The following is a 1,141,624-nucleotide window of genomic DNA, read 5'->3' on the forward strand; positions in this document are numbered from 1 at the left end:
ATCATTTATTTTAAGTTTGCTTTAAAATTCTAAAATTAATGTAATGATGCGTGAACATCGCTTCTTAATTGTGCAAGTTTATTTTAAAAATCATGGTTCTCTTTAAAATTAGTTTTGTGCACTCTTTTGTTTAGAAGTCTCAATAAATATTTTCAATAAAATGTTTCCAAAAAATGTGCAAAACAGATATAAATAAAAATACAATAGGCATTTTTGAATCAGGCCAGGGACGCAGCCTTCGTACTTACTACTTATTGATTTAACATAATGTGCATTTTTTTTGTGCTAATTTTAAGTACATTTTGTTCCACTATACACCACGACCACTGTGCATTGGAATAAATAATTGAGTGGAACTTTTTTGCTCGAAACGACAAATTTTTCGGTATTTACATAACTCCTCAATATTGTCGACATTCATACATTATTTACCTTACAACAGTTGTAGGTACAATGTACATATTTCTCTTCTTTACACAAATGTGTAATTTTTGCCAAACTTTTATTATTGTCATCCATTATTTTATCTCTATACTTATGTACATACATATTTATATGATCATATTACGGTATATCGTCATTTCAGTTATATTTGAAATATTTTTGTTTGGTAGTCTTTATTGTTTACTTATGCGTTGTTATTATGGTCGTTTTTGTAACAAAACTGTGGTTATTTCAAATATTATTTTTATTATTTTTGTTTACTATAATTTAAATGTACATATTTTAGATAATGCAATGTTTATTTCAAACAAAATTGTTCAATGTTAATTATGAGGACCAAAAGCATAGCATTATTTTATTCCCAGCATCAATTAATTATTATTATTTAAGGTCGTCGTGGGAATTGCAAAATTTAGTAATTTGTCCAGTAAAGTGATGCAATATAATTTGTTTAATTCTAACTTAAATTAATGTTAGTGGCTTCATTTCCGTATTGTGAAACCTTTCATTTTAAATAGCCTCTTATTTTGGCAACTGTCACTTTTGTCGCTGTCATCTTTTGACATTTGACAAGAAAGAACTACGCCATTCCTAAAAATAAAAAAAATACCCTCCTCAAAAATTTTTCTCCTCAACGCATTAAACATATTTACAGAAAAACCGCGTTATTTCCCGAAGAGGTGACTACAATATTGGATAACGACATCTTATTATCTAGGACCTCAACTGAACTGTAAGGTCTATTCCAACTCCATAATGGATTTAAGAATTTAAAGATGACATTTGTAAAGTAATTAAGATCAATCATGTACAATGAAAAGGATATCGACTTGACAACATTTTTAAAGAAGTAAACAAGCAAGCCCTTTGAAATACTTGAGATATGCAGCTCGACTTCGTTGATATGGCCACTGTGGATACGTTTGCAGCAGTCGATTCCCATTGTTCGACGCTTCGCCAACACATTTCCAAGTCCATATTTTCCAATTCGTGTCTAGTCCATGCCTTCGTCAATTTTAGTCAAAAGTTTAGAAGTAATCATGAAGCTTAATAATGTTCTTGAGGCCATTCACAGTAACGTGATAATCGTTATCTTCTATAAAAAAACATGGACTAACAATGCCTACCTGTGGAAGAAGTGGTGCTTCATGAACCAAGTGTGGATTTTTACCGGTACAAATATTTTTATTTTGCTTATTGGCGAACCCATTAAGTCAGTGATAAGCTTTAGCCACGCAAATGATTTTGCGATGAAATTCATCATCTTAGAAATTCATCATTAGAGAATGCACTTTGATTTCAATGGCACATCGGCCTCAATTCTTGAGTCAACTTGTATGAGTGTAAACCAAGATCCTTACACAAAATGCGCCATAATTTCGTCTAAACGATGCACAATCCTTGAGAATGCCTTGGAGTTGACTGATTATGATCGTTTGCTACGGATGCGGTAGCGTTCTTTTCGACTTTAAGACCCGGCACTCTAACACGTCAACATCACAAAACGAATATGTAGACTCAAAAGTTTGTATTTGTATACTTGTAGTTGCCTGTCAAACAGGGCACGAATTATGACTGAAAATTGAAGTTAACCCTCTCAAAAATAACGGTCACCGATTTGAAAGTACAGTAGAAACTTTTTGTAGAAGTTGCTCACCCGTGTATATACAATATTGGCTATGTAGAGTTTATTGAATAAATTGACAGTAGGCGTTTTTTTTTAGTTCAGAGCAAAGCCTGAACTGTCTAACAAAAAATTGTGTTTCATTTTTTTCCCTCCGAACTTTCAAAACTTCAAATTTGTGTTTCTTTTTTTGTTTTGTTCGTGTTCTGAGCTTGTTCAGAGCCTGCTGTAAGAGCTCAGAATAAAATAACTGTGCAGATCAAGTTGAATGCTGAACACAAGCATTTGACAGGTGAAATTGAAGAAAAAATAAATCAAACAATTAAAACGGCACAAGAAAGTAGTGGGGTTAGTGCAAAAGGTATGTTTATATAAGAAATAACAAATAAAATATATTTTGTAGGCCTGGGTTTTATTCCAGGGGGCTTGAAATGGACCAGAAATACTTGTTTGATCATAGTTAGTTTTACCATTTTAATTTAAGCTTTCAATCATATTTCTTGTTTCGTTACGTGAAATGGTAGTCGCAACTAAATTTGTAGACCTGCTAGAGTGCATATATTCTGATACTCAATCAGCAGTGTGGACAGGAAGGGAGTTATCGAGGTACTTCGAAACAATATATGGGTTGAAACAAGGATGCCTTTATCACCTTTACTTTTTGCTTTATATATAAATGATCTACATGCGATTATTGAAGGAGGTCTTAATATTGACAGTTTAAATATAAGGTTGTTGCTGTATGCTGACGACATGGTGATCTTAGCAGAGGATGTGGAGATTTTGCAAGGCATGATAGAGCGCCAATTGGAATCTCGAAGTGAATCTCTCAAAATCGGAAATTATGGTCTTCCGAAATGGTGGCAGGCTATCAAATAGGGAAAAATGGAATTTCAACGGAGAAGAAATTCGGATAGCACCTCAGTACACATATCCTGGTGTTCTGCTTACTCCAAAGATGAACTTTTTTAAGCATGTAAAGAAAAGAAATGCAGCAGCAAAGAACAGTATTAACGTGACATGGCATTGTTTTTTGAGTAAGCAGAATATCATCCTCAGTTGAAAATGGAAACTCTTTTTGGCAGTATGGAGAACTATTCAAACTTATAGTGCACAAGTCTGGGGGTTTTTAACTTTTGATGAAGTGGATAAGCTATAACGATACTTTCTAAAAAGAGTTTTAAAGTTACCATCATGCACTCCAAACTATGCATTACCGATTGAAACCGCAGCGGAAGACGGGCACTACTACACACTGGACTTACACCTTAGATATGTGCAAAAGACTAGATTTGAATACAGTGACACGAGACCACCTAAGCAATATACCAAAATCCTCTTAGCAAAACAACTTTTTTGAGTTAAGGAGATTAATATGATCGGAAACAGGTTCGGCTTGCACTGGGATGAGAACATGACAAGTGAAAGAGATTGGATTGTCAATAACTCACATATTCTTGATCAACTGCAATCGCATGCAAATCAAGTAGCACACTATTTTTTAAGATGTTGCATTATTTAATAGCACCGCAATACAAAACAGTTGACTTGGAGCCTTACAAACTATCTCGGATTTTCAAAACTAGATGCGATCTTATCTCACTCAACGGAAATAGGCGTGGAGGCAACGCATCAAAATTATGTAACCTGTGCAACATGAGAGAAGAAGAAGATATACATCATTTCCTAGGCAGGTGTCCCGTACTAAGAGAATTCAGGATAAAAAATTTTGAAAAAGCATTTTCTAAATGAAGCTGAAATTATTGCTGTCCTTAACGGAAATTGCAGGGCTGATTCGAACAGACTCTCGAGTTATATTTACGTGGCTATAAGCTATAGAAACAAAATAGTGTGCACTAAAGGGTGTCCCAAAATTAACGCAAGATTTTAATTAAATAGAAAATTCCGTTTTTAGTCTTTTGATAGTTATATTTTTATTGACTCGTAAAGTACATAGGATAGGGTTATGTATGGAATAACACATCGGACAAATGGCCTCCACGGCTTTGCATGCACATGCGCACTCTTTTGTTGGAATTTTCCATGACCATTCTGCATAAATGTGGCTGAATTTCGTTGATGCAGCGTTGGATCTCCTCCTTTAATGCACGGGTGGTTGTGGGCTTGTTGACATAGACTTGTGATTTCAAATAACCCCATAAAAAGAAGTCTAATGGTGTTAAATCACACGATCTAGGAGGCCAATTTTGATCACCGAAACGAGAGAGTACACGACCTGGAAATGTCTCATGCAGTAATTGAATTGTTTCACGATCTGTATGACATGTGGCACCGTCTTGTTGAAACCACATATTGGACACATAATTATCATCCAATTTTGGCAGAAAGAACTGTGTAATCATGTCGCGATATCGAGCACCAGTAACAGCAGCGGCGACGCGTGCCTAAAAAATGTAGTCGTTCAGTTTCAAAATTCTTATTTGTGATGCCAAGAAGTCAAACAAGTCTTTTTTTATATAAAAGTACATAATAATGTGGTTTAATTTTTATGTTAATAATAAATAGGTATGTGATGAATAAATATATTTGAAAGTTTAGTTTTTTTTTTAAGGTAAATAACAATAGACATTTTACGTTAGTACTTTTAGCTGTGTATTGTTCAATTGTAAGCATTGAAAGATTTGATAACCTATTTTGGCCCATAGTTGTTGCAGAATAGGTTTTTATTCTTTTAAGGGTTGAAAACGACCATTCAACAGACGAGGGAATGTAAGTACAAGTTCACATAATTTGTATATCTCAGGGAAAACTTAAACCAGATCATCTATGCCGCAGCTAGCCGTTTTCCTCATTTCCATCATTCCACAGCAAAAAGAAGCTTTCCTCGTTCAAAACTGATCTGAACGAAATCGTCCCTAGGAACGACGCGCGTCTCATTTCTCATATTCGAAAAAATAAAAAAATAAAATGTTGGAATATGCACCCAAATAAATAAATAAACTACTTACCTACGCCCTAGCTATCCGTTTTCCTTATTTCCATCATTCTATATATTAAAAAAAGCTCTACTCGTTCAAAACAAATTTGCACGAAATGCTCCCTACAACGAGCGAATTGTTTTTTTCTTTTCTTTTATGCTTTCTATGGGCTCATTTCGTTGCCAAATCGTATGAACGACTTGGGTAGATACACTGTACAGATCGGTTGAGTAAAACAAAACAGTAGCAGGTAGCTAGTTCGTTTTTTTTATTTGGGTAGTTCACAGAAGGAACGCGCGAGTTGGAAAATGGAAATTATGTACGTATACATTAGATATAACTATAAGGAATGAAGGAACAGTATGATTATGAGGTGTGGGTTAATTAGATAGAAATTAAAATAATGTCGCCTGTAAGCTAGTCGTTCATGCACGACTTGAACAATATGACGCCTCGCCACTGAGTAACAGTCACTGCTTGACCAGCATCATTTTCAAAAAAATATGGCCCAATTATGCCTCCAGCCCAAAATCCACACCATACAGTCACGCGTTGTGGATGCATTTGTTTTTCGAAGATTACATGTGGGTTCTCCGAACCCCAAATGTGGCAATTTTGGCGATTGACAAAGCCATCAAGATGAAAATGTGCTTCATCGCTTAGGATGATTTTGTTCGAAAAATCAGGGTCCATTTGTTGATGTTCAATAATCCATTCAACGAACTCTCTTCTCTGTCCATGGTCATTAGGCTTTAATTGTTGTGTTAATTGAATTTTGTAAGCATGAAGACACAGATCTTTGGTGAGTATACGCTGTAGAGAGGTTCTTGAAATTTGCAATTTTTGTCCACGACGTCGAATTGAGGTTCCTGGATTGTCAGCAGCACTCTCACGCACTGCTTCGACATTCACATTTGAACGGCTTGTTTTTGGACGACAAGTGTGTTTGGCGTCTCCAACGGATCCAGTCTCCATGAATTTTTCAATTAATCTCTTCACAGTTGACGAAGTTTAAACACTATTCCGACCATATTTTGTATGAAATTTTCGAACTGCAGCCGCCAAGCTTTCACTATTTTTGAAATATTCTTTAATAATGAAGACACGTTGTTCTATCGTGTAACGCTCCATTTTTAATAACCCTATACTGTTAGCTGTCAAATTGCTTTTTTTCAGGGTTGCTAACACTTCACTGCACAAATGTCGGCAAATTGAAATCTTGCGTTAATTTTGGGACACCCTTTATTAACGTGTACACAACACTTTAAAACTTTAAAATTTAGGGTTTCTCTCTAAATTTATCTTAAATCAAAAATTGTATCTTTTTTATAAATGTACTTCAATGTAAAATTGTTTATTTTTCACTTACCCTACAGACGACTCTTAATGTCATTGTCGTAAGTTTTTTAAATCTTTCAACATAACTATCTTTCAAGTTAAATTAAAAAATGTATAAAAATATTAAGTTGAAAATAAAAAACATTTTAGGTACTTCTACTTGCATTTTACCACTACTATTTCTTGTTTCTGAGGAAAATGACAAATAAATTTGAATGTCAAGTAGTGACAGTTTAAGTGTTCTGGAATTTTTTTTCCAAAAATAATTTTGAAAGCTCAGAAAACGCTTTGTTCAGACGACTATATTCAGAGCTCTACTCCATAGATACAAAAACTAAAATCATATTTTTCAAGTCCCTATTAGAAAAAACTTGAAACCGTCCTTTTTAAACTAAAACAAACATCAATAAAACATTTTAAAGTTTTCTTAAATATCAAATGGGAAATCCCATTGAAAAGGGTGAAAGAAACCAGATTACAAATAAAGTAGTTTGCTTCTTTTTGTTAAGTTTCGTTACTTTTGTTTTCGATGATTGTTTACAAGAATGACATTAATGGCTGAATCACAAACACGTTTGAGCTTCGGCTTCACCTGACGTTTATGAGTTCACAATGGAGTATTAGAATGGAGCTTTGACCTCACGTTTCGTTTCACAATCGTAAGGAAAAGAACGTAATGTAACGTAATGTGACTCCAATCGGAAGTTCCAGTTCAATTATCTGAACTCTATGACGCAGACGAAGCCGAAGCTGAAGCGTGTTTGTGATTCAGCCATAAAGAAAACCGATATTTGCTTAATCGGAATTGAAAGTGAATATAAAATGGTGAAATTTTGACAGGTGTTGAAACTACATTTCGTTGGATGATGATTTATTGCAATGGCCAAGAATGTATATATTCTTACAGTAATAGTTAGTGAAATCTTTTTTTCTCGCCAATTTATAGACTACGAATGTCCATGCTTTAAATTAATCATCGTTCTCATAACTGACTTGAATTTAATATTTCAATATTTATGGGTACAACGTTTCAACAAACAATTTGTTTCCCTTTAAATCAAAATTTAAAACAAAAACACAAGGATATAATAATTTGCATTCATGCCATGCATTTCAACGAAGGAAAAGCGTGACCCTGAACTTAAAGAGTACTTCTATCTTATTTATATTCTGGAAAGACTTAAAATAAACACTTAAGCAAATGAAAACTTCACTCAATTATTGTAGCTTATATACGGAGTTGGATACTTTTATGAAGCCAGCCAACGTAGATTTATCGTTTTCATTCATTGCCTCACTTAAGTTCATTTGTTTTATACTGCCATTTATCCTGGATTGGATATATGATTCCCAGTTCAATCGTAATAATTTTAAGCATAAAAGTATTATTACCAAACGAAAAGCAGTCCAATTAATGCTCTGCATTATTAATGTGTCCAGAGGGTATAGTTTTTGGCCATTTAGATTTTCAATTCAATTAGATATGGCATTTGGTAATGAATAATAAAATTTAAAAAATAAAGCAAATTCAAACAAACTTTTTTGAAGTTGGAAAATTTTGGGAAAAGGTATCTAGTGTGTCAAAAAAATGGGTTTTTGACTTAACAGTAGATTTTTGCACTTTTTCTACTCATATTTCATACTTCAAAACGGTTTCAACTCAACGGAAAGGAGTGTTCCTTGTTATCCCTTTAGAGCGCTTAGTTTCATAGCCAATTCAAAAAGTTAAAAAGTTATCCCACATTTCCTTATTCTCGTTGTTACAAAAAGATTTTAAAATTCCTCAAATTTTAATATTTTAAAAGTTTTTATCAGCACTTTCCATTTTAAGTGCTTAAATTGCCATCCCTCCAATTGAACCCCCATCAACATCATACCCTAACCACTTAGAGCGATTCTTGATTATAAAAATTTTCACACAATAAACGAAAAGCATTTTCCCAAAATGGAAGGTAAGTTGTTGTAAATAGTAAAGTATTGTATAGAATGCATCAGGAGCTGTGTGAATATAGAATTTTCCAGAACGACAAAATGGAAACAAATGATAATGCTTTTTTGTATTTATTTTCTTGATACATTTTCTCTATACGAGTAGAGTAGTGTTGCAGTTTTTGCACTCTAATTCGCAAACAGGAAAGCAATAAATTTATGACAATAGGAACATTATAATAGCTAAGAGGAACGATGAATTTTAACTTTTAGGTAATGTTCAAAATGGGTAAAATCGAGTGTTAAAAATAAAATGAAATACTGCATTCCATATGAACTTGCTCTTAAGAGGAGGAGACTCTGTACCAATATTGCAACCTAAACAAAAATAATCAAATCGATTTTTAGGAATTTATTACCTACAACATGGCCTTATCTGTTATTTGTATCATCTACAAATGTACATAGATCGATTGGGGGGAAGATAAAACAGTTACTACTGATAAAGTAATTTAAAAAAAATATAATGGGACCAAGAGCACTTCCTTGTGGGACCCTAGATTTATTTTTTCCAAAGCACTGAACTTGTCTGTTTGGATATAAAAGAAAGTTGGTGGAAACTGTTTTTTTTCTACCTAATGGAAAGCTTCAAAAGGCACTCGGTAAGAATCGGTACCGAGTAGTCTGGGACTATTACCAAGCTAATCAGGACCCATCTATGAAAGATCCAGAAAAGGTTTTTCCGTTTTTTTAAATTAAAATTCTTTTTAGGGGAAGTTTATACTTATAATGCTTTCGTATATCTTTAAGACCATGAGCTAAGAAATCGTAGCTCTTCTAAATCTCGAAACAACACGGTCACCATATGACAAGTGCTATAAATTTGAAATCGCTAATTGCAGCGTTCTGTAATTTACTTCTACATCTGAAAATCACGATGTAGATCGCTGTTTCTTATATAATAAAGAAGGTACATTCGGCAGCGAACTTAATTAGAGCTACAGACCTGGGTGAACTAGGGCCTCACCCAACAAACTTCTCCATTAGCTACGCACTCCAAGTTGGGTGAGGTCACTTTCCACTTGTGCACGCCAACTGATCAGCAGTCTTCCTCTACTGCGCTGTTCTGCGGGTGTTGATTCGAAGACTTTCCGGGCAGGATCATTGGTTTCCATGAGCTCTACGTGACCCAGTCATCCCAGTCGTTATACTTCTACCCTTCTAGCTTCTTGTAGGTTGCTATACAACTCATACAGCTCGATGTTCCATCTTTTCCTCCCCTTAACTTCTTTGCCCACGGGACCGTAGGTCACTCGAAGAACTTTTCTCTCGAAACGACCCAAGGTGCTTATGTCATAATCCATTATTCATCTCAATATAGCAGAATGGGGAAGATGAGGGCCATAAATAGCGACAGAGGCAGGGCCGTATTGAGGGCCTCTAAAAATAGAGGCTTCGAAAAATTTTTGTTTCAAATTCCAACTAGTAAACATCTTTTCCTTTGATATGTATTTTTTGCTTGGAAAGGCAACTGTTAACTCTTGCCCATCGGCTGTTCTGTTCTTTGATTTTGTGAAGAATTTGTACACGTTTTTCACAGCCAGTTCAGAGCGGCACCGAATTCTGATTGAGAAATCAGCGGAGAAGAAAAGCGGCCAGTTTTTAGTCATGAAAAAGCTCAGCGACACTCGTTGGTGTTGGCGATCTGAAGCTACGAAAGCCTTAGTCAACGGCTATTCGGAAATCGAAGAAGCTCTAACCAGCATATCTTCCAATAAAGAGCAAAAAGACATCGTGTGGAATAAAGCAACGCACCTTCGACAGAAGATGAGTGGTCTCGAAACCTCTTTTTTCGCAACATTAAAAGCTGTACGTTAGAGACTTTGATTCCTGAATCACATCTAGAAGATGGATGCTGAAAATTTGCACCCTGCAGCAGAGGCATTGGCGAAAGTGTATCCGGATGATTTTGAACCTAGTCTTGGTTATGAGTTGGTTCGATTTGTATCTTTGATTAACTCAAACAAAAACGAAAAGGGCTATGGATTAGATCAATCGCCGGAACTATTTTACTATCAAATTCTCGAAAATCAAAATTTCAAAGCTACATTCCAAAACCTCGAAATTGCATTAAGAATGTATTTGGTTTTGATGGTAACAAATTGCACTCGAGAGCGCTCATTTTCAAAAATGAGAATTATAAAAAATAGGCTTCGAACCACGATCGAACAAAACCTTTCAAAGCTCTGTCCTGAGCATTGAAAGCGATTTACTCCGAGAACTGGATTGGAAAGAAATCATCAACGATTTGTAAATGGTACAAAGTTGGTCCTTTCGGTACACCGGCTTCAATTTTCTTTAATTCCAAGTAATTTTCGTCTTACCATACTCAGAAGAGCCGTTTCGTAACGTATGATTTCAGTTTTTCCCAACACTTCCAGGAAAATCTCTTTGCAGTTTGTAGGCCCAAGTGCCAAAAATTGTTAAGGGCTTGAGCAACAGTTTAGAATACAGCGGTGCATACTCACTTTTCTTCCATTGTCTTTTACACCACGTTCGTTATATGATGCCTTTGGTCAATCTTGGAATGTTTATTTCAAAATCCAAACTCGGAATTAGTCTCCGGTTTTGTAATATTTTGCTGAGATATTAGCAGTAGCAGTTTTTCAAAAACTTTTGCTATCATTATTATAAGTGAAATTCGGCTTTAAGATGATTTTTCCGTTGGTGGGCTACTTTTTAAAAAAAATTTGAACTTTTGAAGGCTATTGAAGGCAACACCTTGGACCAAAATAAAAAGGAAGATCTCATAACCAGAGAGGTCTGTCCTAACAGTTGAAATTTTATTTTTAACCAACTTCACCCAATAGTGATTTAGTTCTGTAAAGTGTGACCGAAAAAAAGTTCATATTTAAGAGTGTATTGTTCCATTTTAGTAATGGCGTAGTTTTACTTGTCAAGTGTCAAAAGATGACATCTTCAAAATGTTCACCATTTTCTTAGTGAATATATGAAACTTTAATGCATTATTGAAGGGTGTTTCATTCCCTTTTTAGAAATGACGTATTTTATCTTTTAAAGTGTCAAAAGTGACATCTGTCCAAATAACTATTGAATATTAAACCTTTAATAGAATTTAATAGAATTTCTATACATAAATTTTATTTTATCTAACTATTGAAACTTTCCCACAGTAAAAAAAAAAAAGTTTACCGAATTTTTCAAATATTATAACTGTGTTCTGACATAAATACAAATACGAGTAAGGATGAACTTCATTTCAAATACTCATATCATCAAAATCATCTCTGTTTTTAACTGACAAGACAAAAGAAAAGTAAAAGAAAAGAAGGCAAAAAAACATCAAAAAAACGAAAAGAGAAACAAATATAAAACTAACTTGAGCTTAGATATCCTGCGGGAAAGGTTCCATTAAACAGGATTTTCCCATCAAACACAAAAACCATACTTCTAATACTCTCCACCGATCGACCGACCAACGACCGCCCACCCACTCTTTGCCTTTTCATCGCTCAATTGAAAAGCATTTAATTTGCTCTCGCTCCAACGGAGCATAAGATATGTTCTCACCATGTCCTCCCGTGTCCCTGATGTTCGCCTATTAGTTATTATTATGTATAACTATTCAACTATCGTCGTCGCTTGCTCGTCCTTCGTCCTTATTCTCATAGTCGGTGGTGTCAGTATAGTTGGATTCTGATTTGGATCTCTAACGCTAACAGCGCCAGCAGCAGATGCGGAGAATGGAATGGAGCAATACTTGGTGTATTGGGATTGGGTTATATTATGACGAAAACGAATCCTTGCAAACATCCTGTCTGATGGTATAAGTGGAGGTAGGTACTGCGGCGGTGGTCGGTTCCCGTTATGCTGTGACGGAAAACTCAAGCAATTTCCAGATGGGTTAGTTCGAGTTCGAGGATACGAGGAGTTATAGAGTAGAGTACATAACATATGTGTGGCTATGTTCATTTTAATAAGAGACTTGTACATATGGTTTGTCTTTGATCCTTCCTCTTCCGTCCTACCGTCCGTCCTTCAGTTTGTTCACATTCCTATTTATTATTATCCTTATGTGCTGGCTTAACTGTAGCCACTTTTCCTGATGATGACTATGACGACGACGATGATGATTATTACGATTACTTTCTATGGTATGCGCCCATGGAGCAAAGTGCCATACAGCACCAAAGGCGATGGTATAGTGGTTTAACGATATGGCGATGTTATAGTGGTTCTATCTTCTGCTAGATGGGTGTGGCTCTTTGAGAGTGGCTCGTTTGTGGTCCTGATGACGGGAATAAAGTTGGGATATTAGTTGATCTCAAAAAGTGGCACATTCCGCTCCAAGTAAAATTAAACACACAACACTCTCAACACACTTACTCCTTTGTGTTAAAGCATCACCCCATCAGCAGCATCGCAGCATCGTTTGTCTACAAGTATATTCTTGAATATTGAGTCTTTGCTCATACATACGGCGCAACATAGTATATGTATATGCGGCTTGAGGATTAAGTCGTTTCTTGAAATGAGATGAGATTGAATGAAACAATGAAGTCGATTATGTGGTTGGATAGACTATACATTTTATGCAGACAATTAAGTTGTTTAATGCGATAACTTGCTTTTCCATTAGGATTGCCCTTAAAGCAAACACTTAACAGTCTGACGGATTAGTTGTTGTATAGCGAATATTTGAATTGATTATGGGTTGGATTTGACATTAGTTTATATAATAAACTACTCGAACCGGGAGTTTTATTGGTTTTAGGTATTAAGATTCTATTTGTATTATAATGTTAGTTAGATTAATTTATAATTGAATTTAATTAACCTTTTTTATATCCCTAATCCTGAAGCTTATTGAAATATTAGGTGGAAAAAAAAAACACCAACGACTTAAACCTTTTTATGAAGTACCCTGAATCTTGACAGTCGAAGGTGCAAGAAATATATACATAAATCAATTTGAGATCTTCCTAATTTTTATCTGATTGTTTTGGAATCTTTTAGTGAGAAATCAAAATCATATGAAGTTTTTTTATAAGGTTTTTCTTAGAATGTGCTAATTTAAGTAATGTTCGTATAAAACTTGACAGTAGAAGTTTAAGACGAGCTTTTAATTTTATTTTAAGTATAGAATAATAATGAGTGTTGTGTTTAGACGTGTAGTTTTTTAATCTGAGACTACTTTATTCGAAATTGGTCTTTTTGACAGCTGTCATTTGATTAATGTTCAGTTTTTCACTTAATTGGAAATCATGCAAATTTTTTACCAAAAAAAGAGGCTGGGTGCGAACCACACTGATAACTTCCCACCCTGTTTGTCGATTTGTCTTGCTTAAAAGTTTGTAGGTTTTCGTTTTGGGTTAAGAAAGTTGTTATTATTTTATTTATTAATATTATTAATATATTTTAGTTTGAAAATCCAGTTTTGTTAAAAATATTTTTAGCCGAAAACAAATGTTTTCCTATTTTAGTAGCATTTCTTAAATTTTTACAAATTGGATGAATGAAATTAATTTGAGAGATATCAAGAACCGAACATCAATTTTTACCAAATTTGCGTACTATTTTTTGTATATTCCATTTTTTATGACAAAACGGACTGTTGGTTTTTATAAAAAAAAACTACTGAATATCGGAAACAATATTTTCTGTGAAATAAAAAAGTTTGAAGACAATATTTTTAATTTGTGAAAAACTGTTTGAGTCGAAAGTAAATTTTTAGTAAGTTTTAGTATTGTTTTTTTTTTGTAAGGTTTATATTTCTTGTAAGAAAGCTCAATTATATTTATTCAAAATTTTACGAAATGTTGCCAACAATATTTTATAAAGATGAAAGTAGTTTAAAGACAATATCTGAAAGTCTTAAGAAGATATTTGAGTCGAGTGAAAAATGTTTACCAACTTTTGTTAAATTTTCTTTCAAGTTTTTATTTTTTTTAAACAACAATATTTTTAAATATTTTTAAATAAATAAAAATAATTCTTGAAAAGATATTTGAGTCGAAATTCAATATTTACCAACTTTGAATATTGTTTTTTTTAGGTTGTTATTGTTTATAAAAAAAAAAATGTCAATTCGATTTTTCTTAAAAATGTACCAGATGTTAAAAATTTTAATTTTCGTTCCACAAAATTGTTTTGGAGATAAAATCATTTTGTATTCGTAAAGGGTATAAGTGCTGCCATCGAGCATTACAATTTTAGCTTTGCTCAACCACTTTATGGAATATTTTGCGGGCTTAATAAATGCAAGGCACGCAGTCACCTAGTATACCATATATCACAGCTTTTCATCCTCAATATGTCCGGCCAATCCCATAAAATTTTCTGGATGGAGGTAATATTTGCTTGTCTAATGTTATTTTCTTAATTTTCACCTGCACGTGTGCTGTCAACGGGAAATCCATCTTGTTGGTGCTCTTCTACTAACTTTTCTTGCGAAGTCAACCTACAACTTGAGGAACCAGGTCCTTGGTCGAAACCCGTAGGGCAAACATTTTCAAAACCGCCTTGGTCGAAACCCGTAGGGCAAACATTTTCAAAACCGCCTCTTAAAAGCAGCTCCGAATATGACGTAGTAGACCTTTAAGATGTTGACTAATTAGTTCGACTTTATTGGAACCGTAGACGCCACAATATCTCAAGAATTCCTCCACTGCCATCTGGGCAAAAAGATATATGCTTAAGTGTAACCACCTTTCCGTTCTCTCTCGTTTGCTATGAAACAAACAAATGTCTGCTGAGGTTAGAACTCAAGCTCCAGTTGAGGTACTAGACACCTGATGTTTACAGCAGGGATGTGAAATCATGAGTTGGAAGACAAAAGTCTGTTCTAAAAAGAACCCGTAGATGATTTTGTACTCTTGAATGCACATAGCTACTATTTCATTGAATCTACACGCAAATAAGCAAAGCCATATTTGGAGTGATCATAATGCAGAAGCCGTTTTTAAGACGCCACCATTACATCCTTAAAAAGTCACTGTTATCCATGTACTCCATGGGCAAAGAAAATGATTGGTTCATATTTCTTTAAAAATAAACACGTCTATAACATTACAGTCAATGGGAATGCCATGATTAATGACTTTGGTTCCAACATGACGAAGGAGCTGTGTGTCATAGAGCTAAAGAAAAAATCAATTTATTTTTTTGCATTTGGTCAGCGCCTTATCTCTTTGGAATCTAAGATCGTGCTATTCAACACCGCACGATCAAAACAGATAAGCCTGAGTAAGTAAGTATTGAAAAAGAATATTCGGCGTGTTATCGCTCACCTACGATCTCAATTACTGCAAATAGTGGTTGAAAATTGGATATTTCGTGGAAGCTACTTAACCGATATTATTGTAAGAAACACAATGGCAAATCCTTGCTTTTAAACTTAAGCTAAGTTCTTGGTCATAACATTAAATTATGTGTTTGTTGTTCTTCTTAAAAACCAAACGTCAAAAAAATATTCTTTACTTCAAGGGTTACTCATTTGCACTGGCATTTGGCACCTGTCAAATTCAGCTGTCATTTGAAATGTCATAATATTAGATGAATGTTTTCCTTTTCGGATAACGCATCAATATCCAAAGTTTCTAAAAAATAGGCGATTCCGATTTTGATATTATTATGGTTGTCAAAATCGGTAAGACTAATTTTAAAGCGAATGAGCCTTTTTTGATGACGTAAGGTTTATGCATCATAGTAATGTTCGTGTAGGTTTCTACGTGTTTTGTTTTAACGTGACGCAAATCTCCTTTTTAGGTGGCGCTTGGAAAGCATTACATTTGGTTTTAACAAGAGGAATTATGGATTAATTAAGTGAGAAGCGTTCCTTTATATTGAAGGAGCTTTCAACAAAGTCAGTTACCAGGCGATCACAACAGCAATGGATAAGCTGAAATTAGAGAAGTCACTCATAGATCTTATAAGTTTCATGCTCAAAAGCAGGACAATAATTTCTAACATGAGAAGTTTTACTAATACCAGATCGGTGAATCGAGGCACTCCCCAAGGTGGAGTCCTTTCGCCTCTTTTATGGAACATGGTAGTAAACGACATACTTACAGCATTGGAAGCAGAGGGTTTTAAGGTGATTGCCTATGCTGACGACGTTGCAATATCCGTATCTGGGAAGCACCCCCAAGTTCTCTCGGAAATCCTACAAAATGCCCTAAACAGACTAACTAAATGGGCTAAGCAATGTGGATTGGACGTCAACCCAAACAAAACAGAATTAATACTCTTTTCGAGAAGATATAAAATTCCTCAGATTATCCCACCCAAGATTAGAGGAACACCATTACGCTTTTTCGATAAAACTAAATATTTGGACCTCATTTAAGACAAAAAACTAAATTGGAAGGCAAATATTGATGAAAGAGTCAAAAAGGCTACTGTAGCGCTTTTTACTTGTAAAAAGGCCGTAGGATCAAAATGGGGCTTCTCCCCAAAAATAACCCACTGGCTATACACTTCGGTAATCAGGCCGATACTCATTTATGGAGCCGTCGTATGGTGGACCGCACTGGACAGCGGTCAGCAGGTATGTGCATCACAGGAGCACTTCGCACAACACCAACCGCAGCACTGGAAGTGCTTTTAAACCTAACACCACTTGACATCTTCTCTAAAAAGGTGGCTGCCAACTCATGTGTAAGGCTTAGAGCCACCTCTCAATGGACCAGTAACAATACTGGACATACAACTATTCTAGACAATTTCAGATCTATCCCAGATCGATTAGACTATACCACCCCAAAAATGGTATTTGGTAAAAGATTCCATGTGTCCATCCCTTCAAGATCCTCCTGGGAAGAAGAGGGACCCCTGGAAGACGATGCGGTACACTTCTATACTGACGGTTCAAAGACCGATCAAGGAGTTGGAAGCGGTATCTTTTCAGAACAACTGAATCTCAGTCTATCCTATAAACTTCCCAATAAATGTAGTGTATTCCAGGCAGAAGTAATGGCGATTAAAGAAGCACTATGCTGGCTCAAAGAAAACGTTATATCTTGTAAGCATATACGAATCTTCTCAGACAGCCAAGCCGCTCTTAAATCTCTAGCGACTGTCTCCACAAACACTCAAACAGTCCACGATTGTCGATCATCTCTGAATGAGATGACGGAAGAGTTTAACATTCACCTCATTTGGGTGCGGGGCCACAGAGACGGGAAATTGCCAAGCCGATGAGCTCACCAAAAACGGAACAATTCTGCCTCATGTTAGACAAAAACATAACATAGGAACACCACTTGCTACATGCAAATATCCTCGCAAGCAATATGATCTAGAAACAACAAATGCTAGATGGTCAAAACGTCAAAACGAACCACCTGCCTAGCAACCAAGCAAATATGGCCAAGTATTGACTTAAAACGGTCAAAAGGCTTGATATCACTAAGCAGACAAAGTATAAGCTCTACAATTGGAGTAATAACGGGACACTGCCTCATAGGAAGACATGATCTGAGGCTAGGGGTCTACACAAATGACTTCTGTAGAAGCTGCATGGACGAAGAGGAAGAGGGAACGGTCCAACACCTTCTATGTACATGTCCAGCACTCTCCATTAGAATGAACTACTTTCTCGGTAATCCCTTCTTAAATAACACCAGTGAACTGGCAACGATTGACACAAAACGTCTCTCTAACTTTATTAAAAGTACAAAATGGTTTGTTTTAATTCTCTACTCTCTCATGAGTAACCTCATTAGTGGTATCACAATGGACCCTTGAGGTGTACGTGCGGCAATAACATCTGGACAGCCACTCCAACCTAACCTAACCTAAGTGAGAAGATTTCCGTTTTCGTTATATTACAATTTAACGAAAACGATTCTGCGATTTAGACAAGATTTTTTTTAACATCGTACTTGAAAGAATAGTGCAGAGCTCACACGTCAACATATAACACAGCGTGATGTCAATGGGGATTTTGTGAGTATTCGGCAGAGGCAACAAAAATTGGGTTAACGGTTAATGAGGGCTAAACAAAGTACAAGTAGTCAACAAGAAAGAACTTACAACACCGACACGTCTCGGTCAAAATGTCACCATCGACAGACGTAAGTAAGAAGTGAAGGACTTCGTCTACCTAGGCCCCGCTGTAAACGCAGAAAACAACACCAGCGCTGAGATCAAACGCAGAATAACTCTTGATAACCGCTGTTTCTTTGGGCTAAGAAAGCAATTGAGTGTTAAAGTCGTCTCTCCAGTTACCAATTTGTCGCTATATAAGACTATTATCATGCCTGTCCTGCTATACGGCACAGAAGCACGGACTATGACAAAAGCGGATGAAAGCACCTTGGGTCGGTTCGAGAAAAAAGTTCTTCGTGTGATCTAGGGAGAAGATGAAAGGACGAGCCGTAGCCAGAAAGGTAAAAGTCCATGAAAACCAATGTTTCGTCCCGGAAAGTCTTCGAATCCACCACCCACAGGACAGCGCTTTAGAGGAAGTGGAAAGTGACCTCACCCAACTTTGTGATTGAAACTGGAGATGGAGAAGTTTGTTGGGTAAGGCCCTAGTTCACACCGGACTGTAGCACGACCTCAAGTAATTAAAATTCTACGATTTGCTGCTGTAAGAATTGTCTTCTGTGAGGTTTCACTAAATAAAGTGCTTACCCGAGTAATCCTCAAACTTTAGGCAACTTAAACACAACAATACTTTTTGTTTTATGGCCGATATTGCGCGAATAAATAGTTGAAACAGCCGCAAAAGAATCACATGCTGGGAATCTTCTCGACACTTTCACGCTTAAAAATTCAATTAAATTCACATCAAAATATATTTCTGTTATTTTATATTTGAGTTTTTTTTGAAACCGACAAATGGATGACCCTTATAATAACAGAAAGAGAATTGGGTCCATACAATCTTATTCTGAGATATATATTCAAAAATAAAATATTACGTAACGCCCTGCTTTTCGTTTTTTATTTCTGTCTAAATTAAAGTTCAAGTCATTTCAACTAAAGAACTTAATTCTTGTAATCCTTTTTTTATGATAAGACCTAAAAATAAGTTATCCTAGACAAAGGAAAAATAATAAATGAAGAACAAAAAAAACATACTTCCTCTGACCCAGAGAGCATATACCATACTACCTACTGAATATATTTTCCCATTAATCCTTGTGACCTATTTCCGGCTCGAGTTCGACAGCCAACATAGCTCTTTTAAAGTTCAACAACTCATGTTTGTCTGTTCGTGTTATATTGTGAGTGGGATTTTAAAATGAAGCAACAGACAAGCAGATTATAGTCAGAGAAAAAATAAAAATAACACTCAACAACAGACAATAGTAAAATAGAAGAGAAAATAAAAATGCAACAAATTCAACTTCATCAATCATTATAATCCTGGATATTTAAAGTTGGAAACGTGGTGTCTTTTTTTAACTTTTTTCTATTCGTTTTCAAAAGGATATTGTTTTGCTTGCATTAGAAATGTTACAATTTAAATGCAGCATGTCTGGTATTTATAAAACAAAATATAAAATAAAATATAAAATATATTATGAATATTTAATAAACTTTGATGTGAGTTGATTTACTTTAACTTTAAAGTCTTAAAAACATTTCAAACTTTTTACAAGAGGCACAAAAGTTAATAGTTAAAAAATAAGCTTTTTTTAAAATTTTGCACGCACTTAAGGGGATATGAATACCCTTATAATGACTTTACCCAGTGCGAGCAATTAGGGTGGGAGGATAGCATTTGAAAGGAGATACCGATGCCTGCACATTGTAATGATTGGGAAATATTGAGTCTGGTTTAAGCATTCCACATTCGTGTAGTGCGACTAAAGAAAGAATTTCTGTAATTGACAGTACGTCCGAAATTGGGTTTAAGGGTAGACTGATTGGCATTCCCAAAAGAACGGATATTATGGTTAAACTGTATGACGCAACTGTCTATTTCGCAAGAGCATTGTTTATGAAAATAGCGATAAAATAATGACAGACATGAAGCCTTATGGAGGCGTAGCTCAAGAGATACATAAGTTTCAGTTAAACAACTGCCACCTATCAAATGCTATAGCTTTATCAGAAGGGTTTCATTGGCGACTTCATATATGTGATCACTCCACAAGATATGGTTTGTGATGCACATAACTAGAACTGAGAACCGTTCAGTCTCATCGATGCAAGTACCACCCATGGATAGTGGCATTGGAGGAAAGTTAAGCTGTTGTGACAGTAGACAGCATTGAGTTTTCAAAGCATTAAGTTCTACACGGTTTTTGATCCCCCATTGGACAATGCTGTCAAGATCAGAATTCAATAAGCTTATCATACGCTGCCGTTGATAGTCCACATCTGAAGAACAAGGATGCCAATCTGAAAACGAGTATGAGAAGCTGAGGGTTAGAAGTTTTAGACAAAAGATCATTTATAAAAAAAATGGAAGATTGTCGGAGACTAAACGGAGCCGTGGGGCAGACCAGCGTTTATTTTGTGGATATCAAATTTGAACCCGTCCAATACTACTTGAATTGAACGGTAATTTCTAACCCAACGAAGAAGAGCTTCATCAATAACAAAAGCACGCATTTTCGATAAGAGATCTTAATACCAGACTCTATCAAATGCCTTTGAAATATCAAGGGCAATAATTTTACTTTCTCCAAAACAATGTACAAATTTGTTCCACTGTTCGGTGAGATAAACCATAAGATTCCAAGTGGACCTATTGCCATTAAGAAGCTTTCGTTCTTCAAGATATTTCTTAAGCTGAAAATTAATCAGCGTTTCTATGACTTTGGAAAGAAGGGTGGTATGTGCAATTGGACGATAGTTAGATGGTAAGCAGAATTCGCCTTTTTTGGGGATGCTATTTTCCATCCACTCGGAAAGAGACCTGTTGAGTAGGGCAGATGGAAAAGCTTACGCAGTGGTTTTGTCAGCGTTGAAAAACACCTCTTGAGAACAAAAGCGGTGATACCAGCGGATTCGTGAATGTCAAGATTTTTAAGTACTCTAGTAACTGAACGAGTGCGAAAGAAGATTCGTCTCATAGAACAGTTTACACTTTCAAGTACTGGCTGTCTTTCTAGCTTGTTTGAACTTATTCCGGTTTATCTAAGTTGGGTTGGCTTTTTAATTCTGGAAACTTACATTTTTAGTTTTAATAACTTCTTAACAACTCGAATCAAACCATAAGATTTCTTTGGGTTTGATAGATTTTGCCCTATTCGGGGCAATACACTGACCGTAAATTTATTAGAATCAGAGATAAGAAAGAAGAGTGTTGGCCGATGGATCAACGCCAGTTGATTTTTGCAGGTTGATTTCTGACCAGAAAAACAGAGCCACGAAGAATTGTGTACATTGAAATCGAGCGTAACAACGATCTTACTGTGCGGAAAATGGGATACAATTTTCTGGATGGAGTCGGACAGTGCATCGAATTCGTTTAAAGTCGTATTACTATCCAAACTTGGGCTGTGATAAATAAAACACGCTAGAAGTTTACATCTCATGAAAAACGTCATCATAATAGCTTTCCGATAAGAGCTTTTATTTTGAAAACTTACAATTTCAATTTTAAAGCTGTCATCTTGTGACACTTGACAAGTGAAAACTGCACCATTATCACAAACGAACCAAGACATACTTTAACAATGCATTGTTTAAAAATTACAGTCACAGCAAAACTTAATCACTTTTGGATCGTCGAAGTCACATTCTTGGCGGAAGATAAGGAATTTGGCGGGCAACGTCATTACTCACTCACTCATCAATCAATCTATCAGTCAGTCAATCAGTAACCTAGTCACTCACAAAGTAATTTTTTTGTCTGACAAAAGTAAGACCTTCAAATTTGACAAACTGAGTTTGACAGTTCAAATTGAGTTTGACAGTTCTTAAATTTGTACTCGCTGATGTTCGATCTTATCTAAGTTGCCTCGATACTTAAAAGACTTTTAGCGTTGAGTATTGAGATTCCCCTCAAAATAAAAATTCAAGTTCAAAAGAAAACTTGATTTATAACTATTTACTGTCAAGCAGAAGACTTCAAGCTTAATTTGCTTTTGCTTCAAGATGGATCAAAGAAGATTGCCCCAGAGATTCAAACAAATACGATATACAGAGGAGTAAAGGTTAAAGTTTATTTTTTTGCGCGACTACGAATGATACGATTTGTATATTATGTACACAAGAACAGCCAACGCTTTATCTGCATTTGTAAAGCTATTTGTATAATAAAATAACACAAGCAAACAGCTTTAGGACTCTTCGTCTTCTCTAACTCTGTGCCTGTGACATCAGAAGAAGGTAAATCCAATTCAATTGCAAGGAATTATTGTCTATGTTGTTTTTGTTATCATTGTATTTTTGTCTGCCTGTCTGAGATTCTTCTATTTTTATACAAAAATGATGGTAGGGGTATCATCTGTTTCCATTATTTCATTAAGATGTATAAAGATTAAAGGTTCAGAAAGGAATAAATTGATAGACGGGAATAAGTAAGACGGCAATAATAATTATTCCAACACGAATGAAGGATTAATTAAATAACTTCAACCAGGTACAAAACAAAGTTCAATGTTAAATTCAATGTTAAAATAAATGCTTAACCCCTGAAGATGTTTAAACAATGTCTTCAAGTTTTCAATTAAGTACCTTTTTGGCGAAAAGAGTCAAGTGATTATCTATTAAGAAATTATGATTTTTTGATTTATATTAAGTCAAAGCTTTTTCCTTAAGTGAAATATTAAATGGTTTTATCTTTTTCACAATACCTAATAGGATTAAATGTTTTGAATAAAAAAGAGATAAAAGTCAGAAAGGTGGAGGGATTATATGAAAGTCAATTAAGACTTTCATACAAAGCGGAGACTATTTGTTTTCAAAAGCAAATCTATCAGTATACTAATTTGTATAGATATAAAACTTATGATTGAGTTATTGGTTTTATTTTTGTTAACTCATGGATTATTTTATAATAACTATGTACAGGATTTAGAATGAAACTAAAATTACTTATTATAGGCGTTCTTATTTTTAAGATCAGCAAAAAAAGTTCTGAACAGAATCCGAGCATATCCTTTAAACAATGCGAGTTCTGAACGTTCAGAATTATTTTAAATAACACCTGATCACTTAGCTGTCACATTTGACAGTTGTCAATTTACTTATGTCATTTTCTTCTACAGAAACAAGAAATAATGTTAAAAACTCACCTAAAATTATATGGAAAAACTATTTATTACCAAACACAAATTTGAAGCTCAGAATGTTCAGGAGTGAAATAGAAACGAGATTTTTTATTCCACTCTGAAGTAAAAGAGAAAAACTACAACTATTTAGCAATTAAGATTGTTCGAATTGGTTTAATTTTCACTGAACGAATCTAATGACTCGTTTTCATATACAAGTGTTGGTACACATCTAACTAAATGTCAAAATGTAGGCATGGTTTCAGAGAATTACAATTTTCTTAGCACTACGGGAGCTTTCTACTATGGCATTATTTTATTAACTTCCCGTAGGAAGTTATTGTAATGGTTCCGATAAGTCAAATTGAAAGTCACGTTTCAAGGTCCCTAGAGTCGAAATAAAAGATTTTTCTGTGCATGCGTGTGTTTTGTTCGTACGTCCCTACTTTTGCGACGTTTTTTTCGTCATCCATAGATCAAAAACCAGAAGACATATTGACTTCACATAAATTTTATTATACAGATAATAATGCAGAAAGATGCAGGGAAGGCTCTCAAGAAAATTGCTTGGGTGTTATTTTTTAGCACAGCATTTAAAAAAAGGTATACATTTTAGTTAACCCCAAATATCTTACGAACCAAAAACGCCAGGGACTTGAATTAAATTTTATATAATATATTGTGACGTAATACCAAACAAGTATATTTTTTTAAAAAAATATGATGGCGTCCATAAATAAAATATTATCACGCCGTCATTTTAATCGAAAGATTTTAAGCACAATATTAGAAACTACAAAAATATTTCAAAAATGCTTAAACTAGTCAAATACACAAAAGAAAACAACTAATTATTAATTGCTTACCCATTTTCATTCAAATTAAATTTTTAAGGGACATCAAAAATTCACTTCTTTGTCGACACAACAGGGACCGATCGCGATTCGAGACACCACATGATTCACGCCTTTTTTTATAATCGAACTTTTATTTTTATTCACTTTTTTCCTGCAATTCAATTTCAAATTCAAATTTTCAAATTGAACCGCCTATTAACATTATCAACACTACAGAACAAATCAACCAATCAACCGACGACGACCGACGACCGAGACGATATCCGAGCTACGAATTGAATGAAAAAGAAAATAATTTAACCGTAATTCACATTTTACAAGAAAAAACACTTAAACTCCCAATTAATCGATATTTTTATTGCGTTAACTTAAACTTAACAACCAACTTCACATTTAGTTTAAACTTTCTTACCGCACATTGAAAATAAATATTTTTAATTAATTGTTTGGTTTCGAATTTGAGACAAACGCGAACACAAGAATTTCACAAACAGTAAGGTACTTCCAAAATCCAAAGATCAACGAAAAATGTTGAGGAGAGGATATGAACTAAAATATGTCATGGCGGCCGATGGCAGCGAAGAGAAGTAATGGTCGTGTTCACTGGGTTCAAATGCATAGGTTCTAAACTATTGGAATTATGGTGAACTAAAACCCCGATTACAAGAGTGAATTAAGAAATTAAAATGAATCCAAATATAGATTTCTATGCACACATATAAATATGGCTACGTTGGATCGAAAGGAGACTGCAAGATTGATTTTAAATGAAGTCGTAATGAAATGCCAGATAGACTTTAAATGAAAAACAACCAAAAAGGGTATATATTAGATCAATTTATTGTGAACTAATTGTATTTGCTTGTAATAAGCCAAATCGTCACTTCAAAAACTTGGTAAAATATGCAATCAAGCTTTTCGGGACGTTAAACCAATTTAGTTTGGTGTTTTTGACAGGTTTTAACCAAAACAAAACAGTCGATTGGATTTTGTTATAACTTTTTCTAAGCATCATCATTTTATAAAATGAATTAAGTTTTATATTTTTTCAACAAATTTTAATCAGAAATTAAATTTTCAGTAACAGTTTTTTTTAAGTTGTTAAAAGTTTGTTCGTTCAATTTTTGTTTGAATAAGATTATCCTGGAAATAATAGTATGTTTTGTTTAAAATATAATCGAGGTGTTCTTCAATTCTTTCCAATTTTTTATAACGTCCTAACCGATTTCATTCCAACTTGAAAGATAGGATTAAAACAATCATTCTTTTGACGAGGTGTTGAAAAAGTAAAAAAATGAATTGATTCAGAGTATCTTTCCGGATATACAGAGTAATTACGTGAATCTTAACTGGCTCAGTCATAGGGCTATTTTGGCAGCCAAAAATGATAATGTTTATGAAATTAACTTCCAATTACAACAGTTGTTATACGAGGCGATCTGATGTCTTTTAAATCAATCGTGTAAATTTTCCTATTGAATTTTTAAATTCACTAGTTATACCTGGAATGCCACCACAATTTTCTAACAAACAATACAAATCTAAAAAAAAATTCTAAAAGTTACTAAAAATTTATTTTTGACTCAAGTATCTTTTAAAAACATTGAGGTATTGGCTTCAAATACATTTTTTCTTATAACAAAAATTGTTTTTTAACATTCGGAAAATTTTAAGAAAAATCGAATTGACTTAAGAAAAACAACAGTTTTACTTGGTAAAAATTTGCTTTCGATTGAAACAACTTTTCAAATATTAAAAATATTGGCTTCAAAGAAAATAAAATATTACGACATTAAGGAAATTTTTGATAAGAATTCAACAGTTCATTTTTCATAAAAAATAAAATCTACAAAAAATAGTACTCAAAATTGGTAAAACAAATTATGTCCGGTTCTCGATATCTCGTAAACAATAGAAGAAATTGACTTCAAATTAATTTTGTTTATTCAATTTTTATTTGTTTATACAAGAAATACAAATTTTTAAGAAATGTTTGTTTAATTGGTAAAAATTGGTTTTAGCCTTAAATAATTTTGGTAAATTTTAGGTTTTCAAGAGCAATTCTACTGGCAACTTTTTTAACAAACCACGAAAACCTACTAGCAAACTTAGCAAAAAACAAATCGACAGACGGGATGGGAAGTTATCAGTGTGGGTCGCTTCCCAGCCTCTTTTTTAAGGTATTTTGAACTGTCCAAATAAAGATAAAAGAGGAACAATTATTGGTTTTTAATGAATAATATTTCTTAAATGTTGAGTAATTTTTTATAATAATGTACTTTAAGTTATAGCTGTCACTTTGGCAGTTCTCGATTATTACAAACTTAATAACAATTTAGCACCCACATTTTATTCAAAATTCACACTATAATTATAATTTTATGATTCATAAATTTTAATAACATTATGTCATAAAATTCATGGAATTTATTTAATACTTTTCATCATTTTTGAAAAGTGTTACCTTTTTTCAAACAAGAAGTGTTTGTATTCGGGTGGTATAGTGGTTTCAAGATGAACAATTTATTTTTTGGCTGCGTTCAATCTCAGAAAGATATGGTATCCGGATACAGTGTCAAAAAAGGAATCCAAATTTATCCAAGAATTTTTGATATGTGTGGGTATCTGACAGAACAGCACATTCGTCATAAGATTACATTTGAAGGAATCAGAATATTTTGGTTTCAAATTTGTATGTTTTTTGTAAACAATTTGGCCAGTTATTTATTGAAAATTGGTTTTAAAACAATTTTGGAAGTCAAAATCTAAATGTTTGTTTCCTTTTTTTGAACAGCTAACAGTTGATTTTATTTTTTGACAGCTATCCCAATTAAGGTATTCTACTCGTTCAATATGTTATCCAAAAGTTCACCTATCTAGGATTCTGTATCCGGCATGATATTAAACGCAACGTTCATCCATTCTTGCAATGCCATCGCCATTGAAATTTGTCGTAGTTTGTTCCAGCCTTAGGTTTAAGCAATGAGTTTAAATGATAAGATTTGTTTGTATTTGTTTACATAAGGTCTATTCTGCTGATTCTGACTACTTGCCAAAACTTTCTCCAAATTATATTTTTCGTAAGTCAACTTTAAATCTTGACAGGGTTTCCAGAAACGTCACACCAATGTCAACTATTATAAGACATTCAATATTATCATTTGTCGTTGTTTCAGAATCAAATCGAATAAAATAGATATCTGACAATTGGTAAGACTTTGAAATAAAATCTTCAAATTTGCCATTTAAAACTCTTTGCTACTTTCAGAATACTGACACAAAACATCAATGGCAAAATTAAATCAAATGTCCCAAATCAAATAATACACAACGTTTGGAACTGATTGATATTTTATTGTAAGATAGTGTGCGTGCAGTCATTTATCGACATATTAATACTTTTGACAGATCAAAGTTTCACCTCTTGTCTCTTAAATCGGATAAAAAGTTGCTAATTCACATAAATCAGGTGGTTTGCAATGTTTAAAACTGACAACTAAAACTTTTGTTAAAAGAGAAAACAAATCTAGATATAATTATCTATTAATTGAGCTGGATACAGATAATTAGCCGTGAACATACTGAAATCATTATTTCTAATTCAGTTATCATATTAGCTAAATTAATTCCAATGAATTGTCATAGTGGTATATTCACGTACGTCGTACACATACATTTTTAAAAATGAAACAAAAACCAAAAACTTCTAAAACGTGAATTTGCGCCTGTCGTGCGATTTAATCGCTTATTTCATTGAATCCGCTTTATTAATTTGAGCATACATACAAATCCTGCAACAAAATCATTCACAATACAAATCCCTTTGTTCAATCAATTTAATTAAAATATTTAATCACAATGGCGACAGCGATGATGGCAACGACGCGAAGTTGGCTATACCTACGACGACGCGCACGGATGTCACTTTGTATAACAATCAATTTAGAATTTATTAGTTTCAATGCCTTTTGTTAGCATAATTAAATTAATGTTTTACCAAGAGCTTATGTTTGTGGCATCAATAAGGAAAAATTGAAACATTTTAAAACATTTTGCTTCTGCCTGCATCCCGCAGCAGCTCTGGTAAATCACAATAGCCTATTCTCTGTCATGTTGTCTATTTATAATTCGTGTAAGCTTGTTCTCCCACAATATTCTCTCTGTGATGTGAGGTGTGATGGAAACAGCTCAAAAGATCATTAAATTGTTGACTCTATATAAACTCAACGCTTTTAGCCTTAATCTACTCTATACAGATTACAGGCACTCCTGCACAAAAAGCTTTAGTGTAAATTTACGGTGTAAATGACTCAGTTTAACTGACACCTTAAACAAACTAAGTTAGTCGGCTCTCACATCGTCGTCGTTATCGTTATATCTTTGTTAAATGTCAAAATGTTTTGCAGAGGCACATTTTAAAAGTCTATCCTTTTTTGACACCGGAAATGAATAAGTGTTTGTTATGTATCGTTGTGTGTGTTGTGTGGCTGTGTACGGTTGTGTGTTACTGTGTGTGGCTTTGTGTGGCTATGTGTATACGGTATAGGATGTGGTATCTAATGTGGTTGTAAAAAGGATTTCAAAATTGTTTTCACTGCCTTAATTGATTTCAAAACAAGTGCTCCTTTCAAAAACATGATGGTTTTATGATAAACACAAACCATGTGTCTGTTAGTAAACTGCTCTTTTTTGTTTGGTTCTTTGGGATGTAAATTTATTTAGGGATAAATTAAGGATTCTATACTTTGGTTAAAACGTTTGTACGTTAAATATTGGTGTAAGGATGATGTATACAGATAGATACTGCCCCCTAAAGGCATTTACCATTCACGTCTTAACCAAGCGCTTGGCTGGAAGCCAACAGCCTTTTTGCACGACGACAATGACAATCATCCGTTTATGCCTTTTCCACAATAATTTTTCACTGTACAAAAAGAAGCAGAGATGTTATTTTAAAACTTGTAAGAAGGCTAACATTTCCTTTTTGAAATAATTTATCAAAAGTGTAAACGTCAGTCTCCAAAGTGGAAACTTTGGCGTTTCTATGCAAACCACAGAAGTGAATTTTACAATTTTTTTGAACAGACCCATTGTGTTAACTATTCTATCGTTGTCTAGTTTTGTTTGATGTCAAAGTCACCACTTTGGAGAATGACATTAAAAAATCACTAATTTATTTTTTATGAAAAGGGATATTAACCCGTAGTACGAGGTTTACCCATTTTTTGAAAATTTAAAAGATGTTTGTCATGAGTTTAAGCCAAAAATATTTGTTTTAACATTACTGACTTCGAAAATTTTATTAGTCACACATTCACATAACTATATTTTTGAGGATGTCACTCTTAGTTAGAGTAAGGGTTGTTGGGGATTTCAACTACACACGGAGAGACAGAAGCGGCGTTTATATACAAACGAGAAGGAGGGTTTTTGAGGGGGAGTGGGAATGGTAGCTGGTTGTAAAGAATGCCAACGGTGCTAACAGGAGATGTTCTGTTCTTGTCTTGTCATCTGTCTGTTGTTGCGTTGTATGCCCTTTTGGTTGGTGCTAAACGAACAAGGGTTTTCCCAGCTCCTTGTTCTTTGGTTTGTTGGCTCTTTGCATCCCGTTTTGTGTACGAGTATATCTAACTGTAAAATGTATATGTATTGTGTTTGTGCGTTTGACGTTGTTGATGAACGTAAATGAATGCATGCAATACAAAGTGGTTTGTGAGAATTTATCTTTTAACTTTTCACCCCTCTCCTCATTGCTCCAGCATCACTGGCAAGGGGGATATTGAAGCGAGCGGAGGTGCAAGGGGAAGAATGGTATTTTGGCCCGTTTTAAATTACAATTCACTTGTACACTTTATGTGTAGAGTGCTCTGATAATGGTATTCCCCTATACATGCAAACATTCACACAGATATGGTAAAATGTGATGTGATGACATTTTGCTTTGCCCAGTCGATTGAAACAGGAACACAATATTATCCCCTAAGGACATGGAACATGGAATGCGGATGATGTGGTATTCGAGATAAGAAATTTTCTTCATAAAGGGGGTTTATGCTGCTACTATTGCATATACCTTCCTATACCATTTGGTGATGGTTCCTCTTAATGGTCGTTTCGATATGCGCCAAGCATATTATGGAAATTTTGCACTGTGGATGGTGAACAATTTGTTGTTTCTAATTATTATGGCAGGTTGAATAAACTTGCATTCTTGGTTAATGACGAAATGTTTGATTTTGTTTTTAGGATGATTGTAAAATCAAAAAGCTCTAGGTACTTTAAAGTACAATGCATGTATATTTCTTACATTTGACATAAGTCTGAAGAGAAGTTTTCTAGATGGGTTAACAATATTTTGACAGTTCATGGTAGCCATTTTTGTTTTCTCTTAAAAGATAAAAATAGTGCAACTGAAACTGGGGCTGTCAAAAAGTGTTTTGAAGAAGTCATATCTTCTAACTGACACATCATTCAACTCGTACAGGTTTAAGATAGAAATAGTGGTATTTAAAACAATGTTGTACTTCCTTGTCAAAATACTTGGGCTTGTTTCAGCATCGGAGCTAGAGAATTTTGACGATGCAGCATCAATTCATAACTGGAACAAGATTTTTCAGTCCTCTAACATCTAAAAGTAAACCGTAACTTTATATATGCACATTCACATTAGGCCCGGTGCACACTTGTGTGTTTTAAGCGCACGACAATGCTATGGCATTGCATTAGAGTCTTACGCTGCTTTGAATCTTTGGCATTGCGAGTCATTTTTGTGGTAAAAAATAGATCTCTGATTCACCTTTGTCACTTTCACTCTTTCAATACATTTTGTGTTATTAATCTTTTCAAGAATCAAGATTTTTTACACAAGGTACGCGAAATTACTCTTTTCTTTTCATCGATTCCCATTTCCAAACATAAACTACAGATTGATTTATGCCATCGTTTCGTTAGAAGCCATTTATAGTTATCATATATATATTTAATTCAATTTTAAAAATGAAACCATTTTCAATAAACAGCTGATTTTAAGTTTAATATTTGAAACGAAATCGTTCCACGTTGGCGTTCAATTTTCTTCAAATTCCCAAAACCCAACTGACTCAAATGAGCTGTGCACCAGGGCATAATAACGTTGCGTCAACCACAATCATTAATTACAGATTAAAGCAATGCCTTATTCCGCGAAGAACATCGAGTGTCTATGCAAAACAGTAGTCATTGCCATTTATGCATACTCCTTCAAAAGCAATGGCAGTCCAAAATTGTATCTCTGAACTCGGCCGCAGATATCGATATTCGATCCAATTAATTCACCGTTCAGTAGTTTTCGACGGTGTTGGTTCAACGTTTGAATTTCCATGTGGGAAATGTCATTTTATTATACTCAAATCTCGGTTGAAATTAAATTATATCACGAAATCACTAAATAATCTAATATTAAAACTCAAGTGTGCAACTGTCCCTAGAATTTTAATCAAAATTGGTTTTCAAAACCCAAGTTTAAGATTCCAATTACGAACCATAATTAATTTGATCCATCAATTAACTTGCCCTTATCGAATTTATTATAATATCTTTCACAACACAAAACCCATCACTTTTGTATTTTCATATCATTAGGAATAAAATCAATGCACAACTTTCATCCTTCGTAGCCTTTAGCTGATATACTTTTATTTTTATACTTATTTTATATTCTATCAATGCAGGCGGAGTGTATACCTCCAAACACCAAACTAAACCACTTATTACAAAGTTCCAATTTCAACCCCGCCCATCAGCGGCGCCGCCGAAATGCAACATCGATACGAAAACTTTGAAAACTTTCCCTTCAAAAAAGGATATCCTTTCATATAGCTTAACTTATATACATACACAGTTCTATCTCGTTTTAAATATTATAAAATCACCTAATGCAAGTTTAACTGGGTTATTAAAAAGTTGACATAAAGTCAAGAGTTCTGTTGTGAACTGCAGTCGAGTAAACTTACTATACCCTACGAAATAATTTCCCAAAACGTCATCTATATAACAGTACTTAGATAGAAAAAGATAAGGAGAAATATAGATAGAGATAGAAACTATTATGCCAAAAGTCCTCATCTTTATACCACTTCAGCTAGAATAGTTAATTACCATTTTGTATGAAAAACTTCGTACTAAATTCCATTTCAAAATTTAGCCTCTGAGTATATAGTTGTTAGTTTTGTACGGAGAGATATGGTTCCTACGAGGATATCTCTGGAAATGATTTTTAGGAAAACATTTTATTCTGGTGATACAGAAGTTCCATTTCGTATTTAGCTCTGATGCTCCGATGGAGAGGCGTATCCAATAGATACCTTCACTTGATAAAGGATAAACTATACCAATTGGAGTAGGTTATGTATGTAGTGAATGCAATTAGAAAGTCTTTAGAGCTTTAGGAAAGTGTATTGCAACTTGCAACGAATGCAGGAAAAGTCAACTCAATTTGCAATGTTTCCGGCTTTATATAGAAAGTATATACACATATCCTATGGCCAGCAGCTCTAAGCTAAACCTTACATTATATTCATATACATGAGAATGCATATGTGGATAGAAAATTTAATAAACCACCCATCTTCCAATTTAACTTGCAAAATGATAACCACATCTGTAGTAAAAGTAGAGGATTTCAGCTCTTTATTTTTCCATAGAACCCTTTTGCATCAAATCCAGGCACGTACATAGATTTGGAGGTGGGTTATAGGGAACATTATGTTAGCCCTGGATTATACACAAATTTTGTCATCAAGACCAAATGTGCTTATCTGAAAAATTTAAAAATTATTTTGATTGTCAATTCAACTTTGACATTTGTAAGGCATATTGACATGAATTTAACGTCAGTAGGACAACATTTTCTATTTAAAAGTCATGTAACATAATATAGATGGTCAATTTATTATATTTCTTGTAAAGTTAACAGTTTTTTTTCTTAATTCAGGTTTATTTAGGTGGAATGTGTTAATTTTTTCTTTTAAGGGTGCGTTAACATCGGCTAACGCAATCGCAACATCAAAATACAAAATTCAAATTTGTTGGATTTTATTCATGCATGTACAAACAATATATTAAGTGTTATTAATTTTTCAACATTCGCTAATGATATTAGGCGCCAGTTATAGCTATCATTCGATTTCATCATTCAAAACTAACATTGGAATTTTTTTGACAGGTCTCTTATAGCTACGATTATTATATAAAATTTCTGCCATTGAAAATAGTTTCCTGATTGAAATAAACCGACAAATTTTTAGTGACAGAAATTTATCATTGGAATTGTGTGAAATTAAAACACAAATCAGTGGAAAGATTCGTTCCACTTTTGAATATAAAAGTATCAGCTGTTCAGGAAAATGAATTTAAGAAAATAGAAAAATACATTTTTATGAAAAATTGATTGATCACTTTTGAAGCAACTCACTTTGACGTCTCAACTCAATAAACAAAATTAAAAAAAAGTAAGCGAGATAATGATGAGACGGCAAAATTAGACGCATTTGGTGTTTTTCTTTTTTAGTTCAGAGCTGAGCTCTGAGCAGAGTTAGAGCGAGCAGAGTAGAGTTCTGAGCAGAGAATGTTCAAAGCTCTCTGATTTAATTATGACACAACTTGAGCAGTAAACTGTCATGATTTTAAAGGTCGTCTGTTTGAAGGCATTCAAAATTGTCTTTAATCATCCTCCATTTGACTCCTGAAATAAATTTGATTCATAAAAATGCTATATGCAATTAGTTTTTTCTAAATTATCATTCCTTATGCACTAAAGCGACTAGCCTCTTCTGCCATTTTTATTGTTTTGACGATCATTTTTTTTTTAATTTCCCGGTTTTCAAATATCAAATTGTTTGTGTTCAGCATTTTACTCCGTTTACTCTCTTATTTTATTCTGAGCTCACAGAGCGTGCTCTGAACATTTTTAGAACTAAAAAAAAACACGAATTCGAATCTCTGAACGATCAGAGCTCAAAAAGAAACACAATAATTCTTTAGCTCTGCTCTGATCTAAAAAAGAAAAATGCCAATTATAAGAGTCCAATGGCTGCGTTCAACCTCTGTATTGGAAGAAGTTTGATAGCTTAATTGAGATAGCTGTCAAAAAATATATTAACTTTCAGCTGTTTAGACTTTGAAGCCAAAAATTATTGTTAAATAATATTTTAAAGAATTCACCTAACTGACATTTTTTATTTTGTTCGCCATAAAAATTACAATTTAAAATTAATGTTCAGGTTCCTCGAAACTTCATCTTATGTACAATAATCCGTTCTGTCAGATAAATTTTAAATTTAATTCGCGTTACATGACCACATCGGATTGATCGATGATTGAGCCCTTGGTTATATGTTTGGTTTAAGTTTGAAATTAAATATTATGACACATAAGTTGACAGTTTGCTGTCACTTTGTTTTGCTATGTTCTCAGATACCGGATCAATTTAAAGCATAAAAGTAGCAAAATTGTACAGTGTAAATCTTAATTTAACGAGATTATATGATTTATTCATTCCAAAACAATATTAAAATCAAATACGAAAACATCATCTATATTACGTCGGTCGGCCTCATATAATCTGTCTATAAGCACATGCATTACAAGTTTAAAAGTCTCTTTTGTAACAAAATCCTGCCTACGGCACTGCCCTCAATCTGCAACAAACCTAAAAGCATTTCACCCTCAGTGAATGGATGGATATTGTGGCATAAATCTCGAAGGTTTTCTCATTTCCAACTGCTACTGGTCTGGTCTGGTGGCTGTTTCGCGAGCCGACAATAATAATTTCCCCGCTGATTTACTGAAAACGCTATGCGATGTTTTTTTTCGTTGTTTTTGTTTGTTTTTGGACTTTTGGAAATACGGAAAATTTATGCTCGCTTTCCTTTCATAGTTCACTACCAGTAGTAGTAGCATGTGTGGACAATTACGTTGATGTCAGATTCAGACAGGATGTGAAATATTTTGCGATCTAGAGAAGAAGAGAGAGAGATATATATGCTTATTAATGTTACAAAAGGAAATGTACTGACTGACTGAGTGACCAATTGACCATACTTTACTGAGATGACCCAGAGCCTGTTCTAGGCTATATTTAGTCAATTTTCCTTTGTATAATAAATCATGAAAATAATGAATGCGATACAAATCGAGAAATATTTTTCGTCAATAATGAAGTAATCATTTTTTGCTTTGATAAAAGTTGCATTGTGTAAACGCGATGAACGTTATGAGAAATGACACATGACCATTAACGCGAGAACAATATGGATCTATAACTTAACTTTTGTGTGTATACGAGTATTATAGTCGTGACTTTTAGGAATTAAAAGGAGATATGAATAACTTACACTGTTGTATTGCGTAGTGTGAAAAGGGTCATCTGACACTTTCAAGTTTTCACCAAAAAGGAAATCCATTTTAAGCTCTATCTGAGTCTTGACAAGCGAGTAACTGACAACGAGTTATTTATTCTTTGAAGCTTGGGCTTTTCGAAGTCTTTTTCGAAGTTACATAGTTTAAAAGCGAATAGAGTGACAGATTGTATAATTTACTAATACTTTTTTTATAGTTTCTGGTATGAGTGGCAATCAGTCAATTAGTAAAATTATACATTGTACATTGTATTTAACAATAATTTTGGAACTCGAAATCTAAATGTTTGTCTGCTTTTGTGAAAACTGAAAAGCTAAAAGTTGTTGTTAGCGATAGAACCAGCAGCAGCGAAAATCCAAACAATTTAACTAATAGAATAAAAAAGGAAAAAAATGTTATGAACAACTTTATTTTGATATGTTACCATGTCAACGATCGGATTCCAAAGAGATCGATGGTCATGAGCTTAGAAGTTAGGAAGATTACAATTGAGTAGATTTTGTAGACAATATATGTGTGTGAAAGTATGTATAATGTAAGAGAGAAAGAATTTCGGAGTTACTGTTTAGGCTTTAACAAAAATTAACTGTGTTACTCTTGAGTAACTTAACTAACTTAACTAACTAATTAAACATAGGGTACTTCATTTATGTTTGTGATATGTCAGCAAATAAGATTTTGTAAAAAATATAAATTTAGCTTGTAAATTAAATTGGTGTTACTATAGACAAATTATTTAAGTATTAAATCTCAAACATTCCACCCCCCCTGGAACGAGTTTCAGGACTTCGGTAAAGGAGCTAGTTTTGTAATTGGTCGCAGATATGTTCCATTTGCAGTCTTGACTGTGACTACACGTATCTGGTCATCAGAGCCTGGATGTACGGCTGCTATCCTTCCAAGTATCCACCTTGTTGGGGGCAAATTAGGTTCGCGTATAATGACAAGGTCACCTATATTCAAATTTAGTTCCTTCCTTTGCCATTTGGGTCTTTCTTGGAGTGATGTTATGTACTCCGCGTGCCATCTTTTCCAGAATCCTTGGACCATACTCTGGAGATGCTGCCAGTGAGACAAACGATTGGTAGGGATATCCAGATAACTCGGTTCCGGAACAGCAGTGAGGGGTTCTCCTATAAGAAAATGTGCGGGAGTTAATGGATTTAAATCGTTATCGGAAATAACACAAATAGGACGCGAATTCAAAATAGATTCTATTTGTGTTAAAACAGTATAAAGTTCTTCAAACGTTAAAATAGAAGATCCAACAACTCTACGTAAATGCAACTTGACAGACTTAACGCCTGCTTCCCATAACCCACCAAAGTGGGGCGCTGAGGGAGGGATAAAGTGCCATGCAGTACCGTCCATAGCAAGTCGAGAGGCAATCTCCTCATTGTGGGCTTGTGAAACGACCAACTTCTGCATCTCGTTAAGACAGCGACGTGCGCCTTGAAAGTTTGTGCCATTGTCGCTATACATGTTTGCACATTTTCCTCGACGGGACACAAATCGCTTAAAGGCAGCTAAAAATGCGTCGGTTGTTAAGTCACTTACCAACTCCAAATGAATTGCTTTAGTTGACATGCACACAAAGATTGCAAAATAGGCTTTGGATAGTTTTGATTTACGACCCTTGGACAGCTTTATTACGAATGGCCCAGCATAATCACATCCAGTATTTGTAAAGGGCCTAGCAGGTTGTACACGATGCGATGGCAACTCGCCCATGAGCTGCTGGGATGTGGATTTACCTTGCAGGAAACAAGTTTTGCACCTAGATACTATTTTTCGGATAAGGTTTCGACTTCCTAATATCCAATACCTTTGACGAACTATAACGAAGGTTTCCGATAAACCAGGATGAAGATGATTATTATGAATGTCTTCTGCTATAAGGAACGAAACACGGTTATTAGGCAAAATTATTGGGTGTTTTAAATTAAACGAAATATAAGCATGTTTGAGGCGCCCTCCCACCCTAAGAAGGCCGTCTTTATCAATAAAGGGTGAATACCGTAATAGTTTTGATTTCACGGGAAGTTCATGGTTTTTTATCAAATATTTAATGTCCCTCCCGAACGAATCTTCCTGTATATTTTTAAGAACACTAATTCTAGCGAAGTGAATCTCCTTAAAGGTAAGACTGTCAAATCGCTTCTCAAATTTTGTAGGTCTCAAGTTTGTAGAATATCTAATACACGTCGCAACAACTCGAATGAGGCGGTTCCATGACGAAACGCGTTCAGCTAACAGAATCACCCAGCTACTATCAGTGTTGGCTGCAAGAGCTACAGCCTTTGATGATTGTTTTTCCTCTACGAAGATGTCGTTCTCAGTTGACTGTTTTGCTGGAAAATTTGATTTTGGCCAGAGGTCTTGAGGCAGCGACAACCAGTTTGGACCACTCCACCACAATGGATGATCTGTTACTCCTGATGGCAAAATACCACGCGAGGCACAATCTGCAGGGTTTGATTCGGATGCGATGTAGTTCCAAGCATGACGAGGGATAGTTTCAAGGATTGCAGCTGTACGATTCGCGACGAATGTAGTCCAACGACGCGGAGGTGAGGACAACCAATGAAGTACAACCTGAGAATCACACCACGCAAAGAAAGGACAGTCTATTGAAATCGAAGTTCTTATCATTTTCAGCAACCGCGAAAGAAGAAGAGCAGCGCATAGCTCAAGTCGAGGAATCGATACAGGTTTTAAGGGAGCGACTTTGGTTTTGGACGCTATTAATATGGTTTTATATTCACTTTCAGAAATTTTACAACGCGCATAAACAACAGCAGAATAAGCCACCGACGAGGCATCAGAGAATCCATGATATTCGACACTTTCAAATGATGGGAATGCGTTTCTTGGAATACGTAGCTTTTCGAAGAAATGTAGTTCGTTTCGATAGGTCAACCATTTGTTGGATAATTGTATTGGTAAGGGATCATCCCACCCAAGTTTAAGTTCAGACGACCATAATTCCTGGAATAATATTTTAAACAAAATAACCGATGGAGCTAAGAATCCTAAAGGGTCAAAAATGCTAGAGATTTCTGACAAAAGCGAACGTCTTGTTGGTGGGCAAACGATACGAGAATTAGAAAAGCGAAACGAAAATTCATCTGATGTGGGGCTCCAGTGCAAACCCAAAACCTTTATCGTTGTTTTTGAAGGATCGGCATCGAACCAGGAAAACTCACAATCATCCCTAGGTAATCTAGCAAGTAGTGGCCAGCAGTTAGAGTTCCATTTTCTTAACTCAAGCTTGGCGTTAGACAGTAGAGACACTAATTCAGATTGCAAACTCATCAGCTCCTCCGATGAATTGGCTCCAGTCATGATGTCGTCAACGTATACGTCTGTAGTAAGAACACGAGCTGCATTTGGATATTGTTCCTTGTAATCGTTTGCTATCTGTTTTAAAACACGAACGGAGAGAAATGGAGCCGATGCCGTACCATACGTAACCGTCCGAAGCCGAAAATGTCCGATTTCATCGTTGGGATTCTCCCGCCAAACAATCCGCTGGAAGTCTGTGTGCTCGTCTTCTACCCAGATTTGGCGAAACATCTTTACCACATCCGCCGTGAAAACGTATTTATGCTGTCTAAAACGTAAGCAAACCCCAAACAAGTCCCTTTGAATGGGAGGACCAATAAGCAATTGACTATTTAGTGAATTTCCGAATGAATCCCTAGCTGACCCATCGAATACAACCCTTAACTTGGTTGTGGAACTATCGGGTTTTAAAACCGCGTGATGAGGCAGGTAAAAGTGTTTTCCTTGAGCTGTATGAATCTCATTTGAAGGAATACGAGTCATATGACCAAGATTAAGATATTCTTGCATAAAGTTTGAGTATGAATTGTGCAGTGCTTTATCTCGATGAAACCTTTTTTCCATAGAATATAACCGATTAACCGCGAGCTTTAACGAATCGCCAAAAACGGGAAAAGGAGATTTGAACGGGAGCTGTACGGAGTACTTTCCGTCGATTGATCTCGAAAATGTGTTACGAAAATGAATTTCAGCTTCATCCTCATCAAAGCAATTATCTTTAAGAGGCACAACTTCCTCTAACTCCCAAAAACGTTGCAACAGAAAATCTATATCAAGCGAAGAGTGAAGTGACGTGATTAAAGATTGATTCACCGATGGTGAAGCCGCCTCAAATAACTCCCCTGTTATAACCCAACCAAACGACGTATGTTGGGCTATAGGAGCCCCCTCTGCTCCTCGAATTTGATCCCCCTTGAGAATACTCCACAGCTTATCTGCTCCAAGAAGAATGTCGATTGAACTGGACGAATTAAACGATGGATCTGCTAATTCCAAGCCACGAATATGAAGCAACCGAGATGGATCGAACGATCGAGAAGGCAAGTTAGAGGTTACTTTAGGCATTACATATGCGTCAATGACCAAAGAAGTTTTATCAAATCGAGAAATTAATGTCAATGACACAACACCTTTCGTATAGCCTGCATCCGAAGAAGAAACCCCACTTATAGGGATACGAGCATGTTTGCGTGGAATTCCTAACCTCTGAACAAATGATTCACCTACAAATGAAACCTGAGATCCTGAATCGACTAGGATCCTACAATTTTGCAAATTCCCTTTGAAATCTTCTACCAGAGCCAAGATTGTTGGAAGAATGGTTTGTCTACTGATTGCTACATCTAACGAGTGGTTGTTTATAATTGGTGCAACAGATGAGGAAGAAGCTTGCTCTGGAGTGGATTTGTGCGACGCGATTTGTGGTTGCGATGAAGAGGAGGAATTATTTTGTGACGACGACGACGGATGAACAAGTGAATGGTGACGCGACCGGCATTCGCGACAGCGAAAGTTAGAGTGGCACTTATATACCCCATGTCCAGGACGAAGGCAATTAAAGCACAAAGAGTTCGATTTTACAAAAGACCGACGGGATTCAGCATCAAGAGCGACAAATTTTGGACACTGTGGCAAGTTGTGTTGCTCTTGACATTTAGGACATTGCCATACGGGTTTTGAATGAGAAGATTCAACAAAATGCGAACGTATATTAGGCTGTTGTTTATTTCGTGAAACACTTGAGCGTGATGCCACCGTTTGACATGATTCTAGAGCAGTACATCGCGTTTCCAAAAATGTCAAAAATTCATCAATACTAGCATCATCACGTGTACCAATCTTTTCTGCCCAACTTTGTTTAGTGTCAACATCTAGTTTAGTTAAGAGCAAATGAATAAGCCATGGATCACGGCCATTAGAATTAACGGCATTAAGTCCACGTATTACCTCATCTGCAGTGTCTGAGATTTGTCTAAGTACTTTCACGTTACCACCGATTGCATTGGGAAGAGAAAGATATGTCTCGATAAACGATTGAACAATGAGCTGTACCCGATCATATCTATGTTCCAAACGTTCCCATGCTTCAAAATAGTTTGCTTCGGATAAAGGAATGTGTTTGATGAGGTCTAGCGCGCGATCACGAAGAAATGATTTTAAATAATAAAATTTTTGAACAGCCGTTAGGTTTTCTTTTTGATCAACAGATCCCGTAAAGGAATCTCTAAACGATGGCCAATCTTTATAATCCCCTGAGAACGGTGGGACGACTAGCTTTGGAAGCTGAATTGTACACCGCTCCGATGTCGCGTTAAGTTTTTCAATCAGCGTGGTTGGTTGCATTGCCAACTTTTCAACAACCGTAACATCATCTTCCAATCTTGATGTCGATTGCTTTTTACGAATTGCTGCCGACAACATCGCATGAGCATCAAAGTAACGCGATTCATACATGCCAAATTCAGTCTCGTAAGTTTGTAGTTCTTCATTGTCTTCCTTAAGGCCTTCCAGAATTTCATTATAAAACGCACAAAATTCTGACCAAGTCTCGTTTAAGCTTTTAAACCGTATTTCTAACATTTCCAGAGAAATTTCAACTGTGATTGTATTCACGAAATCACGTGCTCTAGTCAAACGTCCCTTAACATTCCCGTATTTTTGTTTTAAAGAACTCATCATACCAAATCAAATAACCAAACGAAATTCTAAATTAATTAACTATTAATCGTCTTTTCACATCAGTCAATATAATGTTTTTTACCACGTGAAAATAGTCAAAACTAAGTTTTGTATGTACCTACGATTATAGGCATACATATAATAATCAGCAGGCACACACAAACACTTTTTAGTATTTAATTCATTCAATTATAGCGGACTGTATCAATTAATTTTTAAGAATTCTGGCTCAATAAGAAATCCGGCTCGAAGGACCAATATGTTAGCGATAGAACCAGCAGCAGCGAAAATCCAAACAATTTAACTAATAGAATAAAAAAGGAAAAAAAATGTTATGAACAACTTTATTTTGATATGTTACCATGTCAACGATCGGATTCCAAAGAGATCGATGGTCATGAGCTTAGAAGTTAGGAAGATTACAATTGAGTAGATTTTGTAGACAATATATGTGTGTGAAAGTATGTATAATGTAAGAGAGAAAGAATTTCGGAGTTACTGTTTAGGCTTTAACAAAAATTAACTGTGTTACTCTTGAGTAACTTAACTAACTTAACTAACTAATTAAACATAGGGTACTTCATTTATGTTTGTGATATGTCAGCAAATAAGATTTTGTAAAAAATATAAATTTAGCTTGTAAATTAAATTGGTGTTACTATAGACAAATTATTTAAGTATTAAATCTCAAACAGTTGTTTATAATTTTTGACAGATAACTCAATTGAACTATTTATTGTTCAGACTATGCAACATAAGATTTTTGTATTTTTACTTGCTACATATAGGAACTATATGGCAAGTTTTGCATTCGTGCAAAATTTCGAACTCGAGATTTTAATCAAACTTGATATTACGATGGTAGAGAAGTCGAAAAAAGTGGGTCCCGCGATTCCGTCCGGTCGGTTTTGTCTGTCTGTCCACGCTCCTACAGCCTAAACTATTGGGCCGATTGAGGTCAAACTTGTAAGTTAGGGTTTTGAGCAGATTCGCGTTAGGCGTTTTTTTCATTTTTTTTTAAAGATCAAAACTAACAGTGGCTCCCATACAATTTTTTTGGTCAAAAAACGAAAATTTGAATTTTCTCAAAAAAAAACCGATAGATTTTTTTTAAATTTTCTTTAAAATTTTATTTTTTAACTCTGCTTCTTTTAATAAAAAAAACATATTTTTGTATTGCTCAGGAATGGTACCGCCCATAGAACCGTTATTTTGTTTTTTAATTATCTCAGCAATTTATCAACCGATTTCAATAATTTTTTTTCTGAATAAGCTCTTATATTGCCTTAACAATATTTCATTATCAAAAGTGCATTTTTTTATTGTTTGGATTTTTAAAAAAATATTGAAATTTTTTTTTTCAAAATTCGATATCTCAAAAACGGGTAAACATTTTTTTACAAAATTCGAATGCGTAGAGTATATTTTTAATGTCTATGCAACTACATACCAAAAATATTTTTAGAAGAAAATGGAAAAATTTTATATATAAAAAATTAATTTAAAAAAAAACCGCTCTAACGATTTTCAACAAAAAAAATACAAAAATCAACGGTTTTTTGATTTATAAAATGGCTTTTAAATTTTTGAAGACAAACTTATTTTTCAGGTAAAATTTTGAATCTTAAAATATTTTTTTTTAATTATTTTAATTTAATTATTTATATTTTTAGTAAATTATTTTGACAAAATTTTAATTACAATCCTATCTTTTATGTAAATTAATGCATTTGGTACAATTTATGTATTTTTATAACTATAACTATTGTAAATACCAACTATGGCCGTGAAACGATTATGATATGTTTAATCAACAATCTATTTTAAAGTGTCTATCAAGAAGTATTATCTTGGTACTTTTTTTAAACAGACTTTTTGCATACAGTAGCAAGTTAGTGCGACCCAGTCGTGCATTTTATTTCTATTTTATCACCAACAACTCTTTATATCATTTGCTTTGTTTTGAAATATTTTACTCTACTTGTCAAGTCATATCTCTTTGCAAAAAAGAATAATTGAAGTACATATGTTGTCATAAACATATACTGATGGTGTTACGTGTCAATTTTGTTGCTTCCCCTTAAATCCCACCAGGCCAAGGTCAAATACATCACCATACGTTCAGACACACGTCTTCTTAACTCTCAACATACATAAACCTTTTTTTTTCTTTCTCCCTGAGACAAGCACATATTTCCTTTTTTTTAAGTCACAACGCAAAAATATGTTCGTACATATTTTTACAAAAATGTCTTCTTTGTTCTATCACACCATCATAATATATCCTTTAAAAAGTAATTTTGTTCTTAGATCCTTCATGATGGCATGACTTTTACTGTAGAGCATTTTTTTATTTTTTTTAGCAGCAGAAAATTGACTAGAACATCCATCATTCTCAATCAACCAAACATCAACTTAGCTGTTAGTATTCAAATTTTTCTTTTTATAGCACTGACAGAAAACCAAATTAATAATCATGCGTTCTTAAAAAAAAAATAGATGAAAAAAAGAACAGACACATATCTTTATCTTGACGGCCTTGATGGTGTGTTCTGGATTGACAGAAGATATAAAATTAAAATCTTAGTCGTAGGAAGTTGCTTTCGTTTTTGAAGTAAGAATTACAAAAAGGATTTACTATTTTGTTGAAATGTTTGTTTATCAGTGTAATAAGAAAACTTAAATGTCAACTTTATTCTAAATTTAACAAAATAGTCAGGATTTGCATTTAAATTGACAGAAATGATCAACAAAATGTGTATTGATAAATAAATATCTGAAAAAATTTCAAATGCAATATGAATTTCAAGATATATTTTACCATATGTCAAAAATCAATACACTCTCCATTTTTAAGACTGACACATTGCACTCCTTTAAAATGGCCTATTTATTTATATTTTGACGTTTTGTGGCATTTTATCTCTAACTTTAAAAAAAAAAAGTAATAATCTTTTCATTGCTCTATCCCTTTTTAACCATTAAGTGGGTGTGAGAGAAAGAATTCAATGTGAACACTGATTTACATTCAAAAGCTGTCAAAATCCGTAGTTGTAACTTTACATGAGATGTTAACACATGATTCATTCGCACTTCGTCTTCGCTGATGATGGATTGTTTATAAACTTCAAAATAAATTCTTTATTCTATCAGTTTTGAGATGTTGCCAAATATGTTTTTTTCGTATGAGTTAAATTTGTTTCAAATCCAAGATTTTAGACGGATCCTTTACTTGTTCCTTAGAAACAAAACTGATTATGAATTTAAAGCTAACTCAAATATAATTTATATTCCTTGCAATGGAAAGGTGTTTACTTACTCCGGATTTATTTGAAAAATGTATTCAAGTAGATGGAATTTTTGTCCTTACAGCACACACAAATTATTACTCAAGCTTCTTTTTTATGATATCGAAAATATACACATAGGTATTTAAAGTCTCTACAAATAAATTTTCTACATTTCGTAAAATAATTTATGAATTTAAACAAAAAATTTAAAATCAGGGCAATTTAATTCCACTAATTTCATAATCATACCAAATGAAATTTTTAATTAGAATATAAACGTATTTGTTAAAGTTCTATTTTATGACAGTGAACTCGTTGAAGACTACTCATTTTGACGTTTGATTTTTTTATCCCGCTTTTCTTCATTATAAAGGGTGATTTTTTTGAGGTTAGGATTTTCATGCATTAGTATTTGACAGATCACGCGGGATTTCAGACATGGTGTCAAAGAGAAAGATGCTCAGTATGCTTTGACATTTCATCATGAATAGACTTACTAACGAGCAACGCTTGCAAATCATTGAATTTTATTACCAAAATCAGTGTTCGGTTCGAAATGTGTTTCGCGCTTTACGTCCGATTTATGGTCTACATAATCGACCAAGTGAGCAAACAATTAATGTGATTGTGACCAAGTTTCGCACTCAGTTTACTTTATTGGACATAGAACCAACCACACGAATACGTACAGTGCGTACAGAAGAGAATATTGCGTCTGTTTCTGAGAGTGTTGCTGAAGACCGTGAAATGTCGATTCGTCGCCGTTCGCAGCAATTGGGTTTGTGTTATTCGACCACATGCAAGATTTTACTCAAAGATCTTCGTGTAAAACCGTATAAAATACAGCTCGTGCAAGAACTGAAGCCGAACGATCTGCCACAACGTCGAATTTTCAGTGAATGGGCCCTAGAAAAGTTGGCAGAAAATCCGCTTTTTTATCGACAAATTTTGTTCAGCTATGAGGCTCATTTCTGGTTGAATGGCTACGTAAATAAGCAAAATTGCCGCATTTGGAGTGAAGAGCAACCAGAAGCCGTTCAAGAACTGCCCATGCATCCCAAAAAATGCACTGTTTGGTGTGGTTTGTACGCTGGTGGAATCATTGGACCGTATTTTTTCAAAAATGCTGTTGGACGCAACGTTACGGTGAATGGCGATCGCTATCGTTCTATGCTAACAAACTTTTTGTTGCCAAAAATGGAAGAACTGAACTTGGTTGACATGTGGTTTCAACAAGATGGCGCTACATGCCACACAGCTCGCGATTCTATGGCCATTTTGAGGGAAAACTTCGGAGAACAATTCATCTCAAGGAATGGACCGGTAAGTTGGCCACCAAGATCATGCGATTTGACGCCTTTAGACTATTTTTTGTGGGTCTACACAAATAAGCCAGCAACTATTCCAGCTTTGGAAGACAACATTTCCGAAGAAATTCGGGCTATTCCGGCCGAAATGCTCGAAAAAGTTACCCAAAATTGGACTTTCCGAATGGACCACCTAAGACGCAGCCGCGGTCAACATTTAAATGAAATTATCTTCAAAAAGTAAATGTCATGGACCAATCTAACGTTTCAAATAAGGAATCGATGAGATTTTGCAAATTTTATGCGTTTTTTTTAAAAAAGTTCTCAAGCTCTTAAAAAATCACCGTTTATATATTTTAACCATATAATGAGAGTCCGATAAAATGATAAGATGTTAAAAAAGTTCAATGTGAAAACTGTCATTCCGAAGTGACTGTCAAACTTTTATTGCCACGCTCTTAAATGTCATTGTAAGTGGCAACAACACTGAATTATACATAAAATGTGGAAGGGAAATGAATAGGAAATAAGAAATTCGAAAGAATCAAATGTCAATTTTGACATTTATACCATATCAAATGTGCTAACAAAATTACTATTGTCATTCTGTAATCAGCATGAATATACGTATTTAACCCTTTTGCGTTTTTGAGATAAAGAGGTAGCCTTTATTTTGTATGAAGTTTGAACTCCCACTAGACTTCAAGTTATAGACTTGATCTTGTTAAAAATAACATATCAGATATCTGACACAAACATATACTCGTACGTCACCATAAACCGAACAGTAAGTCTTACAAAAATGTTTTAAATTGTATAACCTGCCAACAAATTGTGATTTATTCAATTAATTTAAAAACACATTGCTTATTAGATGACATTCATTTTGATTGAAAACTGTATTTTGAAAGCTTTTTATTACAAATGAAGTTGAAGCTGCGACATGCAATCAAGATTTCAATATCATATTTATGTACTTTACAAATCAAGATAATTTGAAAAAGATATTTTACCGTACCTGTAAACATACTGCGAACTGTCAAATATATCTAATGGGCTATTGACATACTATACATGACATACTATGTATAGTATGTCAATGTAATGGGCTATTCACATTAAGCATCGTTCACATGAGCTACGAACTGCGAACTGAGGATGTTCGCATATTTTGACTTTTCTTTTACATGGACATGAGCTTTGTTTCTATTCGCAGACAGCGACGAATTCTCCTTATTATTCTCAGTCATGATCTTTCACACAAAAAACCAAACAAAAGTGGTATAATTTTGAGCTTAAGGTGCACGCGAACAATTTATTCGTTGCAGTGTGGAACGCGAATAGAGTTTGACAGTTCGTAGCAACCACATTGCAATTCGTTACTACCAAATTGTTTTTACAAAATTTTCATGTTTTAGAGAACAAAATGCTAATTTTATTATCCTAACATAAGTGTCAATTGGTTTCTTATAACTTAAAAGTGGTTTTGTTTGATATTGACTTTTAGAAATGTGTAAAATCACGTTTGTTCAACCTCAAATTGGAAGTTATCTTAGTCTGTTTGTATTATGAAAACACATACCTAAAGGCAAATACTCATGTCAAATGTAATGTCACAATCATCGTGTCCAATTCAGAATTAAGAGACTACTTTCACGATGCAACAACTTAACAAATTAAGTTTGTGTTTTGTAAGGCGTGTTTATGCATCGTGTTCGGAGCAAAGAGATGAAATAAGAACCAAGCTAAAGGTAGCCTGTTTAAAATAAAAGATTAGAACCGTTTTTGCTATTATTTTATAGAAAAAAATTTCCATCTGCTATTTCTCCTAATTAACTGCGCTATTATACTACATACATGCTTATATGTTACTGCAACATTCTCTACTTACCACATCATAATTCAAACACTTAAATTTTAATAATAGGAAGCTTTTATAAAAAAAAGTCTTCTTTTCATGAAATGCATTATGAATATACAAAAAATAAAATCCCATTCACTTGCATTATTTGTGTCAACTCATTTTTCTTTCTTCCTTTGTATTTCTTTGTTTTGTTCGGTCTTTTTAGATGTATGTATGTACGTCCTAGTAAACAAAAAAAAGTAAAATATACTATGCAACTTCTTGACAAGTAAATTCTCGTTTACGCAGCATTCATACTTCGCACCAGAAAAGACAACAATTTTAATTAAACTCAATGCAAGTGTGTTTCTCTAGTGACTCTATAGTGTTGTAGAGTTGAACTCTTTATGAATATGCCTTACCTTCTGCATTCCCAGATTAAGGACGACCAAGCTTTTATATATACGTTTCACTTCTTAACAATAGTTTATCTTGGCATGCACCTAAACCTTCATTCATATACATGCATATATAGTTAAATAAGCTTAAGGCAAAGTAGTGAATAAGTACATAACATCATAACTACTTGGTATGCTTCTATGCAGGACTCACTGTACTTCTTATAAGGACCAATTTTCATTTTGATGTGGGCCATTGAAGGAAACTTTATTGTTAAGTTTTCTTCACTTCTTCTTCTTCATCTTCTGCTTTTTACCCTATCCCCGGGCTAAGCTTGCGAATGAAACGTCAGAATTCAGAAATAAAAAAGAGAGTACTAAGTTTGTTTGTATAAATAATTTTGAAAGTAACTTCTTGTTAACTCGTTGAAATCTGCAACAGGTGGTTGGCCTCAGTATGTATTATTTAACTTTGAATTAAGTTCGTCTTGATGACTTAAGTTGAACAAGATTCAAAATGCAACATCATAGCACCATCAAAAGGAAAACAGAGGGACATCAAATAAATATCATGTGTAAGGGCGAAGTCTTGTTTGGGCCGCTTTTTCGTGTGAAATAAACAGAACTTTTTTGGTATTCCACAAGGTAGATCTTTTTGTCCAATACTTTTTGTTAATATATTTTGTATACTGATTGAAGTTTCTAAGGTGAGGAACAAAAGTTAAGGTTACCAAATTTATTATTCATTTTTCCCAAATTTCCATGCTCTTGGTACTGGTGTTGTAGGAAGTGTCAAAAAGTGTCATCGTGTCATTTATTGTATGGCCGAAATGCAGGTTTTCAATTAAAACACTGCCATGTAATTTCATTTCTTTTCGGTCATATATTATGTTATATTGACAATTGTCAAGTTCGGATGACATTAGACACTTGAACTTGAAGGTAGCTAGCTGTCTTCTAATTAAGGCACATTTATTGGAAAGTTGACTGGAAAGTGAGTTGAGAAAAATCTTCCTCACTTTCAAGTCAATTTTACTTGTGTCAAAATATTAAACTAAACACTGAATTTTCATGGGGATTTAAAAATTGTGTGCAAAGCTTCATTTTTGGGAAGAAAGATTCCTTGTCAAATTGGAGAAGAAATAAGTAATATTTGTAGGTTTTGAAATTATTTTTTGTTTGTAAACAAATGTTGTTTGGTATTCTTTGTGATAAGTGAAATAAAGTTCGAAATTTGAAATTTATGACACTTGAAAAGTTACCTTGGTCAAAATGAAAGAATTCAGTACAAAGAATACAGTTCAATTCAAATGAAGTCCCTTATTTTGTTTGAACCGTCTATTGGAATTTGTATGCGTTACTGAAATGTCAAAAATGGTGGGTTGTATTGTCTTCGTACAATTAACTTGTAAGTAATCCATAATTTGACAGAAGCTGAACTCGACATTGAAATATTGAAAACTTTAGCAAAAAATTGTTGTAGTCTTTTAAGTTAAGCCAACTTCAATCTCATTGCTGGAGGATGCTGTTTAAGTTTGACATTTCTTTGGGTTCGTTCAAAAATAAATTGAAAACGAGCCAATATGCTCCTCAACATAATGTAGAAAATTTGAGCAATATAGCATGAGATTTTGGTGACAGCTGGTGCTATAGCCATTTTCTATTCAGACAACATAAGGGACTTTTAAACAGTCAACTGAATACAATGAACGCAATTTTTGGCCAAGCTAACTAGTTATGAGTAGTTTTTCAAGTTTCATACAATTCAAACTCAGAACTCTATTTCACTAACCTCTACCTCCAGTTTAACGTACAAAAACTACTCAAGCAAGCTACAAGTCCATCTTTATATATATTTTGTATTGTAAAGGAATATTACATATGTATGTCTTTTCCAATTTTGACAAGAACCACTTTTACAAAAAACATTAGTTATTGTGCAGAAAATAAATAAATCTTAGAGTAATAAAAAACATCTTTCACTTAAATGAAAAAACATGGTCAACTGTCACTTTGTCATTTGTAGACTTAACTTGATCGTTAAAGGCATTTTTCTTGACTAACTTTCCAGTCAAACTTCCAATAAAGTTGCCTTATTTGTAAAACAAAAACAATTTTTGACAACCAGCCAATCAGATACAAGAAACTTGCCTAACTTTCAAGTCTCTTATGTGGTCTAAACCTGCCCAATCTTTTGAGATTTTGGTGACAGCTGGTGCGATTATTTCTAATCTCATTGAGCCTTAGAAGTTACGAAATTTAAGATCAATTTATTGACATTGATGAGGTGTGTTCTTACATGCCTAGAATTCACTCCTGTGTTTTTGTCGCACACGCACACATTAAATAAACTATTACACTACATATTATTTGTAAGAGTTTCGATTTTTCTCTCCAGCCTTGTAGATCTTTCGAAATCGAAAAAATGGTGGATCCAGTGCCGTTGAAATTTGGCACCTTTTTTGACAACCTGAAAATATATTGGAATCGGAGTATACTTTCTTAATTGATTTCAAAAAGTGGTGATTTTCTTGGAAATCCCATGCCTTTATAGGCCCCCGTTTACCCCCAAGACGGCCTTGAATTAAAGTAAAACTTTTCTCGTTAGAACAACATAATGTCCGAAAATGTGTGTTAGCTGGCAGTATTTTGTTTTCTTTTTCATTCTCGTTTTGTTATGCTTCAATTTTCGCACTCTAATAATATTATACTCGTATCCATCCTCATCCTTCTCTATGCTTCCATCCTCCTTCCAGGCATAGTAAGATAATTGCTTCCTGAGTGCTTTTCCTTCCTTTCTAATAACGGAAAGGTTGCTTTTTTTGCTGGTTGAGAGTCTGGATGTTATTTCGTAATTCTTCCCTAAATACCTTGGCTTGGAGTCGGCTGTCGGCTCGCCGCCCCGCTCGGCCTGACTTGACTTGGCTTATTTAACCAAGCATTCATTATGGTATTTGCATTCAATTGCCTAATTTGTAGTGTGGTTTCCTTTTTTAATCAGAGAGTCCTCAGTTATCTTTGATGGCTGCAATAAAAATGTCAATATATGCCGAAAGCTGAAGCTGATGCTTGCCAGAAGGATTTTTCCTTTTTGTCGACCGGAAGCTGCTGCTTGCCGCTGCTGTGGCCAAACAATATGATACATTTGATATACCGACATTATGTTAGCCTTATCTCTATTTTTCTTATGATGGTTGGAATTGGAAATGGTTGTTTTTTTCCGCCAGACATATCCTCCATGAATTGAGATGAATACTAATGAGCTAGGCCACGACTAAGGGATGCTTAGTCCTTATTTGGTTTCTGGTATTCAGGGCAAATATTTGGTTCTTTTTTTTATCTTTTTCAATTCTTTTGCCCCAAAATATGAATGGAGAAAAAGTGAGTTGCAAAAAAATCAACCTAATTTAATGCGCCAGCTGGTTGCCTTGCCTATATGTCCTGTGTGCAGGAGTATTTCAGGACTGACAATCGAATCATCGGTTAAGTTGTCAAATGGTTTTTGCCTGTGCTAACGAAGGATAACGAAAAAAGAGGACATCTTTTTTGTCGTCATAGCCATCGTCATCGTCGTGTGGATGGTGGTAGTTTTTTTTTGTTGTCCTTGCACCACCACCGCACCTAGTTCCAGAAAAGAGAGTACTCGATGTTGTGTCCTTTTTATTTTGTTTGCATTTTATTTTCAATTCGTTTCGTACGTGCGGTGATTGTTTGCATGTTTTGAATTTTTAATCAGGTTTCCTGTCCAATGGTGGAGGACATCACTTTGTTTTTTTTTTTTTTTTAACGACAAGTTCCTTTTTTATCTTTTTTGTGTACCTATCTACCTACTACCGCAAAATGAAGAAGATAAATGGTCCATAGTCTTGTTTACAATGGACGTTTTGATTCGAAGGTATAAGGGTTGGGCTTTAGGGCATTTATTTTCCATATTCCTCTCTGCCAACTATCGTAAGCTGCGTATAATCTTTCTAGCAGCATGAATGAGTTTTGGTTAGGTTTTAAAAAAAGGTAGGGTTTTACGATTTTTGTATTTTTTTGCAAGCTATGTTTGACGTTTGTGATTTTGTTTTAGTAGACATTTGGATCGAACAGAGCTATCTACAACACATCATCAGGTTCCCATAGGAACCTGTTGAAGCATTATTTCAAAAGAATTTACATATAGTTATTACGAGTGTGAGAGGGTTTAGAGAAACTTATAAAATAATAAAAATGATAGAAGCACCTTTTTGTATATTCAAATCCTTTTTTTATTTCATGACATATTTAAATGACCCATTATTTTGATAGCTTCCTTTAACTGTCAGTTTCTGTCTAAGTTCATATGAAAATACTTAATAAAACTGGATTTAAGTGGTGAGTTGAGGAAGATACCTAAACAAACAGATCTTACATCTTTTAGTCCATAATAATTTGTTTGCCAAATGGAACAAAACGTCAAAATGACAATTGAACTTTATTACTCAGTAAATTATTTATTTTTTAGACCATTCATGATGGACTTATAGCTTGCTAAAGGAGTGTTTTGCAGTCAATAATGTTTTTAGTAGTTTTTGCACAGATCAACAGAAGGTTGAGGTTTATGATATAAGGTTCCAAGTTTGACGTATATGACACTAGAGAAACTAATTTGGTCAAAATTTACGTTAAAAAATTCAGTTGGCTTCAAATGAAGTTCTTTTTATTGTCTGAGTCTTTCATTGATTTGAAATCTAAACATGTAGACGAGACCTTAATGTCATCAAATCGACCTAAAAACAGGTTTTAAGAAATTTTATGTGAGTTTGAAGTTCATAAATCATAACAAAGCCTGAAAAACATATACATAAGTTAAACATCGTGTTGAGTTGAGAACGAAATTACGAACAAAATATAAAGATGAAGATTTTTATTTTGATGGTATTTATTGTTTTTCTTTTTTTGACTTTGTAGGTTAGAGCTAAGCTCTGAAAAGATTAGGGTTTTCTCCCAATTTTTTTAAACAAACATTTTTGGTCCGTCAAATTTTGAAGTGTGGAAATGAAATTATTTCAGAAAGAGCAAAACTGCCAACAAAATATTTAACGGTTTCTTGGCAAATATTTTGTAGAAAAACTGTCGAAGCAAACCAAATAGACAACGCTAATAAAATTAATGTGCACAATATGACATTTGACAGCCCATTTAAATTTCTTTGGTAGAATTTGTCAGGGAGAGAAATTTGTTTACTCTCTCGTGAGAGCTCACTTCTGCCCAAAACTACCAAATTTGTATAGGGTATTTGGGCAACAGTTGTTGACAATTGGTAGTTTTGGTCAAGGTTGGGAACAGACCTATTATATTCTGAGACCCCTGATACAATTATGAAGCACACTTAAACACCAAACCGTCATTTCCGTTCAAAATATCAAAACAACAAGTAACGTTTGTTTTGCTCCACTGCTTGGTTCCTTTATCCTCAGCAAATTGTTCAAGTTTGGAACTACCTCAGAAATAAAATATTGTGTGCTCTGATTTTTTGACAGTTCCGTGATCTGTTCAAATTTAAAACAAGAAAAACGACAAATAAAGTGAGAGGTCTGAGTTTCGCTCAAAAATCGAGTCTAAAATGTAGAACAAAAACTAGTTTTCCTTTTTTAACTCAGAACATTCAGGGCCTTAAAGTTGTGTTTGTTTTTTTTCGTTCTGAATGCTTCCTGAGCTCGTTCAGGGTGTGCTCGATGAGCTCAGAATAAAATAACTGAGCTTACCGCGTTGAAAGCTTAGCACAAACATTTGACAGGTGAAAATAAAGGTAAGTAGTTTTGTCCATTGACACAGTTTTAGTGTTTTCTCCAACAACTATGTACTACTTACCTATCATAATCAAAATATACTAGATTTTCCACCAAGGTTTTTCATTTTAAAATTTTAAAAAGACGTGGTTTTTAAGAAATCAATAAATGTTTATTTCTTTATAAAAAGAATAATATATGCCATTAACTATGAAACGGTATCATCCAAATAAGACATCCAAGATACTTGTAGCAGCGCCTATATTCTTTTGATGAAATTTTCTATGACACATTTGCACGTTTGTGGCTCTAATGGCTAAAACACAAATACGCTTCAGCTTCGGCTTCGCCTGACGTTAACGAGTTCAGCCATAGGAATTCAATGCATGCTATCACAATGAAGCTTCGACCTCACATTTCATTTGACAATCGTAAGAAAATAACGTAATGTGACTCCAAACGGAAGCTCTAGTTCAAATTTGCAGAACATTTGCTTTGTCTGACAGCTCTATGTAAACTACTTTCGCGATAAATTTATTTTTTTCGATTTCAAAATTCATATTTTTTTTATTTTGAGAAAAAATAACAGCTGCTAATGACAGAAGTGCCATTTCAGAAATGTCTTATTGGAAATGTCATTCAAAGCAACCTCAAAGCAGGCCCAAAGTAACGCAGAAGCCGAAGCTGAAGCGTGTTTGTGTTTCAGCCGTAAGTTCTCGATAACTTCACAAATACCATTCTTGAATCAAAAGTGGAGCATTGGCACTTAAGAAAAATGTCTACAAGAGTTAAATTACGACACCTCGAAAACATTGCGCCATTTTTGTTGGGAATTTTACCTTTTACATACAGTTTCGAAAAGTGTATTGTTCCATTTATAATAATGATGTAGTTTTTATTGTTAATATGTCAACAAATGGAAGCTTTAGAAGTGACAGCTGCCTAAATAGTGGGTTATTCACAATGAAACCTCTTATTGTTAAAAACAACTATATGGCCTTATAACAGATAAGATGTCTGATATTTTGGCGTTTGACAACTAATGTCACGAACATATCTGATACAAAATTTCTTAAAGGGTCTTACCATTTCTAAAGTATCAGTCATCGAGTCACCAAATCACTTTTATATTGCTTTGCACTTACTGTTGAATTTTTTTACTTTGAACTTCTCAAACATCCATTTTATTTTGTGACTCTTCCAATTTTGACAGCCGTAAAATCATTCTGTCTTCATTGACAGGTTACTGCGTTTTCGAATGGCCACATTACTTTTCGTAGACTTTTTCTCCTAGACTTAGCTTCAGTGGAAGATAAATTCCACAAACAACAAGTATATATGGTGCTATCAAAGATTTTCATTCCGATTTACTCCCAAGTCATTAAAATCAAAACTTTAAGGCTTTGATTCTCCGACAGAGGGCCTCCTCCGAATTAAGGTGTTATTGATTACTTCTTTGTTTTTCTTATTCGTTTTATTTGGGAAATTCTTTTACTCTCTCTTTTGGTATCTTTCAGAAAATGTTTCTCTGGTTTATGTAGGTTAGGTATATAATTTATCTTCACGTTCTTGAGTAGCTGATTTATTTCCTTTATCTTAATTGAAGATTTAATGAAGAGATGTCTGTTTCCATATAAAGAAAGAAAGAAAGAAAGAATTCTTATTTTTTGTTATATTACATCAACACTAAAAACCCACATAAAATAATATTTCGAATAACTAACATTATCCATCCTCATTCAACATTAACATTCTTCTTCTATCCGTTACTGATTTGATCCAGATTCTTTTCGTTAGAGGTATAGGAAAGAATAACAAAAACTTTCAGGACGACATTAGGGGCATGCACAGCACATGAAACGTACAAGCAATTTATACTCTCAACACGAACACACCACACACGGTTGATGGCTCTAAAGTGAATGGTTTTCCATGCTTCTGCCTTGCTTGTTTTAGACAGCAACTCACCAAAGCGAAGAACCTTCTGCAATGCTGCCACTGCCACTTCTATTGCCACTGCCACCTAACAAAGTAAATCACATCTTTAGTGCATCAGGTCCTGCAGATAATGCCTGATTGTTGTTGCAACTCCTGTAACATCCCAATCCCACCCACGGGACTTCACCCACTGCACCTTTTAGAGAGACTTCAACGCGTTGGTTTTTGGATGTTGTTGTTTTTGTTATTATGTGTTTCATGTGTGGAAAATAATGGCTTTTCTTATCCTCTCGCGCAATCTACAATTGCATGAAATATCTTCCACCACACAAAACACTATCAAGTCAGTGTATCCTTTTTTTCCCGACGGTGGCGGCGGCCGGCGGTGGTGGCGTCCGTCGGCGGAAGGATCTCCACAAAAGGAAGTAAAAAAAATCATTTTGAAATTGAGTCGGCCAAAATTACATGTTGTTATACTTTAGTCGGTCGTATCGTCCTTAGAGTCCTTAGCGCGCTTTCGTGCTAACACTTAGGTCAGTTTGCTATAATATACTGCTGCTTCTCTGCTTAGGGTACGTTTGCACGATGTACTTTGTACGTCCTCATTTCAAAGTGTTTCTCTCTGCTTTATTTTGCTTTTGAAAACAGAAGCCATTTGATATAGTTTTAATGAAAGTCTATTTTGGAATTATTTTCAATTTTTTTTTTTGTGTTCAGTTTTTAGTATCTACTTCTACCTCTCTGACTACTTGATATCCTGGTGTGTATGAATGCGATACCAGATGCACGAGATATCCGCTTTATAAAGTGTGAGTTTGGCGTTAATATGACAGCTAGAAAAAAATATCTTAAAAAACTATTTTAACTGAAAAAGAGGAAAAACTGATGGGTTATTTTTGTTGATTTTGTTTTAAAGGTAGTGTTAGTTCTTTTCTATTTTAAAATGCTAAAGGATGGTTCTTATTTAAAACTCTGTAAACTTATACAATATGCATACTTATGTACTTACCTTTATTCATTTGAGGTGTCAAAAACATTTCCACATTTCCTAGTAAATATTATATATCCAACGTTGTTAACGAATGTCAAAGAAATTCAATATTTACCTCTTCCAAAAGTTGACCATTAACCACTACTTTTTTTTATTAAAACAAGCATTAAAAACTTAAATAAACCAAAACATTTATGAATTATTTACTTCCCATAGGTAGTTATTGTAATGGGTCCGATTTGTCAAATTGGAAATTTTGACATTTATCGACGTTCCAAGGTCCCTAGAGTCGAAATAAAAGATTTTTAGAAAGATGTACACATGTGCGTACGTGTGTACGTACGTTCGTACGTACGTACGTGTTCGCGACGTTTTTTCATCGTCCAAAGCTCAAGAAAGAAGAAAGATGTAGGAAGGGCCCTCAAGAAAATTGAGTGGGTGGTTTTTTTTACCATAGCAGTTTAAAGAAAAGGTGAACATTTTGGTTAACCCTGAATATCTCATGAACCAAAAACGCTAGAGACTTGAATCAAATTTTATTTAATATATTGTAACGTGATAACAAACAAGTATATTTTTTGAAAAAATACAATTAATGGTTTTTTTATAAATCAAAAAACAGAAAAAAAATTTTGTAACCTCGAAAATTTTACGACTGAAATATGATTTCATCTCTAAAACAATTTTGTGCAACGAAGAATAATGTTTATGACATATGATAAAATTTTGAAAAATTTAAATCTAATTCACATTTTTTTTTATAAAAAATAAAAAACCTAAAAAAACATTACTCAAAGGCGGTAAAAACTGAATTTCTACTTAAATATCCATTCAAAATTTTTGAAATATTTGATTTTCACTAATTTTATCTCATAAGTAATATTGTTTTGAATATTCGATACAATTTATGAAAGGTTCTCAAAAACTAAAAAAATATTGTCTTCAAACTTTTTTTATTTCACAGAAAATATTGTTTTCGAAAACTACTTTTTTTATAAAACTACTTTTTTTATAAAAATTTAACAGTCCGTTTTTTCATAAAAAATTAAATTTACAAAAAATAGTTCGTAAATTTGGTAAAAATTAATGATCGGTTCTTGATATCTCTCAAATTAATTTCATTCATCCAATTTGTAAAAATTTAAGAAATGCTACTAAAATTAGTAAAAAAAATCGTTTTAAGGCTAATATATGAGGAAAACATAGGTAGAAGAAGAGTTTTTCTACCTTTAGATTGATCGATTTTTTTCGATTAGACCTGCAAACTACACTACAAAATCAAGTTTCAGATTTCTCTCAAAACTAATCGATATGGAAACATTTTGGACGTATTAAAGTTAAAAGTATAGATAAGAAACCAAAACCAATTTTCGACGCCTCTATAATGTAGTATTGCCACGTGTTTTTCCACGTGGGTTTTTTTTCAATTAAAGATACTTTTATAAGTTGCAACCTTTGCAATGTAGGTTTGTTTGCTCAGTCAGTAAAACTTCGGGATTTTTGTCAAAAAAGTCAGTTTTTAATGATTTTGTAAAGTGTGGAACAAATTGAATGTGACTTACTTTTTGAAACTTCTCTAAGCAGGGAATATTAACTAAGGAAAGTCCTTTTTGAAAAGGTAAATTTAGTTGTTATTTTATCTTGGCTTTCAAAAAAAGTGTAAACAATATAAAAAAATAATAATTGGCCTTTCTTGGATACGGGTTTACTGGAATGATACATTGCTAATATAAATTAACTTTCAAATAAATTACTACTCATTATTTGTTTTTATTTTTTATTTGTTCTAATTACTCCAAACTCTGAACGAGTTTGGTAGATATAACAGACTGCAGCAGGACTCTTAACAAATGCTTTTTGATATTTTTAAAAGACCTTGTATTTTGCTTCTTAAAAACTGTTATCTTCCTGGAAGGCTCGTATAAATATTAGGATCTCATCAATAAAAAATTCTTAACGAATTTTTGTTCCCCTTTCATCGCAACTCTGAACGAGTTTGTATATTGTGTAACAAATTTCTGAAGAATCCTTAACGAATTCTTGTAATTTGTTAACGAGCTTATTTTCCTTTTTAATGGTTATCCTTGGCTTGATCATGCGAAGATCTTATCATTGAAAGTAAATTTAGAGTAGTAAACTAAGTTGAAAGCCAAGTTATGCATTTACAATTTATCATTCAATGTTTTACAGTTAGTTAGTTATGTCTGTATTAATTTTATCAAAACAGAGGAAAGAACCTCAAGAGGAATTGCCAGACAAATACTTGAAAAAGTGTCTTTTAATATTAAAATTGATAAAATTTGTATGAAAAGAGACAGCTTTGAATTTAGGGAACATTGGGATCAAAGGCGCTGAGCACAGGGAGTGTAGGATGCTTCGTAAGAAGGATGCAGGGACTATGAGCACAGTAGGCGATTGTCCAGCAATGATTTAAATTCAGGGAACTTTAAAAAATGTGGCCTTATCCAATTGAATATATGATTTGATTCATAAAATCAATAGATGTTATTGAAAAAAGTCTTCTTTCTGTACATGTACGCAGAAGTCAGTAGTTCGTACTCGTCAGTGATTTTTTATTTTTAATAAATGCAACAACTACATCAAGTAAAATTAATTTCTGTAATTTTAAAGCTAATTCATTATCGAAACAAACTCAGAAGAAGAGGTTAAATTACACCTGCAAACTACACTAAAAAATCAAATTTCAGACATCTACCAAAACTAATCGATATGGAAACATTTTGGACGTATTGGAGTAAAAAGTATAGATAAGAAACCCAAAATAATGTTCGACGCCTCTAGAATGTAGTATTGCCACGTGTTTTTCACGTGGGTTTTTTCAATTAAAGATACTTTTATCAGTTGCAACCTTTGCAATGTAGGTTTGTTTGCCCAGTCGGTAAAACGACGGGATTTTTGTCAAAAAAGTCAGTTTTTAATGATTTTGTAAAGTGTGGAACAGATTGAATGTGGCTTAATTTTTGTAACTTCTCTCAGTAGGGAATATTAATTAGGGAAAGTCCTTGAAAAAAAGGTAGATTTTGGTGTTATTTTATTTTGCCTTTGAGAAAAAGCTAAACAAATATAAAAATCAAAGGACTATGAATGGCCTTTCAAGGAAACGGGTTTATTGGAATGATTCATTGCTTAACATAAATTAACTTTCAACAAAATTACTGCTCATAATTAGTTTTTATTTTGTATTTCTTCCGAATAACTCAGAACTCTGAACGAGTTTACTATATGTATGTATGTCACATGTTGCAGTAGGATTGTTAACGAATGTTTTTTGTTATTTTTAAAAGAGCTTGTATTTTTTTTCTTAAAAACTGTTATTTTCCTGGCAGGCTCGTATAAATATTAGGATCTCATCAATAGAAAATTCTTAACGAATTTTTGTTCCCCTTTCATCGAAACTCTGAACGAGTTTGTATATTGTGTAACGAATTTCTGAAGAATCCTTAACGAATTCTTGTAATTTGTTAACGAGCTTATTTTCCTTTTTAATAGTTATTCTTGCCTTGATCATGCGAAGATCTTATCATTAAAAGTAGATTAAGAGTAGTAAACTAAGAAAGCCAAGTTATACATTTACAAATTATCATTCAATGTTTTACAGTTAGTTAGTTATGTCTGTAATAATTTTATCAAAACAGAGGTAAGAACCTCAAGAGAAAATTGCAAGACAAATACTTGAAAAGGTGCCTTTTACTATAAAAATTGATAAAATTTGTACGAAAAGAGACAGCTTTGAATTTAGGGAACATTGGGATCAAAGGCGCTGAGCACAGGGAGTGTAGGATGCTTCGTAAGAAGGATGCAGGGACTATAAGCACAGTAGGCGATTGTCCAGCAATGATTTAAATTCAGGGAACTTTAAAAAATGTGGCCTTATTATCAGTTGAATATGTGATTTGATTCATTAAATTATTATAATATACTTATTATTTAGGTCTTTTTGTGTATGTATGTACATATGTACTATATTAGTCAGTACTCGTTAGTGTTTTTTTTTTTTTCAATCAATGCAAAGATTACCTACATAATTATAAATTGGTTCAAATAATGTAAAGACTTATTTAAAGAAGGGAAATAGTTTAATCGAGATCGATCTTTCTACCCCTTAAAAAAAAATCCTGCAAACTAATACTATGCGCCACATTCTTCTCAAAATTCATCGATTAAATCAAAAAACCTTATTTCTCTGATACAATACTTCAAATACTCAATTTTTAAAAGAAATAAACTTAGAGGAAGAACTGCAAGCTTGAGAGGCTCATTTATAATTTAAGGAGGAACACAAAGTTTATCTTAAAGTCGCCCTACACTTACCCCAAAAAGAAAAAAATCATAGGCCCGGAAAAATTAGGTTTTTGAGCAGTTGCTGAAAAATTAAATCAAATTGCCGTTTTCTGACAAAGAATAAAAATTACAAAAGCCGTATCAATGAAATTAGAACTGTAATGGGTCCGATTTGTCAAACTAAAAATTTTGACATATCTCGACGTTTCAATGTCCCTAGAGTCAAAATAAAAGATTTTTAGAAAGATGTCTGTGCGTCCGTGTGTACGTACGTTCGTACGTACGTACGTGTTCGCGACGTTTTTTCATCGTCCAAAGCTCAAGAACCAGAAGAGATATCGACTTCAACTAAATTTTATTATACAGATAATAAGGCAGTAAATTGCAGAAACTTCTCTCAAGAAAATTGCGTAAGCGGTTTTTTTTAACATAGCAGTTTAAAAAAAGGTGAACATTTTTGTTAGCCCTAAATATCTTACGAACCAAAAACGCTAGAGACTTGAATTAAATTTTATATACATAATATATTGTAACGTGCTATCAAAGAAGAATTTTTTATAAAAAATCCAATTAAAAATCAAAAAAACTGAAGAAAAAAAAATTTGTCACCTTCAAAATTTTAAGACTTAAATATGATTTCATCTCCAAAAAAAGTTTGTGCAACGAAGAATATTTTTTTGACATCTGATAAAATTTTGAGAAAAATTGAACAAACAGTTTTTTTTTATAAAACATAACAATCCAAAAAACATTACTCAAAATTGGTAAAAATTGAATATCGATTCAAATATCTTTTCAAAAACTTGAAATTTAGGCTTCAATCTTATTTATCTTATAAGAAATATTGTTTTCAACATTCTAAAATATGTTGAGAAAAATCGAATAGACAGTTTTTTTACAAAAATTAAAAACCTAAAACAAAATTAATAAAAGTTGGTAAAAATTGATTTTCGACATAAATATCTTTTCAAAACTTTGAGATATTGGCTTTAATTTACTTTTATCTTTCAAAAAATATTGTTGTCAATTTTCTGTAACATTTTGAAAAAAATCGAATTGACAGTTTTTTTACAAAAAATAAAAACCTAAAAAAAATGTATAAAAGTTGGTAAAAAATGATTTTCGACTCCAATATCTTTTCAAAAATTGTAGGTATTGGCTTCAAACTAATTTTATTTTATAAGAAATATTGTTTTCAACATTCAATAAAATTTTGAAAAAATCCCACAGTTTTTGTACAAAAAATTAAAAACCTAAAAATAAATTAACAAAAGTTGGTAAGAATTAATTTCGACTCAAATATCTTTTCAAAAATTTGAAATAGTGGCTTCAAACTAATTTTATCTTATAAGAAATATTGTTTTCAACATTCGATAAAATTTTGAAAAAAATCGAATTGACAGTTTTTTCAAAAATTAAAAATATTGGCTTCAAACTTATTTTTTTCATAAAAAAATAAAATCTACAAAACATAGTACGAAAATTTGGTAAAAATTGACAAACTTTTAAGTAAGACAAATCGACAGACGGGATGGGAAGTTATCAGTGTGGGTCGCATCTTAACCTCTTTTCTTTATCTAGATATGTCGTAGAAAATTTAGCTCAAACCATCCAATCGAAAACGTCAATTAACAACAAAACAATACTGTAAACTTTTATGTCACATAGCAATAATAATTTTAATTATAATAGGCACCACAAGTTTTAAAAAAAATAATAATGCATTCAAAATTTAAAACTCAAACAAAAATTATGTAATAGTTGAGGAAAAGTTATCACTCAACTTACCTAGAACTAAACTTGAAATACATTTCACTAAACATTTATTTTTCTTCACTTCTTAAACAATAGTTAAAAACCAAATCTAGAAATTTTAACTGAAAATTTTATAAATCGACCTACTAAAAATAATTTTCAAAATTCCCGCCAAAAAAGTTACAATATGTACATACCTTTGTGTCATGTGGTTCGTGCACCCGATAAGCATTATTTTTTTTACTCATTCCAAAGATCTGTTTTCATCAAATTGAATAATTTAATTATGGCCAGCAGTGATAATAAAACTGAAATGAAAAGTAATTATGATTTGCGTTTTACTTTCGAATGCACAAATTAATTGATAATTATAGTAACAAACTGAATACAATCTCAGAAATAACTGTTTAAATCTTACCGCCAAAAAGTATGCTGATAATTTCTGTCGATTTTTTCCCGCTATAATACCGACACTACGACGACCAGTGATGCTCTAAGAATTAAATTATGAAAATTTCACTCACTCAAGAAAAACTATAAAATACACTTTAAATCAAATAGTTTATAAGACAAATATTAATTTGTACACTACACGACTTTTTTTTACTATTTATTTAGTTTTGCCCGAATTATTAAAAATTAATATTAAAAAAATATTTGTCTACGAACCAACCGATCACGAAACAAACTAACGAGAGACTGAATACTGATATGAAACTTGTTTAATCTTGTTAGAACAAATCAACCTGTTTCGATCACTCCATTTGTTAAGCTGCTGGTAGTTTAAAGCTAATATACTTGTTTCTCTCTCTCTCTCTCTCTGTTGAGAATTTCTTACAGGTATGAGTTGGGATGGGAGATAAGAGATAACAAATCGTTTCTCAGGTGCGAGTGTGATGTGCTAATTTTTAGTTAGGAGAAATAATGAGAAATGGAGCGATCGATATATACATATAAATACACAGTAGGAGTAGTGTTTCAAGTGGAGCACATTAAATGTGTTCGAATTGCTGCTACTCTAAGGACTTGTTCAGATTGCAATATGCACTGGAAGATTCTTAAATTGTATGTTTTTTTTAAAACAAAAATCATGTGTTCACACGATTGATTTCCCGTCAATAAATCTTCATGTTTTTTCTAATGTTTTTGTTCATCAACAAAACTTAATATAAAGGGCGGTTTTTTAAAAGCTATAAAAAAAAATGTTTCCAAACAAAAATATAATATTCAAAAAAATGCATGAAATCTTCATTTGAATTAATAGTAGGGTCCATATAATTTATTGTTTGAAGATTATTTCATGCAAATGTTGACCTTGACTGCACCTCGAAAGGTCCATCCGCTTAGTCCAATTTTGGCAAACTCTTTCCCACATTTCAGCCGGTATCTCACGAATAAATGCTTCAAAGTTGTCTTCAATGAGTCAAAGCGGGCTTATCTGTATAGACATGAGCCCCACAAAAAAATAGTCTTAAGGCGTTAAATTGCACGATCTAGGCGGCTAATTGACCGGTCCCGAACGTGAAATAAAATGTTCACCGAACTTGACTCTCAATAAGTCCATTGTTGAGCGTGCTGTGTGGCATGTGGTGCGGTCTTGTTGAAACCATACGTACGAACGTACGTACGCACGCACACACAGACATCTTTCTTAAAATCTTTTATTTCAACTCTAGGGATCCATTACAAATATCTCCCTATGGGATGTTAACAAACAATTTGATAGATGTCATCAAAACAAATTGGCTTCACGTTGTGTCAAAATCTACCCACTCCGATCGGAAAAATCCTTTATACAGATGCGTTTAGATATATACGAATTTCAAACCTTCATAAAAATATCGACTACAAAAAAAAACAAAACCTTGGTTTGATTTCTATATAATAGATTATTTTTGCTAAATCGCAAGAGTCAAGCGAGAAAGAAAGCTACATCCATCTGGAATGTCAAAAACATTCCTCTTAAGTAAAATTGTTAAGTAAAAATTCTTTTATTGGACTGAAGTCAGTAAAGGCAAAGCCAATTAACATAAAGTTAAAATGTGTTTTTTGACTTTCACATTTAACATAAAAGTTAAGATTAATTTTTAAAAGTCACGACTTGAAGTGAATTGAATCAGTGTCAAAGATTTTAGTCTCTTTGACTCCGTACAGTCCTTAAAGACAATTTTGAAAGACACTAAGTCATTTCAATGCAGTGTTAGACTTAAATGAACTTCTTTGACATTACGAATTTTATATTGGTGAATATTATATAAATATGTGTTGTTGCAGACATATTTTTTTAAAAAGCTGAATTCAAATTTCTTCGTTTGACATTAGGTAGCTTATTTTACATAGAAATTTAAACAAAAAATAATCAGCCACACTTTTAAGAATACCGAAAAAAAACTATCACTAAGTATGTTTATAGTGGAAAATCTCATACAATTTTGTTTTTAGTTTAAAGCAAAATATACTAATAATAACACTTAATTTTAATACCAAACTTCAGAATTAAATTACAAAAAAAGCACTAAGCAAACAGAGGTCATGACTTGCTTTCTCTGAAATGACTTTTAACTTTAATGTTAAAGACTTAAAAAAAGTCAAAGTCACTACTTAACTGAAGTCACAAAAAGACTTAAATTTTACATTTTCAAGAGTCCCTTGTAGGAACATACTTTGCTTAAAACGGATACTTATAACTTTACAAAAAAAATATGTTACGAATTTAAAAGATAATTCTTTGCTTTTAATTTATATTGCTGTCTCAAAAGTTTGGCTGTACTATTAAAATAACCTTAATTAATTTCTTGATATACAGTCGAATGTAAAAGGATAAGTGTTTTGTTTTTTTTTTTAAGTTTATTTATGGCTTTTAGGTTGTACGCTTTCAAGCAACACATATGGCGTTCATACATCAAACTGAATTTGATGTTAAAAAAGTTTAAGCGGAAAAAAGTGGATTTGCCATTTCCGCTTAGTTTAAAGCAAACAATATTTATATTTTACTTAGGTTTTCTTAACTTCCTCTTGTATACATACATATTATGAATACAATATCTTTTTCCTCTTCAAAAATGTAATCTGGCGATAGAACCTACAAAAATATGGCGCTCAAAACAACGCTTGAGAAGCTTTTGATTTGTCTTAAAGTGAACACTCCATTAATTTTGTACACTTTCTGATCTTCTCAGAAAAAAAATTATAACATTAAAACCAACGTAGCCTTTTAACATATAAAACAAAGTTACACAAAATATATGCATTTCTCTGTTATCTGAATGCACCTTTTTGACAACCATTGAAGTTTTTCCTATAGTCAGGGTTAGGTACCAGTTTTAGCTGTCATCTTTAAATGCGAAATCTTTAGTTTTATCATGGAGCTATTTGTTTTACCTTCGTCGTAAGCCACTAGGTGCCACCAAAAATAACCCACGATGATAGAACTATAGGTTCTATATACAACTTTTCATCATTGAAAATTTGTTGAGATTCAAAAGCGATTAAGAAAGTTTTCTTTGCAAATTTTTGTAAATAAAAAAATAAATGTTCAATTAAAGCTATACCTAACTGTCGAAACAAATTATAATTCCTGATTTCATAGCGGTTATCAAAAAATTCTATATTTGAAAAAATGTCTAGATTAAAATTAACCGACAAATTTTTACTGACATAAATCTGTGATTAGAATAGGAACTGTAATGTGTATTGTATACCTATACTGTAATGTGAATAAACTCTTTATCTCTTTTACTCTAATATCGTGTTATATTAGAATAAGTACGTAGCAACAGCGGTATTAGTATTAGAAAACACTAGGACATTTAGAATAAGGTGCAACATCTAGTGCTTAAGAGTGAGAGGAGAACTCGCTTCGTTAAGTATCGTGAACATTCAGCGCCTACAAGAACTTAGTAGTTTCCCGGACCGATTTGAGAGAAATAAATAGGCGCTCGGATCGCAAAGCGATTCATTATTAATTGTGAACTGCGATAAAGTAAAGACTGTGTTTGAAAAGTAATAATTGAAAGTGTTGAATAAATAAGTTTGGAACGTTTTAAATAAAGTGTTTCATTTACAAAGTGTGAATAAATTTTAATTGTCATACCAAGCCGAACATTAACATGAATACATCCAAATTATCAAATTACTTAGAGTATTCGGAATAACCCCTTTGTTTTTCTTTATTTTATGTATTTCATTTCAAAATGCATTCTTTTTAACAAATATGAAAGAAAATCTTATTCCTTATCAAGCATAAATAAGAAAATAATTCTCCGAATGATCTTAAACAAAAATGTAACGATAGCCCTACAAAATTGTCGAAAATTTGTTACAGCGGCTCTCTTCATACAAACCGAACACAATGCACCCTATGAAAATTGACACTACAGCTGTGAGCTGCTGGGCAAAAATTGTAGGTGTCTGTCAAAATAAATTCTTCTGCCAAAAAATATTCTCTTGCAATTCCAATTGTGTATTTTTATTTTCTTGTGTGCCTCGACTTCAGTGTGTTCTTTTGTGCTTCCACCGAAAATCTATTTAAATTCCTAGACTTTCACCAAAAAAAAAAACAAAACTCTTAACAACCATGCATTAATATACAAAACAACAAAATTCAAGACTTACTAATATAGAATAATTAGTTTAGGTAAAAAGCAAATAAATGGGTCAAACAAAAAGCCAATTCACCGAAGAAGAACTCCAAGATTATGAGGTAAATAGCTAAATACTCACAGTTCACACATTCCTTTAGTGAAATAGGAGCTTCAGTTCATATTTTTGTTAATTGTACAATAATCATCTAAACTTCCCCAACAGGATTTAACGTTTTTCTCTAAGAAGGAAATCCTATTGTAAGTTAGAAATACATTTTTCAAAATTATATGAACTCATCTTTCTTTCGTATTCCGCATAGGGCTCATAAGAAATTCAAATCCCTGGCTCCTGAGAAAGTCGGACACAATAAAAATGCCAAACTATCGAAATCCAAGATCCTAGAATATCCCGAGCTGCGAGTGAATCCGTTCGGCGATCGAATTTGTAAAGTCTTCAGTTCGAGTAACGATGGCGATTGCACTTTTGAGGACTTTCTGGACATGATGTCGGTGTTCAGTGACGGATGTCCTAAATCGTTAAAAGCAGAATATGCTTTTCGTATATTTGGTAATTAGAAAAAGAAGAGGAGCCGTGGGGTGAGAAGGGGAAAGCATTTGTGTTCTTTTTAATTTTTCATTTGTGCAATTAATTATATAGGTGGTTTTTTTGTTGTTGTTATTATAACGATTGTTGTTTCGCGGGCGGATGTCGAGTGTATTTTTAATTTCTTTTTTTCTTTCTGTTGTCATTTTATTGTTTATTCAGTTACCCAAGCGTGTATGGGTTGCATTAGCAATGGTAATTATTTGTTAATGCCAATTTATCCACTTAGCGGGAAGTATTTAATTGTATCTTTGTATTTTGGAGATAAATCATCAGCGTGTGACTCTTGGGTTATTCTTTTAGACTTTTTTTTAGAGGTTCGTCTGATTGGTCTGATAACGAAAACATTCAGATAACTGGTATTTAATTGAGTTTTCTTGTTTTTTTTTTTCAAATAATGCCAACAACTGCCAGTTTAATATCGAAAATTGACTTCTTATCGCTTCCCAACTGAAAACTGTTTCGATTATTCGAAAATAATGGTTATTATCTGAAATTGAATTTCTTTGCTTATACATTGTCGTATGTATCGTTTACTTTTTGCCATTTATTTACACAGCAAGCGTTAAGAAAATGGGGAAAGATATGAGGGGAGATTCATCTGTTTTAAGTTCTAAATATCAAAAGAAAAGGAAAAAATGAGTGAAATACAGCATTCCAAATTCTTATGATGCAGCTTAAAAACTAAACTTTCAAAATTAAGCTAAAGGGTAAACTGATTGGCATTCTTAAAATAGCATTAAGTTTAGGGGTAAAATGGCATGCAAAGTGTTTTAATGAGCTTAGCATACGTTACTGTGGAAGTTTCACATCCGAAAGGCAAGGGTTTAAAATTCTAAAACGGGAAAGAAAAGCTTCAGCAAAACAATTTAATAAGTTATTAATAATTTTCTTTCTAAAATCCAATAAAATGCATATTGTTTATATGTTTTTCACGCATTGTGGATTCATTGTTAAGAGCAATTATTGCCAATAACTTATGGAAAACAACGTCGCGTTGTTCAAGTATCTGTATCGCATGGCAAGGCCTTTTTAATAATTATGGACGGTAGCTTATAAATTGCTTGAATGATATTGACCTTCAGTGCTTGAATCGTTTCTAAATTTCTTGCATTAAATCGGTATTTCACAGTTCTCCACAGAAAAAAGTCGAAAAGGGTCAAATCACAGCTTGGAGGTGGTAAATTGATACCTAAAAGTCGACTAATATCACAATAGATGTGGCATCAACCAGTGCTAGTCCGAATTCATGTCTTCAAAATCAATACAACAAAAAAATCAATTGTTCAAGGAAGTTTAATGGGTCTAGAAAGAAATGAGGTAGATATTCGAATACAGAATCTGGACCAAAAGAGTCATCGGTAAAGGATTGGTTTAAGAACGCTACCATGATCATTGTAATCTTCTTCCTTATAATCATCGGATAAAGCATTTTCAAATGCAGCCTCGTATTTGTAAAGAAGCTTGTTTGAAGTAAGAAGCAAACATGTTTTGGATAGTTTGTGGATCATTTGAAGTTTCATTATTAGGAGTGAGGGACCATCTGATTTTCTTTTGTAGTTTACTAACTGATAAAAGGACTTAGGATAATATATAAAATATTTGTATGGTGCTCACTAAAATTCAGATATATGCCAAGATAATTAAAATAGTCAGAGGAAGATAGAGAGCGAAGAAAAATGTCCTATAACTTATTTCTTTTATTTGGAAGTAAACGTACCCTTCTATTATACCAAAGTGAAGGGGAGGACATTGGTTTACAACGTGGTAATGGTACACTAAGGGAGATGGAGTTGAATATTTCCTTACTGATTGGTTTGTTATATCAAAAGGAAAAATTTCTATTGATTTATCGGAAATTGTTTTTTTTTTTTTTTTGAAAATCGTAGGAATATAAAATTTGGTGAAGAAAATGTCTGTATAGAAGTTTTATGAAAAATTAAAAGCAAGAAAGGAAAGTGGATAGCACGAAAGGAAGAAGTTAAACTGTTTAATTAATTAAATTGATAGTAAAAATAAGATCAAGATGTCTAGCCATGTTATTAGCGATTCCACTAGCTTGGAATAGGAATAGGATATAATCAGTAAATCGATCAACAAAACGAAATTCCTTAGTTGAGGTTGAGGATCGGAAGCAATAAAATTTGTTTGATCTTCTAAAGAAATCCATTTCAGATGTGATTGAAGTCGCCGAAGAGGAGAATATCATCTTAAAGTTTAATAAGAGATACTAATGTATTGATTGATAAAAGATTCAATGGGTTGAGACGACAGAATGTAGCAATATGCGAATAGTGGCTTTCATCAAGGTAGTTTAATCTTAACTGAAACATAGTCAATAAACGGAGATTAAGATATTTGCATGAAGAATGACTCAATCGTGTTTTTAACAACAAAAAGAACTCCACATCATAAACACTAAAGGAGAATGGAAACAATTTGAGATTGTTTACGTTAGGAACTAAATTTAAATTCGTCGAAAGTAATTTAAGAATGTAAAATTCTGCATTAAAAATGCGATATGAATACAATTTCCAAAAGTCTCAAGATCAGCAGCCACTTTCTGAGGAGATATCTACAAAAAATAATGATATTTTACATAAATTGTCTTCATTCTAGGAACGGCAGTTGCTGGACTTTATTCGATTTTCTTTCGTAGCAAACCGAATCCGAATTATCAAAGAGGTACTAAAAAATTACGAATGTTTTTAAAAGCTAAAGTTGATCAAAACGTTCTTCTGCCTTATTTTCGAAAACAAAATTGTCGAATTCTACCACCACTCCACAATCGGTATCAAACTGACAGTCCCTGTAAATGCATTGGATTCTCGTCAATAGCCTGTTAGATTTTGGGGCTCCAGAAATTTTAATTTTGTTTCAAATTATCCAGCGAAATGAAAATGATTCTCGTCTGTGCGTACCGTATGATGGCGTAGATTTTGACTTTCGTTAAGCGAGCTCGATGGATTCTTATTCCGAAAAAAAACTTCTTTTCATAAAACCCATTGTTTGACCCCCACAACAATCATTTTTGAACTAAGTTTTCAACAGTTTTTTAAGCGTAAAAGGAATCAATTAGTTTCGTATAAACAACCTATGATTTAAAAGATGACAAAACCTGAGTCGACCAAAAAACATACCCGATATAAACCTCAATTCCTCCATTCGGTAAACCATGAGACCTTTTGTTTTGCAAGAAAATTGGCTTTATCTGTCGAGCATACAAACGAGCGACGATGACAATGTTTTACCCGTTTTATTTTACAAATTACCTGAAATGTTGCTACCCTTGGGGCATTGAAGTATTGTATTGTAATATCTTTGTTTCTAATAACTTCTTCGCAACTCAACTCAATCCAGGATTTTTTTTATTGGTTTGATAGATTTTTCACTATCTAGATAATTTGAGTTCCTGAAGAAGTAAATAACACCGTCCCATCATATTGTAGGAGTTTTTTTTTTAACTGGGGTTTTTGGCATATAAATTTTAAAATATGTTATAAGAGGCCTATAACAAATTGATCGTATATTTATTAGGTTTAGAGGTAAACAAGAAACAAGTGTATGGTATTGACGGATTGTCCTATAACCAGGGCCGGACAAAGCAAATGTGCAGGATGTGCAAATGCACAGAGCGCAAAATTCTGGGGGCGCATTACCAAAAACAAGAAAATGTAATCTGATCTAGCGCAAACAAATATGTACTACCATTTGCCATTTTTTACCCACGAACATTCTTCAAATAATCCCAAAACAACATCCATCACAACTGCGCTGAGTAATTTCTTGCGCACTAACTAACATCACTTTCACTGTTGCTGAACTAAAAATTCTACCTACCTAATATCCAAATATTTCAACCTGTTCGTACAAGAGAAAAAAATGAAAAATCTCAACTGAAAAAAGTTCCATGCCACCTCATACGTGCAAGATTTATTTTATGCACACTGAGTCCCAAAATTAACATAGAGAGTATGACATAGCAAAATACTTATTCATATTGAATCATATGGGCAAATCCTTCAAGAGTAATTCTTCTTAAATTAGCCGTTCGGATTCGGCTTAAAACTGTAGGTCCCCTCCATTCCTTACAACTTAACTCGCACACAAAAATGGTTGAGAGTTTTAAGTCACGAGACCCTAGTTATCAACGGACTGTTGTGTCACGTAATTTATTAACTTTTGAAGGCCTGTGTTTTAATTTATGGGTTAGTCCTACTGGGGATACCTCAATAAAAAAAAAACGCATTGAAAGTTTACCTTCTGGGTAATGTGGGAAAGGCTTATGCTTGTGTATCAGTTTATGTGTGAAAACATAAAAAAGGGGCGCTTTCTACAAATCTTGCACAGGGCACAAGTTTGGCTGTGATCGGCCCTGCCTATGACATCAGGATTTCGAGTTGGCTCGTCTTCAAGTTGAGTTAGCTAAACTCAGCAAAGACCTCATCAACACACTTTCTATTCATAAAAGCAAAGCCTAAAAAAGTTATGTTCATTGAAATCGCCGGCAATGACAATTTCAGCCTCGAACTGGGGCAGAGCATCAAATTCATTAGAAGTTAAAAATTCCATCTAGATTAGGACTTCGATAAAGAAAATCACATGAAATAAAATGTTGGTCTAAAGCACACTTGATATTTGTAACAGAAGATGGTATGCACGGAGTTTGAACCCTTTTCGGGAAGGATAATACCAATTGAGTTTAATTGAATACCAAAACAGCCGACCTGGTATTTACGGTTAGACTATACGTGGCTGAGATAATTTTTTCCAAGTCCAGGAATGTCGCTAAAATGCACCCTATTATTTTTTTGAAAACCAATCAAAACTCAGTCCTTAGAGTTTATAAAAGTTGCTGTCCATTAAAAACAAACAAATTTTAACTTTAACTTATATTTGTTTAAAAAATTGTTTTCAGACTTCGATGGCGACGATATGCTGGGCTTATCAGACCTTAAACAAGTCATTGAACGTTTAACAGGTCCAAATAATCTCAAAGAAAGTGATATTAAACATCTTATACAAAATGTTCTTGCCGAAGCTGATTTAGATGATGACGGTGCATTATCTTATCCAGAATTTGAACATGTCATTGATAAAGCCTCCGATTTTAGCAAGTATGAAAAAAAATATTCTATTTTCTATAAATTTCACTTTATTCTCTCTAACTTTGATTTTTGTTTTTATTTTTTTAGCTCTTTTCGAATAAGACTTTAAAAAAAGAACAAAACAAAAACATGGCACACATTAAAATATTTAATTATACTATTTATAAAATTATATCAATACATAAATATTTATTCAAATTCTCATAATTAAACGTGAAAGCAAAAAACATAAATTGTATAATACACACACAAAAACTATAACAAAAAAAAAGTAGTCAGATTATATTAATTATATATTTATTTTATTTTTTTGTTTGTATTATTTTATTTTATTAAGTTAAACTATGCGATCTTGTCACACACAAATATTTATTATACTATATAACTATTATACACACACACGTCATATATATACAAACAAAATTGTTGTATTTTACCGTAGAGCGATATTAAACAAACAACTTTGTATTTTATTTATTGAATTCAAAAATGAAACAAACAAAAAAAAACGAACGAAAAACAAAACACAACATTTTTAATAATTATGTACTCTTGTAAAAAACAAAAACAAATGATTTGGATGTTGTGATTTAAAGTGTTCTTATACAAATACATAGATGGTTTTTGGACATTTTACAAGGAGATGTTTTTTAGATGCGTAGTCAACTTGCTCTATAAGTCAAGGTTCGAATCTCAGTGACGTCGACGGTAGATAAGTATTTCAATTAATATTAACGACCAAAGACTTAGTACCACAAAATTAGAGGAATCCGATGATCGGTTGGCACCCTTGAAACATGTCGTGATTCCAACCTTGTGGTACAATCAAGTTGCTGTAGTATTTAACACCCCTGTTTAGCAACTTTAATTTTAAAGAAACTGAAAGAAAATGCTTTAACTCCATGAGGAAACCTGTGGAAGTGCATTCGACGACATATTGGTTTTCTTGCCCTTAACGTGACCAAGCCATCTTAGTCGTTGGAGTTTTATCCTTTAAGCTAAGTCTACGTGTCTGTACAGCCGGTAATGCTCGTCGTTCCATCTTCTGCACTCACCTTCTATATGCACACGGGGTCGTAGATCACATGAATGGTACATTGTAGGCCCTTTCTTGAGGATAGCAGGTACTTTGTTTTGCCTTCATTAAGTGCTAAGCCCATTTTGCCGCGATTTTAAGGAGACTGATTCTCTTGTAGTTGTTGCAGTTTACAGGGTCTTCTTCTTTTAGTATCGGGCAAACAATACTGAGATTCCTTTCATTGGGCATGCTTTCTTCTGACCATATTTTACTGATAAGTTAATTATCTAAAACTGCTTAGATATGGCAATCTTTACTTTGTCCATATTCAATGGGGAATGATTTAAACACAGTTCGAGTAATGATAAAGAATGACGATAGGATTAAAAAGGAAAAACCGATGCGCATTGGTATGACTGGGAAACATTGAGCTTGGTTAAGCATTCCACATTCGTGTAGTTCCACTTAAGAAAGATTATCTGTACTTTATAGTAAGTCCGAAATTTGACTTAAAGATAAAATGGGAGCATTCTTAGAAGAACGGGTTGAATTATTTGAGGAGAAGAATGCAAATGGCTATTCCGCTGAAGCGTTATTTATTAAAATATAAAAATAAAAGAGATAGACATGAAACTTTGCGGTGAAGTGGTGCTCAAGAGGTACTCAGTTAGACAACATTTACCGGTTATTTTGAAGCTATCTATTGAATTCTGTTCAAGAAACTTAAGTGAGTTATAAGAGCGTCTGCCCAAATATGAGAATTGTAGTCGAGTGTTTTTGACGAATAAAGGCTCTTTATCTAGATAATAGCCAAATTTACAATTCGATTAAAAACTTCTTGAATAGGAAGATAAAACCTAAGCACTTAGTTGCATTTTTGACAGACACAAGATGTGGTTTGGGAAGCACATAACCAGAACTGAAAGCGGTTTAGTTTCCTCGAAGTACCATGGAAAGTGCCATTGAGGAGGGCTACGAAGTAATAAATGCTTTTAATGTTAGAAATCAATGAATTTCTCTTAGACAGCCGTTGGTAGTCCACTTTCAAAGAACATGGATGTGTATTTGAAAATCTACATATATGAAAAGCTGAGGGTATTGTCATCAGCGAAACAATTTAGTCAAGTAGGAGTTTCAAACAAAAGATTATTTATAAAAATAAGAAAGAGTGTAGGAGACAAAACAGAGCCCTGTGGCACACCAGCGTTTCTTTTGTGGATATCTGAAAAAAATTAAGATATAAAAGGCTTTTCTAAAAAAAAACGTTTATTTTGATAATCCATCGATTTGGGCAAGTGTCACTTTTAAAGTCAAGTTACAAGACGTATTTGAAAAATTAAAACAACACCATTACCAAAAATCGTACCACAAAACATAGACTTGTTTTTTGTTTTAAATCAACAAGAAGACGTATCAAAAGCACGAAAACATCCCTGCTTTGAAAAAATCTCCAGATCGTATTATTTATCGACGAAGTGGTCACGAATTGTCACCGAGGTCTTGTGATTTTATGCCTTGAATTTATTTGTGGCCTCGTGTAAGATAAGCTCTATGCCAGGATTGTCATGCCAGAGGTCTTGGGTGCAATCCCTGACTGTGCAGTTTATTTCACAAGAGTATTTCTTGTCATTTAAAGTGCTGTTTCAAATTAGGAGTTCGATATAAATAAAAAAAAAACTGTCGGTCCACTCCATCCTTGACATTACTCGCACTCAAGAATGTTTAATAGTTGTAAGTAACTAGGCCCTGGTTTTCTCTACCAGCTATTGTTGACATCAAATTTATTAATAAACCTTTTTTGACTTTAGTATGCCAAAGAAAAAAGCAATATTGTCACTCCCCGGAGCATTTTCCTTCTATACAGATGAATCTTTAACAAATTACGGGGTCAGAGAAACGTATGTTCAGGAATTCTATTTTTATGTTTCTCCTTTCGTCTATCATTCATCGCTTGATTCTAAACGGTCAAAAGAACAATCATTTTTATTGGATGGAGAGGAGAGGGGGAAGGAGACAGTTTCTAACCTTTTAAGCTCATGTTCTGCCATATCAGCAACACTGAGACTAAAATATCTAATTGGTAAATTAAATTAATTTTCTCATAAGCTTCTTAATAAGCTCAAAATGGTTAAACGAGTAGAGAAGTTGTAAGAGCCATGTGGAATCACTACGAATAAACTACTCGTATAAGTATGTCGGCTTCCAACGGCGATAGAAACCCTAAAAAGAAACAAATGTTGTCTCCAAAGGCTGTTTATTTTTAGGGGTCTAGTCAATTGTTTTGGGCTTATTTAATTATTTTTAAGATCCGCGTAAAGTATTGTCAAACATAAATACCAAAAATAAAGGAGCCTAATGATCGAATTAAAAATGTAATGTAAAACTCTTAAAATGGCCTTTTCTTATTTTTGTTAAACCCTTTAAACCGTAACCCAATTGAGATGTCGCTAATATTTCATAACATATAATCATATAATCGCGTTCGATTTGTAGAGCTAAACTTTCTATGACTTGTTCAGACATTTCAAGGCTAACGACCTCATTAAAAGAAAGTCTAAAGTAGATGAATTATAGCATCTAGCCAGTTAATATTTCATATAATTAGTCAAATGCTTAATAAACTGTATGGCTTGTAGCTTGTGTCTTTTTAAAATCACATATTTTTGATATCTAATCGATGCAGTTGACTAAAGAAATAAAGTTAGAAACATGTTTTTGTAGCTATACATATACACATATAAGCTTAGACCTGATTAATGACGCATATTCTGGTTGTAGACTAAGCTTTAGATGAACTCAATCAGAGAGAATCATTAAATTTGTACGTTTTTCATTAATATTGAACTTCAAACCTTCTCGCGAATGTCTCGAAATTAAAAGCCAATGCGCAATGAATTCCTAACATTATCAAGTCCCCATTGGAAAATCTTTTTAACTGCAATTTTAAGGCCATTTCAAAATAACTCCTTCTACGTTGTTAAGCCTCCTTCCCCTTTCTTCGAGAATTATATTTCTGTTTTCCAACTGCAATACGAAAAAGCATCTATCATTTGTTGGCAAATCTTATTTACATTAAGCATTGGTCTAAATAAAAAGAAGGATCCTTCTATCAGAAATACTGCGTTTTTAGATTTGTGTCCAAAAACCATATAGAAATGTTGAATAAAATCACTTTAGCACAAATCCAACTAAAAAATATAGCACATAAAATTATCCTTAATAATTTATAAATTTAGATAGTTCTACAAAAACAAATGCTACACAACACAGCCACTGTCGTTGGGTGATTCTTTACTAAATTACCCAAAAAAACTCAATAAAGGAAAACAAAGAAACAAATCAACAATAACAAAAAAATAAAACTAACTGTTTTTCTTTACGATTTAAGATTTTATATGTAATTTATTAAAATATTTAAATAAAATACATTTTAAACTACAATAATAAAAATGAGTATTTTATTTGTTTATTCTTATGGCTGCAAATAGCCAGGTAATTTCATTCTCATAAACAACCAAGTTGTAAAGAACGACACAAGAATGAAAACAAATCCCATGGAAGTGATGAGAATTCGATTGAGATTCGTTTTTCCAGGAGCATGAGTTTGATCCATGATGATGAATCCAATACCTCCAATTGTAAATAGGAAACTACTGGCCAAACCTTCCATAATGTATTGGCCATTGACACGATATGGCATAAAGGCTACAGGTCGTGAGTGTCCGTGTTCGTCGACGGTAGCACCAACGCTTGGTGGTTCAACAATGACATCATAGATGATTCCTAAAATGGGAAATTCAAGTTTTAAGATAGTTTATATTTTTAAAATTGTATACAAACCTCCAGTAACTAGAAAATAAGAAAGTAAAATAATCGAAAACATTGTCATGGGCGAGGGTTTCTTGAACCATGTTGGGCGACGAACTTTGATGTTCGGTGGAACAAGAACGTGAAATGGAAGTGCGTAGAGTGTTTCGAGCATATTGTTTGCTTAATTTATGAGATATATATTAATAATACTAATGTAAAATACTTTTTTGTTACAAATTTAAAGTAAAACTCAACAAATTTCGATCGAATCCAACCGGCCAGCCACTGACTTGACTTGACGTGGGTGTTTTTCTTTTCTGTTTTCAATCTGTCATAATTGATAGAAACATTAATGAATGGCGTTCAGAGGTGAAGAAAAATCCGGTTTGTTCGAGGAGAATTTTGAAAGAGTTTTTTTTCCAGTTAATGAAATCTACTACGTTCTTTAAAGAACTATAAAAAATAATTATTTACATGAGAGCGAAATGTTATTTAAGAAATAAACTCATGCGATTCAAAAAAAAAATGGTTGAAATACGAAAATTTGTGCTTAACTAAGTTCTAACAAAAATTTGAGAGACGCTTGAAGCTCTAAATCCTAAAGATATTTTTGTTGCTGGAGCTCAATGATTTTTAGTTTTAAATGAAAGCGTTTTCAAAAAAAATGTAACACTATACACTTGTATCACGCCAGTATAGTGAAATTTTATGAGTATGTTGGATTTTTGTGTAAAGTCACACATGTCGGGTAAGAAAACTAAAAAAATTATAAAATTATGCAACTCATTAATTGTCAAAAAAAGAAAACCAAAAACTATTGTTATACCGTCTCTGCAGTGAGAGTTTTTTAGACGTGTTGTTTTCAATCTAGAATTATTTTTTTCGAAGTCATCCTTTTTGACAGATGTCATTTGATTTATGAACAGCTTGGTTTGAAATAATTCTAAATAAAAAGAAGTACCCCGCTGAACAAGATTTGCAAATAGTTTTATTTTTAAAAAATATGACAACGATACAGTCAAATTATTGAAGGAAACTTTTGGTGAATGCATTCGAATTTATAAGAGCTAATGAAAATCAAAACATTATGGAAACCCTTTTTTTAAATAGAGCTAAATTCTTTACCATCAAATTTAATTATAAGCGTTTTATTTATTCTTAAAAACCACACGTCTTGAAGAACATGTCTCAAATTAACTTTTTTACAGCACGTAATTCTGCAGTCTTATATGTTATGAGATTGAGATCGGACAAAATTTTCTCAGTGGAACAGAATTAAATGGAACCCAGATCAGTTTTAAAGTTTATTCCGTTTATGTTAAAAAAATGGCACCCAGATCAGTGTACAATTTTTTTTCTTGAAATAACTCATAAGATTGATTAAAAACTGAGCTATTATTTTAAGAATATGCTATTGAAAAGTCTTCTATCCATACGATCTGCTTGACTAAATACCCTACAAATAATTTTGTTTGTAAAAGACTCCAGTAGTACCCGTAGCGTGATGGTTAGTGCGTTGGATAGTCATGCAAGGGGTCTGGGTTCAGTCCCTGCCTGTGCCATCTAACTTTTTTTTAAGGGTACTGCCTCTTGCGAGGAATTGAAAAATCCTCCAAGAGTACTTCTTGCCATGAAAAAGTGCTTTCTCAAATTAGTCGTTCGGATTCGGCTTATTAATTGAAGTTCCCTTCCATCTCTGACAACTCGCACACAGAAATGGTTGTGAGTTGCAAGTCACTAGGCCCTGGTTCTTCATGGACTGTTGTGCCACCTAATTTATTTGTAAACATTGACCTAAAAAATGTGTGCAGCTAGGAGCCAATTTAGCGTTGGTGTAATCTATTTATTAACACTAGCAGCCCTTATATAGGCTCAGCGGAACTATGGAAAAACTTTTGAACCCAAATTGACAACAAATCATTTTAAACCAGCCTAATAATCATAAATTAAAACATACAAGACTTTAATCAATTGACATCTTTGTGGATATACTTGATTTTTTAAAAAATGTTCACATACATATACATATATCACTCATCTTCAAGTTCATTAATTTTTCTTTTAAAAAATATTATAAATAGTAACGCACATCTAGTACAATACATCATTTTGCTACAACTTATCGAACACATCCCGTGAGATAACAAGAATGAAACAAAAAAAGACAAAACAAAACGTCAAAAATGTCACACGAGCAAAAGAAAAAAAAACTTCCTTCTTCATTGCTCCCCAACAACACGTCAGTTATTTGAACTCTCGTGAATTTCAACAATTTTTCCCCGAACCGAAAGGGTTGTCCGTGTGTCGCCGATTGCGTTCATTTTCCGGGGGTTTGCGTTCTTTTCGCGATAATTTTCCTTTATAAAAAATGTTAATTTAACTAACCAAACAAAGCCCCAATCTAATTTACTTTTTAATTTCTAATTTATCACCACACACGCTTTCGTTTAAAATTACACAAATAATGCGTTTCAATTTGCAACTAACTTATTGGTGTTTAGTTTCAATAACAATAATCTCAAGGTAAGACCAAATAAAATAAAAGCCAGATAACGAAAAAATATCGATAAAATTACGCTGAATAAAGTAAAATTAGCAAATTCCCATCTGCATAATTGAAAAGAGGAAATAGAAACGAAAATTTATACACATTTATTTTGTAAAATTTTAATAGTATATAAAAATAGACAAAAAAGCAATAAATATTAATTTTAATTATAAATGTGTCGATTTTTCTTCTTGTTCTTGTTGTTGGTTGCTTCGTTTAGTTGCTTTTTGTTTTTGGTTGTTGCATCGGAGTCGAGTGCGAGAATTGTTGCCAATGCGAATGCCGCTCGACAACGAGATGCTCCTCCTGACGTTGCAACAGCAGAAGCTGCAGCTGCTACCGATCCGACATTTGGAGGAGAGCGAAATGCAGACGATTACTTTGTCGTTGATGATAGAAAAGATAGAAAAGTTGCAAGTGGCGTCAAAGCCGATTCCAAATATGTGCATAAGTTCGTTAAAGTGAAAAAAGATTTCTTAAGTGCGACGCCGCCGCAACCGCCAACACCACCGCCGCGTTACCGGGCGAAACTCGTTCATTCCGAATCCATACCCATAACCAAACCTATACCCAGTGTGCATGTTAAAGTGTCTTCGCCAGTCGCAGAGGGTGATCCGCCAGCATCTTCGTTGCCATTTGCGTCGTTGTCGTCGTCCCAGTTCGATGGTGAAGAATCGAGTCACTTAGATCATAGTGTCGATGCTGGTGGAGTGTTTAGTGATGGTATTGTTGTGCCAGTGAGTGAGGCAGCAGGCAGTTCCCATCGGAACAGGAATGGCGAGCTGGACAGACACGAAACAAGTACCAGCCGAGGAAGTGGCAGCAATGAATGGGAGACACTGAATTCGCAGCCAATTGGAGCATCATCACATTCCGCGGCAGCGAGGTAAGTGATTAGTTTTTGTCTACTTCTTCCTCTTTCTTTATTTTGTGTTTATTCTCATTCAATACTAGACTGAAGAAGAAGCAATGAACCGGTTGCGTGTTTCTTCTTCTCCTATTTTAGGTGAGCCTCTGTCTGACCTTTAAAGATTGTCTATACCTACATTGAATTGAATGCCTCAAGCGAGAAAAGAGTTTGCTAATTAGTTGTGAGAGTTTTTTTTTATAGTGCAGCAACAATTTCCAATTGATTTAGTTGTTCTGTAAAATTAAGCGGCATTCCAATTCATCTTGTTTTGGTTTTTTAGTTTTATTTCTCCTCGGTTAAGTGCATCTTTTTTTTTTTGAAATGGCTAATCGAATCTATGAGTGAAGGAATTATCTCTATTTAGTGAATTTTTTAATCCTCAAGCAGATGTTTATTGTTTTGTTGATGTGAATTGCGAATTGTGCAGACTTTATGTGTGCTTGAATGTGTTATAAGGGGTCTGTCCTTATTTGGTGACAGATGGACGGCAACTTTCATTGTTTGTTTGAATTGAATGAAATTCTCCAATGAACCTTTCTGTTTCTCAGTTTTTGGTTTTTGTGATCAGATCATGCATTTATAAAACTATAATAATTGTAGCCTTTGATGGTTGGCGCAATTGAAATTGGAAAACTATTGGAATTCACTTTCTATGTTATCTTCTTTGTGTTATCAGTTTTTTTTTGTTTTGTTTGTTGGTTTTAATAACTTCGTAAGGTCCTTTCACATTTTGTTTATTTAAAAAACAAGTTTTTAGAGTATTTTTTGAAGCAGATGTTTATTTCTTTATTAATTTGTTAGGTTACCTCAAAATTGTTTGTGTTTAGGAATTGAAGAATGAGAGTGAAACATTTTGTAAAAAGTTCTGATTCTATTAATATCTAAAAAGAAGTTAATATTTCTTAAGATGACAAAACCATTCCGTTAATTCAGCGATTATTGTGAGTTTCCATTGGTAAATTAATCTAGTTCTAATCTATCAAAATATTTTTGTTTGCCTTCCATTCGATAAATAGATTTGATTATTCTTGATTTAAATCCAAATATTTACGAATGGAAATCCAGTTTTAAAATTGAAATGGAATGGCTATTTGGTGTATGGATTATTTTATATTTATTTGTAGTTGATTGAAGGAAATGCAAAGACAATCACTTGAAGTTTCTAAAAGTGATGACTTTGTTTACACTTAATAAAAAGGACTTGGTATAACACATCAATTTTATTTGTTTTCATAGGTTACTTAGAAAAGTAAAGTTAAGGCGATGTTTACAATTTAAAATTTTCTTGTTCCATAAACTTCGATTTTGTTGTTGATTACATAAATATCGAGATGTACCTAGGTATACAAATTTTACCGCTAGCGCGATTTTTTTTACATATAGAAACTTGGACAACTATAAATTCAATCTTCGAACGCACCCTTTCGTTAATCATCCAACAGGGATTGTTAATTTATTAAGTAAACTAAACACTTTCATCGTGGTAAGCTAAACGAACAACGCTTGTAAATTATAAAAATATTCTACCCATGGCGTTATGGTTAGTGCGTTTTACTGTCATACCAGAGGTTTTGGGTTCAAATCCTGCCTGTGCAATCTAAATTTTCTTTTTCTCTTTTCTCTCCTCTTGCGAGAAATTGACAAATCCTCTAAAAATAATTATTTTCATGGAAAGTGCTTTCACAAATTAGAAGTTCGGATTCGGCTTAAAAACTGTAGGTCCCCTCCATCCCTGATGCACAGGAAGAATTTTAAAGTCACTAGGCCCCAGTTCTCCCAACGGACTGTTGCGCACCTAATTTATTTATTTTTACCGAATCATATAATCGGTGACCGCAACTTTAAGAGCGTGAACTTCAATTTTCGTTTTTAACTCTCGCCATTGCAAAAACGCAAACATTTAAGTGAAGGTTTCAATGTACACAATTCTTCGTGGATGCACTATTCTGGTCAGACAACATCCGAAGGAAGGTATGTCGAGATTTTTTCTGAGTTAAGCCACCTGACTCAGTTAGTTGACGATCCAACTCTTATTCCTGACGTTGCAGGTCAGTCCGCAAACACTCTAGACTTGTTTCTTACCTCTGATGCTAATAAATAAGCGGTTAGTTTATTATTACCTCTGGGCACACCAGACCATTGTGTCATATTTGCTGATTTCTCATGCCAAAAAACCCCACTTAAAGACAAAAACCCTACGAAAACTGTATGTCAATATGAGAAAGCCAACTGAAACAGTCTCAACGACTTCTTCAGGAACTTTAACTATGCTTCCTCGATAGTGACGTGTATTCCAGCGCTGATATGGTTACAAACTTAATTCTTTGTGGAATGAGAAATTTTAAAATCTATCAAACCTAAAAAAACGAATGTTTTGATTCGAGCTGTAAAGAGGGTATTAGAATCAAGGATGTAAGTTTCCGGATTTATAAATCCAATACTAGTGAGGAAAACGAGAATAAGTTCAAACAAGCTAAAAAGACTTGTAACGGACATATTCGACGCATTAAGTTTTTGCATGACCAGAAATTACGGCAAAGAATACTACAAAGTCCCAAAGGTAGTAAAAATGTCTGGTCATCGCCAGTTCCTACGCTCGTGTTCAATGACACTCCTTTTTTAAGCTCGATTGATAAATCCAATTTGCTTGCAGCACAGTTTGCTATTAATTGTTCTTTTGTTCTGAAGAGGTGCTCTTCAACGCTGGCAAAACCACTGCGTAAGCTTTTCCATCTTTCCTATTTTACTGGTCTCGTTCCAAGTAGATAGAAAACTGAATTTGTCCCTAAAAAAGACGAATCCTCCTCCCCCTTTAACTATCCTTCAATCGCAATTACGTCCCTTCTTTCCAAGGTCATGAACACGCTGATCAATTTTCAGCTTAATAAATTACTTGAAGATCGGAAGCTTCTTAATGACCGGTAGTATGGCTTCCGTTGCAATAGGTCATGGTTTATCTTACCGAACAGTGGAACAAATCTTGACATCGTTTTAGAGAAAGTAAGATTATTGCTCTTGATATTTCAAAGGCATTTGATAGAGTTTGACTTTATGTATGGATGAATCTCTTCATTGTTGGATTAGAAATTACCTTTCGGGCCGTTCAATTCAAGTAGTATTGGACGGGTTCAAAACTGATATCCCCAAAGTAAACGCTGGTGTACCCAGGGCTCTGTTTTATCTCCGACTCTCTTCCTTATATTCATAAATGATTTTTTGTCTAAAACTTCTAACCCAATTAATTGTTTCGCTGATGACAGTACCCTCTACTTTTCATATTCGTTTTTAAATTCCCATCCTTATTCTTCGGATGTGGACTACCAACGGCAGCGTATGATAAGCTTATTCGTCCTTAACTTGAATGTAACTCTCATATTTGCGCTAGAGCCTCAATAAATTCTTGAGTCTTCTGGATAGAATTTAAAAAAGAGCTCTAAAAATGATAGGAGATCGTTCTCTCTCCGAGACATTTGCTTCTCTTGAACACCGCCCCAAGGTCTCATGTCCGTCAGAGACTCTTTCTTTAGACGCACTACACGAAAGTGCAATGCTTTACCAGGCTCAATATTTCCCACTCATTATCGCCATTTTCGGTTTTCTTAAGTATTTTTAAAGAAGCATAGGTATTTCAAAACTTGATTTCTTAGAAGCATTAATACAGCATTTCAATTCAGCACATCTTAATCTTTTAAAAAAGTATTTATTTGTTTGTGCAACATACAAAAAAAACGTAATAATGTCTAACATTGTTAATCAAAAACTGTAACTTACTTATTTGGAAACTAAAACAGACACTTAGCTTGTGTATTGTAGTACAAAAAATTGATTTAAATTTATCAATTGAAATGTTTGTGTTTTTATAAACTTTATCGAAGTCGAAATGAATAAAATATGATGAAAATAAATGATTCGCAAAAATCCAAATTAAACTTGACTTTGAATTCAACTTTTCTATTAAAACTTATATATCTATCTACATTGTAAATAAACCTAATTTATGTACATAAATTAATTCAAAAAAATAAAAAAAAACAAAAAAAAGCAAATTCTATTTGTAGACTAATTCTGATTACGAAACAAACGCTACGGGCTACGCAGTACGTCTTGATATTATTTTTTTTCAAGACTCGCTTCCTCCTTTTCGTTATCTTGACCTAGTTGATATCTCAACTATTATAACAATAAACTTAACTCAATTCAACCACATTAAATTAAAAAAAAAAAAAAAAAACAAAGCACAAAATTACGAAAGAACCACTATCCATTCATTCAAGGTCAATAACCAAGAAGCTTAGCGATGTTTTGAAATAATAAAAAAGTAAAAGTTCTTCGTATTTGAAACTTGACTGACAGTCTCTTTAAAAAAATGCGGATTTAAATCTTCTTTTATTTTTATCTTATCTTAGTTTTATTTTAAAACAAATAAACAAAAAATAATGAAAAAATAAATGAATATGCGACAAAAAATAAACACAAAATTACTACTTCTTTCTTTTGTTTTCCCCGATTGCATTTTATTCTTCGATAAGTTCAAGGTTAGAGATTGGTAAGTCGAAATGAAATTTCTTTCCAGTTCATTCGGTTACGTGGTATTTTTTTGAAAAAAGAAAAAATGAATATTTCCTCAGGTGTTTTCAAGATATCGTACATGAACCATAAAATACAAAATTTCGTAAAGCAGAATCAGTCAAATATAAATAAATTGAGATATATGAAGTTCAAATATAATTTAGCGTGTGTAGACTTCATTCGTTTAACCTATTTCATCATCCGTTCTATTTTGCAATGTCATAGTCAAGTCAAGTCTTAAAAATATACAAAATATTATAATATCAAAACCCATCTGGTTGATTAGATATAAAACAAAAAGGATTATCTATGATGACGTCAATGGGGCATGATAACACAAAATATAAGATTCGATTTAAATAGTTTTATGACGAGAAGTCATGATGTTAAGTCATCCATCGACATTTTTTTTCTTTTTAAAAGGTTAAGGGCATTGGTCAGAGTTGAGAATATTCAAGTTTATTGACTGAAAAATAAGAAAAAATGTTTCGAATAACTTTATTTGTTTTTGTTTTTAGAATTTGGCAAGTAAACAAAATATTTAAATAGAGCACATGTGTAGGGTAGGTACGTTTGAAAAGTCAAGACAGATGGTTTGGGTTTAACATTTTAATTCTCTACATGTGTAAATATGTTCGAACTTTATTGAACTTTTATTAGCAACATTTTTGTTGATTTTGGGGTTTTGGGTCTATAAATTGAATGTTTTATTTTTAGAAATCGATTTTTTAGTTGGAATTTGTCATTTTGATGATAGAAAACTAAAATGGGCAGGAGTAGGATATTAAAAAAATGGAAAGGTCATTCATTAAGATTTATTGCGGTTTAAGTAATGCGCAAATAATTTGGAATATTTCAAAAAATTTACTATCGGCTTGAAGTAAGACGAGGGATCAAATTTTGAATGCCTTGGCCACACATTTCATTTAAAATCTTACAACTTCTCGGTCGTCGGCTTATTGGCATTAACTAATCACTTTACGTAGTCCCAAAGAAAAAAGTCTTAGGAGAATAAATCAAGATCCTTTCGCAAAAAACGCCATAATGTGGCCTTAGGTTCTTGAGAACGCCTGGAATTGGCTGATTTTAACCTATTGCTTGTCATCGACTTCGTAATTCAGGAGAAAAAAACGTTCCTCGTTCGTGTGCGATAGTGAAAATTTACAATGACAGTTCGATGATTAGTAAAAGTGTACGTTCATAAGTTTAATTGAAAGTTATTAGTCCGTGTTTAAAATACCGATACATTCGTGTAGTGCGACTAAAAACGAATCTCTTTACTTTAGAGTATATCCGTAATAAGGCTCAAGCTTAAGCTGATGACCATTCTTAGAAGTACTTGTATTACATTTTTTGACGGGAGGAATGCAACTGACTATTTCGCTAGATCGTCATTAAATCAAATATCGAAATAATGTTATAAACGATAGCTTAAAGCGAGGTGGTTCTCAAGAGACACAGAAGTTTCAGTAAGACAACGGTCACGTATCGTTAGATACGTTTTTTTAAATTCTGACTAGAACACTTTGTTAGTGAGTTTTTGGAGGACCTGTCCATATATGGGAATAATACTCGAGTTTCCGCATTTTAGATTATAGCCAAATCAGAAATAACATCGGCGAAGAAAATTAAACACTTAACAGCCTTTTTTGGTGACAGTAAATAATATTATTATTGGACAATGCGGTCAATCAGAAGTTGAGCTTACCAAGAAAGGACAAAGAAGGACCTTAAATAGAAAATCTGACGGTACTGACATTAGCGAAATATTTTAGTGGAAAGGAAATTTCAGACAAAAATTTATAAAAATAGGAAAGAGTGTCGGAGTCAAAACGGAGCCCTGGGGCACACCGTCGATTATTTAATAAACATAAACCTGAGTTGTGGCAGGTGGCAGGTGACAAGTGACAATTTGTTATTTTAAAACTTGACAATTATCAAGATCTGCTCCATAATCAATTTAAAAATCTTGTAGAATTATAGTTTGTTTCGTAAAAAAATTGTAATGACAACGAATTGAAACAATTTTCATGAATTTTCCGACAAATTTATACTAACATTTTTCTATGAAATGTGAAAAAATAGAATTGGCATATTTGTCAGCATTTGATTAACAACTCAGTAACAGTCAAGCTTTGACACTGAAAATAATACACGTACATATATTGAGAATGTCATTAATTTTAAAAACTGTCAATTTGTTTTATATTTTATGCACTTTACTTTTTAATAATAAGATAATTCTGTAAACTGGGTCATTTCAAAATTGAAAGAGTGGCAGCGTTACTTATAACATCGGAAAAATTGGTCCAGAAACCAAAGTTTTGTTCCACATTTTATCATTTTTTAATCATTACACCTTTCATTTCATGTCATTTTATTTTTCTGATAAATTTGTCCACTGTCAAATTTTATAAAATACAGATTTGTCAGACAAGTGTGACAAATTTGTAGAACTTTTTTTTAAGGAAATATGGTCCATATTTGAACATATACAATATTACGAACGAAAGAAGTTCATCAAAACCAAATATGCACTGTTCCACTGATCGTTGATTTAAACCAAGATATCATCAAATGACCTATTGCTACTAAAATCATACTGCCGGTTATTAAGAAGATTTCGTTCTTCAATATATTTTTCAACTGATGTTTAATCAGCGTTTCCATGACCTTGGAAAGAGGGACATTAGTAGAAATGGATAAAAGATGAAGAAGTTTTCCATTATGCCGGAAAGAGCGGAGAAGAAGTTAGCTTTATAATAATATTATCTTGAAGAACAATAAAGTGTATTTCTTTAAAGTCGCACTATGGAAAATATATTGAACCATAAAGCTGACCTTACACCAAAATTTATAAAAGAAAACGATGTAATGCTGATATGGCCGCCAATATTTCTGTGACCATTTGATTACCTCTTGGAGCAATAACAAGATGAGAATTGTTTTTGTTTTTTTGTTTTTTTTTTTTTTTTTTTTTTGTAGTAAATTTTAACAATTTCAATGAGTTTTTAAAGTGTGTACAGTGCCTTTTTTTAGCTATGACGTAATTTTTACTTGTCAAGTATCAAAAGGTGACAGCTCTTTAAAAAGCTATTCAAAATGAAACCACTTATTGGAAAACTTTTTATTTTCTTAAAAATACAAATTGTAAACATTTCATATTTTTTAATAATTTTTTAGAGTATCAATAATGTTTTAATGTTAATGTAATAATGTAAAAGGTTTTACTTAGTTTTTCACTTTCGTTGTCACACTTAAAAAAACAAGTAAATATCGTCTTTTAAAAGTTTTTCTTTCTTTTTCCATTTCTTTTGAAAAATGTCAATTGAAAAATTATTTTACTTACCCACTGCCCGATAAAATTACAACTATAAATCATTTTTCTCTGCCACAATGAAATGTCATTTCCACATTGTTTTTCAATTAAACTTGTCTGTCTTTTAACAACTTGCAACTAGCACTTGAACCAGAGGCTCTTCAGAAGAATGTTAAGCTATGTTTTTTATTTCTTATTTTTAATTTAATCTACAAGAGGAATGGTAACGCCAATTAATAATAAAGGAGTTATCTATGAAAAAGTGAAATTAAACAAAAAGTATAATTATGTACATACTTTGTATGAGTTTCAGATTATTTTTATACGATTATACCAAAGTTGTATGTAATTGCTTATTCGATCTTACAACCAACATTCTTGTAGTTAATTAAATAAATACAATTTTTAATAAAGTAAGAAATCAAAAGTAAAATGTTTGAAATGTTATTAACAATGTTTGTTGTTACATACAATGAACATAGGGTATTTAGGTCATTTATTTATTGTTTATTGTGTGGACGGGTAAACATGGTCATCGTCTTACTGTCAGATTTTTTGTATTTTCTTTTTATGAAACAAGTTATAAAAATAAAATAAAATTATTAAGTTTTCTGGCGTTCGTTGCTTACCAATATTATGATCAATTTAAATTATTTTAAATACTTAAATTTTAACAATGAAATTAAGTGCATCTTAAAATAAAAAAGTCTTACAAGCTTACGCTCCCTTTAAATAAAGGTGACGCGTAATTTATTACTTCGATATAACCTTTTGAAATAAAACAAGTTTATATTAAACCATTTTAAATTTAGAACATTGCAGACTTTTTACTTGAGTTTTTTTTTGTATAAAGCAGAACTTGGCTCATTTTTATAAAATGTTTTTTTTTTTTTGAAATTCTAACAATATTCCAATTTTCTTCTTAGTTTTTGAAAAGTTTACCTAACCGCTTTACCAAATTTTATCTTGCTATACGTTCTATTTCATCATTCTATAAAAATCGAAAGTTTTTCATAAAAACCATACTAAAATCAAAAATGTGGGCGGATGTGACGCCCTCTTAGTGTACAACATAATATTTTCGATACATGTCTTTGTATGAGCATTGACTCATTTTACTTAGTTTAACTTCATTATTCCACAACACTTAATTTAAATTTAATTAATTTTAACTAATACCGCGTTTATGAAAGTGGGTGGATATCACGCCCCTTTAGTGCATACATTTTGTACCTCGATTGTTTTTTTAAGTTTTCATATGGACACCTATCACTCTTCAGAATTTCATTATTCTACTCTTAAGTGTTGTAGGATAATGAGTGGTATTTTTAATTTATGCCTTATATATTTTTGTGGGTGGACACCACGCCCCATACATTACCAATCTCATCCCTTTCCCTTCCACTATATACGAAATTTCAAGATTTAGTATCTCAGAAACTCTGTGGAGCAAAAATTTTGTAGGGTGCATGTCACCAACTAGCTTAGTAAGTTTTGCAAATTTCCTTGCTTAATTGGTTCAGTGTTTAGAGAGGTGTCAAAATAGTCTAAAATTATTCCTGCAAACAGGTAAAGTAGTCCCAAAACTTGGCTGCGCACTACCACACCCTTTGATAACAACTTACAATTTTGTGCAATTGGTCATATTACCGCATTCTGTAACTCCTTTTCCGGAACTAGTCGTAAATTATTTTTCGTCGAAAATCTTTGCTCAATTTAAGCTGTTCTAAAGCTTAAACTGCAATGAAAATCTTTTTATATTTCGTGTTTTGTGAGCACGCTAGATATTTAAAGTTTTAAACATATTGGCGTATTTTTCTTTTTTTTTAATACAAATTGTTTGGTAAAAACCCTAATTCCTATAGTGAGTCCAGAAGGGGGCATGCTGCCCCCATACATACATCACTGTTAACACGTATCTCAAAATGTTTGGTAAATAATATGTTTGGGCTTTGTGAAGTTTTCACAGTGATATTTTTTAAGACGTTTCACTTTTTGGGGTTACTTACTTACTTAGGGTGGTGCTACAGTCCTAGGGCCTCACCCAACAAACTTCTCCATCTAGCTCGGTCCCTAGCTCCAAGTTATTGAGGTTACCTTCCACTTGTGCGCGCTACCTGATCCGCGGTCTTGTTCTACTGCGCTGTCCTGTGGGTGTGGATTCGAAGACTTTCCGGGCCGGAGCATTGGTTTCCATGCGCTCTACGTGACCCAGCCATCTTAGTCGTTGGACTTTTACCCTTCTGGCTAAGTCTACGTCGCTGTACAGTTCGTCGTTCCATCTTCTTCTCCACTCCCCTTCGATGCATACGGGACCGTAGATCACACGAAGAACTTTTCTCTCGAAGCGACCCAAGGTGCTTTCATCCGCTTTTGTCATAGTCCATGCTTCTGCACCGTATAGCAGGACGGCGATGATAAGGGTCTTATATAGCAGCACTTTGGTTTCTCGAGAGAGGACTTTACCACTCAATTGCTTTCTTAGTCCAAAGAAACAGTGGTTAGCAATAGTTATTCTGCGTTTGGTCTGGTGGTGTTGTTTTCTGCGTTTACAGCGGAGCCTAGGTAGACGAAGTCCTTGACTACCTCGAAGTTACGTCTGTCGATTGTGACGTTTTGACCAAGACGTCGGTTGGTGTTGTATGTCCTTTCTTGACGACAGCATGTACTTTGTTTTGCCCTCATTAACCGTTAAACCCATTTTTGCCGCCTCTGCCTCTATACTCACAAAAGCCCCATTGACATCACGCTGAGTTCTTCCGATTATGTCAATGCCATCAGCATATGCTAGTAATTGGAAAGACTTTTGAAAGATAGTGCCTCTAGTGTTGACGTGTGAGCTCTGCACTATTCTTTCAAGCACGATGTTAAAAACCTTGTCTAAAATCTTTTTTGACATCGAAAGTTTCTGTTAAGTTGTTTCCAACCTTTATGGAACAGCGTGAATTCTCCATGGTCATCCTGCACAAACGGACGAGTTTGGTAGGGCTGCCAAAACTAGACATGGCTCTATACAGCTCGTCCCTGTAGATGCTGTCACATGCGGCCTTGAAATCGATGAAAAGATGGTGGGTATCGATTTGGTGTTCTTGAGTTTTTTCCAGGATCTGCCGTAATGTAATATATGATCAACTGTTGACTTTCCTGGTCTAAAACCACACTGGTAAGGACCTATCAGGTTGTTGACGATTGGCTTTAGACGTTCACATATTACAGCAGAGAAGATTTTATAGGCGATATTAAGTAGTCTGATTCCTCTATAGTTGGTGCAGTTTAGAGGGTCTCCTTTTTTCAGGGTCGGGCAAACAATACTGAGGTTCCATTCATCGGGCACTTTTTGGGCTATATTTTATTTTATCATTTGGGAAATAAACAATAATTTTGTCAGAATGCCCAAATGGTAAAAACCCATATAAATTTGAATTCATTTGGCCAAGTTTGTTCTGAAAAAGTTTTTTGGGCGATAGAGCCAATTTTTGGCGTTATGACATTTATAATAGGTCCGTTCGCGTATCTTCCTAAAATAATCTAATTTTACGGAAAACTACAAAATTTAACTAAATCTTGTTCGCGTACCTACTTTAAAATTTCGTAGTTTCTCGTAAAAGAGATCTTTCACGAGAGAGTAAACTATTTCCCCAACCTATAAATTTTAGCGCAAGAAATTTCTTTGGGCTGATTTGTGAAAAGTGTCAAATTTGACAGAACTTCAGTTTCAATTTAATCAAGTTTTTTCATTAAAAAAAAAACAAAGGACCAGCATGATGTTGCTTAAAGTTCATGTTGTCTCCATTTACAAAAAAAAAATTCCAAACACGAAATGAAACGATGATGTTTCAAAATTTATATTTTTTTGACAGTCAAATTGTGTTTAAAATTTTTTGATTTCCAGTTCGATTACTTTTTTGTAGTTTTGTCTTTTTGAAAGAATTTTACCCCACTCTTTAAAATATCTCTTTTTACAAATTTTTAGCGCAGAAAGTACGCGAACGGACCTAATATATTGGTATTTTATTGGGCAATAAGACCGAACGCTTCTCTTTATTTCGAATTTCATAAAACCCAAACAGTTTAACGTTCAAAGGCGTTAATAAAAATGTTTTGTCTGCTATGATATAATTAATTTCGGCTATATGGTTTTGGGCGCAAAGACCTAACGCCTTTCAAGGCTCTTTTTTATTAGTCTAAGTTACGCTAAAAAAGTGTGTGATTTTCAAATTTCGATGCTTTTGCTCATCGCCTGACTATAAAATTCCTCGGAGCTATAGAAATTTTAAGAAAAAAACTCATATTGAAGGTGTAATTTTTACTTGGTGACACTTAAATTATCACGGTACAAAACAATAATATCAAGGGCTAAAATTTTCAATTAATTGATTTTTTTTAACATTTCTAACAAAATTTCTACCATGGGAAAAAATCACAAACCTAATAAAAATTCCGAATTAATTAAAAAATTTCTTTGCTTTCTGATTTCATTCAATAATAATTTCCTCATTCGATTTCGAGTAAAAACAAAAATCAATGTGTAGGCAAAATGGCTTTGAAATAACCCCTCGCTTGATGATATGGTCAAGAGCACAGGTTTTTTCATATAATTTTTGTTTTGTTTATTGGTTATAGTTATGAAACTATGGACTTTTTGAAAATGCCTTGAGGGTAAATTCGTTACAGTTTATCCAAAAGTGAAAAAACCAACGCAGACAATGTTTGGTTTTATCCGTAATTTATTGGCATTCCTCTTATTTTGAAGCCAAAGGTCTTAAAAAAGTTTTTAAAATGCCACATTCCTTGAGATATTCACTTAACACAAAAAACAATAACAACTCCATATAAGTATCTTTTAAATTCCAGGAAATGCGGCAGCGGCCTCGGCGGTATCAGTATGGCGGGCAATGCAGCATATTGCCGTTGGCGGACTGTACTGGTGGTAGCCGGGCGCAATTTAAAGCTATTGGTGGTGCATTGTCGGCAAATACCCAAAGAAAAAGATAAACAAAAGTAATTGCACAAAGTCAACCGCCCGCCCCATACAACATTATAAGCGACTTGGTACTACTTCATGTTCATGATGTTGTGTATTTTTATGTTACAACAACAACATAACAACCGCCCGCCACATGGGTTCAACCTCCCATAGTCCCGCAATAATAACGTTTATTTTTCTGGCACTAACTAACAACTGTTAGACAAATGTTTTTCTGTTCCCACACTAACTAACTGTATATGTACCTATTTGCTCGCGCGCCTCAACAACCAAAAAAGAAATTTGTATCCCGTCTGCTCTGAAAGCGACCGGCAAGAGTATCTCCTCCCTCCTCCACTGAACCCCCGCGACATGGCTAAAGTAGGAACAACAAAACATGACGTTCAAGTAAACAAGGCATTTGCATCACCTGAACGCAGGTCAAGACTCCAAATTGATCTTCAATCGATCGTAAATATGAAAAGTCTCAATCGACATCCCGTCTAAGAGGTACCTCTTCGACTTCGACTTTGACTACGACAAGACTATACGACTTTGTAAAGGCTCTGTCCGTAAACCAGGCAGTATGATGTTTAAATACTCGGGCTTAATTGATCGTGAGAAACTTGTTTCCTTTCTAAGTGGCCAACTCTTTCAAATGAGCTGTGAACTGTGTGCCTTTGCTATGCCTAGCTCTGTGTGTGCCTTGATATTGGCTTTCTGATACTCTGATTGAATGAAGATCGTAAATTGAATTATTTTACTATGCGCATTTTAAATATTATTATTTTTTTTTTTGGTGAGTTAAGTACTATTTTCTTTTTGTTAGTCGAACATAGGAAAAGTGAAAGTACAAATCATCTTAAGTCAGTGAAGCCGGCAGCCATCAATTCCCTGATATCATTTTTGTTTACTTCTCTCTCACACTCTTTATTGTATTTGACCAAAGAGCCGCCAACGACGACGGGACGCACGAACGGAACCCCTACACTGCACTTAAAGTGTCATTCATTTTCATTCATTCATCCATTTATTCATTCATTCATTGAATTTTGTGGTAGGCCTGTTTGTATATCAATACTTTTTGTCTCTACATTGTATGACAGAAAATAATCGAATGCACTTTGAAGTTACTTTTTAACATAAACATACCCTTTTTATTTATTTGTAATAATGAATGAATGATTAACGGTTTTACCTGGTTTAATTGCTAATTCGAAGAGTTGGCTTATATTTGTGTTTTTTTGGCACAATAATGGCCATAATTTTAAAAATGTTTCGCCAACACCGTTTCATTTTCAGAGGTGAGTCGTCGATAAATTTTAAGTGAATAGACGAACAAAAATACAAAGCTTAAAAAAGAAAAGTCGATTTTAGGTACAATGCACCGGTTGTCAAACGTTATTGGGTACACCAATTCTATTTTGGGAATTTTTTGTTTACAAAAAATACAATACATATTAAAAAATGATTGGTCCTTTGAACCGGAAAAAATATAATCCGGTTAATTGGTTTTTTCAACCATACATTATCTGAAAGGAAGATACATAAAAATATGAAAATACCACTAAAATTTTAAGAAAAGGACAAATAACAGTGCTGTTCACATGGTTAGACCATTTTTCTCTGAATGAATCTTTTGCATAGTGGCAAGAAATAGATGAAAACAACCGTTGAGTTCATCCATTTTGAAATGTGAAATCCAACAAGTTCACTTGTTTTGACAGATGTTTTTTTTTATTAAACTGCTGTGGTGATAATTTGTTTTGGTAATTTTCTCAAGAACTAGAAGACATAAAATCATTTAGTTTTCATTTTCAGCTTTTGATCAAAAATTGAAAATTGCAATGAATTCTAAAAACAATAGTAGATAATGTAAAAGTTTTAAAAATTACACTTTAAACCTTTTTCATCTTTTCTTGCCCAAATTTTGAGTTTAAAATAATTTTTTTCAAAAACTATGCAAATGAACACACGTCTGTTCCATTAGTAATAAGAAAATATGAACCAAAATGTAATAATTATCGTCTCGATCATAAAATATGATATTAAATATGTTACATTTGAATATAATCGCGTAGGAGCATATTGTTTTCCTAATAAGTGATTCATGTATAAGAAACCATAAGTTTTTTGTTCAACCATATTTTATGACAGTTAACAGCAAAAATTTTTTTTGATGTCAGTCTTAAGTTGTCACATGAGATGATCGAATTAATTAATATTTTTTTAAAAATATAATATCTCAACTGACTATTTTAATTTGCATAGTTTGGATTTGATTTAAAAACAAGTTAATAAATAAAAGTGTTGGCTTTAAAAAAATTTATAAAATTTAGTTGTATTACTATTGTTTTTCCATTTAACGTACAAAGGAGGGAAATAGACCCCCCGCTCCCATAATAAAAAATGGCTTGTTTTTAACTGTTCTATACAAATCCGTCATTAAGTACTGAGTTATCGTACTTTTCCGAACAAATTTAATAGCTAATGTCGCCGTAGCCACTAGGTGCATTCCCTTAAGAATAACTTACCACTATGTGGTGAGTTGACTTTAGCGGTATTGAATTGACTTTAGCAGTGGGGAATTGAAATTAGAATTAAGGGTGCGTGAAAATTGACGTTTCAGCTTTAGGAAAACCAGAATGACAGATTGGTTTTCGGTTTTTATATTTTTCGAAGAGAATTTAATAACCTTTCATATAAATGCATTGTTTGGTAGTTTATAAAAAAACAAACAAACAGAAAAACTACAATTTTATTCAGAGAAAAATGGTGTGTCTAACCATGTGAACCGCACTGTACATGCATTTTAAACTATAATCAATCAAATTTTTCAAAAGGAAAATAAACGAAGTAGGAGTACATTATTTTGTATAGATACATAATATTATGTAGGTGTTAACATAGAAATAAAAGGAAAAAACAGTTCAAGTAAAAAATGTACACGATCCCGTAAAGAATGATCCTTTTAGAATTTGGTAACATTCAATTTGCTCCTATCTGTGACAAAACTCATAATTTTTTAGAAAGTGTTAGAACAAATAAACGGTGATTTTTTAAGAGCTTGAGAACTTTTAAAAAAAAAAACGCATAAAATTTGCAAAATCTCATCGATTCTTTATTTGAAACGTTGGATTGGTCCATGACATTTACTTTTTGAAGATAATTTCATTTAAATGTTGACCGCGGCTGCGTCTTAGGTGGTCCATTCGGAAAGTCCAATTTTGGGTAACTTTTTCGAGCATTTCGGCCGGAATAGCCCGAATTTCTTCGGAAATGTTGTCTTCCAAAGCTGGAATAGTTGCTGGCTTATTTGTGTAGACTTTAGACTTGACGTAGCCCCACAAAATATAGTCTAAAGGCGTCAAATTGCATGATCTTGGTGGCCAACTTACCGGTCCATTCCTTGAGATGAATTGTTCTCCGAAGTTTTCCCTCAAAATGGCCATAGAATCGCGAGCTGTGTGGCATGTAGCGCCATCTTGTTGAAACCACATGTCAACCAAGTTCAGTTCTTCCATTTTTGGCAACAAAAAGTTTGTTAGCATTGAACGATAGCGATCGCCATTCACCGTAACGTTGCGTCCAACAGCATCTTTAAAAAAATACGGTCCAATGATTCCACCAGCGTACAAACCACACCAAACAGTGCATTTTTCGGGATGCATGGGCAGTTCTTAAACGGCTTCTGGTTGCTCTTCACTCCAAATGCGGCAATTTTGCTTATTTAAGTAGCCATTCAACCAGAAATGAGCCTCGGACGTAAAGCGCGAAACACATTTCGAACCGAACACTGATTTTGGTAATAAAATTCAATGATTTGCAAGCGTTGCTCGTTAGTAAGTCTATTCATGATGAAATGTCAAAGCATACTGAGCATCTTTCTATTTGACACCATGTCTAAAATCCCGCGTGATCTGTCAAATACTAATGCATGAAAATCCTAACCTCAAAAAAATCACCCGATATTTCAAATAAAAAAACAACATCAAGTCACACTAATTTTTTAGGATAATATTTCAAATTTTGAAGTGTAAAATTGAGTTACTTTTTTGGTATTCACTAATTTTTATCGAAATTGCAATGTACACCAAATTCGTGTTAATACAAATTTACTTTCTTGATATTTGGTTATTTTAAAATGCCAAAAACACTAAAAATAAAAATCTTGTTGAATAGGGAGGGTGAAAAACCAATTTAAATTGGGTGTTTTTCAAAATTCCATTAATAGAGCCGCTATTCAAAAACAGTTATGATTCATCACGAAAACAAAGTTACCAAGTCAATGGTCAATTTCTACCATTCTTTAGGGATAATCTTGTATTTATAATTTTTTTTTTAAATTTTCTTTTTAAGAAGTGCTTTTACAGTTTTACATTTGAATTTTGTTGAAAAATGTTAACCTGTTTTCGAGATATCGAATTTTAAAAAAAGTGTCAAGGATGGAAGGGACTTACAGCTGTTCAGTTGTTATGCCGAATCAGAACGGCTAATTTGAGAAAAAAAATTGCATGACAAGGATTTGTCAGTTATTTGCTAGAGACGGTACCTCTGGTGGCGCAGGCAGTGATTGAGCCCAAGACCTACGAACATTACACACAAATATTCCGAGTAGTTTTTGAGATTTAAAATAGTATTGTAAAGCGAATCCACTTATAACCTTAATTTCCAAGTTTGAACTCAACAAATCTAATGATTTGGTCTGTAGGGTGAATATTTACATACAAACAGGCTTTTTGCAAAAAAGACGGACGGAATTGCTATCATCGTAATGTCATATTTTAATAAAATCTCGATTTCTAAATTGTGATGTAAAATTACAAGATCTTGGTGGCAAGCTGTGATTAACTTTAATTCTTAATTGTTAAAGCGTGTAGTTCTAATTTTATTACTAACTAAATGTGTACTTGTCAAAAAATAACAGCTGCTGAAAAAGCCTCTCTTGAAATTATGGAATTTATAATAATTATGAAATTTATAAATTATTTCAATTTCATTCAGAGTGAAGAACATGAATGTAATTTATTCTTTTTCAACAATCTTTTTACTGTTTCATTTACAACAATTTTAATTTAAGTCATTATTAATAATTGTAAAGACTTCAAACTTTAAAACATCAGAAATGTATAAAGTTTCAATCTTTTCCAATTAATTTAACTAAAAAAATATAATTGTATTGACAAAAGATTGCATTCTCTTACAATATTTTCTCACACTAAGCTCATATTAACAAAAGTTTAGATTTTAGAATAAAGGTCTTTTCCATGCTTGACGGAAAAAATGGAACAATTTTCATCCGTGAAAATATTAAATTAAAAATATTAACTGAAAGGTTCCTAGAGTCGAAATAAAAGATTTTTAGAAAGATGTCTGTGCGTGCGTGTGTACGTACATTCGTACGTTCGCGACATTTTCTTCGTCGTCCATACCTCATGAACCAGAAGAGACATCGACTTCAAATACATTTTGTTATACTGATAATAATGCAGAAAGATGCAGAAAGGGCTCTCAAGAAAATTGCGTGGGTGTTTTTAACATCTGGTAAGATTTTGAGAAAAATCGAATTTACAGTTATTTTTACAAAAAATATAAAACTAAACAAGAAAATTAATAAAAGTTGTAAAAATTTGATTTTCGACTCAAATATTTTTTCAAAACTTTGAGATATTGGCTTTAAACTACTTTTGTCTTTTAAAAAATATTGTTGTCAACATTTAGTGAAATTTTGAGAAAAATCTTACAAAAAATAAAAACCAAACAAAAAAAAAGTTTTTTTTTTTTATAAAAATCCAAAAGTCCGTTTTTTCATAAAAAAAAAATAAAATCTACAAGAAATAGTACGCAAATTTGGTAAAAATTCATGTTCAGTTCTTGACATCTCTCAAATTAATTTCATTCATCCAATTTACAAAAATTTAAGAAATGATACTAAAATTGGTAAAAATTTGATTCGACTAAAAATTTATCTAACAAAACTAGATTTTCAAAAAAAAAAGATTAATTAAAAGTTGAGTCTTCAACTCCTTAAAAAAACACATAATTTTAAAAATACACGAAGTTTTACTGGACAAATAAAGAAACGTTTTAAACCGTCATACTTGTTTCGAAATCTCAGTAAAATGCTAGTTATTTCAAACATTTCTGGTTTGATTTTTTTGAGCTGAAATATAAACAAATTTAAACTTATAAACTGTTCTGTTGATAGCAACCATCATTTACACCTAAAAGGTGACTAAGCCTTTATTTTTTAAAATAACACAATTTTTGCTAAAAGTTAATTCGTGATTGTTTTCTATGATAACAGGATTTTCTGTCCCAACACTTTATTTAATGATACTGCTATGTCAAAATTTCATCAATATGCTTGGTTTTGACTTCCTTTAAATTTCTTAAAAGAATGTAACTTATTGATTGCATTTATTGAATTGAATTCAATAATTTTTTTCCACTTTGCAATCATTGGACTAAATAATTGATTGTAATAATTTGCAATTTGAAATTTGACTTCAAGTTAATGCAAAGATTTCAATAGTGAATGCAATGAACGCATGAAGTCTCAAATGATTGCAATCAATTGATTGTAGTTAAATAATTGAAGAACAAGTGATTGCATTCTTTTTCTGGTCAAATGATCGGTGATTGCAAAATTCGAAGTACCACTCTTTAGGTGAAATCATTGAATGCAATCTTTTAGTTGAATACATTAAATGATTTGTAATGATTACATTCCCAAAAGAGTACAATCTTTTACAAGCCTGTAGCGTAGTCAACCGTTTAACATACAAAAAACATCTACTTTTATCAAAACTAAAAAAGGGTTTCATACATTTTTTAAAATCAACTTTAAGACCAAATTAGTTCGACAAAAATCTTCAATATTTCTTGTCAAAAATATCAAATTTATAAAAACAACCAAGTTCATGCGACACAGTCGTGTACTTCTTATTTTTTCTATTTACCATAATCATCTAATTTCTAATGCCTCTTAGACTTTGACACTTGAAATATATTATTTCTTCGAATTATCTCCAAATAATATCGCAAAACGTAAAAATAAGTCCGATTGGTGAAATTAGAAATCCCATATAAGCCTCGCTGATTAATTAACCATGACAAATGATGAAAGTACACATAAGCTCATAATATTAATCACAATTGTGTTTGAATTCCTGAAAGAAATGCTTCTTGTGCATTCAATAAATTAATTATATTATTTTTTTTTGTTGCAAATTCGGAGAAGAAAAAATAAAGCACACCTTGGCACAGTATTGAAGTTTCAAAAAGTAAACAAAAAACTGGTCCTTAAGCCGAGCCGGTATAAAAATCCACCATAAGTCGAAATCTGAAATCTCTGGCGAAAGATCAAGCCTCATGAGATTAAACATTTTCCAGACAATTTATCATCATGTTGAGATGGTGTCGGTCGGTTTTGGAGTGTGTGCTCCATTCGGTGCAATTTCTATTGTCGAATCAATAAGCTTCAGATACAGCTTCGGAAGAAGCAAGAAGCAGAAGGAATTTTTCCCCTGTCTGGATGGGAGAAAAGTGAATGTAGTGGTTACAAATAGTTCGATAATCATGGCTGAAGCTGATGTTGATGATGCTGATGATGATGATGATGTGGTGGCGGTGGCGGCGAATCATTGTTTTTTGGGAAAGTAAAGAGAGTTCAATACGATCAAACTGAAGCAGGATGAGGCCGCTGAGTGCCCACCTCCGACGCTACCTCATCCACCGCTCCCGAATCCGTATAGACGCTAAAGGCTTGAGGGTACTCTTATACGCCAACACACATATGGTCGTTTGTTTGGATTGTTTTTTGGTTGCTGCTTATGCTCATATACTCGCAGGCAGAGCAGGCAGGTAAAGACACAAAGAGGAGCACTTACTCGTATTTGCAAATGGCTACAAGCGTGGGAGATGACGTTATATTATTCCTTATGTGCGCGGTAAGCTAATTGCTTTAATGGCAGCTGGCGTTGCTAAACTCATGTTTTGGTTTTCCTGCAGAGCCAGCGCCAGCGCAGCTGGGCAGAGAAGGTGAAGCGGTTTCAACTTCAACTAGACTTCGTTAATCAAATTCAAAGGCCACGGGGACTGTAATTAATCCTTTCGCCCATTAGGCGCGAGTCGTCTAGTGTCCTTTTGCTAACATTCTCTCTTACAACTTACAGTAATAATAATAATAATAATGGTTGTTTTGGTGATTTCACTTTTTCTCACACAAGTGAAAAAAAAAAACATTTTCACTTTCATTTGCGGCTCAAGCGTAAACACTATAAACTCACAGCAACTTTGCTCGCTCGAACTTATAGGCTCGCTTTAATAAGCTTGCGCTGCGCCGGCCGCCGCAAAATTAAGGAAACACACACTTTTTTTGTGTAATCTGTTTTTATTTATCGTGCGGCCATTAATTCCATTTTTTTTTTTGAAATACTAACGAATTTAGTATTAAAGTTTATGCTTTACGTGATTTTATACAAATGTTACCGAAGTGCAAAGGCTGTTAATTTGCATTTATTATATCTAACTAACTAACTTAACTGTCTGTTAATTCAACACAATTCACCAAAACATTCTAATATGGTTAAAGTTCAACTTTTATTTATTTAGCTGTTTGTCCTATCTGCTGCGACGATATGAGCAATGGCAACAACACTGAATACAGACGAGTATAGACCGGGTATTATGGGGTTTAAAGAGTTTATAGAGTTTATATATGCCGTAGAATGTGCATGCATAAATCATTTAAACTTTACACAGTGCACAGTAGTTAGGTTTGTAAAGGTACTTATACTTCTATATAAACGCGCCATATATCCAAGCCTAGCTGAAGCTGAAGCTAAAGGCAAAGCCATATTCCACCAAGGAAATGGAAGACATTTGAATTCATGTGAACGGAATGTTTGTTAGGAATTCTTTCAACCATCAAAGCAAATAGTGGGTGAGTTTTAAGGTTTTTATTTTGCAGCTTAATGCACTGAAAAAAATGTATGTCTTTCAATGTAAGTCTAATTGAAATTGATGAGTTTTTTGGAATACAGTGAAACTTGAAAGGGAATAGCTGCCCAAAAAAAACGGGCTGACTGGTGTGAGTGCAGAACAAAAAAGAACTCTTTTTGATCTTTTCGTGAGAAAAAGTAATTTACTACAGTCTACAAAAGTGAATACAATATTATATTTTTTTTCATCAAAACTATAATAAGAAAGACAAAAATGTACCTTCGGATGTGGAACTTAAACGACAACGTAATAAATTGTTTGTAAGATCTTGTTTAATAAAGAAATGTTAACAATGCCTTAACTTAATGCCTTAAAAAAACTCAATGCAACCATATTTCTTTTCGTTAAAACCACTAACTTGCATCAATCAACTTTTAATATTAATTTTTGCAGTATGTGTATCACTGATCACCTCTAGAAATGCCCGTACATTGACTATTGACCTCAATTTAAGAACTATGTACTGTCAAGTATAGATATTTGTTTTTCAGCCGTACATCACGAATTTGCAATGCTAATTCTAAATCTGTTTTTTCAATTAATTTTTATACTCAAAACTTTGAAAATAATGTGCATTGGTATCTTCTCTTAAATCCTTCCCTATTTACGTAACCTGATACCTATGGCATGATGGTTAGAACGGTGCGTTGGAATGTCATGCCAAAGGTCTATAAATTTGATCCCTACCTATGTCATCTAAAGTTTTCACGGGTGTTGCGAAGGATTGACAAATTCTCCAAGAGTAATTCTTGTCATGAAAAGTGCTTTCTCTTAAAAAATGTAGGTCCCCTTCATTCTGACAACAGTACTCGCACACAGGAATGGTTGAGAGTTGTAAGTCACTTGGCCCTTAAAACCTTTAACATTTTAAAGGCAGTAATAAATAGTGCCGAGAAATAAAGCTAAGTTAAATAAGACTGGTCTTATTGCACTTTAACACTCAACAATATGGCTTGCATACAACCTTGCACTTAAACCAAATCCTATAGTTCGCCGAAGTAGGGGGTTGCTGGGGAAGCCCTCTAACATACCCCAATTTGTATACTCGTAAAAATAAGTTAGTCTCATTTATTTATTTATAAATTCTTAAAGCACCACCAAGCTATGGAAATGCTTTGTTTATTTTTTTTCTTGTAAGAACGTTAAGCTGCCTTGAACTCATATTTTCAGTATTCTTTTGCTCCAAACAAATTTTTAAGTAAGAAACACTCTTCTTGAAAATCCCCTAACTAAATAATTGGGGCCTATTTAAAAAAGCTTTGAACTTTAAATTTGCAAAGTGTTCCACTAAATTTCCAAAGTGAAAAGACTTTTCAGACTTTATTTGAAAAGTGAAAAATAAAAGTGTTTCACTAATTTTAAATAAAACTTTGCAATTACATAATTCGAATTTTTAAAAGTTGCAAAATAAATCTTAGAATGTATTTATTAAGATCAAATTTGCCTGAAAAAAAATTGGTAAATCAATGTCTATCATGGCATCGTAATCACATCCAGCTTCATATATAGAAATTCTACTTTAGACAAAATTTTCGAAGCTATGTCTGCCCAGCAAATGGTGTTAGATAGAAATTCATCAATGATAATATTCAAAACTCGATGAACTACTCTGTAGACGGTTGCTTTGCTTATTCCGTGCATAGATGCAGCACCGTGAGTTCGGGCTTCATTCCCAGCTCAATGCAGTGAACATAAAAGACTTAAACTCATATTCCTTTAGCTATTAAATTTTAGATTAATTCCAATTCGATGTTGCTTTTCATTAATCGAGAACTCTCCGTGGTCGAAAAATCATTTAAAAGGGTTCATAAATATAATTTGCAAAGTCTATTGTTTGGTGTAACAAAAAGACATCGATTTTATGGGAAGAACTAAACGATCAGTGACGGGTGTCTTCTCTAATATTGAGTCTGATGCAAAGAAAATAGGTTTTGACATTAACGAGGACAAAACTCTTTTTTACTGTCGTCAAATAGAGTAAAAATATACGCTGGCAAAACCACTGCGTAAGCTTTTTCATCTGTCCTACTCCTCAGGTCTCGTTCCGAGCGGATGGAAAACGGCATTTGTCCAGCCTATTCCCAAAAAAGGCGAATCTTCCTCACCCTCTAACTACCGACCGATTGCACTTACGTCCCTTCTTTCCAAGGTCATGGAAACGCTGATTAATTATCAGCTCAAGAAATATCTTGAAGATCGAAAGCTTCTTAATGACCGGCAATACGGCTTTCGTAGCAATAGGTCCACTGGTGATCTCATGGTTCATCACCGAACAGTGGAGCAAATCTTTACATCGTTTTGGAGAAAGTAAGATTATTGCACTTGATATTTCAAAAGCATTTGATAGGGTTTGGCATCAGGCTCTCTTATCGAAAATGCGTGCATTCGGTTTTCATGAATCCCTGCTTCATTGGATTAGTAATTACCTTTCGGATCGTTCAATACAAGTAGTATTGGATGGATTCAAGTCTGAAAACCATAAAATAAATGCTGGTGTGCCCCAGGGCTCTGTTTTATCCCCAACACTCTTTCTCATTTTTATTAATGATCTTCTGTCTGTAACATCTAATCCAATACATTGTTTCGCTGACGATAGTACTCTTAGCTTTTCATATTCGTTTTCAGACTCACATCCCTCTTCTTCGGATGTGGAACTGCAACGACAAAATATGATAAGCTCATTAAATTCCGATCTAAACAGCATTGTTCAATGGGGATTAAAAAACCGCGTGGAATTTAATGCTTCGAAAACCCAATGCTGTCTTGTATCGTTAAAGCGAGATATACCCCCATTGCCATTATCCATGAATGGCACTTGCATCAATGAGACTGAACACCTCGATATTCTCGGTATGTGTGTCACCAACCACCTCTTATGGAATGATCACATACGCGATGTCGCCAAAAATGCCGCAAGGTGTTTGGGTTTTCTTAGGCGATGCAAGAAATATTTCACACCTTCTGATCTGGCTGTTATCTACAAGACTTACATACGTCCAAAGCTTGAGTATAACTCCCATCTCTGGGCTGGTGCTCCTGCAACTTACTTAAGCCTCTTGGATAGTATTGAACGTAGAGCATTTAAATTGATAGGTGATAATATCATCATAAGTTCATTTACTTCGCTTGAACATCGTCGCAAGGTCTCTTGTCTGACCCTTTTTTACCGTTATTTTAACGGCTTATGCTCTAGTGAAATAGCCAGTTGCATTCCTCCCCTTAAACAGTTCAACCGTAATACTCGCGCTTCTAGGAATGCTCATCAGTATACCCTCGAGCCCAACTTCGGTCGTACTGTCAAATACAGAGATTCGTTCTTTAGCCGTACTACGCGAATGTGGAATGCCTTACCACACTCTGTCTTTCCTAGTCATTGCAATATTCAGGAATTCAAAACCAATGTGCACCGACATCTCCTTTTAAACCCTCTCTCCTCTTCCTAGTGCTCACACTGTGCATCTGCATAATAAGGGTAGTAATATCCCCTTGAGTGTGTGTTTATTATAAAAAAAAAAAAAAAAATACGAGCTGTACAGGAAAGAATGTATTTATTTTGAAATATTTATGGCCACATAAAAGGACCTTTCCTTAGTGAGACTTGACATATTTTTTTTCTCCTTGAAAATTCTTTTTTGGGTCATTTTGTAATTTTCAGAGCTTTTGCTTTTGCCGTCTCTCCAAAAACCTCAACGCATTCTCGAGACAATATTATCTGTGAAATGAAAAAAAGTTACAATATTTGTAATTTTAGAAAAGAAAAGCTAAACTGCTATGGTAAAAAAAACCACCCACTCAATTTTCTTGACATCCCTTTTGCATTTCTGCATTATTATCTGTATAAACATATATTTGAAGTCGATAAATCTACTGGTCCTTGAAACGTCGAGAAATGTCAAAATTTGAAAAATTACAATAACTTCCTATGAGAGGTTAAAAAAAGGATTCAACTACATAAAACGAAAAATGACATAATTTTTAATTGAAGCTGTTTTTTCCTTAAAATCTTGAATTATTGTGTAAAGTTTGATAAATATAAAAATATATCACAAAATTAGTTGATTCGGCAGACGTATATAGTTAGCATTGCACAATCATAAAAATTCAATATGTGAAAATAAAAGTACGTATACGTCTAAGTGTACCATTTTTATTTTTTCTTTATTTTTAGTGTTTTTGAAAAAAATATTCATTTAACTTGGATAATCACATATATTAAAATACACTGTTTAAACAAAAATTATGTCCAAAAACAACATTTCAACAAAAGGCTACTTAAAGTGGTTCTTGGTATTAGAAAAACGGGTGTCAAATAAATCAGAGATTAAAAATGATACCCAGTCTTCTGATTTGTTCTGCATAAATAATGTGAATGAAAATCGCATTTATTTCAGTGTATATTTATTTGTATCTTGAACACTTAGTAAATATGAACCTATATTATACATAACTCAATTACAATAAAAGAAAAAAAACTACACAAGTTTCATTGATCTCTTTATTTTCAAACGTTAAGAGAAGGAAATATGAGAACTAAACAAAGAATTTCATTCATGAAGCTTTAATAAATTTGAATCGACACTCAGTGTGGGTGTTTTTGTCATTAAAGCAATTTTCTTTAAAATCCGTAGGAACATAATCCAAGTCTATGGGGAACTCGTATAATCTTAAGAAAATAAAACTACGTATACAAAAGTAATGTACATATGAAAATTTCCTCGAATTGAGTAAAATTTATTTAGTAAATATAAATATAAATAGATTCGTCTATTTCATTCTTATTTTGCTTTGACTTCCCAATGTCTGCAAAATTTTGAACTTAATTAGGCCATAACAAATTCATGTGTAATATCGTTTGGCATTTAAATCGTAGAATTTAGGAGTGGGCAATTTTTGGTATTTTGTTTGCTGAGTACATATTTGACATGCCTGTTTCAGAACCTCACCCCTAAGTTGAAGTTTTTCATATTTGATTAATTTGTATTTTTAATATTTAAGAAAACTCGACACACTTCACGGATAAGCTGTCAACTCATATGAAAATCATTTAAAGGCTTTCGGAGTTGATCTTTTTAAAGCTGTCACTTGATTTAAGCTCATTTTTGTTATGTGGGATTCTGTAATGAATTTGGGCCGTAATTATCTGGCCGTAACAAAAGTTTTAAGACGTTTCATAGAGTATCTTGTTATCAATTATGTGTTTCAAATCACAGGTTAGGGTTTCTACAATCCTTTCTCATTTTCAGGCCCTGTCAACTCCGAGAACTTTCTTTACGCTGTTGATTCCTTGACCTACTGCTCTTCAATATTACCTCACATAACCGTGAGAAAAGTAGAGGCACACATCCACCGACTGATTTTTACTGTAAGTGGGGTATTAAGCTCCATGTTGCATGAACTCATTTGCTTTAATAGGCAAAGAGCGATAACTGCAGAACCTTAAAATTGAAACTCCCAGTCGGATCGCACTGTCGGCCAAGAGAACCGTCCAGTACCTGAGTGGTGATGGTGGTGTTAAAGGTTCTGTTGAAGAGCAAACTATCCTAATCCTTAAACCTATGTAATCCGGCCAAGATCAAACGCCCTGGACAACTTTAAATGACATTCTCAATTTGAAGCCACCAAAGCTGGTTCTCCTGCCTCACCCTATCTCGCACTCGGCTCCTCCCAGTTCGAGGTCGTCCGACTGTAAAGGAGTCGCCTATCTGCAGTCTTACGGCTGACGGCTGACGTGGTAGATTAGCGGAATCGCTTATTGTCTCGAAAAGCTTAGGGCGGAATGTTGCCACTTACACGTGCACGTTCGTAGTGCTCATTGTTGGGGTAGTAAGCCGCAAAAATTAAGCTGTTAGTCGACGACATCGCTCTCGCAATGTGACCCCTACCAAGCTTCAGCAAGAAATTATATATTCTGTTTATATTGGCTCTGTTGTATGGAACCTGGTTAGAATAGTCATATAATACTCCGAATCTGGTGTTCTGTGCAGTCCAAGGCAACGTCTCTCAAACACCCGAATCTTTTCCATTTGCGATGGGGCAACGTTGGACCATACCGGGCACCCATAGGCAATCATCGGCCGCATAAGACCCATGTAGTAAATCACCTTCACCCTGCTGTCAAGACGGCTGCCAAAAAACAACCGTTTTGTCAGGCAAAAGGCTCCCTTAGCTCTGGCCAGAGCAGCACTCATATGTCTGTCGAAATACAAGTACTGATCCAACCAGATGCCAAGGTACTTTACTACACTTTTATTCGCCAGTGGCTGTCAATTTGGTCCAACGATCACTACATTTTTCCAGTTCTTTCTGGTATCCCTTGAGGCTCCATACAGCGGAGTCCTGAACAGAATAGATTCGCATTTCTGAATATTGATTTTCAACTTCCAGTATTCGCAATATCGCTGAATCTTGTCGAAGTCACCCTGCAGAAGTGTCTTGATAACCTCAATTTGTGGGGCTGTTCTGTACACTATTAGGTCGTCGGCGTACGCTATTGCATGAATCAGACTTGCTATCAGATCACTGCTGTAAATGCTGAATAAGATCTGCCAGTTAACCGCTCCCTGTTGAAGACCATTTTTAATATCAAAGATTTTGGTAGATTTTACATTGCCAATTTTGACAATAAACCTTCTACCATTAAGCATGCCATAAAGCATATACAACAATGGTTTGCTTATGCCAAGTCTGTTAAACTTTAGATACAGGCCCTCTAACCATACGCTTTCGAAGGCCTTCTCCAAGTCAACCAGACAAGCATCCGTACATTGTCTGTTCTCTAACGCATTCCACAATACCATTTTGCCAGTATTTACTCCCCAGTTTCTGCTGAAGATCCTATTGCATATAATCTGATAATGTCAGCGAATCCGCTTAAAGCCTTTTTTCCAAGTTTTTAAGTTTTAATTCAAATGACCCAATTCTTAGGCTGTAGGGGCGACGACGACTGATAATCAGGCTGACAGAAAAACGGACGGAATCGCCGAATCGATCAGATTTGTAAAAGAGTTAAATCTTTTTCTAATACAATCTTTAAGTGAGCCTCATTTATTTATTGATTTGAATTGAAAAATTGCATTCATTAACATTACTTTGAGACTGCGGCTCAAAATTCTGCATTCGCATGTCCTAAAACACGATTACAATCATTTGGTCGGTCCCATTCATTTTACAAAAAAGTCAATTGATTGCAATCGTAAGTGAATTAATGCATTTTTGAATATCGTTCATAAAAGCAGTTTATTTTCCACCTTACTCCACCTAAATTCGATTATCGATATTTATCTTTGCATTTGGTGAGAAAAAAACATATCGACGCTCACTTTAACGTTCATATTCATATCTTACTTGCTATTAAATTACATAAGACGATTAATGTACCTTATATATTCCGCATATGTCCCATTCCTCTAAAACTAAAAGTAAATCTTAACTCCTGCATCGCTCGATTGTGACCTCAACATATTTTTATTTTTATACAGAAATTTCAATTAACTTATCAAAATATAATTGTACCTACCTATATCGCGTGAATATCGCCAAATGGCCATTAAACAAAACAAAAAACCTTTTAAAACAACGACGATGATGACGGAACGGCGAGCGGCGCTCGACGCTCAACGCGGGAAGTATAGAAAAGAAATAAATCATTACAAAAATAAATAATAAAATCGTATTTGATTTTTTTATTATTATTTATATTGTTTTTCCCTTTCATTCTTGCATTTTTAGTTTAAAAGTGAAAAAGCGGGCAGTAGCGGGTGTTGAGCGGTACAGAGCGGTGGCGGCAGCGCTCAAATCATAGCATATACCAACAAAAAATATAAAAACGGTAAACACTACCCACTTGCACTTTTCCTCGTATAGAGTCGCCGTCGTCGTCGCCGTTAACGCCGTCAACGTTTGTTGTCTAATACTGCCCTCACGTGGCGCCCTCTACATATTTATAATATACCAACAACAAATAAAATAAAAACAAATATACTCTCACAACAATACAAAAAAACCAATAACAATATTAATGAATTACACACAAAACCCGTAGACACCTTGCAGCCTTCTTCAGTACCGATCCAATATGTGCGGTTATTTAAAACATACACCACACACGACCGACCGCCCGTTTGTCGCGTCGTCGTATCGTTCCATTGCATTTGTTTCCAAGTGGGGAGCATAGCTCTAAGATATACATATTCTCATTCCGTGGTCTGTCTTTTATACGCTGTCGCGTCGCTATATTGCTATAACGCTCGTGTGTTATGGATAGGAGAGCTATACGTTATACAAAAGTCGTCTAGCTTATTATGACTAGAGGCTCAGGAAAAATCTAAAAATGTTGGTCCCACTTATTATTGTTGAGACTCGAAGCCGGCTAACCGGCTTTTTCTCCATTATAAATTTTGTGGTAGGTGCAAGACATACAGTCCAGTTTTCTTAATTAGACATAGAAAAAAACTTAACTTAGTAGCACTGCATACCAAATTTCAGTAAAAATGCCTTGATGAATGCCAATTACCCATAAAGCCAATAACCCATATTTTCAATAACCCAGATGTCTGACTTTAACTATATCCATACATTTTTCTGTGGTTTTGAAACTAATTATAACACAAGACTCTTTTAAATACAAATATATGCTTGAAAATATAATATCCCTATAAGTGGGATATTCGTTGAAATAGTATTTAAAAACTCCAGTAAAAGTAAAAGTTACGTTAAACGACTTAACAAAATTTTACTATGTATATAATTTTTCAACCATAGACAAATATTCAATCAATCCTAAAATATTATTTGATCACTTATGGGATATTCGGAAGGAACTGTTATTCCTTTCTCACAACTCAAATTAAATAACAGTGCAGGGAATATATTTGTTGAATATCCCACAAATGGAAAAGTAAAATTTTGTGAACGTTGACAAAATAAACATTCCAAAAATGGGGTTTTAAGGATCCCTACAATTGCTTGAAAGAAGCAAATTTAGGATATGTTTGGTTGAACAAAAACTTATATTATTTCACCTTTTTAAAGATTCACTTTTGACTGGAGGGGTGTGTAAAGACATTCAAGCTTACAGGTTATTTTTTTGAATATCCCACAAATATAGTTTTTTTGTTCAAAGCCTTAATCATATGCCAGGAAAAGAAACGAAAATAACGGTACTTTTCTTAAAAAGTTTCCCTCCAGCAAAGGCGTAGAGATTTTTATAAAATCTATTTTTTGGGCTATTCGAATAAATATTTTTACCATATAAAAAGTCAAACAAATTTTACTGAAATATAACTACCGATTCAGTAATTCTGCAAAATAAGGACCCTTTGACGTTTTAAAAGCTTTTTTTGAATATCCCTCAATTAATTTTGTTGGCATTATGGTGAATATCCCAGAAATGGGATATTTACAATTAGTTTGATATGTTGAATAGAACCGATTTTTTTTATTTTTTTTTTCAAATAGTCGTAACAGATTTTTTTCAATATCCTAAAAATTAAGTTTATTAAATTCTTTAAGCATTTGCCAGAATGTAGTAACGAAAATAACGGCACTTTCGTTGAACAGATTCCCACAGAACCAATTTATCTGTGGAAGACCAAAACACATTTGTAGGATTGTCGAAGAGATTTTATAAAATATCATTTTTGGGATATTCGAAGAAATTATTATAACACATATCCCTAAAGTGGGATATTCACACTTTGATTGAAAATTTCTTATAGAAATGAAGTGCTTTTTTAGATAAATAATTGATTAATGATTCCTGAATGGCCAAAAATTCCTCACTCATCCATGAACCTCAGGAATATAGTCTTTAAGCTCACATAAGCTTATTCGATGATTGAGATTCAATCTGTTAATTTAAATAAGGCTCAATCATAAGAACTGTACTGTACACAATGTCTCGGAAGAATCAATTTTCGATCGGAGCCTTTGGGCGCTGCTGTTTTGGCCGCTGGCTGGCTGCTTCCCCACTTTTTCACAGTACATTCATCAACTCTGATCCAGCTTGACACTGCTCGCTGTGTTACATTGCAATTGCATGCATTAAAGAAGGTAACATATGGTCTGATTTCCCCTCTTATTGAATTGCTCTCAGCTCTCATGCTCCGCACCTTTCTGTTTCGGTCCACCAAACGACCGGATTCCGGAATGCAATTGCGCGTCGTCCTACGCTCGAAAGTGCAGTGGAACGCAAACGTGAACGTGAGACCTACACCAAACCGAACCGAACCGTACTGAGCTGCTTCCTCGGCCGCGGCGGGCTAAAAAGCGATAAAAGGAAGGGTTTCACATCATCAGCAGCAGAAAAGAAAAGTGTGTGTGTGGCGGTGCAGCGCGACCGGCGTGTAGGTATATGGATGGGGGCCGCCAAACCGCCAGCCAAACCACCGCTCCATACCAAAGTCGATAGAAATAGGTATGCAACGGGTAGGGTAGGGGCCAGCCGCCTCAGCTTCATATATGAACCACCATAAAAGTGTTGCATTTTTATGGGGATGCCCTCACTCGCGCCCCGTGCGCTATTTTTAACTATTTTTTATTTTTCATTATTATTTGCAAATCATTTAATGCCACTCTCGTCAGTAGACGTTTAGATTCGCTCACGATCTGACGTCGTAGTCGTCTCGTCGTGTCGCTTAAGATTCGAAACCACTGCAGTTGGTTTTAGTCGGCGTCGCGTTCACTTTGACTGTAACAGTAACTGTGACGTCTCGTCCTCGTCGTCGTCAAAAATTTGCATTTGCATTTTTTTGTGCGAAAGTGAATTTTTGCACTCTACACTGCTCAGCATCTTTCTACACACACAACCGGGGTGTCATTTGTCTTCTATTTAGAAGTGAAGTGAAATGCGTGTTGTACTTGGTGCGTGTTTACACGTAAGAATAATGATTTTGAATTAGAACACCGCGCATAACACGCGCTAAGTCGGCCAAACGAAAAAGAAAGATCATTAATTTTGTTTTATTATTTTGCTCGCGCTCGCGGTCACGATCATGATGTTTTCGTGTTTGTTGTTTTGATATATTTCAAACATTTTTTAATTGACACGTTAATAGCGTGAAAGGAGAAAGATTTCTCTCTCATCAACATCACACGCTGCACAATCGGATGCTGTTTTTTATTTTTTTTTATACCCTTCAAATTCGAACGCCCGCGTCCCGTTCCGTCCGATTGTTCGTCCAGCGTTGCAGCGTGTTGTGCTTTATGTTGTCTTTGCCAAGTGTGGCAAACGATTGGGATTCCATTTAAAGTGTCTTGATAAGGTTGGGGTTGATAACTCCATGTTTGGGTTCAAATCAAACGCACACTATAACGATACGCGCGTTTTGTATTTATTTAGTAATGTGACGCAAGTAACATTATTTTTTTGTAGTAAATTTAATTTAATGTCAACGCTTATCATTTCACAAAAAATAAATAAACATTATTTATATTTATTAAGTTTGTGGTGTTTTTGTTGTTGTTGTTAGTTTTTTTGAAGGAGATTTATTTTCTACTTTAAAAATATTTTTGAGTGAGAACATAAAAATATTCAAATATGATTTTATTGATTAATTAATTTATTTCTTAGATTTTCTTGGTACTCTGTAAAATTGATTAAGCGTAAATTCCTTTTAAAATTGTTTTATTAAAATTTGTAATTGGAACCGTCGCATGTCCAATCCATCTCGTCTGGAAACTAGAATTGAGGCTAGTTATTTGTTTTCTTATTAAGTACAAAGATAGACAGTCTGATGATGGTTTTAATTATTCTAGTCCAACTATGTAAATGTAAATCAGTTTTAAGTAGGAAGTTGGAATAATTACTTGGTACTTGGTGATGATGATTTTTTTTGAAGAACAATACCTAGCAAATTTTTCAATTATTGTTAAAAACGAACTCCCACTTTTGATTGAAAATGAAAGTGCATTTTTGTGGCTCATAGCCTCATTCATAAATATTTGGGAGAGAGGGTGAAAATGTATTCTGGGTTATGAAAATAAGGCTTAGGATGATTATAGGTTGAAAATGATGTCGTTGAGGTTATATTTCATGAAACTTGCGACATTGTGGAAAATATTAAACATTTTTTTGTTGCATTTTCTGGCTATTTAACTGAATTTATTGTTTGTGGTTGCCTGTTTAAAAAACAATAAAATTTAACAGTCACATGTTTTTATATTTGGAGTTAATTAAATATGTAAGTGTTTTGGAAAATAAGATATTGTTTTTTAAAACCCTCGTTAACATCAATTTTGTGGATGATATTCAATTTGAAAGCTGACATTTATTTGATACTTTTATTGACTTATGAAAGTATTAAAGACTTTGGGTATAATAAATTGTAAAAAGTTTAATAGCTGATTTAAAAATATGATTTAAAAGGGAAAGGAAACAAATAATTAAAGATATAGTTAAATTTGTTTATTAACTTTAAAAAAAAAATATTTGAACGTTTCTCCATTTAAAGAGCATATGAGTATTTTATGAAATGTCTAAATTAAAAAGTTCAATTTAAGAAGCGAACGTTTTAAACAAAAACAAATTTATTTTTTAAGTACAATATTTGAAGCAATTCTTAGCATTCAATATAAATATTTGTGTTTTGAATTCTTAAACTATATTTTAATGAATATTGAAAGGAAATAAAAAAAGTTTCTTCTTTTAATTTGTAACTTCCAATAGGAAGTTATTGTAATGGGTCCGATTTGTCGAATTAAAAATTTTGACATTTCTCGACGTTTCAAGGTCCCTAGAGTCGAAATAAAAGATTTTTAGAAAGATGTCTGTGCGTGCTTGTGTACGTACGTTCGTACGTCCGTACGTTCGCGACGTTTTTTCGTCCTCCATAGCTCAAGAAACAGGAAAGATATCAACTTCAAATAAATTTTGTTATACAGATAATAAGCCAGAAAGATGCAGAAAGGGCTCTCAAGAAAATAGCGTGGGTGGTTTTTTTTACCATAGCAGTTTGAAAAAAAGGTGAAAATTTTGGTTAACCCTAAGTATCTTACGAACCAAAAACGCTAGGGACTTGAATTAAATTTTATATAATATATTGTAACGTGATACCAAACAGGTATATTTTTTGAAAAAAAAAAACAATATTACGGTTTTTTTATAAATCAATAAAACTGAAAAAGAAAATTTGTCACCTCCAAAATTTTACGACTGAAATATGATTTCATCTCTAAAACAATTTTGTGCAACGAAGAATAATGTTTTTGACCTGTGATAAAATTTTGAGAAAAATCTAATTGACAGTTTTTTTTTATAAAAAATAAAAATCTACAAAAAACATTACTCAAAGTTCGTAAAAATTGAATATCGATTCAAATATCTTTTCAAAAACTTGAAATTAAGGCTTCAAGCTTATTTTATCTTATAAGAAATATTGTTTTTAACATTCTGAAAAATTTTGAATGAAATCGAATTGACAGTTTTTGTACAAAAAATAAAAAACTAAAAAAAAATGTATAAAAGTTGGTAAAATTTGATTTTCGACTCAAATCTCTTCAAAATTTTTAAATATTGACTTCAAACTAATTTTATCTTATAAGAAATATTGTTTTCAACATTTTGAAAAATGTTGAGAAAAATCGAATTGAAAGTTTTTTACAAAAAATAGAAACCTAAAAAAATTTATAAATGTTGGTAAAAATGGATTTTCGACTCAAATATCTTTTCAAAACTTTGAGATATTGTTTCTTTTAAAAAACATTGTTGTGAACATTAAGTAAAGTTTTGAGAAAAATGTAATTGACAGTTTTTTTTACAAAAACTAAAAACCTAACAAAAAAACAATACTCAAATTTTATATGATAAATATTATTGGTAATTTTAAATTTTTTAAGAATAATTCAACTAACAATTTTGTTTAACTCAACACGAAAACCTACAATCTTTTTTAAGTTTAAAATCAATTGATTTGAGTCGAGGAAGAAGTAACTTTCTATTGGTGCGCTTAAAAACTTGCCAAATTATCATTTAAGGATTTTCAAAAAGTATTCAATCAAAAATGTAGCTTCAAATTGTTTTCTATTGAAATATTCAAGGCATTAAATATTTTAAGTAGCATACAATAGATTTTTGTTTATTTTTCTTGCAAAATAATTTATCAATTATTTTTTTTTTAATTCTAGTATTTATTTTAATACAAATAAAGTTATACTTTTTTAAAGGATTAAGTTTTCCTGAATTTAAATCTTGTTTTAAAATTTTTCTGTCAGCAAGGTTTTTTAAATACGCCTCTTTGAAAATGCGAAGGGAAAAAATTGCGCGTTTTAAGGATAAATTAAAACTTAACACATTCCTTAAAAATAAATTGTAAGATGATTTTTCAAAGTACTAATCTGTTTGTTCTAGATAAAGAGTTGAAATCATTTAAGTATCTTACTCAGTTTCTGCAAATTCTCATTAGTTATTAGTCTTTATTTGATTTTATATACACTGACCTTTCATAGTTTTGAAAAAAAAAAGTCTTGGAGTTAATTTTTAGAGCTGATTTTCAATTTCCATCTTAACTATCTGCTCAAATTTTAAAAATATCCGTTTGCAACATTAATTTTGATTTTGATTGATTGATTCTTGTTTCCTGTTTTTGATAAAGTTGATTAAACATTTTTTTGTAAAGTTTACCACCAAAAACAAAAAGCATGGCTCTACTGCCGTCTGCCTAGTTGACAAGCCATAAAAAACAACATAGCTCAATAATATATTTAAAAACTTTCATTTATAATTCTGATTCTATAGAGAAGAGTCTGCAGAATTGATACAATTTGTTAACTTCCATATTGTTAAGCAAGAGTATAATTTAATTTTGTGTCAGTATTTCGCTACCAATAGTATTCTTCTGATTTCTTCAAGGACTGGACATCTTCCAACAAAGTGTAAAACATCTTCCCTTTCCTTTAAATTGCACAATGAGCATATAATTGGTAAGTCATCTCTATGAGGTATAAAACTCAGCTGCATAACTTCACCTCTCAATTTAACCATCATTGAAATTTCGACAATGCTATTATCGTCCCTTAAATAATTCCTCTCTTCCAAGTTGTGATTAGTTGACAGCAGAGCTGCCTGTATATAGATGCTGTGGTGTCAATCAAGTATTTCTCTCGTTGTTTTATGTCCACTGCGGAAATGAGCTGGTATAAAACAGCTTTTAAGTCATCCTGGTTATTACACAAAAGGTTAAGTTCCATTTCACATTCTCTTGCCAAATTTATCCAATCAACTTATTACTTGAAGAGCTTCTATCTTCGGAAGCCTATTATTGCTCATCTTCATAACTCTCAAGATGTAATTGACTTCCATTTTTAGGGTTCGTAAGAACATACGTGTAGGTGATAATCCTGATTCCAACATAATAACTAGTTGGGTGTATTTGATGGCAGTCTAAAAATTCGCTTAATAAAGTATCAGAGAAGTTTCTCAACTGTTTCGTATTGTTTCGTTCCACAAGTTTGTGCGGTATAAAACATTATAGAGTCAGATACCGCTTCAAATATCTTAAACTTCCTGCTTTGTGCTAAACTTTTGTTAGAAAAACATTTTTTCCAAGTTGCAATAATTGCACCTTTAGCCTTTACTAGTTTCTCTCTTAGATGAATTTCCATGCTCAAATTTTTCGCTAAGTGAACTCCAAGGTATTTGTATTCCGTGACAACTTCAATGACCTCTCCATTGTAGCACCATTTTTCTAACTTTTATTTTTATATTTTTAAAACATTTCTAAGACTTCAAATAATAGAATTGATAAGAAGACGGATTTGTTACAGGAAAAATAAAATTCATTCAAACCGTTTTGCTCTTTTTTGTTGAAAACCGTTTTAAACAAATGGTTTAACGTTTTTTTTCTTTCAAAACTCTCCCCAAAAAGGCTTATTATTATATAAATTCAAAATTCAAAAACTACAAAAAAATTGTCGGTCAGTGATATTAATACTTTTTTCAAGATTTTCATTCATTTCATATTAAAAGTGTCAATTTAATTTTTCTATACATTTTAACATGCAAAGGCTCAACCCCAGTGCCAAATATAAGATTTTAATGGGTATAGCCACTTGCGAGTCTTTTAAACATTCTCCAAGAGTGATTCTTGTCAAGAAAAGCGCTTTCTCAAACTATCTGTCCGGATTCGACACTAAAACTGTAATTTATTAAATTGTTTAACTTTTTTTCTTAAACAAAACAATTTCTAGTTGTTTTTTCTTGTATTATAAAATAAAACTGTCAATTAAATTCTTCTAGAAGTTTTACATACGTCAAAAACGTTTTACTAAAATACTATTCTGAAAATCATTTTTGGTTCTTTTAATTGGGACTTAAGATAGATTTTATCAGCCTTTTTAATTCGTAAAAAAAGAATATCAAGTAATTTTTAAAACTCTCATAGATTCGTAGTTATTTGACGCGATTTGATATTGAGTAAACTAGATTTTTCATTTTTTCATAAATATAGTTATTAAAAATACAATTTTGTTTCGAGATCTAAGGCCGATTAAGATCCGTCCGATTTGCTTATGTTTGATGTCAAAATAAAGCTGATCAACTGTTAATTTGTTCCACTAAAAAAATTCAATTATAAACTCGGAACATGTCTTTTAGTTCATTTTAAATTTTTCAATTATGAAATCGTTTTCAATGAACAATTGATTATTGAATTCACATTTCGTTCCACTGAAATTGTTCTCTTCTCTTTTTATTCGCACCTAAAAAATGAAATTACAAATCCGAAGTTTGTACAACGATACAAACCCTGAACCCTGAGGTTCGCGACGATTGTTTTCAATTCGACCTTTCAAATTCGACTCTTGTGCGTCATATTTCCTTATTAACGAATTGTCGGCGAAGCGAAAATAGTTATTCCTATATTCCAGTGATTTGTCACTTTTGGTTTGACTTTTTCTTTCTATATTCCAGTGATTTGACAGATTTCCACAAATTTTGCTTTGTTTTGATTGAATTTGTGAAATTTGCGGTGATTTAATCAAAATTTGATAAATTATAAGGAAATTAAAATAAAACTAACTCACATTTGTATATAATTACAATCAAGAAAGAACCCACGAAATCGAACAGTGCATAATAATGAACAGTCTTTCGCTTGTGAATCCGCCAAAAAAAAACTGTCGGATTTCAACTCGCCTGCAAACATTAAGACATTTCAAATTCGATAATTTGTCGAATTCGAAACGAAAAAGGCGAAATTGAGTACAATAATTGAAAAATCCGCCGCAAACCTCATAATCATTCCCCTAAAATGGTTGAATGGTTTTGTAGTCGATTTCGGACTATGACTATCAAAAGTCTTCGAAAAATACTATACCTTCAATAGATCTTTTTTTTTTTGTTACCTAAATATTACCAGATTTTTGAAATAAATGTATGTTTTTTTATTCTGGTTGTGTAGAACTTATACCACTGTTAATCCGCTTTTTTCATTGTTTGCAATCTTTAAGTCTTACAGTTCGATTTGTATAAGAATCCATAAGTTATACTAACCTACCTCAATTACATATCTATTGTGCCGTGGTTTGTGTGAGTTTTGTTTTTATACTAAAAAAACACGATATACAGTTATTTCATGGTTACAAATATGTATGTTAAGTTTATACACTTATTGGAATAGAGTCTAGCGGAAGAAGAAAACCTATTTCGCTTCCGAGTGTACAAACATAAATTAAAAATGTAATGAATCAATCAACCCAGTTAATGATTGAAAAGATAAAAAATCGGAAGCATACACGCACAATAATTAAGACCTCCCTAACTTCAAGAATGTAAAACATTAATTAAAAAAGAGGTTGGTATGCGACCCACACTGATAACTTCCCATCCCGTCTGTCGATTTGTCTTGCTTAAAAGTTTGTAGATTTTCGTGTTGGATCAAAAAAGTTGTCAGTTGAATTATTCTTAAAATTTTTTAAATTACCAACAATATTTTTCATATAAAGAAATAGTTTAGTTTGAAAAACTAGTTTTATTAAACAGGTTTTTAGTAGAAAAAAATGCTAACCAATTTTAGTAGCATTTCTTAAATTTCTTAAAAATTGGATAAATGAAATTAATTTGAGAGATGTCAAGAACCGAAAATCGTTTTTTACCAAATTTGCGTACTATTTTTTGTAGAATTTATTTTTTATGAAAAAACGGACTGTTGGATTTAAAAAAAAATCTACTGAATATCGAAAACAATATTTTATGTGAAAGACAATATTATTAATTTTTGAAAAGCTATTCGAGTCCAAAGTTAATTTTACCAAGTTTTAGTATTTTTTTAGGTTTTTGTTAAAAAAAAACTGTCAATTAGATTTTTTCAAAATTTTACTGAATGTTGACAACAATATATCTTATAATATAAAATAAGTTTAAAGCCATAACCACAAGTTTTTAAAAAGATATTTGAGTCGAAAATCAATTTTTACCAACTTTGAGTAATCTTTTTTTTTTAGGTTTTTACTTTTTATAAAAAAATAACTGTCAATTCGATTTTTCTCAAAATTTTACCAGATGTTAAAAAAGTTATTTTTCGTTGTACAAAATTATTTTGGAGATGAAATAATTCTTTATTCGAAAAATGTTCGAGGTGAAAAGTTTTGTTTCCAGTTTTTTTTATTTATAAAAAAACCGTTAATTGGATTTTTCCAAAAATAAACTAGTTCGGTATAACGTTACAATATATAATATAAAATTTAATTCAGGTCTCTAGCGTCATTGGTTCGTGAGTTATTTAGGGTTAACTAAAATGTTCACCTTTTTTTTAAACTGCTATGGTAAAAAAAACACCCACGTAATTTTCTTGAGAGCCCTTTCTGCATTTTTCTGCCTTAGTATCTGTATAAAAAAATGTATTTGAAGTCGATATCTCTTCTGGTTCTTGAGTTACGAAAAAATTTTAAATTGAAAATTTGTTCCCTGAGTTTCTCAATATTGTGAAATATTCTACGTGAAAATTTGATTTCCTATTATCTTTAGTTAAACTCTATTTTTGCAACTTATTTCTAATTTTGTCAAAAGTTTAAGCGATAAGTTTAAAAATTGAACGTTCCGATTTATATTCGTGGTCTAAAAGTGTAAAATAACAAAATATCGGTGTCTAATTGTGGTCACCCCTTTAAAAATAACACGGAAATTTCGTATGCAAAACAAAATTTCACCATTTCAGTAAATTTTAACAATTTCAGTTCCTAGTTTTTACTTGCCAAATGCCAAAATACTACAAACCCAAAAGTGACAGTTGCTTGAAAACCGGGATATTCAAAATTAAACATTGAAAAACCCACTTTTACTTATTTGTTTGTTACGAACATTTTGCAATTTGTGTCACGGTTGTTTCGGTTCAAATAACGAACGAAAAACAAAGACCGTTCATAATCTTGTCTTAATTGCGAAAGTGTTAAAGCCTAAATCATTAGTATTTTTTCAAAAGCCTTTTAGAAAGTCACCATTAACTTTAGCTCAAAAAATATAACTCCATAATGTATTGACATATTTCAAGTCATAAAAATTGAAATGAAATAAAATTAAAAGCTATGCACACGCTGCCACACACATTTGAGGTGATTTGCGATTTTGAAATAATAATAAATTGTCAATCGGAACATGGTCGAGAAGCAAAATGTCAAAATATTAGTTAAGATAATGGATTTGGCTCATGGTCTGAGCTGAGCATATATGATTTTATTATTATAAATCTACACTTTAACATTTCTTCATGTGACAGTAAAACAATAAAGTTGCTAAAATAAGGAAAACTGTCAATAAATGTACTGCAGAACTACAAAATGCATAAATCTCTTCAACGTACCTTTAGGCTTTTATTTCCTATGGATTGATGTAAAGGTATATACACATCAAGCTACTAAATAAAACACTCGTCGTCGTCGTCGAACCCCCACACGCCATCAAAAGCGGTAAAATTTTGTCTAACTCGAGGTGCATTAAATTTTAGAAATGGTCTTTGGTCGTCATCAACTTAAAAAAAAAAAAAGTTTGTGTGAACTGAATTATGCAGACACCAGGTATAGCCTCAAGTGTTGACTCAGTGGTCTAACGTCTAAGTAAACCACCTCTAGCTCAAAGCTTATAAAACGACAACATAATAAAAAATAAAATGACAACCCTTAAGAAACAAACGAGGAACGGACTACGCGACGTTCCTCACAGTACCTACATGTAAGCTTATTTATTATGTGAACGGTAAGTGGAAGTTTGGAGGCGAAAAATTGAGAGTGGGTTTATTATCATCAGTATCGAAGAAAGACAATAACAAAAACTTCGGATATATTAGAGTATTTAAGTGCACTGGTAGGTACCTACTCAAGACTCAAGACTTAAGCCTCATTTGGATGATATAATGGTGTTTTAGGTTGATGAGATTTATATATTTCTTGTCGTGTTTAAGTGAGAGTAAAGATAAAAGTTACAGTACCGTTACAGCCGCTGTGTTGGGGAAAGTAAAAATTGATTTTATTACACACATTCTTGAGTGCAATTTATTAGAGAAATCATTCAGCTGTCATGCAGTTTATGGAGCAATTTAATTTTTCAAAGACATATTTTCAGAAAATATCTTTTAGCTATATTCTCAATTTCTTAATTGTAGGACAAGCAAAGGGTGTTTTATTTTGAAGAATGTTGTTTTAACAACAAATATGATTTTTTAGAGAATTGACATGAAATGAATGATATAATATGTACATATTTCTAACGTCTAATTTTCGATGACATTTTTGGCCGTATATTGGCAATTACAATAGGAATGTTGACCTAAAAGATTCAGGCTCATCGGGCAAATCTCTACAGAAAATAGCCAAGCAGGGTTATATCGCACGATCTTGGACACCAATTCATGAAACCGTTACGTGAAACTTTGCCGTTACCAAATGCCTCCTTCATTAAATTAATTGTAGCACCAGATATGTGACATGTTGCGCTTCGAAGTCTTGTTAAAACCATACATCCTGCACATCGTGATTGTTCAATTTTGGTAAACGACAAAGTCAGTAATCAAGCCTCTACACAGAACGAAAAACTCATCCCATTGACTATTTTGATAATCAATATGACTATTTGGTAGTCAGTTTTCACCCGGTAACCGCGATAGTCAATAGAACAATTTTCGGTTGTCAATTTTGGGATCCGTAATTTGCTTACAATTTGGTAGTCAATACCACAACTTTGGATGAAGGAAATCGAAACTACGGTTGTCATATTGACTAATGTGGTATTCAATACGACAACTTCGGTAGTCAATATGACAATTTTTGTTGAAAACCGAAATCTAATTTGAATACCGGGAAGTCAATACAACAATTCTCGATTATTCTCAATTTTGGTGTCAATATGACAAGCAAATTGTCATATTGATTATCGAAGTTGTTCCATTGACTACTTTGGTTGTTAATATGACAACTTTTTTTTTCTGTGTATAGCGATTACCATTTTGATTAGCATCGTTTTTAACGAATTAGGAAATGGACCAATTATTCCGCCAACTCATAAAGAAAACCAAACAGTCAGTTTTCGTAGATGTAACGTTGCCTCCACATGCACTTGAGGAAAGTGAACTTCAATGCTAAATCAAATGTAGGCTAAACGTATTTCGAACAGAACTATAGTTTTCAAACGTCAGTCTATTCATGTTCAAATGTCAAACCAAACTAAAAACAAACCACTTGACAGCTGACAAAATGGCTACCAGTTAAAATAGTATTGCCAAATTAAAGTTCTATATTTCCAAAAAAAAAAAACACCCGTTTTTCAGTTCTCAATACAAATTTCCACATGATTGAAAATTATAATAATAATTATTTTTCAAGCATTTAGCACAAACATACTAAATTTAATTTCTAATTTATATTTGTTTATAAAGATTTTGAAGGTGTTAATATAGGTGTAACTTTTCTCAAGGTAATTGCGATGAAATAAAAATAAAAATAAAATGAGGACAGAAGCATAAAGCTTCTAGAAATTAATTAATCGTTAAATAATTATTAGTACCTGAAGGCTGGACATTGTTATAGTTAGATGATTTTAAAAATGAATTAAATATTTTCTTCACTCCAAAATACAATTTTTAAGCACTAAAATTAAAACGAGTAAATTATTGTTATAGATTACTTTTTCATGGATATTTTAACAACAGTATTTAGCTTAAAATTAAAATATCATTTTCTAACTTGCCATATACAAGAAGTGTAGTTTTGAAATTTCAATCAATATTTGCATTATGATGATTAGAGTGCATTTTGTTTAGCCTTTAAGATTAATATTTAACACTAACCCACGGTACTCCCGGAGCACGGAATTTTTTAGTATCCTAGTTAAGGGTTTTTCTCAGAATTGGACGCGCGCCCTACAAAAGTCTTATTGCTTTATATCCTTAACTGACAAAACTTACAAATAAAACATTTTTGAAACAATTTCCTACAAAAAAAGCCCGCTGCAGCATACCGCTAAGATTTGTAGTTTTCGAATTATTAGCCGTTGAAGCCAAATTTTAGAAAATATCGTAAACTTGAACTGTTCAGATCACAAAAAAACTTTTTAATAGAAATTGAACTTCTTATAAAATTGTGCCGCAATCTTGATACCAACCTTTCTGAAATTGAGCCGTATAGACACACCACTTTATAAGGTTCCTTGTAGCATCGAATTTATAGGTCTCCAGTGTTCTGTCACACTGAAGACCTATACTTTGAAGTAAAAGGAATATTCTTATTATACAAAATTGTCTTATCAGACTTTGATTTAAAGTGTTTAAGTTAACTTCATGTCTTAATATGTAAATATCTTGAATTGAACTTTCATTGTTCTGCTTTTGAAGCTTTACCACTTTTATTCCGAAATATCATAACTCTTAACTTGTCGATGTTAACTTCTAAACTCCATGTTTTATAATAAATCAAATAAAAAATAAATAAGGTGGCCCGACATACAGTCCGTTGAGAACTAGGGCCAAGTGATTTACTTACCACTCTCAACTATTCCTGTGTGCGAGTACTGTTATTAGGGATGGAGAGGACCTTCAGTTTTAAGCCGAGTCCGAACGGCTAATTTGAGAAAGCACTTTTCATCACATATATAACTCTTGAAGATTTGTCAGTCCATCGCAAGAGGCATTATCCGTGAAAAAAAAACTTAAGATGGCACAGGCAAGAGTGATTGAACCCAAGACCTCATGCCACGGGTACTATATATATAATTTATAATAAATCTGCTAGCCTGAAGTGGATTAAAAGGTTCTGTTAACACGACAATATCATCTAAAAATGTTGATTTGGAATTCCTTTTTCTGAATGATAGCGCGTAATATTTCAACAAATTCTACGACAACGTTATTTTAGCTAGCCACTTTGCCATCTTCCATCGACTTCAAGACTACTTCCAGTTACAAATTTTATTAGTCAATGATGTATTTAAAAGTTTTTAAAAATGTTCTCTTTAAGCATCCCCGTTTATTGACGAATTCTGGTTTGTGTTATTATTTCCATTATTTTTTTCAATGAGAGTTCAAAACTCCTTCGAATCCTTTACAATTTATTTAATTTTTCTTCATTCTTTAATTGTTTGACTTTTTGACTAGTGAAAATGCGCTTGCAAAATACACGGTTGCATTTTTAAAAAAATTCAATTTTATAGAATAATAACATTTCATGTTCTATTAAGCAATATAAAAATCGGGAATTTTTTAAATTATACTTAAATTTAAAGAAGCCATTTTGTAACTTTGATGAAATGTTAAGAGATAGTAAGATGCTTAAATTATTTTCGTATTTAATCTTTACCCAAAGTTTCGTAAAGTTTTATTAACATAATTTTATGTTTATGCAGGTATTACTATTTTCAATTTTAAAGAACAAAAGTTTCCGACATTTTTACCTTACTTTTGTTTTTAAATACCAATATTTTTGTATAGAAATAAAATCTGCAATCAACGAACTTGCAGCCTTCGTTAAGGTCATACAAACTTGTTAGCTGGTAGTTTAGTCACTGCCTCAATTCTTAAGTATTTAGATCTTCTTTTTAGAACAAAAAGGGATTTTATCCTTGGAAAATAAACAAACTATTAAAAGTAGTCTTTTTAAAATCAATCTTTTTGAAAACAATATATATATTAAAAAAAAACCTTGACCTAAAAATCCCCTTAAAAATGTGTACACAATCTACATTTACATAAATTCTATTATCAGTTAAATAAAGTTTTTTCCTTTTTTTTTAAATAATTATGGCAAGCAAAATCTTCAAATTCCGATTTGTCTAGAAATACAAATAATGTAAAAAAATAATACTAGCTCTTTAAAAGCTTATCATCAAGTTTCATTCAACTCAAATTATTAAATTTACGAAGAATTTAGACATGTTTATAAGTACACACACAATTTAGGGCCATTTAAACGATTTTTTTTAGAGAGAGCGTGTTGAATCGACTCTGATGGAAAAATTTTAGAATATCAATTTGGATTTATCATTTAAAAAAAATGAATATTGTTAACGTGACATTAACATGATATAAGCTAAAGTTTTGTAATATTACAAAAAAAAATAAACGGATAAATAATTGACACTAATTTCATGACCTTGAGAGGCGAAAAGTGGCAATCAATTTTGAGATAAATCATGTCTTTTTATAGTCTCCACCAAATAATTGCTTTTCATTTTAACTAAAAGATTAAATAATTCTTAAGCGTTTAAAAGCTTTAACGCAATCACATAACTCAAATGTCAATTGAGAAATAATATCAAATTTTACCAATATAGCAGAATTGACAACAAACACAACACACATTTCAAAAGATGGCGTCCAGATTTCATTTGAACATCATTTTGACGTTTGAACATTGCTTTCATCCATTTCAAAATTTTGTATCCTCCCTCGTTGCTTCTTTCAAATCAAATCAAATGGGGTGGCGCAACAGTCCGTTGTGAACCAGGGCCTAGTGACTTACAACTCTCAACCATTCCTGTGTGCGAGTAATGTTGTCAGGAATGGAGGGGACCTACAATTTTTTTGTGCCGAATCCGAACGGCTAGTTTGAGAAAGCACTTTTTCATGACAAGAATTACTCTTGAAGGATTTGTCAATTCCTCGCAAGAGGCAGTACCCGCGAAAATTATTTTTTTTTTTAAATTAAGGTGGCACAGGCAGGGATTGAACCCAAGATCCCTTGCATGACAGTCCAACGCACTAACCATCATGCCACGGGTTGCTTCTTTACTAATTCAAAATTATCATGTTGACACCGAGAGCTATACCAATCGGAACAACTAAAACAATTGCAATTGTAAGAATTGTCAAATTTGTATGTATCTGGTTCAAGTGTCAACTATCAAAAAATGTTTGCTGACATCAAAATAAAGGCATAATCTTCTTAATTTTGTTTGTATTCAAAAATTAAAAGAAGAAAATATTCCAAACATAATTTTCAATGTCCTATGTTGAATTAGACATAATTATGACACTGACTTAAAAATAAGGAGCGCGAAACTGGAGACATCTAGATATGCAACCAAATCGTTTCCAACGCTGTTATGAAACGTATCTTGTTTTCATAGCATTAATGATCTCAAGAGAAAGCCAGGGATCGCGATCTAATTTGACGAGTTTTAAAGTTAGATAAGTTCTGTCTGTTTTTTCCAAGTTGAATGTTTTGTCAGTTTCATAAGTTGTCAGAACTCGTGGAAACTGACTTAAAAATAAGTTCCGTTTGTTTTTTTTGTCTAGTCAAAAGTTCTGTCAGTTTCGAAAATTGTCAGAACTTGTGAATGCAAGAAAATTAGTTAAGATAAGTTAAATTAGTTAAAAATTAGATAAGTTCTGTTTGTTTTTTTTTTTAGTCGAAAGTTCTGTCAGTTTCATAAATTGTCAGAACTCGTGAATATTGACTTAAAAATAAGTTCCGTTTGTTTTTTCTAGTCGAAAGTTCTGTCAGTTTCATAAATAGTCAGAACTCGTGAATACTGACTTAAAATAAGTTTCGTTTGTTTTTTTCTAGTCGAAAGATCTGTCAGTTTCAAAAAATGTTAGAATGCGTGAATGCAAGAAAATTAATTAAGATTAGTTAAATTAGTTAAAAATTAGATGAGTTCTGTTTTTTCTTCCTAGTCGAAAGTTCTGTCAGTTTCATAAATTGTCAGAACTCGTGAATACTGACTTAAAATAAGTTCCGTTTGTTTTTTTCTAGTCGAAAGTTCTGTCAGTTTCATAAATAGTCAGAACTCGTGAATACTGACTTAAAATAAGTTTCGTTTGTTTTTTTCTAGTCGAAAGATCTGTCAGTTTCAAAAAATGTTAGAATGCGTGAATGCAAGAAAATTAGTTAAGATTAGTTAAATTAGTTAAAAATTAGATAAGTTCTGTTTCTTTTTTCCTAGTCGAAAGTTCTATCAGTTTCCAAAATTGTCAGCACTCGTGAATGCAAGGAAATTAGTTGAGATTAGTTAAATTAGTTAGAAATAAGATAAATTCTGTTTGTTTTTTCCTAGTCGAAAGTTCTGTCAGTTTCATAAATTGTCAGAACTCGTGGAAACTGACTTAAAAATAAGTTCCGTTTGTTTTTCCCTAGTCGAATGTTCTGTCAGTTTCATAAATTATCAGAACTCGTGAATACAAGAAAACCACAGAAACTCTCAAATAAACGGGAATTTCTTTTGTTGAACTCTTTCAATGTACATAACTACTTTAAGGAAATTTGTTATTCAAAAGAGACCAATACCAGTATTTGAATATGTATATAACAATTGAAAGCAAATCCAGATATTAGAGAGTTGATTGTATTATTGAGTACTCATTGCACTGCCATGCACTTCACTAAAGTAAATTATGCGTGTTTATTGAAATTGTCAATCATATCACAGTAAAGTATTCAAACCAACTTCGATGTCTTATTATATTGTCACCATCAATGGAACTAATGACAGTTGCTGTCAAAAATAAAGTGCGCCATATACATAATACACTACAAAGAGTGTAGAGTATAATAAACTTGTCTTAACGTCATTTCAATTCAATTTCCTATATTTATTCGCTAGACTATACGTAAGCTGCGCCTTGCAATTATGCAATCCGAATGCTATTTTAAGACTTTAAGGTAAGCACGAGCAATCACATAGTGTGTCCAAGAAGTCTAAGCTTAAATAAATGCTTCGTCGTATTGTATTTAAATTTGTTGTTAAAAGTTAAAGTATATAAATTTAGAATACATTTGAGTGTGTTCTTATTGTGGTTTTTATTGGAGCTTGCAAAACCAGTAAAGACCACAACTTACTACCCATTCTTGTATATGCGCCAAACAGCAAACATATAATAATTGATACTTAATCCATTGGTCTAATTAAATTTCAATACATTCCGCATTATTTATTGCATAATTTAATCTCGTATCACGTTATGCGCCATATCACTTGCCATACCACAAAACATCACCATCATCTTTCATATAGCTACCTTTTTGTAGCTATAGGTATATCTTCACGTTTATTGTATTTGATGATGAAGAACACCCGAGATAGATATTGGGGATATTTTCAGCTTCCACAGCCACAGCCTCAGCCAGGTTGCCTCCAAGATTCAACTTTGTGTGATACACCTAACCTAATCATTGTTCATTCATTGTTATTACTCGTGTATTATTATCTCTCAAGTTTCATTTTACGTAATAATCAAGTCCGCTTGAATCTCTTCGGCGTGGTGGCGATGGTGGTGGCGGTGGCAGGTCTCGGGAGCTCCCTTCTTAACTTTGCTTGCGTCATGGCATCATTTGCTTGGTTATTGTATTCTAATCCATCCTCCAACCGCACTTATGGTTATGGAGGATGCTGGCTCTGGCTCTGGCGATCTATGTAGACATCAGGGAAGAGGTATGTAGGTATTTCAAGACGTATTTAATATACGTATAGGTGGAGTAGAGTATGTTTTGCGTAGGTACTAAGTTAGGTGTGTAATTGGAGCCGCCTATCCAACCAACCATTGAAGCGAATTTGCTACTGTGTCTTGTTTAACTAGAATGTCAAACATGTGTGGCTTTTATTTTTGTATTTATTTTGTTGAATTGAAAAAAAAAAATATTACACGTATACAAAATTAGTATAAATATAGCGACATCTATAGTTTTATATGCGATGATTTTATCTGTCAAAATATTTATCCTCACCCCATTTTAAGTGCAAACATTTTTGTAATAAACACGAGAAGTTGTCATCAATTCATTTTCATTCACATTTTATTTAGATTTTTTTTTTCCTTCTACATCTTCTAGACATCATCAATTAATTTTTTTTGAATTTTTAATATCAATTTGTTATTAAACATCATGTTGAAGTGGATGGCGCTTGTATATGAATCGAATGCATATAAGTGTTATGTAATAGGCACATTTTAATAAAGAAAAGCTGGTCGACCGAATGCGACTGACCGGCCCGGCCTACTATTATAAATTTTATAGTTTGAGAAGTAATGTTGAATGTCGTCAATAAACTTATTTCTTCTGAATACAAAATTGTGAACTAAACATTTTGGAAAATTAATTAAATTCCAAAATGTAGAAACAAAAGGATCAAAAAGAAAATCTATAAACTTTTAAATACAAAACCAGGCAATCTTATAGCTTGAAAACTTTTTAGATGTCGTTGTTACGTTTTCGACACAACAATCAAATTTTTATTAGAAACCACTATCAGAGTTACAAAGTTATTTTAAATTGTATGAATAGTATATGTTTAATTTTAGTTAACCTTCAGTTCCTGTTCAGAAATAGTTTTTGACAATAACAAGAATTTCTGTATAGAGTTGGTATCAAATTCGTAACAAAAAAATGAAACAAACACTGAATTCAAGAAAGCTGAAAACAATGAAATTAATAGAATATTTTTAACAACTGTAACAAGTTCTGTACGATTATTTTGATTAATTTAAAAATTGCAGCCAATGCTGCAAATAAATGTGTTACTTTAATGTGGCAAAATATGATTTTAACGCAGTTAGAATATTAGCCACTGTCACAAAAATGTTTCGTGTGTAAATTATATTACGATTGTTACAACTGTGTCAGTACAATATTTTATACGTGATGAAATATCTATTTTTACGCAATAAATAGAAAAATTACTAAACAATTCCTCAATAAGACTTGAAATTTTGTCCTGAATGGCTGAAAAAAACTTTATCAATATTTTACTGAAAACCCATAGTTAGATTTATACACAGTGAACAGAATATAATAAATGGCAGCTTAACAATTATTTGTTGTTTAAAAATTATGTAATATCCATTACAGAAAAAGAAAAAGAGCCTGGGATGCGCCCCACACTGATAGCTTCCCATCCCGTCTGTCGATTTGTCTTGTTTAAAAGTTTGTAGGTTTTCGTGTTGCGTTAAAAAAGTTATCAGTTGAATTATTCCTACAAATATATTTTTCATATAAAGAAATAGTTTAGTTTAAAAATCTAGTTTTGTTAAACAGAATTTTAGTCGAAAACAAATTTTTACCAATTTAGTAGCATTACTTGAATTTTTACAAATTAGATAAATGAAATTAATTTGTAAGATATCAAGAACCGAACATCAATTTTTACCAAATTTGCGTACTATTTTTGGTAGATTTTATTTTTTTTTATGAAAAAATGGACTGTTGGATTTTTATAAAAAAAAACTACTGAATATCAAAAACAATATTTTGTGTGAAATAAAAAAAAGTTTGAAGAGAATATTTTTTAATTTTTGAAATTGTTTGCCAAGTTTTAAAGTATTGTTTTTTTTCACGATTTTATTTTTTGTAAAACTGTATAAGCTATAGCCTTAAATTTTTTAAGAGATATTTGATTCGATTTTTACCAACTTTTGTTAGTTTTTTTTAGGCTTTTAGTTTTTTGTAAAAAATATTGTCCATTTGTTTTTTTTCAAAATTTTACCAGATGTTAAAAACGTTATTTTTCTTTGCACAAAATTGTTTTGGAAATGAAATCATTTTGTATTCGTAAAATTGTCGAGGTGACAAATTTTTTTTTTCAGTATTTTTGATTTATAAAAAAATCATTAATTGGTTTATAAAAAATCATTAGTTGGATTTTTTTCCAAAAATATAGTGGTTTGGTATCACGTTAAAATATATTATAAAAATTCAAGTGTCTATCGTTTTTGGTTTGTAAGATATTTAGAGTTAACCAAAATGTTCACCTTTTTTTAAACTGCTATAGTAAAAAAATATCAATCACGCAATTTTCTTGAGAGCCCTTTCTGCTTCTCTCTGTATTATTATCTGTATAGCAAAATTAATTTGAAGTCGATATCTCTTCTGGTTCTTGAGCTATGGACGATGAAAAAAACGTACGCACAGACATCTTTCTAAAAATCTTTTATTTTGGGTCTAGAGATCTTGAAACGTCGAGAAATGTCAAAACTTTCAATTCGACAAATGGGACCCATTACAATAACATCGTATGAAAAGTTTATTAAATTGTTTAAAATTGAAGAAACCTGCATTAATTTTAGCAGGAAGTATGGCTTTCGAAGTTGGTTTATCTCACCAAATAGTAGAACAAATCTTTGCATCGTTTTAGGAAAGTACGATTATTGGACTTGATATATTTAAAACGTATTTAGTATCAAGTTTTCTTATCGAAAATGCGTTCATTTGGTTTTGATAAATCTCTTCTTTGTTGGGTTAGAAATTACCTTTTAGGCGCCGTTCAATTTGTTTTGGGCGGGTTCAAATCTAATATCGTTTGGTCTCCTAAACTTTTCCTTATGTTCATAAATGATCTTTTGTCTGAAATGTTCTAACCCCCTTAATTGCACTGAGGAAACGGAACAGCTCTCAGTTCTAGTTATGTGCAATACAAACCATCTCTTGTGGATCACATATTTGACATTGTCAAAAGCTGCTAAGTGCTTTTACCCCTTCTGACCTGACGCTTTCATAACTCTGTTGGTGCCCCAATAAGGTATTTCAGTATTTTGGATAGAATTAAAAAAGAGTGTTATAAAAATGAACGTCGATCGTTTTCTTGCTGAGACATTTACTACTCTTGAACACTGCCCCCAAGTTCGCATGATTATCATTGTTTTAAAGATATTTTCACAAACAATGTTCTAGTGAAATAGACAGTTGTATTCCTCCCCTCAAATAATTCAACCTTAATACGTCTCCTTCTGTGAATGCTCATCAGTATTACCGTGGACCCAATTTCGGACGTACTGTTACAGGGATTCTTTTTTTAGCCGCACTACACGAATATGGAAAGCTTTACCAGGTTCAATATTTCCACTCATTACATACAATATGCAGACATTCAAAACTAAGGTGCATCCGTATCTCCTTTCTCACCTTGTTCTTCCTTCCTATTCCAAGTGATTAGTGTTAAATCATAATAAGGGTGTCTGTTCATAAACCCTTAAGTGTGCGCACAATATTGTAAACGGCATAAAATATTCAAAATTCTCTGACATGGTGCAAGAAAACTTTAGGCCGATTTACTTCATCGTAATTGTTTTTTGGATCATTCAAAATAATAGTAAGTATTTACTTCAGAAAGTATGAAGTTCAAAAATTTTCCAAAAAAGTAGGAAGTGAAACCTTTTTAAGACTACACTGGTGTTATATTTCATCGATATATAACCAAAATCATTTAGCTTAAGAGTTAATTCAATTCGGTTAAGTTCGTTCTACGAAAGTTGTAAAAATAGCTGTTGGCTATGCTTTCTTCAACAGAGAAAAATATTGTTAACACATAGGGTTAAGGCGATCGAGTGTTGAAAGAGGGTTAGAACTTTCCGAAAATATAAAATTATGGACTTCAAAAAAGAAAAATAAAGTCTAGAATCCTTCTTATCAAGGCTCGCTTTAAATAAAATTTGAAAAATAGTTACTGGTATGTCAAATGGAAGTTATCAACGAGTCTTTTAGCATCATATAGTTTTTTTTGTTTAATTTTATTTTCATACCTGCAACAAAAATTTCAATTAACAAGTAATAAACGTGTCTTGCTGCTAATTTACGGAAGTTGGCAGGATACTGTGATCAACAAAATACTTTTAAAACTATTACAGACACCATTTATTCTTTAATTCTACTTTAACAAATTGTTACCAATATGACAGTGAGATTCTAATAAATGAATGGAGATTAAAACCAAGAAAATTATTGCTTCAAATTTGTAATGTGAAAAAGTCATACAATTTATCACATACAGGAATGTTTTTTGTGATTATTACTAATACTGCACCGAGGTTTAAAAAAAATGTAATTTATGCTGAATAAATATCCTATTTCTGTCATGGCTTCTTAAAAAAAAGATTTGGCGATGCCACCCACACTGATCACTTCCCATTGCTTGATTTTTCGTAAACTTTAACCAAATATTTATAACAATATTTCTAAAAAAAAATAAATTGGGTGGCGCGACAGTCCGTTGAGAACCAAGGCCTAGTGACTTACAACTCTCAACCATTCCTGTGTGCGAGTAATGTTGTCAGGAATGGAGGGGACCTACAGTTTATATGCCGACTCCTAACGGCTAATTTTGAGAAAGCACTTTTTGATGACAATAGTTACTCTTGGAGAATTTGTCAATTCCTCGCAAGAGGCAGGACCCGTGAAAAGACTTTAGATGGCAGAGGCAGGGATCGAACCCAAGACCTCTAGCATGACAGTCCAACGCACTAACCATCATGCCACGGGTACCACATAACAATATTTCGTGTGAGCTAAAAAATTTAAAGTCAATATGTTTCTTTGTATTTATAATGATTCAGTCGAAAACCGTTTTTAATCACTTTTGTAGGTTTTCCAAAAAAACAACTTAAATTTAGCAACAATATTTTGCATAGGATCAAATTAACAAATCAGATTTTGTTAGCGAGATTTGTAGTCAAAAATCACTTTTTCTTGATTTCTTGAAAGTTTGTATTTCTTATAAAAAAAAATAAAGATTGTATTTTTCTAAGAACATTATCATATGATTGCCAAAAAAATTGCTCAGAATGAAAAAACTCATCTGCTCTTGAAATATTAAAATGTTTTTAAAAAAAATGTGTAAAGTATTTTTTGTAAAGAAACCGTTGCTTACATTTTTCTCAAAAGCTTGCCAAATTTCAAAAACGTTATTTTTCTTTACATAATATAATTCTAGAGTGTGTAAAATATTCGAGGTGACAAATGATTTTGTTCAGTTTTTTTTAAGTTCCAAAGATAGAACCTCAAAATGCTTTTCTTAAACATCGATCGGAAAATTTTGTTTGTTCCCTTAAGATTTTGTGTACCTGAAATGTAAACAACTTTTGTTACAATTGTACTAACATTTTTTGTGGGTAAATGTTATATTTGTAAAAATCTCTTAAGTTAACTCATAATGCAACTTATCCTCCTGAACTATTTTTCCATCTACACTCAATTAAGTTTAAAATAAGCAAACAGAAATTAATATAAGAAAAAAATATCATTCAGCGCACGATGTCGATTAATTAAGTTTCTTCGTCACAAAATCGTTTATAAACCACTACGCAAATTTTTTGTGTCTTTCTTTTTTTTTTTAAGAAAAACAAAAAAAGTTATTTTCTTCTTCTTATTTTTAATGGAAATGAAAACGAGTTTTTCAACACACATCATTATATTTTTCTTTTAAATTATTGAACGAATCGAATGTGATTGCCATCAAGGAAAAAGTAGGAGGATAATATATGAAAAGTGTATTGTTTGTATATATGTATGTATATTTACCTTGTCCATTTTGACAAGTGAAATCTTTGGAATTTCATAAATTTAAGTCATAAAAATGTAGGTGTGTATGGATATTTTTAAAAATCAATAAATCACTATATTTTCGTCAAGACTAAAATAAAATGAAAGTAAAAAATATTCCACATACGCCACAGTGCACTTATTTATGTATTATTTAGAGTGAATAGAAATATACGTAGTTTAAATATTTTTTTCATAGCCAAGGTCAAATTCTATGAAAATCAATAGTGATTTGGAATTTCCCTAAATATAGTTTAATTTTTTTTATTTAAGTAATATTTGAATGGGGAATAATAATGGTTTTTATTGAACTTAGGAGGTTGTTAGGGCAATTCAGTTGTAGATAGTAGGAATTGATTTCACAGCTAAAAGATTGTAAATCCCTAATGACTTATGGGTTTTTGCATTCATAGTTTGTTTTAAATTCAGGAGATGTACGTAACTATTATTGAAAAAGTTAAAAGTTGACTAGTTGTTGTGACAAATGAACTATTTTTTATTGTTGAAAGGTGTTATTTAATTTTTAAATTAATAATGAAGAACGATTAAGTACCTCATGTGTCCTATTTAAATATATTATTCACATAATTGCATTATGCATAGTTTAAATCAGATTGTTTAAATTTGAATGACAACAATCGACAGATATTATAATTCTCTTAAAAAAACAACAACAACAATTAAAAACCTTACCATGAAAAATACAAACAGCAAAAGGGGGCGGAATCGGTTGATTTTTGTTTTCATTTCATTCGCTTATCATTTAAATACATCGTATTTTGTCTGTTCAGTTTTTTAAAAACACAAATTTATCGTGTCATATTTGTATGTTGTCATGCTTAACTTATTAAATTGCTTTTTTTTCGTATTTACTCGTATATTATAGTTGACGTGTACCTTTTTATTTATTTACAAATCATTAATGATTTTTTAGAGGTGAAGAAAAATAATAATTCGCTAATAGTCAAACAGTAAAGGAGTAAAAAAAATTGATTTTTTTCTTTATTTGAATTAAAATAAGGGTTTTTTTATATATGTTTTATTTTTATTGTTAAAGAAATTCACAGTGCCAATTTAATGCTTATACAAATGATATACATTGTTAAATATTTGTGGTGTGAGGTGAAAAAAGGACAAAATTTCACGTTGTTCCTGTTGTTCTTTTGGATATTATGGTTTTCGCAGATTTTGAGTATATCAACAATGTTTATGGGGTAAGATAAATATATTTTTATTTTCAAAGATTTTTTAAATCCCTAAATTGATAATAAAACAAATATTGATAATAATAATTATACACGGGCACGACGACGACGACGCAAAAGAAGCTTGTTTCTATTGTTATTATTTTTTTGTTGTCCATTAATTTATATTCGAATAAATGAACCCATTACCGAAAACCCTCAGTAAATACAATTATAACCCTCATTATTTTGTCAATAACAATTGAAAGGTTTATAGCTTGAACCCATTTTAATTTTTTTTTTGGGTATTCTTTTTTGTGAATAATACTTTTTTGTGAATCAATAAATAAAGCTTATTGTTTTCAATTAACGAGGAATCTTTTGAATGGTAAATATTTGAAAGCAGGTACATAACTTTGTTTTTTTTTTACACACCACTTAACTCGTTAGAATTTGAAACCTTGAATATTAATCAGTCACGTGTTCCTCTAAATTCAAATCTTTAAATAAAATGAATTGTAATGTAAAATTATAAAAGAAAAGTTAAAGTTAAATCTGTACACAAATTATGGGGCTTATTTTTGTTTAATAAATTCCATTTTTTAAAGTATTCAAAAAAATTGAAGATGATAACGAATGTTGAAACTACGTCTCAAATATATTGCGTTTGAAAATAGTTCAAGCTCTTAGCATTTTCGGGTGTTTACAACTCAAATCACTTTAAACGCTAAAAATTAAGGTAATTTTCTGATTTTTTTTTTGTTGGAAAAGTGAGAATATGTGTTTTTGATAATTTTCTCACGTAACCATATCTAGAAAATATAAATGCTGCTTTCTGAGAGGCCAACAACTGAAAATTTATTTCAATCAAAAATATCCTAAGACATCGGAGGGCACATTCATAGTTCAAGTTTCAAATCTAAAGGATAATAATATCGTCCTTTGTGTTTCTTCAAGTCACTAAAATTGTAAACCGTTTTTCAAAAAAGCGCGTTTAAAGATTTCAATCAGGCACAAGAGATGCGAGCGGATGTTCTCTAGTATGAGAGATGTGGTCTAAAATTTCAAAAATGTTCAAAGAATATCCCAAAAAAAAAATACACATTTTTCAAAAAGGCAAACAAAATTGACACGTATTCCTTATAAATATTTCTTCACTGCATACAAATTCATTTTCAGACACTTTAAAATTGAGATTTTGACTCTTACTAAAATCAGATGTTCAGAAACAATTAATTAATTAGTGATTTTTTAGCTATTATCTTTTTGGCAACAGGTTTAAAAAGCTAACGTACGTTTCTTGTTTTGTTTTAACCATGAATTGTCTTACAAACGAACAACGCTTGCAAATTATTGAATTTTATTATCAAAATGCGTGCTCTGTTAAGAAACTAATTTTTGGCTCAAAGGGTACGTAAATAAGCAGAATTGTCAATTTTATAGTGAATATCAGCCAGAAGCATTGTAAGAGTCACCAATGCCTCCAAAACAAGTCACAGTTTAGTGCGGCCTATGGGTTGCTGATGGCATCATTGGACCGTACTTCTTCAAAGATGATGCGAATCATAGCGTATGAGTGGTGAGCGCTACCGTGAGATGATATCCAACTTTTTTTGCCTAAAATGCAAGAGCTTGACTTGCATGACATGTGGTTTCAACAAGACGGTGCCACATGCGACACAGAGCACGCGCAATAGTAGACTTATTGAGAGACGAGTTCGGTGAACTTTTTATTTCACGTTCGGGACTTACCTATATCTTTTAAAAAATCACCCTTTATAAACCTTTATTTTCACTTTGTTTCACTCAGAAGGAAAATTTATTTGTTTTAAATTTGGAAATCAAAAAATAAAGTTAAGATAAATATTATTATTATGTAATAAAAAATATCTTTTAAATTCTTTAAATGTTTCAAAAAAATAATACAAAATAAAAAAGGGTAGAAAGAAAAAAAAATAATTTAAGTTGACAGTCCTCTTAAGAGCCCTATGAAAAAGCGTTATTTCCTGACTTCTTCTTTAGAAACATCAGAGACATAACAACTTTAACATGTGTCATATTTTAAATGTTATTGACCATCGAATAGTCCAATAATCCACGTTTTGCGGCAGCGTCTTAGCACTCAGCGTCTTTTCAACTAAAAGTCAAATTTTGGGCGTTTTCTTCGTTAGGTAGAAAAATTATGATTAATTATGACTATCACTTTAAAAGTTACTTATTTAAAAATTGTCTGTTGTTAAAAATGGTAGTAACAATCGGAAATTTTTAAGATCCCTAGTTCACAAACTTTGGGTAAGAAATTTTTAGTTATCTTTCCCGCAAAGTGTAAAAACATCACTCACTTATTAAGCTCTGAAAGATGAAGCACTTCAAGAAGGCTTAAAAAAGTAAACTTTTGACACACGAACCCATATAAACCTTCAAACGGGTTTCTTAATCAAAGAACAGCTATTGTGCAATGCAAAAAGTTTCAAAAAATGCTAATAAGTCTCAACAAATCTATCGTAATCGTTATATTCATTCATCCTCTTATCTTTCGAGGAAGCGAGTCTCTGTGCATGGTCGACTTGGTATCTGCGTGTCCCGGAACACCTAGAATTTCGATTAATCACACATTTTTTGAGACCTTTTGAGGAGACTGCCCCATTAATACAATGGTTCAAAATTTTAAACAGCCTTTTGTTAAGTTCTTGACCCAAACCAAACAAACTTAAACGGAATTTTTAATTTGAGTTCCCAACTGTAGACTGGGCCATTCTATCCACTGCTCTTATAATATTAATTGTACAGATGTCATATAGATTTGACAAATTGATAAAATGTGAAGAGATCGTTTGATTTTCAAATCATTTAAAATAATAATAATATATAGATAAATCAGCTTTGAAGCTTAGTAAATGGCTTAAAATTGCTTACTAATCGTTCTTAATTGTTCGCTAACATTTTCAAAAAAATATCAAAATACATAACCTTATTTCTCGTTCAAATGGTCAAATTTGCTATAAGGAAATATGTTAAAGGTCTGGTAATTTACAAGCATCCTTTGAGTATCTCGTTTTCCACATGCATTAGCCCTTGCAAAACACAACCGGCCTTTATAACGTTAATTGTCTGCGTCTTAATAAAAACTTATCTTTAGGTTTCTCTTAAAACATAACCCATATGTGTTATTTTCGGTAACGAAAAGCAACTATTGGTAAATGGCTCGTATAAATATCACTTTTTGAACGTAGTATTTAAATAAAATAAAGCTTGTCTCTTTTTCTAACTATTATTAACAAATCTTTAACTATTGTCGTTCCTAAATATAAAGATAATGTGTAACAATATGATCATCACGTTCTTCTTAAACCCATTGTTGAAGTCTCAAATAGTTACAATTTGTAAAAATACACAACTCAGTCCAAGAGATGAGTTGAAAGTGTGGAACTGTGAAACTTTGGATAACACAATAAATTTAAAAGTATTTATTAATATAAAACAAACAACAAATATTCATTATAAAATAAACCAATGTTTTTCGTTGATTCCTCACTTTGGTTTTCATCGTTTTCTTAAACAAATGTATCAAATGAAGTTTTAAAGAGTTTATTTTCAATATTTATAAAATAACAAAGGACATTCCAACTTATGTACATTTGTTTGCTCTCGCTTATCCGTCATTATAAACTTCCAAACATAGTTTTTTCATTGAACTTTCAATAGAGACCGTTTTATACGCTTTCAGTCATGTACTGTACGTACTACCATTTTAATATTCAGAAGTTTTTTTTGATGATTTAAAATAATCTCAGAAACAATGTTTGACTAAAAACGTTTCATTGGGTCTACATGTTTTTTTACTTTAATTTTCTTCAAAAGTTCTATTTCCCAAAAACTCTTCAAATTTAATTTCAGCCTCAACATTTTTCCTATGCTTATTTGCAGTTTCATTAAAACTAATTGTTTCACTGATAACCTTAGAATTACTTATTAAATTAAAATATTTAAAAAAAGGTCACGAAACAGGAATTACCTTAAGAAAGTTTTTTTTTTCAGCCAAAAACTTCAAAAACAATGTTTATGTGTGAAGGGTGATTTATTCATTCTAGAATTCTTACTTTTGCATTCCAAGAATTTGCAAATATTTGCAAAAATATATGTGATAAAGTCCTAAGTATAGTAGCATTTTTATATTTTGTTTATTTTTATAAATAAATTGTATTTTTCATTACCCTTTCCTTGTTTTTGTTTGCTTTGAACTATTAAATAAAATAGCAATAATTTTTGTTTTGTCAAGGAAATTGTTATTGTGTACTAAAGTCTCTTTCATAAATAAACAGCGCTGTCTAATTCTGTGTTAATAAAATGTTTGTTTAACGAGTCGTTAACTTTAGTTTTCAGGTTCAGTATTTCAAGGTTAGACTTAAGTTCATGATTATGATATTTATTTGCTTCCAGATGTGTTTTTAATGTCAACAACAAACATTTACATTTACATTAAACATACTTTTAATTATTCTTATTTTCCTTTTGTAGAAATAATTTTACTTGATTTTTGAATTTCGAATTTAAAGGTAAATGTCTACATTATTTATTAAATTTCTATGCTTCCTTCAAGCGAGTTCTTTAAACCTGAACAAATTTGAACAATTGTAAAATTACAGCTGATGTTAAAAACAAGTGTTTTGAAGTTGTAATAACACTTCCTTGTATTTCTTCTACTTTTGGTGACATCATTTCTGTCACTAAAAAGACAAATAAAAACCATGTATGTTTTAGCTTTACGTGTTTACACATTTAGTTACTTCTGTCAATCAAAAGTGGCTTTGGATCACATTTGGAGGCTTTGAAATATAACAAAAATAGATTCTGGACATCAAAAATCGAAAAGCCTTTCAACACATCACTTAACTTTAAAAAAACTATTATAACATACGTTTGTACTACATGAAACAATTTTCCATTGCAAACTAATTGCATACAATTTTAATGTATTCAATTTGGGGTGGCTCAAAAATATCAAATTCAAATCTTCTTCAAATAAATTTTATAATAATCAGCTGGGTTTTCGGAAATCTAGTAATTTGAAATTTAAATCTAAATTGAAATTGAGTTAAATTGTTTTCAAAGTTCTAACTTTCGATCAATGTCATAATTGAAATACTTTTCAAAAAATTAAATAATCTGATATACAGATATGGACATTAAAATAGAAACACCAAACAGAGTTTTAGAAATTCAATTTTGTATTGGCTTAAAAAGATTTTTTTTCAGTTTGGTCTTCATTTGAGAGGCAGGTTCTCGTTCGCATAAGGCAACATCGTATCCTTCATGATATTCACCTTCTTATTTTGATCCATTTTACCCTCAATCAAATGTATTGGTCCAACGCCATACCAAGAAAATTAACCCCAAAGTATGATACTGCCGCCACCATTCTTGGCCGTTTTTTGGATGTATTTGGGACTCAGTTCTTTCAAATTAAGCCTTCTTACGGTTTGTCTGCCATCACTTCCGAACAAATTTATCTTTGTTTCATTCATCAACAAAACACTCCTCCACTTATTGCCTCCTTCTGGCCCACTCTAATCAAAATGATCGTGGGCGAATCAAAACCGCGTTGTTATATTTCGTTTTCCTCTTTTTGCGATCCTTCTAAGCAAGTTAGCTTAAAAAGTCTTCTACGAACAGTTCTGGAAGTTATTGGAAGCTGTAGTTTGTTTTTTATTTCCCTTGAAGACTGGTAAAGATCTTTTTTTGAGGTGCAAATTATCTTTCAGTCTTCTTTTGGAGTTGTTTTGCTTGGTTTTCCCTTCCGTTTTTTGGCTCTTAGCGGTCAAATTGCTTTTGCAATCAACTTGAAAGATCTTCTCATTGTCCTGGCTATTTAACTCAAAGATTTTCCCTTATTTCTTAGAACTAATATGACAACTTACTCTTCTAGGCAACAATGCTTACCGCGACCCATATTTTTTCTTAGAATTATTAGTAATATTATAACAGTAATTCAAATTTACCTAAATTGAACTTATTGTTTTATAAAAAAAAAAAAAAAATATTACAAACTAATATTGTTGATACTAGTTAAATATTAAGGTCTGTTTTCCAATGTGTTTCTATTTTAATGTCCACTAAAAACACAGTCTTACCTAAGGCACGGTTCATCTCCAAACAATCAACAAGCAAAAAATATAAAACTATAAGAATGTCTAACTTTTTTTTGATAACGGTTAAAACTACTTCTAATGCATGTTGTTGTTTTAATTTGGTTTTACTCTTAGCAACTGTCTCTGTGTATATTTTTATGTCCATGCCTGTACATCATCACATCAGTCGATACAAAATTTTGCTGACTATAATAATTTTTATAATTTCCAATATTTTCATTTGTTCTGTTCTTTTTGATGAAGTAAATCATAAATATTTAGTGTCGCAATGCAATCAGCGTTTCTTTGAAATTCAGTACTCCAATTTTTGTTTTGAATGGATTTTACCCGAATATTCCAAATTTCTCTTTCCCTGCTTTTTGCACTCCCAGTTTTAAGTAGAGTTTGTTCCTAAAGTAAAATTTTAGTTCACATTTAATAGAAATAGCAAATAAATTTAAAGCTGTATAAAAATGTAGCATTAACTTAATAATTGGATAAACTAAATTAAATAATTAAAATTTTCCATTTTTAAAACTAACTAAAAACTGTTTCATATTAATTTCTTCCAACCTTTCCGCTATGGAATTACTTTTCTTTGTCCTTTAGTAATTTACACAAAATTTAAATAGGAACTTTTTTACCTTTTTTCACTAATAGTCTTTCTTTATGCAAACCGCAGAAATTCAAAATTTATGTTAACTTGCAATTAACAAAATGATAATATAAAAAAACAACAATAATTAAATTCCTTGTTATCTCGTTTACTCTATCCCTTAAAATTTTCTTCTCCCAAAAAAAAGACATTCACTAAACTACTTAACGTGAAATTACTTTTCAACTTAAACCTCTTATTTCTCCAAAAGTCTTACCCACCTTCAATTCTGAATTTATAACTCAAATATTGTTGTTCACTTACTATTTGACCTTTAAACTTCGAATATACTTAAGTAAAATAGTTTCCCTTTGCCTCAAGATCTTTATTTGTCACTAATTTAATTTTTAAAAATACCTCACGTCCTCAACCATAGACTAAAGTCGGCTAGTTCAAGGTTAGAGAATCTCTATTTCAGTCCCTTCAGTAGTGTTCTAGACTTTTCACATAAATCCCTTTCAAACACTCATATAAGTATAAATATTCCATAAACAACCTCCAATAAATTATTAAGTTCCATTTTGTTATCTCGTTTCAGCTTACCAGATATTTCCTCCGAAAACCCAACTGTAATACCATTGAATGAAATAACATCCACCGACCCACCCCTGATGAGTGGTGGTGCTGTTGGCGGTGTCGGTGTCGGTGGTAGTGGCAGCGGTGGCAGCCTTGAGCAACACACCATCGATTCCGTAATAATCTCAACATCCGAATCGAATGTCACCAATCAGACTCAACAGGACGCCAACGAAACAAAAACCACTGACAGCAACCAAAATGGTATACCGCAGGCATTTATCTATTTTTATATAAGATTTCCAACCACTAACCTTGATTTTGTGTTTCCTTTGCAGCAAATGATCAGATAGAAAAAATAAATGATTCAGGTGGATTGATTCCACCACAGCCACCTGATAGTAATGAAGTTGTTGCGGCTGATGTGGTCAGCGTGACAGCGACTCCAGCGATGCCTAAAGCAACTACAAATGCCACAATAGCCCATGAAGTCAACCTTACTGCCGAAGAAGTACCCATTCCGGTATTCTCAGAATGGGCCCAAAAGCAAATGGAAGCCGAAGAGAAACAACAACTCGAGCAAGACGTTGTCAATTCATCGACCCAGAGAAAAAACCAAACAACTGGGTCGAAGCTGCAACCGGGAAAGCTGCGAACAAAAAACTACGCCTCACCCGATTGTGGGGCGAAAATAATCGCATCCAATTCGGATGCCCAAAACACCGGAGCTGTGTTGACTTCATCGAAAGATGAATACATGCTGAGTCCATGTACAAACCGCATTTGGTTCGTTGTAGAACTGTGCGAAGCAATTCAAGCCGAGAAAATCGATTTGGCCAATTTCGAGCTCTTCTCGTCGTCGCCCAAGAATTTCACCGTCGCTGTGAGTAATCGTTTTCCAACTCGGGACTGGTCGAATGTGGGTCGATTCATTGCCGATGACAAGCGGACGATACAAACCTTCGATCTGCATCCGCATTTGTTTGGGAAGTTTGTACGGGTGGACATCCACTCACACTACAACTCGGAGCATTTCTGCCCAGTTTCATTGTTCCGTGTGTATGGGACGTCGGAGTTTGAGGCTTTCGAGACTGAGGATCGCGCCGATGACATCGACGAGTATGACGATGATATCACACCCGAACAGGCGCACCAAAAGCACGAGAATAATCTATTCAAATCTGCGAGCGATGCTGTATTGTCCATTGTGAAAAAAGCCGCCGAAGTCTTGGTCAAGACTAACTCCAATCGAACCACAATGGAGATCAAGAGCGATCAGGGCTGCTTCACACCGTCTGCAGGCGAATTCGCTTGCAACCAGTGCAAAGATACATCTCTAGCTGCTCGAGTCAATTATGTGCTCTCGTGCAAACATGCTCAGCTGCTAGATATGCTTCAAGTCGAGCGCCTGAAAAGCGACATTCACACATCCCAGATATGTGCCAAAAGATTTAGTGTTAACCTTAATAGCCATTTAGATTGTAAGAGCAGCGGACTGAATGAGAAGAGTAGTTACTTTCTGAGCTTATTGCCGGAGGACTATGTCGGAGCATTGTGTATGCTTCTGGCGGGAAGAAGGAGAATAACTTTGAACGATTCCATGGACATGGACTCAAATGAACGAGACCAAAACGGAGAAGTATCGATGAATTTAACAATTGACAAAAGCAATGGAGGTTCCTTTGGGAATCTCGATAAACTGCCAGACATTGCCGAAGATGTGAAGAGAAACCCAAAAGTCGAGGATGAATTCTCGGGCGAGTTGTCACTTCAAATTCCACCACCACCAATTAAAGTTGAGGAAGAAATTACCTCGACTGAAAGAATTTATGAAGATCCTTCTCTACCATCGTCGTCGTCGTCGTCCTCAGAGACCTTAGATATAAATATATACAATGTAGGTGATATGGCAGATGAGAAAGCTTCTTCCATTGAAGCACCTCCAGTGGATGTTGTTAGGAGTGATGAACAAAGATCAGCAGAAGAGGCCCTCATGGACACAACCATACCACCAAGAGCTGAAGGTGGCGATATGACTCTGAAACCATCACCGTCAGAGGATCCATCTACATGGGACAATCTTGATACGTTACTATCTGAAGGAGTTGTACCTGGAACTGGTAATAATGCGGCAGGTGGTGGCAATCAAGGTAGTCAGCAAAGAATTCCCAGTGGACCACACTCGGAGAGTGTTTTCATAAGACTGAATAATCGAATTAAAGTGAGTATTAGAGGTTTAGCTCATTGTTTTTGCACCAAATAACAAAACTGTTAATATCGTCTTGGATCAGTCAATGATCGTTCATGTTCTTAAAGATTTTCATACCATCAGCATAGATTAAGATTTTACTGTTGCGTATACTGAAATATATATCATTGATAGCTTAGACAAAAAGTAGTGGTCTTAACTGACCCTGGGGAAATCTTGATTTGGCAATGAAAAGGTTAGAGAAAGTACATCTAAAGTTAACTTGGTAAGACATATCCTGAAGATAAGAAGAAATCCATGTAATGAATTGAAGAGGAAACCCAATTGCTTTAAGCAAAGTAGAAGAAAAAGAAGGTCAAAAGCCTTAAGATAATCAGTTTAAATACAGGCGAACTCTTGTTTCATCACACAAAGTTTCACAAATTCCTCCATTGATAACTTGCAAATTTTTGTTGCAAGAGTGCAAGGAGCTTAACAACTGTCAAAATCAGCAACTGCTATCTATGTCACTTTCATTTGCATGTTTGTTTTGTAAATTTTTGCTAGTTAGAAATTGAAATTGGAAGGAATGTCGTAAAATCGTACCCCCATATAATTCCTTCCTTTTTTTCTTGAAACCTCTGCACCGAGTTTTTTTCCTTGCAACAACAATTTTTCATATTGCCAACTATCTCGTATAAGTTTGCTAACTACTTCAATCAATTTTTTACCGATCATTCTTTAATTCCAGATTCTGAATACTTTGAATATATGCCTAATTTCTGTCTCGGTCCATTACTTGCTCATTTCTTCTAGACAATATTATTTTTAAAAGTGTACAACTAAAAATTTCAATTAGTGCCGTTTACACTCTCGGTGCTTGAAAAAGGAAACGAAGTTGACCTAATAATCAAACCCACAGACTTTTGAGGTTTTCCATGGTTAAAATAAATCAATTAATATTTGATCTAGATCTGTCAAAGGACAAAAATTTTGTTGCAATGGATTTATTCTTCCCTAGAATACAGCGTTTACAATGTTCCCTTCCGATGCTCTCTTTCCTATCCTTTTTTCAACCTCTGACGTACCACAAGGTAGCCACTTAGGTCCTCTTTTTATCGTCACCTGAATGATGTGAAGTTAATTTCTAAATATTTTCACTTCTCTTTTTACACTGATGACACAACATTTTCCAGGGCCATTACCATGATTTTTACTTTATTTAACTCGAAAGTTCCTCAGTCTATAAAATAAATAAAAATTAGTCGCTTTCTCCGTATTTTTGCTTTTGCGACAAAAGAGCTTAATTCCCGTGCTCATATAGATGGTCTCAAAGCCCATTCAGCACTCGGCCTTGTAAAAGTTTGGTCAAAGGATTTTTTTTAGCCACTAAGTAAGCGCATTTTTTCTGCATCAGCTTTATCCGTCTCCTCTTTAAGGATGCTTCTCACCAAGACGACCGTATTTCAAGAAAGCGGTCAAAGACGTTCCCTCGAGATCTAGCTTGGTATGATAGCCTGATCCTTCATCCTTATCAAGTACGCCTTCAAATAAAAAATATCAAGACTCTGGACGCTGAAAGAACGTATCTAAAATCTTGTTTATCCATCGTCATCATCATCTTCCTTAACACTAACCCCCGTACTTTGAGAAATACTCAACTCTCTTATCTTTCCACTCACCGCACCACTTTTGGCTCAAATGAGCCCCGTAATCGCATGCTACGAACCGACACCTCCACCAAATTATCAAATAATCAAATTCTCATCAACTCACAAGACTAAAGCAGAAAAGCAGTAGAGTCACAGTAGCACATAGTTAGCACCACATTCAATATTCAAATCGAGCTAAAAAAACATCTAATACAATATTTTCTCCGAAACGAGGAATGTCTACCTTTTAACTCTTTTCCTATATTAACATAAATGTCTATGGAGCACATTCAAATTGCATGCTAGGCCAATGCAATAAAAATTCAAACTCAAAAGTTAAAAATGCAAATATTATTCAACGTACCCAAAAACACCTCAATCTAAATGCTAATCTACCGCCTTAAATTATTTCGACACAATAACCTCTCCAATTATCCTCATTTGCAAAATCAAAAATAAGAAGGCCGACCTACCAACCTACCTAGGTACATATGAAAACTAATTCCCCAGAGCCTTCAATGGAACACATACCATCTAGTAAATAATATCAGTAACTTCAAATACCTTCCAACAGAAAAGCTTTTAGAAACAATAGAATAGAAACATTTGAAAAAGGAAATGGTCAATAAATATTGTGTTTCTCGTCTCTGCTCTTCACACGATTCCAATCGAAAGTATAGTTTATTTCAAGGAGAAATCCTCGCCAAATGATATCACTAACTCACTAACACTGTTAGGTAGGTAGGTTACTTTCGATTTCGTTGCTTCTTAAACGGAAATGAAGACTGATTTGTTGCTAGTATCTGACGCGCAGTCTTCCTTTCTCAAGAATAACACAACAAAATCAATGCCTTTGGTGGCGCGACGCGGTGCTTAGCCTTTATTTTTATGTTGCGTGAGCGAAACTTCACCATACCCCCAAAGACCACCCTCGAATTTCTAGATATTCTTGATAACAGTGGGCAAGGCAACAACCATAAGTTATCGACTAAACATTTTCCTTCTTCCTTTATCCAACCATTTCTCTTTATGTTGATACGTAACAAACTTGAAAACTTGCCAAATTTTCATTTCATTTAACTTCTTCATTTTGTATTTGATTGCAGGCACTTGAGCGCAACATGTCGCTGTCTGGACAGTATCTGGAAGAACTAAGTCGCCGCTACAAGAAACAAGTTGAAGAGTTGCAATTGTCATTGACGAAGACCGTTCGAGCATTGGAAGACCAAAATCGACGACACTCCGATCAGGAACGTGAGCTATTGGAGAGAAATGCTTTGCTCAAGGACGAGCTGGAAGATGTCTCGCTGAAGGTGCATGCTTGCATAATCCTGATTATCTTCGTGGGGTCATTTATGATTCTGCTGACGATTGTGGGAGTTGTTTGCTATCGTTCGATGGCGAGGAATCTTTCACCCAACTACAAACAAGCCGAGAAACGGAAGGCCACACAAAAGAAGCTGAATCGCAGGAAGTCGTTTGATGACTTTTCCGATGCTTCGACAGGGAAGCAGAAAATTCGTCGCCCAAGTGAGGAGGCGATGTTGATTCTCAAAGACTGTGCCGGGGAGAATTCGGCGCCAGAGAGCGATGTAAAAGTGAGACAGCGAAAAGTTTCGGTATTCTATGGCAGAAAGGCTAATCGAAAGGGAGAAAAACGCTCATGGCCCGAGGTTAGTCAACCAGGAGTATTCAATCCCGGCGTAGAAGACCTACCGCCAGCCGAACCTGTTCCGGCTGCTGTGCTCGAGGACGAGGAATACGATCAATTCAATGCAAGTGAATCGGATTCAGTGTGCACATCAGAGCAACCACAGTCGTCGTCATTGAGTGGTAAATCCAGGAAATTCGTTAATCTATTCAACGGACGGGTTGGGAAAAAGTCAAAGAAGAACAATCCAAGCTACAAAAGGCAAGAATCAGCTCCTTCTGATATTGGGTTTTCCAAAACTAACAACAACACAACAACAGACTCATTCGATGAAAAACTAATTCTCGACGAAGATGAAATCGAGAACTTTATTCCCGGAGCCGATCTGGCTTACAACGAATTCATGCCAGACGGACCATCAGGCTATCAGATTAATGATGGTGCGGCAAGTTCAGAGGATAAACGAAAAAATAACAACAATAACAAGAAAACCCGAAGACTTTCATCGCCAGCATTCTTCAAATCACCATTCAGCAAAAGTAGTAAAAAATCAACACCCCACGAATCGACTAGCTGGGAGTGGTATCGATCCAAAAAGTCATCATCAACAACATCTAGTCAGAATATTGGTAGTAATGGTGGTAGCGGTGTTGTTCTTAAGTCAACAAAAATCAACGGTATAGGAACAGCACATAATGGTCAACCATCACCGGCTTCATCTCTCTCCGAGATTCTGCCTAACAGTGGTCAAGGAAGCAGTGATAATTCATTTCGTATTCTAGAAGAGGCTATTAATACATCAACCATAGCGACATCGACGTCAAGCAGCAATGGTAATAGTGGTGGCGGAAGCCATAGTGGAAGTAGTGCTGGTAGTAATAGAAGCTCGAAAAAAAGTCACACTTTCAATAGAATATTCAAAAAGGTCTTTTGAAGTGTGTGCCTGCCTTTTTCGCTGACTGTTTTGTGTGTTGTTTATTTAAATTTAATTTTAATTTTAACTTTTTGTTTTTGTATTGATTGTGTATTGTGCGAGCGCTAATTTAATTTAATTAAAAAACAAAAAATTCATTAATTGTTATGTGAATTAAAAAGAGAGAGAGACACTTATTTTTTGGTTAACTATTTGTATGTTGAAATTTTTGATAAAAAATATGAGTTATTTTTTTATTTTGAAAATTATATAATATTCAGAAGACTGTTTGCTAAAATGTAAAAAAAAGCATTTACAATTTAATTTTTATTTTAGAAACAAAATGGATGGTTTTAGTTCTTGTCCGCTAACCATACTAAATTGATTTGTGGTGGAATAAAGAAGAAGAAGAAGCTTTTATGTTTTAAAAGAATTACAAATAAGTTAATAGTTATTTCTTTTTTTTTTGGTATTGCGCAATTGAATCATCAATATAAGAACAGCTCAATATTCATCTTTTGACTATGAAGGAACCACTAAACAAAAAATAGTGTTTCATAGTCAAAAAATATAACTCCGATGAAATTTAATTCCGTAGTAGGATAAGGTTTTGAGGGACTTTTAATTTTTGTTTGGTTGTGCGAGATTATCCTTAGAAAATTCGTATACAAAGTCAATTCTTTATTTTTGTCAGGAGACGAATTTGTTTAACAATTGCATTAAAAATCTTTATGACAGTAATGTATCACTCTGGTAAGATTTTGTACGCTAAAAAGACTGTTAATATTAGAGTATTGAGCTTTGAGACAAAGCTTTGTGCATCCCCAAACCAAACGCTTCTAAAAGAATGCAAGCATTACAGATCGAAACAAATTTTGCAATAACCAATCATTTGACCTTAAAAAGACAATAGAAACTTAAACTCGACTTGAGATTCCAAAGAATTCAAAAGATTAAAAAAAACTTCCAGTTAATCTAAAAACTTCAAAAGAATAGACAGGTTCAGACAACATAAGGGACTTCATTTGCAGGCAACTGCATTCTTCAAACGTTCATTTCGACTAAGTCAACTTGTTAGTTTTTCAAGTGTCATAAACTTCAAACTCAGAACTTTACTTCCCAAACTTCTACTACAAAACTACCAAAAACATTATTGTCTACAAAACAGGCCTCAGGCAAACTACAAGTCCATCCTAATTTGCATATCGTAATGTAAAGAAATATTATTTATATCTTTTCTAATTTGACGAGAAACCCTTTTACATAAAATTATTAAATGACTTGTGCGAAAAATAAATAAATCGTAGAGGAATAAAGTTCAACTTTCAGTTAATTAAAAAACATGGTCGATTGTCATTCTGACATAAGTTGACTTGACTTGATTGTAAGGGAAATTTTTTTTGGCAGCTGGCCGATCAGATGCTATACTTGCCTTACTTTCAAGTCCCTTAAGACGCATGAACATGCACAATTTTTTGGCAGCTAGCCAATCAGATACCAGAAACTTGCCTTACTTTCAAGTACTTTATATCACCTAAGCCTGCCCAATGCAAATACTTCAAAAGAATGCAAAAACTTGAAAAGAACGAAATAATCTTTAATTTATTGAAATCAATGAATTGACATTTTTTCCTTCAATTGTAATCATAAAAGATTGCATTCGAAATTATTGCAATCAATAAAAAATTCATGAATTGAATACAAATCTTTGCGTTTTTTTGATTTCCGTTTATCCACCATTATTTTGAAGATTGGATTCTTTTGAACTGTTTGCATTCACTTGAAGTCTTAGCATTCACTTAAAGTCTTTGATTTCACTTAAAGTGTTTGCATTTGTTTTGAATTCTGCAAACAAAATTTAATGAAAATTCACTTGAGAATTCAGGCTTCAAAAGAACGCAAAAACTTAAAGTTAAAGTAAAAATTTCAAAAGAATGCAAGTAAAACACATCATGAATGCTTTTTAGAAATTGCAGTCAAATTATTGGAATCTTTTCAGAGCCAATAATTAGTGATTTCAAAATTTAAAGTGACAATCTTTAGATGAATTCAATTAATCCAATATTTATGCTGAAGACATACGAAATTGCATTCTTATACAAGCCAGGTATGGAAGTACAACAAAGATAGAAAGACATGTTTCACAAGTGGCAACCCGTTCATCCGCCCACTTTAGTTGCTCCGTGAGCTAACATAGTCAAAAGATGAAGTAAGAAAAGTTTTTTTTTTTAATTGGTAGCAAACCAAATACTTAGCTCGACAGGTCCAGAATGCTGATGATTGGGTTCGCTCTCGTGAAACATGTATCTTTATACTATGTGGAGCACAATCAAATTACTTAAGGCACCGATACAGTCCCGTGTGAACTAGTGAGTCCCAAAAAAAAACTACTTAACCCATATCGGTTCTTTAGCTAGATATATCCAGTTTCGCACTCCAAGATCGATGGGTTCAGCGTGGTTTAGTCATCTCAGACGTTGGACCTTTATTTTACAGTTTAGTCTACTACTTCGTTGTATAGTCCTTAGTTTAACACTCTAAATTGCCTGGATAAGATCAAATTTCCGTCTGAAATGTTGATACTTTTGTTTAAGAAATCTCAGAGGCTTTTAAAATACTAATGGCAAGCAATGTTTATGCTAACCCGCTAAGCTAATGCCCTCCTTCAGCTGCTGATTGTAATATACATATCAGCACGCAGTATTTAATTAACCTGTTTGCATTTTCGAAATTTTTTGTTTAAGGATTCTTCATAGTCGAATTATAAAAAACATCTGCAATTGGCTTAAGTTACAACTTCGAAGAAAAAAGTCTACTACGGAGTTGGATATTTTTTTTTTAAATGAGGCTGCGACATTTACAGTTCCAGCAAGACTTGGCTACAGGTCATACGACACGCTAAACAAAAGATTTATGCAAATATAACTTCGGGAAACACCTCATTTCGGTTTTTCAGATTACTCAACTTTTGTTCTGCTCTTCGGAACCTGGAATTCAACATTGCTGAGTAAACACCATTCGCAACACTAAGAGAAAAATTTAGGCGGTCGACGTTGTCGCGGGCACAAGAACAAAAAGCATTACATTGTTCTATAAAAATTATATACACACTCTTTTGGAGTATACTCAGTTTATATATGTAAACGGAAAATCAACAAAATCACAAACCGATGAAAGTTCCAAAGTCCTGAAAATTCCAAATGAACTATATTTCAACTTGTAAAAGTCAGAATTTCACCTTCTGATCAAAAAATTAACAAATAACATCTTTCTTATATCCATCTCTTAGCTGCCTTTGATCCACATAAAAAAATTAAAGTCTTAAATTCGTTCATGAAGCTTTTTAATCATAAATGGCACTTCGAAACATTCTGGATTATTTGAAAAGCCTTCCATTTAAAAGACGTACAATTTGAAAACAGAATAACAAATTCAAGTATCGCCAAAATCAAAAAAGTGCCATTTTTGATCCGAAATTTGAATGAATATATTAAACACCTTTGTTATCTTTTAAAATTTTGCAGCAATCTGAGTCCGAAAAAAAAACTGAATAGGTAAAGATTTGAAAGAAAAGTTTTCATGAATTCTATAAAAGTCTAATTCCCCTTTTGATCTATTTCTTGTGTTCAAACCCTCAAATATTGGGTTGATTGGTTGATAAACGTTAAAAATCAATTTTAAAAAGTGTGTATATTTGTTTTTCTTCGAGTGGACATATGTAGATTCAAGCTAAATTATTAAACAGCCATATCACAGGCCCGTCGAAAACGATTTGTAATACAAATTCAAAAAAATGGCATAGCACCTTTTCTAACAAAAATATATACAGTTACTCTCAAAATTGAGCGTACACCAGCAAATAAAAACTTTTTTAAAAACAACAAAGACAATTAAGAAAAAATAATAACAATTAAAAAACTACAAAAAATCATAAAATGCATGGCACAAAATTAAGCGTGCACTTGGAATTCAAAGCATACAAAATGTTAATTATTGGTCAAATTTAAATTTTAATATTTTGTAGTGCCTTTTGGCATATTCATAGCTTATAGTCCCCGCGGTATTGATTCAACAATTTTGTAGTAAAAGGTGGGGATTTATTTTCCCAAAATTCTGTGATCTTCGCTTTCAATTGACATTTTTGGTTGGGTTACAATTCTCCATTATTTTTTCCCACAAATGCTCGATGGGATTGGGGACCCGAAAATGAGGTGGGGTCTTGTGCTGGTTTCTGGCATTATGCAGCAACCATTCCTTCACAACAAACGATGTCTGTTCTGGATTGTTATCTTGTTGGAATTAAAAGGTAATTGATAAATTCAGTTTTTCTGCAGACTGACGCTAATTTCTTTTAAGAACGTCGAAAAATGTTCACTTGTTTACGATTGTGTCAATAAATTTAAAGTTCCCAGTCCCATTTGCCGCCATTGACCCCCATAACATAATATTTTCTCTCCTTTGCTTAGCAGCGGCAAGCAAATTCTCCATCTTGAACTCAGTATTGGGCTTTCTCCAAACAATTTGCTTTCCGTCAGACCCAAATAAGTTAATTTTGGTCTCGTCCGAGAACAAAACATCGTTCCAGAAAATTTGGGGTTTGTTGAGGTGCTTTTTAGCGAACTCAAGATATTTTCGCTTATTAATTTTGGAAATAAAAGATTTGTTTCCGATCAATTCTGCCGTTAAAATCATTCTTTTTAAGAACGCGATAAACAGTTTCGCTTCTTTCAATAAGTGTCGCCATTTCGGCCCCCAAGTTTGGTACACTCGTTTTTGGTTTTACTTTGAATTTTCTTAAAATTACTCGTTCTTTTTTGATTACTTGATTTAAGAAGCCAAAAATACAAATTGTACGCTTAATTTTGTGTGATGAAATGTTGAAATAATGCAGTTTTTTTAATATAACCTTTTGTTTAAGTAATGATTTGTTATGTATTCGTAAACAAAATTATAAAAAATAGAGATTAAAAAGAATTTCCCAAAAATATTACATCTTAGATAGGAAAAGTAACAAATAAGTAATTCTCAATTGAGTGTACGCTCAAGTTTGGGAGCAACTGTATGTATATCATAGAATCCGGAGGTCTAGAAAAGTAGAACATCAATTTCTTTAATTTCTGTGGCAATATTTAAGTTTTAACTTCTCTTTGTCATCCTTAAAGATCTACAAGTTATCATTTCATCCACTTGCTCGCAAATGCCATTTCTTGCTCCATGTCTCCAAATTTTCAGGAGTCGCTCGCTTGTGCTTCGCATTTAAAATTTTTGTTATTTTTCTGTTGCATTGTTTTGCTTCTTCTTTTTTTTTTGTTCGTTTGTTTAACATGTTTTCAAATTCCTAACACATTTGTTATTGTCGCACAATAAGAAAACAAAACTAAAAAAATTAAAAAATTCTTTTCTTTTTCCTTTAGATAAACGATAAGAAGTGTTTTTGGGCAACTGAAACGCCTCTGACAAAAAATGTGATTGATATTATTGGAGTTTTGTTTTATTCTTTATACTTTTTTGGTTTTTGTTTTTAAAAAAAGAGAGAAAAACAACTCGCATAATACAAAACAATTTATAAACAAATAAAAAAACAAAGAAGAAAAATCATAGCATAATATTTAGATAGATAAGGCTTAGAAAAAAGATACAAACAAAAAGTAAAAACTGAATGTTAATTAATGTTAGTTAAACTACAGAAAAAAAAAGAAAAACAAATTGTGAAACAAATAAAACAACAAAAGAAAATTATGTATTTTTGTTTGTTCTTTTTCATTCTATATATGTATTTATATATATAAATGAAACAATTTTAGAAAGACATACAAATAAATATATGAATATATTTTGTAGTTTATTATTCTTTGTTGTAATATCATTTATATTTTTAATTAACTATATTTTGTTTTTTTTTTCTTTGCAGTTTATGTATAAAATTTATTTATTGTATTTAAATTTAAGTTAATTTTTAATATAAAGATAAATACGTTATTAGCAATTTATTTTTTCTTTTGTATGTGTAGGTTTTAATTAATTTTGTTTTTTTTTTTTATATAAGAATATATATAAATATAAGTAAAATTGTATAAGCTATAAATGTATACCCGCGGAAGCAAGTATTAGGCGTACATAATATATATATAATTATATAATTGTTTTTATTTTTATTTCTTTTTGTGGAAAATAAAAATTTATAAAACTTTGTTTTTAAGACTTTAAAAATTGTACGACACTGGTTTTTGTTTTTTCTTTGAATTTATGGTCTGGTCATTATGTTCTCTCGAAAGGTACTTGATGGTAACTGGCTTCAATAAAATGTGTGTTTTTATTTTTTGTTTTTGGCTAAATTAGATTTTTAAATCATTTATAAAGTCCGTAACATCGACCATATCTTTGTCACAGAATTGTGATTCTATGGCTATCGAATTGAGACTTCTACTTGAGGTAGCGAGAATTTTTTTCCAATCCGTGAGATTTTTGTATTTTTCATCGTTCGTACAAAAGATGACTTCGTTTACGTCCTCTTCTAATTTATAACAACAACAGGAGGTGAATACTTTTTGTAGGTTATTGATGGCTTCTTCACGGAGTTGTTCATCCCGACACACAAGATTGAGAATGAACATTCCTTTGGGACCAATTACTTGCTTAAGGCTTTCGAGAATTTGTGGTTCTAAGAAACTTGGAGGTGGACAACTCATACCGAGTGATATATCTTTGCTGTCAACATCAAAGAGGACCGCATCGAATGTAATTTCTGTGGAAGATGAGAAAAAAAAGAAAGTTTGAATTAGTTAAACGAAGGACCAATCACAAAAAAAAAATAGGTAGTGATCATTAAACATTTAAAAAGATTATAGAAAAAATAATAAATTAAATTGCATAAAACTTTCCATCTTGATTTTGGATAGCTTACTATTTGGGCAGCTGTCAATTGTTCACTGAGAATATGTCATTTAACACCTTTAGGATTATTTATTTCGGTTGACGCGAAAAATAATGTCACTGCCAAAGATCAAAAAAGTATACAGAAGATATAATAGTTACTGTGGCAGAAATTTGACTTGAATCGTTACCTATTTCTAAAAGTCATACCGTAATAAAATAAACATTCATTAATTTTTAAAAATGAAACCTTTTATTAGAAAACACCAACACCAAATATGTTAGCAAATTATCCATAAGAGTTTTTAAGTTTTAGCCTAATTTGAAAGTCATCAACGAATATTTTGAAGCTTATAATGCTGAGTTGAATGGATTTGATATCTAAAGCCAAAAACAGAGGTTAAGGAGATAGGGCAGAGGGACATGAGCGTGCATAGCCAAGAATGGTAACCAAACAAAGCTGGCTTTTAGTTCATAAAAATTGTAAAGATCTGGATGAGGCTTCGTTTAAAGACAATGGTAAGTAAATGAAGCACTGAAAGGCTTTCTAGAAGTCGTCAGGACTTTTTTCATTGCATCCAGTATCCTCCACGATTAGGATAGGTGGAAACTGAGACAAACTGAGGTTGTAGGCACTTTCCTGAACCTTCTTGATTTTTTGGAGAATTTCAGAATGTAGTGGTAAAGATAAGTGGTCTTTTAGCAATGCTATGTTTCTGTTGATGTGAGTTCCCATTTAGTTGAGAACTTTTACTAACTGAAGCCTACTTGGCTATCAATGATATGTTGTTTTTTTTTTTCGAAACACATGGCAATAGATTTCTCGAAACCAGTTTCTCAGGCTATGAGTGTCAGTGTTGAGAGAAATCGAGGTAAAGAGAGAGGAGCAGTCAACTGAACCAAAGTTTACAGAAAATAATTAAGCAATTTGTGGGTAAAGAGAATTTTGCCAGGGAAAATTTGAGATGTTTTTTATTCTAGATGTGGAGACCAAAAATGAAAAGCAATCGGGTCACGTAGGGTTAGAAAATTGTTTAGACCATCTTTTAAGAAAACCTAATCCAGAGTTGACCTAGTTATTTCATCAATATGAAGTAGAAATTGGAGTTCACGGTCACACATAAGGCAAAGATTCTTTTTGTTTCTATTACCTGTTTTCATAAGTTTACGTGAAAAAGCATTTGCTAATGTTAAGCTCTAAGCTATTTTTGGTAAAAAACGAGCATTCGTATATATAAAAGTTGTTCCAATCAAATTATTTTTACTGCTTTTCGACTTTAATATGTATCACCTTAGCGTTTATAATCTTAAAACACTGATCCACAGGCAAATTCTACAAATAGACTGCTTTTACAAAAACAATAATGATTTCAGCTGTGCAAAACATTTTCAACTAGTGGGCAATTTTCTTTACGTCGAATTTTGATAACAGTTAATTTGATTTATTTTAAGGTTGGTAAGTTTATAAGTGTAGCTTGATTTGTTTAGTTCGTTTTAGCCAGGACTTTGATCGATAAAACAGTTTTTGGAAATAAATTCCTTTTAAATTGAAAAATAAAATTGTTTTGAAAAATGGCGGGAAACAAATATTCATCGGATATAAAATCCAGAATTTTGCGTGATTTCAAAAAATTAGCATCACAAACAGAAATTTCAAAGAAATATTCTATTCAAAAATCCACTATTTGTTGAATCATCAAAAGTGGAAAGGTGTTATGCCATCATAGAGGAGGACGGCCTCGAAGCAATACAGTGAGAGGCTAAATCGAAAATACTCTAAGAAACTGTCAAAAATTGAGGCGGTTCAGTTTCGGTCTTGGACTGCTTCTCTGGTCAAGGAATCGGCCCAATACGACAAGTGGAGGGAATTATGAAGTCTGAAAACTATGTAGACATTCTTTGTAACACTATGCTGCCTTATGCTCATTGGAAAATGGACGTTCCAACACGACAATGATCCCAAACAAAAGTCGAAGTTGGCCACAGAAAAAAGATTAAGGTTCTAACACGGCCAACCCAATCTTACTTACTTACTTAAGGTGGCGCTACAGTCCTGTGTGAACTTGGGCCTTACCGAACAAACTTCTCAATCTAGCGCGGTCTCTAGCTAGATGTCTCCAGTTGCGCGCTTCAAGTTGGGTGAGGTCACCCACCTCTGCCTCAATACTCACAAAAGCCTCATTGACATCACGCTGAGTTCTTCCGATTATGTCAATGTCAAAAGCATACGCTAGTAATTGGACAGACTTTTGAAAAATAGTGCCTCTAGTGTTGACGTGTGAGCTCTGCACTATTCTTTCAAGTACGATGTTAAAAAAATCGCAAGACAGCGCATCACCTTGTCACAAACCTTTTTTTTACATCGAAAGGTTCTGTTAAGTTGTTTCGAACCTTTATGGAGCAGCGTGAATTCTCCATGGTCATCCAGCACAAACAGACGAGTTTGGTAGGGATGCCAAAACTAGACATGGCTCTATACAGCTTGTCCCTGTAGATGCTGTCATATGCGGCCTTGAAATCGATGAAAAGATGGTGGGTGTCGATTTGGTGTTCTTGGGTTTTTTTTCCAGTATCTGCCGTAATGTGAATATTTGATCAACTGTGAAATTTCCTGGTCTAAAACCACACTGATAAGGACCTATCAGGTTGTTGACGATGGGCTTTAGACGTTCACATATTACAGCAGAGAAGATTTTATAGGCGATGTAAAGTAGACTGATTCCTCTATAGTTGGTGGAGTTTAAAGGGTCTCCTTTTTTCCGGATCGTACAAACAATACTGAGGATCCATTCATCAGGCATGCTTTCTTCCGACCATATCTTACAGATAAGTTAGTGCATGCTCCTAACCAACTTATCTCCAGCTGCTTTAAAGAGCTCGGCATTCAAGCCATCCGCTCCAGCGGCTTTATTAGACTTTAGCTTAGATATGGCAATCTTTGCTTCGTCTAAATTGGGAGGACGGGATTGTTGGCTTTCGTCGTCCATGTTGAATGTATCATCCTGCCTGACAGCGAAATTCGGTTCGTTATCGCCGTTATACAGTCTGCAGAAGTGGTCATTCCATATTCTCAGCACTGCGGTTCCACTATGATGTTTCCACTTTCGTCTTTGCAGCCTTCAGTTCTAGGTGACCTACGAATTTCGTTTAACCTGTTCGTAAAACTTCATTCCTGCTTTTAAACCTCTTAACATATTCGACCGCAAGCTTCTCATGCCCTCTTTTTTTCCTTCTGAGAAGCCGGTGTTCCTCTCGCCTCTTCTGCTCATAGCGCTCATGAGCAGCTCTCGTCCTTTTATGCAGCGCCGTCTGCGTGCCTGTTGTTTGGCTGCATTTGCCTGCCGACATTCCTCATCAAACCATGGGTTCCTTGTTGGTGGCTGCTTGAAACCCAGCATATAAGAGGCGGCTTCTCTGATTGCATCTTGGCAATGTTGCCACTGGTTTTCGATACATTGTGTTGGCGGCAGAGAACTTTGAGCCATCCCAATCACCAGACCTAAATCCAATAGAGAACCCGTGAAAAACTGTGAAGAGAAGTGGGAGCATCATTTTTAAGCACAAAGTGACTTATTCGCGGGAATTCAGAGGTAGTGGCATGACATTCCAAAAACGGTTATTAATTATCATATAGCTTCGATGCCCACAACGGGTACGCAATTAAATATGAACATTTCCTTGCCTTGAAGTAAGAAAATAGTTTGAAGTTTAATTGTGAGATCTAAGTTCCAAATGTTTTTCAAATTTTATTTAACCAACTATTTAAGTATTTAGTTATTTAATTTTTGTTTAAGTGAATAGTTGTAATTTTTTTGCAACAATTATAACGTAGTATCAAAAAAAGTTTAGAAAACTAAAGAAAAAAAATTTTAATAAAAAGGTTGGAGGTTTTAATTGCAAATGTTTTCCACAGTACTGTATGTCTTCTCTTCATGTGCTGCAATGGTTTAAAACAAAATTCATTCCATCAGCGTCAAATTTCAAATTGAGGAACCCCAGAAGTGACTTTAATAAAATTGGAACATATCTAAATTGGTCATAATATTCACGAATTAATTAATTTCCAAAAAAAAACAGAAAACTTTGAAGACTATGAGATTATAAGAAATTTTGTCAAACGCTTTGCTGAGGTCAGAAGAGACCATATCAACTTCATTACCGTTTTCTAAAGCTCTTAGAAAGAATGAAACGAAATCTACAAGGTTTGTGGTGGTAACTTTCTACCAAATTTAAAACAAAAAATGTGATTTACAAAAACCTGTTTTTAATAAAATTGTTATAATAAATATATTATCTCAGAATCAACAAAAAGAACGCTGCTGTATATTGTATATGTATGAATATTTTAGGAACTAATCAAACCCCTAATGAACCCGTAACACTCACAGCACGGCTTTAGTCTGTTGTCTGTCCCTAACATGGAAAATCAGCTCGAAGGACCGCACAGTGTTTAAAAAGGCACACGTCACAAAAACTATGGTTTTAGGTATGTGAGCTAATTTCACCAAGATCGCCCAAAACTCTTTTTTTGACTAGGGATCATGTGAACGGTTCGAAGGTAAATATTAAAAAAAAGGAGTTATTTTCACACCGCACACTTAAAAAATGAAACTCACCTTTTTCACAGCATCTATTCACAAATGCCAGACCATCATCAATAACAACATGAAGCCGATTATCTTGTTTCAATTCAAAATATTGCTCAGCAACTTCCAACATAATTGGATCGATTTCAACTGCCGTAACACGAACATTTCTGAAACAACAAATTTTAAAACTTTTACTTGTACCTTTTTGAGAACATAAAATATATTTAAAATTACTTCAAAGCAGCTCTAATAAATGTACACAAGCCACCACCGCCCAAGCCCACCACAAGTACATTCTTCAAATTATCATCATCTTTCGATACTTGACTAGGACCCATGGTTGCCATTTGAACACCAACTGTCATATACAAATGATGCTGACACGCTAAATAGCCAACATCAATTTTAGTTCGAGGTTTTTTATTTTTTGGTTTAACTGTAAAAAGTAAAAAATTCATTTAAAAACATCCTCACCCCAAAAAAGAAAAACAACAAACAAAATCTTACTTGTTTTTAACAAAGCTTCAGATTGTACAACATTCCGATTGGACAAGAATATCAGTCTTCGGAATATTTTACCATCATCTCCTTCGACTTCTTCGATTCGAAAATCTCCCGATATCGTGGAGAAACCACAAACCAGAGTCTCACGTTTTCCAACATCTTTGCCTAAAGAAAGATACGGAATCTAAAAAAGAGGGAAAATAAATAATGAAATTCATGCAAGTTCTATTTTCCGTTCTCTCTCATCGCTTTGTCGCTTAATGCAAATAGCTCACCAGATCTGTGAGTCCCTTAGGAGCTAAGGTCTTAACACTTTCACTTAATTCCGACTTAACCGAGTCTAAGGAACCGTACTCCTGATCCCGATGCATTGTGACAATGGCTAGACGATTGAATTTGGCATTTTCGAGAAGTTTTTTTCGTCCCTGTGGTGTGGAGAATAGCCATTCGATTTCTCGTCCCTGTGGAACTATAAATGCAGCATATTTCCCATTTGTCCTGACTGGCGGTTGATCTATGATGACGATGGTGTAGCGAGGCGTTGTTTCGCCAGGTTTAAAGAGATCCATTGATACTTCATTGAGACCTGTGTGGGAAGGTTTAACGTGATAAGGATTCTCATTGCCAGGGTCACCAGAGGAGCATCTTACCAATAATATTACTCCTCGCCAGTCCATTACAGACCATAGCTGCATTTTGTGAGGAAGTCACGGCTAAGACAACGTCCTCCGGTGAGGAAACACGGACCATCTTTTCTCCACCCATACAAACTTCAAGAATCTAAGAGAAAAAACAACCCTATTCTTCATTACTCTTATGAGAAACTACCAGAACTTTCTTACAGCTTGTGGCAAAGCCTTGAATTTGGTGGCAATGATAGCAAAAACTGGCATAGATAGGGAATCCGTATCAGCTTCCTCTGAACACTGCTCGGTGTCGAAACAACGAACCACTCTTAGCATGCAGGAATTCTTGGGAAAGAACTCGAGCAGAAATTGGAGAATGTGCTCTTGGAGCAGAGATATACAAATGTATCGACCTCCATTCCTAAAATACCCCAAATTCGATTCAAAACTATTGGAATGTCAAGAAAGTGAAGACAAACCTTAATGTTCTCAGAATCTCACTGAAATAGGCACCTACAGTTTTGCGAACTTGCTCAGAGTTGTCTGTCATAAGGGCGTCCAGCGTTCCCTTGTCAAAGACCACAGAGAATGATTCATCCTCGAAGGACATAGCCGTGGCATCCATTTGAATGAATTTCATGTCACTCCGCTCCTTGCCGTTCATTTCGATCATTTTCTTGATTGCCACCGGAGAGATGTCAATGTTGGTGATGTCTCTGGAAAAATGCACACAACATTAATCTGCCGGTTCCCCCAATTGGAGATTGTTTGCTTTGAAAAACTCACTTGAACCCCGAATCATACATATCCATGCTGAGTTTTGAATTACCACACCCAACCATCAGAATCTTGTCCTGGTACTTGACATACTTATGGATCTGGACAACAAGATTAAGATATTCTCCATACCTTAAAGATTTTCATTAGAAATAAGTTAAAACTTTTGAGAGAAAACAAATTCTTACCATTCAAATGCTTTGGTTCCACGTTTCTTGAAAAATGTATTCCAATATTCGGTTTGATTGAATTCGTGGTGGGATTTCGGAAGCAGATCCATTTTAATGAATTACTTTGGCTTGTGAGGAACTTAATTCGAATTTAAATGCATACGAAACTTCAGGACATTAAACGTGGGAATTAATCATAACACACGACATATGTTTGATTTATTTGTCTAATGTGAAGAAAAAATAAAATAGAGAAAAGATAGAGAAAAGCAAATTTGTCAAAAAAATGACAAGCAACAAGTCTCCCTCTTCTTTTCACATATGAAACATGACCAAGTCACAATAGTTTGTGGGATGTGTTTGGTATGGCGGGATATATGAATGCAGACTTAGGGGTCTTTAATAAATTACACTGCACAATAAAATAAAGTTCTATTTTCTTATGTACAAATTAAACCAAACTTTTCCAGAGAATTTTAATGTCATTAATTTGAATGTTATTTAAGACTTTCACCATTATTTCATTTTTTTTAAATATAACTCTTTGAAAATGTAAATACAAAATAATAAGTTTTTTAATAGAAACTACATACTTGACAATTTTTGGTTAATGAAAGCCATTTGAGATATTTCAAAAACTTAATTATCATTCATATGACCACTGCGGATGTGTTTGCAGCAGTCGATTAGTTGGACCCGATTTTTGGTGACTCGGATAATCATTTCGGCCCGAATAGTCGTAATGTTGGATTTGATTTCTTCCAACTTTGTTGGCTTGTTGGCATAAACCAATGACTTCACGTAGCCTCAAACAAAATAGTTTAGAGGCGTTAAATTGCAGGAACCAGGTAGCCAATCGACTACCTCATTTCTTTTTCATCAATTAACCGATTTAAGTAGTATTCACATGAGCGCGACCAACGAACGACGAATGAATTACAAAATGTGAGTTTATATACGTTTGAAGACATATTTCCACACAAATTCTTAACAAAACGATAGCAATATAGTTTCTATTTGATTTATGATACATAATTTTACTTTACATTATAATGTATTAATAAATTTAAGAAAACAAATGTATTCGTCGCGAAAAATATTATAGTTGATACGAACTGTCAAACTTTATTTGCGTTCCACATTATCCACACTCGCAACGAATAAAATAATCGCGCGTACTTAACCTAAAAAATCATTCTTGTTTTGGTTTCGGTGGTGTATGGTGTTCGGCTGTGGCTTCATTCGCGACGAATTAAAAACTCTCATGTGAAAGAAACGTCAAAACCGACGAATATTCGTTCATTCGTTGGTCGTTGGTCGTGCTCATGTGAATAGTACTTTAAAGATGTTTTTGTGGATTGCTGAACTTTCCTGTTTAAACCACATTTTGTCCAAGTTCATATCTTCCAATTTGCGCCAAAATTTATCGCATTCATTTCGTGACAACCCTGGTCAGTGACAAAAACATTTTTTTAACATTCGTTGTTGTAGCATTTGGGTGACATAACAAAACAATTGGGAGTTAAAACTTTTCAAAGTTTTATAACTTTCCAAATAAGAAAAGCATTCGGTCCAATAAAATCACGCTAAGAAATTAAAAATGTCAATTTTTCAAAAATGGCTCTATCGCCAAAAAATGTTAAAACTAAAGATTCTTTTACGCAACTAACAATTTGGGCCTTACAAAACTTTTTTTTTAACTTTTTGACCTATTTAAGGATTTATCACATTTTAGGGTGTGGGCATTATGGTTTTTGATAAAAAGACCTAGAGTACCAACTGAAATTTGGAGTTAACGCTCTTAAAATTGCGGTCACCGACTCCCAATTTCGTTAGTTTTTTATTTATAATTTGCAGGCTTTGCTCTTTGTTGAGCTAACTGAATAAATTGACATTGACAGACCGAAATTGAACACAAAGTTGTCAAGTCCCTATTGAAAACCGCAATATAAAACCACGTTTTAAAACTTAATACTTGTAAAATTATTTTCCAAGATTGCATTTTGACAATCCTGTTATTATGTCTACCGTCTCTTTTGAAGCTGAAACCTTTTGGATCGACGAAATATCAGATTTGTCGATTCATATTGTAGAACATTGAAATTATGTACACAAACTTGATTATGTAAACCGTAGTTTGAATAAATACTATATGTTGAGTTCAGTTAACACAAAAACTTAAGCCTGTTGATAACCAGCATTGTCCTATCTTTGCTATTTGGGTCATTTGAATGCATCAGAGATGAGGCCCATTTTTAACTCAGAGTCCATATTTGTAAGCGGAGTTGTTGTGTTTCTGGCTTTCCTTCCTCAAAATTTTATTAGGTATGTGGTCTTGTGTTTCAACTTCTTCAGACATTTTTTGATATCAAGAGTCTATGCCAACGCTATAAAATCGGTATAATTCGTTAAGTTATTTCCAAGACTCAAAAGTGTGGGTATCATGTTGGCTAAAGAAGCTACCAAAACTCTTATATCCTTTAAACCGATTTTGGCGAGGATTATAACGGCGAGGATTAGCTCAAAAATCAGAAAAGTCACCATTACTCAACGCTACGCTCCAACGAATGAGGCTTCAACGCACGAAAAGACCTCTTTTTATATTCATCTGAATTCATTAGATATCATTATCATCATGGGGGACTTTTATGCCAAAATTGGTTCTGATAACGTTGGCCTCGAACGAGTTATGGGTAAGCATGGTTCGTAACGAAAGAAAGGCTGATGCAGATAGTGAACATTACTTGCTACTAGGTTTGCTTCGCTCACGAACAGCTGGTGTACAGCGTCACTCAGAGGGTATAGCAAGGAGACCAAGATTCAACACAAGCGTTCTAAATGACCCTAACGTAAGTCGTAATTTCGTCACCACACTCGGCGACAAAGCATCGAACATATTGATCTTCTAGGGGTATTGACACCAGTCCCCCAACAAGTGCAGAGAAAAACAAAGCAGCTGAACTTGATGGTATTCCCGCAGAATTCCAAAAAGCACACCCTGAGGCAGCTTCCCGCATTTTGCTTAAACTCGTGCAGGCTGTCTGGGAGAGTGATACTTAACCAAGGGACTGGAAGGATCTAATTATTGTAAAAAAAACGGTAATAACTGGCGCGGTATCAAAGTTCTGTTCGTTTTTCCGAAGTAAATGGCAACTATTATCCTCGAGAGGATTAAGTAAAGGATCGAGTCTACACTCAATAGTCACCAAGCGAGGTTTCGCATACTCGAACAATCTGAGTACCAATCACCGCTGTACCTAATGTTTATAGATTTTGAGAAGGCGTTTGATCGGGTCAATCGTGAATGCATCTGGAGATCGCTTATTGCGCGAGGAATCCCTGAGAAAATTGTCGCTGTTATTAAAGAATCGTACAACAACGCAAGGTGTTTTGTGTTGCACAATGGACAACTTTCCATTTCCTTCTTGTCACCGATTCTGTTTTTGTTGATAATGTGATGACTGCCACGGTATCCAATGGAGTCTGTTTGACAAGCTTAGCCACATAGATTATGCTGACGATATATGTCTCATGGCTAACAACACGGCAGGCTTAAATCAGATGTGTCATTCGCTGCAGTTGATAAGAGCGGTGGTTGGCTTAAGGATGGACGCAAATAATACCAAAGTAATGACCATGGGCCAAAGCACACAAGTTATTCTAATGCAGGGGACCATAGAGGAGGTCGATCAGTTTAATTATCTGGGAAGTTTTATAGCTCTCGATGGCGGAACGGACCTGGATGTTAACAGTAGAATAAACAAAGCCCGTAGTGCATTTGGAATCCTTTCTCCTGTGTAAAACTCAAGCAAAATATCGCTACGTCAAATCAGCGCTGTTATATGCTTCTGAAACGTGGAAATGCTCTGCCAACATCTCTAGCAGACTACAAGTTTTCGTTAACCGTTGTCTGCGCTTTATTATGAAGATTCGGTGGCCGCAAACCATTTCTAACTTTGAGCTGTGGAATAGGACCGGACAGAAAAAATTTAACGTAGACATCATGCAACGGAAATGGCGTTGGATAGGCCATACACTAAGGAAACTGGACGACAATATATTAAAACAATCCGTCCAATGGAATCCCCAGGGAAATAGACGCGTTGGAAGACCAAAGACAACTTAGAGGTCATCAGTTTTGAAGGAGGCTCGGACTCAGGGTATTCAATCGTGGCCACAGCTGAGGTCAGTTGCGGTGAATCGGGATAGGTGGAAGGATCTTATTGCTGTCCTATGCTCCAAGAGGAGTTAAAGGGCTGCTGTACTTGCAGCCGGACAACATTTATACATACAGCGCCAAGTTTCCGAATGTGTCATGGTAAATTTCATGAAAAGGATATCGTACTGCAACGGTAGCAATTGCGACCATTTGGCTAAATATTCATTGCTCTTTTTTTATAAAATACTCGCAATTGAGAATGAACAATAATCTTATTAAATAAAGTACAAACATATATATTTTTAACAGTGTGAAAAGTTACCGCCTAAGTCATTAAAATATTTGCAATAAGAGAAACGATAATGCTAGACTAAAAAGATTTCGACCATACAAAAATCTGTCAAGTTGAAATGAGCTTGTTTCGAGTCGATCGTATTCCGAAATCAGATAAGAAGAACTCGAATTGAAATTTTGTTTTAAAAACCTAATTCCAAGAGTTGTTTTCACAGAATAATTAAAAATTGTTTGAGGATGTTCGTTGTTGTAAAATAAAAGTGACTCAATATCTGTTTCGTAAACTGAGGTTCAACACACTGTGATTTCTTGACCTTTTTTTCAGTTCAAAAAATAATAAATGAATATGTTTTTTTCTAATCAAACACAAGTGCAACACAAACGATAATCAACGTTTTGACGGAAAACAAAATGGAAAAAAACAACGGGAAGGTTCAGAAAACATAGGGGTCTTCGTCGGCTGTCAACTCCATTCTTTGAACACATATAGACTAAAATATCTAGTTAATATTTTAGATGTCATTCATTTCAAATTTGGAACTTTACTGAAGAGAGTATCAACACCATCATTGCTTACAAAAAAATGTATTACGGAATAAGTCCATAAAACTGTGTTATGTATGTAGGTGTAACGAGAAAATACAATTTCAATTATGGCAAAGATCTTCTTAAAGGCAATTGTGTAGTAAATTAATCACAGTGTAATAAAGTATAGCTTTTAGTTAAACAAAGAAAAACCTCACATTTTTTGACTGACGCCAAGTTTAAATGATTGAAAGATATTCCAATGTTGGTTGAATTGGCAAAAATCTTCTAATATCATCTAATTAGGTGACATTTGTCTAGTTTCTATAAACTACCAAGTGAAAATTGTCCGTTTGTACGATTTGTGGATTTTATATAGTATTAAGTAAATTTTTTGGTGAAAACCGGCTGACAATTGCCGACAATTTTTGTCTTCCAATTAAAAATGGTATGCTAACACGGTTGGAAGACGTTAGAAAACAAATAAATTTTAAGACTTATTGGGGACAATTTTCTTGACAGATGACAGAAAATATGATAATTTATTAAAAAAATAAATGTCAAGGTTAAAATTGAAGTGTGTGCCAAGGTTTGATCATTGGGCCTTACATTCATTAAAGACCGTCTCAATGACATCGCTTGCAAATCGCTAAACCATTGCCTTAGGTAGTTTATAATCCGCACAACCTACATCCCGCAGACATCACCTAGTCTCGATCTCCTGGAATTTAAAATTGTAATGTTTGTTCATATGTCCAACCTTTTTAACTTTTTTATTGTATGACTTCTTCTTCGTGATATTATCAGACGGTGACTTTTTATTAACTTCCCATAGGAAGTTATTGTAATGACTCCGATTTGTCAAATTGAAAATTTTGACATTTCTAGACGTTTCAAGGTCCCTAGAGTCGAAATAAAAGATTTTTAGAAAGATGTCTGTACCGTGTGTGTTCCGTTCGTACGTCCGTACGTTCGCGACGTTTTTCGTCGTTTATAGCTCAGAACCAGAAAAGATATCGACTTCAAATAAATTTTGTTATACAGATAATAATGCAGAAAGATGCAGAAAGGGCTCTCAAGAAAATTGCGACAAAATCCAATAAAAGTTTTTTTTCTAAATCAAAAAAATGAAAAACAAATTTGTCACCTCGAAAATTTTAGTAATACAAAATGATTTTATCTCTAAAACAATTTCAAATAACGTTTTTAACATCTGGTAAAATTTTGAGAAAAATCAAATTGGCAGTTTTTTTTGTATACAAAATTAAAACCTAAAAAAATATTAATCAAAGTTGGTAAAAATTGAATTTCGACTCAAATATCTTTTCAAAACTTTGAGATAGTGGCTTTTAACTACTTTTATCTTTTAAAAAACATTGTTGTCAACATTAAGTAAAATTTTGAGAAAAATCAATTGTCAGTTTTTTACAAAAAATAAAAACTTAAAAGAAATGTTAACAAAAGTTAGTAAAAATTTACTTTCGACTCAAATAGCTTTTCAAAAATTAAAAATATTGTCTTCAAAATTTTGTATTTCACAGAAAATATTGTTTTCGATGTTCAGTAGTTTTGTTTATAAAATTCCAACAGTCCTTTTTTTTATAAAAAAAATAAAATCTACAAGATATAGTACGCAAATTTGGTAAAAATTGATGTTCGGTTCTTGATATCTCTCAAATTAATTTCATTCATGCAATTTGTAAAAATATAAGAAATGCTACTTAAATTGGTAAATTTGTTTTCTACTAAAAACCTATTTAACAAAACTAGATTTTCAAAACTAAACTGTTTCTTTATATGAAAAATATTGTTGGTAATTTTAAATTTTTTAAGAATAATTCAACTAACAACTTTTTTAACCCAATAAACTTTTAAGCAAGACAAATCAACAGACGGGATGGAAGTTTATAAGTGTGGGTCGCATCCCTGTCTTTTTTTTATTTCTATTTTCGTAGTTTTTAAATTCTCTCGCGGTTTTGTTATCTTTGTTTGCGAAAAATCTACTTAGATTAACTTTCCAGTCAATTTTCCAATAAAGTTGCTTAAATTGAAGTCAATTTTTTGGCAGCTTGAAAATGAGATACTGGAATCTTGTCTTACCTTCAAGTACCTTATGTCGTTTGAGCTTGCTCAAAATGTTAACGCAGCTTATAACCGTCAGAATCTCATTTTCTTTGTTATACGTTTCCAAATGTCAAACTTCTTCTAAGTGTTGACTTTCTATATAAATTTAAAAAACAGTGTGATTTTTTTTGTATGTCTTCATTTATTTCATATACACATTTATGTAAAAATTAAAAATAAAACTTCCATATATTTATATAAAATGATATAAATTTGTTTTGTATTTATAAGATTTTTTGTTTTAATTTTAAACAATTTCATAATATTTTCTTCTTATCAATCACTAACCTAAAATAAAAGCACATTTATTAAATGACCCTTTCCAAGAACAAAAAAGAAAAGTAAAAATTCCCATGACTTTCTACTTGACAATCCTTTCAAAAATAAAATATACATAAAAAAGGATAATACACAAAATAAACCAATAACACCATAGTGAAATTATTTTTTAAAAAAGATCTAATATTCTTGAAATAAATTTGAAAAATGAAAAATATGTTTGAAAATCAAAAACCCTAAACAATTAAATTATAAAAACAAAATAAAATACAATATGCGTATTTGTGTCAAAAGGATCATCAAGTTAAGGTCATTGTTTTGTATTTTTAATTTTTGTTTTAAATTAAATATTTATACTTTTGTTTTATAGTTCTTTATGTGCTTTTTTTAAAATGAAATAAAACTATCTAAAAATATTTTAAGTATAATATATTGTATATTTTAAGGTAGTTCATTTTTAAAAATTCTGTTTAAAATATAGTTATTTTTATTTTACAATATCTTAACTTTATACAGTTTTATTTTTTGATTATGGAATGTCTGTTGAATAAGCAGGCTTTATGTTTTCACATTTAATATAAGATAATAATTTGTGACATTTGAGTTAATTTTCTTTTTGTATTTTGATCGAAAAAAAAATTGATTTTGTATTTTTTTTAAAATAATTTCTGTACCTCATTTATAAATAAAATCGTCAAAAACGATAAAGCTAATGTGGTATATTGCAGAATGAAAAATTTGATATCAAACTTTTGACGTAGTTTTGCATCTTAGTATTGACATAAAATTCATTTTATGTCACCTAGAATACGTCAAGAATGAAACAAAAATCATTCAAGTTTCGTTAAGTTTTTTTTTTTTTTTCCAAAACTGTCATACATAAAAACATATTGAATATGAAAAACTGTCAAAAACAGATTTTTCATAAGAATATCTATAGATTATCTTTTTTTTTGAAAATAATGAACACGTACCCTATTATTTTTGCTGTCATTAAATGGCCAAGTTCAATGCAAATTAGGTCAACTTGAAATTTCAGAACTTCTGATAACTGTCGTTTTCTTTTTGACAGCTGATCAGATGTTTGGTTGTATATTCATAATTGTCATTGAAGTTGGTCACTTTTTATTTTGTTTAATTTTTATTGCATATTATTTTCTTCAATTTTGAAAATTGACGAAAAATATATGAATATAGTTTTTGTTTTTTTAATTTTTTCTTATGTTGTTTTCTAAACGCAGTTTTACTTGATAAAAATTTAGTAGATATATTTTAAATTTTAGTCAATTAAATTCCTAATATTTTACTCTAAATAAAAATGTTATTAAACAATAATCCATACGATCGGTGGGCAAGTTAAAGGCAATCGAAGTCTACTCTTAAACGTTACAAACTACAAGGGCGCTAGTAGCGTAAGGAAGTTGTTTGTTTGTTTGTTTTTTCTAAAGTTACTTGTCCTTACGTCTAAAATAGATATAAATTCATCAATCACAGATAAGTGTGGGGTTTGGGGACTTTTGATCCGTTGCTTAATTCGAATTGTTAATAAATACTTTGTTTTTATTTAAATTAGATAATTTAATTTTTATTATTTATTATTTGTTTTTAAGTTTTAATGAGTGTTTTAGGTTTTTTTTTTTAAATGGTGAAACAAAAAATTAATCCAATATTGATGCTTTGGCTATTGTCCATGCTGAGTATTAATGTTCTTTTTATCTTTTCTTTTTTAAATGACTAGAATAGACAAAATACAAACTTTTTTTTAAATTAGTTTTATACAATATTTAGTTTTTTTTTTTTGTTTTAAAGCATCTTTGAGTCATGGGTAAGTAGATTTAAAAAAAAAAATGTTGAATGTGTCATGGAATGTATTGAGAGAGTATGATTTGTAATTTTTGGTTTTGTTTCAAAACTATAAATATTGTCTGATTTTCATAGAAATTCGTGGAATGATCATTACAATTTTGTAGATCAAAATGTCATATATTTTCAAATTAAAATAGAAAAATTCCTACAAAACTAATGACTTTGAATATACAGAAATTTTCTTGACCTGTCAAAGTGGCAATTTTATAATAAACTGTCAAAAAATCGTCAGTTATTACTCACTACACAGTTCCTTCCTTAGGAAAGCTTTCTTATCTTCTGTTCTCTTTTCACAAAGTAATTTGCAAACTCTACCTAGTTGTCAAAATATCGCCTAAAGTCAATACTATAACTCTACTGTCATATGAAGTTAACGCATCTATCAAATTGCACAAAACCTTTTCGCTCTGTCAGTTTGATTCGACTCGTTATAAGCCACAAATTCGAAATGTATCAAAACATTTCGAATTTATGTTGCCAACAAATTGATAAATACCATACGGAACGTCAAAAAATAACAGACAGGTAAAATGCTTGTTGTTGGCAATGTTTCGAGAATTGAAAATCAAACAAACCTAGCAATCAACTAAGTTTTTTTCCCATTGAAACTCCTTTGCCAAAATCATACCTCCATCATTTTTGACACACCAACACATACATTCTGTAAATGACTGAAAACAATCAAAGAAAGTATACGTCTCAAAATCCTCCCCAAAACCGTTACTATGTGTGATTGACTTAAACCGGAGGAAGTTATAATTTGCATTTTGACAAATAGAACAGTATTCTATTGCACTTCCGGTTTTTCTTTTGTATACACATCCTGTGCAGTTTGACAAGTGGATTCTGATTCGCTAGTCCTGATCTGCCGATCTGTTTGTTTGTGCCCTACGTTTGTGAGTTATAACTCTTGTGCTTCAAAATGGCCGGTGTTGGATCCATAACGTAATTATTAGCTTCGGCCATTTGCATTGGCAATGGCGGAAGTTTATCATTCGGATGTCGATGATGGATAGATGCTTTTCGAGGTTTTGACAACTGCTGTTGCTGCTGTTGATGACTTGCATTGATGGCGCTGACAGCTGACATAGACACACCAGATGATTGTTGAGTTCCAGGATAACGTGGTGGCGCTGGTTTTGTAGCTGTTTGATGGCTTAGGCTTGCATGGAATTGTGGCGACATCATTTGTTGACCAGTACCCGCTGCTGTTGCTGGTGTGCCTACCGAACTTCTTGCATTCTTTGGCGTTCCAAAAGCCTTTGTTTGCTTGAGAAGCGAACGATCATTGCATAGAGCCGATATAAGCGGTAAATCAAGATGGCGACTTTTTTCGCGTAGTAGTTGGATATCAATGGGATTGCCATTTTTCGTTATCAAAGAATTAGCACCGTTATTGTTTGTTGTGACTGAGTGTGCAGAAGATGTGGAAACTTCACTGCGTAGTAAATGCATGCGTTGTTGGTGTTGCTGGTGCAACTGTTGTTGTTGTTGAACACTATGTGAGTGAGTAGGTTGCTTGTGCGTTTTTATGTTTCGAGTTGTTGAATGTAGTGCCGTTTGTGAACTTAAACCCATCGAAGAGGGCTTGCAAGGAACTGAAAAAAAAAATTAAAATATTAGAATCAACTTGACAGGTGTCAAAAAGATAAAATAATTAACAGCTGACCAATAAGAGGACTTGTAAATAGTTTTAACATGATTGATGTCAGAATGACAGTTTTTGTTCAGTGGAATACAAAAGAATGAGATACTTACTTGGAGGAGGTTTTTCGTGAGGCGCTGGCATTGGGGGTTTCTTCAACCGCCGATCCACATTTGGAGGCGGAGGTGGAGGTGGTAATCTCTTCATTTTGGGCATAGCATCAATTGAGTTCAAAATATTGTCATCAGATCGAGAACGGGCAAATAAGCTTGAGCTGTTTGCCAGAGTAGCTGGATGCAGAGGAGGTGGTGGCGGAGGTTCGTAGGACGAGCACAAGCTCGCTACTGAGGGACTGTATAGAGGCGAATAGGCACCAGGCAACTGGACGTAGGTGTCGGAAAGATTTTGTGTCGATGCGTAGCGAGAGTGCGTTGACAATGCCATCGGAAGATAAGGTGTGCTTTGGTAGATGGCATGACCTTTGCAAGTATCCCAAGGGCTGATATGATGAGCACTATGCATAGTACTGTGAGCATAAGCCAGATACGGATGAGGAGGTGGACTTTGGGCCATTGCAGCTAAGAACGAACTCTGCTTGGAATCTAGATACTCCTGTTGACTAATAGCAGGATCTTGAATGGGATATATTACATAGTTTACATCGCTGAAGAGCTGTTGTTCGTACAGCTCGTGCTGTTTGCGAGCTATGTGAGAAGCATTGTAGACGGTGGCGAGCTGTGGAGGTGGTGGCGGTGGAGGCTGACGTGGAAGGCTAGGTGGAGGTGGAGGCAGATATTGTCTGGGTTTGATAACTGGCAAAAGAACGCAGGTTCGTGTTGGTGGTGGCTTTATCTCTGGATAAGGTGGCGGTGGAGGCGGTATAGCGGCAGACATACTTTTGTGTGTCGCGTGCAAATGTTGATAAGGAACTATAGGAATACCAATTGTGCTGGTTACGTTTGAGATTTGTGACTGTTGAGTTGGGTGGCTGTATGTTGGTGCCCCCATATAACTGGGCTGTGATTGTAGACTGGTGATCGTTGGTGCCGCATAACTTGGCTTCGGATTTTCGCTGACCACGCTGGTGTGGGCTTGGAGGATGTTAATTTGGGGTCGTGTTGTAATGAATCGAGCCGTTACTTCCTCGGGTCTAGCCGATGATCCCAGAGCTGAATTCACCGCATGGATGTTGCTGGAGGAGGATGAAGAAGTCGAGATAAGCGATGTTGGTCTTGGTTTGGGCTGATATGGTGGGGGATCACGCAGCACTGGCTTCGGAACACTAGTTCGAATAGGTGGGCCACATAGACCAGTTGTCTCGTGCCTGGCACCATATGGCGGGGGCGAGCGCATTCGAATGTCACTTAGATTTGCCATTGATCGCTGGTTATTGCTGTCTATCCGTTGAGGTGGTGCTGGAGGATCTGTGGGCAGAATAGCATCCATAAGATCGATATCTTGGTCTTCGGTTGGTGCAGTGTCTTCATGCCCTTGGATGTAGCTCTCCCCTTCCATGGTAAGAGGAAGTGTTACATAATCGCAATCCGAGTCAAGAGTGTTGGACACAGTTTTGCGACATGGATACGTTCCGCGACCAACAATTAAATCAGTGAGTTCTTCCGCGCTAAGCAGGGCATGCTTGTTATCAGTCGGATCACTACCGTCACCTCGGAAAGACCCACTGGCGCTTACATTCGAATCTGATCGCAGGCGGAAATCTGGAATTTCTTCGTTCTTAATACGGTTATTGCGGTATCCACCATCGACAGAGTCTATAGCCGGTGACTTCCCGAGTTCGCTTTTTGGCTGAAAAATGCCATAGTGCGAACTTGTTGCACTTTCCGATTCGGCGATCTCAGACGATTGGCCAGTCATCTCACTGCTGTGCATCGTGTAGACGCCGGAAGTTTCCGTTGGTGGAGCCCCATGTGCCAATGTGTACACCCCAGAGTTGCTCTCCGTTTCATCTTGGGTGGATGCTATGAAATCGTGATCTATGCAAGTGCTCTCCCCTTCACTCAGCTGTGAGTTCTGTGCAGTATGACTAAAGCCCAGCTCAAGACTGCTCGACGTCGATGAACGTCGATTTGCTGAGGTGGAGTGGACAGCAAGGGTTGTGAGAGCAGTTGTTTCAGTAGCGACTACAACTGTGCTACATGTCGATGAACACTGCGAGCCGATGTTATGCTGAGACCCAGGGGAGTCGGTACTTGCCTTTTGTTCCGTTACCTGTTCCGTGGGAGAATTCCGTTCCGAAGACTTTTGCCTAACTGAGAGTGCAGCCAGTTGATCTTCCAGGTCTTTAAGTGATACCTGCCCAACTGATGATGTCTGTCTGCTTACACTTGGTCTATCCAGAAGATGGACCAAGGCCAAACTCTCGGTTGAAGGTGCCGCAATCGGTGCTGGGGGGGTGTTGATCATGATCTCTAACTCATCCTCTGAATGTACACGATCGCTCACTATTCCTGAGGTGGTGTTAGAACTGGTGCTCGATATCACCGAAATCCGCTGATCATTCTTATTCTTATATGGCAAATGAAGGCTGCGGGAATATATGTAGCAGGCATGCAGGCTGTTACTTTCCTCTTCTTCCCTTTTGATAACTTCCTTTAGGCGAGCGGCGATCTTCATGCTGAATTGGTGAGTCTCCTTACAGAGGGTCAACAGCATTTTATTTTTCTCATCGCTTGCAGCATACAGAATGATTTTATTGTCCCCAGATCTTATCTCAAACTTCTTGCGCTCAAAGCTCAACTTCGTAATGTTTGGCCAGAGGAATGTTGTCGGCTGAGTGTTATCACTGCTGATCTTAATGCCTTTCGCATACACAGCAAACCACGAGTTACCTGGACCACTCTCACTTTTTGCCATTTTCATGCGATACATATGGGCATTGATGCCCTCATGCATGCAAGCTTGCTGGATGTAATGCAGCTCGGCATTGGCTCGGGACATTCCCCGATTTTCTCGATGACATGCTCGCAGTGCATTCACTGCTCGCAGGGTTCTCAAGCTTGGCGGGAGGTATTCGTCTGGACGAAAGTAATCTGGAACATTGATCGATGACGATGACGAAGCAGCAGACAATGACGATACAGCAGCAACAATAGCTGGTGATAGTTTATCAACGATTGCCTTCATTTTGTGACCAGAAATAATTACCGATGGCGATAGGGTTTTGTTGCTTGAAGGCATTGCCGGTGTTGTTATTGGCCCTGCTGATGTGCTAATATTACTATCACTACTCCCACTGCCAGTACCACCACATCCAGCTGATGACATTGCTGAATCTGTTACTTCATCTTCTGGGCAATCGCCGAGATCAGCTTGTAAGGCAAGACCAGCAAGCAGAATCATTGATTGCTCCGAATAATCCCTAGGAACATCGCATCGATTGAGGGAATTTTCTTTTAATTGTAAGTAGTAATTGTGACGTGAGGTCTCATCTTTCAACATGAACGGGCTCTCGATGTAGAATTGCACTCGAAAGTGTAGTTCTAAGAGAGGTCGACCATTGGCATCGAGTCCCTATTTCAATAAAATAAAAAGAACTTAGTAAATAGAGAGACTTGACAACAATTTTTTCAAAAACTTACATGAGTGTGAGATGATCGCCAACTTTTTGGACCGTATTTTGAGAGTTTGCTTTCTGGGTCGGCAAACATGTATTCGCCATCTGCAAAAAAAAAAACAAGAAAATGTTTATAATAATTTTAAAATACGAGAAACTAGACTTTCTCAAATAATCTTGTAAATGCTGGGTAAGTGGGTTATTGGAGATTTTGCTTTAGGTGTCGCGAGATGACTGTTAACATACAAAAAATCAAAATTTTAGGATAATAGAAAGGTATCGTCAAAAACCAAATGGTTTTAAGTCAAAAAATACTGTCGTGTATAAACGAACAATATGAGATAAATATTTTGAAAAAATAAGCTATTAAACTAATGAACTGAAAGGAATATGATCTTAACTCGACATGAAGTCCAAGTACCTGTCAAATTAATCCAGAATAGTTTTGCCGTCGAAAGAAAACTGTATGAGTTGGTGCAATTTTTGACATGTCTATTTAACTTGAATAAGGAGTTGAAATTTTGAAAGCAACTTCAAACTTTTTTAGTGCTAGTTTAACATAAACCTTACACTTTTTGACAGCTCTTTCTCTCAACCAAGATGGATCAATCTAGCACATTCAAGTAGGTAATGGCTACGTTCAACAAACAATTCAGTATTGAGTTTTTAGAATTGAATGTCAAAACCAAATGTCACTAAAAGTCATCTCAATTCTTATGACTAGTTAACCAATCAGAATTTTATACAGGCGCTGTTAACAAACTTTTAACATTTTTTTCTTGCTAGACAGACTGTATTTTCAATAAGGGTTTTCACGGCTAAAGCAATCATAAACATCAAATTACACATGCTCTTTTGATAACGTGGGTAGAAGGTACCTAGACAAAATTTTATCGTATCCAAACTTTTCTGGTTGAATTATGATTTTAAAGAGAAAATTATAGACAGGTACTTTTATATGAGTCCTATATACACCTACCTGCCTACATTCTAAAATTGTGAGCCTGTTCACGTTAATAAGTCGATTCGAGAATTGGGTTCGCAGCACGTTTTTCCTTTTTTTTTTTAATTTCAATTGCACCAAATGAAGTTTAAAATATGAATGTGAATAACTCTCCAAAAAAATTAAAGACACAAAAATGGAAGGAGGTTGTTCGGTTTCCAGAGACCCCATATCGTAAAAGAGACATCGTCATGCCCTTGAGCTGTTTGGAGCTGAGACAAGCTGCCTTAATTTTTTTTCTTTTTTTAATAACCATTTGGAACTTATGTATATCTATATAAAAGCCTATATTATATACAATACTGGAGTGATGAGATGGAATGTGAAGTTGGAAGAAGACGGTGGACAGAAAAAAAAAATCAAAAATTGAAAACGCAGGTGGAGCTTGATCAGAAATCTTGAAGTAACAACCACAACAACAAAAAAACGATCAAAAATGTTCCTTTTTTGTTGTTGTTGATGTTGAAGTGAAGCACTTTGCTTAAAGAATTTTTTGGAAGCAAATTAAGGAGGACCACGGCACAACATTCATCTTTTTCTTTATCGAAGACAAAAAAAAGATGTTGAGGTTAGGTTCTTTTTTTTCGGGTAAATTTTCGGTTGTTGAAATATTTAAGATGAAGCAGGTAGATTATAAGAATTCATTTCTTTGCCCATATAAAATGAAGTATTAATATTTTAGGTAGTAGGTAAATGTCTACTCTCACATAAATTTGGATTTATTTACATAACTACAAGATATATTTTATTATTGAAATTTTTTTTGTGATGGTTTTTATTGAACCTGATGCGTACGCCAAGTCAATGGAAAAAGGGAATTCCTTTTCTTATTGTGGGTATTTTTTTGTCGAGGATGCATTAATGGATTATGCTTGTATGTTGGATTTATATAATCCAGATAGATAGGTTTTTACTTGCTACTGTTTCATTTAGCTTCAGCTACATATGTACCTTCTGGACTTTTAATGACATGAGAACAATACGTAATAGCTTGGCAGCAGAGAGGAATAATTCGACAACGTTTTGCAGCAATTGGAGAAACTAAAATTATAATAAATCAAGTGACAGCTGTCAAAAATACCAAATCAAAACAATATTTTCCAAGATTAAAAACTACACTTCTAAAAAAACACCCATTATCATGGAAATCCTAGAAATGTTATGATCACATATAAAAATAATCAAAATGTTAGCATAATAGAAAGGTACCGTCAAAAACCAAATGATTTTATATCAAAAATACTGACGTTTATAAACGAACAATATAAGATAAAAATAAAAAAATAGCTCTTAAACGAATTTAATCAAATGAACCTGATCCTAACTTGACCTGAAGTCCAAGTACTTGTCAAATTATTCCAGAATAGCTTTTGCCATCAACAGAACTATCTGCGTTGGTGCAATTTTGGACATGTATTTTTAACTTGATTTAGGAGTTGAACTTAACTTCAAACTCTTTTATTGTTAGTTTAACATGAACCTTCTGACATAGAACAATACATAATAGCTTGGCAGCAGAGAGGCCTAGTTCAACCACATTTTGCAGCAATTCGAGAAAATAAACTTAGAATAAATCAAGTGACAGCTGTCAAAAATACCAAATCCAAACAAAAAAAACAATGGTTATCCCTCCAAATACAAATGTACTTTTTTTTTTGAGCTGTCAGGCAAAGCAAATGTTTAGAAAATTTGAATTAGAGCTTCAGTTTGGAGTCACATTACGTTCTTTTCCTTACGATTGTCAAACGAAACGTGAGGTTAAAGCTTCATTGTGATAGTATGCCTTGAATTTCTATGGCTAAACTCATAAGCGTCAGGCGAAGCCCAAGCTGAAGCTGAAGTGTGTTTGTGTTTCAGCCATAACTGAACCTAGGTTTTTTGAAAACTCTTAGGCCTGTCAAAAAGAACTGGAGTAGCAACGATAAACATTTTCGAATCCCTTTGAACTTTCTTAAATATTTCCTTTTCATTAATAAATCTCAAAATACCAGGATCTTTAAAAAACATTTATATTCAGGGATTTAGACAGATTTAGATAAAAAATAAATTGATTTATTCCATAAGTTATCCGTCTGTGTATATCAGCTGTCAAACGAATTGTCAACAATTGTCAATATCTTATCCCTTGTAAAAGAAAAAAAACATTTTTTCAAGGTGTTGTCTGCATTTCTTCAAAATTAATTCCAAAATCTCAGCAATTCTCATAATTTTTAAATCAGGCCAACTCAAAATAAAAAACTAAAAGAAAAAAAGAATACTTAAGGCTGGGGGATATAATAAAAAATGATAATTTGTAAAAGAAATCCACATCATTTATGCAAGAACAAAGACGCCCAAAAACACCTTAAGGCGATTTATTTTCAAGCAACAAACAAAAAGAAAGAAATAAGAATTTTTAAAAAACCTTAAATCGAAGAAAAATGCTACTGATTTTGTGTGTTATGTGAGCTAAGAGTTGAATGCAACATAATATCATACCACCGCAGTTCCTAACTTATAACTGCATCAAACAAACGAAAACAACAACAACTTATAAAGAAAAATAAAACACTTTACGAAGCAAAGAAATTCTTTAGAAAATGATTAAATGCCTTTTCAAAGTTCAACTTATCGATGGAGATTAATCAAAGCCACATTCCAATTCCAAGCGCATTGGTCTCTCTGTTGCTATGGTTACTTGGCTAGCTTCTATATTGTATATTGCTAATGCTATATTACTGCCCATTAAGTGGACTTTGTAGATTAGAAATTAATTCCAATTAATTTTCCTGTTAGACTTTTTATTCCCTCTAAATAAATTAAATACGATTTTTATAGGTGAAAAAAAATTGTTTCATTTTCTTTGAATTGTTGATATATTATTGTGTTTTTGTTTATGAGATATTTTTTTTTTTTTAACGTGATGGAATATTTTTTGTTTATAAATAAAATGGAATCAGCATTTTGATTTTTAAGATCCTCATGATTATACAGAATTGAAATAATAAATGCAAAATGCATTCAAGAGTATGATGTTTGATGTGTCAGTGGCAAGTCGAGTTGAGATCGAAAGAGATGTTTAAAGTGTAGATTCATACAACTGACATCTCCATACCGGATGATGATGGAGTTTCCGTTTACATTAAAAATTCAACTACAATTTACTGTCAGTATAGTTGATTGCTTTAAAAATTAAATATTAATGTTTTTCGATGAAAGTAAAATTTATTTGTTTTCATCTTAATAGAGACATTTTTGTGTAATGAATTCACTCTTATGTTGTTTTCTTTTTTTCTGGCATTAACAACAATAAATTATTCTATGATAAAAATTGTATTCTTAGAATAATAAGTTGTAATTACTAGGTATACATTTCTTTAATTGAATGATTAACTATTGCACATTATAAGCATTGATGTGGTTTGAAGGAGAATTCGAATTAAAGGAAATTTAATTAAAAAGTAATTGTTATTCTTAATGGAAGACGGGAAAATGGTACGAACGTCTTACGAATATATATATGAAATTGAACTACAATATTAATTTTAGACAATCAATTTTAAACCAAAGAAACTAAATTTGAAACAAAGTTATTTACACATAATGATTAATTAAAGAACTAACAGTTGTATTTATAAATCAAATGTGCTCCCAAATTTGCATTGAACGTTCCTATGTCGCCAAACATTATAATATAATTGTCAAACGAAAATACATAGACTTTTTTTTAATTTGACACTTTTAAAGTGTGTCATTTTGCGTTATATTATTTCTCTCATTTTTTTTAACAAAGAAGTTAGAGCGAGATAAAATGATGAGACGTCAAAATGATTTTGGAGTCCAATTTATTAGTGCAATTTCGTGTTTAGAGCTTTCAAATTTCCAATATTTTTATATAATTGTATTAGATTTGGTGTAAAGTGGTAAATCTCAGGAAAAATCCAGTTCACAGATTTGATCTTAAATTTAAAATATATCAAAAACAGGGGAAATTTGTGTTTTGACAGATCTAGATACAAAATAAATTGATTTATTTTAACCATGGAAAACTCCATAAGTGTCATTTTGAGATCTATTATTTTTCTTATTTTTTAAACAAAGAAGTTAGAGCGAGATAAAATGATGTGACGTCAAAATGATTAGATTGTAATTTGAGTACCATATAAACCCTGTGAATAAATCCTAATTACATTTCAACAGAATGCATAAAGTTTTGTGAAAGTTAACAAATCAGAAATCCGAATTTTCACGAGCATTGCTGCTCCAGAGGGAAGTTAAAATATAAGCTTCACAATTTAAGGTACTTCATTCGAATATAAGATGGAACAAATTATAAAATATAAGTCTATGGTTGCGTTCAGTCTTGTATGGATAGGTGAACTTGTAAATACCCTATAAAAGGAGTTGAATGGCAAAATTGAGATATCTATCAAAAACAAATTGTTGTAGAATACAAGTTTCAATAAATTTACATTTTCAAATAATAATTTTAATAATTGTCAGATTGACATTTGACACACATATCAGTGGTCTGTTCTTTTTTTTTAAAACAATTGTTAACTATTGTTTTTATTTCAAAAAATTGTTTAAGTGTCATTGTAACATATTATTGATATTTGTAAGTTTAATTTACGAACGAAAATTGTTAGAAATTGTTGATCTGTCAAATTAAAACAAATAATTTTGTATAAATTTTAAATGGCAAAATAAACAAAGAAAGGAAAATTGAAGGTGATTTTTTTAGTTTTAACAAAAGGATGAAAAGCAAACACAGAAATCAATGAAAACAATGCACATATGTATGTTTAGTGAAAACTTGTGTTTCGATTTAAGTAGATAAAGAATGCTTTGGCGCAAACAGAGCAGAGTCGAAGTGTCAAGATCAGAGCTGTATTTTTTTTCGTTCAGTTAACGGCTTTTTGAGTGCTCAAAGAGCAAAAAGCTAGCAAAAAACATACGGGCCGAGCGTTCTAAATTAAACGCAAATAAAACTAGTTTCAAACGAAAATAAAAGCAAATTTTTAATCTGAGTGCGTTCAAAGAACTGTCATTGTAGGTCATTAGCCGAAAACTTAGAAACTTCAAATTTTAGTTTCTAACTAAAATATTTAGTCACATTCTTCTTAATTCTTAAAATAACCTAATCATATTTTACTCAAATTTAGAACTCTGAACATATTACAAAGTGGCGCTAGTGTGAAATGTCCCAAAATTTGACATTTATGAACAAATAAAGTAAAATTGATTATTTTGTGTAAATAAACTCCAACAACGAAGTTTATACTCATAAGTATTATGCATGCAAATGAACTTTGTTTTGACAATCAAAAACTAATAATTGTTTTATGATTGATTTTATTGAATAGGAATGTCATTTTAATTTACATTGACGCCAAGTAATGGCACAACAAGTTAAATTTATAAGTTATTAGCTTGAAGTCCATTAAATTGTGATATGATCTCTAAACTTGTTCAAGTATTAAAATTATTTTATCACCTAACTATAACGTTCCATAAAATCTATACTCATAATTGAAATGAAGTAAAAAGTCATGTCCAACAAGCTTATAGAGGGCGCAGCAATTAAAAAAAAATGACAGCTCTAACCATAATCCAAAATGTGACATACATTTTAAAATCGAAATTCTTGTTACCATAATAAATTTATCGTCATTTTCCGGAAATGGAATTCCACGCCTCATAATATAAATTTGGCTTATCGTCTTTGTCTGCGTTGTAGTTTTTGTAACCTACAGTTCTACACTTTTAGTCAATCTAATATTATTATTATTATTATTTTATGGAGACAACTTTCGATTTTGTGGTTTATATAATAAATTAATTAGTCAACTATTGTGTTTGGAATTTCTATAGATATCCACATATCTATCTGAACTGACATCTGACATTGTATAGGTTCGATGGCTGTTGTGGATATTTTTCAATTGATAGATAATGGTTTTTGAATTGATCGTTATTGAAAATTTATCATCAGGGGAAGATTTTTTAAACTATATACAATACGAATAGGTTTGTACTTTAGTGCAGTTGAACTTTATGGCATTTGTTTAAACGCTCAATTTAAATTTAATGGATTCTAAAGTCAATTATAACTATTGGAAATTGAAATAAAATAAAATATTTTGATGAGACAGACAGATAGCAGCCGATTGGAATTCAATTTTATTATTGAAGGTAGCTCCCAGGGAAGTAGAAATAGTTCTCAAGAATTAAAGTATTTCAAGAATTGTTTTATTTCCTTATAAACTGTGCTACTTTTTATTTATGTGATTCCTCTGATAGCCTAAATAAACAAACAGACCTCCAAAGTGATAAATCAGTAATAATTGTTAATCAAGAGCAAAAGCAAGACAAAGTTATTTGATTTGGAAGGTATCTAAAACTCCATCTCATTTGACTATAGTCATATCACTGCCTATATAGTCTACTACTATACCGACATCATCATCATCATTGAAAAATTTTAAATTAGAAAAGAATTCGAAGAAACAACACAAATCAAATCAAGACACAACGACTAAAAACAACAACAACGAAAAATCGAAAAACCACTCGGACCGGTAAAAGTTTCCTCCAAGTTTACGCGCGCAAAATTCCAACCGTCACCATCATCATTGTGATCAGTCAGATTCAGAAGCAAAGCAGTACATTCAAGCATAATCTATCTCTTTCGCTCCCACTGTCACTCTATCTGTCATTCTTTTTCTTCCTTATTCTCCTGTTTCTTGTGTACTTATACTCTGCCTGCATACTCCATTTCCAGGTATCAATAAAAAATCGTTTTTCGATTTCTTAAAAATTCCAAAAGAACAACAACACGAAATTTTGGTCGAATAAACCAAACAACGAAAAAACAACAACAAGTACGAAAAATTCAACTAAGAGATATCTAAAAAGCGATCCAACAGCAAAACCAAAAGAATGTATCCAAATTGCCCCAGGCCATCCGAGTATCCGACCATTCTCCATTGCTCCGCTCCATTCTGGACGAGTGGCAACACCATTGGATGGAAGTAGCATGGCAGGGGTAGTGGTTCGGCAGAGCGGCGCACGGCGGCGTATAGGTCGATAGGTAGGTAGGTATAGGTACGTATGCGCGCGGAACAACTGGTATGTTTCCTCTCTCATCCCACAACCGAATCGCAGCGCTGCGATGCCAATGGTCCACAAACAGCACCCATCATTATCATCCTTCTCTCGTAAAACTTCTATAAATGAAAGATCTTTGGCAAGAGGAATATCCGGTTATTTTGTTGTTGTTGGTGTCGTTTTGTTTTTGACTCCATCTTTTTTTTTAAATTTATTTGTTGGTCAAGAATTTTTGGACTTTTTTGTGTTTTTTTTTTGTATGTAGCCATGTATATAAATATGTTGGGAGTGCTCAGTGCGTTCCCGGTTCCTTCCCGCTTTAGCGTAGATACATAGGTACAACCTTTTCCGAATGGATGGATACATTTAAGAAGCTGTGATGATGATGGTGATGGGGCTGGTTGAAGTTGGAGTGGAGACGAACGATGATCATTATGATGATCTCTGATGGCGGATGGTGAAAATCGAGCCCATCCATTGCATTGGAATGTCAGATGCTATGCCATGCCTTGAAGCATGCCAACGTAGGTTATACTTAGGTATAGTTGTTGATATATTTATATAAGAATAATGCGCATGAAAAGGAACTTCTTATAGGTACATACATGAAAAGATACATTGTTGAGATTGTTTTTCTTTCTTTTTTTTTCTTTTTTAAGCAGCACAACCTTGAACAATTGTGCTGGAGGCTTGAAAGCAATAAAAAAATATAATATATGTATAGCACCTATATATAGGAGAAAACGATGCAAAATTTCATCAGCAATTGGCTTTTGGCATTGAATTGCTCCAATTAGACAATATTGTCAACGAACTTGAAGTAAGTAAGATTGAGCGCTGATGGAATTCTTAACTTAGGCATTTTTTTTAAAATGATTGCTTCTTACCAAGACAATTCAAAAACACTTTTCCTGTAGCTATTGCATTTTATGCAGATTTTGACAAATAAAATTGTATATTCTTCCAAGAAAATTTGGAACTTTAGGCGGCCATGTTTTATTAAAACTTTCATGGAACACTGTTGCAAAAAACTCGTCCAAAACTATTTCCCACGAATTTGATAAATGTAAATGACATATTATAGAAAACTATTTTTGACAGTTAAAAAAGAAATAGGTGGCACCAAAAACACTTAGAAGAAATTATATAGATAATTGTTTATTTATAAAATACAATAATAAGACGTCAAAATGAAGCGCTAATTTACCATAAGTCCTCTCAAAATTGTTCAATGTCAACATGAACATGTGAATGTCATAAATATATTAGGTTATTTAATAGGACTTGACAACTTTGAATTTAATTTGTGAACATACCTTTTTCACTCATAATCAAACTGTCATTGTAAATTTATTTAGTAAACTCAAAATGTCCATAATGTTGAAGTACACGAGCGGGCAATGTCTGCAAGTTATAAAAAATGTCTACCAAAATTTGGAGTCGGTGACAGCAACTTTAATTTTCGGTGGTAATTCAAGCCCTAGTTAAGAATTCCATCAGCGAGATAACAAGTTTTGGGTTCACACATTTGTTGGCCTGTTAGCCCGTCCGTAGAAAAAGATTCAAATCAGTGCATTCTACGGCATTCTCAAAAAATGGGCATCGCTCAGACCTAATTGTAGTGTATTTTACGTACAGATCCTAACACCCATACAAGATCAAGTTAAAAAACATGGAGCTTTTGATTTGGCAAGTTGTGAAGTCTTTATTGAAAGACCCTTCAAATTGTCAATTTTTCTCTATTACTTTCAATTTTGACAACTTAAATTTATGTTCTTATTAAATAATTAGAAAACCAAACATCCTCCAAACCCATTTGAACCCAGAAGTTTGATGGTCAGAACTAATATTCTATTCTTTTCAAATATTTCTAAATGATAGATTGACGTTTGGCAATCTTAAAATTTTTGATATTCATACAAAAATACTTCATTTAATCAAACCTTGTTTTTCGAATTTTAAAGGCAATTTTAAACTATTACTTCAGTAAATTAAATCAGTATCTTATTGAAATAATAGTAGACGTTTTTTATCTCAGCTGGGAGTAATACACTCCTTGACGAGAAGAAGACCTACATAATTCATAAGTAGAAGGAAATTAATTTTAAACAAAAGCCTATGACAGGAGACAGGCCTAATCTAACTATTAAGTGGAGGAATAAGAGTTCCGTGCATAATTGTCTACATGCTGTCGCGACATAAACCTTTAGTCAACACTGATTCAGCTACATTATTCTGCTTGTCAAATTACTAGATGTTTTTCAAACTGTTCCCTTAATACAATTGCGCAACATTTTAAACGATTTAATAAAATGTTAAAGCCATTTTTATTAAGCTTGAAAATGATTTACCTAAACGATTTTAACATGTTAAAAGCACGGAATGGCTACTTAATAGCCTTTTCACACCAAGCCTAAAACGGTTTTCTCGAAATTATCGGTTTTCGCCGAAACAACATCGAAACTTTGGTAAACCAGAAGTTTAAGTAAACCATACGTTTTATATAAAACCTCTCGAAAACTAGTAGCAATTCAAAGTTGAACTAAACAAACAAACCTTTCGAAACATTCAGCGCTCAAATTAATGTAATGAGCTGACGGCTGCTGTCAAAACAAATATTTCATTTTGAAATAAATTTGGTCGTGGTAAGTAATATTATTTATACAATTTTCTAACAAAATAAGAATTATTTCTTTTTGTTTTTTGTTTACAAAATATGGAAGAGAAAAAACAAAACAAAAAAGGAAACTTTGGGGGAGCTGCGTGTCAACAGAAAAAATTGCAGGAAAATTTGCCAACGTTGAAAATAAAAGCCCCGGTGACTTTTTGCTGCACTAACGGTTCTTTTATGATCCTCCAGAGTTTCAAACGCTCTTTGTCAATCGACGAACCGGAATTCACTATGGATACTGGCGTTACGATCCCAAGGACGAGGAAAAATTGCTCAAAGTTCATAATGACGTTTCCAAGGGATGCGTCTTCGAATACGTCGCCACAAATATGTTCGACGCTTTCGCTAACTACCTGGAGAAAGGCTTTCCGGAAACTCCGTTCAATTACAAGGGTGGGGAGATATGAGAAAGGCGATAAGTTCATTTTTGGATGGGAATAAGTAGGAAAATTTGCGCCAAAACATTCCAAAATATGGGAATCGTTGTTCCAGTGAATAAAACCACAACAGTGGGCTATCGCAACTTGATGACAAGCCTGCCAGCTTCAGTGATAGCTTTGGATGAGTGTGATTTTGGTACGAATCTGGAACTAAGAATTTACCTTTTCTGCTCCGGCCATAAGGACCTACACGAAATCGTTCAGAATCTTCTCAACCCCGCCTATAGGTTGCTCGGACGGCCACAATATATGGCGATTCTGAAGGCATATATGGCCAACAGAAGCAATAGTCATAAGTTCAGTATTTTGGATTGAATTTGTTGTGAAAGAAGAAGAAAATGTTTTAAATGAAATTAATTTTTATTGTGACAGTTTTGTTTGTTGTTGATTCTATGAAAATATTTTCTACACAATTAGCTTCTCCTTAGTGAATTGTTCGGACCGGTTGAAGTGAATTAAGAGAATAGGTGCAACCAAGCGAGTTTGTAGTTCTTGGTGGTTCATGTCTTGAGCCCATTCCCGTCCCCAGAACTTCAGTTGAAACTCTTTTTCTAGACAAGCTAGTGTTACGTTAAAACCAATTTAAATTGGTTAGAATTCATTTTATTTTCACAAATAATTTGAGGAGAACAAAAGTTTTTACTCACAAATTTGTTTATCAGTACAAAATTTTACAGCCGGTGTTAAACAAATTAAAATGTCAAATGAAATCCCGGTTTTGTGTTTGGTGTGAAAAGGCTATAACTTTAAGCACTTTGTTTAATCCATATGCCACCTGTTCATTTATTTTTATAAGAGCAGTATGGATGGAATGGTCCCGTCAACAGTTTGGATTTCCAATAGGTCCGTTTAAGCATATTCGCTTTGTTTATTTTTTATGAACTGTCACTTTTTAGACATTTTTGTATGCTGGTTTTTTAATAAAACACAAACACAACACACCTTAGTGAATTGTTAAATATTTATCAAATTGCTTACTAGTAAATTGTTAATTAATTAATTTTCAGTCAATGCATTTTCACTTTACCGAAAATCTTAACGTAAATGAAAACGAAGGCTTTAGTTTTGGTGGATGATTGCATTCACTCAATTTACTAAACGGAACAAAATGGTATTGGAATTATTTTTGATCGTGTTCTAAGTCAAAAACTACAAGCTTGTTGAGTTTCAAAACATTTCTACTACATAACTGTTATTAGGCTATGTATATATTAAAATATGTTGTTTTAAATGAACAATCTCTTTTGGTTGACTTTTGAGTTATCATTGACCTTGGCATTGACTTATCAAATAATTTAACAAATATTCCACATACTATGTACATAATGTCCCTGTTTCCTGTATCTTCACTATAAGATCAAAGTCAATAAAAAATATTATGGTAAACTTAACCAAAAAGGGTTCTTCAATATTGCAAATAGAAAATCCTACGTACCATTAAAATATGTAAGGAAGAACTATAAAAACCAAAAAAAAAAATTAAAAAGACACATACATACCAAGATGATGTTTGAGGTTTATTCAAGACGTCCCGTCATAAAATACGAAAGATACACACCATACAAGTTTCAGGATCGTCGTATCTTCTTTCTACTCTTCATTTCTGCTAACTTATAGGAAGACCTATGTAGCTAGGTAGGTATAGAAATACTTAGAACAGGATAAAGGATACAACAACAAAAAAGTAAGCAATGTCAAAATGAAATACTTCAAGCAGTTAGACGAAGAAAAAATTTCGATAAAGAAGAGGATGAAGAAGCGAACGAAACGAACGAAGGGGAACAATTTTAAGATTGTTATCTTCAAATCCAAAGGAATCTTCTTCGTTTTGTTCTTGTTCTTTGACATACAGACTTCAGTTCAGGCTTCAGCTCAGCTTCAGTTCTGGTCGGTTCTATTCGGTTCGATGGAGGCACGTTGCCTGGCCCTTTTTTTGTTGTTGTTGTTGTTGTAGTTTTTTGGTAAAGGGGGTGTTCCACCGAAACACAATCTCTTCCTTAAACTATCGTTCTTTTTGTATATACCTATCTCTCTCTCTTTCTTTCACTTTGTCAGTTTTTGATGCTTCAGTTCTTGAGTATGTAGGAACGTAGGTACGTGCTGAAGAATATTTTATTTTATTTGATGATTTTTCGTGAAGATACTACCATCTACCTACATTTGACGAAGGGGCATGCGAAACGAAAAATGATGATGATGATGATGGTCATGGTACAAGACGTAGCACACGTCGCAATGTATATCTTCCTTTGCACTGTGAGCTGTGCTGTTCTGTTGTTTGCTAGCCTGGGCCCGCGAAAGGGAATGCTTGCCTGGAACTCAAATACGAAGAGTCTTGCGTTATCCTCCAGTTTTATTACCCTCGACAAACAAACAAAGTTATGTTAGCCTTTGTCGTTGGATTTCTTCTTTTTTTTATTTTGTTATGTTTATTATAACTATTTTATTTTTGTATTTTGTTTGCCTTGAGACAACATTTTGCCAAACGTCGTCGACGGTCGTTGGAATGGAAGAGAAAATCGAACGATCGAATCGAACTTCTAGGTTTGCAAAGTTCGTTCTTTTTGACAGGATAGATAGGTACCTAATGAATATATTCTTTTAGAATTTGTTTTTATTGTTTGGTTAATGTTTTTTTTCTTTTTTTTTGTGTGTATGGCTGTGAATGGTAGTTACATATGTATATGGGATTATAGTATACATAGCGGTGTTATAAATTGTGGCAATGTTAGTTGAACAATAAATTCCAGGAGCTCGAAAAATATAAATGGCCTAAGCAGAAATGATCGTATCAGAGGGACATAGTTAGGAATTTTGAGATTTTCAATGTGTCTTTCAACAGATGTCTTGGAAGGTCTCAAGCAAGACTTCAAGATCATGGAAAAGTCATTGAATTTATAATTCTACTAACGCCTTGAAAAGTATATGTACGTAAGGCTCTCAAAGTCAAGCTATTTCTAATCAGCCCTTCTTTATTTAAATACTTCCCAATTTAGAAGAAATCATTTGTCTTCAAAAAAAGATCTTAAGCTCTTCGAAGTAACCTCTTCTTTAGGTTATCTTCAAAAACCTTGACATTGGAATAAGCACCATGCATTAGCCCCCTTAAGCTTGTGTTGCCCCATAAATTTATTTATAAGCAGTTTTTCTTGGATTTCAGAAGTTTTCCAGAAATTCTTTTATAAATATAATTCTTCATTTATAACATCTTCACCTTATTATCTTTCAAAGCCTCTTGCAACATCTGCCACCACCAAAAGAAAAAAAGATACCACATTCCACAATTTGTATTCTTATTAACTTCCCATAGGAAGTTATTGTAATGGGTCCGATTTGTCAAATTGAAAATTTTGACATTTCTCGACGTTTCAAGGTCCCTAGAGTCGAAATAAAAGATTTTTAGAAAGATGTCTGTGCGTGCGTGTGTACGTACGTTTGTACGTCCGTACGTCCGTACGTCCGTACGTCCGTACGTCCGTACGTCCGTACGTTCGCGACGTTTTTTTCGTTGTCCATAGCTCAAGAACCAGAAGAGATATCGACTTCAAATAAATTTTGTTATACAGATAATAAGGCAGAAAGATGCAGAAAGGGCTCTCAAGAAAATTGCGTGGGTGGTTTTTTTACCATAGCAGTTTGAAAAAAAGGTGAAAATTTTGGTTAACCCTAAATATCTTACGAACCAAAAACGCTAGAGACTTGAATTAAATTTGATATAATAAATTGTAACGTGATACAAAACAGGTATATTTTTTAAAAAAAATCAATATAACGGTTTTTTTTTATAAATCAAAAAAACTAAAAAAAAAAAATTGTAACCTCCAAAATTTTACGACTGAAATATGATTTCATCTCTAAAACAGTTTTGTGCAACGACGAATAATGTTTTTGACATCTGATAAAATTTTGAGAAAAATCTAATTGACAGTTTTTTTTACAAAAAATAAAAACCTAAAAAAAAATGTATAAAAGTTGGTAAAAATTGATTTTCGACTCAAATATCTTTTCAAAACTTTGAGATATTGGCTTTAATTTACTTTTATCTTTCAAATCATCTTGTTGTCAACATTCAGTTAAAGTTTGAAAAAAATCGATTTGACAGTTTTTGTACAAAAAATTAAAAACCGAAAAAAAAAATTAACAAAAGTTCGTAAAAAATGATTTTCGACTCAAATATCTTTTAAAAGCTTTGAGATAATAAGTTTTAACTAATTTTTTCTTATAAGAAATATTGTTTTCAACATTAGGACAAATTTTGAGAAAAATCTAATTGACAGTTTTTTTTACAAAAAATAAAAACCTAGAAAAAAATTTATAAAAGTTGGTAAAAATTGATTTTCAACTCAAATATCTTTTCAAAACTTTGAGATATTGGCTTTAATTTACTTTTATCTTTTAAAACATCTTGTTTTCAACATTCAGTTAAAGTTTGAAAAAAATCGATTTGACAGTTTTTGTACAAAAAAATAAAAACCGAAAAAAAAATTAACAAAAGTTCGTAAAAATTGATTTTCGACTCAAATATCTCTTCAAAAATTTTAAATATTGGCTTCAAACTAATTTTATCTTATAAGAAATATTGTTTTCAACATTTGATAAAATTTTTAAAAAATTCGAATAGACAGTTTTTTTACAAAAAATAAAACTCTAAAAAATAACACTACCTACTAAAACTTGGTAAAAATTTACTTTCGGCGCAAATAGCTTTTTAAAAATTAAAAATATTGGCTTCAAACTCATTTTATTTCAAAGAAAATATTGTTTTCAATATTCAGTAATTTTTATATAAAAATCCAACAGTAAGTTTTTTTCATAAAAAATAAAATCTACAAAAAATAGTGCGCAAATTTGGTAAAAATACATATAGACAAACTTTTAAGCAAGACAAATCGACAGACGGGATGGGAAGTTATCAGTGTGGGTCGCATCCCAGCCTCTTTTTTTTTTTTGTCTTGAGTTATAAAACTTCATGTCTCAAACAAAAGTAGCATCTAAAGGCAATCAAAAAAGAAGAAGAACAACATAGATATATTCTTCTTTCAAAAACCAACCACATTCCAACGGAAATTCTATCCACTATACCCCTTAGGCCACTATAACTCGAAGTTCCAAAAGAACATAAAATCAAAATTGATCTCTGGTCTTTTTTCTTATATATATGTATGTAGGTATAGTGTGTCTTTTGAAGGTTTATTTAGAGAATTAACAACAACAAAAAAAATGAGAAGAACTTGAAAGTATAATAATTTCATTCTAAAGCCATAAAATCATAAAGTTATGATTATTTTCCAGTAAGAAAAAATAATAAAAATAAGAAGACTTAACTACTATAACAAATTGAAGAGAGAGAAGAAGTTTTTTTTCTCTATAGATAGAAAGGGTTTAAGGCCAGGCTCAGAGACACTTGATTTTTTTCCCTAAGATCACAGTCTTAAGAAATTTTATAGGAACAAGTAGGCACATAAAATATTATATATAATAAATAAGTATAAAAAAAATAATAATTAAAAAAAATGTATGTTTCATTTTCTACACTGAAAGAAAAAAAAAAACGTTGGGTAGATGTGGATTTCAGAAGTATTCAATTTATTGCAAATTTTAATCACTGACAAAGAAATAGTATAGATTCAACATGAACTGTCATTTTGACAGTTTTTGGCAGAATTAAAAAAAAAACAAATGTTTAACTCTTAAAGAATGTTAGACACATGTACATTTGTTTGCCAGAGATCATGTGACCAAAAATGCAATGCAATTATCAATTAGGCAAATAATAAAATCTGATAAATGATTTCTATTTTTTAGCTCTGAGAAACATTCCGAACAGAGTCCAACCGAGCATATCTGAAAAAAGCATGTTCTGAGCAAATATAATTATTTTTGAAACCTGAACACCTAGCTGTCATTATTTCACAATTGTCAATTTACTTGTCATATTGTTTGCAGATACAAAAATAAGAACAAGTCGATTAGGAAAAAAGAAACAAAAATATGACGTTCTGAACGTTCAGAGGAAACAAAACAGTTCAGGCTTTGCTCTGAACTAAAAAAGGAAAACGCCTAATGTCAAAAATAATGGGTGCGTTGGTTTTGAAAAAAAAATGTCCGTTTAGTGAAGTTCATATATGTAAATAAAAGTAAGATCCAACAGCGAATAGAATGTGGCAATGTGCTTGAGCGTCGAATATAAACCTGGTATATTTGTTAAAAAATTTGTATGTGTATCTCGAAGGCATGTTCGTAGAGTTCATCCTTCAAAATTTTGTATTGGCTAAGTATCAACTCTTGTTCGACTACTTTTCAGAATAAAACCTAGAAAGCATCTTGGCCAGTCTTCAAAAAAATGGGTAAAGATACGAAAATTTAAAGTTGCTTTGTATAAAATTGATCTCTGAGTTCTCTGCGAGTTGTTGGAATATTAATAAAAATTACTTTTGTTCTTGTAAGCTGACTCGACTCAGTTATTTAATTATATGGAAAAAGACAAAAGCTATAATATTAATATTTACAAAAAGTTAGTGTCACCAAATATAACGTCATCTGTTGCACTCGAGGATCTACACTCAGTTAGACCACAATCTATGAACAAACATAATTTTACCTGGAAGGTCATTCCGTAAAACGATTATCGTGAAACGATAGCGTTTTGACGATAGTCTCACTTCACGATAATAGACGTTAATAGTCAAAGTGATAGCGTTTGCACGATAGCTAAATAGGTATCGCCAGTCATTAATTTCCATATACTAATCAATTGAAATAAAAATGTTTCGTTTTGTTACAAAAAGAAAATGAAAACTCAGACAAAAAATGAATACGCTTATAGAGACAATTAAGATATAAAACAGGCCCTCTATCTCTTCCATCTTGTATGTAAGCATTTATGTTTTTTTTCTCAATTGTCGTAAAATAATTTAAACCATCATAGTTTTGTTCAAAGTTTTTCAAAATGACCTTCATAAAGATATTGGAAACAAAAAATTAGCCAGGCGGGTTGCTGCAACTATTAAAACTTTGAGTGCTTTTGCACGAAGTACATTATCCAAAATAGTTTCAGATATAAATAACTTACATCTTAAAATAATAAAACCGTAACAGTGAGAAAAAGCACCACAACATTGTTGGACGTTTGGTAAAAAGCAAATTTGTTACAAATTTTCAAAATTTCCCATAGACAAAAGCCAAGTTTAAAAAACATTTTCAACTTATCGAACAAGCATTATCTTTCGTTAAGTTCATTTTGACATTTCAGTTATCTTATACTAGAAACGATAGACGAGACGATAGTAACAAAATTACATGAAGCAAATTATTCTTGATATCGTTAATGATAATCGTTCTAACTTTTCTGCATTTTTTTAACTGTTAAGTAGGAAGAATTTACAATAGATAGACGTCAATTTGAGATCTGTCAATTGTGCTCTTGATTGCTTATAAAAACATAAATAGATGGGTAGTGGTAACTTTTTTCAAAATTTAAATTTTAATACGAGTATACATAGAGGTAACATTACAGTCATGTGGATTCACCAGAGTGAAAAATAAACTTAAAAAAACAAATCAGAACAAAGCACAATAAACAACAAAGATAGCGGAATTCGTATTGAATAAAACAACTACAAGACAGAAAAAGGAACAACTACAAATGTCATACTTATTAAAAACAAAAGAAGAGAACAAATATAGGCCATAGGATGGAACCTTGTGGAACACCATTATTATGTTTAATTTTTTTTTTTAAAGATAAATATAGCTATACATCAAACACATGTGCACAATTGATTAGTTCTAGGCGCGTTCTTTGTTTCTGACTTTACTTTCAGTGTATCTTCTTTACTGATGCAGCTAAAAACAAAACAAAAAATCATAAGAATGTCTCAAGAGAAGCATCAACCAATTCAAAAATGCAACAACAACAAAAACAAATTTCAACCAAAAAAAAAACAAAAAAAAAAGAAGAATTCTTTCAAAAAAAAAGCCTCAGGAAATTCTTCTGCAAGAACAGGAAAATGACGTGGACGTGAACATGGCAGCAGCAGCAGCAACAACGGGCAACAGGCAAAGGAAACATCAGCAGCAGCCGAGCCGCAGCAAAAGGTACATCCATCGCATGCGGTGGTGGTGGATGGTGGATGGCGGATGGCGACCATGTAATGTGATGGTGAAGGTGGTTCCGGGGGCAGCTGGGTGGGGTGGCGCGGCAAAGCCGAGATGGAATTCCTTAAGTAATATCGGTACGGCTACCTGAATTACTGAACACGCGTCTTATGTCTTTCAATCTCCTTTGTGGCTCCATGACTGGTTTATTTATTATTTTTCGTTGATGTTGAGATGGAGGTTGTCTTCTTATGCTTTATGTAGATATAAATGCAGGTAGGTATGTATTTATAAATATTTTTCCAAAGGCTCGATAAATGTATCCTTTTTCTTGATGGTTTTTATATTTTTTTTAGTTTATTTAGTTTTTGCTGAACAGTTGGTAGGTTGTTGTTATTTTTAGTTTTCTTTTAGAGTTTTTTCTTTTTGTGTTTTTAAATTTTCTTTTTTGTTGTAAGTTGTTTGTCTACATTTTTGTTGGAAGTTGCAAATGCATTTAACTAGCAACATATTTGTGCTCTCAGCAACTGTGGGGTGGAATTAGCGTATTAAAAGACTTTCGATCAAATATCCCATAAATATTAAAAATACAAAATTTAAGATTTCTTAAAGAACTTTAAGTATTTTAAAAATAATTTTAACACCTTCACCCTGATGATCTGTCTTTAAGAAATGGAGTTTTATAATTACTTCTTCTTTGGAAAGTCCGTAAAACAGCTTCAGTCAAAAAATTTTACATTTTCAATTTATTTTAGCAAATTTCTGAATTTCATGTACTTGACCCCTTTCTGGCTCCACTGTCAAAATCAAAAGCTTATTTAAGTATTCTTATTTTTCGCTCTAAGAAAATCGTATTTTCATGCACATCATTGGCAACTACTTCTGGTTCTAACAAAAACACATAGGTTAGGTTAGTCTTGGTATATATCTAGGTACCTATTTTTTATACTATAAGATAGGGAAAGGAGCGCATAATCGCGTCATTGGTCTTGGTCTCTAGAGGATTCTGTACTCTGTAGCCTAACATCTATACACCTATAGCACCATCATTGCATCAGGAACAGGCCCAGGCATATAACATTGTGTTCTCGAATCTGACTGCCACGCGCTAAAGTTTTGGAGCCGTGAAGATTGGAGCAACAAAAACTACTACAACAACAACAACTACAACACCAATAGCTAAGGAAAGGAAGAATCTTTTGGTTCTTTTTTAAAAGTTTGTTTGTCTTCTTTTTGAACTGGTTGAATTGGATGGTATTTTTGTTGTTTTTGGTTTGTATATAGTTTTTTAAACCCTGGTGTGCAGACAATCCAAAGGATGGCTGGTGCCAGATTAGGGTATTTTTTTATTCTTGCTTCTATAGTTTTTGAGGTTGTCGTACTATTCTTCTTCTCCTTTTTCACTCTTCACTCTATGGCATACTTACATTCCTTTAATTTATTCCATTTTAAACTTAGGACGATGGAAGGTTTAACTATTATTTTTAAAGATAAGTTATTGGTATTTTAGTAAAAATTGATTTTCAGTAAGTTATAGAACTGAAATAGATTACAGTAATTCAATACAAAATTCTGACATATAATAAATCGTTTTTGAAATTTTAACAGTTTTTGGATTTCGTACCGAAACTTTAATAAGCCACTCATAACATTACCGAAACGTCAAATAAATTAGGCTTTATGCTTTAATTTAACATTCTCAGCGTCAAAAGATTAAAAAAAAACCGTTATGTTGTTTTGTTTTTGAATATGGTGGATTCAAAAACAAAACAACATAACGGTTTTTTTTTAATTTTTTGACGTTGAGAATGTCAGATTAAAGCATAAAGCCTATTTAATTGACGTTTCGGCAATGTTATGAGTGGCTTATTAAAATTTGATTGAAATCATGTATTGTTTATAGCCATATCTGGATATATAGACATTTTTCGGGAAAATATTTGTTTATAACAATGTAAACTGACAGCAGCATGTAAGTACCAACTTGATGACAGTTCAATTTGACGTATGTAACTGAAACAGGGATGTCAACCTGAAACCACAAATTATGATGATGAGTCTTGGTTTAGTTGGTTTTGTATCTATTTGTCTGTGTTGGAGTAATGACATTAAGAAGTATTTTTGACAAATGCGTTGCACATTTTGAAATCTGATGAGAGGACAAATTTAAAATTTCATCTCGCTCCATTTATATAGAAATATTATAAAATAAATCTCTGTTTTTGTTAAGTGTCAAGTGGAAAAAAGATGAAGTTTAAATTTAGCATCAATAAAAATGATTTTCTAGAAAGCAAACTTCCAAAAATAAAAATACCTAAACTGTTTAATTCTTAAAAAATTGTCATCATTCTCAATTGAAATTTTGGAGAACAAAACATAGAATTGACAGCACTCGTAAACGTCAAATGTCAAATTCACTATAGGTGTTTTTCTTTTTCTGTTCACAGTGTTGACCTTTGTCCATGTTCGCGGACTAAGCACTGAGATTGTTTTTGGAGTTCATTTTAGCACTCGTAGTACCCTTGTGGTGATGGTGTGGTGATGGTTAGTTCTTACGACTGTCATGCTAACGGTCTTCGGTGCAAGACCTACTACTACCTGTGCCACTTAAAGGAATTGCTTTTTGCGAGGAATTGACAACTCTTCAAAGAGTTATTATTGTCATGAAAAGTGCTTTCTCAAAAACTGTTGACTTCCTCCATCTCAGAAATGATTTGGACACAGTAATGGTTGAAAGTTGTAAGTCAATAGGTCTTAGTTATCTTCTCTTTTGTCAAAAAATGTCATTTGTGATTTCTGACATGTAATTTAAATATTTTACTAATTAACTTATAACAATATTCAAAGATATTTTGAAGGGTTTGAGTTTTTGTTCATGCATTTTCCTCATATCACACCGTTTGACATTTGGTGTGTTTTGATAATTTTGAAAATATTATTTGAACGAAAAAAGTAACATAACTTTAGTGCTCTGGATGCACAAAGTAATTTTGGGTGTTAAAACTCTGTTCAGAACAGAACTGAAAGAAAAACGTCTTATTACGTTAATCAAACAGACCTTTTGAAAGCAAAGCTATTGGATATTTGATGAAAAAAACTTTCGAATGAGAAAATTAAGGTTTTTAAACCTTGGAAAACTCATTTAGAATACATAATTCTATCTCGTTCTCACCTCCATATGTATTTTTTTTTAAATCTTTCTATTTAAACCAAAAAATTACATACCTTTTGAAGTTTATACTGTTTCGTTAAGAATTTCTTTTTGAGTATTTTTAAGTCTATTAACCGTTTTGAAGATTGAGTTTTAATCCTATAGAATATGCTTAGAAAAATGTAAGAATTCGATTAACGTTGCTCAAAACTAAAATGTCCTCAAATAAGAATTTCAGAAAACAAAAATGAATTTAAAAAAAATAATTTAAAATAAGAATTTCAGAAGATAAAAATGTGTTTTTTGGTATGAAAAGTTGAAAACATTATCTTACTATTTGGTTCACGAAAAAATATATCAACTAATTGGACCTTAGTATATGCAAGTAAGTACGACCTAGTTGTTAATATTTTTTTCTAAGGTTTTTGTTTCTGGTTTTTTCCTCTCGACCGAAATGTGGTGGTTTGGTTATGACTCGAGGTTCTGCTTGACTTTTTGTGTGTTCCTTATTCCGAGCGCCCACATTGTTTGTTGGTTTTTCGCTGCTTGACTTGACTATGTTGAGATCATTCTTATTCGAATAGACAAAAACAAGATACCAATTGTATTCCATAGATAAGTACATAGGTAGGTATCCAGTATCCAATCCAAAGGAACATTAATATAAATACCAATTGTATATATGAATGTAGTTTATATATAAAGAAATGAAATGACGCTATACCCCGCTGTAAGAGCTTTCAAATACAATCCGTTTTAATATAGCATCCAGCTACACTCGTATATCCGTGCACATGGTCAATTTAATGAATGGATTCAAATGAAATAAACGAGTATGCTGTATCAATGGAAATATCAATTGGAATTCCACATTTTTTTTAAGGTATAATGTATAGTGTAAAGGTAGCTACATATTCCTCGATTTATACTCCTTCTTCTTCCTATTAAAGAGCCTCACCGCTGCGCTGCTGGCTGCTCTGAGCTGGCCATGGCCTCATGCCACCGTACCATCCACCACCGCCACCACACACTCGTTCCCAAACATAAATGGCAGAATTGTATGTGATGGTGCTTCTGCAATGGCTTCTGGCTTCTGGGTTTGGATACATAAATATTCGTCGAACATTTTATATAGATATAGTTTATCTTGGTTAAGAGAAAGTCCATGAATGTTGCAGAGAGATGATGCTAAGGCACAACACAAGCTTGTCATTTTTTATTATATTTGAAAAAAAGTATAAAAAAATAAGAAGAAGTTTCTAGAAGTTGCAAGTTTTTCATACTAATTTATATTCGAGTATATAAGTATCTATCTATAAGTTAATAATAACCAGTATTTGAATGCTCTGTGCAGTTTAATCTTCTTATCAGCTTTAGGTGTACTTTATATTAAATTAAAATACCAAACTAGAGGCTAGATAGGCGATATACATATATGTATGTAGATAGGTTTGGTATAGTAATATTTTTACATGAAAAAGTAACTTTTTCTTGAAAATGAAATTCCTTTCAGGCTTACAATAATAATTGAAGATACTTTAACTGGACGTTCATAAAAAAATTGTTGGTAGGTTAGGGAAATTATATTGAATTATTTTTGATATTCAATTTGAAACCGAAATAATACAGTTTACCTCGAGTAAGTTTAATAAGAGATTGATATATCAAATGTTTTAATTTAAGAAAAAGAAGACCATAAAAAAGCTACTTGCAAATAAACTCAATTAAGAGTCTTTTTTTGAAGACAAGAAGACTGACTATTCTTCTGAAATTGATATTTTACTAATTTCCATAGTTCTTATAATTGTTTTAAGTTCTATTAAGGTATGACATTACATGAATAAAATATAGTCAAAAACGGGGGTTGAAGGTCACTCTGAGATTTTTAGCTGTTTTAATGCATTGTGTTTTTTTTAGCGATGATCAAAACAATTGGTAGAAAATAATCAAGGTCGTAAGATTTTCTAGATATCACAAGGCATTTATATTTTTTACGGTTTAAAATAAGTCCATTTGAATCAGACCAATATATCACTCTCTCCAAGTCTTCATTGACATACACATTTCATTTCACTTTTGTGAAGTGCAAGGTCTTATTTAAAGTGCAAAAAGGTCAATTTTGGAAAGTGGGTCTTATTTCAATTGGATTTATTCCATGGTACGTCTTAAATTATCTATTCAGTAGCAATTGGGGCTATATTATTCAGCTATGCAACTTTTGCAACTACAGAGCCATTTTTTATCAGCTTTAGGTGTACTCTTGGCCTAAGATTCACTTGTTTATCCATTCTCATTTCTGGTTAAATAGATACTTGAATAAGCAAAACTGCTAGTTCTTTGAAGTGAAGAGCAGCCAGAAGCATAACAAGAGTGGACTATGGGCTGGCGGAATCATTGACATGTTATTTTTTAAAGATCATGCCAATCGCAACTTAATTATGATGGCAAATGAAAAGCACGCATTACCATGGGCTAATTGAGATGCGATTTCGGGTAACACGAGTAGATTAATTGACCCCTTTTATCGTGGTAGACTATCTAGACTATTTTTTGTGGGGCTATGTTGAGGCTCATATGTATAGCGACAACCTCATTTCGATTGACGTACTTGAAGTCAACATGGAAGCATTTATTCGGGAGATACTGGAAGGACAACAACTCCACGAGACCAACAATGCCAGAATCAACACAATATTTGAGCTATTTAAAACTGTTTTCGAGATCTTCCATACTATCCATATCCATCCATCCAGTAACTCTGCCTGTCTGCCTGTTACTCAATCACGCCCTAAACTACTGAACCGAGTTGCATGAAATTTGGTATGGAAATATTTTGATACCCAAAAAAGGACATAGGCTATTTTGTACCCCGGGAAATGATGGCCTATCGCTTTAACGCCTAAACTACTGAACAGATTTAAATGAAATTTGGCAAGGAGATAGCTTGAGACTTTTAACCACAGGAAAACAACACATTTCCATGGGAAAAATTACTTTCCGGGGAATCTGACTGCTTTCATTCCTAAATTGCCAAAGAATTGAATACTATTTGGATAAAATTGGTATTACGGGAAAACAACGCATTCCTAACCCTTATAAAATAAGTTTTCGAATATGTTAAATTTATCATACGCGTATATTAACGCGGGCTTTGCGCGCCACGTGCCTCAAGTCCTCAACGTTAGAAAAACTGCTCTCACCAAGTTCCACAAATAATAGTTTTAAACCTAAACTTTGCTATGCTCAACCTTTCATCGCCAAACACGAGCCATGTAGGTTCAACAAATAATTCACTGGATTCGTCTTCTATTTCTGATAATACTGTTTCGGCTGAGGCGCGGGGCGAGTGCGTGGGCCGGAGTCACACGCGGTAGAATATCTCATAGAGTTTCTTAATTCTTTGGAATTATCAGGGATTGAATTAAGTTGAGATTGAAGATTGGTGTTCCAGTCCTGTTAATGAGAAATCTTGACGCACCAAAGTTATGTAATGGTACACGGCTTCAGATTACTCACGTAGGACGAAATATTATAAAAGCTATAATCATGGCTAAAATAGCAAAAGGAAAAAATGTTTTATTTCCCCGCATTTCGATAATTCCCACCGCAGGTGTAAATTTGGAAAAAAAAAACTGTTTTTCCAATGGACAATTATATGTAGCGAGCTATGACAATCATACTAACAAGAAAGTAAGTACTATCCAAAAAAAACTATGTCATACGGACGAAGTCACGGGTAAAAGCTAGTATTAAATAAAATTAATATCACTAAACAAAATTTAATAACAACCCACCAAAAAATGAGCTGCAAAAAACACTGTTTAAGGAATAAAATTTATAAAGTTGAAAATAGTAGCATTTTTTCCAAATTCAAACAGTAGCAAAAATGTACCAATTGAAAATGGTGTTTGTTAATGAAAATGTATTCGTTTTGAGAATAATAACAATTTTTCTTCTAAATATTCATAAGTGTAACTTCATAAATTGAAATATCAAAAAGACACAATGTAGATATTTAACCTTAATAACTCATAGTAAAAACCAGAGTCCATCTTCCTTGCACTAAAAGATACTTATTCCATATCTACACACCCATATATTTATTTAACTTCAGTGGAGTAAGTACTTAAATAACTTCTTAATTTGCTTCAAGTTCTGTCTAGCTTTATAATTCTCTAAAAAATAAACCTCACCTTTTGTATTTACATAATCTTCGTTTAATTTTATTTAAATTAGTTCTTTTTTTTCTTTTCGCAAAACATTCCATCTAATTTATTTTTTTTTATTCTTCATGTGAGCAAAATAAGCAAATAATAAATAAGAAAAAAAAGGACATAACATCTCGCGCGTTCACAACCATTAGCCCCAATAAAATATGCATATAATTTCCACTTAGTACATCCGCTCATAACTTGTTATTACAAGCTCACAAACTTATATAGGTACGTCGTCGTACATTTTATACAATATGCAGGCACAAAAATCAATGCATGTATCCGATTTCGAAAAAAACACCTCACTCTCTATCTATATGCACATATTTATGAACAAAATATTGACCGATAACGCAGTACAGCGATGCGGAGTGTAGCAATAGATTTGTTTTCTTCAAATAAAAACAAAAACGAAAGAGTTCAACAGCAAACCTGAAGATAGAATATAGTCGTGCATAGGCGAGTATTATAATCATATAGCCGCTTATATTGGTTGGTTGGCGGATTGCTATAGTATATCATCATATGGATTTTTTTTCGGGTGGTTCAGGGGGGAAATGGGGGAAAAGTTGTGTGTGTGAAACTTTCACCGATAATTTACTCTTTGGTTAATTATTTTATGTACAAGCATATACCTAAAGAAACTAGAAGCACGCATAAAACTGATAATCATCTTCATCATACATATGACTTGATGATATATCAATGATCTTACATTATTCATTAATTAAATTATATAGCCTTAAGAGCTTAATTTAGATTTTTAAGCTATAGTGAGTCTCCTTTTTATTGAAAGAGGATAAATATGACATTAAACAAGAGCAATCAAATAAAAACTATGTAGAAACTTACCTATAAGTACTGCTAAACCGAAGAGTTCGGTGTCTAGCATTCCTTGCGTTGCAAAATGTAGGCATGTTTGTGTGTATACTTCTCGAACTCGACTTTTGGCATCGACTAGGAAGTATAGGGTTCTTGGTTGTTGTGTTCCTAATAATCTGTATAAAAGAAAACAAAACAAACATAAGGGATTTTGGATTCAATTGATGTTTGTTTAATTTAAAGAACTTACCTTAGAGCTAAAAAACGGGAGCCCGGTGATAGTTGTTCGGCTGATGACGCGCATACTTCTAGTGGCGCGCTGACGGTACAAAAAGCTCGCATGCTGCATCATTCATTACTAACTGCGATTTGCTGTCGGAAATATTTTCTGAAATCAATTGTTAAATTTAATTAAAAATGGAAATATTATTTATTGAAAATTTTTTATTGGAATTTGAAATAAAAAAAGAAGGAATAATATTTTTAGTAAGAAACTGGATGATGGTGTATTGATGTATGTATCTTAAGTGTTCCAAAGAATTTTGATTCAATTTCAAACTGTTTCATCTTCGATTCAATGTGAGAGCTTATAAGTATATAGTTTCAGAAATATTAGGACTATGGAATTTCTGCTTGTTTATGTTTATGTATAGTAAAAAAATAAGTTAAGAGCCACTAGATGAAGTCTATGTCCAATGTACATGTTCCAAAATCGATTCAAAGCCTTAAAGATGACGAAGTTGTCAAGTTATCAAACACATAAAACCACAATAGAAAATTAAAGCTGTGGTGGCCATTTGGCTGATATCGTTGTCATTTGTTGGCATATCTCCTTTTTTTTAAATATGAGTTCAGAATTCAACCTCTTACCGAAAAACCTTCTAAAGGGTGAGTTTTTAGCTTTTATCTTTTTGGCAACACTGGTTTAAATAGCTCACGTACGTTTTGTGTTTTGTTTCACTGTCAAACATTTTCAGTTTTGTCTATAATTTAACCATGAATCGTCTTACAAACAACGCTTGCAAATTATTGAATTTTATTATTAAAATGCGTGCACTGTTAAGAAAGTTCATCAGCCCATCTAGTGAGCATATTGAGTGCGTTTTGGAGGAGGTCTCTCAGTGTATAAGGATATTTTCCTCTGACGGCGATAGCAACATCATCGGCATACGCAACCACTCTGTAGCCTTCCCTCTCAAGGGATATTAGTAGTTCGTTAACCACTATGTTCCACAGGAGAGGGCACACCACCTTGAGGAGTGCCTTTACCGACCGACCTTTTCGTACAAAAATCCCCCATCTTAAAGTTGATGATCCTGCTTTTTAGCATTAGGTTAATCAACTCACAGAGTGAGTATTCGACGTTTAGGGTCGTCATAGCAGAAGTGATAGCGGATGTGTCAACGTTGTTGAGAGCACCCTTAATATCCAGGAAGGCCACCATAGTATATTCCCTTTGCTCTAGGGAGTATTCGATAGTTCTTACCAGAGTGTGCAAGGCTGTTTCTACCGATTTCCCTTTGCAGTAAACATGCTGAGACATCGATAGTCTCTTATCAATGCTATTACTTACTTGGATATCAATCAATCGTTCCAGAGTTTTGAGAATGAATGATGATAGGCTAATAGGTCTTAGATCTTTAGGGCTGACATGCGAGAATTTGCAGCCTTGGGAATAAAAACTACCTTTACTTCTCTCCATCGCTGAGTGATCTGGACATCTTTTGAAGAACGACCTACTGCAAGTAAAATTTTTGGAGAATGGTGTCTTGGAAAGTTGGCTGAAGATTCACTTTTTTAACGAAGCATTGTGTTCAGCTAAGAAGTTCATTTTTGTCTCAATGGGTACGTAAATAAGCAGAATTGTCGATTTTGGAGTAAATAGCAGCCAAAAGCAATGCAAGAACTACCAATGCATCCAGAAAAAGTCAGAGTTTGGTGGCGGTTTATGGGCTGGTGGCATAATTGGACCGTACTTCTTCAAAGATGATACGAATCGTAACGTAATTGTGAATAGGAAGCGCTACCGTGAAATGATATCGAATTTTTTTAAAAATGCAAGAGCTTGACTTGCAAGACATTGGTTTCAACATGCCACAAAGCACAATCAACAATGGACTTATTAAGAGGTTAGTTCGGTGAACATTATACTCCACGTTCGGGAACGGTCAATTGGCGGCCTAGATCGTGCGATTTAACGCCTTTAGAGTATTTTTTGTGAGGCTATGATAAAGCGCATGATTATACAGACAACCCTGCTTCAATTGACATTGGCAATGAAAGACAACATTGAAGCATTTATTCGTGAGATACAGGGTGAAATGTTGGAAAGACTATGCCAACAGTGGACTAAGCGGATGGGCCATTTGAGGCGCAGTCAAGGTCAAAATTTGGATGAAATAATCTTCAAACATTAAATTATACGAACCGTACTATCGATTCAAATAAAGATTTCATGTATTTTTCCTAATTTTATGTGTTTTTGTTTTTTTGAAAAACTTTCCTATACTTTTTAGAAAATTATCCTTTATTAGGAACAATTCTGACTCTTTGCAATAAAATTTTTGGTTTAAAATATTTTCGTATTGAAAAAAATGTGTACAAACATTTGAAAGCATGATAAAAAGCAAACATTTTGTTTCATTTGTTTTGTATTTGAAATCAAATAAAAACCCAATAAGTCAAAATTCTTTACATAACTTTAAAAAAAAATTTAAAAAAAAACACAGAAATTTGTCTCTGGTGATTTATGTGATCGTAATTTTTATTTCTTATGTCAATCATTCATTATTTTTCGTGTTTTTCATCAAGAGGATTGTTGTCGTGCGTGATAATAAACAACCTATAAGTACTCATTAAGACTTCACATAATAAATTTTTATAAGTCTGTTAGCTGAAGGCAGGTAAGGTAGGTAAGGTACATAATGTATGTTTGTCTCGGTCCCGTCGCGTCGCGTCGACCGGTCGGTGCCATATGAACAAATGCCACGAGCGGAACAAAGTTTTATTTATTTTACGCCTGACTGCTTTTCAAATTGGTAGTTATACGCGGTTTATGCGATATAGCCTTGAAATCTTTGGAATGCTGTACAAAAAAGTTTATAGCAATGTGAATTTTAACAGGAATTTGAAAACAACCACACACATTTCAACAAAATCTCATTTTAACAAATAAAAAAAACGCATCTATAAAATCATGCTGCTAAAAAAATATATGTAAAAATATAATAGCTCATCATAATATCTTAACAAGAAAGTCACACGCATGCCATTGCACTTAACTATATGACATTCGAAGCCATGTTTTGCGGTCACAGTCTGATTGTAAAGTTTATGCCACTGATGGCTGGCTAGCTGATACGATCATAATGTGGTTAAGCCCACGAGCAATAGCAACACAATAATGAGAAATCGTTAAAAAATAAAACTGTTTACTATTATTATTTTTCTCTCATTAATAAAAATGATTCATCCGTCAAGTATCTTTTAGCCAACACTTCTTCTACGTAAGTAATAAAACAAACGTTGGCCTTCAAAGCGATTTTCATTTATAATTTTCGTTTGAATGATTTGACAGAATATGAGTAAGAGCTGAGAGTTCTAAGACATTAGATTGTAAGTCGACTTTGACTTTTAAGAACCAATGTTAAATAATTTAAGAATGATCTGTAGATAGACACTAACTAAGTTAGTAAGATTGAACTCCCAAATGGAAGGTAAACTCTTTCAAACTGACTGTAATGACTTAAGGTTTTTAATATATAGGGAGTTCTGGGCTTTTTTGAAGCTACATACATGAAACGGTATGTCATTTTTAAGAATGTAACGCACGTAAGGTCTTTGCTGTTTTGTTTTTATGAATTTCGGTTTCAAACATTTCCTTTTGTGTTGCTTTGACGATAAATAGGAGGGCAATATCCAATTTGTTTGGTTTAAGTGATCCTTTATTAGGTCCCAACTTGTTATGAAACGATAACAGGTGGCGATAATTCTAATAACCTTGAGAAGACTCGAAAAGTTGTAAATTGTTCGTAATTTGCTATCACCTTTTATCGCATGTATACTAAATGCCTTTATTGTACGTTGTTCTTCTGCAACGTCTAGTTCGGCGGGTTGAAGATCGAATACCCATTTCTTTCCCAGAAGCCCTGGACCGTTCCACCAAGACGTAAGTGGCTATACACCCCTTGACGCCAGATCGGTTGGGTTATAAAGCAATCGATCCTCACTAACCGCTGGATTTCCGACACACGGTTGGATACGTATGTGGTCCATTTGGCAGGAGTGTCACGTATCCAGGCCACTGCAATTGTGGAATCTGTCCATGCGTACATCTTTACATCTGGAATTGATAGAACTTCCTTTTGGTATATTGTAACAATTCTGCCAACACTACTGCGCTGCATTGTTCGTTGACTTGGTGCTACTTTTGCCTTTGACAAATGAAAATTTACATGAATTATAGCCTTTACTATGAAGCTTTTGTACGGAAACTGCTGCACCGTAAGCTTTCATAGAAGCATCGCAAAATCCATGTAGCTCGATCGATTTATTAGTCTTGCTCAACTGGATCTATCTTGGAATCCGAAGCCGTTCGATAAGATGGAGCTCTCGGAGAAAATCATCCCAATCTTTCTTCAAAACACCTGGAACTGGTTCGTCGCAATCGCAGCCAAGCTCCCATAAACACTGCATCATAAGCTTTGCAGAGATGATACATGGTGAGATCCAACCAAAAGGATCGAATAATTTGGCTATAGTTGACAGCATAGATCTTGACATGGTTTGACAGGTTGAACGGTGTTTAAAATCAAGCTCTTTATCCTGAACTGGAATATCTTCGATGAGTTCTTTCGTGGTGCTTGATTAGCTGGCTGATTAGTTGTTTTTAAGCTTCTGGATGGATTTCTTAAGATCTTCAATACTGGGCACTCGGACTTGGGCTTTTAAAATATGTCCCTTGAAAAATACCAAAGGAACCTAAACAAAATAATAATAATTAAAGTCTGAAAGTGTTGATTTCCGTGATCCCAATTCTTTTACAAACGCATCAGCTGTGTGACACATTGCATTGCGTCGCCATGTTCTTAAAACCACAACTCCTGGCACATCATGCTATTTAATTGATGAACGAAATAGTTAGTATTCAAAGCTCTTCAGCGTTCACTATTGACTGTAAGGTTCTGGCCATCATCGTTTTTCAAAAAGTACAGACTAGTTATTCCACCGAGACATAAAGAACACCACACACACAGTCAGTTTTTGTGAATGTACTGTCTAAACATACACTTGACAGCTGACAAATGGCCGATAGTTAAAATAGTGTTGCCAATTTTAAGTTCTATAGCTCAAAAATTAGCCACTAGAAAGTTAATTTTCTTAAGTGAATTTATTTTGTTTTAAATTTGAGAAATATTTTCACTTTAATTATTTTGTTTAAATCCATAAAAAAACTAAAAGTTTATTAAATTGCAAACAATAATATCCTTCATACTCCTCAGATTCTTATAATGTATAGATCTCTAGCTTTTCGGTGGGAATCACTGCATAAATTGAAAGTTTAATGATTATCCACTTTTAAAGTAGATATCTATTTTCCATGTGAAGTTATGTCCCGAGAAGTAAGTTCTACGCATTTTATCTTCCAAGGCCTCAATGATCTCAAAGCTCATGGTAAGTTGTAAATTGCATTAACATCACGTGCGACTAAAAATTGTAAAATGTGACTAATTGACTATAGTACGATATAATTGTTCATTTGAATATAAAGCTATTTAATTAAAAATTTTCTATACAAGATTCTCTTACAAGATATTTTTTTAATTTAAAGTGATTAATTAAAATTTCAATAATAACAAAACGTGAATTCCCTTGTTAGGTAAAAAAAGAAGAAAACCGAATCCAGTCTTGTATTCTTTTAATTTTATTGAATTTTTAATATCACACACTTAATAGCTAATTTAACATTTTTTTTTCTAAAGATAAAATATTCAATTTACTGCATTTAATTTATTTAACAAAAAATAAAATAAAACTGTAATAAATTATGCAATTTTATTTTGTTGTTATGTTAATTTCTCACTATCAACAAAAAAAAACAAAATAAGTCTCTCAAAACTCCTACATCGTAAATATATTTTATATAAAATTAATTTATATATTTTTTTGTTGTTGGTGGTATTTAATTTAATTTTATGTATATTTTATATATTTACATTTTTGGGAGAGGTAGACCAAACTGCACTTGGAACTTGGAACTCCATCATCAGTATGCAATGTTTTTTTTTTTAATTTTGGTTTTATTTATGTTATGTGTACAAAAATAATCTAACTTGTTTAATAAGGAATAACAAAATAACAACAAAAACAACAACAATACAAAAAAAAAGTAGTTGCGCGCTCCGCTCTGGTTGTGCCCATAGTGTGGTGGCAGCGCAGCGGCATGTTTTTAATGGCTGCGACACGACACACCTTTGTGACCGCATTGTCATTCGTTTGTTGGTAATCAATTAGAAACGAGAGAAAAATGCGGTTCGCTATAAAATTTATATATGTTATGTACATATGTAAATATATCACTTTATATATACTTAATATAGCTACCATTTGTTTTACATATATTAAAGCCAAGATATTAGAAGAGTTTGAAGAAGGGAGGAGGGGAGGTAGTTTAACATTAACATAGTGGCGTTAGATAAAACGGGTGTTTTTTTTTTTTTTAAAGAGGTATAGAACTTTAAGTTGGTAACACTTTTTCAACTGACAGCCATTTTCTCAGCTGTCAAGTGATTTATTTGATGTTTAGTTTGACATTTCTAGATGACATAGATTGATGCTTAAACAATGCTACCAAGTTATGAAAAATTATGTTCGATCTGCTCGTAATTTTTGTAAGCGAATTTTGTTTAGCGGCAAAGCTCACTTTTGGTTGAATGTATACGTCAAAAAAAACAAAACTTACGTATTTCGAGTGATGATAATTCTCAAGTGCACGTCGAACACCGTAAAATCCATACAAACTAAAAATTTAGTGTGATTTCTGGGCTGGTAAAAATGTGGGTCCCTGCTTCTTGAAAAAGAATACCACCCAGAAGCTTACATTCAATGGTGACCGCTAAGGAGCCATGATGTTTTTTTTTGGGACTTATTTCGTTTTTAATTTGGGGAGTTATTTCATGATGAATGATGAGCAAGCTGGGAAATTTTTCAATTTATTTTAGGGACTTATTTTACGCCTCTTTGGGAATTTATTTTATTTTCAAATTTGGGGAGTTATTTCACAATGCAATAAAACCCCAATTTGGGAAGTTATTTCACATTTGTTTTGGTTAGTTATTTCACGGAGCCGTCATCATATTTTGTTGTCATTTTAAAGTTCCATGCTTCTAAAAAAAACACCCTGTAAATGTGCGAATATGTTTCTTTTTTTACCATGTTTTGTATATTTATTTAAAATCTAGTCAGCCCATAAATGATAACATATGCTAAAAATAGTTAATGTTCGTTTGTTTAAAGAGTTGGGTTAATAGAATAAGACAGCAACATCAACAAAAATAAAAAAACAATAAAATAAAAACTCGTTGCCAATAATAATTGCAATTGAACTTGGTGCTGGACTGTTAGTTAGTTTATGCCACAAGCTTAAATACCTCCATACCTAGATAGACCTACCTATAAACACTTATATAGCCTTTAAAGTAATTTATGTTGCTCATAAAAAACAAACCAACAAAAAAAAGTTAATGGCACTGAGCTATGGTCAGTTGGGTTAAAGTTATTTTTTGGACTTTGTGCTTTGCTTAAGAAAGAATGTTAACCAGTGTGAATCATGCAAAGAGATACGTACGTACATATTTTATATTCTATGTGAGAATTAACACATTTATCTTTAGATACATGGGTATTGGGTATAGAGATAGTTTATGAACTTGTTGCTGTTTTTTATTTAACTTATGATTTTTTTTAAAAGATTATGACCTTATAAACTTTATGAAATTATATGCGAAGTTGATATGAAAATGAATATATAAAAGTTTAAGTTTCTTGTGTAATAGTTTCCTTCTTTTATTAATTCGATGTCCTATATTGGCCGCCACTTTTTATAATGGCTATTTTAAAAATAAAACAAAAATAGCAAATAAATTGAAAGTAATGAGTTTTTGGGTCTCAGAGCAGTCGTTAGTAAAAGATTGCTTTGAAATCAGCGTTATGATTTTTAGACGTTTGTATCAGAAGCAATGAAAGATTCAAAAATAACGACTAGAAAACAAAATTTCAAAGTTTTACTATATTGTAAGATATCAATATTTCAAAAAAGATAAATTTATACCAAAAGTTTGTGAAGTTATCTTGTTTATCTGTCACTTATCTTTTTTTAATTTCTGAAACGATGATTTTCTTAGTATTGAGAAATAGGAGATAATGAAGAAATCATTTAAGGTAATTTTTTAATGAAAGATAAAGCTCAAGACAAATCTGAGATTATGCCGGAAATTTTACAAAAAGTCTTCCTCTTCATGGTTTTACTAAAAACCGAATTCGATAAGAATTATTTGTGTTACGAAAAGTCTTAAAAAGAGTTTAAGTTCAAATTTCCAAATAGAGGTTGTATCGCTGTCGTATGTGTTTTTGTTCTGGAGTAAATTAAAAAAAGAAATACTTGTATCTTTGTGTACTTACAAAATTCTAAGTGTAAAATTTGAAAGTTATAATTTGTGATGTAAAAATAAAGAAAACAAATATCAATTTTTGGAGAAGATTCTCAACAATAATTTTCGGATTTTTTGAGCCCAACATACTAAACCTCTGGTTCTTATCGATCTTTCGACTTGAGTTCTTGTGTTAAATGAACTTCAAAAGCCTAAAGGTGTCAGCATGAAAATACAGTGTATTTTTGTTTATAGAATGCCTCAATCTTAAGTTCTATTAAATTACGGACTACAGCAGCAATGTTCTTACTTGCACTTGAACGAAGAATATGGTTTCGATTCTTCACATCGCTATAAAGTTTAAGCAGCTCAAATTTTTCCATCAGTCTAGAGGTGTGTCAATCGTTCGTTTTAAAAGATTCAATCGTTCATATGTCGTTCAGTTCAATGATTCGTTCTTTTCAATCGTTCATTTTTTCAATCGTTTTGGTATATGCTTCATTTGGATGCGAATAAAATTTGCAAATTTCATTCTATTCTAATCGTTCACTTTTTCAATCATTTAGGTTTCTGTTTCATTTTGGTTTTGAATGGAAAATAAGCGTGTGGAACCATATGGAACTTTTTGCAGTAGAGTAGGTAAGGTTAAGGTACTTCATTTTCATTCAGTTTCGGTCTTTAAAACGATTAGTATTGAAATAATTGATTGATTGTTTCAAAGCTATGTTTAATCCCCATTTTATATCATTTCATTTGAAAATAAGAATAAGTTGGATGAACGAAACATATTTCTTTCCCTTTAAAACGAAAGACAGCATGATGAAACGATTGACATTGAGAACGATTGGTTTGGTTTACTACGATTGCATTCACTCAATCTTTTTGATGAACGGTTCATAAAGACCGAATCAATCACGATTGACACAGGTCTACATCAGTCTTTCTTTAACCGTACAAGAAGAAAGGAAGTGCTACGACTGCGATTGTGTCTGGAAAATTTTACCATTTTTTTTAAATAATTTTTTACAATTTCAAAGTGTTATTCAAGCTTTAATCTTTAAATTTTCAGTATTAACGTAGCCTAAGACATTATTGACTTTTTACTTGCTTCAAAAGATCACAGCTTTTAAATTGATGGCAAATAACGGGATATGTTTAAATAAAAATTTCGTATTATACAAATGTACACTTCGGCGTATACGAATTTTTTTAGTTTTTCATGGGAAATTATTAAAAATCGGTCTCCTAGGTTCCTAGAATCTTTAAAGAGAACAAAATGATTAGATGTTTTATCTTAATTCAACTAAACTTTTAAACAAGATTGACCAAATGTGCTTAGAACATATTAACAGGGAGTTATTTTAATAGGTCCGATTTGTCGAATTGAATTTTGACATTTCTCGACGTTTCAAGGTGTCTAGAGTCGAAATAAAAGATGTTTAGAGTGATGTCTGTGCGTGCGTGTGTACGCGACGCTTTTTAGGTCGTACATAGCTCAAGAACCAGAAGAGATATCGACTTCAAATAAATGTTGATATACAGATAATAATGCAGAAAAATTCAGAAAGGGCTCTGAAGAAAATTGCGTAGTTTTTTTTTACCAAAGCAGTTTTAAAAAATGGTGAACATTTTGGTTAACCCTTAATATCTCACGAACCAATAATGTTAGAGAGTTATACCAAACAAATACATTTTGGAAAAAAAACAATTAACGGTTTTGTTTATAAATCAATAAAACTGAAAAAAATATTTGTCAACTCGAAAATTTTACGAGCAAAATATGATTTTATCTTCAAAACATTTTTATGTAACAAGGAAAAACATTTTTAACATTTGGTGAAATTTTGAGAAAAATCTAATTGCCAGTTTCTTTTATAAAAATTAAAAACCTAAAAAAAAACATAACTCAAAGTTGGTGAAAATTGATTTTCGACTTAAATATTATCTTTTCCAAACTTTGAGATATTGGTTTTAAACTACTTTTAGCTATTACAAATTATTGTTGTCAATATTCAGTACAATAAAACAAAAAATAAAAACTTGAAAGAAAATTTAACAAAAGTTAATAAAAAATTAGTTTCGACTCAAATATTTTTTTCAAAAATTTGAGATATTGGCTTTAAACTAATTTTATCTTATGAAAAATATTATTTTGAGAAAAATCGAATTGACTAAACTAAACTAAACCAATTAAAAGTTAGTCGAATTTGTATTTGTTTATATAACAATTAGGAACCTTTGCGAAATGCTACTAAAATTGGTAAAAATTGGTTAACGACTCAAAAACTCGTAAACAAAAATAGATTTTGAAATCAAACAATTCCATCAAATGCAAAATATTGTTGATTATTTTCAATTTTCTTAGAATGATTTAACTGATAACTTTTTTAACCAAACATGAAAACCTACAAACTTAAGCAAGAAAAATGGACTTATGGGAAGTTATCAGTGTGGGTCGCATCCAAGCCTCTTTTTTAATTTGTATTTAAAACCTGAAGCCCTGTTTTTTTCTCCTTCAAAATCCAGCTCTGTCTTCTACCTGCAAAGGTAATAATTTTACACGATTGACAACCTTATAATTTTTTTAATTTTACTTGTCCATATGCTAATTGAGTTGAGAAATATATCACATTCCATTAGAATGAGTCATTATTGTTTTAAACAAAATAATAACTCATAAAATTTTATACATTTGTATATTCTCAAATTACTTGATACAAATAAATAAATGCTAAGAGTCACTATTTTTTATTTTTATTGATGTCAGCCTGTCAGGTTATACAAATAAATGTTATTTGCTCCGGATTTTTATTTTTTAACAGGTCCCACAGAACATCGATAAAATTTTATAGTACTTGCTTCGAGTATAATGATATATTTTATTTAAATAAAATTATAAAATGTTAATTATTATTGCACAAAAAAAAAAACTGTTTTTGAACGTTAAACGTTCTTATATCTGTGCCAATGTTTTTTATATTTTTTTACATTTTATTGTTGGTATAAAAATTCTTGTTTGTTAAATAAACAATAAAAAAAGAAACTTCATCAATAAATTAATCTATTTAACTATTATTCTTCGTGATTCTGCAATAAACTTTGAAACTTGTAATGGGCAACATATCGCTAACAGGTGTTGTTATATTTTTTTCTGTTTTCTTTATAAATTTGATATTGATTTGAAATCTATTTCTGAACTGTATAGCAACAAAAATAAACTATGTATCGCACATAAAATTTTATTATGCCATGTTTTTTCTTTATTTTTTCTAAAAATAGTTCAATTTTGCATAATGTTTGTTAATTAAATTTTAAACTGTTCTGCTTTTCTGTTTTTTTCTTTAAAACTAGTTTTGGCAGAAATATTTTTTAAAAGTAACTGAAACTGTTTTGTTTTTTATTTTCTTCGTCTTATTTTATTGACTTTTTGCTGAAATCGTAGAACAGACTTTTATTTTATTCTTTGGACTTCTAATCAATGAACTTAAAAGCACTTTCATCTAGACTTAATATTTATTCAGTTGTTAATTTTTGAGAATTTTAAGTTTTCATATATGTATTGTGTTTTTGGAATTTTTTCATATTATTTTCTTTCATAAATTTGTAGAATTTTAAAGAAATCGATTAATTTTTGACAGAACAAGAAGAATATTTGTGACATAACTTCATATTCTTGTGTTTGTTTGAGGTCGATGATGTTTGAGTTAAGACAGGTGAAATATTTAAATTGTTTTAAAATTTAAATAACTACGCAAAATGAATACAATAGTACCGACATTTCTTCGAGCTATCGACGATGATCGTGTGATCTATTGGCTTCTGGTTTTTTGCTAAGCTGTCACTTTTGAAACTGTAATATTTTGACGATATTACTAAAAATGTTGCTAAATTGTTAAAATTTACTACAAAAATGGTAAAATATAACAGTCACAGACCGAAGAAAGACAAACGAATTTTTGAATTTTTGCTATAGCAATAGTGAAATTAGTGGACAAAAAATTGAGCTGTTTGGACAAGTTGGAAACCTTGTGATTCACTTATGAATATCTGAGAATATTTGTGGTGTAGAATCTTTGACAACTTTTGGTACTAGTCATTTTATAAAAGACATCGTATTTTGCATAAAAGTTAAAGACTTTAAAATTTTGTAAAGTTAAAAAAAACTCAAACCAGTCGATCACCAGACTTATCTTTTATATTTTTTAGGTGAATAGAATCGTCCGAACTTTTATTGAAAAATCATCTCCAGCTATGGCGTCGATTTTAACTTTGAGGACTACTTTAATAAAAGTATTTATGTCGTTGCGTTTGGGTATCGAAAATCCAAGATTTATTTTTTGAAGAGCCTCTCAATTTGTCACTGCTTATATCGATTTTTAAGTTGTGATTGGACGTTGTTACTTCTTAAAGAGGTGATCACAATTGCCTACCAAGATTTCACACCGTTTTTTAGAGCTAGCTACTTGAAAAATAAGGTCAACATCAATTCTTCATAATTTGAATCTAGACATACAAAATTTAATTTGTAAAGCTATCAAGGACGTTAGGTTGAAAATGTATACGAATTGATCATGAAAAAGTTCATGAAAAATATATGGTAGCTCTGATTAGTGAATCCTTTCTTCTTTACAATACAATAATTATCATGTTCGAAAACATTTTCTATTTATAAATATCACAATGGAACTTCTTATTGGAAAACAATTTGTGGTATCTTATTTAGCTTCTGATAAACCTGAAGTTTCGAACAAAACTTGAATTTTAATACTTTTAAAGTTTGGAAAAATACTTTCTGGAGTTAGTTTTTAGTACAGATTTCAAATTCTAACTTCGATTTTTACAATCTATTAAAATTTTAAAACTACCCGTTTACAACATGCATTTTTCCATTTTCGTATATATTTAAAAAAAAATCCAGATAGCACGTTTTATTAAAACCAGGACAAAACGTCCTTTTTGTTCAGAGTGCATTCATTTGTATGGAAGTGAAAATTGTCAGTTAAAAGTTTAAAAATTACCAACAATATTTTTCATAAAATGAAATAGTTTCATTTCAAAATCTAGTTTTTTTTAAACAGATTTTTAGTCGAAAGCACGTTTTTACCAATTTTGCGTACTATTTTTTGTAGATTTTATTTTTTTTATGAAAAGACGGACTGTTGGATTTTTATAAACAAAACTACTGAATATCGAAAACAATATTTTCTGTGAAATAAAAAAAGTTTCCAGACAATGTTTATAATTTTTGAAAAGCTATTTGAACCGAAAGTGAATTTTTGCCAAGTTTTCAATTAGATTTTTCTCAAAATTTGACTGAATGTTGAATACAATATTTTATAAAAGTAGTTTAAAGCCAATATCCTAAAGTTTTGAAAAGACGTTTGAGTAGAAAATGAATTTTTATCAACTTATATTTTTTTTAGGTTTTTATTTTTTGTAAAATAAATAATTCCCCGAATGTTTAAAACAATATTTTTTACAAGTTTAAATTAGTGGTAAACCATAATCTCAAATATTTATATATTTATAAAAGATATTTGAGTAAAAATTCAATTTTTACTATGAGTAAAATTTTAACAAATGTTAAAAACGTTTTGTTTATACAATTTTTGAGGTGATATAATTTTTTAATGGGATATAAATTTTTAATTAAAGCCATCAAAATCCATTGGAAAATTGTAGTAAGTCTCAATATAATTTTTCTTAGATAATGTCTATATTATGGATAATAAGTAAACTTCCATTGGCAAATAAATTATATTTTTTTATCATAACCATCTTATCACTCTCAATAAACCAACTTTACCACATTCAAACTCAAAAGAAAAAAATGTTCTTCCCCTTTCAGGAATTTGATTTCTAAATGATATCAATTTGAAGCTATAGCACATCTATCAAACAAAAAAAATGTCATTAACAAGAAACTATGGTATGCTATGCCATTATCTGTCTATAGGTTGTTTTTTAAATCACCCTTTATTTACGAGTTTCATTCAAAGCTATGAATTATAATGAATGACCCAAAGGAATGTCTGTCTATAAAGTTATACTGTTTCCAAAATGATAAAGTATTCACCTAAATATTCCATTTAAATGTTTCTTTTTTTCTGTTTAATTTTATTTTGAAAAAGATTTATATCTTGACTTGATCGATGATGTGTTGCACCCAACATATTTAGGCTAACACGCAGGAGATACATAATATAAAAAAAGATTTAAAACTGCTGCATTTTAAATTTTATTCTAACCAAAAAAAAAAAGATAAAGAAAAATACAGAAATTAGTCAGAAGAACTGCGGGTAACCGTAAATTATGTGGAAATTCCATAAATTCCATTCCATCAGATAGATCAAATTTAATATATTCAAAAGTTCTATTTCGTTGTTGATAGGTTTTATTTTTATTTCTATTTTATTATTTTCATTTCTTTTTTGAAATTTTTTAACCTTTTTTTTTGTCTGAAAACCTTTTTTCTGATGGTGTTAGAAGAAAAGATTTAGTGGGGCAATTTATAATTTAAGTTTCTCCTTATCGAATAAAGGTTTTTTTTTCTTAATTTTATTTTTATGGTAGACATTTTAGTTAAGCACCGTAATAAATCAATAGATTGTCATTTTGTTGAAATACTGTCTTCAATTGATTTTTGTTGTATTTAAAAAGTCCAATGAAGAGACTTGAACCGATGAGGCCTACAACAAGAAATACCGAAATAGATTTTTCCAATTGCAAGAGTTGATAAAATGTTAACAAATTCATGTTGAATTTTCAAACAAAAAGGTCTTAAAACAACCCAGAATGTTAAACAGTTATCATTAAAAAAGTGTTCTCAATTAACGACTACTTTAAGGGGCGCATTTTCATATATGAACACGTAACTTAAGAAACACTACGTCACTGGAAATTCGTCTTAAGGTTCTTGCCTCACTCATTTTTACCATTATTTTAAAGGATTTTGCGATAGTTCCTCCCCTCAAAAGTTTAACCGTAATATTCACGCTTCTAAGAATGCCAATAAGCTTATACGCTTGCAACGAACTTGTTCTGTCCTAGAAAGTTCAAAGATTTGTTCTTTAGCCGAACTTGCGAATATGCGAGAATTCAAAACCGATGGTTATCGACACTTTCTTTCAAACACCTCTAATTTTTCAAACATTGTGCCTTTGGCTTAATAAAGGTATACAAAACCCTTTAAGTGTCCGATAATTATTAAAAAAATTGTGAAATGATATTCATGACGAAAATTCACCAAATTGTGATCTGCAGACAAAAATTCACCAAATTGTGATCTTGGAGAATTGTAATGATTTTTGTTTTGAGAGATCTTATACTTTTCATTATTTTTGGATGATCGTTCTTTGACCCAGTGGGCTCAAATTAATCCACAATCTTGAAAACAATAAATCCGCCGACTCATCCACCAAGTGTGGGAAGAGGAAAGTATGCCCAATGATTCCTCAAATACCTCAATATGCCCAAACTACAAAAAAGCATGTATCACTTTGGCTTCAGACCAGGCAGATCAATGCTAGACTAAATATTGACATAAATGAGGAATGCAGCTGGATATTTTTCTAGAGCATAAATTGTTAAAATAACGGTAAAAGAGGGAGAGACAGGAAACTTTACGACGATGTACTAGCGACGTAAAGATCCTATGATGGTGTTATTAGTAATCAATCTAAATGCTCTACGTTCAATACTGTCCAAGAGGCTTAAGTAAGTTGCAAGAGCACCAGCCCAGATATGGGAGTTATACTCAAGCTTTGGACGAATATAAGTCTTTTTGATAACAGCCAGATCAGAGGAACAGAAAAACTTCTTGCATCGCCTCAGAAAACCCAAACATCTGTCGTTCCACAAGTTGATGTTACACATACCGAGGATATCGGGATCTTCAGTCTCCTCGATGCAAGTGCCATCCAGGGACAATGGGAAGGAGGGTATATCTCGCATTAGGTTTTCGAAGCATTAAATTCCACGCGGTTTTTATTAATGAACTTATCATATTTTGTCGTTGCAGTTCCACATTCGAAGTTCCACGAAAACGAATATGAAAAGTTAAGAGCACTATCGTCAGCGAAGCAATGTATTGGATTAGAAGTTGTAGACAGAAGATCATCAATAGAAATGAGAAAGAGTGTTGGAAATGGAACAGAGCCCTGTGGCACACCAGCATTTATTTTGTGGTTTTCAGACTTAAATCCATTCAATACAACTTGTATTAAACGATTCGAAAGGTAATTACTAATCGGATTCGTGAAAACCGAAAGCACGCATTTTCGATAAGAGAGCCTGATGTCAAACCTATCAAATGCTTTTGAAATATCAAGTGCGCTAATCTTGCTTTCTCCAAAACAATGCAAAGATTTGATCCACTGTTCGGTGAGATGAACCATGAAATCACCAGTGGACCTATTGCTAAGAAAACCGTATTGTCGGTTATTAAGAAACCTTTCGATATTCGAAATATTTTTTGAGAACAGGCGAAACGCGTTGGTCTTAAATCGAATGAGGAAAAACAAAGCCTCATCTGTCCACTACCTACGACAAACGTCGCTGTTGGGAGCAGTAATTTCGAGGTGGAAATCTGACGAAGGATTAAAAAGTGGAAATCAGATGGAATTTTACCCTGGCGAACCGCTCATACTTTTGGTTGGCCAAACAAATTTGTTTAAAACTTCATTCTCAAAAGACATACTGCACAGTTTATGAAACACTAGTTTTACCAGTTCAACACTGCGGTACCGAGTTCTGGACGAAAAGTTCAAAGGGAACTTTCGAGAGAACAAATTCTGGATACTTGGTGCTGAATGAGAAAAGAAGATTCAACAGTGAACTGTACGAATTTTATCAAGACTTATCAAAGAGCGAAAACTTGCCGCCGACTACACTAGCTCAGCCTTCAGATTCAAGACGACGACGAGGAAGACCGAACCTCATCTAAAAAGAGCAGGTTATTGACACAAGAACGCTTGGTCTCGCTGACTGGAGGAAGCTTGCAAGGGACGCCAAATGATGGAAGAATGCAATACCTCAGAAACTGAGACACTCATTGAATCCTGAGCTGGATAAGTAAGTTAGAAAGAATATTTTAAAAAAACTGATATGCTACAACATTTTTAAGGCTAGATTCGAATTCAGGATATCCATGAAACATGATAGTTAGTGCGTAAGACGCTCATGCTAAAGGCCTTGGGTTCAATCCCTGCCTGAGCCACCTAAGGTTTTGTTCACGGGACTACTGCCTCTTGCGAGAAATTGTGATGGAAAGTGCTTTTTCAAATAGCCGTCTAGATTTGGCATAAGAACTGTAGGTCCCTTCCATTCCTGACATTACTCGAACATAGGAGAGTTGTTGAGTCACTTAGCCCTTTTTCTCTACAAGCTTTTGCGCCATCTTATTTATTTAAGTAAATAGCTCCTCAACTGACAAATTTACTAGTTAATAAAACTACTATGCACGTTTTTGAAAAAAGTTAGATCGAGTTAGATCAAGCTCACTATTATACTTCTCATAATCATAAACGTTAATTCCAAAAAGTCATCTATTAAAAATATGTATGTACATAATGTGTTTAATTCAATAATTCTTATTTTCTTATGTAAACATTAGTATAGTGTCAATCATCACAGATTAAAGAAAAAAAACCGACATTCATGGAATTTTGAAAAACTTGCTTAGTTATTATTAAAAAAAAAAAAACTGTTTTGGGAAATTCCTAACATTGAAAACCATCACCATCAAAACAACATTTTTTCAAGGTTAATGCCAAGAACTCTCATGAATATTAGCGCGTATTTTTCTTTATTTTCTAAATTCCTTAATTAAGACCGAAAAAACACAAAAGAGGCAGACATACTATATGTACGAGTACATTTGTATACAATGTACAGTGCATCCCCCTCTTCCCTGTACAACTAAACAATTAAAAAAAAAAAACACTAAACTAATGTAATTGTTGAGGTTTCAAGCCCGAATAAGTGTGTTCCTTATGCCAACATAACAACAACAACTACAACATCAATAGACCTCCACTGACTATAGAGACATGAAACTATAGAAAAAGCAGATATATGTAATTAACTGAGTAATTACATCCGCAGCAGGTTATAAGAACGCACGAATTAAAAACCGAACTCTCATATAGATACTCTCAGTATTTGTTCATGTGTCTGGAATTTCTTGAATTCAAGACTGTAATATGGAAGAATGTAAGTTAGAACCGCCCAAAGACGATTTTACAAAGAGACTTCCACATATAACTTTTTGTAATGAACCCAGAATAAAAAAAAACTAATTAAATTTAATTTCATAGTGCGGCCAGATGAAAGATTGATAGCGTGTAACACAAAACCACAATTAAATCGTTTGAGTGATAATTTTTTAGTTTTTTTTTTGGGGAAAATTAAAACAACATTAGAGAGACTATAAAATGAGATTTAATGGTTTTCTAGAGGCGTTTACGTCTGATGTGTCGTGTATGTCAGTTTTCAGTTTTTTTTTGAGAGCTGCGGCATTTTAAGAATTTCTTGGGTGATCTAGGATTTTAATTTCGAGATAAATTTATAAATGCAATTAAATTTCTGTTTCGAATGCATTTTTTAACAACCTATTGTTAATGACTTAACATTTTACGCAGCAGTTTCCTAAACGACTCCAAAACTTTAAACCATTGTTTTCATTTTGCTAACTAGTCTATTGCTTTTTCACTTTTATTAAAAAAAATGGGCATCCGAACATGTGTATTCGTTGAAATCGTTTAAAATAAACGAAAACATCTTCGAAACCTATTTAATTGCTTAAAGTGTATTTTATATTTTACTTAATTATTTAAAATGTTCTTTTAATACAAATTTAAAAAGAGACTGATTATTTCTCTTTCTTGCCCGTCTGTCGATTTTTCTAAAACCCTAAGCAATGAGTTTTCAGTTTTTTTTTGAGAATTGTGGGTGGACTAGGATTTTAACTTCGGAGGAAATTCATATCCAATTAAATCTTGTGTTTGGAATGTTTTAGCCAGGTATTATTTTAAACTTAATTAACTTCATGTTCCTTTTGTATGAAGTCAATACCAAATTAAAAAGAGGCTGATATGCGACCCATACTGATAACTTCCTATTCGTGCCCGTTATAGATTCTTCTAAGGCTAAAATAAAATAAAAAGAACAATATTTTTTTCTATGTTTCAATAAGACTTGAGTTAAAAACCATTTCTTTTGTAAGGTTTTTATTTTTTGTAAAAAATACTATTACTTTGATTTTTTTTAAATTCTACCAAATGTTAAAAACGATATCTCTTGTTGCATACAATTATTTTGGAGTTAGTATCATTTTTTGTTCGTAAAATATTTGAGGTAACAAATATTGTTCAGTATTTAAAAAAAAAATGCTCGTTAGTTCTAAATCTTCACTTGCCATACAAAAACGTAAAAAGAATAGTGAAGCCTTTATGCTAAAACGGTTCTTAACAGAACCGGTAACAAGGGATGATTATTTGTTCTTACTTCGAATTCATCGAGTTTTGGAATTTTTTGCAAAAAATAGTGTTAAAAACGGGTATTTCTGAGCTTGGGAGCATATAGCTTAAAACAGAGTTCGGGTTGGGAATCAACAATACATATTACATTCAGGAGTTTTTAACATTTCATCTCATAACTAATGAAAAATTTCGAAAAATAAATGAGATACTAAAATAATCAAGAAGATAGAGATTTTTAGTTTTTGAAAACATCGTATACATTTTCTTAGGAAGTACGCGGCTTTTATTTTAAGCCTTAAAACAGCGTATTACGTATTTTTTTGTTTGCAATTTCAGAGAGTTATTTGTTAAAATACATGAGGTCATATTCTAATTCAGGACAATAAATTCCTTAAAAAAAAACTTAATTTTGTTAACCACTGTAGTTATATTGTCAATACCTCTCCCACTTTAAGACTTGGTTTTGAAATATAGAATACTTTTCCAAGTATAACCAAAAAACCTTGAATTTTTGAGTCAAGGTTTTCTTAAAATTTATCAATTAAAAAAAGTGTTATGATCTTTTTTTTTAGAACTGCATGAGCTGAAAATTTAACCACAAGTTTCTTTTAAATATGATGATAGTTTTCGGGTACTTAGTTTTTAAAAGACTACATTTTACCAATTGCATTCCTCTTAAAATGTTAGCTTCACTTTAATTTCTAGTAAAATTTGGATTAAAAGTTTTTAAAAATGTTGCGGCTTGAATTTTTTTTAAAAATGTAAAGATATCTATTAGAAAAATTTTTATAATATTTGAAATCTACTCTAAATAATTTTTTAAATTCAAAGTCGACTCTAAAAATGAGTCCTTGAATAAGAATTCATTTTTTGATAAAAGTTGAAAAGTGTATAAAATATGTTGTTAAGCACTCAAATCTTATTAATTTGACGTTTGTCCTTCATAACTAAAAATTAAAGAAGAATTTGTCCTGAAGATGAAGATTTTCAAAGATTTTGATCGTTTTAGAAACCCAAAATTGTTTAATGGCTGAATCACAAACACTCTCAGCTTCGGCTTCACCTAATGTTTATAAATTCAGCCATAGGAATCCAATGCATGCTATCACAATGGAGCTTCGACCTGACGTTTCGTTTGACAATCGTAAGGGAAAGAACGTAATGTGACTCCAAACGGAAGCTCTAGTTAAATTATCTGAATATTTGCTCTCTCTGACAGGTTAAAAGCTGTAAAAAAATGTCAACAAACAAAATATTTGCTGTTTGGAGGGATGAAATAATAGAAATTTTATTCAAAGCAACCTCGAAGCAGGCCCACCGTAACACAGACGAAGCCTAAGCTGAAGCGGGTTTGTGATTCAGCCATAAACCTCGAGCTTGTTGATGCGAAGAGCTTGAAAATTTTACCACGGTTCAATTTTCAATTGAAAATTTAAATATTAAGAAGCCAATAACAAATCACAGTTTTCGGCTTTTAAATGTTTCGTATTCTTCGGTTTAATAAGCTGTCAAAATTAGGCGTGTTTCACAAAAGCTTGCTGATATTTTGTTAGCAGTTTCTTTTAGTTAAAAGTTAGTTAAATATCGAAAACCTTTAGCAAGAGTTGGCTCTATTGCTTGAACGAAATTTTTGTACAACTTTACGTCATTGTTTTCAAACTAAACTTATCTTACAAAAAATATAGATTACATCATTCAGTAAAATGTTCGGAATATTCCAACTGTCAGTTAGTCTTATAAAAAAATATAAAAAATACACAAAATTGGTAAAAACTGATGTTCGATCTCGAGAAAAGATGAAGGTATTGACTTCAAAATTATTTCAATCTAAAACTTACAAAAAATTGCTGCTAAAATTAATAAAAAATGTTTTTCGACTAAAAATGTCGGGAACAAAAACAGATATTGAAACCAAAATTATTTTATTATATACAAAATATTGTTGCTTACTTTTATTTATTTATGTTAGAAAAAAATTAAATCAAATCTTTTTTTTAAATACGAAAACACAAAAAACAACAAAAAAAATGGTAAGAAATGGTTTTCGATTCAAGTATTATAAAAACATAAAGAATGATATTGACTTAAATATTTTATATTTGTATTATTTCTGCTGAAGTTAAAGTTTTGGAAAAAATCAAAAGACTGGTCGGATGGGATATTATGAGTGTGGGTCGCATCCCAGCCTCTTTTTTCTTAAATTAGAATTTTTATTTTAACTCTTATTGATTCCTGCTCTAAATTTGTGTCCAATTTTTTTAATGGTCTATTAACTTTCTATTTTTTTGAAATAAATTGATAAAAACCATACATTTTTTGATCATACGAAAAATACAGTGATTTAATTGAAATTTTGAGTGACCTAAAAAAAAACTTTTAAAAACCGAACCTTTAAAATTCAAGGTATTGGAAAGTGCATTCCCCAATATCCTCCTAAAACTTTTCCCTTCAAAATCAAGGTCAGGAAAAATCAAAAAAAAAGATTCATCTCATAAATAAACAAACAAAAATATTAACAATTTTGTTTCTCTTTTTTAACATTTCAATTGCAACAAAAATTTACCTGCACACTGTGTGCTAACACATTGTGTCCATATGTTAGTCCATATGTGTTTATAATTTTTCTTTTTTGAAAAATAAAATTCTTCTCTTTGACAAATCGAGAGTTATAAATCCGTAAGATACAAAACAAATAAACAAACAGAAAATCCAAGTAAATGTTTGATCAAATCCAGTAGACAATCAGTGAACAGAATTTTGTTCAAAATCAACCAAAAACAAAAATTTCAACAAAAAAAAACGCAGATACACGAAATTTCCTTTTTTATCGTCGCGTCGTCGTTGACGTCGTCGTTGTTGTTGCCGTTCGTCGCGTCACTCGTCGTCGTCGACTTTATCTGTTAATAAGCAGAAATGACGATAATTTTTTTAAATAAATTCCCAATTGGTGACGGTCACACACTGCACACACTGCACTTTATGCTTTAACAGAAAATATTTTTAATATTTTTTTATTCATATGTATGCATTCATAAATACATATGTATATAGAGAGAGAGGTGTATGTATCTATGTGTATGTGATATTATTTTCACTTCTATGAATATTTTATATCAAAATTCAAAAAAAAAAACTTGACATTCTTTTGTGTGTATTTCTTTAAAAATATTTTATTATAAAATAAAAAAATTATATCTACACTTATTTTACACGTGATAACAAAACAAATGCACAAATTAGCTAAAGATAATATAATTTTATGATGGTGTAGAATTTTTTCGATTTTGTAGTATTTGTTGTTGTATTGCGGGCAGAAGGGTGCGGAATCACAATCGGAATCGTATCGAAATATTAAAATATTGAAATATCACACCGCAAAACGCGTTTTAATATCGTAAACGATCACCAAATACATTTTTACATTCTTTTTACATACAAATATAACTTTTTCTTCATAACTTTCTATCACAATTTCAATTTTTTTTGTTTTATATTTTAAATTGATTTGTTGTTGTTTTCTTTTACATCGTTTGAAATTTTGATTTAGTTTTAAAAATGCGGTTTCACGATTAATCTATCGATTACTGTTTTATGTGTAAAATATTTGACCTCTCAAGACCTGATCGTACTGCATTCCAACGAGTTCGATTTATTTTTTTTTATTAACGAATTTTGTTTAGTTTTTTTTACTCCCAATTGAAGTAACCAACACTTAAAGATGTAAACACCTTCAAGTTGTGTGTTTCTTGAGATACGCGGAGTATTTTTCTTAGTTTTTGTTTTTGTTGTATGAAAAATTGTTAGATATTTTTATGATTTTGAATTTTTCATTATTAGAACATACAATTGAATTTACACAGAAACAAATTTCAAAAGAAAAAAAAAACACTTCTAATTGAAAATTCAGGGAGAGGGAGAGAGTCAGCAGAGCAGAGCACTTAACAAAGTAATGGAGGTGAGAGAGTGAGTGAGAGAGAGGGAGAGAGCGCACATGCAGCAGGTAAATCCTATAAATTCAATCTAAAGCGATCGGAGATTTAATTTTTTTTTGGAATTTTACTTCTTGGTATTTAGGTAGTTGCAAAGAGAAAGATACACTTTGAAGATACAATATCTTTTATAGGTAGGTACCTATGGATGGATTTATTTCTTTTTTTTTTTTAGAGATTAACGACAAAAAGCAAAACAAACCCTACTTTTATAAAAATTCACTATTTGCTGTGTGTATATTTTTAATGGAATTCCAAGTATACACTATCAAAAATGATTTGATCAATATATATTAAATTTTTGAAATTCATGTATTTTAGATATACCTTGATTTAGAAGGAAGTTGACTTTTTGTTACTTTCAAGTTTAAATTGGAATTTGAATTCAATGTAAATCTCTTAAGTTTATATTTTATTTGTTTTTTAATATTTTTGTATCTTAGTTTTTGTTTTTAAGCCACGTTTGGATTTTTGTGTTTAAGTTATAATTTTTTTTTAAATCCGCGTCCTTGTTAAAATCAAATCACGTCGTTCATCGTCGTAGTCTTTTTAGAGTGACGATGGCGTTGCGCGTTGCGTTTTCGATATTCTATAGTTTTTTTTTTTCAAAATCCGGTAAAAATTTTATGTAAAATCATAAAAACAAAAAAATAATAATAAAATATTAAATAGCGTGTGTGCGATCGCTCGTGTCGGGAGCAAACACTGCGGAATGCTCAGCACCGAAAACCAAACTAACTAGAAATCGTAATCGAAAAATGAGCACCCGCTGTAGGATACATGTTGAATTTTTTTTTTGTTTAAATTTTATTTTACTTGTATTTTATTTTTGTTGTTGCTGTTTTTCATTTTTACAGAGTCCACAAGTCTTCTTTTGTGTAGAAGTATTTGTTTGATGAGTATATGTATATTATATTTGTTGTTGTTGTTTTTTTGAATTGCTGTTGTGTTGATCTATACCACTAATACGATTACAAAATCACTGCCACACTAATATTATGAAATTTGAAGATTGGAATGTCACTAATACATAAAGAGGAAAAACAAAATTTAGGTAAAAACGGGTGAGTATTTGCAGCGCAGCTTAATCGCGCGGTCTCTTGTTTATTTTGTAGAGAGTGACTCTGTTTCTGGGACTGTGACTATGGTGTACCTTGCCTTGCCTATGCTGTGCTGCCGCTGTGCCGCGCCATGCTATGCTATGCTGTTGTTGCTTCTGATGAGTTGAAAAATATATTGATATAGATCTCAGCGGGATCTCCGGTGTTGCCAGGTGTTTGACTGATTTATAAAAGGGCATGTTAATTTATGCCTATAGTAATATTAGAATTTAGCAATTGGTAAGGATCATTATTCTGTATATTGATACATCTGGCAATTTTATAAAAGAATTACAAATAAAGCAACTTTAATTGAGTACTTAAGAAATGGCGCCCAACGTAAGGATTTTTCTATCAACAGAAAGATCTTGCCACAGCGGTTGACTTCAATTGAATGATTAATGTGTAATAAATAAAGGGTATTGCAATAAGGTATTGGTAACCTACCCAATCGGACCACTCACGTAGCGTTGCTTTAAATGGTACATATCGGCTTCAATTCTTAAGTCAGTTTGATCTTTTATGAGTTAGTTAGTAGTTAATTTGATTTCATCGTAATCTTGTTTTTCATAATTTGAAGAGACAATACAATTTATTGTGTTTCGTATTGAAATGAAGCTGACAAGTTGTAGATTTTTTCTAATAAAAAAAATTATTTATTAACGAACAGCTGATTCCTGATTTCACATTTCGGAACATAATCATTCCACTGAAAGCGTTCCTGTTTTTACCATTCAGTTTATATGATCAACTCTAACCTAAAATGCTTGATTCTAATCAGGAAATATTTAGAAAACCAATGATAGCTAAGCTGGTCTGAGCGATACTCAATTCTTAAAAAAGACAAAGAATTTGAATTTGGAATAACTAATTTGGCTCCTTTGCTATACGGAAACTTGACCGTAAATTGAAGTTAACACTTTTAATTATGTAATTACTAACTCAGAATTTCGGTTGAAAATTTAACTCATTTGTGTAGTTCACTATGATGAAAATGTTGTGTTTAATGAATTAGTTAACTATGATAGTTTGACAGTTAGTAAAATAATACGTTTACAAATTAAATTCAGTGTTGTCAATTCACTATTAGAAAAGGAAATAGTTTTATTTAAAAGTTATTGAATGTAAAATAGTCCTACAAAAAAATGGCACCCGATAATTTCTAGGAAAACTCTTTTTGTTGCTCAAGAACACACTTAGTGAATTATAGACTTCCAAAAAGAAATAAAATATTAGTTACAAATTCATGACAAGCAGCGATAATGATTAGTAAACTATTATTTCGTGGGTTTTGTTATTTATATATTCATCATCATGTACAAAATCTGCACACTATACAATAATTATTACACATTTTACAATATTATATCATTTAAAGCTTACAACAATATTCTTAATATATATCTACTCATTTTAAGGTCAACTTCATAAAAAATCACGTTAAAAAGCGATAAAGAATGAGTTATAGGTTTTATTTGTCCATAGTTCATTCTGTGATAAGAAATAGAGAACTTCAATATTTCTTAGGTTAATCTTAGGATTTTATTTTGCGATTGATAATTTCCTTTATAATAAAACTCTTATGGCTAAAACACAAACACGCTTCAGCTTCGGCTTCATCTGACTTTTACAAGTTCAGCCATAGGAATTCAGTGCATGCAATAAAGCTTTGACCTTACGCTTCGTTTGACAATCGTAAAGAAAAAAACGTAATGTGACTCTAAATGGAAGCTCTAGTTCAAATATGCTGAACATTTGCTTTGTCTGACAGTTCAACAGCTGTACAAAAAAATCAGCAATAAAAATATTGGTTAGTATAGGCTGTGAAAGCTACTTCTGCGATAAATTTTATTTTTTTCGATTTCAAAATTCATATTTATTACTGCAAGGAAAAACCATAACAAAACTCTTGAAAAAAATAACAGCTGCTAATGACAGAAGTGCAATTTTAGAAATGTCATTCAGACCCATCGTAAAGAGGACGAAATCGAAGCTGAATCGTTTTTGTGTTTCAGCCATTAAATATTCTGTTCGACTTTTAAGAGACTTAAAATCTATTAATGCGCATCTAGAACTATAGATGGGGAAAGCTTAAGACATTTTAACATTTTCAATTCTTTCAGTTTAAATTGATTTTTTTTTAAATTAAAATGATTGTATTTATTAACAACATAATAATATAACAATTTACATTTACAAAATCTTTATGGCTTGGCTTTGCTTTCTGACAATTGGTATACTGTTTATGAAATTAACAAACAATTTTTAAATTTAAATAAGAAATATTTTTAAAGAAGCTAGCATTTAGTATTCTACCTTTTGAACTAAGAGCTGTTTTACAAAAAACTAATAGCTTTTCGGACAATTCGTTCAATATATTCCAAACTTGTTCCGTTGAAAGCGTATCTTTACCGAAGAAATGTCGCCTTGTTTCACAAAGAGGCAGACATTTAGCCATAAAATGAGATAAGCCTTCTCTTTCAGCTGTGTTACATAATACATATATTGCACAATATTGGAAGGTAATCTCGGTGTGGCCTATAACTAAGCGTAAGAAGTTCTACCCTCGCCCTTAGCATCATTGAGATGGATTCTACGCCTAGTTCGTCTCTGAAGTAGTTTGAATGTTGTAGGTAATAGTTGAGTGTACTGTACACCGATCTGTAAAGAGATCCTCTTGCTTCACTTTCATACTCATTCCTGCAGTTTATATCTGTGTTGGAAATGATCTCGTAGAGTCTTTGTTTCCAGTTATTGGGAGGCTCTTGGTCTAGGCTTGGATCGAAATTACACAAACGTGCATGACCCAGCCACTTATCATACCATCCAACTTGTCTGCTCACTGTAATCATCATGATCTTCTTCGGAAGTCGACCTTCATCCATGTTTAAGACCTTTATAATGTAATCAGCCTGTATTTTTAGTGTTTTTATGTATAATGGTGATAATCCAGTTTCCAGTTTCAATGCATAGTTTGGTGTGTTCGATGGTAATCTGAACATTCGTTTTAAGTAAAAGTGTAAAATTTTTTCAACTTCATTATATTGCTGACCTCCCCATACTTGCGCTGCGTAAAGCATGATTGATTCTGCAACAGATTCAAAAACATTAAATTTCGTGCTATGATTTAAATATTTGTTGGAGAAACACATCTTACAAGTTGAGTTTATTGCAGATTTTGCCTTTGCAAGCTTATCTTTCAAGTGCTTTTCCATTTTTAAATTGCAGGTGAAGATCACTCCAAGGTACTTGTATTCTTTGACAACTTCAAGTCTTTCGGTTTTGTAGTGCCACTTCTCATTTGTTCGTAGTATGCCTCTCCCTCTATTGAAGATCATGATCTTCGACTTCTCTTGGTTGACCACTAGGTTCCATTTGGCACAGTATTTGCATAATGGGTTGATCATCAGTTGTAGCGTTTCCGGTAAATGAGCTAGAATCACTATATCATCTGCAAAACAAAAGTGCTTTGATAGTAGTACTGCTGACTTCAATTCCACCAGGCAGGATGTCCATAACTTCGTTGATAAATAGCGCAAACAGCGAAGGGCTTAGAGTACAACCTTGACTCACTCGTTTGGTTTTCGTTTCAAACCATTCTGATACTAATTCATCATCTCATACAACAGCCCATGTATCTTCCAGCATATTTTCAATGACTCTTCCAAATTTGTGAGACATTCCCTTGCAGTACAGAGTACAATAATTTGTACATCAACGATCTTTTATCGACTGTGTCGAATGCAGCCTTGAAATCCACAAAGAACTCGTACAATTTCTTTCCCTACGCTGCAAAAGATTCAGCTACATTTCGGAGTACAAAAATGTGGTCGACAGTTGAGTATTCCGCTCTAAATCCCGCTTAGTACTCTTTGAGCTTATTGTTGTGGTTGATCCAAGATGTAAGGCCCCCTTCTAAAATTGTCGTAAACATTTTGTATATTTTTGTTTTAATAAAGAGGTGACCAAACAACGCTGCAAAAATTCAATATCTGTATTGTTAAAGATATGTAGTGAAGATACTGGAGTATATAATTTTAAATCGTATGCGAAGATTAGATAACTTGAAAATTTTAAATTACGCTGTTTTGGAGTTATAACATCTTTTACTGCAAAATTGAGCCTTATGAAACCAACTTTTCAAAAAGTTTTGGAATCGCCGAACATTTTGAGTGCTTTTGACCTCTTTTATAAATAGGGCTTCTTAAAGATATTTCCCACTCTTTGATTTGAAAAACTAATTTTTAATAGTAATAAGAGTGAAGGTTTTTCAGATATAACTTATTCAGTAAAGCATGATAATGTTAATCTTAGTCAGTAAAATACGTTATTCTTTGGTGCATTATGAATTAGTTCCAGAAGATTCAGTAATTTTTCCGTTTTCTAACAATATACAAATAAAACTCTTTTCAATTGAGACTCTGTCGTCTAAATTTGTTTAAAACCAAAATTCATTCTCTTTAAAGCGCAATATTTGGGAAAGGATACAACTCTTACAGTTGATAAATACAAATTGGTATTTGTATTGCTTCTTTTTTGGAAACATTGCTTATAAGTGTAGTAGATTAGTTCTTTTAAATTGTTAATGTTTTTTATTTAAAATTTAATTTTGAAAATTAGAAAAAATAAAAATCAAATTATCACCAAAAAAAATTAAATTGAAAAATGGCACCCACCAAAAGTAACCAATGCAAGGTTTGTTAAAAGGTTTTTTTTTAAATAAATAAACTAAATACTTAATTGATTAAAGCTTATACAATTCTTTTTCTAATATTTTTTTAGCTCATCAAACAAACGGATTATTAAGTTCACATACATTTCTCACTAAAAAATTAATTATTAAAAATAAAAGCGGTGTCAGGTGGCATCCTTGAGGAACGCTAAAGAAAACGGGACGACCATAGAAAAAAACTATGATAAGACAAATTATGTATAAGAACGTATTAAATACGACCACATAAAGAATATTGAAGCTAATTCAAAATTGTAAGATAAGTTGAGCTTGAGATTGATTTGTCAGTGACAAATCCGTATTTATATGGTTAAATAATTTCTTTAAGAAGAAAGGATTATTTTTTAGAATAAATTTGAATTAACTGAAAACTTACAATTCGGTCAGTAGTTTAAGAAATCTTCCAGATTTTTTAATAGGAATTATGAAAGAAAATCGTTTACAATTTCACCTTTTTGAGTGAAGTTTTAAGCATTTACGCGTTGTTCTAAAACATAAGCGGGTATTTTGTCAGGAGCTGACAAGACTCAAGACTTAAACTAAACTACATCAAATTCATATACCTAGTACGTCCGTACGGTTGTGACTCGTTTTATCGTCGTCCATAGCTCATGAACCGGTAAAGATATCGACTTTAAATAAATTTTGTTATACAGATAATAGTGCAGAAAATTACAGAAAGAGCCCTTAAGAAAATTGCGTGAGTGATTTGAAAATTTTGGTTAATCCTTCATACCTCACGAACCAATAACGCCAGAGAATTGAATTAAATTTTATATTATGTGTTGTAATGTTATACCGAACCAGTATATTTTTGGAAAAAAGTCCAATTAACGTTTTTTTTTACAAACCAAACAAACTGAAAAAAAATTGTCACCTCGAAAATTTAACGAGTTTAACATTTTGTAAAATTTTGAGAAAAATCAAATTGACAGTTTAAAAACAAAATAAAAACCATAAAAACATAACTCAAAGTTGGTAAAAATTAAATTTCGACTAAAATATCTTTTCAAAACTTCGAGATTATGGCTTCCAACAAATTTTATTTTATAAGAAATATTGTTTTCAACATTCGGATATTTTTTAAGAAAAATAGAATATAAAGTAAAACCTAAACAAAAATTGACCGACAGACGGGATGGGAAATTATCTGTGTGGGTCGCATCCCAGGCTCGTTTGTTTTTTGGTTAGGACTTATTTTTATAAATCCGGATTTGATGAAATCCGTTTCAATCGAGTTTGTTCAGCTTTTAAATCATAATTACGTATTCAACTTGATCTAAGGCTTTGTGACCCACTTTTTAAACAGCTAACGATATAACGGCAGAAAATCATAAGACTTGTTGAGCTTGAGATTGATTTACCAGTTACAAATCCGTGTTGATATCATGAAGATATATTTTTTGAGAAGGAAGCACAGTTTTTTTAAGATGATTTTTCAAATAATTTTGAGATAACATAAAATTTACAAATTGGACAGTAATTTGAAAAATTTTGGTAAGGTCCAGAAACAAAATGTCAAATCATTTAAAAAATTCACTTTCTTTGAGTGTAGTGTTAAATAAAAATGTTAAGCACTTGGGTATTGTTCTATTGTTGTATTTGAGTAATTGTTCGTGAGTAAAGAAAGACAATTAGGAAAACGCTACAACATCTTCTATACTACAGACAATATTGAAAGACCAAACTGTACATGTCCTCATACTCAGATTTTGGCTAATTTTTATAAAAAAACTGACATTTTTTTTTACTAAAAAAATATCCGAATCAACAGTTAAGATCTTCTGAACAGAAAACAGAATTACTCATTCATGGACTTATTCTTAAGAAAAGTCGGGAACTTCATTTTCACATGAATTTTATTCTTTATCTTCGAACTTTGGCTTTTGGAATCAGTTGATCCATTCGGATATTGTTTTAAATCCACACCTGGACGAAATTCAGATGGTAAAGTATAACATAAGACTTGATCAATATCCCACACTGTTTTTCTAATACCGAATGTCTATTTTCCATTTTACTATCTGATAATATCCGGATTGTTCGGAAAACAATATCCGTATATTAAAAAAAACTACTTTTGCTATAAAGATAAATGAGTATTTTCAAGAACTAGGTAATTTTTGAAGCGCTGACTGATTCTAAAAAAACGAACATCCCAAAAACTGTCCATTTCAAAAAGTATTTGAACAAATCGCCATATTTTCCACATCTGGTAACATTCAATACCGCGAATCATATCTTTTTTTTTGTTTTATATTTTCTTTTGCTCTTAGATCAAAGTAGAATGTATTGTATATGTATTTGAAATTCAAGCATGCGCCAAATACTTATACAAACTGACAAAAACCAGCAAAATAACACGACGACGACCATCATCATCGTCGTCGTCGAAAAGCAACTTACTATGACTCTATATCCACGACTTTTGGGATATAAGCTGGTTGAAAGGCTATAGAGTATATGGAGATGGCAGAGAATTGAGAAAGAAAATACGAAATTTCATCAAAAGAAAATATAAAAACTCTGGGGGCTCTGGTCTCTGAGCTCTGGCTCGATGGCAAATATAATATAGCGAATGGTCGTACTATAATCTTATTCCACCAGCTTTGAGCTCATATCGCAGCTCGGAAGATATATAAATTCCAGAGTGTTTACTGGGCTTCAACACGATTGTTGTTTGTAAGTCCGTCGTCGTCGCTGTTGTTGGCGTTGTCGTTGTCGACGACGGCGTTTTGATCGGCGCAGACCACTCACTCACTAGCTCCATTCCACATATACAACACCACCGCACCGCAGTCACAGCGCAGCAGCTTTGTCCACTTTATTACGCCCGGCCCGCTCCTCGACCGAATGACTGACATCCAATCCAATTCTACAGCCATAGTCATAGTAATAGGTATAGCCATTTTGGAATTCCTATAGAATATATAGATACATCCAGCTATAAGAAAATGTGTAGACCTGATGGTGGTTCTCGAATATCGTAGGTATCTCGTGTGCAAGCTTCGTTCGCAATAGCTAAGCTATACCTACTCACTCTCTCTCGACTTGGCCCCAACTTTTGCGCAAAAGTATTCGCATTCGCACGTCACGTTGTCATTGTTGTTTTTTGTTGCAACTCATAGTCAGAGCCCAGAATCACCATCATCATCATCGTTGTCGTTGTCGTTGTCGTCCATTGAAGCGGCTTTTGCGCGCTCAGCGTCAAGTAAAGTCAAGCCAAGACGAAGCCACTTTTATAAGTACAAGTACGAGACTACGAGTACAAGTACATATCAAAAGCACAACAAATTTCAACCCAGAAATTTAGAGTAGCTATAGATGGAGTGGAGATACTTTACCTACCTAGCCAAAACGTTGTATATCTCTACACTGAGAGAAAACTACAAAAATAACAAACAAAATAAAAAAGATAGAAACTGCCAAAATCATGGCTGGATAGCATAAGCTAAAGAATTCAGCGCGGTGTAAGGAATTTTTTAGGCTGAGCTGAGAGACGCAGAAGCAGTGGAGCAGCCTTTGGTATGGACACGGACTCAACATACAAACCAAACCAAAACCAACCGTGTTTTGGGGTCTCTTTTGATGCTTCTCGGTCTTCGGTCCTCGCCATCAGGTATTACAGGTTTTTATTCTATACTTTTCATGTTGCTGTGGCCTGTGTTGTGTATACGCGCGAATAATGCAATGCAAAAAGGAGCAAAAGCACATCAAGTCGAAAATATATACAAACGTATGTACATCGAGGTTTCAGCTCCAACTCCAGGTCTTCAAGGCAAGTCAAATGCATAAAAACGAAAAAAAAAGTCCAAAGAGCACAAGAATTTATTATTATTATATGGTGGCAGAGGCAAAAGTAGAAAATTACAACAGAATTAACGTAAAATTCCATCTCGAAGCTGTGTGGAGCTCCAAAGCCCCAGAATTCTGAATCCAGAATTCAGAATCCAAAGATGAAGAATAAGAAGCAGAAGATGTGAAAAAAGATTGGTGGTAGATATATAGAGGAAAACAAGACGGCTTAAACAACACAACACACATGACCACGGGAGAAGAGGGAATTGCGCAAAGAAGAGAAGTTTTCGGACACCGCAGAAATAATAAAAAGAACAAAAATTGGAGCTCCGAACTCCAACATCAAAATAACAATCTCAAAATGCCCCCATATGTTGTTGCTATATTTTTAAAGTGTGTTTTTTTTTATTTTAGTTTTTGAGGAATTTTCAAGTCAAGCATTCAACAGCGACACCGAAGAATTGCCATGCATGCCGCCTGATGGTCCAAAGCCGGTTGGAAAAGACTATCATCATCATCATTTTGCAAAACATCATCTTCGTCATCATCATCATGGTTATTCTTACATATTATCATTTTGGGCCAAACGTTTGTGGATGACGATGACGATGATGATGATGATCATCATCATCAAGTTTCTGTAATACACACTCTTCTCTTCACTCTTCAGATATTCGATGGAATTTGTGAAGCTTTCTTTTTCGCATTGCAAAGAGATGCATGCAAGATAGCAGTATAGATAGATATGCCGCTTAAATGCGGCGTCACATCAGGTACGCTAAACAGTATGTGCCACAAGATGGGGTTTTAGCTGAAAATAATATTGTATATCAACAAAACTAAGTATTTTTTCTGTATTGCGACTTGGTCCTGAATTGGAATCCTATCTAATACTTTTGTCATTGGATCACGTTTTTTAAATACATCTTTTCTGAAAGAGCAAAAAAATATATGATACACTGTTTTAAAGGCTAAAGTGACGCAACGAAGTTCTTAAATAAATGTGTACGATGTTTTCAAAAACTGCAATCTTATCTTAGTTTTCGAAATTTGTCTTTAGTTTTGAGAAGATTTATGGACCTAACCCTTCAGATAGAGAGTTTTGAAAAGCCTTGAATTTAATTTTTAGGTACTGATTCCGAACTCAAACTCTGATTTTAGCTATGTGTGTTCAAAATCAATAATATTTTTGTATTTTGTTTGCAATATATTATACAAAACTTGATGTTATAACTCCAAGACTATGAATTCGTAGTAAAAACAAGCATTTATTTCATACCATTGGGCGTTTTCCTGTTAAGAAACGTTTTACCTTAAATTCTTCAATTTTTTTTTAACGTTTGTGTATGGCAGGTGAAGACTTTTTAAAACATAAGATATTGGACATTTTAAACGGCATATTAAAGTTAGGGATTTTAGATTTAAAACATACATCATTCATGATTAATTCTTCATGAATAGAAAATGAATGATTTGGTTACCCTTTTCGATCATTGTTTTTTGTAAAAAAAACATTTCAACGGGATCGGTTTTTCAATTCGTTTTAAAGTTATAGCGGTCCGAAGTTGGTTATTTCATTAAAATGACAGTTTATGCATGTATGGTAATAATACTATACTTTTTTGAAGTGCTCTTTATAACCTATAAATTGAGCCCTGAATAGTCAAAAACTATCGATTTAGATAGATTTTAGATTAGATTAGCATTTCAGTTCGGATCTTAAATATTAAACTTATCTCGTTAACTGTGAATTTTGTTTCGAAAATAATTAGATTCCGCCAAACAGTGATTCAGTTTGCTGTAAATGGTTCTTGACATAGACTTTTTAGCACGGTTCAGAGAATTTTGAAATATTTGTTCGTCAATTGCTGAGAATTAGTCATAGAATTCAACCTTCCATAGCCCAAAATTATTCAAGGCTAAATTAAATGTCGTAAACGGTGATTTTTTAAGAGCTTGAGAACTTTTTTTAAAAAAAAAACGCATAAAATTTGCAAAATCTCATCGATTCTTTATTTGAAACGTTAGATTGGTCCATGACATGTACTTTTTGAAGATATTTTCATTTAAATGTTGACCGCGGCTGCGTCTTAGGTGGTCCATTCGGAAAGTCCAATTTTGGGTAACTTTTTCGAGCATTTCGGCCGGAATAGCCCGAATCTCTTTGGAAATGTTGTCTTCCAAAGCTGGAATAGTTGCTGGCTTATTTTTGTAGACTTTAGACTTGACGTAGCCCCACAAAAAATAGTCTAAAGGCGTCAAATCGCATGATCTTGGTGGCCAACTTACCGGTCCATTCCTTGAGATGAATTGTTCTCCGAAGTTTTCCCTCAAAATGGCCATAGAATCGCGAGCTGTGTGGCATGTAGCGCCATCTTGTTGAAACCACATGTCAACCAAGTTCAGTTCTTCCATTTTTGGCAACAAAAAGTTTGTTAGTGTGGTTGGTTTAATGTCCAATAAAGTAAACTGAGTGCGAAACTTGGTCACAATCGCATTAATTGTTTGCTCACTTGGTCGATTATGTGGACCATAAATCGGACGTAAAGCGCGAAACACATTTCGAACCGAACACTGATTTTGGTAATAAAATTCAATGATTTGCAAGCGTTGCTCGTTAGTAAGTCTATTCATGATGAAATGTCAAAGCATACTGAGCATCTTTCTCTTTGACACCATGTCTGAAATCCCGCGTGATCTGTCAAATACTAATGCATGAAAATCCTACCTCAAAAAAATCACCCTTTATTATATTTAGCAGTCAATTCTTGCTAATCTTTGAACGGCATGTAACAACGCTGAAGTGCAATCATGAGTACTTTTCTTTGAAGATTATTATCACTTCTCTTTAAGACTTTGACAGTATAGTCCGCATTTGCCTTAAGGTTTTTTACACCCCCTGGAACACTGTCTCCAATGTCGTTCATAAAAATTGAGAAGAGCAAAGGACTCAAAATGCAACCCTGCGGACACCCACATCTGTGTGAAATTGCTGCGAAGACGTTCTTCCATTAGAAATTACCTCTGTTGTATTTGAAAAAAGTTTCTCATATATTCCTAAAAATTTTGTTGATAAGTATCAAAGGCAGCTTTAAAATCTACAAAAAAAAGGATAGAGATTCGTTTTCTTAGCCAAAAAACGTTTAGCGACATTAGTTGGAGTAAAAATTGTATCTGTAGAGAGGTTAGCTCGTAACACAACCTAAAACCAACTTATTTTGTCGTTTGTTTCAACCCAAGGCACAAGTCTAAGACATAGCATTTGAGTAAACAGTTTTCGTAATGATTTAAGAAATATAAATATAATTATAATAAAAAAATATTGTTTAAACTTTTAGTTTAGAGAACTTTGGTTTTAAATTAGCTAAAACGAAAAAAAAAATTAGCGTAACGGTTAAATTGACTAATAAATTATGACTTTTGGAATAAAATGTTCTTTCTGCTGATGCTCTCGCATTTTCTGTAATTTCTTGATTTCCCAGTAATTCGTCCCAATTTCATTAAAGGTGGTTCCACAGTTTTCTAGATTAATGCAATCTTGATACAAACCTTTTTTAAATTTTATTGCATGTCGCCAGATAACTTTTGGCAGCCTAGAATTTTGCATTTCCGATATCCTAATCAGATAATCCGTGTTTAGCTTAAGGGTTGTTGAAAACATATATTTTTGAGTATGTATAAGGAGTGAGAAAATTTGTCTTAGAAAAAAACGAAGTATTGATTTATTCCTGAAAATATACCATAACAAAACATTTTAAAAAATCAATCCATTTTATTCTCTGAAACACACATTTTTGGAAAATCGCTTTTCAGTTAAAAATATTGTATAAAGAAAGTTACTTTAACTTCACAAATGACTAAATTAACTTCTTTGAAATTAAGCTATTTACAGTTTGTGAAAGATAAATTAATATTCATATTATTACTTTAAGGAAAGACGCTATCTTTAATTATGTCCATCATGAAATATATCGTTATATTCAATTTAGTATGCAAACGTCTTGACACTTGTTTGAAGTTTCTAATGCTGCTCTCAAAGGGTGTTTTTACGAGGTGCTGTTTTCATAAGGAAATAAAATGAATATAATTTCTTGTTATGGTCAAGACTTGAGCACTATTATAAAGATAAGGGGATCGCAATGTGTTTTTAAAATTATATGGGACAAGTGGTCGCTGAGCCGATTTTCGAGCTCTTAGCCATTTTAGGTATGTTTATCATCATCAATAACGAGCCGATTATTCTCTTTCAATTCGTAAATCGTCTCGGGCTTATGAGCATAAATAAGCGACTTCAGATCGCATTTGAAGTCAGCAGAATTCTGGAACCAAATATTAAACAAATGATTTACTAACTTTCATAGTTCGCTTTAAGATTTAAAATTGATTTTTAAATGACTTGAAGAAGAAAAAGACTATTTAACCACAACTTTTTGGAGCTTAATAACTAGTCGGGAAATTAATGAATTTTAAATTTTATAGCTATTAATTTTTGAATAAACTTCAGAGACTTAAGTTTTTAAAAAATCTCCCCAATACTCTAAATCTACGAAGTGTACAGTGCAGTTTTTCCATTGTTTTCAAAACTTCGATATCAACAGTATTGTGGCCTTTAGAAATTATTCCAAAAAGTGATAGATATACATAAATACCTTATATTTATGTATTTAAAGTGACTTTAATAGTAAATATTTTTGGTAATTCAAGCGCTGGTTATTTATAGCCATTAATGATACCAGTCAATTAAATAAAAGTCTGAGTGCACAATTATTTTGATATATTTGATGATAAAAATTATTGTTATTTTCCTGTTGGAAATTCATTTCAAAAGAAGACGAATTGTTCCACTGATTTTTTTCAAAAATTGTCAGTATTTTGCGGACTTTTCAAAAATTTTCCAAGTTCTTCCCGATAACTTTACGAATTATTTTTTAAAATAATACGGCCAGGAAACTTTTTTTAAGGAAATTATTATTTTTTGTTGCTTGTGTGGCACGAGCACCATCTACTCGTATTGTGAGAAAATACTTAACAACTTCCTTATGAAAAAAAGAGGCTGTGATGCGACCCACACTGATACCTTCCCATCCCGTCTGTCGATATGTCTATTCATAAAAGTTTGTAGGTTTTCGTGTTGGGTTAAAAAAGTTGTCAGTTAAATTATTCTCAAAAATTTTGAAATTACCAACAATATTTTTCATATAGAAAAATAGTTCAGTTTGAAAATCTAATTTTGTTAAATAGATTTTTAGTAAAATACAAATTTTTACCAATTTTAAAAGCATTTCTTAATTTTTTACAAATTGGATGAATTAAATTAATTTGAGAGATATCGAGAACCGAACTTCAGTTTTTAACAACTTTGAGTACAATTTTCTGAGGTTTTTATTTAAAAAAAAATGTCAATTTGATTTTTTAAAAAAATTTCCGAATGTTGAAAACAATATCTCTTATAAGATAAAAGCAGTTTAAAGACAATATCTCAAATTTTTGAAAAGATATTTGAGTCGAAATTCAATTTTTACTAACTTTGAGTACTTTTTTTTTAGGTTTTTATTTTTTATTAAAAAAACTGTCAATTTGATTTTCTCAAAATTTAAAAGGTGTTAAAAACCTTATTTTTCGTTGCACAAAATTGTTTTGGAGATAAAATCATTTATTATTCGTATAATTTTCGAGGTGAACATTTTTTTTTCAGTTTTTATTTCGACTCTAGAGACCTTGAAAAGTGGAGAAATGTCAAAATTTTCACTTCGACAAATCGTACCCATTACACTAACTTCATATTGGATGTTAAAGAAACGTGACAATTGTCGTGCATTTACTTTCAATTCTACAAAAATTTCAAATTGTTTATGAAACAGATTTTTAAAATTGTCAATTTGTAAATTAAAAAGTCAAAATACTGTCGACCATCGCTAAAATTTGGAAGGAAACACACACTACAGTCATTCAAATTTTAGCCTAATTCAAATAATGAAATAAATGGTCCAATTTATTTTGTTTTAACATTGACAAGCGCCTTATTTGAAAAGCTTTACTCCAAAAAATTATAATTATGAACATAAAACAATAACAAGTTTCAATTTCATACATAAGAATAATGTTAAAGCATCCTTAAGCAAAATAATAAGAAATCCCAAAGAATTTCTAAAATACACACTGTGGCGTATACTTGATTTTTTTCCTGTTTGTTTGTTTAACATTTAGACTGTGGAAGGGTGTAATCATTTTCAAAGACAAAAGGAAGACTTTTAAAGTACATATGGAATTCTGTCTCGGTTAAGGAAATGAAATATATATGTAAATGTCATTTTTGAGTATCAAAGCGGTGTCTCCGAGAAGAGGTTATAATAGCCTTGAATAGCTTATGTCTTTGAAGTCAGCAAAATTAAAATACAAACAAATAAAGGTATAACACTTGCTCTGGCAGGACATACTGTATGTGAGAATTCCTGTCACATACCTCTTCTTCTTTCTCCCTCTCTCTAACTTGGCGGACTCTCACTCCTCACGATCTCAGTTTGAGGATCTCGATCTTGGCCTCTTGCAAAAATGTTTCGACTCTTTTCTAGGTATAACCTGTAAATGCATTCGTTCTGCGATTGTTCGAACTGGACTGAAGGCGGCAAGGTATAGAGTGGCTCGGCGGTGTGGCGGCCGGCGGTGTTAGTTAGTGCCCGGCGTTGGTTTTTGAAGGGGAGCAAGCGGGATGGAGTTGAAGGTGGTTATGTTGCATGACGGCTACTGTATTGCTTTTGCTTTGGAATTGAATTTGTAACTTCGTTTTTTTTTTCTTTAATTTGTATTTTGCTTTTTTGTAAATGACTCCATGGATTCCTCGAGTGACTTCACCATCTGCACCCAATTGAATTTTGAAGTGTGTGTAATCTAGCGTCCGATTAGAGAGATGGTGTGGTTGTGCCTTATAGACTATCCTGCACGCTGCACGCGTCTTCCATAGGCTTTGGGATTGAATCTTTTTTTAGTATCTTTAGCTTGAGCTTGTCTCTGACTCTTGAAGATTTTTGAAGATTTCCCATTTCATGCATATTCGCTATTTGATGCGCTCTGGCAAAAAAAAAAAACAGATCCAAAAACGGATAGAGGGACTAAGAAAAAGAACAGAAACAAAGTCGAAATCGAAGAAATCGGACAGCTGAATCGAGTGAAAGTAGGGTAGGTATGTTTGGTTAGATTTTTGTTCGTTCGTGGAGTTCGTTGTTTCTTCAAAAAAAAAATTGATCTTTTTTTTGATTTTTGTTTCTGTTTCATGAGAGGCTTTTCGATACAAAAAATTACATTTTCGGAGGAAAAAGGGATTGCAAAAAAAAAACGAATAATCAAAGCGTGCAATGGAATGCCTTGAGGTCTTTTTTGTCTTTTTTTATTGTTTTTAAAGATTTTGTTTCCTTCCAAGTTCCAAATTGGAACGACAAAATTTTTGCGGTATTCGCAGGAATTTTTGCCTTTTCAGGGGGGTTTCTGCTGACAATGCAATTAACTGTGGCATGTAAGTGTGTCTTCTTGTGTATGATGGTCTTGTATATGTATTTCTATATGATTGGAAAGACTGTATGCAGATAAATGATTTTTAAAAAAGAAGTCCTTAATAGCATGCATTAATTCTGCCCTGGAATTTATATTTTTTTTTCGTTTGTTCCTCTCTTTAGACCATGAAGATGAGCTGAAACAGTGAACATTGACAAAAGGGCTACCGAATTGGATTTTTTGAAATTTGTGATGTCTTAACGGTTATGAATTTTGAATTTTATAATAATAAGTTGTGAAGAAATTCTTAGTTATGTGCCAAAATTGTAGTTTTACGAAAGGTAAATTTATCAAAGATAATCTTAAAATAATATTTTTGTAATCAAAAATTCTTTTGGTTTTTATTTTATTTTGTTAGTAATGTTGACGTTAGTAAAATTGACATCTTGTCATCTCACGCTTGTGTCTTTTGTGTTTAAAAATGTTCTACTTTTGGAAAAGTGATCGCTTGCGAATGAAAAACAAAAAAATTAATCATTACTAAGAAAAGTGATAGCTTGGAGTTTAGTAGTGACTAAATAAGTACCAATTGGTACGTAGTCAGCATTGGTTTTAATTTAATAAAATAACCCTTAATTTTAATTCGAAACAAAATAATTGTTCACTCATATAGAATTAATCTGGTTTTTTGTCCCGTTAACCGTATCTAATTTGATATGAAACTGCCAAGTGTGGTTATTTTGACACTGACAGCTGTTTCCCACTCAAAATCTTGACAGAAAGTCTGTGTGTTAAGGGGCTTGCACATGACAGCGAACAACGAATAGACAAACGAACGTGATTTTACACATTTCAAAAAGTCAATTCCAAACAAAAACACATTTAAATTATAAGAAACCAATTGACTCTAATGGTAAAAGAATACAATTTGAATTTTTTTCTCTAAAACAAGAAAGTTTTGTAACAACAATTCGGTAGTAACGAATTGCATTGTGGTTGCTATGAACTGTCAAACTCTATTTGTGTTCCACATACCATCCACATTCAAACGAATAAATTGTTCGCGCGCAACTTTAATTCAAAATTGTACCACTCTTGTTTTGTTTTTGTGTGAAAGATCAGTACTACGGAGAAATTGGTTATTATAAACTGACAAATCCTCGCAGTCTGCGAATAGAAATAAAGCTCATGTGAAAGATAAGTCAAAATATGCAAACATCCATAGTTCGAATTTCGTAATTCATGTGCAAGATGCTTTATACCTCCACGAAACCAATGAAGGTTTCCGTGAGTATATTCAGCTTTGCTTCAAAAATTCTTTTTTTTTCGTGACGCATGAAACACGATTAGAATTTTTGTTTTTTGTTGTGATTGTATTAGTAAATTAGTGAAGTAGAGCTGTCAAATTCCCAGTTAAACATTTTTTTGAACATTGTATTAATATTGGTGCAAAAAGGGGTAAATCTGCCGAAAAATTGGGATCTACAGATTTAATCTTAAGACAATACAAAAATATTCAAAATTTGTTTTTTTCGACAGATCTGAAGATTTAGAATAACATTGATTTATTTCCAAATAGAAAACTTCATAACTGAAACGCTTAAACCTTGAACAACTCTGGAAAATATCGAAAACTTATTTTGAAAGTGAGCGGTTTTTAAAAAGAAACTTGCTGTATAGAATACTTCCAGCCGTCGTAGTCCTAAGTTCATACGAAAAAGTGGCTTTTGTAGACGAGAGTATGAGACTTCATATATAACTGGTGCCTAAAATTTCAAGCAATTGCCTGAAAAAAATTCTGCATAAAGATCTCGGAATATTTACCTACAAGGTCGTTCAGAGATGGGTCCTCAGAGCTCTGGAATTAGGTCATGATTTTGGCCAAAGGGAGTGATTTTAACTCAGTTTTCTTGTAAAAAATTGCACCATTGCGAAGCCTGCCAAGCAGCTACGGTCATTTTTTAGATGTGAGTTTTTTTTAATCTGGCAATACTTTTTACGAAATTGGTCTTTTTGACGTCTGTCGCATGCATCAAGTATGCTTACTATGGTTTGTCATTTAATAATAAATACTTAAACTTACTTGTTACGTAAAGTTTGCAAATGTATGACCACAATATTGGTCCTGTTCGTGTGACATGCCAAAAAACAATCAATTTATTTAAGGAAAGTTATTATCTCGCGTCATGGGCCTGTGGCGTGGCATCCATGATTGTGCGATTCTTAGTAATATAGTTGAATTGTTAGCCATTACATCAAATTATATACGTTTTATTTTTCCTCGAAAAACCAGACGTTTAAAAAAAACACCTTTTAGATGTGGAAAATTTACTTTTGTTCATTTAATTGCATTTTTAAAGTAAATTGTATTTTTTCCGCTACGGGATCGGAGATCTCTTCCGAATTATCTATTGACATAATGGCTCAAACACAAACACGCCTTCAGCTTTGACTTCACCTGAGGTTTACGAATTCAGCCATGGAAATTCAATGTATGATATCACAATGAAGCTTCGACATCACGTTTCTTTTGACAATCGTAAGGAAATAACGTAATGTTAAGTAATGTGACTCCGAACGGAAGCTCTAGTTCAAATTTGCTTTGTCTGACAGCTCAACAGCTGTAAAAACACATTTTCTTCTGGAGGGATTCTCATTGGTTATTAAAGACCGTGCAAGGCTACTTCTGCGATAAATTTAATTTTTAGATTTCAAACTTATGTTTTTTTTTTATTTTCCGAAAAAAAACAGCTTGTAATGAGACAAGTGCCATTTTAGAAATGTCATATTGGAAGTGTCATTCAAAGCAACTTCAAAGTAGGCCCAACGTAACGCAAACGAAGCCAAAGCCGAAGCATGTTTGTGTTTCAGCCATAAGTTTATTATGTCACTTTACTACGAACGTTAGCTATGAGAACTGTATAAAGCCAAAGTTTCACTGTCAAAAGTAATTCACAATGACATATAACCCCTTCAGAAACTATTTTTCTGACTTTTTGTTCTAAAAATAAAAACCTCTACTATATTTTGTACAGTTACTTAAGAAGTCTCTAATAAAAGTGGATAAAATGATAAGATTTCAAAAAGATTCATCTGAAGTGAAGTTGCCATTATTGTCTTTTGACTTTTCCAAACGTCATTTTTGCAAACGCGTCATTTAGATGAATAGAATTTTATGTTGGAAACACTATTTTAACTAGCAGCCATTTTGTCAGCTGTCAAGTGATTTATTTGTAGTTTGTTTTGACATTTCAAGATGACATTGACTGACGCCCTGAAAAACACGGTTCTGTTTGAAATACGTATCGCTCATATTTTGTTTACCGATGAAGCTAACTTTTGTTCGAATGGATAAGGCAATAAACAAAACTTGCCGCTACCGCATTTAGAGTGATGATAATTCTCAAGTGTTAGTTGAAGCACCGTTACATCCGCAAAAACTGGCTGTTTGGTGTTCTTTCTGGGTTTGTGTAATAATTGGTCTGTACTTTTTTAAAAACGATCAATCGAATGTCTCAAAATCTCTCCATTAGCAATCCTAAACTTACTTCTACATTCCTACCGTTCGTGTACCCTATTTGCACTGTGAGTAGTCAAAGATAAAGAAAAGTCAATAAAAGAAAAAGCTTATTCAGTAAAATATATGAACCTACTACCTAAGGAATATTTGAATTTAAGTAATTAAAATGAGAACAGAGATTTCATTATACATTCATAAATGTTCTTAATTTCCAAGAATTTCCTAACCATAATTTTATTTATTCTTTATTCATATCGCGCAATCTTAATGTCTTGAGCTTAAGCACATAATGTTCATATAGTATTATAAGCTCCAGCTATTGGCCTTGTTTAGAAATCTAAAAAGAAAAAAATATTGTTACAAAAAAGCTGTTTCATTATCATTTTGCTAATTAAGCAATTAATTAACTTTATCTTCTTCACGATGACTTTTATTCTGATTTGTAGCCAAAATAATTTAAGAAGATCCACCATAACTCTATATAAGCTCTCCCTTGAGTCTTTATCGTTTGATATTAAAATTTAACCATAACACTGAGTGGGCTTTTCATATTTGGTTGTGGAATGCGATTGGAAAAACAAACCTGTCTCCGATAAATTTGGTTTTGAAAAAAAAAGAAAGTCACGTTTTTTTCTTAAGAATGTCCTTTTTTTCTCTCGATCTGATAAGATATGTCAAGACCACAAAAAATAAAGACAAACAAATAAACAAAAAAAAAAAAAACTGTAACTTGTTGGAAGCAGGGAATGAAAAGGTTCAAAACCTTAACCACAGAGATACGAAAAGACGACGACCAAGACGACAAAGTCGACAACGGCAACGACTACGACGACGTGGTGACAATGCTGGAATGTAATGTATGGTGACGCTGTGTCTGGCCGACCGCATTGTTGAAAAAGGGCTACCAGTTTACGCAGGCGGATTGGTATACTATATGGCTTTATGAGTCCCAACATTGTTCCCTTTTTTGGTTTTTTGGGGAATAACAACGGACCTACACTGCATATCACAAGAATGAGTCTACTTGGATTTTGAGATCAGATTATGTTTAGTAGAAAATTATCTTTTTAATAGTGCTCCAAAGTGTAAACTCTACATCGACAGCTGTCAAATAATAGCTTTTATGAGAGTTTTCAAACAAATAGTAGTAAAATAAAATATTCCGTACACTTTGGAGCATCCTAACAAAAATATTTATTAAAACTATCATGTGTCGAATAAATGTTTAGTTTTAAAACAAATTGTTGTGAAATAAAATACTACGAACACTATGAAGCTTCCTATGAAAATATTTTGGTTGTTTAATCAAAACACATTGACCAAAAAATGATTCCTTGTTTATAGTAACCTTTTTGACAGCTTTAAACTTCAGCTGACAAAAAGTATTTTTTGTAGAGTTGTCAAACAAATGGCGGTCAAATAAGACACTCAGAACACTTTGTAGGATCTTAAGGAAATATTCTCTAAAAAAAAGATCTCTCGCTTAGGACTATACATTTAGACATCCTCTAAAATGTCAGCTGTCAAATAATTGTTTAAAGAGTTGTCAAACAAATGGTGGTAGGGTATAATGTAACGGTTTTTTTTTGTATAAGAACACGTTCATTATAAAATGATCAATTGTTTCGTGTTTCTTTTTTAAAGCCTTTACACATCAAGCTGACAAATAATTATATTTTTGTAGCATTATCAAACAAATGATAGCAACATAAACTTTTGAGTACACTTTAAAGCTTAGGATCCTAAAGAAAAAAGTTTGTAGTTTGATCAGAAAAATTGTTCAAAAGAAAAACAGCCACTAAACTGTCAGCCGTCAAATTATTTTTTGTATAGTTGTCAAACAAATAGAGGTCACTTAATGAAATATTTTGATACTTTATTCAGAAAAATAGACCACATTACGTTAATAATAATTGTTTATTGCCACATTTTGACAGCCATTAAAATATTATTCATAAATTAAGTTTTGCAGAGTTGTCAAACAAAATGTCGGCCAAAAAAGATAAAACGAATACTTCGTAGAATCTTAAAGAAATATTTTGATAGTTTGATCAGACAAATTGATCACATCACGTAAATGAAACCTTGTCTGTTGAACTTCACTTTGACAGTATCTAAACTGACAGCTGTCAGGTGATTATTTGAAAAATTGTAAAAAAATGTGTTTAACCTTAAATAATGTATGTATATAGCTTTTGTTTTTTAACAATAAAAATACTGAACTCACTGAACTGTCAACAAAATGACGTTTAGATGAAAAACCAAACAAAATCAATACAATTGATACGGAGTGTAAAAGTGATGTGTAAATGAGTACAATTATTTCTTTATATAACACAATAGAATCATTCGGTGTGCGATTAGAGTCAAATATTTTTCTAAGTACTTATAGATGAAAGATAAATGTTTAACTTAATGAATTCAAGATGAATGTCATCCTCAACGTTATCGTTGTTAGGTTATTTTTGTTTCGTGCAGGAATTTAAGGTTGACATAGGTCATTCCAGATGAACGTATGTTTAATTTGTTCTCATGAAACATTCTTCTATTTTTAGGAGAATTTTTATTCATTGTTTATTTTTTTATTATTGTTTCCTGTGTGGAATTTCTTTGACAAAAAAACATTTTTTATAGTCATTTATTAATTGTATCAATTCAAGTCATTAGGGTGTAAGTAGTTGTTGTTTTTGTTGTTGAGCACGTGAATCGTCAATAATTTGGAACCTTGAGCTTTAAACTTGAATGATTTTCTATTGCTAAAAGCTTAGAAGCGCATTTTGATTTATGTAATTCGTTAAAGGTCACGTTTACGTTTTTATGATCATTTCGGTTATGAATGATTTTGATTTCTCTTTTTCGATGACAAATTTGTGTATTATTTTTATTACTAATCTTATTTACGTTTTCCAATAGGAAATTGCTAAATTTTATATCTACTTACAAACAAATTTTATTATCGTAACGGAAATGTTTAACACGTTACTTTTCTGATTATGATAAGTTCGAAAGCTCTATAAAGGCACCAATGTGTCTGTTGGAATATTTTATAGAAAAGACGGAGTCACCACTTTGTTGATTTAATTAGTTTGATATTTTGTTAGTCATAATTTTAATAACTGCATTTGTTGTTCTTAGATACTTATTGACGAGTGAGAAATAGGAACAAAAGAAGAAGTTTTTAGCAGCAAAACAAGGAAATATATGAGGGTGCATGATTTTTAATCTGGCAATAATTTTTCTTGGATTTGATCATTTTGACAGCTGTCACTTGATTTATGCTCAGTTTGGTATGCCGTTTTACAATGAATAGTCTTAAGGACTGTTCAAATGAAAAGGACGATCTTTAATCATTTATAAACTAATTGTATGCAATTTTTTAACAAAATGAAATAAAGCTTTAGTTACTCTTAAAGTAATGAAATTAGCTTTTTCGTTGCCATAAAATAAGAGGAATTTAAGAAATCACATTGTTCGTCCCGAATTGGAATATGATTGGAACAAACTGTCAGTTCGCGTTCCACATACGATCCACACTTCAACAAACTAAAAGTTCGCTTGCGTTTTAACTAAAAACACTCAAAGAGAAAGATGCTCAGTATGCTTTGACATTTCATCATGAATAGACTTACTAACGAGCAACGCTTGCAAATCATTGAATTTTATTACCAAAATCAGTGTTCGGTTCGAAATGTGTTTCGCGCTTTACGTCCGATTTATGGTCTACATAATCGACCAAGTGAGCAACCAATTAATGCGATTGTGACCAAGTTTCGCACTCAGTTTAATTTATTGGACATTAAACCAACCACGCGTACAGAAGAGAATATTGCGTCTGTTTCTGAGAGTGTTGCTGAAGACCGTGAAATGTCGATTCGTCGCCGTTCGCAGCAATTGGGTTTGTGTTATTCGACCACATGGAAGATTTTACGCAAAGATCTTGGTGTAAAACCGTATAAAATACAGCTCGTGCAAGAACTGAAGCCGAACGATCTGCCACAACGTCGAATTTTAAGTGAATGGGTCCTAGAAAAGTTGGCAGAAAATCCGCTTTTTTATCAACAAATTTTGTTCAGCGATGAGGCTCATTTCTGGTTGAATGGCTACGTAAATAAGCAAAATTGCCGCATTTGGAGTAAAGAGCAACCAGAAGCCGTTCAAGAACTGCCTATGCATCCCGAAAAATGCACTGTTTGGTGTGGTTGGTTTGTACGCTGGTGGAATCATTGGACCGTATTTTTTCAAAGATGCTGTTGGAAGCAACGTTACGGTGAATGGCGATCGCTATCTTTCAATGCTTACAAACTTTTTGTTGCCAAAAATGGAAGAACTGAACTTGGTTGACATGTGGTTTCAACAAGATGGCGCTACATGCCACACAGCTCGCCATTCTATGGCCATTTTGAGGGAAAACTTCGGAGAACAATTCATCTCAAGGAATGGACCGGTAAGTTGGCCACCAAGATCATGCGATTTGACGACTTTAGACTATTTTTTGTGGGGCTACGTCAAGTCTAAAGTTAACACAAATAAGCCAGCAACTATTCCAGCTTTGGAAGACAACATTTCCGAAGAAATTCGGGCTATTCCGGCCGAAATGCTCGAAAAAGTTACCCAAAATTGGACTTTCCGAATGGACCACATAAGACGCAGCCGCGGTCAACATTTAAATTAAATTATCTTCAAAAAGTAAATGTCATGGACCAATCTAACGTTTCAAATAAAGAATCGATGAGATTTTGCAAATTTTATGCGTTTTTTTTTTTTTTTAAAGTTCTCAAGCTCTTAAAAAATCACAGTTTAGAATCGAAGTAAGAATTCTACTGGAATTCCATCTATGCCAGGAGCTTCATATGTTTTTCATCTTATCAAGTGAAGAATCGAGTTCAGACAAAAGTATTGGACAATCCAGTTTATCAACTACAACGCTGATTTTTTAATCACATTTATTATTTTTTCGAGGAAGGCAGTTCCGCGTTGTGCTGTTGTGGATTTTGCGGGAACATTTAATTTGCAAATTATTGCCTTCCTGTAGCTTAAGAAGCCCCTTGCAAGTCTGTAAAGCTAAATGAGTTGCATTGGTTTCTGTGTTTATAGGAAGGTGTACTACAATTCTACAATTTCTAGCTCGCTTTCTAGCAGATCGCGTCTTTTCGTCATCAAATTCAAATTGTGGTTAAGTTGTTCATGAACTTCTTTAAGAGAGTTAATTTCACTGCGAAGCCTCGATAAATCGTCTCTTGTAGCGAGATTCCTTAGCTTTTCCGCAAGGATGCTATTTAAAATGTTCTTTAATTCGTCGGTAGTTAGTTTTCCTACTTCCATTGTTTTGTCGTTATCAAAGTGAAAATATTTTTTGCAGTCGTTGTTAGGAAACGTTTCGGTTATATTTCTGTTTGTATGATTATTTTTCATAAGGAAAATACCGTACTGGAGAGATTGGAAATTTTTGTTCAAATAAAGTTTTAAAAAACCTCGTACCTTGTAGTTTAACAGATGAGATTTTGTGTTTTAAAGTTGAAAAGTGGTTCAAGAAGAGGATTTAACAGACACAAAAGAAAATATACGGGAGCGACTAAGGCACTTAACTTTCATTTTTGTCAGTAGAAATTTTAACATCAATGCTTAATCAAAGCCAAAGGTTCTGCGAGCTCTCGTTTCGGAAAAATTCGTCAAAAACTAAAATTACGGAATTTCCACCCAGCCCATCACAAATCTTGTTTCGATCGGTTTATAAAGTGAGTCATATTTTTACAATTTGCGAAAAAGATAACTAAAGAAGTTCTAATCATTTTTTTCTTAAACACAAGTTTTCTCTGTTTAAATTTTCGAAATGTTAGATTTAATTTTTTTTATAATAAATGGGCACTCAAGGGGTTATTAATACCCTTAACATGTTTAAAGTTTAAACACGGTGCGAGCGTTAGGAAAATAAAGAAGGATTAAAGAGGAGATACCGATGCACGTTGGTCTTAAAGTTTTGAATATCAAAATGATAGGGAAAAACAGAGCTGGGTAAAGAATTCCACATTGTCGATGTGCGGTTAAAAAAAGAATCTCTATACTTGACAGTACGTCCGAAATTGAGCTCAAAGTTAAACTGTTGTGCATTCCTAGAAATACTAGTATTTCGGCTTAATTGTTTCAGGAGGTAGAATACAACTGGCTAATTCGATAGAACACTGTTTATAAAAATATCGGTTGAACAACGAAAGGCATGAAACTTTGCGGCGGTGTTCAAGTGACGTAATTGTTTCGGTTATAGTTCTATCGCCTATCATTTTCAAAGCCCTTTTTTGGATCCTATCCAAGAAACTTAAACTTGTTTTAGGGGCACCTGCTCAAATATGCGAGTTATATTCAAGTTTTGGACGAATGAAGGCTTTATAAATTACAGCCAGATCAGAAGAGGCGAAAAATTTCTTGCACCGTCGGAGAAATCCTAAGCACCTAGCAGCATTTTTTGCAATATCGAATATGTGATCATTCCATAAGAGGCGATCTGTGATTAGTTTCCTGGGTGCAAGTGCCGCTCATGGATAGCGGCATCGGGGTGGGTTACGCTTTAACGATAGGAGACAGCATTGAGTTTTCGAAGCATTCTAAACGGTTTTTGATTGCCCATTGTACAATGCTGTCGAGATCAAAAGAGCTTATCATACGCTGCCGTTGAAGTTCCACATCCGAAGGACATGGATGAGAATCTAAAAACGAATATAAAAAGCTGAGGGTACTGTCATCAGCGAAACAATTTAGTAGGTTAGAAGTTTCGGACAAAAGATCATTTATAAAAATAAGGAAGAGCGTCGGTGACAAAATGGAGCCCTGGGGCACAGCAGCGTTTATTTTGTGAATATCAGATTTGAACCAGTCCAACCACTACTTGAATTGAACGGTCCGAAAGGTAATTTCTAACCCAACGAAAAAGGGATTCTTCTATACCAAAAGCACGTATTTTTGATAAGAGATCTTGGTGCCAAACTCTATCACAATTCAAATAGATCAAAAAACAATTGTGATTTTAATTGAAAATACCGGCTTTAATAGCTAATAGGTTAGGTTAGGTTAAAGTGGCTGTCTGATGAAATCGAATACACTTAGGCCAGTTTATCACATGAATCTTGAGGCTTCCTCCTAAGCTCAATGAAACCAGTTTGAGTTCCTTACGAAACTTGAGAGGCTGATAATGCCTATATGATTTAGATCGTTAAAGAAGAATTCTCCTAGGTAATTCTTGCGTTTTTGAGCTAGAGCAGGGCATGTATACAGAGAAATTGAAGAACTGTTTCCTCCACTTTCTCGTCCATACAGCTTCTGCAAAAGTCATTTGAGAATACGCCTAACCGCGTGGCGTGCTTTCCTATTAGACAGTTTACGGAATTACTCGCGCTTTTAAAATTTTCTTTGTTTTTAAAGTTAAAAATATGACTTAAATATATATTAAAGTTCTTATGTCTCCGATGTTTCTTTTTGTAAGAAAAAAATATCTTTTTCATCGGGCTCTTAAGAGGACTGTCCCCTTAACAGCTTCAACGTTTATTACTGTATGCATATCTAAACTCATAAATAGCCACAAATTAAATCAAATTTCCACGTCAAATAAGTGTTAAACTTCTTTCCTTGAATTTCTAAAGAGGAGACTCTCTGTCTCGGTGCCCAATAAGTTGGTGTCATTGGTGTTTGACGTTCTTTCTTACGGTCTTTAAAGCTTCATCAAAGTTCTAAATATCTCATTAACAAAAACCGATTTCTGAATTACAAATTAAATTTAATTTATTTAATTTAACTAACCAATAGTTTTAATTTTATAGCTCAACGCAGTTTTTAAATTCCATGTGTACCAAAAAAAAATCTATAAATTTAAATAATCACTGAAAAGTGTTACTACTTATACAATCCCACATAAGACGTTGACACCAAAACGCTACCCACGTTTTCAAGACCTTAACTTATTGATAAAAAAGTAACTCATAAAAACTATACAGGGTGTTGAGCTATATAACATATTATGATTACTCAGCTTGGATTCCAGAGCACTATTATAAATTAATCAATCATAAAATCATTTTTTTTCTTATCCAATTCGATTAAACAGGAATTCAAAACCCATTGAAATTTGCCAATCGATACAAAGCGGAAAAATATGCAACCAGAGAACCCTTAGCAACTTTTGTATATACAAGCTTTATATCGCCTCATAGTCATATTTAGATATAGGTTTTTGTTAGAAAGAATTAAGTCCAAATCGGATTCTCAGGAATGTGTTTGAATCAACACAACACAACGCTAAGCCAACATTCAAAATTCCGCACTATCAAGCAATATCTACATTGATTCTACATATAGGAAGATATAGTATCTAAAAAAACAACAACTATATGACAAACAAAAAATTAAATAAATAAAAAAAATAAACATTTTAACATACTAACAATATATTCAAAAAGAATAGGAAAACAAAAACTCGCAACATAATACTTTCATTGAAATTTCAAAAGAACTCCATATCACAATTGGCCAATCCCATTTTGTAAATATCTCTCCTAACCCAAGATACTTACATATATACAAAATACCTACCTACACTAAATTGTATAGATATTTATAAAGCTATAAAGGTATAGTCAGCTAGATAGTCAGCACCGAGTCAGAGTCAGAGTCACCCAATTCCAATGACGCGAAGACCAAACGACAATGCTCGCAATAGATATTTAGATACTTAGATACTCGTTAATATTTTTCTATCTAAAGCTAAACAAAACATACGTGTAGATATCTCTGGAATAGTTCGTAGGTAGGTATAGTACGTCAGTCGTTTACGTTGACGTCGACGTCGTCTTGGACGGACGACAATAATACTAATATAATGTTGAATCGCTTTTTGCTTATAGCTTATAGCAAAAATAAAAACGGTTATAATGGAACTGATAGATAGATATACGCGAACTATACAAAAATGTGTTTAACCCGCATTCGGCACATTGGTCGTCACCTATTGAAGTTATAGAGCCATTTGACTTCTAAAGTACACACTCAAACAGTTGTGTTTAAAAATAAATATACTATTAGATAAATATTTAATTTTTTATTGGCAATGATAAAGTTACAGAGTTTACAATATTTTTGTTTTAGTCATTGCACAAAACAGAGATACTCGTATGATATCAAATTGTATTTTACTGCTGAAAAATAATAATTAGTTTTTAAAAAACATGTGTATAACTTAATATTTATAAGTTTGAAGGAAAACATTGCAAAAAAAACTTTCATTCGATTTTTTAAATACACAAATGAATAAATAAATATGGAAATAAATAAATAAATAGGTAAATAAATAAACAACTAAATACATACACAAATAAATTAATTAATATATATGTAAATTAGTAAACGGGAAAAATGTATAGAAAAAAAAGAGGCTGGGATGCGACTTGCTTAAAAGTTTGTAGGTTTTCATGTTGGGTTAAAAAAGTTGTCAGTTAAATTATTCCTAAAAATTTTAAAATTGCCAATTCATATAAAAAATATATAGTTTAGTTTGAAGATCTAGTTTTGTGAAATAGATTTATAGTGTAAACAAATTTTTACCAATTTTAGTAGCATTTCTTAAATTTTTACAAATTGGATGAATGAAATTAATTTGTGAGATTTGCCTACTATTTTTTGTAGATTTTATATTTTTATGAAAAAACGAACTATTGGATTTTTATAAAAAAAAAGAGGGTGGGATGCGACCCACACTGATAACTTCCCATCCCGTCTGTCGATTTGTCTTGCTTAAAAGTGTGTCTATATGTACTCGTATCAATTGTTACCAAATTTATGTACTATTTTTTATGAAAAAATGGACTGTTGGATTTTTATATAAAAATAACTGAATATCGAAAACAAAATTTTCAGTGAAATAAAATAAAAAAAGCTATTTGAGTCGAAAATCAATTTTTACCATCTTTTGTAATTTTTTTTTTATGTTTTTAATTTTTTGTACAAAAACTGTCAATTCGATTTTTTTAAAAATTTTACTGAATGTTGAAAACAATATTTTTTATAAGATAAAATTAGTTTGAAGCCAATAGCTACAATTTTTGAAAAGATATTTGAGTCGAAAATCAAAATTTTACTAACTTTTATACATTTTTTCTTAGGCTTTTATTTTTTCAAAAAAATGTCAATTCGATTTTTCTCAAACTTTGTCTTAATGTTGGACAATATTTCTTATAAGTAAAAATTAATAAGAAGCTATTATCTCAAATTTTTTAAATGATATTAGAGTCGAAAATCATTTTTTACCAACTTTTGTTAATTTTTTTCGTTTTTTAATTTTTTGTAAAAAAAACTGTCAATTCGATTTTTTTCAAAATGTTACTGAATGTTGACAACAATATTTTTTGAAAGATTAAAGTAAATTAAAGATAATATCTCAAAGTTTTGAAAAGATATTGGAGTCGAAAATCAATTTTTACCAACTTTTATTAATTTGCTATGGTAAAAAAACCACCCACCCACAACTTGAGAGCCCTTTCTGCATCTTTCTGCCTCATTATCTGTATAACAAAATTTATTTGAAATCGATATCTCTTCTGGTTCTTGAGCTATGGAGGACGAAAAAAACGTCGCGAACGTACGAACGTACGTACGCACGCACGCACAGACATCTTTCTAAAAATCTTTTATTTCGACTCTAGGACCTTGAAACGTCGAGAAATGTAAAACTTTTCAATTTGACAAATCGGACCAATTACAATAACTTCCTATGAGAAGTTAATAAAACGTATAACAGCAAAATCAATTAATACAACCTCCGATTTCCTAAAAGTTCTTTAGAGAATATTCTTGAAAACATATCCATTATTATATTTTAAAAACTGTAACAATATTGTCAGATCTGTCAACGAAAAAAGATGAGTAGAATATAGGGTTTACTAATATTGACTAGACAACTTTGAATTTAGTTTGTGAACGCACCCTTTTGCTATACTACTCATCGAATCATGATTGTCATTGTATGGTATTTGATAATGGTGCTTACATAGTTAACCGTCAGAATTTTTAACGTCATTACCAAAAATATAACAACATAAAACTCACTTTAAGACAATTATGTTATTATTATTAGACAGTAAAGTTACAATAAGTTCATTGGTATTGGTAAACTTAGCTTGGAACTTTAAAAATAACTATACTGGAATGACACAGTTACTTTTACATTTTATGATAATAATCTTCGGACTGGGATCATTACTAATTATTGAAATAATTCATTGATATAGCCGTAAATGACACATTTACTAAAGACACCACTTTAAAGCTGAAAAGAAGCTGTGTAAAAGAACGCCACTCGATGATATTTCTCATCCTCTTAACTCATTAATTGCTCTAAGAAAATCAAAAAGTTCTGGGACTAATTAAAGCTTTTGAGGATGAATATTTCAGTCTTCTAAATTATCACGAAAAGGATAATTCAGCCGGAAATCAATCGTGGACGATCCTCTTTCAGGATGCCCAACAGATCCGACTGACAAATTGGATGTTACCCAAGAGATTTAACTAGAGCGCTGGAATTGATTGAATCAGCCTCCATATATTTACCAGATCTGACCCCAGTAGGTTTCCGAAAAATCCATCGAAATGATTTAGGTGTAAGGGCCATTACAAAAAATAACCTGAATGTCAAAATGTCAAAATCGCAATTAAGGTTCGAAATTAAGGTTCAAAAGTTAAAATTTGGTATAACCGACCACTCTGTAGGAAAACTTTTCAACTTCAGTGTATGCCTTAAGCTTGAAGAAAAGTGCTATATATTGTCGCTAGTTTTTCCTCAGTACCCTATCGTACTATGTCGGCTTTGTTTCTCTGTGTGTCAATCATTGTTATTCCCACCTCAAAATTCGCCTTAAGTTATTTATAATTTTTGTCTTGAAACTTATGCTCTATGCTCAATGCTCATATAGGTATTTATGTAGTATAGGTACGTATGAGGAGAGTTCCGAAATAACGTGTCATATAAACAATTTCAATTATGTAATCGATCCAAACCGAAAAAGGCAGTAGCATAGACATTAGACATAGCTCATAGCTCATAGCTCTTCAAAGCACTCAGCAGCGGCTTTTTTTGTATTCAAACAATTTTAGAAAAAAAAAAACTTGAAAAATGTGACGCGAGGAGGGCGCATAGTTATGGTAGGTACATTTAGCGTGCCTTAATAGCTTTTTTGAAGTCGGTATTTCTAAGCTTTCATAGGGGTAAACGCTGCTGCAAAAATAAATGAAATACAAAAAATACAAATCACAATTACAATAAGACACCATTTGGAACCTGACCGTACATTTATGGACTTTTCGACTCAGAGCTATGCACGAACATGACGTGATGTTCCTTTTTGTAATTGAACGTGTGGTCATAGAGACATTCCTGAGCTCTTTCAAAATTTGTTTTTGTTTTGTATAAAGGTTTGTTTTTTTTTCTGATGAGCGTTGGTCTTTTGTTTGTTGAACTTTTAAGATTGCATTAAATTGAAATGGAAGAAGGGTTAATTATGACTATCGTAATATTTTGAAGAGTTAACATTACGCCACCGGAAATTTTTTGCTTTGTATTAGGTCATTGGTAGGTTGAGATCGAAATGTGACGTACGTTCTGGTGTATATCATTTTTCGTTTATGTGAGAACTGTTCATGAAGTATAGAAACTTTAGACCAAGTGAGTGCTTCACGACAGAGAAATTGCAAGTCCTATACAATATTTTGTTTGTTCATTTCTAATATAGTATCAATAAATACAAATTTTGGGAGTAGTAACCTTTTAGAAAATTGCAATCTTATTTCTGTTAATATCAACTCCCATACTTATCCTTGTTTTAGTTCTTACAAACATAGCATCTTGTAATCTTTGCTGATCTAGGCCGCATTTCGGTAATTCCAACTTGAAGATTTCTGATCTCAAGACTAAATCCAAGTTGGTAATATTTTTGTAACAACTTTCAAACGGGACAAGTGTTAAGAAGTGTCTTATAAAGCGTCAAATGATTACAAACTATTCTCTTGACACATGGAAAGCTGCTGTCACACTAACTGTCAAAAACAACATTAATACAAACGTAAATTGGAATGGAAAAGCTGTCAATACTATAAAGCAAACTGATAACCTTTTTGATACTCTTTAAGATCTTTAGATATTTGTAATATGAGAGCTGTTATTTGAGTCTTTTAGAAACAAAATTATTCGTAGGTTATTAAATCAAGCGGATTGGCTTTGTGAACAATTAATAGACAGAAATCAATCTCATAATATCGAGTCTTTCCCGCCTATTTATCGTAAGCAACCAAATAAATTTTATCGTAAACGACAAATAAAAAGTTTACTGCTGGTCCTTGAAACCGTAGTCAGTATTGGAAATTATTAATTATGCTTAAGTTAAGACATGACAATAGCCTGGAAGGCTCTATATGTTCCTAGCAAATTTTAATAATATTAAGTTGTCTTTTTTATTGCAAATGTCGCTTCCTCCACTCCGTCTTATATAGCGACACTTTGGTCCCTCGACAGAGGACTTTACCACTTTTTAGTCCAAAGAAACAGCGGTTAGCAACAGTTATTCTGCGTTTGATCTCTGCGTCGGTGTTGTTTTCTGCGTTTACAGCGAAGCCTAGGTAGACGAAGTCCTCAAAGTTACGTCTGTTGATGGTGACGTTTTGACCAAGACGTCGGTGTTGTATGTCTTTTCTTGACGACAGCATGTACTTTGATTTGTCCTCATTAACCGTTGAACCTGTTTTTACCGTCTTTGCCTCAATTGTCACAAACTTCCTATTGACATCACGCTTCCGATTATGTCAATGTCATCAGCATATGCTAATATTTGGACAGACCTTTGAAAGATAGTGCCCCTAGTGTTGACATGTGAGCTTTGCACTATTCTTTAAAGCACCATGTTAAAAAAATCGCATGACAGCGCATCACCTTGTCTAAAACCGTTTTTGACATCAAAGGTTGTTTCCGACCTTTATGGAGCAGCGTGAATTCTCCATGGTCATCCTGCACAAACGGACGACTTTGGTAGATACCTTGAAATCGATGAAAAGATGGTGGGTGTCGATTGGGTGTTCTTGGGTTTTTTCCAGGATCTGCTGTAATGTGAATATTTGATCAACTGTGGACTTTCCTGGTCTAAAACCACACTGATAAGGACCTATCAGGTTGTTGACGATGGGCTTTAGACGTTCACATATTACGTAGTAGACTGATTCCTCTATAGTTGGTGCAGTTTAGAGGGTCTCCTTTATTCAGAATCTGGCAAACAATACTGAGGTTCCATTCATCGTGCGTGCTTTCTTCCGACCATATCTTACTGATAAGTTGGTGCATGCTCCTAACCAATTTATTTCCAGAGCTCGGCATTTAAGCCATCATCTAAGTCGGGAGGATGGGATTGTTGGCTTTCGTCGTCTATGTTGAATGGATCATTCTGGCTGACTGCGGAATTTTTTGCCTGAATTTGCCTCCCGACATTCCTCATCAAACCAGAGGTTCCTTGTTGGTGGTTTCTTGAAACCCAGCACATCAGAGGCGGCTTCTCTGATTTCATCTTGGCAATGTTGCCACTGGTTTTCGATACATTGTGTTGGCGGCAGAGAATTTCGAGAGAAGTTACTTGTAACTCGGTCGGAAAAGGATTTGGCGATCTCTGGCGATTGTAGCCGTTCGACGTTGTACCTTCTCCCAGCACCTCCCTGTTTTTCCTTGGGTCTGGAAACAGAAAATGCTACCTTGGCTAGAACGAGTTAGTGGTCCAAGTTGATGTTAGCTCCTCGGAAAGTTCGAACATCCATGATGCTGTAAGCCTGTCTGGTGTTGATCGAAATATGGTCAATCTGGTTGTCGGTAGATTGACCTGGAGAACTCCAATATCCTTTGTGGTTGTTGAGGTGTGGCAAACGTGTACTGGCTACCATGAAGTTTCACCCCGCAGCAAAATCTATGAACCTGAAACGGTGTGGGAAGTGTTGTCGTGCAGGCTGTTTTTCCCGATTATTCCACCAAAGATGTCTTCCCTTCCTAGCTTGGCATTAAAATCGCCCAGGACAATTTTAATATCGTACGTAGGACCCTGCTCATATGTTTTGTCTAAGAGCTCGAAGAACATATCTTTGGTGCTGTCATCCTGCCCTTCTGTGTGGGCGTGCGCGTATATGAGGCTAATGTTGCCGAATTTAGCCTTGATGCGTATGGTCATGAGGCGTTCATTGTTGTACCTATAGCTCAAGACTTCTTGCCAAAGTCTGGCTCCAATGACAAAGCCGCATCCAAATAAACGCTGTCGGTTTTCGTGGTAGCAGTAACCATAGTAAATATCGCAGGCCCATCCCATAGTATTTCCTGGATGGTGGTGATGTCTGCTTTATAGCAATCTATGGCCACAGCTAATTCTTCGGCTGCACGTGGTCTGTTAAGGGAGCTAACATTCCACGTGCATATACGAAGTTCGTTTACGTTGGTTGTCAACAGTAAATCCGTCCGTATCTGAGGCTTGTTATTGCTTCGCAACTATGAGGTTTTTGCGTGAACAGGAAGTCACCCCGACTGCACAATCCCCAACCTAAAGGTCCAGATTCTTAGTATAACTCCATGGACGGGGAGCCGGTTAAAAACGCTCCTTATATTCCTGGGCTCCGAATATGTCGTAGAAGCCCTATAAGGTGTTCTCTAAGTAGTTCAACCTTACTGGAACTGCAGATGCCACCGTTGATTTCATCTCGAGAATTCGTCCGCTACCGACTGGACATAGGAGAGGTGCCTAAGAGGAAACACCTCTCCCCCTATCTCGTTTTCTGCCCCCCACAACTTTTCACTGGGGTTAGAACCCAATTTCCAGTTGAGGTACTAGGCACCCGATGTTCACAACGGGAAGGTGAGAGTAGGAGTGGATATTTTTATGCTGATACATTCGTTTGCAATTTTCGAAATAAATTTTCACGATTTGTACCCTTTTTTAATTTAAGTTAGTATTAGTTGTTTTTCACAGTGATTTGAAGTGTACTCAATAGAGTCAATGAAACGTCAATTGTGACGCCTAATTTGACAGTTATGGATGTCAATGTCATGTAACTCTAAAAAAAATAATCGATTTCGATTAAAAAAAAAGTTAACTTTCTCTACAAAGTTTAAAGAAAATTTGTATTCGAAATAATGGAATTAAAGAAAAAGTAGATATGATTTGATGTTGTCTGACAGATGTTTCTGGTTTGTTTGTTCTTAAAAAATTCATCTAATTCTGAGATCAGTGACTCCTTTGTTTTTTTCCAAAAACATCACTTTACTTTTAACTGATCAGCAAAAGCCGTAAGGCAAGCCTTAAAGCAACTCTTCGAACATAAAATTGATTTTAAAAGTCTATAACTTTGATTCCCTTAATTGTCAATTTTTTTAAGCGTGTAAATGATTTCAGTACTATGTCAACAATCCCAATTCTAAGATCTTTTTTTATTTCTTAAAGAATGTTTAAGCAAGAAAATGGCACATTAAAATAGTTCTATTTACCAACTTTCTGAACCAATATATCACCTCGATCACCGACTGCAACAGCGATGTACAAAAGAATTAGCTTCAGCGCTGCCGTTTCAAATTTTCGCTGGGGAGCATATCAAAGGTTTTAAGGGGAGTATTTCACGTTGTTAGGGAGTACGCACATAAAAACACTGAATTTTTTTTAACAATACCACTTTATTAAAACATTTATATTTGTACTGAAATTCCAGGTACATAAAACATAACAATAAATAATTAAAACGTAAAAAAAATATTTCTTATTTACTGGCAACGGTCAGGATAGAAAAAAAAATTAATGCATTCCGACATTCAGAGCATTAAGGTTTTGTCATACTAGATAAGATTGTTCAGAATAATTAATAACAAATAATGAAAATTTAAAATATGATAGAATAAACTTTAAAATAAAACATACATACTAAACAAAATAGACTTCAAAATATTTTCTAGGGGAGTACATTTAAAGAGAGGGGAGTACGGGAGTACGGTGAAGGCAAGGGGAGTACGAATACTCCCTTAGTACTCATTCCGGCAGCGCTGATTAGCTTCCTTATGACCTCCTGTCATCATCCATAACAATCATGATCTTTATCCACATTCCAAAAAATGTTGTTTTTACCAACATACATACATTTGTGCCTGTTTATAAATATGTACGTTAAACCTTAAGAACAAAATATGTTCAAAAACAAAAGAACAAAAAAAAACGAAAAACTGAAACTGACTTCAGTTCCATAATCCGATCTGTAAAGTACATCGATGCAATGTGAAGAATTTCTAAAATTCAATGAGCCTATAAAAAACACAACATAAGCACAAAAACATGTTCAATATATTTTTGTATGTTTTATTTTTCAAAAAGTTTTTTTTTCCGTATTTTGTTTTCATTTTTTTTTGTAAAATTCCTTTCCAGCTCGCATTTATACAAAATTGTGAACGCTTCATAGTCTAGAACATATTTGAAGTTTAACTCTGGATGACAGATAGGTGCTGTCAGATACTTAGTTAGTTTATAAAACTAATGGGGTTTTTCATGGGTAAATCAATTTATGTTTGATCTAAATCTATCAAAAACCAAATTTAATCTTTTTTTGAATTATATGATGCAAAATAAATTTATTTTTTTTGCTTTAAGATCAAAACTGCAGATCTGGATTTTTTGTGAGATTTGCCCCCTTTGATTTAATACTAACACAATTATTTAAAAAAGAATGATAAGCTGTAAATTTGATAGCTTTAACGCACTCACTAACACGTATAAAAATTTGCACTTATGATTTGACCAAAAAAAAAGCAAATTTTGACAGAAATCTGAATTTACCCATGGAATATCAAATATTTGAGAGTAGACAGACTGACAGAGCCTGAATGAAAAATAAACACAATTTGCTATTCATTTTCACCACTTAATGGCTGAATCACAAACACACTTTACCTTTGGTTTCACCTGACGTTTACGAATTCAGCCATAGGAATTTAATAAATGCTATCACAATGGAGCTTCGGCCTCACGTTTCGTTTGACAATCGTAAGGAAAAGAACGTAATGTGACTCCAAACGGAAGCTCTAGTTCAATTATCTGAACATGTGCTTTGTCTGACAGCTCTACAGCTGTAAAAAAAACGTCAACAAATAAAATATTTGCACTTTGGAAGGATGAAATAATAGAAATGTCATTCAAAGCAACCTCGAAGCAGGCCCACCGTAACGCAGACGAAGCCTAAGCTGAAGCGTGTTTGTGATTCAGCCATAAATGTCAACTGTCAAGATACATACTTATGTTAAGACAGTTGACATAGTAGTAGCAGTTAATATTCCACAAACCTAATAACTTAAGGGTACTTTTGCGCACTTTTTTACATTATAAACACGATGTTTCTTTTTGACTTTATATTTAGAGAATTTTGACGTACCAGAATTTGGAAAATAGAATTTCGCCCTACAGAATTTTTACCGTACAGAATTTTTATCCCATAGAATTGAAATACAGAATATTCACATTCATTATTATGCCCAACTAAAATATAATTTCGACCGTAACACAGTTTAAAATTGATAATTTGCCAGAATTAGTACGACAATTTACATAGGAACACTATTGATTGATAACTGACAGTTTTCTTAACACCCAGTTTAGACTAATTAGGTCAGTTTATATTTCTAACATTTCTGTGTTCACATAAATATAACAAACGTTACTTACTTTCTGTCAATCCGACGGAGAAAATTCTCAGAAATTAAAGAAACATGAGCTGACGTAATATTAAAATCTACACTTTTGACAGTTGGCTCATCATATGTCAATTCTTGGCAGCACATAAGCCTTTGATTATAACACCGAATCAGAGACGCAGCACGGTTGCTGCTGGTTTGTACATATATCCTTCGAACTTTGAGAGTATAGTGAAGAAGCATTCGTTGGTTGATTTTGAAATGAGGGGCCTCTTTGGATCTTGACAATGACGACGAGGACGCGACGCGACGTCAAGAACAAAATATGAACAGAACACAATTTTTTCTTTATTTTTGATATTTTATATATTATTTTTTTATTTTTTAAAGTTTTTTGTTATTTTTGTTCTTTTTTTATGAAAGGTTTATATTTTTATGTGAAGATGGTCGAAAAAAAGGGTGAGGGAAATCTGGAAGCGCATTCACATTGCTATCATTCCCTACTGCGCAGCTACTTTACACTACACAAGAACGAAGAAGCAGTAAGCGCGGTATCAGCATCTGGTTTTGTTGTAAGGTATAGGTTAGGTTAGGTAGGTATAGATCTTTACCTACGTATGGAGGTATAACTCCATTGGGCGGAGTGGTGTCCACCAGAATGCGCAGCACAGTGGCAAAAGGAACTCAAGCGTCTACGTGAATTTCATCGCATTTCATATGGCCGCCAGATTGGAGATTTTTTTTTTCTTTCGTTTGGATTTTGTTGTTTTCCGCCTGCTGCCTATTGCCTGCCACTGCCATACCGCCTGCCGCGGCCAAACACACAAGCATCAGTAGAGCCAAACTCAAACCATGCGCTGACTCTGGCTTTGGCACTGGCTAGCATGGCCTTCAGGAGGCTCAAAATATTTATTATACCCACTTAAAAAGCATTTTTTTTGCTACTGATGTTGCACTGCTGCTCTGTTAACAGCTTTGTGTGATGAGGATAGAACAGAGCGTTCATAAGACGTTTTCGGGTCGGGACTTGGGATCGGGAATGAAAGCTGGATGTGAGAGGATTTTCAAAGAATTCCATTTGGACGAATTTGCATCAAAAATGAATACGCTGCATGTTATAAATATATCTACTACTTTATGCATAACAACAATAATATCCTTTTGACGTAGTTATGTTAAATATTTAAATATGATGGTATACGACGACGACGACGAGGCAGGCAGACAGCTACCTTTTATGTTGTGAATTTTTATTTTGTTTGTTTCATTTTAAGTGTTAAGCCTTGGTTACCTTTGCAAACAAAGAAGAAAACGATAATTTGAACATACAAAAGATCATAACGACATTTCATCAGCTTTTTTATTTAAGGATCAAACCCTTTCCCTAAATCGAGTTACTTTTATGACAAGTTAATGAAAAACATATGTTTTTTAATTTACATAAGACTTGCATCAAAATAGCTTAGCGAAATATTCTTACATTCTTGCTAACAATTCAGTAAAATAATTTTGTACTACATGTATATCACTTAGAAATTCCGACATCGATAACTGTCAAACTAGCTGTCATAAATGACGTTTGTTTGACATTTTTCAGTACACTTTAACAAATCACCGTTCAAAGACTGCAAGAACGAAGTTGAAACGTGTTTCCAAAATTTGGTCTCTGTTCCGCAAACGCATGTATCAGTTTGAAAATATCACAAAATCAATATTTTTTTTGGAAAACGTGATTAGTAAAGGAATCCTCTCAAGAAATAGACGTTTAAAAATTGTGGATGTTCCCATTTTTTGACTTTTCTTTCACATGACCTTTATTTCTATTCGCAGACAGCGACGAATTGTCAATTTATAATTACCCTTTTCTCCATATTATTCTCAGCAATGATCTTTCACACAAAAAAAAAAAACAAAACAAGAGTGGTATAATTTTATATTCGTTGCAGAATGGATGGTATGTGGAACGTGAATAGAGTTTGACAGTTCGTAGCAACCACACTGCAATTCGTTACTACCAAATTGTTTTTAAAAATGTTTCTTGTTTTAGAGAACAAAATGAAAATTTTATTAACATTAGTCTCAATTGGTTTCTTATAATTTAAATGTGTTTTTGATTGGAATTGACTTTTTAAAATGTGTTAAATAACGTTTGTTCGTCCATTTGTTCATTCGTTGTTTTTTCTCATGTGCAAGGCCCTTTACCTAGTTGTTTCTTTCTTTAGACTTCATCCACTTGCAATTTTTGGATTGCAAAAAAATATTTTAATTGTCCTTTGAGACAAAAAGAATACGATAGAACTATTTGTCTTAGCTGTCAATTATTAGTGTTTTTAATTTTGAACTCGAAGGATTTGAAATAGCCTTCAAGATTGATTTTTTTTCTATTAGATATTCATATTGCCAATTGAAATACTAACAGATTAGAAAAAGAAAATTTGTCAGAAAGAAGCGAAAAATAAAAACGAAAATTCATTAAGATCTTCTTCTGATTTCTGACATGTCAGAAAAAATGTTAAAACGAAATTATCTCAGTGGAACAGAATCAAATGGAGCACAGATCGGTTTAAAAATGTTACCCGTTTTCTGTCAAAAAATGAAACCCAGGTCAGTTTTCAAAGTTTTCTGCGGAAAAGCTGTCAAAAACTCCGTCTAAAAGGAAAAAAACTAAAAATTTGCTCACTCTAAAGAGCTCATTTATTAAACATTAATTTTCTCCTTAGCCATCTAAATGAGATTGATGACTTCCCAAATTTATTAAAGCTGTTTTTTAATTTAAATGCTTATTTATTTGGGATTCCAAACATAAAAAGTGATGAATGGACAAAAGTACCATCTGCAGTAGTCCGATTTGTTATAAAATTTGACAGAATAACTTTACAAAAAAATTGTAAAAAAATAAGTAAAATTTAGACTACAGCTAATTTTTACTTAATAAAATTGACAGTTTATAATAAATTTGATTTTCAAGTTTTCCATATTGTAAATTGAAGCTGCATAAAATTTCAGAGTTCTTCTTGAGTTTTTAAATAACATCATATAGTGTTGTGTATGTTGAACACTACTCTATGAACACATCCACCAAGCCTCATGGAGGTATTAAACGTACCAAACGGTTCGGAACGTCTAAAAACAAGAACTCGAAAATTAATTTCGATACTCGAATTAAAATTCTTTAGTGCTAAATGATCCTTAGAATTAATACCATACGCCATAAGTCAATAAATTGTCAAAAAGAAAAGTCAGTCCTATTAATTTCAAGTGAAATATAAATATTATACATTCTAACCAAACGTCAATTCGTGATTTGTAGTTGCCAACGCACTTCACCTTGAAAGCAAAAGTGAATAAAATAAGACAAAGAGTGGGTAATCCCAAGTTCTCAAGATATTTTTTTAAGTATTCGCGTGTTTTTTTTTTAATGACAACTCAAGTGGACCTTAAAGAAATAGAAATAGTTATACCTATTTATACAATTTATGTATTTTCATTAGTTTTAAGTTTTAATAAACACTCAACCAGTTAAGCTATTCCATCAGCAATACTTCGTATGTGACGTTTATTTCTGACATACCCAAAATGTCAACATTTACTTTAGTAATTTCAACTCCCTTTTATCAGTATATCTTCATTTTTTGCACTCTATACAAAAAATTATTTACTTTATAAATTCCAGAAGATACAAATCACCAAAACCGGCATTTAGTGTTTACATTATGATATCACCTAATCACTTGGTAAATAAAAATGATGAAAATGTTTGTCGCAGTTGCGACTGGTTTTTTATTATTTTTAGAGTGTTTTGAAATTAAGTGAAGAGAGCTCAGGAGCTTAGGTGTTTTGCTCAAAAATAAGAACACGACCAAATGATGTCCACTAAAATACGCAAAACAAAATCATTTTTGATGTCTCTACAACAATTTGACAACTGACAGTTAAGCATAAGCACAAATGGAGAATTACACGATAGAACATAATGACGTTTAGGGGAATTCAATTGTCGATTTTTGTTACAGTTCTTGCAAAATGTAGGAACAAAATGATTTTTGTTACCAAAGGAAACACTAACAGATTTTTGTTTAAACAACAATTAACATATGTAAATACAAACAATTTAAACACATGATAAAGGTATTGGATCTATAACTTAATCAAACAGGTCTACTAAATTGTACCCCAATAAAACTTCTTAAAAAGTCTCCCAATTTTCAATGTTCTAATTTAAATAATATACCTATATTTTGTGTGGCCTGTGGATGTCTTTATTTCAATCCATTACTTAAATTTAAGTTATTTTTATGACAACACATGTCACTTCAATCTCGTAAATGTCAAAATGCTAATCCAACATTTAACATTTATTACCCGAAACTTGTCACATAACACCATACCTATTATGGAAAAAACAGCAATAATAAAAATGTCAGGTAGGTATATCATTAATTGTAATGGCGCAAATATTTTTTTGTAAAAAAAAGCGTGGGTTTCTGTAAACTGACATTAATTAAAGTTCACAATAAAAAAATACAAATACAACTTTAATGCCAAAAGCCTATAAAGAATGGTCATTCCAATGGTCGTCCTAATCAGTTAATGACCCGCAAAACGAAGACCTAAGCTAATTCTCTGTCCAAATAGGCTGTTAACTCCACCTCCTCTGCATCTAAATGGGTACTTACATAGATAGTAGTATACGCGCGCAGTTTGTCGGTCGTTAAACTATCATGAACGCCACCACCTCCGCGCCGCTGCCGTCTGTCACTCTACTCTACAGAGACGGGTCTTTTAAATATACAGAACTGACCTCAACCTGAAGACTTTAAGTTTGTTAGTAATGTTGAATGTTGAAGAAAAATGAAGATTTAAGATTCATGAAGCACCTGTAAATTAGCCCCCAGAATTTATGCAACTATTATTATGGAGGTAAACGTAACTACGTAGTCGGCTGTCAGAGGATTTTATTTTTACGTGGGCGACAAAGATGATGGTGATGGCATGGCGTGTGCCTGTTTCTTGGGGTCAACCGACAACTGATGAAATTGTTAACTTAAAGAAACCTTAGTCCAACACACATTCCTCAGGCGGGAATAATAGAAAAACGGATTTCCGGCTAGAGATTTAATATGCACCCCTCCTAAAAATATAAAACCTACATACCACACAAATCCACAAATCCTATAACAGTGAAGCAAAATGTTAAAAATTTGGAATAAAAGTAGAAAATTTCAAACAAAATAAAAAGTGATAGCCATTTCTTTGACAATTCGTTGAGTTAATTAGAGCTATCAAAACGGTGTACACGTTTGACTCTTTTAAAGTTAATCATTTTGACATTTCATTTAGGTTTGAAGAGTAGTAATTTAAATAAAATAGTTGGAGGAGTAGTACCCGTGGCATGATGGTTAGTGCGTTGGACTATCATGCCAAAGGGTCTTGAATTCGATCCCTGCCTATGCCATCTAGTCTTTTCACGGGTACTGCCTCTTGCGAGGAATTGACAAATTCTCCAAAAGTAACTTTTGTCATGAAAAAGTGCTTTCTCAAATTAGACGTTCGGATTCGGCATATAAACTCTAGGTCCCCTTCCATTCCTGACAACATTACTCGTACACAGGAATGGTTGAGAGTTGTAAGTCACTAGGCCCTAGTTCTCAACGGACTGTTGCGCCACCCAATTTATTTATTAATAGTTGGAGGAGTGAGACGCTTATTTTTTAAGAGTGTACAAGTTTTTTGCTCACATTCCTCATTCAATTATTAGACGTCAAAATGAATCACTCCTTCAAAACAATCAAATGTGAACATCGCCTTACGATCGAGTATTGAAGTTTTCTTTTTTTCAGATATGGGGACTTCAAATTCTTTAGTTGAAAGAACCCACTGTTCCAGTAACTAAATAAGCGCGTTTAATGTTCTTTAAGTCGATAAAATCAACTTCTTTGTCAGTCAAAACTTTGAAATGAAAAACAAAGAACAATGAAAAAATAACTCTCACAGACACAGGAATTTATGTAAATTAATGTTGTAAATCTTATAAGTTGACCCTTTGAGTTTGGATATTTTCTGATTCAGGTTGTCATGTCAACGCAACGTTACGTGGGTGGTTAAGATGAAAACGATTTGTTATGTCAGATTTAATATTTTTGATCTCACTTCTTATATGACATATGACAACTGAAAATAAGAAGAAAAGAAGCTAAAGAATTTAGCTCTAAACTACATTTTACATATTATGTTCGTACAAATTTTGCTCTTTGAATACAGCCTTTTGAAATATTAAAATTCAATTTACTCTTTTGGTGGACGATTCTGTTTATGTAATATTGTGATGTCTGTATTCAAAGTCAATGAAACGTCACAATACATTTTGTTCAATATTTATATTAATATCTGTTTTGCTTCAAACGTCAAAATCGATCTAAGGTAATTGACATTTAACTTTGAATTGATTGTTTATAGAATCCTTTTGTAATCTAGAAAATGACAGTTCTTTTTCTCCAAAAAAGAGAAAACAATACATACAATCAGACTCTTGAAGTGTCAACTTTGAAATGGTACTAAATTACAGAACCTTCAAATTTGATAAGATCTGTTGGCAGATCATAGTACTCATCTCTCACGCTATTAGATGTAACTTTTGACGTTTCCACATTCGAAAACTAGTTCTGTTTTCATAATCTCCTGTTACAACAATATATTTTTGCAAACAAAGACTAGACCAAAATTTATAGGGCGTTCTTTAAAAACTACACTTCAATGTAATCTAAGTCTTTAAAAATGTAAAGAAATTAAAATCGAATAGGTGTGGATGAGGATTATCTCTTCACAACACAACTGCTGCATTTCAATTCATATCACTTTTCAAATCAAATTACAAACTCAAACTAAAATAAAAAAACAACTAAATGCATTCCATTGAAGCCAGGTGTTTTATTCCAGAGCTGCCTTTTATATAATGCGCTAAAGGTCGACAATCTGTCAAAAAATAATGATAAACGCACCTATTGTGACCGCAGGACATAAAAGATTGATGATTTTAGAGTCCTTCAACCCCAAATTCCCTGTTTATTTATAAGTTGTTTTTTTTTCTTTATTTTTTCGTTTTTATTGTGTGTGTGTTTTTGTATTATTTAATGTTGGCCCATCTCGAATCCATGATGTTTTATACATATATTTTTTTTAAGAAAACCCACTTAAGTTGCACACGCATACACAAGTGAGGCTGAATTTTTCTGATGCAATCTCGCGTATTGCATTCCAAGGCACTCAACCTGAATGCCTTTCCATGGTTCCTGTTTTTCTTTAGGCTCCGCTCTGCATCCCAGCTAAAGCATCAGAAATATACCCAAACAAAAGTTAAACACTCTTCACCAAACGATTAAGGTCATATCAATACTGATTTTGTTGTGTCTTTTTGATGTCAAAGTATTTAAGATCCAGTTGACTTGAGCAGCCATTTCTATTTTCTGTCACTATAAGGAGTATCTTTGATATTATTCGTTAAAGTGTTGATGGTATGTGGAATGCAAATGGAGTTTGACAGTTCATCCAATCAGATTGCAATTTGCAACGAACATTTTGTTTTCCTAAAATTCTCTTATTTTATATATTTTCAGCCCATCGATTACGGAGCGATGTTTTACTGGGAGTTTGGCAGTATTTCAAACTAAAACTGTCAAAATCAAACCGAATTGAACTTAGACCATCGACAGTTATTGTCAATACTATTTTACTCTGAGTCTTGGTCAACAGATCATCAAAAAGTCATGTGATTCATTCAGAATTAAGTTTGACAACCACCAAATACTTAAATGTCAAACAATGTTTTTTAACATACAAGGCTAACGTCTGTTTCACTTGGCTAAGGTAATGATATTATCTTCCAAAGTCTTGAGCTATCACAGGTCCAATAGCATTTAAAATGAAATGCTCACCCATTTTATTAGCTGTCAAACTTCTCAAAGGATGCCAAAGTATTGAGCCATCACAGGTCCAATGGCATTTAAAATGAAATGCTTACCCATTTCATTAGCTGTCAAACTTCCCTAAAGGATGCCTTTGGGGTCATTGAAACGTCAAAATTGTTACACTCTGAAAGACAGTGTTCGTTGAGGGGTTTAAATAAAGTGCCTAACCTTTTCCAGTGGAAGTGAACATAAAGTTGGGACTAAAATTTTTACCAACGAATTGAATTTTGTCTACGTTTCCATTAGGAACACAAAATGGCAGCTTAAAAAGACAATTGTACGTCATTGTGTCATCAATCTGTCAAATTGTTTCTCATGTGAACATATCATCTTCTCCTTAACACATAAAGCAAAGTTTTGGAAGCTACCTTTTGGTGTAAGGCTCTCACTACAGGCAGAACAAAAACAGAATTTTCCGCAAACAAAAGCTCTGCAAGGATTTAAAAAAAGAACAAGCCTAAAACTTCTCATGCTGAGTGTAGATGAATGAAGGTAGATCTTTAGAGATTTGTATACCACACCTCCTTTTGAAAGCCTCTATACTGCTCCAACTTTCATATATGTAGATAGCTATATATATTGTATATGCGTGCACGTGTCCCAAAGGACGAATATCCAAAGCGTAGATGCCAAACTCTGAATGATTCCACCTAGGGGTCGATATATAAGCATAAGCACGATGGACTCTGCGATGCTCCTCTCATACCCAACATTTTACTTACCTTCATATAGCGATAGCCATCCTCTATAGTCTGCCTATTGCTCGACGCTCGGTGTTGTCGGTCGGTCGTTGGTTTCAGTGCATTCCACATTCAGTTGGGAGTAACTTTTATAACAAAAATAAAAAAAAATCTACAGAATCTTCAGCTTCGTCCATATACACATTCCCACTAACATAGCCTGTGGAAAATCAAAAGTATAAAAATGGTACCCCGGTGTACCACACCTTTCCCGAAACCCTCCTCCTCCTCCCTCTGATCCTCCCCCTCTATCACAGCAAGCTGAAAAACAACGAAAAATAGACGCATTCCGGGCCTCACAGACGGAGTAACAAACTGATCCCGCTGATGTTGCAGTTGCTCTGGAGCTAAAGTTGGTGCTCTGCGCTGTGCCGATGCTGCGATGCGATGAGGCCACATAATATTGCCGCCCTCCGAAAAGACCAGCAGCAGTTAATAACAACCGGCTTTGGCAGCGTTTTTATGTATGGACATGAAATAGGGAGGAGGCGGCGGGAGACGATCGAGACGCGACGCAACGGACGAACATGAGGTCTTTGAGTGTATCTCTCTGGATAGTGGAGCACTCTTGGATTATGCGGGAATGCGGTAAGGTGCTTGGAATTCCTTTTTTATGTTTTCTTTTGGGTTTTATCGTTAGGTTTAAGTTTGGAGTTTGGTTTTTTTTTCCTTTTTTTTAGGGAAGACCTGAAAAGGTTTCCAAAAGCATCATCATGCACGCTTTGAGAAATATTTTAATTTTTTTATTTTTCAGTTTGGGTTTGGGTTTATAAAATGCGTTTCAGTTTGTATTTTTATTTGTATTTTTTGATTTGCGTGATTCCTGGACCATCTGGCAGATGAAGCTCGCACGCAGCATCCATATAGCCGCGAGTGTTGAAGTAGCAGATGCTTATTGGAATAATGTTCATCTCTTTAAATAGGTGGAGTACGTACGACGAAGACGCGGAGGATGACGATGTATCTCTGCATCTCTGTATCTATATATGTGGACAAGATGGACGAGTGATGATGCGCTCGAGGAAAAGATGAATTTATCTTTTTACCATCTTTTTTTTCTTTTTGAACTTTTCATTTTTTAAGGTTTTTTAAAAGTTTCCATATGATGACGAATTGAACTGACAAATTAAATATACCTAAGACGAAAAGCCTCCCAAATTTGAAATATGGATCACAGGTTAACTGCTAGCACCTTTCTTCCTTTTTGAAGAATTCTGCTAACGACGGATGAAATTACTCCAAGACAAAATGTATCTTCCATTTCCTTATCAAAGACTAATTTCTTATGTTTTTTCAAAGGGCTCAGCTCTTTAAGAGGAATTCCACAAAATAGAAGCTGAACTAATAAGATACCGGATAAATACCTACAACTTTTTATTCTTTTCCTACACCACACTTACCGACTAAAGATTACAAAAAAGGCCATTAAAAATTTGTATATGTATTAAATAGAACCTAATTATACACCGCCATCATCATCGCCATCACTCCACTTAAAAAAAACTAAAATTTAAAACTGACGCGCCATTGGATTTGGATTCTTTTATTCGTGATCCAAAAAAAAATAATAGATTCGTTTTCTTAATTTTGGATCTATACATAATTTCTTTTCTTTTTTTTGGGTTCTTTTTTATTATTCAGGGAATTCTGGGATAGTGATGAATTCCTCTTCGTCGCCTATCCCAGGAAAAGTCACTGATCGATTTAAAAAAAAAACCTGTCTTTTGGAACCTTGGGACACATTCTTGTATTTTTGTAGAAGTGGCCGGGATAATTGTCTGAGATTTTTGTTTTTTGGGAAACTATTAAATTATGTTCAGTTCAAAAAAGTATTGAAAACAAGTTAAAATTATTTCGACTATGAAGTGTTTTAAAGTATAGGTAAATTATACCAATTACTTTCCTCTATTTGTCTCCTGTTTGGGGTAAGTATATCGTGAGAAAATAAATTAGGACCTAGATTACTTCCTTGATGTACCCCAGCCACTATTTTCCATTTTAAGATAAAAAAAAACAATAGGAATGGATTGATTTTGACAACTCGTGGCGGCCATATTGTTTCTTGTACTTTCTTTCCTAATATCTTCTTTTTATTAGTTACTAAAGGCAAGTCATCATCATCATAAAATATTATTACTTTGAAGCAGTTAAAATTTGATCCCAATTTTGGCTGAAAAATCATCTTTATAGTGATTGGCCCATTTTTTGATGAAAGTTCTGGATTTATAACTACAACAATCCACACGAGATTCACGAGGTGATAATGCATCCAAATGAACTGTTTGGTGTGGATTTGGGCCTGAAGCTGTCATTGGGCTGTACTTCCTCAAAAATGATGAAAAATGAAAATGATATTGGTCGACAATCACCAAAATGATCATCAAAATGGCCTGAATTGGATGATATGTTTCAAATAGGATGGTGCTACGTGCCACAGAGACAATCAAAATTCTTAGCGAGCTATTCAGAACATGCTATGCCTGCCCTTTCCCCTACAACCTAACCATTGAGTCTAAGCTGATTCGAATTGGGCGTGATTGTAATGGGTCCGATTTGTCAAATTGAAAATGTTGACATTTTTCGACGTTTCAAGGTCCCTAGAGTCGAAATAAAAGATTTTTAGAAAGATGTCTGTGAGTGCGTTTGTACGTCTGTACGTTCGAGACGTTTTTTTTCGTCGTCCATAGGTCAAGAACCAGAGGAGATATCGACTTCAAATAATTTATGTTATACAGTTAATAATGCAGAAAGATGCAGAAACGGATTTCAAGAAAATTACGTGGGTGGTTTTTTTACCATAGCACTTTTAAAGAAAGGTGAAAATTTTGGTTAACCCTAAATATCTTGCGAACCAGAAACCCTAGAGACTTGAATCAAATTTTATATTATATATTGTAACGTGATACCAAACAAGTATACTTTTGGAAAAAAACCCAATTAACTGTTTTTTTATAAATCAAAAAAACTGAAAAAAAAATTTTTCACCTCCATTTTACGACTAAAATATGATTTCATCTCCAAAAAAATTTTGTGCATCGAAGAATAATGTTTTTGACATCTGATAACACTTTGAGAAAAATCGAATTGACAGTTTTTGTTTTAATAAAAATCTAAAAAAAGCATTACTCAAAGTTGGTAAAAATTTATTATCGATTCAAATATCTTTTCAAAAACTTGAAATTTAGGCTTCAAAATTATTTTATCTTATAAGAAAAATTGTTTTCAACATTCTGAAAAATATTGAGAAAAATCGAATTGACAGTTTTTTTACAAAAAATAAAAACCTAAACAAAAAATAAATAAAAGTAGGTGAAAATTGATTTTCGACTCAAATATCTTTTCAAAAATTAAAAATATTGGCTTTAAACTTATTTTGTTTCACAGAAAATATCGTTTTCGATATTCAGTAATTTTTATTTAAAAATCCAACAGTCCGTTTTATCATAAAAAATAAAATCTACAAAAAATAGCACGCAATTTTCTTGAGAGCCTTTCTTCATCTTTCTGTCTTATTATCTGTATAACAAAATTTATTTGAAGTAGATATCTCTAGCTATGGAGGACAAAAAAAAACGTCGCGAACGTACGGACGTACAAACGTACGTACACACGAACGCACAGACATCTTTCTAAAAATCTTTTATTTCGACTCTAGGTACCTTGAAACGTCGAGAAATGTCAAAATTTTCAATTTGACAAATCGGACCCATTACAATAACTTCCTATGTGGAAGTTAATAAGTGTTTCTCCATGTTTTGGTTAGCTTTTTAAATGCAGGGTTTTTGTTTTTTTCTGTTACAAATGTTGTTTACGTCCAGCGCTTAAAGACAAAACTCCCGAGATGTTGGAAAACTTCTAGCACCTCTATCGGTTATCCAAAAATGTTGACTTGATTTTTTTTAGTTTTTCTCCAACTTGTTTGTCATTTGATGGAGAATGGAGATCCATGACAATAGGAGGCAATAAGCAATATTTGTGCAAATATATAGCCTTGCCTAACCGCACTTTGAAAATAGGGATGGGTTTTTGACATTTATACGAGTCTCGAATTTATCTTATGTGATTCCGTTATCAAATGTTGGTACGATTGATATTGCATTTGTATTTCGATGGTTGTGTTTGTTAAGTAGTTGGAATCATGTGTTTTCCATTGGGGACAAAAAATCAATCTGTTACTGTTGATATTATTTAGTTTTGTTAACTGGGCTTATTTTGCATGAATAGAAAAGATAATTAAGTTTTGCTATGTTTCCACCAAAAATTTATCGCAATTTAGATCAAATAAATCTTTTTGGTGTTTTTACCGCACAAGAAGTTTTAAAAATGATTAAGTTTGACAGAACTTTTTTAAATGCAAATGGTGTTTCAATGTTTTTTATGAAGTGCAAGTGAGTTAGTTTGATTCGTTTTAAACAAGAAAGAACTGAATAGTTCATATAACAATACACTATCTATCTTTTTAATTTGATTAAAACAAAACAATATTTTTTGTACAGAAACATGCAAATAAATAGACCATAACGCATTAAATATCTGTAAAACCAACTCCTCCACACAGGTATTTCTTCACAAATTTTGCCTCGACTCCGATCAACAACCGGAATCGAGTTGAATCAAGCTCATTTTAAGTCGAATTAGTTATATGTATAAAGAATTGAGACGAGCTTTAAGCTCGCTTCAACACCACATGTAAATGTAGTATTCTACGAACAAACCCCTTTCTTGAAGTTTTTATTTTATGTCAAATTGTTTGGTTAAAACTCTAAAATCGATTATCATCTTACACAGACGTATTTTCTTGATTTTGATACTCAACTAAGAAAAATCAGCAAACACGATTTTAACCCTGCTGGTCTGAATTTTTTGATAACTTATTCTGGCAAATATTTAGTTGTATCAATTTTCAAATATTAAAACCATACTACTGCGAATCCTTTTTTGACAATTTCTCACTGTACTATATATGGAATACCAAAAAACCACGGCTATTGTAGCCAACATTTGGATACATCATATGTAGCCTTGGTACAGTCCTGCAGCTTTTTGATCAGCCCTCATAGCTACAGACATATTTCCATGAGTTCAGATAAAGTTCAGCGTTTTCCTTATAACAATTAATGAGTAAAGAGTTGTCGTTCTTTTTCACAGCTTCTTTTCAGCTTTAAATAGTGTTGTTTTCAGTGCTTCTGTCAATATTTCTGTCATTTACGATTGTGTCAATGGTTTATTAGAATTCGTTAGATTGAAAGTAACTTAATTTTATTATTAATTTTTGAAGTTGTTCCTATACGTATTCAGAGCGTCTAGTGATAAATTCGGTTCTTGAAATGTCATACAAATTGTGTTACAATGACATGAAAAGAAAGTTGTGTGCTTAAATGTACTGTCAGAGAGCTGGAATACATACAATTATTGGTAGAGTTTCTACAAAAGCGCACAACTTTTCTGTCAACTCATGACACAAATTCATTAAAAAGATAAATAGTTATTGCAGCATTTAAAACAAACAATGTGAAAATAAAAACGAAATACATATAAAAATTCAAAAATAAACAAAATTTAAATAACAAACAATTAAAGAAGTTATTGAGAATGTAATTTAAAGAACAATATATAGTGACACAGAATATATTTTTTCAGGTAGAAATATTTATTGAAAGGGTCTTTTTCATGATTTGAAATAAGCAAGTTTATTGATTTCATCTTCAAAATTGATGCCTCTGAGGATGTCGCTTTCGATTGACATCAACGAAAAACATGTCAATCTTTCTTGAATCATTGTAGTTCTCAGTTCGTTTTTGATTCTTTTTAACTAAGAGAAGGCACGTTCCCCACTGCAATTGGTCACCATAATACTTAAGTAAATTCTTAGTGCAATTTCAACATTTAAAAATTCAACTTCAATTTAATTAGTTTTTAAAAAATCAAAAAATCAAAACGTTGGCCAATCTTCGTATATGAACCTAGTCGCTGTTTGAAATGAACACTTAGTATGTCGATAATGGGAAGAAAGGTTTCAATTTTAAATCTTTGTTTCCCAGTCATATTTACTGATGGTCGAGAACCGCCAAAAAAAGGTCTGGCGTGAGCTTCTACACCGCATCCTTTCAAAATTGTCCTTATATTCGGTATCCGGGTTTTTTTGTCTGGTTGATTAATCAAAGTTATCAAAATTGTCCCTGAGTCCAATTATAAATTCATCTATTGCACTCAGCAAATGTATTGCAACATCCAGGGTAATGTTTTGTTTTTGAAGTAAAGTACTTGTTTTTAATTATTTGCAAAACAAAGTTCCTAAGTTCTGTAAGTATAAGGCGCTTAGTGCATCAGCTCACGCCGATCATCTTGTTTGAGAAAGACTTTTTTGAACTTTTTTTTACCTAAATGTTGACACTCTCCATTGATGAGAAGATACTGAAAAAAAGTTATACAATTTTTGAATAATGTCAAAGAATTTGGTTGCTTCTAAGACTAGCCCAACGGCATGCACTCCTACCAAGTTTGATGAGTGCCCTGCACATGGTACAAAAGTGTCAATCTTACATTTTTCTTTTATTCTTTCCTGCAGATCAGAAAACCTTCCTGACATATTTGTCGCGTTGTCGTAGCTTTGGCCTCTGCAATCTATTATCGAAATGTCATGATCCTCCAAAAATGTCAGTATGCTTTCCGCTAAATAATCAGATCTATGTTCGTTAATTGGAATAAAGTCCAGAAACCTTTCAGAAGGCTCGTGTTCTTTTACGTAACGAATAATAAATGATAGTTGATCAACATGAGACAGATCGGTTGAACTATCAACGCCAATTAAAAATATAATGACATTTTGACTTCTTTTACAATAGTTTTCAAAACCTGTCTTCCCATGACATGAATGAATCCATTACAGATATTTGCTGAAAGATAACACGCATGACCACTTCCTGGATTTCCAAGTTTGCTTAAGTGATCTGCGAGAAACGGGTCAAACTCGCTAAGCAACTCAATGCATCCCAAATAATTCCCGTTATTGGGAGATCCGAGGATCTCAGTGTCACCACGAAATGGAAGCCCTCTCGAAGCTTAAAACTTTACAACCTTTACAATCCGCTTCAACAAATTTTCTCCAGTAACTTACTTCATTTTGATGTTGTGATATTAATTCAGTATCTACTCTACCTGTCACTTTTGTTCGTGCTATGTAGGTCATCATAGATTGTCTACAGGCAGAACTGCTTTCATGTGAAATAATTATTAGATTGATCTGTTTCCAATCGCTACATCCACTTGGAGATCATAGATGAACGTCACAAGGGTTAAATATAATAAAGTTAGTTATTCATATTTCTGTTTTAATTTGAATATAATTTCGCAGGGAATTTGATTTAAATTGTTCTTTATGCATCTAAAATTGTATCGAAATATTTTTTTTCTTGAAAATAGACCAATAGATGTTAAGTAATGTTTCAGCAATTTGGGGGCCCCTGGTGATTGCGGGGCCCTAGGCCTGGGCCCAGTGGTAAAGAGAGGTCTGATAACGTCAGACAACATCAGAAATTGATACTGGCCTGACGGTACATTTTTTAACCACCATTATCATAGATTAAATTTAAAGTTGTCAGGTTCCTATTTAACCATTTTTGTTGAGAGTTTGAAATGAAGTTGAGTTGGAATGAGGTTGAAATGACATCTGACGTCTCAACTATGATTTCATTATACTAAACCAACACTTCGACAAAGATTTTTCGATTTACGAGTCCAAAAGTCACGAAGTAGGAATCAGCTATTATTTAATGTTCTTATTGCTATGCACTTGTAATTTTGTGAAAAATATCTAAATAGAATAAATTACATACAAATAATCGGCACAGTGAAACCCTCATTTTTGAGAACTGAAATGTTGTGGATATTTTTTCATAGAAAATCATGCTATGAAAATTAACATTACATGTTTTTTAAAAGTTTCTCGTGAACTGTGCATACAAATATCTATCTTTTTAATTACATCATTAGTTTCTCTGATGCAACGCATAATCGGCACATTTCTACCATAATTAAAGGGTGTCCCAAAATTAACGCAAGATTTGAATTTGCCGCCATTTGTGCAGTGAAGTGTTGGCAACCCTGAAAAAAAGCAATTTGACAGCTAACAGTATAGGGTTATTAAAAATGGAGGGTTACACAATAGAACAACGTGTCTTCATTATTAAAGAATATTTCAAAAGTAGTGAAAACTTGAGGGCTGCAGTTCGAAAATTTCATACAAAATATGGTCGGAATAGTGTTTTAATTTCGTCAACTGTGAAGAGATTAATTGAAAACTTCATGGAGACTGGATCCGTTGGAGACGCCAAACACATTGGTCTTCCAAAAACAAGCCGTTCAAATGTGAATGTCGAAGCAGTGCGTGAGAGTGTTGCTGACAATCCAGGAACCTCAATTCGACGTCGTGGACAAGAATTGCAAATTTCAAGAACCTCTCTACAGCGTCTACAAAGATCTGTGTCTTCATGCTTACAAAATTCAATTAACACAACAATTGAAGCCTAATGACCATGGACAGAGAAGACAGTTCGTTGAATGGATTATTGAACATCAACAAATGGACCCTGATTTTTCGAGCAAAATCATCCTAAGCGATGAAGCACATTTTCATCTTGATGGCTTTGTCAATCGCCAAAATTGCCGCATTTGGGGTTCGGAGAACCCACATGTCATTGTCGAAAATAAATGCATCCACAACGCGTGACTGTATGGTGTGGATTTTGGGCTGGAGGCATAATTGGGCCATATTTTTTTGAAAATGATGCTGGTCAAGCAGTGACTGTTACTGGTGCTCGATATCGCGACATGATTACACAGTTCTTTTTGCCAAAATTGGATGATATTGATGTGTCCAATACGTGGTTTCAACAAGACGGTGCCACATGTCATAAAGCCCGTGAAACAATTCAATTACTGCATGAGACATTTCCAGGTCGTGTACTCTCTTGTTTCGGTGATCAAAATTGGCCTCCTAGATCGTGTGATTTAACACCATTAGACTTCTTTTTATCGGGTTATTTGAAATCACAAGTCTATGTCAACAAGCCCACAACCACCCGTGCATTAAAGGAGGAGATTCAACGCTGCATCAACGAAATTCAGCCACATTTATGCAGAATGGTCATGGAAAATTTCAACAAAAGAGTGCGCGTGTGCATGCAAAGCCGTGGAGGCCATTTGTCCGATGTGTTATTCCATACATAACCCTATCCTATGTACTTTACGAGTCAATAAAAATATAACTATCAAAAGACTAAAAACGGCGTTTTCTATTTAATTCAAATCTTGCGTTAATTTTGGGACACTCTTTACTTCTAGAAAAAATCTCCCGTAAATGAAAGCCTATACGGAGGCCTCTACTCGGAAAATAAAATTTAATTTGCAAGTAAGGACACATAATGTGACTAATTACTATATCCTTTATCATCATAATAGAAAAATGGTTTCTTCTGACCTCAAGCGTTTGCATACCAAAAAGCAAACATCTCACATTATATGCTGGCATAATAATGTTCCAAATTAGCTTAAAAAAACAATATCTTGTGAAACCTCTCTGAATCTTTTCAATTCTCAACAAATGATTTGCATAGTACGGATTCCAAACCACGCAACAGTATTCCTGGGTAGATCTCACAAAAGCCATATAAATAGATTTAAGAGCATATGAATCGGAGAATTCTCTAGTGTTCCTTTTTAGAAAACCCAACATTTTATATGCTTTATTAACTATATAGTCAATGTGACTACTAAATGTGAACTTCCTATCAAATATGACTGCTAAATCCTTCTTTTCAGTTACTTTATCTAATGTTATATTATTGATAGTGTAATCAAATACTATTGGTGCAATTTTCCTTGAGCATATAAAGCTTTGACATTTGGCTACATTTAAGAAAAGAAGATTTTTATTGCACCATGATGCAAGTTCACATAAATTTTGCAATAATAAACAATCAATTAGAGAATGTATAGTTCTTAAAATGTTTACGTCGTCAGCATATAATAAATATCTGGAAAACTGGAAAATATCAGGAATATCATTGATAAACAAATTAAAGAACAAAGGACCAATGTGGGCGTCCTTGAGGGACGCCCGAGGTTACTTTTATGCACTTAGAAACATATCTGTGTATCTTAACGAATTGGGTTCGATCAGTAAGATACGAACGTATCCATTCCAAAAGTATGGAGTGGATACCAAGTTTGGAAAATTTATATAATAATATTTCATGGTTTACTCTATCAAATGTCTTGGCAAAGTCAGTAAAGATGATGTCGGTCTGGAGACCACTTTCAAATCCACTAAGAACTAAATCACACAAAGTGTAGCTGTAGATCAGCCGGAAACAAATCCATGCTGAGAATCGGATACTATTTGTTTTATCGGAGATATGTATACGATGTTTTGCACCCATTTAAAAATTCACCTGTTTTCAGAGACTTATTGAAAATTAGCAACAAAGGTAACGCAAGGGACTTTGCACATTTTTTGATTATATTGGGAGATATACTATCTGGACCAAGTCCTTTGTTTTTATCAATCCCATTTAACACTTCAAGTACATCTGATATTTCTAACTGAATAATTCCTATATCAACTACATTAGATGGAGTAAATTCAGGACTGCATAAACAGAATCAAATAAATGTGCAAAAAGATTACAGATAGTTTGCAAATCACTAGATATAGAACCCGAAAACTCCATACAATTTGGTAAACCACTAAATTTTCTTTTGGAGTTAATAAAATTCCAAAAGCTTTTGCTGTCCTTCTTAACTTTGGATTCAGCTGTATAAACATAATTGCCATACAAAAATTAATTTAAGACATCAAAAGACTTTTCGATTACAAGATAGTTCTGTCTGAAAACCAAATTAATGGTGAAAAAGAAATAGCTCAAGTGCAATCAATTAAACAAATTGATAACAATAAACTATTTTACAAAGAGTATCCACCGGGTTTTACTGTAGTTTAGTTAGTTATTTTTTGTAATTTTCAAAGCATCAAAAGAAATGAATTACCACGACAAAAAAGATTTAAATCATTTTTAGCTTTAATATCTGTTTAACATGAACTGCTAATAACAATTTACTTTTAACACAGTTAGAAGCATTACTTTGTATTTATAAATGACTATAAAACTATAAAATGTTCTTTAAATATGCTTTGAGTTTATGTGAAATGGATGTTTTAATTTATTTGGTGTTGGAAGTATTTAATTACATTGTTAAAGTCGTTGACGGTGATTCAACAAAATTACAAGATTGTTTGCAATGTCAAGTTTTATGTAACGAAAGTATAAATATAATTGAGTGTATTGAAATAATGTGCTATGCAATTTGTAGTTGAAAAATCCTTCATTTTATAAAACGAAAAACAAAATGAAATAAAGAAATAATAAATTGTGTTTTATGCATAAGTAAAGACTTCTGTATTAACTTTTAAAATTTATATGAATAAAAAAACACCTTTTTTAAAACAACAGTCTAACGTTTATTTATTTTAACAATAACAATAATTCATAGTTTATAATGTTTTTCCATGTAATTTAAATTACTTTTGATTTCCATCGAATCCCCGAGTACTTCCTTAGCAGCTGATAAATATGACTTAGCTTTTGGTAAGTCTCCACTATGTGCTGACAAAACTGCCAAATTATTTAAAGCAGCTCCATTTGTTGCATCTGATGTCAGACAAAGTCTTAAACAACGTCGAGCAAGATTGAAATCACCAGTGGTCTAAGCCAATAGAAAAAACACCAAAGACAATAAATTAAAAACAATCTATAAATTCAAATATAATAATTGTTTTACTTACAATTCCAACAAAACTCAAGTTATACCAAATATCTGAACGTTGATCCGGCGTTGTAGCCAACATCAAAGCTCTCTGGAAACATGGCAGGACCAAATCAATTTGACCCCCATACAAACAACACAAAGCTATATTGCAATATAATTCTGCGTTATGAGCTCCCATTGATAAAATTCGTCTAGAAATAGATTCCAACAAAAATCAAAGAAGAATATTTTTTAAAATGGTTTGTTTTTAAAAATATAAAGGCACTAGGTCGTTTCCCATCCTTGATTAAAACTCACACTTGTCAGCAATGGTTGCCCAAATGCTGTTCCACACTACATAAATTGTGTAAAAGAGAACGCTCAGGAAAGGGTAAAATAATTTCCCCTCCTGACAAATCCTCAACAAGAAATTCCTTTGGACAGAAATGTTGGATCTGTCAAATGTCATTTTGTGGTATATAAATTGACTGTTATCAGTGTCATACGATTGTTTCGCATTGAGAGAGTGGCAGACAATATTTTCCAAGAAACCGTTCCATACTTTTTTAGAAGTTCTTCTCTCTCTTAGAGAATTTCATTCCAACTCTTCAAAATTTGACAGACAATTTCTGTCCAAAAATCTACGTGAAACACAAGAAAAAGTCGCAAGTTGTTAAATAACATAATCAGGAAGCTTTTTAGGGTGTCTGCAACATTTTCAACATTTACTGGGATTTTTTTAATAATATGCATTTGTTGTTCTTTTCTCAATGACGTTGTTTTGACTTGTCAAAAATATCAAAAGACAACACTTTTTAAATTGACGGATGTTTAAAATGCAACATCCTATTGAAAAACCTATTGAATTCAGAAAAATTAAAGCACACTTACAGAATTTCTGAGGTGAGACCTTGCAGACGGTTGTCTGATCTCAAAATAGTGTAAAATCTGACATTAAAAAAAATCGTCCTAAATGTATTCTAATCGTGTGAACTTACATTTTTGTGTCAGCATATTGCAGAAAACGTCACTGCCAACCACGACTTTTGAAATGTTCATATGTACAAAGTTGTTTGGAAAATTTGGCAGTTGCTGACAATTTCTTTAATGACATGTAAAGTTATCGGTTCAGATGCAAAATCAAATCAGGTTACCATCTGTGGTCTAATCTTTTTTGTACAATCGTTAATTTTTGTTGGTATGTCAAAAAAAATGTTGATTTGTCATATCTAGGAATTGTCCGAAATTGTGATTTGTCAAACTACAAATATTAAAAATTAAATAATGTTTTTTAACTTTAAATTGTAAAATGAATTACGAAAACGATAGGAAAGTTTAAGCTGCTCTTAAATTGTTTGATACAAATTGATGAGAAAAATTACGAAAGTTTTGAAATATTCCCTAATTAAATAATTAGTTTTTTTTTTTAACAAAAGCATACAAACAAGAAGAAAAATAACGAAAATATAATGTTTCGTTCCATTAAGGAGAGGAATTGCTTTAAAGTTCATTGTAATCTTCCAAACAAACAAAAGTTGTTTCTTTGGAAGCAAATCATTTATTTTGACAGTTCACAACTTTCAACACATCTCCTAGCGCTGATAAATCGTAAATATTTGACACTTCAACAATAAATGAAGGAACGGTGTGATGGTGTCAATTAAGTTGTGTTCAACCAAAAAATATCCAGTGTGATTCAAAACAAGTTCATGAAAACTGTCAGGGCACATTCAAGCAAAAAAGCGTAGTGCAAAATATTTAGAACTTGAGTGCACCAATTCAGCTCAAAGAACGCTCATTATTAAAAACGTCAGTGCATTTTCTTAATGAACGCAAAAAAGCTACAATTTTCTACTCAGCCCAATGCTGCTGATTGTATAAATCGTAACAATTTTAACATTTAGGAACGACAATAGTAAGCTAGAAAAAGAAAAGACCTCAGATAACGCAGTTGTATCGGAAAAAATCTGCCAACCTTAGACGTTTTCTAATTTAAGCTCAAAGAAAAATAGCACAGCCTGAGTATTTCGAGTATGATCGAGATCACTCCGATTTATTCATGAAACACACTGGGGAACTGAACTGTCAATAGTTTTAGAATGTGCTATGTGTCTCCCTCATACAACGAAACAAACGTGAAGTCAGCCACGCTCAGCTTATTACTTCAATAGCTCGGCCATTTTATTCAGAGCTCATTAAAAAAATAAACACAAACCGAGCGTTCTGATATGTCGAAGATAAAAAAAAACAGATCTTTTTTTGACAACTTAGTTCTCTGATCTTAAAATGAAAAACGCTTCATGTAGACAGACAATTTTTCATTTAAATTCATTTATCCAATATCAGCTCATTGACAGGTGCTGTCAAATGAAAATTTGTATTAGTATTGCTGCAAAGAGGGGTAAGCCTTCCAAAAAATCCAGATCAGCAGATTTGATCTTAAATCAAAAGTAAATTAATTTATCTTTAGCTATGGAATGCAAAACAGGGGGAAATTTGGGTGTTCATAGATCTTGATCAAGAATGAATTGATTTATTTTACCCATGGAAATTAATCTTATTTTCGAAATTTCAAAAAAAAGAGCTTACCTATAATACATCAATGCCATTTCCGGATTATTGTCATAAAAATAATTGACTGCAATACTCGCCAATGCCTCAACATTGATCGGATTCATTTTGGCAATTATTCTATAGACTTCCACTGATTCCTCGGTCTTTTCCATTAATTCATAGAGTCGTCCTTTTTCTGTCCTTAATGCAATATCATATGAACATTTATCCGTAGCACTACAAACTAACTGCAAAGCTTGTTCGAGTTGATCTAGTTTTTGGTACATTTTTGACAGCAGCAAATATGTGTCCGGATGTGGAAGGATACTCAATGAACGCAGCAGATACGCCTCTGCCTTCTTGGGATGATTCAAAGCAATCAGACAACGTCCTCGTTGTTGTTCCCACCACCAATCGACATTTTGCCTCTGCGCATCGAAAACAGCCTCGCATAGACTAAGAGCCTTTGAAGGTTCACCCTCATGATAGAAGAGGAACTGAAATAGGGCTTTGATTATGTTTTTTCGTTCCGCATAAATGGTCGGATTCATTCGGGAGGCTTGATATAAGGCAGTTGTAAGGTCACCTAAACTAAACACAGCCGCTGAGGTAACACGAACTCGCCTTGCAGTTCCACAACGCGATGAAGGACGACCAGCAAGCGAAGAACCCGGACGAGCTGAAGCCGTTCCTGGTCGTGCCTATATGTAGATGAGAGTCCATATTAAAAATCAAAAACAAGAATTTCCTCCTGCAAAAAGAACGCCCATTCCAAGTTTGTTTAGTTCTTTTTTTTTGTTTAACGAAGTTAATGATTCAAAACATTGGAATGGCGCAATTTTCGGAGACTCACAACTCACTATGCCCGATGTTGGTCGCGATACTAAATGCGTTGATGGTCGCATTCCACCAACCATTAAACTGCTACCTGGTCTTGGTACAAATGCAGTCTTGAGTGAGGTTCCTGGCCTGGCAGCCGTTGCAATACGTTCATATTCAACTTCCTCATTCTCTGATGATTGCACCCGAAATCGCGTTGTTCGGAGTCGTCGTCATAGTCGTTGTTGTGGTCGTCGAGGAAGAAGAAACAGATTGAATCTCGATTACACAGTATGGAATGTCCAAAACAAAGAAACAAAACAAAAAACAACACAACGCACAAAGGAATGCACCAAAGAATCCTCGTTACTCACCTGCACTGATATCATCGTTTGCCTCCAGGTCATCCACAAAAATCCTCTGAGTGAGGGCACGCATTTTTAATTGCCAAATTCCTTCCATCATCCAGGTGGGCATTATTGAAGTGGTTTGTTTTTTCTTGTCTGATGTTTCTCTGGAACTTAAGTTGCTACTACTTCGGCTATTGATGCTTTTGGTGTCATCGTCGTCATTGTTCGAAAACATTGGAATATTATTTTCGTGGCCCTTTTGAAGTATGGCATTGCATACTTCGATGCAATTTTCATAGGATCTTCGACGATACAAAGAAACAGCTTTGATATATTCAAGTTCCATACTGATGATGTGGTGTTATCTTTGAAGCCTGTTTTGTGTTTTAAAAATATATGAACTCTTTGGTGTTTTTGACAGGAAGGTATTGTTTGGATTATACATTTGATAAGAAATCCATGACGACCAATATGCCATAACATGGACATAGTCAAAGCAAGACATGTGTTGGAATTGTTACTAAAAATAGGTAGGTATGGGAATATTGATTATAATTTAAGACATGGTGTTTAAAAGGCTAAACTAGATTAATTCCGAATGACATGAATGTGCTCCTAAAATGTGAAACTATCTTTGTTTAGATTTGAACATCACTTCTTGCTTAAAATTATGGCATCCAAATTGGATAACAATTATGGAAAACCTTGGGAACCTGAACCAACGGGAAGTTAATATTAAGAACTTAAACCTATATTTGTGTAGACATTTCTGCTTTGCCTTCTAGACTAGAACATCATTATTATAATGAGGTCCTTATTGAGACTTGAAAGTTAGGCAAGTTTCTAGTATCTGATTGGCCAGCTGCCAAAAAATTACTTTCCAATTAAAATCAAGCAAAGTCTTCCTAACTTTTAAGTCAAGTCTACTTCTATCAAAATGACAGTTGATTATGTTTTTTTCATTTAACGTAAAGCTGAACTTTATGATTTATTTATTTTCTGCACAGCTTCATTTAATGTTTTGTGTAAAACGTTTCCTTGAAAGAAATAAGGGATATTTCTTTACAGTATACAAAATACAAATCGTGATGGACTTGTAGCTTGCCTCAGGACTTGGTACTTTGGTACTTTTTGTACTATGAAGGTTTGCAAAGTAAAGTTCTGAATTTGAAATTAATGACACTTAAAAAACTAACGAGTTGCTTTGGCCAAAATTTACATTCAAAGAATGAAGTTGACTGCAAATGAAGTCTCTTATGGTGCCTGAACCTGCCCAATGCCTTGATGAAACTACATGGCTTTTGATGCAATTCCAATTCATGACGTAATTCCGTATTAGCCACTCCCGTATGGCAACTTTGTCTTTTTTAATCATCGCCTTCATAAAGTGTCATCACCTATACACAATCATTCTAGCGTAGGCATGTCACACGGTGGCTGTCATCTATGATAAAATCTGCTTCGAATGATTTCCTAATCCCATTGATTGGGCAGGTTCAGACGACATTCCCATAAGAGACTTGAAGGTTAGGCAATTTTTTTGGTAATTGATTCGTGTGTTCAGATGTCAAAAATTGCCTTCCAATTAAAGTAACTTTATTGGAAAGTTGGCTGGAAAATTATTCAAGAAAAACATTCCTAATTATCAAAACAAGTGTACTTATGTACAAATGTCAACATGACAGCTGAACATGATTTTTCAAAATGACATCTGAACATGTTTTTTCCATTTAACTTAAAGCTGAATTCTGTGATTTATATTTCTACGTTGCACCTTTATTAGTTTTAAAGGAAAAAGGACATTTTCGTTTGCAATACAAAACACAACTTATGATGAACTTGTAACATGGTTCAGGAGATTTTTCAAATATAGTGAATTAAAGTTATAAGTTTGAAATAAATAATAAGAAATGAACTAGCTGCCTTGGTCTTAATTTGGGTTAAAAAAATCCAGTTGATAGCAAATGAAGTCATTTAAGTGCTGTCTGAACCTGCCCATTTATATTTTTAGATCTGTTCGTATTGATGAGGAATTTAGCGTTACTAATAGGCTTTTCACACCAAAACCAAAACCGGGTTTTTTGGCAAAGAGTTTTCGAAAACCCGAAAATCGTTCACACCAAACATATAGACATTTTCATTTGACATTTAAATTTGTTTAACACCGGCTGTCAAATTTTGTATTGATGAAAAAAAAAACATTTCAGAATGAGCCGCAGAACTTTTGATATACTCTGCAATGAACTTAAGGATCTGGAAATGCAAACTTTGGCTTTATGTAGGCACTTATCAAGTTGAAAAAGGAAGACAAAGATCTATATGAGCTTCAAAAGAACGAATGGGATCCCGACACTAAGTGGTTTAACAAACGTTTCGATACCAACATACAAAAAACTCCCAGTATATCACACCTCGGATGCGAATAAAATGAAATTATCCAAGTAGTTCCTTTCACACAGTGAAGATGTTCTATATGGTATGTATTCTCTCAAGATTACATTTTTTGAAAAAATTGGAAGTGCAAACATTCTACTAAGGACTTTTTCATGCCGTCGACACCCTTGAGTCAATAATCCTTACCTGTGCTGTGATTGAGCAGCATATCAGCGCAGACAAGGCCGTAACACTAGCTCGTCTCAAAGAAGAGGTTCAACTGAAGTTCTGGGGACGTGTGGAATGGTCACGACCCATTTAAAAAAATATTTTTTCTTTCACAACAAACTCAATCCAAAATTCTGCTTATGACTATTGCTTCCGGTGCCCAATATGACTTCAGAATCGCCATGTATTGTTGCCGTCCAAGCAGCTTATAGGTGGGTTGGAGAAGATTCTGAACGATTTCGTGTAGGTCCTTATGGCCGGAGCAGAAAAAGTCTATTCCTAGTTCCAGATTCGTACCAAAATCACACTCGCCTGGCTTGTCCAAAGCACTTAGAATCTTCTTGATGTTGGTATCGCTGTTCATCAAAGGGCTATAGCCCACTGTTGTGGTTTTATTCACAGGAACAACGATTCCCACATTGTGGAATGTTTTGGCGCAACTTTTTCTAGCTTGCTGCGACTTAGCCTCCACCAGAGATTTCCTTTCATACTTATTCTCCTCCCCAAATGAACTTATCGCCTTCTCATATCTTTCAAACCCTTGTGGTTGAACAGAGTTACCGGAAATTCTTTCTCTAAATAGTAATCAAAAGCTTCGAACATATTTGTATATTTGTGGCGACGAATGAACAAGTCTTCCTCGTCCTTGGGTCGTCACGCCAGTAGCCATAGTGAATTCCGGTTCCTCGCTTAACAAAGAGCGTTTGAAACTCTGGAGGATCATAAAAGAACCGCCAGTGCCGCAAATATTCTCGACCTTGTAAAATTTTCCATATTCTGTAAATAAAAAAAATATAAGCAATACTTCTTATTTTGTAAGGAAATTGTATAAATAATAATACTTACCACGAAGTATTTGTTTTGAAAACAGCTATTAGCTGTTTTGTTTACATTAATCTGAGCGCTGAATTTTTCGAAAGGTTTGTTTGTTTAGTTCAACGGTGAAAAGCGATATTTTCGCGAAAACCGGGTTTTGGGTTTGGTGTGAAAAGCCTATATATTAAATTCAGAAAACATACAAGCTTTATCATGTCAATAAAGTCTATAGCCTCGTAAGTGAAAATGGGCCTCATTACTGACGGATTATTTTTATTTCTAGGAGCGAAGATTGAATCGGCTTGAATTCTTGTTTTAATTAAACTTTAAAATCCTTAAAAACTAAACCTTTTGTGGAACGTCCAATCTTCATTACTAAACTAAAACCTAGCATTTTGCATCAGCTTCAGTTTTTCAATTTTGCAAAATGAACATAACTGCAAAATGTTTAGCATATTTTTAGTGATTTTCAACAATTTCAGTGCTTTGTTGAAGCGTGTATTATTGCATTTGTAGTAGTGGCGTTGTGTTAACTCACAAATGTTTAGTAAAATCAGCTTTAAAAGTGACAGCTGCCCAAGTAGCGACCTATTTACCCATGCGATTTTCCATGGGTAAATTTAGATTTCCGTCAAAAAATGTTTTTTTTTGGCATTGTATTTGTGTTATTTCGTGTACGTATTAACAAGTGCAGTAGAGCTGTCAGTTTCCCAGTTAAAACATTTAAAAATTTTATTAGTATAGGTGCAAAGAAATCTAAAAATTTAGATCTTCAGATTTAATCTAAAGCCAAAAATAAATCAATTTATTTTGCTAAATGGAATGCAAAGACAGAGAAAATTTAAGTTTTGACAGATCTAGGTCAACAATTATTTGATTAATTTTTAACAAGAAAATAGTTTTTGGAGTTGCTTTCAAAAGTTCATGTCGGGTTATCAAATAAAAAAACATAAAACATTAAAAATATTACACGATGAATTCTAAAATAAAGTAATTTATTCAACAATAACTCCTTCAATGAAAAGAAGTCGGTCTTACTATTTCTGTAGGTAAGGTAGAAAAAGTGATGTTTATTTGTCAAAGCACTAATAAAAAACATAGAAAACATAGAACAACACTTTATAGTTTTTTCGTTCGGCGAATGTTGGTTCTTGGATCCTAAAAATATGGTTTCTGCTTTGTCTCCATTTATTCCTTCAAGTATGCAGTACTATTGTTGAATTATTCAATATAAAATCCGTTAAAAGTATTTGAACATCACAAACGTCAAATTATTTTATTCAATTTACTTCACCAGCACATCATAAACAGAAATTGGCCGGGTTCAGACTTCATTTTCAGTCAACTACATTTTTTGAACGTACATTTTGACCAAGGCAACAAGTCAGCTTTTCTAGTACCATAAACGTCAAATTTGCAACCTCACAATTAACCATTTTCCACGAAACATTAAATGGAATTATGTAAAAAATAAATAAACCATAGAGTTATAAAGTTCGAAAAACCATGATCAACTGTCATTTTGACATAAGTAGACTTGACTTAATAGTTAGCGAGATTCTTGGCAAACTTTCCTGTAAAATGTTCAATAAAGTTGTTTTAATTGGAAGGCAATTTTTTGGCTTCTGGCCAATCAGATACTAGAAGCTTGCCTTAATTTTAAGTCCCTTATGTTATCTGAGCTTGTCCATTGTTTTATATGCTGTTATTTTGTAAATTGTCTTGTCGTTCATATTAACAACGGTAACCTATGACAATACCCTTGTTTATTATTAATCATCATCATATCTTAATAACTGGTAATTGACTTGGAATTATTTTCAATTTTCGTCGTGTGAAATAACCAAAAAAAATGTCCTGCTTGTGTTTGGGTCCAAAACGTGCTGGAAAAACACATCTACTTAAGGCTTTACAAGATTTCAAAAATGTCGATTTTACAACTTATTCAATGCCAACCGTTGGCACAAGTATTTATACAATCAATTTTCCAAAAAAACCACCTCCTGATATACCTCCTACAGCTGTCATTCCAAAAAAGAAAAAAGACCTAAAAACTTGTATTGATATAATCGAAGTTGGTGGATCGATGGCACCGATGTGGAATAGATTTTTCAAAAATGTTGCAAAAATAATTTATGTTGTTGATACATCGAATTTGTGTCAGATTTCGGCAGCAAGTAAGTACCTTTTATAAAAATACATAAATCAAAAAATATAAACTTCAAACTTCAGGTGTTCTATTGTATTCTATCCTGGCTAATCCTCAATTGCAGAAAACTAAATTTCTCTTGGTTCTTACGAAAATGGATTATGCTTATCGTCAAATGCGTAATGAAGCTTTGCTAATAATGCAAATGTCAAAACTGCAAAAGGAAATCAAACAAAGTATAACTATTGTCGAAGTGAGTTCTATTTCAAAAGAAGGATTTGATCAAGTCTATGAATGGTTGGAAAAAAGCTAAGCTAAGGATTTTTTGATTTTCCCAAGAAAATGTTTACGAGTATTTTGGATTGTTAATTATATATTCACAAAGGCTTCACTTTAATACACAAAGCTATCATGACATTTAAATTGACTTTTTTTAAAGAAGTTTTTTCGTTACATTGTGGTTGAGGTTATTTTCTTTCAATTACTAGCCAAAAATTAAGACTAGAAAAATAACTCTCTCGAATCTATGTCTCCGGCACTGAAAGACATTGAGCAGGTTCAGGCAACTTTAAAGGACTTCTATTGCAGTCAACTGCATTAACAAAGAAATAAATGTAAGGCTTTTATGTTACACTTTTTACACATTGTGGGAACTCTGATCCAGGCGAAGCTTCTATAATACACATGAACATATTTTTCTTCTTCACTTTAATATTGACTTTTGTATTTCTCGAATTTCCTATAATGCAGAAATGAATGTCTTCTGCTTTTTAGTCTGTTATTTCTATCTGACATGTCATGTAACACAGCTCGTGCCACAATTGATCTATTAAAGAAAACGTTTGGTTATACTAAAGTGTGACTTTGCGGACCCATTTATTTTCCTCCAAGATCGTGCGATTCAAAGTCTCTTTATTGTTTTCTGTCTGGATTTGTTAAGTATAATATAAGGAATTTTTATGATTGTCATTGTATTAGTGTAACTTCGAGTATGTATTTGGGAATGCAGTAGAGCTGTCAAATTCCCAGCTAAGCATTTACAAAAAAGTTGTATTAAGTTGCAAAGACACATACATTTGCCGAAAAATCCAGATCTACATATTTGATTTTAAATCAAAAATAAATCAATTTATTTCGCATAGAATGAAAAACGGAAAATTTGTGTTTGAACAGATCTAGATCAATAATTTGATTTATTTGACTCATGGATAACCTCAAAAGTTTGGATAATTTTCACATTTTCGTATTACAAAAATTCAAGGCATAAATGTTATCTCTTAGCAAAAAAATATAGAACATTTTTTGACAGCTCAGTTCTCTGCTGTGAACTTAAAAAGAAAAACACTTATTGGGGTTGGAAACTCTTCACGAGAAAATGACAATCGGCAGGTTCAGGCAACATAAGGGACTTGAAAGTAAGGCAGCTGCCAAAAAATTACCTTCCAATTACTTTATTTATTGGAAAGTTAGTCAAGAAAAAACTGCCAAATCAAGTCAACTTATGTCAGAATTACAGTCGATCATGTTTTTTCATTTAACTACGATTTATTTATTTTTCGCACAATTCCATTTAATATTTTGTGTAAAAGGGTTAAGTAATATTTCTTTACAATACGAAATGCAAATTGGGATGAGCTTGTAGTTTGCTGAGAACTGTTTTGTAGACAATAACGTTTTTGGAAGTTTTTGTACGGTGAACTGAAGGTAGAAGTTAGTGAAGTAAAGTTCTGAGTTTAAAGTTTATGACACTTGACACTTACTTGGTCAAAATGTACGTTCAAGAAATGCAGTTGACTGCAAATGAAGTCCCTTATGTTGTCTGAACCTGCCTAATGTGAAACTTTATATAATTGAAGCTTTTAAAAAGTAATGTAATTTTGAGTAGCAGTAGCCATTAAGAACGTTGAGAAGTTGAGAATGAGAAAGCATGCCGCTGCCAAGTAATTTTACTGCGCAATTTTAAAAATTGTTAGAAAGATTTAGATTTCGACTTATGATAGAAAAATGTAGCTGGAGGGACGTTAGAAAACCTGTTTCAATGTGCAGAGCATAGTAAGGCGTATTATTGAGCAATAAAAAGCATCTTTTCATAAAGAAACGACAATTTTTCGACTTGGTTGTATTCGCGTAACCCTCAAATTAGAGCACAGAACAACATAATAGCTTTTGAGGCGGCTTTGTATATTTTGAAATTTGTTGAGTGCTGGACGGTATTGTTTTGCAGCAGACTTGACCACGTGGCATTGATGGAATTTTTAGATGCTATATAACAACAGTACAATATCGTCTACATATCGTCGCCCTAGTATTGAAGGGCCGTATACGCCAAAACTCATATTTTGAACTGGGTATGCAGTCTTATATTTTCGAAGGCACTCTTTTCAAATCTGTTATCCGTTTTTGTCTATCTCTTTTCGTTGCTGAGATATTCAGAATTGTTTTGACGTATATCCATCAAAATCGACAAGTTCAAGTACTGTTTTGACGTAAACGCCAAATTTTTTAATTTACGACAATTTTTTCCTGCAATTTACGAAAAAAAATGTTTGCGAATTGTTTTGAGGAACTTTTTATTGTCTAAGAACATAATTTATCGAAAATAAAGTGATCGTTCAGTATTGATTTGACGTACAAATGTATGTGCATATAAATTTCAATATAAGGCTTAGAAATCGTATATGTATATGTACATATGTACGTCACAGTCACGAAAAATATTTTATTTTTCATATGCCGTATGTGAACATCGTCGAAAAAAAAGTATAAAAACCGAAGCGGACGAAAAATAGTTATCAGGACTCGTCCAAACGTTAGCTACACTAATGTGGCGAAGGGTCCAACCACTCGGCCAAACATTAGCTACGCTAAAGTGGCAAAGAGTCCAGCAGCGACTCCATTCAAACAAGCCACCATGACCCCATTGAAGACTATTACGAACAAAACGAAACCAACTCAATCGATGAATCTTAACAACGAATTTTTGGAAGCAATCTGCTCACCATCATGGAGAAAGCCAAAAGCACCGTCCCAGCGAACTACACCAATCTGAGTGAAGCTGAAAAGTCCGTGGCTTTGGCCACTTTCTTCTTCCAGATATGCAATTGAAGAAGCTCCGCATCCTGACGTATAATGTGAATTCATTGTACAGTTTGGAAAAAAAAGGACAACATCGATGTCGTCGGATACAAGACCTTCCGACAAGATAAAACCCAGAGTCGTAGAGGAACAGCCATTTTCGTGAGGGACAAAATATCCTACAGAACTAGCGAAGTCATCATCCCAGGACTAAACCAGCGAAGCCACTGCAGTGAGAATATAGTTGGGACAAGGTGAGTCCCTCACTATTATAAGCATTTATTTCAAATGCGGCTCCACCAACGAAAACATCCGAAACGACTTGGGAATCCTCAACAACGTTCTGAAACGCACTACCTACGGGCTCATTGGAGGCGACTTCAACGCACGCCACCATCAATGGCAGGATACAACTATCAATACCGAAGGGAAAGCTATAGTGGACTGGTTGGACCATCATGTTGATGAACATTCTTTGGTGGTAGTGTCTCAGCCAAAGCCAACATTCCCTAGAACTCCATCAACTCTTGATTTCTTTCTGTCAAGTTCAAATTTTGTTTTAGTCATTCCAGACATCTGCAACTTTACGTGTTCAACCGTTCCAAGCGATTCGGACCACGATGCAGTACTCCTGTCCATAAAACTCAGCCAACCAGCCATTTTAGCAGCAAGACCTCAAGCGGACTTCATCGACTACAAGAGACTAAATTTCGAGAGATTGCAGTTGGACATCGAAGGAAACCTGGTGCTTCCACCAGCGAACCGAAACCTACAGGACAACGAAATAGATGAGGCTGTCGATTCCATGGAATCAACCAACACAATTGCACTTGATGTCCAAAAAATCCATTTACTATTACTTTAATAATTTAAATAAACCCGACTCTAATAATCCTTCCAAAAAATGAAAAAATGTTAAGAAGGTTACTCCACCAACTAAAATTAAAGAAGTACGCAACCACATCAATAGTTTCCCAACAGTAGACTCGCATTATTGCATGGCAAGTTTATTTTATAAGCCCAAAAAAGATGAATGCGATCGTTGTTTAACTTTTAAAGCAAAAGACAACCCAACGAATTCTGAAATGTTTGAATTTAATATGCACAGGGATGAAAAAATATCCATAAAAGCTGAGAGAGACCTTGACAGAAACAATTTAGACCCGAAAAACTTAAAAACATGTTTTGGTCTCCACAGCGTTTTTTCGTTTCCGAAAAAAAAAGAAGTTGAATGTTTTTAAATTGATAGCAACAATCTGTTCCTCTAAAAAGCCAAAGGTTAAATATTGTGCTATTTGGAGTGAGGTGCACAGAGGTAGAACTGGTGATGATATTGCCAGTGCCTTAATCAAAATTTTGAAACAAGTTTTGATTGATTATGAGAACATTGCATTGAAGTGCTGACCCTTTGGAGTGATTCTTGTATGCCACAAAATAGTAATAAAATTATGACTACCGCATTAATGCACTTTCTCCACAGAGACGTACTCAGGACAGCGCAAATAGATCCAGAAGAAGCCATCTTTGACGATGACTTTTATATAATTGAAGATCCGAAGGAAAAAGTGGAGGCGGTGGGAGCTGCTTTCCAGCAAGTGTACAAGGTGAATGTTAGCATTCGCCCCAACCACGACCTGGAAAACAGAGCCCTACTTAATCACTTTTACCTTCGAAATGATATGACACAATGGCGATCTGAGAACCGCGGTTTCATGCGGTTCAATGACGATTCCTTGGCAAATGCCATAATCGCCGAGCAAACGGGACCAAGTCCCTTGTTAGTGACGAAGGTTGAGCTTCAGCTCATCTTCAATTCAATAAAAAACAAAAAGTCAGCAGGTATATCCAACGTTGTACTAAGACATTTACCGATGGAAGCAATTGACATATACACCACGCTCTTCAATAATGCACTGAATAATGCATATTATCCAGTGCATTGGAAGACCGCTGTGGTTCATCCTCTCCCGAAAAAGGGAAAGGACAACTCCAACCCGTCAAATCTTCGGTCGATGAGTCTTCTTCCGAGCATCAGCAAAGTTTTCGAAAAGGTCATTAATAGGGCTCTGACTAAATGGGCTGCGGACAACAAAATAATTCCGGATAAACAGTTCGGGTTCAAGGCGGGTCATGACACAATTCATGCTGCGTCTAAACTCGTTTCTGATATCCAATGGAATAAATCAAAACAACAATGCACAGGTGCTGTTCTGGTTGATTTGGAAAAGGCCTTTGACACCGTATGGTTAGAAAGTCTTTACCTAAAACTGAGCAGGCTTGGCATTAGCAAGCCATTGTTGTATATACTTTATGATATGCTTAACGGTAGAAAGTTTGTTGTCAAAAGTGGCAATGTAACTTCTACCACAACATTCTCAATTAGAAATGGTCTTCAACAGGGAGTGGTGAATTCACCGATTCTCTTCAGCATTTACACCAGCGATCTTATAGGTAGTCTTACAAAGGCAATTGCGTACGCCGCGCCGACGATCTAATTGGGTACACAACAGTTAAAGGTTGAGGTTATTAGAATTCTCTTGCAGCGTGATTTCGACAAGATTCAGCGATATTGCGATATTCTGTTCCGGACTCCGTTGGCTAGGGCCACGAGGGATACGTGCAAGAATTGGAGCAAGATTGTCATCGTTGATCTTTACGTGCAGCAATTAGTGAAGCAAAAGTTTAGTGATGTACCTTGATAACTGGTTAGATCAGTATTTATATTTCGACAGACATACAAATGCTGCTCTGACCAGAGGAGCCTTCGCTCTGACGAAAGGGCTGTTTTTTAGCAGTCGGGTTGACGCCAGAGTGAAGGTAATTTGCTACATGGCCCTCATAAGGCCAATGATCGTTCACGGCTTATATCGAACAGCCGAATCTTCTTATGTGCATTACTATACAAACGAGGTCCTATACAACGGGGCTCGAATCAACAGAATTGACAATTTCGTGATAAAACTCGTTCGAGATCACATTGCAAGAGCTATGTCTTCGACCAACAATTTAATTTTCGGGGCGTTCTATCCGAACGACGAGTATTTTGAAAGTGCACGCTTGAGCGGGTTCATTCCACCAGATGCATTCCTCTTTTTAGACAAATGCGGTCTGATACAGGATAGATTGGCAGTTCCGTTAATCTACCACGTCAGACGAAGAACCGTGGATAGGCGACTCCTGTACAATCGGGACGTCATGGCACAAGGCGGAGCAGAGCTCCTTCGGTCCAGTAGGGCTGTGTCCGAACGGGACTGAACTGATAGGGTGAAACAGGAGAACCAGTTTTGGTGGCTTCAATCGGCACTTGATAGTGGGTAGTCGGGATGGGGTTTTAAGCCTTGGCCGGCTTACATACTTGTTTAATAATTAATAGTATTAGGGTTTAGTTTTAAGTAGAATAGGCATGGTGGCACGAAAAAAAAATACAAAAAAAATTTAAAAATAAAACAAAAAATTAAAAAGAAAAGAAAAAACAAAAAAACATGGAATATAAAAAAAAGAATATTAAAAAAAAACATACAAAAAAAGACAATAAAATATAAAAACAAAAAACGTTAGATTTGCTGCTGTGGTTGTACTAGTTTTAAGTAGTTTATAGGTAGAATAGGTAGTTTAAGTTAGTTTTAAGTTTTATTTAAGGACCTTATTTTAAGTAGTTTGTAAGTAAAAATAAATAAAAAAGGATATTGATATTAGTTTTTTGTTCAAATTTTCTAATAAATACAAAAATAAATGAAATGAAATTTAAATGAAGTTAAATAGTTCTTAGGGCCGAAAGGCATTAGTTTTAAGTGTTATAGTTTAACTTAGAGTGTCCGTATGGGACCATTAAGTTAGTTGTAAGTTATGGATAATTAGGCTAGTTTTATGAATTTTTGTCTAGCTTTAAGATAGGTTTAAGAATAAATTAATAAAAATGAATTTAAAAAAAAAAAATGCACTTTCTCCACAAGTCGTAAAACTTAAGAACACAACTCCAAAAGTTTTCTATTCCCGGCCATTTACTTATACAGGAGGTAGACTCCGTGCATAGTGTCATAGGCAAACACTTCAAAAACATTGAAGTGCAAAGTCCTTTGTCACTATTTCGACAACTTAAAAGCATGAACTATCCAAAAACATCTCTCAAATTAATTCTGTAAGCTGATGATTTTAAAGCATATTCCGCAAAATCAGGCCACTTGAACTATGCATCTTTCACCAAAACAACCTCTTTCAAATACGAAAAGCCAGATTTTGTTCAAGTTTCATTCAAGAGAAATGCGAGGGATTTAAGATACGAAATGTGTTCAATCATTAATAACGCGACCAAAACCAATTTGGGAACACTGACAAATTTATTTGATCAGGACTTACAAGTTATTCAGAAAAGAACTAAAAACATACCCAAAGAAAAACTTGAAGATATAAAAAGTCTCTTCCCTTTCATGTCTTTGGAAGATAAATTATATCACGAAACCTTATTTAAACTATGTAAACATAAATAATTTATTAAAGAATTTTAATTCGTTTACCTATATGTACAATATTGTGAATGTATTTTTATATTGTACGTTTTAAACTGTGCCTTTTATTGTGAAAAATAATTTTGAATTTAGAAAGTGAGAATACAGAATCTTATTTTTTTTTGACGTATGTGTATGAAGAGAAAAGGAACTTCTGAATTTGATGGCGTATACGGCAAACTCATTTTGGACAAAAATGTAAGTATTTTGAAAACTAAAAGACTAGCAGATGATGAATAACATATGTATGTATATGAAAGAGAATTCTCACCTATATATCATATAAAAAATCAAAAAATGTCAGCGGTTAGTTTTTTCGTACTAGACTTCCAAACATTCAAAAGCGATTTCCCAAAAATTTAAAAATGGCGTATACGGCACTTCAATACTAGGGCGACGATATAAGAGGGCGTTAATTTGAAGATCGTCTTAAACAATACCGATTGGAAGTTCCGCATGAAGATCATTTAAAACAGAACGAAAAGAAGAGAGTTTAGCACACATCCTTGACGAACACCTTTCTTAGTGGGGAAGAAGTCTGACAAACACGAACCATCCCAAACAGCAGCAGTAGTATCCTTATAAAGACTTTATAGTAGCCAGTATCTTCGCAGATATTTCCAGAGTCGATAGCTTTTTAAAAAAGAGGCTGGGATCCTACCCACACTGATAACTTCCCATCCCGTCTGTCGATTTGTCTTGCTTAAAAGTTTGTCTATATGTACTCGTATCAATTTTTACCAAATTTGAGTACTATGTTTTGTAGATTTTATGAAAAAACGGACTGTTGGATTTTTATATAAAAATTACTGAATATCGAAAACAATATTTTCTGTGAAATAAAATAAGGTTCAAGCCAATATTTTTAAGTTTTGAAAAACTATTTGAGTCGAAAGTAAATTTTTACGAAGTTTTAGTACTGTTTTTTTTAGAGTTTTATATTTTGTAAGAAAAACTTTCAATTCGATTTTTTAAAAATTTTACCAAATGTTGAAAACAATATTTCTTATAACATAAAATCACTTTGAAGCCAATATTTAAAATTTTTAAAGAGATATTTGAGTCGAAAATCAATTTTTACCAACTTTTACACATTTTTGTTTAGGTTTTTATTTTTTGTAAAAAAACTGTCAATTCGATTTTTTTCAAACTTTAACTGAATGTTGACAACAATATTTTTTGAAAGATAAAAGTAAATTAAAGCCAACATCTCAAAGTTTTAAAAAGATATTTGAGTCGAAAATCAATTTTTACCAACTTTTATGAATTTTATTTTAGGTTTTTATTTTTTGTAAAAAAAACTGTCAATTCGATTTTTTTTAAACTTTAACTGAATGTTGACAACAATATTTTTTGAAAGATAAAAGTAAATTAAAGCCAACATCTCAAAGTTTTAAAAAGATATTTGAGTCGAAAATCAATTTTTACCAACTTTTATGAATTTTATTTTAGGTTTTTATTTTTTGTAAAAAAACTGTCAATTTGATTTTTCTCAAAATTTTTCGAAATGTTGAAAAAAATATTTCTTATAAGATAAAATAATCATGAAGCCTAAATTTCAAGTTTTTGAAAAGATATTTGAATCTATATTCAATTTTTACGAACTTTGAGTAATGTTTTTTTTATAAAAAAAACAGTCAATTAGATTTTTCTCAAAATTTTATCAGATATCAAAAACATTATTCTTCGTGGCACAAAATTGTTTTAGAGATGAAATCATATTTCAGTCGTAAAATTTTTGAGGTGACAAATTTTTTTTTTCAGTTTTATTGATTTATAAAACAATCCGTTAATATGATTTTTTTCAAAAAATATACCTGTTTGGTATCACGTTACAATATATTATATAAAATTTAATTCAAGTCTCTAGCGTTTTTGGTTCGTAAGATATTTAGAGTTAACCAAAATGTTCACCTTTTTTTCAAACTGCTATGGTAAAAAAACCACCCACGTAATTTTCTTGAGAGCCCTTTCTGCATCTTTCTGCCTTATTATCTGTATAACAAAATTTATTTGAAGTCGATATCTCTTCTGCTTCTTGAGCTATGGACGACGAAAAAAACGTCGCGAACGTACGGACGTACAAACGTACGTACACCCGCACGCACAGACATTTTTCTAAAAATCTTTTATTTCGACTCTAGGGACCTTGAAACGTCGAGAAATGTCAAAATTTTCAATTTGACAAATCGGACCCATTACAACAACTTCCTATGGGAAGTTAATAAAAGCATCCCTGTCAATGCTTTCAAAAGCAGCCTTAAGATCGATAAAAAAAGCGTAGAGTTTCTTCTTTTGGCAGATTTGATCTCAGTAATAATGGGCGCATTTACAAAGCTAGTGGAAACGTAGTCAAAATTCAACTAGCTTTGTGAATGCAAAACTACACTAAAAAGCTAGTCAATCTGGAACTGTCATATTATTGACAAATGCAAATATATAAAATAAGAAACATTTTTGATTTGATAACTTTAACTTATCTTTTGTGTTTTTAAATTCAATAAAATCAAATTTAAGACACAATTTGTATGATTAATATTTGTATTTAAATACTGGACGATTTATTTTATTTCTTTTTACCGAGCAGCTATGATTGTGAAAAGTCAACTAACTTTGTAGCCGAATTTTTTAAACTACGTCGGAGGGGAAATAAACTTAGTTTTGATCATTTTCTGGCTAAAAAAGCTTCAAAGTAACAAAAAAAAATCGTAATAAAAATCGTAATAAAAAAGTATATCTTTGGTAAGCTCAGAAAAATATATTCGATTAAAGGCGGCGAACCTGTAAGCAAGGAATGAGAATGGAGCTGGATCAAACCATTTTCCGAAGCAACGCCAACAAATGTGGATTTAATCATGGAAATTTAAGCATTTATTTATGCAAAAATATCAATTTCAAAATGTTTGTTTTTCTTTGCTGAAACTATTTCGAACACACAAAATGTTCATTCCAGAGATTGAGGGAAAAAATTGTGTTCCAGGGGATTCGGGATATGAGAATTTTACTCTCGGGAGAACAAGAAATTGGTCTGAGTGTTTTCCAAAACATGATGTTCAAATGGTAGACATGTGCACTCAAGAGGACACAAGCGTCCACAGGTTTTTCTTAAAACCAACCTATGTCTATCAATTCCTACTCTCACCTCCCCGTGGTGAACATCGGGTGCCTACTACCTCAACTCGAGATTGGGTTCCAACCCTAGTGGAAAGTTGTTGGGGGCAGCAAACGAGAGAGGTGGGGAGAGGTGTTTCCACTAAGGCACCTCTCCTTATCCAGACGGCAGCGGAGGAATGGAATCAACGGTGGCGTCTACAGTTCCAGTAAGGTTGAACTACTTAGTGAACACCTTATAGGTTATAGGGCTTCTCCAACGAGCCCAAGCCTGTAAGGAGCGGTTTTATCCGGCTCCCCATCCTTGGAGTTATATTTAGGATCTGGCCCTCCCGGTTGGGGGTTGTGCGCCGGGGTGACTTCCTGGCCACGTAAAAGCTTTCATAGTTGCGAAGAACCAACAAGCCTCGGATACGGACGGATTTACTATTGACAACCAACGCAAACGAATAAAGGACAACGAACTTCGGATATGAGGCCCTAGAACGATACAAAGCAGATATCACCGCCATCCAGGAAATACGATGGGATGGGCCGGGCAAAAAGAGGATGAAAAACTGCGATATTATTGTTTGCCCGATCCTGAAAAAAGGAGACCCTCTAAACTGCACCAACTATAGAGGAATAAGTCTACTTAACATCGCCTATAAAATCTTCTCTGCCGTAATATGTGAACGTCTAAAGCCCGTCGTCAACAACCTGATAGGTTCTTATCAGTGTGGTTTTAGACCAGGAAAGTCCACAGTTGATCAAATATTCACATTACAACAGATCCTGGAAAAAACTCAAGAACACCAAATCGACACCCAACATCTTTTCATCGATTTCAAGGCCGCATATGACAGCATCTACAGGGACGAGCTGTATAGAGCCATGTCTAGTTTTGGCATCCCTGATGTCAATAGGGCTTTTGTGAGTATTGTGGCAGAGGCGGCAAAAATGGGTTTAACGGTTAATGATGGCAAAACAAAGTACATGCTGTCGTCTAGAAAGGACATACAACACCGACGTTTTGGTCAAAACGTCACAATCGACAGGCGTAACTTTGAGGTAGTCAAGGACTTCGTCTACCTAGGCTCCGCTGTAAACGCAGAAAACAACACCAGCGCTGAGATCAAACAAGAATAACTCTTGAACTTGTTGCTCTTGAAAGTGTTGCTATATAAGACCCTTATCATCCCCGTCCTGCTATACGGTGCAGAAGCATGGACCATGACAAAAGCGGATGAAATCACCTTGGGTCGCTTCGAGAAAAATGTTCTTCGTGTGATCTACGGTCCCATATGCATCGAAGGGGAGTGGAGGACAAGATGGAACGACGAACTGTACGGGCTTTACAGCGACATAGACTTAGCCAGAAGAGTAAAAGTCCAACGACTAAGATGGCTGGGTCACGTAGAGCGCATGGAAACCAATGATCCGGCCCAGAAAGTCTTCCAATCCGCACCCACAAGACAGCACAGTAGAGGAAGACCGCGGATCAGGTGGCGCGCACAAGTGGAAGGTGACCTCACCCAACTTGGAGCGCGAAACTGGAGACATCTAGCTAGGGACCGAGCTAGATGGAGAAGTTTGTTGGGTGAAGCCCTAGTTGACACAGAACTGTAGCGCCACCTTAAGTAAGTAAGTAAGTTTTCCAAAACATAACATTTCCTGTCAAAAATATCAACAACCAAAATAATTGTCTTCAACTTAAAAAAATACATTATAGTTTCCAAACAGTTTCTAAAACGTGTCTCCTTTTTTTAAACTGTGTTATTGCTTTTATTGTCTCATATAAAAAAATATTTTCATTTAACAATAACTTTTTGTTTGTAACAATTTAGTATTTCTTTCTGTTTCTTTTATAATATTAACATTTTTGTTATTTTATAATTGAGTGTTACTCGTATTTTATTGCGAGTAAAAATATACATATTCATATACCTATGTATAAAAATAAAAATTAAACAATACTAAATAATAAAAATAGTAAAACAATAAAATATTATATAATATATAATAAAAAAAATCAAATGCATCTTGTTAGGCATTTCAAGACACGTGCGGCATTTATTATAGCATCTTACGTGAGCGTTAGGTAGTTATTTAATATTTTAATTATTATTATTATTAACTTACTTAACTATTACTTTGGATTTGTTTTTTTTTATTCTTTCTTTTGTTGTAGTTGTTTTTCGGATAAAATTTTTAATTTTTTCTTCAAAAATATAAATTATTCTATCTAAAAATCCCTTTTTATGTTTTGTGGTTAATAGGAATGTTTTTCATTAGATTTATATTTTATTTATTATTACTAAAATGTCGATTTGAGCTTTTTTTATACGACAATTATTTATTTATTATATTTTTCCCAAAACTTAACTATTTATTACTAAAAACATTATTATTTAATTGCTAAATCGCCTTTGGATATTCTCACGTTATAATAATTTTAATAACTAGATTTAACTAACTTTTGTTTTAATGTTGTGTTGTCTTTGTGACAAAGTGGCACTTGGCTTTGAATTTATTGAATAAATTTTTACAAAATAATAATATTAAAACTCGTATACCTAGGTTTAGAATTGTTTTTAAAATAATAAGTTTTATATCTTGATTAGATAAATGATTAGAATAATGTACATTTTTTTGTTTTGTTGTTCTCTTTTTAACAAATTTAAAACAAAATAAAAACAAAAACAAATTTATATTATCTATGTCTTCACAAAACAAAAATAGGAAGACCGTTAGAAAATAATATAATATTATTTATTGTTGTTCATGATATTGTTTCAATTGCTTCAGAGGTCAGGTTAATTGATGTGTCGTTGTGATGTTCGATTTCAAATCCTCCTTCTACTTCGTCTTCATCTTCTTCATCTTCGTCGTTAGGTTTTTGGTGTGAGATCGTTGCATGACCAACGCAAATTGGAAACAATATCGATAAATTCTAGTTAGTCAATAGTTCTTCATCGTCGTCAACTGAGCTAGTCCATCTCTTTGTCAAGGTTAGAACAATACCGATAATGTTCATAATAGCTCCAACTGCTATGAGGAAGAATCCAAAGTACAGGCCGTAGCTTTTAAGATTGATTCCAAGCTAAAAGTAGAATTAAATGTAAAATTATTATAATATTAGAAATGGGTGAAAGATCTTATTTAGGTTTGTGCAAGTAGAATATTGATAACTTTGGCCTGAAATATTCTTGGAGTCTTTATAAATATATATGTATATGCGTTTTTTTTTCTATTTCTTGGTTCAGAAAGTTTTTCCAGGTAAATGGGTTTAAAACTCATCCGAGCTATTCCAGAGAAAGAGATGCACTATCATGTGATTTTCTTAACATAGTCCTGGAGCAGATAGGCGCAAGAGTGGTTCTAACCTAGCTATGTGTTCGACATCGACATTATCGGCCGCTTTAAGGCGAGCTGCTCTGGTAGTATTCACAGCTATAGAAGAACAGCCGAAACGAGTTGGTCTAGAAGTGAATGAGGACAAACAAAGCCTCATCTGTTTACTGCCTAGGACAAGACGTCACTGTAAGTAGCAGTAATCCGGCGAAGAATTACCCTAGCGAACTGCTTCTTCATTAGTTTGGTCAAACAAATGAATTCAAAACCAATACATTACATACAATCGATAAGTTATACAAAACTTAAGTTTTGTGCAAAACACGTTGGCTACAATGGCTCGAACACATCAAGCGACAACAAAGCTCCAGCAAAAAAAATCTTTGAATCCCAGCTCCCAGGTTCGGCGAAACCAACATCACCGACTGGATGGAGCTTGAGATCGAAAATCAAGTAGGCAAAGTAGTAAATCAGTTCTAATATTAATAGATGGTTAAAATCACGTTATTAGTTTTTTGGATTATCCAGGTGTTTTTCAACAAAAATTCTAATTAAATTTCCAATTAGCATCGGTGGTTCAGTGGTAGAATGCTCGCCTGCCACGCGGGCGGCCCGGGTTCGATTCCCGGCCGATGCAATTTACTTTTTAATATTTTTGTTACCAAAATGTTTAATATATAAATAATCTTATGTACAAAAAAAGCAATTAAGCAACTTCGTCAGTCGCAATAACCTTTTAGTCGATGTTCAATCAGGTTTTCGTTCGCACCATAGCTGTATAACGGCACTAACTAAAATAATTGAAGACATAAGGACTGAACTCGATATTGATAATGTAACTTTTTTAGTCCTATTAGACTTTTCAAAAGCATTTGACATGGTGAATCACTCGGTACTTCTGAATAAACTGCTATTAAACTACTTTCTTCCTTTTTGAATGATAATCTCTTAAATGGAAATCTCTTAATCTTAAATGGAAATCTCTCCGATTTTCTTCCGGTTCAACAAGGAGTTCCTCAAGAATCAATCTTATCCCCCCTTCTATTCTCATTATATGTGAATGAAATCGGTTTCATTATTTTTATGCCGATGACATTCAAATTTACAAAAGCTGTCCTTTGGGTTTAATTGACGACTGCGCTTTCACCCTGAACCAAGAACTAGAAAAGATATCCTACTGGGCGTTGAGTACCCAATGGGTTGGTACTCAACGCAAACAAATACAAATGCCTGGCTATATCAAGAAAAGAATTAGACCCATTATAATTCGTAAATTCCAGTAAAAATCTAGGAGTAATCTTCAATAAAACATTGACCTGGAATGACCACATCAACCAATTAGTAGGTAAAACTTATGGAACGCTTAAGCAAACATAATTAAACATAGCATTCAATAGTATCATTCGATACATCTTTGGCTTAAGAAGGTACGACCATATTTCACATTTACAAGAGATTCTGCTTAGTATGCCTTTTAATGACTTTATGAAGCTTCGAACATTGATACTGTTTTTTAAAAATCTTGAAAACACGCCAACCAGCTTATCTGTTTGAAAAAATCAGAATGTCAACATCGAATAGATAGACATCGGTAATTTTACCACGCTTTTCGTGTCAGACCTCAGAAAGGCTGCATATCGCCTCTGGAACTCACTTCCAACTCATTTGCGGGATATAAATTAAATTAAAATCTTCTTTTCGAACCAAAGCAACTTACTTAATAAACTAACTCAAAAAAATCGAGGGTTTTCCAATAAGAAACTTAATTTTGAATATCCTGCTATTTGGGCATTAGTCATTATTTGACATTTGACAAGTTAAAACTATAAAAACTACGAAATTACTAAAAACCGAAAGAACATTTTCAAGCCACATTTTGCAAAACTAAACCACTTTTGGATCGTCGCTGAAAACCTTTCATTTTATAAAAAATGAAAGGTGACAATTACACAAATTTTTCACAATTGTTTGACAAATCTGTGTTTTATAAATTATTAACAGGGCAACCAAATGTATTTTAAAAACACAATGAGCGTGTACCACAAACTGAGCGCTCAGTGAGTGCTCAATGTCAGATTGACGGAGGCAGAATCGTTTTGTGGGACAAGAATCTCCGTACAAACATAAGCTGTCAAAAACATATGTTGTCAATTGTAGTTTTTGACGTGAATTTATTATTTTTTTCTATTGTTCTTAAACTATTAAAATAGATAACAAACAAGAACAAGTTTTGCGTGAAATTTTAAGTAGTTCATCAGATAAAATAAGTTCTCAATGCATCTATATTTTCGGCTGTATCGATCAAAGATATTGCACCCCGTCGACATCAACAATTTGCTCAACTTTGTCACTCATGTCAATTAAGTTACTCGTATATAGAATGCCTAAATTTTATTTCTTTTCACCATACAAAATAATCTAAATTACGCGCCACACCAATCAAATGACAACATAACAGCTGTTTTAGGTGAGCAAGCAAATTGAGAAATGAATTTTTTGTCTCAGAAATCTCCGCAAAAAATCAGTGCTCACTGCTCAGCTGAGATTTTTTGTCTCACTTAAAAAATAGTTGCTCGAAGCGCTCAGTTGATGGTACACGCCTAATCAGAGAGAAAAAAACTAAACGAGAGAACCAACTTCGACGGTTGCTCTCTTTTTGCCTACAAGCTGCGATTTGCACATAAACTTGCATATGTATTAACTCCATATAAAAAAAATGTGGGGAACGAATACTTATGCAAGAAGATGTGCATACTCCCCACATTAAAAAAAATGGCGTCCACCTTCGAAAAATGGCGGATGCCATGCTGTTCAGAGGTGTTCAAAGAAAATTCAAAATTGTGGATGAACAATTTTTTGGTATTCTCATTGTGTTACTTTGGGAGTAATATCATTCGAATATGAAGTGAAATAAATTACTCTTGTTAGGTGCCAGAACAATGAAGATATAGCAACATTTGTAAATTACGCATTTAGAGAAATATTAGTTAGTTATTTGAAGCCAGTTTTAATTATTAAGTAAGTAAAATAAATTAGGTGGTGCAACGGTGCAATGAGAATTAGGACCTAGAAACATAGAACTCTGAAAGCACTACAACTATTATTTGTTTTATTATTAGCTGCGTTTATGCGTTTAATTTTCGCTCAGACCGTTGAAAATGCAAAAAAAACTCAGATTTAGTTCAATTTTCAGAGTTCATCGACTTAATTTTGGCTGCGAGAGTTGCTGGAACATTGAGAACGACAGTTAAAGAATGTAAACATGGATCATTAAAATAAAACAACGCAGAAACATTGAAAACATTTTTATAAACTCATCTCTTTTTTACATTCCTATTGTATTTGTGTGTACTCGTTGTTTATTTTCTTTATGTTACCGACATTTCCAAAATGCTGAAAAAATGCTGGATATTTTATATTAATATTCCCGGTAAACTGTAGACCTTTATTATTTCCACCTATTATAATTAATTCGATGTTAAATAATTCAATGCCGTATATTGTAGATAAAACAACAGTTAAGTTATTAGTTAAGGTATTACTATTGAAATAAACATAACATACATTTATAAAAAACATGTACTTGTTCATAACAAATAAAGTCTAGTCTAAAAAACCTTAACCTTGTTATACACTCTTTCTGAACACATCTTTTCTGGTTTTGGTTGTTAATGCCATCTATCTGTAACTCAAAGAAAGAGAAAAGAAAAACAAATTCACCACAATCTTCCGTTTTAACGTTTACCGTAATTCATTGACAAACGAAAATTGTTTGCTAGAATTAATTTGTGAAAACCAGAGAGAGAAAGAAATATCAAATGTCTCGATTCTCTCTGCTCTTCGAGGTGAAAACATGTATACACCGATACGAATTCAACACGCTATAAAAAATGAGAGTAAGAGGTTCCAAAGGGACGGAGACGAGGACATTTGGCTCTCTCATTTAGTTTTTTCTCTCTGGCCTAATGGCTGCGTTCAATCTCAGACAGATAGGGTATCTGGATACCTTTTTGTTAGTGTCTTAAGCCTAGTACATACTTCCTCGTGAAGTGAACTTTCGCCAGTGGAGAAAGTGAACTTTTGACATTGCTCACTGGTACACACTTGTGAGTACACGTTGTGAACATGAACAAACCAAATGTCAAAGCTTCACCAACAGTTCCCGTACATTTTGCACGTGAATTGCCCGTGAACGAAAACTCTCCACTTTGTTCTCCACTCAGCTTCACGAGCAAGTTCACGGGTGAACCAAAAACTGAAATTTGTATGGGTTCACGAGATGGTTCACAAGTATGTACTAGGCTTTACGTGTTAAATAACAGCTGATTAAAAACAACTGAGATGCCAAAAAAGGAATCTAAGAATTTTTTGGTTATGTAGGTATCTGACAAAACAGCTGATTCAACACATGGTTTAATTTCAAGAAACCTGAAAGTTGATTTCAGCTTTTTGTATTTGTTAATAAACAAAAAGATACAAAATGTAAAAAATAAAAAAAGAGATACAAAATGTTAGTTGAAGTTGTATTTGAGGATGTTTTGTACATAATAGAAGATGAGGAAGCCTCCGAATTTTAGAAGGTAATTATGATCTATTTTTTACACTTCAAAATTGACTTATTTTGTTCTCGTTTTGTAGATGACCAATTTGCTAGGTCTTACTTTCAGTCTAGTGTCCAGCATTCTGAAGTTGAAGAACCTCATCCTGTTTCAGAGGTAGAACAAAATATAGGTAAATATATATTAATCTTGTGGAAATAAATAAATCTACATAACTTTTTTGTTTGTATGTATAAAAGCATACAGAGGCGGACAGCTTGTGGATCTACAAGCAAATAAGGTAACTGAAAGGAAAGGTACGTTATTCTTTTAGATGATTCAAAACCCCAAAGAAGAACCAGTCTATTCTCTTCTCTCTTCTTGGAGGAGTGCAGAAAAAGGAAGGACCTGCTCCAAAGTTCTTGAAGAACACGGGTCAATTTTTGATGAGAAGGAATTAGAAATAAAATTAAAAAATATAAAAAAGCGCTATAACATTTTGTGGACAGCTGAAAGTTGTTTTTATTTTTTGACAGCTATCCAACTCGTTCAACAAGATATCAAAAAATCAACCTGCCGAAACGATGGGAAAGTTAATGTAACTTAATTGTTTCATTACGAAAATTACAGTGACCGAAAAAGCCGACGGAAAACTATACTACCACTAATCACATTTGTCATTTTAGGTCTTTTGACGGTCAACACTTGATCGTAACTAAGTGGAAATTGTCCATTTAATACTGGACAATATATAAATTGTTTTTCCTTTTCATTTCGAATTTGTCAGAATTCCTGAAAACAATGGAAAAATACTTGACAATTCATTGTCATGACAATTTCTTTACGAGACTAAAAGATGGCAACTGTCGGTATTTTCCTACAAATCTACAAATTTGTCAAATTGTTTATAGAACCGATTTTGAAAATTTTTAAGTTGTGTATGTATTAACAAATTGTCACCCGTCGTATCGCACAAATTTGAACGTCATGGACAAATTTGAGCTATTTCTATTGCTGTTAAGAAGAATCCAAATAGTGTGCGTTGACCAAGAACATCAGAGAATTTAGGAATGATTTAGGTTATTTCTAATATCTCAGAGATTTCCGTATTCCCAGAAATATAGCCAACATTTCGTTTCGTTTACATGATAACGAGTGCGGTAGAGCTGTCAAATCCAAATTGTTTTAGTGTTAGTGCAAAGAGGGTTTCAAATGTGTAAGCAGATTTGATCTTAAATTAACAATAAATTAATTTGTTTTGATTTAAAAACAGAGGAAAATTTTGTTTGACAGATCTAGATCAAGAATAAATCGATTTATTTAACCTATGGAAAACCTCATATTTTTTTTATTTGGGAGGCTGTCAACTTTTGATATTTGTAATTACTATAAGTGCAACGATACACGCTTTAACAATAATTAAAATAGTTAAATTTAAATTTTTCGGTTGCATTTTTGTGTCGCCGCCGCCGCACAGTGGTCCATTTAGTACAACGCTAGCTGGTCAAAAGTAAGATTGCTTTGTCTTTCGATGTCAACAAAAAGACGTTAATCATTAAGCCTGTTACTAAAATAGCAAGGAACGGTAATTTTTTTGTCAATTATTTCCGTACGTTTTGAAATGCAGAGCTTCGTTATGCAATGCATTTAAATTTCCTTCACTCGCGAATTTACCTTTCAAGTGTTAGCAAGCGCTTATAAGTAATTTTATTGAAATAAAAGTTGTAGAGATAGTTGAAGAAAATATGTCAGAATCGAGTACATGTAAGTATTTCAATATTTAGCAAGTTATTCAAAACAAAAATGATTTTTTTCAGTGAAAACTACCATATGTAGTTTGTGAAAAAAAGTAATGTGGAGTTAAATCTCAAAATGTATGTCATTGTAAGATTTGAATATTGCCTTTTAAACAAACCTAAATTAAAGTGCCGCTACATTGCGCAACCTTCTTTTTTCTCTTTTAGAGTGACCTTTGCCTTTCTTACGTGAAGACAGTTGTTCATTTATTTTGAATGACAACCTGTTAAAGAGATCAGTTACCGAAGTAAGAATGTCAATGTCTGACCTTGAAGAAAAGGATCGCATTATAAGTCTTCCATACAGCAAGGCATTTGTAAGCCAACTCTTTACTTAGTAAAAAAAGTCTTCAGAATAATTCTTAAAACCTGAAGAATCAAGAAAGAAAGTGTTCGAGATTCCTTTCTGTCGTATTCCAAGACCATCAACAAGTACATGGTAACACCTGAGAAAGAATTTCAAGAATGTGACAGCATAGCTTAAAAAAGAAAAATTAAAACCCTATTGAAAAAATCAACCGAAGAATTTTGATTTGCTGTGGAATCTAATCTAAACCTCCAGACACCAGTGCTTATTCGTTTGGATTGCAAACCCTTTAAAAACGACTTATGGGAGCTCTTTTACATATATCGTAAAAAATTGAAAATAAAAACTGGCTAGCCATAGGATTTGAAGAAAAATTGGCGGTTAAACAAAAGAATGAACTTTGGCAGGACGCATTAAGAACTTAGCTGGGAATCTTAGTTTATTTTCCAAAACAAGGTAGAGGAAACACCAATGACGGCAACACAGTCCGAAAAATTTTAATAGATTCAGCAAAAACCGCTCAAATAATAGAATTGGATACGGATACGGATGAGGACTAAAAAAGGATACAAACAAATTCCGTTCATACTGTTTGAACACTGCAAAACTTTTTGTATCAAAATATAGCAGTTATTATATGCCCACAAGTGTTCACAAAATTTTGCTGCACGGAACTGATATAATAAACTGCCAATGACTATCGGTGGTCAGCTTTTGGAAGATGTGTAAGAAGCACGTCAAAAGGATTAAAAACATTTTCGAAAAGGTTTTTCCAGAAAAATGTCCTGCATGGTAACCAAACCAATACCTATATTTTGCATTATATGTTAATATCCTCTGATCCAAAAATAGATGAATTTCCCCATCTTCCAATTCGACTTCATAACATACTACCACCTAGAGTAATAGCAATGACTTTTAATTAAATTGTTAACATTTCTTATATAAAAGCTAGTATAAAAATACCAAATCAGAATTAAGTCCAGCTAAATGGGCCACTGTGCGCACTCCGTGAATTACGGTTAGCAATATTTAAACTGGTAGACAAATGTATCCCTGCAATTACTCGCACACAGGAATAGTTGAGAGTTGTAAGTCATTAGGCCCCTGGTTCACTACGGACTGTTGCGCCACCTAATTTATATTATTTAGACAAATGTAAGTTTTCACAACGAGTTGTGTGCATTGAAAAAACTAAGAGTCCAGGAATGATTGTTGAAAATCATTAAAAACTATTGATTTAAACGACGTTAGTTTTCAACAAGAAAAGTTATTTTTTAGAAGATGTGATTTAAAATTTTGTTTGAACCACATGAAAGACAATATCCTAAGGATGAAATTCGTAAACAAATTAGAACTTGAGATTTTAGTTAGTGAGTTGAGATCAAAACTTGCAAATTAAGGTTTTAGGCTGATTTCAGGCGTTTTTTTCTTATTTTTTTTATAGAAGCCCCCACTCACTTTGTTTGGTCAAAAATTGAAAATTTTAATTTTCTGAAAAGTTGACCATTTATATATGTATATACAAATTTACATTCATCATTTTTTAAAATCATTTTTTTGTAAGCTTGGTAAATTTGTCTACGAATGAAAAGTTTACAAATTAATTGCATAGCTTTAAAGCAATTCAAATTTCGAACTTGCTACACAAGTCAATTCTACTAAGCTCTTCGAATACACTAAAAAAGAATAGCATACATCTAAGTATACTGCTTAATGTAATTGCGATTTTTGTTTTACTTATCAACATTAAAGCCAAAACCTCTTTCAGAAAGAGTAATAATTAATACAACAGAATTTCAATGACAAATATTTTCAAATAAATCACTTGTTGATCACGCCATACCCTCATAACTGCGTGTTTCGATGCATTTTTATCGATACGTTGTTCGTTTTCTGTTAAAGTAATGGCTTAAAACGTATTATAACTCTAGCCTTGAACTGTTCACGAAATAGATTAAAATTGTATTACTCAATGAATGCTGGTTAAGTTGCACTTTAAACAATATTGATATGCATTACAACCATTAACATTTGATACTAACAACTATAGAGTAAACCAATATAGAAAAACAAGTTGAAACTATGCTTATCTCTTAGTCATGGTTCAATCAACTTAAATGAATGGTTATAGTTCTTACATGAATTCAAAACAAATACATATTGGGTAAAAAGTAAGATGCATCGGCCGGGAATCGAACCCGGGCCGCCCGCGTGGCAGGCGAGCATTTTTTTTTTTTTTTTTTTTTTCAAATTCATTTTTATTTATTCAATCTTAAACCTATCTTAAAGCTAGACAAAAATTCATAAAACTAGCCTAATTATCCATAACTTACAACTAACTTAATGGTCCCATACGGACACTCTAAGCTAAACTATAACACTTAAAACTAATGCCTTTCGGCCCTAAGATCTATTTTACTTCATTTTAATTTTATTTATTTTGTATTTATTAGAAAATTATGAGAAAAAACTAATATCAAGGTCCTTTTTTATTTTTACTTAAAAAACTACTTAAAATTAGGTCCTTAAATAAAACTTAAAGCTAACTTAAACTACCTATTCTACCTATAAACTACTTAAAACTAGAACAACCACAGCAGCAAATCTAACGTGTTTTGTTTTTATATTTTACTGTCTTTTTTGTATGGTTTTTTTTTTTTCTTTGATTTTTTTTTTTTTTTCTTTGATTTTTTTTGTTTTTAATTTATTTTTTCTTTGTTTTTTTTTTCTTTTTATTTTTTAATTTTTTTGTATTTTTTTTTTTTGTGCCACCATGCTTATTCTACTTAAAACTAAACCCTAAAACTATAAAACAAGTATGTAAGCCGGCCAAGGCTTAAACCCCATCCCGACCTACCCATTATCAAGTGCCGATTGAAGCCACCAAAACTGGTTCTCCTGCTTCACCCTATCAGTTCGGTCCCGTTCGGACACAGCCCTACTGAACCGAAGGAGCTCCGCTCCGCCTTGTGCCATGACGTCCCGACTGTACGGGAGTCGCCTATCCACGGTTCTTCGTCTGACGTGGTAGATTAACGGAACTGCCAATCTATCCTGTATCAGACCGCATCTATCTAAAAAGAGGAATGCCTCTGGGGGAATAAAGCCGCTCAAGCGTGCACTCTCAAAATACTCGTCGTTCGGATAGAACGCCCCGAAAATTAAATTGTTGGTCGAAGACATAGCTCTTGCAATGTGACCTCGAACGAGCAGGCGAGCATTCTACCACTGAACCACCGATGCTTATTGACATTAATATACCGTTAGATAGTCTGTCCAAGGCCATTTTATATCAAAATTGCAAGATCATTCTTGGGGCTAGTTTGTTTAAAGTCTGTGTTTGGGTTCAGAGTTCAATGGCGCTAATCAATCGGAATTAATTGATTTTTATAGATTCGTTTATTGAAAAAATGGCTTATAAGCCAAATTTGAAAATATAACAAGTGGAATTACCATGGGTTAAAGATGACCAATTGTAAACAAACAAGCCTTTGCGGATAAATCAAACGTTTTCAATATCTAATCAAATTCTTTTCGTCTACAAAATTACCCTTAAATTATAATTGACCTACAATATCCAATCACAATAATCCAATCATAACGTGTGATTTTTAATCTGACAATACTTTTTCCGGAGTTATTCTTTTTGACAGCTGTCACTTGATTTATGCTCAGTTTGCAATTCGTTCAAATTAGTTTTATAAAAATAAGGAGATATTGAATTAATGAAGGAAACTTTTGGTGAGCGCGTAGGTTTATGGAAGTTTCTTGCCCAGGCAGATAAGCCTGAGAAAATTGACGCCTTGGAAAAGAATATTGCTGCAAAAATTAATCGAAAATTGAACCTCTCGTCTGGAGATTATTTGACACATTATATGCGGTCCCTTCTAGGGAGGCCCTGAGGCCAAATGGCTGTATTCGCGGTAGTTTTTTTGGTAAAAAGGTCTACTTTTATAACCTGAAATTAAACGTCAAGTCGACTAAGGGGGTTTAAGCAAAGTAAACAGGAAACCTGTTCGTTTAAATTTAATTGGCACATTACTTTTTGGCTGGTTCCAGATGATTTCAACAAATGTTTACCTCGTACTTGTATATGTAAGGCCTAACGACGGAGATGAATAGCGAGCAAATAGTACGAAATCGACAGAAAATAGTTGCTGTGACCTTCTTCATTTTTCCTTGACAAAATAAGGTTCAAACTTAATGAGATAAGTGCTAAGATGCCATTCTAACGTTTCAACTTAGAGCCCTATGAGAACAGACAAAACCCTAATTTTTTACCATAATTTATATTGACTCACCTTCGTCCGATCAGCTAAAGATTCTGTTAGTTCAGCAATTTGTTCAAAGTAGAACATTGGCATAAGTACTTTCGGCACTCCTCTATAAATACTGCAATAGAAAACAAAATACCATATAAGAAAAATTATTCCATAAGCAAAGGACAATTTGTATTTACTCAAATTCATCATCTGGTTGAATTTGTAAATTTATCTGAATACGAGCATGGATCTCCAGAGGAACTCCCATCACTGGCTCAATTGCAAATCTAAATTGATGTTTTTCCTTGATGGGATTAAGTCCAGTCACAGCATCCACATAACTCTGATCACCCAAATAGAAATGCGGGAAGGATGCATAGATTGGTGCATTGTTACGACACTTCCGACAATCGACAACTCCAGTCTTTGGACACACTTCTTCTTTGGGATTACAGAAACACTTCTGAGCAGGATCATTCTCACCACTGTCCAGAGTATCAGCTGTACCAATCCATTCGTAACCATCCAGACCATAAACATTGACTTTCCCACTGGGAGCTAAATTCAAAAATCTACACGTATCAACCGCGTATATGGTCAAATCTTGGTTGATATCTAAGTCTGGAGGAAGCAGATCGCCTGTGCTGCCATTCACTCGACCACATTCGCCAGGATAAAAACCGTTCATTGGTTTTCCATTCCAGTGAGTCAATTGGCCAACATTATGAATATCATCGCCTCCTGTTCCAATCATATAACGACCATCGTATTCCTTGGAATTATTACGATCCACAAGAAAACCAAATTTGGTGTAAGGAATATTTATCGATGATGTATTGAAGAGTTTAAGGAAGTCAATTAGATCATCTTGGAAACCATCGAAAATCCATTCGCCTGCTTTTCGGGTAACAAACAATTCCCCTCCTTCGTGGTTTAGAACGTAATTCATAATTTTCTTTACATATTTATTACGATTACGCATCATATCAGCTACACTCTGGGGAAAAACAAAAATAGAATCCATGAGAAAAACAAAACAAAAACTCATTCATTTTGATAACTTACAGCTGTTATCACATGAGCTACAGTCACCATATCGTCCAGAGTTCCGTTGGACATTTCTGGGATAAAATACCAAGTTTTTCGATTATAGTACGAAACAGTATTGTTATCATGGAAATCCAAGTCCATTTTTAGATCTTTCTCCAAAAACACATATGGCCCCATTTCCACAAAGTTCGGTTTGACATTTGGATTTCTGATTTCCTCGGGATTTGTCCAATTGAAGAGAGTGAATTTGGTGTAGATTGGAATTGGAGTTTCTACCCAATTGTTGAAATTATCTGTTCCTTCTTTAAGCACTAAACTCTAAAATTTAATAATAAAAAAAGAGAAAAGTTAGTTGGTTGAAAATTAAACTATATTTTATCAGTCTTACCGATTGTATCAAATTTGTGGACATATCGGGCCAAACAAGGGCTATAAGAACTCCCAGCAGAAGCAACAGAGTTCCAACCCCAAAGACCCATATTTTTCTCTGGGTCACGCTACAACATTGGCAACACATTTTTGTAGATTTGTTGACCTATTAATTTCGTTGACTAGAATTGTGAATTACTCTTTGTCACTGGAGAGTGGAGATTTTGTTGAATTATGAAAAGCTTAATAGCTTTTCTTTTGGAATGGATGATTACAAGGTTATCACTTTAACTGTGTTAGGTGGTCATCTAGAAAAAAAGAAAAATACACGAAGAGTTAGAAAAGAGGTTTAACAAAAATTGATTTTTGATTTTATTTGGAGAATGTTTAAGTTAAAAATTAGTAACTTCATTTTCTAGCTGATTTTTTTGTTTGAATTAGCCTCGATAGATTTTTCGAGATGCTATCTTAAATAACCGAATTATAAAACCTTTTTGTATTTTCCCAGAAATGCTTAAAATATTCAAACAATGAACATACTCATTTTTTTAAATACTGTGCTGACTAATTTACCAGAACTTGAGTGGTGGTTGATGTAATTAGATAATAATATTCTAACTAAATCAGTGCCCTTGCCGGTGTTATATTTCCGGTTTAAACAACAAAATGTTTACTCATTGATTCGAGGGGGTTAAAGTTTGCAATGTTTATACCGGTGTGCCTTGCATACCCTCATTTGTGCTTGCCGGTGGACTACTGTGTTTTTAATAACCGCCTTGAAATGGGTTAAAAAATATAGAAAAGGAATTGCAAGTTTAAGTTCAGGGGGTTCATTTGTTTAAAGCATAAATCGTCATATCATATTTTAGGTTTCAACTGCGTATATTTAAGAAACCCATTGACGACGGCCGGCGGTGGCGTAAGCCAAAGTTTCACATTTAAAAAAATTAATATGAATGATTTTAATGATGATTGATTCAAGGTTATATCATTTTATGAGAATTTTCAGATAAAAAACTAACAACACTGAATCATATTCAATAATTCTTCGAAAATAATTAAAAACATGTTTAATAAAAATACAAATCATTAATGATGACGTTAAGTTTTAGTAATTTAGTAATCGTATGAGCTTAAAACAAAATACAAAATTGGTAACCCCTCTTTTAAGATGGGTTAAGAAAAATATGGACAAAATTCAAAAATAATAATTCTGAAAATTCTAAAATTCTACTAACCAACAATTTTCTAACAGATTTTATTTTTCAAGCGGGAAGAATGTTTGTTTTAGCAACTTTGCATTGGTAACTCTATTTATGGTGTGACATCAGGGTCGACTTAGTTGGAAATAGAGTTACCCCGGGTAATTGGTCATTTGTGATTATTACAAATATGCACAATATTGAAATACCTGATATCTTTTTACACAATTTTAGAATTGGCACTACGATCCAAGCTAGGAAGAGAAGACATCTTTGGTGGGATAATCGGGAGATACAGCCTGCACGACACTACCTCCGACAACGGATTCAGGCTGGTCGATTTCGCTGCGGGGCGAGACGTTCTGGTAGCTAGTACGCAGTTCACGCATCTCAATATCCACAAGGGGACATGGAAATCTCCTGATCAATCAACCGGCAACAAAAAAAACCTCCCAAGGGTACCAGCCACGAACCGAAGCCTGTAAAGACGATCAGGGGAATATCGTAGTAGAACCGCAGTCGATGCTGAGAATATGGAAAGATCACTTCTCCAAATTATATAACGGCGGTGACGAACCAAATTCCGCTGTAAGGAAGACAGAACCACTCAACCTCGGCGACGCAGATCAACAATTCCGCCTAAACGACTTTGACGAAGTGAAGATAGCTATATCTAAACTTAAGTCAAACAAAGCTGCTGGAGCTGACGGCATCGCTGCCGAACTATTCAAAGCAGCAGGCGATGACTTGCTACGGAGCATGCACCAACTCATCTGCAAAATATGGTCGGAAGAAAGCATGCCCGATGAGTGGAATTTCAGCATAAAGTGCCCGATACATAAGAAAGGAGACCCTCTAAACTGCGCCAACTACAGAGGCATCAGTCTCCTTAACATTGCGTATAAGATCCTCTCTGCCGTATTATGTGAACGTCTGAAGCCATTCGTCAACAACCTGATTGGTCCTTATCAGTGTGGCTTCAGACCAGGAAAGTCCACTATCGACCAAATATTCACACTACGGCAGATCTTGGAAAAAACCCAGGAGCTTCAAATCGATTTCAAAGCCGCGTATGACAGCATCTATAGGGAAGAGCTCTACCGAGCAATGTCTAGTTTTGGCATCCCTGTCAAACTTATCCGTTTGTGCAGAATGACGATGGAGAATGCACGCTGCTCTATCAAGGTCGGAAAAGATCTTACCGATGCATTTGATGTCAAAAAAGGGTTTAGACAAGGCGATGCACTGTCATGCGACTTCTTCAACATCGTTCTGGAAAGAATTGTGCAAAACTCAACCGTCAACACTAGAGGCACAATCTTCCAAAGATCCATCCAATTACTCGGATACGCAGATGATATTGACATAATTGGAAGATCAAAGCGTGATGTCAGTGGAGCGTTTTTGAGCATTGCAACGGAAGCGAAGAAGATGGGTTTAGTGGTCAATGAGGGCAAGACCAAGTATATGCTGTCATCAAAAAAGGACACTGAACGACGACGTCTTGGACAAAACGTCACCATGGACAGCTATAACTTTGAGGTAGTTAAGGACTTTGTCTACCTAGGCACCGCTATTAATGCAGACAAAGACACCAGCGCTGAAATCAGACGAAGAATAACTCTTGCAAATCGCTGCTTCTTTGGATTTAGAAGGCCATTGAGAAGTAAAGCATGTAAAATCACCATCTATAAGACACTCATCATCCCGGTTCTCATTTATGGCGCTGAGACCTGGACCCTGTCAAAGAAAGATGAGAGCGTCTTAGGATGCTTCGAGAGAAAAATTCTTCAGGTGATTTTTGGTCCCGTACGCATAGATGGAGAATGGAGGAGAAGATATAACGACGAACTGTACGGGCTGTACAGCGACACTGACCTAGTTAGCAGAATTAAAGTCTAACGGCTTAGATGGCTAGGTCATGTAGAGCGGATGGACATCAACGCTAAAGCCCGGAAGGTCTTCGAATCCAATCCCGAGGGACGGCGCAGTAGAGGAAAACTGCGACTCAGGTGGCGCACGCAGGTGGGAGAGGATCTCAACCAACTTGGCGTGCGAAACTGGAGACAGCTACCTAGGGACCGAGCTGGCTGGAGACGCTTGTTGGTTGAGGCCCAGGTCCATCCCGGATTGTAGCGCCACCTTAAGTAAGTACTACGATCAAATTATTAACTTCCAATAGAAGGTTATTATGGGTCCGATTTGTTAAATTGAACATTTTGACATTTCTCCACGTTTTAAGGTCCCTAGAGTCGAAATAAAAGAATTTTAGAAAGATGTTTGTGCGTGCGTGTGTAAGTACGTTCGTACGTTCACGAAATTTACGTCGTCCCTAGCTCAAGAACCACAAGAGATATCGACATCAAATACATTTTGTTAGAGAGATAATAATGCAGAAAGATGCAAAATGGGCTTTCAAGAAAATTGAGTATGTGATTTTTTTACCATGGCAGTTTAAAAAAAAGGTGCAAATTTTGGTTAACCCTAAATATCTCACAAACCAATTACGTTTGAGACTTGAATTAAATTTCAAATTATATATTGTAACGCGATACCAAATAAATATATTTTTGGAAAAAAATCCGATTAGCGTTTTTTTTATAAATCAAAAAAACTGAAAAAAAATATTCTCACCTTGAACATTTTACCTTTACATTTTCTAAGCAAGACAAATCGACAGAAGGGATGGGAAGTTATCAGTGTGGGTCGCATCCCAGCCTCTTTTGCAAGGGGCCAAGTTAAGCTTAAATAACGTAATATAATTTCGGAGTGAAGGAGGAATTTGGCATCATTTAACTTTACCATAATTAGATCCCTTTACAGAGTAAATTATTTTGTGGTTTCTTCTTAAATCATAAGTTATTTTAACAGTGACAGTTGTTTCGCACTCGAATAATAGACAGAATGTCAGTGTTATACCTCCGCGGAACGAAATTAATTGATTTACTCTTTAATATCGTTTTAAATATTGTGATCTTCTTGGAAAAGAAGTTTTGGTCGACATGAACTTTTTGAGTGTGGTGAATCACAAACCAATACAAATTATTCGAGCTCAAACCACTTTCATAAAAATTGCTGTAATAATACCACTTAGTAATGCTGTACACTTGTATTTGTTTATTGGAACTTTTTGGTAAAGTGCGCAAAACCATTCTTCATAATGGACAAAATAAAAACTCAGGGTCCGTGGGTACCGTTTTTTTTTTTTCATTCTCGATATTCGCAACGATATTTTTCGCCAAAAAAGAAAAGGGTACAATCATTTTCAGAAGTCTTCGCCAAAAAAGAAAAGGGTACAATCATTTTCAGAAGTCTTAGAGAATTTCTTAAATATCAAAACTTTATAAACAAATTTTTGACATTTATAGAAAATGGCAACAAAATTCTATTCCTCTATAAAACTTTAGAAAACAAACATGGTGTTTGTTGTATTTCTGTAGCTTAGTGTACGACTGTACAAGTCTTTATTCTTCAAAACCAATAACATTTTTAAACATTGCACTTGCATAGTTTTCTATAAATTTTGCAAGTCTTTAAAAGCGTTTTATAAAACTTGAACTTCAACGTGATAAAAAAGCCTAGTATATTAGTTTAACACGAATTTTATATTGTGATATTTCCAAAACTTGTAGATATTGAGTGTTTTTGAAGTCGGATTCGAACTATTGCCATACAAACCATCGGAGAAATTTAATTTATTGTTGATTAAATTGTTAGTTCTACAATTAAGAAGGTTTAGAGAACATAAAGGACTTGAAAATAAGGCAACTTTCTAGTATCTGATTGGGCAGCTGCCGAAAACATTGCCTTCCAATTTAGGCAACTTTAATGGAAAGTTGACTGGAAAGTTAGTCAAGAAAAATCTACTTCTATCAAAATGACAGTTGATTATGTTTTTTCATTTAACTGAGAGCTGATTTTTACTACTCTATGATGTATTTATTTTATGCACAACTTTATTTAATGTTTTCTGTAAAAGAGTTAATTGCCAAATTTGGAAAAGAAATAAGTAATATTTCTCTTAACAATGCAAAATAAAAATCGTGATAGACTTGTATTGTTTAGTAGACAATTAATTCGTTGGTACTTTTTGTACTATGAACTGAATTTGAAATTTGGTCAAAATGTGCGGTCAAAGAATGAAGTTGGCTACAAATGAAGTTCGTTATGTTGCCTGAACCTGCCCATTATAAATGCAGTTTGATTTATGTCACAAAAATTGGAAGTTTACGTTTTTTGTTCATAAAGAAAATACGGAAGCTATGTATATTCACTTAAAAAAAAAAAACAAAAGTTCAATATAAAATGTTTAAACCTTATTTGAAGCCATGTATGTCAATTATTAAAAGCAAAATTCAAGTAATTTAAGCATTTAAGAATATGTGCTGATTGTGAAATAATGTAACCTAATAATAACATACATTTTCTAAATTTCTAGAAAATTTTAGCTTACAATCGAATAAGTTGATTTTTCGTAAAAAAAAACAACTTTTAACTTTATGACATTTTACATTGAGGTTTTAAATCCTTCTATTGGTTCAAACATTTGTTCAGCATTAAAATAACTTACTATTAAAGGTAAAGTTGAACGCAGACAACTACTTAAAACAAAGGGAAGGTTAAAATGACATAAGAAACCTGAAGGTAAGAGAACTTGCTAGTATCTCATTGGCCAGCTGCCAAAGAATTGCCTTCCAATTAAGGCAACTTTATTGGAAAGTTGACTTGAAAATTAGTCAAAAATATCACACTTACTTTAAGTCAAGTCTTATTATGTCAAAATGTCAATTAATCATCTTTTAATATTTAACTAAAGGCCGAACTTTATAACTCTGTGATTTAATAATTTGCTGAACAATTTTATTTAAAATTGTGTGTCAAAGTTTTCTTGTTATATTGGTAACGAATTAAGAAATTTTTCTTTAAAATACAAAATACAACGTACCTGTATAAAAATTTTGTTTATAGATACCAACTTTGTTGGTACTTTCGGCATGTAAAAGATATTCAAGCCAAAGCTCCCAGTTTGAAATTATTGACAACTTAAAAATCAACTAATTGCCTTAGTATTATAAAATATGCAGTTGACTTTAAAAGTAGACCATTTATTGCCAGAACGTGCCCTATCTTTACTAAACTTATTTAAGTTCACAAACGGATCACTGTAGAGATGATTTGCGATTAACCCTGTAGCACATTCATAAATGCGAATAATTGGCATCACTTTAAATGTCAATCGTTCATTATTGCAAAGATCGATCGAAATATAAACAAAAAAAGCATCAAGAATTTCCTTGATAAGTTGTTGATGCCGACGCGATCAAATCAAAATCACATTCTAAACTGTTTATAAATTAATTAATTTTATGAATTTCAGGAAATATCTTACCAGCGCACAAATGTAACTATTAATAGAAACCAGATTAAAATACGAAAGTGAACTTATTGCCTGCAGAAAATCAAAGTCAGTATTGTGGAGAAAAGTTCTAGACGAGATCAAATGTGTGGCTCCAGATTTTAATTACAATGAGAGTTTTTAACCATCAAAAAGCAAAAACTCTTTCTATACTTAACATTTTTTGTCAATCAGCATCGCATCGTAATCGGCTGAGCAACGATCACCATCGCAAAAAAGCAGTGATGCTTAATCACTACCAAAAAATTTGACGTTAGCGAATTTATCCCTTTTTTTGACATTTAAACTCTTGATAAAATGGTTGATTTCAATTTTAAAAATTTGTACTTATTCTATGTTAAATTTGTTGAGGACCATTAGAAGATTTGCACAGCTATTCAAAATAATAGGTAATTACTTTAACCAGGAAATAATATTTCGGCACATTCTTTGGAATAATAAAACAAAAAAAAATGTCTGGTTTGACTGCCGAAGAAATGTTGAATGCTTTCAAGAAAAGTAGTTTCACTTCCGTTGTAAAAAAAAACTTTCATATGCTGAGAACAATATGCCACTTAGATATAATTTTTAGCAAGCATTCTTCAAAATTTGTCTTAGCAATAAAGTAATTTCTGTTGAACCTTGTCAATCTCATTCCCCTGATCTTAACTCGATTGAGAATGTTTGACCTGAACTAAAAAACACTGTAGCCACACTGTTTTGGTGTTTTGTTAAAAAAGTTGTTAGTTGAATTATTCTTAAAAAAAATTGAAATTACCAACAATACTTTGCATACGATGAAATAGTTTGATTTCAAAATCTATTAATGTTAATGAGATTTTAAGTCGAAATTTTAGTAGCATTTTTTAAAAGTTTTTATTTCTTAAATAAACAAATACAAATTGGATGAATGAAATTAATTTAAAGTCAATACCTTCTTGCTTCACGAGATATCGAGAACTAAACATCATTTTTTACCAAATTTACGTAAAAACCGACAGTGGACTTTTATAAACAATTTACTGAATGACGAAGACAATATTTTCAATAAGATGAAATTAGTTTGAAGCCAATATCTTAAATTTTTGAAAATATATTTGATTCAAAAATAAATGTTTACCAACAATTAGTAAAATTAATTTTTAGGGTTTTAGTTTTTGTAAACAAAACTGCCGATTTTATTTTTCTAAAAATTGCACTGAATGATGAAAAAAATGTTTTTTATAAGATGAAATTTGTTTGAAGCCAATATCTTTAAGTTTGAAAAAGATACTTAGGCGCCAGTCAAAGCTATCATTGGTTTTCATCATTGAAACATTGGAATTTTCTTGTCAGGTCGTAAATAGCTATCATTAAAAGTTTTTGCCATTGAAAAAAATTTCTTGATTGAAATCCACCGAAAAACTTTTACTGACAGAAATCTGTCATTGGAATTGTGTGAAGTTAGAACACAATCAGTGAAACCATTCGTTTATCTTTTGAATATAAAAGTATCAGCTGTATCAGGAAAATAAATTTCCGTTCGGAAAATAGAAAAATAAATTTTTAGACAAAAACAAATGCGCATTTACACTTCTTTTCCTCAAATAAATTCTTTGGATCGATCGATCAGTATATAATTTTCATTTCTTTTCGAAGGGAAACATAGTTAAATATCGATTCAAACATTTTCCCGGATCGATTTCAATGATAGCAACAACTGGCTCCTTAGGTCCAAAATCAATTTTTACCAACTTTTATCAATTTTTTGCTTAGATTTTTCTCAAAATTTTTCCAGATGTCAAAAACGTTACTTTTTGTTGCATACAATTATTTTTGAAACGCCAAGAAATGTCAACATTTTCAATTCGACAAATCGGACTGGTCACAATAACTCCCTATGGGAAGTTATAAAAAATGGTTAAAAAGTTTTGAAAAGCATTTCTTCAGGAAAAAAAAGTCGATTTTTTAAAAAACGGGAAATAAAAACTTTTTGGTGCTAAAAAAAGGGATTTTTTTTGAAAGCATGGGAACCCTGGACCAATGTCAAAATCATTCAAGCAATACTTTTTTTTAATTTTAGCTTTACGATAGAACGATTTTGAGCTTGAGTCTAAAACTAAAATAATTTAAAACAGAACAATTGGTAATTAAAATTATTTCAGGATGGTTATTTTTTATTTTAAAAAAACTTAATAAGTTTACAATTAAGTTAACTGAATTAAAGTGTTTGATGTTTTAATCCACGAGTTTGTTTTGATTTTTTCTATTTTTTATTAAACTGACCATCGGATTATTTTCAAAGTTAAAGTTGGTTAGGAATAAAGGGTTCACATTTAATTTTACAATTATCTCATAGCTCAAACTCATGTATTATTCAAATTGTTATAGTTTTGAATTTTATCACAACAGAAAACTCACGAAAACATATGAAAGATCTCGAATTTACGCGACGTAACGTCTACAGTTCTTCTATAAGGACTAATAACTAATTTACTAACTTTTCGTATAAAGTGTTCTTCTTCGTAATCAACAAAAATTAGAAACAAAACTTATTAACATCTACATACATACTTAAATTATATACAGATGTATGCTTTACCTATATTAGTATCACCTATAAAATTTTTAAAATTCCAATAATTTATTAAAAACAGATTAGAAAAGTGTGCTAAGCATTGATAAGGATGGATATACCAATAAATATATTTTATTAATTTATATATAAACTACTAGGTACTCATCTAAATTTTTACTCAATTAAGTAGGTAAAGGTTTGTTATTGAAATTAATTTCTTATCAGCTAATAACTTTTAGATAAGAAGGTTCTTCTATATCATAAACACAAAAATAGTGAGTTTCTTTTTTGAACTTTGTAAACCTTATCAATATTGTTTTCACCTTGACCAGGTAGAATTTTTACAACACATATACATATGTAAGTGTTTATGCAAAGAGTTATAAAGATTTATCGATATAATTTTGAAAACAAATTTTATGTACAAATATTCTAATATTTATTTATAATGATAAATAATAGAATGTGCATAGAAAAAGGTACCTATGCACTTAAAAGAAAAAAAAAACAACAATTAAATTAATTTACGATTAAAAGAATTTTGGTTTTTTCAAATTGCAGAATTTATCGTAATTGGAATCAATCTGCGTATTTACCCTTTTTTAAACTGAAAACAAATAGTCATATTTCCTTCAGATAAGAACACGCTTAAACACTAAGGTGATTCCAATCAAACGAAGATATCTTAAACATTTATTTAAATAGCTCGGCAGTTAAAGCTTAAATATAATCAGAATGTCTTAATAATTAATTCATGAAATTTTATGGGTTGAAGTGACGCAGCACTTTATCCTTAATAGCTGCTAAAATAAGTTTAGGTTAATGAAATTAGGAATAGGAATTTGTGTTGAATCTGTCGTATAAAATAAGATTAAAAAGTTCTGATGCCTAAGAGCGTTTTTTTGTGTTTAGAAATTTAAAATCAATGTACACAGACACCTCTTATCCAACCCTTCCCTCTTTTTCTAATGCTCACACTGTGTCTTTGGCATATTAAAGGTAGGTACACAAAACCCTTTTAGTGTTCGCTAATTATTAAAAAAAAAATTCGGTTGCAGAATCATGTCCATGAACTTTTTGCATTTGTTGTTTAACTTAATTATGAAGTTCGACGAAAGAGTTATGTATATTGCGGATTGATAAGACTACCTTTCATTTCTGACTTGCTTATCCACGTTGTCAATTTCTGACATGTCCAAAGGATTAACAAGTACAAAGCATCTGTAAGTAAAGAGCATCTGGGATGTGATCTGGTGTTTTCAAGGGACTATAAAACTTTGCATCTACTGTATAGTCATAAAGATACATTTCAAGGAATGAAACGAAGAGAGTCATAACAAACTGCAAACATTTTTTTTAAGGGCACCAATGTGCTTTACAGCCGATCCTCTTTTTTCCGATAAACATCTTTAAGAGAGTTTCGGTAAAAATCACAACCGAATAGTGTGACAACATTACCGCAATAAATGCACCTCAGGAAATCAGGAATCAGGACCAATCTATGCAAAATGATTTATTTTGTTAATTTATCGATCACAAAACGGGAGTTTTTTTAGACCATGAGCTTATGAGGCTTGGTTCTTCTCAATCTACAAACATTTTTTCGCACAAAAAATTAATAAATTAAAGAACAAAAAATTTCAGTCTTCATTTCAAAAAATATTTGTATTTTTTACACAAGTAGACTTGATTTGATAGGAGGGACATTTTTCTTCCAGTCATTTTTTGACACCAAATCATTTACTTTGCGAACAAATTCCAAATATCATTTAAAGTGGCTGACAGCAAGCTTGTATCAGTCACAAGACCTCTGATCGCCACAAACCATGAGTTTGACATGACCCTGATGCCAACCCCTTATGGAAGAAATTGGTCCTGGAAGGTCCCTCAAAATGCTTAAAAAGCCAACCGAGAGCTTAACCTTGACCAGCTGCCAACGATTAGCCGATATTGTGCCATCATCATCGGTGTTGTCAATGACCGCAACCACGACTTTTCCCTTAGTGACGTCACTGAAACTGCCTTGTTTAATGATGGAATTGAGGAGAGTGCTAGTGTTGTGCACACGAGGCCGTTTTGGTGTCGAAATGGCCCCCTCAAGAGACCTTTCTCTTTTAGACGTAGTCTTTCCCGTTTCAGAACACTGTTTGCCCATTCAAAGCAAGCGGTTTGCTGCGGTGTCCTTTCAGCTTCCAATGATTCACCAGAGGCCTTCCGGATTCTCGCAGCCTTTCGCCTTTGTTTACTCAGGCTTTCCGAGAGTTTCTCCTTTCCATTTCTAAATGTACTCTTAGTAACCCTGCCACTACTGGAATAAGGTATCGCTACCCTTCTACTCTCGTTGCCGCCAACAGCAGAATAGGGTCCATGAATTGCCTCTACTCCCTTCTCTGTGTTGGCCGCAGGAGATACGGCAACAGGCTTTGTCGCGAAACTGCCACCCGGTCTTGAAGGGATACCGGTCTTATTCTTTTTTTTTTCTTTTTTATTGTTCATATTTGGTACCACAAGTTGCGAAGTAAGAGAGGTCCGTCTGTACAGACATTCGCATTATACAGATAAGACTAGTTAATCTGGAAGTCGAAAGGTATCCAGATACTCCGTTAGAGACTGAGCTATTTTTGAATTCGTCCCCTTTTAACACCTTAGATCCAGCCCAATAAAGATAAGAGTTGGCTGGAAAGGAAGAGATAGGGTAAGGAGCCAGTTAATGTTAAGAACATAATTCTGATATGCAAGGAAATTATTAGGATCGGTAAACAGCAATTGAGCTAGGTAACCTAAGATGGGAAGAGCCGTCTAGCTTTTTCGCCATTACAACGTGGGAGGTGGGATGGGAGTTGTTGACATAAGCGTTGGCTTGTATGCCTTGTTTATGTAGGAAGGGGTGATGATTTGGAAAGGTAGAGGGATAAGAACGTTCTTTAGTTTCAGGACTGATCTGGAGAAGGTTCTCGAGAATCATTGACCTCATTCAGCTTCTACAACTCGACAAGTTCGACGTTCAAAGTAGAAATAGAGGTTAGTTAGGTTCCAGTTTTGGGCAAGAAGCAGTTCGATTATTAAATTAGGTTATAAATAATAGTTGAATAATTTACAACAGGCAGAAGAATGCGGTGACAACTAACCCACTACATCCTGCCATAAGAAGGAAGAACCCATGATTTTTGATAATAACTCTTGCAATAATATAAATTATAACAATATTGTTGAAGAAGACGAAGTTAAAGACTGATTTACTCTATATAAAAGGAAAATTTTGTGTGATCGTAATTTTCTGCAAAAACGTCCGAAAAATGAAGCAAAGTAACTTCAACAAAGTTTATGGTACTATAAATTTACCTCACCTTCAAGTCGCTACTGGACCTCCCTGTTGGCTTAATTGCGCATTCAAATTGAAAATTAAAAATTGCCAAGTCCCAAATAGTTTTCTATAACCAGGGACTTGGTAATAAAATAGTTATGAAATCTTTACAAATATCAAACGAATCTCAATATATAAATGATCACTATGTTTACATCTTGCTATTTTTTCAACATCTTTTTTTTTTACTCCCCTAAAGATTTTTACTTTATGAAATCGCTATAAGTTTCAAAATATTATCAATACTCAATCTTTACAACGTTAAACAAAAACATGTACAGATTACGTAACACCTACAAATATACAGTTAAGTGTAAATATTTACTATCTTAATATTTCATCAAAAAATCCCATATGTGTACCTACGAATGTATAACCTTGCTTAGTGATAGTGAAATTATTATTATTTATTATTAAAAAGCGATAAGAAACTTTATTACAGTTGTTAATTTTGTAATTAATTTGTAATTACAAATTAAAAATGTTCAAATTATTTAAATAAGAGTTATAAAAAAAATATATATACTAACTTTAAATGTTAACAATTCGATAAGAATATTTTGACGATAAACTATAACTATTGACATTGAAAAGATAAAGTTTTATAAATGTATATGTACATACATAGTAAAAAAAATGGCTGATTAAGCTGCTAATGAACTTTATTTTAATTTGAACCTTCGAATCAACTAATCAAAACTATCTGTCGGATTATTTAAAGGATGTAGATAAGGATTTAAATATTTAAATAGGGTGTGTCAAATTGGAAAAATTGGTTTATGTTTTTTAAACTTTAAAAACCTACATTAAATCACACTTATATCCGAGAATGCTTATTTAAATCCAAAACTTACGAAATTAAACAGTAACTAAAACTTATGTGGCTTTTAGTCAAAAAAAATAAGAATTCTATCAAAATTTGATTTTTTCACGATTGGAACTATTTTTCGTGTACGTGTTAAGAAAAAAAATAGGACGTTAATTTAATTGAACTTTAAAACTGCTTGTTAACTCAAGAGAGTTAGTAACAAGAGAGCACAACATTTACTCTTCATTAACAAAGCCTGCAAATTTCTGAATAGAAAGAGTTTAGGTTAGGTTAGGTTAGGTTATAGTGGCTGTCCAAGATGGAAACGGACACACTTAGGCCAGTTTAATGGCCCATTGTGATACCACATGAATCTTGAGGCTTCCTCCTAAGCTCAATGGAACCAGCTAGAATTCCTTACGAAACGTGAGAGGCTGATTATACCGATATGATTTAGATCGTTTAGATCGTTAAAGAAGAATTCTCCTAGGTAATTCTTGCGTTTTCGAGCTAGAGCAGAGCATGTGCAGAGAAGATGAAGAACCGTTTCTTCCTCTTCCTCGTCCATACAGCTTCTGCAAAATTCATTTGCGAATACGCCTAGTCTCGTGGCGTGCTTTCCTATTAGACAGTGTAGCTTATATGCGATCTGCTTCAAGAGAGCAAGCACCTTGAACGTTTTATATCCAGTGTTGGCCAGATATTTTTTGTGGCTTGACACGTGGAGATGTTGTTCCACCTGGTGCCTGCCCTCCTCGCAGCGTCTTGCATTAGCAACAGTTTACAAGTAGCGATTGGTATGCCAGTACTTGCCAAACGTGGTAGGATGGGCTGTACTGTACCGTTCCTGGAGAGTTTATCTGCCTTACAGTTACCTAGAATGTCTCTATGGCCCGGCACCCAGCAAAGGTGAATATTAAACTGTTGCGCCATCTCCATTAGAGATGATCGACAGTTATGGACTGTTATAGAGTTTGTAGAGACAGAGTCCAGAGATTTGATAGCGGCCTGGCTGTCAGAGAAAATACGGATATCAGAAGTTTATATCACGTTTTCTTTGAGCCAAGACAAGACTTCCTTAATCGCCAAAAGTTCCACCTGGAACACGCTACAATGATTGGGAAGGCGGAATGAGAGACTTAATTTCAGTCGTTCAGAGTACACACCTCCACCAACCCCTTCTTTGGTTTTTGAGCCATCTGTGTAAAAATGGATTGACTCATCCTCCAAGAATGTCCTATCCTCCCGAAAAAAACTGGTAGGTATAGAAATCTGGAAGTTTCTGTCGAATTGTAGTTGGGGGATGGTGTAGTCTGTGTGCTTTGGAATTGATTCTAAGTACCTTAGAATTACGGAGTGGCCAATGTTGTTGTTAGTCCACTGCGACGAAGCATTGAGGCGAATAGCCGAGCTTGCAGCTATTTGTTTACTAAATATGTCAAGAGGTGTAAGGTAGAGCAAGGTGTCCAGTGCTGCAGACGGGGTCGTGCGAAGCGATCCGCTTATACATAGACAGGCTGGACGTTGGACTTTATTTAACTTATCCCTGTTTATACCTTTCTCTAAAGCAGTTCTCCATACTGCCACACCGTACGTTAAAATCGGTCTGAATACCGATGTGTGTAGCCAATGCGTTATTCTGGGCTGTAAACCCCATTTATTACCAATAGCTTTTTTGCAAGAAAAGAGAGCTACAGTAGCTTTTTTGACTCTTTCCTGTACGTTGCGTTTCCAATTTAGTTTTTTGTCTAAGACAAGACCTAGGTATTTAGCCTCGTCTGAGAATTTTAATTGGATTCCTTTAATATAAGGAGGGTTGACAAATGGAATTTTGTATCCCCTATCTAGAAAGAGTTTAACAAATGTCAAAATCAGCAACTGCCATTTCTGTCACTGTCACTGTCATTTTCATTTGATTGTGTGTTTTGTGGATCTTTGCCACATATGTAGTTAGAAATTGAAAATTTAAAAATGTAAAAATATTTAATTTCAAATGTTCTCCTAAAACGTTTTAAAATTTTAGGAACTTGCATTGCCTCGTCTATTGCAAATAAGCAGACGTCTGAATCATCAAAATTTGTTCAGGTATTATTGAATCATTTCATTGGATTCACTGAATATCGTCAAATACTTTAAAAAACACTTCGAACGTCACACTGACGTACAATGCGCAAAGTGAAACAAAATCTTTTGTTTACTTTGTGTCAAATTGTACTTTCTGTGAGAAATGTTCCCTCCTTTAAAAAATTTGACAGGTTTTAAACTCCATGCTACAAAAGTAACCAAACGTACGAAAAATAAATCAATTTATTTTACCCATTGGCTGCATTCAATCTCGTATTGGATAGGGTATCTTGGATAGGTGGATTTTTAGATACCTTGTTGAACGAGTTGGATAGCTGATTGAGATAGCTGTCAAAAAATAAAAACAACTTTCAACTGGAGGTAAGACCTAGCAAATTGGTTATCTACAAAACGAGAAGTAAGTTTTGAAGTTTAAAAAAATAGATCACAATTACCTTCAATAATTCGGAGGCAAATAGCTTCTTCATCGTCTATTATGTACAGAACATCCTCAAATACAACTTCAACTAACATTTTGTATCTTTTTGTTTACCAACAAATACAAAAATCAATCAATTTTCAAATTTCTTGAAATTCAACCATGTGTTGAATCAGCTGTTCTTTCATACCCCAGATATTCTTGGATACCATTGGATTCCTTTTTTGACATCTCAGCTGTTTTTGATCAGCTGTTATTTTACATTTAAAACATTGAATACAAAAACAGGATAAATTTGTGTTTTGACAGATCTACATAGATAAAAAAATAAATTGATTTATTTTGCTCATGGAAAACCATATTATTGTTATTATTGTTATGAATAGTCTCAAATTTATTTTATTTTTAGGACTTAATTGACATAAACTAAATGAAGTATTTTGAATTGTTAATCTACAAAACACAAATTTTGAGATATTTTTGATATTCGTTATCTATTTGTTAGGTGGGTAAGGCTTAGGTGAAGTTTAGAAAACCCCTTTTACCAGTTGGGAAACATTCTGAGGGAAATGATCCATATTGTCGTTGTGTGTATAAAACCATTATAACATTAACTATTATTATAAAAATATACATTATAAACCTAAGAATATCAATAAGAATATCAAAAAACCTTTCTCGAACGTTATCTTTCTTTATTGTCAACAAATAAAAAAAAACACACATTTATTTAAACTGTTGCATATTATTTAATTAAATTTGTATCCATGTCAAGCCATCTGTGTGGTAGCTTTAGCGCAGGGTGTGTTATTTTGTAAACAAATGTATTTACAGACATAAGTCTAACTTTCAGTTAGAAGTCTAGATAATGGCTAATGTGAAATGACGTCAGAGAATTTTAGCCCACTTTTGAACTCACCTGACCGCACTTAAATTCCAATTCGCGCGTATTTCTGACAATTTGTTTGAAAAAAAGTACACTTAAAACAAGTCTAACAACTTTTCGATGCGCTCTGAATGTTAATTAAACAATCCTCCAAAGCATTAACAAGAATTAAATAATTTGTATTCATTGTATGAAATACTTAAGGAAATCCTACAAGAAAATTAATTCTATTTTGTTCGTTTTGTTAAATTGGATTAGTGTGTTGTCTGTTAACAAAACAATGTAGAAAATGATTAAAATTGTTAACACATTTTAGGGAGCAAGAACTCTCTAAATACAGTAAACAAAGAAGAATCGATATAGATTAATCAATCAATAAATGAACTCAAATGCAAATGACATTTAATTAATGAGAATGACTAAGAGTAAGAGTTTGTTTTGTGATGGGGAGCTGCAATAAAACGATTAGAATAACAAAGGAAACGAAGATTCTTCGGATGTTTTTGTTTATATTGAGTAAGCTTTGATAAACTACTTCCTTTGGCATATTATATACATTTTTAATTTTTTGATATTTACTTTTATGATATTGAATTTCATCATTTTCATTTTCAATGTGTATGTATATTTTCGATAAAAGCGATCAGTTTACTTGCGTTGTTTGCTTTACAACATAATCATTTCCAAGTTAAAGCCAAAATGCCACTTGTTAATATTTAGTGGAACCTAAGTTTGTTAAACTGTTGCTTCATTACTCACATATTTAACAGCATATTAACCCTTTTCCGCCCGAATTATCAATTTTTTTGATTTTACAAAGAAACAATGTTAGAACTTTCTTTATTAATTTTAATTAAGTTTGTTTTAACTTAAAAATACAAAATTTAACAAAAATATATACTTCTAGAATTAGTTCTATTTGTGTGGTTCATCAGTGCAACCACCAGGCCATAAGCACGCTTTTATTCTGAAACAAATCGAAACGAATTCTGTAAAGTATTCTATTTTTTTAGTGCGAAGCTTAACAAATCTGATAAGCGGCGCCCTCTGCGGGTTTTGTGTGTATGAGCTTCTGCAAATCCATTTGCTATTGCGATTCGGAACTTTTTCAATGTCAATGACCTGTTATTCTCAACTGATCTTTCTTTGAAAATAATAAATGAGTTCACAACAGAAACATCAAGGAAATGCCAGAAAATACGATGCCAGCATTTTATTGATTTTCGATCGATATCATAGCATGACTTTGACATATCGGCTTTATCAAAGAAACCCATGTTTTGTTTTATACTGCTATCATTTCTGGACAATAAATTGATGGATACCGAAGCACCTTTTTTTTCCTTACGCATGGTGGTTGTATTTTTGAAAGGGTCCAAAAAGAATCCGACGATTTTTCGGTGAAGATTTGAAATTCAAATATGTATGCAGACTCATTGGCTCGAATCCACACGTTATATCCGCGCTTTATGGGCTTCATTGGAATATACTGACGCAAACTGCTACGTCACTTGAACTTAAAAATTGATTCATCGAATGCTAGATGTTTCGAGGGCATATAGCATGACAAATAAGTTCGCGACAGTATATCGACCATGGGCCGGATTTTGAAAAGCTTGTCGAAGTTTGTACTTTCCTTTGCTAGCTTGTTTGGTATTGTCATTCAGGTGAATGCTTCTCAGAATCCATAGAAATCTGTTCCTGCTCATTATCGAACTCAAATACTATACTGATCACACAATTCTGGCTGAGCTGACCAGTAGTCTCTGCAGCTTGGCAGTTTTTTTATCCTCATGAACAAATTTATTGCCAACAAAGTTTTCACAATCCCTCGGAGTAAAGGATGAGACGCCTCAACCAGCTTTTTGTACCGCAAACAAGTTTGAAAAACAAGCAAGTCAATAAGCTCTTCTGGAAAGATTTGTTAAAAAAATCTGAACAGGCGTTTCCAGATCACGCGGAATATTTGATCTAGTCTCTGCCACAAAATCCATCATATTATAGTTACAGAATCTGTTTTTTTTTAGTCCACACGGTTTTATTCTTAATTTGCGTAGCTCTTATTTCGCTAAGTAGAACTCAATCCTCAGAATCCCAATCTGATTCAGACACATGCGCAATGCTCGAAGGGTCTTTTTAATTTTCATTACCAAGACACATAAACTCACCTTGGTCATCATCATCAACATCTCATGGAATGGAATATTTTCAGGAAAAATGTCATTAAAAGTCAAAATTGTTGCCCTGAAAACCTTTGTTAAAAAAAGAGCTCAATTTGACTTTCAAATCTCACAAAATATAATCTTCTTATAAGAAAAAAAATCCATTATTTTATGAGTCTATGTTATATCTGTACATGCGACGATTTTGCAAAAAAATACTGGTACGTTAGACAGTAAGGTTTTAAAACATGGTTTCAATACATAACCGCCATGGCGGAAAAGGGTTAACCGCATCGAAGATTCCCTTAAATAGAAAAAAGTCCAAGATCCTGCCATTCTCCCATTTCTCTCAAATGTGTTTCGATTAAAAACCTCTTAAGTATCTGCCAATCTGGTTTTTGAGCAAAGAGCAGCTGTAAATAGCCTTACTTCTTGTGACTGATAATAATTATTAAAATCCATGGAAAATGATCAGATGGCACTTTTACATAAAATTATTATTTATTATTATTTCTAAGGCTTTTGACACTATTAAAATCCAATGCTCTGTTATAAGCTGAGAAAAAGTTTGGCTTTTCCGTAGAGTCTTCTAAACTGATTCATTTGTACATTAATAGTAGACTTCAATGTGTAGTGGGAAATGAACGTTCTTCCAACTTTCTGAATGTCTCTTCTAAGTGCCTCAGGAATCTATCCTCGGACCCATATTTTTTTCACTATATGTGAATGTGCTGCTACATATTGTTAAAAACTGTATGATTCATTTATATAACGATGATGTGCAGCTCATTATAAGTCGACCCTTTGCTGCAAAAAATTATGATGTAGCTTTAGTTAATGGCAATGGTCAAAAAGAAACCGAACTTCCGAACCATCGTAATATTTTGTATCCTTCGATTCTAAGACCCTTTAAGTTTCGAGACAATTGATTATGTCAGCACAGCTAGGTATCTACGATTTATTTTCAATTTCACACCCTTACATGGAATGACCACCATAACAGTAAAAGTCTTCTACGGTAGTTTTCGCGCTCTTCAGGTAACCAGAATTACGAACCCAACAAATACTTGCCAAACCTTTCGTACTACCAATTATGCTATATTCATGTGAAGGTTTTTGATATTTAGACTCTGATACTAGTCGAAAACTAAATGTTGCATAATAACAATATTATAGCCCCAGTTTTGATTCTTCGACAGTATGATTACGTATCCAGTTTTTTGACACGTATTTTTAGCTGTGGTCTAGACAACTTGCTCAAGTAATGTACATGAAATCATTCAAATTCGACAACCGGAACCGGATTATCTACATTGCAGATTGAAGTTTCCCACTTTAGGACCTTTAGGCTCACACAACTTCGTTTAAACTACCTTGTTACTGTTTTTTTTTTGTCCATGTTACATGCCTTTGGAACTTAATACCTCTTAAGAAGCAAGAAAAGATTTAGGAATTTAATTTTCAATTATTTGGCAAATCGTTGTTTTTTTTTTATTTGATTTATTTTTCTTCATCAATTTAAATAACTGGTTAAAATATATTTAAAAATTTAAAAATACTTTGCCATTTTCTTGATTATCGCATCTCGCTCCACCAAAAAATAAACTTTATCTACCTCAGTAAGAATTCAAGACGATCTCAACCTTTTAAAACAAAAATTTTTCTTTCCAGAGTGTTCTCAAATCAGTAGCTATTTAGTCTTTTGACTTAAAAAGAAAACAAAACTATCATAAACACCCTGCACTCCCATAACATTAAATCGTAAGATATAAATAAGGAAAGTATCTGTGAATCATATACATACGTTTATCTGGAATTCTTTAAATACTATTAATTTTTGTTTTATCTTCATCATACCAACTCAAAGGCCGTCAAAACAAATATGATATTTGAATTAATGAGAACAAATGTCGAAGACCTTTGATCGTCTGGATACAATGATAAAAAAAAATTACTGCGGTAAAATTTTGCTCTGAACTTTAATCGTAAAGTTCTAGTCAATTAGATAGTTTTGTTGCTATGGATATTTTGGACATTTAAAAAAAAATACGGAAACTTACAATGATATGGTATTTTAGAAATTCTGTCACATTCCAAGCATTTTGGAAGCCTTCTGTTTCTGTGAGTTTTTTTGGGAGATGTCAATACGGGAATCAGTTGTAGGACAGTTCAAATAACAATTGTTTCCTTATTCTTAAAAAGTTAAATTCTCAGCAATGCGGGGTAAAGGAGGGGTACACAATGTTTTACTATGAACGAATCAACGACGACATAGCAAGGAGACATGAAACTCACAGAACTGAAACTTTTAATGTTTTTGAACAAGATCAAACGTAAAGAAGCATAGTGATAACCAATAATAGAACTTGTAAAGGATACAATTACAAAATAAATCTTTGGGAGTAAGGCTATAGCAGCTCCACTTGGGGAGAAATGAACCAGGGGTTGAATCGGTTAATATGATCACATTTGTGATCACCTCAACTTCATAATTCATTCTATTTTTTCTCTATTTTTTTTCCATTTTATGAAGAACAATAATTATAATTTTTGCAACTAAAAAAATGTACTAGGCACTTTCTGAGAAAAATGTTCGTTTCTAAAAAATGATTGCACCGGCAACATATTTATTTCGTATGAAAAAACAAGGAAAATTACACTTTAAGCAGTCCGAATATTTGGTTTGTGACTTTCCCGATTTCACCCCAGTTAATAAGGGCTCATAAAATTGCGAAGAAAGAAACTGGACATTGGCTGCCTAGTTAAGTTTAGTAAGAAAAAGTAAGGGTCCCATGTGACTCCCTTGAGGGACTCCTGATGACACATGTACAGGAGTAGAGAGAACATTACCAATGAAAAACAAATTGAATGCGTCCTATAAAATAAGATTTCAACCATTGTAAAATATTTGAATGAAAACAAATTCTTGATAGTTTTTTCAGTAGAATATTGTGACTGACTCTATTAAAGGCCTTTGCGAAGTCAGTATAGATGACGTCAACCTGAAACCCTGCCTCAATTTTATTGAGAACTTAGTTTGTGAAAATAGAAAGGTTAGTAGTTGTCGACCTGCCGATACACAGCCATGCTGGAAAAGCGATATTACTTTGTTATGCATTTCTTTTTAAGATCAAAAATAACAGTGGGGCGACTTTCCATTACCGCAGCACGAATTTCCTTCTGATTTTTTTTGTACAGTAAGGTAGGGGTCCCAATAGAACATGTTTTAAATATTAGGGCGAGGAAACAACTTTAAGTCATAAAAAAAAATATTTTCTTTTTCGGACTTAACCCTACTTTTTTTGTATTGCATTTTTTGAGCCTAAAACAAGTTTTTTTTAATTGATAGCACAGCGTACTAACAGCTAGGTATGTAGCTGCAACCCCCCTGCTTGGGATCACTATAGGATTTGGGGTGGGTGCGAGTTTGGGTATATGCAAAGTACTTTTCCATTTGAGCACTAAAATAAAAGAAATTACCAAGAAAAAAAAACAAGTATGGCAACACTGAACAAAAAAAAGGAAAGAAATGTCAAAATCAACCATTTTTGAGTGTTTTGTATGGAAAAAAGTGAACTTTAAAAATTAATTAAAAATAGAAATAAATGTTTCCTCGCTTTAAAATTGCTATAGTTATTATTTATTTGCACATATCTATGGAATAAAAAAAACCGCGAGTCGAAATTCGTGCTGCGGTAATGGAAAGTTGAGCCATAACAGTAGTCCCTATACAATTTTTTGGGCAACAATCGAAAAATGGAATTTTCGGAAAAACCAACCTATAGCGTTTTAATTAATTTTCTCTGATCTTTTTTTCAATCCATTTCAATAATTTTGTTTCATCATTTTTTTTTTTTTTTTTTGATATTCAAAAAATATTTTTTTTTTTGTTTCAAAATTCGATCGAAAAAATAAGCTCAACATTTGTTTACGAAAATCAAATATGAAATGGATATTAATGTGTCATAAATAGCTGCATACTGAAAATGTTTTTAAAGAAAAGTCGAAAAATTTTATATATATAGGTGCTAAATTTGAAGGACCAAGGTAGATTGTTAGATTTTCAAGTGTCATACCTTTCAAACTTGGCTATTTACTTTAGTAACTTCAATTTATCGTACAAAAACTACTTAAAACATAATTATCGACAAAACGCTACTCTGACAAAGCTACAAGTTCATTACGATTTGTATTTTTTATTGTAATTAAATTTTAAATATTTTTTTTTCTAATTTGTAAAGGAACCATTAACAAATAACATAAAAGGGAATCGTGCAGAAAGTAATAATAATACAGTTATAAAGTAAAGCTTTCAGTTGAATAAAAAACATGATCAGCTGTCATTTTGACATCAATAGGTTGGATCCGATAGTCAAGGAGATTTTCCTTGACTCCTTGGTAGGCAATTTTTGGCAGCTAGACAATAAGATACTAGAAACTAGATACTTATAAGACTCTTATGTCGTCTGAACCTGCACAATGCATACTATGCTTATAAATTTTTAAATCTTTAAACAAATATGCATTCCTTGCAAGAGGCGCTCAAGCTCAAAGAAAGAAAAAAAAAGATAAAAACTTCACCGATTGATTACAATCCACAAAATTCATGCTATTTTTATACCGCTTTCAGATGCAATTCAAATTAATTTAAAATAACTTTTAAAGCTCGCAGATATAAAGCAGGCAATAAAATGAATCAAAAGAAGACTCTCCATTCAAAGAAGATATAAATATGTAATAGCAAACCAACAATTTACGTATTAAAATATAACAAAGGTTTGTTTACATACAAATAAATAATTGTAAACAAAGAAAACAATAAGAAAAAGATAAGGAAAATAGAAGTGAATAACAATTCCATTTTATTTTCTTAAGGAAAAAAATAAATAAAGATATATCGTTTAACTAGAAAGGATTGTTGGCTTACGCAAACACCTTAACACCCAGTGCCAGAGTAGGTACCTTTAGTTCAATGTCAATACGATTCAAGGTCAAATCATTGCAAATTTTAAAAGTTGAATAACCACTTTCAAACGTAGGTATTCTATATATTAACGTTTTGCCAAGCTGCTTAGCTTAACGCCGGCGATGAAAGCGGGTAACAAAAACAAAAGTCACTCAAATTAGTCATACAGAAATCAGAAAAACCTCGTTGACTCCAACTGCAGTGTGAGTTTATCAATATTCAGATAGTTTATGGTTTATCAAATTGAAACACAACTATTTCGACATTTTCTTATCAGTCCAATACAAAGACTGTGGACTGTGGTTTGTATTTATTTTTCAACATTTCAATGAAAACTGTATTGGCAGCTGGAAAAACAAAGAAGTTTGATTAACTTGAACAAATATACACTTGGTTGTGATGTTATTTGATGATTCATTTAATGATGATAGAGAATTTAAGCGAAAAACATGTTCCAAAATAAAATCATTCTCACAAGATGAAAAGAATATCAAACAAAAATAAAACAGCAATATGTGGTCAGGTCACATGCTTCCATCCATCTGTACCCGAACGTACCCAAGAAGATGCAAATTAACTTAATTGATTTCTCAGCTCAATAGCTGTGCAACTTTATTTCATCTAAATGACATGGATTGTGATTTACAAATATCCACTAAGTAATTATCCACAATCATTTGAACTTACGTAATGAGGGCAAAAATTAATTAAAAAATAAGATAATTATTATTGTTTGTAAATAATTAAGGCATAGGTAAGGTACTCACAGTTTGCATGACATGCCTTGACTTTTATTGTGTTGTGTCACTCTGTTTATTCAATTTAGCCTTCAGTTTCTTAGTGATTTTGAACTCTAGATACGCTAAGAGAGACGCAATAGACAACAACCAATTTGTTTATAAATTATTGTTTGTGGAAACTATTTTTAGAATAACTCATAAAATTCAAAAACAACGCATTTATTCCAAAACTATCACTACATTCGTTTCTCGAGTCAATACTTTAGATCTTAGGTACAAAGAACCAGAATGACAAATTGAATTAATTAAATTTTACAAACTTCTATTAAAATAAATGTGAACAAAACCAATTTGAAATTCAGATTTTCCAATCGAACGGCAAGACAAGGCAGAAGACAAAAGCCCCGCTTCGCTTTTAAAATACAACCTTGCTGTTGAAGTGGCGAGCTACAGCTGATTAGTTGATGTTTAATGAATGGTGTGGTGATTTCTTCGGAAATCGGAATCTGGGATTTGTTTGTACGAAAAATGCAGTTATTTCTGTTTTTGCATTTGAAGTTTTTTTTGACGTTTAGTATTTTTGACGTTTACTGTCACTTTTTGATTGTGGAATAGAATCAGCGTTCGTAAATGCGTCATGCGAACTAAAGGTCTGTTTGGTAATAGTGTATTTTACAAATTGAATTGAAAGTGCACTCACAGAGTTGATAGTTTTGTTTAAAAGCTTTTTTATTTCTTTATGAAACGATTTAGATAGATCGATAGATATTTTATTTTCATAGATGAATGCTTTTTACAAATTATTGTTTTTGTTTTTATAATACGCAGCTTGCTCAGAAATTTGATATTTAATTTATATCTTACAACTGAAAAATTTTATAATATTTTAAAGATATTTTGAATTGGAGATTACATTTGAAGGAAAAATATGATTAAAACCTTCATTTAATATGTTTTATGCAGGGTTTTATATAAAAGGAAAAAAATGACTAAATAAAAATAAAACTTAAGATCTAAAGGAATTGCCAGGCTATGGGGCATAATATTTGCGTTTTAAATAATAATTGTAACAGGGAATAAATAATAAATATATAGACAATATAAATAAATAAATTAATTAACATATAAGAAAATAAATAAATAAAAAATGAATAATTTAAACAAAAAAAAAATAATAATACAACAAAAACATATATACATGTATATTTATAATTAAATAAATTATATACATTTATTGGTTTATTAAATTTTGTATTAATACATTTTTAGAATCGCTACATCTTAAATTAAATTTTTGGTTGAGAAATTCAATTTTTCTTGCAACTGGATATACACCGGTTTGTTTATGTAAGAGTTGAGTGGAAAAAAACCAAGGTAGATTTGCCATCATTTTCAAAGTTTAGTTTTGTGAAATTTGTAGTTTTTGAATGTGCGATTTTGCACAAGTTCCCCACACTGGACATCCATACAAAATTATAGCTTGAAAAACTACTTTACAGAGGATTATCTTATTTGATTTACTCAGGGGTGATTTCCTACATATAAGGGGGTAAAGCATTTTAGTAGTAATACTTATCTTGTTTCGGGTTTTTGTGATATGGTCACGGAAAGTTAATGTCTTGTCTAAGTATACACCTAGATACTTGACAGAATTAACCCACGGGATATCACAATTGTTAATTTTAAGCTGACCAAGTGGTAAGGCACAGGCTTTTCTTTTTCTAGTGAAAAATATGGCCTGTGTTTTTTCAGCATTAAGCTTAATTTTAAAATTTAAAATAATCGTAGATTTTGTTTAAACCATGTTGCAAGTCATTCTCAATTTCATGGCCAAAATTATTTGAGCTATAAATAGCGGTGTCATTATTATGAAACGATTTGAAACGCTCAATTTTGTTCGTCTTAAATCAAACCCGTTTATATAAAGGGTCCAGAGTTTATTTTATTTAAGGTAAACCCTATTATTTTTGTCAGTAAATATTTTTATGTTTAAACATTATTATTTGTGTATTCATATAAATAACAAATTACTTAAAAAGTTATTAGGCGTAATTTGGTATTTATTACATTGGTAATTGAGTGGTGTTTTTTAGGTAAATATCAACAATTTCTAGTTTAGATTAAAATACTTATTTTATTATTATATTCTCAAAGCTGGCTCGCGGTGCCTTCAGAAATTGTAAATGCCCGGTGATGAGAAACAAAAAGCGGACATGTTTTGACTTTCAGTTTTTACTATAACTTAATATAAGATATTACACACAAACGCTCACTACAACGCGTGATTACGATAAATCTCATGAAAATTGGGTCTGTGGCGTCAAGAAAACGGCTAGTTCTAAATCGAAAAATAGCAAAAAAGTAAATTTAAGAACACTTTTGTATGTACTGTCAAATATAACAACCGGCAATACTTGCTATAAAATGTGATTGCAGTGTAGAGCTTAAACATGGAAATTCGTGTATTCAATTTTAAACCTGGAGAATAAATTTGTTATTAGTGTGTTTAAAATTAACTCTTCACTTAATGTGGTTGTTAATGCCCTTTGAATTGGTTTTGCTATAAAATATTTACTTCATATTTTATTTTTTTAAAAATAAGACCCGTTTAAATATTTTAATACTTAAGTTGAAATTATGGTACTATTCATTTTCCGTTTGGGTTGGGTTCGATATCCCGGTTTTTATATTCCCGTTTCTTAAAATCCCGTCTTTTATAGTGCTGCTTTTTATAATCCCGATTTTTTATCATCACGCTTTTGGTAATCCCGTTTTTTATTATCCCGATTTTGCAACCAAAATTAGTTGTTTAATTTTTAAAAAATCACTAATTAAACAATTAGTGAGCAAAATTGAAATTATAAAAAATTAGAGTAAATTAAAAAATGAGGTATTTTTCTTGATTCATTTTATTGTAACTTTTAACAAATATAACATATCAAAAAAGAAAAAACAGGGGCGTCGAAAATTCGCCTACAGTCGAATGTAAAGTAGTTTCTTTAAAATCAAAAAAAATCAAATTTAAATTTACAAAGTCAACGATAGTGGTAAGACCGTTTTTGAGAGGAAGATTTGCTGTAGGGTATATTTTGTTTGTGAAAGAATTAACATTTTAAACAAAAATTATCGGTTATGTACAGTAAAGATAAAACAAATTACGATATTATAACATATTAGTTTTATTTGTAATTATTATATATTAGTCAAGTAATTTAACATTCAAACTTTTGTCTTATATTGTTATTCAGTTCAATGCACGTATTTTGTAAAATAAAAAACGAGATTGTCGGGATTTGACGGGATTTTAAAAAGAGAGATTGTAATTGATTCCTCGCTATGAAAATTGCCTGTTCAACAATTAAAGTTGGCAACTAAAAACTTAACTTCATCGGTAGCAATTTTTTGTATTGTAAGGTCTAGAGGTCTTTAAAGGTCAAGGTCTTGAAAGGTCAACTGTCTAGAGGCCTCGAAAGGTCAAGGTCTTGAAAGGTCAAGGTCTTGAAGGGTCTAGAAGTCTTGAAAGGTCAAGGTCTTGAAAGGTCACGGTCTTGAAAGGTCAAGGTCTTAAAAGGTCAAGGGTCTAGAGATCTTGAAAGGTCCACTGTCTAGAGGTCTCGAAAGGTCAAGGTCTTGAAAGGTCAAGGGTCTAGAGGTCTTGAAAGGTCAAGGGTCAAGAGGTCTTGAAAGGTCAAGGGTCTAGAGGTCTTGAAAGGTCAAGGTCTTGAAAGGTCAAGGTCTTGAAAGGTCACGGTCTTGAAAGGTCAAGGGTCAAGAGGTCTTGAAAGGTCAAGGGCCTTGAAAGGTCAAGGTCTTGAAAGGTCAAGGTCTTTAAAGGTCAAAGTCTAGAAAGGTCACGGTCTTGAAAGGTCAAGGTCTTGAAAGGTCAAGGGTCTTCTTAGTATTGTTTTTAGTAGTTAAATCGGTATTTGCTGTGTTCCTGGGTTTGTCTCTAGCAGATGTATTTTTGCTTCTGAACTCTTGGAATTTTTTGGCAACTGGGCAGCCTCTATAGCTTGCCGGGTTCGCACATTTTGCTTTCTGATCTTTGCTCATAGGACAATTTTTAGTTGCATGTTTTACTTCGCACTTTACACAAGCAAACTCTCGGTTGCAGTATTTTTGGTTACGACTAAAAGCTTGGTTCAATTTTAACAGCTATGCCCAGATTGATCTTACTTTATAAATCTTCTCGAGACTTTGTTTGTTGTCAAAAGTAAGCATGAATAAAGGTAGTAACTTCTTACTTGTCATCGATTCTCCAGAGGAGTTTTAAATTGTATTATTCTTAAATAGATTGACTGCATCAAGGGCTTGCAAGCCTTATTGTAAAAGATCTTGTACTACTTCCTCGGGAGAGGACGAGGAATGCGGACCTCTGGCTACTACTTTTATTCACCTTGTAGCTTTGTTCTCATATGAGTGCCATTGTATTTGGTGTTTGCTCAGTTCTTCAGTGACAGATCTATACTCGTCAGCTTCTTCGACTGTGACTTTCCAGTTGTCTTTGTTTTACGATGTGTATTTGCAAGCTTTTTTTGTGCATTTTTCTATTATTTTCTTAAGATCTCCAAAAATTGCAAATCCTGAGATCATTATTGGTGGTGGTGTAATTTTTTTGCTGCCTTTAGCGTGAGATATCGATTTAGCACCAGAACCCACATTATTCGCTTCTTCCTGTAATCAACTCTTTGTTATTTACGGTTTTAGAGCTTTTCTGATTTCTTGAACGAGTCTCGGGACTACTTTTACGTTTCTTTGCGGTATGCTTATTTTTCTTTTCCTCAGTTTCAAACAAGAGCTCTTATTCATCAGTTTGATATTCAGGTTCAATATATTTTGGACTTAACTGAGGCGTGGACTCTGAATTTTTTTGTCAAGCAAGGAAACTTTCTCTTCGAGTTTTTTCACTTGAAGCTGAAGACTTTGAACTAGAACTTCAAGTTGTTTTATTGCCGCTATTTCAATTTTCCATTCTTCAAAGTAGTTCTTTGATTTTTATTGGTCTTTTTCTTTGACTTTGTTGGTACTCGTAGCAATTTTTAAAAATGTGGGTACTATTTTTTGTAGATTTTATTTTTATGAAAAAACGGACTGTTGGATTTTTATATAAAAATTACTGAATTTTGAAAACAATAATTTTTGTTAAATAAAATAAGTTTGAAGCCAATCTGTATAATTTTTGAAAAACTATTTGAGTCGAAAGTAAATGTTTACCAAGTTTTATTATTGTTTTTTTTTCAGAGTTTTATTTTTTGTAAAAAAAACTGTCAATTCGATTTTTTTTTTCAAAATTTTATCGAATGTTGAAAACAATATTTCTTATAAGATAAAATTAGTTTGAAGCCAATATTTCAGATTTTTGAAAAGATATTTGAGTCGAAAATCAATTTTTACCAACTTTTATACATTTTTTTTAAGGTTTTTATTTTTTATAAAAAAAAACAATAAATTCGATTTTTCTCAACATTTTTCAGAATGTTGAAAACAATATATACATATATATTCAGTTTTTACCAATTTTGAGTAATGCATTTTTTAGATTTCTATTTTTTATAAAAAAAAAAATATATAATATAAAATTTAATCCAAGTCTCTAGCGTTTTTGGTTCGGAAGATATTTAGGGTTAACCAAAATGATCACCTTTTTTTCAAACTGCTATGGTAAAAAACCACCCTCGCAATTTTCTTGAGAGCCCTTTCTGCATCTTTCTGCCTTATTATCTGTATAACAACATTTATTTGAAATCGATATCTCTTCTGGTTCTTGAGCTATGGACGACGAAAAAACGTAGCGAACGTACGGACGTACACACGCACGCACAGACATCTTTCTAAAAATCTTTTATTTCGACTCTAGGGACCTTGAAACGTCGAGAAATGTCAAAATTTTCAATATGACAAATCATACCCATTACAATAACTTCCTATGGGAAGTTAATAATCAGCCTTATTCTGAGATTCGAATGAATAGCTCATTCGATAGAATAGATCTATTCATTCGAATGAACTTCACGTATTTTCATATTCGAACGAAGGACAGTTCTGCAAAAAAAACTTCCTGTACTTCATTTTGCTTTTGAAGAATTTTAACTGGAGTGTCTTTGTTTGCTCTATTGCTAGAAGTTACAGACAGCTTCTCTTGGACGCCTGGTTCCAAATTTTCTTCAAGGCAAGAAGCCATAGACACGTCTTTTGATGTAGAAGCCGCCACCGTTTCAGACACCTCTACTTGGATTATGCCAAATACCCTGGCACTTATGCCTTCAACGGACTGCTTAAGTGAAGTGATCCTGACAATAGCTTCCTCGAACTCGGTTAGGGCTACAAGATTGTTGTCATTGAATCCCGACTGTTTCCTTTTTACTTTATTTTCCACCAGTTTCTTTTTTGTTTTGGATTTAAAATCAGCCCAAACCTTGAAACCAAACATTTGTTACTATAACACCTTTTTTGTTAAAATTTAATTTATAGACCTTTTTCCAAGTCGCACCGTCTTTAGAAGGAGGTCCGTAGCTATTCAGCTTCTCCGCAGCATCTCTCCAAAAGCGATCGATGTCAAACCGGTTTGTTGAAAATCCCTTGGCTATCTCAGGATTTTCTTTCATCAATCTGATGAGAATCTCCTTCTGCTCCCGGTTGGTCCAATTGGAATGCGATTGCGACCTTTATTTAAAAAAACACAAATAATTCATAAAAGATTTTTATTTTATCTATTTTTCAACACAAATATCAAAGCTTACATGTTTTGAGGATCTATTGGCCAGAAAAAATTGAACGCTAATGAAATGACATTTGTTTCGAATGATTAGAAAGTCAAAGTTTGCTTAAGTTTCGAATTAAAATGAACTTTCGAATCGTCAGAAAGTGAAAATACGTATCATACGAATTCGAATAACTTTCGAACGAAAAAGAATGTCAAAATAAGGCTGAATGGAAGAGAAAACCATAGTTAAGAGTTAAACATTTTACATTCTTAACGTTCAAAAATACTTGAAAGTACTTTCCGAAGTTGAGCTCAAGGTTAAACTGAAGGGAATTTCCGAGAGTTTGAGTACGACTTGTTTGTCTTTTAAGAGCCGCAAAGCAAATGCTATAGTGTTTTAAAGAAAGGAAATCTATAACTTCTAAATAAAACACAATATCAATATTTATTTATTTTGTTTTTATTGTTTTATGTTTTTTGTTTTTTTTTTCTTTACATCGACAGCTGAAGTTTTAATTTTTTTTATTTTCTTTTGATTCGTTAATAATTTTTACTTTATAGTTTCCTTCTTTTTGTTTTTGTTTAGTAGTCATCTATTTTTAAAATTCAAATAGTAATAAACATTAATGAATAAACATTCAGTTTAATTATAATTTAAGAAATTATTTGTGTTAATTTTTCTTTTTGTTTCTTTTAAATGTATCTTTATAGGCTATACAAAAAAAATAAAAATAAAGTATATAATAAATAAAATAAATATTCAATTCAATGAATAAAATCCATAATGGAAGAATAAATATTTTAAGAACAAAATTAAAATAAGAAAAAGGTTCATATATAGGTATAGGTATAGGTTTAGTTAAAATATGAAGGTATATATTTATATAACACATATTTATACTTATAACAAAAAATCAATGAGATTAAAATATTTTTATTTTTTCTTTTTTCTTTTGTATTGTTTTATTAACCATCGCATATATTATATTCATATATATATATAAAACATTATAAACATTTAGTGATTCCTTTTTTTTTGTTTTGTATCAAGCTTTTTTTGTTTTGTTTTCATTCTTATAAACATTCATTCTCTTTTAATTTTCTTTGTGTTATTTTTTAATATATCAAACCATTTTACATATATTTTACAATTCGCTCATAAAACTTAAAAACAATAATGAAGAAGAAAAAAATAATTAAATGTAGATTTTTGTTTTTCTTTCCCTGCAACCATTTAATACTTTTTTGTTGAATTTTGTTTATTTTAATTTTAGTTTAATCAGAAAATTAAAAAGAGATTGTTATGCAGTAAGAGTTAGAAGTTAGTTTCATGTTTTTTAGTAAATAATAACAATATAAATTTCTGCGTTTTTGTTGTTGTTTTTTAAATTTACATGTACATAATATGAGAAGTGTGTACTACAGGAGGAGTACTTACAGTAATTTTATTGTTTTCTTTTTTTTTTTGTTTAAACTTAGACAGTCTATAAAATATTATTTTTCTTTCATTTGTTGTTAATTTTTACTTTAAGTTGTTTTTATTTCTTTTTTGTTTTTTTTTAATGAAAAAGTGAGCTTAAAAATTCGATATATATATTTACATACATTCATCAGTTTTATGAATTTTTATTTAAAATTTTATAATTATCCTTTTTTTAATAATTAATTGTGTTGTCAGGTAAACAAGCTAAGGACACAAAGTTATATCCTAATTTTTTTTATTTTTGTCACATTTTAAAACAAAAATTATTCTTTTCTAGTTTTAGTTATAGTTCTCTTTTTTTTAACATTATTTAGTTTTATAATTTATTTACGTCTTTATTTATTTTATTTTTCATTAAATTTTATATATATTAATTTTTTTTAAAATCACAATTAGTATTTTAATATATTTGTATTATTATTTTTAAACTATCGATTATAGAAATTAAATCATGAGATTTTTTTTAAGTAGTTTTTTGTTTTTTGTTAACAATGTTGTTTTGTTTTTTTTTTCTCTGAATAACAATGAATATAATTTAATATATTTTTTTTATTTAAGGAATATGTTAGTGGAGATATGTTATGATGATTAAATAAAATAAATGATGAATAGTGTGAGAAGTAGAAGCTTTTTTTTATTCTTATAAAAATGAATGCTTATAGATTAAACTTATATAATTTTAAAAGTTAAATTCTAATTTAGATTTCATTGATGAATTTGTTTTATTTTATATATAAAAGGAATGTAAATATAATTTGTCACGAAAGGAAAATTTTGAAAGCATCCAAGTCCAATATTCTTTTGAATCTTCATCTCTTGAATCTTCAAAAATTGAGAACTAAAATGTATTCAAATAATAATTTAAAAAAGGCTATAATCTTAACGTATGCAAGAACTGGTAAGGCCTTCAGAATATTCTTGTCCTTTACAGACTTTGCTTAAGAAAATAAAATTTATTTTTTTGACATGTTAAGAAGGTGACGCTTGTTACACTTAAATTAATTATTTATATAAGACGTAAGTGTTTTCTCGTTAAATTATGTCATACAAATTAAAAACGTCAAAGCACCCAAAACAATTTTATTAACGTTTTGTTGGCAATATTACCAAACCTTTCGGCGTTTAAACTTTTGGTGGTTTTATGACATTCCAAATTAAAGGAAGCGTTCCTAATTGACTTATCGAACAAAAGATGTAGTGTGCTTCAACAAAATTTGGGCATTCTAACAAAATTTTTGTTTATTTTGGGTACCACGCCATTTTAAATTGTATCACCCAAACCCAAACGCATTCGGCGTTACGACTATGAAAGTGAGATATGACATTTTATTTGGGCTTTGTGTCGTTTTCTTAGTGATATTTTTTTTAACGCTTTTTCTCTTTTGGGCCCTAAGTCATTTTATGTTTTGGGTTATATGTATGTCATCATTGTCGTAATGCCCAAAATAAATATCACAAACAAATTCTTTTAGGCAAAATGACAATTTGGGAGGCTTTTATTTTAAATTTATTTGCACGTTAAGACATTCGGTTTGGAAATGGTTTTTAACTATTTAGGCTTTGCGAACAATTTTGGTCCCTATGAAATTTGAGGATTTGAGCTTTATGGCTGTGGGCGAAAAGACCAAACGCCTTTTTAGGGTCCGGTTAGAGCTATCAGTAAAATTTGAAACACAGGGAATCTGAAATGTTTTACTGAAGAGCATTTATATCAATCAGTAAATTTACATCATTAAATTAAATGTCACTTTGAAGATTTTATTTGAAGAGTTTGTTTTTTACTGTTGCTTTCATCAGAAAAATTTTTAATGATGTGATCGGAACAGCAAAAAATTGAAACACGAACAATAAAACGAAATGGAATTTCTTTTGACTTTTGGCAGTCAGCTGTTCAGTAAAATGAAATTTCATCATTAAAAAAATTAAAATGGATTTATAAATTAAATAAAACTTTAAATGCATTGTTTCTTTTTGAAAAAAATACTTCAATATAGGATTCATCTTATTGCATCAATCTTTTGTTAGAAATAAATCTATAACACGCTCAAAAACTAAAAACAAAAATTTTACTGATGGATTTTACTGATAGCTATAACCGGCCCCTAAGACGAAATGGAATTTTATTTGGTAAAATAAAATTTCATCATTAAAACAATTAAAATGGATTAATAAATTAAATAAAACTTAAAATATATTGTTTCTTTTTGAAAAAAATACTTGAATATAGGATTAATTTTATTACATCAATATTTTGATAGAAATAAATCTGTAACATGTTCAAAAACTAAAAAAAAAAATATTACTGATGGATTTTACTGATAGCTATAACCGGCATCTAAATCTAATATCACCAAAAACTTTTTCGGATGAAAATGCCACAAAGCCCAAAATCAATGTCATATTGCCTTGTGACGTTTTCTTATTATTTTATTTTTTGTACGATCTTTCTCTTTTTGAGCCTTATGTCATTTTATGTTTTGGGTTTTATGTCGTTTGGTGATAAGACATGAGAAACGATGGAAATCCTAATCGTTATAATGCCCAAAATAAATGTCACAAAACCTAACCCTTATGTCACAAAACTCAAATTAAAAATTGATTTTTTTTTAATTTAATAAGATGTTACGACATTCGCTTTGGGTTTTTGTCGATTTTTTTTTTCACTTTTTGAGCTTTCTAAATAATTTTGGGCTTTATGACATGTTAGGATTTGGGTGTTGTAATTTTGGCCGATAAGCCCTTACACCTTTTTATTGTCTTAATAAGTGATTTGATCTCATCCTGCAAGTCAAGTCTTTTTGATCTCATTCTGCAAGTCTTGTGAAATCTATTAAGACGCGTGTTGAGCTCTGTCGAAATTAACTTGGCTTTTATCAGTAAAAAAATCTAGGTTAAGTTGTCATTCCAATGAGTTCGAAGGGGATTAAATTGGGCAACATAAGGAAATTCATTTGCAGTCAACTTTATTCTTTGAACGTAAATTTTGACCGAGGCAACTATAGTTAGTTTTTCAAGTGTCATGAATTTCAAATTCAGAACTTTACTTTCCAAACCTCTACATTAAGTTCATAGCACAAGACCTACCAAACAAATTATTGTCTAAAAAACACTCCCCAGACAAGCTACAAGTCCATTACGATTTGTCTTTTGTATTGTAGAGAAATATTACTTATTTCTTTATTGACAAGGAGTCCTATTACAGAAAACATTAAATGAAATCGTGCAGAAAATAAATAAATTAATGAGTAGTAAGGCTCAGCTTTCACTTGAATCAAAAAACATGATCAGTTGTCATTTTGACATAAGTTGACTTGACTTGATAGGTAGGGAGATTTTTCTTGACTAACTTTCCAGTCAACTTTCCAATAAAATTGCCTTAATTGGAAAGTAATTTTTTGACAGCTGGCCAATCAAATAAATGAAACTTGCTAAGTCCTTTATGTTGACTGAACCTGTCCATTTATATAGATTTCACATTTGTCCGTTAGGGTTTAGGAGGTGAACTTGACATTCTACAAAAATTACTAAATTATTAGAAACACGACAACTCTGAATAGGAAACTTGTTCCACGACTTCCCGCCCTTGCCACTGAGAACCATCCTGAAGTTCTCCTACGAATCAGGGAAGTTATCCTCCACAAATGAATGTTTTTAAGTCTTTATGAGAGATTTTGTACTTTAGTCGAAAAGCTACTAAATATTTAATGGGAAACAAATTCTTTTGTACGTAGATATTTGTTTATATGTATACATTTTTAGATAGTTTTTATTTTTGAACTCACAAAAACTTAAGTTTTGAAAAATAATTAAAAATGAAAATAAAGAAATCGATGATTGCATGAAAGTATTTTCTTCTTGAAATTTTTTAAAAAGTGCGATTTTGTTTTTATATAAATTTCGTTATTTTCATACAAAAATATATATATTTTTTTTGCAACAAAAACTACTTAAATTATGATACAAATTGTAAGAATATTTTTTCTGACAACTTGGTAGATTTTCAAGAAAGAAGATTCTCTAATTAAACACTACCAAATATCGTTGTACGTTTATGTTGCAATTGTAATTAATTTAGTTTCCTTAAAAATGTTTGAAGAAAAACAAATATTTATTTAAAACAAAAAGAGATATTTAATTTTTAACATTAATTTGTCAGCTTATGTCTTTGGGATTGAGATTAACATGAAATAATGAACATTAGGGTGTTTTTTTACTCTGAACTTTTGTTATTTTCTGTGTCCTGATAGTCTCATATGAGAAATTCAAGTTTGGGACTGAAATTCATAAAAGTACACCTTTCTGTTTCAAGAACAGATGAGTCAGGAACCAACCTATTAAGAAGCCATTTCAGCAGCGAATAGATAACCAGTGGGTTTAATTAACTTACCTCTGGTTATCCTTAATTCCACAAATTTGTCGTTGACTGAGCCCTTGCTGATCTAAGCTTAGAAATAGACAAGCTAATTGGCTAACATTAATATTAAGAGCTCAAAATAAACTTTTCAGTTTAAGATTTAAGGAACCAAAAATATAAACTGACTAAATTATTTGTTTAATGATTGATTTTAAATTTTATAATTTGGCATCTAAATGTATAGTGAAAATTTGTAATTATATTTTTTACTACTTCCTCTTTTGTCTTATTTTTTCACAGTTTTAAAACATAAACAAATCAAGAATCAATAATTAGGATTTATTTAGCTTTTAAAAGTTTTAAAACAAATTTGTACATTAATACAGAGTTTGAAAAAGCACGACTTTTAATAACTATACATAAGTAATATTTTATATATTTATATATATATATATATATTTTTTTTTTATTTGTCTTCTTACTTAAAATTGATATAAAGCAACAATATTTTTATGTAATGATGGCAAATTGTATGTAAAAAATAAAAATGTTTCTTATTCTTCTCCATTAAATATTTATTTAATTTATTTTTGTTTATCATCCTATCAATTAATTTTATTTTATATATATACTCATCATATAATAATTAATATTAATTTATTTATCACTTGTTTTACATATTTTTTGTTTTTAATTTTTCTTAGAGATTTACAGAAAATAAAAAAAAAACAACATTACACTTTTGTCTTTTTTTTGTTTGTTTGTTTGTTTGTTTTCTTAAAATGGCTTAAGACAAAAATGTTTTATATTTGTTTTGTTGTTTTTTGTTTTAAGTTAAATTAATAAAAATAATAAATTCGAATAAAATTTGAATGCGATTTTATCGCTCGATAAAAAAAATAAATTCAACAAAAAAAATTGTAGATCATTAAAAATAATAAGAATTATATATATTTATAATATTTATATACGTATTAAATTTAAAAAAAAAAATGTTTAAATTAATAAAATAGTGTATTACTACTATTAGGAATATAATAAGTGAATAATGCTTTTTAAGCATTTTTTTTAATAAGGACAAACAATAAAATGAATACTTTCTGATCAAGCTGCCTTCAGGGAGAAACACAAAATGTTGTTCATGAGAAATAAATATGGGTTTTCCTAGTTTTAAGAGAGAGAGAGAGAGAGAAAAAAAATAAAATACATAATAAATAATTGATGATGAAAATAAAAGATAAAATACAAATTTTTTAAACTTATGTTTGATAGGTGCAAATAACGCTAGCTTCTAAGACATTAGGTTTTAGTCCGTTCTAAATATTATATCGTTGTTAAAATGGAACAAGAATTGACACTTAAAAGATAAATGGTTACGTTAGGCTTAGAGGCCTCATCTCATCTCATAGAGGTTAAGCAAAAATGATGATTGGTGTTTCGTCAAAAAGAATGATATCTTGTGACTTGGGTGTAACTCAATTTACTTAAAAGAGCAACCTAATACGAGCCGTTTATAGGTCTTTTTTGTTAAGTCACAAAAGCTTCAAAACAGCACTGTGGTTTTATTTTTTTTTACATTTTTACTGTCAATCGAATAAAGCGTTGCGCTTTGAAAAGGTACAACAGCATCTTATTGATGTATCAAACTATCGTGACTGTGCGAAAGCAATTTAACTATTACTAGGACGTTTGACGCTTGTTGACGACGACAAGAAGAGCACGAGGACACTACTTACTTCCTATGCCACTCATTGTGTCACACAAAATAAGATACCAATTCTTAGGAAAATAATTCTTCAGTAATTTTAGAGAATTTGAAGACCTTTCACGAAACAGTCTCTAAGGCTTTATTAAAGAACCTGGTTGGCAGAAAATTGACAACAGCTAGAATCATAGGTTATACACTCACTTTTTCAAGATATCACAAAAAGATCTACATTGATTTCAGTGTGGCGATAATTTTATCAATCGCCAACCTAACCGCACCTAAGACGTTTGAGTCTTTCGAGTCAAGTAAAACTATTTTTGTTTTAGAAATAAAATGTAGGACCGACAAAGTAATTAGGTAAATAGAAGTTTTTGTCTAAGATTTAAATTTAAAAGGCAGAGCAACTTTTATATATAACAAAAAAAACCTGACGATAATTTATTTATGCCAAACAAAAATCTGCAGCGAGGTTTTGACACGGATGTCAGCTCTAGGACGTTTCTTCTTATCATGCAGGACACTAATTTTAACTCACATTGAATATATGTGCAATTCGTTTGCCCTATGTGTAAAACCAATGTTAAGACTTTTAGCAGTAAAATAATTTAGGGTTACTTTTATGGGTAACTCTGTGCTCTGTTAATAGTATCAAAAGAGTCATATACAGACATGAACATTAAAATAGACTCAGACAGTTGCTAAGAGTAAAACCAAATAAAAAAAAAACAACATGCATTAGAAGTAGTTTTAACCGTTATCAAAAAAAAAGTTAGACATTCTTATGGTTTATTTTTTTACTTGTTGATTGTTTGGAGATGAACCGTTCCTTAGGTAAGACTGTATGTTTAGTGGACATTAAAATAGAAACACAGCCCTTAATATTTTTGAGTAACTAGTATCAAAAATTTTAGTTTTTAATATTTTTTTTTTATTTTAATAATTTTACAATTAATTCTAAGGAAAATATGGATCTCGGTAAGCATTGTTCCCTAGAAGAGAAAGCTGTCATTTTAGTTCTACGAAGTGAGGGAAAATCTTTGAGGGAAATAGCCAGAATAATGAGCAGATCTCTCAAGTTGATTGCAAAACCAATTTGACCTCTAAAAGCCAAAAAAAGAGGGGAAAACCAAGCAAAACAACCCCAAGAGAATACTGATAGAAAATTTTCGCGGTTTAAATTCTTCCACGATAATTTTTGGATTGGAGTGGGCCAGAAGGGGGCAAAAAGTGGAGGAATGTTTTGCGGATAGAAACGAAACAAAGATGAATTTGTTCGGAAGGGATGGCAGAAAAACCGTTGGAAGGCTTAATTTTAAAGAACTGAATCCCAAATACATCCAGAAAACGGTCAAGAAAGGTGGCGGCAGTATTATACTTTGGGGTTAATTTTCTTGGAATGGAGTTGGACCAATACATTTAACCGAGTGTAAAATGTATATAAAATATAAAGGTGAATATCATGAAGGATACGATGCTGCCTTATGCGGACGAGAACCTGCCCCTCAAATGTGTTCCACAGCAGGACAACAACCATTAGCACACATCCCAATATGCTCAACCAAGGACAACAAAATCAGCGTATTGGAGTGACCATCCTAATTGCCCAACTTAAATCCAATAGAACATTTTGGGGGAGATTTAAAATGTACTATTGGGGAACATTTAACAAAAAATTAAACCGCACTGTGGAGAATGGTTCAACAGGAGTGATACAATATTTTAATTGACAGATGCCGATTATTTGTGTCAATGTCCAACAGATGTTACACTGTAATTAAAGCTAAGGGCCAGGCTACCAGATATTAAAATAATTTTTAAATCCAGAATAGCTTTCCATTTAATTTAATTTTTTTAAATGTCCACCAAATTTGTTCCTTTTTTTACATTTATGAATTTAAAATATTTCAAATTCTAATTTTACTACAAATAATGGGTAATTTTAGCTTGAAAGAAAAAAAATAAGAAAATGAAGACCGAACTTGAAAAAAAAAAATCTTTTTAAGTCAATACAAAATTGAATTTTTAAAACTCTGTTTGGTGTTTCTATTTTAATGTCCATATCTGTATGTTGATATACTATAGAATGTTGCGTATAAAAATATGCTCTTTAGATTGCGTTTTTAGCACATAACAAACCCAAGTATGTATGCGATAATTTTTATGGAGCTCTGATTTTAAAGGAACAAATTTGTACTTTTTAGTGTTATTCTCCATCATTTTATTGTTGGCAAGATTTAAAAGTGTTCTAACCAAACGAATCATTTGAGAACTGTCACTAAAATTTGCTACTCAACTGCTTAAGACAAATGTTAATAATTAGCATACTCTATAAGATAGTAAAGACCGCTCAAAGGAATAAATTCAACACTGTATACCAGCGGTCAGCAACAGGCGGACCGCCCAAGGTCAAACGTTGGACGCGGGACCCAAAAAGTCAAACTTAGCTATAGTACCGATTCAATTTAATAACATATATACATATGTAAATTTAAACAAAATTAAAAAATGCTTCAATAAACCACAAGAAAATGCGTTTGCAACTCCTTCACGCAATTTTAAATATGGCTGCTAAGCACGTACATTGTATAAAGAATAATAAATTAAATTGACGTACAAAATGTAAAATCTTCTCTGTAGTCAAATCGGTTGTCAATCTTATTGTGAGATCGAATTACGGAGCTTTCGTTCGATATTGATTGTTTTATGATTTTTCGTGTTTAAAAACGTTTCGTACCAAAAGTCAAAATATTACAAAATATTAAGTTTCTAAACTAGTGGACTGAACTATATTGTGTTACGCTGCCTGAAAAGCCTCGAGCGGTTCCAGTATGCCTTATATCCAATAAAACTGTTGCTATTATTTTAAGTGCCAATTCAAAGCACCATTACGAAAACTCATCAGTCAATAGTAAGTTACAGGAAACGGCGTATCCGGACTTAGTACAACACAAAAATATTCGTTGGATAAGTAGAGGTCAAGCTATTGAACGTTTCTGGATGATTAAAGAACAAGTTATCTTCTTCTTGCAAAACTTGGATACGACGGACGCAAACGGAAGCAAGGAAGCATTTGGAGTTTATAACAAAAGAGCGCAATGTACTAGCTTTGGCTTTTCTAAAAGGTGTTCTAAAATATTTAAATTAACTTAACATCCAGTTATAAGGAAATGGGAAATTTATATGTGATTTATTACAAAGCGGATCCGCTTTTCATCGTAAGCTGGATGTTTTCGAAAAAGATATTGCTTTAAAAGAATTTATTAATTTCCCAACAAGTCTTGAATATAAAAAGAATAACTCTAAAGAAGAAGATATTGCAGTGTTTAAAAACTTTCTATGCGATTTAAAAGCGAATTTGCTGTAAGATTCCAAGATTTTGCAAATATATTATCTCAATTCCTTTAATTGCTTTATAAAGTCACTGCAGTAGCAGAATGGACTTTAGTGGCTGCGAAGTTATTCGATTTTTCAAAAGCTTCATTACAATTGGAGTTAATTGACCTTGAAGAAGATATTTTATTCCAAATGTTTAAAACTGCATCCTTTGAAGAATTATTAACTTAACTACTATGTTTGGCTTGGCATATACTCGTATAAGCGAATCGAATTTTTTTTGAAAAACGAATATAGTTCGAGATTATCAGACGCTCTTCGCATTTCCTGCTCCCAAACCAAACTATACAAAACTGACTCAAGACCATCGTTGTAATTTTGCTCATTAAATTCATTTATATTTCAGTTAATTAAATGAAGCAAAATAAAAACTACAAAACTATTTTAGTATTTTTGTCTGGACCTCGATTAAAATGGTTTCAACCCTATCTGGACCCCACTTAAAAAGACTTACCGAACCCTGCTGTATACCTTAGCACACCAGAGAAGGCGAAAGACTACATTGAGCAATTGGCTGGGGTAACTCTCAGCCGTACTCCCATCAACAAGCGTCAACATCCAGTCGAACCAGACTCTTGAAATATGGAGGTCCTGGTAGGGTGCAAGCACCAACTCACTAACCCAATATGGGAAAATGAAAGTATGCCCGATGACCAGGCAGGTCAACAATAGACCAAAAATCCATAGTAAGGCAAATCTTGGAAAGCACCAACGAATTTTGTATCGACTTTAACGCCGCAAATCATAAATTGGCTTGCTTACAGCTTCTTTTGTCAGACCAATTTGTAATCTTCTGCAACTGAACCAATGTGTTTAACTACGTGTCTCTTCGAATACCAATGTTTCGGTTTTAAAAGAGAGTTGGGTTAAAGTATCTCTTCACAAATTTTAGTTTTTATTATATTTTTTTTTTGTAAAAATGTGTTTGTATTGAACTATTAATTTTATAAGTTGAAATTTGTGAGCAATTAAAAAACTTTTTTTCGAAAGGACGAACTTTTCGTGTTGTTTTGATTCAATTGCTAAAAACCGCGTAGAAAGTTCAATATATTGGCATAAGGAGATATAATTTTTTAACGATACTAATTGCGGACTTTTTAAGCCTCTTTAAAGCAAACATCATCCAACAAAAAATAAAAGAAGACTTTTTCGAGAGATCAGAAGGAACTTTTAATTACTATAAATACTCGATTCGACTTGTTTCTTTATCTCAACCATAAGTATTTAAAAATATGTAAAATGATTAAATGAATCATGAAGGAATAAAGAAAACAAAAAAAAGATAACTTGAGCATGAACATTTTTTTGATCACAAACAATTTGATCAACCATAAAAATAAAACTAATATTTTTATATTGTCTGATGCTAATAAATAAAAAGACTATTTCTTTTTTATATTCTTTCCTTACCTACACATATTCATTTTTTCCACACATACATAATTCCATTCATAAATACATAAATATTCCCAATTTGAATCTTAATCGATTTATAGTTCAAATAATTATATAGAAACAATTACCTGACATGCTTTTTCTTCTTTGAAGTATAATCATCATTATCAACATCGATAAGGAAACCATCACAGGAAAGGAGCTGGCTTACTCCTCCTCCCCCCTCACTCACTTCCCTTCTTCCCGCTCTCATGCAAACATATTTAATTTTAAACATTTGAATGAACTCCACTACTACCAGATCCTCCAGTTATATTTGCCGTAACTGGAGCCATTGACACTGCTGACACTGACGACGACGATGTTGCTACACTTCCCGCAGCAACATTAGAAACAACATTACTCTGTTGGCTAATAGTTTCCACCTTAGTTCGCATCTCCTCCTTGCGTCGTGTCACACCTAAAAGTTCATCACTGAGATCACTGCATATTCGCAATAGAAGCGAATTTTGTTCGCGTAAATGTCTCAAGACATCGGGCATATTCTTATTGTCGTGCCTAAACGAAACATGACGCAACGAATCAGAATCAACAACACTTGTGTTAGAGACTGCAGCAAGTGAGGGCGGTGGCAGTGGTGTTATATTGTGTTGACTAAAATCTGGTGATTGCGAGTTTCTTGGCGTATTGGGTTTGCGATAAACTTCAAAAGCACTAACGCGCTGCGTCGATTGCAGGCCGCCTGAGATTGCATTGTATCGCGGTGCTGGTGGTTGGGAACACGTCGATAGAGTTATGCTACCCGAATGTTCGGCATCCGATGATAATTGTTCATTTGTGGCCTAAAAGTTAATAAATAACAAATTTTTAAAATAAGTTTGCAATTAACACAAAAAAAAAAAGAAAACATACTGGAAAATGAGCGAAATCTGCGAATCCAGTCGTTTGGAGATCAAAACTAGCCTGAGCAGTGATCTATAAATTCATTAAATCGAAGATAAAGCTTTTTTTGTTTTGACTTAAGTGCATCTTTAAAACTTACCTCAGGTTGCGATGAGGGTCCACCCAATTTGAATTTGTTTAAATCCAAGCTGCTGCTGCGTCCGTGACGATGTGGTCTGGGTGGAGGCAGTGGTGGTGGGTCTTTTTTCGATAGGCTGTTAATGGCACCGTCTGCTGCTTCGCCGCCAATTGCATTATTCGAACCAATACTCGGCTCCCGCTGGGGTGGCGGAGGAATTGCTCCGATATTCTTTGCTGGTAGCTTTTTCGCTTGCGGACGCTGAATGGCTCGCAAGTCGTTATTTTGCAATGAGTCACGATGGTGAGATGAGGTCATTGCAGCTGGCAAGGAAGGAACTTGCGAAGATGGTGGTGGCTGTGTTGACGACGACAGTTGCTGCTGCTTAGGACTGGCGTCGTCGTTGTTGTCACGCAGCACACCCGAACTGGTATCGTAGACTAGATTCTCGGCTTTTCGCGACAACCGTAGAGCCACTTCGTCATCAGCTGTCACTGGAATTACTTCGGCACCTGAAATATAAGCCACTTTGTGAATACTTTCCATCAGAAGATAGATCTTTATGTAAAACTTACCTGCAACTGGTGTAACACGTAACGGAACTGGATGGAGAATTTGTGGATCTGAGACAACTGCCTGAGCTGTTCGCTTCATATCGAAATTGACTGGCTTCGGACCAGGACTATCCGACACTGGGGAATCCATATACTTCGTCCATTCGTAGACTGAAACTTTCCATAAATTAGCTGCCAATGGTGGTGGTGTTGTGGTCGGTTCAGCAACACTAGGAGAATTCGATATACTACGATTCCGCACTGCTGCTGGTGGTGGACTTATCGAAGCAACTACTTGCTGGGTAGCGCCGACAACGGCAGCATTGGGTTGTTGTTTTGAGCCTGTGCTGGCTTGAGAAGAAGTCGATAAGGTGCTCATATTCATGGCATTCTTCTCCGAACGTGACGGCACCCGTTTAAGATCCGGATCAATTGAGGTTGAAGTTGCAGCAGCTATCGGAGCTACCACTTGCTTAATAGTAGTGTCGGTATTGTCATCTTCGTCGTCGTCATTTAGATGTAAAAGATCAGCCTCTGGAGGCTCTGCAATTGCTGTTGTTGTTGTTGTTGTCGAAGTTTGTGATTGATTTCCTTGCACCACAAGCATATTCGGATGTAGACACGCCGGCAGGACAGCTGGCAAAGGTAGATTATGCCGTCGAAGTACTACCAAATGCATTGCTGCCGTGAATTCAGCCAAACTTAGGGCACCATCTCGAGTGACATCGCACAGCTGCCAAATATGACGAAGTTCTTTGACAGGAATTTGAGATTTTTCAAAGAAAACTCTGAAATTTCATGTTATAGTAAGTTTCTTTAAGGTTTGTATTCATTTTTTTCTTACCTAGCAATGTGCCCAGAAAGTAGTCCATTGGGATCATGTTGGACAGCTTTAAATTGCTTCTGATAGTATTCCCTTTGTTCGGGTGTTATTTGATAGTAGAATGGATCACCCTCATTGTCATCGTCCGAGCTATGACGATCTGAGGATTCTTCTTCTGTACCGAGTAGTTGGCGGTGTTCATCGCCAAGTAATCCTTGCCAAAGAGATTCTTTAGCCCATGGCCGTTCAGCAACACTGTTCGTCGGGGTTGGGCTGTCACTGTTTGTGCTCCACGCTTCAGGAGATCCACCTCCAGCAGCACCACCTCCTCGATGTCGATGCTGAAAATGGTTACAAATATTTTAAGACTTACTATCAAAAAAGGCAAAATGGAAAAATAAGGATCGTCGAAAAAATAGATCAGAGTTCCTTAAAAACTTTACGCAGAAGGAAGAAACATATAAATTTGGGGTCGGTAAAGACCTAACTTAAGCCTTAATGTCAGCGAAGGTTTTGAATGAGGAATACCACAGCTAAAGGCCAAACCTACTATGTGTTAAGTTGCTAGTAGTGCTTGTAAGTTGGGGCAGTAGTCAAGGAGGATAGTTCGGGTTTTTCATAGCAGTCTTAGTCAAGTGATCGTACATATGTACGTACAACTTCGAGATGATTAAAAAACTCATCTATGAGGCACTGCTATTCTGCAAATGAGTGCAAAATATGGCACTAAGAACGCTTTACACTGCCGCCCTAACTAATTTAAATTAAAGTACACGAACAAGCTACGTCAGGAGATTATACAAATTTTCTACCAAATTTTGCATTCAGAGATTGCAACTTTTAGAACGTTAACTACAATTTTCGGTGGTTATTCTTGTCCTAGCAGACAGGCAATAACAAGTTTAGTTGACAAAATTGAGTCTGCATATTCGTTGTGTGGTGTTGCCGTGTCAAGGAGTTGGATGAAGTGTCAAAAATGTCACTACCGCATAAGTATTTGGAGTCAGGACCATGATTAACACCAAAACAAGATCAAACAGACTCAACAATTGAAGTCTATTTACCGTGTGAAGCGACGTACGTTCTTCGATTGGGCTCTCAATAAGCAAAATATGCGATATTGGTCGGTTGAAAACCCGCGTATTATTCATTAATCACCATTTCTTACTTAATACCTTTCTCGATCTGGCCGATGACTCTGTCATATCTTCCACAACGGGGATCCGGTCCAGAATTCGTTTACCATGCTTCTCCACCTTTCCCGGTTGTTGGCCGACGCTCTCCAGTTGCATCCTTCAAGGCTTATGTCTTCCAGCGGAGGCATGATCTTCTCCACTGTGTGCTACTATAAATCGTACTGCAAAGGACTTTCCGGGCGGGCTCCTCTTCCCTAGTCCGTGCTACGTGGACAGCCCAACAAAATCCACTAAGCTTTATCTTTGTTGCTATATCAGCTTTGCGGAATTGTCCTTGTCGGAAGGTAGTCTTATACAGCAGAAGTTTAAAATGTATAGAATTTATTGACCCAAAATAGGTGAAAGATTGGACCACTTCAACTTGCTATTGGATTTCCAAAGTTTCCCCCAGACAAAGCCACCAAGAACTTTGTTTTTCCCTCATTTATGTGCAGTCCCGAATTTCTTGCTACTCGCTCGATATCTGGATAAACGAGTTCTACCTATTAAGCTTCCTTCAAACAGCTTAAAGTCATCTGCTAAAGCTATTAGTTGTGTGGACTTTTTGACTATTGTCCCTCTCTCAGAGTTGCTCAGAGCCTTGCCGGGTTGAAGCATTGGCAGGCCAGCCTATACCCTTGTCGGAGCCTATAGAAGATGTTGTTTACTTGGCTTGAAACAGGATAGTGGCACAAGCCACACAACACACGTTATAATCGATTTGTTTAAGTTGTATGAGTGTGTTTTCTCAAAAAATGGAAAAGATTATTTTTTTAAAGCTACGTTTAGTCATTGGTTTATCCAACAAGCCGCCATTGAACGCGAAATAGCGGCCATTTGACCAAAATGTGTCCAACGAATTGACTGCTGAAACCGTACGCGTAGTGGCCATATGAACCAAGTCGATTCACATTCATAATTGTTTTGATTGTACATCCAGCCGATAGTAGTCTTTGAATTATCTCAAAAAGCTTGCGTTTTATTAAAACAAAAAAGTCTAGCCTTTATTGGTAAACCCTTTAGAAGGACCTGATCGAAATTTCTTGCATAAAAGAAGAAAACTCTAGACATTTTTGTCCATTGCCTGGATAAATGTAAATAGGTAAGCAAATATACTTAAAATAAAACAAGATAACGGTACATTTTTGAAGACAACGCTATCAGAATTTTAAGACTTGAGTGACATCTCTGTGATAACGCACTTCTAACAAATCAAACAAATTGTCAACAATCTGAAATAAAAATAGAAGCTGCAGCAGAATGCCAAAACAATTCTGAACCAAAAAAATTTAAAAACAAGACGAATCTTCCAGAAGAAGAAGATAAGACATCTTCTGACGCAAATGTGTGTAGGTTTGGTAGGTATTTACTTTTGTGTCTTACTTGCGTAAGCAATTATCTATGTTGCACCTCTACGGAAAAAAAAGATAACAACCAAGAAAAGTAATTTGCTTGGCAGTGAAGGAAAATATGATCAAACTCACCGGTTCCCTTCCACTGCTCGATTCATTGTGTTCCACCTCGGAATCCGTACTTGGAACGTCGGAATTTGTAGGATCGACAAGCTGTGTGCTAGTGGTGTCAAACCACGAACCACGTCGAGGAACTGCAACTCCCTTGCTGCTGCCAGACGCCGCAACACCGCCCATTCCCATTGACATGCCGCCATTTGTCTGCAATGCGTCGGCCCGTGTCATAGTTGAAGCAATTGGTGACGTCGATTCCAATTTCCAGCTAAACCTGGGCAGTGGCAAGTTCACGGACGACGAAATAAGTTCGGTGCGAAGCGGCATGGAGGCCTGATAGGCGGCAATTAGTTTCAAGCACGAATAAAACTGTGATCTAGAGATGTGCAAAGCTGTCTGTGGGATTCCTGATAGAGATGTTATCTAAAAAGAGTCGTCGCCCAAATGACGCGAATCATTATGTGACCGACAAAAGAAAAAAAAACACAAAAAACTCACCTCACGGATAACGTCATTGGAGAGATTCGCCGATCGGTATAGTTCGGTGGCTTTGAGCATCGGAATTTTGCCAGTTTTCTCGATGTCACAACACAAGAACAAGTCGCCAAAATACCGGGACTCGGTTTCGGTTAAAGCCACCGCTTCCATTCTCCAATAATTGTCGTAGTTCCAAGAGAATTTTGTAAATTATTCTTTTTCGATTTTTGTGTCGTTCTTGTTTCACTTTCACTTCACTTCTCGGCCTCTAGAACTTACTCAAACTTCTCAAACTCTTGACTCTTAGCGATTGAGTTGTAAGAGTTGGGGCGGAGGCGAAGTGTACCTAGTCCTGAAGCAAATTACTATTTCGGCAGGCAGGGGTTCTTCTTCTTGTGATAATTATTGTGAGTGGAGGAAGGATTTTTCTTTTTTATTCTCTTGAACTTGCAGTGGGCTGTGGGAAGGACACACTTTTTTAAATTCTAGAATATTTATGACCACAATTCGGAGGGATGGATAATGATGTGTTTTTTGAGTTTATGAAAGGATTTTTATTTGTTTTTCGGTTTTTTTTTACAAGGGAAAACTTTAGCAAATGAAAAATTCTCATCAATGGATTTCTTTTGAACGAATTTTTGTGGTGCACGTATTTTTTGACACTTCGAGTTCGAATCGAATTTTAGTTTTTTTTTTCTTTAATATTTATTGCGCAGTCCGTTTTGTTATCGGTATTCTTCGAAATTTGCTGTTGCATTTTTGTGTATTGGTAGTTTGTTTTCTAATGGCATTTGGTCGGTGTTTTCTTGTGGTTTTATTTTGACAGATTTTAGGTTTGTTTGTTGGGAGAAAAGTAGTAGCGGAAGTGTGTTTGATTTTGTTTTTGGTGCCATATTGTTGGGATTGTTTGATTTTTATTGAATAAATAAGAAATTAACAAAAATATGTAAGTATTTCAAAAATTACCTAGTTCAAAGGAATATAATCAGAAGAAATTAAACAAGATTTTGAGAGAGTAAGGTTTTGAGTTAGGCCCAAATCGTTGGAAGTAGGGAATTCTTTTTTTTGAAAGTTTGAAAAAACATTTGAAGAAATTTGTACATATAACAATTTTTAGCCTAGTTAAAAGTTCTTAAATATTAAAGGCTTGTAGTTTATAGTAACAAAAGTGATTTTTTTTTGGTACTAATCAATCTGGAATTGTTTTCTTAAATTTGAATAACCATTTTTAGAATTTGGTGAAGCATAGTTTATTAATTATTTAACAAAATATAAACGATTTGACATCTCCATAAACAATAAACAATTTATACACCTTCATATGTTTCGTTATTGGAAATTGGGACAGTAGTTTGTATATTTGTATTAGAATTTTATTGCGTAACATTAACTAACCAAGGACTATTTCCCTTTAAAAATGTTTGAATGTGTCTATTATTTTAAATTTGTTTGTTCATAAATTTTTATCCGCACTCTTGATATTTCTGAGACCTTAGAAATATAAATTTCTGATTTGTTTTCATACGAAATATGCAATTTCATGAAAGTTATTTGACACAATAACTTATAATTAAACCTATCCAGTTGTTGTAAATGACTATAAATAACTTTTATAGTGTTCAAAAGAACTTTAAACTTTTTGCCTGGATTTAAGATTTTGAAGCATACTTTTGTTTTGAATTTGATTAAATTAACAACCAACAATTACATTTCTGACGTTTTCCGATTCTTTGACGTTTCATATTTTAAAATAAGACAGTTTTTCAAACCAGTCAAACAAAATCCCAAAGCAATGGCAGGTTCAGGCGATACAAGGGACTTGAAAGTAAGACAAGTTTCTAGCATCTGATTGGCCAGCTGCCAAAAAATTGCCTTCCAATTAAGGCTACTTTATTGGAAAGTTGACTGGAAAGTTAGTCAAGAAAAATCTACCTAACTATTAAGTCAAGTCTACTCATGTCAAAATGACAGTTTTTTCATTCAACTGTAAGCTGAACTTTATTACTCTATGATTTATTTATTTACAACTTCATTTAATCCGTTCTGTAAAATGGTTCCTCGTCAATTTTGAAAAGAAATAAGTAAATTTCTTTACAATACAATATATAAATCGTGATGGAGTTTTAGCTTGCCTGAGGTGTGGTTTGTAGACAATAACTTTGTTGGTACTTTTTGTACTATCAACTTAATGTTGAGGTTTGCGAAGTAAAGCTCTGAATTTTAAATTCATGAAACGTGAAAAATTAACTAGATGTTTTGGTCGAAATTTACGTTCAAAGAATGAAGTTGACTGCAAATGAAGTCCCTCGTGTTGTCTGAACCTGCCCAATAAAATCAAATGAACATCATATCCTGTTGTTACAGTTTTGACTGCAACTGGTTAACAATCACGAATCATTTTCTTTAATTCTAACAACAACGTTTGCCTTGTTTCCCCGACTCTTAAATTACTTACTTTCATCGAGTTTTTCGAGTACTTCACGCATACATTGAACGACTAAAGGCGACCCAAAATGGCTACCGTGGATCGGTATCTTCATCGAGAGTGCATTTGAAAAACATTCTACACATTGTCATACTATATATATACAAATATACATACTATATGTATAGTATAGTATGTCAATGATTCTACAGCTACAGCTACATAAATGTAGACATTTAGTGAAATACAACAACTGTCAACACAATGCTTTAGAACAGGCCTCTGAATTTCAGATGAAAGTAACCAAAAATTAAAACTATAAGTCATCTTTTTGACATCAGGCCAATTATGAGTTGTAACTGTAGGTTATAGATTAAGTAAAAGTGGCTGTCCGTGATAAAATGGAACACACTTGGGCCAATTTAATGGCCCATTGTGATACCACATGAATCTTGAGGCTTTCTTTTAAGCTCAATGAAACCAGTTTGAGTCCCTTACGAAACGTGAGAGGCTGATTATGCTTATATGATTAAGATCGTTATAGACAAATTCTCCTGGGCAATTCTTGCGTTTTTCAGCTAGAGCTGGGCATGTACAGAGAAGGTGAAGAACTGTTTCCTTCCTTTTCCTCGTCCATACAGCTTCTGCAAAAGTCATTTGACAATACGCCTAGTCTCGTGGCGTGCTTTCCTATTAGACAGTGCCCGCTTATGACACCGATTATGGAGCTTATATGCGATCTGATTAGAGATAGCAGGCACCTTAATCGCTTTAAATCTAGTATAGGCCAGATATTTTTTTGTGACCTGACTCGTAATGATGTTGTTCCACCTGGTATTTGCCTTCTTCATAGCTACCTGCATTAGCAAAAGTTTACATGTAGCGATTTGTATGTCAGCGTTTGCCAAACTTGGTAGAATAGGTTGTACTGTACCGTTCCTGGCGAGTTCCGGGAACATAAATTTAGCTTACGTTTTTCTCCAAATATCAGACAAGACCTGAGCCAAATTTGGACATAAGAATATTTTGTAGAAACTGCAATAAATCTTTAAGAAACCATTCTCCAAGTTCCAAATTAAAGAAATGTTGCCTTACAAGCACCAGAATGGAAATACTTCTCAATATATGTACATATGTACATATTATTCAAACACGTCAGAAATTCAATTTACTTCTAGCTAAAGATCATATAATAATCTGTCAAAATTTAGCTCGTAATAAATGCACCGAGCAATTTGACAGCTCAATAATGTACACCAGGTACACAAAAAAATGGAATTTTGCTAAAAAAAAAGAGCTGCTTTGCTAATTTTTTGTTTGACTAAGTTTGTGAGAGAATTTTGTATGAATGCTATATTTCAACTTGAGCTGCGTTCCATATGTTTTAGCATATATCATTAAAAATTCATCATTTACAGAATTACTCACACAAACCAAATTTATTTGTATGAAACAGTAAATTTATCATATCATTTTTAACATTTTTTACAATTATCATTCAAATTTTCTGTCAATAAACCACCATTTTATGATTGATATCAATTATTAACTTCCCATAGGAAGTTATTGTAATGGGTCCGATTTGTCGAAATAAAAGATTTTTAGAAAGATGTCTGTGCGTGCGTGTGTACGTACGTTTGTACGTCCGTACGTCCGTACGTTCGCGACGTTTTTTTCGTTGTCCATAGCTCAAGAACCAGAAGAGATATCGACTTCAAATAAATTTTGTTATACAGATAATAATTCAGAAAGATGCAGAAAGGGCTCTCAAGAAAATTGCGTGGGTGGTTTTTTTACCATAGCAGTTTGAAAAAAGGTGAAAATTTTGGTTAACCTTAAATATCTTACGAACCAAAAACGCTAGAGACTTGAATTAAATTTTATATAATAGATTGTAACGTGATACCAAACAGGTATATTTTTTGAAAAAAATCTATCTAACGGTTTTTTTTTTAAATCAATAAAACTGAAAAAAAAAATTTGTCACCTCCAAAATTTTACGACTGAAATATGATTTTATCTCTAAAACAATTTTGTGCAACGAAGAATAATGTTATTGACATCTAATAAAATTTTGAGAAAAATTTAATTGACAGTTTTTTTATAAAAAATAAAAATCTAAAAAAAAAACATTACTTAAAGTTCGTAAAAATTGAATATCGATTCCAAGATCTTTTCAAAAACTTGAAATTTGGGCTTCAATCTTATTTTATGTTATAAGAAATATTGTTTTCAACATTCTGAAAAATTTTGAGAAAAATCGAATTGACAGTTTTTTTACAAAAAATAAAAACCTAAAAAAATAATTTATAAAAGTTGGTAAAAATTGATTTTCGACTCAAATATCTTTTCAAAACTTTGAGATATTGGCTTTTATATACTTTTATCTTTTAAAAAATCTTGTTGTCAACATTCAGTTAAAGTTTGAAAAAAATCGAATTGACAGTTTTTTTACATAAAATAAAAACCTAAAAAAAAAAAATTTATAAAAGTTGGTAAAAATTGATTTTCGACTCAAAAATCTTTTCAAAACATTGAGATATTGGCTTTTATTTACTTTTATCTTTCAAAAAATCTTGTTGTCAACATTCAGTTAAAGTTTGAAAAAAATCGAATTGACAGTTTTTTTACAAAAAATAAAAACCTAAAAAAAATGTATAAAAGTTGGTAAAAATTGATTTTCGACTCAAATATCACTTTAAAAATTTTAAGTATTGGCTTTAAAGTAATTTTATCGCATAAGAAATACTGTTGGTAAAATTTTTAAATAATCGAAGTGACAGTTTTTTTTACAAAAAATAAAACTCTAAAATAAAAACAATACTAAAACTTCGTAAAAATTTACTTTCGACTCAAATAGCTTTGCAAAACTTAAAAATATTGGCTTGAAACTTATTTTATTTCACAGAAAATAGGGGAACCCGGGGCATAACAGGCACCCGGGGTAAAATGGGCCCCCTCTTTATTTCTCTGTTGAGTAAAGTGTCAACTCCGAAACTAAATATGTCTTCCTTAAATCATAGGTGGAAATTCGGGGAAAACCCGTCTCTAAACGAAATTGCCACGTGTTCTGTGTTTTGGCTAAAAGAAGATTTTTCATTGAGTTGAAGTTATTTTCAAGTGAAATAAAGTGTGTTGTTTTGTAACAAATATCTATTTTATACTAGATTTTCACCCTTTAATATAAAAGTAAGTAAATAAAGCTGGTATTAATTAAATTATTTCCGTTTTAGAGTTAAATTGAAAAGAATTTTTTACATATTTTTTGTAGAATATGATATGGGGCAGAATGGACGAGGCATAATGGACATGGATGCCCATTATGCCCCATCTGTTTTGCACATGTTATTTGTTTGTATAATTCTTTTAGTATCAATTTGCAATTGTTTTAGATGGTTCGCAACTACGTTAAGAAAACTAACCGACAAGAATGGAGCATAGATGATATGCGACGAGCTATTCAAGAAGTTAAATCAAAGAAAATGAGTTGTAAGGCAGCTGCCTAGAACTATAAAATTCCTCGAACTACCTTACAAAGATTTTTAAAAAAAGCAAATCTAAATCCCGACCTTCCACTTGTTGTCAATAAAGTGGGAAATTTTAAACCTGTATTTAACGTGCATCAAGAGAATGAATTGGCCGAATATCTAAAGGATATGGAAGGGCGCTTGTTTGGCTTTTCTTTGAAGGAATTTCGAGAACTGGCGTATGAGCTAGCAGAAAAAAATGAAATACCCAATAATTTTGACGCTGAAACACGCATGGCTGGAGAAGATTGGGCGCAGAACTTTTTAAAACGAAATGCAACGGTTTCATTACGAAAACCGGAAGCAACATCTGCAGCTCGAGCTATGGGATTTAACCGTGTCTCTGTCGGCAATTTTTTTTCAACTTCTTGAAGAGTGCATCAAGAAATATGGGTTCTTGTCAAATCGAATCTTCAACGTTGACGAAACGGGCATCACAACAGTTGCAAAAAGTCTTGGGAAAATTTTGGCAACTAAAGGCAGAAAACAGGTAGGATCGCTTTCTTCATCGGAGCGAGGACAGCTTCTCACAGTGGAAATTTGTATGAGCGCTGATGGGTCGTACATGCCACCAATGTTCATTTTCCCACGTAAAAGAATGAAGGTCGAACTAATGGATGGAACGCCTCCTAATTCTTGGGGCGAGTGTAACCAAAGTGGATGGATCACAAAAGATTTGTTTTTAAAGTGGTTGAAACGATTCATTGAATGGTCGAGTGCAACTAAAGATCAACCCGTTTTGTTGCTGTTAGATGGGCATGCAAGCCACGTTAAGAGCCTTGAAGTGATAGATGTAGCAAGAGCCAATGGTGTGGTCATGCTTTGTTTTCCACCACATTGCACTCATCGGTTACAGCCCTTGGATGTCACTTTTATGAAGCCCTTGAGTTCTTACTATGGGGATGAAGTAAAAAAATGGCTCAGACAACATCCTGGCAGAACAGTTACACATTACCAGGTAGGACAGTTGTTCGGTAGAGCATATTTAAGAGCAGCCACAATGTTAGTCGCAATAAATGGTTTTCAAACGACTGGAATATGGCCGGTTAATTCAAATGTTTTCGAAGACCATGATTTCTTGCCTTGCCAAACCACAGACATGCCAAATGGGGAAGAGCGTCTACTCTTAGATGAAACAATTTGTGTCGACCCATATTCGGTACCACCAGGCTCATCAACGACCGCCGCCGATCCACTTATGTTGTCCCCAAATCCCGTTTCGGAAACCAATCAGTCCACAATGTCTACACCACATTCTGTTAATCCGATACCAATGGGTGCACTGTTATCCTCTCCAGAGCCCGATTTGACAAACAATGATGCACCAACGTCATCAACTTCATTCCAAAAGTTTTCTCCATCTCATATTGTAGCTGTTCCCAAAGCACCCGTTAAAAAAAGAGTTTCTAAGCGCAGGGGAAAGACTGCAATAATTACAAGCTCTCCTTACAAGGCGCAGCTAGAGGCTGAGTCCACGAAGTCCAAGCCTCTTGTTATGAAAAAGAAAAAAGCCTCAACAAAGAAGAAAACTACCAGGAAGGAAGAATCTTCAGAAAGCGAGGAGGACGAAGAGTGTCTTTATTGTGGGCATTTATACTCCCAGTCTACAGAAGGATGGATTTCCTGCAGATCATGTGGTAAGTGGGCACATTGTTCTTGTGCTGGAGAGGATGATGTTGACGATGAATCTAGCCACATTTGCTCCAGTTGCAACCCAGTTTAGCTTTGCGCCCGTCATGCCCCACATATGTCCATTGTGCCCCAGTACCGGGGTAGAATGGGCAAATTCTATCATTTACTAAAATTAATTTAACGTACTGAATTATTTTTTTTATTCATTTTTCTTTTTTGTACTAACGTATTTATCAATTTTCTATCTAATAAAATTGTTTTGGAGAAAATAAACACATTTTTGCAGTTTTTATAACAAGAAATCCTTAAGGGGCCCGTTATGCCCCGGCTTCCCCTATTGTTTTCGATATTCAGGAATTTTTATATAAAAATCCAACAGTCCGTTTTTTTCATATAAAAAATAAAATCTACAAAAAGAGTACGCATATTTGGTAAAAATGGATACGAGTACATAAAGACAAACTTTTAAGCAAGACAAATCGACAGACGGGATGGGAAGTTATCAGTGTGGGTCGCATCCCAGCCTCTTTTTTGAGATTGGAGTTGATCATTAAAATGAAAACTGTTATGTGTGAATACAAAGAAAATAAAACGCATCCAGTGAAACTATTGTGTTCCAAATTGTGAATTCAAAAATCAGCTGTTAATTAAAAACGATTCAATCATTGACAAATTAAAAATTAACTAAATGAATCAAGTAATTTTCTAAAACAAACAAGTAATTAGCTTCATTTAGTACCAAACGTAACAAATTTAACTTTTCGAATAGCTATCTCAAAACAAATGGAAACTAATGAAAGTTATAACTGGCCCCTACTAAATGATGGGAGAGGCGTCAAAGTATACAATACATTTACATTTGTTGACGTAGTTTATTATTCGTTTGACATAACGCTAGACTTACTTACTTCCAAATTGTATTATATTTTAAAAGATAATTTTTAAGTTAAACGTCATTCAACGTTCAATTTGTCTTGAAAGGTCTTATTTTAAATTAAGAGATGAAATTAAAATAATTCCTTTTTGAAGTAGACGAAGAGGTTTTTATTTATTTTATTTTTTCGAAAATAATACTTATCTTTTTATAATTTAAAAGCGGAAGATGTTGCTCATTCCACTCAACACATCCCGACAAAAACTCAACAACAATCCAGAGAGCTGTAAAGACTAAAGCCGTTTACTGACTGCCGTCTGTAAATTCAAAGTTAAATATCTAAAATTTTTAACTAAAAGTTAATACTCATGATGTGACGTTGACTTTTTACATATCAGTTAAAAGTTATTTACATGACTTTGAATGAAGTCAGTTAAAAAGTCAAATGACTAAAAGTCAATTTGTCCGAAGTCTCTTTGACTCTTTAAAGTCACTTAAAAGTCAATTTTAAATGTAAGTCAGGTTTGAAAGCCAGTAAGTAATTTTATGTAAAAAGACAAGTTATTTTGAAAGACAAAAGACTTTTAAAAAAAAGTTTAAGTCAAAAAAAAGTTTAACTGCAGTCACTAAAAGAATTTAGTTTCTATAACTCTGATAATTAGGATGATAACCTTTACCAAACCCTTATGTAGCTCTTTTAATAAAACTTTAACAAAAATTGTTTCTATGTTAAATGTATGCGAAATGCTTTGTCAGCATTAACTTTTAAACTCATGTTCAATTGTGCACAATGTAGTCACTGAATTCACTTCCCAAAAACTATAAATCTATTTTTGCAAGTGTTAAATGTCTTTGCGAGTATTTATAGACCATTAGTTACATCAAAATCATTGCAGGTGCATCTTTTATTTTATTGTGCTGTAAGTTAATGGCAATATAAAAAAGATTATATAAAATAGTGATTCTAGATAAGAAAGAAAACTTTTAATTTCCATAAAATATAACTTCTTTTTTTCATTTCTAACAGATTAAGTGACTTCGCAAAAATGGCACTTGATGAGAAACTAGCTGCTAACTACAAAAAATTCCAGGTATATTCCTTTTTCAATGTGAATAATTCAAAATACATTTTTTCTAATAGTTTTGAATTTATATTTGTATGCAGGCTCCCAATGGTGTTCCTGTATTCCTTAAGGGAGGACCAGCTGATAAGGCTCTGTTTGGCTTGACAATGGCTCTCTGCGGATTGGGACTTATCAATATTGTCAAAATGACATACGACTTGGGATTCAAAAAGAAGTCAGGTTAAATATGTGCATAATGTACCTACATATAATCATCATGTATTATGTTTAAAAAAAAGACTTCTATTAAATAAGAATAGTGTTTTAAAAATTTAAGTTTCTTTCTTGTTAATTTCAAAAAATCTTGACAACTATTCATAAAACTGAGTGATAATAAGAATAAAATTAGAAAGATGTATTCGTTTAATCATGAATATATGTAAGTTTAAATTGGATTTATAGCAATCAAAACCATGTCCTTGATTTTTGTAGGGCAATCATACATTTTCAGATCTTCCAACAAAATATATAAAAAAAGTCATAGTCAAGGTCGTTTTAAGCTTTTTTCAAGAATATTTTCTGTTTATTATGTTAAAATTGCTTATCGACTGAAAACATAAGCCCTTTTTAGAACTTAAATTTGTATTGTATAACACTGTGTTTAGTCAGGACCAAAACAGTGTCTAAACCACATGCATTCGGTCGTGAAGATTTTTGACATATGGAATAGAAACAAAGAACTATTACGAGGCAGTCTGAAATGGTGTCTTAAGCTTTGTGCTCGCTTTAGATCGCTCAACGCTTAAATAGATCTATTTTCTATTTTGTCGCGCTTTGACAGCTGACAACTGAATTGTCATTGCAATTTTATTTATTTTATTTTAGAATCTATAGCAGCAGTGTCTTCCCTTCTGTTGTTAAATTTATAATGTAATTAATAAACAAATTTAAAAAAGGTTTGAAGCAACGTTTCCTAGGTCGCAGTCTATGACACATGATATCGTAAAATATGGTTTAGTCGGTAAGAAACCTGTCAAAAGTCCAACCAACCTAACGCGTATTTGTAGTTTATCTATAAATGTTAAAAAAAAATATCGAAAAAACATAAAGCTTCTGCAAAATTTGTTAGGAACCTATTTCGCACTCCGAACTTCACTGGAAACAGTTAGAATTGCATTATCTAAATAAATAAACATAGTTCAATTTAAAGAAATTGAATATTTTCATAAAAAAATCGCCATTACAAAAGAAATTGTAATTGACGATATTCACATTTGACTGTTTAACAGTTTAACAATTAATACTGTTATTTATTACAACATTTAGACTATTTATTAACTCAAAAACACATTCAAAATTTTGGAAATGAAGTCCTGCAACTATTAAGCTATACAAAAAACCGATACTTTCGAAGTCCGTTAAAATATTTTAACTTAAATTTTGTAAATGTGGGCAAGGTTTTTTTTGAATAACCATTGGTTTGATTTGTGTATTTTTATGGTAATATGAATAAATTATAGTGTTAGATGAAAATTGATCTCAAAGTTATTAATTGCCTATTTCAATGTTTTCCTTGTTAACAGACCCTTAGGAGCAGTTGTGTTAATGACGATTCTTCGCTTGAGTTTTTCCAGCAGCCTTTAGTGTTTTTAGGCAACTTGGCATAATCTTATGAAACAAAGATACCTCAGATTTCAATTTTAAATTGTTGAAGAAAGCTCTTCAAAAATTCGTTTGGTTTTTCACAGTTCTTTTTTTTCAAACGGTTATTTTTCTCTTATATGTACGTGTGACTTTAAATTTGGCAATACTTTTTTCGGAGTTTGGTATATGTATATATATTTACTCCTGAATGGTGCTGGTGTGGACGAACAATGATACAGCCAACTAAAAAACTAATAAATTGAAGGAAACTTTTGGTGAGCGCATTATCTCACATTGAGAGCCTACGGTGTTGGCTCCCAGATCGTACAATTTAACACCGCTTCAATATTTTTTGTTGGGTTATGTGAAAAACTTGTTTACGCAGATAAGACGATTGACGTCTTAAAAGAGAATATTCGACACTTTAATGTTGAAATATGACCACGATTAAATTGTATGCCATTTATTTCTTGGAAACCACACGTTTAAAAATCATATACATATTCCAAAAATGTTGCAACTTGAAAAAATTAGATTAGTAACGTTTTTTTTCTTACACTTCAACATTACTAACCGCAAAAATTATTGCAATACTTGCTCACTCTGCAAACGTTGTTCCGCCTAACACATGGGAATGTAGTGATTATTGTTGGATCAATTAAATTTATGATTCTATTTACCATACTTAAATGAATACATTGCATTTTATTCAATAATTATCATTAGGAAAAACTATACATAAAATAAATAAAAAATCGATGTTACTCGTAGTAAAAAAAGCAAGAAGATTCACGGAATTTCTCCAATTGTTTATGTAGGGGAGAAACTAGAAGCATAAAATTGGGCCATAATAACGTAGTTAACGTCATTTTGAAAAAATTCTCGATTGACACCTGATAGTTAGCAGCAGTCAAAGATTCTCATAGATTTAAGTGATTGATCTTAAGCAAATAGTGTTATTTGTTCTCTAAATTTTTGTTTACTACTACGCAACTCTTCCTAATATTTTGGTAGTCTAGCTTAGTTCACCATTATCGTTGATGAGGTGGATGTCATTTCATCTATCTTATTACACATGAATAACATTTGTTTCAAGTACGTAAAAAGTAAAGTTGATGCCAAATAAGAAAAAAGAGGTTGGGATGCGTCCAACACTGATAAATTCCCATACGTGTCCGTCTGTCAATTTTTTCTAAAACTTTAACAAAATATTAATAACAATATTTTGAGTGGTATATGAATTTGAAATCAATATTTACAACTATAATCCGATCGTCCAAAATCAACTATTATGCCTCCAAACTCAATACCTCTTTAACACCTAAAAAACTATGTAGCAACCTAAGTAAGATTGGTGTTTGCAAAGATATAGGAGCTCAATGAACCCGGATAAGCTCAATGATTATTTCCTTGGAGAGTCGGTTTCTGTTGCTGATTTTGATTCTTTACTACATTTAACTCCTTGAACAATGTGCTTATAGGCTGGAGGATTTTGATGTTGTAAGTGGAGATGATATTCTAAAAAGCTATCAAGTCTGACTCTGTTGGTGATGATGGAGTTCCTATTCGTTTCGTTAAACTCATACTTCCACTAATTATAACTCATATTATAAACTAGTGCATTGTCACTTCTACTTTCCCTCGCTCTGGGAAAATTGCAAGAGTTCTTCCAACGGTTAAGAAGCGTGACACTAATTCTTCAACTGATTTAAGACCGATAAGCATCCTACCTTGCCCCTCTTAGGTCTTTGCGAAGATAATTGAGCAACAGATCTTAAGTCATATTTCACTTAACAACTTGCTGTTTGAAAAATAATCGGGTTAAAGAGCAAATCATAGCTGCTCTACTGCAATGGTTAATCTTCTTGAAGATGTTAGGGTGGACTATGATTAGAGTCAAATAAATCTCCTCCGCTTACTCGACTTTACAAAGGCCTTTGACAAAGTGAATCACAGTATTCTAAAGTGGAAACTCGTAAACTTCTTCGGCTTCAGTAAGCGGGCATGCTAATTGGTGACTATCTATCTGACAGATCACAAAGGGTTTTTTCTGGGGGGAAATGCTCAGCGCTCAGACTTGTTACGCAAGTAGTAGCACAGGGTTCGATTCTTGGTACAATACTCTTTTGTATGTTCATCAGTGATCTGCCTGCGTGTTGTTCGCACTATTCGGTTCACCTGTATGCTGACGTTGTTCAACTCCACCTTGCAAGGCCTTTTCATCAGCTCAATGAACTGTCTTTCTCCATCAACGAGGATCTTAACCAAATTAATGCGTGGTCCATTGCAAATGGCCTATTCTTAAATCCTTCCAATACCCTAGTCATTCCAATTTCGAAGAAAAAATTTGATCTCTCTACTCTACGAAATATTTGGCTAAGTGATCGTTAAATTAAATTAGTGGATCATTGCACCAGCCTTGGATAAACTATTGACCGTCATCTGTCAGGCTATCGACACACTAGTTATGTCATTGGTCGCATTTATGGATGCTTACGTAAACTTTGGCCTTAGGATACTTTACCCCTGTGATACTCGATGTAAACTAATAATTGCTTTAATAGTTTCCCTCATACCATATGCTGAAATAGTGTATAGTGATCTTGATTCACTATCTAAACAAAAACTACAAGTTGCTTTCAATGATGCTGTCCGTTACGTCTTTGGGTTGCGTAGATATCACCATGTTTCGAAATTTTCTAAAAATATATTGGGTTGCACACTGCAGCAATACATAAATGCAAGAAACTGTTTATTTTTACATAATGTAATACATATTAGGGCTCCATCTTATCTGTTTACCAAACTCTCATTTAACCGTTCCATTAGAAGTATCAACATTACCCCTCAACTCGGCAATTATCTGAACTCGTCCCGTTTATTTTTCATACGTGCTGTTAAACTCTGGAACTCGCTCCTATCTGCAATTAAATTAATGTAATCTTACTGTACGGGCGATTATTGTTAAATAAATGAAATGAAATATCTTTATATGAGAATAGTACTGATGTCAAAAACCGTTTTATATCAGTACCTGTTGTTTTTGTAGGTTTTCGTGTTTTGTAAAAAAAATTGTCGATTGAATTATTCTCAATTTCAGAAGAGGTTTTTTTAAATATTTTATTTCCTATAAAAAAATCCCGATTAGATTTTTCTAAAAACATTCAACACGTTAAAAACAAGATTTTATTATAAAATCTAAAATTTAATTGAAGTCGCTAACATTTTTGGTTTGTGATATATTTGGGATCAATGAACGTACGTTCACACGCACACATCTCTTTTAAAATCTTTGATTAAGATTGTGTGAATCTTGAATTGTCTAGAAATGCCAAAGAAATTTCATAAAACTCCGTCAAAATCAAAAAAAGAAAACACAAACATTGGGTCATATGCTTAAAGATGAGAAAGTTCTCAGAGTCAGTACTGACGAGCTTAAACTCGCATGTGAGGTCGATGGAGCAGACTCGGACTCGGACTCTCTCTACAGTTCTGACTCAGTGATATGAGAACGATCTTAAAGCTCTCTGTATGCACTTGCTTAAGTTAAAACAATAGTTTCTGTGCGGTCAGTCGAGTCAAGAAGGAAAAATTTCTTCTGAAAGCGAAAATGAAAGTGTAAAAAAAATTACTAAAAAAAGAAAAAAAAAATACTAAAAAAGTTTCAAATATGAAGATCCGTTTAAAAAGCAAAATATATTTAAAAAAAATAATTCTTAGGGACTTTGAAAAAAAATTTCTTATTTTGATGCTTGTAAATTTTTTATCCGCGTTGCACGATGCCTGTACATTTATTGAGTAGTATCCTTTGCGGGTGATTTACTCCTCGTGGTGATAATAGTGGTTTCCTTATACTCACATATGTACAATCCAGAGCACCAACGGCGTAAGGAAACTCATACTTACTGCTCCATAACCCTTGCGCTTCTTCTTTTTCTTCAGAGGTGTGTGATAATATGATCCAATCAGTTGCACGGCTTGCAATTTTTGTTGCGACTTGCTGTACCGCCATAGATATCGTTGATTGATTGACACCAATGTATTTGACAACACCGCTTTGAAATGCAGGATGAGGAAAAATCCTCATTTTTCCTTTATGAATCAAAGCACCAACAAGGTTTGGCTCCAAAACTCTTCTGCCATTAATTGCACACCTGTTCCACTAAATCTATACAATTTTCGAAAATCTTCACCAATCAGACAGCTACTATTTTTATATTGTTTATCAACTGAGTAAGAGAAAATCTATACTCAACAATTTGTGAGATCGATTCCATGGAATCGAGCGTTTCCTCATTGTTTTTGCATATCAAAACTAGAACTTTGTCACATAGAGCTTTCCTCGAGAGATAGATCTCAACATTTTGAGTTCGAACTCACAGTTTGAGATCGATCTCGGTCTCTGTATTTTTTTGGCATACCAATCTAAGAAAGTTCTCAGAAAAGTGAGTAAAAAGCTTGAACTCATCCTTTTGCATAGGACCCAATATCTCTATTGGTTCTTGAATTGAACGATGAAAAATGGTTTTCAGAACGCACGGACGTACGAATGTTCGTACACACGCATACACAAACATGCTCGTATCTCTTAAAATCTTTGACTCAAATTACAATAACTACCTATGGGAGGTAAAGAAAAAGCAAAATATTTTTTTTGTCAGAATTAAGGTACACAAATTCTGGATACATAGATACACAATAAGACTCAACTTTCCATTACCGCAGCACGAATTTCGACTCGCGGTTTTTTTATTTGAAATAATGAACGTCTAGCAGAAATTTTATCATAGTACTATCTTTACTTTTTATTTATTAAAATAAATTACAAAAGGCAACACTACCCAATCAAATTTTAAACATCCCTGTTGTAAGCCTCTCAAACTGTCACCCTCCCTTTTTTCTAATCAGACATTTCATTTGACATATGTGTCAAGTTATTTTTTGAAGAAGAGTAAACTCTACTCTTTGTGATTATTTTTGCTCAAGAAAATTAAACTAATCTTTTTATTTTTTACATAAAAACAAAAATTAGAAATAATTATTATTTAGAATTAAAAATACACAAATAAAAATAAACCAAAACAATGTTCCTCTTCAGTGTTTGATCTCAAAAGAATAAAAATCGCAGAAGATTTGTGTGAAGGTGTTCTTTTTTTTCGTATTTTCTTTTTAATTTGTATTTTGTATATAGAATTAAAAATTCCTCAAAAAAGCCAATATTATATTTAAAAAGTTAAAACTTAAAACAAACAAATTAAACAAATAAACAATAATAACCAAACAAACACGATGGAACCCAACGATGAGGTTGTCGAACGCCAAAAACTCGTCCCCAACGACATCGAAACCGAAGAGGAACCAACCAGCCAAGTGACCACAGCCCCCCAGAGTGCCCCAAAATCCGCCCCAACTCCAGCATCTCCAGTCACAATTCCAAAGGTTAATGTAAGTATTTTTTTTTCTTTAATTTACAATCATTTAAACAAATTGAACTTCTTTTGTTATCGTCATTAATGTTTTCTATTTTTGTTATTATTTTTTTTAAGATTAAAAGCACTTCCAGTGGTGATACAACGCGAAGTCGAAATTCAGCTTCATGTTCAATTGAACGAACGACTTCGGATAAAAATACTTCTTCGGCCAAAGTGACCTATGTAAATGAGCGTCGTCAAAAACCTCAAGATGAATCTAGGTTTGAATTCAAATCACGTCCAAGGAAGCTCCTGAAAGGTAATGTAAAGCATTCTTGTTAGATGAACTCTCTTGAGCAATTAGCTTTTCTTTCAAAAAAATGTATTTAAAAATCTATAAATCAAAATTGTTTCTGGCTGGACTTTATACACTTCTATTTTATGGAGTAGATTGTTTTTGTTATTGTTATTGTTTGTTTTGTTTTTCATTTTTATTTTATATATTTCATTTCATTCATTTGGTTTCATATTGATTTTTATATGTATTTATGTTCACCTTGCAACAAATAATCACCAACATGAAATTACCTGTGACATTCTATATAGTACACTTATGATGTTGATTTAGAACGGTCGCAAGACGGAAAGCATTGCTATTTATTTTAAAGAGCAGTATTAGCGGGAGAAAAAAATACTAAAAAAATAATTAGCTGCTTCACGCTAATAAATTTTTGAACTGTAAAACAAAAATAACTGAAGAAACTAATGTCTTAACATTATTTCTCTATGATCTTTAGTTTCTGATTTAGTCCCATTTTGGTTTAAAAGAGTAAAACGTTAACATGAAATAAGAAGTTAAAATCATTAAACTCCTTTTTGCATTCAACAATTAAAGGAGTTAAATGTATACTTACACCCTTGCAACTTATAAGACTAATGTAAGGTAAATGATAAATGATAATAAAATGCTTATATACCACCTTGGATTATCTACATTTACCAAGACCTAGTTCTTTATAACTTTTTTTTCTGTTGTATATATTGAACATTGCAACATAGAAAGCAAAAATGCTCAATTTCTTGTCAGCGAGCTTTTTATATCGAAACATTTGATACTCAAATTAACTTGTCCTTCCGACTTCAAGGCTACTATCGATTGGATAGACAAAAGATCTTTATTTTTAAAAGTAAGCAACCTTGGATCCTAGACAAAAATGTTAAGAATCTTTTTGAAACTATACGAACAAAATAAGTCGGCTGTTTGGGATGAAAATATTCTTTCAAATTGGCTAGAAACAACAGCTGGTGTAAAGCAGGAATGTCTCTTGAATTTCCACTCCTGTTCTCAATTTATTTAGATGATCTAAGTATGGTTCTTCCTAGAGAAATTCGTTTTGATGAAATGCCCATACAAATATTTCTCATCGCTGGTCACATGGTGTCCGAATCGGCCAACATGATCCAGATTATGATAAATAAACTTCCACTTAATTGCAAGCTGTGAAACCTGCAAACAAATACATCTAAATCAAAAATAATAGTGTTTCGAAACGGGTCATCTTGCAAGCAATGCAAGTAGGACTTGGAAAAATGAAAAACTGGAAATAGTAAATATTACCTAAGTACCTCGGTGTTTCTTAACTCAAACGCATTTGCAAGTAAAGCTTAAAGAATGTAAACGCAGGATTACCTATAATTAAAAAACTGTCTTCTACGATGACAGTACAAAAAACAGAATTTTTGATACTATCGTTAGATCAATTATGTGTTAAGCGCCACAATCCTGGGGTATTTTCGAGTTTGATGCAGTAGAAAAACTCTAACAATTTTTCTTAAAAAGAATTAATTTAGGTACACTTCCCATACGCACAAAAGACTTTAAAACATCCTACTCATCGCCTCACAAATAAAATCGCTTTACACCTTAAAAACAGAAACGCAAAATCTTTTTTTGGAATAGAGAAGGCCCGTTTGCTGATACGAAACATAAATCTTGTTACTAGCTAAGTTTCATTTTCATTTCACATAGCGTTTAAGTAAAACATAAATTTATTTATGTTGCACATACAAATTTATGTTGAGCTTAGCAAAGGAGCAGATTTAAAACACATCTAAGTTCTTTTCGCCCTACACAAAACGTCAAAATATTAAAATTCGTGAAAAAATTCAAAATTGAAACGGTGGTGTTTTGTTAATTGCTGGTTCTTATTGTGTTCTAAAATCTATCTACTATTTAATGGTTGCAAGCGTGCAAAATAATTATTTATCAAATTCATACGTTTTTCCATGTTAAAATTTGAGGAATTTGTTCTTGAATTATTTTGTTGGGAAGAATGTTCAATATCCATCTGTCCAGCGCTGATAACACGTTCTAGATCTTCATTACTGAAGTCTATGCTTTCAGGCGGATCATCGATTATATTATTGTGCCTCAATATATTTTGAAAACACAGGTTGCAACAATAATGGTTAATACAGTACTCAATTTCAAACGGGCTCCGTAGGCCAAAGTGGGAAATCTTCGTTTTAAAATTCCAAAAGCTTATTCGATTACTCCTCTCGAACGAATTTGAGACTCGTTATACAACTGTTCTGCTGTGCCATGTGGGTTGAGCAGTGGCGTCATCAAATAAGGTTTTTAAGGATAAGCTGAATCCCCTTATATTTAACGAAAATAACATTCCTACTCGTATAGAACATTTTAAAGTACCTACCCAAAATAAAACAATCTGCGTATGAGCTAGACTCTCTTTCCTTTAAGTTTATAGAAAATAACTTTTTCTGTTTCGAAAAACTTCTGCATCAAGCCCACCTTAGCATACACAATATTCGTAATCCATATTTTGATAAATAAAAAAAACATTATTTAGCAGGAGTCTGAATTTTGACATGAGTGAAATCAATGGCGCCAATAACATTTGGAAACGATTTGAAACTTTGAAAACTATCCTTGAAACTGTCGAAACATGCATCTCTCTAAAATCAGCTATGCTTAGGTAGTGGTTTCCAGTTGCAAAAAACCGAAAGGCGACCAAAAGTTGGTTGATAGGAGCTATGGAGTTTTTTTCCGAGAACACAAAAAATTCCAATTTCTATAATTTAATTAGAATGACTGTACCTATTTGAAGGGAATTCTAATAAGCTTTCTGTTTTTTCTAAAACAGCTATGGTTATTTCTCTTGTTCATCAAACGAAAAATATTCATTTCTCTCGTATATTTGAAGAGGAACTCCAAGTTCAACAATTTCAAGGATTTCAACGTCATCATCAAATACATCCAGGATTTCGAAGTCCATTTTATTTTGTTTTATTGATATTGATTTTTTTTAAATCACTATTTATATAAGCTTACAAGAACGTCCAAAAATTGCTATAACGATTGATTCAGTCATTTATGTCTTACTTAAATAATTTATGACAGTTCCTCTTACACATACATAAATTATGTTTGACTTAATGACTTTTATGTTTAGGGTTGAGTTTGGTGCAAAGCAATATGTGTCACTTATGTTCAACATAAAGTTGAAGTTAAGTTTCGTATCAGCAAACTGGCCTAAGTCTTGAACATGATGTACCACTACATCTAGAAAATGAAGAATTTAAAAAATAACCCTGTGAACACGTTAAGTAAAAATTTAAAACTATGCTAAAAACGCTTTCAACAAACAAAGACAACAAAGTCAAACAAGAAGGTCGGAGACAAAGGAACTGCTTTAATGTCCAGAAGAGTTTAGATGTAATCAAAACTTTTTTAAAGCGACAGTTGATTTCCTAATACTTAATTACGAACCCTGCATAAGAGACACCGATACATGTTTCATTTTATTGACATCTGTCCTTTTTTCAATTTATTCTAACGATCAATTTGAAGAGGAGTTCTTTAATGCTCGTAAACCACTGCGTAAGTTTTCCATCTTTCTTACTCTACGAATCTCTTTCAGAGTGGATGGAAAACAGCATTTTTCCATCATCGTTTCATTTACGTTGCTTGAACATCGTCGTCAAGTTTCTTTCCTCTCGGTTTATGTTCAAGCCAGCTGCATTCCTTCCCTTAAACAGTTTAACCGTAATACTCGTGCTTCTAGGAATTCTCATCAGTATGCCCTCGAGCCCAACTAACAGAGATTCGTTCTTTAACCGTACTATGCGAATGTGAATGCTTTTCCACGCTGTTTCTTTCCCATTCATTGCAACATTCAGGAATTCAAAACCAATGTGCACTGACACTTCCTTTCAAACACTCTCCCTTTTCAGCGTTTGCTGTCTTACAAGTTGCAAGAATTTGAACAGCAAAAAAATTGACCATTTTCCAAAAATAGCACTGGCCATAAAAATTTGAGTTATAAAAGCCGGGCAATATTTTACTGAATATCCTAGTTTAAAAATCTGACCTTAAACTTTATCTTTTTGGGACATTTCGTTTTAAAAAACAATAGTTTTGAATCAACGGACCCATTTAAAACAAAGACGTTTTTGAAAAATTAATTACTATGTATTCAAATGTTTCTTGTTTTCTGAGAAATTTCTATGTATGTATCTAGTATGTATCATTAATGTAAGGCAAGTTAGATTGAAGTCGAGTGTTTTCTCATTCTCCTAAAAAACTTATAAAAATGATCACACTATACATTTTTTATTGTTCAGGTTAAAAAAAAAATGTTTTCTTCAATATTTTTAAAAAGTGAAAACGCATCTAAAAATTCCTTTTTTAAGTTTAAGTTAGGTTAGGTTAAAGTGCTATCCAAGATGGAAACGGACACACTTAGGCCAGTTCTTAAAACTTAAATAATGCATAAACTCTTTTGTTGAAAGACCTAAAACGTTTTTAAATTGTTTGTTTCGACTTTGTGTTATCACAAGTTATAATGAATTTATGGTCGTTTTTGATTGCCATTGATCAGAGATAACCCAACCCGTTTTCATTTCTGTTTTTTAAAAATCTCGTTGTTTGTTTATTATTTAAAAAGAGCTGCATACTTTTAGGAAATTCTTAAAAATAATACTTTGATAAAATTCTATTTCTCTAAGACTAAAAACATATCATACTAACTGTTACTCCCAGCTTTAGTTGTGTGTTAAAAGAAAACCAAAATGTTGGAAGATAGAAGCTATGTCAAATGCCTCATTTATTCTCATAGCGAATCTAACTTCAACACTTTAACTGCGGCATGACCTGAGCGCTTGCTGTATGCTGACATTTTTTTTCTCAAAAAGGTTCTTTTTACACTACTTTACTTATATCAGTGCTTAATTTTACTAATATTTTGTTTTTTAACTATAAAGTCGACGTGAGCATCATAGTATGGCGTTTTTCCCGGATGAGGGGTGTGCGGAGGCATTAGAAGTAGTCAGTAATTAACAAGTTGTCGACGATGCGTCACAGTGTTAATGCGCAATTGTAGCCTTTTGAACTGAAATGGTAAATATGCACTTTCCAACGCCTCCAGTTAAGCATCTAAATTTCGCATAAGCATTACTGGCACGACTAATTTCACTTGCAGCTTATGCGAAGTTGAGTGCACATCGGAAAGCTCAAGTGAGTTAACAAACACTATTGGGTAAAGTGCTCATTTGTAAGTCCATAAGTGTGACTGCAAATACTCCCTCAAATCTCCTACTACTTTATTTTATATTTTTAAGTGTATTATCAAAACAACATTGTTTCTTGGTGATAAAGTTGCTCTTATCAGATGAATCGATCGTCATGTCAGTTTTTTTTGAAGAGTAAACACTTGCGATAAGTTCAAAATTACTCTGTACTAAATAATAAAAATCTTGCGTTAGTGTCACATAGTTCTCGTCATTCGTTTTTAACCGCCCATCTCCTATTTTAATAGTGTTTCCTGAGTTAATGTCACATAATATGAAACACCTAACGCTAGGCAACAATGATAGATACAAGATCATTCAACACCTAAGAATATGCTACTAATAAGTGTTCTAAAAAAAACAATATATCAAATATCTAACTATAAGTGTTGCCGTAGGATCTGCTCGAATGAGCTGTGATTTAGATATTTTACCGCGGTAAAAAGCTGAAAACACTCCCTGGCCTCGATACTGAATCCACACAAAAAATCATCCCATAATATTGCTCCATTGCGACGTGAGGGACGGACAAACAAGCAAACAAACAAACTGATTTACCAATATATAATCATTTCTAATTGGTATTTGTACCACATATATCCTTCAATCAATTAAATGTTTGTATTGTAATTCTAACTACGGATACAAGCGTCAAAAATCAGAAGTTACTCTGTTGAATATAATTTTGAATGCATACAGAGAAGTACTCTCCCTTCTCTCCCACTCCCATTGAACGTTATTTTTAAAACAACCTACACTAACAGGATGTGTTATAACAAGTAGGACTATAATCTTTAATTATAATGTTAACATTGACATTTTGATGTGATTATTTGTAAATCATCATCAACCACATCAAATAAATCCCCCCACATTTCCTTTGGATTACAATAATTAAAAAATGCGTCATAAAAACAGAAAAAGAAAACAGAAACAGACACATTTTATCCTTACTTCAATCACACCTTCATTTCAGACTATCATACCATACACAATTGAAACACAAACCCGCCAACCAATTTATAACAACCCTCTTCGTTTCCTCCTTGTCTCTTCGCCAAAAACGAAGCCCCTATTTCGAATTACATAGATTTTTAAATAACTTGTGTGAACAGAAGCGAAAAAAAAACCACCCTCTTGTGTGCACACCCATTTTGTGTTCTTTTATTAACATACTCACGATATTTCATCACCATAACCATCATCATCATCCACGTCCACATTCCCATAGTCATAGCCATCCACATCGCCATCCCCATAGCCATCGTCGTCATTACCATTCAACATTCACCGACTCAAGCAACCTACAGTCTTTAAGTTCGTGACTTTTGACTCAGAATAATATTGTTACCTAAGGAAATGGAATGCCAGAGTTCCGTTTGGTTATGTCTTTTTGTTTTTATTTTTCACACACACTTTGTATAGTCCCTAAGTGTTTATCGGTCTAATTGGATTTAGGAGCTTCTTCTTCTCTTGTTGCTGTTGCTGTGATTGTTGTGTGTTGTGTTATGATTCTTTGCCTTTGGCATTTTTGTTCTTTCTTGACTTGACTTCAAAACAAATTCAGTTAATTTGTCTTGTTCCATTCTAAAATGTTGATTCTAACATTGAACTGATAACCAATCACAGTCTGCAAACACCACAGGCACAGAAGAGACGACACACGAGATAAGTTAGCTTAACTCCTCTTAGCTCATAGTCATAGTCAACTCACTGACTGCTCATCTTCATCACAAACTCATTGCTTAGTCTACATTCTTGCAAGTAGAATAGATTTCATATTTCTTTGTTTTTAATTCAAATCTGCTCCAATTCAAATCGCTTTTGATTTGTTTTTCGTTGTTTAGTTTTGTTTTTATTTGATTTGATTCGTTTTATTTTTTACTTTTATTTTCGTTTGATTTGGTAATTCGAATTGATACACCCACCACCGTCAACCGCGCCACCGCTCTGCTGTCGCACACCATGTTCAACGCAACGCAACACAAAACAACTTTTACCACACCAACTAATCAACTTAAATCTAACTTGAAACTTAAACTAAAAAACAACCTTATAACTAACAAACTTAAATAACAAACTACGCTAAACAAAAAAAAAACAAATACGCAACACGTACTTTGTAACGAAAAACACAACAACAACAACAACAACAAACAAACCCTTGAACCATCGACAATTTGAACTTAGAAATTGGTGACAACGACGCTAGCGGTAGTAGTGTTGTATTTGCTCCGGCCCTAAACAATAGCGACAAATTTGATGATCGGCCAATTAAGCATCATTCTTTTGTCTCAGAAGTTCCGGACGTGAAACACATGGAACGTGCATTGCTCGGTCTTCTCGACGATTTCCATTCGGGGAAGTTAAAGGCGTTTGGTAAGTATATCACTTTTATCCCATTTGAGATTTCAATGTTAAAGACTTCTTATTTCTATCTTCTAGGTTCTGGTTGTACAATGGATCAAATGACAAAAATTCGAGAGCAGCAAGAGAGCCTGGCCAAGTTACATTTTGAATTGGCAGCTGCCGAAGAAGACTCTCTAGATAGTGGCACCGATTTGAATGCAGCCAAAGCGCAGGAGAATATGCTACAGTTAGTCCAACGACTGGAACAGTTGTCGATATCGATAGAGCAATTACAAACTAGCCATACGGGTCTTTGAGAGAGTCTTGGCGATATTTTTGGAAGAAGAAAAAACGGTTGTAGTTGCCGTGCGGTGCGTGTTTTTAGTGTAGTTCCGTTCGAGTGCGCGCGTTAAAATATATAAATATATATATATACATAGATTTTTTATATATGTATATTTAAATAACAAAAACAAAATATGTTGCGTAGAGAGTTGTTGGTTTTTTTTTTATCCATTTCCATTTTTTTTGTAAAATTTGTTCTTCATGACAATTTTGATGACTCTGAGACTTATTTTATTCCGAGATCGTTATTTTCTATTTAAATGTATTTTTATTTGACATTTCCTTTTTCTATATACATATTTTTAAAATATTATAAAAGAATGATACAAAATTATTCCACTTTGTTTATTTCTTTTTTTCGAAACAACATTTTTAATCAAAAACAAACGTGTGTTGAAGATTGAAATTTAAAAAAGGATAAATGAATTATTAAAATAGACGTTATTTTGTGGAATATGTCTACTGCCGTGTTTAATTTTCTTAAACCAGAAAATACCCCCTCCCCCCACAAAGTAAATACGAATTTTCGAGAATGAATATAAATTAAAAAAACAAAAATGATTAACTTAGGAATAAGAAATATTTAAAAACAAAAACACGGCTTATAAATGTAACTAAGCGTTATAAGGTATATATATTATTTTATACATACATTATTATATATATACATATATTATTATTATTATTATAATTTTTATTATTTCTTTAATTTAGCTTTTGAAAATTTTAATGTATTCGCATTCGTATTTGAGTATAAAACAAACAAAAATTCCTAAATGTATAGTTTTTGCTTCTTTTTGTATAAAAAAAAAATATGATATAATAAAAAAAACACCAAGAAATAATAAATAATTATAAATTGTCTTTATATAAAATACTTTATAAATTAATAATTATAATAATAATACAGACAAGAAAAAGAAAAATGAGAAAATCAATTCGATTATATTAAAAGAAAGAAAAAAACAGACAAACAAATATTTTATTTGTATTTTATTTAACGAAGATGACAACAAACTTTTAAAAGATTTTCATGCAGGATTTGGGAAGAGTGGATATTTTGCAATTGACCATATTTTTACACTTAAAATTATGGCAGAAACATTCTTCTATAAAGAAAAGAAGTTTTATACTTTTTTCGTTGATTTTAGATCTATGTAAATTCGATATGATTAATACAAAAGAGTTTATTTACACTCTTATTTCGTAAGGAGTTTAAGGCCATATCTGCTAACGACTATAACGAAAATAGACTAAAATGAAAGAATTTTTCGCTTGTTTTTGATTTTGTTATTTGAAAAATCTTTATTTAGGGTTAAAGGAACAAGTCAACGACAATTGAAAACACTTGTTGAATTCACGGATCAAAATTAGCGTCTTGATACAAATTTTAAGCAAGGTGTCTCTTCAAGTAGGAATGCTGGCTGGGAGTCTTTGGCAGAGGATTTGAATTCTCTTGGACTTCAACAGCATATAAAAAAGTTTTTCAGCAAAATATTTCTTCAGAAAATGTTAGGAAAGCAAACTGAAGTTCAGTAAACGTATTTTTCCAACATTGACGAATCTTTTAAGGACATTTATACCCCTATTACCATTGGCGAGTCGAATGAATAAACGTGTGGGTGTGAGAAAAATGTATTACCGTTGATTCGACTTAAATGTCATACATTTTTCGAAGTTTGATCTCACTCTATTGTGGCTATCGAATGTTCGTTGATTTGAACGTCATTCGTGTTATTATTTGTCGAACGTTCATATTGTGTGAGCAAAGGTCGAAGCTTATGCAAAAAAAATGTCGGAAAATAAAACAATGTAAGTTTATTTCATTTCTTTTATTAAATAACATGAACAATGCAATTTTATTCAGCTGCATGAGAACTAATACTAACTACTATTGGGACCAATTTGCTACAACCCTCAAGTCACTACCCTCAAATATAAATGCTAACAAGGAACATTGAACGTTCTCCTCTTTGGTACCACGTTTCAAGAACTGACTTAAGATTACTGCAGTTCCATACAAAGGAATCATGGGTCGATCCAGGATATCTTGCGTCAACATAACGAATACACATTTTATGGTCACACGCCTTAAAGACTTGCTTGAAAAACCAAAAGCTACTCTCAAGGAAAAAACTTACTATCAAGCATTTAAACTGTAATATCCTTTCCTGCTATGATACTGATGACGCAACTCAATCGGAGCAACGATTCCTATATGGGTTCCGTCAACACATCCTATTACTCCTGGGAACCTGGCCGATAAAAAAGTAGTTTCGCGCGTTTTGTTTTTCATCGTACGACATGTTAATACTAAAGAAACCGAGGATTGTGACAGGCCTAAGTCAAAGTCTTTTCCTTCGCTGCTATGATAACTTCCTCTAGCAAAAAATCTAAGGGCAGAAGCGAATTTTAGTATAGCAGGTATTAAGGAGGTGCTTGCATTTTTAAATTGGCATTCAAACTTGTTTAATACGAATATAAATGCTTCCTTATTCAGTAGTCGAAAATATGATATGAAATTATTTAAATTCAAAAGAACTTGCAGTAGGTACAAAATATTTGCTCCACTTACAGATGATTAGGGAGTTCCAAGAAATTAGAGTTGTTTTGAATATGTACAATGTATTTCGGTATGTCGAATGTGTCAGTTCGATAATGAAAATATCTTACTTCGAACTTCGAGTCCCCAACCATAATAGGGGTATTAAAAGAGCTTAAAATGAAGTTTCCTGATGGAAATAACCAAATTAGCCTTCTAAATTGAATGTGTTTTCATTCGCAAGTTGGACTAGATCTTATATATACTGTGCAAAGCTGCGCATCCATTCTTAAGAATAGTGTAATTGCCTGACACTAAGAAGACATAATGACCTTTACTTTAATACTCCTATTTTTTATCAATGACATTTCTTGCCCTCGTGTGTTTTAGGTAGCGAAAATACTTTGCCTGTTTCCTACTTCTTGTGAAGTAGGTTCAAGAGCTTAACCAGGATCTATTGCAAAATATATATTTTTTTGAGCTTTATCAGCTCATTTCTTGAATGACGCAACAGAACCTATCTTCAACGAAATCTACAGCCAGGTAAATCAATACTTGGAAGAGAGTGATAGTTTTAAAGATGAAAACAGTACCGACGAGATGGTTTACCCATTATTTGCATATTATGTAACTTTGGAGAAAGGGAAGATTCTCTCCACTCGATCGGAAGATGTACGATTTTAAATAAAATGCTTTTGTCAGTGAAGAAAAACAATGCTACTCTCTTCATTAAAAACATGGAAGTTCAAAAATTATTTAAATTCAGTAAACTAGCTCTTCTCTGTAGAAACCGAATTATAAATTATATATAAAAGTTAAAAAAAATATTTTTATTAACTTTTTTAAAACAAGTTTAAACATTTGAATTCAATAGTTTTCATGAAACATTTTTGAAGGTATTAATTCGTATGTTTTGTCAACAAGGCAGACGGCAAAATTGACTTATGTTTTCAATGATAACCTATCTTGAATCTAATATTTATTTAAAGAAGTGTAAAACGTTTTAACGTACAAAGATCTGTATGTTTTTTCTTAATAGATAAAACAAGAGGAAGCTCGTCGTCGAATGGTCAAGAATATTTTTTTCAAAGTTTTTAAGTAACAACAAGAAATGCTTCAATCAATAAGTGGCATGTAATCTTTTAGACAAGAAGTGCTTCGAAAGCGAGAAAACACATGTAAAATAAGAAACTGTTTGGATAAACAAAAGAATTTGTTTCCGAAGTGTATATTTTCTCAAGGCCACCCAAGATTTTGTTAGTTCAGTGACTCTGCGTTGATTTGTTGCCTGGAATAATGGAGTTAAAATAAAAGAAATCGCATCGCAAATTCATTTCAAGCCATCGAAAATATGAAATATATGAAAACTGCAAGTCGGTAAGTCAAAAATCTATTTTTCTTTACTTTTTACCAAAACTTAACTAAAATTGAAATAGAAGAGCTTACTCTAAAGTTCCTGTTCGTTTTAATGTATATTGAATAGCATGGACTGATATTTATAGGGGCTTTGTTAAGAGCCTTTTATAATTTGTGACTGTTCTTTGAAAAACATTATTTATTTATTTACTTAGTACAGTGTGATTTTTATTATTATTATCAGATCTAAATACAAAGTTTGGTATAATTTTGTTCATAAAAAGCATTGTCCGTTTTGTTTTACTCACATATGTAATATACGTTATTTAGTCTAAGATAGTATTAATTACGTCTAAGCCGTTGAAGTCATTAATGTAGTTTTTTTCTCCTGGTTTGATAATTTATAGAAGCTTCTTGTTTGAACTTCTTGGCTTTGTTTGTTGAAAGCTGAGTTTTCAATTTTCCTTAAATTGTTTGCAGGTTTATTAAAAAAAAATCTTCATTTTCTAGTTGAAGTTGTACATCGTGTTCAAGGCTATTTTCTATTTCTAATACAATTGTGCATTTCTGTTTTTAAAGTTAGACGATGGGTATGATGTTTTAATGTCTTTTGTATATACGAGAAGTGTAAATCAAGAGCGTTCATGTTAATTGGTGACAGACCAGTTTAAAGGTGTGGATCCAAGAGACATCCTAGCCAATTTAAAAGAATATTTCCATCCCAAAGAGCCGACTTATGTATATTGCTTGTATAGTTTTTGAAAGATTCAAAACATTTTTGTTGAGACTTCAAGGTTGTACAGATTTTCTATCTCTGCAATTTTTGTTTTTTTTTATAAAAAATTTGCTTAATAGGTCATTTTCGTTTAACCAGTCGGTTAAACCTTGTAGTTTTTTTCACAGGGAATATTTCCGTGGCAGTGTTTAAAAACGATAAAAGTTACTTATATTTTTTGGATCTTTTTTTGTAAAATTGTTAGTATTAGACTTTTGTTAAAACTTTCAGGTACTTCTCTCATAGACCATATGAAATTAAATGTCAAGGTTAGTTTTACTAGAAAATCTGTTGAAGCGTTTTTGAAAAAAACTCACACCAGATACGATGTTCCCAGGGGTGATATTTGTAACATCATCGATATATACGTCGGTCCAAGATGATGTCTTGTTGAGTTAGGATTTTGTGGCGGGATTTGTATTTTTTCAAAATGTTTTTCTAATACTTAATTTGCATGAAAAGGGCTCCTTAATATTTTAACAGCTTTCCAGAAGAAACGTCTGTCTTTGATGTTAACCAAAGTTAAAGATAATTTTTTTATATCGGTTTCGTTTTTGAGCGCATAAAATCGTATAGTTTTTGTTTCCCTTCCAAAACGTGATCTTAGCGTGTTTGGAATTGCATTTTTTTTAAGAAACGGAGAAGAGCAAATTGTATTTTCCTTATAGATTCGCATTTTCAATCATAACATGGTTGATTGCCGCAAAAGCTTCATTGGTTCTATAAAACACAGAGTAAGAATATCTGTAACCCTTATGGACTGAAGATCTGTTTTGTTTATAAAGCAAATATTGTGATTTAGATTCGATGTAAATCTTTTTCATACCACCCAATTGCGAGATCAAAGGGGGGGAGGGGGTCGTAGGGGTCATGACCCCCCTGGGAGATAATTTGTTTGTTTTTTTTTCGAAGGAATTCCCTTTAATTCCAAACTAATCGTATTGCGTTAACGAACATTCCCCCATTATATTTTGAATTATTAATTTTTTGTATATGAAAACAAAATTTGTATTTTACTTCCTTAAACTTTGTTGCTTAAAGTACTACTTTCAACTGAAGACTGAACTAAGAACATAATATGAATTGGATATTCAGCACTATTCCAAAAACACAGCATAAATGCATCAACTTTTGACCAGTGGACGATCCAGGGGGGTCGTATGAGCCATAGAGCTTATATAGTCAAGTTGTATAAGTATAGATTTTATCTAAAGATTGGTTAGTAATTTAACAACTTTCACCAAAAAGCGGTTTGCTGTCAAAAACAACTCAAATTTTTATTTTCACTCAATTTAGAATTTAAAAAAACTTTAGTTATGCTTTTAATTATTTGTATTTGTATAATAATTGATTGTTGATCAAACAGTTCCGCACATAAATGTAAAATGACCATTTGTATCAGTGTTTGCCTATTTAGAAACGTTAAGCAGATTGATTCATAGTTCACACTTTTCAATCAATATTTTCCATTGCCATCCAAAACTTCATCTTCGTTAGCTTTTATAGATTCAGTAATAAGTTCGGGTTCTTCATTAAGTATTTGTAAATTCCCAATTCATGCGTTAAAATCACAACTAATCACTTGGTCTTCTTTGTCGAATAAGTAAATAAATAAATTCTATAATCTAAAGGGTGTCCTAAAATTAACGAAAGATTTGAATTAAATAGAAAACGCCGTTTGTAGTCTTTTTATAGTTATATTTTTATTGACTCGTAAAGTACATAGGATAGGTTTATGTATGGAATAACACATCGGACATATGGCCTCCACGGCTTTGCATGCACATGCGCACTGTTTTGTTGAAATTTTCCATGACCATTCTGCATAAATGTGGCTGAATTTCGTTGATGCAGCGTTGAATCTCCTCCTTTAAAGCACGGGTGGTTGTGGGCTTGTTGACATAGTCTTTTGATTTCAAATAACCCCATAAAAAGAAGTCTAATGGTGTTAAATCACACGATCTAGGAGGCCAATTTTTATCACCGAAACGACCTGGAAATGTCTCATGCAGTAATTGAATTGTTTCACGGGCTGTATGACATGTGGCACCGTCTTGTTGAAACCACATATTGGACACATCAATATCATCCAATTTTGGCAGAAAGAACTGTGTAATCATGTCGCGATATCGAGCACCAGTAACGGTCACTGCTTGACCAGCATCATTTTCAAAAAAATATGGCGCAATTATGCCCCCAGCCCAAAATCCGCACCATACAGTCACGCGTTGTGGATGCATTTGTTTTTCGACAATCACATGTGTGTTCTCCGAACCCCAAATGCCGCAATTTTGGCGATTGACAAAGCCATCAAGATGAAAATGTGCTTCATCGCTTAGGATGATTTTGCTCGAAAAATCAGGGTCCATTTGTTGATGTTCAATAATCCATTCAACGAACTGTCTTCTCTGTCCATGGTCATTAGGCTTCAATTGTTGTGTTAATTGAATTTTGTAAGCATGAAGATACAGATCTTTGTAGACGCTGTAGAGAGGTTCTTGAAATTTGCAATTCTTGTCCACGACGTCGAATTGAGGTTCCTGGATTGTCAGCAACACTCTCACGCACTGCTTCGACATTCACATTTGAACGGCTTGTTTTTTGACGACCAGTGTGTTTGGCGTCTCCAACGGATCCAGTCTGCATGAATTTTTCAATTAATCTCTTCACAGTTGACGAAGTTAAAACACTATTCCGACCATGTTTTGTATGAAATTTTCGAACTGCAGCCGCCAAGCTTTCACTATTTTTGAAATATTCTTTAATAATGAAGACACGTTGTTCTATCGTGTAACGCTCCATTTTTAATAACCCTATACTGTAAGCTGTCAAATATCTTTTTTTCAGGGTTGCCAACACTTCACTGAACAAATGGCGGCAAATTCAAATCTTGCGTTAATTTTGGGACACCCTTAAGTTTAAAACAAATTCTACTTACATATATGTATATGTACGAGGGGGCACCCAAAAAACGAAAACGGGAATTTTCTCACTTGTTTATTTATTAAAATTTTTACACAAAATTTGTATCACCTTCAAAGTATTCTCCTTTTACCGCAATGCACTTCTGCAAACGATGCTTGTTCAAAACATTTTTAAAACTCGTTTATTGAAATGCTCTTCAGGTTTTTAGTCTCATCTCCTCTACAGTACTAAAACTCTTTCCTCTCATGTCCCTTTTAAGTCTGGTGAACAAAAAGAAATCACAGGGTGATAGATCCGGTGAGTAGCTGGGGTGAACAATTAATATCAACTCGACATTCCTTTTGCTCGGCTGTGTGAAGACGTGGGACAAATTTGGCTGCAACGCGTTCCATGTGCAAATCTTCGGATAAAATCCTCTGAACTCCATGATATTCCACTCATTTCACTGGGTTGATCAATGGTTCGGCGACGGTCTTTACGTACGATAGAATTGATTTTGTCAGCATTTTCGTCAGTTATTTAAAATCTAAAAAAATGTGTCAAGTTGTATTTCATCAAACTTCAAAGTTACTTAAGAATTAATTTTAAAATTTCCTGAACAAAATTGTCAAGGAAATGGCCCTAAGTATTCTTGTTTTATTTTTAAATTTATTAATACGTTTAGTTGAGTGGTTCCAACGGGCTTTACAGCAACACTAATCTAGTCAAAAGAATTAGAGTTAAACGACTTCGATGGCTGGGTCATGTAGAGCGAGTGGACTTCAAAGCTCCAGTTCAAAGAGGCTTTGAATCCAATCCCAAGGTACGGCTCGGCAATGTAGAAGAAGATTGTGGCACAGTTGGAGCACGCAGGTGGAAGAGGACCTCAACCAACTTTGGCATGCGAAACTGGAGATAAACAGCTAGAAAATTAGCTCGGTTGAGGCTCAGGTCCGTCCCGGACTGTAGCGCCACCTTAAGTAAGTTAATTTTGCATAAATCACGGTCAGCCTGCGTCTTATAAAATAAATAAATTTTAATTACAATATTGTGTTACCCATTGCGTGATGATTAGTGTGTAGGGCCGAAAGGTATTACTATGAAGTATTGTTATTGTTTATGAGCGGTTCGTTTTTTTTATTTTAAATTGTGCGCGCACTAAAGGGGTTCTAAATACCCTTATAATAATTTAACACAGTGCGAGCAATTAGTTAAGAAGGATAAGATTAGAAAGAAGAACCCGAGTGGAAAATATTGACTCAGGTAAAGCTTTCCAAATTCGCGTAGTGCGGTTAAAGAAAGAATTTCTGTACTTAACAGTACGTCCGAAATCGGGCTCAAGGGTAAACTGATGGGCACTCCTAGCAGTACATGTATTACGGTTAAATTTTTTTGAGGGGAGAAATGCAACTGGCTCTTTTGCTAGAGCATTGTTTATAAAAATAACGATAAAACAATGACAGGCATGAGTCCTTGCGGCGGTGTTCAAGAGAAGCAAATGTCTCGGTGAGAGGATTATCATTTTAAGAGCTCTTTTTTCTATTCTACCCAAAAGACTTAAGTACGTTTTTGGGCTCCAGTCCAAATATGAGAGTTATACTCGAGTTTAGGATGAATAAAAGCTTTGTAAATTATAGCTAGATAAGAAGGGGTAAAAAACTTCTTGCATCGTCGGAGAAAACCTAAAAACTTAGCAACATTTTTGGCGATGACATATTTGACATCACTCCACAAGAAGTGGTTTGTGATGCATATACAAAGGACTGATAGTTGATCAATCTCCACATGAATAGTGTTATTGGGTGAGGGTTACGTATTTGAGACAGAAGACAGCATTGAGCTAGTACCCGTAGCATGATGGTTAGTGCGTTGGACTGTCATGCAAAGGGTCTGGGTTCAATCCCTGCCTGTGCCACCTTAATTTAAAAAAAAAAAAAAATAACTTTCGCGGGTACTGCCTCTTGCGAGGAATTGACAAATCCTTCAAGAGTAATTCTTGTCATGAAAAAGTGCTTTCTCAAACTAGCCGTTCGGATTCGGCCCAAAATTGTAGGTCCCTTCCATTCCTGACAACAGTACTCGCGCACAGGAATGGTTGAGAGTTGTAAGTCACTAGGCCCTGGTTCACAACGGACTGTTGCGCCACCCCATTTGATTTTTGATTTGACAGCATTGAGCTTTCGAATCATTAAATTGTACACAGTTTTTAAATCCCCATTGAACAATGCTGTCAAGATCAGAATTTAATGAGCTAACCGTTGGTAGTCCACATCCGAAGAACAAGGACAAGAATCTAAAAACGAATATGAAATGCAGAGAGTACTGTCATCAACGAAACAATTTAGTGGGTTAGAAGTGTCAGACAGAAGATCATTTACAAAAATAAGAAAGATCGCCGGAGACAACACGGAGCCTTGAGGCACACCAGCGTTTATTTTGTGGATATCAGATTTGAACCCGTCCAATACTTCTTGAATTAAACGGTCCGAAAGGTAATTTCTAACCCAACAAAAAAGAGATTCATCAATATCAAAAGCACGCATTTTCGATGAGAGAGCTTGATGTCAAACTCTACCAAATGCATTTGAAATATCAAGAGCAATGATGCCAAACTCTATTTATCAAATTCCTTTGAAATATCAAGAGCAATAATCTTACTTTCTCCAAAACAATGTAAGGATTTGTTCCACTGTTCGGTAAGATAAACCATGAGATCATTAGTGGACTTATTGCTACGAAAGCCGTATTGTCGGTCATTAGGAAACTTCCGTTCTTTAAGATATTTTTTAAGCTGAAAATTGATCAGCGTTTCCATGACCTTGGAGAGAAGGGACGTAAGTGCAATTGAACGACAGTTAGAGGGGAAGGAGGATTCGGCTTTTCTAGGGACATGCTGGACAAATGCAGTTTTCCATCTAATCGGAAAGTGACCTACTGTAGAATAGGATAAATGGAAAGGCTTACGCAATGATTTTGACAGCGTTAAAAAAAACATCTCTTCAGAACAATAGCGGGGATACTATCTGGGCCAGCGGATTTGTGAATGTCAAGAACTTTTAGTATTCTAGCAACTGTGAGAGGGCAAAAGAAGAATCGTCACATAGAATTGTTGCGCTTTCAAGTAAAGGAGAAGTCATGTCACTCATTGGCAGCATCGAATCAACAGCAAACTGTGCAGCAAGGAAATTGTCTTTATCAATCGAGCATACAAAAGGAGTGTCATTGGAAAAGAGCGTAGGAACTGACGATGACAAAGTCTTACGCGAATTTTTTTTAATGACTAGACATTTTTACATTTTTATTTTTTGCCGTAATTTCTGGTCATGCAAAAATGTAATGCATCAAATATGTCCGATACAAGTCTTTCTAGCTTGTTTGAACTTATTCCGCTTTTCCTCAGTAGGGTTGTCTTTATTAATCCGGAAACTTACATATTTGATCATAATAACCTCTTAACAGCTCGAATCCAACCATGAGTTTTCTTTAGTTTGATAGATTTCACCCTATTCGGGATAAAATTTCTCATTCCTAAGTTTGTAACCATATCTGCACTGGAATCCACGTCACTATCAAGGAAGCATAGTGAACAGTTAAAGTTCCTGCAGAAGTTGTTGAGACCGTTGCAGTTGGCTTTCTCATATTGCCATACGGTTCTCGTAGGATTTTTCTCTTTAACTGGATTTAAAGGGCATACAATTTGTAGATCCCCTCCACCCATGCAATATCTCACAGAAATGGTTGACAGTTCTAAGTCACTAGGTACTATATTTTTTTTATAGAATTCCAATATTTAAATCAAAATAAACCAATGACCTGCCACTAAAAGAAGTGAAAAAACCTTTATTTAAAATTCAATTAAAAAGGTGTGTATACGTCCAAGAGCACCACTCTATTATTATATTTGGTTTCATAGAAAATATATTACGGCACACAAGGTGATCCAAATAAGGTTTTCTTTTTAAATCAAAATTCATTTGGACGCTGACAGCTGTACCCCTCTTAAAATCTTGTCAAATGGTCAATATCTATAGCATTGGAAAATATTGAACACCTTTTTTAAAGAGAGCCCTGCGTAGCCCAAACAGCAGTCCTTTTTTTGAAAAAGTTTTGGCCGTTTGGTTTTGAGAGTTTGTTCAAAATCTTCATGAGATTGGTTAACTCGTACTTGTGGACTTAACTCATGATCCTCGTCGCTCCGTCTTATCATACGAAAATGTAGCATCTGTAGCCGAGACTGTCTTAGGTACTCAATTCCACGAACATCACCTCACCATCGATCTCAATATCTCAACATTTTACGAATTAATTTGAAAAGAATTCTGAACAAAAATCTGAGCAATTGAAGTCGCACTATCAACCACTTCGTAGCTTGTGCGAAAAATCAAATATTTTGACCAGAGTGGCATTTGAATCTCGGCGGCTGTGTTGACAAAACAAACATAAATTGTCACATCTGAGACTTGGAAAAACGCAAGTTACTGTCAAATAGTTAATTCATCCACAAAAAGTGACAGTTTGGTGCACATTTAGGAGTGGTTGATCATTATACTATTTTTTGTCGGAAATGATGCTGGGAACTACGTTTATTTTTTACTGAGTTTGAAGATATATGTTTGAACGACCTATGATTCTTACAGCATGACGTAAAATGCCACATAAACTATGCCACATGTCATCAGAAATCTTTCTCAAAACTTTCCAAACGAAGAAAAAAAGAAACAACGTTTTTGTTTGTTTTAATATATACTTTCCTTTTATTTATTTTTAATATGTATATAACATTTATTTATTTCTCATTTAATAATATATATAAATTTGTTTCGTTTTATATAGTAATATAATTATATATATATCTTGTTCATATATAATTTTTTCTTGTTTTTTTTTTTCATTTTTTGTTGGTTTTGTTTTCTTTTTTTTTTTAATTGTATATAAATGATTATTAAAAATATATATATGATTTTTTTTGTTAAATTTATTTTCTTTTTCTAAGATTCCATTTTTTTTATTCTTTTAAATCATTTGAATGTGTTTTGTTGTTGTTGTTGTTTGCTTCTTAAAAAATATTTACAAAAAGAATAACATAACATTTATAATGATAAGGATTTATTTTTATTTAATAGTTATTATATTTATATATATATATATTTTTTATTTATTTATATATTTTGTTTATTTATAAATTATTTAATTTTTGTTTTTCATTCAATAAAAATAGACAGCAGGCAAATATTTGATTTTTGTTAAATGTATATTGTATATAATTGTTTTTTTTTTTTTGTTTTTATTTTAAATTTAAACTATAGTTTAATTCAATAAGTTCATTTGCAGAGAAAATAAAAATAAATCAAATTCTAATCAAATCAAATAAAGCTGATTTTTTATTTAAAAATTATATTTATATGCATAATATTTATTTTTTGTTTGTTATACATTTTTTATTTTACAATTTTTGTTTTTATTAATTTTTTTTACAGATATAAAATATAAATAGTATAAGTTTACATAGTATATAGTGAGAGAGTAGAAAAAGGGAGGAAACATATACAAAATAAAAAAATTATAAAAAATATAATATATAAAGAAATTCGGAATAGTTTTTGTAATTTATTTTAATATTATTTTTTATTTTTTTTAATTAGTTTAAAATATTATTTATTTTATTTTTATTTTTATTTATATTTTGTGGAATGATAGGTTTTTAAATTGTTTATTAAATTTAAAAATGTATTTAAGGTAATTATTATAAAAAGGTCAGTTTAACGATGAGATTAATTATGAAAAATGAAAACAAAAAAGAAATATGAAATAACACAGAAATAAAAAAAATATTTTACGTTTTGCATTTTTCACTTAAAATTGTTTTAAGCTTTTTTGTTTTTGTTTAATTTGATTTAAGATAATACTTTTTTTTTGCTCTGTTTTCTGTTGGTTTTTCATTTGTTTGTTTATTTTTATTAACTTATTTTTATTATGTACTATTTTTATTCATAAAAATGTATTAAAGCATTTTATTTTCATTAAGACTTAATTGATTTTTTTTTAGTTTTAATTGATTTATATGAATATAGTTTTTTTTTATTTTATGCTAAATATTTATTCTAGTTTGGAAAAAAAATATATAAAAAAAAGAGTTATGGATATAACACAATAGACAATTATAAAATTCATACCTACGTATACATGTTTTTTTTTCTTTTAATTTTTGTTTAAATATTTATTTAATTTTTTTATTTGAATATGTATTGAAATACATTTATTTATGTTTATTTTTCTTTCTTCATATTGCATAGCTTTCCCCTGTTGTTTTTGTTTTAATATTGCAATTAAAATTTAATAACAAAAAAAAGGACTATATACATTATTTTGTTTTCTATATATATATATTTACTTAGCAATGGGATTGTGGTTTTTTTGTTTTTTTAATTAATGCTATAAATAGATTTTTTTTTGTTTTGTTGAGTTATTGTAGCCAGCAGAATAGTAAAATTCGTTGCATTTATTTTTCCTTATTTTTTCCTTCTTTTGGAATGTATTGTGTTATTTTTATTTTGTTTTTGTTTCTAATACTTGAAAGCTTTGTTGTTTTTGTTAACTTATTAAAGTTTTATTATATAATTTTTGTTTGTTTCAGATGAACTTTGTTTAGAAAACTTAAAATATCCAAAGCATAATTTAAATAAAAAACGACATTTTTGTTTGTTTAGTTTGTTTTAAGTTTCAGGTACTACAATAAGCAATTAAATAAATTCAGACACTTATATTGCACAAAATTGAACATAAGAAAATAATATATATTTATTTTCTAAATATTATATAAATATAAATAAAATAAAAAAAAAATAATAATTATAAAAATAGCAAAATATATAAAAGACAGAATATTAAATGTAATAAAGGAATGGTGTGTAGTATTTATTATTCAATTGTTTAGCAAAAAAAGAGATTGTAAATTGTAGAAGATTACTTTTTGTTATTTGCATTCGAATATGTAGATTTTCAATAAATTACTTTTTTGACAATTTAATTTACTTAAAATGTTTATACATTGTTTCTAAGTATATTTAAAGACTCTTTTAACTCATTCTAAAAAAAACATGTGAAGAATGCATTCACTTGAGAATGCAATCATTTTAAGTCATTAATTGAATTCAACTTAAATATTGCACTCATTCATTTTACGTAAAGATTTAAACTTCAAATTTTATGCAATCACTAATCATTTGACCTTAAAAAGACTGAATTCATATTCAGACTGCATGCATTCGTTGCATTTACTTGAAGTCCTTGCTTCCTTTTGAAGTTTTGTATTCGGTCTTAGAATTCACTTGAAGTCTTTGCCTTCACTTAAAGTCTTTGTATTGTTTTGCAGTGAAATGTCAATACATAAAATTTTATAAAGTGGTCAAAACACCTTGGATACCAGTTTTCAGTGGCTAACACCAAGAGATTAAAATCAATTTCCCAAATCATTCGATTGCACTCAATTAATTGCAATCATTTGAGACTTCGTGCATTATTTGCATTTACTTGAAGTCTTTGCATTTATTTGATGTCTTTGCTTCCTTTTACTTTTAAAGTTTTTTATTCGATCTTTGCATTCACTTGAATTATTTGCCTTCACGTAAAGTCTTTGCCCTCACTTAAAGTCTCTGCTTTTACTTAAAGTCTTTGTATTGTTTTGCAGTGAAATGTCACTACATTAAATAGTTTTCTATGGCAGACACCAAGAGATTAAAATCAATATTTCAAAAGTGTGTAGACTAAAGACTGCCAAGAATTCAAGTGAATGCAAAGAATGAACGAAGTCTCAAATGATTGCAATCAATTCAGTGCAATCGAATGATTGAAAAAAATCCTTGCAGTCATTTAAAAAGTCTGCTAATTAGTGATTGTAAAATTTTAAGTCCCAATCTTTAGGTTAATTCAAAAATGAAATCTTTATATTCAACTCATAAAAGATTGCATTCTCCAAAGATTACATTCTTTTACTAGTCTCTTCTGGAGAGCATGAGTGATGCGTTCTATTTTCTTTGCATTTCCACCTGTCAGTTTTACTTTCAATGATGAATTTTAACCTCAAGTACTTCCTCAAGATTCCAATCAGGAAATATTTAAACATTCACAAGTAAATTTGAATGTCACATGTTTGGAAAATATATCGGGGAAAAGAAATCTTCCGAGGAAAAAGAATTTCCTCGATTTTCGACTGAACCCAATTATTTCTATCTCTGTTGTCTTTGTTGGATTTTTATTATAATGAAAAGTCGTGGTCTGACTCAAATGGAAACATCCCATAACACCCTAAGTTCTATAGAAAAGATACAATTCTTTCTTATTAAATGGAATTTATGAAATTGAAGCAGCCAAAAAAGTTGCAACCTTTCAGTATGTTTTGTAAAATTTAAGAACGAGTTATGAAGGCATAGAGTTTTTTTCATTTGAATTCCTAGGGTGATTGTGACGCCAGCAAAAGACTAGTTTTTTCGAGACGCATGAGCTCATCATTTGCGAAATGGCTTTACCCTATTTTATGACTAATCATATTTTTAACCAAAATTTTCTCGAAATAACCAAACATCAACCAACCAAAGATAAACTTTAGTGATGTTTATAGCTGTGACTTGACCAATCTTCCTAAGACTGTTAGGTAGTTATAGTTTAAAAACAAATTCAACACAAATTAATGTTCAATAAGTTGGATTTTGGAATATTAGGAATTTCATTTATTGCGTCTTCAGACATCGTTCGTCAAATCTTTTCTAACAGTTTGTGAGAATTTAAACTTTTTAAAAAAGTTCAAATGTGTTTAAATAAATTTTTAGTTTCACTTTAAATAACTTCTTCTTCTACAAATCTTTATCTTCTAGACTTATTTTTAATCAATTAAGCATTTCACCATGTTTTCGTAATTTTTCATTAGTTTTAAAATGACTTATGACCCATGGGTCTTTATTTTTCTCTATCTGAAGTTTTGAAAAACCGTGAATGTAATTTCTTTATGGTTTTGAATTCGTTTAAGTGTTAGTTTTTTGATGAATTCAATGCATGTTGTCACAATGGAGCTTCGACCTCACGTTTTGTTTGACAATCGTAAGGAAAAGAACGTAATGTGACTCCAAACGGAAGCTCTGTTCAATTATCTGATCATTTGCTTTGTATGACAGCTCAACTGCTATACAAAATATTTGCTCTTTGGAAGGATGAAATAAAATTCAAAGCAACCTCGAACCGTAATATCTAAAACACAAACACGCTTCATCTTCGGCTTTGCCTGACGTTTACGAGTTCAGCCGTAGGAATTCAATGCATGCTATCACAATGAAGCTTCGACCTCACGTTTCATTTGACATTGGTAAGAAAAATACTTAATAATACGTAATGTGACTCCAAACGGAAGCTCTAGTTCAAATTCGCTGAACTTTTGCTTTGTCTGACAGCTCAACTGCTGTACAAAAATGTCAACAAACAAAATATTAGCTCTTTGAAGGGATGTAATAACAGAATGTCATTCAAAGCAACTTCGAAGCAGGCCCACCGTAACGTAGATGAGGCCGAAGCTAAAGCGTGTTTGTGATTCAGCCATTATTTGTATGTATTTGTTTTCAATATATTCCAAAAACTTAATATTTTAACCTTAAGACTACAAATTCGTAATAAGAACAAAAATTGCTACCAAACCAATTTGCGTTCTTCACGTTAAGAACTCTTTTAGTATAAATACTTCAGCAATCTTTTAAGGTTAATGTAGTACAGGTAAAAACTTACAACAAAAGAGAAGCTTTTGAAAAATAAAAAAAAATACTGACATATTGAAACGGAATGTTGAAGAAAAAGATTGTAGAATTGGTAAATCATCACGAATTTCAATGAAAAGAAAAACTATTTCATGAATTGACAGATGGGGTTTTCCATGGGTAAGTTAAATTAATTTATTCTTCGTCTAGATCTGTCAAAACATCCATTTTTTCTGTTTTTGACTTCCATGAGGAATTGATGATTTATTTTTGCATTGCATTCGTTAATACGCACATGAAGTTTCACAAAGAAAAACAACTCCAATCGTGTTTCACGCGCCACAAAAAAAAATCAATTTTCAAAGAAAATCTGAATTTACCCATGGAACCCTAATAGCCTTAAAATCCCAACATAAGGTTTTTTCGAATTATGAAAAGTTTTATTTCTAAGACTTGACGTGATAAATTGATTATGAATTCAGTTTCAAATTACGGACATCAAAACCCTTAGAAAAAAGTATAATTTGGTTGACAGGTACATTCCAAAAAATGAAAAATGCGACATTCCTAAAAATGAAAAATGCACATATCGGGTCTTTACCACAATTGTATCTTAAGCGACCATGACAGTAGCACTTGGCTCGAAGAAACTTCTAATTATATCTAATCTTAACCTCGGTGAGCAACTAACTTTTAGATTGGCGAAGATTGCATCACTCTTTTAGAACTCACAATATTTCACCTTGAAAAGGTTAAATTTTTTATAACATATTTTGATTCGTTCTTATTTATACTTCGAACTTCCTGAAACACAGTCATTTTATTCCTTGGTACTTAAAAATTGGACAATTTGGAATTTTGAAATTTGTAAAATTTGTCAAAAAAGTAATTTATACAAATTTTATAGAAATTGCATTACGACCTTGTAAGAAAACGTTAAAATCGAAAAAATAAATAAAGATAAATTCATAAAGCTGTGTAGTTTTTGAACCACAATCCTTATGCTAAAAAAAACCTGTATGTGTATTGATTGGTTGTGTGAGTGTGTGTTTGTGTTTGTGGGTGTATAAGTGTGAGTGTATTATTAATTTAGCAAATTCCTGCATAAAATATACATAATTCTCAACAAAATACAACAATGTCATGGATTTTTCTTGTTTTTGTTTTTATAAATATTCTATTACGTTAAAGTTTCACTTGTAGCACAATTTATTTTATAGTAAATTACATTTTTGTATTTATTTTAGAGAGAGATAATCGGGACGACAACTATGTATGTATTTATGTATATATATATTTATCATTAATTGTTTTATAATTTTCTTTCACTTTTTTTTTAATATATATATATAATTGAATCAATTTATAATAATGTTTTCTTTTTTTGTTCTATTTAACATTTAGGACATCTTTTCTCTCTTAACATTATCATTTATTTAATGTTTTAAATTTACTTTTTATGTGTTTTTTTTTGTTTAAATTTAGTTTTAACATTTTTCCTAAGCAATTTTTTTTATATTTGATTTCTTGTTTTAATTATATTCACATTTTTTCGCTTCATTTAAATTTTAACTATTTATAAAAATGATTTTAAACCATGCATACATTATATTCATACTATGTATATAGTAATATTAAAAAATAGAAAATATTAAAAACAAAAACTAATAACAATAATATTTCATTAGCTAATTCTGACATTTCGCTTTAAATTAAAAAGGACATAGGTATTTTTTTATTAGTTTAAAATATAAAAATAAAAGTAAGAGACAAAAATATATAAAACTTAAAATTGCAAAATTTATATTTATTTTTTTAAATATTTTGTATATTTTTTTAAAATTGAAACAAAAATTCTTTTATTATAAATTTTAATATATTTATATATATATATGTACGTAAGTATACCTCAAACCCTTTAATAATGCACATTACATAAATTCCTTTATTCTCTATTTTTACTTTATATATGTATGTATATATTTCCATATGTATACATATATATAAATATATATATATATTATATTTTTTGTTTGTTTGTTGTAAATTTTATATTCTAATGGAAGTGGAACAAATAAAGCCATATTTAGCGAGCATATAGAAAAAGGGCACACTTAAAATGGGAGTGGGCGTGGGAGGGGGCGTATTGGTATCTATGTATATAGGGTGTCTCGGGAGTTGGTGGTTGGTTTTTGATGAATATGAAAATGATGATGATTCTATTGTATTTCAAAATTAGAAATCAATGAAAACATCTCTATTTTGTGTGTCACATTCAAAATCCTACATATTCTCACTACCTTCTCCCCTACCTCTATATACCATTTTTTTTGTTTTTTGATCACACACTCATTATTTTTCATTTGTTAAATTTTTTTTAAAAATAATTTTATCATCATTCTTAGAAGATTCAAAACCTATACATAGGAGGCGTCGGATACACATGGGTATTTTTATTTTATCTCATAAGCATTTTCACAACGGCGGCGAATAGAAACGCAATAAATAAAAATGAAACCATAAATATAACGGCCTTCTCTTGATCAGTGAACCGTTTTCGATTTGTGTAGAGCGCACTTAGTTTACCTGTAATACGTCGAATAGCACCGTTATTGGCCATTTCGGCAAGAATGCCACTGCCACCACCGTTGCCAGCACTGTGGTTCATGGCATGGTGATGTGGATGATGGAGGGCTCCTTTGAAGAGCTCCTCGCAGTTGTTTTCAAAGTTGGCTAAGTCATTGGCACTAATTGGGATGAGGCCGAAGGCATTACCACCATCGATTCCATTGGAGGCATTCGAGCCGATAGCTGAGGCGCTAACGGAGCGATGATGCAGGTGATTTGTACTGCCATTGCCGCCGACAAGCATTGTGGCTGCTTGCAGGTGCCGACTGTGGTGGCTGTGAATGTGTGAGTGGGCGTGAGAGTGCGCATGCGCGTGGTGATGATGGTGCAGATGGTGTGCATGGTGCGCAGCAAAGGCATTGCCGCTGGCAGCTGCTGCGGCAGCTAGAGCCGCTGAACTGGCTGCAAAGAGATTTCCATCGATGGTATCGATGAATGGTGGCACCTGATAACGGAAGGGGTTGGTAAATTGGCCAGGAAGTTCGCTGGCTTTAGATGCGCACACTCGGATGGGACACACACGAAACAGATAGAGTGCGCCAGGCTCGAGATTTTCAATTGTGAATTTGGTATCTGGTCCTCGATAAATCTATAAAAAGAAGAATTGTTAAGCTCGAACTTGAACAAAAACAACAACCAACAAAATTACCTGTTTATAATCACCATCTTTACCAACACTATACTGCAGAGCATACTCCACGGGATCACTGAACGAATTCTTGCTGTTCTGCCATTCCAATGTCAGAGGAATTCCGAAAGGACTCTGGCTACCAGGCAACACACCCGACGCAATAGGTGCTCCATTGCTGCCCACACATGGACTCATGCCAAACATACAACCACTATCCATAGCCATGCGAGGTGCTTTAATAGGACCGGGAAGCGTTGCAGTCGTCTTGAAGGTGTACTCCTTTGAATACTCTCCCACTCCGGCACGATCATTGCCAGCGCATATTCTAAACACGTAGGCGGTTTGCTCCTGGAGTTTGTTAACCTTGCACATGGCATTCGTCCCACTGTACACTTGTTGGAAGTCTTTTGCTCGATTCACATACATCTCTACGTAGTATTTGGTAAAGTCCAAATTCTTTCCATCTCCCCACTTGAGTTTGATGAAATTGTGCCCCAGGCCAGTGCACTCGAGTTGTGGTGGCTCTGGTGGAGGTGGCAACGTTGTTAGTTTCACATAGCTCGAGAATGGACCGGCGCCAACGCCATTTATGGCCTGGACACGGAATTTGTAGTTGGTCTCTGGTGTCAGACCGGTGATGGTGTGTTCCAAGGAGTTATCTTCGGTTGATATTGAACGCTCAGCGTATTCAATAGTATAGGAAACAATTTCGGAACCGTTGCACTCAGGTTGTGTCCAAATGAGGGAAACCTCGTTGGCTGTGAATTCATAGCTCTTGATTTGTGGTGCTGTGGGAATGGCAGCTGGGGTCTTTGTCGACACCACCGGTGACCATTGACTGCTGCCAGCCACATTGGAGGCATTCACTCGGAAGAAGTACAAAGTGAAGGGCAATAGATTGCGAATGTCGGCCGTGGTGTTTACTCCGCGGTAACACATGTTAAAGCTATCATTGGACTCGTTGGCTGCTGTAGAGCTCTCCAGACGGTACTCACTGACGGCGGCGCCGTTGCTCTGTGGCTCCTTCCACGAAACAGTCAGATGTGTGGGTGATCGGACAACAACTGCGGGGGCATCAGGGGCGAATGGCGGTGCTGCGGCAGCTGCAAAACGCAACGTTGATGACCATGGACCGGCGCCAATGCGGTTGATAGCGCGGACACACGCCTCGTATCGCTCGCCTGGTGTCAGATCCTTGGCAATGCAATAGGAATCCCTGCCGCGGTAGATAAGGGTATTGCCATTCAGTTGAACTTCAAATTCCAGAACAGGGGCGCCACCATTGTAGTCTGGTCTGTCGAAATTTAACACAGCCGCATAGGGACCAGGTGCGTTATCACAACGAGGTGGCTCTGGAGCTCCAGGTACAATAGCTTCAGTTGTCACAGTGGAGACATCCGAGTAACCACTCATGCCACCAGGTCCCTCGCAGGCGGCTCGAATCTGGTAGGTTGTGCCCGGGCTAAGGCGATCACACACGGTCTCTGGTTCACGGCCAGCATAGACTCGTTCGAACTTTGGTCCAGAGCTGATCTCCAAGTAGTAGCGAGATATTTCGGCCCCACCTCGATCGTTTGGCGGATCCCACTTCGCTTTGAAATAGTTGCCATGAATTTTGCCCTTCACCTGCGGCTTTCCAGGGCGTCCTGGTCGCTCGGGATGAGTTTTATATGCCACTTCAGAGGACCAGGGTGAGGAACCAGCTTCGTTGTCCGACCTCAGTCGGAATTGATAAGATGTGGAGCGACGCAGGTCACAGCACTCATAGATCGTCTCGGGTCCATTGTACATATTCAAGTAGCCATGGCCCGAGTCACGGTCAAGCATCTGAAGGACGAACTCACCATCTTGATTACGTCGCTCCCAAGCGAGGCGTAGTGAATTTGGTGTTGCCGAATGCAAGGTGGGAGCTTTAGGAGCCTGAGGTGGATTGCCCGAAGTGCTGTATGCCACAATTCCCGAATACAATGATGGACCGCATTCGTTTATTGCAGATAGCCGGAAATTGTACACCGTCGATGGCATCAGCTTTGTTAGGATGTACTGCCTGCTCTTGGTCTTAGCAGCTTCTACGAAATGATTACCCTTGCCCTCATCATATTCGAGGATGTATTGTTGAATGTGAGCTCCATTGCTGTATGGTGCTGTCCAACGTAATTGCAGCGAGTTCCTCGTGCGAACGATCAGTTTCGGTGGCATTGGTTGGTCGGGTTCACACGGTGGGGTTGTGAATTCAGTCGGTTCTGAAAATGAGCCTTGCAATTGTTCATAATGGACCTAAAATTCAAAAAAATATTTAAATTAGAGAAGTGGTAGAGAGAAATCTCAAGAAATATATAGGCACTTACTTGTAATCGCACAACATACTCTTGGCCGGGCTGCAAGTCCTGAACAATGCAGTCGTAAGATTCACCTTTATATAGACTCTTATATTTGCACTCCTTGGCACGATCGCTAAGAAGAACATTGTAGCGTAAGTCTCGGGAATTAATGAGGTTATCAGTAATGGCTGGTGCTTCCCAAATTATTTTTGCCGATCGAGATGTGATGTCAATTACCTTTAAATAAAGACATTTTAGTTTTTTATAAATCCACTAAAAGGTGTGAACTAAACTAACCTCTGGCTTATGAATGGCTGACAATTGCTCGATTATTGTTTGGGTATCTTCTTCGTCCTCTGGCACACTTGATGATTCTTCACCATCTTCAGATGTACCAACCGATGAGGCACCATTTCGTGATGTTCGTCGATGATGATTACCATTTAGTTCGTTCTTTCGTGGTGATGGAGAGTGAGCTGGAGTCGACATCGCTGAATCTGTATAAACAAAATTAAACAAATGAGTTCGGGTTTTAAAAATGTAAATGAAAACTATGAATAATAACTATTTCCAAGTGATATACAACTCCCAAAAATTCTTGAAATTTGTGGAGAGGACCTATAGGTTTTACGGCTAATTTGGGTTAAACCCAGACCTTGGGCACGACAGCCCTCCTCACTAACCATCATTAACTGGAAAGTGTGAATTTCATATTTAAAAAAGGCATTAAGTTAACATTGTTTTGGACGGTTCAAATCTGTTACAAAAATAAACACTGGTATGCAACAGGGCTCCTTTTTGTTTCCGACACTTTTTTTTTATAAATGATCTTTTTTCTGACACTTCTTTTCCTTTTGAAACTTGTTTCCTTGTCCTTAAGAGGTGGACTACCAACCATCTTTATATTCATATTTATATTCATATTCATATTCATATTCATATTCATATTCATATTCATATTCATATTCATATTCATATTCATATTCATATTCATATTCATATTCATATTCATATTCATATTCATATTCATATTCATATTCATATTCATATTCATATTCATATTCATATTCATATTCATATTCATATTCATATTCATATTCATATTCATATTCATATTCATATTCATATTCATATTCATATTCATATTCATATTCATATTCATATTCATATTCATATTCATATTCATATTCATATTCATATTCATATTCATATTCATATTCATATTCATATTCATATTCATATTCATATTCATATTCATATTCATATTCATATTCATATTCATATTCATATTCATATTCATATTCATATTCATATTCATATTCATATTCATATTCATATTCATATTCATATTCATATTCATATTCATATTCATATTCATATTCATATTCATATTCATATTCATATTCATATTCATATTCATATTCATATTCATATTCATATCAATCTCCAAATCCGTGATTGGATCTCAATTCATTTCTTATAGTAGTGAGCACATATTTGAGCTGTCAAAAACGTAGCTTATTGTTTAAGTTATATCCGATGATGGAATAAATTTTTAATCCTTCTGATCTGGTTAAAATCTATAAGAACTTTATTCGTCCGAAATTTCAATATTTGGACAGTTGTTCCAATAACCCACTTGAGTCACTTGGACAGAATTCTAAAGACAGCTTTAAAAATGATAATTGTCCGTTTTCTAACTGAAAATCTTGTATCTCTTGAGGTTTATTTTATCGCTTTTTAATGCATACAATGTCGAATATAGCCAGTTGCATTCCTGCTTTTAAAAAATTCAACCGCAATAACGTTCCTTCTAAAAATGCTCGTCAAATTACCCTTGATCCCAATTTTGGACGCACATCAAAAATCAAATGGGGTGGCGCAACAGTCCGTTGTGAACCAGGGCCTAGTGACTTACAACTCTCAACCATTCCTGTGTGCGAGTACTGTTGTCAGGAATGGAAGGTACCTACAATTTTAGGCCGAATCCGAACGGCTAGTTTGAGAAAGCACTTTTTCATGACAAGAATTACTCTTGAAGGATTTGTCAATTCCGCGCAAGAGGCAGTACCCGCGAAAATTAATTTTTTTTTAAATTAAGGTGGCACAGGCAGGGATTGAACCCAAGACCCCTTGCATGACAGTCTAACGCACTAACCATCATGCCACGGGTACTACTACGTGGACGCACATAGATTACTTTTTTCGCCGCACTACACGAATGTGGAATGCTTTTCCTCCGATTGCAATGTGCACACTTTTATAATCCCGTAAAAAGTAGAACTGTAAATGAGACTTTTAGTCCGCAAAGGGTTATAAGGAAGGATAAAAACACCCCTCGACTAGTTTAAGTAAATTGACACCGTTAAATCATTCAAGCTCGTTTCTAAATCTCATTTGTGGAGAAAACTGCAAATCTATAAAATATAAATCAACATGTCCCACATACCTACACAACCATTAATTTGTTGAGCCAGAAAAAAAACACCTGACAACTGTGTTTATTATAAATTAAAACAACAAGAGTGTCCGTGCCCCTGATGCCAACTTGACTGCTCCATCACTTTTCTGACAGAATGATAGATTGACAGACAAATTACCAAATTCTAATTACCATTCTACATTGTTGCAAAAATTGCAATTGCAATTTACTACCACATATATTTAAAATCTCATAGAAATTACAAAACATAACAAAAACAAAAAGAATCCCAAAAACCTACAAATTATAAAAACCATACTCACTCAATTCACGCTTTTGATCCAATTTACGCAGCAATTTCGTGTGTTGGCGCTGCGTTCGTTCGTCTTTGTTGTGATAATTGTTGTTTGGCGGTGATGGGGAATGTGGAGAATGTGACATTTGTTGTGGTGGCAAATGCCCACCTGTCATCGGATGAAAATGCGCTGGCCCTCCACCCGGACCGGGTGGGAATCCAGCTGGCAGGGGTGAATAGAAATGTGATGTACCATTTGTCGCTAGCTGCAATAAGATAAAGCAAATAACAAAAATTAGATGGATGAACGTCACTTTGAATATGTCATTAGAAAAGAAAGAAAAAATAGTTCTTGTTTACTTTAATGGTTACTTTCACTTGAGGGACATTATTTTGAGTTTTATTTTCTTCTTCATTTTCCATTGTGTTTTATTTATATTTAGTTTTTTTTTTAATTCTTTACAATCACAAATTGAAGTGAAAAATCGATTACAGTTCAATGATGACAACACAAACTGTCTGCCACGTAAACTTTTACAATTGTTTTTTATAAATTAAATACGAGTATACGAAGTGGAAGTTTATATTTTCGATTTCATTAGTTAAGTTAAGTTAACCTAGCCTTCTAGTTGGAAGCTAAAACTGCTGGCGTGTTTCTGATTCTGTTGCAGGCAACTGAAACTGAGAATGAGAACACACCACTGACAGCACTCTGAGTTCAATTATTTACTCTTCTCATTTTCGTTTTCCAGATTGTGCCTAATCAGCAATATTTGTCTTTTAAACAAAACAAAAAAGCAAACATTTCTTATCTATTTATTATTTTGGATGTGAAAAAATAAAATAAAACATGTTTAACGAATGGAAGAATAAAAACAAAGTAAAAAAGCCGGTTTCCGGTTTTTTTCTTCTGTCAAATTGACGTACGGTGAAGATCGGAAGAAACAAAATGGGAATTTTATTCAAACAAAAATTTAATTGTTGTTTATCCAACACGTCAACGTCTGAACGTCAGCTGCGGTGCTTTTGTTATCTTATATGATTTTTTAAATTATTATTACTGCTGATATCTACCGTTGGATAGGTTATGAAAGCGGGGGGTTAGTAGGTACTTAATAAGTACCTACCTAACTGTTATAAGAGTATTATTATCAATTTAATTGAAGAAGTCTGTACGATTTAATTGCTGTTGTAAAATAATATAAAAACGATAGGGGAATTTTTAGTTTAAACGTTAACAGAATACCTGCGTTCAGAAGTGTCATTTATGATTAACCGCATGTAAGTTCTTCCATTATAACAAATCACTGTTAAATGGGATTTTTCATGGGGAAAAATAAATCAATTTATTTTTTATCGCAATCTTTTAAAACACAATTTCCACTGTTTTTGCATTTCATGGGCAAAACAAATTAATTTTTTTTTGATTTGAGACCGAATCTGCAGATCTGAATTTTTCGGCATATTTATCCGCCTTTGCTCTCATACTTATGCAATGTACGAGATTTGACAGCTTTACCGCATACCAAAAAACAAATATTAATTCCAATCGTATTTCAATTTTTAAATTAAATATTTCTTTACCCGTTGAACACGTTAGAAGTATTTATCAATTTTTACGCTGAATGAACCGGAAAACAATAAGAAAATTGATTGTATTCACAACTGTCACTTATGATTAAACGTCAATTTTTCTTAACAAATTAAAATTTTTCAATTTAATTTAAAGAATTTCTAATTGAAGAAAAGAAAAACCCCATTGGTAGACAATAAAATTACAGTTTTTTTTCGTCAGATACGTTTTGGAACGATATTCATTTTACATTCTTAACTTGAAACAAACGACTTGCCAAATTTCACAATGTTGTCAAATCCCTCGATCGATAAACTTACAATTTAATTAAGGCGAGAATTCGCATGGAAAAAACAGCAGCTACATATACCATCTTTTGTAAAAGTAAATCTCAAGCTTACCCGTTAAAACCGTTAAAATATTAAAATTTGACATTATTTAAACTGTTTTTAGTTAAAACACTCTTGAAAAATTGCAAATTTAGACAAATATTGAACCAAAGTAAAATTTTTAATTTTCCTATGACAGCTGTTTTTGTTTTGTTTTGACAGAGAGTACCCGTGTTTTGTCGGAAACTCTATCAATAGTATAGAAAGATTTTACACGAATAACAAAAACAATATCCGCAGTATGAATACTACCAATACAAGTTAAAGTAGAATCTTACTACGGATGGGTTTTTGACATTTATACGAATGGATCTTTTGAAATTTCGTTATCAAATGTTGGTACGATTGGTGTTGCATTTGTATCTCTATAGCTGTGTTCGTTGAGTAGTTATGCATTTGGAATTATGTGTTTTCCATTGGGGAAAAAAATGAACTTGTAATTGTTAATATTATTTAGTTTTGTTAATGAAAATGGACTAACTGGGCTTATTTTGCAAGAGAAAACAATAGAAAAGAAATTGATCCCTACCGGGAATCGAGTCGAATCAAGCTCATTTCAACTCGATTCAGGTATACATATAAATAATTGAGGCGAGCTTCAAGCTCGCTTCAACACCACATGCTAATGTAGGAGTCTACGAACAAACATATAGGTTAGGTTATAGTGGCTGTCCAAGATGGAAACGGACACACTTAGGCCAGTTTAGTCCCTTAAGAAACTTGAGAGGCTGATTATCTAGATCGTTAAAGAAGAATTCTCTTAGGTAATTTTTGCGTTTTCGAGCCAGAGTAGGGCATGTAAATGTCCTTGTCCATACAGCTTCTGCAAAATTCATTTGAGAATACACCTAGTCTCGTGGCGTATTTTCCTATTAGACAGTGCCCGGTTATGACACCTATTATCGTGCTTATATGCGATCTGCTTAGAGAGAGCAAGCATCTTGAACGTTTCAAATCCAGAGTTGGCGAGATGTTTTTTGTGACTTGACACGTGGTGATGTTGTTCCATCTGGTGCCTGCCTTTCTCACAGGCGCTTGCATTAGTAACAGTTTACAAGTAGCGATTATCTAGATCGTTAAAGAATTGAAGCGATCCAAAAAAGGTTTCTGCGTTTCTGTCTTCGGTCTCTTCCATGGGCAAGGGAAAATCTATTTCCTCCTTATTCTCAAAGACTAGCTTTGATCAGCCTCCCTTCTTTGACTAACCACAGAAAGTATTTACAATTTTGTTTTATTGTTGGGATTATTAATGGTTCGATATCATTACCATCAGTTCTAAGTAAATTAAATTTCAGTTTCAGTCGTGCAAGTTTAAGGCGACAGCAACCTATTATTCAAATATTTAGCAGATCAAACTATGGTGTATGTAGCCCTCTCAATCAGTTAATAACAATTTATAACGAATTTCATTTTTGTTTAGAATCTGTAAATGATAATATAAAATGTAAACAATTTAAACTTATGTTTTTCAACAATATTGTATAATAAATATAAATTATGATATTAGATATTATTAGATTATAAGAATTTTTTTAAATATTGTTAACGTTAGATTTTAACGAATTAAAATAAATAAAAGCGATTGTAATGCCAGTACGTTCTTGGAATATCTCTATGGCCCGGCACCCAGCAAAGGTGAATATTAAACTGTTGTGCCATCTCCATTAGAGATGATCGACACTTATGGACTGTTATAGAGTTTGTACAGACAGAGTCCAGAGCTTTGATAGCGGCCTGGCTATCTGAGAAAATACCGATATCAGATGTTGATATCACGTTTTCTTTGAACCAAAACAAGACTTCTTTTATCGCCAAAAGTTTCGCCTGGAACACGCCACAATGATTGAAAAGGCGGAATGAGAGACTTAATTTCAGTCGTTCAGAGTAAACACCTCCACCAACCCCTTCTTTTGTTTTTGACCCATCTGTGTAAAAATGGATTGACTTATCCTCCAAGAATGTCCTATACTCCCAGAAAGATCTGGAAGGTATAGAAATCTGGAAGTTTCTGTCGAATTGCAGTTGGGGGATGGTGTATTCTGTGTGCTTTGGAATTGATTCTAAGTACCTTAGAATTACGGAGTGGCCAATGTTGTTGTTAGTCCACTGAGCTTTGAGGCGAATAGAAGAGCTTGGAGCTATTTGCTTGCTAAATATGTCAAGAGGTGTTACGTAGAGTAAGGTGTCCAGTGCTGCAGATGGGGTCGTCCACTTATACATAGGCAAGCTGAACGTTGGAGTTTATTTAACTTTTCCCTGTTTATACCTTTCTCTCCACCATATTGCCATTAAAATCGGTCTAATTACCGATGTGTAAAGCCAATGTGTGATTCTGGGTTGTAAGCCCCATTTATTACCAATAGCTTTTTTGCAAGAAAAGAGAGCTACAGTAGCTTTTTTGACTCTTTCCTGTAGGTTGCGTTTCCTATTTAAGCCTAGTACATACTTGTGAACCATCTCGTGAACCCATACAAATTTCAGTTTTTGGTTCACCCGTGAACTTGCTCGTGAAGCTGAGTGGAGAACAAAGTGGAGAGTTTTCGTTCACGGGCAATTCACGTGCAAAATGTACGGGAACTGTTGGTGAAGCTAAAGTCAAATGTTCACAACGTGTACTCACAAGTGTGTACCAGTGAGCAATGTCAAAAGTTCACTTTCTCCACTGGCGAACGTTCACTTCACGAGGAAGTATGTACTAGGCTTTAGTTTTTTATCTAAGACAAGACCCAGGTATTTAGCCTCGTCGGAGAATTTTAATTGAATTCTTTTAATATAGGTAAGGTTGACAAATGGAATTTTGTATCTCCTCGAAAATAAAACCAAATCGGTTTTGTGTGGGTTAACACCCAGTCCACACCGATCAGCCCAAAGTATTAGTCTGTCTAAGGCATTTTGTAAGAGTTCTTTTAGGGTGTTAAGATGCTTTCCTGAAACTGATATAGCAACGTCGTCTGCATAGGCTATCACTCTGAAACCCTCCGCATCCAGACTAGTTAGAATTTCATTCACCACTAGATTGCAGAGGAGAGGGGATAGAACACCACCTCTACTAACGAATTGTTTGCCAGAAGAGTTGCCCAGTTTTGAGTTAATTATTCTGCTAGTAAGTCCCGAAGCGATCTCTCTACATTTAGAGATGTTATTGCAGATGTGATAGCAGATGTGTCCACGTTATTAAAGGCACCTTCGATGTCAAGGAAAGCAACCATAGTGAACTCTTTATCATGGAGGGAATATTCGACGGTGTGTACTAAAGTGTGTAACACTGTTTCCACCAATGTACCTTTGCAGTAGGCATGTTGAGACGAAGACAGAAGTCTTGTATCAATACTTGCCCTTAAATGGATATCAATCAATCCAAGATCTTAAGAAGGAATGATGATAGACTTATAGGCCGTAGATCTTTAAAATTAACTTGCGAGCATTTAGCTGCTTTGGGTATAAAAACAAGCTGATAGCCAACTGAACGCAGAAAGTGTCAGCCAATGTTAGATGATGCGACGTTTTGAAATTGTCAAATGGTATCTATTTGCTTGAGACAAATGACAATTGCTTACAATTTATTTGTTATCATTATGAAATAAATCTCCTGCGCGGGCCCAAAATGGATTTGGAAACATGCAATAGTGTCGTTGTAAGACTGGTCGGGATGGTATCCCCGCTATTGTTCTGAAGAGGTGTTCTTCATCGCTGGCAAAACCACTGTGTAAGCTTTTTCATCTGTCCTACTCTTCAGGTCTCGTTCCGAGCGGATGGAAAACTGCATTTGTTCAGCCTATTCCCAAGAAAGGCGAATCTTCCTCACCCTCTAATTACCGACCGATTGCACTTACGTCCCTCCTTTCCAAGGTCATGGAAACGCAGATTAATTATCAGCTCAAGAAATATAGGGCTTTCGTAGCAATATGTCCACTGGTGATCTCATGGTTCCTCTCACCGAACAGTGGAACAAATCTTTATATAGTTTTGGAGAAAGTAAGATTATTGCACTTGATATTTCAAAAGCATTTGATAGGGTTTGGCATCAGGCTCTCTTATCGAAATTGCGTGCTTTCGGTTTTCATGAATCCCTTCTTCATTGGTTTAGTAATTACCTTTCGAATCGTTCAATACAAGTTGTATTAGATGGATTCAAGTCTGAAAACCACAAAATAAATGCTGGTGGGCCCCAGGGCTCTGTTCTATCTCCAACACTCTTTCTCATTTTTATTAATGATCTCCTGTCTGCAACATCTAATCCAATACATTGTTTCGCTGACGATAGCACTCTCAGTTTTTCATATTCGTTTTCAGATTCACACCCCTCTTCTTCGGATGTGGAACTGCAACTACAAAATATGATAAGCTCATTAAATTCCGACCTAAACAGCATTGCACAATGGGGAATAAGAAACCGCGTGGAATTTAATGCTTCGAAAACGCAATGCTGTCTTGTATCGTTAAAGCGAAGTATACCCCCTTGCCATTATCCATAAATGGCACTTGCATCGAGAAAACTGAGCATCTCGATATTCTCCTTTTGTGGAACGATCACATACGCGATGTCACCAAAAATGCCGCAAGATGTTTGGGTTTTCTAAGGCGATGCAAGAAGTTTGTCTCCCCCTCTGATCTGGCTGTTATTTACAAGACTTATATACGTCCAAAGCTTGAGTATAACTCCCATATCTGGGCTGGTGCTCCTGCAACTTACTTAAGCCTATTGGATAGTATTGAACGTAGAGCATTTAGATTGATTGGTGATATTACCATCATAAGATCATTTACGTCACTTGAAAATCGTCGAAATGTTTCTTATCTCGCGCTCTTTTACCGTTATTTTAATGGTTTATGTTCTAGAGAAATAGCCAGCTGCATTCCTCCCCTTAAACAGTTCAACCGTAATACTCGCGCTTCTAGGAATGTTCATCAATATACCCTCGAGCCCATCTTCGGTCGTACTTTCAAGTACAGAGATTCGTTCTTTAGCCGTACTATGCGAATGTGGAATGCCTTGCCACACTCTGCCTTTTCCAGCTATTGCAATATTCAGGAATTCAAAACCAATGTGCACCGACACCTCCTTTCAACCTTTCTCTCCCCTTCCTAGTGCTCACACTGTGTCTACATACTAAAAAAGACCAATTTCGTTACTGTCATCTGAAAACTTTGTAAGATCTGTCAATCTTCTGCACTTAGCTTAAAGATTATGTATACAAAAAAGTGCGTCTAGGCTTTATTTGTCCTTTAAAGGTAAATATTTGATCATATTGTGTCGAAAAATAAAAAGTTCTTTCTCAAGAAACCTAGAATATAGCACCGTAAAGGGTTTAAAATATGTTGTGTTTTGTTGATAATAACACCATCCATACAAAACCTTAAAACAATCATGCTTCTAAATTATTTCCACATCACATGATGTGTTTCCTTCCTGAAAACAAGCTTATATTTATTTTGTTTGTTGTGTTAGCACAACTCAAGAACTTCCAGGTTCATGCCCATAGAATAACATATACCTACATATATGAGCTTTGAAAACTAAAAAGGTGTTAAAGAACCTTTCAGTAACCAAAATAATTTCAAGAAGGATCTTATATTCCTAAGAGGTACTTATATATAAATATGACTATAAAGGTAATTCAAAATATTTCTATAGAAATATAGAATAAACTTTGTTAGAAATATTGCAACAAGTTGAGTGCATGAGCATTTTATGATTATGTTTGCTTCTTGCAAACTATGAATTTTGTGACACTCGAAAACACAAAACCCTGAAGGTGTTGGGAAAATTCAACAAATCGTAAGTAGAATTATGAAATACAGTTTTTATTTGCGCAAAATGAAAGTGTGACTCAAACAAGTCTTTTCCGTAAAATTGCGACTGTTTTGCTGTGACGATTGCAAAATGTTCACTAAATTTCTTTTACCCGTGGTTAGTACGTTGGACTGTCATGCGAGAGGTCTTGGGTTCGATCCCTGCCTATGTCATCTAAAAGTTTTTCCACGGTTACTGCCTCTTGCGAGGAATTGACAAATTCTCCAAGAGTAATTCTTGCCATGAAAAAGTGCTTTCTCAAATTAGCCGTTCGGATTCGGTATATAAACTGTTGGTCCCCTCCATCCCTGCAATTATTCGCACACAGGAATGGTTGAGAGTTGTAAGTCACTAGCCCCTGGTTCTCTAAGGACTGTTGCGCCACCTAATTTAATTTAATTTAAGTAATGATGTGTTTTATGCTTGTCAAATGTCAGAAGATGACAGCTTCAAAAGTGACATCCGCCCAAATAGCTAACTATTCAAAATGAAAGCTCTTACCGGAAAAAGCCTATATCTGTCATTTAAATTGTGGTTTTTATATAGGATGGGCATTTTGTCAATTTAGTATATAATCTGTGAATATAAGAAAACCAATAAAATCCATAAAATAATATTCCACTCAATAACGCACACAATTTACCAAATATTATTATGCCCATGTTTCAACCTCCGAGCAATCATACTCTCTGTCTCTTTTCAAAACCAAAAATTACGCACTAAAACTACAATTTATGTCCGCAATAATGAGTGTCATAAAAATATTAATTTCATATGTCCCCCTTACTATTATAACATTTTTTTTGTTATTGTTATTATTATTATTTACAATCGCATATACAAACAGTTATATGGGTGACATATGTCAGAAACAATATCACACAAAAAAAAGAACAAACAGTGCAAAATAGAATCACTCTCTCTCTCTATCTTAAAGTTTAATTTATGCAAAAAAGGAAACAGAACTGGTCTACTGGTTGTGTTTTTCTTTTGTTGCTCTTCTTTGGCACATTAAAATAATATATCTATGGAAACAAAAGAATCATAGACAACAACAACACAGGGAGGAAAATGGAAAACCCATATAATATGCGCGTATTAAAAAAGAAAATGTTGCTCTATATATGCAAAATTCTTTGGCAACAACAAAAGTGTAGGTATGTACTTGTGTTTTATTTTTTAATTCTTTTTTGTATAAAATACGAACAAAATAATAAAAAAAAAAAAAAAAATCATAAACAAAATGTGTACAACATTATAAAATAATATACAAAATACAAAACATGTTCCATCCATTATTTACGCTTGGTATGAGATGATGGGGAGCCTTGAATATTTAAATACATATTCTGCATGTGTTTCTCATATAAAATTGTTTGAAATTTTGTTTCATATAAAATATTCTTTGGAAACCAGAACAATACCCGGAGACAGACATTTATCTATACCTACCTCAGCAACCTACATTTATCAACTTTTGTATTTAAAATTATGAAGCAAAAAGAGATAAGTAGTACAAAACTATTAATTTTGTATATTCTTTTCGTTATACTTTAAATGCTATATAATTGATAAGTCAGAGAAGTTTAATAAAGCCGCATATATTTTAAGTTTAAAGCTAAGTGCCTCAAGGTGATATTTTATCTCATGCTCTATTTAATTTCTCTGTTATTTATCAACCAACTTTAAGTTGGCAGCACTGTTTTAACTGGCGGCCATTTTGTCAGCTGTCAAATGATTAATTTTAAATTGGTTTGACATTTCAAGATGACATAGACTCAGACAGTTATTTTGAAAATGTTTCTGTTCGAATTACCGTTAAACCCATTTTTCACCTTGTTTTAAACCTTTTTTGACATCGAAAGGTTCTGTTAAGTTGTTTCCAACCTTTATGGAGCAGCGTGAATTCTCCATGGTCATCCTGCACAAACGGACGAGTTTGGCAGGGATACCAAAACTAGGCCTGCCTCTATAAAGGTCGTATATGCTGTCATATGCGGCCTTGAAAAGATGTTGGGTGTCGATTTGCTTTTCTTGGGTTTTTTCCAGGATCTGCTGTAATGTGAAGATTTGATCGACTGTAGACTTTCCTGGTCTAAAACTACACTGATAAGGACCTATCAGGTTGTTGGGTCTCCTTTTTTTAGGATCGAGCAAACAATACTAAGGTTTCATTCATTCTTCCGACCATATCTTACATATAAGCTGGTGCATGCTCCTAACCAACTTATCTCCAGCTGCTTTAAAGAGCTCGGCATTCAAGCCATCCGTTCCAGCGGCTTTATGAGACTTCAGCTTAGTTATGACAATCTTTACTTCGTCTAAGTCGGGAGGACGGGATTGTTGGCTTTCGTCGTCTTTGTTGAATAGATTATCCTGACAGCGGAATTCGATTCGTCGTCAACGTTATACAGTCTGCAGAAGTGGTCCGTCTATATCCTCAGCATTGACTGCGTCTCCAAAATGATGTTTTCACTTTCGTCTTTGCAGCCTTCGGTTCTAGGTTTATGTACCTGTGAATTTCGTTTCACCTGTTCATAAAACTTTCGAACTTCATTTCTGTTTTAAACCTCTCAACATCTTCGACCGCACGCTTCTCATGCCCTCTCGTTTTCCTTCTGAGAAGTCGGTGTTCCTCTCGTCTCTTCTGCTCATAGAGCTTAGGAGCAGTTCTCATGCTTTTATGCAGCGCCGCTGCCTGTTGTTTGGCTGCATTTGCCCACCGACATTCCTCATCAAACCAGGGGTTCCTTGATGGTGGCTGCTTGAAACCTAGCACATCAGAGGCGGCTTCACTGATTGCATCTTGGCAATGTTGCCACTGGTTTTCTAAACATTGTGTTGGTGGGAGAGAATTTCGAGAGAGGTTACTTGTAACTCGATCGGAAAAGGATTTGGCGATCTCTTGCGATTATATCCGTTCGACGTTGTAGCTTTTCCCAGCATCTCCCTGTTTTGCCTTAGGCCTGGAAACCCGAAGTGCTACCTTGGCTACAACAAGGTAGTGGTCCGAGTCGATGTTATCTCCTCGGAAAGGTCAGATATCCATGATGCTGGAAGCGTGCCTGGCGTCGATCGCAATATCGTCAATCTGGTTAACGGTAGATTGATCTGGAGAACTCCAAGTTCCTTTGTGGATGTGGAGGTGTGGAAAACGCGTACTGGCTACCATGACGTTTCGACCCGCTGGTTTTTCTCGATTATTCCACCAAAGATGTCTTCCCTTCCTAGCTTGGCATTAAATCGCTCAGGACAATTGTAATATCGTAGCTAGGACACTGCTCATATGTTTTGTCTAAGAGCTCGAAGAACATATCTTCGGTGTTGTAATCCTACTCTTCTGTGGGGCGTGCGCGCATATCAAGCTAATGTTGCCGAATTTAGCCTTGATGCGGATGGTCAAGATGCGCTCATTGATGCACCTATAGCTCAAGACTTCTTGCCTAAGTCTGGTTCCAATGGCGAAGCCGCATCCAAACAAGCGCTGTTGGTTTTCGTGGTAGCGGTCACCATAGTAAATGTCGCAGTTTTTCATCCTCTTTTTGCATTTTTGCCTGGCCCATCCCATCGTATTTTCTGGATGGCGGTGATGTCTGCTTTATAGCAGTCTAGAGACTCCGCTAATTCTTTAGCAGCACGTGGTCCGTTAAGTAACCTAACATGCCATGTACAGATCCGAAGTTCGTTGTCCTTATTCAACAATAAAGCCGTCCGTATCCGAGGCTTGTTGGTGCTTCGCAACTATGATGTTTTTACGTGGCCAGGAAGTCACAACGACGGCACACCCCCTAAGGTGGAGGGCCAGATCCTTAGTATAAATCCAAGGACGGGGAGCCGGATAATTCGTAGAAGCCCTATGAGTTGTTCTGTTCACTAAGTAGTTTAACCTTACTGGACCTGTAGACGTCACTGTGATTCCATCTCGAAAACTCGTCCGCTGCCGTCTGGATAAGAAGAGGTGCCTTAGTAGAAACACCTCTCCCCCCTCTCTTGTTTGCTGCCCCCAACAACTTTCCGCTATGGTATGGAACCCAATCTCCAGTTAAGGTACTAGGCACCCGATGTTCACCACGGCGAGGTGAGAGTAGGTGTTGATAGACAGAGGTGGGTTTTGAGAAAAACCTGTGGACGCTTGTGTCCTCTTGAATGCACATGTCTACCATTTTAACATTCAGTGTCAATTGGTTTCTTATAATTTACTTTTTGAAATCACGTTTGTTCGTCCATTCGTTCATTCGTTGTTCGCTCTCATGTGTAAGCCCCTTAATTGTTCCGCACTTCTTTAGAAACGATGCTGACCAGAACTCAACGGGTAGTTGTATCAGCTGTAGAGCCATAACTACTTACTTTTTTGTTCATCAATAAAACAAACATGACGAACAAGAGCTGTTGTTACGAGGAGTCATCAAAAAGCCGTGACGGTCATATTCACGGTTTTATGTCAGTCTTTGTTTTATTTCATTTCAAAGTTCTATACCTCTAAAAAACGCCTTTTATAACACGTATAAATGTCATGACTATCATTTTTGGCCATTCTTTTATTTTTACTTTTGAATCATTGATTGGTAACTTTTGTGTGCTTTTTTAATCACATTTAAGTATAAAATTATATTTGTGTGCTTATTAAAATATAAGTTGATTAAATTTGAACTTTCAAGCCAACCAAAATAAACAAGTTAAAATAGATATTTGAATTTTCATATACAAATCTTCCATTTGACTAATCACGAATGGAATCCGAATTATTCCGCTCGCATATTTTTGCAAGCTTCCTCTTTAATTGGATTTGAAAATAGTGTGGTATTTGTTTATAAAGCGATGAGAGTTTTGAACCAAACTAAAATCCTCTTTTGGCCAAAATCATATCACATCAAACCAAATTCAGAATGCACATCATCGCATATATAACTTTCAGGCATTCAAATATCATCCATATATATTTATTAAAAATCCCATTATTCATTATACTCCTTTTTGTGAACTATACAATAACAACAAATACAAATGACCTCGTCCTTCAGCCACAATTAGTCACTGCCACTGATTGCGCAAAAGTGTCGAATACATCCGTTTTGTACGTTACCTCTTTTTTATAGTTGATGGTTATTATAACTAGCTGGTCCACACCGTTTGGTCGTCCGTCGTCATCATCGCCGTCCACCAGAGCCAAAGCCACCTAGACTATCATCCATTGCAATTTCCAGACTTGAAAGAGTGCAAGTGGTACATAGTTACAACTGGCAATTGGTTTGGTGTGCTTTCACAGAGACGACGACGACGACGATGATGATGGGTAGGGTAGTGTCCTGTCCTCTTCGATTTCCATGCCATTGCCATATGCCAAAGTCAACATATGCACCTCACTATACCAATGCAGTTATAGTAGCTCAACTCCAAAACAGCTTCAGCGAGGCAGCTGCAACTGATGAGAAGAATCTCAACACAAGGGGGTGGAGAGAAAAAACTATTTATTATAGCTTAATGCTGATGTTGCCTTTGCAAATTGAAAAAAAAAAATAAAAATAAAACTTTTGACCACTGTAACTAGTAACTAGGGCCGGAGGGACTCTTTTAGAAGCCTGTTATAAGTTTTTCGGGCGCCATTAAATTTAAGAATTAAAGAAACAGGAAGTCTCTAAACCATAAAGCACGTCCATTGTTTTTTTTTATACGAACTAATCTTTTGACGTTTAAGGAGAAAACAAATATATATCACTCTCCAAATATTTTTACGCATGTTTACAGTAAAAAAAGGTAAGGCAGCATCAAGATTCATGACACTTTTTCCTTTGACAGTTGAAGTCGAAGATATTTCGGTTGATTTTTTTTCTATGGGATGCAAATCTTCAAAAGACACTCTCATTACCGATTAATCAAGACCAATCTATAAAAGATGGCCTTGGATTAAAATATACTTAAGGGGAAGTTTTTATGGCTGACACACAAACACGTTTCAGCTTCGGCTTCGCCTGACGTTTACGACTTCAGCCATATGAATTTTATGTATGCTATCACAATGGCTGCGTTCAATCTCAGACAGATAGGGTATCCGGATACCGTTTTGTTAGTGTTTTAAGTGTAAAATAACAGCTGAGATGTCAAAAAAGGAATCCAAATGTATCCAAGAATTTCTGGGATATGTAGGTATCTGACAGAACAGCTCATTTGTATTTATTAAATTGTTACGCACCTATGATTTGATAGGTTTTTCTTCGAAGCTTAAATGTTTCTCTCCTTTTTGTGACTAGCCGAAAGTTGATTTATTTTTTGACAGCTATCTCAATCCAACTCGTTCAACAAGTTATCTAAAAATCCACCTATCCAAGATACCCTATCCAATACGAGATTGAACGCAGCCAATGAAGCTTTGACCTTACGTTTCGTTTGACAATCGTAAGGAAAAGAACGTAATGTTACGTAATGTGACTCCAAACGGAAGCTCTAGTTCAAATGCTGAACATTTTCTTTGTCTGACAGCTCAACAGCTAAAAAAAGTCAACAAACAAAATACATTTGCATTTGGAGGGATAATCATTGTTTATTAGTTATTGAAATATACAGAGAATGACTACACAAATTTTTCTTGAAAACGTTTTATTTTTGTAGAACAGAAAATGAGTTTTCAAGAACTCTTCCCGGACCCACCAACGTCTCTCAGTCTGCACTTCTTCTTGCCCCATGAGCTAAATATACCCACGATAGGCTGTGTAAGCTACTTCCGTAATAAATTAAATTTAATTTAAAATTAAAGCACTTAAGAACAACAAAGCGATAGGACTTGATGGAATTCCAGCAGAGCTTTTATAAGCAGCGCCAACGTCATCAAGCAAACTGCTTTATTCGCTCATAAAAGAAGCCTGGACCACCGAAAGCTTCCCCCATGAGTGCAAGAAGAGAATTATCGTCAAGCTCCCAAAACAGGAGATCTTACAAAGTGCGAAAACTGGTGACGAATTTTCGTTCTACCTGCCGTTGCCAAAATAGTAGCAAAAATCACTAAAACGCATCAGGGAACACCTTGAGGCCACACTCGATGATGAACAAGCAGGATTCCGCGCTGGATCCTCCTGTATTGATCTTATTAACACCCTGCTGATCATTATTGAACAGTGCGTTGAATATCAATCACCACTACACCTGCTGTTCATCGACTTCGAGAAGGCCTTTGATAGCGTTAACAGGGAGTATATCTGGTTAGCTTTTCGAAGGAGAGGCATCCCAGAAAAACTAATTGATATTATTAAAGCAGTATATGATGGATCCAAGTGTTACGTTCTGCACGAAGGTAGGTTGTCAGATGATTTTGAAATCCGAAGGGGAGTCAGACAGGGCTGTGTCCTGTCGCCAATATTGTTTTTGGTTGGTGACAGGCGATGTACGGTGCCCAGCTTTGTTATAGATAGCGGAGGTATCCAATGGACTTCGACATCCTATTTAAAGCTATTTAAGTTTGCTTACTCTCTCATAGGATCATGGATCTCCATCAAATGGCAACAAGTGTGGAAAGAGAAGCAGAAGTTTTGGGGCTGAAAATTAATTCCGGCAAAACAAAAATGATCAGCCTCGGAAGCCGACCATCCTCTCAAATGAATATTTTCTCGCAACCGGTGGAAAAAGTGGAGAGCTTTCAATACATTGGAAGCATCGTTTCCATTGAAGGCGGAACCGAAAAAGACGTCATTTGCTGCTTCGGCAAAGCAAAAGCAGCTTTCGGCATGCTTTCGAAAATTTGGAGAAATAACACAGCTTAAGAACAAAGCTACGACTGTTTCGCACAAATGTCGAATCTGTGCTTCTTTATGGGTGGAGCACTTGGAAGGTTACTTCAGCCATAACAACAAAGCTGCAAACCTTCGCAACTAGATGTCTCTATAACATCCTAAGGATTTTCTGGCCAAACCGTAGTTCAAATGAGGTCCTTCATAGAGAGACAGGTCAGAAACCTATAGAATCTGTAAAACAAGGACGTAAGTGGCAATGGATTGGACATACGCTTCGAAAAAATAACGACTGCATTGCAGGGAAAGCAATGCAGTGGAATCCACTTACACAAGAAGGAAGAAGAGCTGGACGACCGAGAAGCACATGGCGCAGGACAGTCGAGGATGAATCAGCGTCACTAGGCAAGAGTTGGAGGGAGCTGAAACACATCTCCGGAAACCGTACACGATGGCTCGTAGGCGTAGTAGAGGCCATATGCCCCTTAAGGGGTTCCCAAAAGACTTAAAAGTTTTGGGGACCTAAGTAAGTAATTTATTACTTATTTTGAAACTTTTGAATAGGTTCAACATTTGTTTTCTTCGTACAACCCCATTGCTTGATGCCATTTTCCAATCGGGTTTTAGTACTTGCTTATTTAAGACTAGTTTGTTTTGGATAGATAGGGAAGAGTCCTTTACTTTTAAGCAGTAAATTCTCCTGTACTTTAAGTTTAGCTCGTCTCGTCTCTTTAAGCCTTGCAAACAAAATCATTCCAAGGCAGTATTGAAATCAAGTTCTTCTGTACTCTTTGTAGAAATTGGAAAATCATTTATGCTTTTGTCTGTAAATTTTATAAACGTTGACTTTATTTTATTTAGTTTGATATGCCACTTTTGCGTCCAAACCCTAACTTTATAGTCTGCATTTAGATATTTTTGTTTGTGTAGCCTTTGCAAAAGATATATGTCTGGCACCAATATGTTAGTAGCATCTGCAATGGTGGCCATGATATTCTCGTGGAATACCTATTGTACATATATGAAAGAAACACTATTGGTACTAAGACACTTCCTTGTGGTACACCGGCTTTTATTTTATTTAGTTACTAGTAATTCTGGTCGTATGGTACTCTACAGAGTTTGTTAGTAACATAAAATAAATACTCAACAGTCCGTTGAGAACTAAGGAGTAGTGACTTACGACTCTCAACCATTCCTGAGTAATATTGGGAGGAATGTAGGGACCAATAGTTTTAAGCCGAATCCGAATGGCTGATTTAAGAAAGCACTTTTTCATGACAAAATTACTCTTGAAGAATTTGTCAATTCTTCTCAGAGGCAGTACCCGGGAAAAAATTTTAAGTGGCATAGGCAGGGATCAAACCCAAGACCTCTAGCATGAAAATCCAACGCACTAACTTCGTAACATAAGATTCCAATATTTCGTATTCCTGCGTTGGAAGGTTCCTATGCAGTTTGTACTCAATTTCGAAGTTCCAGACTTTGAAGGCTTGAACAACATCTAGGAATGTAGCAGAGAATATTTGTATTTCTTCAATAATGTCTTTTCTACCACACCCGTGATGAACGTTTAATGTTTATTTTGAAATCTTCTAATATTTTGCTGAGCTTTTTCAGTAACAGTTTTTCAAATTCTTGTAATGATTGGTTTAAGCGATATTAGACTTGAAGATGTAACTCATTTTGGTGTCTTCTGCAATTTTTCAATGATGTGGTACATATTTTAGTTTAAGGCGCGTCCTCACTACAAATTGGAGATTTTTGAAGACTGAATAAATTAAATGACATTCGTTGAACAATTAGTGAAATACTTTAAGCACGTTAATGCAACGGATCTGTTGACGTGGAAGAATTGTCTCCAAATTAACTAAAAAACTTGGAATTGAATAATTTCTTGTCTACCAAAAAGTATTTATTTTTTTCGCTTTAATATTAGAACACCTCGAGCCTTTTGGGAATTGATAAATAATAAATTCGACCCTGTCCATTACACTAGCATATTTGAATAGCTTTAAGAAATATATATGGTTATTTTGTATGTAATAGCCACAGACATTGTAAATAGCCAGTTTAATTGTAGCCTTGGCAGTTTGTGTAAAATAAACGTTCATACATATATCTCCAGTGTCTGAAATGAGATGGGGCCAACATTTTGCTGGAATGAGTCCATGTTATAGGGATATTTAAACGCCTTTATATAACCTCGAGCTACAAATGAAAAAAGGGCGTTTGTGGGTTTTTGCTATACCTTAATATACATATGTATATACTTATGTACATATATATTCAATCACACGTTCGTATGTTATGTATATGAGCATGTAATACATGAGAAGGGAAAAGGATAAAATAGAGTTTAACCTTAGCAGACTTGGTTGAAAATTCAATTTATGTAGAAAGATAGTTCGGTTTCTTCTTAATATTGATGAAGACAACAATTTGTAATCAGAATTTCAGATTGTTTAACAAACGAAAGCATAATGGAATTTAAAAAAACAAGGATTTTGAGAAAGGATATACATTACGAAATATACAAAATGTCATTAAAAATTATTCCAAAAATTATATTAAAGATTTTAATTTGCCACCATTTATGGAGAAATGTATTGGAGACCATTACTACAAAAATTTGACAACTGACTGTTAAGGGTAAGTTTATATGGATCATGTAAGCAAATTAGGTCTTTTCATTTTGAACAATATTAACCCTTTAATATTGGGACATCCAATAAGAGGTTTCATATTGATATTAAAAAAAGAGGCTGAGATAACTGATAACTTCCCATCCCATCTGTCGATTTGTCTTGTTTAAAAGTTTGTAGGTTTTCGTGAACATCAATTTTTGTTGGATTTTTATAAAAAAAACTACTAAATATCGACAACAATATTTTCTGTGAAATAAAAAAGTTTGAAGACGATATTTTTACTTTTTGAAAAGATATTTGAGTCGAAAATCAATTTTTACCAACTTTTATTAATTTTTTTCGTTAAGGTTTTGATTTTTTGTAAAAAAAACTATCAATTCGATTTTTCTCAAAATTTTACTGAATGTGGAAAAATATTTTTGAAAAGATTAAAGTAGTTTAAAGCCAATATCTCAAAGTTTTGAAGATATATTAAGTCGAAAATCAATTTTTAACAACTTTTATAAATTTTTTTGTTTAGGTTTTTATTTTTTGTAAAAAAACCTGTCAATTCGATTTTTTCAGAATTTTTCAGAATGTTAAAAAAAATATTTCTTATAAGATGGAATAAGTTTAAAGCCAGAATCTCAAGTTGTTGTGAAGGTATTTGAGTCGAAATTCAATTTTTACCAGTTTTTATTAATTTTTTTGTTTAGGTTTTTATTTTTTGTAAAAAAAATGTCAATTCGATTTTTCTCAGAATTTTTCAGAATGTTAAAAAAAATATTTCTTATAAGATGGAATAAGTTTAAAGCCAGAATCTCAAGTTTTTGTGAAGATAATTGAGTCGAAATTCAATTTTTACTTACTTTGAGTATTTTTTATATTTTATTTAAAAAAAAAGCTTTCAATTCGATTTTTCTCAAAATCGTACCAGATTTTAAAAACGTTATTTTGCGTTGCACAAAATTCTTGTAGAGATAAAATCAGTTTGTGTTCGTAAAATTTTCGCGGTGACACATTTTTTTTTAATTTTTTTGAATTATAAAAAAACCGTTAATTGGGTTTTTTTTTCTAAAAATATACTTCTTTGATATCAAGTTACAATAAATTGTATAAAATTTAATTCAAGTCTTTAGCGTTTTTGGTTCGTAAGATATTTAGGATTAACCAAAATGTTCACCTTTTTTCAAACTGCTGCTTGAGAGCCCTTTCTGCATCTTTCTGCCTTATTGTCTGTATAACAAAATTTATTTGAAGTCGATATCTCTTCTGGTTCTTGAGCTATGGACGAACTTACGAACGTACGAACGTCGCAACGTTTTTTTGTGGTCCATAGATTAAGAACACTCACGCACAGACATCTTTCTAAAAATCTTTTATTTCGACTCTAGGGACCTTGAAAGGTCGAGAAATGTCAAAAATTTGAATTTGACAAATCGAACCTATTACAATAACTTACTATTTGAAGTTAAAAATAAATCACTTGACAGCTGACAAAACGGTCACCAGTTAAAAATAGTGTAACCAAACTTTAGTTCCTTACAACAACACTTATAACAAATATTCGTTAGTCTGGTAACATTGAAATCATTATTAAGTTGACGGCTGACAGTTAATATTTTGACATTTGTACGGTTTTTGTGTTTGACAACCAATGTTTTAAGCGTCATCAATTCTTTGTAGTTGACGAAATTGAATCATTATTTGCAAATTTGAAGTGTAGCAGAGAAGTTTTCATTATTTTTATAATTTTAAACTTTTCAACTTTCGACTGTCAGCTGTCAACTTAATTATTACTTCTTTACTGTCCAGTGTCAGATTTTGTTTCAGTCTACAAAAACGACAGTAAATTTGTTTACTATGCAATTTTTGGAAAATATTTGAAACATAACGCCTAAGGAGGATTTTTAATGTCACCAACTCCATATATAACAAACGCGGCAAATTCAAATTCTATCTTCATTTTTTGGACACCCTTAAGGCATATAAAATTTCATACAATAATTTTTTCCTATTAAAGTTTGTACACCCGGTAATTTTAAGTGATGGATTTTTCCTTAAATTCTTTCAATAAAAACAAAATAAAACAAAAATCTTGACAAGCTTTTTATGTAAATTGTATAGCATGGCATGCATCACCCACAACAAACGAGATGAATTCACATTTTTTGGTAAAGTACAAAAAAAAAATGAAAATAAAAACAAAATAACATTGAATATCTTTGGGGCATTTAAAGGCATTCATTTATCTTCCTTCCAATAAACGCCCCTGAATTTCAAAACACACTCCAACACTCAACTTTTATACCTATACCAATATCTTTGCTACATAACATAAGATAAGGTCACCCACTCAAGTTAAATATACGTACTTTAAGTCATGTCTGGGTATGAAACAAGCATAATGTATAGCATTTAAAGCTCTTTTCTCTTACAAAATCACCCTTCTCATGATGCCACTTTGGGTATGTTGAGTCTTGAGTGAGACTGCCCTTAGGCAGAGGCACATATCAACGGCAGAGGCACATATCAACTTTTTTTTTTAGCCACATTTGTGTTGTTATACTCTTCATCTCTTCTTTAGCTCGCATGGAACATAAACCTATGTACCTACCTACAACCCACACATAAAGTATACCGTAAGTCCAGAAAACAAATCATCATCATCATTTTCATCATCTGCTTCCATTTTTAGGCAAACACACAAATTATAGTCTAAAAAGTGACGTTTGCACTATTTGACGCCATTTTGGTTTGAGATTATATTCTTAAATGTAATTTTGACGTTTGATCAAAAACGTTTATTATTGAGTTTATGCGATTGATGTCATACACAATCCGAGCTAAAATTGCCCAATTTGAAGCAATCAAAAGAACGCTTATATAAAAGAGACAAGTTATAATTATTGTATAAAAATCGAATTTGACTTAACTTATGGTGACGTACACGTTACGTTTCTTACCAATTGACGCCATTTTGTTTTCAGATTATATACTTAAATGTCAGTTTGACATTAGATAAGTTTTGGTTCAAAAACACACTAAGTTTATGCAATTGGTTTCCTACTGGATTAATTTCGTTAAACAAGTTAAGACTTTAGAGGTTATAATTTGAAAAACAGAACATCCCTGAACTATAAGAACTTGCTTGTCTTTGACTTAACTTTTGGTCATTTTCATCTCATCAACATAACAGTAGACGAAAAGTCAGAACAAAGTCTACAAAATCTACACACAGTACACACACTTTTTCAACCCCCTAAACCAAACCAAATTCAAACCAAACCAAACCAAAGAATAGAGAGAACCTTTCAAGTATTCCCACAGGCAAACTGCTTTTGCTTTGGTTTCCTGAAACATTTACGTTTTTGTTTCTCTGTTTTCTTTCTCTTATAAAACTAAAAGATTCTGTAATCGGATTTTTCTTTTTTTATTTTATTGTTTTTTTTTTTATTCTTTGAAAGATTTTTTTTTCCTTAAACGAAAAATAAAATAAAATTAAATACATAAAATAAAAAACATGGTCAATGGTCGTTCATCTTTAATTTGATCCCCGGTCTTTTGCCTTACAACACACTTTCATTATGTGTATGTTTGTTATTCTTTTTGTGAGTGTTGAGTTTTTATTTTTATTTATATTTACTTAGCAGTTTTTATCTTTATATATATTTAATCTGTAAAGTTAAGTTAAGAGGATTTGTGATATTTATATTTACCTGGATATATTGCCTTTAAAGTTAAAGAAAATATTTCAAAGAAACCATTAAACTAAGTAACTAAGGAGATTAACGGTATTTTGTTTTTATTGTTGACAGTTATTCCTAAGTTATAAATCAGTAACAGTTTATTATATTGCAATATTTTCTGCGAACTGTCAAAAGGAATTTAGTTATTTACATCATCATGAAGCAATTGACAAATGTCAAAAAATTATTAAAAACTGACGAATTCTAAATTCTTTGGAGTATAAAAGTATATATAATCTTGATAAACGGTAGCTATTGGTGAACAGACATGAGAATGATATGTCAAATTTCACAAACAAACACAACTGACAGTTGGTGTTTTGTTTATGTCAAAGTAATGACAATATGGCATCAATATATGGCGATGCCACATTGTTTTTTGATGTCAGTAAGTAATTTCAACATCAAAGTGTAAACACAGATAACTTAAAGGGTTCATTGTTTGATGACACCATGAAGGCGCTAGCTCTAGGTCTTTATTTTGTTACAAAAAGAACGAAAGAACACCGAATAATAAGTCCCCGTTCACATGTAATTAATGAAATTTGATCAGAAAAAGAGAAACATACTCAAGCTCTTGATTAATGAACTGTCAATTTATATACAAAAATGTGCATATCTAAATATTTTACTCTTAAGCTCTAATCACACATGGAAAACTAAAAGTGTCAAAAAACAATAACAATTACAAGTTATAACATTGAAACTAATCTGATTCCATCAAAACTTTCAACTTTGAACAAAAAAAAAAATTCAATTTATTTGAGATGAAATTTATTTATTCTGATTTGATGCTATTATCTTTAACTGACGTATTGGCATATATCTTGATAATCAGTAAAATATGTTGAAAGAGCTTTAAGAAAAACATGGCTACATAACTGAAGACCCTGAAACATATTCCAGTCAACCAATTTCTATGTTTTTTCTTTTTAAGATCGAAATAGAGAATTGAGCTGTCAAAAAAAAAGATCTCCCTTTATTTCTTAGATCTGAAATATCGAAGTGCTCTGTTCGTGTTCCGTTTTTCAAACAAAAATAGCTCGAAGCGTGTTCTTTGAGCTTCGAATAAAATGATCGAGCTAAATTCGTAAAAGTTGAGCCTTTACGTTTGTTTGGTGGAGATGAAAAACTGCTACATATACTATGGTGACTGCTACCGAGAAAACCAGCAGCGCTTATTTGGATGCGGCTTTGTCATTGTAACTAAGGCAAGAAGTTTTGAGCTATAGGTGCATCAATGAGCGACTCATGACCAAACGCATCAAAGCTAAATTCGGCAACATTAGCCTGATATGCGCGCATGCCCCTACAGAAGAGGAGGATGACAACACCAAAAATATGTTCTTCGAGCTCTTAGACAAAAGATATGAGCAGTGTCCTAGCTACTATTTTAAAATTGTCCTGGGTGATTTTAATGCCAAGCTAGGAAGTGAAGACATCTTTGGTGGATTAATCGGGAAAAACAGCCTGTACGACAACACTTCCGACAACGGATTCAGGCTCATAGATTTTGTCGTGGGGCGAAACGTCGTCGTGGTGGCCAGTACGCGTTTTCCAAACCTCAACATCAACAAAGGAACTTGGAGTTTTCCAGATCAATCTTCTGTCAACCAGATTGACCATTTTGCGATCGACGACAGAGACGCTTCCAGCATCATGTATATCCGAACTTTCCGAGGAGTTAACATCGACTCGGACCACTAACTTGTTTTAGCCAAGGTAGCACTTCGGGTTTCCAGACCCAAGGCAAAACAGAGAAAAGGTACAACGTCGAACGGCTACAATCGCAAGAGATCGCCAAATCCTGTTCCGACAGAATTACAAGTAACCTCTTTCGAAGTCCTCTGCCGCCAACACAGGAAAAAAACCAGTGGCAACATTGCCAAGATGCAATCAGAAAAGCCACCTGTACTGGGTTTGAAGAAGCCACCAGCAAGGAACCCCTGGTTTGTTGAGGAATGTCGGCAGGCAAATGCAGCCAAACAACAGACACGCTAAGCGACGCTGCATAAAAGGACGAAAGCTGCTCATGAGCTCTATGAGCAGAAGAGGGGAGAGGAACACCGACTCAGAAGGAAAAAGAGAGGGCAAGAGCAGCGTGCGGTAAAAGATGTTGAGAGGAATAAAGTTCGAAAGTTTTATGAACAGGTGAAACGAAATTCATAAACCAAGAACCGAAGGCTGCAAAGACGAAAGTGGAAACATCATAGAGGAATCGCAGTCAATGCTGAGGATATGGAAGGACCACTTCTGCAGACGTTATAACAGCGACGACGAACTGAATTCCGCTGTCAGGCAGGACGATCTATTTAACATAGACGACGAAAGCCAACACTCCCGTCTTTCCGACTAAGTCCAAGTAAAGATCGCCATATCTACGCTGAAGTCTAATAAAGCCGCTGGAGCGGATGGCTTGAATGCTGAGCTCTTTAAAGCATCTGGAGATAAGTTGGTTAGGAGCATGCACCAACTTAACAGATCCTGTCGATGTCAAAAAAGGTTTTAGACAAGGCGATGCGCTTTTTTTAACATCGTGCTTGAATGAATAGTGCAGAGCTCACACGTCAAGACTAGAGGCACTATCTTTCAAAAGTCTGTCCAATTACTAGCATATGCTGATGAAATTGACATAATCGGATGAAACTCAGCGTGATGTCAATGGGGCTTTTGTGAGTATTAAGGAAGAGGCGGCAAGTATGGGTTTAACGGTGAATGAGGGCAAAACCAAGTACATGATGTCGTCAAGAAAGGACATACAACACCGACGTGTTGGTCAAAACGTCACCATCGACAGACGTACCTTTGAGGTAGTCAAGGACTTCGTCTACCTAGGCTCCGCAGTAAACGCAGAAAACAACTCCAGCGCTGAGATCAAACGCAGAATAACTCTTGCTAACCGCTGTTTCTTTGGACTAAGAAAGCAATTGAGTGGTAAAGTCCTTTCTCGAGGGACCAAAGCTTTTGCTATATAAGACCCTTGTCATCCCCGTCCTGCTATACGGTGCAGAAGCATGGACTATGACAAAAACTGATGAAAGCACCTTGGGTCGGGTCGAGAAAAAAGTTGTTCGTGTGATCTACGGTTCCGTATGCATTGAAGGGGAGTAGAAGTGGCGCGCACAAGTGGAAGGTGACCTCACACAACTTGGAGCACGATACTGGAGACATCTAGCTAGGGACCAACCTAGATGGAGAAGTTTGTTGTGTGAAACCTTAGTTTACACAGGACTGTAGCGCCACCCTAACTTAGTAAGTAAGGAAACGTGACAGCTCTAAAACACTCGTTAAAACGTTCACGAAGTGCCACTAATACAATGACAAAAAAAGCAATTTCAATCATGTTCCATACGTCAGCAAAATAAAATCAATTTTTGACGAAATCTGAATTTATCCTCGAAAAAATCCTACGAAACAGTGAAGTGACAGTGAATAGTCAAATATTGATTGTCAGTTCTTAAGTGTGCAATAAATAAAACTGCAATAAAAATCAGTTTAATTAGTCATACCAAATCTTGTTAACTTGGACATTTTGACAAATGCAATTATTGTTTAATTGAAATGTTATTAAAACAAGTCTAAATTGTGCAAATTATTATTCATACTGAATATGAATTGACTATAAGGTAGACCAGAACTAAGATCACAAATCAAACCAATATTTTAATTAAATAATTTCCGAGAATTTTATTCAAGTTCTGTTAAAATTTATCAAAAATATTTACCACTTCTAAAAATTTGTGTTCATGTTAATTTGTCTGTTTATTTATTATTAATAAATTTCCTTAGAGTCATTATATCCTTTCAAGGAAAATATTATGCTGCCGAGAGGGTTAAAGTTGATAATTCCAATGAATTTATTTATCAGAATCTTTCGGAAAATAAACTTTGAAATTTTTATTGAAAACAAATTAATTTCTTCAAAATTATTATGTATTTAACAAAAAGTAAGAAAAATTCTTCCGTGAATTTATTTATTTTCAAAGAACCCAACAATTTCAAAAATAAAATAAAAAGAGAATTAATATTTATTGCAATTAATTTCAAATGAATATTCATATTATAATCTGGAATGCATGGCGTATACGTGTTTTTTTATTGCAAAAAATATGTTAATTATTAATTAATTTTGCTGTTGGAATAAACAACTTCGAGTACAAATTTTAAATCAAAATCAGCAAATATTATTGAAGCCCTGTTGTTTGTGTTTCCATTTTAAACAAGTTAAACAAACACAATTTTATTAAAATGATATAAAAGAAAATTACAAAAAAACAAACCTTCTTCTTACAAAGATATTTCATTCCAAATCAATCTTCTTAGTATCATTTCATTTTTCTTCAATCTCTTATCAATATCGAATGGAGATATTCCCAATTTCATATCTCTATAAAACGATATGCCACGTCAGTCGCCTTGTGTCAATTTCATAATAAATTTGCTCAATTTGCGCAAAAGAAAAACCAAACAACACAAAAACAAAAATCTTGACCTCCATTTGAATTCAAAATCGATAATTTAGCCAAGTTAAGAAGTTTTCAAGAAGACAAAAGAAAATTCAATATAATATTATACAGAAAACATAATTTATAATTGAAAAGAATTAATGCACGATAAAGTTATAACAACAAAAAGAAAAAAAGAAAAAAAAAAAAACAGCGAAACAGAACGCAAAATAGTTTTACAACACTTTTGCCAAGAAGGCATATACTCGAGACAATGTTTTTTTTTGAATTTATGTTTTGATTGTAAGTAGATATATTTTATACATAAACGAATATCTTTTGTTTGGATCAATTTGGCGCCAAACGACTATTGAGCAATAATGCCAATTGACCACCTCAATCAAAGGCTTCTTTCAGGGATGGATTGGATCTGTTTTTGGGGCCTTTTCCCACATTTGGATACATTTCATTCGTATCTTATTTTAATCTGAAAAAAAAACATTTATTTAAACCTGTCAAAAAATGCGTTCTTTTTCTTGTCATTTTGACACAACTTGCAGAGTCGATATTGACTTATAGAATTCTGAATGATCATTCTCTAGGTAGAGTGCGCTGGTTTCAGAAATCGTCAAGAGTTCCACATTCAATTATCAATTATCAATTATCAATTATCAATTATCAATTATCAATTATCAATTATCAATTATCAATTATCAATTATCAATTATCAATTATCAATTATCAATTATCAACTATCAACTATCAACTACCAACTACCAACTATCAACTATCAACTATCAACTATCAACTATCAATTATCAATTATCAATTATCAATTATGAATTATGAGTTATGAATTATCAATTATCAATTATCAATTATCAATTATCAATTATCAATTATCAATTATCAATTATCAATTATCAATTATCAATTATCAATTATCAATTATCAATTATCAATTATCAATTATCAATTATCAATTATCAATTATCAATTATCAATTATCAATTATCAATTATCAATTATCAAGTATCAAGTATCAATTTACAATTATTATCAATTATCAACTATCAATTATCAAGTCAGAATAAGGGTAGATAAGGTTACTTGTATATTGCTTTGAAGCGAAAAAATTAATGTCAATTTGACTTTATTTCAGTAATTTGACCCGACTAAATTTGACGTCTTTTACTATATCTCATTATCGTGGTCTATCGTAAAAAAGGAAATATGTCACGTAGATTCTTTCAAAATTTTTGAAAGCATTGTTTCCACTGAATTTGTCATCTTTAACTTTGCCTTTTTTACTATAGAGTTAGGAAAAACTTAAACAAGACGTCAAAGTGATTAGTTCAGACTTAATTTTTATATTGACTCGAATAAATTTGACGTCTTTCACTTTATATACTTATCTTTTTTAGTTGTTAGTTTAGAAAGAGAAAAAATCAAAAAAGATGTCAGAAAAGCACAAACATTTGTTTGACGTTTCTAGTCTTTTTATGTAAAATACAAATGTGCCTATTGTAATATGAGACCTGCTTAATATTTGTTGGATGATCAGTTCTTGTCTAATTTGAACGAGTTTGATATGTTTGATTCAATCACTTCATAAAGTTGAGTACAGGATTTAAATTCGACAGTAGTTCAACTGTAATGTAAAAGAATAGGGAAACAAATGTCAAATGTAAAGTCTACTTTGACGTTTGTGAAGTGAACAGATATTTACAAAATATGCTACAGGAATTGCCAGCAAAAGACGAATTGGTATCAAAAAATAAATTAATCATGGAACATAATATTTGTTGGTCCTCTTGGTTGCGCCTCAAATTAATTTTGTACCACGATCCGTCAATGGAATCGTTATTGTGTTGTTGCCACAGCAAATTCAATAGATAATCAAATATAGTACAAATATCGCGCAGCTTATAATAACCGATTAAATTTTGACTTGTGGGAGAGTCGAGAGCATTATGAAAACAAAATATACTTAATTACATCTGTCCTAAATCTCAAGAAAATAATAATTAATCAAGATTAAATTGGTTTATTGAGTAGCTTATGAATAATATGCATTGTGAAATGTTTTGTTTTTCTTAATGTTGTGCAACATTATACAGAACTTATTTTTTGAATTGAAATTGACAGGGATTTTGAATTATTTGAGAAGAAGTATAATTCCCTTGTTAAAATATTTAAAATATATTCATCATTGGTTTATCTATTGAATTCCTATAACGAGGTTTTCAATGAAAATTTTCATTTTGAATACCTCGATATTTGGACAGCTGTCACTTTTGAAGCTGTCATCTTGTTATATTTGACAAGTTGCAATAAGGATTGATACACGCTTCAACAACGCCTTAAAATTATTAAACTGTAAGGATGGCACTGATTTCCAAAATGTCAATAAATTAATAAAAACTTGGCAGAATTTAAGTTTTTTAAACAAAATGAAACCCTTTATGTTTTCCAGACCAAATCCATAAACCCATCCATTATACGTTGTTGCATATCTGTGCCTTTTTGTTTCCTTTTAAATATGTGAAATCACTCTTAAGAAAACATTATTCTCACCACCAACCCGGAAATCCCCATTTTGAAAGTTCCATCGACAAAATACCAGAAAAAAAAATAATCAAAAACGAATAAGAAAAATCTCTCACACTGTCAACATCTCATTTTCGCTGCACATTCACACACAACACCGTAACAAAGAACAATGTGAGAAACCACAGAAAACAACAACAACAACTTCCACACACAAATCAAAAATCGTGAGTTAGATTTCAAGTCTAATGAACTATTACAACTTTAACTATGATATTCCTCAAAAGAAGCTTTGAGTCAGCAGGGTTGCCATATGTCGCGAACTATCTCAATAGCTCAATCTAGAATTATTTGTAGCCCACTTTCGCAGCGCGAAGAAGTAGCTCAAATAATAGCCCAATTTTAATACAAATACTTTTATTTTAAAAATAACAGAAAATTAAAAAATTGTCCTTAAACTGACACATGACTTTAAAAAAATTATAAAACAGGTTTGTTTGTATTTATTAGTGCGAATAATAAATATCGCCCAAATTAAGATTTGAGCTATTTTAATAGCCCAGTTATGATTGAATTGTCAAACTTAATGTTGTGAAAGAAAATTATCGTCAAACTGACGCACACCTTCAATAATTTTATAATTTATTTGTGCGATGAAAAATACTGCCAAATTAGGATTTGAGCTATTTTTAGCCCAATTATGATTTAACTTAACTAAATATTGTGAAAGAAAGAACGTTGCAGTCAAACTGACGCATACCTTTAATAATTTTATGATTTATTTATGCGAAGAAAAATACAACCCAAAATTATAATTTGAGCTATTTTCAGCCCAATTATGATTTAACTGTCGAACTTAATATTGTGAAAGAAAGAAAATTGCCGTTAAATACGCATACGCATACGTTCAATAATTTTATAATTTATCTGTGCGAAGAAAGATATCACCCAAAATAAAATGTGGTCTATTTAGAGCACAATTATGTTTGGACTGTCAAACTAAATTTTGTGTCGGCCATTTTGGAAAATAAATAAAATGTGGTATATTTAGAGCACAATTGTGATTGGACTGTCAAACTGAATTTTGTGTCGGCCATTTTGGAAAACAAATAAAATGTGGGCTATTTAGAGCACAATTGTGATTGGACTGTCAAACTGAATTTTACGCCGGCCATTTTTAAAAACAAATGGCCCAATATCCGATAAATTGTCCAATCTGGCAAGCCTTCTAAGAGCCTAGGTATTGTGGTCTCCCTTCTTTTGTGACTTCAAACATCCATACTCCAACTAATATGTATGTAGCGCAATCATCCGGTAATATTGCATAGTAACATAAAAAAGAAATATTGCAAGAGATCGCTTTGTTGTTGTTGCAAGCTGCAAAAGGTATTCATAAAGCCTATAAAGCTGGGACTCGAGATTGGGATTGGAAATTCTATGGTGGAAAAAAAATAAGCACATAGCTCGTAGTAATAGGATCGAATCGGACTTCATCGTCGTCGGTGGGATGAGGTAAGGTGTGCTCGGGACTCGGGAAAAAGTAGACCTCGACGGGCAAAAATGCGCTACAACAACACTGCTATACGCCATCTATGCCAACTTTAGCTCAAAGAAGAGAAAAACCTAACCAGCAAAATATACGACTTATAAGACTCAAGTGGAAAAACCTCTTTTTTTTTTTGTTTTCTTCGTCGTCGCCGTTCCTACGTCTCGCGTAGTCGTTTGTTTGCATGAATGTATTTTGCTTGCAACATTATGGGGCGACCGACCGTTTGTGGAATGCAGCCAACTGTGCAAAATTTAATCATTTGCAGTTAAATAAACGTTATTGTCGTGCTTGTTCGTTGTCGCGCGCGTTGTCGTCATCACATCATTTATATTTTTCTTCTAATTTTTACAAAAAAATATCCACCAGCCAGGGTTTATGCACAAGAAGTGCCTGTAAGTCTTTGACTTGACTGCGGGGCTTTGGAGGCTTGCGAGAGATAGAGGTTAACAACAAGACTAAGACTAACCAATTGAGTTGTTGTTTTGATCTTTTCTTTGTGTGATCATTTTTGGCTTTTTTTTGCCTTCCATAATTAAAAAATCAAGACATCCAAAAATGTATGCTATTTGAATATTGCAATAATTTCCTAGAACACAAACTTCAGACTGAAGAATGTGTGCCTATCAAGAAATTGACTAATACCTATGCATTTTTGTGAAAGGACCACCATGATGTTATTTTTGGACCACCCATGACAATGAAAAAGCAATACAAAAAAGATGACAAAAGTCACAAAATGAGCACTTGGAAATGACATATAAACGTCATCTGTACTTACAATTTCTTCAATGAAATTTTTGAACAGAATTAAGATCCAAGGTGACAAACGAAAATAACAAAAATATTCCGAACCTAATTTTGACAACATATCTGTTGTTGTCAATTTTGACAGATGTTGAAGAGGTTGACTCAATGATTTTGTTATTTGACAGATTGTTTGTTTTAGTTTTTTCTTTGAAAGCCAGAAAACTATTTGCAACTCAAACTACTTAAATATAAAGGTAACTTTAACTTGACAAATTGATAAACGTCACAGTATAAATAAATAAATAAATTGGGTGGCGCAACATTCCGTTGAGAACTAGGGCCTAGTGACTTACAACTCTCAACCATTCCTGTGTGCGAGTAATGTTGTCAGGAATGGAAAAAAAGTCACATTATAAGTCAAACAAAAACTTTCTATTGCGGTTAATAAGCTGTCAGTTACATAGTCCTACGTCAATTCAAACAGATAGATGATGTTTAAACTGGGATCGTACTTGTTGCGTTTACAACTTAAAAAGTTGGTACATCACTTAAGGATCTTGCACATGAGCTACTCACTGCGAACTGTGGATGTTCACATATTTTGACTTTTCTTTCACATGAGCTTTATTTCTATTCGCAGACAGCAACGAACTGTCAATATATAATTACCCTTTTCTCTATATTTTCCTCAGCCATGATCTTTCACACAAAAACAAAACAAGAGTGGTATAAATGTAAGGTCCAATTGCACGCCAACAATTTATTCGTTGCAGTGTGGATGGTATGTGGAACACGAATAGAGTTCGTGACAGTTCGTAGCAACTGTTTTAACAAAATGTTCCTGCTTTAAATAACAAAATGCAAATTTTGTTATCCTAAAATTAGTGTAAACTGAACAATTAGCGGAAGCCCTAAACTGCTGCAAGGCTGATAGGCGTACAAACGCAAGCTTAAAGACTGCGAAGTATACTTCGGCGACTGCTACCGAGAACAAAGACAGCGTCTATTTGGGTGTGGATTTGTTGTTGGAACTAGACTCAGCCAAAAAGTCTTGAGTTTCAACAGTGTGAGCGAGCGCATCACGACAATCCGCATCAAGGCTAAATTCGCCAACATAAGCCTAATATGCGCGCATGCCCCAACAGAGGAGAAAGATGAAGACACCAAAGACATATTCTTCGAGCTCTTGGACAAGACATATGAGCAGTGCCCTGGCTATGACATTAAAATTGTCTTAGAAGATTTTAAAGCCAAGCTAGGAAGAGAAGACATATTTGGTGGCATAATCGGGAGATACAGCCTGCACGGCACAACCTTTGACAACGGATTCAGGCTGATCGATTTCGCTGCGGGGCGAGACGTTCTGATAGCTAGTACGCAGTTCACACATCTCAATATTCACAAGGGGACATGGAAATCTCCAGATCAATCAACTGTCAACCAGAACGACGACATCGCGATCGACGCACTACACTTCTCCAGTATAAAAGATATCCAAACTTTCCGAGGGGCCAACATTGACGTGGCCAACTACCTCGCTGTAGCTAAGGTACGGCTACGAATATCCCAGTCCAAGCTAAAACAAGGAAGTACTGTCAGAAGTTTCGACGTTAGACGGCTACAATCGCAAGAGATTGCCATGTTCTTTTCCGATCGAGCCTCTAATAACCTCTTAACGAGTCCTATGCTGCCTGCACAAGAGGACCAGAGGTGCTCGCGAGATCTACGAGAGAGTGGAACACCGGCTTCTTAGATGAAAAAAAGAGCATGAGAAGCGCGCGATTGAGGAGATAGAGGGATGTCACAACAGAAATGATGTTCGTAAGCCTGTAAGGAAGATCAGGGGAACATCATAGTGGAACCGCAGTCTATGTTGTATGGAAAGACCACTTCTCCAAATTATATAACGAAAGCATGCCCGATGAGTGGAATCTCAGCATAGTGTGTCCGATGATAAGAAAGGAGACAGTCTAAACTGCGCTAAGTACGGAGGCAACCTGATTGGCCGTTATCAGTGTGGCTTCAGACCAGGAAAGTCCACTATTGACCAAATATTCACACTACGGCAGATCTTGTAAAAGACCCAGGAACTTTAAATCAGTACCCACCATCTCTTTATCGATTTTAAAGCCGCGTATGACAGCATCTCTAGTTAAGAGCTCTACAGAGCAATGTCTAGTTTTGGCATCCCTGTCAAACTTATCCGTTTCTGCAGAATGACGATGGATAATGCACGCTGCTCTATCAAAGTCGGAAAAGATCTTACCGATGCATTTGATGTCAAAAAAGGTTTTAGACGAGGCGATGCACTGTCATGCGACTTCTTCAGCATCGTACTGGAAAGAATTGAGCAAAACTCAACCGTCAGCACTAGAGCCTCAATCTTCCAAAGGTCCATAAAATTACTGGGATACGCAGATGATATTGACATAATTGGAAGATCAGAGCGAGATGTCAGTGGAGCGTTTTTGAGCATTGCGACGGAAGCGAAGAAGATGGGTTAAGTGGTCAATGAGGGCAAGACCAAATATATGCTGTCATCAAAAGAAAGACACTAAACAACGACGTCTTGGACAAAATGTCACCATGGACAGCTATAACTTCGAGGTAGTTAAGGACTTTGTATACCTAGGCACCGCTATTAATACAGATAACGACACCAGCGCTGAAATCAAACGAAGAATAACTCTTGCCAATCGCTGCTTCTTTGGACTTAGAAGGCAATTGAGAAGTAAAGTCCTCTCTCGAGCATCTAAAATCACCATCTATAAGACACTCATCATCCCGGTTCTCATTTATGGCGCTGAGGCCTTGACCTTTTCAAAGAAAGATGAGAGTTTCTTAGGACGAGAGAAAAATCTTTCGGGTGATTTTTGGTCCCGTACGCATAGATGGAGAATGGAGGAGAAGATATAACGACAAGCTATACGGGTTGTACAGCGACACTGACTTGTTAAAATGTCAAACCAAACTAAAAATAAATCACTTGACAGGAATACATAATGGCCGCCAGTTGAATTAGTGTTGCCATCATTAAGTTCTTTACCTCTATAAAAACACCCGAAGAATCTCTATAATCTGCTTGCGGAATAAATTTAAAGTCTATTGAGGAGATTTAACTTTTAAATATGCGATTTCAGCTTTATATTTAATTCCATTGAATTTCATAGTGACGAATTAATGGAAGTTTAAATTCAACTATAAATAACTTAACGATTTTATTTCGTTTAAAATTTTACAATAGGAAAAAAAAAATAACCTAAATATAAAATGTTCAACTTCCGAAAATCATTTAATATTGTTCTAATTGCAAACAAATAAACTCGAATCGAAAAAAAAACAAAGTTTATTTTTAAATATGCATAAAATCAATCGTTATCTTTTCAAAAAATTTTATATTTCAAATGTTTTTTGTTGTGCAAAAATAAATAAACAATGAACACAATCTGAATTACTTTTAAATATATTTTTGATATAAATCCATCTCTCGTTTTAAATAACTTATAAATGCACACATAAAAACAATCATAGATGTTTTTTAAAATTATTGTATTTCTAAACTTCCTTTGCAAAGGGAATTCCTACACAAATTCACCTGGGGTTTTGAGGATATTCAATTAAACTTTAAGCGATATCAATCAAAAATAACAACTTTGCGAATTTATTTTAAATTATTATATTTCAAATCCAATTCGATGGAATGATAAAAAATATAAAAAAATAATTCTACAATTAACAGTTTTTATTTTAAATGGAAACTGTTTGCATATTTTATTTTTGTATTTTAGATTTTTTTCTCTAGAACTTTCATTTGCTTTTGTTTTGCAGAGAAAAATACTTTTTTTATATCGTTCAAAGTAAATGACATTCTCGGAAAAGGAAAAACTCAAATCAAACCCATATTCATCAATTTGTTTTTCTGATTGATTTGTGTATAATATTATTTTGTTTGTTTTAATGGTTTTTGTTTGCCATCAATCTGGGAAACTTATTGACTCGGAAAATTATTGTTAGTACAACATGTTGTTTTTTTTGCGTTCTATTAGTGGTGTTTCATTTAATTAATTGCTAATTAGATGAAAAACCAACGAACCTTCGTCGAATCATTAGATCTGTTCATTTTCTCAGAATTTCTATGGTACTTATTCCAGACTTCTGTGAAATTCAGGTAATCACAGAAAAACAAAAATTATGTTTTTCTGCTTAAGCTATTCGTAGATTTTAAAACACTGCCAGACTTGATAATGTCTGACCACTGAGCTAACCATTAAGTTGTGTGTTTATGTTGCTTATAAAAGTTCTACCCATTTCTAATAATTTTATGACAGAAACTGTTGCTGCCTACGAAAAAATTGTAAAGAATTTGACAGGTCAACTGCCAAAAAATGGACTTTGAAGTTCTTCAAGAAAAATCTCCCTAATTATCAAGTCAAGTTCATTTATATGTCAAAATGACAGGTTACACAAAATAATCGATTATGTAGTCCAATTCTTGAGAATGTCGTTGAATTCACTCATTTGGATCGTTTGCTATGGAAGGCTGATATTTTCGACTCATGGAACTTCATGTTGTTTCACGGTTGTTTCAATATCACACAACGCAATAACAACACAATATGTGGGCTCAGATTCTTGCACTGAATTTGTGGATACAGACTTAAAGTTAACGCTCTTTAATGGCTAAATCACAAACACGCTTCAGCTTCGGCTTCGTCTGCGTTACGGTGGGCCTGCTTCGAGGTTGCTTTGTTTGACATTTCTATTATTGCATCCCTTCAAAGAGCAAATATTTTGTTTGTTGACATTTTCTTACAGCTATTGAGCTGTCAGACAAAGCCAATGTTCAGATAATTGAGCTTTTATTGGGAGTCACATTACGTTCTTTTCCTTACGATTGTCAAACGAAGCATGCATTGCATTCCTATGGCTGAACTCGTAAACGTCAGTAGAAGCCGAAGCTTAAGCGTGTTTGTGATTTAGCCATAAGTTGCAGTCACCATAATTTGTTTTAATTTGAAAACGATTCACGTTTGTGTACTTTACAATGATGAAAACATTGAATTTTCTGATTCTGAATAAATTGACAGTGACAGTTCGATAATAATTAGTGAAGTGAAAGAGTTTTTTGAGCAATTAAATTCAATGTTGTAAGGTCCTTCTGTTCTTCTTAGAAAATTCGATAGATGATGACAGTAAAAATTGTAGTGTGTAAAAAAAAATATTTATGATAATTTCTTAACCGTCCAAAACGTCAGAAAATTGATGCAAGTGAGTAAGTCTGGACAATTTATTATTTCATTTTAATTTATTGATTTACAGATAGTTGTCAAATACATTGGCTGACAGTTAAACGCAAAATTGAGCGATTGTCAGATTTCTAACGATCAATTTTCAGACAGTGATCATATAATGTTCGTTCAACAAATTTTCTGACACATAATTCCAAGATTATATTTTGCGCCTGTTTTTCACTGACAGATTACTCAGAGCATTAGGAAAAAAATACGCAGAAATAAAAGAAATTTACAGATTGTATAGAGAAAATAAAGAAAAAAAAGAGATAACTTTCCATCCCGTCTGTCGATTTGTCTTACTTATTGAGGTACAACTGCTTGATCACAACCTTTCTAAAAGCTCCTCCAGTAAAGATGAACTAGACCTTTCTGTGAATCATCTCACTGAAGCCTTCAATGAATCAATGAGAACTTCATGCCCTGTAACCATTTTAAAGGGTAAAAAGAAACCTCATTGGTGGCGTAAAAAACTAGAACTATTCAGAAAGAGCTGTCGCAAACTCTTCAATAGATCTAAGTACACTAGATCTCCTTCTGACTGGGACTTATACAAACAAGCTCTAAAGCAATATAAAAAGAATTAAGAAAGAGTAAGAAGTCTTCTTGGAGAAATTTTTGTTGTAAAATAGAAAATACTTCAGAAGCCTCAAGACTCAGGAAAATTCTCTCAAAAAGTCCAACAATACCCAGTGTTTTAAAGCCAGAAGCAGGCACGTGGACTATCACAGATGAAGAATCTCTTAATCTGTTATTAGACACCCACTTTAAAGGTAGCTTTGACATACTCAACGACTTAACACCAGGGTCTCAAGCTCCTACAAGCGATTTAGTTGATCTAATAACGCGGGAAACACTGGAATATGCCATAGACAGCTTTGATCCATATAAATCTCCAGGACCAGACGGAATCCTTCCGGCCCAACTACAAAAATGCTCAGACATGATCATTCCACCATTGGAAATCATTCTGACAAGCTGTGCAAGGTTGAGATATATTCCCAAAGACTGGAGAATGGCAAAAGTAGTCTTCATTCCTAAAGCAGGGAAACCCTCCCACGTTAACCCTAAAGATCTACGACCAATCAGCCTATCATCCTTTCTTCTTAAAACTTTGGAAAGATTGATTGAAATTTACATCAGACATAACTTAAAACCATGTCTCATTTCCACAGCTCAACATGCTTACTCAAAGGGAAAATCAGTAGAATCAGCACTTCATTCGCTGGTACGTATTATTGAATGTTCCCTCGAATACAAAGAATATAACTTAGTAGCGTTCCCAGATATTGAAGGAGCTTTCAACAACGTTAGTTAACAGGCGATTACAACAGCAATGGATAAGCTGAATTTAGAGAAATCACTCATAGATCTTATAAGTCTCATGCTCATAAGCAGGACAATAACTTTTAGTATGAGAAGTTTTACTACCACCAGATCGGGAATCAAGGCATCTCCTAAGGTGGGGTTCTTTCGCCTCCTTTATGGAACATGGGAATAAACGACTTAATAACATCATTGAAAGCAGAGGGTTTCAGGGTTATTGCCTATGCTGACGACGTTGCAATATCTGTATCTGGGAAACACCCCAAAGTTCTCTCGGAACTCCTACAAAATGCCTTAAATGGGCTAACAAAATGGGCTTAGCAATGTGGCTTGGACGTTAATCCACATAAAACAGAACTAATACTCTTTTCGAGAAGATATTAAATTCCTCAGATTAGCCCACCCAAGATTAAAGGAATACCATTAAGCTTTTCCGACCAAGCTAAATATTTAGGCCTCATTTTAGACAAAAAAGTAAATTGGAAGGCAAATATTGATGATAGAGTCAAAAAGGCTACTGTAGCGCTTTTTACTTGTCTTCAAGTCTGAAATTCATAAAATAAATGCTGGTGTACCCCAGGGCTCCGTTTTTTCTCCGACTCTCTTTCTTATATTCATAAACGATCTTTTGTCTGTCACTTCTAATCCATTAAACTATTTCGCCGACAACAGTACCCTCAGCTTTTCATATTCGTTTCTAGATTCACATCCTTGTCCTTCGAATGTGGAATTTAAACGGCAGCGTATGATAAGCTCATTAAATTCTGATCTTGACAGCATTGTTCAATGAGGAATCAAAAACCGTGTAGAATTTAATGCTTCGAAAACTCAATGCTGTCTCCTGTCGTTAAAGCGTAACCCACCTCCGATGCCGCTATCCATGAGCGGCATTGCATCCAGGAAACTAATCAACTTTCAGTACTCTGTATGAATATCACAGATCACCTCTTATGGAATGATCACATATTGGATATCGCAAAAAATGCTGCCAGGTGCTTAGGATTTCTCCGAAGATGCAAGAAATTTTTCACCCCTTCTGATCTGGCTATAATCTACAAAGCTTTTATCCGTCCAAAGCTTGAATATAATTCGCATATCTGGGCAGGTGCCCCCAAAACATGTTTAAATCTCTTGGATAGAATTCAAAAAAGGACTTTAAAAATGATAGGCGACAGAACTATAATCGAAACATTTACATCGTTAGAACACCTTCGCAATGTTTCATGTTTTTCGTTATTTTATAGATATTTTTACAAACAATGTTCTGTCGAACTATGGTGTACCGCACAGGAGAAGATGGTAAATCTATCATCACAGGAGCACTTCGCTCCGCACCAACCGCAGCACTGGAAGTGCTTTTAAACCTAACACCTCTTGACATCTTCTCCAAAATGGTGGCAGCCAACTCATGTGTAAGGCTTAGAGCCACCTCTTAATGGAACAGTAACAATACTGGACATACTACTATTCTAGACAGTTTCAGATCTATCCCAGATCGCTTAGACTATACCACCCCAAAAATGGTATTCGGTAAAAGCTTCCATGTGCCCATCCCTTCAAGATCCTCCTGGGAAGAAGGGAGACCCCTGGAAGACGGTGCGGTACACTTCTATACAGACGGTTTAAAGACTGATCACGGTGTTGGAAGTGGTATCTATTCGGAACAACTGAATCTTAGTCTATCATGCAGACTTCCCAATCAATGTAGTTTATTCCAGGCAGAAGTAATGGCGATAAAGAGGCATTATTCTGGCTCAAAGAAAACGTTATATCTTGCAAGGATATACGAATCTTCTCGAACAGCCAAGCCGCTCTTAAATCTCTCGCGTCTGTCTCCACAAACTCTCAAACAGTCCACGATTGTCGATCATCTCTGAATGAGATAACGGAACAGTTTAATATTCACCTTATTTGTCTGCCGGGCCACAGAGACAATCCGGGAAATTGCAAAGCCAATGACAAAAACATAACATAGGAACACCACTTGCTACATGCAAATATCGAGCCCTTCCCGCAAATTTATTGTAAGCGCCAAAATTAATTTTATCGTAAACGGCAAATCAAAAGCTTACTGCTGGTCCTTGAAGCAACTTGTACCCATAGTCAGTATTGAAAATTAGTAATTATCCTTAAGTTAAGAAATAGCAACAGCCTCCAAGGTTCTATGTGTTATTAGCAAATTTTAATAATTAAGTTTTCTTTTTTATTGAAAATGTCGCTTACGATAAAATGGCGGGAAGGGCTCGATATCTTCTCAAGCAATATGCTCTAGAAACAACAAATGCTAGATGGTCACAGAGTACCACCTGCTTAGCAAACCAAGCAAATATGGCCAAGCATAGACTTAAAACGGTCAAAAGGCTTGATATCCCTGAGCAGACAAAGTATAAGCTCTACAATTGGAGTAATAACTGGACACTGCCTCATAGGAAGACATGCTCTGAGGCTAGGGGTCTACATAAATGACTTCTGTAGAACCTGCATGAACGAGGAGGAAGAGGAAACTGTCCAACACCTTCTATGTACATGTCCAGCACTCTCCATTAGAAGGAATAACTTTCTCGGTAACCCCTTCTTCGATAATACCAGTGAACTGGCAACGATTGACACAAAATGTCTCTCTAACTTTATTAAAAGTACAAAATGGTTTGTTTAAGTTCATAACTCTCCCATCAGTAACCTAATTAGTGGTATTACAATGGACCCTTGAGGTCTCGGTGAGTCAATGACATCTGGACAGCCACTCCAACCTAACCTAACCTAACATTATTGTCAATTGGTTTTTTAAAATTTGAATGTGTTTTTGTTTGAAATGACTCTTCGAAATGTGTAAAATCACTTTTGTTCGTCCATTCGTTCATTCACTGTTCAGTCTCATGTGCAATGCCTTCTAGATTTAAGGCCTATTCACATGAGGGAGAACACGGCTGACGAATGAATGTCATTTTATACAATTTATAAATCTAAATTCTGAGTAAATTGTGAACAAATAAAAAAAAAAAAATTGGGTGGCGCGACAGTCCGTTGAGAACCAAGGCCTAGTGACTTACAACTCTCAACCATTCCTGTGTGCGAGTAATGTTGTCAGGAATGGAGGGGACCTACAGTTTATATGCCGACTCCGAACGGCTAATTTTGAGAAAGCACTTTTTCATGACAATAGTTACTCTTGGAGAATTTGTCAATTCCTCGCAAGAGGCAGTACCCGTGAAAAGACTTTAGATGGCATAGGCAGGGATCGAACCCAAGACCTCTAGCATGACAGTCCAACGCACTAACCATCATGCCACGGGTACCACTATTGTGAACAAAAAAGTAAAAATATAACTTAAGTCAATCTTAAAGTAATTGCATTATCTTTTTAATTAAAATAAAATGTGACAATCCACACTTCAGCGAATAAAATGTTCGCGCGTATCTTAACCTATAAATGTAATTCTAGTGTTTTTTATGCATCTTTTATGATGGATAAAAACAAGCCATGTGAAAGAAATGTCACAATGAACGAATATGCGTTTATTCTTTGGGCGTAGGTCGCTGTCATGTGAATATCTAGTCGTTTAAGTAGTATTCACATGACAGCGACCAACGAACGACGAATGAATTACAAAATGTGAGTTTACATACGTTGAAGACATATTTCCACACAAATTCTTAAAAAAACGATAGCAATTGATTTATGATGCATACTTTTACTTTTCAATATCATATATTGATAAATTTAAGAAAACAAATTTATTCGTCGCAAAAAAAAATTGTAGTTGATACGAACTGTCAAACTTTATTCGCGTTCCACATTATCTACACACGCAACCAATAAAATAATCGTGCGTACTCAACCTAAACAAATCATTCTTGTTTTGGTTTTGGTGGTGAATGGTGAATGGTGTTTGGCTGTTGCTCCTTGTCAAACTTCATTTCCAACAAATTAAAAATTCTCATGTGAAAGAAATGTCAAAATCGACGAATCATGTGAATGCTGCTTTATTCTTTTTACGTTGATCACTGTCATGTGAATATGCCTTAGAACCGAAAGCCACAGTAATGAACGGAAGAGACGGATTATATTTCAGCAATACGATTGAAAATTTCAGGTCTTTCAATTCGAACATGAAGCCTTTATAAAAAAAAAGAACCAACATGAAAGTAGATCTCACCCTAATTTTCATCTCAAGCATCAAGAGAATTACAAAAAACAGGTCTTCATCGATCAAACTGACAGATGAAGATTTGTACTTAATTTTATAGCAAATAAAATAAAAAAAAGCTCTTTAACTTTGAGCTGTCATCGCGGCATCAATTCAAAAAGCACTTCACGCTTCATTTGACATTACACTCTGCATCATAAGTACCAAACTTTTATAGAGAGTTCCAAGTCAGATAAGTTTTTTTTTTTTATTTTATTTCCACTTCAATTTTATATGCAAATACAAATTAGAACTTTTGTCTCTATCTGTCTATATAGTATGTAGGCAGTCAGGGCTTATGCTCAAGCTTAACGAAGAACAGAAAACATGATTCAAATGCGAATATGTCAGGTTTTATTTTTTTTTTCGTTATAAGAATTCAAACAAAAAATCCTTGACCTTATTTTGAAGAAAAACAAAAAAAACTTTGGTGCTCCACCGTTCCCAACATCATACCATTCCTTCTCGTATAAGACCTACAATATCCAGAAACCTCCTCTCTATCGTGGTGAATTTTATGTACCTATGTATCTTCACAAAATTTTTTGACGACCACGCTTCTTCTTCATTTTTTTTTTGAAACTCTTTATCGAAAAACACGAACAACAACGATGAGGGAAAAACAAAACAACAACAAAGAAAGAAAAGAACTTATACGAAATGTGGGAGTTTTTCTTTTTGGGTGGTGATGTGGGGGTTGGTATAAGTAGAGAAAGAAAATCAGACCAAGGCTGCAATGTTTTTTATTTTTTTAATATTATTTTTGCTCCAATTTCACTCCACGAATGCATTAAAATCGAATAAAAATAAAAGTTCAATAAGAAAACTTTTGTTCTGTTTTCCAACAAATATATATTCGAGTATCTCCGCATAAGAAATCGTCATCATCATCGTTGAAAAACCAAAAAGAAAAAGACTCATGGATCCAATTTTCCAAATTATTTTTAAAAAAATGGCAAAACGCAAAAAGAGACATTTCTACACAAACAAGCAAACAAATGAAATAAGATACAATAATTTAATAATCAATTTTCAATTTTTAATATTTCTTCAATTTCAGGACAATTACGATACCAAATCGCAAACTCAAGGATCTGACAAAAATAAAACTCTACAAAATATGAAAAGACTGAGGCAGTGGAACAGGCAAACATAGAATAGAAAACCCCCACAGACAGCACAGAAAATAGGGCAACTTAATAATAAAACTATAGAAGAAAAAACATAAGGATACGCAGTGGGTTGCACGTTCTTGCCTACTTTAAAAATGTTGGGTGGGATAGAAATCACAAGTCGTCCCTGCATTGTTTCATCTAAATTATTGAAACTAAAAAAGAAATGACTGTTTAAATCTTGACGGGATTATAGAAGTTGAAATGAACTAGCAACATCTTTTGGGGATTTAGGATAAATTCGCAACGTATTTGGACAAAGCTTTCGACACTTCTCCAGTAGTATGACTCGGACCACTACCTCGTTGTAGCCAAGCTACGGCTACGGATATCCCGATCCAAGCCAAAACAAGGAAGTACGGTGAGAAGATTCGACGTTAGACGGCTACAACCGCAATTGACTGAATTGCCCTTCTCCGATCGAGTCTCTAGTAACCTCTTAAGGAGTCCTATGCTGCCTGCATTATGCATTGAAAACCAGTGGCAACATTGCCTTGCAGCCATCAGAGATGCTGATTCTGAGGTGCTAGGTTTCAATGAGCCCGCAGCGAAACAAGAGGCATACAAAACGGCGCTGAGAAAAGAGGAGAGAGGAACAACGGTTTCTTAGATGGAAAAAAAGAGAGCACTAGAAGCGATCGATTGAGGAGATAGAGGGATGTCATAACAGGAATGAGGTGCGTAAATTTTACCAAAAGGTAAGAAAAACCTTCCAAGAGTACCAGCCACGAACCGAAGCTTGTAAAGGCGATCAGGAGAACATCGTAGTTGAACCGCAGTCTATTTTAAGAATATGGAAAGACCACTTGTCCAAATTATATAACGGCGATGATGAAACGAATTCCGCTGTAAGGGAGATAGAACTTAAACTTAAGTCAAACAAAGCTGCCGGAGTTGACGGTATCGCTGCCGAACTATTCAAAGCAGCAGGCGATGACTTGGTACGGAGCATGCACCAACTCATCTGCAAAATATGGTCGGAAGAAAGCATGCCCGATGAGTGGAATCTAAACATACTTTGCCCGATACATAAGAAAGGAGACCCTCTAGACTGCGTCAACTACAGAGGCATCAGTCTCCTCAACATTGCATATAAGATCCTCTCTGCCGTATTATGTGAACGTCTGAAGCCGTTTGTCAACAACCTGATAGGTCCTTATCAGTGTGGCTTCAGACCAGGAAAGTCCACTATCGACCAAATATTCACACTACGGCAGATCTTGGAAAATATCCAGGAACTTCAAATCGATACCAAGCATCTCTTTATAGATTTTAAAGCCGCGTATGACAGCATCTATATGGAAGAGCTCTACAGAGTAATGTCTAGTTTTGGCATCCCTATCAAACTTATTCGTTTGTGCAGAATGACGATGAAGAATACACGCTGCTCTATCAAAGTCGGAAAAGATCTCACCGATGCGTTTTATGTCAAAAAAGGTTTTAGACAAGGCGATGCACTGTCATGCGACTTCTTCAACATCGTTCTGGAAAGAATTGTGCAAAACTCAACCCTCAACACTAGAGGCACAATCTTCCAAAGGTCCATCCAATTACTCGGATACGCAGATGATATTGACATAATTGGAAGATCAAGTCAGTGGAGCGTTTTTGAGCATTGCGACGGATGTGAAGAAGATGGGTTTAGTGGTCAATGAGGGCAAGACCAACTATATTCTGTCATCAAAAAAGGACACTGAACAACGACGTCTTGGCAAAACGTCACCATGGACAGCTATAACTTCGAGGTAGTTAAGGACTTTGTCTACCTAGGCACCGCTATTAACACAGACAACGACACCAGCGCTGAAATCAAACGAAGAATAACTCTTGCAAATCGCTGCTTCTTTGGACTCAGAAGGCAATTGAGAAGTAAGGTCCTCTCTCGAGCATCTAAATTCACCATCTATAAGACACTCATCATCCCGGTTCTCACTTATGGCGCTGAAGCCTGGAATCGGTTAAAGAAAGATGCTTCGACAGAAAAATTCTTCAGGTGATTTTTGTTCCCGTATGCATAGATGGATAATGGAGGATAACGACAAACTGTACGGGCTGTACAGCGACACTGACCTTGTTTACAGAATTATAGCCCAACGACTTAGATGGCTAGGTCATGTAGAGCGAATGGACATCAATGGTCTTCGAATGTTATCCCGAGGGACGGCGCAGTAGAGGAAAACCTCAGGTGGGTGAAGACCTCAACCAACTTGGTGTGCGAAACAAGAGACAGCTAGCTAGGGACCGAGCTGGCTGGAGACGCCGGTTGGTTGAGGCCCAGGTCCGCCCCGGTCTGTAGCGCCACCTTAAGTTAGTAAGTATGTTTCAACAAAATGTTTCACTGGGGTTCCTTTGTCTCTTTTTATTTATCTTAGCCTTCAATGATGGTTACTCAATTGCTTGATTGTGATTTTTCTAACAACGCTGACGATATCTTGACATTTTCTGACATTTTTGGTGCAGAAAACATCTGCTTGAACTTAATGTAATTTGTAATTTGTAATTTTTACGCAAAAGCCTCAATCCGGTTTTTAAAAGAGTTCTCTCAACCAGTTCTAACGAAATCTCGTAACGTATCACATTTTTGGAATATACTTGAATATGCGTCTCAAATTTGATCCGATTATCAAACTACTCAAATTCAAAGGATCGAAGCCGTTCACAGTAAGTTCTTACCATTTGCCTTCTCAAAAATAGTTCTTCAAAATTCTTTCCAATATTATTTACACCAATAACTTTTTTTTGTCAAATTGTATTAGTATTTGTGCAAACAAGGATAAATCTGCCGAAAGATCCAAATCTGCATAATTGATCTTAAATCAAAGATAAATCAATTTATTTTGCACCATGGAATTCAAAAACAGTGGAAATAATTTTTTTGACAGTTCTAGATCAAGAATAAATTGATTTATATTTTACCAATGGAAAACTCCATTAGTTTACTCTAATTCTGCACTCTTTTTGGCAAGTGTAAGTTGGTGAAAACTGTCAAAATTATTTGATGTCATTATTCGATTATATTCTGTCAACGAATATAGTTAAATTTTCGTCCATGCTTTTGTTTTATTTTTGATAGATTAGAGCTTACTTAGATTAAAAAGAGCAATCTCTGGTGATTCAGTGTTTTTCCAATACAAAATTAGGTGATTAATAATTTAATAAGAATTCTTCTATTGTATTTCTTATCATTCCTCAGATTTTAATTTGTTTTATTTTTTTTAACATCTAATATTTGAAGTTTTCGCTTTAATAAGATCTGACAGTTTTCATGTACCTGTACTACATTACACTACACTGATATTTCTCTCTTTGAACAAAACTATAAACTCTTTTAATATGTAACAATGTTTCAGGAAAAGTTGAAGAAATTGCCTTTCAAGTCCGAAAAAAAACAATACTTGGTTTATAATGGCTAATGTCATAAACTGTTATTTATTATAAATGAGTGTGTTAAGTTAACACTTAGTTAACATTTTATTCTACAGCAAATAAATTTGTCTCCGCTGCAATTTACATTACTATGCTGTTAACAAGAACTTTCAAAAATAAACATGTTTTGAGTTCAATCTGGCAATACTTATTTTCGGAGTTGGTCCTTTTGACAGCTGTCACTTGATTTATACTCAGATCGGTTGGCCTTTTCATAATAAACAGACTTAAGGCCCAACTATAATAGACTTAACTGAAAGTAAGCTAATGTCAAAACTGAACGAAAAGTTATCAGAAGTTATCGTCAAAATAAAAGTGTATAAGGCTGCGTATTGGTTCGTTCCCTTAAGCTCGGTTAAGTCTATTATAGTTGGGCCTTAAGGCTGCGTATTGGTTTGTTCCCTTAAGATGGCTTAAGCTCGGCTAAGTTTATTATAGTTGGGCCTTTACTCTTGAACAACGTTTGCAAATTTAGTACAAAAGTAATGGTTCGGTTCGCAACGACAACGCATGATGCCTTGAGGGAGAAAATTTACATCTGTCAGATTGAAATAATTTGCTTGTCCTAAAAAACGTGACTCATTTAAAATGAAAATATAACAATATTTAAGATAAAGACCTTATTTTTATAGTCGGTTACGAAATACATTATTAATAAAATAATAATTTTAAAATATCATTCAATTCAGGCGCATTAATCATCTGAACTGTCAATTTACATGTCAAATTACATTTAAAACATTGCACAGTTCAGAAACTAGGTTTCATTCGAACAGTGGTTTTTAGTTTTTGACACTATTCATTTTAAAATCTTGTCTCTTACATTTAAATGATTAAGTTTTGCTATGAACTACGTTTTTTTAAAATCAAGTCCTTCAAAAATTTGACAAGCTATTTTTTTGCAAATTTTGCAAGTGCTAAAAACTTTTTTCATTTTGATATAAAAAAAAAATATTTTAAAAGAAAAATCTATAGTTTGCGCAATGTTAACCTATTCAAATGTCAAAAGATGACAGCTTAAAAATTGATAGTTGCTCAAATAGGGAACTGATTAATATCAAACTTTACTATCAAATAAACTTTATTAGACAACTTTTTTGTACATCAATACGAATACTTTTCCTTGAGAAATCAAGAGGAAAAATTGAAATATATATAAGGACATAAATAAGCTCAGTTAATTTTCATATTTTAGTTAGTTTCTTATGTAAGAGTCTATTTCCTTCTTGCGGTTTCTGTTCTGGTACTTTGTTTTGTAAAAAAAGGTTCTTTTTTCATTTTTATTTCATAATCATTCAAGTCGAAGGAAATGAGAAGACGAAGACCACTGCTATTGTGGAGTAGTTTTGTCTGTCCTCAAATATCAAGTCTCATAGAAAAGGCAGTTTTATCAAATGGATAATCTATAATTAAATCTCGGTAAAGTCTTCAATGAAAACGAATCATTTGATAAGATATAAGATTGGTAGTGAGTAAGAGTAAAAAAAACCTACACAAACAGACTACTATTTTTTTTCTGAATTACTTAACTGTTAAAAAGGGTGAACGAAAAAAAGAAAACACAAATTGATGGCAACCCTACCTTCTTCCTTTAATTCGGTTAATTTAGTTTACATTACAAGACAGACGGAGAGGTAGGAAACGTTAAATGTTTTAAGTACAACAATTAACCATTAAATGTATAAGAGGCAGGTTAAACATTAAAGTGGCTATGTGTGACTCAAGGTTATAACTTAATTTGTAAATGTTTAATCATAGAAATAAAAAGTGTGTAAGCTAAATGAGCAAATTGTAATTAAAAAGGATATTCAGGCTTCGCATGAAAATGTTGACATTTTTGTGTTGTTGTTGTTGTTGATATAATCTAATAAGGCATATGGCACATGATTTTAAGGGATTATAATTTAATGATGATATTCTACTAGGATATATGAATAATTAAAACAAGACTATGAAACCACTTGAATAAGTTAAATAGGGACTTAGTCTTTTTTGAAGGTGAAAATAAATACCGATTTAGTTATTATATTTGAATATTTTACCACGATGATGAAATGTGGAATTCCTAATTTTTCATGCAGTTTGTAAACTCTCCAAGTGAGTTAAGGAACTCTAGTGGGTATGAAGTGCTCTGTTCTGAGTCCATGACAGTGTCTATTGACAAATTCTCTCTCAAATATCCGTCGTCGGCGTCGGTTTAAAACCTACCATCTCCCATTTTTAATAGTGTATCAGGTTAATTTCGTGGCATTATATGATGCGCCTAATTATTAGCAACAATGATAGGCCCAAAAGCAGACAGCACCTAATAATATGCTACTTATTTGTGTTCTAAAAAAGAATATATTGTATATCTGAAAATAAGTGTTACCGGTGGATTAGCTCAACTCAGTAGTGAATGAGCGCTGTTTTACCGCCATAAACAGTGACTTAACATATTTTCCAAACTCGTATCTACCTCCACCCAAAAAATTATATCATAATATAGATCCGTTGTGACGTGAAGCATGGACAAACAAGCAAACAAACAAAATGACTTTCGCATTTACATATAATATTAGTATAGATTCATTCAGCCAAAAGTTCTTCATCGTCATGATTTTCAAAATCTGGAAGCGTTGTAAAGGCGTTAGGTTAGGTTTATGATGCATCCATAGAACACCTTACTTGGATATCATTTGGTCCATTGTTCTCCAAATTAAATCAGAAGGATTTAGTAAAGTGTAGGAAGGTTGGTGAGGATTCAGGTTGAAGGTTCTGCCCTGAACCATCCTTATTTCTGGTTAAATTTCAGTTTTTTTTTGGCGGCAAGGACATAAAGTCGCATAGACCGTGGAAAAATGTTTTCCGAGGCTTTTACCATTCGCATAAAAAAGGGTAGGTATCGTACATTCTCTCAATAAATCTGATGAGCTGATACTCATTCTATTTATACCCAATGAGTTGTGACCCGTAAAGATACATATCAATAAGGACTATTGAGACCTGCCTAGTTGCAATTGAAATTTTGTTTAAAATAAATACATTTGGTGGCGCAGCAGTCCAATCCTAGACTTCTCGCATGAGAGTCCAAGGCATTAACCATCGCGCCACGGGTACCACCGAATTTTGGTACCTTTGGAAATATTCCGCCATAGATTCCTCTATGATCCACACTCTCTTGGGATCACTGATTGTTACCTACTAGTGTTGGCATCATCCGCTCATGAAAGAAGCCTGGACCACTGGAAAGCTCCTCCATGAGTGGAAGAAGGGAATTATCGCCAATCTCCCAAAAAAAGGAAATCTTACAAAGTGCGAAAACTGAAGAGGAATTTGCGTTCTAACAGTTTTTGTTGGTAATAAGCGATGGACTTTGACATCCTATTTAAAGCACTTGGATTACGCGGACGATGTTTGCTTACTTTCTCATAGGATCATGGATCTCCATCAAATGACAACAAGTGTGGAGAAAGAAGCAGAAGTTCTGGGTCTGAAAATTAATTCCGGTAAAACTAAATTGATCAGTTTCGGAATCCGACCGTCTTCTCAAATAAATATTTTCTCGCAACCGGTGGAAAAAGTGGAGAGCTTTCAATACCTTGTAAGCATAGTTTCCATCGAAGGCGGAACCGAACAAGAAGTCATCTGCCGCACCAGCAAAGCAAAAGCGGCGTTCAGTATGCTGTACAAAATTTGGAGCAATAACTCTATCAGCTTAAGAACAAAGCTACGACTGTTTCGCACAAATGTCGAATCTGTGCTTCTGTATGGGTACGGCACTTGGAAGGTTAAACCTTTGTAAATAAATGTCTTCGTAACATCCTAAGGATTTTTTGGCCAAACCGTAGTTCAAATGAGGTCCTTCATAGAAAGATAGGTCAGGAACCTATAGAATCTATAATACGAAGACGAAAGTGGCAATGGATTGGACATACGCTTCGAAAAGGTAACAACTGCATTGCAGGAAAAGCAATGCAGTGAAATCCGTTCACACAGGAAGAAAGAAGAGCTGGACGACCGAGAAACACATGGCGCAGGACAGTCGAGGCGGAATCAGCGTCACTAGGCAAGAGTTGGAGGGAGCTGAAACACATCTGCGGAAACCGTACACGATGGCTCGTAGGTGTAGTAGAGGCCGTATGTCCCTTAAAGGGTTCCCAACGCTTTAATAGTTTTAACTTTGGGGCAGAGGCAGATATGCCGTGATTGCTACATGGCTGTCAATGTTGTCCACACAGCACTGAGTTTTCCAAGCATTAAATTCTACACGGTTTTTCATTCCCCAATGTACAATGCTGTCGAGATCAGAATTTAATGAGCTTATCATACGCTGCCGTTGAAGTTCCACATCCGAAGGACAAGAATGAGAATCTAAAAGCGAACGTGAAAAGCTGAGGGTATTGTCATCCGCGAAACAATTTAGTGGGTTAGAAGTTTCAGACTAAAGATCATTTGTTTATTTTGTGAATATCAGATTTGAACCCGTCCAATACTACTTGAATTGAACGGTCCGAAAGGTAATTTCTAGCCCAAGAAAAGATTCATCAATACCAAAAGCACGCATTTGCGATAAAAGAGCTTGATGCCAAACTCTATCAAATGCCTTTGAAATATCAATTGCAATAATCCTACTTTCTTCAAAACGATATAAAGATTTGTACCACTATTGCTACGCAAGCCATACTGCCGGTCATTAAGAAGATTTTGTTCTTCAAGATATTTCTTAAGGTGAAAATTGATCAGCGTTTCAATGACCTTGGGAAGAAGGGATTGGACAGGCTGTAAAAATGCTGTTTTCCATCTGCTCGGAAAGATACCTGTAGAGTAGAAAAGATGGAAGATCTTACGCAGTGGTTTTGCCCGCGTTGAAGAACACCTCTGGGGAACAACAGGGGGAATATTATCTAGGCCAGCAGATTTGTGTATGTCAAAGTCTTTCAGTACTCTTGCAACTCTACCAGTGCGAAAGAAGATTTGTCCCATAAAATCGTGTACGCTCTCAAAAACAGGAGGACTCAAGACACTCTATGGTAACGTCGAATAACAAGCAAACTGTGCTGCAAGCAAATCGGCTTTATCAATCGAGCTTAAAAAGGGAATGTCATTATGGACGAGCGTTGGAACCGAGGATGACGTGGTGTTTCGTACGTTTTTTGCACTGTATTGGACGTAATGCGTTTTTGAGCGCCAGTTCTTTCCCGATTATTTCGAGGGGGTTAGCGAGAGTAATGTCCTTAGGACTGCAGTTGATTTAGGCCTCATGGCATATGAAAATTGTTAAAATGTCAAACCAAACTACAAACAAATTTACTTGACAGCTGACAAAATGGCTGCCAGATAAAATGCTACAAATATGAAAGTCGTTTTTTTTATATCGGAGGTTATTAATTTGAACTTCCAGCACCTTTTTTGAAAACAAAATAAGTTACAATAAAAACTTTTTCAAAACAGACAAACATAGCAAAAATGAAATTAAGAAATAAAAAATGGTGGTTTCCTTTAGGTATTTTCAGTTCGAATTTTATGTATATTTAAGTAGGTTGCTATAGGTACTCAAAATATTCATGGATGTTTTCCCTTTAATCGTGATCCTTATAGCAAGACACCCACATTAATTGCTTCTCACAACCTTTGTCCTCACAGTAATCTTATTACTTTTTGTTTTTCTTTTTTTTTTTAAAGCAAAATTCTCAAGAATAAAACCCACGTCTGCTATTTATAGACGAAAAGACTTTTGAAAATAACAACCATTTCGAACTTCCCTGATATAAGGGCGTTTTAATTACAAAAATATCACAGGTTAAGGAAACCTAAATAATTCAACTTGTATACGTATTTGTGGTACTTCCCACCATACTCAATGTTAAAAAAGTAACCTTTACAAAAACAAGAACTAATTAAATATTAATTTATCATCATTAAATTGAAAATAAAAAAATAAACAAAAAGAAGAAAAATAAAACTTACAAATGGCGCATGAATATGCTGGACGCCTCCTTGACCTGTATGCAATTGCGGATACTGGGTTGGAGACAGAACAACATGAGTCAAGGTGCCGCTCTCGTTGACATATTGTTGCATGACTTGACCTTGGGGTACTTGCACTGGTACCTGCATATGGGGCGGGCGATTTTGTGAAACCATTTGTACCGTTGTTGGACCTGAAAAAGAAACAAAGAAATACAATAAATTAAATTAATTAAATACAAATTACTTTGTTCAAATTAAAACAAAAAAAGTTTAATAAACAAAATGTATTTATCTTCGAATTAACAATCGGAAAAAAAAACGGATTGAAGTTCAAAACTTTGTCTTATTCAGTGCTTTCGTGTTTTTTTAATTTACGATTTGTTTTTAGTAAATTAAATTTTTAATCCACAAACAAGAAAACTTTTATATAATCCTTCACAAATAATGTGTACGATAGATGCACTGACAGCAATGTGAAGTTTTGAAAATTGCACTAATGCTTTTTGGTATTTTATTAATAATTTCTATTTAAATTAAACATACATATATCCCACAAGTTGCCAAGGTACCTGCTTCAGCTTAATGTTGAATATTAAAAAAAAAGTTTGGTTTCACAGAACTAAACATTTTAGTTTTTGAAATAAATTTAATAATATAATAAAAGTTTAGTTTTAAGCAGAAACTATTTGGTGCCGATGTACAAACTGTATATGAAAGTGTTGACTTACCTTTAGTTTTTGCTTAAACTAAGGTTGCACTTATAACAAATGTTTGTTTGGAAGAAAAATTGGTTTGACACTGACATATACAATCAAAAACCATTGAATTAGCAAATGACACTGACAGATCGTTCGAGCAAAAAAATGTTCGTTTATGTTTGATGGTGTGTTCACATTGAACTCTTTTGAAGCGAATCATTTTGACGTTTCTCCATTTAATATTTTGCACTTCTTTCTCAGGCCCAGCAGAGCCTAGTGATTTACAACTCTCTTCTTATGTGCGAGTAATTTTAGGGAAAGAGAAGACCTACAAGTAATCTGGCATGAGTGTCCTATACGCACTAATTATCAAGCAACGGTTACTATTTCGCTCTAATGGCTGAATCACCAAATTGCTTCAGCTTCGGCTGCACCTGACGTCAACAATATTAGCCATATGAATTCAATGCATGCTATTACAATGGAGCTTCGACCTCACGTTTCGTTTGACAATCGTTATTAAAAGAACGTAATGTGACTCCAAACGGAAGCTCAATTATCTGAACATTGACTTTGTCTGACAGCTCAAAAGCTGTAAAAAAAGCAACAAACAAAATATTTGCTCTTTGGAGGGATGAAATGATAGAAATATCATTCAAAGAAATCTCGAAGCAGGCTCACCGTAACGCAGACGATGCCGGAGCTGAAGGGTGTTTGTGATTCAGCCATTAAGGAACATGAAAGCGAACAGCGAATGAACGAATGGAAGAACAGACGTGGTTTTACACCTTTCAAAAAGTCAATTTCAAACAAAAAAAAACATTTTAATAATAAGAAACCAATTGCCACTAATGTTAGGATAATAAAATTTGCATTTTGTTCTTTAAATCAATACAATTTTGTACAAACAATTCAGTAGTAACGAATTGCAGTGTAGTTGCTACGAACTGTCAAATTCTATTCGCGTTCCACATACCATCCACACTGCAACGAATAAATTGTTCGCGCTCAACTTAACCTCAAAATTATACCTCTCTTGTTTTGTTTGTTGAAAAGGGTAATTATAAATTGACAATTCGTCGTTGTTTGCGAATAGAAATAAAGCTCATGTTAAGGGAAAGTCAATACATGCGAACATCCACAGTTCGCAGTCCGTAGCTCATGTGCGAGATGCTAAACGATCATTTGTGGAATTACGTTTTAAACGTCAAAATATCTTCACGGTAACGAATCAGTTTAGACGAACAATGTTTAGTAAAACGTCAATTGGTTACAATATCTACTGCAACGGTAGCCTTAAGGTAATGTTTAAAATTTAGAACGCCGTCATTGTTTATGTTTTTGTTATCAAGTTCATAAAACTTTAATATTGACAGTTTAAAATTTAGAAATTATAGTTTATTATTCGATGTTCAATAAAAACTGACAGATCTTATTGTGAATGGGTTTACAACAATTGGATTCAATTTTAATTCAATTTAATGTGAACAATAGTTGCCAAAGCTTCAATGATTTGTCATAGTGACATTTTCAAATGTCAAACTGTTTGGAAACTTCAAGTTCAACACATCTACGACTTATGCATTTAGGTTTGAAAATAGCTTGAATTGCGTTTCAATCCAATCAATCTACTCAAATGCGTTCATTATATTGAAACGTCAAAAATGATGATCACAAAAGCAGAAAGTTGATTAACTTGTTCAGTTCTGCAGGAAATTAATGGTGTTTTCGATTGGTCATTTGGAACCTTTGAACTCTAAGAAATGACAGGTCTTGAAATGTCAATTTTGGAACTAAACAAAATTTCACGTTTATCATTGTACACAAACCTTGCAATCGATTAGAATAGTTTTAAGCGTTTTATTGATATTTCTTTTTGCAGCCTTCCAATCAAAAGTGCTATAAGTTTGTTTGCGTTTGTAGTTATTGAATTTGACAGTTATTGCAGCATTTTTGCATGAAGGCTGTCACATATGGAAATATTGGTTATGGGCTCTAACTGAAGACGTGAGAAAATAAAGTTTTTGAATGTGCTACCGAAAAATTATATTCTTTCCTGAGAGAACAGTGTCAAGCGGCAAATCTCATTCGAACTGTCAGATTTATCGGTTGCTAGCATCTTTCTGGAACTTAAGTGTATCTCATCCATTTTTTGAGGTTTGAATTCCATTAAATCAAACCCATAGTCTTTTAAATAATTTAGCCAAACCAAAATCAATAACCCTAAAAGTAATTTCTTCTTGCTCTCACTTCATTAATTTGTCAACAGTAAAAGCTTCATTTTTATGATCTTCAACTTCAAACCACAAGAGACTCCAACGACGACGCACGATGACGAACATCACATCTCACTCACATCTCATTCTTCATAGGACCAAAAAAAAAGAGGGAAAACAAGAAAAATACACATCATTTCCAGATGTGAAAGTCAAGCCACACAGTGCTAACATTTCTATAGGAAGTAGCCTCATATACTAGAGGCAGGTACCTTTGACTCTCCCCGCACCCAAAATGTTCATTTAAGTCATCTGCCATTTCCATGCAGAGGCATACACTATACAACAGCCAAGCCAAAGTCAAGTCAGCAGCCCCCCCTTAACCAAAATGTTTCACTTCTTTCTTCAGGGCAAACCTATTGCTCCTCTAGCGTCTAGCATAACCATAAAGCCGTGCAGTGGTGGACTTCGGACTTAATGGAGTTTCGGTTTCGACAGCGGCACTGCGGATATGCAAGGTTGGGGTTGGGGGAATGACAATGAATGGCGTCTACCGCCCAAAGTCCAACACTGCGCGAAATCTTATGCCGGCTGCTCTCAGCCATTTAGTTTGTTGGTTTTTGGTTTTAGTTTTGGCTTTGGTTGCCAGTTGCCATCAGTGCCACTGCCACTGGCAGAAATGATAACTTCAATCGAATTATTGAATTGAATGGTCGTCGCTGTTTGTTGTTAATCTTGTGGAAATTATTCGGAACTTTCTGCCACACAGCAGCAGCAGCGTTCAACGGATACAAACGAGTCGAGTATAGTATAGTATGAGAGGAGTATCTGGTCCTGGTGTGTATCTTGACTAGACATCGCCATCGTAGTCAGTAGCAATAACATCAAAAGGCGGATTTTTGCTACATATATTTCGAAAATATTTTTTTTTCTTTGATTTTCAATATTTTCTTGTATAGCAGCCGCCGCCGCCGCCACAGCCGGTCTTAGCAGAGTAGAAGACTGAGACTCCAGTTGTATGTTTGAGTTATTCAGTGAGGCGAACATACAAAAATTCTGGCGACATTCAGGAGCCATCATCTGATGATGTTCGCTTTTTATTCCCTGTCCCTCCCTATAGGAGGCGCTGGCATTTTTATTTTACGGATACATGGATATCTCACATCTCTTTCTCTCACTCTCTCTCCAAACGATGATGGTTGTACATTTAAAAAGTAAGTTTGTTTGACTTTTCTTTTTCTTAAGTTTTTTTTCTGTCCATAGTTTTGAAAGCAAATCGTATCTCTGTTTGTTCGTATAAATATTTGCTTGGCTTCGGTTGAATGCCATACACAAATTATTATGCCTTGAGGTATGAGTGGAGAGTTCTTTTGTAGATATTTTGCATTTGCTCACGCATAAGTAAATTCTGCTAGTATACTATATACTGTATAAAAATACCGTTAAAGTCAAACATAAACTCATGGAAAATAGATTATAATGCTGACAGAAGACAACACAGCATGCGAGTGTTTAAATGGTTTAGAAGAGTTGAGTTTGTTACAGAAGTTTCTTAAAAGATGAAAAGAAAAATTTAAAAAAGCTTAGCTATTAATTAATTATTATTTGAGATCCGGTCGGTATTTGTACGTTTTCTTTTTTAATTGGGGTTGAGGCCAAAAAGTTCAAATCGAATTAAGTTATAATTGTGAATCTACTTAGAGAAATGAAGTAGAATGCAATTTTATTTATTGAGTCATGGAAAAAATAATAATTAGGTTACTAATTGGAGAAATACCGTACACGCTGTTTGTTATATTTTATGCTTTATCTGAAAAATCAAACAAACTGACGTTTAACAGAAAATGAAGCAAGATGGATGCCAAGAATATGTATATGAATAGCCTTAGAATATGCAACACTTTGATATATCAGATCTGTTTGTTTGCTATGAGTTTCTGGAACATTTCAAATACTAAAATATTTGACAGTTTTTCCACAAAAAATTACCTCAACGAGAAAAGAGTAAAATAACAAAATTCAAAATTCAGAGTAGGGCTTCAGGTTAAAGATATTGGAAGACAATAATTCTGTAAATGGCGAGATTTATTTCAAGGTTTTAAGTTGGTAGAACCGAACAACTGAGTTATCATTTAAAGTGTCAAAATATTAGTCAAATATTCACCATTTACGATAGTGGATCGCTCAACAAAAAGTAGTCACTAATCACTGTCACTTAATGTTCATAAACGCCAGACAAAAGTCGGAAATGGCCAAACAGATATCGAAGACATCAAACGAGGAGAAAGGGTCAACTTTCAGATTAAAATGTTTCTTTTATTCCAAAACTAAATTCTTTTTCTCATTTAAAGTTTCTTAGACACTTCGGTCAATGCAGAATCTTATTTTCTTCAAAAAAAAAGATAACTTCATTGCAACAAAGAAATATATAAGAGAATTACCAATAAAAACTTACATCTTTCGCACTTTATCTCCCTCCATTTAAAAAAAATGTCATCTGTCATGTCGTCTATGACGTTTACGAACATACCTTCTGCAACTCATTTCATCAACATTAAAAATAATTGGTAGTTTTATGTAGAAGAGAGAGTAAAATAATTTCCCTACTGACAAATTCGGCCCAAGAAATTTCTTTGTTTGCTCCTCTAAGCTTTGGGGAATTTTTGCCAAAAAACCGTTTCATACGATTGTTGGGAATTATATCCCCACGCTTCAAATTTTTGACAGATAAATAATTTCTGCCCAAAAATTTTAGGATCATTCCTTGTTAACATACAAAATACTTTACAATTCTTTGTGCTCAGCACTTATTTCTCTTCCTGTAAACTTTTGAAAAACAATGCTTGAAGTTTTTGAAGTATACGAGAGTCTGACACTTTTTGAATAATTTCATGCACTTTTAAGACTTATTTTCAAAAATTAATCCAGGGAGTAGGTAATTGAAAAATTGGATCGTTTCAGTTATGCATAACAAACCCATTGGCAACAGCGTTTTAATTTTTATTTTTAAGTTCAGAAAAAAAAGAGTGCAACCAGTGCTTTAATAAATGCCTTACTGTAATAAGCTTTTCACACCAAGTCCAAAACACGGTTTTCGCGAAATTATCGGTTTTGGCCGAAAACCTATATCAAAAACTCAAGTTTTTCCGTACATTTTTGGTAAACCACAAGTTTTCGTAAACCACAAGTTTTGGTAAACTACAAACCTCTCGAAACCTAGTAGCAATTCAAAGTTGAACTAAACAAACAAACCTTTCGAAACATTCAGCGCTCAAATTAATGTAAACAAAAAAGCTGATTGCTGCTGTCAAATAATTGTGGGCGTGGTAAGTAATATTATTTATACAATTTCCTTACAAAATAATAATTATTGGTTTTTTTTATAAAATATGCAAGAGAAAAAAAAGGAAACTTTGGGGGAGCTGCGTGGCAACAGACAAAATTGTGGACAAATTTTCCAATGTCGAGAATAAAAGCCCTGGTGACTTTTTGTGGCACTGGCGGTTCTTTTATGATCCTCAAGAGTTTCAAACGCTCTTTGTAAAGCGAGAAACCGGAATTCACTATAACTACTAGCGTGACGACCCCAAGGACGAGAAAGACTTGCTCATAGTTCGTAATAACGTTTCCAAGGGATGCGTCTTCGAACTCGCCCCCACAAATATGTTCGACGCTTTCGCTTACACCTGGAGAAAGACTTTCCGGTAACTCCGTTCAATTACAAGGGTTTGGAAGATATGAGAAAGGCGATAAGTTCATTTGTGGAGGAGAATAAGTATCAAAGAAAATTTCTGATCCTCAGTACATTGGACAAACCAGGCGATTCCTCAAAGGAAGAAGCCGAGATAGTCATGGAGCAGCCCATCATAACAGATTCAGTGATCGCTCTGGATGAGTGTCATTTTGGTACAAATCTGGAACTAGGAATTCACCGTTTCTGCCCCAGTCATAAAGACCTACACGAAATCGTTCAGAATCTTCTCAACCCCGCCTATAAGTTCATCGGACGGCCACAATATATGGCGATTCTGAAGGCACTTTTGGCCAACAGAAGCAATAATAGTCATAAGCTCAGTATTTTGAAATGAATATGTTGTGAAAGATGAAGAAAATGTTTTAAACAAAATGAAGTTTTATAACAGTTTTGTTTGTTGACAATTAGCTTTTCCTTAGTGAATTGTTTGGACCGGTTGAAGTGAACTAAGAAGATACTTCAGTTGAAACTCTTTCTCTAGACGAGCTAGTATTACGTTAAAATCAATTTGAATTTTTTTCATCAATACAAAATTTGACAGCCGGTGTTAAATAAATTTAAATGTCAAATGAAAACGTGTAAATGTTCGGTGTGAACGATTTTCCGTTTTTCGAAAACTTTTTGCTGAAAACCCTGTTTTGGGTTTGGTGTGAAAAGCTTATAATACCTTTAAGTAAAGATTATCTTTATGACAAATATGCAGCCATTTGTCATTTTTGACATTTTTAATTTTGACAATCTGATCGATCTTAAACCTTAAATTTCTAAACTACGATACTATTACTCCGTATGTCAATGGAACTGTACTTAAGTTGAGTTCGCCTCTACCAAAATCAAACATCCCTACAATACTGAACTATTGGTGACATTTCTTTAACAGTTGTATGAAAATCTCATGTCTGAAAAGTTTGAGATCGCAAAAAAGTTTGTTTTTGCCAGAACCCTTCGTCTTTTAGTCAGTCAGTTTTTCGTCTTTAATGTCATAGTAATGCCAAAAAGTTTGTTTTGCCAGAATTCTCTTCTTTCGTTTTTTAATGTCATTGTAATGTCAAATTTAATCGAATCTGTTGAAACTTTGTTCATACATCTTACTGAAAGGTTTTGAAATAAACGACTTCCCCAATGGGAGAACGTACAATGCTTTATACGCTACATCGGCTTTGATTGATCTTCTATAGTTGTTACCTAAGATCTTAACGCAAAATACGCCAAAATGTTGCTTGAGCGATGCACAATTCTTGAGAATGCTATGGAGTCGACTGATTTGGTTAATTTGACCCACATTTTTGCACTGAACTTGACAGACAATAGTCTATTTTCGAAAATTATGGATCATCGCTTTTAAAATGGCAGTCACCAACTCCAATATTTCGGTAAACCATTTGCTCAGACGTTCCTCGTTCATTTTCATGATAAAAATGTTGACTTTACTGCGTAAATTGTCAATGACAGTTCGATAATTAATGAAGGGGTGTGTTCAAAAATTAAATTCAAATCTGTCAAGTGGCTGTTAGAAATTCCGATAGTAGTTAATTTATTTATGTCTTTTAAATTCCTTTCCAATGAGTAAGTGACTACTCCAAAGAACAATAACAACAACAAATTTAAAATTATCATTACCTATACACTTTTACATAGTTTGTTTTATGTCATAATTAATAGGGACACTGTACTCTGATAGATGGCGTGGCGTGAAAAAAGCGTTTAAACTTAAATTTCCGCTAAAATTGTCACAGAGAGTCAACAACCATAGTTAATATTCTCAATTTATAAATTACACCTATTATATACTTCCGGTAGTCATTAAATCATTAAAAAAAAGAACAAATAGACTCATTCAAAAAAAATTTAATAACAATGTTTTCTTTTGTTAATAATACATTGGTCATTGCGCTTAAATCAACAAAAAACAACAACAACTCGACACAAATTCAGTTTAATTTGTTTGCAAACAAAGATATTATTATTACATATTTAGCAGCTTTAACCTACTGATGAGTAAAATAAAATTAATAGTTACTTTATGTACCTAATTTTAGTTTTTTGCAAAAACGACACAGCGTGTCGACGCCATTCGTTCCGTCTGTCTCCTGTCAACTCAATTCAACTGAACTCAATTGAGGTCTAGTGATTTTTATTGTCTGCTTAAGTTTTGTTAGTTTTTATTATTACCGGCTGCCGGTTGTCAATTTTTGTCATTACTTACTTTGTATTCTCATTCTTTCCAGTTTTTATTTTTGACTACCTGTCATCAACGCATTTGGCTTATGACAGTTCAAGTACGATGTATGATTAAATGTCATATGCTATGTATTTATAATTAACTGAACGAGAAAAAAATTGAGTGTCACGACTTTTGACACTCTCCAGACTGTGACATGATTTAAATTCAAGTCAACCATAATAACTTTTACCTTTCCATCAACACTAAATTCCTGTCACTCTTAAAATTGTGTGTTTTCGTTGGAATTTTTAATGTTTTTCTTCTCGTTTGTCACTCTTTCTCATCAGATAAATAATAAGGTTTGAGGTAAAAAGAAGTAATCAAGGTCATATAATTAGTCAACCGAATTGAAGAAAATATTGTAAATGGCCAAAGGTGGATTGGGCACGCACAAGTACATCGTACATAAACATAAGTAGGTTGATTATGTGATTAGGAATTTTGACAGTTACAACCTCTCAAATCATATATACAAATTAGAGTCTTGTAATTGGGATAAGAATTATAAATTTAAAGTCATTATTTTAAAAATTGAATGCTGTAAATTTGATTTGTCATAATAAAGCGAAATCGCGAATTGCAAAATGATTGTTTCCAACTGTCAAACTCAGTTCGCGTTCCATATACTATCCACAATTCAACGAATAAAATGTTTGCCTGTATCCTAACATCAAAATGTCATTCTAGTCTGTGTTGTGCATCTGTGAATGAAATAGCATAATGGACGTTCATTTGTTGGTTGTTTTAATGTGAATGGGCCTTTTATATGTCACGTAAATCAAGTGAATCTTTAAACGTCAATTTCAATTTTAAATTGAAATGTGCTTCTTCTCTAAAAATCGTGGTTAAGCAATCACGTCACATCTGTAGTTAAATATGTACAACGGATGGTCCTGTCATTCTTTGTTGAATGTCAGGCTTTGAAATACAAAATAGAAATAAAAATAAGTAAATTCTTACAAAAAACAATTATTTACATAGCTTTAAGGTAATTCATCCAAATAATGGCTACGATAACTTTCCCCTAAAAAATATAAGAGAATAGACTTTTAAAACATAGGAACACATAATACATTAAGGTCATCCTTGTGTATATGGCTTAATCTGGCCCTGTTGCATGATGATGATGGATAAAGTGGAAGGTCACAAAGTTTAACGTCCGTTAAGAGCCCAGCTACCATGAACTTTTAATGTCACTTCATGGAGCTTTAAATTAATTATTGGTGAGGATATATTTTTGTTTCTTTTGCTGAATTTTCTCTTTGTTTTTTCTTTTTCTCCCAATGTCACTCATGACATTTTATTTCTTGTTGTTGTTATTTTGTTTTTGCATCATGCTTGACAGGTTGTAATTTTTCAAAGAGAACTACTACTTCTACCAAAATGTAGAATTTGATGAAGCTTTTACTATAGAAACGTCAAGTTGTAGCTCAGTTCAGCTCAGCTGATGAATATTAATCCCACCTACTAAATTGAGGTCAAGGCGGGAAAGTGTATGTTTTTATTTTGTATGTTGTTCACTTATAATTTTAATTTTATGTACAACCAACGTATACACAAGAACGAATACGCGACGAAAAGATGATCATTAATCAGTAGAGACAAACTGACATATACAACACAACAGAGAATGACAGCCAACCAACGACGAAAGAGAATGACTTTTACAAAAATTTAAAATAAACGAAAAATTGCTGAAATTTCTTGGTGACCATGGATGGGTTGTAATTTATTTATTTTAATAACAAAAAACAAATAAAAACCCTTTTTTTCGAAAAGCTAAATGACATAATGAATGGTTTTGGTGTTTGGCTGGCCTTATACGCAAAAATAAAAATAAAATCAACTGACAGAAAATACGTATGTATAAGTAAAATGAAAATGTGTGTATTTAGTAACCACTGAATGACATATCAGTGCTGCCAAATATTCTGTAAGTTGGCAAGCTATTCGTGTGTGCAAATAAAAGATATCATTGAACTCCCTTTTTGGTGTTGTAATCTTGCGGTTGATATGTGAATTTGTGGGTTTTCCTATACTATGTACGTAAAAAGGACGAATAGTGGATGCGTACAAAAAAAGTACAACTCTCCAATCAAAATTAAAATTGAATTATTTTCTACTTAAAAATCTAGGACGTCAGAATCAAACTTTTGAAGTTTCAATGTGTTAATGTCACCAAATCTTAAGTGTATGAAGAATTGCTAAATTTAAGGTCGTGTTTCCAAGATATATTGAATCGAGTTTGAAGCTAGTTTGAACTTTCTGTCATCCTTTGAAGTTGAGCTGAAATGAGTTTGAGTCTACTGAACCACATTCAGGGAGTATAGTTAAGCAGAAATTAGTGCAAAAACATTTGAATTGACAGGTCAATTATTAATATTGGGTATTTCGATTAAAGTTGCAAATGTCATACTCAACTCAAACAAACCTCAAACCTGAGTTCAAATTTCGATCCTAATTGAAGGTTAAGAATTTGTACATATGTATGTATGCGAGATCTTACTCTATCTGTCAGACGACTGACTGAGTGTAAATGTAAGGACAAATCTCAGAGAAATATGTCATAATTTAACTCCATAACATGACTTTAAGTGTCAAAATTGACATTTAGTCCATTCAATGAAAATAAACAGGAAATACAAGAAATGTCTACATACTTCTGACCATTTTTCTTTCTGCTGTAAAAATTAAAGGATTGTATGAAGAGATAAGAAAAATAGCCCAAAAGAAAATCAATTCAATATGGCTAACATGATGTTTTTTTGACAGTTTGAAGAAATATTGTGACATTGACTTCTACAAAGATTGTTCTAAGCAAAAACGTATGACAAAGGCGCATAAGTAACCATTTGATATTTCTTTTTTTAATTTAAGAAAAGTGCTACATTCGATTGGTAAACACGCAGATTATAATTTTTATTAAGGTTTGTTTGTTTTTTTCTTTTTTTTTATGATTTTAGCTTTTTTCAATAGAAATAAAATGTTGGCATGTTTACCTGCAATTATGGTTGATTGTATACAATACATTTATAGAGTTGCGAAATATAGTAAATGCAGTGCAAGTGTGGTGGCAGTTGTTTTATTTGTTACATTGTGGTAAGGTTTTAGGTATGCATGTGGGTTTGTTTGTTTATAATACTTAATTTCATTACAGGGAAGTTAAATTATTGACTTTTCAAAATTTTACCAAAATATACACAACACACTTAAAGAAGAAGCAAAACATGGTGGCTTCACTTCAAATTCTTTACATAGTTTAACGCTTATTGTGAATACATTTTGATGCTGTCATTTTTGCAAATGGCGGACGGTCAAATGTCATTTATGTTTTGACATTTCTGAAGTAAGCATATACTAAAAAGTGAATAAGATGTAATGAATGCTAAAACCTTAAGAAGGTGGTGAATATAGGAATGGTAGTACATTGGTTGTCAGTTTTTTTAGGAAAAAAAAAAAATTATAGAAACCAGAAAGGATTATTATTGACTTTCCAAAATTTCAAAATTCAAGAAGCAAAAGATGTTTAATGTCTTACTACATCGAAAATGCTTCACTTCAAACTCCTTACTGTCTTCAGAGGCAAAATCCACTGGTCCCCATGCATGATTAGGCTGTAGTAAATACAGAAGAACCGCTAAAGACCAGCGCCTCTTACCTTCTGAGGATTAGAGAGGAAAGTCTAGGGACTCTCGTAAATGCCGAGTACAAACTTAGGTTTGGCATAAGGAATGCCAAAATTAAAATTCTGCAGAGTCGGGGAACAGACACCGACAAAGCTGATGACAACGTCGAGGTTGACGATGTTGCTAGCGGAGCTGAGGTCCCCAGCGATTTGCCAGGCCCCAGCTCTTCAGCTAAAAATAATTAAAAACGCGCTGAAGGTCATCCAGATTAATGTGAAGCACTCTTAGTGTGCTTCAAATAATCTGAGAGATTTCCTTAGGGAGGAAAACTTGGCGTTATCCAAGAACCGTGGATAAACGGCGTCAAAGTGCGAGGCCTCCAAGACAACCAATACGAGCTCTTTTATAAAATAGCAGATCAAGACCAAGGTAATCCCAGAACTTGTATTTTAGCTAAGAAACATTTAAAAGGTGTTCTTATGTCCGAATTTCAGCACTCCCGATTTGACAGTAGTTGTCAGATTTGAAGATAAGAATACACAGGGTTTGCTGTTGGCCTTTTTTTAGGTGTCCATAATGCACCATTACCTCCGGAGGAGTTGTGCAAAATCATAACCGAAGCTAAAATCAAAAAGGCAAACCTTCTGATCGGAGGCGACGCAAATGCTCGGCATACCCTTTGAGGAAGTTCTGAGATCAACGAACGAGGACCATTTGTAACAGAGGCAATACTCCCACTTTCGTTTCTCCGAGCTCGGAAAATTATGATGGATGGGAAGGTGTGCTTGATGTTACTTTAGTAAACAACCGTAATTTATTAGTGGAGAATTGGAGAGTTTCCCATTTGAATTTGTTTTCGGATCACAAGTGGATTCTTTTTCAAATTAATTTCGAGTCGAAAAACCCTCCGCCTTACAGAAATCCCAAAAGAACTGACTGGAAGAAATTCAGCCATATTGCTAATTCCAATCTAAGCAACTTACCGAATCTCACAGAATTGATAGGAGACCTTGAATCATAGGTGAAAACCTTTGAAACTTCTATAAGTAAAGCTTTTAGAGTCTCTTGCCCAGTTAAATATAGCCGTAAAACCCTTCCTTCTTGGTGGAATGAAGAACTGTCCAGTCTTAGGAAAATGACGAGGACAATTTTCAATATCTGCCACAAACATACGTTTTACCAACCGTATAAAGACTCTCTTAAAATGTACAAGCAAGCCCTGTCATCAGCCAAAAGAAAAGGCTGGAGAGAATACTGTCAATTAATCGAATAAATGAAGGAAAATTGTAATCCTTCATTTCTAAAAAAGTCTGATGGAACCTGGACAGCCTCTCCAGCCGAATCTCTTGAGCTACTGATGAAGATAACCCCGAATCGCTTGAAACCACAGAGCTAAACGTAGCTCATGTGGAGGAAGTCCGTTATAATTCCGTTATAACCCGAGAAAATATTTTGTGGGCCATCAATACTTTTTCTCCATATAAATCCCCAGGCATGGATGGCATACTGCCAGTTATGCTTCAAAAGTTGCATGATGTGGCAGATCCATGGCTGGAACAAATTTTCAAAGGATGTCTCCTTCTCAAACATGTGCTCATGTCGTGGAGACAGGTCAAAGTAGTTTTTATCCTGAGGGATTTCAGACCAATAAGCTTAACATCTTTTGTGCTTAAAACCTTGGAGCGCATTCTTGATTACCATATTAGAGAAATCCTAGTTGGACGACCTCTCGAAAGCTCTCAGCATGCTTATCTTAAGGGCAAATCTACGGAGACTGCCCTCCTTGAGGTAGTGCGAAAAAACAATCCATTATAAAGAATTTACTCTTGCCACCTTTCTAGACATAGAAGGTGCTTGTAACAACGTCCTTACCGAATCCATAGACGAATCGCTCGTTAAGTTCAGTGTAGAAGACTTAATTCGAGAATGGATTATTTCCATGCTCAGTGGTAGGAAGATTTGAGCCACTCTAGGCAATACAATCGCAACAAAACCCGTGAGTTGGGGAACACCCCAGGGTGGTGTCCTTTCGCCTCTTTTATGGCTTCTAGTCATGGATACAATTCTCGTTAAATTAGAGAGATGTGGAGTGAAGGCGGTAGCCTATGCAGATGATTTGGTGCTATTGGTGTCAGGAAAGTACACCTCTGTGATTAGTGAAATCACGGAGTCAGCTTTGAAGAAAGTTAGCAGCTGGGCCACGAGTTGTGGACTAGGAGTTAACCAAAGTAAAACTGAACTGTTGCTCCTTACCACCAAAACTAAAGTACCGCCCTTCTCGCTACCTCGACTCAACGGTCAAATCCTATCATTTTCTTCCAGTGCAAAATATTTGAGAGTTATACTCAACCCTTAACTAAACTGGAAACTGAATATTGAAGTACGGGTTAAGAAGGCCTGTGTTGCCTTCTACGCCTGCAGCAAAACTTTCGGCAAAAAGTGGGGACTTCAGTCGAAGATGATTCTTTGGACGTACACAGCCGCAGTGCGTCCAATCTTAACATATGGGTCGATTGTTTGGTGGCCTGCTCTTAGCAAAGCCTATAATATTGATAAGCTAAAGCAGGTTCAGAGAAAGCTTGTGGGCAACACAGCGCCTTAAACGTTATTTTGGATCTTCTACCAATCGACCTTTTTATTCAATACATAGTTTCCTGCAGCGCCATTAGGCTGAAAGAATCAAACAGCTGGTTGTCAAAACCCTATGGCCACAGCAACACAACAAAATTGATTCCCTTAGATATTATCTCGGTAGACACTGACTACTGCACTTCTACTTTGAGCCTTAGTAAGGGTTTTAAGGTTATTTTCCCATCCAGAGGTGATTTGGAGGATGACATCGTGTGGATAGGTTTAAACACAACCATCTTCATTGACGCCTCAAAGATGGAGCGCGGGGTTGGTTCTAGGATCTTTTCTGAGTCCCTAAATGTAGCCAAATCCTTTAGGCTTCCTGACTTTGCTAGCGTTTCTCAGTCTGAACTGCTGGCAATAAGGGAGGCATGTAAGATACTTAAACAAAATCCAAACCGACACCGAAATGCGGCTATCTTTACAGACAGTCAGGCAGCTGTCAAAGCCATTATCCTCATTTAAATTGGTCCAGCAATGTCGCGATGAGCTTGCGAGCCTGAATTTTAACCTCGGTGTCACCCTGATCTGGGTTCCGGGCCATTGTGGTATCGTGGGAAATGAACGGGCTGACGAGCTAGCCAGACAAGGATCGGCCCTTCATAGCTCACTTGCGGAAATGGTTAACATTCCTCTTGGTGCTATGAAGGGTAAAATCTTTTCCATCTACCAAACTGAATCAAACCGACAGTGGAGCAATTTACCCAACTGCATTATATCTAGGAAGATATGGCCCAACTACTCGTATAACAAAACCCGTACAAACGATCTTCTATGCAGGCCAAGGCAAGACATAGCCAGGATTGTCACGGTTTGTACCGGACATTGGCCTATAGGAGTTCATGCGGAGAAGTTTGGTATCTCTTACAACACCTTTTGCCGTAGCTGTAGTGACCAAAGAGAAAGAGAAACCATAATCCATTTTCTCTGCAAATGTCCTGCTTTGGCAAACACCAGAATGAAATGCTTTGGAAAAGCATTCTTTCAAGAACTCGATGAGCTATCTGAGACAAAGATTAGAGACCTAATCTTTTTTCTCAATGCGACAAAACGGCTCTAACATAATCGCTATGAAGCTTCTCTATAAATCTTTTCCTTTCTATCTCAGGTCAAACGAGTTTTTGGTATCAAAGGTTGCCTTGAGATCGCCATTTCTACCTACCTACCTTTAGGCTTACTGTGAATACATTTTGATGCTGTCATTTTTGCAAATGGCTGACTGTCAAATGTAATTTATGTTCTGACATTTCTGAAGTAAGCATATTCTAAAATGTCAATAAGATATAATAATTGCTAAATCACTAAGAAGGGAGACGTGTGGTGAGTATAAAACTGAAAATTTGAAAATAAATGTATCCGAAAAATGCACATTTTATGTCATGATTGTCAACTGTCATACTGTAGGGCTAAGAAGACTCCAGAATGACTAATCGAATATAAAATTATCTGTCAAAAAGAGACGTTTGTACACCCTTTCAAAACATAAAAAATAAGTATATTGAAGGTAATTAAAGAAAAGTTATTGTATTTCCTATATGTTCCCTATCGACTCTTAATTTTCAAGCTTATTGTCTGGTTGAATACCCTTGATGGCATAAAGTTATCAATACTTTCTTCTTTATAGGTATATTAGCTTTACAAACCAATGCCATTTTGTATAAAATAATCTCCCTATCTTTCTAAATTAATGTCCAATTATCCCTCAATATTATACCTGTGTTAAGTAATCTGAGCTTCTACTATATTTTATAAAAAAAAACAATAGATAGGTTTTAAATTACCTATCTATAACAGAGCTCTTATAAAGTCATCATATATATAAATTAAATTGCATGCGTCACTATGGGTGACTACACATTTTAAGCAAAAAGGCTTAAAATAATCCTCTCAACCTGAACACCTAATCCCCTTACGCACCCAAATGAATCGTTAATTAAATTCTCTCTCTACAAAAAAATATAAAAACTTAAAAAGAACAAACAAAAAATAACCTTAGATAGATATCTTTCATCAACCCTCGAACTTATACATTTATGTCAAACAAACATACCTAACCTATACGTATACTCAAGAGCCTCATAAACGTTAAGGTATACGTAACGTATGTATATAATGAGAATGAACTTTAACACCCTCGCGTCTTTTTGTGTTAAATTTTATTTATTTTTTTTAATGAACAAAAGGGCGTGAGCATTAATGTAAGTAAATTCCTTCAAAGTTGCACAAAAGGTGTTGTTTACAGATTTTCCGCTCCATGCACTTTATTCACACCTACCAAACAACAAAAATTGAATACAAAAAGAAAAACAAACAACGGACTAGAGCTATCTTAACGGTAAAACCTTATTTGATTATTGCTACATCAATGGCTTCCATTTCTACGATACAACAACGCTAACGGACTACGGATAACGGACGACCAAACGAACCTTATAGCAGCTCATGGTGGTAAAAGTTAATTGAATCTGTCAACAGGACCAAAGGCAACCAATTTCCCATCCCCAATACGATCCTAAACGTTCTTAACTTAGGAAAGGTATATATTCCTCTTATAATAGAATATAGACCGTTTATCCAAACTGTCATTTTCCCTTTTCTATAACGCGGCGCGGTGGATAGGTGCATTATTTTCTGAACAATGAACAACGAAGGGATGTGTTCGCAGTTCGCGTATACTTAAACCCTTTTCGCACTAATCATTTGCATGCGTGAGTAGAAAAATATTTTTTTTTAATTTTTCTATTTTTAAGTGACAGCTTAAGAGCTTAACGATCAAAACCCTGAAGACGCATTTTATGCGCTTTTACGTAAATCATTTCACTTGATTGCGTTACGTATACGTATAAAGAATGCTATTCATCTATTGATGCGAAACAGAATATCTCATATTAATTAGGATAAATTAATTACTAATTGGAATTAAGACTTTGGGGGCTTTATAGGGCTTCAGATATGGCAAACGTTTCCTTTGTCGGCTTCCGCCTTATTATCATCTCTCCCTCTCTTTAGAAGCCAAAGAAGACTCATAACGAGTTATGGAAGAATATGTTTTTCATACGCCATACCCCAACCCTCCACTCATTTGTTTGTATGTATTTTACGAAACAAAAATAAAATTTAGAGAAATGTCAAAAATTTCCCCACAAATATTAAAAACTTCAAAAGGAAATTTTGGAAAGATTGCAATTCCAAAGGATGAAACGAGTATTTTTGAAGAATTTCAACTTAGTATACATTCTTGAACATAGGATTGTGTAGAGAAGAGATGCATCATCATCACAGAAAATGTATATGTAAGGAATTTCTTATATTTTCTTTACTTATATTTTGTATTTGTTTAAGGAACAAAGAAAACCCATAAAGGAGGAGGACAATTTCTGAACATGATGTGTCCTATGTGCAATTTAAGAATTATGTGGTGTGGGGAGATTTCTTTTTTTGTTTTTTATTTCACCATAGATTTTCCATTTTTACGACACGATCTGAGTACAATCGTATGCTTATGTTTTGTAGGAAAAGAGGTTTTCTTTTGGTTTGAGTGTTTATAGGGAAAAGCTTGGCTTTTGACCTCAGAGAAATATGTGGGAATTTTTTTTTCTTAAACAAATAAAAGATTTTGAACAAAAAGAATGACTTTTCAATAGTTGTTCTTTTGAGAAGAAAAAAATAATATGGTCTGTCATTGTTGGTTTGAATAGAAAAGAGTTGTGTTGATGACAGAAGAGTGTCTCTTACAGTTACGTACGAGTGGTTGGCTTTTATTTTTAGCCAGGAATAGGTAGGATGTTTTTTTTTATTTTGTTATAACCACATTCATTCTTATTGTCGTCTGCACATTTATCAATTTTGGTCGAGCAATGTGGGAATATGAGCAGATGTCAAATGGATAATCATCATTAGTGTTTTTAACGGATATTTTGTGATTGTCAACTTGACAAGGTAATGTCAATGTCTAATTGCTTTCTTTAAATAATTTTGAATGAACTTTACTTTCAAAGATTAATGGTTTTTCTTAAAATTAATACAAAAATAATATAAATTAGTTTTAAAAGGTTTTTAAAGTTTTTTGATTTTCAATAATTAAACTTGTCAACTTGACACTTTTGACATTTGACTCAAATGCAAAAAATAGAAACTAGTAATGATGATAACTGTCAAAATTCTGATAGCTCTTTCATTTTTGACAGTTTAAGAAGACATACTTAAAAATAAAACCAAATTTGGGGTTATTTAATGGGATTTTACAACTAGGAATTTAATTTGTGAACGCAGCCTTTCACAAATCATTAGACTGTTATTGTCAATTTATTCAGTAAAAAGAAAATTTTAATCATAATCATATCAGCAAATTATAACCTTCTTCCAAAATTCAGAGTCCGTAACCGTTATTTAAAGAGCGTTAGCTCCAGTTTGTAGTCGTAATGCTTGCGCGAGGAGACAGGAAATAGCAAGTGTAGTGGAAAAACTTGAGTCTAAATACTCGTTGTGTGATGTTGACGTTTGGGTGTGACAAAGGTTTTATCGAAGTGTCAATCGCTGCCGTTCAGGTGTCAGTAGCAAATGATTGAAATCAGTAAATTATACGGATTGAGTTTTCAAGAATCAGGCACCACTCAGGAAACTTTTTAGCATACTTTCATAAGGAGCGCAACAGTCCGTTGCGGACCTGGGCCTCAACCAACATGCGTCTCCAGTCAGCCCGGTACCTAGCTAGCTGTCTCCAGTTTCACACGCCAAGTTGGTTGAGGTCTTCATCCACCTAAATCTCGGTCTTTCTCTACTGCGCCGTCCCTCGGGATTGGATTAGAAGACTTTCTGGGCTGAAGGGTTGATGTCCATTCGCTCTACATGACCCAGCCATCTAAGCCGTTGGACCTTAATTCTGCTAACTAGGTCAGTGTTACTGTGCAGCCCGTACAGTTTGTCGTTATATCTTCTCCTCCATTCTCCATCTATGCGTACGGGACCAAAAATCACCCGAAGAAGTTTTCTCTCCAAGCATCCTAAGACGCTCTTATCTTTCTTCGACAGGGTCCAGGCCTCAGCGTCATAAATGAGAACCGGGATGGTGAGTGTCTTATAGATGGTGATTTTAGATGCTCGAGAGAGGACTTTACTTCTCAATTGCTTTCTAAGTCCAAAAGAGCAGCGATTTGCAAGAGTTATTCTTCCTATGATTTCAGCGCTGGTGTCGTTGTCTGTGTTTATAGCGGTGCCTAGGTAGACAAAGTCCTTAACTACCTCCAAGTTATAGCTATCCATGGTGACGTTTTGTCCAAGATGTCGTCGTTCAGTGTCCTTTTTTGATGACAGCATACACTTGGTCTTGTCCTCATTGACCACTAAACCCATCTTCTTCGCTTCCGTCGCAATGCTCAAAAACGCTCCACTCACATCAAGCTTTGATCTTCCAATTATGTCAATATCATCTGCGTATCCGAGTAATTGGATGGACCTTTGGAAGATTGTGCCTCTAGTGTTGATGGTTGAGTTTTGCACAATTCTTGCCAGAACGATATTGAAGAAGTCGCATGACAGTACATCGCCTTGTCTAAAACATTTTTGACATCAAATGCATCGGTAAAATCTTTTCCGACCTTGATAGAGCAGCGTGCATTCTCCATCGTCATTCTGCACAAACGGATAAGTTTGACAGCGATGCCAAAACTAGACATTGCTATGTAGAGCTCTTCCCTATAGATGCTGTCATACGCGGCTTTAAAATCGATAAAGAGATGGTGGGTATCGATTTGAAGATCCTGGGGTTTTTCCAAGATTTGCCGTAGTGTGAATATTTGGTCGATAGTGGACTTTCCTGGCCCGAAGCCACACTGATAAGGACCTATCAGGACGTTGACGAACGGCTTTAGACGTTCACATAATACGACAGAATGGATCTTGTATGTAATGTTAAGGAGACAGATGCCTCTGTAGTTGGCGCAGTTCAGAGGATCTCCTTTCTTATGTATCGGGCACACTATGCTGAGATTCCACTCATCGGGCATGCTTGCTTGTGACCATATTTTGCAGATGAGTTGGTGCATCCTCCTTACAAACCCATCGCCTGCAGCTTCGGCAGCGATGCCGTCAGCTCCAGCAGCTTTGTTTGATTTAAGTTTAGATATAGATATCTTCACTTCGTCAAGGTCGAGTAGGCGGAATTGTTGATCTGCGTCGCCTAGGATGAGTGGTTCTATCTCCCTTACAGCGGAATTCGTTTCGTCATTGCCGTTATATTATTTGGAGAAGTGGTCTTTCCATATTCTCAACAAAGGCTGCAGTTCCACTACAATGTTCCCTTGATCGTCCTTACAGGCTTCGGTTCGTGGCTTGTACCCTTAGCAGGTTTTTTTACCTTTTGATAAAATTTACGAACCTCATTCCTGTTGTGATATCCCTCTATCTCCTCTATCACGCGCTTCTCATGCTCTCTTTTTTTCCATCTAAAAAGTCGGCGTTTCTCGCTCCTCTTCTGATCGTAGAGCTCGCGAGCAGCTCTGGTACTTCTGTGCAGCCCCGAAACCAGGGGTTTCGCTGTGTTGGCCGTGTGAAACTTAGCACTTAAGAGGCGGCATCTCTGATGGCTGCAAGGCAATGTTGCCACTGGTTTTCAATGCTTAATGCAGGAAGCATAGGACTCCCTAAGAGGTTATTAGAGACTTGATCGGAAAAGGACATGGCAGTCTCTTGCGATTGTAGCCGTATAACGTCGAATCTTCTCACAGTACTTCCTTGTTTTGGCTTGGATCGGTATAGCCGTAGCCGTACTTTGGCTACAACGAGGTAGTGGTCCGAATTAATGCTTTTTAGCATGCTTTGCAGAAATTGATGCCCATGGATCATTTGAAGCGATATACGTTTTTCGATTGGGAAAGCTGTGAAGTTTTTATTATCGTCCTTTTTTATTGGTAAATATGATACACCATTCTTTGAGTAATCTGTAAAATTTTAAGGTTCTGGAACATGATCATAGACAGCCTCCTTAGAGCAACACGAATTAAATAAGTAGTAATTTTCATCAATGACATTTCGGCGTGTTTTTCCAACATTACAAATTTGTATGTAATTTTGGAAAGCTTTTTAAATTTTTTTCCGATTCGTCTTCTGAACCTTTTCTATTTAAAACGTTCTGTTGGCAACTTTCCATGTCCATATGTCATATTTTTGACAGCGACTTAAATGTCAAAAAGGGATTTATATAATCTCTTGAATTAATGTACCCCTTTGAGGAATAACTCAGCACTTTTTGTTTCAAATTGCTACAAAGTGTGAACCACAACAAAATTCCCTCAAACTTTAAAGATGGACAAACTTACAAAAGGAAATAATTGTATTCATGACAGCTTTCAAACTAATGAAGTAATCAATATTCTATAGGGGATGTATGGGAGTTCAAGTAACTTCAGAATATGACACATAAAAAGTCTGTTTGATTGCACAATTTTCAATATCAAAAAGCTGTGCAACTGCTTTTGTATACATATTAAACATTCTTGATTATTCACAGCAGCAATCTCAATTTTCAAACCAATTTATCTAATTTTTTCAAACGACTTCTGCAACTTGCATTAATGCAATTCCACACAAAAAAATCCAGTTTTAAGATTATGTAGTTTTAGCTTTGTTTTTTACATATTTCTTGCATGATTCATAATTAAATTGCAGAACATTGTGAATTAACTGCACTTTTTCTGTGTAATATTCCAAAACAATTTACTTACATATGTACATACATACATTCCAGAATGTATAAACAATGAATTATAAAAATACTTATAAAAACAATGCCCTCTTTCTCGATGACAAATTCCTACGTTTGTTTTTTTTTTTTTTTAATAAAAAAAGTATAATTCGATGCAACACCAGCATTAGCAATGACAGTAGCAATGACGCCACATTTATAACTTAAAAGACATATAATAATAAAAATTATTTGCAAAACGAACGAGAAATAAAAAAACATATATTATTTTATTATTCAAAGTTTATTCCAGCAAAAGTAGATGACAATCGGGTAAATGCTTGAGTATTAAAAAAAGAACGTGAAATTACCTTTTTATGTCAAATGAAAATTCTTAATTGTAAACATGATAGAGAAAGAGAGAGAACTTAAAATTAAAAGCAAGTTAGAGAGGGAAAGAAAGAGAAAAATAAGAAGTTATTAAATTAATTTGGATATCAAAGCCAAGAGGAATTTGAGCCTTATTAATAATACTTACAATAAATTAAAAATATTAAGCGCACAACTTGTGTGGTGCGACTTTTATGTATGTAAAACAGACTTTTATGTTTAAGAGGCTAAGACGTAAAGTTGCACTATTAAAATGTCACTGTTTTGACTGCTATGTTGCTAAAAAATGGCAGAATTGCAAGCATTGTTAATATTAGTCATGCCAAGCATATCGCCAATTCAGCTTTTCAGTCAATAAGATGACAGAAACCAATTACAATTTTCGTTTGACAGGTCTGTCATTGAAAAATATGTTCCTAATTGAAATCAAGAATCTTAAGGTAAAGTTGATAATTGAAAGCAAAACTTATAGGTCTGTTCGTAACAAAAAAGGAACGACTTTAGTGTAACGATTTTATTCCGTAATACAAAATAAAAAAGACAGATCTTTATTGAAAACGATTTTGTTGGACGACCAAATTTATGAAATGTAATGTTTTTGACAGCGATGTTTTTTTTTTTTCAAAAATGCCACCAACGTCAAACATAATCCTTTCAATCCTTCCTTTCTTTTCTTTAAGGTGGTGCTACAATCCTGTGTGAACTAGGGCCTCACCCAACAAACTTCTCCATCTAGCTCGGTCAGTAGCTAGATGTCTTCAGTTTCGCGCTCCAAGTTGGGTGAGTTCACTTTCCACTTGTGCGCAACACCTGATCCGCCGTCTTCCTCTAATGCGCTTTCCTGTGGGTGTGGATTCGAAGGCTTTTCGTGCCGGAGCATTGGTTTCCATGCGCTCTGCGTGACCCAGCCATTTTAGTCGTTGGACTTTTACCCTTCTGGCTAAGTCTACGTTGCTGTACAGCCCGTACAGCTCGTCGTTCCATCTTCTCCTCCACTCCCCTTCGATGCATACGGGACCGTTGATCACACGAAGAACTTTTCTCTCGAAGCGACCCAAGGTGCTTTCATCCGCTTTTGTCATGGTCAATGCTTCTGCACCGTGTAGCAGGACGGGGATGATAAGGGTCTAATATAGCAACACTTTGGTCCTTTGAGAGAAGACTTTACCACTCAATTGCTTTCTTAATCCAAAAAAACAGCGGTTAGCAGGATTTATTCTTCGTTTGATTTCAGCACTGGTGTTGTTTTCAGGGTTTACAGAGGAGCCTATGTAGACGAAGTCCTTGACTATACCTCAAAGTTACGCCTGTTGTATGGTGACGCTTTGACCAAGACTCGGTTTTGTATGACCTTTCTTGACGACGGCGCGCGGCGTGTTCTTTGTTATGCTTCATTAATTCTTAAACCCATTTTTCCGCCTCTGCTTCAATACTCACAAAAGCCCCATTGACATCACGCTGAGTTCTTCTGATTATGTCAATGTCATCAGCATATGCTAGTAATTGGACAGACTTTTGAAAGATAGTACCTCTAGCGTTGACGTGTGAGCATAAACGGACGAGTTTGGCAGGGACAAACCTAGACATGGCTCTACACAGCTCGTCTCTATAGATGCTGTCATATGCGGCCTTGAAATCAATGAAAAGATGGCGGTTATCGATTTAGTGTTCTTTGGGGTTTTCCAGGATCTGCCGTAATTTGAATATTTGATCAACTGTGGACTTTCCTGGTTTAAAACCACACTGATAAGAACCTACCAGGTCGTTGGCGATGGGCTTTAGAGGTTCACATATTACGGAAGAGAAGATATTGTACTCGATGTTAAGTAGACTCTCTACATTACTTTTTTCAGGATCGGGCAAAAAATACTAAGGTTCTATTCCACCGTGCAAGTTTTCTTCCGACCATATTTACAGATAAGTTGGTGCATCCTCCTAACTAGCTTATCCCCAGCTGCTTTAAAGAGCTCGGCATTCAAGCCATCTGCTCCAGCGGCTTTATTAGACTTCAACTTAGATATGGCAATCTTTACTTCGTCTAAGTCGGGAGGACGGGATTGTTGGCTTTCGTGGTCTATATCGAATGGGTCATCCTGCCTGACAGCGGAATTCAGTTCTTCATCGCCGTTATACAGTCTTCAGAAGTGGTCCTTTCATATCCTCAGCATTGACTGCGGTTCCACTATGATGTTTCCACTTTCGTCTTTGCAGCCTTCGGTTCTAGGTTTATGTACCTGTGAATTTCGTTTCACCTTCATCAAACCAGGGGTTCCTTGTTGGTGGCTGCTTGAAACCCAGCACATAAGAGGCGGCTTCTCTGATTGCATCTTGGCAATGTTGCCACTGGTTTGCGATACATTGTGTTGGCGGCAGAGAACTTCGAGAGAGGTTTCTCGGTCGGAAAAGGATTTGGTGATCTCTTGCGATTGTAGCCGTTCGGCGTTATACCTTCTCCCAGTACCTCCCTGTTTTGCCTTAGGTCTGAAAACCCGAAGTGCTATCTTGGCTACAACGAGGTAGTGGTCCGATTCCACGTAAGCTTCTCAGAAAGTTCGGACATCCATGATACTGGAAGCGTGTCTGGCGTCGATCGCAATATGGTCAATCTGTTTGACGGTAGATTGATCTGGAGAACTCCAAGTACCGTTGTGGATGTTGAGGTGTGGAAAATGCGTACTGGCTACCATGAGGTTTCGCCCCGCAGCAAAATCTAGGAGCCTGAATCCGTTGTCGGAAGTGTTGTCGTGCAGACTGTTTTTCCCATTATTCCACCAAAGATCGCCCAGGACAATTTTCATATCGTAGCTAGGACACTGCTCATATGTTTTGTCTAGGAGCTCGAAGTACTTATCTTTGGTGCTGTCATTTTTCTCTTCTGTGAGGGCGTGCGCGCATATAACGCTAATGTTGCCGAATTGAGCCTTGATGCGTATGGTCATGAGGCGCTCATTGATGCACCTATAGCTCAAGACTTCTTGCCTAAGTCTGGCTTTAATGACGAAGCCGCATCCAAATATGCGCTGTTGGTTTTCGTGGTAGCAGTCACCATAGTAAATATCGCAGTTTTTCATCCTCTTTTTGCCTGGCCTTTCCCATCGTATTTCCTGGATAGCGGTGATGTCTGCTTATAGCAGTCTAGGGCCTGCGGTAATTTTTTGGCCGCACGTAGTCTGTTAAAGGACCTAACATTCCACGTGCATATCCGAAGGTCGTTGTCTTTAATTCGTTTACGTAGGTTGTCAACAGTAAATCCGTCTGTTCCCAAGGCTTGTTGGTGCTTCGCAGCTATGAAGTTCTTACGTGGCCAGAACGTCACCCCGACGGCACAACCACCAACCTGGAGGGCCAATTTTTTAGTATAACTCTAAGGACGGGGAGCCGGATAAACCGCTCCATATAGGCCTGGGCTCCGAATAAGTCAAAGACACCCTATAAGGTGTTCACTAAGTAGTTCAACCTTGATGGAACCCTGCTTCAAGTTTATGGCAATAAAGTGACAGAAATCAATCATTTGCTTTTAATTTGAAGAACTTTTTCACACAACTCGTCCTGTTTGTCTTACTTGGTTTGTGAAATAAATGTCAAGTGTCACAAAATTTTGAAAGGCTGTTTTTTGTTATAAGGTTGAGTGAATATTATAACTGAAACACAAACACGCTTTATTTTCGGTTTCGCCTGACATTTACGAGTTCTAAAATAGGAATTCAATACATGCTATCACAATGAAGCTTCGACTTCACGTTTCATTTGACAATCGTAAGGAAATAACGTAATGTTACGCAATGTGACTCTAAACGGAAGCTCTAGTTCAAATTTGCTTTTGCTCAACAGCAGTAAATAAATCAATAATCAAAATACATTTGCGTTTGAAGGAATTCCCATTGGTTGTTAAAGGCTGTGTAAGCTACTTCCTACTTATATTTGTTTTTTTATTTTGAGAAAAAATAACAGCTGCTTATGACAGAAGTGCTATTTTAGAAAAGTCATGTTGGAAGTGTCATTCAAAGCAATTTCAAAGCAGGCCCAACGTAACGCAGACTAAGCCGAAGCTGAAGCGTGTTTGTGTTTGAACAATTATGCCTTCTGAAATTCGCAATTGGTGCTGACTTTCAGTATAAATTTCTAGAACTTTCCTTAAACATAAAATCAGCTATGATAAAACTTTTCAATCATTTGCTTATGTCGTTAAATTCCTCTACGTTGATTAAGCTAGTTACACTAAACAACCTATTTGACAGATAAAGCTTTAACAGACCTGTCATCTTCCTCCTGTCAAATTTAGCCATTTTTTATTGGAATACCCTTAAATTTAAAATTATTTTCAAAATCGCTTTACTAACTATTAGTAATAGTATACCTTACTACGTTTCAGTTGTGAACATACAATTTTCCATAAAACTATGCATGTGCAGCAAAGTAAGTATAAAGTGGTGTATGCATTCAGCACTTTTTTTTACTATTGCATTGAAGATATAATACCGTTCGTTTGCCCACTTACGATGCGCAAATATTTGGGTCAGTAGCCATTGAGGTAGTCTCTATCGCACATAGAACGAACGTTTTTTACCGCGTTCATTTACCCGTCGTCGTCGCATCGCTCCGTCCGTGCTTGTTGTAAAAATCTTCTTTCTCCACCACCCTCACTCATAAAATCCCCTTCTTTATATCTTTTAATTTTTTCATTTTTATAACCTGAACCTGAAAGTTGTTTATATGGACAGAAAAAGAAAAATCATTCTTATTGAAAAACAATCCACTGCCAAGACGGCAAGTTACAGAAGTGCACTAAATTATTATTACAGAGCTGTGGCGACAAGATAACAAAAAAATCATAAGTTAGTCTCATGGAATTGCACACACCACAAAATCCATAAATTAAGTATTTAAAAAAAAACTGAAATGTTTGACATTTAAAACTATGTCTGCTGTCAAAATGTCAAACATTTTACAACAAAGTACTCAAATTTATGAACTGAAAAGTCTTACAATCGAACCGAACTCGAAAAACTCCAATGATTAAATCGTTTATACGATGCAACTTTTCGTTTAATGGCGTGAAACTTAAAATTTTCACAAATCCAATACTCAATCTGTAGAACAATTTAGAATGAAAGACTACCAACTTGACGGGGACGCATCATGAATTACTTAACGTAACGCATTTATACTTCTCAGCCAGTACAGTATATAACTTTATAACAACGCAGCTGAAGAGATTATAAGATATTGCTGAATCTGATGAAGCTCTAGATATAGCGACTTGGATAGGATGGATGGCTGTAAAACGCAACGAGTCATGTGAGAAGTACGACGAAGTTGAATTGCTTGGTTGGTTGGTTGCAATCATTGCATTGGATTGAAAAGCAAAGCAATGCAAAAAAAAACACAGAAAAATGGAATGTGGAGTGAAATAAGAATCTGGAGTTTTGAGTTCATCGTCAAGGCAACATTCCATTCTATTTTTACGCAGTAGTGGCTATAAAAAGTATGGTGATGTAAAAAGTTTTGGCAGAGTTTTTTATAAGAACATTTTTTTTCTTTAATAATTGCTTTATGTCAAATATTAAATGCAACCAACTATGGACTTTTGTCAATATTGGTTGGAACCCATATAAAAACTTAAACTTTCGAGTTGGAAATTCTTCTTCTTTTTGTTCAACTCGACATGATTCAAAGTTAATAGATAATGGTTCATTTTAAACAAAGTTATGAAAAACTGTCAAAAACATGACAAATAGGAAAAGAAATAAAAAGAGAAATTACTGAAATAAGCGATGGTAAGGCAAATATAAAGTTCGAACTGAAAAGAGACTGTTCGTAGCATCTTTTCAAGTGTCATCTTAATTGTTGGTGTTTACATTTTAGAGACTAATTTTAACATTTCTCGGTCATTTGGAAGACCAACATGTAAAATGGACAAATTAATTTATTTTATAGCAGAAAAGCCAAAAGCAAGCTGAGAAAAACAAGCTGTCAAAATATAAATAAAAATTAATTCGATCTTCAAATTGGATAGTTATGACAGTTCACATAGTTATAATACCTGTCAAAAGATGTTTTTATTAATTGAAATTTATGTTTAATTTTTTGACTGCGAAGCACAGTTGTTTAGCTGAATTAGCTGTCAAAATACTGATTAACAATAATTTAATTTACATATATAAATAATTAAATGAGAGCCACCAACGGCCAACGAAGGAATGAACAAATGTGATTTTAAACCATTTACAAACCTTAATTCTGTCCAAACTGTAAACAAAAAGGTAGAAATATAACTCAAGCTTATCTTAAGGTAATAAAATTAGCGATTTCAAGAAAATAAGAAAAGTTGAATTAAACAAATTGTTCCTCGCTAATTGTAATCTGATTGAAACGAACTGTCAAACTCATTCATGGTCAATATCATGTGAATAGTTTTTATGACAGTTCTAATAATTAGACCACCTGTCACATAATTTTCATCGATCGGAACGTTCTACAGATTTTCTGTCATTTTTATTAGATTTTTTTCGAGCTTCACAGTTGGTTAGCCAGCTGTTGTCTAAATCGATAGTTAACATTCCTTATTTATTAAAGCATTTTGACAGTTCCTTTAGCATTCCCATTTATGCATGCTATACCTGACATATGTCAATTAAGAAGGTTTTTTGTTGTATATGATTAATGTAAATCTCAATCACCTTAAAAGAATTTCCGAAATTTGATTGATCTGGATAAAGAATTTTGGTGCTTAGGTGACACAAACGATGTAAAATTTTAAAAGGGTCGTGTGTTTTGACAACTACTAAAAGATTTCGTTTAAACTCTTACATACTTACTTAATGTGGCGCTACAGTCCGGGGCGAACCTGGGCCTCAACAAACATGTGTCTCCAGCCAGCTTGGTCCCGAGCTAGCTATCTCCAGCTTCGCACGCCAAGTTGGTTGAGGTCTTTACCCACCCGTTTCGCAGTCTTTCTCTACTGCGCCGTCCCACGGGATTGGATTCGAAGAGCTTCCGGGCTGGAGCGTTGATGTCCATCCGCTCTACATGACACAGCCATCTAACTAGGTCAGTGTCGCTGTACAGCCCGTCAGTTCGTCGTTATATCTTCTCCTCCATTCTCCATCTATGCGTACGGGACCAAAAATAACCCGAAGAATTTTTCTTTCAAGGCATCCTAAGACGCGCTCATCTTTCTTTGACAGGGTCCAGGCCTCAGCGCCATAAATGAGAACCAGGATGATGAGTGTCTTATAGATGGTGATTTTAGATGCTCGAGAGGGGACTTTACTTCTCAATTGCCTTTAAGGTTCTAAGTGCAAAAAAGCAGCGATTGGCCAGAGTTATTTTTCGTTTGATTTTACACTGGTGTCATTGTCTGTGTTTATCGCGGAGCATAGGTAGACAAGGTCCTCAACTATCTCAAAGTTATAGCTGTCCATGGTGACGTTTTGTCCAAGACGTCGTCGTTCAATGTCCTTTTTTGATGATAGCATAAACTTGGTCTTGCCCTCATTGACCACTAAACCCATCTTCTTCGCTTCCGTCGCAATGCTCAAAAACGCTCCACTGACATCACGCTTTGATCTTCCAATTATGTCAATATCATCTGCGTATCCGAGTAATTGGATGGACCTTTGGAAGATTGTGCCTCCAGTGTTGAGGGTTGAGTTTTGCACAATTCTTTCTTTCTTTTTCTTTCGTTAAGATCTTTTCCGACCTTGATAGAGCAGCGTGCATTCTCCATCGTCATTCTGCAGAAACGGATAAGTTTGACAGGGATGCAACAACTAGACATTGCTCTGTAGAGCTCTTCCCTATGGATGCTGTCATAAGCGGCTTTTAAATTGATGGTGTGTATCGATTTGCAGTTCCTGGGTTTTTTTTCCAAGATCTGCCGTAAAGTTATAGTGCACATTCCTGGTCTGAAGCTACTCTGATGCGGACCTATCAGGTTGTTGACGAACGGCTTCAGACTTTCACATAATACGGCAAAGAGGATCTTATATGCAATGTTGAGGAGACTGATGCCTCTGTAGTTGGCGCAGTTTAGAAGGTCTCCTTTCTTTTGTATCGGGCACACTATGCTGAGATTCCACTCATCGGGCATGCTTTCTTCCGACCATATTTTGCAGATGAGTTGGTGCATGCTCCCTACCAAGTCATCGCCTGCTGCTTTGAATAGTTCGATGCCGTCAGCTCCAGCAGCTTTGTTTGACTTAAGTTTAGATGTAGCTATCTTCACTTCGTCAAGGTCGAGTAGGCGGAATTGTTGATCTGCGTCGCCTAGGTTGAGTGGTTCTATCTCCCTTACTGCCGAATTCGGTTCGTCATCGCCATGATATAATTTAAAGAAGTGATCTTTCCATATTCTTAGCATCGACTGCGGTTCTACTACGATGTTCCCCTGATCGTCTTTATAGGCTTCGGTTCGTGGCTGGTACCCTTGGGAGGTTTTTCTTACCGTTTGGTAAAATTTACGAACCTCATTCCTGTTGTGACATCCCTCTATCTCCTCGATCGCGTGCTTCTTATGCTCTCTTTTTTTCCATCTAAGAAGCCGGTGTTTCTCTCTCCTCTTCTGCTCGTAGAGCTCGCGAGCAGCTCTAGTCCTTTTGTGCAGCGCCGTTTTATATGCGCTTGCAGGCATTCGTCGTCAAACCAGGGGTTTCGCTGTGGTGGCCGTGTGAAACCTAAGAGGTTATTAGAGACTTGATCGGAAAAGGACATGGCAGTCTCTTGCGATTGTAGCCGTATTACGGCGAATCTCCTCACAGTACTTCCTTGTTTTGCCTTGGAAAGGGATATTCGTAGCCGTACGAGGTAGTGGTCCGAGTCAATGGTGGCCCCGAGTCAATGGTGTCGTGCGTCTATCGCAATGTGGTCAATCTGGTTGACAGTTGAGTGATCAAGAGATTTCCATGTCTCTTTGTGGATATCAAGATGTGTGAACTGCGTATTAGCTACCAGAACGTCTCGCACCGCAGCGAAATCGACCAGCCTGAACCCAATGTCGGAAGTGGTGTCGTGCAGGCTGTATCTCCCCATTGTGCCACCAAAGATGTCTTCTCTTCGTAACTTGGCCCTAAAATAATTTAAATGTCATAGCCAGAGCACTGCTCATAAGTCTTGTCCAAGAGCTCGAAAATATGTCTTTGGTGTCTTCATATTATTCCTCTTTTGGGGCATGCGCGCATATTAGGCTTATGTTGGCGAATTAAGCCTGGATGCGGATTGTCGTGATGCGCTTACTCACACTGTTGAAACTCAAGATTTTTTGCCTGAGTATAGTTCCACCAACGAATCCACACCCAATTAGACTCTGTCTTTGTTCTCGGTAGCAGTCGCCGTAGTATACATCGCAGTCTTTTAGTTTGCGTTTGCCCGGTCCATCAAATCGCACTTCTTGGATGGCGGTAATATCAGTCTTGTAGGAGTTTAGGGCTTGCGCTTATTGTTCGGCTGCACTTGGTCTGTTAAGGGACCTAGCATTACACGTACATTTCGTTTGCTTGGGTTGTCAAGAGTGAACCCGTCTGTATCCGTAGCTTCTTGGTGCTTCGCAACTAACGTATTTTCGTTTGAAGTCGTAATTCACAAAAATTAAATGCAAATACTACTAATTTCATCAGAAAAATGTTCACATTTCATATGTTTGGGTCAGAAATTGCTGAAATGTTACCAAAGAATTTATATTTTGACAACTGTTGACAGATTTTTTATTTACGTTACCAAAAGTTACCATTACAAACGATAATAAATTAAGGAGGTGAATATGATAGAGGAGTAACCTATTCAGAACCCAGTGACAGGTTGACATCTGCATTCGCTGGTAAATCTCAGTTTAAGAACAATTCACATTAAATTCTGTTAAATGTTTTGTAACTGTAAACAGCAAGTATAAATATAAATATTTGCAATAGAAATTTATCATTTTAATTACAATGTATACATTCATTTATTTGCATTTGATAAGAGGCATGGGGCATGAAAATAAGATGTAAATATTTGTTTGAATGTTCCTAATTGTTTTTTGATTGAGATTTAATATATGCAAAAGAAAACCAATAAAACTTTTCATTTACTCTTGTGCTTGTCACTCACTGCTAAACGGAACTTTTCAACAATGTTGCACCATTCCCCAGTCAACCATATCCGGATCCGTGCTGCGCATCCCACCACAACAATATCCGTCAATTTAAATTCCATTAAACAACAACTGCTCCCAACTCCTCTAGATTCGATATAAATGTTCGCGCACACCTACGCTAAAGTAAAATATCAGTGGGCAGGGACTGCGTATACATACGACAAAAGTTATGCCTTCTTCTCTGCAACTTTTTCTTACGTTTTTTTTTTGCAAAATACTTTAAGAGCTATAAAACAACTTAAGATATAACTCAATGAAGGTCTACGAGTATATCTACATTATTTATCTTTATCCAATGAATAAGACATGCGACATGCCAAGCCAAGTGGACTGGAACAAAATTGTTAATAATTGCGTATACCTACCTTAACTTAACTTACCATACCTTACCTTACCTTACCTTACCTACCTTCCTACCATCAGAGAAAACAGAAAGAAAAATTATACGGCCCCAACCATAGTCTATGTCAATATTTATCAACAGGTGTACAAAATGTTTTTTAACTGACAAAAAAAATGCAAAATAAATTTTACAAAAACAATAAAAAGAAAAACTGTTGAGGTATACCCATTCATTGGAATGGTAAAATGACATAGCACGAAAGGAGTGGTATGGTAATAAGAAAAAAAATTAAATAAAAAGTATCGTTCGAGAAAGTAAGACAGCATTGGTATTTATGACATTGTTGACATTTGAGCGTATGCCACTGAGAATATACTGTTAAATGTCACGTCAAGTCAAGTCGATTTTGTTTATTTTCGAGTGACAAGAGATATTTTGGTGTTTTACAAAATAATAAATAGTTATTGTTAATAATGCCAGGCTCCTGGGATTTCTTGGCTATCGGTTTATGTTTTGATTGAAGTATGCTAAAGAATTTGTTCACTAAGAGTTGACATTTAATCGATGATTTTAACAGATTTCTAATTTTCGTTCTTAAACTCTATCGCTTAATGTGTTAGTATTCATCTTGAAATTAAATTTTTTTGGCTGTCCATATTGTGTCAAATTTAAGTAAATTAAAATCATTCAGGGTCAAGAGGTGACATTTCATCGATGAACACATCCCTGTTTTCAATCTTTCATTTGATTGTAATGGAATACAAGAATGTCTTACTGACATTGATTTTCATCACTGAAACTTTTTGACAGATTGGTTTTAGTTATCATTGAAAATGTCTATCATTAAAAAATAATCCATAAAACCATAACCATAACTGACATAGGAAATGGAACGCTTTCACTACATAAATCTCTCAACAAAATGTTCGATTTCGAGAGCCAATGACGGCTTCAACTGATCCCTTGCACATGCTCTCTTAAATATGACAGTTGACAACTACTTTTATTTCCTTTTTTGTATGTCAAAAGAAAGTTCATAATCCAAAATCCGTGTAAAAGTATGAAAATTGTCCATCTCTTAGCAAAAAAATACAATTGGGTTAAGAAACGGGAAGCCTTTAAGACAATATTCATGGAGAGTTGCTGTCAAAACTGACAGTTGTGAATTTTTCAAGGCAAACATTTTTTAAAACAGATAAGCAGTAGATTCAATCTAGAAGAAAAATTCAAAGAAAATATTGTAAACTATAATTTTTCTTAGTGTAACATAGCTTAAAGAAAAATTACTTTAAAAAAATGTCTTAATTCCCACAATTAAAACAGTTATTGTCATTTCTGTGTGGCTGTCCAAATTATTTTATTTACTTAGCTTTAAAAAAAAAGCTTTAAAAAATGTCTTCATTCGCATGATCAAAACAGTCATTGACATTTCTGTGCAGCTGTCAAAATTATTTTTGAATTTTCACACATTTCTTAGTGGTATATAGCCTTAAGAAAAATATTTAAAAAAAATGTCAGTTATTGTCATTTCTGTGTGGCTGTCCAAATTATTTTATTTACCTAGCTTTAAAAAAAATAACTTAAAAAATGTCTTTATTCGCATGATCAAAACAGTAATTGGCACTTCTGTGCAGCTGTCAAAATTATTTTTAAAACTTAACGCATTTCGTAGTGTTATAAAGCCTTAAAAAAATAATCAAAAACATTTCCTTATTCGCATGATCAAACCAGATAGACCTTTCTGTGCAGCTGTCAAAATTATTTTTGAATTTTCACACATTTCTTAGTGTTACATAGCCCTTAGAAAAATAATTTAAAAGATGTTGTTATTTGCATGATCAAAACAGACAATCACACTTCTGTGCAGCTGTTAAAATTATTTTTAAAATTTGACACATTTTGTAGTGTTATATAGCCTTAAAAAAATAATTAAAAAAATGTCCTTATTCGCATGATCAAACCAGGTAGACATTTCTGTACAGCTGTCAAAATTATTTTTGAATTTTCACACATTTTTTAGTATTACATAGTCCTAAGAAAAATTATTTAAAAAATGTCTTTATTCGCATGATCAAAGCTCTCATTGAATTTCTCTGCAGCTGTCAAAATTATTTTTGAAATTCGACACATTTCGTAGTGTTACATAGCCTTAAAAAAAAATAATTAGAAAAATGTCTTTATTCACATTATCAAAAGAGTCATTGACATTTCTGTGCAGCTGTCAAAATTTATTTTTGAATTTTCACACATTTCTTAGTGTTACATTGCCTTAAGAAAAATGATTTAAGAAAGGTGTTTATTTGAATGATCAAAACAGTCATTCACATTTCTGCGCAGATGTCAACATTATTTTTGAAATTTGACACATCTGTAGTGTTACATAGCATTAAAAAAATGATTTAAGAAATGTCTTTATTTGCATGATTAAACCAGGTAGACATTTCTGTGCAGCTGTCAAAATTATTTTTGAAATTTGACACATTTCTTAGTGTTACATAGCCTTAAGAAAAATAATTTAAAAAATGTCTTTATTTGCATGATCAAAATTATTTTTGAAATTTGACACATTTGAAATTTCACACATGAAAGCAAAAATACAAATATTAGAGATCAGTTTCTAACGTGTATAATAAATATGATAAAAAATATAAAGTGAGTTAAATTGTCTATTTCACCTTTAAACACATTTATGCAAGAAATTAATCCGACAGTAGTTTACCTAAGTTGACATGACATTTACCCGCAATCTCATTTCGATAGTAGTTGGTAAATCCTCAAAATGGCTACATTAAAATGTCATTTGTGCAATTTACTACAAAGTATCTAACGAAAATAATAATTATTCGAAAGCTCATTAATGCAGCAGCTAAAGATGATTAACACGTTGTGTATGTCACACAAAAAAAAATAGACAAAGTGTCTCTGAAGTCTGTTTGGTTTGTCTACAACACACGAAACACCACGAATCTGACAGTTAGCTAAAATACACAAAAACGAAAAAAAACGATCCACCAATACGAGACAACAACCTGTTGTTTGACTTTTTTGTTGTTGTTGTAGAAGGTATGTTTATTTTAAACAGGCCGCATAGGTAATACGCTGCTTCTGAAGCATCAACCATTACAAACTGCACTACGCTGTGTGCACTATTTGCCAGAAGTTAGTGTAGTCTTTGCTGCTTTCGTTGTTTATTGTGTGTATATCTCCTTAGTTTTTAAGGTGGATGCACTATTTACACCATCTTGTCTTTAGTTTCACAACCCAACTTCTGGATCTTTCTTATGGGAGTCAGTAAACGCAAACTCTCGGCGTCATGTCAGTTGGTTTTATTTTAGACAGAAATAAACAAGTACAGAGAATTGCAATAAACTGTCAGTGAAAACAGATTTTTCAGTTGACTGTGGTGGAATTGAATCTCTGCTGTGCGTGTCATTTAGCTGTGCTTAAAACATCTATTTTTTCCGAAACATACAGAAAACAAGTAATCAGTGCCGAATCTATTTCATCGAATTTTAATGTCTTAATTGGCCACCGGGGAATAATATGTCACTTCTTTATTGATGAAAACGTCATTCGAATGGCCGTTCAAGTAAAATCTTACACCCAAACGTGTAGTGGCGCATTTATCCAAACATATTTTAAGGCCTCAATGGAACATTAAGGCAGCCCTAACACTCATTGTGTATAGAACTTAAAACCATCGCCAGGCAAAAATTGTCGTCTTATGGTTCAGAAAATTTTATACGAGGAAAGCCTAAAGGTGTAAACCCAAGTAAAAGAAAAATAACCATTAATTCCCAGATTATATTAAATTGTCACTCCCTTATATAGAAAGTTAATAAACAACAATCTTAGCGTATAAAATACCAATGACACCGGAAACATTTTTGCTTGCTGTGCTGTTTTCTCTCTTTCCTGTCATGTATAAAACACAAACGAAACTAAAAACAACAAAACAGTAAAACAAACAAACCTAAAAGAGAGAATGTTTATGTTGAGTTGTTAAAGATACGTTGACTTTTCGTTTTCAACAACAATATGGAAAATGCAATGTTTATGTCAGGTGAATAAAATTAATCCGAATTTACACTTTTTGACAAGTCTGACCGAAAAAAGGAAAGCACCGCTGCTTCTCAGAGCTCATCTGTAAAATTAAGACATAAAATATTTATATATCGCCTCATGACTGATGTCAAATACAATTTAATGTATGTATGCAGATAATTAATGTCTCACTGAATGAGTTCTTTTTTCTGTCGTTGTTGTTTTTATTACTCGTGAATGAAGTATTTTTAAGAGTCGTCATCTTAATTTGTTGATTTTTATTTTCAGTTAAGTTTAAAAGGTCAAATCGTGGCTTTTTAAGATTCGTATACCATAATAATCATTTCCCACGATTTCGTGAGGACATAAAATACATTTTTGCTCATCTGTCAGAAAGAGTGAGACAGTCAGAAAGAGAGTGAGAGAGCAGAAAAACACAGACAGATTTTTACAGCAAACGTGTAGCCGAATAAATCGGATTCACTGCTTGTCGCACTTTTGTTTAGTTTCTTTTCTTTTCTGTTCTGTTTTTTTTTTTGGAACAAGTCACACTCTAGACAAAACAGAAATAATAAAAACAAACATACCAAAATGACAGAAATTCACTTGGCGCGTTGCATTACGTTTTGGAGATGTCAGATGTTGTGTTTCTTTTTTTTAATTTGAACTTGTCTTTGCTGCGTATAGATTTTTGTTGATATTGTTGTTGTATAGTTGATTTGTTTTAATGCTAAATAACGATGATGTTATTTTGACGGCAAGAACGTGCAATTAATTTAAAGACGTGACACATTGAAATTATGTGTATATAGAATGTCGGCACCTATAACTATAACTGATGATTATGGTGATGATGATGATGATGGGTGGAAAGTGTCACATGTCACGATGACAGTAAAGTAGGTTCTCTTCTTAACACATCATGTGTGTTCGTATTCATAGCCTACATATTGCTTTATGTTATAATTAAATTTTCCATGAGACGGTAGACATGTCTTTCGAGGAGTTTTGAATTTATAATAAAACAAAATTGAAATTTCTGTCTGTGAAGATTCTATCAATATTTTAATTTGTCATATTAGCAATCATTTGCATTAAAGCACGTTTTCGATTTGGACAGCTTTTAAATGATATAAAGATGACTGATAAGTTTAACCTTTGAAGCAGTAAATGTTTAGGTAATTTTTCAAACAATATGTTTTTGAGGGATGTCACTTGAATATCTGTCAAAATGTTGACACGTATGAATTTCAACGTTATCAGAACTCTTTTTGACTTTTAAAAATCGTTAACGCAATCAAGTCAAACCAAGTGTCATGTTATTAAAAATGTTGACAGAATTATAGTGCCCGAATTTTACTGTCATCGAAGTGAGAATCTAATTTTCCAACATTGGTGTTTAGGAAGTTAAACCTTTTATATATTCTATCTATCAATTAGTCTCCACTTCTGTCAAAATCACAGCAATACAAAATCAGTATGTCAAATAAATGTCACACAAGTAGGTGTGTTCGTCTAAACATCACACCACAGTGTCATAAAACAATTCACTTAACAGTAAAAAATACTTCTTCAATTTCAAATCTCCTATTAAGCTGAGAGCATATGTATATCTCTAGAATTTACAATGACACGTGTCAATTCGAATGCTCTTTCTAAACCAATCTACGGCAAAGCACTTGCAATAACGGCAGTTTCCGACCATCAGTGTAAATACCAATGAATATTTAATCTGCAACACGGATGTCTTTTTCTCTCTTCCTTTTTATGTTTCGAAAGATTCACCCGGATATAGGGTTGGTTTGTTCCAGTGAGCAGCACCTCTCTGTGTAAATTATTACCAAACTCCTACACTTTTTTCCACTGTCGCTCGCGTCGTTAGTCGTCTCGTCAGCAGCAGTGATCTCTTCTCTTCACTTCTTTTCTTCTTTCAAATAGTATTTCCCATTTGAAATCACTTGTTGCGCTTGTTACCATTTCCAAGTTTTAGAACCATAAAAACGTCAAAACCAACAGCTCACTGAAATTTCTCCCAGGGTATAACTACAATACCTTACTACCGTCGAGTCGACCTGGCTGAATGGCTGACTGGTTGGCGGGCTGAATGGCTGACTCGACTGGATGGCTGTTGCGAATTCCCCATGCGCGCTGGAGGGCAAGAATGTCAGAGAAGTCAAACAGGCAATCCGCAGCGACATCAATAGTATAGGTACAAAGCTATAGAAACGACTGACGACGACGGCATGGAGTTGGAGTTGAAGTTTGAGTGGCCCAACCCAAAGACCGGGTGGCAGATTAAATTTGTAGCCTTCCTTACCTCGTTTTGCTATATGATTACAACTTATACCTGAGTTGTGTGTTGCTGGTTTTGTTTTTTATTTTTGCTTCTGTGAATTTAAGTACGAATTGTTTTGTGTTCTTTGTACCGCTCTGCTCGAGCTGTTTGCTGCATTCGTTCGAATTGAAATTCAACAACTTTCAGAAAATTGATTGTGTAGCGATACAAATGTATCTATGCGAAAATGTGGAACACACCCAGGTTTGTTGGAAACCGAAGAGAATTTGAGGCAAAAATATATATAAAGAAAAAAAACAACGATAAATAAAACGTAAGAGGTTCAGAAATGGCAGGCAAGCAACCAAGACCATACGAGCTAGAAAAATAAAAAAAATTGAAATAAAAGAAGGTAAGAGATTGTACATGCGCGGTCTTGAGTTGGAACTATGGCTGCACCAGCAAAGGTAATAAAATCCAACGAAACAGGTGAAATAAATAATGGGCTAGGGTATTGAATTTTTTGTCTTCAGTTTTTTTTTTTTTTTTTAAACTGAAAGTCTGAAAGGCTTTACAAGAAAAAAATAAATAGAAGGTGTTTGCCCAGAATATACGAGTAATCTAGATGTGGAATTAATAGTTACAACATCTAGATGCTAAATGGGGATAAAAAGAGGGAGAATTCGTTTAACTGCGTTAAATGAAAATTTTATAAAATTTAAATATTTTAATGACTTAAAAATGCAAACTTAGAAAAAAAGAAATCAGATACGACCAAGACAAAACAATAACAAACCTTACATTTTGATTTGATCAACAAAAGGAAATATTTGTTGGTAATTTTTGTTCTCTGAATGCACTCAAGTGAAAAATAAAATAGAAAAACAATAACGGTTCTAAGAAATCGGAAAATCACTGAATTGAGTCAAAATCGTGGCGTCTAGAGGCTTTTAATAGTGTCACTAAAAATCAATTTAGCTTGTTCGACCTTCAAGTTGGTATAAGAACCGGAACTTGTGCAAGTGTCAAAAATTATTATGGATGACATTTTAATGGCATGTGTCATTTTCAAGACTTATAAAATTACCAGGCCTTTTGATCTTGACTATCTCGTTAAATGTAAAAGTCGGTGTTGAAAACAAATAAAATAAATTTATAAAATTGGGTGAGCATTTGTGACAGCTCATAATAGTGTAATTAATAGTACACAATTAACCTGTCATCCAACATTTTACTAGTTTTGAGATTTTGGTAGACTGCAAAACATTCAAATTATTAAATCATTTATTTTGAAGGCTGGGGAAAACATTTTTTTTTGCTCAATTTGTATAAGGTGTGAATAGCTGTCAAATAATTTTGTTCGCATTGAAATAAGAAGAGAAATGTCAAAAATGTAAATGCTTTTTCACATTAAATTTGATTGCAGTTCTGAGAATAAAATAAAGCAAACGACAAATATGTACGTCCATATGAATATTTTTGTAGAGAGGGGGGAGAGGTGTTTCCACTAAGGCACCTTTCCTTATCCAGACGGCAGCAGAGGATTTCCCGAGATGAAACAAACGGTGGCGTCTACAGTTTCAGTAAGGTTGAACTACTTAGTGAACACCTAATAGGGCTACTTCGACTTATTCGGAGCCCAGGCCTATAAGGAGCGATTTTATCCGGCTCCCCGTCCTTGTAAGGATCTGGCCCTCCATGTTGGGGGTTGTGCCGTCGGATACAGACGGATTTACTGTTGACAACCAACGCAAACGAAATAAGGACAACGAACTTCGGATATGCAAGTAGAATGTTAGGTCCGTTAACAGACCACGTGCGGCCGAATAATTCGCGGAGACCCTAGACTGCTATAAAGCAGACATCACAGCCATCCAGGGAATACGATGGAATGGGCCGGGCAAAAAGAGGATGAAAAACTGCGATATTTACTATGGTGACTGCTACAACGAAAACCAACAGGGCTTATTTGGATGCGGCTTTGTCATTGGAGCAACACATAGGCAAGAAGTCTTGAGCTATAGGTGCATCAATGAGCGCCTCATGACTATCCGCATTAAGACTAAATTCGGCAAAATAAGCCTGATGTGCGCGCACGCCCATGACAACACCAAAGATATGTTCTTCGAGCTCTTAGACAAAACATATGAGCAGTGTCCTAGCTACGATATCAAATTTGTTTTGAGCGATTTTAATGCCAAGCTAGGAAGGGAAGACATCTTTGGTGGAATAATCAGGCAGAACAGCCTGCACGACAACACTTCCCACAACGGATTCAGGCTCATAGATTTTGCTGCGGGGTGAAACGTCATGGTATCCAGTACGTGTTTTCCACACCTCAACTTGAACTTCTCTAGATAAATCTACCGTCAACCAGATTGACCATATTGCGATCGACGCCAGACATGCTTCCAGCATCATGGATGTCCGAACTTTCCGAGGAGCTAACATCGACTCGGACCACAACCTCGTTGTAGCCAAGGTAGTACTTCGGGTTTCCAGACCCAAGGCAAACCAAGGACCGACCGAGTTACAAGTAACCTTTCTCGAAGTTCTCTGCCGCAAACACGATGTATCGCAAACCAGTGGCAACATTGCCAAGATGCAATCACAGAAGCCGCCTCTGATGTACTGGGTTTCAAGAATCCACCAACAAGGAACCCCTGGTTCGATGAGGAATGTCGGCAGGCTAATGAAGGCAAACAACAGGCACGCAAAGCGGCGCTGCATAAAAGGACGAGAGCTGCTCATAAGCTCTATGAGCAGAAGAGGCGAGAGTAACGCCGACTTCTCAGAAGGAAAAATAGAAGGCATGAGAAGCGTGCGGTCGAAAATGTTGATAGATATTTAAGCAGAAATGAAGTTCGAAAGTTTTAAGAACAGGTGAAACGAAACTCGCAGGTACATAAACCTAGAACCGAAAGCTGCAAAGACGAAAGTGGAAACATCATAGTGGAGACGCAGTCAATACTGAGGATATGGAAGGACCACTTCTGCAAACTGTATAACGGCGACAACGAACTGAATTCCGCTGTCAGGCAGGATGATCCATTTAACATAAAAGACGAAAGCCAGCAATTCCATCTTCCCGACTTAGACGAAGTAAAGATTGCCATATCTAAGCCGAAGTCTAATAATGGCTTGAATGCCGAGCTCTTTGAAGCATCTGGAGATAAGTTGGTTAGGAGCATGCACCAACTTATCTGTAAGATATGGTCGGAAGAAAACATGCTCGGTGAATGGAACCTTAGTATTGTTTGCCCGAGCCTGAAAAAAGGAGACCCTCTAAATTGCACCAACTATATAGGAATCAGTCTACTTAACATCGCCTATATAATCTTCTCTGCCATAATGTGTGAACCTCTAAAGCCCATCGTCAACAACCTGATAGGTCATTATCAGTGTGGTTTTACGACAGGAACGGCAAATCCTGGAAAAAACCCTAAGAACACCAAATCGACACCCACCATATTTTCATCGATTTCATCGATGCACGAGCCGTATAGAGCCATGCCTAGTTTAAAATAGTGCAGAGTTCACACGTCAACACTAGAAGCACTATTTTCCAAAAGTCTGTCCAGTTACTGGCATATGCTGATGACATTGACATAATCAGAAGAACACAGCGTAATGTCAATGGGGCTTTTGTGAATATTGAGGCAGAGGTGGCAAAAATGGGTTTAACGATTAATGAGGGCAAAACAAAGTGCATGCTGTCGTCAAAAAAAGACATTTAACACCGACCTTTTGGTCAAAACGTCACCATCGACAGACGTAACTTTGAGGTAGTCAAGGACTTCGTCTATCTAGGCTCCGCTGAGATCAAACGCAGAATAACGCTTGCTAACCGCTGTTTCTTTGAGCTAAGAAAGCAATTGATTAATAAAGCCCTCTCTTGAGGGACCCGTCCTGCTATACGGTGCAGAGGCATAGACTATGACAAAAGCGGATGAAAGCACCTTGGGTCGGTTCGAGAGAAAAGTTCTTCGTGTGATCTACGGTCCCGTATGCATCGAAGGGGAGTGGAGGAGAAGATGGAACGACGAGCTGTACGGGCTGTAGAGCGACGTAGACTTAGCCAGAAGAGTAAAAATCCAACGACTAAGATGGCTGGGTCACGTAGAGCGCACGACAAGCTGTCGTTTTTAACTTGTCTACAATCTGACGTAAGATTATATGACTGTTGCGTGTTACATTCCATAGTTTATGGTACCCTTACACTGTCTAAAGTCAGTACAAGATTCTCATGATGGGATACTATTATTGTTCGAATTATTTCTTTCAAAATTGTTTTCATCATTATATATTGCAATCATTCATTAAAGAAAAAGAACTCAGGAAAAAACACAAAATAAGAAACCGAACAGGCCCAACACCATGCAAATGCTCAATGGGAACGTTCACCTCTCAATTCCCAATTGAACTTCTTTACTCTATAAGACAAAAAAAAAAGTATACTTTGGTTGAAGAGTATTTTAAATGTAGAAATCTCCATATTGTTGGCTGATGATGGGGACTGTGGTCCGTGGTGGATCGTAAAACTTCAACAAACGTGTTTTCTCATCAAAGCACAACCGGCGTGGCGCACTACAGCAGCCATTAGCAAAAGCCACATCAGCAGCGGCGCGGCGGTGGCGGCCAAGAACTGCACTTAACTTCATACATGTAGATATACTCTAGGTAGTACATGAAATCCCCAACATAAGCAATTTATTTTTATTTAACTCGAGAAAAGCAAAATAAAAACAAAATTATCATTAAACAAAAAATAATAAAAATAAAAAATGCAAGACACGATACGATCACGCTGAGCTGAATTGTGGCTGCTGCAATGATTCTCTTGCTGTTGCTGGCAAGGTCATCATCAGTCGAAGCCATTACACCCTGTATAAACTTTGTTATTGCAAAATCAGATTGAATACAAAACAACAAATAAAAACAGTGAACGTTGAGAAGTAGGAGGTGGCCATTGTCCAGAAACTTGCTGAGCCTGAGAATCAGAAATTATGATATGATTTTTATAAGGTTACATGATTTTGTTTATATATTATAGGCATAATACTTCCCTTGACATTTTCACAGAACTACTGTATCGACATCTTGGTTAAATTCTATTTTATGTCAATATCCGATGAGTGTGGTAAATTGACGTGACATTTGACAGTATTCAAAATACCACAACTGCAGGAAAGCAAACTTACTCATCGCAGAACTGTCAGTTTTCATTTGACATTTCAATTTATATATTGCTTTGTTTCCAGTAGCATTCTTAACCCTACAAAATGACAGTTCTTGTAGATAGAGGAGAAACAGTTTGTGCGTTTCAAGTTATAATTTATGAAAAGCACTTAACCGATCAAACAGTTAAAAACAGATAAGGTCTGTTTAAAATGAATCACAACTGTCATTATTTCTCCATATTTGTTTCTTTGACATTATGTTAATTTTAACTTTCTACAAATATTATGGTAGCTTGTAAAATAAAACAAATCTTCAATTGAAAAAAAAAAACAGAAGTTGTTGATTGCCCGAACCAAAAATAAACAAACAGAACTACAATAATTTCCATTGTCCAGAAACTTGCTGAGCCTGAGAATCAGAAATTATAATATGATTTTTTTAAGGTTACATGATTTTGTTTATATATATGGGCATAATACTTCCCTTGACATTTTTACAGAACTACTGTATCGACATCTTTTTTGGTTAAATTCTACTTTATGTCAATATCCGATGAGTGTGGTAAATTGACGTGACATTTGACAGTTTTCAATAAGCCACAACTGCAGGAAAACAAACTAACACATCACAGAACTGTCAGTTTTCATTTGACATTTCAATTATTGTATTGCTTTATTTCGTTTTGGCGATTTCGATAGGTTATCCAGTAGCATTCTGAACCTTACAAAATGACAGTTCTTGTAGATAGAGGAGATTCATGAAAAGCACTAACACGATCACACAGTTAAAAACAAGATAAGATCTGTTTAAAACGCTCAATTAGTATTTCTTTATCTTCTTCTGGATAACTAATCAAAACTGTCCTTATTTCTCCATATTTGTTTCTTTGACATTCACTTAATTTTAACTTTCCACAAATATTATGGTAGCTTGTCAATAAAACAAATCTTTAATTGAAATTAAAAAAAACTTGAAGTTGTTGATTGAAGGAACGAAAAATAAACAAACAGAACTACAATAATTTCCAACGCTATTACATTTGCCGCTCTTTATCGCACTTATCATGAAGTACACACTGGAGAATTGAACTGTCAAAAATAGCAACCTTCCTATTTCCTCCCACACAAATTAAAAGTGACGGCAACCAGGGTCATTTAATACAGAACTTAAAGAGCGTTCTCCGAGATATCTCTGATTGAAAAAACAAACAAAACCCGAGTGCTTTGATATGCGTGAGCTTAAAAGAAAACCAGACCTTTTTTGACAGCTCAGACGAAAAGTGTCGTTTATTTTAAAATTATTAATGCCAAATTAGTTTGTCCAAAATCGACCAATAAAACCTGCACCACAACAACACCTGCAAGCATACTTCAGTGAGGGCCAAAAAACAGTAAATTCATAGAAAGTTTGTTTAAAAAATGAGTCCGAATGTCAACCCGATCGTGGTGAATGATCATCGTTGATATTTAAATATGGCTACTCAAAAATAATATCAACCTGTGACGGTTAAATTTTGACAAATGTGGTAGCCAATTGTTTCCCATGTATTTTGTTTGTCTTATCTGACTAACTGACAACTGACCCCACCAGCCAGGAAGTTTTTGACAGTTCACAAGCATTTTGTTATATTTGTTTTGAATTTACTTAAACAAAAGTCAGAACAAGTTCAACGATGACAATTCACAAGTACGAGTAATTCCATTTGCAAAAAGGTTTTAATTGCGATTTTTGAGACAGCAGGCACGTCGGTTGTGGCGGAGCTTATATCCACATCATCAGTCCTTGAATTCAAAAAGGGCGATGACATTGCAAACATCATCAATTTTAATTCGATCTTGTTATTTGATTATTGTGAAGCCTCGCACATGCCAAAGACGATCACGATAACGAAATGATGTCTTTGTCATTGATTACGGTTATCATTCACTTCGAAATCAAGATGGCGAATGAACTTACACATAAACTTCATTCGTAATGTCAAAAAATAACTTTAAGAATAAAAAACTGATGTACCACTTAATAATAATTAATACCTGCCTAAAGATATATTAATGTTGAAAGTGCATTTATTTATTTATGTGTTTTAAAAACTACTTTCACATAGTATTACAAAAATAAATTGAAAGAAGTTAATTAAAGAACGAAATAACAGTACAAAAAGCCCCCATCTTCTCGAATATAAATGACATCGTTAAACCTATTTATTTTCCACAACAAACTATATATAGGTAGATATAATTTACTTGAACATAAAAACCATTAAGAAAAACAATTATTTTACAGCCTTCATTTGTAAAGGAACAGTCCGAACAATTCAAACAGAACTGAACTGAACTCTGAATGCGTGTTGCCGTATATATGAGAATAAATGTCTTTCTATATGGAATAAAACTTGGAACGATATGATATGTTATGTCCTTTTTATAACAACCCATAATTTATTGCTTTATTTTTTATTTTTAAGTACTATTCAAGTTTTATATTTATATTATTATAAACAAAATTGGCAGTGCACTAGGCATTGAGAGGGAGATACAAATAAAATGTACTTTTATTCTTGGTTGGCAATAAAAATAAACTACGTGCATATTATGTATAGGCATGCCCTTTTGACGTTAATTATAATATGTAAGGTCGTATACCTACTCGAAATGTCTTACTGTTTATTTTATTTCAAATTGCATAAAGACGAGGCGCAATGTGACATAGTTTCATTTTGTATAAGGATTCATTTTTATTTTAATGAAGTTGACGTTTCATTATAAAGCCCATCATACATCAGGTTTTTTGAATGGAATCAGAATAATGGTGTACAACTGAAATGGACTTCTTAAGTAATAAAGTGTCTTTTTTCTTGAAGTTTGAAGTTTTCATTTTTATTTTTGAAGACAATTTAGATTCTAAAGTTGATGGCTCTGTTAGTTGGTCTCTATTTTATCATATTTACTGTAGATATCGCAAATCGATTATAATGGTCCATTTACATTCATCCCTTTTTGTGCAGATTTAAAAGTGCAGAACAGTGTAAATCCACCATAAATTTACCAAAACTGAATTGAAGAATTTTTAATCACAGCTTAGGGCAGCATTTTTACATTTTAATTTGTTTTTTTAATGGTCAAAGAAATAAAAATCGCAATCGAATTAACTCATTTAAGGACTGTTCACATGAAAATCACAAACGACCGATGACGAATGAATAAATAAATGTGATTTTAAATAATTGATTAACTTTAATTATTGGGAAATTGTATAGCTTAAAATACACTATTCGTCGCGAATTGCAATTTTATTGTAACGAACTGTCAAAATCGATTCGCGTTCCACATACAATCCACACTTCAACGAAAAAATCATTCGCTTGCTTCTCAATCTACAAATATCATTCTAGTCTTTGTTGTGCATCTGTAATGATGAATAAAAAAAAGTCATGTTGAAGAAATGTCATAATAGATGAATATTCCTTTACTTTTACAGATAACTTTTTCACATGTCAAAGAGACAGCCAAGTTGTTTTGTTAGATGTTTAAATTAATGAGGATCTAATGGCTGAATCACAAACACGCTTCAGCTTCGGCGTTACGGTGGCCTTGCTTCAATGTTGCTTTGAATGGCATTTCTATTATTTCATCCCTCCAAAGAGCAAATATTTTGTTTGTTGACATTTTTTTATAGCTGTTGAGCTGTCAGACAAAGAAAATGTTCAGATAATTGAACTAGAGCTTCCGTTTGGAGTCACATTACGTTACATTACGTTCTTTTCGTTTTTTCGAAGCTTCATTGTGATAGCATGCATTGAATTCATATGGCTGAACTCGTAAGCGTCAGACGAAGCCGAAGCTGAAGCGTGTTTGTGATTTAGCCATAAGAGTATTAATACGAAGTGATTGCTATGTTTTTCCATTTATGAAACAAATTTTATAAAATAATATTGTAGTAAAATCGTAAATCAAATATCTAATACAGTGTTTCGTGGAACATGTATAGGAAAAGACCATCAGATGTCGCATAAAGCGAACAAACAGAACTAAATGTCAAATTTTAGTTTACGACAAGTCTGTTTGATTCATTCTTGTTTGAAATCTATATAAAGGGCCTAGCACATTAGAGCGAACAACAATTGAACGAATGGACAAAAAAACGTGATTTTTCACATTTCAAAAAGTCAATTTCAAACAAAAACACATTCAAATTATAAGAAACCAATTGACACTTTTGTTAGAATAATAAAATTTACATATTGTTCTCTAAATCAAGGCAATTTTGTTAAAACAACTTGGTAGTAACGAATTGCAGTGTGGTTGCAACGAACTGTCAAACTCTGTTCGCGTTCCACATATTATCCACACTTCAACGAATAAATTGTTCGTGCTCAACTTAACCTCAAAATTATGCCACTCTTGTTTTGTTTGTTGAAAAGGGTAATTATAAATTGACAATTCGTCGCTGTCAAAAAAGTCAAAATATGCTTACATCCACAGTTCGCAGTTCGTAGCTCATGTGCAAGCAGCTTAAGAGTAATAATATAAATTAATGATTTCTATTCGATTTATAAAAGAAATAGACAAACTTCATAAAATAATATTGTAGTAAAATCGTTAATCATATACTTACTATATTGTTACATGACACTAATAATTAAACTTTTAACTATGTATAGAAAAAGGCAGTCAGATGTCGCATAAAGCGAACAAACAGAACTAAGTGTCAAATTTGAGTTTACAAAAAATGTGTTTGATTCATTCTTGTGTGAAATCTATAGTAAAACGAATTTAATAAATAAAATCATTTTTAATTAGCTGTCAATTTAACTTTTTTGGATTACGACACACCAGGTTTAGGCGACAAATAACAGACTTGTAGTTTAGGCAAGTTGGAAGTATTTTATTAGCTGTTCAAAAATCTTTTCCAAAAAGGGCAGATTTATTAAATATTTCAAATGAAGTTAATCTATTGGTGTTTTTCATTAGCAGAATAAATCAATTAATTTTTGATCTAGATCTGTCAAAACACAAATTTACCCTATTACATAAATACAACGAAAAAAAACAATTTTAATTGTGTTCTATATTTTTGACGGAAATTACTTAATTGACTTAAATAGTTTATCAGATTCCACCGACTCAAAAGAAAAGCTTAAAATGACATTAGAAGTCTGACATGTAATTTTAAAAATATTGAACTTTGTCTTTGCAAATAAAAAACAAATTTCCTGGCTTCCTCAGCCATTGATTAATTAAGTATAGATAGAAATCCTATGCTGTCAAAAAGAAAGCAAAAAATGACATAAAAAAAATCAATTTAAAATCGAAATCGACATAACTTAGCCATTCATTTTCTGAGTTGTCAGCTTATAAGAGTATAGTCTTATGTGTGCTCAAGGCCTTATTTTACTATGAGTTTATTTTGTCTAGTTATTTACTTACAAAAAACAAGTGGTTGTGGGTACATCTCTGTGTTCTTACCTGAAAAGAAAAAGAAAGAAAATATCTGTTAATAAAAAGTATTTTTTATTTTCTCTTCAGTTAAAAGTTTAGGTCCAACTACACTTCCTTGTGGAATGCCAACATGTTTTTTTCGCTTTATGTTAAATTTAACATTCAAATTTAAATCAATCAGTCATTTAAATTTTAAAACATATGCTAAAATTTTATATTGCTTGTCTCAGACTTATCAAAAGATTAGAATTCTTGAAATTCTTTAGATACAATGCTTCAAATCAATCTTCAATACATCAAAATATAATTAATTTTTTCCACAATTTGTTGTAAATTTATCTTTAACATGTTTCAGCAAATTTAATTAAAATTATCTTTTCATAAAAACAAAATAAAAAGAAGGCGGCATAAAAATGAACCTAGAGCAAAGTTCATCGTACGCAAATTACAAAACCAGCAGCAGAATATCATGGTCATGTTCTTGAAGGTAATTAAAAGCGTGCGTGTTCGATATACCTAATGATTCGATATCAATATGCTAAAATCTATTTTTGCATTTTCTAACATAAATAAAAACACATTGTTTTGTTGGTGTCTTTTTTATAGTTTATTTTTTAAATTTTATCTAAAATCTTATTTGTCGGTTTCTGGGAACTTTTCTAGGTCAACATCAAGAAGTGACTACGTTCGTCGGCGTCGTGTTGTCGTCGTTGTCGAGCGTACCAGTCAGTTTTAGATAGATTGGCCAGAGGAATTGATAATCATTTAAAAGCTATTTTCAGCGAAAAAAAAAAAAAAAAACAAAACAATACAAAAAAAGTGTGGCAAAAAGTGTGTTGATACATCTTCCAGTTGTTTTTTCTATTTTAAATTTTATTTGTTTATAAAATCTAACAAAAAATAAGATAAAAATAAAAACAAAAAAGTGATTTTGATCTATGATCTATTTATCATGCTTTTTAAGAGGACAGTATTTATGTACCTACATGAAAAGCTATAAGTTATAAAACATTTACATATATGTTTCTGTTAAACAGGAGTGGAACATATGAATGTCTTCTTTTTTGATTGATGTTAAATCATCATTTTCATTTTATTTCTTAGGGGGGAAAAATCTGGAAATATCATTTTTGAAAAACTTTGCACACAGATACGATTTTCAAAACACAAAGACATTTAAATTTTCTTAGAAAACGGGTTTTGATACAAAAATATTCATCATATTTTTATTACTAACATAATAAAGGTATAGATTAATTAACTTTATTAAAATGTTTAAAGATCAAAGCGAGAATAATCACGCGCGTCAAAGTTGCTTATGAATTTAATTAAATATTTCTTTGATTCAATGAAAGTTTTATTGTGTATTAGTATATAATATAGCTGCGTTTCATTCGGCTAAAGATTTTTTCGTTAAGTCACTTAAAAGGCAGTTATTCTAGGAAACTTTATAACTTTAACAAAAATTTCGATTGTAGATCAAAACTTATAACTTTTTTTTTTACAAATTCCCAATGAAAAAAAATCAATCTGTCACAATTGTTTGTAAATAAGAGGTGTTGCCAGTGCGCAAGATAAATATGACAGGCTGGTTTGAAGTATTTACTTTATGTAGTAGAAGCATTAATCTGAAACACGATTACCAGAAATAGATCAAAACTTATTACTTTTTTTTTTTAAAGCCCCAATGTTAAACGAGAAAAAATCAATCTTTCACAATCGTTTGCAAATAAGAGGTGTTTCCAGTGTGCAAGATAAATATGTCAGTCTGATTTGACGTATTTTCCTAATGTAGTAGAAGCATTAAGGCACGAGTACGATAACTTTGGCGCCGAGATATAATAACGGTTTTTGGTAGAGGGGCTTAATACAAGCATTTTTTACTATGGGAGGGGGGGGGGTCTATCTCCCCCCGTTTAGGCGGGAAAATGGAAAAAAAATAATTAAAAAATAACGGTAATACTTACAATTAAGTATTATACCTTTTTTTAAAGCCAACACTTGTGTCTAGTAGCTTGTTTTTAAATCAAGTCAAAACTATGCATAGTTTGCGAAAAACATTGTTTTAAACTCAAAATTTGGTAAAAAAAAAGTTAAAAATATGGTTTAGAGTGTAATATTTCAAAACTTTTAGATTATCTACAATTTTTTTTTTAGAATACATTGCCCTTATTTATTTTTGATCGAAAACTGAAAACTAGATGATTTTATGTCTTTTAGTTTTTGAGAAAATTGAAAATAACCACAACTACTATTTTAATTTAATTCTTTTTTTTTGCTTCAAAAATCTTATTTTGATAGTAACAATGGTAGGTGCAAGTTTGGTTGTATGCAACAGTGGGATCCGTAAGGGGGGCATGCTGCCCCCCTGCAACCCCCCTGCTTGGGCTCACTATAGGATTTGGGGTGGGTGCAAGTTGGAGTGCGTGCAAAGTGAGGAGGGAGCAAGGTTCGGTGAGTGCAAGATGAGGTGCATTCAAAGTTTTTTTTGCATTTAAATAAGCTGAATTAAAAAATAATTGATATTATATACATAAACATATGTACATATATGTCATGTCCATTTCAATCTCTTTTTTTCTAAATATACCGTTAGGTACTTGACAAAAACTTTAACATTTAATATATTTGAGCATAAAAATGTATTGCATTATAAAAAAATTTGCATTACCTTTACTTGACTCACAAAATGACCTAATCTTTAACAATTATCCTGAAAGTAAATACCAAAAAACTCTTTAAAAAGTAGTTTTAAAAACCCCAAAACCAAAATAAAACAACAATCACATATGTAGGTATATACGAAATTTCTAATGCAAACAGTAAGATACCCCCCTGCTTGGGCTCACTATAGGATTTGGGGTGGGTGCGAGTTAGGGTGGGTGCAAGGTGGAGAGGGTGAAAGGTTCGGTGAGTGCATGCAAAATTTCATATGCATCTAAATAAACTGGATATAAAAAAAGTAATTTAATTGAAATATTTTGTTTTGGTAATTTTCAATTTTCTCAAAAACTAGAAGACATAGAAACATCTAGTTTTCAGTTTTCGTTAAAAAATAAATAAGGGCAATGTATTCTAAAAAAAAAAATTGTAGATAATCTAAAAGTTTCGAAATATTACACTCTAAACCATATTTTTAACTTTTTTTTTGACCAAATTTTGAGTTTAAAACAGTGTTTTTCGCAAACTATGCATAGTTTTGACTTGATTTAAAAACAAGCTACTAGACACAAGTGTTGGCTTTAAAAAAAGGTATAATACTTAATTGTAAGTATTACCGTTATTTTTTAATTATTTTTTTTTCCATTTAAAGTACATGTTTTTTTAAATTGCCCCTACCGCCTAAACGGGGGGAGATAGACCCCCCCCTCCCATAGTAAAAAATGCTTGTATTAAGCCCCTCTACCAAAAACCGTTATTATATCTCGGCGCCAAAGTTATCGTACTCTCCCCAGCATTAATCTGAAACACGACTAGTGGGACAAAATTAAGGAGATATAAGAAATTAACGTCAAATGTCAATTCTTCAAAAAATTATTTGGTTTATGAGCTAAAATTAAACAAAATCATTAAAATCGAAACTGTTTGACAGCTTCCATTACAAGCTTTAAAAAAAATACATTTTGGAAACAAATGAAAAAACCATCAATGAATTTCAAGATATTTTCCTTTTACGGCTGATAAATTAACCCGTGGCATGATGGTTAGTGCGTTGGACTGTCATGCTAGAGGTCTTGGGTTCGATCCCTGCCTATGCCATCTAAAATCTTTTCACGGGTACTGCCTCTTGCGAGGAATTGACAACTTCTCCAAGAGTAACTATTGTCATGAAAAAGTGCTTTCTCAAAATTAGCCGTTCGGAGTCGGCATATAAACTGTAGGTCCCCTCCATTCCTGACAACATTACTCGCACACAGGAATGGTTGAGAGTTGTAAGTCACTAGGCCTTGGTTCTCAATGGACTGTCGCGCCACCCTATTTATTTATTTATTTTATAAATTAACAATCAACTATTAAAATTGACACCTGTCAGTTCCTATTAACATGAAAATGTCTTAAATATTAAACAAAACTTGTTCTATTGTGTTTCAATTCCACTCCTTTAAAAGAACTCAATCTGATGTTTACATTGCAGTGTTAAAAATAAATATTCTTTACGGGAAAATTTTGTTTAACCTTATCCAAAGCATGGATATGGTACCTTTATAAAAAAGCTTATAAAGTTAGAAGTTGTCTTGATGTGTCAATTTTAAAATAGCAGAAATGTAAATCGGGATTTTTTCTTGCACTTGTTTTATTGCGTTCTCAATATTTCGGTTCTCGAATAACATTGTTGTTCAGTGAACATTCTTTTTACCAGAAATGCTCAATTATAAAGATAAGAAACTATCGTTTGTTTTACCCTTTGAAAATCGTCTGTTAACGTTGTTGTATTTATAATTTTGACATTATGTCATTTTAAACTAAGAACAAATGGAATGGAAGGAGCTAGCGCCACTTGACAAGGTAACAGCAAAATATTGACAGTCCCTTTTTTAGTCATTTATTTTCGCTATTTCTATAATTAGCTTTTTTATATTTTGACATTGAAAACATCCGTTTAAACCTTTTTTTATGTTATCAAATCAGTCTATACAACATGCTTTCATTATAATAAGTTCAGTAAATGGCACCAATCATCATTTAATTCACTTTTGCGAATTATATCAAGGGTGTGTTCGCAAAATCTCCCTTAAAATAGTTTGTTAACGTTGTTGTATATGCAATTTTGACATTATGTCATTTTAAACTTAAAACAAATGCAATGGAAGTAGCTGGCGCCACTTGAGGAGTTAACAGCAAACTATTGACAGTTTCTTGTTTTTTAGTCATTTCTTTTCGCTATTTTCATATTTTTTTTTTATTTTTTTGCATCGAATCAAATCAGTCTATACAACATGTTTTCATTAAAATAAGTGCAATTATTGACACCAAATCATTATTGAATTCACTACGGAAAATTGTATCAAGGGTGTGTTAAAAAAATCATGAAACTAAGGGAAAGGGTAGAATTCATTGCTACTGAATTTTACTTTCGGTAGTAATCAACCGATATTCTTCCAATTTAACATAATTCTGTTTTATTCTTATGAGGTTGCAATTATTTGTCTATCCATAGAAGGTTCTTATAAGTCAGAACGATGAACATTTTTTTAAAGAAATTATAGGAAAGGACTTATTGAAAAATAGCCTATAACTAAATTTTTGGAGTAAATTATAATTAAGACGGCTTCATAAATTCGGTTCATGTTGAACTTCAAAAGTCAAGAAGTTTTCAAAAAACAAAATCTCATTGACCAAAAAAAAAATTAATTGCACTGATAACGAAATTGCACCAATTTTTTATTGGTTAAATCAAATTTGAATTTTGACATTTCAACAACAATAAAACTGTCTTGTCTACCAAGAAACTTATTTAAAGTATTCTGCAATCGTATGAATGTTTTTTATTTCAGAACTGGGGTTAGTTAACTTTGCCCACAAGCTGAAATAAAGTCCCACGAATTACAATTTTTAAAAACAGTACAAATATTATTTTTTCCAAAAAATTCCTTTGAAAGTTTGTCAATAAATATACTTTAATTATTTTTTGAATAGCTTTAATTTTTATAAAGAAACACCTTGTTTATTTTGTTTGGCTATTTTTCTTTGATTTTGTATTTAAATAAAAGCATTTAAATTTAATTACAAGTTTTTCTTTGTTATTGCAGAATGATTTTGTTTAACTTTTATACAATAAACTTTCCAAATAAAATAAAATTATTTATATTTTAGTTGCAGTTGAAAAAAAGGTATAAAAACTTTCAATTCAAGACCATTTTCACACTTGTCATTTTGTTGGTCAGGATTGATGAACACATCCACAAAATATTTGCAGGAAGACCAATTTAATTGGTAGAAGAACTAAATACGAGAGTGTGTTTGGTTTTCGCCTGATCTAACGCATACTATCTAACATATAAAAGTTAAAAAATAAAACCAAATGTAAAGCATCTTGCACACGAGCACGAACTGCGAACTGTGTATGTTCGCTTATTTTTACTTTTCTTTAACATGAGCTTTATTTCTATTCGCAGACAGCGACAAATTGTCAATTTATAATTACCTTTTTTAACAAACAAAACAAGAGGGGTATAATTTTGAGGTTAAGTTCAAAGCAAACAATTTATTCGCTGCAGTGTGGATGGTTTGTGGAACGTGAATATAGTTTGACAGTTCGAAGCAACCACACTGCAATTCGTTAATACCAAATTGTTGTCACAAAATTCTCTTATTTTAGAGAACAAAATACAAATTTTATTATCCCAACATAAGTGTCAATTGTTTTTTTATAATTTAAATGTGTTTTTGTTTGAAATTGACTTTTTGAAATGTGTAAAATCACGTTTGTCCGTCCATTCGTTGTTCGCTCTCATGTGCCCAGCCCTTAAGGTAAAGATTCCAAGAATTCTAATAAAGTATTTTGGTGGATATTAAGGAAATCTAAAAGCGAACACTCGTTACACTAGGAATAATACAAAAATTGAGTTATTAAAATTTTCCCGGATGTATTTGGACAGTAAATAACATGAAATAATTTTCGAGATTTGTCAGCACAGTCATAAAATAACAAAACGTCAAAATGAGTCTATTGTGAGGATAGCCCAATGATTCAATTTTATGTTCTCAAAATGGGAGCGTTCAATCTCGTGTTGAATAGGCTGTCTTTGATGAGTAGATTTGAAGATACCTACATCATTGAACGCTGAACCAAATATCTGTGCACAAAAAGTAAACAAAAATTTAGATTTTAAGGTTCGAAATTGTTTAATAATTTTTAATGGATATTGTGTTGTTACATTTTTAATTTACTTCAAATTCAACTACATGATGGATCATTTAGTCTGTCAGAAAACCACATCTACCATAGCTTCTTTGACAACTTTGGATTCCTTTTGTTGACAGCTCAGCTGAATTGGATCATCTGTTTTCTTATACTTCAAACACTAGCAAAATGGTATAATGATACCCTATCTCTCTTGAAGATTGAATACAACCAATAGAAGCTTGAAATTCTTTGGTTAGAGACTTTTTTTTTTTTAAGTTATTTAAAATTTAAAGAGCTGCAGGGTTTAGAAGTAGAGGTCGAGATTTTAAGGTTAGGTTAAAAAAATACAGAACCCTCCAACAGAAAAAAAACCCATTGTGACACCACATGAATCTAGAGAATTACTTCTTACTAGTCGAACCGTTTTGAGTTTTTATAAAGCGATGAAGATATTTGATATCCTTATTAGCTAGTTCACTGGGATTATCAAAAAGGTAGTCTCCCAGATGAAGTCTGCGTCTTAGTGAAAGAGCAGGGCAAGTGCAGAGGAGATGAGAGATTGTTTCCTCTTCTTCTTCGTCCATACAGCTCCTACAGAAGTCATTTGAGGCTGCACCAAGCCGTATTCCGTGTCTGCCTATAAGACAGTGTCCCGTAAGGACATCTATTAGGGAGCTTATATGATGTCTGCTTTGAGATAACAAGTCTTAAGAGCGCTTTAGGTCCAGTGAAGGCCATATGAGTTTTGTTGCTGTGCATGTTGGTAAATTGTGCCACCTAGAGTTTGTTGTCGTAAGAGCTGTTTCTTTTAGCAGAAATTTACATGCAGCTATTTGTATACCTATCTCCACTCTCTCAGGTGAAATAGGCATGAACGTTCCATTTTTAGCATGTTCATCGGCTCTACAATTTCCCATGATGTCTCTGTGGCCGGGCACCCAACAGAGGTGAATGTTAAATTGCTGTGCCATCTTCTTAAGAGACGATCGGTAATCGAGGGCCGTTTGAGATTTGGTTGAGACACCGCCAAGAGATTTAATAGCAGCCTGACTGTCAGAGAATAAACGGATATCAGAAGTTGATATCACGATTTCTCTTAGCCAGTAGAGGACCTCATTGAACGCTAAAATTTCAGCTTGGAAGACGCTACAATGATTAGGGAGGTGGAAAGAGATGCTTAGATTTAGTTTTTTTGAGTACACAGCACTACCAAGTCCCTCATTTGTCTTGGATCCATCTGTAAAAAAATGAATGCTTTTGTCATCCAGGAGTTGTTTGTCTTCCCATCAATATCTGGATGGAGTGGATACCTGGACATTTTTTCCAAATTGGGGTTTTGGAATAGTGTAGTCTATTAACTTTGGTAAAGAACCAATGAGGTTCAAAATGATGGAGTGGCCCACATTGTTGTTAGTTCATTGAGGCGTTGAGTCTTATAGCTGTACTCGCTGCCACTAGTTTCCTGAAGGTGTCGAGGGGTGTCAGATGGAGGTAAGTGTCTAAAGCTGCAGAGGGTGTGGTTCTCAATGCCCCGCTTATGCAGAGACATGCAGTGCGTTGGACTCTGCTGATTTTCTCGTAGTATGTGACTTCCTCCACTCTAGTCTACCATACTGCAAGCCCGTATATAAGCATTGGTCGGATGACCGACATGTATAGCCAATAGGTTTTGCGGGTTGAAAAACCCATTTGCTTACTATGGCTTCCTTGTAAAGAAAAAGAGCTACTGTAGATTTTTTAAGGGTTGAAACTTTTTCCAAATTTTTTGTCCAATATCAAACCAAGATATCTGGATTCATTGGTAAAAATAAGTGGTACACCTTTTATTGAAGGAGGTACAATTACTGTTATCTTGTATTTCCGTGTAAAAAGGGCGGGTTTTGAGAATTAATACTAAGTCCGTAGTGATTAGCCCATTTAGTGAGCATATTGAGTGCGTTTTGGAGGAGATCTCTCAGTGTATTAGGATGTTCTCCTGTGACGGCGATAGCAACTACTCTGTAGCCTTCCCTCTCAAGGGATATTAGCAGTTCTTTAACCACTATTTTCCACAGGAGAGAAGACAGAACACCACCTTGCGGAGTAACTTTACCGACAGACCTTTACGTACAAAAATCTCTATGTTAGAGTTGATGGTCCTGCTTTTTAGCATACGATTAATCAACTCACAGAGTGAGTATTCGACGTTTAGGGTCGTCAAAGCAGAAGTGATAGCAGATGTGTCAACGTTCTTGAAAGCGTCTTCAATATCCATCAGGAAGGCAACCATAGTATATTCTTTTTGCTCTAGGGAGTATTCGACAGTTCTTACCAGAGTGTGCAAGGCTGTTTCTACCGATTGTTCTTTGCAGTAAGCATGCTGAGACATTGATAGCGTCTTATCAATGCTATTACGAACATCTATATCAATCAATCGTCCCAGAGTTTTGAGAATGAATGATGAGTTTTAAGGTTGATAGTGGAAATTTTGTATTTCCTTTTTGCTTTTTTCTTATTGAATTTAGTTTTATTAGATTTTAGAACAATCAGAAATTCTGTCGAAACTGCAAAGCTCAAGACTAAGTTCTATTAAACTAAATCGATCAGATTTCATTATTTATGTACGTATGTTCAACACGAGTTAAACCAAATTAGTTTTCAACTCAACTTGAACATTCAAATACTAATTTGGGACTCATATTCAAAGAAACTTTATCTTTATCCTTTTTTCACATGGCAGGTCCTTAAAAGAAAAAAAAAAATGGCAACAAATTCAACTAAATTACAATACATAATGCTCTTCCACATCCATCTCCAAGGACAATATTCTTTTTATCTTTTAGCTTGCTTTTAACCATCATATAATACAGAATAATAACATACACACAAACAAACGAAAAAAAAGGACCCTTCTCCACACTAAAGTTATTCCCCAATTATTATTTATTTATCCACAAGAGGATACAATAAATAGCCATCCCTAATAAATATAAAATAAATACAATAAAAAGAATATCTCTCCTTTTGCATTCGTCGTCGTCGTTTGGTCGTCCTGTTGGCTGGCTCTATCTCTGCCTCTGACTGGGACTGCATGCACAGCATGTGCTATTCAATGCTAAGGATCTCCCTCTCCATAAATTCCATCCTTATACAAAAGACCTACACCATAATCTATTTGTGCCAACAAACAACCAATAACAAATGAAAATATTGCCTACCACAAAAGTAGGTATAAGGATCCATAGTATCCTCTTTTCGCATATAAAATTCCCTCTATCATTGTACCATGTCCCATCTTTAGGTTATTGAACTTGGGGTAGTCCTTGTTTGTGTGGAATATCCCAAATGCCAGCCAGGAATATGGTACAGTAAAAATAAAAAAAAATACATAATCAACCAAACGAAAACCCATTTAAATGCTACTACCCTCGATTCCAGTCCAATTCATGCATCCAGAATCCGAATCCAATCCAATGATGAATGTATCTTTTTAGCATCAGAGTTGAAGCAGAAGCAGCAGCAGAAACAGAATCAGAGGCAAACGAAAATCAGACATAAGAATCCCCCCAAATGCATTGTAGAGAGATCCAGCTACACAAGTGCTTATAGCCATCGTCATGGTTCCATCAGTGATGCGGGGACTGTGTCTCATGGAAGGAATGTGTCTCATCTTCTTTATTATCTGTTGTGCCAAATCATTGCCTATGCCGCGATGATGATGGTGATGGGCTGATGTCCTTTTTACAGAGAAAAATATATGCATATATCCAGATGGATATGCAGAGAGGATCAGGATCAATGTGCTATGATATATGATATATAGGGGAGCAGAACTATAACGGAAGGACAACGATATGGATTTTAATGAATGCACATATTCCTTGCTCCTACTCCAAAAAGATTCTGTATACAGTATTTGAGCTCGAAGTTGACTATATGGAAAGGAGTAAAAAGGATACGAACGGAACTCAAGTCATCGTCATCTTCGTCGTTCTACGTTGCAATGACAACGATGATGATGACGAGGTTTTAGGGGTTTGTGGTTCTTTGGATGCAGAACATAGAAGCATCAACCAACTCCAGTCTCGGTCTACGGTCTACGGTCTCAGTCTCAGGCAATTCAGTTTATATAGTTCTTCTTTGGAATCTTCTTACGAGAAGGACATCTACCATGTGGTTATCTATCCTATATCCATAGTGAGCGGAGCGAAAAACCACAACTGTCACTACTCATTCAAGTGATGGATGATAAATTGTGGGAAATTAAAAGCCGGCATTTTGAAATGAAACGGATTTTCAGTATACAATATGTATCTTCCATGGACACAAACCGAACACGGACATCAAGACAGTGATGATGACGATGATGACAATGGCATGTGATGTATAATTTTCTCACAAAATATTATTATTATTATTATCATATTCATCCTTCCATAAAAGATTGTATAGGATTTTAGGTCTAGGATGTACAAAAAGTATATGTAAAAGATTCTTAGTCTATGGTCTTATGTTCTTAAGAAAAAATAAACTTCCCATAGGATGTAGAATAGGATGATAAGAATACACATTATGTTTGACCAAGCATGCAAATGGATAAGTGTGTCAGACGTCAGAGTCAATTTTGGGAATTTATTTGTATTTCTTCTTCCATACAATGAACAATATTGTTTCTTAAACTTAGAAGATTTTGTTTTTTGTGGTTTAAACTTAAATATTAGTTTGAAATAATTTAATAGATAGCTGAACTGTCACTTGTCAAGCTCATTCGCTGTCAAAAAGTGCTATCACTTATGAGCCGTTGAAATCTACTTATAAGCTGCGTTCAATCTCAGATTTCATTGGAAGATTTATTTTTGTGGCGCATGGAACACAATTAGAACTGTCATTTTGTCACTTCATTAGAGCAAATTAGCTTTCAAATTTCCAGCCAAAAATGTTGTTTATAATTCTATAAGTACTGTAGCAAAAAAGAAATCTGCCGAAAAATCCAGTTCTGCAGGTTTGATCTTAAATCAAACATAAATCAATTTATTTTGGCCCATGGAATGCAAAAACATGGTAAATTTCTGTTTTGACAGATTTAGATCAAAAAAATAAATTGATTTATTTTACCCTTGGAAAAATATAATATAAGATATAAAAGGGCATGTTTTGTAGTGATTTACAGCAGCTGATCCAAAGCAGCTGAGCTGTCAAAAAAGAAATCCAAAGCTATCTAATAATTTGTAGTATATTACTGCTAATTCAACATGCAACGAACGTTTTCTTTTTTTTTGAAGGCATAGTACTTTAAATTGACAAAGATTTTTAAACTGTCAGCCATTTTTTCAGCTGTCAAATTATTTATTTTTTGACATTTTAACATAAACAGACTGGCGCTAACCCAACGTTTCTTAATTATGAAAATAATGGATATGTTCGAAATACGCATCCAATGTTTGTATGTGGATTTTGTTATTAAAAAATTGAAGCTCACTTTTGGTCAATAATTACAACTGTCATAATTGGAGTGATGATAACCTTTACGTATATGTTAAGAGACCTTTCAATATTCAATAAAAAATAAAATGTCAGCAGGTGTCGATGGTATATCCAACGTTGTACTAAGACATTTACCGATGGAGGCAATTGACATTTACAGCACACTCTTCAACACTGAATAATGCATATTATCCAATTCATTGGAAGACCGCTGTGGTTCATCCTCTCCCGAAAAAGGGAAAGGACAACTCCAACCCGTCAAATCTTCTTCCAAGCATCAGCAAAGTTTTCGAAAAGATCATTAATAGGGCTCTGACTAAGTGGGCTGCGGACAACAAAATAATTCCGGATAAACAGTTCGGGTTCAAGGCGGGTCATGACACAATTCATGCTGCGTCGTTTCTGATATCCAATGGAATAAATTAAAACAAGAATGCACAGGTGCTGTTCTGGTTGATTTGAAAAAGGCCTTTAACATCGTATGGTTATGGGGTCTTTACCTAAAACTAAGCGGGCTTGACATAAGCAAGCCATTGTGGTTTATATCTTATGATTTGCTTAACGGTAGAAAGTTTGTTGTTAAAAGTGGCAATGTAACTTCTACCACAACATTCTCAATTAGAAATGGTCTTGAACAGGGAGCGGTTAATTCGCCGATTCTCTTCAGCATTTACACAAGCGATCTGATAGGTAGTCTTACAAAGGCAATTTCGTACGCCGACGATCTAATTGCGTACCGAACGGCCCGAAAGGTTGAGGTTATTAGAATTATCTTGCAACGTGATTTCGACAAGATTCAGCGATATTGCGACGACTCGAAACTGAAAATAAATGTCCAGAAGTCTGAGAAAATTCTTTACCGGACTCTGTTGGCTAGAGCCACGAGGGATACGTGCAAGAATTGGAAGAAGATCAGTATTTATATTTCCACATACATATAAATGCTGCTCTGACCAGGGCCAGAGGAGCCTTCGCCCTGACGAAACGGCTGTTTTACAGCAGTCGGCTTGACCATAGCGTGAAGGTAATTTGCTACATGGCTCTCATACGGTCGATGATTGTTTATGATTGTCTTGTGTGGTTCAACGTTGCCCCTTCCTAGATGGAGAAGTTTCAGTTGTTCTAGCGGCAGTGTTTACGACGCTGTACCGGCTTATATCGAATAACCGAATCTTCTTACGTGCACTACTACGAGGTCCTATACAAAGGGCTTTTTCAGTTTTGTCTGTTTAGTGATGATATGAAAAGAATTAATCTGGCAATTTAAAAAAAATTATTTGAAATCTGACAGCTTGGACTTTTTAAAAACTGTCTTTACTGTCAGAAGATATTTAAAAATATACTTTTCAGCTAAAATTAAATCTACGACTCGACGACGTTACTGAATTTTAACTAAAATTGTAGTAGAATGCTTCTATTTTGACATTTGAGTGGCTTTTCCTTATGCACTACACAATCTTCCTGAATCTTCCAGTAATGACAGTTAACGAAGTTCCACTGAATTTTTTTATCAAATCGTTTTTTTGTGTTTTAATATTTTTTCTAATGTTAATCTGTCAGCTGTCAAAAGTGTTTTCATACATTTTACACCTCAAAGTAGTATTAAATTGAAATCTTGTATTATTTTGAAAAACATACCACAATATTTCTAATTAAACTAAGCTGTCAGTTGTCAAAAGTATTGTAAAATCCCTTACGGAATAAAAAATGAGGTGAAATTTAAATTTTTAATTATTTTTAAATATCTCGAAGGCCTGTCAAAATAAAGTTATTGTCAATATTTCTCATTATGCTCAGCTGTCACGTGTCAAAAGTCTTATCATATCTTTTTTACCAAATAAAAATCCGATTGAAATCTTGCCTGAAAAAAAAAACAACATAATCTTGAAGTTATCACGGTAAAGGAATGCCTGTCAAAATGAAGTTGTTGTCAATATTTCTCATTAGGCTCAGCTGTCATGTGTCAAAAGTTTTATCATACCTTTTTTACCAAATAAAAATGGAATCAGACTGAATTCTTCCCTGATTTTGAAAAAAACAACACAATATTTCACTAAATATGATTTAAAATCATGAAAATGAAAATAAATATAAACCAGCATAAGTGTTCATATATGCGTTTCGCCCCGATGTAATGGTTGGGCTCATCAGAAGATGACCATTACACCTTGTCTATACTATATAATTCACAGTAGCTCTATGTAGCTCGGATTATATGGAATCTTGATTTATTCGAGAAAATATGCGTCAAGACAAGGTGTAATGGTCTTCTTTTGATGAGCCCAACCATTACATCGGGGCGAAACGCATATATGAAAACCTATGCTGGTTTATATTTTGTCTTTTATTTTCATGATTTTAAATCATAAATTATTAAAATAAACGGTGTTCAGGAAAACACAGTTCGACTGTTAACATTCAAATATTTCTTCTTCAATATTTTACCTAAGGCTAAGCTGTCAGCTGTCAAAAGTGATGTAAAACCTTATACTAAATAAAAATAGACGTACATTAAAATCTTGAATTAAAAAAAAGCTTACCATGAAAACGGTAAACTTTTGACAATTATTATCTGCATTACTGCCAGAACACAATAGACAACTGAAACTGGAACTGCATGATGCATCTGAAAGTACTGTCAAAAGGTGTGAAGCATGTAACTTTTTGACATTTCATGTTTTGTTTCCATTTGTAGGGTTCAGCTCTTAAACCAAGTTCTACAACAGGTATATTACTTTCGCTAACCGCTCAAAAATTTGTCTCAACACTGTAAGGCACTGTGTTTTGAAATGTCAAATGGTGAACCTTTGCTGCAATGCAACGGCCGCAGTTGCGTTACGTTGTGTTCGTAACATTAAATTTTTCAAAAACTTAAGAAAAAATATCTCCTTATAAGTTTTCAAAATTATATCAAAATCCAATAAAACTATGACTTTAAGACAAATCTTGACATCTTTTCAAAGTCAAATCCAGTATACCTAAATTTTTATCCGAATTTAACTTTTTCATTTTCCAATTTGACCGAATTTCATCAATTTCTCTCCAGAATAAGATTTTATTTATTGACTGCTCTGAAGTAGTTATAATGTGGGACAGCAAAAAAATAACTCTTCCATAAATCATTGGAAAAACTTCTCCAAAGATTTCGAAAAACTTCAATATTTCATTTTCCCTCAATCTTCATACTTAATATAGTATAAGTTGATATGTCAAGAGCTAACTATTATTACATTTTTCAAGAACTCTTCCTTCACCTGATTTGACTTGATGATGTATAAAGTAGTGAAAAGCTATAGGGTACCCAATTTCCTCGAGTTTTCGTATACTTCTTAAAAATCAAAAACTACTTAACAACAAAATTTCTCTGGAAGATGCAAACGAAAAAAAAAATTATAAACTTCTCGTAATGTTGAAAAATTGCACTAAAGAAAATTGTCATTCTTCGTCGAAATTTTGTTTTCTCTCTTTTACAAAACTAGTGAAAACTATCGATTAAATTGAACAGGAAAAAAAGAGGAGAAGAGAAAAAACGTTTTCCCGGAAGGTCACGTTTTTTTTTATATATCTTGCACTTTTTACTTTGGAATTTATAGAGCTATATGAACTTATATAATTTAGCTTTTTTTATATTCGTTTGCCGTTCCTTACCGATTATTATTAAACAAACTTTCAGCATTTTATTTGTCCTTCCTCTTGGTATACAACGGGGAGAGGATATCCCAAAAGTTGGATCAAAATTCAAAACACTTTATGGCTGAAACACAAACATGCTTCAGCTTAACCTGACGTTTACAAATTAAACCATAGGAATTTAATGCGTGCTATCACAATGAAGCTTTGACCTCACGTTACGTTTGACATTCCTAAGGAAAAGAACGTATTGTTACGTAATGTAACAAACGGAAGCTATAATTCAAATTTGCTGAACATTTGCTTTGTCTGACAGCAGTCAACAAACAAAATACATTTGCTTTTGGAGGGATTCCCATCGTAACGCAGACGAAGCCCAAGCTGAAGCCTGTTTTTGTTTCAGCCATACATGACAGATTGGAAGTTTACAACAGACCAATTAAACGAAAATGCCAGGATTATGAGACCATTTGATAAAAAAGAAGGGTTGACGTGCTGGGCGTGTCTCTTAAGCTCTGTTCGCACTGCTTTAAATGCTCACAATTTTGTTACTTGATTTGAATTTTTGTCCAATTTTCACACATTTCGCTTCCACTGTGGGTAATGTTGAATAAATATAGTGTTGAAAATGTACTTTAGCTCGTGGGTATATAATTGGAATTCCGGTCTCGCACAAAATGTCATCTTGTAAAGGTCTTTCCATATATACAACATAGGTAACCAATGAGACTTGCAAATTTGTGTTTAGTGTGAAGTTATATATACAAAATATATAGGTACCTTCTATAGGTAGTTGCAGGCAAGCACGAATGTTTCTTTGGTGTTTTACAAATTTCCCTAACGGTAATTTGCATATAATTCTTGCTACCTATATGTAGATATATTTGTTTTTCCTGCTGCAAAGAGAAAGTACATTTTCGTGTAGTTTTTTTTTTTACTTTATTAAGAAACTTAAATTGCTTTCATGGAATCAGTGATTTTCCGTGTTAAGATTGTAAATTTTTAAAAATATGTATTCTAGAATAAAATAAAGTAATTTAAGAAGAAAAATCGGTGAAAAGTCTAATTAGCAATATTCTAAAGATTCTTTTACACTTCATGGCAGTATTTTTGTATATTATTAACAAAAAAATCTCGAATCGGTTAGGTTGTAAAGTGATTGCAGCACATTTTTTACGAGATCTGTGGTACTTTTAATTAGAAAAACGACTGAAGCGACACCTTGACACCAGCGCCACCATCACAACTGTCAATATACTAAAATGTTTTCATTTAATGATTCAATTCTATTCAGTTTTTGTATCGTTCTAATACTTACTAACTTACTTAAGGTGGCGCTACAGTCCGGGGCGGACTTGGGCCTCAACCAACATGCGTTTTCTGCCAGCTCGGTTCCTAGCTAGCTGTCTCCAGTTTTGCAAGCCAAGTTGGTTGAGGTCCTCTCCAATCTAGGTGCGCCACCTGAGTCGCGGTCTTCTTCTACTGCGCCGTTCCTCGGGATGGGATTCGAAGACCTTCCGGGCTGGAGCGTTGATGTCCATCCGCTCTACATGACCTAGTCATCTAAGCCGTTGGACTTTAATTTTGCTAACTAGGTCAGTGTCACTGTACAGCCCGTACAGTTCGTCGATATATCTTCTCCTTCATTCTCCATCTATGCGTACGGGACCACAAATCACCCGAAGAATTTTTCTCTCGAAGCATCCTAAGATGCTCTCAACTTTCTTTGACGGGGTCTGGCCTCAGCGCTATAAATGAGAACCGGGATGATGAGTGTCTTATAAATGGTGATTTTAAATGCTCGAGAGAGGACTTTACTTCTCAATTGCCTTCTAAGTCCACAGAAGCAGCAATTTGCAAGAGTTATTGTTCATTTGATATCAGCGCTGGTGTCATTGTCTGTGTTAATAGCGATGCCTAGGTAGACAAAGTCCTTTACTACCTCGAAGTTATAGCAGTCCATGGTGACGTTTTGTCCAAGACGTCGTTGTTCACTGTCCTTTTTTGATGACAGCATAACTGGTCTGGCCTTTATTGACCACTAAACCCATCTTCTTCGCTTCCGTCGCAATGCTCAAAAACCCTCTACTGACAACACGCGTTTATCTTCCAATTATGTCAATATCATTTGCGTATCCGAGTAGTTCGATGGACCTTTAGAAGATTGTGCCTCTAGTGTTGAGTTTTGCACAATTCTTTAAAGAACGATGTTGAAGAAGTCGCATGACTGTGCATCGCCTCGTCTAAAACTTTTTTTTGACATCTAATGCATCGGTAAGATCTTTTCCGACCTTGATAGAGCAGCGTGCATTCTCTATCGTCATTCTGGACAAACAGATGAGTTTGACAGGGATGCCAAAACTAAACATTTTAAAATCGATAAAGAGATGGTGGGTACCGATTTGAAGCTCCTGGGTTTTTCCAAGATCTGCCGTAGTGTGATAGTGGACTTTCCTGGTCTAAGGCCACACTGATAAGGACCTATCAGGTTTTTAAGGAACGGCTTCATACGTTCACATAATACGGCAGAGAGGATCTTATATGCAATGTTAAGGAGACTAATGCCTCTGTAGTTGGAGCAGTTTAGAGGGTCTCCTTTCTTATGTATCGGGCACACTATGCTGAGATTCCACTCATCGGACATGCTTTCCTCCGACCATATTTTGCAGATGAGTTGGTGCATGCTCACTACCAAGCCATCGCCTGATGCTTTGAATAGTTTGGCAGCGATGCCGTCAGCTCCAGCAGCTTTTTTTGACTTAAATTTAGATAAAGATATCTTCACTTCGTCAAGGTCGGGTAGGCGGAATTGTTGATCTGCGTCGCCGAGGTTGAGTGGTCCTATCTCCCTTATAGCAGTATTCGGTTCGTCGTCGCCGTTATATAAATTGGAGAAGTGGTCTTTCCATATTCTTAGCATCGACTGCGGTTCAACTACGATGTCCCACTGATCGTATTTACAGGTTTCGTTTCGTGGCTGGTACCCTTGGGAGGTTTTTCTTACCTTTTCGTAAAATTTACAAACCTTATTCCTGTTGTGACATCCCTTTATCTTCTCGATCGCGCGCTTGTCATGCTTTCTTTTTTTCCATCTAAGAAGGAGGTGTTCCTCTCTCCTCTTCTGCTCGTAGAGCTCGCAAGCATCTCTAGTCCCTTTGTGTAGACCCCTTTTGTATGCCTCTTGTATTGCTGCGTGCACTTGCTTCGCTTCATCGTCAAACCAGGGGTTTCGCCGTTGTGGTCACGTGAAACTTAGCACTTCAGAGGCGACAGCTCTAATAGTTGCAAGGCAATGTTTCCACTAGTTTTCAATGCTTAATGGAGACAGCCTACTATTTCTTAAGAGGTTAATAGAGACTCGATCGGAAAAGTACATGGCAATCTCTTGCGATTGTAGCCGTCTAACGTCGAATCTTCTCACAGTACTTCCTTGTTTTGGCTTGGACCGGGATATCCGAAGCCGTAGCTTGGCTACAACGAGGTAGTGGTCCGAGTCAATGTTGGCCCCTCGAAAAGTTCGGATATCCTGTATACTGGAGAAGTGTAGTGCGTCGATCGCAATGTGGGTTATCTGGTTGACGGTTGATTGATCAGGAGATTTCCATTTCCCCTTGTGGGTGTTGAGATGTGTGAACTGCGTACTAGCTACCAGAACGTCTCGCCCGCAGCTAAATCGATCAGCCTGAATCCGTTGTCGGAGGTAGTGTCGTGTAGGCTGTATCTTCCGATTATGCCACCAAAGATATCTTCTCTTCCTAGCTTGGCATTAAAATCTCCTAAGATAATTTAAATGTCATAGCCAAAGCACTGCTCATAAGTCTTGTCCAAGAGCTCGTAGAATATGTCTTTGGTGTCTTCATCTTTCTCCTCTGTTGGGACACGCGCGCATATTAGACTTATGTTGGTGAATTTAGCCTTGATGCAGATTGTCGTTATGCGCTCACTCACACTGTTGAAACTCAAGACTTTTTGCCTGAGTCCAGTTCGAACAACAAATTCACACCCAAATAGACCCTGTTTTTGTCCTCGGTATCAGTCGCCGTAATATACATCGCAGTCTATTAGTTTGCGTTTGCCCGGTCTATCCCATTGCACTTCTTGGATGGCGGTAATATCAGCCTTGCAGAAGTTTAGGGCTTCCGCTAATTGTTCGGTTGCCCGTGATCTGTTAAGGGACCTAACATTCCACGTACAGATCCGAAGTTCGTTGTCCCTATTTCCTTTGCGTGGGTTGTCAACAGTGAATCCGTCCGTATCCGAGGCTTGATGGTGCTTCGCAACTTAAGGCATTTCGTTTCGTTTTAATAATATATCTTATTAATTGTGACAGTTTGGCAGCCATGTTTTTAAAACTAACACAACAAAATAACAAAAAATTGTAAGTGTCCTAAGAAACTCTTTGTTTCGCTAGAAACGTCATTTTCGTTGGAAAATTAACTTAAAACTTTTGACAGCTACACAACTGTCACTTGTGTGTATATTCTCGAACAGGTCAAAGTGGTTTGTTTTGTACATTCATTTTTCAAAAATTTCTTTAGTTGATTTCAAATCTTTTTAAGTCTTTAACGTTTTATTTACTTCCAGAGATTTGAATTGCCTTACTAACATAAATCCTAATACTACAAACGATATCTAAAATAATTCACTTGTAAAAATTCTTAAATTTATATTAAAGGGGGTTTTCATGGGAAAAATAATTCAATTTATTTTTGATCTAGATCTATGAAAACACTAATTTCCCAGAATTTGGATTCCATGAGACAAAACAAATTGATTTATTTTTGATCTACAATCAAACATCAAATATGCAGACCTGGATTTACCCCTCTTTGCACTAATACTAATGTAATTAAGAAAATAGGTATAACTGGAAATTTAACAGCTCTACTGCACTCAATACGCAATGACATATAAAAATAATTCCAATCAAATTTTAAAGGAAATCTGAACTTACCCATGGAAAGCCCCGTAAGAAACACTTTTCAAACCCATGTAATTATCAATAAAGGTGTAATTTGACTTGAATTTTATATTTTTGACAGCTAGTTTGGGTTAAGGTTTTTCTTGTACGCCTTTGAATAGAAAGTTCAGGGTTTTCACTGTTCAACACTTTGAAATGTGCTTAAAATCACATTAGTTGGATAGAGATAACTAAATGACAAAATTCAGAAATAAAAATGAATAAGTTCATTTTTGTGGGGTGATTTTTTAGCTATACCCGAATAAAAAACAACAATCAATCAATCTATTAAAGAAATACAAAATAAATCAGTTCATTGCGAAAAGCTCAAAAACTACTAACCACAGACAAAACGGTAAAAAGTTTTTCCGACTTCAACTAAGTGTGCAATAAATAAATTATACTTTCCTATAATCTAGGTTATAAACTAAATCCCCAGGTTAAATATCCCATAAAATATCACTTCAACTTTGACAGGAGAAATAAAAATCTCTATATTGACGGTATGTTTCCTCCTGTCCTGTCAGTGAATGTTATACCCAAACTTAGAAAGAACCAACACGAAACGACCATAACGGCCAACAACACAAAACCTATAAACCTCAAAATATGTTATTTATTGCATCTTCGGAATTATTTCTACGTCTTCCTTAACCCCTTCCGATAAAATGCCTGCAATTGGTGATTTTCTTTTAATTATGTGACATTTGGCATTTCAAATTCCTTAAACTCTCTCTTGGCACTGAGATAAAAATTTTCCATTTCCTTCTCTTAGAGTTGAAATGGTTTAAGCCGGATAGGAAAACATTTGGATATCTTTTTTTAATTATCGATATATATTATACACTTTTCATTCTCTATCGATGCGATGTTGTTGATATCTTTATAATCTATAGAAACGACATTTTATAGAGAAAACTTTTCAACAAAATTAATGATGATTATCCTTAAAACCAATAAAATTCACACCAAGCTCACAAAAGAAAATCGTCTAATGATGTCCTTTTTCTAGCAGCTAACATTATAACTCCTACGCTTAACATCGATGGCATCCTACCCTTACCTCTCACCAAAACTATACGAATAATTACACAGCACTATTAAGAGGATACGCGCTTCTTAAGCTTCAGAGCGGTGCTTAAGAAAATAATCGAAATGGAAAAACCTATAGAAGGATGATACACTGAGAAAAAAAAGAGTCTGTAGTAAGTTATTCGAATTTGTGTTAATTTTTTTCAACTTTAAATAATATTCTCATACGTGTATTGAAATTACTTGAATGAAGTTTTTCACGTCCGAATGTCACTGCCTCGCATTGTTTGTGACGTTTCTACGAAACAACTGACAAATCGATAACTCTTAACGAAAACCATTTTGCTTCTATTCCGAAGGATAAAAGAAATATCAGTAGACAATTGAACTCATGCTTAATTATTTCCAGCTAGTGTCATTCTGACACATGTCAAAAAACATCAATATTTTGAAAAAAGACGAAAAAAGATGAGATAATTCAAATGAAAAATCTGGCTTTATTTATGATATTCAATTTATACAAAATACTCAAGTTCAAGTTCAGCATAAGGGACTAGAAGGTAATGCATTTCTTATATCTGACAGCTGTCACATAAAATTGCATCCTAACTTTATGGACAAAATTTACTGGACAGTAAGTCAAGAAAAATCTCCTAGCTTTCAAAACATGTCCACTCATTGATTGTCAAAATGAGAGTTGATTACGCTTTTAATTCAACTGAAAGCTTTTGAACTTTATTAATTTGTGATTAATTCCATGTCCCATGTTTTGTCAAAGGGCGTTTTTTAGACGCCCGATTTTCAAAAATGGTACAATTTTTGAACTTGTTTTGTAGCGATTGAGGCCGTATGTTACAAATAACGTGCCAAATATTCTCCTTCAAAGTGTCAAACGTCTGCGTAGATAAGCTACTTCAGACTTTATTGGTGATAATTTTGCACGATTTCCATGAATCAAGTGACAGCTATCATAACGAACAATGCGGGAAAAGTTTTGCCGAATTAAAATCCTCACGTCTTAAGAGAGACAACACAAAACTCATTATGGACTTGTCTGAGTGCTTTTTGTCGATAACTACTTAAAAACTGTAGGTCCCCTCCATCTCTGAAAACAGTACTCGCGCACAGAAATGGTTGAGAGTTGTCAATGAATTGTTGGACCACCTTATTTATTATTACGTGTTGTCTGAATCTGCCCAATGTCTCTTCTTTCTACAACAACAAAATATTATTCTGACAGCTGTCAAAATTGTTAATTAACTACTTAATATCTTTCTTATTGTATCGGTCAAAATTTACGTTGAAAGAATGCAAGAAAAATTCACCTACGTTGTCAAAATCTGACCAATATTTCTTCCTTTCACAACAAAATAACATCATTCTGACAGCTGTCAACATTGTTAATTGACATTATAAAAACTTTCTTGTTAGATTGTTCTAGATTTACATTCAAAGAATGGAGTTTCCAGCAAATGAAGCGCCTTTCTCTAGTATTGTCTAAACCTACCCAATGTTTCTTCTTTCCACAAAAAAAAATATCATTCTGACAGCTGTCAAAATTGTCAATGAACTACTTAATATCTTTTTCATTAGATTAGTCTAAATTTTCGTTCAAGGAGTGCAGTTTACTGCAAGAAAAAGTCTCCTACGTTGTCAAAACCTGCCCAATGTTTCTTCTTGTCATAACAAAATAATATCATTTTGACAGCTGTCAACATTGTCAGTTGACACCTTAAAATATTTCTTATTGGATTGTTCTAGATTTACATTCAAAGAATGCAGTTTACTACAAATAAAGCGCCTTCCTTAAGTGTTGTCTGAACCTACCCAATGTCTCTTCCTTCCAAAACAAAAACTATCATTCTGACAGCTGTCAAATTGTCAATGAACTACTTAATATTTTTCTTATTGGATAAGTCTAAATTTTTCAATACTGCAAAAAATTTATCTAAACATGTCTAATATTTTTTCTTTTTACAACGAAAAATTATCATTCTGACAGCTGTCAAAATTGTCACTTGACAAATTAAAATCTTTCTTATTGGATTGTTCTAGATTTACTTTCAATTAAAGCCCCCTAAGTGTTGTCTGAACCTGCCTAATGTCTCTTGTTTTCCACAACAAAAAAAAAATCATTCTGACAGCTGTCAAAATTGTTAATTAAGTACTTAATATCTTTCTTATTGTATCGGTCAAAATTTACGTTGAAAGAATGCAAGAAAAAGTCTCCTACGTTGTCAAAATCTGCCCAATATTTCTTCAATTCACAACAAAATAATATAATTCTGACAGCTATCAACATTGTCAATTGACACCATAGAATCTTTCTTGTTAGATTATTCTAGATTTACTTTCAAAGAATGCAGTTGACTGCAATTAAAGCCCCCTAAGTGTTGTCTGAACCTACCTACCTCTTCCTACCAAAACAAAACCTATCATTCTGACAGCTGTCGATGAATTGTCAATGAACTACATAATATCTTTCTTATTGGATTGGTCTAGATTTTTCATTCAAAGAACGCAGTTTACTGCAAAAAACGCTGTCTAAACCTATCCAATATTTCTTCTTTTCACAACACGAAATTATCATTCTGACAGCTGTCAAAATTGTCACTTGACAAATTAAAATCTTTCTTATTGGATTGTTCTAGATTTTCTTTCAAAGCCTTAACCTACCCAATGTCTCTTCCTTCCAAAACAAAAACTATTATTCTGACAGCTGTCAAGTTTTGAATTGTTTTGTAGAAAACAAATCTTATCAGTAGGTAGTTCTTCCTACTAGGTTCTTAACATATCACTATAGTTTGCAAAGAATTGTACAAACATCAAATGTATCTGAATTTTTAAAAACATTATAAGTTATGTCAACATTATTTGACATTTTAAAAAACTAGCTTACAAGGTTATCTAGTTCATAGGTACATTTGATATTTCTACAATTCCGTACAAACTATAACGATGACAATACGATATAAGACAACAGTACATTTTTTTTTTACGAACAATTGACCATTTTGACAGCTGTCACAATGACAGTTTTTGTTATGGTTTTGGTTCTGACAACGTAAAAGACTTCATTTTTAGTGAATTTTTATTTCAGTGTATACCAAACACAAAACAACCTAGAATAACCAAAAGTCCTAGCACACAAAGTTTTTTTTTCTCCTTGGTTTAATTTCCTGTGGTATAAGAAAGAAGCTTTGAAGAAAGAAAAAAGACGAGACAGGGTAAAGAAGGAATGGGATAAAAAGAGAAGACAAAAAAAAATCTAAAACCATAAATTAATCTCAATTGAAATGAAGGCGCCATACGCAATTTCTGTTTTACCTTCTTCTCCTTTTTTGCTCATTTCATCTCGTGCCAAATGTATATATATAAAAACAAAACCTACTCCTCTCTGCCAGCCCTGGTCTGGCATAGGTTTCGAAGTACTTTACGTACGTACAGAAAACAAAGAAAGTTAAATAGACGAAAAGCGAGTTGGAAAAAAAAGTAAACATCTTCAAGGTTCTTTAAGAGCTAGTTGAGATTGTTTATTGCTCAACAACGAGAGTTCAATGACAGTTCGAAGCATGAAACATAAAAATCTCCCATCTCTCTCTCTTTCTATCTGACGGTGTCCCCATATCCCGGTCTCTGTTATCAGCTCCTATGGTCTGCCTTTGTTGTTGCATTGAATGTTAAGAAAAAAAGATTCGGATGCTCTGACAAAAAAAAAGCCCGAGCCCCAATGAGATGATGAGCATTCAATTTTGTCCCTAGTATAGCGAGTGGGCTCTTTCTGAAAACCCTCCTCCCAGGGTCTTCTCATCTTCCACCATCTCTAGCTCTGGTTACATGTTGCTATTGGAATGGGAATCGTTCTTCTGTTGCCACCACTAAAAGCAGCTTCTTCAATTCTAGTATCTCTACTTTATCCATTTTAAGGGGCACAAAGAACATGATGGGTTGGAAGGGAGGATGGGGGGTTAGTAGGTTTAGAGAGTAGGGTTTGTAAAAGGAATCGTTGTGGAGTCCTTAAGAAGCCTTGTTGGATGGTTGGTCTTGGTTTGGTATCTGCTTCAATTGTCGACTGATGTTTATTGCTACTGTTGCTGTTGCTGTGGCGTTGATTCTTCTTTTTTTTGTTGTGTTCCTTTAAAGCTTTTTTTTCTAGGGTACTTCACAAGAAACGAACCCTATAGTCCCTTTGTAAAGACCAAGAACAACAACAACAACCTTAAAAAAAAAGAAAGAAACCGAAGCAGTTTCAATGGTAACCTCGATCGAGACGACGAGGTTCAATTAAACAAAAAAAAAAAATAACAATAAAATGAGATTCACTGCTCGAGACCACAATGACGAGGATGAGGATAAGGATGAGGATGATGACGACCGACGACACGGGTTGAAGATTTCGCAAAAATAAAAAAAAAAAACAATATGAGTTAAAGTAGGAGGAAAACCTCGAACAGCGACTCATTGCTGTACCTACTCTAGGCTGTTAAGGATTGGAGTTAGGGTTTAGAGATGGATATTTTAGTACCATTCCAACTTAAAGTCATACCTATACAGATGATGAGTTCAACGACGACGACAACGACAACAAAGACGACTTCAAATACGAGCCACGACTATACGACCATAAGACGAACACAACGATAAGATACTTTTCATATAAAAGGGTATATGATTATGAGAGAGGTGATGGCATGCTTTATGGAAAGATTCATCAGCATCTTGTATATATAGAATCTTTAACTGGTCTCTTAAGAGCAAGTCATATGATTGCTACTCCTTATGGCAATCAAAGAAGCAAAACAGAGAGCCGTAAATTAGCCTTTGTTCTTTACCGATTTTTTCCATTTTTTCGTTTTTTTACTTTCGTACTTTCAAAAAGTTAAAACGCCGACAACGACTTGAGAAGTTTTCTTTTCCTTTTTTTCTAGTTTAAAGGTTTTTAAGAACGAATTTATTCTACCTTCTGTTCTAAGTTCTGATGATAGGAACGAGAATTAACATGTTTAAGGGTATTTGTCCTTGTAGACCTTTCTTTATCATTTTGAAAGAAAATTTATTTTTTTGGGGTTTTTAGTGGTTTTTTCAGAATCTCAAATTAACTCCCATCCAGGCAGTAATTCAAAACAAAAACAAATATGCTTAGTTAACAACAAGAAAGAAAGGTACTTGGGGAATTTTTTTGAGATATGGGAAACTCAAGTTTTAACAAAGTTCAAATAAGTCCCTTAGCACTTTTATTATTTCGAACATTAAAGGAAAATTAGGGGCGTATAGAATCCCGTGGAAAATAAGGGGCCAAGTTTATTGAAACATCCAAGTTTGAGTGGTATTAAAGGGGAGTACCACACTTTTAAATTCAGAGTAGCTCAAAGGTATACAATTTTGCATCATATTAAGAAACGTAATTGCTATTGAAAGATTTGTCAATTTAGCGTAATAGCAGGTGGAAGAAAATGTCCAGTCATCCATTGTAATCAGTGCTTCCCTTTGACAGATGTCAATAGAATTTTCTGAGAATCTTTCAAAGCAAGCGTTTTAATATTTATAAACCGAGGAGAGAGGGAGAGAGGGAATTAATATTTTTGAGCGTTCTTAGATTATTTCCGTTGTGATAGAATGACGCATATAATTGTTAGCTGTCAAATGTATTGGTAGTGTTGCCAAATCGAAATAAAAATTATCAGAGAACTCGTGTGGAACAGAATTTAAAGTTTGATATAGATTACTCCTCGTTTTCTTTTGAAAATATTCTCTTTCCATATTGAATCACCAAAATGAGAGTTTTATCTGTCGAATTTTGACAGTTCATATCGCCCATTTTGTTTCATTTCTATTATCGATGAATGCGTTTAAAGAAAAGCATTACAAATAAAAAACCCAATGACGTCGTATCAGGACTCAAAATAAGCTATGATATTTCGACAGAACTTCATTTCAACTAATTTTTGTTAACTTAATTACTTGTGTAATTTTTTCTATCAGTTCTAATCGAACGACCTTTGAGTTCCTTAGTTATGTATACGATAAGCTGTATTTTTGTTCGCTATTCTGCAAAAAGTTACTATGAATAACAAATATTACAGTTCATCAACAAAAGCGCCATCTGTTGCACGTGAACAAAATTTTACCTATACCATACTCTACGAACAAACTCCTTTCCTTTAGTTTAAATTTAATTCAGATTCAATTAAAAACAAAGGAAAATATGAAAAAAAAAATTAAATATTTATTAATCCTGATGTTTTCTTAACATATCCTCATTAAAATTTTCCCATTTTATTAAGTAAAAATTAGTTCTGGTCTGAATTTAGCTAAAATTTTGTAAAATTTTTATCAACTTTCAAATATAAAAACTGAACTACTGAGGGTCGTTTTTGTGGCAATATCCCACTTTACTGGCTGAACACAGCTGCAACTGGTAAATGCTTTAGAGCATGTATTGTGATTTTGGCGTTGAATAAGAATAGATGAAAATGAAGAACATTTTCAAGCTGTTAGTGTAAGTGAGGTTCAAATGGTAGACATGTGCATTCAAGAGGACACAAGCGTCCATAGGTTTTTCTCAAAACCCACCTCTGTCTATCAACTCCTACTCTCACCTTTCCGTGGTGAACATCGGGTGCCTAGTCACTCATTTAGAGATTGAGTTCCAACCCCAGTGGAAAGTTGTTGGGGGCAGCAAACGAGAGAGGGGTGAAGAGGTGTTTCCACTAAGGCACCTCTCCTTATCCAGACGGTAGCGGAGGAATTCCCGAGATGGAATCAACGGTGGCGTCTACAGTTCCAGTACGGTTGAACTACTTAGTGAACACCTTATAGGGCTTCTTCGACTTATTCGGAGCCCAGGCCTATAACTAGCGGTTTTACCCGGCTCCCCATCCTTGGAGTTATACTTAGGATCTGGCCTCCAGCCTCATAGTTGCGAGGTACCAACAAGCCTCGGATACGGACGGATTTACTGTTGACAACCCACGCAAACGAAGTAAGGACAACGAACTTCGGATATGTACGTGGAATGTTAGGTCCCTTAACAGACCAAGTGCGGCCGAAGAATTTGCTGAGGCCATAGACTGCTATAAAGCAGACATCACCCCCATCCAGGAAATACTATGGGATGGGATGGGCAAAAAACTGCCAAATTTACTATGGTGATTGCTACCACGAAAACTACCAGCGCTTATTTGGATGCGGCTTTGTCATTGGAGCCAGACTTAGGCAAGAACTATTGAGCTATAGTTGCATAAACGAGCGCCTTATGACTATCCGCATCAAAGCTAAATTCGGCAAAATTAGCCTGATATGTGCGCACGCCTCCACAGAAGAGAAGAATGACAACACCAAAGATATGTTTTTCGAGCTCTAAGGTAAAACATATGAGCAGTGTCCTAGCTACGATATTAAAAATTGTCCTGGGCGATTTAACGCCAAGCTAGGAAGGGAAGACATCTTTGGTGGAATAATCGGCAAAAACAGCCGACAACACTTTGCACAACGGATTCAGACTCATAGATTTTGCTGCGGGGTGAAACGTCATGGTAGCTAGTACGCGTTTTCCACACCTTAACATCCACAAAGGAACTTGGAGTTCTCCAGATCAATCTACCGTCAACCAGATTGACATATTCACATATTGCGATCGACGCCAGACACGCTTCCGAGGAGCAAACATCGCCTCGGACCACTACCTCGTTGTAGCTAAGGTAGCACTTCGGGTTTCCAGACATAAGGCAAAACAGGGAGGTGCTGGGAGAAGGTACAACGTCGAACAATCGCAAAAGATCGTCAAATTCTTTTCCGACCAAGTTACAAGTAACCTATCTCGAAGTTCTCTGCCGCCAACACAATGTATCGAAAACCAGTGGCAACATTGCCAAGATGCAATCAGAGGAGCCGTCTCTGATATGCTGGGTTTCAAGCAGTCACCAACAACGAACCCCTGGTTTGATGAGGAATATCGGCAGGCAAATGCAGCCAAACAACAGGCACGCAAAGCGGCCCTGCATAAAAGAACGAGAGCTGCTCATTAGCTCTATGAGCAGAAGTGGCGAGAGGAACACCGACTTCTCAGAAGGAAAAAGAGAGGGCATAAGAAGCGTGTCGACGATGTCGAGAGGTTTAAAAACAGGAATGAAGTTCGAATGTTTTATGAATAGGTGAAACAAAATTCACAGGTATATAAACCTAAAACCGAAGGCCGCAAAGACGAAAGTGGAAACATCATAGCAGTCAATGCTGAGGATATGAAGGGCCACTTCTGCAGACTGTATAACAGGCAGGATGATCCATTCAACATAGACGACGAAAGCCAACAATCCCGTCCTTAAGACTTAGACTAAGTAAAGATTGCCATATCTGAGCTGAAGTCTAATAAAGCCGCTGGAGCGGATGGCTTGAATGCTGAGCTCTTTAAAGAACATAAGTTGGTTAGGAGCATGCTCCAACTTATCTGTAAAATATGGTCGGAAGAAAGCATGCCCGATGAATGGAACCTCAATATTGTTTGCCCGATCCTGAAAAAAGGAGACATTCTACACTGCACCAACTATTGCGGATTCAGTCTACTTAACATCGCCTATAAAATCTTCTGTGCCATAATATGTGAACCTCTAAGGCCTTCGTCAACAACCTGATACGTCCTTATCAGTGTGGTTTTAGACCAGGAAAGTCCACAGTTGATCAAATATTCACATTACGGCAGATCCTGGAAAAAACTCAAGAATACCAAATCAATACTCACCATCTTTTCATCGATTTCAAGGCCGCATATGACGCATGTACAGTGACGAGCTGTATAGAGCCATGGCTAGTTTTGGCATCCCTGCCAAACTCGACCGTTTGTGAAGGATGACCATGGAGACTTCAAGCTGCTCCATAAAGGTTGGAAACAACTTAACAGAACCTCTCGATGTCAAAAAAATTAAAACGATTTTTTTAACAACGTTCTTGAAAGAACAGTGCAGAGCCCACACGTCAACACTTGAGTCACTGTCTTTCAAAAGTCTGTCCAATTACTGGAATATGCTGATGACATTGACATAATCGGAAGAACTCAGTGTGATGTCAATGGGGCTTTTGTGAGTATTGAGGCAGAGGCGGTAAAAATGGGTTTAACGATTAATGAAGCGGGCAAAACAAAGTACATGGTGTCGTCAAGAAAGGATCTACAACACCGACGACTTGGTCAAAACGTCATCATCGACAGACGTTACTTTGAGGTAGTCAAGGACTTCGTCTACCCAGGCTCCGCTGTAAACGCAGAAAACAACACCAGCGCTGAGATCAAACGCAGAATAACTCTTGCTTACCGCTGTTTCTTTGAACTGAGCAAGCAATTGAGTGGTAAAGTCCTCTCTCGAGGGACCATAGTGTCGCTATATAAGACCCTTATCATCCCCGTTCTGCTATACGGTGCAGAAGCATGGGCTATGACAAAAGCGGATGAAACCACCGTGGGTCGTTTCGAGAGAAGAGTTCTTCGTGTGATCTACGGTACCGTATGCATTGAAGGATAGTGGAGGAGAGAGGGGGGGCTGTACAGCGACGTAAACTTAGCCAGAAGGGTAAAAGTCGAACGACTTAGATGGCTGGATCACGTAGAGCGCATGGAAACCAATGCTCCGGCCCGGAAAGTCTTCGAATCCACACCCACAGGACAGCGCAGTAGAGGAAGACCGCGGGTAAGGTTGCGCGCACAAGTGGAAAGTGACCTCAGCCAACTTGGAGCGCTAAACTAAAGACATCTAGCTAGGGACCGAGCTAGATGGAGAAGTTTGTTGGGTGAGGCCCTAGTTCACACAGGATTGTAGCGCCACCTTAAGTAAGTAAGTAAGTGTAAGTGAATTTTTCTGGAACCTGCCCAACAAAAGTTTTAACAGCTGAATCCAGCAAATGAAAAGTTAAATTTAAAAAAAATTTTAATTTTAAAAAGAACATGGCACTAAATTTTGCAGACTGGGTTAAGATACACTTTAAACGGACTCTTAATAAGTAAATGACTCAAATTTTGACAGCAAACAAAAACAAGAAATATATTGGCGAAGTAAAATGTTATCGTATTCGACGACATCAATAGGTCAAAGGTGCCTTTAAAATGACAGTAAAATGTCATTATGCAACACAGATGAGTGAATTTTTTACACAATGGTTGAAAGAAGAAATACCATAAGTGTTGAAAAAATCTACAGTAATGTCAAATTCAATGTTTTCACTGTGGTGAAATGTCACTATTTTTGACATTTGAAATCTTTAATGCAAAAAAAAAATCACCATCACATCAGACACATAAAATAATGAGATAACAAATTGAATCGCCTTAGTATGAACATCGTGTAAATCAACAACACAATTAGACGAATTTAGAATGACATATGTCATATTTCTTGAAAATTATTCCAATCTGTGCCATATACAACCATTTTCCATTTTCTTAGGTATCTTAAATTTTGAAGCATAAAGCCTACATATTCCATCTGCACGATAATTTTTGAATTCGAAATATCATTCTCCAAAGCAATAATTTTCAATTTAAATTTAAAGACCGATGTATATCAATGAAAATCGAAATCCCATATAAATTCTTCTGTAAATCTATTACAGATTATAAAATATGTATTTCAATTGATTACCTATAACGTTTCATTTAATTTTTAGATACTTTAAATAATTCCCATAAGGTTAAAAGGAATTTCTTCTTCAATCTGTTTACAAAGCAAAATCCTGATATTAAATATGATTCTTAACAATTTTTCATTTTCTTGGAAATGGCTCTCTCTTGAGTTCAAATCCTTGCCATAATCTCTTATTGAGGTATTTATTTCATTATTTTACTTTTGATATCTAAAGTTGGTTATAGCTTCATATTTGCATTTCCATTGTATCTCCCTTAATCTTTATTCTCATATATCATACAAGAATTGCAACCTATATGTAAATCTGCTCTTAAGCTTCATTTTATTGGATCTTTGCCATAAAATATTTTCCATTTCTCATCACTTAAGCTATAATTGATATTTTTATATTAATTTTGAATGCAAAATACCGAATTATGTGGTAGGATGTGTGCGTGCCTTTAGAAACATTGAATGTGCACAAACCCACAGTAAAAACCAACATCAACAACAAAACAATGAATGAATGAACAAAACAACTGATGATGTACTTATTTATCTTTCAATTTCAATTTCATTTCAATCCCAATCCAAATCCAAACTCAAATCCAAATGTCATCAGTCAGAGATTGTCAAAAGGTCATTCGACTTCCCCCATTGCTCGTTATTATAGCCTTATATTTAGTATAGCGCATTGCTCTGTGTTCTGTTAGGTTAATAAATAAAAATGGCTTTGTTTTTCTTTTATTTATTTGTTTTTCCATCGACAGGCGTTCAATTTACTTTACGATATGAAAAATGCATCTTCCAGATGTTTCCAGTCTGTCATCGAATGGAAGAGTGGAATGAACGCATGAATAGCAACATATCTTCATTCGCATTCACAGTCATATATAATTATAGCCGCTAGCCAGAACTTCCTCTTTTGAAGACCGCTTTTGGTGTAAAATACCGTATGACTGTCATTTTTGTTCTGTCACATAAACGAATGGTTATATGAATCATGATCAAAGACGGAACATGGCTTTTTATTTCTTTCATATTTTGTTTGTATTTTATTAATTATGCTCTACTTTTGTTGTTGTTTTGAGCTTATTATTATAATTCTTCCATTTAGTATTCAGATGGACAAATTGTTTTCTTAGATGTAGGTGTTTGGTGCCCAGTGGGGGCATCGAAATTAATGAATAAAACATTCAGTCAACAGGGTTGAACTGACAAAAATACCAACCAAGGTGTTTCCGGAGGCGAATCACACCACTGAATGGGGTCGTAAACTGTCAAAATAGTTGATTTTTTAACTGTTCTTAAGAATGCTGTTCTCGAAAAAAGTACCTTTTTCAAGCTAAGTCAAAGAAAATCAGTATGGGACAAACTCTATTGCTAATTCGCCATTTTCAATGAAATGACATTTAAACGTAATGAACTGTCAAATTTTGTAAGAAAAACGTTCTTTTAGCCTTCTAATAGTTAAAGGCCTTTAAATCTAACAATCCAGGTTTGTTTTCCTTAGAAATATGAAACTAAAAACAACAGTTCTAAACTGCAGTTATTTGTAGACCTTAGAGCAATTAAATTAAACTCCCTCCCATCTAAGTACGTAACGTATAAAAGTAGTGTCAGTTTTCGTTTCTGATGGGTTACCTACTGTTTTTAATTTCTTTTTTTTTTGAGAAGGCAGGGTAAGCAGGCACTCTAGCACCCACATTTTTCGCCTCTCATAGAGTAGATTGTATAAGCTTGAGTATATGAGTACAGTATAGTTTGTGCTTAAACGTACAGTGAGTAGATAAATAATTTAATTTTGTTTTTGTTTGTTCTTCTTTAAATAATTTAATTATGCGCTTCGAGGGCTACACAACAACAACAACAACAATACGTAAGTAAGTAAGTACGAATATACGAAGACGAAGTAAGAAAATGGAGCACAACAACAAGAACAACAACATTCCTCTCAACTCAAAACCTCCAGTAATTTTCTTTAACTCGCCTCTTTTCTCTTCAGTCTTCACTTTGACTATTATGTAGTACGTCGTTGATGATGATTGTGATGTTTATCCCACTTCCCATATTATAACGCCCTCCTTCCCTGTTGGACGTCAGCGTCATCATCATCATCAGCAGCAAGTCTAACCGTTCGCGTTCGTACGTACGTTACGTACATACGTAGGGAAAAACATTCTTTTGAAAATATTCTAGAGCGATGTTCGTACTCGTATACAAAATAAAAAAAAGTGTGACAGCGGTTGTGATATGGCGCAGCGGGTGGTTGTTGTAATATTTAGTAACTTATTGTGAAGGCGCGCAATGGCGATCTAGATGTAGAGTATTGTAGACCTACATCCGGTTGTTGAACCAAAAAAAAAAGAGGAAGGGTGTGAAAGTGTTTGGTTCTTTTTTTTTGTGTGTGATGTTGTAAACATTAAATTTGATTTAGTTTTTTCATGTAAAGGGATCAAATTTTTAATAAAAAAGGGAAACGAAATATAAAGAAGTAACTGAAGACTTTGATTTTGAGTCTGAAATCTGACTTATAGTGAAAAAGCTATACTCGAAACCATCTCTTTTAAACTTTCTGTACTGAACGCACTTTTTCTTGTATTCAAATGAATTCGATCAGCGATGCGTTATTTGACAGGTTTGAATTTCTATCTCTATTTAATTTATCAATGGATACTTTTTGCACAGGAAGCCATCTTTGTATATTAAGGTGTATCCAGACTGTGGCATATCTATTTGTCGGGAATCACGACACATAGAATATTTTTTCTACTTCATGTGATTTAATATGATGAAAATGTTAACTTTACTGAACAAATTGACAATGACAATTCAATGAAATGAAAGGTTGCGTTCACAAATAGAACTAGAGTTGTCAATTACCCAATCGAAAACCGGTTATATGTCAAACTTCAAATATGAACTTAAATAATTAGTTTTAATTGAAGACACTTCTAGATTAATTGAAATCAACAAAAAATGAGAACTTAATTAATTTAAGGAAGAAATATAGCATTAACTACAATAATAACTGTTTTATAATAATAAACTGGTAACACCATTAAGTAGACATTTAGTTATAAACTGCAACCTTTTGCTTACTTTTTGTCATTCCTCATCAGATCTGAATTAATAGGAAGAAAATAGTTAAATCCTTGATTAGTTTCTGACAGTTGTTTGTCAAAAATCTATTCAGAGATGAACAAAACTACGTATCAACAATTTCTAAATATTTGGCCATATATAATATCTGGAATCTGTCAGTTGAGTTAGATTTAGGGTACGTTCAACATAGACTTTATTGATTTTAAGAAAACGCGTGTCATATGACAAAAATTGATTTCGATAGACTTTTTATAACAACCGATCGCATTTATAAGATTTGCCAAAGATATTGACGAAATTTTTTTAAGCTAGTATCTGTCAAAATGTTTCTAATAGTTGTCTATTTATGCCACATTTATCTGCGGATTACGTGTAAATTGTAAGTTGAGTGGAATTTTGGGTGCGTTCAGAACAAATTTAATGGCTGAATCACAAACACGCTTTAGCTTCGGCTTCACCTGACTCTAAGGAGTTCGGCTTCGGCCATAGGAATTCAATGCATGCTATCACAATGGAGCTTTGACCTAACGTTTCGTTTGACAATCGTAAGGAAAAGAACGTAATATAACGTAATGTGACTCCAAATGAAAGCTCTAGTTCAAATTCGCTGAACGTTTGCTTTGTATGACTGCTTAACAGCAGTACAAAAATGTCAACAAACAAAATATTTGGTCTTTAGAGGGATGAAATAATAGACATTTCATTCAAAGCAACCTCGAAGCAGGCCACCTGTAAGGTATAAGAAGACGAAGCTGAAGTGTTTTTGTGATTAAGCCATAATTAATTTTAAAAGAACGCGCAAAGTAACTGTTTTGTCAGTTAGCGGAAGCCCTTAACTGCTGCAAGGCTGATATTACTGGCATCTAAGAAGTGCGTTTGGGTGGACCGGCAAACGCAAACTAAAAGATGTATACTACGGCGACTGCTCCCGAAAACAAAGGCAGCGTCTATTAGGGTGTGGATTTGTTGTTGGAACTAGACTCCGGCAAAAAGTCTTGAGTTTCAACAGTGTGAGCGAGCCTATCACGACAATCCGCATCAAGGCTAAATTCGCCAACATAAGGCTAATATGCGCGCATGCCTCAAGAGAGGAGAAAGATGAAGACACCAAAGACATATTCTTCGAGCTCTTGGACAAGACATATGAGCAATGCCCTGGCTATGACATTAAAATTGTCTTAGGAGATTTTAATGCCAAGCTAGGAAGAGAAGACATATTTGGTGGGATAATCGGGAGATACAGCCTATACGACACCACCTCCGCAAACGGATTCAGGCTGGTCCATTTTAGCTAGTACGCTGTTCACACATCTCAATATTCACAAGGGGACAAGGAAATCTTCCGATCAATCAACCGTCAACCAGATTGACCACATTGTGATCGTCGCACGACACTTCTCCAGTATACAGGATATCCGAACTTTCCGAGGGGCCAACATTGATTCGGACCACTACCTCGTTGTAGCCAAGATACGTCTACGGATATCACGGTCCAAGCCAAAACAAGGAAGTACTGTGAGAAGATTCGACGTTAGACGGCTACAATCGCAAGAGACTGCCATGTCCTTTTCCGATCGAGTCTCTAGTAACCTCAAGATGGAAAAAAGAGCGCATGAGAAGCGCGCGATCGAGGGGATAGAGGGATGTCACAACAGGAATGAGGTTCGTGAGCTTGTAAGGACGATCAGGGGAACATCGTAGTAGAACCGCAGTCTATGTTGAGAATATTGAAACACCTCTTCTCTAAATTATATAACGGTGATGACAAACCGAATTCTGCTGTCAGGGAGGTAGAACTACTCAAACAAGGTGCAGATCAACAATTCCGCCTACCCGACCTCGACAAAATGAAGATAGCTAAATCCAAACTGAAGTCAAACAAAGCTGTTGGGGCTGACGGCATCGCTGCCGAACTATTCAAAGCAGCAGGCGATGACTTGGTAGGGAGCATGCAACAACTCATCTGCAAAATATGGTCGGAAGAAAGCATGCCCGATGAGTGAAATCTCAGCATAGTGTGCCCGATACATAAGAAAGGAGACCCTCTAAACTGCGCCAACTACAGAGGCATCAGTCTCCTTAACATTGCGTATAAGATCCTCTCTGCCGTATTATGTGAACCTCTGAACCCGTTCGTCAACCACCTGATAGGTCTTTATGACTGTGACTTCAGACCAGGAAAGTCCACTATAGCCCAAATATTCACACTACGACAGAGCTTGGAAAAGACCCAGGAACTTCAAATCGTTACACACCATCTCTTTATCGATTTTAAAGCCGCGTATGACAGCATCTATAGGGAAGAGCTCTACCGAGCAGTGTCTAGTTTTGGCAACCCTGTCAAACTTATCCGTTTGTGCAGAATGACGATGGAGAATGCACGCTGCTCTATCAAGGTCGGAAAAGATCTTACCGATGCATTTGATGTCAAAAAAGGTTTTAGACAAGGCGATGTACTGTCATGCGACTTCTTCAACATCGTTCTAGAAAGAATTGTGCAAAACTCAACCGTCAACACTAGAGGCACAATCTCCCAAAGGTCCATCCAATTACTCGGATACGCAGATGATATTGAAATAATTGAAAGATCAAAGCGTAATGTCAGTGGAGCGTTTTTCAGCATTGCGATTGAAGCGAAGAAGATGGGTTTAGTACTCAATGAGGGCAAGACCAAGTATATGCTGTCATCAAAAAAGGACAGTGAACAACGACGTCGTGGAGAAAACGTCACCATGGATAACTATAACTTCGAGGTAGTTGAGGACTTTGTCTACCTAGGCACCGCTATTAACACAGACAACGACACCAGCGCTGAAATCAATCGAAGAATAACTCTGGCAAATCGCTGCTTCTTTGGACTTAGAAGGAAATTGAGAAGTCAAGACCTCTCTCGAGCATCTATAATGACCATTTATAAGAAACTCTTCATCCCCGTTCCCATTTGCAGTGATGAGGCCTGGACCCTGTCGAAGAAAGATAAGAGCATCTTAGAGGAAAAATTGTTCGGGTGAGTTTTAGTCCCGTACGCATAGATGGAGAATGAAGGATAACTACGAACTGTACAAGCTGTGCAGCGACACTGACCTAGTTAGCAGAATTAAAGTCCAACGGCTTAGATAGGTAGGTCATGTAGAGCAAATGGACATCAACGCTCCAGCCCGGAAGCTCTTCGAATCCAATCCCGAGGGACGGCGCAGTAGAGGAAGACCCCGACTGAATTAGCGCACTCAGTTGGGTGAAGACCACAACCAACTTGGCGTGCGAAACTGGAGACAGCTAGCTAGGAACCGAGCTGGCTGGAGACGCATGGTGGTTGAGGCCCAGGTCCACCCCAGACAGTAGCGGCACATTAAGAAAGTAAGTAAGATGATGAGGTAGATGCAAATCTACTATGTACGAATGAATATGTCGTTAAAAGGATTATTGGGGGTTCAACCGGGATTAAGGAGAATATAAGCAAACAATTATTACCCTAACTCCAATTGAACCTCTCGGAATCCACTAAAATCAGTGAGTTATTATATTAAACCACTATTTAACAAATCGTAAATCTGTCACATGAAAAGTTTTCCGGGAAGTTTGCTTCATTTGCAGGTTTAAACTAACTTTGGTTTATTAACTTCCCATAGGAAGTTATTGTAATGGGTCCGATTTGTCAAATTGAAAATTTTGACATTTCTCGACGTTTCAAGGTCCCTAGAGTCGAAATAAAAGATTTTTAGAAAGATGTCTGTGCGTGCGTGTGTACGAACGTTCGTACGTTTGTACGTCTGATACTATATAGACAAACTTTTAAGCAAGACAAATCGACAGACGGGATGGGAAGTTATCAGTTTGGGTCGCATCCCAGCCTCTTTTTTTATATTCAATTCAAAACATTTTTGAAACTAGAAAAACTTTAATGTTGGCTAAACAAGTTCTGTCCATTCTCTAAACTTTGAGTTAAATAACTTTGATCTGCAAAGGAAGTCTTTTTAATCTTCTTTGATAATTTGACTAAATTTATAAAAATGTTACAAGATACTTTTACTTAACAGATAAAAGTAAAACGTAATAGTCACCTAGGTTTACACTAGAAGAGCCTAAATTCCTTTTGAATACATAATAATTTTTCCCCGAAAAAAATAAATCGATTTGTTACTGATTTTTTATTTGTTTTCCTTTTCTCTCTCAAGATGTAGAATAGAGATACTTATATATACCTACGTTACGTTATAGGAAATTCCCAGACAATTTGCAAAGAAAAGAAACCTTCAGGATTCACAAAGAAAATAATAGTGTCATTTCCATTGTGCCAACGCCTCGTCCTAAATTTCCCTACAAATATACCACCAACTTATACAGTTAGTATACATATACAAGTGCCTATACTGAAAAAAATAAGCAAAAATAAACAACGCCCCAGACCTGCATCAAATTGCGGCATTAAAATCATTGTCGTCGTCGCCAGCATCAGCGTTAGCGTCAGCGTCACTTCGGTATCGGTGTGGTGTACTCTTCTACGCCTCTATGTACATAGATACACATGTACATATATCCCACTTGACATGTCCCAAAAATAGTCAGTAAACACATTTTACTATATAGAACACAATTTTTTGGCTATCGTCTGGCATGACGTAGCGTAAGCGTAATGGCTGCAGTCAGTGCCGTTGCCGTTGAATTGACGTTGCTGTGCCGGTCCCGTCCCGGTGTCAGTTTATCTATACAGTCAGACTTTTATTTTATTTATTTATTTTATTGTTGTTCTTTTTTTTATTTTTTGAAAAAATGTATATTTTTTATTTTGAGTTCGCCGTCTGGTCTGTGTCGTCTACATATTCAGTCTTCTATATGCGTAATGGAGGACAATCAAATCTGGGCGGGAGCATATTGTGGGGTGACGCTGACTCTGACTTTGACGGTGGGTTAATACGGATTGTTGTCTATGTTTAAACAAACCCAAAACTGAAACTCATTGTTCAACTCTTTTTTGTTGTTCTCTTTTTTTTTCATTTTTGTTGCCCTCTTCTGAAAGATTTTGTTCGTTTTAATGGTTCCCCCGGTTTTTTCTACCACATAGCAAAATAAATAAATATATAAAAAAAAAAACAAAAATAAATAAACTTATTTTCCCGGCCGGGCCGGCCATACTTTATCGTTAATTGCATCTTATCCGCACTATGAATCGAAGCTGTCACTGTCATTGTGTCGGTACGTCACTCGCGTCGCTCGTGTCGCTCGTTAGTCGGTTGGTTTCGTTCAGTTGGATTTGGATTGGATCCGATCGAAATCGGAAGGAAGGAAACGAACACACAAAACGAAAGAATGAAATGAAACCTTCAACGATAAATCGATATGTGCGCAGTACTTTATGCTGGGTTGGGTTGGGTTGGTGTGGTTGATGGGGGGCTTTAAGGCGAAAAGTGACAGCGAGCTCTGAACATACCGAACGCCCATTCGCAAACTTCATTATTTTATCTTCATATACATTCTCTTGATAAATATAAATATTTAAATAATCTTTTAATTATCATCAATTAGTAATTATTTATTAGACCACAATAATGACTGACTTTTTTGTTGTTGTTGTTGTTGTTGTTGTATGTACAAATTGTTTTTATGGAAAATATTAAGTTGAAGGGCACTTCAGATGCATCACACAAACCTTCATTGATTTCTTTGGGGGATACGAGTAGTTTGCTGCGGTTATATTATGGCTTATGGACATAATGTGCCTTAGCCATTGAGAATTTCCCAACAACTCAAGACTGAGGCTTTGAGAGATGATGTGTTTTTGTTTTGTGTGCTTCTTTGCGCAAAGGCAAATGTAGAACGCTGTGGTCACTTACACTGCAACACTGCTTTGGCTGATTTTCTGAAGATAATTTGTAAGCGATTAATTAAAAATTTTAATTGCATTTTGATTGAAAAAATCAATAAAGCATAAATAATCCAATTAAAAAGATGGTTGAAGAATAAGATCTTAGAGATTATTATGATTGATTGATGTTTGGAAAGGCTATATCTATGTATTTTACTCATTGATTGAATTAACGAAAAACATTGTTGCAAGGAAAGATGACTTTTCATTAACTTAACGAAAGTGACAGTTGGGAAAAACAAAGATGCAACATTGTGTCATAGTCATAATTGTGAATGTGCATGACATACAAAATCACTATTTCAAAATTTGACATTAAATCAAACAGAACCATTTTGACAACTGACATTTAGGGCGTAAAGTAAAATTGAGGTTATCTAAAAACAAATGTCAACATTAAAGACGTGTACTAGTTATTTTGTTTAATCCCATGTTTACAACTAACAATTAATCTAGATTAACTCACAACTACCCTACGTGAAATCTATGTACATGGTTTGCTACACGAAATGAAACCTTTTAAGTTTCTAGATTTTAACGGATTATACTGAAAACTTTTTTGCAATGAACATTCTATTTACAATATTCCATTGAACTCGACCATTGAGCGATTATACAGAAAGTGAAATCAATTATAAATCGTATTCCCGTAAAACGTATTGTTTACACATTTAACATATAGAATTTTTTTTGTATTTGACAGGTTGGGATTTGTATCTCTATTTTTAATTAATCAATGGTTACTTTTAGCTAAGGAAGCCATTAAAAAATATTATTTCTTTATAAATTAAAGTATTTTTGGGTATAATTGCAAAGACGAAATTTAATATTTTTGACATATTTAAGTGTCAGGCTTCAAATGTCAATTTAAATTTGTATAGATAAAAAGTATAATAGACAAATCGAGAGGCACGACTAAGCCATTTTTTGGGCATATGTCAAGAACTTATAGTTGTTATCTGGTAAGATTGATAAAACGGTTGGAAATGACCAGCGCCACCAACACATACGTCAATGTACTAAAATTTCATGTGAAACGAAGGTAAAATATTGACACATGAAGTCACGGCATGAACCTGGTAGTCAAGAATGATGTTCAATTGGCGATTCATTTTTGAAATCTTGTTTTTGTAGAAGAAAATATCCAGAAAATTGACAAATGGCAAAACGTGACAATTAAGTGTTCAGGTGTATTTGAATTTAGAGCGCTCAGAACAGACTTTGTTCAGAACATGCTTATAATGCTCGGACTTTGTTCAGAACCTTTTACGAGCTAAAAAAGAAGAAAGCCTAATGAAACGTTTTCATATTTTAAACAAACTCTCAGAACTGTCAAAATGGACAGTGGTAAAAAAATCTAATAAGCTTTGAAAAAATTCGAATTTTGTTTGATGCAGCTGTAATTACAATTGTTGGTTTATTCCATAATATTTTCTTCAATTATTATAGCTACACGATTAGGTTTAAAAGTTGAAATTGACAGCTGTCAAATTTTTTTTGTTTTTAGCTTCTAACGCGTTACAAAACAAAATTTAAATAAATCTTTAAATATGTATGATAAATAAATGATTTCGGTCAGAACTATTGGTTTTCAATGAATTCGATAAAATTGAATTAGATTTATGGTTTAAGGCCTGAACACACTTCTAAATTCCTCAACTATTATTATTTTTTTTTTGATTCAGCTGAAATTCCAATTGTTGGTTCATTGCATAATATTTTCTAATATTTGAACTTTTAAATTGTTATAGCTACACTATTAGGTTCAAAAGTTGAAATTGACAGCTGTCATATTGGTTTTGTTTTTAGCTTCCAACACGCTACTAGACACAATTTAAATAAATCTTTAAACATTTATGATAAATAAATGATTTTGCTCAGAATTATGTCTTCAATAAATTCGATAAAATTTAATTAGATTGATGGTTTAAGGCCCGACCACACTACTAAATTCCTCAACTATTATAATTTTTTTTTGATTCAGCTGAAATTCCAATTATTGGTTCATGTCATTATATTTTCTTATATTTGAACTTTTAAATTGTTATAGCTACACTATTTAAAAGGTGAAATTGACAGCTGTCAAATTGTTTTTCTTGTAAGCTCCCAAACGTTACTAGACACAATTTATATAAAACTTTAAATATGTATGCTAAATAAATGATTTCGCTCAGAACTATTGATTTTCAATAAATTCGATAAAAATTAAATTAGATAGATGGTTTAAGGCCCGACCGCACTACTAAATTCCTCAACTATTATTATTATTTTTTTTTTTGATTCAGCTGAAATTCCAATTGTTGGTTCATTTCATTATATTTTCTTATATTTCAACTTTTAAATTGTTATAGCTACACGATTAGGTTTAAAAGTTGAAATTGACAGCTATCAAATTGTTTTTCTTGTTAGCTCCCAACACGTTAAAGACACAATTTAAATAAATCTTTAAATATGTATAATAAACAAATGATTTGGTTCAGAATTATTGATTTTCAAAAAGTTGAATAGAAACTAAATTAGATTGATGGTTTAAGGCCCGACCACACTACTAAATTCCGCAACTATTAATATTTTTGTTTGATGCAGATACTATTCTAACTGTTTGTTCGTTGCTTATATTTGAACTTGTAAATTGTTATAGCTACACTATTAGCTTTAAAAGTTGAAATTGACAGCTGTCAAATTGTTTTTGTTTTAAGCTTCCAACACGTTACAAAGAAAAATTTAAATAAATCTTTAAATATTTATGATATATAAATGATTTCGGTCAGAATTATTGGTTTTCAATAAATTCGATAAAAATTAAATGAGTTGGATGGTTTAAGGCCCGACCACACTACTAAATTCATCAACTATTAACCCATAAATAGATCGACGAGCAATGCACTTGCATAATTTATTATCAAAAAACAGATGTCAAATTAACAGAATTTGGATATTAGAACAAATAGCCTTGAGGCATTATTGCCAATTGAAATCATAATTTAATTGACAAATGTCAAAAAGTGACAGTTAAGTGTACAGGTGTATTTGAATTAAGAGCGTTTAGAACAGACTTTGTTCAGAACATGCTTATAATGCTCGGACTTTGTTCAGAACCTTTTACGAGCTAAAAAAGAAGAAAGCCTAATGAAACGTTTTCATATTTTAAACAAGCTCTCAGAACAGTCAAAATGAGCCAGCATCTTGTGATTAAAAAGTCTAAGTTTAATCAACTTTGGAAAAATTAAATTTTTTGGTGATGCAGCTGCAATTCCAATTGTTGGTTCATTGCATAATATTTCCTTAAATTGTTATAGCTACATTATTAGGTTTAAAAGTTGAAATTGACAGCTGTCAAATTGTTTTTGTTTTTAGCTCCTTAACACGTTACAAAACAAAATTTAAATAAATCTTTAAATATTTATGATATAGAAATGATTTCGGTCAGAATTATTGGTTTTCAATAAATTCGATAAAAATATAATTAGATTGATGGTTTAAGGCCCGACCACACTACTAAATTCATCAACTATTAACCAATAAATAGTTCGAGGAGCGATGCACTTGCATAATTTATTATCAAAAACAGATGTTAATTTATCAGAATTTGGATATTAGAACAAATAGCCTTGAAGCAATATTGCCAATTGAAATCATAATTTATTTACCTAATAAATAATTCTGTTCAACTACTTATAGATATATAAGCATATTAAATTGCAAACATAAGCAATCAAATAATATTAGAGAATAACAAAAGACGACATAGCACGGTGGCGACGACGAACGATGAAGGTTTTGAATTCCTAATGGACTTTTCATTTCCTATAGGAGGTTCTCCTTGTGGTAAAACATACTTAAACTTATAGAATATGTAAGTGTGAAGAAAGAAAACCCTCCCCCGGTCTTGCTTTTTGCATGTTATAGAGGAGCTAGAGAGAGTTGATTGTCTTAAACGATTTCCAGCTCTAACAGTCTTTAGGGAATATGTCTATGATGGGTTTATGAAAATAATGCTTAAGTTTTTATTTAACTGGTGAACAACAGAGGTTAAACGTTAAACTGATGAAGTGAACGTTAACGTTGTTGTATGACACTTGATAGATATGTCAAAATGACATATGGAATTTAAAGAGACAGAGGAGGTGGTTTAGGTTGTATTTAAACACTTTCTGATGACTGCAAAAGTATTGACATAATAATATTATAACAAAGGGACAATAAGCTTATGAGTATTAATTATAATGGAATGGAATTTGAGACTTTGGGTTTTTTTTTTAATTGGATATTTTTATACCCTTAGCTTTATTTGTCATGTGTGACAAATGGGATATAGTCAGCTTAATAATTGATGAGAATTTTGTTTGTCTTTTTTTTTTGTTTTTGAAGACGGCTGTGGGGACTTCTTTATAAATTTCATTGTCTTCAAAAAGAAGAAAACGATTACTCATAATGGGACGTCTTTAGAAAGACCTGTACACCTTAACCAATGCCAACCTTCTTATACCAGATGTGGAATGAAAAATATCTTCTTTTCGTTTTTTTTTGTTTTTTTTGGGAAATAAAGGGTTGATAACATCATCAGAAGCAACGAGTTATGCCTACATAAGGTCGTATAACAACAAAAAAGCTTAAGGAGAATTTACTTGCACCTTGCTAAGGGATTATGATGTGAGAACCCTTTTTGTTTTAGTTTTTTTTTTTTAATTTATTGTGAAGCCCTCACTCACATGTTAAGAAAAGGTGTGAACGTGAGTGGAGGAATATGGCAAGGTGAGAGATCTCCATTTTTATGAATGTGCAGAAAACAGAACATAATTTTTAATTTGTTGTTGTTAAGGGACACATACGCTAAAGCCTATAAAGATATTTGAGTTCCTTTCCTTAAGATACTCGTATATTTCTTGATATCAAGTTCCTTTCTTTTTTTTTATTTAATGACTTAAGAATGTCATATGGGGGCTTACCTACGGGAATGAATCCTATTGTTTTGAATTTTGTTTGTGTGTAAGGTTGATAGAACTTTCATTTTTTTGCTAAGCTAGGGTTTAGTTCGGAATTGAAATTTAGTACAGAAAAATACTTGACTGGGATTAATATAAACTATTTTGGTGATAGTTCAAGGCTTTTGAGTAAGAGAGACAAACATTTTTGGCAGATGCAGAATGGTATCTTTTTAAATCATAGGTTATTTTGACACTGACAGTTGTGTTCCACTAGAAATTTTGACAGAAAGTTAGCTTTACGCTTTGGGTAATATTGAAAACTTATTTTCAAAGTCAATATGGTATACAGTGTGTCTTACCCTTTCCCGCTGTTTGGAAGTTTATACAAAGTTTCCTGAGATTGGCCAAAACCCACGGTGTGTCGGTCAATTTATCAACTCAACCTTTTTCACTCAAAAAAAATGTCAATAAAAAAAATGTCTACAGAAATTTCAATCAGTTTAAAGTAAAGAGATTCTTTTTTCAACTGTACATTAAGAATGTGGAATCTTTAACCCAATTTGATATTCAAAATTGCAAAACCATTGTGCATTGGTATATCTTCTTTAATCCTTTAGAATTTTGGACAAAGACCAGGGATTATATACCTTGGAAATTAGATAAGAAAAAAATATAAAAAAGTAGTTTTCCAACATTAACTTTTTAAATAAATGTATTTTCAAAGTAATTTGCTTTTGAATTGTTGAACGTTGTCATAACAAGAAAAAAAGAGGCTGCGATGCTGATAGCTTCCCATCCCTTCTGACTATTTGGCTTGCTTAAAAGTTTGTAGGTTTTCATGTTGAGTTAAAAAAGTTGTAAGTTGAATTATTCTTAGTTAGGAGATAGTTTAGTTTGGAAATCTATAGTAAAGTATATTAAGGCCAATATCTCAAAGTTTTGAAAAGATATTTGAGCCAAAAATGATTTTTTACCAACTTTAATTAATTTTATGGTTTAGATTTTTATTTTTTGTAAAAAAACTGTTAATTTGATTTTTCTTAAAATTTCACTGAATGTTGAGAACAATATTTTTTTTAAAAGATAAAAGTAGTTTAAGGCCAATATCTCCAAGTTTTGAAAAGATATTTGAGACAAAAATGAATTTTTACTATTATTAATTTTTTTGTTCAGGTTTTTATTTGTTGTAAAAAAACTGTCAATTTGATTTTTCTCAAAATTTTACTGAATATTGAAAACAATATTTTTTTAAAAGATAAAAGTAATTTAAAGTCAATATCTCCAAGTTTTGAAAAGATATTTGAGTCAAAAATCAATTTTTACCAACTTTGAGTAATGCGTATTTTAGGTTTTTGTTTTTTATAAAAAAAAAAATGTCAATTCGATTTTTCTCAAAATTTTACCAGAAAACGTTATTTTTCTTTGCACCACATTTTTTTGGAGATACAATTATTTTCCATTCATAGAATTTTCGAGGTGGAACATTTTTTTTCAGTTTTTTTGATTTATAAAAAACCATTAACCATATAAAATTTAATTCAAGTCTCTAACATTTTTGGTTCATAAGATATTTGGGGTTAACCAAAATTTGCACCTTTTTTTAAACTACTATGGTAAAAAAAACGCACACGCAATTTTCTTGAGAACCCTTTCTGCATCTTTCTGATTTTTTATCTGTATAGTTAAATTTATTAAAGTCGATATCTCTTCTGGTTCTTCAGCTATGGACAACGAAAAACGTCGCGAACGTACGGACTTACATACACGCGCACGCACAGACATCTTTCTAAAAATCGTGCCTAGGGACCTTAAAACGCCGAGAAATGTCAAAATTTTCAATTTGGCAAATCGGACCCATTACATTAACTTCCTATGGAAAGTTAAAAAACTACGGGTACTGCCTCTTGCAAGGATTTGACAAATCCTCCAAGAGTAATTCTTGTCATGAAAAGCTCTTTCTTAAATAAGCCGTTCCGATTCGGCATAAAACTGTAGGTCCCCTCCACTCTGACAACTTTGCTCGCACACAGGAATGGTTAAAAGTTATAAGTCAATAGGTCCTAGTTCTCAATGGACTGCTGCGCCACCTAATGTAATGTATTTTTTAAGCTGTCAATAATTTTAATGTTTTGGAATTGAAGTTAGAAACGTCTTGTTTTATAAAAAAAGTCAGATTAAAATATACAAAACACACTTTAGGACTTTAAGAAAATTATTGGAAGTTTCCTTCTCTTAAAATTTGCACACACCAAAAAGTTTTGAATATCTTAAATATGCCAGAAATACAGCGTGACCATTAGGAAAAGAGGAAGGGTCAGAAAAAAGAACTCAGTGTACTTTTGTTTTGAATTGTTGAACGTTGCCATAACAAAAGAAAAACAAAGTGTGTTAATGCATTACACATTCGGGAAGTACTGCTAAAGAACTAATCTCTGTACTTCACAGTATAACTTAAGTTGGACTTAAGGGTAACTAGAAGGGCGAGTACTATGGTTGAACAGTTAAAGAGGACAAATTTCACTGGCGATTTTACTGAAGCATGAGCTATTAACATAAGTGTCAAAAAGAGTGAAGATGTCCGAATGACGTAATTGTCTGAATGATATTATTATGTGGTACAAAAAAAATTACGGTTATTGCGTGAGACTTTCATGCCAGAGGTTTCGGTTTTAATAAATTTCATCTAAAGTTTTTGTTGCACTAAGACTGCCTCTGGCGAGTGATTGAAAAATCTTCAATCGTTTGGATTCGGCATAAAAATGGTAGGTCCTCTCGACTATGTCATTATCACCAATCATTTTAAAAGATTTTTTTTTCAATACTGGCCAAAATATTTAAGTATGTTACTGAAGTACCAGCCCAAGCTATGACCTTTGAGCTTTGTGTTTTATAGATTCTAGCCAAATCAGTTCTTCAACCGAAGAAAAGGAATGTGATTCTGAGAACGAATACGAAAAGCTAAGAGTATTATCGTCAACAAAACAAATAAATCTGTTAGAAGACAGAATATCATTAATAAAAACGAGAAATTATGTTGGAGACAACACAGAGCCATGTGGCACACCATCATTTATTTTATGGTTCTTAGAGTTGAATGCATCCAATTCTACTAGTATTAAACGGCCCAAACGGCTATTTCTAATTTAACGATAACGAAGGAGGGATTCTTCTAATCATGATGACAAGCCCTATGATATGCTTTTGAAATATCAAACGCAAAAGTCTTATTTTCTGCAAAACGATCCAAAAGTTGTATTTTACTGTTCGGCGAGATAAGCAATGAGATAAACCAGTAGACCTTTTTCTACGAAAGTCGTACTGCCAGTCATTAATTGCTGAAACACAAAAACACGCTTCAGCATCGGCATCGCCTGACGTTTAGGAGTTCAGCCATAGAAATGCAATGAAGCTTCGACCTCACGTTCATTTGACAATCGTAAGGAAATAACGTAATGTTACGTAATGTGACCCCAAACGGAAGTTCCAGTTCAAATTTACTGAACATTTGCTTTGTCTGACAGCTCAACAGCTTTAAAAAAGTCAACAAACATTTGCCATTGGTTATTATAGGCTGTGTAAGCTACTTCCGCAGAAAAAATAACAGCTGCTAATGACAGAAATGACATTTTAGAAATGTCAAATAGGAAGTGTCATTCAAAGCAACTTCGAAGCAGGCCCAACGTAACGCAGGCCAAGGCGAAGCTGAAGCGTGTTTGCCATAAGAAGATTTCGATCTTGGAGATGTTTCTTAAGCTGATAATTCATCAGCGTTTTCATGACCTTGGTAAGAAGAGGGGAAGTGAAATCCGTCGATAAATAAGAGAGTGATGAAAAAGAAATTATTCAGCAACTTTGAGCAACTTTAAGTTGCCATTCTTATTTACTGACATATTTCATTTTGACAACTAGAGTAGTCGGTACCCAGTAAGCCGGATTAACATGTTGTTTCTTGTTATGAATATCAGAAGAATTTTGATAACATTGAACATGTTGACTCGATAGAAACGGAAGTATTTAAAATATTTTAAAAAACCAAGCAAGATGGCGTGATTATGTTGACAAGCTGTTTTTGTTTTCCATTCGCAATTGATCGAACATCAGATTTTGTTAAACACGTTTTTCGAAGTAAATCCCTTTTATCAAAAATAAGAAACCAAATTAAAGTTAAGGACTTATGTATACACTTGTGTGCGTCGTCGTTCACTAATATCAATGACTTTTTTCCTTTTTCTGTTAAAATAACAAAGTGTGAATCACGCCATTGTTGTTCAGATTCTTCGAAATCAAACGTAAGCTTGTTGTGGAAGGAACCTACTTTCTATACGTGTCGTCGTATCTAACATCTACACCATCAAATCATAAAAAGAACAATGTTTATGCTCGCTTCTCCTTCCTTTGGTACATACTTTCACAGATAGATGGATACTTTTTTTTTTGTTTAAGGTTGAGAGAGAGAGAGAGAGAGAGAGAGGAAGAAAAAAAAATAACATAATACAAAATCCTATTTTACAAAATTCGCATTTAGAATATAAATTCCAGAAAAAAAAATAACAAAAACAAAAATTCAAAAGAAACCATTATTTGGCAACCTTACCATATTCTGAAGGCATTGTGCACATCGGCTGGTGGTGTGCCGGGCACATGTTGTCATGATGATGTGGTATGTAGTATTCGGCAGCAGGATAAAATTCTCCTGGATACTGGATGTAGACCGGCGTTGGAGGTGGCGGCTGGGGAGGTCCTGGATTTTGGGGAGCTGGTGCTGCTGTGGCTACAACACCATTCATGCCACCACCACCACCTCCGCCGCCATTAACGTTGCCATTTACATTGCCATTATTCGGTCCATGACCGTTTTCGTGGGGTTGCTGTTGTTGCTGTTGCTGTTGTTGTTGGCTACCACTCTGTTGTTGCTGCTGTTGCTGTTGTTGTTGCTGTTGTTGCTGCTGCTGTTGCGGTGGTGGATGATGGTGTGGATGTAGGGCATGGTGATGTGGAGGCGGTGGTGGTGGAGCATGGTGAATTTGATGGTGGTTCATGGGTACTCCACCAGCTCCGGCCGCGGCCAAGTGATGCATTGCAGCAATAACTGCCAACTGTTGCTGTTGATGTTGCTGATGCTGTTGCGGATGATGCAAGGCACAGGGCGGTACTAAGGAAGCGCCCTGGGGCGCTGATGCCGTCTGTTGAATAAGTGGCGGTGACGCCGACAAAGATGTTGAACCATCTGGTGAAGACTGTTGGTGATGTCGTGGATAGTGTTGATGTTGTTGCTGTTTTTGTTGCTGCTGCTGTTGTTGTTGCTGTTGTTGTTGCTGCACGCCTACAACCATCCCTACTTGTGTTATTGATTTGTTGCCGCTTTGATAATTATTATTATTTTTATTATTTGAATGTTTGTGTTTGTGTTTATGACCGTTAGTTGTATTATTATTATTATTGTTGTTGTTGTTGTTGTTAATGTTGTTATTATTATTGTTGTTGTTGTTATTATTGTTGTTATTACTATTACTGTTGTTATATGTTACGGCATTGTTATTATTAATGTGATTGTGTTGATGTTGTTCTTGCGATGATACCGATACATTCATGCGGACCATGCTTTTTTCTGTCAAATAAAATCACAACTATATTTTATATTTTTTTGTCTATGTATGAAAAGTAGACTCAAGTAATGATGATCCCCTTCAAGGCCGTAGTTTTCTGTTAATTCAAACCCAAAAAATAAAATGTCACTTTGGATGAAGAAGTGTCATTTCTGTGTCTCTAGATTTTCTTTCGGTTGTTTGTTGAATTTTTTTTAGAAAATTGAGGGGGGCTTACGTCTCTTTACGTGGCGAGTAGATTTACGGCAGTTAGAAATTTATTTTAGTTTTTTTATATTATTAGAAGAAAATTCCTTTATTTTAGATCTGAAATGTTTAGAATTGATAGAAAAAAAAATTAATAAAATTGTAAGGTGGTGCAAAAATATTAGTTATCCACTTTTTACGATATCTGTTTTTTTACGGACTTTCAGAAGACTTTAGGTAACACATTTAAAAAGCACTGAAAGTAAACAAGTTTTTGTTCTTAAAACATTCTTGTATTGACACCTGTCAAATCGTATGACAGCGACTGACAAAACGATTTTTGTTTCGCATTATTCTACAATATTTTTTTCACATTTGATTACTGTGTTACAAAACTTAGTGAGATAGTGTAAAAGAGCCTTACAGGAACTGTCATACCAAAGACAACCTAAACACAATGTAATACAAAGAAAACACTTTTCCAAGACTTACCACACAACAAAAAAGAAAAACAAATTAATCTCTTAATCTATCTTCAACTGAAATAAAGCAATCACAATGAACTTCTTTCAAAAAGCAATTTCTCACTTTGTCTTAAGTCTAAAAACTCCTTCCTTTTGACATATGAACATTCCGAGCTTCGTGCGTCCATATGTATAAATATTTGAAGAATCTTAAGACAAAAGGAAAACAAAATTGAAATTAATTTTCCTCCCTTTTTTGTCTCATCTTACTCCCAATTGACCACCAACGAATAACGTAGACATTAGTGATTTATTTTTTGCTTTTACCCCACGGTTCATATTGTAATCAATTTTCTGATGATGATGATGATGACCTTTAATCTTGATTCATCAGAGTAAATGTCTTCTTTTAAATCCTACATACAATATCTCATATCTCCCAAAGAAGAGATAACAAGAGTATACAAAAATATATATGACACTAAAACAAGCTGTTTTTTATGTGCCACTTTTTGGTCATCTATAAATGTTTTAATGTCGCGTCGGCGTTGCTGTCTACAGATTAGGTTGTCCCCAAAATTATCAAAATCGAATTCTAAAATAGCCCCTCTCTTATAAATTCTGATAACGAAAAATAATCTTTAACCAGGATAATAATAATACCTCCCTTTCGTCTGGCACATTTTTATAATTGACGTTTAATATGGACATTGAACACACTCGTTTTTATTTGTAGATCACAATTTTCAACGGATACTACGAGAGAGTGTCAAATTTGACCCTTGTTATTTATACAGCTGTAAACTGTAATAAAAAAAAATCCTCATCTCTTGAACGACGAAACGTGGTATTACATCACATTTCTAAATTAAATATGATTTTTTGTTTTAATTTGTTTAGACACGCACATAGTAAGTAAAATTTTCTAAAAGAATGATCTAGTTACTCAAATCTGTAAAAGCGTCCACATCCGTCAATTGCAGTGTTGCCACGTGCAAATTTCAATTTGACGTTTCTATTAACTTAGTGATAGTGAACTTAACGAATCTGTACCAACACAAACAATTTCAACTTAAAGTTATGACAAGAAGTCATTTAAATTCCAATATGTTTCTAACAGAATCATTCAAATAATTCTCCAAAGTAGAGACTTTGAAGTTTCTGTGGAAATTTGACAGATTATAATTGATGTTTGTCAAGAAATGTTTAAATACTCAGATCTGTAAAAGCAGATCTGTAAAAGCATCCTCATCCGTCAATTGCAGTGTTGCCACATGCAAATTTCAATTTGACATTTCTATTAACTTAGTGATAGTGAACTTAACGAATCTGTCAACACAAATAATGACAATTTAAAGTCATGAGATTAGAACTCATTTAAATTTCAATATGTTTCTAAAAGATTTATTCAAATAATTCTCCAAAGTAGAGACTTTGAAGCTTCTAAGCAAATTTGACAGATTATAATTGATATTTGTCAAGAAATGTTTAAATACTCAGATCTGTAAAAGCATCCACATCCGTCAATTGCAGTGTTTCCACGTGGAAATTTCAATTTGACATTTCTATTAACTTAGTGATATTGAACTTAACGAATCTGTCAACATAAACAATGACAACTTAAAGTGTCATGACAGGAGAATTCATTTCAATTTCAACTTCATAATTTTCCACAGTAAAGACTTTGAAGTTTCTGGGCAAATTTGACAGATTATAATTGATATTTAACATTTGTTCATCGGCTGATTGCCGTAGTTGTGGCTTCAGCTGTCACACTACTATAAGTAATTTACAATTCCACAAGATGGAGTTCCAAAGGTGCAACAATGAAGATCGTAGACTCTTAAGTTAAAAATATTTGAACTTTGTCCCTAGAACCGCAAGAACATTCCAACATTTCTGTTAAATTTTGTTTGCGAATATGCTAGACATGAGTTCGTTCAGTTAAAATGTCAGTTTTTATGTCATTACTGCTTTTACAGGATTGATGACATATTTTTGACATTTCATGTTGATTAAAAATATGTTTGTTTTATAATTTGTGAATCATATGATAAAAGGTAAGTTCGGTTGGACTTACCCAATTACATGAGTAGGGTCAATTGAACTATAAATGTCAAATGATTCCACACTCAAAGTAGATTCGATAAAAATTGTTGATTTTTCTTGAAGATGACATTGACATAAATACTGCCAGAAAAAACATTGAGTAAAATAAGGCCTTTAGTAAGGAACTTCAACATAAGTCTGTAAAATTATTCTAACAACTGTCAAACACAACAAACAAAAAGTTTGTCACATTAGACGGTGTTTACATTAGACTTTTTGAAGCTATTAACTTTGACATTTCATCATAATTAAATTTTCTTCACACGAGATAAAAATGAAAGGAAAGTGAGGCAGAAATGTTTTAATATTTTTGAGTGGGAGTGAGAAAGAATGTCAAAATGTCATCGACGTTTTGATCAAACAATGTTGTTTCGTGTAAACTTTTCTTAATGACACATATTGACGCGAAAGACCCAAATAACTATTAGGATCATTTGAATAGTCTTTCATTAACTATTCTGGGATAGTGGCAATTTTAAGTAGCATTTTTGGCGGTAATTGTTAATTCATTTCCTCTCAGACAACTTGACAGAAATTGTATATTTTTTTTTGTAGCAAATAAATACAGATGAAAAATTTGAAGATTTTGATTATTTTTCACGATTAATGTCAATTGAAACAAATTTGACAGTTGTTTTATCTTTTTAAAAACTGTTGTTTACAATTCGCAATTAAACGTCATTTTTCTTCTATTTCAGATAAGTCATGTTGACAATGAAACCAAAAATAAATAACAAAGCAGGTGCAAATGGCAACTCTGTGTTATTGGTAGTCGTGTGTAAATTATTATTATCAACGACAACGTGTGCGAAAATTCTCTGACGAATTGCTGATAAAAATAAATACAAATTATGCCAGCATCACAGTCGTAATTTCTTTTTTTGCTTATCTTCAACAAACATGTTCTTCCTGTGCTCGTTGTTTATTTCTTATTTATTTATTTAGTATTTTTTTTGCATTTCAATGACTCTAAATTTATATTTACTAGTTTATTTTTCAAAACTGCACTTCTTCAAGTTCACATTTGAAAACAAATGTTTTGAATATTTTCGTGTTTTTTTTTTGACAGCTGCAATGTCCATGACAGAAATATATTCAGATGCTCAACGTAAAGATCGAGAATGAGAACGTTGTTCTAAATTTGATTTATCTACTTTACGTTTTCTTTGTGTGTGTGTGTGTAATCTTTTATGCGTTTATAGGGAGACAGAGAGATAAGGTAGTGCGATTTGTGTCATTTGGAATTACCACGGATCAAATTGAATTCCAACTGCAAGTGACAGATTATGACGACAACGCATGACAGATGAAAGAAAAATTGTTTTGCAATGCGCGATAGAGCGACAGTGTGCCGTTTTGTTGTGTGTATGTATGAGATAGAGTGCAGTCGCAGAGTGCACTAAATTGATGAAACGCGCGCTCGTGTTCGCGTATTTTTAATTCATAAATCGGATGTGGTAATTATGAATGAATTTAATATTGTTGTTTGTATTTATTTTCATTTGTTCAGAAGTATGTACAGTTAAACGAATGGAGGAATCTATAAGCAGTTGTTGTAGGAATGTTATACAGAGTGGTATTTGACATTTAGAGGCCTCTGACACAAAAAGAGAGTATGTGAGACATCTCAGATTTGTGTTTTCCGCCAAATGTTTAACAAAGTATTGAAGTACAACAATCTGACAGTTGAAATCCTAATGCTTCAGTTGTCGTTGCTCTGAACTATCAAATTGTCATTTTTAAGTTTTGTTACACTTTATTTCAACAATGATTTAAGTGTCAAAACTTCAGGACACAGAAATTCTTAAACTGAAAATCCGACATTTGTATGTGTTGTCAAAAAATTGTTCACAATCTTGTGTCAAATGTAAAAGGTGCCTTAAACTTACTCATAAGTTAATCCGCTTCTGGGCATTTGGGTGTTTGCTGAATAATGAGCTGGCATTTGTGTAAATGTTGATCTTTTAATTGAGTGTAGGTTAATATTATTCTAGAATTAAGATTATTTCTATTGACATTAAGATTCCTAGAATTATTGCTGTTGTGCTTTTTTTTATTTTAATGTTAATATTTAAATAGAGTTTTATTTTTTTGCAGATTTTACTACAAATATGCTTTCAGTTGATTAGAGTGATTGGACTATGGACTTTTGATACCAAAAGGTAATCAGTAATGGTTATTGACAGCCAGAAATCTTAATAAATAAAATTAGGGAAACATAAGACCATTAAGTTGCCCTTGGAGTGAGATAGTCTTTTGGAAAACATTTGACAGTGCGGTATCAAGAACTGCCATTAAAATCCATCACTATGTAACAAAAGTCATCTAAAATGTTGGAGAAAGTTTTGAAGTAACCCAATACCCATATGAATGGTTTTAAATAAATGTAAAAAAAAATGTCAAAATTAATCCATGATTTATAGGGAAAGAGTAGAAGTTAATTTAGCTTTAACTTTGATAGTTCTACAGGCAGCTGATACAAGTGGTCGAAACAAGTTCCAAACTTTTCTCAAACCTTATACAAATATTGTCAAATGTAAATGTCAATGTTTTTAGAAGAAAAACAAAAACAGACTACAAGAAAATCTTTGATAGATGGCGCCACTGTTTCCAGAACTTTACTTTTCTTTCAAAGAAAGTGGAAAATCTAACCTGCACCAACGGAAATATTGAAAATAAAATTAATGAAGACAAAACTTCTGATTGAGGAAGTAAAACAAAAACCATAACCAAACGTAAAAACGTTGATCTTGACGAAAAAAATTCTGATATATCTATGCCACATACCATAGAAAGTTGCAACCTCCGTATTTAAAGACTTTGCAATATCATGCCCAGTTGCCAATTTTAACTCTTACAACAATGTACTTGCTTCGTTATCTATTTCTTCTTTAACATTACCCCTGATAGCAGCACCTAAACTACTGAATGTGGATTCTTCGACTTCTACTTTGTCAAAAAACATATTTTTTTAAAATTCACCAACGAAACTACTTCACTGACATATCCGGACTAAAGGCCCATTATAAATAAAAGACTTAACCGAAACTAAGCTAATGTCAAAACCGAACGTAAAGTTATCGGAAGTTATCGTCAAATCAAAGAGTAACCGTAATGGATTCAAGTAACTTAAGCAAATTTGACATTTGCTTAAGCTCGAGCCATTTAAATGGCTCTTTCGTAATTGCGCGAAAGTTAGCGAAATTTAACAAAACTGAGAAGAACGTCTTCTATGGTTAGTGACATATAAGACTGCGTATTGGTTCGTTCCCTTAAGCTCGGTTAAGTCTATTATAGTTGGGCCTTAAAGGCTGTTGAAGGGCAAAAAATATTATTTCTTTCTAAACTTGCACCGTTTACAAATGCACTTGACATAAAAAAATCACTTGTCCGAAAAGTTGGGTTCCATCGTAACCATACCAAGTATTCGTCCTTTAAAATACGTGCTCCTGACTCAATTTTCCATATTTTGACCATCGTTTTGGCCTGAAGGAGTAATAGTTCATGAATTTAGGAATAAGTTGAACAACGCTTTTCGTCAGTATCGGACAACGCTAAACCACCGTCAAAGCAGCTTAAAGAGGTATTTATCTACTACCAAAACGTAAATGGACTTCGGACAAAGACCAACATGGCTTACAAAACCATTAACAATCTTCCTCAGGATATCATAATATTGACGAAAATATGGCTCCAGAACTCTATCTTGGACTCTGAGCTTTTTGGCTCCTCTTATCAAGTCCTTAGACGTGATCGTAATAACTCAGACAATTCAAACGCCGCCGGTTGCGGAATTTTTGTCAATATCAACAATACTCTCTCTGATTGACGACTTTCGATCAACAGACATCGAAATACTATGCTCAAAAATTAAAATGGCAACAGGAAATTTATCTATTGTATCAGCATATATACCTTGAAGCTCCAAGAACGAGGTTTATGAAATCCTTTAGAGCCTGAAAACGAAGTACTGGTTGTTGGTGATTTTAATTTACCCGATCTCAATTGGTTTCAAATTAACGACGATAACTTCTACGTTCCAATAAACGCGTCATCTTAAAACGAGTTGTTTTATTAACAGATGGTATTTGTTCATGTGGCTTAAGTAAACTAAACGGTGTGAAGAACTGTTTTGAAAAACACTCGATCTGGTGTTTTTCTCCGAAACCATATGCTTTGATTTCTTCTGCTATCAAAATAGTTGACGAAGCTCGCCATCATGGCTTCACCTTATATGCTATCTAATAACAAAAAACTGGAATTTAACTTTAGTAGGTGTAATTTTGAAAACCTTTCTAACTTATAATGTACGATCACTTGGGATCACTTATTTTGAAACTTAAGTATTGACGATATGTGCAACATTTTTTATTTAACTCTTTCTGACTGTTTCAGCATGGTTTCAACATTCAACTGTTACTAATTTGTTTAACTTTACGTCTTTTTTTTTAGATTTTTTTTGAATAACGTGAACAAGTTGTTTGTATCTTTACTGATTTCAGCAAGGTCTTTGATAAATTGTGTCATAAAACATAAAACTATCACAGCAAGGTTTTAACGACAGTTTCATAAACTGGATCTCCTCATATTTGCAAGACAGACGTTATAGTGTGAAATTTAGTAATGAGTGTTTAAGTTCAGTTGTTGTGAATTCTGGTGTCCCCCAGGGTAGTGACCTTGGTCCTATTCTATTTGTTTTATTTATAAATGACTTGGTTTCGATCATACAAAATTCGTCTGTCCAAATATAAGCTAATTTGTTGTGAATTCTGGTGTCCCCCAGGGTAGTCACCTTGGTCCTATTCTATTTGTTTTATTTATAAATGACTTGGTTTCGATCATACAAAATTCGTCTATCCTAATATATGCTGATGATATTAAAATTAAAAAAAAATAGTCAGATGTACTGACTGTCTTCTCTTGCAAGACGACTTAATATTATTCAGGGAATGGTGCAATAATAATCGTCTTGTTTTAAATGTTGAAAAGTTCCAATCGTTGTTAGTTGTCAGGTTGATTCCCATTTCTTCAGGTAAACAAGTAATTGCTTAGTAGCGAAACAATCTTGTCAGAAATATTTATTATACATTTTTAAGTTTATGTCACAAAATAACTGTCAAAAAATCCCACTAACCTTTGCAAATTTACATTTTAAAGTGAACGTAACTAATAAATTGTCAAAGTAATCAATCAAAGTGACATTTTCTGTCTTGACGGAGTGTTCAACAACAATTAATGTAAACAGTGTAAACATGAAATGTGTTGCAACAAAAATGACAGGTCAGATATTAAACGAAATGAACTTAAGGTAATTATCAAAAAAGAACAAAAAACAATAATATTTACCAAATAACTATTAAGAAAGAAATATGAACAAATAAAATATAAAATAAATGTATACCGAGAGATTTATTTTATTTAGTATTTGTTGGTAAATATTGATTTTCTAGGATATTTTTTGTTTAAACAGACAATAATAAAAGCAATAATAAATCAACGAAGCTCTTTGAAGAAAGAAAAATAAAAAGTTCAACAAATTGTTTGTTTAATATTTATTTTGTGCAAATAATGGTGTATTTTTTTAATTTATCTGCATCATGAGTATATTGTTTATCTCTGTCAGAAAATATGCTTATTGATTAAATACACATGCAACTAAGCAAATTCCATCAATCGGTTTTTAGTAATATAAAAAATAAAAAATGGCGCCCAACGCTAGGCCATACATATACCATTGTTGCTAATTTGTATTGTTCAGAGAATCGTGGAAGAAGATGACCACAGAAAGTCAAAATAATTAAGACTTTGATGTGACAGATATTTTGTTCATATTAAAATTTCAAAGTGGCGCCCAACGTCGGTTAATAATCATTCCTTTAAGAACATTGGGAATATAAAAAACTTCCACAGAAATACTTATTTTCAGTGATTTTTTGTTATCTTCTTATTTTCTTGTGTTTACATATAGAATATTAAAATTTCAAAGTGGCGCCCAACGTAGGTTAAAAGTCCTTCTTTTAAGAACAGAATATAAAAAACTTCCACAGAAATATTTGTTTTCAGTGAATCTTCGTTCTTTTCTTATTTTGTTGTGCTTACATATAGAAACCAATATAATTTTTCACCTTCAATACAATGAACCACAAAAATAGCCTTGAACTTCAAGTGAACAAGTAAATAAAAAAATGTAGGTGCGATTCAATAAAATCCACTAAGGAATTTTATTCCCCGCTCGGCCACGTAGTCGTCGTCGTCTTCGTCGGTGTAGTACCGAGTGCATAATCAATTAATGGCTGACCAGAAGCGGTAACGTCTACGTCGCGTTGTCGTCTTTATCGCGTAGTTAACTTAAAGCTCCCGACTGCCATTCTTCCATATCCACGATACACAGATTATAAAAAAAAAACAATATAACAAAATATTTAATCACATTATTTTTGTTATTGTTATAATTTGTTTGTGAATTTAGGGGGGGGGGGGAGTTGGGCTTTTAGTGATTGTGCTGAAAGGAGAGGCTGATTATTATATAGAATTTTTCATCATTCATTGAAAAATGTTGTGCGCAAAAGTTGTAAACAACATTTTCCTCTGCTTCTTTGTTAAACAAATCAAACACAGACATTTTTCTACAATTCATCATTCATTGGAAAAATGGCACGAATCGAAAATGCATCGCAAATTATTCCTATCAACAAAAAACGGGGAAGGGAGTCGTATTCGCTGTGATTGTAATTCTTGGAAAATTATATCAAAATTATAATACAATACATGACTCCCACATTATTATTGATGCGGACTTTGAATTTGATGATAGAAATGTAAGTGGAAAGAGTTTTGAAATATTTGCGCTGATAATTCTATGAAAATAAAAGAGTTATTAATTTTGGTGTCGAAAAACAGCTAACCTTCTAACGTCGAAATTTATTACTGTAATTTGCATAGAAATAGACAAATTAAAGTGTGTGTGGTGAGTTTTAATTTTAAATAGGTGAAAAGGATTTGAATTCGGATTACTTTATATACACCAGGTGTGGCAATTAAGTTCCGGGAATTTGTAAATAAAAAACAAGAAAATGAAGCTTTAGGAAAAATTTTACTATCGACCTTCACAATACTTCCCTTAAACTCTACACAACGATTCCAACGTTTCTCCCATGATTGGAAGCACCCTTGGTAGTCCACCAAAGTTAGCCCGCTTAGCACTACGGTTAAAGCTTCTTGGACCTTCTGTACGCCGCCATGATGAGTTCCCTTGAAGTGCGACTCCATTTTTGGGAACAGAAAAAAGTCGCAGCGAGCAATATTGGGGCCATAGGGTGGGTGAGGAGGCAACGTGGGGATGAGATAACAGATCCTCGCAAATCGATTTCCGCATTTGTTTTTGTTCATGGGTGAGAACTTAATGACCATCTTTGCACAGATCTTTCGCATATTCAAAATTTCGTGTAACACCTTGGGAACCGTTTCTTTGTTGATGTTTAACTCGTAAGACAATGCACGAATGCTTAGGCGACGGCCAGACGTGATCAACATGCGCAAACGATCAACATGCTTCCTTGAACCGCTTCGCCCATTCAAACACACTCGTTTTTGACATGCTATCGTCTGGTGTACCGCAAGGAAGTGTCCTAGGACCAATCTTGTTTGTTTTTATATAAAATCGTTATTCTAGTGGATATCAACGCTTTCATGGCCACTTTTGTTGATGATACTGCAATATTGGTGCCAGGTAGATCTGTTGCCTAAGCTACATTGCAAAATGCAGTACATAACGAAAGACTAAGAATGCAAAGCTTAAACGAAAAAAAGAACACCTAAAAGAAATGAAAAGGGCTGGAGAATACAGAATAATTTTCTGGTTAATAGGAAAGACATCTGACCTTTCTATTTAGAACAAATTGAAATACAATAAGGAAATACTTAAACCCGTTTAGACTTATGGCATTCAAGTATGGAAGAAAACAAATGCTGGAGCTATCTTAAAGTTTCAAAACAAAGACCTTCGTGGAATAATAATTGTTCATTTAGTATATACGAAACACGTTTTCTCTTAACCAGGAGAGGACGTTTTTGCTCGCTAAAATTTCCGCTTGGACGACGCTACAATGATTAGGGAGGTGGAAAGAGATGTTTAAATTAAGCTTTTCTGAGTACACACCACTACCAACTCACTCATTTATCTTCGATCCATCTGTGTAAAAATGAATGTTTTCGCCATCCGGGAGTTTTTTGTCTTCCCATTCATATCTGGATGGAATGGATACCTGGAAGTTCTTTCGAAATAGGGGTTTAGGAATAGTTTAGTCTATGTACTTTGGTATAGAACCGAAGAGGTTCAATATGATGATTGAGATGAGGCGTTGGGTCTTATAGTAGTAGCTGTACTCGCGGCCATTTTTCTGCTGAAGATGTCGAGAAGTGTTAGATGGAGGAGAGTGTTTAAAGCTGCTGAGGGTGCAAGTAAAAAAAATGTCTTAACTCTGTCCTGAATATTAGGTTTCCACTTTAATTTTTTGTCTAATATCAGACCAATTTATTTGGCTTCATTGGTAAAAATAAGTGGTCTACCTTTAATTGAAGGATGTACTACTACTGGGATCTTGTATTGTATGTTGTAAAAAGGATGAGGTCTGTTTTTTGAGGATTAATACTAAGCCCGCAGTGATCAGCCCATCTAGTGTGCATATTAAGTGCGTTTTGGAGGAGGTCTCCCAGTGTATTAGGATGTTTTCCTGTGACGGTGATAGCAACATCATTGGCATACGTAATCTCTGAAGCCTTCCCTCTCAAGGGATATTAGTAGTTTTTTAGCCACTATGTTCCACAGGAGAGGGAACAGAATACCACCTTGTGGAGTGCCTCTACCGACAGACCTCTTCGTACAAAAATCTCTATGTTTGAGTTGATGATCATGCGTTTTTAGCATTAGATTTATCAACTCACAGAGTGAGTATTAGACGTTTAAGGTCGTCAAAGCAGAAGCTATAGTGGATTTGTCAACGTTGTTGAAAGCGCCCTCAGTATCCAGGAGGCAGGAAGGCAACCATAGTATATTCCTTTTGCTCTAGCTAGTATTGGATAATTCTTTTTAGAGTGTGCAAGGCTGTTTCTACCGATTTCCCTTTGGAGTAAGCAAGCTGAGAAATCGATAGTATCTTATCAATTCTGTTACGTACTTGGATATCAATCAGTAGTGCCAGAGTTAAGAGAATGAATGATGAAAGGTCTTAGATCTTTAGGGTTGACATGCGAGCCTTGGGAATGAAAACTACCTTAACTTGTCTCCATCACTGAGGTATATAGACGTGATCTAGACAGCTTTTTAAAGATCACCTCAATGATGGGCAAAGTTATATCGATGGTATGATGTAGCTCAGCTGGTATGATTTGATCTGGACCTGGAGATTTATAAGGTTCGAAAATGTTCAGAGCCCATGTCTATTTTTCTTTTGCAACAAGACCTTGAAGAAAAGTTAAGTTAATACCCGACCCAGGAAGCTATTTGGGAAGTGGGTGTCTAATAGCGTTTCTTCGCAAGAGTTAGTCCATGTACCATTTGAGTTTTTAAGACAACTAGACATGTTTGGATTTGTAGAGAGAATCTGTCTTAGCCTTGATGCCTCCGAGGATTCTTCTATTGAGCTACAGAAGGATCTCCATGAGGAACTTTTGGCTATTCTCAATTCTTGTTTATATTTTTTAAGGGATTCCTTATAGAAGTTCCAGTCTTGGGGATATCTAGTCTTTTTTGCACAATTGAAAAGCCTTCTACAACCTTTCCTGAGTAATTCTAGTTTAGCAGCCCACCAACATAGTTTCCTCTTTCCTTGTACTGTAGTGAGGGGGCAGTTTCGATGGCATTATTGAGAGCTGCTGTAAGCTCATCGAGTTTTTGATCGAGTTCAGCGCACAAGGGAGGATCAGAAAGTTCTATTTTAATCAGATTTTTCCTCCATTCTCCATCTATGCGTACGGGACCAAAAATCACCCGAAGAATTTTTCTCTCCAAGCATCCTAAGACTCTCTCATCTTTTTTGACAGGGTGCAGGCTCCAGCGTCATAAATGAGAACCGGAATGATGAGTGTCTTAATAATGGTGGGCGGTGCCTAGAAGTCCTTAACTACCTTAAAGTTTTAGCTGTCCATGGTGACGTTTTGTCCAAGACGTCGTTGTTCAGTGTCTTTTTTTGATTACAGCATATAATTGGTCTTGCCCTTATTGACCACTAAACCCACCTTCTTCGCTTCGGTCGCAATGCTCAAAAACGCTCCACTGACATTACGCTTTGATCTTCCAATTATGTCGATATGCCATTAGATGCCGTTAGCCCCAGCAGCTTTGTTTGACTTCAGTTAAGATATATGTAGCTATATTCACTTGGTCGAAGTTGGATAGGAATTGTTGATCTGCGTCGCCTTGGTTGAGTGGTTCTATCTCCCTTACAGCATAATTCGGTTCGTCATTGTTATATAATTTGAAGAAGTGTTCTTTCGCCATTCTCAACATAGACTAAGGTTCTACTACGATGTTCCCCTGGTCTTTGCAGGCTTCAGTTCGTGGCTGGTACCCTTAGGAGGTTTTTATTTACCTTTTGGTAAAATTAACGTACCTCATTCCTGTTGTGACATCCCTCTATTTCCTCAATCGCGCGCTTCTTTTACCCATCTAAGAAGCCGGTGTTCCTCTCTCCTCTTCTGCTAAACCCATCTTGAAGTTAAAAAACTGCAGAGTCAAACCAACTCCGTCTAAAATGCACGAGATAATGTTCAGACGTTAAGAATAACCAACTATTATGAGCTAATGGTGAAAAACCTATTAGGAGTATTGCAACTCTTGAGTTCCCCTAAAGTGATTTTCAAATTAATTAATTCAAAAATTAGTCTTGATTGACCGATGGTAGTGCGGTAACATTCCCACACTTCCCAGTTTCGAATTTTTACCGAGTGTTTTTTAACCAATTCCATCGGAGAAAATAAAATTGCCTGACATTTCACAAGTTAAAAACTACACCATTACTAAAAATTCTAAATTCACCACGAAAATGGTGATGGGGACTATTTTCACCTCTGGAGATACATACGTCAATAATGAGCAGAACTGTCGCATTTTACTAAAAAGCCTTTTCATCATCAATCTGTCACTGCTTAGTTCGATTTTTGGGACTGCAGATACGATTGGACCTTAATTATTCAATATTTAGGCTGTCATTTTCAATATAGTTTGATTAGATTTTCTCAGGTGTTTGTCTAGCTTATAAATGCCAAAATCAATATTTTGACAGCAAGCTTTTTCAATTTTTTCTGACATTTTGTTTCCACTTTATTGTAACTTCATAAAATCTTTTTCAAAAGTTAAAACAAATTTACACGTAACCATTGTTCGAAATGTTCGAAATTAGGTTAATGGAGTCCCAAGGCTTATAAGCATCCCCATTCCAAGTGTCAAAAAATAAATCATCTCATCTAGACAACAATGAACACTTTAGAACTTAATGGACAAATGTCTTAAGTAATAGCACAAGGTCTAAAAATACAACTGTAAAAATGTAGCTAAAAAGTCAAACTTTTTGACATTCTCAGTCATGATTTATAGGAATTTTTATTTTTTTAAACAAACAATTAAAAAAATTGCATTTTTTACTATTTTTTTTTATTATATGAATGTTTTATGTACTCCCCAACAAATCACGTCATTGGCAATAAATTTAAAAAATGTATACCCTACACGACTTTTTCCAGACAGAAACAGCTTACAATCGTAAATTCATTATGTTAATAGAAACGTCAGCTACAAAATGACTCATCAATCAATAAAATAAACCCAGACTTACACTACTCTATACATTTATAACATTAGTGTATGAAGAAATGAAGAAGTGTCAAGAGTAAACAAAAAGAAAAAGACTTACAAAGTAAGAAATAAGAACTTTTTGTCTACTCCAAAAAAATCAAAAAAAAAATAATTCAATTTAATGGCATCGTCTTCTTTAAGTTGAGTCAAGTTTAGTTAAATTGCGAGGGGGTTGGATTTTTGTGAAATTAACATAATAAAAAATTAGTTTGTCCATGGTCACACCCATTTGTCATGTCTTACATTTTTTTTTTATTTTTCTATTTGTATTAACAATTTAAAGAAGTGAATAAATAAAAAAAATTAGCACAACACTCTAATGTTGTTGTTTAAAGTCTGAATGTTCACTTGAATAAAAATCAGCACTTGAAAGTCTTCTTTTATATCTGGCAACAATGTGTGTAACTTACTGGTACTGTTTGGCTGGACTGACTGTGACATGACAATACAGCCTTAAGTTTGTTGCAAATTGCAACAAAGCAAAATAAAGCCAAACCAAGGGGGTAAACAAAGGAAGAATACACATGTTCCTTCTATAAGGCTTACCGACCGATGAAACGAATACAAAATTTGAGCATAGGTATGATGGTACGGGTATGAGTATTCCATTTAGTCATGCAGTCGAACAAACAAACGTAAGTATTATGTCTGTCAGTTTGACACGTAAAAGTGATAAACAACTCGTTTGGATGACAGTTCCACCTACTACACCTTTACCACAAGTCAACACCACCATCAAGGTAAGGAAAAAAAAAAAACACTGCAACACCGACCGGCAAATAACATTCATCGCCTCGTCTCGTCCGCCCGCCATTGTTATCGGTCCAAAAAAAAACCAACATGGTGCCGGTGACGTGTGACAAATTAAACATTTGCGTTACGAACGCACTATACCTGTACTTCTACTACTCGAATTCCAATGTGAAGCACTAAAAAGTAGAATTAAACAAAAAAATATACAAATTAAGGAAGGCGGTTGAGAGGTCCGAAGTCCTTTTGGTAAATCCTCTATAATATCTATGTACATCTTTTACGTACGTAGGTGTATACGTAACGTATAGTATGGATATATATTTTTTAAATTTAATATTTAAGACTCGCAGGTGGTCTGATAGAAGGAACTTGTTCTGTGTCGTTGCAAAGGATAACTTTTAATTAAAACAAAAAAGTTTAAAAAACCTTTTTTTCCATCATCATCAAAAGGATACAAAAATGGACTAGCTATGTTACGTTCACGTATACCTTACCAAACGCTACGTACAAGTATATGTATAAGGTAAAGTACATTTTAGACTTTTCTTTCCGTGTCGTTGTCAAGATGTGCTTATGGAAATTAAGTTGAGACGAATTTGTTGAAAAGTTTTGTGAAAAGTGGTGAAGTGGTGTTTTTTTTTATTTTGTTGTTTGGTTGATGAAAAGTTTTCATTGGTTTGACATTTTTTGAAAAATCTTGTCTTTGCCACTTCCATTGGGTTGGTGGGACAACCAACCGTCAGGGAAGTTCAGAAGATTTGTTCATTATTCAATTTTTGTTTTTGTGTAGGCTTTGTTCAAAAATCTAAGCAGTGATAATTTTTGTTTATGACATAAGGTAAAGCATAACCTATAAAGACTTTATAAACACACCGGAATTTTGTGAAGGAAGTGCTTCTTTTAAAGTCGAAGGATTGAAAATTATATTTTTACTACTTTCGGATCGGTTCTTTAGAAATTGAAATAAAATTGATTTTAAATTAAAGATTTACTTAAGTTTAAAGACATTTTAGCAGAATGAAATTTGACAAGCTTTATGTAGTGTAAAAAATAAATCTGACAGTTCTCAAAACCAATGTCATAAACAAACCATAATAAATAATTTGATATCGTTTAAAAAGAAAAGAAAATTTGGTGTTCTATTAAAATCTGTCATAAATTTTCTGCAAAACTAGCTCAAATTTGACAGCTGTCAATGTGAGTGTTTGGTATTTCAATCCAATCTACTTTGACTTATTATTAATATCCATTCATTACTTTCAAGATTTGAAGGTTTTAAAATTGAGCTATAAATTAAATATAAATTAACTCAACTTCACTTATTTTAAGAACAAGAACTGTCATTCTGACACCTATTGATTTTTTTTTACTCGATTCAACTCCGGTGAAATGTCATTTCGTATCTGTACCCATGACTATTTTACATAATTTCGATGACAGTTGCAATAATACTGAGGGGTCATAAAAAGTCTCCAATAAATTCACACGTCAAATAAGTCTCGTTCTCAATCTTAAACAAAGTTTAAAAAAAAAGAAACAAAGTGCATTCTGTTAAATTCAATCAACTTATTTTAATTTTAATTATTTCGTTCGAAAATAAATCTGACAGCTCCCAATTCCAATGTCACAAACATACCAAAATAAATTGTTTGATATTGTTCCAAAAGAAAAGATAATTTGGTGTTGTATTCAAATCTGTCATACATTTTCTGTAAAACTAAATTAAATTTGACAGCTGTCAGAATGAGTGTTTGGTATTTCAATCCAATCTACTTATTATTAATATCCATTCATTATTTACAAGATTTGAAGGTTTTAAATTTGAGCTATAAATTAAATATAAATAAACTCAACTTTACTTATTTAAGACCAAGAACTGTCATTCTGACACCTATTGAAAATAATATTTTTTATTAAAGAATTAGTTCTGTTTGCTTCGTTTTTTTTTAAGTCGATTCAACTCCGGTGAAATGTCATTTCGTATGAGTATTTTACATAATTTCAATGACAGTTGTAATAATACTAAGGGGTCAGAAAAAGCCTTAAATATATTCACACGTCAAATAAGTCTCGTTCTCAATCTTAAACAAACTTTAAAAGAAAGAAACAAAGTGCATTCTGTTAAATTCAATCAACTTATTTTGATTTTAATTATTTAGTTCTTTTTTCAATTTTTGCCAATTTAACCTTCAGACTTCAGGTCAATTTAATGTCACAATGCCCAACTGTCTTTTATTTTTTCTCTTCTTCAAAAGAAAACTGCAATGACACAAAAAAACACACAAAGATGCAACACAAACAAAAACAAAATTAAAACTAAATCACCATTGATGTCAATTTCACTTTATACGAGGGCATCAATCGAAATAAAGAAGATGAAAGGTTAAAAAACAAAAAAAACAACGCCATCTTTGTTTTGCAGCACTCTTTGTTTTCTGACGTGGCAATTGTCAAGAAAGACAATCAATTCGATTTCAATTTGCAAAAATGACATCGGTTTTTCGTTACTTTTATTTTTTGTTTGGTTTCCTTTTTGTGTGATGTCAAAGTGACTTTGGTTTGTTTTTATTGCTGACTGGCAATTAAATGCTCTCACTTTTTTTTGGTGCTGTTTGTTTGTTGGAAGTTCTTTGGGGTCAGAAATGTCAGACACTGACCGTCCTTCCAGCCAAATGAATATGAGTAAAAATTTATAATTGGAAAAATATTCAATTTTTTACCAAAAATCAGTTTTTGTATATACCTCACGTCATCAGTGGCCGAAGAGAGAAGTTATGTTTACGCTTAGATTGGCAAATGGGGAAAAATGTCAACCTGTCAGTTACAACAGTTACCTGTCATGATTTTATTAAAAATAACAACAACGCAAAAAAAATAACTGGTAACAGTTGTGTATATGAGCTTATGAATGTATGTAAAGTGAAAGATGCTTAATAGTATATAGGTATGTTGAAAACATCATGAAGCATGTGATGTGACACGTCCTTGTCATCATCATCGTCATGATTGTCGTCAGCGTCGCATCAACATACAATAATCATTTTCTACGACGACGACGACGCGCCATTTTACCACCATCAGTGAACTCGAACACACCAACTTCTGTGGGGCATGCACGGTGATGGCGGCGAGGCATTGCCATTTTCATCAAAGGCGGTAACTTGACATCAAACCAACGAACGTCAAAAACAAAAACAGCAACAACAGCATAGACTCGCACTTTATGATGAATAGGTAAAGGTCTGTATGCACGTTCATAATTCGGTTAAACGTCATAAATACAAAGTTGCTGTCATTTTCTATTTCATCATTTTAAGACTACATATATGCAAAGTACTTACGAGTATAGAATGACACTATAAAAGCCTTGCATCATAATGTTCGTAAAATCGGGTAAATTGCAAATTACCCGACATAGCTTCTTATTTTGTTTTATGTTTTTTTGTTTTTTCTTTTTAAGTCTTATGTCTTGTCGGTTCTATGATGGAATGGAATGGACTTCCTTATCGATTTTTTATTGCTTCTTTGTTTCGTTTATTTTATGTGAAACAAAATGTTTTCTTTGGATGATGGCTGGCATAAATTTATTAGACTTTTGCATCAGTCCATTAAAAGTACATTATTATTTCTTCATGAATTTCAAGTATCCTATAAGGGTTCTTTTATTTAGATTTGCATTTAAAGATAAATTATTCCGAAATGTTAGATATATCCATGTATGTATATTTTCAAATATTCAGAAGAATGAGGAATTGGATTCATGGTTCTTCTTGGTTTTTGTAGTTTGAGAAAAAAGGGGTTTCAAATTTATTGGCAGTTTAAAATTTTGATGGTGTACAAACGTTTACGTTCTGACATCGGAGTTGGATGTGCACAAAGAGAAGCCCAAACACTTTTTTTTTAGTATTAAGAAGGAAACTGAATTAACTTGTCTGAAATTATCAATCTTTGTTAAGAAAAAATCAATCATTGAACTGTCAAATTAAAGACGTAATCGAACACAGCTATTAAAAAAGTTCACAAGTTGCAGGAAAAATCTCTGAGTATTTTGAAAACGCGAACTGTCAGTTTGAAGTATTTCTTAAGTTCACAATTCATTGTCAAACATAATTAAAAATCGTGTTTTGCAAAGGCAAAACTGTCAGTTTGAAGAGGAAATCAAACAAAGTTCACAATTTACTGTCAAAATGCAAATCTCTGAATACTTTGAAAACTCAAACTAGTAAAAAAGTTCACAAATTTACTGTCAAAACGCAAGGAGAAATCTGGTTTTGAAAAAGCCAGACTGTCACTTTGAAGAAAAAATCAAACTTAGTTCATGATTTACTGTCAAAACGCAGGGAAAATCTTTGAATACTTTGAAAACCCAAACTAGTAAAAAAGTTCACTATTTACTGTCAAAACAAAAAGAAGCGTCTGGTTTTGAAAAACCCAAACTGTCACTTTGAAGAAGAAATCAAACACCGTTCCCAATGTACTGTCAAAACGCAAGGAAAACCCCTGAGTTTTTTGAAAAACCCGAAATGTCAGTTTGAAGAAGTAATCGAATACATCTAGTAAAAAAGTTCACCATTTACTGTCAAAACACAAGGACAAATCTAGTTTTGAAAAAGCATAAGTGTCAGTTTGAAGAAAAAATCAAACAGAGTTCACAATGTACTGTCAAATGGTAGGGAAAATCTCTAAATACTTTGAAAACCCAAAATAGTAAAAAAGCTAACAATATTGTAAAAACGGCAGGAAAACCTTTGAGTTTTTTTTGCAAAATCCGAACTGTCAAATTGAAGAAGTATTCGTACACAACTGGTAAAATATTTCACAATTTGCTGTCACAACACAGGAAAAAAATTGGTTTGGAAAAAAACTGTCAGTTTGAAAAAGTAAACTAGTTGACAAATAACTGTCAAAATTTAAGAAAAACTGTCAGTTTAACTAAGTATTCGAGTAGAGGTAAATAAAGAAATTTACAATTTACTGTCAAGACACAGCGGACATTTCAAATTTCTTTGAAAACCCCAAACTGTCAGCTTAAAGAAATAATCGAACACAGCTAATAAAATAGTTTTGAATTCGCTGTCAAAAATTCTTTTCGAAGAAGTAGTCAAACAGAGGTATTAAAATTGTTCACAATAACAGTCAAAATACACGAAAAAAAATACGGTTTTCAAAAATTAAATAAATCTGTTTGATTTGATGTGTCAATCGGAATCTGAAAAATATTTCTAAATACACTTTTTGGTTGTCAAATATTTTTCCTATTTTTTTATTGTTTGAACTTTATTTTCATAACAGATTTAGCACACAATTTAACTTAAAACCATTTTTAACCAATATATGTTTTTTTGACAGGTTGTTAAAAAGACGTCAAAATATACTCAGATGAGTAACAAACGCCATTTTCCATCATGACATCTGTCATTTCTTTACATTGTTTTAAGAGATTGAAATTTCAACACAAATTTGTTCTCGTTTTCTAGCGTGCCTAGAAATAACTCGAGTTTTTGAGCAGACATTGGAAGATCTCCTAAATCACTTTGAATTACAGAAAAACCAAGATGGCTACCGAGGATATACATATATCTCAGTTTTTTCTTTTAATTTGAAAGTTGACAATAAAGTAAAAGAAACAAAGAGATTAAATTGTTCAAATGGATTAGAGAAAAATTATTTGACTTAACTGTCAAACCGAAACCATTTTAAAAGTGCGTTATGTTTATAAAGCAACTCTTGTAGTTCAACTCCAATTCAAACTTTATGTATCAATCCTTTCAATCAAACGGCAAATAGCTTGAAGTATTTCTGGTCGAATACAATTAGGTTCCATGTAGCAGCCGTTTGAAGTGTTGTCAAAGTTGAAATGAAGAAAAATGCGAAAAACTGTAGTAGCACAACTTTTTGACATTTCTGTTGGTAGCTTCGATATTTTAATGAAAATGAGCCTTAAGGTTCCTTGAATATGCATCTTACCATTATAGCCGACTTTTGATTCATAGTTAGTTTCAAGGTTTTATCTCATTACGTTAACCTGATTTGAAAAGCGTCTGTGTTTAATTGACAGCTAAGTTGAGAGTCCATTTGAATCGTGTTACTTTTGGTACATTTTTTTTTAAATGAATCTAAAGTATTCATTTCGAAAATATTTACCATAACCGTAATGCAAAAAAAACCCTATGGTAACGTAGGTACAGGTATTAAAAATAAATTAAGTGGGTGTAACACTTCAACGAATTATACCCGCCGACGACGAGGACTGTATGTAATTACACGACGAAATGATGCTTGCGGTGCAACAAACAATATAATTCCTAATAATTGAAATGATTGCAGACATTTATTCTGTTTGCCAAGCTTATTCGTGTACCTATTTACAATTTTTCAATTATTTTCTTATTATATTTTGGAATTTCTTTCCACTTCGACCCCCAATCCATATCTGACTTTTGAAATTGGAAAATTTGCAATCAATCGTGACCCGATGCTGGCGGTGAAGCAGAAATAGAAAGAAAATGTAAATAGTATTGTTCCCTCTGCATCACTTGAAATTCCCGCTGCGCGTTGTATACGTTGCGCGTCACAGTCGCAGTCGCCTCAACGTATATTTGAGATGAAGATAAATATTTGAAATCCGGTAGCTATTTGAATTGAGCAGTATGAGCACTGAGTACATCAAAAACCAAACCAAAACGAAGTGAAACCCGCATTCAAGACGTTTAACTAGGTGGGTATATATGGGCGTGCATTTTTATCCTCAAGCCAGCAAAAATTATTCATACCTCCCTCTGTCTCGCCTGATATGCGGGATATACCTATAACCTCTATAAAAATACAAGACAACAACAACAACAAAACAAAAATCGATTTCACAATGCCCAATTAAAAATAATACGGTAAATTTTTATCGATAACTGCTTTCGAATGCATTTTTAACGTTTTTGTTGGGTCGATCGGAAGGGGCGAATCGAATTTTTATTCGCAATATAACTACACTTTTATATTTTTCGCACAATACCAACTCTATGTCGCGCCCTCTATGCCGCCGCCCGGCCGCCGCGTCAGTCGGTTGTGCCACGCTGAATTGTGTTGACTAGTAGATAAATATACTTCAAGTTGCTTGTGCGTTTATCCGAGCGGAAAATCTATTCATATACCTTCAACCATTTATGTACATACGTCTGAGCGTATGTCGGCATGAGTTATTTTTCTAGGGCGGATACACTGAGCAAAAAATCCAAACTGTCAATGAATAGGACTTTGAGTGTTGACCTTTCAACACTCAAGTTGTCCGTAACGTAAGCGGAGGCAAATGTCATAACTGAACGAAAAATTGTTTTCCGAAACGTCAAGTGCAAAGTTAAGTTATTTGGTTTAATTTGGTTTGGAAGATGCGCACTCTTCCTTACTGAAACTAAAACTTAACGAAAAATTAACAAAAAGCAGTAAAACGGTTGGATCTATTGAATTGTTTAGATTTGCTTAGTTTTGTATAAGCTCAAAAGCCAAATTATAAAACAATTAACTCAACTTAAGACCATTTTTAAGTTATCGTCAAAATAAACAAACAGCCATATCAAATCGATCTTTGAACGAATAAATTAAAGTAAACTGTTTTGAATGTAGTTTCGATCAAATAGACATTTTTTTTACAAAATTGAAATTTCCGACCTTCCTTGAGTTGTGAGTGTGATCGATTGAACTATTCTTATTTTAACCAGGTTTACAAAGCTCTGAGTTGAAATATCTTTCAAATTTGAAAGTTTTATAAAATTCGACGAAACTTAACGAAATTTAGTTATTGACAAAAAGGTTGTTTATTTGTTTCCTTTTTTAACCTGACCTTGTTTCAATTGACTTATTTAACCAAGTTTACAAAGCGCTGAGTGGAAAAATCTTTGAAATTTGACAGTTTCATAAAATTCGACGACACTTAACGAAATTCGGTTATTGACAGAAAGGTTGTTTATTTGTTTCTTTTTTTAGTCTGACCTTGTTTCAGTTGACTTAAGTTAAGTTGACACTTGAATTCTTAGCCTTTTTCTTTCCTCCATTTTGAAAAAAATATTGTTTATCAAGTTTTCGAAAGTCTTTTTTGAAGTGTAGATTGATTGATACTTTGACTTTTGGATGTTTTTAAAAATAACATTGTAAATATTTAAGGTTTTAAATGATTTCATATCAGCACGAAAAAAAGAAAGAAGATACTTTTTTGAAATTCAACAAAAAAATAACTTTACACCTGACGTCGTCGTTTTCGTCGGCCGCCGGCCGGCGGGTCGTAGTGAAGCATGAAGCGTAATCGTACTCTGTGCGTCAACTTTAGAGTAGGACATGCATATGAAAATTGAAATAATAAGAACCTCACACAAACAACAACAACAAAACAAACTATAAGAATAAAATTAAATAAAAAAGAAAATACTTTTACAAAATAGTTGCGTTGCGTTGCGATTGGTAGTTTTTTTTCTGCATCGCATCACTTGCAAAACAAATAGAATGCCGGTTAAGAATATTTTTGCAGGCAGAGTGAGTGTGAGACAAAGACAGAGTGAGACAATATGCTTGGAGGGAAGGGGGAAGGAGATAGTGTTGTTCTAGGAAGATACACGCGGACATGGGTCGAATACTTGAATGAAAAGAAGAAGCAATAAGTGGACTCGTAACTGTATAATCAGTCATAATAATATTATAAATAATGATCCGTTAGGTTTTTTCTTTTGCGTTGTTGATATTTGTTTTCTATCTTCATCATATATTTTTTTTTTGCCACTAAAGTGTGTATTATTTTGTGGTATCTTTTTATTCTTTTACATGGGTGGATCTGAGAATTATAGACGAATTGCGATAGCGATAGAAAGACAAACTTTTGGAATATAGTTAAATGGCGCCCGGGCGAGAATTGATAAATACAAATTCATAGTGTATGGTATTGTTTTTTTTTATTAATGATTGTTTCAAATGCACTTCCTATATATTTGATACTTAGTATCTTCAATAGACGATATCAAAACAAGGAGAAACGCTTGGCGTATTAAAATGGCGCCCGGGTAAAAACTGATAAATTTAAATTCATAGTTTATGGCACACATTTTTTAAGATTTTTCATGAATTTAGCTGTGCAAATATATTTTATGCTTCGGCGATGCTATTTAAAGTTTGAGTTTGTTAAATGGCGCCCGGGTGAAAACTAATAAATTTAAATTCATAGCTAATGGTACATATTATTAATGTCTTTTTATGAATGGAGTTGTGCAAATATGCATCTAATATATTTGGTGCTTCGGCGATGATATACAAGGCTTAATGTTTAAACTAGGTAAATGGCGCCCGGGTGAAAACTGATACATTTAAATTCATAGTTTATTGTGCATATTATTGATGTCTTTTTAAAAATGGAGTTATGCAAATATGCATCTAAAATATTTGATATTTCGACGATGCTATACAAGGCTTAAGGTTTGAGCTAGTTAAATGGCGCCCGGGTGAAAACTAGTTAATTAAAATTCATTATGTATGGGGTATTCTGTTGATGGTTTTTTGTACCAATGGCTGTGGAAAATGTATTTCTGATGTATTTGGCACTTCAAACATCTCTTTACATTATCAGATATCATAAAAAAAGAAGTTAAATTTAAGAAACTAAATTCAAGAGAAGTTTTGCGAACTTATCCAATTTTGAAAACGATACAAAAAACAATTCTACTTCTATTTTGACAGCTCGATTCAAAATCCGCTCGTGTCATTAATGTCTGAGTTGTTCATCTACACTCGATGGATTGCCTTGTAAGGAGAATTTCTTTATAAACACAAGTTTGTTTTTTCCTCCTTTAGTGTTTGTTTTGATTGTTAGTTAGTTTATTTTTTGTTGTTGTGTTCTTTTTATTTTTTGTGAATTGTTTTTTATTTTTTTCTATCCTCTAGTGTATTACGTTTTGGAATGCATTAAATGATTATCACGTCACGTAGTTTAAGTTGACTTAACGACAACAACAACAACTACGGTACGATAATATAACATTCTGAATTCATATAAAATCGTTTGTCTTTTCTTGTTTTGGTTGCAGGGCCTGTTCCCTGGGATAAAGAGGAACAAAAGAGAAAAACCATGTTTAAGGATGTATATCAAAGATTACGTGGCATAAATATTTTGATTATTTCTTTCTTGCAAACCATTAAGAAAATTAAAATATACATAATATTTACTAATGCTGATGTGATGGTCAACGTTTGGTTTACATAGATTAGGATAAGTCGTGAGCTTACATGTGACATGTTTTAGGAAAAGCTCAAAGGTATAGGAAGGTATGTATCTATCTTTTTGCTAAACAACGAAGACGACGACGCACGTCTTGAATTTGATATTATGATGTAATGCGTAGTTGATACTTTAACTTATGCTATGAATATATATTTTGAATAAGGATTTTCTTTCAAATTATTCGCTTTCAAAGTCCTTGTTCTTCTTTTTTTTTGCATCATTTCACGAGAATGTTTCAAATATCCAATATGGAAAAACAGGATTTGGGATTTTCATGTCAACTATCAAGTGATAGTTTATAAATATCAAATTGTAAGTTTTTGATAAAAGTTTCGATAGTTTACAATATTCAAAACTTTTGTGAATAAGAAGAAAATGTAGTTTCTTAATATGTTCATAGATGACATTTAAAAAAAACCTACTTTCAAACCTGATCAATTATCAATTGACAGTTGACACTTGCAACACTTTTTTTTACTTAAGAGATCAAAAAGACAATAATTTAATAGATTATTTTAAATGAGAAATAAACTAAGCAGCGATGTGAGCTTGATTTCGCATTTTGCTCGAAGGTCTTACGATATGTCAAAATCAATTTGCGTTCCACATACAATCCACACTTTAACGAAATGTTCACGTGGATCTCAACCTACAAATTTTATTCTAGTCTTTGTTAAGCATACATATATTTTGACGAATAAAAACAAATAATGGAAAGAAATATCATAATAAACGAATATTCATTCATTCGTTGGTCGTTTGTGGCTTTCATGTAAATAGTCCTTAAAGGTCTATTCACATGATCAACAATTGAAGAACTATTCGTTAGTTTTGACATTTTTTTACGTGGGAGTTTGACATTTATCGCTAATGACGTTAGACTTTGAAAATCATTATCCATAAAAATTGCGTTATTTCGAGTGTGGATTGTATGTGGAACGTGAATAGACTGAGTATTCAAAGCAATGAACAGAATATTTGGGAGGACTAATAAGGTTCAAATACAACTTCAAACATTGGTTGTTTATAGGTTATGGTTGAATGAATGATGTGAATAGTGCTTAAATATTTGCGAACTGTCACAACATATACCGCTCGGAGAAATGTCAATTGGCAGTTTTTTTAGTTGCAGTTACGTTTCTTTTCTGTCAATTAGTACGTAAATAGAATATGAAGACCAATAGTAGTAGAATACTCTCTAAAGTAATCTTTTCTTAAATTAACCAATCCTTAAACAAAAATCATCTAATCTCACCAAATGTTACTGACTTAAATTCAGAGTTGAAAGTTTGAACTGATTGAAAGCAAAACAAAATCGATAAGTCATCGTGGTGAGGAATGTAGTTCACATTAAGGAGTTCTCCTCTTAGCCGGAACATGCACGAAATTTATTCGATGGTATATTTATCGTGAAAGTAGTTTTTTTTCTTCAGGCTTCATCCAGACGAGCTATTAGACGATATAAAATTGGTTTCCAAGAGGAGAGGTTACTGTAGTTTAGATCAACATCCACCTGCTCGGCAAGTTCTAACCAGACTTTAAACCATCCACTTCGTGATAGGATTGTTTGAAGATCTACTTGTTTTGGAAGAAGATAATTGGGAATATCTAGAGTTTTGAAGATGTAATCGACCTGCAGCTTGAGTGTTTTTATAAATAAAGGCGATAGACCTGATTCCAACATGATCATGTAGTTTGGCGTACTCGAAGGAAGGTGGAAAGTCCGTTTAATGTAAAATCTAAGCAACTAACTTGTTCATATTTCCGACATCCCCAAGCTTGTGCCACATAAAACATAACTGATTCTGACACAGCTTCAAAGAATTTACTGGAATGCGTAATTTCCTCATTATTAGAATATTGCTTCCAGGCTACGTCTATAGCTGTTTTCGCCTTAACAAGTTTGTCAGTGAGATGTTTTTCCATACTCAAGTTCTTAGTAAAGCAGACTCCTAGATATTTGTAATTTTTCACCAACTCTACTCTTTCACAATTATAGTGCCATTTTTAAAAACCATCACTTTGGATTTAGTTTTCCACTAGGTTCCACCTTTTACAATATTCAGCAAGATTATTTAACATTAGCTGAAGAGATTGCGGTGTATACGCTGGTAAGACAATGTCGTCAGCGAAAAGAAGAGCTTTAAAGTTAACGCCTGTGTACTCGATTATTGCAGGTAATGCTTCGATGATATCAGTGCAAACAAGCTTGGACTGAGTGCTCAGCCCTGTCTTACTCCTGATTTCGTTTGAAACACTCTGAAAAGCATTGGCCATTCCACACTGATGCTTTGGTAGTCCTGTATAAATTTTCTAGTACTGTACCGAACTTAAGCGACATTCCTTACTGGTAAAGCTCGTAAAATAGGGCATTGCGATTCACGGTGTCGAAAGCAGCTTTGAAATCAACGAAGAATGCAAATACCTTCTTATTTCTCGATAGAAACGAGCCAGGAATCGAACGGAGTACAAAAATGTGATCGACGGTGGAGTATCCCGATCTAAAGCCAGCTTGGAACTCACTGAGCAGATTATTAGAATGTATCCATTCATTTAGAGGGATAAGCAGAATCGAAGAAAATATCTGATATGACGAGTTCAAAAACCAGATTTCTCTGTAGTTTTCCGGAACTTCAGTGCTTCACTTCTTATGGATTGGGAAAATCAACTCATCGCTGAACTGGTTTGGAATGGATCTTCCTTCTAAGATCTGGTTGAATACTGCTGTTAGAGATACAACAAGAGTATCTGTACCATATCTGTAGAACTCTGCGGCTATACCATCTGAGCCCGCAGCCTTTCCATCTTTTTGGTTGTTTATCGATATAAACACTTCTTCTCTTGAAATTGGTGCATCTAAAATATTATTATCGAAGCCAGGTTTGGCATACTGAATCTGAATCCTATTTGGCGCAACGGGGTTTAACTGAGTTGCTCGAAATATGTTTGCAGTCTATTTGAATTAAGGTCCGGGATTATAATATATTTTGTTCCATTAAGTTAATCAGCTTACCCTTGAACTCAACTTCAGCCAAGAAGATTCTTTTCTTAAAAGCACATTAAGAATGTGTAATGCCTTACTTGTAGTAATATTCACTTTAAGTATTATTCACATGAAAATGACCAACACCAAAGTGAACAAATATTCGTCCATATTGACATTTCTTTCACATGGCTTGTTTTTATTCGTTTACGCAGATGCACAACAAAGACTGGAATGGATTTTTTAGGTTAAGACGCTAGCGAACATTTTATTCGTTTAAGTGTGGATTGTGTAGAACCCGTGGCATGATGGGTAGTGAGTTGGGCTGTCATGCCAGAGGTCTTAGGTTGAATCCCAGCCTGTGTCCATCCAAAGTTTTTTCTAAGGGTACTACCTCTTGCGAGGAAATGACAAATCCTCCAAGAGTAATTCTTGTCATGAAAAGTGCTTTCGCAAATTAGCCCTTCGGATTAAGCTTAAAGCAGTAGGTCCGCTCTATCCCTTGTAACAGTACTGTCACACATGGTCGAGAGTTGTAAGTCACTAGGCTCTAGTTCTGAACAGACTGTTGCGCCATCTAATTTATTTATTTATAAGTGTGGATTGTATGTGGAACACGAAATGAGTTTGACAGTTCGATAAAATTAGTTTACAATTCACATTATGAAATGGGAAATCAAACTGAGCATAAAGCAAGTGACATCTGTCAAAAAAACCAACTCCGAAAAATTGCCACAGGTCTAAAAATTCTACCCGTTTGTAATATTTCTGAAAGTACACATTGCGTTTTTTTAAGAAATGTAATCAATCAAAAACTCTATATGGACTTTTCTGAGAAAATAGCTTAATTGTAAAGAAAAAGTGGAAAATTTGTAATTTTTTTACGAAGGAAATTATATTTTTTCCATTGAATTTTAAAATACAATCAATTCAATTGCATTTGGCAATTTATTGGAATTGCATGTTCAAAATAAATATAAACTTTCGATTTCAAAAAAAATAAAACCGACAAGAAATAAATATTGTCTTTCCCCTCAATATATTTCGCAATGGCGATAAATGGCAGCGTCGGCGGCCGGCGGCTGGCGCGGCGGTGGGCATCGTTGCTGGTAGTGTGGGGCATTAACATTTATCTTTATCACTTTGTTTCAATTTCTCGGTCAATTCGTCTTCGTTTACGTCAAAGATCCATCCGTTTGGTCTAGATACATCAGACAGAGATTCTCAGATACAATATACCTACTTTGTACCTAGGTATATCTATGTACATAAGATACCTATATATAACAGTGATAGATATACCTACTTTATTCTGTTTGTGTTCCATAAGAAGAGTTCATTTTGATTGGCATGAAACGGTTACTTTTATTTTCTTATTTTTTTTTCTATTTGTATCTTTTCTTTTTTTTCTAATATCAATTATACCTATTCTCGCACTGTTTTATCTATTGAATTGAAGATAGGTAGAAAACATGTAGATACACGAATACATATCTAAACCATAAATATTAGATATAATTTTTACACGCGCCACGGTTTGAAGAACTTTCAAAGGAAGTCGTAAAATTTTATGTTAATTTGCTTCTTTTTCTTTTTTGGAGAAAATGTATCTAGATATAATTTACCACCCTACATTTTTCTGTTTCCTTTTGCTCTCATCATTATGAGAAATCCTCTTTTATTTCTTATACCTACCTATAAGCTCTAGATGTGTGCCATTTAATAATTAAGTCTTTTTAGTGTGTTGTTATTTTTTTTGTATCTTTCTTTTTGTAGTTTTGTATCGAGATGATGTTTTTTGGATAACCCAAATTTATCGATGTTGGCTCATGTTTATCGATTTTATGGAATTTTGCAAAAACACAAACTCTAGCCGCCTCCTGTCGTGTCGGACATCACCGTTACCGGAAGTATGTGTCGTCCCAGATACTAGTAGAAGGTTGTATATGCGGTTGTTTAAAAAAGAAAACAGGTAAAAATATATAAAACTACAAAAATGTTCCCACACCATCCATGATTGGAATGACCTAATTTCTAACTTATGTCTGGTATCTTAATTCTAGAGAAGTGTACGTTTTTTTTTTTTGATTGAATGATTTGCTGATATGTATAGACGTACGGCTAAACGTAAACGAACTGGAGCTTATTAGAGTCAGACTCATTGACACCGTCTCAGTTTCTATATTTATATTGTGTATATGGAGAAGGGTAATGGCGCCCGGATATAGTCAAGGAAATAAAGGTTGCAATTTAAATAAAAATAGAAGAAAATATCAAGGGAAAAGTGGGGATAGACACAGAGTAGTCGTAAAAGATAGAGGTTTCAGATCGGTCAAATCTCAAGAACTTGCTGAGATGTAGACTTCAAATAAAGATAATAACATCAAAATATGCAGAAAAAACTTTGAAAAAAATCAAATGGGTGTTTTTTCAATTTAGAAAAAAAGTGATTAATTTCGCTGACAACACATTTCTCTGGGACCAAAACCGTTGGAGGTTTTAATTATCAAATTGGTTTAGATTCGAAACAAATCCAATGAACTTTAATTCTTCAACTCGAATATTTTGCGAAAAACTTAATATTACCCGTATTTTGTTGGAAAATCTATCAATACTTGTATGTTGTTGGAAATTCTATCAATAGTATACAAGGATTTTACACGAATAACAAAAACATTATCCGCAGTATGAATACTACCGATAAAAGTTAAAGTAGAATCTTACTACGGATGGGGTTTTTGACATTTATACGAGTCTCGAATGGATCTTATGCGATTTCGTTCTCAAATGTTGGTACAATTGATATTGCATTTGTATTTCGATGGCTGTGTTCGTTGAGTAGTTGTGCATTTGGAATCATGTGTTTTTCATTGCGAAAAAAATCAATCAGTTACTTTTGATATTATTTTGTTTTGTTAATTAAAATGTACTAACTGGGCTTATTTTGCAAAAACGAAATCAATACAAAATATATTAAAGTTTTGCTATGTTTCATATGTTATCTCTGTTAAGATTTAAGAAATCTTTTTGGGTTTCCACCGCACAAGAAGATTTAAAAATGGTTAAGTTTGACAGCACTTTCTAAAATGCAAATGGTGTTTCTTATGAAGTGCATGTGAGATAGTGTGATTTGTGTTCTATTGCAAATTTTTCCACCGTAATACCGACCCGACGGACTGAATATAATTCCGATTGTTTTGGATTTTCGAATCCAATATTGTCGAAGAAATAATAAATTAAATTCCATCTTTGTTTATTTAATGATTTAAAATTAAACAAAACCGAAATTGCACACCGCCGATGTGCCGCGAGAGTTATTATGACAATTTACGAAAAACGTCAGTCGATATGACAAACAGGTGAAAGAATTCACAACAGGTAGCAATAAAAGTATTACCAGCACGGTAGCTCAGCTTAAGCGGGAGTTTCGATGAGGTAAATATTTTATTAATCAAGGTGATTAATAAAATTGAAATGAAATTGATATCAAAATGATATCGAAATACGACAAGGTGAATTTCTCCAAGTCTTATTGATTATAGTGGGCGTCAGGAAACTTTTTACTGGAAGTTTACCAAAACCATTAGCTGAAAAATTTGTCTTCAAATAAACTCACGAAATAAAAGAAAGGTTTTATTTTACCGAAAGGAATCTTAAATTATGTTTTATTGCCTGGAAAACCTTGGCCGAAGCCGGGATTAAAAACCAGGATCTTTTATAAAAGAGAAAGATACAAATTAAATTATTGAGATTGACAGAAGGTCAATTCTCGATAAATGTTTTGCAAAAGAAAATGATGGATATAATAATAAAAACCGATAAAAGAAATCACTCGAAGAAAATTATTTCGATAAGAAAAGCGGTAAACGCGTCCCGTAATATCAGGAAATTAATACTTCGACTCAAAGGTCAAAAGGACAAATTTGAAGCAAATGAACACCAGAAAAAGCAATATTCATAAAAATAACAACAACATTATACTTAGCTTCTTTTTGACTTCCTCCAAGGGCTATCGTAATCCTTCCTCACTTTTCTCCACGGCAGAACAAAACAAAATCTTTAACTCAATAGAAACTTAAAGAAAAAACAAACTATCGTAGGAAAATTACTTTATGTAGGTCTTTTCAAAAAATTCCTTCACACAATTTTTCTTTCGTCAAAAGGCTTTGGGTGCAATTCAAAAAGTGGCCATCATCATGGCGAGCTTGACCCTTCCGGCTACTTGCCCTCAGGCAATCCTCTCGGACCTTTTGCGTGGTGATCGGTCTGTCTCGGTCCCGCAACTTCCTCCATCCATAACATTGTGGTGTGCGAAGCCAGATATCTTTCATCGCAAGCGATCTCTTTAAAGAGGTGATGCGATCACCCAGTAGCTCAATGATTGAGTTCAGCTCTTCGCTTTCGAACCCATTCCAGTCAAGACTTTCTGGAAAAATCATGTGGAATTCCTCGCATTACCGAGTACCTACACGCGCTAGATTTTGGTTGAGAAAAAACTTCTTATGTCGTATAAAAGTTATCAAGATATTCTTGGAGTGATTTTTTTATCGGTAATACTTTATGATGGGCCCTCGGCCATACTAAGTTAATGGTGGTGTGACTTTACTACAAACATTGTTGGGCATGGGTATCGTCTTCGCGCCTTGATGATCTTGTTCAACCAATATGTGGGTCAACCGTCGTATAAGGTCGCTGGTGTGGAATCCTTTCACACACTTTAATACCTGTTAAATTTGTTTTCCCAAAATGCTAAGAGAGCAGGTCATTGGCTGATGGTCCAGGTTTCTACTAGACACTTCTAGAATTTTGGGGCCGCAGTAAGAATTTGTCAAGTGTGTTTAGCAACAAGGGAGGTGAAACTTGTTGTGGTGAAATTTACCGCAACAGTTAAACAATGAAGAACTGAAGTATTCACTACGATAAAAGAATATGCTAACTACTCTATGTGCAATTTTCTGTAAAACCAACTTCTCCAAACAGGTTTTTCTTTCTCCGACTCCAATCCCTGACCGGAATGGACAAATCAAGCTCATTTCAACTCGATTCAGTAATACATATAGTGAATTCAGGCGAGCTTGAAGCTCACTTCAACACCACATGTAATGTAGTAGTCTACGAACACACCCCCTTCTTGAAGTTTTAATTTTATGTCAAATTGTTTGTTAAAAACTTTGAAGTCTCAATTTAAAGATGTTTTCTTAATATTTCTTCTTGAAAGTTGTCCATTATATTAGTTTTAGTAATTTTTGACAGGTCTTCTTCCAGTTGTACCAATTTTTAAATACAAAAATCTGGCTACTGCTGATGGGTTTTCTTGGTAATTTACTACTATACTTTTTATAGAATGTCAAAAAACACGGATATTAACTCCAAAACAATTGTATGCACAAAAAAACCAAGTTTTTGACACCTGGTAAAAATTTAAGTAAAATCGAAATGATATTTTCTTACAATAAATAAAAACCCTAAAAATTCGAACTTAAGTTTGGTAAAAATTTAAGAAATTGGTTTAATTGGTGCATTTTTAAAAATAATTTAACTGACAATATTTGTTTTATAAGAAATAAAAAACTACAGAAATACTGCACAAAATAGGAAAACAAACAGATGTTGAATTCCAATATCTCGAGAATCAATGAAATTATTGACTCCAAATTTATTTAATTTTATACAAAATATTGTTATTAACATAAGGTTAAGTTTTTAGAAAATTAAGTTTTAAAAAATTTGCATTCGTAAACAAATTTCCAACTCGAGAATTTAATCAATCAATTAATCCCCCGATTCCACCCGTCTGTCTGCCTGTCTGTCCTCACCCCTACATCCTATTCCATGGTGTCGATTAAGTTCAAACATCAAAATTAAGGTCTCAAGCAGATTCGAGTTATGCCGTTTTTTTTTTAATTTGCGTAAAGAATAAAATAACATTAGTCAACATTTTTGTGTTTTTGATTAATACAAAATATATCATTATCAAAACTACCTAGCAAACATATTAAAAAAAATGTATCTGTAAAATTTAATTTTCTTACGATTTTCAAAAAAAATTCAGAAAAACAGGTTTTCTTTTGAGAAATTTGCCTTACAGTCAAAACCGCGTACTGTGAAACGGAACTTTTGATACCGCAGCAAGTTCATGCTTCCTTTTTCAAAAGAAATAAGAACCTTAAAAAATGCTACTAAAAAAAACAAAAACCAGTTAACATTTCTCGGGAACAAGAACAGTTATTGAAAAATTGCAATTTTTTTGGAGAATTGTCAAAAAACGAAAGCCTTTAAAAAACAACTAAAAGCTGATAAAAAATAACTTTGAAAATAACTTTAAACTTTTTTATCTTCGAAGAAATTTTGTTGCTAATATATTATGTAAAACTTTTAGAAATATCGAGAAACGGGTAGAAGTGTGATGTTATCAGAGTGATGAGACTTCTTTTTTTAAACAAATTAATGGATTTTTATTTCATTGCGAAATGGAGAACATGCCACGAAATAAAACTATTGTGGAGCATTTTACCTTATCCTCTACTTGGTCCCCACATAAAAATGACCCAAGGTTTTTAATCAAATGTCTAAATACTATTTTGTAGTAATTTCATCAAATTTCAATGAGTTTCAATTGTTTAAGCATGTATCATTCAATTTTTAGTAATGGCGTAGTGGTAACTTGTTTAATGTCAAAATATTACAGATGATCCGATGCTGATAAGTACACAATCAGTGTATTGCCGCTTCAAGGCACATCGGACCGTAGTGTCATATCTGCTAATTTCTCGTGTCAAACAAATCCAGTTAAAGAAAGAGGTCCAAAGAGAACCGTTCAGTACTAGAAAGCCAACTGGGACGGTTTTAATAATTTCTTCAGGATCTTTAACTGGTCATTATGCTTCCTCGGTAGTGACGTAGACTCCGGTGCAGATATGATTTCTAGTATGATTCATCTGGGAATGAAAACTTTAATCCCGTATTAAACCTAAGACTAAATCATGGTTTGAGCTGCAAAGAGGTTATCAACGAGAAAGAGATGAGCTTCCGGTGTTTTAGTGCCAACCAACTTAGGAGAACCGGAAAAGGTTAATCAAGCCAGGAAGGCTTGCAACGCCCATATTCGAAGGACTGCAATGTCCCAAAGGCAGTAAGAATTTTTGACCATTTAACCGCTTAACCAGTTAATACAATTGTTGTCAATCACACTCCTTAAGTATGCTCTATTAATAAATCTAACTTGTTTGCAAGGCAGTTCGCCGAAAATTCCACCTTAGCAGATAATTTCATGGTTCCGTAAATGATTTTATGGGACCGATCTATTTTCGCACACGTATTATGGCGAGAGTTCTTAAAGATCTCAACATTCATAAATCCGATAGTTGTTCTTCTACGCTGGCAAAACCACTGCGTAATCATTTTCATCTATTCTATTCTTCTGGGCTCGTTCTGAGTAGTTGGAAAACTGAATTTCTCCAGCCAATCCCAAAAAAAGGCGAATCTTTTTCCCCCGCAAATTATCGACCGATAGCACAAATGTCCCTTCTTTCCGTGGTCATGGAAACGCTGATTAATTATCATCTCAAGAAATATCTTGAAGATCGAAAGCTTCTAAATGACCGACAATATGGCTTTCGTAGCAATAGGTTCACTAGTGATCTCATGTTTAATCTCACCGAACAGTGGAAGAAATCTTTACATCGTTTTGGAGAAAACAAGATTATTGCACTTGATATTTCAAAAGCATTTGATAGGGTTTGGCATAAGGCTCTGTTATTGAACATGCGTTCTTTCAGTTTTCATGAATCCCTCCTTCATTGGATTATTAATTACCCTTCGAATCCTTCAATACAAGTTGTATCGGATGGATTCAAGTCTGAAAACCACAAAATAAATGCTGGTGTACCTCAAGGCTCTGTTCTATCTCCAACACTCTTTCTCATTTATTATTATAAATGATCTCCTGTCTGTCTGCTACTTCTAATCCAATACATTGTTTCGCTGACGAAAGCACTCTTAGTTTTTCATATTCGTTTCCAGACTCACAACCCTTCTCTTCGGATGTGGAACTGTAACGGCAAAATATGATGAGCTCATTAAATTCCGACCAATACAGCATTGTACAATGGGGAATAAACAAACGCGTCGAATTTAATGCTTCGAAAACGCAATGCTGTCTTGAATCGTTAAAGCGAGACAAACCCTCTTTGTAACTATCCATGAGTGGCACTTGCATCAACGAAACGGAAAATCTTGACATCCTCGGAATGTGCATCAGCAACCAACTTTTACGGAGCGATCAATACGCCAAAAATGTTGCAAGACGTCTAGGTTTTTTGAGACGATGTCTCTCCGTCTGATCTGGCTACAATCTACAAACTCTCATCTCTGGGCTGGTGCTCCAGTAACTTATATAAGCCTCTACGGCAGCATTCAAAGAAGAGCTTTTTAATTTATTGGTGACATGAACATCATCAACTCGATTACTTCACTCGAACATCGTCGTAAAGTTTCTTGTCTCACACTTTTTTACCGTTATTTTAACGGTCCCCTTAAGCAATTAAGCCGTAATACCCGCGCTTCTAGGAATGCCCATCAGTTTACCCTTGAGCCCATCATCCGCTGTACTATGAAGAACAGAGATTAGTTTTTTAGCCGTACTTCGCGAATGTGGAATGCCTTGCCACGCTTTATCTTTTTCTATCACCGACACCTCCTATCCATCCCTTCCCTCTTTTCCTAATGAGCAAACTGTGTCTTTGGCATATTAAAGGTACAGAAATCACTTTTAGTGTTCGCTTATTATAAAAAAAAAACAGCTTTAAAACTGACAGATGTCTAATAAGCAGAACATTTATGAAGTGAACCCTCTTATTGAAAAAACCTTTTATTTATTTCTTACTCAATAAAATGAAAGATGTTTTAAGATGTGAATTATCAACAAATAATAATGTCACTTCGAAAAGATAAGGAAACCCGTTTTTTAGGTATGGTTCACATTTCAAAAATTTCACCGGAAGTAACATCTTTTGGTTAGTAAGTAAAAGTTAAGTTTGAGATAAAGATGTTCAGATTTTCTTACGCTTGAAAAACATGTTTTGAGTTTTGAAGTACAGCTTTTCTTTAAAGGTAGAAAAATACAGTTTTTTTTAAGAATTATTCAACGTTATCTTCTAGACTATTAAAACTCTTCACCTGATGAGAAAGACCCTTTTCCTTAGAATACAATTGTTCATTTTCAAAATTAAATTCCAAGTAGGTCGGAAAATACACAAACAACTTAAATGTGTAAATAAAGAAAAGGGTCTATATTCACTTCTGAAAAAGATCTAAAGGACATCCACGACGACTTGGAACATATCTTTGCTAAATTTGAGAATATTTTCATTCGAATTTCGGTCATCGGAAATTCCAAAAAATAGTTTTCGTTCTTTTTTTTCTCTTCCTTTTCTTTTCATTCACCTTGATGGTTTTCAAAAAACCACACGTCGTGTTCGTGCAGAAATTTAACAATTTAATTCGAAAATATTTTCAACACAATTCAATTTGTCGGCTTTTGTCTGATTTGTATATGAGTTTTGAGTAAATCGTTGTGAGTCATAGGTTAGATAACGTCTTATACCTAGGTATACCTTAACTTTTGGGTAATTTTGCTTAACGCTTGTGTAAAGTTTTGTGATTTTATTTGAATTTTTTATTTTTTATTTCGGTTCGTGCAGTTCCGTTGATTTACTACTAATTGAATTTTTTTCTCTCTAAAATGTGTATTTTAGTTTTCAACAAAATTCTAGGAAATTTATTATATCACAAACAGATGGATACGAGAGAATGACTAAGACTTTATAAATCTTTTGAAGAAGAAACAAAAAAAAAATCTGCATTGCAGTTAGCAGCTTAGAACTTATAATATAGTTCCGGCACTTCAAGTGATGTAGTATGTAGTTAGATATGAATAACGTATGGAGGAGTAAATGCAGACGTGAGAAATTTTGGATTTAAGATATATCAAAGCTTGTTTAGAGGTCAAAAATATAAATATTGCATGACATGCAAATCTGCTAAGTTTTCAATGTTAATGAGATTAAGAAGTCACAAATTTTAGTTTTGGTTTTCTAATTTGTGGAAACGCCTTGATTTTAAAAAGATACTTAAAAACCTTAATTTGGAGCAAATGCAATTTATTAAAATTGATCTTGAAACTAAGAATGATAGATGACAGCTTCGTTGGTTTTGTGGGTTAAAAACGGTGCTTTATAATCTTATTTGACAGCTGACAATTGATAACACTGTAGAAATTGAGAACTTGAAGGATTATCAATTTGTTTTAAAAATTGAAAACATTTTAAGAATGGTAAACAATTAACACGCCAAAGGCTTACCAGTGATATGGCAACTGTCAAAAAACTTAATTTTTTGTTCACATGGTTGGCAACACTTCACTGCTTAAGTGATTACATAAGGAACTAATTTTCTCTTATATTTCACATTAAATTCAAAATTAATGTCAAAATGGACGTATTCATTTTTTTGGAAGATTATAACGATGCAGGACCGGCTATACTGCCTCTGCTACAGTTACATCACAATATTTTTTTCAAGAAATATTCGTTGACCATTTTACACATTTGCCATACTTTTGCTTTATGTTTTTAATGTTTTTAAACTTCAAAAATTACATCTTAGACGTCTTCAATTGCTTGTGGAGTATTGACATGTATATCTATGTTGTATGTGGTTATAAGGAAAAAAAAGTTCTACAGACCTTGAAGGCCATTTGGCCAATTGTGACCACCTCATCGAGAAATAAACCACATTTAAAAAAACTTTTTCTATAAAAAAGTCGATTATTTTGTTACTGTTGTGGCACGTGGCAACAGTCGCACGGTTTTGTTGATTCAATCAATTATCATTGCTCTAGGAGTCTAGAGCAACCCATTTACCGTAATAGTTTCCCGTGCTAGCCTTAAAAACTTTACTTAACAGTGACACAGTGAAGATTGATGCTTGTCAACAATAATTCCTGGATTTTTCGAGCCTTAAATATGACATTTCAGCATATTAACGCTGCCTTCAAGGTGAAAATGCGCTGAAGATGATTTTTTTAAATCAAAATCGAGGACCCAATCAGCGAAAATACGACATTGCTGTTCATCGGGATTCAAAAGCCTCAAGACCTTAACAATGTCATTTGTGGAATCCTTAGTTTGAAAGTTCGACGAGAAGTTGACTTACTTGCATTCTCGTCAAAATTGTAGTCAGCAATACTTTTAGTTGTCCTTTAGCATCACTAACTTCTCCTAAAATCTTAATTTTTACCAATATTTCGTAATGTCATAGTTTTATCCGTGGCGTGAAGGCTAGCGCGTAGGACTGTCATGGCGGAGGTCTTGCCTTCAATCCACACCATTGCCACCTTAAAAAATTGTTTTTTTACGACTACAGCGTTTTGCAAGGATTTGACAAATCTTCCAAGAGTAATTAATCTTGTCATGAAAAGTGCTTTCGAAAGTAAGCAGTTCGGATTCGGCTCAAAACTGGATAGGTCGTCTCCACACAGGAATGCTTGAGAGGCCCTAGTTCTGGACTAACTGTTGCGCCACCTATTTTTCGATTTCTCATAGAAAGTAATTGTAATGGATTCGATTTGTCAAATTAAAATTTTTTAAATTTTTCGACGTTTCAAGGTCAATAGAGACGAAATAAAAGATTTTTAGAAAGATCTCTGTACGTACGTATGTGTTTACGTATACGTTTGTACGTCTGTACGTCCGTACAATCGCGACTGTTTTTTCGTTGTCCATAGCTCAAGAACCAGAAGAGATATCGACTTGAAATAAATTGCATCATACAGATAATAATGGATAAAGGGCTCTTAAGAAACTTGAAAAAGGTGAAACTTTTGGTTAACCAGAATTATCTCAGGAACCAAAAACGCTAGAGACTTTAATTAAATTTTAAATTACATTTTGTAACGTGATTCCAAACAAGTATATTTTTGGCAAAAAATCCAATAAACGTTTTTTTTTTGTAAATCAGAAACACTGTAAAAAAAAATTTTCATCTCGAAAACGTTACGAATAAAAAAAACGATTTTATCTCCAAAACAATTTTGTGCAACGAATAATAACGTTTTTGACATCTGGTAAAATTTTGAGTTAAATGGAATTGTCAGTTTTTTTTTTAATAAAAAATAAAAACCTAAGAAAACATTACTCAAAGTTGGTAAAAATTGAATTTTGACTCAAGTATCTTTTCAAAAATTTGAGATTATGGCTTCAAACTAATTTAATGTTATAAGAAATATTGGTTTCAACATTCTGTAAAATTTTGAAAAAAATCGAACAAAAATTAAGAAAATTTAGTAAAAATTGGTTTTTGACTCAAATAACTTTTTAAAATTTTGTGACATTAGCTTTAAACTAATTTTATTTTTTAAAAAATATTATTTTCAAAATTGAGTTTCATTCTAAGAAAAATCGAATTAACAGTTTTCGTACAAACAACTAAAAACCTAAACAAAATCTTACAAAAGTTGTTAAAAATTGAATTTCGACGTAAATCTCTTTTCATGACTATAAGATTTTGGCTTGAATTCAATTTAAGCTTATAAGAAACATTTTTGTCAACATTCAGAAAAAAATTGAGAAAAAACGAATTGACAGTTTTTTTACAAAAAATTAAAACCGAAACAAAAATTACAGAAGTTGATAAAAATTGATTTTCGACTCAAATATCTTTTTAAAAATTTCAGATTATGACTTCCAACTAATTTTAGCTTCATTGTTATCAACATTCAGAAAAATTTTGGGAAAAATCGAATTCACAGTTTAAAAAAAAAATAAAAACCGAAACAAAAATTAAGAAAAGTTGTTAAAAATGTATTTTCGACTCAAATAGCTTCTTAAAAATTAAAAATATTGATTTCAAACTTATTTTATTTCAAAAATAGTATTTTTGACATTCAGTGAATCTTTGATAAAACCCAACAGTTCATTTTTTCATTAAAAAAATAAAATCTACAAAAAACAGTCTGAACATTTGTTAAAAATAACGTACGGTTCTCGATATCTCGAGAACAATAGAAGATATTGACTTCATATTAATTTCAATCATTCAATTTGTAATTGTTTATATGAGAAATAAAAACTTTTAAGAATTGCTACTAAAATTGGTAAAAATTGGTAAACTACTAAAAAATCTCGTTATCAAAAATAGGTTTTGAATTCAAACATCCAATCCAATGTATGAATATTTCGGTGCAGAAATATTACTCATTGTCATTTTAAAGTAGGAACTGATCCAACCTCTCATAAACCCACAACCCTGACTCGTAAATGCTTACACGGGCCTCTGTCTCCGCATAGCATTAGTCCGTTATGTGTCCCTTAACATAGGAAATCCGGCTCGAAGGACCAAAATGTTTTGTACAGTAAGTTTAATTTTTGGTATGTAAAATATAAAAAAAACTAAAAACTTCAATTTTACTAATTTTCAAGTGTCCATGGATCTTGTATTTACCCTCCATCTGACCTTCTTTTGTTGAATTGATATAACAGCCAAAAAGGCATTCCTTCAGAAGTTGGTGATTTTTAATTACACTTTATATTGATAGTGAGTTGACATCCAGATTATGGCAACATTCAGCACATCATATGCAAAATATTGTTATTAATTTTAAAATTTTTTAGAATCATTCAATTGACAACTTTTTTAACAAATCACGAAAACCTACAAACCTTTTAAGCCAGACAAATCGAGAGACAGGATAGGAAGTTATCAGTGTGGGTCGCATTCTAGCCTCTTTTTTTATAGTTTACCTGTCAAATGTCTAAAGACACAAGCTTCGAAAATGACAGTTGCTCAAATAGCAGTCTACTCAAAATGAAACATCTTATTGGAAAACCTTTTACTTAGGGCCATAATTATGCAGGTTTGGTCTTAACCATAAGACCAAAAGTATGTGATTAATAATAAATTCCAGAACCTAGGTCCACTCGTTTAAATTTAAATGATTGCTAAGTATGCGTATTTCATCAGCTTATAGAATAAACATTAATCATGAAATTCCATCAAAAGATTGAAGACTGACCGACGACCCTTAAAAAATCTACAATATTCATCCGGTCCGAATATTTGATCTTATAAACGACGACTTTTTCATACAACAAAAAACAAAGCTCTTTACGAACCTATCTATATGTGCATATCGCTCTTAAAGTTGGTAAAAACGTGACTAACCATAATTAAAAGCGATTAAACTCTTTTGTCTCGGTTTCTCCAAATGTATTCCCTTCGTCTTTTTTGGGGTTTTAATCATTAATGAGTTCCATTCAAAATATATGTACCTTCTCTTAATATAAATACCGTAGGTATATTGCAAATGTAAAACATTATATTCTGCATGTTTTCGTAGAGGAGAAAGACTTAAATGTCCAATAAATGGACATCCATCGTCTATAGATAAAATGTAGGTCTATAGACCCTCGTCAAAAATGTAACCATCATCTTCACCACCATAGAACATTGTATTCACCGCACTCTTTCGTTTCGTTTGGGCTGTCCGATTTTCGATTCGGATGTCTATTATAACTGTACAGGGTTTTGGAATTTATATATTTACTGGGGTATTTTATAACCATTTTCGGGGAAGCATTGCTCGATGGTCATCATACCTAAACTATGTGTAGTAAAATGTTGGTTTTGTGTTATGGTGGCGTGTCAAATGCGTGTCATGTGATGTATTTATGTAACTGTATAGAAACCTCTATAACCCTAGTTACATACATTTTAATATATGTATGTATACGCACGCTTACGCACTCTGATGTCGATAGTAATTAAACTCAAACCATCGATAAAACATTGATTAACCCGCATTGCTTTCTTTTTATGTGTAAATGACCGACCGACACCGTAACGTAAATATACCAACATTAGGGTGGATCGTAAATGTATGAAGAAAAGTTTCTAGTTTCAAATGCCTACATAATATTTGATTTAGATGAGCAGGATAGTTTGACATGTTTATACCTCAAGATTAGTTCAAAGTTTTGAAATTTTTGGAAAAATCAAGAAAGTGAAAACGAGGCTTAAAATTACCTTAGAAAACCTTGAAACCATTTTTCCCAAATTTCTGTTGAAGAGATCTTTTGAAAATCTATGGCTTATAGCATTTAGACGAACATTTGTTTGAACCGTGCTTAGACAGTAAGTTGCCTGAGATTGAGCTAAGAATTTTATCAAATCTGCTATAATTTTGATAAATGTTCGAGGTAGTAAAAAAGCCAGTGATACTTGAAATATGTCCTTTGTTTAAGTCACTCTATTAACTCGGTTGATTTTAGTTTTCTTCAGTTTTGAGAACTTTAGGCTGTCGTTTTTGGGCTCTACGAACTCAAGTCAGATTTATGAAGGTTTCGATATTGAGTACTAGGCTAGCTAAGACTGCTCTAGCGCGGTTACCGTATTGAAACTCGTTTTTAGAATATAACACCGATTTCTGTCACTTATTATATTTGGAATTACTTGGTTGTAGCTGATTTCAAGCGGTCCGTATCAGTGTTGAAGATAAAAAACCATTGGAATTTTATGTTTTAGAAATCTCAATCAAACATTCAACGTTATGAACCTCTGGTATAATTTTTGGAAAATATCAAATCTATTGTTTTTTTTTTTTAAACTAAAAATCTTCAGAAAATATTACTTAAAATTGGTACGAATTGATTTTCAACTCTCTCTTATACAAAATTTAGTTTTTGAGTTTCGTTTGATTAAAATAAAAAAAAAAGGCTGGGGTTGGACCCACACTGACAAATTTCCATCCTTGTCTGTCCTGCCGATTTTTCAAAACCTTTAAAAAATATTAATAACAATATTTTGTTTAATTCAAAAATAAGAAGTCAATATCTTTCCTTGTTTTCATAATACATGACTCGAAAATCATTTCTTATCATTTGTTTTTGGATTTTGCAGGTTTTCGTCTCTTTTAAAAAAATGAAGTCAATCGAATTTTTCGAAGACATTAGCTTAAAGTAAGTACAAATATTTTGCATATGCAAGAATAAATTTGATTTCAGGTTTATTTCCCGATATTTGGAGTTAAAATTCAATTTTATGAACATTCTTTCAAACAACATTATGTTACGTTAACAACAAATCATGAAATAATTTCCATCTATTCTCGATATCAGTACCAATTTTCCGTAGTAATTTTTGAATTTTCGTATTTTTCAAACAAAAAAAACTGAAAGTTGGATTCTTCCTAAAAATTTTATAAATGTAAAAGAAATGTTTTTTATAATAATTTTTGCAAAGATATTCGAATCGAAAGTCAATTTACCAATTTTAAGTAGTGTTGTTTAGAGTTTTTTAAATATTGAAGAAAAAGAAACTCCTTACATTAATATTTCCGAAAATTTTACCAGATGTCGAAAACGTTATTGATAGTTGGATACAATTATATTTTCGCAAAATTTTAGACCTATTGATTCGACTCCATTCTGGTCGGGGATCGCAGTCAAGTCAACATTTGTAAAAAAAACTGAGTGGAGGAGTTGCTGAATTATTCACTTCTTCATTGTTTAACACGAATCAAACTATCTCACTTGCACTTCATAAGAAACATCATTTGCATTTTAGAAAGTGCTGTCAAACTTAATCATTTTTAACTTCCCATAGGAAGTTATTGTAATGGCTCTGATTTGTCAAATTGAAAATTTTGACATTTCCCGACGTTTCAAGGTCCCTAGAGTCGAAATAAAAGAATTTTAGAAAGACGTATGTGCGTGCGTGTGTACGTACGTTCGTACGTCCGTACGTTCGTGACCTTTTTTTTTAGTCGTCCATAGCACAGATAGTAATGCAAAAAAATACAGAAAGTGCTCTTAAGAAAATTGCGTGGGTGTTTTTTTTACCAAAGCAGTTTAAAAAAAAGGTGAAAATTTTGGTTAATACTAAATATCTTACGAACCAAAAACGCTAGAGATTTGAATAAAATTGTATATAATATATTGTAAAGTGATATCAAAGAAGTATATGTAAAAAAAAAATCCATTTACCCTTTTTTTTATAAATCAAAAAAAAAAAACTGAAAACAAAATTTACGACTATAATTTTAAAAATTTTACGACTATAATTGATTTCATCTCCAAACAATTTTGTGCAACTAAGAACAATGTTTTTAACATCTGATAAAATTTTGAGAAAAATCGAATTTACAGTTTTTTTTTTTATAAAAAATAAAAATCTAAAAAAAACATTACTCAAAGTTGGTAAAAATTGAATATCGATTCAAATATCTTTTCAAAAACTTGAAATTTAGGCTTCTAACTTATTGTATCTTAATAGAAATATTGTTTTCAAGATTCTGAAAAATTTTGAGAAAAATCGAATTGACAGTTTTTTTACAAGAAATAAAAACCTAAAAAAATTAATAAAAGTTGGTAAAAATTGATTTTCGACTCAAATATCTTTTCAAAAATTGTAGATATTGGCTTTTGACTACTTTTATCTTTCAAAAAAATTTGTTGTTAACATTTAGTTAAATTTTGAAAAAAATCGAATTGACAGTTTTTGTAAAAAAAATTAAAAACCTAAAAAAAATTTAACAAAAGTTGGTAAAAATTGATTTTCGACTCAAATATCTTTTAGAAAATTGTAGTTATTGGCTTGAAACTAGTTTTATCTTATAAGAAATATTGTTTTCAACATTCGATAATATTTTGAAAAAAATCGAATTGACAGTTTTTTACAAAAAATGAAACTCTAAAAAAAACAATACTAAAACTTGGTAAACAAACTTATTTTATTTCACAGAAAATATTGTTTTTGATATTTAATTATTTTTGTATAAAAATCCAAATCTACAAAAAATAGTACGCAAGTTTAGTAAAAATTGATACGAGTACATATAGACAAACTTTTAAGCAAGACAAATCGACAGACGGGATGGGAAGTTATCAGTGTGGGTCGCATCCCAGCCTTCTTTTTTGAAAATGAATTTGATACATATTTGAGTGGGGTATTTTATAGTTGTAGGTTTGCAGCCATCGTAAGGTATAAAATATACCATGATGTGTAAACATTGCTTTTTTCAAAAATGTGTGATTAGTAATATGTGTGCCTTAAAAAAACACCTAACGCGAATCTGCTCAAAACCCTACCTTTCAAGTTTGAACTCAATCGACCCAATGGTTTAGACTGTAGCAGCTTTGACAGACAGACAGGACAGACCAAACGGAACCGCTGGACCCACTTTTTTCGACTTCTCTACCATCGTAATATTATGTTTGATTAAAATCTCGAGTTCGAAATTTTGCATATTGCGAGTTAATAAACAATTTTTTTAGTTAATTCCCGGGGAGTACAAATTTATATATTATGACGGTTATTCAACGCAATTACACTCCGAATACCAAAAGACTTTACCCGTGTTTTTTTGGCATTCTATAAATAGTATAGTAGAAAATTCCCAAGAAATCCTACCGGCAGTAGCCAAATTTTATATTCAAAAATTGGTTAAACTGAAACAAAACCTGTCAGAATAATACTAAGAAAAATCACAAATAGAAGAAAGTTTTTTGAAAATCAAAAGTTAAAATTAACTTCAGCAAAAAAAACTAACTAAAACGAATAAAATGGACAATTTTCAAGAAGAAATGGTAAGTAAAACATCTAGAAATTGAGATTTTAAAGTTTTTACCAAACAATTTGACATAAAATAAAAACTTCAAGAAGGGGGTTTGTTCGTAGACTATTAGATTAACATGTTGTGTTGAAGTGTGCTTCAAGCTCGCCTCAATCCTTTATATACCAGAATCGAGTTGAAAAGAGCTTGATTCGGTCGTGAATCGGAATCGAGTCAAAATTTGGGAAGAAAAACTTGTGTGGAGGAGTTGGTTTTACAGATAATGCATTATGGACTGTTTATTTGCAGTTTGTGTATACAAAATATAGTTTTGTTTCAATCAAATTAAAAAATATAGTAGTATATTTTTATATGGTGCTGAACTATTCAGTTCTTCATAGTTAAACACGAATCGAACTATCTTACTTGCACTTCATAAGAAACATCGAAACACCATTTTCCTTTAAGAAAGTGCTGTCAAACTAAATCATATTTAAATCTTCTTGTTCGGTTGAAACACCAAAAAGATTTATTTAATCTAAACTGAGATAAAATTTTTGTTGAAACATAGCACAATTTAATTACCTTTTCTATTGTTTTCTCTTGCAAAATAAGCCCAGTTAGTCCATTTTAATTAAACTAAATAATATCAATAGTAATAGATTGATATTTTTCCCCAATGGAAAACACATGATTCCAAATGCATAACTACTCAACGAACACAGTCATCGAAATACAAATGCAATATCAATCGTTCCATCAAAGATCCATTCGAGACTCGTATAAATGTCAAAAACCCATCCGTAGTAAGATTCTACTTTAATTTTTATCGGTAGTATTCTTACTGCGGATATTGTTTTTGTTATTAGTGTAAGATCCTACTTTACTCTTGATAGATTTTCCAACAAAACACGGGTATTGTTTTTAACATTCTGTTAAATTTTGAGCTCCTCTTTTAAAATTGCATTCAGGTATTTAAGGAATAATTGCAACTTTTTGAAACTATTCGAAAATAGAAATAGCTCCACCCTAATATACAAACATTTTGGTGGTGATTTTCATTATTTATGCCCGGTGCGGCGCGCCTCGTTCCAGCCGCCTTAATGTAAATAGCTATGTATCTATAAATGCTGGTTTAGTCAAGTCACACTATTATATTAATTTTATGAAGAATGAACCATAATCGATATTCGATATATCCGATAGATATAAATTATATTTGAATAAAAAGCTAACATGCATTTCTATTGTGTGAATGTTACACATACATATGTATATCTCGATATGTGTACGTATAGGTGCGTAACGCGTAGTAAAATATCAACCGGCATTTTATATCGGAACTGAGGTTTTTCCCGGTTAATTAGTGGATAAGTTTTTTTCTTTTTATTTGGTTAGCTTTCGCTGCGCTGCCTCTGCCTCTGCCTCTTTCTCTGCCACTGCCTCGCGGTTGAATCGATTTCGACTCATATAAGTATCTACACAAGTCATTCATACATAATACATTATATTTTTGGGCAGAGTGAGTGTCAGTGTTTCGTGTTGTGTGGTGTATGATGTATAATGTTCGTTTCGTACGTTCAATCACCTCACCCGGATGTGCAGATATACGTAGAAAGGCATAACGTAGGTTAGGTATTCTCGTACGATAAAAACTCGATAATGTAAAAGGTACAACAATGGATTTTGTTGTTCCGTTTCATTGCTGTAGGTAAGAGCATTATTAGGTGCCACAATATGTAACTTACAATGTAACTATTCATTATTATAATATTGTTGATGTAGGTACATGAAAATAAAACCCTGGTGGCCTGGTACGTGCTTTAAACGTCTGTACGTCGAGTCGAACATTACGAGTACATTAAGGAAGAAGGTGTGTTTTTTTGAGGGTTTGAAAAGGTAGTGTGTTGTTTTTATTTCCGCAGCAAAGAGAAAAACAAATTTTAGTATAGAAAAATCAATGTTTGAACAAACAACATTTTTTACTTTAAAATTTTTTAACTTTTCAAGTTCAATGAGAAACTCAATATCAAAACTGTTTAATCAAAATTTGTGCTTGTTGTGAAAATTCAAAATCAATGTTTAAACAGGCTAAACGAAATGTTGGGGACTATTTTCACTTCTTATTGAAACTTATTGGAATTGGTTAGATTTATTTAAAAAATTTAATTGATCTTTAATTATCTTATGGTTTCTTAAGGCAAAAATCCGGAGTAGAGTAGGAAACGTCATCATCATGGGTAAGAGTGAAGTTGTCAGTTGCAACGACAATGGTGAGAAGTTTGTGGATTTCCGTAACGCTTGACAAGGCCATACCGACACCATAACGTCTTCGTGTGCACAACACCAGCACTCCCCTCAATCCCATCGGGAAACAAGATAGTTTCAGTGACGTCACGACGGGCAAAGTCGTGGTTACGGTTATTGACAGGAGCGATGATGATGTCACAATATCGGCTGATCGTTGGCAGCTGGTCAAGGTTAAGCTCTCAGTGGCTTTTTAAGCATTTTAAAAGAGCTTCCAGGACCACTTCCTTGCATAAGCGATGGGGGTTGGCATCAGGGTCATGTTTTGTGGCGACCAGAGGTCTTGTGACTTATACAAGCTCGCTGTCAGCCGGTTAGGTGAAGTTTGGGCAGATGCAAAGCTCGAGGTTATCGCAGACATAGATCCCGCATTGGAATTCCAATCGAACCTCATGGTATCGAGGACATTCTTGAAATGACCAAGATCACCAAGCTAGAGAAAGTGAAGTGCCATTGTTGTACTCAATAAAGAATCCTTCGCTCCTCTAGCCTTGACCAATAGCTCTATAAATTATGGTTTCGAATCCACCAAAATTTGAATATATAAAAAAGATCCTACTACAACCAAACTCGCAGTTGGTGGGCCTGGGACGTCGGTTGTCTTCTTTCCCACCAGAGGGTGACGATGTACCCAAGTCCTCTCCAATCACGACTCCACCCTCTAAAAAAGTCAAAAACAGTCCATTCTTAATGGAGGGGGGCGAACTCTTGGGTTCATCATCAGACTCAAAGGATCAGAACAAAACCATTGTGAAGGTTGATCTGCCTGATTGTAGCCAAATGGTTTATTTAGTACAGATTAATCTCCAACACTCATAAAGGCCTCGGTCTCACTTCTTCTTCGTCTGGCAAGAAACGGGGAAGACATTGTCCTTATCCAAGAGCCATGGATTGTGAGATCCGTTGTTCAAGGACTCAGGACTCCTGGATACTACACACTTTGTGTGACAGATAAAGTTGAACCTAGATCTTGCATACTAGTAAAACGTAGCATTTATGTATTTTTCCTCCATCATTTCAGTGACGAAGATACTACCGTAGCTGGTTTGGAAACAACCAAAGGAAGTTTCTGTCTGGTGTCGGCTTTTTCCCTGGAAAAACCCTTGAGAGAATCGTCGCTGAAGTAGAACGGCAAAGGGTCTGCCTAATTATTGAGCGATGTTAACGCTCGTCACACGTTATGGGAGAGTACGAATATCAACATCACTAAAATTCGACAAGAAGTCGTAAACATAACTTTTGTCTCCGATACTATTTACCATATGATCTTGGACTGGAAAGTATTCAAAGAACACTCGTTCCCTGATCATAGATATATCCAGTTCAATATCAATGTGGATGAAAACCCTAGTTAATTGACTTTTCGAAATTTTTGAAAACTAAAACCTGGACTATCTAGTCCTTCCTCCAACGCTAACGAACTGTACAACAAAGTCAATAACCTAACCTCAGCTCTGAACAGATCGCTAGAAATTGCTCGTTGACTGATACTTATAAGAGGAAACCAAGGCGCTAAGGAAATTTAAACGATCGTCTTGGTGATCCTTCTGTGGCACAATAGAAGAAACTTCTGAAGCCTCTAAATTCTTTCAACTAATCCAGCGATGCCAAGCTGCTTGAAAAATGCAGACGGCTCCTGGGCAAATTCAAGTAATGGATCGCTGAACTTACTACAGGACACTTACTTTCCTGGTATTTCTCTTACCGAAACTTGCAACAATTGTATCCGTTCAAGATCTGATCACAAGTGAAAATGGGCTCTCAACAGCTTCAAACCTATTAATACTATGGATCAGATGGAATAATATCAGCCGAGCTACAAAAAACTTCTGACATAATTGCACCAATTCTTGAGGAAATTTTTTCCAGCTTTCTTTACATGGTCCATATTACCTCGTCATGGAGAGAAGTTAAAGAAGTTTTTATACCCAAAGCAGGTAAATGCTCGCAGACGACAACACCACTTGACGTTGAACAAGCAATATTCTGCAAGAGATCTTAGTGCATTGATTATATCAACACCTTGCGAAACTTCATCGAACAGTGCGTCAAATATCGACAACCACTCTACATGCTGTTCCTCGATTTTGAAAAGTCTTCTAACAGTGTGAACAGGAAGTTTATCTGGCTTGCTTTGCGAGGGAAGTTCATTACTATTTGTTTTGCGATATTTTATATAACACGAAGCACGCTAAAATTTTACTTCTTAACCTTCATATTCTAAATCTTTAACGAGTTTTTATATTCTTGTGTATAATTATTATTTCAAAAACAATAAACCTTCCATTTAAACACCCTTAAGTTGTTACTATTTCAAAGCTTGTGTGACTACTCGTGCATGGAATGAAATTACTAACATTTCATTAAAATTGTCTAAAAATACATTTGGTCCCTGTGGGAACTACTGTAAACTTGGCCGTGGGTCCATTGCAACCCGCATTCGTATCCCATTTCCCACGTATCTTCTATACTAGTATATATATAAAGATAGACCTCTACAACTTACTGTCTTATAAAATACCTAACTCAAAACCTACCCCACGAATCCGGTTTTTTCATTGCTAAAATATGCAGCAGTGATGGCATCCGTAAGTTTTTTGTTGTTGTTGGATTTATTTATATATTCCACACTGCGATGGCAATGCTTTTTGTATATACATACAAGTTGTTGTTTTTGGTGTGTGTATAGTGATGATAGTGAGAGATGATGCAGCTTTTTTTATACATTTTACACTTCTGTCTGAAGCTGACCTCCTGGAAGATGCAGTGCGCGGTGTCACTATACTTAACTCGACTTTCCGGTTTGAATAAAAATACAACTTGCCAAAGTCCAGTTTTCCTGTTTAGTGTTGCTGTTTTTTTCTATTTTTTGCTCATACATATTTCTCTTGTTTCATATCTTATGCACCCGCAGCACCTTCATCTTCTTCGTCTTCTTTGCTTCGTGTAACCCCCTGCTTTCTCTTGTTATCGCCTTGCCTTAAACCCTGCACTGCACAGCCGACCGTTGTTGCAACACAACAACACACAATTTATTTAAAAAAAAAAATTGAAATTTCTCTTTTGGTGTTGGTGTATATATGTGTGTATAGTTATGGCAGTGCATCCGCGTATCCATGAAGTTGGTTAGGTCTTGAGTTGGAATGCAATAAGAAACCGAACCAAGAGTGATGATGAAGCGATGGATGCTATTTGAGTTTTATTTTTCTGTTTGATTATTATTTTTTCTTTACTCTTGTTCACATCTTTAAGATAAAGTAGTTAAGTTGAAAAGTAATATAAGAAAGATAATATATAACCATCAGGCCAGGCCAGTAATAAGTGGTAAGACGACTGCAACTGCATCTGCGGGACACGCACGTAGAACATTATTTGTAGAAAGTATCTTTTGGTTAAAAACAGAAGAAACAGAACAACAACAACGCATTTACCAGAAAGTTGAAGGAGATCATGAATTTATGACCATCAACATATCATCGATCGATCGCATCATCAGCACCATCCACCAACGCTCATCATTTTCAATTCGAATTCGAATATTCATATGGAAGAAATGAAGGAGATATTAATAATGGCGTTAAAAAGGTTAACCAAGGCTGCACAATTCTGAACTTTTTGAAGCAACTTTTTTTTAATTCTTTGGTTCTATTATAATTTTCATATCATTATCATCATTTTTTTCGTTGTATATTTTAATTTAAAAAACTAAAAAAAAAATAATTGATTCGACATTGAATTAAGATATTTGCATCGAACTCTTCGTCTGGGAATGCAATAAATTTTTGTATCAGAATTTAATTTAAAACGAAAAAAAAGATCATACATTATGTTAATTTGAATAACTGTGAATAACATCAACATTGATAAAGTGTGAAGTCTGTGTGCAAAAGTCATCATCCGCGACCACCGTGATTTGGTTTTGTTTTTATTTTCTTATTGGAAAAAGAGTGATTTCAATTTTACGCTGCCAGTGAGCGTTATGACTCCGCCTGTACTTTAGCGAGTTAGTGATTCTATGGAACCAATCTTTTTTCGCACTCGTACTGTGTCAAGACTTTTAAGAGATCTAAACACCTATATATCCGCTGATCCGGATATTATCCCCGCTATTGTTCTGAAGAAGTGTTCTTCAACGCTGGCAAAACCATTGCGTAAGATTTTCATCGGTCCTACTCCTTAGGTCTCGTTCCGAGAGGATGGAAAACTGCATTTGTCCAGCCCATCTCCAAAAAAGGTGAATCCTCCTCACGCTCTAATTTGCAACCGATTGCACTTACGTCCCTTCTTTCCAAGGTCATGGAAACGCTGATTAATTATCATCTCAAGAAATATCTTGAAGATCGAAAGCTTCTTGATGACCGTCAGTACGAAGCAATAGGTCCACTGGTAGTCTCTTGATCTCACTGAACAGTGGAGCAAATCTTCACATCGCTTTGGAGAAAGTAAGATTATTGCACTTCATATTTCAAAAGCATTTGATAGGGTTTGGCATCAGGCTCTTTAATCGAAAAGGCGTGCTTTCGGTTTTCATTAATCAATCCTTCATTGGATTAGTAATTACCTTTCGAATCGTTCAATACAAGTTGTATTGGATGGATTTAATTCTGAAAACCACAACCTAAATGCTGGTGTGCCTCAGGGTTCTGTTCTATCGCCAACACTCTTTCTCATTTGTATTAATGATCTTCTGTCTGCAACATCTAATCCAATACATTGTTTCGCTGACGATAGTACTCTTAGCCTTTCATTTTCGTGTTCAGACTCACATTCCTCTTCTTCGGATGTGGAACTACAACGATAAAATATAATAAGCCCATTAAATTCCGACCTAAACAGTATTGTACAATGGGGAATAAAAACCGCGTGGAACTTAATGCTTTGAAAACCCAATGCTGTCTTGTATTATTTAAGCCCCTTTCCATTATCCATAGATGGCACTTCCATCGAGGAGACTGAACATCTCGATATTCTCGGTATGTGTGCCACTAACCACCTGTTGTGGAACGATCACATACGCGATGTCACCAAAAATGACGCAAGATGTTTGGGTTTCCTCAAGCGATGGAAGAAATATTTCACCCGTTCTGAATTGGTTGTTATCCACAAGACTTATATTCGTCCAAAGCTTGAGTAAAACTTTCATCTCTGGGCTGGTGCTCCTGCAACTTACTTAAGCTTCTTGGACAGTATTAAAAGTATATCATTTAAATTGATAGACGATAATATAATCATAAGTTCCTTTACTTCGCTTAAACATCGTCATAAGGTTTCTTGTCTGATCCTTTTTTACCGTTATTTTAACGGTTTATGCTCTAGTGAAATAGCCAGTTGCATTCCTCCCCTAAAACAGTTCAACCGTAATACAAGCGCTCTAGGAATGTTCATCATCATCAGTTTAACCTCGAATACAGAGGTACAGAGGCATTCCACATTCACGTACTACGTGAATGTGGAATGCCTTACCACACTCTGTTCTTTCATTACAATATTCAGGAATTCAAAACAAATGTGCACCGACATCTCCTTTCAAACCCTCTCTTCTTTTCCTAGTGCTCACAGTGTGTCTGCATAATAGGTGTAGTATTATCCCCTTCATTTTGTCCTTATTACAAAAAAAAAAAATCGCTTGATCTTGGAGGTCACGCCATCTACTGGATCACGATATTATGGTCACTCAAAATTCAGAAGTAAGTTTATTCTTTATTGCAAACCAAATTGAGCATAAATCAAGTGAAAGCTGTCAAATAGACCAACTCCGAAAAAAGTATTGCCAGATTGAAAATCACACGTCTAAAAAAAAAACCTTCGCTTTTCAATGAATATAATATCTTAAAGCAAGTTAAAGTCTATTGAATTTTTTCGAGTAAAAATCTAGATTAACGTTTTTAAGTGACAAAATGGTTATGTGAATCAGAGTATTTGAAATAAGAGCTTTGAAAATTTTGAAAAATGTTGCCCTTACGTTTATCTGGCAAAATAACTGTCACTTAAAATAGGTCACTTAAGTATAAAAAGTTAGAAAATTAATCAACCGACATTTAATTAAAAACAAAAAAGTTAATTAAAAACAAAAACTATAGCTGTGAGGCCACAAGATTTATTTGACCAATCAACGGATTCATTTCTCGAAATTATACATTCGTGGAGTTGATCTGCAGCGAAGAACTAACGTCACACTATGTCTCCGTATTATGATTTCCAATTAAGCATTAAATAAGCTTGGGGTGAGTAATTTAGTAGGTACTTGAAAATTTTTAGATAGTTTGAAAAACATAGTCTTTTGAGAAAAATGTTCAATTTGTTGGTGATTTTTTTTGAAATTTCTGGTTTAATACCCGTGTTTTGTTGGAAAATATATCAATAGTGTAGTAGGAGTTTTACACGAATAACAGAAACAATATCCGAAATAAGAATACTACCGATCAAAATTAAAGTAGAATCTTACTACGGATGGGTTTTTGACATTTATACGAGTCTCGAATAGATTTTATGTGATTTCGTTCTCAAATGTTGGTGCGATTGATATTGCATTCGTTTCTCGATAGCTGTGTTCGTTGAGTACTTTTGCATTTGGAATCATGTGTTTTCCATTGGGGAAAAAAATCAATCTGTTGATATTATTTAGTTTTGTTAATGAAAATAAACTAACTGAGCTTATTTCGCAAGAGAAAACAATAGAAAAGATAATTAGGTTTTGCTATGTATCTCAGTTAAGATTAAAACAATCTTTTTGGTGTTTTCACCGCACAAGAAGATTTTAAAATGATTGAGTTTGACAGCACTTTCTAAAATGCAAATGATGTTTATTATGAAATGCAATTAAGATAGTTTGATTCGTGCTAAACAATGAAGAACTGAATAGTTCAGCACCATTTAAGAATATGCTTCGTTCTCCATGTGAATTATTTTTATATTTGATTAAAACAAAACTATATTTTTTGTTCACAAACATTTCAAATAATCAGACCATAATGCATTATCTGTAAAACCAACTTCTCCACATAGGTTTTTCTTCACAAGTTTTGAATCAAGCTCATTTCAACTCGATTCAGTTATATAAAGAGTTTTGACGAGCTTCAAGCTCGCTTCAACACCACATGTCAATGTATTAGTCTACGAACAAACCCCTTTCTTGAAGTTTTTATTTTATGTCAAAAGCTGCATTTGTTAAATGAACTTTTTTATAGAACCTCCATTACTAGATATTTTGTTACCAGTTCTTTTTGAAAATTGTCCATTTAATTAGTTTTAGTTAGTTTTTTGATTTTCAAAAAACGTTCTTCTATTTGTATTTTTTCTTACTATTATTCTGACAGGTTTTCTTTCAGTTGTACCAATTTTTAAATACAAAAATCTTGCTACTGCCGATGGGATCTCTTGGGAATTTTCTACTATTCTATTTATAGAATGCCAAAAAAACACGGGTAAAGCTTTTTGGTATTCGGAGTGAAATTGCCTTGGAAAATCGTCATAATATATAAATTTGTATTCCTCGGGAATTGACTTAAAAAATTGTTTAATAACTCGCAGTATGCAAAATTTCGAACTAGAGATTTTAATCAAACATGATATTACGATGGTAGAGAAGTCGAAAAAAGTGGGTCCCGAGGTTCCGTCTGGTCTATCCTGTCTGTCTGTCCACGCTGCTACTGTCTAAACCATTAGGTCGATTGAGTTCAAACTTGAAAGTTAGGGTTTTGAGCAGATTCGCGTTAGGCGTTTTTTTTAAGGCACACATAGAGGCTGGGATGCGACCCACACTGATAACTTCCCATCCCGTCTGTCGATTTGTCTTGCTTAAAAGTTTGTCTATATGTACTCGTATCAATTTTTACCAAATTTGCGTACTATTTTGTATAGATTTTATTTTTTATGAAAAAACGGACAGTTGGATTTTTATATAATAATTACTGAAAATCGAAAACAATATTTTCTGTGAAATAAAATAAGTTTGAAGCCAATATTTCTAATATTTGAAAAGATATTTGAGTCGAAAATCATTTTTTACCAACTTTTGTTAATTTTTTTTAGGTTCTTAATTTTTTGTACAAAAACTGCTAATATCTCAAAGTTTTGAAAAGATATTTGAGTCGAAAATCAATTTTGAGTAATTTTTTTTTTATATTTTTATTTTTTATAAAAAAAACTGTCAATTTGATTTTTCTCAAAATTTTATCAGATGTCAAAAATATTATTCTTCGTTGCACAAAATTGTTTTGGAGATGAAATCATATTTTAGTCGTAAGATTTTGGAGGTGACAATTTTTTTTTTCAGTTTTTTTGATATATAAAAAAACCTTAAAATGGATGGAGAGCCCTTTCTGCATCTTATTATCTGTATAACAAAATGTATTGGAAGTCGATATCTCTTCTGGTTCTTGAGCTATGGACGAAGAAAAAACGTCGCGAACGTAAGAACGTACGAACGTACGTATACACGCACTCACATTCATCTTTCTAAAAATCTTTTATTTCGACTCAAGGGTCGTCGATCAACGGCGAGAAATGTCAAAATTTTCAATTTGACAAATCGGACCCATTACAATAACTTCCTATGGAAAGTTAAAAAAGTTCAATAAATGTTTTAAATTTATTATATTTCTTTCAGTATGACAAGTTTGAAATGTTGTTTTGAAGAGTGTATATTTTAAGAAGGTACAGAAATTCTTTATTAATTAGAAAAAATTGTTTTACATTCTTCGAAAAATTTATAAAATAAAAAAATCAATTTTTGACGTATACCTAACATAAGAATTTCGAGGTCTAGCAAAGTTTTCAAGTACCACTTCAAAGGAAAATTTTCAATGCATCACAGTTTTATTACCATGCACATCCAAATTTCAAATTAAATTTCAGTTTTCATTGCTTTCGAAAACCATAACACAAAAATATAAGATGAAGTGACAAAATGTTACTCTACTTTTTGTGATTTAAAATTTTTATTTTAACACACTTTCTCGCTATTTAAAATTTTAATGAAAAATTAATTAATTCAATACAAAAACAAAAATAACAGTAAAAGACTTTTATTTTCCCATAACTATAAATTTATACACACTTAAAACAAAAAAATAAAAAATTCTCTCACATTTGTCTTTTGACACTAAACTTAAAAAACTAAAACAGACTTCAAAATGGTAATTTTATGTGTAAACATTAATTTAAAAAAAATCTAATTTCAAAAATAACAAATAAAATAAATACAACAAAAGAAAAAGTTAAAATTATAATCACTTTCAATATCCGACTCCTCTAAAGAATGTTCAATCTATAAAATAAATAAATTGTTCATAATTTTGTTCAATGTTTTGTTTTTATTTCTATTTTAGATACACATCTGCAAAATTGCCATTCGTCATTTTTTAAATATTTGCACACAGTAAGACAAAAATTTTAAAACTTTAATAAACATCTGAAGGCAGTCTACTTTCACTTCTTCTATAATAATAATCCGTTGCTCGATTAGATACTTAACAACAACAACCAGAAAAAAAAGATACTCGAATGTATCTACCCATACCCGCAATGGTTGTTGCTTAGTGCGAAAGTATCTTTTGCAATTTTTTTTAATTCGTGCAAAAAAAATGCAATAAAAACTTGATCTAAATAAAACGGTAACAGGTAAACAAAAAATCAAATTCAAAAATATACATACGAACATTCGTAGATACGTCGTCGAAGCTAGGTAGGTAGGTGGTGTGTATATTTTTTAAATGTTAATTTATCCATTAGATACATTTTAACTTTTAAGTGGGTCTATCTATACCTTCCTGTATCTATCTATTGGTAGATATGCATTTCATGTGTTTTTTTTTGTTGTATATCTTAAATATTTTTGCATAAACAAATATTTAGATATGTATGTAGGTTTTTCTTTCATTAGAAATTCATTCTGTTTTTGTTTCAGAGGGGCAACTTAATTGCTTTGAAAAAAAATAAGGAAAAATTCTCATTTTTTTGGAATAACTCCCTTTGAAGTGCAAACATATCCGCCCATGATTCTATTTCCTTTTATATCGAGACTCATCAGACGTGGAGTTATACAACGCACTCCTAATTATGTTTCTATTTTTTAAGTTCAATTTATGAGCAATCACGTGCGACATAGTCATCGGTGCTTACTTTTAATTTGTTTAATTTTAATGCAAATTTGTGGTGATAGTTATTTTTTTTTGTTCCGTTATGTCGATAAGTTGAGACTAACTAAACAAACAGATAGCTAAGTCTTGAAGGTAAATATATAAACCACACGTGTCAATGCCCCCAAGACCCTACATTAAGTAGGTGCACACGCACAAGACTCAACGCAACGCCATTTGCCATCACCATGCCACCGCCATCCATTCACTGTAGTTGCTGTGTCGCCACACGTTCACCAGAGACGAGATTAGGTATAGACATTAGACAGTCGCTCTTTTGCCTAAAGATATGTTTGTTTAAGGAAAATAAATACGAAATACCTAACTGTATTTGTTTTTCCTTTGATTTGTGCAAAACTCAAAGAGATATTTAGACGAATTGAAAGTAATGTTGTTGATTTCAAGTTGTGAAGATATTCAACAACAAAAAAAAAGAAGTTCCGATGCAACCCACATTTTACAGAAGTCTTACAAAATATTTATAAAACAAAATGTTTCTTAGGTACGAAAAGTTTGAAGTAAATATCTTTCTTAGTTCTCAAGATCCTTGAGTCGAAAATCAGTTGTTATTAGTTTTTGGTTGTTTTTGAAAGCTTTTGGTTTTTTAGGGCAAAAAAGTTTATAGCAATGTTTTGCATATAATAAAATAAGTTTGATTCAGGTACAGTTTTTTGGCCCAAGGTATCTCTTTTAGTCCAAAACCAATTTTTAGAAGATTTTTTTGGAACTGGAATTTAAACAAACGGCTACGAATATACCGACGATCCAAGCAAAAAACAAGGAATTACTGTGAGAAGTTTCGACCTTAGACGACTACAATCGCAAGAGACTGCCATGTCGTTTTCCGATCGAGTTTCTAGTAACATCTTAAGGAGTCCTATGCTGACTGCATTAAGCATTGAAAACCAGTGGCAACATTGCCTTGCAGCTATCAGAGATGCCGCCTCTGAAGTGCTAGGTTTCACACGGCCACCACAGCGAAACCCCTGGTTGGACGACGAATGCCGGCAAGCTTACGCAGCGAAACAAGAGGCATACAAAACGGCGCTGCACAAAAGGACTAGAGCTGCTCGCGAGCTCTACGAGCAGAAGAAGAGACAGGAACACCGGCTTCTTAGACGGAAAAAAAGAGAGCATGAGAAGCGCGCGATCGAGGAGATAGAAGGATGTCACAACAGGAATGAGGTTCGTAAATTTTACCAAAAGGTAAAAAAATCCTTTCAAGGGTACCAGCAACGAACCGAGGCCTGTGAAGACGATCAAGGGAATATCGTAGTAGAACCGCAGTCGATGCTGAGAATATGGAAAGACCACTTCTCCAAATTATATAACGGCGATGACGAACCGAATTCTGCTGTAAGGGAAAAAGAACCACTGAATAGCAGATCAACAATTCCGCCTACCCGACCTCGACGGAGTGAAGATATCTACATCTAAACTGAAGTCAAATAAAGCTCTGGAGCTGACGACATCACTGCCTAACTATTTGAAGCAGCAGGCGATGACTTGGTAGAGAGCATGCACCAACTCACCTGCAAAATATGGTCGGAAGAAAGCATGCCCGATGAGTGGAATCTCAACATAGTGTGCCCGATACATAAGAAAGGAGACCCTCTAAACTGCGCCAACTACAGAGGCATCAGTCTCTTAACATTGCATTTAAGATCCTCTCTGCCGTATTATGTGAACGTCTGAAGCCGTTCGTCATAAACCTGATAGTTCCTTATCAGTGTGGCTTCAGACCAGAAAAGTCCACTATAGACCAAATATTCACACTACAGCAAATCTTGGGAGAAACCCAGGAACTTCAAATGGGTATCGATTTTAAAGCCGCGTATGACAACATCCAGAGGAGAGCTCTACAGATTAATGTCTAGTCTGCAGAATGACGATAGTGAATGCACGCTGCTGTATCAAGGTCGGAAAATATCTTACCGATGCATTTGATGTCAAAAAAGGTTTTAGACAAGGCGATGCACTGCCGTGCGACTTCTTCAACATCGTTCTGAAAAGAATTGTGTAAAACTCAACTGTCAACACTAGAGGCACAATCTTCCAAAGGTCCATTCAATTACTCGGATACGCAGATGATATTGACTTAATTGGAAGATCAAAGCGTGATGTCAGTGGAGCGTTTTTGAGCGTTGCCATGAAAGCGAAGAAGATGGGTTTAGTGGTCAATGAGGGCAAGACCAAGTATATGCTGTCAACAAAAGAAGGACACTGAACAACGAAGTCTTGGACAAAACGTCACCATGGATAGCTCTAATTTTGAGGTAGTTAAGGACCTTGTCTACCTAAGCACCGCTATAAACACAGACAACGACACCAGCGCTGAAAACAAACGAAGAATAACTCTTGCAAACCACTGCTTCTTTGGACTTAGAAAGCAATTGAGAAGTAAAGCCCTCTCTCGAGCATCTAAAATCACCATCTATAGGACACGCACTTAAAGAAAGATTAGAGCTTCTTAGGATGCTTCGAGAGAAAAATTTTTCGGGTGATTTTTGGTCTCGTAGATATAACGACGAACTGTACGGGCTATACAGCGACACTGACCTAGTTAGCAGAATTAAAGTCCAACGACTTAGATGGCTGGGTCATATAGAACAAATGGACATCAACGCTCCAGCCCGGAAGGTCTTCGAATCCAATCCCAAGCGACGGCGCGCGCAGTAGTGGAAGACCGTGACTCAGGTGGCTCACGCATGTGGGTGAAGACCTCAACCAATTTGGCGCTTGAAACTGGAGACAGCTAGTTAGAGACCGAGCTGGCTGAAGACGCATGTTGGTTAAGATCCAGGTCCACCCCGCACTGTAGCGCCATTTTAATTTTTTTTATATAAAAAAACTGACAGTTGGATTTTTGTTAAAGTTTCACTAAATTTTTAAAACGATTTCGCAAAATTTAGTAAAAAGTTAGACATTTTTAGAAATTTACTTAACAAATTTAAAATTTATTAGTTTGTCAAGCGAAACGAAAGGTTTAAATTCTCGGAGTCGCTTATTAAATTATTGCTAAATATTTAAAAAATTTCTTCTAGAATGTAATCGTTTGCGAATGCAATCATTATAAATAATTTGTTGAACTTAAAGATTGCATTCAATAATTTCAACTAAAGATTGAAACATAGTGCGCATACATTTTCGGTGTCAGAAACTAATTTTTGATGTCAAGCACAAACAGATTAATATTAGAAGTTCAAAAGTCTGTAGTGAAATTTAACTTGAGAATGAAAATATTTCAAAAGAGCGCAAATAGTTTATGAGGTCGCAAATGATTAAAATCAATTGATTGCAGTCAAATGATTGGACAAAAAATGATTGCAAATCTTTTAAGGTCAAATGATTTGAAAATTTGAAATCTTTAGAGCAGTTTGTTAATTTTATCTTTATATTGAACTCATAAAAGATTGTATTACTAAAAGATTGCATTCATTTACAAGATTGAATATTTATTTCTAAATTTTTCACTATTTTTTGTTATGCTAAAAAATGTTTATTTTTTTAATAAAATAAGTTTGAAGCTAATTTCTTTAATTATTATTTCCAAGATATTTAAGTCGTTAACTATTTTTTTATTAACTTACAAGTTTTATTATTGCATGGTTTTAATTTATTTAAAAAAAAAGTCACTTTAATTTTTCCTCTTTTACAAGATTTCAAAAAAGTTGTTGAAGTTGATCCTAAGTTTATTCGAAAAATCATTTATAGCGATCAGGCCCATTTTTGGATGAATGGGTACGTGAATAATCAAAATTGCCAGATTTAAGATGACACGTATCCACTCGAGATTTACGGGGTGCTAATGCAACCAAATAAGTTTACTGTTTGGTGTGGATTTTAGGATGTAAGCGTTATCGGTCTTTCTTCTTCAAAAATGATGCTCGCCAGGCCATCACCACCGGCAACAAAGGCAATCGCTAAAGATCAATGATCACCGATCTTTTCTGGTCTGAATTGGATGATATCGACACCGAAGACATATGTTTGCAACAGGATGGAGTTACATGTTACATAGCTTAAGGCACAATCTATATTCTGCACGAGACGTTTCATAACCTGGTCGTGTGATTTGACCCGTTTAGACGTTTTTAAAAAGCCTTGTTGATGGTTTAAGGCATATGGATTTGAAGTGCTTGAATGTTTTGTTAACAAAATGTTGGCCTTACACGGTTCCAAATCTATGGGCTTAATTTCAGTAAAAAAAAAGTTTTGTCAATAATTAAAAGCATTGACCGAAAAGGTTTATTTTGAAAATTCGTACCAACATTTTGATATGTTATCCTGATTAGTTATGCAATCCTGACAAAAACAATCCCTACAATTGACAGTTTCAAAGTTAGCTTTTGAGAAGAAACAAAAATGGTTTGGTTTTGGTATTTTAAACAATATTAGTTATGTTTTGAAAAGCGTTTTTCAAACGTATATGAAGAATTTACTAAATTAAACAATGAACTAAAATTAACAACAAAAATTTAAGGTACAATCGGGCGTATACGTATTTTTTTAATTATTAATTTGCTTTTCCGTGTTTCTCTGTTTTTTGTGCTAAATCAACCCTTCTCAAGGAAGTTTTACGTCCTTCTTTGTTTTTATCTTTTTATAAGAAATGTTTAACCTCAAGGCTGTTGCTGACGTACCAAAAAACCAAAATTCATAAATCACATATACAAATTATTTGTCATAAAGTTGAAGCAAATCTATTCATTATTTGGTTCCTTATAAATTGATTTAAAGTAAAGAACAGACACTTTGGCAACCCTTTTTCTCACAGGTAATGCTTTTTAGAAAGACAAAAAAATGATCAAAACATGACACCAAGAAAAATTGGAAGAATACAACAAAAACAAAACATAAACAAAAACATAAAGAAGCTTATGTTAGCTAAAAAAATATTGAGCAAAATAGAATAGAAAGCAAAAAACACCAACACCAACATCACCCCTCACCCCGCTTCCTCTATGATGATTTTCTATATCTTTCAAGCGAGAACATCTCAAGGCAAAAAAATTATAAAATTTATTTTTCTTTGATTGAAATGAATGCAAGAAAACTGCATACACAATAAAGTGATGGTTTCAAGCGGTTCTTTGGGTGCAAAATAAGATAGGGCGGGGCAGAGGGGGGCGGTGAATGGACGGACTTAAGAGAGAGGAGTATTAAAATAATAGAAGAAAAAAACAACGAAGATGATGCACCAACATTGAGAGAAGATATTATATAGAAAGGCATACTAGATACGTAGATACTTAGATACGTTGATACAATATACTCAAGTCGTATCGTCGTCGTCGTCGCCTCGCCGCCACACCACCGCCGTATCGTATACACAAGTGAAGCCCTAGTTGCACGATATAATAATATTTTATAAAGAAACCGGTGAGTTATAGACTTTAAAATTGATGATGATGCTGGATTTAGAGCAGACTACGTGAAGATGAACTAAAGATACTCTTGGGGCTTGTTTAAAGATTTTTTTTTGTATCTACGTACAAAAAAGAAACACAAAATCATCTACGTATCGTATGTTTGTTGTTATTTCTTTTTTCCTTTACGTATAAGATAGGTATAGAAAAGCTAAAGCTACTTCTTATTATTTTCATTGAAAAAACGCACCGAAAAGATACGCAACGCATAGCATATGCAGATAAGTCTTTTGATACATTATACCACGACGAAGACGACCGACGAGGACGGTGGTGATGTCGAACGTATATAGCTAGAGAAGGTACTTGAAGAAAATGCAAAAATCACATAGCACCAGACAGTGTACGGATAATATAATATCTATCTCTATAAGATAGTATGTTATTTAGTGTATAGCCTCATATATCAAGCTAGCTAGGTTGAAGATTGACACGATAAAAGAAGTGAAGACATAATAGAAAACGATGGGAATTCATCCAAGACGAATTGTATATATTATACCCAACTTATTTCTATAACTTTACATATATTCAAGTCTATATAAGCTTATACCGTTTGTTTAATACCTACTAGACCTTAATGAAGCCTTAGAAGGGGACTAGCTACATACACTCTTTTCTTTTTATTTTTTTAAAGTGGCTACCTCTAGCATTAATATACACCAGCAAATAGGTACCCCATTAGCGCAATAAGAGTGTTGAGATATTTTAAATAAAATTATTGCTTTTAATTGTGATGATGATGAAGTACAGAAAATTCTGATGAAACTGATTAAAAATTAAATTACAAATATTTTTGTTCCAAAGCATCAACATATACGAAAACTATTATTAAAGTAATCTTAAGCTTTCGATATCAAGTTTTTACTTCCTGGCTTCCTTCCGGAATTTGATAAACAACAAAAATATAGTTAAGTTTAGAAAATAATTTATTTTTAAAATTGTTCGTAAGAAATTGTTGAGAGCAAAATTTATTTGGTTTCCAAAGAGTTTTTCAATGGGGATTGGTTTGTTTTTGACAGCTCGTGGCAGCCATTTTTTTTTTTTTTTAATTTCTGTCAAAATATCTTTTAATAATCATTTAATGGAGACAAATCATCATGGAGAGTTACAGCGTTAAACAAATAGAACTTTTGGATTTTCGAGCAGTTGGAAGTTGATCAAAATTTTGGTCGAAAAATCATTGACTACACTGATTTACTCGAGATTCACGGAGTCCTTCTTCTTAAATTTCTTAAAGATTTATCCGAAGTTTCATGTTTTGGAATATATGGCATTTTTAGTACAAAACAAAACAAAATTCAAGCCGATAAGTTGACTTTAATTAGGCTTTATTTATTTTTGACAATTTTGATTTTTTCGTTAAAGGATTCAAATTATTTTCTTATTGATTTGCTTACTTTGTGTTAACTTTATTAATTTAAACTTTTAACTTTGACTCAGGAATTTTTAAAAAGGTTTTAATAAAGTATAGATCGTTATTTATTAATTGTTTTATATTTTACAGTTAATTGGGATAAATTATTTCATTCACACTCTTGGAAATTTTTGTTCAGTAAAAACAAAATTTTGAGCAGAATTCACGATTCCAATATTTGATGAAAGCAAACAGCGGAAAACACATTTTTACTTTCTAATCTTTGACCTTCCCTATTTTCTTAAATTTTAAAGAAGTGTAGAACTTAAATTGGAGGCCAATTGGTAGCAGTTTGGTTTGACATTTTAAGACGACATATAGACTGACACTTGAACAACGATTCCATGTTGTGAAAATCTTGATTTTGTTCGAAATACGTATCCAGTTTTTATTAACGCATTTTACTAAGCGAAGAAGTTTAGTTTTAGTTGAATGGATACGTCAGCAAACAAAGCAAAAACAAACTGTCGTTGTTGAGAAACCGTTGCATTCACGTGTTTTTTATTGCTCCGTACTTCTTTCAAACGATGAAGCGAGAATTTATTTTCAATCTAAAACATATCGATATTTGCCTGGTGTCCGAAACTTATTTCTCCAATTGGCAAAGTCTAGATAATGATTTGGATCGGCGATTCTGATAAAAGAAAGCTTAAAACATTATGAAGTAACCAAGTTTACTAGTGAAAATATGCAAGTTACAACTATTAGTATTGGTATAAAAAAGAAGGAGTTTAAGAAAGCACCTATATATTGGAGACTTCAATGCAAAATAAACCCATTGGGGTTAAAGACTTATATCAACAAAAGGCAAAAGACCGATCAACCGATTTTTTGCAATGGAAAGTAGCCAAGTGCCTGAAAAAACCGCAGTTACAAAACTCGCCCTTGGAATTTCAAGATAGGAAATGGATCGGTAACCCGAAAGAAAAACCTAACCTTTTCGCTGAACATCTTGCGAATGTTTTCAAGCCGTACTCATCAAACGCGGCTGAAAATAGCTTACAGTTTGTTGATAAGATAGATGAAAGTGAAATACCAATTGTTAGACTTAAAGAAATAAAAAGTGTGTGTTCACATCAACTATCAAATAAAAGATCACCAGGTTACGATCTAATTACTGCTCAGATTGTGAAAGAAATGACATTGAAAGCCTTCAAAAACTCCAATATATAATAAATGCATGCCTTAAGCACCGGAACGTCCCACACCATTCGAAAATTGCTGAAGTAATTGTCATACCAAAGCAAGGTAAATCACCTACAGAAGTGACCAATATCGCTTATACCAATTATGGCAAAAGTTTTTGAAAAACTGCTTCTGATGAGTCTTACCAAAATCATAGAAGAAAGAAGGTTAACCCCAAACCATCAGTTTGGCTTTAGAAATAAACATTCCACGATAGACCAAGTTCATAGAATATCGGATGTAATAGAAAACGCATTAGAAGAAAAACAAGTATATTCAGCTATTTTCGTAGATGTTGCTCAAGCTTTTGACAAGGTTTGGCATGAGGGACTTGAGTACAAACTGCAAAGGGATCTTCAAAGGCAGTACCTTGAAATATTAAAATCGTACATTTCAGACCGATTGTTTAGAGTAATGTACGATCGAGAACACTCGGAATTGAAGAAAATAGAAGCCGGTGTACCACAAGGAAGTGTCCTAGGTCCTACCCTGTATTTACTATACACAAAGGATATTCCAGTTGGTAATCACACCATAATGGCTACTTTTGCAGATGATACCGCAATTTTGGTACCCGACAAATGTGTCTCTAAGGCAGTAGTAAAACTACAAAATGCCGACGACACAGTGAGAGCTTGGACCGAAAAATGGCGTATAAAACTCAATGTAACAAAATCTTCACATATAAGCTTTACAGATAGAAAGATAAACATAAACAATGTTCCAATATTTATTAATAATCAAGCTGTACCTTATGTCAATACGGGCAAATACCTTAGAGTGACTCTGGATGCAAAGCTAAAGTGGAAAGAGCACATCAAAAAGAAAAGAAAAGAAAAGAACTAAACTTGAAATATAGAAAAATGTACTGGTTGCTTGGTAACAACTCTGATTTATCAATCCAAAACAAAATAATGCTGTATAATCAAGTGCTAAAGCCTGTTTGGACCTATGGAATCCAATTATGGGGCTGTACAAAGAAAACAAATACCGAAATCATCCAATCATCATCTTGGTACATAAGAAATACCGATCTTTATCGTGACTTACAAACAGAAATGTTTACAGAAGTTGTTAAAAAATACGCTGTATTGCCAACCAGAGACTTCAAAGTCATACTTATTCTGAAATGGAGTCTCTTGAATATAAGAAACCATGTTCGGAGATTAAGAAGAACCAAGCCTTATGAGCTTATGATCTAAAAAAAACATGGGAATGTATTAAAAGTTTAAACTTCCCCCAAAGTGATGGTACAAAGTTAAGAAAGAAAAATCTGTAGTCGATCCTTCAAGATTGGTCCTGAAGAAGAGGTGGTTTTAGTGGTTAGGAGTCCCACACTACTTGGTGTCGAATACTGCCAAGTGTCTTTTGGAGATTTAATCCTGTCAAACAAAAAAAAAAAAAAAAAGAGGCTGGGATGCGACCCACACTGATAACTTCCCATCCCGTCTGTCGATTGGTCTTGCCTAAAAGTTTGTCTATATGTACTCGTATCAATTTTTACCAAATTTGCGTACTATTTTTTGTAGATTGTTGGATTTTTATATAAAAATTACTGAATATCGAAAACAATATTTTCTGTGAAATAAAATAAATTTCAAACCAAAATTTAAAATTTTAGAAAAGATATTTGAGTCGAAAATCAATTTTTACCAACTTTTGTTAATTTTTTTTTAGTTTTTTTAATTTTTTGTACAAAAACTGTCAATTCGCTTTTTTCAAAATTTTACTGAATGTTAACAACAATATTTTGTGAAAGATAAAAAAAGTTTAAAGCCAATATCTACAATTTTTGAAAAGATATTCAAGTCGAAAGTCAATTTTTACCAACTTTTATACATTTATTTTTAGGTTTTTATTTTTTGTAAGAAAACTGTTAATTTGATTTTTCTATAATTTTCCCTAATGTTGAAAACAATATTTCTTATAAGTTAAAAATAGAAGAAGCTATTATCTAGAACTTTTGAAAAGATACTTGAGTCGAAAATCAATTTTTACCAACTTTTGTTAATTTTTTTATAGTTTTTTTAATTTTTTGTACAAAAACTGTCAATTCGATTTTTTTCAAAATTTTACTGAATGTTAACAGCAAAATTTTTTGAAAGATAAAAGTAGTTTAAAGCCAATATCTTTAATTTTTGAAAAGATATTCGAGTCGAAAATCAATGAAAATCAATTTTTACCAACTTTCGTAAATTTTTTTTTTAGGTATTTATTTTTTGCAAAAAAAACTGTCAATTCGATTTTTTCTCAAAAATGTTCAGAATGTTGAAATCAATATTTGTTATAAGATAAAATAAATTTGAAGTTTTTGAAAAGATAATTGAATCGATATTCAATTTTTACCAACTTTTGAGTAATGTTTTTTTAGATTTTTATTTTTTATAAAAAAAAAACTGTCAATTAGATTTTTCTCAAAATTTTACCAGATGTGAAAAACATTATTCTTCGTTGCACAAAATTGTTTTGGAGATGAAATCATATTTAAGTAGTAAAATTTTGGTGAAAATTTTGGAGGTGACAAATTTTTTTTTCAGTTTTTTTTGATTTATAACAAAACCGTTAGATGGATTTTTTTCCAAAAATATATTTCTTTAATATCACTTTACAATATATTATATAAAATTTAATTCAAGTCTCTAGTATTTTTGGTTCGTAAGATATTTAGGGTTAACCAAAATGTTCACCTTTTTTTTTCAAACTGCTATGGTACAAAAACCACCCACGTAATTTTCTTGAGAGCCCTTTCTGCATCGGTCTGCCTTATTATCTGTATAACATAATTTATTTGAAATCGATATCTCTTCCAGTTCTTGAGGTATGGACGAGGAAAAAACGGACGTACGAACGTACGAACGTACGTACACACGCACGCTCAGACATCTTTCTAAAAATCTTTTATTTCGACACTAGGGACCTTGAAACGTCGAGAAATGTCAAAATTTTAAATCTCGTAAGCTTTCATTGGAAAATCAAAAAATACCTTCAAGATACACAAGAGTTGTCATTTAGTCTACTGGTCCAACATTCATATTCAAAACTCTAACAAACATCAAAATTCTATCCGCAGTTGCATCCTAATCCTTCTTTTATCTGCAGTAAAAAGTTTCTAATTATTTTTTTGCATACATTTTTTTGGAACTATCGACGAGGAAAGAAAGTCTTTCTGTTTTAAAAAACTCTTTTTAAAAATGTCATGTCCGAAACGTCATTGAAATACTTTTTAGCAAAATTTAAAATTTTTTCTAATTTCTTCGTTAAAATTTTTACAATATTCAAAAATTATTGTTGCAAAATTTTATGATTATCGATGAGGTGTGTTTGCAGCCTTAAGGAACATAAACTTGATGAATAATCTTGTGAAGATTTTGAAATAAAAAAGTGGTCTACATTAAAATGAATGGTTTAAGCATTAAACACGATTTAAATTAGCTTTTAAATAAACTTCTAACAAGATCTTTTATTGTAATTTTTGTTAGAGAAGAAAACAAAAAATAAACAAATTCGAAATAAAAGGAGTATCAATTGACTCGTGACTGACTGTGCTATTAAATTAATTTGTCTTCAGTAATTTATTACCAAAGTGCTTCATTGTTTAGAATTATTATAAAATTATCACTCCTTTAACATTTTTTATATTTTCAATACCTAATTAAATTCCCTTAACGACTTGCATACTTACAAAATTTAAATTGTCCAAATGATAAAATAGATTTTTTTTTCTAATTATACGTTATAACAGATATCGTAAAAAATGGTGAATAATGTAAAAAAAAATTATATAAATTGATTTATTTTTTCTAAAGAAGTTTATTCAAAGTTGTTAGGTCTTATAATTAAACACAAATGTACTTTATATGCATAACAATAATAATTGTTGTTATTCAATTGTTGTATAAAGTTGTACTTGTTCTTGTTCATGAATTATTAGATTATAATTTGTTGGTGTTGTTGTTGAAATTATTAGAAATATATGAGATTTTATCAGCAAATAAAAAACACAACTGGAAAAGATTTATTATTATCCGGGCAAATAAAAAAAAATAATATTAAAACTAGCCAATTAAAGAAACACCGATAAAACTTTAAGTGTAGGTAGATATGTAGGTTGGCAGTTACAATAAATTATATATTAACAGGGTTTGAGTATACATATGTACAATGCACACACGCCCTTAACATTTAAAAAAAAGAATTAATTTATTCTTGTTTCAATAAAAAATGGAATAAATATAAAATGTATTTTTAGAATTTGATTAAATTCAATTGAAATTAAATTCAAGACAGTAACCTATCTACTAAAATTTGACGTGCAAAGTTAGACAATTCCTTGTTAGATATAAACTTCAATTCAAAGTTTATTGAGAAAAATAACCGGTTAGACTTCAATTGTTGTATGAAAGGAGTCAAAATATCAAGCTTAATTGGTTTTTAACGTGTAGCAATAAAACAATTTCATGACTGTTTTTATTTTTGGTGAAATAATTTGAGATAAAAGTTTACTTAAGAATCAATAGATACTTTACAGTGAATGTAAATTTGCCGGATATTTAACTTATATGAACTTTCAAAATTCCTGAAGTCATCTTCCAGAGTCAATTTCGAATAGGTTTAGGCAGATTATTTTCAGTTTGCCTTTGAAGATTTTTCTTCTGCAAGCACCTCTCTTCTTATTTCTCCTAACACTCAAAAATACAGTCTTCTACATTATTTAATTTTTGACGTGACAATATTTTAAAAACTAAATGAATATTTTAGTGCTGGCCCTGATCTTATACCATATGTTACATTGGGAAAATGTGTGTCTTATGTTATTCATCCATTGTTTCTTCTTTTCAAAAAATTTCTGAAATGTTATAATTTCCCTAATCTTTCGAAAAATTAATACCTGATGTCCATAAAAAAGGCTTAATTACAAAATATCGCCTTATAGCGAAATTGTCTGCTATTCCTTAATTGTTTGAATCTCTTGTCTGTGACAGTTTTTTTTAATGTTCTTTTGTAATATTTAAAAATCAACATCTGTCTTTGAAAAATATCTACCATCATTATTTTGATACAATTCCTTACTTTTTTGTAAGATGCATTCGAAAAACACTCTCAAGTCGATTGCGGCTTTACAGACTTAAGCAAGACATTTAACAAAATAAATTCAGTAAAATTGGACTTAACGACCGTTTTGTTGTGTTAATTTCGTAATATCTTAAAGTTCGATATTTTAGTTCAGGAGCAACCCTTCATGTCAATTTTAAATCAATTTTGGTGTACCTCAAGGGAGTAACCATGGTCCATTGCTATTTACTTCATTTATTACTGATTTTCCTTCTATTTCAAATAAATTTTATATCGCAAATCTATTCAGATGATCGTAAAATGTTTCGATTTTTTTTTCAATTTTGGCAATGGTTCAATAAAATACTTTTATTTTTCAAATAAAAATCTGAAGCTTTGTTGAAAAAAAAATCCGAAAATAATATCTTATTTGACTGGAAATGTAACCATATTCAAAAATATCAACATTTTAAAATGTAAAAAAGGAGTACTAATTTTTGTTTCCTTTGACACTTTGACGAAAAAAACGTGCAAAAAAAACTTAAATATTAAGAACAAAATAACATTTGCTAAAACAAAAAAACTGAGGACCAGAAAATCTGTGAAAATTCGCAACTTCTTAAATACCATATCAATGGTAAAATAACGAAATTTTGAAGTATTTTTGTTTTAATTTCAAATAAAGTTAAAATTCAGCTTGCGCCCTTATTTGTACAAGGTCTTCAACTATTACCTTAGGAACTTTTATATAAAACGAATCATTCAGGCTCAATATTTTACATTTTTGAAAACCTCTGTAACTACTAAACGCTTGCTCGTAGAAAAGAAACCAGTTTTTAGTATATTTTAGTATTAACAGAGTTAAGCTAAAATTTAATATTTTAGGATTTGACGTCCGAGCGTTTTAAAAAAAAAATACGGACATTTTTGAGGAAAAACTTCAACAATTTTTCATAAATTTAAATAGTTGACTTCATAACGTTTATATTAATTATATTAAAAAAAAAACATATATTTCGGCTTAATACGACGAAAAGTTGACTATTCTTTAGGTTGCATCAGTTGATATTTGACACTTGCAAAAAGAGTAAGCCTTTTAGGAACAACAACTCTACCTAAGTTACCTTTACCTGAGAAAAATAACCGGTTAGACTTAAATTCCTATATGAAAGGAGTCAAAATATCAAGCTTAATTGGTTTTTAACGTTTAGCAATAAAACAATTTCATAATTCTTTGCGCGGTCAAATGATTTCTTAGAAAACTTATAACAATGAATATTTGCTTTAAGATCCATTTATCCGTTAATAGGAAATGCAAAATTTAAAGGTTATCCAGCTAGTATGGCCTTTCAAAATTGTTCAAGCCATCTTCCAGTGAAAATTTCGAACATGTTTGTAAATTATTTTAAGACTGCCTTTGAAGATTTTCTTCTTCTGTAAGCACCTCTTCTTTTTTTTCTCCTAACACACAAGAATAACGTCATTTTACATTTTATCAATATTTATCAATGCATTTTTCGATTTCTGACACAAGCATTTTTAAGCTTGTCTCTTCTTGTCGATAAGTTTCTGAAAGTTCCCTGATCTTTGAAATTGTTTATACCTAACGCCAGTTCATAAGAAAAGTGTCTAAAGATTGTACGATCTAGCGTCCTATAGCGAAATTGTCTGCTAAATTGTTTGAATCCCTTGTCTGTGATATAATTTCTTTTAATTGTTCCTCTGTTACATGTCAAAGTTCTTGGGTTTTTGAAAAAAAATCCTTCAAGTCACTTGCATCTTTACAGACTTAAGCGTTGAATTTGACGTAATAAGTCATGAAATTGGAGTTAGCGAAATCTGGAGTAACCTTTCATGTCAATTGAAAGTAAATTCTGGTGTACCTCAAGAGAGTCACTTTGGTCCATAGCAGTTTATTTTTTTTTATTTGATGTACCTTCTGTTTTAAATAATTCTTTATCGCTAGTTTTTTAAGATGATGTTAAAATCATTCGAAGTATCAAAGATTGTAAATAGCTACAAGAAAATTTAAAACAATTTTTAGAATAGGTTAATAATTGATTGTTGATTTTAAATATTGAAGAATGTAAGACAATGTGTTTTTGAATTCGTCACGTTTGAATATAGAATGAAGTTTTTCTGATCTCGATCTAATGTTAACTTTACTGATCAGAATAATTGTATTATAAACAAATCTAACAAAAGTGAACCATACATTGTTTAAATTCTGTTTGTTTGGCCAATTTTTGAATACTCTTGAATTGTATGGTCGCCATTATATTCCGTTCACATTGATAGAATATTCAAAATTAAACATTTGTCTTCTTATTTTTTCCCTTCTTAAAAGGCATTTTTTACCTCCAAACAATCAAAGACTCTCAGCTTCTTTTTCATATTTGAGGAAACAGACAGAGAATTCAAAATGGTTTTTTAGAACGACAAGTGTCTTAAAGTAAAAAAAAATGTTCCTTGAAAACTTTCAAAACACTTTCTCGACTGTTATTCGGCCCATAGCATTTTTAAGCAATGTTTGGAAATAACAGTTTCAACCAGCTGAAATGTAATTCAACAAATTCTGAACAAAAAAAATTGTAATTTATTGAATATTACAGAAAAATGATGTCAAGCCGCAAAATTGTTAATTGACTGATGTGATGCGTGTTGAATTAGTGTTAGCGTTAAGTTTATAGCTTTTAGTCTTCATCAATAAATATTCTATCTAACACTGAAAGAATTTTTTAAATTGCACCTTCAGTTCCTGAGAATAGCGCATTCCAACAAGCAAACAAACAAACAAGCAAACTCTTCAGCTTTGAAATATAGTTTATTAGTTTTGCTAAATTTTACAGAAATTATTGTATTTGAAGTACAGTACAGCCTCGCTAGTCCGGACACTCGCTAGCCCGGACACTTCAGTAGTCCGGACACCTCTATGTTTCGGGCACTTTCAAAAGTTTACCTCTGCAGTCCGGACAGCCTATTAAAATGCTTATGTACAATACACATACATATATTATTTGTCTCTGTTTCTTGAAAAAAACGTTTTTTCATACGATTACGGGGAAGCCCCTTCTAGTTTTGTCGCTTGTAGTTGGCTCTGGAATCAAAACATTTTAATAGTTGCAAATTTACTCATTGGAAGTTTACATTTGTAGTCGTTGATTTTTCATGCTCTGTTACATTTCATCGTGAGCTTTCTTTAAGGATAAGGCAAATTTTTGTTGTAATTTGAATTTCTTATTGAAAACATAAGTTATTACTTGTTATGGCTTCTACAAAGAAAAGGAAGCATGCTACTTTGAAACTTTCTGAAAAATGTAAAATATTGGATGATATTGAAACTGGAAAATCAGTCAGTCAAGTAGCAAAAATTTTCAAAGTCTCAAAGTCAACTGTTTTTGATATAAAAATGATAAGGATGAAAATTCGGAAATTTGTATATAAAACATTCGAAGGATCAGGTAAGCTTACAAAAGGTCTTAAATTTAAGGTCTAAGATCATTTAACAATTGCTTTAAGTGCAGAGAAAAATTATCAGACAAGGTGAACACCCAGCGGTAGAAGAAGCATTGATGACATGGTTCATCCAACAAAGAAATCATCATGTGCCAATTTCAACAGATATGATTCAATCCAAAGCCAAATTCTTTTACAAAGAGATGACAGGTAAGGAAGATTTTGCAGCAAGTTCTGGTTGGTTGGAAAAATTTAAATTGCGACATGGAATTCGAGACCTTAAGTGGCGAAAAAGTATCCAGTATCAAGAAAAAAATTTAAAACTGATTCAAGAAATGAACATAAGTGAAGAACAGTTATATAATGCTAATGAGTCAGCTGCCTTTTGGAGGGTTCTTCCGGGGACGACATGGGTTCATGCGAATAAAAAATCTGCTCCTGGCAGATTTTTATTGAAAGATCGCGTTACTTTTATGCCATGTTCTAACGCTGCAGGAACTCATAAGTTACCCCTCTTAGTTATCGGAAAATCAGTTAATCCGAGGGTTTTTAAAAAAGTTAATCTTCCAGTAGCTACCAAAAAAAGGCTGGATGTCTACAACGATTTTTTTTGATTGGTTTAAGAATAATTTTATTCCAAGTGTGAAAAAGTTTTTGTCAGAGATTGACATCCTAAAGAAGACGGAATAAACTTTGATCCGAACTTCAGAGTCTTATTCTTACCGCCTAATTGTACAGCAATATTGCAGCCGATGGATCAAAATTTAATTCAGAATATAAAGGTAGCATATAGAAAGCAGCTATTGACCCACATTCTACTGGAAGATGATAAAAACATTGCAGCTGTCTTAAAAAAATTCAATGTGCGAGATGCTGTTTACTTCTTAGATTCGGCTTGGAAAGGTATCGGAGAGAAAAATATTAAAAAGAGTTGGTCAATATTAGAAGACCTTATACCACTTTCACAGTTACGAAAACAAATTGACTCGGATTCTTCGCTTTCTGATTTAAATAGAATTCAATCCATGATAAGAATAATTCATCCACATATGAAATCAATAAATGGGCAACTGTTCAAAATGAAGTCTCCTACGACTTTTCTGATAATGACATTATTCAGTCCGCTTTATAAATCCAAAAATGTTAAAGCTGAAGAAGAAGACAGTGAAGATGAAAATGTAAACAAAGAATTTTCGAACATTTCAAACAATGAAGCAAGGAAGATATTTGCCAAGGGCAATCAGTGGGCCGAACAAAATAATGCACCTCAAATGGATATCCTTTTCCTAAAGAGGTTACGCGAAAAAGCTGAAAAGATGTTTTTAGATAAAGCGTTCCAACCAAAAATTAACACGTGCTTTTCTACTCTTTAAAAAAAATTATAATAAAATTATGTGTATTTGTACTTCTGTTTGTAATAAAAAGGTTTTGAAAAGTTTTCGCTTGTCCATTGTATTTAATTTTTTCTCACGGTAGAGACCTTATGTGTCCGGACTAGCGAGGCTGTACTGTATTTTTATTTAAAAAAAAAAAAAAACAGAATACAAGTATTGAATTCAATTTCTTAATTTATATGTATTTAAATTAAACCATACACCGATTATGAAACATTCTTTATAAGTGCTAGGCTAGTATTAGTCTTAGCGTTATGTTTATAGCCTTTAGTCTTTATCAATAAATATTCTATTAAACACTGAAAGAATTTTTCAAATTGGACCAGCAGTTCCTGAGAATAGCACATTCAAACAAGCAAACAAACAAACAAGCAAACTCTTCAGCTTTGCAATATTGTTTATTATTTTTGCTAAGTTTTACAGAAATGTTTGTATGACTATTTGAAATCATTTTATTTAAAAACAACAGAATAAAAGTATTAAATTTAATTTCTTAATTTATATGTATTTAAATTAAACTATACAATTTAACAGTTTTTTTCCGTCACTCAAATAACCGGATTCGACTGTAAATTTACATGAAATTTATGAAAGTATGTATAAGAAAACAAATACAAAAACACCTACGACCTGTCTGTGATTATTATCTATTAAGTCAACCCCTACCTAGGTCACGTTTCCTTCTACCTGCATATCTACCTAAATATTTTTGTCGGCTTATAGTTCAAAATCAATTCAAATAACATTAAATATCGATTAATAATCTTTTTTTTTTTAAATTATTTATTAATTTAAGGAAAGTAAAAAAATCCAAGAATTCCTTTAAACATTTGAATAAACTTCTTTAAAATTAATTTGTTAATAATAAATACAAATATAAAATATTTAATAATACTTACGTATAAATGCAATGCAATTTCGGTAAATATTTTTGTTGTTGGTTTTGTTTTGTTAATTTATCCAAACTATCCACAAACAATTTTGTTGTTTTATTCAAAATTGATCCATGCTCGAAAAACAACGTATTTTCAAATACTTATGATTTTTTTCAATATTATTTCTCTTTCTCAGTCCTCTCGAAGTTCGTAGATTTTTCTTTTTTTTTAATTTGTTTATTAAAACACTTTTATTTTATTTTGTAAATTATTGAATTTAATTCATATTTTTCTCTTTGCTTTTAAACTTCACGTTTTTCTAATAAGACAAAGATACAAATTCTTTTTTAATTTTTTTTTGTATCTCGTTTTATTTTCTTTTTTTAATTCATGAATCACTAAATATTATATTTTATTTTTTGTTTGATTAAATTATTGGTATTTATTTATTCCGATTGATATTTTTATTTATTGTTATAAATTTGAAGAAGAAGACGACGAAGAACTACAAGGCATAGATATTAATTATTGAACAGTAAAAAATAGTTAAGATATTTTTTGAGGATAGTGAATTAGGATGTGTGTTTTAATTATATTCCAATTGGAGATATTTTTTTTTTAAATATTAAAAAGAAAAACTTATTTCTTCCACATCACCACTTCTTTCAATTAAAATTTCTTTCCACCATCAATCGAAGAAGAAAAAAAAACAAACCAAAGGCGAAAAAGATATAAAAATATACGAGTATAGGAAGAAAAGACACACTTTAGATTGAATATCTTTTGGAAAATCAAATTAGAGTTCGAAGGCGGTTTGGGTTCTCGGGGGTAACACAGAATAAAAAAAAGACGAACACACGAAAAACGAAACACGAACGAAAAACCAAAAAATTCTTTAAGAGGAATTTCTTTCACTTTTAACTTGAAGATAAACCCTCTAAGACCTTTATACGAATCGAAGTAGAAGTCGAGTAGGTAGGTTAAGTTGGGTTGGGAAGTATCTAAAGATATATACTTTTTAGTTTTACTTTCTTTTATCAAAATTGATGAAAAAGAAAAAATATTTATTATTATTTCAATTTCACTGAATAGATACGCGGTTTTTAGACAATCATTTATTTTAAAGATACTTTTTTCCAGTAGAAAGATATTTTTTGATGTTGGTTGGTGTTTGGTGTTGTTGTTGTGTGTTTTGTTTAACAAGAGGAAACCACTACAATAATTCTACTACCAAAAAAGAATAAAAGATAGATTGATGAGAATCTTTTTCTTTTTTGGATTTGATTTTTGTAAAAACTCACAGATACCGGATTTGAATATTTCTTTTGAATTCTTTCTTTCGATTGAAAGATACAATTGATTATTATTATGGTTGGTTTTGGTTTTGGTAGCGAGTCGACACGACCGATCTATCTATCAAAAAATTATGATAGATGGATATAAATTATTTATTTCTTTCTTTTTATATTTTTCTTCAATTTTTTTCTAAATTTGATTTTTAAGACAACGACGAATGTTGGGAAACACAGAAAATCAAAAAAATAACAAAACAAAATATATGGAGAAACACAAAAACGAAATGAGAATCGCGCATACAAGATTGTCGATTAACCATTCAGTTTGAATGTTAGAATCGGACTATTTCTCACTCAGATACTCAGTTACTGAGAAACTCTCACTCGTCTTGAATAGGCTTGTTGTAGGTTGTAGGTTGTGTAGCTTGTCGGTCTCCGCGGTTTCCTCACCTACGTCGTCGCTTCATCGATGGTGTTTCGAGCTCCTTCGGTGGTGTTTCGGTTTCGGTTCGATTTCGAGTTGGTTAAAAAGATTCAGATACAAATTTTGTGTGTTGGATTGGATGGCGATGATGTGTTGTCTTTTGCTTTGCCTTCACTCGTATTCGACGACGTTAATTCCAATTTCCACTCCGAAACTCTACAAAAAGATACATAATTTTCCCACCCAGAAATACCTCCACTTGATTACTCCGAATGGGATGGGAATGGGATTCATTCGATTCGACTTCTCGAATTGAGTTTGAGTTAAATTTTAGAAAAAGAATCTACAGAGAGAGAGAAAAATGTATCTTTGTGGTTGGTTAAGTGTGTATTTTTGAGAATGGAGTGAGATTTCCAGAAAGGGGAAAAATGTTTATCGCAATTTCGCGCAGATTTGAATTTTTGAGATACAATAGTATCTTTTATCCATTTCTCCATTTTTCATGTATAATCACTCAAAATTTTGTATCTTTGAGTTTGTTTTTTCTTCAATTTGAGTGAGGTTTAGGGAATTTTCTGATATTTGTCGTTTTTTTTTTGTCTTTCTATTTTCTAATCGAAGCGGATGTTTTTGATGCGGGCGTATCTTTTAGATTCCACTCTTTTTTGTCATCATCGTTCTCATTCTCGTTGTGTGGTGTGGTTTTGGGCTCGTTCGTATAATGATGTGCATAGAGAAACTTCCAGATGTATATTTGTATATGTATGTATGGTTTGACTTTGCGCATCGGCAAACAAGAAAACATAACAAATTGTTTTACTATTTTTTGTTGTTGTTTATTTTGTTGCTTTTTCAAATGTTCCTATACCGAGTTTCAAGACCCGAGAATCGAGACCGACATCCAGAGCGCACACACCCTTCTTTTAAAGGTTTTTTTTTATGTTTTTACGATACGATACGAATACGATACAAATGTTACGAAGAACATAATACAAAAGCAACTAAATGATGTGTAGGGGAATGTGAAATGAGAATAACGAAAAATTTCACCAGCTCAAAAACAAAAACAACAAGAAACAGTAACTCAAATGACAAGTGGAATGTATCTTCTGGGCTGAGAGAAAGATTTATTATCTGATTTGTATCTATTCAAATGTTACAAAAACACAGGGTGACCCATCGTTATCGGATAACCACAAAAATATTCGAACATTTAATTTTATTCAAGATCAATTTCCACTTTTAAAAAATTCAATTCATCATGTTGCAATGTGTTCTATTTTAAAATTTGAAAATTGTGTTAAAAACTCTGTATTTTTGTCTTATTTTTGATTTCAACAAAGGAGATTTCGTTGCACTCAACAATTACCTTCAGTCCATTGACTGGACGGATGATCTTTCCGGTTTATCACTTCAAGGTGCGTTTAAAAAGTGTATAGATATTTTTTCGGTTAGCTTAAGACAATAAATTCCAAAAAGGAAATAAAGGGTGATTTTTTTGAGGTTAGGATTTTCATGCATTAGTATTTGACAGATCACGCGGGATTTCAGACATGGTGTCAAAGAGAAAGATGCTCAGTATGCTTTGACATTTCATCATGAATCATGAATGATCTGCCACAACGTCGAATTTTCAGTGAATGGGCCCTATTATTTATTTAATCCGTTAATTATCTAACGTTAATATAAACTTATAGCTATTTACATAATTTTGAATTTAAAATTTTAATTAATATAGAAATAAATAAAAAATCTTTCTTTAAATTGTTTGCTTTTAACATTGTCATTAACAGATGAAATTAAATTATAAAATTTATTGAAGACTGAAATCAATTGGTTTAAGGGGCTATTCATACCATAGTTAGTTCTGCTAAAGATCGGACATAAAGGTATCTGTCTTTTTATGCTAGTTGGGCTATAGCTAAAATTTAGACGATTCAGAGCTGTTGCGGATATAATAGAACCATTAATTAATTTTAAAATAAAACAAAATTGGAGATATTGTCTATGTTGTGAAAGTGTAGGGAGCTTTATTAGCAAAAGAATAAGGAGGTGGTGTAAATATTTGGGAAAACGGAAGAAAACGAAGACAAAAACGCATAAATCTTTTTTGGATACTTTCAAGTCTGTCAATATGGACTGAATAGTATGGTGCCCATATAACACAGCCGTATTCAAGTATTGGCCTTACAAATGATACATAAAGAAGTTTTAAGACGTATGGGTCACGAAAGTCACGAGAAAAACGTTTAATAAAACCTAGAATTTTGTTAGCTTTTTTAACTATAAAGTTATAATGGTCACAGAACGTTAATTTACTGTCACGAATAACACCTAAATCAGAGAAAACGGAAAGCTTACAAAGGGAGGAAGAATCTAATAAATAGTTATAATCTATAATTGTCTTTTTGCGTGTAAAACACATAGTTTTACATTTGTCAATATTCAATAAAAGTCGGTTTGTATTGCACCATTCCCTAAAACTATGAAGATCTTCTTGAAGCTGTGAGCAGTCATTAATTGAACTAATAGATTTGAAAATTTTAATGTCATCAGCGTATATTAAAACAGAGGAGTTTTTTATAACGGATGTTATGTCATTTATATATAAGATAAATAATAAAGGACCTAAATGGCTACCCTGTGGAACACCAGAGTTGACGTAAAATTGGTCGGAGAATTCATTTCTGAATATAACGCTATAACTTCGGTTCTTGAGATAAGACGCGATCCACGTCAAGAATTTGTCGTTAAACCTTAAGGCCTTAAGTTTATGGACTAAAGTCTTGTGACACAATTTGTCAAAGGCTTTGCTGAAATCTGTGAATACGCAATCTACTTGTTTACGATCTTCGAAAGAGTCAAGGCAGAAAGAAGTGAAGTGAAGTAGGTTTGTAATTGTTGATTTATTCTGGACGAAACCATGTTGATTTTCACATACAATTGAATTACAATTAAAGGATAATATCTTACAGATAATGGACTCGAATAGTTTGGGAATAACGGAAAGTTTGGCAATCGGCCGGTAATTCGTTATTTCATTCTTAGACCCTTTTTTATGAATCGGAGTTATAAATGCACTTTTCCATAATAGTGGGAAAACTGAGCTTCTAAGAGATTCATTGAACAAAACAAACAGAGGGTACGATAAATGAGACACACATTTTTTTAAAACACATGATGGTACTCCATCAGGACCAGGGTGAAAACAGTCATCAAGTTCTGAGACACAACGAACAATTGAATCCTCACATATTGTCAAGTCAAGTGAGTTAAGGTGAGGATAATTTTGGGCTGGAAAGAACGAATCGGAAATCTGAAAAGAAGAAGGTACGTCGAAAGCATCTTTGAAGAAATTAGCAAACATATTTGAAATTATTTGGGAGTCATGACTTGTTGTGTTATTGAAAGACATAGAGATTGGGTAACCGTCAGTTTTTCTTTTACTTTTCACGAAATCCCAGAAGTTTTTCGGGGTCTGTTTCAATTCATTTTCAATTTTTATAATATAGTCAGAGTATAGAATATTGGAGTAGTCAAATCCTGAAGTCTTCTTCTGCTCTAGTTTTACTAAATTTTAGCCATGCCTTATTTCTTTTATTTTTTAAGTTTTTTAATTGAGTGTCAAACCATGGTGGAGTTTTAGATTTATAGCGAGATTTCCGAAATGGCGTAGTTTCATAAAAACAGTTAAAAATAATACTATAAAAATTTAGACACATGTCATCAATATTACGATTTAGGAGCAGTTGATTCCAGTCAACATTAAACAATAAGTTAGTTAGTTCATTAAAGTTACATTTTTTAAAATTGAATTCAAGTTTTTCATTTGATGTATTAGGGATATTGCACACATTTATATTCAGTGATATATTTAAAGCTAGAAAAGTTGGCAGAAAATCTGCTTTTTCATCGACAAATTTTGTTCAGCGATGAGGCTCATTTCTGGTAGAATGGCTACGTAAATAAGCAAAATTGCCGCATTTGGAGTCAAGAGCAACCAGAAGCCGTTCAAGAACTACCCATGCATCCCGAAAAATGCACTGTTTGGTTTGTACGCTGGTGGAATCATTGGACCGTATTTTTTCAAAGATGCTGTTGGACGCAACGTTACGGTGAATGGCGATCGCTATCGTTCAATGCTAACAAACTTTTTGTTGCCAAAAATGGAAGAACTGAACTTGGTTGACATGTGGTTTCAACAAGATGGCGCTACATGCCACACAGCTCGCGATTCTATGGCTATTTTGAGGGAAAACTTCGGAGAACAATTCATCTCAAGGAATGGACCGGTAAGTTGGCCACCACGATCATGCAATTTGACGCCTTTAGACTATTTTTTGTGGGGCTACGTCAAGTCTAAAGACTACACAAAAAAGCCAGCAAGAAATTCGGGCTATTCCGGCCGAAATGCTCGAAAAAGTTACCCAAAATTGGACTTTCCGAATGGACCACCTAAGACGCAGCCGCGGTCAACATTTAAATGAAATTATCTTCAAAAAGTAAATGTCATGGACCAATCTAACGTTTCAAATAAAGAATCGATGAGATTTTGCAAATTGTATGCGTTTTTTTTTTTTTAAAGTTCTCAAGTTCTTAAAAAATCGCCGTTTATTTGAAATCATTTAAAACACCTTGGTCTGATAAACGATTAATTAATTTATAAAATGTTAAGAATAATGCTTTTAACAAATTTAGAAAATCAAATTCAGATGCTGACAGAAAGCGTTTCTGGCGATTTCGTAAAGAAAATGATTTTCTAGACAAGTATTTGAACAAGCAATACATATTAAACATCCAAAGCCGTATTTCTTTCGTTATTAGAGAAACACAAAACAAGGGTTAAATTAAATTAAATATTAATAATATTCAAAGATGGAACAAAATTAAGACAAGTTGATATGGAAAACAATCTATATTTTAATATTTTAACCATTTTAACAACACCTTATAACAACTTTTCGTAATTAATTTTAACGGCAATTTCAAATACAAAAAATTGTAATTGATCATTTTTCCATCTCAATTACAAGTACATAATTGTAATTCTCGTTCTTGTGAAATAATAAATGGAAAAAGCAATCGTTACTTTTATTTTCAATTAAATTTACTTAATTAATTTGTTTTATTACATATAATTTAAAAAAAAAATGCTCAAGTTTATTAAATTTATAAAATGCTGTTTAAATGGTAGACATGTGCATTCAAGAGGACACTAGCGTCCACAGGTTTTTCTCAAAACCACCTCTGTCTATCAACTCCTACTCTCACCTCCCCGCGGTGAACATCGGGTGCCTAGTACCTCAACTAGAGATTGGGTTCCAACCCCTGTGGAAAGTTGTTGGGGGCAGCAAACGAGAGAGGGGGGGAGAGGTGTTTCCACTAAGGCAAATCTCCTTATCCAGGCGGCAGCGGACGAATTCTCGAGATGGAATCAACGGTGGCGTCTACAGTTCCAGCAAGATTAAACTACATAGTGAACACATTATAGGGCTTCTTCGACATATTCGAAGCCCAGGCCTGTGAGGAGCAGTTTATCCGGCTCCCCTTCCTTGGAGTTATATTAAGGATCCGGCCTCCAGGTTGGGGGTTGTGCCTCGGGGTGACTTCCTGGCCACGTAAAAATACCTTTAGTTGCGAAGCACCAACAAGTCTCGGATACGGACGGATTCACTGTTGACAACCCACGCAAACGAAATAAGGACAACGTACTTCGGATATGTACGTGGAATGTTAGGTCCCTTAACAGACCACGTGCAGCCGAACAACTAGCGGAAGTCCTAAACTGCTGCAAGGCAGATATTACAGCCATCCAAGAAGTGCGAGGCATGGACCGGGCAAACGCAAACTAAAAGACTGCGATATCTACTACGGCGACTGCTACCGAGAACAAAGACAGTGTCTATTTGGGTGTAGATTTTTTGTTGGAACTAGGCAAAAAGTCTTGAGTTTCAACAGTGTGAGCGAGCACATCACGACAATCCGCATCAAGGCTAAATTCGCCAACATAAGCCTAATATGCGCACATGCCTCAACAGAGGAGAAAAATGAAGATACCAACGACATATTCTTCGAGCTCTTGGACAAGACATATAAGCAGTGCCCTGGCTATGACATTAAAATTGTCTTGGGAGGTTTTAATGCCAAGCTAGGAAGAGAAGATATCTTTGGTGGCATAATCGGGAGATACAGCCTGCACGACACCACCTCCGACAACGGATTCAGGCTGGTCGATTTCGCTGGGAGGCGAGACGTTCTGGTAGCTATTACGCAGTTTACGCATCTTAATATCCATAAGGGGACATGAAAATCTCCTAACAGCATTGCGATCGACGCACGACACTTTTCTAGTATCCAGGATATCCGAAAATTCCGAGAGGCCAACATTGACTCAGACCACTACCTCGTTGTAGCCAAGGTACGTCTACGGATATCCCGATCCAAGCCAAAACAAGGAAGTACTGTGAGAAGATTCGACGTTAGACGGTTACAATCGCAAGAGACTGCCATGTTCTTTTCCGATCGAGTCTCTAATAACCTCTTAAGGAGTCCTATGCTGGCTGCATTAAGCATTGAAAACCAGTGGCAGCATTGCCTTGCAGCCATCAGAGATGCCGCCTCTGAAGTGCTAGGTTTCACACGGCCACCACAGCGAAACCCCTGGTTTCCCGACCAATGCCGGCAAGCGCACGCAGCGAAACAAGAGGCATCCAAAACGGCGCTGCACAGAAGGACTAGAGCTGCTAGCGAGCTCTACGAGTAGAAGAGGAGAGAAGAACACCGGGTTCTTAGATGGAAAAAAAGAGAGCAAGAGAAGCGCGCGATTGAGGAGATAGAGGGATGTCACAACAAAAATGAGGTTCGTAAATTATACCAAAAGGTAAGAAAAACCTGCCAAGGGTACCAGCCACGAACCGAAGCCTGTAAGGACGATCAGGGGAACATTGTAGTGGAACTGCAGCCTTTGTTGAGAATATGGAAAGACCACTTCTCCAAATTATATAACGGCGATGACGAAACGAATTCCACTGTAAGGAAGAAAGAAACACTAAACGTCGACAACGCAGATCAACATTTCCGCCTAACCGACCTTGACGAAGTGAAGATAGCTATATCTAAACTTAAGTCAAACAAAGCTGCTGGAGCTGACGGCATCGCTGCCGAACTATTCAAAGCAGCAGGCGAAGACTTGGTAGGGTGCATGCACCAACTCATCTGCAAAATATGGTCGGAAGAAAGCATGCCCGAGCCCGATGAGTGGAATCTCAGCATAGTGTGCCCGATACATAAGAAAGAAGACCCTCTAAATTGCACCAACTACAGAGGCATCAGTCTCTTAACATTGCATTTAAGATCCTCTCTGCCGTATTATGTAAACGTCTGAAACCGTTCGTCATAAACCTGATAGGTCCTTATCAGTGTGGCTGAAGACCAGGAAAGTATATTATCGACCAAATATTCACACTACGGCAGATCTTGGAAAAAACCCAGGAGCTTTAAACCGATACCCACCACCTCTTTATCGATTTTAAAGCGGCTATAGGGAAGAGCTCTACCGAGCAATGCCTAGTTTTGGCATCCCTGTCAAACTTATCCGCTTGTGCGGAATGACGATGGAGAATGCACGCTGCTCTATCAAGGTCGGAAAAGGTCTCACCGATGCATTTGATGTCAAAAAAGGTTTTAGACAAGGCGATGCACTGTCGTGGGACTTCTTCAACATCGTTCTGGAAATAACTGTGCAAAACTCAACCGCCAACACTAAAAGCACAATCTTCCAAAGGTCCATCCTATAACTCGGATACGCAGATGATATTGACATAGATGTAAGATCAAACCGTGATGTCAGTGAAGCGTTTTTGAGCATTGCGAAGGAAGCGAAGAAGGTGATCAAGTGAAGGCCAGACCAAGTATATGCTGTGATCAAAAAGGGACATTGAACAACGACGAAGTCTTGGACAAGACGTCACCATGGACAGCTATATTTTTGTGGTAGTTGAGGACCTTGTCGACCTAAGCACCGTTATAAACACAGACAACGACACCAGCGCTGAAATCAAACGAAGAATAACTCTTGCAAATCGCTGCTTCTTTGGACTTAGAAGGCAATTGAGAAGTAAAGTCCTCTCTCGAGCATCTAAAATCACCATCTATGAAACACTCATCATCCCAGTTCTCGTTTATGGCGCTGAGGCCTGGACCCTGTCAAAGAAAGATAAGAGCGTCTTAGGATGCTTCGAGAGAAAAATTCTTCGGGTGATTTTTGGTCCCGTAGGCATAGATGGAGAATGTAGGAGAAGATACAACGACGAACTGTACGGGCTGTACAGCGACAATGACCTAATTAGCAGAATTAAAGTCCAACGGCTTAGATGGCTGGGTCATGTAGAGCGAATGGACATCAACGCTGTTATTTATATTTGAAAGTTGAAATTTCCATTTGAAAGTTAAAAATCTATACAAGATGCTGTCTTTGACAACGCTCAGTAAAGAAAGTAAGCACGATAAATAAAATAACAAAATATTTTACGGATTTTAAAATTAAAACATTTTTAAATATAAAGCTAAAAGTAGTTTTACTTACAGAATGTTTTGTACGTGTCAATAATTTTTGAACTCTTACCTGAAAAGAAAAAAAAGTTTTTGTAAGTAAAATACTAAACAAGTTCATTTTTGAAATATTATAACAGACGATATAAACCAGGCTTATAAAAGAATGCAATCTTTTGGGAATGCAATATTTTATGTTCTTAATATAAAGATTGCATTCATTTAATTCCCTTAAAAATGGGGACCTAACATTTTGCAATCCCTAAACCTAAAAGAATGCAACAATTTCGTCTCTAATCATTTCCTTGTAATCAATTGACACGTCATGCAATTCTTGCATTTACTTAGAGCCTTTGCAATCTCTTAAAGTCTGTTCGTTCTTTTGAAATTGTTGCATTTACTTGAAGGTTTTGTTTTTTGAGAATTTTTTGCATTCCTTATTATTTTGAGCTTATCTTAGAATCTTAGAAATGTATGTATCTCATTTAAGAGATTTCCGTTAGTAGAAAAAGGTCTTATGTTTATTTTTATGAGTTAAAGTAAAAATTGTTGTGCTATGAATCTGTATATTTAAATGTTTTTTCTTAATGAGTCAAAGAGTTCCAAGTCCTGGCACTGTGTTACCGCCAAAACAACCTCGGTTCTTTTTTTTCAAAGGGATATACTACCTTTATTATGTAGACACAGTGTGAGCACTAGGAAAAGATGAGAGGGGTTGAAAGGAGATGTCGGTGCACATTGGTTTTGAATTCCTGAATATTGCAATAGCTGGGAAAGACAGAGTGTGGCAAGATCATTCCACATTCGCATAGTACGGCTGAAGAACGAATCTCTGTACTTGACAGTACGACCGAAGTTGGGCTCGAGGGTATACTGATGAGCATACCTAGAAGCGCGGGTATTACGGCTAAATTCGCTAGAGAATAGTCTGTTAAAATAACGGTATAAAAGAATGAGACAAGAAACTTTACGACGATGTTCGAGTGACGTAATCATCGTAATCGTAATAAGTTACTGGAGCACCAGCCCAGATATTGGAGTTATACTCAAGCTTTGAACGTATATAAGTCTTGTAAATAACAACCAGACTAGAGGGGGCGATAAACTTCTTGCATTCGCGACATCGCGTATGTGATCATTCCACAAAAGGTGATTGGTGATACACATACCTAGAATATCGAGATGTTCAGTTTCCTCGATGCAAGTGCCATTTATGTATAATGGCAGGGAGGTATATTTCGCTTTAACGATACAAGACAGCATTGCGTTTTCGAAGCATTAAATTCTACGCGGTTTTTTATTCCCCATTGTACAATGCTGTTTAGGTCGGAATTTAATGAGCTTATCATATTTTGTCGTTGCAGTTCCACATCCGAAGAAGAGGGGTGTGAATCTGAAAACGAATATGAATAGCTAAGAGTACTATCGTCAGCGAAACAATGTATTGGATTAGAAGTTGCAGACAAGAGATCCTTAATAAAAATGAGAAAGACTGTTGGAGATAAAACAGAGCCCTGAGGCACACCAGCATTTATTTTGTGGTTTTCAGACTTGAATCCATCCAATACAACTTGTATTGAACGATTCGAAAGGTTATTACCAATCCAATGAAGCAGGGATTCATGAGAACTGAAAGCACGCATTTTTGATAAGAGAGTTTGATGCCAAACCCTATCCAATGCTTTTGAAATATCAAGTGCAATAATCCTACTTTCTCCAAAACTATGTAATAATTTCTTGAGCTGATAATTAATCAGATTTTCATTGACCATGGAAAGAAGGGACGTAAGTGCAATCGATCGGTAATTAGAGGGTGAGGAAGATTCGCCTGTTTTGGGAATAGGCTGGACAAATGCGGTTTTTCATCCGCTCGTAACGAGACCTGAGGAGTAGGACAGATGAAAAAGCTTACGCATTGGTTTTGCCAGTGATGAAGAACACCTCTTCAGAACAATAGCCGGGATAATATCCGGACCAGCAGACTTATGTATGTTAAGATTTTTCGAGTGCGAAAAAAGATTTGCCTCATAGAATCATTACCTCGCTTAGGTGCAGGCGGAAGCATAACACTCACTGGCATCGTTGAATTGGCGGCGAACTGCCTAGCAAAGAGATTTGCTTTTTCTAAAGAGCTAACAAATGGAGTGTCATTCACAACGAGCGTAGGAACCGAGGAAGAGGAAGAATTCCTCATATTTTTTACAAATGACCAAAAGTTTTTACTGCCTTTGGGACATTGCAGAATTTTTTGCCGTAATTTTTGGTCTTGTAAAAATTTGGTCCTTCGAATATTGGCGTTGCAGGCCTTCCTGGCTTGCTTAAACTTATTCCGGTTTTCCTCAGTTGGATTGGCTTTAAACGCATCGAACCATGCGTTTTCCTTAGGTCTGATGCTTTTAAACATATTCGTGATGAAAGTTCTCATACCCAGGAGAATCAAACTTGTGGTCATATCAGCGCTGGCGTCAGTGTCACTATCGAGGAAGTGTAGTGACCAGTAATTATTGAGACCGTTCCAGTTGGCTTTCTCGTATTGCCAAACATTTAACTTAGGAGCTCTTTCTTTAACTGGAGAGTTCGTACACGAGAAATTTGCTGACATGACACAATGGTCAGATGTGCCTAGAGGAGATAGAATACTAATGGTGTACTTACCATGGTCAGAGGTAAGAAACAAGTCAAGAGTATTTTCTGCTCGACCTACCATGTCCGATATTCAAGTAGGCCCGTTGACCAGCTGAGTTAGGTGGCTTAACTAAGCGAAGATCTCAGATCACACTCCTTCTGGTGTTGACTGGCCCGAATGTTGAAGCCATGAAGAATTAAGTACATTGAAATCACCCGTAACAACGATTTCAGGGCGAAGATAGGAGGAAACAATTCTTTGGATGGAATCAGACAAAGCATCAAAGTCAAGAGAAGTTGACACTCTGTCTAGATTGGGGCTTCGATAAAGGAAGCAATAGTGAAACAAAAACCAAAACAGACAAAAATTTTAAGAAAAATATTTCTAAGTTGAACCACAGTATGCTATTGACCATCAATGACCAACTTAACCAACTCCACAGTGACACTAGTACAGACGATGAATTCACTGACGAGACGTACATATCTTCAACAAGACAGTCTTAGAAAAAAACTCACTGGGACGCGGAACAACGCAATGTAATTCTTTCTACTCTGTGGGTTACAATAAATGAAATGCTTTACTTAGCTTACAAAGATGAACTTATCATTAAAATAGATCCTGAAAGTAAATATCAAAATATCAAACAAATGCACTCTCCTCCAAATCCTGAACTAGTTCAATAGCTTAATTAAAAAAAAATATCTGTTAATATCGGAGACAAAAAAGTGGCACTAAAACTGAACCCAAAAATCAGACCAAAATCGAAACCGAAAAAATGGCAGAAAATTAAAATGGGGTATGCATAAGATTTTTTAACACATTTTTCAGCAACTTCGATTATAATACTTCAACCCGAGGTTTGAACTAGTATCACCAAAAAATCGTAAATAAAATCATCATTTGAGTTTAATTAGTCAAATGACAAACCTGAAAATCATCACTTTCTTAACTTGGATAAAGGAATTCCCATGACTGATTTCAAAATTTCCTGTTGACTCAGCGGTTGCAACAATATATTAAGGATTCAACCATTCTGATTCCTATGACGACAAATCTACACTCTCAACATTTTAGGAGAGCTTCATTGAGAAAGGCTAAAGGTTATAGAACATCACGCTAAGACTACCATCATCAATAAAAAATGTTCAAAATTGATGATTTTTTTTTCCGTTTTGAGTATGCGTTGCGCAAAAAACGGTTAAAGTTTTGCCAAACTAATGTATGACAAAAATGTCTACCTTTAATAGTTCCGTGACAGCTTATATCTATCTTTTCTTAACTTGGCTCACTATTACTATTACAAATTGGTTATAAAAATAAAGTAGGTGAATAATGCACTAATTTTAGTTTTATAAGTATAACGTAAATTATTTTTGTGCACACGAAATCTACCTACGAGTCTTAATATTACTAAGACATTCTATTTTTTTTGTGTGTTCATCTTAAAATTCAAATCCTTTCAATTCAAGTGAATTTAAGTATCTACAGAATTCCACATTCGTATTTAAGCTGCTATAGAAGAAAATTTCCTATCATCCAAAACAATAATAAGAAAAATCCAAGACACGTGTACGTCGTCGTCGTCTTCGTATCTTGGTTTCGTTTTGTTCTCGTAGATAGATCAGTTTTATTGCAAAATGAAGGTGCACACGTATACAAATAATCCCAGCTTATGCATTCCTCGCTCTTTTCCATCATCTGTTCCATCATTTAGCTAACAATGCCCTCAGCTCTAGCTCCAGCTCCAGCTACAGCTCCACAACGCTATGCATACCATCCGTATCCCATCCGCGCACCAAAAGACCCTCTTTATCCCATCTAACCAAAGAAGTTGCCAATAAAGTATGTTGGGCTCTATATTATATGAATGTATGTTTGTATCTAAGTGTGGTTTGTGTGTATATGTATGGAAAAAAGATACTCGACTCCATCTCCATCTATTGACTTTTCCCGAATGGAATGCGAGGAAGTTTTGTACATTTCTTATTGTCCTCATTCGCTCTGTACCAGTTGCCTTCCGTCTCCCCCTGATGGTTATATGCCACCACTTCACACACAACTCAACCCCAATAATCCACTCCTTGGTTTCCCTTTTTTCCACAAAACCTGCCATTGCCAGTACCACTGCACCGCTGCGGCGCTGTTGTCGCCACATTTATCGATTTTTCTCTACGTTTGCGAGAGTTTTACGATGGAGAGTAGGTTGTCAAATGTATACACCATACCTAGATAGATAGATATAGATGTTAATGGAATGGTACGAAACTGATGGATTGTATTCCCAAAGAATCCAATAGAGATGCACCATCAGCCAGTAACCAGCAGCACCATATAACCATAACCACATACTCCAAACTCCGTACTCCTAACTCTACTTCAACTCAAATCAAATACAAAAGTCATTGTAGAACGTGAATCCACCACAGATGACTATCATAGTTATAGTTGTTTGAGAATCATGAGAATGGCAACTCTGTACATACAACAACAACAATAACAACTCTAACAATCAAAAACCAAAACCAAAAACCAATCCGAATGCAAACACCACTATCAGAAATAATTTTCTGCAAAAAGGAAAATGGCAAAAAAAAGAAATAAACAGAACATGAAAATGAGCAAAACCAAACAAAACTTCTCCAAGATGAGAAAGGGAAAAAATGGCATAATAAAAGGAAAATGCAGAGGAAAATGAACAATAACAAAGAAAACAAAACAACAACCAAAAAAGAATACATAGAACAACAACAACAAAGAAACTTATTATACCAAATACCAAGTCCAATGAAAGGAACTGCAAAAGTAGAAATTCACCAGCTGGTGAATATGTCAAATTGACATTTAAATTTGACAGATATTTAAATTTTTTTGAAAACCTTGCAAATAATTGATTTTAGGAATATGTGGACAAACATTCCAGAATTTTTGCTTTAATTATCCTAAAATACAAACTTCTTTGACATTATGATAGTTTCTGTTTGACAATCGTAAGCAAATCATCTTCCTGAATTTTGTAGTTTCTCACGTCAAACGTCACAATATTAAATCAATATTTCCAACAACATTTAGAGTTTTCAAAAATGTGACCTTAAACTTTTCATTTGGTAATATTGTGTTACTTGTCAATTATTTGTTTCGTGTATAATTTATTTTTACTAAGTTTTAGCTCCCAAATTAGTTTTTTTTTGGTTGTGTTAATATCTATTCAAAATATAAGATGTTTTTCAATTCATGGATTTTTGCCGTTTGCGTTTGCGGTCGACTGTGAGCAAACGCGGCACCCATCTTGCGGAAAGCTTTCTCATGCCCAAGTGATCATTCAGAATTGAAACCACTGAGCCATGCGAGGTCCCTAATGCTTCCACAATCTCTCGCACTTTCAATCTTCGCTCGGCCAACACCATCTCGTGAATTTGTTCGATTGTTTCAGGTGTAGACATCTCAACTAGACGTCTAGGACGTTCGGCATCAACCACTTTTTTACCATTGAAATCGATGGTGCAGTGTCCCCATAGTATTTATCAAGCTTAGCCTTGGTCTCGGTAATGTTTTTTTTCGCAAGAAATAATGCTTAATAAGCACACGAAATTCACTTTTTCCCATTTTCTCCTCAAATTAGTGGGTAGTCTGATAAAAATAGCTGCCAAACACAAACTAACTGACGCAGCAAGTTAAAATTTGTACAGGAGTCAACTGACAGATGCTTGTTGACAGGAGCAGTGTTGCTGTTTCAGTAAAGAGGTCAGAAATTCAAAAAGTCAAGGACTTATTGACCCACCCTCGTAAAATAGAAAAAAAAATATCGTCATTCTTATTTGGTTTTCCATTGGTAAAATAAACAAATTTATTTTTGATCTAGATTTTTGAAAGCACAAATGTTAACTGCTTTTTCATTCCATGATGCATAATTAATTTATTTAGTTTTGATTTAAGATCAAACCTGCAGATCATAAATTAAGATTAAAAGAACAATGCAAAAGTTAAAACTTAGTGACTCTCTGCACGCCTTCAATGCTTTGAATATCACTTTTTCACTATTTTTGTAGTAATTTGACAATTATTTTGACGTATTTAGAAAATTTTTTCAAAAAAGCCTTAAGACCGTAGTTTTTCTGAAAAAAAAGAAATACAAAAAAACAATTTATTTTATCGGTGTAAAAATTCAAGATTTTTAGACCGATTGTAATCGTTTGCGATCTCAGCCATTATTTATGAGAATTTAGCAGTTCATGGTTTGACATCTCCGTTGGAAGAGTAAAGTAACATAAGCCAATTTTAACAAAAAAAAAAAAACAAAAAATTTGCAGAAAAAATAGTTGGTTTTGCAATCAAAACCTTTTTTATGGTTCATACAAACATTCAATTCTATAATTCTCGATTTGATTTTATAAAATAAAGAACCGATTTTGAAAATTTGAATTATGTCACAAAAAAAATTCACTATATTTTGAAATATAGCATTATATTTTTTTTTGGTTGCATGTCAAGTTTCTCAAATTTCCTGAGCAACAAAATATCAAAAGAAAAAAATCGGTGAAAAAATTCAGATTTTTTTTAGAAAAATTAAGGTTTTTCAGAAAATTTTCGATCCCTCGTCTTTTACTTTTATACTTTTTTAACACATATTATGGGTGCCAACCAACCGAAATGAATGTATGAATCAGAATTGGGTTTCACGTACAGCCGCTACTTGTAAACTTTATCGACAATATAAAACCTCATGTTTTACATGCAGTAGTTCAAATATTTTCAATATCTTACTTACATAGTTTCGAAAAATCATCATTATTATTGTCACTTTTTGCGAAAATGATTTTAATGATGATGCTCATGTTTAGGAACACGACCTTTGTATTAGTGTTGCCAGAATTACTATTATGTGAGTCTTACCAATATTTTTTTAAGCTTTATATGATAGGGAGGAACTAAAAACTTTTCGACAGTTTTAAAATTCTCCTTAATTCTTAAAAAACAAATACAATGTGTATCCTTATTTTATTCAGAGAAAGTGATTTCTATTATACGTAGAAGGTATTTTAAGTTTACTGAAAGTAAAACCTTATAAAATTAATTTTACAATATATGGAAAGTGATAAAATCACTAAATTCATTTTTCAAAAAATAGTTCCTTAAATTATTAATTCTTCTACTTTTAACTGCGTGCTTCATTCCCTCAGGAGTGTTGAAAGTGGAAGAATGTTTTTTTGAGGACATTTTTTTCAGCAAATTAGTAATTTTTTTTTTTTTCGTTTTTTCCTTTTAAGGAATTTCCTTTTTCCGGAATTTTTTAATTTACAACGTCCAATTCTCAAAAATTACAATTTCGTTTTCTTTGTGTTTTTAGTCATCAAAACTAAAATAAAAACTCATTCACCTTTTAGAGGTTCTATCTAAAAATTACATCATAGTAAGTTATATATAAAAGTCTTAACTTTTCTAAGCTGGTAACGTCGCGTAATTCAGTGTTGTTACTTTTTCGATAAGAAGTTGTAATGAATGTTCAAGATGTTTAAATAGAACGTTAAGGATTTGGTCTTTTAAGTTATGATATCTCATATTATAGCCACTTTTTTATTGCTAGTACGTGAGTTATACCTTTTCTTAATTTAGAAGTTCTAGATCAAAGTTTTTCAACGTATGATAAGAGCTTTAGAAACTATCCGTCATTATGTTGGGTAATGACTCTTTTTTTCTACGTACTTACTAACGAATTTAATTTTCTGACTTTACTAACTTCCATGGAACTTTCAACAATGCTAAATGTTAAATTTATTTTTTTGTCAGGTTTGAAAATCAATAAATATTGGTTTAAAAGGCCGCCAAAATTTGTGGCTGAGTTAATAAAAACTGAGTCAAACGTTACTGCGGTGGTGATAAGTACAAAATCGAGTTCCATTCCTTAATGTTTTAATAGTTTTTCATTAAAATTAAACTTTTTGGAATATCTCGAATGGTTTGCGTTTTAAGTCTTTAATACAAAATTATTAAGACTTTTTTCAAGCTCTTATTCAAAGGTAAATGCTTATTTTATGACAGAAGGAAAACGGACATGTTTTTCTTTGCAAGCAGAAAACATAGAAACATTTTTAAGGAATATTTTGGTTTATAATCTAAATCTACAAGCTTAGTTTCCTAAAGCTGAAGCCAGGGCTCGGTTAAAGGTTAAAGTGTTGGAGACGAAATAAAAAAGTGTTCGTTCAAAGTTAAGAAAAAAAGGGTCTGAAGAAGGCAATATATAAACACAATGTAGGTTGTATCTCTGTGTTTCTTTCGGTTTATTAATTGAAAGTAGTCATGATTTGGAGAAAGAATAAGAGATCCTTGCCAAGGTATAAACCTCGTCGTTGAAGACTCACATTTCTATTTCAAGTAAGACTCTGGCTATGATAATCTGGAGTGAGAGGGTAACATAGGGTTCACAAAAAAAAATTCTTTGATCAACATTTTGAAAGCAATGTCGAGTTGACTTTATAAATATTGCACAATATTTATTTATTTACATGGATTGAAAACATTGAGGAACAAGTAATGACGGGGTAAATTCTAATCACTCTTTCGTCAAAAAGTAAAGTAAAATTCCTTTAAATATGGTTATCTGGTCGTAAACGCAATTTTTTTTAAACTGATATTTAATAATACTCTTTCAATTCTTTTAAGGACGATGTTTCCTATATTAAATTTTATAGGCTTAATCACCACCTAGATTTTTTTTTGCAGGCACGGAAATTTTTCTCTAATTTTTGAAAGTGCTGAAGCCTCTAGATTACCGACAATTATTTTAACTAATTCAGCGATGCCAAGCTACTTGAAAAATGCAGACGGTTCCTGGACAAATTCAAGTAATGAATCGCTGAACTTACTACTGTACTGGACACTTACTTTAATGGTGGTTCTTTTACCGAAATTTTCAACAGTCATATGCGTTCAAGTTCAAATACAACATATCTACAAGGTCTGATCAGAAAGGACAAGCTACAATGGGCTCTCAACAGCTTCAAACCATTTAAATCTGCAGAACCAGATGGAATAATACCAGCCGAGCTAAAAAAAACTTCTGACACAATTGCACCAATCCTTGAGTCAATTTTTACCAGCTGTTTATTATAAATAAGTAAATAAATTGAGTGGCGCAACAGTCCGTTTGAGAACTAGGGCCTAGTGACTGACAACACTCAACCATTAATGTGTGCGAGTACTGTTGTTAGGGATGGAAGGGACCTACAGTTTTAAGCCGAATCCGAATGGCAAATTTGAGAAAGCACTTTTTATGACAAGAAATACTCTTGGAGAACTTGTCAATTCCTCGTAAGAGGCAGTAGCCGTGAAAAAAGACTTAGGGTGGCACAGGCAGGGATCAAACCCAAGACCTATCGCATGACAGTCCATCGCACTAACCATCATGCCACAGGTATTAACACCAGCTGTTTATTACTGGTCCATATTCCCTTGGCATGGAGAGAAGTAAACGTTGTTTTTATACCCAAAGAAAGAAATGCTCGCAAGTCAATCTTAAAGATTTACGACCCATAAGTCTATTATTGATTGATATCCATTTAAGGGCAAATATTGATACAAGACTTCTGTATTCGTCTCAACATGCCTACTGTAAAAGTAAATCGGTAGAAACAGCGTTACTCACCTAAGTACGCGCTGTCGAATATTCCTTCCGTCATAAAGAGTTCACTATGGTTGCTTTCTTTGACATCGAAGGTGCCTTTGACAACGTGGACACATCTGCAATCAATTCTGCACTAACATCTCTAAATATAGTTCGCCTCGGGAGTTAATTCATTTAATGCTGACTAGCAGAATAATTAACTCAAAACTGGGCAACTCTTCTGACAGACGATTCGTTAGTAAAGGGACACCGCGAGGTGGTGTTTTATCTCTTCTTCTTTGGAACCTAGTGGTGAATGAAATCCTACCTAGTCTGGATGCGGAGGGTGATCGCCTACGCGGACGACGACGTTGCTATAGTAGTTTCAGAAAAGCATCTATACACTTTAAAAGAACTCTTACAAAATGCCTTAGACAGACTAATATTTTTCGCTGATCGGTGTGGACTAGGTGTTAACCCACACAAGACTGATTTAGTCTTATTTTCAAAGAGATACAAAATTCCATTAGTCAACCCTCCCTATATTAAAGGAATCCAATTTAAATTCTCAGACGAGGCTAAATACCTGGCTCTTGTCTTAGATAAAAAACTCAATTGGAAACGCAATGTACAGGAAAGAGTCAAAAAAATCTACTCTAGCTCTCATTTCTTCCAAAAAATTTTTTGTCCTGGTTTAAAGAAAACGTGATATCAACATCTGATATCCGTATTTTCTTAAATAGTGAAGCCGCTATCAAATCTTTGGACTCTGTCTCTATACACTCTATAACAGTCCATAACTGTCGATCATCTCTAATGGATGGCACAACAGTTTAATATACGGTACGCCAGGAACGGTACAGTGCAGCCCATCCTACCTCATTTGGTAAATACTGGCATACCAATCGCTTCTTGTAAACTGTTGCAAACGCAAGACGCCTTGAGGAGGGCAGGCACCAGGTGGAACAATATCACCACGTGTCAGGTCACACAAAACATCTGGCCAACACTGGATTTAAAACGTTCAAGGTGCGTGCTCTCTCTAAGCAGATCGCATATCAGCACTGACACTGTCTAATAGGAAAGCACGCCACGTGACTAGGCTTATTCTCAAATGACTTTTGCAGAAGCTGTCTGGACGACGAAGAGGAGGAAACAATTTTTCACCTTCTTTGCACATGCCCTACTCTAGCTCAAAAACGCAAGAATTACCTTCAAGAATTCTTCTTTAACGATTTAAATCATATTAGCATATTCAGCCTCTCACGTTTCGTAATGGACTCATACTGGTTCCAATGAGCTTAGGAGGAAGCCTCAAGATTCATGTGGTCTCACAATGGGCCATTAACAAAATTAACCAGTTATCATTTTATGACAAATTGATGAAATGCAAAACTAATGGTTCTTGAAAAAAATAAACCCTTTACAACTAGGTTTTTTTTACCCGGCTTAAATGTACCCCTGTCACTAAGCGTCAAAAACAGTTTAATATTTTCGTTGTAAGTTGCAAAATGAAGGTGAAATTCCTCTTGTAATAGTTGCAAATTCTGTTGTAATAGTTGGATGAGTGCGATTATAATAATGTTGTGTATATGTGAACCTTTAAAATGCTTTATAAAGTTGCATGCGAAATGCGCAATGTATCTTTTACTTTTTTTTTGTTTAATCTTCATCTTCTGCTTCTTTTTTTAATTTTTTTTGTTTTTGTTTTAATTTTCTTGCCACAGAGAAGAGATGAAAGATTTGGTATCTAGAAAAGATAATTGTATGTTACATCTTATGTACCACCCCCTGTCGCTACCACCACTCCACTCCCCATCTACACCCCACAATGTAAATTGTAAGTTGTAAAAATGAATATATGTATATCTACTTATCTTACCTTGCCTACGATTTTCTGTGTGACTGACGACGACGACGACGACGGAGGAAACGCAGACGACAACGAAAAGTTAGTGTAAAACAAAGAGAATATATAACCTGACTTGTTGCTTCACATAATTCGTGCAACCATAAAACGTATAAGAGCAGCTCTTTAAGGGGTTTATATGTTACGAAAGGGAGGGATGGGGCTGAAGCTCGAGAAGGAGGTTCACAGGTTGGTTAGGACAGATCAATATACTAAATCCATAGGACGCTCCTATATACTCGCGTTTAGGCATACATACAAATATGTAGGTCTCTGTATCTTCTGTATCTGTTTCTTCGTATCTTGAAAAATTTGATGAGTTGCATTTGCAAGATGCAAGTTGTAAAGTTGCAACAACAGAGTCAACGACGACGACGACGGTCGGTCGGTTGGTCGACTTATAGTTGTAGGAAGGTATAATAATTCTTGTGGCTGTAAAAATAATAATTGTTATTAAATTCTTTTTTTTTTCTTCTTTTTGTTTTTCTCTTTCGCTGGTTTTCCTTTTTGCTTTTGAAGATATGATTTCATCTTAGGGAAGATGTATGTGTCTTGGGATTTTTGTACTTATCTTTTTCTGTGTTCTTTGAATGAGAAGAAGAAGCATAATGGAGGCAGTTGTGGGGAGTTTTTAGAGGTTTAAATCATCAGGCGGGTGTACTAAATGAACCAAGTCCAATGGAATAAGATTATATTGCTAGCAGGGTGGTCGCCGATGATCGCTGGACTAGTGGAGATTTAATTTAGCAGGACATGCACAGTTTTATGGACCTACATATATTGTATTGACTTCAGCCTTAGAGTATATCAAGTCAACTTCACCTTGGTTAACACTATGAAAACAAAATCAACAAACCATCAATTAAGTGAATTTTTGATGCTTTATTTAACTTTTTTAAAAATCAACTTTTGTCTTAATGAAAAAGTTTGACTTTGTCACAAGTTTACTAAAAATGAAGCATAGTAAAATTAGACATAAAAGTTTGAAAGCTTCGATTAGCTAGGTTTTATATTTTTATGAAAAAACGGATTGTTGGATTTTTATATAAAAATTACTGAATATCGAAAACAATATTTTTTGTGAAATAAAATAAGTTTGAAGCCAATATTTTTAATTTTTAAAAAGCTATTTGAGTCGAAAATCAATTTCTACCAACTTTTGTTAATTTTTTTTTACTTTTTTAATTTTTTGTACAAAAACTCTTGTTACTGAATGTTAACAACAATATTTTTTGAAAAATAAAAAAAGTAGTTTAAAGCCAATATCTACAATTTTCGAAAAGATATTTGAGTCGATAATCAATTTTTTATAAATTTTTTTTGTTAATTTTTGTTCGGTTTTTAATTTTTTGTACAAAAACTGTCAATTCAATTTTTTCAAAATTTTACTGAATGTTAACAACAATATTTTTTGAAAGACAAAGGTATTTGTAAGCCAATATCTACAATTTTTGAAAAGATATTTGAGTCGAAAATCAATTTTTACCAACTTTTATTAATTTTTTTTAAGGTTTTTAATTTTTTGTACAAAAACTGTCAATTCGATTTTTTCAACATTTTTCAGAACGTTGAAAACAATATTTCTTATAATATAAAATAAAATTGAACCCTAAATTTCAAGTTTTTGAAAAGAAAATTGAATCGATATTCAATTTTTACCAACTTTGAGTAATGTTTTTTTTTAGATTTTTATATTTTATAAAAAAACACTGTCAATTCTATTTTTCTCACAATTTTATCAGATGTAAAAACATTATTCTTCGTTGCACAAAATTGTTTTGGAGATGAAATCATGTTTTAGTCGTATAATTTTAGAGGTGACAATTTTTTTTAAGTGGATTTTTTTTCAAAAAATATACTTCTTTGTTATCACGTTTCAATATATTATATAAAATTTAATTCAAGTCTCTAGCGTTTTTGGTTCGTAAGATATTTAGGGTTAACTAAAATTTTCACCTTTTATTCAAACTGCTATGGTAAAAAAACCATACACGCAATTTTGTTGAGAGCCCTTTCTGTATCTTTCTGCCTTATTATCTGTATAACAAAATTTGTTTGAAATCGATATCTCGTCTGGTTCTTGAGCTAAGGACGACGAAAAAAACGTCGCGAACGTACGGACGTCTTTCTAAAAATCTTTTATTTCGACTCTAGGGACCTTGAAACGTCGAGAAATGTCAAAATTTTCAATTTGACAAATCGGACCCATTACAATAACTTCATATGAGAAGTTAAAAATGTATATATAAAAATGTTTTTTAAGATGAATATAGAAACATGTAGATGATAGGCACTTATGCTGTAAATATTGTCCTCCAAGTGGTCAATCGTTTTGGGATTTTCAGAATAGACTAGCGATTTCACATTTCGCCACAGAAATCGATCAAGCCATAGCTTCAAATCAAACGATCTTTGAGTCCATATTCAGGGTCCGTAATTTCAAACTACCGAACATCATCAATCAATTATAATAGTTGAAACCACAACTCCTGCATAAAATGGTTGTTCAATTTGCGAACGAAAAAGTCAGTAATCATGGCTCTATAGCGGTCAACATTGACTGTAATGTTCTGGCAAACAGAGTTTGAAAGCATTGTTCAGGGCAGTGTCAGTCTGTTCATGTTTAGATGCCAAACAAAACTTAAAAATAAATCACTTCACAACTGACAAAATGGCCACTAATTAAAATAGTAGTGTCGACTTATTTTATGCCTCTAAAAAAGACCCGTAGTTATTTTACTGTGTATTTATATTAAGAAATAAATATAATACTTTAAAAAAGACTCAAAACTCAATGATGAACATGGTCAAAAATTCAAAAATCAATTGACAGTAACAAGTCGTTGAAGTTTGTTGTTAAGGTATTATTTAAGTCTATGAAACTTTTGAAACTATCATTTTTTGGTGTTCGGCATTTAAAATATTTTGTACTACTAAAAAAAAGACGCTTCAAAGACATACTGAAAATATTGAAAAAGTGGGACCTAGGTTTTGTCGATTCTTCTTCAAATTTAAAATGGAAAACAAAATGCATAACACGGTGTTTTGCAAATTTTAAAACATTTTAAATTTGCTTAAAACACGAACTCAACCCTTGAAAAGTTATTGAAATGTATCAAAATGATCCGGGGTTTAACCCAACTCGCAGTACCGAGAAGCATCTTAACGCACGTCAATAAGCAGAATTGTTGGACTTTGAGCTCAGAAAATTCAATAATGATTTTTGAAAAGCCTCCCTATACTTAACTTGACACTGTTTGCAGCGGTTTTTGAGGCTGGCTCGAAAATAAATATAGCTTTAACTGTTATGCAATTGAATATAAGAATGAAACAACAACAACTTGTGTGTGCTACCACCAAGTTCATAGGCTGGAGTAAAGCTATTTCACGGGGGCCAACCCGATCATCAGACTCCTTTAGTGGTGCTTAATCGCTTTTTTGTTCAATTTAATTTTTTGAAGAACTTTTGCCCGAGCTGGGCTTGAACAAGCGATCTAGCGTGTGAGGAGCTAGTGCACTACGCACTACGCCACCGCACCCACGTGAAAGTTGTAAGCCAATTACAGGTTTTTTCGTTCTATCGAACTATACTGAACCGATTAGCATTTTTCTAAGCACACCAAGTAACTGTTATGGTGAATAGATTGCGCTACCGAGCTCTATTTATGATTTTCTATACCCTAAATTTTAGGATATCCATGGGGGTCTTGTGTGGTTGGACTGAGTTTTAACTTGAAAATTAAGGTTTAATGTAGGTTTGCATTAGATAGAAGTCCTCATACAATTTTGTTCGTTAAAAACGAAAATTCGAACTTTCGCAAAAAAATGGAACCGATAGATTTTTATTAAATTTTCTCTAAATTTTTTTTTCTAAACTTGACTTCCAAAACGAAATATTTTCTTATTGGTCCATAAGGGAACAGTTGTTTTTTTTTCTTTCTAAGTTTCCTCAAGAACTAATGACCCATTTTAATCATTTTTTGTGTGCACAAGCTCTTCAGAAGAGAATCCTGGATCACTGAAAGCTCACCGATGAATGGAGGAAGGGAATTATCGTCAAGCTCCCAAACAAAAGGAGATCTAACAAAGTGCGAAAACTGGAGAGGAATTTTCGGTTTACCTGCTGCCGCCAAAATAGTAGCAAAAGCCATACTACAACGCATCAAAAACCACCCTGAGGCCACACTCGATTCTGAACAAGCAAGGGTGCCAGCACGTTACTTGATACAACCGAGTTTAGTCGATACAATCCGATTCCGCGCTGGATCCTCCTCTATTGATCATATCAAAACCCTTCGGAATATTATTGAACAGTGTGTTAAATATTGATCACCACTACACCTCCTCTTCATCGACTTCGAAAAAGCCTTTGATAGCGTGTGGAGAGAGAAGTAGAAGTTGTGGGGCTGAAAATTAATTCCGGTAAAACAAAAATGAGTTTCATTTCCTTACAACCGGTGGAAAAAGTGGAAAGTTTTCAATATCTTGGAAGCATCGCTGCATCGGCAAAGCAAAACTAGTTCTGTATGTTGTCGAAAACTTACAGGAATGTCGAATCTGTGCTTCTTTATGGTTGCAACACTTGGAAGGTTACTTCAGAAAGCTGCAAACCTTCGTGAATAGATGTCTTCTTAACATCCTAAGTTTTTTTTGGCCAAACCGTATATCAAATGACGTCCTTTGTAGAAGGACAAGCCAGAAACCTATAGACGCTTTAGTACGAAGGCGTTAGTGGCAATGGATTGGACATACACTTTGAAAAGGTAACGACTGCATTGCAGGCCAAGAAACGCAGTGGAATCCGCTCACACAAGAAGGAAGAAGAGCAGGACTACCGAGAAGCACATGGCACTGGAGAGTCTAAGCGGAATCAGCGTCACTATGCAAACTTGGGAGGGAGCTGAAACACATATTCGAAAAGTGGAGGACCTATGCCCCTTAAGGGTTTCCCAATGGACTTAACAGGTCTGAGGACCTAAGTAAGTAAGTACAAGCTCTTCATAATATTTAAAAAAATATTGTTTGATTTATTAAATGTCATTTAAACAAACTTATTTCCAAAGTTTTAAATATAAGTATTATACATTTGAAAACAGAGTTTTTGGATACAGGAGCAAGTAAGTGCGACACAGTCGTGCATTTTATTTTTAGTATCAGATTCAATCCTCTTGCTCTAGCCCGTTCAAAGCCTTTTAAGATTGAATGATGAAAAAGATTTTTCTAAGCTAATTTCTACACTATGAGATTTACTACAAAATGCTATTTATTGGTACACTCAGGCGTATGCGTACTTTTGAAACAATTTATTAATTTAAAAGTAATAAATATCAAACTTATGTTAAACTTCGAATTTGTAAAAATTTTCTTTTCGTAAACAATTTATTAGATCTAGGAAAGAGTACGAGTTCCTAAGAAGATTTACATATTAACAATATATTTGGTTTCTGAAGTCGAAAATAAAAACTAATTCGAAGTGTTTTTGGTCATTTCTAAATACTAAAAGAAAATCAATCAATTCCTTCCAGTATTTCTTACAATGGAATTTTTTCTGAAAATTTAGAAGATATTTGTAATAACTTTGCTTTATTTTTCCAATCGAACTTTTCTGACTTGGGTTTAGATTATAATGAAGCAATCAGTTTAAATTCTAACATTAATGTTGGTGACCTTTCTTTATCGACAGTTGCTTGATAGCAGATTCTCTGCCGCACCCGAAAATATTCCACCTTTAGTTTTGAAATTTTGTAAATATAACCTTATTTTGCTTTATTTTTAATTTGTCCTTTAAACAAGGAGTATTTTTAGATACTTGGAAACATTCTCTGAGAACTCTCTTGCATAAATCTGGATCTAAAGCATTTGTGGAAAATTATAGACCTATTGCTAAGCTTCAGCTAATCCCCTAATTATTTGAAGCAATTGCTAAAATTAAACTTTATAGTTTAGTTCAAAACCATATTTCCCTGCATCAGCATGGTTTTATGAGTGGGCGGTCTACTGCCAAAATTAAGCAATTTTTACAAAATATTGTCATAATTGTTTAGAAAATCACACTCAAGTGGAGGTAATCTACCCTGATTTTTCCAAGAGGTTTGAGTTGGTAAAACATAATCTTCTCTTGAAAAACTTGAATTGCTTGGCTTCCACTCGAAACTCCTAAAATGGATCAGAAGCTATTTGGTTCGACGAAGATAATGTGTTAAAATTGGTGATATTCTTTCCAATGAAATACAAACATTTTTCCGGAGTACCACAAGGTAGTCATCTTGGGCCACTCCTTTTCATTTTATTTATAAATCATTTACCGAGTTGTATTAAAAGTTCTAGATGTCTTTTATATGCTGATGATTTCAAGATTTTTAATTCTGTAAGTTCTTCATCAGATGCTAGTAAAATTCAATTGGATATTGATAATATTACCAAGTGGTGTTTCATAAATGGGTTATATTTTAATGTAAGAAAGTGTAGTATTGTTACGTTTTCTAAAATAAAGAATCTGATATGTTTTGATTACAAAATTGAGAATCAGTTCTTAATGAGGTTAACAAATCAAAACGATCTTGCTCTAATTTTTCACTTGAATATGAATTTTTCTCTCCAAATTGATAATGTTATTTTAAAAGCTAACACCAGGTTGGGGTTTATTTTAAGGACTTCTAAGCCAATCGAAGATCCTTATACTTAAAAAAAAAACTCTTTTATATTTATCCTTTGTAAGACCTTTATCCCTTGTAAGACCTTTGCTTGAATATTGTTGCATAATATGAAATCCCTTTACACAATCAAGTATTTTAAGAATTGAAAAGGTTCAGAAGAGATTTACAAAATTTTGCTTTACGAAAGCTTCATAATTATTCAAATATGCCACCTTATTAGACCAGATGTGCTTTAATTGACTTAAAACCTTTAGTATTTGTTGTCATTTTATAAGAAGAATATGATATGAAAGGTAGGTATTGAGAGACAAACATCTTTTTTGCAACAAAATTTATTTAGAACACAAATTTGATATTTGCCACCAGTCCTATAATCTCTTTTAAGAACTGGTATATTTTGAATTTTATTTGTATACCCAAAAAACAAAACGGTTACCTCATAAAATTTCAAAATGTGGGCAGTTAAGATGGTTACCTACTTTTCAAATATTTTTCAAAATAAGTTCAAATACTTTGTTTGCATTTTATATACCAAAACCGGGAGGCCAAGGTCAGTGGGTGTGGGTTGGGCAGAGGTAGGTAGGTATTTAATCCATTTTTTTTAAATACAAAAATTATTATAAGGTAATAAAACGCACATTAAATTATGAAAATGGAATTTAAAAAAAACTAACTGTTATCAAATTACCTCATCAATTGTTATTAAACTTTCTTATTACTTTTTTGTTTAAACCAGATTTAAGCAAATCTTTGATAGGTATAAAATAACTTTGAATGATTTGAAATGATGTGATGATGCCATCAAACATCACCAACAAAATATTTATCAAATCAAAGATTCTTATCTGGATCAAGTTTAAAAAAAGATTCATCCAGTTTTATATTTTATAAGGTAATTCTTAATTACAAAGATCGATCTATTTTGTATCTTATTTCATTTAAATCATTAATAAATTCACTTGAACTTAAAGTCAAAAATAAATATTCATAAGAAAACTTCAAGAAAATAATTTGTATAAAGGCAGTTTTTCAACTGGCTCGTTGGTCTAGGGGTATGATTTCCGCTTAGGGTGCGGGAGGTCCCGGGTTCAAATCCCGGACGAGCCCAAGAAAGTTTTCTTTTAGTTTTTTTTTTCTTCTGTAGAAATGTATTCTTGACCTAGGTTAGGTATGTATAAATCTAATAAAATCAGAAGGTTTAATTTACAAAACCATTTGTAGGTTAATAAATATTTATAAAATGAAAAGCTTGTATAAGTCAAAGCTTTTAACTAATGTTGCCTATCTAATTTTAAAATTTTATAAAATTTAAATCTAGAAAAAATTTCTTCTTAAAAGAGCTTTGTGCGATACAATATTAATTTCAACCTAATATGTTTAGCTTTAACATAAGATTTAAATAATTGCTTGAGTAACAGTAACTTTTGAAAAGTTGAACAAAAATATTGTCGTAGTTTCATTTGACAAATTTCAATAAAAAAGAAGCACATATGTTAATATAAAAGAGAAAAGAGTACTTAAAGCTGAACGTACAATTAAAATGTATGATTAGGTTGTACGAACTCGCTTAAATAGTTGGAGTCATGAGATGGGTCTTAAAGAATACGCTAGACAAAATTAGGAAAGACTAATTTTTGTTTGGAAAAAACAACAGACATTTTGAAAAATAAAGAAGAATGTTTGAAGTTGTACAGGCTTATATAGTCCGTTAAAAAAAACAACAGACCATCAGAAATTTATTTTTTGGCCTTTTTAAACTTTTTTTCCACTTAAACATAAAGTAAAATAAGAGGCTGGGATGCGGCCCACACTGATAACTTCCCATCCCGTCTGTCGATTTGTCTTGCTTAAAATTTTGTAGGCTTTCTTTTTGGTTAAAAAAGTTATTAGTTGAAAAATTATTAACTTGTAGTAAATACGAGAGTGAGAGAGATAGTGTTTACGAGACATAGAGAACCGAACATCATTTTTACTAAATGTTCGTACTGTTTTTAGTAGATTTTATTTTTTTAAGAAAAAGGGGATTTTTATCAAAAATTCACTGAATTTTGAAAACAATATTTTATGTGAGATAAAATAAGTTTGAAACCATTATTTTTAATTTTTGAAAAGACATTTGAGTCGAAAATCAATTTGTACCAACTTTTGTTAAATTTTGTTTAGGTTTTTAGTTTTTGTAAAAAAAACTGTCACTTTGACTTTTCTCATAATTTTAAGAATGTTGAAACAATATTTTTGCTATTGAAATTTAGTTGGAAGAGATATTCTTAAATGTTTTAGAAGATATTTGTGTCGAAAATCAATTTTTACCAACTTTTGTTAAATTTTCTTTTAAGTTTTTAACTTTTGTAAAAAAAACTATAAATTCCATTTTTCTCAAAATTTTACCGAATGTTGAAAACAATAGTTCTTATAAGATAAATTAACTTTGAAGTCATAATCTCAAGTTGTTAAAAAGATATACGCTTGGATCAACTCTTGGAGAAGATGCCGATTTTGCCAAAAAAATCATCTTTATAGATGAAGCTCATTTTGATCTTGGCGGGTATGTAAACAAGCAAAATTGTCGCATTTAGGACACAGAAAACCCGTACGCATACATTTAAAAGCCGATACACCCAAAACGGGTAATTGTTTGGTGTGAATTTTGGTCGAGAGGTATAATTGGACCATTTTTCTTTGTAAATGATCAAGAAGTTATCGGGCCATGTAGAACGAATTTTCGTTCACAAAAATTGAAGAGGATATATTGGCAACATTCTATTTCAACAGGATGGCGCCACGTGCCACACGGCCAGAGCTACACTCGATGCATTTAAAAAAAAAAAACCCTATATTTAGTATCGTGCAGCGTGCTAAGACTTAAGAAATCGAACTGTTGTATTTCCAGAACACTAATGAACTGATTCCAGCACTTATTTTTGTGACAAACACCGACTACTGCACTCCTGCCTCGAACCTCAGTAAAGCTTTTAAAGTCATCTGTCCTACCAGCAAGGATTGGGAGGATGAAGGCATGGCTACAAAATACTTCGATACCACTATCTTTACTGACGGATCAAAGATGGAGTGTGAAGTCTGGTCAGGAATCTGTTCCGACTTTGCCAATGTATGCTAAATTACTAGCAATTAGAGAAGCGTGGAAAATACTAAAATCGAACTGACAGGCAGGCCACTGTTATAACAATCAATATGACTACAATATCTTATTGGCCCAACACTGCTGAGATGAATTATCCAGCCTAAACATTTACCACCGTGTCACTCTTATTTGGATTTCAGATCATAGAGGCATTATTGAAATGCAAGGATCGGACCTTTATAATTAACTTGCAGGAAGGACCTTTATAACTAACTTGAGGTACAAAATCGTATCGTCACCTTTTAGTGGTGCCCGCTGGATAGCGGAAAGGTGAACTAACGACGAACGTTCGATCCATCTGATCCAAAGCTGTGACACCTGAGTTTACTTATCAGGAAATAGGAGAAAAAGACCAGATATCGCTGTGAAGAACCAGCTCCAACGATCTCAGTCATGCGTACGCCTCACAATTTCCAAGAAAGGAAATTTAAATTGTGATGAAAACACAAGTAATGGGCTTGAATGAACCGACTGATAATGTTGACAACCCCCCTCCCCCCGCAAATGAAAAATGGACAACGATTTACGTGTATGTGAATGAAATGAGTCATCCGGCCACGCAATGCAGAGCACCTCGCCGATGCCCTCACCGAACTCAAAGCTGATCTGACAGCCCTCCAGGAAATGCGATGGAATGGGCCAGGCAGTAGAAAGATTCAAGTCTGTGATTCCTACTAATTGTAGTGTCCACTCAATGGGAGGAAGCGATTATTTGTATGCGGTTTTGCTGTCAGAGTTAAACTAAGGGAAAGAGTTTTAAGCTTTCGAGAAGTAAGCGAAAGAGTGACGACAATCCGCATTAAGGCCTAATTCCACTACCTGAGCCTTATCAGTGTGCATGCCCCAACGGAAGAGAAGAATGACAACACGAAAGAAGAATTCTACGAGTTCCTCGCCAAAATATATGAGCAATGTCTCAAAAACGACGTTAAAAATCTCGCGGGAGATTTTAACTCCAAAATTGGTAAAGAAGGCAACTTTGGTAGGTCAATCGGAAGACAAAGCCTACACGACATCACATCTAGAAACGAACTCATGCTCATCGACTTCCTAGTCGTGGAAAACATGGTATTGAGTAGCATCAGATTCCCGCGCCCAGATATCCACAAAGGTACTTGGCGGTCCCCCGATGGTCGAAGATCCAACCAAATCGATCATGTTGCTATTGACGGAAGACACTTCTCTAGCATACTTGTCATTCGTACGTACTGATCAGCTAACATAGATCCCGAATACTACCTGGTTGGTGCTAAACTGCGAGTACGAATATCCATGGATGCTCTTAGGGGAACAACAACCACGAGGAGAAGATTCAACGTTGGAAGACAGCAGCAGGAAGATACCCCTAATGCCTTTCCCGACCGAGTATCCCTAGAGGTTGCCAGAAACCCTGCAACAGACGAAATGTGCCCAGAGACCCAGGTGCTAGGTTTCTCACAGCAGCCACCAAGGAATGAGTGGTTTGACTCCCAAATGTGCTTAGCCAACAAAGCCAAAACGGAGGCATACAGATTGTAGCAGCAAAGGAGGACTCAATCTTCCCGCCAGCTTTACGTCGACAAGAGAAATGATGAAAACCACTTGCTCAGAAGAAAGAAAAAAGCCCATGAGCGTAAAGTCGGGGAGATCCAAGGATTTTTTAACAGGAAACGGGTGCGTACCTTTAATAGAAGAGTCAAGAATAAAACAACGTGATTCACCAGCCGCCCTGGAGCCTGCAAAGATAAGGAGGGGAATACTTTAGTCGAGGAAGGGAATACCATAGTGGAGGCGCGGTCAGTGGTAAAAATCTGGAGATATCATTTCTACCGCCTGCTTAATGGTGATGAAGTCAACGATTCCTCCAGCGATCAGCAACGTCGAATCCATTTGGTTGACGATCTAGAGTTCCACCCACCCGACCAAAGTGAAATCAAACTAGCCATCACCAGGCTGAAGTCGAACAAAGCGGCCGGTGACGCCGAAGAGACTCGACCGAAACCTTCGAAACCACCAGAGGACTTCGACAAGGCAATGAGCTGTCATGTACCTGCGTCAATATTGTTCTTGAAAAAGAGTAGTGCACCGCCAATACAAGTGGCACCATCTTTCAAAAATCCACACAATATCTTGGATATGCAGATGACATCGACATTATGGGAAGAACCAAACGAGCAGTAACGGGTGCCTTCTCTAATATCGAGTCTGCGGCGAAGAAAATAGGTCTTGACATTAACGAGGACAAAACGTAGTATTAACTATATAAATAGAGTCGATTCACATTGTAGACTGGTCAAAACGTGACAATTGACAGCTATAATTTCGATGTGGTAAATGAATTTGTTTACCTGGGCACTGCTGTTAATTCCGCAAATCATCAAGACATCATCGTGGAGATCAAACGTAAAATTACCCTTGCCTATAGCTGTTTCTTTGGCCTAAGTAAACGGTCGAGGAAGTACCAAAGAGAAACTGTACAAAACCTTAATAATCCCAGTCTTGCTGTATGGTGCAGAAGCATGGACCCTCTTCCAGGCGGATAAAGGATCTCTTGATATCTTCGAGAGGAAGGTTCTGCGGTTTGTCTCGACATGCAAAGTAACACCTGGCGGAAAAGATATAATCATGAGCTATACAAGCTGTACAACGATTTGCCACTGGTCAAAAAACTGCGTGTTCAACGCTTAAGATGGCTAAGGCATGTCGAGCAAATGAACATCGAAGCTCCAGCCCGTAAGGTATTCAACACCAAACCTAAGGGAACATGAAGCCGTAGCAGTACTCATCTCCGGTTGAGTGATCAAGTTGAGGCTTGGTATTCGAAACTGGGAGCAGCGGGCTAGAGATCGAGTAAGCTGGCGAAAGTAATTACTTGAGGCCCAGGAGCACAATGAGCTGTAGCGCCAACAAAATAAAGAGAGTACATGAAAATGTTTTAAAACTGATGAAGGAAATTTTTTTTGGAATTAACTTTAAAATGTTATGCTATTGCTTTGAAAGCAATACAAATGAAGAAGCACTCTTGGGCGTATACTCACTTTTTTCTTTACGAAAAAAATCAGTAAAATTTCAACCGTAATTTATCAAGTCCAATTTGTATAGCTCTCGTATTGAACTGAAAATAAATGAGATCTGCAATAAATAAGTTCTACTTTCCTAAGCAACCTTTTTGTTCTATTGATTGCTTTCAACCAAATTTTTGACCTATAAGGTGAAATTCGAAAAGTAGATAACCTTTACCACTAAACACAAATACGCTTAATGAAATTCTAAAAAGCAAGTAATTAAAGTTTGTTGAACTTCATAATAAACCACATCTGCTTATTCAAAACTCTTTTTTTTAGATAAATCGATACCTTTCAATAATTCTTTATTGTTAAACCTATAAACACCAACAAAGCATACTTTTGCAAAAATAAAAAGAAGCTTGGTAATCTCTTTCTTTGTAAAAAGTGTTAAAGTTCCATTCCTACCTCCAAACATTTAAGTTTTAGCCCGTTTATTCGCAATACTTTTTCTATAAAAAAATTTAATTTTGTTTTGTTGTAAAGAGAAAGTAGGTACAGCGAGCGAGTACAGAGGAATTTCATTGACATCATCATTTGCAACATCACATCACCATCGCTGTATATCTACATATCTCTTATAAATACCACTCAGATACATACATCAACAACAACAAAAACAACAACTAAATCACATCGCATGCCTTGAAGTCTAGATGGGTTCAATGACAGTACACCAGGCAGCGTAGCGGCTTAAACGTACATATCTCAACTCTCAAGTTGCCAAACCACAAGAAAAACAAAAACGAAGCAATAAACGACATTTCGCGAGGTGCGAATTCTTCATGCACCTAAATGTTGTCTCTGTTGGATCTTTGGATGTAAAAGTCTCTAATACGCTTGTGGTTTGGAATGGTGCGGGTGGGCGGTTTAATGTTTTCATTAGATTCATTGATTGATTTTTGTCTAACTTTGTAAGACGTTTTGTACTGAGTTCATTCTTTCAGCCGATTCAAATTACAAAAATCTATAAATAAATCCTAAGAAGTCTTCACAAGAAGCCAAGAAAAAAAGTTTGTTTTCAAATATCAAGCCATACTCACTGACTTCTAACTAAGTCTATTTTTTTCTTCTTTTAGTAAACCGTAACGAATAAATGATCTATGTATAGACTTGCTTTATTCGTTCTCATTCCTGATTCCTCTGTCCTCTTTCTTAACAAAATTTTAGCAAACAAATAAACGAAAACAATAACAAAAACAAGACGACAACATCGTGATTGCTTCTTTGTCCAGTTCCAGTTTTGTGGGGGAATACAGAAACAATACAACATCAGATACTTCTATATGAAGTCTTGCTAAATTCCGATGATTCCAGTTATGATGATGGCTTTTTTCACATGCAAACGTTGCAACTTCCAAAGTTCCAAGGTAGTTCCAAGTTGCAATAGAAGTACGAACAATCATTGAAAACTGGAAATCGACTGTCTTCAACTCCAGTCTCCAACTTAAATCTCCATTTTTTTTTTATTTATCTCAAAACCATTCTCCCCTTTTTTACGTGATACGATCGTTTACGTTTACTCACCGTCTCACCATCACCCAAGCTGTATTGGGAAAGATCATGATCTTCAGGAGAATCACGATCCACAACTCTTTTGTTTGAGTCGAATTTATAGTTCTGAGTGAAAACTTACATATCTTGGATTAAAACTAGGCCTCAGTCTACTAAGTAAGATTTGGATAAATGTTCTATGTACAATTACATTTAGTTATGACCTTTAAGAGTCAGTAAACTATGAAGTTTTGGCTAATCTTTCTTTAGATACCCTCAAGTGTAGCAAAGCCAGTGTTATAACTGGGTTACGAAGGTTAGGTCTTTTGTTGATGTCAAATTGCGTTGAAAAATATCCAATAAACTTTGTGATGAAATGAAATATAGTTTTCAAACGATAACAAATCTTTGACAAGAAGTTTTAAATTTCTTGCAATTGACGAAGACAAAAATAAACAACAAGACAGAGAAGGCCTAGATTGGCTAAGACACACAAAAATTGACCACAATTTAATGATTTGTAATATTTAGGGATATTTGTAATGCTTGGAATTCACTTTAAAAAGTTATGTTACGCCTTTTGAGGCAATACAAATAAAAAGGTACACTTGGGCGTATACGCACTTTTTTTTCTTTAATGTTAATTTTTTTAAATATTTGCTTCCCTTGTGTTTTTTTTTAAATAATTTAAATGCAGTGCGAGTAATTAGAAAAAGAGGATAGAATTTCACATTTTAATGAGTGGAAAATATTGAGACAGGTATAGGATTCAACATTCGTGCAGTGCGGTTAAAAAAGGAATATCTGTACTTTACAGTTCGTCGAATTTTTGGATCAAGGTGGAACTGATGAGGATTCCTAGAAGAAAGGTTGTTTGAGGAAAGCAATGCAACTGCCTTTTTCAATAGAGCATAGGTTATTAAACAAATGATAAAAAAATTATGATATAATGATACTGATAATGCCTGAAACCTTGCGGCGGAACTCAAGAGTTACAAATCTTTCAATTAGACATCGGTCACCTATATTATTATATTATTATATTATATATCTCTTTTTAATTCTATCTAAAAGACTTAAGTGAGATATTAGAGCACCTGCCCAAATATGAGGATTGTACCCGAGTTTCTAAAGAATAATTGCTTCGTTAACTATAGCCACATCAGAAGTATTAAAAGAAACTTCTTGCACCAAGAAAACCTTGACACTTAGCAACGTTTTTAGTGACTTCAAATATGTGGTCAATCTAAACTGAAAGCTCTTAACTTTCCTCGATGCAAGTTCCACTCAATGGATAGTGGCTTTGAAGTTGACGCCAATGACAGAATTGAGTTTGAAAAGCATTAAATTCAAAAAGGTTTCATATTTCCCATGGGAAAATGCTGTAAAGATCAGAATTTAACTAACTTTTTAAAGGCTGCTGTTGCAATTCCACATTTAAAAGGACAAAAGTTTGAATTTAGAACAAAACTGAAAACCTGCGTCTTCTATTGTCATCGATACAATTTGGCAGTTAAGACTTTTTACACAAAAAATCATTTGTAAAAATAAGAAAGAGTGTGGGAGACAAAACGGTGCCCTGTGGTACGCCAGCTTTTATTTAATGATTATTAGATTTAAACCCGTCCAATAACACTTCCCACATGTTATTTCTAATCCAATAAAGTAGAGATTCCTTAAAACCACATCCACTCCTTTTTGATAAGAAAGTCTGTTGCCAAACTTTATTACACATTTTAGCAAAATAGACCATAAGATCATCTGTGGACCTATTGCTACAAAATCCCTACCACCGAACATAAAGAAGCTTTCGTTCTCCAAGATATTTCTTAAGAAGAAAATTGACTGGGAGAAAAGGCACATAAGCGCAGTTTAACGATATTTAGCGGGAGAGGAGGATTCAACTTTTTAGAGACAGGTTGCTGTTTTCCATATACTCTTAAAATATTACCTACAAAGTAGGACAGATAAAGAATCTTTTACAATGCTTTTGACAGCGTTCAAGAACAATTCTTCAGAATAATACTAGAGATACTATTTAGGACTGCGGATTTGTGTATGTGAAGATCTTTTAAAACTCTTTCCAATAAACGATTGAAAAAAGAAAAGAATCGTTTATGCTTACAAGCAACATCGAATTAACAGCAAAAACTATGCTGCAAGCAAGTTGGCTTCATCGATCGAGTTTAAAAACGAGTCTCATTGAAAACGAGCGTCAGAACCAACAATGACAAAGTGTTAGGAAATTTTGTTACAAAAAAAACAACATTTTTAAGTTCCCATAGGAAGTTATTGTAATGGGTCCGATTTGTCAAATTGAAAATTTTGACATTTCTCGACGTTTTAAGGTCCCTAGAGTCGAAATAAAAGATTTTTAGAAAGATGTCTGTGCGTGCGTGTGTACGTACATTTGTACGTCCGTACGTTCGCGATGTTTTTTTGTCGACTATAGCATACGAACTTGAAGAGATTTCGATTTCAAATAAATTTTGTTATGCAGATAATAAGGCAAAAAGATGCATAAAGGGATCTCAAGAAAATTGCGTCGGTGGTTTTTTTACCATAGCAGTTTGAAAAAAGGTGAACATTTTGGTTAACCTTAAATATCTTACTTACCAATGACGCTAGAGACTTGAATTAAATTTTACGAGTATATAATATATTGGAACGTGATATTAAAGAAATATATTTTTTGAAAAAAATCCATTTAACGGTTTTTTTATAAATCGAAGAAACTGAAAAAAAAATTTGTCACCTTCAAAATTTTACGACCAAAATATGATTTCATCTCCAAAACAATTTTGTGCATCAAAGAATTATGTTTTTGACATCTGATAAAATTTTGAGAAAAATCGAATTGACAGTTTTTTTTATAAAAAATCAAAATCTAAAAAAACATTACTCAAAAAAAAACATTAAAAATTGAATATCGATTCAAATATCTTTTCAAAAACTTGAAATTCAAGCTTCAAACTAATTTTATCTTATAAGAAATATAATACAAAAAAAAAATAAAAACCGAACAAAAATTAACAGAAGTTGGTAAAAAATGATTTTCGATTCAAATATCTATTCAAACATTTGAGATATTAGCTTATAACTAATTTTTACTTATAAAAAATATTGTTTTCAACATTAGGACAAATTTGAGAAAAATCGAATTTACAGTTTTTGTACAAAAAATTAAAAACCTAAAAAAAATTTAACAAAAGTTGGTAAAAATTTATTTTCGACTCAAATAGCTTTTCAAAAATTAAAATATTCTCGTTAAACTTTTTCCATTTTACAGAAAATATTGTTTTCAGTATTCAGTAATTTTTATATAAAAATCCAACAATCTACAAAAAATAGTACGCAAATTTGGTAAAAATTGATACGAGTACATATAGCCAAACATTTAAGCAAGACAATTCGACAGACGGGACTGGAAGTTATCAGTGTCAGGGTCGCATCATATCCTCTTTTTTTTTTATAAAAATTCAGTTAGCTATTTTCCTGACGGAAATTTATTTTCTTCAAAAGCTGATTCTAATCATCAAATCCAATAACAGATTTCTGTTAGGAAAACAAATCCCGTAGATTTCAATGAGGAAACGGCAGAAATTTTCAATGATTGCTTAGAAATAACCTGAACAAAAATTCCAATGATTGATTTCAATGATAAAAACCAATGATAGCCTTAATTAACTAATGAATACAATTTTTATGAACCAGAAAAGAAAAAAGCTTGATTTGAAATTGATCAAAAGCCTCACTCATGTAATCTTACACCAGTTTTTGACTAATAGTTTATTAATTGTATCTAAATGTTGCTTCCAAAAACAAAACAATCACTATCGCTAAAACACAAGAACTTAAAATCCAATTCATATGGGTAAAGGCTAAAAAGTAAATCAAACAACAGTATACCCTAACGCCCTTAAAAACACTCTATAGTCCTTTTCTCTTATTGTAAGGATGCATATTTTATATTATTTTTAAAAAAAGATACAACAAAAAATGTAAATCCAATGAATTCATTTGGGTGTTGCTGGATCCCGCCTTAACAACACCATTCCCAAAATTCCCTCCCCATAGTAGCCGCACACTATTTTTAAAATTTTTGTTTTTATTTTTTAAAGAACCTTTCGCTGATACTCTGGCAGAAGAGCATTATTGTTGGCATGCGACAACATTCACCATTACTATACTTATCCCCTCATATATTACCACCATATCTTGCACTTTACATACTTATCTGGATAATTTTGGTAGCCAAATTGAAAAATGTATATTCAGGGTCATAATTTACTCCATGAGATACTCCGTCGCATCTATATGGGGTTGCATCCCCTCGTACTCTTAGATACTTTATATTTTAGCTTTGGTCCTCTGAATGCCACCATAGATTCATATCCTAGCCCAATATTTTCTCTTTGCCATCATGCAACCTAATTTTTCTACACAAATAATAAAAATATATAAAAAAAAGATTTAAAAGTTATGTATTCTAGTGAATAAAAATAAATGTTTAAGCTTCCATCGCTCGGGGACAAGAATTTGTGGCATGCAGCCAACTAAAAATTCCTTCAGTTTTCATAATGTGAGTAGGTTTAGAGTGTCGGGGGGAGGGGGTATAATATGGAATCGGGATGCAAGCGAGAGGAAGGATAAAGAGGCAGGAGGACATTCATTCATTGGGTCCAAGAATAACAACAACAACAGCACAAACCCCCTCCATTTACCCCGCACCCCTTCCAAACGCTGCAGCATTTCTAGGAGATAGTTTTTTTTGCTTCTAGTTCCTATACTTCTAAGTGCTTCATATCTCTCCACTAAAGAGACATATTTTTCTTGAATTTTATTCTGTAGAAGTTTTCTTTCTTTTCTGTCTTTTTGTCGAATTTTAGACGAAAAGAATAAAAGCAAGCATATCCAAGTTGTCTTCCAAGATGTTTAACAAATATTTCCAACACTGAAGCTAACATCAGGAACATTCACATTCGGGAGTGGCATCTTCTTATAGAGTGCGAGGATGTCCTATGTTCCTATGTTCTGTGTCCATGTTCATGATGTCCCTTTGCCTTTTTGGTTGTCTCCCTGATGCTGGTCATTCTGGAGAAGAAGAGTCCTTTATCCTCCTCAGCGATGGTTTAGATACCTATCCCATGATGGGAAAGTTTTTAACTTGTTTTTTTTTTAAGCTTATTCTGGACCAAAGAGGAATGACTTTTAGCTTGTGAATGCTTCTTTTCTATAGAAACGACGACGATGACGACGAAGACGATAAGATGAGTCAGTGACATTTTTTTGTAATGTTTTTTCTTAGAGAGTTTTCCTTTTTCATTTGATATGGGAAAATGCAGATTGTAAATCGCATTTCAAATGACAAATATAAGAATTGCAGCTTGAAAAGTTTACATATACATAAATAGATTTATATGTAGAAGTTTTTAGCCATACATATGTCTATCTATGGAGGAATGCGAAATCAATTGGGAACACAATGCCAATGGCTTTGATAAACATTTAGGTTGAGATTGCTACTGACAGCTGAGTTTATTGAATGTAACAGTTCCATATATAATGTATAAAGAGTATGTTTTCTTGTACATATATTTTGTATTATAGGTATGAGTATGTAATTTGATAAATTGAATTTATATAATAGAATAATCAAAACCACTTTTTTGGTTTAGAATTTCGGCTACAAAATGCTTGAAAATCTAACTAAAGAAGCTTAACAGCTTAATTGATTCATTCTGAGGTAAAAATAAGATTTGTTTGGGATATTAGTTACCTTAACACTTTTAAGTTCCACTAAAATTAAGTTGGAAAATTCTAAGAAAATAAATTGAAATAGAGGGCATTAAGCTGATTTACCATATTTTATATTTATTAAATACGTTAAATGCCAACGTTACGTTTAAAACAAATTGTCCTACATTTTTCAGTATTTAGACCAAACGATTTTTGTTGCACAATTTCCAAAATTTATTTAGAATTTCTTGTAGCTCTTTACAGTTCTTCATGGAGGTATAATAATTTGAAATATTTTAAACTTATCTGCACATATTCTAAGCGATTAAAAATTATTTAAAAAAGAAGGCAAACAAATCATTACTAAATTAAATAAACAGCAATGGACCAAGGTGACTCCTTTGAGGTACACCATAATTGGCTTTAAATCGGCATGAGGGATTACTTCTCAACATGATGCTAAGATATGACGAAATCTACTTAACGAAACGATCGTTAAGTCCAATTTAACTTAACTTATTAAGAAGAATTTCATGACTGAATTTGTCAATGGATCTTCTAAAGTCTGTAAAAAGTATGTGATTGTAAATTTTTTCACAAACCTAAATTGAGTTTCACAGAAAAACAAATAAAGGAAATTATGTCAAGTGATTCAAATAATTTAGGAATAATCGTAATCGTAAACACTGATGCTTCCAGCATCATAGATGTCCGAACTTTCTGAGAAGCTCACATCGACTCGGACCACTACCTCGTTGTAGCCAAGGTAGCACTTCGGGTTTCCAGACCCAAGGTAAAACAGGGTGATGCTGGGAAAAGGTAAGACGCTGAACGGCTAGAATCGAAGGCTGCAAAGACGAAAATGAAAACATCATAGTGGAACCGCAGTCAATGCTGAGGATATAAAATGACCACTTCTGCAAACTGTATAACGGACGCATAACATTCAATATAAACGACGAAAGCCAAAGATTCCGTCCTCTCGACTTAGACGAAGTAAAGATTGCCAAATCTAAGCTAAAGTCTAATAAAGCCGCTGGAGCGGATGGCTTGAATTTCGAGCTCTTTACAGCAGCCGAAGATAAGTTGGTTGGGAACATGCGCCAACTAATTTGAAAGATATGGTCGGAAGAAAGCATGCACGATGAATGGAACCTCAGTATTGTTTACCCGATCCTGAAAAAAGAAGACCCTCTAAACTGCACCAACTATAGAGGAATCAGTCTACTTAACATCGCCTATAAAATCTGATAGGTCCTTATTAGTGTGGTCTTAGACCAGGAAAGTCCAAAGTCGATCAAATATTCACATAACGGCAGATCTTGGAAAAACCCCAAGAACACCAAAACGACACCCACCATCTTTTCATTGATTTCAAGGCCGCATATGACAGCATCTACAGGGACGAGCTGTATAGAGCTATGTCTAGTTTTGGCATCCTTGCCAAACTCGTTATTTGCGCTGCTCCATAAAGGTTGGAAACAACTTACCAGAAACTTTTGATGTCAAAAAAGGTTTTGGACAAGGTGATGTGCTGTCATGTGATTTTATTAACATCCTGCTTGAAAGAATAGTGCAGAGTTCACACGTCAACACTAGAGGCACCATCTTTCAAAAGTTTGTCCAATTACTAGCATATGCTGATGACATTGACATAATCGGAAGAACTCAACGTGATGTCAATGGGGCTTTTGTGAGTATTGAGGCAGAGGCGGCAAAAATGGATTTTACGGTTAATGAAGGCAAAACAGAGTACATGCTGTAGTCAAGAAAGGACATACAACACTGACTTCTTGGTCAAAATGTCACGATCGACAGACGTAACTTTGAGGTAGTCAAGGACTTCGTCTACCTAGGCTCCGCTGTAAACGCAGAAAACAACACCAGCGCTGAGATCAAATGCAGAATAAATCTTGCTAACCGCTGTTTGTTTGGACTGAGAAGGCAATTCAGTGGTAAAGTCCTCTCTCGAGGGTTGCTTCGAGAGAAAAGTTCTTCGTCTAATCTACGGTCCCGTATGCATCGAAAAGGAGTGCAGGAGAAGATGGATCGACGAGCTGTACGGGCTGTACAGCTACGTAGACTTAACCAGAAGGGTAAATTTTAACGACTAAGATGGGTGAATCACGTAGAGCTCATGGAAACCAATTCTTCGGCCCGGAAAGTCTTCGAATCCTCACCCACAGGACAGCGCAGTAGAGGACGACCGCTGATCAGGGGGCGGGCACAAGTATAAGGTGACCTCACCCAACTTGTAGCGCGAAAGTGGAGTCATCTAGCTAGGGACCAAGCTAGATGGAGAAGCTTGTTGGGTGAGGCCCTAGTTCACACAGGACTGTAGCGCCACCTTAAGTTAGTAAGTAAGTATAAAAAGTGAAGTTGAACGATCTTTCAAATCAGTTTTATAAATGTTTATGTTGTTCTGGACTTTCCCAATTAACATTTTGGTGGATAAGGGTATCTACTTTGACAATTTGAATTTGATCTAAAATTGAGTTTAAAGTATTTAAAGAAGAAATAGAAATATATTCTAACCTGACTTTTCAGCAAGACAAATTAACATATTTAGCTTCAAGGAAAATTTGTTTTTTATCCGACTTTACCAGAGAAAGACATAACTCTCTTGTGCGTCCATTTGGTATTGATAAATCCCTTCTTGATTGGGTCAGAAATTACCTTTTGGACCTTTCAATTCAAGTAGTATTGCACGCTTTCAAATAAATATGATATACACAAAATAAATGCTGGTGTGCCCCAAGCCTCCGTTTTGTCTCCTACACTCTTTTTTTTATTTTTATGAGTGATTTTTTATCTTCGAAACCACTTAATTGCTTTCAATTTTGTTCATATTTGTTTTAGATTCTCATACGTTTCATCATCACGTTTCATTTGACAATCGTAAGGAAAAGAACGTTATGTAACGTAATGTGACTCCAAACGGAAGCTTTAGTTCAATTATCTGAACATTTGCTTTGTCTCACACCTTAACGGCTGTAAAAAAAATGTCAACAAACAACATATTTTTGCTCTTTGGAGGGATGAAAAAATAGAAATGTCATTTCAAGCAACCTCGAAGCATTCCCACCGTAACGCAGATGAAGCTGAAGCGTGTTTGTGATTCAGCCATTATTGAGAGGCAAGTTCGGTAAACATTTTATTTCACGTTCGGGACCGGTCAATTGACCGCCTAGATCGTCTGATTTAACGTGTCTCATGTCTATACAGATAAGCCCGCTTTAATTGACGCATTGGAAGACAACATTGAAGCATTTATTCGTGAGATACCAGTATAAATGTTGGATAGAGTATGTTTAAATTGGATTAAGCGGGTGGATCATTTGAGGCGCAGTCTAGGTCAAACGTCAAATAAATTATACGGACCCTACTATGGATGCAAATAAAGATTTCATGAATTTTTCTTAAGTGTAAGGGTTTTTTTTTAAACTTTCATATAGCTTTTAAAAAATCACCCTTTACTTATTTAAGAGTTGCCAACGTTAAATTGTTGTTCATCAATTTTGGAAACACTTTTATGTAATTTGTGTTTTTGTTAAATTTATTTATTTTTTTGCAAGAAAATTGCGAAAACCCATCATCATCAAACTCCTCTTTAAAATATATTTTATTTCCAATTTAAAGTGCTTTTTTGATTAATGACTTTAAATAAGTTCAAACCATCAAAAATATACTTATAATGTGAATTACAACACGACTTATTGCACTGCATCAGTATACCTTTACACAACTCACTAATTAACTTCATTTCAAAAAAAAAACCAAGCACACCAAAACACTAAAAGGTGATAAAAGGTCAACTTGCATTTTTTGAGCAAAAATTCATTATTTTATGTTTTTTTTTATAAAGATAAAAAGTTTCCCACCAAATTTTAGTCTTTAGGTACCTTTCATATATCTCCTCCTTATAACTCTTGAAAAAAAGAAAAAAAATTAAATAACATAATGCCCCAGTATAGAGTATAAAATGTAGATACGGGGGAGGTCTTGCGTCATTATCCACTTTTGATAGATACATTTAGGAGTATCTCACTTTACCTGATGTTCATCTTTTTTGTTGTTGTTGTGTTCCCTAAATGAAACAACATACTCGAAATGCATCAAATACCTCCATATATACTATAATCATGGTTTAAGATACATATATGTATGTACTTGTATATAGTTTTGGTCGGTACTTAATAATGTACGTCAGTCGTCTCTCCATCATATCTTTTTGTTGTTGTTTTTGTAGCCCCAAGGAGTAAATTTAATATAACCGAAGACACGTGAGCCTCATGAAGTTTTGTACATTTCAGTTTACGGGTATTTTTTGTTGTTGTTGTTGGTCTCTCATGTCTTCCTCCTCGATATAATCATGCCAAGGTTCCAGACCTCTCCAGTCTTTGATGTTGTGCTAAACTACATACGGACTTTTGTAGATACATATTTGGTGTTTTTTTTTTCTTATTTTGTTGTTGTTTATTTTTTTTTGGTTGAACACATTGTTCATTAAGAAAGTGTCGCGTCGTTGTCGCTGTCGACGTCTCTCGTGTCTGACGTCTGATGTCTGAGTGCTAGCAAAAATCAATAAAATTCACCACTTACCTGGAATGAGAAGAAAAATAAGAAAATTCATTAAGATACCTAAACACAATACATACATAAATAAATATATTTATATAACCATTATATTTTTAAAAACGTTAAAATAAAATTATTTGAAATAAAACAATGGAAAGGTTCTTAAGGTGCCTCCTAGGTGTAGCCTACATACATATTATTTGCTCTTTTAAACTCAATTAATGCCTCTTAGACGCAGACAACCAATTTATACAGTGAGACGCAATTATCTATAAAGTAGACATATATATAATTTTTAATTATAAGTATATTTTTATGAATGTATTTTTAATATTGAGACGTCTTCTAACATACTTTTTTAAATATTTTCATCGATGATTTTTTTTGTCAGTCCACCGTAGTTTGGGCTTAAGTCTTAACCAGTGCGGGTCAGATCCTTTTTGTGATTTCCCAGAAATGATACCCAAATACATATTTATTTGAGAGCTAAATTATTAATGGAAGGTCTTTTCCAAAGGATTTACCTTACAAAAACATTTTTTTTTCAGAAAGGAGAATAAATAGAAGTACGTGAAATAAAGAAGTAAAAAAAGAGGGGGTGGGATGCGGCCCGCACTGTAAACTTGCCATTTGTAACCGTCTGTCAATTTTTCTTCAACGTTAACAAAATATTCAAGTCAACATCTTTCTTTGTTTTCATATTACTTGAGTCAAAACTTATTTCTTATTTATCAGTTTTTTGTTGATTTTATGGATTTTCATGTTTTGTAAAAAAAGTTGTCAATTGAATTTTTCTGAAAAAATTAACTTAAAGTTGGCAAAAATATTTTGATAATGTAAGTTTGTTGTCAATATCTGTTATTGTTCCCGAGATTTTTAGTCGAAAACCAGTTGTTATCAACTTAAATAAATTTTGTTTAAAGTTTTTATTTCTTATGTAAGAGAATATCGATTGGTATTTTTCTAAGACCATTATCATACATTAGCAACAAAATGTAATCAATAATGAATTGATTCAAGTGATATTGGGATTTAAATTTTTATGAAAAATATTATTTTTTGGATTTTTATAAAAAAAATGTACTGAATATTGAACACAATTTTTTTTCATAAAATGAAACTAGTTTCAAGTAAATATCTTTTATTTTTTTAATATTTTAGTCAAAATCGATTTTTAGGAACTGTTGGTAGTAATATTTTTATTTATTAAATATATCCAGATGTGAAAAACTGAAAAACGTTATTCTTGTCGAATAAATTTATTTTTGAAGCAATTTTTTTTCATTAAACATTCCAAGAGTCAAATATTTTTTTAGTTTTAATGTGTATTTGTTAAAAAAGACTGTTAGTTGAATTTTTTTTAAAAAACTTAACTAATTTGGTAGCATGTCACATTATGTGAGATATTTTGGGTCAACAAAAAATACACCGACTTAATTTTTGTTTCTGCATCTTTCTGTTTTATTATATATGCATTACAAAATTTATTTTAAGTCAATATCTCTACTAGGTCTTGATATAGGAAGACAGAGTAGGGTATCCCGAACGTACGGACACATTAACGTACATCCCTATCTCACACATATATCTCCCTAAACGTCTTTACGTCGAGAAATGTCAAAATTTTCCATTCGACATTGTAATCGGTAATCCTATGGAAAGAAAAAACACTTTTTACAAAAAAAAATAATTAAGTGAATTAAAAAAAATTAAATAATTATTTTTAACTTAACGTCTGATTTGTCAAATTGAAAATTTTGACATTTCTCGACGTTTCAAGGTCTCTAAGGTCAAAATAAAAGGTTTTTAGAAAGATGTCTGTGCGTGCGTGTACGTTCCTACGTCCGTACATCCGGACGTTCGCGACGTTTTTTTCGTCGTCCATAGCTCAAGAACCAGAAGAGATATCGACTTTAAATAAATTTTATTATACAGATAATAAGGCAGAAAGATGCAGAAAGGGCTCTCAAGAAAATTGCGTGGGTAATTTTTTTTACCATAGCGGTTTCAGAAAAAGGTGAGCATTTTGTTTAATCCTAAATATCTCATGAACCAATGACGCTAGAGACTTGAATTGAATTTTATATTATATATTGTAACGTGATATCAAATCATTATATTTTTTAAACCAATTAATGGTTTTTTTATAAATCGAAAAAATTGAAAAAAAATATTTTGTCACCTCAAAAATTTTTCGAATAAAAAATGATTTCATCTATAGATCTCTTGAGAAAAATCAAATTGACAGTATTTTTTTTTATAAAAAATAAAAACCTAAACAAAAATTGCTCAAAGTTGGCAAACATTGATTTCCGACTCAAATATCTTTTCAAAACCTTCAGGTTTTGGCTTTAAACTACTTTTATCTTTTAAAGAATATTGTTGTCAACATTCAGTAAAATTCTGAGAAAAATCGAATTGATAGTTTTTTACAAAGAAAAACTAAAAACCTAAACAAAATTTACAAAAATGTCTTTCCAGAAATTTGAGATTATGGCTTCCAACTAACTTTAAGTTATATAAAATATTGTTTTCAACTTTTAGAAAAAATTTGAGAAAAATCGAATTGCCAATTTTTTTTTTAGAAAAAATAAACCTTGTTGCTGTAAAATTTACCACAACAAGTTTTACTAGCCTATCTCATATCCTTTTTACTTTTTTTAATCTTCCTTTCGTCGTTGCGGCTCCAAAAGTTCAGTAGAATCCTGCTTTCCATCAGTCAGCGACTTGCTCTTATTGTATTTTGGAAAAGCAAACAAAATAGGTTTCAGTTGTAATGCGGTTGTGTGGCAGAGGGTCCACATTTTCATTTACTTAAGAAATTTGCGACGGGCGGTCACAAAATACACAATTGTGAGACGGATGATTCACGAAGACAGCCTATGGAGTGTGTGACAGGTGGTCCACACAAGGAGAAAACGAAAGTGTGCATGCTTTGTATAATTTGCACACCAACCTAAGATTAGTATGGCTTAATGCTCAACCTAAAGTGTCGGAATACTAAGTAAGGTCACCTTGAGATGTGTTTTTCCCTTCCCTCTTAAATTGTCTGCACGGAAGTCTAAGGGTTTATAGTCTAAATTGCGAACTATCGGATTCCACCTCTCAATCTTGGTTGAAAAATGCCAAGGTTCCTAATTACCAGAACGCTTTCCTCAAGTTATTTAACTGGGCCGGTTTGGGCTGGGGGATTTTATTCGCGAACTCTCAAAAATGTTTTGTTTACTTTTAAGACCAATTTTATTCGATGGATAAGAACTGAACTCGTCCATTAAACCAAGGTTGGTGTTCAAGTCACCAATGTGAAAGAGACCACAAAGATTTGACTGGTTTTTGCAATCGGCATGCACCTCAGCGAAAAAGCCGGTGGTCGCAGTTAGACCGAAAGAGAAAACCAGATCATAACAGAATGTCAGAGTAGGATAGCATTCTTGTCGTGGCCTCTTGGATGAGGGAAGTTCGCCATGAATATCGCACTTTTTAGAGAAGCTAAGAAGAGTGAGGTCGAAAAGAAAAATAAATAAGTGAAACATTTTTGGAGAAAGACAAAAAAATCGTGTCAGTGCGTTGGGTTAAAATTGATAAAGAAAAACATACAAATTTTGAGGAAGGCGTGCTTAAGAAGAGAGGAAAAGGAGAGGCAGGATTGATTTTCTTAAACCAAGGAAGAGAAGTATTTTTTTGTTGAGTGAGTTTTGTGCTATTTTATTTAACCCGATAGACTTTCGGCCGACCTTTGTTCTTCGGGAACTTTCCCAAGGTGACCTTTCTTTGTGTCCTTTGTGCACAACCAATTGTTCTCTTCTTTTTGTTGTTCTTTGTATCAATTTAAATTGTAAAAATATTTATGTTTATAAAGGTTTCACAGATATAAAATAAAATATCTTAACCTTTCTAGGTGAAAAATTAATCTTGATTATCATTTTAATGGGAAGTAAATTTCCGTTTTTGTATTATTATTTATCTCGATTGCTGATGGTAAGTACCATAATACTTCCTGGCGCTCATTTTTCATATTTTTTTTTGCTACGCCCCTGTGTAGCACCTATTATTAGTTTTATAATTAATTTCGATTTTATTAATCGAGTTCGATTTTTTGTTTGATTTCTCCCGAATGTGAAATTAGTCCACAACGCAACGTAATCTGTTTCTTTTGTTACCAGCGATTTGACTCTAGACTCTTCAAAAGGAGAAGGAGAAGTCAAATCGCAAAACAAAATGGCCGTCGTAAACAGTTTCGTTTTTATATTGGGAAAACACCTTTTAATGGCAGTTCAGGTAAAAATTGTATTAAAAAAAAAAACAAATGTCAGATTCAACCAATATAATAATGAACTATTAGACAAATGTCATTGAAATGAAAGTATTGAGTTTTTTTAAAACTATTCGCAACCTAACTTGCATTTTTTCACATCGTTAGTTTTCATCACTGAAACCAGTTATTGGAATTTTTCACACAACTCGTTTATCATTCATTTATAGAAACCTTATATTGATGTTGTGTAAAATTCAAACGCAAATCAATTGAGATAATTCAATCAGCTGTTCAAGAAAACAAGTTTTTATCGGGAAAATAGAAAAAAAACACGCTTCAACCAAAAAATTACTGTTCAATTAAACGATTTTTTTCTAAAACGAAAATTCTTTCAGTGATTTCAAAATTGATCAGTATAAACCATTTCTAACCAAAAGAAAACACAGTTAGCTTTCCATTAAAAATTTTGTCCACATTTATTTCCGAAATATGAAGTTAGTCCCCTAAGTAAGACTTCTGGAAAAAAAATCTATCAACCGGTAACATTTCTATATATACATAGCTTTGATCCATATAAATCTCCAAGACCAGAAGGAATCATTCCGGCCGAACTACAAAAATGCTCAGACATGATCATTCCACCATTGGAGTCTCATGCCCAAAAGCAGGACAATAACTTCTAGCATTAGAAGTTTTACTACCACCAAATAGGTGAATCGAGGCAAACCCCAAGGTGGGGTCCTTTCGCCTCTTTTATGGAACATGGTAGTAAACGACCTACTTACATTATTGAAAGCAGAGGGTTTTAAGGTGATTGCCTATGCTGACGACGTTGCAATATCCGTATCAGGGAAGCACCCCCAAGTTCTCTCGGAACTCTCGGAACAAAATGCCTTAAATAGGCTAACAAAATACCATTAAGCTTTTCCGATCAAGCTAAATATTTAGGCCCCATTTTAGACAAAAAAATAAATTGAAAGGCAAATATCGATAAAAGCGTAAAAAAGGCTACTGTAGCACTTTTAACTTGTTAAAAGGCCATAGGATCAAAATGGGGCTTCTCCCCAAAAATAACCCACTGGCTACACACTTCGGTAATCAGACCGATACTCATTTATCGAGCCGTCGTATGGTGGACCGCACTGGACAAGATGGTAAATCTAAATAAGCTCATCAAAGTCCAGCCGTTAGCAGGTATGTGCATCACAGGAGCACTTCGCTCAACACCAACCGCAGCACTGGCAGTGCTTTTAAACCTAACACCTCTTGACATCTTCTCCAAAATGGTGGCTCCCAACTCATGTGTGAGGCTTAGAGCCACCTCTCAATGAAACAGTAACAATACTGGACATACTACTATCCTAGACAGTTTCAGATCTTTCCCAGATCGCTTAGACTATACCACCCCACAAATGGTATTCGGTAAAAGCTTATATGTGTCCAACCCTTCAAGATCCTCCTGGGAAGAAGAGAGACCCCTGGAAGACGATGCGGTACACTTCTATGCAGACGGTTCAAAAACCGATTACGGAGTTGGAAGTGGTATCTATTCGGAACAACTAAATCTCAATCTATCCTATAGACTTCCCAATCAATGTAGTGTATTTCAGGCAGAAGTACTGGCGATTAAAGAAGTACTATACTGGCTCAAAAAAACGTTATTTCTTGCAAGGATATACGAATCTTCTCGGACAGCCAAGCCGCTCTTAAATCTCTCGCGGAACAGTTTAATATTCACCTGTGCCGGTCCACAGAGACATTCTGGGAAATTGCAAAGCCGATGAGCTCGCCAAAAACGGAACACTTCTGCCTTATGTTAGACAAAAACATAACATAGGAACACCACTTGCTTCATGCAAATATTTTCGCAAACAGTATGCTCTAGAATCAAGAAATGCTAGATGTTCACAGAGTACCAGCTGCCTAGCAACCAAGGAAATATGGCCAAGCATAGACTTAAAACGGTCAAAAGGCTTGATATCCCTGAGCAGACAAATTATAAGCTCTACAATTGGAGTAATAACAGGACACTGCCTAATAGGAAGACATACTCTGAGGCTATTGGTCTACACAAATGACTTTTGTAGAAGCTGCATGGACGAGGAGGAAGAGGAAACAGTCCAAAACCTTCTATGTACATGTCCAGCACTTTCCATTAGAAGAAATAACTTTGTCGGTAATCCCTTCTTCGATAATACCCGTGAACTGCCAACGATTGACACAGTTCATTACTCTCCATGAGTAACCCCATTAGTGGTATCACAATGGATCCTTGAGGTTTACGTGTGTCAATGACATCTGGACAGACACTTCAACCTAACCTAACATTTCTATATTACAACTAGAAGTATTTTAAGACGTTAACTTGTCCCCTTTAAGGTTGTCAATATTTTATTCAAAAAATAGCGACATGTAGCGTTAATTTTGGAACAACCTATACTTTGTGTTCATACAAACTTTTAACAGCTATTATATGACTAGACTTTTGTTCCAACTCATAGTTTGTTCCTTCCTACTGTCTGTACGATACCGATATACCAATCATTGCTGTTCTCCATTGACTTACTTGACGCCGTAAAAATGTAACGCAATCAACTGTCAAAGTTGTGCATTTTTGTCTGTGCCACATGTGTGTGATTGTAAATGGCACACCTACGCTTGAATAGGCGCACTATTAGGCTGATGATCGAAATTGTTGTTATTTTCTTAGACTGAAGCTTGACCATGTCTAGCTCCAGAGGATATGATCAGTCTTAAGTTAAGTGAGTGTTTGACATATGCGTCACAATGCATTCTAATCTCAACATACACAAGTCAAGCCCCAATTTTGACATAACAAAAAGTGAGTAATGGTTCTTTTGTTATACTTATGGACACTGTTGGACAGTTTGTAAAGATTCAATATTTAGGTCTTTCTAAAGGACAGACAAAAGAATGGTCAGTTTTAATGTGGGTGTTGGGACAAAAAGTGTAGGAATTTGCGCAAGTATCAAAATACTCATTGTTTAGAAACTTGCGGTGTGCTTTTTAAAGACTATGATTTTATACCCAATTGAACATCCATCCTATGGAGTTGGGACACCTTTGAAAAACTCCCTATTTAAAATATTATATGACATTGATAACTGTCGACAGGTGAAAAATAATTGATAACCCTTTTTATAACGATTAGAGATACTCAGATAAAGAAGAGACTTTAAAATGTGTAATGCGTGAACAATAAAACCCGACGGCCATGTTGATTTATTGATCCTACTTATCAAGAACATCTTTCAATGTATCTTTCAATGTATCTATACAAAAACATATATTATGGCAATATACTTTAATAATAGCATCCTTAACCTTTATACAAAGTTAAGTTTTTTTTTAGAGTTAAAGGTATGTGCAAAAAGGTGGGGGTAAAAGGTGTACCGTACGGTACGTCAACGTAGTATATGCCTCCGTCTATTTGTATATTCCATTGTTGTGCTGCAGAACCATGAGCATAAAGTAATTTTATCGAAAACGTGGAGAAGCAATCAAGAGTATTCATACAAAACCTCACACATCGGATGCCAGAAATTGAGATTTATTTTGGCTATCAACCCTTTTTTCGTCCCCCATTTCCCCCTTTTATATACATAGGTAGCAACTCTTTGAATCCTTTCAATCGTGTCGGTTGTCGTCATCGTAGTCGTCCTCGTAGTCGTTGTCGTCGTCATCACCAACATCGTCCTTGTCGCACTTTCCTTCTTCCTCTTTTTTGTGCTTTACGCAATTTTATAAGCCTGAATAACTTTGTAAAAGCTATCGAAGCATCTCATCTCTTGTCGTCGTTGTCGTCGGGCGTCAAGCGTCGGGTGAAAAAGCAAAAAAAACACCACACAACTGAAAACAGAGCAAAAATGTGCGCACACGTATCGACCTCCAGAGATGAGGAGACCGAACGACCCACCGACCATCATCATCCAGGATCCTACCTACACGCGTTCTTTTGGTTGGGGACTTCTAAAGTGTTTGCTTGTCTTTTGATGGCGATGGATGGCGCCCAAACCACACAAATTGACATAGACTCCTGATCCCACAAGACCAACCCACCAACCGACCGACCGACCAAAAGACCGGTGGTGTCAAGGACAAAATATTATATACACTCGTCCTTTTTTATTTCACAGGACGAACTAAGTCAATGTTTTCTTTTTTGCCTCATCAAATGAAAGTGTATAAAGTTGATGTGATTGAGTTGGCAAGTTGGGAAAGGGGGTAGGTTATGATATGGAGACTATATCAAGCCTGAAAGCTGGATGGGTATGATATCGGTGAAAGATGATTTCATTACAATCAACTCACCATCGCCATTGCCATCACCATCGCTATCGCCATGCCTTCCCTTTACCAACATCAGGCTACGATTCATCATGATGAGGTCGTCTCATGGGAATGAAAAATAATAATTTGTATTGAATTTTCAATCTATATGGAAGCAAGTATGGAGTCTTGAAGTAAGGAGAGCTTACTTTGATGTTTTTGTTTTTTATTGTATTTTATAATCATTTAATTGCAAAGAGCAATGCGGTGACACAAAAGAGAAGTGAGAGAGAGGCCATAGATATTAAATGGTGTTTTTTTGAGACAAATTACTCAGACTCGTTTTTATCGTCTATAAAGTTGATAGAAGTTTAAAAAAGAAAAACAAGAAATGCACCTTTTTTTAAAAGACATCGAAGACTTTATGAAACCCAACCATCATGAGTTTATCATCTATGATTGTGAAATAATTTGAAGAAATACAAAAAAAACTAAACAGTCTAGAGCAATTAAATAATAATATAATAATTAGAGTTATATAAGCTTGATGCAGCTTCTAGGACAGCAAGTCTTGTTTTTCTTCTGTACTACAAGCCTATACTTAAAATCAATTAAATCTTTTGTCTGGGTTTTTAAGGGAATGCTCTACGTTTTTATTTTTCTAAAATTTTTTAAGACATAATTAGTCTTTTTTAATCATTGACACTAAGGACATACAAACTTTAATATTTAGTCTTATTTTTGAAATCTTAATAAAATTGTTTTTTTCAAAAACCCTCTTAAACATTATTTTTATGGCACAAACGAGTTATCCGCTTGATATCTGCCAATTGAAGTTGCTAAACCGATTCTTTTTCAGTTGAAAGTCTGACATTTACGAAAACGGATCGCCTAACTATCACACAACGCATTAAAATTGCAAAAACCTACTACACAAATGCTAATTTTATGACAGCAACATATCGTGCTAAAAGAGGAGATAATGGTTTACAAAAAAGGTTTACGCAAGCAATTGACTAAATTGTGAAGAAATTCGAAGAGACTGAAGTGGTTACAGATATTATAAGGCCTGTGTTTCATATCGCTACTGTAAGTGAAGGCCATGCCGAAGACCCGAATGTGTCGATTCCTAGTCGTTTTCAGGAATTACGGCAAATTATGGCGTACTTTGCATTGGGATCGACACCTACATCCATATAAAGTCCAGCTCATACAACAACTGAAGCCAGCTGAAACACCGCCTAATATTTGTCAAAAAGTGGTCGAAATTACCTTCAGGAATCGATGCTCGAAATATTTCACACACTATGTCAAAACTATAAACCATTTCCTATTTTCACGGATTGAGTACAAAACATAAGATAGCCTTTTAACCACTTTAGGAAAAATTTTATGAAAACCCATGTTTATAATTTGCAATATCGAACGTTGTTTTGAAGGCGGTCGAAAGCCTTAGCGAAATCCGTGAAAATCAACTTTTTGACTTAAAGTTTTCATAAATTGAATAACTTGGAGTTAAAAAAGGGTGTTTCCAGCCATTTAGAAACACACCTTTAGTGAGTGAATAGTTTAAAATTAAAAGAAGAGATGGCTTATAGTCTTCAGGAGACGATAATTCAGTAAGAATCTCTTTTTAAGAAATAGACAAAAAACCACTACAATGACGGTTCTGCTTTATTTCGTTATTCGGGATCACATAATGTTCCAAAACAAAATAAGACTGAAAGAATCTTGCAAAAAAATCACAGATTTGACAAAAGCCACTACTGGTTATTTTATTATAGCTCCTATTTGATGCTATACCTGAGTATTTTTTTTAAGCACTTATGAAGCTAGAAAAGCTTTCGAATTCTTTTTAGTCTTGGACTCAACTGACTAAGTTTCTTTCGACGGAGACATGTGATGAGGCGATACAACAGCAGTGTTGTCAGATTTTCCTGAAACAGTATTGCTTCTTTTTTTTAAATTGCATTGAAATGCATGTAACTTTGATGCTGAAGACCAAATAGTATCATGTTACATTGTATTTAGCCAAAACTCTTATTTCAGAATTTATGAATTTGATTAGTTTTGAGCATGAAATGACTTGAAGAATTTATATAGGAGAGAGAAACAACTAAATGATTTACAATAAGCTTTGCAAGTGATAGAAGGCCGAAAACTATAACAAGGTGAAACCATTTAAGTTTAAGCACAATATCATTTTGCAATATATCACTCTCTAGATCCTCTAAAAGTTCTTGAAAAATTACCGTATGTTCGAACTCCTCTCAGAAATAAAGTATTAACACCATTTTTTCTTTTCCAAAACTAAGCATAGTCGATTAAAGATTTGAAGTTTTCCCTCAACTAAACGCGACAGAAGTGATACATGCTGCCTTTTTTGTACTACGATCACGGTATTCTTCCAGCACTTAGTTGTCGTCGGAAACGCATTTTTGTTTATAGACCTTTGCGAAATCACTTGAAATTGGTCTCATCTGGAAGCCTTCGATTCGCTGATTGCGAATATATACATGACAGACGTCTAGGTTGCAATTTTTGAATATATGAGCTTTCTTAAAAATCTTACTGTTTTGAAACTTGGCACATTTACTAAGGGATGTTTGTTGATGACCCAACAAAAAAATCCCTACGAATCTGATTTGAGCTCTAGCGGCAGTTAAGAGAAACATGGAGCTTGTTTCAGTTTTTACGTTTATCTCGAAAACTATTTGTCGTATCAAAATATGTTGTTCCACAAAATTAAAGCTCATTAAATTTTAGATAAAAAAAACTTTTAATTAATTTTTTTCTATTTCTTATAGTTTGAAACATACAGTTTTTTCGGTTTTTCGGGTTTATCTTGAAAACTATTTGTCGTATCAAAAAATAATCTGGCTGAATTTGAGCGATGGTCAGTGTTATTTTCACTTTTAGGGCATCGGTCGATTGTGGTTTATTTACATATGTAGATCTGCGACTTCAAGTAACCCTACAGGAAAAAGTCTAGGTTGTTAAATCGCCTTGGTGGCCAATTCACATCAGCCCTGCGAGAGATAACCTTACTCTTAAATCGGTCATGCAAAATTTCAATCACGCCGCCGGCCGTCCTGCTGGAACCACATGTCGTCATATAAGACGATATGTGGTGACCGCTTCACTACCGTCGTTTTCAAAAAAGTACGGACCAATTAAGCCGCCGCCGCCGGCTCAAAATCCACATCAAACGGTAACTTTTTTGGAAGCATTATCACCTGGTGAACCTCGCGTGGGTTGGTGTCGTTCCATATACGGCCATTCAACGAAAAATGTGTCTCGTAACTAAAGATGGTTTTTCGGCCAAACTTAAGGTCCTCGTCCAAATGATTCGAAACCCAGTCAGCGAAAAGAAGGCGTTGTCTATGGTTATGAACTTTGAGCTCCTGGATCAGTTGGATCTTGTAAGGGTGTAGGTCCAAGTCCCAACGCAAAATTCGTCAAGTTGAAGTCTGCGAAAGGCCGAGTTCTTGTGAACCGCAGAGAATAGACTACCTCGGGTCCTGTTGTGGAGATTTAAGTACCGCGACTTTCTCGGTCATCTTAAGTTCCTTGAACGTATAGGTGTTGGCTGATTGTTAACTTTACCGGATGTCTCAAATATGGTCACAGAGTCGACTGTGAAGGGTGACCACGTCTACCGTAAAATGTTTACAATGGGCGCAATCAGCGTAAAGTTTGCGTTAACGAACACTTATTTGGATAATAAAGTTTTAACATTTGAATAGCAGATCAAACTATGGCACTTACAGCAAATGGCAAATGACAAACAAACTTAGCATCAATCCAGTGACAGCTGTCAACAAAAAATCAACTCCAAAAGCAGTGTTGCCAGATTAAACACCACACGTCTAAGAAACACCCATTATTTGTTAACATACTAAATCTACCATTTGTATCCGAAGTTCTGTGGAATTGCTTAAGAAAATAATATTGGAGCAAAATTTAAAAATTAAATGAACAATCAAAAGTAATGTTTTTGTTTTACCTATTTTTCATGAACGTAAATTCTCATTTAAAATTAGTAAGAAAAAATATGTTTTCGAATTAAGAAGGAAAGAATTGATTTGACAGCTGATAGCAGCCATGTTGTTTCTTTTACTTTCTGTCAAAATATTTTCTTTTAATTAGCCTCGTAGCTAATAGTGCGTATTACTGTCATGCTTAGAAGTCTTGGGTTCAATACCTGCCTGTGACACGAACATTTTTTTCTTCACATTTGCTGCCTCGAATTTATTTGTTTTAAAGATAAATCATCATCGCAAGTTACAGCGTCAAACAGGACGTTTAAATGAGTGTCATCTAATAATAAATTTTACCAAAAGGTAAAAAAACCTTCCCAAGGGTTTTTTTTGTATTTTGTGTGTAGTTTTGGAATATTGGAGCATTACATTTAAAAATAAAAAACCTTCCCAGGAGTATCAGTCTGTAAAGACGATCGTAGTATAACCGCAGTCGATGCTGAGAATATGGAAAGATCACTTCTCCAAATTATATAACGGCGATGACGAACCGAATTCCGCTGTAAGGGAGATAGAACCACTCAACCTCGGCGACGCAGATCAACAATTCCGCCTGCCCGACCTTGACGAAGTGAAGATAGCTATATCTAAACTTAAGTCAAACAAAGCTGCTGGAGCTGACGGCATCGCTGCCGAACTATTCAAAGCAGCAGGCGATGACTTGGTACGGAGCACGCACCAACTCATCTGCAAAATATGGTCGGAAGAAAGCATGCCCGATGAGTGGAATCTCTGCATAGCTTGCCCGATACATAAAAAAGGAGGCCCTCTAAATTGCGCCAACTACAGAGGCATCAGTCTCCTTAACATTGCATACAAGATGCATTCTGCCGTATTATGTGAACGTCTGAAGCCCATCGTCAACAAACTGGTCCTTGTCAGTGTGGTATTAGACCGGAAAGGTCACAGTCGATCAAATATTCACATTTCGGCAGATTATTTAAAAAACCCAAGAACACCAAATCGACACCAACCATTTTTTCATCGATTTCAAGGCCGCATATGACAGCATCTACAGGGACGAGCTGTATAGAGCCATATCTAGTTTTGGCATCCCTTTCAAACTTATCCGCTTGTGCAGAATGACGATGGAGAATGCACGCTGCTCTATCAAGGTCGGAAAAGATCTTACCGATGCATTTGATGTCAAAAAAGGTTTTAGACAAGGAGATGCACTGTCATGAGACTTCTTCAACATCGTTCTGGAAAGAATTGTGCAAAACTCAACCGTCAACACTAGAGGCACAATCTTCCAAAGGTCCATTCAATTACTCGGATACGCAGATGATATTGACATAATTGGAAGATCAAAGCGTGATGTCAGTGGAGCGTTTTTGAGCATTACGACGGAAGCGAAGAAGATGGGTTTAGTAGTCAATGAGGGCAAGACCAAGTATATGCTGTCATCAAAAAAGGACATTGAACAAAGACGTCTTGGACAAAACGTCACCATGGACAGCTATAACTTTGAGGCAGTTAAGGACTATGTCTACCTAGGTATAGCTATTAACACAGACAAAGATACAGCGTTGAAATCAAACTAAGAATAACTCTTGTAAATCTCTGCTTCTTTGGACTTAGAAGGCAATTGAGAAGTAAAGTCCTCTCTCGAGCATCTAGAATCACCATCTATAAGACACTCATCATTCCGGTTCTCATTTATGGCGCTGAGGCCTGGACCCTGTCAAAGAAAGATGAGAGCGTCTTAGGATGATTCGAGAGAAAAATTCTTCTGGTGATTTTTTGTCCCGTAAGCATCAATGGAGAATTGAGGAGAAGATATAACGACGAACTGAACATGCTGTTCATGTTTAGCGGATGGACATCAACGCGCAGTAGAGAAAGACCGCGACTCAGGTGGGTGAAGACCTCAACCAACTTGGCGTGCGATACTGGAGACAGATAGCTAGAGACCGAGCTGGCTGGAGACGCATGTTGGTTGAGGCCCAGGTCCTACCCGGACTGTAGCGCCACCTTAAGTAAATAAGTAGTAGTCATATAATAGCAACGATGCGCCCTTTTTATGGGTTACATGATCGTCTTTCCAAGTCGAAACCACCACCATCGGTCGAATTCAGCCTTATTTTCAATAAAATTCAGCCTAATTTTTTGTATTCAATTTTAAAATCGACTTTAATACAAAAGCCTTTACAAGCAGGCTATTAAGCAATAAATTCCCATTTCTTATTGTATTCGTTATTTTTTTTCAACAAACAATGTTTTGATAGACAATGCAAACTTAAAACTCTTCTACTCTATTTTGTTAAAGTATTTTTATTTTATATTTTTTTATTTTTAAATGACAATGAGTTGTGCACTTACAAATTAATGGCATGTGATTTTTCCACACATACTCTTACTGTTTTGATGATTGCAGATTTCTTTTTTCTATATGTAGTAAATTCTGGGATTTCCCATGACAAGTGATTCCCCAGAATTTGACAACACTACATTGCACTTCAAATAAAAAATTATTATTATTGAGTGTAATATAAACGTAAAAGACATTTATTGTTTTTACCTTCCATAGTCTCTTAATTAGTGTCTTGACATAAAAATAATTTGTCGTCTTATTTTATCAAAAGCAAATAAACACAACAATAACTTATGAACAAGAAACACACCATAGTAAAACTCTAAATTGTAAAAGTTGTTGTTGAGGTTTTGCTGTGCTGTCAAACACTGTCTATGATGAATATTGAAAAAAGTAGACTAATATTAAACAACCTTGAATTTTAAAAATAAGATCCTACAAAAAAATTCTGGAAAAGTCAGTCTCCACAAAGTAATGTTTTTGACATATGTCAATTAATCTTTATTTTTCTTCTGAAAACTAAGAGCTGATGTGGTGTATACTTCCACAAAATGGATCTCCGTAGCTTTAAATAAGGTTAGCCAATTTCACTTTGGTCAGGTTTTTGACATTCCTCATTGATAGACTTTCTCACCTCAAATTGGTGGATTTTGCTACCATCTCACCACAATTCATTTAGACATTGATTGAAATTGCTATACATTTTATAAGCCATTGAATTAGAAGAATTATATCCTCTTCTATGGCATCAGAGTACAGCTGGTCACTTGGTCTTCATATACATATACAAAGTTATACCTTATATCAACATCAACATAAAACAATATTAATAATAGATTGAATGAAATGCTTAAGTATTTTAGCATTGCTGCAAAGTAATTCCTGCTGTCATTCTAAATCATTTGATATACAATAAAATTGCATACCAAACCTAATTGCTATGGCCTCGGTTTGTATTTTTAACGCAATAAAAATAAGTTCTATACCTTACCACCCCACAACACTTGCAGTTGCCTTCGCAATTTACTTGATACGACGCGCCGCGCCGCTGCAGCCGCCACGCCGATAACGAAGCCGCACCGCTTTACGCTCCAAAAGACACGACGCGATGACTTTGACTACGACAACGACGTCGACGGCAAAAGTTAATTTGAAGCAAAGTGCGCTAAAAATTCCATCACATTAACATCTGCCAGCCGCAAAGTGCCACTCCTCTAGCTGCCGCAGGGAATGCACCAACACCACAGCCACCAAGCCACCATCCCAGTCCTAGTTCCAGTCCCAGCCAGTGCAGCCGTCAGCCACTCCAGAAACTCCAATGCTGCAGCAGAAACTGAACGAAATGCCATTTCAATGATTCATCATCATTTCAGTGGATGAAATCAAAGCTGGGTATAGAATGCGCAACATGTTGAAGCAACAGGCATAAGTTCCTTTTTTCTGTTTCTTATTTTTCTTTTTTTTGGTAAATTGATTTGACATATGTGTGCGTTGAAATGGTGAGGTGGTGGTGGTGTGGCGTGTGGCACAACTTGCAAGTGCAACAGGCAAGACTTACACCATTTTCCGGAACACAGGGAATTCTCGTGTGAATTTGATGCCCAAGTCCACATCCACACAAGTTCTCCGAAACACCTTGCAGCTTGCACACAGTGCATCATCACAAAAGAAGGCGCAAATGTGGCAAGTTCCAGAATGCACAGCCACACTACGCCTCTTGCCCCCGGAGCGCATTTTATTTCTAAAGTAAACACTCGACAATAATAATTATACGACCCAGCCACATTTAGTGCACACTCGCTGATTGCAGCTGATGCAAATAAAAGTAATCTAATTCCAGGGAATGACCATTGTAACTATACGACGACCGACGACTTTAACGATAAATGCAATGCACCGCGACGCCACCACCGCCGCCGCCGACGTTGACGCTGACGCAACGCACGGACGACCCAAAACCTTCGACGACAACTACCGCGACGAGCGAAGGGATGAGCTCATCGTGGATAGTCTTCGGTATATGTGGCAGCGGCATCGGGGGAGTGGGCGGCTGTTGTTGCACAAATTGACCGACTAATTTGCTAGTTTAATTTCGTTCCGCAGATAGATTGCTATAAAGCTGCAACATGGCAAACAGAACTATGTGCCCACTCAAACACAATATTATTGGAGGAATCTCTCTGTTGGAATTCCTTATTGTCGTCCCGTCCATTGCCACAGAAGAGAGTGAACAATGTAAGTGTAATGCAAAAGCAGAGGCAGACGCAGACGCAGAAAGTTTTAGATGTTTTCTAAATACGCGGAAACATTGGAAATCTAGCTAAAGTTTATTGGGAGTTACATTATACTTTAAATGAATGAAGCCACCAATTAGCATGCATGGTGATTGGGGATCTATCTCTGGTGGAAGTATTTAAATTGGAAATCTAGGACAAAATAGCACCACTGTCTATGACCTAATCCCTGGTCTACATTTCACTATACGAACATAGAAACACACATGAAATTCGGAAACTTTAGAAAATGTTTTTAAGGGGATAGTTTCATTGAACAAACTTTAATGTTTTTTGAATCACTTTAAAAAGCTAGTTTGACAATTTGCTACGTTTGCATATGAAATTAGAAATTTGTTAAACGTCAAAAGTGACAGTTATCTTTTATTGAAACTGACAGCTTATATGGTCGCCCTGCAGGAATAAATGTATGGATAGATTTGTTATCTGACTGATACAAAATGTTAGAAAGAGACAAATAATTGTTTTCAAACTAAGATTTTCACTGACCCTTCTTAACTGATTGTCCTTTTAAGACCGTTTAAGCGTTGAATTAACCAGTTCTAAATACCAAAATCAATATAAAGAAGAAATAATGTGGAATTCAAACCGATTTACTCTTGATTTAAAGTCTCATGTCTCATGCTTTACACACTGAATTGGTTCCACGTTGGGCGCCATATGTCAATACCTATCTTGGCATGATTATGGTCCACAATCATACGCAATTTTCGAATTTCCTCACCTTGCTTCGACCGCTGTCCTGTAGGCATTTCCTTCAAACCATGTTTTGTACTCCATTTGGCAACTACGACTTCGGAATTTTCAAGCCCTTTTACTTAATTCTTTCTGAACTTGACAGTTGTCACATCTTTTGTATTGCCCTGTCTGTTTCCGGGTAGAGTTTCAATGAAAGGTGTTTGACGATCAAGGAGGTTTTAGCTAAGGAAATGGATGTATACAAATTATCTGTGGCAACTGTTCTACCCTCGTCTAAATATTTTTCGGCCAAGTCTAACAAAATTTGAGTCGAATGCTTTGTGCTTTGCACTGGTGTAAGTGTACTCGCCTGGATCACAAAGTTTATAGACTTTTATACCATACTTGTGTGCTTTCTTGGGTCTGGCGGAATTGCAGCCTAAAGGGCCAAGTGCGATCGACGCCAGACACGCCTCCAGCATCATGGATGAACAAACTTTCCGAGGAGCTAAACTCGACTAGGACCACTACCACTACAACGAGTAGCCAAGGCTACCACTACAACGAGTAGCCAAGGTAGCACTTCGGATTTACAGACCCAAGGCAAAACAGGGAGGTTTTGGGCGAAGGTACAACGTCGAACAGCTACAATCGACAGAGATAGCCAAATCCTTTTCCGACCGAGTTACAAGTAACCTCTCTCGAAGTTCTGTGTCGCCAACAAAATGCATTGAAAACCAGTGGCAACATTGCTAAAATGCAATCAGAGAAGCCGCCTCTGATGTGCTGGGTTTCAAACAGCCACCAACAATGAACCCCTGGTTTGATTAGGAATGTCGGCAGGCAAATGCAGCCAAACAACAGGCACGCAAAGCGGCACTGCATAAAAGGACGAGAGCTGCTCATGAGCTCTATGAGCAGAAGAGGCAAGAGGAACACCGACTTCTCAGTAGGAAAAAGAGAGGGCATGAGAAGCGTGCGGTCGAAGATGATGAGAGGTTTAAAAGCAGGAATGAAGTTCGAAAGTTTTATGAACAGGTGAAACGAAATTCACAGTAACATAAACCTTGAACCGAAGGCTGCAAAGACGAAAGTGGAAATATCATAGTGGAACCGCAGTCAATGCTGAGGATATGGAAGTACCACTTCTGCAGACTGTATAACGGCGATGAAGAACAGAATTCCGCTGTCAGGCAGGATGACCCATTCGATATAGACGACGAAAGCCAACAATCCCGTCCTCCCGACTTAGACAGAGTAAAGATTGCCATATCTAAGCTTAAGTCTAATAAAGCCGCTGGAGCGGATTGCTTGAATGCCGAGCTCTTTAAAGCAGCTGGAGATAAGTTGGTTAGGAGCATGCACCAACTTATCTGTAAGATATGGTTAGAAGAAAGCATGCACGATGAATGAAACCACAGTATTGTTTGCCCGATCCAGAAAAAAGGAGACCCTCTTAACTGCACCAACTATTGAGGAATCAGTCTACTTAACAGCGCCTATAAAATCTTCTCTGCCGTAATATGTGAACGTCTAAAGCCCATCGTCACCAACCTGATAGGTCCTTATCAGTGTGGTTTTAGACCAGGAAAGTCCACAGTTGACCAAATATTTACATTACGGCAGATCCTGGAAAAAACTCAAGAACACCAAATCGACACCCACTATCTTTTCACCGATTTCAAGGCCGCATATGACAGCATCTACAGGGACGAGCTGTAAAGAGCCATGTCTAGTTGTGATATCCCTGCCAAACTCATCCGTTTGTGTCTGTCCAATTACTAGAATATGCTGATGACGTTGACATAATCGGAAGAACTCAGCGTGATGTCAATGGAGCTTTTGTGAGTATTGAGGCAGAGGTGGCAAAAATGGGTTTTACGTCACAATCGAGAGACGTAACTTTGAGGTAGTCAAGGACTTCGTCTACCTAGGCTCCGCTGTAAACGCAGAAAACAACACCAGCGCTGAGATCAAACGCAGAATAACTCTTGCTAACCGCTGTTTCTTTGGACTGAGCAAGTAATTGAGTGGTAAAGTCCTCTCTCGAGGGACCAAAGTGTTGATATATGAGACCCTTATCATCCCCGTCCTGCTATACGGTGCAGAAGCATGGACTATGACAAAAGTGGATGAAAGCACCTTGGGTCGGTTCGACAGAAAAGTTCTTCGTGTGGTCTACTGCATCGAAGGGGAGTGGAGGAGAAGATGGAACGACGAGCTGTACGGGCTGTACAGCGACGTAGACTTAGCCAGAAGAGTAAAAGTCCAACGACTAAAATGGCTGGGTCACGTAGAGCGCATAGAAAACAATGCTCCGGCCCAGCAAGTCTTCGAATCTACACCAAGAGGACCGCGGATCAGAAGGTTAAATTTTCGAAATCAAGCCGCTGATATTTTATCATGAAGAATTGTACGATAGTGAAAACGTGTTACTAACTCTGTATTTTTTGGCTCTGGTTTACAGCACATTTAAAGATTCTTAAATTCAATACTTGCAATAATCTTGTGAAAAAATTTACCACCTTGTTTCTTTCGTTTAAGGACAAATTGTCTTTGGTGAATAAAAGGTCCTTAATCAAATTACGACTTTTGAACAACTTATCATTTTGTTTCAAAGTAATTTATCATCAACTATTAATTTTACATATAATTTGTTATTTTATTTTAATAGTTTCAATAATCTTATGTTCCATATTGAGATGGTAATGAAATCATGAATTAAGATTATGTTCATATAAAAAAAAACTTTTCTCGTGCATTCACTATCTCAAATACTCACTTTGTTTCTTCCACTTTTTATTATATGTATTTTTAATTCAGCAATAAAATGATATGTTTAAGAATGATTACAACAATTCTTTTGATTATTCACTCAATAAAAATTTGAATTAGAAAAAAAAGATTACATTTCTAGAAAAGTGTGTGCTGTTTTTTATGTTGGTGTCTGATATGTTATCAGGGTCTAAATATTTATGTTTGAATGATGCTCATTTTTTTGTAATGCTTTTGCATTATAAATTTACTATCAATAGTTTCAAAGTTCAAAGTTCAAAGATTATCGAGGCAATAAATTTTGTGTAACGCAATTAATTTATTAACATAATTTTTTTTTCTCAAATCTCAACAAAAAATTAAAAAGTAGACAGTAGTAGAAATAGTGTAAAAAATATCTGTATTGAGATTAAAAAAGTGATAAACCAACGAATCGTAAATTATGTTAACTAATTATTTTTTTGTAATTGCCAAAAAAATCTTATGAAACTGCAAAAAATATGTCATTGTTCTGATATCGATAAATTTATGTATAATTATTGAATTTTTATTTGATATTTTTTTCTTGAAAAATATTTTTGTAGTAAAAATCATTTACAATTCTTCTTGGATCGTTAAATTGAAATTCTTTTATATTCGGAAATAAATTAACCATAAAACATGACATTATAAGAGAAATTCTTCGAAAAATAAATTATTTACATGATAAAACAGAATTTTCAATTTTTCTGGGAATATAATTTTTGAATGTTCATTTTAATAATTTATCGTGAAAGGTTGTGTATTTATTTGAGCTCGCTACTTTAGTGAATTTCAAAACAAAAAAAGAGGCTGGGATGCGACCCACACTGATAACTTCCCATCCCGTCTCTCGATTTGTCTTGCTCAAAAGTTTTGCTATATGTACTATTTTTTATAATTTTATTTTTTATGAAAAAACGGACGGTTGGATTTTTATATAAAAATTACTGAATATCGAAAACAATATTTTTGAAAAGATATTTGTATCGAAAATCAATTTTTACCAACTTTTGTTAAATTTTTTAAGGTTTTTAATTTTTTGTACAAAAACTATCAATTGGAGTTTTTTCAAAATTTTACTGAATGTTAACAATATTTTTTGAAAGATAAAAGTAGATAAAAGACAATATCAACAATTTTTAAAAAGATATTTGAGCCGAAAATCAATTTTTACCAACTTTTATTCATTTTTTTTCGGTTTTTAATTTTTTGTAAAAAAAACTGTCAATTCGATTTTATTCAAAATTTTACTGAATGTTGACAACAATATTTTTTGAAAGATAAAAGTAAATTAAAGCCAATATCTCAAAGTTTTGAAAAGATATTTGAGTCGATATTCAATTTTTACCAACATTTGTTATTTTTTTTTCGGTTTTTAATTTTGTGTAAAAAAACTATCAATTCGATTTTTTTCAAAATCTTACTGCACGTTAAAAACAATAGTTTTTGAAAGATAAAAGTGAATTTAAGCCAATATCTCAAAGTTTTGAAAAGATATTTGAGTCGAAAATCAATTTTTTCCAACTTTTATTATTTTTTTTTTAGGTTTTTATTTTTTGTAAAAAAAACTGTCAATTCGATTTTTTTAAATTTTAGCAGATGTCAAAAACATTATTTTTCGTTGCACAAAATTGTGCTGGAGATGAAATCATATTTTAGTCGTAAAATTTTGGAGGTGACAATTTTTTTTTTCAGTTTTTTTGATTTATAAGAAAAAAACCGTTAACTGGATTTTTTTGTCAAAAAATATACTTCTTTGATATCACGTTACAATTAATTATATAAAATTTAATTCAAGTCTTTAGCGTTTTTGGTTCGTAAGATATTTAGGGTTAACCAAAATGTCCACCCTTTTTTCAATCTGCTATGGTAAAAAAAACACCCACGCAATTTTTTTTGAGAGCCCTTTCTGCATCTTACTGCCTTATTATCTGTATAACAAAATTGATTTGAAATCGATATCTCTTCTGGTTCTTGAGCTGTGGACGATATTTGAGTCGAAAGTAATTTTTTACCAATTTTTTTTGGTTTTTAGTTATTGTAAGAAAACTGTCAATTCGATTTTTCTCAAAATTGTACAACAATATTTTTTGAAAGATTAAAGTAGTTTAAAACCAATTTCCACAATTTTGAAAAGATATTTGAGTCGAAAATCAATTTTTACTAACTTTTAGACATTTTTTTTTTCAAAATTATATTGAATGTTAACAACAATATTTTATTAAAGATTTCATCTCCAAAACAATTTTGTGCAACGGAAAATCGTTTTTAACATCTGGTAAAATTTCAAGAAAAATCAAATTGACAGTTTTTTATAAAAAATAAAAACCGGAGAAAAACATTACTCAAAGTTGGTAAAAATTGAATTTCTACTCAAATATCTTTTCAAAAACTTTAGGTTATTTCTTAAAATTTATTTTATCTCGTAAGAAATATTGTTCTCAACATTGGGTTCAATTTTAAGAAAAATCGAATTGACAGTTATTTTTACAAGAAATAAAAACTTAAAAGAAAAATTAATAAAAGTTGATAAACATTGATTTTCGACTCAAATATCCATTTAAAACTTTGAGATATTGGCTTAAAGCTATTTTTATCTTTTAAAAAATATTGTTATTAAAATTCAGTAAAACTTTGAGAAATATCGAATTGACAGTTTTCTTACAAACTATAAGAACCTAAGACTAAAACAATACTAAAACTTGGTAAAAATTTACTTTCGAATCAAAAAGCTTTTAAAAAAATTCAAATATTGTCTTCAAACTTTTTATTTCACAGAAAACATTGTTTTCGATATTCAGTAGTTTTTTTATAAAAATCCAACGGTTCGCTTTTTCAGGAAAAAAATAAATCTACAAAAACTAGTACGAAAATATGGTAAAAATTGACAATCCATTGAACAAAACTAGATTTTAAAACTAAAATATTTCTTGATATGAAAAATATTGTTGGTAATTTTAAAATTTTTAAGAATAATTCAACTGAAAAGTTTTTTAATACAATTTTTTTAAGCAAGACAAATCAACAAACGGGATGGTAACTTTTCAGTATTGGTCGCATCCCAGCCTCTTTTTTTAAAAAAAAAAAAGTATTAACACACAAACGTCGGTTTCCACAAAGTGATGTTTTTTACATATGTCAATTAATTTTGTCATAAATATAACTCTCATATTTCATCATACATACTTCATCATATCTTAACACAGCTAACAAAACCTATTCTGACGTAATTTGTGAAAGGCTAAAGCCCTTCGGCAATAACCTGATAGGTCTTTATGAGGTTAGCTTTAGACTTAAAGAGTCCACAATCACTAACTTTTCATTAATGTCAAGACCGCATATGAATAAACTGAATAAAGCCATGACTAGTTTTAGGCATCCTTGCCAAACTCGTCTGTATCAGCAGCATGAACATGATGAATTCTCGATGCTGCATTAGGGTTGGAAACAACTTGACTTAACCTTTTAATGTAAACAAAGTCTTTAGACAAAATGATGCAATGTAACACTTAACTCGAGTCTTCCAAAAGTTTGTCCAATAACTCGAGTATGCTGATGACATTGATATAATCGGAATAACTAAGAGTTAAGCCAATAGGGTTTTTGTGAGTTTTGAGACAATAGCAGCAAAAATGAGATTAACGTTTAAAAAAGGCAAAACGAAGTATATGCTTTCATAAAAAAGGCCTATAAAAGCAACGTCACGGTCGAAAAAGTCACCATCGACAGACGTTAATCTGAAGTAGTTTAGGACTTTGTATACCTAATCTCTGCCATGAATGCAGAAAAACTCCCCAACAGCTTTGAGATCAACCGAAGGATTACTCTTGCTAACCGCTGTTTCTCTGGGCTTAGAAAGCAATGGGGTAGTCAAGTTCTGTCTCGATCAACCAAAGTATGGTTATATAAGACTCTAATCATCCACGTCTTGCTATACGTTGCATAAGCTTGGACTATGACAAAAGCGGATAAAAGCACCTTTTCGAGAGTAAAGTTCTTTGTGTGATCTACGGTCCCGTAGATACGAGTAGAAGTTGAGTAGAGGAGATGAAACGACGACGGCCTTTATAAACTGTACAGTGGATAAAATTCCAATGCTCCGGCCCGGAAAGTCATCCCCTTTTACAGGACAGCAGGGTAGAGAAAACCCGTGATGGATCAGGTGGCACGCACAAGTGGAAAGTGATCTCAAACAACTTTAAATGGGCAATGAGAGAACTCTAGCTATAGAAGCTAGATGAAAAACTTTGTTGTTTACAAAGGACTGTGGCGTTGACTTAAGTTAAGTTTAGTATTACATTTCATTGGTCTACCTAATTCTAGGATTTTTCTGTAACTTAATTTGGTTTAGATTTTCGAAACTTACCTGTAGAATGAGAATATTTATTGAAATATTGGCATAAGGTTTATTTTCAATTTCAATATCTGTTTATTTCTTAAGTAAGAAATAAATTAAATTTTGAGCTGTTGAAAAAATTGCACATACGCCACAGTGTACATGTTAAATTTAATACGCAAGGAACATGATATAAATACATGTTATATTTTTAAAGAAGACCCGGTGATAAAATGGATTTAAGTATATAAATCTATCTTGCCATTACCAAGACTTAACCCCTTTTGACGAGAATATTAAGTCAAATGTCAAATTCTTCAAACTTTAATCCTTGATTCAGTTGCATAGTTATTTTCACAAGCATCGGTGGTTCAGTGGTAGAATGCTCGCCTGCCACGCGGGCGGCCCGGGTTCGATTCCCGGCCGATGCAATAGATCTATTTTGGACACACAGTTAAAGAAGTGTGGCATATCTCAAAAACGACTTAACGGATTTTAGTACAGTTTAAAAAAATAAAAATATGTTGAAATACTTTTCTTTCAATTTGCAAATAAAATACTTTGTACCTTGTTTGTTTTATTTTTGATCCATTAATTTGAAAGTTTATAGAATAAGCTTTTTTTCAAGGTCAGACAAGTTTTGAAATAGTATCAAAATATTAATTGCATCGGCCGGGAATCGAACCCGGGCCGCCCGCGTGGCAGGCGAGCATTCTACCACTGAACCACCGATGCTTCTTGAAAAATATTTATCTGAAAATGAGCGATTTTTATAAATAACGAGAAAAAACAGCAACACATTTAAATACATTGTCTTATTGGAGAAACCTTCGTAAGAAGAGTTGTGGAACGTTTTCGGACAGGACTTATATTTGGAAATATTTTAAATACTGGTTCCCTAACAACCCTAAAGAACACTATCGAAATCGTTAGACGACAGTTTGGTGTTCCATTTTAATGACGGTTGCAATTGGCTCTTATTTTTTTAACCAAGGTGAGACACCGTCAATGCTTCGGTGTATTGCCGTATGATTGATGAGTTTGTGTTAACGCAATTGCACCTGTATTTAGAGTACAACAATTGTGCATAATTTTAAACAAACTCGGTCACCAGATCTTTCATTTTGCAACGCCAACCCAAATAATATAAACATTTTGCTCATCCCCTGGTACAGATCTATTCAGTTTGTTCATTTCAACGACCAATACTTTCTGTCACGCTCAGGTTTTGAAAAAAGATGCCCTAAATACTCTTGAAAAATCAAACCAAATTATATAAAGCAAAAAAAAAGCAGAAAGACTGATTCGGATTTGGATTTAGAAATAAACATTACACGATAAACAAAGTACATCATATTACGTAAGTGATGGAAAAGGCATTTGCAGAAATAGAATTATAATTGCCTATATTTTTAGATATTTCCCAAGCCTTTGACAAGGTTTGGCACTTTTGCACTTGATTACAAACTGCATAGAGACCTTATCCAGCCGTAATACTGAAATTCTGCTTTATGATTCTTAAGAGTGTAGAATGATCAAAATTACTTGTAACTAAAGAAAATTGAATCTGGTGTACCGCAAGGAAGTGTCCTAGGACCAATCTTTTTTTTTTTTGTACAAGTGGTATTCCAGTAGATATCAACGCTATTATGGCTATTTTTGCTGATGAAACTGCAATATTAGTGCCAGGTAAATCTGTTGCCTAGGCTATATTGCAAAATTCAGTTGATAAAGAATGACTTAGAATACAAGCTTAGACGAAAAAAAAGCACAACGTATAGAATATTTTTTAGCTAAGAAACATTTAAAAGGTTTTTTATGTCCAAATTTTAGTACTCCCGATCTGACAGTTGTCAGATTTGAAGATAAGAATACACAGGGTTTGCTGTTGGCCTCTTTTTACCATCACCTCTGGAGTTGCAGAATTGGAGAGTTTCTCCTTTGAATTCGTTTTCGGATCACAAGTGGATTCTTTTTCAAATAAATTTCGAGTCGAAAAACCCTCCACCTTACAGAAATGCCAAAAGAACTGACTGGACGAAATTCAGTCAAATTGCGAATTCCAAACTAAGCAACTAACCGAATCTCACTGAATCAATAGGAGACCTTGAATCAAAGGCGAAAACCTTTGAAACTTCTATAAGCAAAGTTTTTAAAGTCTCTTCCCCAGTTAAATATAGCTGTAAGACCCTTTCTTCTTGGTGGAATGAAGAACTGTCCAGTCTTAGGAAAATGACGAGGACAATTTTCAATATCTGCCACAAACAAAATTTTTACCAACCGTATAAAGACTCTCTTAAAATTTACAAGCAAGCCGTGTCATCAGCCAAAAAGACAACGCTGGAGAGCATGCTGTCAATTAATCGAAGACACAAAGGACTCCGCAAGGCTCAGCAAAGTTTTATCGAAATAACATTGTAATCCTTCATTTCTAAAAAAGCCTGATGGAACCTGGACAGTCTCGCCAGCCGAATCTCTTGAGCTACTGATGAAGACACACTTTCCGGGTTGCGAGAGTGATAACCCCGAATCGCTTGAAACCACAGAGCTAAACGCTTATGTTAAACAAGTCAATTCCGTTATAACCAGAGAAAATATTTTGTGGGCCATCAATACTTTTTCTCCATATAAATCCCCAGCCATGGATGGCATACTGCCAGTTATGCTTCAAAAGTTGCATGATGTGGCAGCTCCATGGCTGGAACAAATTTTCAAAGGATGTCTCCTTTTTAAACATGTGCCCATGTCGTGGAGACAGGTCAAAGTAGTTTTTATCCCGAAAGTGGGAAGGCGAGGTCACGAATCCGCCAAGGATTTCAGACCAATAAGCTTAATATCTTATATGCTTAAAACCTTGGAGCGCATTCTTGATTATCTTATTAGAAAAATCCTAGACCTCTCGATGCTTATCTTAAGGGCAAATCTACGGAGACTGCCCTCCATGAGGTAGTGCGTACTATAGAACAAACAATCCATTATAAAGAATTTACTCTTGCCACCTTCTTAGACATAGAAGGTGCTTTTAACAACGTAATTACAGAATCGATAGAAGAATCGCTCGTTAAGTTCGGTGTAGAAGACTTTATTCGAGAATGGATTATTTCCATGCTCAGTGGTAGGAAGATTCGAGCCTCTCTAGGCAATACAATCGCAACAAAACACGTGAGTAGGGGAACACCCCAGGGTGGTGTCCTTTCGCCTCTTCTATTTCTTCTGGTCATGGATACAATTCTCGTTAAATTAAATAGATGTGGAGTGAAGGCGGTAGCTTATGCTCATGATTTGGTGCTATTGGTGTCATTAAAGTACACCTCTGTGATTAGTGAAATCACTGAGTCAGCTTTGAAGAAAGTTAGCAACTGGGCCACGAGTTGTGGACTAGGAGTTAATCAAAGTAAAACTGAACTGTTGCTCTTTACCACCAAAACTAAAGTACCGCCCTTCACGCTACCTCGACTCAACGGTCAAGTCCTATCATTGTCTTCCAGTGCAAAATATTTGGGAGTTATACTCGAACCTAAACTAAACTGGAAACTAAATATTGAAGTACGGGTTAAGAAGGCCTGTGTTGCCTTCTACGCCTGAAGCAGAGCTTTCGGCAAAATGTGTCGACTTCAGTCGAAGATGATTTTTTGGACGTACACAGCCGTAGTACGTCCAATCTTAACATATGGGTCGATTGTGTGGTGGCCTGCTCTTAGCAAAGTCTTTAATATTGATAAGCTAAAGAAGGTTCAGAGAACCGCTTGCGTGGGCACCTCAGGGGCCATGCGTACTTGCCCAACGGACGCCTTAAACGTTATTTTGGAACTTCTACTAATCGACCTTTTTATTAAATACACAGTTTCTTGCAGCGCTATTAGGCTGAAGGAATCAAACAGCTGGTTGTCAAGACCTTATGGTCACAGCTCTGGCTCCTATGACGAAGCCGCATCCAAATAAGCGCTGTTGGTTTTCGTGGTAGCAGTCACCATAGTAAATATCGCAGTTTTTCATCCTCTTTTTGCCCGGCCCATCCCATCGTATTTCCTGGATGGCGGTGATATCTGCTTTATATCGTTCTAGAGCCTCCGCTAATTCTTCGGCCGCACGTGGTCTGTTAAGGGACCTAACATTCCACGTGCATATCCGAAGCTCGTTGTCCTTTATTCGTTTGCGTTGGTTGTTAACAGTAAATCCGTCCGTATCCGAGGCTTGTTGGTGCTTCGCAACTATGAAAGCTTTTACGTGGCCAGGAAGTCACCCCGACGCACAACCCCCAACCTGGAGGGCCATATCCTAAGTATAACTCCAAGGATGTGGAGCCGGATAAAACCGCTCCTTACAGGCCTGGGCTCCAAATAAGTCGAAGAAGTCCTATAAGGTGTTCACTAAGTAGTTCAACTGATAAGCATACATAAAGAGTTAAATTGCTTAAAGGGAGGAACATAACTAGGTATTTCCCTAGAGCATAATCACTAAAAATGTCATTAAAAAAATGAATCAAGGAAACCTTTTGACGGTGATCAATTGACGTAAATGAATCGCCAGTGTTATTTCCATGTTCTTCTTTAAATATTGTTTAAGACAATCAACTAGATTGATGGGAGTTATTGGCTCAGTTATATCTTGATTTTGACATCTATTTCACTCGGTACTCATAAAACTAAAAGTTTGTAAATTTTTTTTAGTCCCAAACCAATTGTTGCGTCTTTAAAACATCCTATCCAAGTTATTGTTATCAATTGCTTAAGAATAAAATAAAGAAAAAACAATTATCTTAGTTTCTAAAAATAGTAATTTATAAAATTTATAATTTATAACAAAATCCTTCATTTACAGATAAATATTTTTCAAGAAGCATCGGTGGTTCAGTGGTAGAATGCTCGCCTGCCACGCGGGCGGCCCGGGTTCGATTCCCGGCCGATGCAATAAATATTTTGATATAATTTTCAAGTCCTCAGAGTAGCCTTTCAAACTTCACCTACAAAATTGATTGATTTTAATATCCTTGAACACCTTATAGCAGAATAAAAAAGAACCCCAGAATAAGTTTTAAGCTTATATGAAAAAGTTTTGAAATTACATCAAAACTTATTCAGTTGTTTTTGAGATTAAAATTTGAAATTGATGCAAAAAGCTATTGCATCGGCCGGGAATCGAACCCGGGCCGCCCGCGTGGCAGGCGAGCATTCTACCACTGAACCACCGATGCTTATGAAAATTGCTATTTACTTCGCAAAACAAAAAATTCCATAATAAAATTTTTAATGTGCACTGTGGCGTATGAGTAATATTTTTCTCATATAAAAAGAGGAACATTTATGTTCATTTTCTCTGAACAATTAAAAGTCATGAAGTTACTAAATATCAATGATATGTTGGTGCAGTAAATTTCGGACAGTAGGAGTTAAATGTGTTTCTTTGGCACTTCACTAAGGTACATTTATAAGAATCTAAAGGATTTGTGTTTATTTAAAAAAAAAAAATTCAATCTTCAAGTTTGAGCAAAAGTTTACTCGTACATTGTAAAACGTATGTTTTTTGTAGCGGTACATTAAACATTAAAATAAAATGTTAAATATCGTGACAAATATTAATTTCAATCGACAAACCCACACGAAAAAATCGTAGATATCATAATTTTCCTCGAATTATATACAGATACATAAAAATAAGCCTATTAAGCTAACCGATATCCAGTATACTCGTACCTAATCTATTATTATTTTTCTGCGAATCATTTACTTGTTTTCATATAAATTGATATTAGCTCTGTCCATAAACAACACGCTTTGCACCAAAGTAAAAATTGTTGTCTTTCATATATTCAAACAACTGCAAAAACATCAATATGATAAAAACCAGATTGTATTCCACAGAGAAAGATACAAGATACACGACCGACACGACGATGACGATGACGACGAGTACATTAGCAGAAGTAAAATTTCAAGATAGTGTAAAAATATTATATGTGTGGAGTGCAGTGAAGTGCATTGCATTGCATATAATATGCCTTGATTTGAAAAATGTGCATTGAACTAATTTTTGTTCTTCTATTTTTTCCAAAGTTGTGTGTTTATATAGACAAGTAATGAATGATCTAACGGTTATTTCAATTTTACTTCACATTACTCTATCGGGCAAAGTATTGGTTTGGCACAAAAAACAACTAGAAACTACTTTTAAAAACACTCAATTCTAACTAAAAGTCCATGATCTTTATAAGCAAATAATTTGACCAGTATTAAGAAGAACAGACTTAGATCTGCAAATGAATACAACCTTCAAACCAATTTTACACTCTCATAGTCTAGGAATTAAGGGTGGTGTTCCACAAGAGTCAGTTGTTGGTCCTCTACTTTTTCTTATACACAGATTCATGATCAACCCGGCTTCGACGAACTTTCAAGCAAAAAGTTGTGAGTTTACATTAAGTAGGTTTTAAAAGTGTTGTATTCGAAGGTCCTCATTTACGTTGTTGAAGTTGTTTTCAGTTGTCAAAATTACTTTTAGTCAGAACATCTGGAAAATATGGTTATGGCCTGTCACGAAATAAAGTCTGTGTTAGTTCAGGTTTCCATTACGTGAAATTTGTGCATCATTGATAAACTTGGACTTTAAGGAAGGAAAAACCTCTTCTTTTTCGAAATGGTCCCTTGGCTTAAATCCTGTTGTAAATTTTATTGAGTTGGTAATACTTATTATGCATTTCGACTCAAAAGAATATGGTTTGTGGCATTTTCAAAATTATTCCATAAAAACAACTTTTATTATTTTCCAATTGCCGATAACTTTTTCCAAAAATGTGTGGCCTTATATTGGCAATTGTGTGCAGAATATTTTCCTTCAAGTGGTGTTTTGAGATCATCGGTTTAGACTAGCGACTTCAACTATCGCCACAGAAAAAGGTTAAATTCCACGATTTTGGAGGCTAATTCAGGGGTCCGTTACGTGAAAATATGAGGTTACAGAAGGTTTCCTTTAATAAACCAATTTTGACACTAGTTGTGTGACATATTCCGCCGTCTGATTAAAAAATCAGCTTCTGCACTAAACATTTATAAACAAAAAAGTCAGTAATCAAAGCTTTAAATTGGTTACCAAGCAGTCAGTTTTTGTAGATGTAATTGTTTTTCAAAATACGCTTGAGAATTATCATTACTTTAAATACGGCAGTAAGCTTCATGGCTTAACAAAATTTGAGTGTAAGGTCTTAGGTGCTTCGAACAGAATCATGATTTTTAAAATAAATGTGCACGATTAGGAAACGTTGTTCGAGTGACCTAGTCTATGTCTCCGTGAAATGGCAAAACAAACTTAAAATAAAGCAATTGAAAGCTGACAAAATGGCCGCCAATTAAATTGGTGTTGCCAACTTAAAGTTCTATACCTGTTTAACATTGTTTATACTTTAAGGTTTTATGGTGAAGTAAACAGGATGATTTTCTTAAATTAAATTTATCATTAAGAGAGGTGTGCCACAGGGGTCCATCTTGGATACTGTTCTCTTCTATTAAGCTTATATGAATATGTGATGAATGGTTTTACACTGAACTCTAAACAAAACCAAAAACGTTAGCCACCATTAAAGCACTTCAAAAAAAGCTGATGTGTTTGTTTCCAACTATAACGACATGAGTTCAAAAAGTTGTTGAAAATAAACTCCTCAAAATTTTTGTCTAAACCGTATTTTTCTAAACAATGATGTTGCTTAAATTATTCGAAAAAATAAATCATTAACAATATTAAAAAAGGCAAAGTAAGTTTTTTGTTTGTTTGTTTGCTTGTTTGCCCGTCCTTCACGTCACAACGGAGCAATATTATGACATGATTTTTTGTGTGAAAGTAGCTTTAAGCTAAGAAAGTGTTTTACAATACAATTCGAAGAGATCTTCCGATAACATTTATAATAAAACGTTCGAGAATCTTCTTTAAGAACACTGTTTAGAAGCATATCATTAGGTGTTGCCTACTTTTAGACATATCATCGTTGCCTATTATTAGGCGTTTATTATAATGACATTCACACAAGAAAAATAGGTGATGGGGGATTAAAACCAATGCTTAGGGCTAGGTAGTGACACTATCGGAATCATCGGATAAATTTCATTGTCGACATTTTGCCGTGATTTGAAACACAAAATCTTTAAAATAAACTTTTCCGTTTTTAAACACAATTTTAATAGAAGAAAACAAGTTCAATTTTGACGTGATTTGGTACAGAAAAAATATTAAATTTTCAATTGCCATAACTGGATACATGACCGCTGAAAAGCTACTTCTATAAGCTAAAGCATGTTTGCAAAATTTGAACCGATTCGTCCAATCACTCAGCCCGTTAAGAATGTCAATAAGTTGGTCCGTAGACAAAAAAACCTTGGAAATAAAGCCGTCGTATTTCTTGTAATATTGGACAAACTGCTATAAAATGATTTATATCCTCCACGTCTCTTCTATTGCAGGGAGTGCAAATTTGTGAAAGGTCCGATCTATGGGGGATAAAGTTGAGATTAAGGATCTCCAGTCTAGCTTTAAAAATTGTGCCGATAGCTTCCGAAGTCATTTCTTTACAAAAATAGTTTGAAGTTGATGACAATTGATGGTTTAAGCGCGTGTATATGTTTCTGCTTGCCGATGAGGATGCACCTTGCAGGTGTTTTAAATAAAGGTTTTCATCAATTTTAGCTATCAAAACCGCGAACATATTTAGCCATTCCTCTACATTATTTTCCCCTAAGGAGAGTACTATATCAACTCCTGCAGCAAGCGCGTTCCATTCTCTAAAAGGGGAAGCATTTGTACGGAGCAATCTTATCAAGATCGTCTTTTGAAGCCCATTTTTTCTTTTCATAACCTTAGCTAAATAGTCGAAGTGCCATTTCAGATTCTGAATATATATCAGTGCTACTCCCGATTCGACATGTATGGCGTACGTAGGTTTAAAAGTCTTTTAAAAAAGTATCTTTGTAAAGTCTGAAATTCCTCTATTTGAGAGTATCCTAAAGCTTGGACACCGTAACATAAGCAAGTATTTATTGTTGCATTGAAGACTCTGTACTTTGATGAGAGGTCGATAAGTTGGTTGCTAAAAAATTGGGCCACATCAGGTTTAGGGCCAGTTTGGCCTCCCTCGTTTTTTCTTTGGCATGATTGCTCCACTTTAGGTTTTAGATATTTAAACTCACTCACAATTTTCTCGCTCGTTGTTGATGTTCCATGATTCTTCAGCACGATCCGTAAGCCTAAAGTTTCGCAATATTCTTTAAGTCTGTTGATTTGCAGTTGTAAAGAAAATGGATTACCCGCCAATAGTACCAGATCGTCTGCATACAGTAAAACTTTAATCAAAGATCCACCAAATATTACACCTCCCGGTAAGATTTCACAAACCGCATCAATATAAAGTGCAAACAAAATGGGACTTAAAACACATCCTTGGGGAACTCCCGCCGCTGTCTCAAAGCTTTCGGATAAGTTGTTGCCATCCCATACTGAGGCTTTCGTTGAACTTAGAGGGTTAGATTAAAAAAGTAAACATTTTTTCGAAAGGCCAAGAGAAGATAGTTTGTAAATCAATGCTTGTCGATTGACTGTATCAAAAGCAGCTTTGAAGTCAATGAAGCAGCTGTAAAGCTGTTTTCTTTTTCTCCAAATGTTGTCTTGATATGCTTGTAAGCGCAAAAATTTGGTCTACCGTTGAGAAACCAAATCGAAACCCAGCTTGGAAGATACCTTATCGGTTGTTTGTCTCTATCCATTTCGTTTTCTATAGTTTTCTGCAAGAGTCCTTTCACCTTTCTTGAAAAAAGCGTAAATAATGGCTGTGTTAAAGCAAATGGATATGCAAGCATCATTATAAAGTTGGTCGATCCAGTCCACTAAGTAGTTTTTGAAGTAAGCTGTAGAATATTTGTAAAATTCCGTTGGGATTTCATCAGCACCCGGTGCTTTGTTGTTCTTCATTGTTTTCAAAACACTTTCTAGTTCAATCAAGGATATCGGTTCATCAAGTTCAGGAATATGGTTGTTTGGCATGGCGTAACTACACGATAACAAAGACTCATCTGCTGATTACAATCCTTTGAAGTAATCTGCCAAAACCTCAGCTCCGAGAGCATTATTATTTGAAGAAGTATGTTTACGTCCTCTTAATTCCCTCAATGTTTTAGAGTCCTTATAGAGCACTAAGTTTTTTGCAGTAGTTTGAAGATATTTAATCTTTTTTGAGGAACAGAGCTGTTTATATTCCTTATTAAAAAGTAAGTACTGGTCTTTAAAAAAATCGGCGTTAGTAGATCTGAATAGTTTTAAGAAACGAAATGTTTTTTCCCTTAGCTTTACGCAGTCCTTGTCTAACCATATTTTTGCTGCGTTAAACTTTTTGTTATTACTGAGTGCGAATGGTGCTTACATCTTGATATTTCTCACTACACATTCTGCGTCTTGGTCGGCTACTCCCGTAGATTGTAGTGATGGAACGATACCGAGATTGATAAAGAAGGGCCTTGCTGTCAACCCACTTCAGCTTGTACATGATATTTTCGATATTTCGAGTTACTTTAGAGAAAGTAGCTTTCACTGGAATGGGTAAATGAGCAAAAAAAGTAACTTCATCACTATAACAAAAGACACTGTCACTGTTGGTTTCTCTTTGTTTCTTTTCACTGGGCAAAGCTTACCAACTAACACCTGTAAACTTGCCCCTGGAATGTCTTTTATTGATATTTCGCTTTTTTCTTATCACCCGGGCAAAGCGAGTTACAGTTCGTATAAATACATCCCAATAGGACCTTGCGTTGGGCGCCATTTTAAAATGTCATAGAAATAACATTATTGATACCTGACTTTTTTGACTTCAAAATAATAATTATGAGCTTATTAAGCAAATTCATGCAACCAACGAAGATGTTTTATTTTATTGTTGAATAGATAAAGCATGCGTGCAAATTAATTGCCACTCGCCAACACCCAAATCCAAATGCCCCAATATATTCTTTTATATTTTTATATAAATCAAATTTCCATTTGTAAAACTTAAATAGACATAATAAAAGTTGAAGTGCGTTTTGCACAAGTTTTGCCACTGCATCGAGTTTTTAATATGGCCTGTGGCGTTTGAAGCGAGTCGAGTTGAGTCGAGGCGAGCCGAAGCGATATGGTGGAACGCAATATTCCCGCTGCCGGCCGTTGGCCATTGGCCACTATGCAACAGTAAACCACTATTGAATTATGCATTTGGGGCAGTGAATTGACCGTTTGGGTGCAGTTGCAATTTAAGTGTTTACGTAGAGATATCTGGCCCCCAAACCTCAAGCAAAACTAAATTTGGCAAATGGCGTTTTGAAAAAAATCCATATGAAATTCATACCGCATCATAGGAATCTTATCGGGGAGTGTGGGACGGTAGAGCTTGTGGGGTGGTGGGATGGTTAGTTATAAATGCGGTATAAGAAATATAAAACAACAATCTCGTTTCACAACTTTGTTTGCATTAATTATTTATATTTTTTTCCAGAGATACATAACTATTAGATTTTTGATCTTTTAGAGAGTGAAAAAAGCCGCACTGATGCTGATGCCGACAGAGACAACGACACGATTGCGACGCCAACAAACGTCGGAATTCATAAGAAGTATTAATGGTTACATTATACTCAAAGTAGTCATAGACTAAGTTAATGCAATGGACTCTCTGCATTTACATTACACTTAAACCATGTTTTCTAAGCTCCTTATTTGGCACAGCGACAAAGGCTCACAATCACAGCTACAGTCATAGCAATAGCACAGGCTGAGATTTGATGGATGCCATTATAATAACGTTTAATTAAACGCTTTTTAACTCTTAATTTAATAAAAAATAATAAAAATGAAAAATTTAATCATTTAATGGCCTTTTTATTATGTGCCTTTTGCTATACCTTGCCTACCATCTTACGGCATCTACTAACTTATACGTTTTTGGATAAAATAATTAGGATTTTTTTTTGTTAACATTTATGAGTTTTTCCTTTAATAAGAAAAATTAAAAAGAAAACTTTGATTCAATTGATTTTTAAGTGGATAATAATTTGCTTCGTGGGAATTTTTTGCTTTTTTTTCTTCTTCTCATTTTGGATTTATGATTGTTGGAGCTTCGTTTAATTATTTCCTAATATGGTAATAAATGCTCTTTGCTTTTGGTGAATGAATTTTTTATCGTTTTTGAAAAGTTGTTCGTTTTATGTTTTTTTTTGTGTTTTTGCAAAACTTTATTTTCATAATAACCTTGAGATTGTCTGGAGGAAAGTTTATTTTTGGTTCTTAAAATTTAAGTACTTTCAAAAGTATACTTAATCGATTGTGCTATCTCTTATAGTTTCAGTGCAACTTCTCTTTGAAAAGCGAACTGAAATGATTTCAAGTTTTTGTTTTTATAATTCTTAAATACGAAAACGAAGCACCTATTTGTAATGAACTGATTGAGATCATTCATGTGGCTTCATTTATTTGAGGTTATATAAACTTTAGAATACAGAATCTTGAATCATCTAACATTTAAATAGAAAGTCTGGTTGTGTTTTCTTTGTCGCATTTACGTTGGTACAAAATCCTGATTTGGATCTTATTCCTTTATCACAAGAGTTATAAAACAAATCAACTAAACCGAATTCAGTTTGTGGTAGCTCTATAACTTTTATTTTCAAGGGTTTTTTTTGTCTGGATTTAATACATTTTTTTTAATATATACAAAAAATTGATATATGTATGTCTAGTGCTTCGCATTGGGCGCCACTTTGAATTTCAAACAAATGATAACCAAAAAAACTTCTCCATCTAGCTCGGTCCCTAGCTAGATGTCTCCAGTTTCGCGCTCCAAGTTGGGTGAGGTCATTTTCTCCTTGTGCACGCCACCTGATCCGCGTTCTTAGTCTACTGCGCTGTCCTGTGGATTCGAAGACTTTTCGGGCCGGATCATTGGTTTCCATGCGCTTTACGTGACTCAGCCATCTTAGTCGTTGGATTTTTACCCTTCTAAGTCTACGTCGCTGTACAGCCCGTACAGCTCTTCGTTCCATCTCCTCCTCGACTCCCCTTCGATGCATAAGGCCGTAGATCACACGAAGAACTTTTCTCTCGAACTGACCCAAGGTGCTTTCATCCGCTTTTGTCATAGTCCATGATTCTGCACCGTTTAGCAGGACGGGGATGATAAGAGTCTTATATACCAACACTTTGGTCCCTCGAGAAGGGACTTTACCACTCAATTGCTTTCTTAGTCCAAAGAAACAGCGGTTAGCAAGAGTTATTCTGCATTTGATCTCAGCGCTGGTCTCGTTTTCTGCGTTTACAGCGGAGCTAAGGTAGACGAAGTCCTTGACTACCTCAAAGCTACGTCTGTCGGTGGTGACGTGTTAACCAAGACGTCGGTGTTGTATGACCTTTCTTGACGACAGCATGTACTTTGTTTTGCTTTCATTAACCGTTCAACCCAGTTTTGCTGCCTCTGCCTCAATACTCACAAAAGCCCCATTGACATCACGCTGAGTTCTTCGGATTATGTCAATGTCATCAGCATATTCTAGTAATTGGACAGACAGAAAGATAGTGCCTGTAGACGTGTGAGCCTTGCACTATTCTTTCAAGCACGATGTTAAAAACAATCGCATGACAGAGCATCACCTTGTCTAAAAGCTTTTTTGACATCGAAAGGTTCTGTTAAGTTGTTTCCAACCTTTATGGAGCAGCGTGAATTCTCCATGGTCATCCTGCATAAACTGACAAGTTTGGAAGGAATGCCAAAACTAGACATGGTTCTATACAGCTCGTCCATGTAGAATTGTAGATGCTGTCATATGCGGCCTTGAAATCGATGAAAAGATGGTGCGTGTCGATTTGGTGTTGTTGGTTTTTTTTTTCCAGGATATGCCGTAATGTGAATATATATGTTCGACTGTGGACTTTTCTGGTCAAAAACCACATTGATAAGGACCTATCAGGTTGTTGACGATGGGCTTTAGACAATCGCATGTTATGGCAGAGAAGATTTTATAGGCGATTTTAAGAAGACTGATTCCTCTATAGTTGGTGCAGTTTAGAGGGTTTCCTTTTTTTAGGAAACACAAAGCTCATAAAGTCATAACTTATTACTTAACGTTTGTGTGTAAGCCACAATACCATATTCGTGTAGTACGGTTAAAGAACGAATATCTGTACTTGAGGTTGGGTTAGGTTATAGTAGCTGTCCAAGATGGAAACGGACACACTTAGGCCAGTTTTATGGCCCTTTTGTGATACCACATGAATCTTGAGGCTTCCTCCTAAGCTCAATGGAACCAGCTTGAGTCCCTTACGAAACGTGAGAGGCTGATATGATTAAGATAGTTTAGATCGTTAAAGAAGAATTCTCCTAGGTATTTCTTGCGTTTTTGAGCTAGAGGAGGGCATATACAGAGAAGGTGAAGAACTGTACATTGCGTTTCCAACTTACATTTTATCTAAAACAAGACCCAGGTATTAAGCCTCGTCCGAGAATTCCATTAATATAGGGAGGGTTGACAATGGAATTTTGTATCTCCTCGAAAATAAGACTAAATCGGTTTTGTATTTCTTAACACTCAGTCCACACCGATCAGCCCAAAGTATTAGTCCGTCTAAGGAATTTTGTAAGAGTTCTTTTAAGGTGTTAAGATGTTTTCCTAACTGCTTTAGCAACGTCGTCCACATAGGCTATCACCCTGAAACCCTCCGCATCCAGACTAGTTAAAATTTCATTCACCACTAGGTTCCAGAAGAGAACGACGATTCCTCTACTTAACGAATCGTCTTAAAGAAGAGTTGCCTAGTTTTGACTAAATTATTCTGCTAGTCAAAGATTGGTGCAATTATGTCAGAAGTTTTTTGTAGCTGGTATTATTCCATCTGGTCCTTCAGATTCAAATGGTTATAAGCTGGTTGAGAGCCTATTGTAGCTTTTCCCTTGTGATTAGACCTTGTGTATACGTTATATTGGAATTTGGAACTTGAAATTATAAGACTGTTGCAAGTTTCGGTAAAAGAACTACCAGGAAAGTGAGTGTCCAGCAGTAAGTTCAGCGATTCATTACTTGAATTTGTCCACGAGCCGTCTGCATTTTTCAAGCAGCTTGGCATCGCTGGATTGGTTGAAAGAATTTTCCGTAACCTAGAGGCTTCAGAAGTTTCTTCTATCGTGCCACATATCGCTTAGATTTCCTTACTGCCTTCTTGTAAATTCTTAGGGATTCTTTGTAAGAGTCCAAGTGAGAGGCTAGTCTTGAGAGCTTGACTCGGTTGAAGAGTTTCCTACATTCTCTTCTGAGCGAGTCAAGCTCTGATGCCCATGCCCACCATTATGCTTTCCTCTCATGAGTATAAGTGGGAAGCTATTTTTTCAACATAAAGTCATAACTCGTTATATTATGTTTTAATGTAAAATACAATTTTTATGGAACCATTCCAAAAATTATTATTAAGGTCTTCTTTAAGCTCTTCACAGTCTTTGTTAAACTTAATAATTCGAAATATTTTAACATCATCTGCATAAAGAATGGCGATATAGAACTATTTTAAACTGAAGGCAAATCATTAAAAAATATAATAAACAGCAATGGACCAAGGTAATTCCCTTGTGGTACACCAGAATTGACTTTAACTCTCCATGAAAGGTTACTCCTGAGCATGATATGATAAAATCCACAAATGAAATGATTATTAAGTCCAATTTTACTTAATTCATTTAAAAGTATTTCATACCTTAACTTGTCAAATGTCTTGAGATTCGAGTGTTTGCCAAATGCATCGAAAAAAAAGTAAGGAATTGAAATAAGTTAGTTCTTTGGTCATTCATTTTTAGATCACTTCAAGAATTCAAAATGAAAAGAGAGAACAAGAAGTTTGGATAAGTAAAAAAGTCGTATTGCAGTTCTTTGTAAACTCTAAGCGTGTCATCACCCATCGATATAGATTAAACTTCTACCAGGACTTATTTCTTTCATTTTTTAAAGTTTTCAAATGGGTATAAAACCTTAGGGGTTTACTATTTAATGCTTTTAATTTGCGCAAATTTGATTAAACTAGATGGCGCAACAGTCCCTAAAAAACTAGGGCCTGGCGAGTTATAACTTTCAACCATTCCTGTCATTTCAGGGAACGGCTAATTTGAGAAAGCTTTTTTCATGATAAGAATTAATCCTTGAATACTTGTCAATTCCTCGAAAAAGGCAGTCTAACTGAAAAAAAAACTCTAGGTTGCACAGGCAAGCTTTGAACGCAAAACCTCTAGCACGACAGTTATACACACTAACCATCACTCACGTGTACTACGTGGAAAAGGATAGCATCTTTAAAATAATCAAATAAAATTTTATAAAATCGGAAAATCATACATTGACAGGTTGCGCTAATGATTTCTTCAAATTTCTGAACTGTGCCGGAATTAGTTTCTTGACAGTTGCCCAGGTGTCGCTTCGGTCGTTTCTCGCCATAAAAGTACTAAAGCACTACACAAAGTTACTGGGGTGGTGAATAGAGAAATGATAGTGTTTTTAAGCACGTTGACCGCACTTTGTCCATTCTTCCTTTTCTGAATTATTTTTCATCAAACTTGACTGAAAAGAACCTTTTTAAATGTGCATAGAAAGTATCTAATACAAATTCGTCTGACATTTTGTTTCCAAGCTTAAAAAAAAATCACATCAAGTTGAATATTATAATTGCAACATGCACTTTAGCAATCAGAGGAACATCAGTGACAGTGGTGGCGGGTTGTGGTGGATAGATGATGGTGAAAGAAAAATCAAACCGGAAAATCCATCATTCGTGATTTATATACAAAACTCGAATGAAATGCTTTTGTGTCAAACAAGATTGCGATAGTGATACTTTCGATTGAATGAATATCGCGGAGGTGGCACTGGCATCTGGTGTTACACGCGATAGACAAAAATAAAACGAACGTTTTTTATGTTGAAAAAATGTGAAAATACAAAAATACACAAAAGCAAATGATTTTTTTTAACAAATCTTTGCCTCTTAAAACTTTTTTAGAGGCATACAACTCTTCATGTTTGGGAAAGATCATTTAATTCGATAGGAAAGTGCATCTCTAAAAAACTACTACTCTACTGCACTGAGAAGCAGCAAGTGGGATGTATTTGTTCATGTTTTGCAATTTAATTGCAAGCAACACGTTTGGGGGAATTCCTTTATAATTGATTCAAAAAACAAGAAACAAATTATTCCACCTTTAATTAGGTTTTCACTTCAAACAAAAAAACAACTTTAAAAAACTTAGTTTTTTAATTTTTTGTTGTTTGAAGTTTTACATGACATTTGTCCCAATGGAATGCAATTAAACTCTATACAACTTTGTAAGTTTTGAGATGGAAAATAGTTTGCGCAAGGTTTTCACTGTGTCACCCTTTTTCCACAGCGAACATATACTCTGGCACCTTTCCTCATCCACATCGAACTCCGCCCTCCCTCTGCCACAGACGAATAATTTATATACCATTTTATTACATAATTACATTATTTCGCTTTTAAGCAAATTTTCCTTGAAGCTTTATAGATAGGTACGTAAGGTATCTTCTATAGGTAACATCAGGAAGGTTTTTGAGCTCTCACGTAGATATAATTGAATGACAGTTTCTTGAGAGATGCCTCTTTTAAGTTTCCATCATCAGCTCCACCTTTCTGTGTGTTAGGAGTTTTGTTGTTGTTTTTTTTTTTTTTTAAGTTTTTGTTATGCTCTTTTATGTCTTGAGATTGTTTCACACTTGATAGCATTTCATATCAAAGACTATAGTTGGTTAGAAAGGTACATATGTATATGAAAGTATAGACCTCCTTTTGATCCCCTGATGATACATTCATTTCTCTTCCTGATGTACCTATACCTTCTACTTGGATATAATTTTAAGGTTGAAGCTAGAGTTTGTGGAATCGTAGTCATGTTCGTCATCGTTGTCGTCAGTGGCGACGAGACGTGATGCAAAATACAGACCTAAAGTGCACTGCCCTATGACACAATATCTATTATAAAATTATATAAACTGAAAGTTCATGTTAAAGGCACAAAAACTATGCCTTGTAAAGTTAGCGCAAAGGGTTATACAATAATATAAACTGTAATAAAGAGACTGGAGAAATATTTTGAGAAGGGAGAAGGAGTTTTGTGCAAGATTTAGTATTTTTAAACGAATTTTCTTTAAAGGCTTTGTTGAAATTGAGCAAACCATTTGAAAGTTAAGATGTTAAAGACATTGAAGCAAGATGTGCTCAAATAATACTTTAAAGTAGAACTAGAATAATAAAGAAGTCCAAAAAGAAAACAAATCATATGAAGTTAAGTAATTAACTTAATCAGTTTTTAATCACCACTGGCACCGATTTAACTATTAAACAGGTTGCCCTAAAAGGTCTTCTGGTTTTGTTACAAATCCTATGCTGATGATATAAATGAGAAAGTCAGTTTGTTTGTTTGTTTGTTTGTTTGCTTGTTTGCTTGTTTGCTTGTTTGCTTGCTTGCTTGTTTGTCCTTCCTTCGCGTCGCAACGGAGCGATATTAATACATGTTTTTTTGTGTGGAAGAAGTTACGAGACTAGAGAGTGTTTTAAGCCACTTTTTACTGTGGTAAGATATCTTATTTCCAGCTATTTAGAGTAGATCTGCCCATAGCACACATAATCTAACATCAAATATATACTTTTTTCAGAAAGGCTATTAGTAGCATATTGTTAGGTGCTGCCTGCTTTTGGATCTAGCATCGTTGCCTATCACTAGGCGTTTTATATAATGACATGAACTTTGCTTTAACCCTATTAAAAATAGAAAACGAGAAGACCGATGCCTCTGGAATGTCTATGTGATAATTTGATTCTCTTTAACCAAGTGGGCAAAGCAGCGAGTTACAACCAATTCAAAAATATGTAAATACAAATTCGTTTTAAATTTAATGCAAACTTTAAAAATGCTTATACGCCCATATCTATTTTTGTAGAACTATACACAGAATAGAACACCTTCTGGTTTGCCTTAAGAACGGCTAAAATTAGCAATAAGAGGTAATTATCATATAATATTTAGAGCTATCCTTTGACTTTGAAGGGGCTTAAGTGAATTGTTGGAGAACCTGCCCAAATGAGGAAGTTGTTCTCGAGTTTGGGAAGAATTATGCCTTTTTAATTTTAAGCCTCATCCGAAGGATCATGGATGACAAAAATAACAGCTTTTTTGACGACTTCAAATATTTACTCATTCCACAAGAAAGATAGTTTATCATCTACAGCAAAAAATCTAAGTGGATTGGAAGTTTCAGACAGAAGTCCATTTAAAAAAAAAGAGTGTAGGAGACAAAACGGAGCCCTGGGACACACCAGCGTTTATTTTGATAATATCAGATATCAGAACGCGTCCAATACTACTTGAATTGAAGGGTCTGAAAGGTAATATCTAACCTAACAGAGAAGATATTCACCAATACCAAAAGCATGCATTTTCGATAAGAGAGCTTGATGCCAAATCCTATGAAATGCTTTAAAAATATCAAGCACAATAATCCCACTCTTTTCAAAACGATGTTCGACTGTTTAGTGAAATAGACAATAAGATCTCCAATGAATGTATTGCTTCGAAAACCATACTAACGGTCATTAAGAAGCTTCCGTTTTTCAACATATTTTTTAAGCTGAAAATTATTCAGCGTTTCCATGACCTCAGAAACAAGGGACGTAAATGCAATTGGATGATAGTTAGAGGGAGAAGAGGATCGATTAGCCTTTTTTAGGGGTATGCTGGACTAATGCTATCCACTCGGAATGAGGCCTGCGTATAGGACAGATTCGTCCCAAAAAAACTCTTTTCGCTCTCAAGTACAGTAGAAGTCATGTCACTATCTGTAACGTCGAATTAACAGCAAACTTTGCTGCAAGCAAATTGGCTTTATCGATCGAGCTTACATAAGGAGTATCATTAAAACCTAGTGTAAGAATCGATGTTGACGTAGTTTTACGCAAATTGTTAACCTTTGGGACAATGTAGTATTTTCTGTCGTAATTTTAGGTCATGCGAAAATTTGATTCTTTGGATATGACCGTTTCTGATATTTTTGGATTCGAAGGCTTTCCGGGACAGAACATTGCTTTGCATGCAGTCAACTTGCTCCAGCCATCTCAGGCGTTGGACTTTTATCATTCTGGCTAAGTCTACGTCGCTGTACAAAGGATACAACTCCTATTTTCATCTTCTCCTTCACTCGCCTTAAATGCATACGGGAACGTAGATCACGCGAAGAACTTTTTTCTCGAAACGACCCAAGGTGCTTTGATCCGTTTTTGTTTTAGTCCAAGGGACAATAGGGGTCGTATATAGCTTATTTCTGAGCCGAACAAAACAGCTGTTAGTATGAATAACTCTTCGTTTGATCTCAGCGCTGGTGTTATTTTCTGTATGCATAACGGAGTCAAGGTAGACAAAGTCCCTAGCTACCTCAAAATAACGTCTGTCGACTGTGACGTTTTGACCGTGATATCGGTGTTGTAGGTTCTTTCTTGATGACGGTCTGTTCTTGTTTTGTTGTTTCTAAGATTTTTGGAGCAGAGTGAAATCGCACAAACGGACGAGTTTGCCAAGGATGCTAAAACTTGCTTTTCGTGTAAAAAAGTTCGATGTAGAGATGCTGTCACATTTGGCCTTGAAATCGATGAAAAGATTTATTTGATGTTCTTGGGATTTTCAAAAATCTTTTCCAATGTGATTATTTAATAGATTGTAGACTTTCTTGATCTAAATCCACACCGATAAGGTTGTTGACGATGGGCTTCAGAAATAAATATATATACCATCTCTGATATGTCAATTTGCCTCAGCAGAGATGTAATTTGATCGCTTAAAACTTTGAATCGTGAAGTTCCAATTCAAATTAAAAAAAATATAAATTAGGTGGGGCAACAGTCCGTAGACTATCAAGTGCCGATTAAAACCAAAACTGGTTCTCCTGCTTCACCCTATCGGTTCGGTCCCGTTCGAACACAGCCCTACTGAACCGCAGGGGCTCTGCTCCGCCTTATGCCATGACGTCCCGATTGTACAGGAGTCGCCTATCCACGGTTCTTCGTCTGACGTGGTAGATTAACGGGACTGCCAATCTATCCTGTATCAGACCGCATTAGTCTAAAAAGAGGAATGCCTCTGGTGGAATGAACCCGCTCAAGCGTGCACTTTCAAAATACTCGTCGTTCGGATAGAACGCCCCAAAAATTAAATTGTTGGTCGAAGACATAGCTCTTGCAATGCGACCTTGAACGAGTTTTATCACGAAATTGTCAATTCTGTTGATTCGAGCCCCGTTGTATAGGACCTCGTTGGAAAAGTAATGCACATAAGAAGACTCTGGTGTTCGATATAAGCCGGTACAGCGTCGGAAACACTGAAGCTCGAACACCCGAAACTTCTCCATCTGAGAAGGGGCAACGTTGAACCACACAGGACAACCATAAACGATCATTGGCCGTATGAGGGCCATGTAGCAAATTACCTTCACCCTGGGGTCAAGCCGACTGCTAAAAAACATTCGTTTCGTCAGAGCGAAGGCTCCTCTGGCCCTGGTCAGAGCAGCATTTATATGTCTGTCGAAATATAAATACTGATCTAACCAGATACCGAGGTACTTCACTACACTTTTGCTCGCTAATGGCTGACCGTGAAGATCAACGATGACCATCTTGCGCCAATTCTTACACGTATCCCTCTTGGCCCTAGCCAACGGAGTCCGGAACAGAATTGTCTCTGACTTCTGGACATTTATTTTCAGTTACTAGTCGCCGCAATATCGCTGAATCTTTTCGAAATCACGCTGCAAGAGAATTCTAATAACCTCAACCCTTCGTTCTGTACGCAATTAAATCGTCGGCGTACGCAATTGCCTTTGTAAGACTACCTATCAGATCGCTGGTGTAAATGCTGAAGAGAATCGGCGAATTCACCGCTCCCTGTTGAAGACCATTTTTAATTGAGAATGTTGTGGTAGAAGTTACATTGCCACTTTTGACAACAAACTTTCTACCGTTAAGCATATCATAAAGTATATACAACAATGGCTTGCTAATGCCAAGCCTGCTCAGTTTTAGGTAAAGACCCTCTAACCATACGGTGTCAAAGGCCTTTTCCAAATCAACCAGAACAGCACCTGTGCATTGTTGTTTTGATTTATTCCATTGGATATCAGAAACGAGTTTAGACGCAGCATGAATTGTGTCATGACCCACCTTGAACCCGAACTGTTTATCCGGAATTATTTTGTTGTCCGCAGTCCACTTGATGATCTTTTCGAAAACTTTGCTGATGCTCGGAAGAAGACTTATCGACCGAAGATTTGACGGGTTGGAGTTGTCCTTTCCCTTTTTCGGGAGAGGATGAACCACAGCGGTCTGGCTAATATGCATTATTCAGCGCATTATTGAAGAGCGTGGTGTAAATGTCAATTGCCTCCATCGGTAAATGTCTTAGTACAACGTTGGATATACCATCGACACCTGCTAACTTTTTATTTTTTATTGACTTGAAGATGAGTTGAAGCTCAACCTTCGTCACTAACAAGGGACTTGGTACCGTTTGCTCGGCGATTATGGCATTTGCCAAGGAATCGTAATTGAACCGCATGAAAACGCGGTTCTCAGATAGCCATTGTGTCATATCATTTCGAAGGTAAAAGTGATTAAGTAGGGCTCTGTTTTCCAGGTCGTGGTTGGGGCGAATGCTAACATTCACCTTGTACACTTGCTGGAAAGCAGCTCCCACCGCCTCCACTTTTTTCTTCGGATCTTCAACTATGTAAAAGTCATCGTCAAAGATGGTTAGTTCTGGATCTATTTGCGCTGTCCTGAGAACGTCTCTGTTCTCTTCAGTTTTTTGGAGTTTCAAACAAAGAATGTCATTGTCGTTCTTTTTCTTGAATATCTTGTTGATTTCAGGGATCATACTAGGGTCACGAGGGTGATTACCCACTTTGTCGGTAATTGTGAGTCAGCTGTCGTACAGCAAAGGATTCATAAAGGAGCTACTTCTTGGATACGATGGCTTTTCAGTAGCCAGCAGATCGACGAGTAAAACGCAATAACTTAAATACTTAAAGCTAATATCATCCAAAAGCAAGGAGTTCCAGCTAGCAACCATTAACAAGGTCTTTCCATAATTGTTGGATATTAAAATTTTGCCAAAAAATCGATGGAAAATGAAAAGAACTTCCATTTACAAAAAACCAAAATGACTGAACATGACAAAAAACAAACAAACTCAGTCCTTCACCATAGTTAAAGTTTTGTAAAGCCCAAGAGTAAAATTGCACATAATTATTTTTGTTTCAATTCAAATTTTGATATATGAACCTATGTACATACATCTAACCTACATAATAACTTTTATTTCATCCCTGATGTACAAAATTTCCTCGTTTTATGTAATCCCTCTCATAGACTGTGCTGTGTCAATTATTTTGATGGAAAATACACAAATTGCAAATAGAGCCTCTACATAAGCAAGGTTATTCAAATTCGCCAACAATAAAAAAAAATCCCGGAACGTGTTGTTTACCTCACGAACAAAATTATAACAATTTCATTTTAGGTTAGGTTACTTCACAAGCCGCTCCAAGGACACAATTACTCCAACCAAAAAATTATTATAGGACATCAACCAAGTATCTATAGCTGTAGGTTAAAGCTTGTTCGTTTCGACATAAAATTGAATTTAGGATGGTTTCGAATTATGCCAAATACTCGTTTTTCATTAAAATCAAAAAATATTCGTAGTATGAGGATTTAATTCAATTTTTTGTTTCAAAATAATGAATACCCATTATCTATTTTATATTTTAAGGGATGATATTAAAAAAAACATTGAATTGATGTGTCTCACTGATGCTTGACACCAAAAACAACGAAAAAAAAATATATTTAAATTAATTCCAATAAGAAATTATTCACGTATTTTATTCCGCATAACTGTCTGGGAATATGTCATCGCATCTAATGCCACACCTGTACGCATCATAGATCCACCGATGTCATTGAGAAAATTGGAGCAGCTAACACCATTCCCCCTATCAACATCTAACTCTAACCACACCTCCTGAGAAACCTTTGGAGATTGGAGGCACCTTTACGCTCTACCTTTCCTACCTACCTGGGCTTCCTTTAATATGTCCTACATGTGACATAGACGAAAAGGAATGGGAATTTTCTTCAAAGCCAACGTGTATTCTGATAAGATAAATCCATCCAAATAGAAATAGATATAGATAAAAAAAAAAGCAGGTAGGTAGGTAGACTGTAGACGTCTTGAATGATGCACGTTCGTGTCCTTTGTTCCAGTTGCGGTATCACGTTCACGTGCGGTGCGGATGAATCGTGAAGACGTTGCGCTTCTGATGGGGCTCATGGCTGATGGTTGGATGACTCCGATAGCTGGCTAGATGGCTGGCTGGCTTTCATGGAAGACAACAAAGATGATGATGACGACGATGATGGCGATGACGATGACGGACGGTATGTTCTACACTCTGACTCTGTACTTGTGTCGATGTGACATTAAGTGGAAAAATGCACGTCTAACGAGGTTGTAGACATCTTTTTCCTGTTTTTTTTTTCTTTTTAGTTCCCCTATTATTGTCGACTTCTTCGGTCGAACACCGACCCACGCCCATCAACTTGGCTACCGACCAAAAAAACGGCCATGCATAACTACTATACGAGTGTACTAAAATAAAAATAAAATACAAAGTATATCCCTCAAACTAGACTAAAGGTTTAAAGAAGAAACTTGTCATGACGGAACATTGGTAGAGGGTGTTTTTAAAAATTAAAGACTATTCGGAATCTTGAAATCGTCTATAAAGAATTATTAAAACACAAGGTATCATATCACAAAAAGCTATCACCTTAAAGATGAAATAGGTGAAGGAACAAAATGGGTCTGAAAAGATCGGAGTGAGATTTTTTTCTGCCATTGCTAATGCACCTCCACTATAGGCTTGTGAAAGAATGCAATCTTTTAGGAATGCAATCTTAAATGACTTCAATATAAAGATTACATTCATTATATTCACTTAAAGATTGCAACTTCAAATTTTGCAATCAATAATCATTTGACCTCAAAAATACTACAATCTTTCCAACCATTTGAATGCAATCAAATGATTGCAATCATTTGAGTCTTTTTCCTTTTATTTGCATTCTTTTGAAATCTTTGCACTTTTTTGCATTCCTAAACGAAATTTCACTATACAAAATATTCTTAAGTGGCTTCACCACACACCTTGCCAACCAATTTTCGGTGCCAGATACTAAGATTTTAAAATCAAAATTTCTAAAGTTTGTAGTTTAATTTGATTTAAAAATGCAAAAATTTCAAGTGAATGCAAAGACTCAAAATGAATTCTCAAGTCTTAAATGATTTCAATTGATTGCAGACAAATGATTGAAAATGATTGCAGTCTTTTCAAAGTCAAATGATTGGTGATTGCAAAATCTTAAAGTTCCAATCTCAAAGTGAATGAATACAATCTTCAAGTTGAATTCAAGATATGATTTATAATGATTGCATTCCCAAAAGATTGAATTCTTTTACAATTCTAATCTCCACTTAAAAACTAACCTTACCTTCATGAGACTTATTTCTATCCCACTTTAAGGATAAGAGAGTTTATTGAAGTTTGTAAGGCAGCTTAAACTAAGACGGTTATTAAATGAGGAACTTTAGAAATAAGCTATGATTTCTCACACTTAAAAGAGTCAACAAAGACACGGTGAATGTTTTTTTTTTGTTTATATGGTTACTACGGGTACTACGCGCACCCAGTAGTACCCGTGGCATGAAGGTTAGTGCGTTGGACTGTCATGTCAGAGGTCTTGGATTGGATCCCTGTGCCATCTAAGGTCCTTTCACGGGTACTGCCTCTTGCGAGGATTTGACAAATTCTCCAAGAGTAACTCTTGTCACGAAAAAGTGCTTTCTAAAATTAGCCGTTCGGATACGGCATATAAACTGTAGGTCCCCTCCATTCCTGACAACATTACTCGCACACATGAATGGTTGAGAGTTGTAAGTCACTAGGTCCTAGTTCTCAACGGATTGTTGCGTCACCTAATTTATTTATTTATACGCGCACTCAAGGGGATATGAATACCCTTATGATGATTAATCGCAGTGCGATCAATTAGGTTTGGTTTTGAATGTCTGCACATTGTAATGAGTGGGAAACATTGAGTCTGGTAAAGCAATCCACATTCGTGTAGTGCGACTAAAGAAAGAGTCTCTGTAGTTTACAGTACGTCCGAAATTGGACTCAAGGGTAAACTGATGAGCATTTCTAGAAGAACGGGTATTACGGTTGAATTATTTGCGGGGAGAAATGAAACTGGCTATTTCACTAGAGCATTGTTTATTGTTTAACCTTACGACGGGACGGTGCTCGAGAGATACAAAAGTTTCAGTTAGACAACGGCCACCTATCATTTTTAGAGCCCTTTTTTTTTATTTCTCTCTAGGAGACTCAAGAGGGTTATAGGAGCACCTGCCCACATATAGGAATTGTACTCGAGTATGTGATCACTCCGCAACAAGTGGTTTAAAATGCACATACCTAGGACTGAAAGCTGTTCGGTCTCCTCGATGCAAGTACCACTCATGGATAGTGGCATTGGGGAAAGGTTACGCTTTTGCGACAGTAGACAGCATTGAGTTTTTGAAGCATTGAATGCTACACGGTTTTTGATTCCCCATTGGACAATGCTGTCATGATCAGGAGAGAGAGAAGGAGAGCTTATCATACGCTGCTGTTGGTAGTCCATATCCGAAGAACAAGGATGAGAATCTAAAAACGAATATGAGAATCTGAGGGTACTGTCATCAGCGAAACAATTAAGTGGGTTAGAAGTTTCAGACTAAAGCTCATTTATAAAAATAAGAAAAAGTGTCGGAGACAAAACCGAGCCCTGGGGCACACCAGCGTTTATTTTGTGGATATCAGATTTGAACCCGTCCAATACTACTTGAATTGCACGGTCCGAAAGGTAATTTCTAACCCAACGAAGAAGGGATTCATCAATACCAAATGAACGCATTTTTGATAAGAGAGCTTGGTTCCAAGGAACTTCGTTCTTTAAGATATTTCTTAAGCTGAAAATTGATCAGCGTTTCCATGACTTTGGAAAAGCTTACGCAGTGGTTTTGCCAGCGTTGAAAAACACTTCTTCAGAACAATAGCGGGGATACTATCCGGGATTGTGAATGTGGTGGTATAAAAGATCATGGGATGACGTTATGTATTATTTATTTTAAACTTTTAAGCCGACTATGCTTGTTATGTCTTTTTACTAAGGTGTTTCTATTTCACCAGACGATATGATGAATGAAACAAAAATGTATGAATAAACGTTCTCATAAGACTAAGACTTCAATAAATAATCAGAAAAGTCATTTTAATACTGGAAAATCAAATTTTAATAAAATAACAAAGGGTCTTGAGATCCTTTTTTAAGCTTAGTTTCAATTTTTCACTTTTGTCTATGAGAGTTATCCTAAGAGACAAAGGCATACATATGAACACACTGTTTATGGGGGAGTTTTGTAAGGTGTCTAGTACCTTAAGTCGAATTCTGACACAAATGTCAAATTTGACAATTGAAATGTTTGTCATAATCGCATGAAGTTATTACCATATACAGTCCCCCACTTAACGCTTGGAAGCCTTAAACTTGTGTGTCCAACAAACCAAATAAAAAGAAAAGTTTGAATGTCTTCCAAAACTGGTTCTTAAGCTTTCCCTGTCTCCTTGGATTCGATCGGAAAAAGTATATTCAGCTCCACCAAATACGAAGAATGTTTGACTTTAAAGAAAACCTATATAATCCTTTATAAAAGTCCGAACGCGGTAAATAAACATCACTGTCTCCATATATCTATGTCGACTTTCTAAATAAAGTAAGAAATCGGAAGATATAAAACCACTTAAATGCACACCCTCTTAGTTTTGGTAGCTATGATAATGGGCCCTACAAAATTAAGTTTTTAATCGAAGCTTAAAAAAAAAGTATGTGCAAGGTGCATGTATATTCTCTACGCTGAATTCGGCTTAAGTGTGCCGTGCAATTCAAGACATCAAGGGTCTGAGGTACTGCCTCACAAAGAAGTGAATCTTGTTAGGGCACTATCAACCCAGGGCATAAGCTCATATTTCCTTTTGAAAGGAGCATTTAATTATATTTTGAAAAATAAGATGTCAAGGTGCTTATGTACACTTTTACTTGGCAGTGGCTATTAAATCGTATGATTATTCAAGCAAAGGAGACTCAAATTTCCGAAAGCTCTATTTTCAATTTTCAACCGTTTTAATACCGCTGAAGAACTTAAGTAGATTAGCTCGATTTTTGTGTCTAGTCGTGAAAGGCCATACTACCAATCAAATCAATGGTATAAATGTTATAAAGTATTGGTGAGTTAAGCACTCTTTCCTAAAGATCATAATGTTTAAAGAGTCAATACTGTAGTAAAAGTTACATTAGGACTTTTGACAAAAAGCATGAGGCAATAAGCCCGATGACATGCCAAATAACCGGCTTCAAAAAGAGGCTCACCAACTATAAGATCGCGACGGATTTTTCCATACTACCAAGAAGACAAGCGCGCAGCCCTTAACTAGTCGTAACCAAACTTCAACAGAGCTTTATTTATACATTTTTCAAAACTTGTTGAAACTAAAAGGTGAGTATAAAATGCCAAAGATTTTCTTGATTCAAGTTTTCTTTTTTCTTTTTCGGAAAAGGTTTAGTATAGTCTAATTTCTAGAGATAGACTATCAAGCTGTAGCTGTCATATGACACATTTTTATCAGTATACTTTGGCAAATCAGCAAGGTTTAAATTTCCTTCCAAAATTGGAATTCTATTTGACAAACTTATACACTTTATCAAATTAGCAATAAGGACTATTTCTGGCTTAACGGGTTTATGAAAAATCCAAATTGACATTTTTGGCTTTGGACGTATATAACAGCCAGATCAGAGGGGGAGAAAAACTTCTTGCATCGCCTTTGAAAACCCAAACGTCTTGCGGCATTTTTGGCGACATTGCGAATGTGATCGTTTCACAAAAGGTGATTGAGAAGGGATCCTCAGGGCAATATCGAGATGCTCAGTCTCCTCGATGCAAGTGCCATCTATGGATAATGGCAAGGGGGGTATATCTCGCTTTAACTATACAAGACATCATTGGGTTTTCGAAGCATTAAATTCAACGCGTTTTCTTATTTCCCATTGTACAATGCTATTTAGGTTGGAATTTAATGAGCTTATCATATTTTGTCGTTGGAGTTCCACATCCGAAGAAGAGGTATGTGAATCTGAAAACGAATATGAAAAGCTAAGAGTACTATCGTCAGTGAAACAATGGATTGGATTAGAAGTTTCAGACAGGAGATTATTAATAAAAATGAGAAAGAGTGTTGGAGATAGAACAGAGCCCTCCGGCACATCAGCATTTATTTTTCAGATTACTAATCCAAAGAAGGAGGGATTCATGAAAACCGAAAGCACGCATTTTCGATAAGAGAGCCTGATGCAAAACCCTATCAAATGCTTTTGAAATATCAAGTGTAATAATCTTACTTTCTTCAAAACGATGCAAAGATTTGTTCCAGTGTTCGGTGAGATGAACCATGAGAACACCAGTGGACCTATTGCTACGAAACCCATATTGTATGTCATTAAGAAGCTTTCGATCTCCGAGATATTTCTTGAGCTGATAATTAATCAGCGTTTCCATGACCGTGGAAAGAAGGGACGTAAGTGGAATTGGTCGGTAATTGGACGGATTTTTGTATATGTATTAATTCCACAAAAAACCCGAAGAGTCAAAGACCAGAATTACAAGTTTGTGTTTTTAGGTTTATCAGAATATACCTATGCTCTCTATGAAAGTTCCTTATCCCATATTACTCCAAGATCGGAAACCGAGGATACCAGAGGGACAGGAACATTATGAAAATGATAGATTTGAATGAATGAAGGTGAACGTTTAAGAGAGAACGCCATAGATTGACATTTTGTCACATTTACTCCAAGAAAGTTTTTGTTGAACCAGTTGCAAAAAAAGTGTTAAGGTCGTATTGAAGAAGCGAGAAGCTTTCGGAAGAATCGAACGCTTTGATCATTTTGATTTCGTCAGATTAGAAAGAGATTGCACAAAAGGAAATAATGATTCTCACTTCATTGATGGCATAAGTATAAACAAGATTGGACCGAAATGGCTGCCCTGAGGATCCCTTGATGATCCAATAATGGATCAGACACCCCGTTTCTTAAGACAGCTCTATATGTACGGATTTCTAGGTAACCTTTAATCCACTTAATAAACAATGTTGGAAAACCAAGAGCTTATCTTTTTAAAAGCCTTACTAAAGTCAGTGGTTACATCAATAACTTTGAAAATTTTGTCTAAAGCAAGGAGTGTTTAAAGACAAATTGAGTAAGATTAGTCGTGGTGGATCTGACATTTTAGAAGTAGTGTTGGAAAAGGGGAAACAACAAACTTACAAAGAATGTAAAGAAAATCGTAACCAATACTTTTAACGACCTTGGGTAATGGAGACAGTTTAGAAATCCAACACTTAATAGAGATATAATTGTTACAACCGTTTTTGAAAATTGGGACAAATTAATTCTTTCCACACAGAGGTAAAGATAGCTAGCGAAAGTAATAGTTAAAGTTTGGTGTTTACAAAGTTCAGTAGAGCATTATTTAAGAAAAATAGCTGGGCTTCTATTAGGACCAATAATAATAATTAGTGAGACGAGAGACATATGAGAGGAAAATGGATGAAATGGTAAAATTTTAGATCGAGTTCATCTAAATCCTGGCTAAGGGACTGGCGGAAAAAAGTACCAACAATATTAACTATTGTTTTTGGATTAGATAAAGATCTGCCAAGTAAGTTGAGTGCCAGATTTTCTGTTTCTATTATTGAATTGGTAAAAACACTTTTATTCAGTATTAAGACAAGTCTGCATCTTATGAACGTATAACTGGTAAAGAGATTGGCATAAAACGGAAAAAGAAGAAGTAGCTTATTGATAATAAATGAGAGGTATAAATTAAAAGGATATACCAGAGAAATTAGCTTTGAAGGTATGGAATAATGCCAAGTAAAAAATTGTACATTCGTATAGTGCGGCTGAAGAAAGAATCTGCGTCCGAAAGTGGACTAAAGGGTATACTAATTAGCATTCCTCAAAGTACTGATGTTCCGATTTATTTATTTGAGGGGAGAAATTTAACTGGCTATTCATTTTAACATGATATACCGAAGTCGTAGATGACTTGTTTGAATTTTTAACACTTCGTGCACCGTTCTCTTCATTTTTCTATTCGGTTCATTTGCAACGTTTCATTTGGCAACCCTGATACTTATTCATAGGTGAAAATGAATTTTCGTTTTGTCTAAAATTTCTCTCTGTTCTAGATGCACTAAGCTTCTAAAATATCTCTCCCGGTCACGGCTTACTCCTACTTATATGTTTGGTACATCGAAATTCCCTGAAACACTCTGTTTGTCACGTACTTTTTTGTATTGTGTGTAACTATGTATCTATTACACCTAAATACTTTGTGCATTTTGTTATAACCTCTAGAGGTGGTAAAACCTTGTAACCTCTTCGTTGCTCTGATGAGCAACCTGAGGATTGTAATTTGTAAAATGTCTCTTTTGAGGTTTGTATAACGTGAAACGTGTGCAGACACAGTCATCCCATTCGTTAAAAACAAAAATAAAACAAAAACAAAACAGAAAAACAGTCCAAAGTTTATACAAAACAGAATAAAAACGGAAGGACCCCATCACCACAGTAAAACCCACAGATAGAAGATATGTCAGGCGCAGAAATATAGGTAAGTACTTTTCACCACAGATGGCTTTTTTCAAAAACCAACTAAAAACAACAACAACAAAAAACTTTATAGACAAATTTTGTCCTTCTTTGCATGTAGATTGATGGTACGAGTATTTGTATATGAATATTACGTCTTTTTTCTCACGAAGCAACTTTGTCATTGAAATTTCATATTTTGCAATGGTTTCAAATTTGTGCCGCATAAGCCGCCATGACTAACCTCGCTCCGTTTTTCACCACCATCCACCGCGATTATATCCCAACGGATGCGGCGGCGGCGGTGGAGGATGGAGAATGCGCGTTTCTGTTCATGATTACTCATAGGAATTTGGGTGTAGTGAGAAGTCAGTCTTTCCTGTCAATATTTTATCCACCCCAACCCAACTACCTTTGCCAAGCCACCAAAGCTCCAGAGCACCATCAGGATTGTTTTAAAAAGTTCATGCAACAGGTTGCTTGTCATTTTGATTCAGATTCTTTGGTTGGATGGTTCGAGTGGGGCCGTTTCGCCATGGCTGCCACAGCCTCGCCGCCGCGCCGCACCGCACCTTGTGGATGAAATGACGTTTCTTACGTCAAAGGGTGGATGAATATTGGTTGGATGATGTAGCCCATCCCGAATACCTATGAACGATGAACGAAAAGTTCTTTATTGTTAAAGAGGATGCAAGAGATTAAACGATGTTAGAACTAGATTATAGAACTTTCTCATTAAATGTTTACTTAACAAAGTTTCAATCACTGAATAGACAAACAGCTTATTATTATTATTATTATGAGATGTTGGAAATACATATATTATTATGTGAACAGTGAGTCTGATGATGGATGATGAAGTGCGATGGCATGGAGAGGTGATGCTCTGATCTGATGGCAAAGTAAAGTATTTAAGTAGATAGATTCGAATTCGAGGATTCCAAGCCAAAATGGTTATGGTAACGGGTGCTTTACAAGAGTTAATACAACATAGTGTCATTCAAGCTTATGAGTTGTAAGTTGAGGGAAAAAGTTTTTTGCTTATCGCAAAAACAAAAACAAGGATTTGGTGCAGACATTTTAAATATATTTAACTCAAGGGAGAGGAAATTGATGTTTTTTCGAAGGGGAGGATAAATCAAAAACAACACTAACAAAAACAACAAAAAACACAAGTGATTTAAGGTGAAAACGCGGATTGCGAGTGAAATTATTTCACTTGAATACTTCAATTTTCATTTTTGTATATAGATAGTTTTTCAATTTCATCTCATTTAGTAATCATTATAAAGTTTAAGAAAATAATTGGAAAAGCTTCTAAATTGGTTTGTGTTTTTTTGTTTGAGCTGAAATAAAGGGAATACAATTAAAAATCCATTTCATAGAAAAAACGAATTCAGTTTTGAATTATGTTGACTTTTATTTCAAGTAAGTAAGTATTTAATAGTTAAGGAAGAAGGAAATGTAGAAAAGGGTGGATTTTCTAAGGAGCTCATAGTTTTTGTTTAAGAAATTTGATTTTCGATAACATTTTACTTACTTACTTACTTAAGGTGGCGCTACAGTCCTGTCTGAACTAGGGCCTCACCCAACAAACTTCTCCATCTAGCTCGGTTCCTAGCTATATGTCTCCAGTTTCGCGCTCCAAGTTGGGTGAGGTCACCTTCCACTTGTGCGCGCTGCCTGATCCGCGGTCTTCTTATACTGCGCTGTCCTGTGGGTGTGGATTCGAAGACTTTCCGGGCCGGAGCATTGGACCAAGAGCAGCATTTATATGTCTGTCGAAATATAAATACTGATACCAGATACCGAGGTACTTCACTATACTTTTGCTCGCTAATGGCTGCCCGTAAAGATTCTTACACGTATCCCTCGTGGCTCCAGCCAACGGACTCCGAAACAGAATTATCTCCGACTTCTGGACATTTATTTTCAGTTTCCAGTCGTCGCAATATCGCTGAATCTTGTAGCAATCACGCTGAAAGAGAATTCTAATAACCTCAACCTTTCGGGCCGTTCTGTACGCAATTAGATCGTCGGCGTACGCAATTGCCTTTGTAAGACTACCTATCAGATCGCTGGTGTAAATGCTGAAGAGAATCGGCGAATTCACCGCTCCCTGTTGAAGACCATTTCTAATTGAGAATGTTGTGGTAGAAGTTACATTGCCACTTTTGACAACAAACTTTCTACGGTTAAGCATATCATAAAGTATATACAACAATGGCTTGCTTATTCCAAGCCTGCTCAGTTTTAGGTAAAGACCCTCTAACCATACGGTGTCAAAGGCCTTTTCCAAATCAACCAGAACAGCACCTGTGAATTGTTGTTTTGATTTATTCCATTGGATATCAGAAACGAGTTTAGACGCAGCATGAATTGTGTCATGACCCGCCTTGAACCCGAACTGTTTATCCGGAATTATTTTGTTGTCCGCAGCCCACTTAGTCAGAGCCCTATTAATGATTTTTTCGAAAACTTTGCTAAAGCTCGGAAGAAGACTTATCGACCGAAGATTTGACGTGTTGGAGTTTTTGCTTCCCTTTTTCGGGGGAGGATGAACCACAACAAATGTAAATCCCTTGTGATACACTTACATACATATGTATTGGACTTTGCTAAACGAAGAAGTCTTATAGTGGTTTTTGTTAAGCCTAATAGGCTGTTCCTGAAATATCTTTGAGTTCTTCAAGATTTTTAGAAGTGTTGCCTAAGAATTTGTTTCTAGTGTGACAAAGTGGCATAAGAAGTGGCCATCACAGCCCTTGCACATATCGTCGGTACTACCGACTCGTTAGTAAGAAGAACTACCTTGCCTACCTTGAAATTCAAATGCGAATATCTTTAATATCAAGAATGTTTAAAAAATTAAGTATTACTTATTGTTCTATTAATTTTTTCATCTTGTTACTATTCTTCCAATTGGAATGACGTTTATTTTTTAACTTTATAATAAATGAATACTTTGACTTGAAAAATTTATAAGCATCGGTGGTTCAGTGGTAGAATGCTCGCCTGCCACGCGGGCGGCCCGGGTTCGATTCCCGGCCGATGCAATTCAGTTTTTTACTTCTGAGAATAAAGAACATTAAAAGATATGACTCAATCTCAACTTCTATTTCATTAACGTCATCGTCTTGTTCGCTGAATTTGAATTATGTTTATTCATTTGTTTAATCAAATGAATTAATAAACATTCAAATACGAACTTTTCACTTACCTGCTTTTTGAACTTCTGTTACTATGAGGCTGTTTTATTTCTTATACTCATCGACTCATCGTTATCGTCACACAAAGTAAAATTATTCCAACAGTCTGTCGAACAACAACAAAAACTATGTATTTTATTTATTTTTGTATCGTTTCAATTCACAGTGCCTTTTAGCAGAAAAGTTTGTAAGTTAATGTCGATTAGGGTTGAAAAATTGTCACAGTAGAGTAAGAACTGACGGTTTTTACTTATACTAAGCCAAATGATGTACATTGGATTATGAATTTTTCTTGATTCATATAACGCCCACGGCGCTGATGGGTTTGCCCCTGTCTAGTGTTAGTGGAATGTCTGATGGCTCGTGACCAAAAACAAAAATCAAACAAATAATTTATTAAATGCTTTAAAAATTTATCATGTGGGTAGGGTTTAATTAACGAGTGGAAATATGAGCTGAAACATTCTTTTTCTTTTCTTAAAATAATAAGTTAATTTATGTTAAGAAAAAGTAAGTGTGGTATGTTTCGTATAAGAAGAAGTCTCATTCAAAACGTGTTCGTGAAGTGAAGATTTGTGATGCAGAACTGAAGCAGAAGTGTTCAAGTGAATCTGAGGTGTGAAATCAGTGATAGTGTTTTTTATTTAAAGAGGTGCTGTGTATGAGAATGTGTTTGAAGTGATAGTTTTTAATAAAAGTTGAATTTTTGATTAATGTTAGAAAACATTTAATTAATTGTGTTAAATGTGATATGGATAATCATAATATGTGGCACAAGTTAGTGATTAATAAGTTTGCAAATGAGTGATTGTTATTAATGCGATTTAAAGTTTGAAAATTTCTTCATTACTAATTATTTTGTGAAACATCGTGAGTGAAGAGTATTAATTGAATTTGATAGGTGTTTAATAATTAATGAATCATGATTCATTGAAAAACTATAATTCTAGTATTGTGTTGTGTATCTTATCTAGCGACGCAAAGACGACGTCTGACAACCGCCACCGCTTCTAAAATTTTACAAGTACCTGCTCTGCGGTCCAATAATGAAATATATTTGATTGGTTTTAAGGATGTCTTAAAATAGAAGTGTTTATTAATGTTTTGTTTGGGTCCACATGTTTGCAATTATTCTAAACCGGATTGATATAATTTTTCACTTACATATCGCTTATTAAAAAGAATATCAACATAGGTACAGTAAATAATAAAAATATTTTGATAAAATTGATTGTAGAACTTAGGAATGTGGTTCTTGTTAACCGGGTTCAGCAGGTCTTTCTTTTTTTTAGCGAAAAGTCTAGGTCTCTTTCTATATGCTTTTTGGAGTAAAACTTCATAAACTTTTTTATTAACTTCCCATAGGAAGTTATTGTAATGGGTCCGATTTGTCAAATTGAAAATTTTTACATTTCTCGACATTTCAGGTTCAAATCAATTTTGTTATACAGACAAAAAGGCAGAAAGATGCAGAAAGGGCTCTCAAGAATATTGTGTGGGTGGTTTTTTTACCATAGCAGTTTGAAAAAAAAGGTGAAAATTTTGGTTAACCCTAAATATCTTACGAACCAAAAACGCTAGAGACTTGAATTAAATTTTATGTAATATATTGTAACGTAATACCAAACAGGTATATTTTTTAAAAAAAATCAATATAACGGTTTTTTTTATAAATCAATAAAACTGAAAAAAAAAATTTGTCACCTGCAAAGTTTTACGACTGAAATATGATTTCATCTCTAAAACAATTTTGTGCAACGAAGAATAATGTTTTTGACATCTGATAAAATGTTGAGAAAAATCGAATTGACAGTTTTTTTACAAAAAATAAAAACCTGAAAAAAAATTTATAAAAGTTGGTAAAAATTGATTTTCGACTCAAATATCTTTTAAAAACTTTGAGATAATAGGTTCTAACTAATTTTTTCTTATAAGAAATATTGTTTTCAACATTAGGACAAATTTTGAGAAAAATCGAATTGACAGTTTTTTTACAAAAAATAAAAACCTGAAAAAAAATTTATAAAAGTTGGTAAAAATTGATTTTCGACTCAAATATCTCTTCAAAAATTTTAAATATTGGCTTCAAACTAATTTTATCTTATAAGAAATATTGTTTTCAACATTTGGTAAAATTTTTAAAAAATTCGAATTGACAGTTTTTTTACACAAAATAAAACTCTAAAAAAAAAAAACAATAATTAAACTTGGTAAAAATTTACTCTCGGCTCAAATAGCTTTTCAAAAATATTGGCTTCAAACTTATTTTATTTCAGAGAAAATATTGTTTTCAATATTCAGTAATTTTTATATAAAAATCCAACAGTCCGTTTTTTCATAAAAAATAAAATCTACAAAAAATAGTGCGCAAATTTGGTAAAAATACATATAGACAAACTTTTAAGCAAGACAAATCGACAGACGGGATGGAAAGTTATCAGTGTGGGTCGCATCCTAGCCTCTTTTTTATTAGTTGAATTGGGGTGATCGCAACTGTCCGAATAACAAATTACCTCTGTGTCCTGCATTATAACTTTTACTTTAGAGCACATGTTCGGAGCTCATTAACCCCTTGTTGACCATTTGATTCGTCCCATGCAAAACATTAACAGCTATTATCGCGAAGATCATACATTGCAAAATTTAAAACATTTAACTTAGACTTATAGTATAGAAAAGAGACGTCTCCTTTTGGTATCTGCATCACAGCTTGTAAGTCATAAACCGCTACTACTCGGTTGAAGTTTTGTTTCAACGGAAAGTATCTTTTCAGATTGGTGCAGGTCGTAGCTTTCTTTTAAACCTTCTTTTTCATCAGTAGATGCGTTTTCGTATGCAACGCAAGTTTCGCGTAAATCTTTTCTCGACGTGAAATAGGAGATGTTGAAAAATTTGGTAAATACTTTATAAAATATTCCATTAGCCTCATTTTTTGCCTTACAATTGGATACATAATCTCTATGTATATTCGCCAGTGAACGACTTTGGTGTAATGGCTTTCGATTTTAGGATCTAAGTTTTAATGACTATTATGCTTTCCCCGTAAGAATGGCTCGAGCAAAACTTTAACTATTTTGCTTCTTTTTTCTTGAACAGTTCGGATTGTTCGATCTGTGATATCCAGAGTGTTTTTGAAAAAAAAACTTTACAGACCCGAACTTTTTCAGTTTCAGGCAAAGAAAAAAATAGTAAGCTTTGTTGTTGCTTCTTTCAGCTCGTATTCCTCCTATTGGACCTATAACTGTTATGCAATTGTTTATAAACTGTCTTTGCCTTTCTATATCTCCTAGGGACCAATAATCTGCAAGGCTTTGCTGCCTCTTTTTCTGGCTGATTAAGCAAGAGCACTGAAGTTTACATTTTTCACCACAAGAAGCTTTCAATTCCCTTTTCGTCTTAAACTTTTTTAATTTGGACGCAATTTGGTATTCCTCTCCGATATTTCTCTTTTTCTTTAAAATATTTTTTCCAAATTTTCTATATTTTTACTTCTTTTGATGACTTTTTTTGGGGAGCCTCACGAAAGTGGAAACTTCTCGCTGAGCAGACGAAAAACCAAATTGTGGGCTAGAAATAGACTTCGTCTTTTTAGATAAAGAGCTTTTAGCACTTTCACTGTCAACACTTTCTGAACGCTTATATTGTCTGTAGTTGAGTAGGTCCGCAATCTGCAGTTGAAGATCCTGAAGGAGATGAAGATGATGAAGAATTAGACGATGAGGAACTACATGAGGACGATTTTGATCTGTCAAGTATTCTTTTACTTTATCAACAGAAGTTGAAAAATGGTTTTGAGTTATAAATTCTAGAAAAAATTAGATCAACAAATTTGCTAAGAAATCATTTGTACGGACATAGCAGGATCTTTCGGCTTTTGCAAGTTTAACAGGTATTATTTACCAATATATGTTCTTTTTTGTGAAAAAAAGGAAGTAACACAAAATAACACCTAAGGATTTACAAATAATTGAATGTTATTATAAACAAGAACGTCATATTGTGACATGGTCCAAAATACAAAACTTCTATTTGACGAATAATTTTCTATCAATAAAGTCACAAGATAGAAAGCATGCCCTATGAATGGAACCTCAGTATTGTTTGCCCGATCCTGAAAAAAGGAGACCCTCTAAACTGCACCAACTATAGAGGAATCAGTCTACTTAACATTGCCTATAAAATCTTCTCTGCCGTAATATGTGAACGTCTTAAGCCCATCGTCAACAACCTGATAAGTCCTTATCAGTGTGGTCTTAGACCAGGAAAGTCCACAGTTGATCAAATATTCACATTACGGCAGATCCTTGAAAAAACCCAAGAACACCAAATCGACACTCACCATCTTTTCATCGATTTCAAGGCCGCATATGACAGCATCTACAGGGACTAGTTTTGGCATCCCTGCCAAACTCGTCCGTTTGTGCAGGATGACCATGGAGAATTCACGCTGCTCCATAAAGGTTGGAAAAAACTTAATAGAACCTTCATGTCATGTGATTTTTTTAACATCGTGCTTGAAAGAATAGTGCAGAGCTCACACTTCAACAGTTGAGGCACTATCTTGCAAAAGTCTATCCAATTACTGGCATATGCTGATGACATTGACATAATCGGAAGAACTCAGCGTGATGTCAATGGGGATTTGTGAGTATTGAGGCGGCAAAAATGGGTTTAACGGTTAATGAAGGCAACACAAAGTACATGTTGTCGTTTAGGAAGGACATACAACACCGACGTCTTGGTCGAAACGTCACAATCGACAGACGTAACTTTGAGGTAGTCAAGGACTTCGTCTATCTAGGCTCCGCTGTAAACGCAGCAAACAACTCTTGCTAACCGCTGTTTCTTTGGACTAAGAAAGCAATTGAGTGGTAAAGTCCTCTCTCGAGGGACCAAAGTGTTGCTATATAAGACCCTTATCATCCCCGTCCTGCTATACGGTGCAGCAGCATGGACCATGACAAAAGCGGATGAAAGCACCTTGGGTTGCTTCGAGAGAAAAGTTCTTCGTGTGATCTACGGTCCCGTATTCATCGAAGGGGAGTGGAGGAGAAGATGGAACGACGAGCTGTACGGGCTGTACAGCGACATAGACTTAACTAGAAGGGTAAAAGTCCAACGACTAAGATGGCTGGGTCACGAAGAGCGCATGGAAACCAATGCTCCAGCCCGGAAAGTCTTTGAATCCGCACCCACAGGACAGCGCAGTAGAGGAAGACCACGGATCAGGTGGCACGCGCAAGTGGAAGGTGACCTCACCCAACTTGGAGCGCGAAACTGGAGACATTTAGCTAGGGACCGAGCTAGATGGAGAAGTTTGTTGGGTGAGGCCCTAGTTCACACAGGACTGTAGCTCCACCTTAAGTAAGTAAATAAAGTCACAAGACAAAATAATACAATGAAAAATTTATTTTTTCTATGAAAGAATGTGTCACATTTCAAAATATTACGTACGCAAACCTCACATATTTTTTATTCTATACCGTCACAACACAAAATACTTACTGGAATAGAAAAAAAGATATCTCAGAAAATATGCCACTTTTGTAAAAAAATAAATGATGTGGTTACAGGTCAAAGCTCACAAAGAAATGAAAATATAACAGCATTTCAAAAAATCAAAAAATAACAATAATAACAAAGGCACAAGTACCCCCTACTCGTCAATTTTTGAACTATATAAATGACGTTAGGAATAAACCTTAAAGAAAAGTATTATGAACTGTATCACTAATCATGATCATTCTTTTTTATCAGCTAAACGTTATTCTTAATTATCTGGACTGGGTACAAAGTTGAAAACATTGGCGCACAATTTTAAACGACTTATGTAGGTGATAAAATCTTGGAAATTTTTCGATTTACCTAATTTAAAACGATTTTATCATTTTACCGTCTTTTAAAAGTTCGCTGAAGTTATCAAGGAAGAGTTAATTTAACTTTTTTTAAACCTATGTGACATCTGTCAATTATTTTCATAAAATAAGTGGGAGTTTCAATTAATAGGTCCGTTTAATTTTGTTTGTTTTGTTTTTTTTTTCACGAACTGTCATTATTTGGACATGTTCGGATGTCAGTTTTGTTTTAATAAAAGGAAATAAGCAATTTACTAGTAAGATAATAAAATTGTAAGCCCTTAATAATTGAAATTTTGCACCATTAACTTTAAGATTGAAAGGATGCAAATGAAAAAAATTATGACGAAAGTAAGGATGGAGTTAATCGTTGTAGCAAGCCAAACTAAAATTATTGCTAAGGTAAGCATAAACAGGGAAATAAAAGTCGATTAAATTTCTTGAATGCCTGTGCACTGACCTACATACCTAAATGGCAACAAAGAAACCCTTAACAATGGAGAAAATGAAAGATAGTTATGTGTATTCTTATAAAAAATTCCTAACTCCTGTAGTTCAAATAATTTTAGTATAAATATACGTACGTACGTACTCAAATTTATTTAAGTAGAAAGTTTTACTCCTTGAACATTTTAATTCTTATGAAAAAATAGAAATGTATTTTTTGAGCTTAGAAGGTAAGGCCGAGAAATACAGCTGTTTTTTTTAAACACATTATAAAATACATACGCCTAAAGGCTCATGCAACCTTATAAGTCCTTATTAGTGTGACTTTAGATCAGAAAAGTCTACAGTCGATCAAATATCAGCCTTGTCTTGTTTTGGCATCTCTGCCAAAAAGGCTGGAAATAACTTAACCGAACGTTTTGAGGTCAAAAAACGTCGAAACCAAAGGCTTTACCTTTCATAAGAGTAATCGGTAGAACTCAGCGTGGTGCGAATGGAGCTATTGTAAGTATTGAGACAGAGGCGACAAAAACTGGTTCATCGGCTAATAATGAAAAAATGAAGTACATGCTGTTATCAAGAAAGGACATAAGACTTCGAGGTGAAAGCGTCACCATCCACAGACTTAACTATGAGGTGGTTATGGACTTTGTCTATCTGGGCTCCGATATGAACGCAGAAAACAAAAACCAGCGCTGAGATCACACGAAGAATTACTCTTGCTAGCCACTTGCTTCGAGTAGTAAAGCCCGCTCGCGAAGAACCAAAATGTCGCTACATAAGACTTATATGATATCATCCCCGTCTTGATATACGGTACAGAAGCTTGGACTTTATAAAAAGCAATAGAGAAAAGTTCGCCTCGTGATCTATATATGTGGTCGCGTATGCATAGAAGTTAAGTGGAGGAGAAGTTTTAGCGACAAGCTTTATGGTCACCAAATAAATGTCCCTTGGTTTAAAAAATATTTAAGGCTATTACACGATGCCTCACGACTCACATGAGTGCGAAAAAGAAAGCAGATGTGAGAAATTGAGATGCAAAAAAAATGTCCGGTGAGTCTCGATCAAATTTTTAGTAGACTCACTTTGACATTTCTTTTTTCTAATATTCGTTGTTACTGTTCTTTTTCATTCGATTTTCTTTTTGATCGGATAAATGACATCGAATTTGTTTGGAAACCAGAGAAGTGTGTAACTTCAACAGCTTTAATAAATTCTCGGAACCAATTTTCAAAATTTAATTTATTTTGTTTTATAAATTTTACTCAACTTGAAAAATTAAAGCCAACGAGAAGGAGGATTCAAAACAAAACAAACAATAATTGTCAAATTTGGGGTATGGGGCACTAGGCAACGTGTTATAGCGCTTGCCACACCGAATACAAATTTATAAGGAAATACAAAAGTGAGTCGTGAGTCAACGTGTAATAGGGGACTTAATAAGATACATATTTCTATGAAAAAATATCTAAAAAAGACCACATCTGATCTCCCCGACGGGGAATTGAACCCCGGTCTCCCGCGTGACAGGCGGGGATACTGACCACTATACTATCGAGGATGTTGAAAATTTCATGACAGACTTTTAACAGAAGTTTGTTGAAATATTTGAATACCGTTATAAGTTGTTAGTTGAACATGAGTGAACATTTTATATAAATAGCTCCTTTTTGCAAAACAATCTGAAGCAAATAATAAAAAAGAAGTTACAGACGGGTTAAAAAGCGTTCAGGAACTGCCTTTAGGTTAAGTTAGCTTACTTGAATGAGCTGGCGATTGATGTAGTTATCAATATTAATCCTTGAAAGTACAGGGTCCGGCAAAAAGATCTCCCATATTTTAAAAGTGAACGCCGTGAAGTGTGTGATGTGGCTCCATCTTGTTGGAACCAGACTTCTTTGTGGTTCCAAGTAAACTGATTTAAGTTTTGTTGGAGGAAGGTTTCAATCATGTGACAGTAGCGATCCGCATTAACTATAACAGTTTGCCCATTTTCTTCGAAAAAATACGGAAATGCGGATATATTCCTCTACGACAAATGCGGGATGCTCATCTATTTATACCCGGAATACCATTTTATCTATAAATTAAATTGCTTTAAATATAATCGTCTAAAAATAGGGGAGGTTTTTTTTCGGGACCCTGTATTACACAACTTAGTTGCAAAAAGTGAGTATATGTCCAAAGTTCTATGAGTTGTCATTCTTCAGCTATCAAGAGGCTTTGATAAACCCTAAGGAAGTGGAAGTTTTTCGGAATCTTCAAGTTCAAGATTATTGAGGAACTATCTTTACTTAAAATAAATACTTATCATGTGTTGTACATTGTTCTCCCCTTTTCTCTCTCTATTTAACTAGTGGTTGCTTCTGGCTTGACTTACTAAGGTATTTGCTACAAGTGTCAATATTCAATATACGGATTGCTTAACGCTGTTACTTGTCATCACGATTTGTCTTAAAGAAATGATTTAACAAAAAATGGTTTGACAGAAGTTATAAGAAAGAAAATGGCCATCACGAGCTGTCAAAATTAACCATTGTCAGAACTCATTTTTGCCCATTGTTTTTATTCATTTTCTGGTTCAACATATTTTCAAATTGTCTTTCTTTGACGAGAAGGAAAACATTAGTTGAAACTTCGAAAGTATTAATTGGTTGAAAGTTTCGTTATTGTATTTGAAAAATTACTTAATTGTGAGAGACCTTGAAAACATATATTTGAAATGTCTAGTTGATTCTTCTGAAAAATTAGAATGTGTAATTTTTTAAACTATATTACTCTTATCTTCATAAGTGGACATAACTCTCTAGAGTAACCAAATATGTATTTGACAATTGACACTTACTTTGACGTCTCTTCCATTGTTTACTGTTACATTCCAAAACCAAACCGTTCTATTTTGACATTTCTTTATGCAAAGTCTCACATAAGACTTCGGTTAGCACAACACCTGCTGTTTGCTGATATTATTCAGAGGCATAGACCATCACCATTCGCCAAAGCTATCATCATACTACTAAATTCACATAAAATTAATCGCTAAAAAACCCTCAGAGCAGTAATCACACATAACAAACCCTTTAAGCCTTTAGGCTGCCAGTCAATCACATGCACTTTGCATCATCATAGCAAGTAGCGACGTTCGTCGACGACAACGACAACTCTGTAGGAATCTACATCACACCCCAAACGAAGAAACGAACGAAAGCCAAACACCATCAAACTCAGAATTCTCCTATACGCCATCAGCGCCATCATCATACCACATAACCCAGAAGTATCGCCATTGTATTCGTATGGAAAGCGAATATGGAGGGACTATAGAGAGATACCATTGTGAATGAGTGATTGTTGTTGACTTTTTACACAGGCAGAGTTATGAGTGTCATTATGCAATCAATCTCAAAAGCAGCCCATTTCCAACTTGACGGATTCGAGAAGAATTTGCATACAAAAGATACCCGATGGGATGATTTTTTATTTCTAATTTTTTCCTCTTTTTTTTTATTTTTGAAACTTTTATTTAGCTGCTGCCGCTGCTGTTGCGGCTGATGGTGATGTACCCCGCCTGCTCTGATGGTGTCGTGGTTCGGAATCGTTTTGGCCCCCTTTTTGGCTTGGCTAGTGGAAGAATGGCTCAGCGAGCTCATATTATATTATGATGTCGGTAAGGTAGGGATGGATGTGTATAAGTTTGAAAAAGTCTACTTGTTCTGCTTTTAATGTCAATGACTGGAGGTTGAGTTGTGGAGGGTGGTGGATGGATGGGCAGTGGATAAAGTTAAAGTTGTAACGTTAGAAACACCGCACCACACTCCACTCCACTCCACAGTACCGACCGCGCGCTGTTGGCCGACCAACCAAACCGACCGTGTGGATGAAGTGGTTTTGGTTTCGCATTCGCTCGTTATCCAGTGATCTACTTTCAAAAAAATGTTGCGATGACAGGCGGCGGGTGGACGGACCTTCACAGCGGTGGTGGATGAAGGGAGATAGGGTGGGATGGGAGGTGTAGCTCGAGTTGGAGTGGAGTTGGCGTCATGGATTAGATAGCAGCAGTAGGATGATGACTTTCATTATATCAGCAACAGCAGAGTATTTTTTTTTTGTGTGTAATACTTCTTTTGTTGTCCGCTAGAGGGCTTTCCTCAGTTTAATTTTTTTTTGTTGCTGATGTTGCTTTTGTTTTGTTTTTGTTCATGCAACGAAATTCCCGCTGAAAGAAAGATGAATGCTTTTTGAATATTATGCTGCTTGAGCTGTTGCCTCTAGCTGCCTGCCTGCTGCTGATGGCGATAGTAATGGTGATGGTGATGGTTATAGGATAGGTAAGGTAGTTTAGTTTGGTATAGGTCGTGGTGTAAGTATGCAAATTCAATTGAAATTGCTGGTTTCAACAGAGCGCACTAGCTCACGGAAGAGAAATGGAAGAATACGTCGTCGTAGTAAGTTATCGGACCCTATTGTATTCGTAGCATAACTTATATACCTACGTATATAGATTGCTTAGCTTATTCCATCATCTAAGTTAGGTATATACATATGTAGGGCTATATGGTTACAAAGCCTTATGTGAGCTGGATTTGTTTTCAGTTAGGTATATCGCTTATAGAAGATTAAAATATAAGGTTTTTTTATGAAAAATAAGAAGAACTTTAGACATTTTGTCTTTGGTCATTGTAGAAGATGAATTTGGCGATAGACATTGTCGGTAAGACCTATTTCTTTTTTCTCTTTATACGAGCTTAAACTTTCTTAAAGGCGCGGTGCGCGGTGGTTGTGGCAGATATGAACTTCAATGGAACTGCACTGACGCTACAAATTTGGTCATCAGATTATCAGCTTTTCTTCTTAGTATCCCGGAGCCACTGTCCAGTCCAGTCAAGTGTTCGCTCAGTGTTCCTTGAAGAAAAGTTTCATCAGGTAGGTGGACTGCCTTACTTTAAAACCTAAATTGTGCTTAGTTCGAAATTAAAATAAGGCTTAGCGTTTTTTGTAGGGTTTCAAATCGATTGACTTGACAAAAACTTAGATCCCACAAAAACTAATAATCTATTCTAGTTCATTGACGTTTGTCGGGTTGGTATAGAAGGCATCTTTAAATGGAATTTGATACTTTGTATTGTAGTTTGACAGATATAATGTTTAACTTTGTTAGTGGAAACAACTTAATCTTAATCTACTGATTTTGTTGACATTAGAAGAGTTCAAGTTATTGTATATTTTTTTAAAAGTATATAAACGGTTCTCCAACAGGGACGGGTTTATTTTGACAGTTTGTGGCTGCCATATTGTTTTTTGTATGTTCTGTCAAAGTATCTATTCTTAATCAGTACTTTAGTAGCAATGATGCGGGCGTTGCGCCTTTTTTATGGGGTACATAAATGGTCGTCCTTTCACGTCGGCTATTCAACGTTTGGTGGCCAAATTCAAATGCGCCGGCCTAATGAACATTCAGCCGACAGTAAGTCAACGAAACGCAAGATGTGCCGAAAACATCGCCTGTTTTTTTCAGCAGAATCGAATTGTAAACCATAACCTGGCGGATGTTACGTCGCGATTTGGACCTGCCCCAAATAAAATCCAAACTAAAACTAAATGACCATATGCAGTTTCATGTGTCCGCTAATTGGATCTTGGTGCTTTCCGAAGTTTAACTGAATTTAGGTCGAAAAATCATCATTAGCGATAATGATGATGAATAAGCAAAATGGATAAATGTGGGACGACACTAAGCCTTGCAAGTTTTACGAGGTTCCAAAACACCCAAATAAAGTTACTTTTTGGTTTAGATTTTCGACTGGAGGCGTCATTGGTCCGTGCTTCTTCGAAAGTGACTCTAGCCAAGCCATCACAATCAACGGCGCTATCGCTATAAATCGATGATCACCAATTTTGTGTGGCCTGAATTTTTATGATATGGACACTGAAAACATAGATTTTCAACAGGATAGCGCTACATGACACTCGGGGCAAGACACAACCGATATTTTTCGCTAGTGGTTTCATGGCATTCTGCCGTATTATGTGAATATCTGAAGCCGTTCGTCAAAAACCTGATAGATACTTATCAGTGTGGTTTCAGACCAGGAAAGTCTAACATCAATCAAATATCCACACTACGGCAGAACTTTGTAAAAACCCAGGGGCTGAAGCCCCACCATCCCTTTATCGATTTTAAAGCCGCGTATGACAGCATCCATAGGGAAGAGCTCTACAGAGCAATGTCAAGTTTTGGCATACCATTCAAACTTATCCGTTTGTGCAGAATGACTATAGAGAATTCACGCTGTTCTATCAAGGTCGGAAAAAAATTCACCGATGCAATTTATGTCAAAAAAGGTTTTAGACAAGGCGATGTACTGTCAACCGACTTCTTCAACATCGTTCTGGAAATAATTGTGCAAAACTCAACCGTCAACACTAGAGGAACAATCTTCCAAGGGTCCATCCAATTACTCGGTTAATCAGATGATATTGACATAATTGAAAGATCTAAGCGTGATGTCTTTGGAACGTTTTTGAGCATTGCGACGGAAGCGAAGAAGATGGGTTTAGTGGTCAATTGAGGGCAAGACCAAGTATATGCTGTTATCAAAAAAGGACATCGAGCAACGACGTCTTGGACAAAACGTCACCATGACAGCTATGACTTTTAGGTAGTTGAGGACTTTGTCTACCTAGACACCGTCATAAAGTCAGATAACAACAAACAGCGCTGAAATCAAACCACGAATAACTCTTGCAAATCGCTGCTTTTTTGGACTAAGAATAAATTGAGTAGTAAAGTCCTCTATCGAGCATCTAAAATCCCCATCTATAAAACACTGTTCATCCCGGTTCTCATTTACGGTGATTAGGCTTGGATCCTGTCAAAAAAAGATAAGAGCGTTTTAGGATGCTTTATGAGAAAAATTTTGCATGAGATTTTTGGTCCCGTCTGCATAGATGGAGAATGGAGGAGAAGGTAAAAAGAAGAACCTTACGACACTGACCTAGTTAACAAAATTAAAGTCCAAGGACTTAGATGGCTAGGTCATATAGAGCAAATGGACATCAACGCTCTAGCCCGGAAATTCTTTGAATCCAATCCCGAGGGACGGCGCAATATACGAAGACCGTGACTCAGGTAGATAAAGACCTCAACCAACTTGGGGTGCAAAATTTAATACAGCTAGAAAGGGACCGAGCTGGCTGGAGACGCATGTTGGTTGAGACTCAGGTCCGCCATGGACTGTAGCGCTACCTTAAGTAAGTAAGTAAGACTTTCTTAAGTCGCATGTCTATACAAAGAAACCGCAAACCACCATGTCCCTCAAAGAAAACATAACCGATGCCATCGGCCAAATTCAGCCTGATTTATATGTTAAAAATTCATCGAAAACTGGAACTGCAAATCAAACCTTTTCGATATCTCACATACATTTGTTTAGTAAAATTCTAAAACCGAGCATCTTTAGAAAAAAAAACACAATTATGTATAAATTAAAAGAAAGTACACTGTGGCGTATGTGTAACTTTTTTTTTCTTCAAATTTCTTTTTTAAGCTATTTGTAACAGAGATTTTGACATAACTGTAAATATTCTAAGAACATGAAACCTTCTCGATATCTCACATACAACTTGTTTAATTCAATTTTAAAATCGAGCCAATTTCAGTGAAGAATTCTTTAGAAAGTACACTGTGGCGTATGTGTAACTTTTTTTCTCTTAAAATTTCTTTTTTAAAGTATTTGTAACAGAGATTTTGATATAACTGTAAATATTCTAAGAACATGAAACCTTCTCTAAATCTCACATACAACTTGTTTAATTCAATTTAAAAATCGAGCCAATTTCAGTGAAGAATCCTTTAGAAAGTACACTGTGGCGTATGTGTAACATTTTTGTTTCTTGACAATTTTATTTTAATCTATTTTTAATATTATTAGAAACAGAGATTTAAACCTTTCGACATAACTGTTAATATTATAATGTTTATAAGCATCGGTGGTTCAGTGGTAGAATGCTCGCCTGCCACGCGGGCGGCCCGGGTTCGATTCCCGGCCGATGCAATTAGCTATTTTGCTTGAATTCTGTCCAGAAATAGAATATGCCCAATTGCTAGAAAGCCGACATAGTCTCTTTCTCTAATCGAAGTTATCTTAACTGATTTGAAATTTTAATGACTAAACGCAATAAAGATGAAAAAGGTATCTTTGTGTCAAATAAACTCAGACTTCGTGTCGGTCACATTTTTGATGTTTCATAAAAAGAGCTCCAATCAAAAAATGCCCATTTTAACTAAATGCAAGTTTGAGAATAAAGGTCAAAAAGGAATCCCATCAACAGTTCTATGGTATATGAGCAGAATGATTTAAGTGGGAAACACTTGTAGGCACGCAAAACATAAAACGCACGACACTTTTCGAGAGCTAAAGTGAGACCCTGCAGGTCTGGGTACAGCTGTAGCACTCTTTGTTTTTGTTCAACCAATTGATTACTATCAAATTATGTTATGCCAATAATAATAATTAATTCTGGTATCAAAGGTATAATGGTCACGGTCGCTGCTTAAAACTGACTGTCCAATCTTCGTTATCACTTCATCTAATATCCGCATCCGCATGCCTTGTTAAAAACATTGAAGTGTATTTACTAAAAACTCAGATTTTTTTAGTCGCCTTCATTCTTCATTTTAAAATTAATCACCTCAACAAAAAAAATTTAAAAAAATTTATTTTGTTGTCTCTTAATTACCTCCTACATAACTATACAACTCCAATTAATTGGCGACATACTATGAATGTCTAAGTGAATACCTACCTTTCGATATCAAGCCGTAATTAATTAGTCTACGTATGTTTTTCTTTTTTTTTTAAATAAGTGCATTCCACAAAATGCAGGCATACATAGATTGAAGATTAAACTCTATGTTAACGTATGGTTAGGTCGGTTTAGACTTTTCACAAAGACTTTTTTAATTATATATGTAAGCGAGCATAGGATAATAATTCAGTAAGAGTAGGAGTAGTAGCTAAGTGAACAAGAGTTATATCCATAGGTGTAGTTATGGACAGGTACTTAACAAAAAAAGCCGGAACAACTTCTGTGTCTACATTCAGCTCTACAAGGATGGTAATTATTGTTAAAGAGAGAATGTTGTTGGGAGTGTTTCAAAATGATTTAATTTAATAAAATATGAAGAAATTGTTTATAGTGGGGGAAGAAATTAAATAAAAGTGACAAGTTCACATGAAAACCAAACAACATTCTGCAAGCACTTTAGATAACAGAGTTACGTTTATGACGTGAAGGTAGATCTTTGAAGATTTGAATCTAAGTAATTAAAGTTAGAAGTGAAAAACACGCTTGAAAAATTATGTTTCCCAATCGTAGGTGCCTAAACATATTTGCGGTCAAAAAGGTTCACTGTGGCGTATGCGTAACTTTTTTTACTTGGAAAAAAATATTTTCTGGAAATTGATAGAGATTTAACCTATTTCGAGTTAAGTTTTAATGTTTTGAATTTTATAAGCATCGGTGGTTCAGTGGTAGAATGCTCGCCTGCCACGCGGGCGGCCCGGGTTCGATTCCCGGCCGATGCAATTATAACTTTTTAATCGTTGATCGTATTGGAGATTATTTTCAATTCTTTCGATTTATTTGATAACAAAAATTGCAAAAGCTTACCACTTGATAATAGAAGATAATTGGAACATACCTGCAAGAAAAAAATATGTTATTTATTATTTTGAAAATAATTATGGGTTTGATGTTAAAAATAATGTGCAATATATTGATGATGATACTATGATACTTTGAAATTTCTTCAAAGTGGGTTGATATAACTATAGCGGTCAAAATAAATGTAAGTCTGTATAAATAGATATTAAGACCATAAGCACTATGTCATTATGACCACATCTTTTGTTTGTCTTAAAAGAGAAACCTTCAATTGGACTCTTCAACTGGGTAGGCGAAAAGTGATGAACTATTTTTACTTGCGACATGTTTTGTACTCGTGCAAAATTTAATTTAAATATTATATTACGATGGTAGAGAAGTCGAACAAAGTGGGTCCCGCGATTATGTCCGTCTGTCTGCCCACACGCCTACAGCCTAAACCATTGGGTCGATTGAGTTCAAACTTGGAAGTTAAGTTAAGTTTGTACCTGGAATGTAAGAACCCTCTACACTCCAGGTGCAACTGAGAAATTTGAATCTGTCCTCTCTCAGTATAAGTCAGATATGTCAGATATTACTGCGATCCAGAAAATACGATGGATAGGATCAGGGACAATGAAGAGAAAGAATTGCGACATTTATTTAAGCTGTCATCAAAGATTGCATATATTTGGAAAGTCATGGATTTCAAACCAATAAGTGATCGCCTGGCTGTGATCCGCATCAAGGCCACATTACAGAACATCAGTATAGTATGTGCACACGCCCCTACTGATGATGCTGAGGAGTCTAGCAAGGAGGATTTCTACGACCTCCTGGATAGAGCCTACGGAGCCTGTCCAGAGGACAACGTCAAGATCGTACCCGGAGAATTCAATGCAAAAATCGGGAAGGAAGACATCTCTGGCGGATTAGTTGGAAAGCACAGCCTCCACGAAGAAACAAAAGATAACGGCTTCCGTCTAATCGACTTTTTTGCAGCTCGTAATACGGTGATAAGTAGCACTAGGTTTCCAAGACGAAAGATCTAAACAGCAACCTGTCGATCTCCGGATGGTCAAACCACCAACCAAATCGACCATGTACTAATCGGCCCAAGGCAAGCATCCGACATCCTCAACGTGCGCACTTTCCGAGGAGCAAATGTCGAATTTGTCCACTTTCTGATAGTGGCTAAGTTTAGAGCTCGAATATCAAACGACAAAAAACACGTGCGGCCCAAGGAAAAAAGTTTAACATCGGTTGCCTCAGCACTTTGGATCATGCCAGAGATTACAGTGAGCACCTGAGTGAGCGACTCTCTGCCGCCGTCCTCGCAAATACTAGAGACGTCAACACATTGTGGAACCAATATCGCGTAAAACTAAAAAATGTAGCCGAGACCACCATAGGTTACCAGCCACCCCCGAAAAAGATGATGAGTGCGTGATATTAAAAAGAGAGACGGAAAATGCACGTGTGCAGATGCTGCAACGGAAAACAAGAGCAGCAAGGGAAGAGTACGACACGAAAAGGAGAAATGAGAAAAAGACCTTGCGAAGGAAGAAAAGAGCATCCGCAGTTTCTCAGCTCAAAGATCTAGAGGAGTCTCGGGCCAAGAACAACACCCCACGTTTCTTTAAAAGGTCGAAGCAATTAGCTTCTGGGTTCAGAACCGCGACAAGCTCTTCGAAACAGTGAAGAAAACTTAGTCACCGAAGCACAGAGAATTGTAGATATTTTCAAGCAGCACTTCCAACAGCTGCTGATTGCGCAAAATGTCGAGCAAGATAATGACGAAAGAGAAACAAGACCAGTCAATGAAGACCCAGTCCCAGCCCCCAACAGAGAAGAGACAGAAAGATCCATCCAAAAGCTAAAAAATAACAAGTCCGCTGGGTCGGATGGCATACCCGCGGAACTCTTTAAACATGGAGGAAGTAACCGTATGCACCAGGTCATCACCAAAGTGTGGGAGGAAGAATGCATACCCACTGACTGATCGATAAGCTTTATATGCTCCATCTACAAAAAAGGCGACCCGATGTTATGTAAAAACAACCGTGGCATATTCCTGCTTAATTTTGCATACAAAATCCTATCCAACTTACTGTGTGAGCATCTTAAACCTTTCTGCGACAGAAATATCCAGTGTGTCTTTAGGCCAAGCAGAACAACGATAGACCAAATATTCACACTAAGGCAGATCCTGGAAAAGACCAACGAATTACAAGTCGAAACCCACCATCTTTTCATCGAATTTAAAGCTGCTTATGACTTGTGTCATGTGACTTCTTCAACATAATCCTGGAGCAGATAGTGCGTAAAGCAGGTGTGAGCACGGAGGGCACTATCGTCAACAAATCCACCCAGCTCCTAGGCTATAGACATAGACATAATCGGTCGATCCAAGAGAGCTGTGCTTGAGGCCTTCACAGCGATTGAAGAACAGCCCAAATTAGTTGGTCTTGAAGTGAATGAGGACAAAACTAAGTACATGTTATCAACAAACAAAGCAACATCTGTCCACCGCCTAGTACAAAACGTCACTGTTGGTAGAAGCAATTTCGAGGTAGTTAAGGAGTTCACCTACCTTGGAACAAGCATCAATCCCACGAACGACACCTTAGTGGAGATCCGAAGAAGAATTACCCTAGCGAACCGCTGCTGCTTCGGTTTGGCCAAACAACTTTGTTCAAAACTCCTCACTCGAAAGACAAAGTGTCTGCTACACAAAAATTTGATTTTACCAGTCCTACTCTACAGCGGCGCCGAGTGCTGGAAGATAATTAAAAAAGGGGAATTGATACTGGGCACTTTCGAAAGAAAAATTTTTTGACTGATTTTTGGATGATGAATGGAGAAGAAGGTACAACCGAGAACTGTATGAGCTGCACCAAGATGTGGATGTAGTCCAGAAGGCCAAGAAAAGACGTCTGCATTAGCTCGGCCACATCAAACGAATAGACGACAACGCTCCAGCCAAGAAGATCTTCTTAGCCCAGGTTCAAGACGACAAGGAAGACCAAACCTACGGTACAAGGGCCAAGTGACTGCGGATGCCAGAGCGGTTGCTGTTCACGATGGAAGACTGCAGTATATCAGGCTGAGACCCTTCAAGGATTGTGAGCCGGATAAGTATGTAAGTAAGTATCTAAAGGAAAAGGCTTTGAACGAACTAGTTAAACACACAAACAATTATTTTTTTTACAAATATTTTTCACTTCCGCGTTGAGTTGGCCGAGGATGAGTTGTGTCTTGGGATGAATCGCGCCTTTGTATATACAAAGAAAATAACTGGAAACTACCTTACCGACAAAAAATGGTGTGTATTGGATAAGTTCATTCAAATACACAAACCATTTCCCTTAACAAAATATTTTCCGAGTATTTCATACTTTTAATATAATAAAAAGTTAAGTTTTTTTCAGCAATTTATGAATTAATATTCAATAAAATTCATTTGTCATAGTCTACGGAAAATTCTCTTTGTTTTGACACCTTATTTGTTAAAATTCGTTCTGTATGGGAGCCGAAAAGGGGAGACGTGCTAACGAAATAATATATATGATGATGATTTGTCCATTAGTATTAACTTGTCTCTATTTTTTTTCTTAACTTGGCATCTTTTAGTTAAAAATGTATTTTCGCACATGTTCAGGCTTCGGCTATCTCATGCACTATCAACCTGTAGTCTTCTATTACTATTTTACGAATTTTTTGATCATTTCTGTTTTTTTTATCTCAACGGACCATCCTGAACGTGGCTCTACAGAGGATCTCACATGACCCATTTTTAATTGAGAAACCCACTGCTTAATAGTTGAATATCAAGGAAAGGTGGGTCCTAGTGTTGAATACATTTCCACTTTTAATTTTGTAGGCTTTTGAAACCCTTCAAATTGAAGTGTTTAATGACAGTATGATTTTCCAATTTTTATATTTTCACGAAAACCACAAGGGAGTCAAATACTGTACAAAAAAATAGTAATATATTTTACTGTAGGACACATTTCCAAATTATTTTCTAAGAGAAATGGTTTGTGTATTTGAGAAACTAATCGAATGCACAAACTCGTATTTTCCCGGTATTTTATATTTGTTGGTATGAGTTCCTTTTTAAACGGTGTCTAAGGAGAAAGGAATTGTAGCCGAGTTGCGGCTACAAATATTTTAATCCAAACCTAAACAAGGAAATGTAATTAGAGGATTCCAAATTATTTATCAAGAAAAATGGTTTGTGTATTTGAGAAAACTAATCGAATTCACAAACCATTTCATTCATTAAGGTATTTTCCCGGTATTTTATATTTGTTGGTATGAGTTCATTTTCAAAAGGTGTCTAAGGAGCAAGGCAGTTGTAGCCAAGGTACGGCAACAAATATTGCAATCCAAACCTTAACAAAGAAATAGAGTTTGAGGATTCCATGTTGAACTGATACAATAACAAAAGATAGCCATTTACTTTTCTGATTGAATCTCTAAGAACCCCTTTTGCTGTCTGCATTAAGTATTGAAAACCAGTGGAAACATTGTCTTGCATTGCATTAGACCGAATCCTGTAAATATGAGCAGAGGAACATCGTAGTAGAATTGCAATCTATGTTGAGAATAGGGAAGCACAACTTCTCTAAACTATATAACGGGATGAGGAATCGAATTTCGTTTCAAGCCAGAAAACACCATTTAACCTAGGCGGCGCAGAACAACAATTTCGCCAACCACAAGGGAGTCTAATACTGTACAAAAAAGTTAGTAATATATTTTACTGTAGGACACAATTCCAAATTATTTATTAAAAGAAATGGTTTGTGTATTTAAGAAAACTAATCTAATGCACAAACCGGTATTTTCCCAGTATTTTACATTTGTTGGTATGAGTTCCTTTTTAAATGGTGTCTAAGAAGAAAGAAATTGTAGGCAAGGTACGGCTACAAATAATCTAATCCCAAACTAGACAAGGAAATACAGTTAGAGGATTCCAAATTATTTATCAAGAGAAATGGTTTGTGTATTTGAGAAACTAATCGAATTCACAAACCATTTTATTCATTAGGGTATTTTCCCGATATAAGTTGGTATGAGTTCATTTTCAAACGGTGTCTAAGGAGAAAGAAATTGTAGCTAAGGTACGGCAACAAATATTCCAATCCAAATCTAAACAAGGAAACACAGTTAGAGGCTTCGATGTTGGACGGCTGCACTAGCAAGATATTATCATTTGCTTTTCCGATTGCTGCCTGCATTAAGTATTGAAAACCAGTCGCAACATTGCCTTGCATTGCATTGGATCGAATCTTGTAAAAACGATCAGAGGAACATCGTAGTAGAATCGCAGCCTATGCAGAGAATAGGAAAACACCAATTCTCTTAAAGGGATGAGGAATCGAATTTCGTTTCAAGGAAGAAAACACCACTCAACCTAGGCGACGCAGAACAACAGTTTCGCCAACCCGACATCGATGAAGTGAAGAAAGATATATCTCACTAAAAGTGTTACAAAACTGCTGAAGCTGATAGCACACTGCAGAATTATTCAAATTAACAGTCAATGACTAGGTAAAGATTAGACACAAACTCATCAGCAAAATATGGTCAGAAGAAATCCAGATGAGTGAATCTCGGCTAAGTTTTTCCAAATCTCAAGAAATTAATTGAATTGGTGCTAAAAGCAATATTCATCAAATTTTCAATTTCATTGATTGCCTTTTCAAAAGTTCCTTTTCATTCTTGTTTCATTCAATTTTTGATGTAAGCTTGATTCTTTTTGAACTTAAGCTTGAGTTTTTATAGAGCTAGATTTAAACAAAAATATCACCAATTTTAAAATGTTTCCACAGCAAACATTTCAGAACTATATCAGAAACAAAGAAACATTTGTAAACTTTGGTCTAAAGAGGACTTCTTCAACTCTGGGTTTTTAACTTCGATTTGTCGATTGAAAATTTTGACATTTCTCGACGTTTCAAGGTCGCTAGAGTCGAAATAAAAGATTTTTAAAAAAATGTCTGTTCGTACGTCCGTACTTTCGCGACGTTTTTTTCGTCGACCATAGCTCAAGAACCAGAAGTGATATCGATTTCAAATTAACTTTGTTGTACAGATAATAAGGCAGAAAGATGCAGGGAGGTTAGGTTAGGTTAACGTAGCTGCGGATTTAGAATCCACACACTTAGGCCAAGAGAAAGGCCCATTGTGATACCACATGAATCTAGAGAATTACTTCTAACTAGTCGAACCATTTTGAGCTTTTTATAAAGCGAAGAAGATATTTAATATCCTTTTTAGCTAGTTCACTGGGATTATCAAAAGAGTAGTCCCCCAGATGAAGTTTGCGTCTGAGTGAAAGAGCAGGGCAAGTGCATAAGAGATGAGAGATTTTTACCTCTTCTTCTTCGTCCATGCAGCTCCTGCAGAAGTCATTTGAGGCTACGCCAAGTCGTATTGCGTGTCTGCCTATAAGACAGTGTCCTGTAAGGACACCTATTAGGGAGCTAATATGAAGTCTGCTTTGAGATAACAAGTCTTTAGAGCGCTTTAGGTCCAGTGAAGGCCATATGAGTTTTGTGGCTGCGCATGTTGGTAAGCTGTGCCACCTAGAATTTGCTATCGCAAAAGCTGTTTCTTTTAGCATAAGTTTACATGTAGCTATCGGTATACCTATCTTCCCCCTTTCAGGTGAAATAGGTATGACGGTTCCATTTTTATCGAGTTCATCGGCTCTACAATTACCTGTGATGTCTCTGTGGCCCGGCACCCAACAGAGGTGAATGTTAAATTGCTGCGCCATCTTCATAAGAGACGATCGACAATCGAGGGCCGTTAAAGATTTGATCGAGACACCGTCAAGGGATTTGATAGCAGCTTGACTGTCAGAGAAGATGCGGATATCAGAAGTTGATATCACGTTTTCTCTTAGCCAGGAGAGAACCTAAAATTTCCGCTTGAAAGACGCTACAATGATTAGGGAGGCGGAATGAGATGCTTAGATTAAGCTTTTCTGAGTACACACCAATACCAACTCCCTCATTTGTATTGGATCCATCTGTATAAAAATGATTACTTTTGTTATCCAGGAGTTTTTTGTCTTCCCATTCATCTCTGGATGGAATGGACACCTGGAAGTTTTTTCCAAATAGGGGTTTAGGAATTGTGTAGTCTATGTACTTTGGTATAGAACCGAAGAGGTTCAAAATGATGGAGTGCCCCACATTGTTGTTGGTCCATTGAGATGAGGCGTCGATTCTTATCGCTGTACTCGCTGCCACTTGTTTACTGAAGATGTCGAGGGGTGTCAGATGGAGGAGAGTGTCTAACGCTGCTGAGGGTGTGGTTCTCAATGCCCCGCTTATGCAGAGATATGCAGTGCGTTGGACTATGCTGAGTTTGTCGTAGTATGTGACTTTCTCCAGTGCAGTCCAGAATACTGCAACCCCATTTGCTTCCTATGGCTTTCTTGGAAAGGAAAAGAGTTTCTATAGCTTTTTTAACTCTTTAGGGGTCCAACTTAATTCTTTATCCAATATCAGACCAAGATATCTGGCTTCGTTGGTAAAAACAAGTTGTACACCTTTTATTGAAGAAGGTACAATTACTGAGATCTTGTATTTCCGTGTAAAAAGGGTGGGTTTTGAGGATTAATACTAAGTCCGCAGTGATCAGCCCATCTAGTGAGTATATTAAGTGAGTTTTGGAGGAGGTCTCTCAGTGTACTAGGATGTTTTCCTGTAACGGCGATAGCAACATCTTCGGCACACGCAATCACTCTGTAGCTTTCCCTCTCAAGGAATATTAGCAGTTGGTTAACCACTATTTTCCACAGGAGAGGGGACAGAACACCACTTGCGGAGTGCCTCTACCAACAGACCTTTTCGTACAAAAATCTCCCATCTTAGAGTTGATGATGATGCTTTTTAGCATAAGATTAATCAACTCACAGAGTGAGTATTCGACGTTTAGGGTCGTCAAAGCAGAAGTAATAGCAGATGTGTCAACGTTGTTGAAAGTGTCTTCAATATCCATCAGGAAGGCAACCATTGTATATTCTTTTTGCTCTTGGGAGTATTCGATAGTTCTTACCAGAGTGTGCAAGGCTGTTTCTACCGATGTCCTTTTGCAGTAAGCATGCTGAGACATTAATAGTCTCTTTTCAATGTTGTTACGTATATGGATATCGATCAATCGTTCCAAAGTTTTGAGAATGAAAGCAGGGAGGGCTCTCAAGAAAATTGCGTGGGTGGTTTTTTTACCATAGCAGTTTAAAAGAAAGGTGAAAATTTTGGTTAACCAACGAACCAAAACGCTAGAGACTGGAATTAAATTGTATATAACATATTGTAACGTAATACCAAAGAAGTATATTTTTTGAAAAAAATCCATTCAATGGTTTTTTTATAAATCGAAAAAATTGTCACCTCCAAAATTTTACAACTAAAATATGATTTTATCTCCAAAACAATTTTGTGCAACGAAGAATAATGTTTTTGACATCTGATAAAATTTTGAAAAAAATCGAATAGATAGTTTTTTTTTATTAAAAATAAAAGTCTAAAAAAACATTACTCATAGTTGGTAAAGATTGAATATCGATTCAAATATCTTTTCAAAAACTTGAAATTTAGACTTCAAACTTATTTTATCTTATAAAAAATATTGTTTTCAACATTCTGAAAAATGTTGAGAAAAATCGAATTGACAGTTTTTTTATTTATTTCAAGTCTTTCTTGCTTTCAAAAAATATTGTTGTCAACATTCAGTAAAATCAGTAAAAAAAAAATTAACAAAAGTTGGTAAGAAATGATTTTCGACTCAAATATCTTTTCAAAAATTTGAGATAATAGCTTTTAACTAATTTTTACTTATAAGAAATATTGTTTTCAACATTAGGACAAATTTTGAGAAAAATTGAATTGACAGTTTTTTTACAAAAAAATAAAAACCTTAAAAAAAAATGTATAAAAGTTGGTAAAAATTGATTTTCGACTCAAATATCTTTTCAAAAATTGTAGATATTGGCTTTAAACAACTTTTATCTTTCAAAAAATATTGTTGTTAACATTCAGTCAAATTTGGAAAAAATCGAATTGACAGTTTTTGTACAAAAAAGTAAAAACCTAAAAAAATTTAACAAAAGTTGGTAAAAATTTACTTTCGACGCAAATAGCTTTTCAAAAATTAAAAATATTGGCTTCAAACTTATTTCATTTCACAGAAAATATTGTTTTCTATATTTAGTAATTTTTATATAAAAATCCAACATTCCGTTTTCCGTTTTTCATAAAAAAATAATTCCACAAAAAAGTAAAAATTGATATTCGGTTCTCGGTATCTCGTGAACAGTAGAAGAACTTTTTAGTTTTTAGTTTTGTAGGAAGTTATCAGTATGGGTCGCATCCCAGCCTCGTTTTTAGATTTACTTTTGAAACCGCAAAATGGACAACAACTCGAAATATTCAGCACTATCAAAAACTAAAATCAGGGATAAGGCATGGGTTAGGGCAAGTTTATCCACTGTACAGCAGCTTTTAAACGGAAAGCCAAGTATCTTAAAATTTGTACATTGCATATATTTTAAAGCTTCCTTTAAATACTTTTGGTTCTTGATTTTAATGAAAGGAGTATTTAAACATTTTAACAAATTTTCAAAACAAACAATCTTTCCTAAATCAATGTGACACTATTATGTTGTAAAAAATATCATGGATTTACATAAATAAAATATTATCACGCTGTCATTTTAATCGACAGATTTTAAGCACAGGATCACAAACTACAAAAATATTTCAAAATTGCTGAAACTAGTCAAATATCACAATAGGAAACAGCTAAAACTTCAATTTATTCTTGAAGCTCTGAGCTAAATTGCTTACCCATTTTCATTCAAATTAAATTTCAAAAAAGTGACATCAAAAATCTACTTCTTTGTCAACACAACCGGGGCCGATCGAGATACGAGACACCACCTAATTCACGCCTTTTATCAATAATCGAACTTTTATTTTTATTCACTTTTTTACTGTACAATTAAAATAAATTTTCTTATTTTGCTCTATCGAACTTATCACTTAAGAAACCGAATTCAAATTTTCAAATTAAACCGCCAATTAGCATTACTAACACTTCAGAACAAATCAACCAATCAACCGACGACGACCGAGCAACGACGACGACCACCGACGATGACCGAGCTACGGAATGAATGAAAAAGAAAATAATTTAACCGTAATTCACATTTTGCAAGAAAAAACCACTTAATCTCATAATTAATCGATATTTTTATTGCATTAACTTAAACTTAACAACTAACTTCACATTTTGTTTAAACTTTTTTTACCGCACATTGAAAATAAATATTTTTAATTAATTTTTTGGTTTCGAAATCGAGACAAACGCGGACATAAGAATTTCACAAATAATTAGGAACTGCCAAATACCAAAGATCAACGAAAAAATGTTGAGAGGATATGAACTAAAATGTGTCATGGCGGCCGATGGCAGCGAAGGGAAGTAATGGTCGTGTTCGTTGGGTTCAAATGTATGGATTCCAAACTTATGGAATAATGGTGAACTAAAACCCCGATTACAAGAGTGGATTGAGAAATCGAAACGAATTAAAATTTAGATTTCTATTCACACATATATATGGTTACGTTGGATCGAAAGAAGACTGCAAGATTGAATTTAAATAAAGTCGTAATGAAATCCATTATAAAAACTTGTTTCTAATTTTACAAAAGCCAGATAGACTTTAAATAATAATTAAACAGAAAGGTTATATATTAGATCAATTTATTGTAAACAAATTATATTTGCTTGTAATAAGCCAAATCGTCATTTGAAGAACTTGGTAAAGTCTGCAATCAAGCTGTTTTCCAAGTTTTTCGGGATGTAAAACCAATTTAGTGTGGTGTTTTTGTCAGGTTTTTAACGAAACAAAACAGTCGATTGGATTTTATTATAACTTTTTCTGAGCATCAACATTTTGTAAGATGAATTAAGTTTTATATTTTTCAAGAAATTTTAATCAGAAATAAAATTTTCAATAACAGTTTTTTTTAAAGTTGTTACAATTTTGTTCATTCAATTTTTATTTTAAATTGTACCGGATGTCAAAAACATTATTATTTGTTGAGTAACATTATCCTGGAGATAATATCATGTTTTGTTTATAATATAATTGAGGTGACAAATATTTTTAATAAACACTTCTTCAATATTTATTAACTTCCCATAGGAAGTTATTGTAATGGGTCCGATTTCTAAAATTGGAAATTTTGACATTTCTCGAGGTTTCAAGGTCTCTAGAGTCGAAATAAAAGACTTTTAGAAAGATGTCCGTACATTTGCGACGTTTTTTTGTCGTCCATAGCTCAAGAACCAGAAGAGATATCGATTTCAAATAAATTTTGATGTACAGATAATAAGGCAGAAAGATGCAGAAAGGGCTCTCAAGAAAATTGCATCTGTGGTTTTTTTTACCATAGCAGTTTGAAAAAAAGGTGAAAATTTTGGTTAACCCTAAATATCTTACGAACCAAAAACGCTAAAGACTTGAATTAAATTTTATATAATATATTGTAACGTGGTATCAAAGAAGTATATTTTTTGACAAAAAAATCCAGTTAACGGTTTTTTTTATAAATCAAAAAAACTGTAAAAAAAATTTGTCACCTCCAAAATTTTACGACTTATGTAAATATGATTTCATCTCGAAAACAATTTTGTGTAACGAAGAATAATGTTTTTGACATCTGATAAAATTTTGAGAAAAATCGAATTGACAGTTTTTTTTTTATAAAAAAACAAAAATCTAAAAAAGACATTACTCAAAGTTGGTAAAAATTGAATATCGATCCAAATATCTTTTCAAAAAATTGAAATTTAGGCTTCAAACTAATTTTATCTTATAAGAAATATTGGTTTTAACATTCTGAAAAATGAGAAAATTCAATTGACATTTTTTTTACAAAAAATAAAATCCTAAAAAAAATTATTAAAAGTTGGTAAAAATTAATTTTCGACTCAAATATCTTTTCAAAAATTGTAGATATTGGCTTTAATTTACTTTTATCTTTTAAAAAATATTGTTGTTAACATTCAGTCAAATTCTGAAAAAAAATCGAATTGACAGTTTTTGTACAAAAAATTAAAAACCTAAAAAAAATTTAACAAAAGTTGGTACAAATTTACTTTCGACTCAAATAGCTTTTCAAAAATTAAAAATATTGGCATCAAACTTGTTTAATTTCACAGAAAATATTGTTTTCGATATTCAGTAATTTTTATATAAAAATCCAACAGCCCGTTTTTTCATTAAAAATAAAATCTACAAAAAATAGTACGCAAATTCGGTAAAAATTGATGTTCTGCTCTCGATATCTCTCAAATTAATGCCATTCATCCAATTTGTAAAAAACTTAAGAAATTGGTAAAAAAAAATGTTCGACTAAAAATCTATTTAACAAAACTAGATTTTCAAACTAAACTATTACTTTATATTAACAATGTTGGTAATTTAAAAATTTGTAAGAATAATTCAACTAACAACTTTTTTAACAAAATCCGAAGACCTACAAACCTTTTAGGCAAGACAAATCGACAGACAAGATGGGAAGTTATCAGTGCGGGTCGCTTCCCAGACCCTTTTTTCATGTATCTTTCTATCCCGCTTTCGTTCCAAGTAAATAGAAAACGACATTTGTGTAGCCCATACCTTAAAAAAGCGAATTCAATCAATGCTTGATTTCGGTTTTGACAAATCTCTCCTTCGTTTTTTTTTATTATAAGCACAATTTTTAGGGGGTATTACTACCCTTATTATGCAGATACAATGGCTGGGAAAGACAGAGTGTGGTAAGGAATTCCACATTCATGTAGTACGGCTAAAGAACGAATCTCTGTACTTGACGGGACCACCGAAGTTGGGATCGAGGGTATACTGATTAGCATTACTAAAAGTGCGAGTTTGAGGGAAGGACTACAGCTGGCTAATTCACGAGAGTATAAACCGTTAAAATGATGGTAAAACAGGGTGAGACAGGAAACTTTACGACGATTTTCTAGTGACGTAAATGATCCTATGATGGTAATATCACCAATCAATTTGAATGCTCTACGTTCAATACTGTCTAAAAGGTTTAACTAAGTTCCAGGAGCACCAGCCCAGAGATGGAAGTTATACTCAAGCTCTGGACACATATAAGTGTTATTAATAACAGCCAGATCAGAGTGGGAGAAAAACTTCTTGCATCGACTTAGAAAACCCAAACATCTTGCGCCATTTTTGGCGACATCGCGTACGTGATCGTTCCACAAAAGGTCGTTGGTGATACACATACCGAGAAAGTCGAGATGTTCAGTCTTTCCTATGCAAGTGCCATCTATGAAAATTGGCAATGGGGGTGTATCTCGCTTTAACGATACAAGACAGCATTGCGTTTTCGAAGCATTATATTCAACGCGGTTTTTTATTCCCCATTGTAGAAATCTGTTTAGGTCAGAATTTAATGAGCTTATCATATTTTGTAGTTGCAGTTCCACATCCCAAGAAGAAGGATGTGAATCTGAAAACAAATATAAAATGCTAAGAGCACTATCGTCAGCAAAACCATGTATTGGATTAGAAGTTGCAGACAGAGATCATTAATAAAAATGAGAAAGAGTGTTGGAGATAGAACAGAGCCCTGAGGCACACCAGCATTTATTTTGTGGTTTTCAACTTTTATTGAACGGTTCGAAAGGTAATTACAAATCCAGTGAAAACCCAAAGCACGCATTTTCTATAAGAGAGCCTGATGCCAAACCCTATCTAATGCTTTTGAAATATCAAGTGCAATAATCTTAATTTCTCCAAAACGATGGAAGGATTTGCTCCACTGTTCGGTGAGATGAACCATGAGATCACCAGTGGACCTATTGCTACGAAAGCCGTATTGTAGGTCATTAAAAAGCTTTCGATCTTCAAGATATTTCTTGAGCTGATAATTAATCAGCGTTTCCATGACCTTGGAAAGAAAGAACGTAAGTGCAATCGGTCGGTAATTAGACAGTGAGAAAGATTCGCCTTTTTAGGGAATAGTTTGGACAAATGCAGTTTTCCATCCACTCGGAACGAGACCTGAGGAGTAGGACAGATGAAAAAGCTTTTGTCAGCGTTGAAAAACACCTCTTCAGAACAATAGCGCGGCTACCATCCGGACCAGCGGATTTATGAAGGTTGAGATCTTTAAAAAAAACTCTTGCCACAGTAAGAGTGCGAAAAAATATTGGTCCCATAGAATCACTAACTCGCTTTAGTACAGGGAGAGTCATAACACTCACTGGCAGCGTTAAATTGGAGGCGAACTGTCTAGCAAAGAGATAAGCTTTCTCTAAAGAGCTAACAAATGGAGGGTCATTGATAACGAGCGTAGGACCCGAGGAAGAGGAAGAATTCCTCATGTTTTTTACAAATGACAAAAAATTCTTACTGCCTTTGGGACATTGCAGTATTTTTGCCGTAATTTTTGGTCATGTTAAAATTTGGTCCGTCAAATATGGGTGTTGCAGGCCTGAACTTATTTCGGTTTTCTTCAGTTGAATTAGCTTTGAAACAATGGAATTGGATTAGAAACTACCTTTTGGACCGTTGAGTATAAGTAATACTGGTTGAGTTAAATTCTGAGAAACACAAAATAAATGTTGGTGTGCCTCAGGGCTCTGTTTTGTCTCTGACACTCTTTCTCATTTTTTGTTAACAAAAAAACGAATAAACTCATCTTCTTCGATGACGTTAGTACTCTTACATTTTCATATTCGTTTTTAGTTTCACACCCTTGATTTTATGGTATGGACCGTTAACGGCAATATATGATAAGCTCATTAAATTCTGACCTAAACTGCATTGTTAAATAGGGAATCAAAAATCGTATAGAGTTTGAATGCATCGAAATTGTTTTCTGCCGTTAAAACATACTTTACCACTATCCATGAGTGGCAATAGCATCAAGGAGCGACTAAAAACTTCAAAATTCTTTATATGTGTACCCCCATCAAACACCTCTTGTGATTCCAAAAATGCCACAAGATTTCTGGGTTTGTTTAGGTAAAGGCGAGAAGTGTGTCTCTATAAGACTTATATGTACGTCCAAAGCTTTAGTGTAATTTTCATCTCACAGTACAGTATTTACTGTAGAGCATTGTAATTGGTTGGTGATGATACCATCGTTGAATCATTTAAGTCGTCACTTGAACACTGTCGTAAAGTTTCTTGTCTTAACCTTTTTTGACAGTTATTTTAACGGATAATGCTTTAGAAGAATAGCCAGTCTTACCACCCAAGCAATTCAACCAAAATACTTGCGGCTTTATAACTACGCATCAGTATACCATCGAACCGAACTTCGGTCGTTCTGTCAAGTCCAGAGATTCGTTCTTTAGCCGTACTACGTGAATGTAAAACATTTATTGAAAAATGTCAGTGTTTTCAAAAGAGAAGATTTATTATCAGAATGGAAGGAACCACATTGCAAGAAAAATCTCTAACGTGTCATTTATACCAACAAGTCTCACAAGACCAATGCCCTCTTTAAGTCAATATTGTCAAAATTCATCCTGATGTATGTATTTGAGTTTGCCATAAAGTAATTGAAAATTAAACTTCTCAACACATCATAAATGCCATTAACAGACCTTTCAAATAAAGCAAAATATTCCTTAATTTGACACACACAACTTGTTCCATTCATTCAATTTAAACTATAGGCAAATTTGATCCTTTTTTTTTACTGGTGGATAATACCCTTTATATCATAACTCCTCATAAACCTATAAACCTGCTATTTCCTCAACTGATACGATGCGATGGTTCAAAATGTTAAATCAACTTTATGATACACTTCGATTTAGATTTAGGAATTCTGCTGGTCGTCTATTCCAAAAAGAAAAAATATGTCTATAAGTCTTTTATGATGATGTTCGTGCAAGAATTATGGACTTTTTAGCAGGAGGTTTTCCTTGCCAACAACATTCATCCCTTTAAAGTGATTTTATTTTTTTTCTAACGTCGTACATTGTACTCGAATATAAAGCTAAAAGGGTTCACTGAACAATATTTGGGTATATTTTATTGTTGTTGCTTCAACATTTTAAATGCAACCTGTTGTGCTAACGTCTCTCCATCTGTCAACAACAATAACAACAAAATGTCAAAAAAAGGACTCTGAAATTTGTGTTTTGATTTGTTGTGGTATAACGTCTAACCGCACATTATAAATATGTTATTGTGTATTTGAGTGTTTTGAAAATGATATGGACTCCTGAACTGAGCTCAACATAGGAATATACATACATACATGAATATATCCTAGAGATATGGGTTATTATGGTGGTTAAGTCAAGTTGAGAGTCCATCATCATATCATATCTTTCAACACATCAACATAGATACTCGTATTATAAGCCTTGAAGGGTAAAATAATATAGGTTATAGGTATGTATAGGAAGGTGATAGAATATATCTTAACAAATTTTACAGGGATGCCTTTGTATATGTGTTTCGAATATGTATGCAATAATAATTGGCATTTGTGTGTTTGTAAGGGTCATGGATAATCCTTATTTAAGATTTATTATTTCGAAACTGCCCTCACTTGACTCGTATAAATGAATATCCTCTGTAAACCAAATATGTATACGAATAGGAAAGGATATAGGATTTATTATTGTGTGATTGATGTCATATGCAAGTTAACACGACACCTTGCACCTTATCGCCCACCTATTCCCAATCCAATTCCAAGAATTGTTGAAAGCAAAATATTATTTCTATTTTTGTTAATTAAGCAATTACCTCTATTTTGTTAACTTAAAATAATATTACTAATCAATTATTGTATTATAATTTTGTCAATTTAGCAAATATAAAACCAATAAGTAAAATACTTTACATTTCTTGGAAACCAAGAAATTATTTGTTTTTTGTTAATTAAGCAATAATTTATATTTTGTTAATTAAGCAATTATTGGAAATATTGTATTATTATAAATATAGGAGAGAAATAAAATAAAGCTTCACTTTTTAGTCAACCACGAAACAAATTGTGTTTTTTTAAATCGTGTGGCAGTACACGCGATAACTGGCGCCCGAGCAGGGACATGAATCACTATTTGGACCGATTTCTGACAGTGGTACTGTAGACACAAGTGTTCGTGCAGAAATAAGAACCACTACTTCCGATCCAATTTATACCAAATCATACCCTTATCCAGCTAACCTTCGAACCGAAGTCGAATCCCAAATTAATAAAATGCTAGCCGATGGTGTTATAAGACCATCTAAAAGCCCTTATAATTCCCCTCTTTGGATTGTTCCAAAAAAACCAAATGCAGCAGGTGAAAAACAATACAGGCTAGTAATCGACTTTAAAAGATTGAACGCAATAACCATCCCAGACGCCTATCCCATTCCTGACATAACCAACACTTTAGCAAGCTTAGGTGAATCCAAATTGTTCACAACACTTGACCTGACATCTGGCTTTCACCAGATAAAAATGAAAGATAGCGATATTCCCAAAACCGCCTTTTCAACAGCTAATGGTAAATATGAGTTCACTCGATTACCATTCGGTCTGAAAAATGCGCCCGCTATATTTCAGCGGATGATAAACGATGTCTTGAGCCCTCTAATTGGTAAAACTTGTTATGTCTACATAGACGATATCATCGTCTTTGGGAAAAACGAATTTGACCACTTAAAGAATCTCGACGAAGTTTTATCATATTTGAAAAGAGCAAATTTAAAGGTAAATCTAGAAAAGTCGAAGTTTTTGAAAACCCAAGTTGACTTTTTAGGATACATCATTACCCAAGAAGGAATTCGCGCTGATCCCGCAAAAATAGCTGCAATTCAAAAAATTCCACCACCAACGAATCTGAAAGAACTCAAAAGCTTTCTTGGTCTTGCATCGTACTATCGGAAATTCATCAAAGATTTTGCAAAAGTAGCAAAGCCACTGACAAATCTCACAAGAGGTGCAAATGCACAAATAAAAGCAAACCAGTCAAAAAAGGTTGTAGTTAATCTTGACGACCAAGCTTTAAAAGCTTTTAAAGATCTTAAAGACATGCTTATTTCTTCTGATATTTTAATATTTCCCGATTTTGAAAAGCCGTTCATTTTGACAACAGATGCATCCAATTATGCCATTGGAGCTGTCTTGTCACAAGGAGACTTAGGCAAAGACAGACCTATCACCTTCATTTCTAGATCCCTGAACGAAACCGAAGAACATTTTTCAACAATTGAGAAAGAAATGCTTGCAATTGTGTGGGCACTGGATAAGCTAAGAACATATCTTTATGGTGCGAAAAACATTAAAATCTTCACCGACCATCAACCTTTAACCTATGCATTAAGCAACCGCAATAATAACGCGAAGTTAAAAAGGTGGAAGGCTAGAATAGAAGAATTTAATTATACACTCGTATATAAACCAGGACGATCAAATGTCGTGGCAGACGCTCTTTCACGACTCCCTGTACTTAATATTTTATCTTCATCTTCAACTGCAACTCAACACAGTGCTGAAGAAGACAGTAGTGATCTCATTCCACACTGTGAAGCACCACTAAACGTTTTCAAAAACCAAATTATTTTCTCCGAAGGCAATGATATGACTTGCTATGAAGAACCACATCCCAAGTACCAAAGACATTATATAAAGATGCAAAATTATGACAGTAATACATTAATTCGATTATTAAAGGAAAAACTCAACCCAAATATTTTAAACGGTATAAAGATTCCAGAAAAATATATCCAACTATTACAAGACATTTACAAATCCACTTTTAGTAAATATAAAATAAGAATCACCCAAAGATTAGTAACAGACATTAATAATGAAGAAAATAAATTTAAAATAATTCAAGATGAGCACAGGCGCGCTCATAGAAACTATATTGAAAATAAGAACCAAATTATGGAAAAATACTACTTTCCAAAAATGACAAGTTTAGTAAAAAAAAATGCAACTGCCTGTGATGTTTGTCGTACAAATAAGTATGACCGTCACCCTCTAAAGCCTCACCTTCAACCTACTCCAATCCCTTCATATCCCACTGAAATCTTACACATGGACATTATAGAAATCAAAAAAGAAAAATTTATTACTTGCGTGGATAAATTCTCTAAGTTCACAAAATTTTTCCGTATCAAAAACAAATCAGCCTTACACATCCGAGATAAAATAATTAAAATGATCCATTTCTATTCCGTCCCAAGAATTTTAGTAACGGATAATGAAAGCAGTTTCATTAGTCCCATCGTACTAAATTACATCGAAGGTCTTGGTATTAGCGTCTATTTGGCACCCCCACAGAAAAGCGAAGTAAATGGAACAATAGAAAGAGTACATTCCACTATAATCGAAATAATAAGATGCCTCCAGGAAGAATACAGTGATTTATCTATTAAGGAAATTGTCAATATTGCTACCGATAGGTATAACAACTCAATCCATTCGGTAACCAAGAAAAAGCCTGCTGATATCTTTTTTGGAAGATCTCAAAGAATAAATTATCAGGGTTTATTAAATTTCAAAGATATTGTCAATACAGACCTTAAACATGAGATCAAACGCAACCAAGCAAATCAATTAAGGAGATGTAATAAGAAAAGATCACCACCTAAAAACTACAATTCTGGTGAAATTGTTTATAAGAAAGATAAACAAATAAAAGGTAAAGACAAACCAATGTTTCAAAAGGAAACAGTAGGATTAGATAATAAAGTTACCATAACAACAACCAACGGTAAAAGAATTCACAAATCACATCTAAAAAATATACCTTCTGTTACAGATTAAACTCCTTGCTGTGTGCGGACGCTCTTGTAAACATTTATGAATATCAGAGTCCATTAGTAGCAATTAAGCAAGGAAATGGAAGAATTATAAATGGAAGTTATAAAATCATTCATCTTATAAATTTAACTACTTATGAAGAAATCCTAAGTGACATCAGAATGGATATAAAACATTATGTACCCACAACAAGCGCATACCTACCACAGCTAGAACTCCAACAATCAAAAATTGAAATGTTCTTAGAACAACTCCAAAGTACGAGATCAAAGAGAGAAAAACGATCAATAAACTGGATAGGATCCGCGTGGAAATGGCTGGCTGGTAATCCAGATGCAACGGACTGGGATACTATTGTTTCTCAAAATAACAAACTAGCTAACAACAGCAATAAGCAGTACCACTTAAATCAATATTTAAGTGAAGTAACTGATACTCTTATTGATAAATATAATAAAATAATTGACAAAATTAATGTGAATCATACCGAGAAATACGAACAAATTGTCTATAACAAACTTAGCCTTCTAAAAGATGAAGTAGGAGAAATAGTTTTGGCAGCGCAATTTGCAAAAAAAGGAATTGTAAATTCGAATTTATTCAACAAAGTCGAAATTGCAGATATTCTTTCGAAAATAGAGACACTTCCATTTAAAAATGAGCTTCAGGCTATAGAATATGCTGAACCTATGATGCTTGTTAAAAATTCTATTCTACTTTACGTTATTTGCTTGCCTCAAACTGAAGATACAATTTTTAATAACATTATTGTTAGACCAACAGTAAAAAATAATAAAAAGGTACATCTTAGTTTTTTAAATCTATTCATTTCACAACACCTTAAATATGGTATAACAGGAAAGTGCAAAGAAATCGAAGAAACCACGCTTTGCAGTAGATCTCAACTTCAAAAATTAGCTTCAGACGATTGTGGACTAAAACTCTTTAATGGTGAACAAGCAAAATGCGATGTTAACTTTGAAAATAGACCAATAATAGAATTAATTAATGAAAGTACATTATTTCTTACTAATTTTATTGGCAACATTACATACAGTCGAAATTTTCGAAACCTCAACGGTACTTATATAATTAATTTCTTTAACGAATCTATAGAAGTAAATAATGTTAAATATATAAATAGGGAAAATAAAGTATACCACATAATTCCTCCACTGCTTCAAGATAACCTTACGGAAGGTCAAATAAGACTCGACCTTCAATATTTGCATAAGCTACATTTAGATAATGTAGAGAAACTTTCGTATATATCTTCAAACACTGGATTATTCTTGGGTTCAGATTTAACTATTCTTTTTATCAGTGTGGTAATTAACTTAGTTTTGTTCATTTTCATAAGACGACAATTAAAACATAAGAAAAAACTCATTATTCCTCAATTTAATCCAGTAAAACTCAATTTTGACTCACTCAATTCAATTTCCACCCAAATTCCAACACTAGAACCAGTTAAAAATTAAAACCTAATCTGCGAGACGCAGATACTTAAGAAAGGGGGAGTTAACACGACACCTTGCACCTTATCGCCCACCTATTCCCAATCCAATTCCAAGAATTGTTGAAAGCAAAATATTATTTCTATTTTTGTTAATTAAGCAATTACCTCTATTTTGTTAACTTAAAATAATATTACTAATCAATTATTGTATTATAATTTTGTCAATTTAGCAAATATAAAACCAATAAGTAAAATACTTTACATTTCTTGGAAACCAAGAAATTATTTGTTTTTTGTTAATTAAGCAATAATTTATATTTTGTTAATTAAGCAATTATTGGAAATATTGTATTATTATAAATATAGGAGAGAAATAAAATAAAGCTTCACTTTTTAGTCAACCACGAAACAAATTGTGTTTTTTTAAATCGTGTGGCAGTACACGCGATAACTTGCATATACAACATTAGGGTGGGTCAAATATTTGCGTAGATAGCTTTTTTACATTTAAATCGACGTGACAGTGTTTTTTTTACAAAACTAAAAACCTTAAAGGAAAGTACTAAAAGTTGGTAAAAATTAATTAATGCATTCCACATTCGTGAAGTACGGCTAAAGAACAAAGCTCTGTACTTGACAGTACGTGCGTTAAGTTGGGCTCAAGGTTATACTGATGAGCATTACTCAAGACACGACTATTATGATTGAATTGCTTGAGAGAAGAAAAGTAATAGGCTACTTCTCTAGAGCATGATTTGTTTTAATAACTGTTAAAAAAGGTGAGAGAAGAATCTTTACGAAAATGTTCAAGCAAAGACGTAAATATTTTAACCATGATATCAAGACCAATCAATTTGAATGCTTTTTATTTAATACTGTACTGCATTACCTTAGGAAACCTAAACATCTTCTGGTATTTTTCTAGATCCTTTTTTCGTTTTTCTGTGATCCTTCCAAAAGCTGTGCTTGGAGATACGCGTACCGAGAATTTTAAGGCTTTCAGTTTTCTTGATGAAAGTGTCACTCATGAATAGTGGCAAACGCAGTAAATTATGTTTTAACGACAGTAAGTTTTTGATTCACTAAACTCTACTTGATTTTTAATGCCCCATTTAACAATGTTATAAATCAGTCATAGATCTTATAACTCTCATGCTCAAAAGCAGGACAATAACTTCTAGCATGAGAAGATTTACTACCACCAGATCGGTGAATTGAGGTACCCCCAAAGGTGGGGATCCTTTCGCCTCTTTTATGGAACATGGTAATAAATGACCTACTTGCATTATTGGAAGCAGAGGGCTTCAGGGTGATTGCCTATGCTGACGAGACGTTGCAATATCTGTAGCTGGGAAACACCCACAAGTTCTCTCGAAATTCCTACAAAATGCCTTACATATCCTAACAAAATGGGTTAAGCAATGTGGATTGGACGTTAATCCACATAAAACTTATACTCTTTTCGAGAAGGTACAAAATTCATCAGATTAGCCCACCCAAGATTAAAGGAATACCATTAAGCTTTTCCGATCAAGCTAAATATTTAGGATTCATTTTAGACAAAAAACTAAATTGAAAGGCAAATATTGATGAAAAAGTAAATAAGGCAAAATGGGGCTTCTCCCCAAAAATAACTCACTGGCTATACACTTCGGTAATCAGACCGATACTCATTTATGGAGTTGTCGTATGGTGGACCGCACTGGACAAGATGGTAAATGTAAATAAGCTCATCAAATTCCAGCGGTTAGCAGGTATGTGCATCACAGGAGCACTTAGCTTAACACCAATCGCAGCACTTGAAGTGCTTTTAAACCTAACACCTTTTGAAATCTTCACCAAAATGGTTGCAGCAAACTCATGTGTGAGGCTTAGAGCCAACTCTCAATGGACCAGTAACAATACTCGACATACTACTATTCTAGACCATTTCAGATCTATCCCAGATTCCTTAGACTATACCACTCCAAAAATGGTATTCGGTAAAAGCTTCCATGTGTCCATCCCTTCAAGATCCTCCTGCGAAGAAGAGAGACCCCTGGAAGACGATTTGGTACACTTCTATGCAGACGGTTCAAAGACCGATTACGGAGTTGGAAGTGGTATCTATTCGGAACAACTGAATCTCAGTCTATCATACAGACTTCCCAATCAATGTAGTGTATTCCAGACAGAAGTAATGGCGATTAAATAAGCACTATCCTGGCTCAAAGAAAACGTTATATCTTGCAAGGATATACGAATCTTCTCGGACAGCCAAGCCGCTCTTAAATCTCTCACGTCTGTCACACAACTCTCAAATAGTCCACGACTGCCGATCATCTCTGAATGAGATGACGGAATATTCACCTCATTTGGGTGCCGGGCCACAGAGACATTCCGGGAAATTGCAAAGTCGATGAGCTCGCCAAAAACGGAACACTTCTGCCTAATGTTAGCAAAAACAAAAACATAGGAACATCACTTGCTACATTCAAATATCTTCTCAAAATGCTCTAGAATCAACAAATGCTAGATGGTCACAGAGTACCACCTGCCTAGCAACCAAGCAAATATGGCCAAGTATTGACTTAAAACGGTCAGAAGGCTTGATATCACTGAGCAGACAAAGTATAAGCTCTACAATTGGAGTAATAACAGGACACTGCCTCATAGGAAGACTATGAGGCTAGGGGTTTACACGAATGAGGCTAGGGGTTTACACGAATGACTTCTGGAGAAGCCCAACTATGTAAATGTCCAGCACTCTCCATTAGAAGGATTAACTTTCTCGGTAATCCCTTCTTCGATAATACCAGTGAACTGGTAACGATTGACACAAAATGTCTCTCTAACTTCATTAAACGGTTTGTTTAAGTTCATTACTCTCCCATGAGTAACCTCTTTAGTGGTATCACAATGGACCCTTGAGGTCTAAGTGAGTCAATAATACCTTAATATCGGATTTTAATGAGCTTATTATGCATTGTGAAAAGCCTAATTAGAAGAGCAGGGTTGTGAATCTAAAAACGAATATGAAACGCTAAATATGGTATCGTCAATGAAGCAGGTAAGTGGATTAGAAGTTTCAGATAGAAAAATGTTTAAGATTATCGGAGACAGTACAGAGCCCTGTGGCACACCACTATTGTGGTTCTCAGACTTATACTACTTGGAATCAACGGTTGTGAAGGTAACTTGTAATCCAACGCAGGAGAGCTTTATCTAAACCGTAGGCACTGGGCACTCATTTTTAATAAGAGATAGTGTCAAACTCTATCAACTGCTTTTAAAATACTCGTATCAAGCGCAATAATCTTACGATACTTTCATACATACGATACAAAACCTACTAAAAATGGTAACAATGGTTTTCAACTCAAGTTCCTCTTCAACAAAGAGAGATATTGACTCTAAACTTTTTGTATCTTACGCAAAATGTTGGTATTAATACATTTTGTAAGACTTGTAAACATATTGACAGACGGGCACGAATGGGAAGTTATAATTGTACGTCATATTTCAGCCTGTTTTTTTATTTTTGTACAGCTCGTGAAGAATTAGAGCCTAGTGACTTATAACTCTTATAATAACCTACAGTTTTCAAACCAATTCCAAAATTCTTATTTGAGAAAAAACATTTCATGATATTTCATTACTCTTGGACAATTTATTAGTTCTTCACGAGAAGCATGAAAGTTTAAAATTTAATTTAATCATCTCAAAAACGCCTTAAAATCCAGGAATACAAGTCGAATTTATCGAGGTTTCTTACACTAAAAAAGTAATAAAATGATGCTTAATATACGTATTTCGGAAGTACTGTTAAGTAGAGATATTCTTTTTTTAACCGCACACCACGAATGTGGATGTTTATCCAACTCTGTGTTTTTCTCCTATTTGAAATTACAACATTTTGAGACTCTCTGCTAAAGAATTTCGATATGGTTTTTCGGCCTTGATAAATCCTTTTCTTCTTGTTTTATTGCATAAAATAAGTTAAGCTTAAGTCAAAGCTTTCACTGCTCTTTCAAAAGCTAGAATGTGACAAGAAAAAAGTAGCACATCAGTCTTCTTCTTTTTTGTTTAAAAAAAAACAACAGTCTGCGATGAAAATTACCATTTCTAGGACGCAAATTCCGAGATGGAACATACATATTGAACTGGGACAATAAAAATGAACAATTTATGTTAGAGTTGAGCACATCATAAGCAAAGAGTACTGAATACAATTTTCTTCTAGAAAGTTAAGGTTTTAAGTCAATTAGAGCACATCTGGTCTCATAAGGTTGCATATTTGAATAATTATAAAGCATTCGTAAAGCAAATTTGTAAATCTATTCTGAACCCTTTCAATCCTTAAAATACTTGCTTGTGTAAAGGGATTCCATATTATGCAGCAATATTCAAGGAGAGGTCTTACAAGGGATACAAAAAGTGATTTTAAAGTATATGGATCTTCGAATGACTTAAAAGTTCTTGAAATAAATCCCAACATGACGTTAGCTTTTGAAATAACATTATCAATTTGGAGTCAAAAATTACAGTACGAACATTTTGATTTGTTAACCTCATTAAGAACTGATTCTCAATTTTGTAATCAAAACATATCGGATTCTTTATTTAAGAAAACGTAACAATACTACACTTTCTTACATTCAAATTTAACCCATTTTTGAAACACCACTTGGTAATATTATGAATATCCAACTTTTAATACAACTCGGTAAATGATTTCTAAAAAAAATGAAAAGGAGTGGCCCAAGATGACTACCTTGTGGTACACTTGAAAAATTTTGTATTTCATTTGAAAGAACATCACCAATTTTAACATATTGTCTTTATGTTTTACCAAATCAATCGCCTTGAAGAAATCGGTGTAGATTATATCCACTTGAGTGTGTTTTTCTAAACAACTAAGACAGTAATTTTTAAAAATTGCTAAATTTTTGGCAGTAGACCGACCACTCATAAAACGCTGCTGATGCAGGGAAATATGATTTTGAACTAAACTTTAAAGTTTAATTTTAACAATTGCTTCAAATAATTTGGGGATCAGCTAAAGCTTAGCAATATGTCTGTAATTTTCCACAGACTTTTTAGATCCAGATCTATGCAAAAGAGTTATCAGAAAATGTTTCCATGTATCCAAAAATACTCTTTGTTTCAAGGACAAATAAAAAATAAAGCAAAGTGGGGTTTTAAGGTTATATTTACAAAATTTCGAAACTAAAGGTGGAATATTTTCGGGTGCGGCAGAGAAACTGTTATCAAGCGGCCGACGATAAAGCATTTAATACATCAACTCTCGATAAAGAAAAGTCACCAACATTAATGTTAGAATTGAAACTAAGTGTTTCAATATAATCTAAACCCAAATCAGAAAAGTTCGATTGGAAAAATAAAGCAAAGTTATTACAAATATCTTCTAAATTTTCAGAAAAAATACCATTGTAAGAAATACTGGAAGGAATTCCAACTGATTTTCTTTTAGTATTTAGAAATGACCAAAAACACTTCGAATTAGTTTTTATTTTCGACTCCAGAGACCAAATATATTGTTTACATGTAAATCTTTTTAAGAATTTGTACTCTTTCTTAGATCTTATAAATTGTTCTTAAGAGTTCGTACTCTTTCTTAGATCAAATAAATTGTTCAAGAAAGGAATCCGAAATCTTAATTAAATTGCCTTAGAGTTGGCTTTCTCTGGAATAGCAGCAACTTTGTTAAAAGGTGGAAGAATTACATTGGAATTACTTCCAACCTTGCTAAAAGAAGCGCAATGTCAAAGATTATTATTTGGGATCAATTATTATTTGAGGCCAATGTGCGATCGCTAAAAGAGGTTACTTAAGGAGCTAGATACAACTTTGAAAGATTTTTTTGGGAACCAAAACATTTTTGGTAAAGCAATGATTTTGTTGTCCGGTGATTTTCACCAGACGCTTCTGGTTATTCCACGATCAACTTGATGTAATGCACTTAACGCGTGTTTGACACTTAGATTGACAGCTAGCATTTATTTACTTTCACAACAAGATCAAAATGCAGGTGTATTTTTGAAACAATTGTTAGATATTAGTGATGGGAAAGTTGCAACGGACATCTTCACTGAATTTATTTCATTACGTAGCGATTTTCGTCAGCTTAAGGAATTAGGAGCGGAGCTCATTCCAATTTTTTCTAATTGGTTGGTAAAGCGAAAGAATAATCTTGGCAGCCAAAAATATCAGAAACGTCAACTCAAAATTTTATACCTGGACGGTAGTTTTACTTGAACTTTGAAAACTTTATATAGTCCTCAAAACAAAAACTGACTTTTTACCCACCCTAATGAACATAGACCTAATAATAAGCATACGCAATCTCTAAATGAATGGCAAACCGCCTGCTATTGACATGTGTGGTGTGCTGCTATGAACAGATTCGAGACTATTTTATGGTGTCAAGGATACTTAATTAAGTGGATTGTTATAATTTGATGCAGGACTGAACTATACATTTCCTTTATTTAAATATAGGTAACGCATTCAATAACCAAAATGGCAACATAAGAGAAATCTCGCGTTATTTTGACAGCTGATAATTTCGAAGCTGTCATCTTTTGACATTTAAAAAGTAAATAATACGCCAAAACTTAAAATGGAATGACATATAGCCTCGCATTTAAATTGTTAAAATGTATGCTGTTTGGTTAATTAATGATGTGAGGAATCAAAACCACTGCTCAAGAATGCCGCCTCCATTTCAATACTCACAAAAGCTCCATTGACATCACGCTAAATTTTTTCGATTGTGTCAATGAAAGAGGTCAAAGAAATCAAATGACAACGCATCACCTTGTATACCTTTGTGACATTAAAAGACTCGGATAAATTTTTTCTAACCTTTATAAAGCAGCACGAATTCTTCATGGTCATCCTGTACAAAGGGACGAGTTTGTCACGAATGCCAAAACTACCCATGGCTCTATACATTTCAGTCCTGTAGATGTTGGCTTATGCGGCCTTAAAATCGATAAAAAGATGGTGTATGTCTATTTGATGTTGTTGGTTTTTTCAGGACCTGTTATAATGTGAATATTTGATCGACTGTAGACCTCAAACATTTAAAGATTCAAAAAAGAGTGACTTCAAAAGTCTGAACTAAAACGACAATTTAACATACCTATTTCATTTTTCAATAATTCCTACTTGGGATATCAGCTTAAAAGTGTAGATATTAAATGCATCCTACTTTCTTTGTAGAGCTGTATAAAGGGTGATTTTTTTGAGATTAGGATTTTCATGCATTAGTATTTGACAGATCACGCGGGATTTCAGACATGGTGTCAAAGAGAAAGATGCTCAGTATGCTTTGACATTTTATCATGAATAGACTTACTAACGAGCAACGCTTGCAAATCATTGAATTTTATTACCAAAATCAGTGTTCGGTTCAAAATGTGTTTCGCGCTTTACGTCCGATTTATGGTCTACATAATCGACCAAGTGAGCAAACAATTTATGAGATTGTGACCAAGTTTCGCACTCAGTTTACTTTATTTTACATTAAACCAACCACACGAATGCATACAGTGCTTACAGAAGAGAATATTGCGTCTGTTTCTGAGAGTGTTGCTGAAGACCGTGAAATGTCGATTCGTCGCCGTTCGCAGCAATTGGGTTTGTGTTATTCGACCACATGGAAGATTTTACGCAAAGATCTTGGTGTAAAACCGTATAAAATACAGCTCGTGCAAGAACTGAAGCCGAACGATCTGCCACAACGTCGAATTTTCAGTGAATGGGCCCTAGAAAAGTTGGCAGAAAATCCGCTTTTTTATCGACAAATTTTGTTCAGCGATGAGGCTCATTTCTGGTTGAATGGCTACGTAAATAAGCAAAATTGCCGCATTTGGAGTAAAGAGCAACCAGAAGCCGTTCAAGAACTGCCCATGCATCTCGAAAAATGCACTGTTTGGTGTGGTTTGTACGCTGGTGGAATCATTGGACCGTATTTTTTCAAAGATGCTGTTGGACGCAACGTTACGGTGAATGGCGATCGCTATCGTTCAATGCTAACAAACTTTTTGTTGCCAAAAATGGAAGAACTGAACTTGGTTGACATGTGGTTTCAACAAGATGGCGCTACATGCCACACAGCTCGCGATTCTATGGTCATTTTGAGGGAAAACTTTGGAGAACAATTCATCTCAAGGAATGGACCGGTAAGTTGGCCACCAACGATTTGACGCCTTTAGACTATTTTTTGTGGGGCTACGTCAAGTCTAAAGTCTACACAAATAAGCCAGCAACTATTCCAGCTTTGGAAGACAACATTTCCGAAGAAATTCGGGCTATTCCGGCCGAAATGCTCGAAAAAGTTACCCAAAATTGGACTTTCCGAATGGACCACCTAAGACGCAGCCGCGGTCAACATTTAAATGAAATTATCTTCAAAAAGTAAATGTCATGGACCAATCTAACGTTTCAAATAAAGAATTGATGAGATTTTGCAAATTTTATGCGTTTTTTTTTTTTTAAAGTTCTCAAGCTCTTAAAAAATCACCGTTTATTTAAAGGAAGAACAAGGTAATAGTAAAGCGTCAAAACTCTTTACTTCTTGATGAAACATACCTGTACCTGTATGTTTTTTATAGTATCAACTTAAACCCATCAGTTTTACTTTTGATTTTGAAACAGAGATACATACCTACATTTATAAAAGGTGTCATCTTGACCTTACGTAACATTTCCGGCTGCCTGGAGCAGCCTTTTACTCATTTTTCAATTCAAAAGTCAATCTCTGACGCATTGACTCAACGCATTTTTAATCATTAATTTTTCTGTTTCTTTTCTTTGATGGCTTTATATTTGCATATAGAAATCACAAAGAATCCTCTTAACGAGGACGAGAACGAGGACTTCACAACACTACGACTTTGTTCCGCTTTAATCTTTTTATAAAGACTATGTAAACAAAACACCCTTTTTTTGTTTTATTTGCTTCTAGAAAAGCATCAAAGGTGTTTTTTTTTGTCTTATTTTTTATTTAAGCCCTCAAGTCCATAAATGCATTTTATCCATCATAGAAAGGTATACAAAGGTATAAAGGTACCTACATATATAACCCATCAAGTGAAGCTGATTATGTTGTTAACAAAGTCGTAACCCTTTAATATCTGGTTACATAAAATCTTTTTTTTTTCCAAAGTCTTGTTATGAATTCAGCAACAGCAACAGAGAAAAATGAAAGCAACAACAAGACAAGTCGTCATATACCAAACCTTCGACTAGGACCTACAAGAATCATTATATTCACACAGATTATTATCATCATCGTCAACATCATGATTCACAATAAAGCACTAGAAAAGCTAAAAACAAGACAACAAAATTTATAAATAACGAATTTATTAAAACAAAAAGAAATACAAAAGTAGAAGACGAAATATTGGTAGGGAAAAGCCCTCTTCAACATCTTCAACTCGACCTCCGCATATAACTTACAAAAGGCTTGCTTTTGCTTTTGCTTTGTTCCGCCCGCCACCACCACCACCGTCATTGTCGCTGCCGTCGCGTCGCTCGTCGTTGTCGTTGTCGTTCGTCACCGTAGTCGAAGCATTAATAATGCCAAAGTATTACCAAATCGCTTGCGGATACAAATTGAAAATTCATTTCAAAATTTTCAACTGCTTCGCTGTTGCGCTGCGGTCTTTCTGATGCCTTTGCCATGCTGATGCTGAGCTGCCTTGACGTTCGTTGGGACGAAGGACGTCGGGGACGACGACGAACTGCGGGTGTCATGTCTTTGACGTCGTCGTCATCATTGTCGTGTCGTCTTTTTTTGCTATAGGTTACTGTTACTGCGTATACAACATCTCTTATGATTCTTTTTTTGGGGGCTGTCATTATTATCAGGAATCTGAGGGCAGCGATTTATATGGAAAAACCACAAACAGAAATTTTTAAGAGGAATTATGGAAAAATCCAAATAATCACCGATGGGGAAAAACTAGTGCATGATGGATTGCATTTGAATTTTTCGTTTGCAAAAAACTCTCTTTAAAATTTGAGAATCAAAAAGAAAAGAAAACTAGCACGGAGCTGTTCCCATTTAAATTGGCATTTTCACGGAATTTACATTGAACCGGATTTCAAAAAACGTACAGAAAGAAGTTTTCCTCAGCCATTGAACATTTGTTTCAATCAGAATTCATTTCGAAATTCTACATTTTTTTTATTTAAAATAAAGTAAACTGGAATTAAAAGTAAAACCACGAGAAAAATGTGTTGATATTTAATGCGATGTTTTCTATGTTTTATTTTGAGTTGTTTAGTTAACTGAAATTTTAATCATAGAAACAAATTTTCTTGAAAACGTATAAAGCAATCTAACACTTCTTTGTTTTTGTAAAATATTCACTTTAAATATTCAAATAAAGCTTAAAATTGAAGGAAATAAAAAACATAGAAAATGATGCAAAAAACAAAACTGAAATTTAAGCAACTGGTTTTTCCATTGAGAGGTTTTTACTAAGAGCAAAATGAAAACAGAATAATAAAATTAGTCCTTAAATGGATGAGAATTTCTTGATATCTGATGCGATGTATTCTATGTTCTATGTTAGAAAAGAATTCCTTTTAAAATCGATGAAGCAATCTATCGACGTTTTGTTATTGCAAAACATTTCCATTGAATATTTCAAAAACAAGAACATAGAAAATTATAAAAATCGAAATCGTACTTTAAACAATAAGGTGGTTTTCTACTGAGAGGTTTCATCGTGAAATTTTTAAGACGTAGTAAAAGTATTAGTTTATTTCATTGTAAAGATGAAGAAAAGGATCTACTTATACCAAAAATTGATGAGGAATCGCCAAATTGCTATCGTTTCGAACATCTTGTTAGAAAGTTTAATTTAAACAAGTTCAAAAAAGTTCTTTTATCTTAAAGTATATCACGACCTCCTTGGAATATATTACATTTTTCCTGTAATTTTTTAGAGGCATAGAAGTTTAAAATTAAATAATAAAAACATTGAAATGCTCTACGTTCAATGCTGTCCTAGAGGCTTAAGTAGGTTGCAGGTGCACCAGCCCAGAGAGGAAAGTTATGCTCAAGCCTTAGTCGTGTATAAGTTTTGTAGATAATAGCCAGATCAGAGGTGGAGAAAAACTTTTTCCCTCGCCTTAAGAAACCCAAACATCTTGCTGCATTTTTGGCAACATCGCGTATGTGATATTTCCATAAAAGGTGGTCGTTGACACACATACCGAGAATATGGATATGTTCAGTCTGCTCGATGCAAGTGCCATCTATGGATAATAGCAAGGGGGGTGTATTTCGATTTAACGATACGTCCGAAGAAGAGGAATGTGAGTTAAAAAACGAACATGAAAAGCTGAGAGTACTATCGTCAGCGAAACAATGTATTGGATAAAAGGTTGCAGACAGGAGATCATTAAAAAAAATGAGAAAGAGTGTTGGAGATAGAACAGAGCCCTGGGGCACACCAGTATTTATTTTGTGATTTTCAGACAATACTACTTGTATTGAACTATCCGAAAGGTAATTATACTAATCCAATGAAGGAGCGATTCGTGAAAACCGAAAGCACGCATTTTCGATAAGAAAGCCTGATAACAAACCCTATCAAATGATTTTGAAATATAAGCTGCAATAATCTTACTTTCTGCAAAGCGATGTAAAGATTTTCTTCACTGTTCTGTGAGATGAACCATGAGATCATCAGTGTGAAAAGCCGTATTGCCGATGATTAAGAAGCTTCCGTACTTAAGCTGATAATTTATCTGCGTTTCCATGTACATATTTGGAAAGAAGGGACGTAAGTGCAATTGGTCGATAATTAGAGGGTGAGGAAGATTCGCCTTTTTTGATAATCGTAGGTTGGACAAATGCAGTTTTCCATCCGCTCGGAGAACTGAGTAGTTGGATAGATAAAAAAGCTTACGCAGTGGTTTTGCCAACGTTGAAGAACACATTTTCAGAACAATAGCGGGGGTACCATCCGGACCAGAGGATTTATCTGTGTTAAGATCTTTTAGTACTCTCGCCACAAGTGCGAAAAAAGTTTGGCCCATAGAATCACTAACGCGTTCGATGTCAGACGGAGTCATAACACTGACTAGCAGCGTTAAATTGGCGGTGAACTGTCTAAGAAAGAGATAAGCTTTCTCTAAAGCGAATCATGAAATTTACTCTGTTCTAATCAAAATAGTATGGGAAAACCGCAACACCAATACAGAAAAAAACATAGAAAACATAGCAAAAACATAGTTTCAAAGTGATATAGTTGCATCAAAAACAGAGAAAATATTGCACTGATACAAGTCAACGACATTGTGCCGCTCTTTTAAAGAATGTGCTGTGAGTTTAATATCAAAATTCTAAATACATTAAAAAAAAAAACATAGAAAAGTTGACCTAAAATTATTACGGAAATGGCATATCCAAATAAGAATTTAACATTTAAAAAACATCAATGATACTTTAATGTCTTGACATAGTTTATTTCTAAGATCATTCGTACCTCTTAAGCCATTGTTTGTCAGAAATGTATTGAATGAATAGTGCAGAGCTCCCACGTCGACACTAGGGGCACTTTCTTTCAAAAGTCTGTCCTATAACTTCATAGGCTGATGACATTGAAACGATCGAAAGAATTTAGCGCGATTTAAAGAGTGAGTATTGAGAAGCAGGCTATAAAAATGGATTAGCGGTTATTGAGGGCAAACCAAAGTATATGTTGTTATCAAAAAAAGGACCTTCAACACCAACGTTTCGGTCAAAACGTCACCATCGGCAGACTTAGCTTTGAGGTAGTTAAGGACTTTGTCTACTTAGGCTCCGCTATGAATGCAGAAAATAACGCCAGTTCTAAAATCAAACGAAGAATTACTGCTATACTTACCGTTATAGCTTTGGGCTAAGAAAGCAATTGAAGTAAGTACAGCTACATCCTCGAACAACCAAAGAGTCGCAATATAAGACCCTAATCATACCTGTCCCCATATACGATGCAGAAGCTTGAGCTATGATGAAAGCGGATGAAGCGCCTCGGGACGTTTCAAGAGAAAAGTTCTTCGAATAATCTACGTTCCCTATGTATACAAGCTAAGTAGAGGAGAACATGGCAAAACTTAGCCAGAAGAATAACACCTGAGATGGCTGGGTCCCTTAAAACGCATGAAACCAATGCTCCGGCCCGGAAAGTCTTCGAATCCACACCCACATGATAGCTCAGTAGAGAAAGACCGCGGATCAGGTGGCGCGCACAAGTGGTAGCTTTGAGGTAGTTCAAACTTTATCTATCTAAGCTACGCCCTCTCTCGAGCAAACAAAGACCATATACTACGGTCGTTTCGAGAGAAAAGTTCTTCACGTGATTTACGGGACCGTATGCAACGACATACGGCCTTAACAGCGACTTAAACTTAGCCAATAGTATAAAAGTCCAACGCCTAAGATGGTTAAGACACGAAAAGCTTATAGAAACAGATTCTCCATTTCGGAAAGTTTTCGAATCCACGCCTTAAGTACAGTGCAGTTGAGAGTCCGCGGATTATGTGGCGCGCACAAGTGGAAAATGATTCTTCACCTAACTTGGACTGCGCCGCTGGAGACATCTAGCTATAGAAACTAAGCTAGATGGAGAAATTTGTTGAGTGAGGCCCTTAAGCTCCACACAGGACTGTAGCACCATCTTTAGCAAGTAGGCTTTCATCGAACAACTTTTCAAATAATTTAAAAAAAAAAGTTATTTGCATCGGCCGGGAATCGAACCCGGGCCGCCCGCGTGGCAGGCGAGCATTCTACCACTGAACCACCGATGCTTGAAAATTTTAGTAAGACAACTTGTAACCTATCTTGCTAACGCTTATGACTTGTTTGATAAATCCATCTTTAATCCGTGATGGGTACATTTTCCAAGACTTTCCCCTCTTTACATCTAAATTACAACTTGTATCCCAACAAAAACTTATACCACACTTATCTTAACTCAAATTGACGCACTGCAACTTTAATACCCAATAATTTAAGTCTCCTTTAGAGGAAGTCTGCCTCAACTCTATTCAGCTCATAAGCTGTCAATTTTTTGATAGGTACTCTAATAATTTGTTCCTATTCCATAAAAATGTGTTCAACTCTTATACTAACGTTAATCACAGTTTAAGTAAATCAATTTCCCATATAATATGCACACCTTTTCGAGTTGCGAAAACCCCTTATAACCTTTTATAACTTATGTTATATTATATCTATATAATTTGTCATGAGTCTAACCCTTACCCTTATAACCCTTAGCACGATTCTTCAAAAACGACAAAGAGTGACGTTAACACGTTCCCCAAATCGACATTTGAACATCAAAATTTTCCATTTCAAAACATCTCGTTCGTTCCTTGGTTACGGTCTTGTCTTTGGATGCGATGTTGTTGTACAAGTTAACATATTCTGGAAACGGTTTGGTAGTTCCGCGGGTTATACAAAGTAAAGCATGAAGTACTGTACTGAAGGTAGTAGGTAAGGTAAGGTATAGTGTTATTTACTTTGGGTCTTACTTAACGAAGATATAATGTGCTCAACAGTGCACACCCACTTGTGTTGAATTTTATAGCCTGCCATTTCCAGATTTTCATTTTCATGCATTCATGATGAAATAAAAATAAAATTCACACCATTTTCGACGTCGCGTCGTCGCTCGTCGACGTTTTTCGGTGTGTTTTGGTCTGGTTTTAGGTTTGGGTGGCGTTCACATTCGCATTCACATTCACAGTATTCACACTGTTTCTGAATCTGTAGTCAAAAAGCCACGAGCCATGAACCCAAATTATTCATTAGAGTGCGGGGATTATATCCTTTTTCTTCACCTGGGTGCTTCGCCATCATCGCCATCATCAGCTTTGGTTCAACCTTTTGACTTGGCTTTGGATTTGGATTGGAGTAGGAATAAGTATAATATTATGGAGGTATGTGCTCCAGCTCCAACCTCCAAGACTATAATATGGAAACCACAAAATTTTGTCCAATTTAAGTATACACGCGGCAGGGAGAGGGCAAGGGCAGAAGTGAGAAGGTACGGACACACATGATGTAAAGTGGTACTGGTGGTGTTAAAGAGCGACCAATTCGGCTGTTGAGTTGAATTTCAGAACAAAGCCACAGACCATGAAAAGAAATGGAAGGAACAAGCGCCACACATATTTTATTTTTGGCGTTTAGTTTCTTTTTTTGTTGTTGGGTGAATTTCATCGGGACTTAATATTCATGAGGAAGTCGCAGCACTTTAAATGGTACAATAAAACTTTTGTTTATTGTAGGACTTTACTGTTCGATAACCTTTATGTTAGGATTGGATAATGTGTTGACATCAAAAGTAACGATAAAATGGTCGATTTAAGTAATCAATTCACTGACCCTTTAGACGTCACATAAAATACGGTCAATTAATTGTCAATATTTGTTTTACCGATTCGAGATGGTTACGATAATGTCCTAAAAACATTTTTGAGTGATATTTATGAACGGATTTTTAACCCATTCTTTAGAAACCAAATTTTCCGTACTATAAATGGGATAGTAACAATACCTCCATCTTGACCAAGTCCAAGCCATTTTGGGTTTTATATGAAATTCAAATGTGTAAGATTTAGTAAACATGGCGTTTTCAACTGACATTAATGAGTTGGTGACGTTTTTTAAAATAACTTGCTGGACTTTCAAACCGAAATCCACCATGTCAAAGATCTCCTAACCAAAATCTCTACTTTGCATATGACCTTGTAGTCAATTTGGAAGAAATTGTAACGTGGCCTTATATACTGACATCTGACGGACATTCTATATATTGTAATGTCGGAACACCAAAACCTTTGCCATTGACAAAGACATTTGAAAAATTCAATGCACTGACTTGACATTCATTGTGGTCGAAAGTAACTTAAAATTAAATTAGTTTCATCTCCCTTAAAGTCGGTCCCTCAGAAACATGCTGCGAAGCCCTTTTCCGATATAGTCATAAATTTCTGTTTGGTTCTGGTTTTTATCGATTCAAATCGAAATAACAAAATGCTAAGTCAGTTCGAGTTTTTGAAGTTATAATCACGAATCAAGACCTAAACTATTAATTAAAATGTTTCACTGATCTTTTCAATATGCCATTCAAAGAGAAGATCGACGATTTAAGCGCCCCAATCGTTTACATACATTACGGCATACTCGACCTCTTTTGGACTATTCATAAACTCTACTTTTCGATAGAGCTATGCTCGCTCGCTGAAGGCCTTTTGCAACATTTGTAACGGTTTTCTACGTTTTTGTAAATAAAAGCTTTCAGTACTTTCTGAATATAATACAAAACAACAAAATTTACTCTTTGATGTTTACAAGAGCACGTATAGTATAAATGCTTATATATTTATCACATTTAGCGTTGCCAGTCATCTCAGTATCGAAAATACTTACCAAAATTGTCAAATCGAGATTTTACCTCAAAATTTTAAACAAACAAACTTAACGAAGACCATATGTAATTTTTTTTCAAATCAGCTCCTGTCATTTGAATTGACAAATTGGGGCTGTTTATTTTAAACCAGTGGCATATTTCATAAACATTGACAATTGTGACAGGTGACAAGTGACAATTTGTTAATTTACAACTTGACAATTATCAAAATCGGTTCCATAAAAATATTCACATTTTTTTAGAATTGTGAGAAAACACCCGACAATTGTCATCTTTTTGTTTCATAAGGAAATTCTCATGACAATGAACTGTCAAATATTTTCCGAAATGTTCAGGAAATTACCGATAAATTCATACTGACAATTCTTTTATGAAATGAAAACAAAAAACTACAATGTACATATTTGTAAGTATTTATTTGACAATTGAGATAGGAATCTCAGTTACGGCCAAGTGTTAGCTGTGAAAAGATGATAAACGTCATGACAAATTTGTCATTGTATTTTTCTAATAAATTTGTCACTTGTCAATAAATTAAAAAATACAAATTTGTCTGACAAGTTTGATATATTTGTAGAATTATAACCTGTCCATTTTTATGAAATAGAGTAGCTGTCAAAGCATTATGGCTGAATCACAAACATTCTTCAGCTTCGGATTCGTCTGCGATACGGTGGGCCTGCTTCGAGGTTGCTTTGAATGACATTTCTATTATTTCATCCCTCCAAAGAGCAAATATTTTGTTTGTTGACATTTTTTTACAGCTGTTGAGCTGTCAGACAAAGCAAATGTTCAGATAATTGAACTAGAGCTTCCATTTGGAGTCACATTACGTTCTTTTCCTCACGATTGTCAAACGAAACGTGAGGTCGAAGCTCCATTATAATAGCATGCATTGAATTCCTATGGCTGAACTCGTAAACGTCAGGTGAAGCGTGTTTGTGATTCAGCCATTAAATTGACACCAAAACATTTCAAAAACCATTACGGAAATCTTAGACTGAAATTTCAATTATTGTCTACAAGCTGCGTTGGACTAGATATAAGAAAGTGTAAGTAAAATTATGGAGAAACCAAACACATTCTCCTATTTAGTCATTAAACCAATCAAATTGCCTCATTTTGAAAGTGTCATGGAAGCGTTCTCAAAAACAATGCAGTTCTATCCAAAAAACAAAACTTCAAATGCTGACATCGTCTTAATTTGAAAGATTTGTGAAGGTTTTTATTTTCAATCAAATACAAAGTTATAAGTTTGTATTAAATTTATAAAGTTGAACAAAAAGATATTTAATAAATTTGAGTGCTTTATTTTGTTTACTTAAATTATTTGCTAACACAATATCCGCTGCACCTCGTTTAGTTTATAGAACTTTTGAAAACACTTATTACATACTTTGTTCTTCAAAGTTTAAAACATCAAAGAACAAAAATTTGCATTTATTGCAGACGGTGTTTCTTTGGGTATAGAATTTCTTTCTTTTTTCATTTTGTTTATTTAGTCATAGCTATTTGTTCAATACTTTAATTAAATTAAATATTGGTTCAAAAATAGTATTTTTTTGTTTAAACAAACAATAACTTTGAAGTTAAATTTCTATTGTAAAATTTTTAATGATGAAATTTAAGTTTAACAGAAAAACTGACTGACTGACAAAATTTTGATTCGTTTTACTTTTGGGTTTCCAATTTCTTTTTGTTCCGATGGGATTATAAAGAAAATTATTTTGTTTTGAATATTTAGTACCTTTAATTTAATGACTTAAATATACTGATTGCTATAAAAGCAAATCAGTAATGGCTGAATCACAAACACGCTTCAGCTTCGGCTTCGTCTGCGTTACGGTGGGAATGCTTCTAGGTTGCTTTGAATGACACTTCCAATATGACATTTCTGAAATGGCACTTCTGTCCTTAGCAGCTGTTATTTTTTCTCAAAATAAAATAAAATATGAGTTTTTAAATCGAAAAAATTAAATTTATCGCGGAGGAAGCTTACACAGCCTATAATACCCAAAGGGAATCCCCCTAAAACCTAAAGTAAGACAAAGCAAATGTTCAGCAAATTTAAAGTAGAGCTTCCGTTTGGAGTCACATTACGTAGCATTACGTTATTTCCTTTCGATTGTCAAATAAAACGTGAGGTCGAAGCTCCATTGTGATAGCATGTATTGAATTCCTATGGCTGAACTCGTAAACGTCAGGCGAAGTCGAAGCTGAAAAGTGTTTGTATTTCAGCTAAGTAAAAGGTACAGATATACATCGCATCTTGTAAAAGCGGAAAGGAGTTTTGGACCCTGGTAAAGCAGCTGAACGGAAACAAATTTCAGCTTGCAGATCACTTTCAGAACGTTTCAATAACTGGATAGAAACCAACAACCTCTTAAAGGAGTTTCAAGCAGAATTAAGGACAGGTTATTTGACGGTTGACTACATTTTTGCCCTTGAAAATATGGCTTAAAAATTCCTGAATAAAGACAAGAAGCTATATACCTTTTTCGTTGACTTTAAATCTATATTTGATATCATCGATAGACATGCGCTTATCAACAAGCTGTATAGTAACGGAAACTCATGGAAGTTTGGAAGAGTTATTCAGAATCTATATGCAGTTCCATTTTCTAAGGTATGGAATGGAGAAGAGTTATCGAGAGGTTTTAAACACAATCGGGAGTCAGATAGAGCTGCCGAGTGTGTTCGACTTGTTTATTAAAGATCTTACAGACCTCTTACCGGTTGGCGAAGACTTCGCCGGGCAAATAATAAAAGCATTGCTGTTTGCGGACGACAATTTTCTTTTGGCAGCATCACCTGCATCATTGCAATTAATGATAAACCGCCTGTATCAATATTGCCAGCTTTAGAATTTGATTGTTAATCTTAATAAGTCCAACATTTTGATGTTTAAACAAGGAGGAGGCTGCAATTGGGCGAATGAAAAATGGTTCTATAATAAAAAGGTCATTGAAGTTGTCACGGAATTCAAATACCTTGGAGTTCACTTAACGAAAAATTTGACCACGGAAATTCACATTAGACAGAAACTAGTTGAGGCTAAAGGTACAATAAGTGCAACTTGTAAAATATGTTTTCCTAACAAAAGTATAGTACATAGCAGCACATTCAAGATATTTGAAGCGGCATCTGAGTCTGTCATGTTTTACGAAACTTGGGAAACGAAACAATACGAAACAGCTGAGAAACTTCTTCGATACTTTATTAAGGGAACTTTTAGACTGCCTCAAATACACCCAGCTATGTGTTTATGTTGCAATCAGGATTATCACCTATGTTCATACGAACCCTAAAAATACAGGTCGATTGAGTCTTGAGAGTTATGAATATCAGCAATAAACAGGCTTCCGGAGATAGTAGCGCTTCAAGTAATACGAACGTAAAAAAGTTGGTATGCTGATTGGATAAATTTGGCAAGAGAATGTGGAATGGAAACTAACCCTTTGTGTAATAATCAGGATGATTTAAAAGCTTCTTTATACCAGCTCATTTCCGCGGTGGATATAAAACAATAAGAGAAATACTAGAATGACGCCACAGGATCTATTTACAGGCAGCTAAACTGTTAACTAAATCACAACTTGGAAGGGAGGAATTATTTTAGAGACGATAATAGCATTGTCGAAATTTCAATGAAGGTTACATTGAGGTGAATCTATGAATTTTAATACCTCATAGAGATGACTTACTAATTATACGCTTATTGTGCAATTTAAGGGAAAGGGAAGATGGTTTACACTTTGTTGGAAGATGTCCAGTTCTTAAAGAAATAAGAATTAATACTTTTGGTAGCAAAATACTGACGCAAAATCAAGTTATACTCTTGCTTAAAAATTATATCAATTCTGCAGGCTAGCACTTTCTTGTAGAAATAGAAATATAAATGAAAGTTTTTAAATATATTATTGAGCTTTGTCATTTTGTTTATAATTTGTCAACTAGGCAGACGGCAGTGAAGCCATGCTTTTAGTTTGTAAACTTGTTTGTAAACGTCTTGAATTCGAATACGAACTTGCCAATATTTGTATAGTAAGCTGTTTTGCAATCTGACAGCTGACAATCAAGTCGAACAGAAAGTTGAGAAGAAGTTGAGAAAAGACTCACACTAATAATTTGTCAATTATACCCTTTAGTACTTAAAAATACTTTTGGAAAGTCAAATCGTTATTAAAAGATCTTAAACAAAAATGCAATTAAAAATTGAAGTTTCGACTGTTTCAAACAAAATTTCAAGTCCAATTGATGTAGTAGAATTTTTAGTAGGGCTTTAATTTGTACGAAAAACATGCATGAGATACCGAAGACGAAGCTATATAAAATTTCGTCAGCTTTGATGATAAGCGCTTACTTCGTAAAACAATCAATTACTCTTAAGAATCTTTCCTTGAAAGTTCCGCAACATTATTAATTTCAGATATCAAATTTCAATTCAATTTTTCGAATTGAAAACTTTGAAATTTTCTGACGTATCTAGAAACAAAATCAAAGATTTTCAGTTTACTGCTTCTGAAAAACCAACGATTTCTTTTAAAGATAAATCAAAAAAATTGCAAAAATACTTGTCACCTCAAATATTTAAGAATAAAAACTTATTAAAAAATCTGGTAAAATTTTGAGAAAGATCGAAGCAACGGGTTTTTATACAGAAAATAAAACCCAAACCAAAAAAAAACATTACTAAAAGTTGTTAAAAAATGATTTCGACTCAAATATCCTTTTAAAAATAAAAGATTGGTTTCAACCTAATTTCATCTTATTTTAAATATTCAGTAAGTTTTTTAAACAAATAAAGCAGTCAATTTACACACAAAATTGAACAAAAATTGCTGTTCAAATCTTGACTCATGTGAATAAGTGAAGGTATCGACTTCGAAATGATCTAATTCTGTGCTAAATTATTTTGTTTTAACGTTAGATAATGGTGTTAGAAAAATCCAATCTGTATTTTTAACTTCCCATAGGAAGGTATTGTAATGGGTTCGATCTTTCTCGACTTTTCAAGGTCCCTAGAGTCGAAATAAAAGATTTTTAGAGAGATGTCTATGCGTGTGTGTTTACGTACGTCCGTACGTTCGCGTCGTTTTTTCGACATCCATAGCTCAAGAACCAGAAGAGATATCGACTTCAAATAAATTGTGTTATACAGGTAATAAGACAGAAAGATACAGAAAGGGCTCTCTAGAAAATGGGTGGATGGTTTTTTTACTATAGCAGTTTAAAAAAAGGTGAACATTTTGGTTGACCCTAAATATCTCAAGAACCAATAACACTAAAGGCTTAAACAAAAAAAAAACTGAAAAAAAATATTTGTCAGTTTAAAAAAAAAATTAACAAAAGTTGGGAAAAATTGATTTTCGACTCAAATATCCGTTCAAAACTTTGAGATATTGGCTTTTAACTAATTTTATCTTTTAAAAATATTAGTGTCAACATTCAGTCAAATTTCGACATAAATCAAATTGACTGTTTTTTAATAAAAAATTAAAAAACCTTAATAAAATTAACAAAAGTTTATAAAAATTGATTTGCTACTCAAATATCTTTTCAAAATTTTGAGATATTGGCTTTAAAGTCATTTTATTTTTTGAAAAAATATTGTTTTTAACATTCAATAACATTTTGAAAAACAATTAATTGACAGTTTTTTGTTACAAAAAATTAAAAACCTTAAATAAAATTTACAAGAGTTGGTAAAAATGTATTTGCTATACATACATCTTTTTAAAAATTTGAGATTCAGGCTTCAAAATAATTTTATTTGATAAAAAAATATTGTTTTCAACATTTAGTAAAATTTTAAGAAAAATTGAATTGACAGTATTTTTTTACAAAAAATAAAAACCTAAACAAAACATTAGTAAAAGTTGGTAAAAATAGAATTTCGACTCAAATATCTTTTTAAAAATTTGAGATATTGGCTTTAAACTACTTTTATCTTTTAAAAAATATTGTTGTCAAAATTCAGTAAAATTTTGAGATAAATCTAATTGACTGCTTTTTTACAAAAAAAAACAATACTAAAACTTAGTAAAAATTTACTTTCGACTCAAATATCTTTTCAAAAATTAAAAATATTGGCTTTAAGCTAATTTATTTATACAGAAAATATTGCTTTCGACATTCAGTAAATTTTTTGTAAAAATCCAACAACCTTTTTTTTCATAAAAAAAAAACAAAATTTAGAAAAAATAAGTACTCAAATTTGTGTAAAAATTGATGTTCGATACTCGATATCTCGTGAACAATAGAAGATATCCAATTTGTATTTGTTTATATAAGAAATACAATTTTTTAAGAAATCCTACTAAAATTGGTAAAAACTGGTTAACGACTGAAAATCTCGTTAACAAATAAGGATTTTGAAATTAAACTATTTCATCATATGCAAAATATTGTTATTAATTTTAAAAATTTTTAGAATAATTCAACTGACAACTTTTTTAACACAGCAAGAAAACCTACAAACTTTTAAGCAAGACAAATCGACAGACGGGATGGGAAGTTATCAGTGTGGGTCGCATCCCAGCCTCTTTTTTTATAACAAATGAAGCTGCTAAAATTTGAAAAAATTGGGTTTCAACTAAACATTGTCGGGAGCATAAACAAACATTAAAATCAAACTTATTTTAGATCATGCAAAATATTGTGCTAACTTTAAGCAATTGACAATATTTTGTACAAAAGACGAAAACTGATAGGAAAGAAGAAATTGACTTCACACAACACATTGTTATACATATTTTGTTAAAGATTATAAAAATTCGACCTTTTTTTTTATGTCAAATTGTTTGGTTAAAACTTTGAAATCGACCGCCAACATCTCAATTTCCAGTTACCATTTCTTCTTGAAAATTATAAAATTTATTAGGTTTTTTGCTGATGTTAATTTTCACAAACCTTTCTTCTATTTGTGTTTTGTTTTATTATTATCCACTTTTAGTTGTACCAACTTTTAAATACAAAAATATGGCTACTGCCGATGGGTTTTCTTGGGAATTTTCTACTATACTGTTTATAGACTGCCAAAAAAAAACACGTTTTTTTAAATTGATTTTATCAACACTAGACGTTTTTTTTCAAATTTTTGTCTGCGCATTTTGATATTTTTATCTAAAAGACAAATTTTTTTGAAGTAAATATTTATCTCTGTTGGTTCTTGAGATATGTAAGGCGAGACTATGGAAAGCTATACAACTTCGCCAGCTTTGGCGATGAGCCAACAGTTCATCCAAAAATCAATCATCAGTTCTTAAAAGTGTGTTTGAAAGTTCTGAAACATCATACTTAGTTGTCAGACTGTGCCTGCGAAAAATGTCATTGGTTTTGAAGTTGACAATATTGGCAACCAATTTTTTCTTTACAAAAGCAAATCTTGCTTTCGTTTTCAAAGATTTCTTGTTTTATTTACTACATAATTTAAGACTTTTTAAACACCTATAAAATTCCTGATAAAATTCACCTTTTAAGTACTATTATCTTGCAAATCCAAGATCGCATTGTTTCCATTTAACTGCTTTACATTTTCATCTTTTATTTTTTGTTTTCTTCTTGTGAGGTGATGAGGAAAAAACTGGCAGTCGCTTAAAACAAAGAAATACACACAAAAAATGAATTTAAAAATAAAACAAGAAATACAAAAAGAAAAAAACACATCTAATCGCGTTCCTGCTTCATTCCAAATATTTTAGTTATTTTTTTGTTTTTTGCGAACGAAGTGAAGTCAGTCATGCTTTGCGGAGAAAGTCGGAAGTTGAATCACTTTTCCGCAGTTGCTTGCAAAATTTATTACCACAATCGTACGTACATAATGTTCATGTATAAAATATAAATGCATATGTATACTAAAGGGTGTTTTTTGGAGACATTAAACTTTAAGTTGGCAACACTTTTTTAAATGACAGCCATTTTGTCAGATGTCAAATGATTAATTTGAAGTTGCGTTTGACATTTCAAGATGTCATCGATTGACGACTTAACAACGCTTCCGAATTGTGCGAATATCACGCAAATTTTGTTTAGCTACGAAGCTTACATTTGGTTGAATGGGAGCGTCAATAAACACAACTGTCAAAATTAGAGTGATGAAAATCCTCAAAATTGAGTTGACACACCGTTAAATCCACGAAAACTGACTGTTTGATGTGCTCTATGTGTTAGTGGAATAATTTGTCCGTATTTCTACAAAAGCGGTGCTCGCTAGAACGCCAAAGACAATGAAGACATGATGTGCAGGAGCGCGGATTGACTATATTCTGTTTGGTATTAGTTAAACTAAAAATTTAGGAAAAGGTTATCAAAAATGGGAGTGTCTGAGGCAGCTGTGTCGGTCTAATGCCAGAAATTCTATTTAAATTGTAACTATAAACCCTTTTTTTGAAAAAGCCTATTTATTCAATTTCACAGTTGTACACCTCTAAAAAAGAAAAAACACCCTTTATATGGTACATTTTACAAGCTCTTCCCAGTCTCGATGCAAGTGCCTAAATGCATCTCGCATGATTGTGGATTTATCCACTGCTTTGTGTCTGATGCTCTGTTGTACCGTTCCGACCAACTTAACTATGGACTTCAGCTCCAACCATATGCAACATGAGCCTCTCGCTCAGCTCTGGACTATCCCGTCCTATATGCTCCTGATGTATGCCTATGTGCTTGAGCATAAATCTCTTGAAGATACAATACGAATTTGGACCTTTATTATATGGCTCTATTCCGCAAGCTTGCAACTTGCAATGCCATGAGTGCAACTACGACGACGACGGATGATGGCGATGGCTTGAAACCGAGTTAAAAACATGCGGTTTTATAGTTGGATTTAGCTTTGCCCCAGTCTTGTGCAGAGAATTTATTTTCAAATGGGGGATGCTGTAATCCTAGTAATTTTGGATGTAATCCAATACAACCGTTGTAATGTTATTACCTACATATACTTTACGAATTTACGAATTCAAATGGTTAGGGATTTAAAAATACAAAAGCATAGCAACAAAATGAATAATAATTTCTTTTCTGCAAGAGATTTTTATTAGGCTAAGTACATTTTACATGTAAGTTTATGTTGAGTTTATGTTTATAATATGCATTGTATTACATTATAATAAAATATTAACTGTATAAGGTTTTGAGATTTTAAAAAAGGGAAACTTAAATAGAAGATTTTGTAAAAATAATAGCCAATGGTTTGGCAAGCCAAAAAATAGAAACTTTCTTTTCGGTTTACGTGTTTTTATTTTTCTTTAAGTGTACGAACCACTTAATTAAATTTTTAAGGGACACACTAAATTTTATATAATATTATTTGTGTTGCACAATTGTATTCACTCTGTACTTAAAATACTGGAACGCATCATAGAACACCTTGAGGCCACACTCGATGCCGAACAAGCAGGATACCGCGCTCGATCCTCCTGTATTGATCATATCAACACCCTGCGGATCATTATTGAACAGTACGTTGAATATCAATCACCACTACACCTGCTGTTCATCGGCTTCCAAAAGGCCTTCGAGGGTTAACAAGGAGTATATCTGGTTAGTTTTGCGGAGGAGAGGCATCCCAGACAAACTAATTGCTATTATTAAACGAATATATTATGGATCCAAGTGTCACGTTCTGCACGGTGGTAGGTTATCAGATGATCTTCAAATCCGTAGCGGAGTCATGCAGGGCTGTATTCTAACGCCAGTATTGTTTTTGTTGGTGATAAACCATGTACGCAGCTTTGTAAGGTAGCGGAAGGATCCAATGGACTTTGACATCCTATTTAAAGCACTTGGATTTCGCGACGATGTTTTCTTACTCTCTCAAAGGATCATGTGAAGCAGAAGAAGGGATGAAAATGAATTCCGGCAAAACAAAAATGATCAGCCTTGGAACCCACCATCCTCTCCAATAAATATTTCCTCACAATAGGTGTCAAAGTGGAGAGCGTTCAATACTTTGAAAGAATATCGTCTCCATCAAAGGCGGAACAGAACAAGATGTTATCTTTGCATCGGCAAAGCAAAAGCGGCGTTTGGTCAACAAGATCAACAAAATAATGAGAAATTTCCCGAAACTTCGCATCATCTTGAAATTTCGTAAAAAGTCTTATACGAGTGGAAGGAAATGAAAAAAGAGGCTGGGATGCGACTTGCTTAAAAGTTTGTCTATATGTACTCGTATCAATTTTTACCAAATTTGCGTACTGTTTTTTGTAGATTTTATTTTTTATAAAAGAAACCGACTGTTGGATTTTTATATAAAAATTACTGAATATCGAAAACAATATTTCCTGAGAAATAAAATAAGTTTGAAGCCAATATTTTTAATTTTTGAAAAGCTATTTGAGTCGAAAGTAAATTTTTACCAAGTTTTAGTATTGTTTTTTTTTAGAGTTTTATTTTTTGTAAATAAACTGTCAATTCGATTTTATTCAAAATTGTATCGAATGTTCAAAACAATACTACTTATAAGATAAAATTAGTATGAAGGCAGTATTTCAAATTTTTGAAACGATATTTGAGTCGAAAATCAATTTTTACTTTTGGTAAATTATTTTTAAGTCAATTCGATTTCTTTCAAAATTTTACTGAATGTTAACAACAATATTTCTTAAAAGACGAAAGTAGTTAAAACAAAATATATACAATTTTTGAAAAGATATTTGAGTCGAAAATCAATTTTTACCAACCGTTATACATTTTTTTTAGGTTTTTATTTTTTGGAAAAAAAACTGTCTATTCCATTTTTCTCAAAATTTGTTTTAATGTTGAAAACAATATTTCTTATAAGTGAAAATTAGTTAGAAGCTATTATATCAAATTTTTGAAAAGATATTTAAGACGAAAATCATTTTTTACCAAGTTTTAAACATTTTTTTTCGGTTTTTATATTTTTTTGTTAAAAAAACTGTCAATTCGATTTTTTTCAAAATGTTACTGAATGTTGAAAACAATATTTTTTGAAAGATAAAAGTAAATTAAAGCCAATATCTCAAAGTTTTAAAAAGATATTTGAGTCGCAAATCAATTTTTACCAACTTTTATTCATGTTTTTTTAGGTTTTTATTTTTTGTTAAAAAAACTGTCAATTCGTTTTTTCTCAAGATTTTTCAAAATGTTAAAAACAATATTTCTTATACGTTAAAATAAGTATGAAGCCTAAATTTCAAGTTTTTAAAAAGATATTTGAGTCGATATTCAATTTTTACTAACTTTGAGTAATTTTTTTTTTTAGATTTATATTTTTTATAAAAAAAACTGTCAATTCGATTTTTCTCAAAATTTTATGAGATGTCAGAAACATTATTCTTCGTTGCAAAAATTAATTTGGAGATGAAATCATATTTTAGTCGTAAAATTTTGGAGGTGACAAATTTTTTTTTTCAGTTTTTTTGATTTATAAAAAAACCGTTAAATGGATTTTTTCAAAAAATATATTTCTTTAATATCACGTTACAATATATTATATACAATTTAATTCAACTCTCTAGCGATTTTGGTTCGCAAATAATTTTTTTTTTTAAACTTCAGAATTTCAGAAAGAAGTAAGCTTATAGCAAGCGTCAAACTACGATCAGAGGCTCACCATAAGTGCATGTGTTAGTTGTTAGTAAAAAATAATACAATGATAGCCTAACACACGCACAAAATACAAAACAAAATTAACATTTAACTATTACAGAACAACAAATAAAATGAGACGTTTACGATAGTGGAGCACTGGTTCTAAACAATGATTTTAATCCCACCTTATTTAAATTTAAATCAATCGATGAACAGTTTAAGTTATATAAAATGCTCATTCGACTTAAAGCTTCATTCTTGCCATAGTTAGTTCTATGGAAGTCAATATGTATAAAATCAAATGTGCGCAGGTGATAAGTTCCGCCCTGGTAATTCAAATGTACACAAGATAGCAAATAAGGTGCATCAATTTCACCATTAATGAGTTGATAAAAAAGTACTAAGTCATTATTAACAAGCCTTTGACGGAGAGATTGCATTTGAAGAAGTAGAATACGATGTTCACAGGGAGGCATATAACTAAAATGTTCACCTTTTTTTCAAGCTGCTATGGTAAAAAAAACCACCCACGCAATTTTGTTGAGAGCCCTTTCTGCATCTTTCTGCCTTATTATCTGTATAACAAAATTTATTTGAAGTCGATATCTCTTTTGGTTCTTGAGCTATGGACGACGAAAAAAACGTCGCGAACGTACGGGCGTAAAAACTACGTACACACGCACGCACAGACATCTTTCTAAAAATCTTTTATTTCGACTCTAGGGACCTTGAAACGTCGAGAAATGCCAACATTTTTAAATTGACATATCGGACCCATTACAATAACTTCCTATGGGAAGCTAATAAATAGAATAGGACCAAGGTGACTACCTTGGGGGACACCAGAATTCACAACAAATTAACTTGAACACTCATTACGAAATTTAACACTATAACGTTCATGCTGGTTATCAGTTATCACAGATAATTGAACCACAGTTAAAAGAAAGGACGGTACATACGGTTGACTCAAACAGTTTAGGTACCACAGATAGTTTAGCAAAAGGTCAATAGTTCATTATTTCGTTCTTAGGACCTTTTTGTGTACTGGTATTATGAAGGAGGTCTTCCAGATAAAAGGAAACATCGAGTTACTTAAAGAAGAACACATAACGGGTGTGCTAAATACACAGCACATTTCTTTAAAATGGATGATGGTACACCGTCGGCAGTAGGATACTATTAAGGACAGTATCTTCACTTATAACGAAATTGATAGAATTTAATTGGGGGAAATTTAAAACAGTGGTATCATTCTTTAAGTTATGGTACCCACATGCTTTCTTCTTACGATTAACGAATTTCCAAAAACTGTCAGGATTACTTTTAAGGTTTAATTCAATTTTCCAAATGAAGTCATCATATAGAATGTTAGAGTAGTCAGTAAAAAGTTGTTTTATTAAAATGAACGTCCTATAATCATCATCAGTTCCTGTTTGATTATATGTTATCCAAGCTTTGTTCCTTTTGTTTTTTAAGTTTTTAACGTGAGAGTCAAACCATGGTGGAAAAGTTATTTCGAGTCTTTTTAAATGGTATCGTTTTGCAGAAACAGTCAAAAAGAGTTAAATAAAAAATATTACACATATCGACAATATTTAAGTTACAAAATAAGTGTTCCCAATTAATCGTTCATAATAAGTTAAAAAGGTTTTCAAAATTACACCTACTAAAGTTGAAGTCTAGTTTGTTGTTATTAGATAGCATATGAGGTGAAGCCATATTTAAATTGAGTGCTATGTCTTATGCAGGATGATGGCGATCTTCTTCCACCATTTTGATAGCAGAAGAAATCACAGCTGCTTCAGAGCATATGGTTTCGGAGAAAAATACTAGATCGAGTGCTTTTCCTAAACGGTTCTTCACACCGTTGAGTAGACTAAAGCCAAATGAAGACATACCATCTGTTAATAAAAGCTCATTTATTGGAACGTAGAAGTTATCGTCGTCAATTTAAATCCAATTGAGATTGGATTCAAAATTGAAAATTGAAAAATCGCAAAAAAAAATAGGTCTTGTAGTAGAAGGAAAGGAAAAAATCAAATATCATTGGTTTTCGATTTAAGGCGTGGTATCCACCCACAAGAATATACAAGGCATGAGTTAGAAGTGCTACTTCTAAGTGTTGTACAATAACGATTTTCTTTATAGGTTTAAACGTATGTCTGTGGTGTGCATCTATACACACAAACAAAAATCTATGCACAAAAAACGTGTACTTGGGGCGTGGTATCCACCCACTTTTCAAGTACTTATTGTATTTTATTATTATTTTTAATACATTCTTTATTTCTCGATAATTGTTTACATTTTGTTGATAAAAGAATTTTAATGCTTGACAAAAATTTTGCCGTCTGCCTAATTGACTTATTTCGAGTTTTTAGTAAAAAGAAAGAAAAGGTCAAAGTTATAAATACATATAAGGTCAGTTCTATGAGGTCTATAATTTAAACAAAGCATTTCAGTCCTTCCTTTAAAGATAACACTCATTTGATTAATAATGAATGTAGAATAAGTCGTGCCAATTGGTATGGGCTGTATTATTGGGGTCGAAGTCTATGCTGTGTCTAAAAGCTAGATCATTCCATTCTTTGAAAGGCGATATTTGACATCTTAGTGCATATTTTAGTATCTGACTTTGCAACATTTATACTTAAATCCCATAAATTACAAAAACGCTTGAGCTTGTTTATTTGTTACTACAAAGCTATGAGATTATCAGCCAAAAGTACAATGTCATCCGCGAATAGGAGCATTTTTATTAATGTTTCACCAACCTTTTCCACCAGTGAAATCTTTGGATACGTCATCAATATATATGTAGTGCAAAAATTAATGGACTTAATCCACAACCTTGTGGAACACCAGCACTTGTATTGAAGAAATTAGACATTCTACTTCCATTCCATAAAGCAGCAGAGATATCGGTTATAAAAAGCTTATAAAAGTTGAGAAATTTTGTTGATAAGCCTAGGGTAGAAAAGAACTCCTGTTAACCGGATCAAAAGTCGCTTTTAAATCGACAAAAAAACGTAGTTTCTTTTTGTTCTCTAAAAACATTTTGTCTATAGTAGTGAGTGCAAATATATAATCAACTGATAGACCCGATCGAAAACAGCCTTGGAAAATACTAAGTAGTTGATTCTCTTCGACCCATTTCATCAACCTATGGTATAGAAGATGAGTGAATATTTTCCGAAGGCACGGCTAAATCGATATGCCCCTGTAGTTTTCTTGGCCCTGGGTATCACTTTTTTTTAATTATTGCGCAAATTTATGCTCTTAAAAATGATTTCCTCAAAAAGCCTGTTAAAGAATAAATTAATATGAACTAAACAATTTTGTGATGAGTTTTTATAAAATTCAGCGGAAATATCGTCAATTCCCGCAGACTTATCATTTTTCATTGATTTCTTGCAACTCTTTCATTAAAATTGGCCCATCAAGTTCCGGGATTTTTACTAAAGGTAGAGCATATTCAAACGTTTGGTGAACCGATAACGGTTTCAGAAGAACTTTGAAGTGATCAGCACGTACAAATGCACGCATCCTAAAAATCTTTTATTTCGACTCTAGGGACCTTGAAACGTCGAGAAATGTCAAAATTTTCAACTCCACAAATCGGATCGATTACAATAACTTCCTGTGGGAAGTTAAAAATATGTCTTGTGGTGCAAGGAAAGGAAAAAAATAAACATTTTTTTCGTTTTGGATTTAGGAGGCGTGGTATCCACCCACAAAAATATACAAGACATGAGTTGAAAATACTACTTTTAAGTATTTTAGAATATTTAAATTAAATGAAGTTGTAGGTGTCCATACATAGTTGCTTGTACACACATACAAAAAAATATATGCACAAAAACTGTGCACCCAAAGGCGTGGTATCCACCCACTTTTCAACGTTTTGTTTGTATTTACAAACAAATTTTCTGATGCTTTAATATTGATGAAATTGTATAGAGTGGAATTAGTCAAACATTTAAAAATTTGGAATATACACTCAGGGGGTTGGCTATGTCCCTGGTTTTATTTTTTAAGTGAGTTAATGATGCCACTTATTAGTGGATTGATGTGTATACAAAGACTAAAATCGAAAACATTAGGTTATGAACTAATGCGTCGTTGTTTCCGCCTACTTTTAATGCGTTTGGTATATATTTAGTTTGATTCTTGCAGAATATTTCAGTTTAGCAGAGTGAAAAAGGTTAATATCTACCAAAAAACTAAAAATAAATATTCGAAGTTTGAAATACAAGGGGGCGTGACATCCACCTACTTTGTATGAATTTGTTATCAAAAAGTAATACTTCTGCTGCTTCTTCATCGGTGAAATTTGTCAAAGTGAACGAAGTCGGTGTTTATACACTTATCTGGAGTGGAGTGGCAGACTTCTTAAGCCGAACTTGATGATATTTTAAACATTAAGTAATCAAATCTAACAAATAAACTGTGCCAAACATTTTCCCTTTCAGAATTGCTAGAGCAGTTTAAACACCTGACAAAGAACATAGATAGATGAATAGAAACTGAAATATCAGACCCATTAGCACGAACAAACCTTCGATAAAGACAACTTTCCAACTAGCTGTCAAACTAGCTGTCATTCGAGTAAAGTGCATTTGACTTTTTTCATTTTAATAAATTTCACTAAAAAAAGATATAATAATTGTGGAATAGTTCACTAAACTTATGTATAGAACTTTTTCAAGAACAAGTAGTGAAAAACGCATTATTGTGGTTTTTGGAGTGTGTGGAATCGGTCGTGAATGTCGGGCATTACATGTAAATGACTCGTGACTCAGGTTTTTTGGAAAAGAAATCGAAAACACAATTAATTTTTCTCCTCCTATGGACACGTGCGTTGATGTGCTCTTTTTAAATCTGGTCTACTTATGATAAAATAATAATATTTAATTTCCAAAGCCAAAAATGAATTTTTAAATCCATTTTCACAAATAAGGAGAAACATTTTCACAACTCTGCTTCAAAAAAATTTTAACTTCTTCTAGATTTGAAAATCTTTTTTTCACGGAATTTATTTTTGACGTTAAAGCTTTGAGAATGGTCCATCAATTCATTGAGTTAAGTCTTCAAAAATGTTAGTTCTTCCAAGTGGAATGAGTTTTATAACTACCACAATGAAATAAATAGTATTCCCAATTGACAGTTATTATTCCTGAAATTGGATATTGGGAAGGAAAAAGACAATCATTTTTTCGGAGGACCTTTGAACATAAAAGATTTGTTTGTTTGATTTTACACTTTTGTTCTTATCTGAGGCACAATGACATAAGTCCATGATTTTTCACCTTTGACAGTGTTTTATACGGCTTCTAAGCTACCACCATAAGATTTCTTGATAGTAGTAATTTCTTGCACGAGGGTTATAGAAAGCCACTTTGTTCATATTGCCAACGCTGGTACGTTTGCAGTTATCGATTCGTTGGACCTAATTTTTCATAACTCGGTTACACATTTCACTTTCAATATTGGCTCTGAGCTTTTTCTACGTCGCTCGCCGGTATTTTGGCAGAAACTTAACGTAACCCCAAACAGAACAGTTTAAGAGCGTTAAATCGGACAAAAAAGGTGGTTAATCGTCGAAACCACTTCTTGAGGTAACACTCTTCAGTAAATCGATTTTAAGGTGTGCTGTGTGGCTTTTTTTTTTACACTTCAGAATTTCAAAAAGTAGTAAGCTTATAGCAAGCGTCAAACTACGATCAGAGGCTCATCATTAATGCATGTGTTAGTTGTTAGTAAAAATAATACAAATATAGCCTGACACACGCACAAAATACAAAACAAAATTAGCTTTTGACTATTACAAAACAAAGAATAAAATGAGAACGTTTACGATAGTGGAACACTGGTTCTAAACAATGATTTTAATCCCACCTTATTTAAATCTGTCGATGAATAGTTTAACTTATATACGAGTAAAATGCTAATTCGACTTAAAGCTTCAATCTTCCCATACTTAGTTCTATGGAAGTGAATATGCATAAGATCAAATGTACGCAGGTGATGAGTTCCGCCCGGTAATTCAAATGTACACAAGATAGCAAATAAGGTGCATCAATTTCACCATTAATGAGTTGATGAAAAAATACTAAGTCATTATTAACACGCCTTTGATGGAGAGATTGCATTTGAAGAAGTAGAATACGATGTTCATAGGGAGGCAGATCATAGGGATCTTCCTAAGGAAGACCTTTTAGAGCAAAGCGAATGAAATTATGTTGAATTGATTTAATACGTTTTCTATGAATTTCGTAATAGGAAGTCCATACCTGCGAAGCATATTCAAGATGAGGACGAACATGGCAATCATACAAAGAAAGGGTAACATAGGGATCATTGAACTCCTTTGCCCAGCGTTTTATAAAACCAAGCATAGAACTTGCCTTATTAACAATAAAATTAATGTGGTGTGTAAACTATAAGTTGGAACAGAAATGTACACCTAAATCTTTAGATGTGGAGACACGACAGAGTTTTTGCTGTGATATACAGTAGTCAAATACGTTACTGATTAGTTTTTTAGTGAAAGTTATAGTCTGGCATTTTAAAGGGTTGAGTAAAAGGCTATTTTTCCCACACCAAAATGTGAAACTATCAATGTCGGCTTGTAAAAGAATACGATCATGGTTGGACTTTATTATTTTGAAAATCTTCATATCGTCAGCAAAAATAAGAAGTTCACTTGAGCGTAGACATGACGATACATCGTTAATAGACAGGATGAACAGAAAAGGGCCAAGATGGCTTCCCTGGGGAACACCAGATTGAGCAACAAAAGGTTCAGAATGACAATTTCTAAATTTTACCTCGTAGGATCTGTTTTCAAGGTATGACTTAATCCAAGCTAAGAAAAATGGTGGAAAACCAAAAGCCTTAAGTTTAAATAAAATAGTTCCGTGGCTAAGTTGGTCAAAAGCTTTCGAAAAGTCAGTGTATACACAGTCAACTTCATAACCTTGTTCTAAAGCGTTTGAACATATGTTTGAGAATGTGAGGAGATTAGTAACGGTTGATCTTTTTTTCACAAAACCATGTTGCTGTTCACAAATGATATTTTTACTTAAATATGCTACGCTTTCACAAACAACTTGTTCAAATACTTTAGGAATGCAAGAAAGCTTTGCAATGGGCCTGTAGTTGCTTATATCCGACTTGTTTCCTTTCTTGAAAATTGGTGTTAGAAATGACTTCTTCCATATACTGGGAAATTTGCCAGTTTTTAGAGAAAGTTTGAATAAAAACGTAAGGGGATCAACTAATGCATTACTACACTTTTTTAGTACTTTTTTTTTACTATCGGGAATACCATCAGGACCGGCTGAGCAGTCATTATTCAACGCAGATAAAAGATCAAGGACCGTACTCGGTAGCACAGGTATGCGACTACAGCTAGTTTGCGAAAAAATGTGAAGATTATGAAAATATACTTCATCAACTTCTTGAGAGCTATTAACAAATGACTCACGGAAATTCGTTGCGAAAGCGTTACAGATATCAAAAGTTTTATCTAGATAGATAGATAGATAGATAAGTTCTTTATTTTTTCAATTTTCTTATAAGTACAATATTTCATGATAAAAGATATACAAAGCATGGCTTTATAAGCCGTCTGCCAGGAAAAAAAACTAATTAAATAAACAACCAAAAAAAAGTACAATTTGAGTAAAAAGAGAGAATATTTCACAAAATAAGTTTCATAGTTAAAAAAAAAATAAAATGTAAAATATAAATATAAATATAAATATAAAAGAACTTTTAGACTTTTAGTTTAGTCAAAACAAAGAAAAAAAAAGAAAACATTGAACCATATGGAATAATGTTCAATAATAAAGTATATTTTGATATATATATAGTATAAAAAAGGCAATAACAGGTATTTATATGTTTAATAAAAAATGTGACTTTTAGTTTAGTCAAAACAAAAAAATTAAGGAAAAAAATAAAAATATTGGTAGTGTGCTTTTAGTTTAGGTAAAACAGATAATGGTTTGTAAGTGAGAAAAAAAAGCAAAAAATAGAAAAAGAATTGTATATTTCTCAAGTTTTTTTTTTAATTTATTTTTTTTAATTTTTAGGACTTTTAATTTGGTCAAAAAAAAAAAAAAAAGAAAGGAGAAGATACAATCACATTAACATCGTCTTACAACTCAAAACAAACTCACGTTTCGATATTTTCGTGCATGTGAGACATAGCGTATAAGAGGCTTCCAGCCACGATCTCCGTTTAGTACACTGACACATTCCTCTTGGGAAAGAAAACTAGAATAATAGTAGAGCCTTCGGATTTCCTGTAATATTGGACAAAGTGCTAAAAAATGCAAAACATCTTCGTTTTGACCAAGGTTGCAAAGGGAGCACACAGGGTTTAAGTCTGTTCTATTTGGTCTATAATTCAAATCGAGCATTTCCGTTCTTAGCTTGAAGATCAAGCTCATTTCAGAAACTGTAAACTCTTCTCTAAAATTGTTTCTTTAACCAAGTTTCAGATTAAGTTGTCTATATATATTCCTGGATGTTGATGCAGTCCCTCTCGCAACACAAAACCTATACATCGAGTCATCTATAACAGAGATACATTCATATAATGCATTTTTTATTGCTTCCACATTGTCCACTGGCAATGATATTGAAAGGTTATGTGCTACAGCAAGATCATACCAATTTTTGACCGGACTATATCCACAACTAAAACTAATTTAAAGGAGTCTTTTTTACAAGTTTTGATCGGCGTTAGCCTTTAAGTTTTTCAAGAAAATTTAAGGTAAGCCTGTCTCTAGGTGGATAGCATAATTAATGTTAATAGGTAACCTACAAATTCGCTTGAAAAAATACCTCTGTATATTTTCCATTTCCTCCAACTGATCGAAACCATATACTTCATTACCATAGCAAAAACAAATATTCACGGTGGCATTGAAGACATTGAATTTTGAGATTAGATCTACGAGTTTATTTGCGAAAAACTGGGACCACATTGTATTTATTGCAATTTTTGCAGCGGTTGTTTTTTCTTTTATAAAGGTTTGAATTTCAAGATTATATTTCATTGTATACCCAAGATACTTAAATTCATTAACGACCTCAATTATCTCACCATCTAAAGTCCAATTCCGCCCATAGCCAGTTGATCTATTTCGAGATCTAAAAACCATTATTTTGGATTTGGTGGTATTTATTCTAATATCCCATAGATCACAAAACTGTTTCAGCTTGTTTATCTGGAGCTGTAGAGTAAGCGGACTGTCTGATAAAATCACTAAATCGTCAGCATAAAACAAGACTTTAAGTGTAATATCCCCGAACTGAACTCCCCCAGGTATACTGTTTTCGACATCGTTCATATACAGTGCAAACATGATAGGGCTTAGAACACATCCTTGAGGGACACCTGCTTCACAACTAAATTCTCTAGATACTTTTCCACCATTCTGAACAGATGTCATCGTGTTTTCGAGAATTTTTTCGTAGACTCTGATAAATTTTAGTAGATAGGCCAATTGCTGAGAGCTTATAGAGTAAGGACCTCCTATTAATAGTGTCAAAAGCCGCTTTTAAATCAACGAAAAAGGCATATAAGTTCTGTTTTTTATCAATAAATCGCCTAGCAGTGGTGCTGAGTACAAAAATTTGATCAATAGCTGAAAGGTTGGCTCGAAAACCAGCTTGAAAGCAACTAATTATGTTATTATCTTCTAACCAGGTCGTAAGTCTAGTATAGAGTATTTGTGTAAACACTTTTCGTAATGAGTTAAGCACAGCAATTCCTCTATAGTTCTCTGGCAAATCACGGTTACCTTTTTTAAAAATGGCTGTAATTCGAGACAGACGAAAATTTTCAGGCACTGTCTCTTCAATGAATATTCTATTGAAAAATTCTAATAGATATTCCAAAAACTCAGGAGTAGCATGTTTATAAAACTCTACTGGGATCCCATCAGATCCAGGTGCTTTGTTATTTTTAATTTTTTTTAAAGCAGCTACTAGTTCAACCATTGTAAGATTGGAATCCAGTTCAGGAATAATGACATTAGGGAATGCAAAGCTCATTGTGTTTAGATTAGGGTCAGGCAGAAGTAGAGTTTCAAAATAATTTGCAAGTAGATTTTCATCAATTGTGAACAATGCCCTCCTATTCCGCCCACTCAACACTTGTTCTGTCTTCCAAAAAGATTTCGAGTCCTTGCATTGAACGAGCTTAGAAGCAGTGTTTTTTAAATAAAGTTCTTTGATTCTTTTGGTTTGATTGTAAATACAGTGATTTAAAAAGTTTTATCTAACGAAAGGTTCGTGTAAGTGAAGGCTTTTGGCAACATCCTGTTAAAACTACGCTTTTTGACCAAGTCGAAATCTTCTGATTCGGGCCAAAAATATTCGCTTATCATTTGGAGCAATAATGCTGGCCATTCACAGTAACGTGACGATCGTTGCAGTTGACTACAAAAATAAGGCCAAGTAACGCCTTAATGTGATCTGAGCGGTGCCCAATTCTTAAAAAAGCTGGAGAACAAATATACAGACATACGCTTTTGCACTAAACTTGTTTTTGCCTGTCCACTATAGGGCTAGAATTTCTACCGAAAATTAGAGTTGAAACTCTTAAAAGTTTTTTTAATTTGCTGACGTTGATCTACTATACTTTACTTTACTTCTCACTACAGTACAGTAGATTCCGCCAGCTTGCTGTTTTCAGTTTTAAATACAAAGTCGGTCGCCTTGTAGCGGCCTCAACTTAATTGCTCTTCCGAAAATGAGGTGTGCGCCTCTGCTTCTTGTTTCCTCTGGCTTGGTCTTTAATACTTTACGAGCTGGAAATACTTTATTCATTCTCTCAACGTGAGCTATGTACCTTAACTATTGACCAATGGCAAAGTACTGTACAGCACTGTACAGCTCGTCTAGCTCATGGTTATATCGTCTTTTTAGGGTGTTATTTTGCAGTTGACACAAATCAGTCCATAGGTAGAACCTTCTTTTCGAAGATGTCAAGAGAGCCTTCTGCACCATAAAGCGAGACCTTAGTTATGGGGGTTTTGTACAACGCCTTTTTGGACACGCGATGAGGCCATATTTCACTTATGATTGATATATTTGCAGAGTTTACTGAATTGACAGTGACAGTTCGATACTTAGTGAAAGGGTGCGTTCATAAATTAAATTCATGCTTGTCAAGTCCCTATTAGAAAAGCAGATATAAAGAGCAATCTTTAAATAAGGCTTTTCGCCTTTTTCAAAGATAACAAAAGTGTCTACACTTATAATGTATTCAGAAACAAATTCAACGCAACTGCAAGTAAAGTGAAAAAAAATAACACTATTTCTTTCATTGATATTTTCACTTTTTACAAACCTCACACATCATATGTATAAGAAAAAGTCCTTCTACAGAATTATAGTAGCACTTTGAGATCAACTTCTTTAGCTTAGAAATTCATCTTGACTCTTAACAAAAGTTACAAAAAGCTTAAAAAAAAAACTAAAACTAAAACAAAAAAATGTATATATGTAAGTAAAAATCTTTATTTTAAAAGGACTTAAAGGGACACTTATTCAAGCCACTTGACCTTTTGGCTTATTAAATAATTCAAGATATTAAACTATATAACAACGATATGAAAGAACATACTTAAAGTATACAACTTTTGCCAGTGTCATTGCATCGCCTAAGTATCTAAACAAGCTTAAAAAAGTAGTATTACTATACATATATGTATGTATGTATCTATCTTATAGCAACACAAACAAAAATAAAATAAATAAAATAAAAAAGAAATACATCTACTCTCACTCTTTGCTATGGTGGCTTCTTTCTTTCTGCAGTTGAAGTTGTAGGACTTTCATACTGCACTCGTTTTTAAGCGCACTTCCTCCAATCGCCCTCGTCGTCGTCGTTTTTATCATCATCAGCATCCTTGTCGTCGTATAGTCATCGTCGTCATCGTCATAGTTACACTAAAGGACACTTGATTAAGTTGTAAGATTTTTTGAAGATTTCTTATTTTTCAAATAACTGTCTTTGAAAAGTTTAAATTCTAGGATATGCGATGTGAGCACTCAAACTACAAAATAAGTGTACAACAAAATTGATGCATGTTAACGCACATGTCAGTTCAACAGATGGATACAATTTAATAAACAAAGTGGTGGAAAATACAAATGGCGGCTAGTGTCATTTCCAGTTTGACACTTTATGTAAAACAAAAATACAAAATAAACGTCAATAAAGGGCAAGTTATAAGTTTCATTGGTTTTAATCATTGAAACCAACCATTGAAATTCTTTTGACAGGTTGGTTATGGCTTTCACTGAAAATGTCAGCGATTGGACACAAATTTTCTGATTGGAACCAAGAATTTGAGGTTAGAATTGATCATTGGAAGGAAAACTGACAGTTGGGAACACCAAAGAAATAAAAGGATTTCATGCCTTAAACACATTCCATTTGAGTTATGGTTGAAACAGAAACACGCTTCAGCTTCGGCTTCGCCTGACGCTTACGAGTTCAGCCATAAGAATTCAATACATGCTATCATAATGGATCTTCGACCTCATGTTCCGTTTGACAATCGTAAGGAAAAGAACGTAATGTGACTCCAAACGGAAGCTGTAGTTCAATTATCTGAATATTTGCTTTGTCTAATAATAGAAATGTCATTCAAAGCAACCTCGAAGCAAGGCCAGCGAACGCAGACGAAGCCGAAGCTGAAGCATGTTTGTGATTCAGCTATTATGTGTTTTTGACTTTTCATGCATTTAGCATTTAAATAGACGTGTTCAGCTGCCTGATTAGGTGGTTTAAAATGTTTACCAAGATTTCAAACATATTTTGATTGAAGTGTCAAGCAGTTAATCCGGAGTGTTGTTTTGGGTAGATACTAGATATATGTTTCATGTATAAGTTTAGTTAAAGTTTAAGAAGTTACAAAAGGGTATACCTAGCTAACCTACTATAATAAAATGAGTGTAGGAAATGACTGAACTTGTCGTAAAATCTCTTACGTAAAATGTACTTTTTATGTTGCGCTCGTGTGTCCATGTCCTGCCATATGCGGCAACAGCGGTAATGTAAAATGTTTTCATTTAAACTATATTCTTATTTTTGTTCTTCGTTAAGGTTTCTGTTTTTAATATTATTTTCTTACATCTTTTGGTTTGGTAATATTTAAAGTAAAAAAACAATTAAAAAGAAATATTCGCCAATATATAATTGTCAAATATTAAATTGATATAAGATACAATCAGACAAAAAATATCTAAAACAAAATGTAGTACAATTCGAAGTTGCCAAAAAAACAAGCAGGACATTTCACTTCTGCCAGTTTACCACTGAACAGTTTAGCTCTGCCAGTTTACCACTGGACAGTTCAGGGCGTCAGTTATAGCTATCATTGGTTTTCACCATTGAAAACAAACATTGGAATTTTTTTGACAGGTTGTTTATAGCTATCCTTAAAAATGTCTGTCATTGAAAAAAGCTTAGCTATAACTGGCGCCTAAATCTGGCACTTTACCTTCGTTGGTTTACCACGAGGGTAGGTAAGGTAGTGAAATATTTTGAAACTACATATTCCCATTGGCTGCGTTCAATCTCAGACAGATACGGATATCCGAATACATTTTTGTTATTGTTTTATGTGTAAAATAACAGCTGATCAAAAACAGCTGAGATGTCAAAAAAGGAATCCAAAGGTATCGACGAATTTCTGGGGTATGTAGGTACCTGACAGAACAGCTGATTTTAAGAAACTTGAAAACTGATTTCAGCTATTTGTATTTGTTGGTAAACAAATTGATACAAATTGTTAGTTGAAGTTGTATTTGAGGATCTTCTGTACATAATAGACGATGAAGAAGGTATTTGCCTCCGAATTTTAGAAGGTTTCGCGAGTAAATTATTAATCGCATAGAATTCCAATTGAGCTAAGAGGAAATGTAACGTAGATTACAGATTAAGGTTATCTCTTATTTATTAAATTGTTGCTCACCTATCAACTCATTATCGTCCGACGAATCAGTTGAATTATCCATTTAATGTTTTATCTTACAACAATTTTGACTTCGAAGCTTAAATTTCTCTCCGCTTTTTGTGAACAGCTGAAAGTTGTTTTAATTTTTTGACAGCTATCTCAATACAGCTATCCATCTCGTTCAGCAAGGTATCTCAAAATCCACCTATCCAAGATAACCTATCCAACACGAGATTGAACGCCATTGAATTGTTTTGACATTTAGTTCTGTGTTCTTTTTTTCATTTTCATTCCTTATGATACTTCCACAATGCTAGCCCTAAAACTGCATCTATCTGCAGTGAAGAGTTTGCATTTGTAATACCTGTAAATCATACTGCCCTAGGGATATTTTTGCTTAAGAAAATACACCCACTGTCAAATTGACATTTTATACCCTCTGATTACAGAATGTGGTGATTATGGATTCTGTATTCGCAGTGTGAATGAAGTTCTTTGACTTCTTTGTGAAGAAGTCGATAAACTTTTCTAAAGTTTGAACAACTTTAAACAGTTGTTCAACAATACAAACAAATGTTTAAAAATATTTAAATATGAACGTATAACCTTGAGGTCTAAGATCCTGAAATGTATTGTCTAAATCCTTCTATTAAAGCGAGTAACTTAGTTTAATTCTCTTCCTTTCAATGAAGGTTGTTTAGAACGTATACCCGCAAATGATACGGTACATTTGTGACAAAAAAAAGTGACAGTTGCTGGAGAAACTTGTGGAAAATTGGATCATGCCTTCAAATACGGCAGTTTTGTTTATTGTAAGTAAGTAAGTAAGCAAGTAATGTTGTTTATTTCACTTTATACATACATTAAATTGTTTCTTATATTTTTATTATTTGATTCAGTTCTTATAGAATTAGTAATAATTTAACAAATGTGTTATTATTTCTTTAAACAAAAAGGTTCAACAATGATTTTTGTCACTCGGCGAATACTTCTTAAAATTGGGCACAAAATGAGCGAGGGTCTCTACTTCGTTTGAATTGCGGAGAGTACAGTTCAGATTGTAAGTTTCTGTCCTTCGTATTCCATTGAGCATAATGAGCCCTGCTCTTGCTTTCAGTATCCAGCGAATTTTGGAAACATCGCAGTCATCCGAGACGTAAATTTCACCAGCAGTATAATCAAGCAAATGGTATAAGCTGTGAGTTCTCGTTTGTTGTGCTCTCTGCAGAGAGAGATTCTAAGTGCGCGCGCTCTATTATTTTAACTGCTTCAACCAGCTCAAACAGAGTTTTGTTGGTCGCGATCTCATCCAACTGTTCTACATCTTCCCGATTGAGGCTATTGTCCCAACTCCTAGACCAGAAAGTCTTCTTTTCAATTATCAGTTTGGCTAGAAATTTTGGTAACCTGTTATTTGCGTAAGCAGTGAGAAATCTTCCCACATAGCACATATGACATCTCATCGTGTACTCAAAGACAGGTTTCAACTGCCATTTAAGGTTCAAGACAAAGTTAGGCGTCACACTTGGCAGACCTAGTACATTTGTTAGAAGTATCTTTGCATCTTTTCTACTTCATCATATTGTAAGTCCCACCATACTTGTGCTCCAAAGCCGAGAATAGGCCTGAAAACCGCGTTGAAGATATCGATCTTAGAAGTTACTTAGACATCTTTATTAGAGTTAAACCTCTTTCTAGCTTGTTTAGATCGTTCTTTTAAGTGATCCGTTAGGCTTAGTCCGTAAGTTAGCCATATACCAAGATACTTGTATTTGCTAACAACTTCAATGGTTGCTCCGTTAAGCTTCCAATTTTCTAAATACCATCGCTTTCGATTTCTCCAGGTATATAACAAGATTCCACCGTTGACAGTATTCTACCATCTTATTTATCATGCCTTATGGTATGTCTGGCTTATCAGCTATTAGCACAATGTCATCCGCATACATTAGCAATCGAATTTGCATTCCATTCAGCGAAATACCCCTCCTATAAACTCATGGATATCATTTATACTGAGAGCGAAAAATAGTGGACTCAGCAAGCAACCTTGTTTAACACCCATCGTTGTTTCAAACCAATCTGACAATTGTTCTCCATCCAATACCGCAGCTGTTGTTTTATCATACAGATCTCTTATAATTCGGATGAGTTTCTCAGAAATTCCTAAGATTTACAGTTTGTATAAAAGTGCTCTTCGGTCGATATAGTCAAACGCCGCTTTAAAGTCAATGAAGAAACACTAAACTTTCTTGTTGTCATTCATTTGAAGTTTTATGATATTGAAGAGGTTAAACAGATTATCAACAGTGCTGTAGCCTTCTCGAAATCCAGCTTGGAACTCATTTAGGACATAATATTCCTTTTCCCATTGCTGTAGTCTTGTTAATAGAACTCAGGAAAAGCTTGATAATGTCAATAAACGATATCCCTCTATAGTTTTGTACGATGTTCTGATCACCTTTTTGTAAATTGGGAAAATAATTTTTTTTTTTTAATCTGGTTCCACTTTTCCACATTCGCTTTGGTAAGGAACTCATATGGCACTCGGTCTTGACCTGGCGCTTTATTCCTTTTTGTATTTTGAAGAAATTCATTTAATTCGTTGACGGTGATGGGGTTGTCGAGAAGAGGAACAGCAATATTTTGATACATGCTTTCGATATGCACTAGAGGCATGCGTGATTTGAGCGGCACCAAGAAATATTCTTTAAAGTCTGCACTAGTCAAAGCATTTCCTTTCACAAATACAGTTGTTTTCAGCTCTTTTCCTAAACTCCACCAGTCCTTAGGCTTTCAGTTTTGGGCCAATCGATTTGTAGTATACTCTTTTTTGTGTTTTTACAAAGATTCTTGTAAGCTTTATTTGTTCGATGATAAATTTCTTTAATAGTGTGTGACTCATTTTTCCTCAATAGAAGGACTTTTTTCTTGCTTTTTCGCACTTTTCATTATACCATTTATTCTTTTCTTCTACTCTTTCTGTGTGTCCTTGGTTTCCTGCCACTGATTTTATGACATCAATGATGTTTTTAGCACTCCACTCTTCTCAATCTTATGCATAAATCCTAGGACTGATCATTCCATACAAGTTTGGGTAGTAACTTGAGCTCTGCAACTTGTTCCCTATTGTAAACCTGCTCCAAAACAAGTTCGATTGGCATATGATCCGAGTTTATCAGAGACTCCACCTTAAAAGTAGGTGAAATTTTCATCTGCATCATCCTGGATACGGCCGTTCAGAATAACCATCCCGAAATCCTTACAAATTTCTAATAGCCTTCGTCCTTTGCTGTTTTTTACCTTGTCCTTTGATTTCCTTTCTATTGAAAACTGGCTGTTAAGTTTTGTTTATTGACTTTTTATTCAACTCGTATTTTGAACAGAACCATGATTTTCAAAATAAATTTCCAAAAATTTGGAAACGTCATTCTATTCATGACAAAATGCCAAACCAAACTAAAAATAAATTACTATTGACAGCTGACAAATGGCGGACACCGAAAGAAGTGCTGCCAACTCAAAGTTTTACGCCTCTTAAAAGAACGTCAGTTGTGATAGATTTTATATAAAAAAAGAAACTCTAATTTTTCAATTCAAATTATAAGAGTAAATTAAACTGTGAATGTAAGTTTATTTCAAAAAAAAACTATAGCTTTACAACAAATACGTATAAAAACTGAAAGTATTTTATAGAATAAAGAAGAAAATTTAGTATTCTAACTGTCAAACGTAAATTCCCAATCCAAAATATAAAAATCAAAAATTCGCAGCTGTCAAAAAATATCTCATATGTCATGTCATTTTATTCTAAATAAATCATATCTATTCAAAGGTTTTGAAAATGTCCAATATTAACAAAGGACAAGAATCGTCAGTTGTGAGATCGGAATAAGTCCACTTAAATGTCTATTTTTACCAAAAAGTAAATATTTGGCAAACAGGGAGTCATAAAGATATTGGGGTTATTAGGAAAACCCACGAACTTTATGAAAGAAAATAAAAAAGGTATGTTTATTTAAACTGTGCGAAAAAGTGTCCGGATCGCGAAAAACTTGTGCTATAAATGTGGCGTTATTTTTTCATCAATATCTTTATTAATATTAGAGAGTAAACTATTTTGAGTTTCACAGTTTTTGACAGTAATTTTTTCTTTTTAAATAAATATATATTTAAAGGTTTTAAAGGTATGTAAGTGTAACATTTGTATAACGGCGACGAAGAACCATTCAATATAGACGACGAAAGCCAACAATCCCGTCTTCCCGACTTAGACGAAGTAAAGATTGCCATATCTAAGCTGAAGTCTAATAAAGCCGCTTGAGCGGATGGCTTGAATGCCGAGCTCTTTAAAGCAGCTGGAGATAATTTGGTTAGGAGCATGCACCAACTAATCTGTAAGATAAGGCCGGAAGAAAGCATGCCCGATGAATGGAACCTCAGTATTGTTTGACCGATCCTGAAAAAAGGAGACCCTCTAAACTGCACCAACTATAGAGGAATAAGTCTACTTAACATCGCCTATAAAATCTTCACTGCCATAACATGCGATTATCTAAAGCCCATCGTCAATAACCTGATAGGTCCTTATCAGTGTGGTTTTAGACCAGGAAAGTCCACAGTTGATCAAATATTCACATTACGGCAGATTCTGGAAAAAACTCAAGAACACTAAATCGACACCCACCATCTTTTCATCGATTTCAAGGCCGCATATGACAGCATCTACAGGGACGAGCTGTATAGAGCCATGTCTAGTTTTGGCATCCCTGCCAAACTCGTCCGTTTGTGCTGGATGACCATGGAGAATTCACACTGCTCCATAAAGGTTGGAAACAACTTAACAGAACCTTTCGATGTCAAAAAAGGTTTTAGACAAGGTGATGCGCTGTCATGTGGTTTATTTAACATCGTGCTTGAAAGAATAGTGCAGACCTCACACGTCAACACTAGAGGCACTATTTTTCAAAAGTCTGTCGAATTACTAGCATATGCTGATGATATTGACATAATCGGAAGAACTCAGCGTGATGTCAATGGGGCTTTTGTGAGAATTGAGGCAGAGGCGGCAAAAATGGGTTTAACGGTTAATGAGGGCAAAACAGAGTACATGCTGTCGTCTAGAAAGGTCATACAACAACGACGTTTTGGTCACAACGTCACAATCGACAGACGTAACTTTGAGGTAGTCAAGGACTTCGTCTACCTAGGCTCCGCTGTTAATGCAGAAAACAACACCAGCGCTGAGATCAAACGCAGAATAACTCTTGCTAACCGCTGTTTCTTTGGACTAAGAAAGCAATTGAGTGGTAAAGTCCTCTCTCGAAGGACCAAAGTGTTGCTATATAAGACCCTTATCATCCCCGTCCTGCTATACGATGCAGAAGCATGGACCATGACCAAAGCGGATGAAAGCACCTTGGGTCGCTTCGAGAGAAAAGTTCTTCGTGTGATCTACGGCCCCGTATGCATCGAAGGGGACGTAGAATCAGCCAGAAGGGTAAAAGTCCAACGACTAAGATGGCTGGGTCACCTAGAGCGCATGGAAACCAATGCTCCGGCCCGGAAAGTCTTCGAATTCACACCCACAGGACAGCGCAGTAGAGGAAGACCGTGGATCAGGGGGCGCGCACAAGTGGAAGGTGACCTCACCCAACTTGTAGCGCGAAAGTGGAGACATCTAGCTAGGGACCGAGCTAGATGGAGAAGTTTGTTGGGTGAGGCCCTAGTTCACACAGGACTGTAGCGCCACCTTAAGTAAGTAAGTAAGTAAGTAAGTAAGTGTAACATTTAAGCGGTGACGTGGATTTTTTCTAACATTTTTTTTTGGGAACAAAAAATTTAATTTCTCCCAGAAATGTCTAGTGACTCCAGGAACAGTGATAAACCATCTACGGAAACGAGGAATAAGAAGAAAACATTTATATAAGCAAGAAGCCCAAAGGTTACACCGCTTACACTGTGAGCCCTACAAAATTGTTAGAACTGGAAGGATAATGGATAGAAAATCTAAACAGACACAGAACAGAGAAAAGAAATACTGCGGAACGTTTACAATTGTAGGCCAAAGAATGAGCAGGACACATATCTAATGGGACTTATAGAATGCATGCCAGTGGATCGAAGACGGCCTCGGTCAGGCACCTTTGGCTAAAACATAATGGTGTCAAATATTGTTAAAACAAGAATATGCAGACAAAGCGTTCGCCATTTTGTTTTGCGTATCTAGCAGTGCAATTTATCGGCTCTCATCACTTGTGACGGCGCGGCGGGCAGAACACCTGTAGATCAGCGTGGGAAACATGATGTACGTGCAAACAGGTTACCTAACAGTGTGCTTGTTGCTATGAATGATCACATACGATCCTTCCCCTTTAAAGAACAGAGGGCAAAACAGGAACAACCCATTCGTAAGATTCTTCCTGCTACTAGTTTCATTGGGCCGTTTTAAGGTTATTCATCAGTCCTTTTCTGTACGAGGTCACTCATTCCTGCAATGTGATCGGAATTTTGGGACAGCAAAAACACTTATAAGAAGAACTGATACACTCCTTGCATAAGAATACTGGATTTCAAAAACACCTGGCCAAATTTTTACAAGAATACCAGCAAATCATTAAACAAGGATTCCATTTTTATGATTTCTAAATACAGACATCTGACCTACAGCTCAACATCTATAGGGCGGGTGGAAGCTTCGGAATGGATCGACGGTCTTATAAAACACCAGTTTTTGATCCAAGAACGCCTTGCCTGCCTTCAAAAGTGAATGACTTATGAAAAAAAATTCCCATACACCATAAAAAGATGGAGGATGTCCGCAAAATCATATCGTATATAGAAATAGAAGACGACAAGAAGGAGTTCTACCGAACTATATTAACAGTTTTTCTAGTTCATTATTCTTGTAAGCCTTCAAGTAAGCGTGCGATATAATCTCCGAAAACAAAACAACTTTTTAACGTTAGAATGCGATTAAAGTGATCATGGTCTAATTTAGATTTACAACAAAAATTGATTTCTTTTAGTGGCGCATGGAACACGGCTGGAATTGTATTGTTTCTTTTTTTTCATTGTATTGGTGCGGTTTAGCTGTCAGATTTTCATCAAAACAATTTCATATAATTGTTTTATTAGAATAGTACAAATAGGGGGGCTTGATCTTAAATCAATTTATTTTGCCCAATAGAATCCAAAAACAGGTTAAGTTAGTGTTTTGACAGATCTAGATCAAAAATAAATTGATTTATTTTACCGATGCAAATCTCCATTAAAATCCTAACTATGCACGAGCTAATAACTTTTACTTAAACTGCGTCACAATCTCAACTCACCATAAATCACAACCAAAAACTTATCTCACGTTGGTACATTTAACTTGTTTTTTTGTTTGTTTGACAAACAGGAACACATAATTTTTGAACACATACCACATATACAGAAATGTCACCTCTCTCTTTCATATCCTCTAATCCTAATCTAAAAACGGATGTTGAACATAACACGAAGTCATTTTGAACCCATTCAACCAGAACTACGATTTATATTCCCCAAAAATCACTGTGATACGTCACCAAACTCCTCATGTCATACACAAAAATCCTGCTAACTCCTCATCATGCAATGCCTCCCTATACCCATAAAGCTATGTAAGAGTACTTGAATATAGCCAAATTTAACGGTATTATTTTTTTTTACTACATCCTGGGACTCTCTGGGGATAGAATAATGGAGAAGATGAAGAGATTTCATGCCGCAAATCCTGACGTTTATGCTGTTGAAAAACAGTTCCCGTTTAACAAGCGTTCGCTCGTAAAATACTAAAAAAAAAGAACGGCCACACTCATAAATGTGCATAATGTGAAATCTGACAGCAAAAAGGGCAGCCAAAAAAGTCTTCTCAACATGCGTCCTTTTCCGGTGTCGGTGTCGTTGTATATTATTCACGACCCGAACCAAAGGTGGCGCTCAACACACCCAACAACCAACACCAAACACCTAAAAGGGGAGTTATGTGTTTATCCTCTATCTCTGCCCTCTATTGCCAGTTGCCAGTAGTTAACATCGTAAATCGAAATCCACTTTAAATCCAATATGAATGACAAAATTATAATTCAGAGCATCAGAGGTATAAAAGCTGAAAGGATGCACAACGGAACATCGTGTGCGCCACCAGTAATGCTGGATAAAAAGTTTTAGCTTAAACACACGCAGAATACACAACTCCCGGTTGGCATCAGGACAACTATAACGACGGGGACAGACCCGACGACGAACGGTGAGAAAATCAAGATAAGTGGGATGTTAAAAGAACAAAACAAACACGAAACTCACCTCTGAATACTTTTCGCTTCCCGGCTATCTGCAGCGGAAGGGATACGCCTGCATCCAATTGCACCAGGACACGGTGCTCCCGAGGCGGGGGTCCTTGTGGATGCGCAGGACAATAGGTCCGGTATTCCCCGTTGGCATCGACGTAAATTGGCGCCTCAACCAAAGGCCAGGCTGCTGCAGCTCCTGCTGCTGCTGCTGCTGCTGCCGTGCCAGGTCCTTGGGCCAGGGAAATAACTTGCAACGGAAAAATGTGTGTATGGGGATGGCCCGCTGCCGTCGCCCCTACTTGTGCTGCTGTTGCTGTCCCAACTACACCACCATTTGTAGCCTGTTGGCCCGGACCGGCTGCCGGGGAATGCAGATGCACGTGCGGATGATGCACACAATGATGATGGTGATGATGATGGGGCTGGATTGCAGTTGACACTGTTAACGCAGCTGCTGCACCCGGGGTGGGAGAGATTTGTTGGTTAACTGCTGCTCCACCACCGGCATGTGCACCGAGGGTCGCCAAATGAAGTGGCTGCAACAGCCCCCCCACTGATTGTTGCGGCTGATGTTGTTTATGTACGGACTGTGGCATCGAATGCTGTTGCTGTTGCTGTTGCTGTTGGTGCTGATGCTGAGCCATTATTCCAGGAATGCCAATGATCTGAGGAATTGAACGGTTGGCTGGGTTATTATATGGCTTTGTGGCACTAACGGATAGGGATACTGATGCCGCTGATGGAATTGCTAAGGTAGTCGGGGGAAGATTTGAGTTAGCAATTAATTTGCTCTGTTCGACAGTTTCACTTGTTTCATTCACTTCGGGGACGGTTTCAAGACCACTTTTCATTGATTTTTTACTATCACAATTCTTATTATTATCGACGTTGATGTCGTGGCTTTCGATAACATTTTCGATTTCACTTACGGTTGGAGTGGTTTCTACGTCATCTTGTCCGTAAAAATAACCCACGCAATAAGTCTCTTCCTCGATATCATCAATTACGTTCGCGGTTTTTTCAAAATTATCGAGATTGTCTTCGTGAGTGTTATCGATATCTACACGCAATACACTTTCACCGTCGTCGTCGTTATCGTTATCGGACGTTAAATTTTCGAATAATTCTACGTTATTTTCTTCGATCAGTTCTTCACCGTTATTTTGCAATTTTTTGACGTCTTCACCATTATCACGTGTCGATGAGCAATTTGATGAATTATCATCGTCATCGATTTGGGTGCTCTGTTCGTTTTTTGGAATTGAAATATTTGCACTTGTGTCAATATTGTTGCCATTTAATTCAACATCATCAGAAGTGGAATACTCAATTATGTCTGACAATTGTTCGGCGGCAATAATTACTGTCGATGTTGTTGTCATATCATCATCAACGTCATTATCATTGTGATGGTTGTGGGTGTCACTATTAGTGGAGGTGGCATTGACATTAGCTTCGGCATTGGTATTGTCATCGGCATAGCTATTAGTAGAGTCATTTGAAGTGTTTTGTGTTTCTAATAAATTATCACCAACGCCACTCGAATATGCAGCTGCATTTACCTCCCTATCGCTATCACTTGCAACAACCACTTCCGCTGACTGTAGGGCATCAGCAGCGTTGTCGTTCGATAAGGGACATTTGTTTGAAGTTTGAATTGCTGGTGCGTTCACCATCGAAAAGTCGTAAAGTCGATAATTATTATTTTCTTTCTTTAATTTTTATTTGATTTTGTTTTTGATAAGATTTTTCTAATAATTGTTGCAAATAATATTACACTTTGATTAGGGGAATAGTAAGGTCTTGAAATTCCAATTGATAGCTTTTTTGTCTTATTGACGAATTTCTGAAACGACAAAATAAAAAGAATACAGTTATTAAAGTTTTCAGTAAACTTTGTTTTTTTTTTTTTTAATAGAATAAAATAATAATAAAGATACAACTAGAGGAATCACGAAAATCAAGTTGATTGCTTGTTAATTATAACTAACGTAAGTTTAAACTTTTTAAAGCTTTTATTGATCAATGCGTACAACTATTTTGACAAAAGACAAACAGTCCTACTTCCACAAGCTGTCAGCCACAGAAAGTGAATATTGACAAGAGTAGACTTTTTCTTAAGCTCAGAGAAGAGTTTGATCACAGGTTTTTGATTAATTTACTGGGGTTTTCCATGGGTAAAATAAATCAATTTATTTTTGATCTAGATCGGTTAAAACACAAATTTTCCCAGTTTTTGAATTTCATGGGGCAAACTAAATCGATTTTTAACTTCCCATAGAAAGTTATTGTAATGGGTCCGATTTGTCAAATTGAAAATTTTGACATTTCTCGACGTTTCAAGGTCTCTAGAGTCGAAATAAAAGTTTTTAGAAAGATATCTGTGCGTGCGTGTGTACGTACGTTCGTACGTTCTCGACGTTTTTTTCGTCGTCCATAGTTCAAGAACCAGAAGAGATATCGATTTCAAATAAATTTTTATATACAGATAATAAGGCAGAAAGATGCAGAAAGGGCTCTCAAGAAAATTGCGTGTATGGTTTTTTTACCATAGCAGTTTAAAAAAAAGGTGAAAATTTTGGTTAACCCTAAATATTTTACGAATCAAAAACGCTAGAGACTTGAATTAAATTTTATATAATAAACTGTAACGTGATCTCAAAGAAATATATTTTTGAAAAAAATCTATCAAACGGTTTTTTTCTAAATCAAAAAAACTGAAAAAAAAAATTGTCACCTCCTAAATTTAACGACTAACATATGATTTATCACCAAAACAATTTTGAGCAACGGAAAATAATGTTTTTAAAATCTGATAAAATTTTGAGAAAAATCGAATCGACAGTTTTTTTTATAAAAAACAAAAATCTAAAAAAACATTACTCAAAGTTCGTAAAAATTAAATATCGATTCAAATATCTTTTCAAAAACTTGAAATTTAGGCTTCAAACTTCTTTTATCTCATAAGAAATATTGTTTTCAACATTCAATAAAATTTTGAGAAAAATCGAATTGACAGTTTTTTTACAAAAAATATAAACCTAAAAAAATTAATAAAAGTTGTTAAAAATTGATTTTCGACTCAAATATCTTTTCAAAACTTTGAGATATTGGCTTTAATTTACTTTTATCGTTCAAAAAATATTGTTGTCAACATTCAGTAAAATTTTGAAAAAAATCGAATTGATAGTTTTTTTTATAAAAAATTAAAAACCGAACAAAAAATTAACAAAAGTTGGTAAAAATTGAATATGGATTCAAATATTTTTTCAAAAACTTGAAAGTTAGACTTCAAACTTATTTTATCTTATAAGAAATATTGTTTTAAGCATTCTGAAAGATGTTGAGAAAAATCGAATTGACAGTTTTTTTACAAAAAATAAAAACCTTAAAATAATATTTCTAAAAGTTGGTAAAAGTTGATTTTCGACTGAAATATCTTTTCAAAAATTGTATATATTGGCTTTTAACTACTTTTATCTTTCAAAAAATATTGTTGTTAACATTTAGTAAAATTTTAAAAAAAATCTAATTGATAGTTTTTGTACAAAAAATTAAATACCTAAACAAAAATTAACAAAAGTTGGTAAAAATTGATTTTCGACTCAAATATCTTTTCAAAACTATAAAATATTGGCTTCAAACTAATTTTATCTTATAGAAAATATTGTTTTCAACACTCGATAGAATTTTGAATAAAATCGAATTGACATTTCTAATAAAACAATAAAAAAAATTTACTTTCGACTCAAATAGCTTTTCAAAAATTAAAAATATTGGCTTCAAACTTATTGTGTTATATTGTTTTCGATATTCAGTGATTTTTCATAAAAATTAAAATCTATAAAAAATAGTACGCAAATTTGGTAAAATTGATACTAGTACATAGACAAACTTTTAAGCAAGACAAATCGACAGACCGGATGGGAAGTTAGCAGTGTGGGTCGCATCCCAGCCTCTTTTTTATATACAAAATTAGCTCCAGTGAATTCTTAAAATGTGGGAAATAAATTTTGTTAATGAGAGGTTTGTTTTAGAAGTGGGGAAGAAATAAAACGCAATGTTAGGCCAAAAAGCTTAGCTTCGTTATAAAGATTAGGGTTTACCATTTTGAAAAATGGCCGTAGCGGCTGACTCAAATAAATTCTAGCCGATAGAGACAATTTTCAACCACTTTTTGCAGCAATTAGGGTTGTATATCAGCAAAATAAAGGTCCAATATTCTATTCTAAGGCATCAACCGTCTTGGGCTTATCTGCGTAGACAAGCGACTTTGCAAACCAAACTAAACATAAATCAAGTGACAGCTGTCAAAAAGAATAACTTCGAACAAAGTAAAAAAGTATTGCCACATTGAAAACCATACATATAAACACAACAACCGTTTTATAAATAAAAGGATACAATAGATGCGGCTCACACTTTTAATTTCTCATCAATATTTTGCATATGAAAAAATAAATTTGCTTTCAATCAGCCTTATTTTGAGATGCACCCCAATTTAATTTCTCATGAAAAAATCCCCATTTTACTTTCCCTTAATTTATGAGTTTCGCCCGAAAAAAATCATGTTCGAAAGATTCCTCTTCTTATGAGCATTCAATTCGATCGAAATGCAATTCATTTGACAGCTTAAAATTTCATTAATTTTTGGAGGCGAAAAATAAGAAAAAAGTTAAAGTAGAAGTTGAAGTTTTGTCGAAGAAATTGTTTATGATATTAACATAAATTTATAAATTAGTATTTTATTTTCATTTGATTTGATGATGATGACTTTGCGGCAAAATTAAGAACAGATAGATGTACTTTTAAGGTTTATCCAGTGGCCATTCATTTAATAGGAAAAGGCAACACTTCAATAATGTTTTGCTTTTTGTTCAAGAAAAACCAAAGGTTCGGATTTTGCTTTCTGTTTCTATAACAGAGGTGGGAAAATGTTTTCAGAGCTATTGTGTGAACTTACCTATTTTTAATAATTTTTAAACAATAAACTAAAACATTAATTTTAAAAGTTAAACTTAAATGTTATTACTTTCCCTCAACATTCAAATTATTCGGTATAAAATCTACCGCCCTAAAACTATTACAACACTTTTTTCCTCATTCTTCAGCCAACATCTTCTTGATGACTTAAAAGGTGCTCCATGTGCCTCTATTGCCCAAATCGAAATAAGTGATAATATTTTCGTCCACAAATTAAGTTTAACTAAAAATAATGTCAACCTTGGTGCGGATAGTTTTTTTTTTGCACCTTTTCGTCTTTCGATTTTTCAAGTCATTTTGTTAAAGCTTCGGAATGATCACTTTTTTTTATACGGTCACGTTGGTGTCTCGACACTATTTTATTAATTTGATAATTAGACACTGTGTGGTCCTTCGAGCAGATTTTCAAATTTCCCATGTTAGGGACAGACAACAGACTAATGCTGGGCAGAGACAGAGGCCCGAGTAAGGATTTTAAGAGTCAGGGTTGCGATTCATGAGGGGTTGGATAAGTTCCTCCTTTTTTATTCCTATTCACCAAAAAATAGAGAAAGAAATTATGTTATTAACTACAGGCTTATATCCAAGCTTTCTTCAATACTCAAGCTTTATGAAAACATTGTCTACAACTCTCTTTCATTATCTTTTTTTGTCTTCCCAAAAGCATGGAACCTTTAAAGTCAGATACAACCCGTTTTTTGGCATTCTATAAATAATAGTATAGTAGAAAATTCCCAAGAAAACAAATCGGCAGTAGACAGATAAAAATAAAGTGCGCTCTTTTTTACATTATCAGAACGATTTTTATTTGTCAGCCTATTTACAGCATTTTGAAATACAGAATTTTGGTATACCGAATTTTAAGATATAGCATTTTGAGCTACAGTATTTTAAATACAGTATTTTTTTAAAGTTTTTTGTGGGGTGGAAATACCAAAAAGATTTATTTAATCTAAACTGAGAAAAAGCTTTCGTGGAAACATAGAAAAACTTAATTATCTTTTCTATTGTTTTTTCTTGCAAAATAAGCCCATTTATTCCATTTTCATTAACAAAACTAAATAACATCAACTGTAATAGATTGATTTTTGTACCCAATGGAAAATGGATTCCAAATAGACAACTACTCAAAGAACACAGCCATCAAGATACCAAAGCAATATCAATCGTACCAACATTTGAGAACGAAATCACATAAGATCCATTCGAGACTCGTCCGTAGTAAGATTCTAATTTTGTATTATTATGTAAAATCCTACTTTACTATTGATAGATTTTCCAATAAAACACGGGTATAGTATTTACAACGAATCTCACGGAATTCGTTTCTAAAACTCTATACGAATTAGAGAAAGGGAATAAAATGGACGTTATCATCACAGACTTTTATAAAGCCTTGAATTAAATTAGTCACCAGATTTGTTATGTTGAACTTAAAGCCCTGTTCTGAGGTTGTCAATATCCATTCCCATCTTTGCAAAGTCTGGTGTTACACAAAGGAGTCACCTTAAAGTGGTTAAAAAACTTAAACTACATTCAAGGTTTTCATTTTTTTTTATTAAATCGTTTTAAAACCAATTGTAAGTGCTGATTCCGAATCCAAACTCAAAAATACTTGTCTTTCAACACTATTTTTGTTTAATATATTCAAAATGTTGGATAAGGGCATAATAACAACAAAAATTGTTAAAAACCGTTCTACCATAAATGCTTCAGCGTTTTTACCTTCATAGGAAGTTATTGCAATAGGTCCGATTAGTCGAATTGAAAATTTTGACATTTTTCGACGATTTAAGGTCGCTAGAGTCGAAATAAAAGAAAAATATCTGTGCGTGTGTGAGTATATACGTGTTGAGCGACGTGTTGTTCGTCAGCCACAGCTCAAGAAGCCAAAGAAATAACGACTTGAAATATATTTTTTAGTATACAGATGATGATGCAGAAAGATGCAGAAAGGGTTTTCAAGAAAATTGAGTGGGTGATTTTTTTTACCAAAGCAGTTTAAAAAAAATGTTAACCCTAAATGCCTCACGAACCAAAAATTCTAGAGACTTGAATTAAATGTTATATTATATATTAAAACGTGATACCAAAAAATGGAAAAAAATCCAATTAACGGTGTTTTATAAATCATAAACCTAAAAACTTTTACGAATTAAAAATGATTTCATCTATAAAAAAATTGTGTGCTACGAGAAATAATGTTTTTAAAATTAAGAGACGAACAAGCTGACAGTTTCTTACAAAAAATAAAAACCTAAACATTAAAATTATTAAAGGTTGGTAAAAATTTACTTTCGACTCAAATGGCTTTTCAATAATTAAAAAATATTGTCTTCAAACTTTATTTCATTTCACAGAAAATATTTTTTTTCGATATTCAGTAGTTTTTTTTTATAAAAATCCAACAGTACGTTTTTTTATAAAAAAAAAAATAAAATCTACAAAAAAATAGTACGCAAATTTTGTAAAAATTGATGTTCGGTTCTTGATATCTCTCAAACTAATTTCATTCATCCAATTTGTAAAAAATTAAGAAATGCTACTAAAAATTGGTAAAAACTTGTTTTCGACTAAAAATCTATTTAACAAAACTAGATTTTCAAACTTATCTATTTCTTTATATGAAAAATATTGTCAGTAATTTTAATTTTTTTAAGAATAATTGAACTGACAACTTTTTAACCCAACACGAAAACCTACAAACTTTTAAGCAAGACAAATCGAAAGACGGGATCGGAAGTTATCAGTGTGGGTCGCATCCCAGCCTCTCTTTTATGGCTGAATCATAAAAACGCTTCAGCTTCGGCTTTACATTACGTTTACGAGTTCAGCCATTAGAATTTAACGCATGCTATCACAATGGAGCTTTGACCTAACGTTTCGTTTGACAATCGCAAGGAAAAGACCGTAATGTAACGTAATGTTACTAAAAACAGAAGCTCTAGTTCAATTATCTTAACATTTGCTTTGTCTGATAGCTTAACAGCTGTAAAAAAATGTCAACAAACAAAATATATGCTCTTTGGAGGGATGAAATAATAGAAATGTCATTTAAAGCAACCTCGAAGCAGGCCCACCGTAACGCAGACGAAGCTGAAGCGTATTTGTGATTCAGTCATTAAGGTTGATGTTTGACAGGTTAAGACTTACAACTAATGATATTGAACATTTTTAAACGAAATTATTTAAATACACGAGATTTTTTGAAAAAAAAAATACTTCAGGAAAAAGTATAATTTGATTTTGAGCCACATACATAACCTTGTTTTAACCTTTATACGAGTAATAAGTTAGACTTTCACTTAGTAATGTTCTTACAGTCGTTATTTTTTTTAAACAATTTCCTGTGAGATTGAAGAAACAACAATATTCATAACATTTCATTTAGGCATACGTAATAAAATGTCTATAAGCACTCAAATTCAACCACTAATTTATAACCGCACATACCCAACCGCACGTCCCACATGTGTCTTGTTTATCAGCCGCCATCATGCCATCAACCCAACGCCAACGCAACGCTTCATTATCATCATCATCTATCCACGAATAGGGATTTGACAACTGAATAACTCCAACCAAAAGACTGTAGGCAGAGTATCAAAACGGATGGTTTCTTGAAGGTCTATTATCTTCAAATATGCGATAAGCCCTATCTCCTCACCACACTTACATGTACATATTTGACATTTAATATAATCGTAAAGCACGTTAAGTATACGTTACGTTTGAACGTCATATCAACAAGTTTCTAATTAAACAATATTATCATTCAAATTCACATTAATTAAGCTTTAATTCAAGCCCTTTATTTATATATTTATAGTTAAATCAATTAAACTGTCACTTTTGTATACATATTTGAAATTTTCCTCCACAGAGATGATTTATTTTCGTTTATTTACAATACTAACTTAATTAACCACTTTTAAGGACTTTTATCCTTTCTTTTTTTGAGTCGTTTTTGTTCTGTTCTAGGTTACAAATGGGGGAAAGGACTATAAATAATTGTTTTTCTTTTTGCTGTTTCACTTACTTTATCCTTAAAGTGTGTTACTCTTACTGACTTGGAGCAACAAGTGGACATTTCTATCTGTTTTGGTGTTCCAATCTTTTTTTTTGTGTATTTTGTTCAATCTTTCATTGTCCTTTTTCTCTGACTTTTTCGCTCTGCAAACCAAAAGAAACAAAAAAGAACCACAAAACAGGGGAGAAAAAGTCTAAGTGTGTATCTGTATGAATTTTGATGATGTACACAGAAAAGCTTATATATCCTTCGCAATCCCTATGCAATAGGTTAATAAAGTTTTACTTGATTCATTACGTCATAAGCGCCATCTGATGATGCTCTGAGAGTATAACAATAAGAATATGAATGTATGGATAAGGATTAAACACAAACAGGTCCTTTTTCTATAGATATTTATTTTCTACATTAATTTACTTTCTTTTAGATGTTTTACTGTCCGAATCCTGGAATGATGGTTTAATTATGATTTGAGGAAAAACCAAAGTCATTTGAGAAATTAGTTCGATTTAAATGTAAGAGTGATGTGTCCTTTTCTGTTTTATTCCACATGTATTTTTAAAAAGCATTCGTTTGAATGGATTTATGTGTTTTTTTGGAATATTCATCAATTGAGAAGACTTATTCCTCTGACTGTATGGAAAGCTTGAAGTGTTTTTTCTTATACTGTGCTCCTTTTTTTAACAACCAGATTACCATATTTAGTTGGAAGGATATAGAAGTTTATGTACAATGTGTGTACCCTTAAAAACATAGACAAGAATAGATTTGTATGTATATAATCAAGTAGGAACAACCTACGACTTTTTGGCTTATTTGTTTTTTTATTTTTCCGAAGGGTAATACATGCCCGAGTCTGTTGCATTGAGAAGAGAGAATGATGAAGGTTATTTATTTAGAAATTTGTGTAGGTTTTAAACTATCAAATTATAAAACCCTAAATATAGATTCTATAAGAATCAAGTGATAAACTGTGAATGGTACTTACTTACTGTAGACTGAACATTTCTAAGGGGGAGTCAAAGGACTGAAGATACATGTAACAAATAAGTCAATGACTTGTAAGGGGTGTGCTTTCATTATTACGACAGTGTTACAGAATTTATTTTTAAAATATTTTAACCATTGTATTTTTGATACACTGGTAATTTAAAATTGCCAAAATCATTTATCAACAGCACAAGTTTTTGAAATATTCCTCCTGAGAAATCTTAATAATACGCTTTTCTAAACCTACACATTTTTGTAATAAAAAACTTAACTTCTAGATTGAGTTAAAATATCTTATACATTTTATTTAGTTTTCGAAAATTGTCATAAGTTCTTATTCTTTTTGCAAAGGTTTAGTTAATCTTGAAATGGTTTTGAATAAATACTTTTTGAAACTCTTTTTTGGTGCTGATTTTAGATTAAAACACCGATTTAAGCTACTTGCTCTATTTAAAAATAACACTTGTTAACGTGGCATGATGGAGCGGACAATACCAAAGTACATAGAACGGGACCAAATGGACGCTTACAGAAACGCGACTATTGACACACTACTTAGGTAAAAGAGTCAATTTGTTGATTAAGGAGAACTACACGTTATCAATTAACAAGTACTGGGACCGCAAGATTCGGTAAGTTAATTCCAGTGACCCTAGTATGTTTCCCAAAATCAACAAGATATTCAGGAAAAAAACGATAATGACATTCCATGTCTTAAACTCCAAAGAACTGAAGAGAACAGAGACGTACTCAGGACAGCGCAAATAGATCCAGAAGAAGCCATCTTTGACGAAGACTTTTATATAATTGAAGATCCGAAGGAAAAAGTGGAGGCGGTGGGAGCTGCTTTCCAGCAAGTGTACAAGGTAAATTTTAGCATACGCCCCAACCACGACCTGGAAAACAGAGCCCTACTTAATCACTTTTACATCCGAAATGATATCACACATTGGCGATCTGAGAACCGCGGTTTCATACGGTTCAATGACGATTCGGGACCAAGTCCCTTGTTAGTGACGAAGGTTGAGCTTCAGCTCATCTCCAGTACGTTGTACTAAGACATTTACCGATGGAAGCAATTGATATTTACACCACGCTCTTCAATAATGCATTGAATAATGCATATTATCCAGTGCATTGGAAGACTTCTGTGGTTCATCCTCTCCCGAAAAAGGGAAAGGACAACTCCAACCCGTCAAATCTCCGGTCGATAAGTCGTCTTCCGAGTATCAGCAAAGTTTTTGAAAAGATCATCAATAGGGCTCTGACTAAGTGGGCTGCAGACAACAAAATAATTCCGGATAAACGGTTCGGGTTCAAGGCGGGTCATGAGACAATTCATGCTGCGTCTGAACTCGTTTCTGATATCCAATGGAATAAATCAAAACAACAATGCACAGGTGCTGTTCTCTTTGATTTGGAAAAGGCTGTTGACACCGTATGGTTAGAGGGTCTTTACCTAAAACTGAGCAGGCTTGGCATAAGCAAGCCATTGTTGTACATACTTTATGATATGCTTAAAGGTAGAAAGTTTGTTGTCAAAAGTGGCAATGTAACTTCTACCACAACATTCTCAATTAAAAATGGTCTTCAACAGGGAGCGGTGAATTCGCCGATTCTCTTCAGCATTTACACCAGCGATCTGATAGGTAGTCTTACAAAGGCAATTGCGTACGCCGACGATCTAATTGCGTACAGAACGGCCCGAAAGGTTGAGGTTATTAGAATTCTCTTGCAGCGTGATTTCGACAAGATTCAGTGATATTGCGACGACTGGGAACTGAAAATAAATGTCCAGAAGTCGGAGACAATTCTGTTTCGGACTCCCTTGGCTAGGGCCACAAGGGATAGAAATTGGCGCAAGATGGTCATCGTTGATCTTCACGGGCAGCCATTAGCGAACAAAAGTTTAGTGAAGTACCTCGGTATCTTGTTAGATCAGTATTTATATTTCGACAGACATATAAATGCTGCTCCGACCAGGGACAAAGGAGCCTTTCCTCTGACGAAACGGCTGTTTTTAAGCAGTCGGCTTGACCCTAGAGTGAAGGTAATTTGCTACATGGCCCTCATACGGCCAATGATCGTGTATGGTTGTCCTGTGTGGTTCAACGTTGCCCCTTCCCAGATTGAGAAGTTTCGGGTGTTCGAGCGGCAGTGTTTACGACGCTGTACCGGCTTATATCGAACAGCCGAATCTTCTTATGTGCATTACTTTTTCAACGAGGTCCTATACAATGGGGCTCGAATCAACAGAATTGACAATTTCGTGATAAAACGCGTTCGAGGTCACATTGCAAGAGCTATGTCTTCGACCAACAATTTAATTTTCGGGGCGTTCTATCCGAAACACGAGTATTTTGAAAGTGCACGCTTGAGCGGGTTCATTCCATCAGAGGCATTCCTCTTTTTAGATAGATGCGGTTTGATACAGGATAGATTGGCAGTTCCGATAATCTACCACGTCAGACGACGAACTGTGGATAGGCGACTCCTTTAAAATCGGGACGTCATGGCACAAGGCGGAGCAGAGCTCCTTCGGTTCAGTAGGGCTGTGTCCGAACGGGACCGAACTGATAGGGTGAAACAGGAGAACCAGTTTTAATGGCTTCAATCGGCACTTAATAGTGGGTAGTCGGGATGGGGTTTTAAGCCTTGGCCGGCTTACATACTTGTTTCATAGTTTTAGGGTTTAGTTTTAAGTAGAATAGGCATGGTGGCACAAAAATAAATAGAAAAAAATACAAAAAAAAAAAAAACATAAAAAAAACCAGGAATAAAAAGACAACAAAATATGAAAAACAAAAATGTTAGATACTTAGATTTGCTGCTGTGGTTGTTCTAGTTTTAAGAAGCTTGTAGGTAGGTTAGGCAGTTTAAGTTAGCTTTAAGGTTTATATTAAGGACCTTATTTTAAGTAGTTTTTAAGTAAACATCATAAAGGATGTTGATATTAGTTTTTTTTCAAAATTTTCTAATAAATATAAAAAAAAATTTAAATTGAAGTAAAATAGATCTTAGAGCCGAAAGGCATTAGTACTTAGTGTTATTGTTTAACTTAGAGTATCCGTATGGGACAATTAAGTTAGTTGTAAGTTATGGATAATTAGGCTAGTTTTATGAATTTTTGTCTAGCTTTAAGATAGGTTTAAGATTGAATAAATAAAAATGAATTATAAAAAAAAAAGTGCGTTGGACTGTCATGCAAGGGGTCTAGGGTTCAATCCCTGCCTGTGCCACCTTAATTTAAAAAAAAAAAATAATTTTCGCGGGTACTGCCTCTTGCGAGGAATTGACAAATTCTCCAAGAGTAATTCTTGTCATGAAAAAGGTCTGCACTTGATGATGCCCATTCCAGAACTGTTACCGCTTGGTCCCTAAAGAACTGTTTCGTAATTCCAGCAGTGTGCTTGGGGTCGTTGTCTTGCTGAAACTTCCATATAACTGGCATGTTTTCATCGGGCCAATCCACTAATCGTTCATTAAGAATGTCAATGTATATTAAACGGCTGTCAGCGTTGCATCGATTCGATGGTTTGGGCCAACTCCACACCACGAGAAACAACCCCAAACGTTAAGCGAGCGAACGTATTTAGGGTGAAACGCTGTTCCTTTTGGCCTTCGGACACAACGTGCACCATCTTGGTCGATCCTATTTATTTTAGTTTCGTCACTCCACACTATGTACTTTCATTCGTTTGTTGTCCAGTTGGCGTGTGATCTTGCGAACTCTGCTCTTAGCATACGCTACCTTGCGGTTACTAATGGTTTCTTCCGAGAAACACGACCATGCAACCCAACTTCCATCAATCTTCTTCTGATTGTGCGTGGCCCTATCGGGACATCGAATGCAACCGAGAGTTGGCGTTGTATCGCTGTGGAGCTTATTTTTGGGTAATTTTTGGACAGCCTACTAATTGCTCGATCTATTTGGCAGCTTGTCTTACGGGCCCGTTTTTTACGAGGTACATTTTCAGCAGTCTCAAAGTTTTGAAAATGCTTAATTGCATTGAAAACTTTCTTAACAGAATAGTTCATTTGAGATGCAATTGCTCTATAGGACATTTTAAGCTTCCAAAGTTCAAGAATCGCTCTCCTTGCGGGAGGATCACAACTCGTTACTTTTTCCCATTGTAATTACTTCCAAGATTTGAAAATTATTCTTTAAAAACGTTTGCAGACAATTCAGAATTTTCTACTTACCAATGCAAACTAAAAAGATTATTTTACTGTTAATACTGTTATCTAATTAGGTGACCAGTTGAAACGAACACTTTTTACACTCTACCTTGATTTTACTTTGCAAAGACTTATGCACAAATGATGCTTTTTCAAACAGTTATGTAATAAAGCTTGCATACCGCTATTCTAGTCACACTTGATAAAGTGAATGTGGAAATGAGAAGCAAGCAATGTTTCTAATTAGTTGTCCATAGCTGTATGTAGATAACTTGGAGTCTTTTTAACAATCAATTTGATGAGTAAATTACAATAACGATATTGGAAGTAAGCTACCAGATCACAGTTGAAAAGCTGACGAGCTTGAAAAAAGAGATGATTGAACCTACGTAAGTTAAAAACAAACCGAGCTATTGCATTAAACACCACCTTTAGTTTGTGCGCTGATTTAGAGTCAAGATCAGCAAACATCTCACACCCGTATGTTATTATAGGTAGGACAAGTGCTTTTACCAGCTTTAGTTTAATATGGGTAGGTAGAACGGATCCAGTAACAAATATTCCTCTAAGTGAAGCTTGGCAAGCATATTCAATAATACAATTATTTGTTTATTGAAATTGGAAGAGCTTTCGTATTTTCAGGATTGAGTTTAAGTCCGTTCCGTGTTTATCACCTAGTCTGTAAATCAATGTTCATTTAAGATATTGCATCCTTAAGCATCATCTAAACTAGGAAAACTAATATATAATTGGACATCCTCTGCATGGATATGAAACTGACAGTAAGACAAAACAAAGGGCAAATCATTAATGAACAATGAAAACAGTAAAGGTCCAAGGATTGATCCTTGAGGAACACCATTATTAACCATTACAAAACAGATTAGTTGAATATGAGTAAATAAGTTTTTAAGTTGTGTCAGAGAAGCTAAATAGGCTAGTCAATTTATCACAGAGAAGATTATGGTTTACACAGTCAAATGTCTTTGAAAAGTCAAGTAAGGTTATCACAGTTGTAAAATGATTGTCTAAGGCATGTCTTATGTCATCAGATACATAGAGTAAAGCTAAAACACAGCTATGTCTAGATTGAAATCCAGATTTCCAAAAAAATTCAATAATTGCTTGTCTTTAATATAATATTTTATCTGGTTACTTATTAGACTTTCAAGAACTTTAGAAAAGAAAAGATAAGATAGCTATCGGTCTATATTCCTTCTTCTTTCTTTGTTTTAGGATAGGGACAGTTTTCGATGTCTTCCATAGGATGGGATATGTAGATGTCATTATAATGGTGTTGAATATGTGCGGAGGATTTTAATAAAGTCTGGGTGAATATTGTCAACTCCGGTGTATTTAGATTTTATGGAGAAATTTGCTTTGCCAACCTGATAATCATCTACGGGACTTACCGAAAAGGCGTTATTAGTATGATTCTCTGAATTGGGTTTGTTTGTTTAAAGTAGAGAATTTTACATTAAAATCTTCCATATCAATATTATCATCACAAGATTGAGCATCTTTTCGCAACCCAATATTCTTAACTTCCTTCGAAAAAAAACTTTGACGATCGATCTGAGTTAAATTTATTTTTTTTAAATTTTTATTTCGCAATTTTGATCAAATTCGTTGCAAAATTACGTAACCGTTTAAAGTTGAGGAGCATTTCTGGACAACCAAAACGTCTCTAACATCGGTATGAGACTTAATAGTATATTCGTAATAAGCCAAGGACAACTTCGTGATTTCATATGACACGTTTTTAACGTAACATGTTTGTTAAAAAGATCTTTAATCACTGATGTAATACATTTAATTTGATAGTTTACGTTAGATGTGGTGTAAATTAATGGAAATTCATCGACATTCATTCGTTAAATAAGTTTTCAACATAAATATTACGAAAATCATGAATTTTGCAAAGCAAACATTTAACTTCTAGATTCAGATCAAATATTTTTGGTATTTCATTTAGTTTTCGAACTTTCTCATTACTTCTTATTCTCTTTGCAAGGTTTCGGTAAATCTTAAAATGGTTTTGAAAAAATTGATTGGTGCTGATTTTAGATTAAAACACCGATTTAAGCTACTTGCTCAATTCAAAAATTACCATTTTTCAACGTTATTTTTTTTTTCAATAAATTCCAGAAACTTGGTGGAATAGCTTTGTTTGAAAAACTTATTTGTTATCAAACATTTTGCTGTCGAGAACCAAATTAGAAAAATACGATTTAAGTAGCTTTTTACAGATTTTAGTTTTTCTTTTATGCGGTGTTAACTTATTCCATAGACGTCTTGAAAACTATGTTTTTAATGTCAAACTAAACTTAATTAAAGTGTGCTTTAACTAAGATACACGATCGATTCGAATTAAAATATTGTATTTTTTTGAACATAGAGATGAGAGTTAAAAAATATATCAGAGAATAAGGTTAAGGCCCGATATTTAAAAAGACTTTCAATAAACATCCTCAAAAGGTATTTTATGTAGTGTGAAGCCTGAAAAATCCATCGCAGGCCAAACACAATAAGTTTCATTTTGCTTTTCTAATCTAGATTACAAAATTTTTCACAAAGGTTTCTCATTAATGTTTTTACAAATAAAGTTCTTATTTCAAAGAGCGTGAAGTACTTTGTAGCTCATAGCATTCGGAGAACTACAAACTTATATCTTGCCTATTATGTAAACAACATTATATATCTATGTAAAATTTCGTTTAAAAATCACACCTTAGTTTTTTTCCTTTTTTACGAACTCGATGAGAAAATTATGAATGAAAATTGATTTAAACAAAACAGCAGTGGCCTAAGAATGGATTACTGAGGAACTCCATTTTCCATCAGCAACAATTAGCAATTTTTCTTTTTCATAAAATTAGCAACATTTTTTCAAATTCTTTTCATTTAATATAGGTGGAAAAACAAAGGTCAACAAGCATTTCAAAAATACTGCATGCATTTTGTTAAGTTCAATTGCTTTTGACTTAATTTTTTCAACAAAATTTTTCTTTTTGAATAGCTACTTAAGCGATTGTGACTTTGCAAACTGGTATTTTCTGACATTTAATAGGCGTAAACTGCGCAATTGTTAAAAATGGAAAGAAACATGCTTCAACAACGCATTGAATTTGATAAAATTCATTACACAAAACTCATGAAAATTTTGCAGTCATAGTTCGCAAAAACTATTGACTGGCAATAAAAAAAAAACTAACGAAAAAATGTGAGGATTCAAAATCGTATTAAAATTAAATTGGGTGGTGCAACAGTCTGTTTCAGAACTAGGCTCTAGTGACTGACAACTCTCAACCATTCCTGTGTGCGAGCACTGTTTTCAGGGATGGAAGGGACCTACAGTTTTAAGCCGAATCCGAACGGCAAATTTGAGAAAGCACTTTTCATTACTCTTGGAGAATTTGTAAGTTCCTCGCAAGAGGCAGTAACCGTGAAAAAACTTTAGGTGGCATAGGTAGGGATCGAAACCAAGACCTTTCGCATGACAGTCCATCGCACTAACCATCATGCCACGGGTGATTCAAAATCGTATGCATAGTTCAAAAACAGCTGAAATATTGCTGTTGTATACCAAAAGCCAGGTTTGTTCACCTTTGTCTTTTCGTTCAAATATGTTTGATTTTAATTTGACAGATGAAACCTTTCGCTTGAAAAATTTCAAAACACTTTGTACGATTAAAAGGAAACGAAAAATATCAAAGATTAAACACCGCTGTTGTATAAAAGCAATCATATTAGTTATAAGAAATAATAAAACTTAAAGCTTAAACTTTTTTAAGAGAAAATGAGAAGAGTGATATAATTTCATCAAAACGAGCTCGGAGAACAGCGATGCACCATGTTATCAAACATGTCTATTATTGACAATTGATGTCAACGTACCTACCAATTATAAAATAATAAAAGAAAAGCTCCTTATGGCTGAAACACAAACACGCTTCAGCTTCTGCTTCATCTGAATTACGTTGGGACTGCTTCGAAGTTGCTTTGAATGACACTTCCAATATGACATTTCTAAAATGGCACTTTTGTCAATAAAAGCTGTTACTTTTTTTTTCAAAATAAAAAAAAATATGAGTTTTCAAATCGAAAAAATTGAATTTAGCGCGTAAGAAGCTTACAAAGCCTATAACAATCAATAGGAATCATTTCAAAAGCAAATGTAATTTGTTATTTGACTTTTTTACAGCTGTTGAGCTGTCAGACAAATTTGAACTAGAGCTTCCGTTTGGAGTCACATTACGTTATTTCATGAAACGTGAGGTCGAAGCTTCATTGTGATAGCATGCATTGAATTCCTATGGCTGAACTCATAAACGTCAGGCGAAGCCGAAGCTGAAGCGTATTTGTGTTTCAGCCATTACGTCGAGTCCGTTAAATGCGAATAATAATAATTTAATTGACATGTAAATTAAATTTCTGAAAAACATAATACTTAAAAACCTATTTTAAACTAGTTTTAAAAAAAACTCAATACTATAAAAGCCTCATGTATTATTCCAACGAAAAACAACATTAAAAATGATGATAAATATTGCATTTGAAATATTAGCTGATTCCCATTTTTGAACAATTCTAATTTTGAATAAAATCTGAAGTCATTATCCCAGTCAGACTATAATATTCACATAATTATGTCAGTACATTTCATCAGTAAAAAAGCATTTCTTCGAAAACTTGACATCAAACTGAATCACTACATCAAACGCACAATAACGATGAGCTCTTCAAAAATAAATCTACGAGTATTTGATTCACTGCAGCTTTTAAGAATTCATTATGGCTGAATCACAAACACGATTCAGCTTCGGCTTCGTCTGCGTTACGGTGGGCCTGCTTTGAGGTTGCTTTGAATGACATGTGTATTATTTCATCCTTTCAAAGAGCAAATATTATGTTTGTTGACATTTTTTACAGCTGTAGAGCTTTTAAATCAAATCAAATCAATGTTTCGATAATTGAACTAGAGCTTCGGTTTGGAGTCACATTACGTTCTTTTCCTTACGATTGTAACGAAAAGTGAGGACGAAGCTCCATTGTGATAACATGCATTGAATTCCTATGGTTGAACTTGTAAACATTCAGCTGAAGCGTGTTAGTGATTCAAGCATAAACGTCAGGTGAAGCCGAAGCTGAAGCGTGTTTGTGATTCAGCCATTAATGTCATACTTCAAGAGAAAATACTTAGAACTATTCTGAAACAAACATTATCGACAAGTTCGTCTAAGAACCGTCAAACACATGCAGCCAAGCAGGAGGTAAAACCGAGACTCTATCGGTCTTGAAATGTTGTTTCTCAATTTCCAACCCTTGAAAATCAATTCAAGGGTTGAAAACATAGTTTCTAAGGAATTTAAGCTGGAGTCCAATGTAATAAGAAAAAACACCTTTAAATCCTTTAATTTCCCAAAAATCAAAATACTGTCCCCACAAAATAATCAAACTAAATTATGTACAGTTTAATATCAAAAGTGACATACTTGTCGCAAACAAAAATGTACATAGAACAATTGACATTGACTGCTATTCAACAGTTTTTAATGAGTTAAGTGGAGTTATAACTTCAATACCAATCAATCAACCACAAAACTCCTGCCTACTTAACTCTTAACACCTTATTTATGTTACACCTCTGTCACACCTCATTTTGACAGGAGTACCGACAACTACCAACACCAACCACATAACCGACCGAATATACCTACTTATACTCCTCATCATATACAAATGTCAAATATACCAATCAAAAATCATATGAGTATGAAGTGTGCGTATTGTTGCACTTGAAATGCATTTTCCTTCGCTAATTGACATTTCTAGTGGTCAATGGGTTACCTTCAGACGTATTCACACAGGCAGGCAGACATAGGTATGTAACGTGGAAGTGTGCAATAACCACAACAGTAAAAACAACAACAAAAACGGAACCAAAGAGAAGAAGGCGTTTATAGATTTTCCGCCGAAAAATCTATGTAAAATAAAACAACAAAGCAATGACTCCAGAGAGAGAGAGAGGCAGAGAGACGAAAATTCTTGACAGGAGAAATGAGAAAAAGAGAGAGAGCAAGTTTATTACCACATTGAACCGCATGAGGGATGACACTCTGATGTACTTTTATTTTACTATATGCGCCTTAAATTTATGTGAGATTGTGTGTCACTTTTTGCGCTACCATCAAGCCACCATACTGCCACTGCCACTGCCACCTATTGTTGACGTCTTTAATTTAAATTCAAAATTGCGGATGATGGTTGAGTGGGTGAACAATGCGATGGGTTGGTGATGGGTGTCAGTCGGTCGTACCGTAGGCATATTAAACGAATGACAAAATACGGTATCGGAAGTTGGTTGGGTTTGGTTAGGGATTACAAAAAGCAAAGAATGTTATTCCTTATGCTTAAAACACAAAATACAAATCCAAACAAAAAAACAACAACTCTTACAAGTTGCGCCACGGCAACAGTGTGAACAACAGAAATGTCAAATGTCACAAGAATTTCTAAAATGAAAGGGATAACAAGAAACACCACCCCATCTTCGTTTTGGAAGCAGAACCAGAGAAACAGAAGAAGAAGCAGCAGCAGCAAGAACAACAACTACAACTTTAGGTTCTGCCAAATAGGGGGTGATGGTAGTGCTGGTGATGTGTAAAATATGAGTGGGTGACTGTATGTGCGCGAAAGGGTGCCGCCGCTGCTGCTGCCTGCTGCTTGCTGCCGCCGCCAGCAAGGCAAAAAGCAACACCATATTGTTGCAAATTTTTTCACTTTCTTATGACAAATTCGATGAAATGATACGTGTTTTTGACAACAGATTGATGGAAAACCGTTTTCTTTTTTGACAATTACTTGACAGTTAATTCACTCCACAATTTTTTTTGGAGAAGAAGTGTGTTTTTAAGAAAACGGAAGGTGGAAATCAACACGCCCACTTAAAAGTAACAATATGTGTGTTAACGAATTTCTTTTTCTTCTTCTTTTACTTACTTTTCTTTTGTACGATGTAAGTTTTATCTATGTTTATGCAGTTTTCATTACTTTGTTTTTGGGTGAATTTTTTAAGCTACTAACACACTTTTCACATTTCACACTTGCACTCTTCGCGGTATGGAATTATTCGTAGTTTTATTTTTGTTTTTGAATTTTTTTGCTACGATAACGCACTTAATGGGTTAAAATAACGTACGTACAAATTTGCATTTACAACACGACAATTCTTCGCACACAAGACAAAAATGCCATCGGGGACGACCACGACGAAAACGACGAGAACAGAGAACAAGAGCGCACACACGAGAAAGCGAAGGAAAAATCAGATTGTTTTAGATTTTCATTTCGTTTTTCTTTTATTTTTGTGTTGTCCGTAATTTTTGTTTGACGCACACAAAACCCAACACACACTAATTCATACATCATTCGCATATACATCGATGATTGTATGAACCACTAAAGCAGTAACATGTGTAAAGATGTAGGTCTAGAGAGGTGTATACACACATATCAAACATATGAGAGAAGAAAACACCGCGAATTTGGCATTTTCATTTTTGCAGCGAATTCGCAAATCTGCACAATATATGCGGCGAAAATAAAATGTAATAACACTAACAAACTACACTATCACGCCGCGCCGACCGTCACTGACGGACACATCAACTCACGTCATTCACTACGCCGCACCGCGCCGCCGGGTTCCAAAGGAAAAACTCAAGCGGTAAAAAACGACGAACGGCGAATGAAGTACAACGAACGACAAACGAGTGAAAAACCAAAAGGTGAAAAATGTATGTCAGTCAACCAAACAAGTGGCGATTTCGAATGACAACAAAAATACAAAAACAAAACTAGCACGGAGCGGCGAGCGCGGAGTACATATTGAGTATGTAATAACAAAAAAATGGTGAATATAGGAAAAGAAAACCGTTACCGTAGAAGGTTTGTCCCGTACTCTTATGTTGTTGTGCAATACCTGGAAGATTCTTTCACTTTTTTTTATTTTTTCGTGAAATGTTTTAAAATTTCGTGTAAATTGTCACTTAAGTTTATTTTCATCAATGCCGGGCAAAATTATGTATTTCAAAATATACTACAGATGCACTAACGCAATATTTTGCACTATATTTAGGTACAAACCTGCCACAGTGTAACGCACCTCTAACTTGATACTTGCCACTCACACACAGAACCCAATTAAAATCCCACAATAACACACATTTCTAATGAGGTATATTTTTTAAAAAATCATAATATTTCCCTTATCTGCAAAATACTACTCGTACAAGGTACAACTATGATATTCACGCCATTTTTAACGTCCATCGATTATTCACAATAGTACAATAGTAACAGTAGGTGAGTATAAGTATGATGACAGTGACAGCTGAGGAATGCGTTGTTGGTTGTTAGTTGGGTTGTTCTGGTCTTTCGCATTCAAGAAAAGAAAATACACCTAGATTTTTCCCTTTCTCTCTCTTTGGATTTTCTTTTTGATTCAAGTACTTTGTGTATTTGCAAGTTTCTTATGGAGCATCTTTTATTCTAGATTTTGTTTTTGTTTACCTACATGTTCGTATATAGAATGCACTTGTCTTAGCAATGCAGTGTGCTGTGGTGTTAAAGATGACGACAAGTGCAGTGCATAGTTGGCAGAATAGTGCAATAATTACCTCGTGGTGAGATTCATGGGTGTGGTGGGATTGAAGTGAAGCTTTTTTGGCGGATTTTAAGCTTTATTGTAATATAGGGTGTCTCTTTCTTGTAATGCACTTTTTTGGTTTTCAGAATATAACGGTTTTTAAAATTGGATTATTTATTGAATTTACCTTGGTTAAGGCATAATTTATTCTGAAACTGCACCAAGGTCAAGGACTTGGGAATTAGAAAGGTTTGAGAGGTACATATGTAGATATAGAACTTGAAGCTGTCGTTACTATTTTAAATGGCGGATATTTTATCAACTGTGAAGTGAGTTATTTTAAGTTTGGTTTGAAATTTCAACATTTCAACAAGACACAGAACCAGCTTGAAAGGCGTAGGTTCGATGATCAGATTTGTGGTGTTCCTAATTTTCATAAGCGTCCTTTGTTTAGCGATGAAGCTCACTTTTGATGGTTAAATGGATAAATTGATAAACAAAACTGCCGTATCGTTAAATGATGGTAATCCTTAAATATATGAGAGACCGTCACTTCTACTAAACTGAGTGTTTGTTGTATTTTCTCGTCTTTTGCGGGCAATATGTATAGTGAACAATTTGAGCTGTTTTGACAAGTACATAGTTGTTGTGGAACATCAAAACCATGTGCCTCGTTTATAAGAATAACTGATAACATTGCTGCTGAAGTTTGTAGTGTTAGCGAAAACGCAGAGCTTTGATTAGTGAATGACTAACTGACCCTTTTGGAAAAATGTATTCCACAAATGACTGTATATACCCTATTTTGCATAAAGAATTACAAGTTGAGGATTTTCATTGTTCAGGTACTAGCAGAATTCAAAGGAAGTCAGTCAATAACCAGCAATGTTGTTGTTAATTTGTTTTATAGCAACATTTTGTTTTTTTTCTGCATTACCATAAGCAAGTATATATATCGTATCCTAGATTCCATCAAACAAATAATACACTTGTTTTACAACATTGTGGTAAATGTGGTATTTTAGATGAGATAGTGCAGACGTCGCTTTCCTTAGGTCCATCCTCAATTTGTCTATATGTGTTTATCCCATAAAAAGTGATTGTCTATTACTACTCCCAAATACTGGTAGTTGCTTACTAATTCGATGCATTCTTTTTCCGTTTGAGGGCATTCATCATTCTTTAAACAAATCTTTTGTTTTGTCGGTTTAAACTGTGGACTTCTGATATGCATCATTATTGTTTTTGATGCATTTATTATCAAGCCGTTGTCGTGACACCATCTAACTGCCATGTTGAATTCTTCTTGAATTATCTTTGTTGCCGTATAAAGAGAACTATGGCGAACAACAATAGCCGTATCATTACCAAAAGCGAAGGCGATACTCTATTTGAAGAGTCGTAGCAATTCGTTAGTGTAGAAGACAAACAAAATTGGACCCAGTTTAGTTCCCTGCGGAACTCCATATCTCATCAATTTTTTCTCAATCACAGCATCTTTGATTTTGACACAAAATGTTCTGTTTTGCAGATATTCTGTCAGCCAATCAGACATAGAGCCACGAATTTCAATTCTTCTTAGAGCTTCAATAAGATTTGAGTGATTTAATGTGTCAATATCTCTTATCTAATCTTTCTTTGACACAATTCGCAAACTCACCAAGTAACTTTCCTATATTTTTACCCTTCTGAAAATCGTACTGGCTTTTATGAATCAATGCATGTTTGTCAACAAAACCTTGCAACCTGTTGGCAATCACACCTTCCAAACATTTTTCAATAACTGGAAGAATTGATATAGGCTTATAGTTATTTATTTAGTCCTTTGCTCCTCCTTTGTAAATCGGCCTTACAACTGCTGTTTTTAAGGTAGATGGTTTTTGATTGAGTTATACTCAAATTAATTAATTTGCATAGAGTATTAGCAAAGACATTTATATAGCTTTTTATATCAATTGTTCTGATTCCATCAAATCCTGGAGCCTTATTTTCTCTCAGTGTATCTAGAATGTTTTCAATCTCAGTGAAATTAGTTGCATATGAAAATATTGAACTTTCCGCTGTGTCATTGATGTTGTTTGACGTTTTTATAATTCAGTTATGGGAGAGAAGAGAAAAACTGTACCAATTTCATTGATATAGTGTTGTCATCTCTGTTTTAAAAGTTTGTTTTTAATGTTTCGCCGATATTTATTTTCTTTCATCATATTTCATTATAAGACCCCATGTTTTTCTTCGAATCAGTCGTTAATTGTATAAACTTGTTCTTGCAATAGTTTGATTTTTGTACTGCTATGTGTTTATCGATTTCGTTACGTAGGGTTTTATACTCTTTTTCATACGCTAAATTTCTCCGATTATTTTTCCATCATCTATTGTTGTTGTTATCCATGGGTTGTTTTGTCTTTTTCGCTGGTATGTTGATTTTTTGTATATATTATCAAATTTTTAAAATAGTCTATTGTACATCCTTTCTGCATCTTCTTCATCCAAAACTTTTCTCCAATTTCTTTTCTAATGAGCTGGTTAACTCTTGATCTAGAGATGCATGAAGAAAATGGAATTTTTTTAATCTTCATTTTTCCATACTTTTCATAAAAGATAATTTTCGGTGATCGGTAATACCATTATCAATTACAGCTACATTTATTACGCTGTTAACTTTGTTAAGTAGTATATGGTCAATTAAAGTTTTGGTTCCATTTCTAGTATTTAGTTATTAGGTTCATTAATCCTTTTGATGCCTTTATGTCCAAATATTTATTCATATCTCCCATAACAATTAATGCATGTAAATGATCCGGATTTTCATCTCATTTCACCTAGGAGACTATGTTTAAGCTGGCTTGTTAATTAAAACAAAAATTAAATATATTTGAACGCTCCTACAACAAATATGTTCATGTGTGAAACCTGGAAAAATTGGGACCCACGTTGGGCGCCATCTGTAACGAAATCACATCTGTGTTTTACCTCAACATCCCTTAAAACCGTTAAATCCCCTAGCTGCAGAATCTAGAGGCTTATCCTGTCAGCAGGAAGGTGAGGGTGCCCAGATAAAGGCAACTTAGGATGCTTGCAGAAGCACAAGCTAACTCGCCGGAGGAGTGTTTCTCACTACCACTAATCTGGACGGTGTTACGATTCCATGCCAAGTAGAAAAAAACATGGGAACCCGAAAACGTTTAGCTGTATGCGGGGAGTAAGTGATTTGTATAGAGGAAAGAGGGTCGAAGATCGTGTTGACCCTCGGAGGATTTGCCCATCTATGGAAATCGCTTTACAACTATTTCTTCTAGTGACTTAACATTATTACCATTTCTCCTCTCATTTTGATATGATCTCCTGTTTGTTCTCGTTTCGAAAGTAGTTACGTTCGCACCGAGGATGTAGCTTCATTATTAGCGTCGATTCTCGATTCCGGAGGTCGTCATCGCAATAATTATCATTTTTATCAACTATTCGAAAGTTCATTCTACAGTAGACAGCATGGTCTTCTAGCTTCTTATACCATATCAGATTTGTCTTCTCAATTGTTTTCAATGCCAGAATTTTTGGCAGTCTTTCATTTGGCATATTCAAAACTTTTTTGATGTAATCAACATGACATTTAATAGTTTTGATGAAGAGCGGTGATAATCCTGTCTCAATTGAGATCATATAGTTTGGATTGGTTTTCGGTAGCATCTTTTAATGAAGAACATCTGACGTTTTCGACCGTATCAACTGTCTCCCCTCCTCATACCTGTGCTGAATACATCATAATAGATTCCGCCACTGCAACAAATACCGAATATCACATTGACTGGTTTAAGAAGCATTTCTTTCATGTTGCGGATATTGCACTTTTAGATTTAATCATAGCTTTTCTTTTAAGTTGAGTTTCCATATTAAGATTGCTGATTATGGTAAATCCTAGATATTTTTATACTTTAACAATCTCGATTGGTTCTCTGTCATAGTGCCATTTCTCATTCCTGGCTGTTCTACCCGATCCATTTCGGAATATCATCACATTTGCATTTTCTCAAATTGACTTTCAGATTCCATAACCGGTAATACACATTTAGTCTTTTAATCATCAACTGTAGGATTTCGGGCAAAAAGCAAGGCTTTGATAAGTGTCCTCGATATTTCAATTCCACCAGGAAGAAAATCAATTAGGTCCTTTATGAACAAGACAAAAAGACTTGGGCTTAAAAGGCAACCTTGCTTGACTCCCATCTTTGATGCGAAACTCTCCGACTTTTTGGTCCCATTCTATACCACTGCCATATTTTCGCCATAGATGCTTTCTAGTACCTGCCTAAATTTGTCTCGACATCCCATAATTGTAAAGCTTGAAGAATAGCTGCCTTCAAATCGGAAACAAATACGTAGATCTTCTTTTTTTGTTCAATAGAGGTTGCCCTATGCCTTGCAGCACAAAAATATTGTCGTTAGTCCAGTAGCCACATTTAAAACCTGCCTTGAATTCCCCAAGCATGCCATACAGTACGTAAAATAGGCTAACATATTTTTTAAGGATTGTAACCAAATCGTCTAAGAAAATAGACCTGTTCTCGTTCGTGTGACTTAAAACTATTTGCAGTTTCGTGACAAATAGATTAATCATTCTGAAGCCAACATTCGAAACAGTATTGCGAAAATAAGACCGGGTATGCTCGAAAAAGTGGTGCATGTTTGGACCGACTGGCATAAACATCGGGCCTGAAGTGCATTTGTCTTTAAATATTTTAGTTTTCTTAATAAATCTCAACGTGGTCCTATAGTTTTCTCCATCACTGTAATTTGGCATAAGTTATTTAATAATGAACAAAGTACAGGTCGTTATAAAACATGGATACCAATTTTTCTTTTTATTAGACATTCTAAGTATATTTAATATTTGTTTCTACCCGGTCACTTGGGCGTATACGTACTTTTTCAGGATATCAAAAATTAATAATGTTATCAAAATGAAATTGACTTTAATTATAATTAATAATTTCATTGCTCTTTTGTTATTATACAAAAAAGTTTGTTATTGAGACAAAGCTGTAAACAATAGCAAAGATTTTCTTAAAAATATATTCCTTATGATTTACTTTAAAAAAAAAGCTTTAATAGCAAATTATCAAAAATGCACCCTACCACTTAAAAACTTTACTTAGAAACATCTTTTGTCCTCTTTTTTCTCCTTCACTTCAAATTAAGTACCTACCCCGGTAAGTTTCAAATTTCAAACTCTGCTTTTGTATTTATTCACTCCTGCAGAGGTACCTGATGTCTGTCAATGTAGTTGAATAAAACTAAGAAAACAATAATTACAACTGTATACCTACCTATGTACCTTCCTATACAAAATTTTACTTACCAACAAGAAAATTTCCGAAGTTCCTAGAGTCGAGTTTCCTTGCTACTTATCCCAACCTTAAACTCTTACCTACCTATCAACAAAAATCCATAAAATTGCCTTTCAAGTTTTTCCCTCTTCTCCATAAAACTATATTCAGATCAGATTCAACCCCATTTAAATCACTCATCATGCACAGTACAGCACACACAACACACAACACAAAATACACAACAACACATAGCCATTCGAAAAATACAGAACAAAGATAAATTTATATTCTCGCACAAACAAATTCGCTCTAAAACAACAAACACACAATTCCAATTTGTCCCATACCCACCGACACACCGTCCCCCAATCGAAATCGTATCATGAATTTCCAACTGAAATTGCCTCCCATCCCACAACCCCCTTCACACGCACAAACAAACGTAAACTCTTCAACAAACATTTCACTGCAAGGGAAGGAAAACTCAATTCAATCATCATCCATTCATCCCCCTCGCATTCTTGCAATTTATTATTGTTTTCTCTCCATGCGTCGTCGTTCGGTGGGTCGGTCCGGTCGTCTCCAGAGCATTACTCACATTGCTTACGACTCCAAGTCCAAGAAGAAGAGGTCAACCGTCAACGTTAACGTTAACGTTAAAATGATAAAATAAAACCGAACACCAAAGCCCAAAGCCGAAGTTGAAGTTGAAGTCGTAGAAGAAACCGCTCTCAGCTAACAGCTCACAGCTATATTTGATATGAGATAGCGATTTAATGTAAATCAAAGAAAAACAAAAATAAATTAAAACAAAACAAGAAACCGAAACCGAAAACAAAAACAAAAATAAAAACAACATAAAAATATCTCGATTTGTGTGTATCAAACATTTTACGTGGTTTCCCATTCCCGTCCCGTTCGTCCGGATCCTTCCGTAATCGTCGTCGTCGCAGTCGTCGTCGTCGTAGTCGTCCGTCGTCGTCTAATTGTCATTCGTTATTTAGTCGGTGTATGCGCATCAGCATCTTACGGTATATTTCTAGTGTTCTTAAGTGTTTCTTTAGTTAGTTTCTTTTATTTTTGTGTTCGTCGTTTTCTTTCATTTTCTTTCGTTTTTCTTTTTTGAATTTTTTGAATATCGTTATTTATTCAATTTAATGTTTTTTCCGTTTCGACTGCACTTAAAAAAAATCAAGAATTAACAAAGCAAAAACAAAAACAACAAAAAAAGCGCGAAAACAAACAACATCAGCAGCAGCAGCAGGAGCAGAGGCGGCGGTAGCGGTAGTGGCAGAGCAGCAGCAGCGCAGCGTAGAGAAACGGAATGACCTTCGCGACCGCTACTCATTCCATTTACATTTTTTCCTCTTATTTGTTGTTGTTGTTTTTGTTGTAGTCATCGTCGTCGTCGTCGACGGAACAAACAAACATTTACCTCTTGCAAGAAGGGGGCGAGAGAGAGGAAAGGTAAATAAGTGCAGCTCCAAGACGAGCGAAGATACGAGAGAGAGAGAAAGAGAGATATTCAGCTATCTAATCTATGGAGTATGGACTGCTGAATGGCGTTGTCGTCGCTTCGGACGGTCGTCGTCGGTGAGGCGGTGCGGTGAGTCAATTGGACGTTAATTCGGTAAAGTGAAGTAAAGACGACGACGACGACGAGAAGAAGAAGGAAGGTAACGTAAACATCATAGCTAAAGGTGGCTCTTGGTTTATCGATTTGCTCTGCGCAGTTTGTCACACATTTTAACTGCCATCTCCCTCTCTCTGTGTTTGCATTAAGTGTTTGAGGGAGCATTGCAAGGTACGAACGAAGCGAAGCGAAGAATGTAGCCCGCAACAACCAACGCAACGGTGCAGAGGGAGAACAACAGACAGCAGAAACACAGTGTGTTTTATTGTTTTGTTTGAAGTCGTGAATTTGTGTTTGTGCTTGTTACATGGAAACGCGATTCGATTTAGAAGACGGAAAAACAAATTTCCATTCGTTTGCAAGTCAAGTCAACGCGATTGCGACCGCGAGAGAGGACAGAAGAAGGAGCAAATTGCTACCGCTCGCTGTCACTAGACTTAGACTGTCCGCCCTGCCCCGCCCGCTGTCACCAATTAACAACAAAGTCAAGTCATCACCGGTGATAAAACAAAAAAACATCAGAATCAGAATCAGACGACTATCAAACGAAACGCGTAAACACGATTAAATGCGTCGCAAGATTGTGAAATGTGAATTTTAAACTTTATTTGTTTATTATTTTTTGTTTTTCATTATTTGTCGTAAACAACAACTTTTAAAAAAACAACAACAACAGAAAGACTAAACTTTTTCGTATTTTTGTATTCGTATTTTTAATATGGAATGGTCAATGGACGATGCTTTGCAGTTGATCGAACAGTATCGTGTGCATCCGGAATTGTGGAACAGAGCTTATCCGAAGTACAAAGACAAACTGTGCAGATTCCGCGCGTGGTCGAATATTGCAGAGGCATTTGGTTGCAGCAAAGCAGAGGTGGAACGTAAAATGAATGTACTGCTGACGCAGTATCGGCGCGAAAAACATAAACTTTTGATGAAATTATACGAGGGTATCACGCCGGGACCCTCCAAGTGGTATGCATTTAAACGTTTCGAGTTTTTAGAGGGTGGTGGTGGCGCCGATGCATCATTGTCAATGGGGGTTAGCCGGAGGAAGAGTCGTGATATGAAATATTTTAATACGGTGAGTTGTTGTTTTGTTTTTGAGAATTTGTTTTAAAATGTATGAAAGAAGAAGTTTTGTTTAAGATGTGATTTTATTTCTTGTGTTGTTGTGTTGGCTGTGAATTTATTGTGTTGTTTCGACTTGATGAAGTTTAAAATATAACAGCAGCAGGTTAATATAAATAAAACGCTTTTGAGTTGACTTTTGTTTGTGATTAATTAGAAGCTGTTGTGTTTATAAGAGATTGATATACATAATTTAGAAATGGGAAGAAAAAACAGTGGGGTTTGAAAGTTATGTACGTATTACATTGTAGTTTAATTTAGAATGAATATTTTTAAAAGGATTTTAAAAAATTAAAAGCAAATCGAACGTTTTGAATCTTTTCGTTTCAGTTATTTAATCAGCCAGTGCAGTGAAAAGATTTTAAGTGATAAATGTTTGTTTTTTACACACATACAGTTGTGTTCAAAAAATAAGGAGTGCCTGTTCTTTTTAGATTAAATCGTGACTCAAAAGTTGTATAATTTTTTTAAATTTATTTTTTCTTCTGTACAAAATAGGTAATTCAGTGTTTTATTATTATGCTTAAAGACTACTTTGTTTAAAAAAAATAAGGTAGTAAAAACATGAATTGTATCAAAATAAAGCCAAAACGAATTGTTCAAAATAATAGGAGTAAACAAAATAAAGTGTAAAAAACTAAAAAAAAATATTCAGTATTGAGATTTTTTTGTCAGTATTTTGTGGAAAATCCTTTGTTTTTTATAATTGCTGAACATCTGCGTGGCATAGAGTTCACAAGGGCCTGACAACGCTCAACTGGAATTTGGTTCCATGTTTCCTCGACTGCGTCCCACGTCCCACTGCCTCGAATTCAAGGGTCTTCGTCGAGAAACACTCTTTTTCACATCTTTTTTTCACTGAGCTGGCCAGTCCATGACCTCAACCCCATTGACCTGAAACCATTCCTTGGCAGACTTACTGGTGTGTTTCGGGTCGTTGTCTTGTTGAAATACCCATTTAACCGGCATATTCCAACTCGCATAAGGCAGCATCACACTGGACATTATATCCACATAAACGCGCTGGTCCATCGTGCCAATGATTTGATGTATAGGGCCAACACCAGCATAAGAGAAACTGCCCCATGCCATCACTTAAGGAACTCCATGCTTAACCGTTTTATTGGTGTACCGAGGCTTAAACTCGGAATTTTCTAGACGTCGGACGTATCGCCTAGAGCCAGTTCTACCGAATAAAACAATTTTGGTTTCGTCAGTCCACAAAATGTTTCGCCATTTCTCTGCAGGCTAATTAGCATGGCTTCTTGCACATTTCAAACGAGCGGCTACATGTTTTTTTGTAAGCATCGGCACTTTTCGGACTGCGAGCGGAAAGATTGTGTTCCAACAATCGCCTTCTTATTGTTACGCTACTTACTGCCAGTCCTAGATCTTCCTGGATTATCTTGAGGACGCAAAAGGATCCTTTCGGCTGTATCGAACAATACGACGATCGTCATTTTCACTCGTTTCTCGTTTCCGTCCCCGGGTTTCGACTTTTTTTCATATTTTACAGCATTGGCGATCATTTGGTTTTCCTTCGTTTCGCAACTTTTGTATGATTTCCCTTTTTCTTCGGTGCAGTGCTTTCCTCGGCCCACTAAATAACCAAACTTGTTTAGATATTCGATATTCCAACTATTTAATATTCCTATTTTAATTTAGTTACTTACTGTTTATTTTTTTTAAGTTTTTGATTTTTTTTTTACGTACAATATAACTCACACTCTTATTATTTTGAATAGCCTGATTGAGAGTAAAGATCATTTGATCTCTTGTTACAAATGTAAGCGGGTATGAATTGCAAACCAGTTCATTGTTTTATCATCTTTAATGTCCCGTTATACTTACTGGTAGAGAAATGGGCTGATTACCAGCACTCCTATTATTTAGAACACAGCTGTAGATATTAAAATAGACACAGAGACAGTTGCTAAGAGTAAACCCAAATTAAAACAATAAAATCCATTAGAAGTAGTTTTAACAGTTATATACAAAATATTAAGACTCTCTTATACAAAATAACATGGGTTTTATTTTTGTTTTACTTGTTGATTGTTTGGAAATGAACCGTTTCTAAGGTAAGACTGTGTTTTTGGTGGACATTAACATAGAAACACATTAGAACACAGGCCTTCATATTTACCTAGTATCAAAAATATTAGTTTTTAATACTTTTTTTTTTACATTTATAAAACAATAAGTTCACTTGAGGAAGTAAATTTAAATTATATTAATAATGTTAACATTAACATTGCACCGGGGCGTAGTAAAAACATGAATTGTATCAAAATAAAGCCAAAACGAATTGTTCAAAATAATAGGAGTAAACAAAATAAAGTGTAAAAAACTAAAAAAAAATATTCAGTATTGAGATTTTTTTGTCAGTATTTTGTGGAAAATCCTTTGTTTTTTATCATTGCTGAACATCTGCGTGGCATAGAGTTCAAAAGGGCCTGACAACGCTCAACTGGAATTTGGTTCCATGTTTCCTCGACTGCGTCCCACGACTGCCTCGAATTCAAAGGTCTTCGTCGAGAAATACTCTTTTTCACATCTGCCCATACATTTTCTATGGGATTGAGGTCAGGCGACTGAGCTGGCCAGTCCATGACCTCAACCCCATTGACCTGAAACCATTCCTTGGCAGACTTACTGGTGTGTTTCGGATCGTTGTCTTGTTGAAATACCCATTTAACCGGCATATTCCAACTCGCATAAGGCAGCATCACACTGGACATTATATCCACATAAATGCGCTGGTCCATCGTACTAATGATTTGATATATGGGGCCAACACCAGCATAAATGAAACTGCCCCATGCCATCACTTTAGCAACTCCATGCTTAACCGTTTTAATGGTGTACCAAGGCTTAAACTCGGAATTTTCTGGTCGTCGGACGTATTGCCTAGAGCCAGTTCTACCGAATAAAACAATTTTGGTCTCGTCAGTTCACAAAATGTTTCGCCATTTCTCTGCAGGCTAATTAGCATGGCTTCTTGCAAATTTCAAACGAGCGGCTACATGTTTTTTTGTAAGCATCGGAACTTTTCGTGGACTGCGAGCGGAAAGATTGTGTTCCAACAATCGCCTTCTTATTGTTACGCTACTTACTGCCAGTCCTAGATCTTCTTGGATCATCTTAGAGGATGCAAAAGGATCCTTTCGGCTGTATCGAATAATACGACGATCGTCATTTTCACTCATTTCTAGTTTCCGTCCCCGGGTTTCGACTTTTTTTTCATATTTTACAGCATTGGCGATCATTTGGTTTTCCTTCGTTTCGCAACTTTTGTATGATTTCCCTTTTTCTTCGGTGCAGTGCTTTCCTCGGCCCACTAAATAACCAAACTTGTTTAGATATTCGATATTCCAACTATTTAATATTCCTATTTTAATTTAGTTACTTACTGTTTATTTTTTTTAAGTTTTTGATTTTTTTTTTACGTACACTCACACTCCTATTATTTTGAACACAGCTGTAGATATTAAAATAGACACAGAGACAGTTGCTAAGAGTAAAACCAAATTAAAACAATAAAATCCATTAGAAGTAGTTGTAACAATTATATACAAAATATTAAGACTCTCTTATATAAAAAACATGTGTTTTATTTTTGTTTTGCTTGTTTTTTGTTTGGAAATGAACAGTTTTTTAGGTAAGACTGTGTTTTTGGTGGACATTAAAATGGAAACAGACCTTAACATTTAACTAGTACGAAAAATATTAGTTTTTAATTTTTTTTTTTTACTTTTATAAAACAATAAATTCACTTTAGGAAGTAAATTTAAATTATTTTAATAATGTTAACATTAATTTTAAGGATAACATGGTTCACGGTATGCATTGTTTCCCAGAAGACAAAACTGTCATTTTAGTTCTACGAAGTGAGGGAAAATCTTTGAGGGAAAAAGCCACAATAATGAACAGGTTTCTCAAGCTGATTGCAAAAGCAACTGTGAGCCAAAAAACTGCTGGGAAAACCAAGCAAAACAAGCCCAAAGAAGGCTGAAAGATCATTTGAGCCGCAAAAAAGTGATCGTTACAAGTCTTTTGTAAGTTTGTAAAACAATCTACAGCTTCCAATATCTTCTAGAATTGTTCGTAGAAGACTTGTTGAAGTTTACTTGCTCAGAAGCTTTTGAAGAACGGTTTCCTTTGCAAGGAAACAAAAATATAACAACGCGGTTTAAATTCGCATACGATCTTTTTCATTGAAGTGGGCAAAAAGGATGCAAATGTGGGGGAATGCTTTGTGGATAGACGAAACAAAGATAAATTTGTTCGGAAGTGATGGCAGACAAACCGTTAGAAGGCTTCCTTTGAAACAACTAAATCCCAAACACATTCAGAAAACTGGCAAGAATTTTAGAGGCATTATCATACTTTGGGGTTAATTTGCATGCTATGGCGTTGGCTGCTGATTATTTGACTCAATGTACAGCAGATATCACACTGTAATTAAAGCTAAGGGCCAGGCTACCAGATATTAAAATAATTTTTAAATTCAGAATACCTTCGCATTAATTTTAATTTTGTTTAATGTGTGTATCTATTTTAATGTCCACGAAGTTGGTACCTTTTTTAAAAACGTTTGAATTTAAAATATTTTAAGTTATAATTTTTCTATAAATAATGTGTAATTTTAATTTGAAAAAAAAAAAAATAAGAAAATGAAGATCAAACTTTAAAAAAAATCTTTTTAAGTCAGTAAAAAATCAATTTTTAAAACTCTGTTTGATGTTTCTATTTTAATGTCCATATCTGTATACAGTTGTGGACAAAACTTTAGCACATTTGAAAAAGATAAGAAATATCGTTATTTTACTTGTATAACTTTGTTCTAAGCAACTTTTAATTTCATGTAGTCATTGACAACCATATTAAAACCTAAAAACTGTTACGTTTTGAGAAAACTTCATAAGTTTGAAATTCAAACTATTTTCAATTGGACATAAATTTAGCACATTTTAGTCCTAATACATTTCTTACAACCGTTTAGTTGAACAAACGTGCACTTTTCGATATAATCCGGTATTTTCTAATACCAACTTATTAAATAAATCAAAATGTACCTCAATAGTCACGGCAAAAGGACAATGGTGCTTAGAAGATAAACGAAAAATAATTTTGCAGATAAAAGACAAGGAAAGGACAGTTTCTGACATATCCAAGCTGTTGGAGTGCTCCAGAAAAACTGGTTTACAACGCGCTCAAGCATTTTTAAGAATTTGGAACTATTTAAAACAGAAGACAAAGTAATTAATCTTTTGTCAGCCAAGGTATCGTTTCAGAGCTCCAGTGCCATCCGCAACGAACTAAAAGACAATGATGATGTCAACATATCATCGAGGACAGTAAGACGCCGATTAAATGAAAACAATTAACGTGGTTGCGTTGCCCACCGAAAGCTACTCGTTTTAAAAAAAAAAAACCTAAATCCTTATTAGAGTTTGCAAAAAAAAAATTGAACAAACTAATCAGTTTTTGGAAAAACGTGCTTTGAAGTGACGAATCCAAATTCTGTCGGTTTGGTCCTGATGACGACGACGCGTGCAGTGCTTTTTGTTAGTGGTGTCTATTGGTTGGAATATTGCTGTTGTTGTTACAACATTATGCATGGCGTCTACATAATATGTAACACAACCTCGACATACTGTTAAAACGGTTAAACATGGTGGTTATGGTCTGGGCTGCATTTTTCTGTCACGGTGTTGGTCCTATAGTAAAAATTGACTCAACAATGAGCCAACATGTGGACATAAGTATCCTGGTTAACCATATGAATCCATTTTCAGAAGAATATTTACCACTTCTATCGAGATTTATGCATAATAATTATAGGTTAAGAATTGCTTAGATGTCAACAAAATTAACGTTCTCAAGTGGATAGCGCAATCACCCGAACTTAACCAAATTGAAAATTTATGGATTGATGTGGAAAAAAGAAAGCCGAAAAAATTGCAAGAATTATGGGAGTTCATTCAAGATGCATGACATTCCAATACAACGATATGTGGCATTGGCTGAAAGGTTGCCTAGAATCAGTGCAGTCATAAAAACAAAGGATTCCCTACCAAATACAGAATTTTAAGTTGGATACATTAAAAGTTTATTACTCAGTTTATGGGTTGAAAGAGGTCATCATTCCGAAAATTTGCTGGCAAAGTGGGGAGTGAGCCATCATGGAGATATTAACCTTTAGTTTTGTGAAAACTTCGGTAAAAGTTTGTACAACATCATCCAAAACTGTTAATTTAGAGGACGTTGTAAAGACTTTTTTCAATTAAAAAAATGTTAGAAAACAAGCATTGGATTTTTCAATTTCCGTTTAAAAGGCTAAAAACATTAGAGATTGGCTGATAAAAAAATATTCTGACTTCATATCACCGAAAAATAGATCAGGTGGAAGTCCAGGCCTTAATTCGCTGGATTAATTCGCTGATTTACAAGGGACAACTAAACATTGAGTTGTCCGTGCAGTAAACAATTTTCCAATGTGCTGTACGATCGACAATTACCCGTGATCGCAAAGTTAAGAAAATGGCGGCCATTTTGCATGCTCTCTTCTATGAAATGTAGCTAATGAAATCCGTAATAAATAATACGATAAAGTTTTTAAAAATATCAACAGTGTGAAGTTACAAAAACAAGAAGACACTTAATAACGTCGACAGATTCTTAGCCTGGACGAAACAAAAACTTTTGTTTGATTATAAAGTACAAATTTCAATAATTGAGGACCGCACATTTCCAGAAATTGGGTATAGAAATCTGAATAGCGATCGAAATTTCGAAATAATAGAAAAGGAATTATGGATGCATGAACTTATCTATGCTGTTGAAAAGCAAACACAATTTCTATGGTGATAAGCGTGTAGACTCATTTTTGGTCACTATTCAATCTTCAAGACAAACAAACTTAATATGAAACACTACCATTTGAAATGAAAAAATAAACTTCCCTATTCTTCATTTTCAGAAGCGTTGATGATATCAAAGTCAAAAATTATTCCCGACAAAACACTTTAGCAGAATATATTATAAAAATGCCTCTGAACTTATTGAAATGAATTTAAAGTTATCTTTAAGAAAGTCTATTCAACTAGAAACAAAATATCATCGGTTTACTTCGAAGTTATGTACCTTACAATGCTTCAATTATAAACTTAATAAAAAAAATACGTCTTACTACAAAACCTTATTCTAAAAACAATAGCGTCTGATTTCTACTCTTGGGCTCGGCTCTGGCTTTAAAACTGGCATTGGTTGCTAAACAAACATATCTATTCCAAAGTAGCCATGTCCCATTCAAGAAATAGTGAAATATTAGCTGTACAACGTTAAAATGGGTATCTTTTTCATTTTGGCACGTAACTAAAATTGAGCTCAAAATAAAAATCAGCACCAAAAATTAAAACTAAAAACGAATTTTTTCAAAACCATGAAAGTATAAGATTCGTTTTTTTTTTTAACCTCGCAAAGAGTCCAATGAAGACTAATAACTAATGAGAAATTCTGGAAGCTAAGTAAAATACATAAAAGATAAAAGTAAGAAAAGTATCTGCCGATGATCTTGGGAACCACTTCAAAAGTATTCCACACGAACACTTCAAAAACGCCACACCAACCTTTATATCACAACTTACATCATTTTCCAATGAAGTGTTTTCTAATGCTGATATACCTACATCATTGAAAAAAGCGGTAATATTCCCTATTCACAAGAAAGGAGACATTAATAATGTGGAAAATTATTGGGGCATATCATTTATGAACGTCATCTCAAAAGTGTTTTGTGGTATACTTGCTAACAGGCTTGAGACATTTGTTGAAACCAATAAAATCCTGACCAAATTCCAAGCTGGTTTCAGATAAAAAATATCCACCGTCCGTCGACCATATATTTGTGCTAACTTCCATCGTTAAAGCATTCCAAGCACGGAATAAGAAAGCTTATGCATTTTTCGTTGACTTTAAGTCTGCTACAAACTTTCCCAGCTGGTTCAACGTACTTGAAACGGATTCTGGTGTAAAACAAGGATGCTTTTTAAGTTCTCTTCTATTTGCACTTTTTATTAAAGATGTAGAAGCTCATCTACATGGAGGTCTCCACATTTCGGACTTGAAAGTAAATGTTCTTTTATATGCTGATGACCTGGTATTACTTACTGAGTCCTCTGAAAATCTCCAACTTATAATAAATCGCCTAGCTGATTATTGCGATAAATGGGGACTTGTCATTAATGTAGATAAATCAAAAATAATATTGTTCTCGAGATCTGCACGTAGCCACACTGCATACAATTGGCACTATAATGGAAACCCTGTAAGGTTACTAATGAATACAAGTACCTGGGAGTAATTTTTAATAAAACAATACATTATAAAAATCACGTTAATGTAATGAAGCCAAGACTTCACAGGGTTTGTTAAATCTAGCATATAGGAACATATTTTCAAACCAGCGAATAACAGGACTTTCAAAAATATTTAAAAATAGCGCCTTAAAATTAAAAGCAGACTAAATTTGAAAGGTTTTATCCTCATCATGATGACCGACTGACAAAAGGAATGGCACTTTATGAGCTAAGAAACGAGGACTGGCGAATGTCTCTATGGAAAGCTCTAGGAAACGCGTGTGGAGAAACAATATCGTTGAATCCATCAAATTTGAATCATGCTAAAGAGGTTTTCTACAAAATGATACGAAACTATGAAGATTTGCAACGCGATGCTTCTATGGAGGAAGCTCGAAAATCACAAAGCAGGATTCTTTACTCACAACTGAACCTGTATCTCATTGAATCAAACTACTTTAATGATTCACTGAATTACAGTCAAATATCCTTAATACTTAAAACAAGGATCACCATACAACGGCAGTTTTAATCAGGTTTGCACGCTTTGTGATTTGAAAGCAAAGGAAGATTGCTTCCACTTTATTAGTATATGTCCCGTTTTTTCTGCCTACAGAAATGCAACCTTTGGAAAAAAATCTCTGACGCTGCAAGAAACAGTAGAAGTGTTAAACAATTTCGAATGGAAAGCACTCTTTTCCTTTTTGAAAACCATTTATACATATAATATGTAAATTATATCCGAATGTGTTTAAATGTATTTAATTTCAATTTTTGTTTATCATTTAAACCTAAAAAATTTTAAACAATGTACCAAAAGCAACGAAACAATAAATGAATGAATTATTTACTTACTGACTTACATAAAAGACTTAAACTCTTTCTATAGAAGATAAACATTATTACATAATTATAATACAATTGTTGTTAAGGATAACTGGTTTCTTCACCTTAACCTTAAACACAGTATTATGGATTCTTATGATTTCTTAAGAGACTGTATATTACAAAAGCTTGCCCCGTTGAAAAAATTATAAGGACAAATTCAAATTCAAGACAATAAAATCCTGGGGAAAAGTTTTATTTGATTTTTGCTTCAGACAACAAGCTCATGTAATTTTGTTGAAAATTCTGATTATTACTCTCAATAATGAACCTCTTAAAAAACTCTCCAACATCAAAAGTAACATTTATTACACTTACGAGAACTGACTAACGCTTCAACAACAAGTTTTGAAAATTTTGCAGTTTGCAAAACTAAAGTATTTTTGGCTGGTCATCTTTGGGAAGCCCCGTTTCGTTCGACATGGGTTGGATACACTAGCTCCAAAGCAAAAATGCTCAAAACGAAATCTCCAACATTAAATCCCCAAATCAAAATTCCCAAATCTAAAATCTTAAAAACCAAATTAGGCATCTACAAAACCAAAATCCATTAAGATCCACCATACTTGAAATATGGTAAATCCATGCAAGGACTTATGATAAGTAGAATGATGACCAGGGCTTGGACTTCTAATTAAAAATCTCGAAAAAAACGAAGCAGATTCGAAATTTGCGACGTATATATTTATAAATTAAAGAAGCGGTAATTTTATAAGAAAATGTTTTTTAACAAAAAGTTTTTCAAAAAATAACCAATCATTAATTTAAAATAAAATTAAATCGCAATCAAGAACTCGAAAACAGACACATTATCACATTAATAAGATTAAGATTCTGAATCTAACGAAGTAAATCTACTTCTTTAAAAATTAAATTATTTTTAAGAAAATGATGAAAACCAACAGTCATTTACGGCAATTTAGATTTGGGGATTTCGTTTGTGGATTATGTACTTGGGTATTATGTCGGTATCCCGTTCCCCAATAGTGAAAATAGTGGAAAAATGTGAGCTGTTGGGACAAGTTATTGATGTCAATAATCAAACCCATATGCATCGCTTAAAACTTTGTAACTGATACAATACAATGTCTTGACGAAAACATGATGATCATAACCAAATATTCATAAAATTAAAGTTTTTGAAGTATTTGTGATTCTAACTCTTAATGGCTGTTTTTCTTTGCTCTATAATCATACCTGCAGATTTAAAATTTTCTTAAAAAATGCTTTTTCTTTTTTTTTTAGAAGAATCGAAGAATTTAAGTGAACACATGAAGTGTTGATATCATTCAAATTCTTTGTGCTTTAAAAAATTGTATGTCAAACTCTTTTAGTGCCAAGACTTTAAAACTTAAGTTATCATACTGCCAAAGATATAATAATAAAAAATCATAAATCAAACTTACAGATTATCAAAAAATGCAGGATAAAACTTCTAACCCAAAGACGGATTTTTTTTAGTTTAGTTTATTTCATCAAACAGAGTACAACTCTTACAGATTACTTTCAAAAGTTAATATAATAATTCAATTAAATATACATAAGTATGTTATTTACAAAAATAATAATAAATAATAATGGTAGCAATAGATAAATTTTAATTACAAAACAGATTGCGATAACAAAGCAAACATAACATTTTTTTTAAAAACATCTCTTGAAATATCAGAAAAAATATCTATAACCTCAACAACAGAATTCGTTTCTATTATACAACGTGCAAACGGTTCGTTTCTACTATAATTTCTTCTATGAAAAGTCTCTCGCAAATGAAAATCAGAGCGGAGTGTCCTTGATGGAAAGTAAAAAAGTATTCGTTCTAATAAAAAAGAACATTTGATACGATTGCTTATTAAATCTTTTACAAACATTATTGAAAAATATTTTCTCCTTACTTCAAGCGTTTGAATGTCAATAAGCAGGCATCTAGATGGATAATATGGTACTTCTATATTCCAATTTAATTTATAGAAAGCATAACTAGTGCAATATATAATGGTTTGAGAGTGTAGGGATCGGAAAAATCCCTAGAGTTTCTCCTGATAAACCATAGCATCCCAATAGCTTTACTGATTATGTAATCAATATGCTTACTAAACGAAAGCTTTTCATCCAATATAACTCCCAAATCCTTTTTTGCCGTAACCCTATCTAAACTCGTATTGTTGATAGTATAATCAAATATGATAGGTGTTTTTTTTATGGCATGCAAGGCTCTGACATTTGGCAACATTCAGGAACAACTTGTTACATTCACACCATTCAGCCAGTTTATTGATATCCTCTTGTAGAGACAGACAGTCTGTAGAAGATTTTATGAGCCGGAAAATCTTGACATCATCGGCATACATAAGATACTTCGAGTATTTAAAATTTACCGGAATGACATTTATAAATAGGATAAATAACAAAGGGCCAATATGACTTCCTTGCGGAACACCTGAAGTTACATCAATACTTTTGGATTTAAACTTTCCCAATTTTACAAATTGAACCCGATTATTTAAATAGGAAGAAATATATTTTATGAAATTAGAATGGAAACCTAGTTTTGAAAGCTTAAAAATTAGTATACTATGATTAACCCAACAAAAGCTTTTGCAAAATCTGTGAAAATAATATCGGTCTGTAAACTATTTTCGAACCCGCAGAGTACAGATTCGCATAGCAATGAAAGGTTTGTAGCAGTAGATCTACCAGAAACAAAACCATGTTGGTATTCGGATATTAAATCCTTAACAAAAAAAAATAATTTTTTACAGACAAGCATTTAGAAAATTTTTGGGATCACTGATAATTTGCAGATAGGCCTATAATTGGTCACATTTTGCTTCGAGCCAGAGTTAAATATTGGAGTTATATAAGAGATCTTCCAACAGTCCAAAAACTGGCCACTTTTTAAAGAAAGACTGGTTGAAAATCAAGCTGTGCGGTAATGCCAAAGAACCAGCGCAGTTTTTTTGTGCAACAGGGGCTATGTTATCTGGCCCAGCACTTTTATTTACATCAAGGCTAGCTAGAGCTTCAAAAACATCAGAAACAGTTAAGTCTAAACTTCCAATATCAATAGCATAAGATGGCGAAAAATCAGGGGGTTCACAAGGAGCAGAAGGCAAATAAACAGATTTAAAATAATCGGCAAATAAATCGCATATAACGTTCATATCACTAGATACACAATTGGAGTACTTCATACAGTTTGGAATCCCTAAAGACTTTCTTTTAATATTTATAAATTTCCAGAAGTGTTTCGAATCTTTTCTTATTTTTGACTCAGCAGAGAGAATAAAATTATTAAAAAGAAAGCTATTAAAACAGTCATATTCAAGGTGGCACTGAATGTATTTCTGCTTAAGGGCCAGATTATCTTTTGTTGTTTTATAAGCTTTATATGCTTTATTTTTTCTATTTTTCAGATGAGATAATCTTCTGTTAAACCAGGGTGGGTTTGAATTGGGTTTAACTATTTTTTTAGGAATATACATATCAAAAGTTTCATGTAGATACATTGCAAATTTTTCAAACGCATGTTCAAGGCTTAAATTAATCAAGTTATTATCCCAAGGAATTGACAACAAATAGTTATTGATTTCAACAAAGTTTGCACGTTTATAATCAAAATAAAATTCTGGTACATCAATTGTATCTTTTATATAAGTGAAAAACTTGCACTCTACAGTAAGGCAAATATGGTGAATTGAGTTTTTTATAGCAGGAAAATCAGTATTATCGATATAAGCTTCGAACTCTTTATCCACAAAAATTAAGTCTAATATACGATTTAAATTATTATGAAAGTTATTAACATGAATTAAGTTAAATTGACTATAAAAATCTATCACTGACGATTCTATTTCAGTATGAACATTAAATGGGACTAAATACTAATCATCCAAATCTGGTTCCCAGCTTATTTCACCAAGATTGAAATCTCCTAAAACCATAACATGATCATTTTGACTTAAGTTATTAAGACTGATTGACAGTTAAACATATGCAAATCATATAACTCCAATGAACTTCCTGGTCGAATATAACTTACGCTAACAAATAAGTTCAAGTTCCTATTTAAATTAATTTTAAATTAAGTTATACCACAAACAACAAACGTCCTGCATCTCGTGTTTCACATAAGGGTCCCTTTTAACCATAAAGAAACTATTATTTTGTCTACATTTATAAACACAGCCAATTTAAATTTAAAAATGACAAATGATAAATGAGGAATCTCAAGGGAATTTTTAAATATTTTTCTGCTTAAAATGATTGTTCGAAATGAATATCACTTGACCAAAAATCAGATGCAAATGTTGGCATAATTATTCAAATTATTGCGTTCAAAAAGATTTCACATGCCATTCGATTATGTTTAATAAAAACCTTTACTTAAATTAATCAAGGCCTTTAAGTTTTTAAAGTTCTTTCTTATTCATATCTTGATCTAACTTAACTTTATACGTTACTACTTCTGTACCAAACTTCAGACTCAAAAACTTGTACAGACGACTTACAGACCCACACGACTTGGAGGTTAGGACACTGAAGTCGTCAATAAAAAATGTCAATTTTTTGATTAAGGAGAACTACAGGCTATCAATTAACAAGTACTGGGACCGCAAGATCCGGTCAGTTAATTCGAGCGACCCTAGTATGTTCCCTAAAATCAACAAGATATTCAGAAAAAAGAACGACAATGACCTTCCGAGTCTGAAACTCCAAAGAACTGAAGAGAACATAGACGTACTCAGGACAGCGCAAATAGATCCAGAAGAAGCCATCTTTGACGATGACTTTTACATTATTGAAAATCCGAAGGAAAAAGTGGAGGCGGTGGGAGCTGCTTTCCAGCAAGTGTACAAGGTGAATGTTAGCATTCGCCCCAACCACGACCTGGAAAACAGAGCCCTACTTAATCACTTTTACCTTCGAAATGATATGACACAATGGTGATCTGAGAACAGCGGTTTCATGCGGTTCAATGACGATTCCTTGGCAAATGCCATAATCGCCTAGCAAACGGGACCAAGTCCCTTGTTAGTGACGAAGGTTGAGCTTCAGCTCATCTTTAATTCAATAAAAAACAAAAAGTCAGCAGGTGTCGATGGTATATCCAATGTTGTACTAAAATATTTACCAATGGAAGCAATTGACATTTACACCACACTCTTCAACAATGCACTGAATAATGCATATTATCCAATGCATTGGAAAACCGCTGTGGTTCATCCTCTCCCGAAAAGGGAAAAGACAGCTCCAACCCGTCAAATCTTCGGTCGTTAAATCTGCTTCCGAGCATCAGCAAAGTTTTCGAAAAGATCATCAAGTGGACTGCGGACAACAAAATAATTCCGGATAAACAGTTCGGGTTCAAGGCGGGTCATGACATAATTCATGCTGCGTCTAAACTCGTTTCTGATATCCAATGGAATAAATCAAAACAACAATGCACAGGTGCTGTTCTAGTTGATTTGGAAAAGGCCTTTGACACCGTATGGTTAAAGGGATCTTTACCTAAAACTGAGCAGGCTTGACGGAAAGTTATAGGTTATTAGAATTCTCTTGCAGCGTGATTTCGACAAGATTCAGCGATATTGCGACGACTGGAAACTGAAAATAAATGTCCAGAATCCGGAGACAATTCTGTTTCGGACTCCGTTGGGTGGGGCCATGAGGGATACGTGTAAGAATTGGCGCAAGATGGTCATAGTTGATCTTCACGGGCAGCCATTAGCGAGCAAAAGTGTAGTGAAGTACCTCGGTATCTGGTTAGATCAGTATTTATATTTCGACAGACATATAAATGCTGCTCTGACCAGGGCCAGAGGAGCCTTCGCTCTGATGAAACGAATGTTTTTTAGCAGTCGGCTTGACCCCAGAGTGAAGGTAATTTGATACATGGCCCTCATACGGCCAATGATCGTTTATGGATGAACTGTGTGGTTCAACGTTGCTCCTTCCCAGATGGAGAAGTTTCGGGTGTTCGAGCGACGCTGTTCCGGTTTATATCGAACAGCCGAATCTTCTTATGTGCATTACTATTCCAACGAGGTCCTATTAAACGGGGCTCGAATCAACAGAATTGACAATTTCGTGATAAAACTCGTTCGAGGTCACATTGCAAGAGTTATGTCTTCGACCAACAATTTAATTTTCGGGCATTTTATCCGAACGACGAGTTTTTTGAAAGTGCACGCTTGAGCGGCTTCATTCCACCAGAGGCATTCCTCTTTTTAGACAAATGCGGTCTGATACAGGATAGATTGGCAGTTCCGTTAATCTACCACGTAAGAAGAAGAACCGTGGATAGGCGACTTCAATATAATCGGGACGTCATGACACAAGGCGGAGCAGAGCTCATTCGGTTCAGTAGGGCTGCGTCCGAACGGGACCGAACTGATAGGGTGAAGCAGGAGAACCAGTTTTGGTGGCTTCAATCGGCACTTGATAGTGGGTAGTCGGGATGGGGTTTTAAGCCTTTGCCGGCTTACATACTTGTTTCATAGTTTTAGGGTTTAACAACAAAATATGAAAAACAAAAATGTTAGATATTTCGATCTGATGCTGTGGTTGTTCTAGTTTTATGTAGTTTATAGGTAGAATATTTAGTTTAAGTTAGCTTTAAGTTTTATATTAAGGACCTTATTTTAAGTAGTTTTTAGTAAAAAAAAAAGGATCTTGATATTAGTTTTTTTTTCAAAATTTTCTAATAAATACAAAATAAATACAATTCAAATTAAAGTAAAATAGATCTTAGGGCCGAAAGGCATTAGTATTAAGTATTTTTGTTTAACTTAGAGTGACCGTATGGGACCATTAAGTTAGTTGTTGGTAATGGATAATTAGGCTAGTTTTATGAATTTTTGTCTAGCTTTAAGATAGGTTAAAGATTGAGTTAATAAAAATGAATTAAAACAAAAAAAAAATCTTATCATACAAAGGTGATTTTAACCACGGGTACAGCTTTATGAAATGTAATTTTTTTAAGACGTGTAGTTTTAAACCAAACTGAGCGTAAATAAAGTGGCTGTCAAAAAGACCAACTGGCAATCATTCTTCATCAGGTCTTTTTGACAGCTGTCATTTTATTTATTCTCAGTTTTGTTTACCATTTCATAATAAATAAACTTACTCCTCAATAACGTTTTTCAAACCGTGTAAATTTATTACCCAAAGTATTTTTAGTTTGGTTCACACGACGCGACACATTGCGCTCTGCGTCCAATATTCGGTCGACGTATAGAGTCGCAATCGTGCGATTTAACATCGCTGGAGTATTTTGTGTTGGGTTAGGTGAGGTTATTTGTCTACGGATATAAGTCTGAGGCGATAGACGTCTTGCAAGAAAATATTCTGAGCATTAATATTGACATATGGCCTCGAATTTCTGTAAAAAGTGGTCGAAAACTGTGCTTCTCAGCTGGAATTATTCAGTCTACAAACTTCATTTTTAAAAATATAAAATGGCAAACCCACATCTTTATAATAAAGCTACATTATTGGCCATATCATTAAATTGTATTAATTTTATTTAAAACCACACGTCTAAAAAACACCCTATATTTAGAGTAGATAATTGATAACACGTTATATCATTATAATAATACTATAGTTTTTAGGTGACTTTTAAAAAACGAAATATTCCTTATAATAAATTTTTAAAGTAATAAAACCTTTAATCATTTCTTGTTTTTTTTTTCAGATGGGACTAGGTTTGCCTTTACTTATAGCCAATAGCCAAAGTCTCACCGGATGGAATGGTGGTGGTCCTTTTTCGCCACCTAACGATAGGAAGAACCTCTGTCCCATACCAATTGGTTTTCCCAACGTCCAAAACACATCCGATCTACTCAACTCACGCAACAATCCCTTCAATCACACCCAAACTCAGAAAAACGAAAATACCACCGAGACCATTGAAATCGATGAAAAGGACGACGACGAGCGCCAGACAACACCAGCCGCTACTGCCAGTCGCGATACCACATCAGCTGCATCTGTAGGAGGAGGTGGAGGTGGAGCTGGTAATTTTTCAGCTCAACAAGATAATGATGAAGAACTCGAAATCAAACAGGAAATGTCCGATTTCGCACATCACCCGCCCTTAGGTCGCTCCGATTCGCATCGATCGTACAACAGTTCGCCGGACGATAACAGAACCGAAAACGATGACTTTGCCCAGGACCTTCGCGTGAGTGCAGCAGCACAAGGCATCGATTTTAGTCGTTACACGCTGGCCCGTGGTCTGTTGCAACAATCGGAACGATATGATACCAATTGTTCTCCCCCGCCACCACCACTTCCAACCATGTCCTCACGAAAGCAACAGACCAATCAAATGCACTCGAATGCCCAACAACAATCGGGGATGACAACATCGGGAAATGGCAACGAACAGGACGATTGTGACTATGTTGGCTCGAATGTTTCCATAAAGCTACGTTCAATGGAGCGCACTCAAAGGATAATCGCCGAAAAACTCATCAGCGAGGTATTGTTTTATGGGCAAATTGCTGAACTCGAAAAGACTGCTAAAATACAACCCAAGTGAGTTGTGGAGTGGATTGGATGGAAATGTGTGTAATAAAGAAATATACATACATACATATGTTTAAAACTGTGATGACTCTGGATGGAGAACAGAGCGAGGATGGTTTGGTCAGCTCTGGAATTGTAGGTTGATTCCTTCCAAAACTCTCGCTTGTCCATAATAAATTTTATTTTATTTTATTGTAGTTAATATTTTCTTTTTTTTTTTGTTACCTATTATGTAAACATTATGCTTTTTGTAAGACTGTTGCATTTAATTTTAAAATGAAAATAAAATTAGAGTAGGTACATAAAATGTATGTACATAATATAGATATTGTATGTATAGGCCTCTGAAATTTAAGACGACTGTAGAATACGTAATATGTTTGTATGTACATGTAAAGTTATTTAATACAATTATTACCAACAATCAGAAATTGATTAAATAATAATATGGTTTTGTTATATGGGTTTGTGTTATTATGTTTTTTTTCATATTTATGAATTTATTTGTATGCTTAGATGTTACAGTGGGTGCAAAATTAAACAAAAAGTTAGAGATAGGTAAGTCAAAGTTGTAGTTTTAACATAAGTTCTAACCCGGAGAGAGCAAAGTTTAAAAAAAGAACCCAATATTAATGTGTCTTAAATGAAAAAAATTGCGTATACGCCCAAGTGTACCAAATGCATAAACATAGAAAGTGGCGCAGTCATACGTGCATTAAAATAAGTAAAACTCTATATCATTTGTTTAACAATACAAAACGCGAAATATGGCGATTTTGGCTTCTGGAATCCCGTAAATGTTTTAATAAGTTTAATAATGTTGGGTTTGTTTAAATTTGTTTATTATTTAGTTGTTTATTGATTTTTATGAAAATAATGCAAATAATTGCAGAAGAAGTCGACACGGCGAAGTGTGCAATATGAAGCTGTTATCAGCAGAAAACCGGAGAAGACACTAAAAAGAGCCATTAACCCACCTCTACGACATGGGATCACTGCTGTCGTTTTTGCTACTATAGTAGTATTTTACTCCTTTTGAGAGTCAACTGATACTCTAAGCTACAGAAGAAAACTACTCCCCAAAATAAAACGCAAGACATTTTTATTTGGTTCACAATAAAAACCAAACTTTAAAATATAATGCCGAGACTTGCACATCTCTGATTGCATTTACCCACAATTTTCATATGTGAGCCTTATAAAAAATAAAAATGAAATTCACTCGAGGTAGAAACGGTGAATGCTTTACTATATGCTAAGGAACTTCTTAAAAATAATTTTACCGAAAATTGGGAGCCATCGAAAACCTTAATCGAGAGTTACAAAAAATTGGATTAGTTGCTAGTTATAGCTATCATTGGTTTTAATCATTGAAAAAAAAACCTTGGAATTTTTTGACAGGTCGTTTATATGTTCACAGACAGAAATCTTTCAGTGGAACTTTGTAAAATTGGTTAACAAATCAGTGGAACGATTCGTTTCAGTTTTAAACACAAAAGTATCAACTGTTGAGGAAAATGAAAGTTTTTATTTGAAAAAACAAAAAGTTATGAATTGAAAATCTTTTTTATTTATTTTAACTGTATTATTTTAAACTGTTGGGTTTTGAGCAGTGAAAGCAAACAGTTGCCATGACATAAGATCATTCTATTTATCTGTTTTCGGAAAATTTACATTCGCAGTAGATCAATTAACTTTGAATTTTGACATTAATCATGTGGCTTTTGTAAAAGAAATATGTGACTGTTAACAGTCGAATTGTTTTTTCCTGGCAACCGTTTATTTAAAAAATATGATTTAAAATTGAACCAGCATAAAAGTATTCATATGTATATGCGTTTCGCCCTGATTAAATGGTTGGGCTCGGATTATATGGAATCTCGATTAATTCGGGAAAATATGCGTCAAGACAAGGTGTCATGGTCATCTTCTGATGGGCCCAACCATTACATCAGAGTGAAACGCATATATGAACACTTTTATGCTGGTTCAATTTTAAACCATATTTTTTAAATTAATCATGTGCTTGTTGTTTTTTGTTTTACTAATCAATTTAAGAAAATACTACCCAGAACGACAAAAAAGTACTACTCTTGAAACTTTTTAAACAATAGCATTGCATGGGATCCAAGGGTATCCCATCATTTTTGTTTATTTCTGTGGGATTAATACTCAGTGAACGAAATCCAATTTTCTAATAATTTTGTGTGTTTTGGCATTTGGTCCATTTGCAACTATAACCACTATAGAATATCTATAAAATAATTTTTTTTAAATACATATACCAAAAAACAACTTCTTTAGTTTGGCTTTTGAACATAATTCACCAAAGTGTTTCTTTCAGAAAATTCAAAGATAGATGAGTGAATTTCGCGACTTCTGCTTTCTGTTGTTGAAGTTTACGGGATCATTGTTTTTACCAATAAATTCTTTACCACAAAGTGTTTTGGCACGTATCCTTTGTTTTTGCCGCTTTTTCCCAAAGCCAAGTCCCCAAATTGTGAAAAAGTTATTGATTGTAAGGTTGCACCTGGTGTTGAAATATGATGGCAACAACGACATCAACATTTCATAGCCACAGTTGAGTCCTGTAATTTGTTCACAGCTTTACTATCACTAACAACTAGTTGTACCAATAATAAAAAAGTTACAAAATCTTAGGACTCAAGTTATAACACTTTTTTTTAAAGTATTTCCAATAATTTTAGGGTCCGATTTGTCGAATTGAAAATTTTGATATTTCTTGACATCTTAAGCTCTCTAGGCCTAGAGTGGAAATAAAAGATTTTTAGAAAGATGTTTTACGTGCATGTGTGCATACGTACGTTCGCGACGTTTTTTCGTCGTCCATAGCTCAAGAACCAGAATAGACATCAACTTTAAATAAATGTTGTTATACAGACAATAATGCAGAGAGGGCTCTTAAAAAAATTGCGTGGGTGGTTTTTTTTTAACATAGCAGTTGAGTCTCACGACTAAATGACGCTAAAGACTTGAATTAAATTTTATATTATATATTGCAACGTGTATATTTTTGGGAAAAAATCCAACTAACGGGTTTTTTAATAAATCAAAGAAACTAAAGAAAATGTGTCCACTTGAAAATTTTACGAATAAAAAATGATTTTACCTCCAAATAAACTTTGCAAGGAAAAATAACGCTTTTAACATCTGGTAAAATTTTGAGAAAAATCAATTTGTCATTTTTTTATAAAAAATTAAAACCCAAACAAACATTACTCAAAGTTGGTAAAAATTTAATTTCGACTCAAATATCTTTTCACACATTTGAGATTGTGGCTTCCAATTAATATTTACTTATAAAAAAATATCGTTTTCAACATTCGGACAAATTTTGAGAAAAATCTAAATGACGGTTTTTTACAAAAAGATCAAAAACCTAAACAAAAAAATTAATAAAAGGTGGTAAAAATTGATTTTCGACTCAAATATCTTTTCAAAACTTTGAGACATATCTTTTAAAAACTAGTGTTGTCAACATTCAGTAACGTTTTGACAAAAATCTAATTGACAGTAAATCTACCAAAAACACCTTAAAATAAAATGCACGACTGGGTCGCACGAACTTGCAAAAAGTCTGTTTAAAAAAGTACTTATAAATATAAGATTTTAAAATATATCTGTAAAATAAGTTTGTCTTCAAAGATATATGTAAATGCCATTTCATTTGTCAAAAAACCAGCAATTCATCCACACAACTCATCCTAGGACATTTCATCCCGCAAATGAAATTTACTTGTAACCGTACTTAACGAAAACAATTGTTTATGTATTCAACTATTTCGTTTAATTTGATAGCCTTATTTTAATTTCACCAGGATGGAAAGTAAATTATCTGAAGATAAGAAAGAGGAAGAATATGTATGTTTAAATTGTAAAGCGATCACCTATTGGTTGTGTAGTTAGGTAGGCGTCTAAAACGAACATAGAATAGTTCACTTCGCGTGCTCAGCTTTATGCAGATAGATAGATAATGACATGTTTATGATGATAGTGAAAGAATGTCATTGGTAGGTATCCTTCTTTCCTACAAGTTTTCAGCGCAAACATGGAGGTATTCCGTTCAGTTTATTTTTTTTTCGTCAAAGTTCAAGAAATTGCTATTCATGTGTTGGTTACAGTCAGGCTCTTGTGCGTTTTGGATTTTAGTTATGAAGTGACACTTAAACAGCACTTGTAGAGGTTATACGTTTCTTTAACTAGTTCTAAGTATTTATTCTTTTATATAATCTAAAGCAAGTAAAATATGTGTTAAACAACCTTATTCTTAAAGAATAATATTTTAAAATCTAATATAAAAAAGTACCAAGATAATACTTCTTGATAGACACTTTAAAATAGATTGTTGATTAAACATATCATAATCGTTTCACGGCCATAGTTGGTATTTACAATAGTTGTAGTTATAAAAATACATAAATTGTACCAAATGCATTAATTTAGATAAAAGATAGGAAAGTAATTAAAATGTTGCCAAAAAAATTACTAAAAACAAAAATAATTAAAAAAAATATTTTAAGATTCAAAATTTTACCTGAAAAATAAGTTTTTCTTCAAAAATTTAAATGCCATTTTATAAATCAACAAATTTTTTTTTTGAAAATCGTTAGAGCGGTTTTTTTTTAAAATAAATTTTTTATATATAAAATTTTTCTATTTTCTTCTAAAAATATTTTTGGTATGCAGTTGCTTAGAGGTTAAAAATATACGCTATGCATTTGAATTTTGTAAAAAAATGGTTACCCGTTTTTGAGATATCGAATTTTGAAAAAAAAAATTTCAATATTTTTTTAAAAATCCAAACATTAAGGAAATGCACTTTTGATAATGAAATATTGTTCAAGCAGTATAAGAGCTTATTCAGAAAAAAAAATATTGAAATCGGTTCATAAGTTGCTGAGATAATTAAAAAACAAAATAACGGTTCTATGGGCGGTACCATTCCTGAGCAATACAAAAATATGTTTTTCTCATTAAAAGAAGCAAAGTTTAAAAATAAAATTTCAGAGAAAATTAAAAAAAAATCTGTCGGTTTGTTTTAGAGAAAATTCGAATTTTCGTTTTTTGACCAAAAAAATTGTATGGGAGCCACTGTTAGTTTTGATCTTAAAAAAAAAAAATAAAAAACGCCTAACGCGAATCTGCTCAAAACCTTAACTTCCAAGTTTGAACTCAATCAGCCCAATGGTTTAGGCTGTAGGAGCGTGCACAGACAGACAAAACCGACCGGACGGAATCGCGGGACCCACTTTTTTCGACTTCTCTACCATCGTAATATCATGTTTGATTAAAATCTCAAGTTCGAAATTTTGCACGAATGCAAAACTTGCCATATACATAGTTCCTATATGTAGCAAGTAAAAACCAACAAACTTAAACTTTCTTTACTTTCGACTCAAATAGCTTTTCATAAATTAAAAATATTGTCTTCAAACTCTTTTTATTTCACAGAAAATATTGTTTTCGATATTCAGTATTTTTTTAAATCCAACAGTCCGTGTTTTCTCATAAAAAAATAAAATCTAAAAAAATATTACCCAAATCTCGTAAACATTGATGTTCGGTTCTTTATATCTCTCAAATTATTTTCATTCATCCAATTTTTTTAAATTTAAGAAATGCTACATAAATTGGTTAAAATATGTTTTAGACTAATAATCTTTTTAACAAAACTAGATTTTAAAACTAACCTACTTCTTTATATGAAAGAATAATTCAACTGACAACTTTTTTAACCCAACACGAAAACCTACAAATTTTTAAGCAAGATAAATCGACAGACGGAATGTCAGTGAGGGTCGCATCCCAGCCTCTTTTTTTCAAATACCGCCAAAAGACGATTTTACATTTAAACTGTCACTTAAAATTAATTATTTATTATTATAATTAAATTCGAAATAGTTGACCATTCTATACCCATAAATGTACCTAATAAAGATCACAAGAAGCCAGTTCAAAGGATAAAAGAGTTGAATATTGTTTACAATTTATTAACTAGGGCAATCCGGAAATTCCAATCGAATTAAGATCTGCGATAAATTTTAAACTTATGGCATTTCATTGCAATTTTGAATTCAAACAAATTTATGAATATATTTTCAAATGACTTGAAAAATGAATTGTCTATTAAAATTTCAACCTCACTAATCTAATAAATGATTATTATATGAAAAACAAAATGTATGAAACACATTGTGGGGTACAAATAAACTCCATGATATGATTGTACCGATATTTCCCGCCATGTAAAGTAGAGTTAGAGCTATCTTTGCTGATGAGTCCAGATTTTGTCTTCCGCTTACCAAATGGACGTAGCAGAGTGTGGAGAAGATCAGGTGAGAGATACTCTTCAGCGACAGTAGCCCAGCGGGGAGGTTCCGCCATGGTATTGGCAGCAATTCTCGTGCACGGAAAAACTGAGCTGTGTATAGTGGAAGTATCACTTTACTCCTATTATAACATCACCAACATTCTGGAGAAAGTGCAGGACAATGCGACACCTCACATTGCGTAGTGCGAAATACACTTGAAAAATGTGAAAATCGATGTGATGGCTTGGCCTACCATAATCTTGGATATGAATATCCCATTGCACAATAATTTTCAGTTCTAATCAATGGCGGATCCAGGTGGGGGATAAACCCCTAGGAGATAATTTGTTTGTTTTTTTTCGAAGGAATTCTCTTTAATTCAAAACTATTCGTATTGCGTTAAAGGACATGACCCATGTTATATTTTGAATTATTAATATTTGTATATAAAAACAAAGTTTGTATTTTACTTCCTTAAGCTTTGTTGCTAAAAGAACTACTTTAAACTGAAGACTGGACGAAGCTAATATAAATCGGATATTCAGCCCTATTCCAAAAACAGCACAAAATCATCAACTTTTGACCAATAGACGATCCATGGGGGGTCATATGAACCATAAAGCTTATATAGTCAAGTTGTATAAGTAAAGATTTCATTTAAGGATTTGTAAGTAATTTAACGCCATTCACCAAAAAGCCGTTTTTTATCAAAAACTACTCAATTTTTGTTTTCAATTAATTTAGAATTTGAAAAAACTTTAGTCATGCTTTAAATTATTTTCATAAAATTTGTTTCTAAAAAAAGTGCAAATATTCAATCAGCAATTTAAAATTATGTGATTTTCTATAAATTTCGTATTCTTAATATGGCTTCTCTCTACAATTGACTTATTTTGGTATTGCTCCACAAAAGTACCCCTCATGAAACCTTTTTTCTAAAATGATCAAATTGATGATCAAACGTGTCATTATTTTTGATTTTTTAAAAAGATCTTAAAATAAATAATAAACTAATGGCTATAATAAATGTTTCATATTTATTGATAGAAAAGCTTTGAATTTGTAGTGAAAAGTGATTCTGAAACGTGTAATTTGTAGTATGTGTGTAATGAGTATCACACAAACGATTCTTCCCAACTTATTTCTTTACCTAAATTTGTTTTAATTTAATTTTTTAGAGAAAGTTTGTATTTAAATGCACCTAAATATACATATCCTCAATTTCAAGAACCAAGCATTTTTCTCTTTACAATTCTTAATTAATTCTTCTTGACTCCTTTAAGGGGGTATTCTGGTCTAGAGACATGAATTTTATGTAATTTTTGAAGTGCTGTAGAAAAAAGCAAGCTACAATTTTACCATCAATTTTTTTATACATTATTTATTCACATTAGAAGCATACAAAAAAAATAAAAAAGTAAAAAAAAAAATAAAAATTCCGTTAGTTATCAGCTGATAGAGTAGTGCGTCTCAAAAATTTGGTGCGTGACCGTACCCACGATTTTAACTCTCCTAGAAATCTGAAATCAAAAACTAAAAAAGATTATTAATCTACAATAATGTCGCAATGTCTGGAACTACGGAAAAGTTACAAACATTTTTTTTTACAAAATGGCGGCTGTCTAAAGAAAAATACAAAAAATTTACCATTTTTTTGAACATTCTCCGATTTGTTAAAAATAGTAAAAATAAAAATTTGGGGATGGCCGTAGTTCCGGACGTAGACAAGTCCCTAAAGAAGACTTTCTTAAAATTTCAAGTAAATCGGTTTGGCAGAACCTGAGAAATCGTGGGTATCAGATTCAAAAAGACAGTTCTGAGAAAAACGCGTTTAAAGTACCCCATTATGTCTTTTGTTCTATTAGTTGCAGCCCAACCGATTTGGATGGCTGCTCAGCAAAATACTTATTTCTCCGAAAATAATTTGAATTTGGGAAAATCCTCTAGTAGACATATTCTTAAATAGTTAAACTATGAAAATATGAAAAGAAAAAAAAATCGATTTTTTTTAATTTCTAGACCAGAATACCCCCTTAAGGTAAAAAACGATTGACCACACAGATATCGATAGTAAAAAGAGGCTGTGATGCGACCCACACTGAGAACTTCCCGTCCTGTCTATCGATTTGTCTTGCTTAAAAGTTTGTAAGTTTTCGTTAGGGTTAAAAAAGTTGTCAATTGAATTATTCTTACACATTTTAAAATTACCAACAATATTTTCCATATAATGAAATAGTTTAGTTTGAAAATCTATTTTTGTATAATAGGTTTTTAGTCGAAAATAAATTTTTACTCATTTAAGTAGCATTTCTCAAATTTTTACATATTGGATGAATGAAAGTAATTTGAGAGATATCAAGAACCGAACATCAATTTTTACCAAATTTGCTTACTATTTTTTCTAGATTTATTTTTTTATGAAAAGGACTGTGGGATTTTTATAAAAAAAAAAACTACTGAATATCGAAAACAATACTTTCTGTGAAATAAAAAAGTTTGGAGACAATATCTTTAAATTTTGAAAAGCTATTTGAGTCGAAAGTAAATTTTTACCAAGTTTTAATATTGTTTTTTTTTTGTTAGGTTTTTATTTTTTGTAAAAAAAACTGAGTTGACTGAGTGTTGACAACAATATTTTTTAAAAGATAAAAGTAGTTTAAAGCCAATATTTCACAGTCCTGAAAAGATATTTAAGTCGAAAATCAATTTTTACCAACTTGTATTAATTTTTTTGTTTAGGTTTTTATTTTTTGTCAAAAAAATGTCAATTCCATTTTTTCAAATTTTTTCAGAAAATTAAAAACAATATTTTTTGTAAGTTAAAATTAATTGGAAGCCAATATCTCAAAGTTTTGAGAATATTTGAGTCGAAAATAAATTTACACCAACTTTTGTTAAATTTTCTTTTAAGTTTATATTTTTTGTCAAAAAACTGTCTATTCCATTTTAGTCAAAATATTTTTCGAATCTTAAAAACAATATTTCTGATAATATAAAATTAGTTGGAAGCCAAAATCTCAAAGTTTTGAAAAGATATTTGAGTCGAAAATCAGTTTTCAGTTTTAAGTAATGTTTTTTTATGTTTTTATTTTTAATAAAAAAACTGTCAGTTCGATTTTTCTCCAAATTTTACTAAATGTTAAAAACGTTATTTTTCGTTGTACAAAATTGTTTTGGAGATAAAATCATTTTATATTCGTAAAATTTTGGATGTGACAAATTTTTTTTTTCAGTTTTTTGTATTTATTTAAAAAACCGTTAATTTGATTTTTTTCAAAAAATGTACTTGTTTTGTATCACGTTACAATATATTACATACAATTTAATTCAAGTCTCTAACGTTTTTGGTTCGTAAGATATTTATTGTTAACCAAAATTTGCACCTTTTTTTAAACTGCTATGGTAAAAAAACCGCCAACGCAATTTTCTTGAGAGCCTTTTCTGCATCTTTTTGCCTTTTTATCTACATAACAAAATTTATTTGAAGTCGATATCTCTTCTGGTTCTTAAGCTATGGACAACGAAAAAACGTCGCCAACGTACGTACACACGCACGCTAAAAATCTTTTATGTCGACTCTAGGGACCTTGAAACGTCGAGAAATTTCAAAATTTTCAATTTGACAAATCGGACCCATTACAATAACTTCCTATGGGAAGTTAAAATAGACTCCCAAAAATTGAGCCCGAAAAAACTACGTCAAAAAAAGCCGGGTAGTTATTCATATCAGATTGTCTTTCTTGAATTCTTGAAGCGTTCTACGCATTAATAGAAATGGAAACAAGAAAACTATATTTTATTTTTCGAAAAAAGCTACGTTTCAAAACAACTTTTACATTTCTGCGTGCAACTATTGTGTTTTAGCTCTTAAATATGCCATATCAAAAAAACTGTTGGAATGCTTTATTATGTAGGGAGTCATCCAAATAGTAGACCATACCTTGCTGGACAACAGTGTTTTAAAATAATTTGATAACTAAAGTTGCCACTCTAGCAATCTGTAAATTTAAGATTAAGATCCACATTATGTTATTTAAATCGTGTTTGACTCCTTTACAAAACATTAAAAAAAAAATTGAAGCGGTGAGTAAAACTCATCTAATTGTCTGAGCCGACCCCTCCCCTTGCATAAAAGTCTAGTTCCGCCCTTGGTTCTAATCAAAGGAAAACACGGTCAAATATTAATTCAAAGAATTTTCTGGATTGATTTTAATTATACAACTGGCTCCTTCGTAAATTGCTACTTCGTAAAATGTTAAGCTCTAATAATTAGTTTGTTTGATATGTATGTTGTACCCATATTTTAACAGCTGCACATAAATATTGGATTGAAAAAAGACTTACCGAGAAATTTAATACAACGAGACTGCAAGCGAAAAAAAACTGAACAGCTTGTAGATATGTTCCGTTTCTTGTCACTACTAATCTTCTAGACGTTGAAAAAGTTGCGTATGTATTTTGCACTATTTCACTAGATGTCTGGCTTAATTGCATAACATCGTTATGTACGAATTAAACTCGTCAACACTTTCGTAAACACCCCACTTCCGTGAGAGATTTTTTAAAATATATTTTTTTATTCTTTTATATGAAAAGATATTTTGAAAGAGGTTATAGCAATGATTTGTGGTTAAATATATTTTTTATTAAAGCAAAGCTCAAGCGCGATCTGATATACAATATGTTCGTTTAAACCGATAACTTAAATTAAACAAAAATAACGGCACAGAAAGAGTTCTCAGGTGGCGTCATATTGCATTGATCTCTTTCTATCTTTGAAATTGTACTTTATAATAAAAAAAAATGGCGTCACTTCCTGCAAGAAGAAAACGAGTAAAGACTGAACGAAAGTGAAAACAGACAGAGTGGGCCTTTTCGCACAATATGACGTTGCCACCTCATCTGTAAAATATATGTAACTTCTAAAGGAATTAAGATCCCATCTTAAAACTTGGTGTTTCGTCTCAATATTATTTAAATTTTATATTTAGGAAAAGAAATAATATAGAAAAGGTCCAAGCAAATCTCTTTTGTATGTTTTATCTTAATCATGTATTTCTAAACGATTAGAGATCCCACTCTGAAACTAAGTATAGAGTTTCTATATTGAACAATCTTAATTTTGATACACAAAAGACATATATAGGCATTTCCACAGAATCTTTCATTTTCAACAATTGAATTTTTTTTTTTATTTTGAGGCACATCTATAAACAAACATTTTCTTGGTTGTTTATCATCTAAATAACAAGAAAATACTTGCGTGATTCATTTTGAAACATCGTTAAAAAATATCTTCAGTTCTGTGCAGTGCAGAGATGTGTGCATTCAATGAAAAACCCTCATTTCATACAAAAATTTGATTTTGTACTGTCGTAAAAACTTTGAAACTTAAAAATTTTGATCAACGCCTTTTTTTACTATTAATTATTCGTAAAATTATCATTCACAATCATAATCATTTATTTTTCTATAAGATCTTATCGATAGGTGTGCCGCTAAAAAAATCACATATTCTATACCAATCACGTTTTCAATTTTAAACTTTAAAAGGACATTATTTATTTTTAAATAGAGGCACATGATCCAATTAAATTTTAATTGATTTATTGATTGATAGAGAATAATTTAAGTCTATAAAATACTACCAGAATCGATAGTTGAGAAAGTTATATAGAGAAAAAGATCAGATGTTAATATTTGTAAAAACGGAGGTACTCTAATTTAATTGCTTTGTACTATTTTTTAAATGGTAGCACACCTTTCTTTCGAGGTTTTTCTATCAGTGTATATTATAAATAATTATAAATTAATGATGTTAAGTTGGGTCAAAGGTCGTTGAAATGTTTTTTGTTTATAAAACTTAATAAATTTGCATCTGGTACGCTTGAAATTTGCAATATTTAAGCCTATTTTTTATTAATTTTAATTAAAAAATTTAATCCAATAAAGTCAAAAGTAGGTTATATAATTGAAATAAGTCATGATACGAAAATCTATCCACTTAGAAAGTGCCAATTTCATTTCTAAGGCTTAATATATTGTGGTAACATGAAAGTTAAAAATACTGTGGAAATGCCCATATAAAAATGGACTTACTTTCTTAAAATTTGATTTGAAATGTTAACTTCTCGTTTCTACTCGAAAAAAAAACAATTCCCGGTTTAAATTGTTTAACTGAAAAGAGTATCCAGTTTGTCATAAGACCCCTTGGAAAGATATTGTGTCTGTCCTTTTATTTAATCCGTTTTTTTCCTAAACCTTGACCCATACCTTGTCGAAACTTTACGAGCCCATAATTCCGACACAAAGGGCCTGATTATAAGGTTCGCGGTGGATCGTTTTCAATTCAACCTTTCCAATTCGACTCGCGTCTTATTTGCTTATTAACGAATTCGCGGAGGAGCAAAAATAATTCAAGTGATTTGACACTTTTTGTTTGAATTTTTCTTCCTATTTTCCAGTGATTTGACAGATTTCCACAAGTTTTGTTTTGTTTTGATATTTTACTGTTGATTGTTGATAAATTCTAAGAAAATTAAAATAAAGTTAACTTACATTTTTATATAATTACAATCAAGAAAGAAACTACGAAATCGAACAGTGAATAATAATAAACACTCTTTTGGCTGTGAATTCACCAAACATTTATTATGACATTTCAAATTCGCCTTCCAATTCATTAATTGGTAGAATAATTTAAAACGAAGAAGGCGAAACCGAAAGCAATAATTGAAAAATGGCAAACTCGCTAGCAAAAATATTCTCCTCAAATCCCATAATCAGGGGTGCTAGGCGCCAGCACGTAACTTGATACAATCGAGTTAAGTCGATACAATCGAGCATTTGCAGCACATATTTTGGTTCAATCCTCGATTGTTTCGCAAGATTAAGCAGCACACAAACTTCAAATTGACGTTAGAAACAAGAGTTTTCACTCGACAGAAATTGGTTATCGTCAGCAGTGATTTTTGTATGAGAAAAATGGAAAAACAAAATGATATGTCAATAAATAAACAACAGACCGACATTTTGGCCAATTTTATGAGTTCTCACGTTGATTTAGCGAGTGGAATCCTTAAAACTACCCAAGGCAGGAAAAATAGCAATATGATTAGGGAAAAACTGATTGAATCCCTAAAAACAGAGGGTCCTCTGATCTTTAAGATTGGAAAAAAGAGCTAACCAATTTAATCAATTGCGGAGAAAACTTATTTTCCAGGAAACTCAACGTTCGGCGAAAGAACTTGGACATTTGTTGTCTGTGCCATACTTAGCAACACATTTTTTTGGTAGCTCCAACTGGCTATTAGATTTAATGTTGCATAAAGCTGTAGAATTGGTGGAACTTATGTTCTTCTTCTGTGTTCTGGAAGATCTAACGAGCTGAGTATCGTGTGAAAACATTCCTTTTTGACTCTAAACTGCTGCACAAAGCTTTTGAATATTTACTCATTTTCACTCAATTCGAATGGGTTGCTATTATCTCTCAAATATATTCTTTTGATTTTACCACAGGACACTTCTTTGCCTTCACTTTCACTCTCCAAATCAAAGAAAAACATCTCGAAAAAAAATTAAAATTAAAACTAGAATAAAATAATTTCAAAGAAAACTCATTTGACATTTCATTATACAGTTCACAATGACTTTTTTAAGTAAAAGCCATATTGGAACTCGTCTCAAATTACGTGCTGTCAAAAATAATTTGTTTCGAGTTGATCCACGATGGACAATCCTCGATTGTATCAAGTTACGTGCTGGCACCCCAGGTCTCAAAACCCTTCAAGATGAACGAATTTCAAAACCCAACCATGTTTTCCGATTCACCCGAAATGCTCCGATAGCATAAACTGACGAACAAACTATATAATGGTTTAAGGCTTCTGGGGCCCTACTCTGCACTACATCCCGAAAGAGAAAATTTCCAAAAACGAATAATTTGTATTCTCTATTTCTAAAACGGAATAAAATCTACTACTTCCGGATTGCGAATTCCAAAATTTAAATTTTCGTGCCTGGCAACTCGTTTGAGACAAATAAAATGTATTTAACGGGAATCTATTTATAGCCAAAAATGGGCATATGAAGCAAAACCAATTTGTAAGTAAAATGTATGTGTTAGTATCCTGATTACATTTTCCTGGGTACATTTAAAAACATCTGAAGCCAAGCAAACTTCAAACAATTTATGACAGATGATTTTAACAGAATTGTTATGTCCCATTTGGTGTTGATAACCTTCTTGTCTTTAAAACTTTAGAGTAACAATTACTTTTAAGTTAGCTGGAACTTCAGTTGTTCTAATAGGAGCAGGAAGTTCATTTTGTACGGAACTCAAAATAATAAACAATTATTTAAACTTTTAAATCTATCTTTGCCAGTAACCGAATTTTACCTTTTATTACACATCTCTTCACTATTTTCTGCATATGTATATTCAAATCAATTATAGATATTTCGATTTATTTGAAATCACAATTAATGTTTGCTTCTTCTCAGAACCGTTGTTTTTCCTAGGTTCCCTAATTTAAGATCTCATAAGAAATACATAGTTCAAGACTTAAAAAAAAACGAATCCTTAAAATTAACTTAACTAAGGGAAAAAGTATTAAGTACTACATTTTCGAATTGGAAAATTTTACGGAATACCAATTTAAACGCGTAACGAAAGGCACTTTCGAATAGGATTGACTTTCGGAACGATTCCTGGGATGGAATCGTGAAAGGCAATAGTTGGCTGTTGCTCTACATAAAGAGATCGCTAAACATTTTGGAGTGCTTGCCGAAGCCAATAAACATTCTCCAACCCCAAAGAAGGCACAGCGAAAATAGAACAAAGAAGATAACGTCTTAGAAAAGCAATTGGGTCTGCAAGATAATTTATTTTTCAAGCAATTGGTAAAATGATATTCAGTAGCTTGAAAATACTCGAGACAATGAATTAGTAGTTTGATATCAGGAGCAGGGAGTTGAAAAAAGCTATAATTACAAACGATTTAGAATTTCTGGAACTCAATTACAGGATGTTAAATTTATTTACTAAGGGATTTTGTTTTGTATCTTATTTAAACGTTTTTTGAATGAAATGTCTTAGAAATAATATATCTTCAATTAAATTGGTTATTTTGTAATTATTTAATAAAGCTTAGCTTGAATTTATCATACAAAATGTTGTTTAAAAAGTACTATAACTTAATCGCAGGTTGACAATCACCTTACGTTGAGCAAGAGCATTTATTTTGATGATCAACTATCGCGTTATTCCGCCGCTGCTGGTTATCCAAAATGGTTTTGAAAAATGTCATCCGGATATTTCTTGATCGCTTTAAGATATTTTTCTTATTGACATCCTTCTAAAGGTTTTTATATTCAATAACATTTCACTTTTTCTCCTCACTCACTCCTTTTGTTTTTAAAACTTCTCGTTTAAGATCACTTGTGGACAAGGGCGGATCCAGACTTTTCATCAAGGGGGTCACAAACTTAGATGAGTTTTTACTCACCGCTTAAAAATGTTTTTTAATGTTTTGTAAAGGAGGCTAACAAAATTTAAATAACATAATTTGTACAAGTATATTAACCTAACCCTTACACATTTCAATTGCTAAAATGACAATTTTAGTTATCAAATTATTTTAGAACACTGTTGTCCCGCAAAGTATGGTCTTACTATTTAATTTGGATGACTTCCTACACATAAAAGCATTCCAGATTCCAAAAGTTTTCTTAATATGCCATATTTAAGAGATAAAACACAAAAATGTAGGGGTTTTTGCTGCAATTTACGCAAAATGTAAGAAATTGTTTTAGAACGTAGCTTTTTTCCAAAAATAAAATATACTTTTCTTAAATCCATTTCTATTTATGCTAAAAGAACGCTAAAAAATTCAAAAATCCAGAAAATGAGAGAGCCTCTGATATAAAGAAATGTCGGGCTTTTTTTGACGAAGTTTTTTCGAACTCAATTTTCAGGAGTCTATAATTACTATCGCTCGTCTCGCTGCTTACTCGTCGATCTTAAAAACTTATAAAAACAATAACACTTTAAAATTTTAGATAGACACATTTTTGGTTGTTAAGTGTAAGGAAATACGTGCTTTTAAGAACATAATTTCTCTAAAAAATTAAATAAAAACAATTTATGGTAAAAAATAAGTTGGGAAGAAACGTTTGTGTGGCATTCACAAATTGCACATTTCAGAATCTCTTTTCACTTCAAATCTCTTGGTCTTGAGAAGACTTAGGGCCGTATTATCACTCGCGAGTCGCCTATTCAAATAAGCGAATGTGACTTTTTCGCATTACTGTTTGCGATTCGTTTGCAGCAAGCTGTAAATCCAATGGGTAATACATTTGGAACAAATTCAACTGCAACAGTGGAACAACCCGACTCAAATAATGCAGACGTTTAAGTTGAAGATGCTCCCATGGCAATGACATCAGCCCAGTCAACAAAAATCAACGAATGTCGTAGAAGCAGGGGAAAGTTTGTGGATGAACGAGTCAAACTCCTCCAAAAACAAACGGAGACTCAAGAAAAACTTCTTGTTGCGTCGGATTCAATTCAAAAATCTCTTTCCGAAATGGCAAGATATTCAAGAAAGAATTATGAAGTAAACAAGGAACATGTTGAGGTACTGAAAGCAAAGGAAAAACGGAAGGGGAGAGAAAATGTGCAGAAGGCGCAACAACATAAAAATCTTCTGGATTTGAAAATAAAAAAACTGGAATGTAAATTACAATACCACCCAAAATAGTATAAGAAAGTAGAATTAGAACAAATGTATATAAATGTATGAAATCGTTTTTTTTTTCACTAAACTAAATTCTTTATTTATTTTCATTATTATTTTCATTTTATTAATATTTATCATCTGTGTATATATTATGAATTTTTTAATAGATTTTTTTTAACTTCTTTACTTCATTATTCTACTGTATCTTATTATAAGCTTTAAGTATAAAATAGAAAAATTAAAAAAAAACATTTCCTAAAGAGAAAATAATATTTCATTTCTTATTCGGGTACCTTCTGATGATAAATTAGCAGTGTCCAATTCCGTTGGTTCATTTTCAATCTCATTGGATTGCAAGGTTTCTTCTTCCACTGCCTCTGGATCTGGAATGTTGTACTTTCTACAAATATTATGTAGTGCACAAGAAGCGTTAACTATTTTGATGGCTTTCTGTGGACTGTAGTGCAGTTTTCGCTCATTCAAAACTGACCTGAATCTACTTTTTAAAACGCCAATTGTTCTCTCAATAATGTTTCTTGCCTTCGCATGTTTTTTATTGAATAGTCCTTCTCTAGACCCTGAGGAGGCATTTCTAAATGGAACGATTAAATACGGCAGTAGAGGATAACCTGAATCTCCTAGAATTTTTAAAAACAAAAAATTGTTTAAACATACCTATGCTAATATAAGAGTATGATTCACATACCAAGATATCTTGACCGCTCTCCATTTATGCACCACCTTTCCAACAAATCCTTTAACGCACTATGATTCCACACAAACGAGTCATGCGTAGAACCAGGATATCTGGCATCAATAAATCGTATTACTCCATTATTGTCACAAGCCTTAAAAAGAAAAAGTTTTACCTAAACATCAAGATTCAATTTTGAAGTACTTTACCACCATCGCATTTAAGCTGTAAAAACCTTTTCTATTTAAATATTGGTGTTGTAACTGAGCAGGAGCTATGATACCAATGTGAGTTCCGTCTACACATCCAACTATCCCTGGTAAGCCTGCTCTTTGAAAAAAATAGTTTCTCGCTTCTTGCTTTTCATTAGTGGACATATCTGCATTAATCCAAACTGGGCAGATTCTTGCTTCAAGCAAATTAAGAACTTCGCTTAAAACTACTGAAACTGTAGGTTGGGAGAAACCTAGCTCAGTCATTTCCTACACTGTTTTGATAACTTCCACATCCGAGAAATCGTAGTGCGCACGCAAGTTTTAAAATTGGTGGAATTGCAGAACTTTGAGTCGTTTGAAATCCTGAACTTATCTGACTTAAAACATATTGAAATGCGTGTTTGCTAAGCCGAAAGTATAACACAAATCTATGAAAAAAAAACTAGTTAAATTTTATCAAAGTAATTGCTAATTTTATTACAAATTATCTGGTACTTCCAGTGGGTTGGAAGCATCTCTTAAACTTCTCCTCAATCTGCAGATCATGATTTTTTCTTCTTTATTTGTTACTTCTTCATTTTCATCCTCGAAAAACAGTTCAACGCTGCTAATCATCTTTATTTTTATTTACTTTTTTCACAAAAAACAATATTCTTTAATCTGACTTTATAAATATTTATGACAATGAATGACATTTCACTTTCAGTTTTTAATGTTGTCAGTTTTGTTTTGAAAGACGAACTACGGAGTTCGCCATTGGTAATACCACCAAACTTTTAATTCGCCAAAACATTCGACTTTAAGCGAATTTTCGACTCGCGAGTGATAATACGCCCCTTAAAAACAAAATAATAAAGGTTTTTGAGCAATACCAAAATATGTTTTTCTTGTAGAAAAAAGCCAAATTAAGAACACAAAATTTAGAGAAAGTTTAAGAAAAATCACATGTTTTAAACAACAAATTTGTATGGGGACTGCTGTTTTTTCGTATTAATAAAATGAAAAAAACGCTCTACGTTAATCGGCTGAAAACGTTAATTTCAATCAACGCAATTGTTTGGACTGTAGGAGCCAGGAAAGACAAACCGACGGATGGAATCGGGGTATCCACTTTTTTCGACTTGTCTACCGGTGTAATGTCATATTTGATTAAAAGCTCTAGTTTAAAATTGTTTACTAATGCAAAACTTTCCATATAGTTCCTATATGTCGCCAGTAAAAATCACTTCAATGCTCACTATTTATGTGTGTCAAAAAAATGTAATAATACAATTGAAGGCTAGTTTAAGGAATTTAAAGGCAACTTAATATAAAATTGATGATCACTTATCAAGGTTTCTTCTTAAGAACTTGGATATTTGCTCTTTTACTTAGAAGCGATTTTTATGAAAATAATTTAAAGCATTACTAAAGCTTTTTCGAATTCTAAATTGAGTGAAAACAAAAATTTTAGTTGTCTTGGACAGCAAACCACTTTTTGGTGAATGTCGTTATATAAGTAATAAATCTATGGATGAAATCTTTACTTATACAAATTAACTGTATAAGCTTTATGGCTCATATGACCCCCCCCTGGATCGCCCGTTGCTCAAAAGTTGATAAATTATGCTGAATTTCCGATTCATATTATGTTCTTGGTCCAGTCCTCAGTTAAAAGTAGTACCTTGAGCAACAAAGTTTAAGGAAGTAAAATATAAGTATTGTTTTCATATAAAAAAAATAAATAATTCAAAATATAATGGAGGTCATATCCATTAACTCAATACAATTAGTTTTGAATTGAAGGGAATTCCTAGGAAAAAGCAAACAAATTATCTCCGAGGGATGGTCATGACCCTTACGAACCCCCCCCCCCCCCTATATCCGCCATTGCTTGTGGACCAAAGTGTATTTATGTGAATTTTGTTGGTGTAATAAACCCCCCAAACTGTTTAACCAATTTTACCTTTTTTTTAGAAATAAAACACTCATAATACATTTAACCAAGTTATTGTAAGAACTTGTATATATATTTTTTTCTTTAAATTTTAATTTATTTAATCTTTTTCCAAGGTAGATTGTAAATAAACACTATCCAGATAATTATGGTAAAAAAAATGAAAGAAAAAAATCAAAAAACTTTAAAAAAAAAAAATTAAAAACAAAAGAAAATAAATTAAATTACATAAATGTGTATTTAAATTATTAAAATCATAAAATCCACTTATGTATTCGCCTATATAGTTGTTTTTCCAACATTATTTGTTTTTCTTTTCAACAATCGATAACAAGTTTCCATAATGAATGATTTTTATAATTGTTTTTTCATATCACATCCAAATTATTAGTGGAATCATAATAATCAAATGTATATTAAATTTTCTTCTATCTTTTGTTTAATAATTTTCCTTTTTTTTTTAATAATTTCTTTCTTTAACTCTAGTCTGTCTATATTCTCTCATCTTCTTAAACGAAAACAAAATTGAAGTTATTTTTATCAAGTCTCTAATTAAGTTTTGTGTATAAATAAATGACTACTCACAAACTAAACAAATATTGAAGTTTGTAAAAAAATATGAATAGAAATTAATTAGATATTTATTTAAAAAAAATTATCTCAATAATTAGTTTTAACAATTTATAATTTTTATTTTGTTGTGGTTTGTTTGACATAGAAACAATAATTCTTATTTACTTAAATAATTTATTATATAAATTATTATTTGTTTAATACAATATTATTATTGATGTTGTGTTGTTTTATAAAGAATCCTGAAGATTTGTTTTATTATATTTTTGTTTCTTTACTTTTCTACTGTTGAGCAGCAAATTTATTGATTTAAAATTTTTAAAGGATAATTTTTTTTTAAATTTACGTCTCTGTGTATTTTTATAGAGATCTTGATAGAGAGAATCAGAGCAAAGTAAAGGTGGTACGTAATTAAATTTAAATTGCATTAAAAATCAAAACCAAAAGAGGCTCCACTGCCGTTACTAAACTGGAAAAACTGCCGGAACATTTGATTTGGATCGAAGTCTGTGAAAAGAAAAAAAAAATGTTTTAGTTATGTTAATAAAAATAGTATTTTATTTTTTAAAGTCGTGTCATACAAATTTTAAAAGGTTTTATTTTAATTTATAATATAATTTTAAGCTTTTTGCAAGTTTCATAGAAAGTTCCTCATAACCGGGATAAAACAAATTCTGACGCTTTGGTTTAGTTTAGAAATTTAAAGTGATTATTTTTTTAAAAACAAGAACATCCGGGTATTTGAAGTTAATGGCACATAATCTTTATATTGTAATAAGAATGACTGATTGGAATGCACTTAAATTTATTGGTCGATAAGGTTTTGTTCTTGGCAATCAAATTGTACTTTTCTCATATTTTTCGATGTCCTTAATTCTAATACGATGCAAGATTTTTAGATATTACTTTTTTTAAATTTAAATTCGGCTATTCAACGTTTGTTGGCCAAATTCGAGCTAATGAAACACAAGATCTGCCGAAAACATCACCGCTGTTCGTGAAAGTGTGCAGCAATATCTAAGGCAACATGCGAATTTCGTGTCGTGATTTGAGCCTGTGCCAGTAAAAAAATGCAAGATAGCCAGAAGCTGAAACCAAATGATAACACACAGTTTCGGAGTTCGGTAACTTTATTTTGGAGTGGTTGGGACTTGATCACAATTTTGGTGGAAAAATCATCATTAACTATGAGGCCCAGTTTTGTACGAATATGTACGTAAATAAGCAAAATTGCCGGATTTGGGACAACACCAATCTATGTGAAAATCAAGAACTGCCAACATCTGAATGGCTGAATCACAAACACGCTTCAGCCATAAGGATTCAATGGAGCTTCGACCTCACGTTTCGTTTGACAATCGTAAGGAAAAGAACGTAATGTGACGCCAAACCGAAGCTCTAGTTCATGGCGGAATCACGAACACGCTTCAGTTTCGGCTTCGTCAGCGTTACGGTGGGTCGGCTTCGAGGTAGCTTTGAATGACATTTCTATTATTTCATCCCTCCAAAGAGCAAATTTTTAGTTTGTTGACATTTTTTTAACATCTGTTGAGCTGACAAAGCAAATGTTCAGCAAATTGAAATAGAGATGGATGAAAAAATAGAAATGTCATTCAAAACAACCTCGAAGCAGGCCCACCGTAACGGAGACGAAGCTGAAGCGTGTTTTTGGGATTCAGCCATAACTCTTTCCGGGCCGGGCGGAGGTATGAAAACCGTACCACCTGTTTCAAAATTTTTGTATGCTTTAATGTGGAATGGTATAAACTAAATACCTCGTTTCTATTGAAATTGAAACCAATGTCTACAAGAAAAAAAATATGTTTTGAGTGAGAGAGATAATATTTATAATAACAGGACTTAAATACTGTCATTTTTACAAAAATGTCGCTTAATTTTTGTTTTCTAGTAATGTCCCGAAAAGAGTTAATAAAGTTACTGTTTGGTTTGGATTTTGGCCTGGAGGCGTCTTCGGTCCGTACATATTTGAAAATTATGCTGGCCACCCACTTCTTGGTGCCTGAAGTGGATGGTATTGACACCAAGGACCTATGGTTTCAACAGGATGGCTCTACGTGCCACACATCTCACGACACAATCGGTATTCTGCGAGAAAGTTTTCTTCATGGTTATCTCGTGCCGAGACGACGTGAATTGGCTACCAAGACCTTGTGATGTGACAACTTTAGATTTCTTTAGGGCTCTTTTTAGTAGCAGGTCTATGCGGATAAGCTGCAAACCACCCATATATTAGGGTTTTCTCAATAAAAATCTTTATTTTCAATATGGTGTTGTAATATTGAGAGTATTTTCCAAAATCTTCATAAGTTGTTAAATTTCACATGTCTTAAAGAAAGGCTGAACTTTTTATTATAAAACGGCTTGCAAGTAATTTTTGTTTTTGTAACTGTCCTCTAAGCAAGGTTACATAATTTTTGTTTAAATAAGATTCCCAGATCTATTTGAGTCAGGGAAACGAACCTTGCGGCCGGCGGCGTTGAAAACAGGAAGGACGCTCAATGAACCACAATATGAAGGACGACTGGTCTGGCAAACAGCCTTATTTTTAGCTGAACCGTGATTCAAAAGAAACCTCTTCATGAGTCGTAGGTTGAATTCGACAACATTATACCAAGATTTCAACGGTTATATCAAAAAGAGCCTACAGAAATTCTGTGTTAGGGTTGTGGATATGAAAATCCGAAACCTTTCGAAATAAATGTATTTATCAGAAAATGTAGCTCCTTTTCTCTTTTCAACGCCACGAGATTCGGGTTTTTTAGCTCAATTAATTATTGAGTTACGATTTTAAAAAAGCTTTCCATTTCCTTGACGCATAAAAAAAATGCAACAGATGTTTTCAAACATCCAGGTTAGAAAACTAGAAGTTAGTCTGTTACAAATCTAATGTGACACTTGAATTAACCTACGTCTATTTTTGTGGTCTCTATTCACTCATTAAACCAGACATTACACATAAATTAAATTCAATTGATGCAGGTTAATGATCATCAAGACAAATTTCTGCTTAGAGAAGCTCAACTCAGAATGGGCTTTACTTCAGTTCGGTAAGCTTTCTTATGTTATTAAAAGTTCTAAGTACCACAAGAATAAACACATACAAAAATAAGAAACTATTTACCTCCTTGTTCCTGTTCGTCCATATCTTGACCATTGTCATATCGCATCTTCTTTCTTGAGTCCGAAAGAATTGCGTACGCCTCACCGATTTCCTTAAATTTAAGCTCTTCAATTTTTCGCTCCTCAGGTGTTGAGTTGGCATGTCTGTCGGGATGGTGGACAAGAGCTTTCTTGCGATAGGCCTTTTTGATTTCATCTTCTGTTGAATTCTTATTCACGCCCAAGATCTTATAGTAATCCTTTCGTTTTGATTTTTTCAATGCGAATTTTGCATCACGTAGCATATTTTTGATATCGTTTGTTTTTTGAATTTGGAATGCGGCCTCATAATCCGCAACACATTCCTCGTATTTTTCCAAATCATTATTACACCGGGCACGCAAAAGCAAAGCCTTCAAGTAATTCGAATTGATTTCAAGGACTTTTGTACAATCTACAATGGCTTCGCGCAAACTGCCAATTTTCGAATTAACCAAAGCTCGATTGTAGTACAATTTGCTGTTCATATCTTTGTTGAAGGGATCGATTTCAAGGGCATCTGTATAGACGGTCAGGGCCTCACGGAAACGTCCCGATTTGAATAGCACATTGCCAGACTCTTTTTTCTCTTTGAGTAATTTGGATTTGTTGCGCATGGTCTTGGCCTTTTGATGGTCTGGATCGAGCTGCAGAGCTCGTTCAAAGTGCAAAATACCTTTTTCCAGATTGTCACTGTAGTATAAGCACAATCCGCGTACGTAGATAGCATCTGCCGAGGTAGTATCATTCTTCATGACACTTACAGCAATATCAACTGCCTCATCGGTACGACCCAGGAATGCCAAGCACTCGGCTTTCATTAGCTTATACTTGAGGCAAGCCGGGGCAATCTTCAGGGCATTGTCCAGATAATAGACGACATTTCTGTACGATTGATTTTCATACTGAGTCTGGACAGTCTTTTCGATTTGACGCAATTGCTGACATGACTGTTGTTCGATTTTGATAGCACTGTTCAAGGGATCGACTTCTTCGAGTTTCTTAATGGCTTGCTCAGTGCCAATAATATCTCCCAAGATTGTACAACATTTGGCTATGCGAACATAGCCCTTTTCAAATTTCGGATCAATGCGGATAGCTGTGCGGGCATCGTTGAGAGCATTTTGATAGTTGAACAACATCATGTGGCATGCAGCACGATTGCCATAGAATGCAGCCGAATCGGGACATAGTGAAATGGCATCGGAGTATAATTTGAGGGCAGCTTGATAGTTTTGTGCTTTGTATTGATCATTGCCCTGTTTCTTTTTCTCCTCAGCGATACTGTAAATATAAAAACAAAATATTAATAAAGTAATTTTTGGAATTTTTAAATGCATACAAAAAAATTAAAAGAATGAAAAATATTTTCCAAAAGTCCCAAGAGGATGCGTAACTCAGTGTGACCATGTAAATGAGGCGCAATATAGGGAAAATGGTAGATCAACGTTCGACGACGAACAGCCTGAGAACATAATTCTTGTAGAATGAATATTCTCAAACAAAGGCCAAATCTGACGCCAGCAGACGCGTTAATAGCTTAATTGAATTGAAAGTGCACTTTTTCTTGCAATTAAATTAAATGCTTCGATTTAAATTAAAAAGGTAAATACCTACTTTTAAGCATATAAAAAGCGCTTCAACATGTTTAAGAATTAAACGCATCGATTGAAGCACAAATCACTGCTGCTCTGAATCTTTCCAACAATAACAACAAACACAAAAGTGTACGATTGAGTTTGTAATCTCTAATTAAAGGTCAATTTAATCGATACAAAATACTGAACGAAAAAAAAAAACGATATAATGTAGATTAAGGTGAAAGTAAGTGCGATTATGCGTGACAAAAGAAAAAACACACAAATTGTTTATGTTTATTTTTATAGGAAATTGATTGTTTAAATATTTATGTTGATGAAATGGGAAATTTCCGTGAGTTATAAATTGAAATGTAATAGATACATAAAATCGTGGTAGTTAAGTGCATTTAACATTTACATGAGATTGTTTAATGAGATTTATTTAAAAAGAAAGTAGGAAATCAATTATTTTATTATGAAAACGATGGAAGAGCTAATTTTGTTTAAAATCATGTGTCGTATAATTGGCATTAGACCGACCACTAGAGATTTTGAGGGGTTAAACTTCAAACTTTAAATACAGAAAGAACAAAAAGTCAAATCTTTGTTGGTAATTGAAATATAAGTGTGGAAGCAAAGGTTCAAATTGTTCAATGCTGTTGTTTCAAATATGGCAACAAAAATTTTAAGTTAACAAAATGAACTTCTTATGACTTGAAAAGCTTAAGTTTTTCGAAATAAAGAGGAAAAATAATGAATATCATCGCAAAGAAGTCAATTTCGATAAAAGTTTTATCATTTCTTTAATCAAATTAAATTGAGTTGAATCACCTAACACATACGGAAAGATCATCGATAATTTCTTTTGACTATCAAGAGTGTGACAATTATTGCTTATTATGACAATATTGAAAAACTCAACAACAATTTCTAAAAACATCAAAATTAAACAATATTGTGGTATACAAGTGATTCATCAAATACAACAACAGGATATCATGGATTCAACTAGAGTTTATGTATCTACTTAGCAGATATTCAAACTTTTGTTGAAACAACAGCAGCAGCTTGAAAACAAATTAAATATATCATCGAGATTTAATGGTCGATGTTTCGGTCTGTGAGAGGACTTTTCCATTTTTTTGGTGTTTCTTGTTTGGCTTATTGTGATTGGTAATAGACAACAGAAAAAAAAAACTTAAATATACAAAAATTCATAAAAGTAATAGCTAATTTTACAATATTGAGAAATTTTTAATTTAATGACCGAAATATTTGAAAATAACATTACTCAGGTGTTATGCCAGCTGTTCCATAAATTGGATAAATTAATTTAAATAAAACCAAAATCTTCACTTTGTTGAACACTACATTTTGTTGACAGTGTGATACAAGTTGAAAGCGCATCTCTGGTTGTAGGAAAAAGCTTACTAAAATAACAATGTACAGTGAAACCCAGATAAGTGCCTATCGCATAAGTGCCTAACCCGCATAAGTAAATGTTTTTTTTTAGAACCAACATTTACGAGGATTTTTTCATATAAAACTCATCTAATAAGTACCTTCCCCGCTTAATTGCCTTTTATTTTGTATTCTTAAATTGAAATTTACCTGAAAAAAATTGTTTTAAGTACACAATTGAAATCAGCAGAAAAAGACAAAATCTTCTTTTCATCTAGCGCTTCCTTGTGTTTCATGCTTTAAAATTCAAAAATAAAAAAGTAATAATCTTAATCTACTACAATGGGGGAGACTAACTAGGTAGCTGTCACTGTCAAAATTTTAACTGTCAAAGTAATTTTGTTTTAAGTTTAAACTGTAAGATTGTTTTCATTTCCATTACAAATTTTATTCATAAGAATTGTGAAAAAAACTGACTTCACTTTCAATTTAAAAAAAACTACAAATCCTCCGCCTTGTTGAAAGCAAAACAAAATCAAGAAAGAAAGTTGCTGAACAATTTAAATACGATGTTTTTTTAATATTAATCGAGTGGCAAAAAAGAAAACAAAGTTGGAAGAAGTTGCACAAACAAACCAAAACTCTAAACGAAAACGTTTGGAAATAGTTCTAATGAAATTGTAGAGAAAGCTCTTACTAAATGGTTTGATCAAATTCGATCTCAAAATGCAATAATCAGTAGAATTCAGCTAATGAACAAGACTAAAGAGTTTGCTGTTAAATTAAATGAAGACTTTGAGCCAACAAGTGGCTGGCTTTGTTTCAGGAGCTAATCTATATCGCCGAGAAGTTTTGCCCAGTCTAATTTCCATGTACAAGCAATGTAACATCTTTAATGCTGACGAAAGTGGCCTTTGTTTCAAAGCCTTGCCAAATGGTACTTTAACAAAAAACTTTAGCACCCCGACAGGTGGAAAAATTGATAAAAAGTCGAGTCACTCTTTTTTTCTTTGCAATGCCCGATGGAACATTCAAAAAAGCATTTAACATCGGAAAATCCAAGAATCCAAGTATCTTCAAAGGAAAAATTATTCCACCATAAAGCATGGATAACGTCTTCTTTGTGGACTAAATTGATTAAAAAATTTGATAATGAAATGGTAAGACAAAACAGAAAGGTTTTACATTTTTTGGACAACGCAGCATGTCACAATATTGACAACTTAGAGACTGACAATGTTAAAATTGAGTTCTTACCAGAAGACACCAATTCGATCTTGCAGCCAATCGATCAAGGCATAATTCACTGCTTTAAGGCCTATTACCGTCTAATATAGTCCGAAAACAATTGCTGGCAATCAAGGACGGTTTGACAATAAAACAATTTTCAAAATCATTCACAATAATTAACAAAACAAGCATATATCGGTCTGAAGAAAGTCACTTTTAAAGTTTGATATTTTGTGGCTTTTTATAAATTTCAAAAAATGTTTGTTGCCTCGAATATTTTGCGATCCCAAAGTTACCTCTTAAATGATTCTATGCCTCAAATGATTATATTTTAAACATCTAGTTAAGTTTTTAATGAAAAAATCGAAGTGACAGTTTTTTTAATAAAACCTAGGAAATTGGTAAAAACTGATTTCTGATTCAAATTAATCGGAAAACTACATTTGACTTAAATACCTCGGGGAAAAACTATTGAAATCAAAATTGTTTTATAATATTCAAAATATTGTTGTTCACTTTAAGATAATTTCTATAAATACACAACTGTTCAGTTCTTCAAATACTAAGCATAGGTCACAACAAACAGTGCGGATGGCATAGCTATTCTTTAAAACGAAGTAAATGTTTATATATTTTTGTTTTGGGTTTTTTTCCTCAAAATATTTTCACTGATTTTTAGACATTCTGAATCAATGGTAAAGTCGAGAGTTCAATAAAGTAATATTGACATGGTTCGACGAGAAACCCAACAAAAATACTCAATTTTGAGTTCATGTGAAGGAAACGCTTCGTAAGGCGTTTCAGTTTTTGATAATCTGAATTGTTTATAAAGTCAAAACCACCTTTTTGGGTCTTTTTTGTATCTGGGTATCTACGTCAAGTATGGACATTTTATTTTGTCAAACTAGATAATTTAATTAATTGTTAAGTAATAAAATAATAATAAATTAGGTTGCCCAACAGTTCGTTGAAAACTAGGGTCTAATGACTAACAACTCTTAACCTTTCCTGTGTGTGGTTCATGTCAGTGATGGCGGGGCCCTACAATTTAATGCAAAATCCGAAGGACTTATTTGAGAAGCACAAAAAGTACTCTTGAAGGAGTTTTCAATTTCTCGCCATAGACAGTACGCAATAGTGAACAAAACTTTAGGTGGGTTTAGGTGGGATTGAACCCAAGACCTCTGTAGTAGCGACGGCTACTACAAAAATTCTTAATAATGCAAGTATACAATCCAAACTCGCATATAATCCCCTGTAGTACATACAAATTTCCTGCTGCCTTGGCGGTCATTAAATGTTCTTATCTGAAACCATTCACTTTCTTGTCATTAATTATATTATATTTTTTTCTCCTAAAATAGAAAAAGTTCACTGATATGAGGACATGAAAACAAAAACAAACGATGTGAAAAATGTATTATTGTTATTTATGTCGATGTTAATAAACTTTAAAAAAAAAATATTAATATTCCAAAGGCGTGTCTATTTATTTGTTTTCTTTTCATATAAAGAAACTTAATTACTAGTTTGGTATCTCTGATGGTTTTACTTCTTTTTGTCTTTGTTTTCATTTTCTTTTTGTATATTAAATAAAAAGTTGTGGCTGCACAATTTCCATGTGAGGTTTTCATTCATATAAGGTATGGAGTTGCATTTTGAAGGAAAAAGACATGCACACATATTTTCTTATCTTTTTAAATTAATCGCATACAATGCACCCTCATTTCATTTCTATATGAATTTATTTACGTTATATTGATTTATAAACAAACTTCTTTGATATCATACTGTGCTTATCGCATAAACAAGAAAGTAAAGAAAAAAAAGCGATTGAATGAGTCAAAATAAACTCACTTGGTTTTTGAATCTAATGTATCAATATCAATACACTACAGTTCGATTGATTAACTTACTTAACTTGTTTAAGTGGATAACCTATTGCTTAATTTTATTAAGAATTATTAAACTACAAATTGCTTTATTGACAAACGATGCTTGGAATATATTGATTCGTACAAAATTTGTATTGCTCCACTAAAATAAATGTATTTCATTATTAACTCCATAGAAAGTGACTAGTTCAAAATCCCCATAGACACCAACAATAATTTGTTGTAATAAAATGAATCATTGTACAAAAACACTCATTAAAAAACAATATGGTTTTCTTTTGCAGTAATTTATAACCGCAATCATTTATTGTGAAAAAAGTGCAACAAAAAGTTATTTGAACAAGAAAGAGGAAATCAAAATTTCTGAAAAATGTGCTGCTAATAATTATTAAAAATGACTTTTACACCTCAAAAATTAATCGAAACAATGAGAATACTGAAAGAAAAAATTTCAAGGCTTGTGATAAGATAAATTTCATGAACTGCGTCAAAAAGAGTTCTAATTTTAGATAAAAAGTCACAAACAAGTAAAGTGTAATATTTTCCTTTTTTTCTTCTTTATTTGACAAAAAAATGATCTTTTTTTACAGAAGTCCCAAATCTGACAAAATATTTTGCCTAAATTTTCCAAAGAAAGCGAATACATTTTTTATTGCTGATCTTAAACAAGCACTGCACCGAAACATTTTTGTATGGATATAACACGATTTAGAAGTCTTAACTTAATCTCGAGTGTCAACTATTAATTGATAGCACTAGTGAACGAAATTACAGGTTTTTTACAAAAAAAAAAAAACAAAACTTTCTTAAAGGATAACATTTTTCTATTACATAAGTTTTTTAAAAAATAAGCAAATTTATAAATTATAAAAACAATCCAAAACGAGTTCTTTTAAGGCTTAGTTTAAAATCAAAATATCTCTTAACAATACAATATTACGATCATTTTAGTATCCTTCTTAGTTTCTGGAAATTCTAACTAGTTATGAGCCTTTATTTGAATCTTGAAGTTTTCAGCAAACCTTGAATAGTTTTGAAAGATGCACTTTGTAATTATAATTTTAAGTCATAATTTTGAGTCCAAAACTTTAACTTCAACTATTTTTCTCCAAGTTTATTTCAAAAACTTGATATAATAGAATTGTTAAGACAACAGATTCGTTACAAGAACAAAGCTTAATTTCTCTGTTGAAACTGTTTAGGGTTTCTTTTAGATTTTTGTAAGACAGGTGTGAAATCTAACAAATTATGAAGATTTTACGAATACATATGAAATAATATAAACTCAAGATTGAAGAAAGGTATTATAGATTTGGAGAACCATCACGGTTTTTATTGAAAGAAAAGCTATTTTAAATAATCCCAAAAAGACTTATACACGCGTTTTTTTTTATTTTGCAGAAGTATCATCTTAACAACCTGACGTGATGCATTATTTTTTAGGTCGGATTTGAAAAAAAAACCTATAAAAACCAATTGGAAAAGTATGATTTCATTGACAATAAGAAAACCTTGTAGACTAATTTATCAGTTCAAAGCTTTTGATCAACTCTAAACCAATTGAATGCATATAATCAGCCCTTTCATGAATCCCATCGTAATCGGAAATTTTTACGAATCCCGAAAAACTGTATCATGAAATCCGTTCGTAGTGAAAAATCTCATACAATTTTGCATTACGAATGGATTTCATGATACAGTTTTTCGGGATTCGTAAAGATTTCCGATTACGAGGGAATTCATGATAGGGCTGAATATTTATCAATTGAAATAAAAATCCGTATTGCGGAAGTGATATCATAAAATATTATGCATTGTAAATACCTGCCTTCAATTTGTTTATATTGTGAATGTTTGTCCTTCAAATGATTGTTAAAGTTTATCTTCATTTTTGTAAAATGCTGAAAAAATGAAGCATTGTTTTGGTAACTAGGAATTTTTTGAAGTTCGTTCTGGGGGTAATAACCTATTAAGTTCTACAATAATACTTGTCCAATTTGTATCAGCTTTGGAACAGAATTTAAAGTTACCTCCTATTATCTGGACAAGTCTGCACTCCTTTCTTTATTGGTTACCACTTTGTGATTTCATTGAAAACACAAGATTTAATTAACTTTAAACTCACATAGCTCATCATATCTCATCAACTTTACTAATTTTCAAATTTACGATTAAAAGAAAAATTGATAGCTTACCAGAAAACGTTCACAATACCAATAGTTTTTCATTCATAACAGATAAATACAAAAATATTCACATTGGGTCAACACATTACCCATGTTTTTTTGGAATTATATAAATAGTATAGTAGAAAATTCCCAAGAAAACTGATCGGCAGTAGCCAGATGTTTGTATTTAAACATTGGTACAACTGAAAAAAGATCTGTCAGAATAATGATAAAAAAACACCAAATAGAAGAAAGTTTTGTGAAAATCAAAAGTTAAAATTAACTTCAGCAAAAAAAACTAACTAAAACTAATAAAACAGACAATTTTCAAGAAGAAATGGTAAGAAAACATCTGGAAATTGAGATTCTTTAAAAATAGTTCATTTAACAATTGCAACTTTGACAAAAAGTAAAAACTTCAAGAAAGGGGTTTGTTCGTAGACTACTACATTATCATGTGGTATTGAAGCAAGCTTTAAGCTCGTCTCAATTCTTTATATAACTGAATAGAGTTGAATTGAGCTTGATTTGACTCGATTCCGGTCGGGGATCGGAGTCGATATAAAATTTGTGAAGCAAAACCTGTGTGGAGGAGTTGGTTTTACAGATATTGCATTACGGTCTGTTTTAATTAAATTAAACAAAATTGCACATGAAGTAGGTTGCGTATTCTTATATTTAGTTTCTCATTGTTTAACAAACAAAACAAAACGCACTTGCACTTCAAAAGAAACATCGAAACACCATTTTCATTTTAGAAAGTGCTGTCAAACTTAATCGTTTTTAAATCTTCTTGTGCAGTGGAAATACCAAAAAGATTTATTTAATCTAAGCTGAGATAAACCTTTGGTGGAAACACAGCAAAACTTAATTATCTTCTCTACTGTTTCTCTTGCAAAATAAGCCTAGTTAGTCCAATTTCATTATCAAAACTGAATAGAATCAACAGTAACAGATTGATTTTTTCCCCAATGCAAATCTAAATGCAGAACTACTCAACAAACACTACCATCGAGATACGAATGCATTATCAATCGTACCAACATTTGAGAACGAATTCACGTAAGATCCATTCGAGACTCGTATAAATGTCAAAAACCCATTCGTAGTAAGATTCTACTGCGGATATTGTTTTTGTTGTTCGTGGAAAATCCTACTGTATTATTGATAGATTTTCCATCAAAACACGGGTATTGATAATAGTTGATAACCAATGCTATTTAATAAAATTGATTCAAAAATTCAATTAATTTATAGTTGATCTCTGCAATAAGGGTAATCAAATAAGTTATTTAAAAATGTATAATAATTGTATTCTTGTGCAAAGAATTAACAATTGATGATCTTCAAATCAAAGAAATAGACTTATTTTATTTAAATTGATTAGAAAAGAAAGTGTTGATACCAATTTCAAAAAGTTATCGAAAAAAAATTGTGGAACTAGCCATGAGTTTCACTTCAGCCTTTAACTAATTGTGATTTCGTCTCTTCTGTGTCACATAGCACCGTGTCGTTAAAAATATACGGCATTCACATCAATATTGGAAGACTCAAGGGAACAGTCCTTTTAAAAGGTCTAAAAAAAATGTTTTTTTTTGTGTTGATTAATAGATTGTGTGTAAAGTTTTAGCTTTAAATTCGAAGTATTGCGAGACAGAAACAGATATTCAGTCGGTTTCGCGCAAGATAAGAGGATGAATGAAGATAACTCTGGGACTGTTAAGACTAATCAGCATTTTTTGAAACTTTTTACATTTCAGAATCGCTGTTAAAAGGTATGTGTGGTTTTGTGTGTCAGAGTGCACAATTTACAGGAGACCAGTTGAGTTTCAGAGCTTTCTACTGAGTCATGTTCTTTCACTTTGAGGGAAATATACTAAATTTCTTAAACCAAAGTTTTTGTTCGTTTTTCTATTTGAAATACGGATTAAAAAAAAAATCGTTTTTACTTACAGCTGTGTTCAAAATAAAAATATAATTTAACATGTGTATACTGGTAATCAGCCCATTTCTCTACCGGTAAGTATAACGGGACATTAAAGATGATAAAACAATGAACTGGTTTGCAATTCATACCCGTTTACATTTGTAACCAGAGATCAAATGATCTTTACTCTCAATCAGGCTATTCAAAATAATAGGAGTGTGAGTTATATTTTACGTAAAAAAAAAAATCAAAAACTTAAAAAAAATAAACAGTAAGTTACTAAATTAAAATGGGAATATTAAATAGTTGAAATATCGAATATCTAAACTAGTTTGGTTATTTAGTGGGCCGAGGAAAGCACTGCACCGACGAAAAAAGGGAAATCATACAAAAGTTGCGAAATGAAGGAAAAACCAAATGATCGCCAATGCTGTAAAATATGAAAAAAGTCGAAACCAGGGGACGGAAACGAGAAACGAGTGAAAATGACAATCGTCGTATTGTTCAATACAGCCGAAAGGATCATTTTGCGTCCTCTAAGATGATCCAGGAAGATCTAGGACTGGCAGTAAGTAGCGTAACAATAAGAAGGCGATTGTTGGAACACAATCTTTTCGCTCGCAGTCCACGAAAAGTGCCAATGCTTACAAAAAAACATGTAGCCGCTCGTTTGAAATTTGCAGGAAGCCATTCTAATTGGCCTGCAGAGAAATGGCGAAACATTTTGTAGACTGACAAGACCAAAATTGTTTTATTCGGTGGAACTGGCTCTAGGCAATACGTCCGACATCCAGAAAATTCCGAGTTTAAGCCTCGGTACACCATTAAAACGGTAAAGCATGGAGGTGCTTAAGTGATGACATGGGGCAGTTTCTCATATGCTGGTGTTGGCCTCATACATCAAATCATTGGCACAATGGACCAGCGCGTTTATGTGGATATAAAGTCCAGTGGAATGCTGCCTTATGCGAGTTGGAATATGCCGGTTAAATGGGTATTTCAACAAGACAACGACCCCAAACACTCCAGTAAGTCTGCCAAGGATTTTCCACAAAATACTGACAAAAAAATCTTAATATTGAATATTTTTTTTAGTTTTTTATACTTTATTTTGTTTACTCCTATTATTCTGAAAAATTCGTTTTGGCTTTATTTTGATAAAATTCATGTTTTTACTACCTTATTTGTTTTAAACAAAGTAGTCTTTAAGCTTAATAATAAAAGTCTGGATTATCTATTTTGTACAAAAGAAAAAATAAATTTAAAATAATTATACAACTTTTGAGTCACGATTTAATCTAAAAAGAACAGGCACTCCTATTTTTTTTGAACACCACTGTACTTATTGTCAACAAATAATTACAAAAAGTAACTTTCTTTTAATCATAATTGTTTGTGCAAAAAATCAGGAAATAACAACCATTTTTCGTTAAGTGGATTGTCCAAGACCCAATGAAACCGCTTATTGGATAAACCAATACGTTGAAGAAGAAAGATTTAAAAAACGAAACAGTTCCCTTAATCCATTCATTAACAAGAGCTAAACGCAAGTCTCTTGATATTTGCATCTTAAGTTCAGCCTTGCTTTTGTAGGTACATATGTACATATTTCTCATACAAATGTTTTGTATTAAACTTTTAAGTCAATAAATTACGAAATTGATATTTCAAAATTAAAACAAAAAAAATAGAGTGACAAAAATTCTATGAAAATCGATAAAGCCATTTTCGAGAGAAATGTTTTTTTTTCTTAAACGGTTGCTTAACGACCGCTATACACTCTACATCACATGAATCAACTAGCTCTCATGTTACGCTAAAAATATAAAAAATAACATAACAGCACTTTACCCTCATTTTATCAAAACAAACATTTCATATATTTATCATTTTCAGTTTTCTTTTTTTCGAATACCTAACTAAATATTTAATTTGATTCCAATTTTTTATTTGTTTCTCTATCGACACTCAGCTCCGTCTATAACTTACTAGATTCAAAAAATTAAGCAATACTACCTGGGGCAAATAAAAAGTGCATCATATTATAAAAATACTTAAATATTTTTGGTTTTCATTTTTTTTTAGAAATTGACCTGAATATTATTAGACTGTTTTTTTTTTCGAAATCACACAAATTAAAAATACAAAGAAAAACAAACAAAACACACCTTCGGATGTTACTCCTGTTCATATTGAAATATATTTGTATGTTTAGAATACAGATTTTTTAATGAATCAAAATTAAGATTAAACAAAATAAAACGAAACAAAATTTTCAAAAATAAAGTGTTATGATATAATTATGCAATTAACGTGTAAAAATGCTGCACATAGAAACACAAAAACACACACATGCTCACTTACTATGTCATTGTTCTTAGAGACATTTTTCTATAAATTCTATTTTTTTTTTGTTTTTGAAAGAATTTAATTAAAGAGGTTTTGAGAGGCTACAAGAACACTTGTTGAACACTTTTTTCTAATTTGGTCTTTTTTGGTTTTTCAAAGAATATTTAAACGGATGATGGGTGTTCCAACGAATTTACCACGCGTTTTCAAACACACCACGCCTCAAGAATTCACAAAACTTTTTGACACAAAGTTAAATTAAATCAAAATTTGAGAAGAAAATAATAATAATTTAAAAAAAATAATAAGGAAGAAAAAAAAGGAAATTTCTTTTTGAAAATAATAATAATAATAAAAACAAAGAAATTTTTAAGCCGAGTCAAAAAAATCAAAGAACCATGCAAGTGCGGCAGACCAACGACTTTGTGACGCGAGTGACGACGATGAAAAACCAACGACGACAACTTTTAGACGCGTGTATCCCCTTGCGACGATCGCAAGGAAGTAATAAAGAAAAGAAATTCAGTACGCTGGGGCTTACTGTTTCTTGTTTTCGTTCTTCTTGTTGTTGTTTTTCATTTTTTTTAAATGTTTGTATATACTATATTTTATTTTTTTTTGCAGAAGGTACAATTAAATTAATAAATTGGGCACACAGTGTGTGCGAGAAATAATCGCTTTGCCAAGAGCAAGAAAAACCGCGAAGAGCACAATATGAATAACTTGACTCTGAGTCTGAGTCAGTTACAGAGTAGGTATATAGGTACATAGGTATAGTGCATCGTATTTCGTACCCCAAACCAACCTCCCATCCCCCCTCTGTCTATTCATAACATCAAAGCTTTAGCCAAACAATGGTTGCCAACATTGTTTACAAAAAAAAGGAGGGAACTAAAAAAAAAAAGTTTATAGTTAGTTAAGTGCAGTTATTTGGGCCAACGCTGAAAATGAATCCGCACATTGTTTAATTAGGGAGGTAGGTAGATAGGGAGGTTTTACAAATTGGGTAGTGTGCAAGAAAAGCAACTTTGCTTTAGACTATTTTTATTCTAAAGGCTTTCAACTACCACCAGAAAGAATTGTTTATTTTTTAGAGTTTTGAGTAATTTTAATGATGGCTAATGACCTTCTCTTTTTTGTATTTCAATTTTACAACGAACGTCCTGAAGTCCTGAATTAATTAATTACGGAAAAAAATGTATAGTCAAATTTAAAATTAATTAAGCACTAGAAGACCGATATATGCGTTGCTTGCGTTATTCTGATATGGAAAAAATGATGAAATCACTTATCCTAATATGTTTTATATAAATTAAGTAACTGGTAAAAATAAGGACCTCTGATAGATTTTAAATTTGCTTATTAATGCCTTTGTATTAGTAACAAATGAGGACTTTACTTAGGCATTGCTCATTATGATTTATTTGGGAATTATGATACAAGTTTTATATTGAAGAGTTTGGATGAAGAAGAGGGCGAGTGACATTTGTTAAATTTCCAGTTATAAGTCTTTCGTTCAGAACTGTTTGCGTATTACAGTCTCCAAAACTGTTAAAAATAGCTTTTTAACAATATTTTTTTTTCAATTTAAGCTTATTCTATTGAACACGTGAATGATACCTTCTCGTGTTTTCGCCTTCTGTCAATGTTTTTAAATACATATATTGTAAAGTATTAGTAATAACTTTTTTTGAAAGATACAAAATTTTGAAGTCAATATCATTGAGTGTTGTCAAGATATTTGAGTGGAAAATCAATTTTTACCAACTTTTAGTTGTATTTTTTGATATTTTTTTTGTAAAACAAATGTCACTTCGATTTTTCCATAACGTTAGCCAGATGTCAAAAAACTTATTTGTTGCGCAAATATTGGAGGTGATAGATATTTGGTTTAGTTTTTTTTTTGTCATGTATAAAAAATAGTTTGTTGGTTTTTAAATTCAAATCATTTGGGTGCCACGCTAGTGATTTATATAAAATATAAAAAAGGGTTATTGGTTCGAGAGATATTTGGCGTCAACCAAATATTTAACTTTTTTTTAAGCTGTTATATTAAAATAAAAAAAAAACACAAACTTAATTTTTCAAGAAGGCGTTCCTGTATCTTTTGTCTGTAAAACTTTATCCATTTAAAGTCGATAGCTCTACCAGATTTAAAGATATGGCTGACGAAAAAAGGTACGATTTTTTTTGGGATTTTAAAATTTATAAAAATTAAAATGCTCTAGACTTTGTATAAGTTTTACATTCCTAGATAAGTACTTTAAACATTTACGCTTAAAGTTAAATTTCAAGAAAAATAAATACGAAGAAGAAATGTTTACAAATTATTTGGGGACCGCCATTTTCAAACGCAATACTATTACGTTTGTGAAACAATTTCATAACATTAATTTGTAATTAGATATATCATCAAAATGTTTTGAAACCTGTAACTTTTTAGATATATCTTTAAAATGCACTGAGAATTAAATAAAGTTAAAAATTATCCTTTTCCTGTTACAAATGTGACACACGTTTTAAAATCGTCATCAATTTTCGTGTACATAAATATTTTTTTCTGACTGCAGATAACAAAATCTTACTGAATTTACTGAAATGTCATAATATTCCCCATAAAATCGAAAAAACCATTGAAGTTTTTCCTGATGACAGATGAAAATCATCACGTAAGTTATATATTAAAAATCTTTCGAAAACACACATAAATATTTTTTTAACTACGTTTTTAGTATGATAGCAATTGAAATTTAAATTTAATATGTCAATTGTTACGGATATGACAGTCATTACGAATATGACATACGAGTTTTGTCAAAATTATAATACATGAAAAATGGGCAACAGCAGCGAGTAGGGCATTTGCTATGCTTATGACTCTTGTAAAAAATACTACAGGTGTAACGTAACGAATGTTTTTACGTATTTGATATTTCTTCGGAATATGATGCTTCCTAAAAAAAATATCTATTATTTCAGTTCACTTCTTTACGAACATCAAAATGCTACAATTATGACACTGTTATAGAAATGAAAATACAAAAGTTACGGGTATGAATATTTAATTAAGCAGACTTTGATATTTTTTTTTATAGAAATGACATTTGTTAAGGATTCATAAGTTGTTACGGATATTACATTACGTATATAAAATAATAAATTGGTCGACGCAAAAGTCCATTGAGAACTATGGCTTAATGACTTACAACTCTCAACGATTCCTGTATGCGAGTACTGTTGTCGGGGATGGAGGGGACCTACGGTTTTAAGCCTAATCCGAATGGCTAAATTGAGAAAGCACTTTTGTTAAGGATACATAACTTGTTACGGATATTACATTACGTTTATAAAACAATAACTTGGTCGACGCAAAAGTCAGGGGAGAACTATGGCTTAGTGACTTACAACTCTAAACGATTCCTGTATGCGAGTACTATTGTCAGGGTTGGAGGGGACCTACGGTTTTAAGCCGAATCCGAATGGCTTATTTGAGAAAGCACTTTTCATGACAAGAATTTCTCTTGGAGTAGTTGTCAATTCCTCGCAAGAGGCTGTACCCCTAAAAAAAAAACTTTTGATGGCACAGGCAGGGATTGAAACCAAAACCTCTGGCATGACAGACATCATGCCACGGTAACTACTGTATTTGACTATAGAGAATATGACAATTGTAAAAAATACGAAACTTGTTCAGGATACTTAACTTGTTACGAATTTAACATTACGTTATGGTACATGAAACCAGTAACGGATATGACACTTGATACGAATATGTAACTTCTATAAGGATATTATTTAGTAACTTTGACATAACGACTGCTACGGTTATGTAACTTTTGCCCATTTAAAAGGCTTAAGCTAGGTTCTTACTTACTGCTGAGTATATAAATCACATGGAAATGTTTAACATTGTAGTTCAGTAGGAAAAATGGATGTTATGTTACAATACGGACATCGTAAAAATTCTCACCCAGCTAAAGACGTTATTATTTTTGCAAATGTTGTGTCAATGTCAATTTAGGTTTGACATTTAAGAGGAAATATGTTAACTATGAACCTAACTGTGGATTACTATTTTTTACATAAAGTGTATGATTTAAAATGAAAAAAAAAACAGTTGGCAACCATAATTAACCATATGTATGTGAAGACATTAAATTGCATTCAAAACTATTTAGACCGTAGACTTTTCTAGATATCTATAAATACACAAATGTACATACCTATACCAATACTCTACGACTACGATGAGTGCAAGTAAACGAAGATGAATTGAAATCGAAGAAAAAAGTAGAATGTCTCGTCAATGTAAGCAACAAACCAACTAACGGTATATAGAGTTCGATGAGCATCAAACGTTAGCTAGACGGCCACAGCTGCACTAAGGCAAAGTCTCCATATTGTTAAAGAAGGATAAATGAATTCGTTGACCGTTTTGTTTTGTTAAATTTGGTATTGTTCAAGCTTGAAAAAAAAAACAAACAATTACTCTCTATTTCTTCGAAGTCTTGACTCTTGAGACTTGAGATTGAGACTTGCGAAAGAGAGAAAACTGTGCATAGAGTATTTTTGGCATGACAAACAAATATGCTACGCTACGTTACATTACAACAGCTACCGCAATGCCAAAGTTGTTATCACCACATAGTTTCCTTTTGCTTCCACTTGGTGGTTTTTCATATACTTTTTTAGTACATAAATTAGATATATATTAAATTTATATAAATAACGATAAATAAGACAAGCTATGTATATAAAAAAAGAAGAGCATATACCAAAAGAAATTAAATTGCATTATTTATAGAGTTTGCTGCACTCTCGTTGTACGTTTAACTCGTTAGTTAATGAGTTGTGAAATATCTAGTTTGTTGAAAGATTATTAAATTTTCTAGTTTTTATTTTTATAAAAATGAAAATCGTTTTGCAGACACTTTAAGTCGTTAATCACTTATTGTTTAAACAACAAAAAAGTAAGGTGTGGTTGATCGAGGAGATACCTTTCTTCTACCTACACTCTGGGTCATTTGAATAGTTTCAAATTATTGTACTTTTAGATAAGTGGTTTTCACATTTTATCATTATGTTAGTTTTTCTTAATTTTCATTTAACATTTCTTTTATATAGGTCCCAAATGTGAGAGAATATGGATAGATTTATAGATGATATTAAATTTTTGATCTGGAGTGTGAATTTCAATTTTATTGGAAAGGTTATTTCATTAATTTTATTTATTTCTTTTTTTTTAAGATGAATCAGTGTTTTGGAAAGACTCACAAAATGGAAATACACACAACACCTACTCCTACATGTTTTATACGTACAAAAATGGGCTTGCGTGATGTGTACAATAATTTTATTTTGGGCTCAATCGAAAGCAATTAAACAAAATAACTGAAAAGCGTTGGCAGCAAGTTATTGCTAAATATTTTATTAACAGTTGGAATTCAAGTTTTACCTTTATTTCGAGATTTTCTTTAGTAATTTATTAGATATTCAAAAAAAAAAAAAACTCTTTTCGAAGACAAAAATAACGATGGGATTGGCCAACGAACTTAATACATAGTCCAAGGTTTGATGTTGAAAAAAGTTCGAAAGGAAATACCTACTGTTTGAAGAAACTAGAGGATGCTGCTTATCCAAGATAGTGATCAATGTAAACAAATAGTGAGCAACGAATATATTTAAATTTTTGAAATAATAATTGTATTCATATTAAACAAAGAACCTGCTGTAAAAAAGGGTAGGCCATCTAATAGTTTACCATTTCTCACTCAAAATCTTGATAGACGCCCATGTTCCAAATTTCGATCGAAAATGAATTGAAATCACTTTTCAATTTCACGTGAAATGAAATTGCATGTTCTTCAATTCGATCGATTTCGAAAACTTCGAAATTGCTTCGAACTGTCAGAACTGAATCATCCATTTTTATTTTTTTCTGAAGTAAAATTTTTGCTGTTTTGAAGATGGATGCAATATCATTGGCTATTTTAAGTGAAAAAAGGAAGAAAATTTCAAGAAAATAAATAAGAAGACGAATTTCGCGAGACAAATCAAATACGTAAGTGTGTGAAAATTATGTAGAATTGTTCTGATAAATAAAGTAATTTTCGACTTTTTACATGTTCTAAGAGAAATAGAACCCTTTATAATATCTTCATCGATTCCTTCAATTCAAAAACGTGCTGCAAGCCTCCCATTCCTAACAGAAGGAACCTATGAAAGAACAACTTACAGAAATAAAAAAGGTGATTTGAATGCGTTCAATAAATGGAAGCAACCGAAATACAGAACATCCATTTGCATGTTCGAAAATCCAATTCACGATAACGAATTGTGGAACACCCAAATTCACTTTCGCAAAGTGTATTCACAATAAGTGAAATGCAGAACATGAGCAAGAAAATCAGTATCATATCTTCTTGGAACAAAATAAACCGCTTTAAGCATAAACCATTTTGGGGATATTAAAAACTTATTTTCAAAGAGAGTCGTGGCCGAAATCGACCTCAACATAGTCAAGATGTTAAATCAGTACGAGAAATAACAAAAGTTGTGCAAGGGAGCCCTTTCCAAAGTCCATGACAAAACAGAATTCATAATCTGAACAGAAAAGGAAAAAGAAGTTAAAGCTGATTATTGATTTATTTGACATTTTGGAACATAATCTTTTTAATGAAAGGTTTACATTTTCTTTGCATTTCTACCTGTCGCAGTTTTCCTTTAAACAATGAACTCTAACCTTAAATGCATGATTCCAATCAGGAAATTTATGTCAAATGACTGAAATTTTCAATTAAAGTTGTAATCAACCTGTCAAAAAAATTCCAATGATAGCTATAACTGGGTCCTTAAAAAAGTGGTCCTATCAATTTTGCATATCCTGTTTTTTGCTGTATCCTGTTCCATTTAAATTGTATATAGAACATCCTTTATTTATACTTGCGAAATAATTATGTTTTTAGTCCAAAAAGAAGTATCTAGTTTTTTTCTGTGTCAATACACAAGAGAATATAAAATTATGTATTTGTTAAAAAAATAATAAAAACAAAAATGTCTCTGAAAAGCCTCAGGGCTTTCTATAGAATTCATGACAGGAAGATATAAAGTCGTATGTACAGTACATACCTCGGTCTTATACATTTTTACTAACTTTGTTGTTGTTATTGTTGAAGGAAACGCTTCCAGTTGTTGTTTTTTGTTGTTGCTGTCCGAACAAGTGAATACAGTATATGAAATGGCCTTAATCACTTATTCTTTAGTTTGTGATTTGCATGGAAATAATTTTCTATTCGTTTTGCGTGCCAATTTCATAAAGTATCATTTACACAGAATAGAATAAAAACAAAACCAACAAAACAAAATAAAATAAAACAAAACAAATGGAACTTTCCAACCACTAGATACATTATCATTATCATTTTTATTTTAATAAAAATGTATTTCTGTATATAATGTATATATTATTTAGTCTCTGTCATAAAAAACCCTCCTCTTCTGAGTGGTCGTTGTTTCAGAGAACTGAATAGTTAAGGGAGGTGTACTCTTGTATACAGTACAACTTCGGTTTTCCGGAAGTCGACTGCCTTTCAACCAATACATAAAGAGATTTTTGAATGAGACTCTATACACTTTTTTGTGTATTCTTAAAAATGTAATTTCAAAATAGAACAAAATTGCAAACATTTTTAATCATGAACCAGGTGAAGGCATACATTGAATAATTGAGTGAGCTGTCATTTGGCGTTGCACAGGGTTGTTATATTCTATTTAATAATAAACATGATTATTAATTACAAAAGGAATTCTTATACTATCTTAGGTATAGCTGAAAAAATATAAATTTACTGCTAGTTGGATATTATTATTATACCAAACAGGGTTAAAAGTATCTGACCCAAGGAAAACGCTTGGTTTGATGCGAGCTGTAAAGAGGTTTCCGTTGCTATAAAGCCAACCGTACCTACTGAGGAAAGCCGGAAAAAGTTCAAACAAGCCAGGAAGGCCTGCAACGCCCATATTCGACGGACAAAATTTTTACATGACCCAAATTGACGGCAAAAAATATTGCAATGTCCCAAAGGCAGTAAAAATGTTAAGTCATTTGTAAAAAACATGAGGAATTCTTCGGTTCCTACGCTCGTTGTCAATGACACTCCTTTTGTTAGCTTTTTAGAGAAAGCTAATCTCTTTGCTGTTCGCCGCCAATTCTACGCTGCCAGTGAGTGTTATGACTCCGCCTGTACTTGAGCGAGTTAGTGATTCTATGGGACCAATCTTTTTTCGCACTCGTACTGTGGCAAGAGTCCTAAGAGATCTAAACATACATAAATCCGCTGGTCCGGATAGTATCCCTGCTATTGTTCTGGCTGGCAAAACCACTGCGTAAGCTTTTTTATCTGTCCTACTTCCTTCCTCACCCTCTAACTACCGACCGATTGCACTTACGTCCCTTCTTTCCAAGGTCATGGAAACGCTGATTAATTATCAGCTCAAGAAATATCTTGAAGATCGAAAGCTTCGTAATAATCGGCAATACGGCTTTCGTAGCAATAGGTCCACTGGTGATCATGGTTCATCTCACCGAACAGTGGAGTAAAGATTTACATCGTTTTGGAGAAAGTAAGATTATTGCACTTGATATTTCAAAAGCATTTGATAGGGTTTGGCATCAGGCTCTCTTATCAAAAATGCGTGCATTCGGTTTTCATGAATCCCTGCTTCATGGAATTAGTAGTTACCTTTCGGATCGTTCAATACAAGTAGTATTGGATGGATTCAAGTCTGGGCTCTGTTTTATCTCCAACACTCTTTCTCATTTTTATTAATGATCTTCTGTCTACAACATCTAATCCAATACATTGTGTCGCTGACGATAGTACTCTTAGCTTTTCAAATTCGTTTTCAGACTCACATCCCTCTTCTTCGGATGTGGAACTGCAACGACAAAATATGATAAGCTCATTAAATTCCGATCTAAACAGCATTGTTCAATGGGGATTAAAAAACCGCGTGGAATTTAATGCTTCGAAAACCCAATGCTCTCTTGTATTGTTAAAGCGAGATATACCCCCATTGCCATTATCCATGGATGGCACTTGCATCAATGAGACTGAACACCTCGATATTCTCGGTATGAGTGTCACCAACCACCTCTTGTGGAATGATCACATACGCGATGTCGCCAAAAATGCCGCAAGGTGTTTGGGTTTCCTTAGGCGATGCACGAAATATTTCACTCCTTCTGATCTGGCTGTTATCTTCAAGACTTACATACGTCCAAAGCTTGAGTATAAGTCCCATCTCTGGGCTGGTGCTCCTGCAACTTACTTAAGCCTCTTGGATAGTATTGAACATAGAGCATTTAAATTGATAGATGATAATATCATCATAAGTCCATTTACTTCGCTGCTCATCAGTATACCCTCGAGCCCAACTTCGGTCGTACTGTCAAATGCAGAGATTCGTTCTTTAGTACTACGCGAATGTGGAATGCCTTACCACACTTCAAAACCAATGTGCACCGACATCTCCTTTTAAACCCTCTCTCCTCTTCCTAGTGCTCACACTGTGCCTCTGCATAATAAGGTTAGTAATATCCCCTTGAGTGTGTGTTTATTATAAAAAAAAAAATTGAAATTTGTTAAAACAAAACATTTTTTTTCGGATAAAAGAGTTTTCCCTGTATACGAACAAAGGTTAAACAGCTCGAGTAAAAACGAAATATGACATAACAACTATATAATCAACTTAAATAGGGGATGCTTAAACTTGTATATGGTCAATGGTCTTTAAACTGGTTCATTGAATAGGAATGGTTTAAATTGAATAAAGGATATAGTAATAACGTTACCGCTACAATTACTATTATCCTATTTTTAATTTTTGTTTTTGATCCATGGCTTCGGATATATGTAATTGAATAAATCATTGTTGTTTGTTATGTAAAAGAAATCTTTGACGCAGATGTTGGTTTCGTAAAATATGTAATTACCATAGTAACACAAAAGAAAAATAAACAAGTTTTTCTTTTCAAAATAAATTGCATCATACTTATAAGAAAATATTGAATGGATTTTATACGTGGGTAACTACGCACAATGTAAAAGGATATGTATACAGGTATTTAGGTCCGTCAATTAATATATACATAGATAGATATACGCACTACACGTGTTTTATAGAAGTCATGATAATAGATATACAGTGGCTCACACGACATAATCATTACAAGAAATATACATTTTCGCAAATATACAGTGTCGAGCAAAAGTCTTGGTACCCGTGTGGGTATTCTTGATAAATGAGTTGTGTAAATGATATAAAGACACAACTTTCAATTAATGTTTTGATTTATTCAAGTTTAAGATTATTTAACAAATTAACACAAGAAAAACATCCGTCAAGGATCTTAAAAAAGTTAAAATAAAAGTATTAGTCCCTAACAACAATAGTGCAAAAGTCTTGGTACCCTGGAAGGACAACAGAATTTAATTCCGTTTCGAATGTTTTATTTTAAGAATATAATTACCTAATATTTTGTGGAAAACCTCTGAGCCCAATTACCTCTTTAAACGATTTGGCACAGAGTTCAAAAGTTTTCGCGTGACATCTGACCCTATTAATTCCCATTCTGATACCGGTAGCTCTAAGTCGTTTCTCTAAGACATCCCATAAATGTTCGATTGGGTTAAGATTTTGAGGAGGGGGGGGGGGGTGTAACTAGCATGTGGGGCGTGTTGTAGGAGATCCACAACTTTACATTTGTAGCCGTATGCTTGGGATCGTTATCCTGTTGGAAGTGATATGTGCCTACGACCCCAAGTTTCTCTGCACTTTGTTGTAAGTTTTGTTTTAAGATGTTCAAATAAACTTCCTTATTCATAATTCCATCAATTATTTTCAAATTCCCGACACCACTGGATGACATAAACCCCTATACCATTACACCACCGCCACCGTGTTTCACAGTTTTAATTATGTTTTTAGGATTCAAGGCTTTGCCTTGTTTTCTCCACACTCTAATTCTCCCATCTGAGCCAAAAATGTTGAATTTCAACTCATCGGAGAATATTACGTTGTCCCAAAATTCATTTGATTTATTTTTATAATCCTTTGCAAAGTCCAGTTTTTTCTTTTTATTTATTTCACTTACGAACGGGTTTTTACGAGGTGTGCACGACTTAAACCCAGATCTCTGGAGCGATCTTGCAATTGTCCACGGAGAAACTGTTTTATTTAAACTAATCTGTATATCGGTAGCAATCTTTGGAGAACTTTTGAATGGATCTTTTTTTATTATACTCGCGATTTTTCGTTCATCTTTTTCTGTAAGCTTGAGCGGACGACCAGACCTGAATTTATTTTCGATTCGGTTTTCTTTACGGTTATTCACATTTTATATGGTAGATTTCGGTCGTCCAACTATTTTATTAATATCCGCATAATTTTTACCTTGCACATGGCAATTAATAATAATTTGACGCTCATTTACCGTTAATTCTTTTCTAACCATCGCTTTTTTGGTTTTAAACAACAAAATTTCTTTAACTTTAACCTGCACGACCGATCGCTTTGTACTGATTGACACACACATTTCATATTACAAGCTTCATGAAAAAAAAAAACAAAGCCAACAGGACCGTTACAAATTTAAATAGTAAAAACTAGTAGTGCAGACTTTTGCACTACTTTTTTCATAGATTTCAAGGTTTTATTATTTTTTGCTAGAAAATAGAATTTGGTTTTATCATAATAAATAACTTGATGCATAAAAATTAAGTCCTTAAGTTTTCTTTTCTTTCAAAGCTTTTAATGACATGGCACTTTGAGTACCATGACTTATGCTCGACACTGTACATTTTTCCAAGAATATGTATGAAGAGTGTATATAACATTTAAATTACTTTTTAATTTAAATATGCTAAAAAAATAAATTAAATCCTTAAACAGCAAATTAATATTAAAAACATAAAGAAAAACAAAAACAACTACACTTTAAAACCTTACATATACAGTAGATTCGCGGAAACGTGAACTATGAAAAACCGAGCGTGTTCACGTTATTAAAGTTGTCCATGTTGACGAATGTAAATGTACATGAAAAATGTAAGTGTGTTGCAAATATTGAAAAAAAAGCTTAATCCTTTTCTGAATTTTCTTTTTTTCCATTTGGCTAAAAACTGCCTTTTCGCGAAGTCGTTTAAGTACGTTGATGTCTGCTGTATTAAAAATTTCATATTCAGCCTTATTGAAAATGTCGATTGCTTCCCTAGGCTCTATTCTGGTATGTGCTGTTTCTAGAATACTGTCCTCGCTTTCATATTCTTCACTGATCAAAACCTCTCTCGTTTCGGTGTCGTTTGGAAGATCTTTATTCCATTTATGGACATCAGCAACCGAAAAAATGATTCACATAGAAGGACACAAATCGAATCAAATTTGTTTCTGTATACAAGAGAAAATGTTCAAACCTCTGGATTAATTGCGTGAAAAAGTTCTAGTGTACGTTCCTTTTGAGAGTTGATTGGTAAACAAATCCTTTTTCTCAAAACAGCTAGTGGGATATCCTCTTCAGAGTCTTTTTCATCTGTTATTAAGCTTAAAATATTCGTCCAGTGTTTTGCTATCGTTTCTTTTTCAAGACGTTGCCAACCCGAGTTTAAATTGCAAATAGCGTCTCGTAACGTCAATTTTTTTAATGCTTTAATTACATCAGTTTTTTCGGCCACAATTGATGTCAGATGACTATTTCTGTGGAAAAGTTTTGTTAGTCTTATAGCATTTTGGTCCATCGGCTGTATGAGCGGCGTGCCATTCGGCGGCATAAACATAGCAATTATTAACCTGTCCTCAGATGTTAATTAGTTTTCGGGTGGATGAGATGGAGCGTTATCAATTAAAAGAAGAGCTTTGGTGGGCAACAGTTGGTATTTTAAAAATGTTCTGACCTACACATGAAAACATTTGAAATCAATGCAAAATTGCAATCTGTTTCCTACCTCTACCTGTGGTTCGAAAGAATGATGAAACCAATTTTTAAAAATAGCAGCTGTCATCCATGACGATTTGGAGCAACTGTAGTCAACAGGAGATTTAAAATTCCTAAAAGAGCGAGGATTTCTTTTTCTTGCCTTTCCAATCACTAAAAGCTTAACTTTATGTTCTCCTGTTGCGTTTGTACAAGCAAGAAAAGTGACGCGCTGTTTATCCGTTTTTCTGCCAGGAGCATTTTTTTTCTTGAGATGATACGTATGTCTTGTCAGGAAGCACCTACCAAAATAATCCGGATTCATCCGCATTGTATATATTTGATTGTGAGATAGACCTAGCTCTTTTAATTTGGCTTGCAGCTTGTTTTTGAAAGGGTCCACAAGGTCAGGTCTAGAAGATAAATTTTCATTAATTATTTTGATAAAACGTTCGCTTCTTAAATATTTGCAACCGTCACTAGCATTAAAATCGCCCTGAGTTTCATACATTTTTGAATGGAAAAAATTAGCTTTTTCCTTAACAATCAATCCATTGACTGGATAATTTTTTTTTCCCGCTGTTTGATGAACCAACAGTAAAGAGCTTTTTTTCCATTTTAGGAAGTTAAGAACGCTCCATGGTGTTCCGCATTCTAGGGCCAGAAAATGTATTGTTAAGACATTTAAAAATTGTCTCCGATTTTATGTTGATAGCGCAAATTGTTGATTTTCCAACATTGTATCGCGTGATCCTCCTATGTGTCCAGAACACTTACTTTGTTCTTCAAAGACAAAAATGTTGGTACTTTTTGCGACATTTTTCGGGAAATCTTCTTTTTGATTACGCCAAACCAACACCGCGCACTACGAAAAATTCCAAACTAAAGCAAATAATACCTGGAAAATCCTTAACGGGATTCCCAATTTAGTAACACGATTTGAAAAACCGAAAAACGATCAAAGGAAGCTATGTTTTTATGTCAAACGCATTTAAAAGTTGTTCACGTTATTTGGCGGAGCAAAATCGCATCGTCACCTCCAAGTGGTGCCCGCTGGATAACCGTAAGGTGAACTAACGACGAGCGTTGGATCTATTGAATCCAAGAGCTGAGACACCTGAGCTACCTTCTCAGGAATTAGGAGCAAAAGATAAGATAATCGCTCTGAAGAACCAGTTCTGCAAGAAACCTAAATAGAAGAGGTAACTGAGCTATTTATGGAACTAAACAAAAGTTACAAAAATAAAAACAAATATGGCAATGAGTAAAACAAATAGATATAATACCCCAGGTGGCAATCCAGATAAACTGGTAAATCCACTCTCTTCGGAGATCGGTCCTATGGATTCTGGGGAGGACCAATTATTGCTTCTAGGAAATAGACGGAGTTCAAAAACACTAAGAACTCCACCAAAAATATCACCAAGGGTTACTCCATCGAAACCCCCAACGCAAAAATCAAATGACATAGAAGTCATTAACGAAAAAGGAACCATCCATGAAAAGATCGAAACAAAAGATCAGCAGTGTTTCACAAAAAACAACGAGATCCACCAAGTTGAATCCGAAAATTATTTCGATAAATGGCAAATAGAAATCTTAGCCAGAAAACAACTTGAAGCCCTTGTTGAAAGTCTTCAGCAACAAGTGAAGAGACTCGAAGAAAAAGTCAGCTTGCTCGATAAAAAGTCCGTGAAAGACAATATATCAAGTCAAAAGTCACCAGTAGTGAAAAGCCCACAAAAAACTGCTAATGAGTTTCATACTGATGAGGAAGAGCTCCTCCTTGAAACTGAAGGAAACCGAAATAAACGTAAGTCAAAGAAACGAAAAGCAGAGAGTAGCCCAGAGGCTGTTATAAAATGTCAGCAAACAGGTTCAAAATCAGATACTGCTACAAAAATGAGAGCATCCAATAAAGAAATAAGAGATTTACCCCAAAATAAGTCTCACGTTAAAGGTACCAGGCAAACTGCCCCACCCCCAATTATGATCTCCGGATTGGCAATGTTTGGCGAGCTAAAGAGCATAGTAGAAAAATGCACGAATAAGGCATGTAAATATACATCATACAATAAAGACAATTGGAAAGTCATTGTTGAAGACGCCGATGCGTATAGATCTGTCACTGAAGAATTGAACAAAAAGAAAATTCAGTGGCACTCGTACGAAAATAAAGCTACAAGATCGATAAAAGTAGTAGCAAGAGGCCTTCACTCTTCATGTGTTGCCAAAGAAATTGTCGAAGACCTTATACAAAAAGGCTTTCAAGCTCTCGATGCCAATAATCTTATTAAAAATGAGATAGTAAAAGACTCCACTGGGGTATCAACGACAAAAAAGAGATCTCTACCTTTATTTATGCTCACGTTTGAAAATAAAGAAAGTCTCGATAAGATTTACAGTATTAAATCAATTATGGGCATAGTTGTCAAAATTGAACCACTGCGAAAGTCGAAAAGTGTTCCACAATGTAAGCGCTGTCAAGCCTTTGGGCATACACAAAAATACTGCAATCGCGAGTTCGCTTGTGTTAAATGTGAAGGCAGACATGCAACCAAAAACTGTCCCATGGGCAGAGAACAGAAAGCGAAATGTGTTAATTGTCAAGGCAATCATCCTGCAAGTTACAGAGGATGTCCAGTAGCAAAAAAGTTCCAAGACACAAAAAGAAAAAACAAAACTGGGAACAAGTTTAGAAACTCAACCAACACAAAACCAGTAGTTGAAAGCAAAAAAGTAACGGTCGATAACATTACTAAAAATCAACCGGGAAAAGCAATTGCACTAAGCAAAAGTGATGAAAATAAATCCTATTCCCAGATTGTAAAAAATGTGCGGAAGAATGAGGAAACTTCTATAAAAGAAATGCTGGAACTCATCCTGAAAAGGATTGACCAACAAGATTTAAACATAAAACAGCTAAGCGAAGAAGTCGCTCTTAAAAAACAATGATGGACAGAACACTCAAAATCGCAACATGGAATGCAAACGGTCTCTTACAGCATGTATCAGAACTAAACATCTTTTTAGACATAGAGCATATAGACATTTGTTTGGTGTCCGAAACCCACCTCGCTATTGAACAAAATCTTGATAATAAATTACCAAACTATACATGTTACCACGCTCCGCACCCAGCTGACAAAGCTAGGGGAGGATCAGCAATACTTATAAAAAAGTGCTTAACACACTTTGAAGAACCAAAGTTTACTAAAGAAAACATGCAAGTAACAACAATTAGTATTGGTATAAAAAAGAAAGAATTCAAAATAGCAGCTATATACTGCCCTCCGAGGCGCTCTCCAACTGAAGAAGACTATGCAGAACTCCTACATTTGTTAGGACATAACTTCCTTGTTGGTGGCGACTTCAATGCTAAACACACCCAATGGGGATCTAGGCTCATAACAACAAAAGGTAAACGGCTATACCAAGCAGGCCGAAAATACAACTGCGAATTTTATTCTTCTGGTTCGCCAACATATTGGCCATCTGATACTAACAAAATACCAGACCTTATAGACTTTTTCGTAGTTAAAGGTATTAAACGAAATCATATAAGTGTCGAAGGTAATTATGATTTATCATCAGATCATACTCCAGTAATTTTATCACTGAGCGAAACAGAAATAATAGAAAAAAGTAATCCCAAGCTCGTGAATAACAGAACAAACTGGAACGAATTCAGAGACAAACTTGAAAATTTTATAAACCTAAGATCCCCTATGCAAACAATTGAACAAATTGATCATGAAGTAGAACAATTTATTGCTGATGTGCAGCAGGCTGCAGAAGAAAGTACTCAAACTATTTCGAATGCGAGAGAAAAAGAAATAAAATATCCTATCGAAATAAAGGAGTTGATATTGGAAAAAAGAAGAGCTAGAAGAAAATGGCAATCCACGAGATTCCCAGATGATAAGGTAGTTTTTAACCGTCTTAACAACGAATTAAAAAAAAGAATCTGTGAGTTTAAAAATGATTCACTAAGTAGATTCCTGAAAAGTCTGACGACGGATGCTTCTACAGAATACTCCTTATGGAAAGCAACTAAGCGCCTAAAAAGACCTCAGACACAAAACCCGCCGATAAAATCTCAAGATGGTAAATGGATCGGAAACCCGAAACAAAAGGCTGATCTCTTTGCTGAACATCTCGCGAATGTTTTCAAGCCATTCCCAGCAAGCACAGCTACAGATCCCTTACAGTTTGTTGACAGAAACGAAGTAAGAAGCATGTGTCAACATAAGCTGTCAAACAAAAAATCACCAGGGTACGATCTTATAACTGCTCAGGTTCTGAAAGAAATGCCTCTTATAGCCTTCAAGAAACTCCAATTTATAATAAACGCATGCCTTAAACTAAGATATGTGCCACATCATTGGAAAATTGCGGAAGTCATTGTTATACCTAAACAAGGTAAGCCACCAACAGAAGTTACATCTTACAGACCAATATCGCTTATACCAATCATGGCAAAAGTTTTTGAAAAACTGCTACTTAAAAGGCTTAACAAAATAATTGAAGAAAGAAGACTAATTCCGAGCCATCAGTTTGGATTTAGAAATAAACATTCCACGATAGACCAAGTGCATCGAATTACGGATGTTGTGGAAAAGGCACTTGAAGAAAAACAAGTATGCTCGTCTGTATTCTTAGATGTTGCTCAAGCTTTTGACAAGGTTTGGCACTTGGGACTTGAGTACAAACTGCATAGGGACTTCCCCAGGCAGTACTACGAAATACTGAAATCCTACATTACGAACCGACTCTTTAGAGTACGGTACGACCAAAATTACTCGGAACTTAAGAAAATTGAAGCCGGTGTACCACAAGGAAGTGTCCTAGGACCAACCCTGTATCTGTTATATACAAGGGATATTCCAGTGGACATCAACGCTATCATGGCCACCTTTGCTGATGATACTGCAATATTGGTGCCAGATAAATCCGTTACGAAGGCTACACAAAAATTGCAAAATGCAGTCGATAAAGTTAGTGATTGGACGCACAAATGGCGTATCAAATTAAACGAAACAAAATCGACGCATATAAACTTTACAAACAAAAACATAAACAATGTTCCAATTTTTATAAACAGTACAGAAGTACCTTACTCCAATACCGCCAAATACCTTGGAATGAATTTGGATGCAAAGCTTAAATGGAAAGAACACATCAAAAAGAAAAGAGAAGAACTAAACTTGAAGTACAGAAAAATGTACTGGTTAATAGGAAAGAACTCTGACCTATCTATCCAGAACAAACTAATGTTATATAAGCAAGTATTGAAACCCGTTTGGACATATGGCATCCAACTATGGGGCTGTACAAAGAAAACAAATGCTGAACCCATCCAAAAATTCCAAAGCAAGGTCCTTCGTGGAATAATAAATGCCCCTTGGTATATAAGAAATAGCGATCTACATCGTGACCTTCAAATTGAAATGGTTACAGAAGTGGTTAAGAAACACGCTGTATCACACAATAAGCGGCTGCAAAGTCATACTAACTCTGAAATGGAGACCGTATTAAATGTACGAGACAATGTTCGGAGATTAAGAAGAACCAAGCCTCATGAGCTGATGGGCTAAAAGCTACGGGAAAGTGTTATAACTTAAACTTCCCCCAATGCGATTTTAAAAATTAAGAAATAAAAATCATTTGTCGATCTTTCATAGATTGGTCCTGATTCACCGGTGGTTTTAGTGCGGTAAGAGTCCCACACTACTCGGTACCGATTCTTACCGAGTGTCTTTTGAAGATTTCCATCGGATATAAAAAAAAAAAAAAAAAAAAAAAAAAAACGTTATACGGCTTTCACACTCTGTTTACGCTACAGAGGAGGCAATGTAAAAAAAAAGTGTTTACGTTAGCCGGTGTTCACGTAAGACGGTGTTTTTGCTATCGCGAGTCTACTGTAATCGACACTTAATATTTAGTATATACTAAGTTGAGTATCCCTTCTATTTATTAGCTTTCTTAAAATGTCGAGGTTTTGAAGAGACAAGTTTTAAGCACATTTTAGGACTCATTTTTGGCCATTCTTTTTAAACAGATTAGTTATAGCTTTCTTTTGAGGTTAGAGTTGATTATTGTAAGGAAAACTGAAAGGTGAGAACAAAAAGAAAATGCAATGCTTTCAGTTGACGATTTTGTTTCGAGTTGTGAAATTTAAAACCACATGTTCATTGAAAAAGATTTCATGATTGAAAAGCTTAAAATTAATTGTTTAATTAAAGTATTTTTTTCAGTAAAAAATTCTGCAAACTCATAAGCTTCATTTTAATACCAAATACTACAAATTTGGCTCTTTTAATCGATTTTCAATCTCGAAGCAAAATTTGTAAAGGGTGAAAGCTATAACGGGTCCCTACATTGGAACATGATTCGAAAGGGAAAAAGAGAAAGCAAGGCAACTTTGTGGAATGCATTGGGATAAAATCACAAGCTCACGACCTTGGTTTCGATATTGAGAAATCATGAGTTTATACATTTAAATAATTTTTCAGGTCAAAATATCAAAGCTGGAAGAAAAACGTATTTTTAACATTAGAACTCCTTATTTTGGAACACCCTCAATGTGTTTCCATTATTTCTTCATTTTTTTAACAATGACTACACTTAATAAGTATGAGTTGGAAAAATGTATACATTTATATTTAAAAAGCTATAAAACAAAAGAGAAGATTGATTGAATAGGAATACAAAAAATGTCAATTTTCTTTTAATAGTTTTGTTTGTTGTCATCGCTCAGATTGTATTCTACACATGATTTGTTTTGTATATGAAAGAATGATGACGCTTTATTAAACATACAGACATTAAATCATTTTACTTGCTTTCTAGGAATGAACATAACCTTGCACCAAGTTTTATATAACGGTTACAAATATCTTACAACTAGAATTTTAAATCATTCTTCATCATAATTCAACAATTTTATGGATAAATCTTCAATCATGAACATCGATATGAAAAATATTTGATATATAATAAAGGTATCCCGTTACATAATCTACATTTGTACATAAATGCATTTCTGAAATTAAAGGCTGCCATCCATAAATTAAATAATAAAATATGCTTGATATGGTAATAAATCACAAGAAAACTAAGCATCTAAAAAAAAAGAAAAAGAAAACATAATAACGTATACGTAACACAAACCTAGTAACTAGATAAACTCGTATTCCAATCCTGATCGATATGAAAATCCATAAACAAGAGGAATGATGTCTAGACTGCCTTTTACGTCAATCTTACAATGTGCATACGTATTTTTATTGTGAAAAGTAATTGGCGACTATGGCCAGCGGTTGAGCGATAGAAAAAAAAACATCAAGAAAAATGTTGATCCAAACAGCATAGCATCGTCTAACCAAGGAGAAACTTGTTGACAATTGCACTAGCCTCGCCTTCGTTTTTATAGCCGATATGATGAGTTTTGTAATCGATTTAATTCGCAAGTAAACCTACACCACTCAACAGCCTTGGTTAAAAAAAATTATGATACAAATTGTAACAAGCCTCCTGGCCAATTAATTTTATGTTTATTAAATTGCTGATTAAATCCTAAGCCAAAATGAAACTCAAAGCTACAAATGTGTCTTTGAACCCAACAAATTTAAACAAAAGCCACTCGATAGTGACGATTGTAGGAAATGTCACGCAAGTTTGGCAATGAATAGATTTAAATCATCATAAAAATAATATTTAATTGTGAAGTGAATGAACTCCAATAACCTTAACATAGATTACCTAATTTCTTTTGGATTTCATTTTATTTGTCATATTGTTAAGCTTCGGGCAGAAGCGTACCATATCGGTATAGAATCTTCAAATTGGTATTCACTCCTCAGGCAGACATTCAACCCACACACTACTTGGGTAATAATAGTTGGTGTACTTTGAAGTCGTGATGTCTGAGTATGATCTTAGAGCAAGAAAGCTCATCAAATTAGTCAGCCTACTAAATCTTTTATAAATTGAAGTATGAAGTCATTACTTAGTTGAGTAATATAAATTTATCTTTTTGTTGAATTTGTAAATGTCCCTGACCAAGAAAAAAAAAGTACCAAGGAAATTTCCCTAAATCTAGTGAAAAATTCAACTTTCAGTACAATACAAAGAAAAAACCATACCATTGAAAAATAAGTGATGAGATGAGTCTTTTAAAGATTCATAGAGATTAGTCACTTAAAAAAATACCCCAGTCTATATTTAATGAAAACAAATTAAGAAAACAAAACAAGTTTCCATTTCAACAAAAACTTGGCTCTCCAAAGAAATGAAGTCAGTTTCTGAGTCATTGGTACCAACTACTACTCCACAGTCACACCTGGCGGCCATGAGAAATTCTTATATAGGTAATTTTGATCTTGATGATGAAATGCTACTTGAGGCAGAATAAGATACAAAGAACTTTTGGTTATTTTAATTTTGACTTAAGAATTTAGGAAGAATAAAAAACAAACACGCAAAGTTGGTCTTTTTATTTAAGCTTAATAAATAGAAATAAAAAAAATGAACTCCAAATGGGTGTAAAGTGGTTCACGAGCTAAATGAATAACAAAAATATATCAAAAATGGAAATATTAGTAGGTCACTAGATTTATTCTTTAAATAATTTATTCATTAAATGTATTAACATAAATTTTTGTAGGTCTACCATAAAAGCAAACTTGTACAACCCATTGCTGTTCTTTATTTCTATACTTAAGTTTTCATTACTTTTTTCTATTTTTCGTTTTTTTTTTCTTTACTAGTCAAGTGGATCAGATCCTTGAATCCAACATGAACTTTATAGTTAATAAGAAAACCAAGAACACAATAAAATACAAGAGGGTGTATTAAACGCGAATGTGAATGTGAATACTTTCATGGTATACAAATATATTATAAAGACAGTGACCTTATTTCTTAAGCATTAATCACAAGAACTACAACATAAGAGTATTGCAGTCAAGGACACTTTTGTTTGAAAAAAAGTAGCACATACCACCATACACACCCTATATTATGTATCTATTTTTAGTAGTTGCAACCTACCTACTTCAAGATATGAAGAACTCAACGAGAGCAAGAGAGTTCATAGAGTGTAGCTAGATTATCCATGCACAATATATTTTCTAATTGACCTTTAAAGTGGTGGATGTTGTTATGTGAATCAACTAAAAAGTGGTGGTAAGATAAATCCTTGAACATACTTTATGCAAGCCATGATATGAATACACCATGGATGGGACATTCTATTGGGATTTTCTTTCATATAAATGAGTTTTATCGATTTTCACCGAGAGAGGGTGAAGTAAAAGGTTTTTTTATTTTAAATTTAGCTCTTATCTATAATCACTTTCTCCTCTCTGGACAGCAGCAGCAAAATGTTATACGTTCTCAACCGTGCTTTCGCGTTATGTTGCGAGAAGAGTAAGAATACGGACAGGAAAGATTTTGGAAAAATAAAAGACTCTTTATTTAACTTGTTTAAGTTTTAATTTTAGTTTTTATTATCTTTATTTATTTAAAACAAAGGCCCGCTGTCTTGAGCTAAGCTGCGACCTTGTTAGATAATGGATTATTTTAGTTCTAATTTATCTTTATTTTTCTTTTCGAACAAAGGCCCGCTGTCTTAAGCTAGGCTGCGACCTTGTTGAATGTTATGGTAAATCTTTCTGTTCACACTCTTTGACCTAAAGGTCATATTCAAGGTGCGTTTCGATGGAGATTGTTATAATAAATGTATCAATAACCTGAGATTCTAAAAAGACCTTTAGGGCAGTCTGTTCACACAGCTTGTTAAATTAACAACCAGGATAGAATGGATGTTCTTTATTAATAGTTATGAACATGTCTCCTGAAGTCCAACAAAGCTGCTGGAGTTGGAGGCATCGTTGCCTAAATATTCAAAGCAGCATGGAATCTTATCATAGTTTGAATAACCATCAAGAAAATAGACCCTATTATCTATATAAGATCCTTTCTTCTATATTATATGAACTTTTGAAACCGTTCGTCAACAACCTGATAGATTTATGTCCACCATTGGCCTATACACTTTAAAGCAGATCTTGAAAAAAACCCAAGAACTATAAATCGATACCCACTATCTCTTTATCTATTTCAAGGCCGCGTTTAACAGTAGCAATAAAGACGAACTTTACGGAGCAATGTCTTGTTTTTCCATTCCTGTCAAACTTGTCCGTTTGTGCAGAATGAAGATGGAGAATGTAGGTTGCTCTATCGAGGTCGGAAAAGATCTCACCACCGATACTTTTGATGTCAAAAAAGGTTTTGGACAATGCTATGCATGACAGTGCACTTTTTCAAAGTTCTAAAAAGAATTATGCAAAAGTCAATTGCCAACACTAGAGGCATAGATTGTGGAACGGTGGAAAATTGGACCACTTTTTTCGAAAATTAGAATAAATAAAAGGTTTCGGCCAACGGTGGGGGCCACCAAAACGATAATTAGCAGCCCGGGTCTGAGAGTTGACCCCTTTTGCAATGTTTTTTTTTTTTTTTGTTAGGAACGGTGATTGACCGATGTTAAGTCCTCAATGTCAGTAATACAATGCGCTAGCGATGCCAGCCAAGGCCGAAGACATAATCAAATTGCTTTTGTTCCTTGAAAAATATACAAGAAATGTATTAGCCAATCTTCAGATTAATTCTATGGCTGATCTTGTTAGCCTTGATGGGATCAACAAAATTAACGAAGAGCAATGCTTCGGAGATCATTGTTAACCAATTGCATATTTTTATTATATATAAATAAAGTAGCACGCTTTAAGACTTGATTTCGCTAAATACTGCTTCGTGTGCCGAATGTCTCAGATTTCGACCTTTTTGAATAATCTAAAATTGACTCCTTGCTTAATTTTTAAACAATGAAACCGCACTGTAAAAAACACAAACAAAACAATAAGTTTTAATTAATTGATACAGTAAAAAATATTGTGTAAGATTTGTCTTTTCGAAACCTCAATTTTGTATGAACCACCCACTGAGCCTCCGCCGCCGCACTACCTCCTTCTTGTGTTATTTACTATGTCATCTCCAATGTCGACATTATTTCTAGGTACAATTTCATTTAAAGTCACGTGAAATTAAACTAGACTTTTCGACTCACCACATTAAGCTACAACAACAACTAAGCATAAATGTGATACTGTACTGTGATGGTTGATGCGATATTTGAAATGCATAACTCGTGTGACCGATTAAATGTTTTGTGGTTTGGTTGTCTTCCGCAAATTTTGTTTTTTCTTTATGTTCGGTTCATACACAATTTTGTATTATATCTGTTACAGGAAAGGTGTTAATTATATTTTGTTGTTATTAAATAAAAAATAATAATAAAATAATTTAATGGTATAGTAACATAAGTTCACATTTTTTGAGATCGTCTTACGCTGTGAATGCACGTGATTGCTTCGTGTACCTTGAAAGGTATATAATTATAATTAAGACAAAGAACAATAGCCTTTTTATCTTATGCTACAAAGTATAAATTTAATAATAGATTATTAAAAGACTGTTCGGTTTATCGAACCTTTTGCCTGTTGTGCTTTGGAAATATTTTTATTCAAAGTACAAAAATTAAATATTTCCAAAGCCTGTTGTGCTTTGGAAATATTTTTATTCAAAGTACAAAAATTAAGCTTGGACATGAGTTCACGTTTGAGATGTCTTACAATAATCATTCGTACATTTTCCTACCAAAATGCGAAAATTCTGTTTGTTGATATAGAGTTCAAAACTATCACGGAAGATCAATTTTATGAATTCAAGGACACAGTTGCTGTTCATCGACCGACTTGAGTTAACTGAACTTTAAAAGCTTTAGAACATAAATCTTTATACAAAACAGTGTAAAATTCTGTTTATGCAATGCTTAATTCAAAAGATCAAACCTGGATTTTCGTCTACACTACGGGACACACCAGCAATATTGTAAGATTTTCTTGAGCGACGCACATTATCTAGAAAAGTAACTATTCCCAACAGCTAAATTTGCCCACGTGTTTCACTTAATGCACATTTTGGATTCTAACAGTTTGATTGCGTTGTTGAAGCACCGCTTCGCATTTTTTACTGTAATTTATTACAGCGACAAAAGTGACATCTGCCCAAATAGTGGTCTATTTAAAATGAAAACCTTTATTGATAACCCCATTTGTTCGTATAACAAACATTTTACTGAAGCAATATATATAAACCAATTAAATCCACAACATTAGACTAAAGCTCGAAAAATCACTGTTTCGTGTGGTGTATGGAACTTTGAAATATATTTTTTCGATATGAGGAAAATAGTACAACTATTTTCAATTGTCTCAGGTAGATTTCTAAAAAGTCTGAAGACATTAGTCAAGTGTATAAAAAGACTTCAGACCCAAAACTTGTCAATAAAATCTCAAAATGGCAAATGGATTGGAAACACGAAACAAAATGCTGAACTTTTTTTTGCTGAGCACCTTGCGAATAATTTTAAACCTTTCCTTACAAATACGCCTACAGACTCCTTAAAGATTGTTGACAGAAACGACGAATATGAAATTCCTTTTGTCTTGGAACTTAAGAAAACAGAAGAATTTGTACCGCAAGGAAGTGTTCTAGTATCAACCTTGTATCTTTTATATACAAGGAATACTCCAGTGGCCACCTTTGCTGATAATCTATCAATATTGGTGCCAGATATATCGGTTGCAAAAGCTGCATTAAAAATGTAAAATGCTGTCCATAAAGTCAGTGTTTTGAGGCAAAAATGACATATAAATCTAAATGAAACAGAATTCTACAAACAAAAACATAAAAAATATATAGAGAAGTACATTATTCTAATATTATATATATTTTGATGCAAAGCTTAACTCGAAGTATAGAAGAATGTACCTCTTTACAGGAAAGAACTATAACATAAATGTTATATAATCATGTACTAAAACCCGTTTGGACACATGGCATCTTACCATGGGGCCGGTCAGAGAAAAAAACTGCTGAACCTATCAAAAAATAACAAAACAAACTCCTTGGTGCAGTAAGAAGTACCCCTTGGTACATAACAAATATCGATCAACATTCAGCCTTAACACAAGCCCCGTCGTAATAGATTCGTAGAACGAACCCCGAAAAAAAGTATCATTGCTCCCGTCGTACTAAAAAAAATTTCTAGGAGTCGGAGTTCTTGAAAAGAGGTATCACTAGCCCCGAATGAATAGGAACGAACAGATATTTTGATCGGAGTTCAATTGAAAACGAAAAAAAATATGCTTTCAGAAAAACTTGAAATTGCTCAATGATTTTCGAAAGTCCCTACGAACAGTTCCCTTTTGGGAAGCAGTAAAAACAACTTCTAAGGACACCTCTAGCTAGAGAAAAGTAAATTGAATTGATTAGTCCAAATTTTTTTTATAATTTAATTTAATTCTTAGGTGTGCTTAGAGTGGAAGGCATACATCAAGAGAAAAATGGTTGAGAACAAAAAAGAATGCAAAGCAAAGCGGAGGAAATAGAATGCATTATTTTAGCAGCCTCAAAGAAGGTGTCATAAGACTGACTGGCCTTGAAACTTCGACCAGAGGAATAAAAGATACATGATCTTTTGCATACGAAAATTCTTCCGAGCCTTTAGAATCTAATGGACCTTGTGAAGAAAACCAACTCGCCGATGTTTCGATGTCATCAGACTATGATGTGAGAAATGTTCCACGACATCATCCAACCACTTCGCGTCAATCATATTATGCATCCAGCCTTTTAAAAGAACAAATAAAGATGCAACAAGAATTCCATGTCAAAACTGAATAATTTAGGGATAACAAAAAATTCTGAAGGGATTTCAACGGCAATATTATCCATTTTTAAAGACAAAAACAAATAGAGCTAAAGATGAAAAACGAATTTTTATTTATTTTTTCTACGAATATTTTGAAGCAAACCAGCTGATTTTGACACTAGTATTTCTGTGTGGCAATGCTTTTTCGATTTCGTTCAGGGCTAATGATGTAAATGTATTCGTAGGGTAACAAAATTTTCGGGGACACGCTATAAGGGACTCTGTGGTAGGGGTGACTATTTTCAAATTGAAAATGGTTACAAAAGTGGTTAAAAAATACGCTGTATCCCATCGTACAACGTTTTCAATGAGCTGATGGTCAAAAAGCTATAGAAAGTATTGCAAAAATAAACTACCCGTAAAGTGAATTATAAATAAAGAATGAAACATCATTTGTTTCAGGTATGCAGAATTCGTTTTTGGCCAAAACTCGACAATATCGATATCTCCAATAGCGAAACCGCATCTTATGTTGTGGAATAGCAATTTGACGAAATTTCGTTATCTCGCATTGAACGTTCAACAAATAATGATTATTGTTTCTGGAGTTAAGCCAATTTCCTAGTTCTCTCACTTCTTCCCACTTTGGACAAGTATTTCTTGTACTAACAGCGCACCTTTTAAATTAAACTCATTGATCGTTTAAAGCACTGCCAGCGACACAGAAGCTGCCAATTGAATATTACCTTATGAATTCAAATTGTCACACTATTCTTTTGTTTTATTTAAGTATATTTTACTATCGTTTATATTAATTCTTTGGCTTTAAGTAAAAAGGTCTTAAGTTAAAAAATTTCATTTTAGGTTCTTGAAAAAAGCCTCTTTTTTGATCTTTCGTTTAAAACTAACAACTTGAGTCTGGAACAATTGCTACCTATATCAATTTAGTCTCTACACACAAAAAAAAAACAGACCAGACATCAACGTTTAAGTTCAATGAGTCTGTTTGCCTAGTTTCTGACTTCCGACCATTTTGCCTAACGTCAAAGAATTATCACATTATTTCAGTTTTTGGTTATTTTAAACTTGCACCATCATTTCATAGCATTTATTTATTTACAATAAATTAAAAAGCTAAAATTATATATTCAATAAAAATATGTGGGTGTAAAATGCAACTTAGCCTAAGCAGCTACAAAATTATCTTTTGAATTTATTTCAATTGAATACGTCAGTAGCAGAGTATGATGAAAATATAAACAAACAATATTTTCTTCAGTGATGATTGCAATTTAATTGAATAATATTTTATTTATGTGCCTATTTTTATAATTTTGTTTTCCTCATTTTATTCTATTAATACATAGTTCCTCTTGCGCAACTTAAATTTTAATAAACTTTTCCAATCTCTGAATGAATGGACCAAACCAAATAAAGAACAAATTAAGGAACTTTTTCTCATTATTCACCTGTTACAATTAAATATTGAATGGGTATTTTTTCTTTCTTAAAATTAAATAACAAAAATGATGAATGAATTTCCGGAAGTATACCACACTGTCCTCGAATTTATTTATATGAATTTTAAATAAATATGACGTAGGATACTCCATTTTTTTCCTAAATAATGCAATAATTGTATTATGAAGTAATTGACATGTATATCCGACTTTGTCAACATATTCTTCCTCTTTGTGTTTTTTTTGTTGGTTTCGCAAGTCGTTATGTTCTTAAGAATTTATACATATATGAGGAAACCCCAAAGTATTTATGTATAAATTGTAACCATTGACCATTCCCTGACCTAAATAAACGATTTTAATAAAAAAAAACATGGCTGTTGTATGTTTTTTATCGAAAAACTTTTGCAGACACCATTCAAAAAAGTCAGTCCCTTGTGTGACTGATGTTAAAAGCCACAAGTAGCTAATTTTACACACATAAGAAAATAACTTGCGTGTCAAAGGACACTTACTTTAAATAGTCATTAAGGATAATAAACAATACACCCTTTCTTTCGTCATTAATGTAAAAAAAACTTTATCCATCAGACAAAAGCTTGTTTTTGACTCATTCATTCACTCATCTATCGATCGATCGATATAATAATACTAAAAATGAACATGCTCCATTTTAGTAAAACATTTAAATTCACACAACATAAAAGTGGTGGCCCTGTGTGTTGTCGAGAGGCTTAGCCACTTTTACATACTACATTTTTATCTACTCATTCACCGTGTCATTGTAGTATAAGACTATAATAGCACTTTTCCAATCGATATAAGAGGTCTAGAAGTTTAGTAAGTAGTATACGAGCTTCAACCATGCGGAAATTAAAACTTGAGAAATTCATGTTAGCAACATTATTGTCTCTCCCCATTGCACATGCACATCACCTTCTCCGTTGTTATTGTCGTCGTTTTCGTTGCAAATTTAGGTCATTTCATTTTTTAAAATGCATTTCAGGCTGCTATTGTTTTACCAACAGAGGGAAATTTAATCAAAAATACATATGTACATGTAGGATAACAAACAGCTGTCAGCACAATTTAATGATACAAAAATATCTTTGGCTGAAGGCATAAAAAAACAAGTGTTTAAATCACAAATTTTGTTTTTTGTGATGCACAATGGGAGAATTCAAACTTAACTGTCCTTGAATTTTATTTCAGTTGATTTGTTCTTTTGTGAATTTGTTTTTAATGGAGTTTGAGAAAAAATATATCAACATTATTATAGACACATAACAAGTTTTTGAATTATAGCCTTGTTTGGAAAATGAAAAACACTATTTTGCTTGAGGAAATGTCATTAATAGAAAACTACACTACACGCCTTATAATGTACACTGAGGAAGTTTAAAAAAAATGAACGCTTGAAGAAAACATTCATTTTGTGTGCTACCTTGCATGACTAAAATGTTTGCAAAATGTAAAATATAGTATAGAAGTGTCGAAGTTAAAAAAAAATGTATTTTAATAGTTGGAAGGCTATCTTTTCTCACATAGGTGTTGAAAAGCTTACCTTCTTATAAGCGTATGCGAAATCTAGAATAAAGATTTATAACAATTTATTTTTTAGTAGACAGTGTCAAAAACAATAAAATAATCGGCAGGTTCAAACGGACATAAGGCAAGGGACTTGAAAGTTAGGCAAGTTTCTAGTATCTGATTGGCCAACTGCCAAAAAATTGCCTTCCAATTAAGGTAACTTTAATGGAAGTTTTTTCTTTAACTATTAAGTCAAGTCTACTTCTATCAAAATTACAGTTCATCATGGTTTTTTCATTCAAGTCAGAGCTGAACTTTATTACTCTATGATTTTTTTATTTTCTGGACAACTTCATTTAATGCTTTCTGCATAAGGGTTTCGTTGTCAATTTGGAAAAAAAAAAATAACTAATATTTCTTGACAATATAAAATACAAATCCTGATGGACTTGTAACTTGCCTGAGAAGTATTTTGTATTCAGTAATTTTGTTGATTCTTTTTGTTCTATGAGCTTAAAGTAAAGGATTGCGAAGTAAGGTTCTGAATTTCAAATTCATGACACTTCAAATCTAACTAGTTGCTTTGGTCAAAATGAACGTTCAAAGAATTAAGTTGACTGCAAATGAAGTCCCTTATGTTGCCTGAACCTGCCAAATGTTTATTTTTTACAGATTTTGCTTTCAGTTTTGCATTGGTTTTAAATTCATGAGTTTTGCAATGACTGGGAAAGACAGAGTACGTTAAGGAATTCCTTAAATAATTAATAATAATAATTAAATAAAGAATAAATCTCTGTACTTAACAATACGACGCGAAGTTGGGCTCGAGGGTACACTGGTGTGCATTCCTAGGAGTGCGAGTATTACGGTTGGAATTTCTTGGGGGCTTTTTCTCTAGAGCATAATCTGTTAAAATAACGGTAAAAAAGGTTGAGACAAGACCCTTTACTACGATTTTCGAGTGAAACAATTGAGTTAAAAATGCCACTGTCGCCGTTTATTTAAAAAAGCTCTTTGTTGAATGCTGGGCAAGACGCCTAAGTAAGTTTCTGAAGCATCACCCAGAGATGGGAGTTATATAGTAAAACCCAAACATTCTGTGTCATTTTTTCCTTCATTGCGTGATCGTTCTACTTCTTCTAGGGGTCATTAGTGATGCAAATACTAAGAGTATCAAGATGTTCCGCCTATAATTAATAACAAGTGGGTTTTTCTCGCTTTAACGATACAAGATAGCATTGGGTTTTCGAAGCTCTAAAATCCATTCGGTTTCTTATTCATCATTGTACAATACTGTAGGTCGAAATTTAATGAGCTTGCATGTTTTGTCGTTGTAGCCCAACTGGAGAAAAGGGAAAACGAATTTGTAAAGCTACGAATACTATGGTTAGAAAAAAAATTTCGATTAGAAGTAGCAGAAAAGAGATCGTTAATGAAAATAAGAAAGAGTGTCGGAGACAAAACAGAGCCCTGGGGTACACCAGCATTTATTTTGTGGTTTTCAGACTTAAACTTATCCAATACTATTTGTATTGAGCGTTCGAAAGTTAGTTGCTAATCCAACAAAGAAGGGATTCATCCAAACCGAAGAAAGATATTTTTAATAGGAGGACCTCATGCTAAACTCTATCAAATGCCTTTGAAATATCATTATCTTACTTTCTGCAAAATAATGAAAAGATTTGTTCCACGGTGGATCGATTCCTAGGAAAGACGTACCTCTGGTCATTAAAAGGCATTCGATCTTCGAGATATCTCTGGAGCTGATAATTAATCAGCGTTTTGAAGACGTTGAGGGGGAGAAGGATTCGCATGGACAAACGCTGTTTTCCATCCACTCGGAACGAGAGCTAAAGAGTAGGATAAATGAAAAAGCTAACAGTGTTTTTGCCAGTAATGAAGAACAATAGCGGACTTATGCATGTTGAGTTATCTTAGAACTCTTGCGAAAAATGATTGATCTAATAGGATCACTATCGCGCTCAAGTACAAGCGGAACACTCACTGGTAGAGAACTGCTTTCTCTTAAGATCTAACAAATTGACACAGAGCGAGAAAGAACTCTTCATGTTTTTTTACGAATGACAAAGAATTCTACTGCCTTTGGGACATTGTAGTATTTCTTGCTGAAATTCTTGGTTATGCAAAAATTTATTTGAATATGGGAGTTTCAGGCCTTCCTGGTCTGTTTGAACTTTTTCTAGCTATTGTTGGCTATATAGCAATAGAAACTTCTTTAACCCTTATAACCTCTTTACAGCTCCAATGAAACCATCAACCAACAGCTCAGTGACTATATTTTGGGAAAAACTTGGGGTATACGAGGGCGGGTCAATAAGTCCGCGACTTATTAAATGTCTGACCTCATTACAACACTGCTAATGTCAACAGGCATCTGTCAGTTGACTCCTGTCAAAATTTAAGCTTGCTGCGTCAGTTAGTTTGTGTTTGACAGCTATTTTTATCAGACTACTCACTAATTTGAGGAGAAAATGGAAAAAAGTGAATTTCGTGTTATTAAGCATTATTTCTTGGGAAAAAAAAAACATTACCGAGACCAAGGGTAAGCTTGATAAATACTATGGGGACTCTGCGCCATCGATTTCAATGGTAAAAAAGTGGTTTACTGAATTTCTTTGTGGCCGTACAAGCATTGAAGATACCGAACAATCATCCGAAACAATCGAAAAAATTCACGATATGGCGTTGGCCGACCGAAGATTGAAAGTGCGAGAGGTTGTGGAAGCCGTTGGGATCTCGCATGGCTCAGTGGTTTCAATTTTGAATGATCACTTGGGCATGAGAAAGCTTTACGCAAGATGGGTGCCGCGTTTGCTCAGTCGGCCACAATCGCAACCGTGTAACAACTTAACAGGAAGGTTTGGCGTTGTTTAATCGCAATATGGAGAATTTTTGCGCCGTTTTGTAACTGTGGACGAAACATGGATCCATCACAACACACCAGAGACCAAACAACAGTCAAAACAGTGGGTTTCTAAGGGTGAATCGGCGCCAAAGGCAAGGTCGGTTTGTCAGGCAATAAAAGTTATGGCGACTGTTTTTTGGGATGCACGCGTACCACCATTGCTTTGCGTACTAAAGGGATCGGAAATTCTCTAAGGTTAAAGTTGATATATTGATAGTCGTTTTGAATTTTGCTCTCTTTAAATTTCCCTATAGTCAAAGTTTTGTTTTACGCAATACGGGCTCCGACTTTGATCCCAAAATGTTGCTATAGATCGTCAAATATTTTCGTTCGCTGTTCTAGGACTTCTTTAGAGGTTCCTTTTATGAACACCTATAACCCCAAGATGCATCGAAAAAAGGACTTTCAAAGGTCTTTAGTAGAGTTTGTTTTTTTAACCAAACAACAATTTTGTTTGAGATTTATTTAATTATGACACATACATTTTCTTAACCTAAACAATTCTTAAACGGACAGTTTCTTTACACGTGTTGCTTTGGTGTGAAAACATAGTTTTATTCAAAGTTAAAAAGTATAGATTGTTTTTTGTTCATAACTGTAAGTGTTTTCTTCAATCCCAGAAAACCTGCTGTCAAAAAGGAGAACTTTTTTTTTTTAAAAAAAGCAAATATCTGTTGTTGGACTTTTAATAAAATACAATATTATGTATGTTTTATGTTTCCAAGTTAAGTTAAACCTATGTAGTAGGTGAAATGTTGTTGAAGTTCATGAAGCAATTTATGATTGCTTAACATTTTTCAAACATGACATTTTTTTCAAATAAAAACTAACATACATATAAATTAGTCACTTCTTTTTTTTGTTTTTCTACAGAAAATTAAGTGTTTTTTATTGTCATGTTCTTCGATATTCCAAAGCGAACACAAACAAGATTTACAAAAAAATATAATATATGAAAATAATCGGGTGTGCTGCTACAACACTAATAAGTGGGCGTTGCACAAGGTGATTTTATTGATACTAAGCAAACAAAACAATCAGCTGTAAGCACCTACGACGAAATAAGCGACAAGAGCTAAATGCAAGGTAAAAAAAATGATAACAATTCAAAAAATGATAAAAAAATTCATTTAAAACAAAAATGAAAGAAACCAAACTAGTGAAAAATACCTACGACGAACTTAACCTGGCCACTTCGGCACAAGCGATTGTGGAAAACAATATACACACGTAGTTAGGTAGGTACTAGAGCAATAAATCTACTTATTGCGTAATTACATTTCCTAGGCAATAATTTCAATTAAAGTCCTAAGGCTCACAGCCGAAATGCAGGCAAAGAGGGTGCGCTACCCCAAAACACTTCAATTAGGACTTGTTTACACTAAGCCTGTGTTTGCCCGAAGGAGAAAAAACGAGAAAAAAAATATAGCATAGAAAATAGTATTTTAAAAAGAAAAACATTAAAACCTCGAATTACATGTGCTCGAAGCTATGCAAGGTTGCAAAAAAAATAAAAATCAATAAATTTGCGTAGAAGCAGAAAAGTAAAAAGTAAAAAAACACAGCTTCAGCCTCTCCAAACGGCCATCGGACAAACAAGGCAACATCGTTCAACGGCAACACACGGGGAGAAGTCTTACTTAAGAGTTATAAGAGTCTTTTAACGTAGGCAGAGCAATACGTTGGAATTGAATTAACAGATGGGAATTATCATTAAACCAGTTTTGTTTTTGTGAACTTCCAACTGCAATTCAGTAAATTAGTGAGCAGTGCAAACAGCAACAAAAATACAAACTCTTAAATTAATAAAAACATAAAAACAAAATGTCCATGGAATCTACTAAATCGCATGACAGCAACAAAAGTTGAGGTTACATAAACTGGCAAGGCAAACAAAGAGACTTTTGGGAGTTATTTCTCATTTCTGTGCACGACAGAAATCATTTTAATCATATTTTCTACATAGAATTTGAAATAATTAAAAAAAAAAACTTACGTTTCTGTGTCCTTGGGGACAATAATGTCTTGATCGGTTTCAATATCCATGTCTGATGATTCCTGCTCGGTGTCACTGATCACGATAACCTCTTCCATGTATAGCCGACGCTTGCGGTTGAATCTATTGCCCTTTGTAGCAGCAATTTTGCCCGTTTTTGAAAATGTAAAATTCTCTTCTTAATGGAGGAACACGAATTGTAGCTGAATTAGAGCGTGTAGTTTGATGGGGTTATAAAAATTAAAATATAGAGAAGTTAAAGTCCACGATTTTTTTTTAATTGCAAAGCGAGTAAACTTTTGCACCACAAAATTAATAAACTTGAAACTTCCTCTGAAAAACACGGTTTTGGTACGTTGTTGTTGTATTTTTTAAACTTTGTTTAACAGAAATTTGTATTTATTTTAAAATTAAAAAGAAACCCCACTGACAAGCTTGAGCAATATTCAGTTCGCGACACGCGTCCTCCTGGGGCTAGGGCGAAGTGAAATGAAAAATGATAGATTTTTTTCCAACTTGCTCGATGGTTGGGCAATTTTTTGGTTTGATTTTTCGCATAAATATTTAGGAAGCGAGAGAAAAAATAATGAAAATAAAAAGTGGAAAGGAGATGTAAGATAGATTTACGTCAATTCAATGGCGAATTCGCTGGGCCTGTTTAATAACCATTTTGACAGTTCAATAGATTTGTTTGTTTTTCTTATTTGAAAGGGAGGATTCATTCGGTTTGCGACACTTAGCTAGTTTATATTTCTAAGTGCCTGTCTATACGCGTTGTGCCCACAACGTTGTGCTCACAACACTATGTGTCTACATGTGTTGTGACTACTCATGGCCCGTTTTCCATTTTGTGTTGTGGAACGAAGAACTTGAAACATTTGTGTTCGAGATTTTGAGCGGGTGATATACTACCGACATACATAGGATTTTGTCTTGTTTTTACAAGATATAGAATTTTATAGATTGAAATGGATACAAATAATGAAATTATTTGTTTAACTGCAATATGCGCAGCGGCAAATGTTTTATTTCTGCTAAATGAAGAAGTGGAAAAAAAACAAGGGAATGGTCAAAACCTTGGAGGCTCCGCAGGAATACACAAAGTTCTTTTAAATGACGTACTACGCTTAGAAATAGAATCGTTATAGTTATCTTCGTATGGACGAGGATTCTTCTAAAGAACTCTTATGCATAGTGCAGAACTCAATTCAAAAACGGAATTCTGTTATGCGAGAATCTTTAGCGAAGCCGAAGAGCAAAACAAATGTACCTCTCGCATTGACGAACAGAAAATAATGAGAAATTCGGAACGAAATGAGAACGGAACTGTACTGCCCAAGCAGAAAATTCAAATTCTGTCATGAGCATCCCGTCCCTTTACTCAGCTCCTCTCTTGCCCACAAACTCTCGTCACAACGTTGTGGGCACAACGCGTATAGACAGGCACTAAGATTTCAGAAACAACTGTGTTCATAGGTCCTGTTCTACAATATAAAAGTAAAGTAATTGTTTAGCATGTTGGAACTTACTTAATAAGCAGATAAAATTCTAATGAGTATTTCACAATAATTGGGTAGGTTTAACTAGAAGTTAGTGTGTAAAGTATCTTATTGCGTGGATGAAGTAGACAATATTAAAGATAACTAACAGTAAACTGTGCAATAAGTGTTTTCTCGAATGTAATGATATTCTTGATTTTCCTTTTTAAATAAAATAAATGTTCTTTTTGATACCCAACAGGATAAATTTGATAAGTTTTTGTACAGCATTATGAAGCTAGGAAGGAAGGGTATATTAAAAACAATAGAATAAGTAAAAATCGTATACTTAACCATTTATTACAGAGATAATGAAAAAAACTCGACAATGGCGGACACAATGAGCGGTTATTCAATTTTAACTCAATGCCCATTTTTGCAAAACTATTACAACACTGGAAAATTTAAATGACTAACAAGTTGTTACCTAACACAAAAACCAATGAGAACGAAATATGTAAAAAGCACTTTTCGATATCAGGAAGATTTAATTGGTAAGTAAGGATAAGGATATTACTCAGAATTTTACTTTTACATTGTGAAACATACACATTTTTGTATACACATTTCTGACATTTGTTGTCAGAAATCGGAGAACAGAATTTTTATGAATCTCTAGCGCACAATTTCAAAATGATAAAAAGGAATACAAAATTATTTGTATTGGTAGGTTAGAATAATTAATAAATTGTGTTTATCTGCATTCTCCTCTTCTGTCAATCAGTCTGAGAAAGTTCTCAGAAATCTTAGAAATATAAGCTGGCCAACTGTAAGGACAATATTCATTGTGACTCTATTGATAGTAGTTATTTAGACGTCTCATAATTTTATAATATTTTCCACTTAATATTTAAAAATTATACACCTTTTTTTCATATCTCTTTTTTATTATACATTAAAGATCCAATTGACTATGAGCTATTGTGGCCGCATACAATTGGACACGATCCAAAGTTCCTGACATACACGACCGAGCGTAAAAGGCTTTTCGTTTTTCGCGAAAATATCGGTTTTCAATTCAAAGTTGAACTAAAGAAACAAACGTTTCGAAAAATTCAGCGCTCAAATAAATGTAAACAAAACAGCTGATGGCTGCTGTCAAAACAAATATTTCATTTTGAAATAAATTTGGTTGTGGTACTTACTTACTGAGTAATAAGAATGATTGCTTTTTGTTTTTTATTTACAAAATATGGACAATTTTCCAAGGTCGAAAATAAAAGTCCCGGTGACTATTTGCGGCACTGATGGTTCTTTTATGATCCTAAAGAGTTTCAAACGCTCTTTGCTAAGCGAGGAACCGGAATTCACTATGGCTACTGGCGTGACGACCCCAAAGAAGAGGAAGACTTGCTCATAGTTCGTAATGACGTTTCCAAGGTATGCGTCTTCCACCTCGCCGCCACAAATATGTTCGACGCTTTCGCTTACTACCTGGAGAAAGACTTTCCGGGAACTCCATCTAATCACAAGGGTTTGGGAGATATGAAAAGGCGATAAGTTCATTTGTAGAGGAGAATAAGTATGAAAGGAAATCTCTGGTGGAGGCTAAGTCACAGCGAGCTAAGAAAATTTGCGACAAAACATTCCACAATGTGGAAATCGTTGTTTCAGTGAAAAACTCAAAATAGTGGGCTATTGTCCCTAGATGGACAGCGATGCCAACATCAAGAAGATCCTCAGTGCTCTGGACAAGCCTGGAACTAGTAATTGACCTTTTCTGCTCCGGCCATAAGGAACTACACGAAATCGTTCAGAATTTTCTCAACCCCGCTTATAAGCTGCTTGGACGGCCACAATACATGGTGATTCTGAAGGCACATTTGGCCAACAGAAGCAGTAGTCATAAGCAGTTTTTGAATTGAGTTTGTTGCGAAAAAAAAAAGAAAATGTTTTAAATAAAATAAATTTTTGGTGTAACAGTTTTGTTTTTTATTGATTTGATCGTATATTTTCTACACAATTAGCTTCCCTTTGGTGAATTGTTCTGACCGGTTGAAGTGAACAAAGAGGATAGCTGTAGCCAAGCGAGCTTCTAGTTCTGGTTGGTTCATGTCGTGAGCCCATTTCACTCGTCTTCTTCGAGACGTGTTAATGTTACGGCCTTGTCTGCGCTGATATGCTGCTCTATCATAGCACAGGAAAGGATTATCGGCTCAAGGTTGTCGACGGCAAAGCAAATCCTTAGAAGAATGTTTGCATTTCAAGAATTTTCAAAATATGTAATCTTGAGAGAATACATACCATATAGAACATCTTCACTGTGTGAAAGGAAACTTGGATATTTCATGACGGATGCTTACAGATTTTTAAACCACTCAATGACTGGATCACAAGATCCTTTAGTTCATTGCAGAGTATATCGAAAGTTCTGCGGCTCATTCTGAGTTTTTTTTCATCAATACAAAATTTGACATACGGTGTTAAACAAATTTAAATGTCAAATGAAAACGTGTAAATATTCGGTGTGAACGATTTTCGGGTTTTCGAAAACTTTTTGCCGATAACCCGGTTTTGGGTTTGGTGTGAAAAGCCTATAAGCCACTTTTAGAGATTGATTATTTTCATCCAAGTACTGAACAACACACAATAAGCTTTTTATAAAACGGATTAAAAATTATGAACTACTTGTTTAAAAAGGAAACTACAGACATAAAAGTTTTAGGCTCAGATCTGGTCCATATTTGAACATACAAGACCAAGCCAGAGCCTAACTCAAGAAAAAGATGCAATAGTACAGAAAATGTGTTTTTCTTTTAAGCTCACAACAGATGACTGCCCAAAAAAAAGTTCTATGTTTCTGTTTTAGCGCAAAAATACCCGAAATCTAAGGTTGTGTTTATTCTTTAAATTAGAGCCAGATAGGAGCACAATATATGAGGTCTGATTTAACTAATTCAGTAAGAAGTTGTCTTACTTTAGTATAAGCTTTATTTTGTTGCCTAAAATTGTTAAAATCTATTATGCCTAAACGATTTTTCATTTTTAACAATTTTCCAACATTCTTACTATTTTTTTAACATTTTGGTAAAGTTAAAAACACGGAATATCAACTTTTACTTTTAGCAATTAAAAAATTATAAAGAACAATTTAAAATTTTGGAGTCGCTAGTAAATTACTAATATTTTGAAAATTGATTAAGTAATTCCACTTTTATTTCGAAAACGTTTGGGAAAATTTGGAAAACTATTTTTAGCATTGAAGAAGCCTATTTAAAAAGTTATCAACGGGTAAAAGGTTTGGCGTATTTCTTTTAAAGTGTTGTTTAAAATGTTGGGGGTATGTACGTTTTGTATGCACAAACATTTTTGCTACACGTATTCTTGTTCTCTAGTTGTTTGTCACTTAACATATTTTTTGTTTTAACCTGACAGAACTTACTAAAGTGAATTAAAAAATATTAAGCACACAAATCAAATTGAAACAGTAGTTAACAGTATAAACCTTGATTTGCGCAGTTTTATTTGTTGTAAATGTTTAACGTAACTTAAATTCCTAAGAATTAAACAGACCCAGATTTCGATTGCATTTGTCCCCTACAACTAAAATATGTTGAAATCAAACGCATCTTATTTCCAACTTTATCAAATTGAACAACCAATAAAAGCTTTTTCGAAACCGGTTTCGACAGCAATATCCGAATTCGAATGCAAACTTCAAAAGCACCACAGAACAGTCAAAATATATCCCATTCAACTGTCAAATTATTTTCTTATTCAAACGAGCTTTTTTTCATACCGAAAATAAAAATTCAAATAAGATTTTTCGAATAGCGAAACAAGAGTCGAAAAACGAAGCTTGTCGACGTCGGAGGTGCACTTGTTACTTAAAGAATAAAAAATAAGCAAAAAATCCGCTGCCAACGTTTGGGCTATCCAATTAAAGTGCAAAATCAAAAAATATAAAAACGCAAGTTTAACGTCTTCGATTACAAGAAAATTAATGATTAATTAAAGTGCAAAAATCAAAGAGTGTAACATTTTTATTCACTTCAAAGTGTCGTATACTCCCGCAGTCCCGCAGCCGCATAAAAATAAGTTAAAAAAGGTGTGAATATATTTTTCTGTCATTCTTTTTATTTAGTGCGTACAAGAAAAAAGTTTGTGCATATGACGTGACTAGTGTTCGCCTCTTCTAATTCAATAAGTTCAATAAGAACAACGATGAGAGAAGTAAAAAAGTAAAGAATCAACAAAAAGAAGAAACAAATTTCGATTAAATTTTCTTCTTTTTCCTTCCTTGCGTATGTATAAAAAGTATAAAAGAGAAAGATTTTCCTTTCCTTCTTCTTCGTCGTCTTTTTATTTCGTTTATCTTTTCGTTATCCCTTATCGTTTACTTAAACTTTATCATCTTCTCTTCATCTCTTCACGCTGGTTGTTTGTGTTCTTAAGAGAGAGCAACATAAACAACAAGAAGAAGAAAATGCGTTTTGTTTATGAAAAAAAGACAAATTGGAAAATTGGATTTATGCGGAAAAGGAAGAAAATAGGAAAATTCCGAAATCCAACGAAGATGTGAGATGTGTGTGTAGGAATGTTGGGTGTTATTTCCTATAAGTATCTCACTCTATCTCTATAGTATCGAGTTATGAATGAACAGGAACACTCATGGACAAATGCTTTCCAATTAGAAAATTGTTACCTATCTAGATTTTCTGAAAATGTTATCAATATGGGAATAGGTAGAGATTTTTCAAGGTTATTAGATGGTGAAGTGATCTATGTGGATGATGAAGGCGAATGGGAGATGAGATGCAGGTGCTATTTGTGACGTTGGTGTTGGCGTTGGCTTTGGTGTACCTTTAGAGATTAGGTACCTTCATCCTGTGCACTTTAATGATTATGTTTGTTCACTTCATCAATGAACTATGTAGGGAAATGTTTTAGTTGTCAGAAGGTACAATAGATATGTACTAAACTAACCTACCTCACCAACGACCTTGTCGTTTTATGTGTACATTATGTAGGTACCTACTCTATTAGGTGGAAGGTACTATCAGCATACAAGAAATTGTGTTTTAAATTAAAATCAAATGCTGTCGGATCATGGATTAAGTTACTTCAGTATGTACAGCTTAAGTAGATGTGTCTGTAGGTAGGTATATGTAGTTTCTGGTAGGTATGACAACTTAATCTTGCATGAGGTTACCCAACTAAAAAATTTAAATACTTCTATTACAAGTAGGTATACAAATGGAAGCAAGTAGATATTGCCAAAATGAGTTTGATGTAATCATGAGAGTAAAAATTGTAACTCATAGCAGATTAATATCTCGATGAAATGACACATCTAAGAAGGGGGAGGATAATGACCCTTCCTCCTAAACATAAAAGTTCATAGACTTTATTTATGAAAAAAGGACATATTTTAAATATGTTGTCAAATTTATAATTGACTGATTTTATAAAAAAAATGCATTTTTAAAATCCCAAAAAATAATCGGGATCAACACAGGCCCGTCGGAGAAGATTTATGTAACCATTCCATTCCTGTGTGCAAGTACTGTCCTCAGGGATGAAGGGGACCTACACTTTGAAGCCGTATCCGAACGGCTAATTTGAGAAAGCACTTTTCATGACAAGAATTGTTAATTCCTCACAAAAAGCAGTACCCGTGAAAAAAGGCAGGCACGGGTTGAACTCAAGACTACTTGCATGACAGTCCTGCACACTAACTTCACTGAATTCAAAAGTGTCTTAATTATATTTCCATATGTGTTCATGTTTTCTGGTGCGGATGTTTTCTTAAGAGCTTGACAACTTGAAATAATAATACAAGACCGTTACTGTAAGATCAGCACTTTTCTTATTACAATAAATTACAGATGATACCAGCTTGTAAAGCGTTTAAACACATTCAATTTTAATAAATTCAATAGTGAGTCGATAATGACTTGAGACCAGGGCCGGCCCAGGTAATCTTGCGCCCTGTGCAAGCGTGTAGAAAGCGTCACTTTTTTATATTTTCACACATAAGCTGATACACAAGCATAAGCCTTTCCCACATTATCAGGAGGTGGACTTTCAGTGCGTTTTTTGTGATAGAGGTAACCCAAGTAACCCTAAACCATAAACTAAAACACAGCGATGAAATGAGCAGAGGGGAAATGTTTAAACTTGGAAACTTACTTTTCTGGCCTTACATTTTGCAAACTCAGAAAAGAGATCATAAAAGTCTAAAGAATTCAATAATTCCTTTTCAATGGACACAGATAAGCCTACCAATCTCTCTTGAGTCATGATTGTCGTAAGATAATTTTTAATAATTTGAAGTTTACAAAAATACCTTCTCCTGAAGAGATTAGAGATTTCTAGAGCAATTACTTAATTCGGAGCAAAATCTTCAAGGTTTGAACTAAAATTTAAATTTAACACATCTAAACTTGAGCTTTGAGGTGCAACAAGCGGCGATATTACGGTTTACTCTTGAAACAATTTGTCTACATCTAAATCTTAAAAGCTACCTAATGTTATAACATTCTGCAAATTAAGGCATGAAACACGTACATTCTTATGTTACATAAAAATGATTTTTTTTTATATGTATCAAGCTATTCAAATCTTTATGTAATTGATTGAATGGCTTCATTAAGAATTTTGAAAAAAAATCTACTTTAAATTTTTGTTTCGGGTGTAATATAGTTTCAGGACATTCATCAGCATATTCTTTTTCTCCGTTGAAATCGCAATGATGAAGCTTCAGGAAACATATTTAGTATTTCTAGGGAACTGGCAATACACTCCATTAATTGAACAAATTTGCCCATTAAAATTTTCATCGGAACGCATTAAAATTAAACTGTGTTTTTGTATTTTCTCAAACTTTTATGCCAGTTGACAGATTAACGGACAGACTTTGCAAATATTTACTAGTTTTATTTATATTTTCTAAAACATTAAACAAAATTTGCAGTCAGCAATTAAATGTAAAATCAAAAATTTTATTTCTTAACGATTCTGCAATGTTTTTTTTACTCTTGATTTCCTATTTCTATAAAAGCTTCATGTGTTTCTTCTAAATTTGTTCTTAAAGGTCTCAATCTAACATGCTCTCCCATCTAGTCTCAGAAAGAGGTTTCAAAGTAAGACTTGGAAAATTTTTTTCTTATAAATATCGCACCTCGTTAAGAAACTTGAAAAAAAGTTAACAAACATTGAATTGTATCGACAAAATTTGACTGCATATAACGAATACCGAGCAGCATCATTAAGCACTAAATTTAAGGAATGCGAGCAACATGGAAAGAAAAATGCTCTTGATTCCAGGTTTCGAATTTGATTCTGAACACCCGTTTCTTTTTCTTTCATATTCATCATAACTTTGGCTTCGATAGTTACTTAATTAAATTCGATGTAGTTCAAGCTTGTCTAAAATCAACTGAGTCAGTAACATTCCGGTCTTGTCTTGTCACAAAATACGTCACTTCTATTAACAACTGATAGCTATTTATTTAATCTTAATTAACCAACAAAGGGAAAAAACAATTAAATCAACCTGCATTCTGCACCAGAGTAGATATACAGGGTGACCACACAAAGATGCCCATATTTCTTTTTGAAGTAACTCCAGAACCAAAGCACGTACAACAACGATACAAATTTTATTCGAAAATACAGATTAGACAAATTATTTATGAAATATTACATCCATTAAATGATGCCCGTTTTGGCTTACACAATCGTTTAATCTTTTGATAACATTTTCGAAGACATTTCTTAACATTTCCGGCGTAATATCAGAAATTTCTTGTCGAATGCGCTTTTAAATCCTCCAAATATTACGTACACGAGTCGTGAAGACACACCCTTTCAAATATCCCCAGAGGAAAAAATCCGGAACCGTCATGTCGGGAGAACGAGGCGGCCAAGCAAAATCTGTCGATCGAGAAAGTAAACGAGTACCGAAGGTTTTTTTCAACAGAGAGAGCGTTTCGCAGGCAGTGTGACACGTCGCACCATCCTGTTGGAATATTGTTCGACTCAAACGACGTCTACGGCGAAGTTTGGCGAGGAGGAAGTTGCCTAACATGTTTTTATTTTCAATTTGTCCAATTATCAATGAAAAACAACTGCATTGCGAATAACTTTAGATGTAAATATTAAAATTTCATAATAGAAAGGGAATACCTGTTTTTTTTTATAACGGTTGCCGAAAGGTGTCTCTATCTATTAGTTCACAAGTTTAAAAAAAATCGTTAAAAATTCGTGCACAACATTTAGCAGACAGAACTACAGGGCCAAAGTTAGCCATTTTGCACTGGTATTAGTTTTCAGAAGTGTAGGACGCGTATCCCGATAATATTAAGAAAAATTAAAGACATTTAAAACCGCATTCATACATTCAAGTGAATTTGTTGAACTACCAACCTTGCAAACATTTATTTTTGTATATCAAAGCAATCTTAACGAAATACAAGTATTTTTTTAAACACCCCGTGGATTAGCTCAATAACAAGTTGTACTGTAAATAACATACTTACATATTTATTTATGTAGGTTTTTAGGCTCCCCAAGTAAGAAATCCTTATTCGTTCAATAAGACATTTTGAAAGAAGCAAAAACAAAAGAATGAACAACTTCACCAACTCCAACGCGAAAACATTCTTGAATAATGTCATTTTCCATTGATTTTTGTTCCCTTTGTTCTTATATAGCACACTTCTTGAATGTTTATATATGTAATTCTAGCTTTTACTTACTCAATTTATGTCCAATATTCTGATCTTGATCTGTGTAATAATACCTATGTATACATAGGTATACAAACATTTATTGCTTTGAAGTGTAATTTTCTTTTATATAACGACTCTGTATGGTTAAGACCATTAAAGAAAATTAATTAAGAAAAATAAAGTGAACCTATAATTTTCTTCCAATTTATATATCGAGGAAATTAATTTCACTCAAGAGTGTGCTGATGTAACCCCTTTATATGTATGTATATAATTCATTCAATACAGTGCGTTCCGTGTGATTAGTTTTCCTTCAATTTACTTTGTTTAAATATGTATGAATTGTTCTCAAGACATAGTTAAGAGTTCTTTAAATGCAAGACTTTTATCCGACGACGACTTACTTAATCCTTAAAAAAATCGCCTTAAATTTTGAGAGAACATGTTCTATGAATTTTATTAAGTGTACCTTGGCTCTTGATCCGCAGTGCATACTCGTACTTGCATATAAAGTAAACTCAAATTGCACCTCACCTACCGAGCCAAAGGTGTAAGTTTCTCAGGGGTGAATTGAAAAAATATCTTTAAAACCCACAAAAGACCGACAACGTAAACTACGACGACGGCGAGCGACGATGAGGCCGAGCCAGAGTGGGTGGTGGGTAGGGTAGTTAGGCATCGACAGAAACATAGGTAAGACGCGATGAGACTTTGAAACGCCAAAGGGTTGCTGTCGTGCCGTGGTTGTTATGTTATGGCTGCGTTGTTTTTTTCTGCAAAATAAAGAAGAAAGAAAATTTAATAGGTAGGAGAATGGAAAAGAAATATAGACATAGACGCAATAGTTCTTGCGTCATCGTTATTTTTGTTATGGTCTCTATTTTTGTTTTTGCTGTTGCTTTGGGTTGTTAATTTTTTGTTTTGTTTTCTTTTATTAGACGACACGAGGACAAAGAGGAAGAGGACTCGTTATCGAGGAATCACCGCACTATTGTCGGCTTTTGAGTTTCACTTGATTTATTTTAAACATAAAATTAATGTGATGCTATACACGTGTGTGTTGTGTCTTTTTTTTAGGTTTTTCTTCTTTCATACAGTGGGTATCGAAAGTAAAGCTATGTATGTCCTATTTTTTAGTGTCCATTTTCATTCGAATCAAATGGACAGGTTCAAACGATATAATGGCTGAAACACAAACACGCTACATCTTCGGCTTCGGCTTCGTCTGCGTTACGATAGGCCTGCTTCTAGGTTGCTTCCAATATAACATTTCTAAAATGGCTCTTTTGTCATTAGCAGCTGTTATTTTTTCTCAAAAGTTTGTTTTGATTTTTCTTGAAGTAAAAAATATAAGTTTTTAAATAAAAAAAAAATATCGCGGAAGTAGCTTACAGCCAATAACCAATGTGAATCCCTCCAAAAGCAAATGTATTATCACATTACGTTCTTTTCCTTACGATTGTCAAACGTAACGTGAGGTCAAAGCTTCATTGTGATAGCATGCATTGAATTCCCATGGCTGAACTCGTAAACATCAGGCGAAGCCGAAACTGAAGTGTGTTTGTGTTTCAACCACAAGGGACTTGAAAGTAAAACAAGTTTCTAGTATCTGATTGGCCAGGTGCCAACAACATTGCTTTCCAACTAAGGCAACGTTACTGGAAAGTTTTCCAAGACAAATCTCTCTAACTATCATGAAAATTCTACTTACTGTCAAATGACAGGTAATCATAGTTTTTCATATAAACCAAAGCTGAACTTTATTACTCTGTGATTCATTTATTTTTTGCACAATTGCAGTTGATGTTTTTTGTGAAAGGGTTCCTGGTCAAATTGGAAAAGTGATAAGCAATATTTATTAAAAATAAGAAATGCAAGCCAAGACGGCTTGTAGCTTGCCTGAGAAGTGCTTCTAAGACAAATATGTTTTTGGTAGCTTTTGCACGATCGTCTGAAAGTAGAAGTTAGTGATGTAAAGTTCCAAATTGCAGTTTTCGACACTTGAAAACCTAACGATTTCAGCTAATTTCTAGGCTTGAGTAGTTTTCACTTTTGAAGGTATCATCTTTTGACATTTGACAATTAAAAACAATAATCAAACAAACAAGAGTCAACAACGCATTGAAATTGCTAAAATTAAATAAAGGGTAAAAATAAATCAATTTTTTTTGATCTAGATCTGTCAAATCACAAATTTCCCCTGTTTTTGCATTCCATGAAGCAATTATAATTTAAGATCAAACCTGCAGATCTGGATTTTTAGGCAGATTTCAGACTGAAAGTTTTAGTAATTTTTAGTCCGAAGTCGTTTCACACAAAAGTTGTGCTAATTCATACAAAAGAGAGCGTGCGTGAGAGATTAAAACATTTCCCCTTTTTGTCAGATTTATTCCGAGCAATTTCTTCTAGTGATTTCTGGACTGGCTGTCAAATTCCTTTTATTTTCATTTTAGTTTTGTTAAATGTGAATATTGTTCATATTTTACCTTAATTAACGAAACAATTTTCGTAAAATGTATATCTTTTTATAAAACTGTTGCTGAAGAAGAAATTTTAAATAAAGAATATATTTACCCCCAGTTTCACAGTTTTGGTTTAAACTTCAGTTCAACAATTTATTCGGTTTCACACTTTCGTTTAAACCTTGAACTGAGTTCATTCTGTAGTTTAATTTAAACGCCATTATTCTGTCATTTAACCTCAGTTCAACGTTTAGGTACTACAACAGTTGTCAGAATAGCTGCCATTTTCATATTAAATATTGAATTAATTTATGATGGTGATTTATCCTATTTTCAATAAAAATTAATAAAAAGTAAATTGTTATTTTAAAATGTCGAGTTCGGAAAGTTATATTGAAGATATTAGTGATGAGAAAAACTTCATTTAGTTGCTTCATTTTACACAAAATGCTTGTTTAAAAACTTACTTTTTGGTTTTAAAATGTCACTGTCATAAACTAATGGTAGTCCTTGCGCCTGGTCACCAAGAAGGTCCAGAATCGTCTTGTCTAACACATCTGTATTTATTTCCTGAGGTCCACCACTAGTTTGGTAAAGCTTTCGCTTTTCGGAAGCAAAATTTTGTTTTGTTCTTTTTTTTAATTCATATTTTGTCTTCAACACATCCGATGATCGGTAATGGGAGCCACTCTTTGAATTAAATTCGCTTGCAATGGACTCCCATGCCGCTGTTTTTTCTGTCCAATGTACTCGATCGATTTTTGTTTTCAATGATGTGTTTGTTTTTCATAATCAACTCCATCAGCAAACTTATATCTGCTGATGAAAAGTTGTTGCTTCTTTTTTTGTTGCTATTAATTTTCACAATGTTTTTCGTTTTTATTTTTATTTTTTCGTTTAAGCTCACAGAAATCACAACTCACAACGGTACTTTAAAACAATACAATTTTTCCCCGATTGTCAACAAAAGACAAAATATCTGTTGCTGTTTTACGTATTTCTCGCTTCAGAGAGAGAAAGAAAAAAAGATGAACAGCTACGTATTGCTTACATTACGTCACATGACTGACAATGCTACCAAACTCTAATCATGCAATTTAATTAAACTACGTTCATTTGAACTTTTAAATTTAATTAAACTACGTTCAGAGAACACTGTGAAACTAGAGGAGTTGAACTTGAAATTTAAACTTAAGTTCAGGTTCACCTGATCTTAAGTTTATACTTCCACTGTGAAATTGTTCATTATTTGTCAATATTTATTGAAAACTGTAGTGATTTTTATTTATTTTATTGGATTCGTATTCATCGTTAAGTTGATTAAAATTTATAAGTGATCTTCGGTAACTATGCTCTATTATATATTTTGACGTTAAACAAAGCAGTCCAAACTCCTTTGTTTAACGTCAATTGGTGCGAAAATCGATCAAGACAATTTGACAGTTTGCTTTCTCTCTGAGAGCATTTTATCTCCACATCTCAAATTTGACACTTGACGAAGTTACGCTAATATAATGCCAACAAAAAATTACAATCGTGTTTCGCTACGAAAAAAAAAATCGATTTTTGTACTTAATTTGAATTTACCCAATTTCGGCGAAGACTTGTGACTTGGGAGTATTTGCCCCACAAAAAATAGTCAAGCAGTTGCGCCGCCATCTTGATAAAACCACAGCTCCTGTACATCAAGGTTATTAAATTAATGAAGCTCATATTGAGAACAGAAGCATGATTTTCAAAATAAATTTGCACAATTTGAAAGCGCTGTCCAATTCAAATTGAAATTCCAAATCAGACTTAAAATAACTCACTCACTCACAGTTGCCAAAATAGCTGCCAGTTAAAATAGTGCTACCAACTTCTATAGCTCTAAAAAACATCCTCTGGTTGGTAAGTGTGTGAAAAAAACTAAAATGGAAAGAGTTCGACCCTAAAAAAAATAATCTTAGAGCTTTACTAGGATGGATACGGACTCAAAGCTTAGGTGATTTTCAACGCCTTACTTGAACTACAAAACATAACTTAATAAAATCTTGTACCGTTGCTTTTTATGCCCAGTGTTAAATTTGTTTTATAACATTCAATTCTTTATAACATTGTTTAGTCTTAATTAATTTATTAATGCAAATGTGAATTGTATTCAATGGGGAATGCTCTTGGTCATGGCCATAAGTTAGGGATGAAATATAAATTTGAATAAATAAAGGAATGTTTTATTTCAAATTTGCATACCATAGAAGTTAGTTAAAACAACGCATTTTCCTCTTGTATTATTTATTGCGTCTTAACTCTAACTAGGTTTATGTATAAGTACTTAATTTGGGTCAAAGTTTGTTTTAGAAGTATGTCACTAAGTTCTTTGTTTAATTTCTTGTCTATCTAGAAAATTAATCTATCTTTTAAACAAAAAAAAAAGCTGGAAAGAAAGACAAAAACTGGTTGTTTAAGTTTTTTTGTCTGTATATTTTCTTGAAATGAAGACCGATTTATAATTATTTGTTTCTTGTAACTTGAAACATTCTTTATTTGGTAAACAACCTAATAAAATAACGTTCTATTTTTTTAGCTAGATAATTTATTTAACTTTCTAGTAGAAAAAGGTAAACAATTTTTTTTGTGGTCCATGAAGTCATTGAACTTTTAGTTTAAAAATAATGACGTGATGATTTGATCAAAAAATTATTTGGAAATTAACTTAATTCTTTTTATGTAGGTGGTTACCTTAATAGAGTTAATTTGTGGTCAAATATAGAGCCTCTAGCGGGAAAGTTGTAAAATATGTAGTTTAAATTGAACAATTCAACTTTTTTTGAATGAAATTTTAGCGGATGTAGCAAATCATTCGTTTAAACTGACAGCTCTGTTTGTTTCACTACAAAAAGACTGAGTTAATTCTAGTGTTGGATAGGCTATCCTAGATATGTTAATTTTAGAAACCTTTTTGAACTATTTGGATACCTAGACTGAGATTGTTAGCAACAAATAAAAACAACTTTCAACTGTTCACAAAAAGGAGACAAATATTTAGATTTAGATGTTTAACATTATTGTACAATTAAAGCTTCAATGGATATTTAAATAATTCACCCGATTTTCGGATCAGCTATCTTACGCGTAAAATATATAATAATAAAAACGGAAACTTCTACAACTCACATCTCGATTAATTACACACGTTCCCATAAGCCCCTGAACACAATAGGTAAAGCTTGAACCCTAAAAAAACGCTTGATGCAGAAGGGCATTTCAAAGCAAAGGACGAATTTTGAAGCTGTCAAAAAAAAAAAACAATTCATGTGTCAATATTGTGCTAGAGTTGTGTTGGCATGCTTTATTGGTTGAATAAATTAATTATTTTCACTTATTGTTTACAAAACTTTTAAAGATAATGACAAAAAATTATCAATTTGTTTTTCGATTACCCGGTATAAGTTTCAAAATATGTACATATATTTAACAATCCCAAACCGAGTTCTTTTCAATAAAGATGGTTGTGTTAAACGAACCCATTAAAATGTCAAAAATCTGCTCGGCATCAAGCCAAAAGTTTTCAACTTGATCTCTCAACTATTCATATAAACCATACAAATGTTAAAAACCTGCGCATTAGGAAGTCAAAAGTCAAAGTTCATCGTCGTGCTATGAACTCGTTTTGATGAGGTTTAACCACTCTAGTTTAGTTGCGACTATTTCAAGGTGTTCTATCTATGTATGCACTCAAAAATCCACATTGTTCTAAAATTGTGTGTTTTTTATTTGAATAAGCTTTAAGTTTATTTATACTGTATTAAAATAATGATGGTTCTTATACGAAAGCGATGTTTAATCTTTGTTTTATTTTGTTTCATTCTATTCAAACCAATTTTTTTAAGTTTGTGTATTTGTCGAAACTGATATTGTTCATTATTTTCTACATTTTATTTATTATTTTGACAGTTTTTTAAAACTAGCAAACGCAAACGAAATATACATAAACGGTGATTTCTTAAGAGCTTGAGAACTTTTTTTAAAATTTGCAAAATCTCATCGATTCTTTATTTGAAACGTTAGATTGGTCCATGACATTTACTTTTTGAAGATAATTTCATTTAAATGTTGACCGCGGCTGCGCCTTAGGTGGTCCATTCGGAAAGTCCAATTTTGGGTAACTTTTTCGAGCATTTCGGCCGGAATAGCCCGAATTTCTTCGGAAATGTTGTCTTCCAAAGCTGGAATAGTTGCTAGCTTATTTGTGTAGACTTTAGACTTGACGTAGCCCCACAAAAAATAGTCTAAAGGCGTCAAATCGCATGATCTTGGGGGCCAACTTACCGGGCCATTCCTTGAGATGAATTGTTCTCCGAAGGTTTCCCTCAAAATGGCCATAGAATCGCGAGCTGTGTGGCATGTAGCGCCATCTTGTTGAAACCACATGTCAACCAAGTTCAGTTCTTCCATTTTTGGCAACAAAAAGTTTGTTAGCATTGAACGATAGCGATCGCCATTCACCGTAACGTTGCGTCCAACAGCATCTTTGAAAAAACACGGTCCAATGATTCCACCAGAGTACAAACCACACCAAACAGTGCATTTTTCGGGATGCATGGGCAGTTCTTGAACGGCTTCTGGTTGCTCTTCATTTCAAATGCGGCAATTTTGCTTATTTACGTAGCCATTCAACCAGAAATGAGCCTCATCGCTGAACAAAATTTGTCGATAAAAAAGCGGATTTTCTGCCAACTTTTCTAGGGCCCATTCACTGAAAATTCGACGTTGTGGCAGATCGTTCGGCTTCAGTTCTTGCACGAGCTGTATTTTATACGGTTTTACACCAAGATCTTTGCGTAAAATCTTCCATGTGGTCGAATAACACAAACCCAATTGCTGCGAACGGCGACGAATCGACATTCACGACATCACGGTCTTCAGCAACATTCTCAGAAACAGACGCAATATTCTCTTCTGTACGCACTGTACGCATTCGTGTGGTTGGTTTAATGTCCAATAAAGTAAACTGAGTGCGAAACTTGGTCACAGTCGCATTAATTGTTTGCTCACTTGGTCGATTATGTAGACCATAAATCGGACGTAAAGCGCGAAACACATTTCGAACCGAACACTGATTTTGGTAATAAAATTCAATGATTTGCAAGCGTTGCTCGTTAGTAAGTCTATTCATGTTGAAATGTCAAAGCATACTGAGCATCTTTCTCTTTGACACCATGTCTAAAATCCCGCGTGATCTGTCAAATACTAATGCATGAAAATCCTAACCTCAAAAAAATCACCCTTTACATAAAGCTTTTAGAATTTAAAATATGATACCGGGTTCAAAGAATTGAGCAGACACAGTTCTTTGAAGTAATTTGAAATAGGCTGTCAAAACAACGCAACGTATCTATTAGGTCACCCAATCCGCTTCTTACGTCAATGTCAACGGATTCGTTGCCGCAACGCATCAATTGATTCTATGTTGCGTACGTCACTTGTATAGTTTATACTTTATTTCGGAAACTCTGTTCCTGGCTTATAGAAAAAAAATCCGTCAGATTCCTCAATATATAACTTATTGTCTCTGATTTTGTTTACGATAATAGTTATACAAAACATTCTGCATACAAACACATTTCCAAAGTTGATAATGGATTTATCTCTCCCATCGCTTATAATTGTTTTCCATGTTAAATTTATATTTCAACGAGATCTGAGATATGTTTCATTTTTCATTGTGTTGGCGTAGCTGTCAAATTTTCATTTATTATCATGTGATGCACTTTAGAGAAGGGAAATGAGCATGACACACCAACTTTGGGCTTAAAAAATTGATCTAAAAAAAAAGTGGTTCACTCTTTTATAGTTTTGTGTTTTCATTGTAATTGAACCAAATTTTAAATTGAATTCGTTTTTTGATTACAAAATATATTAATTTATTTTACCAATGGAAAATATAATTGACAATAATTTCTCATGAGGTTAAAGATGACGAATTATCTAAATAAAAACTAAATTGAAATGCTTAAAAATCTATTATCAATTTTATTTCAATATACAATAGATTCTATGCAGTTAAGGGTTTGCAAAGTGCAAAGCAATCACAATTTTAATAACAAAAAAATGTGTTTGTTATGTCACTTTGAAACTTCTTAGTTCTGTTCAATTGTAGTTTTGTAATTCAAACCAATATTATATATTTTATTTTGCAGTTCTGTTTCGAAGGGTTCAATGAAAAATTATATTAAACATGAAGACATACAATGTAATTTATGTTTGTAGATTGTTCCTTTAAGGAATAAAACCAGTTCTCAGTTAACAGCATAAGTCTTAATGTTCTTATTTTTTCTTGCGATGACATTAAACTTGACGTTGTATTGGGAAATTCGATCCTCACTAGGTATAAACTCGTGTAAACATTAAGATTTTGTGTTTGCCTTATTACGAACATTTTTATTCTTTTTTCTCCTTCTTTGGATTCAATTTCCACGTCGTTTTCTATACTGCTACTAATGGCAAAATGTATTCAAATATTTAATCTGACATTATGGAGTTTAATTTGAGGACACTAACAAGAACAAGTACCCAATTCCGTCTTCCAAAAGAGTGGGTATACTTGTTAGATTTTATGATGGGATCAGGTTAACAATTTATAGTCATTGGAAAAAGAACAAATGATATATTTTCCAATTTTTGTACAAATGGATATAAGATAGTCATTAAATTCATTTATAAATGACTCACAATCAATTGAAATCATGTTAAGAAAGAATAAACAGACCTAATTGCTTCTTGGAGGCCTTCAATTATATTGTACTCTCTTAAAAAAAAAAAGAAACAACGGAAACGGTTCAACATCACCGTATTGAGACAAACAAGCGAACAACTTTGTAAAAATATAAAATACCCACAAATGTCAGGCGTGGGTCTGAATTTTCTCATTTGTCAATGTCATCGTTCTCGTTGCTGTCATTGTCGTCCGCGTAACACCAATTAATGCCACCCAGTTTTGAAGCAAGCTATAAGATTCTTACCTCAATATTATTATTTTTATTATGTTCCTATCGTTTGCCTTTAACTTCCTCAAACCTAAAGGCACACCCCACGCGTCATTTATTTTGTGGTATTGGTTATAGTAATTCAATTCTTTATTTTTATATGTATTTCCAAGCGATAAATTATTTGCGTGGGAAAAATGGGAAACAATTTGCACGTCAGTCTCAATGTTTCATTCATAGTACTGCCTTCATTCATATGTATGTTCGTAAATATAATGTATTTTTATTGTTTTGTATGTACATTGTTATGTTTGAGCATCGAAAATTCATGAATCCATATAAAATGTTAGCTGACATTGAGAAGAATAATATGACATTGAGAACAGAATGGAGTGACGAGCCTTTAAGTACATTTATTTCTGTAATTTGATGTTCAACTACTATATAACCTTGGGGCTCGGCGTTTTGAGAGACATTTTGACAAAGTCATTGCGTTTAATAGGTTTTTTTTTTGATAGTGAAAAGCGTTATTTTTATTTACATATTCATGAAAATGGGATTACCTTGAGCACTCACAATAATTTGTATTTGATATACACAATTACGTGCTCTAGACCATTTTATAGATTCATTAAAATTTTACAAGTTGATCAAGGTGTAAAAGAAAAATGTTTCCGATTTATAATTCTCGTACAATATCATGAGAACTACGAATCTAACAAACAAATCCTTGAACTCAGGATTGCAATAATTTAAACTAGCCTAAATCCATATACATGCATGTGAACACATCGCTTATTGGAGAATCTAAACGTCTGTCTCCCTTTCACTTTATGTAAAAACGAAACTGAAATACTAACTTTCTATATAAAATCTATAATAAAGGGCGTTTTTTTAGACTTGTGGTTTTTAGGAAGAAATAAAACGCATTATAATTTAATGTTTTGGCCACAAGTGTTGCCTGTTGTGTTTCAAAAATGATTTCGGGCAACTTCATCCGAGAGACCCAATTTTCCGGATGTCAACAAAAACGCTCCAATTTTGTTTTGTTTCTAAAGCGTTCATCGTTTGCGTAGACAAGCGAATTCACATAACCAAACGAAAAATAGTCCAGTGTAGCTCTTTATACAAATGTTGAGCCAGAAAACCGTAAATTGTCAAATTTAATACATTTTTTCAGAAATATTAAACAGAATTTAGAATTGTCCACACTCACAGAACTGATATTTTCACAATCTATAAAATATCTTAGATCTGTTTTCTTGGTAGTTCTTTTTCCGGACTTCCGATAAAAATGCCATAGTTTAAAATGTGTTTAAAATTTCCACACAGATGATGCCATCAGTAGATTTGGCAGCTGTTAGGTAGGAAGGTAGAAATGGCGATCTCAAGGCAACCTAGCCTGAGATCCAATTAGCACTGTAGTGCGCCGTTTTGATACCAACAACTCGTTTGACCTGTGATAGAAAGGGAAAGATTTAAAGAGAAGCATTATAGCGATTATGTTAGAGCCATTTTGTCGCATTGAGAAAAAAGATTAGGTCTCTAATCTTTGTCTCAGATAGCTCATCAAGTTCGTGAAAGCAGGACATTTGCAGAGGAAATGGAATATCGTTTCATTTTCTCTTTGGTCACTTCAGCTACGGCAAAAGGTGTTGCAAGAGATACCCAACCTCTCTGCATGAACTTCTATAGGCCAATGCCCGGTACAAACCGCAACAATCCTGGCTATGTCCTGCCTTGGCCTGCATAGAAGATCGTTTGTACGAGTTTTATTATAGGTGGGCCATATCTTCCTAGATATAATGCAGTTGAGTAAATTGCTCCACCTTCGGTTTGATTTAGTTTGGTAGATAGAAAAGATTTTACCCTTCATAGCACTAAGAGGAATGTTAACCGTTTCCGCAAGTGAGCTATGAAGGGCCGATCCTTGCCTGGCTAGCTCGTCAGCCCGTTAATTTACCACTATGGCTAGGAAACCCAGATCAGGGTGACACCGAGGTTAATGTTCAGGCTCGCAAGCTCATCGCGACATTGCTGGACCAATTTATATGAGGATATGGCCGAGTTAATAGCTTTGACAGCTGCCTAACTGTCTGTAGAGATAGCCGCATTTCGGTTTTGTTTAAGTATCTTACATGCCTCCCTTAATGCCAGCAGTTTAGCCTGAAAAACGCTAGCAGAGTCAGGAAGCCTAAAGGATTTAGCTACATTTAGGGACTCAGAAAAGATCCTAGAACCAACTCCGCACTCCATCTTTTAGCCGTCATTAAAGATAATTGTGTCGAAACCTATCGACACTACGTCATCCTCCCAATCTTCTCTGGATGGGAAAATAACCCTAAAACCCTTACTAAGGCTCAAAGTAGGAGTGCAGTAGTCAATGTCTACCAAGATAATATCTGTGGGAATCAATTTCGTAGTGTTGCTGTGACCATAAGGTTTTGACAACCAGTGTCTACCGAGATAATATCTGAGGGAATCAATTGCGTAGTGTTGCTGTGACCATAAGGTTTTGACAACCAGCTGTTTGATTCCTTCAGCCTTATAGCGCTGCAAGAAACTATGTATTTAATAAAAAGGTCGATTGGTAGAAGATCCAAAATAACGTTTAAGGCGTCCGTTGGGCAAGTACGCATGGCCCTTATGGTGCCCATGCAAGCTGTTCTCTGAACCTTCTTTAGCTTATCAATATTATAGGCTTTGCTAATAGCAGGCCACCACACAATCGAACCATATGTTAAGATTGAACGTAAGAACCTACGGCTGTGTACGTCAATAAAATCATCTTCGACTGAAGTCCCCACTTTTTGCCGAAAGTTTAGCTGCAGGCGTAGAAGGCAACACAGGCCTTCTTAACCCGTACTTTAATATTTAGTTTCGAGTTTAGTTAAGGGTCGAGTATAAATCCCAAATATTTTGCACTGGAAGACAATGATAGGATTTGACCGTTGAGTCGAGGTAGCGTGAAGGGCGGTACTTTAGTTTTGGTGGTAAAGAGCAACAGTTCAGTTTAATTTGATTAACTCCTAGTCCACAACTAGTGGCTCAGTTGCTAACTTTCTTCAAAGCTTACTCCGTGATTTCACTAATCACAGAGGTGTACTTTTCTGACACCAATAGGACAAAATCATCCGCATAGGCTACCGCCTTCACTCCACATCTCTCTAATTTAACGAGAATTGTATGCATGACCAAATGCCAAAGAAGAGGCGAAAGGACACCACTCTGGGGTGTTCCCCTACTCACTTGTTTTGTTGCGATTGTATTGTCTAGAGTGGCTCGAATCTTCCCACCACCTAGGATGGAAATAATCCATTCTCGAATGAAGTCTTCTACACCGAACTTAACGAGCGGTTCTTCTATGGATTCGGTAAGGACGTTGTTAAAAGCACCTTCTATGTCTAGGAAGGTGGCAAGAGTAAATTCTTTATAATGGATTGTTTTTTCTACAGTACGCACTACCTCATGGAGGGCAGTCTCCGTAGATTTGCCCTTAAGATAAGCATGCTGAGAGCTTTTGAGAGGCGGTCCAACTAGGATTTCTCTTATATGGTAATCAAGAATGCGCTCCAAGGTTTTAAGCAAAAAAGATGTTAAGCTTATTGGTCTGAAATTCTTCGCGTATTCGTGACCGCGCCTACCCACTTTCGGCATAAAAACTACTTTGACCTGTCTTCACGACATGGGCACATGTTTGAGAAGGAGGCATCCTTTGAAAATTTGTTCCAGCCATGGAGCTGCCACATCATACAACTTTTGAAGCATAACTGGCAGTATGCCATCCATGCCTGGGGATTTATATGGAGAAAAAGTATTGATGGCCCACAAAATATTTTCTCTGGTTATTCGGGGTTATCACTCTCGCAACCCGGAAAGTGCGTCTTCATCAGTAGATCAAGAGATTCGGCTGGAGAGTCTGCCCAGGTTCCATCAGGATTTTTTAGAAATGAAGGATTACAATGTTCCTTCGATAAAACTTTGCTGAGCCTTGCGGAGTTCTTTATGTCTTCGATTGATTGACAGTATTCTCTCCAGCCTTGTATTTTGGCTGATGACAGGGCTTGCTTGTAAATTTTAAGAGAGTCTTTATACGGTTGGTAAAACTTTTGTTTGTGGCAGATATTGAAGATTGTCCTCGTCATTTTCCTAAGACTAGACAGTTTTTCATTCCACCAAGAAGGAAGGGTTTTTGACAGCTGTTTCTTTGACAAATTTAGAGCTGTCAAGAAATATATGTCAAACGTCAACAAACTAAGCAATTTCGAAAACAATATTCTGTACATCTAATAGTCAAAAAGACTTACGACACAAATAAATGTACATATGTAAAAACAAACACAACAAATCAAACAAACAAAGAACAAAAGGAGACAAGTTAAGTATATGTCACTGCTGTCACTGTGATCCAGTTCTGTTTGTTTTTTTTTTCAAAGACATTCAAGTATATAGTCCTCTTTATAGATCACGTGGATAGCAAAAAAAAACATTGATACCGGATTCCTTCTTTTTCCTCTGTATTTTTATAAAATTAATCGATACTTGACAACTCCAAATTTAATTTGATAAAAGAGTGTTTTCATTTTTGAATTCTGTGAGATCTGACTATCAAAGCGAATAAAACATTTGTATTAAAAAAAGTACGTTTGGAGAATATTTGAAATTTGAACCAATCAAGAAAATCACCTACAAGGTACACCGCACATTTATATAAATGTTTTTAACCTAAAACAAAAAATGTATTTTCTTTTTTGTGTTTTCTGAATATAACACTCGTTTCATTGAATACCAACAAAATTTACTTTGTCAACTCGATTTACTCTCGCGTGAATGATGGGGGGTTATTTAAGCATTTAGATGCATCCATCCATAACGAACTCAAAGCATTTGTGTTTTAGATTTTACTTCCAAATTTGCAAACTTGAACACATTTTTACTAAAATAAATATGTACTCGTACCTTTGTGTACATGAAGAAAAATGTGTATTTTTCAGCGCTATATGGCATCACGTTTCACGTGTGACATCATGTGCAATAGTGATTCATTGCTCTATGCAATCTTTTTCAAAATAGTCTATTTATTTATTTTATTTTTTTTGTTTACTTGTAGGTTTTTGAATAAATTGGAAATAAAGACATGTTTTACTTGAAAGATTACCTCATATACAATATTTCTACATAACATGCACTTGGAATTCAGAGAACTTTGAAAAGAAGAACTTTTTAAAAGGAATGGAAACAAATTTAAACAAGAACTTAAGTTGAATTGCACCTACACAATTATGTATTGGCTTCTTTTTAATACATACATAATTTAAATGTCAGATTAAATGACTTAATGGTACTCTGTTTGACGTTTCATTATTTTATTTAAAGAGGAAGGAAGACCTCATATGCTTAGTTCGTAAACAGAAAAAAATTTAATTTTGTTCCTAAAATTTAAAACCCTACACAAAATTCAAAGACAAATTTTAAACATGGAGAGTTTAAAATAGCTCCCTTTTTATAGTTAAAAGCAGCTAACTGTCAAAATCATTTTCTACTGCGCCTAAAGTTGTGTTTCCTTTTTCAATCAAACCTAGCTACATTGGCTGAACTGTCAAACAAAAAGTTATGTTTATTTTTTACACGTTCGTGTTCTGAGCTTGTTTAGAGCTGGTTCAGAATAAAATAAGTGATCAGATGAAGTTGAATTCTAAATAAAAGTATTCGACAGGTGAAATTGGAAACAATCCAAGCGCTCAGCTATGTTTCAAACAGTATTTTGGGGCTCAGAACAGCCTTATTCGAGGAATGTTCAAAACTAAAAAAAGAAAAAACGCTGTATAAAAAGCTGAGTGTGGCTAACTTCACTCATTTTCGTGTGATGGCAGAGGCGAACACAAAGAAATTATAATTTGTCTTTTTTTATTTCAACATTTGTTACCGTTCAGTGCTCTTACGTGTGACATGAAATAAATTGAAAGGATCTGATCACGACAAACAGTTTATCGTGGTTGTTATACAAACTGTCAAAATGTTTTCAGCGAAATTTATTTTCAAACAATATTTTAACTAAGTGAGGGCTTTGCATTTTTAGTAACTTAAAATATTGAAGTCAAACATCACAATTGTAAAGTTAAACTATGTACGACATAGAACATTTGTGCTGGAAAAAAAATGTTGTATGCGAAGAAAAATATTTCCCGACCTACGAACAAGGATTTAGGTATAACACTCAAGTGGTCGAAATATAAGAAAATGAAAGATAAATGTGTCAAACTGAATTAGGTCAGTTCAGATTTTCGAGATATGCTGGATAAAGTACAGTAAGAATTTTTTTTATTTGAAAAGTTAAGAAGCTAATTCCAAATTCTATTTTTGAACATTGTTATTAAAAACAAACAATTTCGAACTGAAATTTTTTTGTATAGGTTTGCTGTTGATGTTTTGAATGTTCTAGTATTTCTTATGACAGATCGTGAATTAGGTCTGTTCATATTTTTGAGGTATGCTGGAAGTAATTTTTCTTATTTAAAGCTGATTCCAAATCATTCAAAAAAATACGTTCATGTGTACATAACATCCTATTTATTTCATGGCCTCCAACAAGAGATCAAGCATTTTTGTTCCGTTTTTGTTTTTGGACGTTAACCTTAAAGTCTACTAAAAGATTAAAGCCGTCTTACAATAAGTGGTATAGGAGGGGTAATTTGTCAGCACTTTAAGGTAATATATTATTCTTTGTCCTTTTTTATTATAAATGTGCCACCCTCAACAATTCCAATCCGATGCCGCACCAAAGAAGAAGCAGGCGACATCCAAACGTCAACAAAACTGTTTTTTTCTTCTTTTTTGATGATGGTTTGGCACTGGTTTAAGTGTACCTACATAAATTGTGAATTGCATGTGCGCCTATTGTTGCTTCTGGCTATTTTATGAGCATTGTCATTTTATGTATCTTCATTTTGTTGGTTGCATTTCTTTTTCATATTAAATTTAAGCTGTATCTATTTGGCAACACAACTCATTGCCATTGCATCAAATTGTGTATCCATCCTAAAGAGACATAAAGAAGTTGTTATCTATTATGATTTTCTCAAACCAGCCATCATCATCATTGTGTCCTTATTTTGATTTTGATTTAGATGATTTTTCTTTATCTTTTTGAAGAGATTCTTTACTTTTTGACATCAAGATGTCAAAAGTCAAATGTCAAATTCTGTAGTGTACGAAAATAACGATGCAATGATGATGACGATGATGAGTTCAACCGGAATTAGTATTGTACTTGTGCAGATAAGACTATGATGAATGCTGAATAGTATTGTCTACAAAATGCCTATAACACACATAATCAAGTCATTTATGTATATTTATATTTGTAATTGTCGTAGGTACTTTTATTATACCTCGTGGGAACTGCAGTGCTATCAAAACTGTTAAGTTATTAATCTATAAAGGTCAGTAATAGACCGGATTGAATGTGCTATGTGAAGGGTGTTATTTTCAGAGATTGGATTTTGTATATTTTGTATGAACATTCACAGTGAACGCCTTAGAACAAGTGAGTTAACTGTCAATTTCAATGAATTTCGTGTGAAGAAGTAAAAATTCTAAACTGAAACCAAAAGTCAATTGACTTCTTTGACAGTTCAATCAGATTTTCCAAAAAGTTCAAAATCTTTTTAAAAATATATAAGTATTAGTTAAAGGAACAGAATTTTGTATTGGGTAATTTGTATGATAACGAAATAGTTAAAGCTAATTTGACAGATAGCTACAGTTAAATTAATGATGTAATCAGCTCCTACTGAAGTTAGCATTTAATCAAAAATTCTTTAAAAAGAAATGCGAAAGCATTTTTATGTGGAAATACAAATCTACTGTTGTTTCAAAATTTGTATAGCTGTCAAAATTGTTTGACGCAACAACAATTCTATGACTTTTAAACATATACACACAAAATGCAACTCAAAGTCAAATCTCATATACAAACGGTACACACCATAATGTACATATACATTTTCTCATCTCAAAGTCATTGTTCTTTCTATTAAAGGACATCTTTATTTAGTTGAGCTATATATACTATGAGTGTATAATTCTTCTTACCCCACCAACCTTAAACCTTCACCAATTGAATGTCCCCACTTATTTTAAAACACTTGACGCGCACGTGAATAATATGTAACAACAACAATTCACCTGCAGGTGCTGTGCATATAGTTGCCTCTAAGACGAGCCGAATCTTTCGTGTTGTCTTATCCTTTTGCTTCTATTGTGTGTTGCTATATTCTCTGTGTACACAGTTGCTTTTCTTTAACTTTTCTTTTCGCCTTCTTTATACTTATACAACAATGTCCAGTTATTTTGATGATATTGAATGCGAAGAAATGAATTTACAAAAAAAGAAAATAAAACAATTCAAAGGTGGACAAAACTATTTTTTTTCTTATACACGAGTATTGCTTTTCCAAAGCAAAATGGGGAAGTTTTTCTTTCTATTTTTATCATTTTCGTATAACTTAATAAAAAGAATAATAAAGTTTAAAACCAGGTCGCGTAAATTTGACCATACGTCAAAATGTATAAGGATTTTTGGTTTTATCAAAATTCTAAACAAACAAACCTTTTTTTAAATGTATGTGTCAAATATTAGAGGATGGAATGCATCCATTTTTTTCAAAACAATTGAGTTTAGTGGTTGAAAACAATAAACGTGCTGCTTCTTTAAGAGCCTTGCACATGAGAGCGAACAATGAATGAACGAATGGACGAACAAACGTGATTTTACACATTTCAAGAAGTCAATTTCAAACAAAAACACAATTAAATTATAAGAAACCAATTGACACTAATGTTAGGATGATAAAATTTGCATTTTGTTCGCTTAAACAAGACAATTTTGTAAAAACAATTTGGTAGCAACGAATTGCAGTGTGGTTGCTACGAACTGTCAAACTTTATTCGCGTTCCACATGCGATCCACACTGCAACGAATAAATTGTTCGCGCTCAACTTAACCTCAAAATTATACCACTCTTGTTTTGTTTGTTGAAAAGTGTAATTATAAATTGACAATTCGTCGCTATCTGCGAATAGAAATAAAGCTCATGTGAAAGTCAAAATATGCGAACATCCACAGTTCGCAGTTCGTAGCTCATGTGCAAGATACTTTATTGTTGCGACTCTGATGTCCTTTTTTATTGATTAAATAAACCGGAAGCTAGAAGTGGACTAATCTATGTATTACAATATGCTTAAAACGTTCAGAATGCATTTTTTAAGAAAACCTTGATAAAGGACTATTGACATGAAAGCTACCAACGACCAACGAATGAATAAATTAATGTTATGTTCGACAATTTATAAACCTAAATTCTGTTAAAATTTTAAACAAAGAGGAAGAAATATAGCTTCAGTTAATTTTAAGGTAATAAAATTCGCTTTTTCATTGCCATTATCGTTCGTCGTCGCGAATTGCAATCTGATTGTAACGAACTGTCAAATTCAATTCGCGTTCCACATACGATCCACACTTGTTTGCTATACATCTGTATTCTGTAGTGACGAATAAAAACAAGCCATGGGAGAAATGTCATGGTGGACGAATATTCGTTCATTCGTTGGTCGTTTCCATGTGAATTGTCCTTAAGAATGTAAACGAAAAGAATACAATCTTAAAAACACCGTTGCATGAAAGTAGAAATGTCAAAATCGATAGCTAACGACTCCCCAACATGCCCTTAATTTTCCTAGATATTCCGCCTCAAGTTAAAAATGAAAACTTTGAGTAAATTATTTTCTATTTCTTACACCACATTACACACTGAAGAGCTGCCTCTCTAGCACCATTCCAACGAGCGACTGCCCGCAACCGTTCACCGCCGCCACCGGTCTCATTGGCCTAACATTCATGTTATACCGATGGATTTTTATTTAGTCCTACTTCTTTCTTATGTGCCGATCGAAACTTTTGGCCCACATCATCGACCCTCTCCGGCTCTAGGGAGTGATTTTGAAAACAAGGTTTTTTTTTGTTGTTGGCTTGGGTCGTTTCTCGAGTGCATATTTTTTATTTTTCAAAATGAACAGCCATAACCCAGAAGCGCATTATGAATTCGATTTTGTTGTTAGGGCATGTTTCTCATATTTTGACGTTTTGTTGTTGCTTAGTTTTTTTTTTATTATATGTCGACAACAAAGAAGACGACGACGACTTTGACGGTGACGCCACTAGCCAAGTCTGATGATGGTTGAAAAAACTTTTAAGTGTATGTTGCATATTGATTTAAAGAAAAATATCCCACTGCATATGAACGTACATATAAGAGGAACTCAATCCATTAGTTAATCAAAAATACAGTAAATGAAAAAATTCAATTTTAACCTCTTGCAGGTATCAATTCGTGATTTGTTTGTCTTTTTTAATTTAAAGTTCTTAAATCAATTATAAAGTCTATTACATAAGTTCTCATTGATGGAAAATTATGTATAGTTAAAGTTAAAGTTACTTAATCTAACAAAACATTTGCATCAAGTCACTTTTATTGGGAACATAATTTCTCAAAATAACTTTAAGTTACTTAGTTTTGCTACCAGGAACTGTCAAAATTGGGATGCTAAAATGGTGTTTAGTTTCTATAGTACTATTGTCATTTTTTGACGTATAGAATTGCTTACGTCAAATGTGTAATCGTTGTGATTGCTTGTAAATACATTTGACGTTTTCGCATTTGCTGACAATTGTTTTTTTTTTTAATGCAGAATTCTATAAAGTTATCGAACATATGATAAACTGAGTTATCGATTAATCGAATGCTTGACAATTGCAATGCATGCAATTTCATAACAAAAAATAAAATGAAATTTTTCGCAAGAATGCAAATATGTCTTATGTCTCTTATTGACAGTTTTCCAGTGTGTTTCATAAATAATTCGGAGAGATCTAATGAAGCTCTCCTCTCAGCTTAAATAAAACGCTTTATAACGCCAGTTACAGCTATCATTGGTTTTCATCATTGAAAACAATCATTGGAATTTTCTTGGTAGGTCGTTTATGGCTATCATTAAAAGATTCTGTCATTGAAAAAAATTTGCTGATTGAAATCCACCGAAAAACTTTTACTGACAGAAATCTGTCATTGGAATTGTGTAAAATTGGAACACAAATCAGTGGAACGATTCATTTCACCTTTGAATATAAAAGTATCAGCTGTTCAGGAAATTAATTTTTTAGAGAAAAACAAATGCGCAATTACACTTTTTTTCCTTAAAAAAATTCTTTGGATGATTTCCGATCGATCAGTAAATAATTTTCATTAAAGGGAAACATAGTCAAATATCGTTTCAAAAATTTTCCCGGATCGATTTTAATGATTCATAACTGGACCCTATGTTAAGTGTACTAAGTAAATTGAAAATGACAATTCGATTAATAATGAAAGGGTGCGTTCACTAATTATGTATATTCAGAGTTGTTAGAAACCCGACATTTCGTCTGTTTCTGATTACATTCAATGAAAATGTTACGACTCAAGTAACATATGTCAATTTTTCTATAAAAAATATAAGATTGAGAACTGTTTGGACGCAAACAGTAAAGGTTGGTGATTATGAGATATTTTATTGCTATATTTCTTAATTTGGAAGGAATACTCGAAAACTATCTGTCAATTGTGTTCGTTCTAATATTTGTGGGTAATAAAATCAACACGAACTTAATAAAGTAATTTGAAAATATTTATTAATTGTGTGCCAAAAACACAAAACAAAAATACATTTAGAAAATTATTTAAAAAATTCAAATAAATGTTCTTTCACTTGAATTCCATATGCTAATAAATATTGTCGATAAAATAACTAAAATTTTCATTTAGCAGCCAAAAAAATTGTACTACCAGACCAGGAGTATGTTGTATAGCGTGTCAAGCTTTTTGTACTCGTATAGGGGAAATAATTCTTCTTCTTCAATCAACCATCATTCCTTTTGGATATGGAGCTTTTTAACCTATTATTTTGTATAAATACAGTAGACACCTTTGTGCATAAATTATATTATTCTATTCGTTTTGCCTATAAATAAATTGCCCTTTTGTAACAGGTAGCTTCTACTATAATATGTTGTAGCTACCTTTATCAAATGGCTTATTGGTGGTAGCGTGATGGCTTTGGATATAAATTTAACTCCTTTTCTTCTGCTAAGGTATTTCACGTATCATAATAAAAATCAACTGTTTAAAAAAGAACGATGTATGGAGGTTCTACACATAAATAATAGAGTTTAAATGAATACCTAAGTATTGTACTGAACTTTTTTCATTACTTGCATAAGTGTTTTTCAAATTGTTTATTTAAAGAAAGAAAAAGGCAGTTTATGTAATCATTTCTAAAATTAAGCTTTGAAGTACTAAACGGAAAAATAAAGCTAAATAACTCAACATTTAAACAGACAAAATGTTAAAGTGTAAACTTGCTATATTTCACAATTTTAGTCCCTAAAACAAGAGTTCTTTTTTCACACAAAGAAACAAAACTGCTACAGATCTATTTGGAGTCCGAAATACTCTTATATGGGATGTTTTTTTTAGACGTGTGATTTTCAAGATAAAATAAAACGTATCTAGTTTAATTTTATGTCCTAGAATTTCAGGCAAGTGGCTGCCAGGGATGGCTCGAATAAAACCCAGTCGCGACTAATAGCCTTTTCACACCAAACCCAAAACCGGGTTTTCGGCAAAAACTTATCGAAAACCCGAAAATCGTTCACACTGAACATTTACACGTTTTCATTTGACATTTAAATTTATTTAACACCGGCTGTCAAATTTTGTATTGATGAAAAAATTTGTGAGTAAAAAGTTTTGCTCTTCTCAAATTATTTTTAAAAATAAATAGAATTCTAACCAATTTAAATTGATCTTAATACATACAAAAAAAATGAGCAAATATGAAGATTTTGTTAAACTTTTTGCATTACCTCAAGCCTCTATCATAAAAAAAACGTCGTCTTCTTTTGCAAATCCTGGGACTTCGAAAGAAAAGAAGAGCTTAAATATTTTATGCTTTTACTTTTTACTTTTTGAAAACATAAAATGTAAGTAAACGCTGATGACTAAAGGATCTGGTGGTGCATACTTAATCATTTTTAACTTTAGCCTTATGTAGGTCCTTATGAAGTTGATTTTCAGGAAGACAAAGATCAATACGGGCTCGAAAGAACGAATGGGATCCCATCATTGAGTGGTTTAACAAACGCTTCGATACAAATATACAAAAAACTCCCAGTATCTAACCAACCGCCGTCTCGGAATTGTCTTTGCCGTCGACACCCTTAAGTCCATAATCCTTTTCTGTGCTATGATAGAATACTGAGCTTATGACTATTGCTTCTGTTGGCCAAATGTCCCTTCAGAATAGCCTTATATTGTGGCCGTCCGAGTGACTTATAGGCGTGTTTGAGAAGATTCTGAACGATTTCGTGTAGGTCCTTATGGCCTTTTGGTTTTTTCCTGTTGTGGTTTTATTTACTGGAACAACGATTCCCACATTGTGAAATGTTTTGGCGCAAATTTTCCTAGCCCATTGCGACATAGGCTCCACCAGAGCAATAATTCTTATTTGGTAAGGTAATTGTATAAATAATATTACTTACCACGACCAAATTTATTTCAAAATGAAATATTTGTTTTGACAGCAGCCATCAGCTGTTTTGTTTACATTTATTTGAGCGCTGAATTTTTCGAAAGGTTTGTTTGTTTAGTTCAATTTTGAATTGCAACTAGTTTTCGAGAAGTTTATATAAAACTTGTGGTTTACGAAAACTTGTCGTTTACCAAAAATGTATGGGAAAACTTGAGTTTACGATGTAGGTTTTCGACCAAAACCGATAATTGTGCGAAAACCATATTTTGGACTTGGTGTGGAAAGCCTATAATTTTCGACCACTTTTAACTCCTTTCCAGGATTTCAGGCAGAAGTAAGTCTATTTTATGCAATGAGCAGAAATCAAATTATAGCTGCCAAAAACACCAAATTTCCGGATTGAAAAACACACGTTAGCAAACAAACTATCTTCAAACTTTTGACATTCTTGACGATTTAAACCGTTCCTCTTGATTAGTATCCTTTCTGGCTATAAACGGTGCTGTAAAATTGAAAACCAAGCTTACTCCTGTAAATTAATTGGTTCTGTTTAAAATGTTCGATGGAACTTAAAAAATTGATCTTTTGAAGGCGATGTTTACAATAGGTGTAAAAATCAGAAAAGCAGGTGATTATAGCCCTCACGAAGAAAAGAGTCTTGAATTCTTGTTTTAGGACTTTAAATCCTAAAAGTAGTTTTATTTATAATTTAATTTAAAAAATTTATAATTTATTCATACATTTCATTTAGTTAAATTGTATTTAATTTATTTTTAATGTTACGTGTATGTTTTTCTTTTACAATTTTGAACTTTAAACCTTATCTTTCGGTTTATTTATCAACTTTATTAATTATAATAAATATTCGATGATGTTTCTTGTTTCGCTGTATTTCCGGTTGAAATCAATGGGTTAGGGCTTTTAGCTTGAGTGTTGCCAGCTCTGGTAACACAATAGGAGTCAAGTTGAAATTTATATGAATAACAAATAAATACAACATTTGCAGTAGAATCTATGCAGATAAAAAATTAAGTGAAAGTAGTGCCCAACGACTCAACTTTTGTTTAATATTTTTTGTTAAAACATGTTTTTATTTTTTGTATACTCCTACAAAATTATGGTGCAACTCCGTATGAACGTTTTCCAGGGGATAACAGATTACCTTTTGAATGCTACAAGAGTCTTACAGAAGAGGCTTTAATTATGATGACTTACTCTTTTAATCACTTATTTAACTTCAATAATTTACCACAAGGCTTCCGAAAGCTTGTTTCCATTACATAAAAAGGGTGACATAAATTTAGCCGAGAATTATAGAGGAATTTCCTTCCTGAACTGTTCTTTTCACAAGACCTACAACATGGGCTGAAAAGGAGAACCTGCTTAGTGATTTTCAGGCTGGATTTAGGCAAAATCATTCAACAATCGACCAGATTTTCACTCTAATGAATATTGCGCAATCGTTCGAGGACCAACATAAGGAACTGTATGCTTTTAACGTCAATTTTAAAGCAGCTTTTGATTCTATCGATATGAGGTCACTATTTTACAAATTGTCATTGATAGGAATGTCCACAAAGATTCTAAATATTGTAAAACTCTTCTACGCGGATACACAATCAGCAGTTTGAAATGAAAAGATACTTTTGGAATGGTTTCCAACAAACATGGGAGTAAAACAGGGGTGTGTTCTAAGTACTCTTTTGTTCATTCTATTTCTTGACACTCTGAATGATGTGCTTTGCAGTGGAATTTTGTGGGCTGGCAGGAGAATTAAAGTGCTCATGTATGCTGATAATATTGTTCTCTTATCGGACATGGCTCAAGGACTAAGTCGCATGATTTTGGACGTTGAAGAATACTGAGCAAAATGGAATCTCACGGTCCAAATAATGATATTTCGAAAGGCCGGTGTACGGTATACCCCAAAATGAAAACTGGACATTTTCTGGTAAAGATATTGAAATCGTCAAGAAGTACGAAGATCTTGGCATGAAAATATCATCAAATTTATCTCTGAAAAGTCATCTTTCCAACAAGCTTCAGTTAGCTAAAACAGCGCTGAACTCTACATGGAAATCCTGTATTTATTCGAGTACACTTAGTTTAAGTACAAAGTATAAACATTTTCATGCGACTTCTAAATCAGTCATGTTTTACGCTGCTCAGGTTTGAGGTTACGAACAAAGTGAAGATGTTGAAAAATTACTTAGATTTTTTTCTCAAGAGATTGTTCAAACTCCCTTCGAACTGTCCAAACTATAAGCTTTTATAAGAAACGGGATTGTCGCCATTATTTACTGCAAACTTGAAGCTTCACTTTGATTATATAATGAAAGCAATGTCGCAGCCATCTAACCGTCTGACTAGGCTTGTTGTAACGGTTGCTATCTCTTCCAAATATTTGTTTTACAAAAAGTGGCAACTTTTGGCAAGAAGACACAACCTGAATCTAAATGTTACGTTTGCTAATATGAATGCTTTGAAGAGAGCATTTGTATGTTTTCATAAGAAGACTGGATGAGAAACTGAGAGAGAAGTTTAATGGCTGAAACACAAACACGCTTCAACTTCGGCTTCGCCTGACGTTAACGAGTTCAGCCATAGGATTTCAATGCATGCTATCACAATGGAGCTTCGACCACACGTTTCGTTTGAAAATCGTAAGGAAAAGAACGTAATGTGACTCCAAACGGAAGCTCTAGTTCAATTATCTGAAAATTTGCTTTTTCTGACAGCTCAACAACTTTAAGAATTTTCAACTTACAAAATATTTGTTCTTTGGAGGGATGAAATAATAGAAATGTCGTTCAAAGCAACCTAAAGCAGGTAACGCAGACGAAGCCGAAGCTGAAGCGTGTTTGCGATTGAGCCATAAAAAGCAAACGCAGTCATCTCTTTATAGACGATATTACTGAACACTTAATTACGACTTAAATGAATCCAATTATTTTCGAGATGAAAGTAGTACTTTCAACATATCAACCATTTTTAGAGCAAGAGGAGAACTGATTAACTTGAATTTCAAACGACACAGGGATGATCTTCCTTTATTTGGCACTTTATGAAACCTTGGATCCCGAGAGGATGTATTCCATTTTATAGCAATAGCAATATATATAGCATTGCCCGGTTCCCAGTGAGATAAGAAGGGTTTTTTTCGACAGCTCAAAATAACATTAGAGAGAACAACAAATATTTTAAATAGATGTGAGGAATGGAAGCCGCTTGATGCATTTTGTAAGGAAGCTGCTAAAAGTTTACCAAAAACAAAAAATACCCAACCGATGTACTAAAAAATTATTTAAAAATAAAAATTGTTTCTTAAAAAAAAACCTATCATTATAAATTGTTTTAGAAAATATTATTTTACTTGCCATCTGAGGCCATACCATAAAAGGATTGTGGGCTAAATAACTAATGTTAAATATGTAATCAAAATTACTTTAAAAGAAATAAATCAATCTAAAATCTATCTAAACTGAAGTATGACAACTTGCAGAATATAACCTAAAGTATATGTTGGCAGGTCTTAAAAAAAAGAATAAAGATCAGGAAATTCAATTCTTTTTTTGCATATTAGTTTTCAACACTGTTTAGTAGAAAATCGATGTTTTAGTTCCCTGTGCGTCATTGTAATCTTTCTTTTATAATAATTTGTAAAACTAAATAAACAAATAGTTTTGTTTTTTTAAGCTGACTCAACAAAGTTGTTTAATTATACGGAAGTAGACATGAGCTGTAATGTTCGACAGTTATTTTGCAAAAAGTTAGTGTCAGCAAAATTTAGCTTAAAAATCTACGAACAAACCCCTTTTCTTCAGTTCTTATTCTTCATTTTCAAAACACAAAAAAAGACTTTAGTTGTGGTCTCCATTTTTTTTATAATTTTATTTCATTGAACCAATCGTTAATTTTTGGTAATTTCACACTATACTTTATTTGAAATGTCAAAAAACACGGATAATATTTGACAGCTAGAGTGTTAAGTTTCGTTATGCATTGTTTACATCAAAATATCTTTTTTTTTAAACCATTCATTGTCTGTTTTTATTTCCCCAGAATTAAATTTCAAGACTTATTTCCCTTTTTTTAATACTTGTTATCTAAATCACTATTAGATCGTTTTTATCTTTTGTTTCATTGGTTTGTAATAATCTTTCAGGTCAAACACCACCACCGTTTTTAAATCTTTCTGATAAAATACGGTTTTCCTCTGTTTTGTTACCATCACCTTTTTTGTTTTTTACATGATTTAAGATTTTTAGCTAGTCGCAGTACAATGAACTTATGCCCAATGGCTTAAAAAAGTAATAAAAAGAATATTTAAAGAGTTTTGTTATCTATTTATAAAACAAAAGCAAACATACCTACATTTAAAGGCGGTATGCTTCGGTGGTTGAAGTTTTTTTTAAAGATAAATTTAATGAAGCGAAAATTATTATTTACTTATAAATATTTGAAATTAATTAAGAAACTAAAAACTACAGCCACAAAACAAAAGTATATGTTTTATATTTTGTTAATGGATTGACCACTCACAACATTGCATGTCATCGCATCGTGTGGATGGTAGGTTGCATGCAACTTTTAAAATCTTATTTGAAACAAGAAATAAACGAAATTAATTTTTGTATTGTGATCAAATTATGATCAAAATTGAATTTTAATATTCTTTTCACTCACTATCAATTTAAACATAATCATATTCTATATATCGAATTTAAATTAGTCTATGTACATATTTTGAAATTCCATCACTGAACTTTACCTCTTTTCTTCTTTTCTATCAATTTTTATTTAAAGAAATTTATTCAGATTTTGTGTTTCGTATCGTATAAAAAAAGGGTGACCAACGTTGTTCTCATGTCATTTACTTCAAATATGTGCAGGAAAAATAAATTGAGATTGGTACCCAACCTAGATTGGGCAAAAGAACACCGATAAAGATAAGTGTTTTTCCATTGAGGGATATAATTTTGAATAGCAAGACATTCGGGCATTTACTGTCATCTTTTGACAGTTGGCAAGTGTACAAACTACGTCATTTCTAAAGAAAGAACGATACAGGCTTTAACAATTGGCAACCAAGATCTTGTGATTTAACACCTTTTTCTTTGATGTCACGTGCTTCACGTTTAATTCACAAAATTATCTAAGATATAAAGTCTTAATTTGCGAATTTTCCATTGTTATTGACTTAAGTTACTCGTAAGTATACACAGTTGAAGATTTTCCAATAATGACCGAAGTTTCAAAAGTCTTTCAATATCATCCAATTGGGTGACACTTTACAATTTTCTATCAATTAAAAACTTTTCGGTAATACGGATGCTATCAAAAGACTTTTAACAGTTCGGCCAAATATTAGACAATTTTTTTGGTACAAAATCGACTGACAATTGCGTACATATTTTGTCTTCTAATGAAAAAATATTAGTTTCTGTTGACAGAAGACTTTAGGAAACAAACAATTGGTAGATAATTTTTTTGCCAGATAAAAGATTACATTACATTTATTGCCGGCCATCTTAATGGCGTCGCCAACGTCTTGCCAAACTTTATTCTTAAATAATTTATGCTCCGCACAACCTGCATCCCACAAACATCGCCCGGTCTCGATCTCCTAGATAAATTGTAACATGTTGTTCTTGGTTTTTTGTATGACTTCTTTCAAAATCCTTTTGTAAACTGTTGTTGTTGTTTCCTGCTAATTAAAATGTGTATGATGTTGTTAGCAAGAACATCATCCAATTTCCAATTAGTTTGTAAATACCAAAAAAATTGATTTTTAGACTAGTTCAAACCAGTTTTTGATAGAATATTGGCCGACGATTAGCTCCCATTTTTCTGTCGCTTTTGACAAATAAAATTAGGTGTTTTTTACATGGTTGATAGAAATTTGCTAAAAATGTTTTGCAAAAAATCTGCATATATTAGGATATATGTATTCCAATCGTGAATACTTAGCTTGATGAAAGTGAATGACATTTGGTTAAAAAGGTTTTTTTTTCAGCAAGACCGTTCCCATTTTGACAAAAACAATCAGTGTCAAGAAATGGTGATCATTCAACGATGATATTTTTAACATTTTGAAATGTATCCAAATTGAAACAAAGTTCTCAAATTACTAAAGGCGCAACTATAATAGACTTAACCGAGCTTAAGCCAGCTTAAGGGAACGAACCAATACGCAGCCTTATTTATGTCACTAACCATAATAGACGTTATGCTCAGTTTCGTTGGCTCGAGCTTAAGCAAATGTCAAATTTGAAACGCATTTCAACCCAACATTTTCTTAAGTTACTTGAAATCATTATGGTTACTTTTTGTTTTAACGATAACTTCTGATAACTCTTCGTTCGGTTTTGACATTAGCTTACTTTTGGTTAAGTCTATTATAGTTGGGTTTTAATAGATAAAATAAGTCAATGGAGAGTTTACACTGCTCATCAGTTGATTAATTCAATTTATTTATGATTTATATCTTTTAAAAAGAAGATTATGTTCCAATAAAAAAAGCTTCCCCGTTATGAAAACTAAAACTAGTGAATTTCATTTGTGATTTGCATAATCTGTACATTATGAGAGGAGTTGTGATAATTTTTTTTAAATTCTTCTTTTAAATTCTTCTACTCAAATTTAGAAAACTTCCCTATCTCTTAAACTATCAACTAAAAGTAAAATTACGTCTCAAAAGAATCTAAATGTAAACACGGCTTAACAAACACACAAAATAAAATATGGTTGCTGTCACTTAATTGTTTCTTTCATATACAATATGAGGTTTTCCATGGGTCAATTTAGATTTCCGTTAAAAATAGATTTTTGTTTGTAGTCCATGGAACATGATTGGAATTTGTTTGTCATTTTACTAGTTTAACTTCGTGTAGGTGTAAACGAGTTTAATAGAGCTGTTAAATTTCCAGGAAAACCTTTTTTTTAATAATTGTATTAGTATTAGAGCCAAGAGGGTTAAATTTGCGAAAAATTCAGATCTGCAGATTTGATCTTCAACCAAAAATAAATAAATGTATTTTGCCCCACGCAATGCAAAAACAGGGGAAATTTTTTGTTTTGACAGATTGAGATCAAAAATAAATTGATTTATTTTACCCATGGAAAACCCAATTAAATACAAAACTAAGCTCTGATTAGGATTTTCAACAGAAAGTTTCCCAAATAACCACAATTAAATGCATCTTCATCTATATACCGTTAGCTAAACACTCCAAAAAAGAACTTAAATGGTCACACTTACAACGACTTTTATCGTTTAAGTTCCCCTATATTGTAGTCGAGTCGTCTATATTATAGATTTTTTTATAGTAGATATTTTGAGTTGGCAGGCGGATGACGTATGACGTATAAGAGTGTTCATATGGATGTGTCTCTAATGTTGATTTTTATTAAGCGTTAAAACAGAGTGAAATGTTTCGTGATTCGTAATCCAGTGTGAACCTAATAAGGCATACAAAAATAAATATACCTACCTATGTATATACGTTATTATGTATGTGCGACGTAAGTCTACAATTCTACATTTAGCTACATGTGGTGTGGGTGGAAAAACTTGTGTCCTCTCCCGTTTCGTTGTTATAAATTATACTCTTGTATACAGACTCTTTCATCCCTCATCTGGAATTATGAATTACGACTTAGAGACTTCAACGACGACGCGACGGACGTCGAGAAACGGGGAGTTTTGATACACTGAGTTGCACGTTGAATTGTGAGTTTTCACATCATCATCTGTGTCTGTTGGATTGTTAGAGAGACATTCAGACATTAGACAGTGGACAGCTCTCAATCTGACGTGACCCAGTTTTGTTGTTAGTTGAATGTTTTCACACTAGTTGCATATTCCATTTATAAAATTTTTCTGTGTATTCGTTTTTTAAAGTAAAATATATTGTTGTTTATTTTCAGAGTGAAAGGATTCGTTTGAAATTCAAATCAAGTGTGCCGACAGCTCCGACCATCAGTAACAGTGTTTGAATTATAATTTTGATACCAGAGTTTCAGGACTACGACGACTCCAACGTACCAGCAGCACGACGACGACGACCACGACGACGAAGAGGACTCAACGACGACAACAACAATGATAGACGACGATAACAGCGATTTGTTGGCATCGGCTTCAGAAATCCAACGAAGTAAGTTAAATCTAATAATTTATACTTTTTTAAATATAAACATAGATATGTGCGTCTAGTGAGTGTGTTTGTGTTTTTGTTTGAATTTAATATTTTGTTTACCAAATTAAAATTTAATTGTATCGTGATTTTGAGAGTAAACAAACTGCGAGGCGAAATGTTTTGTTTGTTGTGTTTTGTTTATCTTTAAACTACTATAGACGAGCCCATTATATGAGCATACACAAAACTCAATCTATAGATAATTGGATTATTTTTGTTTTCTCTTAGAAGTGATGTCACTTAAATTATTTGCAGTGATATTTTGTTTGTATATTTAAATTTATGAAAAGTGATTTGAATTAAGTAAACATTGGTTTTATAAATGAATCGATAGAATATATTCGGTTTCGTTTGTTTGCTATAGTTAAAATCGTTACTTTGTAAAAATGACATTTAGCAGTCATCTGTTATTTATTTATTTCAAAGCAAAGTGACAGTAGCTGAGGGTAGGGTTACATTGATTTCTTTCAAAATAAATAATTTAGACAATGTTTTTATGCCTTGTCTTCGGTTCGTTCTTAAAGTACTGCCTTTCACATGTTACATTTGTAGATTCGTAAGGGATCCTATTACGAACGTACCTTTAGCAATTTATCTGATGTCATCATATTTCTCTTTTTAAATAATTGTAATGTAAAATTGAATAAAATTAAATAAAGTCAAAAATAAAAATTAAACTTGACGTTTTGTAGACTTCGTGAAAATGTAGACTATGATTCGTTGGTCGTTGATCTGGAAGTCATTCACTTGCGAATAGCCTTAAACGGTCAACATGATTGACCACATTTCTATAAAGTGGAAATAAGGCCATACAACTTCAAATGTTATAGATGACACTAATAACTCAAACAATTTAAATTAACGTTTTTTCGATAGTTCAGATATGTAGGCTCCCGAATTTTGTTCTATAGTTCTGACATTTCTTCATTAGAAAAAAAGGAATTTCAGTCAGCGGTCATGTTTTATTACACCAATAACCGTGTTTTTTCCCCCAATAATCATCAAAACATTTATTTATTTACGTCACAATAACAAATTGAAATCCCGCTTTAAGCTTAGATGTCATCCAAAAAATAGTTCTTCTATTTCACACCAGGTGACATTTTGTCTTGTGAAGTTTGATGTGTCGCCTCCAACTATTTCAATTAAAATAGTTTCCACATTACCATTTTAATTTAGCTGTTATGAAATATTTTTTAATTACATAGCTTAATATTTGTTTATTTTATATGTAATCGATAAAATAGTGGAAATGTTTAACAAAAAAAAACCTTTCGTGAAATTGATATAAATAAGTACAAACAAATTTAAATTTGACAAATACATGATTTTTCCCTAAAAATATCATTGTTGACCAAAATGATTAAAAGGACAGCTCCGCTCTAAACGTCAATTAATATATGTAATTGAAATATGATGATCCGATGTGTATCAGATCATTGTGGTAATAAAAAGCGGGTATTATTAAAATTCACCAAAAGTCAAAGTATCGAAGTTTTGACAAATAGTAGTTCGAGAAATTCACTCTTCCATAACGAGAGATGTTGTTTAACAAGTGATTACCTTGTGTTTGGTAATTTTTAAAATTCGCGGCCATATGAAATTCAAATGTCAAAAACTCGTCGCCATGTTTACCTCAAATGTCAAATTGGAAAATAAAAACTTACTTTTTTCAACTTATGGAAGTTAAAACAAATCGAAGTTGTACTGAAATCCAACAGTTTGTAACCACCAAACCTGATTTTTTACTTATTATTTCTATTGACGGTGTTCACATAAGACTTTTTGTAGCCTATCATTTGATGCCTAAAAGTGAATTTAACTTTAAAAAAAGGCACCAGTGGTAACTCTCTTTTACGAGTACTTCCCATAAAATACTATAACTTTTTGACATTAGAGTGTTGCCTTTAGTTATGAAATAAATCAAAAAAAATCCAAATCAAAAAGCCAAAAAAGTGTATAATTCTTTATGTATAGTAAAAACGCATTGAAATTTTGAAAGAAATCTCACTTAAGTAGGAAATTGCAATTAGTTGCATGCACCTTAAAATGCAACAAAACTTGAAAAAATTTAAACAAAACTCAAAAACAACATTTTTCATTGTGGCAACACAAATAGAAACAAAGATGCTATAGTAACGATGAAAATGTTCGTTTTTACTATAATCTTGACTTCTGCATTTTTCTCGAATTTCTATAATGCAGAAATAAATATCTTCTGCATATTCATCTTTTCTCTCTATCTCACCAACATTTATTTCATATGTAGCATTCATTTTTTTCAGAATTCCAATACAGGTACATGTAAATCAACCATAAAGAAAATGTCAAAAATTTAACTGTCAGACTTCAAATTGGTTGACATTTGTATCGTATTACAATTTTACACTACATATGTACAATAAAAAGCAATTATAAAAATAACTTAATTGTGGAAACAACAAAATCATGACCATGACGTTATAAAGTTTGTATATATAATTATAGCTTATTTTAACGTCATATAAACTCGGCATCAAAAAGTTTTTCCACCAGATTGACCAAACTGTTTTTCTTATTTCATTTTAACTGAAATGCCAATCCTACACTTCACCATAAACTAAACCGCCTCTCATTTACAACTTTTATTCACATCAACACTTCTCTATAATTCAATCCACCAACTTTTGCACATCAAGGTCCCGCATCATTTACATCTTCACACATATTATTTAAAAAGAATAAGATAACATTTTTGCCATATTTTTAAATGCAGATTAAAAAAAAAACTCAAGAATGGTCATTATTCGCTTACTGGTTTCATAAGTGACTAGAATATTGAATAACTTATATATTAGAAATATTAATATTCCGCCCCACAACATTCAATATACACGAATATATTATTCTAAACATGCGATAATCGCAATTTAGTATAATAAAATGAACAAAAATGACGTAATTCTATTCAGTGGGCTGTCAAAATTAAATCTAACATTAAGATTGTAATTAAAATGACTGACTGTAGTTTTAGTTTCTTGTCAAATATTCATATGCATGTGAATATTTAAACTCAGAAAAAAATTCTGACAGAAGAAATTAAATTTGTGTCAGTTAAAATTGACATCATCACCTAAGATGTAATCTTGTCACTTTTAACACTTACACATCATCATGACACTATCATTTCAAACTTTTCGTTTGAGCTTTAGACAGTGCAGGATTTGAGTATTTGAATGATAACGAACAAATAAGGGCCAGTAATTATGGAAACAATCGGTTTATTTATTAAGAAAATCAACTAAGATCGTCATACACAATATTTTATCAAATAAAATCCCATGAATAAACTTCCCGTTTTAGTTGTACAAAATACAAACGCAAATATTTTAAACCAACAATTCAAATAAAATTAATCCGTTTGAGTTTAAAAATGGGGTAAACATCCTAATCCCTTAATCCAAAATGATTTAACTTATTTGTTATATCCTGACAAGTACTGTAAAAGTGTGTACCTACCCTTGGGAAAGTTATGTTTCCTTACTCAAAGTGTATAGATACTATTTATAAGTTAAAAAATAAAAGGTCAACCATAGTCATCAATTCATCACAGATGACTTGGGTTAATATTGCGAAATATACTCTCCAGGGTATTCTTAGCCTCTTATTTGTAGAGATTGAGATTAAAACAAGTATTTATTTCACGACGCCTTTTGGGAGGTCATTATACTAAAGGTCAACCAGTTTAATTTAATGTTTAAATATAGAAATAGCTATAATAAGTTCTTAAATTTAATTTTATACAAATATTTTAACTATTGTTGTCTAACAGTTAGTTCTGTTTGATAACTCAAATAAATTGTTGTATTGAGACTTTTGGTAAAAAATAATAAATAGTTGTACATAAGCCAATGGTAGTGTAACTGGTAAAATGCACAGCACCATCTATAGCACTCTCATTTAATTTTAGTTCTTTGACATTGTGAAGGTTACGTTGATGATAGTACGCGTTCTAAAGAAACATGGTTGTGTCGCTTGTCGATGGTTAGGTGTCGCTTCGGCCGTTCATCTCCATTAAATATTTTATTTACAGAGGTTAAGGCATGTGTAAACTTGTCACACAATTTAAATTTCAATACTGTCAAATGTTTAAAAGTAAGAACTAATTGTTCAATTAAAAACATACTTAAATAGATTATTTCAATTCTAGGTTAGAAGTTCTGTTAAGATTGTAATATCTCGATATTATTAATATAAACTGGCCTAACAAAATGTACACGAACTTCAGAATCAATTATATCTGTTTGATTTAAATCGACATTAACGGGTTTGTACACAAGATTTTTTGGCAGAAATTGTTGGTCTGTCAAACTTTGAAGACTGGGGATGAATTTCTCTGAGAGAGATGAAAACTGTCAAAAAGGTATTGAACTGTTTCTAAGCAAACCGAACAGACTACTCTAACAATAGTCAATTTACGTACCACAATATGATATTTGACAGACGCAACAATGTCTGCACAATAAAATTTCTTGCACAAATTTGTCAGGAGGGGAAATTCTTTAACTATCTCATGAGTGCTATCCTCTGCCCAAAACTACCAAATTTGTGTATAGTGGGGAACAGCGTTTAGAAAACAATTTTTGACAGTTGACAGTTTTGGTCAAGGTTGGGAACAGATCTAATTTCATTTGCTCTATAAGTATTAGCTCTGTATTGTTACTTATTTTTGTAAATTGTTCCTATCAAAATATTGAAGTAAGACAACAATTTTTAAAAATAAACTTATAAAAGCGTACGGTGGTTCCGGTTCTGGCATATTAAATAGATACAATGGACTTTTATAAGGCAATCCAGAATGCTCGCTTCAGATCGCAAATATCGTAAGCTCAATCTCTACGCCCGAAAGATCTATTTTCTATTTTGTCGCACTTTGACAGCTGACAACTGTGTTGTGATTGCAATTTAGTTTGTTTTATTTTAGAATAGCAACAATGTCTTCTTTTCTGTTGTTACTTTGTAAAACAAATACAAGAAACAATTAAAAAAATGTAAATAAACCTAAGTTAACTTTATTCTCAAAGCCCGAGGTTTGAAGCTGCATTACGTTTTGCAAATTCTTAAGTCGTGCTTTATGACACATGATATCGTAAAGTCGGTAAGAAATCTGTCAAAAGAACGACTGATCTAACGAGTGGTTCTAGTTCAACCATAAACCTTGTAAAGCTTGTCAAACGATAAAGTAAAAACTGTCAAAGAGATAGGCGTTAATTAACATTGACATAGTAGATACGCACTGCTAGTAGCGAACTTCGCGTTGATGTCATCTATTCCTTAACGCTTCTAGATTGCCTTAGTTTTTTTGAAAAAGCTTGTTGATGCCTAAAAACAAGAGATGGCTTTTTTTTTTGGGATTTTTTATGAGAATATGAATCGACTAGCAGTCAATATCTAGTATGTCAATGGTAATTATATTAGAGTCATTTGAGTCTTAGCAGTTTCTAAAAAGTTCATACAATATTAAATTTGTCAACTTCGTGAGACGTTAATACAAAAACAATCAACTCACGTCCGAGTAAGCGAAATATAATTGTCTGAAAATAATAATAAACTTAATTTAAAATCTAAGTCCTTAGACCCTTAATACTTCAAAAAGAATATTTAATAATAAATTGAATTTTGAAATCACCCATCCGGAGCCTTTAGCCAATTCCTGATGATTACTCTTTTGATAAAAGTTTGTTAATCCGCTGCTGGAATTAAGAGTGCAGGCAATGCACAATTTAATTAAGAAAATGTTAAATCCAATGTCTTAGTCACACACTCTACTGAGCTAAGCTGAGAGCAAAACTATATCTTATAACAGACAAATTTGCAAATTTGAATTAAGTTTTGTCTACAGCCTTAAAGTAAGAAGAAAAAAAATAATACAATAGAAGCAAACCTTGGGATTTCAAGGGAACTGCTGGAGATGGTGGGTGTTCCTGAAGCGGAAACATGTTTACCTGATGTTGTCTTTTTCCTCAACAACAACTATTGACAAGATGTCGTGGTCGTCGTCGTCGTAAAACAGAATTCTATATTTCAACAATTCATTCATATTTATACGGCTGACTTAACCGTATATAGAAAACACAATTGGCAACACATTTCATTTAAATTCCCTCAAGTTTGTGTCACGTGCAAATGTAATAATCTTTTATATTTGTATACCTTACCTAGTTAACTTAACTTTTCCAGTTTATAATAATGACAACGACTAAAGCAATATGAACAATATAAAGTCCCTATATAATAACAAAAGTTCGTGTACCGGAAGACAATCTAGAGGACTGTAGAGTATTTTTAAGTTATGGTTTTTGTAATCGTTATTATTTTTTAACTTTAAAATGGCAGTTGGTCGAAAGCATGTTTAAGATTTTATTGCAAAATATCAAATGATACAAAAATAAAAAATGCATAATGAGGTCACGAAGAGGTACTTACTTAAATTATGTGTGCAATTTGTTGGAAAAAAAGAATAACTTACCACAATAATTACAACAACTTCTATAATTATAATATTTATTTATTATAATAGGTACTCGAATACAAGCATTTTTAATCCACCATGTAACCTTTTTTTTAGTTTAAACTTAATTATTGGAAAACAATTAATTGATGCAGTTTTGTAGTATTATGATGATATATTGATTAAAAAGTAAATTACCATATTGGCAATTCAATTTATTGTGTAAGCTTTTTAAACAGGTAATAATTAGTTTGTAGATTATACCTTACTAATTTTTTTAACAGATCAATAAAGTGGTTTGCTCTGGGTTTATAAAGGGTTTTTAAATAAGGACTTAACACCTTGCCTAATAGAAGAACCCACGTCGCGTTGCTTCAAATAATCCATCAACTTCAATTCTTGAATCAGCTTCATCTTGTACGGATGTTCACGCAAAACACGTTATATGTAATGTGCTTTCAGCGATTCCCTTTTTTGAGAACGCCGTGTAAATGGGATTGGGTCGTTTGTTACGGACGTCAAAAACGCAGCAATATTTTGACACTTCGACTAACCCGAAATCACATAGCGCAAATGTTAACTTAACTTTTGAAAATGTGAAATTTACTGAATAAATTGACAATGACAGTTTGATGATTAATTGAAAGTCTGCGTTCACAAATAAAACCGATAGGTATTGTCAATAAAAATAACAAAAGATATTGCAAATACAAAGATAAGCAATATTTAGACACTTCGACCAACCCGAAATCACATAGCGAAAATGTTAACTTAACTTTTGAAAATGTGAAGTTTACTGATTAAATTGACAATGACAGTTTGATGATTAATTGAAAGTCTGCGTTCACAAATAAAACCGATAGGTATTGTCAATAAAAATAACAAAAGATATTGCAAATACAAAGATAAGAGAAGCTATTAGCTTAGTGCACACTTTTATTAAATCTTGTATAGTTTCCATTAATTATCCAATGTCTTACAACCTTCTGAACTTTAAATTTTCTCTTATAATTGATTTATTCATTTACCATGAATTCTTGTAATACTTTGTGGATTTTTACTTCTCAGTTCTTTTTATTTGACATTAATGAATTTGATAGAACTTTGAAGTAAATAATTCTAGAACTTAAAATTCAAAGTAAAGGAACAAACCTACAATAATTCGAAATGTCATTTTTTATCATTGAAATACTCAATTGTCTCATTTGGCCAGTTTATATTTCTAAGGTTTCTGAGAAATTTCGCAAACGGATTGACAGAGCAGGAGAATGAAATATAAACACAATTCATTATTCATTGTCACCTAACAATCAAAATAGATTTGTATTTCTTTTGATTCTTTTTTAATTGTGCGATAAAGGATCCTTAAGGAATTAAAGAGTGAGACATTTTGTATTTGAAATTTTGTTTTTATTTCTAAAAATGTACGAAAACCTCAGTCATATCAGAAATATATACTGGCCAATTAATATTTAAGACAGACACTACTATAAGTATTTCACACTGTACTCTTTTTACGTGACTTATTCTGACATTTCATTTCTATCGCTTTCACTTCTTCTTAACCATAAGTGCGAGAGAGACGATACGTCAAATTTATTTAACTCAAAAAAGATTAAATCAATTAATTAAATTGTGTAATATGTATAAACTTTAGAAATTAAGTTTTTATAAGTTTGAAATGGGATAATTTTTATTTAAGTATTTTCGAGAACCGAAAAACACAGTTGTTAATAACTCTTAAGGTTGAAAATAACATTAAACTTGTACCAAGAAATGGCTGAATCACAAACACGATTCAGCTTCGGCTTCACCTGACGTTTACGAGTTCAGCCATAGGAGTTCAATCAATGCATGCTATCACAATGAAGCTTCGACCTTACGTTTCGTTTGACAATCGTAAGGAAAAGAACGTAATGTAAAGTAATGTGACTCCAAACGGAAGCTCTAGCTCAATTATCTGAACATTTGCTTTGTCTGACAGCTCAACAGCTGTAAAAAAATGTCAACAAACCAAATTTTTGCTCTTTGGAGGGATGAAATAATAGAAATGTCATTCAAAGCAACCTCGAAGCAGGCCCACCGTAACGCAGACGAAGCCGAACCTGAAGCGTGTTTGTGATTCAGCCATAAAGAGAATCAGACCTATTTATTTAAACAAAAACATTTAGTATGAATTAAGCAACTTAAACCTTGCTAACCCAAACACACTGATTTATTAACACCTCTTAGGTTTAAAAAAAAAGTTAAACAAACACACCCAAAAGCATTCAGTTTGAATTATATTTACGTTACACACAATTATTTTACCAAATATTTTTCAGATTTTCTTTTAAAAATAACCCAACTTTAGTAATCTATCATCTTCAATAAAGTAACAGCTATCATTTGATGTAAAATAGTAATGTTAACTATTTTTGAAAATCAGAAATTTACCGATAAGCTTTTCTTTGGGTTTGTTTGTATTTATAAAGTCTATTGTTACAAAGATATTCCTTTTCCGATAAAAGTACTATTACGTCGTAATCTTGAGTAGTAAAAAATATGAGGAACTAAAAATTGAGAAAGCAAGCATTCCTAATGTCATTGGTCGCATTCACAAAGCTAGTGGCTACTTAGTCAAAATACAACTAGCTTTGTGAATGCAAAACTACACTTCGAAACAACACTACAAAGCTAGTCATATTATTGACAAACGCAAATACATATGGGTGATTATACAAAAGTTGGGTAACTCGATGTCATCAACCAAAATATACAAAGTCTTATTATATTTTATTGCGATTACAATTTATATTAAAACAATGGAAAGACCTTTATTTGGTCACCCAATCGCGGTTATTTATTTTGAATACAAGTTATTAAAAAAACACAAATAGTTCCTAAAACAACAGTCCTTTGGCATGTCACAACCCTAAAACCCAACAATTAAGTAGCTGTCTAGTAAAAATTATCATTGATTTGAGAAAACTTATCATTTCACTATATAGTTTAATAATGATGTATATAGTTTAATATATACTACATCGTTTATAATGCAGTGTTCTCCACTTTATTTAAAAAAAATAATAAATTTTGTGTTCAGTGTTATTCGTCAGTCGGTTGTGTGTTATTTAAATTTAAAATTCGTGCGAAATATCGCCGACTCAACGTCAAATCTCACTTTAAATTTTAATGTTGGTAATAAAGTTAAAGTTAGTTCCGTGTCGCACAATTTGAAGGACACCATCACTGTACCAAAGTTTGGATTATGTATGTTGTCTATACCCGTGCTAAGTCAGTCAACATGTCAGCCCTATGGCAAATCGTTATTTTTTTTTAATCTAAAGTTTATTTTTATTTATTCATATTATACTTTGATTTGTTAAAATGTAGTTTGTTGATATTCGAAATTACAAAAAGCAACATTAGTTTTGATTAGAATCTCAAATTTCGTCTTTTTCGTCAGTCGTATGGCGTCAGTCCTGTGTCAGGTATATAGTTATTGTTCTTCATTTAATGATCATTAGTACTTTTAAGAATTATATTTTTAGATTTTGTTCATATTGTTTGTTGATTAATTAGAATTAGCAAAAGATAGTTGATTAACGTTACGTTAAATGTCAAAAGTCTGTTTTGAAAACGGATATAGTATTTTCTTATCGTATTACATATTAATAAATAATTTTAATTGTTACTAAGTGATTTTAAGTTATCATTAATAAATCCTAAGAGATTTTTACTAATTTGTATAAAATTTCAATATAATACTTTTAAAACTGTGTATACTCGTCAGTCCCCTGGCAGTCAAATTCTGAAATTTTCAAATATCATACAATGTACTCAAAAAAGTGCCTGGCCCGATTGGGAGCAATATATTAATAAGATTAGCTATCATATACACCCGAATTTGTAGAAGTTGGATTTAATAACTATCGTAAACAAAATATCCTCAAAAGTTACCCAACTTTTGTATAATCACCCATATATAAAATAAGAAACATTTTTAATTTGATAACTATAACTTATCTTTTGTGTTTTTAAATTCTCCACTAACTTTGTAGCCGAATTTTTTAAAATACTTCGGAGGGGAAATTTAAACTTCTTTTGTAGTTAGATTTAGCCAATCAGAATCCCTTGCTACGTAGCCACTAGTTTGTGAATGCGACCATTCCTTTTATTTTATAACTAAACAATCCTGATAATTTTGACAGTTTATGTTTCTTTTAAATATTGTGTTCTTGCAACGAATTTTTAAAAATTTCAACATATTCGCGATAAATATCACGTCATTAAAAAAATCGCACTCATTTTAAGAGAGAAAATTGAGGTTTTGTGACTGCCCAATGGAACAAAATAGTGAATTGACTTTTTGACAGATGATAACATAATACAAAATGAACTATTTTTTTTCATGGAAACTTCACTACTTCTTAATTATTAGGCAGGATCAACAATCTGCACTTAAAATTAAATAAACCAAAAGCCTTTCTTTCAAAGCAACTAAATAAACGATTTTTATTCTGAAGGCTGCTTCCTCACTGTCGTTAAAAATGTCAGTAAGTTATTTTGCAGTTACATATATGTACAGTTCTTTTTCCTTTAATACTAAAATTTAAAACATAATTTGCAATCAATTTTCACATCACTAAACATCTGTTTTAAATTACAAACAAAATTTCACATTCGACAAAGTAAAAGCTCTAGCCTATCTACCGGAAAAATGAACAAAATCGGTTTTTGACAGATTTAAAAATAAATTGAATTACTTGACCAATGGAAAACTCTATTCCATTTAAATCTCTACATGAAAGGTTTTGCTTAATTGTTACCCGACATAAAACTCAACAATTTACACCTCAATATAAAAATAATAAAATGCAGATAGCTTTTTTTATGGCTATCTTTCAAAATAAAACAAATAGTTTTTATTTTTCCTTACATTCAACCACTCTTGATGTTCGTTTGTCCTAAATTTACATATTTCTTTGTTTTGCTCATCTAAAAAAGCAAACTATTCATGTTTTGCGTATAAGTTTATACTCAACATCGTTTCATTACATCGATGGCCTGGTTACAGAAAAACGTGACCTATATTTTTCGCTATTGTTTATAAAAAGAGACATGAATACGTATAGGTCCGTAGCTATAGGCATAGGTAAGGTACCCGAGAATATGGATATAATATAAACTGTGCAATTCAATTCTATTTAGTTCACTATAATTGTTTCATTGTCGTTTTATAAGTAGTATATTCCTTTCAAAAAATGTATATGAGGAATAAATTACGTGTTGCGCTTTTTGTTGCAAAAACTTGGCTTAATATTTCCGTACTTCTTAAATTCACTTTGTCCTTGATGGGGAAACTTTTGTATATTCATTAAAATATAATATTATTATAATTGTTCAAGTACTGAATGAAAGGCGAACATTCAACACCACACTATACATTTTCAGGCTTTTTAGAACTTGACATGATGTAATTTTATAACAAGTTAATAGATGGGGCTACATTACATGTTCCTATATTGTTTGTATTCAAATAGCTTATTCCGACTTTAAAGGCTTATGCATACTCTTTAATCGCATAAGGATGCAATTAAACACTCATATATTATGTGTGCCAAGCAGCCAGATAGAGTAACTGGTTTTGTTAGAACTCAATTATTTTTGTATCATTTAAAATCAATCTTTCGGGTATTTAAAACCCAGTCATTAAACTTTCGAGAGAAAAGAGCAATTTTAAGTGATATTTGGAAATGCAATATCAACAGTGCATACATGTACTATGAACTGTTGTTAAGCGGTTAACCCAAAAGAAACTGAAGCAGAAGAACAGAAGGTAACATACTCTCCTTCAAAAATTCCTTTTTTTGTAAGGACCATACTCAAATTTAATTGGAGTCTCAACAATAAAAATAAAACAAGGTTATGTTTACATTCTACTTTTGGTAAAACCTGCGCGCCATACCCCTAAATTATCAAATGAATGTTCAAAGCCATAGTCTGACCTGTACTAAAACATATAAGGAAGCATGGTTTGGAAGTATGCATTGGTAACTTTACCAAACTTAGCAAAATGACTAAGGTACATACAATGATATGCATTGGTATTACGGGGCCTGGGAACCACGCCCACTAAAAGCTATGCTAAATTTAAAACCTCTGAATCTATTTGTACAAGCACCATTTTTCACGCACTAATTCTGTAGACGTCTAAAAGCCATTCACAATCACCTTTCCTAGCAGAGAGGATCAGCTAATTAACAAATCTTTGAACTGCTAACCGACGCCGGTAGCAGTATACAACGACGCACGCTCCAAATAGCCACTGGTGTCTTTGCAGGTTTTTATTTAAATCTCTCGAACTAGCCAGCTCATTTAGAATTCCCAATTTTAATGGTGTCTTGGCTAAACCTAAATACACATAAAACCGAAAACATTTACTGTTAAAAGGCAGAAAATCGTTCCGTTAACCAAACGTCTAACATCCTATCATTAAATAGCCAATTCGACCTAACTTAACTTATGCATTCATAATCCAAACCCACCCACCCAGATGTTGCATTTAAGCATTCCCATAGGATATCAGAATAGATCTATATTGATCTATGTGACGACAAAGGCTAATCTAACCTAACCTAGTTATATTTGAATATAAAATTGACCTTAATTGATCTTGTATTCTGTTTAATGGCATCTAAGATCAAATTTTTAGAATACAACAGGTTTAAATAAGCTATCCATAAAAAGTTTATTTCCCAAAACTTAATGTTTTTAGAAGTTCTAAAATATGGATCTTGGTTAAGTCCCTGCCTCTGCCAACCTAAAGATTTTTTGTACGGCCCATTTTATCATGAAAACTGCTTCTCAAATTAGACTTTCGATTTCAGCATAAAAACTGTAGGTCCCCTTCATTCAATAATGGTTTAAAACTGTGAGTCAATACGCACTGATAGAAGACATAAGATTTCTGTCAATTCTTAATAAGTTTACTTTAAATTCACTAAGCACCTGCCCCATTACACTCGAGAATACCTTTTTGTGAAACTAGCTTCATAATACGTTTTTACTATAATATTAAAATATTATGTATTTAAATCAATTAATAACAATCTCAACTTATTTTCCAGATCGACTGTATTTTGTGGCCTTCAAAAAGAACTTTAAGCCAAAGAACACACCAAGTACGCATTATTTTAGCATAGATGAAGATTTTGTCTACGAAAATTTCTACAATGACTTCGGTCCTCTTAATATATGCATGCTATACCGTTACTGCCAGAAACTCAATCGAAAAATAACCTCAAAATGGCATTCAAATAAAAAAATCATTCACTACACATCGATGAATCCCGCAAAAAGATTAAATGCAGCCTATTTGATTGGTTCGTATGCAGTAAGTGTGAATTTAGTTTTTATCGATTCTCGATTTTGTTATTTTCTAAATTTTTAATAATCATCATGATGATGTTTCTATTTCAAAGGTCATTTATCTAAATAGGACACCAGAAGAAGCTTATCGGCCGCTGGTAGCCGGCGATATACCAGCTTATACCCGTTTCTGTGATGCATCCTATGGTCCAAGTGGTTATAAAATATCACTTATTGATTGTATAAATGCTGTATACAAAGCTTTAAAGGCAGGGTTCTTTAATTTCGATGATTTCGATGCTGAAGAGTATGAATACTTTGAACGTGTTGAAAATGGTGATTTCAATTGGATAGTACCGGAGAAATTCATTGCATTTTGTGGTCCTCATCAAAAATCTAAAACCCTTTCGAATGGTTATCCTTGTCATTCGCCTGAAACATATTTTGAATATTTTCGAGAGAATCATGTAACAACGGTTATTCGATTAAATGCTAAGGTTTATCATGCATCGAGTTTTGAGAATGCAGGATTCGATCATAAGGATTTGTTCTTCATCGATGGCAGTACGCCGAGTGATTTGATATTGAAAAAGTTCCTTAATATTTGCGAAACAACAAAAGGTGCTATAGCGGTGCATTGCAAAGGTGAGAAATTAAATGTATGATTATATTCAAAAAGACGATATCTTCAAAATTTTGTTTAAAACAAATTTGAATCCAATATCCATTGAATACATTTCAGCTGGACTTGGCAGAACTGGTAGTTTAATAGGTGCTTATATTATGAAACACTATAGTTTCTCAGCTCTGGAAGCGATAGCATGGCTACGACTCTGTCGACCAGGGTCTGTAATTGGCCATCAACAACAATGGATGGAAGAGTAAGTTTTAAAAAAACAAAAACCATCACATCTGCTCGAATAAGTTTTCATTTACCTCTACAATTTAAACTTTTCATTTTTCAGTAAACAAGCTTGGCTGTGGACGGAAGGTGAACGTCATCGAAAACGCTGGAACACCGAACCACCAAAGCATAAATATGGTATCTACTCTCAGATATTGAATGGCAAGGCAAGCAATCAGTTGAATGACAATTCAGAAGTTCTCCTTACGAGTCGAGTGAAAGGTATCTCACAGAAAGTCGATACAATGCATATTAACGATGAGGAGAACGAAAATGGAAATGTTCCCAAAAAGAAGGTGCTAACAACAAAAAATGTTGGAGATGAAGATGAATCTACCAGTGATGATGATAATAAAGATGATGAGAAACTTTTGCATAGGGGCAGCAACGATGTTGTTGATAACAATAAACTTTCCATAGAACCTATTTATGCAGAAAAGAAGCTTAAGAAACCTTGTAGTATTTTTGAAGCAGCTAACAAACATACGATAGCATCGACTGTAAAGATGACCCAGGCAGCTATTGACAAGAAAAACGCCCAAACTCAAGGCGATAAACTTAATCAGATTAAGGCAATGCGAAGACAACATAACTCAAGATCAGTTATTGTGCCAGGGACGATGTTAGTTTTTTTCTCGTGATCTCATTTCAATTTTGTATTAATTTAAGTTTGATTACTTTTTTTAGTGATTGTGATAATCCAGCTCGACATACACGCGCCCGGTCTCAACCATTTAGAAATAACAATGGCAACATTGTGAATGTCTTGAGTGGCACTTCTCTATCGCCCCAATTCTTAAAGACAACAATCGATTGTATTGAAACATCAACTACGCATACAACTCCTGCGGTCGGTACAACAACTACCACTACTAGTTCCATTACCAGTACAAGAACCAAAGGTCTTGCGTTCTATAGCAAGAGGTAAGAGTAGTTCCCCAATTCAAAAAACAAACAAAACTTCCCAGAAAAATCGAACCCCTTTGGAAGATTATTTTTTTTTTGTTTATTTTAAGTAAATATTTTTATTTTTATTTTTGTTTCTATTGTAAACTTGTTTAATTTGCGATGCTAAAGTAATGTCTTCCCTTATCCATTCCAAAAAAAAGATGGTCCTGTTTATTGATCCCTTATATTTATAATATGTCCTTAAATGCTTGCCATTTTTGTTCTTAATTTTGTTTGGAAATGTTTTAATTATATTTATCTATATGTTTATGTATCTAAGCAATAAAACAAAGTTTTTGTAAATTTTTTTTAACAAAATTGGTTTTAAGTTCTTATCTTTTTTCTATAATGTTTTAAAGTCTTTTTTATTAAAAATGCCATTTATTTTTTAACTTACATACACAAATTTCAGCCAGATTTTCTTAATACTAGCGTGGGATTAAAAATTATAACCGAACCGAGTCAATCTTATGGTTCATCAAAATTATTGCTTATTTTATTGACTGCTATTTGCTGAAAAGTGAATAAAATACACGATTGGTTCGTACTTAGTTGTTCTTGTGATTCAAGGTTATATGCGATTAAAGACAGAGTTCTTTTCATTGTTTGTGAATAGCAAGCTTGCAGAAAAATGCAATCTTTGGGAAAACAATCTTGTATGAATTCAATATAAAAGATTGCATTCATTGAAACATTGGACCGTAAAAAAAACTGCAAACATTTTGTCTCCAATCATTTGACTTTAATTTATTAAATGCAATCATTTGTTCAATTTTTTTAAAGACTGAGTTCTTTTAATTGTTTTTCAATTTGGGAATGCAATCTTTTTTGACTTCAATGTTATTAAAAGATTGAGACTTAAAAAAATTTCAATCTAAAATTATTTGACCTTAAATAGATTGAACTCATTTTTTCTTCAATAATTTGACTGCAATCAATTAATTGCAATCATTTGATGCATTCTTTGTATCTTTTGAAGTCTTTGCATTCTTAAGTGAAATTTCATTTATAATTTTAAAATGTTGATAATATCTTTGAGTATCGAAAATCGGTCTCTGACATCTAAAATGAATGTGCGAAGTGTATAGGCCAATTTAAAATATTATGTGTAGTCAAAATCAATCAATTGATTGGAAAAAGAACGGTCAAATGATTGGGAAATGTAATCTTTAAGTTGAACTCAATGAATTATTCATAATAATTAAATTATATATAATCCCAAAAGATTGCATTCTTTTTTAAGCCTGGTAAATATGCACTTTTTCTTGTCGTTTTCGTTGAAAAATAATTACTTAACTACTTAATTGTGAAATAACCTACCGTTCCAAACCATTTAGAAGGCTTTTTTTAAATTGAAGTCTTTATAAATTCAGAGCTCTTAGCTTGAATTATAAAGAAATTCATTTAAGCTTTTGGTTTATCAAAATAACTTTTGAAATATAAATGTAAATGGCATAAAGTGTAAAGAATTGTATTGAATATTTATGAATAAAAAGTTAAATATTTTTGCAGTACTAAAGTTGGTGTATTCATAAACATTAAATTATTTACCAAATCGCATCGTCCACATTCATTAAGGCAGCTTTTCTATATTAATTCTTCCCTAGGTGTAATGCAGTACTGTTACCTTATTCCATAAGTTCAGTTTAACGTCGAAGACGTTGACATGGAGTTTGCTCAGTAAAATTATTTTATTTGTAAGATCTCATCTTTTATGAGAAAATAAAATAGATTTATTTTTAAGACGTTTATGAATACATCTACAAAAGTACCTTTAACCATTTAGGCATTCGTTATGAATAGCGAATCCATCATTTGACTCGCACCAAACTTTTGAGAAATAGAATTTAGGGAAACTTCGACAAGCAACAACTCCTTTGCCTAAAATGTTGCTTTTAAAGCAAAAAGTTAGAAACAAATGGACTTAAAACTGGTCGCTTTCTGTTGAAGGTTTGAGTCGTTATTCATAATGAGATCCCTACTCTAACAAAAGACCAATTTTTAAGAAAAACTAGGAGCACAATCTTATAACCCTAATTAAATTTATTTGTTTTTGTTTATATGTTTTTTTTAATTTTTCTTTAAGGTGATTAATTTAAAACCCTCTGTATTAATTGTATATGTATCGCATGCCAATAAAATAAAATACAAATTACAAAATTCGTTTTTTTTGTTGTTGTTTTGACTGATAAGTCAATATTTTTTTGGTTTTTAATAAATTTTATAATTTTTTGGTTCTTTTTGTGTTTGTTTTATTTTTATATTCTTTCTTATTTCTTGCTTTAATTTTTTATTTCATTTTCCTGCGCTATGGAACGTTATGTTATGCTTTTCTTTTAAGTTGAACCCTATACCTCTCTATATATCTGTAGTAGAAGCCTTGAGAATGTTGAAATATTCTCACTCTATGTTTTTTTCTTTTTTCTCTTTTTCCATCTATCCTCTTGTTTATAAAATAAAAAAAAAACTATGAATCCTACCAGAATGGGCCTAATGCACATGCGTAAAGCGGAAGCACAACAGAGTAATATCCCATCAACATCCTTCTCTAGTTCAACCATCACTAACAGCACCTCATCATCGACCTCAACTACCACCACATCATCCACAACCTCAACAACAACTTCTGTTGCTACTACTAATAATAATAATAATATAAATAGTTCAATGGCTGCTGGGTCTGTCCAAAATTCCAATCATAATTATCATCACCAGCAGCAAATGGAACACCATCATCATGATGTGACTGCACCAACCCTTAGTAGTTTAAATAAACAGACCAAAACCCACAACAATACCCTTTTATCCTCGTCCAGTGTAATGGCGTCGATAACCGAGAGTAAAATTCCAATAGTTCGCGATGTGGACAGTGGTGGAGGTGGCCATGCCGGCGGCGGCGGGGCAGCCAACAACAATAGCAGCACCACCAGCGGCAGCGCCAGTGGCAGCAGCAGCAATGTAGTGCCTCCGGCTCCGGGTCGATCATCATCGAGGCTAGGTCATCATTTGCATCATATGACATTGCGTGGCAGATCCCGAATACGTTATCGGACCTCGGCTCACAGTGTCGAACAACAACCATCAACACAAACGTCAACTTCTTCGGTGGGTGGTGCTTCTGTATTGGGTGGTGGAAGGTTTTATCGTGACAGTTCATCAACAACTGCCACTTGCGGCAACAATACCAACACCACTTCCTCATCCTCAGTATTAACTTCTGTCTGTGCTTCTTCTGGTGTTCAAGTTGACCACAATTCGAATCCGATCAGTGTTCCGCCAATGACTGCTTTGACGGGGACAACGGGTGTAAGCCAGAAATTGCTAATTGATGATAACAATCTCTCTTCTTCCAGCAACAAATCTAACAACGGTGTTGTCTTGGAATTGAAAGCTGCCAACAACACAGGTGGTGTTTCATCCTCTCCTCATTCTCAATATCACTCACACCTGCATTCTCATCAAAATCAACATCATCAACCATCTGGTATTCCAGTAAATAATAACATTACAAAACGCAATAAACGCTCCCTAAGTAGTACACGAATAGAAAAGGACAAGTGCGATGAGTATAACACAAAGTTGCTGCGAAAGACTGCCAATCAAAGTGGAGCTAACAATAATAATAATACAGCAACAAGCGGTTCATCCTCATCGGGCACAACGTCTACAACTTCGTATAGAACTGGCCATTATAATTATCATCATCATCATCCACATGGTGCCATATCTGTTTCGGCATCAACTTCGCCCGCACCATCAGTTGTAAAGAATTCCTCACTGACCCGAAGATTAATTGGACCTGGATCAGTGATGGATTCTTTGCTACTACATGCTCATTCGTCGGCCACAGCTGTGGCGACGGCAGCCAGTAGTGGACGTAGTAGTTCAAATAAATTTGTAGAATCGCCACCGGATCCACCACTGCGGCAGTCCCTATCGCTGAAATTACGCAAAAAGGTCAGTTATTAGGGTCTAAGCGGCAGTAGGATTTGGATAAATTTAGATTGTTTAAATGTTTTGTTTATTTGTATTTGTTTTTGTTAAAAAAGTTTTATTGTTTTAATTTTTGTAGGAAAGTACTGAAGGCAATTATTGTAGAGACCATGTATTAGACAAAAAAGTATTAAGTTCGGATGACCAAACATAAGATTGCCCTACTCTATTTTCCCCCTATCTCAAGTGTTGCTTTCTTTCCCTATGTCCCTGAAGAACATTTTGAGCTTCATAAGGTTGTTGGTATTTAGAATCGAATAGTTAAGAAGAGGCATGGTCAAGAGAAGAATTTTTCAAATGGGCAATTGCTGGGCAATTCAAAGGTTTATCGCGGATATTTCAATTTTTCTTTCTTCCAAAAATACATACACTCATAGGCACAATTAACTGCCCACCCAGTTATAAACTGGGTAAATGTTAATTCAAAATAAGACATCTTTATGAAGGGATTATTTTGAGAAAGGTTTCAGTAATACAAATTAACATTTAAAGTTTAAAAAACATGGATCTTTATCATTGTAAATGATTGTTTTCATTTTTTATTTTGTTGTTTATTAGACATGATTTTATCTGATAAATGTGATTAGATGTGATACTGAACTTCGTGAAAATACTGTCACAGATCTTGCATTAAAATAAAATAGTCTCCAATAGAAACTATCACTTGTTCTTGAAGAACTTACCCACGTGTCGCTGACCATTCAAACTTCCTCTATCCAAGACCAAGAGCTCGGTACGAGCCTATTAACATGTTCTTGGTCAAACCGAAGTCTTACCCTACGATGCTAAGGGATTTTAATTCTGGAGCTCGGGCAGGGCAAAATGATTTAATATTTCTTTCTGCTATGCTTCTTCTTTCACTTACACTTAGATTTCCCACTTTTAAGAGACGACTACGAGCTTCATTAGGTCTGTAAATAAGGATTGCATCCAAGATATTGGTTCGAAACACGTCAAGTGTCTATTATCCGCTAAAATCACAGCTCTCGATACTCCAATGGAGTAACGGCATTTTTTTATATTTTCAAAATTTGAGTTAAACAAACACTAATTTTAAACTCTCCAATATCCACAAATACAAAATTAAGAAATATAAACCTCATTTATTAAATATCACCAAATATGTACAAAAAAATAGGTGTGATAATTAATTTTTGTATTAATTCATTTTGTATTCCTCTTTTATGTTAAATATTGATTGTACATAGATATTTTTAAAGCTCTTATATTTATTGAATAAAAAAAAAACTTTAAGGCTTTTGAAATACATTACAATTATAGATAATATAGCCCCAAAACTAAGGATGGAGTTTTTTCACTTGGACAAAAAATTATTGCGTCTTCCTAAATTATAAATATTATGGTTTTTAACAATCATTTCTGTATCTTATCACAATTTTTGTTTTACTTACTTTAATAACCTGAGTATCCTCCATTATTATCCAAAACTTTTTAAAGTCGTCACGGCATTGACTCGTATTAACTTTCGGCATGTTTGCTGGGGAATACCATTCTCTTTGAACCGCTTCCCACAATTGGTTTCCATTGGTGAAATATTGACCCCCTAACTAACGCTTTAGCTCATTGCACAAGTTCTCAATATAGGATTGAGATCAGGTGATTGACTTGGCCATGGGACAACAGATACTTTCTACAATCTTTCACAAGACCTGCGGTATGTTTAGGATTGTTGTCTTGGTGAAAGTGCCATCGCAGGGGCAAGTTTTCCCCAGAAAACGGTAACATGACATCTTCCAAAATATCACTATATCCGTATTTTGTTCAGATGTTATTCAAACGGAATATAGGACCTACACCGTACCAGGTAAAGCAGCCCCACATCATTATATTCCCTCATGCGTGTTTAATAGTTTTCGGTGTATAGCGAGGGTGGTAGTCCCTACCTTTTGGTCTTAAATTAAGCCCAGAATCCGATAAAAACAAATTTACTTTTTTTTCATCACTCCACAAGATATTTCGCCATTTTTTTACGCCCTCTGGTTCGTTCCAATAAGCATGGTTTAAGGCAAATAATTTTCTGGAGTCAAGTCAAGAGTGGATATCACCTTTTTTTACCAACTGTGTTTATTTAAATGACAGTTACTTATCAAAAACACACATAGCCTTTTCACATCAAACCCAAAACAGAGTCTTTGGCAAAATTTCATTTACACTGAACATTTACACGTTTTCTTTTGACATTTAAATGTTTGCCAATCGGCTGTCAAATTTTTCATTGCTGCAAAATTTGTTAGTGAAAATAAAATTGGACTAAAACCGATAATTTCGCGAATACTATGTTTTTTGGTGTGAAAAGCTTAATAGTGAGACGTAACAGAGGTAGGTGATTAATTGTTCCTGTGAGTGTTTTTTAAATCAGCCTCAAAAATTTACATCATAATCAACAGAATAAAATTATCATAGACTATATGTCAATTTTTCAATATCAAAATCGACTTATTAGGAGAAGTAGTAAAACCGTACATCAAGAATATAGAAATATCATAGAGAACAGTATAAAAAGTGCACTTTTTTGCGTAGCAAAAAAATAAAACGAATACAAGTAAATCGAATGAAAAAGATAATAATATTAATTCAAAAAAAAGAATGTAGTAAACTAAATATTATTTTTTTTTAGTTAAAATTTTAATTTTCCTAACAAAAACAAATAAACAATTCATTTTGTATTGCTGTGTAGAAAAGTATAGTAGATAGAAGTATTTTTAGAATTTTATTTTGATGTAGGTACTAATCTCGAAGGACCTATTTTTTTTATAAACAAAAAGGTTACATTCGCCCAACCTCATCTTATAGTTTTAATAAAATGAAAACTCTCAAAATTAGAAATAAAAAAAATATGATCAAATAAGAAAAACCATACATAAATATTTATACGTATATCGAAAAATAGATTTAATATAAATGTGGCGTGTGCTTTACAAGTTGAAAAAAAATGGACAATGAAATTATTTATAAAACACATAATTTATTTGGTGTTACATAGTTAACATGTATTTATTTTGTTTTTGTCTTTTGGAATTTTAATTTTATAATTGTGTGATTTCAAAATTTGACTATGTTAAATTTTACACAAAAATATTAAATCAAAATAAAACTTTGTTGTGCAATATTTAAGATGTGTCAAAATGAATTGTTAAATATTATAATCAAAAGACTGCTAAATGTTATTTTATTTAACTGTCTCTATTTGTATCATTTGAATATCTTTTTTTTTTTAATTTTGTTTATACATAAATCCTGTCTAAGGACATAATATGATGAGTAGCAATATTGCTTTAAGCTTAAAATCAAAACTAGTTCTATTTTTTCATGGATTTTCATTATGCATGATTTCTTATGAAATAAAATATTACTTATTTCGATATTTTTTTGTATTAAAAGGTAATTTTGTCCAAATGTTTTTACATACCTATATTGAATAATGAATGAACCGTCCATTTAAGATTCATATTAAAAAGTTGACTAATTAAGGAATAGAAAATTGATCTTTTTTACCAAATTTTGTAGTCATATATCCTAAAATATATACATACATAGTTGCTTGCTAAACCGCTATCGATTTTAACATCTTATTTTAACTTGTTTGAACTTGAAGTTTATTATGCAAATTTTTAAAATCAAAATCGTTTGTATCAAATACATTACATACATACATGTATCCATATAGAAAAATAGAGAGCTGCCTTCAGTTTTGCTATGAGGGCAGTTTACCACTTTTGTTTTTCATCTATTCAAATTGTATTTTTTTGAAAGAGAACAATTCATGCAATTATTACTTCGCCCTCTAAAATCTAAATATAATGAAGAATGGGTACCTTAGACTATCTAATGCCCACAAAGGAGATTGGAGATGTCATTAGAAAACTAAGCCCTAGTACATCATTTTTATGTATGGACATAAAGCGGTATGCTTTTTGATTTTTGGGCCGGGTAAACATTGTAAACATTGAGGGATTTAAAATATTTTATTGATGAACGTTAATAGCAATTAGTGAATTTACTTCATTGGTGTCAGTTAGGAGCCACCTACAGCTATTATTGATATTTATCATTGAACATTTTGTTTCGAGATTTAAAAGCGAGTAAGAAAGTCAAATTTGATATGTTTGGTGTCAATTTGCTTTTAAGTCGTAGAGTTGCTTCTACTTAAAATTATATATCATTTAACGCATAACTTTTCTTTTAGTTCATTTTCAGATTTTTAAAGAACATGAAAACTTAACCAACCTATCAAAAAATTTCAATGATGAAAACCAATGATAGTTTAACAAAAATTGTACTAAGGGGCCAGCTATCATTGAAATCGATCCGGAAAAATTTTTTAATCGATATTTGACTATATTTCCATTCGATTAGAAATACAAATTTTATACTGATCGATCGGAAATCACCAAAAGAATTTTTTTGATTAAAAAAAATTAATTGTGCATTTGTTTTTCTTTAAAAATGTATTTTTCTATTTTCCGGACGGAAATTCATTTTCCTAAACAGCTGATACTTTTATGTTTAAAAGTGAAACGAATCGTTCCACTGATTTGTGTTCCAATTTCACACAATTCCAATGACAGATTTTTGTCAATATAAGTTTTTCGGTAGATTTCAATCAGGAATTTTTTTCAATGACAGAAACTTTTAAACGACCTGTCAAGAAAATTCCAATGTTTGTTTTTAATGATGAAAACCAATGATAGCTATAACTGGCGCCTAAATCATTCCACTAAATTCCAATTGCAGATTTCTGTCAGTAAAATTTTGTCGTTGGCAGTAATTTTTGATGATTGCAACAAACGAACTGTCAAAAAAATTCCAATGATTGGTTTCAATGATTAAAACCAATGATAACTATTACTGGCCCCAATGGTTTGGCTGATAACTATAGCATGTTACTTAGGCAGTGCATGGCAACAAAGCGTCTTTGATTAGAAAAGCAAATAAAGTACTGACCAATCAGAAATCATACAAATATTTTTTTCCACGGATTTTTGTCAGAACAAATTTACGGTATATTTCAATCAGGATTTTTTTTTCAATAGCCGAAGTTTTCAATGAAAGCTATAAATGCCCTATTAACAAATTCCAATGATTGGTTTCAATATTGAAAACCAATGATGGCTAAAATTGGAACAAAGTTTGCGATTGGATCTTTTGCTAAACTTAGTAAACTCCGAAGCAAAAGAACTTCTTTACTATTTTCCAACAGTAAAATAATTATTCGCTAAAAATTATGAACAATTCCAATTATTTAATGCAATTTAATAAATACATTTATTGGAAATAGTTGTATGGCCCACATTTTTGATTGTGGAGACAAAACCGTAGACAAATATATTCTACTTGTTTATTCAAATTTGGACAAAAAAGTATGTAATTTTTTAGTATACTCTCATTTTCATTAAGTTCTCTATTTTAAAGGGTCTTTTCTGTAGTCGAAAATATTTAAAAAATTTAATAAAAGTTCGTGTTTTTAAATTAATGTGCAAGTATTTGAAAACCAAAAAAAAAACGTTTGGTCAAAATTACATTAATTTTTTTTTTATTTCACCTCATCCTTTTTTAAACGAAATGAATAAAAATCCTTAACAAAAAACACATCTCAATGACTTCAATTTCAATGAGTTTGATGTTAAATTTAAAGAACTACATACATACTTTCTTAACAAAAATGTTTTCACTTATTTTAGAAACAAACTAAAATAGTTATTAAACTAAAAGAAACTCAATTTAAATTTTATCAAATTTTTGTTAAACAAGAAAATTTCAATAATTTATTTTTTTTCTATACATGTTGTCCTTTTTATAAAATGTATTAATTGAAAATAAAAACGTACACATCAAACGATTGCAGACATGTTCTTTTATAACAAAAAGAAATATATATATACGTATATGATTAGATTAGATATTGCTATATGAAATTAATAAAATATGTAATTGGAAATATATTTTAGAAATATGTGTGGAATCATTCTTCACTTAGAATAAAAAACAAAACATTAAAATCATAATAATTAACTAAATTCACATTTTCGCTCTTCATTCATCACACCACACAACAGAATTAAACTTAACAAAAATTAAACATTAATTCATAATTATTACATAGGACATTAATATATATAGGTACATACATTTTTCTAGATTTATAAATGAAAATATTACTCTTAATTCACAAGCATATTAAATTAGTATTAACAAAATAAAACAAAAAGAACATTTAATTGTAGCTCATCAAATGAAAATGAATGAAAAAAAAAAACAAAAATTAGAAATGCATTTACAAAAAAAAAAGAAAGATCATTAAATCAAATAATTTAATATTAAAAAAAAATAAGTACCTAATTTTTAAATGATGAACATAAAATATATAAATAAATATATTATAGTTATGTATATTTAACAATGAGAAAAATATTATTATTGTTATTTAACACACAAGAAAAGAACAAAAACAAAAACAATATATGTATATATTTTCTCTGTTATTAGTTAATAATAATTTAAAGAAAAACAAAAAGACTTTCTTTTTATTGTGTAGAACTTGCCTTCATAATTGTACAAATAGTTGTTTAAAACAATTGTAATTGCATAATTAAATTGTTTATCGATTTCTTTTTATTTTCTTTCTTTTTAAATTTGCCATTAAAATAGAATATTTTTAATGTAATAATGTTGTTTTCTTTATGTAAAACTTATATAAGAAGAATCAAAAGTGTCTTTATAATTTTTTAAATAATGATTTAATCAAATAAATATATGAAATATAATGAAATGATTATAATAAATTGTTTCTTTTGTTTTATTTAAAAAAAAAATATACAAGATTTCTTTTAAAGTAGGTTGTTTTGTTTTTCTAAGTTCTAGGTTAGAGAAGCTTAACAATAATTTTAATGTGTGTAGATACACTCCTCGTCAACTGAGTACGCACAAACATTTTTGAATATATTTTATCCATTTTTTCAAAAAATTTCTTTCCAAAATTACTTTATACCCAGCTGCTGTCATTTTTGATGTTACAACCACGAGCTCAACTGTTCCATAATAACTGACTGCTCCCCATATCATGACACCTCCTTTACGGCTACGATGGCGCTTTAAAAATCTTTTTTCTTTTCTTAAGTCGTGAAAATAGAAGTTGAACCCATCAGGGCCATCTAAATTAAACTTTTTTTCATCTGAAAAAACCATGTGATACCATTCTTTTTTCCAACTCATGTGAAGTCTTATCGCAACATTTTCCGTCTCTCGTCAAGTGGTGGTTTTTTCTTAAGTTTCATTTGTTTAAGTTGGCTTGAGTTGTTGATTACTCTTAAAACTGTTGCGCACCTTGCGTTTACGCAATCAGAAGAATTTGATGCGCATCTTAATATTCTTCGTCTCTCAGTTGCTGTTGTTGCTGTTTTCTTACCTCCCTTCATGTTTTTGCCGTATGCATTTTTATTTTTCAAGTTAGAAATATCAGCTATTGCACGTCCATTAAGGCCTTGGTCTCTAAGTAAATCGATTTTAGCTTTTTCAACACTGTTAAGACACGTAGACCTACCCATTTTTCTTAAAATTTGAAATCAAGAATTAAAGTTTACTGAAAACGAAGAAAATGGCGTTGTACCTATTCAGTTTACTAAACAAAAAACTCCTACTTTGCATATAAAACACTTTGCAAGTGGTTGAAGAAAAACTCCCGGTTGTTTTTGAATAATTATTTCGGAATTATCTGCTTAACATCTTAAGGGAATAGTTAGCATCGACAGATGTCATAATAACCATCACTGTTTGGAAAAAATGGATAAAGTATATTAAAAAATGTTTGTGCGTATTCAGTTGACTAGGAGTTTATATGATTTTCCGATAAGGACGAGCAGGTGATGAAAATTTCAATCGTGGCGTTTGTTGTGTGGCACGTAGAGCCGTCCTGCTGGCACCACATGCCTAGGTCCATATGTCGCCTCACTAACGTCGTTTTGAAGAAAGTACGGACCAATTAAGCAGCCGGCCCAAAATCCACCCCAAACGGTAACTTTTGGAGGATGCATTATTTGGTGAACCTCGCGTGGGTTGATGTCGTCCCATATACGGCAATTTTGCTTGTTAACAGAGCCATTCATCCAAAAATGCGCCTCGGCACTAAAGATGTTTTTTCGGCTAAAATTGGGGTCCTTTTCCAAAGGATTCGAAACCTTGTCAGCGAACAAAAGTCGTTGTCAATGGTCATGAACTCCTGGGTCAGTTGGACCTTGTACGGGTGTAGGCCTAAGTCCCGACGCAAAATTCACCAAGTTGAAGTCCGCGAAAGGCCGAGTTCTTGAGCACGGCGAGGAATAGACTGTCTTGATAGAGAAAAATTCTTTATTATGTAATTGATTGTTTAACTCAAAATCTTAATAATCAGTCTTTAGTCATCCGTAAGAATAGAATGACAACTTCGTTGATAATTCGTTGTCTATAATTTAGGTAGATTTTGCAGTGCTCAAAAAACTTCACGACATCCATCTCATTTAATTCACATATGACTTGTTCATTTGATAGTATGCTACATCCAAATACACATCTTCTATTTTCGCTGAGTACTGGGCTCTTTCCCAAAAAGTCAATTATATTTTTCGGTCTATGTGGATAAAATTTAAACTGAGCATTTAACTTCTAAGCTTGTCCATTATAAAAATGTATTGAATAAGAAATGGTTATTTTCTCAAAGATCATGAGAAAGTCTGCTATAAGTTGACCTTAACCATCGCTTCTATTTTAAGCTCTACACTGTTGATCAAAATCACAGATAGTTTCATAAAAAAAAGTACAATTTTTGAGGAATACTTTCTTGGCATTTGAAATTCAGGCATCATCAGAACTTTGATCAAATAGGCCGTTTGAAGCTTAAGAGTTTTTCCAGCATGACAACGTAGTTCGGTGTGCTTGATGGAAGCTAAAACATTCTTTTCACAAAATAAATGAGGAGTTTTTCAACGGAGTCGAATTCCTTACCCTCCCAAACATGGACATTGTACAAAAGTTATCATCTAAAATATTAAACCAAGACTTATCTATTTTCATTGAAGACCCATCTTTCATTGGCAGCTTGTTTTCCACCTCCTCTTTTCAAAAAAAAATCAAAACTTAAGATCTTAGAATGTTGACCATAGGTTTAAGTGTTTTTTGTCGAGTAAGCGAACATAATATCATCAGGAAAGAGTTATGCTCTAATTTGTATACCTGCAAAGAAAACTCCACAAGGAAGAAGAGTTCAAATAACCTAGGACTCTGAGTAAACTCCTGTCAGTTCCGTTCCAAACTGCAGCAATCCATTATGTAAGAGGCTTGTAAAGGACTATCGTGGACATTTTATATCGGGTGTTTAGGAAAGATATTCCCTGATTCTTTTCTATGAATTGGGGACCCAATTATTAAATCACTTATCGGTGATGGATCGCTATAAGGGATAGATAGAAAATAGGACTATAGGTGATTCTTATGGTGTTTTCCTTGGGTATAATAAATCAATTTATTTTGTATCTAGATCCACCAAAACACAAATTTTCTATGTTTTTGCATTCCATGGGGCAAAATAAATTGATTACTTTTTGATTTAATATCAAATATGCAGATCTGGATTTTTCAGCAGATTTACCTTTCTTTGCACCAATAATAGCATTTTTTTTTAAAAATGTTTAGTTACACGAAGTTGCACTAATACAATGTCAAAAAAAAATTCCAATCGTGTGCCATGCGCCACGAAAAAAATCAATTTTTGAAGGAAATCTGAATTTACCCATGGAAAACCCTATTACTCAATTTTGATGTGACAAGCAAATAAAATCGTTTAACATCATTATTATTTTTATTATAAAGTTTAGACTTTATTATTTGAGTCTAAAAGACCATATCATTCCAATATCCGCCTTAAAAGGATTCGCAGTATGCGAATGTAATTTTTAACCACGTTTTCGAAAACTTCGGAAGGTATTTCGACTATAACTTGAGTAATGTTGATTTTTAATTTGTCTAGACTAAGGGGATAATTATCGTAGACACGATCTTTTCCTTAGCTCCGGAAAATGTTGGTAGCCACTTGCTGTGTATGGCCGTGTTGTATTTGCTTGTTGTCCCTTCTTGGTTATATCAAATATCATTCAAGCCGGAAAACAAAAGGATACAACAGTACTAACAAATTATCAGCAACACTTAAAAAAACAGCAACAAATTTCAAGCTGAGCGTGAGTAACTAGGATCCCCAGAGCCTTACAACATCAGTAATGCTTCCCTTAATTCACATTTCTTCAGAAATTGATAAAAATCACCGCGTAATGCTAGAAAATGCTACATTTCAATTACATTTGTAAGGTTTAATGAATTTTAAACGCATTGTTTGATTTTTAAGCAATCTATAATCGTGAATACTAAAAATTCAAATAATTATACGACGCTTCGAATTAAAGCTGAGTTTGACAAGTGTCGAAAGCTAGCGCTCTTAAAATAGAAACTCGAAATGAATAACATTATTTGTATATATTTTTAAACCAAATTTTAATAAACTTACCTTTCCCAATGGAACGCCAGAAAGTTCACTGTCACTTTTGATTTTGTTTCACGGGATGCCTTGGTTTTCATTTTAATACAAAATTTATAAGCAAATTTATCGTCTTTTCTAAATTACTGTTATTTTTCTCAACGCTGAGCTCAATTTCAGAACCCAAACTATCAAAAAGGACATTTTTAGTGGAGCTGTCAATTTTTTATTTATCTTAATGTGTTTTCGGTTTAAAGAATTAGAGCTTAATGAATCAGTAAATTCATCTTCAAGTTTTAGTTTCTTTCCAGTTTTTAAAATATTAAATTAAAGAGTCACAAACCGTGTATTTGAGTTTGAGCAACAAATTGATCTGCTATTTTATTTAAGATCAAAAACGAATCAATTTTGTTCCCCAAAGAAATCCAATAAAGGGGAATCGTAGCTTAACATAATAAAAAAATAGTCTTTACTTAAATGCTTAATTAAAAGGTTTTATTTCATGCAAAAACAAAAATGTATCATTTGAAGCTGATAATAAAATTGATTCCCTTGGATGGAAGGCCACATCGTTAATACTGCTATTGTGTCCAGGTAGATCGTAAATAACTTCACCACTATCTGAATCCCAAACAAAGACATCTAGCTCTGATGTGCCAGCTGATATCTGTTTAAAAAGGTAGATATCATCATTTAGTTCTAAAGCAAACATTAAAATAGATAAAAATATCTTACCATAGATCCGTCGTGAGACCAATTACATCGCAATAGATTTTCAGCTCCAACTTGATTTGATGGAAACCAACGAACAGCTCTGTCTAGAGGCGTATAGGGACCAACATCCCAAACCCGCAGAGTATTATCTGTTGAATGTGAAAGCAAATAGCCACCACATGGTGACAAAGAAACTCCAGTAATTTTACCCGTGTGACCCATCAAAACATGGAGAATCTCTTTCTTTCGAAGATCCCAGATTTTTACACCAGCATCGCATCCTCCCGAAAAAATGTACTCTCCAGTTTCACTAAAGGAACATGCCGTAACCTTCTTGTTTCCTTCGCTTTCAAGTGTCAATGTACACTTTTGCTCACGTGTGTCCCAAATTCGAATTGTACCATCATTCGATCCTGAACAGAGTAAAGGATAACCGATTTTTGTTCCCTGCATGCAGTTGACTTCTTTAGTGTGACCCTCGAAGGTGGCTTTGCGTGTTCCTCCAAAAGTATCCCAAACGCCTAGAGTCCCATCGGCAGAGCACGAGTAAACATCAAAACCATCTCTGGAGAAATGTGTTTCCATCACCGGACCTGTGTGTCCTTCCATTACCATCATCTTCGTAAATGTTCCATAAATATCACAAATGTCTACAAAAATTTAAAAACAAATTGAAGCAATATTTAAGGATTTAAAAAGTTCAACTCTTACGTATTAGGCCTTCACGATTCGATGATAGAATATATTTTCCCGATGGGTGGAATTCACAAGATAAAACTTCACTTTTATGATTTTCAATTCGAACCATGGGGGCTTTGAGAGTTGACATCGCTGGTTCCCCCAAAGGATTGAAGTGTGTGCGTTTTTGTGTTTGCATTCTTGTTTTACTTTGTAATATTCCGTTGGGCGCCATTTTCTTAGATTTTTATTCGTGGTTTTTTTTTAAAAGCACAGCAATTTTAGAAGAAGCTGTTAACGTAATCAACTGAACTCGACGATTGAATAATGATGAACCATCATCTTCGGTATTTATAAATAAAAAGTTAGTTTTTATTCCTTTGGGTTTACCTGAGTGATAATCAGTTTTATGACACGTATTTTACCTGAAAATACAATTTGCTAATTACCTTTGCTATTTTGAATTATTGGCAATAAAATATATACCTTCATGCAGTTGGACTATTTTAAAGTAGGTATTTCTTGAAATATAATTAACTTTAGTAATTATAATATAATAGGTAATATCGTCAAAATTGTCCAGGTACATAATTATGATTGTAAATATTTTATATGATTTTTTGTGAAAGGTATAATGGTCAGAAAAGTTTTTAAAGAAAATAAAAATACTGAAACCATTGGGTTTTTTCTCTATGTGAAAATTTTATTTGAAGAGTTCAAAATTTTTCTTTATTTACATTTATCCCATTTTTATTTTTCATTCGCCAAGCTTGATTTTAGTTTTGTTTGTATTCCTTTGGGAACGAAATTTGCTCGATTTTTATCTTAAAAGAAAAATCAGACAATTTCTTACACAAACCCAAATATAGTATTCATTTAATTTAAATCTATTCGGTCTGCGATTTCTGTAATTCACGTTATTTGATTTTGAAAATTGAAAAAAAAAAAATCAAATTTATAGATGAATTTATTGATATGTTAAGCTCTTATTCTTTCAAGCGAACACACATTATGATAGTTACAAATTTGACAGCTACACCAAAATGTTATTTTTGACAGTTTGTGCTCTGTGAAAAAAAATGACAGTTCTAATTTATAAATGACAAGAGATTTGGTTACGAATTTTTAAGTAAACTTAAACCAATACCTTTATCTTGTGAAACAAAAACGAAGTGGCAGTGAAAGCTTTCTTTAAAATGAAAGGTGAAGAGAACAATGATCAAAACGAGCCAATTTCATTCCAAAGCAAACTCATTTGTTATTTTGTATATTTAATTGTTTATAGTGTTTTTTCCAACATACATACATACATGTGGATGTATTTGGAAATTAATAATATTTGATTTATGTGAAATAAATCATCACCTCCAATTTCAGAATCGTCAAAATAAACATGTGTTCTGTTGGAATCCCAGATCGGATATTCTAGGTTACCAAATGAAAATGTCAGGGTTCGAGGTAAAAAAATAGCATCAGCATATCATCAAAAATAGATAAATTAACAATCGTCTTTCATTCGTAACGTATTACAAAAAAACAACAATTTTATTTGTTGAAATTTAAGTATAAATCCGAACTTTCTAGCGCTTCATTGTTAAAGTGTCAAATAATTTGAAACAATCCATTACTCAGCTTGGAAGATAAGTTAAAAGTGTAGAGTTGTCAAAATGACTTGGGAGAAAATAATGATTTTAAAAGTAATTCGTCATCTAAAGCGAACTACAAAATTTCATTACATAATAAGCCAATGATTTTCATAGATTCATCCTTTTGTTAAAAAAAACTTAACACTAAAAGACCAAAAACCTTAATCAGTTAAGGAAATCAAATACAGTTTGAGCAGTTTGAGTTTTTTCAAAACTAAAAATAAACATCAAAAGAAAGGTATTTTAATGCTCTACCCCCAACTGCAAACCAAGAAGTTCTGCGCGCTCTCGTTTCAGAAAAATTTGTCAAAAAGTAAAATTACAGAATTTTGACGCAGCCCATCAGAAAATATCTTTCGATTGGTCTATTTCCTTAACCAAGCTTCCAAACAAGATGCGGCTTTCACCACGAGACAGAGCATCGACCCACCTATCAATTGATGCATAAATCTCAAAAATGACTTTTTTCCAGTTTTTCGAAAAAATCGTGGCCTAACCTATTGCCGAAAAAAGGATTATTTTCAAAACCATTTCGCACCCAATCGAGATACACATCAACATAATTTCGACCCAGCCCATCACAAATCATCGTTCGCTTGGTCTGTTTCCTTAGCTAAGCCTTGAAACAGGATGCAGTTTTCACTTTAATATAGAAATTGCTAACCAGTTGATTTAACAAGTTTGACATTTATATTTCAACTTGTGTTTTGGTCTTTAAAATAGCAACAAAACTGAGAAGAAAGTTCTAGCGTCAGCGTTGAATGAACACATTAGCATGGCAATTTCTATTGATCTTTGAATTGTCATTTCGTTTTCGAAATCTGCCATAGTAAACCTGAACTTGGTACTACATTTTTTTTTAAATTAAAGATAAACATAAAGCGAACTATTTTTTTTAATTTCAATTGTTTTGTCATAATCGAAAATATCATAGAAATTTGCTGAATTCTGCCATTGAAACCTTAACCTAGTTGAACTCACTCACTGAACATTATCTGTCAAAATTCTATTGCTTATATTTTGCTCAATTTTTTGATATAAAGTAAAACAATAAATTAAATCAAAACAAATCGTTTTTATTTTATTTAAAATTCCATTACTAAAACGCAAATGCAGACAATAAAATGAAAATTCTATGTGAAACTCAAGTATTCAATCGTCAGACAAATTTCAATAAAACCAAAGCAGCTAAAGCAACCATAGCAATAGGATTCCATCCCACCAAAAAGGAAAAAACTCTAGAAATAATACATTTTACTCCACAAAATAAGAACGGAGTTCGCTATAAAGTAAGCGATAATATTGAGAATATGTTCACAAAGTTCATAAACGATGGCAAGGCCACAATATCATTTAAAACCCCACCCGAGAATCTCATGATCAAATGTGACCCAATCCAACTAAAGTCATTTTTGCAGACCTTGAAATTAGGACTGCAGGGGAAATCATCTGTGAATTTGAAAAGCAATATAGCAGCTGCCACTGCAATTCCTGTGAAATCGCAGCCTCTGATGAAGATGGTAGTAACTAAGAGGGCAGAATATCCTTTGAAAGGATTTCCCAGATCTCTCAAAACACTCACAGTGAATGGAATAGGCCTGCACAAAGTTACATTCGAGATTTGTGGACTCACCAATCTGACAGTTCTTAAACTAAATGATAACAGTATTAAAACCATTCCCAAGGAGTTCGGAAGACTACGACTAGTAGAACTCGATCTGTCGAATAATGCTCTCGGTGATGATACAAATTTTTGCTGGTTAATGGGCTCTGATTTGAAACGCACGCTTTACGAACTTGATCTAAGCAACAACAAGCTACAGTATTTCCCAATTGAACTCATAAAATTGGAGAACCTTGTCACACTGAAACTCAACAATAATTCAATCAAAAAAATTCCCTTCGGCATAAGGGGCATGAAAAATCTTCGCTATCTGCATTTGTCCACCAATAAACTGGAATCGTTGCCTTCCTCAATTGACGAAGTGAGACTGGAATTATTAGATGTCTGGGAAAATAACTTCCAACCCATATGTGAAAAGACTGTCGAAGGCCGTCTAGCCACCACAAACAACCCACAACCTTTGTGGCTAAGTGCAGCTCATGTTGTTTCTAACTCCCGGTTCCCGTTCAGCCCGAGAACTCTTCCATCGATTTTAGTCGATCTAATCTCACAAAGTCCTAAATGTTTTTGTGGAAAATTGTGCTATGGTGAGCCGGTATGGGAGCGCGCTATCGAAGCAACTCTGGATAACATCAAGCAATTGGTGTTCAGTCGTGATCGTCTGATTTATGCAGACATTGTTGTTTGTAGCGCTCTATGTGCTTCGAAGAAAGCGATTTTTTAGGTTTTAAGAAAGTTACACATTTTTTTAGTTTATTTAAATTATTTAAGCTGTTAGATTTCATATCAAAAATTATTGTGAAATAAATATAAAATTAGGATTTGTTATAAAATGAAAAAGTTGTGTTATTTTCTTAGTCTCATAAAATAGATTCAGGGCTGTTGAACGTTAAGGATGAACTAAGGTATGTAAACTCCTTGTGTTATTTTACCACAAACCCCCATCTTAGAAGATTCGTTTATAAAGAAAATTGAGGGCTTGTTTTTCACAGTGAATTAACATTTTATAACAACTTTTAGTGGCTTTGGTTTAATGACGTTATTCAGTTTAAGTCATGTGACAATCTTTATCCATAACCAATTTCTCAAATTATAAAATATTTTAAACTAATGTGTAATGAGTGCATTTAAGCATAAACGATCTGGAAAAATTTGATTTTATAAAGATGACACAATGTAAGCAAACTTATATTAAATATTGCCACAGGATTCGAAACTAAAGTTATCTTTTGTTACGATATGCCATTCTTAGTTAGAATCTTTTGTAAATTCTGTGAGGTTTTTAAAATACATATGACCAATTCAAAATTATCCACATTTCTTGTGGAAAACATTTACGTACTTAGATAAATGTATGTCTCCATAATGTTTATAATAGAAATTTTTATATAAATAAATTTAAAATATAGAGGAATCAATTAATTTTGAATTTATTTGTTTCTATTTTTATTTTATTTTTGATAATCAAATCATTTTATTTTTTTTCCGTCAACATTAAAAACAACCCACTTCTACATGTCTCTGGCAACATATTTTTGATTTTTAAAATTTAATGTAAATAGAAATACATTTTTCAACATAAATGTTATATCATGTGCGATAGTGTTGTAGACTTAATTTAAGAGCTACACTTTGTTCTAAAAATAACATCAATTAGTAAAACATCAACATCGAATGTTGTTGTCCCATGATTAATTATTTTTAAAACTCAATAAACAAAATAAAAATGGTCCTTTTTATTTTAAAATTTATATTGATTTTTAAATTTACAGTATTGTCAACTATTCTCATTAATACAATATAATTGGAAAAAAGTAATATGTTTTAAAAATTCAAGTGTACAAATAATTATTCATTCATAAATAAATAATTATTCATTCAAAAACAAGCAGAGAAAAAAGATGTCCAACAAAACTAATTATTTGATGGTCACGCAATGCTGAAGGCAGTCAAAACAAAGTTGGTTTAAGGAGAATGTACAAAATTGTATTCAGTTTTGACCGAGATATATTTAATGTAAAAAAGAAACTTCATGCTGGTGAATATCAATTTTTAATTAAGGCGCTCGTGGTATCTGATCACATTCATATTTAACGGTTAAACTTTATTTTGTTGACTAATACGAGTATTTATGTTTACTCAAGTTGTTTTTATCAAATATGTATAAATGCAGAATATTTACACAGGTGATCAACTCAATATAACTGGGTTATACAAATGTAAGGTATTTAGGGCCATTTGCTGGAAAGAAACTAAAGTAGCTTGAGTATGACATGAGCTCTTATGTTAGAAGGGCTTTTAACAAAATATTGTATCTTAGTTTGTGTATGATCGCTTGAGGCACCTTGAATTACTAATATTTCCTTATCTTTTTTAGATTTATTACATTAACTTAAAGTATTTAAATTTAATATTTAACATTAGCACACATTTATAGAAATAAATAAAAATAAATAAAACAAAGGGATATATGTATGTATAATAACTCAACTTATCAGTGATTTCTTCAAAATTTTGAAGATCCATCAAATTATAAAGGCATTTCATTTTTAAATACAGCAGAAAAGATCCTTGGCTCGGTGTTATATAATAGACTCTACGCGTGGCTCGAATCTGAGCAAATATTAACCGAATTCCTAGCTGGCTTTAGGAAAAACTACTCGACGATTGACCAAATTTTGTCATTAATAAATATTGCTGATATCTATAAAAGTAAAGGAAAAAAGCTTTACGCTTTTTTGTGGATTTTTGAGCCTTCGATTTAATTCCCCGGGCAGCACTTTTTTACAAGCTTTATAAATATGGAATCTCGACTAAATTTATATGTATCTGTCATTAGAGCCATGTACAAAGAAAATTTCGCACGGGTTTGGGATGGAAATTCTCTTTCAGATGAGTTTGGTACGTCAATGGGCGTTAAGCAAGGATTCGTTTAAAGTACTCTTTTCTTTATTTTATACATAAATGACATAACGAATTCGGTGAAAGGTGGTATTCATAAAAGAGGAAAGAATATTCCAGGACTGATCTGCGGACGATATAGTTTTCCTAGCTGAAACTATAGTAGGGATGCAGGTAATGATAAATAGGCTTCAAATTTATTACAAAACATAGAATCTGGAAGTAAAGCTTTCCAAATAAAAAATGATGATATTCAGAAACGGTTGTGGAAGATATTCCAGGAGGGAGAAGTGGACGTTTCACGAGGAACCGATAGAAATAGGAAAAAAATACAATTATCTGGGAGTTTGGTTGCATTTAACTTGAATCTAAAAAAAACATTTACAATCCAAATTATCGGAAGCAAAGCGTGCTATGTGTTCTGTGTGGAGAAGTTGCATTCTAAGAAATAGCGTTTCGCACGTAGCTAAACACAATGTATTTCGAGCTACCGCGATTGCAATACTGTTTTACGGATCGCAAGTATGGGGCTATCGATCGTTTGAAAGTACTTTCAAGTTACCAAGTACGACGCCCAACTATATGTTACATCTTGAAACAGGAGTAGAACCCCTTTTTTTTAGACACACTTAAATTACATTTCAACTACGTGTCAATAGTTTTGGCGATGGGTGACGAAAGAATTTCGCGAATAGTAGGTACTCACACAAGCTATCAATTCTGAAGTTTCGTGTGTTAAAGAGTGGAAGAAATCGGACATTGAATGCTCAACTACTTTTTCAATATCAGCAGACGAAAGTATCGAGGTGCTTAAGTTGAATTTTGATGTCTTGCTGAAAAAAGTCTATGAGTGAAGCTGAAGCATCTATTTACAGATCTTACGACAGTAAAGTTAACCATTTCTTGAACCACAACACCTACTTCTTGGTCAAAAACAGTGCACAAAAAATCAGCTTATTACTTAAAGTAAGAGGTGAACTATCAATTTGAACTACATTCCTCACCGTCCAGAATTACCAATATTGAGCGATTTACGCAATCGCAAAGAACGCCAACATGTATTTCATTTCCTGGGAGTTGTCTAATACTCAAGGAGTTCCGAAAGCGCTATTTTGGGATAGATATATTCGGTTTAGAAGAAACGATCAACATCTTGAATGGAGAACTAGGTTGGGGCCTTCTGTATGAATACTCATTGAACGCTTTTCGCTATAGAATTATAATAGTTGAGGAAAATGTTTAAGGTTTTAAAGTTTGAAAATTATATGTCAGTCTGGTAGACGGCCTTCGGCCAAACCATCTAAAGACTTGTGTAATCTAACAATTAAGAATATATTGATTTGTTCTTGTATCATTTGAAGTCAATAAAACTAACCTAAACTAACTAACTACCTACCAGTGATTTAGTTTTGATGAAGTCTTATTACATTTATGAGGCGTAGGTTTGATATAAGGATATGTTACTCTTTGGGGTCTCCCAAATAGTTTTTTGGTAAAATTTGAACTTAACCTGATCTAGTTTAAGGTTCTTTTTGCCGGGGCTAGTTTAGATAACAAGCAAACTAAAAAATATTGAAATATGTTTAAATTATTTAAACCTATTTTAAGCTTTTTCAACAACTTTTATGATCAACACCACAACATGTAGGCGTACGATGGTTTTTAAGAACTGAAAAACCTATTTGTTTCTGTAACTTGTGGCTATTAAGAAAACTTAATGAATGAACCTAAGATTTGATGTTTGGGGACCTGTTCCTGTATTAGTCTTAACATTTCAGAAGCCAACAATAGAAATGGTAGGAGAAATGTTCTAGTAGAAAAACAAATAATTTTGAATTTAATTTGCAAATAAATAAAATCCTGCATTTCTTGAAAATAGAATCTAATTTAAAATACAAGTGTTCAACATGTGAAATTTATTTCAAAAAGTTAATGCTAACCGTCAATTTATTTATTTTTAAGTTGTTACGCGAGTAAGGCCGCAAATTCACGACACAAAATAACTGCGCAAACTGGGGTTTCAATGGTGTGAAATATGACGATGGTGTACATTTTTCTTCTAAAATAAACCTATAAATGTAATATCACGGTTAATCGGTGGTCCGAAAAATAACCCTTGCAAATCGCTGCTTCTTTGGTAGTAGTAAAGTCCCCTCTTGAGGATCTAAAACCACTATTTATAAGACACTCATCATCCCGCTATGGGTTTGAGGCCGGGATCATGTAGAGCGAATGGACATCAACGATCCAGCCAGGAAAGTCTTCGAATCCAATCCCTAAGGATGCGGCAGTAGCCGAAGACCCTGACTTCAGGTGGGAGAAGACCTTAATTGACTTGCCGTGCGAAACTGGAGACAGCTAGCTAGGGACCGAGCTGGCTGGAGACGCATGTTGGATAAGGCCAATGGCCGCCCCGGACTGTAGCGTAGGTAGGTTATCGGTAGTCCCGTCCTACCCTGAATTTAACTTTTATATATTCGCAACTTGCTTTCGTGAGTTTATTAAAATTTCACAAAACCAAAACAAAAAAAATGTAAATGTACTTAATTTTATGTCGATAAGTAAAATCTCGATTTCACGCCCTCTAAAAAGACACTCAAACAAAGTGATTCTTTATAAAACTTAAAAGTTGATAAGGCTTCCTATTCATCCATTTGTTCAATTGAACAATTATGTACTATCTTCAAAATATACTCGTAACGGCATGATAATGAATAAATAACAAGACACCTCCTTTGTCATCATCAACTTTAGTGTTTTTTTTATTTTAACCATTTTCTTGTTTTAATTTGTTTTGTAAATTACATTAGCAGTAATTGTAACTGGTCAAAATAAATTATAATAATTAGAACAACCACTTTGACGCATTTTGTATTGTTTGCATAAGCCTTATAGGTATTTGACAATCATAATTTTCCTCACACAATTTATAAAATTTGTTTTTTTTTGTTAAATTATTCTAAATTATATTTTTATTTTATTTTATTGAAAATAAATAACTAAGAAAGAAAAATATGTAAATCTATGTTGTATTTTGTTTGCTTTTGAATTAAATTACATAATTATTATAGGAAAACAACAAATACATATAATTTTTTCGTTTTTACTTAAAAAGAAAAAAATAAACCCAAACTAAAAATAATAAAATTAAACTTAAGTAAATCACAGCTTGCATAGGCAAAATAGCAGAGGAATAAATGCTCCGATAGCGATGAACACAGGCAGCATCACCGACGAATCATCCATTGTATAGGGATTGGGCTGTTTGGGTCCACTAGTTTTGCGAGATTTCAGTGATGGCTTCTCCACGATGTCTTCAATGGGGATCTCAGTCTCAAGGGGTGTGGCGCGCTCTTCCATAGCGATGGGCGGCAATCTGGGAATACTCTCGACGTCACCCTTCAACAGGGCGAACGCATTGATTTTGGGATTATCTTTGATGCCCTTCACGAATTCCAGCCGTATTCGTCCGTTTCTGATCTCGGACTCTTCTTCCTTCACGAACAATCGCTTCCGCGACACCGTGAAGAAGACGTATTCGTCGTGCGCTGTGCCCTTGCCCACCTGGTGGAATATATCCAGATCCGAGATGACGGTGTGGTCACCATTAAGTACAACGTCGAACACTTTCATATTGGGGGCATTGAAGTAGACCTCGCAGAACTTCAGTATCAGCACATACTCGCCGTCCTCGGTTACGGGGAGGTCGTAGCCGAACGTGGCAGTGTGATAGCGTTCGGTTTGGTAGAGAATCTCGTCCTGCTGTGAGACCCGTCCAATGATCAATAGCTGCCTGCCGTAGTCAGACTCGGTGCCAACTTTGCCACGCAGCGGATCCTGCTCGAAGAGAATTCCATTTTTGTCGGTGTGGCTGTCGCCACCGGCGTTGACAGCGTACACTACTCGCAGACGGTTGGTCGATTCGGCGGCACGTGTTAATTGCACTAAGAGAATCAAAGCTAATATAGCATTTTGTGCGGATCTAGTGAGGCTACTACAGGACTTTAAATTCCACGCTAGCATTATGTTTACTTTCATTTAGAAACTACATAAATTTGTACCTTTTTCGTGTTTCGTCTAATGGTATATCCGCGATAAGTTTTTGTGGGTTGGGAGTTGAATACTTTCTTTATGGAAGAAACATCTACTCGACAATTGATAGTGTTTGGCTGAGGGTGCTTGAGAGCATTATTGGTTTATATTGCACAATTAAGTGTTTGTTTTTTAATTGAAGTAGTTGATTGTTGATTGGATGTGGAAAGAAATTTGGTTATGCTATGCGTTGAAGAATAAAATGTAACTTGGTCACACAACTAATTGGAAAGAAAAAGTTGAGTTGAGAGAAGTTGACACGTAATGTGGATTTTTCTACTATCAGCTGTAAAGTGCTTGCTATGAAGTTGGTTGTGGTTAGACATATTTTATGGGCGAAAATCTATTAGTATTGGAAAATCTTGCAGTTTTGACAGATTTGACGTTTGTGACTATCCTTGGATCTACACTTCTCGTAGTTTGTTTATATAGGCTTCTTTCTTTTTTAATAATATTTATTTAATTTTATCTTTTTTAAAACAGAGAGAAGGTTAAAGTATTTCTAAGAAGACATAATGACAAAAACCAGTATGAAGTTTTTCAATCAAGGTTTAACTACATACAAACAAATAAAGTTATGATACATATACTTTGATAAAAGAGGGTTAGGGTTAATGAATTTAAAAATATTACCGGCCCGTCGACGGCACATCAATATTTTGGTTCAATGGAAAACCACATTAGAAGCTTCTTCATGCTTCAAATACTAAACTTCATCTCATAATTTGTTTGTTTTCTATTGAACATTTAGTTTTATGAAATGTTTAAACTTCTTTTTTTTTGTGCAAAGTACTCAATGTAGTCAAAGTGAATTTAAAACCAATTTTATAAAAGTCTTTTTAAACATCAAAAATGTTTTTGAAGCTATAAATAACGTCATAGTTGAAACACATCAGTATCCTCTTGGTTTCAAATTTTTCATGAGAATAGAAGTGTCATTTTTAGTTGATGGATTAAAAAGTTTGAAAGAAATTTTATGGTACTAAGCCCTGGATATGACCAGAAATTTATAAATTGTTCAAATAAAATATTTTATGTTAAAAAGCCTGCGATTTGAGAAGATGTAATTTTTTAAGCTTTTATACTTTGTCACTTGACAAATTAAAAATACGCTGTTGCTGCAAGCACAAAAAACTCTGTCCAAGAATAAATATCGAAGAACAACTCAAATGTATTTTATTTGGTTCGATTTTATTTTCTAAAGAAAAATATATAATATTAGCAATATTTCTGAACAAAAAATACAAAACTTACAATTGGTCTGATTTTAACTTCAATTTTAAACTTGCTTTTAGCAACTAAACCAAAAATTCGTCTTTCTTTTAATTATAAGCTTAAAATTTCATCGAGAAGAGATCATGCGCGCCCAATGTTTTATAATTGTTTTTTTCTTTCGTTCGAAAGGGAGACAATTATACTTGACATGACAAATTAGAATGTTGCCATTCGAAAATTTTATTTTTAAAAATAAAACTCGATGACATACGCTTTTACCAATAAATATCGCCAATAAATTTATATTATCTAGCTAAGTAGCTTATTTTGCTGCCTAGTGTTTGATTACCATTAGGTTTTTGACATCTCAAAAATTGTAAAAAATTTCAGGTTACTAAACACACATTTAAAAAAATAAAACAAATGTCAAAGAAGTGAAATGTCAGAATCGTAAAGTAAAAAGCGGCTGCAAACGCAAAGCAAAACACGTGTGATTTTTAAATTTACAAAATAAACCACACAAAAAAGTAGTTATTAAATTTATTAAATAAAAGAGTAATTTTAAAATAAATTAAATCAATAAAATGGATGAAAATGACGATAAATTAAAATTACAATACTTAGCCGGAGGAAGTTTAATTAAATTTAAACCAATCTTCTCACCAGACTCAAAGTTTGTCCAAAAATAGTTTTCTTTCCCAAAGAACTCTTCAATAATAGTTTAAATCTTTTTCAGTCTTTTGTTTGTGGTGACAGACAGAAGTGTACAAGTATTTTCTGTCTCAACGGGTCAACTCACCCATGTCCTTGAAGGAGCCAAGGACCCTCTGATTAGTTTGGAATATGATTTACTTGACAATCAAATTCTTGTTGGTTGTACTGAAGGTGGCGAAGTGATTCGTTGGAAATGGGCCACGGGAACTATCCGCAGTCGAGTTCAACTTAAGGTCAAGGGAACTGCACAATTTCATACATTTAATTTTTTAAAATTATGTCAAAATGAAATGCCCTGTGCAGTTATTACCGTCGTCAAGAATAAAAACCCTGTCCAATGTTATATTGTTAATAGTGTCGATGGAAATATCTTAAACTATCCTCTTGATTTGTTATTGAAGTAAGTTTTAACTTAAAAAATGAACTTATGAACTTTCTTATTTACATTGCTTTTAAATAGACGACAAAAACCTATTGTGGATGTGGACAAGGATAACTTTAAATACTTTGTTATCATTCAAGGACCTTTCCTGTTCTTTGTCGATTACCAAACATGGGAATGGAGAAAGTAAGTTGGTTTCTACAGTTCTGTTGCGTTTGAGTTAGAACACATTTTAATTAATTTATTTTTGTTTTAAGGTTAACCAACGAAATGAGTTGTCCCATCACATGTGTAAGGGTTCATCCCAAAGAAAAAATGATTGCCACAGGAGACGAGCAAGGAAAAATCATGATGTGGCGGAATTTCTTTAAAACCAACGACGACGTTCGAATGGTAAATATTACGGTTATAAATCCCCCTGTAAATAAGAGCGTAAACGTGTTGATGCATCTCATGTTCTTAAATTAAAGTCCTAAAAGATCTCAACGTACACAAATCCTCCAGCCCGGATGCTGACCCCACCCCCTATTATTCTAAAAAAGGTGTTCTTGAACCATGGCACAGTTATTGTGTTAGTTTTTTATTTATCCTATCCTTCGTAATGTCCGGCATTACAGTATGAAGCAATGGAGCAGCTGAGGAGCTCTTTCTAATTTGCAGTCTTATATTCCAATCAACTTACCTGCTTCGCTGAAGACAAGATACCCTCAGCTTTTCATGTTCACTTAAAGAATCACATTCCTGCTCTTAGCGCATTAAATTCTTGTTTTATAACAACATTGTTAAAAATACAATATCGTATAGAATTTAATGCTTCGGAAACTTGTTCTTATTTTACAAAATTTAACTGCGATAGACTCCGGTGGACAAGTCAACTAAAAGACTATTTATTTAGCACATAGAGAATGTTAACTTTTGATAGATCGGCTGGAACAACAAACGCCTTGGGATGTTGCAAACTCATGACGTTGACTTGCGACGTATCCCCGTGCACATTGTCCAGACAATAATGATGAAGATATCTTACAAAGTTAACATTTTAAAGAGTTCCAAGTTTCACTGTTGTAACCAAAAAGAACTCACCTTTTCAAACTTCTTACGCAGACTGTTCTTTATATGTCTGGCCTTAAAATGAATCATTTAAGGTGCTTTTTGAAATTGCCATTAAAAATGTTGCCACTTTTGAAAATTACTATTTTAAGAATCTGTTCTCGATATGCGGGTTTCTTCTACTCCTCAGGCGTGAGCTGTCTGAATATTGTTCCAAAAAAATTTCCAAAAATATAGCTTAGACTTTTTTTTTTGAGAAAATAGAAAACTGTGCAATTTTGAACACGAGTACTTCATAGAAAATCATTTCCCTCACTAAAGATTTAACCACAAAATCAATACCATGTTGCCCAATAATGTATTCGATTAATTTTATTTTTGATTTTCATTTTAGACCCTCTACCATTGGCATCATAGTCCAGTTACGAGTATAGTATTCTCTGCAACTGGTGCCTCAATGTACAGTAGTGGTCATGAGACTGTCCTTGTCAAATGGACCATTAAAAGTCCTGAACTCAAAGAATTTGTTCCAAGAATGTCATCAATTATACGTCACATCGCATCAAATGAAAATAATACAACATTTGCTGTGTCCACAGCTGATAACGGTAACAATTATTTTTAATAATAAAATTCCCAAAAACTTTTAACTAATTATTTTATCCATTTTTTTTTTGTTGTTGTAGGAATTCAAATTTTGGGTGTTGATTTTCAAACCAAATGCACTCTGCAAGATTTCACTTACACGTACGACGATAAAACAGGAAAAGACAAGTTTCCAGTTGGTTTGCGAGTGAATCCACGTAAGAACACACTTGTGCTGAATGGGAGAGTTGGTCATTTGCAATTCTATTCTGCCCACACAAAAACAATGCTCTACAATGTAAGTAAAGGAGAAGGCGGACACTTTTTTGAGGTGAATTATTTGTGTATGAATTTATTTGTAGGTTGACGTTGTGGGGCTAAATCCACTTTGCTATGAAACTGAGAAAATCCTTTATAATACCCGAGTTACCCAAGTGGCTCATAATATCGATTGGATGGCAACTGCAGAAGAATTCAACGACGAGCAGCATCTACCTGAAGTTCGTCTCAAATTTTGGCTTTACAATAAGAAACTTCAAGAGTAAGTGAACATTTTATTTTTTGTTTAAATCTCGAGTGAAAACCAATTTCTCTCTTTCGTTTAGTTATGGTTTAATAACAAGTGTAGAATTCGCCCATCAAGGCGGTATCAGGGCCATTGAATTTTCGAATCCAAATTACGTCGAGAATCTTCTGTGCGCAACAGTTGGCAATGACAACATCATTAAACTATGGTCCCTAGAATATTCAGGTGACATTCATAAAAATAAACAAATATGGTTTTGTGTGGCGCAGACAAGTTACAAGAATTTACCCTGTGAATCACTTGGATTCTGTGAAGATGGTTCATTGCTGGCAGCTGGTTTTGGAAACACCCTCTGTGTGTACAAAGCCGAGAATCTAAGCCTACTGACAGCCCTCGCGCCAGGTGGAAGTTTTGATGGTAGTTTGCGAAAGGCTCAAATACGTGTTCCTAAATTGAATAAAAACGGTTCGAAAAATGACCTCAACTCCAAGAAACAAAAAATAGTTCAATTATTTTCAAATCTCCTCCACGCCAAAGATGAGACTCTTCTGAAAGAAATAAAAAATTCAGTAAAGACAAGAAAAATTCGAGAAATTGAAACTCTTGACAATTCACAAAAACAATTATTGTACAAGAAAATTCGATCCATGAATCAATTGAATCTATTCCAGAAACTTTTACTCTATCAAAAGTTGGGAATTGCGTTTCAACTTAACGAAGAATGGCATTCAAAGATAGTTGCGTATGTGAATGATAATGTACCCAGTGCTGGAAAGACAAAAGAACTGAAGAAGCAAATTCCCTGCTTGAATTTAAAATCTCGTTTCAAAGCTAAATTCATGATTAATAAGTATGTGAAACGAGAGCAAAGCTACGATCAGAATATTGTCAATAAATTGGCTCCATTGTTGAGTTTGTTGAAGTTGGATGGTGCGAGGGCTAAGCCAGTCTTAACGAATGGAGTTGGAAATGGAGAGCCGCCAAAGGAAGAGACAGAGACACAATCGGGCGGTAGTAAACCTGTCCCACCAATGCAATCCCTCCTTACGATAAAAAAGATTCTATTTTGTTCCGGAGATTTTGCACATTTGGTTTGTTATAGTTTGTAAATTTTTAAGGGGAAACATTAAGGTAAAAAACAATTTATTTACAGGTAATTGCATGCACTGAAAATAGACTGCTCATCTGGAACCTCCTTAATCTGCGGTTGCAAACCGTTTTGAAGCTATCCACAGAACAAATAGCCATTGATTCTAAAAATAATCTAGTTGCTGTTTTCACAAAGAACAAAGAATGTGAGTTAGTTTCCAAAACATAAAAGACTAATTTTTTAATGATTTTTGTATTGATTGCAGTGCATATATTTTCTCCAAGCGACACCTTGACGCTGTATTTCAGGAAGAATATGCCACGAGTATTGGGTGCCGTTTGGCTGCCAAGGAAACAGCCCAAAGCGCAAGCTTTCTTCGTCAACTGGCAATCAAGATCGATATTGTATTTCTTGACAGATAATAATGTGAGTATTTGGGACTTAAGAAAAGTAGAAGAATTTAAGAATTAATAAAAACTCGACTATTCAATTTCATTTCGAAAGTTTAAAATAAGAATCTTAAATTATTTTAAAACTATCAAGAAATCGTCCGTAAAAGGATCTTGTTATGATAATTTTTTGTGTGACTCTTATTTTTATGTTAACTCTGAAGACAACATTTTCATTTTGTATTTGCTTCAAAAGTTCTGAGTGTAAAAAGCTCTTCTTGGGTGAAAAAACTGTTCTATTTTAAAACTTATTTATTCATTCCAGGAAATTATGTATCTCGGAGCTGATGACGACCTTAACGATAAAAAACTGACTTTTGAAAAAGAACAAAATTTTGCTCCAGTCAAATATTCGACATTTGGTACCTATGCTAAAAATCAAGTTAATACTAAACAAAATGCGGATCTTAATAATGAAGCAACGGCAATTGGTGTCCATGGAAAAGCAGCTGTGAAATCGGTATGTTCCAAAATTTCAATGCAATTTTTTTTGTTTGTATTTTATTTATTTTCATTTTTAGTTTTTGGAAATGTCCTCCCAAACAATGGCTCCATTGAGTTTACTGTGCAATGATTTCTTAAAATCAGTTATCGAATTAAATGTACCATCTGAAGCTAAAAAATCAAAAACATCTAAAAATACACAATTAAATGGTTTTTATGACTCGAGTGATAATGAAGATGATGACTATAAAACGCATAGAACTTTAATTGAGAAAGTGGGTAATATCACAAAGAAAGAGAATGACAATACAAATTTGTTAAGTGAAGAATATTTACATAAAATTGCTGCTGAAACGATAGAAATAGATTTTTAATATTAAAAAACAACAACAAAAACAACAATATTAAATTAAGAATCCAGTTGAAGAGTGACGAATGGAAATGTGTACAAATGTTATTTTTTTGTTTGTATAAAGAATAAATAAATACTTATTTTTTAATAAACTAAAAACGTGTAACTTTATTTCTTAAAAAAAAAAAAAAACACTTAACATATCATCGTGGGATCAAAGGTAAAACTCACAAAGTGCAAATAATATTGTAAAATAAAAATAAGATCGAAATCGAAAAATGGATTATAAAATGAGATTTGCAAAACGTCTTTAATGGCTCATGAAAGCTTTTATTGATTTTATTTAAATGATTTGGAAGTGTTTTAAAATTGATTGAAATTAATAAAACTACTAATTTTTAAATTCGATTAGACTCAAATTTGCAAAGAATTACATTTGATCGAGATAGATTAGCACCTGCCTAGCGAATGTTCCTTAAGCAGGACGGCACTTGAAAAAGGGAGTTTAATTCTGAGAGAAGTCGAAACATAACTCGTACAAAACAAAATTGGGCTTAAACCGAAAAAATAATTTGTTTTCTTATAACGTATAGACATTTTCACTCTTAATATTTTGGCCCGAAAATATTGAGATGCCCTTTATCAAATTGTTGAAAGATTCCCTCTTTCAGATGGCGTGAAGATTGGAGGAGTCAATTAAACTCTATACAATTAATTGGTTGAAAGTGCTCTAGGGTATTGTATTTTAAAAAATTCTCCATCTTCAGGATATTGAAACATCGTTAACATTGATCGATCTTTTCGTTTTCAAGATTCTAGTCATTCTGAATTTCTAATTTCAATGCTTTGTTTCAAGATTTGGTCTTTTAGATTTAATGGTTAACTCTATTTAATCATTTTTTTTTTAATTCAGTAGTTGAGTTTTTACTAAAGATATTTGTGCAGGTATTGACTGATATGTCCCTCAACATCGTAGAAATGAGTCTTTTAATTTTTAAAATGCTTGAATCTAATTGTGAAAAAAAGATTACTTTGCTTATTTAGCCTGTTTTACCTTTGAACCGACGCAATCGATGCGCATTTATAATACTTTAACAATTTAAAACTAAAAATTTTCGAACAATTGTTGATATCGTAAACTTCTCTTTTGTAATCTTCTGCGAGGAATTAATCCAGCGTGTGATAGGACCGAATAAATTTGAGAACGTGGAATTTTTTCAGCTTGTCTTTCGTAAACCTGCAATTAAAAATTTAAAGTTTTCAATAAGAGTATCACCTCAAAAAATATTTCATCCAAGAACATTTTTTTTCACTTTTCCCCAACTACAAATTTTAACCGCAAAATGTTTGATTTTCAAAAGATTCCTTCATTTCTTTCTAAATTTAACTCATTTGAACGCTTAAGTCTGTTTGTTTCTTTAAATTTTTAGTCCAATTACTTCCCCGAAATGATACTTTTATTAATTAATTAAAAATTTTTATATTTTCGTGTGAAAAAAATTTGTTTCGTGTGAAATATTAACCGAGTAAAACTCATAATAGGGTTGTTTGTTTAATAAAATAGTTTTTTTAATTTACCAATTCTTCTCCAGGTCCTAGCCAACTTGATTCTTTAAGAGCAGCATTTATTCTTGCTGTTCTATAAAATGGATTTTTGAAATCATTTGAAAGCGTTTGTTCGTAGGCATCATTTTGTAATACTGCTCTATGTTGGATCTGTGCGAAAGTTCCAACGAGTAATATGCAGAGTGTAATTAAACATTTTAGTAACCTGAAAGGAGAAAATTTTAAACAAAAATGTAATTTTGGTTAATAAATAACCCGTGGGTTTTTTCGAATAAGATTGTTCAAAATATCCCTTGCAATTTGTTTATATCGGGAATTAAGGTATAAAGGGGGTGGTATTTTGAAGGTGTGATTTTTTGACGGATCATTTTTTTAACTTCATGATGATTATTATTTTCGTAAATCTAGTTTTTTAGGTTAACAGACAAATTGAAGGACGTTTTCGTCTCCTTTTGTCGGATCATTCTACGAGTTGTCCTCTACGTTTATTTTAATGTGATCTAAATCGACTGAAAAAAATAATTTATACTATCAAATATGTACCAGAAAGACCTACAGAGTTTCGTTACTTAATATTTTACAATTTTACAAAGTAGTTTCTTAAAGGTTTGTTGTTTATCGTTTAAAAAAGGAAATTCCAAGCTCTTTGGAAGCAACATTGGAATATAGTTAATGGGCAGGATCAGACAACATAAGGGGCTTCATTTGCAGTCAACTTCATTCTTTGATCGTAAGTTTTGACGGCTCCCGGAAATTACGCCAGAATTTTTTTTGGAAAAACGCCAGAAATTGCTTCATACAAAATTCTGGCTTTTATTCCTAGGACAAAATTCCAAATTTTTCTTGGAAAATTTCAGGCATTTCAGGCGTTTTTTCCATTTACAGAAATGGAAAAAAGGCAAAAAAAAAAACATTTGGATCCAGAAATAAAATTTCTTGCGGTTTTTTCCTTTTCATGTTTAGGAAAAAACGCCAGAAAACTGTATTTTGTATAAATTGTTGTAATAAATAAACAGTTTTACTACACATTCTTTGCCTCTATGATCTATTGTAAGAATTATTGTTTAGTTGCTTTCGCGAATTCATCATTGACACTTGACGTTGTGAAAAAAACATGCAAAGTTATGAGTACGAAATTGTCTGCTGTCCATGCTGCCGGGATATCGTAGCAGTCACTTTGCAAGTTTACATTTAGTAAAAATATTTTGTTTTTGTCTATTTTGTTAAATAAATTGTTACAAATACAAAAAATTATTGAAAACTTTAGTAATTTTTTGCGTGGCAGCCACGCCGTAACCGCGCAGGTCCACGCCGCGCCCGCAACACCATGGCCACGCCGGGCCCGTGACCGCCCCCCCTCCAGATGCATGGCAGGGGCTGTTTTTTCCTGTTGTAATAAAATGTCTACAATATTGTACAAGTAGCGACTTTTAAAATGCAAAACATTGTCTGGCTTTTTTTTTCCAAATTGATATTAGGAAATTAGGCCAGAATATATCAATTGGTATTCTGGCCTGATTTCCATTTTGGTTTCTGGTTTTTTTTCCATTTCTGTCTGGCACAATTTCCAATGTTTCTGGCTTATTTTCCACAAAAAATTCTGCTTTTTTTTCCAAAAAAAAATCTGGCGTAATTTCTGGGAGCCGTTTTGACCAAGGCAACTAGTTAGTTTTTCAAGTGCCATGCATTTCAAATTCAGAACTGTACTTCACAAACTATACCTACTCTAAGTTCATAGTACACAAACTACCAAAAACATCAATGTCTACAAAACACTCTTCAGGCAAGCTACAAGTCTATAACCATTTGTATTTTGTATTGTAAGGAAATATTGTATTGTTAAAAATTATTTCTATTACCAAATTGACAACGAACACTTTTACACAAGGCATTAAATGAAGTTGTGTGGAAAATATATAAATCAAAGAGTAATAAAGTTCAGCTTTCAGCTGAATGAAAAAACAGTATCAATTGTCATTTTGACAAAACTAGACTTGACTTGATAGTTAGGGAGATTTTTCTTGACTAACTTTCCAGTCAACTTTCCATTAAAGTTGCCTTAATTGGAAGGCAATTTTTTAGCAGCTGGCCAATCAGATGCTAGAAAATCCCTTATGTCGGCTGAACCTGCCCAATGTTTTAAATTTTGTTCTATGACAAATTGTATTCCCGGAAAGGCCCTAATTAAAATTTCTTTAAACTGATATTCTTACAACTACGATCTGCTTTTTCAATTAGAGAAAAAAAAACTCACTTGGTATTAACGATGTTAGTTCAGATGTTGTGAGTAGGTGTAAAATGTAAATAAAAATCAAATAATCTAATCTAATTAATGACTAATTAAAGATATCAAAAAACTAAAAAAAGTGAAAGTCCTTGGTTAAAATTCGTTGCATTGTTTTGATAATAAACACAAATGAGACGCCTTCATTGAGAATTATTTGCTCCTCATTTTTGCTTTTATCTGCATAGCCAAATTAAATATATGTACCTATATGAATATAATAGATATGTATCTTAATTGTTGCGGAAATCAATGAGACAACAACCAAACTTGTTTGCATCTCATTATGTAATATATACGAAACTAAAAAAAACTTTAAGTTATCAACCAGTTTCTTTGGCCACAGCTGTTCAAAGATTTACTTACTTAAACTTGTTGCCGGTACCGGTACAAGTTATCCTGAATTTCAGATATGCATGCATAATAAACTGCACTGCAGCTGAATGCTTTATAGAAGAAGAGAGGTATTCTGTTGCGTGTTTTTAAAAAGACGTCTTGTTTTTTGTTGGATTCTTCAACAATCAAAGTTAGAATAATTTACATTGATTTGAAAAAATATTAAAAATAAAATCGCTTTTATAAGCGTCATTTTTACGGTTTCGTATTTGCTTAAAAGCTCAAATATGCAGTCCAATACTATAAGGCAAAAAAACGTATAACATCGGAATTAGAAATAGTAAGGTGGAAATTTCTTTATACCTTTATTTTGAAGGTACCAAAATGAAGGTATAAACAAATTTCCACCTTACTATTTCTAATTAAACATTGTATAAAAAGTTCAACCCAAGTCACTTGTTCGATTGACTTCAAATTTTTAAATTATGGTGTTAAGCTGATTCGCGTTAGGCAATTTTTCATTTTTGAAGATTCAAAAAAAACAGTACTCCCCATATTTTTTGGTAAAAAATCGAAAATTCGAATTTTCCCCAAAACGAACCGATAGATTTATTTAATGTTCTATAATTTTTAAAATTTGTTTCTTTCAATAAAATAAAAATATGTTTGTATTGTTTCAGAAGGTACTCCTATAGAATCATTTTTTCTCAAGAACTAATCAACCTATTTTAACCATTTTTTTTTTCTGCACGAGTTCTTATACTGTTATAATAATATTTGATGATCAAAAATTTCATTGTTCTTTCATAATATTTAAAAAAAAATTAAGCATTTTTTTTTGAAATTCGATATCTCGAAAATGAGTCATAATTTTTTACGAAATTGAAATGCATAACGTATCATTTTTAAAAGAAAGAATATTAACGACCCCAGAATTCAAAAATGAATACAAAACTACTTAATGTAAATTGCAACTACTTTTTTTCCACAACCACAGCGTAAATAACGTCCATGCTTACAAAACATTGTTTTAAGTAGATCATCTGGAGCAAGTGATCCATTTTTAAGCACTCAGACCTGTTAGTGGGGTTTTTTAAATCATGTCTGTATGAAGATTAATAAATATCGTACAAAATAAAAAAATATTGTAACCGATTTAAAAAGAAAGAAAATTATGAAAAGTAAAAAAACTAAATAAAAACAAAAATAATTTTCAATATTTATCTTTGGTTCGTTTCGAAAAGGTACTAATAGTCTAAGAACTAGATACAAAAAAGTCAGGTCAATTACAAAGTTTTCTAAAACATATAAGGTCTCGGAGTATGGGTCTGCTTGTCGTGATGAATTAGTGAAAATTGGACTTTAATATTCAAACATGCACGTAGCAATGCCGGAGCGTGAAATTATACCCTTAACATTCTAGTTTTTGAAAATAAATTCAATTGAAATCCTAATGGGATGTGGTGCTTATCGTTCGAGGATTAGACAACCAGTTAAAATCTTACTCATTTCAAAGTATTTTTTTTTTAATAATTGACATTTTTCAATCAAAAATTTAGTTAAACAAATTTTGAGCGCTGCTGGTATAATGCGTTTTTCGAGACTTTTTGCGGTCCATAACATTCGATGATGATAAGAGATTTGTTGTACATTTCCAGCTTACTATCCCTCTTTCTGAGATTGTTCCTTTTGCCTTATTTTACTATACTATAGCATTATCTATCGTTAGCATTAAATATTCAAGGAAGATATATTAATTTTAGGGAACTTTAAATGACAGCTGAGTTTGACAGATATCAAACGTCAGCGTTATACCAACTTAAAACCACGAAATGAATGACCCCATACATCAAAAACACTACACACTTTTTCAAATTAAATTTTATCAAATTTTACTTGAAGATAAACTTTTCAAAATATTGTTTAACTCATCCCAAGTCAATATTTGTATCTGGCAATGCTATTTAATAAAATCTTAAAAACATATCATTAAAAAATAAACAATTCTTAAGTTTAAATCAAACCGAATTGTGTAAATTTGTAAAGAGTTTTATTTTATTAAATTGCTTCACTATTGAAGGTAGTGTATACAATTTACTAATTAAATATATAATACTGATTAAATATATGTAATTAAATTAGGGACTGAAGAGATTCGATAAAAGGCCTAGTTAATGACGGTGTAGGACTGGCCTATGTGGAATTTTAATACAAAGTCATGTGCTGTAGCCCGTGAAGTAAGACCTACTTATAGGCGTCTAATTAATGAAAAGAAAACTAAATAAACCTTAGAACCTTAAAAACATAAACAATTTTCCTTTCCACGAGTACTTTTTTTTGAGAGAAACAAATCTTATTTATTTTATTTTCATGAAATGATGATCTGTCAACATTATAAATTTCCGATTACACTTTTGTCGGTTACTTTTGAATGATTTTTTATCAACTGATATTTCACAATAACAACATGAACGAAGGTACTTTAGGAGTACTTAACATGAGCTCTCGCATTGTATACGATTTCAATAGCCACACAATCCAAGCTGACCATGATCTTTAAAAAATAGAACTAAAAACCACAGTGTGATGGTGTCATAAAACTTACATTTTCTTATAGTTTTAAAAATGTTTTTCTTTTCTAGACAAATTAAAAACAAGAGAAATAAAATCAAATTGAATTTTCAAAACACACCGCACTTTAAACCCTACGCACTTCAAATTAAACTGTTTATGATGATGATGGTAAATAAAATTTATTGTTGACTATTTTAATGCATTCATGCGATTACTCTTTACTTTACTTACTATACTACTGAATTAATTTTTGGACAGTGGACAGACAAAATACTTTCAACAACCTTAACCCCACTCAGGTATGTTTTCATAATCGTCATATTATACCCATACCATAGTCTGGGGGCCTCTGTAGACATCACTTTAGCCAGAGTTTAATGTGTATAGTTGAAGTAGCCATAGCCATAGCCAGTTTTGGGTTGGGGTTTTTGGAGATTTCTTACAAGTGCGGCCAAAACAGGCCTTGGCCAAAACGTATAAAATAAGTGTTTTTTTTCTCCGGCTGTTGTTGTTTATATGAATGCACGTATCATTGTAACTGCCAACGCCACCGCCACTGCCACCGCCATTGCCGACGATTTGGATTGATGCACTGAAGTTATTTATATAGAAAATTAAACTAAATTACCAAAGATGTTTTATTTTACTTTTACGTACCGAATGTGAATGGTGATTATTATATTTAATTTACTAACTTTTAAAACAATTCTACGAGTATCAATATCAAAATATGAAAATAATTAGGCTGTGAAAATTTCGGTACTTTCTATCGTACTGTACAAAATATTCAGTAAAATGAGATTTGAAAATATTTCCATAATTAAAAAAATAGTTTTTATTACATTTATCTAAACAAATCTCCAAAATGTGATTTTTAACTTCCCATAAGAAGTTATTGTAATGGGTCCGATTTGTCAAATTGAAAATTTTGACATTTCTCGAGGTCCCTAGAGTCGAAATAAAAGATTTTTAGAAAGATTTCTGTGCGTGCGTGTGTACGTTTATACGTCAGTACGTCCGTACGTTCGCGAAGTTTTTGTTCGTTGTCCATAGCTCAAGAAGAAGAGATATCCATTTCAAATAAATTTTGTTATACAGATAATAATGCAGAAAGATGCAGAAAGGGCTTCAAGAAAATTGCGTGGGTAGTTTTTTTACCATAGCAGTTGAAAAAAAGGTGAACATTTTGGTTAACCCTAAATATCTTACGAACCAAAAACGCTAGAGACTTGAATTTAATTTTATATAATATATTGTAACGTGATATCAAAGAAGTATATTTTTTGAAAAAAATCCATTTAACGGTTTTTTTTATAAATCAAAAAAAATTAGGACCAAAATATGATTTCAGCTCCAAAACAATTTTGTGCAACGAAGAATAATGTTTTTTACATCTGATAAAATTTTTAGAAAAATCGAATTGACAGTTTTTTTTATAAAAAATAAAAATCTAAAAAAAACATTACTCAAAGTTGGTAAAAATTGAATATTGATTCAAATATCTTTTCAAAAACTTGAAATTAAGGCTTCAAACTTATTTTATCTTTTGAAAAAAATTGTTTTCAACATTCTGAAAAATGTTGAGAAAAATCTAATTGACAGTTTTTTTTACAAAAAATAAAAACGGACAAAAACTGAAGAAAAGTTGGTAAAAAATGATTTTCGACTGAAATATCTTTTCAAAAATTTGAGATAAGAGCTTTTAACTAATTTTTACTTATAAGAAATATTGTTTTCAACATTAGGACAAATTTTGAGAAAAATCGAATTGACAGTTTTTTTTACAAAAAATAAAAACCTAAAAAAAATGTATAAAAGTTGTTAAAAAATAAATTTTCGACTCAAATTTCATTTTCAAAAATTGTAAACATTGGCTTTAATTTACTTTTATCTTTCAAAAAATGTTGTTGTTTACATTCAGTAAAATTTTGAAAAAAAATCGAATTGGCAGCTTTTGTACAAACAATTAAAAATCGAAAGAAAAATTAACAAAAGTTGGTAAAAAATGATTTTCGACTGAAATATCTTTTCAAAAATTTGAGATAATAGCTTTTAACTAATTTTTACTTATAAGAAGTATTATTTTCAACATTAGGACAAATTTTGAGAAAAATCGAATTGACTGTTTTTTTACAAAAAATAAAAACCTAAAAAAAAAATTATAAAAGTTGGTAAAAATTTACTTTCGACTCAAATAGCTTTTTAAAAATTAAAAATATTGGCTTCAAACTTCTTTATTTAACAGAAAATATTGTTTCCGATATTCAGTTGTTTTTTATAAAAATCCAACGGTCCGTTCTTTCTTAAAAAATAGTACGAAAATTTGGTAAAAATTGATACGAGTACATATAGACAAACTTTTAAGCAAGACAAATCACATCCCAGCCTCTTTTTAAGTTTTAAAATGATTATCCGTTTTTGAAAAGTAAACAACATTTATTAACACTGTTGTTGTAACACATATAAAATATTTTTTTTTCATGATATTTTATTTTTATTCTATAAAGTTTGAACTTTGACATTATGTATGAAACACTACATCATTTAAATGACCACCACGTGAATTGTTGCAAGCATCGATTATTTTGACGTAATTTTCTATAAATTTTTGACACATATTGTGCGGTGTCTTGAAGAATGTTGGTTTTAAGTGCTCAAGAGTTAGCCCCACAAAAAAGTCCAGTGGTGTCAAATCGCACGAACTTGGTGTCCAGTTGATATCACTATGACGAGAAATTACGCGGCCAGGAAAGGTCTCTTGTAATAAAGCCATATTTGATCGAGTTGTGTGGCATCGTCTTGTTGAAACTTCATATTCTCCAAATATTTTCCAAGTCGTATTCTTCAATAGCGGGCAAAAAAAGTCAGTTAACATATGACCGCCGTACCAAAGGGCACCCCAAATACTCTCATATTTTGTGGATCAATAACTTGAGAATTCTCAAAATCTCAAATATGAAAATTTTGTTTGTTAACATAACATAAGAAATATGCTTCGTCGCTGAAGAAAATTTTGTTTGAAAAATCGCCGTCCAGCGCCGAGCGCCGACTGTTCTTCAAGCACTCATTCGACGTATGTACATATGTACATATATACGACGTTGTGAATTATCAACTGGTTTCAGTGTCAATGGTCACTGCACTGGCCGTGTGAGCTGGACTTTATATGGATGCATGTGTAGATCCAAAATACGCCATTATGTGCCGTAATGGGCCACTTATAGCTATCATAAATCCGGAAACATTTTTGAATCGCTATTTAACGGTATTTTTCTTTGATTCGAAATTAAAATTATAAATTCATCGTTCGAAAATCAGACAAAGAATTTGTTTTAGAGAAAAAGTTTTACTGCGCATTTTTTTTTCGATAAAAATGTATTTTTCTTTTTTCCGGACGGAAATTTATTTTCTTGAACAGCTGATTCTGTTATGTCGAAAAATGGAACGAATCATTCCAATTATTTGTGTTCCAATCACACAAAATTTCAATTAAAGATTTCCGTCAGTAAAATTTCTAAATTCCTGACAACAAAATTCCAAGGATTGGTTTCAATAATGAAATCCAATGATAGCTATAATTGACCCTTATCGAAGCCAAACATAGTAAGATATTCGTTCAAAAAATGCCCTTGTACTTTAAATTTTCATTGTAGCTATACACAAATGAAGTTTCATGTTTTGCAGGTATTGAAAAAGTTGTCTTAATGAGAGCTCGGCTCTGGCTATTTTGGTTATTCCAATAGTTTTCTACTTTTCTTTGAAAGCTAAATTTGTAAATATTAAATACACGTTAAAATAAAATTCAGGGGGAAATTTTGAAAAATACATTGTGTTTGGTTATTTTACTTATTCTGGAATATGAAAATCTATATTTTGGACACTGCTCTAAAAATTCTCAGCTCTCTTCATATTTTAGCGCTTTTCCTTTTCGCGTTGGCAAAAAGTTTTATTTTTTAAGCGATAAGGAACAAAATATAAGTAGAAAGCACCAACTTTTAGTCAATGGTGTATCCAGAAGGGGGGGGGGGGGTCATATGAGCTCATGCAGAATTGTATAAGCAAGAATTTTATCAGCAAATTTGTTATTAATTTAATTTACCAAAAAAAGTGGTTTGAAATAACTTCAATTTAGCCAAAAAAAGGCCAGAAAATCTGTCTCATATTCCTCAGAAAAAAGATAAAATTTGTTTTGCAAGCCTTTTCATTTTCTGGCTTTTTGCATCTTTACTTTCGTAGCGTTTGAAATTTATAGAAATAACAATACGAAAAGAATGTATTACTTTTGGAAAAACTATTGTATTTTAGCTCTTAAATAGGGTGTTTATTTAGAGATTTATTGAAATTTTGGAATGCTTTAATTTGTTGGAAGTTTAGAGATTTATTGAAATTTTGGAATGCTTTAATTTGTTGGAAGTCGTTCAATTTATAGTTAGACGGTTAGACCATACTCGTACCTTGCTAGACTGCAGTGTTCTTAAAAAAATCTAATAACTAACGTTGACACTAAAGTCCTTTAAATATGCAAATGTTAAGTTAAGATACACTTTATGTTATATAAATTTTGACAGCCTCTTTTACAGAATATTTAATAAAGTTTTTAAGCGGTTCCCAAAGATTAAATGGTAATCATTCAAATTGCTACCAAAAGCTCTGAAAATACAATTTTTTAGGTTGGATTTCTCAATTATTATCTATCGCTTTAAAAATATTTAAAAATAAAAAAAAAAATAAGAAAGCTCTTTTGACTTCGGGGTGAGGAATTCTGTAAATTCAGCTGAGTCCGTCTGTAGAAATTCCCAGAAATATGTATATGTACACATGTATATTGCCTTAATTAGTCAACGGTTTACATGCTTATTAAATGTAAAAAATTAGTTTAACAATTGAGTTTGACAGATGTCGAATTCAAGCCCTTTACTTTTGAAAAAGGTATTTCCCGTTACTAATGCAGTCAAAGAAAGGATGATGTACATTTTTAAAATAAAGGTTGGTCCAACCTTAATGTATGATATTTATTGTGAAACACACGGTTTTTTTGAGAAGGGTATTAAGAAACAACAAAATAGAAAAATAATACGAATTGGGTTTTTTATTGCGAAATGACAACAAGCATTTTACGGCCATAAATAGAACTAGAAAATATGTGTTTACAATTAATAGGACAGTGCCAATAAGCAACAGTCTTTCTGCTCTTTTGAAATGTCAAGTGTCCATCATTGGGTAGGTTCAGACAACATAAGGGACTTCATTTGCAGTAACTAAATTCTTTGAACGTAAATTTCGACCAAGGCAACCAGTCAGTTTTTCAAGTGTCATGAATTTCAAATGCAGAAATTCACTACTTTATGTTCATAGTACAAAAACTACCAAAAACATTACTGTCTTAAAAACACTCCTTAGACAAGCTACAAGTCATCATGATTTGTATTTTGTATTGTAAAGAAATATTACTTATTTCTTTTCCGAATTGACAGGGAAACGATTTACAGAAAACATTAAATGGAGTTGTGCAGAAAATAAATAAATCATAGAGTAATAAAGTTCAACTTTCAGTTGAATGAAAAAGCAAGATCAACTGGCATTTTAATAGAAGTAGACTTTACTTAATAGGTAGGGAGATTTTTCTTGAATAACTTTCGAGTCAACTTTCCATTAAAGTTGACTTAATTGGAAGGTAATTCTTTGGCAGCTGGCCAATCAGAGGCTAGAAACTTGCCTTACGTTCAAGTCCCTTATGGAGCCTGAACCTGCCCATTGTTATGTGATTTGACACCATTTTACTTTTTTTCAGATATTAAGAAGATAAAGTGTATGTCAATAAGACAGTAAAAGAGTTTTTACAAACACTGACCCTCAGATAAAAAAATTTAAACCATCAATAAAAACCAAACTTTTAGTTTTTCAAATAAATAAAATTTAATTAACAATTTTATTTTATTTTACTTCAATATATAGGAAGGTACATTTTTATAAAGACAAACGGTGAATGTACGGCATATACATACTTTTGATTAATGCATATTATACTATTTTTTAAATATTTTATTCAAATCGCAGTGGCTATAGTTATTTAAAAAAATAATAATAATTTCCTAATCATTATCGATTAAATAAGTACATATCCTAAATGCTAATTTTTATCGGAGGACGGAGAAATCTTATAAAATATAATTTTTATTTTTGTCCAGTGATGTTTTTTTTAAATTTTTTTTTATTTTTTGTTTGCAAAAACTAATTTTATGATATTTTAAGTTATGTTTACACTATACATACCTTTCCTAACTATATCAATTATTAAAAAATACTTTATAACACCTTCTTTAAATATTTCCTCTTGTGAAGTTGATATTTTTAAATTTAATATATATGTAATTGTTTCAAAACGTGCCGTAATATAATGAGGAAGTTGAATGCATTTTCTTCCATAAAATCCGTATATGTAATTATGATTTTAAAATAAATAATTTCACAATCATTCCATTCGTCAACTTCAGTATGTATATATAAATTAAGCATTGTGGAACTTTTAAAGTTTAAAATTTTAGGCTTCAATGATTTTTGAACTTTGCAAGCTTTATATAGTTTTTGTAAGGATTTTCTTTCTTTTTTCACTTTAAATCACAAATCTCACTGCATCTTAATTATCATCAATAATTATTATAATACCGTATAATAAACATAAAATTATATTAATTCTCTTAATTGGTCAGTCCATTCGTCACCACTACCTCTTTCATTAGAAAAATCATCTTCCGAGGTATCTGAATGTCATCTATTTCCTCGTGGCATTCGAATTGTAGTCTTACCCGAAACACTTGGTATTAATTCGTCATTCATTGATTCTCCATCAAAACAATAACAACACCAGTTATCACATCGAAATACAAGAATCAAGCCAGCTAAAGCCCATAGAACAATTGCTGGCCAAGAATACTCAAGGCATGATGAGAATAGAAGAGATCCAATTGCAAATGATGTGGTGCACATAACTGGAGACACATTAATTACACTTGCTGTGTACTTTGGAATAAACGACATCATAATACTGACTATGGAAATACCTAAAAGAAAAAAGATGACTTCCTATAGAATCACTGCGTCTTTACCAAGGACATTCAACCTACCAATTATACCAGTGACAAACATTGGAAAAAGGTGTGTGAAAACTCCAACAATTGTCAAGGATATTCCAAAGATAATTACTATAATTGCGAAAATTGTAACTCTCCAAGAGGCAAGTGAAGGCACCCGAATACTTCGTTCCATTGGGCCAGCAGTTGTAACCTGTCATAGGAAACCAACTCGTAAGTACGAATTTTGTGCACGAATGGAACAAGGAACTTACCTTAATTTTTTGTCGGTATTCGTCTACAATTGCATCAATATCCGTTGAAGTGTCTGATTCTGAAGATTCGAACTTTTCTGCGTATTCAAAATCCGATGGCTAAGAAAAAAAAAATATATTCATCACATTTGAGAAAAAAAGATCATGTTTTGAAAGTGCTGAAGCTTGTTTATGTCAAGTATGTCTTAATTTAAATTCGTATACAAACCGGTGGTTCTCCATCAGATAAGATAGTTGACTCAATATCTGGATTATCTCGAACTGGACAAGGTGATGATGGTTCACCCAAAAGTAACCATTCCTTTTCAACTTCACGCTTATTCTTATTCGATTTCGTTTTGGTCTTTTTTAAATTTCCTTGAATTGGAAAATTTATGTTCCATAGGCTTCTTCTTCGTGCTGTATTACTTTTTACTATTGGAGCTGTTGACAAACGACTATATGAAAGTGAGGAATCGCCTAAAAAAGGGATTTTTGTTTAAAGAGTTTCTTTTTCATTTTCACTGCTTTGTATGAATCAAATGAAGAGTTTGCTCAATTCTAAATTTTTGAGTAGTTACTTGAGCATTTTCTCCATTTTTATTCATATCAATACTGTTCTTAAGAACTCACTACTTTGCTGAACGTATTTAGGCCGAAATGGTGAGTATAATAAATAAAAAGCACGGAAAAGTCCAGCGCAAAGATGTCCGGCAGCCAAAATATATGTTAGATTTTGCAAAGGGCAAGCAAATGCTACCATTGCACACAAGCTACCTGAAAAAAAGTAAAAACTATTGTCAGCATTTTAGGTCATCGAGTGTTTTGCGGATCCGTTTACGTTAATGGATTAAAGGCAGTTGTTCAAATTGCGGAATTTGTTAGGGCTCACTTAAACATTTTATAATTGTATCGCATTTAAAATCATTTTGAAACTCTCAAGTAGCGAGATAAAAGTTTAAAACAAATCACCTTAAAATAGTCCAAAGTAAAAGCTTTCATAATGGTGTGATACTTTCAAACAAATATTTGAAATGAGTTAATTGATCAGTGGTCAATCGGGAGAATGTCTTTAGGGAATTGAATTGGAGTCTAATAACAGATCTTCTGCCGAAAAGAGGAGACAATTGGTTCTGGTTTTGAAGCAGATTTCAAACTAGAAAGACGAATTTATTTATTATCAAAGTCAAAATAAATGTCACGTTAATTTGCGTTTTTATTTGACATTGCAAATTAATTGGTAGATATACGGATATACAGTGGATATTTTTCTTAAAGAAATTATTAATTTCTGTCCTTTGTCTCAACTTATTTTAAACCATAAAGCGGGAGCAGGATAAAATTACGAGACTTCAATAATTTGAGTTGAATGTGAACACCATAGGCAGGTTTAGATGGCAAAAGGGACTGATTGACCAGCTGCCAAAAAATTGCCTTCCAATTTAGGAAACTTTATTGGAAAGTTAAGTGGAAAGTTAGCCAAGAAACTGCTCTCCGTAAAGTCAAGTCAAGCTTTCTAATGTCAAAAAACGAAACAGCATGTCACTTTTTAACAGGTGACAGGCTCGTAACTGAATATTGACCACTGAATGGGCAGGTTCAGACGGCATAAGGAAATTGAAAGTAAGACGTTTTTAAAAAGAGGCAAATAAGAAATTTGCTACCGGACAATTTCAAGTGGAACAAAGACCTTATAACCGAATTAAATGAAGAAATGATTGAAAGAGTCTAGTGTGGTAGTTTAAGCTTTGGAATGTTTTACCCGTTGAAACAAAGTGATAGCCAACTTTTCTGTCTCTCAAAATTGTATTTTTTTCAATGTCGTTTTCAATGAACGACTAAAGCCGGTTAAAAGTTTCTTCATACATCTTTATATAATTTAAAAACGATGGTATATCATTTGATTTTAGTTCTTTTGTCAAGAAAATGAAGGATTCTCTACAGATTTCAATCCAATTCACACACACTAACTATCAAGTCAAGTGTCCTATGTCAAAATGACAGTTGATCATGCTGTTCATTCAACTGAAAGCTCAACTTTTTTACTCTCTGACTTATTATTTTCTGCAAAATTCCATTTTATACTTTATGTAAAAGGGTTCCTTGTAGAATTACTAAAGGAATAAGTAAAATTTATTTAAAATACAAAATACAAGTCTGTTAATTTGTTAATATGACAAACAAGTAATTTGTAATTTAATTTAAACAAAAATTGAATTTACCTGCAATAAAAACAGCTAATACTGGATTACCACTATCCGAACTCTCATAACTTATTTGCCTTGATAAAATTTTCCATTCCGATTTGGCAAATCGAACAATAATACTGTACATTTCTGGAAAAAGTTCTAAAAAAGAACCAGAACACGTTAGCAATAAAAGGCACGCAGCGGCTTGGATAAGTTTTTGAAAACCATTTTCCTCTAAAATTTTAAATAACGGCACAGCAATATATTCGTCAGTTGTCCTTAAAACAAAAAGAAATACATAAATATCAAATCTTTTTATACAATTTAGAAAATGGTAATACTTAGCATGAACAATAGTTGATAAGCAACCAGCTGATAAGAGAATTGATCCACAAACAAATAGAACAAATAGAAGTCCAGAAAATCTTTGATATCTCGATTTACTTGAAAAATCACTGGGATATGCAAACGCTATCAAGGCGGCTGCTTTAAGGAACTGTAAATTAAAAAGGAAGAACTGTATTTTGTTTGGTAGGTGATAAGTTTAACTGTTACTTACGTTACTCGATCCATTTGGAAGTAATTCCTCACCATCCCATTCCTTTGAGTTACCACTATACCAGCCAACAATACTTAGAATTCCATTGATTCCGAGCATTCCAAGTGTCATTATAAAGCTAAAAGCTTTTGTATTCTATTTATATAGAAACAAACAAAAAACAAAGTATGTATATTTGTTGTTTAACTTTTCGAAATCTTTTCTTACCTCTAAGCCAAGCATAAACATTCCAGTTACCAAAAATACTACTGCTACACCTAAAACATCCGGCCATGGTTCATTTTCTGATGAATTTCTTCCTATAACAAAATTAAAAACCTTAATGTTTATTTTTTTATTTACTATTCAATACTTACCTAATATTAAAATTCTGGCTAAGCCTCCCATCAATTCATCCAAGCAAGCACTTAAAGTACGAGCCAGTGCTCCACAAGCAGCTAAAATGGGTAATATATCCATCCATGTAGCCAGAAATAGGCACGTAAAATCAAACTTATTGCTAGCTCTAATATAAGGCATTTGAAGTGGTCTTAGACTATTTTTACATGAAGCTGGAAAAATTGTAAAACAAGAATAATATTTTACATATTTACACAATTACAATATTTACATTAAATTAAAAGAAAATATTTTTTTTCGAGTTTGAAATTTAACTTTATTTGCATAATATTTAGAAGAAAAATAAAGTTGTTAACAATTCTCAACATTTACAATTAAACAATATTTTACAATCCAATAATTGGGTACTTTACGTAACCAGAATTTAAAAAAAGAAGTAATTTATTGAAGAATTGTAATGAATTGAAGTAATTAATTTAATCTTACCAGAAATAAATCCATATACTGATGCAAATATTGTTGCAAGAACAACTGTTGGACCAGGTGATTCATTGTAGATAATAAGATGTATTAAAACAATTGAACCTAACGCCAACCTTCCTCCACAACCATTTGTTATTGCTTCACACATCCTGTAATTATAATTTTGTTTTATAAAAATAGTTAAAATAAATGTACTAAAAATGTTTGATACTCAATTAAAAAGCAGTAACATCTTTGAAATATATAAGGAGGAAATTTACTGGAAGAAATTATTTTCATGTTTGTAGCCCTTTTAAATTAATCCTTAGTTTTATTAAAAAAAAATTAACTTTTTGGTTTTTGGTTGCAGTTATGTATTTTCTTTGAACGTACTTTTTCACCAAGGCAACAAGTTAGTTAGTTAGTTGGTAAAGTTTCATAAACTTCAAATTCGGAGCTTTACTTAACTGACCTCTACTTTCAGTTGATCGTGCGGAAGCCACTAATATCATAATTCTCTACAAAAACTTCTCAGCCAAGCTACAAGTCCATTTCAACTTGTGTTTTGAATTTTAGATAAATATTACTTATTCCTTTAATAATTTGACAAGGAACCCTTTAACATAAAACATCAAATAGAATTGTGTAGCAAATAAATAAATTACAGAGTAATAAATTTCAGCTTTTAGTTTCGTAAAAAAATATAATTAGCTGTCATTTTGACATTAGTTTAATTAACTTGACAGTTAGTGACTTGAAAGTAAGACATGTTTCTAATATCTGATTGGGCAGCTGACAAATTAAGGCAACTTTAATGTTAAGGCTGACAAATTAAGGCAACTTTAATGTAAAGTTGACTGGAAAGTTAGCCAAGAAAAAACTCCCTAACTATAAAGTCAAGTCTACTTCTGTCAAAATGACAGTTGTTCATGTCTTAAACGCTGAGCTTTATTACTCTAGGATTTATTTATATTCTGCACAACTTCAATTAATGCTTTCTGTAAAAGGTTTCCTTGTCAATTTGGAAAAGAAACAACTAACATTTCCTTACAATGCAAAATACAAATCGTGATGTACTTGTAGCTTGCTTGAGGAGTGTTTTGTTTGTACTGTTTGTACTATAAACTTAAAGTAGACTTTTGCAAAGTAAAGTTCTGAATTTGAAATTCGTGACACTTGAAAATCTAACTAATTGCCGTGATCAAAATTTACGTTCAAAGAATGAAGTTGACTGCAAATGAGATTCTTTATGTTGCCTGAACCTGCCCAATATCTTTTTGGTCAGCTGACAAAAAATTGCCATCCAATTAAGGCAATTTTAATGGAAAGTTGACTGGAAAGTTAGCCAAAAAAAATCTCCCTAACTATCAAGTCAAGCCTACTTCTGCCAAATGAGAGTTGTTTATGCCTTTATTCAATTGAAAGCTGAGCTTTATCACTCTACGATTTATTTACATATTTTCTGCACAACTTCAATTAATGATCTCTGTAAAAGGTTTCCTTGTTAATTAAGAAAAGAAATAAGTAACTTTTTTTACAGTCCAAAATACACATCGCTTGCCTGGGGAGTAGACAATAATGTTTTTGGTAGTTCTGTACTTGGAACTTGAATTAGAGGTTTTTGAAGTAAAGTTGTTAATTTGAAATGTATGACACTTGAAATTAACTAGTTGCATTAGTTAAAATTTACGTTCAAAGAATGAAGTTGACTGCAAATGAAGCCCCTTATGTTCTTTGAACCTGCCCATTTTTCTTGACAAACTTTCCAGTCTACTTTCCAATAAAATTTCCGTAATTGAAAAGCAAGTTTTTGGCAACTGGCCAGTCCAATGCTAGAAACTTGTCCGACTTTCAAGTCTCTTATATTATCTGAAGTTCCCCAATTGTACCTCAGGAAATTCCCTTTTGACTGGGATGTGACTCTTACTGATAGCTTCCCATTCGTGGCCGCCTGTTGATATTTCTAAAAGTTTAACAAAATATCAAAAAAAAAAAAGAAAAAATTTCGTGTGAAATAAAAAAAAGTTTCAAGTAAGAATTATTTAGAATTTTTCTAAAAAAAAAATGTCCGAATGTTTTTTACATGAAAAAATGAGTTTTATTTCTATATCTGTTTTTTTTTTCCTGAAACCTGAAAACCAAGACATTGGATTTTTCTAAAATAACAGAAATTTTGAATCCAACACTGATTTTCGAGAAGACAATTTCTTTGTACCAAAACTGTGTAGTTATTTTTGTAGGTTTATATTTTTGATAAAAACTATCAATGAAATTTAAAAAAAAAATATAATTAAATTTTAAAGACAATGATTTTTTTTGTTTAAAGTCAATTTCTTTAGTTGTTGCTCGGATGTTTGGTTTAAAAATCAATTTGTAATAACTTTTTTAAGCATTTTTACAGTTTTTATTTTAAATGTCTCTTCGATTTTTCTAAAAATTTCTTTGTACCAAAACTGTGTAGTTATTTTTGTAGGTTTATATTTTTGATAAAAACTATCAATGAAATTTAAAAAAAAAATATAATTAAATTTTAGAGACAATGATTTTTTTTTGTTTAAAGCCAATTTCTTTAGTTGTTGCTCGGATGTTTGGGTTAAAAATCAATTTGTAATAACTTTTTTAAGCATTTTTACAGTTTTTATTTTAAATGTCTCTTCGATTTTTCTAAAATTTCATCAGATGTCAAAAACGTTTGTCTTTGATGCAAACAATTATTTTGGAGGTAAAATAATTTTTTGTTCGCAAAATATTCAAGTGAAACCGTTATTTTTTTTATGAATTTATACTTATTTACTATAACGTCATAATGGGTCACATTAAATCGCTATCGCTATTGTTTCAAGAAATATCAAATGGTCAACCAAATTTTTCACTTTATTTTTAATAAAAGAAAACTTAATCACTTAAGATGTTTCTGCGTCTTTTGATATTATTATTTATAAAACAACATTTATTTAAAGTCGTTATCTCTGACGGCTCTTGAGATACGAATGGTCAAAAATAAATATCCATCTCTCTAAAAACCTTTGATATATATTCTAGGGACCTTAAAACGTCAAGGAATATCAAAATGTTCAATTCGACAAATCAGATCGAAATTAGAAATTTACTAACAGATAACATTATACTGGAGCTATTTCTGAATGTTTAAATAACAGCCTACATTCTCTCTTTCAAATTTCTTATTGCAAAATTCTTTCTAATCATAATTTTAGTGTATGAAATTCAACATCACTGATTTAAAATTTTGTTTTTTGGAATCGTAATTATAACAAAACTTCTGATCTCGCCGAATGTTGTCATGACCTTTTCCTTTCTGTTCAATTGTTATAATCTGGGGGGTTCATCTGAAGATTTCCTAAAAGTTTTATTAATATCGGTCCAGTCGCTTAAAAGTATATTAGAAACCTGCACTCATACAAGTTTAAGGCACAGTAACAAAATGTAAGCAATTTATAAAAATATCGAATAATTCTCGTCTGGTATTTTAAGAGTGTAAACCGGATAATCCATATTGACGTTGACAAAGGCAAAAATTACCCACTCCTTCATCTTTTTCTATAGAAATTTATTTTGTTTACCTCTTAGCCGATACTTATACTGAGTCCTAAGTTCAAGTCTCGACTTTTTACCACTTAAAAGTTAAATATTAAAAACCAACACAAACTCTACAGTGACTTGACTCAAATAAAAAGTTCAACCGACAAAAAAATATAAATCTTTTTGTCAAGAAACAAAAGCATTGCAACAATACCACATTCTTAAAAGGTCAAGATTTTGTATACGTATACGTCATGGTACACCATCACCACAAAGTCTTTATATACACAATGTAACATCCTGTGGCTTTATATTTATGACCTAGGTTAATGTCTTACTTTGGTACAGAGATGTGTCATTCACTTTAACCTCTTTTGCCTCAGAACATTTTGTTTTTATTCAGTACACAATTACGAGCTACACCACAAAATCAATATTTGAAAAAAACAAAGTTTTTTTTTTAATAAGTTGTTGTTGTTTGTATTTTGAAAGAAAAAAGGAACTTAAAGAGCTTTAATGTTCTACATGCCTCGAGAAAAGTGAAAGGAATGTATTTTAATTATTTTCTTATTGTTTTACTTTTTTTCGCTATCAAACTTTTCACTTAGAAAAGGTCTTTTAACTCTGAACTTATTGCCAAAATTATAGTTCCGTTTTTGGGTTGAGTGTGCCATCGTCAAAAAATTGAAATTTATGATAGAAAAAAAGCTAAACAATAGAAATGACACATTAATTAGTTATTTTTTTTCTGCTTGCTTGACGTTACTGCTTTAAGGGAAAGAAATCAATTTATAGATTTTTTGTATTTGAAAAACTCAATTAAAAAAAATATACAAACGTTACGAAAATCCTGTCCGCCTTTGGTATATGAAATGAATAGATAGCCCTTAAGGAGTTTTTCAACGCATTATATCCTTGGATTTAATGAAAACCACAACAATAAGAAAACAAAAAGTTATTTAAACCACGTAAAAAATTCGTTGTTCATATTAATTTTCAAAATGTAGTTTTTGAGTTTCAAGGATTTTCAGTTTGAGTTTTCAAGGAGGAACGCCTTTTCATAGTTCTTTGTTCCCTTTTTTTGTAAATTTTAATTTTTCAATCTTTTTTCCATTGCGCTTGGTTTCGTATTAAGTTTCTTAGTTATTTTTTTTTTATTAATTTAACAATGAACTTATGCAATTATTTTTTACGATATTCTAGAATCACACACTTTCGCTTTGCACGAACTTAATTCTTCTAATTCTAATGAAAAAATATTGTGTTATGATTGCGAGAAGTGTGGACAAAAAGTTACTAAAGAGAATTATTCTTTTGGTCAATGAATAAATGGGAAAGCTTTTATTTTGATTTTGGTTCTTGCGCATTTGATTGAAATGCACGTTTGTTATTATTCCACACGCTTATTGTTAGGAATAACAAAAAAGACCATTTATTAGATTTGGCCAATTCAGAAACATCAAAATCAGTGTTAACATTGGAATGGCATAATTTGTGTAGAGAAAGAGGCAAAAAAGCGTGTTATTAGAACGAATATTAAGCAAAAAGAAGATAGAAATTTAATTTGATAAGAGTATCTCACATATAGAAACAGGGTGATTTAAAAAGTTTTATTTTTATTAATATAATTTTACAAAATATGCGCGGTTAAAAAAACTTTGCATTAAATAAATTTAAAATTTACATATGTTTCCTTGCTCTTTTCTTTTCGTTTATTGATGATTTTTTTAGCCTGAAGATTGTGTCTGTAAGTGTTAGTGTTTCCAAATTGAAGCTTTTTAAAAAGATGATTTGATACGATTTCAAAAATTAACTTTAAATCAGAATTTAAGAAAAAGTTAACGAATTAAAAAAAGACAATATCAAAAACAGAGATTTTTTCAACGGACCAAAAGAAGAAGAAAATTTTATAGGGTGGGGATTAACCTGCACCGCATCTGATGGTGAGTTTTGTACTTCATTCCTTTAAAAATATCCTCTGAAACTCCAGCGATATTATCTGATTTTCTATACAAGACAACGATCTTTTCCAAATTGGGGGTACCACATTTTATGGGAATGTTTCTTGACTGGGTACTTTTTTCTGACAAAAGCTTTTCTAGTGTTAGAAAGTTTCCACTTTCTTTAAACGCTTTATGGCCTTAACCCTCGATTAACAATTTGTTTCTCTTTTGAAAGTCATCAGAAAAGCCTTTAATTAATAAAATGAACTCTAAAGCAAAATGGACTTTGACTTTATTTCGACGAATTTTAACATTACTCCTTACTCCTTCTTGAATAAAGAACTGTGTAAATGTTACAGACAGACGTAAAAAACTTTGTAAAAACTACTTACCCTCAAAATCTTTATTTGAATTAAATGAACTACTTTATAACCATTTCATTATATGTAGTTGAAAACTATTTATCGTTTGACAGAAAATGCTTTGAAATTTGTTTGACCGAAAAAATTTAAATCAAATACACTTACATATACCAAGCTTCGTTTTTTAAACTCTACATTTTCTGACCCTAGGCTACTTACATACTTACTTAGGTCCTCAGACCTGTTTAGTCCGTTGGGGACCCCTAAAGGACCATAGGGCCTCTACTACGCCTACGCGCCATCGCGTACGGTCTCCGGAGATGTGTTTCAGCTCCCTCCAACTCTTGCATAGTGACGCTGATTCCGCCTCGACTGTCCTGCGCCATGTGCTTTTCGGTCGTCCAGCTCTTCTTCCTTCTTGTGTAAGCGGATTCCAACGCATTGCTTTGCCTGTACTGCAGTCGTTAGCTTTTTGAAGCGTAGGTATCCATTGCCACTTACGTCTTCGTATTATAGATTCTATAGGTTCCTGACCTGTCCTTCTATGAAGGACTTAATTTGAAATACAGTTTGGCCAGAAAATGCTTAAGATGTTACGAACACATCTATTTACGAAGGTTTGCAACTTTCTTGTTATGGCTGAAATAACCTTCCAAATGATGCACCCATAAAGAAGAACAGATTCGACATTTGTTCAAAACAGTCGTAACATTGTTCTTAAGCTGATAGAGTTATTCCTCCAAATTTCGTACAGCATATCTTTGCTTTGCCGATATGGCGATATGACGTCTTGTACGGTTTTGCTTTCGATGGAAACGATGCTTCCAAGGTTTTAAAAGCTCTCCACTTTTTCCACCGGTTGCGAGAAAATATTTATATGAGAGGATGGTCGGGTTCAGAGGCTGATCATTTTTGTTTTGCCTGATTTCAGCAACACAACTTCTACTTTTCTCTCCACACTTATTGTTATTTGATGGAGATCTATGATCCTAAGTAAACATCGTCCAAGTAATCTAAGTGTTTTAAATAGGATGTCCATTAGATCCCTCTGCTACCTGACAGAGCTGAGCGCAGTACATCGCTTATCACCAACAAAAACAAAATTGGCGACAGGATACAGCCCTGTCTGACTCCGCTTCGGATTTCAAAATCATCTGACAACCTACCCTCGTGCAGAACGTGACACTTGGATCCATCATATGCTGCTATAATAATAGCTATTAGTTTTTCTAGGATGCCTCTCCTCCGCTAAGCTAACCAGATATACTCCCTGTTAACGCTATCAAAGGCCTTCTTGAAGTCGATGAATAGCAAGTGTAGTGGTGATCGACATTCAATGCACTGTTCAATAATGATCCGCAGGGTGTTAATATGAGCAATACAGGAGGATCCAGCGCGGAATCCTGCTTGTTCGGCATCGAGTGGGGCCTCAAGGTGTTCTCTGATACGTTCCAGTATAACTTTTGCTACTATTTTGGCAACGCAATTTCCTCTCCAGTTTTCGCACTTTGTATATCTCCTTTTATTGGGAGCTTAATAATTCCCTTCTTCCACTTATGGGGGAAGCTTTCGGTGGTCCAGGCTTATTTTATGAGCGGATGAAGCAGTTCGATTGATGGCGTTGGCGCTGCTTGTAAAAGCTCTGTGGGAATTCCATCAAGTCCTACCGCTTTGTTGTTCTTATGTGCTTTATTGCGGCAACGATCTCATCTTTACTGGGAGGCGCGGTGCGGATTCGGGGATTAGTTTCTTCAGGCGCTTCAGAAGGTATCGGCTGACCCTAGGCTAGTTAATACCTAATGACTGCTTCTACATTTATTTAAATAATTGTTTTCAAACTTCGTTGGTTTCAGTCAAAATGTATAAGGATCTAGTTATTGAAAAAAAATCCAAGATAATTATAGCCTTGACCCCGATGGGGTACTATCTATTCTTCTTAAAAATGGTCTCAATGTTTTAAAATACAGATTCCAAAATTCTGAAAGTTTGATTTATGACTCAATCTATTTTCTCTGTAGCAATATTTTCACCAGTATAAACTGCCTTTCTCAAATGTAGACCAACGCCTAAAAACCTTATAGAATTCGTTTTCCAAATACATATTGATGACTCTTTAGAATGAACAAGAAGTTTACACGTTCTACAGTACACTGATTTTGCCAAAGGACTTGATAAAATGCCCCATAATAAATATAATTTGCTGAAATTCAAAGCTCTTGGCTTTAAAAACCGCAAACAAATTAGACTAAGACTAACACATAACTTCAAGTTTAAGTAAAAGCTTGTACTAAGCTTATAAATTAAAAAACTTCTGATATACATAACTTTTCTTAAGGGGCTTAAACAGTGTGACACTTTCACCAAAAAAAATTTTTTAATTTTTTTTTTTTAGATCGCTTAAACTTTCAAATAGTTTTTAATGAAAGATTTGTAAGGAACTCAAAAGCAGCTTCATAGTGCGTTGAAAACGATCGAGCTTGAGCTTATTTTCTAGCAGGTTGTCGACCCTATTGAGGAAGAATAGGTATATAGTTCAAACAGATAGTAGTGGAATAAAAAGGGGGTCGAACTCGCCAGACACAAGCATTGGCCTCTCAATAATGAGAAAAATTAAAGGTAATTCATTGTTAACCATATTCAAAAGAATTTTTTAATAATGTTCACCTTCACTCTATTTTAGCTTTGTGCATTAAGAAACGAACAAATTAGATATTCTTACCATATTTTGTATTAATTATAATTTAAAAAAAAAATTAATATAAAATATTTATTTCACTTTTATATGTTTCAGATAGTTTTTTTACATATGTTACGACGCTAAATTAGCTTCAGCCAATTCAACAGCAGAACGATGTTCATATTCCTATGATTAATCTTCATCTGGACCTTTTAGTATACCATTTGATGTCGTCATCGTACTCAATTCTTGATTATTGTCTTGGTCAGAATAGTATTCAATTAAAGGTACTTTGATTTTTCGTCTTAAAAAAAAATTTAAAAAAATATTTAAAATCAATTTATGAACAAAAAATTATAATGTTTATTTTCTACTCACCTTGTTCTAGCAACTCTTATATTAACATACTTAAAAACACTTAATCTTAGAAAATCTTTACATTCCTTAGGTGTAAAGTGTTTATCAATTTTTGCAATAATTTTTTGAAAAAAGCTAACTATACATTTGTATTTCATAAAAGCCAATTTTGGCTTTATTCCTTTTGAACGTCCAGTCCACGAGTACTTCATAAGCAACTGAGGTGAGATAACACTTTCAACAACTTCAAGTCCAAATCTTTGTGTAGAAACATGACTGGTGTGTCCCACAACTGACATAAACTTTCGAATCTATTAAAAAGAGAAATAATTTAAATCTTTTTGTGTATCAAGAATGTTACCATTTTCTCTTCAAAACTTTCACTCATTGAAAGTCTTTTGTTGAGATTCTGCAAACCGGAAACTGTTGTAATAGGAAAATAAAATGATTCCAAATCATCATTAGTTATGTCAGAGGGCAGAAAAGAAGATGGAGCAGGAACAGGAATATGAGTTAAATCGCAACCATTATGTTTGGAAATTTTATTAAGAATTGCATTCAAAGTTTCTTGCATATTATCGATTTTTGAATGAAACTTTGTATTGGAATCAATGCAATATGAGATTTTTGTGCCCAAAATGTTGAGTTTGTCTTCATGGTCGCATTTTTTCGGGAATGAATTTTCTTCCAATTCTGGACTATTGTTCGGTTCTTCTTTTTGTGCTTCAAGTAAATGTCTTATATTTTCCTTGGAATCAATAATTTCTTCCTGAAGAGGAAGAAAATCTGTATCTGACTTTTGTTTGACGATATTTTTCCTTTTTGATGGCGTTTGCATCTCCGACTTGGAAGAAGAACACCAATTTTTGTCTTCCTTGGGCTTCTTTTTTTTGTTAAATTTTCGTGAAAGTCTCATAGAACTATGTTTTAGAACGTTGTTTTTTAAAAAGTTTTCACACGCTTTTGTGTCGAACGATCGATCTGCTTTCGATATAACTTGAAGACAGAGATGGAAAATTGAGGAATATGTTATAAAGGGTAGTTTCGTATTATTGGTTCCATTTGTTCGACCTGTCCACGTGAACTTCGTTAACAATCTCGCTGATATTATTCTCTCGATAATTTTGACACCAACTTTTCTGGCAGATTTGTTGCCTGAATCGCCAGCGATTTTGGTAAATTTATTAATCTACGAAAAGTTGAAGAATTCGTTAATTTTAAACAACATTAATGACGTAACTTCAACTTACCAGCTTTGCTATCAGGTCATCATTCTGTTGTAGTTCCTCATCGAGTCGATTAAGCTCATTTACAGTGGAAATAGGAAAACGAAAACCAACATAATTTTCATTTTCAGCAAAAGTCTCCACTACCGCTGCTGATGCTTCAGAATTTAGTAAATAATTTTCGATGTTATTCAAAATCAAATCTAATGATTTTTGTAAATTATCTATTTTCAAATGAGTCAATTCATTTGATAAAATGCATTTTGAAATGTTCCCATCGACTTTGTCCAATTTGGAGGACATTTTAAACTCATTTCCTTGACGACCATCATCAACATCATTAGCTTCAGTTGGATGGTCAAATGGTTTTTCTTCATTTAATCCCATTCTATGGAGAAGTATATCCACAGTTTTTCTCAAACCTTCGAGTTTCAAATGGGTTTGGTTATTTTGTTCGATGCATTTGGTTATTTTGATATCGAGATCATTCAATTGCTCGTTATGGTCACATGGATGTTCTGCAGTGCCATCTTTACAGGTGGAGTTAAGGCTAAGTTGTTGGTTTTGAAATAGATCTCTGAAATGTTCTTTTGAATCGACCAACTCTTGTTGGTCTTCTTCACAGAAATTATTAATGTGGTTATTGTCTTCCGTTTTAGAATTCGTCATTGTCTCAAGAGAATAAGATTCCATCGCATTTGCTGACTGAAATCGTTTTGATTACGCTATTGGCTTGTATCAGAATCGTTTAGACTACTGGCCAGCTTATTTATTTAAACGATTGAACAGCCCTGAGAGCACTTTTTTTAAGGCAATGGTTTATTTAATGAAGACATGCTAAAAGCCTTTACTCAAGAAGTTTCAATATTAATTCCTTAAATTCTACCCAAATTACCCAAATTATTGGAAAACATAATTTTTAAAAAAACATAACAAACATTCTTAGTTTCTAATTTAAAATTAGTGTGATTTGTGTTTTAATTAAATATCAAAAACAAATTGTTTTAAACAATTTACAAATTTATTTTTATTTATTTTACAATTTTGTTTACTTTCAAATTTGGCATTTGGCATAGTTTTTTTTCTATTTGGCAGGTGAAATGTCATCAGTAGTCGAATTGAATTTTGTTAGAGTGTGTGTTCAACAAACATTCGAGGCTCGAAATTATTGTGACCTAGCAATTTAGAAAAATGTTATTGCTGCGTTGGAGTTGGTGTTGTATGTTATTTCATCTGACAGTGGCACAACACTGACAGTTTTGCTTTCTGTAAACTTCATTACTTCTTACTTTTTGGATAAACTTTTAAAAATTGTTTTCCTCAAGTCCATAATAGTGAAGACTATTTAATATTTTGTAAAAAAGTTTTCTAATGATGCTTTTATTTTAAATAGTCCCTAATTCAGCAGGTGTCACTATGAAAGATACCATTTTTTTACATTTGCAGCTGCCATTTTTGTATATAGAACCTATAGTACTGTCATCGTGGGTTTTTTTTGCGGCACCTAGTGGCTGCGGACATTAAATTAACTTTTTATACAAAATTTCCAACGCCACACTGAGGTTACGGCGAACGAAAAAAAGTTCCATGATAGTACTAAAAATTTTATATACAAAGCTGTCATTTTTAAAAAGTAAAGAAGATTAGAATGAAATGACACATGCTCAAAAACTGTCTAAATTCATTACGGAAATTATAAAAATGTTGCAATTTGCAATTCATATGCGGTAGACATTTTTTCCAATGTTAAAGCTTAACTACCTTTTAATTGTAAAAAAAGTGCAAAAAAGCACACACATGGCAGCGACACCTGTCTCTGAAAAAGCATAGATACAAACATTGTGTTCAGTACTTAAAAACTATTTGTCATTATCTGTCAAAAAAGGCGTGTTCAACAACACTATTTGACTTGAGAGACATATATCTCTGAATTGCTATAAATTTGTTTAGATATATTGATATTTTGAAAAAGTTTAAAAGAAAAAGCTAAGCAGTTTTAACTTTTAACTTTTGTTTTATAGAGATGGGAAATTGAAATACTGGTAAAAAAAAACAAAACATTTGTTCGCTTTTGCACTTTTTGAAGTCGAATGTAGTAAAGCCCTTAAACTTCTTCTTCACAATAAAATATATATCTGAAATCTGAAAAAAGATTAATTTTATCTATATTTTTTGATCTTTTTGCTCCTTAAATGTATTGATTTCAATCAAAAATATTTGTTTGTAAGAGGCAAATCATATAAATTAGAGACATCATCAGCGAACTTGCAGAGTTATAAAATTTTACTTTCATGTCCACGGAGACCTTAAGGAGAACCATTTTGGCGTGTAATTGATACAATTTTAAAACATAAAAGGAGTAGCTTTCAAAGAATATTTCGTGATCACTTAATAAAATTCAAATATGGATTAACATATCGTTCTATTGTCCATATTGAAATAATTTTAAGTTAAAGTAGACGTCTCTAAAATTTCCCCATCTCATGCATGTTAAATAATCATAAAATCAATAAAAGTGTTATCATTGCCTTACTTCATATTGTGAATAAATACTTCGAATAAAGGCTAACGTCATAAATTCGAAGTTCGAAATTAGCAGGTACGTGTAACGTCAACATGACAGCTAGATATTTAGATTTTATTTTTCAATAAAAAAAGAGAAATACCCAAGAAAATTGCAATTTTTAATTAAAAAAAGTTTGGAAAACAATTAAACTAATTTTAATTCATTTAATAAAACAATACTTGAAAAATGCTTACTCTACGCGAAAGACAAATAAGTAAGTAAAGCAGTGTAAAAACAGTTTAAAGAAGTTTTAATTCGAAACAAATTTTGTATTGATATTTATCTTGCCTATGTGGTGATTTTCCAAAACCTCGTAATTTTCTCTTTTATTTCACTATTATTTTTATTTTTTAAGATGCAATCAAACAAATGCTAAACTTGAACGTTCAGCAGCCTAAAATTCTAGCTGCTGAACCCGTGTGGAAGATTCTCATTTATGACCGCGATGGACAGGACATCATATCGCCAATCATTCCAATAAGAGAGCTACGAAATCTGGGTGTAACATTGCATGTGTAAGTTCAACAAACTAAATAAAAACTGCAATTCATGTTTTTCGCTTTGGTTTGTAATGTATGACCTAATTAGATAGTGTTATTAATTGACCCATTGATCTTTTGCATTACTCATTTTGCCAACTTGTCTTTTAATTTCTAGACAATTGCACTCGGATCGCGATTCCATTCCAGATGTCCCGGCAGTTTACTTCTGCGCTCCCACCAACGAAAATCTCGGCCGCATCCAGCAAGATCTTCAAAACGGACTCTACGACACTTACTACTTGAATTTTCTGTCACCAATTTCCCGGCAAAAGATTGAGGATCTAGCTGCGATTGCTTTGCAGGCAGGCTGCGTTGCGAACATCCGCAGTGTCTATGACCAATATGTGAACTTTATAAGTCTCGAAGATGACTTCTTTGTGTTCAAGCACCAGAACAGTGATGCTGTCTCGTATTACTCCATCAATCGTGCCAATACCCGTGACGATGAGATCGAAATTCTTATGGACAACATTGTGGACAGCTTGTTCTCGGTGTTTGTGACCCTGGGCAATGTCCCAATCATCCGTTGTCCCCGGAACAGCGCCGCTGAAATGGTGGGTCGAAAACTGGAGAAGAAGTTGCGAGAAAATCTTTGGGACGCACGAAACAATCTCTTCCACATGGACGCCACTCAGGCCGGTGGAGTTTTCAGCTTTCAACGGCCACTGCTATTATTGCTTGATCGAAATCTAGATCTGGCCACACCGTTACATCACACCTGGTCCTACCAGGCTTTGGTACATGACGTGCTAGAGTTGAGCTTGAATCTGGTTTATTTGGAGGATGAGAGCGATGGGGTGCGAAGTGGGACGAAGAAGAAGCTCAAAGCCTGTGATTTGGATAAAAATGATAAATTCTGGACGACACACAAGGGCAGTCCCTTTCCCCTGGTAGCCGAGGCCATCCAAGAAGAACTTGAGTCCTATCGTTCGTCAGAGGAGGAAATCAAAAAGCTCAAGACTTCCATGGGTATCGATGGTGAGAACGAAGTAGCCTTCTCAATGGTAAACGACACAACAGCCCGACTAACCAACGCCATCAATTCCCTACCCCAATTGATGGAAAAGAAACGCCTTATTGACATGCACACAAAAATCGCCACAGCCATTCTCAATTTCATCAAAACGCGACGTCTAGATTCATTCTTTGAGCTGGAAGAGAAGATCATGTCGAAACAAACTCTCGATCGACCACTGCAGGACATTTTGAATGATCCAGAATTTGGTTTGCCAGAGGATAAAATGAGATTGTACATTATTTATTATATTTGCTCAGCAAATGTCCCCGAATACGAGTTCCAACGCATCAAAGAAACCCTCCAAGAGGCCGGCTGCGATCTGTCCCCGTTGTCATATGTGGAACGATGGAGAAGCATTAACATTCGGTCGCCAGTTAATCAAACGACTCAGTACGAAGGAGGTGGCACTAAGACAGTATCGATGTTTTCCAAATTAGTCTCGCAGGGTTCTTCTTTTGTCATGGAAGGAGTAAAGAATTTGGTCGTAAAAAGACATGTAATTCAAAGCTTACAACTTTTTTTAGTTCTCTTTTTAATTCTTGTATTTAATTTATTTTGTATCCATAGAACTTGCCAGTCACCAAAATCACTGATCAAATCATGGAATGTCGAAGCTCAGTCGAAACAGATGACTACCTGTATTTGGATCCGAAACTCCTCAAAGGTGGCGATGTAATGCCAAAGAATCGTGCTCCATTCCAAGATGCAGTTGTTTATGTTGTTGGCGGAGGAAATTATATTGAATATCAAAATTTAGTTGATTTCATGAAACAAAAACAAAGTGCAAATGTGAATAAGAGAATCATTTATGGATCATCGAATTTGAGCAATTCCAAGCAATTCCTCAAGGAATTGTCACAATTGGGCAAAGAGATACAAACTCCCGTGTTAAGTTAGGGATCCGTATTTTGTTGTTAAGCTATAAATTAAAACAAAAAAAAAAACAATTATTGATTTTACAGAATTTGACATTCTGCTTTGACACATTATTATATCTTCAAATTATAAATTTTGTAATTTAGCAAAAAAAAAAACAAAAAGAAAAAACAAGAGAAAAGAAAAGAGGAAAAGAAAAGTCATGTTAAGGTGGTCCAAATGGAATGCTGTAAAAATATTTAATAAAATTAAACACGAAACTTCACAAAAACAAACAAATTACACATGTATCAAGCGAGCGTTATTTTTTGTTCATCTGCAGGCAAGAATAAGCTAATAAAGGTTCTTCAGAACATTGATTGTTTAGGTTTACAATCTTTGAAATCAGAGAAAGGCTTTCATGTATGGTGTAACAACACCAGCTGCTGAATGTCTGCTTAAAGTCCTCCAATTTGTGGATTCATGTGAAGGCATCGAACCTAATCAGTAAAAAGAGTATCGAGTTGCGGAATGATCGATTGGTGATGGAAAATTCTCTGTAGACGTTTGACTGAATTGACTGTTTTAGGGTTCCTGATGGTTTTTGTCAGTTAAATAAATCAAAAGTTGAACTCATATATAGGTATGATTTTTTTTTCAAAAATTGCTTAAAATTACAAAGATAACTTTTGGCGGCAAAAACAGATGTTAATAAAAAAAATATTTAAATATAAAATGTAATTTTCAGTTAATTGAGGAAATACAAATCAGTCGACTTATCTAGAAATCAGGAGGACGTGGCCAACTATCAACTGTAAATTTTGTGCTTTTTTTGTCTTGCTAGGTTTATTCCCCCACACAATTTAAATAAAAGTTGGACAGGTTGTAAGAATAAGGAAAAAGGCTTGTCGATACGATGGATCCCAACGTTACAAACAGATGAACTCTGACCCTTAAAAAGTCCCAGCAGCAGTCATTTAGTGTATGTCGCATTAATCTAGAAAATCCGTGGGAAATTGTATATTGCATGTTCCTTTGTGGAATAACCAACTGATTTTTTTATTTATGGGCCAGGTAATTAATAATAAAAACTTCGTGTTGCATACAAAATTACAATAAAAATTAAACAAAATTTTGTAAATAATTGTGATTGATTTTAATAAATATTAAATAAGGCAATTATTTTTTTTTGCAGTATTCGTAATGACTTTTGATTTAAATTTTGTATGTTTTTCTATGTCGTTTGGTTTCCAATCTGGCAATACTTTTTCGATGTTGGATTTTTGACAGCTGTCACTTAATTTATGTTTAGTTACTCCTAAACAACTTTTGCAAATCGTCAAATTTACTGTGCAACCCAACTAAACAATCAATTTATTGAACGAAACTTTGGTTTGGCCCATTATGTTGAGTGGCCTTCAAGATCGTTTGTTTTAACACCCCTGAACCATATTTTGTGAATTTGTGTGAAGACGCTTGTCTATGCAAGCCCGAAACAATTGACGCAATGAAAGAGAATATAAAGCGCGTTATTGTTATTGTTGGAGAAATTTGCGCAAAATCATTTTTTAAACGCAATAGCAAACACTTATCGTTATAAAAAGCTCAATTCTTGGCCATAAGATGGAAACTATAGGAGTTTTATTTCTTCTTGATAAGCACACGTTTAAAAACGCAAGTAACAAAAAAGTTGTAATGTCGATTTTCCAAAAATGTTCCCAAATTTATTTTATCTAAAAACCATGTATTTATTAAAATTTTCAATTTAATAAGTAGAACCGAACCGAAATCGCAATGCGGTATTAAAAAAAATTGGATTTTTTAAAAGTGTGTCCAATATCACTTGGAATTCTTTTGTAAAAATTGAATAAATAACAGAAAAATAAAAAATTGATTTCACTACGTGTCCTGTATCGTGAGAATATAAAAATTGTGTTTCGATAAAGCCTTAGTGAGTTTGAGGATAACTGATAAAAGCCAAAACGACTTTCAAGAAAATTGAGCATCAACTATTGCCACAGCCGAATTCATCACAGTTTTTTGTTTTTAATTTCATTTGGGTACGCTTTTATTTTAAGTTTTAGCTTGTTACTTTTGTTAAATAATCATATAATATTTACACTTCCAGGTATACCACATTTTATTGTCTTAAACTTACGAGTATTTAAATTAACTACATAACATCTGAGCCACGGGTTTTGAAAAATATGTATTTACTTGTTTCAAAAAAAATCTTCCTTTTAAAGCAAATTATGTATTGAGTAGTTAAAATGTTTGTCAATCCACATTTTGTGAAAACACATTTTCCGAAAAATTGTTTAAAAAGTTTAAAAAATTTTTCTCATTTGTTTAAAAAACATCAGAAATATTTTTAAAACTTTTCACAAATGTTTCGATTTGAAGATTTATTGTTGAACCAACCGAATAATGACATCAAAATATGTAGAAAGAATTTTAAAACAAATTAAGTCGATGGTGCACTAATTTAAAAAAAATTGGTTGAATCAACTGTTTTTTTATAAATCGAAACATAAATGAGAAAAAAATATTTGTCATCTCCCATATATTTAAAAAAAATATTGATCTAACTTCGACAATAAAGCTATTGATTTCAAAATTATTTTATCTTTTGCAAAATATTGTTTTTAAAATAAATTGATTTTCTAAGGCGATTTTAAACGATTTTTTTATATAAGAAAAAAAAAACTTGGTAAGAATTAGTTTTCGGCTAATGTCGGTAACAAAAACAGATATTGAAATCAACCTTATATTATAATATGCCAACAATACAGTGGTGGCCAAAATAATAAGAGTGGACATTTTTTGTTTTCTTCTAATAGTAAAATCTATGCCTTAAATCTTTTTAACTGGAGCAAATTATACATACGAATTTTCTTTGACTTGACTGTAAAACATTTTCAGTGCTACCAATCATTAATGATGGTCACTTGCAATTTACCGTTAGTTTTACTAACAAATGTCAGATTTACAATGGTGAACAAAATAATAGTAAATTTAGCGTTACACTTGTGTTTAAGTGTTTAAAGTGCATTATTTTTAACTTCCCATAGGAAGTTATTGTAATGGGTCCGATTTGTCAAATTGAAAATTTTGACATTTCTCGACGTTTCAAGGTCCCTAGAGTCGAAATAAAAGATTTTTAGAAAGATGTCTGTGCATGCGTGTGTACGTACGTTCGTACGTCCGTACGTCCGTACGTCCGTACGTCCGTATGTCCGTTCGTTCGCGACGTTTTTTTCGTCCTCCATAGCTCAAGAACTAGAAGAGATATCAACTTCAAATAAATTTTGTTATACAGATAATAAGGCAGAAAGATGCGGAAAGGGCTCTCAAGAAAATTGCGTGGGTGGTTTTTTTTAGCATAGCAGTTTAAAAAAGGTGAAAATTTTGGTTATCCTTAAATATCTTACGAACCAGAAACGCTAGAGACTTGAATTAAATTTTATATAATATATTGTACGTGATAAAAAAATCAATATGACGGTTTTTATAAATCAATAAAACTGAAAAAAAAAATTTCACCTCCAAAATTTTACGACTGAAATATGATTTCATCTCCAAAACAATTTTGTGCAACGAAGAATAATGTTTTTGACATCTGATAAAATTTTGAGCAAAATCTAATTGACAGTTTTTTTTATAAAAAATAAAAATCTGAAAAAACATTACTCAAAGTTCGTAAAAATTGAATATCGATACAATTATCTTTTCAAAAACTTGAAATTTAGGCTTCAAGCTTATTTTATCTAATAAGAAAAATTATTTTCAACATTTGGAAAAATGTTAAGAAAAATCGAATTGACAGTTTTCTTACAAAAAATAAAAACCTAAAAAAAAAATTAATATAAGTTAGAAAATTTGATTTTCGACTCAAATATCTTTTCAAAACTTTGAGATATTGGCTTTAATTTACTTTTATCTTTCAAAAAATCTTATTGTCAACATTCAGTTAAAGTTTAAAAAAAATCGAATGGACAGTTTTTTTTACAAAAACTTAAAAACCAAACAAAAAATTAACAAAACTTGGTAAGAATTAGTTTTCGGCTAATGTCGGTAACAAAAACAGATATTGAAATCAACCTTATATTATAATATGCCAACAATACAGTGGTGGCCAAAATAATAAGAGTGGACATTTTTTGTTTTCTTCTAATAGTAAAATCTATGCCTTAAATCTTTTTAACTGGAGCAAATTATACATACGAATTTTCTTTGACTTGACTGTAAAACATTTTCAGTGCTACCAATCATTAATGATGGTCACTTGCAATTTACCGTTAGTTTTACTAACAAATGTCAGATTTACAATGGTGAACAAAATAATAGTAAATTTAGCGTTACACTTGTGTTTAAGTGTTTAAAGTGCATTATTTTTAACTTCCCATAGGAAGTTATTGTAATGGGTCCGATATGTCAAATTGAAAATTTTGACATTTCTCGACGTTTCAAGGTCCCTAGAGTCGAAATAAAAGATTTTTAGAAAGATGTCTGTGCGTGCGTGTGTACGTACATACGTCCGTATGTCCGTTCGTTCGCGACGTTTTTTTCGTCCTCCATGGCTCAAGAACTAGAAGAGATATCAACTTCAAATAAATTTTGTTATACAGATAATAAGGCAGAAAAATGCAGAAAGGGCTCTCAAGAAAATTGCGTGGGTGGTTTTTTTACCATAGCAGTTTGAAAAAAGGTGAACATTTTGGTTAACCTTAAATATCTTACAAACCAGAAACGCTAGAGACTTGAATTAAATTTTATATAATAAATTGTAACGTGATACCAAACAGTTACATTTTTTGAAAAAAATCAATATAACGGTTTTTTTATAAATCAATAAAACTGAAAAAAAAATTTTCACCTCCAAAATTTTACGACTGAAATATGATTTCATCTCCAAAACAATTTTGTGCAACGAAGAATAATGTTTTTGACATCTGATAAAATTTTGAGCAAAATCTAATTGACAGTTTTTTTATAAAAAATAAAAATCTGAAAAAACATTACTCAAAGTTCGTAAAAATTGAATATCGATACAATTATCTTTTCAAAAACTTAAAATTTAGGCTTCAAGCTTATTTTATCTAATAAGAAATATTATTTTCAACATTTGGAAAAATGTTGAGAAAAATCGAATTGACAATTTTCTTACAAAAAATAAAAACCTAAAAAAAAAATTAATATAAGTTAGTAAAAATTGATTTTCGACTCAAATATCTTTTCAAAACTTTGAGATATTGGCTTTAATTTACTTTTATCTTTCAAAAAATCTTATTGTCAACATTCAGTTTAAGTTTGAAAAAAATCGAATGGACAGTTTTTTTACAAAAAACTTAAAAACCGAACAAAAAATTAACAAAACTTGGTAAACAATGATTTTCGACTCAAATATCTTTAAAAAACTTTGAGATAATAGCTTCTAACTAATTCTTACTTATAAGAAATATTGTTTTCAACATTAGGAGAAATTTTGGGACAAATCGAATTAACAGTTTTTTTACAAAAAATAAAAACCTAAAAAAAAATGTATAAAAGTTGGTAAACATTGATTTTCGACTCAAATATCTCTTCAAAAATTTTAAATATTGGCTTCAAACTAATTTTATCTTATAAGAAATATTGTTTTCAACATTTGGTAAAATTTTTAAAAAATCGAATTGACAGTTTTTTTTACAAAAAAATGCTAAATCTTGGCAAAAATTCACTTTCGGCTCAAATAGCTTTTCAAAAATTAAAAATATTGTCTTCAAACTTATTTTATTTCACAGAAAATATTGTTTTCGATATTCAGTAATTTTTATATAAAAATCCAACAGTCATTTCATAAAAAATAGTACGCAAATTTGGTAAAAATTGATACGAGTACATATAGACAAACTTTTAAGCAAGACAAATCGACAGACGGGATGGGAAGTTATCAGTGTGGGTCGCATCCCAACCTCTTTTTTAAATAATGGGACGCAGAACGCCCTCCGAAGAAGAACGCTGCCGGCCGTTTGATTCTCCAATTAAGAGATCAAGGGAAAACATACAGTTTCATTGCAGATGCTCTTTACCGATCACAATGTGTTGTTGCTAGTGTGCTACAAAATACTAAGACCATAGAGGTGACGCATAATTTAAAACTGAAAGAATAGAGGTTTTTTTTTTTTTAATTTTAGATGAATTGTGTTAAACGCTCTTATTTTTTTGGCCAGTATAAAAATCAACTTAAAACTTATTGAGCAGGGGTTTGTTATTAAAGCTTATATTATTGTGAACAAAATTAATAATCAGGGTGAAGAATTATTTCGGAAAAACAGTTAAATTATTGAAACAAATATAGCTTTTTTTAGCAATGGAAAAAATCGGTTTCACTCTTAATTTTTTAGAAAAATCCAATAGACATATTAAAAAAAATGGATACAAAATGGTTTTCGACTCATGTGTGTATCATGAGAACAAAGGTAAATATTGACTTTAAACTTTATATATCTTAGACATTTTGTAAAGCTTAAAAAATATCGATAGACGGACATAAACAGCTTTCAAATTGTTTTGTTTTTAGATGTCTGAAATTCAGTCTAAGTTAAGGCATTACTGATGCTAGCATAAAGTATGTTTATTTTATTTATGATACAATTTAAATAACGTGTTATTGTTAAGTAAATGAACATACCAATATCCCTTCCTCAGTTCTTTGAATTATATGCGAAACAACATTTTTGAAAACAAAAAATTATCATCAGAAAAGTATTAAGACAAATGCGAGAATACTTGTAAGAAGTGAATATTTTGTGGGTGAACTTTCCTCAAAATAGCAAAAATCTATAAAAAAAAAAGGCTGGGATGCGACCCACACTGATAACTTCCCATCCCGTCAGTCGATTTGTCTTGCTTAAAATGTACTCGTATCAATTTTTACCAAATTTGCATTTTTTATTGTAGATTTTATTTTTTTATGAAAAAAACGGATTGTTGGATTTTTATATAAAAATTACTGAATATCGAAAACAATATTTTCTGTGAAATAAAATAAGTTTGAAGCCAATATTTTTAATTTTTGAAAAGCTATTTGAGTCGAAAGTAAATTTTTACCAAGTTTTAGTATTGTTTTTTTTTAGAGTTTTATTTTTTGTAAAAAAACTGTCAATTCGATTTTTCTCAAAATTTGTCCTAATGTTGAAAACAATATTTCTTATAAGAAAAAATTAGTTAGAAGCTATTATCTCAAAGCTTTTAAAAGATATTTGGGTCGAAAATCATTGATATCCTTTTTAACTAGTTCATTGGGATTATCAAAAGATAGTCTCCCAGCTGAAGTTTGCCGGTTTGCGTCTTAGTGAAAGAGCAGGGCAAGTGCAGAGAAGGTGAGAGATTGTTTCCTCTTCTTCCTCGTACATACAGCTCCTGCAGAAGTCATTTGAGGCTACACCAAGTCGTATTGCGTGTCTGCCTATAAAACAGTGTTCTGTAAGGACAACTATTAGGGAGCTAATATGAAGTCCGCTTTGAGATAAGAAGTCTTTAGAGCGCTTAGGTCCAGTGAAAGCCATATGAGTTTTGTGGCTGCGCACGTTGGTAAATTGTGCCACCTAGAGTTTGTTATTGTAAGAGCTGTTTCTTTTAGCAGAAGTATACATGTAGCTTACGGTATACCCTATCTTCTCCCTTTCAGGTGAAATAGGTATGACGGTTCCATTTTTAGCGAGTTCATCGGCTGCACAATTTCTGTGATGTCTCTGTGGCCCGGCGCCCAACAGAGGTGAATGTTAAATTGCTGCGCCATCTCCATAAGAGACGATCGACAATCGAGGGCCGTTTGAGATTTGGTTGAGAGACCATCAAGAGATTTAATAGCAGGCTGACTGTCAGAGAAGATGCGGATATCAGAAGTTGATATCACGTTTTTTCTTAGCCAGGAGAGAACTTCTTTGATCGCTAAAATTTCCGCTTGGAAGACGCTACAATGATAAGGGAGGCGGAATGAGATGCTTAGATTAAGCTTTTCTGAGTACACACTACTACCAACTCCCTTCTTGGATCCATCTGTATAAAAATAAATGCTTTTGTCATCTTGAATTTAACCTCTTTATGTTTGCCAACATTTTTATTGCTGATTCCGAATCTGAACTCCGAATGCAGCTTTATGTGCTTAACTTCAGAAATACCTATTTTTATTACTAGTTTGAACATATTTTTAAAACTTGATGTGAAGGCTTTCAATTAATAAACTTTACTTAATAGACTTTCAAAAATAATTAATAATAATTACCTACTTAAAACAGTTTCTTAACTTTTTGTTACTAATAAAGACTTATAACAGTTTCAAAAAGCATCTCTTAACTCTAGTCGTAAAAAAAAAACTTTCCCAAATTAAGTCATTTCGTTGGGTTCCAATGCTGCTATAAATCGCGCCTTTTTCTTAGTTCTTCATGACTTTGTCCTCCAAAATTTTGACATATAAAATGCTAAAATTATGTTAAAAATCCAACTTTGATGCTGTTCAGGGCCACTGTAAGTTACACAGACAGTTTGACGACAACTATAGCATGGTACGGATATGTGAAAAAATTAGTTTCTTCTTCGTTATAACATTATTTTATGAATTATGATTGATAAAATTTCTTTTAATTTAGCAGGAAATCAATATCTATCTTCACAGCAGTAAATTATACAAAAATTAATTTTAAAAAGGTTTAAATTCAGGCATAAGGCAAGATTGTAGCAACCTTTCTTTTCTTTTGTACTTATTATCTCTTAATTTACAAGCAAAACTCATCTTTTGAAGATCTCCAATCGATGATAGCAGCACTCTTCTAATTATAATTCTTTGTTTTTTGTTTCCAATTTGTAAGTAAAAATCCAACGAAAAAAAGGTTTCTTGACTCTTTCCGTTCCTTAATGACTCGCTTGCTTGCTTTTGCCTTGGCTCGGTGCTCATAAGGAAATAGTTCTTTTCACACAGCAAAGGTACAAACAAAACACTCGGCCGCGGCTCAGCCCGGCCGATCCCAAGCCGGAGGTCCGTCCGTAGTCCAAGAGTTGCTCTTTGGCTCGACGCGGTGCGGTCGCTCATCGTCGTTGTTAATTATTTCAAAATTCCACAATTTCGGGATGAGGTTTTCGTTTTTCGATTTTATGACCAATTTTCCAAATGGGAACATTCTTATGGGCCATGATGGGCATGGGCATTGAGCAGTCAAGCTTATAGCTGTTGTTAATGCTATTGGTATTTTGATCATCTTGTTATCCGCCCGAATGTATAGGTAAAACGTTGTGGATGACAATTTAATTTTGATGCATTATGTGAGTTCATTCTGACGGTTTTGGTTATACGTACGTACGGTACGTAGGTAAATGTTTTTAGAGGTATAGAGGTCGAGTTGAGGCGTAGGTAGGATGAAACATGGAAGTGGTAGGTATAAGGAACCTATGTAGATAGAAAACAAGGTATAGGGATCTGTTCTGTGGTTCTTTGTTATTTTGTTACTTTTGCCAAACCACACACAAAGTTCCCAGCAGGGGCGTGTTCCTGATGTCTCATGTTACGCATCTCTATGAACGGCTTCATTGAAATGTTTTTACTAATTGGTTTTAAATTGGCTGTGTTGATGGGCAAAAGGATAAGAAAAAAGAAGATTAAGAAGCAGAAGAACAAAAAAAAAACAACAAAAAATACCAAGAATCACTCAGGACGGTTAACAAAATATGTAAATTAATTATACCCCTAATCCGTTGAAAGTTATTATTTTATTGATAAATGAAGTTGTTTGGAGTTATTTTTTGTTGTTGTTTTGTCTTTTGTACATAATATTAATGGATTTTTTATTCTTACACAACAACAACAAAAAATATTAATATTGCTTTAAGCGTGTGAAAATGTCTTCATCCTCATTCGATAGGAAGACAAATAAAATACGCTCATTAAAATTGTGGCTTTTTATTATTTGTATATTTTATTTTTGTATTTACTCTAAATTGAAAAAAAAATGTTCTCAGTCAAGGAAGGTTTTAAGGTTGGAAAATTAAACTTCAAAGTCAAAAAGCTTAAATGAAATTTATTCAAGATTAATTAAAAAGAAAAAAAGAGCCTGGAATGCGACCCACATTAATAACTTTCCAATTGTGGCCGCCTGTCTAAATTTTTAAAAGTCTTACAAAATATTTTAACAACAACGTTTTACTTGAGATACAATTGGTTTAAGTCAAGATATGTCTTTGTTCTCATAATACTTGAGTCAAAAACTAGTTCTTATCAATTGTTTTATGCAGGTTTTTATAATTTAAAAAAGTGAACATCAATTTATGCATATGATAAAATAAGTTTGGTTTCAATTTATTTTCTTGTTCCTAAGATTTTTAGTCGAAAGCCAAATTTTTACCAATTTTAGTAGCACTTTTTAAAAAGTACCGATTGGATTTTTTCTAAGAAATTACTTTTAACTCAATAGAAATATTCAAGTCGAAAATAGGTTTTTACTAATTTCATAGATATTTATTTTTAACTTCCCATAGGAAGTTATTGTAATGGGTCCGATTTGTCAAATTGAAAATTTTGACATTTCTCGACGTTTCAAGGTCCCTAGAGTCGAAATAAAAGATTTTTAGAAAGATGTCTGTGCGTGCGTGTGTACGTACGTTTGTACGTCTGTACGTCCGTACGTCCGTACGTTCGCGACGTTTTTTTCGTCGCCCATAGCTCAAGAACCAGAAGAGATATCGACTTTAAATAAATTTTGTTATACAGATAATAAGGCAGAAAGATGCAGAAAGGGCTCTCAAAAAAATTGCGTGGGTGGTTTTTTTACCATAGCAGTTTGAAAAAAAGGTGAAAATTTTGGTTAACCCTAAATATCTTACGAACCAAAAACGCTAGAGACTTGCATTAAATTTTATATAATATATTGTAACGTGACAAAAAACAGGTATATTTTTTGAAAAAAAATCAAATAACGGTTTTTTTTTATAAATCAATAAAAGTGAAAAAAAAAATTTGTCATCTCCAAAATTTTACGACCGAAATATGATTTCATCTCTAAAACAATTTTGTGCAACGAAGAATAATGTTTTTGACATCTGATAAAATTTTGAGAAAAATCTAATTGACAGTTTTTTTTACAAAAAATAAAAACCTAAAAAAAAATGTATAAAAGTTGGTACAAATTGATTTTCGACTCAAATATCTTTTCAAAACTTTGAGATATTGGCTTTAATTTACTTTTATCTTTCAAAACATCTTGTTGTCAACATTCAGTTAAGGTTTGAAAAAAATCGATTTGACAGTTTTTGTACAAAAAATTAAAAACCGAAAAAAAAATTAACAAAAGTTCGTAAAAAATGATTTTCGACTCAAATATCTCTTAAAAACTTTGAGATAATAGGTTCTAACTAATTTTTCTTATAAAAAATATTGTTTTCAACATTGGGATAAATTTTGAGAAAAATCGAATCAACAGTTTTTTTACAAAAAATAAAAACCTGAAAAAAATGTATAAAAGTTGGTAAAAATTGATTTTTTTTTGATCTCTTCAAAAATTTTAAATATTGGCTTCAAACTAATTTTATCTTGTAAGAAATATTGTTTTCAACAGTTGGTAAAATTTTAAAAAAATTCGAATTGACAGTTTTTTTACAAAAAATAAAACTCTAAAGAAAAACAATACTAAAACTTGGTAAAAATTTACTTTCGGCTCAAATAGCTTTTCAAAAATTTAAAATAAAAAATATTGGCTTCAAACTTATTTTATTTCAGAGAAAATATTGTTTTCAATATTCAGTAATTTTTATATAAAAATCCAACAGTCCGTTTTTTTCATAAAAAATAAAATCTACAAAAAATAGTGCGCAAATTTGGTAAAAATACATATAGACAAACTTTTAAGCAAGACAAATCGACAGACGGGATGGGAAGTTATCAGTGTGGGTCGCATTCCAGCCTCTTTTTTTTATTAAAAAACTAACAATAACATACATTTTTTTCTTAAAATTTTACAAAAGGTTAAAATCAATCTTTTTTTTAGAATTCAAAATTAGTTTAAAAACAATTTCGCAAATTATTGCAAAGATATTCGAGTCGTTATGTGCCAAATTTTAACATTATCGTTTTAAGGTTTCTATTTTTTTTGTAAAAAAAATGTCATTTAGTTTTTTCATAAGATTATCTTTGAGATAATATCATATTTTTTTATTCGCAAGAAATTCAAGATAACCAATATTTTTCTTAATTTTTTTTTATTGTTCAGTTCGATTTGTTTGAAAGTCCTTTTTGCATCTTTTGATGTTATTATCTGTTAGCAATATTAATCTGACGTCAATATCTCTGACAATTTCTGAAATAAGGCTTAAGAAAAAAGGTGTCATGAACGTACACACACGCACACATATGTATGTATTCATATCTCTTAAAACTTTATATTTAGATTTAAAGGACCTTGAGACGTTCACAAATGTCAAAAAAATTTCAATTTGAAAAAGCGGACCAATTACAATAACTTCCTATGTATGGCAATAAACTGAAAATCAATAAAATATTAAAATGCATATACGCCTCAGTTAGTTAAATCTAATTTTTACTATAATTTGGGCCAGGTTTGCAGAAGAACATAGTCTATTGTAAACACAAGCTCTTATTAAGGGATTTCCAATATTGGGCACGTATTACTTTTAAATTTATAACATTTGATAATATAAAAAGAGGTTGGGATGAGACCCACACTGATAACATCCCATCCCGTCTACCGAATTGCGTGGTTGGTTTTTTTTACCATAGCAGTTTGAAAAAAAGGTGAAAATGTTGGTTAACAAGTCAGTCCAAAATTTTACTACTGAAATATGATTTCATCTCTAAAACAATTTTGTGCAACGAAAAATAATGTTTTTGACATCTGATAAAATTTTGAGAAAAAACGAATTGAAAGTTTTTTTTACAAAAAATAAAAACCTAAAAAAAAAATTATAAAAGTTGGTAAAAATTGATTTTTGACTTAAATATCTTTTCAAAACTTTGAGATATTGGCTTTAATGTACTTTTATTTTTCAAAAAAATCTTGTTGTCAACATTCAGTTAAGGTTTGAAAAAATCGAATTGACAGTTTTTGTACAAAAAATTAAAAACCGAAAAAAAAATTAACAAAAGTTGGTAAAAAATGATTTTCGACTCAAATATCTTTTAAAAAATTTGAGATAATAGGTTCTAACTAATTTTTTCTTATAAAAAATATTGTTTTTAACATTAGGACAAATTTTGAGAAAAATCGAATTGACAGTTTTTTTTACAAAAAAAATGTATAAAAGTTAGTAAAAATTGATTTTCGACTCAAATATCTCTTTAAAAATTTTAAATATTGGCTTCAAGCTAATTTTATCTTATAAGAAATATTGTTTTCAACATTCGATAAAATTAAAAATAAAATCGAAATGACAGTTTTTTACAAAAAATAAAACTTTAAAAAAAAACAATACTAAAACTTGGTAAAATTTAGTTGCGACTCAAATAGCTTTTCAAAAATTAAAAATATTGGCTTCAAACTTATTTTATTTCACAGAAAATATTGTTTCCGATATTCAGTAATTTTTATATAAAAATCCAACAATCCGTTTTTTCATAAAAAATAAAATCTACAAAAAATAGTACGCAAATTTGGTAAAAATTGATACGAGTACATATAGACAAACTTTTAAGCAAGACAAATCGACAGACGAGATGGGAAGTTATCAGTGTGGGTCGCATCCCAGCCTCTTTTCATTTAAAGTTTTCGCATTCATTTAAAGTTCTCATAATTGCTAAAAATAACATTTTTACAATATAAGGACTTTAAATGTACATTTGTACCAAAATATTACTAACGAATACTATTATCTGGTCCCAATCAGATTGGAAGTTTCATTTTCGGGTCAAAGTTTTAAAAAAATAAAACGCATGTAACTTAAAGTTATGATATGACCAAGAATTTAGTTTTATTAAAAATATAAGGGTTTGCTATTAACCATTATTTCAGTAATACATTTGAACGATTCGCAAGCAATGTTTAAGAGCAACTCTATTAACTATGAAATGGCGAACTAAACTTAGCATATTCCAGCTGTCAAAAAGATGAACTCCAAAAAAAGTATTGTCAGATTGAGAATCACAGGACAAAACATTATCATGTTTGTTGATAAATTTTAATTTTTAATAAAATATCATTGAAGAATGATTTAAATAATTCTTCAATGCATTTAAAACTCATACCTCACATCATGTGTCAAACTTATGTGCCCTGGTCAAAAGGAAGTATTTTCTTTTAAATCAAAGGTTCTTTGTAATTATTAAGTAAATATATTGAAGTCTTGGTTTGAAGTTGGGAACAACATTCTTAAATGTGTTCCTTCTTAAAACAACAGTGATTGTGTCTTCGTTTATTTTTTTGTGGTGTTTTACGAAATATAAAAACATAAAACACATAATTCAAATTATTTCACCTTTTGTTTTAAACATTCGATATACCGCACAAGATAAATACATAAATGCTCATTTCTACCCTTTTTACTATCCCAAGAATTTTTTGTTGTTATCTTTAAACAAAAATCTTCTCTCCAATTATGTTTTATAAAGGACATTAATATCACCCATTTTTCTATAAAAGTCAATCGAATTTTAATGATGATTCAAATAAAATCTCAACATCTCATTTTAAAGGCTATAATATAACTCTTCGACGCATTTTGCGCTCTGGTTAAGAGAGATCCCCCAAAGACCACACACAAAGTAAATAATAAAAAAAAATACTCGAACGCAACATAAGAATATTATGACTTATTACCTGAAGATCCTATTAACAAATAAAAAAAAATAAGTTGAACAAAAATCGATGCTACAAACTACACAACAACTTAAAACAAACAAACCTCTTCATCATACATATACCGCATTCTACTGTATATAGGGTATGCTTTCCTTAATCAATATAAATCTGAAGCAAAAAAAAAATCTTGAAACGAAATGATCTCTTGTATAAAGAAGGCTCCAAACTTAAATTGAAAGAACACGATTAACATTAGGGCAAAATAGTTTTAAAATTAGATTTAATTTAAGAAAATGTCGCTATGTTTAAGGTTATACTAATTTTTAAGCTTTTTCTTTGAATAGTTTTCAAAAAAGGCAGGGATTATAAAGGGATTTAAAAATTTAAGTCAGACACCTAAAACTTTTCACTCATGAGCGAAGCTCAAGGAATAAGTCAATATACAGCCAACCTTTAAATGATGATTTATTTTTATTGTAGAATCTATGTGAAAGGACCTAACAAGTTTTATTAGTATTCCGAATAAGCCCCATCTTTCAAAACCATCAAAGAGGCTAGCCTTTCACCTTGACTTATTGTGTCTGTATTTTTATTTTTTTTCTTCAATTTAAATGATAATTTTTCCACTGTACTATGATATGTAGAAGGTCACGGAAACCTACAAAAAGTAATCTTATGGTAACATAAATATCTTTGTGTTGTCTTACACGAAATTATGATGCCACACAAAACATTAAAAAAATCTGAACATTCACAAAAAATACACGTAACACCGACCCCAGGTTGTCTGCGGAGGAGAGCATCAAATCATATACATATATACATACGTAGGAGAAGGTTTTTAGCAAAAAGGCTTAACGATAAACTTTGCAAGACTTATAGCTTTTAGTAGGTATAAGATACCTTATGTGCATTTCGGACTTTTGTCGGTCATTGCTACTTCTTAATAACCACCTATTAGAGCTAATCTTGAGCCTTGGTAGCTTCAAAATTTGAAGTACATAATCGTGAAAATGAACGTAATAACGTAATGTAAAATATGATGCAGTCGTTTTCGTGTTGAACCAAAAACCAGCATCTTTATTTCTGCTATAGATTTGTTGATTAGAAATCTATTTTGGAAAACCGGCCCTTAAATTATTCTTCCAAATTTATTAAAAAAAATGCTTTCTCAACGAAAATTTTTTTTAAATTAAAAAACAGCCCTTCAACTTTTTCAAATTTAGTGAAAAAACCGTTTTCAACAATAATTTCTGCGAAACTTAAAGAAACTCATTTTGTTGGATAACTTAAAACTTAACTGTGTCTTAGTTTTACACCTTTAAAAACCTGACACCTCACTACCTCGTGTCAAAAATGGCATTAAATCCTATTTGCATTAAAAACTTAAGTAAGTAGCACCCGTGGTGGCGTGATGGTGTCATGCTTGTCAGTCAGTCTTGAGTGCAAACCCAAATGCGCCATTTAAAGCTTTTTTTCACAGGTACTGCCTCTTGTGAGGAATAGACAAATTCTCGAAGAGTAGGTAATTCTTGTCATGAAAAGTATTTTTTTTTTTTCAATTAAACGTCTGCGCTCCTTAATCGCACACAGGAATGGTTGATAATTGTAAGCCACTAAGCCTTAGTTTTTTTTAAATAGTTTTCGGATTGTTTGCATAACATTTACGGTGCTCTACTAAAAATAGTCCAAACCGATAGAATCACATCCTCAAGAAGGCCAATCGACAATGCCAAGAAGGCTGATAACCCGAATTTGGAATTTGATGTGTTAAAGGTTTCAGGCATGGCCATTCTGCACTAGGTCGCCCAAATCCATGAATTTAATTCCAGCAAAATTGCTCTGAAACGCCCACCGTTAATAGAAGTTTTGGTCCCAAAACCATATTCGGAGAAATATGGTGCAATGATACCACTAACTATTACTCTATGTATAACATTAGGGTTTTCCTAGCTCGAGATATGGCAATTTTATCAACGTAGGTACCGAGATTAAAATTCTATCAGAAAAGATGATTTTTGGTTCAACATGTTTGTCAAAATAAAGCTGTTTAAAGCACCACACTCCGAAGTGATAAAGAAGTGGATGTTCGTTCGCTTAAAATTGGGATCCAATTATTGAAATTTGGCTTTATTTCATTATTGTAAAGTGTATTAATATAAGACTTAAAAAGTTGGTTTTATAACACTTAAAAAAAGTGAAATAAAGTTAAATTGGTTTTATTTCACTTCTTTTCTTTAATACAAAGAAACTTTGAATACACTCAACAACGCACCTACACCAAATAAAATTCTGTGCCCAAGCAGATTAGTTACAAACCGCATCGTGAAAATTAGTTGGACTAATTATACTTATTATACTTTTCAAAGTGCTTTATGACTGAAAACACACAAAATTGAAATAGGGCGAATTTCTGAAAGTTGACCTTATTTCACAACAACTAAAATTGGTGCGTCAATTGTACCTTGTAACTGAATTTTGCGATATCATACCAATACAACCGAAGAAACGGAGGGTACTTCATTTTGAGTATAACTTTAGTCCTAAAAAACTTACTGTTTGGGCTACAAAGCAACAGCTTTTACTTTGAAAATAAGATTTAAATATTTTTGAACTTTGTTACAGCTTAAATGCACTTATTTATTTGCAAGGCAAGCGTAACACCCCCCTCGATGCCACTATCTATGAGTGGCACTTGCATCCAAGAATCTAATCAACTGTCAGTACTTGGTATGTGTATTACAGATCACCTTTTATGGAACGATCATATATTTGATATTGCCAAAAATGCTGCCAGGTGCTTAGGATTGCTCCGACGGTGCAAGAAATTTTTCCCTTCTGATCTGTCTGTAATTTACAAAGCCTTCATCCGTCCAAAGCTTGAATATAATTCGCATATCTGGGCAGGTGCCCCCAAAACAAGTTTAAATCTCTTGGATAGAATACAAAAAAGGGCTTTAAAAATGATAGGCGATAGAACTATAATTGAAACATTTACATCGCTAGAACACCACCGCAATGTTTCATGCCTTTCGTTGTTTTAGCGATATTTTTACAAACAATGTTCTGTTGAACTAGCCAGTTGCATTCCACCCCTTAAAAGATTCAGTGGTAATACTCGCACTTCCAGGAATGCTCATCAGTTTACCCTTGAGCTCAATTTCGGGCGTAATGTCAAGTATAGAGATTCTTTCTTAAATCGCACATCGAGAATGTGGAATGCTTTAGCCAACTCTGTTTTTTCCTCCCATTTTGATGTTAACTTAAAGACCAATGTCCATCGGTATCTCCTTTTAAATCCTTCCCTATTTTCCTAATGCTCGCACTGTGTTTAAATATAAACATATAAAGGGTACTAATAACCCCTTGAGTACCTGTAAATTATAAAAAAACGAGCTTTGAACCCTAAAAATTGAACCGGGAAATTTACTAATTTCAGTCATGTTGAGGTTCTTATTTCATCTTTTTCCAAACCTTGCAATAAAAATTCTTCCGTGTTAATTTTTGTATTTCAAAATCTATTACGGTTAATAAACCTCGCCTTTATTAATAAGAAAAAGGGCAATAAAACAAAAGTTGCACCTGTGACTATAACTGCCGTTTTTTAAAAGTCATTTATTAGTAAATATACAAAAATTAAAAGTCATCTTGTTTACCCTTTTTCTATTTTAAGGAAATATTTGTACTACCTAGTTTTTTCTCGGAACCCTTAAAAATTGCAAAAAATGCGCTTCATCACTCGTATATAAATATTGATGTATTTTTGTGAGTAATAGAAAATAATGTGTATTTAACTGCAACATCAGGCATCACTATAAATTACTAAAAGTTGTGTTAAAGTCAATTCAATAAAACAAAAACAAATAATTTAAATTGTATAACAACACTCGTACTAAGTTAATATGACAGTTTGAACTGCCAACAACCAATGTGATTTGTAATTAACATAACATATTAAAACACTTCTGTTTCCAATAAATTGCATTTGCGTAAAACTTCCCCCTCAATTGCGATGATGTTCGGTTCGAGCGACCTTGCATTCTTTGTCATTTAATCAATGGGCAGGCAATCCCAGTTTAAATTGTTTACATTCTTCATGTGTTAAACTATACACACAACACAAATAATTCCTTCTCTCAAGCGCAATCAAAGTGTCATTCAATCAAAGATTCACCGATCACCTACAACTTTTCTAGATAGATTTTTTATATGAATATAAATAAAAAAATGAATAAATTTAAAATCCAATCCTGCCTGATGCATCTTTTATATTGAATTACCGATCTGATCATGCGCTGATGACGATGAGTATCAACTGTATTAGAATAAATATTTTTATAGAGTGAGGTTCGTTATTGTTTAAAAAGAATTAAAAGAAAACTACATTTTAAATAAATTTAAGTAAATGAATAAAATTTAAGAATATACAAAAGTTTAAGGATTCTGAAGCACCAGACAAAATATGACATTTTTGAAAAAAGTCCATACATTTATAGGTTTGTTTAATAATAATTTCAAAAATATTATCCAAGTTTTGAAGTCAAACTTCAATTTTGTAAGGAGTAAATGCGTGACAGCTAAAAGAAGTGTCAGTAAAAAGTCCAGTCAAAAAATTCTGGCAAAATTGTGAAGGTTGACGTTCGGTTTTTCCAAATTTCTAATAAAAAAGGTTTTGGAGTAGAGTACTGGATTTTCTGATTTTTTTTTTTAAATTCTTCTGAAAACACCTGAGAAATTCGCAAAATGATTTATAGACACCACAAATGTCAAAACAGTGTTTAAGATTTGGAAGTTTTCTGTGATATTTCAGAAGCCTTTGATTTTCTTAAATGATACTCTTACGGTCTATTCTTTAACAAAGTTATAGTCCCTAAAACTCGGTTTATTGAAAAATTGGAACTTGATTGAATTCTAACTCATTTTTTCAACAAGTTTTCGAGAATATGAACTTTGATTTATATGTAACAGAGAGAGATAAAGAGATTTATTAAACGCTAAAATTTTAGGGTCTAGGATATTAAAACTCGGTTTAGCAGTGTTTTTAATTCTTTGAATTTAAATTTTGGGCTCTCAAGAAAATTGCGTGGGTGTTTTTTTTACCATAGTAGTTTAAAAAAAAGGTGAAAATTTTGGTTAACCCTAAATATCTTAGGAATCAAACACACTAGAGACTTGAATTAAATTTTATATAATATATTGTAACGTGATATCAAAGAAGTATATTTTTTGAAAAAAATCCATTTAACGTTTTTTTTTTATAAATGAAAAAAACTGAAAAAAAATTTGTCACCTTCAAAATTTTACGACTGAAATATGATTTCTTCTCCAAAACAATTTTGTGCAACGAAAAATAATGTTTTTGATATCTGATAAAATTTTGAGAAAAATTATCTAATTGACAGTTTTTTTTATAAAAAATAAAAATCTAAAAAAAACATTACTCAAAGTTGGTAAAAATTGAATATCGATTCAAATACCTTTTCAAAAACTTGAAATTTAGGCTTCAAACTTATTTTATCTTATAAGAAATATTGTTTTCAACATTTAGTACCCGTGGCATGATGTTTAGTGCGTTGGACTGTCATGCAAGGGATCTTGGGTTCAATCCCTACCTGTGCCACCTTAATTTAAAAAAAAATTAATTTTCGCGGGTACTGCCTCTTGCGAGGAATTGACAAATCCTTCAAGAGTAATTCTTGTCATAAAAAAGGGCTTTCGCAAACTAGCCGTTCGGATTCGGCCTAAAATTGTAGGTCCCTTCCATTCCTGACAAGAGTACTCGCACACAGGAATGGTTGAGAGTTGTAAGTCAAGGGGCCCTTTTTTTTTTGTTTTCAACATTCTGAAAAATGTTGAGAAAAATCGAATTGACAATTTTCTTACAAAAACTAAAAACCTAAAAAAAATGAATAAAAGTTGGTAAAAATTGATTTTCGACTCAAATATCTTTTCATAACTTTGAGATATTGGCTTTAATTTACTTTTATCTTTCAAAAAATATTGTTGTCAATAATCAGCAAAATTTTGAAAAAAATTGAATTGACAGTTTTTGTACAAAAAATTAAAAAACTAAAACATATTTAACAAAAGTTAGTAAAAATTTACTTTCGACTCAAATAGCTTTTCTATTATTAAAAATATTGGCTTCAAACTTATTTTATTTTACAGAAAATATTGTTGTATTTTTATATAAAAATCCTACAGTCCGTTTTTTAATAAAAAATAAAATCTACAAAAAATAGTACCCAAATTTGTTAAAAATTGATACGAGTACATATAGACAAACTTTTAAGCAAAACAAATCGACAGACGGGATGGGAAGTTATCAGTGTGGGTCGTATCGCAGCCTCTTTTTTGTTTTACTCTTATGTTTCTGACCTCGCCCATCTAAAGTAGTTTAAAATGATTCAGTAACTTGTCAAATCAGCTCTTGTTTGTTCAAAACGACACGGCATTTTTTTACAAAATGTGAGTAAGCTTACAGCCCTCTTAATTTGGGAGAGCGCTTTAAAACTGTTTGGTTCTCATTAAGCCATCTTTTCCAACCAATTTAACCTTAAAAATCTCACTCAGGTAATAATTTTTCTATTGGTGAATCTTTTTCAGTGTAATTACAACTCTCCAGTGTTTATTAGATCTTAAAGAGTTCTTTGAAAAAAATAAAGTGTCAAAAGAAAAGTGGTTTTTGGTTTGGTTTCTGAAATTTAAAGTCATACGATCAATGATCTCAATGAACAATTAAACTTAGGTTCTGGAATTTAATGTGGAGAATGAGTAGATTAATAAAATGCCTGACTAATTATATTTAAATTATTATGTTACTTAAGAAATTTGGTGAATTCGTAGTTTTTGACACAGTAATGGTTTTAATAGTAAGTTTAACATTTGTATGTTATTTTTTTAAGCAGCTCTGGAAAACATAGAAACAAAAAGAGGCTCTGATACGACACACACTGATTAATTGAAGTCTGAACTTGAAAAATTTTAAATTAAAATTTTGTATTGAGTCAAAACACATTCAAATCTTGTTGATTTTGTGGGTTTTCGTGTTTTGGATAAAAAGATGTTTCTAAAAGATTATCAAAATGTTTGCAAAAATGTTTTGCATATGATAAAATAAGTTTTTAGTCCATAATCAATTTTTATCAATTTTAGTAACATTTTTTGAAACTTACCTGTTAGATTTTTATAAAATTTTTGTTTGAAAGTTTAAACAAACGTTTTTAAAAATATGAAATCAGTTTGAAGTCAATATCGAAAATCAACTTTTAGTAGTGTTTTCTTTTTAAGGTTTTCATTTTTTTGTAAAAAAAAAAACTGTTACTATGATTTTCCTCAAAACTTTACCAGATGTCAAAAGCTTTGTCCTTCGCTGTATAAAATTATTTCAGAGGTAAGATCTTTCTTTTCGTACAATATTCGAGGTAAGAAATATTTTTTTACAGTTTTTTGGGTTTACAAAAGAAATGTTGATTGAATTTGTTTTCAAAATTTTACTAGTTTAATGTCACATCACATTATATATTGCAAAATTTAATTGAAGTCGCTAGCGTTATTGGTTCGTGGGATGTTTTGGGTCAAATTAAATTGCTAGAGTAAAAAAAACAACCGCTTATTTTTTTGGAAGTCTTTTTTCTGCATGTTTATGAATTTTTTGATGTATAACATAATATATTTGAAGCAGTTATCTTTCCTGGATCTTCAGGTATGAACGACGAAAAAAGCTAGGCGAATGTACGAACGTACGGACCTTTTAATTTAGGACCTGATTTGTCTTCTTAATATCCTAAGAGTAAATTGTAAACTGTCCACAATATTTCATTTTCATATATATTGGGAAGTCAACGAAATTGTACCTTTTTTTACAGAGGGATTAAAAGGCTTGAGGTAATCACTTCTGTTAACGTTTCAGTCTGTTGATATCAACTTACTGGCGCGATCTTTAAAAATGTCTTTCATTAAAAAAAACCTGACAAATGTTTACTGATAGAAATCTGTCATTGTAATTGTGTGAAATTTAGAACACATATCAGTGCAAAAATGTGTTTCACCTTTAAACCTATAAGTATCAGCTGTTCAGAAAAAATGAATTTCCGTCCGTAAAATAGAAAAATACATTTTGAGCAAAAAAATAACTTTGCAATTAAACTTTTTTTCTCAAAACAAAATTCTTTGATTGATTTTAGATCAACCGATATGTTTATAATTTTGATTTCTAATCAGATATATGTATGTATATTCAAAAAATTTTCCGGATTGATTTCAATGATAGCTATAACTGGCCTCTTACCAATTGACTTCGATTTTTATCTATTTTCTCATTTTTTTTTATTAATATTTAATATTTTTGTTTTGGTTTCAAACACACTTAAAAACAGATAAAACATAAATAATTTTCTCTATAATTTAAGAAAAAAAAACACAGCGCCACAAACTGACATTGCAGGAATCTCAATGAACTTTTATTGTACAGTGTATTGTTAGCATATTTAATATAATACGCCAAACTCTAATCGTTGCTAATTGATTGCTTTTGTGATTTGCCGCGCATTAACGTGCTTAGAATTGTTTTAATTAAATAAAATAACTAAGCTTATTGCCACTTAACATGTCGGAGACAATATGTCTAGCGCACAGGTAGCAATCGTCGGTCGTTTGGTTTTTGCGATCTTCTCCCTATAGCTGAACTTCAATACGACTAAGTAATTTTAACATTTTTTTTATACAAGTTTAGAATTCTTAATTTGTTTATAAACTGCATTCTTTTAGAAACGATTTTATATAACAAAGTTTTATATTTTATTTACTTTTTATTAAAAGCCTTATATGGAGATAATTTACAATGACTTTAATTTATAAGCTTGATTTTTGTAGACTTACTGGCGGCAATGCCATAAAACATTCTCGTATTTTGTTTCTTGTAAATTGTTAACTACCAGTTGTAAAAATACAATTGGAGAACAAAAGTAAAAACTTGTATCTATTAAAAATTTTAGGAATTCTTATAACGGCTGATAAAAGGAATATTTTAGAAATTAAATTAGAACGTGTATAAGTAGTTATACCTTCATCATCATTACCATAAACCAAACAAATCAAGATCCTAACTAGATATGAACAACATAATTTCCAAAAAATATAGCTTGACCATCAATTTTGATTTCGGTGTTTTAATTGTTTGAGTATATGTCCTTAAAAGGGAGATTATCTTTTTTTGCCATCATTTAAACCCTCAATTAGGAAGAAGCTCGGACCACCCCGGAACAACCGGATGCATTATTATAGCTCATCTCCGACTCATTAACTACTTCTGCGAAAATTGATATTTATGTTTTCATATGTAGGCAATCATCAGAAAGAAAACTAAATACTTCAAAAGAATAACCTAATTGGTAAGTCATAAACCAAATTCACAACATGACTCTGACGTTGCCGTTGCCCTTTTTGGGTCGTTATCGTTAAGGGAGTTTTTATTTTCCACTTTTTGGGAACATTTTAAAACCGTTTTGTTTGTTAATAAAAACTCCTCAAAAAAGGTTCTTTTTTTAATGTTTTTTCATTTGAGACAAAGGTTAAGTTCCAAAATATAAATAATAAAAATGTGCTAAAGTAAAAAATGTAATTTGGCTATAAGGACTGCTAGTAATTTGGAATTTTAAATTTGTAAAAACAGGGGTTTTCCAATAAGAGGTTTCGTTTTGATTAGAAAGCTTGGTCACTTTCAAGGAGTAAAAATTGAAAGTTTCAAGCTTCAACTAGTTTTTTAAAGTGTTAAAATGCTTTTCAAAAAATGTAAAAATTTTGAAGTCACAATTTTCAAAACTAAGTCACTTTTGGTTTGTCGTGAAACCACTTCCCAACCGGCAATAGTGAAACTGTTTGCCAAATTTAAGCTGTTTAGACACAATTTGGGGCTTAAAAGATCTGAGAATTATTGTTGACAAGCGTCTTTATCCTCAACGTTTCATAGACTCATGCAAATTTTACGGTAAATGGATTTCATTTATGGATTAATGATTCTTTGCGGACAAAATTTGAAGATATTAATTTAAATCGTTTGAGCTGTGTTACGTAAACGTACTTTTTCTTTGCGATTAAATAATCGTCTATTTCTTTATTAAAATAAAACTTATTGGAAGATCCTTTATACTTTTTAGATCACTTTTCCAAGGTGTAAGTACGTGGTTAACGTTATACAAATATCTTCATATATAAACTTTCAGCTGAAGGTGTTGGAGATCTTATTATTTAGTAGAATAAGAATAAGAATAAGAATAAGAATAAGAATAAGAATAAGAATAAGAATAAGAATAAGAATAAGAATAAGAATAAGAATAAGAATAAGAATAAGAATAAGAATAAGAATAAGAATAAGAATAAGAATAAGAATAAGAATAAGAATAAGAATAAGAATAAGAATAAGAATAAGAATAAGAATAAGAATAAGAATAAGAATAAGAATAAGAATAAGAATAAGAATAAGAATAAGAATAAGAATAAGAATAAGAATAAGAATAAGAATAAGAATAAGAATAAGAATAAGAATAAGAATAAGAATAAGAATAAGAATAAGAATAAGAATAAGAATAAGAATAAGAATAAGAATAAGAATAAGAATAAGAATAAGAATAAGAATAAGAATAAGAATAAGAATAAGAATAAGAATAAGAATAAGAATAAGAATAAGAATAAGAATAAGAATAAGAATAAGAATAAGAATAAGAATAAGAATAAGAATAAGAATAAGAATAAGAATAAGAATAATAATAAGAATAAGAATAAGAATAAGAATAAGAATAAGAATAAGAATAAGAATAAGAATAAGAATAAGAATAAGAACAAGAATAAGAATAAGATTTGAAAATTAAGTTTAAGGGGGCAATTGGTTTTCATCATTGACAGGTTTGGTAATGACTTTCATTTTTGTCATTGATCGCAAGTTACCTGATTCAAATACAGCATTTCTTGATTGAAATCAAGCATTTAAGGTTAGGGACCAGTTATAGCTATCGTTGAAATCAATGTGGACATTTTTTTAAATGGATATTTAACTGTGTTTTAGTTCAATTAAAAATGAAAATTATATTATGATCGATCAGAAATCACACAAAGAAATTTGTTGCCAAAAAGTTTAATCAGGGACGCAGTTATTTTTTGATACAAATGTACATATTTTTTCTATTCTCCGAACGGAATTGTTAAACTTTCATTGTTAAACTTAATAGGTTATCACTAGTTTATAAATTATAATATCTTAATGTGTACAACCATATCGAATTACATACATATGTAAATAAATAAATTTGGGGAAACCAAAATAAAAAGATCGTTTCCCTAAACAGTAAATTCAATGATAGGTTTCTGTAAGTAAACATTTTTTTGGTGGATTTCAATCAGGTCTTTTTTAATAATAGAAATTTACAATAATCGCTATAAGCAACCTGCCAAACGAATTCCAATGATTGGTTTCAATGATGAAAACCAATGATAGCTACAATTGAACCCTTAAAGTTAATCATTAGAAGGAAAACTGATAGTTGGGAACACAAAGAAAATGGCACGTTTTCAGTGGAATTGATCGGAATTATGAAAGCAACAATCAGCTGTTCATTGAAGGTGATTTTATCATTGAAGAACTAAAACTGATCTAAAAGAATTGTTCTGTGTTATTAAAAGTTTATTTTTTCAGTAAACATACTAAACATTAAAAATTTAACACTCTTAATCGGTTTTAAATCTCGAAAAAAAAAATGTTTAATGATGACCAATGATAGCTATAACAACTTAAAGTTATGGTGACAAAAAAGTCCGTACACTTCTTAAGCGAAAAAACTCTTGAACTGGTTTTAAAAAACAACCATATTTAACTTTCCTTGCAAAAATCAAACCTTCCTATAACCACATCCTATTTTCGGTTTACTCAGAATGAAATCATTCAGTTTTCCCTGAAAAAAAAATCAAGCCCACACACCACACTCGTTTTAGAATCAGTAGAAACAAAAATACATCAATGAACTTGGCCCGAGATAAAATTACTGATGAGCAAAAATTCCAATGCCAACCTTTTTTCCAAATGATTTATGTTTGAAACCATAACATTACCAATGGATTTAAGGTAACTTAAATTAAAGTACCGACGATTTAACTCCATTTCATTACTCATTTCGTATAGTACTTCCTTATCATCAATCTCTACGTACTTTTGCTTAAATTTATGAACCTTAGAACTTGACAATATCAATTTGACAAAACAACTCGCACTTGTGATATTTTTGTTCAAAGGTTAATGTTTCGAAACATCCAAAAACCTGTTTCACTACACACAAATTGCTAAGAGATAGGCAATTAGGCATAAGGCCAGGTCATTTTGTTGTTTTATTTTTGAAAAACTAACCAAAAATACGTACATTATAAGGTAAGTGTTCATTAAAACACCCTTATGTTTTTTTTTCTGTATCATGATGGTATTTTCTTCTGATCTAGTCTACCAGTTCGTTCTTTTGACTATGATAAGAAAATTATCCTGTAATATCCTTTATGTTGCAATCACACAAAAAATAATGCAGGTAGAATAAACAGATACACCTTGTGAAAACTTCAAAATTCTGGATTATATTTTGGTAATGATTTTCGTACAAGTGAAAACTTATCTTTTAGTTACATCTCGAATTTGTGCGTGCGAGATCAGAACGCCTTTTTAAAACTATCAGCAGGAGCACATCCTGTTATAAGCTGGATTTTTTTTTTGGGCAGAAAGGTATCAATATGTTTTACATTGAAAATGCACACGTTTATAGGGTGCATCTGAATTGTTTGGTTTGGCTATTGGCCAATGCAATTTTGCACAACTGACCAATAACATATTTAATTATTTTTATTTCTGAGGCAATTGCTGTGTTGGTCTATCTCTGATTATTCGACTTTGTACTTATGAACATTTTAGCTGGAACTATACATCCGATTTACTTAAGTAAATGGGCAGGTTCAGACGACATAAGGGATTTGAAAGCTAGGCAAGTTTCCAATATCTGATTGGCCAATTGCAAACAAACTATCTTCCAATTAAGGGAACTTTGATGGAAAGTTGACTTTAAAGTTAGCCAAGAAAAATCTCCCTAACTAACAAGTAAAGTCTACTTCTGTCAAAATGACAGTTGATCATGTTTTTTTATTCAACTGAATGCTGAACTTTATTACTTTATGATATATTTATTTTCTGCACAACTTCATTTAATGCTTTTTGTAAAGGGATTTTTTGACAATTTGGAAAACAAATAAGTGATATTTCTTTACAATACAAAATACAAATCCTGGTGGAGTGTTTTGTAGACGACAGTAATGTTTTTTTAGTTTTTATACGATGAACTTAAAGTAGAGGTTTATGAAGTAAAGTTCTGAATTTGAAATTCATGGCACTTGTAAAACTGACTAGTTGCCTTGGTTAAAATGTACGTTCAAAGAATTCAGTTGACTGCCAATGAAGTCCCTTATGTTGTCTAAATCAGCCCAATTTGACACATGGTTGAAGATGATAGTTAACTATCATAAAACAAAATTAAGCTGCTTACAAACCGAAGCGGACACAGTTTCAAAATGATTGACTCCATTCATTTGCATTGACCATATAAACAAAGCTTAAAGCTTCAATTTTTATCGTGATCGTCACCGCTGAAAGGATTACATTTTTACAAACAAAAGCGATATATAGTGGCGATCAGATTAAAATAAACAGATTTTTAAAGTCTGAACCAACCCTAAACTTCAAGTTTTTTCTGCCTTTCAATTGACATTTCTTCGTGATTTTTTCGGAATCGGAAAAATCGTGCAAAAATGTGAGCAAACCGGGTCTTTAGGAGATGTGAAGACACCAGTACATGCTCGTAGAGCTCGTACTGCAGAAAATATTGCTGCTGTTTGCGACAGTGTGACTGAAGAGGCGTCCACCTCCACTCATCGTTGTGTCCAACAATTCCACCTCTTACGCTCGTCGTTGAGGAGCATTTTGCACAAAGACTTGTACTGTACACGCTTACATGGTGCAATAAACTAAAGAACTAAAACCTCTTGACCAGTAATGAGGCTCATTTTCACCTCAATCGATTTGTCAATAAGCAGAATTGCCAATTTCCGGGAACAATTATCCAAGAGTAATTTTCGAAAAAACAAGGTACCCACAAAAAGTGACTGGTAGGTGAGATTTATAGGCTGGTGGCTTCATCGGGCCGTATTTTTTTTTGTCAGAATCAGCCCGTCCAGGCAGTTACTGTGAACGATGTTTGCGTAAGATTATAACGAACCTTTTGTCCCCAAATTGAAGGATATGGATGTAAAAAATACGTGGTTTCAACAGGATGGTGCCTCTTGCCACAAAGCTGTTGGACTTCTTTCTTGAATGTTATTTAAAAGATAAGCTAGCAAAAATTCAAGGAGCAAATGGATGAGATAATTCAGTACATTAACGGCCGCGGCATAGACCTCAATTATGCTACCACGTCATCAAAAATTTGGACCATCCTTAAAATTTAACTAACCTTTGGATGTTGTTTATGCTTTAAGCGGTTTACGGTGGCGATCACTGCTACTCATTTTGGCCGTTTTCACTTGTTTATTTACAAGGACTTAATTATCTCTAATTGCTAACTTTTGACCTTGTTTAAGTCAAGTTTTCAAGGTCTAAAATGCTGACCTCCTCGAGCTTCGTTATTCGATCTTTTTCTAACTACAATCTATTTTATAGGGTGTGCTATGCTGTTACCAATCGGAAATTATTTTAGTTCTCTGGAAGTGTTTGTATTTGTTTTTATTTTTATTTTGTCTTCTTTTTTTTTAAAGAATTTCAACAGATTGCCAGGACTGGTGGTGATCATCAGTTATTAAGTGGTAGGAGGCCTTAAAGTTGTCGGCTGATTAGGTTCAAAATTTTTTGTCCATCAAAGCAACGATAAAAAAAATTCAAGATGATTCATTTTAAGAATTTGACTTTGAGCGGTGGTCTCTGCCGGTCTCCTGTTGACAATTTGGGTGTTCTCTGGGATATCGCATATACCTATACCTTCAACATGCAAGGTACAACCTGTTGTCAATATATGTAGGTATGTTGTACATTATAGCCTCAGAGCAAATTAGTAATACCTAGTATCGAACCGATCCTCATCATGGCTTGCGATGGATTCGATTTTATTTTTTTGTTTTTTTTTTTTATTTCCGTCCAGTCCAGCAATAAGGTTCTCATCATCATCATCAGGTGAGTCATTTTTGTCGATGATAAGGATTTCGGAAAGTCTAAAAGTAATTGATTCTCACTCTATTCGGACGCATTAAGATATTTTTCTCCACATTAAAGATAAACCAACAAAAAAAAAGAAAGAAATGACTTTTTACAAAGGACTTTGTGGAATTTTTCATTGGTTTCTTGGTTAAGCTACATCATATAGGAATAGAAACCACATTCCTTTCCTTGGTGGTATATAGTCAAACCTATAAGAAATAAAGTTAAGATGGTAAAGAAAATACCTACCACATAGGGTTTAATGGGGCAATATGATGATTAAAGTTTGGATATGGATATTCATTCATATTATTATGTTAATTTATATATGAATCCTAAAATGACTCAAATGGTATAAAACTTAGATTTTAAAATTGGGACTTTATTAAAATTGATTGATTTTTCTTGGTTTAATTAATTGGGAATAATTTTAAAACATGTTAAAACAAATTTATGAGAAAGTGATACAATTTTTCTTTTTTAATCAATCAACTTTAAACCTTAAAATCTCTTGAAAAATATGATTTTGTATCCTGCTAAATTTCAGTTTTAGAAAAACATGTCATGCGGATCAAATCTTAACGTCGTTTAATAGAAGGACAAGTGCCGCAATCTAAGCGTCTGTCAAAACCATATTTGAAATCAGAGAGTTGTAGGCATCAAGTTGCAGTCCATTTAAATTAGTTTCCTTCCCTACTTCAATTTTCGGAAAAGTTGTGCTTTTGATGCACTTTTTCTCGGAAATGCGGTGACTACGTTCTCGCAGACAAACGATTCTGTTATAACCTTTACTACGACTACCTGCAACTTAAAAACCAATTTGCACACATTCCGCTGCGAACTAGTGACTTACAACTCTCAACCATTCCCTTGTGCGAGTTTTACGAGGAATAAAGGAGACCTACAGTCTTATGCCAAATCCGAACGGCTAATTTGAGAAAGCACTTTTCATGATAAGAATGCTCTTGGTAGATTTGTCAATTCGCCGCCACAGGCATTACCCGTGAAGAAAACTTTTGGTGGCACAGGCAGGGACTGAACTCAAGACCTCTAGCATGACAGTCCGACGCACTAACCATCACGACACGGGTACTACTTCTTTTTTTCATTGGATTAGAAATTAAATTCAACAAAACTTGTATTGGATCTGAAATAAATACTGGTGTACCCCAGGGTTCCGTTTAGTGTCCGATACTTTCCTCGTTCATAACCTTGTAATCTAAGTACCCACTGGATGTGGAACTTTAACATCTTCTGTTCTTTTACTTTTAATGTCAATTTTAAATCTCAGAAATATACATTTTTCCAAATATCACCAAAAACTTAAAAAAATCAGTAAATTAATAAGATTTATTCATTGTAATAAAACATTTTCAAAAATATGAACTGATAATTTCTATAAGTACACTCGGTGTAACTGATTTAGCTCTAAGAAACTATTACAAACTGGGCACTTGTTTGCCACACAAATAGCTTGCATTATGCAAGACTTACAAAAAATGTGTCCACATTTGGTTGAAGTGGGTTCCCGGTTAATAAAGCTTTCAACACAAATTGGGCAAGTCAAAGCTGATATTCCAATACCATGGCTTTGATTAACTTTGGGTTTATTAAATCTTGAAGCTGATTTAAAATGACTTACAAGATGGTGTCGATGCCGGTTAATTTTGAAAACCCTCTTGTGATTTGAGAAGTTAGGTTCATCTTCGAATTCGATTGGTGCTATTCGTTCATGACACCTTAACTTGCTACTGCAGGGATTCAAATAGTTATTTATAGATTTTCGTTTTCTTGATGTGGGACGACGATGATACTGCCGCAGTGGTTGTTGAATTGAAATAAAGACGACATCTTTTTCTTCATCATCGGTTCCTTGACTTGGTTGTGTTCTCTTGATTTCCTTATCACTATCGCTATCAATTGAATCAACATCTATAATAGAATCATCCTTAATCGAAAACACATCATTTCTGTTTTTATTTGTAATATTTCTGTTAAAATTTTGAGACATTTTGATTTTGAAAATTATTTGTTGACAAAATATTTTAAATTAGAAATTTTGATATTATTTAAAAAGAAATGTGAACTGATTTTAATATGCCGACAAGTATAAAATGATAAAAATCTGTTGAAATAGAAATTAGAAATAAAATTTAATGGTGTCCCTCAGGGCTCCGTTTTATCTCCAATATTATTACTTAAATTTATAAATGGTCTTTGAAATCATTTTGGCCACATTATTGTCTTCTATAATACTTTAAAGGAAGAGTAATAATAAGCCCGTTTGTGTTTTGTTCTTTTGTTTTGGATATTATATCCCTATAACTTTAAAATCTTGTTTAACTTATTTTACTTCTAGGTGCTTTATTTACTATAAATTGAATCAATTTAGTTGTAAATAAATAAATTAAATTTTTTCTAAAAATCATTCCAAATACTGCAAACATTCATTTGTAGGCTATAAAAACCAGAACACGCTTAAGAGCTTAAGATAGGTAAATCAAACACAAAGTGATCTTTTTCAATCTCTAAGGTGGTCGAAAAAAAATGAACAAAAAAGTTAAGAGGTGAAGTCAATTTGCCTTGCAACCCATTGGAAAATAAGTTTTACACATGCCGTTGCCGCTAAACAAAACTATACATGGAAGCGACGAGACGCGACGTAGAACGACGCTTGTCGAAGAGGAGTAAAATGTACGCTATGTATATCTACCTATACGTTTTGCGTTCAGATGCGCATTCCATGATTGAGTAATTTATTTCTTTATTGTTTGTATTGTACATTTTTATAAGAATTTTGCAGCAGAATCAGCAATATACCTCGCCAGAAGATTGAACTTCGGCAACATCTCGCTTGAAACTTTATTGTTTTTTTTTTTGTATATATTCTTTTTCTTTAGCGATGAAAAGACATAACACGATCTGGATTCTCAATTCTAAATTCTGGATTCTGGAAGGAGTGTGGAGTATGTGAGTTGGGTGATCATAATGTCGAAGCAATTTCGATTGTTGGTGCGTAGCTTAAAGGTATTGTGAGAATCGACAAGGAGGAGAGTTGCAGAATCATGAGCATCACAATCCAAGGAATACACGAATTGCCATTAAATATACGTTAAAAGACTCCTTTTAAGCATGCAATTAAAATTGTTTTGACAGTTATATAGGTTGAATATATCTGTATTGTAAAGTTTAATGTCAGAAATTCAATTCAATGCGCGGTAATAATAACGATTGTCCAGGTTAAGCTCAATTGGTTTTTCAGTGGAACTAAATGGAGGAACAATTTCAACATCCATGAATGGGACTTCTGTTACTGCCCAAACGAACGTATATTTTCCCACGCTTTAATTTCACTCAAAACGCAGGTATTGAGGGTATCCCTTGGTAGTCTAAAAAAGAGGCTGGGATGCGACCCACACTGATAACTTCCTATCCCGTCTGTCGATTTGTCTTGCTTAAAAGTTTGTCTATATGTACTCGTATCAATTTTTCCAAATTTGCGTACTATTTTTTGTAGATTTTATTTTTTATGAAAAAAACGGACTGTTGGATTTTTATATAAAAATTACAGAATATCAAAAACAATATTTTCTGTGAAATAAAATAAGTTTGAAGCCAATATTTTTGATTTTTGAAACGCTATTTGAGTCAAAAGTAAATTTTTATCAAGTTTTAGTATTGTTTTTCTTAAGAGTTTCATTTCTTGTAAAAAAACTGTCAATTCGATTTTTTTAAAAACTTTACTAAATGTTGACAACAATATTTTTTGAAATATAAAATTACATTAAAGCCAATATCTCAAAGTTTTGAAAAGATATTTGAGTCGAAAATCAATTTTTACCAACTTTTGTTAAATTTTTTTTAGGTTTTTAATATTTTGTACAAAAAACTGTCAATTTGATTTTTTTCAAAATTTTACTAAATGTTAACAACAATATTTTTTGAAAAATAAAAGCAGATTAAAGCCCAAATCTACTATTTTTGAAAAGATATTTGAGTCGAAAATCAATTTTTACCAACTTTTATAACATTTTTTTTTAGGTTTTTATTTTTTGTAAAAAAAATTGTCAACTCTATTTTTCTCAAAATTTGTCTTAATGTTGAAAACATTATTTATTATAAGTAAAAATTAGTTAAAAGCTATTATCTCAAATTTTTGAAAAGATATTTGAGTCGAAAATCATTTTTTACCAACTTTTGTTAATTTTTTTTGGGTTTTTTATTATTTACAATTTTACTAAATGTTGACAACAATATTTTTTGAAATATAAAATTACATTAAAGCCAATATCTCAAAGTTTTGAAAAGATATTTGAGTCGAAAATCAATTTTTACCAACTTTTATTATTTTTTTTTGGTTTTTATTTTTTTGTAAAAAAAACTGTCAATTCGATTTTTCTCAACATTTTTCAGAATTATGAAAATAATATTTCTTTTAAGATAAAATAAGTTTGAGGAATAAAATTCAAGTTTTTGAAAAGATATTTAAATCGATATTCAATTTTATCAACTTTGAGTAATGTTTTTTTAAGATTTTTATTTTTTATACAAAAAAATGGTCAATTCGATTTTCCTCAAAATTTTATCAGATGTCAAAACCGTTATTCTTCGTTGCACAAAATTGTTTTGGAGATGAAATCATATTTTAGTCGTAAAATTTTGGAGGTGAAATTTTTTTTTCAGTTTTTTTTTTTGATTTATAAAAAAACGTTATATGGATTTTTTTTAAACATATATTTCTTTGATACCACATTACAATATATTATATAAAATTTAATTCAAGTCTCTAGCGTTTTTGGTTCGTAAGATATTTAGGGTTAACCAAAATTTTCACCTTTTTTCAAACTGCTATGGTAAAAAAACCACCCACGCAATTTTCTTGAGAGCCCTTTCTTCATCTTTCTGCCTTATTATCTGTATAACAAAATTTATTTGAAATTGATATCTCTTCTGGCTCTTGAGCTATGGACGACGAAAAAAACGTCGGGAACGTACGGACGTACGGACGTACGGACGTACGAACGTACGTACATACGCACTCACAGACATATGTGCGTCAAAACGTCGAGAAATGTCAAAATTTTCAATTTGACAAATCGGACCTATTACAATAACTTCCTATGGGAAGTTAAATAGCCTTCTCAAAATGACAGCCCTTCTTCTGGGGTAAATAGTCCTAATTTGCTTGATTACAATCGATTCATTTCGGGAGATTTGAAGCCGCAACAATTGTTCAAAGTCAAAAATAATTGTCTTAATCCCCTACTTTTTCTTTTGAACCGTCAAGTGGGAGAGAAATAAAATGATGAGAAATCAAAATTAGTCGAGTTTCATGTAAAAACTGCCCTAGATTTAAGTTACACCTTGCAACATTAATTTATTTTTAAAATTGATAAGTGTTAATGTTCGTCAAACATTTTGTCAAATATTATTTCTCATATACATCGTCTTAATAGAAAGTTTCCTTCAATAAATTAATGCGTGAGCCGAACAATTATTTTGGTAATAAAATTGCACAATTTGCAAAACTTGATCAAGAGTAAACCTATTTGTTATGAAATGAAACACCAAACTGATAATCAAGTGATTATCAGTTATTACAATTACAATTTTAAGCCAAATCTGAACGAGTAATTTGAGAAAGCACTTTTTATAACAAGAATTGCTCTTGGAGAATGTGTCAAATCCAAGATGCGGTACCCGTGAAAAAAAACTTGACAGAAGCAAGGATTGAACCTAAGGCCGCTGGCATGACAGCCCTACGATTTTTAAATTTTTTTTTTTAAATTCATTTTTATTCATTATTTTACTGTAATTCATTTTATTTGTTTTTGTTTATTAAAAAATTAAAGAAAAAACCAATTTCAATATCTTTTTTTAAAAAATACTTAAAATTAGGTCCTTAAATAAAACTTAAAACTAACTTAAACAACCTATTCTACCTATAAACTTCTTAAAACTAGAACAACCACAGTAGCAAATCTAACTATCTAACATTTTTGTTTTCATATTTTGTTGTCCTTTTTTTTCTTATTCAATTTTTTTTTTTAAATTTGTTTTTCCATATTTTTTTAAATATTGTTTTTTTGTTGGTGCCACCGTGCCTATTCTACTTAAAGCTAATCCCTAAAACAATAAAACAAGTATGTAAGCCGGCAAAGGCTTAAAACTCCATCCCGACAATACCCACTATCAAGTACTGATTGAAGCCACTAAAACTAGTTCTTCTGCTTCACCCTTCAGTTCGGTCCCGTTCGGACACAGCCCTACTGAACCGAAGGAGCTTTGCTCCGCCTTGTGCCATGACTTCCCGATTGTACAGGAGTCGCCTATCCACGGTTCGTCGTGGTAGATTAGCGGACCTGCCAATCTATCCTGTATCAGACCGCATTTATCAAAAAAGAGGAATGCTACTGGTGGAACGAAGCCGCCCAAGCGTGCACTTTCAAAATACTCGTCATTCGGATAGAACGCCCCGAAAATTAAATTGTTGGTCGAATACATAGCTCTTGCAATGTGACCTGGAACGAGTATTATCACGAAATTGTCAATTCTGTTGATTCGAGCCCCGTTGTATAGGACCTCGTTGGAATAGTAATGCACGTAAGAAGATTTGGCTGTTCGATATATACCGGCACAGCGTCTTGAACACTGCCCCACGAACACCTGAAACTTCTCCATCTGGGAAGGGGCAACATTGAACCACACAGGACAACCATAAACGATCATCAGCCGTATGAGGGCCATGTAGCAAATTGCCATCACTCTGGGGTCAAGCCGACTGCTGTAAAACAGCTGTTTCGTCAGAGCCAAGGCTCCTCTAGCCCTGGTCAGAGCAGCATTTATATGTCTGTCGAAATATTTTTGTTTTGCTCGCTAATGGCTGCCGTAAAGATCAACTATGAAAAGCTTGCGCCAATTCTTGCACGTATCGCTCGTGGCCCTAGCCAACGGAGTCCGGAACAGAATTGTTTTCGACTTCTGGACATTTATTTTCAGTTTCTAGTAGTCGCAATATCGCTGAATCTTGTCGAAATCACGCTGCAAGAGAATTCTAATAACCTCAACCTTTCGGGCCGTTCTATACGCAAATAGGTCGTCGGCGTACGCAATTGCCTTTGAAAGACTACCTATCAGATCGCTGGTGTAAATGCTGAAGAGAATCGGCGGATTCACCGCTCCTTGTTGAAGACCATTTTTAATTAAAAATGTTGTGGTAAAACTAACCATCACGCCACGGATACTACTGTTCGTTGGCTTAGTTTAGTTCAAAAGGGATGAGCAAACTTTGACAATTCATTTTTGTATTCTTCACATTTATTGATAAGTTGCAAAGTCTAAAATTAATAAAGCTCACATTTTATATTTTAGTGGATTTGAACCCCTTTAGGTGGAGATGGAAATAAGATGAAGGGATACCTTCTAAAAAACAATTTTCAACTTAGCAAAATGTACACCAATTTAAAAGTTAGCAGATAGACAATTTGCGTCAATAGGCTTTTACAGTTTTGATTTTAAAGCTTACAGAAAACTAATTGAAAGGTATTATCCTAGATTCTTTACTGGCTTATAATTTGCCGTTAATTTGTCGTGAATTCGTTGTGATAATTTCGGTTTCATTATCCAATATTTGCTATTTTAAGATCTTGCCTTGATTAATTTTCTGTCACTGGGGTTTAATTAGTCCTAAAATATTTGTGACAACTTCAAGTTTGTAAAGCACAATTTGTTTGAGCGTCAAACAAAAATAAATTTATCTGTAGACTGTTTGATATTCAAAATTATTTGTTTTTAGGATATTTTTTAAGACTGATTTGAAAGTTTATTTAGCTTTTGTTGATTAATGTAACCTAATAAAATGGTTAATTTATTTTTGTTAGATTTTTTCACGGGGGGATCATTTCCAAGAAAATACTTAAATCAAAATGTCCGAAATATGCACTAAGCCACTATTATGAGTTTATATAATTTAAGGAGAAGAAGCTTTATGTTGGCTATGTAACGGACATAATATCCATGTTCATTTCATTAAGTTCGTAATTTTTTTCTTTTAAAAACTGAATTCAATAAAAGTAATGCTGAAGTATGATGACATGAATTTGTGTAATAATAACTCTACTTTGGCTTTCCCAGTAGACGCGGCGGCACCATTGTTAGTTTCCTGTAAATGCCAGTGACATATCTATGCCAAACAAAAAAAGCCTTCCACCATCAGACATCTGCTTACGTTCCGTTGAACGCCGCCGCCGCCGCTACCGCCACACCGCCACTGGTGCGCTGCGCGGTTTTCCTTTGTAACTGGTGAAGCATGAAACTTCAAAATGTCTAAGGTCTCAGGTAAAACAAAACGAAACGAAAAAAGTGCCGCGAAACCAAACAGAACATCAGACTCTTTGCTGCCTGTATGATGTTGTGTTTGTAACATGATAATTGGCTATGGACGATGATGATGCTAAGACATTAAGCCACAAGTAAACCATAATATACCTACCATAATATCATCAATATAGTAGACACTACACTGACTGACCGTTCATTCGTTTGTTGGCAAAAGGACATTGAATCTTTATAATTTTAAACAGCAGCTGTATAGGTATATAACTAACATTATAGGATGTACTGTACCATAAGTAGTAACCTTACCTAAACGTCTCAGATTGTCTGGTTGAATTCTAGCCCCATTCATCCAGCATCCAACTTCCATACTATCCCACAGTATCTTATCCATTTTTTTTTTTGAGTTTGAGAGAGGAAGATTTTAAAACAAAAGCCTCCACTGTTGTTTTATGAAAAGGAATGTCCATTATTAGCCGGTGTAGTTCAGACGAAATGTCTGCAAAATAAAAACCGAACACAACAAAACAAACCTCCCAATGAGGCCATTGTTTTGTTTTAAGATCCTCCATAGACATGCAATTCGGATTTGGATTTGGATTCGGCATCAGCGAGTGAACACTCGTATTCAAAGGCTGTTTGTCGGCTGATTTAGCCTTTGAGTTTATTTTCCATTTATCAAATTATACGTGTGCGCGTCTTTTGTTTTAAGATTTGTCTGATTTACTTTAAAGGTACTTAGGTACCATAATACACAAAAAAGAAGACTTTTTCACATTTGAATACTTATATTAGAAATCCAATCTTTTGTTTTTTTTTTTTAATTAAAAACATGGGAAATTTTGGTCAATTGATGAAATTTTGTAATAATTAAGATATGCATCATAGTTTTCTAAACTAAATTTATTTTTGAAAAGGTTTTCCGTGCATAGAGTTAATGCAATGCATTACTTACGTTAAGTTTTTAGGGGCTTTCAGTAAAATCCATCAGTCACATGTTTTGTTTTTAGTTTTTGAACAGATTTATTTGTAGCAAAAGATTGATGCAATAAGGTAAAAACTTCAGTCAAGTATTTTTTCCAAAAAAAATGCATTTAAAGTTTTATTTGATTTATAAATCCATTTTAACTTTTTTAATGATGAAATTTCATTTTACTGAACAGCTGACTGCCAAAAGCCAAAAGCCAAACAAAATTCCATTTTGTTTTACTGTCGGTGTTCCAATTGTCCGAGGCGCAAAGCTCGATGTTATGATCGAAAGAAAACAACAATTTAATGCCGTAAGCTTACTGATTGCTATAAACGCTCATCAGTTAAACATTTCAGATTCCTCCTGTTTAAAATTTTACTGAGGGATTTTACTGAAAGCTATAACCGGCCCATTAGGCGCCAGTTATAGCTATCATTGGTTTTCATCATTGAAAACAAACATTGGAATTTTCTTGACAGGTCGTTTATAGCTTTCAGTAAAAGTTTCTTTCATTGAAAAAAAAATGACTGCTTGAAATCCACCGAACTTTTACTGAAAGAAATCTGTCATTGAAATTGTGTGAAATTGAAACACAAATTAGTGGAACGATTCGTTTCACTTTTGAACATAAAAGTATCAGCTGTTTAGGAAAATGAATTTCCATCCGCAAAATAGATAAATACATTTTTAGAGAAAAACAAATGCGCAATTACACTTTTTTCCTCAAAACAATTCTTGGGGTGATTTCCGATCGATCACTTTATAATTTTCATTTCTAATCGAAGGGAAACATAGTCAAATATCGATTCAAAAATTTTCTCGGACCGATTTCAATGATAGCTATAACTGGTCCCTTTGTGAGAAATGTATGATTTACTGTTAATGGAAAAAGGATATTTCAGGGAAATATGCATTTGGAAGATCTTAGAAGACTAGGAGTATAAAACCCAAATGGTTTATGAGGAAACTGAGAGCAATTCCAAAAACTGCATTTCAGCATTTTGTATGATAAAAATTCTGTACGATACAGTTTGCCCTAAAATTGTGAGGCTAAAATGTAGTATTTTAAAACGCTGTAGCCCCAAAAATATTTTAATGTTGTGCTAAAGTATGATGAAAAATCTCTAATGATACAATTTAGTGATTTCGATTCGACATACAGAACGGTTTTTACGTTGCACTCTTTGGAATTAAAAATTCAATTTTTCGTACTTCTTTATCTGCTTTTAATTCTCGAAATGTGATAAAATTACAGGAAGTTAAAATCAATCACATTATAGTTTTCTATCATGATCAACAAAACAAAGTTTAAAAGGTTTTACGTCTTAAAAAAAAAAAAAACAAATTCTAATTTTTAGTATTGAACTTTTTTTGATATTTAACTTTTATGTCCAATACTTATTTTGTGATTTGAAAAAGGATTTTGCAAAAATTTTTTGTTCTTTTTTTTTGAAAATATGTATTGCACATTTTGGTAATTCGTTTTTTTAAGAAATTTTTTGAACTTTTGAAGAGATTTTTTCTAGAAGAACCATACAGATTCAGAACTATTTCGGAATATAAACTCTTGCGAAGCTCGGTTACAGTACAGAATTGAATCTATGCTCTTATTTACATGAAAATTGATTTCTTTTACTGAAACTCTTGGTAATGAAAGTAGGTTTTTTGGTCTATATTTAAAGGCAGAGATTTACCAATTTTTTAGACTCTTCCTTACCTTAAAGTGCTTTCAACTGTATTGTTTACCCCTTATAGGAATAGTTCCCTTTGTTTTATCTGGAATAAATAGAGACCTCTAAAATATCCTTTAATATTGCAGATTCGGTAATCACTCTGCTTGGTAGCCCTATATTTCAATGAAGACAAAAAAATAATCATCTTCTTTTGCCCTTCTGCACGAGTAACTTAAAGACTCGGTTTCGATCTTCAGAACTTCACTCTTCAAAAGGAATTCTAACCAATTATACGAGTAGGAAGTCTAAAGATGAGGTGTCTAAACGAATCAGATGAGGTGTCTAAACTAAACCTTACCAGACACTGTATACTAATCCTTCTTCATCTATAAAAATTAGATCTAAATAAATAAAAAAGAGGCTGGGATGCGACCCACACTGATAACTTCTCATCCCTTCTGTCGATTTGTCTTGCTTAAAAGTTTGTCTATATGTACTCGTATCAATTTTTACCAAATTTGCGTACTATTTTTTTCTGATTTTATTTTTTATGAAAAAAACGGACTGTTGGATTTTTATATAAAAAAATACTGAATATCGAAAACAATATTTTCTGTGAAATAAAATAAGTTTCAAGCTAATATTTCAAATTTTTGAAAAGCTATTTGAGTCGAAAGTAAATTTTTACGAAGTTTTAGTATTGTTTTTTTTAGAGTTTTATTTTTTGTAAAAAAAACTGTCAATTCGATTTTTTAAAAATTTTACCAAATGTTGTAAACAATATTTCTTATGAGATAAAATTACTTTGAAGCCAATATTTAAAATTTTTGAAAAGATATTTGAGTCGAAAATCAATTTTTACAAACTTTTATAAATTTTGTTTAGGTTTTTATTTTTTGTAAAAAACTGTCAATTCGATTTTTTTCAAATTTTAACTGAATGTTGACAACAAGATTTTTTGAAAGATAAAATTAAATTGAAGCCAATATCTCAATGTTTTGAAAACATATTTGAGTCGAAAATCAATTTTTACCAACTTTTATAAATTTTTGTTTATGTTTTTATTTTTTGTAAAAAACTGTCAATTCGATTTTTTTCAAACTTTAATTGTATATTGAAAACAATATTTCTTATAAGATAAAATAAACCTGAAGCCTAAATTTCAAGCTTTTGAAAAGATATTTGAATCGATATTCAATTTTTATGAACTTTGAGTAATGTTTTTTTAGATTTTTATTTTTTAATAAAAAAAACTGTCAATTAGATTTTTCTCAAAATTTGATCAGATGTCAAAAACATTATTCTTCGTTGCACAAAATTGTTTTAGAGATGAAATCGTATTTCAGTCGAGGTGACAAATATTTTTTTCAGTTTTATTGATTTAAAAAGAAACCATTATATTGATTTTTTTCAAAAAATACACCTGTTTGGTATCATGTTACAATATATTATATAAAATTTAATTCAAGTCTCTAGCGTTTTTGGTTCGTAAGATATTTAGGGTTAACCAACATTTTCACCTTTTTTTCAAACTGCTATGGTAAAAAAACCACCCACGCAATTTTCTTGAGAGCCCTTTCTGCATCTTTCTGCCTTATTATCTGAATAACAAAATTTACTTGAAGTCGATATCTCTTCTGGTTCTTGAGCTATGGACGACGAAAAAAACGTCGCGAACGTACGGACGTACAAACGTACGTACACCGCACGCACAGACATCTTTCTAAAAATGTTTTATTTCGACTCTAGGGACCTTGAAACGTCGAGAAATGTCAAAATTTTCAATTTGACAAATCGGACCCTTTACAATAACTTCCTATGGGAAGTTAAAAATAGATCTACTTACAAAAATAATAAATTTTCAATATTGTTAGTTTTTTTTTAAAGAAATTCTTTTAATGTTTTTTAAGTGATATTTACTTTCAATTCAACTTTCCAAAAAAGTCTTATTGTAAAGTCTCTTCAACTTTATATCTATTTTTGTCAATTCACACAATAAGTGTACTTTGCCCAAAGTGCGTACCTTCGGTTACGAATTTTTCTTCTTTGGATTATAAATGTCCTTTGGACGGTAAATACAAGGATAAATTCAGTCCGAGAAACAAAAAAAAATGCTGGAGTGTCCTAGGGTTCTTTTCTGTCTCCGATACTTTTTTCATTTTTGATGGTGATCTCCTTTCTGAAACGTTTAATCTTCTTAACTGCTTCGATGGCGATAATAACCTCATCTTTATATTTTGATTTTTAGATTCACAGCCCTGGTATTTGGATGTGAATCTTTTACGGCAATGTTCCATAAGCCCAATAAATTCTGATCTAGGCAGCATTTTTAAAAAGGGGAATCAAAAATCGAGTGAAATAAAATGCATCGAAAACTTCATGCTGCCTATTATCGTTAAAACGAAATTCACCGAATTATCAACGATTCGTGAGTAGCACTTGCATCAAGGACAATGAAAACCTTGAAATTCTCGCTTCACCCTCTGAATTGGCTTTTGCCTATAGGGCTTATATACGTAAAGCTTGAGTATAATTTCCATCTATGGGATGGTTCTCCTTCAACTTACTAAATCAAATCATCCTCTGAATTGGCTTTTATCTACAGGGCTTATATACGTAAGGCTTTAGTATAATTTTCATCTCTGGGATGGCGTTCCATCAACTTTCTTAAGTCATAAGATGACACAGTAATAATCAACAT

The 1,141,624-nt window shown here is 33.4% G+C and overlaps 26 protein-coding genes, 11 non-coding genes and 1 pseudogene across 49 annotated transcripts; 18 read left to right on the forward strand and 20 right to left on the reverse strand.

Moving 5' to 3' along the window:
• Positions 1-279: 279 nt before the first annotated feature.
• On the forward strand, positions 280-386,481 carry LOC129951440 (cytochrome c oxidase subunit 7A1, mitochondrial). 2 transcript variants are annotated; one of them, XM_056063581.1, is made up of 3 exons: positions 280-287; positions 386,109-386,172; positions 386,247-386,481. In XM_056063581.1, the coding sequence occupies exons 2-3, from the start codon at positions 386,128-386,130 to the stop codon at positions 386,388-386,390; spliced, it is 189 nt and encodes a 62-aa protein (XP_055919556.1). In that variant the 5' UTR covers positions 280-287; positions 386,109-386,127; the 3' UTR covers positions 386,391-386,481. The 2 variants fall into 2 exon arrangements, with proteins under 2 accessions (XP_055919556.1, XP_055919555.1); XM_056063580.1 differs by lacking the exon at positions 280-287 and adding an exon at positions 385,907-386,001.
• On the reverse strand, positions 36,509-41,749 carry LOC129950718 (uncharacterized). Its single transcript, XM_056062640.1, has one exon. The coding sequence runs from the start codon at positions 41,747-41,749 to the stop codon at positions 36,509-36,511; it is 5,241 nt and encodes a 1,746-aa protein (XP_055918615.1).
• Positions 67,803-74,169, forward strand: LOC129951436 (calcium and integrin-binding protein 1-like). Its single transcript, XM_056063577.1, has 5 exons — positions 67,803-68,034; positions 68,139-68,173; positions 68,236-68,483; positions 73,438-73,636; positions 73,715-74,169. Exons 1-5 carry the CDS (start codon positions 67,984-67,986, stop codon positions 73,734-73,736), a joined length of 555 nt encoding a protein of 184 aa, XP_055919552.1. The 5' UTR covers positions 67,803-67,983; the 3' UTR covers positions 73,737-74,169.
• LOC129951439 (putative oligosaccharyltransferase complex subunit CG9662) lies at positions 78,082-78,782 on the reverse strand. Its single transcript, XM_056063579.1, has 2 exons — positions 78,486-78,782; positions 78,082-78,428 (listed from the first exon to the last, which is right to left on the reverse strand). The coding sequence occupies exons 1-2, from the start codon at positions 78,625-78,627 to the stop codon at positions 78,118-78,120; spliced, it is 453 nt and encodes a 150-aa protein (XP_055919554.1). The 5' UTR covers positions 78,628-78,782; the 3' UTR covers positions 78,082-78,117.
• On the forward strand, positions 80,699-158,595 carry LOC129951430 (uncharacterized). Of its 4 annotated transcripts, XM_056063568.1 has the most exons (6): positions 80,699-80,978; positions 81,224-81,889; positions 145,999-146,240; positions 146,315-148,197; positions 150,923-152,300; positions 157,795-158,595. In XM_056063568.1, the coding sequence occupies exons 1-6, from the start codon at positions 80,920-80,922 to the stop codon at positions 157,803-157,805; spliced, it is 4,239 nt and encodes a 1,412-aa protein (XP_055919543.1). In that variant the 5' UTR covers positions 80,699-80,919; the 3' UTR covers positions 157,806-158,595. The 4 variants fall into 4 exon arrangements, with proteins under 4 accessions (XP_055919543.1, XP_055919542.1, XP_055919545.1 ...); XM_056063567.1 differs by having other exon boundaries at positions 150,923-158,595; XM_056063570.1 differs by lacking the exons at positions 80,699-80,978; positions 81,224-81,889 and adding exons at positions 114,368-114,647; positions 138,551-138,707 and having other exon boundaries at positions 150,923-158,595.
• On the reverse strand, positions 158,604-166,185 carry LOC129951433 (eEF1A lysine and N-terminal methyltransferase homolog). The gene is made up of 10 exons (XM_056063573.1): positions 165,938-166,185; positions 165,759-165,881; positions 165,452-165,688; positions 165,189-165,393; positions 164,997-165,126; positions 164,622-164,932; positions 164,350-164,530; positions 164,077-164,278; positions 163,870-164,009; positions 158,604-159,125 (listed from the first exon to the last, which is right to left on the reverse strand). The coding sequence occupies exons 1-10, from the start codon at positions 166,027-166,029 to the stop codon at positions 158,716-158,718; spliced, it is 2,031 nt and encodes a 676-aa protein (XP_055919548.1). The 5' UTR covers positions 166,030-166,185; the 3' UTR covers positions 158,604-158,715.
• Positions 173,143-233,004, reverse strand: LOC129951429 (protein expanded). 2 transcript variants are annotated; one of them, XM_056063565.1, is made up of 6 exons: positions 232,317-233,004; positions 208,123-208,260; positions 207,903-208,048; positions 180,411-180,490; positions 176,925-180,342; positions 173,143-176,764 (listed from the first exon to the last, which is right to left on the reverse strand). In XM_056063565.1, exons 2-6 carry the CDS (start codon positions 208,212-208,214, stop codon positions 176,055-176,057), a joined length of 4,446 nt encoding a protein of 1,481 aa, XP_055919540.1. In that variant the 5' UTR covers positions 208,215-208,260; positions 232,317-233,004; the 3' UTR covers positions 173,143-176,054. The 2 variants fall into 2 exon arrangements, with proteins under 2 accessions (XP_055919540.1, XP_055919541.1); XM_056063566.1 differs by lacking the exon at positions 232,317-233,004 and adding an exon at positions 230,564-230,838.
• On the reverse strand, positions 291,531-296,304 carry LOC129951434 (tetratricopeptide repeat protein 8). The gene is made up of 5 exons (XM_056063574.1): positions 295,598-296,304; positions 295,265-295,416; positions 294,441-295,105; positions 291,889-292,063; positions 291,531-291,809 (listed from the first exon to the last, which is right to left on the reverse strand). Exons 1-5 carry the CDS (start codon positions 295,917-295,919, stop codon positions 291,591-291,593), a joined length of 1,533 nt encoding a protein of 510 aa, XP_055919549.1. The 5' UTR covers positions 295,920-296,304; the 3' UTR covers positions 291,531-291,590.
• LOC129951437 (uncharacterized) lies at positions 300,804-301,561 on the forward strand. Its single transcript, XM_056063578.1, has 2 exons — positions 300,804-301,167; positions 301,223-301,561. Exons 1-2 carry the CDS (start codon positions 300,843-300,845, stop codon positions 301,450-301,452), a joined length of 555 nt encoding a protein of 184 aa, XP_055919553.1. The 5' UTR covers positions 300,804-300,842; the 3' UTR covers positions 301,453-301,561.
• On the reverse strand, positions 314,094-352,557 carry LOC129951435 (protein croquemort). 2 transcript variants are annotated; one of them, XM_056063575.1, is made up of 6 exons: positions 352,099-352,557; positions 327,508-327,796; positions 327,135-327,437; positions 326,267-327,066; positions 326,109-326,199; positions 314,094-314,912 (listed from the first exon to the last, which is right to left on the reverse strand). In XM_056063575.1, exons 2-6 carry the CDS (start codon positions 327,634-327,636, stop codon positions 314,763-314,765), a joined length of 1,473 nt encoding a protein of 490 aa, XP_055919550.1. In that variant the 5' UTR covers positions 327,637-327,796; positions 352,099-352,557; the 3' UTR covers positions 314,094-314,762. The 2 variants fall into 2 exon arrangements, with proteins under 2 accessions (XP_055919550.1, XP_055919551.1); XM_056063576.1 differs by lacking the exon at positions 352,099-352,557 and adding an exon at positions 336,351-336,368.
• Positions 315,730-315,800, forward strand: Trnag-gcc (transfer RNA glycine (anticodon GCC)). The gene has a single exon. It is a non-coding gene; the product is annotated as a tRNA-Gly (tRNA).
• On the reverse strand, positions 365,364-377,447 carry LOC129951432 (ralBP1-associated Eps domain-containing protein 2). 2 transcript variants are annotated; one of them, XM_056063571.1, is made up of 8 exons: positions 376,645-377,444; positions 376,165-376,569; positions 373,527-373,846; positions 372,704-373,470; positions 372,150-372,640; positions 372,020-372,082; positions 371,236-371,949; positions 365,365-365,775 (listed from the first exon to the last, which is right to left on the reverse strand). In XM_056063571.1, exons 1-7 carry the CDS (start codon positions 376,792-376,794, stop codon positions 371,377-371,379), a joined length of 2,769 nt encoding a protein of 922 aa, XP_055919546.1. In that variant the 5' UTR covers positions 376,795-377,444; the 3' UTR covers positions 365,365-365,775; positions 371,236-371,376. The 2 variants fall into 2 exon arrangements, with proteins under 2 accessions (XP_055919547.1, XP_055919546.1); XM_056063572.1 differs by lacking the exon at positions 372,020-372,082 and having other exon boundaries at positions 365,364-365,775; positions 376,645-377,447.
• LOC129950719 (uncharacterized) lies at positions 382,850-384,298 on the forward strand. The gene has a single exon (XM_056062641.1). It carries the CDS (start codon positions 382,850-382,852, stop codon positions 384,296-384,298), a length of 1,449 nt encoding a protein of 482 aa, XP_055918616.1.
• A 6,251-nt stretch (positions 386,482-392,732) lies between the features above and the next one.
• Positions 392,733-402,041, forward strand: LOC129950356 (coiled-coil domain-containing protein 28A). 3 transcript variants are annotated; one of them, XM_056062272.1, is made up of 4 exons: positions 392,733-393,234; positions 393,336-393,519; positions 401,088-401,168; positions 401,235-402,041. In XM_056062272.1, exons 1-4 carry the CDS (start codon positions 393,079-393,081, stop codon positions 401,453-401,455), a joined length of 642 nt encoding a protein of 213 aa, XP_055918247.1. In that variant the 5' UTR covers positions 392,733-393,078; the 3' UTR covers positions 401,456-402,041. The 3 variants fall into 3 exon arrangements, with proteins under 3 accessions (XP_055918247.1, XP_055918248.1, XP_055918246.1); XM_056062273.1 differs by having other exon boundaries at positions 401,091-401,168; XM_056062271.1 differs by having other exon boundaries at positions 392,735-393,234; positions 400,980-401,168.
• Positions 402,042-414,714: 12,673 nt separating this feature from the next.
• LOC129948957 (fibronectin type-III domain-containing protein 3A) lies at positions 414,715-663,716 on the reverse strand. Of its 2 annotated transcripts, XM_056060117.1 has the most exons (10): positions 662,024-663,716; positions 660,747-661,227; positions 581,247-582,569; positions 530,211-530,244; positions 479,587-479,780; positions 427,123-427,360; positions 424,675-424,874; positions 424,405-424,614; positions 422,075-424,333; positions 414,715-422,014 (listed from the first exon to the last, which is right to left on the reverse strand). In XM_056060117.1, exons 3-10 carry the CDS (start codon positions 582,255-582,257, stop codon positions 421,256-421,258), a joined length of 4,905 nt encoding a protein of 1,634 aa, XP_055916092.1. In that variant the 5' UTR covers positions 582,258-582,569; positions 660,747-661,227; positions 662,024-663,716; the 3' UTR covers positions 414,715-421,255. The 2 variants fall into 2 exon arrangements, with proteins under 2 accessions (XP_055916092.1, XP_055916093.1); XM_056060118.1 differs by lacking the exon at positions 530,211-530,244 and having other exon boundaries at positions 581,252-582,569; positions 660,747-663,709.
• Positions 663,717-670,753: 7,037 nt separating this feature from the next.
• On the reverse strand, positions 670,754-878,224 carry LOC129948958 (putative mediator of RNA polymerase II transcription subunit 29). 2 transcript variants are annotated; one of them, XM_056060119.1, is made up of 3 exons: positions 876,656-878,224; positions 855,485-857,317; positions 670,754-671,064 (listed from the first exon to the last, which is right to left on the reverse strand). In XM_056060119.1, exons 2-3 carry the CDS (start codon positions 857,145-857,147, stop codon positions 671,018-671,020), a joined length of 1,710 nt encoding a protein of 569 aa, XP_055916094.1. In that variant the 5' UTR covers positions 857,148-857,317; positions 876,656-878,224; the 3' UTR covers positions 670,754-671,017. The 2 variants fall into 2 exon arrangements, with proteins under 2 accessions (XP_055916094.1, XP_055916095.1); XM_056060120.1 differs by lacking the exon at positions 670,754-671,064 and adding an exon at positions 706,788-707,803 and having other exon boundaries at positions 876,656-878,223.
• Positions 690,818-690,889, forward strand: Trnap-agg (transfer RNA proline (anticodon AGG)). Its single transcript has one exon. It is a non-coding gene; the product is annotated as a tRNA-Pro (tRNA).
• On the forward strand, positions 733,143-733,213 carry Trnag-gcc (transfer RNA glycine (anticodon GCC)). Its single transcript has one exon. It is a non-coding gene; the product is annotated as a tRNA-Gly (tRNA).
• Trnag-gcc (transfer RNA glycine (anticodon GCC)) lies at positions 733,447-733,517 on the reverse strand. The gene has a single exon. It is a non-coding gene; the product is annotated as a tRNA-Gly (tRNA).
• Trnag-gcc (transfer RNA glycine (anticodon GCC)) lies at positions 737,622-737,692 on the forward strand. Its single transcript has one exon. It is a non-coding gene; the product is annotated as a tRNA-Gly (tRNA).
• On the reverse strand, positions 737,906-737,976 carry Trnag-gcc (transfer RNA glycine (anticodon GCC)). Its single transcript has one exon. It is a non-coding gene; the product is annotated as a tRNA-Gly (tRNA).
• Positions 767,670-767,740, forward strand: Trnag-gcc (transfer RNA glycine (anticodon GCC)). Its single transcript has one exon. It is a non-coding gene; the product is annotated as a tRNA-Gly (tRNA).
• Trnad-guc (transfer RNA aspartic acid (anticodon GUC)) lies at positions 775,688-775,759 on the reverse strand. Its single transcript has one exon. It is a non-coding gene; the product is annotated as a tRNA-Asp (tRNA).
• On the forward strand, positions 782,182-782,252 carry Trnag-gcc (transfer RNA glycine (anticodon GCC)). The gene has a single exon. It is a non-coding gene; the product is annotated as a tRNA-Gly (tRNA).
• On the forward strand, positions 783,715-783,785 carry Trnag-gcc (transfer RNA glycine (anticodon GCC)). The gene has a single exon. It is a non-coding gene; the product is annotated as a tRNA-Gly (tRNA).
• Positions 818,894-818,964, reverse strand: Trnag-gcc (transfer RNA glycine (anticodon GCC)). The gene has a single exon. It is a non-coding gene; the product is annotated as a tRNA-Gly (tRNA).
• Positions 878,225-884,195: 5,971 nt separating the features above from the next.
• LOC129950269 (uncharacterized) lies at positions 884,196-904,638 on the forward strand. Its single transcript, XM_056062151.1, has 2 exons — positions 884,196-886,347; positions 903,342-904,638. The coding sequence occupies exons 1-2, from the start codon at positions 885,982-885,984 to the stop codon at positions 904,188-904,190; spliced, it is 1,215 nt and encodes a 404-aa protein (XP_055918126.1). The 5' UTR covers positions 884,196-885,981; the 3' UTR covers positions 904,191-904,638.
• Positions 904,639-921,240: 16,602 nt separating this feature from the next.
• On the reverse strand, positions 921,241-922,984 carry LOC129951389 (putative nuclease HARBI1; annotated as a pseudogene).
• Positions 922,985-924,130: 1,146 nt separating this feature from the next.
• LOC129949010 (dnaJ homolog subfamily C member 7) lies at positions 924,131-975,532 on the reverse strand. Of its 2 annotated transcripts, none has more exons than XM_056060196.1 (3): positions 975,041-975,532; positions 927,809-929,109; positions 924,131-925,173 (listed from the first exon to the last, which is right to left on the reverse strand). In XM_056060196.1, the coding sequence occupies exons 1-3, from the start codon at positions 975,136-975,138 to the stop codon at positions 925,094-925,096; spliced, it is 1,479 nt and encodes a 492-aa protein (XP_055916171.1). In that variant the 5' UTR covers positions 975,139-975,532; the 3' UTR covers positions 924,131-925,093. The 2 variants fall into 2 exon arrangements, with proteins under 2 accessions (XP_055916171.1, XP_055916172.1); XM_056060197.1 differs by lacking the exon at positions 975,041-975,532 and adding an exon at positions 940,391-940,565.
• Positions 975,533-980,342: 4,810 nt separating this feature from the next.
• Positions 980,343-1,036,291, forward strand: LOC129950720 (tyrosine-protein phosphatase cdc-14). The gene is made up of 8 exons (XM_056062642.1): positions 980,343-980,626; positions 1,016,239-1,016,468; positions 1,030,113-1,030,378; positions 1,030,467-1,030,998; positions 1,031,096-1,031,234; positions 1,031,319-1,031,879; positions 1,031,945-1,032,181; positions 1,034,689-1,036,291. The coding sequence occupies exons 2-8, from the start codon at positions 1,016,414-1,016,416 to the stop codon at positions 1,036,172-1,036,174; spliced, it is 3,276 nt and encodes a 1,091-aa protein (XP_055918617.1). The 5' UTR covers positions 980,343-980,626; positions 1,016,239-1,016,413; the 3' UTR covers positions 1,036,175-1,036,291.
• A 10,900-nt stretch (positions 1,036,292-1,047,191) lies between these two features.
• Positions 1,047,192-1,048,365, reverse strand: LOC129952601 (U5 small nuclear ribonucleoprotein 40 kDa protein-like). The gene is made up of 3 exons (XM_056065274.1): positions 1,048,143-1,048,365; positions 1,047,453-1,048,081; positions 1,047,192-1,047,384 (listed from the first exon to the last, which is right to left on the reverse strand). Exons 1-3 carry the CDS (start codon positions 1,048,342-1,048,344, stop codon positions 1,047,199-1,047,201), a joined length of 1,017 nt encoding a protein of 338 aa, XP_055921249.1. The 5' UTR covers positions 1,048,345-1,048,365; the 3' UTR covers positions 1,047,192-1,047,198.
• Positions 1,048,366-1,050,753: 2,388 nt separating this feature from the next.
• On the forward strand, positions 1,050,754-1,052,231 carry LOC129949803 (leucine-rich repeat protein 1). Its single transcript, XM_056061452.1, has one exon. The coding sequence runs from the start codon at positions 1,050,880-1,050,882 to the stop codon at positions 1,052,101-1,052,103; it is 1,224 nt and encodes a 407-aa protein (XP_055917427.1). The 5' UTR covers positions 1,050,754-1,050,879; the 3' UTR covers positions 1,052,104-1,052,231.
• Positions 1,052,232-1,057,011: 4,780 nt separating this feature from the next.
• On the reverse strand, positions 1,057,012-1,058,659 carry LOC129951876 (malectin). Its single transcript, XM_056064225.1, has one exon. It carries the CDS (start codon positions 1,058,316-1,058,318, stop codon positions 1,057,443-1,057,445), a length of 876 nt encoding a protein of 291 aa, XP_055920200.1. The 5' UTR covers positions 1,058,319-1,058,659; the 3' UTR covers positions 1,057,012-1,057,442.
• A 1,389-nt stretch (positions 1,058,660-1,060,048) lies between these two features.
• LOC129952122 (WD repeat-containing protein 75) lies at positions 1,060,049-1,065,338 on the forward strand. Its single transcript, XM_056064566.1, has 12 exons — positions 1,060,049-1,060,260; positions 1,060,324-1,060,701; positions 1,060,762-1,060,869; positions 1,060,941-1,061,076; positions 1,062,128-1,062,341; positions 1,062,420-1,062,616; positions 1,062,681-1,062,859; positions 1,062,924-1,063,935; positions 1,063,998-1,064,139; positions 1,064,200-1,064,360; positions 1,064,649-1,064,843; positions 1,064,905-1,065,338. The coding sequence occupies exons 1-12, from the start codon at positions 1,060,172-1,060,174 to the stop codon at positions 1,065,199-1,065,201; spliced, it is 3,108 nt and encodes a 1,035-aa protein (XP_055920541.1). The 5' UTR covers positions 1,060,049-1,060,171; the 3' UTR covers positions 1,065,202-1,065,338.
• Positions 1,065,339-1,065,629: 291 nt separating this feature from the next.
• On the reverse strand, positions 1,065,630-1,069,451 carry LOC129950721 (uncharacterized). The gene is made up of 3 exons (XM_056062644.1): positions 1,069,396-1,069,451; positions 1,066,758-1,066,950; positions 1,065,630-1,066,416 (listed from the first exon to the last, which is right to left on the reverse strand). The coding sequence occupies exons 1-3, from the start codon at positions 1,069,449-1,069,451 to the stop codon at positions 1,066,285-1,066,287; spliced, it is 381 nt and encodes a 126-aa protein (XP_055918619.1). The 3' UTR covers positions 1,065,630-1,066,284.
• An 8,417-nt stretch (positions 1,069,452-1,077,868) lies between these two features.
• On the reverse strand, positions 1,077,869-1,087,630 carry LOC129951825 (probable cationic amino acid transporter). The gene is made up of 12 exons (XM_056064173.1): positions 1,087,191-1,087,630; positions 1,082,837-1,082,982; positions 1,082,368-1,082,562; positions 1,082,219-1,082,310; positions 1,082,012-1,082,146; positions 1,081,794-1,081,948; positions 1,081,486-1,081,730; positions 1,079,897-1,080,040; positions 1,079,493-1,079,743; positions 1,079,285-1,079,383; positions 1,079,064-1,079,223; positions 1,077,869-1,079,000 (listed from the first exon to the last, which is right to left on the reverse strand). Exons 2-12 carry the CDS (start codon positions 1,082,979-1,082,981, stop codon positions 1,078,708-1,078,710), a joined length of 1,914 nt encoding a protein of 637 aa, XP_055920148.1. The 5' UTR covers position 1,082,982; positions 1,087,191-1,087,630; the 3' UTR covers positions 1,077,869-1,078,707.
• Positions 1,087,631-1,091,416: 3,786 nt separating this feature from the next.
• On the reverse strand, positions 1,091,417-1,093,974 carry LOC129952547 (uncharacterized). Its single transcript, XM_056065178.1, has 4 exons — positions 1,092,942-1,093,974; positions 1,092,053-1,092,880; positions 1,091,713-1,092,002; positions 1,091,417-1,091,638 (listed from the first exon to the last, which is right to left on the reverse strand). Exons 1-4 carry the CDS (start codon positions 1,093,608-1,093,610, stop codon positions 1,091,527-1,091,529), a joined length of 1,899 nt encoding a protein of 632 aa, XP_055921153.1. The 5' UTR covers positions 1,093,611-1,093,974; the 3' UTR covers positions 1,091,417-1,091,526.
• A 1,564-nt stretch (positions 1,093,975-1,095,538) lies between these two features.
• Positions 1,095,539-1,098,327, forward strand: LOC129951405 (protein sly1 homolog). The gene is made up of 4 exons (XM_056063530.1): positions 1,095,539-1,095,697; positions 1,095,839-1,095,998; positions 1,096,141-1,097,539; positions 1,097,611-1,098,327. Exons 1-4 carry the CDS (start codon positions 1,095,670-1,095,672, stop codon positions 1,097,938-1,097,940), a joined length of 1,917 nt encoding a protein of 638 aa, XP_055919505.1. The 5' UTR covers positions 1,095,539-1,095,669; the 3' UTR covers positions 1,097,941-1,098,327.
• Positions 1,098,328-1,141,624: the final 43,297 nt, after the last annotated feature.

This window comes from Eupeodes corollae, chromosome 3 (genome assembly GCF_945859685.1).
Source record: "Eupeodes corollae chromosome 3, idEupCoro1.1, whole genome shotgun sequence".
NCBI classification, from domain to species: Eukaryota; Metazoa; Arthropoda; class Insecta; order Diptera; family Syrphidae; genus Eupeodes; species Eupeodes corollae.

Bases quoted from the DNA above. Each gene is read 5' to 3' on its own strand.
- LOC129951405 (XM_056063530.1), top strand. From the start codon at position 1,095,670: ATGCTTACTCTACGCGAAAGACAAATAA. The intron at 1,095,999-1,096,140 runs GTAAGTTCAACA...TTTAATTTCTAG, and splicing joins CTGGGTGTAACATTGCATGT to ACAATTGCACTCGGATCGCG. The intron at 1,097,540-1,097,610 runs GTAATTCAAAGC...TTGTATCCATAG, and splicing joins ATTTGGTCGTAAAAAGACAT to AACTTGCCAGTCACCAAAAT.
- LOC129948958 (XM_056060119.1), bottom strand. From the start codon at position 857,147: ATGGTGAACGCACCAGCAATTCAAACTTCAAACAAATGTCCCTTATCG. The intron at 671,065-855,484 runs GTGAGTTTCGTG...TTTTCTTTTCAG, and splicing joins GAAGCGAAAAGTATTCAGAG to GTAAGAGTTCAAAAATTATT.
- LOC129950721 (XM_056062644.1), bottom strand. From the start codon at position 1,069,451: ATGCATGCATATCTGAAATTCAGGATAACTTGTACCGGTACCGGCAAC. The intron at 1,066,951-1,069,395 runs GTAAGTAAATCT...TTCTCCTTTCAG, and splicing joins GGTACCGGCAACAAGTTTAA to GTTACTAAAATGTTTAATTA. The intron at 1,066,417-1,066,757 runs GTAAATTAAAAA...TTTTAATTGCAG, and splicing joins TAGGACCTGGAGAAGAATTG to GTTTACGAAAGACAAGCTGA.
- LOC129952547 (XM_056065178.1), bottom strand. From the start codon at position 1,093,610: ATGGAATCTTATTCTCTTGAGACAATGACGAATTCTAAAACGGAAGAC. The intron at 1,092,881-1,092,941 runs GTAAGTTGAAGT...AACTTTTCGTAG, and splicing joins ATGACCTGATAGCAAAGCTG to ATTAATAAATTTACCAAAAT. The intron at 1,091,639-1,091,712 runs GTGAGTAGAAAA...TTTTTTTTTAAG, and splicing joins ATAAGAGTTGCTAGAACAAG to ACGAAAAATCAAAGTACCTT.
- LOC129951437 (XM_056063578.1), top strand. From the start codon at position 300,843: ATGTCCTGCTTGTGTTTGGGTCCAAAACGTGCTGGAAAAACACATCTA. The intron at 301,168-301,222 runs GTAAGTACCTTT...TTCAAACTTCAG, and splicing joins GTGTCAGATTTCGGCAGCAA to GTGTTCTATTGTATTCTATC.
- LOC129951825 (XM_056064173.1), bottom strand. From the start codon at position 1,082,981: ATGTGTGAAGCAATAACAAATGGTTGTGGAGGAAGGTTGGCGTTAGGT. The intron at 1,079,744-1,079,896 runs GTGAGTTCTTAA...TCCCTTTTTTAG, and splicing joins TAAATACGTTCAGCAAAGTA to GCGATTCCTCACTTTCATAT. The intron at 1,079,384-1,079,492 runs GTTTGTATACGA...TTTTTTTCTTAG, and splicing joins TATCTGATGGAGAACCACCG to CCATCGGATTTTGAATACGC.
- LOC129950720 (XM_056062642.1), top strand. From the start codon at position 1,016,414: ATGATAGACGACGATAACAGCGATTTGTTGGCATCGGCTTCAGAAATC. The intron at 1,030,379-1,030,466 runs GTAAGTGTGAAT...TCTATTTCAAAG, and splicing joins ATTTGATTGGTTCGTATGCA to GTCATTTATCTAAATAGGAC. The intron at 1,031,880-1,031,944 runs GTTAGTTTTTTT...TACTTTTTTTAG, and splicing joins GTTATTGTGCCAGGGACGAT to TGATTGTGATAATCCAGCTC.
- LOC129951434 (XM_056063574.1), bottom strand. From the start codon at position 295,919: ATGGAACTTGAATATATCAAAGCTGTTTCTTTGTATCGTCGAAGATCC. The intron at 295,417-295,597 runs GTGAGTAACGAG...TGCAATCATCAG, and splicing joins AAACGATGATATCAGTGCAG to AGAATGAGGAAGTTGAATAT. The intron at 295,106-295,264 runs GTGAGTTGTGAG...ATCTACATATAG, and splicing joins CGCGACCAACATCGGGCATA to GCACGACCAGGAACGGCTTC.
- LOC129950719 (XM_056062641.1), top strand. From the start codon at position 382,850: ATGCAACGGTTTCATTACGAAAACCGGAAGCAACATCTGCAGCTCGAG.
- LOC129951432 (XM_056063571.1), bottom strand. From the start codon at position 376,794: ATGGAAGCGGTGGCTTTAACCGAAACCGAGTCCCGGTATTTTGGCGAC. The intron at 376,570-376,644 runs GTGAGTTTTTTG...GACTCTTTTTAG, and splicing joins CCAATGACGTTATCCGTGAG to ATAACATCTCTATCAGGAAT. The intron at 373,847-376,164 runs GTGAGTTTGATC...AACCATTTTCAG, and splicing joins CGAGCAGTGGAAGGGAACCG to CATCGACATCGAGGAGGTGG.
- LOC129951433 (XM_056063573.1), bottom strand. From the start codon at position 166,029: ATGGATCTGCTTCCGAAATCCCACCACGAATTCAATCAAACCGAATAT. The intron at 165,689-165,758 runs GTGAGTTTTTCA...GCATTTTTCCAG, and splicing joins ATGTATGATTCGGGGTTCAA to AGACATCACCAACATTGACA. The intron at 165,127-165,188 runs GTAAGAAAGTTC...TTTTTCTCTTAG, and splicing joins TCAAGGCTTTGCCACAAGCT to ATTCTTGAAGTTTGTATGGG.
- LOC129951876 (XM_056064225.1), bottom strand. From the start codon at position 1,058,318: ATGAAAGTAAACATAATGCTAGCGTGGAATTTAAAGTCCTGTAGTAGC.
- LOC129951439 (XM_056063579.1), bottom strand. From the start codon at position 78,627: ATGCTCGAAACACTCTACGCACTTCCATTTCACGTTCTTGTTCCACCG. The intron at 78,429-78,485 runs GTTTGTATACAA...TTCCCATTTTAG, and splicing joins TTATTTTCTAGTTACTGGAG to GAATCATCTATGATGTCATT.
- LOC129949010 (XM_056060196.1), bottom strand. From the start codon at position 975,138: ATGGAAGAGGTTATCGTGATCAGTGACACCGAGCAGGAATCATCAGAC. The intron at 929,110-975,040 runs GTAAGTTTTTTT...TTATATTTACAG, and splicing joins GTCCCCAAGGACACAGAAAC to TATCGCTGAGGAGAAAAAGA. The intron at 925,174-927,808 runs GTAAATAGTTTC...TTCTTTTCACAG, and splicing joins GGACGAACAGGAACAAGGAG to ACTTCGATCCAAATCAAATG.
- LOC129951429 (XM_056063565.1), bottom strand. From the start codon at position 208,214: ATGCGAGCTTTTTGTACCGTCAGCGCGCCACTAGAAGTATGCGCGTCA. The intron at 208,049-208,122 runs GTAAGTTCTTTA...TCTTTTATACAG, and splicing joins TCCCGTTTTTTAGCTCTAAG to ATTATTAGGAACACAACAAC. The intron at 176,765-176,924 runs GTAAGTATCTCA...TTTTTTTTTCAG, and splicing joins TCACGAAAAACCTCCTCCAA to TTCCTTGCAAGCCCTCTTCG.
- LOC129950356 (XM_056062271.1), top strand. From the start codon at position 393,079: ATGGAACCCAACGATGAGGTTGTCGAACGCCAAAAACTCGTCCCCAAC. The intron at 393,235-393,335 runs GTAAGTATTTTT...ATTTTTTTTAAG, and splicing joins TCACAATTCCAAAGGTTAAT to ATTAAAAGCACTTCCAGTGG. The intron at 401,169-401,234 runs GTAAGTATATCA...TCTATCTTCTAG, and splicing joins GGGGAAGTTAAAGGCGTTTG to GTTCTGGTTGTACAATGGAT.
- LOC129950718 (XM_056062640.1), bottom strand. From the start codon at position 41,749: ATGAGTTCTTTAAAACAAAAATACGGGAATGTTAAGGGACGTTTGACT.
- LOC129950269 (XM_056062151.1), top strand. From the start codon at position 885,982: ATGGAATGGTCAATGGACGATGCTTTGCAGTTGATCGAACAGTATCGT. The intron at 886,348-903,341 runs GTGAGTTGTTGT...TTTTTTTTTCAG, and splicing joins ATATGAAATATTTTAATACG to ATGGGACTAGGTTTGCCTTT.
- LOC129951430 (XM_056063567.1), top strand. From the start codon at position 80,920: ATGCGTTTCAATTTGCAACTAACTTATTGGTGTTTAGTTTCAATAACA. The intron at 146,241-146,314 runs GTATACCGCAGG...TTTCCTTTGCAG, and splicing joins CACTGACAGCAACCAAAATG to CAAATGATCAGATAGAAAAA. The intron at 148,198-150,922 runs GTGAGTATTAGA...ATTTGATTGCAG, and splicing joins GACTGAATAATCGAATTAAA to GCACTTGAGCGCAACATGTC.
- LOC129951435 (XM_056063575.1), bottom strand. From the start codon at position 327,636: ATGTGTTGCCAATGTTGTAGCGTGACCCAGAGAAAAATATGGGTCTTT. The intron at 327,067-327,134 runs GTAAGTTATCAA...GTTTTTCCCCAG, and splicing joins TAGCTCATGTGATAACAGCT to AGTGTAGCTGATATGATGCG. The intron at 314,913-326,108 runs GTGAGTCAATAT...TTCTACTTTTAG, and splicing joins CTTTAGCTGATCGGACGAAG to CTTGGAATCAATCTTAAAAG.
- LOC129951436 (XM_056063577.1), top strand. From the start codon at position 67,984: ATGGGTCAAACAAAAAGCCAATTCACCGAAGAAGAACTCCAAGATTAT. The intron at 68,035-68,138 runs GTAAATAGCTAA...CTTCCCCAACAG, and splicing joins AAGAACTCCAAGATTATGAG to GATTTAACGTTTTTCTCTAA. The intron at 73,637-73,714 runs GTATGAAAAAAA...TTATTTTTTTAG, and splicing joins AAAGCCTCCGATTTTAGCAA to CTCTTTTCGAATAAGACTTT.
- LOC129948957 (XM_056060117.1), bottom strand. From the start codon at position 582,257: ATGGTCCGCATGAATGTATCGGTATCATCGCAAGAACAACATCAACAC. The intron at 530,245-581,246 runs GTTGCCAAATAA...TTTTCAGGTAAG, and splicing joins TGCCTTCAGAATATGGTAAG to AACACAGAGATGTACCCACA. The intron at 479,781-530,210 runs GTAAGTAAATAA...TTTCTTTTTCAG, and splicing joins CCCACAACCACTTGTTTTTT to GTCCAACAACGGTACAAATG.
- LOC129952122 (XM_056064566.1), top strand. From the start codon at position 1,060,172: ATGGATGAAAATGACGATAAATTAAAATTACAATACTTAGCCGGAGGA. The intron at 1,062,342-1,062,419 runs GTAACAATTATT...TTGTTGTTGTAG, and splicing joins TGTGTCCACAGCTGATAACG to GAATTCAAATTTTGGGTGTT. The intron at 1,064,361-1,064,648 runs GTGAGTATTTGG...TATTCATTCCAG, and splicing joins ATTTCTTGACAGATAATAAT to GAAATTATGTATCTCGGAGC.
- LOC129951440 (XM_056063581.1), top strand. From the start codon at position 386,128: ATGGCACTTGATGAGAAACTAGCTGCTAACTACAAAAAATTCCAG. The intron at 386,173-386,246 runs GTATATTCCTTT...ATTTGTATGCAG, and splicing joins CTAACTACAAAAAATTCCAG to GCTCCCAATGGTGTTCCTGT.
- LOC129952601 (XM_056065274.1), bottom strand. From the start codon at position 1,048,344: ATGGCGCCCAACGGAATATTACAAAGTAAAACAAGAATGCAAACACAA. The intron at 1,048,082-1,048,142 runs GTAAGAGTTGAA...AAATTTTTGTAG, and splicing joins GAATCGTGAAGGCCTAATAC to ACATTTGTGATATTTATGGA. The intron at 1,047,385-1,047,452 runs GTAAGATATTTT...CTTTTTAAACAG, and splicing joins GGTCTCACGACGGATCTATG to ATATCAGCTGGCACATCAGA.
- LOC129949803 (XM_056061452.1), top strand. From the start codon at position 1,050,880: ATGAAAATTCTATGTGAAACTCAAGTATTCAATCGTCAGACAAATTTC.